This window comes from Scyliorhinus torazame, chromosome 4, assembly GCF_047496885.1.
Source record: "Scyliorhinus torazame isolate Kashiwa2021f chromosome 4, sScyTor2.1, whole genome shotgun sequence".
Lineage (NCBI taxonomy): Eukaryota > Metazoa > Chordata > Chondrichthyes > Carcharhiniformes > Scyliorhinidae > Scyliorhinus > Scyliorhinus torazame.
In genome coordinates, this window is record NC_092710.1 from 219,077,219 (window position 1) to 220,031,757 (window position 954,539).

General features: G+C 48.0%; 4 protein-coding genes and 1 pseudogene across 11 annotated transcripts; 3 read left to right on the forward strand and 2 right to left on the reverse strand.

Annotated features, from left to right (window-relative positions):
- Positions 1 to 263,696: 263,696 nt before the first annotated feature.
- On the reverse strand, positions 263,697 to 279,577 carry gja1b (gap junction protein alpha 1b). 2 transcript variants are annotated; one of them, XM_072499354.1, is made up of 3 exons: positions 279,319 to 279,577; positions 273,926 to 274,010; positions 263,697 to 267,233 (listed from the first exon to the last, which is right to left on the reverse strand). In XM_072499354.1, the coding sequence occupies exon 3, from the start codon at positions 267,220 to 267,222 to the stop codon at positions 266,074 to 266,076; it is 1,149 nt and encodes a 382-aa protein (XP_072355455.1). In that variant the 5' UTR covers positions 267,223 to 267,233; positions 273,926 to 274,010; positions 279,319 to 279,577; the 3' UTR covers positions 263,697 to 266,073. The 2 variants fall into 2 exon arrangements, with proteins under 2 accessions (XP_072355455.1, XP_072355454.1); XM_072499353.1 differs by lacking the exon at positions 273,926 to 274,010 and having other exon boundaries at positions 279,319 to 279,574.
- Positions 279,578 to 303,048: 23,471 nt separating this feature from the next.
- On the reverse strand, positions 303,049 to 329,251 carry LOC140410766 (gap junction Cx32.7 protein-like). The gene is made up of 2 exons (XM_072499355.1): positions 329,174 to 329,251; positions 303,049 to 304,629 (listed from the first exon to the last, which is right to left on the reverse strand). Exon 2 carries the CDS (start codon positions 304,611 to 304,613, stop codon positions 303,720 to 303,722), a length of 894 nt encoding a protein of 297 aa, XP_072355456.1. The 5' UTR covers positions 304,614 to 304,629; positions 329,174 to 329,251; the 3' UTR covers positions 303,049 to 303,719.
- Positions 329,252 to 413,621: 84,370 nt separating this feature from the next.
- Positions 413,622 to 454,122, forward strand: hsdl1 (hydroxysteroid dehydrogenase like 1). 2 transcript variants are annotated; one of them, XM_072499356.1, is made up of 5 exons: positions 413,622 to 413,688; positions 413,864 to 414,343; positions 448,079 to 448,524; positions 449,224 to 449,451; positions 452,477 to 454,122. In XM_072499356.1, exons 2-5 carry the CDS (start codon positions 414,124 to 414,126, stop codon positions 452,561 to 452,563), a joined length of 981 nt encoding a protein of 326 aa, XP_072355457.1. In that variant the 5' UTR covers positions 413,622 to 413,688; positions 413,864 to 414,123; the 3' UTR covers positions 452,564 to 454,122. The 2 variants fall into 2 exon arrangements, with proteins under 2 accessions (XP_072355457.1, XP_072355458.1); XM_072499357.1 differs by having other exon boundaries at positions 413,864 to 414,215.
- Positions 454,123 to 461,802: 7,680 nt separating this feature from the next.
- On the forward strand, positions 461,803 to 913,855 carry tbc1d32 (TBC1 domain family, member 32). 6 transcript variants are annotated; one of them, XM_072499364.1, is made up of 36 exons: positions 461,803 to 462,011; positions 474,844 to 475,022; positions 500,480 to 500,638; positions 502,496 to 502,657; positions 503,816 to 503,993; positions 530,084 to 530,155; positions 530,542 to 530,667; positions 556,885 to 556,963; positions 568,474 to 568,577; positions 568,676 to 568,737; positions 569,077 to 569,227; positions 611,464 to 611,523; positions 621,554 to 621,650; positions 627,038 to 627,175; positions 639,871 to 639,963; positions 640,312 to 640,454; positions 641,912 to 642,039; positions 646,237 to 646,435; positions 648,581 to 648,663; positions 650,532 to 650,670; positions 655,972 to 656,059; positions 674,315 to 674,433; positions 687,762 to 687,881; positions 690,446 to 690,534; positions 702,003 to 702,125; positions 702,225 to 702,333; positions 744,861 to 744,954; positions 760,870 to 760,986; positions 791,767 to 791,844; positions 832,223 to 832,292; positions 846,355 to 846,470; positions 869,438 to 869,592; positions 871,012 to 871,152; positions 895,919 to 896,107; positions 907,423 to 907,477; positions 913,274 to 913,855. In XM_072499364.1, exons 3-35 carry the CDS (start codon positions 500,484 to 500,486, stop codon positions 907,441 to 907,443), a joined length of 3,798 nt encoding a protein of 1,265 aa, XP_072355465.1. In that variant the 5' UTR covers positions 461,803 to 462,011; positions 474,844 to 475,022; positions 500,480 to 500,483; the 3' UTR covers positions 907,444 to 907,477; positions 913,274 to 913,855. The 6 variants fall into 6 exon arrangements, with proteins under 6 accessions (XP_072355465.1, XP_072355460.1, XP_072355464.1 ...); XM_072499359.1 differs by lacking the exon at positions 907,423 to 907,477 and having other exon boundaries at positions 461,804 to 462,011; XM_072499361.1 differs by lacking the exons at positions 461,803 to 462,011; positions 907,423 to 907,477 and adding an exon at positions 462,030 to 462,229.
- LOC140410768 (heat shock cognate protein HSP 90-beta-like) lies at positions 594,921 to 596,406 on the forward strand (annotated as a pseudogene).
- Positions 913,856 to 954,539: the final 40,684 nt, after the last annotated feature.

Genomic DNA, 954,539 nt, shown 5'->3' on the forward strand with positions numbered 1-954,539 from the left:
GTGCTGCAGGCAGAGGAGGGCGGAGTGGAGGAGCAGCAGGAAGAGGCCCAGTCCTCCCCAGATGAGGGGGTTGGGGGCAATGTTCAGGGCAGACGGGGTAGACACAGGCGGGTGGCTATCCACCGTTACCGGCTGGCCCAGCGGGCACGGGACAGACTGATAGACGCCCGCTTCACTGACTAGATGGGCGTGGAAATTGGGTAGTATGGCCACAGACCGCACACCATGGCAACAGCCGACCACCCACACCCCCCACCCATCCACCCACCCAGCACCCTCACCCCCCTCCCCAACCCCACCCACCCCACCCGCATGCACACCACCCCCCCCCATTGCCGATCCACCTGCGGCACAACGGGCCGGGCTCACACAGTTGCGGGTGGACGCGTGTCTATCGCAGGCCATGGAGGATGATGACAACCCGCCCTGCGATGAGCTCCTGGCTCTACATCGTTGGACTATGTCTGACCCATGGCCACAGTACCACCATCCACCCGGACCATCCCTGCATGCGGCTGTGACACTGCAGCGCACGGTCCCGTCCTCTGCCCGGGGGATGTTGATGGCGGCCCAGGGGGAAGGGGGCAGACTCACCTGGGGCTGAGGTAAGACCACCCCTCACACACACACTTGCGCTCAACGTACATGACACCCCCGCACACTTTGGACAGAGCACAAAGGCAGCTTCGGTAGGTGTAACATTGACTTTAATAACCAAAGGAGTTCATGCACGTGCCCTAGCCCCTAAAACTCATCTGTGCCCTGCACCCGTGCCAACTTACTCAGTGTCTAATTGTTTGGCCTTACGGGCCCTTTGACTACGTCTACGTGGTTCCCCAGACGGTACAGCAGAACTGGAGGTGGACTCCTGTGATTCCTGCCCTCTGACACTGGATCCCTTTGGCGGCCGTTTCCTGGGGCGTCCTGGCCTAGATGGGCCAGGCTGCGGCCCGGGCGACTGGGATGGCGAGCTGCCAGCCTGTCCTGCCCGTTGCCCACCCGATGCACCTGGGACGGAAGGGGGGGAGTCCGAGGTGTCGCGGTGTACCGGGACCTCCCCTACAGAGGGAGCCGGGACGGACTACACCACCTCCTCCTCCCTCGGGGTGCCCGATGGCCCCCAGGCCTCTACATGGGTGGGGGATGCGAACGGACTGGCCATCCGACGCCCCCCCGACATCTGGCGCTGCCAGTCCTGGAGGCCCGTGCTGGTATCGACAGGGGTCTGCAGGTTTGCAGCCATGGAGCCCAGGGGTTGGCAAACCCTGTCTGTGACAGTGGTGCGACGCCGGCTCGCACATGGCCACTGGCACCGATGCCCTCAGCGATGGCCTGCAGAGACTGGGCCATGGCCTGCTGAGACTGGGCCATGGCCTGCAGAGACTGGGCCATGGCCTGCTGAGACTGGGCTATGGCGTTGAGCGCCTCTGCCATCTGGCGCTGGCACTGGCTCATGGCCTCCTGTGAGAGGGCAGCCATTTCCTGGGCCACAGACGCCGCCTGCACGGAAGGCCCCAGGCCTCGCAAACCATTCCCCATGTCTGACACCGTCGCACCCATTGCCTCCACCGCGGACGCCACCCGTGCGGTGTCGGCCTGGGTGGCACGCATGACCGGCACCACTCCCAGCTCCTGGACGCGGGTGGACTCCTCCACCTGCGACCGCAGCAGCCGCAAGCCGCCCGTCACCCTCTTCGCTCGTCTCCAGGTCGGTGGTTGCATCGGATCTATGTGTGGGTGTGGTAACTGCAGGAACCCGGGATCCATCTGGGCGGCAGATGTTCGCTTGGGCTGGGCTGCCCTCCGACCGCCCGGTCCCTCTGCTGCTCCTACCTCCAACTGCTGTACCGGGACGGCTGTGTTGTGCGCACCAGTGAGTGTACCAGACGCCTCATCACTAAAGTGCCCAACCGTGGTGAGTGTTTCTGCGATGGTGGAGGGTGTTGGTAACAGCGGTGGCATTGTGTCGTGCTCTTCGTCCCACTCTGAGTCCATGGCACTTTGGGGTGGGGGTTCGTCTCCACCCATCCACTCTGAGTCACTGTCCGGTATTTCGTCTTCCTGGGTAGTGCTGTCCCGGGTAGGGGTGTCCTGGGTAGTGGTGTCCTGGGTAGTGGTGTCCTGGGTAGTGGTGTCCTGGGTAGTGGTGTCCTGGCTCGGATGTGACGGGGGCCTGTGGCTGCCCCCCTCGTCGCTGGGTGGTCGCTCCCGCACGTGACGGGGGTGTCGTCTCCCTGTTGCTCCAGGTCTCTCCGTCTCCCGTGGTGTGCGAGGGGCATCCTGCGGGCGTCGCATGCTGGAGGGTCCGGGTCTCTCCGTCTCCCGTGGTCTCCGAGGGGCATCCTGCGGGCGTCGCATGCTGGAGGGTCCGGGTCTCTCCGTCTCCCGTGGTCTCCGAGGGGCATCCTGCGGGCGTCGCATGCTGGAGGGTCCGGGTCTCTCCGTCTCCCGTGGTCTCCGAGGGGCATCCTGCGGGCGTCGCATGCTGGAGGGTCCGGGTCTCTCCGTCTCCTGTGGTCTCCGAGGGGCATCCTGCGGGCGGTCTGCATCTGCGGGGATGGGTGCCTGGACGTTTGGTCCTGCAATACACAATGAAGCATGCATGGTTAGACATCAGGCAGTGATCAGGTGATACGGGGGAGGGGGATATAGGGGAGGGGGGATATGGGGACGGGCTGTCGGTGGCTCACTCGCTAGTACGCCCCCGACCTCTGCATCAGCAACCTCCCGGTCCTCAGGTCCGCCAGCCAGTTCCAGGGCCCTTTCCTCGTGTACGGTCAGTGGCCTCTCATCAGCGGGCCCTCCTCCAGTCCTCACATGCTCCCTATTGTTGTGTGCGCGCTTCTCCTGTGGGGGGGGAGGGGGGCAGGGGTAAAAGGCAACAGTGTTAGGCAGGTATATGAATGCACGCCATCGGTTGCGCGTGCATTGCAGAGGTTAAGGTTAGGGCTGGATTCACTTGGGGATATGGGGGATATGGGGAGGGGGGATATGGGGGAGGGGGGATATGGGGGAGGGGGGATATGGGGGAGGGGGGATATGGGGGATATGGGGAGGGGGGATATGGGGGATATGGGGGAGGGGGATATGGGGGAGGGGGGATATGGGGGATATGGGGGATATGGGGGAGGGGGATATGGGGGAGGGGGGATATGGGGGATATGAGGGAGGGGGGATATGGGGGAGGGGGGATATGGGGAGGGGGGATATTGGGGTGGGGGATATGGGGAGGGGGATATGGGGGAGGGGGAGATATGGGGAGGGGGATATGGGGAATATGGGGGAGGGGGGATATGGGGGAGGGGGGATATGGGGGATATGGGGAGGGGGGATATGGGGGATATGGGGAGGGGGAATATGGGGGATATGGGGAAGGGGGATATGGGGAGGGGGGATATGGGGGATATGGGGGAGGGGGGATATGGGGGAGGGGATATGGGGGATATGGGGGAGGGGGCATATGGGGGAGGGGGGAATATGGGGGAGGGGGATATGGGGGAGGGGGGTATGGGGAGGGGGGATATGGGGGAGCGGGGGATATGGGGATATGGGGGAGGGGGGATATGGGGAGGGGGGATATGGGGGAGGGGGGATATGGGGGAGGGGGGATATGGGGGAGGGGGGATATGGGGAGGGGGGATATGGGGATGCTCACCCTGCCTGCTCTGACAAGGTCGTTCACCTTCTTGTGGCACTGGGTGCCTGTCCGTGGTGTCAGGGCCGCAGCGGTGACGGCCTCTGCTACTTCCCTCCACAGACGCCGGCTGTGGCGTGGGGCAACTCTGCGGCCATGCCCGGGATACAGGGCGTCCCTCCTCTGCTCCACCGCGTCCAGGAGCGCCTCCACATCCCGTGACTCGAACCTCGGGGCTGAACGGCGGGCAGCCATCCAGTCGGGTGTTGCGGTCGGGTGTTCCGGTCGGGTGGGGGGGAGCAGCGCGGCCTTATGAGCCGTCACGCCGTGCGGCGCGTATGACGCTGCACGGCGTGAACCACTGCGCAAGCGCGGATCCCGTTACGTCGCTGCTAGCCCATTTCGGGCCGGAGACTATCGATACATTATTCCGACGTGACGCAAGTCGGATTTGCGCCATTTTTTGCGCCGATCGGCGGACTTTCCGCCGATAACGTAGAATTTCGCCCATGATTTTCATTGATATTATTAAGAAAGCTCTGCCTCAGTAAATTATATTTAGACTGCTTTGTTGGGTGTTCACCAAAGGCGCTGGAGCTCTGTATAAAGCTCACACCAGCGCTGCTTTATCCTGCTGTGGACTCTCCTGAGAAGCTCCCGTCAGCAGATTCAGTAGTTAAATCCTGGCCTGTTTGTGTCACTGGCCATCTCTTCTTTATTCCAAAATAATCCATCAACAGTTCTTCACACAGTCCTGTTGCTTGTTTGCTGGTAGCTACAAATGGAGTAATCTCTACTTTCTGATTTTGCGCCTATCCCACGGATGTATTGAGTGAGTGACTTCAGTGTACTTGCCGCACTCATGACTTGCTCTCTTCCACCACTTCTGGTGGGAAGACTCCATCGTTGGTATTTAAAGGCCGGTCGCGGCCAACATTCTTAAAAGCCGATCGTGGCTGTTGGATGCTTCTCCCACGATTGGGAATGTCGCAGATGATCACTCCGCGACCTTCCCGGCACACACCTGCGACCTTGGACTAAGATGTTGCTTAAAATTTACAAAAATACATCTTCAGGGTTGCACGGTGACACAGTGGTTAGCACTGCTGCCTCACAGTGCCAGGAAACCTGGTTCAATTCAATCTGGAGATTGCACGTTCCCACCGTGTCTGCGCGGGTTTCCTTCAGGTGCTCCGGTTTCCTCCCACAGTTCAAAGATGTAGTAATAATAATAATTTTTATTGTGACAAATAGGCTTACATTAACACTGCAATTAAGTTACTGTGAGAATCCAGTTGCCACATTCCGGTGCCTGTTCGGATACACAGAGGGAGAATTCAGAATGTCCAACTCACCTAACAGCACGTCTTTCGGGACATGTGGGAGGAAACCTGAGCACCCGGAGGAAACCCACGCAGACACGGGGAGAACGTGGTGGCTCGCACAGATAGTAACCCAAGCCGGGAATCAAACCTAGGACCCTGGCACTGTGAAGCAACAGTGCTAACCACTGTGTTACCGTACTGCCTTGTGCAGGTTAGGTGGATTGGCCATGATCAATGCGCGGGGTTATGGGGATAGGGTGGGGGAGTGGGCCTAGGTAGGGTGCTCTTTCAGAGGGTTGGTGCAGACTCGATGGGCTGAATGGCCTCCTTCTGCACTGTAGGGATTCCTTGAAACTTAGGAGTTTCATTTATTTAGTGAACAGTCTTCCATTAAACCCCCTTTCTGCAGTTTTGGCACAGTTAGAAACATATTTTACATTAATTTTAAAACCACCAACCAAACATTTCTCACTATATTGGGGGGGGAGGGGGAAATGGAACCATGAATGAAATTTGCAGCCATGTGTACAATAGCTTGGAAAGCATGTGTACAAATGTGCTGCTATATGTATAATAGCTTCAAAGAAAGAGAAAGTACATTAAGAAATACAACAATGCAAAATTTTGAAGTAGGTGTTTTCTGCAAATTTGGTGGCTCCTTTATCGCCTGGCTAGTAATCTAGTGGAATGGTTTGTCCACCCATTATAGAACTTGTTTAATTTTCACCTATGGGAAATCATACAGGTTGTACAACAGGCAGTCGTATTCCTTTTGCCAGATTATGCCATGAAGTGAAGCTGAAAGTTACACCTGTGGTCATGCCATATCTCTCTGTTAAGATAGGTGTAAAAGATTCTGGATTGGATTCCCACTTTGCAATGGTGGCAGGGCAATTCGCGAACAAGCAGAGAATCCAGCATCGGGGAAAAAAACTAGATCGGCCCCCTTTCCGATGCTCCAGTCCCTCACTGGCGTCAGGATCGAGGTTCACACCCCCCGCATCAGGAGGATGCAAATTTGTCATTGCGACCCGTTTGCATCCTAATCACGGGCCCCGAATCACATGGGTGAAGTTGGTACAGGTCTTGACAAGCGTGCACCTGACGCAGTGGATCTCGCGGTGAGCCAAGGGGTTTGGCCCAAAGGTCCATCGGAGGGTTACCCACAATGCAAGGCCTGCCCACCCCACCCCACCAGACCCCACCCACAGCCCCCCTGTGGGAGACCCACTAATTAGAGATCCTCTAATTTATGAGATCCCCTCTCAGAGACCCTCTAGTTAAAGAGCCCTCCACAGAGACCCCTAATTAACGAGACTCCCCCTAGAGATCCCCCAGAAGAGAGACTCATGTCTGTAAGCCCCCAGAAGAGGGACCCTTGTCTGGAAGATAGAGCATAGTCCAGACAGAGGCAGTGAAAAAGAAAACACTGCTTTAAACCTCACCTGGGTAATACATCTGCTGGCTCAGACAGAGGAAGCAGTACCTGTCAATTCCTGGAAAGAGAAAACCAAACCAGTCAGCTGGGTTTAAACCCCCTCAGATCATTGATTTGAAAGTCATTCATTTTTTATCTTTTTTTTTAAATTTAGAATTCCCAATTCATTTTTTCCAATTAAGGGGCAATTTAGCGTGGCCAATCCACCTACCCTGCACATCTTTGGGTTGTGGGGGCTAAACCCACGCAAACACGGGGCGAATGTGCGAACTCCACACGGACAGTGACCCAGAGCCGGGATCGAACAAAGAACAAAGAACGAAGAAAAGTACAGCACAAGAACAGGCCCTTCGGCCCTCTAAGCCTGCGCCGACCATGTTGCCCGTCTAAACTAAAATCTTCCACACTTCTGGGGTCCATATCCCTCTATTCCCATCCTGTTCATGTATTTGTCAAGATGCCCCTTCAACATCACTATCGTCCCTGCTTCCACCACCTCCTCCGGCAGCGGGTTCCAGGCACCCACTACCCTCTGTGTAAAAAAACTTGCCTCGCTCATCTCCTCTAAACCTTGCCCCTCGCTCCTTAAACCCATGCCCCCTAGTAATTGACCCCTCTATCCTGGGGAAAAGTCTCTGACTATCCACTCTGTCTATGCCCCTCATAATTTTGTAGACCTCTATCAGGTCGCCCCTCAACCTTCTTTGTTCCAGTGAGAACAAACCAAGTTTATTCAACCTTTCCTCATAGCTAATGCCCTCCATACCAGGCAACATCCTGGTAAATCTCTTCTGCATCCTCTCTAAAGCTCCACATCCTTCTGGTAGTGTGGCGACCAGAATTGAACACTATACTCCAAGTGTGGCCTAACTAAGGTTCTATACAGCTGCAACATGACTTGCCAATTTTTATACACAATGCACCGGCCACTGAAGGCAAGCATGCCGTATGCCTTCTTGACTACCTTCTCCACCTGTGTTGCCCCTTTCAGTGACCTGTGGACCTGTACACCTAGATCTCTCTGACTTTCAATACACTTGAGGGTTCTACCATTCACTGTATATTGCCTACCTGCATTAGACCTTCCAAAATGCATTACCTCACATTTGTCCGAATTAAACTCCATCTGCCATCTCTCCGCCCAAATCTCCAAACAATCTAAATCCTGCTGTATCCTCTGACAGTCCTCATCGCTATCCGCAATTTCACCAACCTTTGTGTCGTCTGCAAACTTACTAATCAGACCAGTTACATTTTCCTCCAAAATGCTAACCACTGCGCCACCGTGCTGCCCCCCTCCCCTCCCCCCCATTCATTTATCTTTGATATTGATTTTACTAGGCTGTGATTGACAGCTTCCACACACACACAGCTGTCAACATTGTTCTATTCATCTCCCTTCAGGCTTGAGTAACTTTGAAGTTGCCAGCTTTGAAACTAACTGGGATGGTGATAAACACCAAGCTTTGGTTGACAACTCCTGGATCACTTCAAACAGAATTAAGTGCTTTATTTTAGTTTCACTGCTGACTACTTCAAAGTCACTCAAGCCTGAAGGATGATGAATGTAAAGCACTTAATTCTGTGGCATGTTTTGAAGAAGAACAGTGGAAGAGAGGACAGGACAAGTACAGCCTTGGCTAATATTTATTGAGACATTATGCATTCATGTCATTTACTGTTTGCTACTGCAAAACAATGCCTGCACTTCTAAAAAGTAATTGAATGATCTGACCACTTTCATACATCTCAAAGGCATAATGAGCTGGTTTTCTTCATTATTTTCATAGAACTTGGCTAGGCCAGCATTTTTAATTGACTATCCCTAATTGCCCTTGAAAAGGTGGTGGTGAGCTGCCTTATTGAACTGCTGCAATCCATGTGGTGCAGATACATACACAGTGCAGTCAGGGAGGGAGTTACAGGATTTTGACCCACCAACAGTGAAGAAACTGCAATGTACTTCCAAGTCAGGATGGGGTGTGACGGTGGTCTTCCCATGTATCTGCTGTCCTTGTCCTTACAGATGGTAGAGTTTGCGGTTTGGAAGGTGCTATTGAGGAGGTGAGGTGAGAGTAACTGACTTTGACATCAGGGCAGCATTTAACCAAGCATGGCATCAAGGAACCCGCAAAATTGGAGTCAGTGGGAATCAGGGGGAAAGCTCTCCACTGGTTGGAGTCACACCTGGCACAAAGAAAAATACCTGTGCGAGTTGGAGGTCAATCATCTCAGCTCTTGGACATCACTGCAGGAGTTCCTCAGGGTAGTGTTCTAGGTCCAAATATCTTCAGCTGCTTCATCAATTACCTTTCTTCCATCATAAGGTCAGAAGTGGGGATGTTGGCAGGAGATTGCAAAATGTTCAGCACCATTAGTGATTCCACAGATACTGAAGCAGTTCATGTCCAAATGCAGAGGGACCTGCTCAGATCCAGGCTTGGGCTGACAAGTGGCAAGTAGCATTCATGCCACACAAGTGTCAGGCAATGACAAACTGACCAATCTCCAACAAGAGAGTTTATAACCTCACCCCTTGGTATTACCGTTGTTTCATCCCCCACAATCAACATCCTGGGGATTCACATTGACCGGAAACTGAATTTTTAATATGATAATCTTTATTGTCGCAAGTAGGCTTACATTAACACTGCAAGGAAGTTACTGTGAAAAGCCCCTAGTTGCCACATTCCGGCGCCTATTCAGGTACACAGAGGGAAAATTCAGAATGTCCAAATTACCTAACAGCACGTCTTTCGGGACTTGTGGGAGGAAACCGGAGCACCCGGATGAAACCCACGCAGACACGGGGAGAACGTGCAGACTCCGCATCGACAGTGACCCAAGCTAAAGCTGAACACCATCCAGGACAAAGCAGCCTGTTTGATCGCTACCCCTTCCAGAAACATTCAATCCCTGACAAACAGTGGTAGCCCTGTGTACCATCTACAAGATGTACTTCAGGAAATCACCAGCACCTTCCAAACCCATGATCACTACCATCTGCAGCAGATACCTGGAACACCACTACCTGGATGTTCCCCACCAATTTATTCATCATCCTGACTTGGAAAGACTTCACCGTTTCTTTACCATCGCTGGGTCAAAATCTTGGCATTTCCTCCCTAGCAGCACAATGGGTGTACCTACACCTCACGGATTGCCGCGGTTTAAGAAGGCAACTCACCACCAGCTTCTGAAGGGCAACTAGGGCAGGGTAATAAATGCTGGCCTAGTCAGTGACGCCCACATCCTATACATTAATCATTAAAAAATGGAGCATTGGTGAATTGCTGAAGTGCATCTTGTCGATGGCACACAGCTGCCGCTGTGCATAAGGTGGAGGGAGTGGATGTTGAAGGTGGTGTGTAGAGTGCCAATCAAGCTCTCTGCCAAGGCCTGGATGGTGTCGAGTTCTTTGAGTGTTGCAGTTGAACTCATTCAGGCAAGGGGAGAGTATTCCATCACACTCTTGACTTTTGTCTTGTAGATGGTGGACAGACTTTGGGGAATGAGGGGGTGAGTTACTAGCCACAGAATTCCCAGTCTCTGACCTGCTCTTGTAGACATATTATTTATATGGCCAGTCCAGTTCAGTTTCCGAACAATTATAAACCCCAGGATGTTGATGGTGGAGGATTCAGCAATGGTAATATAATTTAATGTCAAAGGGAATGGTTAGATTCACTCACGTTGGAGGTGGCAATTGTGTGGCGTGAATGTTACTTGTCACTTAAAAAAAATGTTTTTATTGAACATTGGTGACGCTGGCTTGGCCAATATTTATTGTCCAAACCTAATTGTCTTTGAGAAGGTGGTGATGAGTCGCCTTCTTGAACTATCCCAGTCCATGCAGTGTCGGTACACTCACAGTGATGGAAGGGTGGGAGTTTGAGGATTTTGACCCGGTGACATTGAAGGAATGACTGTGGGCTTGATTCTCCGATTTCCTGAAGTACATCTATGATTCTTAGGCTATCTCCTGATGCCGGCGTGGGAACGGTGGCCTTTTACGACTGAACATTCGGCACAAAACGGCCATCAATCCTCTGTTTGGCTGGGGTCTAGCAGGAAGGCAGCGTAGAGCACCCGGCTCTAGCTGCCGATACAGCTCGGAGAATTGCCGGGTCCGTGGCTGTGCATGCACATAGCGGCTGCCTGCAGCGGCCGCGCCACGCAAAATGCCGCTGGCCGCGCGCGGACCTGGCCTCCGAAATAGTGCCTCCCCCTTTGGCCGGTTCGTGAGCCCTGGACCACCCCCCCCCAACAGTGCCCCCATCCCCTGCCAAAGTCCCCCTGCCCTCGGATTGGCTCTCCCCCTAATGTGGTGGCGCTGGACTGAGTCTGCAGCCACCACGCCGAGTTCCCAATAGGTAATACCATGAGAGACCCCGCCATCAGGAACTCAGCCGGTCGGGGGCAGAGCATTGGGGGGGGGGGGGTAGGCCTCAGGCAATGTCCTGAGGCCGCCGATACGGCATGCAACGTACTCCTATAGTATGTCATTTTGGAGGGAGCAGAGCATCGCAAAAGCGCGCCACCCCCGATTTTGTCAGAAACGGGATTCTCCAGCCTATCGGCAAACGCGATTTTGCCGTCGACGACCGGAGAATCCCGCCCAATATATTTGCAAGACAGGATGGTGCATTATCAGGTCAAACCTGACTGTTGCCCAGATATTTCAGCATATGGGCCTGGACTGCTTCAGTATCTGAGGAATTGCAAATGGTGCTCAATATTGTGCAATCATCAGCGAACACCCCATCTTCACACCTTACAATGGAAGGAAGGTCATTGATAAAGAAACTGAAGATATTTGGGCCTAGGTATGACACTATCCTGAAGAACACCTGCAGTGATGTCCCAGACATGAGGGGCTAGATACACCAACCCCCCGCCGGGTCGGAGAATCGCCGGGGGGCTGGCGTGAATCCCGCCCCTGCCGGTTGCCGAATTCTCCGGCACAGGAGATTCGGCGGGGTGGGAATCGCATCGCGCCGCGCCAGTTGGCGGGCCCCCCCCTGCAACTAAAATGCCTGTCCCGCCGGCATAGATTAAACCACCTACCATACTGGCGGGACAAGGCGGTGCGGGCGGGCTCCGGGGTCCTGGGGGGGGCGCGGGGCGATCTGGCCCCGGGGGGTGCCCCCACGGTGGCCTGGCCCACGATCGGGGCCCACCGATCCGCGGGCGGGCCTGTGCCGTGGGGGCACTCTTTTCCTTCCGCCTTCACCACGGTCTCCACCATGGCGGAGGCGGAAGAGACTCCCTCCACTGCGCATGCGCGGGAATGCCGTCAGTTGGCGCTAACGCTCCCGCGCATGCGCCGCCCGGGGATGTTATTTCCGTGCCAGCTGGCGGGGCACCAAAGGCCTTTTCCGCCAGCTGGCGGGGCGGAAATTTGTCCGGCGTGGGCCTAGCCCCTTAAGGTTGGGGCTCGGCCCCCAAAGATGCGGAGCATTCCGCACCTTTGGGGCGGCGCGATACCCGACTGATTTGCACCGTTTTGGGCGCCAGTCGGCGGACATCGCGCCGATACCGGAGAATTTCGCCCAAAATGATTGAGCTTCACAGTGCAACCATTTTTCTTTGTGCCAGATCTGACTCCAACCACTGGAGAGTTTCCCCTGGTTTCCATTGACTCCAGTTTTGCTCAGCCTCCTTGGTGACCCTCTCAGTTAAATGTTGCCTTGATGTCAAGGGCAATCACTCTCACCAAACCTTGTATACAAGGAAGTTATATGTTTCGTGTGTCATGGAAAAGTCTTAATTCAAGCAATTCCAATTTTAACTTGACCTGAAAGTCATGGTCCAGTGCATTCATGTTAATTTTATATTATTGTTGCAGTTCAGTGACTATTGATTTTACAAGTTTTTGCCTTGTAATTTAATGGCTACATTGATATAGAAGAACATCTGGAATGTCTTCAACACTTGGGCAGTAGTAAGTTGGACGAGTGAATTACTTACTTATTTATAGAGCAAGACTGATTTTATACCCATTCTTTGCAATGGAACTGAAAATCATGAAAATTTTACAATGAAGGAATAATTCATTCTTCCAGTTCTTAGGCCAGATGGTGAACACCAAAACCTAATCTGGGGTAAAGGCAAGTTTAATTTACTCTTTAATGACAAAGCCACTTATATTGGAGTTAAATGCATCTGTGAATGATTAAGGGCATCCATCCGAAGAAATGTTTTATCTTTGTTCTTTGCTCCACTTACAAAGTATAAGAGTGGTTGAGACCCAATGGAACTCATTGCAACACATATTCACAGAAGGATTTCATCAACCTTTCATCCAAACTAAATATGTGCTAGATAATCTAAGGTTCATTGAACCACCACTGCTAATAGTGCAGGAAATGAGTAGATTTCTTGCTACCATTCAAGGGTGTAATTGCTTGAATAAATGGTTCTTGGTTTCATTCACAGCTGTTTGAGACTAGGAACCATACATAATGCTTAATTGGATAGGCATGTCGTGGCACAGTGGTAGCACTACTGCCCCACGGCGCCGAGGACCCAGGTTCGATCCCAGCCCACTGTCCATGTGGAGATGGCACATTCTCACCATTCTGCTTGGGTCTCACCTCCACAACCCAAAGATGTGTAGGAGAGGTGGATTGGCCACGCTAAATTGCCCCTTAATTGGAATTTTTTTTTAACTGAAAAAATAAAAAATATAGATAGCCATGTGATCCACAAAATAAGGTTGTAAACATTGCGCGAGACTCATAAAATCTATTTGCTCTTGATTACAGGTGGTATTATGTGTTTTGACCAATTTTGGTAGTACATCAGGAGAAAGTCATAAATAATGTTAAAAGCGAGTTGGCCAGGAAATTGAGGAGTGTGCAGGTTTAGGGATCTGTGAGGGTCTGTGATTGAGCACAACGACCTTTTCAAAGAGCTGGTCGTGGCAGGAGGAGCCAAGCAGCTCGTTTGTTGCTGTAAGTTTCTATGAACGGGATATCCCAGGCCTTCCCGCCAGCTTAATCTTCTGGTCCTGCCAAAGGCAACTCCCGCGGTGGGTTCCTTGGTGGTGAGGTGGGCGAACCATACAAAACACCATGGTCCTGCCGGCAGACAATGGCAAACCAACTCTGCCACCGGAAAACATGCTGCAGTGGGGGACATCCCAATCCAATGTCCATGTTGCGCCTGGCACGAATCCAAGTGAACCGATTAGTTCAGGGGAGAGGCCAGAATTGGAATCCGCGCTGGGCGCCGTTCGGTTTCTGATCTAAACGGCCTGTTCCCATTGGCGAAATACGACGTGGTGAGAAACCAAAAATCAGTGCTCGGCGTGGGGGTGGGGGGGGGTTTGTTGAGTCTGGTCTCCCACCATGGGTGAGGGACTTGCCACTGGGCTGGGGGGCGTGCGGGGCTCAGCGCGCGAGGGACCAATAAGTCACCCCCCAGATGGGGGAGGGGGGCGATGGGGAGGAGCGGAGAGGGGGGATAGGGTGGGGATAGGAGGACAGGGGGAGAGGAGGGGGAGTGGGACGATGGGGGAGAGGGGAAGGGGAGGGGGAGGGGGAAGCGAGGGGAGAGAGGGAGGGAGGGGGGAGGAAGGAGGGTGAGGGGAGGGGTGAGGAGGGGGCGGGAGGGGAGGGGGAGGGGAGGAGAGGGGAGGGGGAGGAGGGGAGGGGGAGGAGGGGAGGGGAGGGGAGGAGGGGAGGGGAGGAGGGGAAGGAAGGAGGGGAAAGGAGGAGGGGAGGATAGGAGGGGAGGGGAGGGGGAGAGGGGGAGAGGGGAGTAGGGGTAAGGGGAGGAGAGTGGGAGGGGTGGGGGTGACGGAGAAGAGGGGAGGGGGCAGAGGTGGAGGGGGAGAGGTGGTGGAGGGCGAGGGGGAGGGGAGAGGGGAGGGAGGGTGTGATGGAGGGGGAGGGGAGGGAGTGATGGAGGGGAGGGGAGGGAGTGATGGGTTGAGAGGGAGGGAGGGGGAGGGGAGGGGGAGGGAGAGGAGCGGAGGGGGAGGGGAAGAGAAGGGGGAGCGGGGAGGGTTGGAGGGGAGGGGAGCGGGGAGGGTAGAGTTTGTATTGTCAGTTATTTGCTGGTTGATGCCTGGAGGCTGTGTGTTTGTTACTGTGGCCCCTTTGTCAGCGGTCTTGAATCCACAAAGGGGTGTTCACTCGTTTTTCAACCATGCCTTGCGGCCCAGCTGTCAGCTGCAGGAAGGGGAGAGAGGGTGAGTTGGCTCAGGTGCTGGTAACTTTGTTATATTGCTGACTGCTTAATGTTTAATATCTGTAGCCCCAGTGTTTGATAGCCGCAGTCCCTTTTGTCTGCGGTCTAGAATCTGAAAAGGGGTGTTCACTCACTCTTCCGCCATGTCCAGCGGTGAGAGCTGCAGTTAGGGGAGAAAGGGCAAGTTGGCTCAGATGCTGGGAACTTCACTATGCTGTTACCTGTTTCATGTTTCCTGTTTGGAAGCCATGTGTTTGTCAGCTGAAGCCCCTTTTTCTGTGGCGGGAGGCCGGAATAAGGTGCTCTCTCTCTCTCTCTTCCGCCATGCTCTGCATCAGTGTGACTTTTTTGTTTGAGGTCTGGAGTCCACTCTCCAGGGGTCCCTGCTGTGGCCCGGGGTGCATGTGCAGGGTGGGTCATCCAGCAACAGGCTAGTTGAACGGCACCATGAGAGTGGCAGGGAATGTAAGGGTGAGGGTGGCCTACAGGACCCGAGGGACCCAATGTGGAAGCCCAAACTGATTGTCAATCTCCAATTCCTTCTCGATGTCATACCCTACAGCAGCTGCCCTCGCGGAGCTGCTGGCAGGCCAGGCGGCTGGACGCCAGAGAAGGCAGCGGCAGCAGCTTGATGGAGGCTCCATGCGGAAAGGCATGTGCAGGGCCCGGCTCCACACCATGAGGACCCAGTCACCCATCAGGTCATGGGAGAGTGTCACCGGGGGAGGCTGGCGACGGCCCAAGGTGAACAGGCATCGCTGGTCATTCGAGGATATGTTAGGCAGCATATGCCACAGAGGACTCTGCCTCAACAAGGCGACAATGCGGCACCTGTGCCATATCCTGGCGGACTTGGAACCACGTGGAGGAGGAGGATACCCACTTCCGGTGGCCTTCAGGATCACTGCATCCCTGAACATATACGCTTCGGGTCCATTCCAAGGCTCGAACAAGGGTTTGTGTGGCATTTCCCACACAGTACATCCATGAAGTCCACATTGTCCGGGCAGATGACTGTATAAACTTAGATCTGGACCAAGCCCATCAGGATTTCCGGACAGCAAGATTCTCTGCCAATGCCGGGCGCCCTAGGTCCAGGGGTAATTGATGGCAGGCACGTCCCCATGCGCACACCTGGTGATCCACGAGTGCCCTTTGTTAACAGGAAGGAGTTCCACTCCCTGAATGTCCAACTCAACCAACACCTTAAGATTATGCACATGTGATGCATGATCAATAACCTCAGAATAAACCTCAGCCGCATTATAGGAAGGATGTGGAAGCATTGGAAAGGGTGCAGAGGAGATTTACCAGAATGTTGTCTGGTATGGAGGGAAGATCTTATGAGGAAAGGCTGAGGGACTTGAGGCTGTTTTCGTTTGAGAAAAGGTTATGAGGTGACTTAATTGAGGCATACAAGATGATCAGAGGATTGGATAGGGAGGACAGTGGGAGCCTTTTTCCTCGGATGGTGATGTCTAGCACAAGGGGACATAGCTTTAAATTGAGGGGAGACAGATATAGGACAGATGACAGAGGTAGGTTCTTCACTCAGAGAGTAGTAAGGGTGTGGAATGCCCTGCCTGCAACAGTAGTGGACTCGCCAACACTAAGGGTATTCAAATGGTCATTGGATAGACATATGGATGATAAGGGAATAGTGTAGATGGCTTTAGAGTGGTTTCACAGGTCGGTGCAACATCGAGGGCCGAAGGGCCTGTGCTGCGCTGTAATGTTCTATGTTCTATGTATTGCGGCATTACTAGGTACCGTAATCCTCCTAACACAGACTACCACAACATGTGTGCACACTTCCCACGGAATGTGCATGACAGCTATATCCTGGGGCAGTTGAAGATCCCTGGCACCTTCGCGGGACTCCCTGGATGACCTGTTGGGTCTTGGGTGATAAGGGATACCCATTGAGGTCCTGGATAATGACGGAGACCGGAGACCGATGTGGATACCCAATACAATGGGGCCCATGTGGCCACCCAGGCTGTCATTGAGCGGTGCACTGGAATGCTAAACTGAAGTTCTGATGCCTCAACTACTCTTGTAGTGCCCTGCAGCCTCCCGGAGGTTTGCCTGCTTTATGGTGCCCTTCACAACTTGGCACAACAGCAGGGCGACGTGCTTGAGGTGGAGGAGGAGGAACATGCGGCCTTGTCTGAGGAGGAGTAGGGTGAAATAAAAATGAAAATCGCTTATTGTCACAAGTAGGCTTCAATGAAGGTACTGTGAAAAGCCCCTAGTCGCCACATTCCAGCGCCTGTTCGGGGAGGCTGTTACGGGAATTGAACCGTGCTGCTGGCCTGCCTTGGTCTGCTTTAAAAGCCAGCGATTTAACCCAGTGTGCTAAACAGCCCAGGAGGAGCCAGACCAGAAGGGGCGGGAGGACGGGCTCGGGGCGGACTGTGGGGGCAGCCGGAGGATAGAGGACAGGCAGTGGCAAGTGTTCGGCATGTCCAGAGGACAGGGAGGCCCTCATCCTCACCACCCACTCCCCCTTGTGCTCCTCAATCTATGTCATAGTCTGACACTCAACGGGCTGCAGACAGGGCGCTCACACACATCACCTGTACATAGAATGCTTCATGGGGGGATGCCCAGATCTAGGACCACCGTGCCCAAGGGGCTGGGGCCAGTGGAGGGTGGAGGGCAATGGGGGTGGGTGGTGCAGGTCGACCAGCAGGTCGCAATAATGTGACAGATTCTTCACATGTCGGGTGTTTTAATGGTGAATAATCATGACCAAACTATGACTATCTATCGATGGTGCTGTCCTCCTGAGTGCCCTCTTCGTGATCCTCAAACTGCTTCATCTGTCATAACGTCTAGTTGTGTCCCCAGGATGCACATCGTGTGTGGAGGCAGCCTGCTGCTAACCGCACCATGTGGCCTTCGATGCCTCTGCCTGGCATGCTCTGGGGGCCCTGGGGCAAAAGAGCCCCGGCCACCTTGCCGGTGGCACAAGCCTCACCGTGCCTCCCTGTTCTGCCCGCTGACCCTGCGATGTATCATTGTCAGAAGGGGGGACACGGGAGAGCTGGTGCCCATGTCATCTTCCTATTGGGAGGCTCCGAGTTGGCTTCCAGCGCTCCCTCCTCCGGACCATGCCCATAAGGCTCTGGGGATCAGCTGGGAAGGGAGGGAGGGACAGCTGGAGTGAGCTTCAGTGGCCCCTGGCATCATCTGGTTCTGCCAGCCCTGCCGGCTCCCCACTGTCTGCGCCATGGTGTCGATGCTGCTCTGTGACCAGGCCGCACTCTGGAGTGCATTGGGATTGCCCACCTGAGACTGGGACATGCTCCGCAGTGCCTTCGCAAGTTTGACGGCCCCCAACGATTGGGACATGCTGTCAAGGCCCTCAGCCATGGCCGTCACTGACTGGGCAACGTCTTGGACACCACCACTCATGGTGCTGATGTCATGCTCCAGGCTCTCCACTGTGGTCGCCACCAAGCAGTGTTGGCCTCGATGCCACACATTGCCAACGCCAAGCCCTGTGCCCATATTCTTTGAGACTCCTCCATTCGGCTATGGACCCACTGGAGTGTCACTGACATCCCCACTAAATCTCAGAGCCTCACTCTAGCGCCTGCATCAGCTCCAGGATAACCGTGTCCAGGGGCTCAGTATCAGATTGGGACCCAGCTGGGTCCTGGGATCCAACAGACCTCTGACTGCTGTCCCATTTGGATATTCCTGCCGCTACTTAATGTGGAAACTGTGTGGTGCTCACCAGATTGTGCCCCAGAAGCCTGTCCACTAGTGTTGCCCCACTAAGTGTATCTGCACTGGTGGAGGGTAGGGATAACAGCTGAGATGCCTCAATGTTGGCATCCTCGGAGCTCTCCTCTGTGGTGTTCTCTTGGAAGGTGGGGGCGGGGGGGAGCGGGGAACCCTGGAAAGGCTGGAACCAGCAAATGGGGATCCTGCAAGAGAATGGACATGTGGTCAGTGGGAGGTTAGGGCATTATGTCTGGCATGAAGAACTCACATGTGATAGGTCATCTGAGTGGGGGCAGGTGGATCCTTACCTTTGCGGTGCAGGCCAATCTCGCCGTCAGTGACCGCTCTGTCCTCGTCACCCTTCACGACCTCCAGGGCCTGTTTCGTAGGGGGTGAGGACTCTTATGGCCGGCACCCCACAGCCCATCTGGGTCCTTTCCTGCGTGTTATGGTCCAACAGAAAGAGAGCATTGTGAGCCATTTGCTTCATGCATCGCGGGTGGGGTCTATGGTGGGGTTCAGGCTTGGGCAGTACCGTTGGGCATGAGTGGGCTGTGCAGGTTGGTATCAGACTGTGCTGGGTCACAGGCATGGTATCATGTTGGGGATGTGAGCTGTCAGCTGCCGGGTCATCGGGGAGTTGGGGTGGGTGGCGTGGCAGGGGTGGATGGGTGACATGGCCAGACCAATGCCAGGACGGTGATGACAACCCGCCCATGAGACCTGGTGGAGGTCATTGATCTTCTTGCGGCACTGGGTGGTGGTCTTCCTTGTGACACTCCCCGTGCTGACGGCCACAGCCACTGCCACCAGGCAGCACTGGCTGACCTGTGGCTGATTCTCCTACCTCCTTGGGGGAACAGTCATGGCCCCACCGTATCCAACAGCCGGGCCAAATCGTCATGTCCGAATCGTGGGTTGGTCTGCACAGTTTCAAGGTTGTGTGCTCTCTGGGATTTGCTTGGAGGGAGCGGTTTAAGAGCTGCCCCCCCTCATTGACGTGGAGCTGCCGGGCGCAGTCCAGGTGAATCACCTGGCAAGACCGCCAATTCCGACGTGAAGCCTGTGGGGCATTGGTACCTGCCCTAATTGGAGTCAAATACCGGTCGTGATCTCGCTGGGCAGCCATCGGGAAGCACCCGGCAAATCCACGCTCGCTACTGCACTTCGTGCTTCTCCCATTAGATTACGCCCTATGATTCTAAGATTATATGATTTTACTGTATGCCGAACAAAATGTGAGTATATACTGGCATCAAACCAGCATAACTACACCTATTTATACACATCTATAAGACTGTCAGTTTCTACATAACCACACAGCTGTTTTTCACAGCAATAAGTAAAGACCCATTAAAGGAAAGTTATTTTAATCATATAAATTTAGGTCATTAATAACCTGACATGACCCATTTGATCATTTTTAAATCAGTTTGGTGAGTTATTGCTCAAAATGCGGTGCAGATTCCTCGTTGAGGGCATGTGCATGCTGTGAGAGATATTGAGCATACAAGCGGTGTAAGCTGACAGATGGAAGGCGCCGGGACTGGTTCATTTCAAATGGATTAGCATGTCTGTTAAACTAGCAATTTCCTCCAAAGGTGTTAAAAGCTGATGTGTTAATTACACAAGGCATTCCTCCAGACTAAAGTAATGATGAAAATCTTAAAACTTTTTCAGGTTTCAAATTTTGGGCATTTGCAAAGAAAAGAAAGGAAGCGATATGTCCCAAGATTTCTGAAGCATTGGGAGGGATTTTAACCTAACAGTGTGAGTGGTTTACTTGCCAGGAAACAAACTGGAATGTCTGCATCGACTCTCTCAAACTTCTACAGATGTAAGAAGTCTTTCAACACCAGACTGAAGTCCAACAGGTTTGTTTCGAATCACTAGCTTTCAGAGCATAGCTCCTTCATCATGTGATAATCATATCGATAATGGCTGAAATAAGGGGCCACATTTCCATTTCCCCCCATAGGTCATTTTGTCCAAAAATGTGGTCATTCGGCAGGACGGTGGCACAGTGGTTAGCACTGCTGTCTCACAGTGCTGAGGTCCCAGGTTCGATCCCAGCTCTGGGCCACTGTCCGTGTGGAAAAGGCACATTCTCCCCATGTTACATAGAACGTACAGTGCAGATGGAGGCCATTCGGCCCATCGAGTCTGTACCAACCCACTTAAACCCTCACTTCCACCCTATCCCCAGAACCCAATAACACCTCCTAACCTTTTTGAACACCAAGAGCAATTTAGCATAGCCAATCCACCTAACCTGCACATCTTTGGACTGTGAGAGGAAACCGGAGCACCCGGAGGAAACCCACGCAGACACGGGGAGAACTTGCAGACTCCGCACGGACAGTGACCCAGCTGGAAATCGAACCTAGGACCATGGCGAGTGCTAGCCTGAGTGCTACCATGTTGCTGTTTGCGTGGGTTTCGCCCCCACAACCCAAAGATGTGCAGATTAGATGGATTGGCCACACTAAATTGCCCCTTAATTGGAAAAAAATGAATTGGGCACTCTAAATTTATTTTTAAAAAGTGTGGTCATTCATCTGGCCATGAGGAAAATATGAAAGAGGACAAAAATCACAATGATCAGGGTATAACCATTGTTCCATATCCAGAACATGCAGAAGGCAAAAGTCTGCAAGGGCAGAATGTACTGATTTTGATGCTGACCAATCTGCTCCCATCTCTGTTATTAGAATTGGTTTACTTTCTATTTGGTTACCTGTTGGCATTGGGCTGAAATCAGCAGCACTTCTTGCAGCTGAGGAATAGCTCTCTACATGTTGCTTTTCAGATGTTCCTGAACGACAGTCTTGTAGGTTATAGGAATGCTCATGTGTCACTGTGGTTTATGTGCTGCTTCTTGCTTATCCTAAACTTAGATGTTAAACAGTTTCACCCAAACAATCTACATAAGCTCAATCATGCTAGGGATGTTTTCACTCAGGAATACCTTGGCTTTCATTCCCTTTATGTTATTGCTATCACTTAATATTATCAAGTCATGCAACACAGAATCCCATTTCCTTAGCAGGACATATGTCTGTTCTCGGAAGGTTAAAGCTATAAACCTTCATAAGCTGCATTCACCTTCAAGTCAATGCCTTTTGGGAAGTAAAGAGGCAGATATTGGCAGCTCCATGTTTTTCTTATTTTCTTTTCCAGTTGTTCCATGAACTATTTTTCTTTTACTCCACCATCCTTTCGATCTTTATTTAATTGTTTTTTCTTTCATCACTTCAGTATCCTACCTTTTACTTGATGCAAAGTGCTGATGTATGCTACTGGACAAAATCAAAAAGTAAAATTGGACTCCAGGCACCTATGTTTAACACCTCCAAAATTGTAGAAAATGAGAGCCTAAGTTATTTGAATTAGATTCACTGTCTTATAACTTAATTCATGTTTCTAACTAATGTAGGGGTGATGCAATAATTTTGTGTTTAATGCCAAATGGAACATACAGCCTGGCTTTCATTGTGCTAAAATTAGCATGCCTGCCAAAACTAACACGCTGCTCTCAGCAGTAAGCAACCTGCCTCATTACCAAACACACATGAAAATAAGCTTATACACAATTCTTTGGGAACAATTGTGGAAAAATGCAATGCACCAAAGCTTGGAAAGGATTTCAAATTTCAACTTGAATTGTGGTCCAAATTCATGGCAATTATAAAGTGAACTCAGGAAAAGAAAATCTTACAATAAGACATCTAATTCTCAGTCCAGCCTCGTTTCGCTGTCACTAGCAAATTATGATGTGGAGATTCCAGCGTGGACTGTGGTGGGCACAGTAAGAAGTCTTACAACACCAGGTTAAAGTCCAACAGGTTTGCTTTGAATCACTAGCTTTCGGAGCACAGCTCCTTCCTCAGGTGAGCGATGAAGGAGCAGTGCTCCGAAAGCTAGTGATTCGAAACAAACCTGTTGGATTTTAACTTAGTGTTATAAGACTAGCAAGTTAAACTGAATGTGTAGATTGATAAAGGAATAGCACAGTCCTAATTCCCATGCAGAGATTAGAAGCAAAGCAGTGCACCATACTCCAATGTGCATCATGCCATATAGTATAAAATAGCTCTACTTAGTTACCAGTCTGAGTTTGACTCCAGATTTGTTGAATCATCTCAGTAAGTAAACTGAAACATATCTGGTTAGTTAAACCAAAGTACACAGCAGACTATGAGTACTCGAATTTTCTTGAAATCTCAGTGAGCCACATCACATGGTCAAGCTCTGCCTACAGTGAAATGCAACACATTTTGGTGATATTGCACCTTTCGTGGCACATTAAAGTTTAAAGATAGCAATTGTTCCTCTTGTTGCTGGCCAGTTTAATACCATAACTGTGGATGAAAGTAGTGTTAATGTTTTTTATCTATACATCCACCTTTGATATAATAAGATAAGACCTCTCAATGGGAACTGATAGTGAATGATTTAGACAGTTGTCAATGATTGCTCATTGAGTGAAAAAAGGCACAAATGCACCTGAGACGGTGTTATATTAGTCCTATCATTCATATTCAGTATTGTAATTGTCTCAGCAAAACAGATAAGGCAACCACCAAATTTACAAGTCTATTTACAAATCTATGACTTCCACTAGAAATTATTAAAACTGACTTCTGTTTTTTCCCTGTACCAACAGGGTGCCATTTGGATGCATTATCCATTTCTAATATATATCTTTTTTGTAATGTGTGACAGTATAGGTGAAATTTTCCAATGTGCACATGTGAAAACGTCAGATAACCTGGCAAGGACCCATTTGCCAGATCTGTGCCAGGCTGACTCAAAGAGCTCTTGTGCAAAATGTGTGGGAGCTCCATCAAATGTGTGAATCACATTAACTAAATTCAAGATTTCCAGATGCTCTTATTGGGAATATGTTGTTCTATTCATGTCACCATATAAAATGTACAATAAAGAGTCAGCATGTTCTCGACTTTCAAGTACTTAAAGCTGCATTACTGAATTATTCATTGTTTTGGCCTAGATGTGTATTGGATTCATTTTTGAATCCCAAGGTTAGTAATGATGCAATCCTAAACATTTCACAGCATCAAGCTCACCAGTGCCCTCGAACACTGATCGCAACAGAATTTGTTGAGTCAATGGAAGGGTACCTAATTAGCAATATGCCAAACAATCATGTCTGCCACTAGGTGGACATACTGCAAGCCTTTTGCTGGTGGAAATTTTTAAAATCATGTAACCATGGTTGCCCAGGTTCCTCCCCAAACACAACCTTAGAAAAAGGACATTTTGTCAAAGCTTTTCATCTGCACTCATCAGAACAATTGCAAGAATACCAATGTCAGGGGAAACAACAACTTTGTACCGTATGAGAAGTGTATGCTGATTGGTTGGAAAGCGGGCTGATTGGTCGAGGTGTTGCCATAGAGAATGAACCAGTTGAAGGTGACTGACAGTTAACTGCTAAACATTGTTTGAAATTTAAACGAGGACGCTTGACTCTGGTCAAGACATTGCCCTGTGGAATGAACCAATGAATGAATGTCACTTATTTTGTTTAGCTGAAACAGCGCAATGTGTGCACATCTTATTTCTGTCTGCAAAGCACAGCTCCCTGGGTATTAATATACGTTGCTTCTAGAATATGCAAATACACCACACTGCAAACCTGAATGACAATCTTAAATTGGTTGTCAGCGTAATCTTTGGCATTCTGAGGACAATCATACTCATCTGTTGGCCTCCTGAGTAAGGGAGCTGATCTGGAGTTACTTTTTATTAGAAATTCATCTCCCCCTGTTTGGCTGGGTCCACATATTCCCCTGTGGAGTCTAACGCACCTTCACCTATCTGGTATGCCGACCTCCACTGATAAGCCGAGTTTCCATTCTCCATGAGAATCAGAAGCTTCCTGCTTCTGCTCCCTGACTGATATTTACCAATTGTAAGGAGTAGTTGGAGATGCCCTCCCTTAAAAAAGGATGCAGTGAACTGCCAGAACCAATGGAGATCTCTGCTTATCAGGCATCTCCCACCAGATGGCAATGGGGGCAAGCCAAAATACTAACAAAAGGAGTGAAAGACCCTAAAATGAAGTTTTCTGGAGATGGAGGAAGGGATTGGAAAGAAGGATGTGAAGCAGGCATAGTAATGCCAGAAGTAGATTAAATCTATCTCGGAGGTATAGATATAGTCACGATTGCCTTTGCAGTCTTTACTTCTAGGAAGGTAGTAACTGAGCAGTGACTCAATTGTTCTATAGGATGGAACTTGAAGTGCAGACAAGGTAAATAGTAGGAATATAGCAGCTGACTGGCTGTGAAGGTTAATACGTAATAAAGTAGGAAGAAGCACATTGGGGTGGCAGAAAGGGTCACTATACTATCTAATATTCAGAGGACTTGGATACAATGAAGAAAATGTTTGTGAAGGTTTGAAAGATGCTATGGTGAGACGATCCAGCATTTCCCTGCCACAAAGTAATTGGGTAAAGTATACATATTAAACTTCTCCAAATCTGTCCTATCTTTACTAAAGCTGTATGCAAAGCAGTCAGACATACTCACTTGCTTCCCAGATTTCACATACATGCCTACACAGGGCAAATATTCAAATTCCAACTTCAAACTAGATCTAACATTATATTAACATCTGTAAAGGTGTGCCCAGAATAAATTTCTCCAGGAAACCAAATTACATGTTGCATATTCATTCACATAATAATAATCTAATAATCTTTATTGTTGTCAGAAGTAGGTTACATTAACACTGCAATGAAGTTACTGTGAAAATCCCCTAGTCACCACACTCTGGCGCCTGTTTGGGTACACTGAGGGAGAATTCAGAATGTCCAAATTACCTAACAGCACATCTTTCAGGGTGTTTTTGGAGGAAACAGGAGCACCAGGAGGAAACCCACGCAGACACAGGGAGAACTTGCAGACTCAGCACAGACAGTGATCCAGCTGGAAATCAAACCTGGGACCCTGGCGCTGTGAAGCAACAGTGCTAACCACATACATGTGCAGATACTGTAATAATGTTGGTTCTTTATGCTGTGTTGGTGGTGGCTCATTGATAAGATCTTGAGACTTCTGTGTTAAACATGAGCACCTTTATTGGTATGTTTTAACTATTTATAAGTATGGTCATGGATGGTATTGCTCGATTGTCATAAAAATCAATATCGTTCACTGATGTCCTTTAGAAAAGGAAATCTGCCATCCTTACCTGGTTGTGACTTTATGAGAAATGTACAGAACTGTAAGGGTTAATGTTATGTCTGAATCAACCACTAGAGGGAGCTATATGCAGAACTATATAAAGCATCGATGCCAAGCCTTCTGTTGAGGAGAAGGTTAGAAAACAGACTAGGAAAGCTAGTGTGAGTGAGAGCAAATTATAGTTTTTGTATTAGTGTAGAGATTAGTAGTAGATGAGTGTAGATTGTATATTTATTATCAATTGTTTATTATATAGAAGTAAGAGTCAAATTCAATTAAGTAGTGTAAATAAATCTTTAGCTTTGCTCAATACAAAAGCTAGTCGTGGTCTTTGTGAACACTACGCCAAACATCCTAGGATCTGAACCACAAAGAACACCACACTGACCTGGCCTACATGTGACTCCAGATCCACAGCAATGGGTAAATTGCCCCTCTGAAATGACTTTGCAAGTCACCCACTTCAAGAACAATTTGGGATGAGCAATAAATGTGGGCCTTCCCAGCGACACCCACATCCCATGAAAGAAAGATTAATTTTAAAAAGGTAGGACCAGCTCAGAGGATATTCTGGGCCAGTGAATCTCTTGTAAAGATACAGGTACCTGTAACCGACTCTTCATTAATATAATACATAACATAGAAATACATTGTCATATTCTGCTATTTAGAAGTGGCCTAATCCTGCTCCAAATTCCTGTGTTCTCAAGTACGTGTGTAAAGAGCACACAACTGGATTTTGGGTACAAATATTCAATTTTAAAAAGTGATATAGATCCTGATAAAACAGCGTATTTCCGTCTGGGTCCCGTCTGGGCTTCACAGCAGAAATGAGTGTCCCGCCAGCTGATTCGCCTGTATGGTGCCCAACAGTTACCCACTAACGAGGGGGAGCAGTCCATAAACCGTTCCCTCCGAACACACTCCAGACATCACACAGCCATGCCACCATGAAAAGCTGCTCCACGCTTTGGGACGCCAATCTGGCCAGGCTGCTGGATTCCATGGAGGCGAGGCGGGACACCCTGTTACCCTGAGGGAGTCGGAAGATCGCCACAGAGCCACCAATGCCACCTGGGAGGCAGTGGCAGCAGCAGCGGCTGTCAGTTCAGGCAGTATGACCAGGAGGACATCGGTTCAGCACAGGAAGAAGACCAACGACCTCCTGCGGGCCGCATGGGTAAGTCGACACTGGCTACCTGGCATTGCTTCCGCCTGCCACCCCCTGTACCTTCCTCCCTCCCACAGGTCGACAGCTGGCATCTCACCCCCACCCCCCTTCACCCCTATAGCATTATACTTAGCCTGTGCTCCAGCATACCCTAATACCCACCAGAATAACCCACACATGTTGCCAGCCATGGACTCCCCCCCGATGCATAAGCATGTTGCTCACAATGTCTCTGTCCCGGAGGAGAAGCTGGCACATAATAGGCGGGAAAGGACCCAGGTGGAAGGCGGAGTGCCGGACATCAGAGTCCTCGCCCCCTATAAGAAACGGGCCCTGGAGATCGTGGGGCTGACCAAGAATAGAGCAGTCACCAAAAGTGAGGTTGGCCTGCAGAGGTGAGAATCCACTGCACCTTCACCCAGATGACCTGTCTCAGACAAAACAATCTTTCCCTCTCACTGACCACATGTCCTTTCTCTCTCAGGATCTCCATTGATTGGGTCGGGCCATCCCTGGTGCCCCCCCCCCCCCCTCCCACCCCCATGCACATCAGGTGGAGGCAGAAACACCTGACGGAGTCAGCAGTCGGAGGTCTGCTGGATACCAGGACTCAGATGGGCCCAGTCAGATGCCGACCCTCTGGACAACATTATCCCAGAGCTGAGGCAGTTGTTAGGACACGGCCATGATATTCAGTAGGGGAGGTCACCGACTTCTAGCGAGTGCATCGCCCATTGGAGGAGCCCCAAAGGCTATGGACGCAGGAGTTCGCGCTGGCAATGCTAACACGCATTGGGTGCTGACTGAAGTGGAAAGCCTGGAACATAACACCATGAATGGTGGCGTCCAAGGCAAGGCTCAGTCAATCATGGCCATGGCTGAGGGCCTCAACAGCATGCCCCAGTCACTGGAATACATGTTGCAGATGCAAGTGGACATTTCTGAGGCAGTGTGGAACATGCCCCAGGGGTAGGTAGGCACTGCCGAGACACTCCAGAGCATGTCTCAATCGTTGTGGAGCATCCCTGAAGGCTTCGACACTATGGTGCAGACAATGGGGAGGCCCGGGACCAGCAGAGCCGGGTGATTCAGGGACCTCTGGAGCTCACTCCAGCTGCCACTCCATCCCACAGAGTCTCTCGGGCACCTCAGGCACCACCCGTAAAGAAGGACCACTGAAGGCCAACCCGGGGACTTCCACCAGATGGACAACGCAGGTCTCCAGATTCCCTGAGATCCCCCTCTCATTGCCCCGCCACGTCTCGAGGTCAGCGGACAGAACAGAGTGGCACAGCGATGCCAGTGTCACCTGTATGGCAGCCAGGGTCTCCAGAGAACGCCCGCCAGGGGCATCAAAGGCCACAGGACGTGAAAAGCAGTTTGCTGCCTCCACTTTTGATGCGCAACCTGGGGACACACCTAGACATAGTGGCAAAGCACGGAAGCTTAACAAGATTGAGGATCACTGAGTGGGCACAGGGGGAGGAGGGGGGCACGGGGGGGGGCACCACCATTCGCAGGGGACCAGCAGAAAGTCAGGAGTCAGAGTATGGCATAGACTGAAGAGCACCACAGTTTACCTCACAGCGGGTTATTATCACTCTCCTGCCTTGTATGGTGACCTACTGACAGTGCTGACACAGGCCCATCACCCTGGAGTGATGCTACACAGGCCCTGAGAGGGTGCAAGTGGGTAGTCGGGGGAAGGGGACTGAGTGAGGAAAGGGCGACTGGGGGGCAATGGAGGACTGGGGTTGGGGGGAAAGGGGGAACTGGGAGGGTTGGGGGGAGAGGATGAGATGACGGATGTGGCCTTGGCCTATGAGAAGCGGGCAAGGATGAGTGCCTCCCTGGCATGCCGGACCCTTGCTGCCACCTGTCCTTCTTCCCCGTCTGGTTCCGTGTGTCCTTCCCAAGCCCCTCGTGGTCCAGCCCCTCCTTGCCTCCTCCTCAGACAAGGCTACATGTCCCTTCGACTCCACCTCCAGCACGTCGCCCCGCCGTTGTGTGAGTTGTGGAGGGCACAGCAGACCTTCTGGGGGGGGGGGGGTATGACAGGGCACCAACAGAGCAGTCCAGGCATCGGAACTGCATTTTCAGCAGTCCGATGAACCTCTCAATGACAGCATGGGTGGCAACATGGGCATCATTATAGCAGGTCTCCGCTTCGGTTTCTGGCCTCCGTACTGGTGTCATCGCCTGGACCTCAGTGGTACCCCTTATCCCCCAAAGAGCCAACCCATCATCCTGGGGTGGTCCTCGGAAAAGTTGGGGATCTCAGAGTGACCTGGGATGTAGCTATCATGCACACTCCATGGGAAGCGTGCACGCATGTGCATGATCGGAGGTGGTTGTTACACACAAATTGAACATTCAGGGAGTGGAACCCCTTCCTGTTAATGAGCCCTTCATTAACAGGAATTAACTCCCTAATGCACAAGGTATACACAAGGCGACATGGGTATCATCAATTACCCCTTGGACCTGGGGCATCCTGACAATGGTGGAGAATCCTGCTGCCCGGGGGCAGTAGGTTGTGTTATGCCACTCAAGTCCCCACTCGAGCCCTGGAATGAACCAGTGGCATAAAATTTCAGGTGTGGTGACCTTCACGGACAGTGGGAGCAGGTCTTCTCCTCCACGGGCTTCCAAATCCCCAAGGGCACGGCACAGGTGCCACATCATCCCCCAGTTGAGGTGAAGCATCCTGCAGCACATGTTGTCTGACATCGCCTCAAATCACCAAAGACACTTGTGCAGTTGCTGGAGTGTCCCCTCCAGGGCTCTCCCCAACCTGATGGGCGGCTGGGTTTGCATGGTGTGCGGTGCCCCCCCTCCCCCACCCCCCCCCCCTCAGCACATGGCGTGCGCCTTGAGTCTGAGTTGATGCACCCAAACCTCCCGCACCTTTACATGCTCCACTTTCTCTCTTAATGCCACCCACTGAACCAGTTGTGCTGGGGGACCCCACTCTGCATACGCACCCCAGCTACTGCAGGAGCCCCTAGACCCTGGACAGCAGACCTCTGCTTTGGAACTTTAAGGGGACCGAGCTCAGGTACCCTCCACTTGTCCACACACTCACCCTCTGGCCGCAGTGATATCCCCAGTGCTGAAGCCCAGCTCTAAAGTGTTTGATTGTTGGCTGCTGCCTCTGTCGTGCCGGCATCTCCAGGGTCCAGGCAGAGTATCCAGGCCTCACAGTTTGATTGAATTGCTAGGCAATAACACTCATCTGAGACATGGCGTGTACCCACGAGAATCCACTTGAGAGCTGTGAAGTTCTCACATAACTAACATTGCCAATAACCTATTAGCAATAGCCTTCAGCTGTGCAGCGTGAGGCTGCTCACAGTCATAGGGAGTTAAAGTGACCTGCACCATATTTCCACAGACAGGGCTCTGCCCTGGATGTGTTTGGTGGGACAGCGGCAGCATGTCATGGGTACCCTGTTACGGATATACACAATTCAGGGGACGGCCGATAGGACATGCAGGCACTAAGCCAATGTCCCAGCTGCCCAGATGCGAACCCCACCGATAGTGCCCAGCCACCCTACCACCACCCCCCCCCCCCACACGACCAGGCCTCTCCTCCCCTGGGGGCTCCTCAATAACCCCACCCCCCAGCACTGGGGCTGCAGCTCCAGTGCCCCTGGGCTGCATGCCCAATTTTGAAAATAGCTACTCATCTCCTCAGATCCTCACAGCAGCCATTGCGCTAGCTTCACGTTTTTAGCTTCACGGTGTGCTAACGGGTGGCTTGCTGGGGAGCCAGTTATATCACGGGAGGCCATTAGATAGAGCGTTCATCTCATCAATAAGATGGACAATGCCCTCAATTGCTGTTAATTGGTACCTCGCTACACCCGGGCGGATCCAGAACCCACCAACGGGAGCAGGCCGGTTAGATTGGAAACTGATCGATACCCAGCATTGATCACAATTTCGGTCTCTCGCACGATCTAACCAGCTCACACGGATCCGCGTCGGGTGCAACGGGGCCATTAGATTGTGCCCAATATCACTTCCTTTCCTTTGACATTTACATGCATTGCCCAAGAAATTTAAGCCAGTCTCTGCTCCTGAATGGCATGACCTGACACATATCTATTGGGCATTGTGTATTTTATGTTTTCCCCATGTATTTTCTTTTCACGTATGGAATGACCTGTCTGAACTGGACGCAGAACAATGGGCGGGATTCTCCCATCCCGCGGCAGAGTGTCCACGCCGTCGTAAACGCCATCGCATTTTACGACGGTGTAAACGGGCCGCTGCCAGGAATAATTCTGGCCCCTACGTGCATGCACTGTGGCCTCCTTCAACACGGCAGCCCCGAGGCAACATGGAGCAGGAGTACAGCGGCCGGCGCTGAAGAAAAGAGGCCGTAGGACAGAGAGGCCGGCCCGCCGATCGGAGCCCCCCTCCCCCCCACAGGCCATCACCCAGCCCTTCCATACAGAGTTCCCACCGGCTGCGAGCATGTGTGGACGGCGCCGGCAGGACTCAGCGTTTTCACTACGGCCGTTCGGCCCATCCAGGGCCGAGAATCGACGGGTCGGCCACATAGAACGGCCCGCGACCGGCGCCGCGCCAACCACGCCGGCGGCAATGGCGCTGCGGAGAAACGCATGCTACCGTCGGGGGGGGGGGGGGGGCGTGGCCCGGTCACAGGGATTCTCCAGCCCGGCCCCGGGCTGAGAGAATCCCGCCCAATAGTTTTCACTATACCTCGGTACACGTGAAAATAAACAAATCCAAGTGTCCAAGTGTCACTTGAAGGACTGTTGGTTGGACTGCACGTGGAGCTACTTTGCTTGAGTGCTGGACAGCTAGCTGCCACAGGACCAACCAATCTCACTGTTTAGTTTGTCTCTGAGCACATCATCCAATACTAATTTTTTTTAAAGCGACTAAAATGGCAAGAAATTCCAAAGTTGTGACCTTTATCTACTGTACCTTTCATGGGACTGAAACACGGTTTAGATTCCCTTGATGTTTGGAATAATTAATTTGTGCAGATCTGGGATTCTGATTAGTTGAGCAGTACTGATTATGTAAATATTGTTCTGTAATTCAGCTGTCATTTTTATCAAACATTGGCAATTGCAAAATTACATAATAATTTGCTGCCCACTTTAGAATTATGTCGACCGATTCCTTTGTGCTGCTGCCATTTTTTTACTTTTGCAAAACTCAAAGAGTGATTTTATTTATTGAAAGATTAGAGTCACAGTTTTAAACTGGGCCATGCTGCAGTGGACAGGGGCTGATACAGAAGGAGCTTTTACATTGCGGACCCTACTTGATTGATTCTAAAGAGGCTTCAACCAAACCCGGCAAGTAGCACATAGATTCTGGTGGGCGGTATTTCAGGTGAAAAGAGGCAGGAACCGAGGACATATAGGCATTCCTGCTCTCACCCCAGAAGGAAACGTGTAAATATATAATGAAAAAAATCATACTTACCTGGACCTCTTCTGACTGCGGTTTGTAACTGGTTCAAGACCGGTGCTCTCTCTGTCAATCTGCAATTAAAATGATGAGTGCATCAAGCTGACATGAGTACAATTTTGCCATCATAATTAAGCACTGCTGGCTGGGTTGGGTGCCTATTCTAACGCAAAAATAGTAAGAAGTCTTACAACACCAGGTTAAAGTCCAACAGGTTTGTTTCAAATCACTAGCTTTCGGAGCACACCTGATGAAGGAGCAGCGCTCCGAAAGCTAGTGATTCCAAACAAACCCGTTGGACTATAACCTGGTGTTGTAAGACTTCTTACTGTGCCCACCCCAGTCCAACGCCGGCATCTCCACATTAATGTAAAAATAGTCAGTTAAAATGCCAAATGGTGTAAACGGTTTGTTCCTAAAGTCAATTTGAACCATTCCATTCAGACAGGGTTAAAATCAGACTGGGACTTCAATACCAATCGTGCTCTGCAGTCTTGTTTGGAAATATACCAGGGCTAAGTGCATCAAAGGTTGAATTTTGCTTACTCATTGCACCTCAAAGTTATTCAGAACAACAGAATATTAAAATGTAGAGACACACAGCACGGAGGGAGGCGATTTGTCTTTGTGCCAGCTTTTTGAAAGAGCTATCTGCTTAGTCCCACTTCCCTGCCCTGTACTCACAGCCCTGCAAATGTTCCCTTTTAAAGTTTATATCAAATTTCGTTTTGGAAGTTGCCACTGAATCTGCTTCCAACACCCTTTCAGGCAGTGCATTCCAGATTATAACAACTCACGACATTAAAAAAGTCTTGTCATCTCCCCTCCAGTTCTTTTACCAGTGACCTTAAATCTTGTCCTCTGGTTACGAATACTCTTCCCAATTTCTCCTAATTTAGCATATCAAAACCATCATTTTTAAAATCTCTGTTACAGGTAAATTTCCTCTTCTCTGGTCTAAGGAGAACAAGCACAGCTTCTCCAGTGTTATCCTTCCCCTTCTGGAACTGTTCGAGTAAACCTCTTCTTCACCCGTTCCAACGCTTTGAAATCCGCCCTAAAGTGTGATATCCAGGCTTGCGCACAATCCTCTAACCAAAGATCTAACCTCTGATTTAATAAAGGTTTAGTGTAACTTCCTGGCGTTTCGACTCCATGTCTCCATTTATAAAACCAAAGATCCAATATGCTTTCTTGATGGCCTTAACACTTCTCCTGCCCCTTAAAGATTTATGTAAATAAACCATCCGGTATCTCTGTTCTTGCATCTACGTTGTCTAATCTAGTATATATTTCCTCTTGTTTTTCCTCCCAAATGCTCACACTTATTTGCATAAAATTTGATCTGCCATACGTCTTCCCATTTCATCGGTCTGTCCATGATCTCCTGAAGTTCTCAAAGAAATTGTCATTTTTGTAGTTCCACTGAGAGCCCTGTGGAGATCCATATTATTTTCCAATAATTTAATAATAATTCCCTGTTGGGATTGGCTGTTCATTACCCAGACAATGTTATGGAAGTTGACCCAAGTCCCAAGACAAGAGTAGGTAATTCTGAAGGGAAGCATCTTTCCCATCAAAATGTTATAAGTTCCAAACACCCAAATAACCCCAAGCAAGAAGATTAAAAATGATCCAAAAACATTGAACATATTCTCCCAGAAACTTTTAGTAGTCCAAATTGTGATCTTAAACATCCCAGAAAATGGATTTTTTTTGCCATTTTTTTTCCATCCGACCTCCCTTTCTGTCTGATTTGGGATGGAAAACTCTAGCCCTACCATCCCACAGAAAATTCTTGTTACTGTACTCTGGTTTAATGGAACGTATCATGCCAAAATGGGATTTCTTTGTTTTGATCAGCTTGGGAACACACAATTCATCAGACAATGGTTCAAGCTATCAATCCCTAGGTACCTTTTTGACCATTATACCAGTTAATGAACAATATTCACACATGCAGTATCTTTATATTAATGATAAACTTCATTATCTCCTTGAAATGTCAAAACAACAAAGATGTTTCTTTTGCACTAACCCTCAACTAAAATAACTCTTGAATCATGATTCTTTACTTGGCTGTCTACTTTCTCTCATCAGGTACCTCAATGCCTATAGAATAATTGCTGACTTTATGTAGTACCAACAAGTTGATAGCTCCAAATTCCCAGAACAAAGTATTCAAATTCTGGAGGCTGGAGAGGATAAATTTGGGCAGTAACGTTCATCGGGAAGATATGTTGCAATTTTGGATGAAACCCAAATCTGACAGGATTCTATTTTTTTCTAGCCCTGTTGAAAACTTTGGCATTTTGGGAATGGTCCTATGGTTTGCACGGAGTGCTGAATTTGGTGCATTTGAGTGCGATAGTGAGAGTTTGGTGACCGAGGGAGTATAAGGCTTCATTTTTATCTAAAGTTTAGTCTTTCTTTTATTTAGTTAATTAACTTAAAAGTTGCTGTTTGGTTTAGAAGAAGGTGAATTTTCAATACGCTTTAAACAGGCTTCTACTTGTAGGCACTTGCAGCTGGAGCTTGTTAATTAGTTAATTGGATTAGGCCAGTTTTCAGAGGCTAGATTCACAGTATAAAAGTGATCCCCTACAGTGCAGACTTTGTTTGCACTGAGTGCTGAATTTGGTGCATTTGAGTGCGATAGTGAGAGTTTGGTGACCGAGGGAGTGCTGAATTTGGTGCATTTGAGTGCGAGAATGAGAGTTTGGTGACCGAGGGAGTGCTGAATTTGGTGCATTTGAGTGCGATAGTGAGAGTTTGGTGACCGAGGGAGTTAGGTGAGGAGGGAGTAAGGTGCTCCTTTCATTTTGTTTCCGACATTTCCGCAAAGAGTGCGAAGAGAGCCAGGAGTTTACAGAAAGTGAAGCTGACTGGGAGCAGGGTCGGAGGGCGGAGATCTAGTTAGTCCACAGGGCAGCTATATTCTGTCAGGTAAGAGGAGATGGAGGCTAGGCCAGTTACATGCTCCTCCTGTAGGATGTGGGTGGTGAGGGATACCACCGGTGTCCCCACTGACTATACCTGCGGGAAGTGCACCCAACTTCAGCTCCTCAAAGACCGTGTTAGGGAACTGGAGCTGAAGTTGGATGAACTTCGGATCATCCGGGAGGCAGAGGGGGTGATTGAGAAGAGTTACAAGGAGGTAACCACACCCAAGGTACAGGACAAGAATAGCTGGGTTACAGTCAGGGGGAAAAAAACAAACAGGCAGAAAGTGCAGGGATCCCTCGTGGCCGTTCCCCTTCAAAACATGTATACCGTTTTGGATGCTGTTGGGGGGGATGACCTACCGGGGTAAGGCCCTAGCGGCCAGGTCTCTGGCACTGAGTCTGGCTCTGGGGCTCAGAAGGGAAGGGGGGAGAATAGAAAAGCAATAGTTGTAGGAGATTCAATGGTTAGGGGAATAGATAGGAGATTCTGTGGTCGCGAGCGAGACTCCCGGAAGGTACATTGCCTCCCGGGTGCCAGGGCCAGGGATGTCTCGGATCGTGTCTTCAGGATCCTTAAGGGAGAGGGTGAGCAGCCAGAAGTCGTGGTGCACATTGGTACCAACGACATAGGTAGGAAAAGAGGTGTGGAGGTAATAAACAAGTTTAGGGAGTTAGGCTGGAAGTTAAAAGCCAGGACAGACACAGTTGTCATCTCTGGTTTGTTGCCGGTGCCACGTGATAGCGAGGCTAGGAATAGGGAGAGAGTGCAGTTGAACACGTGGCTGCAGGAATGGTGTAGGAGGGAGGGCTTCAGGTATTTGGATAATTGGAGCGCATTCTGGGGAAGGTCTACAAGCAGGACGGGTTGCATCTGAACCAGAGGGGCACCAATATCCTGGGAGGGAGGTTTTCTAGTACTCTTCGGGAGGGTTTAAACTAATTTAGCAGGGGAATGGGAACCGGATTTGTAGTCCAGCAACTAAGGTAGCCGATATTCAGGACGCCAAAGCGTGTAATGAGGCAGTGGGGAAGGGAACACTGACAAAGGAGAGTACTTGCAGGCATGGAGATAGGTTGAAGTGTGTATACTTCAACGCAAGAAGCATCAGGAATAAGGTGGGTGAACTTAAGGCATGGATCGGTACTTGGGACTACGATGTGGTGGCCATCACGGAAACTTGGATAGGAGAGGGGCAGAAATGGTTGTTGGAGGTCCCTGGTTATAGATGTTTCAATAAGATTAGGGAGGGTGGTAAAAGAGGTGGGGGGGTGGCATTATTAATTAGAGATAGTATAACAGCTGCAGAAAGGCAGTTCGAGGAGTATCACCCTATTGAGGTAGTATGGGTTGAAGTCAGAAATAGGAAAGGAGCAGTCACCTTGTTAGGAGTTTTCTATAGGCCCCCCAATAGTAGCAGAGATGTGGAGGAACAGATTGGGAAACAGATTTTGGAAAGGTTCAGAAGTCATAGGGTAGTAGTCATGGGCGACTTTAACTTCCCAAATATTGAGTGGAAACTCTTTAGATCAAATAGTTTGGATGGGGTGGTGTTTGTGCAGTGTGTCCAGGAAGCTTTTCTAACACAGTATGTAGATTGTCCAACCAGAGGAGGGGCAATATTGGATTTAGAACTGGGTAATGAGCCAGGGCAAGTGATAGATTTGTTAGTGGGGGAGCATTTTGGAGATAGTGACCACAATTCTGTGACTTTCACTTTAGTAATGGAGAGGGATAGGTACGTGCAACAGGGCAAGGTTTACAATTGGGGGAAGGGTAAATACGATGTTGTCAGACAAGAATTGAAGTGCATAAGTTGGGAACATAGGCTGTCAGGGAAGGACACAAGTGAAATGTGGAACTTGTTCAAGGAACAGGTGCTACGTGTCCTTGATATGTATGTCCCTGTCAGGCAGGGAAGAGATGGTCGAGTGAGGGAACCATGGTTGACAAGAGAGGTTGAATGTCTTGTTAAGAGGAAAAAGGTGACTTATGTAAGGCTGAGGAAACAAGGTTCAGACAGGGCATTGGAGGGATACAAGATAGCCAGGAGGGAACTGAAGAAAGGGATTAGGAGAGCTAAGAGAGGGCATGAACAATCTTTGGCGGGTAGGATCAAGGAAAACCCCAAGGCCTTTTACACATATGTGAGAAATATGAGAATGACTAGAGCGAGGGTAGGTCCGATCATGGACAGTAGCGGGAGATTGTGTATTGAGTCTGAAGAGATAGGAGAGGTCTTTAACGAGTACTTTTCTTCTGTATTTACAAATGAGAGGGGCGATATTGTTGGAGAGGACAGTGTGAAACAGATTGGTAAGCTCGAGGAAATACTTGTTAGGAAGGAAGATGTGTTGGGCATTTTGAAAAACTTGAGGATAGACAAGTCCCCCGGGCCTGACGGGATATATCCAAGAATTCTATGGGAAGCATGAGATGAAATTGCAGAGCCGTTGGCAATGATCTTTTCGTCCTCACTGTCAACAGGGGTGGTACCAGGGGATTGGAGAGTGGCGAATGTCGTGCCCCTGTTCAAAAAAGGGACTAGGGATAACCCTGGGAATTACAGGCCAGTTAGTCTTACTTCGGTGGTAGGCAAAGTAATGGAAAGGGTACTGAAGGATAGGATTTCTGAGCATCTGGAAAGACACTGCTTGATTAGGGATAGTCAGCACGGATTTGTGAGGGGTAGGTCTTGCCTTACAAATCTTACTGAATTCTTTGAGGAGGTGACCAAGCATGTGGATGAAGGTAAAGCAGTGGATGTAGTGTACATGGATTTTAGTAAGGCATTTGATAAAGTTCCCCATGGTAGGCTTATGCAGAAAGTAAGGAGGCATGGGGTAGTGGGAAATTTGGCCAGTTGGATAACGAACTGGCTAACCGATAGAAGTCAGAGAGTGGTGGTGGATGGCAAATATTCAGCCTGGAGCCCAGTTACCAGTGGCGTACCGCAGGGATCAGTTCTGGGTCCTCTGCTGTTTGTGATTTTCATTAATGACTTGGATGAGGGAGTTGAAGGGTGGGTCAGTAAATTTGCAGACGATACGAAGATTGGTGGAGTTGTGGATAGTAAGGAGGGCTGTTGTCGGCTGCAAAGAGACATAGATAGGATGCAGAGCTGGGCTGAGAAGTGGCAGATGGAGTTTAACCCTGAAAAGTGTGAGGTTGTCCATTTTGGAAGGACAAATATGAATGCGGAATACAGGGTTAACGGTAGAGTTCTTGGCAATGTGGAGGAGCAGAGAGATCTTGGGGTCTATGTTCATACATCTTTGAAAGTTGCCACTCAAGTGGATAGAGCTGTGAAGAAGGCCTATGGTGTGCTCGCGTTCATTAACAGAGGGATTGAATTTAAGAGCCGTGAGGTGATGATGCAGCTGTACAAAACTTTGGTAAGGCCACATTTGGAGTATTGTGTACAGTTTTGGTCGCCTCATTTTAGGAAGGATGTGGAAGCTTTGGAAAAGGTGCAAAGAAGATTTACCAGGATGTTGCCTGGAATGGAGAGTAGGTCTTACGAGGAAAGGTTGAGGGTGCTAGGCCTTTTCTCATTAGAACGGAGAAGGATGAGGGGCGACTTGATAGAGGTTTATAAGATGATCAGGGGAATAGATAGAGTAGACAGTCAGAGACTTTTTCCCCGGGTGGAACAAACCATTACAAGGGGACATAAATTTAAGGTGAAAGGTGGAAGATATAGGAGGGATATCAGAGGTAGGTTCTTTACCCAGAGAGTAGTGGGGGCATGGAATGCACTGCCTGTGGAAGTAGTTGAGTCGGGAACATTAGGGACCTTCAAGCAGCTATTGGATAGGTACATGGATTAAGGTAAAATGATACAGTGTAGATTTATTTGTTCTCAAGGGCAGCACGGTAGCATTGTGGATAGCACAATTGCTTCACAGCTCCAGGGTCCCAGGTTCGATTCCGGCTTGGGTCACTGTCTGTGCGGAGTCTGCACGTCCTCCCCGTGTCTGCGTGGGTTTCCTCCGGGTGCTCCGGTTTCCTCCCACAGTCCAAAGATGTGCGGGTTAGGTGAATTGGCCAATGATAAATTGCCCTTAATGTCCAAATTGCCCTTGGTGTTGGGTGGAGGTGTTGAGTTTGGGTGGGGTGCTCTTTCCAAGAGCCGGTGCAGACTCAAAGGGCCGAATGGCCTCCTTCTGCCCTGTAAATTCAATGATAATCTGTGATTAATCTAGGACAAAGGTTCGGCACAACATCGTGGGCCGAAGGGCCTGTTCTGTGCTATATTTTCTATGTTCTATGTTCTATGGCTTCTCATTTGGGGTGGGCATAATGCATTCAAATGCAAACCAATAAAAGACAGCAAATATTTCTCTCATGTACACCCTTAGGAAGATTGGACACCAGAGTCAACTATAACTGTGGTATTCTACTTTGCTAAGACGATGGGGGAGAGGTGACATTATTGACTTCAGTGGGTACATCTCCCCACTCTTACTGATACAAGATTAGTCATGACTTAGTTTTAGCATCATTTGGACACGGCCAGAGGTTATTTATTGGTCTTTAGCGATTTGACAACAAGCACAAAATTTAACAAAAGCTGATATTAAATTATGATCAATTTTAGTTTTAAAAATGATTAATATTTAAAATCTGAGTTGCGACATCCTGTAAATGATCATTTCTGAGATAATTGGGTTCTTCACTGCTTATATTTTAATGTGTTTCTATCTTTAATCACTGGATAGATAATCCTGCAAATTGGAAGGTTTGGGAAGGTAAAAATGAACAAACACGGGGTGGAATTATTGTGGGTAGAAGGTTTCATAGTTAATTTTTATACTGTTTTCCATTCAGTATTTAACCTTTACAGCAGCTTGCATAACAAAACCATATTTTCTATTTTTACAATTGACATAAGAAAAACTTATGCTGTGGATATTAATGTGAATAAGACAAGAATTCATACTTATTTTGTTATGTAATATTCTATAAATAAACAATAAGTAGTTTTCCTTACTTGGAAGTGGTGGGGAACGCAATTGTCTAAAAATTTAGAGAGTCAACTATTCAACACCTAATTTGAATTCTTGTTCCTTGCCAAAGTGTTGGCACAGCAAGTGCCGATCTTCCAGACATTTAACACTGCACAGCTCTAAATATTTCTGTGTATGTTTTCATAAAGATGTTTAGAAAGGATTAAATGTAAGGGGGGGTGATTTTCACTGAATACTTTAAATGCTAAAGAGGTGGAGAGGTGGGCAAGATGGGGCCTTCATCTGAAATGCTGATTAAGCCCTCTTTTGTTACAGGTATCATTTGGTAGAGTCATTGAAGCCAGTACAATGAATAGCTGTCCTGAAGGCATGTTAACCCGCCACTTGCCTCCTAAAATGTCTGTTAACACTCATTAAAGAGGCTGCGTGGCATTTTGTTGGATCGAGCTTCAACTTATGCCCTTTACTTACAGTGACCAAAAACATTTGTGTTGATTTCCAGTAGTACTTAAGGGGAGAATCCACTTAAAGACATGCTGATCATTTCATAGTTACTGCTGTTGGAGTGTTAAAAGGACATTCAAAACAAATTAGGGGACTTTGTCAAGATTTCATCAACACTTAAGGAGGGATAAACTGTGCTATAAGACCATTAGACAGAGGAGCCGCATTAGGCCACTCAGCCATCATGCCTGCTCCGCCATTCAATCATGGCTGATATGTTTCTCATCTCCATTCTCCTGCCTTCCCCCCGTAACCCCTGATCCCCTTATTAATCAAGAACCTATCTATCTCTGTCCTAAAGACACTCAGTGACTTGGCCTCCACAGCCTTCTGCGGCAAAGAGTGCCACAGATTCACCGCCCTCTGACTGAAGACATTTCTCCTCATCCCTGTTTTAAAGGATCGTCCCTTTAGTCTGAGATTGTATCCTCTGGTTCTAGTTTTTCCAACTAGTGGAAACATCCTCTTTATCCAGGCCTCGCAGTATAGAGAGAATATCAAACCAAGCTAGAGTCACAGACAGACTCTCGGCTGTCTGGCAAGGACTAAACAACATAACAGGCTACAAAGCGAAACTGAACAGTATCTCTGGCAGCAGCGCACCCCTCCCCGATGAACTCAATGCATTCTATGCTCGGTTCGAGCAGGTAATCAACAATCTGCTGTCGTGTGCCCCAGCAGCCCATAACTCACCCATACCCACCATCACAGCTTCTGAAGTCAGATTGGCCTTCCTGAAAGTGAACCCTTGGAAGGCGACGGGCCTGGATGGGATCCCTAGTCGTGCACTCAGAGCCTGCGCGGACCAGCTGGCAGAGGTATTCGCGGACATCTTTAACCTGTCCCTACTCCACTCCTAGGTCCCCACCTGCTTCAAGAAGACCACCATCATATCGGTACCAAAGAAGAACCAGGCAACGTGCCTCAATGACTACCGACCAGTGGCCCTGACTCCAGTCGTAATGAAGTGCTTCGAGAGGTTGATCATGAAGCGCATCACCTCCATACTCCCAGAATGCCTTGATCCACTGCAATTCGCATACCGCTGCAACCGGTCCACATCAGACACCATTTCCCTGGCCCTACACTCATCCCTAGAGCATCTCGAAAACAAGGACTCCTACATTAGACTCCTATTTATTGACTACAGCTCCGCCTTCAACACCATAATCCCAGCCAAGCTCATATCAAAGCTCCAAAACCTAGGACTTGGCTCCCCACTCTGCAACTGGATCCTCGATTTTCTGACCAACAGATCACAATCAGTAAGAATGAACAACAACACCGCAAGGCTGCGTACTTAGCCCCCTACTCTACTCCCTGTACACACACGACTGTGTGGCAAAACTTGGTTCCAACTCCATCTACAAGTTTGCTGACGATACGACCATAGTGGGCTGGATCTCGAATAACGACGAGTCCGAATACAGGAGGGAGATAGAGAACCTAGTGGAGTGGTGTAGCGACAACAATCTCTCTCTCAATGCCAGCAAAACTAAAGAGCTGGTAATTGACTTCAGAAAGCAAAGTACTGTACACACCCCTGTCAGCATCAACGGGGCCGAGGTGGAGATTGTTAGCAGTTTCAAATTCCTACGGGTGCACATCTCCAAAAATCTGTCCTGGTCCACACACGTCGACGCTACCACCAAGAAAGCACAACAGCGCCTATACTTCCTCAGGAAACTAAGGAAATTCGGCATGTCCACATTGACCCTTACCAACTTTTACAGATGCACCATAGAAAGCATCCTATCAGGCTGCATCACAGCCTGGTATGGCAACTGCTCGGCCCAGGACCGCAAGAAACTTCAGAGAGTCGTGAACACCGCCCAGTCCATCACACAAACCTGCCTCCCATCCATTGACTCCAGCTACACCTCCCGCTGCCTGGGGAAAGCGGGCAGTATAATCAAAGATCCCTCCCACCCGGCTTACTCACTCTTCCAACTTCTTCCATCGGGCAGGAGATACAGAAGTCTGAGAACACGCACGAACAGACTCAAAAACTGCTTCTTCCCCACCGTCACCAGACTCCTAAATGACCCCCTTATGAACTGACCTCATTAACACTACACCCTGTATGCTTCATCTGATGCCAGTGCTTATGTAGTTACATAGTTACATTGTATATGTCGTGTTGCCATATTATGTATTTTCTTTTATTCCCTTTTCTTCTCATGTACTTAATGATCTGTTGAGCTGCTCGCAGAAAAATACTTTTCACTGTACCTCGGTACACGTGACAATAAACAAATCCAATCCAATCCAATCCAATCCTGTAAGTTTCAATAAGATCCCCTCTCATCCTTCTAAACTCCAACGATTACAGACCCAGAGTCCTCAACCATTCCTCATACGACAAGCTCTTCATTCCAGGGATCATTCTTGTAAACCTCCTCTGGACCCTTTGCTGCAGATTATTGGATACTTTCAAGAAATCACCAGGATAAAGGGAGTGGTTAATTATGGGCATGAGCTAAGAGTCCATCATGGTCTGCTGAAGGAATGGAGGAGTACACCAGACCAAGAGAGTAGCATGAGCTGCATTAGAAGAGCGGGATAAGTTGAGAAGGTGATGACCTTCTCCACCTTTGGGTACAAGACTCCATGCTTCCTTCTGGACCTCTTCATCAGAGATTCAATGTCACAGACAAGAATCTGCATGTCCTCTCAGCTGGTCACGGAACCAGTCTGCAACATTCCACTGTGTACCAGCCAATATTTCCACACCCTCAGTGGAAGTGGGTGAAAGGTGCCCACATGTACCAGCCCACGAAAAATTAGAACTCAACTGCTAAATCTGCAGGTGTCTGTTTAGCACCTCCAAGCAAGTACAAATTATGGTCATCAGCATTTAGGACCAACATTGTGTGATAAATCTGAACTCTCAAAGAGTTTAACCTTTCATCAGCTGTGGCTCAGTTGGTCACACTCTCACTCCTAAATCAGAAGTGGCAGCTCATCATCACCTTCTCAAGGGCAATTAGGCATGGCCAGTAAATGCTGTCCCAGCCAATAACACCCACATCCCATGAAAGAATACACAAAATAAATAAAAGGAAGTTTGTGTGTTCGAGTTCCACTCTAAGACTTGGGTGCAAAAATCTCCATCCCAGGGGAGTGCTGCATTGGCAGGTGCCATCTTTCAGATGAGGTATTAAACTGAGACCTATTCTGTCCTGTCAGCTGAATGCAAAGGAAGTTATACAATTTTTCAAGATCAGGGAAGCTTTTCCTGGGGTCCTGGCCACTATCTAACCATTATTCAGCATCATTAAAATCGATTGTTTGGGAAGGTTTGCTGTATACAAATTGTCTTTGGTGCTTTGGGGTGTCCCTTGGTTCTGAAAGGCACAACACAAATATAACTTTGTCTTGCTACAATTTAACACCTGTTTTTATCCTTTGACCAAAGGTCCCCAACCTTTTTACAGACTGAAAGGAGGGTACAGGGGAATAATAAACACTTTCTACCTGAACCGATCATCATATGAGATACACACAGGAAAGTAACATTTTTAAGCCTTTCATGTTATTTATCTTTCTGAGCTTCATTTAATTGATTCCTGTTATTGATGTTGTGGAAGGTAATTTTTATTTTATTGAGGATTATGAATCAGCTGAAAGACTCAGTGGGCAGAATCTTACCATTAGTTTCAGGCTAAGACTGAAACCCAGTGTGTCGCTCTCCAGCTGCAAGTCCAGGTTTCACTCCAGATCGTGGGCCTCTCTGAGTAAAAAAAATGAGTGGGTGTCGTTTACGTTGTCAGCCTGGTGGGGCGGAGCCTAATAGAGCCAGCAAGGCTGGCTCCACAGAGATCGGGGTGCCCTTTCAAAACAGTGCCCTGAGCAGAACTGAAAATCAACTCACCCTGCCCTCTTCCCCCCCCCCCCCCCCACTGTGGAGGTATCGCCCCCGTTCATCCCCCCTAACCCACGCATACCCATTGGGGGCTTGTTCCTTTCCACCACTGCAGAAGCATCGCTGTCATTCCACCTCCCCCTCCCCTCACTTCCCACACCCCACACATGTCTGCAGTTTCCCCCCTCACTGCATGCTTCCCCCTCCCCGGGCCTTGAAGTTCCTTCCCTCGCTGACTGCTTCCTCCCGTGCCTGAAAGTTTCCCCCTCAATGGCTTCAAGGGTGGTCGTCCCGCACCCCTCCGTACATAACGTGAAAGCCCCCCCACCCTCCTCCAATGTGGCTCCTCAGAGGGACTGGTCCCTGGCACTGCCCTCTGACACTGCCCCTTGCCACAGGTTGATACTGTCAGATTGGCACTGTGCCAACATTGCAGTGCCAACCTGTACCATGGGGCAGTGATAGGGCATTGCCCAGGTATATCCCTCTCTCCCCACGGCTATACCTGCCTTTCCGCTCCTGGGGGATTCCCCTTAACTGATTCTTGTCTTCTATAACTGTTGTAAACCTGAAGGCTTGAATATTCAATGAGGCGGTATCATGTGGCGGAGGGGTGGCTGGGTAATTATATTGAAATCTATTCAAAAGCATTACAATAGGATTCTTGCCCTTGGTGGGCGTGAAGCTCATGACATCATGACAAAGATGGATAGTTTTTAGAGGAATAAAGGGTTATGGTGTTCAGGCGGGAAAGTGGAGCTGAGTCGACAAAAGAGCAGTCATGATCTCATTGAATGGTGGGGCAGGCTCGAAGAGCCAGACGGCCTACTCCTGCTCCTAGTTCTTATTTTCTTATGACATCATTGGCAAGGTACTTTAAAAATCAGGAAATGTGATTTTCCGCCTGCATCAGCGATCCTGCACATGGCTAACGCAAGCACAAAATTGGGGGTGAGTGTATGTTTCGGGGGGGGGGGGGGGGCTCCCCGAAGTTTGGGGGAGGAGGAGGGAGGATTGAAAACTCGGTGGGGGGGTGGGGGCACTTAATGAGGGAGGAAAGATCAGGGCAGCCCTCCAAAATGGTGCCCGATCTGCAAAGAGCCTTTCCTGGTGGTGTGCTTGAGTAGGAAATGATTTAACTGTGGTCACAGCCAAAAACGATTGGCAAAGTGCTATTGAATTGTGCCACCGAGAAACACCCCGCTACGCACGCCCATAACTGGGCACAGATTATTTCTGGTTGAATAGTTGTGGTAAACCACTGTGTTCCTATATTAAGGGTTGTACGGTAAAACCGGCACTACAGGTTCACCTGGGCCCCTGCATGCTAGCTCCGCCCAGGAGCCGGGTTATAAATATGCGTGGACTTCAGCTAGCAGCCATTTCGTCAGCTGCTGTAGGAGGCCACACTTCAGATACTAATAAAGCCTCAGTTTGAATTCAACTTCGTCTCCAGCCAAATTGATCGTGCCCAAGATTTCCAAACTATTCATTCTTTCCTAATAAAACCCCGCAGTTTGGGGGACATATTTGTAATTTTTCTGTACCAGTGCTTGTCAGGTCAAATACAAAGATGTCATCTTACAAACTTACAGTGAACGCTTTTAAAAGTGGAAACAAACAATCTATTTAAATGGCTACTGCAAACTATGTGACTTTTGGCATTTGAGATACAGACAGGATCAAGCCTCAAGCGAATGCCAAATTAAATATGGACATTCACAGCCATTCAGCGAATGCATACATCTCTTTGTTTAAGGATGGATCAAAACGAAAGGTCGATAAAATTTCCCTCCAGCCTGTATCTCTGATTCATTCTGAAAATAAGGGAAGATCGAAACTCGATCTATGGCAGAAGTGAATGGACGTTACCGCAGGTCTTGTATCATTTTATTTTTAAATCTTTTTATTGGCATTTTCAAATTTCTAAACATTTATGTACCCCCCCCCCCTCCCCCCCCCCCCCCCCCCCACCCCCCACCCCCACCCCCAGGTTGGCGTTCCTGTGGTTTCACCTCCTGTCTTTATTTTCTTTTTTCCTCTTCCTTTTCTTTCTAACGTTCCAGTTTCCCCACCTTATTCATTGTTGCTGGCCTCAAACAGGTTCTGGAACAGGCCGACAAACTGCCTCCATGCATTTAGGAAGCCTTCCTCTGACCCTCAGATGGCATACTTAATCTTCTCCAGGTGGAGAAATTCCGAAAGGTCAGCAAGGTTGTCTTGTACCCTGATGGTTTTCCCCATCCAAAGTAGACTGCGTGAATGTCAAAGATGTTGTGTACGATTTAATTGGAAAAAAAAATCTGTATGCAGTTTTGGGCGTGTTTAGCGGAGTGCTTCTCGGCGGCTGCAGTGCTCAGAAACACTCTGCTGTTCAATGGCACTTTGCCATTTATTTTAACCTGGGGGAGTTTCTTTCCGCTGAGGCCGCACTTTGAGTCATTTCCTCCTGGCAAGCTCAGCAGAAAAGGCTCCTCACAGTTCGGGCGCCATTTTATATGGTTTGTCCTAACCTTTCCCCCACGTTTCACCCCCCCTGTTTTCGAACCCCCTCTCCTCCAACCTTGGGGAGTTCCCCGGGAAGAACCCCTAGCTTCCCCTCCATCTGGCAAGGCTGCCCAGACCTGATCCTTGGCAGTGCCACCTTGGCACGCTGGCAGTGGTACCAGGTGCCAGAGGGAGTGCCAGGGCGCCACCATGCCCTGCCCCATACCACCAGGGAGTCTTTAATAGCCTGGGAGACCCCCCAGGTGCCATTACAACTGGTCCATTTTTGTGGAAACCAGTACTAAACGGCACCCTGGCAAGGTCTCCCAGGCAGGGCCGTTAGATCCCGAGCGCCAGGAGAATCCTGCAAACTCTAATTTAAATGAGACTACTGACCCATTTAAATATGCTGATCTGGATCAAGCCCAATGAGGGCAAGAGTCAGACCTCAATGTCTGTGGAGACTCCGTTAAATCTGGAGAGGCATTTTGAATGGCGCAAATCACATGACAAGCATCTTGCAAGATTCAACGGCCTTGCCCCGACATCAAGTCGGGCACGATGAGGCCGTTAAACCACACCTGTTGAAGCACAACACAAGATGTAGAAGTTTCTCATTTCTTTCAGAGTGTCAACTTGGGCAGGAAAAGCGATGTGCAGCCAAAGGGCTTTTCCCACTCAATTTTTAAACACTCTGAAAAAATAACATCCAGAAGGCGGTTCTCACAATATCATGCTGGTGGGCTGGGTTCTGAATGGGCCCGCCCCACCAACAACCTTGGCAGATGGGGGCATTGTTTTTAAAATGCACAATGTCAAAAAAAGGAACCCTCACATGTAAATGGAACTCCCCCCCCCCACCCCCTGCCCTCCAGAGAACCCCCCCCCCCCCAGCCCCCATGGATATAAGGCAATGCCAGGGTACTGTCTGAGCATGACCCTGTCCCCTGGTAGGTTCTGTTCACCAGTTCCCCATTTTTAAAAACCTTTGAGAGGAGCCCTGGTGGCACAATGTCTTGTTGCCAGTGGGGGAGGATGCTTTCCTACATGGAGCGATTTACCAGTGGGGGAACGCGCTTATTATTTTGAAATGTATTATAATGGGTTCTCGGTGTTACATGTGGGAACCCCATGACATCACATTTGGGTGTGGGGACAATCGAGAGGGGAAATCCCGCCGGCGTAAATGCCATTTTGGGACTCCCCCCTCAATTCTCCATCCCCTCCACCATTCCCACCTGCTAAAAATGCATGGAGGGGTGTGGAAAATCCCTCCCAAGACATTGGAATCAACAAATACACACATTCTATTTGGAAACGGATGTTGAATTTGTAAAACTAAATTGGTAGCAAAATTTAGGATTCTCCATCAGCGGGATCCTCTGCCCCGCCGGTGCGCACCCATGCCCGCACGTTTCCCAATGGCATGGGGTGGTCCATAATGGGAAACCCCATTGGCCGGCTGCAGGAACGGAGAACCCTGCTGCCGTGTGGGAAAATGGGGCTGGAGGGACGGAGATATATATTTTTTGGGTCTCCCGAAAGGAAAGGCTTGAAGCTGTTTGCAGATAATTCTGGTGAAAGTCATGGAACCAACCAGTGGGCAGAAAGGCAGCTCATCAATTATCTGCAAGTCACCAAGCAGCCAAATAATTACAGCAAAACTTTGAAAGCAGGAGATCCCAACAGAGGGAAGGACACCCCCAACCTGTACTACCTTCAAGTTCACCTGAGAGCCAACCTCCGAGCCTGCTGAGAATCCTTCCCTTTAAAAGACTCTCACTTCAATCTTAATGCACCCAAACCACCCATAGACCTATCAAGTGAGAGCTGGCGATCATAAGCCAGATCATAATTATAAACTAATAGTGCATTACCTTCACCTTATGGAACCATGGAATCCCGACAGTGCAGAAGGAGGCCTTCAAGCCTGCACCCACCCTCTGAAAGGGCCCATTCCTCTGCCCTATCCTTATTACCCTACTTATCTTCAGATCCCTGGACACTAAGCAGAAATTTAGCATGGCTAATCCACCTAACCGCACATCTTTAGACTATGGGAGGCAACCGGAGCACTCGGAGGAAACCCACACAGACACGGGAGAAAGTGCAAACTCCACACAGACAGTCACTCGAGGCTGGAATTGAACCCGGGTCCCTGATGCTGAGTCACCGTGCTGCCCTATGGGTGTGTGTGAGAGATTGTGCAAAATGTTGAATTTGATTTGGAGTAAATGTGTGAGAAGAAAAAGTTAATCTTTATTTTAAAACTCACAAAAGCTTATTTCTGAAATTATTTAATTGGGATACACTCTCTGAGGGTAAGAAAACACACACTTATTTTATGACAAAACACACTGTCCATGACAAACTCTATATCCTCTTATAAAAGAACATCAGGACACAGATCAGTGCAGGAGCAGAAAAGACTGCATTGCCTGAGGCCAGTCCCAATTATTAAAATCACTCAATCCCTCTTATTCGTTGTTAGATTTTTCCACATTATCTTCCTTCACTGCAACCTGAAATAAACAATTCCACACATTTGTCACCTGCACAAAGTAATTCAGTGCATTCTGACAAAAGGTCACAGAAGATTTAGAAGCCGACAGTGATCTGCACATGGTGGGATATTGGGCACAGGTGTTCAGGAGCCAGGACGGAGATGAAGAATAGTATTCTGGTGAAATGTGAACACTGTTATTATGGGCAGCACGGTAGCACAGTGGTTAGCACTGTTGCTTCACAGCTCCAGAGTCCTGGGTTCGATTCTCGGCTTGGGTCACTGTCTGTGCGGAGTCTGAATGTTCTCCCCGTGACTGCGTGGGTAGAAACTCCCGCCCATATTATTAGCTTTCAATTTTTAATGCCCTCAAAAATCTTGAAAGGTGGAAGAGTGGCTGGATTATTGTGATGGAGGTGGGAGGGTCGAGTCAGGAAACTGTCCAACTTGCCAGACCCAACTCCTTTAAAATATTCCCTACCCAAAATATTTTCATTCGGGGGAGGCAGAGGTGGGATGGAGTCAGGTATGCTGCTTCTAGGGCCGGACCCAAAGTGGCAATGGAAGCAGCCAGTTGGCAAAGCCAGAAGGTTCGAACAGCCACTTCCATTCACTAGGACATTGACCCGCTTGTCGTGATGAGTTTCAGGCCATCAAACCCTCACCTCACACCTCCTCACCCACTTCGCATGCCCCCATGTCCCTTTATTCTTCCTTAACACTCTATGCCCTCTGGTAACCCCATTCTCCTCCATGCCCCCCTCATATCCCCCATGTCCCCTTTATGTCCACATATATCCTGAATAGTAAATCATCCACAATGCGAAGATCTCAGGAGCCATATAGTCTTTGAAATGCACATAACAAAACATTTCTAACAATTTCTCACTCAAACACACACCATGCAGAAGAAACTATTTGTTCAAAGAAGCCATTCAAAAAGATTTAATTTGCGTCAAGTGATCAGTTTATTGTTAAAAACAAACAACTATTCAGTAACCACACCAAACATAGATAATCTTTTAATAACCTCTTAAAATTCAATCAAACTGTCTGAACAGAACCCTGTTGAGGTATTTTACTCTGTAACGTGTAAAACTCAGCAAAGCATTAATAATGACTCCAGCTGTCAAAGCAAACTATTACTAATGCAAACAATAAAGCTGAATGAACCTGCAAAAACAGGTGGCTATGGTTTCTAAACTACATAGGGTAGCCTGTCAATTAATGCAGACGGGAGCAGCTGTCAATTTTTCCTCCAAGTGAATGTTTTGTTTCAAATTTAAAGGGCAGTGGACATTTAAATCACTGCAGATCAAAGTAGCATAGTTCCCAAACACTGTTTTCTTCATTTTTAATGCATAATGCCACTTTTCCAAATGGGAAAGTGCTCTCATGCATCTCAACACTTACACAATGCTGATCAATGTAATAGTCAACTTATCTCTGCAGGACAGAACCCTATAATCAATAATTACAGTAATAACATATCTACGCCATTTTTAAAGAGCATTTGACTCAGCAAACATCCAGGCCAATGTTTCTCTGCATCTCCTCAATTTCAATATAAACAATCCCACTCTCCAAACTCTCATCACAGTTCAGATGGCTTAAGGGGCGAGATACTCCGACCCCCCCGCCAGGTCGGAGAATCGCCGGGGGCTGGCGTGAATCCCACCCCGCCCGTTGCTGAATTCTCCGGCACCGGATATTCGGCGGGGGCGGGAATTGCGCCGCGCCGGTTGGCGGGCCCCCCCGCTCGATTCTCCAGCCCGAATGGGCCGAAGTCCCGCCGCTAAAATGCCTGTCCCGCCGGCGTAGATTAAACCACCTACCTTACCGGCGGGACAAGACGACGCGGGCAGGCTCCAGGGTCCTGGGGGGGGGGCGCGGGGCGATCTGGCCCCGGAGGGTGCCCCCACGGTGGCCTGGCCTGCGATCAGGGCCCACCGATCCGTGGGCGGGCCAGTGCCATGGGGGCACTCTTTCCCTTCCGTCTTCGCCACGGTCTCCACCATGGCGGGGGCGGAAGAGACTCTGACACTCATGCGCCGCCCGGAGGTGTTATTTCCGCGCCAGCTGGCGGGGCACCAAAGGCCTTTTCCGCCAGCTGACGGGGCGGAAATTCATCCAGCGCCGGCCTAGCCCCTTAAGGTTGGGGCTCGGCCCCCAAAGATGCGGAGCATTCCGCACCTTTGGGGCGGTGCGATGCCCGACTGATTTGCGCCGTTTTGGCCGCCAATCGGCGGACATCGCGCCGATACCGGAGAATTTCGCCCAAGCTGTTTGACTGTCCTTTACTGCCCTGCCTCCAGTGTCTGAGTCTCCAGTGTCTGAGTCTCCAGTGTCTGAGTCTCCAGTGTCTGAGTCTCAAGTGTCTGAGTCTCCTTGCTGTATTATGGCTTCCTGGACTTAACACAATGCTCCAGCTCGGCTCAGGATCTTATACAAGATAATTTGAAAGAAAAATTATGTAAATACAGGAAATTTAAAATAAATGTCAGTTGGCGTTTGTGGAGGAATAAGCAGAGTTAACAGGGGAGGAGTATTTTCCAGCCTACCTGATTAGGGGGGGCTTCAACGTGGACAGGAAGGGGAAATTTGAAGAGTGGCCAAAAGGCAACTGACACTTGCGGGACCAGAAAATCCCGCCCAGCATTTTGGATCCATGACCATCCACCATTCTTGTACAGACTCATTGATGTAAATTTTCAACTTGTCCCTCTCATAAAGCTGGCGTCACAGTTTAGGTCCTTGTCACTTAAATCTTTTGCCATGCTCTTCTAACTGACATTCTGAGATCTGCTGCACACCAACCCCAGGTCATCCAAAACTCCATTATTATATCATATTAAATCTCACTCGCTTAACATTGCTGCTCTCAGCAACCTAAAAAGCTCGATGGGATCAGTTAATTTAAGCTTTTGCTCAGGCACAGAATGGCCACCACACTCCGGATGCATAACTGATCATGTGGATCCAACTAAAGCCCAAATTGTTCCGCATACTCATGCTGTTGATTGGCTGCTTGCCTTGGTGCCTTGCCTTGCGTCAATATCACATATTGTTGAAGCCGTTTAAAGTCAGACTGCACACCATAGAACCATAGAATCCCTACACTGCAGAAGGAGGCCATTCAGCCCACCAAGTCTGTAATTTACAGACTCTGACAGAGCACCCTACCTAGGCCCACTCGCCACCCTATCCCCGCAACCCCACCTAACCTGCATATCTTTAGACATGAAGGGGTCATTTTAACATGGCCAATCCACCTAACGTGCATATTTTTGGACTGTGGGATGAAACCAGAGCACTCGGAGGAAACCCATGCAGACACGGGGAGAATGTGCAAATTCCACACAGACGGTCACCCAAAGCCGGAATTGAACCTGGACTCTTGGTACTGTGAGGCATTAGTGCTAACCACGGTGCCACAGTGCCACCACAATGAGGAAGTGGAATTTTAATGTAGGACAATTGACGCTGAAGGTTATCAATAATGGCAGGCACAGTAGAAGCAAGTCGGCCTCCCCATTTTTCAGACGAGGTGATGCAGGAAATGGTGGAGGAGGTCAGCAGGAGAAAGGAAATCTGCCCGGTAGCAGTAGGATAACAAAGAAAAGTATTGATGCACGATCAATTGCACAAAGACTAAAGTTGGGTACAACTGTGGCTTTATTACAATCAGATGCGTGGCCCCCTGCTGCAGCTGGTGAAATGGCAGGGCACTGGAGGTCATGCATATTTATGCAGTTCTCCGTGGGCGGAGCCAGCCGGCAGGAGCTACCGGCGAAGCTGTAGTGCAGGTCCTTACATCTCCTATTACAGTGGTTCACCACAAATATCTGACATGAACTGATGAGCAAAGAGTTCTTTCACAGTGTTAGAATATGAAACTGTCCCTGGACAGGGATTCCTAAACCAGGAACCTATCTTCTCCCCTAAGGTGTGTGTGATAAAGTTTTTGAAGCCACGAGGAGGACGGGTTGACCCAAACCAATAAGTACAAGAGTCTCCAACACAGCCTCACATAATTAGCCGAGTTACATTACGCAACAATATTAGCATAGTGTGGAATGTTTCAAACTATGCTGATTTGTAGAAGCAAACCTTGAGCCTATCAGAGCTGCTTCACTGGTGTTCTGGAAGTAGTTTCGACAGATCCAACATCCACTTGTGTAAATTGTTGGGGATTCAAACATTACATGCTATACTAGTGCAGCTCATCACCTCTGGCTGCGCAAGGCTGCATCTGAGGCTCTCATACTTGTTAACTTGTGTAGCTACACAGATCCACTAGGTGGGAAGTGTCTTATGACAATGCTATAAAAGTATCCCTCCAGCCAGGCAGCATCTTGCTTGAATTGACATCCTCACTAATATACAATTTCAAGTTAATTTTGCTCTAAGAGTTAGCATGGAAAGTGTGGCACCTTTGAAATGAGTCTGAAGATTGAGGCCCTTGCTGCATTCCAAACTATTGCATGCCAGCACTCAGTTAAGTCCTGGGGCAGGGTGTGGTGTGGGAAATGGGAAGGGGCAATCAGGAGCAATGAGAGGCACAATATTTTTCTGAAGCTAAGAAGGAAGCTTTTAAGTCTACATTGCTTGCCTTTTGATGTTGAGGCAAGTGTCATAATGAAATAATTTGCATCACTGCTTCATCCTCCCCTTATACCACCCTGTGAGGCAGATGCCCCAGTAGAGCAATAAATGGTGTGGATACTCATACCCTGACGCCAGTGTATTGGGACAATAGAATAGGGTCAGTAGCGTATCCACAGGGAAATCCTGTCTGTACGCCACTCACAGGTCTATCTCCAAATAGCTAGCCCCAAATCTTCCAGGCTGGTGCATCAATTTAAAGGAGCCTCCATCCCATAAACAAATTGGTAGCAATTAAGTTTTTTGAAACAATTAATGATCCTTACATAAAGGCAACATTTTTAATCATTCCTAAGGTTAATGGTAAAAATAATACTCAAAACTTCTCCACTCACAATCAAATTTGATTTGTCATTCAGAAATGTACACAAGAATTGCTGAAAAATGCTATCCAGGTCTGATGCAAAAATGATTGTTGTCCTTATTCTGCAGAAGTATTTTACCTGCTTTCTGTATAAGGCAGCAAGGTTCCTACATTAAAAAATGGTATTGGTGCTCAGCTACTCTGACCTGTCAAGTTGTTTCCTGTTTACAAGTTAAGTCTTATCTCGATAAAGTGCAGTTCTCACGTAGTCTGGGAGATCCATTGATCCACAACATTGTGTGCCAGAACATTGTATACTCACATCCTATGTTCTGCTGTGAGATCTTAACAGAAGGATGTTCCCACAAGAAATACTTACTGCCTAACTGCAGGATGTGACCATAACTGATATTTTGAATCATAGTGAGTCTTCAGGAATAGAGGGCAGGTTTATTTTATTCAATCTTGGGAAGGCAAGCATTTAACAGCCATTTCTAATTATCCTTGAGAAGGTGACAAGCCACCTTGTTGATCTGCTGCAGCCCATGTGGTGTCGGCAGATTCTTGTACTGGGCTGGTTTAGCTCAGTGGGCTAGACAGCTGGTTTGTGATGCTGGAACAAGGCCAGCAGCGCGGGTTCAATTCCTGTACTGGCTGAGAATTCTGAATTCTCCCTCCTTGTACCTGAACAGGCACCGGAAGGTGGCAACTAGGGGCTTTTCACAGTAACTTCATTACAGTGTTAATGTAAGCCTACTTGTCTTGTGACAAGAAAGATTATTTATTTATTTTATTTTATTTATTTAGGATGGCAGATTTCTTTCACTGAGGAAATCAGGTGGGTTTTTGTGAGATTTCAGTAGTTTCATGATCATTGTTAATGAGACTACGTTCTATTCTAGATGTATTAATCCCATCCCAGCTACCTTGGCAGAATTTAACTTGCATCTGGGCAGCACGGTAGTACAGTGGTTAGCACAGTTGCTTCACAGCTCCAGCGTCCCAGGTTCAATTCCCGGCTTGGGTCACTGTCTGTGTGGAGTCTGCACGTTCCCCCCGTGTCTGCGTGGGTTTCCTCCGGGTGCTCCGGTTTCCTCCCGCAGTCCAAAGATGTGCACGTAAGGTGGATTGGCCATGCTAAATTGCCCTTCGTGACCAAAAGGGTTAGGTGGGGTTATTGAGTTACGGGGATAGGGTGGAGGTATGGGACTTAAATAGGGTGTTCTTTCCAAGGGCCGGTGCAGACTCAATGGGCTGAATGGCCTCCTTCTGCACTGTAAATTCTGTGATTCTATGATCTCCACAGCACATCCAGGCTTCCAGATCAGTAAATTACCACAATGCCACCTTTCCCCTTCTCTCTGAAAAATAAGAAGTAACCTTTAAACCCATTACCCAGGCCAGTGTTCTTTCATTGCCTACGTGATTTTAATTCTTACTTGATTTTGAACTTAATTCCAATTTAACCTGAGAGCAGTCATTGAAAAATACCTGGAAGTGCAAAACCTGTGAGTGTATGCTTTACAAACTGTGAGAAGCCATTGATAGAGACTACCATCACAAAATAACGGAGAGCTTAGAAAAACCAGGAAAGGAAAATTCAAAATCTGTGCTGGGATCAATGAGTATAAGTTGATAGCAGCTTGGCAGAGAGTTTCCCAGTCAAAAGAGAAGTGTGCCAGGGATGTGTTGTGTCCCCAAATTGGTTAAATTCCTAAACTGAAACTAGCTTCTGAGACATAGATTTACCAGGTTGGCAGACTGGGTGGGTTGAATGACAATGATGTCATATGTAGATGACACTGCACTGATTACAGAGACAGAAGAGGCACAACTGGAAATGGGTGGAATGGTAGCACAGTAGTTAGCACAGTTGCTTCACATGCCAGGGACTTGGGTTCGATTCCCACCTGGGTCACTGTCTGTGCGGAGTCTGCACATTCTCCCTGTGTCTGTGTGGGTTTCCTCCGGGTGCTCTGGTTTCCTCCCGCAAGTCATCTTCTTCACAGCCTTCAACACGTCATTGATGACGATGAACATCTTGCCAAGGTCATCCCCACACCCCCACTACTTGCCTTCAAACAACCGCGCAACCTCAAACGAACCATTGTTTGCAGCAAACTACCCAGTCTTCAGAACAGCGACCACGACACCACACAACCCTGTCATGGCAATCTCTGCAAGACGTGCCAGATCATCGACATGGATACCACCATTACACGTGAGACCACCACCCACCAGGTACGCCGTACTCGTGCGACTCGGCCAACGTTGTCTACCTCATACGCTGCAGGAAAGGATGTCCCGAAGCGTGGTACATTGGCGAGACCATGCAGACGCTGCGACAACGAATGAACGGACATCGTGCAACAATCACCAGGCAGGAATGTTCCCTTCCAGTCGGGGAACACTTCAGCAGTCAAGGGCATTCAGCCTCTGATCTCCGGGTAAGCGTTCTCCAAGGCGGCCTTCAGGACCCGCGACAACGCAGAATCGCCGAGCAGAAACTTATAGCCAAGTTCCGCACACATGAGTGCGGCCTCAACCGGGACCTGGGATTCATGTCGTATTACATTCATCCCCCACCATCTGGCCTGCGAAATCCTACCAACTGTCCTGGCTTGGTACAATTCACACCTCTTTAACCTGGGGTTACCCCATCTCTGGATCTGTAAAGGTTTAATCACCTGCTAATGCTCGCATTCCAAGCATTGTTTGGCATCTTTGAATTTGTCTGTATATGTGTTTCTGGAACAGACCTCTTCATTCACCTGAGGAAGGAGCAGCGCTCCGAAAGCTAGTGACATCGAAACAAACCTGTTGGACTTTAACCTGGTGTTGTAAGACTTCGTACTGTGTTATAATGTAAGCCTACTTGTGACAATAATTAAGATTATTATTTTTATTAAAGATTATTATTATTTAATTGCAAATAGGGTAAGATAAGAAGTGAGATTTCTGGCTCAGCCCCCCAGCAGGATATTTTGATTTCGCAGAAGGCAACCCCTCCCATTCCCTCACAACTGGTTCCCCAGCGGCGGGACAGGCAGGCTGCGCAATATGCCATGGACTTCAGCGAGACTCAAAGATCCTTTCGGCAGCCATGACAAGTCACCTCTGCCCATGGGAAACATGCTGCATTTGGAGCGGAAAATCCCACCCATGAAGTGAGAAACATGGGTTAAGAATGAATGTGAAGAAGACCAAGATATTGATGACAATCAGAGAACTAGCACTGGAAGTGAAAATTGAAATAAGTGGTCATGTCCTGGAATTAGCGAAAAGGTTCAAATACCTTGAGCAAACTATCACATGGGACTTTATGATTGTGGGATCAGAAGGAAAATTGACTAGTGCCATCAGAACGAAAAATGTATTAGCATCAAAGGAACTGAACCTGAGCCTTAAGATAAGAATGCTGAGGTGCCATTCGGTCCATCGAATCTGTACCGTCAGTCAAAGTGAACATGACTGATTCTCTATCTCAACGCCATACCCCATGTTCTTTCTCCATGCCGTTTGACACCTTTAGTGTCTAGAAATCTATCTATTTGTTTCTTAAATACATTTCCACAGCCTTTTGTGGTAGCGAATTTCACAGGTCCACCACCTTCTGAGTGAAGACATTTCTCCTCACCTCAATCCTAAGTGGCCAGCCCGATATCCTGAGATTGTGACTTCTTGTCCTCAACCTCCCATCTCTGCCCCCCCCCCCCCCCCCCCCCCCCCCCCGCCCCCCCTGGCAGAGGAAACAACATTCCTGCATCCAGTTTGTCCAGCTCTGTCAGAATTTTATGGGCGCGATTCTCTGGAAAGATTTCTCTGTGTACCCGAACAGGCGCCGGAATATGGCGACTGGGGCTTTTCACAGTAACTTCATTACAGTGTTAATGTAAGCCTACTTGTGACAATAAAGGTTATTATTATATTAAATGTTGTAGTGAGCGAAAATTGCCGAGAGCGTCCTGTTACTCGGCCCAACAAGGCCGTCAACATTACTCAACATTAATTGGTCCACTTAACGAGGCCTCACGGGCTTCTCGTCGCAAATGAAGGCACGCCAGCTGATTCACCACACTCGCCAGCCCCTCGTTAACAAGGCTGAGCAGCACTTCAACTGCACTTGCTCAGCCAACTCCAGCCAGCTCGCAACAATGGTGCCGAGGAGACCAGCTCCAAGATTCGTGGCCTCTGACCTGGAGATGCTGCCAGATGCTGTCGAGGCCAGAAGGGATGTCCTGTTTCCCTGAGGGTAAAGAACGGTTAGCCATAGGGCAGCCAGTGCTACCTGGGATGAGGTGGCAGCAGCTGTGAGCATTGGGAGTGTGACCAGGAGGACTGGCCAGCAGTGCAGGAAAGAGGTCAATGACCTGCACCAGGCAGCATGAGTGAGTAGACAACAACGCCCCACCTCCCTCCCCTCCCCGAGCTGAGGCCCGTCTGCTCCCATGGGAGCAATCCAACCCCAACTCTCCATTCCATGCAACCCCAATATTGCCTCCAACCCCCTCCCCTTCAATGCGCCCAACTCTCCCTTTACACAGCCCCACCCACCACTGTGAACCACGCATGTGGCTAACGATACTCTCTCTGTGTCTCCTCAGGAAAAGACCGTCCATGATCGCCGGGAGAAGGCCCAGACTGGAGGAGAGGTGCCAAACATCAGAATGCACACCACCTTCGAGGAGCATGCCCTGGAGATGACCGGTGTGGCCGAGGACAGAGCGGTCACCCATGCGGAGGCTGGGGAACACCGCAGAGGTGGGAAACCACCGGGCTCCACCCGGGGGACCTCAAAGTGTGAGTAGTGATTGCCTTACTGATTGACCCATCCCTCCCATTGACCAAATGTCCATTCTCCCGCAGGTGCTCCAGCCGACGGCGCCTGACTATCCCAGGTGGCCTCCTCCCAAGCCTCCCAGGAGACCACGCCAGTGGAGACCTCCGAGGATGCCATCGTAATAGTCACTGAACAGCTATCATCCCACCCTCCACCAGCGCAGATACACATACCTTGGTGGGAAATTTTAGTGGTCAAGCTTCTAGGGCACAATCTGGTTGGCACCTCACTGCTGCTGGTGTACATCTGGTGGAGGCAGGAACCCCCAGGCGAGACAGCAGTCGGAGGTCTGCTGGATCCCTGGGCCCAGCTGGTTCCAGTTTGATGCTGAGCCTGTGGTACAGGGTTACCCGGAACTGATGGAGATGTTAGGGTGCAGCCGGGACATTCAGAGGGAGATGTCAGTGACACTACAGCAGGTCCATAGCCGCTTGGAGAAGACCCAGAGGCTACGGGCGCAGGAGATGTCGCTGGCAATGCGTGGCACCAAGGCCAACACTGCTAGGGTGGCAACCGCAGTGGAGAGCCTGGTGCACAATGTCAGCACCATTAGTGGAGGTGTCCAAGGCGACGCACAATCGGTAATGGCCATGGCTGAGGGTCTCGACAGATTTTCCACCTCGCTGGGGACGTGACCCATTACCAGGCTGATCTTGTTGAGGTTCTGTGTGACATGTCCCGGCGAGGTACTGCGGAGCGTGTCCCAGTCTAGGTGAGCATTGCCGAGGCACTGCAGAGCATGGCCCAGTCAGTGAGGAGCATCACTGAGGGCGTCGACGCAACCGTGGGGAATCGCCAGGATTGGCAGAGCCAGATGATGCAGGAGCAGCCGAGGTGTGAACCACCTGCCCCTCTATCCCAAGGTGAGCCCTGGGGCCCTAAGGGCACCGAGCGGGAGGAGGGGGCGCTGTGTGGCAACCTGGACCCGTCTCATGGAGTGGGGATGGCAACCATCAACTCCCACAAGTTCCACCCCTCTGATGAGGATGCGTCTCACAGCCAGCGCACGGGACAGGGCACCACAGCTGTGCATGTGCCCCCAGGCCCCAGAGCCCCCAGAGGACATCCGCCAGGGGCATCGAAGGACACAGGACTTGGTAATCAGCTGGCTACCTCCACCTCTGATGTGCATCCTGGGGAGACACCAAGACGTAGTGGTAGAGCTAGGTAGGCCAAGCACATTGAGTATCACTGAGGGCACCCGGGGACAGGGGAACAGGGTTGGGGGATAGGTAGTGGCGGGTGAGTATGGGGGGTTGGAGGACAGCACCATTGGGAGAGTGGGGAATTGTATTACACATTAAGCATCCTTGTGCACTAACAATATGATGCCTCTGTCACTTCCTTCCGCAATGCGGGCCGACCTCTGAACTTGGCGCATCTCTCCAGACATCCACCCCGCCCCAAGCACCCTGCGTGCAGGTTATGGGTGTGAGCGAGCACCAAGAGACAGGCAGGGGTCAGACTGTGGCAGAGATTGAGGAACACTGGCACTCTGCTCTCTGAGGGCTACCTTCACTCTCCTGCTCTTGTCAGTGACCCGCTGATGGTGCCAACACAATCCCAGCACCCTGCAGTGATGTGACACAGACCCTGGGAGGGTGAGAAATGGGAATGGTGGATGACAGACCAGGCCACGTCCGAAGTGAATCAGGTGAGAAAGAGGGCCTTCCTGGCCAGTGCCTCGCCGCTGCCAACTGTCCTGCAGCTGGTCCTCAGGTTCCTCCCCAGTCTCGTCCTCCAGACTCTGCTGGGTGGGTGCCACCTCATCGTCCTCGTCCCCCTCCTCCTCCTCCTCGGAGGTGGCCACAGGTTCCTCATCACCAACCTCTAGCATGTCGCCCTGATGCTGTGTGAGGTTATTGAGGACACAGCATCACTACAAAGCAGGAGACCATCCGGGGGGTATATGGAGTCACCACCGGAATAGTCGAGGCATTGAAACCGCATCTTGAGGAGTCTGATGCATCACTCAATCACAGCCTGGGTGGCTGCATGGGCCTTGTTGTACTGAGTCTCCCCTTCGGTCTCCGGCCTCCGTACTGACGTCTTTATCCAGGTGCTCAGCGGGTACCCCTTATCCCCCAAGAGCCAACCGCCCATCCTGGGGTGCTCCTTGAAGAGGCTGTGGATGACCAACTGCCCCAGGATGTAGCTGTCGTGCATACTCCCCGCGAAGCGTGCACACACGTACATTATCTTCATCCAGTGGTCACACATGAGCTGTATGTTGAGGGAGAGGAATCCCTTTCTGTTAGCATAGGGTGAGCCAGGGCGACATGCATGGTATCTGTGACCCCCTGGGCCTAGGGCACCCCTGCGATGTTGGAGAAACTTGCTGCCCGTGCATTCTGTTGGGCTTGGTCCGTCACAGATGATGTAGTTTTCCGCTGGGCATCCGTTACTAGTCAGATGCACCTGTGGGCTGTGGCCTGTGAGATGCCACACAGGTCCTCGCTCGAGCCCTGGAATGATCCAGAGGCAGAAAGGTTCAGGGCTGCGGTGACCTTGATGGCCACCGGAAGTGTGGTACCACATCCACGAGGACATGGCACAGGAGTCGTATCGCCTCCTTGTTGAGGGGGAACCTCCTGCAGCACACGATATACATCATCTGTTCAAAAGACCAGCTTCACCGGACTCCCCCACTGGGTCCCTCTGTGGCCTGAAGAACGGCTGGATTGTCAGAGTGTCACATGGGCCGCCGTCTCCAACATCTGCCAACGCTGCTGCTGCTGCCACCTCCAGCGTCTGGCCACCCGACCTAGCAGCAGCATCACTCGGGCAACTTCTGCGTCCAACATCACTGCCGTAGTGTTCAATATCTGTAAGGAATTGGGAGAAGGTGTTGGACTGACAAACAGTGGTGGCTCCCGTCCCGGGACCCTCCATTCCCCCATTGATTCCCCTCCCACCACCCTACGCGGAACGGCCTCCCCACGTATTCCAGGCCGCAGTATGCCCCCCGACCCCTGACCCTGTACCCCGGACATCCGCTCGTAACGTCACCTGGACCGGGTGATGGTCCCCTCCCTGTGGCACTCACCAACCGTCTGGCAGAGGACATGTCCCCAGGAGCTGTGTCCCATCCCCTGGGTGTTCGGATGTTGGCTGCTGCGTGTGTGGTGTTGCCTCCCGCAGTGTTCAGGTACATTGTCCAGGCAGCACTGTCTGATTGGGATGCTAGGCAATGACTCCCACATGCCACATGGCCCGCCCACCCACAGGAATCTACTTGACATTTGTGAAGTGCTCACTGAACCACGATTGCCAATTCCCTATTAGCGATAGCCTTCAGCTGCACGGTCAGAGGCCTCGGCAGTCGGTGGGGCTTATGGGTGGTTGGTGAGGCATATGGGCAGGGACAAGGGTTGCTACCCGGAATGGATAAACATGATCCAGGGGTTGGCATGGTGGTGCCGTGAGCGGTTTCCCCGCCCCCAATTGCCCCCCCAGCGGCTCCCCCTAGTCCCATGGCGGGCCACCGCTGCGGAGGGTCCCCCACCCCCTGCCGAGGGTCTCCCACTCCCGCCGAGCACTGGGGTGGCATGCCCAGTGCCCCCTTGATCTTTGCCTGTGAGAAAAGTTGGCTACTCACCTGTTTGGCTCCTCACAGAAGCCCTTCCGTCAGGTTCACATATTTACAAAGGAGTACTAATCGGCGCCAGCGTGAGCACTTGCTGGGGAGGCTGGTGAATGAAGGGAACCTGTAGGATAATGGGTGGCCCCCGTTAATTGTATGGAAATGGGTTTAAGTGGTGATAATTGGTTTCTCACCATGCTGCGGCATGAACCCGATTTCGCCTATGGGAGCCGGCCGGTTGCATTGCAAACTGTTTGCCGCTTGGCGTGGTTCTTGTTTTCTGCCTCTCCCACTATTCACTGCCTCGTTTCGCATGAGCGAGAGTGCAACGAGGCCCGAGAATCACGCCCTTTATGTTTCAATTAGATCCCCTCTCGTTCTTCTAAACTTCAGTGAATACAGACCCAGTGAATCCAGTCTCCTCTCATGCCACAATCCTGCCATCCCAGGAATTAATCTGGTGAACTTTTGCTGCACTCCCTCGATGGCAAATCTGTAATTTCAGACTTGAATCTGTAATTTCTAAACTATTTCTTGTTTTCAACTTTTCAAATGAATGTAGCTAAAATGTTTTCAAAAGTGAGATACAGTTGAACACCTAACTAGGAATAGATCCTCCTTCATCATACACAATATAGTTATTACTCTTATCTGCACCACTTGTTTTTTTACCTCCAATAGCACCTCTTTTGTCTTCATGTGGGGAAAATTGGATGTTCTATTTTTTTTTAGACTTGCTGCCGCTAAATCACGATTTGCATACATGCCCCTTGTCAGTTTTTGACACTTACTTTCAAAGCATGATGATGTTATGAAGATTTATTGGCCCGTAACTTCCTGCTGGCGCAGAAAGCCATGGGCCGCCAATTTTAAAAGAGAAATGTGTGCATTTTCCTGCGCTTGAATGATGTGTCGCACCTTCCTTTATCTTCAGCAGCCTGGGGTCTCCAGCGCTCTGGTCTATGCAGGCTCCAGTGCAGCGCAGGAGGAGTGCAGCCCCGCCCCTTTATGATGTGGCCCCTTGGGGATGTCCATTGAGGTCAGGCATTTAAACAATAGATTTAGATAGAAAATAACAGGTGACTTTTTCCATGTGTTTTAAAGGTATGTAGACTTTTTTTTAATGGTTGTTTTGCTCTTTCCTTTAAACAGACATTACTATTATTGTTAACTCGTTTAAAGTTTTTTATGATTAAAGGTGATTATTTATAAGTGAGCATTTTTGTTTGGTTATTTGTTTTAAATCTGTGAAACTGTTTAATTCTGCACTATATTATTATATCATTTAACGTGTGGCATTCTTAAACATGTTCATATGTTTTAAGTTAGATCATGGTCATAAAATTTTAAAAGCGCCCCAGGGCTTTTTGCTGTCATTGTCATAGTAACATCTGATTTTTTTGATTAGTGTTTATAGAATCACAGCAGTGTAGAAGAAAGCCATTCGGCCCATCCAGTCTGCACTGATTCACCGAAGGAGCACCCTACCCAAGCCCACCCATCCCCCGCCCTATCCCCATAACCCCACCTAACCTTTCGACACTGAGGGGCAATTTTCCAAGGCTAATCCACCTAACCTGCACCTAACCTAACCTATGGGAAGAAACCAAAGCACTCAGAGGAAATGGCTGCGGCACACTGACACAGAGGTAGGACTGCTGCCTCATGGCACCAGGAACCTGGAATCAATTTTGGCGGTCTGTGTGGACTTTGTATATTCTACCACTGTCAGTGTGGGTTTCCTCCGGGTGCTCCGGTTTCGTCCCACAGTCCAAAGATGTGCAGGTAGGTGGAGTGGCTATGCTAAGTTGCCCCTTAGTATCCAGGGATGTACAGGTTAGGTTCCGGGATAGGGTGGGAGAGTGGACTCAGGTAGGGTACTCTTTCAGAGGGTCGGTGCAGACGTAATGAGCTGAATGGCTTTGTTCTGCACTGTAGGAATTTTGTGGTTCTATTCCATGGTTCTAGGAAACCCTGCAGACACAGTGAGAATGTCACCCAAGGTCTGAATTAAACACGGGTTCCTGGTGTTGTGAGGCAGTAGTGCTAAATAATGTGCCACCATGTTATCCATATGAAATATGTTTCTGCCTTGTTTACTTCAATTATCTTATTCATTTAAATGTTGTGTTCTGATATTTCAGGAAGACATTTGTAAAAGTTTGTAAAGTTTAATGTAAAACATCTATTAACAAAAATAATTTTATAAATACAAAACTTAGAAACCAGTTAACATTTAACTTAATGGTTAATGTTATCAGCTGAACAATTACATAAAACTACTTCAACTTTTACAAATTTCTTGCAATAGAATATATTTTCTCACTTAAACATTACAGTGGGCAGCACGGTAGTACAGTGGTTAGCACAGTTGCTTCACAGCTCCAGGGTCCCAGGTTCAATTCCCGGCTTGGGTCACTGTCTGTGTGGAGTCTGCACGTTCTCCCCGTGTCTGCGTGGGTTTCCTCCGGGTGCTTCGGTTTCCTCCCACAGTGCAAAGATGTACAGGTTAGATGGATTGGCCATGCTAAATTGCCCTTAGTGTTCAAAAAGTTTAAGTGGGGGTTACTGGGTTACGGGCATAGGATGAAGGGGAGGGCTTGAATAGGGTGCTCTTTCGAAGGGCCGGTGCAGACTCGATGGGCCAAATGGCCTCCTTCTGCACTGTAAATTCTATGATAGTTCCGGTTATTTGTGGGAGCGAGGGAAGGGGGAAGGGGAGGGAGGGAAGAGGAGGGGTTTGGCAATTGTTAATTGATAAGCTCAATGTCCAAAAGCAGCAGCTGCTGAAACATAGTGTCCTGGCACACATCTCTGGCTGCCCTGTGGCTGACCCACCATGACCCTTGGAAAAACAGGGCATCCCATCTGGCATCCACCTTGACCAACAGTCTGACCAGGTCGGGATCGCCGTATCGTGGGGCTTGTCATCTCGGCAGCATGGCTGCGTGCTGAGTGGGGTTGGATGTGCGGGAAAGGTTTAAGTCCTGCTCTCATTTGTTATCGGAGGCTGCCGAGCACGGTCCTGGCGAATCAGCCAGCGGGAACATGATTTGCGGTGAGAAGCCCATGGGGCCTTGTTTTGTGGACAGATTATTTTTTTTCTAATCTTTATTGTCACAAGTAGGCTTACATTAACACTGCAATGAAGTTACTCTGAAAAGCCCCTCATTGCCACATTCCGGCGCCTGTTCGGGCACACAGACGGAGAATTCAGAATGTCCAAATGACCTAACAGCATGGCTTTCGGGACTTGTGGGAGAAAACTGGAGCACCCAGAGGAAACCCATGCAGACACTGCTCGTAGCAGTTCAGGCGTGCTGCCACACTTCAAAGCGGTTTGTTAAAATCAGGTGTGCAGTGAATACTTCAAGAAGAGAAGAAATGGGGAGGTTGGGCAGCACGGTGGCTATCACTGGGTATCACTACTGCCTCACGGCGCTGAAAACCTGGGTTCGATCCCAACCCCGGTTCATTGTCCATGTGAAGTTTGAATATTCTCCCCGTGTCTGCCTGGGTCACAGCCCAAAGAAGTGCAGGGCAGGTGGATTGGCCACGCTCAATTGTCCCTTAATTGGAAAAATAAAGAACTGGGCACTTTAAATTTCTTTTAGAAAAGCGAAGGAATGGGGAGGCAAATGACAAACGCAAACTAAGGTCAGGCTACCTTTGTTGCTTTATTCAATTACATTTCCCATAATCACAACCTCAGATTCACACAGTTATAATCCCACACTGTAATATCTCTCCAGATGCACAGTGTCCTTATGACCAAAATGCTAAAGTAACTACCTCCACAAAACAAACATTCCATACCAATATATACAACAAGATCAATATTTCATGCAAAAGTACCCAATTCCTTAGTACCTGTCTTGCAGATGCATTGCCTGTCCTCGTGCTCCTACATGTGACTGGTGGAAGGCTTCTGATTTTCATTAAGGAACTACGATGGCCTTTCAGAACAACCTCAAGTATCTCTGGACCATGAAGGCTTGGCTGTGGACTGTACCACCTTGGCATGGATGGCAGCAGTCTGGGAAGGCTGACTGACAGGCAACATCACATGTAGAATGACAGTGGTAAGAGGATGAATACTGTCATTGAAGAGAGGACAACATGCCTCTGCGCCATGGAGTCACTGCCACTCCCCCACGGCAGTGCCTCAGAAATCCTTATAATCTGCTGAAGGACAGCTTACTCAACTGCTGTGAGATTCAGTGTGCCTTGGAGAACTGGTATCCTCTGGTTGTGCGCCACATCGTCTGGCAAGAATGAGGGAAGTTGTCATTAAGTGTGGTGTAATGTGTTTGGCTGATGTAGTTTGTGGAACCAGTGAGATGTGGGTGTGAGGTTTGTCGCCGTGTTTACTTTTTAAGGTTAAATTGAACCTGTCATTATTAGTTATAAGTTGTGCTTAATAAAGATTGTTGGTCAGTGCAAGAAGGCAGCATGGTGAATTGAACAATGTGTGAAATTAATGATTGAGTTGGTAGGATTATGGCACTTGAAGATTAATTCACTGACCTTATTAACCACTCTTATGTAGTCATTAAATGTACAACATCTTGATTCTTGGGATGATGCAGTTTGCATTGTTTCCTGTGTTTATCTGCTCCCATTTCACTCTGAGTTCCTGTCTGGAGCCTCCCTTCTCCCTATTAATAGAATGCACTTCTCCAACTGTCCACCCTATGCATCAGGCCTCGAGAACTGCATCAGAAAATCTATCATGTTGAATCATCTTCACTCTTCCTGTAGGTCAGACATTCTTCCACAATGACCTCCCCTGTCTGCTGCAGCCAGAATGCACCTCTGCTTTAATAGGTGTAGGCTGACTTTAAGTTGTGCTAGCTAGAGAGTTAACTGATGCTGAAAACTTTAGTAAAAAGAGCAAAGAAACAAAATGAAAATCACCAGCAGAATTATTCAAAAACAGCCTAAACATTTTGCTTCAAATCTTACAAGAATATTTAAATCAACTCCTATAACACTAGATAGCCATTTTATATAGGTGAGTAAATCATTGATTGCTGTAACAGTGTACACACTACAACACTGTGTGGGAGTCCAAAAGATGCCATCAGGGCCTCAGTTTAATATGACAAACAGTTAACAGTAAAAAGCCCAACCCAAAACTTCATTGTTCACTAAATGGACTGAAATCCAGCATGATAGATCTTTGTACATTTTCCGACTGGTTACACCCACTCTATCCCCAATTAGCAGGAGCGAACAACTGAAACTTTTATCCTCGTACATTTTTATAATACATTATATAAAATACACTTAATGAGAGCAATTTTGTTAACAGAACTATAAATGCAGGAGTTCCCTGGAAATGGAGACTGAAAATGATTCATTATGTATCGTGCATTATACTCATACATTCACTGGCACACATAAAGGGATAAATAGGAAATGCCTAGCCTGTTGGAAAATTTGCTTCATGTCTGTAATTATCATCCTAACATTACAGGACTTTAAATCTCAAATGGTTGTAAGTCACACAATTGTTCATTTATTGTTAATTGTACACAAGTCAAGTTCAAATTAATGGTGAAGCTCAAACAGGAATTAACCGTTAACCTAAAAAAAAAGGTTATGTACTTATACAGTATTTAGTAATAAACAGAAAGCTCTTGGTCAACAACATGCGATACTATGAAGCAATGTAAATGAGATTTTCATTCTGTGGAATTGCTATCATAGGAAGTCCTTGCCTCTGATTTTATCCACCGGGTCAGACATGACATCACTGGCTTTGTAAAGAGCAACATCACTCCTTACAAAGTTGCCTGGGAAATCCCTGTATCAGTGGTGATCCAGTGCAACCAAGTCCCTCCCATTAATTGCTGGGTTCTGCCTGATTCCTGTCCGATTGAGGGCAGGAGTCCGTTAGAACCTTCAAAGAAAATACAGGATGGTCGTATCTAGGATTAGGATCTGCTTTGCATTTTGGAAATGCAATCTTACTAAGTGTATTACCAGTGTACTACTGGCTTGCCATCGCCATGTGATTCTGCTATGAGACAGGTAACCTGTAGGTGGCCATTTCTGATCAGTTTAATAAAGACTCACTGAGACAAAACACCGATGAAGGTCTCTGCTCTTATTCATGAAACATGTTGTACAAAAGTGGAGACAAAATAGATTTCTGAACTGTGCAGAGAAGACACTGAGACCCTAAGAACACAGAAAGGTTCAAATCTGAAAAGGGAAAACAGACAGAGGCTACGTGAGATACAGTTCAAAAAGGCACAGGCAAACACACAAATATGCAGAACTCTATTAAAAATGCGAAATAAGTGCACATGGCAAACTTTGTAAACTTTCCAATCCCATCTCCTGTCAAAATGAATGGTGATACATGACAGAATTGTCCACTTACAATGGCAAAACTATGAGATTGCAACAGACTTAATGAACAAGCCTGAACTGAGAAGAGCAACCATACTTTTAACACAGCCGATGAGCAAAGAAAACAGACAGAAGAGATTCTGAAAGCCTTGAACAAACATGTTGAACCTAGAGTTCATGTTACAAATGAATGTTACGTATTCAACACTAGAATTCAAAGTGAAAATGAGACCATTGAATGGTACGTGATGGCAGTAAGGCAGCTAGCATCATGTTAATTTGGAGAGCTCAATGATGATCTCATTAAAGGTAGGTCAGTCTTATGCATGTGAGACTCTTGGTGAGAGAAAGTCTAATGAAACATGAGGAATTGGGATGGCAGAAAATGATAGGCGGGTGTCGAAATGTGGAAGTTGTGAAACATGTGCTAGAGCATATGTATGGCAGAGCAGACCAGCACACACGTTAAATTGAGAGACAGTCTAAGCCGAAAGAGTGAAGCAATCGTAGACAAAGGGCAGAATGCAAATGTTGCAGAGGATAGCATACACAGGAAAAGAAGAATTGCCCAGCATAGAGAAAGCAGTTCTAATTGGAGGGCTGTGACCAGTGATGTTCCACAGGGATCAGTGCTGGGACCTTTGCTGTTCGTAGTATATAGAACATAGAACATAGAAAATACAGCACAGGACAGGCCCTTCGGCCCACGATGTTGTGCCGAACCTTTGTCCTAGATTAATCATAGATTATCATTGAATTTACAGTGCAGAAGGAGGCCATTTGGCCCTTTGAGTCTGCACCGGCTCTTGGAAAGAGCACCCTACCCAAACTCAACACCTTCACCCAACACCAAGGGCAATTTGGACATTAAGGGCAATTTATCATTGGCCAATCCACCTAACCTGCACATCTTTGGATTGTGGGAGGAAACCGGAGCACCCGGAGGAAACCCACGCAGACACGGGGAGGACGTGCAGACTCCGCACAGTCAGTGACCCAAGCCGGAATCGAACCTGGGACCCTGGAGCTGTGAAGCAATTGTGCTATCCACAATGCTACCGTGCTGCCCTTGAGAACAAATAAATCTACACTATATCATTTAACCGTAATCCATGTACCTATCCAATAGCTGCTTGAAGGTCCCTAATGTTTCCGACTCAACTACTTCCACAGGCAGTGCATTCCATGCCCCCACTACTCTCTGGGTAAAGAACCTACCTCTGATATCCCTCCTATATCTTCCACCTTTCACCTTAAATTTATGTCCCCTTGTAATGGTTTGTTCCACCCGGGGAAAAAGTCTCTGACTGTCTACTCTATCTATTCCCCTGATCATCTTATAAACCTCTATCAAGTCGCCCCTCATCCTTCTCCGTTCTAATGAGAAAAGGCCTAGCACCCTCAACCTTTCCTCGTAAGACCTACTCTCCATTCCAGGCAACATCCTGGTAAATCTTCTTTGCACCTTTTCCAAAGCTTCCACATCCTTCCTAAAATGAGGCGACCAGAACTGTACACAGTACTCCAAATGTGGCCTTACCAAAGTTTTGTACAGCTGCATCATCACCTCACGGCTCTTAAATTCAATCCCTCTGTTAATGAACGCGAGCACACCATAGGCCTTCTTCACAGCTCTATCCACTTGAGTGGCAACTTTCAAAGATGTATGAACATAGACCCCAAGATCTCTCTGCTCCTCCACATTGCCAAGAACTCTACCGTTAACCCTGTATTCCGCATTCATATTTGTCCTTCCAAAATGGACAACCTCACACTTTTCAGGGTTAAACTCCATCTGCCACTTCTCAGCCCAGCTCTGCATCCTATCTATGTCTCTTTGCAGCCGACAACAGCCCTCCTTACTATCCACAACTCCACCAATCTTCGTATCGTCTGCAAATTTACTGACCCACCCTTCAACTCCCTCATCCAAGTCATTAATGAAAATCACAAACAGCAGAGGACCCAGAACTGATCCCTGCGGTACGCCACTGGTAACTGGGATCCAGGCTGAATATTTGCCATCCACCATCACTCTCTGACTTCTATCGGTTAGCCAGTTCGTTATCCAACTGGCCAAATTTCCCACTATCCCATGCCTCCTTACTTTCTGCATAAGCCTACCATGGGGAACTTTATCAAATGCCTTACTAAAATCCATGTACACTACATCCACTGCTTTACCTTCATCCACATGCTTGGTCACCTCCTCAAAGAATTCAATAAGATTTGTAAGGCAAGACCTACCCCTCACAAATCCGTGCTGACTATCCCTAATCAAGCAGTGTCTTTCCAGATGCTCAGAAATCCTATCCTTCAGTACCCTTTCCATTACTTTGCCTACCACCGAAGTAAGACTAACTGGCCTGTAATTCCCAGGGTTACCCCTAGTCCCTTTTTTGAACAGGGGCACGACATTCGCCACTCTCCAATCCCCTGGTACCACCCCTGTTGACAGTGAGGACGAAAAGATCATTGCCAACGGCTCTGCAATTTCATCTCTTGCTTCCCATAGAATTCTTGGATATATCCCGTCAGGCCCGGGGGACTTGTCTATCCTCAAGTTTTTCAAAATGCCCAACACATCTTCCTTCCTAACAAGTATTTCCTCGAGCTTACCAATCTGTTTCACACTGTCCTCTCCAACAATATCGCCCCTCTCATTTGTAAATACAGAAGAAAAGTACTCGTTCAAGACCTCGCCTATCTCTTCAGACTCAATACACAATCTCCCGCTACTGTCCTTGATCGGACCGACCCTCGCTCTAGTCATTCTCATATTTCTCACATATGTGTAAAAGGCCTTGGGGTTTTCCTTGATCCTACCCGCCAAAGATTGTTCATGCCCTCTCTTAGCTCTCCTAATCCCTTTCTTCAGTTCCCTCCTGGCTATCTTGTATCCCTCCAATGCCTTGTCTGAACCTTGTTTCCTCAGCCTTACATAAGTCACCTTTTTCCTCTTAACAAGACATTCAGCCTCTCTTGTCAACCATGGTTCCCTCACTCGACCATCTCTTCCCTGCCTGACAGGGACATACATATCAAGGACACGTAGCACCTGTTCCTTGAACAAGTTCCACATTTCACTTGTGTCCTTCCCTGACAGCCTATGTTCCCAACTTATGCACTTCAATTCTTGTCTGACAACATCGTATTTACCCTTCCCCCAATTGTAAAACTTGCCCTGTTGCACGTACCTATCCCTCTCCATTACTAAAGTGAAAGTCACAGAATTGTGGTCACTATCTCCAAAATGCTCCCCCACTAACAAATCTATCACTTGCCCTGGCTCATTACCCAGTACTAAATCCAATATTGCCCCTCCTCTGGTCGGACAATCTACATACTGCGTTAGAAAAGCTTCCTGGACACACTGCACAAACACCACCCCATCCAAACTATTTGATCTAAAGAGTTTCCACTCAATATTTGGGAAGTTAAAGTCGCCCATGACTACTACCCTATGACTTCTGCACCTTTCCAAAATCTGTTTCCCAATCTGTTCCTCCACATCTCTGCTACTATTGGGGGGCCTATAGAAAACTCCTAACAAGGTGACTGCTCCTTTCCTATTTCTGACTTCAACCCATACTACCTCAATAGGGTGATACTCCTCGAACTGCCTTTCTGCAGCTGTTATACTATCTCTAATTAATAATGCCACCCCCCCACCTCTTTTACCACCCTCCCTAATCTTATTGAAACATCTATAACCAGGGACCTCCAACAACCATTTCTGCCCCTCTTCTATCCAAGTTTCCGTGATGGCCACCACATCGTAGTCCCAAGTACCGATCCATGCCTTAAGTTCACCCACCTTATTCCTGATGCTTCTTGCGTTGAAGTATACACACTTCAACCCCTCTCTGTGCCTGCAAGTACTCTCCTTTGTCAGTGTTCCCTTCCCCACTGCCTCATTACACGCTTTGGCGTCCTGAATATCGGCTACCTTAGTTGCTGGACTACAAATCCGGTTCCCATTCCCCTGCCAAATTAGTTTAAACCCTCCCGAAGAGTACTAGAAAACCTCCCTCCCAGGATATTGGTGCCCCTCTGGTTCAGATGCAACCCGTCCTGCTTGTACAGGTCCCACCTTCCCCAGAATGCGCTCCAATTATCCAAATACCTGAAGCCCTCCCTCCTACACCATTCCTGCAGCCACGTGTTCAACTGCACTCTCTCCCTATTCCTAGCCTCGCTATCACGTGGCACCGGCAACAAACCAGAGATGACAACTCTGTCTGTCCTGGCTTTTAACTTCCAGCCTAACTCCCTCAACTTGTTTATTACCTCCACACCCCTTTTCCTACCTATGTCGTTGGTACCAATGTGCACCACGACTTCTGGCTGCTCACCCTCCCCCTTAAGGATCCTGAAGACACGATCCGAGACATCCCTGGCCCTGGCACCCGGGAGGCAACATACCTTCCGGGAGTCTCGCTCGCGACCACAGAATCTCCTATCTATTCCCCTAACCATTGAATCTCCTACAACTATTGCTTTTCTATTCTCCCCCCTTCCCTTCTGAGCCCCAGAGCCAGACTCAGTGCCAGAGACCTGGCCGCTAGGGCCTTCCCCCGGTAGGTCATCCCCCCCAACAGCATCCAAAACGGTAAACTTGTTTTGAAGGGGAACGGCCACGAGGGATCCCTGCACTTTCTGCCTGTTTGTTTTTTTCCCCCTGACTGTAACCCAGCTATTCTTGTCCTGTACCTTGGGTGTGGTTACCTCCTTGTAACTCTTCTCAATCACCCCCTCTGCCTCCCGGATGATCCGAAGTTCATCCAGCTTCAGCTCCAGTTCCCTAACACGGTCTTTGAGGAGCTGAAGTTGGGTGCACTTCCCGCAGGTATAGTCAGCGGGGACACCGGTGGTATCCCTCACCACCCACATCCTACAGGAGGAGCATGTAACTGGCCTAGCCTCCATCCCCTCTTACCTGACAGAATATAGCTGCCCTGTGGACTAACTAGATCTCCGCCCTCCGACCCTGCTCCCAGTCAGCTACACTTTCTGTAAACTCCTGGCTCTCTTCGCACTCTTTGCAGAAATGTCGGAAACAAAATGAAAGGAGCGCCTTACTCCCTCCTCACCTAACTCCCTCGGTCACCAAACTCTCACTATCGCACTCAAATGCACCAAATTCAGCACTCCCTCGGTCACCAAACTCTCACTATCGCACTCAAATGCACCAAATTCAGCACTCCCTCGGTCACCAAACTCTCACTATCGCACTCAAATGCACCAAATTCAGCACTCCCTCGGTCACCAAACTCTCACTATCGCACTCAAATGCACCAAATTCAGCACTCAGTGCAAACAAAGTCTGCACTGTAGGGGATCGCTTTTATACTGTGAATCTAGCCTCTGAAAACCTGGCCTAATCCAATTAACTAATTAACAAGCTCCAGCTGCAAGTGCCTACAAGTAGAAGCTGGTTTAAAGCTTATTGAAAATTCACCTTCTTCTAAACCAAACAGCAACTTTTAAGTTAATTAACTAAATAAAAGAAAGACTAAACTTTAGATAAAAATGAAGCCTTATACTCCCTCGGTCACCAAACTCTCACTATCGCACTCAAATGCACCAAATTCAGCACTCAGTGCAAACCCAGAAATGATTTGGAGGAAAATGTAACTGGTCTAATTAGTAAGTTTGCAGACGACACAAAGGTTGGTGGAATTGCGGATAGCGATGAGGACTGTCAGAGGATACAGCAGGATTTAGACTGTTTGGAGACTTGGGCGGAGAGATGGCAGATGGAGTTTAATCCGGACAACTGTGAGGTAATGCATTTTGGAAGGTCTAATGCAGGTAGGGGAAATACAGTGAATGGTAGAACCCTCAAGAGTATTGAGATCCAGGAGTACAGGTCCACAGGTCACTGAAAGGGGCAACACAGGTGGAGAAGGTAGTCAAGAAGGCATATGGCATGATTGCCTTCATTGGCCGGGGCATTGAGCATAAGAATTGGCAAGTCATGTTGCAGCTGTATAGAACCTTAGTTAGGCCACACTTGGAGTATAGTGTTCAATTCTGGTCGCCACACTACCAGAAGGATGTGGAGGCTTTAGAGAGGGTGCAGAAGAGATTTACCAGAATGTTGCCTGGTATGGAGGGCATTAGCTATGAGGAGCGGTTGAATAAACTCGGTTTGTTCTCACTGGAACGACGGAGGTTGAGGGGCGACCTGATAGAGGTCTACAAAATTATGAGGGGCATAGACAGAGTGGATAGTCAGAGGCTTTTCCCCAGGGTAGAGCGGTCAATCACTAGGGGGCATAGGTTTAAGGTGAGAGGGGCAAGGTTTAGAGCAGATGTACGAGGCAAGTTTTTTACACAGAGGGTAGTGGGTGCCTGGAACTCGCTACCGGAGGAGGTGGTGGAAGCAGGGACGATAGTGACATTTAAGGGGCATCTTGACAAATAAATGAATAGGATGGGAATAGCGGGATACGGACCCAGGAAGTGTAGAAGATTGTAGTTTAGTCGGGCAGCATGGTCGGCACGGGCTTGGAGGGACGAAGGGCCTGTTCCTGTGCTGTACATTTCTTTGTTCTTTGTTGTTCTTTGTTCAGTGCTTTATCTGCAAGATGCAGAATCATTTCAATCACAACTGATTGGTGAGAAAGATGTAAAACAAGCCTATACAGATGGCCACTGGAAGGCTCTCAGCAGGAGCGTCTGATGAACATCCATTCATGATACAACAGGTTGTTTCAATCAAGTCTATAGATGACAAATGGTTTGCAACCGTTAGTATGGCGACCACAGGGGGAAAGTATCAGGTGAACACGAAGTGTCAGATAGACACAGGGGCGTCATGCAACATAATAACCTTCACAAACCTGTGTGTCGTGGCTCAACATGGCAAACTGGAAATGAAACCCTCAAAAGTAAGGTTGAGGCTATATCATAGAATTCCTACAGTGCAGAAAGAGGCCATTCAGCCCATCGAGTCTGCACTGACCCTTTGAAAGAGCACCCTACCTAGGCTCTTCCCACTCCCTCACCCTGTCCCCATAATCCCACCTAATCTGCACATCCCGTACACTGAAGTGTAATTTAGCATGGCCAGTCCACCTAACCTGCACATGTTTGTACTGTGGGAGGAAACCCACGCAGACACAGGGAGAATGTGCAAACTCCACACAGACATTTACCTGAGGCCGGAATTGAACACAGTTCCCTGGCACTGTGAGGCCGCAGTGCTAACCACTGTGCCAGCGTGCTGCCTATGATGGCACAAGACTCATACCAAGAGTACAAATTAATCTGACAGCCCAATGCAATGGCAAGAAGAAAGATCTAAACTTCTAGTTCATAAATTGGGGGCAACGGTCACTCATTTCACCTGAAATCAGTCTAAATCTTGGATTGTAACCCTGAATGTGCCAAAAGAGAACCACCAAAAGATTTCAGAAAAAGGGCAACAAAGGGCCCTGGACAGAGGAAAACAAAAGACATCAGAGAGAGGGAGACAATATTCAAGTAAACTGTAAGATAGTTGCAAGGTTAATGAAGCAGTTCTACAAGAAAGTGGTCCTGTCCAGAGACTCATAGATTTCATAGATTTCATAGAATTTACAGAGCAGAAGGAGGCCATTCGACCCATCGAGTCTGCACCGGCTCTTAGAAAGAGTACCCTACCCAAGGTCCACACCGCCACCCTATCCCCATAACCCAGGAACCCCACCCAACACTAAGGGCAATTTTGGACACTAAGGGCAATTTATCATGGCCAATCCACCTAACCTGCACATCTTTGGACTGTGGGAGGAAACCAGAGCACCCGGAGGAAACCCACGCACACACGGGGAGGATGTGCAGACTCCGCACAGACAGTGACCCAAGCCGGAATTGAACCTGGGACCCTGGAGCTGTGAAGCAATTGTGCTATCCACAATGCTACCGTGCTGCCCAAAGGCTGACTCACAGCGCATGCAAACCATTCTTCCAATAGCGAAAAGGCCACTGAGACCAGAGCGAGTAACAGGCACGAGTGAAAAGATCCCGCCCCCGCCGGTTGCCGAAGTCTCCGAAGGGAGAAAAGTCGGCGGGGCGTTAATGTCGCCGCTGCCGTCGGAGAATGTCACGGGTCTGCGCAAGGCAGCCGATTTTCGGCCTGCCGATATTCTCCCTTCCGGATGGGCCGAAGTCCCGTCGACGTGATGACCGTTCACGTCGACGTAAATTAAACCTCCTTTTCATCGGCGTGACCCTGTGCTCCAGGCTCACGCCGACCAGCGTGGAGGTGAGTGACGGCCTGGGGGGTTGGCTCTGGGCAGGCGATGGCGTGGCCGCAGTCTGAATGTGTGGGGAGAGGTGTGTCTCGGGTTGTGTGTGTGTGTGTGCGGCGGGGGGGGGGGGGGGGTGGTTAGAGTGGGCTGGGCTCCGGGGGAGTGCCGGGAGGGGGATGGGGGGGTCCGTGCCGGGGTGGAGGTTGGGGGGGTCCATGCCGGGGAGGGGGATGGGGGGTCCGTGCCGGGGTGGAGGTTGGGGTCCGTGCCGGGGTGTAGGTTGGGAGGGGGTCCGTACCGGGGAGGGGGATGGGGGGTCCGTGCCGGGGAGGGGGATGGGGGGGGTCCGTGCCGGGGAGGGGGATGGGGGTCCATGCCGGGGTGGAGGTTGGGGTCTGTGCCGGGGTGGAGGTTGGGGGGGTCCGTGCCGGGGTGGAGATTGGGGGGGTCCGTGCCGGGGTGGAGGTTGGGGGGGGTCCGTGCCGGGGTGGAGGTTGGGGGGGGGTCCGTGCCGGGGAGGGGGATGCGAGGGCAAGTGAGTTGATCCACCTGGCCAGATGCCAGCCTCCAACAGTTGGACCCATGCGGTCCATGCCACCTGGCTGGGGGAGGAGGGGATATGGGCAATGATGCCCTGTCGTCGTTCCCCTCCCCCCCACCAGGCCGTCATGTTTTCAGATCATCCAGCGATGTTGGCCGCCGTGATAGCTAATGTCTATGTTGCCCTGGATGAGGAGTAGGAGGAGGAGGAGCGTGCCAGAGAGGCGGCGCAGGCTGCCGCAGAGGGACAGGCGGCAGCCGCCCAGGCTGGAGGGACACCTGACCGACAGGACGAGGAGGGGGAGGAGGACGTCGCGGCCCCACGGCAACGGAGGCACCCGAGGGCGCCCCGTGTGTACCGGCCCCGGCAGTCATACCAGGACCTCACGGACCGGGAATGCAGGAGGAGACTCCGGATGAGGCGGGAAACCGTGGCACACATCTGCCACCTGCTGGCACACCTGTCACCGTGTGGCACTGGCGGGGGACACCCTCTCCCCGTGTCCGTCAAGGTTACGGTGGCCCTGAACTTTTATGCAACGGGGTCATTCCAGGAACCGAGTGGGGACCTGTCTGGCATATCGCAGACATCGGTGCATCGGTGCATCCGGGCAGTGACAGATGCCCGATATGCCATGGCGCACCACTACATCCGCTTCCCCGAGGACCGGGCCAGCCAAGATGCCCGGGCCGTGGGCTTCTCTGCCGTGGCCGGGTTCCCCATGGTCCAGGGCGCGATCGATGGGATGCACGTCGCCGTGCGGCCACCTGCAGATAACAGGGCCGTGTTCACCAATAGGAAGGGGACCTATTAGATGAACATACAGGTGGTCTGCGACCACCTCATGATGATCCTGCACGTCTGCGCCCGTTACCCAGGCAGTGTACATGACTCATACGTGTTGTCGCGGTCATCCATGCCCGGCATGTACAAGGGATGCCATCCCCGGCTGAGGGGCTGGTTGCTGGGCGACAGGGGCTACCCATTGCGATCGTTGCTGATGACGCCTATACGGAGGCCACGCAATGAGGCGGAGAACCGCTATAATGATGCCCATGTAGCGACAAGGGGAGCGACAGAGAGGTGCTTTGGCGTGCTGAAGATGTGTTTCAGGTGCCTGGACCTCTCTGGGGGCGCCCTCCAGTATCGGTCAGATAGGGTCGGCCGCATCATTGTGGTGTGCTGCGTCCTGCACAACATAGCCCAGCAGAGGGGCGATGTGCCGCAGGCAGAGGAGGGCCGAGTGGAGGAGCAGCAGGAAGAGGCACAGTCCTCCCCAGATGAGGGGGATGGGGGTAATGGTCAGTGCAGACGGGTAGACATGGGCGGGTGGCTGTCCACCGTTACCGGCTGGGCCAGCGGGCACAGGACAGACTGATAGCCGCCCGCTTCACTGACTAGATGGGCATGGGAATTGGGTAGTATGGCCACAGACCGCACACCATGGCAACAGCCGACCACCCACACCCCCCACCAATCCACCCACCTAGCTCCCTCACCCCCCTCCCCAACCCCACCCACCCCACCCGCATGCACACCACCCCCCCCCCCCATTGCCGATCCACCTGCGGCACAACGGGCCGGGCTCACACAGTTGCGGGTGGACGCGTGTCTATCGCAGGCCATGGAGAATGATGACAACCCGCCCTGCGGTGAGCTCCTGGCTCTACATCGTTGGACTATGTCTGACCCATGGCCACAGTACCACCATCCACCCGGACCATCCCTGCATGCGGCTGTGACACTGCAGCGCATGGTCCCGTCCTCTGCCCGGGGGATGTTGATGGCGGCCCAGGGGGAAGGGGGCAGACTCACCTGGGGCTGAGGTAAGACCACCCCTCACACACACACTTGCGCTCAACGTACATGACACCCCCACACGCTTTGGACAGAGCACAAAGGCAGCTTCTGTAGGTGTAACATTGACTTTAATAACCAAACGAGTTCATGCACGTGCTCTAGCCCCTAAAACTCATCTGTGCCCTGCACCCGTGCCAACTTACTCAGTGTCTAATTGTTTGGCCTTACGGGCCCTTTGACTACGTCTACGTGGTTCCCCAGACGGTACAGCAGAACTGGAGGTGGACTCCTGTGATTCCTGCCCTCTGACACTGGATCCCTTTGGCGGCCGTTTCTGGGGCGTCCTGGCCTAGATGGGCCAGGCTGCGGCCCGGGCGACTGGGATGGCGAGCTGCCAGCCTGTCCTGCCCGTTGCCCACCCGATGCACCTGGGACGGAAGGGGGGGAGTCCGAGGTGTCGCGGTGTACCGGGACCTCCCCTACAGGGGGAGCCGGGATGGACCACACCACCTCCTCTTCCCTCGGGGTGCCCGATGGCCCCCAGGCCTCTACATGGGTGGGGGATGCGAGCGGACTGGCCATCCGACGCCCCCCCGACATCTGGCGCTGCCAGTCCTGGAGGCCCGTGCTGGTATCGACAGGGGTCTGCAGGTTTGCAGCCATGGAGCCCAGGGGGTTGGCAAACCCTGTCTGTGACAGTGCGACACCGGCTCGCACATGGCCACTGGCGCCGATGCCCTCAGCGATGGCCTGCAGAGACTGGGCCATGGCCTGCAGAGAATGGGCCATGGCCTGCAGAGACTGGGCTATGGCCTGCAGAGACTGGGCCATGGCCTGCAGAGACTGGGCCATGGCCTGCTGAGACTGGGCCATGGCCTGCAGAGACTGGGCCATGGCCTGCTGAGAGGGCCATGGCCTGCAGAGACTGGGCTATGGCGTTGAGCGCCTCTGCCATCTGGCGCTGGCACTGGCTCATGGCCTCCTGTGAGAGGGCAGCCATGTCCTGGGCCACAGACGCCGCCTGCACGGAATGCCCCAGGCCTCGCAAACCGTTCCCATGTCTGACACCGTCGCATCCATTGCCTCCACCGCGGACGCCACCCGTGCGGTGTCGGTCTGGGTGGCACGCATGACCGGGACCACTCCCAGCTCCTGGACGCGGGTGGACTCCTCCACCTGCGACTGCAGCCGCCGCAAGCCGCCCGTCACCCTCTTCGCTCGTCTCCGGGTCGGTGGTTGCATCGGATCTATGTGTGGGTGTGGTAACTCCAGGAACCCGGGATCCATCTGGGCGGCAGATGTTCGCTTGGGCTGGGCTGCCCTCCGACCGCCCGGCCCCTCTGCTGCTCCTACTTCCACCTGCTGTACCGGGACGGCTGTGTTGTGCGCACCAGTGAGTGTACCAGACGCCTCATCACTAAAGTGCCCAACCGAGGTGAGTGTTTCTGCGATGGTGGAGGGTGTTGGTGACAGCAGTGGCGTTGTGTCATGCTCTTCGTCCCACTCTGAGTCCATGGCACTTTGGGGTGGGGGTTCGTCTCCACCCATCCACTCGGAGTCACTGTCCGGTATTTCGTCTTCCTGGGCAGGGCTGTCCCGGGTAGTGGTTTCCCGGGTAGTGGTGTCCTGGGTAGTGGTGTCCTGGGTAGTGGTGTCCTGGGTAGTGGAGTCCTGGGTAGCGGTGTCCTGGCTCGGATGTGACGGGGGCCAGTGGCTGCCCCCCCTCGTCGCTGGTGTGGTCGCTCCCGCACGTGACGGGGGTGTCATCTCCCTGTTGCTCCAGGTCTCTCCGTCTCCCATGGCCTCCGAGGGGCATCCTGCGGGCGTCGCATGCCGGAGGGTCCGGGTCTCTCCGTCTCCCGTGGCCTCCGAGGGGCATCCTGCGGGCGTCGCATGCTGGAGGGTCCGGGTCTCTCCGTCTCCCGTGGCCTCCGAGGGGCATCCTGCGGGCGTCGCATGCTGGAGGGTCCGTGTCTCTCCGTCTCCCAGTGGCCTCCGAGGGCATCCTGCGGGCGTCGCATGCTGGAGGGTCCGTGTCTCTCCGTCTCCCGTGGCCTCCGAGGGGCATCCTGCGGGCGGTCTGCATCTGCGGGGATGGGTGCCTGGACGTTTGGTCCTGCGATACACAATGAAGCATGCATGGTTAGACATCAGGCAGTGATCAGGTGATATGGGGGAAGGGGATATAGGGGAGGGGTGATATGGGGACGGGCTGTCGGTGGCTCACTTGCTACTATGCCCCCGACCTCTGCATCAGCAACCTCCCGGTCCTCAGGTCCGCCAGCCAGTTCCAGGGCCCTTTTCCCGTGTTTGGTCAGTGGCCTCTCATCAGCGGGGCCTCCTCCAGTCCTCACATGCTCCCTATTGTTGTGTGCGCGCTTATCCTGTGGGGGGGGGTGGCAGGGGTAAAAGGCAACACTGTTCGGCAGGTATATGAATGCACGCCATCGGTTGCGCGTGCATTGCAGAGGTTAAGGTTAGGGCTGGATTCACTTGGGGATATGGGGGATATGGGGGAGGGGGATATGGGGAAGGGGGGATATGGGGGAGGGGGGATATGGGGGAGGGGGGATATGGGGGAAGGGGGGATATGGGGGAAGGGGGATATGGGGGAAGGGGGGATATGGGGAGGGGAGATATGGGGGAGGGGGATATGGGGGAGGGGGGATATGGGGGAGGGGGATATGGGGAGGGGGATAGGGGAGGGGGGATATGGGGGAAGGGGGGATATGGGGAGGGGGATATGGGGAGAGGGGGATATGGGGGAAGGGGGATATGGGGGAGGGGGGATATGGGGGAAGGGGGGATATGGGGGAGGGGGGATATGGGGAGGGGGATATGGGGGAAGGGGGGATATGGGGGAGGGGGGATATGGGGAGGGGGATATGGGGGAGGGGGATATGGGGAGGGGGGGATGTGAGGGAGGGGGGTATGGGAAAGGGGGGATATGGGGAGGGGGGATATGGGGGAGGGGGGATATGGGGGAGGGGGGATATGGGGGAGGGGGGATATGGGGAGGGGGATATGGGGGAAGGGGGGATATGGGGGAGGGGGGATATGGGGAGGGGGATATGGGGGAGGGGGGATATGGGGAGGGGGGGATATGGGGGAGGGGGGGTATGGGGGAGGGGGGATATGGGGGAGGGGGGATATGGGGAGGGGGGGATATGGGGAGGCTCACCCTGCCTGCTCTGACGAGGTCGTTCACCTTCTTGTGGCACTGGGTGCCTGTCCGTGGTGTCAGGGCCACAGCGGTGACGGCCTCTGCCACTTCCCTCCACAGACGCCGGCTGTGGCGTGGGGCAACTCTGCGGCCGTGCCCGGGATAGAGGGCGTCCCTCCTCTGCTCCATCGCGTCCAGGAGCGCCTCCACATCCCGTGACTCGAACCTCGGGGCTGAGCGGCGGCCAGCCATCCAGTCGGGTGTTCCGGTCGGGTGTTCCGGTCGGGTGGGGGGGAGCAGCGCGGCCTTATGAGCCGTCACGCCGTGTGGCGCGTATGACGCTGCACGGCGTGAACCACGTGCGCAAGCGCGGATCCCGTTACGTCGCTGCTAGCCCATTTCGGGCCGGAGACTATCGACCCATTTTTCCAACGTGACGCAAGTCGGATTTGCGCCGTTTTTTGCGCCAATCGGCGGACTTTCCGCCGATAACGGAGAATTTCGCCCCTCATTTTTAAAATACTGAATGACGGTTTAATGGGTTTAAAGGCTGCAGATGGGGAGAGCAGCCAAAGGAGCCCCATCGCCCCAACCTGAGCCCCTGCAGCTCAGCACAAGCCCCGACCCCCACTTTCCAAGAAGGCCCTTTGGATTTCGGCGGCAGCGGTGCGCAGGGGCCTTCTGGGAGGTGAGTAGTGTATTTAAAACCACTTACCTTTACAGGAGCAGCCCTTTGGATTTCGGCGGCAGCGGTGCGCAGGGGCCTTCTGGGAGGTGAGTAGTGTATTTAAAACCACTTACCTTTACAGGAGCAGCCCTTTGGATTTCGGCGGCAGCGGTGCGCAGGGGCCTTCTGGGAGGTGAGTAGTGTATTTAAAACCACTTACCTTTACAGGAGCAGCCCTTTGGATTTCGGCGGCAGCGGTGCGCAGGGGCCTTCTGGGAGGTGAGTAGCGACTTTAAAACCACTTACCTTTACAGGAGCAGCCCTTTGGATTTCGGCGGCAGCGGTGCGCAGGGGCCTTCTGGGAGGTGAGTAGTGTATTTAAAACCACTTACCTTTACAGGAGCAGCCCTTTGGATTTCGGCGGCAGCGGTGCGCAGGGGCCTTCTGGGAGGTGAGTAGTGTATTTAAAACCACTTACCTTTACAGGAGCAGCCCTTTGGATTTCGGCGGCAGAGGTGCGCAGGGGCCTTCTGGGAGGTGAGTAGTGTATTTAAAACCACTTACCTTTACAGGAGCAGCCCTTTGGATTTCGGCGGCAGCGGTGCGCAGGGGCCTTCTGGGAGGTGAGTAGCGACTTTAAAACCACTTACCTTTACAGGAGCAGCCCTTTGGATTTCGGCGGCAGCGGTGCGCAGGGGCCTTCTGGGAGGTGAGTAGTGTATTTAAAACCACTTACCTTTACAGGAGCAGCCCTTTGGATTTCGGCAGCAGCGGTGCGCAGGGGCCTTCTGGGAGGTGAGTAGTGTATTTAAAACCACTTACCTTTACAGGAGCAGCCCTTTGGATTTCGGCGGCAGCGGTGCGCAGGGGCCTTCTTGGAGGTGAGTAGCGACTTTAAAACCACTTACCTTTACAGGAGCAGCCCTATGGATTTCGGCGGCAGCGGTGCGCAGGGGCCTTCTGGGAGGTGAGTAGCGACTTTAAAACCACTTACCTTTACAGGAGCAGCCCTTTGGATTTCGGCGGCAGCGGTGCGCAGGGGCCTTCTTGGAGGTGAGTAGCGACTTTAAAACCACTTACCTTTACAGGAGCAGCCCTTTGGATTTCGGCGGCAGCGGTGTGCAGGGGCCTTCTTGGAGGTGAGTAGTGTATTTAAAACCACTTACCTTGACAGGAGCAGCCCTTTGGATTTCGGCGGCAGCGGTGCGCAGGGGCCTTCTGGGAGGTGAGTAGTGTATTTAAAACCACTTACCTTTACAGGAGCAGCCCTTTGGATTTCGGCGGCAGCGGTGCGCAGGGGCCTTCTGGGAGGTGAGTAGTGTATTTAAAACCACTTACCTTTACAGGAGCAGCCCTTTGGATTTCGGCGGGAACCGGAAGTTCGACCTCTGGCAAGTCCCCCCCCCCCACCCCAACCAATAAATTTTGGTGGAGAGGATGTTGCCTCCCTGGTGCCAGGGTCCAGGATGTCTCCGAACGGGTAGAGGGAATCCTGAAGGGGGAGGGCAAACAGGCAGAGGTCGTTGTACATATTGGTACTAACGACATAGGCAGGAAGGGGCATGAGGTCCTGCAGCAGGAGTTCAGGGAGCTAGGCAGAAAGTTAAAAGACAGGACCTCGAGGGTTGTAATCTCGGGATTACTCCCTGTGCCACGTGCCAGTGAGGCTAGAAATAGGACGATAGAGCAGACAAACACGTGGCTAAACAGCTGGTGTAGGAGGGAGGGTTTCTGTTATCTGGACCACTGGGAGCTCTTCCGGGGCAGGTGTGACCTGTATAAGATGGACGGGTTGCATCTAAACCGGAGAGGCATAAATATCCTGGCCGCGAGGTTTGCTAGTGTCACACAGGAGGGTTTAAACTAGTATGGCAGGGGGGTGGGCACGGGAGCAATTGGTCAGAAGGTGAGAGCATTGAGGGAGAACTAGGGAATAGGGACAGTGTGGCTCTGAGGCAGAGCAGACGGGGAGAAGTTGCTGAACACAGCGGGTCTGGTGGCCTGAAGTGCATATGTTTTAATGCAAGGAGCATTACGGGTAAGGCAGATGAACTTAGAGCTTGGATTACTACTTGGAACTATGATGTTGTTGCCATTCCAGAGACCTGGTTGAGGGAAGGGCAGGATTGGCAGCTAAACGTTCCAGGATTTAGATGTTTCAGGCGGGATAGAGGGGGATGTAAAAGGGGAGGCGGAGTTGCGCTACTTGTTCGGGAGAATATCACAGCTGTACTGCGAGAGGACACCTCAGAGGGCAGTGAGGCTATATGGGTAGAGATCAGGAATAAGAAGGGTGCAGTCACAATGTTGGGGGTATACTACAGGCCTCCCAACAGCCAGCGGGAGATAGAGGAGCAGATAGGTAGACAGATTTTGGAAAAGAGTAAAATCAACAGGGTTGTGGTGATGGGAGACTTCAACTTCCCCAATATTGACTGGGACTCACTTAGTGCCAGGGGCTTAGACGGGGCAGAGTTTGTAAGGAGCATCCAGGAGGGCTTCTTAAAACAATATGTAAACAGTCCAACTAGGGAAGGGGCGGTACTGGACCTGGTATTGGGGAATGAGCCCGGCCAGGTGGTAGATGTTTCAGTAGGGGAGCATTTCGGTAACAGTGACCACAATTCAGTAAGTTTTAAAGTACTGGTGGACAAGGATAAGAGTGGTCCGAGGATGAATGTGCTAAATTGGGGGAAGGCTAATTATAACAATATTAGGCGGGAACTGAAGAACATAGATTGGGGGCGGATGTTTGAGGGCAAATCAACATCTGACATGTGGGAGGCTTTCAAGTGTCAGTTGAAAGGAATACAGGACAGGCATGTTCCTGTGAGGAAGAAAGATAAATACGGCAATTTTCGGGAACCTTGGATGACGAGTGATATTGTAGGCCTCGTCAAAAAGAAAAAGGAGGCATTTGTCAGGGCTAAAAGGCTGGGAACAGACGAAGCCTGTGTGGCATATAAGGAAAGTAGGAAGGAACTTAAGCAAGGAGTCAGGAGGGCTAGAAGGGGTCATGAAAAGTCATTGGCAAATAGGGTTAAGGAAAATCCCAAGGCTTTTTACACGTACATAAAAAGCAAGAGGGTAGCCAGGGAAAGGGTTGGCCCACTGAAGGATAGGCAAGGGAATCTATGTGTGGAGCCAGAGGAAATGGGCGAGGTACTAAATGAATACTTTGCATCAGTATTCACCAAAGAGAAGGAATTGGTAGATGTTGAGTCTGGAGAAGGGGGTGTAGATAGCCTGGGTCACATTGTGATCCAAAAAGACGAGGTGTTGGGTGTCTTAAAAAATATTAAGGTAGACAAGTCCCCAGGGCCGGATGGGATCTACCCCAGAATACTGAAGGAGGCTGGAGAGGAAACTGCTGAGGCCTTGACAGAAATCTTTGGATCCTCGCTGTCTTCAGGGGATGTCCCGGAGGACTGGAGAATAGCCAATGTTGTTCCTCTGTTTAAGAAGGGTGGCAGGGATAATCCCGGGAACTACAGGCCGGTGAGCCTTACTTCAGTGGTAGGGAAATTACTGGAGAGAATTCTTCGAGACAGGATCTACTCCCATTTGGAAGCAAATGGACGTATTAGTGAGAGGCAGCACGGTTTTGTGAAGGGGAGGTCGTGTCTCACTAACTTGATAGAGTTTTTCGAGGAGGTCACTAAGATGATTGATGCAGGTAGGGCAGTAGATGTTGTCTATATGGACTTCAGTAAGGCCTTTGATAAGGTCCCTCATGGTAGACTAGTACAAAAGGTGAAGTCACACGGGATCAGGGGTGAACTGGCAAGGTGGATACAGAACTGGCTAGGCCATAGAAGGCAGAGGGTAGCAATGGAGGGATGCTTTTCTAATTGGAGGGCTGTGACCAGTGGTGTTCCACAGGGATCAGTGCTGGGACCTTTGCTCTTTGTAGTATATATAAATGATTTGGAGGAAAATGTAACTGGTCTGATTAGCAAGTTTGCAGACGATACAAAGGTTGGTGGAATTGCGGATAGCGATGAGGACTGTCTGAGGATACAGCAGGATTTAGATTGTCTGGAGACTTGGGCGGAGAGATGGCAGATGGAGTTTAACCTGGACAAATGTGAGGTAATGCATTTTGGAAGGGCTAATGCAGGTAGGGAATATACAGTGAATGGTAGAACCCTCAAGAGTATTGAAAGTCAAAGAGATCTAGGAGTACAGGTCCACAGATCACTGAAAGGGGCTACACAGGTGGAGAAGGTAGTCAAGAAGGCATACGGCATGCTTGCCTTCATTGGCCGGGGCATTGAGTATAAGAATTGGCAAGTCATGTTGCAGCTGTATAGAACCTTAGTTAGGCCACACTTGGAGTATAGTGTTCAATTCTGGTCGCCACACTACCAGAAGGATGTGGAGGCTTTAGAGAGGGTGCAGAAGAGATTTACCAGAATGTTGCCTGGTATGGAGGGCATAAGCTATGAGGAGCGATTGAATAAACTCGGTTTGTTCTCACTGGAACGAAGGAGGTTGAGGGGCGACCTGATAGAGGTATACAAAATTATGAGGGGCATAGACAGAGTGGATAGTCAGAGGCTTTTCCCCAGGGTAGAGGGGTCAATTACTAGGGGGCATAGGTTTAAGGTGAGAGGGGCAAAGTTTAGAGTAGATGTACGAGGCAAGTTTTTTACGCAGAGGGTAGTGGGTGCCTGGAACTCACTACCGGAGGAGGTAGTGGAAGCAGGGACGATAGGGACATTTAAGGGGCATCTTGACAAATATATGAATAGGATGGGAATAGAAGGATACGGACCCAGGAAGTGTAGAAGATTGTAGTTTAGTCGGGCAGTATGGTCGGCACGGGCTTGGAGGGCCGAAGGGCCTGTTCCTGTGCTTTACATTTCTTTGTTCTTTGTTCTTTGTTCTTTGTTTGTTCTTTGACCTCCTTCAGCACCCTGATGGCTATTGTTGGGAAGGTACTTACTACTTTGCCAACCCTTGGACAGCAAGTCGCCTGGTCCAGGTTCCTCAACCATTGCATCAATTCATGCTAGCGGATTTTCAACTCCGGTGGGGGGGGGGGGGGGGGGGGGGAATTGTGCAGAGCATCCCAGCTGGCTGGTGAATGGTGCATCCCACCCGGCAATGATGTGTACAATACCTCTAATGACCGATTCGTCACCTGGCATGAGTCTCAATTTTCCCCTGCCACAGGATTCTCCGCTGGATCGAGATTCCCAATCTTAGCAGCGGGGAACAGAGAAACCCAGCCTGCATATTTAAATGAAGATTTAAATATGCCATTCTGGTTCATACCCAACGAGGGCGTGAACCAGATCACGGCAGCTGGAGTGAGCCGGGAGCATGGGAAACTGTTTGGCGCTAATGGCATTTTGGGCCTCTCCCGGAATTCTCCCGACATAGCGGGATTTGTGCCGGGTGGAATGTGACCGGAGAATCATCCCCATTTGGTCTGTTTCAGCACTGTGACAGAGATGGAAATCTGGGCCGGCATTCTCCCTTCTGGGGACCAAGTCCCCACTTGGCGGGAGAACCGGCGGCAACCACTCCGGTGTCAACAGCCCTCGAAAGTGCGGAATTCGCCGCACTTTCGGGGGCTAGGTAGACGCCGGAAGGGTTGGCACCGCTCCTGCCCGCGCCGAAGGGACGGCGCAGGTTCCATGCGGCGAAGGGCTGGCGTGATCTCGCGCATGCGCGGAACCGCCGGCGTGGTTCCGCGCATGCGCAGACTGGCTGGTGTATTTTGCCACATGCGTGGGGGTTCTTTTATTTGCACTGGCCATGGCGGAGCCCTACAGGTGCCCTATATTCCAGCACGAAAGGAAGAAGTGCCCCCATGGAACAGGGCCGCCCGCAGATCGGTTGCGGGCCAGGCCACCGCGCCCCCCCCCGGGGTCAGATCCCCCCACGCCCCCCCCCCCCCCCCCCCCCCCCCCCGAGGACTGCCCCCCATGACTTACCTGCCAGGTCCCACCTGTACGTGAGTTGAGTGATTCACGCCGGAGGGACAGGCCAAAAACGGACGGCCGCTCGGCCCATCGGGGCCCGGAGGATTGCCAGGTGGGCCGCTGCCATAGGCCCCCGACCTGCTTGGTGTGAATCCCACCCCTGCCAGAAAAACAGCGTGGGAGAATGTGGCATCCGGCATCGGGGCGGGATTCGCGCTGCCCCACAGGGATTCTCCAACCCAGCTGAGAGTGCCACAATCCAATATAAGACCTATACTTAAAAATTAGGAAATTAATTGGAAAGAGCAAATTTATGTTGGTAGTTTTTTTAAATCCTCGTGCTCATCTTTAATCGCTTTAATGCTACTGAATGTCTTTCACTGTTCTTGTGTATAAAGCTAAACATTTCATTTATTATAACCTACAAGGACTTTCTCCGAATTTCTATGTATTAACGTGTATTGTAAAACTGAATTGTAAAAAACATGCAGGAGAACAGAGCACAATAATATGCAGCAAATTCTCAGTGGAGTAAACCTGTCATCTAGTTCTATTTTTAAATCTAGCAGAGTACGAAAACTGCAGTTTCAAGATTTTAAATACAGAAAATACTGTGATTTTAATTTAGACTTTCACAAGCAAAGAAAGGTCAAGCAAGGTTCAGCCAAGAAGCCTTTAACCTCAAACTAGAATGCCAGACATTGGTCAAAAGGTGAAACATTGAAAGATAAGTATTTTTTAAGGATTTTGCTTTGCATTACACTCATGACATTATCATGATGGCAAAGAAAATATCTTGAGACAGTTTTAGTCTGCCTTTTTCTGTGCTTATCTTTGGCCTATTTTAATCTCAGGGAGCACGACAATACTCAAGAACTTTGCAGAGATTACACTCATGTACATAATGAGATGCAGGAATTGAAGCAGTTCGTCTCTCATAAAGGAGGACCCCCTATCGCTGTGTATGTAAGCGGGGAACCCGAACAGTGCAAAGATGCTATGGAGGGCCTTGATGACGGTGGAGGTGGTCATGTCGGGGCAGGGGATGGCGAATGGGATCCGGGAGTACTCGTCAATCACGTTCAGGAACTACGTGTTGCGGTCGGTGGAGGGGAGGGGGCCTTTGAAGTCCATGCTGAGGCGTTCAAAGGGACGGGTAGCCTTTATCAGGTGCGCTCTCTCTGGCCGGTAGAAGTGCGGTTTGCACTCCGCGCAGATTTGGCAGTCCCTGGTGGCAGTCCTGACCTCCTCGATTGAGTAGGGCAGGTTGCGGGTCTTGACGAAATGGAAAAAGCAAGTGACCTCCGGGTGGCAGAGCTCCTCGTGGAGGGCTCGGAGGCGGTCCACTTGTGCGGTGGCACATGTGCCGAGGGACAGGGCGTCAGGAGGCTCATTTAGCTTCCTGGGACGATACAAGATCCCGTAGTTGTAGGTGGAGAGTTCGATCCTCCACCGCAAGATCTTGTCGTTTTTTATCTTGCCCCGCTGTGCATTATCGAACATGAAAGCAACCGACCGTTGGTCCGTGAGAAGAGTGAATCTCCTGCCGGCCAGGTAATGCCTCCAATGTCGCACAGCTTCTACTATGGCCTGGGCCTCCTTTTCGACTGAGGAGTGGCGGATTTCAGAAGCATGGAGGGTACGGGAGAAGAAGGCCACGGGTCTACCCGCTTGGTTGAGGGTTGCCGCCAGAGCTACGTCGGACGCATCGCTCTCGATCTGGAAGGGGAGGGACTCGTCGATGGCATGCATCGTGCCCTTTGCAATGTCTGCTTTGATGCGGCTGAAGGCCTGGCGGGCCTCTATCGACAGGGGAAAAACTGTGGATTGGATCAGGGGATGGGCCTTGTCCGCATAGTTGGGGACCCACTGGGCGTAGTAGCTAAAAAACCCTAGGCAGCGTTTTAGGGACTTAGAGCAGTGAGGGAGGGGGAACTCCATAAAGGGGCGCATGCGTTCAGGGTCGGGGCCTATTACTCCATTTCGCACTACGTAGCTGAGAATGGCTAGACGGTCAGTGCTAAACACACATTTATCCTTATTGTATGTTAGGTTAAGGATTTTAGCGGTCTGGAGAAATTTTCAGAGGTTGGTGCTGTGGTCCTGCTGGTTGTGGCCGCAGATGGTGACATTATCGAGATATGGGAATGTTGCCCGTAAACCGTACCGGTCAACCATTCGGTCCATCTCGCGCTGGAAGACCGAGACCCCGTTGGTGACACCAAAGGGAACCCTTAAGAAGTGGTAGAGCCGCCCGTCTGCCTCGAAGGCAGTGTATTTGCGGTCACTAGTGCGGATGGGGAGCTGGTGGTAGGCGGACTTGAGATCCACCTAGGAGAAGACCTTATAATGCACGATCCTGTTTACCAGGTTGGATATGCGGGGGAGGGGGTACGCATCCAGCTGCGTAAACCTGTTGATGGTCTGACTGTCGTTGATGACCATCCTATGCTTCTCCCCGGTCTTTACCACCACTACTTGAACTCTCCAGGGTCTGTTACTGGCTTCAATGAGCTTTTCCCTCAGTAGCCTTTGGACCTCTGACCTAATAAAGATCCGGTCCTGGGCACTGTAGCATCTGCTCCTGGTGGCGACGGGTTTGCAATCCGGGGTGAGGTTCGCAAACAGGGAAGGCGGGTCGACCTACCCCCATGAAATGGCCCTTTTTGCCGCATCCCTTGCAGGTGGATGCGCGGGCCGGGCAGCGCTGGCGGGGGTGCTTGGCCTGCCCGCAAAAGTAGCAGCGGGGCCCCTTGGGGTTGCCAGGCCGCCTTGCAGCGCAAGCCTGCGGGGGAACGGTGGAAATCTCGGGGTTGGCCGCTGCGGGGTTCCACACTACCCAGGGGGCTGCCGCGCGGTCGGGAACGTAGGCGCGGGCATTCCTGGAGGCCACGTCCAGGAGCCTGCAAGGGCCCGTGCCTCCCTGAGACCCAGGGTGTCCTTCTTTAACAGGCGCTGGTGGATTTGTGACGAAAGCATACCTGCCACAAAAGCGTCCCAGACTAACAGTTCCGTGTGTTCGCTCGCCGAAACTTGCGGGCAGCCGCAGCTTCTTACCAGCACCAGGAGTGCGCGGTAGAATTCCTCCAACGATTCCCCAGGTGTTTGCCATCTTGTTGCAAGCAGGTGCCGGGTGTAGACCTGGTTTACCGGGCGAATATAGTGTCGTTTTAGCAACTCGATTGCTGCATCGAAGTCTTGCGCTTCCTCGATGAGGGTGTAAATCTCCGGGCTCACCCTTGAGTGCAGGACGTGTAGTTTCTGCTCTCCCGTGGGTGCGTTTTTGGCCGTCTCGAGATAGCCTTTAAAATACGCCAGCCAGTGCTTAAAGATTGCCGCTGAGTTCGCCGCGTGGGGGCTAAGTTGCTGACACTCCGGCTTGATTCGGAGCTCCATCCTTTCTTCTTAAAAATCTAGCTTATTAAATTGATGCACAATCAATGACCACTAAAACGAGGTTGTAGTCCAACTGAAGGCTCTAATGAGCTAGATGTTTCCCCCAGCAGCTCAGGTACAGAATGAGGGCTGCTGGGGCGGCACAGGTTTTTATACCCCGCCTATCAGGGCGGAGCTATTATACACTCTAGCCAATAGAAAGCATACAGGTTCTACCAATGGTACTTTAGCCTCTCAGGTACCGTAATATCTATAATACCACAGTAACTATGACTTGATGGCTGATTCCATGATCCAGGATCAGATCATTTTCGGTGTCCACTCCGACTCTCTGCAGCAGCAGCTCCTTAAAATCAAACAGTTGACCCTCTCTGTCGCTATCGAGACGTGCGTTATCCATGAGCATGCCAAGAATCGTTACTCCCACATCAGGGCAGCAGAAACTGTAAAGCTGGCCTCCCACGAGGCAGAAAGGGTGCAGGCCATTGCACAGATGCAGGGCCTGAGCATCGAGGAGAGTGGCCATTTTGCGCGCTTTTCTCGGATCCCTGCGCATGCGCACCACGACTGAGTGGATGACAAGACCGAAAACCTGACTGGGCACGTCGGTCGACCGCACTGCGCATGCATGATGGCGCACGATTGCGCTGACGTCAGCATCATGACTTGTCCGAATTGTGGCTCCGCCCACTTAAAGCGGCAATGTCTGGCAAGAGAACGTTGATGTCTCCAGCGTGGCAAGTTTGGCCACTACGCAGCCCTCTGCAGATCCGCTCCACCGCTCAGCAGCCAGCGATCCCAGCTGCGGCGCAGAAGTATCCGCTCAATACAACGAGGCATGCCAGATTCTGATTCCGACAGTCCAACGGACCCTGATGCTGACTGCCTCAAGTCTCCATATCAGGTGGGCATCTTAACCACACATGAGCTGGCCTCCACCTCACCTGCGCAACACCTCTCAATCCTCAGTGTGGATCCCGACGACGAGTGGTGTGCTGTCCTCACAGTTAACAAGGCTCGCATCCGATTTAAACTGGACACCGGCGCATCTGCGAACCTCATCTCACAATCCGACCTCGACACCATCCGGGCCCGACCAAGCATTCTTCCACCGGCCTGCCAGCTCCTTGACTACAATGGCAATGCCATAGCTGCCAGTGACTAGTGTCAAATAGGGGTATCCACAAGGCGATCAAGGCAACGTTACGATTTGAAATCGTCAGGCCTGACAGAGCGTCCCTGCTCGGTGCTCGCGCCTGCAAGCTCCTGAACCTGGTTCAGCGAGTCCACACCATGTCATCGTCACCGGCGACGGCCTCGCCCGATGGAAATTTGCAAGCCAACATAGACGACATTTTCACGCAGTACCACAGTGTATTCGATGGAATGGGCACGCTCCCGTACCGATACAAAATACTGCTCAAGCCGAACGCCACCCCTGTAATCCATGCACCACGCCGGGTGCCGGCTCCCCTCAAGGATCGTCTGAAAAAGCAACTACAGGACCTCCAAGACCAGGGCATCATCTCGCAGGTCACGGAGCCAACAGACTGGGTCAGCTCTATGGTCTGCGTAAAGAAGCCATCAGGGGAGCTCCGCCTTTGCATTGATCCCAAGGATCTAAACTACAACATCATGCGGGAGCACTACCCGATCCCGAAGCGTGAAGAGTTAACCAGTGAGATGGCTCATGCCAAATTCTTCACTAAGCTGGACGCCTCCCGGGGTTTTTGGCAAATACAGCTGGACGTTGTGGTGTTGGGTGCTCTGGTGCACAGATGAGCCAACACAGTTGTATGTGGTACAACTCTATTTTATTTTAACTCTTATAATACAGTTCGTTCTGGATACTCTGCACGTGCTGTCTCCCTGAGTGTGTTTGGTAACAGATCTGTCCTGGTCCTCCTCTGCAGCTAATACTGACCACCGGGGGTCGTGTCTGTGCTTTTATATCTTTCTGTCATTGGTTGTGGTGTTGTGTGTTCTGATTTGTCTGTTGGTGTGTCTATCATGATGTGTGTGTTTGAATATCATGACAGACGTGTCTAGTCGCAAGCTGTGCACGTTCAACACCCCGTTCGGCCGCTACTGTTACAACCACATGCCTTTCGGTATCATATCTGCCTCCGAAGTGTTTCATCGCATCATGGAGCAGATGATGGAGGGCATCGAGGGGGTATGAGATGTGGACGACGTGATCATCTGGTCCACAACGCTCCAGGAACACATCGCTTGCCTCAAGCAGGTCTTCCAGCGAATTCATGGACATGGTCTCCAGCTCAACAGGGCCAAGTGCTCATTTGGTCAATCTGATATAAAGTTTCTAGGCGACCACATCTCGCGGCAGGGTGTGCGGCCAGACGCCGACAAGGTCTTGGCGATCAACGCCATGAAGCCCCCGGAGGACAAGAAGGCGGTCCCCCGCTTCCTCGGGATGGTCAACTTTCTCGGGAAATTCATTCCCAATATGGCATCCCACACCACGGCCCTCCGCCATCTCGTCAAGAAGTCAACGGAATTCCAGTGGCTGCCCACACATGAAGCGGAATGGCGTGAGCTGAAGGCAAAACTCACCACAGCCCCAGTTCTAGCATTCTTCGATCCAACCAAGGAAACCAAGGTATCAACTGATGCAAGCCAGGCCGGCATTGGGGCGGTGCTCCTCCAGCGAGATGACTCCTCGTCCTGGGCTCCAGTGGCATATGCCTCCAGGGCCATGACACCCACTGAACAACGGTATGCCCAGATCGAAAAGGAGTGTCTGGGTCTCCTGACAGGAATAGTCAAGTTTCATGACTACGTTTACGGCCTGCTGAAATTCACGGTGGAAACGGACCACAGGCCTCTAGTTCACATAATCCAGGAGGATTTAAATGACGTGACACCTCGGTTACAGCGAATTCTTCTTCGACTCCGCCGCTATGACTTCGAACTTGTTTACACGCCAGGCAAAGAGCTGATCATTGCAAATGCCCTATCCCGGTCCATCACCACACCGTGTGAACAAGGTGATTTCATCTGCCACATAGAAGCGGAAGTGCAATTATGTGCCACCAATCTCCCAGCCTCTGACGAATGGGTGGTCCAAATTCGTGAGGAAACGGCCAAGGGTCCTTTACTGCAGCGTGTGATGCAGCACCTTACCCATGGCTGGCAGAAGGGACAATGTCCCCAACTCTTTAATGTTAAAGAAGAGCTGACAGTTGTGGAGGGAATCCTTCTGAAACTCGACAGGATCGTTATTCCTCAAAGCATGCAGGCTATGGTGCTGGGTCAACTCCATGAGGGTCACCTTGGAGTTGAGAAATGCCGACGCAGAGCTCGGGAGGCGGTTTATTGGCCGGGCATTAACCAGGATATTGCCAACACGGTCCTCAACTGCCCCACCTGCCAGAAGTTTCTGCAACAGCACAAGATCGTGACCTCTCCGTGGTCCAAAATAGGTGTAGACCTTTTTCACGCCAAGGGGCGTGACTATGTACTCCTGGTCGACTACTTCTCCAGTTACCCAGAAGTGGTGAAACTGTCCGACCTCACGTCGAAGGCGGTCATCAAAGCCTGCAAAGAAACGTTCGCCAGGCACGGGATACCGCTCACGGTAATGAGCGACAACGGTCCATGCTTTTACAGCCAAGAATGGTCTGATTTTTCACAGTCCTACAAATTCCGTCACGTTACCTCCAGTCCCCACTACCCGCAATCAAACGGGAAGGCCGAGAAAGGGGTCCATATTGTCAAGCGGTTGCTGTGCAAAGCTGCAGACTCAGGCACTGACTTGAACCTGGCAATGCTGGCAGACAGGGCAACCCCACTGTCCACTGGGTTGTCTCCAGTGCAGATGCTCATGAATCGCACTCTGAGGACCACAGTTCCAGCCATCCATGTTCCAGACCTTGACCACCTCACGGTACTACAAAAAGTGCAGCAGTCCCAGGCCCAACATAAGGCCACATATGATGCTCATGCCACAGATTTACCTGAGCTGGCTCCAGCCGATCATGTTCGCGTCCAGTTGCCTGAGGGCGGTTGGTCAGCCACAGCTGTTGGTGTCAAACAAGTTGCTCCGAGGCCTTTCATTGTTCGCATGGCTGATGGCTCCCTGCTACGGCGCAACAGACGGGTATTGCGAAGAGTTCCACGCCCACCACATGACCTCAGTGCTCCGCCGGCTATCATGCTTCCTCCGGACGTACCCTGCCACGAGGCCACCGATCTGCTAGCAATCCTGTCGGCCCACACGACCACCGCAATGGCAACGATCCCACCTCTCCACGTGCAGGCGGCTCCTGATCCACCTCTGCGGCGATCGACAAGAATTTGTCGCCCGCCACAAAGACTGAATCTGTAGACTTAACTTTTGTAAATTTTTGTGACTGAATCCATCGACTTAACTCTTGTAAATATTGCTTAGTTTGCTATGTATCTGCACTATCGACACCTTCCCATGTATATACGTTTGTTCAATCACCGTTTGGATATAGTCAGGCATATTATGTATATATATATATATATATACACACACCTCAGTATTTATTTAACTCAAAAAAAAGGGGAGATGTCATAATATCCACTCATGTATATAATGAGATGCAGACAGGCAGTGATTGACACATAGGATGACCAGTAAACAGACAACACAGCACAGCCAATCACCAGACAGGACACTACCACTATAAAGCCAGAGGGCACTAGGTTTCCCACTCTCTCGGGACCCAGCTACTGAGACAGTCATGGTCCACGAGCTAGCAAGCACAAACACCATGCGGTAGCTTGTAAGTCTAGTCAGGCTAGTACAAGGTCACAAGTCAATTCAGTATAGTGTCGGCCCACAGCTGAATATGTACAGCAGTTCATCTAGTTGAATAAAACAGTGTTGGATCTTCTCCTGTGTTAGACATCTGTTTCTAACTTCCCTGCATCGAGTGCAGTCCACATCGAACCAACCTGCCCAACACATCAATTACCACCATGTGGTAATCATAACCACAGCTTTCTCAGCTTAAACGAACATTGAAGTATGAATTGCAATGAAATTGCATCAAAAGCTGTATAGTGTTTGGAAAAGTGAACACTTTCTCATGACGGAGTCCTGGATTTCAACGCCTGGCAAAACGGGAAGACACTGAAGTGCAGATAGAAAAACTATGGCAAACATCAGTCAAAATCATTCTGGTTATACACACAAGCTAGAGAAAGTCTTGTTTAAAACAAGCCAGTTGAATTCACGGAGAATATAATTATTTTTAACCTCAATGATTCATTTCACTACTGGGTACTGATTTGTATTAAATGCAGATCCAGGAGAATTAATTTAAATTCAAACCATTATTATTCATACGAATGCATTAATTCATCTGTTCTACTCGGTATATGACCAGTCTGCACTCAGAGGCCACATAGTGTCTGCCTGGGCTGTGGTTGGTCTTGAGGAGTGCCAAGTCTTGCCAGAAAGGTAAAAAAAACCTGCGCTTGCTGTGGGGCTAATTTTAAAAACATATTACCCGCAAATCTTTGGGGTCAAGACTTAGATTTGTGTCACTTCAGTTATTTGTCAACCTTATTCAAGCAGGTATTCTACGGCTTTTGTTCTGGTGCTCCTCTGAAAGGCAGGGAATACTCATGGTTTGGGTGGCGTGCCCCACTTGGACCTATTCCCTCTTGGTTGGGTGGGGCCAAAGATTCCAACCCCAACTAAGCTGAGAAGGAATGCCTGTGTAAGGTCAGAACCTGGCATAATTATATTCAATAAGCTCAACGATGCTCTCACCTCCACCCCTGGTATTCTGTCACCTTGACTGTTCCCCTTCATGCCATCCTCCTCGCCAGTCCTTGAAAATCAAGGGATTCAGACTGGAATTATATGGTGGACAAGTGGTTTCGCTGACCACTGCCAGATCTGGCAAGGTCACTTAAAGCATTATCCAAATGGCTCACTCTTCCAGGATCAGCCTGCAATGCAGCAATAACACCTGCTTCATTTGCCTACTGCAAACCACCTTCTTAAATCCATCTAATAATAATTAATAATAATCTTTATTAGTGTCACAAGTAGGCTTACTTTAACACGACAATGAAGTTACATTGAAGTATGAATTGCAATGAAATTGCATCAAAAGCTGTATAGTGTTTGGAAAAGTGAACACTTTCTCATGACAGGTAAACCTTGCCAAGGAGCTGCGCAGCATGTCCCAGTCACTGAGGAATGTGTTCCAGACGCAGCTGGATGTTGGCGAGGCACTGCAGAGCATGGCCCAGTCAGAGAGGGGCATCGCTGAGGATGTTGAAACAATGGTGCAGACTATGAGGAGCCACCAGGGCTGGCAGAGCCAGATGTCGCAGGAACCTCTGGAGCTCGCTCCAGCTGCCCTTCTGTCCCAAGTTGAACCCCAGGGCCTACCGGCACCGACTAGGAGGAGGGAGTGCTGGAGGCTAAGCCAGAGCCTCCCTACATTGAGACGATGGTAGGCACCAGCTGTCCCGAGTCTCCCCCTTGACAAAAGTGCATCTCGGGATCAGCAGGCGGAACATGGTGGCACGGCGAGCATGTGTCACCGGCAAGTCCAGGGTATGCACCTACATGTAGCAGCAAAGCAGAGAGGGCTAAGCAGATACAGGATTACTGAGGGGGCACTGTGGGAAGAGGCACCATCAGTAGCTAGGGACAGTTAGGGTCACAATTGTTCACCATCAAAACACGTTACACCTGAGATATGTGAAGCCTCTGTCACATTATTCTGCATGGCCAGCCTGCACAAAATCCCCTGTTACCCTCCACCCTCGCCCAGCACCAGCCTCCTGGTCATGGTGGTCATGCATCAGGATGGCCCCCCCCCACCCCCACTCCCCGATGCAGACCATGTGCAGGTGATGGGTGTGAGCACGCTGTCAGCAGAAAGACAGGAGTCAGACTATGGCATAGAGTGAGGAGCACCTGAGCTCCGCTCATTATATCAGGTCTCCCTATTGATCTCCGGCCCCTGCACTGGCATCATTAGCCAGGACTTCAGTGGGTACCCCTTATCCCCCAAGAGCCAAACGGTCATCCTGGAGTGTCCCCCGAAGACACCGGGGATCTCCAACTGCCCCAGATTGTAGTTGTCATGCACACTCCCTGGAACCCATTCAGTTAATGAAGGGCACTCCTGGACCACACGTGCGTGTAAGGCGACATGCATGCTATTTATTAAACCCTGTGCCTGGGGTATCTCAGTGATAGTGGAGAATCCTGCTACCGGGCATCTTAATGGGCCTGGTCCAGGTCAATGTTTATATAGTTGGCTGCCTGGGAGACAGGGCATCCGTAACTTCACGGCTGCACTTGTGGGCCGTTGGTTGGGAAATGCCACACAAGTCCCACTCGAACACTGGAATGTCATGGTTGCTAGGAAGATCTTGATGGCCACCTGGAGCAGGTAACCTCCTCCTCCTCTATGTGGTGCCAAGTTCGCAAGAACATGGCACAGGTGCTGCATCATCCAACTTGTTGAGGTGGAGTGGCCTGCGGCACATGCTGTCTGACATCTCTTCAAATGACCAGCGATGCTGTACACATTAGACCATCGCCGGCCTCCGCCTCTGGGTCCCTCCCTGTCCAGATAAGCGGCTGAGTCCTCAGCATCAGAGGTGTGCCCCTGCACATGGACTGTCACCTCAGGCCTCTGTCGGCGCTGCTGCCGCCGCCTTCTGTGGTGTCTGGCCGCCTGGACTGCCACTGCCTCAGCGATGGAAGCTGCTGCGGGGTCCACAATATATGTAAGGAGTTTGAGAGAGTGAGGAACCGACAATCGGTTATGGCTTCCACCCTGGTACCCTTGAATCCCCCCAAGCCTCTCTGGCTTACAGATCCTGCCATCTCTCAGGCTAGCATCCAAAGAGTCGGTTGAGTTGGGGGACCCTGCGTCACACACACACCAGGCCTCAGTGAGGGCTCCCTGGTCACCAGACCACAGTCCCCCGCCCGGAATATTACTTTGACTGGGCACAGGTCCACTCCTGGTCCACACAACGTACTCTCTGGTCACGAGGATGTTCTGGTGCTCCTCTGAAAGGCAGGGAATACTCATGGCTTGGGTGGCGGGCCCCACTTGGACCTATTCCCTCTTGGTTGGGTGGGGCCAAAGATTCCAACCCCAACTAAGCTGAGAAGGAATGACCAGATCTGGCAAGGTCACTTAAAGCATTATCCAAATGGCTCACTCTTCCAGGATCAGCCTGCAATGCAGCAATAACACCTGCTTCATTTGCCTACTGCAAACCACCTTCTTAAATCCATCTAATAATAATTAATAATAATCTTTATTAGTGTCACAAGTAGGCTTACTTTAACACGACAATGAAGTTACTGTGAAAATCCCCTGTTCGCCACACTCTGGCTACTGTTCGTATACACTGAGGGAGAATTCAGAACATCCAATTCACCTAACAAGCACGTCTTTCGGGACTTGTGGGAGGAAACCAGAGCACCCGGAGGAAACCTACGCAGACACGGGGAGAACGTGCAGTCTCTGCACAGACAATGACCCAAGCCGGACCCACTTGTTAGAGGTAAGGATGGAGGAAACAATCACTGCAAGGAGTTCAAGGACTTCATTGTTATTAGATTAAGACCATCTTTCAGTGGCCTCTATCTCCAGCTTCCCTTCCCATAGCCCACTGGGCCAAACGGCCTCCAAGGCTGCCACAGCCAAGCCCTGAACTTACATCTTTCACTGGTTTCTCTCCTATCTCCTCTTATGCCTTTCCAATGATCAGCTTGTATGTAAGATCCACCTCCTGGTCTATTGAGCCTATTCCCACTAAACTCATGACCACCCAACTTCTCACCCTGGCTAGCAGGATCTGTGGAGAGGGAAGCAGAGTTAATGTTTCACACTGATGACCTGGTATCAGAATTCAGTTCACCAAATGGAAAAGGGAACCTAATTTCTTTCTCCAAACTCAATGTTTTCAACGTTGACTTGTTTTTTTTCAGATTTCAAGCATCCACAGTATTTACCATTTTTTTAACTTCCTGCCTTCCATGGGCGCTGATATTGTTAAAACCTCCCGCTCCTTAGGTATTATTCAGTTTCCTTTAAATCAACTGTTATCATCCTACTCCTCAAAAATTCAAATCTTGGCACTTCTGACCTTACAAACTACCACCCATGCCCAACTTCAGATCTCTCTGAAAGTCCCTGAATGTTCTACCGACTTTGTTCCAATCTTTACTGGAACTTCAGGACTGGATTTTGGTCTCAGGCTTGAGATATACAAGTTGGGTCTCTTGGAGCTTTCCAAACTACACAGCAGACTCATGACTAATTTTGCTCGGAATTTCCGTGTTTTCGAGTAAGGGGTGTTTGTAAGTCACTATTGGGTGCGGCCTCGTGTTCTGGGGCAGAAGAGATTGAGGATGGAGGCAGGTGCTTCCCACCCTCTGCCCAATAAAAGGGCAGTTCACCAAAATTAAACATGGGCCAGCCCAGCCAGGACACTGGAAATGATCATTGATCCTTGCACTGTAAACTGGGTGGGAGGGTGAGCTGTGAGGAGGATGCAGACATGCTTCAGTGTGATTTGGACAACCTGCATCAGTAGGCAAATGCATGGCAAATGCAGTATAATGTGGATAAATATGAGGTTATCCACTTTGTAGCAAAACCAGGAAGGCAGATTATTATCTGAATGGCTATAAATTGAGTGAGGGGAATGTGCAACGGGACCTGGGTATCCTTCTAAAGCAGTTTCTGAAAGTAAGCATGCAAGTATAGCAGGTGGTAAAGAAGACAAATGGTATATTGGCCTTCATAACGGGAGGATTCGAGTACAGGAGCAGGGATGCTGCAATTATACAGAGCCTTACTGAGGCCATACCTGCAATATTGTGTGAAGTTTTGGCCTCCTTATCTGATGCAGGATGTTCTTGCTATAGAGGGAGTGCAGCGAAGATTTACCAGACTGATTCCTGGGATGGTGGGACTGATAGATGAGGAGAGATTGAGTTGATTCAGATTATATTGGCTGGAATTCATTAGAATGAGGGAGAATCGCGTAGAAACCTATACATTTCTAACAGGACTAGACAGGGTAGATGCAGGAAGAATGTCCTTGATGGTGAGGGTGTCCAGAACCAGTGGTCATAGACTGAGGATACAGGATAGACCATTTTGGGCAGAGATGAGGAGAAATTTCTTCACCCAACGAGTGGTGAGCCTTTGGAATTGGTTACCACAGAAAGCAGTTGAAGCCAAAACTTTGTATGTTTTCAAGAAGTAGTTAGGTATAGCACTTGGGGGAAAAGGGATCAAAGGTCATGGGGAAGATGAAAACAGGCTGTTGAGCTGGATGATCAACCAGGATTATAATGAATGATGCAGTAGGCTCCAATGGCTGAATGACCCCTATTTTCTTTGTTTCTATGTTTGATGTTGGCTGGGTCATTGGCCAAGATCTTCCATGAAGCAGTGATCATTATTATGTTCCAGTGCCAGAGAACGTCTAGTTCGTGATTAGTTAACGATCTATTAATTTCCAATAACGTGGGAAGGAAAGCAATACTAATATTACTAAACTATGAACTATTGATAACTGTAATATGAGAGCTAATATAAAACATGACTATCCACGGTGACTCCTAACCCCAGACTCCTCGAGGCTGCAGTATCACGTGGTACATCTCTACTGCCACCTGCTGGTTGGAGGTCTGACATGGTAACATACAGAATTGCTCATACTTATCAATACACACCCTGTCCTTCAGAGTTTAACAAAATCAATATACATCATTTAAATCAATTATCATGCAGATAATATGCATAGCATAACATTCCAATTATTTACAACTCATTGTCCATTACAGATTCATTCTGTCCAGCTTCTGTCGTTGTCTGGTAGACCTTCTAGGCTTTTGTTGATTGGCTGAATCTGGTTGGCATTCGAGTGGAATTACCTTACTGTGTGCATCTTCAGATTGTTCTAAAGGATACCTGATTGAACTGTCATAGTATTTCTTCTGCTTCTTCTTTTGAGACTTCAGTTGATTTGTTATTTTACCACTGGTTGGTTGATTTGAAAAATATGGGGCTGGATTCTCCCAAAATGGGGCTACGTCCCCACGCTGGCGTAAAAACGGTAGAGTTTTACTCCCAAAATTCCAGTAAAAAAGTTCACCTAATTCAATACCCTGCAGGGGGCGAGCAGGGACCCGGAGCAAATCACGCAGCTTTAGCTGCGGATACGGGCCCCCGCACTTCCGGTTCGGAGTCCGCACATGCGCATGGCGGCGGCCTCCAGCGGCTACGCCGAAATCCATGGCGGACTTGGACCGCGGAGCCACACCGAGAAAGGAGACACCCGTGCGCCCGATCATCTAACCCCGTGGATCTAACCCCCGGCCGCCGATAAGGCCCCCCCCCGGCCTCCGATCCCCCCCCGCCCCGACCAGCATCCCAACCGGCAATCGGTGGTTAGTTCCACATTGTCGGGAACTTGGCCGGTCAGGGTCAGAGGATTGCTGGGCTGGCCTCTGTCAATGGGCCCCAGCCGACTGATGCCTGGCCTGATTTTGGCGTGAAAGTGGATTCTCCGCCCCCACACCGGCCCTGATTTTGGCGCAGGGCTGCGGAGAATCAAGCCCATGGCAACGTTGTTCTTATCTTCCTATTTATCAATAAATGAGATGGTGATAAACCATTGCTCAACGGTATTGCTCAATAACTGAGCAATGCCAAATAAGGATCATCCCGGCTGTCAATCAATTTTTTAGTTAACTGTTTCACAATATGTACACCTTTCCCTGCCTTTCTATTTGAACTGTGGATATAAAGGACTGGATGTGATATGTCTGAAATTGTACTTCTACACAAATTCCCTCCATTCCTGACAACTGAAACATGGACCATTATCATTCATGACAACCTGTGGAATGCCATGACAAACAAAGATAGCCTTAGTATGCGGGATGACACACCTGGCTGATGAGCTGGATAACTGTGCCATTTCAGGAAAGTTGAAAAGTAGTCTATGACCAACAAATATTCCTTTCCTTTGAGATAAAACAAGTCTATCCCTACTTTCAGCCATGGAAGTGTCATGATGTCACGCCCATCTCCATCGGTACCTTCATTTGGTGATTTGGGAATTTCTGACACGTCCCGCACTCTTCCACCATCCTTTGAATATCCTTGTTGATCCCTGGCCAATATACCATGTCTTGTGCTCTTATTTTACACTTTTCAATTCCGAGGTGGCCCTCATGAATTTTTTGTAAAATTTCAGCTCACAGAGACTGTTGTATTTCTATTTTTAGTAGGAATCCATTGGCTACACTTAGTTTCACTCAAATACCGAGATACTTCGAGCATGACATTTTTGGCCATCCCTCGTTGAGATTTTTGATTATCATCTGCAGATCTTCATCCTTTTTGGTTTCCTTGGTTATTAGCTTTGATTTTTCATCAGACCCCGGCAATATCTCCGTTATCATATTGACATGCACTTGCACATCTTCGTCAGTATGGTTTTCTTCCAGCACAGTTGCAACTCATGATAGTGTATCTGCCACTATGATGTGCTTGCCTGGAGAGTAAATGAGATCAAAATCATACCGCTGGAGCTTCATCACCATTCTCTGGATTTGCGTTGACATCTCACTTCAATTTTTTCTGACAATGGATACTAATGGTCTGTAATCCATTTTGACCAGAAAAGTCGGTAGGCCATACACATAGCTACGAAACTTTTCCAAGCCATAACTAATCATTCGACACTCAGATCGGTCATTGACCTAGATGCATAGGCAACTGGCTTCCAATCTTCTCCATCTTCCTGCTGTAACAGCACTGCATCTAACCCATCTTTCGTTGCATCAGTCGAGATTTTTGTTTCCTTGGTTCGGTCAAAAAATGTTAATACTGGAGCTGTTGTCAAAGCTGTCTTCAGAGAAAGCCATTCTTTCTCATGCCTCTCTGACCATTCAAAAATATTGTCCTTCTTTATGACTTCTCTCAGACACGCTGTCTTGGGTGACAAATTCAGAATAAATTTGCCTCTAAAGTTGATGATCCCTAATATCCTCAGAACTCTTCTTGTCTGACGGTTATGGCAAATTCAGTATTGCCTCTATCATCACTTGATGAGGTTGCATGCCTTGAGCAGGCAACTGGCCCCCCAGAAACATAATTTCTTCAACACCAAATTGACACTTGGCTTTGTTCAACCTGAACCCATACTTCTTAATACTGCCTAGTACTTTGATGAGTCTGTCATTGCGTGTCATTGCGTACTTCCTTTGTAGAACCTCATACTATAATACCATCAACATACACACAAACTCCTTGAATACCTTGCACAATGCCCTGCGAAAGTTTTCAGATGCGGATATTATCCCAAAAAGGCATTCAAAGAAAATAGTAGCGCCCAAATGGAGTGTTAAATGTACAAAGCTTCGTACTCTCCTCATCCAATTTGAGTGCCAAAGACCCTGCGATGCATCCAGTTTACTGAAGCATGGCGCACCTGACATTTCACTCGTAATTTCTTCATGTTTTGGTATTGGAATTGCTCATGCACATCATTCCAATCATCAACTGATTTCCGCGGTGCTTGACCACTTCAATGCCCCAACAGAGCTCCTCATTTCTGCCTGGTTTCTTCAAGAATGTGTAGCATACGGTCCCTCAAAGAATTCCATTGCAGTACTGTTGCGTTGGGAATGAGGGAGTGGAGAGAGACCAGAAACGGACCCTTTTTACAGCCCTAGCTGCCATAAGGTAAGTTTAAATGCCCACTGTGAATGTTAGTAAATGGATGGGTGTTCATGAATGGGTGATGTAAGAGTCCCTCCTGTTTGTTTCCTGTTTATTCCCTTATTTCACTTTTCTTTCATTTTTTGCTGTTACAGTTTGACTCATGGGTGATTAATGGACCTAGACTTTAAGGCAAAGCAGCTTGTATATGGCCTGTGCCTTTAATTCAAACAGAGGAGTGTAGCAGCAGGAGAGATCAGTGATGACTCGCTTTGACTAACTTGGCTGGCGGCCAATGATCTGGCTTGAAATGCTCTGCTTTGCCCAGTAACCAGTGGTGGTCGGTTCTGATCTCACTGAGAGTTCTGAAGAGACATGACTGGGTTTCTAGTTTAACTTTTGGTTCTGAAGCTTGGAATGTGCAGCTCCGAGTCTCTCTCTCTCTCCATGATCAGATGTATTCTCTCTATAATTCCAGTGTAAGAGCTCTCCCCAGTGAGACTGCATGTTATTCTCTCGAGACTGCAAAAGATTGAAGTCAATCCGTGGGCTTGGAGCCGGTTTTGATATGAGACAAAAGGTCTCAAGAGAAAAACAGACCTGAAGATGAACCTTTGAGTTGAAGGCCCAATTTAATAAAAGCTAAAGGGCTAGATTCTCCCAATATGGGACTATGTCCCCCACGCTGCCGTAAAAACGGTGGAGTTTTACTTCCGAAATTCCTATACAAAATAAGCAATTCAATGCCCTGCAGGGGCTAGCAGGGACCCGGAGTAAATCTCGCAGCTTTAGCTGTGGATACGGGCCTCCGCACCTCCGGTTTGGAGTCCGTGCATGCTTCCGGCAGTGGCCTCCAGTGGCTGCGCCGAGCTTCATGGTGGACGCGGACCGTGGAGACAGACAGAGAAAGGAGACCCTCCCCGATTCTCCGCGTGCCCGAGCATCAAACCGTGCGGGCCTCATCCCTGGCCGCCTGCAAGGCCCATCCTGGCCTCCGATCACCCTGCCCCCAACCAGGGTGGCCGTGGACTGAGTCCGCAGCCACCCCGCCAGCATCCCGACCGGCAATAGGTGGTTAGTTCCGCGCCGTCGAGATCTCGGCCGCTTGGGAGCAGGGGGTTGCTGGACGGGCCTCTGGCAATGGGCTCCTGGCCGTGTGGCGTACTCTGCGGTCGCAGCGATTTTCGGGGCCCGGAGAATCGCCGGACCGGCGCTGAGCCTGATTACGGCGTAAAAGTGGATTCTCCGCCCCCGCACCTGTGCCGGCTGCGATTACGGCGCGGAGAATCCAGCCCAAAGCGCCTCTCACGGAGAAAGCCTACTGCTTGTGAGTAATACACAAATGACTCTGCAAGAAGACCATCAACAACTGTAAACCAGAGGTTTCGATCAACCAGCATGCTGGGAGAAAGGTCCGCTGCAAAGAACTCATCATCTGAAGCAACGATTCTTTACCCTTATTATTTGACCCCTTTCCACCACCTCTGTGTTTGTCAGTTCAAAAGGGAGGGTCATAGTTAGCTTGCTTGTTATCCAGCTGAAAATAATGCATATTCCATCTTTATTTCTGTTATAAATAAACAGTAATTGTGTTTCAACTTACAAACCTGGTGGCTGGAATTATTGGGCAACCAAGAGCCAAACATGTTGGGAATTTTTATAAAATTATTGGTTAATTCACTTGTGATAGGACTTCAGAGCCTGTGGGGCTGGAATTGACCATGCACTAACCCAGGGTGACATTAACAGTGAACGGATAAATGAGTGAATGGCAGGGTTGCAGGGTGGGTGAGGTGGGGTGTTAAGTAGGTATGGTGGCAGGTAGGTAGGGTGGTTAGGTGGGTTAGGTGGTTGGTGGGTGAATGGATAGTCGGATTGGATTGGGAGGAGTAGTTGGGTGATGCAGGAAAGTAAAGTTGAGGGAGAAGCTCAGGCACAAATATGTTGAATGGCAGTGCAGGTAAAACGCATTAAATAGCCTTTTTCAGGTTCCATTTCATGGGCAAAATTCTCCGGTATCAGCGCGATGTCCGCCGACCGGCGCCAAACCGGCGCAAATCAGTCGGGCATTGCGCCGCCCCAAAGGTGTGGAATCCTCCGCATCTTGGGGGGCCGAGCCCCAACCTTGAGGGGCTAGGCCCGCGCCGGACTAATTTCCACCCCGCCAGCTGGCGGAAAAGGCCTTTGTTGCCCCGCCAGCTGGCGCGGAAATGACATTGCCGGGCGGCGCATGAGCGGGAGCGTTAGCGGCCGCTCACGGCATCCCCGCGCATGCGCTGTGGAGGGAGTCTCTTCCGCCTCCGCCATGGTGGAGACCGTGGCAAAGGCGGAAGGAAAAGAGTGCCCCCACGGCACAGGCCCGCCCGCGGATCGGTGGGCCCCAATCGCGGGCCAGGCCACCGTGGGGGCACCCCCCGGGGTCAGATCACCCCGCACCCCCCCCCCCAGGACCCCGGAGCCCGCCCGCGCCACCTTGTTCCACCGGTAAGGTAGGTGGTTCAATCCACGCCGGCGGGGCAGGCATCCTAGCAGCGGGACTTTGGCCCATCCGGGCCGGAGAATCGCGGGGGGGGGGGGGGGCTGCCAACCGGTGCAGCGCGATTCCCGCCCCCGCCGAATCTCCGGTGCCGGAGAATTCGGCAACCGGCGGGGGCGGGATTCACGCCAGCCCCCGGCGATTCTCCGACCCGGCGGGGGGTCGGAGAATCTCGCCCCATATGTCAACAGAGGCAGTTAACAGTTAATCACACTTCTGTGGGTCTGGAGTCACACATAGGTCCGACTGGAAATAGTGGCAGCTTTTCTTCCCCAAAGGAAATTCATGAATCAGATGGGGCTTTCTAACAATCAGTAATTGGACAGAACTTTGTTCAGTCATCGGGGTTCTCGTGTCAGCTGGAGAGCCGACAAGAGACCGACACTGCCTCTATTCCAGGAGGCCTATTGAACACAAGGTAATAAGGCAGTGGTAAATTAGCAGCCGACCAGTCCCTGGAACCAAGACTCCAGGGATGTAACACCTACCAGTAACTGCCAGCCAATCAAAGGCCACCAGCTCTTCTGTTCAGCAGCACGACTGGGGTGGCCACAGCTACTGCTGGAACCTCCAGGTTCATGCAGCGGCTCAGGACATAGCTACGTTCAGGGGATAGGGGGGGTTCACAGAGTGGCGGTTAGGGGAAGAGAGGGCAGAGGGAGGTGGCTCACAGCAGCCACCACCGCACCCCCCACCCCCCAACCCTCTCTTGCACAATTCCTGATGTCGTCTCTTGATTGCCTTCGATCAGGATCCCCCACCCTGGCAATGGCAAGCTGGCCCCACTATTTTAGCTGTTATGCACACAGATTGACAACAGGCCCACCCACCACTGGATTAATACCACTGGCTGGGATTGGGAGTGTTGAGAGGTCAAGGGGAGTGGGGGTCCTCTTCCTGTCATAGAATCGTAGAATTTACAGTGCAGAAGGAGGTCATTCGGCCCAACGTGTCTGCACTGGCCCTTGGAAATAGAGCCCCACTTCAGCCCACATCCGTAACCCAGTAACCCCACCTAACCTTTTTTGTACACTAAGGGCAGTTTATCACGGCCAATCCACCCTAACCTGCACATCTTTGGACTGTGGGAGGAAACCGGAGCACCCGGAGGAAACCCACGCAGACACGGGGAGAACGTGCAGACTCCACACAGACAGTGGCCCAAGCTGGGCATCAAACCTGGGACCCTGGAGCTGTGAAGCAACAGTGCTACGCACTGTGCTGTCATGGGTATAAATGTGAAATGAGCAGGATGAGACATTTATGCGACCATTAATTGACTGGAATGTGGTGACTAGGGGCTTTTCACAGTAACTTCATTTGAAGCCTACTTGTGACAATAAGCGATATTCATTTCATTTCATTTCATTTAATTTCGTACTTAAGGGCCTCATTCGCTCATTCGGCCCAAGTGCAAGTGTGTCACCCGACAATTCTCCTGCCCTCCATAAAATGGGAGATGACTTGGGGGGGGGGGGGGGGGCAGTTGGGAAGGCAGCAGGTATGCTGCAGTGTACAATCCTCCCCACTTTAAAACCCACCGACAGAGGGCTGTAAAATCCAGCCAATGTTTCTGCACAAAACACTTGCTCCCAGTAATGCAGTTGTTTGCCTGGCCCATTGGGCGATAGAATGACAAGGCAATTGAAGAGAGGCTGCGAGCGAAGGACATGCTATTAGATGAGGAATCAAGGGCTGTCATCAGGAGGCCATATCCAGCCAGGATGATCAGAGGGCAATTATCTTACGTGAGGAGAATTGGAACAGTGTCAGACATTTCCCCTCCACTAAGGAGTTTCTCACTGAAATATTCTGTAACTGCAACTTGGCAAGGATCATTGTCAGTTGTTCTAGATCGAGCCTGAACCTTTATGCATTTGGATTCTTTGTTTTGAATGGAGCAGGCCATATCTTCGACATTTCTGAGTTTGCCATAATCTGTTCTGTATGCAAGGAGAGCTGAATACATTTCATTCTCTCTTACAGAGACCAATAGAGCAAACATGCATTATAATGCATATGGCAATCAGCCTTCTTCTGTCGGCCTCCCTATCAAAGTTCTCATCTGAATTCTTGGCAGCATAACCCATGCGTGATCCTGTCTTCTGGTGAGCTGACATTTACACTAGCCTATGCGCTGTATTGGCTGCAGGCCACTCATGCAGAGTACCCAGAAGGGCTGGTTTAGCACACTGGGCTAAACAGCTGGCTTGTAATGCAGAACAAGGCCAGCAGCGTGGGTTCAATTCCCGTACCGACCTCCCCGAACTTGCGCCGGAATGTGGCGACTAGGGGCTTTTCACAGTAACTTCATTGAAGTCTACTTGTGACAATAAGCAATTATTATTATTATCACACCATTGCAAATCACATCTCTAAGGGTGGCACGGTGGTACAGTGGTTAGCACTGTTGCTTCACAGCTCCAGGCTCCCAGGTTCGATTCCTGACATGGGTCACTGTGTATGCGTTCTCCCGTGTCTGCGTGGGTTTCCTCCGGGTGCTTTGTTTCCTCCCACAAGTCCCGAAAGACGTGCTGTTAGGTAACTTGGACATTCAGAATTCTACTTCTGTGTACCCGAACAGGTGCCGGAATGTGGCAACTAGGGGATTTTTACAATAACGTCATTGTAGTGTTAATGTAAGCCTACTTGTGACAATAAAGATTATTATTATAAAGATAAACTCTAAAGTATGCATGGTATCAGTATGCAAGTTGGTGGCTGTGTGTAAGGGAAAGTGGTGATGTTTCCACTTCATCCCTGTCTTCCTGCCCTTGCACTTCTTGCTCTTCCACTGCTTCCATCAATATCGTTCAGTGTTTGAATGATGTGTCGAATGGCATCATAAAGGATGTCCTCAAAGTGTCTGTTTTAGGCATTTCTGAAATGTGCCCCAATTCATAGATAGCATTGGGGTGGATTGGCCACCGCCCACTGCCTTTAGCGGGTTTGCAGATCCGACAGAGAATCGATCACTGGCCAAAAACGGGATCAGCGTTTTACCGATGCTCCAATCACCCACTGGCAGTGAAAGTGAGCTACACACTCCGTGCCAGCAGGAAGTTGTAAATGAGTCATTTGCACTCATTTGCATCTGATTAATGGGCTAGAAGCCTCAAAATCCCAGTATAATTCAAAGGACTTGAAATCCTTTGACAGACTTTAAAATGCAAATCTTCCATTCAATTTCACACAGCAACACATTGCATTAGCCAGTGATTGACAGTTTTATTACTCCAGAGGCAGCTGCTTGGTGGAATGTTTATATATTTCCCTTCATGCTTGAATGCATCTACCCAGTATTTAATGCTCACCACAATATTTTTAAACACTCTTGCTTTGATTGACAGTTCCTTACCACATCAAAAGCAGCTAAGTGCTTTGACTTCCTCTTTTTCGTAGCAGGGGCTCTAATGGGGGTGTCTGTAGGGGGTCTCTGTTGGGAATCTGATGGGGGTCTCTGTTGGGGGTCTGATGGGGTGGTCTCTGTTGGTGGTCTGATGGAGTTTGAGGTGTCTGATGGGGGCTTGTTGAGGAGAGGGGAGGGTCACCCTCATGCATGCCTGCTGTGGGGGTGTGACCCATTATTCCATGGTGGTGGTGGGGAGGATGCCCCTACCTGTCAGCGAAGGGGAGACAGGATTTGCCTTGTTGCGGGAAGGGGGCTGCCCAGCCGCCCTGTCGAAATGGTGGCGTGATACCAGGATTCCAAAATAATCCCACAAGCTCTCCTCCATGCATAAATCTGCATGGAAAAGGAGAGGAAATTTCTCCAGGTGCTGCTCCTAGCTCCAGCGGAGACACAGAACTCCATCGCGAGCATTGACTCTCCAGCATGGAGAACCCAGCCCATTGTGTTTCTGTTCAACTTGCTGAAGGAACTCTTCCAATCACTATCATTTTCAACTTACAAAATAGCAATGGAGTCAAAAATGTTGGAAAATGTATCAAACTAATTTCAAAAATTGCCTCTGGGCATACTTTCAGGTCCGGTCTTGTGGAAGTACATTTTGCACAATCACTGACCACTTATTCTTTCAAAAATGTCTAAATCTCATACTAGATTCTGTACATTTTATGCATTTCAGCCTTTTGTTTACATTATAATTGATAGAATATTGGGTACAAACATTGCTTTCATTCATAACAATTTTACATTTCATTGTATCCAATTGTGAGTAATTCTTTACAGATGTCATACATGAGACCATTGAGTTTCAACTTACACAGAAAAATGAACTGAATGATGATTCCCTTCCATTACCTACATGACACCAGTGACTATACTTCAGAACATTACTTCAGTGGCGAGAAAGTATCTTGAGATGCCCTGAGGTCATGAAGATTGCAATATACTGGTAAATGCAGATTTTTCTGCTTTTCTTGCTTTGCTACGTCTCTATTTACAAAACCCCAAGTCCTTTTGGCCTTTATTGTGGCTTTAGATACAAGCGCACACACTTGGGGAATTATGTACTGGAAGTTATCTTTATAAACTATGAAGTAAAATGACTGAAACTGAACATGAGTTTCAAAAATGCATGTTTCCAATCTTTTGTAAAAATATTTTGTAATGTGAACTTTTGCTATATGTTTGAAGTAAAACAGAAGCTTGCTGTTGAAGATTTTAAGTTGGAGGTGCTCATTCCTTCATGGAAAAAGTAGCATATGTGTGAAGATGCATTGGCAAGCCTGCTGACTTTCTCTTCAGCTGTAATCATCAAAATTGACATTTTATCCCAAAATATTCAGGAAAGAAAGGATAATGTAAACTGAAGGGAGGAAGGAGGAATCAGTCCTTGCCAACAAAGACAGGGCTGTAGCTTATGGTGTTAACAGTGTTTGGACCATTATCTAACTCATTAGAGGTTCTATGTGTGGTATGGATCAATGGGCCTGGGTATCCCTAATAGTGCATTCATATGGAAAACATTATTTTTTTCCATTTTGCAAGCCTGCTTGAATTACATTCAACTGTGACTTAAGACGAGCTTCAGCTGCATGGGCCTTTTGATACAGGAATGCAGTGTGTTGTCATGGATTAACAGCCACTGGCACACAAAGATCTAACAGATTAAACCATCAAATTTGAAAAAGATAACAGAAATCCAGAATTATTGTTGCGTTACATTGTAAATCAGAGTCAGCGATGCCTAATTTCTGGATATTTTACATTACCCACAGTAGAATGCAAAGCTGTAATACTATCATGAATCATGTTACAAAAACTGACAATATGATGAAATAAAACAGAGTGAGCTACTGTTACAAACATTTAAAACATTAAGTTCAGCCATAATATCATATCATTGGCACTGGTGAACATTATAAGTCAAATAATTATAATAAGAAATCAGCCAATGATAAATATTTAGCCTGATACAGTTAGAGGAAAAGTTCCTTATTTTATATTTGTTGAATTTATTGCAGTTTTAATTTATTAAGTATAACCAGATTTCTAGAACCAGCATTTTGAATGTACCAAGCTTAGTTTCATTTAAAGTAGTAAATTTAACAAAGCCAAGCATCAATAAATGGAAAATAAAAACAGCAAAGATTGATGATTTATAATGTCTGAAAACTGCAGACAGTGAATATTAATAATATAAAATAAACACTGAAAAACAGTGAATTAAATATTCATCAAACTGACAATAGCTGTGTTGTGCATAACAACATTATGTTCAAGAGTACAAGCAATATGAAGTACACTTGTCATAAACTAATTTCAGTTACTGATACATTTTGCATATTACTTTCTATCTGTAGAATCAATATCAACATGAAAAATTTAGGAAGAGCAATTATTGTTTTACCAGCACTGGTTCTTCTGGATTAGAACATTGGTTAACTTACCCTTGCAGTGATTCTCTCCTCATTCAGAAACCATAGTTAAAAAACATACAAATGGATGATTCTTGCCCAGGATAATGTTGCCTCTAAATTGCTGCCATATGATTAACAATGGCCCACACAAAATAAAATACTTAGGTGGTATTTAAGGCAGTTTTAAATGTCTGCATTAATTTAACATGATATCATAATAAAGGGCTAAAAGTAATCAACATTATTCTGGGGGAATCTAGCAATACATAGACATCTTGATAATTTGTTTGCCCAATGGCTTCTTTGTTCTCTATAATGTTACCATTGTAGTGTCTGAGCTCCGCAGTATAGACTAAGTGGTGGTGGTGGTGGTTGGTGGAGGTGTTGGTGAATCCCTCTTGGAACTTCCCAAGTAAGGGTTTACATAGCAATGGTCCAAAAGTGCAAACTTCCTCTGGGTAATTGCCCTGCACAGAGGATGCGATTTAAATCGCAAACTTCAGATGGTTCTGGCTGTGTTACATAAATAGCTATCCAGAAAACGTTAGAAGAATTAAAATCTCTTCAAACTTCTGGGTAACTATTGTAAAGATCTAGACTGACCCGCCACTTGAATCCCACCTGAAGAAGACAGATTTACAGGATGGCTTGTAGAAGAACAACGGCAGGCGTTTCCTTAGAACTGGTACACTCCACCACTGTAACCTTACAAGAATAGTGGTGGAAACTCTGAGGGTATTTCGTGCTCAATTATATTCTCTGCAATTCTGGATTGCACACACTTGTAAAAATCACGATGGAGGATGAATATATTGTGCATTTACCAGAATAATGATGGACAAACATTTTTCCAAGTGATGCCTGGACAATTCAGCGGCCTTCTAACCCAAAAGAAACAAACAAAAACAACTTTAAATGAAAATAACGGTTTCTGCATTTATATAGAAACTTTAATCCATAAAGCATTCCAAGGTATTACAGGGAAGTGGAAGAAAAAAATGGATAAAACAGAAGGAGATTTTAGGACTGTAGATGGGGCTGTAGATGGGACTTTAAACTGAATAAGGATGGAGTGGTGGTTCAGTTGTAGGGGAAATTATAAAACCCAAATTAAAGGAGAAAGTAAGAGTACTGGTTAGCGATGTGGCGGATGGTTACTAGAAAATAAAGGTGAGGGATAGAACGGGCGAATGTCTTTATGCACCAAGATTTATAGAAAAGTAGGGACGTTTAACAGTGGAACATATTTAAAAGCTTTGTATCTGAATGAACAAAGCATTCAGAACAAATTTAATGATTTAACGGCGCAAATAGAAACAAAAGGGTATGATTTGGTTGCAATTACGGAAACATGGTTACAGAAAGACCAGGTCTGGCAGTTGAATATCCAAGCGTACGCAGTATTTCAGAAAGTTAGGGTGAAAGGAAAAGGAGGTGGCGCAACCCTGCTGCTGAGGAAAGGGGTGAGTGCTGGAATGAGAAATGACATAAGCACTGGAGATCAAGATGTCGAATCAGTCTGGGTAGAAGTAAGAAATAGCAGAGGGAAAAAGACCTTGGGAGGAGTAATCTATAGGTCCCCAATCAGTAGTTCTGTAGTGGGGCACAGTATAAACCAGGAAATACTAGGGGCTTGTAAGAAAGGTATGGCAATAATAATGGGCGATTTTCATATCCACTTAGACTGAAAGAATCAAATTGGCAAGGGTAGCCTGGAGGCAGAGTTCATTGAATGTATTAGAGATTATTTCTTGGAACAGTATGTTGGGGAACTAACCAGGGAGTAGGTTACTCTCGATTTGGTATTGTGTAATGAGGAGGGATTCATTAATGAGAGTCATAGTTAAGGATCCATTCGGGAGTAGTGACCATAGCAGCGCAGAATTCAAGATTCAGTTTGGGAGGGAGAAAGTGGAGTCCCACACTTGCATTCTGGAATTAAACAGAGGATGTATGGAATTATCTGTCGCGACTGTATGCAGAACAATACTTTTCACTGTACCTCAACACACGTGACAATAAATCAAATGCAATCCAAATTACAGAGGCTCGAGGACAGATTTGGCCCTAGGTAAGACAGCTAATGAGCAGCGGCAGTTGTTTAAGGAGATACTCAATTCCTCACAACTAAAATATATCCCAGTGAGGAAGAAAGATGGTAAGAGGAGGAGAATAGATTCATGGTTAAACAAGGAGGTCAAGGACATTGTAAAGACAAAAATTAAGGTATATCATATTGCAAAGGCCAGTGGCAGGCTGGAAGATTGGAAAACTTTCAAACATAAACAAAGGGATATTTAAAAAGTAAGAAAAAGAACAAAGGTAAATTATGAAAGAAAACTGGCGCAAAATATCAAAAAGGATAGCAAAAGTACATAAAAGGGAAGAGAGTCACAAAAGCAAATGTTGGCCCCTTGGAAGATGAAACCGGAGAGTTAATCGTGGGGAACACAGAAATGGCAAATATGCTAAATCAATACTTTGCCTCAGTATTCACTGTGGAGAAAAATAGTACCATTCCTATAGGAATGGGCAATTTAGAGGTAATAGAAAGGGAGGAATGGGCAATTTGGAGTTAATAGAAAGGGAGAAACACTACTTAACAAACTATTGGGATTAAGGGCAGACAAATCCTAGGATGTTGAAGGAAGTGGCAGTGGGGATAGTGGATCCATTGGTTACAATATTCCAAAATTCCCTGTACATGGGGAAGTTTCCAGTGGATTGGAAAAATGCTAACATAATGCGCTTATTCAAAAAGGGAGGGAGGCAGAATATGGGAAATTACAGAAGAGTTAGTTTATCTGTTGTTGGGAAATTGTTAGAATCAATAATAAAGGAAGTAATATCAGGACATTTGGAAAGTCAAAACACTATCCATCAGAGTTAGCATGGTATGGCTGATTTGCTAGAGTTCTTCAAAGATGTAACAAGCAAAGTGGAAAATGGACTTCCGGAAGGCGTTTGATAAGGTGCTGCACAGAAGGTTAATTCACAAGGTTAGATCACATGATTAAGTTAGCTTGGTTAGAAGACTGGCTGACGGATAGAAGACAGGGAGTAGGGTTAAATGGGTCCTTTTCTGGATGGCAAGATATAACTAGTGGGTTGCCACAGGGTTCGGTCCTTGGGCCCAGCTATTTACAATCTATATAAACGACTTGGATACAGGGATAGAAAGTTCTATAGCTAAATTTGCAGACGACACAAGTGAACATCACAGCACATACACACATACATAATGATGGACAGATCAACGGACCAATTAGCACACACAACACGACAGCCAATCACAGACAAGAGCATACGCAGTACAAAGTTTGTTATATAAATAGTTAAACTGCGTTGTACCAATCACAACCGTGTTGGTTCGTCTGTGTCTCAGAGTACCCAACACTTCATGGTACCAGAAGTGAATTAAAACCTACCCACAAATTTGCCATCCTGCGCCATGGACACCGTCAACACACCGCAGCCGTTGCAAGTCGCTGGGAACCTTGGCGTAAATTGGATGCTGTTCAAGCAGCGCTTTGAACTCTTTTTGGAAGCCAACGAAAAACAGAGCGCCTCGGACAAAAGAAAGATCGCCATCCTCCTCACCACCGCAGGTCAACATGCCATCCATGTCTACAACTCCCAGGTGTTCGCGGAAGGCGAGGACAAATCTAAATACGACACGGTCCTCCTCAAGCTCGACCAACACTTCAATGTTGAGGTCAACGAGAGCTTTGAGAGGTATGTCTTCCAGCACCGCCTGCAAGGTAAGGATGAGCTCTTTCAGTCATTCCTGACGCATCTCCGCATACTCGCGCAGTCCTGCGGTTACAACACCACTTCAGAGTCCATGATCCGGGACCAGATCATTTTTGGGGTTGCCTCGGGCAGCCTTTGCCAGCAGCTTTTAAAAATAAAAGGCCTAACCTTAGCATCTGCAGTTGAAGCCTGTTTCCTGCACGAGAACGCAACTAGCCGCTATGCCCAATTTCAGGCGACCGAATCGGCGCGGAGGGGGTCCTACGCGACCGGATCGGTGAGCCAGGTGCCCCACGAGGCCAAACGGGTCCAGGTGATCGAGTTTCTCCCAGCCCGCGGCCCGGACGAGGGCGGCCGTTTCGCGCGCTTTTCGAGGCCTCACGCGCTTGTGCGCACCAAAACCTACGGCAACACTGAGGGACGTGATGCGCAGGCGCGCTCAACGCAAGACCGAACTGCGCATGCGCAGTGGTGCAACGAACGCCATGACGTCACGACGTGCGGCAACTGTGGAGCTGCATATTTAAAAGGGCAATGTCCTGCAAAAACCCGACAATGTCTACGCTGTGGCAAGGTGGGGCACTACGCTGCTTACTATCGAGCAGCTCAACCTGTCGATCTTCCACATCTCCGACAACCTCGCAGGAACGTGCGGACCATTCAGCCTCCACATTACGACATCCAGACCGATGACACAAATGAACGAGATGCCTTCCGGGTTGCGGTCATTGATGGGAACCGAGTCAACACAATCAATCCGGGTGATGAATGGTGTGCCACCTTGACGGTCAACCGATCGCCGATCACTTTCCGCCTGGACACTGGCGCCGCCGCCAACCTCATAGCATGGTCAGCCTTCTACGCCATGAAGGTCAGACCACCAATCCGGCCATCTCGGTGCAGAATGGTCGACTACAACGGGAACGTTATCCCGGCTATGGGATCCTGCCAGCTCCAGGTGACACACAACAAACACACGGCCACACTCTTGTTCGAGATAGTCGGCTCATCAAAGGACTCCATGCTCGGCGCACAGGCATGCCTCCATCTCGTGCAACGAGTCCACTCTCTCTCTCCAGACGGCACATCTGACTTCCCGGATGCAGAGTTCAACGCCCAGCTCCAATCGCTCCTCGCCCACAACCAGGAGGCATTCGAGGGCCTGCGAACACTGCCATACACCTACCGAATTTGCCTCAAACCAGACGCCATCCCGGTCCTTCACGCACCTCGCAGAGTCCCTGCACCACTCAAAGACCGCCTCAAGCAGCAGCTGCAGGATCTCCAGGACCAAGGGGTCCTATCCAGGGTCACGGAGCCCACGCCGTGGGTCAGCTCCATGGTGTGTGTCAAGAAGCCCTCCGGCGATCTCCGCATATGCATTGACCCAAAAGATCTCAATAACAATATCATGAGGGAACATTATCGCATACCCAAACGGGAGGAGATCACGATTGAAATGGCCCAGGCGAAAATATTTACGAAACTGGATGCCTCTAAGGGGTTTTGGCAGATCCAACTCGATCCGTCCAGCCGAAAGCTATGTACCTTCAATACCCCTTTCGGCAGGTTCTGCTACAACCGAATGTCATTTGGCATCATCTCGGCATCCGAGGTCTTTCATAGGATCATGGAGCAGATGATGGAAGGCATCGAAGGGGTGCGCGTATACGTGGACGACGTCATTATCTGGTCCACCACACCACAAGAACACATATATCGTCTCCAACGCGTTTTTGCCCGCATATGGGAAAACGGCCTGCTCCTCAACCGAGCCAAGTGTTCCTTTGGCCAAACCGAGCTGAAGTTCCTGGGGGACCATATTTCCCGGTCAGGGGTCCGTCCGGATGCAGACAAGGTGAGCGCCATCACAGCCATGCCGCGGCCGGCAGGCAAGAAAGCAGTGCTACGCTTCCTTGGCATGGTCAACTTCCTGGGGAATTCATTCCCAACCTTGCCTCCCACACGACAGCTCTGCGCCACCTCGTCAAAAAGTCCACAGAGTTCCAGTGGAAACACAGACACCAGCTGGAATGGGAGGAGCTCAAACTCAACCTCACCACAGCACCGGTATTGGCGTTCTTTGACACGTCTCATGCCACCAAAATCTCGACTGATGCCAGCCAGTCCGGCATTGGGGCAGTGCTCCTGCAGAGGGATGACACGGCGTCATGGACCCCAGTTGCCTATGCATCACGAGCCATGACCCCCACAGAGCAGCACTACGTGCAGATCGAAAAGGAGTGCCTGGGCTTGCTAACCGGTTTAGACAAGTTCCATGATTATCTATATGGTCTTCCCCGGTTCACTGTCGAAACTGACCACCGCCCCCGGGTCAGCATCATAAACAAGGACCTGAACGAGCGTATCCTACTTAAACTCAGGAGGTACGACTTCTAACTGGTCTACACTCCAGGAAGGAACTCATCGTTGCGGATGCCCTATCCAAGCAGTGAGCACGCCGCCCGATTCGGAGGGGTTTGCATGTCAGGTCGAGGCGCAGGTGGCCTTCACATCGGCAAATCTGCCAGCTGACGACTCCAGTCTGGCCCGTATTCGCCGAGAGACTGCGGCCGACCCCCTTCTACAACGTGTGATGCGCCACATGACGGGAGGGTGGCTCAAAGGGCAGTGCCCGCAGTTCTACAATGTCCGAGACGACCTGGTCGTCATTGATGGTGTCCTTCTGAAGCTGGACCGGATTGTGATTCCGCACAGCAGGCACAAGCTGGTTCTTGACCAACTACACGAAGGCCACCTGGGGGTCGAGAAGTGCAGACGGAGGGCCCCAGAGGCGGTATACTGGCCGGGTATCAGTGACGATATTGCCAACATGGTGCTCAACTGTCCCACCTGCCAAAGGTTTCAGCCGGCGCAACGTCCTGAAACGCTTCTGCCCCATGAGCTGGTGACATCCCCCTAGGCGAAGGTGGGTGTGGACTTTTTTCACACGCTCGGCAGGGACTATGTCATCATCGTTGACTACTTCTCCAACTACCCAGAAGTCATATGCCTGCACGATTTGACGTCGTCCGCTGTCATCAGGGCCTGCAAAGACACCTTTGCTCGCCACGGCATTCCGATTACGGTCATGTCGGACAATGGGCCCTGTTTCTCCAGCCAGGAATGGTCATCATTTGCTGCCTCGTATGGCTTCACACACGTGACGTCCAGCCCTCTGCACCCCCAGTCAAATGGAAATGCGGAGAAGGGCGTTCACATTGTCAAGCGGCTCCTCTGCAAGGCTGCTGCTGCCGGATCAGATTTCTGCCTCGCCCTGCTGGCCTATTGCTTGGCCCCACTAGCCACTGGTCTCTCACCAGCCCAGCTGCTGATGGGTCGCGCCCTCAGGACCACTGTGCCTTCCATCCTGGCACCCACAATAGACCATGCTCCGGTACTGCACAGGATGCAACTGCAGTGCGGTCGCCAGAAGAGGTCATATGACACACGGGCAACTGATCTTCCCGCCCTGGCCCCTGGAGACGAAGTCCGCATCCACCTACCAGAAGGTGGCTGGTCAGCACCTGCCGAAGTTCTCCGACGCGTGGCTCCCCGCTCGTTCCTGGTTCGCATGCCTGATGGATCCGTGCGTAGGTGCCATCGCCGGGCTCTTCGCCTACTTCCACGCTCGCAACGAGACCTTACACTGACACCGTGTCCTCCTGTGGTTCCTGATAGTGACTTCGTGGAGCTGCCAGCTACCATGCCCCTTCCGTCGTCGCCCGTGGCCAGGCCCGCACCTCAGCCGGTGGTTCCAGACCCACCCTTGAGGCGGTCAACCAGAATTCGTCGCCCTACTAGACTGGACTTATGAGACTGTTTACACGTTGAACTCATGCAACCACTGTTTTAACATATTTATGTTCTTATCGTTACAGGAATTCGTTTTATCGTTCCACATTTCCACGTTCTTTGTTATGGTACAACCTCGTTATTATGTCACACCTGACATCGCCCCTTGTATATAGTTAAGCCCCATGTCCATGCTGTAAATATTACACACACACACATTTAGCTGCACTCCGTACACATCTCTATTTATAACCACGTAGGCACATAATCTTGTAAAAAAAGAGGGATGTCATGATATTCAAGTGAACATCACAGCACATACACACATACATAATGATGGACAGATCAACGGACCAATTAGCACACACAACACGACAACCAATCACAGACAAGAGCATACACAGTACAAAACAAGGAACACGGCACTTCCTGGGCAGTCCAGCAGGAGATGGCTCAGGGCAAGGACCTCCATGCCAAACACTCAGACAGTCACCATGTGCTGAGTACCAGAGTTTGTTATATAAATAGTTAAAAGAAATAAAACTGCGTTGTACCAATCGCAACCGTGTTGGTTCGTCTGTGTCTCAGAGTACCCAACACTTCACCAGTAAGTTGCAATGAGGAAATAAGAACCGTACAAATGGATATAGATAGGTTAGGTGTGTGGGCCAAGATGTGGCAGATGGAGCTTAACATGGATAAGTGTGAAGTCATGCATTTTGGGCGAAAAAATGAGAAGACAACTTATTATCTAAATGGGGAGAGACTTTGGGGTGCTCCGTTGCAGAGGGATCTGAAGGTCCCCATTCATGAGTCACAGAAAACGAGCATGCAGGTACAGAAGATAATAAAGAAATCAAATGGAATGTTGGCATTTAAAACTAAAGGAATAGAGTATAAAGGTAAGGAAATGTTGTTGCAACTATACAAGGTATTGGTGAGGCCGCACCTGGAGTATGGTGCACAGTTTTGATCCCCTTATTTGAGGAAAGATGTAGTGGCATTGGAGGCAGTTCAGAGGGGGTTCACGAGATTGATTCAGAGATGAGGGGCTTGTCGTATGAAGAGAGATTGAACAGTTTAGGCCCATACTCTCTAGAGTCGAGAAGCATGAGGGGAGATCAAATTGGGGCATGCAAGATGATAAAAGCAATTGATAAAGTAGATGTGGAGCGGATGCTTCCTCTTCTGCGGCATTCTAGAACGAGAGGCCTTAATATAAGAGGTAACAAATTTATAACAAAGTTAAGGAGAAACTGCTTTTCCCAAAGGGTTCTGAATCTGTGGAATTTGCTACCCCAGAGTGCAGTGGATGCTGGGACAGTAAGTTAATTTAAGGAGCAGTTAGACAGATTTTTAATTGGTAATGGGTTGAAGGGTTATGGAGAATGGGCAGGACTGTGGAGTTAAGACCAGGATGAGATCAGCCATGATTGAATGGCGGAGCAGACTCCATGGGCCAAATGAACTAATTCTGCTCCTGTATCTTATGAAAGGAGGGAATGTCCAAAATATTTTAAAGACAAGAGGGAGGTGTGGAGACAAAAGTACTGAAAATTGAGGAAGCTATTGCTGCCAAAGGAGTAGTAAAGGGAGAGGGTGACACAAAAATGTTAGAGTCAGAGGAACAAATAGTAGCAGGGAAGGTCAGTGGTTGAAGTGCGCAGGCAGTGGTTTCAGAGTTAGGAAAGACATAGACGGTTGAAACACAAGTTAAAGGTTTTAAATCTGGGGTTTAGAGGAACTGAAAATAATTGCTCATCTATTTTTAAAAATAAATTTAGAGTACCCAATTCATTTTTTCCAATTAAGGGGCAATTTAGCGTGGCCAATCCACTAACCTTGCACACCTTTGTGTTGTGGGGGCGAAACCCACGCAGACACGGGGAGAATGTGCAAACTCCACACGGACAGTGACCCAGAGCCGGGATCGAACCCGGGACCTCGGGTCCGTGAGGCAGCAGTGCTAACCACTGTGCCACCGTGCTGCCACAATCGCTCATCTATGACTGTATTCAGGTATCTTTGCAAAGCTGATTGAAACCTATTCAAATGTGCGTATTTTGTTGCATCGTAACAACATGTATATCTAAGACCATTGCAACAGTGTGCATACCTAAATCCTTTGTAGTAATATGTGTTCCTTCATTCACCATGACAATGTGTTGTAAGCATTAAACACCTTACTAACAACAAGGTCAGGTGTGACAACAATAGTTTAGTTATGGAGCTACTTTATTGAGAGAATGTCAAAAACAGTTCGCAAAAGAACAAGTTCAGGCATCAATTTACAGAAGCGTTTTGGCCATCCAGTCTTCCTGAAATAATTTTTACACCTATCCTCAGTAAGCATGTTTGATTGAGAGACCAGGCATATTGGCTGGAATTTTCCAGCCCTTCATCCCAGTGGGATTTTCCTGTCCTGCCATTGTGAACAGAGCTTTCACAATGGCTCACCGATCCCTGTGGCAGGAGGGGGAAGGAAGGAGCTGAAGCATTCTGGCCATTAAATTAATGGATTATCTCACGGGGGTTTTGATTGGAAAACTGGAGAGAAATGTTGATTGTTCTTGATTAACATCATTAAGTGGTTACAATAAATTGTTCTCTCTATGATCTCTTTTGTCAATGCCCCAATGTTTATTTGCACAAGACTAAGATTTGGATTTATTGTTAGGTGTACCGAGGTACAGTGAAAAGTACTATTCTGCGTATAGTCCAGACAGATGAAATGAAAATCGCTTATTGTCACAAGTAGGCTTCAAATGAAGTTACTGTGAAAAGCCCCTAGTCGCCACATTCCGGCGCCTGTTCGGGGAGGCTGTTACGGGAATTGTACCGTGCTGCTGGCCTACCTTGGTCTGCTTTCAAAGCCAGCAATTTAGCCCTGTGCTAAACAGCCCCTTATTAACAGATTATTCCATACATGAAAAACATAGGACATACGATAAATACCAAATGTAAATACATAGCCATCGTCACCGGGTGAAGCATGTGAAGTGTAGTGCAATTCAGTAGAGAAGATGAGTGCAGAGATCAGTTCAGCCCATAAGAGGGTCATTCAGGAGTCTGGTAACAGCGGGGAAGAAGCTGTTTTTGAGTTTGAAGCCTCTGATATCCATACCTTGCAATGGTTTGTCTGATTGATATTTTAATAGGTTAGTACGAATAGCAGTCTATTTTCCAAAAAAGGGAATTGTTTTTCAGAGCTGTTCCACACATACCATACTAAATGGCTTATTGGTTCTGTATATAGTTTATATTGGATGAATGGACATAGAAGGGCCATGAGTTGGCACTGAGGGTGTGAGGGACCATGGGAGATAGATGGAGACATGGGTTGGCACTGAACTGGAATGAAGGGGGCATGGAGTGCATGGAATTGGCATGAAGTATATGGCTAAGACCTCTTGAATTTAACTTTCATAAGGTTCCCAAATCCAGACTATGCTTCAAGTCTCACTGAGTTGACATTAATCACTAGTCATCCAGAAATGGACACGACTCCATGGAAATGATGGGGGTCAAGGAGCTACCTATCCCTGCAATGGACCTGGCCAGATCGGGGGTGCATGGTGCAGGAATTCCAGAATTGGATCCTACCTACTAAAAGGCTCTGGAGTTAATCCGACTGCACAGAAGTCTAGGCCAAGGTCCAGGCTTCAGGGTGAGGGGGGTGGAGGGGAGTGGTGATGAGATTATTCATTGGATTTCCTGGTTATGACATCAAACTTCAAAAAATGAACCAGTTCATTCAGTTGGTACAGAAGTGGAAACTAATAGAGAAGTGTAAATAGACTGGGAGATTGGATTTCAGCTTGTAGGTAGAACAAATCGATCCTAGTGTTCTTCCCTTTTCAGCAGAAAGGGAACAGACACAAGGGGCTCTTAGTGATGCTGTGTGTAAGAGCTAGCTGAAAAGACTGAAATCTAAAAAGCTTTGTGAGTCACCCCTGCATGATGAAGCTGGGTGAATTATTTTACCAGAACCGACCATAGCATGTGCCAGGCTATTATTGAGTGGTCGGATGAAGGAGAATCCAGGAATGCTACACCATCAGGGCTGTTGTGAGCTGATTGAAAGAAGTTCCCCAAAAGTGCACCTTGTTGGGGACAATTGTTCCCTTGGATCTCAGATGGAGTGTAGCAGTTGTCAGAGACTGCTTGAAGATCAGATGCTTGTGTGACCAAGAGTAGTTAAAATCCACCAGAGGAAGACAGAGTTGTGAGAGGTGAAAATTGCCCTTTTTCTTAATTCCTTCACAGGATGTGGTCATCACTGGCAAAGCCAGTATTCAATTAGCCATCCCTAATTTGCCTTGAGAAGGTGGTGGTGAACTGCCTTCTTGAACTCCTGCGATCCATATGGTGTCGGTACACCCATAGTGCTGTTAGGGAGGGAGTTCCAGGGTTTTTACCCAGCAACACAGAAGGAATGACAGTGCATTTACAAGTCAGGATGGTGAGTGATGTGGATGGGAACTTCCAGTTGGTGCCATCACATATGTGCTAAAAGTGCTGTCTGAAATATCCATTGATTGCCACTCCGCCTTGTTTTATTTACCTTTACAGAATCACATTTCAGCTACAATAGCAAACAGGGTTTACCTGGCCTGAAAGGGTTAGTATTCGGATGTATACCCGTCAGCAAAGGATCATGTTGAGCGTTCTGCAAGTAAAACTGCTTCAAATCTGTCGCAGCTTGAGACACCTTCAGCCTCTTGATGCCCAGCTCGCAGCGCAGCTGCTGCACCTTCTTCCTGGAGACACTCAGGTTGGCGGCGACCGACATCTGGGAGTGGAGCGGATGGAACTGCACATTTCTTATCCCATCTTTGGTATTAGGCCTGGTGAGGCATGTACAGTGCAGCATCTCTGGAGTCCTTCCAATACAGGGCAGAAACATCAGGAGAAAAGAGGCTCTTCACCCTTTTTACTACACTAGCTTGTCATGATATTCAAACACACACATCATGATAGACACACCAACAGACAAATCAGAACACACAACACCACAACCAATGACAGAAAGATATAAAAGCACAGACACGACCCCCGGTGGTCAGTATTAGCTGCAGAGGAGGACCAGGACACATCTGTTACCAAACACACTCAGGGAGACAGCACGTGCAGAGTATCCAGAACGAACTGTATTATAAGAGTTAAAATAAAATAGAGTTGTACCACATACAACTGTGTTGGCTCATCTGTGCACCAGAGCACCCAACACCACATGGTACAGGAGTGGATCGATACCTGCCGGCATACCTCCGTGTACACAGACAACCAGCAGTGCCCAGGCAAAATGATAGAGCTCCCGGTTCCGCAGCCGCTCCAGTGCCACGGCGATCTCCGCGAAAACTGGCGGCGATTCCGGCAATGGTTCGAATTGTTCCTGGTGGCAGCTGAACTCCAAGACCTGGATGATAGCGAAAAAATTGAATTTCTCCTCACCATCGCCGGTGCAAGGGCAAGAGAAATATTCACAAGGTTCAGGTTCTTCAGGAGGCAGCAAAGGTACGATTACCAGGCAGTCCTGGACAAATTCTCCAAGTACTGTGAAGAAAACGCAATCCAATCGGCAAGTAAAGGTAAGAAAAGCGGCAGTACTCACCTCGTGGCTGGGATCCCGGAGCCCGAATTCCCAGAGGCCGAAATCCCGGGCCTGAGAGAGGGCTGGGTCGAGGTCGGTGGCCATCTTGCTAAAGGTATCACGCTAGCACAGTTGCGCGAGCAGTGCGCAGAACCGGAAGTTTCATTTGCGCATGCGCGAGATGCTGCGCATGCGCAGTCAAGAAAACGGCCATCGGTAAAGGAACAGCGATCTGAGCATGCGCAGTCGCTTCCTACGTGCTACATACCGAGCGTCAGGATGTCAGAGGCCCCAGACTGCACCAATTTAAAGGGGAAACGTCCCAAATCCAATTTAAAAGGGAAACGTCCCAAATCAAAAAAACAAAAATCTGTTAAAGCTGTAAAACAACCTTCCCTCACCTGGAATGACAGCACATTGCCGCAAATTGACCCAGGAGATGAATTTGACCTCCAAAGAACCCTCCGACAAGCAGTTACCTACGCACAAGCCGATGATTCCGACCTTGAATACTTCGATGACGATCTTTACAGTGTTTCCGGACCTCGCGAGCCCAATGATAGCTCCGTGGTCCTATACGACTATGACTCGGACGAACCTTTCGTGTTGCACATTGGCGGCCCCCACATTGAATCCGACGCAGATGCGGATTCATTTTTCGGATTTGAGGATCTTCAATCCAGCAGATATGACGTTCCAACTTATCAGTACCGGATGATGCTGCAGCCTGACATTAACAGACAGGGAGCGGTGCAAGCACACGGAGAGTGCCCTGCTGCCACACAGAGCGTGGTCCACGTCCCGCTCAACGTTCCCGACTCTATGAAAGAAGACATGCAAGACTCCAGAGTGCAGTCCTCGCATGAACCAGAAGTGACTCCAGTGTCACAAGCTTCCACAGCAAGCTCGTGGACAGACTCCACAATTGCAGAAATGCAAGACTCCAGAGCGCAGTCCTTGCACGGACAAGAAGTGACTCCAGTGTCACAAGCCTCCACAGAGAGCTCGTGGACAGCCTCCACGATAGAAGCAACGCAAGACTCCAGAGCGCAGTCCTTGCACGAACAAGAAGTGACTCCAGTGTCACAAGCCTCCACAGAGAGCTCGTGGACAGCCTCCACGATAGAAGCAACGCAAGACTCCAGAGCGCAGTCCTTGCACGAACAAGAAGTGACTCCAGTGTCACAAGCCTCCACAGAGAGCTCGTGGACAGCCTCCACGATAGAAGCAACGCAAGACTCCAATGTGCAGTCCTTGCAGGAACAAGACCATGAGGGTCTAGCAACCTCTCCTGACCAACCAGCGGCAGACGATGCAAGTCTGCCATGCTCACGTGAACAGCAAGAAGGCTATAACAGCCTACCATGCTCCACTACACAGCAGCATGACCATGACGGTCTCTCATGCTACAATGAAGGGCACAGCGCTGAAGACTGTTCAAGCCCAACTGAAGACAAGCCAAAGGAATCGCCTCGTCCAAGCCCGAAGAAAAAAGGTTTATGCGCTGACCTTCAGGATCATTATAGCCGAACAGAGATTAATAATGCTGCACGGCCACAGAAGGATGCTGAGGATTTGCTAACGAAATTAATTGAATGTTTAACTTGCAAGGAGCAGACTGAGAATTGCCAGTGTTTTAGTACGGATCGAAAAAATGGACAAGACATTGATCCTCAGGTAATGGAAATAACACAACCTGAATCATATCTACAGCAGGGACAAATGTCTCCCTTCAACACAACGCCGCAAAATCCCAACTTCGGAGACCAGCAGTTAGTCAGTAATGACTCTTCAAACCTTGAGGGGAACATTAATTGCATTGAACCTATACACACTCCACTGATTATTGAGCAGAACATTGGAGCAAGAATCCTGAGGACACCGACATCGAGTAGCCAGATAACGAATTTAAAACCCACAGCAGTTTCAAGTGAACCAAGTGTGCTTTCCACTAATGGTGAAGATGCAGATAAGGTCGACCCGATTATCCATTGTACCACACTAACCCCAGTGATTAAGCAGTTATGTATGGGGAGTATAATGTGGGCAATTGAGAACAGTAAAAGAGAGACTGTGACCATGCCAGTCCCAGCAAAATCAGACCCAGAGACCATGAAGGCATGTACATTAGACAAAGATACATATGAGGCACCTGAGAAGAAAAGTGAAACGGAATGTTCTTTGGAAAATAGTACAATGTCGATAGAAACATTGGATCCTATATTCGAGACCATACCTATGGGAGAATTTGGGGGTAATAAATAAGGTTCTGCAATGTCTGGGGGAAGATTTAAAATTCCAAAGAAGAAAAGCCCAAATGAAGGACAACGGCAAGACAATGACAGTCCACCGACATGGTGTGCACCACCAGATGAAAACTCTGACAATTTACCCAACCCTAGTGAACAGCAAGCTGCTAATGGGGATCTATCCACGGGATGTGAGACGAGTGACGACAGCATCCCACTTCCCATGCAAAAGGTGCAAGGTGACAGACCTCGCCTAGTGCGTACCGAGGCACTCGACGATCACGGTGGGACCACTGACGACTGCGGTGGCGGCGCACCGCTTCCACCCTCGATGGCTCGACCCTCTCCACTGGTTGGTGCATTCCTGCATGTTCCGACTCCAGAAGTGCAGCTTCAGGGAATCTCGGCTGCCTCCAGTGAACCTGTTGGGACTCCGGACGGGGGGCATCGACGGAAGGCAGACCGGACTCCAGATGGGGAGCAGCCAAGCGCCGACTCTGATTCGCGCACGCCAGACCTTGCTCCGGACGGGCGGTGTCGCGGCCTCGGTGATGGCACACTCAGGGTGACGGCGGATGCCACGGCGACAGGGAATGGATCGCGTGGCAGTCCCACTGGGTCGGCAGTGGCAACCAGCACCGGCGGTCCAAGATGGACACACCAATTCGCGCCATCGCCAGACGTTGATGCGAGCAACAATTCTCTCTCCAAGGCGACATGCTTCGACGTTTCTCTGCGGAGTCGCCCTTCCGGCACAGCAGGTGGCCGGAACCAGCGTACACGGTCTCGGCCAACTTCCACATCTGGCACAGTCATCGCCTTGCATGATATTAGTGATGGTGCTACTTCGATGGCAACGACCCATCGGCTACAAGATGCCGTCCACCACAAACATAAAAAGAAAAAGACTCCACCTTGTTCCTGGCATGCAGGGCGGATGGATTGGTGCGTAGGCGCAATCAGCGAGCTTTGCGCCGCCTTCCACGCTCGCAACTGAACCGTACGCACACGCCGGATCCTCCACTGGTTCCCAAGGATGACTTCGTGGAGATGCCACGGATCATGCCCCTTCCATCGCCACCAGAACCAAACCACAGCCAAGGCACCACTAACAAATATGTTGAATGTTATATTTGCACGAATGAAAAAACCAAGCACTGCACGAAGTACAACAAATGGTAAAGTAGAGACTTCGGCAACAGCATCACCTCCAACAGTCCAAGGTGAACCAGTGTGACCCCAAATCTCCACAGCTGAACCGGCTTGAGGACCAGCCCATTCTTGAGGCGGTCACCCATTAGACTGGACTTATAACGCTGTTCATACGTTCAAAAAGTCAAACACTTCTGTATTATAACCTGTTGTTGTTTATTGTTCCAGATATCGTCTGACCAGACCAATGTTCAAGTTTTTTTTTTCTCTCGCATCCAAGTTTTGTTATGGTACAACCTTGTTAGTGTGACGCACCCGACATCGCCCCATGTAAATAGTTACGTCATATACACACGCTGTACACAACACACACACACACTCTTAGATGCACTCACGACACAATTATATTTATAACCACGTAGGCACATATCTTTGTAAAAAGGGGGGATGTCATGATATTCAAACACACACATCATGATAGACACACCAACAGACAAATCAGAACACACAACACCACAACCAATGACAGAAAGATATAAAAGCACAGACACGACCCCCGGTGGTCAGTATTAGCTGCAGAGGAGGACCAGGACACATCTGTTACCAAACACACTCAGGGAGACAGCACGTGCAGAGTATCCAGAACGAACTGTATTATAAGAGTTAAAATAAAATAGAGTTGTACCACATACAACTGTGTTGGCTCATCTGTGCACCAGAGCACCCAACACCACATAGCTGACATAAATTAAGTAAGTTTAAAGGTCCAACCATTTTGAGAAGCCAGAGAGAACCTAAGCGTGTAAGGTAAGTGGATGAGGGAGTAGGTGGTTGGGGTTGGCTTAGAATGGTCATGGGGTTTGTGTGGTCAGAGAGGGCCTGGCAGATAGTCAATGGGGGGGGGGCGGGGGGGTAAGAGGTCCAGTGGGGAGCCAAGGGATCATTATCATAGTTAACCAAGAGTTAGAAGTGGTTTTACTCCTTCTAACCTTTCCTGGGTAATTAGTCTTCTGAGAGTCAAAGCCATCTGAAGTTTCTGGTGTAAGGCCGAGTATTGGATAGTTCCACAAGCAACAGAATTGCCCATCGGAAATGTAAACGTCTCTGGAAATTGCTGTGCGGTTCCTGCCTGTGGACCACCCCTGATGCCTCTCGCACATCATCTAGGGTACCTCGGGGGTGCGACCCTTTGGAGATGGGAAAATCTGGGCCATTGCTTGTATTGAATACAATTTGCCAGTTAGTTCATGTTTAGGTTTGTTGATTTTGGTTTGATTGCTGCAGTAAAAGTTTTAAAACAAGATTTTTGTTCCATTGGTTTCTTCCATTGGGATCATTTGAAAAGCTTGATTCTTACCTGTTATTGGTCCCCACAAGGAATGTAACATTTCAAATAGAAATTTGAGTTAATTGTATAATCAAACAAAAACAATTTAAATCAAGAAAGTTCCATATTCTGTACAAAGTATAATGGCCAGAATTATATGCTCTCCCACCAGTGGGTTTTAGGCGGGGGGGGGGGGGGGTGGAGCACAATGAAATTGAAGGGATGGAATTCCCCCGGGTTACTGCCCATCCCTACCACACAGTGATCTTACGCTGGGCGAGCAAGATTTCTAATAGAAAACACCCTTGCCCCAATTGAGAGACTTAATTTGCAAATTAATGGCCACTTAAGTGCCACTTCTGACACAGCCTCAATCTTTAGGCTAGCGGGAGGATTGAACTCGCATGGGGGAAGGCCGAAAATCAGAAGAGTTACATCTCAGGAGGTGCCTCCTTCAGAAGATCCTTTCTGAAGTCTCCCTATAAAGGTTCAGTGGCCTCCGGATCTCCCCCAACTCGGCCTCTCCCCGAGATTCCAATTGGGAGTACTTTGCATGTCCCCCCCCAAATGCCTTCCTCACCCTCCCCACCCTGTGATCCCTTGGATTTACCTGGACTTAATCTGAAGCATCCTCCTGTATTTCAACTTCTGTCAACTGCAGCTTTAATGCTGTAGGGGCTGAAGAGATCAGCAGCTCTCTAAGGCAGGACTTCCTCCTAAATGGGGGCAGAAGTTCAACCAGCAACCATATAATGCTGAAAGGAGCATGAAATGACTTAGGACACTCAGAGGTGGTGAGGATATGTTTTCCGGCGACTCGTCAGATGGTAGGAAGTGACACCCTGCCATCGGAAAAATTCAGGCCAGTATTGCAAGACCCCCCAGCTCTACACCCCTCTGAATTTCTTTGTACACCTGGTTTTTGAGTGAAACAATTTAATTATTGAGATTTCCTTTCCCTCTAGCATTTGCACCATGCCAGCACATCAATAACACCCTTTATAACTCACACATTTCATGGAGTACATGTTCATGGTGGCACAGTGGTTAGCACTGCTGCCTCACAGAACCAGGAATCCTGCTTGAATTCCGGCCATGGGTGACTGTCTATATGAAGTTTGCACATTGTCCCCGTGACTGCATGGGTTTCCATCAGGTACTCCGGTTTCATCCCACAGTCCAAAGATGTGCAGGTCAAGTGGATTGGTCATGTTAAATTGCCCCTTAGTGTTCAAGGATGTGCAGGTTAGGTAGGGTTAAGAGATTATGGGGATTGGGCGGAGAGTCGGCCAAGGTAGAGTGCTCTTTCGGAGGGTTAGTGCAGATTCAATGAATTGAATGGCCTCCTTCTGCACTGCAGGGAATCCATGGATTCTAGTCCATGGAAAAATAATGGTTATCCACATAACATTCAATAGGCATGCTCATTGTATAGAATTTGACTAATAGTTTGACAAATGGAATCCCATTCATTGCCTTCACATCAGCTAATGTTCCTGCAGCCAGAGCACTTTCAACAATCATTTTATTTTCTTGGCTTCCCAAGATAAAGAGCAACATTTCCCATGCAAAGTTTCCTTTATTCCATTGTATCAAATGGATATTCAAAAGCATAAGCATCATACTAGAGACATCAGTACTCCAGCTATTTTACATATACACACACAACTGTCTCTATTCACCTCAATGTATTGTCATTACCAAACCTAAAGCAAGCAGTACTTTTATATTCCTCAACCTTCTGTTGATCCTCACTACTTTTTTTTAATTTTTTAATTTTAGAGTACCCAATTAATTTTTTATCCAAAAAAGGTGCAATTTAGCATGGCCAATCCACCTAACCTGCACATCTTTGGGTTGTGGGGGTGAAACCCACGCAGACACGGGGAGAATGTGCAAACTCCACATGGACAGTGACCCAGGGCCGGGATTCAAACCGGGGATACTCACTACTTAATGAATCAAGATAATATCTTAATCAATCACTTCCAAATGCTGCCGCTATCTAAAACTGAACCATTGAGCTTGTCTACAGTTAAATTCATTGCAGGACTCCCTGTGAACAGAATAATCTTGAATTCCTCTGGCAGAGATCTGTCACAGACAGAAAGGACTGAATTCCATCCCTCTGTGCTGTAATCTACTGTGGGACTATTAGATGTTCATTCTTGAGTTCAGGCAGTCAAATTGGAGCTAGCTTGCCGCAGTTTTTAGGTCAGGCTTTACACAGAGGTAGACATCACCGCCAAAATTTTCATCATTCTCAGCCCCTTATCATGGCGATTGTGAAGAATAACCCAGCTTTATAGCTTGTAAACCTATTTTCTCTTTCAGGTCTTGATTGCAATCTACTTATTTTTCCTGCCATTTATGTTCTTAGTTCAGAATTTAACATTTCATGCATTTTAATTTTATTTTTTAGCTCTTAAATAAATACTCTCCAGTTTAAATTAGAAAACCAAGTCCAAAAAATAATTTTACAATCATTCAAAGCCTAAAATATAAGTATTGATATCATGACGTTCCCAGACATAAGTATGCCAAATTGACTTTTGTTTAAAGCAACAAAACTGATGTTCAATAAGTTAATGATGACTTGTTGTGTGAACCATACTGAAATTTCACACTTTCTCTGCTTGTCAACGTGTACAATTTTGGCTTCTCAAATGTTGTAGAGCCCTCAAAGAAACATAAATTGGTGCATCAATTTTCCTCACATTACTGGTTGTCAAACTTTCTATTCCTTTATTGCAAAGCTCCACATTTTACTAGGATGGAGTCAGCTGCAATGTTGTTTCTCAACATACAAATCAGACCTAAGTTGGCCATATTAGAATTTGATTTTCTTAATTTTATGGAATACAGACAGGGTTCGGTAAAGGCCAGACATGGCACTGGACACAAATTATCAATTAATCTTGTTAAAATATACAGGGGAGAAGAAGAACGTAAAAAAATATTTAACTACTGCGAAAAGAGAAACCTCTTGACATCTAGGGCGAAATTCTCCGGAAACGGCGCGATGTCCACCGACTGGCGGCCAAAACGGCGCAAATCAGTCAGGCATCGCGCCGCCCCAAAGGTTCGGAATGCTCCGCATCTTTGGGGGCCGAGCCCTAACCTTGAGGGGCTAGGCCAGCGGCGGACTGATTTCCGCCCCGCCAGCTGGCGGAAAAGGCCTTTGGTGCCCCGCCAGCTGGCGCGGAAATGACATCTCCGGGCGGCGCATGCGCACTGGAGGGAGTCTTTTCCGCCTCCGCCATGGTGGAGACCGTGGCGGAGGCGGAAGGGAAAGAGTGCCCCCATGGCACAGGCCTGCCCGCGGATCGGTGGGCCCCGATCGCGGGCCAGGCCACCGTGGGGGCACCCCCCGGGGCCAGATCCCCCCGCCCGCCCGCCCGCACCGCCGGTAAGGTAGGTGGTTTAATCTATGCCGGCGGGACAGGCATTTTAGCGGCGGGACTTCGGCCCATTCGGGCTGGAGGGAGCCCACCAACCGGCGCGGCGCGATTCCCGCCCCCGCCGAATATTCGGTGCCGGAGAATTCGGCAACCGGCGGGGGCGGGATTCATGCCAGCCCCCGGCGATTCTCCGACCCGGCGGGGGGAGGGTCGGAGAATCTCGCCCCTAATCTAGTTCAATTCATACAATACTTACATGCATGACCTTTTACTTTCCCAAATTGCCTGTCTTTTGTTTTATTCGTTCACGGGACATGGCCGTCGCTGGCTGTGCCATCATTTATTGCCCATCCCTAATTCCTTTGAGGTGGCAGTTAAGAGTCAACCACATTGCTGTTGGTCTGAAGTCACATGTAGGCCAGACCAGGTAAGATGGCAGATTTCCTTCCCTAAAGGACGTTAGTGAACCAAATTGGTTGTTCCAACAATCAGTGGTTTCACTGTCATCATTGGACTTCTAATTCGAGATTTTTATTAAATTCAAATTTCACCATCTGCAGTGATGGGATTTGAACCTGGATCCCTAGATCATTACTCTGGGTCTCTGGTTTACTCGTCCCGTGACAATATCACTACACCACCACCTCCCCTGTCGTGACAGCATAGAATATCGCTTAGATCATTTTGAATGCTACAGAGATATCACGCGCGGTCAATGCTTTCCCAAAATCTTACAGTCACGTGATAAGTGAAAGTATGACTCCCCTCCCTTTCCATCCTTCAGTAGGCTGCGACAGGTGTTTTTTTTCATTTGCTTTGTAAGTCGGTGAGTGTTTAACTGTTTTAGTTCTGTGACCGTAAAGATACACAAAGACATGTTTTCTTGTAAGCTTTCAAAATAAAAGAAAACATTGGGTGAAAATTCTCCACCACCCGCTACCAGCAGCATGGTTCCTAATGCGACAGAGAATTTCATATCGGGGAAAAAAGCAGGATCGGCATCAGCTGTTCCGATGCTCCGGACCCCCACTGCTGGGGGCACGGAGGATTGTACACGATCCTAGAAGGAGGATGCAACTGGGTCATTTGAATCTATTATCACCCCTGGGCTGGACATGGGATTCTCCATGCCTCTGATGAGAGGTTTGATGAGGTGGTCTGGCAGGAGTCTCTGGTAGGGTGGTCTGATGGATGTCTCTGATGGGATCACTGTCATGCACGCATGCTGCGTGCAGGGTGACCCAGCAATTCCTGCTGTGAGGGTTGGGAGGGTGCCACTACTTGTCAGCCGGGGGGGGGGGAGGATTTGGGTTGCAGGGTGGAGGGGAGCAGCCTCATGACCTCGCTATCGGGGCCCCCACTCAAAATGGCAACCCAATACCAGGGTTTGGAATGGAACCCCTTGTGCACCCGGCCATGCATAGATTTGCATGGCAAAGGAGAAGGAATCGCTTCTCTGTGCTGAACCTCGCATATACGCAAACCAAAAGTGATTCAGCTCTGGCAGGAGAACTAAGGGCGGGATTTTCCACTTGTCGACGCCGAAATTGCAAAACGCGATTGGGTGGAGAATAGCCTCCGACGCCAAAATCGGCGTAGGCGCCGGTTTGACGCCAAATCGGCATGCTCCGGCACCTGAAAATGGCATAAATGCGTTGCTCGCCACGTGGGGTGAAAGTACAGTAGGCATATCATTAGCGGGCCTGACACCCTATTCTCCGGGGCCTCCGGGATTCACCGCCTCCGATGGGCCGAGTTCCCTATGGCGTTGTTCACTTGTGGTCTCAAACTAAATTTATATTAAAAATAAATAAATAATTTTTTTTTTTAATTGTTAAGTCAGTAGCTTAATTATGTGAATGCTGATGTGAGGGTATTGTAACTAATAATTATAGCTTATTGTCAAAAGTAGGCTTCAATGAAGTTACTGTGAAAAGCCCCAGTCACTACATTCCTGTGCCTGTTCGGGGAGGCTGGTATGGGAATTGAACCCGCGCTGCTGGTCTTGTTCTGTATTACAAGCCAGCTGTTTAGCCCACTGTGCTAAACCAGCCCCTAACTGTCAATATAATCAAAGTTGGCTGGTGTAAGATAGTTCCAAATTTAGGTATCATTAACTCCTTGGCATAAACTGGGGTAAATTCCTGATGATTCCATGACGAGAAGTTAAGGCGAAGGGTTAAGGATTGGTCTGATGCCTTGGATTCATATTGAAGTCAGAGTATTGATCCAGTATTTTTGCAGTATATTTTTTTTATTGTGAGTCAAAGTGCAGTTTGCAGCTAATCTACCTAATCCAGTTTAATTTCATTTAGCTCAAAGTACAGCATAAATACTTCCAACTTAAACCCAAGGAGGTAAAAACTCAAACCCAACGAAATGTTTACTTTAGGGCTCGGTGCAGGCATTGCCTTAATTGTCACTGCCGCTATATTATCTCAAGGTCCAATGAGCAGCAGAGTATATACATGGTCCTGTGATACAATACATATTCTAACTAGCCTCACATTCACAACATTGCTTATGTCAGCAATCAATAGCAAAGCAGCTATGCTGCATTTTATTTTTGTAATGTCTTCCTCCTGATGTCCATTTAACCACACATGTATTGCAAGAGCAGTGATTTAAGTAAGTACCTTCATTGTCATCAGTTGCACATTCCTCAAGTTGCAACTAAGTGCTCTGCAGCCTGCCAATGCAGCCTAATAAGAACACAATGCTTACATTGAGCAAAACATTAACAATGTGTGTCAGAGAATGGGCAGAATATCTTTTTATCCCCTTAACTGTGCACATGGGAGAAGATCCAAGCTACAGAGGAAGGAAGAATCAATGCAATGTTTCTGTTCAGTCATTTCCATTATAGGGAAAAAAAAATAACACATAGGCATGGACTCAGGCCAATGTAGCTACTGGACCAGGTAGAAAGTCACCTTAGTCTCTTTCAGACATATTGCCATTTCCAATGGGTATGATGGACGTCAAAGTCACTATTTGTGATGACCAGTTCTCTGAGACGGACTTCATGTCATAATTCTTTTATCGTGACTGCAATTTTTAACATGATTTTATCTTCTCTGAATCTCTGTTTAACACATATAAAGGCTTAAGATAATCACAGTTTACTGCTGTTACTTTGCCAGCATGTTTTACAAAGCTAAATGATCCCAGCATTAAGGATACACAGTCACTCTTTATTGAGCACAGCAAGAAGTCTTACAACACCAGGTTAAAGTCCAACAGGTTTGTTTCGATGTCACTAGCTTTCGGAGCGCAGCTCCTTCCTCAGGTGAATGAAGAGGTACGTTCCAGAAACATATATATAGACAGATTCAAAGATGCCAGACAATGCTTGGTATACGAGCATTAGCAGGTGATTGAACCTTTACAGATCCAGAGATGGGGTAACCCCAGGTTAAAGAGGTGTGAATTGTGTCAAGCCAGGACAGTTGGTAGGATTTCGCAGGCCAGATTGTGGGGGACGAATGTAATGCGACATGAATCCCAGGTCTCGGTTGAGGCCGCACTCATGTGTGCGGAACTTGGCTATAAGCTTCTGCTCGGCGATTCTGCGCTGTCGCGCGGCCTGAAGGCCGCCTTGGAGAACGCTTTCCTGGAGATCAGAGGCTGAATGCCCTTGACTGCTGAAGTGTTCCCCGACTGGAAGGGAACATTCCTGCCTGGCGATTGTCGCGCGATGTCCGTTCATTCGTTGTCGCAGAGTCTGCATGGTCTCGCCAATGTACCACGCTTCGGGACATCCTTTCCTGCAGCGTATGAGGTAGACAACATTGGCCGAGTCGCACGAGTATGTACCGCGTACCTGGTGGGTGGTGTTCTCACGTGTAATGGTGGTATCCATGTCGATGATCTGGCATGTCTTGCAGAGATTGCCATGGCAGGGTTGTGTGGTGTCGTGGTCACTGTTCTGAAGGCTGGGTAGTTTGCTGCAAACATTGGTTTGTTTGAGGTTGCGCGGTTGTTTGAAGGCAAGTAGTGCCAAGGTCATCCCCACACCCCCACAACTTGCCCCACACAACCCTGCCATGGCAATCTCTGCAAGACGTGCCAGATCATCGACATGGGTACCACCATTACACGTGAGAACACCACCCACCAGGTACGCGGTACATACTCGTGCGACTCGGCCAATGTTGTCTACCTCATACGCTGCAGGAAAGGGTGTCCCGAAGCGTGGTACATTGGCGAGACCATGCAGACGCTGCGACAACAAATGAACGGACATCGCGCGACAATCACCAGGCAGGAATGTTCCCTTCCAGTCGGGGAACACTTCAGCAGTCAAGGGCATTCAGCCTCTGATCTTCGGGTAAGCGTTCTCCAAGGCGGCCTTCAAGTCGCGCAACAACGCAGAATCGCCGAGCAGAAGCTTATAGCCAAGTTCCGCACACATGAGTGCGGCCTCAACTGGGACCTGGGATTCATGTCGCATTACATTCATCCCCCACCATTTGGCCTGCGAAATCCTACCAACTGTCCTGGCTTGACACAATTCACACCTCTTTAACCTGGGGTTACCCCATCTCTGGATCTGTAAAGATTTAATCACCTGCTAATGTTCGCATTCCAAGCATTGTCTGGCATCTTTGAATCTGTCTATATATGTGTTTCTGGAACATACCTCTTCATTCACCTGAGGAAGGAGCAGCGCTCCGAAAGCTAGTGACATCGAAACAAACCTGTTGGACTTTAACCTGGTGTTGTAAGACTTCTTACTGTGCTCACCCCAGTCCAACGCCGGCATCTCCACATCACTCTTTATTGAATCATTTACCAATTTGTAAAATCACGAAAAGGTAAATGGCGTTATATAGATGTATAGCTACTGTTATAACCTGCATGAGACCTATTGGGATGGGCTGATTAGCCTCCCCTAGAGCCTTGTGGAATACGAATTTCCCTGATGAGAGGCGGGGGCCTAATAATAGAGTAATGGATTCTAACATAAAAGCCAGTCCAGATAGAAGCAGAGCGAGAGTGGTCCTGGCTGGAGCCTGAATGTTGTGTGTATGGTTGTTTAATACAATAAATAGTTTTTCTTTAAGTTCACAAACAGGATTCCTCTGCGACCATTAAATTGGCAACGAGGGTAAAAGTGGAGCCTCAGTCGGTGCTGCTACATTTCAAATGCATGGCCTTCTCCTCTTGTTCTACTGGATTACAGTTTGCACCATTTTCAATATGCCGCTCTTTGCCAGAATTGATGGGCTGGATTTTCCATTTCTGAGACCAGGGGTGAAATTCTCCGGAAACGGCGTGATGTCCGCTGACTGGCGCCCAAAACGGCGCAAATCAGTCGAGCATCGCGTCGCCCCAAAGGTGCAGAATCCTCCGCATCTTGGGGGGCCGAGCCCCAACCTTAAGGGGCTAGGCCCGCGCCGGACGAATTTCCGCCCCGCCAGCTGGCGGAAAAGGCCTTTGGTGCCCCGCCAGTTGGCGCGGAAATGACATCTCCGGGCGGCGCATGCGCGGGAGCGTTCGCGGCCGCTGACGGAATTCCCGTGCATGCGCAGTGGAGGGAGTCTCTTCCGCCTCCGCCATGGTGGAGACCGTGGCGAAGGCGGAAGGGAAAGAGTGCCCCCACAGCACAGGCCCGCCCGTGGATCGGTGGGCCCCGATCGCGGGCCAGGCCACCGTAGGGGCACCCCCCCGGGGCCAGATCGCCCCGCGCCCCCCCCAGGACCCCGGAGCCCGCCCGCGCCGCCTTGTCCTGCCGGTAAGGTAGGTGGTTTCATTTACGCCGGCGGGACAGGCATTTTAGCAGCGGGGCTTCGGCCTATCCGGGCCGGAGAATCACGGGGGGGGCCCGCCAACCGGCGCAGCGCGATTCCCGCTCCCGCCGAATATCCGGTGCCGGAGAATTCGGCAACCGGCGGGGGCGGGATTCACGCCAGCCCCCGCCGATTCTCCGAACCGTCGGGGGGTCGGAGAATCTCGCCCTAAGTGTTGATGACGGCGCAGAATTCGTGGAGTTCCACGACAGCAAAACTGGCGCCGCACTTAGACCAATTCAGCTACTGTTAAGGGGCTAGCACCAGCGCCATGTGGAACACAATCGATTCCAATGAGAAATGGTACGGGATTAGCCGTGTCTGAAATTGACACTCAGGGGGCTGACAAGCTGCAGCCACTCCCCACACACCATCCCAGCCAAAAAGATGGCAGTATGGAGAGCGGCCCCACGCTTCACCGACACCAAGCTGGCGACCCTCCTGGAGAAGGAGAGGCGGATGACCCTGTACCCCGGCACGGGAAGGATGCTGCCAGCCGCTGCCATTCACCATGCCTGGCGCAGGTCGCAGAGGCGGTGAGAGCAGTGGGTAACATCAGCCGGATCGGCCAGCAGTGCCAGAGGAAACTGCATGATCTTCTCAGGGTGGCCAGGAGTAGGCAGCACTGAGCCCCTGGCACCAACCCGTATCCCACACACCCACAACCCTAACCCCCCCCAATCCGAAGGGAGGCCTAACCACCACACTGCACCACATGCCGGCACTCATTATGGCTGCCATGGCCGGGTGCCCAGGCCACTAAGGCTACCCACACCATGGGCTGCATGTGTCAGACTGTCTAACACTGTCGTTTTCCGTTTGCACCCCGTCCCCCAGGAGAAGGCTATACATAACCACCGGCAGCGGGAGATGACTGGAGGGGGACTGCCAGACCTACGGCCTTTCACCATGGCGGAGCAGAGGGCCCTCGACATGGTCAGCGGACCGGAGGAAAGGGAGGTCGCCGGAGTTTGGCCACAGGCGAGGACGTGAGACCTTGCTGAGTTGCAGTTCCCCATGACACATGTGTCAACCCTCCCCACCCTCATCAGCCCCTCACCCTACACCACCACCACCCTCACCACCCCCTCACCCCACACCACCACCATCCTCACCATCCCTCACCCCCACCTACACAATCACCCCGGCCACACCAAGGGGATCGTAAAACTGGTGCAATTCAGCTCCGGCGGGAGAACATAGTGGGCGGGATTCTCCGAAATGGAGGCAGAGTGTTTGCGCCGTCGTGAACGCCGTCGAGGTTCACGACGGCGCGAAACGGCCCCTATCCCGACCGATTCAGGGCCCGATAATGGGCTAGGAGCGGCGCCGCGTCATTTACACGCGCCACGCCTTGGCGCCGCGTAAAGGCGGCGCCGCATACATGACGCGGCCGGCGCCGCATGACTGGAGTCACCCGCGCATGCGTGGTTACCGTCATCTCCGAGTCCGCCCCGCAAGAAGATGTCGGATGAATCTTGCAGGGCTGCAGAAGAAAGGAGGTCCTCCTTCAGAGAGGCCGGCCCGACGATCGGCGGGCACCGATCGCGGGCCAGACCCCATTTGAGGCCACCCCGGTGCAGGATCCCCCCTCGCCCCACCGCAGGCAGCCTCCCAGCGTTCCCGTGCTGTTCCCGCCGGTAGCGACCAGGTGTGGACGGCGCCGGGGGGGGGAACCCGCCGTTTTGGGCAGGCCGTTTGGCCCATCCGGGCCGGAGAATCGCGGGGGTACCGGTGAATCGCCATTTTGGCTGTCTCGGGTGATTGACTGTACCGCGCCGCGCAAAACGCGATTGTGCCGATCTGGCCGCTTCCGTGAATCGCGGGAGGGCGTCGGCCCGGCGTCGCGGGAAAATTTGACAACCCAGGCGATTCTCCGAACTGGCACGGGAGCGGAGAATCGCGCCCAGTGTCTTAAACCTGAGAATCCATTATTTTCTTTTTTTTTATTAAGGCCAATCAGGGTTAATAAAATGTCTGATAATATTGGATTGATAACTTGTAGAATTCCCTGTGATATCTTTGGGCACACAGACATATTTCCCAGATTTTGGTGCTGATCCTTCTGTACTACCTCCACCCAATCCTGAGTGTTAAATAAGAAGAGTAGCTTGGAAATTGAATTGCACCAGGATTGGGGTGCAACACTTGAGTAACGCAACAGCATGTAACCAATGAGGTAGATGGTAGAATCTTACAACTTCAATTGTCTGTTCTCCCAGCTTGCCAGTTTCAGGAAGAATATAAATCGTAAACTATCACCAGCTGAGGTGGCACCTAACATGCGGAGAGAGTGGTAACCACCAGTAATCTGCACATTTAAGATGAAGCTGAAAAGAGCCTCTGAAAGACCGTTTGAAGAACTCCCATGTGCTGTATACATGATATTGAATGTTTATTGGGAATATCAAAAGTATTGAAATTGTATTGAGGCACCTCAGAGTGCGACATGGTGTATGGAGACACATCAAATTTTATAGCACTTTCTCAAATTTTGAAATTGGAATTTTTTGTAATATGCTTTTACAATTTTATGAATAAAGTATAATTTTTGAATAAAAAGTCTGTTTCAGCACTGTTACTTTGACTTCCTGTGCCGGGGAATACTGACCAGAGTCTGCTCGTGTCACTGATAAATTTAATAAAGGTAGTCAGGAGCAAGTGTTAAGCCCCCGATTAGCATATGCCAATCCAATATGGCCACGTTCAGACTCCCTTTACAATGGAGACGTTCCCAAAATGACTGGCTGCCACTTCCAATGCAGCATATTTGTGTGCACACTGCCTGCCATACTAAGCACTTAAGTGCTTGTATGACAGCTGTAAAACAGCACATAGCAACATAGAACCTACAGTGCAGAAGGAGGCCATTCGTCTGATCAAGTCTGCATCGATCCTCCAAAGGATCACCCCACCAGTCCTATCCCCGTAACCCCACCTAACCTTTTTGGACACTAAGAGGCAACTTAGCATGGCCAATCCACCTAACCTGCACATCTTTGGACTGTGGGACGAAACCGGAGCACCCGGAGGAAACCCACGCACACACGGGGAGAATGTACAAACTCCACACAGAGAGTCACCTGAGGCTGGAATCGAACCCGGGTCCCTGGCACCGTGAGGCAGCAATGTGGCACCGTGCCACATCAACAATAAAATTCCAGATCAGCATGCTGGTCTCGCCTCACAATTTAGCAGAGACACAGAGAAAAGTTAATAGTTGATGCAAGCCTGGAAATCACAAAGACAGATTCATGTACCCAATCCCATTGAAGGTTGGGCCTGAGCACAAGTCCTTGGGGCCTGCTTCTCCACAAGACTGTCAACTGGGCACCAGGCTGTAATGAAAGAGGAAAATGAAGTGCAGGGCCTTGAGTTCGCCATCCTGCCTTATTTGGTTGATTGCTCCAGTCTGTGTTAATTGCAGCAGCAAGCAGTCATCATTTGTCCTTCGGGGAAACTCTGGAAATCCTGGAGCAACATCAAGGATGAAAGCTTAGCATCAAAGGTCACTGCCCTGCTTCCTGCACTCAGTTCCTGAAAAATAACGGTGTTAATTACAGGAAAATGGACTCCTTATTCTCTTGGAGATTTCCATATCTCCAGTCATAAAGTTAAAAACAGGTAATGTGCGCATATTACAGTTGACATTATACATACTTAACTAGAAATTCTCAGTTCTTACGTTCTATAGAACAGACCCTGTATTGCACCATTTGTCATTGTGTATTAGGAGCTAATATAGTTAAATTTTGGGAACATCCACTCCCAGCATGGATGTCCTCGTGATTTATTTTAATTAATGTAAACTCAGAGTCATGAATGAGGCATACTAACTGTCCATTTTCCATTCACTCTCCCATCGAGTGAACCCCTGCAAAGGGAGTAGAGTCTTTGGGCGAGATTCAGCAGAAAATGTTTGAAGTCCGGTTTTGGGAACACTCGGCAGGGTGTTTCCCGGAGGCTGCAGTGCCGAGATTGACACCACGATTCACCAGCACTTAGCGTTTTTGGGGGCATTGGGGTATTTTTCCACGTTGAGGCCACACAAAAAAAGATTTCCTGCACTGGGGAACTGAGCTCGCAGATCAAGGTGCCAATTTGAAAGTCTGCCCCAATCTTTACATGGGCATGGCTCCCTCAGGCCTGACCCGTGGCACTGCCATCCTGGCACCCTGGCAGTGCCCTGGCACCCTGGAAGTGCTAGGTGGCATTGCCAGGGTGCCAGGCTGATTGTGCCCAGGTGCCAGGGGGAGTGCCAGAGTACTACTCTGCCCCGGACATCTGGGGGGCTCTATTGGCCTGCGAGACCCATCCCCCAAGGTGCCATCACGCCTGGTCCACAAAGTGGAAACCCGTGCTAAAAGGCTCCCGGTTGAGGCCCCGCGGGCACAGAGTGAATATGGCACCCGGATATTAAATGAGTCTAATAGCACATTTAAATATCAATATCTGGATTGCCCAGTGAGGCCCTGATCCAGATCGCGTTGGCGCCGCAAGTCAGGTGATTCGCCTGAGGTTTCGCGTCCGTAGCGACAAGGTGGAAAAATTGTACCCTTGAAAAATTTACTTTGGCCTAAATTTTCCCGTCCCGCCTGCTGCAGGAATCGTCGCGGGCGAGATGGAAAGGTTGACGGACCGTTTTAAGGTCCGTTGACCTTGGGCAGGGATTTTTGGTCTTGGGATGGGTGCGAGAGTAAAATCCTGCCAAAGTTATACTTTATGAGGAAGAACAGATATTTTAACTAAATGGGGTACCAGTACCCAGCAGCAGACTAATGGAGGGAATAAATAAAGATAGAATTAAATTGCTAAAAGAAATCAAAAAGAGAACTGTAAAATTATGGCTGGCGTTTTTACCAAAAATACATGCAACAAATATGGCACTGGAAGCTTTGGGACTACAAACTGTAAAATTAAATAAACTTAATAAAGATGGAAATTTTAACTGCATTGTGCAGAAGTGAAACAACATAGTAGTGAAGAAAATCTGACAGTAAGCCAAAGTTTTGAGCCACGACAAAGAAGAAATATGTTCTTTGGACAGAATTTTAAATGGAATTTGATTGAACTGGGTCAACTGAACAGAATATTCCAAAACAATATTGAACTTCAAAGGATATCACTTTCCTGAAACTAGAAAAGTCCAAAGTGTATTTTTAAATTAATTGTTAAAAATATTTACATCATTGCAGCCTGATAAAATGCATCTGCCGATTCTTACTAATACCAGCAGAAAAAAGATTGCTAAATCGTAAGTTCATTCTTTTCTTTTATTTATATTTAACACATTGCTCGTAAACAACAAGGGGCGGGATTCTCGGTCGGCCGACTCCAGAATCAATAAAGGCGATTCGGCGGAGAATCGCTCGTGAGGTGAAAATCGTAGCCGGCGCCGGGCACCCGACAGAATGTCATGCCCCGGTGCCTCGACAGAGGAGTCAATGCATTCTATTCCGCATGTACAGTGAACACCACGATCATTAGCCGGCCTGACGTGGTATTCTCCTGGGCCTCCGCGATTTACCAATGGCGAGTTTCACTTGAGGTTTTAAAAATCGGGAAACAGGCGCCATGGCTGATGAGGAAGGTGGTAGGACATGCAGAGGCCCGACTGTGGGATGCCGGTCCAACCCCGGCAGGAGGCAGTGCCGACCATGCGTGCCACCCACGCCAACACTCTGGTGCCTTCCAGGTCCGGAGGGGCAGCAGGGGATACCGGGGGATGGCCAGTGGATGGGCGATGCCTCAGGACAGGGATGTCCAGACCCGGACCACCACTGTCAGCTTGTTGCGCACCCCACTTACCGCTCTCCGAGGCCCGTGATTTCGCAAAGTGACACCGGACATATGGGTGCCCCCACCAATCCACCCCCACACTCCTGCCCACACCCTCCACCCCACCAACTCCTCACTCACAATTGCCGGCCAGCTGCCAGCAGGGCATCACATGGCCCTCAGTAGCCCCTACAGCGGGAGAAGGTGTGGAGCTGCGGAACGTACCGCTGGCATGGGTACTGCTAGTCAACGGTAACCCTGGCAGCAGGGATGGGCGGCAGGGCCAGAGGCCCCCATGTGCAGGGCACCAACAGGGCCAGGCATGCGATGCATGGGGCAGAGTGCTGGGGGAAAGGCTGGGATTGGATGTGGGGATGGGGAGGAGAGAGGGTGGGAGGCGTCATGCAGGGGCAGGGTCTGCAGTGCAGACCAGGGCCACCATGAAGCCCTGTGGACCTGGTTGGGCACAGGGGTGCACACCGTGCTAACATGTCTCAGTTTCACCCCCTGCAGACAATGGATTTTGGAATCTAACGAGGAATGGTGGTCTTCATCCGAGCTGCCGCAGCCCTGGGGGATGCATTGAGGCTGTATGAGCTGGAGCTTCTTGGCAGGACTCTGCAGCACGGAGCCTGCCCCCACGTTACAGGGGGCGGCTGGTGACGATGGAGAGCTGGTGGCCCAACAGGCCGAGGAGGAGGTGGGAAGGAGGCACCACATCAGGCCTCATGCGTACCGGCAGCACCTGTCATTTGAGGACCTGCCGGACCGGGCATGCCATCGAAGACTGCCAGATCATGGTGCATCTGGCATTGCCAGGGAATGGGGGAGGACATCCAGGTGACGGCGCCCTGAACCTTTACGCATGGGGCGCCGAGTGGGGACCTGTCTGGGATCTCACAGAGCTCGGTGCACAGGTGCATCTATGCAGTCACGGAGGCCCTATGTGCCTGGGCAGCACAATACACCCATTTAAATGTGGACAGAATCCACCAGGAGGCCGGGCAGCAGGGTTCGCCACCATCGATGGGATGCCCAGGGTCCAGGGGGTGATCAAAGGGATGCATGTCGCCCTAAGAGCAGCTGGAAATGACAGGCCACTCTACACAAACTGAAAGGGGTTCCACTTGATGAACGTGCAGCTGATAGGCGACCAACAGATGGGCATCATGTCCGTCTGCGGCCGATTCCCAGGCACACTTGTTGATTCCTGATTTGTTCGAGACCCCCCTCTGGCTGGGGGGTGGTGTCCTGAACAACAGGGGTTATCCACTACAGTCGTGGCTGATGGTACCTAACCAGAGGCCACAGATCAGCGCTGAGACCCGCTACAACGACGCCAATGCAACAACCAGGGGTGTGATCGAGCAGTGCTTCCACCTCCTGAAGATGCGGTTCAGATGCCTGGACTGCTCTGGCGGGGCCCTCCAGTATGATGCTGAGAGGGTCGCCCGCATTGTGGCAGCCACTGCGTCCCCCACAACATCGTGCAGCAGAGGGGCGACATGCTGGAGGAGGAGGATGAACGGCAGGCCTCAGACGCTGAGGAGGATGTGGGAGAGGGCAAGGATAGGTCAGACATGGGGCCCTTGCAGGCACGGGAGGCCGCACAACATGTGCGCCAGCGCCAACACGCATGGGACGCTCTAATCATGTCCAGATTCATCGAGTGTGGGGGGGGGGAAATGGCCAGGGGTATAGACATCTCTTCCCATCCCCCCACCCCCTCCGGCCACAACCCTGCTTGCAACCCCTCCGTGGTACATTCCTGCCGCACTACGGGGGTGGGACCCCTGAGTTGGCAGTAACACCGGGTCTGGTCCATGGGATGGAGGATGATGACCCACTCTGCGACGAGCTCTGGTGTTCCGCATCATATGACAACTGCCCATGGTAGCACTTTCCACCATTCGCCTACATGCGAGCTGGCCATTCCATCACACAGTCCTATCGAATTCCTGGGGTGACGGAGGTGGGGACGGTCAGGGAGGGAGGGGGGGGAGCCCAGCCCACCCACTACACCCGCCCAGTCCCCCTACCCCACACCCACTACTGATCAGCCCAACCCTCACACCCATCTAACAGAGCACAGAGGCAGGTTGTAACAGTATGTGACATGGAACTGAACTACGCATTTCCAAAGGAGAAGAGAGGCACAACTAAGACATGTTGGGAGCCTTTCAATGACAATGCAGGGAATCAGAAAAGTGAAGCAATGATTCCCATTCATGCGAGACTAATCCTGTAAAGTGGCAGTATAAAGTGGCAAGTGCAAAGTAATCAATTTCCTTGTTTTAACCCCTTGTTCACAGTATGGAAATTCCTCAGAGTCAAACCAAACACCCGAGTAATGGGGCAAATGAACCAATTCCAGAAACCTGTTGGATAATTGGAGCTGCACGGTTCACTGAAAAGAAGCACCAGGCCCCCCTCTAATAATCTAATTTCCTGAATGAACATTTGCTCTCATTTTTGTTCAAAAGAGTGTCGTATAAGAGTGCAGTAAATATGGATCTCAGTGTCTGGGCTGAAAGCAGCACATCCAAATGCCTGGCCAAAACTATGTCACAGCAGCCAGTCATGTTGTCGAGGTTGGGGGGAGGATTGATACACACCCTGCACTGGCCATCGTTTTAGGGACGAATACTCTCATCCAAGGAACAAAGCCCTTGAACCAACATTCACTGATGAGACATTGACAAAAAGAGGACGTTGGGGTGTGGTAGACACCACTAGTGATATATTGTATGTATTACGGCACTGCCCGTATATTACAGGGACAACGGTAAATCCCAGCCTGCTGGCTCCGCCCAGCAGGCGGCGTACAAAAGTGTATGCTCTCCTGTGCTGCTACCATTCTGGTTCCAGCTGCAGGAGGCACAACATCTTGTGCAATAAAACCTCAATTGTTTCACCATTCTCGTCTCGTGGTAATTGACGGTACATCAATTTATTGCGCAAGATTTTAAAAGATGGATCTCCTAATCAAGCCTGATCGCCTGGAGCTGAGCCCTCGCGCAGCCGACGCCACATCCAGCTTCGAGCACTGGCTAGCCTGCTTTGAAGGCTGCCTCGGAGCAGCCACTGAAGAACTCTCGGACCCACAGAAGCTCCAAGTCCTCAACTCGCTGGTGAGCCCTGAAATTTTCCCCCTCATCCAGGATGCGCCCACCTACTCAGAAACAATGACGCTCCTAAAGGGACATTACGTTAAACCGGTGAACCAAGTGTAAGCCAGGCACCTCCTGGCCACGAGATGGCAACTCCCCGGGGAGACTCTGGATGATTTCTTGTGGGCCCTACAGATCCTCGATAGGAACTGTGACTGCCAGGCAGTTTCGACAGTCCAACACACCGAACTTTTAATCAGAGACGCTTATGTCACGGGCATGCAGTCTACGTACCTTCGCCAGCGACTACTGGAAAGGGGTAAGCTCGATCTTGCGGAGACTAGGCAGCTTGCAAATTCACTAGAAGTGGCCTCCTGTAACCTGGAGCCCTACACCCCCGATGACGCGGCACCTTCGTGGGTCCCACCAGCTGCCGACTCCAGCTCACCGCAAGCCTGCGCCGCACGGCAGCCAGGCAACTCTGGGGGGCCCAAGTGTTATTTATGTGGACAAAGCAAACACCCAAGGCAGCGCTGCCCGGTGCGGAGCGCGACCTGCTACGGGTGTGGGAAGAAAGGACACTTTGTTTCTGTTTGTCAGGCCCAGTTGGTCGCCGCTGTTTCCAGGCCCTGCATTTCTACACCCCCCACGTGCGACCCAGGGGCGCTGCCATCTTCTCCTCCGCAAGCCATGTGTGGCCCGTGGGCGCCGCCATCTTCGGGGCCATTTTGGACCGCGCCTCAGGACCCCAGCTCATCTGGTCGTTCGCCGCCTACTGCTACCTCCGCCACGTCTGATCAGCCCGGGACCTCCCAACATCTTCCGCAGCTCGCTTCCATCACCCTGGATCAGTCCCGGCCCCGCAACCTCGCGACCGCGACGACGACGGTGAAGATCAATGGGCACGAGATGACCTGCTTCTTTGACTCCGGGAGAACAGAGAGTTTCATCCACCCCACTACAGTAAGGCGCTGCTCCCTCCCGGTACACCCCGTCACCCAGAAAATCTCCCTGGCCTCTGGATCCCATTCCGTTGAAATCCGGGGGTACTGCATCGCGACCCTCACCGTCCAGGGCGTAGAGTTCAGCAACTTCAGGCTCTACGTCCTCCCCCACCTCTGCGCTGCCCTGTTGCTCGGCCTGGATTTTCAATGCCATCTCCAAAGCCTTACTTTGAAATTCGACGGACCTCTGCCCCCCCCCTCACCGACTCCGGATCCACCTTCTCTGTTTGCGAACCTCACCCTGGATTGCAAACCCATCGCCACTAGGAGCAGACGGTACAGTGCCCAGAACAGGACCTTCATCAAGTCGGAGGTCCAACTGCTTCTGCGGGAGGGGATCATTGAGGCCAGCAACAGCCCCTGGAGAGCTCAAGTAGTGGTAGTGAAGACTGGGGAGAAGCACAGGATGGTCATTGACTACAGTCAGGCCATCAACCGGTACACGCAGCTCGACGCGTACGCCCTCACCCGCATATCTGACATGGTCAATCAGATTGCGCAGTATCAAGTCTTCTCTACAGTTGACATGAAGTCCGCCTACCACCAGCTCCCCATCCGCCTGGAGGACCGCCAATACACAGCGTTCGAAGCAGATGGCCGCCTCTATCACTTCCTCAGAGTTCCCTTCGGCGTCACCAATGGGGTCTCGGTCTTCCAGCGCAAGATGGACCGAATGGTTGATCAGTACGGGCTGCGGGCCACCTTCCCGTACCTAGATATTTTCACCATCTGTGGCTACGATCAGCAGGACAACGACGCAAACCTCCAAAAATTCCTCCATACCTCCAAACTCCTTAACCTCACATACAATAAGGAGAAATGCGTGTTCCGCACCAACCGCTTAGCGATCCTTGGCTACGTAGTGGAAAATGGAGTCCTCGTGCCCGACCCTGACTCCTGGAACTCCCTCTCCCCCGCTGCCCTAGGGTTTTTCTCGTATTATGCCCAGTGCGTCCCTAATTATGCGGACAAGGCCTGCCCACTCATCAAGTCCACAGTTTTTCCCCTGATGGCTGAGGCCCGCCAGGCCTTCAACCGCATCAAGGCAGACATCGCCAAGGCCACGATGCACGCGGTCGATGAGTCCCTCCCCTTTCAGGTGGAGAGCAATGCATCGGACGTGGCTCTGGCCGCCAACCTCAACCAGGCGGGCAGACCCGTGTCCTTCTTTTCCCGCACCCTCCATGCCTCCGAAATTCGACACTCCTCTGTCGAAAAGGAGGCCCAAGCCATTGTGGAAGCTGTACGACATTGGAGGCAATACCTGGCCGGCAGGAGAGTCACTCTCCTCACTGACCAATGGTTGGTTGCCTTCATGTTTAATAATACGCAGCGGGGCAAGATCAAAAATGACAAGATCTTGAGGTGGAGGATCGAACTCTCCATCTATAATTATGTGATCTTGTATCGCCCAGGGAAGCTCAACGAGCCCCCTGATGCCCTATCCCGCGGTACATGTGCCAGCGCACAAGTGGACCGACTCCGGGCTCTCCACTATGACCTCTGCCACCCGGGGGTCATCCGGTTCTTCCATTTTGTCAAGGCCCGCAACCTGCCCTCCTCCAGTGAGGAGGTCAGGACCGTCACCAGAGACTGTCAAGTCTGCGCAGAGTGCAAGCCGCACTTCTACCGGCCAGAGCGCACCTGTTGAAGGCCTCTCGCCCCTTTGAACACCTCAGCATGGACTTCAAAGGGCCCCTCCCCTCCACCGACCGCAACATGTACTTCCTCACCATAATTGACGAGTACTCCCGGTTCCCTTTCGCCATCCCGTGCCCCGACATGACTTCTGCCATGGTAATCAAATCCCTGCACAGCATCTTCACTTTGTTCGGTTTCCCCACCTACATCCACAGCGATCGGGGATCCTCGTTCATGAGCGATGAGCTGCGTCAGTTCCTGCTCAGCAAGGGCATCGCCTCGAGCAGGACGTCCAGCTACATTCCCCGGGGAAACGGGCAGGTGGAGAGGGAGAACGGGACAGTCTGGAAGGCCGTCCTGAAATGAAAATGAAAATCGCTTATTGTCACGAGTAGGCTTCAATGAAGTTACTGTGAAAAGCCCCTAGTCGCCACATTCCGGCGCTTGTTGGGGAGGCTGGTACGGGAATTGAACCGTGCTGCTGGCCTGCCTTGGTCTGCTTTAAAAGCCAATGATTTAGCCCAGTGTGCTAAACCAGCCCCTACTGGCCCTGCAGTCTAAAAATCTCCCGGTGTCCCGCTGGCAGGAGGCCCTCCCCAACGCGCTCCACTCCATCTGATCGCTCCTCTGCACCGCCACTAATGAGACCCCTCATGGACGTGTGTTTGCCTTCCCCAGGAAGTCCACCTCCGGGATCTCACTCCCAACAAGGCTGACAGTTCCGGGACCCGTCCTCCTCCGGAAGCATGTGCGGAGCCATAAATCGGACCGCTTGGTTGAGAAAGTCCACCTCCTCCATGCAAACCCACAGTATGCCTACGTAGCACACCCCGACGGGCGCCAAGACACAGTCTCCCTCCGGGACCTGGGACCCGCTGGGCCCCCATCCACGACCCCCGACCTGACCCCCCCCCCCCCCCCCCCCCCGGTTGCCTCATCTACCCCTGCGCCAACCACCCTCCCACCAGCGAACCACACCGCAGCCTCCACCCCAGCGGGATCCGTCCTCCCACTAGATTCACTCAGGGGTGACGAAGACGAGGACAACACGGTCCCGGAGTCGCAGGTGACCACGTCACCGCCCACACCACCACCAGGACTGAGGCAATCGCGGCGGAGGGTCAAAGGCCCCGACAGACATAATTTGTAATGTTTTCGTCACCCCCGCCGGACTTTTTTTTAACAGGGGCTGAATGTGGTAGACACCACAAGTGGTATATTATATGTATTACGGCACTGCCCGTATATTACAGGTACGACGGTAAATCCCTGCCTGCTGGCTCCTCCCAGCAGGTGCCGTATAAAAGTGTCTGCTCTCCTGCGCTGCTTCCATTCTGGTTCCAGCTGCGGGAGGCACAACATCTTGTGCAATAAAGCCTCGATTGTTTCACCATTCTCATCTCGTGATAATTGACGGTACATCATGGGGAAATAATGCGGACTCTTGTTTATGTCTCATTGATACTGCAGAAAGAAGATCATCAGGAAGAGCCTCAGTTTATTGCTTCTTCAATTACAGGAAGGAGAGAAGAAGGAGGCATCTGGTTCAGCAAGTGAGGAGCAAAACCCTCAATACCAAAGGCCAGCAGGGCCTCCTACAGACACAGGGAATGAGGCTCACAGACATTGTGCGCAGTCAGATGTCACAAGACCCAGGGTCTACAGAACTCACCTGTCTTATCTGTAGTTGCTGATGGCTCCGCATGCCCAGGGATCTAGAGACTTACATTCACCAGGAGTTGGCACCAAGAGACTGGGAGGGCATCCATTGCCAGAGGCTGTGAATTTTCATGCCAGTGGCTCCTTCCAAGTCTCCACTGAGGATCTCTGTGGTATCCCCCAAATATCTACACACAAATACAATCATAGAGACATAGGATCATAGAATCCATACAGTGCAGAAGGAGGCCATTTGGCCCATCGAGTCTGCACCGACCTTTTACATGGGTTACCCATTTACACGCTCCCTTCCATCCTGCCCTATCCCTGTAACCCCATAACCTAACCTATACATCCCTGGACACTAAGGGAAAAATTAACACGCCCAATCCACCTAACCTGCATATATTTGGACTGTGGGAGGAAACCGGAGCACCCAGAGGAAACCCACAGAGACACAGAGAATGTGAAAACTCCACACAGACAGTGTCCCAAGGCTGGAATTAAACCCGAATCTCCAGTTTAGTGAGAGGCAGCACGGTTTTGTGAAGGGGAGGTCATGTCTCACTAACTTGATAGAGTTTTTCGAGGAGGTCACTAAGATGATTGATGCAGGTAGGGCAGTAGATGTTGTCTATATGGACTTCAGTAAGGCCTTTGACAAGGTCCCTCATGGTAGACTTGTACAAAAGGTGAAGTCACACGGGATCAGGGGTGAACTGGCAAGGTGGATACAGAACTGGCTAGGTCATAGAAGGCAGAGGGTAGCAATGGAGGGATGCTTTTCTAATTGGAGGGCTATGACCAGTGGTGTTCCACAGGGATCAGTGCTGGGACCTTTGCTCTTTGTAGTATATATAAATGATTTGGAGGAAAATGTAACTGGTCTGATTAGTAAGTTTGCAGACGACACAAAGGTTGGTGGAATTGCGGATAGCGATGAGGACTGTCTGAGGATACAGCAGGATTTAGATTGTCTGGAGACTTGGGCGGAGAGATGGCAGATGGAGTTTAATCTGGACAAATGTGAGGTAATGCATTTTGGAAGGGCTAATGCAGGTAGGGAATATACAGTGAATGGTAGAACCCTCAAGAGTATTGAAAGTCAAAGAGATCTAGGAGTACAGGTCCACAGGTCATTGAAAGGGGCAACACAGGTGGAGAAGGTAGTCAAGAAGGCATACGGCATGCTTGCCTTCATTGGCCGGGGCATTGAGTATAAGAATTGGCAAGTCATGTTGCAGCTGTATAGAACCTTAGTTAGGCCACACTTGGAGTATAGTGTTCAATTCTGGTCGCTACACTACCAGAAGGATGTGGAGGCTTTAGAGAGGGTGCAGAAGAGATTTACCAGAATGTTGCCTGGTATGGAGGGCATTAGCTATGAGGAGAGGTTGAATAAACTCGGTTTGTTCTCACTGGAATGAAGGAGGTTGAGGGGCGACCTGATAGAGGTATACAAAATTATGAGGGGCATAGACAGAGTGGATAGTCAGAGGCTTTTCCCCAGAGTAGAGGGGTCAATTACTAGGGGGCATAGGTTTAAGGTGAGAGGGGCAAGGTTTAGAGTAGATGTACGAGGCAAGTTTTTTACGCAGAGGGTAGTGGGTGCCTGGAACTCACTACCGGAGGAGGTAGTGGAAGCAGGGACGATAGGGACATTTAAGGGGCATCTTGACAAATATATGAATAGGATGGGAATAGAAGGATACGGACCCAGGAAGTGTAGAAGATTGTAGTTTAGTCGGGCAGCATGGTCGGCACGGGCTTGGAGGGCCGAAGGGCCTGTTCCTGTGCTGTACATTTCTTTGTTCTTTGTTTCTTTGTTCTTTGAATCCCTGGCATGTGAGGCATTCAAAAGGCCACAAATGCCCTTTGTGCCAAGGTCCACAATTAAGTTAATGTCAACACAGATCAAGCAAGCCAGGACGCCAGAGCACTGGCCTTTATTGAGATTTCTCTAACAGATGCAGGGTACCATCGATTGCACTCATGTGCTATAAAACCTCCCTGGAAGCAGCCACTCTAATGCATAAACCAAAAAGGGGACCACTTGTTGAATGTACAGCTGGTCTCCAACCATAGCAAACTTGTTATACAGGTTTTGATCAGATACCCAGGAAGCATTCACAACTCGTACATCTTGAGTAGATCGCAGATGCTGGACATCTTCGAAGGACCACACAGGATCCAAGGCTTGATTCTCGGTGACAAAAGGTATCTGCATAGGACATGACTGCTGATGCTTGTGCTGTTGCCTCAGACTCCTGCAGAGAGAAGGTACAATGAGGCTCATGCTACCAGCCAAGCATTAGTAGAACACACCATAGACATTCTAAAGATGCAATTCCATTTCCTGGAGAGATCTGGTGAAACACTTCAGTACATTCTGTGTGGGGTTCAATGGCATGATACTTGCTGCACGCTGCACTATCTGGTGGTATGGAGGAGCTGTACATTTCCTCCGATAAGGAGGACCTCAAAAGGGTTGATGGTGATGAACTCAAAGAATCCCAGAATGTAGGGGAAGAGATCACATCATGGTTCAAATGAGGCAGGATTGCCCATCAGGACCTCAATGCCACCAGGTTCTACCAGAAGGATGACGAGTTACAGTGAGTACCATCTTGGACAAGAATCCTGTATCATTAGCCAACATGAACACCAGCATTGCCATTTTCTCACTTCAATATGAGAGTGAAGAGTTATATATCAGGCTCACCCAAGAAGCGCTATCATGCATACCTGCCACCAGACCCCTTAAGACCTTGCAGACCTCAGAAATTAAGGGTTGTTAAGGCCTGTGAGCAAACACCCCCCTGAAAATTCTGAGACATAAGCCCCCCAACGTCCCCGCGCCCCCCTGCTGGAGGTTAGCAGGTTCTCGTTTTTATACAACTGTTGTAAACCGCACCAGCGCGACGTCATGCTGGATAATGTGTGATGAAAAATTAGTGAAGGGGGGAAAACGACCCATTGGGAAGGATCATTGCTGATATTGTAATTTATTAAAATTGCTGACCTTCCTAGGCGGGAACATTGTTACATCATCGGCGAGGTGCATTTCCAGACTCTCACAGGATTTTGTGCCTGCATTGCCATTCTTGCAGATGGCTAACACAAGCTCAAAATTCTACCCTGAAATTTCCAGTGAAAGTCTCTTTTAAACTGTAATTCATCTTTTCCAATAGCCCAGACGGGATATTGGACATGAAGTTCCTTTCAATTGAAATTCTCTATCGCTGTGGTGAATTCCAAAATGTAACACAAATTGGGCTCTGGACTAGAGAACAGGGGAGAGGGAGCTGATGTTACTGCTCCATGAGACTTCTTATTTTAGACTGCTCAAAACCAATCATGGCGTTGTAATAAAATTCATTTCAAAACTATTATTCTGATCACATGACCACTCTCCCATCACAGAAGGCAAGTGATTAATTTACATCTGGACTGATCTTGCCTATTGTATTAAGGCCGAGGAAATTAATTTGTTTAATATCCCAGCCATCACTTCTAAATAGAACATTCTTCCATGTGATGAGATCGGAAGAACATATCAATATTTCTATATAGCCCCAGTAGATGCCAGATAGTTTTATAGAAATGTAAATTGTGAGAACCAGTTACAGGTTTCAGTTCATCTTTGAAGTAATTATTGGTATCAGCAGATGTGAAATTCTGCAGGCAGTTTGCCTTGGCATGCCCCAATAGTAATTCACATTCACTTCCAGAAACTGACACTCTGGCATATATGTCAGGTGACCTGCGGCAGCCATCTTAATTCAATGCGTTTGCTTTAAAAAACAAGCCCTTTTAAAGAAGTTCAATAAAAAATATTTGAGCAGCCAATTAAATTAAAGATGAATACTCCACATGCACACGTCACCTCATCTTGACAATATTTACATTTCTGCTGCAGAATGATGCTGCTCCCTTTTACTTTAGAAAAAGACTACATGGAGCGGCATGCTCCTTCCAAGGGCCGGTGCAGACTCGATGGGCTGAATGGCCTCCTTCTGCACTGTAAATTCTATGATTTAACAGATGAGAGAGTTGGAAGACTGATAGTCTTGACAGTCTGGGCACCAATTGAAATCTCCTCATCCATTTCAAAAAAGCCATTTAAGACACCTCAATCCACAAACATTACCATTTAGAAGGACAAAGACAGTTGATACTGGGGAACACCATCACCTGGAAGTTCCCCTCCAAGTCTATCCTTCACTGTCGCTGGGTCAAAACCCCAGACCTCCCTTGCTAACAGAACTCTGAACAAGGGGAAACTATGTATAAATCGTTGACCTGGGTGCAGGTCAGAGAGGGTGGCCCTTCGGGGAGAAGTATAGTAGTTTTGTTTTTTTCTGTGTGTACCGTAATGAACCAGTCATTTATTTCGCCACTACCGTGTGTTCCTGTTGTCTCTCCCATTCGGGTTCTACAATGATGTCAACACCATTGCACAAATAGTGAACTGAGGTTTAAAGTTTCATTAGTGAACAGTTTGAATGAGAACCACTAAGGTACAAATACATACTTTGGTTCTATCTTCACAAATAAAGACACAAATAAGACACAGGTAAAAAGTATTGGAAATGCAAAGTTTAGTAAGAGGGAGGAACTGAAGTCGATCAATATTAGTAGAGAAACGGTATTGGGGACATTGATGGGATTGAAAGCTGATAAACCCCAGGGCCTGATAATCTACATCCCAGAGTAGTTAAGGAAGTGGGCCGAGAAATAATGGATGCATTGGTGGTCACCTTCCAGGATTCTGTAGACTGCGAAACAGTTGTTATGTTCGTGTTCTATGATAATAAATGAATCAATGCATGTCAGAACATCTAGTTCAAGACTAGTTGTTTAAAACTGTGGTTATACTAAACTATTGCTAACCAAACTGTGGAGCTTCTAACCATGCTACTAACAGCTCCTGTAACTCTGATCAAGACTTTTTTTTTTCCGGTTCCAGTGTCCTGTTCCTCTTGCATGAAACCGAGTGGTTGGAGGCTATATACACTTTTATATACACTGTTACTGCATATCATTTCATCCCCTTTCCTTGAGATTTTTAAAACATACTACACATCGTTTCTGTAAACAATACACATGATATTAGTAACAATGTACTTTACACAATTCACAAATGTTATTGTCCAATCATAGATTCAGCCACTCTGGTTTCTTTATCTTCCTTGTCGATCTTCTCAGCCTTGGTATGCATCGTGATCCTGTGTTACTACTTGTGGTAAACCACTGTAGTATATAATATGTGTATTGTGGTAAACGGCTACTGTATTACATGTAATGTGGTAAACCACTGCCCGATGGCTCCGCCTCCCCTCAGGCTCGGTATAAAGGTGGCTGGTCTCCGCCTCTGACCCAGTTCGGGATCAGAGGCCAGGAGGCTTTCTGTTTACGTTCACTACTTGTTTTGTGTTCATTAATGGCACATCAATTTAATAAGCTAAACTTCTAAGATGAATTCATCGCTCAAGCCTGATCGCCTGGAGCTGGACCCACAGGCAACCGATGCCACTGCAACATTCAAGCACTGGCTAAGCTGCTTCGGAGCGTACCTCGGATCTTTCACCGAAGACTTCACCGACCTCCAAAAGAAGCAGATCCTAAACACATGGGTGAGCCCGCAAGTTTTCCTTCTCATCAGGGATGCCCCCTTGTATACGGAGGCGATAATGCTGCTGAAGGGACAATATATAAAGTCTGTAAACAAGGTGTATGCTAGGCACCTTCTTGCCACAAGGCGACAACGCCCTGGGGATTCACTAGCAGAATTCCTGCGTGCCTTGCGGGTACTCGGCCGGAACTGTGATTGCCAGGCGGTATCAGCTACCCAACACGCGGAGCTGTTGATCAGGGAAGCCTATGTCGCAGGCATGAAATCGAACTACATCCACCAGCGAATGATAGAAGGGGGTACACTCGGCCTCCCAGAGACAGTGCAGCACTCAAACTCGCTGGAGTTGGCCTTCCAGAACATGGAGGCTTACACCTCCGACCACGTGGACCTCATGGGCACCGACATCATCAGCCCGCCAACGCTGGAAGCCCTAAGTGCTACTTTTGCAGCCGGGGTAAGCATCCCAGACAACGCTGCCCTGCACGGAACGCGAATTGTAATGGGTGTGGGAGGTAGGGCCACTTCGCGAAAGCCTACCAGACCCGTGGGCGCCGCCATCTTTGATTTTGCCCGCCACGCGCGACCCATGGGGGCTGCCATCTTTGATGCCATCTTGTACTCCACCCGCCACGCACGACCCATGGGGGCCACCATCTTTAACGCCATCTCCGATGCCACCCGCCATGCGCGATCCATGGGACCCCCATCTTGGGACCACTCCGCAGCCTCCCGTGAGCCCTGCTCACCCAGTCGTACACTGGCCGCCGCCACCTCCGACCGGCCTACCCATCACCTTCTGAAGCTCGCCTCCATCACGCTCGACCAGTCCCGGCCTCATCACCTCACAAAATCTACGATGACCGTCCGGATCAACAGGCACGAGACGGCCTGCCTTTTCGACTGCGGGAGCACAGACAGCTTCATACACCCAGATACGGTAAGGCGCTGCTCCCTCCCAGTCTTACCTGCGACCCAGAAAATCTCCCTGGCTTCCGGATCACATTCAGTAGAAATCCGGGGATACTGTGTCGCGACCCTTACCGTAAAAGGCGTCGAGTACATTAACTTTAAGCTCTACGCCCTTCCTCATCTCTGCGCTGCCCTATTATTGGGGCTCGACTTCCAGTGCCACCTCCAAAGCCTTACTTTAAAGTTTGGTGGACCCCTGCCCCCTCTCAGCGTCTGTAGCCTCGCGGCCCTTAAGGTCGCCCCACCCTCCCTCTTCGCTAATCTCACCCCGGACTGTAAGCCCGTCGCTACTAGGAACAGACGATACAGTGCCCAGGACAGGGCCTTTATCAGGTCGGAAGTCCAGCGACCTCTACGAGAGGGGATCATTGAGGCTAGTAACATCCCCTGGAGCCCTGGAGACTGGGGAGAAGCACTGGATGGTCATCGACTACAGCCAGACCATCAACCGGCACAAGCAGCTCGATGCGTATCCACTCCCCTGCATATCTGACATGGTCAACCAGATTGCGCAGTATCGAGTCTTCTCCACAGTTGACTTGAAGTCCGCGTACCACCAGCTCCCTATCCGCCCGGAGGACCGCCAATACACTGCCTTCGAGGCAGATGGCCGCCTCTACCACTTCCTCAGGGTTCCCTTCGGCGTCACCAATGGAGTCTTGGTCTTCCAACGAGAAATGGACCGAATGGTTGACCAGTACGGGCTGCGGGCCACGTTCCCGTAATTAGATAATGTCACCATCTGCAGCCATGACCAGCAGGACCATGACGAAAACCTCCGGCACTTCTTCCACACCGCTAAACTCTTGAACCTCACCTACAATAAGGAAAAATGCATTTTCCGCACAACCCGCCTAGCCATCCTTGACTACTGCGATAGGCTATATGAGGAATATCGCAGTACCTAGGTGGGATGTACCTTATACTGTAGCATGAGTGGTAGAACCTGCCTGCTGGTTCCGCCCCGCAGGCAGAGCATAAGAGTCTGTGTTTCACCCACAGCAGTCATTCTGTACCGGAGCTGCTGGGGTAACTACTTGTTCATTAAAGCCTTCAATTGGACTACAATCTCGCTTCAGTAGTAATTGATCGTGCATCAATTTAATGGACAAGAATTAAAGAATGGCTGCTCTCCGCATCAAGCCAGAGTGTCTACAAATCAACCCCCACGCGGCAAATGCAGCAGCAACTTTTAAACATTGGCTGGCATGTTTCAACGGGTACATCAGGACGGCCCCGACTACCCCCACGGAGGAACAGAAAATGCAAGTCCACCACTCAAGGGTGAGCCCAGAAATCTACACGCTTACCGAAGACGTGGACGGTTTCGAGGACGCAATGACTTTGCTAAAAGAGCACTACGTCCACACTGTGAATCAGGTATACGCTCGGCATCTTTTAGCTACCAGACGGCAGATCCCAGGGGAATCACTGGACGATTGTCACCGCGCATTGTTAGTGTTAGGTAGAAACTGTAACTGTCCACAAGTCTCAGCCAATGACCACACCGAACTCTTAATGCGGGATGCTTTTGTTGCGGGCATGCTGTCCTCTAAAATCCGCCAGCGACTGCTGGAAAACGACACGCTAGGGCGGAAAGAGGCACGGAAACTTGCGCACTCCCTAGATGTAGCCTCCCGCAACGCCCAGGCCTACATTCCCGACCGCACTGTACCCACATGGACAAGGTCGATTCCAAAGCACCCCTAAATTCCCCACAAGCTTGTGCAGTGCAGCAGCCAGGAAACCCCGGGGGGTGGGGGGGCCCGATGCTATTTTTGCGGGCAAAACAAACACCCCCGGCAACGCTGCCCGGCCCGATCCGCAATCTGCAAGGGCTGCAGGAAGAAGACGCACCTCGTGGCAGTATGCCAGGCCCGGTCGGCTACCGCTGTCTCCACAGGTGAACCGGGCCCGCCATTCCTCTCCTCACAGGCCATGTGCGATTCATGGGTGCAGCCATCTTGGATGACGTCTCAGGATCCCGACCCGGCTGGCCATGTATCGCCTGATGAGATCTCCTAGCCAGCCATGTGCGAGTCAAGGGGCAGCCATCTTGGATGACGTCTCAGGACCCCGACTCGGGTGGCCGTGTATCGCCCGACGAGATCTCTCAGCTTCTGCCACAACTTGCCTCAGTGACACTGGACCAGTCTCGACCCCGAATGCTTTCAACCGCTATGCTGTCGGTGTGGTGGTATGTATTAGGGGTATTATGGTACCCTGTGATGCCGAGAGGCTATTGGTGGATAGACGCTGGGTCCCGATTGGATCAGCCGCCTAGTGGCTCCACCCAGTAAGGCGGAGTATAAGAGCCCGGGGTTCTCCCAGCAGCCGCATTCTGTAACTGTGCTGCTGGGGAACAAGTCTGCGTAATAAAGCCATCGATTGACTCCATCTCTTCTCGTCTCGTGAGTGATTGATCGTGCTACAATTTATTATGCAGACTTAAAGGACATGGAGCTCCGAATCACTCCGGGTGTCTGCAAACCAGCTCCCACGCGGCAAACTCAGCGGCCACTTTTAAACACTGGTTAGCGTGTTTCGAAGGATTCCTCCGAACGGCCACTTGCGTGACTACAGAAGACCAGAAAATGCAAGTCCTGCATTCCAGGGTGAGCCCAGAAATCTACACTCCCATAGAAGATGCGGAGGATTTCCAGTCGGCGCTCGCCATGCTGATGGGAATCTATGTTCGGTCCGTCAACCAGGTCTACGCACGCCACCAGCTCGCGACGAGACGGCAGATCCCCGGGGAATCGCTGGACAAATTCTACAGTGCGCTGTTGATACTGGGGAGCAACTGCAACTGCCCAGTGGTTTCGGCTAATGAATATACGGAACTACTAGTTCGGGATGCCTTCGTAGCAGGTATGCTCCCATCCCAAATTCGCCAGTGAATGCTGGAGAGAGGCACACTAGGCCTCAAGGAGGCACGGGCACTCGCTGCCTCGCTCGATGTGGCGTCACAGAACGCCCGTGCATATGCCCCCGACCGCGCGGCTGCCCCTTGGGCACCGTGGACCCCCGCCACGACCGAACCCCCGGCACCCCCCACCCCACCGCAGGCCTGTGCTGCCAGAGCGCCAGCCCACCCGGGGGGGCCCCGCTGCTACTTTTGCGGGCAAACAAAACACCCCCGGCTGTACTGCCCGTCCCGCTCAGCACTCTGCAAAGGGTGCGGCAAAAAAGGGCACTTTGTAGCGGTGTGCCAGGCCCGGGGGGTCGCCGCAATCTACCGGGGAAAACCAGGACCCCAAACTCAACCCCCCCAACGATCCATGTGTGGCCAACGGGCGCCGCCATTTTGTGTCCCCGGACTCCATACGCCCACGACCGCGCGGCGGCCCCATCTCGGGTCCCGGACTCCATGCGGGAAGGATGGGCGCTGCCATTTTGTGCTCCCCCGGCCACGTGCGATCAATGGGCGGCGCCATCTTGTCCGCCCCCGCCCGTGTGCGATCCGTGGACGCCGCCATCTTGGCTGACGGCCAAGTACCCCGGAATGGACGACTTCACGGGGCCTGAAGAAAACGCCCAGATGCAGCAACAGCGACTGGCTTCGGTGACCCTGGACCAGTCGCGGCCCCGAATGCTCCAAACGGCAACGACGACGGTACTCGTCAACGGGTACGAGACGCCCTGCCTGATCGATTCTGGGAGCACGGAGAGTTTTATACACCACGATACGGTAAGACGCTTTTCTCTTCCGATCCACCCGAGTAATCAAAACATTTTCCTGGCAGCAGGATCCCATTCCATAGAGATCAAAGGGTTTTGCATTGCGAACCTCACGGTGTAGGGGAGGGAGTTCAAGAACTATCGGCTTTACGTCCTCCCCCACCTCTGCGCTGCCACACTCCTGGGGTTGGATGGTCAATGCAACCTCCAGAGTTTAACGTTCCAATTCAGCGGCCCTATACCCCCACTCACTATCTGCGGCCTCGCGACCCTCAAGGTCAACCCGCCTTACCTGTTTGCGAACCTCACCCCGGATCGCAAACCCGTCGCCACTAGGAGCAGACGGTACAGCGCCCAGGTCCGAACCTTTCTCCAGTCAGAAGTCCAGCGGCTGCTGCGGGAAGGCATAATCCAGGCCAGCAATAGTCCCTGGAGAGCTCAGGTGGTAGTTGTAAAGACCAGGGAGAAGCAGAGGATGGTCATAAACTATAGTCAAACCATCAATAGGTAAACAGAGCTGGATGCGTATCCTCTCCCCCGCATATCCGACATGGTCAATCGGATTGCACAGTACAAGGTCTTTTCCACGGTGGACCTTAAGTCCGCATATCACCAGCTCCCCATCCGCCCGAGCGACCGCAAATACACTGCTTTTGAAGCAGATGGGCGGCTCTATCATTTCTTAAGGGTTCCATTCGGCATCACTAATGGAGTCTCGGTCTTCCAATGGGAGATGGACAGAATGGTTGACCGGTACGGTTTGCGGGCTATGTTCCCGTACCTCGATAACGTCACCATCTGCGGCCACGATCAGCAGGACTACGACGCCAACCTCCGAAAATTCCTCCAGACCGCAAACGCCCTGAATCTCACGTACAACTGGGAAAAATGTGTGTTTAGCACCGACTGTCTAGCCATCCTTGGCTACGTAGTGCGAAATGGAGTGATAGGCCCTGAACCTGAACGCATGCGCCTCCTTATGGAGTTCCCCCTCCCTCACTGTTCCAAGGCCCAGAAACGCTGCCTGGGCTTTTTCTCTTATTACGCCCAGTGGGTCCCCCACTAGGCGGACAAGGCCCGTCCGCTAATCCAGTCCACGGTCTTTCCCCTGTCGACAGAGGCCCGCCAGGCCTTCAGCCGCATCAAAGCGGACATCGCAAAGGCCACGATGCACGCGGTCGACGAATCCCTCCCCTTCCAAGTCGAGAGCGACGCGTCCGACGTAGCTCTGGCGGCCACCCTCAACCAAGCAGGCAGACCCGTGGCCTTTTTTTCACGCACCCTCCACGCTTCAGAAATCCGCCACTCCTCAGTGGAAAAGGAGGCCCAAGCCATCGTCGAAGCTGTGCGGCATTGGAGGCTTTACCTGTCCGGCAGCAGATTCACTCTCCATACTGACCAACGGTCGCTAGCCTTCATGTTTGACAATGCACAGCAGGACAAAATTAAGAATGATAAGATCTTATGGTGGAGGATCGAGCTCACCACCTATAATTACGAGATCTTGTATCGTCCCGGGAAGCTCAACGAGCATCCTGATGCCCTGTCCCGCGGCACTCGTGCCAGTATACAAGTAGACTCCGGACCCTCCACGACAACCTCTGCCACCCGGGGGTCACCCAGTTCTTCCACTATGTTAAAGCCCGCAATCTGCCCTACTCCATCGAGGAGGTCAGGGCCATAACCAGAAACTGCCAAATCTGCGCGGAGTGCAAGCCGCACTTCTACAGGCCAGAGAAACCGCACCTGGTGAAGGCTTCCTGTCCCTTTGAACGCCTCAGCGTGGATTTCAAAGGGCCCCTTCCCTCCACCGACGTATTTTTCAAACATGATTAATGAGTACTCCCGATTTCCTTTCGCCATCCCCTGTCCCGACATGATGGCTGCCACCGTCATTAAAGCCTTCCACAGCATCTTTACCCTGTTCGGTTTCCCCGCCTACATCCATAGCGATAGGGGGTCCTCCTTCATGAGTGACGAGCTGCGTCAATGCCTGCTCAGCAAGGGCATTGCCTCCAGCAGGACGACCAGTTGCAATCCCCGGGGAAACGGGCAAGTAGAGAGGGAGAATGGGATGGTCTGGAAGGATGTCCTACTGGCCCTACGGTCCAAGAGTCTCCCAGTGTCACTCCATCCAATCACTACTGTGCACTACTACCAACGAAACACCTCGTGAATGTCTCCTTGCCTTCCCGAGGAAGTCCTCCTCGGGGACCTCGCTTCCAACATGGCTGGCAGCCCCCGGACCCGTCCTACTCCGCAAACAAGTACGGGCCCACAAGTCGGACCCACTGGTCGAGAGGGTCCATCTCCTCCATGCTAATCCCCAGTACGCCTATGTGGCGCACCCCGACAGCCAACAAGACAAGATCTCCCTCCGGGATTTGGCCTCCGCTGGATCCCCCGCCTCACCCCCCCCCCCCCCCCACCCCCCCCCACAAACCCCAACCATTTTTTCACCGGCGCACATCACCGCAGCCCCCTTCCCGGGAGGATCCATCCTCTCACTGGCCCCATCCGGATGTGATGAAGCTGGAGACAACACGCTCCCAGAGCCACAGATGCCCGAGCCGATTTCAGCATCACTGCCGGGATTGCGACGATCGCAGAGGACGATCAGGGGCCGGCTGTTAGTTTCATAGTAAAATTAACTTGTAAATAACTGTCTGTAAATACGTGTATTGCATGTAACGGCACGAAGGGTACTGCTATAACCTCTACCAATGTAAAAGCAAGGCCACCACTTCCGCCGGACTCTTTTTTAAACAGGGGGTGAATGTGGTAGGCTATATTAGGGGTATCGCGGTACATAGGTGGGATGTACCTTATACTGTAGTATGAGTGGTAGAACCTGCCTGCTGGTTCTGCCCCGCAGGCGGAGCATAAGAGTCTGTGTTTCACCCACAGCAGTCATTCTGTACCGGAGCTGCTGGGGTAACTACTTGTTCATTAAAGCCTTCAATTGGACTACAATCTTGCTTCAGTAGTGATTGATCGTGCATCAGCTACGTTATGGAAAACGGAGTCCTAGGGCCCGACCCCGACCGCATGCGCCCCCTCCTGGAACTCCCCCTCCCCCACTGCCCCAAGGCCCTGAAGAGATGCCTGGGGTTCTTCTCGTACTATGCCCAGTGGATCCCCAATTATGCGGAAAAGGCCCGTCCACTTATTAAATCCACCATTTTTCCCCTGACGGCTGAGGCCCGCCTGGCCTTCAACCGCATCAAGGCAGATATTGCCAAACCGCGATGCACGCTGTGGATGAGTCCATCCCTTTCCAAGTGGAGAGCGATGCGTCGGACTTTGCTCTGGCCGCTACCCTCAACCAGCCGGGCAGGCCCGTGGCTTTCTTCTCCCGTACCATCCATGCCTCCGAAATTCGACACTCCTCCGTCGAAAAGGAGGGCCAAGCCATTGTAGAAGCTGTGAGACATTGGAGGCATTACCTGGCCGGCAAGCGATTCACTCTCCTCACTGACCAACGGTCAGTTGCCTTCATGTTTAACAATACACAACGGGCAAAATCAAGAACGAAAAGATTCTGATGTGGAGGATCGAGCTCTCCACCTACAACTACGATATCTTGTATCCACCTGGGAAGCTCAATGAGCCCCCAGATGCCCTATCCCGCGGTACATGGGCCAGCACACAAGTAGAACGACTTTGGGCCCTTCACAACGACCACTGTCACCCGGGGGTCACCCGTTCTTTTCACTTTATCAAGGCTCACAACCTGCCTTACTCCATCGATGAGGTCAGGACCGTGACCAGGGACTGCCAGGTCTGCGCGGAATGCAAACCGCACTTCAATCAGCCAGACACAGCGCACCTGGTAAAGGCCGCCCGCCCCTTTGAGCGCCTCAGCATCGACTTCAAAGGGCCCCTCCCCTCCACTGACCGTAACGTGTACTTCCTCAACATTGTTGACGAATACTCAAGATTCCCCTTTGCCATCCCATGCCCTGACATGACCTCTGCCACCGTCATCAAGGCCCTGCACAGTCTCTTCACCTTGTTCGGGTTCCCCACCTACATCCATAGCGATCGGGGGTCCTCCTTCATGAGCGACGAGTTGCGTCAGTTCCTGCTTGGCAAGGGCATCACCTCCAGCAGGACGACCAGATACAACCCCCGGGGCACCGGACAGGTGGAGAGGGAGAACGCAACGGTCTGGAAGGCCGTCCTCCTGGCCCTACGGTCTAGAAGTCTCCCAGTCTCCTGCTGGAAGGAGGTCCTCTCTGATGCGCTCCACTCCGTCCGGTCGCTCCTGTGCACTGCCACCAACGAGACCCCTCACGAATGTATGTTTGCTTTCCCCAGGAAGTCCACCTCCGGGGTCTCGCTCCCGTCCTGGCTGACAGTCCCAGGGCCCGTCCTCCTCCGGAAGCATGAGAGGAACCATGAATCCGATCCCCTTGTCGAGAAGGTCCTGCTCCTCCATGCCAATCCAGAATATGCCAACGTGGCACATCATGACGGGCGACAGGACACAGTCTCCCTCCGGGATTTGGCACCTGCAGGTTCCCCAGTGACCGTCACTGCCGCCCCCAACCTTACACCATTTCCCTCCACCACTACCCAGCTACTTCAAGAACTGGCACCCGCAGGCCCACCGGCGACGATCACCACAACCCCCGCCCATAAACCGCCCCCCCCTCCACCGATTCAACTACTGGGTGAAGAGGAGGACAACACACTCCCGGATGCACAGGTCTCGACACCGGTGCCCACACCACAGCCGGGACTGAGGCGATCACGGCGGAAGGTTAAGGCCCCTGACAGACTTGATCTTTAAGTCCACTTCACCCCAGCTGGCCTCTTTTCTTTAACAGGGGGTGAATGTGGTAAACCACTGCAGTATATAATATGTGTATTGTGGTAAACGGCTACTGTATTACATGTAATGTGGTAAACCACTGCCCGATGGCTCCGCCTCCCCTCGGGCTCGGTAGAAAGGTGGCTGGTCTCCGCCTCTGACCCAGTTTGGGAGCAGAGGCCAGGAGGCTTTCTGTTAGTTTATTAAAGCCTCAGTTACGTTCACTACACGTTTTGTGTTCATTGATGGCACATCATTATTTTGAACATCTATCAGTGTATCTGATAAGGTTGTGTCACTGTTTTGAACGTTGTTCTGTATATTCAAGTATTATTCTTCCAATGTTTGTGTTGGTTCAGGTTGATAGAAGTCTTCACTGACACCATCGTCTTTCTGTTCTTGAGCAGGTTCTTTTGTTTCCAATCGTGCCTGACGATTTCTTCTCTAAATCTGTCCTTGTTCTGTCATTTATGTGTATGATCTTGGACCTGGCTCTTGTAGCCCAGTAACTTTACTAGACCATCCATTAGGATCCTCGCTTTGTAACAAAGGTAATGTTCAATCATATTGCATTTCAAACTCTTGCCATTCTTTGCAATTAAAATATGGACCATTATCACGCACCTCAGTTTTAGGTATGCCATGTCTTGCAAACGTGGATTTTGTATGCATTATCACACAACTTGCCAAGGAGCTTGACAGAAGGGTTATTTCTAGAAAATTCAAAAATAATAGTCAATGACTATCAGATATTACTTTCCATTGAGGTAGAATAAATCCATTCCAACTTTTTGCCATGGAGCTGATGGTATGTTCATTGTTTCTTTCACTTGCCGGCGCTGATACTTTTGACGCGTTTCATATTTCTCCATCATGTCTTGTATATCCTTGTTTATACCAGGCCAATACACAGGGGGCTGGATTCTCCATTTTGGAGACTAAGTCCCCACGCTGGTATGAAAACGGTGATCTTTTACGCCAGGAGAACTGGCGTCAAAAGGCCACTGATTTTCCATTGTTCTGGGGGCTCGCAGGGAGGCAGCGTAGAGCTTGTAGCTCTAGCTGCCGGTACAGCCCCCAGCACTTCCGGTTCAGAGGCCGCGCATGTGCACGGCGGCGGCGGGCAGCGGCTGTGCCGTGCTCTATGGTGGACACAGCCCATGGACCTGGACCGCCAAAGTAGTGCCCCCCATCAGCTGCTCGCATGCCCCGGACCGCCCGCCCACAGAGCTCCCAGCCCCGACTGAAGCCCCCCCTGCCCACGGATCGGCCCTCCCCGACTGTGGCAGTGCTGGACTGAGTCTGCAGCCACCACGCGAGGTTCCCGAACGGCTGGGACCATGAGAGTCCCACGCCGTCGGGAATTCAGCTGGTCGGGGACGGAGGATCGCAGGGCAGGCCTCAGGCAATGACTTGAGGCGGTGGATAATCGGCGTGGCGTACTCCTAGAGTACGCCGCTTTTCAGAGGGCAGAGAATTCAAGAACCGGCACCGCTGTCGTTTTTAGTGCCAAAACAGATTCTTCGCCATCGCCGAACGCGGTTTCAACATTGGGGAATGGAGAATCCAGCCCAGTATCTCTGGCTCTCCGTTTGCACTTCTCAATCCCGAGGTGACCCTCATGAATTTGTTTTGGCATATCGCTGCGTAGGGACTGCAGAATCATAATTCTTTCTTGCCTTAATAGTTGCCCATTTACTGCACTTAGCTCAGATCTGATTTCATGATATTTTGTGAATGAACCTTTAGGCCAACCATCGTTAAAGTTTGTATTACAACCTGCAACACCTCACCTTTTGCTGTCTCTTCGACAATTTGTTTCGACTTTGTGTCTGAGACCATTAATCCTGACATCGGTAGTGGGGAAAATTCTAGAATCGATAATCAAAGATTTTATAGGAGAGCATTTAATGTCAGCATAGATTTATGAAGGGAAAATCATGCTTGACAAATCTACTGGAATTCTTGCAGGAATTAACAGGTCTTTTTCCAAATGGCAGGCAGTGACTAGTGGGATGCTGCAGAGATCAGTGCTAGGAGCCTAGCTATTCAGAATATATATTAATGATTTAGATGAGGGAACAAAATGTAATGGCTGTGATGTTAGGCGCAAAAAACAGAGTCCCATTTTGGGCACATATCGCAGGGTCTTTCTCAGTGCCTGCAGAGCTGAGAATGATCCAGCAATCAAATGGGGCTCTTTTTTTCTGGCCTCGGTCAGGAATGCCCCGTCGAGGTCGCACTTACCTCATTTCCTGCACTGACGATCTCGCGATGGGTTCCGAGCGTTGCAAATCTTGTGAGATTTAACAGCCACGTCATATCACTGAGTCAGCATGATGAGGCCATTCGATCACGTCCAATATCTCCAGATTTGCAGCTGACACACAGTTGGGTAGGAGGATGAATTGTGAGGAGGATGCAGAGTTCCTTCAGTGTAGTTTCAACAGTGAACGGGCAAATGAATGGTAGATGATGTATAATTTGGATAAATGCACTTAGGTAGTAAAAACGGAAAGGCAGACTGTTACCTGAATGGCCATAAATTAGGAGAGGGGAATGTACAATGAGTCCTGGGTGTTCTCGTACAGCAGTCACTGAAGGTAAGCATGCAGGTGCAGCAGGAGGTAAAGAAGGCAAAACGATCTGTTGGCCTTTGTAACGAGAGGATGTCTTGTTGCAATTATACAGGGCCTTGGTGAGGCCACACCTGGACTATTATGTGCAGTTTTGGTCTCCTGATGTGATGAAGGATGTTCTTCTATAGAGGGAGTGAAGTGAAGGCTTACCAGACTGATTCCTGGAATGGCAGGACTGACGTACGAGGAGAGATTTGGTTAGGATTGTATTCACTGGAGTTCAGAAGAATGAGGGGGGATCTCATAGAAACCTATAAAATTCTGACAGGGCCAGACAGGGTTGATGCAGGAAGGATGTTCCTGATGGTGGGGGTGTCCAGAACCAAGGGGTCACAGTCTGCAGATATGGGGTAGACCATTGAGGACAGAGATGGAGAGAAAGTTTTTTAACCAAAGACTGGTGAGCCTGTGAAATTCATTCCCACGGGAAGCAGTTGAGGCAATACATTGTGTGGTTTCAAGAAGCAGTTAGATCTAGCTCTTGAGGCGAAGGGGATCAAAGGATATGGGGGGACAGCAGGTTTAGGCTATTGAGATGGATGATCAGCCATGATCATAATGAATTCCAGAGCAGATTTGAAGGGCCAAACGGCTTCCTCCTGTTTCTATGTTGCAACAAGAGGCTGAACAATACAGTATATCACATGCCAAAACTCAAGAAGCTCATCCAGGGGCAAAGCAGCCCATTTGACTGGGACTTCTAAATATTTCTCCTTGGGCAGCACGGTGGCACAGTGGTTAGCACAGCCGCCTCACGGCGCCGAAGTCCCAGGTTTGATGCCAGCTCTGGGTCACTGTCCATGTGGAGTTTGCAAATCCACGCCGTGTATGCGTGGGTTTTACCCCCACAACACAAAGATATGCAGGGTAGATTGATTGGCCACGCTAAATTGCCCCTTAATTGGAAAAAATGAATTTGGTACTCTAAATTTAAAAATAAATAAATAAAATAAAAATAAAAATATTTTGTCTCTCTACAGACATGCCATGGTTGCAGAGTGTATTATCGACAGGATGTAACACTCAAAGTTTCTTCAACATCACTTCCCAAACCTGTGAAGGACAAAGGCAGCAGGGGCATGGGAATGCTATGGTCTCCAAGTTCCCTTCAAACATTAACATTTTTTTGTGGTCACAGACTAGCTGCATTTTAAGACTGTAATATCCTTTACTATTGAGAGGTTGATACACCATCAATAACACACGACGAGTAATGAACGTAACTGAGGCTTTAATACACTAAACAGCAAGCCTCCTGCCTCTGGACCCGAACTGGGTTAGAGGCGGAGACTTGCCACCTTTATACATAAGCTCGAGGGGAGGAGCCACAGGCGGAGCCAGCCCAGGCATGCACAATACAATACAATGCCATACAATGCAATACCGTAGTTTACCACAGAAGTATTACTTTATTTTCCAAAGGGTTATGAATGTATGCTGAATTAATTAGTAGTGAAGTCCCTGTACCATGGGACTGCCACACCAAGTAAATAGTTGTTTGTCTTTCTGTTGTAGCTTTGCTATTTTGACAAGGATGTACCTGCTGTTGTGCCAAAATTGAGCATAAATGACATCAGCAGTGCTGCAGTGCAGGAACGTGTAGAAAAGTGGCTAACAACTATCTCCTGCGTGTGAAAGAAAGCAGCTAGTGACTAAAAATTGAAACATCCTTTACCTTCACTGCCAGTGGCAGAACTTCACTTAACTATCACTGGGCCGAAACCTGTCAGTTTCCCTATTGAAGTGTATGCTCTGTGTTAGTCACAAGAAAGTGACTTTGTTCCAATACCTACATAGAATCATAGAATCATAGAATCATAGAATTTACAGTGCAGAAGGATGCCATTCGGCCCATCGAGTCTGCACCGGCTCTTGGAAAGAGCACCCTACCCAAGCCCACACCACCTTATCCCCATAGCCCCAGTAACCCCACTCCAGCAACACTAAGGGCAATTTTGGACTCTAAGGGCAATTTATCATGGCCAATCCACCTAACCTGCACATCTTTGGACAGTGGGAGGAAACTGGAGCACCCGGAGGAAATCCACGCAGACACGGGAAGGATGTGCAGACTCCACACAGACAGTGACCCAGCCGGGAATCGAACCTGGGACCCTGGAGCTGTGAAGCAATTGTGCTAACCACTATGCTACCCTGCTGCCCTACATGACCCACAAATCGTGACCAAGTCCTGGAGAAAACAATTTACTACCCTTCTTTCCTACAGCTTTACGTTTCTCAAAGGTTTCCATCAAAGTCATGGAATCTGCGGTCCCCATATTAATTTCAATGAGAATTATTCCTCCTAACCCAGTGCGTCAATACCTCTAATGTGACCTAAGCTCTCAGTGCAATATGCCTGGTAGCTTCCTCTGCTGTTTTATCCTTAGATTTGTTTCAGAGCAGTTAGTGCCAAATCAATTTATAACAGCAATGTGTATTTATATATGATCCCAAGACACTTCACATTAGCAATTATCAGAGAAAATTTGACATTGTAAGAAGGTATGAGTAATATTGCTTTACTTGATGAAGTTTTCACAATGTTTTTTTTTTAATTTTAAAATAAATTTAAGAGTACCCAATTCATTTATTCCAATTAAGGGGCAATTTAGCGTGGCCAATCCACCTACCCTGCACATTTTTGAGTTGTGGGGCGAAACCCACGCAAACACGGGGAGAATGTGCAAACTCCACATGGACAGTGACCCAGAGCCGGGGTCAAACCTGGGACCTTGGCGCCGTGAGGCAGCTGTGAAATCCACTGTGCCACCATGCTGCCCCTAAGTTTTAACAAATGATGCATATTAAAAGCACACATAAACTATGTCATAAATGTCCTCCTTCCTGAAAAAGTTTTGTCAACTTGGCAAACGTGAGGGCAGTTTGTTTGTCACGAAGACACATAATTTCCGTGTATTAATGTACATTTGGCACATTTGTTACCATATTCCACAGGGTTTCTGTCCATTTCCTTTAATTTGGAAAGTAAAGTAAGTTACACCAATGACTTTAAAAGTAAGAAGAAACTTATTTCATATTACTAAGTCTTCTGAAATACCAATAGCATTTGTTCCTTCTGTAACTAGAACTAGCGTCTGAGCAAAACATTTCAGCATCTTGCAACTACAAAACATTTCAGATCCTGGAAATGCGTGAAATAAGTTCAAGATTTATGACTAGCTAGGTTTTAATTTGTGCCTGAGTACATGCACAACGATATTGCTATTATCGAAGTAACCAATCTTCAAACAACTGTGCTATTACTGGCACAAGGAAGTTCAGCATCTGGTCAGCTGTCCTCGTTTCAAAATGTTTAACAAATGTTTCCCTTATCTATAATAAGCTCTAATGTTAGTCATCAAGAGGATGTAGAAGGAAAGCTTCTTAAATTGATTAATAAACATATACACTGGCCGTGTTTACTGGGAGCCAGCCTGTCATTCTCTATGTAAGCCGGAAGACAGTGGATGTGCCTCGCTAGCACCGGGAAGGTCGGGGGGGGGGAGACAGAGCGTGCTGTCTAAGTTGCCCTGCGGCATCAGAGATTCTACTATCCAGGCAAAGCCACATGCTCTGTCATCCTGCTTTTCCCTACCGAGGGAAAAAATGAAATAGTCTTCGACTAGTTACTATAATTGACACTGGTAGAATACGATACTGGCCTATAATTGTTTATTGCAACTGTGCCAAATGAGAGGCAGCATGGTGGTGCAGTGGGTTAGCCCTGTTGCCTCACGGCACCGTGGTCCCAGGTTCGATTCCGGCTCTGGGTCACTGTCCGTGTGGAGTTTGCACATTCTCCCCGTATTTGCGTGGGTTTCGCCCCCACAACCCAAAGATGTGCAAGGGTAGGTGGATTGGTAATGCTAAATTGCCTCTTAATTGGAAAAAATGAATTGGGTACTCTAAATTTTAAAAAACTGTGGCAGATGCAATAAAGACATCCATGAGGTGCTGTGGGCCAGCAGCAGCAGCAGAATTTTACTCAGCAGCACTCAGTAACCTCATGCCGGGCACATCCCCCACTCTACCATTACTACCAAGGAAGGGATCCTGGTCAATGAAGAGTGCAGAAGAACATGCCAGGAGCATCACCAGAAATATCTAAAAATGAGATGTCAACATGGTGAAGCTACAACACACAATTACTTGCATGCCAAACAACATAAGCAGACAGTGACAGGCAGAGCTAAGCGTTTGCACAACAACGGATCAAATCTAAGCTCTGCAATCCTGCCACATACAGCCGTGAATGGTGGTGAACAATTAAACAACTCACTGGAGGAGGAGGCTCCACAAATATCCCCAACCTTAATGATGGAGGAGCCCAGCACATATGTGCAAAAGACTGAGGCATTCGCAACAATCTTCAACTAAAAATGCCAAGTGGATGGTCCATCTCAGTCTCCGCCAGAGATCCCCAGCATCACAGATGTCAGCCTTCAGTTAATTCGATTCACTCCATGTGATATCAAGAAATGGCAGAAGGCACTGGATACTGCAAAGACTATGGGCCCTGACAATATCCCGGCATTAGTACTGAAGACTTGTGCTCCAGAATTGCAACACCCCTAGCCAAGCTGTTCCAGTACAGCTACAACACTGGCATCCACCTGGCAATGTGGAAAGTTGCCCAGGTCTGTCCCGTACACAAAAAACAGGACAAATACAACAAGGCCAATTACCGCACTATCAGTCTACTCTCCGTCATCAGCAAAGTGATGGAAGGAATCATCAACAGTGCTATCAAGCAGCAGCTATTCAGCATTAACCTGCTCACTAACACTTAGTTTGGTTTCTGCCAGGGTCACTCAGCTCCTGACCTCATTACAGCATTGGTTCAAACATGGACAAAAGAGCTGAACTCCAGAGATGAAGTGAAAGTGATTGCCCTTGACATCAAGGCAGCATTTGGTTGAGTATGGAACTTATCAGCATCCTGGGGTTCATCAGAAACTGAACTGGATTAGCCATATAAATACAGTGGCTACAACAACAGGTCAGACTCCCTCCCTAATAGCACAGTGGGTGTACCTACACCACATGGACTGCAGTGGTTCAAGAAAGCAGCTCACCACCGCCTTTGCATAGGTAATTAGGAATGGGCAGCAAATGCTGGCCTAGTCAGCGAAGCCCACATCCCGTAAAAAAAATGAATTGAACAAAAAGGTTTGCTATCTGCTTCATTGGTTTTTCTGTAGAAATTTGCTATTTAAGTACCCATTTATAAAATATAAAACAAAGGGGTGGGGTGGAGAGGAGGAGCGGAGGGGGGGGCGGGAATGAATGGCTCTCCCTTTCAGAAGAAAAGTCCGCATGGAGCTGACCTGCTCCACACCAGCCCACCCCATCCCTATATAGTGCTGCAGTGGTCTTAACAGGGCCACTGTGGGCCTTCCACCCCTCACAGTCCCATTCTTGGGAGCTGCTGACCACTCCAATTGGCCAGCATCTCCAACAATCCTGGAAGCACCGGAGTGCTGGAGGTGGAAGAAGTCCCATGGATCCCTGGAAACAGGTAAGCCAGTGTGTTGGGCAGGAAGGGTTTAGTTAGGTCAGGGATGGGGATGGGGTGGGTTTAAAGCAGCGGGTAGGTGGGAAGAGTTAGGGCTGCAACTTAGAGGACTGCTCCCTGATCAACAAAGGGCAGCTCTTGAAGATAGAATCCTCCCTTCCTTTCCACCCTTTAAAGAATTAAAAATCACACTGCCCACTCCCACCCAAATGCTCACATCAAATATTTTATGGCAGCGTATTATCAGTAACGATCTGCCTGGTAACAAGCCAAATTGACCCTTAATTATTCATTGAAATCTGGCAGGCAGTCTGATTTTGGGGTGGGTGGGACATTGATGCCCCAAACCATTTTACATGCAGCTTCAGCCCCTGCTTCCCACCCCCCACACTGGAAACATGACTGCAGGGGCACATAAAATGCAGCCCAAAGCTAGGAAACTAGGTTCTGTTATTATTTACAATTGGTGGGTCTTTCTAATCTTTTGTGTATTTTTAGAATAAAGCATAATTCGAGCTTCTAAGCTGCATTAAAATTGTCTGATTGGCTTGCCAATGCTCTTACCTCTATTGTATATAATGTCAGATCTACTGCTACATGTTTGCACCTTTTCATTTACAGGAAACAAAGGACTTTGTCAAATATTCAGTAGCTGTAACCTAATTATCAGTAGAAACATCTGAAGCACAACGTAAACAAAACCCTAACTTTTATGTTTCCTAAGTTAGCAAAGGATAATGCCAATATAATAATTTGTATATTAAACTGATAAGCTGTCATGAAGACAACAAGATTACAAAAGTGAATATACTGAAGTGAAGTGGCTGGATTTTCCCATTCCATCACAGGACGACTCGGGTTGGGCAGACTTAAAAAATGGTGGACAGGAGCCGATTCCGGGATTCCCACACCCGCCCCATTCCCATCACCAGCAATTTGGAACAGCATAAGATAGGAGTACAGGGTCGTGAGCCCACATACAGCTGTCCTGACATTGCCGGTTCCAATACAGAAGTAGGCATTTCAAACCCCTGCAACTTTCATGGAATTGGACTGGTTTTTGAAGTTGGCATAGTTCACACTAACTCAGAGATGTTGTGAATCTTTGGGACTCCCTTGTTTATAGTCGGAAACCCAGTGATGGGTAGGTTTAAAAGTTTCTTTCAACTTCACATGTCATAATGTAATGCTATATGATAACTTACATATGGTTTTCCTGCAGTGATTAGTGAAAGAGTTTTGTTTTGAAGAACATAGAACATAGAACATAGAACAATACAGCGCAGTACAGGCCCTTCGGCCCACGATGTTGCACCGAAACAAAAGCCATCTAACCTACACTATGCCATTATCATCCATATGTTTATCCAATAAACTTTTAAATGCCCTCAATGTTGGCGAGTTCACTACTGTAGCAGGTAGGGCATTCCACGGCCTCACTACTCTTTGCGTAAAGAACCTACCTCTGACCTCTGTCCTATATCTATTACCCCTCAGTTTAAAGTTATGTCCCCTCGTGCCAGCCATATCCATCCGCGGGAGAAGGCTCTCACTGTCCCTTCAAGTTAAGTGATCAATAAATTGAATAGCATTGTGAAAGTGGGGAAGTATTCAGATGCATTAGCAGCACGGTAGCACAGGAGGCAGCACGGTAGCACAGTGCTTGGCGCTGTTGCTTCACAGCACCAGGACCCCAGGTTCAATTCCCGGCTTGGGTCACTATCTGTGCGGAGTCTGCACGTTCTCTCGGTGACCTCCGGGTGCTCCAGTTTCCTCCCACAGTCCAAAGATGTGCAGGTTAGGTGCATTGGCCTTTCTAAATCGCCCTTCACGTCCAAAATGGTTAGGTGGGGTTATGGGAATAGGGTGGCAGTCTGGGCTTAAGCAGGGTGCTCTTTCCAAGGGCAGGTGCAGACTCAATGGGCTAAATGGCCTCCTTCTGCACTGTAAATTTTATGATTCCATGAATACATTATCAATGAGATAAAGTGTTATTCTACATTGTATGATAATGAAATTAAGATTTGATTGTGTTAATTGTTCCTTTTGCTTTCATACTTTCATTTAATTTCAGCTCAGATTTCTGTTTGGCTGTTTCAAAGCTTGGACAGATGGCTGAGTGTTTTGGGGGGGTTCAGCTCAGCCATATGTCTGCCTACTTCACAGCTTTGACAGATAGCTGAGCTTCTGGCTGACTAATATATTCAGCTCTGGAGGTTTCTTGAAATTGATCAGAATGTCTGGATGTTGGGTTTCTCTGGTCCCGCTGACAGCGCACCCCAGTTTCCTGGTGGCGTAGGGTGGTTGCAATGGGAAATCCCATTGACGAACATCGAAAAGCTGGAATCCCACCACCAGCAATAGGTGCGCCATCGATGACCACATGTCTGGGGGACTGGAGAATCCCACCCACTGTTGTTGAACCAAATCTCACCATGAATGCATCGCTGAGGTCCAAACTTACTGGATTTAGCTCAAAAGGGGTTGTTGACAGGGTGGCATGAGGCACAGTGGTTAGCACTGGCACTGCAGCGCTGAGGACTCGGGTTTGAATCTTGGCCCTAGGTCACTGTCCTGTGGAGTTTGCACATTCTCCCCATGTCTGCGTGGGTTTCACCTCCACAACCCAAAGATGCGCTGGTTAGGTGGATTGGCCACGCTAAATTGCCCCTTAATTGAAAAAGAAAAATAATTTCCTAATCTAAAAAAAAATTAGCAAAAGAAAGGGTTGTTGACATAGATGACAAAGAGCTTGGATATATTGACATATTTATGAGCAGTTAAGAGGAAAATGCATTTTCAAATTGAGTTTTCAGTTCTGTTGATTTTTATTTTGAATTACTTATTTTGTTTATTTTGATAATATTGTAAACTTCACAAGACTTCCCAATGTTATTATAGGATTACTGAGTTCTTTCTGCATTGGATAGTTGGTGACTGGGTAGGGTGGTGATGGAGGTAAGGTGCATAGAGATTAAGGGCTATGGGCTGGTGAGAGGGTAAGGGTGATGAGGGAGTTAGGGGGTGAAGGTTAGGGGGCCTCACATTATGTACATAACTGGACTAATGTCCCACTGAACAGAGTGGGGGGGGGGTTCTAACCTCCTGGCTACTGCATCTGATCACCTCCATCTCTACCCTTGGCCTTGGAAGTAGCAGTTCCAAATTCAGACCATTCTCACCACTCCACATAATGAAGATAGCGGGCACAGATCCACGAAAGCAAGTTAGATCACAGGAGAGGCCGAAATTGGGACACGCACTGGCCAGCGATCTGTTTCCTATCTAGCTTGCCCGCTCTCGTTGGCGAGATTCAGAACCCGCCGAGACATGGCAAGAAACCAATAATCACCAATTAAGGCTAATCTCCATATCATTAACAATGACCCCCTTACTAACGGGCTCCCGTGAGCTAACCGGCTCCCCAGCGAGCGGTCACGTGGGCGCCCTTTAGCACACCTCTCTAAAAACGTGAAACTAGCACAATGGCTGCTGTGGGGTTCGGAGGAGGCGAATAGCCATCTTCAATCAGGGCTCCTGCCCCAGTCCTCGGGGTGGGTGGGGGAGCACCCGGGCGGGGGGGGGGGGGGGGGGGGGCGGGGGATGGCTTCAGTCGGAAGGGTGGGAGCGCCTCCATTATTGGGTGGTTGTCACTTGGCTTCGGGGTGAGGGCCCAGCGCCCATGGGTCCAAAATGCCCCCCTCCCCCCTCCGATAGTGTCCCAGACTGGGGAAAACTTCAGCTGCTGCCTGTTCGTCCCACCAAACATCCCCCGAGCCACCGAGCCCTGCCCGTGGTCATATGAAGGTCACTGGTGGCTTTTGGCTGCGCAGCTGAAGGCCATTGCTAATAGTGAATAGGCATTGCTGGTTGCATAAGCACTTCACAGCTCCCAAATGGATTCCTGTGGATAGAGATGCCATGTCACAGGTGGGTGTTACTGCCTGGCATCCCGATCAGACTGTGAGGCCTGGACACATTGTCTGAACACTGGAGGTGTCAACAGCACAGAGACAGCAGCCAACAATCAAACACCCATTAACTGGCCGCAGCACTGGGGATATCCCTATGACCAGAGGGTGGGTATGTGGTCAGGGAGGGAACCTGTGCCCGATCTAAGTTATGTTCCCGGCGGGGGTCTGGGGGCCGTTGTGCAGGGGCCCCTGCTTTGACCAGGGGTACATGTATAGGGTGGGTCCCCCCAGCTCAACTGTCTTGTTGGATGACACACTGAGAGATGGCAGGAAATGTAAGGGTGGGGGTGGCCTGGGGGACCCAGGGGGTCCCAGAGTGGAAGCCCTAACCATTGTTGGTCTCTCACCTTCTCCAACTCCTGACAGTTATCACATTAGAGATGAGATTGTGAACCCCGCAGAAGCTGCCCTCGCGGTGCTAGTGGCAGACTAGGTGGCCAAGTGCCGCAGAAGGCAGCGGCAGCATCATCGACAGATGCTCGAAGTGGCAGCCCATGTGCAGGGGCCCGCTCCACACCCGGCTGCCCACCAGGCCAGGGAGGGACCCAGAGGGGGAGGCCGGTGAAGGCCTCGGTGTAGAGGAGATGTTGGACAGCGTGTGCCGCAGGAGGCTACGCCTCATCAAGGGGACGGTGCGGCACCTATGCCATATTTGTGCGGACATGGCACCACATGGAGGAGGAGGATATCTGCTCCCAGTGGCCATCAAGATCACTGCAGCCCTGAACGTTTACACTTCGGATTCATTCCAGGGCTCGAGCAGAGACTTTGCTGCATATCCCAACCTACAGCCCACAAGTGCATCAGTGAAGTCATGGAATCCCTGCTTGCCTGGACCAGCTGACTAAATAAACTTTGACCTAGACCAAGTTCTTCAAGATGCATGGGCAGCAGGAATCTCCGCCAATGCAGGGATGCCCCAGATCCAGGGGATAATAGATAGCACGCATGCCACCTTGTGCACACCAGGTGGTCTGGTAGCACCATTAATTAACAGGAAGGGGTCCCTGAACATTCAACTTGTGTACGACCACCACCTCAAGATCATGCACGTGTGTGCTTGCTTCCCTGGGAGTGTGCATGACAGCTATATCCTGGGGCAGTCAGAGACCCCCGTCATTTTCAAGGGACACCCGAGGATGACTGGTTGGGAGATAAGGGATACCTGCTGAGGTCCTGGCTAATGATGCCACTGCGGAGGCCGGAGACTGATGCAGAGATCCGATATAACGAAGCCCATGTGGTCACCCAGCTGTCATTGAGTCGCTGTTACCAGACTCCTAAATGACCCTCTTATGGACTGACCTCATTAACACTACACCCTGTATGCTTCATCCGATGCCAGTGCTTATGTAGTTACATTGTATATGTTGTGTTGCTCTATTATGTATTTTCTTTTATTCCCTTTTCTTCCCATGTACTTAATGATCTGTTGAGCTGCTCGCAGAAAAATACTTTTCACTGTACCTCGGTACACGTGACAATAAACAAATCCAATCCAATTGAGTGGTCCATCAGACTGCTGGAAATGCGGTTCCGAAGCCTCGCTCTCTGGCAGTACACCCCCCAGAGGGTTGCCCGCTTTGTGGTTGTCTGCTGTGCTCTCCAAATCCTGGCACATTAGCAGGGCAACATGATGTAGGTGGAGGAGGAGGAACATGCGGCCTCGTCTGAGGATGAGGAGGAGCCGGACCAGGAGGAGCTGGAGGGTGGGAGCAGGCGGAGGATGGAGGGTAGGAAGCGGTGGCCAGGGTCTGGCGTGCCCAGAGGACCAGGGAGGATCTCATTTGCACCCACTTCTCATACGACATGGCTTCATCCATTATCTCAACCCCCCACAGATGCGCATCAGAGCCGGAGACAGTCTGCTGCTCACCGAGACCTGTGATCTTCGATGCCCAGGGTGAGCGTCCTCTGGGAGCCTGGGGCTGGAGGCCCCCGGCTGTCTTGCCAGTGGTACAGGCCTAGGTCTGCTACCCTGTCCCACCCGCTGACCCCAAAACGGGCCATTGTCAGGAGGGGAAGGACATGGAGCAGCTGGTGACCATTGTCGTCTCCCTATAGGGAGGCTCCGGATTGGCATCTGCCACTCCCTTCTCCCGGTCGGTACCCGTAGGGCTGTGAGAAGTTACCTTCGGACCAAGTGGCGGCTGGAGCGAGTTCCAGAGGGCCCTGTGGCATCTGGCTCTGACATCTGTGGTGGCACACCATTGTATGCTCCGTGGTGGTATGCCCTCAGCGATGCCCCTCTGTGACAGTGCCATGCCCCACAGTGCCTCGCCAATGTCCACCTGAGCTTGGGCATAGTCCTCAGTGACTGGAACATGCTCTGGAGCACCTCGGCAATTCCCATCCGAGACTGGGACATGCTCTGCAGCACGTCAGCAAGGGCCACCTGCATCATGCACACGTCCCTCTGCGACTGGGAAATGCTGTTGAGCCCCTCAGCAATGGCTATCACTGACTGAACAATGCCTTGGGCACCATGGTGCTGTCGCTGTGCTCCAAGCTATCCATTGCGGTTGCCACCCTAGCAATGTTGACCTCGATGCCATCTCCTGCGCCCATAACCTTTGGGACTCCTCCAGTCAGCTATGGAACCGCTGGAGTGTCACTGAATCTCACGGCCGCACCATAAGGTCTGCATCAGCTCCGGAATAATCTTGTCCAGAGGCTCAGTATCGGATTGGGACCCATCTGGCTCCTGAGATTCAGCAGACCTCCGACTGCTGTCCCACCTGGACATTCCTGACTCCACCTGGTGTGCTGCAACTGTGTGGTGCTCACCAGATTGTGCCCCAGAAGCCTGTGCACTATTTCTGCCCACCGATGTGTGTGCCTCTGCGCTGGTGGAGGGTGGGGATGACAGCTGTGATGTCTCAATGGTGGCACCCTTGAAGCTCTCCTCTGAAGTGTGCTCTTGGAAGGCAGGGTAGAGGGGCCACTCCGGATGGGCTGGCACCATCAAATGGACAGGAGAATGGACATGTGGTCAGTGAGAGGGAAGGATCATTGTGCCTGGCCTCACGTGTGGCAGGTCATCAGGGTGGGGGCCGGAGGACTTTTTTAAAATTCATGTGCGGGATGTGGGCCAGCATTTTATTGCCATCACTCGTTGCCCATCAGAAGGTGGTGATGAGTTGCCTTCTTGAACCACTGCAGTCCCTGAGGCATAGGTTCGCCACTGGTGTTGCGAGGGAGGGAGTGCCAGGATGTTGCCCCAGCGACAGTGAAGGAATGGCGATACATTTCCAAGTCAAGGTGATGAGTGTATTGGAGGTGAACTTCTCCCAGGTATTTGCTGCTCTTTCCTTCCAGATGGTAGCGGTCGTAGGTTTGGAAGGTGGTGTCTAAGAAACATTGGTGAATTACTGCAGTGCATCTTGTAGATGGTACACACGGCTGCCGCTGTTCATCAGTGGTGGAGGGTTTGAATGTTTGTGGAAAGGGGAGCAATCGAGTGGACTGCTTTGTCCTGGATGGTGTTGAGCTTCTTGAGTGTTGTTGGAGCTGCACTCATCCAGGCAAGTGGGGAGTATTCCATCATACACCTGGCTTGTGCATTGTAGATGTGGCAGATTTTGGGGGGTCGGAAGTGAGTTACTCACCATAGAATTCCTGCCCTTTGACTGCCTCAGTGGCCACAGTTTTAATATCACAGAATCACAGGAAAATCCAGTGCAGAAAAGGCTGTTTGGCCCATTGAGTCTACACTGCCGCATGAAAGGCACCTGACCTGCCAATCCTAATCCCATTTGCCAGCACTTGGCCCATAGCCTCAAATGTTAAATCGTGCCAAGTGCTCATCCAGGTATTTTTAAAGGATGTGAGGCAACCTGCCTCTACCACCCTCCCAGACAGTGCGTTCCCGACCGTCACCACCCTCTGGGTAAAAAAGTTTTCCTCAAATCCCCCCTGAACCTCCCGACCGTCACCTTGAACTTGTGTCCCCTCGTAACCGACCCTTCAACTAAGTGGCAAAGCTGTTCCCTATCCACCCTGTCCATGCCCCTCATAATCTTGTCCAGCTAGATCAGGTCACCTCTCAGTCTTCTCTACTCCAGTGAAAACAACCCAAGCCTATCCAACCTCTCTTCATAACTTAAATGTTCCATCCCAGGCAACATCCTGATGAAACGCATCTGCACCCGTTCCAGTGCAATCACATCTTTCCTATAATGTGGCGACCAGAACTGCACACAATACTCCAGCTGTGGCCTGACTAATGTTCTATATAACGCCAATATAACTTTGTTGCTTTTGTAATCTATGCCACGATTGATAAAGGCAAGTGTACCATATGCCTTTTTCACCACCCTATTAACCTGCACTTCTGCCTTCAGAGATATATTCATAATCACACCAAGGCCTCTTTGTTCCTCAGGACTTCCCAGTGTGGCGCAATTCATTGAATGTTTCCTTGTCAAATTGCTCCTTCCAAAGTGCAATACCTCACACTTTTCAGGATTCAATTCCATCTGCCACTTTTCTGCCCCTTTGACCATCCCGTCTATATCTTCCTGTAACCCAAGATTCTCAGCCTCACTGTTAACCACCCGGCCTGTCTTTGTATCATCCGCAAACTTACCCACAGAGTCATCTAAGTTATTTATCTAAATTACTAATAATAGCCACTGGACACTGGCTTCCGGTCACTAAAGCAGCCGTCTGTCATCACCCTCTGTTTCCTACAGCTCAGCCAGCTTTGAATCCACCTTATTAAGTTCCCCTGTATTCCATGTGCATTTTCCTTCTTTATAAGTCTCCCATGTGGGACCTTATCAAATGCTTTGCTGAAATTCTTGTAAACTGCATCAACTGCACTGCCCTTATCTACACACTCAAAAAATACTATTACATTTGTTAGGCATGACCTCCCTCTGACAAAGCCATGCTGACTATTCCTGATCAAACCTTGCCTCTCCAAGTGGAGATAGATTCTCTCCTTCTGAATTTTCTCCATTAGTTTCCCCACCACCGACGTGAGACTCGCTGGCCAGTAGTTCCCTGGCTTATCCCTACAGCCTTACTTAAATAGTGGGACCACATTCGCGGTTCTCCAATCCTCTGGCACCTCTCCTATGGCCAAAGAAGAATTAAACATTTGGATCAGGGCCCCTGCAATCTCCTCCCTCGCCTCCCACAGCAACCTGGGCCTCAATTCTTCTGGATCTAGAGATTTCTCCACTTTTACGCCCGCCAATACCTTGTCCCTCCCTATGATAACTTGCTCAATAACCTCAGTCTCTCCACCCAAACTGAGCGTCCGTGAGCAGGTTATTGCTGAGTAAGTGCTGCTTGATAGCATTGTTAATGACCCCTTCCATCACTTTGCTGATGATGGAGAGTAGACTGCTAGGGCAGTAATTGGCTGGATTTGATTTTTCCCGTTTCTTGTGTACTGGACATTGACAGGTAGATGCCAGTGTTGTAGCTGTACTGGCACAGCTTAGTTAGGGATCCAGCAAGTTCTGGAGCACATGTTTTCAGTACTAATGCTGGGATAATGTCAGGGCCCATAGCCTTTGCAGTACCCAGTGCCCTCAGCCGTTTCTTGATATCACGTGGCGGAATCATATTGGCTGAAGACTGACATCTGTGATGCTGGGGATCATCCACTCGGCACTTCTGGCTGAAGATTGTTGCGAATGCCTCAGCCTTATCTTTTGCACATATGTGCTGGGCTCCTCCATCATTGACATGGGGACATTTGTGGAGCCTCCTCCTTCAGTGAGTTGTTTAATTGTCCACCATCATTCACAGCTGGATGTGGCAGGACTACAGAGCTTAGCTTTGTCTATTGCTTACTGCTTATGCTGTTTGGCACACCAGTAGTCCTGTGTTGTAGCTTCACCAGATTGACACCTCATTTATTCAGTATGTCTGATGTTGCTCCTGGCATGCTCTCCTGCACTCTTCATTGAACCAGGGTTGATCCCCTGGCTTGGTGGTAATGGTAGAGTGGGGGATATGCTGGGCCATGAGCTTACACATTGTGGTTGAATACAATTCTGCTGCTGCTGATGGCCCACAGCACCTCATGGATGCCTAGTCTTGAGTTGCTAGATCTGTTTAAAGTCTATTCCATTTAGCATGATGGGAGTGCCACACAACATAATGGAGGGTATCCTCAATGTGAAGACGGACATTGTCTCCACAAGGACTGTGCGGTGGTCACTTCTACCAATACTGTCATGGATAGCTGCATCTGCAGCAGGGAGATTGGGGAGGATGAGGTCAAGTATGTTTTTTCATCTTGTTGGTTCCCTCACCACCTGCTGCAGTCCCTGTCTAGCAGTTATGTCCTTTAGGACTCGGCCAGCTTGGTCTGTGGTGGTACACTTGTGGTGATGGACATTGAAGTCCCCCACCCAGAGCATGCTCTGCACCCTTGCCACCCTCCGTGCTTCTTCCAAGTTAAGAGCAATTTAGCATGGCCAATCCACCTAACCAGTGCATCTTTTGGATGGTGGGAGGATATCAGAGCACCCGGAGGAAACCCACGCAGACATAGGGAGAGTATGCAAACTCCCACAGTCACTCAAGGCGGGAATTAAACATGGTTCCCTGGCGCTGAGGCAACAGTGCTAACCACTGTGCCACCGTGCCACCCTTGCCCATGTTTAACCTGAAGCCATGAGACTTCATGGGGAGCAGTCAATGTCAATGTTGAAGGTTCTCACCTTTGTGGTACAGTCAAGCTCAATGTCGATGACCCCTCTGTCCTCGGTCACCCCCACAAACCTCAGAGCCCGTTCATCCAAGGGGGTGAGGACTCTGATGTCCGGCATCCTACCACCCATCTGGACGTTTTCCCACATTTTACCGGCCACCTTTTGTGGGGACATAGAGAGGACATTGTGAGGCGCAAGCGCATGCATCGCAGGGGGTGGGGGCGGGGTGCTATGGCAGGGGACAGGCACGGGCACTAGCGCTGGGCATGGGTGGGGTATGCAGGTGGGTGCCAGGATGTGCTGGGCACAGGTGCGGTATCGTTCTGGGGGTAGTGGGTGGGGAGGGGGGGTGGGGTGTTGTCAACCACCAGGTCGTCAGGGGGTGCGGCCAGGGTCGGATCTCAAACAATGATGAGTCAGAGTACAGGAGGGAGAAAGAGAATTTTGCGGCATGGTGCAATGACAACAATATCTCCTTTAATATCAGCAAAACTAAGGAGCTAGTCCATCAAATTCAGAAAGCAAAGTGCCGTACACACTCCTGTCCGTATCAATGGTGCCAAGGTGGAGATGGTTGACAGCTTCAAATTTCTAGGTATAAACATCACCAATAATCTGTCCTGGCCCACCCACATCAACGCTACGATGAAGAAAGTACAACAGCGCCTTTACTTTCTCAGGAAATTCAGGAACTTCGGCATGTCCACAATGACGTTTACCAATGTTTATACATGTACCATAGAAAGCACTTGTCGGAAAAACGAGAACTTGAGGGCACAGCCTCAGAGTGAAGGGACGATCCTTTAAAACCGATATGAGGAGGAATTTCTTCAGCCAGATGGCAGTGAATCTGTGGAACTCTTTGCCGCAGAAGGTTGTGGAGGCCAAATCACTGAGTGTCTTTGAGACAGAGATAGATAGGTTCTTGATTAATACGGGGATCAGGGATTATGGGGAGAAGGCAGGAGAATTGGAATTAAAAACATATCAGCCATGATTGAATGGCAGAGCAGACTCGATGGGCCGAGTGGCCTAATTCTGCACCTTTGGTTCATGGTCTTATGGTCTCGTCCCACGCTGCAAGCCAAAATGCTGAGAGCCACCCCCATTAGTCTTAATGCTCGCCTTCGGGTCCTTGTACAATAATCTGACCCAGTCTACAAACGCCTGCCCAAACCCAAACTGTTCCAACACATCAAACAAGTACACCCACTCCACTCAGTCAAACTCCTACTCCGCATCCATAGACACCACCATTTCCACCCACTTCCCACCCATAGACATCATAATTACATCAATAGCCTCCTTATATTAGACGATAATTGCCTACACTTAACAAACACAGTCTGGTCTTCCTCAACCACATGCAGCACACAACCCTCAATTTATGTTGGCAAAATCTTTGCCAGAAGTTTTGCATAAACGTTCTATCGGGAGATCGGCCGATAAGACTCACACTGTTCAGGATCTTTGTCTTCTTTCGGATAAGTGAGATGGATGCTTGTAACAGCATTGGGGAGAGCTCCCCCAGCGCTTTGTTATACATCCGCACCAACAAGGGACCCAGCAGACACCCAAATTGCTTGTAGAATTTGGCATGCATCTGGCCGCATCGACCCCACACACTCAAACACCTCCCATTGATCTGCTGGACCCTCCACCCTTTGCGCCCTTGCCTGTTCTACCTCAGAAACTCAAACCTATCCAGAAAGCATCATCTCCCCATGTCCCCAGTGGAGGTTCTGACCGGTATAATCTCCGATAAAAAGTCTAAAAATTCCATTGTTCCTCTCCGGATCTGTTACCTCTTTGCCACCCTCATCCCTCAACCTACCTATCTCCCTTGCCGCCAGTTGTTTCCTCAATTGATGAGCAAGCATCCTGCTGGCCTTCTGCCCACATTCATATACCACCCCTCTAGCTTTATGCAGTTTCCTCAACGCCAAGATTAAACTTCATCTGCAGCCTCTGTCGCTCCTTAAATATCACTTCCTCGGATGATTACGAGTATTTACGATCAACAGTCAAAATTGCCTCCTGCTCAGCTCGCTCCACTTTCAGCCTGTGTGCTCGGATCGAGATGATCTCTCCCCTAACCACAGCTTTCAGTGCCTCCCACACCATACCGGCGGAAACCTCACCCATGTCGTTCTGGCGGAAACCTCACCCATGTCGTTCTGGTCCACATAATTGTACGTAGCCCCCTCTGTCCTCTCTCAAATCCCTTTATCTGAGAGAAGTCCTCCGTCCATCCTCCACTGGGGCCTTTGGGGGGAACGCTCTCTCTGCCCGTAGATCCACCCAGTGCGGTGCGTGATCAGCCACCACAATTGCCAAGTATTCCACCTCAGCCGTGTCATCAATGCCTTGTCCATAACAAAAATGTCTATCCGGGAATAGCCCTTATGGACATGAGAAAAAATGGATAACTCCGTCCTCTAGGTCTCTCAAAGTGCCACGGATCCACACACCCCCATAAACTGCATAAGCCCCGACAGCTCCCGAGCCATTGCCGACATCTTCCCGAACGGTCTGTCACCGGGTATAGCATTGTGTTAAAGTCTCCCCCAAGATCAATCTGTGAGTATCTAAATCCCACCAGCAACCGCCTCATGAATTCCATATTATCCCAGTTTGGGGCCTAGCTATTGCCCAGCACCACTGGGGAACCCTCCAACCACCCACTCACCAGCACAGATCTGCCACCCAGACCAGTCACGATCTTTCTCACTGTGAAAGCCACCTTCTTGCTGATCAACACAGCCACCCATCTCATCTGCATGTCAAACCCTGAGTGGAAGACCTCACCCACTCAGCCCTTCCTTAGTCTTGTCTGATCCACCACTTTCAAATGAATTTCCTGTAAGAATATTAAGTCCGTCTTTAGATTCGTCAAATGCGCAAACACGCGCAACCTTCGAACGGTCTATTTAATCCCAGAGTGTTCCAAGTCACCAATCGAGTAAGGGGGTACCCACCACTCCCCCCCTTAAATCAGCCATATTTTTGTCTAAGCCAATTACCCCAGGTCACCATTTTGCATCCGTGAGGCTTCCATGAGGTGTCCACCGCCATCGACTCTTATACCTCTGCGTCAGAACAGCACTTTCAATGTCAGCCCTCCCAAACCTTCCCACCCTACCCCCCACCCTTCCCCCCAATTCTAAACCAACGAAAGAAAATAACTGAAACCCTACTCTCCTCTCTCCACCTCCATTTCGTCCCCACGGCTCTTCCGTTTACTAGCTTTCCCCCCCAGTATGGCGGCCCCCACACGAGCCCCTCGCCTTTCCTGGCCCCTTCTCAACACCCACACCCGACACATCATAAATTATGTCCCGCCCTTAACCTCCCCTCACAAATAAGTCCCAATATTAAAAATAAAACAGGGAGGAGAAAATACAGAAAGGGAGAAAGAAAAACACAAATAAACAACAGCCGATCTATCAACAACACAATTCAAACCCAGTCAAACATATTTACAAACTCCCGATCCCCATGTCATGTAAAAACTTGTTCACTTCTTCTTGAGTGCTCCTGCAATACTCCTGATTCCAAAACGTGGCTCACAGATGAGCCGGATAAAGAACTCTGAATTTCACGCCTTCTTTATGTAGAATCGCCTTGACCCTATTGAATCCGGCCCGACGCTGAGCCAGTTCCGTTTCAATCTGGATAAAGTTAGATCACATTCCTCCCCCATATACTCTTCTTCATCTGTCTGGCCCATCTCAAGATTTTCTCCTTGTCCAGGTATCGGGGCAGGCGCACTACCATCACCTTCGCCTGCCTTCCGCTTCCTTCTCAGTGCTCTATGTGCTCGGCCGACCTCGGGACGAACAAAGGCTCTCTCCCCATTAATTTCTCCAACATCCGTGCAAACCCTTGGTCCCTTCCGGCAACCCCGAATGCAAAGGTTTTGGTGTCGCTCGCGGTTTTCAAGCTCATCCATATTGTCCCGCAGCTTCTTATGGCTGTCAGCCACCAAGGTAAGTTCCGCTTCTAATGAGGCCAGCTGGTTCTTGGGGTCGGCCACAGGCACTTCCATTTTTTGCACCAATGCACCTTGGGCTTCAGGTTTCTGCTCCATTCTTTCCATCGCTGCCCAGATCAGATCCATTACTCTGGCCAGGTCTTCAGAGGTTTCAAGCCTGTGAATTTTGAATTGAAGTGTTCGGAAGTCCACCAGTTGGTCGGTCGACCACTGCGCCGGATGAGGCCTTCTTGGAGCTCGTCACCATCACACCTTCAACTGCGCTCGCAAAGACCTCCCAGTCTGTCTGCAGTTGCTTTTCTTTCACGTTTAACTTGGGAGGGTGAGTGCAGGACATACCACAATGCGGAGCCGCTTTCACCGCTTTCACCGCTTAATGTTTGCAACAGAATCTTGCCGCGTTTGACCATCTGATCGGATTTAATGGGTCGGAATATTCTTCCTCGCATGGGAGCCATCAAGTTGGCGACCGTCTATGGCATGGTCGCCACTAAAAATCCGTAACACACTGTTTTAAACAATGGCCTTTTGTTATATATTTGGCAAAATCATTAAAATTAATGAATTCTCCGAATTACCAAGCTGTAACAGTTTAATCCAACTTCAATTGAATTACCAGCACTACTTATTGTGTATGCACAATACCTCAGTTGTTCTTCCATCTACATGAACTTGCTGATTTTCACAAAGGGACTATTTGCCAAAGCTTATTAACACAGTGCTAAATGAAAAAAAAGAGAAATTAAAAACTGGTAACTAATAGTTGAAAATTGAATCATAGAATCATAGAAGTTACAGTGCAGAAGGAGGCCAATAGGCCCATCGAGTCAGCACCGGCTCTTGGAAAGAGCATCCTACCTATGCCCACACCTCCACCCTATCCCCACACCTCCACCCTATCCCTGTAACCCCACCTAACCTTTTTTGGACAGGGGAATTTAGCATGGCCAATCCACCACCCTGCACATCTTTGGATTGTGGGAGGAAGCCGGAGCATCCAGAGGAAACCCAAGCAGACATGAGGAGAACGTGCAGACTCCGCACAAACAGTGACCCAAGCCTAGAATCAAACTTGGGATCCCGGAGCTGTGAAGCAACAGTGCTAACCACTGTGCTACCGAGCTGCCCCATGTTATTATTCTCTCAGGTAGACAATAATCAAATCAATCAATCAATCAATTATTCTCTCATATTATCATGTTATTATTCTCTCAGGTAGAAATATATTTTGCATTCTCTGCAGGCAATGTTTAAAAATCTTGACAAACTATGAGCTGAATTTATATCATAGTCTTTATATCATTGTCTGTGGGCTCACAATTTGATAAGGCGCATTAGCAGGTGCAGGCAGAATCACAATCTGTGATTGTCCAGGTTTTCTTGAGGTGATGAAGACAACATGCAAATTCTGTGCTGCCTGTTAAGACTGTGGTGTGCACTGATTATAATAGAATTATCATAGAATTTACAGTGCAGAAGGAGGCCATTCGGCCTGTCGGGTCTGCACCGGCTCTTGGAAAGAGCACTCTACCCAAGGTCTACACCTCCACCCTATCCCCATAACCCAGTAACCCCACTCAACACTAATGGCAATTTTGGACACTAAGGACAATTTATCATGGCCAATCCACGTAACCTGCACATCTTTGGGCTGTGGGAGGAAACCGGAGCACCCGGAGGAAACCCACGCACACACGGGGAGGATGTGCAGACTCCACACAGACAGTGACCCAAGCCGGGATTGAACCTGGGACCCTGGAGCTGTGAAGCAATTGTGCTACCGTGATTTTATGATTCTATAATCCCTTAATATTTCTGCTTAACAAAAATCTATCTATCTCAGATTTAAAATTAATAACTGATTTAGATAGAACTGCCCACTAGGGAACAGGCAATTCTGGATTTGGTGATGTAAGTTCAGTGCTGCCTTTTAAGACTGTGGTGTGCACTGTGGCGATTCTATGATTCTATAATCCCTTAATATTTCTGCATAACAAAAATCTATCTCAGATTTAAAATTAATAACAGATTTAGATAGAACTGCCCACTAGGGAACTTAAGGTGAAGGAACACGTTGACCACAATATGATAGAATTTACCCTGCAGTTTGAGAGGGAGAAGCTGGAATCAGATGTAACGGTTTTACAATTAAATAAGGGTAACTACAAAGACATGAAACAAAAGAGAAAATGCTGGAAAATCTCAGCAAGTCTGGCAGCATCTGTAGGGAGAGAAAAGAGCTAACGTTTCGAGTCCGATGACTCTTTGTCAAAGCTCATGACATGAGCATGACATGACATTAACAAAGACATGAGCTGGAGCTGGCCAGAGTTGATTGGAAGGGGAGTTCCAGCAGGGAAGGCAATGGAACAGCAATGGCATGAGTTTTGGGGGGATTATTTGGGAGGGACAACAGAAATTCATCCCAATGAGGAGGAATGCTAAGGGGAGGACGAGGCATCCATGGCTGACAGCATAAAAGAAAAAGCATACAAGGTGGCGAGGATTAGTGGGAAGCCAGAGGATTGGGAATCCTTTAAAACCGAGCAGAGGACAACTAAAAAAGCAGTAAGGGGAGAGAAGATTAAATATGAGTGCAAGCTAGCTAGTAATATAAAAGAAGATAGGAAGAGTTCGTTTCTATATATTAAAGGCAACAATAGACATTCGACAACTGGAAAATGAGGCTGGAGAAGTAGAAATAGGAAATAAAGAAATGGTAGAGGAACTGAATAGTTACTTTGTATCAGTCTTCATGGTAGAAGACACCAGTGGGATACCAGAACTTTAGAAGAATCGGGGGCAGAAGTGAGTCCAGTGGCCAGCACTAAGGAGAAGGTTCTGGGGAAACTGAAAGGTCTGAAGGTGGATAAGTCACCTGGACCGGATGGACTATACCCCCAGGGTTCTAAAGGAGATAGCTGAAGAGATTGTGGAGGCATTGATGGCGATCTTTCTGGAATCACGGGAGGCAGAGAGGATCCCAGAGGACTGGAAAGTGGCTAATGTAACACTCTTGTTGAAGAAGGGAGGGAGGCAGAAGACGGGAAATTTTAGGCCGGTTCGACGGACTTTGGTCATTGGTAAGATTTTAGAATCCATTATTAAAGGTGAGATCATGGAGCACTTAGAAGTGCATGATAAAGTAGGACTGAGTCAGCAGGGCTTTGTCTAGGGGAGGTCATTTTAGAATGTTTTGAGGAGGTAACGAGTTAGTTAGACAAAGGAAAACTAGTGGACAGGACATATTTAGATTTCCAGAAGGCCTTTGACAAGGTGCTGTATAGGAGGCTGTTAAATAAATTAAGAGCCCATGCTTTAGCACAGTGGGCTGAACAGCTGACTTGTAATGCAGAACAAGACCAGCAGCGCAGATTCAATTCCTGTACCGGCCTCCCCGAACAGGTGGCGGAATGTGGCAACTAGGGGCTTTTCACAGTAACTTCATTGAAGCCTACTTGTGACAATAAGTGATTATTATTATTTTATTATTGGTGTTAAGGGTAAGATACTGGCATGGGTAGAGGATTGGCTGACTGGCAGAAGGCAGAGAGTGGGATAAAGGGGTATTTTTTTAGGATGGCAGCTAGTGACTAGTGGTATGGCTCAGGGGTCAGTGTTGGGACTACAACTTTTCACAATATACATTAATGATCTGGAAGAAGGAACTGAAGGCACTGTTGCTAAGTTTGCAGATAATACAAAGATATGCAGAAGGACAGATAGTATTGAGGAAGCAGGGGGAGGTTGCAGAAGAACTTGAACAGTCTAGAAGAGTGGGCAAAGAAGTGGCAGATGGAATACAATGTGGAAAAGTGTGAGGTTTGGTAGGAAGAATGGAGGCATAGAGTATTTTCTAAATGGGAAAAGGCTTAGGATATCAGAAGCACAAAGAGACTTAAGAGTCCTAGTTCAACATTCGATTAATGTGCAGGTTCAGTTGGCAGAATGCCAACGAAGGCAAATGCAAGACTTAATTTTTAGACAATGCACCCTAATTCTAGAATCTCTAACCAGTGGAAATAGTTTATCTTTATTTACCTTTGTCTTTCCCTGTTAATATCTTGAAGACTTCGACCAGATCACCCCTTAACCTTCTAAATTCTAGCGAAAACAAGTCTAATTTGAATAATCTCCCCTCTTAACTCAATCCCTATAATCTCGGTATCATTTTTGTAAACCTGCATTGAACTGCATTCAAGGGTAAATATCCTTCCTAATGTGTGGTGCCCAGAACTTCTCACAGTGCTCCAAGTGGGGTCTAACCAGGGTTTTCTAGAGCTGCAGCATAACCTCTGTGTCTTTATATTCCAATCCTCTAGACAGAAAGGCTAGCATTCCATTCGCCTTTTTGATTATTTTCTGCACTTGTTCTTGGCATTTTAAGGATCTATGCACCTAAACCCCCAAGTCTCTACTGTACCTGGTTTAGCACTAGCTGCTTTGGGAATTGAACCCGCGCTGCTAACCTTGTTCTGCATTACAAGCCAGCTGTTTAGCCCACTGTGCTAAACCAGCCCCTAACTGTCAATATAATCAAAGTTGGTTGATGGAAGATAGTTCTGAATTGAACAAGTCTGTTCCTGAAAGCCTGGCTTTTGCTGGAAACCGTCTAATAAACTCGCACGGGTGGTCAAAGGCAATGAATGTATCTTCAAATATCATCCCCTACCACCAACATTACTGCTCAATGCATCACACACCTAACAGCCACCAACCAACAATCAGTTCTCATGCCTTCCATTCAGCTGCCCCATCTCACCCTCACACACTTCCCACTGATACCAGCCTCATGCTCAGTGCTCGCAATTTCCACATACTGGCAGCTATTCATTAAAAACTGATTGCCCAGCACTTTCACTAATTCTGTAGCAACCAAAGAAAGCAAAAATAACTTTGCTTGGATGTCCCTTGCTGACCACTTTACCACTTTCTGTGCGGAGTTTCCTCCGGGTGCTCCGGTTTCCTCCCACAAAGACATGCTATTAGGTAATTGGGGAATTCTGAATTCTCCCTCAGTGTACCCTAACAGGTGCCGGAATGTGGCAACTAGGGGCTTTTCACAGTAACTTCATTGCAGTGTTAATGTAAGCCTACTTGTGACAATAAAGATTATTATTAAATTGAAGCAGTGGGGATGGGGTTGATGCGACCATCAATTCACTCGAGACGGGAGTAGAAGTAAACTGTGGCTTTAATCAACTTAGAACAGTGCCTGCCTGCGACTGATACAATATTGAGAACCGCCTACAGGTCGACTGCACTTTATACCTCCCTTCAAGGGGAGGAGCCATGGGCGGAGCCCATACATGCCCCAACATGTTCCCCTATGGATAATGCTGTACAATGGCCCATAGGTGGAGCCCACAAGGGCAACAGCATAGCACAGATACAAATACAAGGGCAAAGCATGGTACAGATACAATGGTGGATTATTGGTATAATACATTCACCACAGGGGTGAAGGTGGGATTTCACCCAACATTTAAGCTCAGAGGTTGGGCCATTGCTTCAGCAAAAGAGATTGCTCCTGATAATTCTGTTTCTTTCTCCAAAGATGCTGCCGGCTTTGCTTAGTATTTTCAGCTTTTTCTGTTTTTTATTTATCATCATACTAAAAGCCCAGCCCTGGGCTATGAATATTTTATCATACTTTCTGCATCTTTGTAATTCTGCTGTCTTTATTATTATAATTGTTTTCACTGGATTAACACTTGTTTAGGTTCAAAATTATTGTTTAAAAAATGAATCATGCATATACATATGTGTAAAAAAAAAACAGAAAGAGATGAGTGTCAGATTAAAGTGAAGCAGGCAAATTATGGAATAGCTTCAAATGTGCTGTGGATTTTTAAAATGTTATTAGCATTCTCCACTGGAATCACGCGAGTTTAAGTTTCTTCTCTGTTTGTCTTCCTTGAAAACACACTTGCGTCCATTTGATGAAGTTCATTAGTTTTCACTGGGAAACTAGATAGTTTTATTCAACTTTGCTTTTTTCCCATTTTGGTGCAGTTAGAGTAAAGAGTATTCCTTGACCTCTCCATAGCGGTTATTAGTGATAGGCTGTAAGTAGTTGGTTTCAATCTTTAATGGATGCCAACTTTGGGGTTTGCACCTCAAGATGGTTTTGCGTTCAATGAAAGACCAGCAATGAGAGCAAGGAAATTAAATGGTGGGGGTAGCACCTTCACTCCTGGATCAAAAAGTTGCAAGTTCAAACTATAAACTAGGAGGCTGAGTTCATGACCCAATCTGCCAGTCCAAATTATACAAGTGAATATTAAGAAAATAAGAAGAAAGAAAAAAATAGTGTTTTTGTAATGCATTTCACAGTTTTGAATTACAGCCTCATCCAAGTGCTCTGTACAAAGTGGGAGTTTCTAGGACGATTTGTTTTCACCTATTTCTCAATTTTTCCTCAATGGCCACAATCCCATTGAAATGAATGTGAAGCCTTCCAACAAAAAGGGAACAATACTATATGGAAAACTGGAATTTGCAGAGCAGTAACCACTGCTTGACCAAATTTGCAGAGAAGTAACCATTGGATGATCAAAGGGGTGTGACTTTTTTTGCTCCAAAAATAAAGTTTGCCACATTATCATATGCTGACAGAATCCAGTTTGGAGGAAAAAATTGAGGAAGGGAGCGTCTTAGCCACTGTGCTCCATAAAATGAATTGATGGTAAAGTTGTAAGACACTCCAGAATATGTGCAGACACAAAGTAGCACAGTGTGTCTTATTGATATCAAATATGTTCATTACATTGTATCCAAATCTCGCTAATTCAACCCATTTCCCACGAACTAGGAACTATCTTCATACACCCATCTGTGATTTGTAACAATTTTCTCTCATTAACCTGTTAGATTGGTATATTAATTTGCATCGTACTGCTTCTGACAAAGTAAAGTTTTCTAATTTAGGAATATTCAATCACTGGCTACCTCCTTTTTGATTTTAACAATTTTAAAATCAATAAAAAAATAAACAAGTTGCTTATTGATTGGCACAGTAAGAGTAAAATCTATATTTTACCTGAACTACTTCACCATTCGCCAGCCAGTTCCCGAAGAAACTCTCACTTTTGGGCAGTGCACGTTATTGTTGCTCATATTTGCGTTACTGGAACTTGTTCTGTAGCTTTGAATCTGAACGACACTTGAACTTTCAGAACAACCTCTTGCAACTTTCTGCTCAGACCATAAATATAACATAGCGGTGTTGCTTCAGAACTTACAGACACATGAACAAAAGTATCCATGCCGTGTTGTCAAGTCTAAATGAAGGAAATATTTGATTGGAGCAATTGGAAAGTGTGTCATTCACAGGAAGGAAATAATTGAAATCAGAATTGTGATTCAGTGAGGAGAGAGCCTGCAACCTAATGCTTGTGAATAAGCGTCTATGTGGCACATTGCACCACATTATGAAGTATAAATGTTTTATATTCTTAAAATAAATAAGTTAGCAAATATTTAGCTGACAATTATCTGATGCTCATGAAGCAGTGAGATTCTAGTTGGAAAACGTGTGAATGAAATGTGTCGAATTATTAAAGTTTATACCATTATGATATGTTTTGCTTTGTACACAGTGAACATTCACTGGCAAATATCAGTCCCGCATGGTAATTATATGGTATGCGCATGACATAAAACTAATGGAATGTATGAGCAGCATGGAAAAATGAAAGGTGCCATTTTGAACCAAAGTGCACGTTAATTGTTTTATTGTGTCACTGTATAAACAAATCTAAAAGTATTGCAGATATGTAACTCCTAAGTGTTAGACTGTCCAAGTGTGTAGAGTGTTTTCTCAGCACCACAAGTAGCAGAAGAGTTTGGTTCTTTAAAACTATCTTTACCAGCAACTATAGCAGTTCCATTTTTAAAACATTGACCATCTGTTGATTCTGTCAATTAATTTGTTGCATCGCTTTTTAAAACTGGCGTCTACATTTTATCAAAAGTGTATAATCATCTGGAACATTTTCTTCCAATACCATTCTGCAAATTAAACCAATTCATCTGTCTCTTTTTAACTACAATGCAGTGTGGATTTGTGCACAGCAGGTCAAATTAATAAAACTCAATCTAATCGCAATCAGAGATACATTGTGCCAAGTTTTAGCTTTAATACACATACTGCTTGGAAATGTTTGTCAGGTTTTTCATCATTTATATACATTAGAAACCTCCAAGGCAGTACAGAACCTCTCACACCCTATGTTAACATGTGCAAAGATGAGATTGTCTTCTCTATTATGCTTCATGTACGCCTATTTCAGAAGGTAATGCTGGGGTAAAAAATGAAAAATGCTCTCTCGCCTGAAATCTGGTCCATTTACACATGACATGCACCTCTGTTCATGATTTTGGTAGGGTCTAACTGAACATACCTGAAACAGGTGGTATAGGTCTAATTAGAAATGCTGCAATGAGACACATGCTTTTACAAGATGGGCCTCCGTTGGCTGGTTCAGCACACAGCGAAATCACTGGCTTTGAAAGCAGACCAAGCCAAGCCAGCAGCACAGTTCAATTCCTGTACCAACCTCCCCGAACAGGCGCCGGAATGTGGCGACTACGGGCTTTTCACAATAACTTCATTGAAGCCTACTTGTGACAATAAGTGATTTTCATTCATTCATTTTCATTGGGGTTGTAAAGGCTCGATTTTGCTGCCTAAGCAGATCATGAAATATGCTCCAAAGCATGCGTCACATATGTCATAACCTAATTTTGCCCACACAGCTTCATCATACGGATAGAAATAGAAGGGAATTGCTTACTCTGTGTTGGAGCCAGAAGTACATGGAAGAGAGTATCACAATGACCTGTACACAAAGGAGTCCTTGGTGAGAGCTGACACGGCCATCAGAAAATATTTCATTACGCAATTCTTTTCTTCTGCTGAGCATGATCTACCTTTGAGGCCAGAGCCTTATCTCCTTCTCCCCCACTTTTAAATAAAGAAACACTCTCTCAATCAACTACCCATCTGACAACATGACACCACTTCAGTTCTCACCCCGGATATCAGCATGCGAATAATCATCACCTGATTCATAATACAACACTAAGAAATAGCTCCCTTTCTTTTTTGATTCTAAACTCATTGAATAACAAAGCATGATATATTGCACATTCAATTTTATGACAGTGAACACAAGCCATCCTATTCTTTCGTAACACTATGTTTCCCTAAGATGTCTACACATGCCTTTCTTTTCACCTATTTGTGGGAACGAGAGAGACTCGCGGTTGGTGTGTTGCCTCATAGGTGCCAAGGTGTGTGACGTCTCGGATCGTGTTTTCGGGATCCTTAAGGGGGAGGGGGAGCAGCCCCAAGTCATGGTCCACATAGGTACCAATGACATAGGTTGGAAAAGGGATAGGGATGTAAGGCAGGAATTCAGGGAGCTAGGGTGGAAACTTAGAGCTAGGACAAACAGAGTTTTTATCTCTGGGTTGTTACCCGTGCCACGTGATAGTGAGATGAGGAATAGGGAGAGAGAGGAGTTCAACACGTGGCAACAGGGATGGTGCAGGAGGGAGGGTTTCAGATTTCTGGATAATTGGGGCTCATTCTAGGGACGGTGGGACCTCTACAAACGGGATGGTCTACACCTGGACCAGAGGGGTACCAATATCCTGGGGGAGAAATTTGCTAATGCTCTTCGGGAGGGTTTAAACTAGTTCAGCAGGGGCTTGGGAACCTGAATTGTAGCTCCAATATACAGGAGGTTGAGAGTAGTGAGGTCATGAGTAAGGTTTCAAAGTTGCAGGAGGGTACCGGCAGGCAGGAAGGTGGTTTAAAGTGTGCCTTCTTCAATGCCAGGAGCATCCGGAATAAGGTGGGTGAACTTGCAGCATGGGCTGGTACCTGGGACTTCGATATTGTGGCCATTTCGGAGGCATGGATCGAGCAGGGACAGGAATGGTTGTTGCAGGTGCCGGGGTTAGATATTTCAGTAAGCTCAGGGAAGGTGGTAAAAGAGGGGGAGGGGTGGCATTGTTAGTTAAGGACAGTATTACGGTGGCAGAAAGGACGTTTGATGAGGACTCGTCTACTGAGGTAGTATGGGCTGAGGTTAGAAACAGGAAAGGAGAGGTCACTCTGTTAGGAGTTTTCTATAGGCCTCCGAAAAGGTCCAGAGATGCAGAGGAAAGGATTGCAAAGATGATTCTGGATAGGAGCGAATGCAACAGGGTAGTTGTTATGGGGGACTTTAACTTTCCAAATGTTGACTGGAAACGCTATAGTTCGAGTACTTTAGATGGGTCCGTTTTTGTCCAATGTGTGCAGGAGGGTTTCCTGACACAGTATGTAGATAGACCAATGAGAGGCGAGGCCATATTGGATTTGGTACTGGGTAATGAACCAGGACAGGTGTTAGATTTGGAGGTAGGTGAGCACGTTGGTGATAGCGACCACAATTCGATTATGTTTACTTTAGTGATGGAAAGGGATAGGTATATACCGCTGGGCAAGAGTTATATCTGGGGGAAAGGCAATTATGATGCGATGAGGCAAGACTTAGGATGCATCGGATGGAGAGGAAAACTGCAGGGGCTGGGAACAATGGAAATGTGGAGCTTGTTCAAGGAACAGCTACTGCATGTCCTTGATAAGTATGTACCTGTCAGGCAGGTAGGAAGTGGTCGAGCAAGGGAACCGTGGTTTACTAAAGCAGTCAAAACACTTGTCAAGAGGAAGAAGGAGGCTTATGTAAAGATGAGACATGAAGGTTCAGTTAGGGCACTCGTTAGTTACAAGTTAGCTAGGTAGGACCTAAAGAGAGAGCTGAGAAGAGCCAGGAGGGGACATGAGAAGTCTTTGGCAGGTAGGATCAAGGAGAACCCTAAAGCGTTCTATAGATATGTCAGGAATAAAAGAATGACAAGGGTAAGAGTAGGGCCAGTCAAGGACAGTAGTGGGAAGTTTTGCGTGGAGTTCGAGGAGATAGGAGAGGTGCTAAATGAATATTTTTCATCAGTATTCACACAGGAAAAAGATAATGTTGTCGAGGAGAATACTGAGATTCAGGCTACTAGACTAGAAGGGCTTGAGGTTCATAAGGAGGAGGTGTTAGCAATTCTGGAAAGTGTGAAAATAGATAAGTCCCCTGGGCCGGATGGGATTTATCCTAGGATTCTCTGGGAAGTTAGGGAGGAGATTGCTGAACCTTTGGCTTTGATCTTTAAGTAATCTTTGTCTACAGGAATAGTGTCAGAAGACTGGAGGATAGCAAATGTTGTCCCCTTGTTCAAGAAGGGGAGTAGAGACAACCCCGGTAACTATAGACCAGTGAGCCTTACTTCTGTTGTGGGCAAAATCTTGGTAAGGTTTATAAGAGATAGGATGTATAATCATCTGGAAAGGAATAATTTGATTAGAGATAGTCAACACGGTTTTGTGAAGGGTAGGTCATGCCTCACAAACCTTATTGAGTTCTTTGAGAAGGTGACCAAACAGGTGGATGAGGGTAAAGCAGTTGATGTGGTGTATATGGATTTCAGTAAAGCATTTGAGAAGGTTCCCCACGGTAGGCTACTGCAGGAAATATGGAGGCATGGGATTCAGGGTGATTTAGCAGTTTGGATCAGAAATTGGCTAGCTGGAAGAAGACAAAGGGTGGTGTTTCATGGGAAATGTTCAGACTGGAGTCCAGTTATTAGTGGTGTACCACAAGGATCTGTTTTGGGGCCACTGTTGTTTGTCATTTTTATAAATGACCTGGAGGAGGGCGTAGAAGGATGGGTGAGTAAATTTGCAGATGACACTAAAGTCGGTGGAGTTGTGGACAGTGCGGAAGGATGTTACAAGTTACAGAGGGACATAGATAAGCTGCAGCGCTGGGCTGAGAGGTGGCAAATGGAGCTTAATGCAGAAAAGTGTGAGGTGATTCATTGTGGAAGGAATAACAGGAAGACTGGGCTAATGGTAAGATTCTTGGCAGTGTGGATGAGCAGAGAGATCTCGGTGTCCATTTACATAGATCCCTGAAAGCTGCCACCCAGGTTGAGAGGGTTGGTAAGAAGGCGTACGGTGTGTTAGCTTTTATTGGTAGAGGGATTGAGTTTCGGAGCCATGATGTCATGTTGCAGCTGTACAAAACTCTGGTGCGGCCGCATTTAGAGTATTGCGTGCAATTCTGGTCGCCGCATTATAGGAAGGATGTGGAAGCATTGGAAAGGGTGCAGAGGAGATTTACCAGAATGTTGCCTGGGATGGAGGGAAGATCTTATGCGGAAAGGCTGAGGGACTTGAGGCTGTTTTCGTTAGAGAGAAGAAGGTTAAGAGGTGACTTAATTGAGGCATGCAAAATGATCAGAGGATTGGATAGGGTGGACAGTGAGAGCCTTCTTCCTCGGATGGTGATGTCTAGCACGAGGGGACATAGCTTTAAATTGAGGGGAGATAGGTATAGGACAGATGTCAGAGGTAGGTTCTTTACTCAGAGAGTAGTGAGGGCGTGGAATGCCCTGCCTGCAACAGTAGTGGACTCACCAACACTAAGGTCATTCAAATGGTCATTGGATAGACATATGGACAATAAGAGAATAGTCTAGATGGGCTTTAGAGTGGTTTCACAGGTCGGCGCAACATTGAGGGCCGAAGGGCCTGTACCACGCTGTAATGTTCTATGTTCTATGTTCTATTTTGGTGCTCCTCCTGAGTGGTTATATTGTGACAAGCTGTTCACATTCTGAAAATGGATCATATACTGCAATAGTTCTCCGATCATGGCAGCTTGCAATTGGCAGGGTGCTGCTACTGGCCGCATTTTAGGAGCTGGTACCTTGGCAGTTTCCAGCTTCCAGTCAAATTTCACTGGCGATGTTCTCTAAGGCGGGAAGCTGGATGCCTGGCAAATGCCTGTAGAAAGATGGCAACACCATGTTGGTGGTCTCCAGCCATCACCATTCTACAGACCCTGTTTCTGTGCTCCAAAGCGTCATATGCAGTGTCCTATATATTCTCTCCTCTATTGCCATCTGAACTGCAGTCTGCACTTCCATTGGAATGATCCTTGACCAGTTCTGTGGTGGCTACTTGCTGCAAATTCCAAATTGTTTGCCATAAGCTCACAGCCAGGACAAAGATATTATCATAAATGAGTACTATAAACCCAATACATCTTGGAGACTGACTTCAGAATCATCACTTTCAGTGTACCAAATATCCTTCTTTTTAGGAAAATACCCATGTATCTGATGCGAAGGTCATTGGCAGTCTTGACTTCTGCCTTTGTTGGGAAGAAGGCGTCTACTTTCTCCTCTTATGCTTTAGAAACATAGAAACATAAAAAATAGGAGCAGAAAGCCATTCAATCCTTCGAGCCCGCTCCGCCATTCAGTATGATCATGGTTGATATTCCAACTCAATACTTAATCCCATCTTCCCCCCATATCGTTTGGTTCTGGACATCCCCACTATCAGGAATATCCTTCTTGCATTTGCCCTGTCTAGTCCTGTCAGAATTTTATAGGTTTCTATGAGATCTCCCCTCATTTTTCTGAGCTCCAATGAATACAATCCTCACCGACTCAATCTCTCCTCATATATCTGTCCTGCCAACCCAGGAATCAGTCTGGTAAACCTTCACTGAGCTCCCTCTAGGGCAGGAACATCCTTCCTCAGTTAAAGTGATGAAAATTGCACACAATATTCCAGATGCGGCCTCACCAAGGCCATATATAATTGCAGCAATACATCCCTGCTTCTGTACTCGAATCCTCTCACTATTAAGGCCAACGCACCTTTTGCCTTCTGTTATAACCTGCCTGCTTACCACTGGGGACTAATGGCAATCCCACAATCCTTAGGTAGTATGTGTTTCCTCAATGAGAGGGGCAGAGAAATCATTAGCAGATTCCCTGCATAAATAGAGCTGGCCAGTTTGGAACCAGCTAGAGAGTGGAGTGAGCAGCAAGGGTGTCACTCCTCCAAGTCAAACCAGGAGACATGCCGCGCTATTTCCGGGCGCGCCCAGTGCCTTACGCCTTGCTCGAGAAGGTAGAAGTGGAGCTCACTCATTTGGAGTCTTTGGGTATTATCAGGCCCGTCTGTTTCTCTCGAATAACGACGAGTCAAAATACAGGAGGGAGATTGAGAACCTAGTGGAGTGGTGCAGCGACAACAATCTCTCCCTCAATGACAGCAAAACTAAAGAGCTGGTCATTGACTTCAGGAAGCAAAGTACTGTACACCCCCCCGTCAGCATCAATGGGGTTGAGGTGGAGATGGTTAGCAGTTTCAAATTCCTAGGGGTTCACATCTCCAAAAATCTGTCCTGGTCCGCCCACATTGACGTTACCACCAAGAAAGCACAACAGCCCCTATACCTCCTCAGGAAACTAAGGAAAATCGGCATGTCCACATTAACTCTTACCAACTTTTACAGATGCACCATAGAAAGCATCCTATCGGGCTGCATCACAGCCTGGTATGGCAACTGCTCGGCCCAGGATCGCAAGAAACTTCAGAGAGTCTGGAACACCGCCCAGTCCATCACACGAACCTGCCTCCCATCCATTGACTCCATCTACACCTCCCGCTGCCTGGGGAAAGCGGGCAGTATAATCAAAGACCTCTCCCACCCAGCTTACTCACTCTTCCAGCTTCTTCCATTGGGTAGGAGATACAGAAATGAATGAAATGAAAATCGCTTATTGTCACAAGTAGGCTTCAAATGAAGTTACTGTGAAAAGCCCCTAGTCGCCACATTCCGGCACCTGTTCGGGGAGGCTGATATGGGAATTGAACTGTGCTGCTGGCCTGCCTTGGTCTGTTTTCAAAGCCAGCGATTTAGCCCTGTGCTAAACAGCCCCTCAGAAGTCTGAGAACACGCACGAACATGCTCAAAAACAGCTTCTTCCCCGCTGTTACCAGACTCCTAAACGACCCTCTTATGGACTGACCTCATTAACACTACACCCTGTATGCTTCATCCGATGGCGGTGCTTGTGTAGTTACATTGTATACCTCGCCTGCCCTATTATGTGTTTTCTTTTATTCCCTTTTCTTCCCATGTACTTCATGATCTGTTGAACTGCTCGCAGAAAAATATTTTTCACTGTACCTCGATACACGAGACAATAAACAAATCCAATCCAATCCAGCTTCGCTGACTGGGCAGCGCCAATTGTACCTGTAATGAAGCCAAAGCCACAGTTCGCTTGTGCGATGGTCCAAATGATACTGCATCTGCCATTTTTTGCTCACTCACTCAACTTGGCCAAATCACATGGAACAATCACTGCATCCTCCTCACAGCTCACCCTCCCATCCAACTTTGTGTCATCTGCAAATTTGGAGATATTACATTTTGTTCCCTCATCCAAATCATTAAATATATTGTGAACAGCTGGGTCCCGGCATCAATTCGTGCGGTACCCCATGAGTCACTGCTTGCCATTTGGAAAAAGTTCCTTAATTCCTACTCTTTGTTTCCTGTGTGTCAACTAATTTTCTATCCATCTCAATGCACCACCCCAATCCCATGCGCTTTAATTTTACACGCTATCTCTTACGTTGAACTTTGTCGAAAGCCTTCTGAAAGTCCAAATAAACCACATCCACTGGTTCCCCCTCATCAACTCTACCAGTGAGGTCTTCCAATGATGCATGAAGCAACTCTTTGCAGGACAACCTTGTAAAATCATCGTCAATTACATCCTGGACTGGGGTCGTACAATGCATAAACATGATGCACATCTTTGTCGAATCCTTGAGAGAATCAGGATCATACAGTTAAAGCTCAAACCTGCAGATTCAGGGGGAAATTTGCACCCACGCCTGCCATCAGCTGAAACTGTGATATGGGCACAAATTCTCACAAGAATCAGGAAATAAGGGGTGTGATTCTCCCGTTTGCAGACTAAGTGCTCCTGCCATTGGGAAAACCGTAGCGCTGCCCACTGGCGGTGTAGTGCCTCTCAGATGGGATTCACTCATCTATAGTATTTTAAAATATGCATATCGAGAAGCACACCAGCCAGCCCACCTTCACCGATTTAAAAAGGGCGCTCCAATTCAATCATTCACAGACAGCACCCCCACCTTCCCCACAACAATGGAAATGGTGACCCCTCACTGACAAGGGGACCATCCCAACCTCTCAGCATAGAGGGGCATCCTTTCCCCACCACTAAAATGATGGGTCACGCCACCCCCCACAGTGAGCTGACCCCCTCTACACTAAGCTCCCCTCCGCCCCTCAGGTTAACAGCTGTTCAATTTACAGTGAGGGAGTCAAGAAAGTGAAGCAATAATAAGCAAAGCAATAATGCATGTTCATGATCCCTCGAGTGCCAAGTCTCCGGTAGGCTGCCTCCTTGCAGTTGTACTACCCAACAACATGACCAAGGGTACCCAGGGTAGGAGGCAACCAGGTACAGGGCAAAGCAATCTATACACTGGCTAGCGATGTATGTGGACATGGAGAGAAGGGGATACAGACGTGCACTATGCAGTGCACTCAAGCTGCATCAAACCAAGGAACCAATGCATCTTCATGAGGTCCTGGATCTTCTATGGTTTTTCACAGTGGCTGATATCTTCGAATGAAACTGTAAACAGCACTTGGTCCTAGTCGACTCATATTCTGGTTATTTTGAAATCAACCAGACATGAAGAACAACACGGTTATAAACAAGCTCAATAGACACTTTGGAACAGATAGTTTCCCGGAGTGGATAATGACAAACAATGCTCGTCGGTGTGTTTCCTGAGAGTTAAGACTTTGCACACTCATGGGACTTTGAGTACATCATGACTGGTTCCCCCATATCCACAATCCAACTCATGCCCCTTCCCTTACCTCTTTGATTGCTGCATTGGTGCCACTCCCTACTCTCACCATGAACTGGAAAATCTAATCAACTTTGCTTCCAATTTCCATTCTGCCCATGTCTTCATATGGTCCATCTTTGAGTCTTCCCTTAACTTCTGCATCTCTATCTCTAGAAATTCTATTCCAATATCGATTATAAGTATACTGAGTTCCACAGCTATCGTGATTACACTTCCTTCTCCATTCCTTCCAGTAAGGACTCTATTCTATTCTCTGTTTCTTTGTCCCCTTGCATACGTACTGTCAATGCCATCTTTCCTGAAGTGCCCCTTTTTCCTCAATCAAGTAATCCCTTCCACCACGCTTGAAGGGCATTCTCCCGACCATGTCCATTGCATTTTGTGCACTTCTGCTTCCCTTCCCCCCAGAGCCATAATTGGGTCTCTTGTTCTCACCTTCTGATGCACTATCAATTGCCACAAAGACGAGAGTAGTGGAATAATCGAGTCTTTATTGAGCAAAGATGTTGTGCCTCCTGTAGCTGGAACCAGAATGGCTGCAGCACCGGCGAGCACACACATTTATACGCCACCTACTGGGCGGAGCCAGCAGGCAGGGATTTACCCATGTACCTCTATTATACGTGCCTTGCCATAACACATATAATACTGCTAGTGGTGACTACCACATTCACCCCCTGTTAAAAAAAGAGTCCGGCGGGTGTGGTGGAAAAACATTACAAGTTCAGTCTGTCGGGGGCCTTGACCCTCCTCTGCGGTCGCCTCAGTCCTGGTGGTGATGTGGGCGCCGACCTGATCACCTGTGACTCCGGGAGAGTGTTGTCCTCGTCTTCGTCACCCCTGAGTGGAAACAGTGGGAGGACGGATCCTCCTGGGGCGGGAGCTGCGGTGAGGTTCGCTGGAGGGAGGGTGAGTGGCGCAGGGGTGAAAGAGGCAACCGGGGGGGGGGGGGGGGGGGGGTCAGGTCGAGGGCATGGTTGGGGATCCAGCGGGTGCCAAGTCCCGGAGGGAAACTGTATCTTGGCGCCCGTCGGGGTGTGCCACGTAGGCGTACTGCGGGTTTGCGTGTAGGAGGTGGACTCTTTCGACCAAGGGGTCCGACTTATGGGTCCGCACATGCTTGCAAAGGAGGACGGGTCCAGGATCTGTCAGCCATGTTGGGAGCAAGACCCCGGAGGTGGACTTCCTGAGGAAGACAAACACACGTGAGGGGTCTCGTTAGTCGCGGTGCAGAGGAGCGATCAGATGGAGTGGAGCACGTCGGGGAGATCCTCCTGCCAGCGGGAGACCGGGAGATTTTTAGAATGCAGGGCCAGCAGGACAGCCTTCCAGACAGTCCTGTTCTCCCTCTCCACCTGCCCGTTTCCCTGGGGGTTGTAGCTGGTCTTCCTGCTCGAGGCATTGCCCTTGCTGAGCAGGAGCTGACGCAGCCCATCACTCATAAAAGAGGATCCCCGATCGCTGTGGACGTAGGTGGGGAAACAGAACAGAGTGAAGATGCTGTAGAGGGCTTTAATGACCGTGGCAGAAGTCATATCGGGGCATGGGACGGCGAAAGGGAATCGGGAGTACTCATCAACCACGTTCAGAAAGTACGTGTTGCGGTCGGTGGAGGGGAGGGGCCCTTTGAAGTCCATGCTGAGGCGTTCAAAGGGGCGGGAGGCCTTCACCAGATGCGCTCGATCTGGCCGGTAGAAATGTGGCTTGCACTCTGCGCAGACCTGGCAGTCTCTGGTGACAGTCCTGACCTCCTCAATGGAGTAGGGCAGGTTGCGGGCCTTGATGAAATAGAAGTGACCCCAGAGTGGCAGCGGTCATAGTGGAGAGCCGGGAGTCGGTCCACTTGTGCGCTGGCACATGTACCGCAGGATAGGGCATCAGGGGGCTCCGTTGAGCTTCCCCGGGCGATACAAAATCTTGTAATTGTAGGTGGAGAGCTCGATCCTCCACCTCAAGATCTTGTCGTTTTTGATCTTGCCCTGCTGTGTGTTATTGAACATGAAGGCAACTGACCATTGGTCAGTGAGGAGAGTGAATCGCCTGCCAGCCAGGTAGTGCCTCCAATGTCACACAGCTTCCACAATGGCTTGGGCCTCCTTTTTGATAGAGGAGTGCCGAATTTCCGAGGCATGGAGGGTGCGGGAAAAGAAGACCATGGGCCTGCCCGCCTGGTTGAGGGTGGCGGCCAGAGCTACGTCCGATGCATCGCTCTCGACCTGGAAGGGGAGGGACTCGTCGACAGCGTGCATCGGGGCCTTGGCGATGTCTGCCTTGATGCGGTTGAAGGCCTGGCGGGCCTCAGCCATCAGGGGAAAAACTGTGGACTGAATGAGTTGGCGGGCCTTGTCCGCATAATTAGGGACCCACTGGGCATAGTAGGAGAAAAACCCCAGGCATCGTTTCAGGGCCTTGGGGCAGTGGGGGAGGGGGTGTTCCCGCGGTCAGGGTTGGGCCCTAGGACTCCATTTTCCACGACATAGCCAAGGATGGCTAAGCGGTGGGTGCGGAACACGCATTTCACCTTATTGTAGGTGAGGTTAAGGAGTTTGGCGGTCTGGAGGAATTTTGTAGGTTGCGTCATGGTCCTGCTCAGCGTGGCCGCAGATGGTGACGTTATCTAGGTACGGGAAGGTGGCCCGCAGTCTGTACCGGTCAACCATTCGGTCCATCTCTCGCTGGAAGTCCGAGACCCCATTAGTGACGCCGAAGGGAACCCTAAGGAAGTGATAGAGGTGGCCATCTGCTTCGAACGCAGTGTTTGGCAGTTCGCCGGGATGATGGGGAGCTGGTGGTAGGCGGACTTCACGTCCACTGTGCAATCTGATTGAACATGTCAGATATGCGTGGGAGGGGTTACGCATTGAGCTGCGTGTACCGATTGATGGTCTAACTGTAGTCAATCACCATCCTGTGCTTCTCCCCGGTCTTTCCTTGAGCTCTCCAGGGGCTATTGCTGGCCTCAATGACCCCTTCCCGCAGAGGCCGTTGGACCTCCGACCTGATGAAGGTCCGGTCCTGGGCACTGTACCGTCTGCTGCTGGTGGTGACGGGTTTTCAATCCGGGGTGAGGTTCGCAAACAGGGAAGGTGGATCGACCTTAAGGGTCGTGAGGCCGTATACGGTGAGGGGGGTAGGGGTCCACCGAATTTTAAGGTTAAGCTTTGGAGGTGGCACTGGTAGTTCAGGCTGAATAACAGGGCAGCGCAGAGGTGGGGGAGACGTAGAGCCGGAAGTTGCTAAACTCGACGCCTTGGACAGTGAGGGTCGCTATGCAGTACCCCCAGATTTCCACAGAATGGGATTCGGAGGCCAGGGAGATTTTCTGGGTGACTGGGTGTACCGGGAGGGAGCAGCGTCTTACCATGGTGGGGTGGATGCAGCTCTCTGTGCTCCCGGAGTCAAAAGGGCAGGTCGACTCGTGCTCATCGATCTTCTCCGTCGTTGTTGCGGTCGCGAGGTTGCGGGGCCGGGACTGATCCAGGGTGATCGAGGCGAGCTGCGGCAGATGCTGGGAGGTCCCGGGCTGGTCAGCGGTGGTGGAGGTAGTAGCAGGCGATGAACGGCCAGATGAGCAGGGGTCCTGAGGTGCCGTCCAAAATGGCGCCGAAGATGGTGGTGCCCATGGGGCGCACATGGCGGGCGGCATCAAAGATGGCAGCACGCACAGGCCGCACGTGGCTTGCGGTGAAGAAGATGGCGGCACCCACGGGCCGCACGTGGCTGGCGAAGAGGAAGCTGGCGGCGCCCCTGGGTCGCACATGGGGGATGCAGGAACGCCGGGCCAGGAAACAGCGGCTACCGACTGGGCCTGGCAAACAGAAACAAAGTGTCCCTTCTTCCCACAGCCGTTGCAGGTCGCGCTCCGCGCCGGGCAGCGCTGCCTGGGGTGTTTGCTCTGCCCGGAAAAATAGCACAAAAATAGCACGCGGCAGCCAGCTAGGGTTGGCTGGCTGCCACACGGCGCAGGCTTGCGGTGAGCTGGAGTCGGCAGCTGGTGGGGCCCACGATGCCCATGAGGGTGCCGCGCGGTCGGGGGCTTACGACTGGACATTACGGGAGGCCACTTCTAACGAGTTAGCGAGCTGCCTAGTTCCCGCAAGATCAAGCGTACCCCCTTCCAGTAGCTGCTGGCGGACGTACGCAGACCTCATGCCCGTAACAAAAGCGTCTCAAATTAAATGTTCTGTCTGCTGGACTGCCGAAACTGCCTGGCAGTCACCATTCCTACCTAGGATGTGCAGGGCACGCCAGAAATCGTCCAGGGACTCGCAGGGGAGTTGATGTCTCGTGGACAGGAGGTGCCTGGCGTATAGTTGATTGACTGGTTGAACATAATGTCCCTTCAGGAGCTCCATCACTTCGGAGTAAGTGGGCACATCCCGGATGAGAGGAAAAATGTCAGGGCTCACCCGTGAATAAAGGACTTGGAGCTTCTGCGAGTCCAAGGGTTCCTCAGCGGATGTTCCGAGGTAGCTTTCGAAGCAGGCTAGCCAGTGGTCAAAGGCAGATGTAGCGTTGGCTGCTTGAGGGCTCAGCTGCAGGCGATCAGGCTTGATGCGGAAATCCATCGTTTAAAAAAAATCTTTGCTCAATAAATTGATGCACTATCAATTACCACAAAGACAAGAGTAGTGGAATAATCGAGGCTTTATTGGGCAAAGATGTTGTGCCTCCTGTAGCTGCCACCAGAATGGCTGCAGCACCGGCGAGAGCACACATTTATACGCCGCCTACTGGGCGGAGCCAGCAAGCAGGGATTTACCCATGTACCTCTACTATACGTGTCTTGCTGTAATACATATAATACTGCTAGTGGTGACTACCACACCTTCCACCCCATCAGCCTCCACATTTAATGGATAATCCTTTCCACCTGCAACATGGTTCCACCAGCAAACTATCTTCTTCTCCCTTTTCAACATTTCAGCAGTCCAATGATTTGCAGGTTAGGTGGATTGACCATGCTAAAATTGTCGCTTCATGTCCAAAGATGTGCAGGTTAGGTGGGGTTATGGGGATAGGGTGGGGGATTGGACCTAGGTAGGGTGCTCTTTTGGAGGGTTGATACAGGCCCGATGGGCCAAATGGCCTCCTTCCGCACAGTCGGGATTCTATGGTTCTATTTCACAGGAACACGTCCCTCTGCACCATCCTGGTCCAGTGTTCCTCCAACAGCCATTTCCCTCCCACACCACCTTCCAGTGCAAGTGTAAGAGCCGAGCTACTCCCCCCACTTCCCATCCAGGCCCCAAATGCTCTCTCCAGATTAAATTATTTCAATTTAGTATACTCTATTTGCTGCTCACAATGAGGTTTACATTTTTTTATTCTTTCATGCGATGTCCATGGCCAGCCGTTGTTACCCATCCCTCATTGTCCTTGAGAAAGTAATGGTGTACGTACACCCACTGTGCTGTTAGGGAGGGAGTTCCAGGATTTTAGCCCAGTGACAGTAAAGTAACTATGATATAGTTGCAAGTCTGGATGGCGACTGACTTGGGGGAGAACTTTGAGGTAGTTGATAATCCATGCATCTGCTTGATTGTTCTCGTGGTGATAGAGTTCTCGAGTTTAGAAAGTGATCGTGAAGGAGCCCTGACAGGTAATGGAGTGCAATTTGTAGATGGCACACATTACGGCACTGTTCCAGGGTGATGGATTGAATGAATGTTTAAGGTGGTGTATTGGGTGCCAATCAAACGAGCTTCTTCATCTTCAATGATGTTGAGCTTCATGAGTGTTGTTGGAGCTGCTCTCATCCAGGCAAGTGGAGAGTAATCCTTCACATTCCTGATTTATACCTCAGAGAAGGTGGACGGGCTTTGTGGAGTCAGCAGGTGAGTGACTTCCCACAAAATTCCATGGCTCTGACCTGCTGTTGTATCCATGGTATTTTTTTGGCTGGTCCATTTAAGATTGTGGCCAGTGTGGTCAAATGCAGATTGATGATCACTTTACTAAAATCATCCCTTTAGTCCACAAGCATGACCCTGAGCTTCCAGCTGCTTATCATCTTAATTCTTCACACCCATTCTGACCTTGACTACCTACAATGTTCAAGTGAAGCTCAAGGAACAGCACCTCATCTTTTGATTTGGCACATTATAGCCTTCTGGACTTAACATTGAGTTCAACAATTTCAGGTCATATCCTTAGTCCCCATGTTTTGAACAGTCGAAATTATTCAATTGTTTTCTTTATGGCTATCATAGGTGTTCCTTTTTGTTCATTTCTCATTTCCCCACTGTGGTAAACCATTGTTGCACCTCTATTAGGTGATGTATGGTAGGACTTGTACTACAGGTTCGCCGGTAGTCCCTGCCTGCTGGCTCCGCCCAGTAGGCGGAGTATAAATATGTGTGTCCTCCAGGCTGCAGCCATTTCGACAGCTGTTGTGGGAGGCCACACATCTTAGAGCAATAAAGCCTCAGTTGTACCCAACTCAAGTCTTTGTGCAATTGATCGTGCATCAATTTATTGCTCTAATATTTTCAAAAGATGGACCTCCCGTATCAAACCAGATCGCCTGCAGCTGGATCCGCATTCAAGCGACGCCAAAAAGGACTTTCAACACTGGCTAGCTTGCTTCGAGGCGTACATCAACTTGGCATCCACCCCTGTCTCGGAGGCTCAGAAGATACAGATCCTGTACTCGAGGTTGAGCTCCAGCGTCTTTCCACTAATCCAGGACGCGCCGAACTATGCCGAAGCCATGACGCTTCTCAAGGAGAATTACGCTCAGAAGACGAACATGCTCTTCGCCAGACACGTACTCGCCACTCGCTCTCAACTCCCTGGTGAGTCCATAGAAGAGTTCTGGCGGGCCCTAATCCCACTCGTCCGGCCAGCCAGCGAACCCCGAGGGTCCCTGATGTTATTTCTGCGGCCAGCAGAAACACCCCCGCCAACGCTGCCCGGCCCGCGCTGCCCTTTGTATGGCATGCGGCAAGAAGGGGCACTTCGCCGCGATGTGCCAGGCTCGTGCAGTCGCCGCTATTGCCCCCACTCCCCTTGTTTACGGACAATGGGCACCACCATCTTCACCTCCCCGGACCACGCGCGGCCAGTGGGCGCCGCCATCTTCTCCCCCTCAGACCACGTGCGGCCAGTGGGCGTCGCCATCTTCTCTCCCTCAGACCAAGCGCGGCCAGTGGGCACCGCCATCTTCCAATCCCCGCCACGTGCGGCCCATGGGTGCCGTCATCTTGTTCAATTCCCGCCACATGCGGCCCATGGGCGCCACCATTTTATACTCCTCTAGATCTTCAGCCGCCACTTTGTCCTCCTCGAGGTCTTCAGGCACCGCCATCTTGTCTCCCCACGGCACATGGGCACCGCCAGCATTCCAGGACCAGGGACCCCCGGGCTCCCCGTCATCCTACATCAGCGACGACCGACCACGACTCACATCAGTGACCATCGACCAGTCTCATCCGCACAACCTGGCCACCGCATTGACCAGCGTTAAAATCAACAGACACGTGACCTCTTGCCTGCTGGACTCCGGGAACACCGAAAGCTTCATCCACCTCCGCGGATACGGCTCCATCCACTGCTCCCTCGCGGTACACCCCGCCAACCAAAGAATCTCCCTGGCCTCCGGATCCCATTCTGTGGGGATCCGGTGGTACTGTACGGTTACACTCACGGTCCAGGGCGTAGAATTCAGCGGCTTCCGCCGCTACATCCTCCCTAACCTCTGTGCTGCCCGCCTATTAACTGAACGTGCAATATTTAAATATATATCAAAGACAAAATAAAGACTGAACTGCAAATATGCAGCAGCTATGTTAGGTATTTGTTAGTTTTGGATTTCTTCACACATAATAGACACAACAGGCCTTTAGACAAGTACTGAATGTTCTGTAATTGGAGATTCATATAAAACAGAGATGTGGTTCTATCTGGACTTCATCAGTTACAACAAAAAAAAAATTATCACAGGATAGCATGCTGACTTATCACAGCAATCATGATATTCCAATGTGATTACATTTTGCTTTAAGAGTAACATTTGCTTGGAGATTTTAAGGGGAAGGCACATATGTAATGCATGAGTCACAAAGTAGATGACACGCCCGGGGAGTGGACTTGCAATGTTAATGAGTGGGCCTCATTTGAATAAATGTTGCCAGAGTCCCACCGAAGCCATTAGGTGGGGATGAGAGACCAGTTGCAGGTTGCTGCCAGAGAGCCATTCATACAACATGATAAGAAAAAGGGTCATTCTATCATAACACACTTCTTTTGTCAGTCGTCAAGGAATCCCATTTGTTGAATTAAAGAAATTTAGACAGGACATTGGCTTATGAGGCCCCCCTCCTTGAACATGTATTGTGGCAGAGCACCTCATCAATTGGCAGCTTTCAAAATCGCAAGCATACTGTAAGGCTTCATCGCATTCTTTTTTTGGTCTTTGCAGGTATGTGTTGCTGTGCTTGCTGTTGCTGTTTCCCCTAATGTGAGAATCGCAATGGCAATCTCAGCAGCATTCGCACTTCCGCCTGAGAAGCAATAGAGAGAACAATTGCAGCCAAAAGTCAACTCTCCATCTTAAAGATTTTCCAACTTCAGTTAAACCTTTGGCAGTCAGAAATAACAAGCTAAGGATGTACCAGAGTGGAGGTAGAGATTTATTTAATTGTTCATACTTCCTGAAGGTTTGCACCAAGTATTTCAGGGCGGAATCAGAAATTCTCATATTAAATTATCCCACACACCAAAAAAGGGAGTCTTCTAACAAGCACAGGTGCTCCATTTAAGTATTATACTGAGTCCAGTATTCATTTCAAAACTCCATTAGGAACATGTGCTTAACCAAAATGGCGGCTGTCAGATTTCTTATGCACTTTCAGCATAGGAATTGCCAACATAGAATTGGTATGTGGGATGCCGATTTAGTTCCGGAAAACTGTATAGTACGATCAAATTCTTTTTGTTTGGAAAGGTTTGCATATGGAAGTGCACAAAATTATATAGAAATATATATTTGAATAAATATATTTATGAACTAAATCAGTGTTGCACCATCTCATAAAAATAATGGTCCAACAATGCCACTGAGTCACTCTTGGTGATGGACATTGAAGTCCTCCACCCAGAGCACATTCTGAGCCCGAGCCACCCTTAGTGCTTCCTCCAAGTGGCAACATGGTGAAGGACTGATTCATCAGCAGAGGGGGTGGTAAGTGGTACCAGCAGGAGGTTTCCTTGCCAATGTTTGACCTGATGCCATGGGATCCAAAGTCGATGTTGAGGACTCCCAGGGAAACGCCTTCCCAACCGTATACCTCTTATCGCCATCTCTGCTGAATCTGGCCTGTTGGTGCTACAAGATATACATTGTCTGTAAGGTATGATTTATGAGTATGGCTATGTCAGGCTGTTGCTTGACGAGTCTGTGGGATAGCTCTCCAGGTTTTGGCACAATTCTCAGCTGTTAATAAGGAGGATTTTGTAGGGTTGACAGGGCTGGATGGGCCTTTGTTGTTTCCAATGCCTACGTTGATGTTGAGTGGTCCATCTGGCTTCATTCCTTTCGATTTTCTAACGGTTTGATATGCCTGAGTGGCCTAATTTCAGAGGATAGTTAAGTGTCAACCATATTTCTGTAGGTCTGAAGTCACATGTGGGCCAGACCAGGAAAGGACAGCAGATTTTCTTCCCCAAAGGACATTAGTGAACCAGATGGATTTTTGTTCTCTATTATCAAGACTAGCTTTTCAATTTATTAACTGAATTAAAATTCCACCAGCTACAGTGGTGGGATTCGAACCCCAGAATATTAGCCTGGCCTTCTGGATTACTAGTCCAGAAATCATTATCACTACGCCCCTTGATCCCATCATGGAGCTGGTGGGTAAATTCCCAATGGTGCTTACAGCTGCCATTACTTTGTTTGGTTGTTTTAGAGGTTTGAATACTTTAAAAATAGAACACATTTCATATTAGTTAATCCAATATGAAGTTACTCTAGAAGCCATATGTTGCTTTGACAATAGTCAAATGTAAAACTATTTGCAGTTCCTGCATCTGTGAAAGGGCACGAATTGAATAAAGGTTGTTGGACTATGTTTCATGCATTAACCAACATTTCAAATAGGTTTAAATTTAAGCTCTGTGATTGTGGACCAAAATTTAGGAAGGGCTTTGTGTCTAATTCAACTGAGTATCCGATTGAAGTGGCTGTTATTACAATTGACATAAGTAGGATATTATGTCAGATATGAAACTATAATTTGAACCTCTTGTTTATTATTTCTAGTGCACTCCTTTCCCACGGGCGGCAAGGAGGCACAGTGGTTAGCACAGCGCCAGGGTCCCGGGTTCGATTCCGGCTTGGGTCACTGACTGTGTGGAGTCTGCACATTCTCCCCGTGTCTGCGTGGGTTTCCTTCGGGTGCTCCGTTTTCTTTCCACAGTCCAAAGATGTGAAGGTTAGGTGGATTGGCCATGCTAAATTGCCCCTTAGTGTGGGGTTTCAGGAATAGGACGGGGGGATTGGGCCAATGTACCGTGGTCGTTTAAAAGGTCAGTGCAGACTTGATGGTGCGAATGGCCTCCTTCTGCACTGTCGGGATTCTATGGGTGAATGTGTAATAATGGTGTTGTGCCAGATGCTTAAACCTGCTAGTGTAATCACAGTGCCAGTAACTGGTCATCACTGAATTGCAGGCAGTGGTTAGCCAACTCGAGAAAGTGTTGAGAGCTTCTGTCAGATAAGAGTCTGGAAGAAATACCACCAAAAGTTGAATAAGCTCACCCTTCAGTTAGCCAATGGCATCCAAACAGCAAGTGGTGATGTAACTGTAAATAACTAGTCATTGAAAAAACAACCATGGACACTCAAACACACAATGTGTGGGCATTCACAGGGACGGCATGGGCTTCATCACATCCTCCTCCCTCGGAGTGCCCGATGGCCCCCGGGCTACTCCATGGGATGGAGTCTCTCTGAGGATCACCTGCCACCTGGCGCTGCCAGACCTGAAGGCCTGCTCGGGTCTCAATCAGGGTCTCGATGCTCACGGCCATGAAGCACAGGCAGTGGACCATCTCCATCTGGGACTGCGCCACATCACCCATTGACTGTGACACCACCTTCTGGGTCTGTGTCAAATCAGCCAGTGACTGCGCCATCTCCCCCGAAACTGAGAAACCTCCCTCTGTGACTGCGTCACATCGGCCAGTGCCTCCGCAATGCCGGCGACATTCTCAGCTATGACCTGCAGTGACTAGGCCACGCTCAGAAGCATTGCTGCGATGTCCAGGTGGCTCTGGCACATGGCTGCCTGTGAGGCGGCAACCCTGTCCTGGGCCTTGGCCAGCATCGGCACAGAATGCCCCAGGCCTTGGACATGCTGATCCATAGCCAAAACTGTTGTCCCCAATGCTTCCATCGCGGATGTCACCGTGCACTGTTGGCCTGGGTAGCATGCATTGCCAGCACCACCTCCTTCTCCTGTACGCGTTTGGACTCCTCCAACTGCACTGGAGGTGCTGGCTGCACGCCGACAACCCCTCATGTAGTCCCTGCCTCTGTGACTGCATCTCCACAATTGATGGGACTGTCCGTTCCAGAAGCCCAAAACCCGTCTGGACAGCAGCTCGTCCCGGGGTCGGTCCGCCCCCTCGGATGTTCCTACTTCCTCCTGCTGTACCGGATCAGCTGTGTAGTGCGCACCAGAGAGTGTCCCAACAGCCTCTTCACTAAAGTGCCCAACCAAGGTGATTGTCTCTGGGATGGTGGAGAGTGTTGGAGCCAGCTGTGATGGGAAATCAGTGTCATCCTCAAACTTGGGCTCCGGGGTGTCATGAGTCTCGAGCTGACGGCTGCCCTCCAAGCTGCTCTTGCCATCCGATCTCAGCTCATGGCAGGGGGTGCTCCAGGGGCTCCGGCTGTGGCACTGGCTGGGGGAGAGGGACACCTGATGGACACGACCCATCACCAGCAGGTCCAGCAAGACACAAGACAAGATGCATGATTAGACCAAGGGCCGGGAGGGAGTGGGGTGGTGGGGATGAGAGGGTGCAGGTGGTGTGGAGTGATGGGGTGGTGGAGAGGGTAGAGTGAGGAGGTGGAGAGGGTGGGGTGAGGAGGGTGGAGAGGGTGGGGGTGAGGGGGAGGAGAGAGGTGGGTGAGGGGGTGGAGGATAGGAGTGAGAGGGTAGGGGTAGTGTAGCCATCTGGGATCGTCACTTCCCGATTACAAAATGGACACTTTGCAAAGATTGCAGGGAAAATGGACAGGGCTGAGGTTAGAAACAGGAAAGGAGAGGTCACCCTGTTGGGAGTTTTCTATATGCCTCCAAATAGTTCTAGGGATGTAGAGGAAAGGATGGCGAGGATGATCCTGGATAAGAGCGAAAGTAACAGGGTAGTTATTATGGGAGACTTTAACTTTCCAAATATTGACTGGAAAAGATATAGTTCGAGTACATTAGATGGGTCGTTTTTTGTACAGTGTGTGCAGGAGTGTTTCCTGACACAATATGTTGACAGGCCAACAAGAGGCGAGGCCACGTTGGATTTGGTTTTGGGTAATGAACCAGGCCAGGTGTTGGATTTGGAGGTAGGAGAGCACTTTGGGGACAGTGACCACAATTCGGTGACGTTTACGTTAATGATGGAAAGGGATAAGTATACACCGCAGGGCAAGAGTTATAGCTGGGGGAAGGGCAATTATGATGCCATTAGACGTGACTTGGGGGGATAAGGTGGAGAAGTAGGCTGCAAGTGTTGGGCACACTGGATAAGTGGAGCTTGTTCAAGGATCAGCTACTGCGTGTTCTTGATAAGTATGTACCGGTCAGGCAGGGAGGAAGGCATTGAGCGAGGGAACCGTGGTTTACCAAAGAAGTGGAATCTCTTGTTAAGAGGAAGAAGGAGGCCTATGTGAAGATGAGATGTGAAGTTTCAGTTGGGGCGATGGATAGTTACAAGGTAGCGAGGAAGGATCTAAAGAGAGAGCTAAGACGAGCAAGGAGGGGACATGAGAAGTATTTGGCAGGAAGGATCAAGGAAAATCCAAAAGCTTTCTATAGGTATGTCAGGAATAAGGGAATGACTAGGGAAAGAGTAGGACCAGTCAAGGACAGGGATGGGAAGTTGTGTGTGGAGTCTGAAGAGGTAGGCGAGATACTAAATGAATATTTTTTGTCAGTATTCACTCAGGAAAAAGATAATGTTGTGGAGGAGAATGCTGAACCCCAGGCTAATAGAATTGATGGCATTGAGGTACGTAGGGAAGAGGTGTTGGCAATTCTGGACAGGCTGAAAATAGATAAGTCCCCGGGACCTGATGGGATTTATCCTAGGATTCTCTGGGAGGCCAGGGAAGAGATTGCTGGACCTTTGGCTTTGATTTTTATGTCATCATTGGCTACAGGAATAGTGCCAGAGGACTGGAGGATAGCAAATGTCGTCCCTTTGTTCAAAAAGGGGAGCAGAGACAACCCCGGCAACTATAGACCGGTGAGCCTCACGTCTGTTGTGGGTAAAGTCTTGGAGGGGATTATAAGAGACAAGATTTATAATCATCTACATAGGAATAATATGATCAGGGATAGTCTGCATGACTTTGTGAAGGGTAGGTCATGTCTCACAAACCTTATCGAGTTCTTTGAGAAGGTGACTGAACAGGTAGACGAGGGTAGAGCAGTTGATGTGGTGTATATGGATTTCAGCAAAGTGTTTGATAAGGTTCCGCACGGTAGGCTATTGCAGAAAATACGGAGGCTGGGGATTGAGGGTGATTTAGAGATGTGGATCAGAAATTGGCTAGCTGAAAGAAGGCAGAGGGTGGTGGTTGATGGGAAATGTTCAGAATGGAGTTCAGTCACAAGTGGAGTACCACAAAGATCTGTTCTGGGGCCGTTGTTGTTTGTCATTTTTATCAATGACCTAGAGGAAGGCGCAGAAGGGTGGGTGAGTAAATTTGCAGACGATACTAAAGTCGGTGGTGTTGTCGATAGTGTGGAAGGATGTAGCAGGTTACAGAGGGATATAGATAAGCCGCAGAGCTGGGCTGAGAGGTGGCAAATGGAGTTTAATGTAGAGAAGTGTGAGGTGATTCACTTTGGAAGGAATAACAGGAATGCGGAATATTTGGCTAATGGTAAAGTTCTTGAAAGTGTGGATGAGCAGAGGCATCTAGGTGTCCATGTACATAGATCCCTGAAAGTTGCCACCCAGGTTGATAGGGTTGTGAAGAAGGCCTATGGAGTGTTAGCCTTTATTGGTAGAGGGATTGAGTTCCGGAGTCAGGAGGTCATGTTGCAGCTGTACAGAACTCTGGTACGGCCGCATTTGGAGTATTACGTACAGTTCTGGTCACCGCATTATAGGAAGGACGTGGAGGCTTTGGAGCGGGTGCAGAGGAGATTTACCAGGATGTTGCCTGGTATGGAGGGAAAATCTTATGAGGAAAGATTGATGGACTTGAGGTTGTTTTCGTTGGAGAGAAGAAGGTTAAGAGGAGACTTAATAGAGGCATACAAAATGATCAGGGGGTTGGGTAGGGTGGACAGTGAGAGCCTTCTCCCGCGGATGGAAATGACTGGCACGAGGGGACATAGCTTTAAACTGAGGGGTAATAGATATAGGACAGAGGTCAGAGGTAGGTTCTTTACGCAGAGAGTAGTGAGGCCGTGGAATGCCCTACCTGCTACAGTAGTGAACTCGCCAACATTGAAGGCATTTAAAAGTTTATTGGATAAACATATGGATGATAATGGCATAGTGTAGGTTAGATGGCTTTTGTTTCGGTGCAACATCGTGGGCCGAAGGGCCTGTACTGCGCTGTATCGTTCTATGTTCTATGTTCTAAAACAAGCAGGTTCAGGGTTTGTCTGCATATTGGAGCCGCAGCTCCCAGACAAGACCAAAACTGTCGGCCCATTAGCATACTAATGGCCCATCTCCGGGAATAAAAGAGTAACATTTGAGTAACCGATACTAAGGCAGACACCCCGGTGCCAGAGGAGACCGAAACAAAGCAGGCCAATGCCCAGCCATCAGGGCACCCACCCCTTTATTGGATGATATCAATTGGAATGATCAAGAAACGGTCCAATTGATTGGGGCCAAGTACAAGGCCCGCCCAAAAGAGCGCGAAGCCCCTTTGGGTATAAGAAGGAGCCCCCAAGAGAGAATGGCTCTCTTGGACTTGGCTCTCACAGCGGAGAAGCCCGTCCACCAGCTGCACCAGAAGCAAGTAAGTCCAAGGTCGTTAGGACGCTCCGTAGAGAGATTGAGGAGAGAGACAGAAATAGTGAGGGAGATGTGAGCGAATTTGAGAAGGAGAATTAGGAGTTAAGAGAACAGTTAGCAGCGAGGGACAGAGAGGTGGATGATGCCAAGTGGGCACACCAGTCTTGTCTCGCCCATTTGAGTAGTTTTCAGACCCAGTACGATAAGGCCTACCAGGACACACAACGTGCGGTCTTGGTACGACAAGAAACCAAGCAACAGGTGGAGCACTTGCAGAAACAGTGCAATGATTAAAAGCAGCCCCAGGAGCGCTCCACACTTCCACGACGGAACAAAGGCAGAGCTCCGTAGATCACGCAAAGTGCCGGAAGCAAATTGCAGAATTGCAATCTCTGCTTTCTGTCCAGAATGGGTTTCAAAGTACGTTTGGACCCCAGTTAGACCAGGAAAACGGCCCCGATTGGCAGGAGTTAAATGAAACTGCCCACAGGTACGTACATGGGACATGTACGCAAGAAAAACCCCAGAAAAGGAAAGCACCCCAACCCCCGACTGAACAGGCAGAACCCATCCCCATGAACCCTGTAACCACACACCGCAGGGCCGCAGCAGAAGGAAACGCAGATTTCCTGTATACAACCCCATTAACCGTGACCCAATTACGGGACGCGTGTGGACAAATTACACCGTTGCTTCCCACATCAGACGCCCACCGGTTTTTCGCTAGAGTTAAACAGCAGGCGACCATGTACGGCCTGGACGAAAAGGAGCAAGTGAAGCTCACAGTTTTAAGCCTCGACCCTTCAGTCATGGCAGCCCTTCCCGACCCACAGAATGTAGGAGGAGGCACACTCCAAGAAATGCACACAGCGATCCTGGATGCGATCGGCTATAACAGAGGAGACCCCGTAGAAGGCAAAAGAAAACAGAGCACCCTGCAGTGTTTGCTGGATGCTTGTGGATACATTTCACAGCAGTATTTGGAGAGTTAGCCCGCGCCCATTTGCCCGCGGATAATATGGCCAAATGGACTCGAATCCTGGTCTCTCATGCGACAGAGGCAGGACAGAGAGCTTGCGCAAATTATGACCCCTCAGACGAAGCCCACAACGAGAAATGGGTTTTAAAAAGATTGTCCCATGCTTGGGAACAATCCGCCCAAGGCAAAACCGCATTTGCAAAACCAGAGGAAGAGCAGGCAGACATGAATCCAGTTAGGCCGCACCAGAACCCCGTATGGGTAAATGAGGGCAGGAACAGCCCACCGCAGCCTAAATCCCAGGAATGCTACAATTGTGGACAATTAGGACACTATGCACGAGAATGCAACGTGCCCCAAAAGCAGCAGAGAAACCAATAGACAGGCACCCTAAATAAAAATAGGGCAAAGCCAATCCATAGTGTTAGCGCCCGTTCAGAGAATGCAGACATGAACAGCACTGACTGACGGTGTTCGGGCTCCCCAATTTGGGTCTGCGACACCCTTTGGGACAAGTCCGGTAGACCGGTAGTAGCAGGCAAAGTCCAGGGACACCCCGTAGAATTTCTTTGGGACACAGGAGGGTCCCGCACCACGCTCAATTCCTCCACGATGTTTCAACGAGACACGTGGCCCACAACAGACACCATCACACTCAGCGGCTTTACAGGTCATTTACAACAAGGACACATCACAGCCCCTGTAGCGATACAAATAGGGAACATTACGACTAAACACCCTGTAGTTTTGGTCGATCTACTCCAGACAGCTGAACACATCCTAGGAATCGACTTCATGAGCTCCCACAACCTCTCATTTGATCCAGTAAATAAATGTGTATGGAGAATGGCAAAGGCAGCACGAGCCCCCGCCACGCTCACAGTTGGAGAGTATGCAAACAGAATCAGCGCAGTAGGAGACTTCTGGCTTGACCCTCGAGCCATTAATCAGGACAAACAGGTTGGGGAAGTCCTAAAGCAACACAAAGCAGCATTTGCACAGCACAAGCACAACTGTGGCAAGATAGCTGGCTTAGTGAACATTACAGGTCCCGACCCCAAACCCCAAAAGCAGTATGGTTTTCCGCAAGAAGCAGAGGGAGAGATCTCCAAAGTAATAGAGTCTGCTTGATCAAGGCGTACTCCGATCAGTAGCCTCCACGAATAACGCACCAATTTGGCCCGTCAGGAAACCCGATGGATCATGGCGACTGACCATTGATTACAGGGAACTGAACAAAGTAACCCCAGTAGCAGCCCCCACCGTTGCCATGAGTCCCGAGACCATGTCGAACAGGGACTCCAGTCAAAAACAATTTCGGTTTTGGACATTAGCAACGGCTTTTGGTCCATTCCATTGGATAAAGCGTGCCAATACAAATTCGCCTTTATATTCCAGGGACAACAATGTACGTGGACGTGCCTTCCACAAGGCTTCCACAACTCCCCCTCCATTTTCCATGGACAGCTGGCAAATGGACTAGCAAAATTTTCCCGACCAGACCGGACATCGGTTCCAGTATGTAGATGACTTGCTACTACAGACAGACACAAAGGGAGAGCACATTTCGCTTCTCACCGAACTCCTAGGACTCCTAAACCAGATTGGATGTAAAGTCAACCCCAAGAAGGCCCAGATTTTGCAGGAAAAAGTGATTTACTTGGGTACAGTAATCACGCATGGTAAACGCGAGATCGAGCAAAAGAGAATTGACTCGATCGTCAAATTGCCCCTTCCCCATAATGTCTCAGCCCTCCGGTCATTTCTAGGACTGGTTGGCTACTGCAGAAACCATATCGACGGTTTCGCCACAAAAGCAGCACCCCTATCCGACCTTCTCAAGAAACAAGCACCTTGGGAATGGCTTCCACAGCACACGGATGCCGTGGATGTTTTAAAAAGAGCTCTCAGCACAGCCCCCGCACTACAGGTCCCAGATCCACTTTCCCCGTACGCAATCGAAGTAGCAAGCACCGACCGAACCCTTTTGGCCGTGCTCCTCCAGGAACGCCATGACCAATTAGGCCCCGTGGCAGGACCGATTAGGAACCTATCGAGCAAGGATTTTCTGCCCACGAAAGGCACCTGCTCGCAGTTTTTTGGGCAGTACAGTACTTCACCTACATTACAGGACTCAACCCCATCACCATTCTCACTGAACACACCCCAACACAGATATTATTAGACGGTCGACTTAAAGATGGCACAGTCAGCCCAATCCGCGCAGCCCATTGAACCCTTCTTTTACAGGGACGGGACATTACAGTTAAAAGAACCAAGACCCACACTTTCCTAGCCGACAATTTGAAATATGCAGGTACCCCTCATCAGCGTGAGATCATCACCACAAACCATAATTCAGGCCCATTTATACCTAAGTCAGCTCCCAGGAAAGCAGGTAATACACCCCAGAGACCCCAGCCCACAGACACGTGGGCACCCCTGAAAATTTATGTGGATGGCTCCTCCACAGTTTTGAATGGAAAGAGAATCACCAGTTGCGGCATTTATGTAGAGGACGTGCAGGGACGCACCCTTGAAGAGATTTCATTAAAATTGCCAGGACATCTAGTCTCGCAGGCAGCAGAACTGGCAGCCATACCTTACATTGTTGATCACCCTGACTCGTTTCGACCCCAGCAGTCATATATTCGAACAGTTCATATGTCTGCAATAGTTTAACAGAATTCCTACCCCTGTGGGAAACTAGAGGATTTGTTTCGCAGACGGAAAGCCCCTACCCTCAGCCCCATTACTCCGGCATATCCTAGAGACAGCTAAAGATAGGAAATATGGTTATCATTAAGGTTCGCAGTCATCACCGTTCTTCCCCCCCCCCCCCCCGGTAACTTTAAAGCAGAGACACTCTAGCAAAGGCAGTCTCCAGACATGGGTACTTTTGGACCCCCCCCGCACTGAAAGCACCCCAGTACACGCGGTTCAGGTCTCACAGACCAACATTCAGGATCTAGCGAAAGCCCAACAGGAAGATGAAAAGCTCAGGGAAGTTTTAAAAGGAACCTTCCCAGTCCCGAACGATAACTTTAAGAACACAATAACTACACATGACGGTGTGATTTTGAAAGACGGCATATATGTGGTTCCCAGCCAGGACAGGAACCAGATTATTTGTCAGTTCCATGACAATCATGGACACCAAGGCATTGAACCCACCCCAGCCCACCTCAGACCCCTCTGCTGGTGGAAAGCCGATGTAACCCATTACATTGAAAATTGTCTGATCTGTGCCCAGAACAATCCGGACAGATATGCAAGAAAGGCTCAGCTTAGTCATACCCACCCCGTTAATGGCCCCTGGATGAACACAGGACCCCTACCCCCCTGCAGAAATGGTTTTAAGTATGTGTTGGTGGTCATTGACGCCTTCACAAAATGGGTGGAAGTTTTTCCATCCAGAACGAATATGGCCAAAACAACAGCTAAAATCCTAACACAGCACATCTTTACAAGATGGGGCCTCCCACACAGTATAGAGTCCGATCAAGGCTCCCAATTTACAGGACGAGTAATGAAGAACGTCCTCGCAATTTTCGGAATTAAGCAGAAGTTTCACATAGCATCCCACCCCCAGTCAAGTGGCATTGTAGAGAGGATGAACAGAACTCTAAAAGCCACTCTCAGGAAAATGGTGCAACAGAACAACAGCACCTGGGATTCAGTTCTCCCATTTGCTTTAATGTTCCTACGAAACACAATATCCACATCCACAGGATACACCCCCCACACCCTCATGACCGGACGCCCCATGAAAGGGACAGAGTATTTATTAGGACTGGATTTGGCCAGCCCCGCAGTCACCGCCCTCACGCATGAAAACGCTGTACAGCAGCTTATTGAGAACATAAAGGCAGCCCAGCTCGCAGCAGCTGTGAGACTTGGGACCAGGAGAAAACAAAGCAAAGCTTGTTTCGATAAAAAGGTACACGCCACCGTGTTTGTAGTAGGGCAGCAAGTGATGCTTTCCCTATACAACCCCAGTTCATTCCTTTTCCCTAATTTTCCGGACCGTACTCCATTTCAGGCAAAGTCAGCCCCTCAGTATACAAGATCACATATCCCAACGGCAAGTCTGCGTGGTTTCACATAAACCAGCTTAAGGCTTATGGCTCGCAGAACAACCATGCACACCACATCTCGCTCGCAGCAGCAGACGAGCACGTCCCGCCCACAGATTATGTTTTCCTACCCTCCCCCAGCCAGTCCAGCCCGTCCTCAGACACATCTTCAACTCCACCCCCAGAGGCACGACTCCACCTCTCCCTTCCTTCAACCAGCAGCGACAGCGACAGTGATAGCGATAGCAATGACGACAGCCACAGCACACCACGTTATGATTATACCCCTGCACCACTCCCAGCAAATCCGAGCATGATTTCAGTGACCCCTTCGAAATCACATACATCAAAGCCCCTGACCCAGACCCACTGCCCGACGATTACGAATTAAAACCTAGTAGCTCCAACCTCAACATACGATTCTAGCACCGAGACAATTCTTTCAGGCTCATCCGGAATGATGAGATGGACCCCAACTCGCCCCAAGCAGCTTTAGCCAAACTATTCCAGCCAAGGGTATGGCAGCCGGGAGAAGATGATGACAAAGAATCTGACTCCCACCAAACGAATCCCTTTGCGACCCTGTTCGCTACTATACTGAGCAATGAGGTGTCCACATGATGGTGAAAAGGAACCGATGGAGAGATATGGTGTCCTTTCTGATGGAACCTGCACCATGTTTGTCATATGTTTGTTCGTTTAATGTACATGTTAAATGTTGTTTGTGAATTTAAAAGTTTTCATGGCCCCACGCCACCACTCTTTTAACGCCTACTGGCAGTTAATGGAACAAGTTTGTCGACAGACAACCGTTCAGAGGAACTAGTTTGTCGGCAGACAATCAATCATCTCCTGATTTGAAGGTAATCACGAGAGGCAGCCCCCACGACGACCACATATTCGTTCCGTTCTTGCCGGTCGCTCAGGCAGTGGAGAAACAGCACTGGTCCCCGCCCTGCCTGAGGACCCCCCTCTGGTCAGCTACGCTCGGGTAGAGCACAAACGGCATTGATCACCGTCCTACCCGGGGATTCCACACAGTCTTACCTGCCACGGCCCATACGCACCCCATTTTGGCACTCTTAGTTTGAAACTTTTTTGTTTGTTTCTGGCGACACTTAGGTTGCTTCTGTATGCTATTTACATCCTCAAACACTAGGATGGTAGATCGCACAGGCTGCGAGATGGCTCGCACTGTGTCAGTATTTTTCTCGGATGCCTTGTCCAAATATTCGTTTTTTTTAAATGAGGAGGTCACAGATTGGTGACCAATTATAATGGGTATTTGGCAACAAAGGACAAACAGACAGACATACACGATCTTAAGCAAGATAATAACAGATATTATGCTTGTGTCCATAGAACTCCGGAACCACAGGAACCCCAGAGGAAGAAAAAGAAGAAGAGAGAAAGAAGGAAAGATGAAGACAACCTTCATGTTCTACACTTGGATCTTAGCGGGATCCCTTCAGTTGCGCGCGGACGCTACCCCCCTGACTCCTACCACGCAGGCCATGAATGATTCCCACCCCTGCTATACACTGTATCCCGAGATAGGTAGCCCCGAGACAGTTACCGACACCCCGACCTGGTGTGACAAGTTTATTACCTGGTATTCACTATCTTACATCGTAGAAGCACTCTTAGTACTGGCGATACTCTGCAGTGTCGTGCAGACACTTAGACTCAGAAAATGGCGGAGGTTGCCTACCGCAACCGCACTACAGTATACACATTTAGATCCACTATCTTCGGACTCCAACATACCCACCAACCCCTTTAAGTGAATTAAAGTGCATCCGTTTTTTGTGTGTGTTTTGTTCGTTTAATAAAGAAATGTAAACCTCTGTGCTTGACTGCCATGCCAGAGAGACTTGTGGTGCTGTTATTTGTACAGTTTAAAATGTTGTAGATTATTTGTGATTGTTTAAGTGGGGATAGTTTATTTAGGATAGTTAGAGGTTCCAGTTTTTTATTTTGTAATGCATGCCTGAATGCCATAGCGCCCGGTAGAGTTTCATAATGATGTATGTATATAAAATAATTTAGGTAAAAGTTCCAATTCATAGGATAGGGCAGTGAAGAGCCTGTGAAGTGCTTTGGGTACCCAGCTTGGTCAGAGAATGAAGATGACGCGGTAATGTGATCCTTCACGCTTCGCTTTGAGGATCACAAGGAGGGAGTGTAGCCATCTGGGATGGCCACTTCCCGATGACAAAATGGACATTTTGCAAAGATTGCAGGGAAAATGGACAGTACTGAGAAAACAAGCAGGTTCAGAGCTTGTCTGTATATTGGAGCCACAGCTCCCAGACAAGACCAAAACTGTAGGCCCATTAGCATACTAATGGCCCATCTCCGGGAACAAAAGAGTAACATTTGAGTAACCGTTTTAAGGCAGACACCCCGGTGCCAGAAGAGACCGAAACAAAGCAGGCCAATGGCCACCTAGGACACGCCCTAGGGCCACCTAGGACTAGCCATCTGGGCACCCACCCCTTTATTGGATGAAATCAGTAGGAATGATCAAGAAACGGCCCAAGTTCAAGGCCCGCCCAAAAGAGCGTGACGTCCCTTTGGGTATAAGAAGGAGCCCCCAAGAGAGAATCGCTCTCTTGGACTTGGCTCTCACAGCGGAGAGACCCGTCCACCAGCTGCACCAGAAGCAAGTAAGTCCAAGGTCAACGCTCGCTACCAGATGGACGACCTTAGCTGTTCCCCTTCGACCCTGTGGGCAGCACGGTAGCACTGTGGATAGCACAATTGCTTCACAGCTCCAGGGTCCCAGGTTCGATTCCGGCTTGGGTCACTGGCTGTGCGGAGTCTGCACATCCTCCCCGTGTCTACGTGGGTTTCCTCCGGGTGCTCCGGTTTCCTCCCACAGTCCAAAGATGTGCAGGTTAGGTGGATTGGCCATGATAAATTGCCCTTAGTGTTCAAAATTGCCCTTGGTGTTGGGTGGGGTTACTCGGTTATGGGGATAGGGTGGAAGTGTGGGCTTGGGTAGGGTGCTCTTTCCAGGAGCCGGTATAGACTCGATGGGCCGAATGGCCTCCTTCTGCACTGTAAATTCTATAACCCCAGTAGCCTCAGAACCGAACAACGGCCATTGTTCCTCTGACTGAGTGGGCGCCCGAAGCTAAGTATAGGCTTTAGCAGTAGTGATAGTTTAGTCTGTAGTGTTTTGTGCATGAGTAGATATTAACTGTGTATGTAAATAAATAAGCATTGATTTTGAACTAACTAACTGGTGCACCAAGTCTTTGATCAGTTTTCAGTTTTGAACCTTGTGGCGGTATCGAAAGATACCTGGCGACTCTTGAGGAAACGTAATTAGAATTAAGGAAGATGGCCATATTGACCGCCATATTCAGAGCCCAACCAAAGAGAGCAACAGTAGTGTGAGGGGGCGGGTGGTTTGGGGGTGAGGGTGATGGGGGTGAGGGGGCGGTGAGGGTGAGGGGGGGTGTGGGTGATGGTGTGGGGGTGGTGTTGGAGGGGGACACGTGTCACGGGGAGCCGCAACTCAGCAGGGTCTCACTTCCTCGCCATGGCCGAACTCCACCCCATCGACCTCCCTTTCCTCTGGGTCACCGACCATACCAGAGCCCTCTGCTCTGCCACGGTGAGGGGTCACAGGTCCAGCGGCCCTCCTCCAGTTTCTCCCATTCTCGGCGGTTACGGGCGGCCTGGTCCTGTGGGGTGTAGCAAAAGGAAAACAACAGTGTTAGACAGTCCAATGCATGCAGCCCAGGCAGTGGGTAGCTGATGGCCTCGGTGATCAGGGCGCCCAGCCATGGTGGCCAGTAAGGGTACCGGCATGTGGTGCAGAGTGGGGGTCCAGCCACTCTCTGAGTTGTGGGGGGGAGGGTAGGTTTACAGGTGTGTGGGGTGGGGTTAGTGCCAGAGGTACAGTGCTGCCTTCTCATCCTGGCCGCCCTGAGGAAGTCGTGCAGTTTTTTTCCGGGTACTGCTGGCTGGTCCGGGTGGTGTTGCGGGCAGTGCTCACCGCCTCTGCAACCTGCGCCCAGGCACGACAACTGGTGGCAGCTGGCAGCCTCCAACCCGGGCCGGGGAAGATGGTCAAATGCCTCTCCTCTACCGCATCCAGTGAGGGTCTCAAGCTCTGCATTGGTGAATCTTGGTGCCGCTCGCATCGCTGCCATCTTGTTGGCTGGGATGGTGTGTGTGGGGCGTGCAGTGTGTATAAGCAGCTACAGCTTGTCAACCTCCTGAGTGTCAATCGCAAAACCGGCGAATCCCGCACCATTTCGCATTGGAATCGATTGTGTTCCACGTGGTGCCGGTGCTAGCACCGTAACAGTGGCTGAATCGGTTCAGGTGCGGCCCAATTCTACTGTCGGGGAACTCCACGAATCCTGCGCCGGCGTCAGCACTCAGGCTCAGAAATGGTGAATCCAGCCCAAGACCTTTGGACAACTGTGCGTTCTACTAACTTCATCATGAAAATAACCATGTTTTATGAAGAGCGTATGACAGCTTAAACAGGTATGCATGCCTGTTCAAAACCAGCTGGTAGCCATCAAGGCGCAAACTGAGAGGCCTCCACACCCTGCCATGCTGAATTATTTTAACATTATGCAAACAGAAGATGTAGCAGCAGGAGTAGGCGTTTTGGCTATTCGAGCCTGCTCCACCACTCAATAACATCTTTGTGGATATTTTATATCAAACCCCCATTTCTGCACTGTCGGCACAAATTTCCCCATATGTTTTAATGAGACCGACTCTCATTCCTCTAAACTCTAGTCAGGCTTGTCCAAGCAGTGACCCCGTGGGCCGGATGCAGCCCTGGTAACCATCCTTTGTGGCTCGCTGAGACAATTTTCAAAATGCCGGCCAAACTGTTAAATTGGAGTAAAAGAGTCTGTAAGAAGCTGCTCATCCAATCACCGGCTATTCATCCTCCATGTTTGCTGCTGATTGGCACCAGAGTGCGAGAGTGTCAGAATGTGTGTCTGCATCACTCCCAGTCTCAGGTTTCTCACTCACTGTCACCACCACACACAAACATATGCACACACCCACTCACAATGGGTGAGGGTAAATGAATGAGCACCCTGAGACTGGGAGTAAACCTGACACAAAAACTCAAACCTGGGCAGCACAGTGGTTAGCACAGTTGTTTCACAGCTCCAGGGTCCCAGGTTCAATTCCCAGCTTGAGTCACTGTCTGTGCGGAGTCTGCACGTTCTCCCCGTGTCTGCGTGGGTTTCCTCCGGGTGCTCCGGTTTCCTTCCACAGTCCAAAGATGTGCAGGTTAGGTGGATTGGTCATGCTGAACTGCCTTGAGTGTCCAAAAAGGTTAGGTGGGGTTACTGGGTTATGGAGATAGGGTGGAGGTGTGGGCTTGAGTAGGGTGCTCTTTCCAAGAGCCGGTGCAGACTCGATGGGCTGAATGGCCTCCTTCTGCATTGTAAATTCTATGATTCTATGATTCTCTCACATTCTGGTCATTTTCATTATTTACTCCTTTTTTAACTTAGCAATCCATTACAGTGGCATTCCTTTATTTTTGCTCAACAATTGTTCCTTAATTTTAGGATTCAATCACGTTTAGCTCATGCATATATCGCTTCGCTAAGAGCTTCTGGAGTTCTATTTTCCTTCTTATTGCCAACCCGAAATCCTGGAAAGCTCTTTTTCTTTTAAATCCAGTGTAAAATTGTGCGAAACCTGAAGTTTCTGAAATTTGCTCATTGGCCTCTTGAATGAGAAAATGGAAATGTGGCCCCCCCCCAAGTTAAAAGGTTAGACAAGCCTGCTGTAGAGAATATAAGCATTGTCTACTAAATCTCTCTTCTTAGGAAAATACCCCAATCCCAGGAATCAAACTAGAGAACTTTCCTTTCAGGCACATATTCAGGGGCTGGTTTAGCACAGGGCTAAATCGCTGGCTTTGAAAGCAGACCAAGGCAGGCCAGCAGCACGTTTCAATTCCCGTAACAACCTCTCCGAACAGGCGCTGGAATGTGGCGACCAGGGGCTTTTCACAGTAACTTAATTTGAAGCCTACTTGTGACAATAAGCGATTTTCATTTCATTTCATATGTCTTTCTTTGGGTAAGGAGGCCAATACTGTATATAGCACCAATGTGCGGCCCCACAAGAGTCCTATCTAATTGTGCTATTTCTTGACTCTTGTACTCCATTCCCTTTGTAATTAAGATGTGGAGATGCCGGTGTTGGACTGGGGTGGGCACGGTACGAAGTCTTACAACACCAGGTGAAAGTCCAACAGGATTGTTTTGAATCACTAGCTTTCGGAGCACAACTCCTTCCTCAGGTGAATGAGGAAGGAGCAGTGCTCCGAAAGCTAGTGATTTGAAACAAACCTGTTGGACTATAACCCAGTGTTGTAAGACTTCTTACTTTGTAATCAAGGCGAGCTTTCTGTTTTCTTGCTAATTGTTTGTTGTATGTTAACTTTCTGTGGCAATTTTGGTACGTGACAGAAATTCTCCGGGTCGGAGAATTGCCGGGGGTGCGGGAAAGTCCCGCCACACCGATCCGACACCGGGCCACCAGTTCTCCGGAGAATCGGCGGCCACTGAAATAGGCCCCCGCGACGAATCTCCGCGGGCAACCAGCGAACTCCTGCCAGCGTGGTTTACATCTGGTACCACCCGGCGGGAGCTCGGACCCGCGGCCGCTGTGGCGGTTCTGGTGGGGGGTGGGGGGAATCTGACTCGGGGGGAGCCTCAGCGATGGCCAGTCCCGCGATCGAGGGCCACCGATCAGTGGGCCATCGCGATCTGGGGGGGGATCTACCTTCCCCCGTGCGGGCCTGCTGTATGGCTCCGCCATGTCGGCGGCGCCCGTGCCGAAGTGGGCCACCGTGCGCATGCACAGACCCACTTGCGGCCACAGGGCAGCAGGACCTCGCCGGCAGCCAGAGCTGCGGGAGCTCTGCTAGCCTCCTGGAAAAAGGAGAATCACCTTGGACTTTCGAGGAAAAAGTCTGGAGTGATTCTCGCCCGTTTTCCGGTGGGCGTGGGGACCTAGGCCCCAAAAGGGAGAATCCCAGCCCTTGTATTTCTGAGGTGTCCCTGCGATTCCAAATTGAAACTAAAGAGAATTCTAGAAAGGGAGGATCATTGGATTTCTAGGGTATGACATCACTTCTAATAATTTAAACTCTGGCTGAGGTTGCTATGGCGATAAAAGCTAAAAGGAAAGGTTGATTGAAGCTGACTGGGGATTGTGTGGTGTTTCTGCCTATTCTGCAAGACACCATCACAGAAAACAGAATAATAAGAATCTTTATTGTCACAAGTAGGCTTACATTAACACTGCAATGAAGTTACTCTGAAAAGCCCCTAGTCACCACATTCCGGCGCCTGTCCGGGTACACAGAGTGAGAGTTCAGAATGCCCAAATTACCTAACAGCACGGGTTTCGGGACTTATGGGAGGAAACCGGAGCACCCGAAGGAAACCCACACAGACACGGGGAGAACCTGCAGATCCCAAGCCAGGAATCGAACCCGGGACCCTGATGCTGTGAAGCCATAGTGCTAACCACTATGTTACTATGCTGCCAAGTGAGGAGAAGCAAGCATAGCTCTCCAGGTGAAGGTAGATTTTCTGTGTGGCAATAAAAAGGAAAATAGAACCCCAGAAGCTCTTAGGGAAGCAATATATACATGAGCTCCATCTGATGTGTGTAGCACAACAATTACTCACTCAAGTCGAGAAGTGATGAAGTCAATCGAGGCTTTATTAAGCAAGACTTGTTCCCCAGCAGCTCAGTTACAGAATGCGGCTGCTGGGAGAACTCGGACTCTTATACTCCGCGCGGCAGATCCAACCAGGACCCAGGCCCTGTCAGGAATTGCCTCTCGGCTTCACAGGTACGTACTACCCCTAATACATACCACCACAATGTGCATGGTTGGTGCTCACAGAATGTGCCCCAGAAACCTGTCCACTAATATACCGAGGTGCATGCCTCTGCGCTGGTGGAGGGTGGGGATGGCAGCTGTGACGCTTCAACAGTGGCATCCTTGGAGCTCTCCTCCGAGGTGTTCTCATGGGAGGCGGGGGGTGGGGGACCACCCTATATGGGCCGGCGCCATCGGGTGGAGATCCTGCAAGGGAATAAAAGAGCTGAGAGTTTGTATTCGAAGACCAGGTAGTAAACCAAGTATTGTAGATTAGTTGGCTTAAAAAGACATTTGGAAAGCTGCATCATCAGGATTGACATGGCAAAGTGTTGATTTTGGGTTTGACTGTTGCAGTAAAAGCTATAAAAGGTGAAATAGTGTCCATTGATTCCTTCCTTCTCAGGTTACTGGTCTCTACATGGATGTGGAGATGCCGGCGTTGGACTGGGGTGAGCACAGTACGAAGTCTTACAACACCAGGTTAAAGTCCAACAGGTTTGTTTCGATGTCACAAGCTTTCGGAGCGCTGCTCCTTCCTCAGGTGAATGAAGAGGTATGTTCCGGAAACAAATATATAGACAAATTCAAAGATGCCAGACAATGCTTGGAATACGAGCATTAGCAGGTGATTAAATCTTTACAGATCCAGAGATGGGGTAACCTCAGGTTAAAGAGGTGTGAATTGTGTCAAGGCAGGACCGTTTGTAGGATTTCGCAGGCCAGATGGTGGGTGATGAATGTAATGCGACATGAATCCCAGGTCCCGGTTGAGGCCGCACTCATGTGTGCGGAACTTGGCTATAAGTTTCTGCTCGGCGATTCTGCGTTGTCGCGCGTCCTAAAGGCCGCCTTGGAGAACGCTTACCCGGAGATCAGAGGATGAATGCCCTTGATTGCTGAAGTGTTCCCCGATTGGAAGGGAACATTCCTGCCTGGTGATTGTCCGTTCATTCGTTGTCGCAGCATCTGCATGGTCTCGCCAATGTACCACGCTTCGGGACATCCTTTCCTGCAGCGTATGAGGTAGACAACGTTGGCCGAGTCGCACGAGTATGTACCGCGTTCCTGGTGGGTGGTGTTCTCACGTGTAATGGTGGTATCCATGTCGATGACCTGGCACGTCTTGCAGAGATTGCCATGGCTGGGTTGTGTGGTGTCGTGGCCACTGTTCTGAAGACTGGGTAGTTTGCTGCAAACAATGATTTGTTTGAGGTTGCGCGGTTGTTTGAAGGCAAGTAGTGGGGGTGTGGGGATGATCTTGGCAAGATGTTCATCAATGACGTGTTGAAGGCTGTGAAGAAGATGTCGTAGTTTCTCCGCTCCGGGGAAGTACTGGACGACGAAGGGTATTCTGGCGGTTGTGTCCCATGTTTGTCTTCTGAGGAGGTCGGTGCGGTTTTTTGCTGTGGCGCATTGGAACTGTCGATCGGTGAGTCGAGTGCCATATCCTGTTCGTACGAGGGCATCTTTCAATGTCTGTAGATGTCTGTTACGCTCCTCCTCGTCTGAGCAGATCCTGTGTATACGGAGAGCTTGTCCATAGGAGATGGCTTCTTTAATGTGTTTAGGGTGGAAGCTGGAGAAGTGGAGCATCATGAGGTTATCCGTGGGTTTGCGGTAAATCGAAGTGCTGAGGTGACCGTCCTTGATGGAGACGAGTGTGTCCACGAATGCAACTGATTTTGGAGAGTAGTCCATGGTGAGTCTGATGGTTGGATGGAACTTATTAATGTCATTGTGTAGTCGTACATGGATTGTAACGCTTCTGTCATTCATGTAGAAAGACATCCAGGTTTCTCTGAACTGCAACATTTCCCGGTCCCTGACCATTTAAAAATTATTCTGCTTTCCACTTTTCCTATTAAAGTGGTTAACCACACTTTCCTGCAATATGTACCAAATGCCATATTCTTCCCCTTGCGCTTAACCTCACTTATGTCTTTGAAGCTTCTTTGCATCCGTCCCGCAGCTTACTTTCCCAACTAACCTCGTGTCATCAGCAAACATGGATACATTACACTCATCCCTTCATCTAAGTCATTGAAAGAGATTGTAAACAGCTGAGGTCTAGCAATTATCGTTGCTGCACTCACCAGTTACAGATTCGCCAACCAAAAAATGATTCATTTGTTCCCACTGTTTGTGTTTATTAATCATTCCTCGGGCGTGGTTTACCAGCCTCGTTAAGCCTGACTTGGTGACGCGATGAGTCTGTTGAGTTTAGTGAGAGGCCTCTCGCATGTAGAGGTCACTGGTCATCTTGCAGCACTGGGTGCCATTCCTCCATGTCACATTCCCTGAGCTGACGGCCTCTGCCACTTCCTCCCAGACGGCACTGGCTGCCCTGTGGCTGACGTTCCAAGAGCCTCGGGGGAACAGGGCATCGCGACTGGCCTCTACCCCGTCCAGCAATCTGCCCAGATCGGCATCCCCGAATCGTGGGGCTGGACCATTATTTGCAGCCTGTGGAGCCTCATTAGGAGGACCCATTAACGTTTTATAGCAGTGACAGTCTCGCCGGGCCAAACACCGGAAAGCTCGCAGCACACTCGCTACCACACTTAGAAACCGTTGATTAAATCTCACCTTGAAACTCATCCTGGAAGAGAACCTAGGGCGAAATTCTCCCCCAACAGCGGGATGTCCGCCGACTGGCGCCAAAGACGGCGGCAATCAGACGGGCATCGCGCCGGCCCAAAGGTGCGGAATGCTCCACATCTTTGGCGGCCATACCCAACATTGAGGGGCTAGGCCGACGCCGGAGGGATTTCCTCCCCGCCAGCTGGTGGAAATGGCGTTTGTTGCCCCGCCAGCTGGCGGAAATGCGGCGCATGCGCGGGAGCGTCAGCGGCCGCTGTCAGTTTCCCGGCGCATGCGCGGGAGCGTCAGCGGCCGCTGTCAGTTTCCCGCGCACACGCAGTGGGGAGAGTCTCTTCCGCCTCCGCCATGGTGGAGGCCGTAGCGGAGGCGGAAGGGAAAGAGTGCCCCCACGGCACAGGCCCGCCCGCGGATCGGTGGGCCCCGATCGCGGGCCAGGCCACCGTGGGGGCACCACCCGGGGTCAGATCGCCCCGCGCCCCCCCCCCCCCCCCAGGACCCCGGAGCCCGCCCACGCCGCCTGGTCCCGCCGGTAAATACCAGGTTTGATTTACGTCGGCGGGACAGGCAATTCCTGGGCGGGACTTCGGCCCATCTGGGCCGGAGAATCCAGCGGGGGGTCCCGCCAACCGGCGCGGCCCGATTCCCGCCCCCGCCCAATCTCAGGTACCGGAGACTTCGGCGGGGGCGGGGGCGGGATTCACAGCGGCCAACGGCCATTCTCCGACCCGGCGGGGGGTCGGAGAATGACGCCCCTAATAACCATTTTGTCTCTCTCCTTTGGAGAAACAATGGCATTCTGGCTGGAAGTGCTGAAACTGATTTTAAAGTTTCATTGAACCATGAATGCCACATGACCAAAGCCTCTGGACTTTATGCGTAGTTTTGACTTAATGGGCCAAATCCAATGCCCACGCCCGACCATGGGACGCAATACGGCCGGTAAATCTCGTGAGAAGCTTCTTGCGAGATTTAACCAGCTTGCTATGGCTCAAGAGATCTAACGGGATCTCACAAGACGTCACTATCTGGATCCTGCTTGATGTGTTATGCACTCTGGGATAACACAGGCTGCAACTGGATGCAGCTTTAACCAAAAGATACTCCAGACCTTGAAGTTAGTTCAATCTGTGGCAGCACGGTGGCGCAGTGGGTTAGCCCTGCTGCATCACGGCACCGAGGTCCCAGATTCAATCCTGGCTCTGGGTCACTGTCCATGTGGAGTTTGCACATTCTCCCCGTGTTTGCGTGGGTTTTGCCCCCACAACTCAAAGATGTGCAGGATAGGTGGATTGGCCATGCTAAATTGCCCCTTAATTGGAAAAAATTAATTGCATATTCTAAATTTTAAAGAAAAAAAAAAGAAAGTTAGTTCAATCTGATTTATTGAACCAGTAGTACAGTTCGCACAGTTCTCTATGAGTTCGACTCTCTGCTAACCTAAGTGTGGTTACTCTGTCTGACTGAACCAGACTAGCTCTTAGCCACGTGCTGGAGGTGTGATACTGTACATACACCCTGACTCACTCTGTAGATGTTCATCAGTGGAAAGAGGTGGAATGTGAGCGCCTCGTGCCTTTTATAGTCAGATCCCACCCCCCTGAGTGTCCTGCCTGCTCATTGAAAGAACAAAGAACAAAGAAAATTACAGCACAGGAACAGGCCCTTCGGCCCTTCCAGCCTGCGCCGATCCAGATCCTTTATCTAAACCTGTCACCTATTTTCCAAGGATCTACTTCCCTCTGTTCCCCGCCCGTTCATATATCTGTCTAGATGCATCTTAAATGATGCTATCATGCCCGCCTCTACCACCTCCGCTGGCAAAGCGTTCCAGGCACCCACCACCCTCTGCGTAAAACCTTTCCACGCGCAACGCCTTTAAACTTTCCCCCTCTCACCTTGAAATCGTGACCCCCCTTGTAATTGACACCCCCACTCTTGGAAAAAGCTTGTTGCTATCCACCCTGTCCATACCTCTCAGAATTTTGTAGACCTCAATCTGGTCCCCCCTCAACCTCCGTCTTTCCAACGAAAACAATCGTAATCTACTCAACCTTTCTTCATAGCTAGCACCCTCCATACCAGGCAACATCCTGGTGAACGTCCTCTGCACCCTCTCTAAAGCATCCATAGCCTTCTGGTAATGTGTCGACCAGAACTGCACGCAGTATTAGTCATGTCCTGTTCTCTGTGTTCGTTAGCTGCCTGTCTGTGCCTGTCTGTATATCATTATCTGCACATCTGCCCTTTTTTTAAAATGTTTTGTTGGCACATGGGAACGTACTTACATGTGGTGGCATATATTAACATATCTACAAGCGGTGGCATATGTGAACGTATTTACATGTGAAGACAGCTGTCTAATGTGAGAAAACAGAACATAGCAAATAAAACAAATGTTCATAAGTCCAGTCTCTGGGGCTTGCAGCTGATCCTTGTCGACCGCCGGAGAGGTGGTGGTGGGGACGACGGCGCCATGACAGGCCGGATGGAAGCCTGACTGGTGCCTCGTAGTTCGAGGTATCAGGAGGTGGCAAAACAACGGACAGAAACGGAGAAGAAAGCGGTTGTGGGCAGGCAACTTTGCGCAGTGCCCGTCTGTTTCGTCGCACAACAGAACCATCATCCATACGTACAACATACGAGCGGGGCGCAGCCTGTCGAACAACGACAGCTGGAGCAGATCAGCCACCATCAGGTATCTTGATCCTGACAGTGTCTGCCGGGCATAACACGGTGGCGTGAGCATCATAGCCCTGCTTTTGCTGGTTTCGGAGCAGCTGCACCTTCTGCAGCACCGGGAGGTGATCCAGGTTGGGCAAGTGTATGGCTGGATGTGTCGTCCGCAGGCCCCTGTTAATCAGGAGTTGAGCAGGTGACATGCCAGTGGACAATGGGGTCGCCCTGTCCGCAAGCAGCACGAGGTAGATGTCAGTAGCAGAATCCGCGGCCTTGCAGATGAGCTGTTTCACCATGTGCACCCCTTTTTCAACCTTCCCATTGGACTGCGGATAGTGTGGGTTGGAAGTGACATGTTTGAAATGGTATGACTGGGCAAACATAGACCACTCGTGGATGTTGACGCACGGGCCATTGTCACTCATGACAGTGAGTGGGATACCATGCCTGGAGAACTTCTCCAGGCCTTGATGACAGTCCGAGATGTGAGGTCTGAGAGCATTACGACTTCAGGGTAATTGGAGAAATAGTCAATAATCAACACGTAGTCATGACAATTCGCACGAAAGAGGTCGATGCCAACCTTGGACCACGGGGAGGTCTCGATTTCATGCTGCTGGAGCGTCTCCTTGCTCTGCGCTGGCTGGAAGCGTTGACAGGTCGCACAGTTGAGGACCATGTTCGAGATGTCCTGGCTAATACTGGGCCAGTAGACAGCCTGCCTGGCTCTGCGTCTGCACTTCTCAACGCCCAGGTGTACCGCATGGATTTGGAGGAGCACCCAGCTCTGGAGACTGAGTGGAATGACAATCCGGTCCAGCTTGAGGAGGATACCATCAATCACCATCAGGTCGTCCTTTACATTGTAAAATTGAGGGCACTGCCAACCGTTGGCGAGGTGGTGCATGACACGCTGCAAGAGGGGGTCTTTGGCTGTCTCCTCGCAGATACATAGATTATCATAGAATTTACAGTGCAGAAGGAGGCCATTCGGCCCATCGAGTCTGCACCGGCTCTTGGAAAGAGCACCCTACCCAAGGTCAACACCTCCACCCTATCCCCATAACCCAGTAACTCCACCCAACACTAAGGGTAATTTTGGACACTTAGGGCAATTTTATTACGGCCAATCCACCTAACCTGCACATCTTTGGACTGTGGGAGAAAACCGGAGCACCCGGAGGAAACCCACGCACACACGAGGAGGATGTGCAGACTCCGCACAGACAGTGACCCAAGCCAGAATCGAACCTGGGACCCTGGAGCTGTGAAGCAATTGTGCTATCCACAATGCTACCGTGCTGCCCGTAAACCACCTATACGAACCACCTTCTCATCAGACGCCGGGAGGGTGCCAGCACACAGCTGCACCTGTGATTCAATCTGCTGGATGATTTCCAGCGGTTCACTAGGCAATGTGATGGAGCGGGACAATGCATCAGCGATGATGAGCTCCTTGCGAGGTGTGTACACTAAGTCAAAGTCATATCTTCTGAGTTTGAGGAGGATGTGCTGCAACCGAGGCGTCATGTCGTTCAGGTCCTTGTGGATAATGTGGACCAGAGGCCTATGATCCGTCTCGGCAGTGAATGTCGGCAGGCCGTAGACATAGTCGTAAAACTTGAGAATGCCAGTGAGAAGACCCAGGCATTCCTCCTCTATTTGCGCATACCTTGTTTTGGTGGGTGCCATGGCCCTCGATGCGTAGGCTACTGGTCCCCAGGATGAAGTATCATCGCGTTGAAGCAGCTCCACAACGATGCTATCCTGGCTCGAATCTGTCGAGATCTTCGTCTCCCTGTCTGGGTCGAAAAATACCAAGATGGGTGCAGTGGAGAGCTTGGCTTTCAGCTCCAACCACTCTTCCTGATGTGCTGCCTTCCACTCAAAGGCAGTGGACTTTTTCACCAGGTTTCGTAGGGCCGTGGTGTGTGAGGCCAAGTTTGGGATGAACTTGCCCAGAAAATTGACCATGCCCAGGAAGCGCAACACCGCCTTCTTGTCTTCAGGGACCTTCATTGCTTTGATGACCTTGACCTTGTCTGTGTCCGGGCGCACGCCCTGCTGAGAGATCTGGTCACCTAGGAACTTGAGTGTCGACATGCCAAAGCAACATTTGGACCTGTTCAGCTTCAGGCCATTGGCATGGACACGGCGGAATACCCGCTGGAGACGGGAAACATGCTCTTCAGGGATCGTGGACCAGATGATGATGTCATCCACATACACACGAACCCCTTCAATGCCCTCCATCATCTGCTCCATGATGCGATGGAAGATCTCCGATGCCAAGAAAATGCCAAATGGCATGCGATTGTAGCAGTAACTGCCAAATGGTGTGTTGAAGGTGCAGAGCCTTCTGCTGGACTCATCCAGCTGGATTTGCCAAAATCCATGTGACGCATCTAACTTGATGAAAAAACGTGGAGTGCCATCTCACTGGTGAGTTCCTCCCGCTTCGGGATGCGGTAGTGTTCACGCATTGTATTCTTATTGAGATCCTTGGGATCAATGCAGATGCGCAGGTCTCCCGAAGACTTTCTAACACATACCATCGAGCTGACCCAGTCAGTCGGTTCGGTTACCTTGGAAATGATGCCCTGTTGCTGAAGATCCTTGAGCTGTGCCTTCAGGCGCTCCCGCAGTGGAGCCGGGACCCGACATGGTGCGTGGACCACTGGCTTGGCATCAGGTCGTAGCAGAATCTTGTATCGATATGGCAGCGTGCCCATCCCATCGAACACATCCGGATACTGAGCGAGGATGTCGTCAATGCCGGCCTGAAGATCCACATTGGAGGATGTTGTGTAAACCTGCTGCACGAGGTTCAGCTGCTTGCAGGCATGTGCGCCAAGTAAGGATGCCCTGTCTGGCTTGACAATTTCAAAACATAACCGTGCATGGGTGCTCCGGTTGGAGATGAGTAGATGGCAGGATCCCAGTGCCGTGATGACATTTCCGTTGTAGTCCAGGAGCCTGCAGGCTGCTGGAAGGACCTTGGAGAGCTTCTTGATGCGTTTGAAATCTGTCTGTGAGAGGAGGTTGGCAGAAGCATCTGTGTCCAGCTCAAACTGGATGGAGCAGTTGTTGACCTACATCACCGCATGCCATTCGTCCGCAAAATCCACAGCGAGGATGGATTGAATTTGTGATTCAGCAGAGGGCAGTAGAGCGGAACTGCTGATTGGCTGTTGTGGGGGAAATTTGCATATGTCCGTTGTGCTCACCCTAACGTGAAGGTGGTTTGTGGACGAGCTGTTGTCAAGTGACACTTAAACCCAAAACACTTCTTCAGTGTTTCCCTCCCTACCCCCTCCTCTAACCAAAAAAACAACAACCGCTGTAAAGATCAAAAGGAAGGCTCGAGGGCAGGTAGAAGTAGAAAGAAGTTGAACCGTGACATCACAGCCTGCAGGTAAGGGATTGGCTGGTGACTGGTAAGTAGTTTTTCTTTTATTTTCCCTCATGTGATATCGTGCGGGGAGCAGAGGTTGCTGAGTGAGTGCTTGCTGAGAAGGGGAGTGAATAACAGGTAAGCTCTTTCTTTCTTTTTCTTTTTTTATCTAGAGGGGATGGCAGGGAAGGAAGTGCAATGTTCCTCCTGCAGAATGTTTGAGGTGAGGGACGCCGTCAGTGTTCCTGCTGATTTCATCTGTGGGAAGTGCACCCATCTCCAGCTCCTCAGAAACCACGTTAGGGAACTGGAGCTGGAGCTGGATGAACATCAGATCATTCGGGAGGCAGAGGTGGTCCTAGATAGAAGCTAGAGGGATGTAGTTACTCCAAAGAATAAAGATAGATGGGTGACAGTGATAGGGGCTGGGAGGAAACAGTCAGTACAGGGATCCCCTGTGGTCATTCCCCTTAGTAACAAGTATACCGCTTTGGATACTGTTGGGGGGGGAAACTTACCAGGAGTAAGCCATGGGGTACCGGTTTCTGGCACAGGGTTTGTCCCTGTTGCTCAGAAGGGAAGGGGGAGAGGAGTAGAGCATTAGTCATTGGAGACTCCATAGTTAGGGGGATAGATAGGAGATTCTGTGGGAAAGAGAGAGACTCGCGGTTGGTGTGTTGCCTCCCAGGTGCCAGGGTGCGTGATGTCTCGGATCATGTTTTCGGGATCCTTAAGGGGGAGGGGGAGCAGCCCCAAGTCGTGGTCCACATAGGTACCAACGGCATAGGTAGGAAAAGGGATAGGGATGTAAGGCAGGAATTCAGGGAGCTAGGGTGGAAACTTAGATCTAGGACAAACAGAGTTATTATCTCTGGGTTGTTACCCGTGCCACGCGATAGCGAGACGAGGAATAGGGAGAGAGAGGAGTTGAACACGTGGCTACAGGGATGGTGCAGGAGGGAGGGTTTCAGATTTCTGGATAATTGGGGCTCATTCTGGGGACGGTGGGACCTCTACAAATGGGATGGTCTACACCTGGACCAGAGGGGTTCCAATATCCTGGGGGGGGAAATTTGCTAATGCTCTTCGGGAGGGTTTAAACTAGTTCAGCAGGGGCTTGGGAACCTGAATTGTAGCTCCAGTATACAGAAGGTTGAGAGTAGTGAGGTCATGAGTAAGGTTTCAAAGTTTCAGGAGTGTACCGGCAGGCAGGAAGGTGGTTTAAAGTGTGGTCTTCTTCAATGCCAGGAGCAGCCGGAATAAGGTGGGTGAACTTGCGGCATGGGTTGGTCCCTGGGTCTTCGATGTTGGATAGAGCAGGGACAGAAATGATTGTTGCAGGTGCCGGGGTTTAGATATTTCAGTAAGCTCAGGGAAGGTGGTAAAAGAGGGGGAGGGGTGGCATTAGTCAATGACAGTATTACGGTGGCAGAAAGGACGTTTGATGAGGGCTCGTCTACTGAGGTAGTATGGGCTGAGGTTAGAAACAAGAATGGAGAGGTCACCCTGTTAGGGGTTTTCTATAGGCCTCCAAAAAGTTCCAGAGATGTCGAGGAGAGGATTGCAAAGATGATTCTGGATAGGAGCGAAAGCAACACGGTAGTTGTTATGGGGGACTTTAACTTTCCAAATATTGACTGGAAACGCTATTGTTCGAGTACTTTAGATGGGTCCGTTTTTGTCCAATGTGTGCAGGAGGGTTTCCTGACACAGTATGTAGATAGGCTAACGAGAGGCGAGGCCATATTGGATTTGGTACTGGGTAATGAACCAGGACAGGTGTTAGATTTGGAGGTAGGTGAGCACTTTGGTGATAGTGACCACAATTCGATTACGTTTAGTTTAGTGATGGAAAGGGATATGTATATACCGCAGGACAAGAGTTATATCTGGGGGAAAGGCAATTATGATGCGATGAGGCAAGACTTAGGATGCATCGGATGGAGAGGAAAACTGCAGGGGATGGGCACAATGGAAATGTGGAGCTTGTTCAAGGAACAGCTACTGCGTGTCCTTGATAAGTATGTACCTGTCAGGCAGGGAGGAAGTGGTCGGGCAAGGGAACCGTGGCTTACTAAAGCAGTCGTAACACTTGTCAAGAGGAAGAAGGAGGCTTATGTAATGATGAGACATGAAGGTTCAGTTAGGGCGCTCAAGAGTTATAAGTTAGCTAGGAATGACCTAAAGAGAGAGCTAAGAAGAGCCAGGAGGGGACATGAGAAGTCTTTGGCAGATAGGATCAAAGATAACCCTAAAGCTTTCCATAGACATGTCAGGAATAAACGAATGACTAGGGTAAGAGTAGGGCCAGTCAAGGACAGTAGTGGGAAGTTGTGCGCGGAGTCCGAGGAGATAGGAGAGGTGCTAAATGAATATTCCTCGTCAGTATTCATACAGGAAAAAGACAATGTTGTCGAGGAGAATACTGAGGTTCAGGCTACTAGACTAGAAGGGCTTGAGGTTCATAAGGAGAAGGTGTTAACAATTCTGGAAAGTGTGAAAATAGATAAGTTCCCTGGGCCGGATGGGATTTATCCTAGGACTCTCTGGGAAGCTAGGGAGGAGATTGCTGAGCCTTTGGCTTTGATCTTTAAGTCATCTTTGTCTACAGGAATAGTGTCAGAAGACTGGAGGATAGCAAATGTTGTCCCCTTGTTCAAGAAGGGGAGGAGAGACAACCCCGGTAACTATAGACCAGTGAGCCTTACTTCTGTTGTGGGCAAAATCTTGGAAAGGTTTATAAGAGCTATCTCTTATAAATGTATAATCACCTGGTAAGGAATCATTTGATTAGAAATAGTCAACACGGTTTTGTGAAGGGTAGGTCATGGATTTAGTAAGGGGAGGTCGTGCCTGACAAACCTGTTAGAGTTCTTTGAAGAGATAACAAATAGGTTAGACCAAGGAGAGCCAATGGATGTTATCTATCTTGACTTCCAAAAGGCCTTTGATAAGGTGCCCCACGGGAGACTGCTGAGTAAAATAAGGGCCCATGGTATTCGAGGCAAGGTACTAACATGGATTGACGATTGGCTGTCAGGCAGAAGGCAGAGAGTTGGGATAAAAGATTATTTTTCGGAATGGCAACCAGTGACGAGTGGTGTCCCGCAGGGTTCAGTGTTGAGGCCACAGCTGTTCTCTTTATATATTAACGATCTAGATGACGGGACTGGGGGCATTCTGGCTAAGTTTGCCGATGATACAAAGATAGGTGGAGGGGCAGGTAGTATGGAGGAGGTGGGGAGGCTGCAGAAAGATTTAGACAGTTTAGGAGAGTGGTCCAAGAAATGGCTGATGCAATTCAACGTGGGCAAGTGTGAGGTCTTGCATTTTGGAAAAAAGAATAGAGGCATGGACTATTTTCTAAACGGTGACAAAATTCATAATGCTGAAGTGCAAAGGGACTTGGGAGTCCTAGTCCAGGATTCTCTAAAGATAAACTTGCAGGTTGAGTCCGTAATTAAGAAAGCAAATGCAATGTTGTCATTCATCTCAAGAGGCTTGGAATATAAAAGCAGGGATGTACTTCTGAAGCTTTATAAAGCATTAGTTAGGCCCCATTTAGAATACTGTGAGCAATTTTGGGCCCCACACCTCAGGAAGGACATACTGGCACTGGAGCGGGTCCAGCGGAGATTCACACGGATGATCCCAGGAATGGTAGGCCTAACATACGATGAACGTCTGAGGATCCTGGGATTATAGTAATTGGAGTTTAGGAGGTTGAGGGGAGATCTAATAGAAACTTACAAGATAATGAATGGCTTAGATAGGGTGGATGTAGGGAAGTTGTTTCCATTAGCAGGGGAGACTAGGACCCGGGGCACAGCCTTAGAATAAAAGGGAGTCACTTTAGAACAGAGATGAGGAGAAATTTCTTCAGCCAGAGAGTGGTGGGTCTGTGGAATTCATTGCCACAGAGGGCAGTGGAGGCCAGGACGTTGAGTGTCTTTAAGACAGAAGTTGATAAATTCTTGATTTCTCGAGGAATTAAGGGCTATGGAGAGAGAGCGGGTAAATGGAGTTGAAATCAGACATGATTGAATGGTGGAGTGGACTCGATGGGCCGAATGGCCTTACTTCCGCTCCTATGCCTTATGGTCTTATGGTCTTATGGTCATGCCTCACAAACCTTATTGAGTTCTTTGAGAAGGTGACCAAACAGGTGGATGAGGGTAAAGCAGTTGATGTGGTGTATATGGATTTCAGTAAAGCGTTTGATAAGGTTCCCCATGGTAGGCTACTGCAGAAAATACGGAGGCATGGGATCAGTGTGATTTAGCAGTTTGGATCAGAAATTGGCTAGCTGGAAGAAGACAAAGGGTGGTGGTTGATGGGAAATGTTCAGACTGGAGTCCAGTTACTAGTCGTGTACCACAGGGATCTGTTTTGGGGCCACTGCTGTTGGTCATTTTTATAAATGACCTGGAGGAGGGCGTAGAAGGATGGGTGAGTAAATTTGCAGATGACACTAGTCGGTGGAGTTGTAGACAGTGTGGAAGGATGTTACGAGTTACAGAGGGACATAGATAAGCTGCAGCACTGAGCTGAGAGGTGGCAAATGGAGTTTAATGCCAAAAAGTGTGAGGTGATTCATTTTGGAAGGAATAACAGGAAGACTGGGCAAATGGTAAGATTCTTGGCAGTGTGGATGAGCAGAGAGATCTCGGTGTCCATGTACATAGATCCCTGAAAGTTGCCACCCAGGTTGAGAGGGTTGTTAAGAAGGCGTTAGTTGTGTTATCTTTTATTGGTCGAGGGATTGAGTTTCAGAGCCATGAGGTCATGTTGCAGCTGTACAAAACTCTGGTGCGGCCGCATTTGGAGTATTGCAATTCTGGTCGCCGCATTATAGGAAGGATGTGGAAGCATTGGAAAGGGTGCAGAGGAGATTTACCAGAATGTTGCCTGGTATGGAAGGAAGATCTTATGAGGAAAAGCTGAGGGACTTGAGGCTGTTTTCGTTAGAGAGAAGAAGGTTAAGAGGTGACTTAATTGAGGCATACAAGATGATCAGAGGATTGGATAGGGTGGACGGTGAGAGCCTTTTTCCTCGGATGGTGATGTCTAGCACGAGGGGACATAGCTTTAAATTGAGGGGAGATAGATATAAGACAGATGTCAGAGGTAGGTTCTTTACTCGGAGAGTAGTGAGGGCGTGGAATGCGCTGCCTGCAACAGTAGTGGACTCGCCAACACTAAGGGCATTCAAATGGTCATTGGATAGACATATGGACGATAAGGGAATAGTGTAGATGGGCTTTAGAGTGGTTTCACAGGTCGGCGCAACATCAAGGGCCGAAGGGCTTGTACTGCGCTGTAATGTTCTATGTTCTATGTTCTATGAGTTGGATGTGGCATATTCACATTTGATAATGATGCCCACGCATTAGGTGGAGTCCAGGTATTCTTCCTCTGGATCCGTTGCACTGCCGGGATCAGAATCCTGTAGGCGTTGTTGCACACTCCGGATGCGCCGTCGTCGGAATTGGGAGCGCTGGCCCCTGACTGGTGGTGCAGACCTCCACAAGGCTGCATAGTGTCCAGGCTTCCCACAGTTTAAATATCGCCTGCCTCTTGCAGGGCAGTGTTTCTTTAAGTGGGCAGGGCGGTACCTGACAGGCTAAAGCACCATTGGAAACTATGCTTTCTATTGGTAGAATGTATGATAGCCCCGCCCTGATAGGCGGGGTATAAGAACCCATGCCGCCCCAGCAGCCTTCATTCTGTACCTGAGCTGCTGGGGGAAACATTTAGCTTATTAAAGCCTTCAGTTGGATTACATCCTCGCTTTAGTGGTAATTGATGGTGCATCAATTTAATAAGCTAGTTTTTTTCAGAAAGGATGGAGCTCCGAATCAAGCTGAAGTATCTGCAACTTAGCCCCCACGCGGCAAACTCAGCGGCAATCTTTAAGCACTGGCTGGCGTGCTTTAAAGGGAATCTCGAGACGGCCGAAAACGCACCCATTGGAGAGCAGAAATTGCACGTCCTGCACTCAGGGGTGAGCCTGGAGATTTACACCCTTATCGAGGAAGCGGAAGACTTCGATGCAGCGATAGAGCTGCTAAAAGGACACTATATTTGCCCGGTAAACCAGGTCTACGCCCAGCACCTGCTTGCAACAAGGCGACAAACCCCTGGGGAATCGCTGGAGGAATTCTACCCAGCACTCCTGGTGTTGGGAAGAAGCTGCGGTGCCCGCAGGTTTCGGCGAGCGAACACACGGAACTCTTAGTCCGGGACGCTTTCATGGCAGGTATGCTATCGCCACAATTCCGCCAGGGCCTGTTAGAAAAGGACACCCTGGGTCTCAGGGAGGCACGGGCCCTTGCAGGCTCCCTGGACGTGGCCTCCAGGAACGCCCGCACTTACGTTCCTGACTGCGCGGCAGCCCACTGGGCAGTGTGGAAACCCTCCGCGGCCGACCCAGAGACTCCCCCCATTCCCCCACAGGCCTGCGCTGCAAGGCAGCCTGGCAACCCCGAGTGGCCCCGCTGCTACTTTTGCGGGCAGGCAAAGCACCCCCGCCAGCGCTGCCTGGCCCGCGCATCCACCTGCAAGGGATGCGGCAAAAAGGGCCATTTCGTAGGGGTATGCCAGGCGGGTGCCGCGGTCTCCGGCGGCGAATGCGGACCGCAACCACTAACTTCTCCATGGGCCCCGTGCGGCCAGCGGTCGCCGCCATCTTCATATCCCAGGGCCACGTGCGGACACCGGGTGCCGCCATCTTGTTCCGCGGATGCCACGTTGGAGGGATGGGTGCCGCCATTTTGTCCACCCCCAGCCACGTGCGACCAATGGGAGACGCCATCTTGGATGAACCCCAAGGAACCCAGCTCGGCTGACCACGCACTGCCCGAAGAGAACTCTCAACTGCTGCGACTAGCCTCGGTGACTCTGGATCAGTCTCGGCCTAAAACACTCTCAACTGCTACGATGACCGTGTTCATCAACGGGCACGAGACGTCCTGCCTAATCGAGTCTGGGAGCACGGAGAGCTTCATACACCCTGACACGGTAAGGCGATGTTCTCTCCTCATCCACCCCATTCATCAAAAAATCTCCCTGGCTTCCGGTTCCCACTCAGTGGAGATAAAGGGGTTTTGTGTAGCAAACCTCACAGTCCAGGGAAGGGAGTTCAAAAATGTCACTCTCTGCGCCCTTCCCCACCTCTGCGCGGCTACACTCCTGGGTTTAGACTTCCAGTGTAACCTTCAAAGTCTGACCTTCCAATTCGGCGGCCCTGTACCCCCCTCACTGTCTGCAGCCTCGCGACCCTTAAGGTCGACCCGCCTTCCCTGTTTGCGAACCTCACCCCGGATTGCAAACCCGTCGCCACCAGGAGCAGACGCTACAGTGCCCAGGACCGGATCTTTATTAGGTCAGAGGTCCAAAGGCTACTGAGGGAAGGGGTCATTGAAGCCAGTAACAGCCCCTGGAGAGCTCAAGTCGTGGTGGTAAAGACCGGGGAGAAGCATAGGATGGTCATCGACTACAGTCAGACCAACAACAGGTTTACGCAGCTGTACGCGTACCCTCTCCCCCGCATATCCGACCTGGTAAACAGGATCGTGCATTACAAGGTCTTCTCCACGGTGGATCTCAAGTCCGCCTACCACCAGCTCCCCATCTGCACTAGTGACCGCAAATACGCTGCCTTCGAGGCAGACGGGCGGCTCTATCACTTCTTAAGGGTTCCCTTCGGTGTCACTAACGGGGTCTCGGTCTTCCAGCACGAGATGGACCGAATGGTTGACCGGTACGGTTTACGGGCAACATTCCCGTATCTCGATCATGTCACCATCTGCGTCTGCTGACGTCATCCCCGCACATGCGCACATGGAGTCACTTCCGCACCGGGAATGGCGGATGATCAATCAAGAGCTGCTTGCTACTCTATTAGGTGAAGTTTAAACACTGCTTGCAATTCTATTGGATAAGTTTAAAAGAAGCAGCTTCAGGGATTGGATCGCGTTCAACTGGGGTGGGCTATTAATTTTTGAACGTTGTATAATTACTGTGCTCGGCTCTTTGTTCGGTAGAACAGGTCTTGGCCGATATCCAGTCTGTTCTCCGTGTACACGTAACAAGCTTGATTAAATAGCCATCTTGACCAGGTTGTGGTGTTTTTGTTTCTCTCTGTACTGAGCTGAGCCACAGGGAATAACCCCACGTGGAAGAACTCAATATACAGGTCTTGAAACCGCTTCTACACTGAGCATAGCGATTTTTGGCGTGCTCATGCACTGTGCATGTTTCAATCGTGACTGTCAGGGTCATATGCTTGAATTTCAGTAGCTGCTCTCTCAGAGGATCAGAGTGAACTCCAAAAACGATTTGGTCTCTGATCATGGAGTCAGCAATATCACCAAAGTTGCAGGACAACGCTAGCAGGCGGATGTTAGTTAAGAAGGAGTTGAAAGATTCATCTTTACCTTGTAGACACTGTTTGAATACGTAGCGCTCGAAGATTTCATTGGTGTCCACTTCACAGTGACAGTCAAACTTGTCCAGGATGGTCTGAAACTTTGTCTTGTCCTGGCCTTCGGTGAAGTGAAAAGAGTTGAAGAGTTTGATGGCTTGATCACCCGCTGTTGAGAGGAGAAGCGCAATCTTCCTTGCATCAGGTGCACCCACGAGGTCTGAAGCTTCGATGTACAGCAGAAACTTTTGCTTGAATGTCCACCAGTTGGCACTGAGATCGCCGGAGGTCCTGAGCTGGGAGGAGCCTGAATCTTCTCCATGGTGCCGGGATACATTTGCTGGACATCACGAAACGGACTGAGTTAAACCACCTAGATTAAGCAGTCTCCTGGTAGCATGATGTGTTATGTACTCTGGGATAACAAAGGCTGCAACTGGATACAGCTTTAACCAAAAGATACTCCAGACCTTGAAGTTAGTTCAATCTGATTTATTGAACCAGTAGCACAGTCAGCACAGTTCTCTATGAGTTCGACTCTCTGCTAACCTAAGTGTGGTTACTCTGTCTGACTGAACCAGACTAGCTCTTAGCCACGTGCTGGAGGTGTGATACTGTACATACACCCTGACTCACTCTGTAGATGTTCATCAGTGGAAAGAGGCGGAGTGTGAGCGCCTCGTGCCTTTTATAGTGAGATACCACCCCCGAGTGTCCTGCCTGCTCATTGGTCATGTCCTGTTCTCTGTGTTCATTAGCTGCCTTCCTGTGCCTGTCTGTATATCATTATCTGCATGTCTGCATATCATAACACTGCTCACAATGAGCGGGATCCAAATCTGCATATTCAAGTGTGCAGTAAGGCACATTTTAATGTACACTCGCCGGAGTTACCCAAGGCGCGGGATCTAACTTCTGTGCATCGGAGAAGCATTGGTTTCCTCAATCGTTGACTAGGTGTACTGGCACTTTGGGGGGGGGGGGCTGGTCATTGGGGGCTCCTGGGTAGTTGGGCTCTGGGCAGGGTAGTACCCTGGTGTCACCTGGGTACTCTGGCAGTGCCAGCCTGGCACTCTGGCAGTACCAGTGTGTCACCCTAGCAGTGCCACCTGGATGCCACCTGGCACTGCCAGGGTGCCCAGGTGGCATTTGGTGCCAGGCAAGCAGTGCCTGGGTGGAATTTTTCCCACACCGGGGATCACGCCCAGGGGCGCCCTATAAGCTGGGGTGCGGGATGTATGATGACCCAGTTATTGGTGAATTGGGGTATTTTGAGGGGTCCAGATGCTGCGTTGGGGGGGGGTCTCAAGAAACTACACCCACCTCTTCCGCAATGATAAGCAGAGCTCGTTAGTGCAGGAAATGGGACTGAGTGCGGCCTTAGCGGGGCTTTCCTTGCTGAGGCCCCCAAATTAAGCAGTGTTCCATTTGATAGCGGGGTCGTTATCGCACTGGTAAGCACCTGGCTGAACACACTCGATACGGGACTCTATTTCATTTCCGGTAAATCGCGCCCGGTAACTTTAGCCGCACAAGTTATCTGCAGTTTAACATCCAACTGGTGAAGCACCAAGAAGCAGCCCTCCAGACAGCACAACAGCCTGCTCCTGAAGCCTGTCTCTGGTAGAAGATGTCCTATCATCAACTGCAGAACTGATCCAGTCTTTGTATACCTAAATCACCTTGCAAAAGCAGCACCAACCATAAAGCCAATTCTACGACTCCGGCCTTCAGCCAGCATGAAAGAATTCTCACTGGACTTGGATTCTGGCCTGGGGCAGGATGGAACTGGGGAATCAGCACATCAGCCATGTTATGTTTTCATTGCCTCATCAACTCTGCTCCTCGCCTAAACCTCAAGCCCCTGGTTTTAATCAAGCTTTATAGCAGCTTCAGTGAAAACTGGTTTAATAAAAATTGCATCCTGTAAAACATGAAATACATAAAAATATTTTTTTCATTGCAGTTTAAACTGATTAACACTAGATCAAAGGCAGTAGATTTGATTTAGAAATCCACATGTGGTCACAAAAGTGCTTTCAAACTTATGCTTTGGTGTTAGGTTTATGTAAAAGATTCAGTGACAATAGGTTCAGTGACAATTTTAGATGCAAAAGAGTGACACTCAAATTGTCGGGTGGATTGATTGATTCCAGTGTTCCAAAAGCACATGAAAAAGAATTCTTAGAAACCGGAACCACGACTCTGAAACAATTACAATCAAAAGTATATATTTATATTAATACTGAGAGATTATATATTCATCCAAATGGCACGTTGTTTGAAGACTAAGAGGCATTGGTAGAGAGATTGACAACCTGTCAAATGCAAATTAAGAAGATGTCTGTTTTACAATGTTGAAAGGACTGCATTTTACTGTCACTATGAAGCATACAGCATTCTTTTCTGTTTTTTGCCAACTGGTCACTAAGTGCTATGTATATTAGACTGCATTGATACTGTGGCTACAGGTCTGAAACTAGTAGCTACAAAATCAATTCCAGCCTGACTGAGCCTGATTTATGCTGCCTCACTCCAAATCAAGTTCCTGGGCCTGGCCCTGGAGAGAGTTCAGCCTGAGTATACATACAGCTCCACTCTTGGAAGCAGAAGCCTTGACATTTGCAAAACAATGCTATCTCAGTTTATAAAGTATATGGAAGACCAAAGTCATCTCACTTCTTAAAATTAGGTTTGACTTGACACTGGACTTATAATTAGGTAATGCCAAACATAAGTGATGTAAAACATGTCTTCTTCATGTAATCTCTCAACTTTCTCCTCCGATTCTTGGCAGGATTTGAGTCCACGGTTATTCCCTTTTCATGTCTCAAAAAATAAAAACTGCTTTGTAGCAAAGTGGTGATATAACAGCATTATTAAATATGTGTCTCCCTTTATTGTAGTGTTAGTCTGCTAATATAAATATTCCCTATTAATTTCACTTTTCAGCACTGAGATAAAATGCATGGCTGCCTTCCAACAATTTTGTTTACTAAATATTTAATGACCTCTAAACTTCTAAAAGACTAAAAAGGACTTGTGTTTAAAATGTACTTTCATAGTGTTGAAATGTTGTCTAGTAGGGTGTCAAAAACAAAGAAAGGTGGAATATTAATTTTAAAAACACATTTGTCATTCGGGTCCATATTTTCTGCTGAAGAATATTGGAGTATAAATAAGAGTAGACATCTCTTTTTCTCTGCTTTCTGCCTGTGGATAACCATTCTTTAACTGCGTCTGAGCAGCTGAAATAATTGCTTATCTACTCCAGAATTAAAAATGTGCTATACATTAGTCTAATCAAAATTGAGAAAATTATATTGCCACTAGGAAATTCTGTATCGTTCTAGTTGACTGCTTACGGCAAACATGTTCTCTTTCATGTAAATGTATGCACTCTTCTTCAGATGTCCGTCTTCAACAGAAGCTCTGATGACCCTCAGCCAATTGCCAATTAAAGAAGTTTTGCCTGTTTTCATCATTATCTGCAAGTCTTTCATGAATCTCTTCCAAGCCTATATTCGAGAATCTAATATTTATAACAAAATGTTGCCAGAGGATCAACAAGTCAATTGTTTCAAATATGAAAAGGTTGGTAATAAAATTAGTTGTATTTATATTTAATATTTTAATGTTATTATTTAATATTTATTGGTATGATAATATATTTTAGGCAGTAAAGAAGGCAAATGGTGCATTGGCCTTCCTAGCGAGGGGATTTAAGTAGAGGAATAGGGATGTTTTACACAATTGTACAGGGTGTTGGTAAGGCCACGTCTGGATTATTGGGCGAGATTCTCCGACCCCCCCCGCCGGGTCGGAGAATCGCCGGGGGCTGGCGTGAATCCCGCCCACTCCGGTTGTCAAATTCTTCGGCACCGGATATTCGGCGGGGGCGGGAATTGCGCCGCGACGGTTGGCAGGCGCCCCCTGGCAATTCTCCGGCCCGGATGGACCGAAGTCCCGCTGCTGGAATGCCTGTCCTGCCGGCGTGGATTAAACCTCTCTTACCGGCGGGACAAGGCGGCGCGGGCGGGCTCCGGGGTCCTGGGGGGTGCACGGGGCGATCTGGCCCCGGGGGGGGGGTGCCCCCACGGTAGCCTGGCCCGCGATCGGAGCCCGCCGATCCGCGGGCGGGCCTGTGGAGGCGGAAGAGGCCCCCTCCACTGCGCATGTGCGGGGATGCCATGAACGGCCGCTGACGCTCCCGCGCATGTGCCGCCTGGCAATGTCATTTCCGCGCCAACTGGCGGGGCACCAAAGGCCTTTCCCGCCAGCTGGCAGGGCGGAAATCAGTCCGGCGCAGGCCTAGCCCCTCAAGGTTAGGGCTCGGCCCCCCAAGATGTGGAGGATTCCGCACCTTTGGGGCGGCGCGATGCCGGACTGATTTGCGCCGTTTTTGGCGCCAGTCGGCGGTTATCGCCGACCGTCGATTCTCCGATTATGGAGAATTTTGCCCATTATGTGCAATTTTGGTGTCCTTTTCTGAGGAAGGATGTTCTTGCTATAGAGGGAGTGCGGCGAAGGTTTCCAGATTGATTCCTGGGATGACAGGACTGTTATGAAATCAGTTGGTTAGGATAATATTCATTGGGGTTTAGAAGAGTGAGGGGGGATCTCATTGAAATTTATCAAATTCTAACAGGTTAGTTTCAGAAAGAATGTTCCTGATGGTGGAGGAGTCCAGAACTAGGGGTCATAGTTTGAGGATAAGGGATAAACATTTTAGAACTGAGGTGAGGTGAAACTGTAGCATTCACTAGTTGAGTCAAAACGTTGTGTGATTTTAAGAAGGAATTAGAGATAGCTCTTGGGGCTAAAGGGATCAAGGGATATGGAGGGAAGGCGGAACCATGGTATTAAACTTGATGATCAGCCATGATCAGAATGAATAGTGGAGCAGATTCGAAGGGTCGAATGGCCTCCTCCTGCTTCTATTTTCCATGTATATTTCTGAAACATATGAAAGAAGAAAAACTACTGGAAATAGTACACCTATTCATACTTAACCATAAGAATTAGGCTGCCTCACAGCGCCGAGTTCCCAGGTTCAATCCCGGCTCTGGGTCACTGTCGATGTGGAGTTTGCACATTCTCCCTGTGTTTGCGTGGGTTCTGTAGTGATCTCTGTATGTTCATGTACATAAGGGGTTAATGTGTAATTAGTAGCACCAGATGATCACTAGAGGTCTTTTATTGCGCTCCTGTATTATCTTTTATTACACTTCTCTGTGTGTTTTGCTATACTACGGAGTGTAATATGTGTTACTCAAACCTTGGTTACTGATGAGGTCTTCTGAATCTCAATGAAGAAGACTCGAACTCGTCCAGTAGTAACAAAAGGTTTATTGAGTAACTATAACTATAGTTGCGTGCGTTCTTTACTTTAACATTGATACTAGTGATAAGGTTAACAAGATCTAACCACAGTAACTATGCGTAACTACACTAACCATCTGAGCTAATCTGATACTCCTGTCCTGGTCACAGTACATCCAAAAGAGAGAGAGAGACCCAATGTGGTTTCTTTTATAACCCTGTTGGTCCGACCTCTAGTGATCATCTGGTGCTACTGATTACACATTAACATCTTATGTACATGCACATACAGAGATCACTACAGGTTTCATCCCCACAACCCAAAGATGTGCAGGGTAGGTGGATTGGCCACGCTAAATCACAGTAACTTCAGTCCAGTGTTAATGTAAGCCTACTTGTGACAATAAAGATTATTGAAACATTAGAAAAATTGAATTGGGTACTCTAAATTTATTTTTTAAAAACATAAGACATAGGAGCAGAATTAGGCCACTCGGCCCATCCAGTCTGCTCCGCCATTCAATCATGGCTGATATTTTTCTCATCCCCATTCTCCTGCCTTATCCCCATAACCCCTGATCCCCTTATTAATCAAGAACCTATCTATCTCTGTCTTAAAGGCAGTCAGTGATTTGGCCTCCACAACCTTCTGCGGCAAAGAGTTCCACAGATTCACTGCCCTCTGGCTGAAGAAATTTCTCCTCATCTCAGTTTTAAAGGATCGTCCCTTCAGTCTGAGATTGTGTGCTCTGCACGTCCACTCTATCCAGGCTTCGCGGCATCCTGTAAGTTTCAATAAGATCCCCCCTCATCTTTCTACACTCCAACGAGTACAGACCCAGAGTCCTCAACCGTTCCTCATATGACAAGCTCTTCATTCCAGGGATCATTTTTGTGAACCTCTTCTGGGCCCTTTCCAAGGCCAGCACATCCTTCTTTAGATACTGGGCCCAAAACTGCTCATAATACTCCAAATGGGGTCCGACCAGAGCCTTATATATCCTAAGTTACATTCCTGCTCTTGTATTCTAGCCCTTTTGACATGAATGCTGACATTGCATTTGCCTTCCTAACTGCTGACTGAACCTGCAGGTTAACCTTAAGAGAATCTTGTACAAGGATTCCCAAGTCCCTTTGTGCTTCTGATTTCCTAAGCATTTCCCCATTTACAAAATAGTCTATGCCTCCATTTCTCCTTCCAAAGTGCATAACCTCACACTTTTCCACATTGTATTCCATCTGCCACTTCATTACCCACTCTCCTGGCCTGTCCAAGTCCTTCTGCAGCCCCCCTGCTTCCTCAACACTACCTGTCCTCCTACAGATCTTTGTATCATCTGCAAACTTAGCAACAGTTCCTTCAGTTCCTTCTTCCAGATCATTAATGTATATTGTGTCCCAGCACAGACCCCTGAGGCACACCACCAGTCACCGGCTTCCATCCTGAAAAAGACCCCTTTATCCCCACTCTCTGCTTTCTGCCAGTCAGCCAATCCTCTATCCATGCCAGGACCTTAACCTCAACACCATGGGTTCTTAACTAATTTAACAGTCTCCTATGCGTCACCTTGTCAAAGGCCTTCTGGAAATCTAAATAAGTCACATCCACTGGTTCTCCTTTGTCTAACTTCCTTGTTGCCTCCTCAATGAATTCTAACAGGTTTGTCAGACATGACCTCCCCTTGACATAGCCGTGCTGACTCAGTCCCATTTTATCATGCACTCCCAAGTACTCCATGATCTCATCTTTAATAATGGACTCTAAAATCTTACCAATGACTAAAGTCAGGCTAACTGGCCTATAATTTCCCGTCTTCTGCCTCCTTGAACAGCGGTGTTATATTTCCAACCCTGGGACCCTCGCTACCTCCAGTGATTCCTGAAAGATCATCACCAATGCCTCCACAATCTCCTCTGCTATTGCTTTTGGAACCGTGGGGTGTAGTCCATCCGATCCGGGTGATTTATCCACCTTCAGACCTTTCAGTTTCCCCAGAACTTTCTCCGTAGTGATGGCCACTACACTCACCTCTGCCCCCTGATTCTCCTGGAGCTCTGGCAGCCCACTGGGATGTGAGTTTTCTGACATGGAAGTTAAACATAACACCATTAACGTCTGCATTACTACTCGACAACTTGGAACATCTCTCAGCATTGTTGTGTTCTAGTGCCTTCTTAAGAATCCAAAGAACAAAGAACAATACAGCACAGGAACAGGCCCTTCAGCCCTCCAAGCTGCGCCGATCACGTTTCCTATCTAGACCGACCGCCTGTATCCTCTATACCCCATCTGTTTATGTGTCTATCTAGATAAGTTTTAAAGGTCGCTAATGTATCTGCCTCAACCACCTCACTTGGCAGTGTATTCCAGGCCACCACCACCCTCTGTGTCCCCTGAACATCTCCACTGAACCTATTCCCCCTCACCTTGAACTTGTGCCCTCTTGTAATTGTCATTTCCGCCCTGGGAAAAAGCTTCCAACTGTTCACCCTATCTATACGCCTCATAATTTTATAAACTTCTATCAGGTCGCCCCTCAGCCTCCGTCATTCTAGGGAGAACAATCCCAGTTTGTTCAATCTCTCCTCATAGCTAGTACCCTCCACCCTCCATACCAGGCATGACACCAATAAGTAAGCCAATGCACATTCTTTCTCAAAAATATTTCAACGGAAACCCATGCTCACATCTGAACTGATTGATACTTGTTAATGTTTAAATACTTTCCTCTTTGCATTGTGATTTATATTTTTATTTCATGAAAAGAATAGTCAGCACAGCTTGAACAAAACTTTACATGTATAAGAAAGATTATTCTTCTTGAAAAGATGTATTTGTCTAATGAGGAATATGAGGAAATATGAACCCTAAGGTTTTGCACTTTACTGGCAAAAAAAAACATAATTCATCTACAGAAGAAGCAAAAAACAGAAACTAGTAAACCAGAGCAGATGAGCAGAAGCAAAAATGTTTTGAAACTTTGATATCATTTGGACGGGAAAGTGGAAAAGCCTGACGTGAATCTCACACTAAAACACCTGAGGATTTTAACATCTGTAAAATTAACATCATGAAGCAAAATCGACAAACAGACATTTAGGAAAAAGTCACTTTATTGTTTTAAGTTATCAGGTTTTAATAAACAGGAGATTGCTCACATGCCATGGTAACAACAATTGTGTAAGTCTCAGTACAGGTCAGGATGCTTGTCAGTGGTTAACATGGAATGTTAAATGAAAAACTAGAAAACACTGACCAACACTTTACAATTAAACTCTGATAAGTGAGCACATCACTGGTTCATATGCTTTTCTTTATTGCTAATAACTTTTTTCCCCCAAGAAATGTTTACCAGTAGCTTGGGTGACTCTATGGATCGTCCTACAGAGGTGCACCTGACAGCCGAAACAGGCATCAGCAGATAACAACTTGGCACTCCAGCATTCTGAGCACAAATTAGTGAGCTATCTCATTATTTTAAGAAATGGTCACAAAACTTGGGGATTTTCCAATAATTGTCTTTAAAAGATAAATGCGACTGAAAATGAATCCAGCTATGGATGTGCTTTTTTTAAAGTAATTTGGATGAGCTATTGGAAAGAGACTTGAATCTTCTGCTTCAAAATAAATAGTTACATGCACACTACTTGACAATTTGTAACACCTTTCTGCATCATTGTGCATTCTAAGCAAATATAAAGTTTCAGTGCAAACGCCATTATAGCTAAAGTAATAAACAAAACTTGGATGCATGAGGACCAAGTCAAACCTTAGAACTGTAATTTTAGAACTGCTTATGTGACATTATGGATAAGCTATTTACAAGATCAGAATAATATGGTTTAGTCAGTGAATGCAAATATTTGTGATGCTATATTGGCGAATACCTTTATTACTTGTTGACTAAATATTAGTCCAGCACTAAGCACATTGACTATAGGTTTCTCATACTACTGAAAACTTCACTTCAAAAGTACTAAAACAGTACCACAACTTCTATCACAGCAATGATTAAATATATATATTTTTAATTCTCATTCACACCAAGGACAAAGTTACTATTGCTTTGCACAAATTAACAATCATTCTTACTTTTCTCAAATAAACCACAGTATCCTCCCTGGATACATAATTATTCATATTGCAGACAGTGGAGTTAGACTTGACATTCTTACACAGATATTTAAAGAAACACACACCAGATAGGCTACATCATCAGACAAATTCTTCAAAAACATACAAATATTTAAGAATCATCGACATGCAACCTTTTTCCAGAATACTTTGCATTTACTGCTCACTTTAAATAAAGTCTACTTTAAATAGAGTCTACTTTAAATAAAGAATGTTTGAACAAAATAATTGATAGTTTTGTTAAAAGTCTATAAAACACTTATTTGATCTACAAAGATCTTTATGTTGTTTAAAATTCCCTAAGAATTAATCATGATTTTAATTGTGTTAACTATATGAAGTTCCTCTTTATTTAGCTGAGCATATTTTAATTTATAAACAAGTCAAAAAATGGACATGGTATTGGAAACGTATTCAGCCAAATTTGTGATTTGACACAGAGTTACATAAAATATCAAACATTCACTTAGTAAAGAAATATATGAAGGTACATTGGAAAGTGTTTTACTGGATAAATAATTCCAAATGCAGAGTGAGAAGTCTGATACATATGAATTGGAAGTAAATTCCATGGTTTCTGATTTTTATTTAATTTTGTAACATAATCTTTGTCCAAGTTATTTTGAAGTGTGCCCAGAATCGAATTACTTTTTTATTTATTTATTTTTATAAATTTAGAGTACCCAATTCATGCTTTTCCAATTAAGGTGCAATTTAGTGTGACCAATCCACCTACTCTGCACATCTCTGGGTTGTAGGGGTGAGGCCCTCGCAGACAAGAGGAGAATGTGCAAACTCCACACGGACAGTGACCCAGGGCCGGGATTGAAACCCGGTCCTCAACGCTGTGACACGGCAGTGCTAACCACTGCACCACCGTGCCGCCCAGAACTGAATTATCTTATTGTGCAAAAAAGAGATATTTCATTCTGAACGGAGGAAAACTTCAAAGTGCAGGATGGTATCTCGGAATGTTATTACAGGGCTTAGATCATATCTAAAAAAGTTAAATTTGAAAGGGGCTTTGAAGGAATACTTTGGCAGAATGCAAGAATGTGGCAAAGAATGTGTAAAATCAGTGAAAACTTCTCCACTGGAAGGATTTATGACATTTTTCAGCTGGCTTTTCTGAAATGATTTTACTGGAGTGCACATCCTCAAGAATAGAGGTATTTTTGTGCCTTATCATGGTTGCATTTAAAAGGAGATGCCACTGAAATGTTAGTTGGTATTGAACACACCTCACGACTACTTGGTACCAACACCTAGGGTGCACTTGCAGAAATGTGTCTATTCATACTGTAGAAATGAGGCAATGTCTTGAATTAATAAGTCGGGCTAGACCTCCAGGTCATCCGGTCGTGGCCTGCTACTCCCTCTGCTGCTGGTTCTACTGGGTGGTCTCTGTTCCGTGAGACCAATAGGTTGCATCTCAGTTACTGATGGTAGCTTTTGTATGGTTGGATGTTCACCATGAAAGTCAAATGCCTGCGCATGGGAGTTGGAGATGGTGCTACCAGCCTGACCAATCCTGTTTTGTTCGGTACTGTAATTTGCCCAGTTCTGTTCATTAGCTTGCTTATTGTAGCTTCGGCAGGAGGACATATTCCTGTCCCCAGTAGCAAGCTTGTATCCAGGAGGAGACATGGGAGCTGTTGGTGGGGAGCACCCATTAAAATAGGCATACTTTGAAGAGGACGGGTCTTTGACAGGATTCAAGCCCATTTTTTGAGAACCTTGAAATAAATGGCTGTTCTGCTTAACACGATCTGCTAAGGATTTGAAGATAATATAGAACAGCTCGGTCAGATTCAGCAAAGCTGAACCAACGGATACCACCAACATGAATATGACAAAGATGGTCTTCTCTGTGGGTCGTGAGAGGAAGCAGTCTACTTTGTGTGGGCATGGATATCTCTCGCAAGTATAAATTGCATCCAGCATGAATTTGAAACCATAAATGCACCACTGAATTAAAATAAAAGTCACTTCAAAAATTATTTTAAAGATTATACTGACTGCGTAAGTATGTAGAAGGGATCCTTTGATTTTAATTCTGCCTTCCTCCTCCACACCATATTTGATTTTCTTCAATTCTAACTGTTTCAAGGCGAGGCCAACATCTTCACCTTCTTCTTGGAGAAACTTTAAATATTTTTCTTTCTTGGATATTCTTTTCTCTTTATGAGAGATGAGAAAGACATGGGCTAGGTAGATCAGAGTAGGTGTTGAGACAAAAATAATTTGAAGGACCCAGAGTCGAATGTGGGAGATCGGGAAGGATTTGTCATAGCAGACATTATCACAACCTGGTTGCAATGTGTTGCACTTGAATGCAGATTGTTCATCATTCCAAGCAGCTTCAACAGCAGTCCCCAGGACCAAGAGACGAAAGATGAAAAGCACAGTGAGCCATACTTTACCTCCCGGAGTCAAATGAGACTGTGCTTTAGTCAGTAGTTTTCCAAGAGCACTCCAGTCACCCATTCTGCTTTAACCTTAGCAAAAGAAAGAAGACAGTAATTGTGTAAGGAGAATTCAAACTTTCTTACAATTTTGTTCATTTTAAAACAAAGCTTGTTATTTAATTTGTTTATTTCATTTAACAATGGCATTAGCTCATTAACGGCAACCATGAAACTATCATCAATTGCTGCAAAAACCCCTCTGATTCACTAATGTCCTTTAAGCCTGAGGTCACGGGAGAATGGAGTACTCTGCAGGTTTCCATGTGCATGCAAGGGGCCTGTATGTCAGCACAGTTTGGCACATGCAAAGGATCACACCACCAGCAAGGCTGCCGTTAAGTACTGCAATTCAATTCAGCTGTCATAAATCAAGGTACATGCGAATAAACTATACTGTTTGTTACAAATAAGGATCCGCAGCATGCCAACCTGTAGAGGATTGGAAACAAAATAGTAAAGGATAAACATCAGCAGCTTACTCTGCCTGGAATCTGTAGCTGTTAGATTGTCACTGGTTTGTCTGCCATTCTGAGAGGAGGTAGGCTTGGATTTCAATTCAGCAATTGCAGACATGTTTTTATCAGTTAAAAAGCACCAAAGCAGTTAAGCAGTGATCAATATGTGTATTTTTGTGGTTTGTGCCTTTCATTCCGTGGATGGGATCGGGAAGGCTATGGCGGCACTGGTCCTTGTTACCAGAATATCATTCAACATCTTCATCATCGGAGGAGACTGCTTGGTCCTTCATGTCTCCCTCTGCAAAGACAAGCCCACCTTTGCACAAGGTTGTGAAGGGCACAGCAGCAGAGGTGAACTTACAGTTCGGGGGCCCCGTGCACACCTTCATTGATGAGGGCCCCCTTCCTGATGGCACACCACCCCGGGACACAATACTCCTCCCCAATGCTGTCACAGCCTTCCCGGTGGGCAGACATGGAACAGGCCAATGAGATGGAAAAATCAGCTGGTGACATGACTGCAGCACAAGCCAGTGCAGGACAGAATGATCCAGAAAATGTCCTGTGCAAATGTCTAATCAAGTGGAGTCCAATGAGTCCAGTCCAAAGATGTTCAGGTTAGGTGGATTGGCCATGCTAAATTGCCCTTAGTGTTGGGTGGGTTACTGGGTTATGGGGATAGGGTGGAGGTGTGCGGTTGGGTAGGGTGCTCTTTCCAAGAGCCGGTGCAGACTCGATGGGCCGAATGGCCTCCTTCTCCACTGTAAATTTTATTAAAATATCAGTGGTCTGGCTTTGCCTGGCAAAATTCCATTCTTTGTTTGGCAAGAGACTTTCTAAAGGCCAGTCTTGAGAGCAGTGGGAGATGGTGGTTATCTGTATGTGACCAGCAGCCATTATATCAAATCAACAAATGGTAGTCCCTTTTGAAAAACAAAATTTAAACAAGAGAATATGGAAGAGGGACATATTTTAAAGATTTTCTTACATGATCCCTTTTTGGTATGACAATTTAGTTTGCTTTTCTTCTACGCTCTTTCTTCACAAAATCATCAATTACATCATCTTAGGTAAAATCTTGTTCCATTTCAAAGCCAAAACAGCAGCTGCATGAGCGGATCAAATGGTGGATCACAAATTTGTTTGAACATCAAATGTTTGCCCTGTGCCTACTCCAAGCGTGACTGCAACATATTCCAATGTTGCATGGTAACCGAAATAAAGACATACAACTTTTGAACAAAGTCAAAAACCGTATGGTTGCCTCACAAGATTCAGTGGGCAGATTAAATTCAAGGACTTACTGGAACATGGATGAATAATGCACAGGGGCTTGCATTGTTCAATCTTGCTCGTAGATCTGAATATTCTCCTGCCATATTTGCAGCATTATCGAAGCTCTGCCCACGACAATGTTCAGTCCTAAATTTGCTATGATTTCCAAAACCTTTGTCTCCAGACACTCAGAAGTGTGGGATTGTAGCTGGACAAAACAAAGAAATCGCTCTCCAACTTCACCATCGCTGGTCACGTGTATTAAAATTATTGTTAATTGGTCCACATTACTCCTATCTGGTGTTGAATCAACTATTATGGAATAGGTGGGCCAGTGGCACAATGGATAACGCACCTGACTACAGACCAGGAGATTCCAGGTTCGACTCCTGGTTGGCTGGTGGTAAACTTCTCGACATTAGTTCCAAAGCTCCATGAAAAATATAATTTGGGCAGCATGGTGGAGCAGTGGGTAGCACTGCTGCCTAAGGCGCCAAGGTCCCAGGTTCGATCCCGGCCGTGGGTCACTGTCCATGTGGAGTTTGCATATTCTCCCTGTGTTTGCGTGGGTTTCGCCCTCATAACCCAAAGATGTGCAGGCGACGTGGATTGGCCATGCTAAATTGCCCCTTAATTGGACAAAATGTATTGGGTACTCTAAATGTTTTTTTAAACTATTATGGAATAGTATTTGGCATCTGTTACTTCATTAGTGAATTGTTTCTGAGCCACTCTGCCACTATAGTGATGAAGTTATCGTAGGTTGAGTCTGTTGAAACTGGGTCTTCCCTGAGCCATAATATTGATAACTTTTCAAATGCTCTTTGAGATGCTTGTCACATTTACAGAGATATTCAAGGCAGGCTAAAAAATTACCTCTTCAATTGGACACTGATAACAATCATGTCCTCTTCGCGGTAGTCCCAAAGAATCCAGCAGTTTGACTGTGGCAACAACTCATCTCAGAACTTTTCTCCTTTTCAAACTGAGCCGATGGAAGCGCAGAAACAATTCTTCCAGAAAATTTACATCTTTGAACATAGCTTTAAATTGACATTTGGAATTTTCAGGATCAGCAAGATCTTTTCAAACATTTCTCCAGTTAGAGTACTCTAACTCGACGAATGCTTGTTTCTTTTTACCAGGGTCAGGGCATAATTTGCAAACAGAAAAATAGACTGCTGAAAAAAATCAACCAATTCCTATCTTCAGCCATCCCATTTCTCTTCACCCTTAGAAAATTGGATTTAAAAGACCTTTAACCTGCTTTTGGCCTCCAACCTCAAACGCTCCTCTCAAATTTTCCACATTACCTATGTTTTCTGATGTATTTAGTATGAAATATTCTGTCATGCACAGTGGAACAGATTTTGGCCATAAGTAATAGCTTCAGGATAGATTTCTTCCCTCACTTCAGCAGAAGAATCAGCAGTATCTTGTGGTTCCATTCCCATTTCAAAGTCCACTTCTTATTCTTGTTCAACTTTTTAGGAGATGTGTGTCCAGAAATCAGTAATTCAAAGTCATCAGGTATTTCAGCCATACTTTTGGTGGATGAGGATGAATGTGCAGTTTGTGCACTGCCCAATACTTTGAATTTTCTTAAGTAAAATGACAAACTGCCTTTTTTTAGCATTGTCCTCTTGCCACGCCTTCAATTTTTTGTGCTTTTGACTGTAAGATTGATAGTGTCACTTGGACTGATCTTTCTTAATTTTGACATGAATTTTCTGAAACAGCAGGTATTTTTTGCCTTCCTTAGCCCTAGGTTCAAGTTCCCCTACTCACCTTGACAACTTCGCCTCACTGCTGGCTCAGACTGCCTGGCTATGGTATGGCCTCATCCTCAGTTGCTCAGCCCTGGTCAAGCTGCCCCTGCTGTTGCTCGTGACGACCTCGCTCGCCTCACTGCTGGCTCAGGCTGCCTGCCTGGCTATCTCGTTTGTCTCACCCTCAGTTGCTCAGTACTTTACATGGGCATCGAGTCACCCTGCTGCTCTCCTGGATGACCCCTGGCAACTCCTTGGCCCTCGCATCTCATCAAAAGCTCAGCTCAACGACAACTTCAGTGTTGTGCTGGCTCACTGGCTGCCTGCCTGGCTATCTGGCCTCCTCACCTCATCCTCAGCTCATTGCCCAGCCCTCCTCAACCCTGCTGGCCTGGTCAAGATGCTCAGCCATGCTGCTCCCCTTGATGATTGCTGGCGCCTCATGGCCCTTACACCTTGCCTCGAGCTCTGGTCGACGACAACCTCAGGCATTGTGCTGGCTCACTGGCTGCCTACCTGGCTATCTTTAAAAATATTTTTCAGAGACCCTCATTAATAATCTCTCTCCTTCCAGGTCACTATCACCTGTCAACAATCTTGAACAATGTTTTTCCATTCAAAGGAACTCAACCAGTCAGAGCCCAATGTTGTTCTGTATTGCTTGCTGATACCAATCAGCAAATTCAGAGCTATTAGGCTCTGATTAGTGTCCACAGAGCTATTGGCCAGCATGGGGCCCCACCATTGGCCGCAGCTCTGTGTCTAGGCATGATGTGTTTCATTGAAAGACCGCCTCTGCACAGCAGACAATGATGATCTAGGACACTCTCTGTGAGGAATATTAGTGTCTCCAAAATCTAAACCGTATCTTTAGGAGACCTATCATCTGTTCAGTGGTGGCCCTTGTGGAGACATGTACAGCATTGTACCTCTCCTCATTGGACCTCAAACTGGCATCATCAGCCTGGTCTTCTGGGAATATCCCTCGAGCCCAAGAAGCCAGCCCTGAAATCACAAAGATCCCTCAAATATCTGTGGCATCTTGGATTGGTTCAGAATGCAAGAATCGTGAGAGCTTCCTGGGAACCACACACAAACGTTCAGGATTTGTCTGGTGTGATTGCATATCAGCTGCAGGTTCAAAGAGTAGAAACCGCTCTGTTGATGAATGTAACTTGCTGATGCCAGTGAGCTCTCAATGTCACATATGTGCAGTCAATAGCCCCTTGCACTTGTGATTGCCGGCATGCAATTGCCTCCAGGTTCTTGCAGGCGCATATTTTTATAGAGAGGCTGGCATATGTGAGCAACCACAATCTGGGACATCCTAAGGAGCCTCTAATATTGCCTTTTGCTCATCTGCAGAAATCACTGGCACCAGGTCACCAGCATCCTGAATTTCTTGTGGCCCCTCTGCCTCTTGCTGCTCTGACTGTTGCCCTTCCTAGCCCTGGGCTAACCTGTGCTGGTTCTTTCTCATTTGGACAAGAGCCAGTAGAAAGGCAGTGTTGCCTGGAGCGTATGTCATCTGTGCATGTGGATCTGTGAACAAATTATGGTGATCCATCCAGTCAGCATCTCTGAGCCTTTAAACCAATGCTAAGGACTGTGCTGGCAGCAAAGCCCTGACTCCAAACTTCCATTCTCCGTAAATGATTATGTCTAGGTATCTGTCTAGATATGACTTCCCACCCCATTCCTTCATGGTGAAGGACATCATGGAGGGCCACAAATTAGTGTTCCTCCAGTTCATACTTGACTAAATAGGGACATGGTGTACTGACTGGGGTCATGGCAGCCATGTGCAAAAACACCATCTTAGACAACTTGCCTCCATGATCCTTGAGACTACATGGAGACCATTTCCTTGGCATCATAGATTTAAAATGTAAACTCTTGGCAGCCACAATCTGTCCAAGATCTTAACACTTCCACCCTTCCTCTGACTTCACTGAACCCCAGCCACCAAGTACTCCCATTTAAGTGTTTAGGATCAAACTCTTGACATCACCAACCCACCCTTTAGACACATCTCTCTACAATGCTCACTGCCCAGGAAGCCCATTTTCTGCCCTACAACAGGATCGACTACGTGTGACATGCTTGCCCTCCATACAAGCCCCAGACAATCTAAACACGCTCTTGTCCTTTCCTGCTAACTCTGCCCCCCCTTGCCCAGCCTTTGTTCCATCCTTCCCCATTGACCCTGCCTCCCTTGCCCATTCTCCCCTGCACCCTTTCCCACTAACCTTGCCTCTTCATTGCCCAGCCTCTGCACAGCTTGGACTATCGGCACACAATCTTAATCAAGAGGCTGATATTTATGAGCAGTTCCCAAGAAAGCTAAATGGCTACTGACTCCAACGTCCAGAAGAAGTGCACCTCGCCAGGTGAACACCACTTATATATGCAGTTGTGAATCTGAACTCAAAATTTTCTCACTCACAAAGAAATTAATTTGGAGAGGGCACTTAATTCTGGCGAGCTGGCCTTTTAATGAGCATGCATGCCATGCAAATGCATGCAAATTAGCTTCCTGACACTGATCATTAGGATGCTCGACCCACCTTTAAAGGTTCTGAGAACTTAATTGCAAATTTCACACCACAGTCGGAAACTGACTTTTTGTCTCCCATTAAATTAAGTTCCCTTGCCCGCCAAGATTTCTATCTCAGGTAGGCCCAGAACATTCTTCTCCATGAGTGCATAGCCTCATCCATTCATCAAAGCTCTGTTTAAAGTTCTTATAGAGAAGGGTTTGTTCTGCATCTGAGGGATTGTAGCCTTTTTCCTGAACACATTCAATGGTAACACTGACTATACAGTGACCTCAGCTAGAAATACATATGCTTGTTAGATAGCATGAGAGCAGCCTGAGATCCTTATCCCTTACTTTAGCCTGTCATCACACACATGATAAAAATCATATGTAACATGCTTAATTAAGTGTTCTACTGGAGGTTGTAATTGGGATTGTACTCCAGTAAAAGGTCGACACGTTTAGGGATGAGGAAGAAAGGGGACAATGTTGGAAGAAAAAGGACTAAATAATTTTTTTAAGTAACTTGTGCACATTAAGTTTATTATGTTGATAGAGCGATGTGTTAAACAGAATATTATGGATAATGTCATCAAATGGATAAGTAAATATGCAACTATATGTATATATACATAAATACATATTATAAAACTTTTTTAAAAGAATATAGAGGACACTTACCTCAGCAGCTACTATGTTTCTTTTGTGAAGAACATAAGCTGCTTTATTGAGACTCAAAAGTTGGCGGATCTCTCCGGGACAGCGGCTAATAAGATAAGTCCACATTGAAACGAAAGAGATTTTGTGTGACCCAGCTCTTAGGTGTAAAATATATTGGATTTAAACTAACAGTCAGAGAGAATGGCACAGGAACAGAAAGGGCATCAGCCTTACTCCCTCTTTCTTTCTCTGAAACCTCTCTTATCAAATATAAATTGTTAATTATTTGAAAACCCACTGGAGGGCATCATTGTTGCAAACTGAGAGTTTGAAGAGGAGGATTCCAAATCAACACCACTGTCTCCAAGAGAAAAGAGAACCAACCAGCCATGACTGCTGCTCCAGTAATAAAAACAATTACTAGCAGCCACTGTGGAAAATAACCCTTCAGGTTCAAACAGGTTTCTGGACAATCGGTGAATACTTTTTTCCTGAAATTTGTTTTTGCATACTGTAAGGGGGAGGTTTGTGTGCCGATTGCATTCGAGAGTAGTTTGACTTTTTAAAATTCATTCAGGGGATGTGGGCATCGCCGGCTGGGCCAGCATTTATTGTTCTTCTCCAATTGCCCTTGAACTGATCGGCCATTTTAAGAGTCGATCACATTGCTGTGAGTCTGGAGTCACATGTGGGGCAGACCAGGTAACGACGACAGATTTCCTTCCCTAAAGGACATTCATGAATCAAATGGGTATCTACGACAATCGACAATGGTTTCATGGGTCACCATTAGACTTTTAATTCCAGATTTTTATTGAATTCAAATTTCACCATCTTTGCTTGAGTGGGCTTTCACAATAAAACTCTCTTTGCTCGCTAACTTAAGGAGCATAGCTGGCTTACTTCTTGCACTGAGTTACACACAGTTATGTATATACTGAATTGACAATATCATCTTTTTAAATTCAAACTCTTGTTTTAACCAACCCAGGAGGGCAACAAAGAGAGGAGTTAGTTCACCTATCCTAACCTCATCGTAACAATGTTTTTCAAATATATTCTTTGGAAGATGGATGAGTCGGTCTTTTAAAAGTAAATGTTTCTTTTCTGTGAGCAATAGAGAAATTATCCATTTTAAGATATTCACAAGAATTTAATATGTGCAAATTATGCTTAACAGGTCTTGTCTTGGCATAGCGACCTGATTATGTTCACAGAAACAAACCACAAGGAACATTTGGCAAGATTAAAAGTGTTTATCATTATAATCAAGAGCACATTTTAATATTGTTCTGGAATTTGGTTGATGGTATTGTTTTTAATCTGCATCAGCTCAATTAATGCAATGGATATTCAAATCAAAGCATAAATTTAACTATCACAAGAATCAATTCTCAATCTAAAATTCTGTTTACATGTGGAACTCCAGTATGACTAAGGACAGTATTGAAAGTGAATTATTTCATTATTAAAATAATTTAGATAAACCAGCTTTCTATAAGCAAAAGTATCAACCTGAGTGCGAGTCAGTGCTGGTACTCTTGCTATTGAGTCACAGGCTGTGGGGTCAAGCTCCGTTCCAGAAATAAGTGTACAAATTAAGCTGACATTTCAATGCACACAAAGAGTGCTGCACTGTCCGAGATAAATTTCAGATGAGCCAATAAACCAAGACTTTCTCTCTTCTCGGGTGGATGTAAAAGTAATGGCATATGAAAAGAGCCAGGGAGACTTCCAAGTGACCTTATCAGCACCTATTCCTAAGCCCAAATCCTTAAAGCAGACTGGACATAAGTGCAAACCACACAGTCACCCAGGGTTGAAATTAAACCCAGGTCCCTGGTGCTGAGGCAGCAGTGCTAACCATTGTGCCACCATGCCACCCCATCATGACAGCAAATGTGTCTATCATGTAATTGAATATATTTTCTTAAGCAATTAACTGGGAAATTAACCTTTTGGGAGAAAATTCATAAATGGGTTGGCAATAAATTATATTATACATTATGCTATATATTATATATGGGCAGCCTTGTAGCACAGTGGTTAGCACTGTTGCTTCACAGCACCAGGGACGTAGGTTCAATTCCCGGCTTAGGTCACTGTCTGAGAGGAGTCTGCACGTTCTCCCCGTGTTTGCGTGGGTTTCCTCCGGGTGTTCCGGTTTCCTCCCACAGTCCAAAGATGTGCAGGTTAGGTGGATTGGCCATGCTAAATTGCCCTTAGTGTCCAAAAAATAGTTGGGTGGGGTCACTGGGTTATGGGGATAGGGTGGAGGTATGGGCTTGAGTCGGGTGCTCTTTCCAAGGGCTGGTGCAGACTTGATGGGCCGAATGGCCTCCTTCTGCACTGTAAATTCTATGATTCTATGATATTCACAATTTGACAGTGGAAATTTAGGACCGTCCTATAAGAGGGACAAAAGATGTGTACAACTTGATACACCTCTTACTTGATTTAGCAAATCAGAAAACTCTTCATATATCCGTTACTGGTTTAAAATATGATGGGGTGAACCAGAGGTTTAGTAGTGGGGGCTATGTTAGAAGTTCACAACTAATATGAATCAATGCCTTCTCTTCCTAATCCTGAACAATTGCTGCTGTTGCCCCGAAGGACTATCCTTGATCCTTTGTTTTTCTCATCTAACTGCTTCCCCGCAGTGACATCATCTGAACTCAAGGTGTTTGTTTTCAATTGTACCCAGTACCACCTCAGCACCACCTGGCTCAACTCCTCCACTGTTGCTAATTTATCAGGCTGCTTATCCAATACCTGTACAGGATGAACAGAAATTTCCAACAATCAAATATTGGGAAGACTGAAGCCATTTTTTTGTCAGTGCCCTCTCCAAACTCCATTCCCTAACTACTAGTTCCAATCCTCTCCCTGGTTCAAGATTAAACCAGTCTGTTCATGGTAACACAGTGGTTAGCACTGTTGCTTCACACTGCCAGAGTTCCAGGTTCGATTGAGTCACTGTCCGTGCGGAGTCTACATGTTCTCCCTGAGCCTGCGTGGGTTTCCTCCGGGTGCTCCGATTTCCTCCCCCAAGTCCCGAAAGACTTGTTAGGTGAATTGGACATTCTGAATTCTCCCTCTGTGTACCAGAACAGGCATCGGAATGCGGCGACTAGGGGCTTTTCACAGTAACTTCATTGCAATGTTAATGTAAGCCTACTTTTGACACGAATAAAGATTATTATTATTTGTGTCTGGGATGAGTTTCTGACCTCATACCAACCTTTGTCAAAGGCCACCTTTGCCAATGTTTGTAATATCTCCTGTCATCCATCTCGGCTAGTCTGCTGCTGAAACCCTCATTCATTTAGGCTTGACCATTTCAATGCAGTCCGGCCTGTTCTACCGTGTCTACCCTTTGTAAACTTGAAGTAGTCCAGAAATCTGCTGCCGCGTCTTAACTTCCAGCAAATCTCATTCCGCTCTCACCCCAGTGCTCATTAACAACATTGGCTCCCAGTCAACCAACCTCAATTCTCATCCTGGTGTTCATGTTCCCTCTATGCTCTCCCGCTTCCCTATCTCTGTAATCTCCTCCAGACCAACATCCCCCTGAGGTATCAGCACTCCTTTCATTCTGGCCTCTTGCGCATCCCCGATTTTAATTACCCCACAATTGCTTTCCCCTTTGTAAGGTGCTCTTTAAGAAGCCTCTTTGACCCAGCGTACCCTATACGTGGCTTCGTGGTATCTTTTGTCTTGTTGAGCTCCTTCCTGTGAAGCGCATTGGGACCTTCCATCCTGTTAAACGCGCGCATGATAAATTGTGGAAACTGATGAATCAACTTTTATATTTTTACAGTTTTACCGCGAGTAACATTCATTTGTACATAATATGGGTCTTTAGGGGCAACATAATCGGAACCATTGTGCAAATACATGGTTTGAAGCGTCACCAGAACGCTGTTGATTGAATTAGTTTTATTTTGATGTTTGCATTCTTGGGAATGCTTTGGTTTAAAATTGCAATTCAATGCTTTCTTTTCCTCGGGTTCACTGTCTGCGATCTCTCAAACAATTCTCGCTTGAGTTATTCATTAACTACTATGTTATGCGCTCTCTGGAACAAGCCACCGCACTCTATCCTCATTGCGTGCCATTTTCGCCACATTTCTGGGAACAGTATCATTCTTAAAGTCCGTTCTTTTGGTTTCTTTGATATTCAAATTACGCCGATGTGAAACAATACAGATGTGTACCGAGTGTTGTCATTAAAACCTAATCACTATGAGCATGTACTTAATATCAGAATGTAATATTTGTACAAATAATTTACCAACATATACATTGTCCTGAAGTGTTTCCCAAGAAGTGGTATATTTCTTTTCAGGGATTTTGACCTCTTTTGGTGCACTTTTCAAATTGCGGAGTTTTACTTTCTGTAGCTAACCAGAGGTGTGCTCCCTACCGTTCCTCTCTCCACATCTTTCTGGGTCTGTATTGGATTCTAAAATGAAATCTGTACCGGCTCCTTACTAAGCTCTTCATTAACATTAACTCATACATGTCCTGCTTGGCACTACTCGCACTTTGTATATTCTTACATATGTCTTTGAACATTAATGTGCAGGAAATTACAGTAAGTATTTCATCGCTGAGGTAATTTTAATATCGCTTTATTCCATGTGAATTGACTAATGTAGCACGGACTTCATAAGCACAGAATGAAGGTGAAACGGCGCAGCCCACTGCACCTGCCGCCCGCCTCTCCCGGGGACCCGGTGAAAGTTTCACTTCACTGCAAGTGTTAAAATTGCAACACTTTGTCTGAGGGAGGATTTGCTTTCTCAGCCTAGCTAGCGCGAGGTTGTATAGTTAATGCTTTTTCAAACTCAGATAAGACGGGTGGTGAGCTGAGAAGAGAAATTATATTCAAGAGGGGAGTTTTCAAAGTTTACAAAGAGAGTTAAGCCAATTAATATCGATGTTAAAAATAAATTGGTTCACGCAAAGATGCTGCAACATCGGGCTAAGTTGTTAAAATGCTAGGAACTCTAACTGAATGCAAAGAGCTGTAATATCCGCCCCTTTTATCTGCTCTCAAAAGCACCAGTAGGTTGGGAAAAGTGAATAAGTTTTGTAAATTCAAGCCTGGGAAGTTTAATCCTCTGGACTGTCGTGTGTTTTTTTTTCTCTGCCCCGTATTAGCAGTCATCTCTACCTTGTGCAGCTGGGAGGCATTCCTCCCATCCCCTTCACATTCCTTTACATTCCTTCAATATCTGCAATGCAGGAATCGTTTTGAAACTATGAATGTCGATCCGAAAGGACGGTATCACTTTAAAAAAAAACACGCGGTGCATGGAGGAGAAAAAGTTACTTCCAACAGCTCGACTAGTTCAAATCCACGGCGATTATGGAGCTGAACTCCTGCACAAAGTTTCACAACTTACCCGCGAAGTCTTGGGAGAAACCGTGGAATTGGTCAGGTCGGAGGGAGTGAAACGAATCAGCCGAATGTTGTTGCACTGCTAGGTGAAGGAGGACGCGCTCTCCAGCCTGCCGGCCGATTTAAAGCTCTTTTAGCTCCCCAAAAAAAGTTTTTAAAGAGTCATCTGACCCTTACGTCACGGTTTCTGGTGGACTGGAGAAAGTTGCAGGGTTTGAGCGGCCGCTTATCATTTCACCTCCCACCTCCTGGCACACTCCTTCTGCTCGGTCCGTCTATCTCAGCTGGAACCGCACAACTTTTCTATGTGGGGGCTTGTTACATTGCCACAGTGCAAACTGCTGAGCAGGTTTCCAATGCTGCGATTCGGGCGACAGCCTTTTTTCCACTCACCCAATATTTACTTTTCACAGTAACTTCATTGCAGTGTTAAGCCTACTTGTGACAATAACGTTTATTTATTTATTTTTTACTTCAAATACATTTCAAACAAAACCGTGAACTGTTAAAGTACAATTGTGGAGTACTTACTCTGATTTCTCATCGAGCGACTCAGAAATCAGCAATTTAAATACACAGGGACCTGGTAGACTTCCAACAGCAATAGTTTAATAATTGTGTTTCCAGAAATTTCTGATTTGATTTCCGCATGTACAGTGGGGTTTTTTTTTAACAATGAATTAGTTGTTGCTTTAATCCACGAGTTTGTGACTCCACGAGCGAAACTCTGTCATCTATCGATACTTTTGGGGAAAAGTGATATTCACTCGTGAGTTCCAGTAAACACATGATGATATTGAGAGAAATTTAGATTGAATAGATTGTGGCAATGCAATTGTACTTCACTTTATGATGTACATGATATAAGTAAATTCCCTCGAGAATTGATCATCAATCGAATCATTTGTCGTGGGAAATATGAATGCAATAGAACAATTTACTGATATCATCCAGACCAGAACCCGGCTCAAAGGATAGTTTAATAGAGTCTACAAAGGGGGGAAATATTTCAAAAGGAACATAAATAGTAACCCCATTTGATCTCACCAACAACGTAAAATAGATTTTACTTTGACTTTTCCATTAAAATACAGACGCCTCTCAGGGGTCTTACAAAAAGGATTCCAGTATTTCAATCCCATTCTGGAACGCCACAGGATGACCTGGGGTATTCTTATCTCAGAAAGACCCATCAATAAATAATAAATAAAGTCACTGCCCATGTCTCACTTTAAATGTGTGTGGGGTTAGTGACCCCCTCTCCAGCAAATAACCCGCGGGGGCGGGGGCAAGAAGAAAACCTGAGATGCTACAATTTCAGGAGTTCTTCAAGTTCTGTCCCCAAATAATGTAAAGAGTTATTTCGAGTTCGTGTCGTTGATGATTCCAATAATTGTGTCCTGTGATGATTGTTAAAAGTCAACATTCTAACGGGAAAGAATGATTCTGGCCTCTCGGTGTAGTAGTGCTCATGGTAAATACATTCTGAAGGGACATTTTTGTAAAGTCGTCATAGCGACCAAAAGGATTTCCCCTACATCGATGTAGATGGCGGGGGGAGTCTGATTTCACCAACAATGTGAAGTTAGTAGACATCTATTAACTCACCAAACTTGGCAATTGGTAGTTTACATTCAATGTTATTCCTGCACTGAGAATGTGTCCAAGTCATTTTAATGGCTCTTTGGATTAGTGGAAAGCATTGCTGGAAAATTATCTTGTGGAGAAGGGATCAATAATGATCACTAAATTCGCATGAAATTATACATTTCATCATATTCCAGGGCAATAATCCAGCCATTTGTCAAATCCTCTGGACATACTGGCCGGGTAGGAAAGCTTTCCACCTTCCCGAAAACATAACCAACCTCGTTAATGGATTTCGTTTTCTAGCTTTCGACGTTTGCTTAGAATAAACATCCAGCGGCTTACGCAGGAACATTCCGGCATTGCGATAGATGCGAAATGGACAATCTCAAAAGTGTGGTGTTATTGCGCCCTCTCGTTTAAAACCTGTAAAATCATCGGTAGATTTAAAGTCTCGCTTTGGAGCCTCAACATTTCCAATTCGCTGGTGCTAAATTGTTTTAGCTCCATCTAGATCGAAATACAAATAATTGACAAAGTTATAGCTTTTCCCTACGTGGTTTTAGTATTGAACACATTGTTAAACTTGGCTGTGGAAGTGCTGGGTTGCAATCACTGGCAAGGACTTCTAACAGCAATAGTTCATTCAGTACTCTGAGCAGCTCTTACAGGCTTCCACTCTGTCTCTCCAAGGAGAGCATGTCATCCTTTAAGTAGCGGTGTCATAATGTCACTTAAATCGAGTGAAACAGATTATGCAGAGCCCATGATGTCCCCCCCCCCCCCCCCATCATAGAATCATAGTATTCCTACAGTGCAGAAGGAGGACATTCGGTCCATCGGCACCAACATCCCCCATCTAACCTGGACACTAGGGGCAATTTAGCGTTGGCATGGCCAATCCACCTAACCTGCACATCCTTGGACTGTGGGAGGAAACCCAAGCACCCGGAGGAAACCCACGCAGACACGGAGAGAACATGCAAACTCCACATGAGTCACCAGGGTCCTTGGTGCTGTGAGGTAGCAGTGCTAACACTGTCACCGTGCCGCCCAGCATCGCTTTGCTGTTTTTTAAAAAATAAATTTAGATTACCCAATTATTTTTTCCAATTAAAGGGCAATTTAGTATGACCAATCCACCTACGCTGCACATTTTTAGTTGTGGGGGCGAAACCCACGCAGACACGGGGAGAATGTGCAAACTCCACATGGACAGTGACCTGGAGCCGGGATCGAACCTGGGACCTCAGCGCCGTGAGACAGCCGTGCTAACCACTAGGCCACCGTGCTGCCCTGCTTTGCTGTTTTACATACAGACAAAAGCTGTAGCGTAGTCCTGGAACCTTGTGTTTGGTTTGGTCATACATCCTTGCCATGTGGTGGTGCCAGCTGTCTGTGCTGGAGATGATTTCTGAATGGTGTCCTTAGTGTGGACAACCTGAGACATTCCTTCGGTTTCTCCAGTGAGTGCAGGGCTTGTTGTGTAGGTTGCTGAAGGAGCCTCCATTTCTATTGTTGTCGGGGCCTATTGTAGGCTGGATGACTGGGATACTGTGCCATTTGCTGGTGCTGGTTCTGATACTTGTAGTAGGTGAGGCTGGTTTTGTACATAGTGGGCACCTTCTGAGGCAACCACGTAATTGTTTGTTGGGTATTACTGTGTTCCACCTGTAACCTGTTGTAGTCACGTGTGATCTGGATCCTGACTGTTTGACCAGGTGTTAGAGGGCCAAGTCTCTTGGCAGTACAAAATAGTACCTTTTCCCTCCTAGTCGGTGTTTCATAAGGACGCCACTTACAATGGTTTTGATATTGGATTACAAGAGAGTCTTGGCAGGAGAAATTGTGGTCCCGATGTGCCTGGAAAGCAGTAGCTGTGCTGACGAGGACAGGCCCTGTTTTGACATGTTTCGCAGGCTAAGGAGTACAGCATAGTAATCTGATTTTGAGCACATGTTTCTAGGAGATGCCTGGCTAAGGGTACCACCCATTCTGCCTGGTCATTTGACTGTGGGTAGAGGGGGCTGCTCGTAAAATCTTCATGTGTGCGAAAACTTCCTGAACTCACTAGCAAACGTTGTTCATCACTGCCCTCCGAGAGGTGACATGTGTGGCCAAGTGTTTCTTGAGCTTGATAATTACAGTGTTACATGTAGTCAAGTTCAAACCACCAAGGGTATGAGTCAACTAGGACCAAATGTTGTTAACTATTCCAGTCAAAGATGTCAGCCACTGTATATGACCATGGGAGGTGCAGTGGTTATTTGGCTTTATTGATCCTGAGTGCGTTGCATGGTGCACATCTGGATACCTCCCTCTCCGTGTCAGTGTACATGGAAGGCCTATGTAGAGATTCCTTTGCTCTGCATCTGGTTGCTTCCAACCCAGGGTGCCATTGATAAAGCTGCTGCGTGTAGAACCTCTGGAGAAAGGTGAGAATTACAAATCGCTGGCCACGCAGTGCCAGTCTGTCCTGTACGGCATCTCAGATGGTGAAGAATGTGTGGAAATTGTGGGGAAGCTGCCTTAAAGATTCTGACCAACCCCTCATGATGATATTGTGAAGTTGCCTGCATGTGATGTTCGCCTGTCGAGACATCTTTGAGTTCCTGGATTCTCCAAGAGGAAAGCACCTGTATGGCCATGATGTCTATGTCTTCCTCATGACTTTCCTGGTCAGTGGTGTGTAGGAAAGCTCTGGAAAGGGCATCAGCCAAGTATATCTCCTGACCACATTTGAAGATGGCATTGAAGTTGTAGCATTGTAGCTTTAACACCATGTGCTGCAGCCGTGCTGACACAGTGTGTATTGGCTTTTTTAGAATAGTTATGGATGGCTGATGATCAGTTTCAACACTTGCAGGACGACCATATACAAAGCCATGAAATTCCTGATAGGCAAAAACTAGATAGAGCGAGAAGGTCCTTTTCAATCTGAGCAGAATGAGTTTAAGTGACAGTGAGGGCCCTCGATGGAATGAATATTGTTCTGCTATTCTGAATGGAGATAGCGCCAAGCCCATTTGACATAGACTTGACCAGGGCAGTATGTGGCACAGTGGTTAGCACTGATGCATCACATAGCGTGGACCCAGATTCGATCTCCACCCTGGGTCACTGACCATGTGGAGTTTGCACATTCTCCCCATGTTTGCATGGGTCTCACCTCCACAACTCAAAAAGATGTGCAGGATAGGTGGATTGGCCGCGCTAAATTACCCTTAATTGGAAAAAATGAATTGGGTACTCTAAACTTATTTTTAAGCATTTTTTAAAAAGACAGAGGGCACAATTTTCCAGAAAAATCGCTTAAGTGAGGTAGCGAGCAGGAATTGCCACGAGCTTCCCGGGGCTCGGCCCAGCAAGGCCAGCAACACAATTCAACATTAATTGGTACACTTAAGGAGGCCTTACGGGCTTCAGCCAGCTGATTTGCCGGGACCGCGTTCGCCAGCCCCCCGCTAACAAGGCCGAGCAGCACTTAAGCTGCACTTGCTCATCCAACCCCAGCCAGCTCGCAGCAATGGCGCTCAGGAGACCAGCCCCAAGACTTGGAGATGCTGACCTGAGGAATCTGCTGGACGGCGTGGAGGCCAAGAGGGATGTCCTGTTCCCCCAAGGGCCCGGAGGGTGTGCCACAAGGCAGCTACTGCTGCCTGGGATGAGGTGGCGGTAGCTGTCAGCTTGGGGAGTGTGACCAGAAGGACTGGCCTTCACTGCCGGAAAAATATCAACGACCTACAGCGGGCAGCGTGCGTGAGTAGACACCAATGCACCTCCCCAGGGAGCATCCGCCCCTCAACTCCCCATGTGATCCCCAGCCCTTTCTCCACTCCCCACCCCCCTCGAACCCCCCAAAGTCCTCCTTCACACCCCCACTCACACCATTGTGAACCACGTGCGTGGCTAACGATGCCATCTCTGTGCCTCCTTCGGAAAAGCTCTCCCACAATTGTTGGGAGAGGGCCCAAACCGGCGGAGGAGTGCCAGGCATAGGAATCCTCACCTCCTTCGAGGAACGGGTCCTGGAGATGACAGGGATGGTCGAAGACAGATCGGTCAGCCACACGGAGGCTGGCAGACGCCGCAGAGGTGAAGAACCATCGGGCTCCACCCAGGGGAAGTGACAGACGTGCGTAGTGATTGACTTACTGACTGACCCATCTCTCCCACTGACCAAATGTCCATTCTCCCGCGGAACCTCCAGCTGATGGCTCTGACCCATCCCGGGAGGCACTCTCTCCTAACTCCGAGGAGAATACTTCGGAGGAGAGCACCGAGGATGCAACCGTAGTCACGGCACACCTGTCATCCGCATCACTCCAGCAGATCCATAGGCATTTGGAGGAGTCCCAGAAGCTAGGGGCACAGGACATGGCACCGACAATGAGTGGCACCGAGGCCAACATTGCAAGGGTGACGACCGCAGTTGAGAGCCTGGTGCACAAATTCAGCACCATTAGGGAGGTGTCCAAGCCTTTGCATAATCAGTGATGCCCATGGTTAAGGGTCTCGGCAGAATGTCCGATTCGCTGGCGGATGTCACCCAGTACCAGGCCGACCTTGATGAGGCCCTGCAGGACATGTCCCGTTCTCAGATAGGCATGGCCGAGGCACTGCAGAGCTTGTCCCAGTCCCAGGTTGGCATGGCAGAGGCGGTGCAGAGCATGGCCGAGGGCTTGACACGATGGTGCGGACCATGGGGAACCACCAGGGCTGGCAGAGCCAGATGATGCCGGGGCAGCCGGGGCTCGAACCAGCTGCCCTTCTATCCCAAGGTGAACCCTAGGGCCCTATGGGCACTGATCAGAATGAGGGGGCACTGGGTGCCAAGCCGGACCTGTCCCATGGAGTGGCGACGGTGTCCACCAGCTCCACTGAGTTTCACCCCTCTGATGGGGCCGCTTCGCGAGGTCAGCATATGCGACAAGGCGGCACGGCTATGCATGTGCCACCGACAAGTGAGCTGGGGCCCTCCGGCACTGAGCCCCCCCCCCAGAGGACATCCGCCAGAGGCATTGAAGGCCACGGGACGAAGTAAGCAGCTGGCTGCCTCCACCTCAGATGTGCATCCTGGGGAAAACTCTAGATGTAGTGGTAGAGGTAAGAGGGCCAAGCTCATTGAGGATCACTTGGCATTGGGCTAGGGGTGAGGGGGTAGATAAGGAGCTGTGTCCCATCCCCTGGGTGTTCGAATGTTGCGTATGTGGTGTTGCCTCCCGCAGTGTTTAATCACATTGTCCAGGCATCAAAGTGTGATTGGGATGCTAGGCAATGACTCCCACATGCTTCATCACCCGCTCACCCACGGGAATCCACTAGGCATGTTTGAAGTGCTTATTTAACCATGATTGCCAATTCCCTATTAGCAATAGCCTTTAGCCGCACAGCCAGAGACCTCAGCAGTCGGGGTAGTTATGGGTGGTCATTGGGGCAGACGGGCAGGGACAGGGGTTGCCCCCGGAATGGGTACACACGATCCAGGGGTTGGCGTGGTGGTGCTGTGAGTGGTTGCTCCCCCCCCCCGCTTTATGGCAGCCACCCCTGAAGAGGGTCCCCACCCCTGCCAAAGGTCCCCTATCCCCCGCTGGGCACAGTGGGGGGAAGCACAGCACCCCCAGGTTCTCTGCCTGCAAGCAAAGATGGCTACACACCTCCTCGGCTCCCCACAGAAGCCCTTCCACCAGTCACATTTTTCAAAGGGAGTACTAATTGGCATCAGCATGAACACTTGCTGGGGAGGCCGCTGAATGACAGGAGGCCATTGGATATGGGGTGACTCTCGTCAATTGTATGGAAATGGGGCTTAAGTGGTGATTATTGGTTTCTCATCATGCTACAGCGCAATCCTGATTTCGCCTACGGGAGCGAGCCAGTTGCATCGCAAGCGGTTTGGCGCCTGGTTTAGACCTCGTTTCTGGCCTCTCGTGCTATTCACCGGCCTCGTTACACTTGAGCGAGAGCGTAACGAAGTCGGAGAATCGCGCCCATAGAATTGACCACCAAGTGCAAACCTTCACCTGACAAGACAGTAGTTTGCCACAATGTGTTTGACAATAACTGACTTGTCCCATTTACTGTGTTTGTCAACTTCCTTTGTCATTTCTTGATGTTCTCATCAGCAAGTCTCAATGTGACATACCATTGCAGCAAGTGTACATAAGCCCACTCATACTGAGATACCTGAAATACCAATCTTTCCATCATCCTTCCACTCTCAAATCGGTTTCTAACACCCTCATTAGAACCATTTATCCATCAATGACGAAAAGCAACTACAAGAATATTGCCATTTTAAGTCTACACTTCAACTCAATGGATTCCTTCACACAAAATTAACAGATGCCCTCCAGTTTCTCACTCCATATCAACCGTTCTATGAAGACAAGATTTAGAATCCTGTATATTGGTTCCACCTTGCATAAATTACAACATATACTCAAGCCAGTGGGCATAGAAGTCCAATGCGTCATCTAAGAAGCTCCACTCCATTCTTCATCCCCACAAAGATTAAAAATCATCTTACAATAGACTAGAAATTTACAGCTTACCATGCAATTATAGTACGAAGTCTGACAACACCAGGTTAAAGTCCAACAGGTTTGTTTCGATGTCACTAGCTTTCGGAGCGCTGCTCCTTCCTCAGGTGAATGAAGAGGTCTGTTCCAGAAACACATATATAGATAAATTCAAAGATGCCAAACAATGCTTGGAATGCGAGCATTAGCAGGTGATTAAATCTTTACAGATCCAGAGATGGGGTAACCCCAGGTTAAAGAGGTGTGAATTGTACCAAGCCAGGACAGTTGGTAGGATTTCGCAGGCCAGATGGTGGGGGATGAATGTAATGCGACATGAATCCCAGGTCCCGGTTGAGGCCGCACTCATGTGTGCGGAACTTGGCTATAAGTTTCTGCTCGGCGATTCTGCGTTGTCGCGGGTCCTGAAGGCCGCCTTGGAGAACGCTTACCCGGAGATCAGAGGCTGAATGCCCTTGACTGCTGAAGTGTTCCCCGACTGGAAGGGAACATTCCTGCCTGGTGATTGTTGCGCGATGTCCGTTCATTCGTTGTCGCAGCGTCTGCATGGTCTCGCCAATGTACCATGCTTCGGGACATCCTTTCCTGCAGCGTATGAGGTAGACAACGTTGGCCGAGTCGCACGAGTATGTACCGCGCACCTGGTGGGTGGTGTTCTCACGTGTAATAGTGGTATCCATGTCGATGATCTGGCACGTCTTGCAGAGATTGCCATGACAGGGTTGTGTGGTGTCGAGGTCACTGTTCTGAAGACTGGGTAGTTTGCTGCAAACAATGGTTCGTTTGAGGTTGCGCGGTTGTTTGAAGGCAAGTAGTGGGGGTGTGGGGATGACCTTGGCAAGATGTTCATCGTCATCAATGACGTGTTGAAGGCTGTGAAGAAGATGACGTAGCTTCTCCGCTCCGGGGAAGTACTGGACGACGAAGGGTATTCTGTCGGATGTGTCCCATGTTTGTCTTCTGAGGAGGTCGGTCCGGTTTTTCGCTGTGGCGCGTTGGAACTGTCGATCGATGAGTCGAGTGCCATATCCCGTTCGTACGAGGGCATCTTTCAACGTCTGTAGATGTCTGTTACGCTCCTCCTCGTCTGAGCAGATCCTGTGTATACGGAGCGCTTGTCCATAGGGGATGGCTTCTTTAATGTGTTTAGGGTGGAAGCTGGAGAAGTGGAGCATCATGAGGTTATCCGTGGGTTTGCGGTAAAGCGAAGTGCTGAGGTGACCGTCCTTGATGGAGACGAGTGTGTCCAAGAATGCAACTGATTTTGGAGAGTAGTCCATGGTGAGTCTGATGGTTGGATGGAACTTATTAATGTCATCGTGTAGTCGTTTCAGTGATTCTTCGCCGTGGGTCCAAAGGAAAAAAATGTCATCGATGTATCTGGTGTATAACATCGGTTGAAGGTCCTGTGCGGTGAGTAGGTCCTGTTCAAACTTGTGCATGAAGATGTTGGCGTATTGGGGTGCGAATTTGGTCCCCATGGCTGTTTCGTGCGTCTGGATGAAGAACTTGTTGTCGAAGGTGAAGACGTTGTGATCCAGAATGAAGCGGATGAGTTGCAGAATTGCGTCTGGAGATTGGCAGTTGTCGGTGTTGAGTACTGAGGCTGTTGCAGCAATGCCGTCGTCATGGGGGATGCTGGTGTAGAGTGCCGAGACGTCCATTGTGACGAGGAACGTACCTGGTTCAACTGGTCCATGGGTGCTGAGTTTCTGTAGGAAGTCCGTCGTGTCGCGACAGAAGCTGGGTGTACCTTGTACAATGGGTTTCAAGATGCCCTCGATGTAGCCAGAGAGGTTCTCACACAGGGTCCCATTGCCTGAAACGATAGGGCGGCCTGGTGTGTTGGCCTGATGTATTTTCGGGAGGCAGTAGAGATCTCCAATGCGGGGAGTATGTGGGATGAGAGCACGTAGGGTGCTCTGAAGATCTGGATCCAAGGTCTTGATCAGTCTGTTAAGTTGGCGGATGTGTTCCTTGGTCGGATCTGTGGGTAACTGTAGTGTTCTTGGTTGTTCAGTTGTTGGTATACTTCTTTGCAGTAGTCCGTTCTGTTCAGTATGACAGTGGCCCCTCCTTTGTCCGCTGGTTTGATGACGATGCTGAGGTTGGTCTTGAGAGCGCGGATGGCATTGCGTTGTGCTTGGGTGACGTTCGGGGCTGTCTTGTGAATGCGATTGATGAATCTGGCATTGACGCGACTCCTGACGGCTTGAGCATACATGTCGAGTCTAAGGCAGCGGCCTTCCGGAGGGGTCCAATTCGACTCTTTCCTCTTCGGTTGCCGCACCGCAGATCTCTCGGTCTGCTGTTCCGGTTCATTGGTAGTCTGCTTGGGTTCGCTGTTGGCCTCTTGGGGTCTGTGGAAGAATTCCCGGAGCCTCATTCGCCTGATGAATTCCTCCGTGTCTGCCGCGAGACTGATGGGGTCCATTTTGGTGGTGGTGCAGAAATTAAGCCCTCTGCTGAGGACTTCGATTTCGTCTGGTTGAAGGGTGTAGTCTGACAAGTTGACAATAGATTTCCCTGTATTGTTTTCTACTGTGACACCGGGGGTGGCTTGTTTGCTGCCGGTGGTGATGCCGAGTTTCTCAAGCGTGCTGTTCTTAGTATGCATATAGGTGGCATAGTATTGTTGTCTCATCTGTTTGGCGGTGTTCCGCAGCTGGTCTGCTGCGTCCTGAGCGCAAGTTGAGAATATGGCCTCTATCTTGGTTTCCAGGTTGCGTCGCCTGCTGTAGAGCTGGCGGACGAGGTGGTTGAGGAGTGTGAGAGAGGTGCGACGGCAGAGTCTCTCAGCATAGTCTGTGTTGTAGGTCGACTTGAGTGGGTTTGTGATCTACAGCAGACGACGCAACTTGGAAACCAAGATAGAGGCCATATTCTCAACTTGCGCTCAGGACGCAGCACTCAGGACCAGCTGCGGAACACCGCCAAACATATGAGACAACAATACTATGCCACCTATATGCATACTAAGAACAGCACGCTTGAGAAACTCGGCATCACCACCGGCAGCAACCAAGCCACCCCCGGTGTCACAGTAGAAAACAATACAGGGAAATCTATTGTCAACTTGTCAGACTACACCCTTCAACCAGACGAAATCGAAGTCCTCAGCAGAGGGCTTAATTTCTGCACCACCACCAAAATGGACCCCATCAGTCCCGCGGCAGACACGGAGGAATTCATCAGGCGAATGAGGCTCCGGGAATTCTTCCACAGACCCCAAGAGGCCAACAGCGAACCCAAGCAGACTACCAATGAACCGGAACAGCAGACCGAGAGATCTGCGGTGCGGCAACCGAAGAGGAAAGAGTCGAATTGGACCCCTCCGGAAGGCCGCTGCCTTAGACTCGACATGTATGCTCAAGCCGTCAGGAGTCGCGTCAATGCCAGATTCATCAGTCGCATTCACAAGACAGCCCCGAACGTCACCCAAGCACAACGCAATGCCATCCGCGCTCTCAAGACCAACCTCAGCATCGTCATCAAACCAGCGGACAAAGGAGGGGCCACTGTCATACTGAACAGAACGGACTACTGCAAAGAAGTATACCGACAACTGAACAACCAAGAACACTACAGACAGTTAACCGCAGATCCGACCAAGGAACACATCCGCCAACTTAACAGACTGATCAAGACCTTGGATCCAGATCTTCAGAGCACCCTACGTGCTCTCATCCCACGTACTCCCCGCATTGGAGATCTCTACTGCCTCCCGAAAATACATAAGGCCAACACACCAGGCCGCCCTATCGTTTCAGGCAATGGGACCCTGTGTGAGAACCTCTCTGGCTACATCGAGGGCATCTTGAAACCCATCGTACAAGGTACACCCAGCTTCTGTCGCGACACGACGGACTTCCTACAGAAACTCAGCACCCATGGACCAGTTGAACCAGGTACGTTCCTCGTCACAATGGACGTCTCGGCACTCTACACCAGCATCCCCCATGACGACGGCATTGCTGCAACAGCCTCAGTACTCAACACCGACAACTGCCAATCTCCAGACGCAATTCTGCAACTCATCCGCTTCATTCTGGATCACAACGTCTTCACCTTCGACAACAAGTTCTTCATCCAGACGCACAGAACAGCCATGGGGACCAAATTCGCACCCCAATACGCCAACATCTTCATGCACAAGTTTGAACAGGACCTACTCACCGCACAGGACCTTCAACCGATGTTATACACTAGATACATCGATGACATTTTTTTCCTTTGGACCCACGGCGAAGAATCACTGAAACGACTACACGATGACATTAATAAGTTCCATCCAACCATCAGACTCACCATGGACTACTCTCCAAAATCAGTTGCATTCTTGGACACACTCGTCTCCATCAAGGACGGTCACCTCAGCACTTCGCTTTACCGCAAACCCACGGATAACCTCATGATGCTCCACTTCTCCAGCTTCCACCCTAAACACATTAAAGAAGCCATCCCCTATGGACAAGCGCTCCGTATACACAGGATCTGCTCAGACGAGGAGGAGCGTAACAGACATCTACAGACGTTGAAAGATGCCCTCGTACGAACGGGATATGGCACTCGACTCATCGATCGACAGTTCCAATGCGGCTCAGCGAAAAACCGGACCGACCTCCTCAGAAGACAAACATGGGACACATCCGACAGAATACCCTTCATCGTCCAGTACTTCCCCGGAGCGGAGAAACTACGTCATCTTCTTCACAGCCTTCAACACGTCATTGATGACGATGAACATCTTGCCAAGGTCATCCCCACACCCCCACTACTTGCCTTCAAACAACCGCGCAACCTCAAACGAACCATTGTTTGCAGCAAACTACCCAGTCTTCAGAACAGTGACCTCGACACCACACAACCCTGTCATGGCAATCTCTGCAAGACGTGCCAGATCATCGACGTGGATACCACTATTACACGTGAGAACACCACCCACCAGGTACGCGGTACATACTCGTGCGACTCGGCCAACGTTGTCTACCTCATACGCTGCAGGAAAGGATGTCCCGAAGCATGGTACATTGGCGAGACCATGCAGACGCTGCGACAACGAATGAACGGACATCGCGCAACAATCACCAGGCAGGAATGTTCCCTTCCAGTCGGGGAACACTTCAGCAGTCAAGGGCATTCAGCCTCTGATCTCCGGGTAAGCGTTCTCCAAGGCGGCCTTCAGGACCCGCGACAACGCAGAATCGCCGAGCAGAAACTTATAGCCAAGTTCCGCACACATGAGTGCGGCCTCAACCGGGACCTGGGATTCATGTCGCATTACATTCATCCCCCACCATCTGGCCTGCGAAATCCTACCAACTGTCCTGGCTTGGTACAATTCACACCTCTTTAACCTGGGGTTACCCCATCTCTGGATCTGTAAAGATTTAATCACCTGCTAATGGTCGCATTCCAAGCATTGTTTGGCATCTTTGAATTTATCTATATATGTGTTTCTGGAACAGACCTCTTCATTCACCTGAGGAAGGAGCAGCGCTTCGAAAGCTAGTGACATCGAAACAAACCTGTTGGACTTTAACCTGGTGTTGTAAGACTTCGTACTGTGCTCACCCCAGTCCAACGCCGGCATCTCCACATCATGCAATTATAGACACATCTAGATTTGTGAAAAAAGCTTCAGCCTACATATTAGACTCAAGGAATGTCAAACCTAATTCAAACAAAGTTTATGGGCAAGTCAGCTATTGTCAAACATTCTTAACTTAATAATCAACACACACAATAGTCCAACCCTACATTTATCTCATCCATCACGCACTGGTATATAATATGTGACCGGAAATTTAAGAACACCACACCATCCCTAAAACAATGGTTTCTCATCAGTTACATTGGATTGGATTGGATTTGTTTATTGTCACGTGTACCGAGGTACAGTAAAAAGTATTGTTCTGCGAGTAGCTCAAACAGATCATCAAGTACATGAAAATAAAATAAAATAAAAAGAAAATGCATAATAGGGCAACACAAGGTACACAATATAAATACATAGACACCGGTATCGGGTGAAGCTTACTGGATTAGGGGCAGCACGGTAGCTTTGTGGATAGCACAATTGCTTCACAGCTCCAGGGTCATAGAATCATAGAATCATAGATTAGCACAGTCGGCTAAACAGCTGGCTTGTAATGCAGAACAAGACCAGCAGCGCGGGTTCAATTCCCATGCCGGCCTCCCCGAACCAGCGCCGGAATGTGGCGACTAGGGGCTCTTCACAGTAACTTCATTGAAGCCTACTTGTGACAATAAGCGATTATTATTATTATCCTGCACTCCACTCTTTTTTTCACTTCACTGCTGGAGCTGGGGACGTTCTCCACTTCTTCACTCTCACCCAGCCCGAGTCAGGAAGGTTGGGCGAGACAGGCGCATTCAAGTGCAGGTAAGTCGCTATGGAGTGGCAATCCACTGCTGATTGCCACTCCAAGGTACAGGGCAATTAGCTGCCTGACTTATTGCGATTCGCCTCTCCTGGAGAGTAAGCTTATGTGTGATTGTACACATTTAAATTGATTCCAGGATAGATAACGTCAAACAGATCACCCAAGCACTTTTTCGACCTTCTTTGTTCTATCCAAACAACACACGTTACCTGCTCCCAGAAGACGGAACAGCTCTCGCGTGTGAGTCAGTGAAGGACCCAGCTCTGGCTGTACGGGACATGACATCGATGTAAAGAGGAAACCCAAACAATTATATCATTGAAATATAAATGCACTCATTGCTTTTCTCATGCCCAGGTCTTTATCTCTCTGAATATCTAATGATAGAACAGCTGGCCTCCCTTTCATTTCATCATTGACAACACTTCAAAAAGTAGTGAATTCACTCTGAAATGCTTCCCTTTATTTTATAATCCTGTCAAGTTGATTCACCTACACTAAATCTGGTCTATCCAAGTATTTGTTAGCCTGTTGCAAATTATCATGGAAGAAGATGATTTCCTCTGTGTGCTACATTGTAAGTGTGTTCATTAGAGGTTTATCATTTTACTGCATTTAGCATATGGAGGAACTCTCCCCCTCCCCTTCTTCTGAACCAGCTACTTAATTTTGCTTCCATTACAGATGTACATATCTTCAAGTAATACAGAACTGAAAGCAAGGAATATGTCTTTGTAATCATCCAGCGATCTTTCCAATCTCCAAACTGAAACATTACTGGCAGTAATAATAACTAGATTTCTCAGTTCTAATAATGCCAAATCTCCATGCAATCATTAACACAGCGTGAGTCCCGATTACTCAAGTGCTGTTTCAAACATTGCGATATCTTAAAAGATCCATAAATACAATAATTATGGCAGGCATCCATTGCAATATGTTGAACTAATCCTCTGCATTGCATCATTCTATGATTCTATGGGGGTATTTTAGCTTGATAATAATGGGCAAGGAGGTGTGCTCCACAAGTGCAGAGGAAACCAGTAAATACGTGTAGTATGTTTGTCAAGGAATTTTTCATCCAACCACTATGTACATCCGACCCCTTCATTTACTGCCCAATTAGGCTGAGTGGGCGCAAATTCAACTCCAGTACTTAATCGGATACTGCATAAATGAGTAGAACCAATAGAACAGAGGAAGGAACTATCTGAATGGAATCGCAATGTTCCAAGAATTATGCCAGAAGATGAAGGAAGATATAGCTGGAGGGATCAGATGAAGTCAGCAGCAGGGGTATGGCCCCTTGCTCCTGGATTCAGTACTAAAAGCAGTTTGATGATCTAAGCAGGCAAAGAAATGTGAGTACAATGGCACACTCAGCTATATCCCAATGTGTATATCACCCCAAATCGCTCACATTGCCTTCTCAAATCGAATCCAGCACATTGTTCCTCACACCAATTTACCTTGCAAGTGCACCCATTCAACTCAGTCCATACACTTCCCCCACATCCCTATCTGTTCACCCACCCTCAACTCTGTGCAATGCCATGCTTCTCCCTCATACATCCATAGGGCAGCACGGTAGCATTGTGGATAGCACAAATGCTTCACAGCTCCAGGGTCTCAGGTTCGATTCCGGCTTGGGTCACTGTCTGTGCGGAGTCTGCACATCCTCCCCGTGTGTGCGTGGGTTTCCTCCGGGTGCTCCGGTTTCCTCCCACAGTCCAAAGATGTGCGGGTTAGGTGGATTGGCCATGCTAAATTGCCCATAGTGTCCAAAATTGCCCTTAGTGTTGGGTGGGGTTACTGGGTTGTGGGGATAGGGTGGAGGTGTAGACCTTGGGTAGGGTGCTCTTTCCGAGAGCCGGTGCAGACTCGATGGGCCGAATGGCCTCCTTCTGCACTGTAAATTCTATGATTCTATGATTCTATGATCCCTCAGCAAATGTTGCCCACCTATCTATCTCTTTCTAATATTCTCAATCACTGGAATTCTTCTTTCCCTCTTTGCAGAAGCAGTAACCACAGAAGCAGGGAGAAGTCGAGAGAGACAGAGATGACATCCATCAACCTCACAAACAATATCTGCAGAGGAGGTAGTGCTTGGGATGAGTGAATTCTTGACATGATTGACCATCAGAGATGGGCCTCCCAGCCACCTGGTGACAGAATCACATTGACTTGATGTCACTGGCCACTGAAATACAATCATGTGCATCATGATCTGTTAAAACGTTGTTACCTTGATAGTATTTAATCTTCCCGAGGGCCTTCGAGTATGCTGTCGGAGTGGTGATCTAGGAGTTCATCAATGGCTCCTGTGAGGAGGTCATGCACCATCACATATCTCATGAGACTGCACCAGCTCAGATACTCATGCTGCAGTGGATGCCTTCATGCTTTTCAGATCAAGATGCCACTTTCAGACATTCTGTCATCTTCTTGATGACATTAATTGACAGGTTCTTGATGAACTAGTGCACACAGTCTGATCATGTGTGGGCTGGCATCAATTTCACAAGACCAGTCGGACATGGATAATGGTCTGTCACAGGGTTTGGTGCTTGCACCAGCCTTTGTCAATATCTAAACAATGAGCATGTCCTGTACTAAATCCTGGAAGTTCATCTATGCCAAAGGCATGGTGCAAGAGTTTAAAAAACTGAAGGCCCTGATACCTTGATATTTAGGGTTTCCCCTGGGTGCTCCCACAAGTCCCGAAAGACGTGCTTGTTAGGTGAATTGGACATTCTGAATTCTCCCTCTGTGTACCCGAACAGGTGCCGGGATGTGGTGGCTCGGGGCTTTTCACAGTAACTTCATTGCAATGTTAATGTAACCCTGCTGGTGACAATAATAAAGATTATTATTGTAATATTAGGGAAGTTGCAGCAAGTGGTGGGCGAGGGTGTACCTGTTAGTGACTGGGAAACCCAGGAATACTGGAAAGGATTTCACATTTTTACACAGTGTTCACTAGGAAAGAATTTCAGAAAGAAGTTGTGATACATATTGACCCTCTTCTTGAACTTTTGGAAAGGTTTTTTGCTGCTTGCATCAGGTTTACAAATGGAACATATTTTAAAATATTTTAACCAAAACTAGGATGAGAGTGTTGGGAGTATTAATTGAGAAGGGTTAGTTCACATTTGCTTGGCACCTTCACCAGAGCCTACAGTGCTGTCGTACAATGTGTACGGAATCTCTTTGCCTGTTAGCATGGGGGTAGAAGGAGGCAGAGTCTGACCCATCCATTCTCTATTCAGCAAGTCTTGCTTTAATATTGTCTTTTAATATTTGTCTTTTGCCGAAGAATTGCTGCCTCTATATGTTACACTTTAACAATTGACAGTTAGGTAGTTTACTGATAAAATAGTCAATTGATATGACCCAGATTTTATATACAATAGCTTGAAACCTGTTTTTGTACCACTGGGGGGCACCATTGGTTCTCCTTCAGCATATGGACTGTTGCATGGTAATGTTCCAGCCGCTTATTCTTCAATATCACTCACAAATGTTTTGTTTGTAAAGCTAATACATATTTTATCCAACAATACTTACAACATTCCAATTGCAGCTTAACCAAGGACTTGCACACGTTCAACACTGATTCCATGCTGTGTATTCTTTTTTAAAATAAATTTAGAGTACCCAATTCATTTTTTTTCTCCAATTAAGGGGCAATTTAGCGTGGCCAATCCACCTACCTTGCACATCTTTGGGTTGTGGGGTGAAACCCACACAAACATGGGGAGAAACCAGGGCCTAGATTGAACCTGGGACCTCAGTGCCGTGAGGCAGAAGTGCTAACCACTGCGCCACCATGCTGCCCTGCCTTGCAATGTATTCTATGGACGGGGTTTTTCCAGCCGTTCACTGATGGCGAGATTCTCTGGTCCTGCCCGCCAGTTTCCCGGCAGGGTGGTGTGGTTTCAGTGGTAAAGCCCATCGACAAACGGCGCAGCCAAATTCTCTATCTGCAATAGCAGCGGTAGCAGGGCAGATTTGCAACGGAGAATCATGGCCTATGTCTTTGGATGCAAACCCAATGTTCCATTACCCCAAACCTTTGCTTTTCACGCCCTATCCTTCCCCCTATCCATGTGGAGACATTTTCCCCTAGTTTGGTGTGCCATCATCTTTGACATAAGTCTCAAACATGCCAGAATTCCAGGGAATGTTTTTGATAGCATCTGTCCTGCTCACTTTATAACTTTATGAAATGACACAATCCCAGGAACTGGAAGCAGAGACCCAATTGTGCAGCATTTCCACCAGCAAAGTGGAGCTCAAGGAATTTCATCCCTAGTGTTTTCCAACAACGGAAGAAATACCATTCATTTCCTGGATTATCATTGTTTCCTTCTTTGAAGAACAATTACGTGTCACCCCCAATTATCTTCTGACACAAATTTCCTTCCTGCAGAATTTCATGCAATTTATAGTCAGAGCATTCAAAATATTTTCCCTTGCCAAAAATACATACTGAGACACCCATTACTCTTGTTGAAAAACCTGAGAACCCTGAGAAAATATTAGTCTATTGACAGCTCTAGCTCTCTGCAGTCAATTTCAGAATGTCCATTTACAAGGTTAAGTGATTTCAAGGGCTTGTGGTCTCTGTTATTGATATTTCAAAGAGTCTGGATGATTGAGACTTCTTGGGCAACACGGTAGCACAGTGGTTAGCACAGTTGCATCACCGCTCCAGGGTTGCAGGTTCGATTCATGGCTTGGGTCACTGCCTGTACGGAGTCTGCACGTTCGCCCCGTGTCTCCGTGGGTTTCCTTTGGGTGCTCCAGTTTCCTCCCACGGTCCAAAGATGTGCAGGTTAGGTGGATTGGCCATGCTAAATTGCCCTTAGTGTCCAAAAAGATTAGGTTGGGTTCCTGGGTTACGGGGATAGGGTGGAGGCATGGGCTTGGGTGCTCGTTCCAAGAGCCGGGCAGATTCGATGGTCCGATTGGCTCCTTCTGGTCTGTAAATTCTATGATTTCCCTGTAACAGAATGACATTTTTTACATAGTGAAAAGTGATAAATTACTTTTATAAAGCTTTATTTTAATACATGAAACTGTCGCTGTAGGGTTCATTGATTCCATACATCATATAGGGTCATTTGACATGGAAGTGCCATAGCTTGGCATAGGGAGGATGAGGGGCCATGAGGCGGTGGTTGGAGGGGCATGGTTTGCCATAGGGGGCATGAGGAGGACCTTTTGAACTCCTCTGAGGCAAGATGAACAATGACTCTCTAAACACTGGCCCGCATCCATGCGTAGGAATAGGATATGTCTATATCTGCAATGGAGACAGCCAGGTCGGGAGAGCCAGAGGAAGGCTTTTGACCCAAATAATCTCGAGCCCTTTAAAGGCACTTCAGACAGCCTGGGAATGGGGTTAGGAATCTCAGAATTGGGAGCCCGTCTGCCATTTTTAAAGAGCTCCTGAGTCACCAGGGCTTAGTGAAAATCCAGTACAAATGTTTCTATAGATTCCAATTTGACTTAATCTCTCCTTTCAACAATGTAACTCTAGCCTTTGATGTACTTTTTTTCCTCCAGCATTTAATCTCCTGTTTACATATTTTCCATTGTCAGTCTATGAATCTAGGAACATGCTCAGATATGACAGGACAAATCCAATCCAATTACTATTCCATCACCCACTCTGATTGATCCACAAAGTGATGGAAGGGGTAATCGATAGAGCTAACAAGCAGCACTTACTCTCCAATAATCTGTTCATTTATACCCAGTTTGAGCTCCACCAGAGCTACTCAGCCCCATCCTCATGGTAACCTTGGCCCCAAATATTGACAAAATGGCTAAATTCAAAATGTGAGTTGAGAGTGGCTGCAGTATTAGACCAAACGTGACACAATGGGAATTAAGGGTAAAGTCTCTACTGGCTGGAGTCTAGTATAAAGTTGTTGTAAGCCAATCATTTCAGCCCCAAGACATTGCTGCAGGATTTCCTCAGGAGGGAGTTCTAGTCCCAGCGATCATTAGCTGCTTCATCAATGACATAAGGACATAGGAGCATAAGAATTAGAAGCAAGAGTGGATCACTCAACCATCAAACACATTCCATCTTTTACAGAGATCAAGGCTCATCCTTCACCTGTAATTAGGAATGCTTGCTGATGATGCAGTATTCAGGTCCAATTGCACTCCTCAGATATTGAAACAGTCCATTCCCAGATGCAGCAAGTCCTGTACCACATTAAAATTTGAGAGGATAAGTAATAAAGGTAGGCAGTAGCACACTGGTATTGTCACTGGACTAGTAAACCAGAGACCCAGAGTAATGCTCTGGGGACCCAGGTTCGAATCCCTCCACAGCAGATGGTGAAATTTGAATTCAATAAAATAATCTGTAATTAGAAGTCTAAAGATAACCATGAAACCATTGGCGATTGTCACAAAGATCCACCTGGTTCACTAATATAGAGAAGGAAATTTGCCATCCTTACACGGTCTGACCTACGTGTGACTTCAGATCCACAGCAATCTGGTTAAATGTCCTCTGAAATGGCCAATGGCCTGGCAAGCCACTCAGTTCAAGGGCAATTAGGGATGGGCAATAAATGCTGGCACAATCTACAATGCCAACATCCCATGAATGAGTACATTTGTACCATGTAAGTGGCAGGCAAAGTCCATATTCTTATGGGTCAAATTTCCTAGCATCAACATCCTGGGTATTATCATTGACCAGAAACGGAATTGGGCCAGCCCCACATAAATATTGTGGCTACAAGAACAGGTCAGAGACTGGGAATTCTGTGGCAAGTAACTCACTTCCTGACTCCCCAAAGCCTGTCCATCATCTATAAGGCACACAAAGTCAGGTGTGCAATGGAAGACCTTCCATTTTCCTGGGTGAATGTAGTTCCAATAACATCCAGAACAAAGCAACTCATTAGGTTGGCATCCCATTCACCAACTTAAACATTCACTCCCTCCGCATTGGGCCATGTTTATAAATTACAAGATGCACTATAGCAACTTGATAAAGTTTCTTTGAAAGCACCTTCTAAAAGAACATGGAGCAGGAAGCTGCTCCACAATTCTTGGCAGATCTTGGGCTTCAACTCCACTTTACTGATCGAGGTGTACATGATTATGAGGGGCATGGACAGGCTGGATAGGGAGCAGCTGGTCCCCTCAGTTGAAGGGTCAGCCCTGAGGGGACAAAAGTTTAAGGTGAGAGTCAGGAGTTTTAGGGGAAATTTGAGGAGAATCCTGGGAGAGTGGTATAGGCAGTTTGCCTCACATCCTTTAAAAAGTAGTTAATATGTACTTGCATTGTATACCTTTAGTTGCCCTATTATGTTTTTTTTAAATTCCCTTTTCTTTTCATGCACTTAATGATCTGTTGAGCTGCTCGCAGAAAAATATTTTTCACTGTACCTCGATACACGTGACAACAAACAAATCCATCCAAAAAGTACCTGGATGAGCACTTGACACGTCATAACATTTAAGACTATGAAGCAACGCTGGCAAATGGGATGAGGTAGGTAGGTCAGATGTTTCTCACGTGTCGGTGCAGAGTCGATGGGCTGAAGGGCTCCTTCAGCACTGTATTTTTCTGCAATTCTGATTCCTGCCTGCTCCCATACCTCATGATTCCATATAATAGCAAAACCCTGTCCATCTTAACGATAGCACATCCACAACCCTCTGGGATAAAGAATTCAAAAGATTCACAACTCTTGAATGAGGAAATTCACCTCCACGTCAATCCCAAATGGTCAGCATCTTATCTTGAAACTGTGACTTCTTGTTCTAGATTCCCATCCAGAAAGTAAACAGTATCAGGCACATGGGAACACTGCAACTTCCAAGTTTCCCTTCAAGTCACATTCTATATTGACTTTGAAATATGTCATCATTCCTTCACTATCACTGAAAATTCAATCCCAAGGCCTTTTCTCTGCTTCAACCATGTATCATTGAATCTACTCTTCGCTCCTTCAACAGTAGATTAGTCTGCAGTCCTTGTACCTTTGCTCCACCACCAAGGTCACTCTTCAAGCCATGATGCTTCTGTTCATTGGAATCCCTCTGAAGCATGGAATTTATTTCTGGTGGCAGAGGTCCCCCACACCAGCTGGCGAACTGGTAGGAACCCCGTATCGCCTTTCCTGGGAGGCTGAACACTATTTCAGTGAAATTCAGCACTTAGATGGACAACTTCAGGCCTCACATTTGATCAAGTCGCTGTTAAGGCAGAAATCCTGCACTAGAGGCCTGCCAGCCAATTCAAGACTACCAGCTCTCTATTACCAGAAGTGTCCCCAAGAGTGGTTGCCATTTCGAGTAATGTACTGAGGCCTTCACCGTGGATCATTGCTGGATTCCTGGAGAGAGGTAAACAAGTCAGAATTGGATTCTCAGGGTGAAAGTCGTCAGTGAGGGATGGCAAGTTGGGGTCAGGTGCAAAGACAAGCGGGTAACTTTCAGCAGCTGCCCTCACCTTATGCTGAGCCCCTCGATTGGACACTAAGTTTTCTGAACAAGGGACTCTCAGTAGGCAACAGACAAATTTGACAATAATGATAATCGCTTATTGTCACAAGTAAGCTTCAATGAAGTTACTGTGAAAAGCTTACTAAGGGGAATTTAGCATGGCCAGTCTACCTAACCTATACATCTTTGGACTGTAGGTTTGATGGGCAGCATTCTGTGGGCACGGGAGATTTGGTCCAGTTAAATCTCAGGTCCATCATTAACTCCCAGTGAGTTCAGGAATAATTGGTTTCAGTTGACTCATTAACAAGTCTTAACAACATCTCAACAACAGAAGGTGGATTTTCAATGTTGCTCCTCCCACCCACCTGATTATAAAGGACACTTTTCCCACCACGGGGAGTCGGATATGCGGTCTCCAGCACAAATCTTACTGTCTGCCCACCATCTTGCACGTTCCTGAGGGTTCCATTAAATTCGGTCCAATATTTCACTCCTTTCGAAAGCTTTTTTTTAAAATCCTGTCCTTTGATTTTTATTTTGATCCCTCCCACACTGAATGGTCCATTTCTTTTTATACTTGTATTTAATATTCACCTTTCTCTGTCATATGAAGTATTCTTAGATTTTATCTCAAAATAACTGTTAAAGAAACATTAACTGCAACCCAATGCAGTCTTATTTTGTATCTCAGTAAATAAATAGAAGACATTTAAATTTTAAAAATACTTTATTTCTCCTCTATTCCAGCTTCCAAATTTAAAACATTACTTATCACGTGGTAATACTAATTAACAATGAAAATATTTTCAGGTCCTTAAGTTATGATTCAGGCTAATAATGTGTAATAGCATCGCATGACAAACTCTATGATTTGTATACCATTTGTATAATTAGAATGCTTCTTATACATTTCAAGATCCCGCATAACTGAACTGCAAACATTTGTTTTTTGTACATTCATGCATATATCTAAAATACAGCTCTCTGATTCATATAAGTTGTCATTGTCACTTGTCTATCTGATTGTAATAATGCACTGTCACCTGTCAATTGGCAAACAGTGTGACAGTTGCATTCAGTTACATCGTGCACATGTGTGCTGAATGATTTTTGGCAAAACCTCCCATGACAAATGACTGTTACAGTTCGAAAAATTGGCCCAGTTATCGAAGTTATATATTTTGGTTCAGTTGCTCCTGAAGTCATTAATCTGAACTCTTGTCCTCTTGTAGTGCCAGCAGAAATTGTTTCACGATAATTAACTGCAAATTACTTTATCGCGTTGATGCATGTAATACAAGAATGTAATAATTGTTACTTATGTCTACTCTTGTTCCTGTCTTATATTCTTGGCACTCTTTCTGAGAAAAATCTTGCGTTCATTCTTCTTTAGAGGTTTTTTCTTGATCGTTCTTTTGTTTATCTGTAGACTTTTCAAAATTATAGTTAAACTTATTCTGAGAATTAGGATCCTGGCTACTGGATTGTTCCTCTCCTTTCAAAAACTCTGATTTCGAACCGGATGGAGATACATCATCAGATTGAACAGATTTATCGAAAACAGTTCCAGGATTAATTTGATAGTGATATTTCTTGCGTGTGGAAAAAGTTATTTGCTTGAAAACTAGGTAAATTATTTCAGCCAAATTTAGAACAAGTGACAGACCACTCACAGCCAACATGAAAAGAATGAAGATGGTCTTTTCTGTTGGGCGTGAAATAAAGCAATCTACCTTATGTGGACAGGGATATCTGTCACATACATAAATGGGACCCAAAGAAAATCCAAACAAATACCATTGACCTATAATGAAAGCAACTTCAAATATAATTTTACACAAAACTTGGAGTATGTAGGTGAATAATAGGATTCCTTGTATCTTTACTTTCCCACGAGTTATAATGTACTTTGCCTTCTTGACCTTTCTGAATATGATTTCACTTCCATTGGTTTCTCTTTTGCCCTCCATGTGGATTACGTGTAAAGCATGTCCAAGATATAACAAGGTTGGGGTTGAGACAAAAATGATTTGAAGAACCCAAAAGCGAATGTGAGAGATGGGAAAAGCTTTATCATAACAGACATTTTCACAGCCAGGTTGGCGTGTGTTGCAAACAAAGCCAGACTGTTCATCACCCCAAACCTTCTCTGCACCAGCCCCAAGCAGTAAGATCCTGAACACAAACAACGTGGTGAGCCAGATTTTCCCAATCACTGTAGACTGTGACTGAACTTTATCCAGGAGTCTTCCAAGAAATGTCCAGTCTCCCATTATTCAAAAATGAAATCTGTCAAATTAAACAGAAGCTGAATTATAAATTTGAAGTAAATCATTCATGTTATTGTGGAAATGATAATGTACTGATTTTTTGAGTCATAGAAAACTAGAGCTTTAAAGTACAGAAAGGACACCTTTGGCCCATTGTGTCTGCCAAGGCCATCAAGCACCTACCTATGCTCAACCCATTTTCAGACACTTGGTCTGCGGCCTTGCATTCAAGTACTCAACTAAATGCTTCTTAAATGTGAAGGTTCCCACCTCTACCAGTTCCAGATTCCCACCATCCTCTGGGTAAAAACACTTTTCCTCAAATCCCGTTGAAATCTCCTGCCCTTGGTCATTAATCCATGCCGTCTAGTTATCGAGGCCTCTGCTAAGGAGAAATAATTCTTCCTATCTTCTCTATCTATGTCCTCATTGTTTTGTACAACTCAATCAGGTCCCCCCTCAGCCTTCTCTGCTGTATCCACGGGGTGAATTTCTGTGAGAGCTCCCCACTCTCTTGCTGTAACTTCAGCAGAGGAGCTATAGGAATTCTGGAAAAATGATACAATGGACAAGCATGAGCATCTCTGGAAAGTCACCCCCCCCCTCCCCAAAGATATTCTCCATTCAAATGTAAACATGTCCTTGAAATATTAACAGCATTACATTTCATATGTAGCATTTAGTGCAAAAGTAATTTTATAGAGATGAAATAGTGAAAATGTTTGACCTAGGACAAAATAAATACCAAAATAATCAAAAACTATATTTAAATAGTTGTTAAAATGAAACTCCTGATGGTTCTCTTTTTTGAGGGGGAGGGGGGGTGTTAAACTGCTAGCCATTCTGGTTCTCAACTGTAAAACAATGAAGAGTGGGAGATGACAAATATTTTACTCCAGCATTGTTTTTGACTGAAAATTGTATTTGTGTCATGGTTTATCTCACCTCTCTTAAATGTTGAGCAATTAGTATTGAAGCAATGGAAGAAGCATTCATTCATAGCATGTACAACATTTTGCATCCCCCATCTCACAGTTAATCCTCACTGGTGGTAAATGCAGTTTCTCCTGGTTTTAAAACTGCCATTAATTTAAAAAGCAAGAGTGCAAAATATTCCTGAGCATTATACAGTGAATAAAGATTAAATGCAATCCTAGACAAAAGGCAGAAAGACCTCTTTTAAAATAATATTCGTATGTGTTCTTTAAGTTTTATAAACCATTTTAATAATTGGGTGACGCAACTCTCTAGACCTGGAGATTCTGCAATGCAGTCATTATTGCAATCTCAGTTTAGCATGCATGTCGTGAGATTTTGTACCCAGTCTTTGATCATGAATGCCCTTATGTGGAATGTGTATACGAGCCTCTTGAATTTTACTGCTAGGATGTCTTAATAAAACAAAATGTGGTCCTCTCAATGGTCAGGAAGAGTCCAACACAAATGATCTTTTCCTTTTTTTGAGGTACAATAAGGTGGACTATTCCATATCTATGGTTGAATAAATCAATTATTGATGTAAGGATCCATATGTAGTTCTTCAAAACCTAGATATCCACCTGTGAATTACAAACATTTAATGACGATCCTGAATGGAAGATGTAACAAGGAACAGTAGCAAAGTGGTAATGTTACTGCAGTAATAATCTCAAATTATGCTTAAGGCTCTGGAGACATGTGGTGGAATCTTGTATTCTCACTGGTGCAAAGCTTGGAAGTGGAAAGGGAATGTTCCTGACATTGATGGTGGCATACTAGAACCCTGTCGTCTTCAAGTCTCCACCTGAATTATGTTCTGGGCAGAAAAGCCCAATAGCGGCCTTCGCGCCCTGCTGCTAATTAGTACCCTTTAATTGGCCCTGCCATCAAATAATGACCACTTGAGGACCTCACCCCGTTGATGCTGGTTTTAATCCAGTGGTGTGCGGGTTGACCAATCAATATGTGGCATTCACAACAGGCAAAGACGTGTGAGCTGCTTATCACTTCCAGGGGACAGCAGGGGTGGGGGGAGGAGTGAGGTGGTCTGTGTTCAAGCAAAGGCACTCAGTGTCTGATCAAGAGACCAAATATCAAGAAGGGAGACTTGCTGATAGCCGAACCGCCTCCCTATCTGCCAACTCCCTGCACCTCTCATCCCGTGACCCTACCGTGTGAAACAGCCTCCCCCTGCACCCCCATCAGTTGTGGTGCTGAAAGTCATCGCAGTGCTGAATTTCTACATGTGAAATCCAAATAGATAGTGTCCATTGCTTACCTTTCATCGCCCTCACTGTTACTTCATAAAAACTATCAATTGGAATAACCAATCTGTACGGCTCTACTTAATTAACTCAAACCTCCCAAGCACCAGTTGACATTTTTCCCCGATTAATTTTTCTAAAATCTTGTCTTGCATTTTTAAGTCATGGGTAAGGCTAGAATACTTAATAAGTACATGATGTTTATGTTTACCAAGGAATAGGATGCTGAGAAACTGTCAGTAGAAGCGGATATGGTAGATGTTTTGTTCAGGGTCTAGATGAGGTTTCTTTAGGATTTGCCTGTTACCCTATGAATGCTACCCTAGACTATTTTATGTTTATTAACAGATTCTCATTCCCTGGGGCACATGATATGTCCCCACCGTTGTCTCATACACATGTTCACTCTTATGGGACCTGGAGGATGCTGGTATTGTGAGGTAATTGACTGTCACCACGTGCTGCCAATACTCAGGAGGCATCTGCTGCTGCTGGGGTATACAAATCTTTCACCTGCCTGGCTAATTCCTCCAAGATTGTATCCCATCACCTGTTGCCCACAGAACGCCGCAGCTCATTCATCATCCACTCATACTCACCCTTGCGCTGTCCGTGTGGAGTTTGCAATTTGTTCCTGTGTCTGCGAGGGTCTCACCCCCACAGCCCAAAGATGTGAAGGGTAGGTGGATTGACCACACTAAATTGCCCCTTAATTAGAAATTTAAAAAACAATACACAGGCTTGCAATATGAAGGTCATTGACCTGCTTTTGACACAGGCACAAGGTACACTTCCAAACCGGTCAGATACTAACCTCTGCTGCTATCTCCATCCAGGCTTCCTTTGTTGGGTAGTGGGTGGGGGGGGGGGGGTGCTGTCCATAAGGAACAGGAATTCTCACTGTTCCCCTGCAGCCTGGAGACAACCCTGCAGGTAAATATTGTTGAACTCTGGAGGCCACTCACTCTTTATCTGCCCTGTGACATTCTCCTGGTAACAGCCTCCTGCTACACTCCATGGACTGAGCACTGGATATACAGCAGTTAAAGACTATTGTTCTGAGAGATATTGATGTTCGTCTGGCAGAGGAACATTATTGGTCTGGGAAATAAAAGTTGTTGGTCTTGGAGGTGAAGCTTGTTGGTCTGGGAGATGAACATTGTCAGTCTGGGAGGTGAAGGTCTGGGAGATGAGATGTGGTTCATCCGGGGGTTGAAGGTTGTTGATCTGGGAGGTGAAGGATGTTGGCCTTGGAAATAAAAGTTGTTGGTCTTGGAGATGAATATTGATGGTTTGGGAGATAGAGTTTGGCAGTCTTGGAGGTGAAAGTTTTCGGTCTCGGAGATGAAGGTTGTTCTTCTGAGAGATGAAGTTTGTTGGTCTGGGAGATAAAGTTTGTTGGTCTGGGAAATTAAGGTTGTTCGTCTAGGAGATGAAGGTTGGTGGTCTGCGAGATTGAGTTTGGGGGTCTGGGATGTGAAGGTTGTCAGTCTTGGAAATGAAGGTTGTTCATCTAGGAGATGATGTTTGTTGGTCTGGGAGATGAAATTTGTTTGTCTGGGAGATGAAGACCTTCTGAAGGACAATTAGAGGTGAGCAATAATTGTTCGTCTTGTCACATACATGAACAAGAAGTACTGAATTAGTCTCTTACATTGGTGATATTCTTTTTGTTATTTAAGATAAATAAGGCTGTAGGAATGAACAAGATTGATGCCAGTCTATAAAATCCAGCTATGTGACAGTCATGAGGGTGCCGATGTTATGTATTTCCTCCCTAAATAATTTTTACATTATTATGCTAAGAACAGTGCTGAATCTTCTTGATCTGTAGAATTCTTGCAGAGTAATGGAAATAAAATTAAGCCTTGGAAGCTTTTTTTCAATAAACTGGATGAAGCTTCTTCCTGTTACACTCTATGTTAATCCTGAGAGCACTACTAAGGATACATTGCCCTTCATTTTAGAGACTGCCGATTCAGAACTGATCTATATTCTTGCAGCACTTTTCTACATTGCATACATTGGTGTCAGATTTGTCTCAGTATTTCAATGAAGGTCATAAAATATATCCGTGCCCCTCAGATTACCACCCAGTAGTGAAGCTGAAAATCTACTCCCTCATCAGAAGGTGGATTGCATCTACTCAGAAACAAAATGATTTAATTTAATTTAATTTAAACAATGAATTGCTCTCAGTAAACAAGAGGAAAAGAGTCAGTGTGAGCATCAGGCAAGGAAGTCAAAGACGATAGAGACGCAGGTGAAATACTGTCAGAACACTTTAAAATGTTTGTTAACTTCTGAGACTAAATATGACAGAGGGTGATATCCCTGTCGTTCCTCCACTGAAATTGAATTTTTCAAGCTTGAGGAATGGCCAAACTGGAAAAAGCATTGGAAATGTGTCAAGTGTAGCAGATAGAGTGGAACATTAGACAAGAAAACACAATGATTTACTGCACAGGTAATATAGCAGACAATATTCTCACAGGATTCAGACAGACAGACGGTGGCAATGAAAGCCATGACACGATGATGAGAAAATTTAATGACATTTTATCATCAACAAAGTTGCGGTTTATGCAAGGCTTAACTTAAAGTAGCAAATGCCCCTGATATACCATTCACACCACAAACTGCAGCATAATCTGTAAAAACTCATTGAGGTTAATTTTCAACTGGCTGATGACCATTTCTTACCTGAAGAACAAAAGCTCATAAATTGAAAACACATAAAAGCCAGCTGATTTCTTGCCGTCCCCACCTAGCAAGCAGCAGAGTGCTCCTTTAACATCTATGGCGACATTTCAATGAACCCCAAGCCCAAACATAGTTTGGGCCTCCTGAGATCAGTTTTAGGTGAGCAACCCAACTCCACTGAGTTTGGGACTATGGAAGTGAATGGGAGTTGAATACTGCCCAGAGAAAGAGCACATTTCAAGCAAAAGCATTGTAATACATCTCGCAATAGATGAAGGTAAGTGCCCAAACCAAATAGAAAGATCAGCTATACATTCTGGTACCCATAGTACAAAACGTGTATGTGACACTGGGGAAGGAATAAGAAAGATTTACAAAGATGATATCAAAACTAAGAGATTGCAACTACTGGAATAGACTACAGGCTGAGGCTATATTTCCTACAAAAGAGGAGGTCAGAAAGTGACAGAATAGAGTTTTTTTTAAATAATAAGGATTTGGACAGGGTAGATTTAGATATCAGTTTGCATTTAGTGTAGCAAAATGTTCCAATGAGCTTCTCATTATCAAACAAAATTTAACATCAAGCCACAGAAGGAGATGATAGGAAAAATGACCAAAGATGCCGTTACATTGAGAAGTTTTAAGGAATGTCATAAATGAGTAGAGTGAGGTGGAGAGATTTAGGAAGGGAATTTGACGCATAGGGCCAAAACAGCTGAAGGCAGGGCTGCCAATGATGGAGTGACCTAAAAGTGGGAATGAGCAAGAAGCTTGGAGAGTGATCTTCACAGGTTGTAACAGCGGAGAATATTGCAGAGGGAGATAGGGGCAAGGCATGAAGGGATTTGAAAGCAAAAATGAGAATTTGAAAATCAAGGTACCCCAATAGAAGCAGAGATGTGGAGGAACAGATTGGGAAACAGATTTTGGAAAGGTGCAAAAGTCACAGGGTAGTAGTCATGGGTGACTTTAACTTCCCAAACATTGAGTGGAAACTCTTTAGATCAAATAGTTTGGATGGGGTGGTGTTTGTGCAGTGTGTCCAGGAAGCTTTTCTAACACAGTATGTAGATTGTCCGACCAGAGGAGGGGCAATATTGGATTTAGTACTTGGTAATGAACCAGGGCAAGTGATAGATTTGTTAGTGGGGGAGCATTTTGGAGATAGTGACCACAATTCTGTGACTTTCACTTTAGTAATGGAGAGGGATAGGTGCGTGCAACAGGGCAAGGTTTACAATTGGGGGAAGGGTAAATACGATGTTGTCAGACAAGAATTGAAGTGCATAAGTTAGGAACATAGGCTGTCAGGGAAGGACACAAGTGAAATGTGGAACTTGTTCAAGGAACAGGTACTACGTGTCCTTGATATGTATGTCCCTGTCAGGCAGGGAAGAGATGGTCGAGTGAGGGAAACATGGTTGACAAGAGAGATTGAATGTCTTGTTAAGAGGAAAAAGGAGACTTATGTAAGGCTGAGGAAACAAGGTTCAGACAGGGCGTTGGAGGGAAACAAGATAGCCAGGAGGGAACTGAAGAAAGGGATTAGGAGAGCTAAGAGAGGGCATGAACAATCTTTGGCGGGTAGGATCAAGGAAAACCTCAAGGCCTTTTACACATATGTGAGAAATATGAGAATGACTAGAGTGAGGGTAGGTCCGATCAAGGACAGTAGCGGGAGATTGTGTATTGAGTCTGAAGAGATAGGAGAGGTCTTGAACGAGTACTTTTCTTCTGTATTTACAAATGAGAGGGGCCATATGTGGATAGAGGACAGTGTGAAACAGACTGGTAAGCTCGAGGAAATACTTGTTAGGAAGGAAGATGTGTTGGGCATTTTGAAAAACTTGAGGATAGACAAGTCCCCCGGGCCTGATGGGATATATCCAAGGATTCTATGGAAATTGCAGAGCCATTGGCAATGATCTTTTCATCCTCACTGTCAACAGGGGTGGTACCAGGGGATTGGAGAATGGCGAATGTCGTGCCCCTGTTCAAAAAAGGGAATAGGGATAACCCTGGGAATTACAGGCCAGTTAGTCTTACTTCGGTGGTAGGCAAAGTAATGGAAAGGGTACTGAAGGATAGGATTTCTGAGCATCTGGAAAGACACTGCTTGATTAGGGATAGTCAGCACGGATTTGTGAGGGGTAGGTCTTGCCTTATAAGTCTTATTGAATTCTTTGAGGAGGTGACCAAGCATGTGGATGAAGGTAAAGCAGTGGATATAGTGTACATGGATTTTAGTAAGGCATTTGATAAGGTTCCCCATGGTAGGCTTCTGCAGAAAGTAAGGAGGCATGGGATAGTGGGAAATTTGGCCAGTTGGATAACGAACTGGCTAACCGATAGAAGTCAGAGAGTGGTGGAGGATGGCAAATATTCAGCCTGGACCTCAGTTACCAGTGGCGTACCGCAGGGATCAGTTCTGGGTCCTCTGCTGCTTGTGATTTTCATTAATGACTTGGATGAGGGAGTTGAAGGGTGGGTCAGTAAATTTGCAGACGATACGAAGATTGGTGGAGTTCTGGATAGTGAGGAGGGCTGTTGTCAGCTGCAAAGAGACATAGATAGGATGCAGAGCTGGGCTGAGAAGTGGCAGATGGAGTTTAACCCTGAAAAGTGTGAGGTTGTCCATTTTGGAAGGACAAATATGAATGCGGAATACAGGGTTAACGGTAGAGTTCTTGGCAATGTGGAGGAGCAGAGAGGTCTTGGGGTCTATGTTCATACATCTTTGAAAGTTGCCACTCAAGTGGATAGAGCTGTGAAGAAGGCCTATGGTGTGCTAGCGTTCATTAACAGAGGGATTGAATTTAAGAGCCGTGAGGTGATGATGCAGCTGTACAAAACTTTGGTAAGGCCACATTTGGAGTACTGTGTACAGTTCTGGTCGCCTCATTTTAGGAAGGATGTGGAAGCTTTGGAAAAGGCGCAAAGGAGATTTACCAGGATGTTGCCTGGAATGAAGAGTAGGTCTTACGAGGAAAGGTTGAGGGTGCTAGGCCTTTTCTCATTAGAATGGAGAAAGATGAGGGGCGACTTGATAGAGGTTTATAAGATGATCAGGGGCGTAGACAGTCAGAGACTTTTTCCCCGGGTGGAACAAACCATTACAAGGGGACATAAATTTAAGGTGAATGGTGGAAGATATAGGGGGGATGTCAGAGGTAGGTTCTTTACCCAGAGAATAGTGGGGGCATGGAATGCACTGCCTGAGGAAGTACTTGAGTCGGAAACATTAGGGACCTTCAAGCAGCTATTGGATAGGTACATGGATTACGGTAAAATGATATAGTGTAGATTTATTTGTTCTTAAGGGCAGCACGGTAGCATTGTGGATCGCACAATTGCTTCACAGCTCCAGGGTCCCAGGTTCGATTCCGGCTTGGGTCACTGTCTGTGCGGAGTCTGCACATCCTCCCCGTGTCTGCGTGGGTTTCCTCCGGGTGCTCCGGTTTCCTCCCACAGTCCAAAGATGTGCATGTTAGGTGGATTGGCCATGATAAATTGCCCTTAGTGTCCAAAATTGCCCTTAGTGTTGGGTGGAGGTATTGACTTTGGGTAGGGTGCTCTTTCCAAGAGCCGGTGCAGACTCAATGGGCTGAATGGCCTCCTTCTGCACTGTAAATTCAATGATAATCTATGATTAATCTAGGACAAAGGTTCGGCACAACATCGTGGGCCAAGGGCCTGTTCTGTGCTGTATTTTTCTATGTTCTAAGGTGTTCCTGGACTGGAAGTCAAAGTAAGTCAACGAGGGGAGGTGTGAACAGAATGTGGAGCAAATTAGGTTATGGGCAATAGATATTTAGAAGAGCTCAAGCGATGATGGAAGGACACTCAGGAGCATGTTAAAATAGTAAATTCTAATGGCAGCGAGGGCAGGGTTGGAAGTTCCAGCAGTAGTTCAGCCAAGGCAGGCGTAGAGTGGAACAATGTTATGGAGATGAGAGTAGACAGTTTTGGTTATGAAGTGGATATGAGGTCAGAAGTTTCTGGTCAGACAAAACTCCAATGTTTTGTCTCGTTCAGTCTCAGATAGTTGCCAGTAGAAGGGATGGTCAGTGGTTAGAGTACAGTTTGTGGAGGGAACTGTGGACAATGGATTTGGTAATCCTCATATTTAATTGGAGGAAATTTCTGCTCATCTCATCCTGGATGTCAGGCAAGCAGTGTGACAAATCAGAGAAAGTGGAGACGTCATTAAAGTTTGGTAGTGAGGTAGAGCTGGGTGTCATCAAAGTCATTGCAGTACCTGATGTTTTATTTTCAAATGAGAAAATATTTCCACTTGTGGAGAAGTTCAAAACTGGGGATCATTATTATTAGATAGTCATGATTTAATCCCAAAAGGAATTATTTTATAATAATAATGTTTATTGTCACAAGTAGTACATTAACACTGCAATGTAGTTACTGTGAAAAGCCCCTAGTTGCCACATTCCAGCGTCTGTCAGGTACACAGAGGGCGAATTCAGAATGCCTAATCCACCTAACAGCACGTCTTTTGGGACTTGTTGGGGGAAACCGGAGCACCCAGAGGAAATCCACGCAGACACAAGAAGAACGTGCAGACTCCGCACAGACAGTGACCCAAGCCGGGAATCGAACCCGGGTCCCTGGGGCTATGAAGCAACAGTGCTAACCACTGTGCTACCGTGCCGCTCATATTTTATTCAGAACATGCAATTTGCTACCAGATGGAATAATTGAGTAAATACAAGAGACAGATAGTTGGTTGATAGGGTGAAGTGAAATAAGGAGGAAGGAGGCTTTTGTGGAGGATGGACTTGTTTCTATGGTGCAAATAATAATAATAAAATAATATAATAATCACTTTTTGTCATAAGTAGGCTCCAATGAAGTTACTGTGAAATGCCCCTAGTCGCCACATTCCGGCGCCTGTTCGGGGAGGCCGGTATGGGAATTGAACCCACGCTGCTGGTTTTGTTCTGCATTACAAGAGCTGTTTAGCCCACTGTGCTAAACCAACCCCTATAGAATGCAATGCTGTGTATTAAGTATGGAAAAGCTGGCTATTATTCAAGCAAATGAATAATACAATTCCAGTTGTAAGATTTGTCACTAATAGGGCAGTCAGCAAGAAAAAGGAGGCAAACGATTGTGGTTGAGGGAGGGAGGGAGGATTACAGGAAAGGTGCATGGGTTAATAGTGGGCCCAAATATTCATGTGTGGCTAGGGGGAGAATTCCTACTGCACAATGTGTCATAAATAAAATATAAAATAGTTTTGGGCTATCTTGAATAACCATCCTTGGCCTCGTTAAAGGCTGTTGGCTAGGTCATTTAATGCCCAGTACAAGTGAATAGATGCACATGGTAATTTACAATCTGGTTCCTTTATATCCATGATTTGCATGTCAATGGTGACCTCCATCCTGAAACATTTGAAGGCCTCCAGCAAAACAGCAGCCGCCATTATAATTGGGTGGTAAGTGACCTGATCCCATTTTCATGCCACTGCTAACGTGTACTATAAATTTGATATTCTTGCAATTGTCCTGATGAGTACAAGATGAAAAGCTTCAGCAACATATCTCTCCTCTCAGCAAAACTCAAATTCTGTACCACCAAGCAAATATGTATTATTTATACATTTTAACTCCATTTTGCTTCAGGTGTCCATTTTCACCATTTAGTAATTAGGTGCACCTGGTCATGGGAAGCAGCATTAACTGTCCAGAGATACCACCATTGCCCCCCTGTCCCTCACCCCTTTCCCCATCCCGACCTCTCCACAGTGGGAATAGGCATATCCATTTCCTTTCTCTCTCAATCCAACAAAAACCTAGTGAAGGCCTTAGTTTCAGCTTTCAATAGGTTAGCAGGAAGAATCTTCAGGACCCTTTCACTTCTTTTAGGTCACTTATTGGTTCTTCTGCTACTTTATTTGCATCCTCATTGCAGCAACACGGCGATTGTTCTCTTGGGCTCCATGTCAGGAGCTTGCCTTGGATCTCTGAATTCCCACCATGAGAAATAAGTTAGGTTCAAGATGCTCAAGACTCAATATACCATGCTTCCAATTGTTATTTCTGGCTTCTTTAAAGAGGAAATTCATCCTAAACCCCTGGATAATACCTTTCATGTGATTTCATGGTTGCTTTAAATAGTATTTTCAAAGTGTGTTGTTATGGGCTCATTTGCTGCTAAATGATGTTTGTCCAGACAGTGCTTTATGGTAATTAGCAATGAAATCTGGTACTGTGCTTTCATGGTATATTTTACGCACTGTTTATTCTAAATCATTCATAGTCAATATGGAACAGGTGGGCTAAATTTGACCTAACAGACATGACAAACCAATTTGCTAAACGATTCAATCATTCCTAAAATCTCAGGCTGGTGATTCTGGGCATAAGAGTCTGAGTCAAGCTAGAACCTGTGACACAGTGGGAGGCTGTTCTGTTAATATCAGATATGTGTTTAAACATGAAATTACTTCTATGGGTCCTCTTAACAGAGGGCAGCACGGTAGCACAGTGGTTAGCACTGCTGCTTCGCAGCGCCAGGTTCCCAGGTTCGATTCCTAGCTTGGGTCACTGTCTGTGCGGAGTCTGCACATTCTCCCTGTGTCTGCGTGGGTTTCCTCCGGGTGTTCCGGTTTCCTCCCACAAGTCCCGAAAGATGTGCTTGTTAGGTGAACTGGATATTCTGAATTCTCCCTCTGTACCCGAACAGGTGCCAGAATGTGGCGACTAGGGGCTTTTCACAGTAACTTCATTGCAGTGTTAATGTAAGCCTACTTGTGACAATAAAGATTATTATTATTATTAACAGGGTGTAGTCCTTAAACCTGCCACAGATCATTGGACACCAAGCAGGGGAGAATCTTAAAGAAAAACTATTGACTTAAATACAGTAGAATTGTGCTTTTATTTGTGTGGTTAGAATTGTAGGATGAGTGTTTAAATCCACAATCACGAGTAAATTTCCAATATTGAACAGGATATCAAGGGGTTGTAAAATGCATATGCAAGTTGCTTTGTTGCACATTTGCTCACGCAGGCAACTGAGTGCAGGGAATGAAATTATGCTAAGTCATTTGAGATTCGGAGTAGTTACTCAAAATTAGTAACAAGGAGGAATTTAAGACCTCTTCCCGCATGGGTCACATGCCTGGGAAGAGGAGAAAATGCTTCCAGTTTTGACTATTGAGGGTAATTTCATTTTTCTAATCTTAAAGGTTGTTTATTTTTATATAAGTTACTTGGAAATTAATTTGTACAGGGGCACAGCTCTATTTTAAAAAGCTGAACTTCAAATAATGTGTGATTAAAAAAGTATTTCTCTTATTATTTGTGGTATTATAGGTATTACGGTACCTGATAGGCTGGAGCACCATGGGTGGAAACTGTATGCTTTCTATTGGTTCGGATGTTTGGTAGCTCTGCCATGCTAGGCGGGGTATAAGAACCTGTGCCGCCCCAGCCTTCATTCTGTACCTGCTGCTGGGGGAAACATCTAGCTTATTAAAGCCTTCAGTTGGACGACAACCTCGCTTTAGTGGTCATTGATCGTGCATCAATTTAATAAGCTAGTTTTTTTTTTTAAGAAGAAAGGATAGAGCTCCGAATCAAGCCGGAGTGTCAGCAACTCAGCACCCATGCGGCAAACTCAGCGGCAATCTTCAAGCACTGGCTGGCGTGCTTTAAAGGGTATCTCGGGATGGCCGAAAACACACCCACCGGAGAGCAGAAAATGCAAGTCTAGCACTCAGGGGTGAGCCCGGAGATTTACACCCTCATCGAGGAAGCAGAAGACTTTGATGCAGCAATAGAGCTGCTAAAAGGACACTATATTCGCCCGGTAAACCAGGTCTACGCTCGGTACCTACTTGCAACAAGGCAACAAACCCCTGGGGAATCGCTGGAAGAATTCTACCGTGCACTCCTGGTGTTGGGGAGAAGCTGCAGCTGCCTGCAAGTTTCGGCGAGCGAACACACTGAACTCTTAGTCCGGGACGTTTTCGTGGCAGGTATGCTATCCTCACAAATCCGCCAGCGACTGTTAGAAAAAGACACTCTGGGTCTCGGAGGCACGGGCCCTTGCAGGCTCCCTGGACGTGGCCTCCAGGAACACCCACATTTACGATCCCGACCGCGCGGCAGCCCCCTGGCAGCGTGGAACCCCTCCGCAGCCGACGCGAGACTTCCCCCATTCCCCCACCGGCCTGTGCTGCAATGCGGCCTGGCAACCCCGGGGGGCCCCGCTGCTACTTTTGCGGGCAGGCCAAGCACCCCCGCCAGTGCTGCCCGGCCCGCGTATCCACCTGCAAGGGATGCGGGAAAAAGGGCCATTTCATGGGGGTATGTCATGCCCGTCCAGTTGCCGCGGTCTCCGGCAGCGAATGCAGACCGCAACCACAAACTTCTCCACAGTCCCCGTTCGGCCAGCGGTCGCCGCCATCTTCCTATTCCAGGGCCACGTGCGGACCCCAGGTGCCGCCATCTTGTTCCGCGAATGCCACGTTGGAGGGATAGGCGCCGCCATTTTGTGCACCCCCAGCCATGTGCAACCAATGGGAGCCGCCATCTTGGATGAGCCCCCAGGACCCCAGCTCGGCTGACCACGCACTGCCCGAAGAGAACTCTCAACTGCTGCGATTAGCCTCGGTGACCCTGGATCAGTCCCGGCCTCGAACACTCTCAACTGCTACAACGACCGTATTCATCAACGGGCACGAGACATCCTGCCTAATCGACTCTGGGAGCACGGAGAGCTTCAGACACCCCGACACGGTAAAGCGCTGTTCTCTCCTCATCCACCCCGTTAATCAAAGAACCTCCCTGGCCTCCGCTTTAGTGGTCATTGATCGTGCATCATTATTCTGGCAGTCATCACTTTCATTTAGTAACCAGTCTCAAGATGTCTACTGAGCAGCTACTCAATCTGTTTAGATAGAAAATGGTGATCATGTATTTGGAAGTTTTAGTGATCACAGAGAAGTCCAGTTCAAGCATATGAAGAAAACTATTTAGTGTATTCAGCAACTATAGCCACACAACATTCAGGTCCCAGCCAGGACCACTCGAGCTCGGCTCCTATCTGGAGCAGCTTTTATGTTCGAGTCCATTACTCTATTGGGGAAGCTCGTATTCCACGAGGCTCATGGGAGGTTAATCAGCCCATCCTGTAGGTCTAGTGCAGGTTATAACATCCCTACCCTCCCCAGTCCGAAGATTCTTGCGAGGAAGGTGGAGCAGGAGGGCGCCTGCTCTTCTTCGCCCACGACTACGCTTCCTGTGCCTGCGAGGCTGCATCAGAGGGTATCATCGCATCGGGGAACGGCATTTCCTGGCTGATCACATGGGGGATACCACTACTGGCAATTGTTCTCTGGTTTGTTCACCGTCAGAACCTATACCTGAGTTTCCATATCTGAGTCAGAGTCGACGATGTCTTGCATCTCTGTGTCGGGTCCCCGGTTATGAGGTGGGGGGGGGGGGGGGGCGCGATGCCCCATAACCCGCCGGTGTTGGCAGAGCTGTTTAGCAATCGGCTGCTCCGGAGGAATTTGGAGTATGCTGGTCTTCAGCCCCTGAGGTGGTGCACATGTTTCTTCATTGTTCAGTCTTGTGCCCGTACTTGGTATGAAACTGGTCCTGTCTGTGGTATAACCGTCCCAAGAATCCACCTGGCACCGTCGGAAAATTTCCGAATATAAACTGTGTCACCTGGTTCGAACCATCTGGCCTGTGTTCGCTGGTTTGGGCTATGCCCGTTTCTCCTGACTACACCGCACTTTCTTGCCAATATTCAGGAACGTGAGGTCGGGGGTTCTGGAGCTGCCTGCCATTAAAGGTTCTGCCGGTGCTAAGCCGGTTGCGGCATGTATCATGGTAAGGTCGCAAAATAAAAATCTAGCCAGCTATGTTTCCGTGGACCCTGAGGTCAGCTTTCTCAAATATCTTTTTAAAATTCGTACCGCCCTTTCAGTCGGTCTGTTTGAGGGTGGGTGATACGGGACTGTGCAGATGTATCACCCCCCGTTGGCCTTCATAAAACCCCTGAACTCCCCGCTGGTAAAGAGCGTGCTGTTATCCATGACCAGCACCTCCAGAATGCCATGTGTATTAAATGAGAGCTGAAGCTTCTCCATCACCACCCTCGATGTAATGGACGACATCCTGTGGACCTCAAGCAACTTTGAATGTACATCTACAATGATCAGAAACATGGATCCCAGGAAAGGACCGGCAAGCTCGGCATGAAGCCACATCCAAGGTCTGCCCAGCTACTCCAACGAGTGCAGTGGGCAGAAGTTTCTGCTACTCGTGGCAGACGCCGCACTGTTGAGCCAGTCGTTCTATTTCCCCATCTAGTCCTAGCCACCAGACATAACTACAGGCGAGTATTTTCATCTTCGAAACACCTGGATGCCCGGTGTGCGGATCCCATAGTATGGGGTCCTGACCCTGGCGAGGGACCATGTCGCGAGTTCCCCACAGGAGGATGCAGCACTTGAGGCTGAACTCCGATATCTTGGTCGAAAACGCCCGCAAGTCATCGGGCAATCTCTAGTGTTGACCTCCATATAAAATGATATGGTGGACATCTGACAATAAGGGGTCTCTTGGCATCCACTCCCAAATCTGAGTCGCGGTGACCGGCAAAATATCCATGAAATTCAGAGTGGCGTCAACTTCATCAGTTTTAGGAGATGGTGGGCTTGGTGACAGTGAGAGTCTGTTCAATGCTTTGGCGGTCGTAACCTGGGTGCCTGTCCGGTGCTCGAATGTATATCCATATGCCACTAGTAATAGGGCCCACCTCTGGATCCTGATAGACACTATCGGCGGAATTGCCTTGTCTTCTTTAAAGAATGGTTAAAAGAACTTTTCAATCTGCACATAGTTTCGCTCCTCTGCGTTCCTTATCATGATCCATGCGATGTGACAACACGGTGTCAATGCCATGTGGTGAGGGTCACACATGACCACAAGCGGTTTCGCGCGGTCATACTGCGACAACAGGCTGGGCGACGTCAATTGCCTTTTTTCCGGGCAAATGCTTCCTTCTGAGGTGCTCTCCATGCCTGCTTCTGGTGTTTATTCAGCAGGGCAGCAGGGTGCATAGGGGAGCGAGTATGGTCACGGGGCTTGGGATAAACTTCCACAATAATTTACGAGCCCCAGAAAGGAGCCCAATTCCGCCTTGTTTCCCGGAGTGGGGGCTTGGTGAATCGCTCGCACCTTCTCTTCTGCTGGGTGCAGACCATTCCGGTCGACAACCTCCCTCGTGTGAAAGACACACTTTTCTCCTTTCAGATGGACGCCCGTCTCCGAAAAGCAGCGAAGGAGCTCAATTGTATCAAACAACTACAAAGTCAATAAAAAGGTATGAAACCAGACCACATCGACCTAGGTACCAGAAATAATAATGGCAACATGGAATCACTACCATCACCATTCTTGGGTAAGGAAAACGCCTGCTGATTATCACTAACCTCCGCCGCGCCCTCTGCCGCCTTTCCATTTCGCTGATGGGTACCACTGGAGGAAGCACTGAGGGTGTCAAGGGATCAGAATTCAATAATAATAACAATAACCTTTTATTGTCAAAAGTATGAAGTTACTGTGAAAAGCCCCTAGTCGCCACATTCCGGCGTAGTTTGGGTAAGCCAGTGTGGGAATTGAACCCGCGCTGCTATCCTTGTTCTGCATTACAAACCAGCTGTCTAACCCACTGAGCTAAACCAGCCCTATCCATCATCAAGAGTGGCTCGGAGTACCACTACTGACCGAGCTGCTTGAATCCGAAAAGACCTAACTGCTGGACTGGATCTACGGCAACAAGGGGTAAAAACATGCTTGACCTCATCCTGCCTGCTGCAAGTTCTCATGACAGTATCATGTGACCGCCACACAGTCCTTGTGGAAACAAAGTCCTATCTTCACTATGAAGATATCCTCCATTATGCTACCACTGTGCTAAATGGGATAGACTTTGAAAAGATCTAGCAACTCAAGACTGGGCATCCACAAGGCCCTGCATGGTGGGTCATCGGCAACAGCAGAATTTTACTTAACCACAATCTGTAATGTCATGGACCAGCATATCCCTCTCTATAACAAGTCAGGGGATCAACCCTGGTTCAATGAAGAGTGCAGGAGGGCATGCCATGAGGAACACTAAGTGTACCTAAAAATGAGGTGTCAACCTGGTGCAGCTACAACACAGGGCCACTTGTGTGGAAAACAACATAAGCAGCAAGTACTAGACAGGGCTAAGTAATTCCACAACCAAAGGATCAGACCCTAAGGTCTACAATCCTGACATACCCGGTTGTGAATTTTAATTTGTCCTTGGGATATTGGTGTTGCTGGCTTTTATTGACCAGCCCCAATTGCCCTTGAACAGAGTGGTTTGCTAGGCCTTTTCAGTAGGAGGCAGTTAAGAGTGAATCGCATCACTGTGGTGGGTCTAGAGTCATATGTAGGCCAGACCAGGTAAGGACGGCAGATTTCTTTCCCTGAAGGACATTAGTGAACAACATGGTCAATCAGCAATGGTTTCATGGTCATCATTAGATTTTTAATTTCAGACTTTATTGAATTCAAATTTCACCATCACCAATGGTGGGATTCAAACTCGGAACCCCAGAGCATTACCCTGGGTCTCTGGATTACCACTATGCCACCACCTCCTCAATGGTGATGGACAATTAAACAACTCATTGGAGGAGGAGGATCCACAAATATCCCCATCCTCAATATTCAGGCAATAGTACTGAAGACTTGTGCTTCAGAATTTACCGCACTTCCAGCCAAGTTGTTCCAGTCCAGCTACAACACTGGCATCTACCCAGTAATGTGGAAAAAAAGCCGAGGTATATCCTGTACACAAGAAAAAGGACAAATCCAACCCGGCTAATTATTGCCCTATCAGTCAACATACTGTCTGAATTCATAAAGCCAGAGACATGGGGTAGGGGGAAAACGGGTAACACAAATTTTATGTAAATACATTTGGTAAAGATTTGAGGGAGGTGTAGTATAAGAGTATCTGACATAACAAGGATTACTCTGGGACTGGGAAACAGTAGCACCCAGTATGATGTAAAGAGATACATGACCTAAGACTAGAGAGCGTTGTAGACTTGCCAGAGACCTGTGTAGAAGCAAGCATGGAATTATCTCAGAGCTCAGGTAATGTTCAATATTTATGTACAAAGTTATGTGCTTTAAATAAACACTTAATGTTGAACCATACAAGTCTCAGAACATCTTCATGAGAGCTATTGAACATACAACAGGTTCAGCAATCTTTATTGCATTATCGATCCTAGAAGTACAATAAATATTTGAGCAAAATTAAATTACAACTTTTGTAAGGGGAGAACTTTCCTTTTGTAAAGTTCCTGGGAATGCTTTTTTGCTTTATTTAAAACATACAACATAATGATTTAATTCATGTTTTGAAAAACATCACCATAAGAACAATTCAAACTGTAACTTTTAATCTGCAGGGAGAGAACCAGAGAGCATCCTGGGAAGGTAAGTGATTTTTATTTGTATTTTTATTTGCTTTTCAAATTGTGTGGGGGGGAAACTGAAGTGACATCACAGTAAAGCTGTGACCTGATTGGCTGGTTGAGAATTTACACTAAATTTAAAAATTAAGCATTGTTAAACTAATTAAACATAATTACTTAATTACTTAATTATAATTTAGAGAGGTATCTAAGTCAAAGATCGGAGAGTACTGTATTTAGCTTTCACATTTATAGTAGAAATCTAGTGCTCGGAAACATATAGTTAACAGTAACTTTTTTTTTCTAATTTTCAATTTAATTTACTAATTAATTAACTCAATGTCAATTAGAGGGGTGCAGCAGTTGGATGCACTTAGGAGCATGCAGGTGGCGGAAAGCGTCATAGATAGCAGTTATATCAATGTGGTCACACCCAAGGTGCAGGCAGAGAAATGGGTGACCACCAGAAGGGACAGGCAGTCAGTGCAGTGAGGCTAGAAATAGGAAGATAGAGCAGCTAAACACGTGGCTAAACAGCTGGTGTAGGAGGGGGGGTTTCCCGTTATCTGGACCACTGGCAGCTCTTCCGGGGCAGGTGTGACCTGTATAAGAAGGACGGGTTGCATCTAAACTGGAGAGGCATAAATATCCTGGACACGAGGTTTGCTAGTGTCACACGGGAGGGTTTAAAGTAGTATGGCAGGGGGGTGGGTACCGGAGCAATAGGTCAGAAGGTGAAAACATTGAGGGAGAACTAGGGAATAGGGTCACTATGGCTCTGAGGAAGAGCAGACAGGGAGATGTTGCTGAAAACAGCGGGTCTGGTGGCCTGAAGTGCATATGTTTTAATGCAAGAAGTATTACGGGTAAGGCAGATGAACCTAGAGCTTGGATTAGTACTTGGAACTATGATGTTGTTGCCATTACAGAGACCTGGTTGAGGGAAGGCCAGGATTGGCAGCTAAATGTTCCAGGATTTAGATGTTTCAGGCGGGATAGAGGGGGATGTAAAAGGGGTGGCGGAGTTGCGCTACTGGTTAGAGAGAATATCACAGCTGTACTACAGGACTTAGAGGGCAGCAAGGCTATATGGGTAGAGATCAGGAATAAGAAGGGTGCAGTCACAATGTTGGGGGTTTACTAGAGGCCTCCCAACAGCCAGTGGGAGATAGAGGAGCAGATAGGTAGATAGATTTTGGAAACAAGTAAAAACAGCGTTGTTGTGATGGGAGACTTCAACTTCCCCAATATTGACTGGGACTCACTTAGTGCTGGAGGCTTAGACGGGCAGAGTTTGTAAGGAGCATCCAGGAGGGCTTCTTAAAACAATATGTAGATAGTCCAACTAGGGAAGGGGCTGTACTGGACCTGGTATTGGGGAATGAGCCAGGCCAGGTGGTAGAAGTTTCAGTAGGGGAGCATTTTGGGAACAGTGACCACAATTCAGTAAGTTTTAAGGTGCTGGTGGACACGGATAAGAGTGGTCCCAGGGTGAATGTTCTAAATTGGGGGAAAGCTAATTATAACAATATTAGGTGGAAACTAAAGTACCTAGATCGGGGCAGATGTTTGAGGGTAAATCAACATCTGACATGTGGGAGGCTTTCAAATGTCAGTTGAAAGGAATTCAGGACCGGCATGTTCCTGTGCGGAAGAAGGATAAATACGGCAAATTTTGGGAACCTTGGATAACAAGAGATAACAATAGGCCTCGTCAAAAAGAAAAAGGAGGCATTTATCAGGGCTAGAAGGCTGGGAACAGACGAAGCGTACGTGGAATATAAGGAAAGTAGGAAGGAACTTAAGCAAGGAGTCAGGAGGGCTAGAAGGGGTCTCGAAAAGTCATTGGCAATTAGGGTTAAGGAAAATCCCAAGGCTTTCTACACGTATATAAAAGCAAGAAGGTAGCCAGGGAAAGGGTTGTCCCACTGAAGGATAGGCAAGGGAATCTATGTGTGGAGCCAGAGGAAATCGGCAAGTTACGAAATGAATACTTTGCATCAGTATTCACCAAAGAGAAGGAATTGGTAGATGTTGAGTCTGGAGAAGGGTGTGTAAATAGCCTGGGTCACATAGAGATCCAAAAAGATGAGGTGTTTGGTGTCTTGAAAAATATTATGGGAGATAAGTCCCCAGGGCCTGATGGGATCTACCCCAGAATACTGAAGGAGTCTAGAGAAGAAATGCTGAGGCCTTGACAGAAACCTTTGGATCTTCACTGTCTTCAGGTGATGTTGCAGAGGACTGGAGAATAGCCAATGTTGTTCCTTTGTTTAAGAAGGGTAGCAAGGATAATCCAGGGAATTACAGGCCGGTGAGCCTTACGTAAGTGGTAGGGAAATTACTGGAGAGAATTCTTCGAGACAGGATCTACTCCCATTTGGAAGCAAATGGACGTATTAGAACATTACATGTTAGTGAGAGGCAGCACAGTTTTGTGAAGGAGAGGTCGTGTCTCACTAACTTGATAGAGTTTTTCGAAGAGATCACAAAGGTGATTGATGCAGGTAGGGCAGTGGATGTTGTCTATATGGACTTCAGTAAGGCCTTTGACAAGGTCCCTCATGGTAGACTGGTACAAAAGGTGAAATCACACGGGATCAGAGGTGAGCTGGCAAGATGGATACAGAACTGGCTAGGTCATAGAAGGTAGAGAGTAGCAATGGAACGGTGCTTTTCTAATTGGAGGGCTGTGACTAGTGTGTTCTGCAGGGATCAGTGCTGGGACATTTGCTGTTCGTAGTATATATAAATGATTTGGAGGAAAATGTAACTGGTCTGATTAGTAAGTTTGAAGATGACACAAAGGTTGGTGGAATTGTGGATAGCGATGAGGACTGTCAGACGATATAGCAGGATTTAGATCGTTTGGAGACTTGGGCGGAGAGATGGCAGATGGAGTTTATCCGGACAAATGTGAGGTAATGCATTTTGGAAGGTCTAATGCAGGTAGGGAATATACAGTGAATGGTATAACCCTCAGGACTATTGAAGTCAGAGAGATCTAGGTGTACAGGTCCACAGGTCACTGAAAGGGGCAACACAGGTTGAGAAGGTAGTCAAGAAGGCATACAGCATGCTTGCCTTCATTAGCCGGGGCATTGAGTATAAGAATTGGCAAGTCATGTTGCAGCTGTATAGAACCATAGTTAGGCCACACTTGGAGTATAGTGTTCAATTCTGGTCGCCACACTACCAGAAGGATGTGGAGGCTTTAGAGTGTGCAGAAGAGATTTACCAGGATGTTGCCTGGTATGGAGGGCATTAGCTATGAGGAGCAGTTGAATAAACTTTGTTTGTTCTCAATGGAACGACGGAGGTTGAGGGGTGACCTGATAGAGGTCTACAAAATTATGAGGGGCATAGACAGAGTGGATAGTCAGAGGCTTTTCCCCAGGGTAGAGGGGTCAATTACTAGGGGGCATAGGTTTAAGGTGCGAGGGGCAAGGTTTCGAGGAGATGTACGAGGCAAGTTTTTTACACAGAGGGTAGTGGGTGCCTGGAACTCGCTACTGGAAGAGGTGGTGGAAGCAGGGACGATAGTGACATTTAAGGGGCATCTTGACAAATACATGAATAGGATGGGAATAGAGTGATACGGACCCAGGAAGTATAGAAGATTTTAGTTTAGGCGGGCAGCATGGTCAGCACAGGCTTGGAGGGCCGAAGGGCCTGTTCCTGTGCTGTACTTTTCTTTGTTCTTTGTTCAAACAAATAATATTAATTGTGGTATTAATTCCAGGGTTTATTTTTCCCAATTCTTCTCTTTCATTTATGAAGGTGCAACATTTTGCAGTTCCATAGATGATGTTAGCCCTTCAGTATTTCCCCAAGGGAACGTTCATGAGCTTTGATGACTTTTGGAAAACATCACAAACAAACACAATCTGGTTCTTACCATTATTCATACATGCACATTTTCCAGTGTAGCTCACTTGACATTAAACAAGAACAGAAATCCTGTCTGATTTTGTTTCACCCTAAACCAAGTGATTAACTTTCTTACTACAGGTTTCTTCCCTCCTAAAAACAATGCCACCATTCAATCCTATCTTTGCAAATGTTTCCTTCTGTACATCCACTTCTGTCCCATCTTCATCCTTATTCTGCTACTAAATCAATAGCATCCAGTCTCTGCACAACACTTGTAACAATGCTTCATCATTACTCACTGGTCAATCTATGTGTTTCACCCTCTCCCAGACACTATGTAAATTCATCCCTTTAGGAAGCTTGAACAGAAATGAAAACATTAATTTTAATCCAGGTCACTTAGCTGGATGTCTGGCACTAAAATACTTGGCAAGCCCTGTTCATGGTAATTGATGACAAAATAATGTTATTTTCCACAGAGTTTAGTATTTTACTACACAACGGAGGATTTAATTTCCAATTGACGGTGCATGAAATGCAGAAAACAATGCTATTCAGATAAGCCAACTGCAGTTTTCCCCATGCAGTGCAGCCACATTGCAGAAGTACCTCCATTCGACCCAGATACCAGGACGTGTGCTGCATTACTGCAATACTTAGAAGTCGATGAAAATAAAAGATTGGAGAGATTTGTAACAGATGAATGAATTGATATTGTCCATTTTATACTATCACCCAAAGTCAAAATTACTCATATAAATCACCCCAAAGTGTTTACAATTTTGCTAACAGATAGCAAACAGAGGAACTCCTATTTATACTTCACACTTACAGAAGTATTTTAAAAGATAACAAGAAACCTTTTGCACTTTAAAGTATGTGGCTTCTCTCAGTTAAGCTTGTGCACTGGGCAACCGTTAGAGCAACAGTGGCAGGGGACGAAGAGCAAATTGTTTGCCACACAGTTAGGTTGGGGTTAATTCATGAAGGGTGAAGATGTGTAACAGTATAGATCAGGAAGAGGCTACTGAGGGTCCCGGATGTGTGCTGCCATTCTGTTACATCATGACTGATCTGTATCTTAACTCCATTTACCTGCCTTTGTTCCATATCCTTTAATCCCCTTATCTAACAAAAATCTATCAACCTCAGTTTTGCAATTTTCAATTCACCTAATCTCAACAGCTTTTTGAAGAAGTGGAATATGGATATAAGCAATCTATTTGGAAAAGTACAATATAGAATTAGCGTTTTCTTTCACACAGCTATAGGGTTTTTGTACTATGATGGACAATGTGTGCTGAACCAGATCAGTCTAACATTGATTCAGCAAAATGTGCAGTGTAATTTGCCAGAGCCTTACATCATTTTGGCTTCAACCATGCTGTAATATAACTGCAGTCAGTGCAAAGCAACGCTTCAATACTACCAACACAGAAACTTTTAAGGCTGTTTCGATTTTTCAAATATTCGCACAGACTGACTTTTCTATCAATGCTCTGATAATAAATCCACTATCCTGTTAGCCACTTGATAAGAGGCAATGTTTTGTAGACTCAGCCAACATTAAAATTCAACTGGCATTTGGGGTCTAGTAAGCAGAGTATGTAAGCATGAAAGCATAGCATTCCTCTTCCAGGTTAGAGAATGTTACTGACCCTGTCTGTATAACTTAGTGCTGACGGACTGTCCCACTAAGCACTGGTCCCAAATTAGAGTCCATAGTGTGATGGTATATACGGTACAGTTTACGTTTGGTTAATTTGAAAGTGATTATACATGATTGCTTTGATCTCCAGTCTCTGTTAAGTTAGGTCATCTCATTTTGCTCAATGATAGGGGCATTACAAAATGTTACAATCAGCCCCAGTGAGCCAGAGCCAGGGGAGCAGAAAACAACTAAGAATGATTCAATACCTAGCGACCTTCACAAAAACGTTGTACAACATCAGGGTGAGTTGTAATAGCCCCACCAGTCATGGCTCATACACACCCCAATCGAAAATAAACATATTTAGTAGAGTGAAAAAAATCAGTAAGAGAAAATTCAGAAACATAAATCACAGGATTATTAAAGATGCATAAATTGTCTTTACATTTAGAGCGATATAAATGTATTCAAAACTGGAATGTGGAAATTCAAGCTGAGCAAAAATATTTTTTCCACAAGCCAAATAAGAATCATGCCATGAAAGAACTTGGTTCATTGAATAACATTGAATGGGAACAGAATCACTAACCTGCTTTAAATAACTCAGAAAAAGACAATCAGCCTCGAACAGCATAGAATGATCTTTAAAACGTGCAGCTGTTTAAATATAATGTGAGAAAACAGGGTATTGCATAAGAATTTCAAATGTTTGCTGTTCCAAAATGTTGTAATCACCAGTTTATTTATCTCTGCTTTAAAGGTTAGTCTTGCCAAACTACAAACATAGAAACATAGAAAATAGGAGCAGGAGGAGGCCATTCAGCCCTTCGAACCTGCTCTGCCATTCATTATGATCATGGCTGATCACCCAACTCAGTAGAATGTTCCCAGCTCTCCCCCATATCCTTTGACCCCTTTCGCCCCAAGAACTATATCCAACTCCTTCTTGAAAACATACAGGGCGCGATTTAACGGCAAAAAAAAACGTCCCGTTTTGGGCGTGTATAGCGGTGTGTTTCTCGGCCCTGCTATTTAATGGGACTCTGGCATTTTTGCTTCCCTCTGCGGGAATGCCACGCCGAGACCGCACGTACCTCTCGTCAGTGCAAGAAGAGATCGGGACCCCAATTTTTAAATGCCGCCCCGATCATTTGACACCTCGGCATCCCCACCGTGGCCTCAAGACTCTCACACTACCCCAATGTAGCTTTTAGGAAGTCCTCAAGCCCCCTCTCACTATACCTCTTAAGGCCATCCCCAGGCCTGATCCCTGGCACAGGAAATATGGCAGCCTGGCATCTTGGCATACCAGCAAGCCACCCAGGCAGTGCCTCTGCCCATCTGGCAGTGCTACCCTATCACCAATGATGCCCAGGTGACAGTGCCAAGGTGACAGGCTGGCAGTATCAAGGTGCCCAGGTACCAGCTGAAGTGCCAAGGCACCACCCTGCCCATAGCCCAACCACCCAGGAATTTCCAATGGCCTGGGAGACCCCCAGGTGCCGTTATGCCTGGTCCATGTCTGTGTGGACTAGTGCTAATCGATGCCATGGTGAGGACTCCCAGGCGAGGCTGTTAGTTCCCAGGCCTCATGAGAATCCAGAGTGGATATATTTAAATGAGTCTAATGGCCCATTTAAATATCTAAACCTGGATCTCACCCAGTAATGGTGTTTGATCTCGTGAGAGGTTTCCCGTGTGACTAAACGGCCTTACCCGACACCAAATCGGGTGTGATGAGACCATTAAATTGCACCCACAATGTTTTGGCCTTAACTACTTTCTGTGAATTTACAGGCTCACCACACTCTGGGTGAAGAAATATTTCCTCATCTCACTCCTAAATGATCCACCCCGTATCCTTGGACTGTGACCCCTGCTTCTGGATCCTCCGACATTGGGAACATCCTTCCTGCATCTACACTGTCTAGTCCTGTTAGAATTTTATAGATTTCTATGAGATCCCCACTCATTCTCAACTGCAGAGAATATAATTCTAACCAACTCAATCTCTCCTCGTAAGTCATTCCCGCCATCCCAGGAATTAGTCTGGAAACCTTCGCTGCCCTCCCTTATAGCAAGAACATGCTTCCTCAGATAAAGAGACCAAAACTGCACACAATGGGTGAAATTCTCCGGAATCGACGCGATGTCTGCCGACTGGCGCCCAAAACGGCGCAAATCAGACGGGCATCGCGCCACCCCAAAGATGTGGAATGCTCCGCATCTTTGGGGGCCGAGCCCCAACCTTGAGGGGCTAGGTCGGCGCCGGATGAATTTCCGCCCCGCCAGCTGGCGGAAAAGGCCTTTGGTGTCCCGCCAGCTGGCGCGGAAATTACATCTCCGGACGGCGCATGCGCGGCAGCGGCCACTGACAGCTTCCCACGCATGCGCAGTGGAGGGAGTCTCTTCTGCCTCCGCCATGGTGGAGACCGTGGCGGAGGTGGAAGGGAAAGAGTGCCCCCACGGCACAGGCCCGCCCGCAGATCGGTGGGCCCCGATCGCGGGCCAGGCCACCGTGGGGGCACCCCCCAGGGCCAGATCGCCCCACGCCCCCCCCCAGGACCCCGGAGCCCACCCGCGCCGCCTTGTCCCGCCCGTAAGGTAGGTGGTTTAATTTACGCCGGCGGGACAGGCATTTTAGCGCGGGACTTCGGCCCATTCAGGCCGGAGAATCGCGCGGGGGAGCCCGCCAACAGGCACGGCGCGATTCCCGCCCCCGCGGAATCTCCGGTGCCGGAGACTTCGGCAACCAGCGGGAGCGGGATTCACGCCAGCCCTCGGCGATTCTCCGACCCGGCGGGGTAATATACCTTCCTGGAGTCTTGTTTGTGGCCACAGAAACACCATGGGCGGGATTCTCTGACCCCCTGTCGGGTCGGAGAATTGCCAGGGGGCGGCGTGAATCCCGCCCCCGCCGGCCGCCGAATTCTCCGGCACCGGAGATTCAGCGGGGGCGGGAATTGCACTGCGCCGGTCGGCGGGCCCCCCCCCCCCGGTGATTCTTCGGGCCACGATGGGCCGAAGTCCCGCTGCTGCTACGCCGGTCCCGCCGGCGTGAATTGAACCAGGTCCCTTACCGGCGGGACCTGGCGGCGCAAGCGGGCTCCGGGTCCTGGGGGGGGGCGCGGGGTGATCTGGCCCCGGGGGGTGCCCCCATGGTGGCCTGGCCCGCGATCGGGGCGCACCGATCCGCGGGGGGTGCCTGTGCCGTGGGGGCACTCTTTTACTATGCGTCGGCCGTGTAGGTCTCCGCGATAGCCGACGCGTAGGTGATTCCGCCCTGCACATGCGCGGGGATGACGTCAGCAGCTGCTGACACTCCCGCGCATGCGTGGACTCCCGCCAGCCGGCGGAGCCCCTTCGGCCCTGGCTGCCGTGGCACCAAAGGCCTTCCACGCCAGCCGGCGGGGCGCCAACCACTCCGGGGCGGGCCTAGCCCTAAAGGTGCGGGCTTGGCCCCTAAAGGTGCGGAGGAATCCGCACCTTTGGGGCGGCCCGATGCCAGAGTGGTTCACGGCACTCCATCCCGCCGGAACCCCCCACCCCGCCAGGTAGGGGAGAATTCCGCCCATTATATTCCCTTACAATTGAATCCTCTATAACTATTTAATTCCCACATATTTTACTCCTTCCCTCCATAGGGGAGCTAACCGTGGTGCAACAAATTTGGCTGTTGCTGCTTTGTCCTGAGAGGCCATTCTCCCCAACAGTATTCACAGCGGTATATCTGTTTTGCAGGGGAATGGCCACAGGAGGTGCCTGCACTTCTGCCTAGTCCTCTTGTTCTACCTCGTGGTCAGCCATTCCTTTAGCCTGCATGTAACCACCTCTCGATACGTGCTATCCACAATACTCTCCACCTCGTAGATGCTCCATGGTGTCCCCGGCCACCTCTCCAGTTCCGAAACCTGGGCTTCCAGAAGCTTCAGCTGGAAACACTTTCAGCACACATGCTGGCCCCGAGCACTAGAAATGTTCTCGGCTTCCAACATAGAGCAGGAGGAGCACACCATAGCTTTGAGCTCTCCTGCCATGATTTACCCCTTTAAATTAAACCTTTTGGAAGATTTTTAAATCAAATAATATCAATAATTCTACGGTCTTTTTTTCCCTTATCCTTCTTTCTACAGAATATAGCCCTCGCAAACTATAGAGACAAAATATAAACCGTACAAACTATAAACAATAAAATTAGCAAATACTTATCCGAACCATAGTCACACAATCAGCTGCTTCCATTTGCCCTGCATAACGCCTGCATCCCTTTTTGAAATTTAAAGTACCTAATTCTTTTTTTCCAATTAAGGAGCAATTTAGTGTGATCAATCAACATCTGCACATCGTTGGATTGTGGGAGTGAGACCCATGCAGACATGTCACTTTTGAATCCTGAAGTTACCTCAGGAGCTCCAAACTCCAAGTTATCACACCGTTCTCGGTCTTGCTTTCTCCTACTCCTTTATCCTCCCGGTTCCGCTTTCAGTTTTGCTCGTTCTCGCACTTCTTTATTCTCCTAGCGCGCTCTCAGTCTGGCCTTTTCTCACGCTCCTTTTTAAAAAAAATTTAGAGTACCCAATTCATTTTTTCCAATGAAGGGGCAATTTAGCGTGGCCAATCCACCTACCCTGCACATCTTTGGGTTGCGGGGGAGAAAACCACGAAAACATGGGGAAAATGTGCAAACTCCACATGGACAGTGACCCAGAGCCGGGATCGAACCTGGGACTTCAGCGCTGTGAGGCAGCTGTGCTAACCATTGTGTCGCCGTGCTGCCCGCTTCTCGCACTCCTTTATCCTCCTGGCTCCGCTCTCAGTCTATCCCTTTCTGGCACTCTTTATCCTCCAGGCTCTGGTCTCAGTCTGGCCCTTTCTTGCACTCTTTTATCCACCCACCTCTGCTCTTAGTTTTGCTATTTCTCACACTCATTTATTCTCCCAACTCCATAAGACCATAAGACATTGGAGCAGAATTAGGCCACTCGCATCGAATCTGCTCTACCATTCAATCATGGCTGATATTTTTCTCATCCTCATTCTCCTGTCTTCTCCCCATAACCCCTGATCCCCTTTTGATGCACTATCAATTACGACGAGATGAAAGTAGAGAGTAATCAAGGCTTTATTAAGCAGGAATGTGAGGCCTCCTGCAGCTGCTACCAAAAATGGGAGCAGTTCGGTGTGCACACACAGTTATACTCCGTAATGGGTGGAGCCAGCAGGCAGGGATCTACCCCCGACCTGTAGTACAGGAGCCTTACCGTATTACCTTTAACAACTATTATACAAACAGTGGTGACTACCACATTCACCCCCTGTTAAAAAAGAGTCCAGCAGGGGTGGTGGAAAAAAAGTTACAGGTTTGTGAGAATTGAATTTTACAGTCTGGTGAAAATTTACAAACTCTGCTTGATCCTCCGCTGTGAGCGCCTCGGTCCCGGTGGTGATGCAGGCGTCGACTTGGTCGCCTGTGACTCCGGGAGCGTATTGTCCTCATCTTCATCCCCGGGTGGAATCAGTGGGAGGACGGATCGCCCTGGGGCGGGGGCTGTACTGAGGTGCGCTGGGGGAAGGGTGAGTGGCGCCAGGGCAATCGGAGGGGGGGGGTCGGGTGGTGGTGGACTGTGGGTGGGGATCCAGCTGGTGCCAGGTCCCTGAGGGAGACTGTGTTCTGGCGTCCATCGGGGTATGCCATGTAGGCGTACTGTGGGTTCGCATGAAGTAGTTGTACCCTTTCGACCAACGGGTCCGCCTTGTGGATCTGCAAATGTTTGCGGCGGAGAACGGGTACTGGAGCTGCCAGCCACATTGGGAGCGAAACCCCGGAGGTGGACCTCCGAGGTAAGGCAAGGAGACGTTCATGGGGGTTTCATTAGTAGCAGTGCAGAGTAGCGATCGGATGGAGTGAAGCGCGTCGGGGAGGAAATCCTGCCAGTGGGAGACCGGGAGATTTTTAGACCGGGGGTTGTAGCTGGTCGCCCTGCGAGAGGCAATGCCTTTGCCAGGCAGGAACTGACGCAGCTCATCGCTCACAAAGGAGGATCCCGGTCGCTGTGGATGTAAGCGGGGAAACCGAACATGGCGAAGATACTGTTGAGTGCTTTAATGACCGTGGCAGACGTCATATCGGGGCATGGGATGGCAAAGGGGAATCGGGAGTATTCGTCGACCACGTTCAGGAAATACGTGTTTCGGTCGGTGGAGGGGAGGGGCCCTTTGAAGTCCATGCTGAGGCGTTCAAAGGGGCGGGAGGCCTTCACCAGGTGCGCTTGGTCTGGCCGGTAGAAGTGCGGTTTGCATCCGTGCAGACCTGGCAGTCTCAGGTGACAGCCCTGACCTCCGCAATGGAGTAGGGCAGGTTGCGGGCCTTTATGAAGTGAAAGAACCGGGTGACTCCTGGGTGACAGAAACCATCGTGTAGGGCCCGGAGTCAGCCCACTTGTGCGCTGGCACATGTACCTCGGGATAGGGCATCGGGGGGCTCGTTGAGCTTCTGGGGGATATAAAATCTCATAATTGTAGGTGGTGAGCTCGATCCTCCACCTTAAGATTTTATAGTTTTTGATCTTGCCCGCTGTGTGTTATTAAACATGAAGGCAACCGACCGTTGGTCAGTGAGGAGAGTGAACCTCCTGCTGGCCAGGTAATGCCTCCAATGTCGCACAGCTTCTACGATGGCTTGGGCCTCCTTTTCGACGGAGGAATGCTGAATTTCAGAGGCTTGGAGGGTGCGGGAAAAGAATGCCACGGGTCTGCCTGCCTGGTTGAGGGAGGCAGCCAGAGCGACGTCCAATGCATCGATCTCGACCTGAAAAGGGAGGGTCTCGTCGACCGCGTGCATCTTGGCCTTGGCGATGTCTGCCTTGATGCGATTAAAGGCCTGGCGTGCCCAGCCGTCAGGGGGAAAACTGTGGAGTGGATGAGTGGGCGGGCCTTGTCCGCATAGTTAGGGACCCACTGGGCATAACAGGAGAAGAACCCCAGGCATCGTTTCAGGGCCTTGGGGCAGTGGGGGAGGGGGAGTTCCATGAGGGGGCGCATGCAGTCGGATTCGGGCCCTAGAACTCCATTTTCCACAACATAGCCAAGGATGGCTAAGCTGTTGATGCGGAACACGCACTTCTCCTTATTGTACGTGAGATTAAGGAGTTTAGCGGGGTGGAGAAATTTGAAGAGGTTAGCGTCGTGGTCCTGCTGGTCGTGGCCGCAGATGGTGACGTTATTTAGGTACGGGAAGGTGGCCCGCAGTCCGTACCGGTCAACTATTCGGCCCATCTCACGTTGGAAGACGTTGGAAGACCGAGACCCCGTTAGGGACCCTAAGGAAGTGGTAAAGGCAGCCGTCTGCTTCAAACGCAGTGTATTGGCGGTCTGCCTTGCAGATGGGGAGTTGGTGGTAGGCAGATTTCGGGTCCACTGTGGAGAAGACCCGGTACTGTGCAATCTGATTGACCATATCAGATATGCATGGGAGGGGGTACGCGTCGAGCTGCGTGTACCGATTGATGGTCTGACTGTAGTCAATGACCATCCTATGTTTCTCCCCAGTTTTTACTACTACCACTTGGGCTCTCCAGGGGCTGTTGCTGGCCTCAATGATGCCTTCCCGCAGCAGCTGCTGGACCTCCGACCTGATGAAGGTCCTGTCCTGGGCATTGTACCATCTGCTCCTGGTGGTGACAGGTTTGCAATCCGGGGTGAGGTTTGCAAACAGGGAAGGTGGGTCATCCTTGAGGGTCGTGAGGCCGCAAACGGTGAGGTGTGGTAGGGGTCCGCCGAATTTTAGACTTAGACTTTGGAGGTTGCAGTGAAAATCCAGGCCGAGTAACAGGGCAGCGCAGAGGTTGGGGAGGATGTTGAGCCGAAAGTTGCTGAACTCTACGCCCTGGACGGTGAAGGTAGCGATGCAGCACCCCCAGATTTCCACGGAATGGGATCCGGATGCCAGGGAGATTCTCTGGGTAACGGGGTGTACCGCGAGGGAGCAGCACCTTACCTTAGTGGGGTGGATGAAGCTTTCCGTGCTCCCAGAGTAAAGAAGGCAAGATGTCTTGTGGCCATTGACTTTCACAGTTGTTGTCACGGTTGCGAGGTTGTGCGGCCGGGGCTGGTCGATCGTGATGGAGGCGAGCTGCGGTTGGTGTTGGTAGGCCCCGGGCTGGTCGGCGGCGGTGGCAGGCGATGAGCGGCCAGATGAAGTGCCCGACGAGCAGGGGTCTTGATCCACCGTCCAAAATGGCGCTGAAGATAGCAGCGCCCACGGGACGCACATGGCGGGCGGCGTTAAAGACCACAGCGCCCACAGGCCGCAAGTGGTCTGCTGGGAGGAAGATGGCGGTGCCCACGGGCCACACGTGGTCTGCGGGGACGAAAATAGCAGCGCCCACGGGTTGCACACGGGGGGTGCAGGAATACAGGGCCTAGATACAGCAGCGATCGACCGGGCCTGGCACACGGCAGCGAAATGTCCTTTCTTCCCGCAGGTCTTACATAATTGCACTCTGCGCCGGGCAGCGCTGCCGGGGGTTCTTTGCCTGCCCGCAGAAATAGCATTTGGGCCCTCCGGGGTTGGCTGGCGGCCATGCGCGCAGGCTTGGGGTTGGCTGGGGGCGGCCGCCGGTGGGGTCCACGATGTCCATTGTCGGGGGCGTACGACTGTACGTTACGGGAGGCTACCGTTAGTGAGTTTGTGAGTTGACTGGTCGCCGCGAGGTCGAGCGTACCTTCTAATAGGCACTGGCGGATGTACGCCGACCCCATGCCCGTAACAAAAGCGTCCCTGATTAAGAGTTCTGTATGTTCAGTGGCCTAAACTGCTTGGCAGTCGCAGTTCCTCGCCAGGATGTGCAGGGTACGTCAGAAATTGTTTAATGACTCACCGGGGAGCTGCTGCACCAAGAACCTATCAATCTCGGTCTTAAAGACACTCAGTGATTTGGCCTCCACAGCCTTCTGCAGCAAAAAGTTCCACAAATGCACCACTCTCTGGCTGAAGAAATTCCTCCTCATCTCAGTTTTAAAGGATCGTCCTTTAGTCTGAGATTGTGTCCTCTGGCTCTAGTTTTTTCCTACAAGTGGAAACGTCCTCCCCATGTCAACTCTATCCAGACCTCGCAGCATCCTGTAAGTTTCAATAAGATCCCCCCCTCATCCTTCTAAATTCCAATGAGTACAGACCCAGTCCTCACCCGTCCCTCATACAACAAGCTCTTCATTCCAGGGATCATTATTGTGAACCTCCTCTGGACCCTTTCTAAGGCCAGCACATCCTTCCTTAAATACCGGGCTCAAACCTGCTCACAACTCTCCAAATGACGAGAGCCTTATATAGCCTCTGAAGTACATCCCTGCTCTTTTATTCTAGCCTTGTCGACATGAATGCCAACATTGCATTTGCCTTCCTAATTACCAACTGAACCTGCACATTAACCTTAAGACAATCGTGAACAAGGACTCCAAAGTCCCTTTGTGCTTCTGATTTCCTAAGCACTTCCACATTTAGAAAATAGTCTATGCCTCCATTCCTCTTTCCAAAGTGCATAACGTCACACTTTTCCACATTGTATTCCATCAGCCACTTTTTTGCCCACTCTCCTCGCCTGTCCAAATATTTCTGCAGCCCCCTTGCTTCCTCAATACTACCTGTCCCTCGACAGATCTTTGTATCATTCGCAAACTTGGCAACAGTGCCTTCAGTTCCTTCTTCCAGATTTTTAATGTATATTGTGAAATGTTGTTGTCCCAGCACAGATCCCTGAGGCACACCACTAGTCACCAGCTGACATCCTGAAAAAGACCCCTTAATCCCCACTCCGCTCTCAGTCTGTTTCTTTCTCGCACTCTTTTATCCTCCGGGCTCCGCTCTCAGTTTTGCACTTTCTCGCCTTCTCTTTTATTTTTCCAGCTCTGCTCTCAATCTTTCTCTTTCTCGCTCTTCTTTATCCTCCCAATTCCGTTCTCAGTCTCCCTTTTTCTGGCACTCTCTTCTCTCCCCGACTCTGCTCTCTAACCTTATTTTACTTTGTTTATTAAATTACCTTACTTCTCTTTGACTTGATTTAACTTTACTTCCCTCTTGCTCGTATTCCTTACTGAAATTCAAGGAGCTACATCTTTCTAAATGATCCATTTTTCTAGATTAAGCTATTTAATCACAATTTCTAACAGCAACTTCTCATCCACCAATGAATTTACCATTTTCCTGTGATGTCGTGCCTCAATTGTTTGTCGAACTCAGCCCCCTGCCCCAGTAGAGGTGTCTCTCGCAGGTCCGGCTCTCTCTGCTCCCGGAAAGTGAATGAAGGCCCAAAGCCTCCCTCTGTATTCATCAGCTGCCCGAGTAGAGATGTCCCTCGCAGGTCCGGCTCGCTCTGCTCACGGAAAGTGAATGAAGGCCCGAAGTCTCGCTCTGTATTCGCCAGCTGCCCCAGTAGCGATGTCCCTTGCAGGTCCGGCTCTCTCTGCTCCCGGAAAGTGAGTGAAGGCCCGAAGCCTCCCTCTGTATTCATCAGCTTCCCCAGTAAAGGTGTCCCATTAGGTCCAGCTCTCTCCTCTCCCGGAAAGTGACTGTAGGACCCAAGTCTCGCTTTGTATTCATCAGCTGCCCCAATACAAGTCGAGGTCTGGCTCTCTCTGCTCCTGGAAAGTGAGTGAAGGCTCCAAGCCTCACTCAGTATTCATCAGCTTCCCCAGCAGAGGTGTCCCTCGCAGGTCCAGCTCTCTCTGCTCCCGGAAGATGACTGCAGGTCCCAAGTCTCGCTCTGTATTCATAAGCTGCCCGAGTAGAGGCGTCCCTTGCAGGTCCAGCTCTCTCGTCTCCTGGAAAGTGAGTGAAGGCCCCAAGCCTTGCTCTGTATTTATCAGCTGCCCCAGTAGAGGTGTCCCTCGCAGGTCCAGCTCTCTCTGCTCCTGGAAAGGGAGTGAAGGCCCCAAGCCTCATTCTGTATCAGCTTCCCCAGTGGAGATGTACCTCGAGGTCTGGTTGTCTCTGCTCCCTGAAGGTGACTGCAGGTCCCAAGCCTCGCTCGGTATTTATCAGCTGCCCCAGTAGTGGAGTCCCTCACAAGTCCAGCTCTCTCCTCTCCCGGAAAGTGAGTGAAGGCCCCAAGCCTCACTGTATTTATTGACTGTCCCAGTAGAGGTGTCCCTTGCAGACCCTGCTCTCTCCTCTCCCGGCAGGTGAATGAAGGCCCCAAACCTCACTGTATTTATCAGCTGTCCCAGTAGAGCTGTCCCTTGCAGATCCGACTCTCCACTCTTGGATAGAACATACTAACTCAACATCTGTTATAATAAATATGTAATAATAATTCTATTTAAGAACTATAAAATTAAACATCTGAATAATGCTAGTTTTGTTTAATGGGTGGAGAATATCAATAGTGAGACTGAAACTGTTTTAACCATGATCATAGATGTTGTCCCAGTTACAGATTTCAGGGATGCACTTGCATTTAAGAAAAGCATGGCCAAATCTAATCTTTTAATTTTGAATGCAACGTAAACTTGAGACCTTTCTGTCAAAAAGATAAGAGTCATTTGAACTAGTCACGGGGAAATAAAAATAATTAGAAAAAGCAAGCTGAGAAGATAGAAGCAGATGAAATCAGTATATAAGCAGTTTAACATAAAGCAGAAATAAAGATAATATAGGAAGAATTTCAAATCAACCAGCTGTAAGAAGGAAAAGACCAAAGGAAAGGAAAATAAATGTCTAAATATTCAGCTTGTTATCTTTTCACATTTCTGCAAGTGTTGTCCTCCCGTTGTTCACTTGTTGGCCAGAATTCAATGCTTACCCGCCGGCCCTACCGCCATCCTCCCTGCCTCCTGCATACCCCCCTCTCGCAAACCCCCCTCGCCCAGCTGGTTCGAAGGTGGATTTAGGGTGCAGAAAAGGGCCTTAATTGGGTGGTCTTCCTCTCTGGGTTCCCATCCACCTTGATTTGGTAGCGATTTTACCCTTGGGCAGGAATTGGGGCAGAACACAAAAACAGAGGTGACTCTTCAGTGGCAACAGGGATGGAGGGGGGGAGTGTTGGAAGCCCCCTCTGTTTGGGGGCAGCCTCCACATAAGGCCTGATGACCTGCCTCGCTCCCCAGTCTATTTCCCTGAAACCATAATTGGCCCATCACCAGCCGCCAGGTGTTCTCTGCCCTCCCTACCTTGGGGCTCCTGCCACGACCCTGTCCTCCAGTTCCCATGACTTAATGCCAGGCAGCTCCCCTCAGTGCCTCTCCTAGTCTCTGCAGTAATATACCTGGAAGGATTGGATAGCTTTCAGCCAATCTGATTGCAAATCATTGCTCATTTGAGCATAATATGATACTAGGGCTGCTGGAGTTGAAGGGGATGTGTTCCAAACCCAGCCCTCCTGAAAATTAAGGCCCTGGTATTAGGTACAATGAGGGCAAGGCAATTAGAACATGCAATTGGAGTGTCCACTGGAAGCAGGAAGAGGAGTCAGATTGTGACATCAGTCAGTGTCTAGTGCTGATTTTATGCTAACATTGGCATTTTGGAGATCAATACTCCAGCTAATGCTCTCTCCTAACCTGGCACAACCAAGTATATGTGTAGCAGTAGAAAGGCCCACCCCCATCCCTACACCGCCACCGCTATTTGAATATTTCATCAACTACTTTGAGATTAGATCCTGATTGATTCCTTTCTACTGATTCTTGCTACAATTGTAAATGTTTAGAATTTTTACGGAGGTGTTCAAAGCTGTTAAGGGCACAGATGTGGTGAGGCACATATTGAAGGGTCTTGTCCTGGCTTCAAGGATTCTGCACAAACTAATTTCTTCCAGGCACGGATGGAATAGTTTGTATTCCTCCTGAATACAGCATGAAAGGGCAGCACAAGCTTCTGGAAGAGAGAGGAGCCCTCAGTAGCAGGCCAAATGCAGCTAGGGTGTTCATGAAGCAATTATTTCACCTAAACCTCAGAGAGGTACAGTTGTTTTTTAAAATGTTATTCTTTCATGAGGTCTGTGCTTTTCTGACTAGGCCAACATTTATTGACAATCCCTAATTACTTCTTAAACTGATGCAGTCCAGGTGATGTAGGTGCATCCACGGCACTGTTAGGAAGTGAGTTCCAGGAGTTTGACCCAGTGACAGGAAGGAACGGCAGCAATATAATTCCAAGACAGGATGGTGTGTGGCTTGGAGGAGAATTTGCAGGTGGTGGTGTTGCCATGCACCTGCTGCCCTTGTCATTCCAGGTTGTGGGGATTATGCATTTTGAAGGAGCTTTGATGAGTTTCTATAGTGCATCTTGTTGATGGTGCACATTGATGCCACTGTGCATCTGTGGTGGAGGGAGTGAATGCTGAAGGTGGTGTATGGGGTGCCAATCAAACCGGCTATTTTGTCCTGGATGCTGTTGTTGTGTTGGGCGCACTGGATCCGTGGAACACATACAGGTCACCAACACTTGAAATAGTGCAACACTATTTTATTAAGTCAGAAACGGTTTAACATACTTTCACTGAGGGTTAACACGATATTAGCTTTAACTAAAGACCTATGCCTTGTCCTAACCAGTTGATGCACTCAGCACATGGTGAATATCTGTGCTGCAGGCTGTGAGCTCTGTCCTACTAGGAAGCTGCAGCTCGAATGAGCGGGAACTCTGATGCCCCCTGTCTTGGGCTCTAACTGGTGATTGGCTGCGGTGTTGTGTGTGTTGATTGGTCCCACTGTGTGTCCATCAGTGTGTGTGTCTGCACCATGATATACTGGTGTATATTATGGCATCCCCCCTTTTATAAAAGAATGTACATGTGTGGCAATAAATAGTGTATGGTGAGAATGTCCCTAACTACGTGTGGGGTGCGAAAGACATATTTACAGGATTATGTACATGAGAACAAAGCTATTTACATGGGAAGGTGCCTGGTGCAGAAAAACAGTATGTGACAAGAATAACGAGATGAACACTATATACAAACCAGGTAAACGATCAAACAGAGGAACAAAACAATTCAGAAAGTCTATAAGTCTGCAAAGTTTATAAGTTAAGTCTCTGAGGTGGGCGACGAATTCTGGTTGACCGCCTCAAGGGTGGGTCGGGAGCGGTCAGTTGAGGAGCGGACTGGACTGCGTCAGAGTCAGGGGGAGGCAGAGTGACAGGGAGCTCTGCATAGTCCATGGCAGGGTCAGCAGGAAGGCGAGGTGACAGTGGAGGCTCACGTAGCGAGCGTGAAACGAGACGAAGGGCGTGTCGATTGCGGCGCAGAATGGGGCCATCCAGTAGATGAACCAGGAACGAGCGGGGGGGCCACCTGCCGAAGGACAACAGCGGTTGCAGACCAGCCACCATCCGGAAGATGGACGCGGACATTGTCATCTGGAGCCAGAGCAGGGAGATCAGCTGCATGGGAGACATGAGCCGCCTTGTGCTGTGCACGAGACAGCTGCACCCGGCGAAGGACCGGAATGTGGTCGAGGTCTGGGACATGGATGGACAGCACCTTCGTCCTCAGGGTACGACCCATGAGCAATTGGGCTGGCAACAGGCCAGTGGACAGTGGGGCAGAGCGATAGGCCAGCAAGGCGAGGTAGAAATCGGATCCAGCATCGGCAGCCTTGCAGAGGAGCCGTTTGACTATATGTACTCCCTTCTCCGCTTTGCTGTTGGATTGGGGGTACAGGGGATTGGATGTCACATGGCAAAATTGTACCACCTGGCAAAGTTGGACCATTCCTGGCTGGCGAAGCAGGGGCCATTGTCCGACATAACCGTGAGCGGGATGCCGTGTCGAGCAAAGATGTCCTTACAGGCACGGATGACTGCAGACGACGTGATAGCGTGCAACCGTATCACCTCTGGGTAATTTGAAAAGTAGTCCACGATCAGGACATAGTCTCTACCCAGCGCGTGGAACAGGTCGATGCCCACCTTGGTCCATGGTGATGTGACCAACTCATGGGGCTGCAGGGTCTCACGTGGTTGGGCCAGCTGGAAGCGCTGACAAGTGGGGCAGTTGAGCACTGTGTTGGCTATGTCTTCATTAATGCCGGGCCAGTACACTGCCTCTCGGGCCCATCGGCGGCACTTTTCCACGCCAAGGTGGCCCTCATGTAGCTGTTCCAGGACGAGCTGGCGCATGCTATGCGGGATGACAATGCGGTCGAGTTTCAGAAGAACCCCGTCTAATACCGCCAGATCATCTGTGACATTATAGAACTGAGGGCATTGGCCCTTGAGCCACCTGTCTGTTAGGTGGCGCATGACACGCTGTAGCAAAGGGTCAGCCGCCGTCTCGCGGCGAATTTGGACGAGGCGTCCATCCGTGGCAGGTAGATTGGAGGCCACGAAGGCCACATGGGCGTCAACCTGGCAGACGAATCCCGCTGGGTCACATGGAGTGTTGTCTGCCCTGGAGAGAGCGTCAGCAATGATGAGGTCTTTGCCTGGGGTGTATACCAGCTGGAAGTCGGATCGCCGGAGCTTGAGAAGAATACGCTGGAGGCGAGTGTCATGTCGTTCAAGTCTTTCTGTATTATATTGACCAGCGGGCGATGGTCGGTATCAACGGTGAATTGAGGAAGTCCGTATACATAATCGTGAAACTTAACCACACCGGTCAGAAGGCCCAGGCACTCCTTTTCTATCTGCGCGTAGCGCTGCTCTGTGGGGGTCATGGCACGTGACGCATATGCAACGGGGGCCCATGCTGAGGCCTCATCACGTTGTAGGAGCACTGCCCCAATGCCGGGTTGGCTGGCATCAGTCGAAATTTTGGTCTCTTTTGCTGGATCAAATAAAGCTAAGACCGGGGCCGTGGTGAGTTTGGTTTTGAGTTCTATCCATTCGCGCTCGTGGGCAGGGAGCCACTGGAAGTCTGTCGTCTTCCTGACCAGGGGCGGGATTCTCCAACCCCCCACCGGGTCGGAGAATCGCTGGGGGGGGCGGCGTGAATCCCGCCCCCGCCGCCCACCGAATTCTCCGATGGGTGAAAAGTCGGCGTGGCGTCAATCGCGCCGCCCGCCTCAGAGAATGGCAGGGGTGGGCGCGAGACAATGGACTCCGGGGCTGCCCATATTCTCCCGGCCGGATGGGCCGAAGTCCCGCCGATGTGACCACGGGTCACGTCAGCGTCAATCAAAACACCTTTTTAATGGCGTCAACCAGTGCTGATGGTTGACGCCGTCCAGCGTGGAGGTAGGTCACACCCGGGGGGGATGGCTGCAGGACAGGTGATGGCGTGGCCGCAGTCTGTGTGTGTGGGGGAGAGGTGTGTGTGTGCGGTGGGAGGGGGGGGTGGGGTGGGGTGGGCTTTGGGGGAGTGCCGGGGAAGGGGGGTTGAGTGCCTGCGAGGGGGACGGGGGGGATGAGTGCTGGGGATGGGGGGTGAGTGCCGGGGACGGGGGGGGTGAGTGCAGGGTACGGGGGGATGAGTGCCGGTACGGGGGGATGAGTGCCGGGGACGGGGGGGATGAGTGCCGGGGACGGGGGGATGAGTGCCGGGGACGGGGGGATGAGTGCCGGTACGGGGGGATGAGTGCCGGGGACGGGGGGATGAGTGCCGGGGACGGGGGGAATGAGTGCCAGGAACGGGGGGGTGAGTGCCAGGGATGGGGGGGATGAATGGCGGGTACGGGGGGGTCAGTGCCGGGGACGGGAGGGTGAGTGCCGGGGACGGGGGGATGAGTGCCGGATACGGGGTGATGAGTGCCGGGGATGGGGGGTGAGTGCCGGGGACGGGTTGGGTGAGTGCCGGCGAGGGGGACGGGGGGGGGTGAGTGCCGGGTAAGGGGGGAGGTGAGTGCCGGGGACGGGTTGGGTGAGTGTCGGCGAGGGGGACGGGGGGATGAGTGCCGGGTTGGGGGGGGTGAGTGCCGGGTAGGGGGGGTGAGTGCCGGGTAGGGGGGGTGAGTGCCGGGACGGGACGGGGGGGGTGAGTGCCGGGGACGGGGGTGAGTGCCGGCGAGGGGTACAGGGGGATGAGTGCCGGGTATGGGGCGGTGAGTGCCGGGGACGGGGGTGTGTGTGCCGGAGACGGGGGGGGTGAGTGCCGGGAACGGGGGGGGTGAGTGCCGGGGACGGGGGGGTGAGTGCCGGTTGGGGGGGGGGGGTGTGAGTGCCGAGTGCCGCCGAGGGGTGCAGGGGGGATGAGTGCCGGGTACGGGGCGGTGTGTGCCGGGGACGGGGCGATGAGTGTCAGGGACGGGGGGGTGAGTGCCGGGGACAGGGGGGTGAGTGCCGGAAGGGGGGTGCCAGGGCAAGGGAGTTTGTCCGCATGCCAGGTGCCATCCTCCACCAGTCGCCCCCATGCAGCCCATGCCACCTGGCTGGGGGGAGGGGGGTAAGGGCAATGATGACATGTCGTCGTTCCCCCCCCCCCCCCCCCCCCCCCCCGCAGGCCGTCATGTTTTCTGATCAGCCAGCAATGTTGGCCGCCATGGCAGCAGCCGCTATTCTCATGTTGCCCTGGAGGAGGAGGAGCGTGCCAGAGAGGCGGAGCAGGCTGCCGCAGAGGAGCATGCCGCAGAGGGGCAAGCGGCAGCCGTCCAGGCTGGAGGGACACCCGCGCGACAGGAGAGGAGGAGGAGGAGCACGTAGTGGAGGAGGAACACGAAGGGGGGGGGAGGACGTCGCGGTGTCACGGCAACGGAGGCACCCGAGGAGGCCCCGTGTGTACTGGCCCCGGTTGTCGTACCAGGACCTCACGGACCAGGAATGCAGGAGGAGACTCCGGATGAGCCGGGAAACCGTGGCACACTAAAGACCTATGCCTTGTCCTAACCAGTCGATGCACTCAGCACATGGTGAATATCTGTGCTGCAGGCTGTGAGCTCTGTCCTACTAGGAAGCTGCAGCTCAAAAGAGCGGGAACTCTGATGCCCCCTGTCTTTATAGTGAGTGTGCTCTAACTGGTGATTGGCTGCGGTGTTGTGTGTGTTGATTGGTCCCACTGTGTGTCCATCAGTGTGTGGGTCTGCACCATGATATACTGGTGTATATTATGACAGCTCTCAAGATTTTTGAGTGTTGTTGGAGCTTCATTCATCCAGGTAAGTGGGGAATGTTCCACCATACTCCTTCCTTGTAGATGGTAGACAGGCTTTGGGGAGTCGGAAAGTGAGTTGTTCATCACAGAATTCCCAGCTTCTAACATGTTCTTGTAGCTACAATATTTTTAACACAGAATTGTTACAGCACAAAAGGAGGCCATTTAGCCCAATGTGTCTGCACTGGCTCTCCAAACACACATCATAACTTAGTGCCATTTCCTGCCTTCTCCCTGAACGCCTGCACATTGTTTCTATTCAAATAATTATTTCATGCCCTCTTGTGTACCACAATTGAACCTGCATCCACCACACTTCCAGGCAGTGAGTTCCAGACCTGAACTACTCGTGTGCAAAAAAAAATTCTCACATCACATTTGCTTCTTTTGCAAATCACTTTAAATCTGTGCCCTCTCATCCTTGATCCTTTCATGAGTGGGAAAAGCTTCACCCTATCTACCCTGTCCAGCCCGCTCATGATTTTGAACATCTCTATCAAATCTCCTTTTAGTCTTCTTCTCTCCATGGAGAACAGTCCCAACCTCTCCAGTCTATCCTCACAACTGAAGATTCTCATTGCTGGAATCATTCTTGTAAATCTCTTCTGCGCTCCCTCCAATAGCTTCACATCCTTCCTATAGTGTGCTGCCCAGAACTATGTACAATATTCCAGCTAAGTTCTAACAAGTTTCTTGCGTAAGTTCAGCATACCTTCCTTGATCTTGTATTCTATGCCTCTAATAATAAAAAGTCTTACAACACCAGGTTAAAGTCCAACAGGTTTGTTTCGATGTCACTAGCTTTCGGAGCTAGTGACATCGAAACCCCATAATAACCCCAGAAGTCTATATACTTTATTAATTGCACTTTCCACCAATCCTACCACTTTCAATGATCTGTGCAAATATACACTCAGGTTGTTCTACTCCTGTACTCCCTTAAGAATTTTACCCCTTATTTTTTGTTGCTCCTCCATGTTCTTCCTACCAAAATGTATCACCTCACAGTTCCCCACATTGAACTTCATCTGCCACCTATCTGCCCACTCCACTAACTTGCCGATGCCCTTTTGAGGTTCTCCACTGTCCTCTTCACAGGTTACAATACTTCCAAGTTTTGTATCATCTGCAAACTTTGAAATTGTCCCTGCATACCAAGTTCTAATCATTGATATATATCAGGAAAAGCAAGGTTCACAATACCGAGACCTGGGGAATACCACTACACTCCAGCTCAAAACATGTTGATTGTTACTCTGTGCTTCCCATTATTAAGCCAATTTTCTACCCACATTGTTATTGTCTCTTTTATTCAATGAGCTAATGTTTTTTCACAAGTCTGTTGTGTGGCACTGCATTGAATGCCTTCTGAGAGCCCAGGTACACTACATCAACAGCATTACCCTCTTCGACCTTTTTTGTTACCACCTCAAAAAACTCCAGCAAGTTTGTCAAACATGGGGTGAAATTCTCCGACCCCCCGCCGGGTCGGAGAATCGCCGGGGGCTGGCATGAATCCCGCCCCTGCTGGTTGCCGAAGTCTCCGGCACCAGAGATTCGGCGGGGGCGGGAATCGCGCCGCGCCGGTTGGCGGGCCCGCCCGCTCGATTCTCCAGCCCGGATGGGCCGAAGTCCCGCCGATAAATTGCCTGTCCCGCCGGCATAAATTGAACCACCTACCTTACCGGCGGGACAAGGCAGCGTGGGCGGGCTCCGGGGTCCTGGGGGGGGGCGCGGGGCGATCTGGCCCCGGGGGGTGCCCCCACGGTGGCCTGGCCCGCGATCGGGGCCCACCGATCCGCGGCGGGCCTGTGCCGTGGGGGCACTCTTTCCCTTCCGCCTCCGCCATGGTCTCCACCATAGCGGAGGCGGAAGAGACTCCCTCCACTGCGCATGCGCGGGAATGCTGTCAGCGGCCGCTGACCCTCCCGCGCATGTGCCGCCCGGAGATGTCATTTCCGCGCCAGCTGGCGGGGCAACAAAGGCCTTTTCCGCCAGCTGGCGGGGCGGAAATTCCTCCGGCGTCAGCCTAGCCCCTCAATGTTGGGGCTCGGCCACCAAAGATGCGGAGCATTCCGCACCTTTGGGGCGGCGCGATGCCCATCTGATTTGCGCCCTTTTGGGCGCCAGTCGGTGGACATGGCGCCGTTTACGGATAATTCCGCCCATGATTTCCCCTTTAGAAATCCATGCTGATTCTTCCCAATCAACCCACATTTTTTCCATGTAACTACTAATTCTATCCTGAATAATTGTATCTAGAATCTTGACAACCATTGATGTTAAACTGAGTGGTCCCTGCTTTGCCTGTATGGTTATCAACCTGCAGCCAACCCTCATCTAAGGATAACGTGTCTGTATTTGGGAAACTGAAAATCTGAGACAAGAAGAATTGATCGAGTTCTATATTCTTATCCAGAGCAAAACTCCATTGGTGAGAACCTCCAGAAATCTACTGGGACCAACAGACCCATCTTCACATGAGGGAGACCCAGATTGACAGCGCCGAAACCCTGTGAACTTTATCCTTTCTTTTATCAAGCCCATCTTCCAAAGCCCAACTCTGTAGACACCCTCGCTGTTTGTCCTTTGTTTGCTTATGTGTTTGCAGGTGTATGCACGTGTGGGCATCTACATGTGCGAGCAAGAGTACTGGGGAGGGGTTGGCCGGGGAGTAGATGGTGATCCCTCTGTGCATCTTTGGGGTAACTAACCCCCCCCCCCCCCCCCCATCGGATACAATGCCCTGGAGATCGGAGGATATGGGCCCATGAGTCTCTACCACTCTTTCCTTTGCTTTACACATGGAAACTGTGTTCCTCAGGCACATAGATAAAATAATATCAGGGTCTAATTGCTTATTAAGAGAAAATGATAAACTACAGACTGTCCAGCTTATATTGATGCAGAACTGAAAAAAAGGAAATGAACGTTGTACATGGTGATTCAGCTGATAGTCTGCCAATTGAGATTTGTTTCAAATGATATGTGAATGTTCTGGGACTGAGTTATAAGATTGTGAGATATGATGCTGCAAGAATAATTTGTTAGTAATTAATTGGCCACCAATGTAATAATGTAATAGATTGAAGGGAAGTTAGGAATGCTTGGTGATTATTTTGGAATTGTCCATTATATAATTTTCAAGGGATCTTTTTTGATAATGTTTAATGATGCAGAATTATATAATCTCTGCATTTAATTTAGGAATAATGAGCAAGGTTTGTGAAGATACGTGTCAGAGTGTTTTAAAAGTGCTGTTTTGTAAATGCACAGCAGTATTCTGCTACCAGGTATGCTTTTGCTTTGTCCTGCAGATCCTTCTAAAAAATGATCAGATGAGATGTTAACCTGAGATATGTATCAGTTATGGCACAGTAGGTCGAACACATGCCGCTGAATCACAAAGTTCTGAATTCAAATCCCACTTCAGGGACTGGATTAAATGCTGAAAGTGAACTCCCACCATAAATCTATAGAATCCCTACAATGCAGAAGGAGGCCATTCGGCCCATCGAGTCTGTGCCTACTCTTCAAAAGTGCACCCTACCTACACCCATTCCCCATCGCTAACCCCGTGCATTGATCAAGGCCAATCCACCTAACCGGCACATCTTTGAATTTTGGGTGGAAACCGGTTCACCCGGAGAAAACGAACGCAGACATGGGGAGAACGTGCAAACGCCACACAGACAGACAGATGCCCAAGGCCGGCATTGAACACAGCTCCCTGGCTCTATGAGGCAGCAATGCTAACCACTGTGCTACCGTGTAACCCTAAATGTTGGAGATTAACGTAGTTAGCTAGCCCTACTTTAATTTTACAACCATTGGACCGTTAATTATTATGAGAGAAGACTTCTGCCCCATTTCAGGAGGAGGTCCTACCTCAAAGAGCTGCTGGCCAATCAGATGCTGGCAGCTCGGCAGTACTGGAAGCACCACCAGGAGCAGTGCCTAAGGACATTGAGTAGGTGTCCAGCGATGGACTGGGCCTCCAGGAAAGTTCAGAATCTATCCAACGCCCAGCGGGGGGTGGGGGGGGGGGGGGGTGGTGGGGGCGGTGAGTGAGCATGTTGGACATTGCAGGGGAGGTGAAAACTGTGGGGGGTCTCCAATTGGCACCAAGGACCTGGAAAGGACTCTCCCTCCTCCTGTTCACTGACCAGCAGCCGCACGATCAAACCTGTCAGGCAGGCCTCTCCCATTGTCCATAGGCGGCCAGCCAATCTGACGCCTCACCACCGCTCATAAAATCGATGCAAGGATAAACAGGCTAGCGCAAGCACACCACAGAAGGCATGATATCGTATTTTACCAATTTATCTGCTGGCTTTCCCACCCATTGGTCGGTCCTAAAATCCAGCTCTAGGCCTTGAGCATAAGAATCCAATTTGATACTCCAGTGCAGTATTGAAGCAGTGCTGCACTGTTGGAGGTGTTGCCTTTTGGATGAAACATTAAATCAAGGCCGCAGGTTGGTGTAAAAGATCCCATGGCACTGTTTTGATGATGAGCAGAGGAGTTACTCCTGTGTTCTTGCCAATATTTACCCCTAAACCAACATCATAAAACAATATCTGGCAATTATAATGTTGGTGTTTGTGGGAGCTTGCTATGCTGCCTGCATTACAACTGTGATCAATTTCAGATACTTCACTGGTTGTTAAGAACTTTAAAACATTCAGTAACCGTGAAAAGTGCCATGTAAATGCAACTCTTTATTTTGTTAAGTAGGGCCTCTGAGGTGGATGTAAAAATCCTATGGCATTTTTTGGAATAGCAAAAGAATTTCCCGCCGCTCTCACTAACATTTATTCTTCATCCAGTATCACCAAAATAGATGATCAGGTCATTTATTTGACTGACATTGTGGCACCTTACTGTAGGCAAATTTGCAGGTGTATGTTTTTTATTCTTTCGAGGGGTGTGGGCACTGTAGGCTAGGCCATCCGTCAAAGAAGGTGAGTGGTTGCAGCCCCCATTTTGGATGTTAAGTAGGCGGCCCAGCTCTCATCCCCCCCCGGTTGTCCCAACACCGCCCAGCCTTTCCAAGCACAGGGGCAGCATGCCCAGTGTTCCCCTGGACTCACTGCCTGTGAGTGAAGATGTCTGCTCATCTCCTCGGCTCCCTGCAGCAGCCCATCTACTAGGTTCACATTTTTCAAAATGAGTACTAATCGGCGCCAGCTGGGGAGGCCGCTGGATTGCGGGAGACCGTTGGATATGGGGTGGCTCCCATTACTTGTGTGGAAATAGGGCTTAAGTGCTCATAATTGGTTTCTCGCCACTTTACGGCGGGATCCCCACTTCACTTACGGGAGCACGAGTTGCATCGCAAACGGTTTGGCAACCGGCGCAGTTCTTCTAGTTGGCTTCTCCTTCTATTTGCCAGCCTTGTTGCTCTCTTGTTCAAGTGAAATGAGACCACTGAATCACGCCCCATATGTTCGTAAATGCAAATACTTTCTTTAACTTGAGAAAATGGGCTAAATCTCATTATTCTGGTATTGACTAACTCAACTCAACTGAACCAGTCATATAAATAATGTGGCTACTCGTGCTCTATTTATTTATCTCGCTGAACCACAAGCCTGTCCCTTATATCGATCAAATAACCACACAACCAGTTAGTTAGTTCAAAAGATGGTTTATTTACATACACAACAGTTATCTCAACTTGCAAACACAATATCTACTACGAGTTAAACTACACCTATCAGCTACAATAACCTATACTTAACTTCAGGGTGACCGGCACTGTGCAAATGGATAAAGGCCTTTATCTGGATTTCACTTGGCTGGTTCGAAGAAAATGGCTCTGTCTCTACTGGGCTCATCCGTCAGGTAGCGATCGTTTGTCTTGAACTTAGCTGGCTGTTCCTGCTTGGGTGGCACAGGCCAGATCCAAGAGAGACAGAACAGCTGCGCTCTTTTTTTCCCCCCTGGGATTTTGCGCTCTTTGGGGCGGTCCTTAACCTTGGACCCAATAGTTCGACAGGGCTCTGATCACTCTCTTTGATTTCGGCCAATAAAGGGGCGGGTGCCTTGGTAGCTGGGCGGGTCCTTTGCGGTCATTGACCTTGGCAGTTGTGCTTTCCGAGCAAGGGAGTGGCGCCGATCAGTCTGTGGCTGTACCGGTTGCTTGATTGGAATTCTATTGTCCTGGGAAAATGGACCGTTGAAATGTAAACGAGCGGGGGTTTCGGTCAGGTCTGGTTACCTGTGTTTTAGACACACATAGGCTGTGTATCTGTCTGAGTCCTGGGTTGGCCATAATTCCCATGGTCCTCTGCAGGTGGCCATCTTAGATGGCTACACTACAAGATCAGGTCAGGGATTGGGAATTCTGTGGCATGTAACTTACCTTCTGACTTCCCAAAGCTCCTGACTTTCTACAAGGCACAAGTCAGGAATGTGACAGAAAACTCTCCAATTGCCTGGATGAGTGCATCTCCAAAACCATTCTCAATCCAACACCATCCAATACAAAGCAGCCCGCTTGATTGGTACCCCATTCACCAGCTTCAATATTCACTTCCTCCACCATAGATGCATAGTGGCAGCAACTCACGGTTTCCTGGTTCCCACTGCTGTCCTGGAGTCAATCTTTACTTTTACTCACTACATTTTCTTCTTCCTTTATCTTCTGAATCCACCTGACTCACCTGATGAAGGAGCTGCGCTCTGAAAGCTAGTGATTCCAAATAAACCTGTTGGACTTTAACCTGATGTTGTAAGACTTCTTACTGTACTCACTCCAGTCCAACGCCGGCATCCCCACATCTTGGCTTCTGAACCCAAGCACACTTTTCCCTTACTCTGTGGCACATATTTCTTCTGATTTCTTTGGATGCAGCTTCATTTCTTTACTGCATTTTGGATCAGTTTCTTCTCTATCACTGACGTTTCTGATCAACTTTTCTCCTTCCTCAGCCAGCTTTTCCACTTCTGTAGGCCTGTGAATCAACTTCAGTTAGCTCCTGACCCCTGTCTCTGCTCTTAACAGCTGTGTTATGAACCCTCTCCTCCTCTACTGGCTGCATCTGAATGCCACCAAGCGCTAAATTATATCCTTACCTCCCCTTTGGACTGAAATCTGTTTTCATTGCAGCATTCTTATTCTTAATGAGTGGTTTAGCCACTAAGCATCTGTATAAGATGATTCTGCACAGTAGCAAATTGGTCTCCTTTATTTTGGGATTATTGCAGTTATATTGGGCTGGATTGTCCATTTGGGGGACTATGTTCTTCCATCAGAGCTGGTTCGCTTGTGGCTCATGCTGGCGCTAGGAGTGGCGCTCACAAGCGATTCACTCTCATCAGCCATGCAAATTTTTGCATGGCAGGAATCACGAGGCATTCTGTTGGACTGCCACTTTGGCTGCCCCCCACAATGCAAATCCTCGCCACACCGGTGACCCCCCCTGCTAACGAGTAGGGGCATTCAACACCCCGCCCCCCCCTCCAAACATGGGAATGTCTGGGTCACTGCACCCCCACAGACAGGCATAAGGATGACCCTCCCCCTCCCCCAACTGACCCCCCCCATTAGAGACACGCCAGCAGATAGCCCCACCAGAACCTCCACCAGAGACCCCCATTTCAGAGACCCCCAATCAGAGGGCCCCCCATATGAGAGACTCACTGATATCAGAGGCCCCTCCCATCAGATACCATGTCATTTCAGAGACTCCCTCATTTCAGAGGCCTCCATCAGTGACTCCCATTTCAAAGATCCCCAATCAGAGACCCCCTATATCAGAGAACCTCCATTCAGAGACCTTGCATATCAGAGAACCCCCTCAATAACAGAGATCCCCTGTCAGTCACTCCTGTCTGGAAGCTAGCAGTGAAAAATTACTGCTTTTTCACTCACCTGTCCCTAACACTTGCTGCCTCAGGCAGACAGAGGTGTAGGAGGAAGCAGCTGTTAGAAAGTCAAAACAGATCACAAGGCTTTAAGACCCTTTTTGTCTGCAATACTTCAATTCACTTTCAAAGAGAAATAGATTTTAGTAGGCTGTAATTGGCAGGATAATTGCTTCCAGGCAGCCAGATGTCTGGATTGTTCATTTTAATTTCCCTTCACGCTTAAATGCATCTTAAGTACCCTGCTGTGAACCTAAACAAAATGTTTATAAGCATCTAGGAGTTAAGTGCTTTAATTTCCTCTTTTTCTCAGCAGAAAGAATTTAACTGCTTTTGATATGGCCAGGAACTGTCAATCATAGCTGGATGTGGGTCTTGTGGGTCTCTGATGGGGGTCTGGTGTCAATCTCTGATGGGGGAGTTGGATGGGGTGGGCAAAATTTGAGTTGTGGGGAGGGTGCCCTCTGATGGACTTTTGGGGCACCTACCTTGAATAATTATCCCCTTGGTCCACCGGGTGGTCCACCACGTCAGGGCTATGCTGGCAAATACTTCATAGAATCATAGAATAAAAAGGTTTACAGTGCAGGAGGAGGCCATTTGGCCCATCGAGGCTGCATTGGCCCTTGGAAAGAGCTCCCCACCCAAGCCCACACCTCCATCCTAACCCAGTAACCCCACCCGACCTCCTTGGACACTAAGGGCAAGTTAGCGTGCCCAATCCAACACTATTGAGGGAGGTTCCCTGATATCTTTGGACTGTGGGAGGAAACCGGAGCATCCGGAGGAAACCCACGCAGACACAGGGAGGATGTGCAGACTGCGCACAGACAGTGACCCAAGCCGGGAATCGAACCTGGGACCCTGGAGCTGTGAAGCAACTGTGCTAACCACTGTGCTACCGTGCCATCCAAACCATGCCAGCCTAGAGGGCCCAGATGGCCAGAACATCACGGAGGTATAGAGAATCCGGTGTCCAGTCCATTATTAGGATACAAATGCATTCAAATGACCCATTTGCATCCTCCTGCTGGTGCTGGGCATGAACGTCAATGCCGCTGCCAGTGGGGGACTATAGAATCAGAAACGGAGGTGCGGCCAACGCCAATCTGTTTTTTCCCTGACACGAGATTCTCTGCCGCATCGGGAATTCCGTTACCGATGCTGGGCAGCGGAGAATCCCCCTAGTATCATTAAAAATATTGATCAAAACAATTTTATTTTTGCAATTTGTACCTTTGTTTTGCTTTAAAAACTCTATATTTTCCGTGAATGTTATATACGGTCTTTTCTGTTGTTTGGGAATTTTCATTGGTTCATGTTGTAAATGTTGTTTAATTGTTGATGGCAGATTTCAGAGAACAAGGGTCAAGTAGTTTGTGCTGACAAAGTTGATCAATAACAACTTGCGACAGTTCATCTACAGCATTGATTTTGTGCCTTTTACAATTTGATTCAGCTGATTTTGCTTTCCGTATAAATATTCTTGGCTGGATTTGATTACTGTTGTTTCTAACACAATTAATTTTCTGTGAGTGTTTGCATAAATTTCTTTTTGCTGGTAATTTGTTCATGATTAGTTCCATTTGATTTCCTGATTTGAAGAAAAAGTTAAAATTTGAAGTTTAAATTGTGCAATATTCTTTTCCAGTGAAAATTACATTGCTACATGCTAATTTAGTATTTGTGACAACCTGTAAGTTCCACAGGGGTGTTGGGTCTGAACATAGCGCACTGGATCACTTTGACATGGTGAACATCAGAACATCAGGCAGGTCAGAGTGCATGTGCTGAATTTTCAGGCCCCCAAGAGGTTGGGAGTGCAGCAAGTGGGAGGGGCTCAAAGCTTCCGGTGGTGGACTGTCTGTCAGTTTCAGGACACTGTTCTCAGGAGCAATAACGTTAACCAGGACAAGGTGAGAGCAGGACAGCAATTACTTCACCATTGGTGGCTCTGCCAAAAGCTGCCTAGGCCGTGAACTCTGGAATTCACTACTATTGGGCAAGATCTACCAGTCGTGTTGCACCCGAAAAGCATCGCGGCACGGCCGGTAGATATCGGGAGATCCTGCTTCTGGGATCCACCCGGCTTGCCACGCCTCACGAGATCTAATGTGATCGCGTGAGACATCGCAATGTGAATCCTGCTAATTGGGGATGAGATCACTTTCTGGCAAAACAGCATATTAGAGTGAGACAGCTAGTCTCACTCTAATATGCATTCCTGAGATCTAACCAAGGTATGGGATCTAACTCCCTCGCCTTGGAGACCTTGGGTGAGAGCTGTTCAGTGCTGGTCTCCACAAATGGGAATGGCACATATGGGTGTCTCCCAGGAGACCGGAGGCCCCCAGGTGCTTGCCCTTTGGGCAGGGTGGTACCCTGGTACTAGCACCCTGCACATTCCCCACTGAGACCCCCGATCTACCAAGGATGGGGTTAGATAGCGGTGTTTCTCAGTGCTCTGAGGTACAGGACTCTTTCCCCATTTGGGCAGATTGTGCCCTATATCTCCCCCTTTCGGGCAGATCGCACCCTATATCTTTTTGCCTTTCTAAATGTTCTTCCTTGTTTAAGCCACCCTTTTAAACCTATGTCTCCGACCAAGCTCTCAGTCAGTTGGCCAAAAATGTCCATGTGTGATTCAGTTTCAAATTTTGTTCCACGATGCACTTGTAAAACATCTTAGCATGTTTTATTTTGTTAAATGTGATGACTACTGTTACTGTTGTTGAATGTCAGGTATTCATCCTGATTTATAGAGAATGTTGGTAGGTGAGTTACGAGGATGTGGCAAATTGAACAGTGACTGAGGGTACTGGTACAGTGGGTAAGATATGCCATTTAAAGATGTAGCCACTAACCTTGTCATTGAATATCTTGCAGCACCACATCCAGATCCTCAGGCTACACTCCTGGGATTTACCTCTGTAGTTATCTAGTCCTGCTACCTTTGCATTGTGTTTCTAGAATAAGAATCGCACATTAACTCAACCTGTATCTTGTAATTCAGAAGAGATTATAAAATGGGGTGTTAGTAGAATATGAGAAGGAAGATTAGATATGAGAATACCTTCATCTTTTATTTTTTTATTTGTTCATGGGATATGGTTGCTGCCGGCAATTATTGCCCATCTCTAACTGCCTTTGACAAGATAGTGGTGAGCGGCCTTCTTGAACCTCTGTAGTCCATGTGGTGTAGGTACACCCACAGTGCTGTTGGGAAGGGAATTCTAGGATTTTTATCAGTGACATTCAAGTCAGGGTGGTGAGTTGCTTGGAGGAGAACTTGTAGGTTTTGGTGCTCCCATCTACTGCTCTTCTCAGCAGTAGAGGTCAGCGATTTGGGTGGTGCTATCGAAGTAGCCTTGACAAGTTGCCATATGCATCTTGTAGATAGCACACATTGCTGCCACTGTGCATCTGTTGTGGAGGAAGTGAATATTGAAGGTGGTGGATGGGGTACCAATTGAGCTTTGTCCTGGACGGTGTTGAGTGTTTTTGGAGCTGCGCTCATCCAGACAATTGGGGAATGTCCTGTTATACTCCTGATTTGTGCCTTATAGAAGGTGGATAGGCTTTGGGAAATCAGGAGGTGAGTTACATGCCACAGAATTCCCACCCTCTGACCAGGTCTTGCAGCCACAGTATTTATATGACTGGTTCAGTTCAATTGAGTTTCTGGTCAATGGTTACCCCCAGGATGTTGAGAGTGGGGAATTCAGCAATGGTAATGTCATTGAATGTCAAAGGGAGTTGATTAGATTCTCTCTTGTTGGAGGTGATCATTGCCTGGCACTTGTACAATGTAAGTGTTACTTATCGGAACAATCCTGGGCACTGTCCAGGGCATGTGTTAAATATGAACACGGACTGCTTCAGAATCTGAGAAGTTGTGAATGGTGTAATCATAGCGATCATCCCCACTTCTGACCTCATGATGGAGTGACGGTCACTCATGAAGCAGCTGAAGATTGAGAGTCCTAAGGCACTACCGTGATGAAATCCTTCAGCAATTTCCTGTGACCAAGATGATTAACCTCCAATAATCACAACAATCTCTTTTGTGCAGTGTTTTTCCCCTGATTCCCATTGATTTCATTTTTACTATGGCTCTTTGGTGCCTCAATGGATCAAATGCTGCCTTATGTCAAAGGAAGTCATTCTTACCTCAGCTCTTGAGTTCAGCTCTTTTGTCTAAAGATCAAGGTTATAATGAGGTCTGGAGTTGAGTGGCTTTGAGTGAGCAGGCTATTGCTGAGTGTGTTCTGCTCAATAGCAATGCCATCACTTTGCTGATGATTGAGAGTAGAACAATGCAGTGATAATTCGCCGGGTTGGATTTGTCTTGGTTTTTTTTCTGTGCTGAGCATACTTGGGCAATCTTTTCAAATATATGCCAGTGTTGTAACTGTTTGGGTAGGGGTGCAGCTAGTTCTGGAGCACACGTCTTCAGTACTACTGACGGAACGTTGTAAAGTTGTTAGACTTTGCAGTATCCAGTGCCTTCAGCCATTTCTTGATATTACGTGGAGTGAATCAAATTGGCTGAAGACTGACAAGGTCTACAAAATTATGAGGGACATAGACAGAGTGGATAGTCAGAGACTTTTTCCCAGGGTAGAGGGGTCAATTACTAGGGGGCATAGGTTTACACAGAAAGTAGTGGGTGCGTGGAACGCGCTGCCGGAGGAGGTGGTGGAAGCAGGGACGATAGTGACATTTAAGGGGCATCTTGACAAATACATGAATAGGATGGGATTAGAGGGATAAGGAAGTGTAGAAGATTTTAGTATAGATGGGCAGCATGCTCGGCGCAGGTTTGGAGGGCCGAAGGGCCTGTTAATGTGCTGTACTTTTCTTTGTTCTTTGTTCTTTGACATCTCTGTTGTTGGGAACCTCAGGAGGAATCTGAGATGGATCATCTATTCAGCATTTCTGAATGAAGGTAGTTGTGCAGACTTCAGGCTTGTCTTTTGTACTGATGTACTGGGTTGCCTATTATTGAGGATGGTGATATTTGTCAAGCCACCTCCTCCATTTTGTTATTTAATTGTTCACCACCATTCGCGGCTGAATGTGGTAGGACTGCAGAACCTAGATCTGATCCATTGGTTGTGCGATTGTTTAAAAAAGATGACTTCATGGGATGTGACAAGACCAGCATTTGTTGCCCATCCCTAATCACCCTTGAACTGTGTAGCTTTTTGACCATCTCAGAGGGCAGTTAAGAATCAAGCAATTTATTGGGGTTCTGCAGCCACATCTGGGCAAGACCAGGTGAGGATGGCAGATTTCCAACCCTAAAGGACATTAGTAAACCAGATAGGGTTTTATGACAATCAATTATAGTTTCATGATCACCATTGCTGACGCTAATTTTCAGTACCAGATTCTCCTGCTAATTGAATTGAAATTCCACCAGCTGTTGTGGTGGGATTTGAACTCTTGACCCCAGAGCATTAACCTGGGTCACAGGATTTCTAGTTTGAGCTCAACCTAAGTCCAATTCATCCATCAGCCCTCTTTGATCTACATTAGTTCACTGGAAGTTCCTGAACTTCACCCCATCCCCTCGCGGCACTTCCTATGCCCTCCGACTCTACAAGCCTTCAAAATATCTGCAATCCTCCATTTCCGGCCATTGACACTTCTCAAATTTTAATTATGCCACAATAATACAGAAAAAATGTTTTGTTCCTTTCTCAAAGTTAGAAAACCAATGCGCAAACCCTTAATTAATTTCCTTGCTCACTCTAAAAACCAATTCAAATTCAAATTGTTCCCAAAAAAGGGATAGACTAGATCCAAACTGAGAAGAACAAGCGTTCCACCTCCCTACCTCCTTCTATGCCTTTAAGATCATCTTAAGACCTACCTCTTTGATTAAGTTTTTGGTTATCTGTCTTAATACCTCCTTTTGTGGCTTGGTGACAAATCTATTTGATAACGTTCTTGTGAAGCAGCTTGGGACATCTTACTATGTTAAAAGCATAATTAATTTAAATGAAAATTGTTTGTATTGCTTGAAATGTTTGCAGATTAGATGCTTTGTTGTTTTTTTGTTAGTGCCTATTCTAGATTTGGCTATTATTGTGCTTCATAAATTAAACATTTTATTCAATCTTGTAGGTTGTAATTTACATTAACATTGGAATGTTTTTCGACATTTAACAATGAGCATTGTGTGTCACGAGTCTGTTGCACAGTGCTGGATGTTTCATTGCTGTTATTGGGACAGTAAGTTTACTTTCTGTGCAGAATGTTTGTGGTTTGATTGCATGTGTGTTTTTTTGATTTGAGCCACAGGTCAAAGAACTATCATTTCATTAATTTAGCCACTGAGCCATTCGTCCTTGAACCTATCTCCGTGTATGGTGTGCTGTTCAAGGTCATTTTCTCACTCACCTTATTAACTGGAGATAACCAACCTTGTATGTGATGAGAACATTAAAATTATTCGCATCAATTGGCACCTTCAGCATAAAAGCTTGCTCCAAGGCTATTCACAGAAGTCTGAGGAACACAAGTGCTGAGCCAATGAAAGAGGATTAGGAAAATGCTTATTTAAAGAGGTGGGTTTTAACAGGAATCTCAAAAGACAAGATTGAGCTGGAGAAGTGGAGGGGTTTAGGGAAAAAAATTCCAGGGAGTAGGACTGAGACAGCTGAAGTCACAGTTGCCATAGTGGCAAAAAGAGAGTGGGTGTGCATCTGAGTTAGAGAAAGGTTCAGAAAGAGGTGCAGAAGGTGGTGGGGGAGGTTAAAGAAATTGGGTGGGAAAGGCCAAAAACCAGAAGAAATTGAATGAGAAATATCCATTTGGCTCAAAAAACAAATTCCTTCCATGTATCATATAGAACCTTAGTTAGGCCACACTTGGAGTATAGTGTTCAATTCTGGTCGCCACACTACCAGAAGGATGTGGAGGCTTTAGAGAGGGCGCAGAAGAGATTTACCAGAATGTTGCCTGGTATGGAGGGCATTAGCTATGAGGAGCGATTGAATAAACTCGGTTTGTTCTCACTGGAACGAAGGAGGTTGAGGGGAGACCTGATAGAGGTATATAAAATTATGAGGGGCATAGACAGAGTGGATAGTCAGAGGCTTTTCCCCAGGGTAGAGGGGTCAATTACTAGGGGGCATAGGTTTAAGGTGAGAGGGGCAAGGTTTAGAGTAGATGTACGAGGCAAGTTTTTTACGCAGAGGGTAGTGGGTGCCTGGAACACGCTACCGGAGGAGGTAGTGGAAGCAGGGACGATAGGGACATTTAAGGGGCATCTTGACAAATATATGAATAGGATGGGAATAGAAGGATACGGACCCAGGAAGTGTAGAAGATTGTAGTTTAGTCGGGCAGCATGGTCGGCACGGGCTTGGAGGGCCGAAGGGCCTGTTCCTGTGCTGTACATTTCTTTGTTCTTTGTTCTTTGTTTGAGTACACATTCTATCTTGAACTCTACACAGCCTATTTACTCTGCTGAGTACTGCATCGGCAAAGTTCCTCCCTCGCCCCAAAGAAAAAGCTGGATCTCTTAGGTAAAAATCGATAAGCTGTTATCAATACTTAAATGTTCATCCGTTGACTTTCTTGTCATTACATTTGGAGTTCAACAACAATAGGGCATTCCTTGTGCAGGGAAACATTTCAGGAACTCACGCAAAAAGAATGCAGGCTGCCTCACTCCATATCTCTCCCAAAACCCTGGGCTGGATCAAGGATTAGTGGGAAGCCAGAGAATTGGGAAGCCTTTAAAAGTGAGCAGAGGACAACTAAAAAAGGAATAAGGGGGAGGGGGGTGGGAGGAGACAGAAGGTGAAATATGAGTGCAAGCTAGCTAGTAATATAAAAAAAGATAGCAGAAGATTTTTTCAATATACAAAAGGTAAGGGAGAGGCAAAAATAGACATTGCATTACTGGAAAATGTGGCTGGAGAAGTAAAATAGGAAATAAAGAAATGGCAGAGGAACTGAACAGTTACTTTGCATCAGGTTCCGTGGTGGAAGATACCAGTGGGATACCAGAACTTCAGGGACAGAGGTGAGTGTAGTGGCCATCACTGAGGAGAAGGTTCTGGGGAAACTGAAAGGTCTGATGGTAGATAAATCATTTGAACTGGATGGTCTACACCGCAGGGTTCTAAAGGAGATAGCTGAGGAGATTGTGGAGGCTTGGTGGTGATCTTTCAGGAATCACAGGAGGCACAGAGGGTCCCAGAGGACTGGAAAATGGCTAATGTGATACCACTGTTTAAGAAGGGAGGGAGACAGAAGAAGGGAAATTATAGGCCAGTTAACCTGATTTCGGTCATTGGTAAGATTTTAGAGTCCATTTTTAAAAAATATATATATTTATTAAAGTTTTTTAACACAATTTTTCTCCCTTACAAACATTAACCCCCCCCCCGTAACAAAAAAAAAACCGAGAAATCGCGCAGAGCAAGATATATACATGGCAAAATGATATATTTACACAGCTTTGTACACTGGCCCTCACCCATACGTGCCAGTTTCCCCAACCCTTCATGTTATCTCTTACTCATCCACCCTCCCAGGCAGTCCCCCCCCCCCCCCCCCCCCCCCACTCACAGGACGTCTCCTCCACCCCCCCCCCCGCCCCCCCCCCCCCCCCCCCGCAAGGTTGCTGCCGCTGACCGACCTTCCTCTAACGCTCTGCGAGATAGTCTAGGAACGGTTACCACCGCCTGTAGAACCCCTGCGCAGACCCTCTACAGGCGAACTTAATCCTCTCCAACTTTATGAACCCAGCCATATCATTTATCCAGGCCTCCAGGCCGGGGGGCTTCGCCTCCTTCCACATTAGCAAGATCCTTCACCTGGCTACTAGGGACGCAAAGGCCAGAATGCCAGCCTCTTTCGCCTCCTGCACTCCCGGTTCGTCCACTACTCCAAATATTGCTATCCCCCAGCTTGGCTTGACCCGGACTTTCACCACCTGAGATATTGCTCCCGCCACTCCTCTCCAGAACCCCTCCAGTGCCGGGCACGACCAAAACATATGGACATGGTTCGCCGGGCTCCCTGAGCACCTTCCACATCTGTCCTCTACCCCAAAGAACCTACTCAACCTCGCCCCCGTCAAGTGCGCTCTGTGGACCACCTTAAATTGTATCAGGCTGAGCCTGGCACACGAGGAGGAGGAATTAACCCTACCTAGGGCATCAGCCCACAGACCTTCCTCGATCTCCTCCCCCAGCTCCTCCTCCCATTTACCCTTCAACTCTTCTACCAGCGCTTCCCCCTCTTCTTTCAACTCTTGGTGTATTTCCGACACCTTGCCCTCCCCGACCCATACACCCAAGATCACCCTATCTTGAACTTCTTGTGCCGGGAGCAATGAGAATTCCCTCACCTGTCGCCTCACAAAAGCCCTCACCTGCATATATCTAAAGGCATTTCCCGGGGGTAACTCGAACTTCTCCTCAAGTGCCCCTAGGCTCGCAAACGTCCCGTCGATGAACAGGTCCCCCAGTCTTCCAATCCCCGCCCGATGCCAGCTCTGGAACCCCCCGTCCATCTTCCCCGGGACAAACCGGTGGTTACCCCTGATCGGGGACCACACCGATGTTCCCATTGCACCTCGTTTAGAGTCCATTATTAAAGATAAGATTGCGGAGTACTTGGAAGTGCATGATAAATGGGCAGCAAGGTGGCGCAGTGGTTAGCACTGCTGCCTCACAGCGCTGAGGACCTGGATTCGATCCCGGCTCCGGGTCACTGTCCGTGTGGATTTTGCACATTCTCCCTGTGTCTGCGTGGGTCTCACCCCCACAATCCAAAGATGTGCAGGGTAGGTGGATTGGCCATGCTAAATTACCCCTTAATTGGAAAAAAAAAGGAATTGAGATTTTAAATTTTAAATTTTAAAAAAGGAAGTGCATGACAAAATAGGATTGAGTCAGCACGGCTTTGTCAAGTGTACGTCATGTCTGACAAATTTGTTAGAGTTCGTTGAGGAGGGAGCAAAGAAGTCAGACAAAGGGGAACCAGTGGATGTGATCTATTTAGATTTCCAGAAGGCCTTTGACAAGGTGCTGTATAGGAGGCTGTCAAAGTAACTTCACAGTAACTTCAATAAAAGGTTATTATTAAAAATAAGTTAAGAGCCCATGATATTATGGGTAAGATACTGGCATGGATAAAGGATTGGTTGACTGGCAGAAGGCAGAGAGTGGGTATAAAGGGTTTCTTTTCAGATGGCAGCCAATGACTAGTGGTGTGCCTCAGGGGTCGGTGTTGGGATCACAATGTTTCACAATATATATTAACAATCCGGAAGAAGGACCTGAGAGCACTGCTGCTAAGTTTGCAGATGATACAAAGATATGCAGAGGGACAGGTAATATTGAGGAAGCAGGGAGGCTGCAGAAGGACTTGGTCAGGTTAAGAGAATGGGCAAAAAAGTGGCAGATGGAATACAATGTGGAAAAATGTGAGTTTATGCACTTTCCTAGGAAGAGGATTTTCTAAATTGAAAAAAGACTTAAGAAATCAGAAGCACAAAGAGACTTAGGAGTTCCAGTTCAAGATTCTCTTAAGGTTAATGCTTAAGTTCAGTCAGCAGTTAGGAAGGCAAATGCAATGTTAGCATTCATGTCGAGTGGGCTAGAATACAAGAGCAGGGATGTACTTCTCAGGATGTATGCTGAGTCTGTATAAGGCTCTGGTCAGACCCCATTTGGAGTATTGTGAGCAGTTATAGGCCCCATATCTAAGGAAGGATGTGCTGGCCTTGGAAAAGGTCCAGAGGAAGATCCCTGGAATGAAGAGCTTGTCATATGAGAAGCGGTTGAGGACTCTTGAGTCTGTACTTATTGGAGTTTAGCAGGATTAAGGGGGGATCATATCGAAATTTACGGGATACTGAGAGGCCTAGACAGAGTGGACGTAAAGATTATGTTTCCACGATTAGGAAAAAGTAGAACCCAAGGGCACAGCCTCAGACTGAAAGGACGATCCTTTAAAACTGAGATGAGGAGGAATTTCTTCAGCTAAAGGGTGGTGAATCTGTTGAACACTTTACCGCAAAAGGCTGTGGAGACAAAATCATGAGTGTCTTTTCGATAGATAGGTTATTGATTTATAAGGGGATCAGGGTTATGTGGAGAAGGCAGGAGAATGGGGATTGGATTGGATTTGTTTATTGTCACATGTACCGAGGTACAGTGAAAAGTATTTTTCTGCGAGCAGCTCAACAGATCATTAAGAACGAGTATAGGTTAAGTAAAAAGTGGATCTGTTTGGGAGAGCTCGCAGAGAGTCGCCTCGCTCCGGCGTTATCTTGGAATGAACGGTGGAGCAGACTTGATGGGCTGAATGGCCTAATTCTGCTCCTATGTCTTATGGTTTTATAATTTAGGTGCTTAAAATCCTGTGTGACGATGTCAATGCGCAATCCCAATGCTAACTCACAGGTTTCCCATAACATGGTAAGTGCTATGGGTGCAGAAGTCAGCAGCACACAACATTTTTTTTTAAAAATCAATAATGGGCTTGTTAACCCACATATTACGCTGCCCATACCATAATGTGGTTGCTGTAGACAGGTGGGCAAGAATGAGGAGTCCACCTTTCCACCATCTGAGGTGAAAATGTAAGAAGGAAGGAGTCAGTTGCATCTTTTGGGGGTTGTGCGCACTGGGGGGCAACCCCACCCACCTCCAAAATGATACCAGCTTTTGTGGCTCCCTGCCAGACCTTGAAGAGTACCTGCCCCAGCCCTCTCGCTTTCTATCCCTTGGGTGCCCAACCCATCTCTGCCCAAAAATCCCTTATTTACCAGGATCCACATCCTCGAGGGCCAGCTTGCAGTCCCAGCAGAGTCCACTAATGAATTTTGGTGTTGTTGGGGCTACTTGAGCTGCTAACCAATCTAGCTATCACTGCAGGGCAGCCTTCTTTTAAACTGGTCAGCATGGGAGGGCAAAGGCTATTCCGTCCTGCCCATAAACGTCAATCCTTTGACTGAGCCTCCAATCAATCTACACCCCACCCACCCCTGACTCAGGACTTGATTGGCTGACCACAAATCATTCCCCATTAGGCTAACAAACACACCCATTACCCACCCCCACCAAACAATTATCCTTGACCAACAATCCCACCCCATCACAGCAAATTGGGAGATTATTTGTGAATAAGGATAGCAACCCTTTATGAAGCCATTAACATCATTTGGTATCATGGAGGCCAGGTAATGACTGACAAGTTTTTTTGGCTGATATTCTCTGTTCTGAAATATAAATTAAGGCAGCTGAAGTGGAAGTGAGCATGATTTCTACTCAGAGGCGGGTCGGCTGACCACAGGCGATCTCATGCTGTTCAGCTCATCATATATGAATGCGCAATGAGCATGACACATCTTGAGGTGGGGCAGACAGGAATTCAGCATCCCTGCCATCAGTTCATGGGGGCAAAGGTCCTGGCACCCAGACAGTCATTCGCTCACTGGAAGCCAAGAGCTCTGTAAGTGCAAGCGCGCAAGGATGTCAGACACAAGTTTGGCTTACAGGACCTTATAGCAGATGGGACATGTATACTGAAAGTGTGCCAGCCACTTCATGCTCCCAATGTTATATCAGTTGCAGGACATCCCACTTGTTCATCATTCACTGGGAAGGACTTGGGAGCCACCACAGGCATGCATTCTATCAAACTGCTCCTATTGGGAAGATACTCAATCCTTCTATTTTTCTGCAGGACAAGAACATCCATAACAAAAGGGGGCATTCCAAGACTGGTGGTGACATGCCAGCTATTAGAATTCTAACCAGCCTCGAGGAGGAGGTTGCAAGGGGAGGAACAGGAGCAAGCCTGTGCCAAAGGTAAGACAGGACTCCCCCAGGAAGTATGTTTCTAGCCTGCAGTTGCCAGATGCCCCGACAGAGTGAAACATAGATAAGTGAGCTTGCTTAGGCATCCACTAAACCTTTCTCTTTTGCATTCCAAGTACCAACAAGAAAAGGGGAAGGAAAAGAAGGGAGACAACTAACAGAACCATCTCCAAACCAACCTCAAATGATGCACATCATAGGAGGGAGCATCATGGTGTTCTATCATCACAGTCATTCACCTCAGTGGTTGCAAGTTGTCAAGAAGGCTTGGGGGTCACTATCTGTGGAGCACATCACTGAGAGGGGTCTATAGCTGGAGGAGGAAGTGAAAGCTGATGTTCTGACACTTGGGTGACTGCTGGAGACCAGGCCCCTGCTCATTCCCATGCAGAAGACAAGCCTCTGAACTCAGTCCTAAGAGACGTGTTGGAGATGCAGGGACAGGCAGGGGAACATCACTGTGGCATATCATTCCATACAGCCTGCCATCCAGAAGAAGATCTATTTATGCCTACTCTTTGTTTTCTGTTAGCTAGGCAATCTTTTATCCATGCCAATATGTTATACCTATACAGGGGGCTTTGATGTTTTACAATTTATATAAATCATAGAATTTACAGAGCAGAAGGAGGCCATTCAGCCCATCGAGTCTGCACCAGCCCCTGGAAAGAGCACCCTACTTAAGCCCACACCTCCACCCTATCCCTGTAACCCAGTAACCCCACCTTTTTTTTGGACAATAAGGGACAATTTAGCACGGCCAATCCACCTAACCTGCACATCTTTGGACTGTGGGAGGAAACCGGAGCACCCAGAGGAAACCCACGCAGACACGGGGAGAACATGCGGATACCGCACGGACAATTGAACCTGGGAGCCTTGAGTTGTGAAGCAACAGTGCTAACCACTGTGCTATCATGCTGCCCAGGTGACCTGGATGAAGGGACTGAAGGTGTGGTTACGAAATTTGCTTATGGCATAAAGATAGGCTGGAAAGTAAATTGCGAAGTGGACATGAGGAGGCTACAGAGAGACATAGATAGCTTAAGTGAGTGGGCAAAAGTATAGTGAATGGATCATAATATGGGCAAATGGGAAATGGTCCATTTTCGCAGGAGAATAAAAAGACGCTTCTTATCGAAATCGTGAGAGATTACAGAGCTCCGAGGGATCTGGGCGTCCCTGGTGAATGAATCACAAAGACAAGTAAGCAGGTGCAGCAAGTAATTAGGAAAGTTAATAGAATGTTATAATTTATTGTGAGGGGAAGTGAGAGCAATAACCTGCTTACGGAAGCTCAGTTTGGGTTCTGCCAGGGTCACTCAGCTCCTGACCTCATTACAGGGATGGTTCCAACACGGACAAAAGAGCTGAATGCCAGAGGTGTGGTGAGAGTGACTGCCTTGACATTAAGGCAGTATTTTTTTTTTTAAATTTAGAGTATCCAATTCATTTTTTCCAATTAAGGGGCAATTTAGCGTGGCCAATCCACCTACCCTGCACATCTTTTGGGCCGTGGGGGCGAAACCCACGCAGACACGGGGAGAATGTGCAAACTCCACACGAACAGTGACCCAGAGCCGGGATTGAACCTGGGACCTGGGTGGCGTGAGGCAACTGTGCTAACCACGCGCCATCGTGTCAAGGCAGTATTTGATCAAGTATCGAATCAAGGAGCCCTTGCAAAATTGGAGTCAATGGGAATCAGGGGAAACTTTCTGCTGGTTGGAGGCATACCTTGCACAATGGAAGATAGTTGTGGCGGTTGGAGATCAATTATCTCAGCTCCAGGACATCACTGCATGAGTTCCTCAGTGTAGTGTCCGAGGTTCAAACATCTGCAACTGCTTTAACAATTACCTTCCTTCCATCATAAGGTCAGAAGTGGGAATGTTCGCAGATGTCTGAATAATGTTCTGCACCATTCGCGCATCCTCACAAAATGAAGCAGTATATATGCAAATGCAGCGACATGTACAATATCCAGGCTTGGGCTGACAAGTGGCAAGTTACATTCGCACCACACAAGTATCAGGCAATGACCATTTCCTACAAGAGAGGATCTAAACATTGCCCCTTGACATTCAATGGCATTACCATCGCTGAAATCTCATAATCAACATCCTGGGGCTTACCATTGTGGGGACATATTAAAACCAAGTTTTGAAAATATTGTAAGTGTGGGAAAGTCAAATAAAGAATTAGTTGGGTCATAGGTGAAATACAAGCTTGTATTGTTCTGAGTCAAGGTCAGCTTATGCATTTTCAGTTTGGCGGTGATAAAAGTGAAAAGTTACACCAGCCTTTCAGGATCCAGATTGCAAATGTGCACAGTCAACAAGTTAGATACCATTGTGAGTGCTGGTATGGAGTACCATTCAGAAGTCACAATTCATAACTTATAAGCCAATTAGGGGCAGAGAGGTGGGGCGGTACCACAAAGTGCAAGTAAAAATGCATGTGGTGCTCTCTCTCTTCTTTGGTCTCTTTCCATTGTTCTTTCTGTAACCCTGCTGGATTTTTGTTTCTTTTGTTTGTATTTGAATGTGTACGAATCAAGTTTTGCAATAAACTCAATCTCAAACTACCACCGGACCCCGTCTCTTATTAGAAAATAAGAAATCCGACAATTTGGCGCTGCAAACAGTTAGAGGGAAAAGGATCATGAGATGTGGATATCGGACCTATATCGGGCCCTGGAGGTAAGGACATCTCTTCATTAAAAAATGTCCTCGGCAGTTGTGTGACTCAGTAACCCTCAACCTCAAACATCTCTGGTAAGGTAGTTGGCTCAAGCCCACAACAGATGTCTGGATTTCGGAGGTATACAGGATAGATATACCTGCCTGGCTTCCACAAAGAAACAAAATTATGAGTCAATCACAACATGATTGTGCATTGACCCCTGTGAAAGAACATCTGAGGGGGAGCACGGTGGCGCAGTGGGTAGCACTGCAGCCGCACGGCGCCGAGGTCCCAGGTTCGATCCCAGCTCTGGGTCACAGTCCGTGTGGAGTTTGCACATTCTCCCCATGTTTGTGTGTGTTTTGCCCCCACAAGCCAAAGATGTGCAGGGTAGGTGGATTGGCCATGCTAAATTACCCCTTAATTGGAAAAATCAATTGGGTACTCTAAATTTATTTTTTAAAAACCACATCTGAGGGAAGTAAGCGAACAGTTAAAAAAGGAAAAACTTAAATCGGAAAAGTTAGAAGCCGAATTAAAAGAACTTAAGTCCGAAATCAAGGAAATTAAGACTGAGATAAACTCCGAAATAAAAGAACTTAAGAAACAATTACGCGGACTTCTGGTTGCGGCGATGACCAGCTAAGCCGCACGTTTCGGCGGCTCCAGCTCCAACGGACCTTCGGGCTCTTTTAAGAGCCCCAACGGGAAATTTTTGTGCGACGAAACCCGGTGTGGGGTGAGTGGGTAGGGAGTCCCCCCCCCAACGAAAGAGTAAAATATCGTCGGCGGCGGCTGTAGCGCGAGGAATCCTCGACGATAGGGACAGAAAGGGAGAAGACACAAGATGGCGGCGGAGAAAGCCCAGGTGAGGGGGGAAAGAAGGGACATAGGCGGAGAATGAGGAATGGGAGTGGGAGGGGAAAAGGAGCTGCGCCACAAGAGGCGGGTCAGATAAAGAGATGTTCCCGCGCCAGAAAGATAATGGCGGGAAGACAGGCGCAAGGCGGATGGGAGTTCCCCACACGGGGGGGTCAAGGAATGAGCAGGAGTAGCCGGGGTCAGTTGAAGTCAGCTGACTTGCGGAAGTAATATGGGGGGAGCAATCACGCTAGTATGGGATCTAGCGGGGGGGGGGGGGTGGGGGGGGGATAACTGGGTTGCTGCTGCGGAAATCAAAGAGGAAATGGCTAAAGAGTGGGTGGACGGGGATGGAATGCGACGCCTGTGGAGCGAGTGGGAGCGCGGAGGCGGGATACGGGACTGGCCTAGAGAAGGTGATGGCTAGTCGACACGGGAAGGGGGCAGGTAGCCCCCTAGTGAGGCTGATCACGTGGAACGTGAGAGGCCTGAATGGACCGATTAAAAGGGCCCGAGTGCTCGCGCACTTGAAAGGACTAAGGGCAGACGTGGCTATGCTCCAGGAGACGCACCTGAAGGTGGCGGACCAAGTTAGGTTAAGGAAAGGATGGGTGGGACAGGTGTTCCACTCAGGACTAGATGCAAAGAATAGAGGGGTGGCCATATTGGTGGGGAAACGGGTAGCATTTGAGGCAAAGAGCATCGTAGCAGATAGCGGAGGTAGATATGTAATGGTGAGTGGCAGGCTGGAGGGAATGGAGGTCGTGCTGGTTAATGTATATGCCCCGAATTGGGACGATGCGGGATTTATGAGACGGATGTTGGGTCGTATACCGGACCTGGAGGTAGGAAACTTGATATTGGGAGGGGACTTCAACACCGTGCTGGACCCAGGGTTAGATAGATCCAGATCGAAGACCGGAAGAAGGCCGGCAGCAGCCAAGGTGCTCAAGGGGTTTATGGACTGTGGCGCACAAAGACTCCGTGAGACAAATAGAGTGAAGTCGATGAGGCTTTATTAAGCGTGTCTGTTCCCCAGCAGCCCGATAGTAAACTGGCCTGCGGGGGAAGGCACCGGCTTCTTATACTTCGCCTTCAGGGCGGAGTATGAGGTCAACGGCCAACCAGGACCCGGGATCTGTCAGCCAATGACATTAGGGCTTCCAGTCCCACATGACCCCCAATACATACTACCACATTCACCCCTTGTCAAAAATGAACCCGGCGGGGTGATGCTTCGTATGGTGGTAAGGGTTTACAGTACTGGTCCTGGGAGGATAGAACAGTTACATGGTAGTACCGTATTGGACAGTATCGTCCTGTTACAACTATTTATAGAGGATATAGGAAAAACAAAATGTTCATTGGACAGTCCATCTTTGTTTTACATCGACGCCACGAGTCGGTCGGGCGGTCTGGTCGTCCGTGTCGATCGCCTCGGCCCCGGCGGTGGTGGTGGTGCTTGTACCAGCGTTGTCGCCTCCGGGAGCCGCACGGTTTCAGCTGTTGGTGCAAAGGGGAGGGGGACTGATCCTCCTGGGAAGGGGGCGGTCGCGGGGTGCGGCGGTGGCAGGAAGGGGGGCGGTTGGGTTGATGGTGCCGGGGGGGTGTGCGTGGTGCCGGCGGGCGCCAGATCCCGCAGGGAGACCGTGTCCTGTCGGCCGTCGGGGTACTCCACGTAGGCGTACTGGGGGTTTGCGTGGAGGAGGTGAACCCTTTCGACCAACGGGTCCGCCTTATGTGCCCGCACGTGCTTTCGGAGCAGGATGGGTCCTGGGGCCGCCAGCCAGGTCAGCAGCGACGTTCCAGAGGAGGACCTCCAAGGGAAGACAAGGAGACGCTCGTGAGGCGTTTGGTTAGTGCTCGTACATAATAACGACCGGATGGAATGGAGAGCGTCTGGGAGGACCTCCTGCCACCGTGAAACTGGGAGATCCCTGGACCGTAGGGCCAGTAGGACTGCCTTCCAGACCGTGCCGTTCTCCCTTTCTACTTGCCCGTTCCCCCGGGGGTTGTAGCTGGTCGTCCTGCTTGAAGCTATACCCTTGCTGAGCAGGAACTGGCGTAGCTCGTCACTCATGAAAGAGGACCCCCTGTCGCTGTGGACGTATGCGGGGTAACCGAACAGTGTGAATATGCTGTTCAGGGCTTTAATGACCGTGGCCGCGGTCATGTCGGAGCAGGGAATGGCAAAAGGGAAGCGGGAGTATTCGTCCACTACATTAAGGAAATACGCGTTGCAGTCGGTGGAGGGGAGGGGCCCTTTGAAATCAAGACTGAGGCGTTCAAAGGGACGGGAAGCCTTAATCAGGTGCGCTCCATCTGGCCTGAAAAAATGTGGTTTGCATCCTGCGCAGATGTGGCAGTCTCTTGTGACTGTACGGACCTCCTCTAAGGAGTATGGGAGATTGCGGGACTTGATGAAGTGGTAAAACCGAGTGACCCCCGGGTGGCAGAGGTCCTCGTGGAGGGCTTGGAGGCGGTCAATTTGTGCGTTGGCACATGTCCCGCGAGATAGGGCATCAGACGGCTCGTTCAGCTTTCCGGGCCGGTACAAGATCTCATAGTTGAAGGTGGAGAGTTCGATCCTCCACCGCAAGATCTTGTCGTTCTTGATCTTGCCCCGCTGTGCATTATCGAACATGAAGGCTACCGACCGTTGGTCAGTGAGGAGAGTGAATCTCCTGCCAGCCAGGTAATGCCTCCAATGTCGCACAGTTTCCACTATGGCTTGGGCTTCCTTTTCCACTGAGGAGTGGCGGATTTCTGAGGCGTGGAGGGTTCGGGAGAAGAAGGCCACGGGTCTGCCCGCTTGGTTAAGGGTAGCCGCTAGAGCTACGTCAGAGGCGTCGCTCTCGACCTGGAAGGGGAGGGACTCGTCGATGGCGCGCATCGTGGCCTTTGCGATGTCCGCTTTGATGCGGCTGAAAGCCTGGCAAGCCTCTGTCGACAGCGGGAAAGTCGTGGTCTGTATTAGGGGGCGGGCCTTGTCTGCGTACTGGGGGACCCACTGGGCGTAGTATGAAAAGAACCCCAGGCAGCGTTTCAGGGCTTTTGGGCAGTGCGGGAGGGGAAATTCCATGAGTGCGCGCATACGTTCGGGGTCGGGGCCTATTATCCCATTGCGCACTATGTAGCCCAGAATGGCTAGCCGATCGGTGCTAAAAACGCACTTGTCCTCGTTGTACGTGAGGTTCAAGGCTTTGGCAGTCTGGAGGAATTTTTCGAGGTTGGCGTCGTGGTCCTGCTGATCGTGGCCGCAGATGGTTACATTGTCGAGGTACGGGAACGTGGCCCGTAACCCATGTTGATCAACCATTCGGTCCATTTCCCGTTGGAAGACCGAGACGCCGTTTGTGACGCCAAAAGGGACCCTTAGGAAGTGGTATAATCGCCCGTCTGCCTCGAAGGCTGTGTACTTGCGGTCACTTGGGCGGATGGGGAGCTGATGGTAGGCGGACTTGAGGTCCACGGTGGAGAAGACTTTATACTGGGCAATCCGATTGACCATGTCGGATATGCGGGGGAGAGGGTACGCGTCTAGTTGTGTGTACCTGTTGATGGTCTGGCTATAGTCAATGACCATCCTTTGTTTCTCCCCTGTCTTCACTACTACCACCTGCGCTCTCCAGGGACTATTGCTGACCTGGATTATGCCCTCCTTTAGTAGCCGCTGGACTTCGGAGCGAATGAAGGTCCGGTCCTGGGCGCTGTACCGTCTGCTCCTAGTGGCGACGGGTTTGCAATCCGGGGTGAGGTTCGCAAACAAGGACGGGGGTTGCACCTTGAGGGTGGCGAGGCCGCAGATAGTGAGTGGGGGTATGGGGCCGCCGAATTTAAACGTAAGGCTCTGTAGGTTACATTGAAAATCTAAGCCCAGCAAGGTGGGGGCACAGAGTTGGGGAAGGACGTTAAGTTTGTAGTTTTTGAATTCCCTCCCCTGTACCGTTAGGGTAACCATGCAGAATCCCTGGATCTGTACGGAGTGGGATCCTGCAGCTAGGCAAATCTTTTGTGCGCTGGGGAAGGTAGTTAAGGAACAGCGTCTTACCGTGTCGGGATGTATAAAACTTTCCGTGCTCCCGGAGTCGACTAGGCATGGCGTCTCGTGGCCGTTAATTAGGACCGTTGTCGTCGTCGTCTGGAGAGTCCGGGGCCGAGCCTGATCGAGTGTAACCGAAGCGAGCCGTGGTTGTAGTAGTGGGGTGGGGTCCGTTGTTGCCGTCCAAGATGGCGTCGGGGATGGACAAAATGGCCACCCCCATACCTCGTACAGGTCAGGGGCGGTCCAAGATGGCGGGGCCCCTCCTCCCCTCGTGGTGGTCGGGACCCAAAATGGCGGCGTCTGCGGGTCGCACATTGAGTGCTGGGGGGTCTGGGGGGCGCTAGGACCGCGCGGAGTTCCTGCATTGCGAGCGCCCGGGCCGCGGGCGCTAGGACCGCGCGGAGTTCCTTGGCTGCGAGCGCCAGGGCCGCGGGCGCTAGGACCGCGCGGAGCTCCCTCGCCGGGGACAGCGGTGGTCGGGGCCAAGGCCAGCGGGTCAGTACTGCGAGCGCTGGGACCGTGAGGAGGTCCCTCGCCGGGGACGGAGGTGATCGGGGTCCAGGTAAGTTGTATTGCCGGCGGGTCAGGCGTGGGGCGCGGGACGGGGGTGAGGGCCCAGGTCGGCGGCGCTGGCGGGTCAGGCGTGGGGCGCGGGACGGGGGTGAGGGCCCAGGTCGGCGGCGCTGGCGGGTCAGGCGTGGGGCGCGGGACGGGGGTGAGGGCCCAGGTCGGCGGCGCTGGCGGGTCAGGCGTGGGGCGCGGGACGGGGGTGAGGGCCCAGGTCGGCGACGCCGGCGGGTCAGTCGTGGGGCCGCGAGCGCTGGCACCGCGCGGAGCTCCCTCGCCGGGGACAGCGGTGGTCGGGGCCCAGGCCGGCGGGTCAGGCGTGGGGCGCGGGGCGGGGGTGAGGGCCCAGGTCGGCGGCTCCGGCGGGTCAGTCGTGGGGCCGCGAGCACTGGCACCGCGCGGAGCTCCCTCGCCGGGGACAGCGGTGGTCGGGGTCAAGGTAGGTGGCGCCGGCGGGTCAGGCGTGGGGCGCGGGACGGGGGTGAGGGTGGCATTCGGGATGCGAAAAACCCCCTCCTCTCCGTGGAGAGTGTTGGCCGGCACCCAAATCGGGAGCGCCGGCGGCGGGTCGTACATGGACTGCGGGGAGGGGGGTTGGGGAGCGTAGGCGGCGTGCAGGGCTCCCAGTTCTCCCGGGGCCGCGGTGGTCGGGACCCAAAATGGCGGCGCCTGCGGGTCGCACATGGCGTGCTGGGGGGGTTGGGAGGCATAGACTGCCTGTAGGGCTCCCTGTTCTCCCGGGACGGCGGCGACCATGTGGGATCGGCACACCACCGCATAGTGGCCCTTTTTCCCGCAGCTTTTGCAGATGGCTGCGCGGGCCGGACAGCGTTGTCGGGGGTGCTTCGCCTGGCCGCAGAAATAACAGCGGGCGCCCCCGGTGCGACTCGGCGTTTGGACTGCGCAAGCCTGTGGGGTGTCCGGGGGGGGGGGTAGGGGGTTTGCCGCGGCGGGTACGTACGGGGCCCAATGGCCTGCCGCGCGGTCGGGGCCGTAGGCGCGGGTATTACGCGCGGCTACGTCCAGCGAGGCTGCCAGGGCCCGTGCCTCTGAGAGTCCTAGTGACTCTTTTTCTAGAAGTCTTTGGCGGATTTGGGAGGATTGCATACCTGCAACAAAAGCATCGCGCATTAACATGTCCGTGTGTTCGTTTGCGTTCACCGACGGGCAGCTGCAGGTTCGTCCCAAAATCAGCAGCGCGGCGTAGAACTCGTCCATCGATTCTCCGGGAGCTTGCCGTCTTGTCGCGAGCTGGTAGCGAGCGTAGATTTGGTTAACTGGGCGAACGTAGAGACTTCTCAGTGCTGTGAAGGCCGTCTGGAAATCGCGGGTGTCTTCAATGAGGGTGAAAATCTCCGTGCTCACCCTCGAGTGCAGGACCTGCAGTTTTTGTTCGTCCGAGACTCGTCCTGTGGTCGATGTGATGTAGGCCTCAAAGCAAGTCTGCCAGTGTTTGAAGGCTGCTGCCGCATTCACTGCGTGGGGGCTGATCCTCAGGCATTCTGGAATGAGTCCTTTTTAGGCACGCTTAATAAATTGTGGCGCACAAAGACTCCGTGAGACAAATAGAGTGAAGTCGATGAGGCTTTATTAAGCGTGTCTGTTCCCCAGCAGCCCGATAGTAAACTGGCCTGCGGGGGAAGGCACCGGCTTCTTATACTTCGCCTTCAGGGCGGAGTATGAGGTCAACGGCCAACCAGGACCCGGGATCTGTCAGCCAATGACATTAGGGCTTCCAGTCCCACATGACCCCCAATACATACTACCACGTGGACCAAATGGGGGGAGCGGATCCATGGAGATTTCTTAGACCGAGGGCCAGGGAGTTCTCCTTCTTCTCCCATGTCCATAAAGTGTACTCCCGGATAGATTTTTTTGTTCTGGGAAGGTCATTGATCTCAAGGGTGGAAGAAGCTGAGTATTCAGCCATAGCGGTTTCGGACCATGCCCCACACTGGGTGGACCTGGAACTAGGAGAGGAAAGGGAGCAGCGAGCACTCTGGCGATTAGATGTGGGATTGATGGCGGACGAGGGAGTGTGTGGAAGAGTGCGGGGATGTATTGAGAGGTACCTGGAGGCCAATGACGATGGGGAGGTCCGAGTGGGAGTGGTATGGGAAGCACTAAAAGCGGTGGTCAGAGGAGAGCTGATCTCCATTAGGGCCCACAAAGGGAAAACAGAGGCCAAGGAAAGGGAAAGATTACTGGGGGAGATTTTAAGGGTGGACAGGGAATTTGCGGAGACCCCGGAGGAGGGACTGTACAGGGAGAGGAGGCGACGCCAGACGGAGTTCGACCTTTTGACCACCAGAAGGGCGGAGGTGCTGTGGAGGAAGGCACAGGGGAGGAGGTATGAATATGGTGAAAAGGCTAGTCGCCTGCTGGCCCATCAGTTGCGAAAGAGGACAGCGGCGAGGGAGATAGGGGGAATTAGAGACGAAAAGGGAGCTACGGTGCGGAGAGCAGGGAAGATAAACGAGGTGTTCAAGACCTTTTATGAGGGACTGTATAGGTCCCAACCCCCGGAGGGAGAGGAGGGGATGCGGCAGTTCCTAGATCGATTGAGGTTCCCGAGGGTGGAGGAGCAGGAGGTGGAAGGCCTGGGGGCACCGATTGGGGTGGACGAGGTATTTAAGGGGCTGGGGAATATGCAAGCAGGGAAGGCTCCGGGACCAGACGGGTTCCCGGTGGAATTTTATAGAAAATACATGGACATGTTGGCCCCGCTGCTGGTGAGGACGTTTAATGAGGCCAGGGAAGGAGGGACTTTACCCCAGACAATGTCGGAGGCGACGATATCGCTAATTCTGAAGCGGGATAAAGATCCGTTGCAGTGCGGGTCAAATAGACCTATTTCATTATTGAATGTGGACGCCAAATTGCTGGCAAAGGTACTGGCATCGAGGATAGAGGACTGTGTCCCGGGGGTGGTGCACGAAGACCAGACAGGGTTTGTAAAGGGGAGACAACTAAATGTCAACGTGCGACGACTATTAGGGGTGATAATGATGCCCCCAGTGGAGGGGGGGGGGCAGAGATAGTGGCGGCAATGGATGCAGAGAAGGCATTTGATAGGGTGGAGTGGGAGTACTTATGGGAGGTGTTAAGGAGGTTTGGGTTCGGGAACGGGTTTATTAGCTGGGTCAAACTCCTTTATGGGGCCCCAACGGCAAGTGTAGTCACGGGTCGGCAAAGATCGGAGTATTTCCGACTATATAGGGGAACAAGACAGGGATGCCCGCTATCTCCATTGTTGTTCGCGTTGTCAATTGAACCTCTGGCCATGGCGTTGAAAGACTCCAGGAAATGGAGAGGGGTGATTAGAGGGGGAGAAGAACACCGAGTGTCGCTATACGCAGATGACCTACTGTTGTATGTGACGGACCCAGTGGGGGGGATGACAGAGGTCATGCAGATATTGAGGGAGTTCGGAAATTTCTCGGGATATAGGCTTAACATGGGGAAGAGTGAGCTATTCGTGATACACCCTGGGGACCAGAGTAGAGAGATAGAAGGCCTGCCTCTAAGGAAAGTGGAAAGAAACTTCCGATACCTGGGGATTCAGATCGCTAGGAGCTGGGGAACCTTACACAGACTTAATCTGACACGATTGGTAGAACAAATGGAGGAGGACTTCAAGAGGTGGGACATGCAGCCTCTGTCGTTGGCGGGCAGAGTGCAGGCAATTAAGATGATGGTCCTCCCGAGGTTCTTATTTGTATTCCAATGTCTCCCTATACTAATCACTAAGACCTTTTTTAAGAAAATAGACAGGAGCATCACGAGCTTCGTGTGGACAGGGAAAGTCCCGAGGGTAAGGAGGGGGTTCCTACAACGTAGCAGAGACAGAGGAGGATTGGCACTACCGAATTTGGGCGGCTACTATTGGGCCGCCAATGTGGCGATGATTCGTAAATGGATGATGGAGGGAGAGGGAGCGGCGTGGAAAAGACTAGAGAGAAAGCCCTGTAAAGGGACGAGCCTAGAGGCGCTGGTGACGGCGCCGCTACCGCTCTCACCAAAAAGGTTTACCACGAACCCAGTGGTGGCGGCAACATTGAATATTTGGGGACAATGGAGGTGACAGAGAGGTGCGCGGGGAGCCCTGGTGCGGTCCCCAATCAGGAACAACCACAGGTTTGCCCCAGGAAAGATGGATGGAGGATTTCAGAGCTGGCACCAGTTGGGAATTAGGAGGGTGGGAGATTTATTTATAGATGGGATGTTTGCGAGCTTGGGAGCATTGGAGGAAAAGTATAAGTTGCCCCGGGGAAACTTCCTTAGATATATGCAGGTGAGGGTGTTCACAAGACAACAGGTGAGGGAATTTCCGCTGCTCCCGGCACAGGGGATTCAGGACAGAGTGCTTTCGGGGGGGTGGGTCGGGGAGGGCAAGGTGTCAGAGATATACCGAGAGATGAGGGAAGAGGGGGAGGAGCTGGTGGGCGAATTAAAAGGAAAGTGGGAAGAAGAGCTAGGGGAGGAGATAGAGGAGGGTATGTGGGCTGATGCCCTAAGCAGGGTAAATTCCTCTTCCTCGTGCGCCAGGCTTAGCCTGATTCAATTCAAGGTGCTACATAGAGCACACATAACGGGAGAAAGATTGAGCAGGTTCTTTGGAGTGGAGGACAAGTGTGGGAGGTGCGGCGGAAGCCCGGCAAATCACGCACATATGTTTTGGTCGTGCCCGGCACTGGAGGGGTATTGGAAGGGAGTGACGGGAGTGATCTCGAAGGTGGTGAAGGTCCGGGTCAAACCAGGCTGGGCGCTAGCTTTATTTGGAGTTGCGGATGAGCCGGGAGTGCAGGAGGCGAAAGAGGCCGACGTTGTGGCCTTTGCGTCCCTAGTAGCCCGGCGTAGGATTTTACTCATGTGGAAGGAAGCGAAACCCCCCGGGCTGGAGGCCTGGATAAACGATATGGCGGGGTTCATAAAACTGGAGCAGATGAAGTTTGCGCTGAGAGGATCGGCTCAAGGGTTCACCAGGCGGTGGCAGCCATTCCTCGACTACCTAGGGGAACGTTAGAGGGAAGACAGATGACCAGCAGCAGCAACCCATGGCGGAGGGAGGGGGGGGATGTTTTAGTTTATGTTAAATGATTAGTTTACCATGTTGGTTAGCCATTTGTTCACTGTTAAATTTTCTTTTTTGTTATGTTTGATGTGTAAGGGGAAAAAATTGTGATCGAAAAATCTTCAATAAAATATATTTTTAAAAAAAGAAACAATGACGCAAAGAACCAGTAACACCACCGGAAAGTTCAGTGACATCCCTCGGATCCCCCACGAGTAAGTTGTCCTATTTGTACCCTTGCCTAGAAGAAATAGGAGCAGGACAGCGAAAAATGCAGTGACCAAAGCCGGTCTCGAACCAATTCTGAGTCCTCTAGCGGAGAAAGTAGTTCAGAGGAGGAACCACCCTACGTGCTCAATTCTCTGAAGAAAAAAACAGGTTCAAATTAAGTCAGAAGAAACCACTGCCGAATGTGGCAAGAAAATAATTGAACAAAGAACAAAGAACAAAGAAAAGTACAGCACAGGAACAGGCCCTTCGGCCCTCCAAGCCCGTGCCGACCATGCTGCCCGACTAAACTACAATCTTCTACACTTCCTGGGTCTGTATCCCTCTATTCCCATCCTATTCATGTATTTGTCAAGATGCCCTTAAATGTCACTATTGTCCCTGCTTCCACCACCTCCTCCGGCAGCGAGTTCCAGGCACCCACTACCCTCTGTGTAAAAAACTTGCCTCGTACAGCTTCTCTAAACCTTGCCCCTAGCACCTTAAACCTATGCCCACTAGTAATTGACTCCTCTACCCTGGGGAAAAGCCTCTTACTAAATACGCCCAGTATTTACACCCTATCCCAGCAGACCCGGAAGAAATTGATAAAGGATCTAAAGAATTGCCACACGTCAAGAAAGGGGGAATGAAAATATGGGAACAGTTAGAACGCTTAAAGAGCATTTATAATCTGCACCCGTGGGACGGGGTATGGATCCTGACGGTAATGGTACCCAGGCGAGATGGAAAGAAATTAAATAAAGATGTTTGAGCCGCCCTTGGGGACAAGGAGCAGCAATTAGGGGCAGGATGGACTGCGATCAAGTGCTGGCTACAGTTTTTCAGTCCAGCAAAAATGGATTGGGAAATATCGTGGCTTGCCAGCAAAATGGGGCTGAGGAAATATTATGGTACGATGAGCGATTCCGATCTGTCTGGTTGGAACACTCAGGAATGAACAATCAGGGACCCGAAGATATGGACGACAGCACTTATGGACCTAGGAAAGCTGTCTTTGTTGCTGGATTAAAGCTAGAATTGGCATGGATGCTGAAGGCCAGTCTGCCCGGTGGGAGGCTCGAGAAACAGCCTTTTCAGTATTAGTGGAGCGGTGTAACCAATTAGACCGGGATATGGGAGCTAAACTCTGAACTATGCAAGCAGGATGTAAACCCAAGAATCCTGGCAATAAAAACACCCAAGGAAAATGATCTAGAAAGTGTTATCATTGAAGAAAAGAAGGCCACTGGGTGAGGAGATGCAAAGAAAAAGGATGATAAAAAGGATGTCAGGGAAACAGCACGACACACAAACTAGGCACGCCCTCTGTTGGCGACGACCTGGTGCAAAGATTCAAGCAGCTTACACCACAGCAACAGAAGGAGTTGCTGGAGGTTGCAAAAAACTAGGGAGCCCGCCCTCACTCACCCAATATCTCTTCTGGCGCTGATCCAACAACGAGGAGATGGATTGTATATCACTACGAGGTTTGGCGATCGAGATATAGATTGTCTCCTGGATACAGTGGCCGAATTAACATGTTTGCCCCTACGATACAAAAACTCTTTACTTCTAGATGGCAAGACACAAATTGCCTACGGGGCTGGGGGGCAGGTTTTGGTAATCAGAAGAACTCAACCTATACTTATTAGACTAGGGGCTTTTCACAGTAACTTCATTTGAAGCCTACTTGTGACAATAAGCGATTTTCATTCATTTCATTTCACATGCTTGCCTTCATTGGCCGGGGCATTGAGTATAAAAATTGGCAAGTCATGTTGCAGCTGTATAGAACCTTAGTTGGCCACACTTGGAGTATTGTGTTCAATTGTGGTCGCCACACTACCAGAAGGATGTGGAGGCTTTAGAGAGGGTGCAGAAGAGATTTACCAGTATGTTGCCTGGAATGGAGGGCATTTGCTATGAGGAGAGGTTGAATAAATTTGGTTTGTTCTCACTGGAACGACGGAGGTTGAGGGGCGACCTGATAGAGGTCTACAAAATTATGAGGGGCATAGATAGAGTGGATAGTCAGATACTTTTTCCCAGGGTAGAGGGGCCAATTACTAGGGGGCACAGGTTTAAGGTGCGAGGAGCAAGGTTTAGAGGAGATGTACGAGGTAAGCTTTTGACACAGAGGGTAGTGGGTGCCTGGAACTCGCTGACGGAGGAGGTGGTGGAAGCAAGGACGATAGTGACGTTTAAGGGGCATCTTGACAAATACATGAATAGGATGGGAATAGAGGGATATGGACCCCGGAAGTGTAGAAGATTTTAGTTTAGATGGGCAGCATGGTCAGCGCAGGCTTGGAGGACCGAAGGACCTGTTCCTGTGCTGTACTTTTTCTTTGTTCTTTGTTTTGTTCTTTTGACTTGACCCACACAAATTGACCACACCAATCTGGGTAGCTCCAGTGGGCCAAGCCCTTCTGGGCATGGATGTCCTGACTAAATTGAATTCATCGTTGCATTTTCATAAATCATAAAATTTTCATAAAATTTACAGTGCAGAAGGAGGCCATTCGGCCCATCGAGGATGCACCGGTCCTTGGAAAGAGCACCCTACCCAAGTCCACACCTCCACCCTATCCCCATAACCCAGTAACTCCACCCAGCACTAAGGGCAATTTTGGACACTAAGGGCAATTTATCATGGCCAATCCACCTAACCTGCACATCTTTGGACTGTAGGAGGAAACAGGAGCACCTGGAGGAAACCCACGCACCTGGGGAGAACGTGCAGACTCCGCACAGACAGTGCTCCCTTACTCCACTCCTGCCACATTCCACCCAATAACGTTGTGGCCCCCCAAACACGTCCCCTTCCTCCTCATGGATTTAACTGTGGATTTCCAAGTTGGGGAGCAGAAGCCAGACCGGAAATAGCACTAACAGCAGAATTGGGAAAGATTTTTCACAGAGCAGAGAGAGAGAGAGAGAGAAAGAAGACTCGGGTGCACAGTGGGCATGGGCAGTGCCAGTGGAACCCAGGCACAGAGCAGAGAGAGCGAAGGTTCCAGTGGACGGTTAGAGGGCAGTACAGCGGAACACTGGTACAGAGCAGAGAGATAGACTGTTCCAGTGGATTATCAGTGGGCAGTGCAGCAGGACACTGGTACAGAGCAGAGAGAGCGAAGGTTCCAGTGGGCAGTGCAGCGGGACACTGGCACAGAGCAGAGGGCGAAGGTTCCAGTGGACGGTCAGTGGGACACTGGCACAGAGTAGAGAGAGAGACTGTTCCAGTGGACGGTCAGAGGGCAGTGCAGTGGGACACTGGCATGCACGTTCACATAGGCAGGAGATGTTCATCTCGTTCCTCTTCATCCTCCTCTCCTAGCTGCTCATCTCCCACTCCTCTGTACGCCGCGGCTGGCGTGCGAGGTTTGGACCGGAATACAAAATCACAGCCATCGGCTGTTAAGTTGCCCAGTTCTTGCCAGAAGTAATAGTTTGGAAATTGTTCAAAACCTTTCGCCCTGATCACCAATCTTAAAGATGTGGAGATGCCGGCGTTGGACTGGAGTGAGCACAGTAAGAAATCTTACAACACCAGGTTAAAGTCCAACAGGTTTATTTGGAATCACTAGCTTTCAGAGTGCAGCCCCTTCATCAGGTGAGTCATTTTGAAGATGGCCAGGTAACATGGTCGATCAGAAGTCTGAAGAAGGAGGAGTTGGAAGAACACCCAATATGGGCCAAAGATAAAAATGATTGCAGCCTACACCAGATGGAACCGGCATCATTTACTGAGATTGCCCCACCATGCAGCAAACAGTACCACATCAGCCCAACCTCCATTGCTGGCATCTTGCCAGTCATCCAGCAACTAGAGGAGCAAGGTTTATTGGTAAAAACACATAGTTCCTCTAACAGCCCCGTATGGCCAGTACGGAAACCCAATGGGATTTGGTGTCTGACTATCGATTACAGGAAGGCAAACCAGTGTATTGATCAAAGGGCATCTTTGTTAGCCCACCTTTCCACCATTTTTAATGCTCTAACGTTGGAACATATAAGGTTCTCGGTAATTGATATGGAAAATGGATTTTGGTCAGTGCCATTGGCACCTGAGGTTCAACCTTGGTTCGCTTTTACTGTCCAACAGCAACAATACACCTGGACACGACTACCACTGAGTTTTCACAACAGCCTTTTGGCATTTCACATGGCCTTACAAAACCATCTGGGAGAATTACCTACCATGCTTTCCACATTATCCAGTACATGGCTGACATTCTGTTGGCATCCAACACAAAGAACAACATAAACAAGACCTATGTACCATGTTGGACAACATCCACCTGAGAGGACACAAACCTAGCATTGCCAAAGCACAAATTGCCCAAGAAGAGCTTGTGTACCTGGAATAAAAGATTTCAGAAGGAAAGAGAGAACTTATCCAGGATAGGATCACAGCCATTCAGGCAGCCAAACAGCCCACTACTATCCCAGAACCCAGGTCCTTTTTGGGTTTGTGTAACTTTAAGCAGAATTGGATCGACTCCTACACACAACTGGCTCAGCCTTTGAATTACCTTTTAAAGGGGAAACAGAAATCCAAGGAAGCCATTGTCCTCCCAGGGGAAGAATAGGAGGCTTTCATGAATCTAAAAAAGGCCTTGTGTTTGGCACCGGCTCTAGGAATCCCCGACAATGGGAAGCCATTTACCTTGTTTGTCCATGAGAAAGAGGATACATGACAGCAATACTGGTGCAAGAACATGGGGATCAGCCGAAACCTTATTGGGTACTATTCAGGAAAGCTGGATGCAGTGGCCCTCGGTTGGGGAAGTTGCCTGAGAGCCATGGAAGCCACATGTCAGACTCTAATGGCCACTGTGGGTCTGGTCCTGGACTAAAAGCTAATCATCAAGTGCCATCATGCTGTACACATTCTGCTGTGCATGAGCAGAGTATCCCAGGTGACTGCAGCCAAATGGACAAGATGGGCAGCAATCCTGGAAGCACCCAATCTCCGCATTGTCCGGCTAGCCCGGTGAACCCATCATCTACACTCCCGTTTCCAAAGGAGCAAGAGTAGGGGAGAAGAGGGGCATGACTGTGTGGAGATCTTGAACAAAATGGAGGAATCGAGCCTGGCGGCAAAGGAACCATTGCATAACTCAGACCTGATCCTATTAAAGATGGCTCCTCCTTTGTTGACAATAGCATTCCAAAAGCATGATGGGAGATTGTGGCAAAGGGTTGTCTGCCCTCAGGGACGTCAACCTAACAGGCTGAGTTACGGGCCCTGGCGGAGGCATGCCGGATAACAAAGGGGCACACGGCTAATATTTATACAGACTCAAGGTACAATTTATACAGGCCGCCCCCAGATGCATCCATGCCGTGTTCCTGCCGGGTAAGAGCAGGTGTGGACGGCGCCGGCAGGACTCGTCATTTTTAGTGTGACCCTGACGCCGGTCTGCCGATTCTTCGCAAAGCAGAGAATCAGCGTGGCACCGGTCGGGGGCTGCTCTACGGGGCCCCCCGGCGATTCTCGGCCCGGGATGAGCCGAGCGGCCACACTAAAATGCCGAGTCCCGCCGACACCGTCCACATCTGCTCTTACCCGGCGGGACCATGGCGTGGATGCATCTGGGGGGCGGCCTGGTTGGGAGGGGGGTCCGCTATGGCCTGGCCCGTGACCAAAGCCTACCGATCGGCGGGTCGGCCTCTCGGGCTGGGGGCCTCTTTTGTTCCGTGCCGGCCCCTGTAGCCCTACGCCATGTTGCGTCGGGGCCGGCGTGGTAAAGGGAGCCACTGTGCATGCGCGCATTGGCGCCGGTCCCACTGCGCATGCACAGACCCGCGGCGCCCATCTGATGCAGGGTATCGGCATCTGGAGCGGCGTCGGTCACTCCAGTGCTGGCCCCCTGTAGGGTTCAGAATTGCTGCTCCTGAGGCAGTGTTGATGTGACGGCGTTTACGACGGCGTCAACACTTAGCCTCAGGATCAGCGAATCCTGCCCCCTATCTCTTAAAAGGACAATTCTCATTTGCCAATATGTTTTTTTTTTAATAAACGTTTTATTGAGGCATTTCTTTGGCATTTCAACAAGCACAAAATCAACAATATACATAACAAGAAAAATATAAATATAGTGCAAATTCCAACACCCTCTCCCACAGGTCTTGCCATTACTTACCCCCCTAACCTATGCTAACCTAACCCCCTTCCAACCCTCCCCCCCCCACTTTCTGCTGACGATTAGTTCTCTGCGAGGAAGTCGACGAATGGTTGCCACCTCCAGGCGAACCCCATCAGAGACCCTCTCATGGCGCACTTAATTTTCTCCAGGCAGAGGAAGCTAGCCATGTCTGAAAGCCAGGTCTCCGATTCTGGGGGCATTGAGTCCCTCCATGCCAGCAATATACGCGTCCGGGCTACCAAGGAAGCAAAGGCCAGAACATCCGCCTCTCTCTCGTGCGATACCCCAAAAATCGACACTTCCGGACTCATTGTCACCCTCATATTTAATACTGTGGACATGACGTTAGCAAACTCCTGCCAAAATCCCCTCAGTTTTGGACATGACCAGAACTGATGGACATGGTTCACCGACCCCCATCCCACACACTTCGCACACCTATCCTCCACCCCAAAGAATCTGCTCATCCGGGCCACTGTCATGTGAGCCCAGTTAACCACCTTAAATTGGATAAGGCTGAGCCTGGCACATGTTGCGGTGGTATTGACCCTCCCTAACGCGTCTGCCCAGAGGCTCCTCTATCTCTCCCCCCAGCTCCTCCTCCCATTTTCGCTTCAGCTCCTCGGTTTGCGTCTCCTCCGAACCCATGAGCTCTCTATATATGTCTGAGACGCTCCCCTCCCCTATCCATCCTCTAGAGACCACCCTATCCTGGATTCCCCTTAGCGGCAGGAGTGGGAAGGTTGGTACCTGCTTCTGCAAAAAAGTCCCGTACCTGTAAATATCGGAATTAATTTCCCCCAGCCAATGCAAACTTCTCCTCCAGCACCCTCATACTCGGGAAGCTACCTTCCAAGAACAAGTCCCCCATCCTCTCAATCTCCACTCTCCGCCAAATTTGGAACCCCCCGTCCATCCTTCCCGGGGCAAACTGATGGTTGTCGCAGATTGGGGACCACACCGATGCCCCCCTCTGCTCCCACATGTCTCCTCCACTGCCCCCAGACTCTCAGGGCCACCACCACCAGTGGACTGGTGGAGTACCACGCCTGCGGGAAAGGCAGGGGCGCTGTCACCAATGCCCCTTAACTTGTGCCTTCACAAAAAGCCGCCTCCATGCGCACCCACGCCGGTTCACCCCCCACCAGCCACCTTCCAACCATGGCTATGTTAGCCGCCCAGTAGTATTTACTGAAATTCGGCAGCGCCAGCTATTGTTGAAAACTCACCACTATTCTTAGAAGTGCCCCAATACCAAAAAGGGCCGACATTCTAAACGGTGAACAGCGATTCTCACTCCCTGACTCCGATGCAGGCTTCAGTGGGTGCTATTCAGGTCAAGCTATGTTTTCAAGTTATCCCCCGCTATAACCCATACCTTCACCGAAGATTTCATCTACTTACCACTTAGTAGCATCAATCCTGGATCCCGCATTGCTAAGTAAGTAAAGAAGACTTTGTAATAACCACTATTTCAAGTTAAATTAAGTTATTTTATTATTATATTGTTTTCTTTTAAAAGCTGCAATTACTGTCTTTACAGAAAGAAAAAAGTTCTTGCTTCTGGATCCTTCTGGTTGGTTCAAGGGACCTTCAGGCCCGACGACTTCCGGTTGCGGCTATGCGGAGCGAAGTCGCGCATTCGGCGGCTCCCGCAAAAACAGACTTTTGGGCTTTTTCAGGGCCCCCAACAGCACTTTTTCGACGTTTCCCGGTGTGGGAAGGAGATTATAACAGCTCCTCGATAGTATATGGCTTCTACTAGGAGCGGGGCGACTAAAAAGGTGGTGGTGGACCCGAAGAAGGTGCGAGGGAAGAAGAACGAAATGGCGGCGGGTGGAGACCAGGCAGCGTGGATGCAGTGGGCGGGGGAGCAGCAGGAGGGTATCCAGCGTTGCTTCAGAGAGATTAAAGCGGACCTGCTAGAGCTGATGAAGGCTTCTATTGATAAGCTGCTGGAGACCCAGACGGCCCAGGGGGTGGCGATCCGAGAGGCTCGACAAAAGATCTCCGACAATGAGGACGAGATCTCAGCCCTGGCGGTAAAGGTGGAGGCGCACGAGGCGCTCCACAAGAAATGGCAGGAGTGGTTCGAGGAGATGGAGAATCGGTCGAGGCGGAAGAATCTGCGGATTCTGGGCCTCCCGGAGTGGCTGGAGGGGCCGGACGTGGGGGCCTATGTGGTCACCATGTTGAACTCGCTGATGGGAGCGGGGTCCTTCCAGGGGCCCCTGGAGCTGGAAGGGGCCCATAGAGTGCTGGCGAGGAGGCCCAAGGCTAATGAGCCTCCGTGGGTGGTGCTGGAGAGGTTCCATCGGTTCGTTGATAGGGAGTGTGTGCTCAGGTGGGCCAAGAAGGAGAGGAGCAGCAGGTGGGAGAACGCGGAGGTTCGAATATACCAGGACTGGAGTGCGGAGGTGGCGAAGAGGAGGACCGGGTACAATCGAGCGAAGGCGGTGCTGCACAGGAAGGGGGTGAAGTTTGGCATGTTGCAGCCGGCGCGACTGTGGGTCACCTACAAGAACCAGCACCATTATTTTGCGTCTCCGGAGGAGGCGTGGGCCTTTGTGCAGGCCGAGAAGTTGGACACAGATTGAGGATCGGGATGGGCGTTTGGGGACTGCGGTGGATATGTTAATTTCTTTTGAGGGGAGGGCCTTTGCTTTGCTCCTGGTTTCTTTTTCTCTGTGTTTTTCTCTTTCGGGTTGGTGAGGGTGGTTGGGGCAGGTTGGCCACTGTTTTGGTTGGGTTGGTCGGGGGAGCTCTTGGAGGGGGGTAGGTAAACAGAACAGGGGTGGTGGCCGGTGGTAAGATGGGCCCCGCGGGGGAGGGGGAGGCCCGAGTCGGGGGTGAGGGGACTGGGCCTGTAAAAGGAGCTGCGTCAGAGGTGGCGGGGCTGGGTAAGTGGAAAGCGCGGGCTTTTTCCCGCGCTGAAGACTGGAGGGGGTGGGGTCGGGGCGGGGAAGCGAGGGTTGTTTCCCGCGCTTAGAATGGAAGGGAGAGGGGGAGAGCCTATGGATGAGGAACGGGAGAGGAGGGTGTGCCACACAATGGGAGGAGTCGAAGGAGAGGCGGGAATGGCCAGGGTCAGCAGGAGTCAGCTGACTTGCTGAAGTGCAATTGGGGGAGTAAATCAGCTAGGATGGGTCCTAGCCGGGGGTGGGGGAGGGGGGATCGAGTTGCTGCTGCTATGGTCAAGGGGGAGCTGGAGCGAGTGGGGGGGGGGTGTCGAGACGGGGGTATGCCGCCGTGGGGAACGGGCCGGGTGTGCGGTGCGGGAGCGTGGCTGGCCGAGGAGGGGTTATGGCTAGTCTGCGGGGGAGGGGGGCGGGTAGACCCCTGATCCGGCTGATAACCTGGAATGTAAGGGGACTGAACGGGCCGGTTAAGCGGGCCCGTGTGTTCGCGCACCTGAAGGGGCTGAAGGCGGATGTGGTTATGCTCCAGGAGACGCACCTGAAGGTGGCAGACCAGGTAAGACTGAGGAAAGGATGGGTAGGTCAGGTTTTTCACTCGGGGCTGGATGCCAAAAATAGAGGGGTGGCGATCTTGGTGGGAAAGAAGGCGTCGAGCATTGTGGCAGATAATGGCGGTAGGTACGTAATGGTAAGTGGTAAGTTGCAGGGAGAGAGGGTGGTGCTGGTCAATGTGTATGCCCCGAATTGGGACGATGCGGGTTTTATGCGGCGTATGTTGGGTCGGATCCCAGACTTGGATGTGGGGGGCCTGATAATGGGGGGGAGACTTTAACACGGTACTGGATCCGGCACTGGATCGCTCCAGGTCTAGGACGGGTAGGAAGCCGGCGGCGGCTAGAGTGTTGAGGGGGTTTATGGACCAGATGGGAGGGGTGGACCCTTGGAGATTTGCAAGGCTGGGGGCTAGGGAATTTTCATTCTTCTCACATGTCCATAAGGCTTATTCCCGAATCGACTTTTTCATTTTGAGTTGGGCGCTGATAGCAGAGTAGAGGATACTGAGTATTCGGCAATAGCCATTTCGGACCACGCCCCGCATTGGGTGGACTTAGAGATGGGGGAGGAGAGGGACCAGCGCCCGTTGTGGCGCTTGGAGGTGGGGCTGTTGGCAGACGAGGAGGTGAGCGAGCAGGTCCGAGGAAGTATAGAGAGGTACTTGGAGACCAACGACAATGGGGGGGTCCGAGTGGGGATGGTATGGGAGGCGCTGAAGGCGGTGGTGAGGGGAGAGCTGATCTCCATTAGGGCCCATAAGGGGGGAGAGGGAGAGGCTGGTGGGGGAGATGGTGAGGGTAGACAGGAGGTATGCGGGGGTGCCCCTGGAAGTATTGTTGAGGAAGAGGCGCAGCCTCCAGGCCGAATTCGACCTGGTGACCACCAGGAAGGCGGAGGTGCAGTGGAGGAAGGCCCAGAGGGCGATTGACGAGTATGGGGAAAAGGCAAGCCGGATGCTGGCGCATCAGCTTCGGAAGCGGGACGCAGCTAGGGAGATCGGGGGAGTTAAGGACAGGGGAGGGAGTGTGGTGCGGAGTGGGGTTGGCATCAATGGGGTCTTCAGGGACTTTTATGAGGAATTGTACCAATCCGAGCCCCCACGGGAGGAGTGTAGCCACGTAAAATGGCTGATTCCCGATTAGAATGGTCAAACCCCGATTTAAAATGGCGAACGAAAGAGGCTGATGAGAAAATCAGCCAACAGGACTCAAACGGACCGCTGCAGATAAAACAGTGTATTCGCCTCTGGGGAAGTCAGCCCAGACCGATACCTGCAGCCATCAACATCACAACAACCCAGCCATCTGCATTTTAATCAGCCATCCCCGGGAACAATTGCTACAAATTAGCAATTGAAAGCCAACCCAGACCTTTCGGCGCCAGCAGGGGCTAACACAAAGGAAGGTAAACGATCACCCCCCGATCAAGGAATCGCTCCAGTATTGGAGCATATCGAACCAAGTGATTGGGACCAAGTCCAATCACTTGGAACCAGGTACAAGGTCTGCCCCGAGAGGCGGGAAGCCCCTGGGGACTATAAGAATAGGGGCCAAGTTCAAATCGACCCTTCTTTTCCTGCTCGCAACCTTCGAGACCCTTCTACAAGAAAGTTTTACTCCAGCGATCGCTACCAGATAGGCGCTCCTGACTATCGACTTGTACCAGCTTTTGAATCCCGCAGGCTCAGAACCAATTCGAAAGACCATTTGTTTCCCTGACCTGGTGGGCCATTTCCAAAGTTAAGTATTGGCCTTTAGTGGTAGGTAGTAGTCTAGAAGTAGAATTATTGTATAAGTATTAATTGCTGTATATAATAAATGAGCGTTGATTTAACTCTTACTAAGCGGTATGTTGCATTATTAACCATTACTTGGACTTGAACCACGTGGCGGTATCAGAAAGTTACCTGGCGACTCATGAGCAAAGGTGACAGAATTAGAATAAATAAACTAAGGCTAAAACGAGCAACAGGAGGGAGGGATGGGCCGCTTCCTGGACCAATTAAAGTTTCCAAAGGTGGAAGAGGGACTGGTGGCGGGATTGGGGGACCCGATTGGGCTGGAGGAGCTGACCAAAGGGATAGGAAGCATTCAGGCGGGGAAGGCACCGGGGCCGGACGGTTCCCGATCGAATTCTATAAAAAATATATGGACCTGTTGGGCCCGTTGCTAGTCAGGACCTTCAATGAGGCAAAGGAAGGGGGGGCTTTGCCCCTGACGATGTCCCGGGCACTGATGTCCTTTATCCTGAAGCGGGACAAGGATCCCCTGCAGTGTGGGTCTTACAGACCGATTTCGTTGCTAAATGTAGATGCCAAGGTGCTGGCGAAGGTCTTAGCCATGAGGATAGAGGAGTGTGTGCCGCAGATCATCCATGAAGACCAGACGGGGTTTGTGAAGGGGCGGCAGTTGAACGCGAATGTGCGGAGGCTTTTGAACGTTATCATGATGCTGGCGAGGGAGGGGGAGGCGGAGATAGTGGTGGCGATGGACACTGAGAAGGCCTTCGATAGGGTAGAGTGGGGGTACCTGTGGGAGGTGCTGAAGAGGTTCGGGTTTGGGGAGGGGTTTGTCAGGTGGGTTAGGCTGTTGTATGAGGTCTCAATGGCGAGTGTGGCCACGAACAAGAGGAGGTCTGAGTAATTTCGGTTGCACCGAGGGACGAGGCAGGGGTGACCCCACCTCTGGCACCAAGAAGTCTCCCACCCATTGTTCCCTCGCTCCCCTCCCCCCGCTCCTGTAAACAAGTTCCCTCATCCAACAATCCCCAAACAAACACCCCACAGCAAGAAAACACAAAGAACAAAAGCACCACCCACCAAAACCCAGACAGGCACGTCTCCATCCCACCAAAGTGCACACACAAGATAAAACACAAAAGGAACATTGCCAACACCTGCCCCAAAAAATAACCAAAAACGAAACGGAAAATCGACTATCCCCCCTTTCCTTTTCCCCTAAATAGAGCTCCAAAAAAGACTGATACAAAACAATACGAGAAGGCATAGCCAATTTAACAACAGAAAGGAAAAAACAGCCCAGACCCCATCAACAAACCAAAGGGGAGAAAAGAAAAACAAACAAAAACCCCCAGAGAAAAAAAGAAAAGGATAAAGTGCCCAATATAGGCCAACATATTGTCACTGAGTCCAAACGTTCTCAAACTCCAACCCGTCCTTTTCTTTTTGCAAAGTCCAGTGCCTCATCAGGCGTCTCAAAATAATGATGTTGGTCTTCATGCGTGACCCACAGATGCACCGGGTACAGCAGACCAAACTTCACCTGCTTCTTAAAGAAAATCGCCTTCACTTGGTTGAAGCCTGCCCTTTTCCTCGTAACCTCCACGCTCAGATCCTGGTACACCTGCAGGATGCTGTTATCCCAATTCCAACTCCGTATGCGCTTGGCCCACCAAAGAATACGTTCCTTGTCCAGGAACCTGTGGAATCTCACCACCATTGCTCTCGGAGGGTCCCCCGCCCGCGGCTTCTTGGCAAGCGCTCGGTACGCTCTGTCCACCTCCAGCGGTCGGGGGAATGCCCCCTACCCAAGCAGCTTTTTGAACATACCTGCCACGTATGCTCCAGCATCTGCTCCCTCAGCTCCCTCCGGGAGCCCGACAATTCTTAGGTTCTGCCGGCGGGACCAGTTCTCAAGGTCCTCCGCCTTTTCCAAGAGCCTTTTCTGCTGTTCCCTAAGCATCCCCACCTCCAGATCCACTGCTGTTTGGTGCTCCTCGTGTTCCAGCAGCGCTTTCCCCACCTTCTGAATCGGTCATGGGCATCCAGACTGCTCTCTAGGCGATCAATTGATTCCTTGATCGTGTCCAGGCATTTCCGCTTCTGTCTGGCAAAACCATCCTGAATGGCCTGCATCACTGGGTCTGTTGATTGCTGCGCTGCCACCCCAGGGGTCCGTCCCTCGGCCATACTGTTTCTCGTTGCAGCTTAAAAACAGCTCACTACTGGCTTCTTGTTTCTGCCCTTTCGCACACTTCTGATCCTTTTTTCCATAAACCAATGCGAGGGAACAATGCCCAACTGCCTCAACCTACAAATTTTCTGTTTAAAACCGGAAAAAAGTCCGGTGGAAACGTCCAAAGTCCGACCAGAGCGGGAGCCACCACATGTGCGACCTACTCTTCCATAGCTGCCACCGGAAGTCCCATTTGCCAATATGTTTAACCATATTGTTTTTCTGTTGCTTGATGCTTATTAAGTGTTTCTGTAAACAATTAACTGAAACCCCTGCTACCCGTCGTCCCCACTTGCCTGATAAGCATGCTTCTGATATTTAAAGGATTGTAACAGTTTATCGGCTTGCCAATTCCAGTGTTGAAGGCTGTTCCTAAACAAAGGGACCATCAAAGGCATCAATGATGTGTTCCTCTGCGATATTTTCCACTGCTTGCCTTCAATAATAATAATAATAATTTACTCTTTAAAATTTTTTTTTAGAAAAATCAAAGGGGGATTGTGGTGAAATAGTAAAACCAAGTTTTGAAAATATTGTAACTGTGGGAAAGTCAAATAAAGAATTAGTTGGGTTGCAGATGAAATACAAGCTTGTATTGTTCTGAGTCAAGGTCAGATTATACATTTGCACTTTGGCGGTAATAAAAGTGAAATGTTACACCAGCCTTTCAGGATCCAGACTGAAAATGTGCACAGCCAGTAAGTTAGATACCATTGTGAGTGCTGGTATGGAGCACCATTCAGATGTCACAATTCATAACCTGTAAGCCAATTCGGGGCAGAGGGGGGGCGATACCAGAAAGTGCAGGTTAAAAAGCTCTTGGTGCATGTGGTGCACTCGCTATTCTTTGTTCTCTTTCCATTGTTCTCTTTCTTTTGCCCCTGCTGGGCTTTTGTTTATTTTTGTTTGTATTTGAACATGCAGTAATCAACTTTTTGCAATAAATTCAATCTCAAACTACCACCGGAACCCGTTTCTTGTTAGAAAATAAGAGATCCTACACCATTGATCAGAAACTGAACTGGACTAGCCATATGGACTATCCATATTAATACTGTGGCTACCAGAGCAGGTCAAAGGCTATTCTGGGCACTGCACTTTAGGAAGGAGCAGGAAAGATTTATGAGAATGGTTCCAGGAATGAAAGATTTGAGATATGTGGATAGAATGGTGAAGCGGGGTTTGCTTCATTAGAGAAGATTTGATAGAGGTGTTCAAAATTAGGGATCCAGACAGAGTTGATGGAGATAAACCTTTGTCTTTGGCAGAATGGGAGACTGAGCACACCAATTTAAGATGATGGGTAAAAGGACTGAAGATGACATGAGGAAAAGTTTTCTTGCACAGTGAGTTATTAGAATCTGGAGTGCTCAGCCTGATAATATTGTGGAGGCAGATTCAATTGTAGCTTTCAAAAGAGAATTGGATAAACACCTGAAGAGAGAAAATTTGCAAGGCTGTGTGGAAGGGTGTGGCAGGTGAAGTAGCTCAGTTCCTCTTAAAGATAACTTGCATGGACAAGACGGCACGGTGGCCAGTGTCTGGCACTGCTGTCTCACAGTGCCAGGGACCCAGGTCTGATTCCAACCTTTGTCACTGTCCAAAGATGTGCAGGTTAGGTGGATTGGCCATGCTAAATTGCCCCTAAGTATCCAAAGGTTATGTTGGGTTATGGGGCTATGGATAGGGCGGGGACTGTGCCTAGGTAGGATGTTCTTTCAGAGGGTTGGTGCAGACTTGATGGGCTGAATGGCCCCCTTCTGCACTGTAAGGATTCTATGATTCTATTTTAAGACCAACTGAACTATCTCCTACTGTGCTGAAACCATTCTATGATCGTGTCACTCTAAAGAATGTGTAGAAAAAGGCAGTAAGATTGATAGGATCTGTTCAGATGGCGTTTTATGTCTGTTAGGTGGGATGCACTGCCAGCTGGAAATGTGGGCACACTTTCTATCCATCATATTGAATGTTTTGGAGGCTATTAAGTTCCTAAAAGTGGGTGCTGCAGAACTAATTTCTAGGTTAATGTCTCTAAGATGTAACATACAGTTCATGAACTATAATGTTCCACACAGCATTCTATTACAGCTTGCGAGCTTATCTTTACAACCTTCAATCCCACTCATATGCAGATAAAATCCAACTCTTTTCAAAGGTGCGAATCAATACAAGATGAATTGTTTTTGCAGGAGCACATTCCGGATCTCTTAAGTGAGGTAAACAAGCTCACCTAATCTCACATGCTGTTTGAGGTGAGCTAATTTTCGATTAATTTTCTCTATTTTTGTGTTCATAGTATTAATATAGGCTTTGGCCTTTCATATTTTAAAAATGTCATGTGTCCTTCAGAGACCAAAAGCTGTTGAAGTAATGAGTGTCATGACTTTCGTGCCAACATTATGAATGTAAAGGTTAATTTGAAAGGAATCTAGAGTGATAATATATTCAGACTTAACTCGTCTAATCATCTGTCGCAGCAACAAATCAAGTGACTAAATTGATGAAACATATTGCTTATTCGCTGGAGCATTAGTCTGGAAATGTCATGTTTGAAACATATCGTGTCGTTGAAAAAAAATCACCTTGAAAGTTGTCCCTGAATTTGACAATCAGGACAGTAGAAATATTCAGACCATGGAGATGTGGTAGTGAAGAACCATCAAGTTAATCCATGGGCTGGGGGTGGGGAGGGGGGATTTTACCACCCTCCTCTCACCAAAAAGTTTGGAGAGACACAACCAAGGTAGGGCATAGGGATGTGTTTAAGTTGTTAAAATACGAAACCTGACACAACCCACTGTGAACTCTCAAACTCTAATTTCCACATTAACTGCAGAGGGTGTTAGGGTGGCAGCATGCCTGTGCAGCACCTACTTCGGCAGTGTGCTCGTTCGTGCCACAAAACCAGCCGGACCCACATGGCTCAGAGCAGTTTGCGGTCATTACTCATGCCCATTGTTGGGTTATGTATTCTGGGATAACACAGGCTGCAACTGGATGCAACTTTACCCAAAAGATACTCCAGACCTTGAAGTTAGTTCAATCTGATTTATTTAACCAGTAGCACAGTTAGCACAGTTCTCTATGAGTTTGACTCTCTGCTAACCTAAGTGTGGTTACTCTGTCTGACTGAACCAGACTAGCTCTTAGCCACATGCTGGAGGTGTGATACTGTACATACACCCTGACTCACTCTGTAGATGTTCATCAGTGGAAAGAGGCGGAGTGTGAGCGCCTCGTGCCTTTTATAGTGAGATACCACCCCTGAGTGTCCTGCCTGGTCATGTCCTGTTCTCTGTGTTCATTAGCTGCCTGTCTGTACATCATTGTCTGCATGTCTGCAGATCATGACATCTCCCTTTTTTTAATGTTTTGTTGGCATATGGGAGTTTGAGTTTGAGGAGGATGCGCTGCAACCGAGGCGTCATGTCGTTCAAGTCCTTGTGGATAATGTGGACCAGAGGCCTATGATCCGTCGCGACAGTGAATGTCGGCAGGCCACAGACATTGTCGTGAAACTTGAGAATGCCCGTGAGAAGATCCAGGCATTCCTTCTCTATTTGCGTAGGGCCGTGGTGTGTGAGGCCATGTTTGGAATGAACTTGCCCAGAAAATTGACCATGCCCAGGAAGCACAACACCGCCTTCTTGTCTTCAGGGACCTTCATGGCTTCGATGGCCTTGACCTTGTCTGTGTCCGGGAGCACATCCTGCTGAGAGATTTGGTCACCTAGGAACTTGAATGTCGACATGCCAAAGCAACATTTGGACCTGTTCAGCTTCAGGCCATTGGCATGGACACGGCGGAATACCTGCTGGAGACGGGAAACATGCTCTTCAGGGGTCGTGGATCATATGATGATCATATGATGATGTCGTCCACGTACACACAAACCCCTTCAATGCCCTCCATCATCTGCTCCATGATGCGATGGAAGATCTCCGATGCCGAGACAATGCCAAACGGCATGCGATTATAGAAGTATCTGCCAAATGGTGTGTTGAAGGTGCAGAGCCTTTTGCTGGACTCATCCAGCTGGATTTGCCAAAATCCATGTGACGCATCTAACTTGGTGAAAAAACGTGCATGTGCCATCTCACTGGTGAGTTCCTCCTGCTTCGGGATGGGGTAGTTGTTGCTATTTGTTGCTCTCTTTCATTGGCTCTGAATATGGCGGTCAATATGGTCGCCTTCCTTAATTCTAATTACGTTTTGCTCTAGAGTCGGCAAGTATCTTTCAATACCGCCACACGATTCAAACCGAATACTGATCAAAGACTCAATACACCAGTTAGTTAGTTCAAAGTCAAATGCTTATTTATTTACACACACAGTTAAATATACTCATGCACAAATACTACAAACTAAACTATCACTACTGCTAAAGCCTATACTTAGCTTCGGGCGCCCACTCAGTCAGAGGAACACTGGCCGTTGTTCGGTTCTGAGGCTGCTGGGGTCGAAGAGATGCAGGGGAACAGCTAAGGTCGTCTGTCTGGCAGCGTGCGTTGACCTTGGACTTACTTATTCTGGTGCAGCTGTTGGGCAGGTCTCTCCTCGGTTAGAGCCAGAGCCAAGAGAACGATTCTCTCTTGGGGGATCCTTCTTATACCCAAAAGGGGCTTTGCGCGCTTTTGGGCGGGCCTTGAACTTGGCCCCAATTAATTGGGCCGTTGCTCGATCGTTCCAATCGATTTCCTCCAATAAAGGGGTGGGTGCCCTGATGGCTGGGCGTGTCCCAGGTGGCCGTTGGCCTGCTTTGTTCTGGTCTCCTCTGGCGCCGGGGTGTCTGCCTTAGTATCGGTTACTCAAATGTTACTCTTTTGTTCCCGGAGATGGGCCATTAGTAGGCTAATAGGTTTGCAGTTTTGGTCTTGTCTGGGAGCTGCAGCTCCAATATGCAGACAAATCCTGAACCTGCTTGTTTTCTCAGTATTGTCCATTTTCCCTGCATTCTTTGTAAAGTCTCCATTTTGTAATCGGGAAGTGGCCATCCCAGATGGCTACATACCCTCCTTGTGATCCTCAATGCGAAGCGTGAAGGATCACATTACCGCGCCGTCTTCGTTCTCTGACCAAGCGGGGCACCCATAAGCACTTCACGGGCTCTTCACTGCCCTATCCTATGAATCGCAATTTTTACCTAAAATCATTTTACATACATACATCATTATAAACTCCACAGGGCGCTATGACATTCATGCATGCATTACAAAATTAAAAAACTGGAACCTCAAACTATCCTCAATAAACTATCCTCACTCAAATAATCAAAAATAATCTACAACACTTTAAACTGTGCAAAGAGCAGCTACACAAGTTTATCTCGCTTGGCAGTCAAGCACAGAGGTTTACATTTCTTTATTGAACAAAACACACATAAAGAAAAACGGATGCACTTTAATTCACTCGAGGGGTTGAGGGGTTTGGTGAAGTCCGAAAATATGGGATCTAAACGTGTATTCCAGGGTGCGAGAGCGGGAGGCTCTCCTTTGCCATTTTCTGAGTCTAAGTGTCTGCACGATACTGCAGAGTATCGCCAGTACTAAGAGTGATTGTACTATGTAAGATAGTGAATACCAGGTGATAAACTTGTCACGCCAGGTCGGGGTGTCGGTAACTGTCTCGGGGGTAACTATCTCGGGGTTAACTATCTCGGGGTACAGTATATGGCAGGGGTGGGAATCATTCACGGCCTGTGTGGTAGGGGTCAGGTGGGTAGCGTCCGTGTGCAACTGAAAGGATCCCGCTAAGATCCAAGTGAAAGACGTGAAGGTTGTCTTCATCTTTCCGTTTTTCTGTCTTCTTCTTTTTCTTCCTCTGGGGTTCCTGAGGTTCCGGTGTTCTATGGACACAAGCATAATATCTGTGATTATCTTGCTCAAGATCTCGTATGTCTGTCTGTCTGCCCTTTGTTGCCAATTTCCCTTTATAATTGGTCACCATCTGTGACTCTCTCATTTTTTTAAAAAACCGAATATTTTGACAAGACATCCGAGAAAAATACTGACACAGTGCGAGCCATCTCGCAGCCTGTGCGATCTACCATCCTAGTGTTTGAGGATGTAAATAGCATACGGAAGCAACCTTATGATCGCCAAAAACAAACAAAAGAATTTTGAACTGAAAGTGCCAAAATGGGGTGCATATCGGCCGCGCACGAGCGTAGTTGACTCAGGCAGAGCGGGGACCAGTGCTGTTTCTCCACTGCCTGAGCGACCGGCAAGAATGGGTAAGAATGTGGTCGTCGTGGGGGGCTGCCTCTCGTGATCGAATCAGGAGAGTAGCTATGAGTGGTGTCTGTCGACAAACTAGTTCCTCTGAACGGTTGTCTGTTGACAAACTAGTTCCTCTAACAGCCATTGGGCGTCAAAAGGGTGGTGGCGTGGGGCCATGAAAACTTTCAAATTCACAAACTACATTTAACATGTACATTAAACGAACAAACATACAACAAACATGGTGCAGGTTCCATCAGAAAGGACACCATATCTCTCCATCGGTTTCTTTTTGCCATCATGTGGACACCTCATTGCTCAGTAGCGAACAGGGTCGCAAAGGGATTTGTTTGGTGGGAGTCAGATTCTATGTCATCATCTTCTCCCGGCTGCCATACTCTTGACTGGAGTAGTTTGGCTAAAGCTGCTTGGGGCGAATTGGGGTCCATCTCATCATTCCGGATGAGCCTGAAAGAATTGTCTCGGTGCCAGAATCGCGTGTCGAGGTTGGAGCTACTAGGTTTTAATCCGTAATCGTCGGGCAGTGGGTCTGGGTCAGGGGCTTTGATGTACGTGATCGCGAAGGGTCACTGGAATCATGCTCGGATTTGCTGGGAGTGGGGCCTGGTGCAGGGGTGTAATCGTAACATGGTGTGCTGTGGCTGTCGTCATTGCTATCGCTATCATTGTCGCTGTCGTTGCTGGTTGAAGGAAGGGAGAGGTGGAGTCGTGCCTCTGGGGGTGGAGTTGAAGATGTGTCTGAGGACGGGCTGGATAGGCTGGGGGAGGGTAGGAATGCGTCATCTGTGGGCGGGGCGGCTCGTCTGCTGCTGCGAGCGAGATGTGGTGTGCATGGTTGTTCTGCGAGCCATAAGCCTTAAGCTGGTTTATGTGAAACCACGCAGACTTGCTGTTGGGATAGGTGATCTTGTATACCGAGGGGCTGACTTTGTCCTGAATGGAGTATGGTCCGGAAAATTAGAGGGAAAGGAATGAATCCCGTCTTACCTGGGGATTCCAGCCATTTCATGCCCATACGCACCCCATTTTGGCACTTTCAGTTCGAAATTATTTTGGGAAATAGGGAAAGCATCACTTGCTGCCCTACTACAAACGCAGTGGCGTGTATCTTTTTATCGAAACAAGCTTTGCTTTGTTTCCTCCTGGTCCCAAGTCTCACAGCTGCTGCGAGCTGGGCTGCCTTTATGTTCTCAATAAGCTGTTGTACAGCGTTTTCATGCGTGAGGGCGGTGACTGCAGGGCTCGCCAAATCCAGTCCTAATAAATACTCTGTCCCTTTCATGGGGCGTCCGGTCATGAGGGTGTGGGGGGTGCATCCTGTGGACGTGGATACCGTGTTTCGTAAGAACATTAAAGCAAATGGGAGAATTGAATCCCAGGTGCTGTTGTTCTGTTGCACCATTTTCCTGAGAGTGGCTTTTAGAGTCCTGTTCATCCTCTCTACAATGCCACTTGACTGGGGGTGGGATGCTATGTGAAACTTCTGCCTAATTCCGAAAATTGTGAGGACGTTCTTCATTATTCGTCCTGTAAAATGGGAGCCTTGATCGGACTCTATAGTGCGTGGGAGGCCCCATCTTGTAAAGATGTGCTATGTTAGTATTTTGTTGTTGTTTTGGCCGTATTCATTCTGGATGGAAAAGCTTCCACCCATTTTGTGAAGGTGTCGGTGACCACCAACACGTACTTAAAACCATTTTATTCAGGGGGGAAAGGGTCCTATTTAATCTATCTGCAAATTCGTCCAGGGGCCATTAACGGGGCGGGTGTGACTAAGCTGAGCCTTTCATGCATATCTGTCCGGATTGTTCTGGGCACAGGTCAAGCAATTTTCAATGTAGTGAGTAACATTGGCTTTTAAATCAGGCCACCAGCAGAGAGGTCTCAGGTGGGTTAGGGTGGGTTCAATGCCTTAGTGTCCATGATTGTCATGGAACTGACAAATAATCTGGTTCCTGTCCTGGCTGGGAACTACGTAAATGCCTTCTTTTAAAATCACACCGTCTTGTGTGGTGGTTGTGTTCTTAAACTTGTCGCACGGGGCTGGGAAGTTTCCTTTTAAAACTTCCTTGAATTTTTCATCTTCCTTCTGGGCCTTTGCTAGATCCTGAATGTTGGTCTTTGAGACCTGAACCGCGTGTGTTGGGGTGCTCTCGGGGATGGGGTTCCAAAAGTAACCATGACGGGAACCTGCCTTTGCTAGGGCGTCTGCTTTAACGTTACCAGGGGGGGGAAGAACGGTGATGACTGCGAACCTTAATTATATTGTATTTCTTATCTTGAGCTGTCTCTAGGATATCCCGCAGTAATGGGGCTGAGGGTAGGGGCTTTCCATCTGCGGAAACGATTCCTCTAGTTTCTCACAGGGGCAGGAATTCCGTTAAGCTATTGCAGACATACAAGCTGTCCGAATATATGTCTGCTGGGGTTGGAAACGAGTCAGGGTGATCAACAATGTAAGGTATGGCTGCCAGTTCTGCTGCCTGCGAGCCGAGATGTCCTGGCAACTTTAATGAAATTTCATCTAGGGTGCGTCCCTGCGCGTCCTCTACATAAATGCCGCAACCGGTGATTCTCTTTCCATTTAAAACTGTGGAGGAGCCAGCCACATCAATTTTCAGGGGTGCGCACGTGTCTGTGGGCTGGGGTCTCTGGGGTGTATTTCCTGCTTTCCTGGGAGCTGATCTAGGTATAAATGGGCCTGTGTTGTGTTTTGTGGTGATGATCTCACACTCATGTGGGGTGCCTGCATACTGCAAATTATCGGCTAGGAAAGTGTGGGTCATGGTTTTTTTAACTGTAATGTCCTGTCCCTGTAAAAGAAGGGTCCAACAGGCTGCGCGGATTTGGCTGACTGTGCCATCTTTAAGTCGACCGTCTAATAATAGCTGTGTTGGGTAGTGTTCAGTGAGAATGGTGATGGGGTTGGGTCCTGTAGGCAAAGCACTGTACTGCCCAAAAAGCTGCAAGCAGGTGCCTTTCGCAGACAGAAAATCCTTGCTCGACAGGATCTAACATGCGTGAGGCATATGCCACGGGGCGTAATTTGTCATGGCGTTCCTGGAGGAGCACGGCCGAAAGGGTTCGGTCAGTGCTTGCAACTTCGATTGCGTACGGGGAAAGTGGATCTGGGACCTGTAGTGCGGGGGCTGTGCTGAGAGCTCTCTTTAAAGCATCCACGGCATTCGTGTGCTGTGGAAGCCATTCCCAAGGTGCCTGCTCCTTGAGAAGTTTGGACAGGGGCGCTGCTTTTGTGGTGAAACCGTCGATATGGTTTCTGCAATAGCCAACCAGTCCTAAAAATGACCGGAGGGCTGAGACATTATGGGGAAGGGACAATTTGACGATCGAGTCAATTCTCTTTTGCTCGATCACGCGTTTACCATGAGTGATTACTGTACCCAAGTAAATCACTTTTTCCTGCAAAATCTGGGCCTTCTTGGGGTTTACTTTACATCCATTCTGTTTTAGGAGTCCTAGGAGTTCGGAGAGAAGCGAAATGTGCTCTCCCTTTGTGTCTGTCTGTAGTAGTAAGTCATCTACATACTGGACCAGACAATCAAGTCGGCAAAATTTTGCTAGTCCATTTGCGAGCTGTCAGTGGAAAATGGAGGGGGAGTTGTGGAAGCCTTGTGGAAGGCACGTCCACATACATTGTTGTCCCTGGAATGTAAAGGCGAATTTGTACTGGCATGCTTTATCCAATGGAATGGACCAAAAGCCGTTGCTAATGTCCAAAACCGAATTTGTTTTTGACTGGAGTCCCTGTTTGAGCATGGTCTCGGGACTTGTGGCTATGATGGGGGCTGCTACTGGGGTTACTTTGTTCAGTTCCCGGTAATCAAAGGTCAGTCGCCATGATCCATCGGGTTTCCTGATGGGCCAAATTGGTGCGTTATTTGTGGAGGCTACTGATCTGAGTACGCCTTGATCAAGCAAACTCTCTATTACTTTGGTGATTTTTCCCTCTGCCTCTTGGGGAAAACCGTACTGCTTTTGGGGTCTGGGGTCAGGACCTGTAATGTTCACCAAGCCAGCTATCTTGCCACAGTCGTGCTTATGCTATGCAAATGCTGCTTTGTGTTGCTGCAGGACTTCCCTAACCTATTAATCCTGACTAATGGCTCGAGGGTCGAACCAGAAATCTCCTACTGAGCTCATTCTGTTTTCATAGTTTCCAACTGTGAGCGTGGGGGGGGGGGGGGGGGCTCGTGCTGCCTTTGCCATTTTCCAAACACATTTATTAACCGGATCAAAAGAGAGGTTGTGGGAGCTCATAAAATTGATTCCTAGGATGTGTTCAGCTGTCTGAGGTAGATCGACCAAAACTACAGGGTGTTTAGTCGGAATGTTCCCTATTTGTATCGCTACAGGGGCTGTGATGTGTCCTTGTTGTAAATGACCTGTAAAGCCGCTGAGTGTGATGGTGTCTGTTGTGGGCCACGTGTCTCGCTGAAACATCATGGAGGAATTGAGTGTGGTGCGGGACCCTCCTGTGTCCCAAAGAAATTCTACGGGGTGCCCCTGGACTTTGCCTGCTACCACCGGTCTGCCGGACTTGTCCGAAAGGGTGTCGCAGACCCAAGTTGGGGAGCCTGAACACCGTCAGTCGCTGCCGCTCATGTCTGCGTTCTCTGAAAGGGCGCTAACGCTATGGAATGGCTTTGCCTTATTCTTATTTAGGGTACCTGGCTGTTGGTTTCTCTGCTGCTTTTGGGGGCGTTGCACTCTCGTGCAAAGTGTCCTAATTGTCCACAGTTGTAACATTCCTGGGATTTTGGTTGCGGCGAGCTGTTCCTGCCTTCATTTACCCATGCGGGGTTCTGGTGCGCTTTAACTGGATTCATGTCTGCCTGTTCTTCCTCGGGTTTTGCAAATGCGGTTTTGCCTTGGACTGATTGCTCCCAAGCGTGGGACAATCTTTTCAAAACCCATTTCTTGTTGTGGGCCTCGTCTGAGGGGTCGTAATTTGCGCAAGCTCTCTGTCCTGCCTCTGTCGCATGAGAGACTAGGATTCAAGTCCATTTGGCCATATTATCTGCGGACAAATGGGCACGGGCTAACTCTCCAAATACTGCTGTGAAATGTATCCACAAGCGTCCAGTAAATGCTGTGGGGTGCTCTGTTTTCTTTTGCCTACACTTGTTTAGGCCTTCTATGCGGTCTCCTCTGTTATAGCCGATCGCATCCAGGATCGCTGTGTGCATTTCTTGGAGTGTGCCTCCTCCTACATTCTGTGGGTTGGGAAGGGCTGCCACAACTGAAGGGTCGAGGCTTAAAACTGTGAGCTTCACTTGCTCCTTTTCGTCCAGGCCGTACATGGTAGCCTGCTGTTTAACTCTAGCGAAAAACTGGTGGGGGTCTGATGTGGGAAGGAACGGTGTAATTTGTCCACACGCGTCCCGTAATTGGGTCACGGTTAACGGGGTTGTATACAGGAAATCTGCGTTTCCTTCTGCTGCGGCCCTGCAGTGTGTGGTTACCGGGTTCATGGGGGGGTGTTCTACCTGTTCAGTCGGGGGTTGGGATGCTTTCCTTTTTTGTGATTTTTCTTGCGTACATGTCCCATGTACGTATCTGTGGGCAGTTTCATTTAACTCCTGCCAATCAGGGCCGTTTTCCTAGTCTAACTGGGGTCCAAACATACTTTGAAACTCATTCTGGACAGAAAGCAGAGATTGCAATTCTGCAATTTGCTTCCGGCACTTTGCGTGATCTACGGAGCTCTGCCTTTGTTCCGTCGTGGAAGTGTGGAGTGTTCATAGGGCTGCTTTTAATCATTGCACTGTTTCTGCCATTTCTAGACCTGTTGCTTGGTTTCTTTTCTTACCAAGACCGCACGTTGCGTGTCCTGGTAGGCCTTATCGTACTGGGTCTGAAAAGTACTTAAATGGGCGAGACAAGACTGGTGTGCCCTCTTGGCAACATCCACCTCCCTGTCCCTCGCTGCTAACTGTTCTCTTAACTCCTTATTCTCTTTCTCAAATTCGCTCACATCTCCCTCACTATTTCTGTCTCTCTCCGCAATCTCTCTATGGAGTATCCTAACGACCTTCTCCGTGCCTCACAATTGTGCCAAGCAGGACACGATTGCCATCGGCTGTTGTTCGGTTCTGAGGCTGCTGGGGTCGAAGTGGTGAAGGGGAACAGCTAAGGTCGTCTGTCTGGTAGCGTGCATTGACCTTGGACTTACTTGTTCTGGTGCAGCTGTTGGTCAGGTCTCTCCTCAGTGAGAGCCGGAGCCAAGAGAACAATTCTCTCTTGGGGAAACCTTCTTATACCCAAAAGGAGCTTCGTTCGCTTTTGGGCGGGCCTTGCACTTGGCCCCAATTAATTGGGCCGTTGCTCGATCGTTCCTATTGATTTCCTCCAATAAGGGGTGGGTGCCCTGATGGCTGGGCGGGTCCCAGGTAGCCGTTGGCCTGCTTTGTTCTGGTCTCCTCTGGCGCTGGGGTGTCCGCCTTAGTATCGGTTACTCAAATGTTACTCTTTTGTTCCCGGAGATGGGCCGTTAGTATGTTAATGGGTTTGCAGTTTTGGTCTTGCCTGGGAGCTGCGGCTCCAATATGCAGACAAATCCTGAACCTGCTTGTTTTCTCAGTATTGTCCATTTTCCCTGCAATCTTTGCAAAGTGTCCATTTTGTAATCGGGAAGTGGCCATCCCAGATGGCTACATAGTGTTCACGCTTTATATTGTTATTGAGATCGTTCGGATCAATGCAGATGCGCAGGTCTCCCAAAGACTTTCTAACACATAGCATCGAGTTGACCCAGTCAGTCGGTTTGGTTACCTCGGAAATGATGCCCTAATGCTGAAGATCCTTGAGCTGTGGTTTTAGGCGCTGCCTCAGCGGAGTCGGGACCCAGCGTGGTGCGTGGACCACTGGCTTGGCATCAGGTCGTAGCAGAATCTTGCATCGATATGGCAGCGTGCACATCCCGTCGAACACATCCGGATACTGAGCGAGGATGTCGTCAATGCTGGCCTGAAAATCCACATTGGAGGATGTTGTTGTGTAAACCTGCTGCACGAGGTTCAGCTGCTTGCAGGCATGTGCGCCAAGTAGGGATGTCCTGTCTGGCTTGACAATTTCAAAACGTAACCGTGCATGGGTGCTCCGGTTGGAGACGAGTAGGTGGCAGGATCCCAGTGCCGTAATGACATTTCTGTTGTAGTCCAGGAACCTGCAGGCTGCTGGAAGGACCTTGGGGGGCTTCTTGATGCGTTTGAAATCTGTCTGTGAGAGGAGGTTGGCAGATGCACCTGGTATTCAGCTTAAACTGGATGGAGTAGAGGTTGACCTGCATCACTGCACGCCATTCGTCCGCAGAATCCACAGCGAGGATGGATTGAAATTGTGATGAGTTGGATGTGGCATATTCACATTTGGTGATGATGCCCACACTGTAGGCGGAGTCCAGGCATCCTTCTTCTGGATCCGTTGTGCTGCCAGGATCAGAATCCTGTAATCGTTGTTGGACACTCTGAACGCGCCGTCATTGGAATTGGGAGCGCTGGCCCCTGACTGGTGGTGCAGACCTGCACAAGGCTGCAGTGTTCAGGCTTCCTGAAATTTAAACATCGCCTGCCTCTTGCAGGGCAGTGTTTCTTTAAGTGGGCGTTGCCGCAGTTCGAGCATGTCATGACGTCGGCGTCCTGACGCTCCGTGCGTCATCGCACATGCGCAGCGCGGGAGTCGGCCGCTTCGTTATCCCATTCGCATTGTGCATGCGTGGGGCCCAGGGAAAAGCGCGCAAAATGGCCGCTTTCATCAATGCTGAGGCGCTGCATCCGGGAGATGGCCTGCACACTCTCTGCCTCGTGGGAGGCAAGTTTCTCATTTTCAGCCGATTTGTACTGGGCATAGCGTATTTTGGCATACTCAGGCACTGTGCATGTTTCAATCGCGACTGGAAGGGTCATAGGCTTGATTTTCAGTAGCTGCTCTCTCAGAGGATCAGAATGAACTTCAAAAACGATTTGGTCTCTGATCATGAAGTCAGCAATATCACCAAAGATGCAGACAGCGCTAGCAGGCGGAGGTTAGTTAAGAAGGAGTTGAAAGATTTATCTTTACCTTGTAGACGCTGTTTGAATATGGAGCGCTCGAAGATTTCATTGGTGTCCACTTCACAGTGACTGTCAAACTTGTCCAGGATGGTCTGAAACTTTGTCTTGTCCTGGCCTTCGGTGAAGTGAAAAGAGTTGAAGAGTTCGATGACTTGATCACCCGCTGTTGAGAGGAGAAGCGCGATCTTCCTTGCAGCAGACGCACCCACGAGGTCTGAAGCTTCAATGTACTGCAGAAACTTTTGCTTGAATGTCCGTTAGTTGGCACTGAGATTGCTGGAGGTCCTGAATATCATGATATTCATATAAACATATCATGGTGCAAACACACACACACACTGATGGACAGATCAATGGACCAATCAACACACACGTAACATCACAGCCAATCACAAGTGAGAGCACACGCACTATAAAACAGGGAACACCACAGTTCTCGCTCATTCCAGCAGGAGATAGCTTAGAGCACAGAGCTCACAGCGTGCTACTCGGACATACACCATGTGCTGAGTGCCTCTCTAAGATAGTGCTAGGGCTGGGTCCACAGGTTAACTGGTAAAGTACGAACCACAGCCAGAAGTTAACAGTTGTTGTTATCAAGAATAATAAAACAGAGTTGTACCATCTACAACCATGTTGGTTCGTTTGTATAGCGGAACACCCAACACGACATAGTACCAGCATTGGAACCCAGACCTACCTGTACATCTTCAGAGATCCGCCATCCTGCGCCATGGACATCATCGGCTCCAAATCGCTGGAAACCTCGGCGTCAATTGGAAGCTGTTTAAACAGCACTTCCTAGAAGCCACAGACAGGGAGAATGCATCGGACACCAGTAAGATCGCCCTCCTCCTCTCCACGGCAGGGCAACACGCCATCCACATCTACAACTCCCTGGCATTTGCGGGAGGTGAGGACAAGACGAAGTACAAGACAGTCCTTCTAAAACTTGAGCAACACTTCAGCGTCGAGGTGAATGAGAGCTTCGAGAGGTACCTCTTCCAGCAGCGCCCGCAGCGTAAGGATGAGCCTTTTCAATCTTTTTTGACGCACCTCCGTATCCTCGCGCAGTCCTGCGGCTATGAGGCCACCTCCGATTCCATGATTCGGGACCAGATATTTTTTTGGGTCACCGCGGGCATCCTACGCCAGCAGCTCCTCAAAATAAAGCGCCTCACCCGAGACACCGCCATCGAAACCTGCGTCCTCCACGAAAACGCAACCAGCCGGTACTCCCAATTCCAGGCGGCCGAATCGGCACGGCAGGGGTCCTACGAGGCCGAGTGGGTCCAGTCCATCGAGTTCCTCCCGGCCCGCGGCCCGGACGAGGGCGGCCATTTCGCGCGCTTTACGCGGCCTCCCACCCTTGTACGCGCCAAAAGAGACGTCGACGCAGAGGGACGTGACGCGCAGGCACGCTCTACGCAGGACCGAACTGCGCATGCGCGGTGGCGCAGTGAACTCCATGACGTCACGACGTGCGGCAACTGTGGATCCGCACATTTAAAGCGGCAATGTCCAACAAAGAATCGACAATGCCTCCGCTGTGGCAAGATGGGCCACTCGCTGCCTGCTGTCGAGCAGCTCAACCTGCCAATGCTCCCCAATTCCGCCAGCCTCGCAGGGACGTGTGGGCCATTCAGCCTCCATACACCGAGTCATACCCTGACGACGTACAGACCGGTGATACCGACGACCAGGAAGCCTTCCGCGTTGCAGTAATTGACAGAAATCGGATGTCCCCAAGTAGGACCCACCAGCCGATGCCAGTGCACAGCGTTAATCCGGGTGATGAATGGTGTGCCACCCTAACGGTCGCCCGATCACCAATCATATTCCGCTTAGACACTGGTGCCTCCGCCAATCTCATTGCATGGTCAGCCTTCTACGCCTTGAAGGTCAAACCACCGATTCGGCCATCCCGCTGTCAGTGGTCGATTACAACGGTAATGTTATCCCAGCCATGGGATCCTGCCAGCTCCAGGTTACACACAATTCATACACGAAGGCCATCTCGGGGTTGAAAAGTGCAGGCGGAGGGCCCGAGAAGCTGTGCACTGGCCGGGCATCAGCGACGACATCGCCAACATGATGTTCAACTGCCCCACCTGCCAAAGGTTTCAGCCGGTGTAAGCCCCTGAGACGTTTCAGCCCTATGAGTTGGTAACGTCCCCCTGGGCGAAGGTGGGTGTGGATATTTTTCATGCGCTCGGCAGGGACTACGTCATCATAATTGACTATTTTTCAAATGATCCGGAGGTCATACGCCTGCACAACTTGACATCATCAGCTGTAATCAGAGCATGCAAGGAAACCCTCGCTCGCCATGGCATTCCGCTTACCGTCATGTCGGACAATGGGCCCTGTTTTGCGAGCCAAGAATGGTCTTCTTTTGCCGCTTCGTATGGCTTCACACACGTGACGTCCAGCCTTCTGCATCCCCAGTCAAATGGCAAGGCGGAAAAGGGCGTCCATATCGTGAAGCGGCTCCTCTGCAAGGCTGCTGATGCCGGATCTGACTTCTGTTTAGCCCTGCTGGCCTATCGCTCGGTCCCACTGTCCACAGGCCTCTCACCAGCCCAGCTGTTGATGGGTCGCACCCTCAGGACCACTGTACCGTCCATTCATGTTCCTAAACCCGACCATGCTCCAGTACTGCAAAGGATGCGACAGCAGCGTGCTCAGCAGAAGGTGGCTCTTGACACTCGGGCAACTGGTCTTCCTGCCTTGGCCCCTGGAGACAACATCTGCATACACCTACCAGAGGGTGGCTGGTCGGCAACTGCCGATGTTCTCCACCGCGTGGCTCCCCGCTCGTTCCTGGTTCGGATGCCCGATGGCTCCATTCGCCGGCGTAATCGGCGGCCCCTTCGGCTGCTTCCGCGCTCGCTACGTGATCATGCACCGGTGCCACGCCCTCCTGTTGTCCCTGATGTCGACTTCGTGGAGCTTCCTGCCACTATGCCTATTCCTCTATCGCCCGTGGCCAGCTCAGTCCTCAGCCAGTGGATCCTGACCCACCCTTGAGGCGGTCAACCTGAATTTGTCGCCCACCTATAGGCTGGACTTATGAGCCTGTTTGCACATTGGACTCACTGAATTGTTATGCAACAATGTTAATGTGTTTCTCTTTTTTGTCGTTCCAGGAGTTCTCTTTCGGTATTTGATGATTGCACTTGTTTTGTTCATGGTACAACCTCGTTGCTATGTTGCACCTGACACCTTCCTATGTATATAGTTTAGCCTCATTTACATGTTGTAGATATTGCACACACATATTCAGCTGCACTCAGTACACACCAATATTTATTACCATATAGGCACATATTCTTGTGAAAAGGGGGGATGTCATGATATTCATACAAACATATCATGGTGCAAACACACACACACACTGATGGACAGATCAGCGGACCAATCAACACACACGCAACATCACAGCCAATCACCAGTGAGAGCACACGCACTATAAAACAGGGACCACCACAGTTCCTGCTCATTCCAGCAGGAGATAGCTTAGAGCACAGAGCTCACAGCATGCCACTCAGACATACACCATGTGCTGAGTGCCTCTCGAAGATAGTGCTAGGGCTGGGTTCACAGGTTAACTGGTAAAGTACGAACCACAGCCAGAAGTTAACAGTTGTTGTTATCAAGAATAATAAAACAGAGTTGTACCATCTACAACCGTGTTGGTTCGTTTGTATAGCGGAACACCCAACACGACACTGAACTGGTGAGGAGCCTGAATCTTCTCCATGGTGCCGGGATACATTCGCTGGTCGTCACGGAACTGAGGTAAACCACCTAGATTGAGCAGTCTCCTGGTAGCATGTCGTGTTACGTACTCTGGGATAACACAGGCTGCAACTGGATGCAGCTTTAACCAAAAGATACTCCAGACCTTGAAGTTAGTTCAATCTCATTTATTGAACCAGTAGCACAGTTAGCACAGTTCTCTATGAGTTCGACTCTCTGCTAACCTAAATGTGGTTACTGTGTCTGACTGAACTAGACTAGCTCTTAGCCACATGTTGGAGGTGTGATACTGTACATACATCCTGACCCACTCTGTAGATGTTCATCAGTGGAAAGAGGCAGAGTGTGAGCACCTCGTGCCTTTTATAGTGAGATACCACCCCTGAGTGTCCTGTCTGCTCATTGTTCTGTTCTCTGTGTTCATTAGCTGCCTGTCTGTGCCTGTCTGTATATCATTGTCTGCATATCATGACACCCATCTATAAAGTGCCATTTAGCTCAGCAATCTTGCAATTGGCTTCATTGGGGAAACCCTGTGTAGACGCACTGGTCGGTAAATGAGCACACATGACAGGTGATTTTTATTTCTGGAAAGAGATTGATGGAAGAGTGTTGTTTGATAATCTGCATATGTAGCCAGTTCAGCAAAAAAAGGCAAAACAAAAGGGGAAAGAATGCATTAATGCCATGTGTAATATGCTCATGGACCATGTGACCTACAGTTTGTCACTTAAAACCATGTTTATATGGTTCAAATATAACTGAATTCTTATCTATTTGGTGTTTCGTTCTGAGAGTGAGAGAAACGTTAAACACATTTAAGCTAATGAAGGGTATTTATTTTATTTTAAAGTGCAACAAGATGAGTAGATAAGTTACATTTTTTTAAGTAAAACAAATAAATAAGATTTAGCAGGCTCGGGCAATTGCAGCAGACAGTAGATTTTAGTTTAAATCAGATTCTTTAAGGGGCGGGACAAAAACAAAACTAGAAACACGATTTCAATGGAATCAAATCAAATTAGTAGCAATATTGGTTACTTTCAATGATCTACTATTTGTCATTTCAAATAAAATTACAGTAATAGGATGAAGGATTTGTTCTTTTGTCAGGCATTGCATTGAACACCTAAATCCTTTAAGCTCCACCTCAACACTCTCATTGGGGACCTTTAGAGGTCACTGCCTGTAACAGCAAGTGACAGCTTCAGTTCAGCAGGCCTGTGAACTGAATTCAGGTAGAGATTATTTCAGTTACTCTATAATCTTGTGAAATAGGAGACATTTAGCAGAATGAAGGATACACATCTGCATAAACAGTTTAAACCAAGTGCAAGCCATAGCTCAGAATAAATCTTTGTAAGTACTTTATGCTATAATAATCAGTCTTGTTTGTTTGTTTGCTTACAACAGGTAAAAAAAAAGAAACTTTGTGAGCGGACTATGACAGACTATCATCAAAGGGCTGCAGCACTACGGAATACTGTTCCATAACTAACTGTCAGATTTTGTGTTGAATGATTTTTCAGCAAACTCTATTTGGCAGTCCTTTCTGAAAGTCAGACATCTGTCTGAGAACATTTGCCTGAGTTGCACTGAAGTCACAAATTCACGCTGTGACGAATTACTACGCTGTCCTTCCTCTAGGATAGAGGTCATCCCTGCCGTATGCGATGGCAGCAGTGGACAGTTTCCAATTACTGTACAGACAGATTGCCAGGACATGTAATACCTACATGGATGCACTCGCCATTGTGGGAGCATGGTACGTGACAAAGAAAAGTATTTGCCTTATCTGTGATTTCTACAGCATAGTCCGACTACATTTCATCCCTAGACTGGTAAGCAGAAGAGATCTGCTGAAACACTTCGGCAAATGGGCCTTGGTGACTGGTACGTTCTTTTTCTCAGCCTTTATGTGAATGGCATTGACTAGGTAAATTGAACTGTAGTGGTGGTGCAAAGTAGTTTAATTTGCACTCATACTGTAGTTATACAATAAACACAGCTACAACAACACTCAAGAAACTAAAAACCATTAAGAACAATGCAGTCTGCTAGATAAACATCCCATTACTAGTTTAAATATCCAATTGTTCTGCTGTCAGCATACTGTGCCTGCAATTTGCCAAAACCTCTTTGGCCACAACTCCAAAACTTGCATCCTCCACTGTCCAGGAAAGAACAGCAGGCACATAGGAACACCATAACCTTCAAGTTATCCCAGCTTCGACGTACATTGCAATTCCTTCATCGTCACGGTTCAAAATTCTGGAACTCCTTACCCAGTAGTATTATCGGAATATCTTCACATGGACTGTAGAGGTTCAAGAAAACAGCCCAGAAACATCCCCTTATGGTCAATTCAGAATAGGGAATCAGTGCATGTCTTGCAAGTGTCACCCATGTCCCTAATGTTTTTTAAAACTCCAAAATCGTGGCATGAACTGACATCAGTAAAAAGTGAGATTTGCTGGCGGAGGTGGTCTCACTCCGTTTTGTTTTTTTCATGTGATTTACATTCTGCATGGTTAATGCTGGTGCAAAGCAAAAACACACACTAATGTTACATTTGTGTGAATGCACCATATGAGAGGCATTTGCACCATTTAATTTTAATGATCTTTTATCAGTGTTATATTTTGCACATTTTCTATGTTATATAAAAATAAGCCTTTGCCTTAGTGGTCCTCTGCTCAAAATGCTTTTGACAGTCACAACAAAAAATTGGAAGGTCATCTCCTGTAATTGCACTATGGTGTGTGCCAAATATGAAAATGTAATGCACCTACAACTGAAATTCCAGTAACAATACATCCAACAGGTTATTTTAGTAGCATTTTGCATAGCAAACAGAGTAATACTGATATACCATGTAAAAACAAAAACAGGAGAATCATCAGTCCACAAAAGTTAGTAGCAGCAGTTTCAACGTTTGTGGGGGAGGGGGAGGGAAGAAGCAGACATAAATTTAAGGTGAAAGGTGGAAGATATAGGAGGGATATCAGAGGTAGGTTCTTTACCCAGAGAGTAGTGGGGGCATGGAATGCACTGCCTGTGGAAGTAGTTGAGTCGGAAATATTAGGGACCTTCAAGCAGCTATTGGATAGGTACATGGATTACGGTAAAATGATATAGTGTAGATTTATTTGTTCTCAAGGGCAGCACGGTAGCATTGTGGATAGCACAATTGCTTCACAGCTCCAGGGTCCCAGGTTCGATTCTGGCTTGGGTCACTGTCTGTGCGGAGTCGGCACGTCCTCCCCGTGTCTGCTTGGGTTTCCTCCAGGTGCTCCGGTTTCCTCCCACAGTCCAAAGATGTGCGGGTTAGGTGAATTGGCCAATGATAAATTGCCCTTAATGTCCAAATTGCCCTTGGTGTTGGGTGGAGGTGTTGAGTTTGGGTAGGGTGTTCTTTCCAAGAGCCGGTGCAGACTCAAAGGGCCGAATGACCTCCTTCTGCACTGTAAATTCAATGATAATCTATGATTAATCTAGGACAAAGGTTCGGCACAACATCGTGGGCCGAAGGGCCTGTTTTGTGCTGTACTTTCTACATTTTCTACTAGGTGTACTGATCTATGCCTCAAAATCAGAGATTTAAAAAAAAATTATTTTATAAACATGTATCTAACAAGGTTACAGCGACTAAACACCCCAGGAATCATACTTCCCAACAATCAACTGAAAAGTCTGTACAGGTTTTTCCTCCTTTTCACCCCCCCCCCCCCCCCCCCCCCCCCCCCCCACTCCCCGCGATGAACAGCCCCTCAAACACGGTCACAAACATCTCCACCTTTCCTCAACCCCCCCTGAAGAGCCCCTTAACTCATACTTGATCTCTAATCACAGGAAGTCGTACAGGTCACCCAACCCAGCCCCTATCCCCGGTGGCGATGCCGACCGCCACTCCAGCAAAATTCGCCACTGTGTAATCAGAGAGGCGAAGGCCAAGACATCGGCCTTCCTCCTCTCCATGAGCTCTGGCTTCTCTGAAACCCCAAATATCACCACCAAAGGGTCCGGGTCCACCTCCTCTTCCACTATCCTGGCTAAAACCGCGAACACTCCCACCCAGAATCTTCCCATTTCTTTGCAACCCCAAAAGCGCGTGATTCGCTGGCCCCCGCCCACACCTCTCACACATCTGCTACCCCTTGAAAGAACCCACTCATTCTTGCACGTGTCATATGCACCCTGTGCACCACCTTAAACTGTATCAGGCTCATCCTTGCACAAGAGGAGGTCCCGTTTATCCTACGCAGTGCCTCACTCCGCAGCAACTTGCTCCACCGCAGCAACTTGTCCACATTCGCCGCCCAGTAATAATGAAGCAAGTTTGGCAACGCCAAACCCCCTTGCGCCTCTGCCTTTGTAACAGGGCCCTCCCCACCCTTGGCACCTTCCCCGCCTGTACAAGTCAGAAATGATCGTGTCCACTTTCCGAAAAAAGGCCTTTGATATAAAGATCGGGAGAGCTTGAAAGACAAACAAGAACCTTCATATATTCATTTTCACCATTTGGACCCTCCCCGCCAGCGTTAAGTGCAAAGTATCACACCTCTTAAGATCCTCCCTAGCCTCCTCCACCAGCTTTGTTAAGTTCCACTTATGGAGCCCCGTCCATTCCCTCGATACTTGAATCCCCAAATACCTAAACCCTATCCCTCGCTACTGTAAATGGCATCTCCCCTAAATTAGCCCACTGTGTCAGCTCATTAACTGGAATACCTCACTTTTCCCTACATTCAGCTTATACCCTGAGAACCCTCCAAACCTCCCAGCAGGCCTATAATCCGTTCCAAACTCTCCAACGGATCCAAAACGTAAAGCAAGAGGTCATCGGCATCGAGCGACACCCAATGCTCCCTCTGTCCCCTCATAATCCCTTGCCACTCTGCCAACCTCCCGAGAGCCATCGCCAATGGCTGTATGGCCAGGACAAACAGCAGTGGTGACAGCAGGCACCCCTGCCTCGTACCCGTGTAAGTCAAAGCTTTGTGAGATATCATTCGTCCTCACCCTTGGTGCCACATACAACAACCGTACCCATGCCACAAATCTCGCCCCAAACCTCCCCAAAACCTCGAACAAGTACCGCCACGCCACCCGATCAAATGCCTTAGCCGCGTCCATGGACACCACCACCAGAGCCCCCGACGGATTCATCACTACAGTCAACATTCTTATATTACTCACGAGCTGCCTGCTCCTTACGAAACCTGTTCGATCTTCTGCCACCATCCCGTGGACACAATCCTCCATCCTCCCCGCCAACAACTTAGCCAATACTTTCACATCCGTGTTCAATAGTGATGTAGGCCTATATTCTACCGAGTCCTTCGCCTTTTTGGGGATTGGTGTGATTACTGCCTGCGCCATCGTCTCCGGCAACTCCCCCTTCTCCAGCGCTTCATTAAACCCCCCCAACAAATGTGGTGCCAGGTGCGTCGCAGATTCCTTATAAAAGTCCGCCGGGTCACGGGCCTTCCCCGACTTCATACCCCGATGCTCTCCAACACCTCCCTCAGGCCCAGGGGCTCTTCCAATGACTGCCTTGTTGCTTCCCCCACCTGGGGAAATTCCAGCTTGTCCAGAAATCCCTATGTCCCCCTCCTCTCTTCCCGGGACCGCCTCATAAAGTCCCTGGTAGTACTCCCCAAATGAATCTTCCCTGGCTCTGACACCACATCCCCAGCCCCAGTCCGTATCTTCGATATTTCGCTGGACGCAACTTGCCTCCGCAGCTGGTGCGCCAGCATGCAGCTCGCCTTCTCCCCATTCTCATATTGCATCCCCCTTGCCCTACGCAGTTGCCCTACTGCCCTCCCTGTTGCCAGCCTGTCAAACTGACCCAGCAACTTTTTCCTCTTCGTTAATCCCTCCATGATGTGCACCCTCGAATATTCCCTGTCCACTTCCACTATCTTGCTCACAAGACGGTCATGTTCCTCCTCCCTTTCCCTATCCGTATGAGCCTTAAACAAAATAATTTCCCCACAGACCACTGTTTTCAGTACTTCCCAAAAAATGACCGCCGACAGATCCCCATTCTGATTCAACGCCACATACTCCTTAATCGCCACCCGCACCTTATCACAAAAACCTCCAACCACCTACAACCCCGAGTCAAACCTCCACCCCGGCCTCTGCTCTTGTTCTGACCTAAACCGAATCTCCAGCCAGTGGAGTGCATGGTCCGAGATAACTATCCCCGCATGTTCTGCCCCCTCCATCCCAACCAAAATCTCCAGACTCACTACAAAGTAATCAATCCTTGAATAGACCTTATAGACGTGTGAAAAGAAGGAATATTCCCTTCCCCCTGTGTTCTGAAAGCACCATGGATCTACCATACCACCTGGGGCTTGAACTATTAACCCTCGGCTTCAGGGCACAGTTAAAGTTTCCTCCCATGATCAACTGGTACGTGGCCAAATCCGTGATCGCTGCCAGCAACCCCCTCAAAAATCCACATCATCCCAATTTGGGGCACACACATTTACCAACAGCACCGGTGCCCCTACCAATACCCCACTCACAATTCCATATCTGCCATCTGGATCCCTCACCTCCTTCACTCACAAATCCCATTTTTTTGATCATTAAAATCGCCACTCCCCTCGATTTTGAATCAAACCCTGAGTGATAAACCTGCCCGACGCACCCCTTCCTTAACCTCACCTGGTCCTTCACGCGGAGGTGCGTCTCCTGCAGAAAGACCACCCCCGCTTTAAGCTCCTGAGGTGCGCGAACACCCACAATCTTTTAACTGGCCCATTTTAACGTTTCACGTTACCAGCCTTACCGGAGCCTTATGCCTCCAATCTCCTCTACCGTCTGTCATCTTCCCCACTTAACTCCTGCCCCTTTAATTCCACCCTGTACCTAGCCCATCCAAGGTGGCCCCTTTCTCTGCCCATGACCATGCCATCTCTCACCCCCTGCCACGTGGCAACAACCTCTCCACCCCCACCTTTCCCCCATTCCCCTGCAGCCCCCCCCCGGCCACCCCTCTCAGCCTTCTCCTCCACCACCTCACTTCCCTTCACCAGCATAACCTTATAGTGCAGCAGCCCCTGCCCAAAGGCACTTATCAATGACCTTCCCTTCCTCCCCCCCACTCCTCAGCTCAAGGAGGAATGTTAAACACAAACAGTCTCAAAAAATAGGAGGGTGGGGACGGGAACATCCATCCCACATAAACTTTCCACCCCTTACAATCCCAACAGTAAACAGCAACCCCCCCACAAAAAAATATGAACATTCCCCAATCACTGTCTCCACTTCAAAAGTGCTCCCAATCATTACAAAGTGCCAACACCCTGGTTCCCAAGCATTGTCCGCTCAGTTCTTCCCTGGTTTATGCTCCTTAATGAAGTCTTCAGTCGCTTCTGGGGTCTCAAAATAATACTCTCTGCCTCCAAATGTCACACATAATTTCGCCGGGTAGAGCAGCCCAAACCTGATATGCTGCCGGTACAGAACCGCCTTGGCCTTGTTGAAGCTTGCCTGTCGTTTTGCCAACTCGGCTCCAACGTCCTGATAAATTTGGACCTTATTCCCCTTCCAGTCGTAGGTACGCTTCTCCATGGCCCACCGCAGAATCTTCTTTCTCTTCAAATTTGTGGAGCCTCACCATCACTGCCCGCGCGGCTCCCCAGCTGTAGGCTTCTGCTTCAGGGACCTATACTCTCGGTCCACTTCAGGCACCTTATCTGGCACCCCTTCTGGCTCCATCCCTGCCAGCATCTTTGAGACATAAGTCGTGGCATTCACACCTTCCACTCCTTCAGGCAGGCCCACTATTTGCAGGTTCATCCTTCTCGAAGCATTCTTCTGCTCCCCACCTCTGCCTCCAGAGTGACCACACGATCGGTGTAGTCCGAGATCACTCCTTCAATCTCCCGAATCTGTGACCCCAGCACCACCAAACACTTTTCCACCCATTCCAAAAAACTTTTTAGGGGTGTGTGGTGATCCACTGTAATAGGAGATGTAAGGTAGGACCTGCACTACATGTTTGCCGGTAGGTCCTGCTGGCTGGCTCCGCCCACGGAGAACTGTATAAATATGCATGACCTCCAGTGTACCATTTCGCCAGCTGCAGTAGGAGGCCACGCATCTGACTGTAATAAAGCCACAGTTGTACCCAACTTTAGTCTTTGTGCAATTGATCGTGCATCAATTTAGTAGTCAGATTTTCCACAGAATGGATATCCGAATTAAACCCGATCGCCTGCAGCTGGATCCGCACTTGCCCGACGCCAGGAAAGACTTTGCTCACTGGCCAGCATGTTTTGAGGCCTACATCAATGTGGCGGACCCCGCGCTAACGGAGGCTCAGAAGATAAATGTCCTGTACTCCAGACTGAGCTCCAGCGTGTTCCCGTTGATCCAAGACGCCACGAATTACACAAAAGCAATGGAACTCCTTAAGGAACACAACGCGCAGAAGGCGAACACGCTCTTCGCCAGGCATGTACTCACCACACACTCGCAACTACCTGGTGAGTCCATCGAAGACTTCTGGCGGGCCCTAATTCCACTCATCCGGGACTGTGACTGTCAGGCCGTTACAGCCGCCGAACACGCGAATCTCCTCATGCGCGATGCCTTCGCGATGGGGATTGCGTCGGACCGCATCCAAGAATGATTACTGGAAGGGGCCCTGCTCGAACTGGCCGAGACGAAAACCTTGGCGCTCTCCATGACGGTCGCATCCCGTAACGTACAATCGTACCCCTCCCGCCGCGCTGCCCACCCTTCTACTCCTTCCTACCCCTCCTGGACCCCGTCGACGACCTCCTCAGCCGGGGCCCTGCCCTCCCAATACGCCTGCGCCGCACGCCGATCCACGCACCTCGGGGTCCCCGCTGCTACTTCTGCAGTCAGCAGAAGCACCCCCGCCAACACTGCCCGGTCTGCACTGCAGTTTGTAAAGCCTGCAGTAAAAAGGGCCACTTCGCGGCCGTGTGCCTGCTATCGACCCCTCCCCCACGCCAGGCGCACAATGGGAGCCGCCATCCTCTCCTCCTGGGTCCATGTGCGACCAATGGGCGCCGCCATCTTGTCCCCCTTCGGCCACGTGCGCCCCATAGGCGCCGTCATCTTGTTCCAACCCCGCAATGTGCGCACCATGGGCGCCGCCATCTTGTCCCGACCCCACAATGTGCACACCATGGGCGCCGTCACCTTGACCCCCACAGAGTCTCCGGACATCCTGACATCGGAACCGCACACGTTCGCCACCCGAAGCATCCGATGGTTACCCGCAGCTCGCTTCGATGACGCTGGACCAATCTCGCCCGCACAACCTGGCCACCGTGTTGACGACGGTTAAAATCAACAGCCACGCGACCTCGTGCCTGCTGGACTCCGGGAGCACCGAAAGCTTTGTACACCCAGATACGGTAAGGCGCTGCTCCCTCGCGGTCCATCCTGCCAATCAAAGGATCTCCCTAGCCTCTGGATCCCACTCCGTCCCGATCCGAGGCTTTTGTACAGTCCCTCATGGTCCAGGGCGTAGAATTTAGTAACTTCCACCGCTATGTCCTTCCTAATCTCTGCGCTGCACTCCTGTTGGGCCTGGACATCCAGTGCAACCTCCAGAGTCTCACCCTCAAATTCGGCGGGCCCTTACCCTACCTTACCGTTTGCGGCCTCGCGACCCTCAAGGTCGATCCCCCCTCCCTTTTTGCCAATCTAACTGCGGATTGCAAGCCTGTTGCCACCAGGAGCAGACGGTACAGCACCCAGGACAAGACCTTCATCAGGTCCGAAGTCCAGCGGCTGCTAAGGAGGGTATTATCGAGGCCAGCAACAGCCCCTGGAGAGCCCAAGTGGTGGTGGTGGTTAAAACTGGGGAGAAACACAGGATGGTCGTGGACTACAGCCAGACCATCAATCGGTACACGCAGCTCGACGCGTACCCCCTCCCACGCATATCTGATATGGTCAATCAGATTGCGCAGTACCGGCTCTTCTCAACAATTGACCTGAAATCGGCCTACCACCAGCTCCCCATCCGGAAGTCGGACCAGCCATACACTGCCTTCGAGGCGGACGGTCACCTCTACCACTTCCTTAGGGTCCCTTTCGGTGTCACAAATGGGCTCTCGGTCTTCCAAAGAGAGATGGACCGAATGGTTGACCAGTACGGTTTGCGGGCCACCTTTCCGTCCTTAGATAATGTCACCATCTGCGGCCATAACCAGCAGGACCATGATACCAACCTCGATAAATTCCTCCGCACTGCCACTCTTCTCAACCTGACCTACAACAAAGAGAAGTGTGTTCAGCATGATCCGGTTAGCCACTCTCGGTTATATAGTCCAAAACGGACTTCTCGGGCCTGAACCCGACCGCATGCACCCCCTCATGGAACTTCCCCTCCCCCACTGCCCCGAGGCCCTCAAATGTTGCCTGGGGTTCTTTTCCTACTGCGCTCAGTGGGTCCCAAACTATGCGGACAAAGCCCGCACACTCATTCAGTCCACCCAATTCCCCCTCGCGGCGGAGGCACAACATGCTTTCGCCCGCATCAGAGCAGACGTCGCCAAGGCCGGGATGCGCGCAGTGGACGAGTCACTGCCTTTCCAAGTAGAAAGCGACGCTTCAGACGTCGCCCTTGCCGCCACTCTAAACCAGGCAGGCAGACCCGTGGCATTCTTTTCCCCTCCTGGGGAACTTCATGCCTCTGAAATTCGACACTCATCCGTTGAAAAGGAGGCCCAAGCTATCGTTGAAGCTGTACGGCATTGGAGGCATTACCTGGCCGGTAAGAGATTCACTCTGCTTACGGACCAACGGTCGGTAGCCTTCATGTTCAATAACACACAGCGGGGCAAGATCAAAAATGATAAAATCTTGCGGTGGAGAATCGAGCTCTCCACCTATAATTACGAGATCTTGTATCGCCCCGGTAAACTCAACGAGCCCCCAGACGCCCTCTCCCGAGGTACATGTGCCAGCGCACAAAGGACCAACTCCGGGCCCTACACGACAGACTTTGTCACCCGGGGGGGTCACTCGATTGTACCATCTGGTCAAAGCTCGCAATCTGCCCTACTCCATCGAGGAAGTAAGGACAGTCACCAGGGACTGCCAGGTCTGTGCCGAGTGCAAGCCGCACTTCTACCGGCCAGACCGCGCGCGCCTGGTGAAGGCTTCCCGCCCTTTTGAACGCCTCAGCGCGGATTTCAAAGGGCCCCTCCCCTCCACCGACCGAAACACGTACATTCTCAGTGTGGTCGATGAGTACTCCAGATTCCCCTTCGCCCACCGTCATCAAGGCCCTCAGCACCATCTTCACTCTGTTCGATTTCCCCGCCTACATCCACAGTGACAGGGAATCGTCATTCATGAGCGATGAGCTGTGTCAGTTCCTGCTCAGCAGAGGTATAGCCTCCAGCAGGACGCCAGCTACAACCCCCGGGGAAACAGGCAAGTCGAACGGGAGAATGGGACAGTTTTGAGGGCCGTCCAGCTGGCCCTACGGTCCAGGAACCTCCCAGCATCTCGCTGGCAGGAGGTCCTCCCTGACGTTCTACACTCCATCCGGCCACTATTGTGCACCGCCACTAATAACACACCCCATGAACGTGTTTTTACCTTCCCCAGGAAGTCCACATCCGGGGTGTCGCTCCCGACTTGGCTCGCTGCCCCAGGACCGGTCCTTCTCCGTAGGCACATCCGACTCCACAAGACGGACCCGTTGGTGGACAGGGTTCACCTGCTACATGCCAACCCTCGATATGCCTACGTTGAGTTCCCTGACGGCTGCCAAGATACTGTCTCACTCAGCGACCTGGCACCATCAGGTTCCACCCCAACACACACCCCCACCAATGTGCCCCCCCCCCTCGCCTCCCACCGCGCCGCTAATATTGACCCCACCAGACCATCCCCCCCTCCCCTTTTCCGCACAAGAGGACGAAGAGGACTGCGACACGCTCCCGGAGTTCCCCGATGATTGGCCAGCATCAGCACCGCCACCACCGCCATCGGTGCCACCTCCACCACCGCCAGCACCGACTTCGCCGCCACCATTATGCCGCTCCCAACAAAGCACCAAAGCACCGGACCAGCTGAACCTTTGACGGACTCCGCACCGTCAACATGGACTTTTCTTTCCCTACCACTGTACATAATTGCACTAAAAATATATAATTTCACGTCCTCCCCAGCCGGACTCATTTTTAACGGGGTGAATGTGGTGAACCACTGTATTAGGGGATGTAAGGTAGGACCTGCACTCCAGGTTCGCCGGTAGTTCCTGCCGGCTGGCTCTGCCCACAGAGAACTGTATAAATGTGCATGACCTCCAGTGCCCTGCCATTTCGCCAGCTGCAGCAGGAGGCCACGCATCTGACTGTAATAAAGCCACAGTTGTACCCAACTTTAGTCTTTGTGCAATTGATCGTGCATCAGGGTGCCCCGCTTCTTCAATGGCCTTTGCGCGATCTTCCCACATTTGTTCTCTCTGCTGCTGGAATTCAGCTTTATAAAGGTCATCAAGTCAAGTTGAAGCCTTCCAGCTTGCATCAGCCCTTCCCCTGCCTGAATGCTTTAAGTGGTTTTTGTTGTTGCTGCAGCAGCAGAAGCTTGTTCCAACTTTTCAGCCAAATATATCACTGTTTTCTGCCGGGTCTGGTAACCAGCAGACACACCACTCCTGGGGGAAATTACTCCTCCAACATTCACCTACGTCTTTTTATCAAAATTCCACCCAATATTTTTTTTTTTATAAATGTTTTTTATTGGATTTTAGAACAAAGTATATTTGCCGTTACGTATACAGGATATGATATATATATATATGTAAGTAGGCATCTGTTTGTGCTGGAGAGACAATTCCGGAGGGCAATCCTCGAATGGATCTGGTGCCGATGTTGTCCCTCGCTTCTCCCGGTCGGATTTTGCTGCCGTTGTCGTCTCGTGCTCACTACCGCTTCAGCCGGCCCTCCCGTCCTCCGACTGTATTCTCCTTTTTCTCTATTCCTGGGGATGTCAAGTTAGTTAACGTTTCCCTGCTTCACCCCCCCCTCCCTCCCCACCTACCTCCCTGGCTCTCCTCTATTGTTCCCTGTCTCATCCCTCCCCCCCTCCCTGTGGTTCACCTTTCCTTCCTCTTAGATTGAGCTGTCCCCCCCCCCCCCCCCCCGTCCCTCTCCCAGTCTATCTCCTCCTTGCCCTTCTCCCGGTCTATCTCCCCCTCTCATGCTTTGGCTGCTTTCCCCTGGTTCTTGGCTACCTGGCTATTCTTCTGCTTGTTCGTTGGCCACAAACCGGTCCCGGAACAATTGGGTGAATGGCTCCCATGTTCTGTGGAAGCTGCCGCCTGACCCTCGGGTGGCGATTTGATTTTCTCCATTTGGAGAGATTCCGAGAGGTCGGACAGCCAGTCTGCTGCTTGCGGTGGTGCTGCTGACCGCCAGCCGAACAGGATTCTACGGCAGGCGATCAGGGAGGCAAAGGCGAGGGCGTCCGCCCTCCTCCCCAGGAATAGATCTGGCTGGTCTGAAACCCCAAAGACCGCCGCTTTCGGGCATGGCTCCACCCTCACCCCCACCACTTTGGACATTGCCTCGAAGAAGGCTGTCTAGTACTCCACAAGTCTGGGGCAAGACCAGAACATGTGGGCGTGGTTGGCCGGGCCTCCTTGGCACTGTTCACATCTATCCTCCACCTCCGGGAAGAACCTACTCATACGAATTCTTGTGAAGTGGGCTCTATGTACCACTTTTATTTGCGTCAGGCTGAGCCTTGCGCACGTGGCGGTGGTGTTGACCCTATGCAGTGCTTCGCTCCAGAGTCCCCACCCTATTTCAATCCCCAGGTCTTCCTCCCATTTCATTCTTGTTGCGTCCAGTACGGTGTCGGCCCCTTCTACCAGTCGGTTATACATGTCGCTACAGTTTCCTTTCTCTAATATGCTTGCGTCCAGTAACTCTTCCAGTAATGTCTGTCATGGCGGTTATGCGTAAGTCCTTGTCTCCTTTCGTAGGAAGCTTTTGAGTTGCAGGTTGCTCGTTCCGCCTGGCTAGCTGGAATTTCTCTGTTAGTTCGTCCAGTGTTGCAATCCTGCCGGCCTTGTATAGGTCCCTGACTCAGTGTCCCCCCGTCCTGTCTCCACCTTTTGAAGGTGGCGTCGGTCAGTGCTGGTGTGAACCTATGGTTGTTGCAGATGGGAACTTTGTCCGACATTTTGGTCAGGCCAAATTGCTGCCGTAGTTGGTTCCAGGACTGGAGGGTGGCCTAAATTTAAAAAATAAAAAAAATTTGAGTATTTGGGAACTAATTAAACATAATAACTTAATTATAATTTAGAGGATATCTAAGCCAGAGATCGGAGAATATTATAGTTAGCTATCGCATTTCTATTAGAAATCTAGTGCTAGGAAACAGATAGTTGACAGTAACTTTGCAATTTAAAAAAAAAAGTATTAAAAAAAAAAAGACAAATTGTAATTTTAATTAATTGACGCAATGTCAGTTAGAGGGGTGCTGTGCTCTGACTGTGAGATGTGGCAGGTCCGGGAGGCTCCCAGCGTCCCGGATGGCTTCATCTGCAGAAAGTGCACCCAACTGCAGCTCCTCACAGACCGCATGGTTCGGTTGGAGCAGCAATTGGATGCACTTAGGAGCATGCAGGTGGCGGAAAGCGTCATAGATCGCAGTTATGTAAATGTGGTCACACCCAAGGTGCAGGCAGAGAAATGGGTGACCACCAGAAAGGGCAGGCAGTCAGTGCAGGAATCCCCTGTGGTTGTCCCCCTCTCGAACAGATATACCCCTTTGGATACTGTCGGGGGGATAGCCTATCAGGGGAAAACAGCAGCAGCCAGAGCAGTGGCACCACGGCTGGCTCTGATGTTCAGAAGGGAGGGTCAAAGCGCAGAAGAGTAATAGTAATAGGGGACTCTATAGTCAGGGGCACAGATAGGCGCTTCTGTGGACGTGAAAGAGACTCCAGGATGGTATGTTGCCTCCCTGGTGCCAGGGTCCAGGATGTCTCCGAACGGGTAGAGGGAATCCTGAAGGGGGAGGGCAAACAGGCAGAGGTCGTTGTACATATTGGTACTAACGACATAGGCAGGAAGGGGCATGAGGTCCTGCAGCAGGAGTTCAGGGAGCTAGGCAGAAAGTTAAAAGACAGGACCTCGAGGGTTGTAATCTCGGGATTACTCCCTGTGCCACGTGCCAGTGAGGCTAGAAATAGGAAGATAGAGCAGACAAACACGTGGCTAAACAGCTGGTGTAGGAGGGAGGGTTTCCGTTATCTGGACCACTGGGAGCTCTTCCGGGGCAGGTGTGACCTGTATAAGATGGACGGGTTGCATCTAAACCGGAGAGGCATAAATATCCTGGCCGCGAGGTTTGCTAGTGTCACACGGGAGGGTTTAAACTAGTATGGCAGGGGGGTGGGCACGGGAGCAATAGGTCAGAAGGTGAGAGCATTGAGGGAGAACTAGGGAATAGGGACAGTGTGGCTCTGAGGCAGAGCAGACGGGGAGAAGTTGCTGAACACAGCGGGTCTGGTGGCCTGAAGTGCATATGTTTTAATGCAAGGAGCATTACGGGTAAGGCAGATGAACTTAGAGCTTGGATTACTACTTGGAACTATGATGTTGTTGCCATTACAGAGACCTGGTTGAGGGAAGGGCAGGATTGGCAGCTAAACGTTCCAGGATTTAGATGTTTCAGGCGGGATAGAGGGGGATGTAAAAGGGGAGGCGGAGTTGCGCTACTTGTTCGGGAGAATATCACAGCTATACTGCGAGAGGACACCTCCGAGGGCAGTGAGGCTATATGGGTAGAAATCAGGAATAAGAAGGGTGCAGTCACAATGTTGGGGGTATACTACAGGCCTCCCAACAGCCAGCGGGAGATGGAGGAGCAGATAGGTAGACAGATTTTGGAAAAGAGTAAAAACAACAGGGTTGTGGTGATGGGAGACTTCAACTTCCCCAATATTGACTGGGACTCACTTAGTGCCAGGGGCTTAGACGGGGCGGAGTTTGTAAGGAGCATCCAGGAGGGCTTCTTAAAACAATATGTAAACAGTCCAACTAGGGAAGGGGCGGTACTGGACCTGGTATTGGGGAATGAGCCCGGCCAGGTGGTAGATGTTTCAGTAGGGGAGCATTTCGGTAACAGTGACCATAATTCAGTAAGTTTTAAAGTACTGGTGGACAAGGATAAGAGTGGTCCGAGGATGAATGTGCTAAATTGGGGGAAGGCTAATTATAACAATATTAGGCGGGAACTGAAGAACATAGATTGGGGGCGGATGTTTGAGGGCAAATCAACATCTGACATGTGGGAGGCTTTCAAGTGTCAGTTGAAAGGAATACAGGACAGGCATGTTCCTGTGAGGAAGAAAGATAAATACGGCAATTTTCGGGAACCTTGGATGACGAGTGATATTGTAGGCCTCGTCAAAAAGAAAAAGGAGGCATTTGTCAGGGCTAAAAGGCTGGGAACAGACAAAGCCTGTGTGGCATATAAGGAAAGTAGGAAGGAACTTAAGCAAGGAGTCAGGAGGGCTAGAAGGGGTCATGAAAAGTCATTGGCAAATAGGGTTAAGGAAAATCCCAAGGCTTTTTACACGTACATAAAAAGCAAGAGGGTAGCCAGGGAAAGGGTTGGCCCACTGAAGGATAGGCAAGGGAATCTATGTGTGGAGCCAGAGGAAATGGGCGAGGTACTAAATGAATACTTTGCATCAGTATTCACCAAAGAGAAGGAATTGGTAGATGTTGAGTCTGGAGAAGGGGGTGTAGATAGCCTGGGTCACATTGTCATCCAAAAAGACGAGGTGTTGGGTGTCTTAAAAAATATTAAGGTAGATAAGTCCCCAGGGCCGGATGGGATCTACCCCAGAATACTGAAGGAGGCTGGAGAGGAAATTGCTGAGGCCTTGACAGAAATCTTTGGATCCTCGCTGTCTTCAGGGGATGTCCCGGAGGACTGGAGAATAGCCAATGTTGTTCCTCTGTTTAAGAAGGGTAGCAAGGATAATCCCGGGAACTACAGGCCGGTGAGCCTTACTTCAGTGGTAGGGAAATTACTGGAGAGAATTCTTCGAGACAGGATCTACTCCCATTTGGAAGCAAATGGACGTATTAGTGAGAGGCAGCACGGTTTTGTGAAGGGAAGGTCGTGTCTCACTAACTTGATAGAGTTTTTCGAGGAGGTCACTAAGGTGATTGATGCAGGTAGGGCAGTAGATGTTGTCTATATGGACTTCAGTAAGGCCTTTGACAAGGTCCCTCATGGTAGACTAGTACAAAAGGTGAAGTCACACGGGATCAGGGGTGAACTGGCAAGGTGGATACAGAACTGGCTAGGCCATAGAAGGCAGAGGGTAGCAATGGAGGGATGCTTTTCTCATTGGAGGGCTGTGACCAGTGGTGTTCCACAGGGATCAGTGCTGGGACCTTTGCTCTTTGTAATATATATAAATGATTTGGAGGAAAATGTAACTGGTCTGATTAGTAAGTTTGCAGACGACACAAAGGTTGGTGGAATTGCGGATAGCGATGAGGACTGTCTGAGGATACAGCAGGATTTAGATTGTCTGGAGACTTGGGCGGAGAGATGGCAGATGGAGTTTAATCCGGACAAATGTGAGGTAATGCATTTTGGAAGGGCTAATGCAGGTAGGGAATATACAGTGACTGGTAGAACCCTCAAGAGTATTGAAAGTCAAAGAGATCTAGGAGTACAGGTCCACAGGTCATTGAAAGGGGCAACACAGGTGGAGAAGGTAGTCAAGAAGGCATACGGCATGCTTGCCTTCATTGGCCGGGGCATTGAGTATAAGAATTGGCAAGTCATGTTGCAGCTGTATAGAACCTTAGTTAGGCCACACTTGGAGTATAGTGTTCAATTCTGGTCGCCACACTACCAGAAGGATGTGGAGGCTTTAGAGAGGGTGCAGAAGAGATTTACCAGAATGTTGCCTGGTATGGAGGGCATAAGCTATGAGGAGCGATTGAATAAACTCGGTTTGTTCTCACTGGAACGAAGGAGGTTGAGGGGCGACCTGATAGAGGTATACAAAATTATGAGGGGCATAGACAGAGTGGATAGTCAGAGGCTTTTCCCCAGGGTAGAGGGGTCAATTACTAGGGGACATAGGTTTAAGGTGAGAGGGGCAAAGTTTAGAGTAGATGTACGAGGCAAGTTTTTTACGCAGAGGGTAGTGGGTGCCTGGAACTCGCTACCGGAGGAGGTAGTGGAAGCAGGGACGATAGGGACATTTAAGGGGCATCTTGACAAATATATGAATAGGATGGGAATAGAAGGATACGGACCCAGGAAGTGTAGAAGATTGTAGTTTAGTCGGGCAGTATGGTCGGCACGGGCTTGGAGGGCCGAAGGGCCTGTTCCTGTGCTGTACATTTCTTTGTTCTTTGTTTTGTTCTTTATCACCACCGGGCTGCTGGAGTATTTTTTGGGTGGGGATGGGAGTGCAACCATGGCGAGGGCCCGGAGGGAGGTCCCCTTACAGGAGGCCTCTTCCGCGCGCACCCACTCGGCTTCTGGCTCCTTGGTCCATCCCCTTATTCGCTCGGTCGTCGCCGCCCAGTGGTAGAATTGTAGGTTTGGGAGGGCTAGCCCTCCCCTTCATTTTTTTTTTTTGTAAGATCTTCTTTGGGATCCTAGCATTCTCCCCCCCCCCATACGAATGCCATGATTAGTTTGTCTAATGCTTTGAGAAAGGCCTTGGGGATGTAGATCGGGATGGATCTGAATAGGAAGAGGTTCCTGGACAGCACGTTCATTTTGATCGTCTGGACTTTCCCCGCGAGGGAGAGTGGGAGTGTGTTCCATCTTTGCAGGTCCTTTTTTACTTCCTCTGTCAGACTGATGAGGTCCCATTTGTGGATCCCTTTCCAGTCATGGGCTATTTGGATCCCCAGGTAGCGGAATTTATGTCGGGCTTGTTTAAACGGCAGTACCGTTAGTGCTGCCCCACCTACTTGTGGGTGTACCGGGAAGATCTCGCTTTTGCTCATGTTGAGTTTGTAGCGCGAGTAGGCGCCAAACTCTTTCAGGAGCGTGATGATTCCGTCCATGCTGCTTTGTGGGTCCGAGATGTAGAGGAGCAGGTCATCTGCATAGAGTGAGACTCTGTGCTCTCTGCCGCCCTTTTGGATCCCCCTCTAGCCTTTTGCCGCTCTGAGCGCAATTGCTAGTGACTCGATCGCTAGGGCGAACAGCAGCGGGGACAGTGGGCATCCTTGTCTGGTTGGGAGTTGGTGTTGTTTGCCCGTACGCTCGCCATGGGAGCGTTGTATAGGAGTTTTACCCAGGAGATGAATCCTGTTCCAAGCCCGAACCGTTCCAGTACCTCAATGAGGTATTTCCATTCGACTCTGTCGAAGGCCTTCTCTGCGTCTAGGGAGACGATCACCTCTGGTGTTCTCACCCCAGAGGGGGTCATTATCAAGTTCAGCAGGCGCCTGATGTTGGAGATAAGCTGTCTACCTTTGACAAAGCCCGTCTGGTCTTCTGCGACCACCGCTGGCACGCAATCTTCTAGCCTTTTGGCTAGAATCTTGGCCAGTATTTTGGCATCTGCGTTCAGCAGTGAGATGGGTCTGTATGACCCACATTCCGTTGGGTCTTTATCTTTCTTAGGTATCAGCGAGATTGAGGCCTGTGCTAGCATGGGTGGCAGTGTGCCCTTGGCCAGCGAGTCTGTGAACATCACCCGCAGGTGTGGGGCTGTCGCAAATATTTTGTAGAAGTCTGCCGGGAATCCATCCGGTCCCGGTGCCTTCCCCACCTGCACGGAGCTTATGCTGTCCATGATCTCTCCCAGTGCTAGTGGTGCTTCCAGGCCCCGTTTTCTGCCCTCTCCCACGACTGGTATGTCCAGTCCATCAAGGAACCGTTTCATCCCGGCCTCCCCTATTGGGGGCTCTGAGGTGTACAGCTCTTGGGTAAAAGGCTCTGAATGCCTTGTTGATCTTTTCTGGCTCTGTTTGTAATGCGCCTCTAGTATCCTTGATTTGTGCAATTTCTCTGGTGGCTGCCTGCTTTCTCAGCTGGTGTGCCAGCAGCTGGCTGGCTTTGTCTCCATGTTCGTATAGGGTCCTACGTGCTGGGCGGAGTTGAAGCACTGCTTTCCTTGTGGAGAGCAGATCAAGGTTCCTTTGCAACTCTTTCCTCTCCACCGGGAGCTCCACAGTCGGGGCCTCGGAGTATTTGAGGTCTACCTCCAGTATGGAGTCGACCAGCTGCTGCCTGGCCGCCCTTTCCTCCCCATCTCTTTGCGCTTTGTAAACGATGATTTCCCCTCTTAGTACAGCCTTTAGCGCTTCCCAGAACGTGGAGGGCGAGACCTCCCAGTTCTGATTGTTCTCCGTGTATTCTGCTATGGCCCACGATATCTTTTCGTTGCAGGCCTTGTCAGCTAGTAGGGCAACGTCCAACCTCCATGTTGGGCGTTGGGCCCTGCCCGTTTCCAGCCTCACGTCCATGTAGTGTGGAGCGTGGTCTGATATCACAATTGCGGAGTATTCCACTTTGAATGTCCCCGGAAGCACCGTTTCTCCCACCACAAAGAAATCAATTCTGGTGTATACGTTGTGTACTGGGGAGAAGAAGGAAAACTCATTCTCCCCTGGGTGGGTGAACCTCCAGGGGTCCACCGCTCCCACCTGTTCCATAAAGTGACCGAGTTCCCTTGCCATGTTTGAAGTTTTCCCCATCTTGGAGTTCGATCTGTCAGTCGTTGGGTCCTGTACACAGTTGAAGTCCCCACCATGATTAGCCGATGCGTCGCTATGTCAGGGATTTCTGCCATGGTCTTCTTGATGAAGCTTGTGTCGTCCCAGTTGGGCGCGTACACGTTAACTAGTACTACCGGTGCCCCATCCAGGGTCCCGCTAACCATGACGTACCATCCCCCTGGGTCCGTAACCGTCTTTGTCGCCGTAAACATCGTCCATTTGCTGATCAGTATTGCCACCCCCTTGGCCCTCATCCCGTAACAGGAATGGTAGGTCTGTCCCACCCAGCCCTTTCTTACCCGCAGTCGGTCCTGCTCACTCAGGTGCGTCTCTTGAAGGAAGATTATGTCTGCCTTCATGTTTCTTAGGTGGTTGAGGACTCTAGATCTTTTCACTGGGCCGTTGAGTCCCATTACGTTCCAGGTGACTATTCTGGTGGAGGGCTTCAGTCCCCTCGCTCCTGTGGGATTAACCATATTCACCTGGTGGACGCGCCCCTGCCCTCAAGGGTTCCCCCTTGTTAGGGGGCCGCCCAGGATGGCCGCTGTCACTGCTCTCTCCATGCGGTCGGGCCCCTGCGCTCCGGGGTTTCCCTTCGTCCAGGGGAACCCCGGCATGGCCGCCCTCTGTGCGACCACCACGCAGGTAGCCCCTGCAATCTGGGGTCTCCCTTCGCCCAGAGGCCGTACTGGGTGGATGCTTGCAGCGATTCCTTGTTCCGAGTCCTTGGTTGTGGCACTTTGTAGCCCTATTGCTGTTCCTTTTCTAGCCTTGTTTGTCTCTCCGTCCCTGTGTTCCACGCCCCCCCCCCCCCCCCATCGTTCCCTCTCTTCCTGTGCCCCCCCCCGGGCCCTCTCTTTCCTCCCCCTTTCTCCCCCTCTCCCGTTTATCCCTCCTTTGTCCTTCTTTCCCCTGCTCCAATCCCCGTTTGCTCTCCTGCCTCTGTTAAGTGGTCCCCCCCCTCTGCCTGGCGCCATCTCCCCCCGTTGGGGGTGCGCTGCGGCCTTGCTTTTTTGCATGTCCCCGGTGCTAGCTTTCTTGCTAGTGCGGTGATCCCCCTCTCGGGAGTTACTGTCTCACTTCTCCCCTGCCCAGCCTCTGCATTTTTCTGCCCGCTCTTCCCCCGTCCTACCCTGCACTCCCCTCGTTTGCTCTCCCTTCTCCGCTACTCTCATACCCTTGTGCTGGGGCCTGGATTCCCACCTGCGGCGGTTCGTTGGGTAGCGGTTTGCTTTTTGTTCAGGGTGCGCTCGCCATGGTGGGAGTGGGGGCGGGGGGACCTGGCGTTGCCTCGGGCTTCGGGCGCAGCAACCGGTGCGTTCTATCCATTTCTGGTGGGTTGGGGAAAGTTTCCCTCCCCACTAAGTTGCCCTGCATCTCGGCCACGTAGGATGTGGGGTTTCTACCCTCGATCCTCTCTGGTAGGCCCACTATCCTGAAATTTTGTCGTCTTGAGCGGCTTTCCTGGTCGTCCACCCTGCCCTTCAGGCTCCCCTGCGTTGTGCCCAGTCTCGCCACCTCTTTTTCCAGGGCCGTGATCCGGTCGCTCATGTCAGTCGCGGCTTTTTCCAGCTCCTTAATGCTCACCTCTTGGGTTTCCAGTTTCTCCTCCTGGGCTTCCAGTTTCTTCTCTGCTCTGCCCAGGGCGAGCTGCACCTCCGCCAGGGCCTTGGCCATTGCTGTCTGTACTGCGGCCTCTATGTCTACTTTGGTCCCTGCCTTGCTTTCCTGCTGGTGTTCCCTCAGCGCCTCGGCAAAGGCTGCCTTCCAGTTCCCCTCTGGCCCAGGGGAAAAGTGCTCCTGTCCGCCCAGTTCTTTTAGTTGCGGCGAGGCTTCCATTCCGCTGTTTCGTGCGGCGATTAGCTCGTCTGAGCGGGCCCGCGTATTGCCCCGTATGCTTTTGGTGCCCTTTCTCCCTCTGCTTTGGCTCCCTTCTGGCATTTTTCCCCCCCTTTTCTTTTCCCCCCTTCCCCCTCTTTTTTCCCCCCTTTTCTTTTCCCCCCTTCCCCCTCTTTTTTCCCCCCCTTCCTTTTTTATCCCCCCCTTCCTTCGAAAAAGACTCTTTTCAGGTAAGTGTTTTTTTTTTAAAACGTGGAATGAGAGAGGTAATTTTCTATCTCTTTAACAGGCAGGGTCGGACCTCATTGCTGGCTCGGTCCTTGCTTTGGCTCGGGACGCCGCTCCTCCTGCCCCGCGTTTCGCTGCCCCGCGTTGTTGCTCCGTGAACTGCTGCTGCGTGAGGGGGGGGGGCTTCTCCTCGGCCGCCCACCTTCTGCTGTGCGGGGGGGTGGGCGCTCAGCCGGGCCGGCTCGCAGGCCCGCGCTCCGATGCGCTAGCTCCGTTCGGGGGGGCTCTACTCTCTCCGGCCGCTTCCAGCTCACCGGCCCCTGGCTCCTGAGTGCTGAATTTGGTGCATTTGAGTGCGATAGTGAGAGTTTGGTGACCGAGGGAGTATAAGGCTTCATTTTTATCTAAAGTTTAGTCTTTCTTTTATTTAGTTAATTAACTTAAAAGTTGCTGTTTGGTTTAGAAGAAGGTGAATTTTCAATAAGCTTTAAACCGGCTTCTACTTGTAGGCACTTGCAGCTGGAGCTTGTTAATTAGTTAATTGGATTAGGCCAGGTTTTCAGAGGCTAGATTCACAGTATAAAAGTGATCCCCGACAGTGCAGACTTTGTTTGCACTGAGTGCTGAATTTGGTGCATTTGAGTGCGATAGTGAGAGTTTGGTGACCGAGGGAGTGCTGAATTTGGTGCATTTGAGTGCGATAGTGAGAGTTTGGTGACCGAGGGAGTGCTGAATTTGGTGCATTTGAGTGCGATAGTGAGAGTTTGGTGACCGAGGGAGTGCTGAATTTGGTGCATTTGAGTGCGATAGTGAGAGTTTGGTGACCGAGGGAGTTAGGTGAGGAGGGAGTAAGGCGCTCCTTTCATTTTGTTTCCGACATTTCCGCAAAGAGTGCGAAGAGAGCCAGGAGTTTACAGAAAGTGTAGCTGACTGGGAGCAGGGTCGGAGGGCGGAGATCTAGTTAGTCCACAGGGCAGTTATATTCTGTCAGGTAAGAGGGGATGGAGGCTAGGCCAGTTACATGCTCCTCCTGTAGGATGTGGGTGGTGAGGGATACCACCGGTGTCCCCGCTGACTATACCTGCGGGAAGTGCACCCAACTTCAGCTCCTCAAAGACCGTGTTAGGGAACTGGAGCTGAAGCTGGATGAACTTCGGATCATCCGGGAGGCAGAGGGGGTGATTGAGAAGAGTTACAAGGAGGTAACCACACCCAAGGTACAGGACAAGAATAGCTGGGTTACAGTCAGGGGGAAAAAAACAAACAGGCAGAAAGTGCAGGGATCCCTCGTGGCCGTTCCCCTTCAAAACAAGTATACCGTTTTGGATGCTGTTGGGGGGGATGACCTACCGGGGGAAGGCCCTAGCGGCCAGGTCTCTGGCACTGAGTCTGGCTCTGGGGCTCAGAAGGGAAGGGGGGAGAATAGAAAAGCAATAGTTGTAGGAGATTCAATGGTTAGGGGAATAGATAGGAGATTCTGTGGTCGCGAGCGAGACTCCCGGAAGGTATGTTGCCTCCCGGGTGCCAGGGCCAGGGATGTCTCGGATCGTGTCTTCAGGATCCTTAAGGGGGAGGGTGAGCAGCCAGAAGTCGTGGTGCACATTGGTACCAACGGCATAGGTAGGAAAAGGGGTGTGGAGGTAATAAACAAGTTTAGGGAGTTAGGCTGGAAGTTAAAAGCCAGGACAGACAGAGTTGTCATCTCTGGTTTGTTGCCGGTGCCATGTGATAGCGAGGCTAGGAATAGGGAGAGAGTACAGTTGAACACGTGGCTGCAGGAATGGTGTAGGAGGGAGGGCTTCAGGTATTTGGATAATTGGAGTGCATTCTGGGGAAGGTGGGACCTGTACAAGCAGGACGGGTTGCATCTGAACCAGAGGGGCACCAATATCCTGGGAGGGAGGTTTTCTAGTACTCTTCGGGAGGGTTTAAACTAATTTGGCAGGGGAATGGGAACCGGATTTGTAGTCCAGCAACTAAGGTAGCCGATATTCAGGACGCCAAAGCGTGTAATGAGGCAGTGGGGAAGGGAACACTGACAAAGGAGAGTACTTGCAGGCACGGAGAGGGGTTGAAGTGTGTATACTTCAACGCAAGAAGCATCAGGAATAAGGTGGGTGAACTTAAGGCATGGATCGGTACTTGGGACTACGATGTGGTGGCCATCACGGAAACTTGGATAGAAGAGGGGCAGAAATGGTTGTTGGAGGTCCCTGGTTATAGATGTTTCAATAAGATTAGGGAGGGTGGTAAAAGAGGTGGGGGGGTGGCATTATTAATTAGAGATAGTATAACAGCTGCAGAAAGGCAGTTCGAGGAGTATCAGCCTACTGAGGTAGTATGGGTTGAAGTCAGAAATAGGAAAGGAGCAGTCACCTTGATAGGAGTTTTCTATAGGCCCCCCAATAGTAGCAGAGATGTGGAGGAACAGATTGGGAAACAGATTTTGGAAAGGTGCAGAAGTCATAGGGTAGTAGTCATGGGCGACTTTAACTTCCCAAATATTGAGTGGAAACTCTTTAGATCAAATAGTTTGGATGGGGTGGTGTTTGTGCAGTGTGTCCAGGAAGCTTTTCTATAACAGTATGTAGATTGTCCGACCAGAGGAGGGGCAATATTGGATTTAGTACTGGGTAATGAGCCAGGGCAAGTGATAGATTTGTTAGTGGGGGAGCATTTTGGAGATAGTGACCACAATTCTGTGACTTTCACTTTAGTAATGGAGAGGGATAGGTACGTGCAACAGGGCAAGGTTTACAATTGGGGGAAGGGTAAATATGATGTTGTCAGACAAGAATTGAAGTGCATAAGTTGGGAACATAGGCTGTCAGGGAAGGACACAAGTGAAATGTGGAACTTGTTCAAGGAACAGGTGCTACGTGTCCTTGATATGTATGTCCCTGTCAGGCAGGGAAGAGATGGTCGAGTGAGGGAACCATGGTTGACGAGAGGTTGAATGTCTTGTTAAGAGGAAAAAGGTGACTTATGTAAGGCTGAGGAAACAAGGTTCAGACAGGGCATTGGAGGGATACAAGATAGCCAGGAGGGAACTGAAGAAAGGGATTAGGAGAGCTAAGAGAGGGCATGAACAATCTTTGGCGGGTAGGATCAAGGAAAACCCCACGGCCTTTTACACATATGTGAGAAATATGAGAATGACTAGAGCGAGGGTAGGTCCGATCAAGGACAGTAGCGGGAGATTGTGTATTGAGTCTGAAGAGATAGGAGAGGTCTTGAACGAGTACTTTTCTTCTGTATTTACAAATGAGAGGGGCGATATTGTTGGAGAGGACAGTGTGAAACAGATTGGTAAGCTCGAGGAAATACTTGTTAGGAAGGAAGATGTGTTGGGCATTTTGAAAAACTTGAGGATAGACAAGTCCCCCGGGCCTGACGGGATATATCCAAGGATTCTATGGGAAGCAAGAGATGAAATTGCAGAGCCGTTGGCAATGATCTTTTCGTCCTCACTGTCAACAGGGGTGGTACCAGGGGATTGGAGAGTGGCGAATGTCGTGCCCCTGTTCAAAAAAGGGACTAGGGATAACCCTGGGAATTACAGGCCAGTTAGTCTTACTTCGGTGGTAGGCAAAGTAATGGAAAGGGTACTGAAGGATAGGATTTCTGAGCATCTGGAAAGACACTGCTTGATTAGGGATAGTCAGCACGGATTTGTGAGGGGTAGGTCTTGCCTTACAAATCTTATTGAATTCTTTGAGGAGGTGACCAAGCATGTGGATGAAGGTAAAGCAGTGGATGTAGTGTACATGGATTTTAGTAAGGCATTTGATAAAGTTCCCCATGGTAGGCTTATGCAGAAAGTAAGGAGACATGGGATAGTGGGAAATTTGGCCAGTTGGATAACGAACTGGCTAACCGATAGAAGTCAGAGAGTGGTGGTGGATGGCAAATATTCAGCCTGGATCCCAGTTACCAGTGGCGTACCGCAGGGATCAGTTCTGGGTCCTCTGCTGTTTGTGATTTTCATTAATGACTTGGATGAGGGTGTTGAAGGGTGGGTCAGTAAATTTGCAGACGATACGAAGATTGGTGGAGTTGTGGATAGTAAGGAGGGCTGTTGTCGGCTGCAAAGAGACATAGATAGGATGCAGAGCTGGGCTGAGAAGTGGCAGATGGAGTTTAACCCTGAAAAGTGTGAGGTTGTCCATTTTGGAAGGACAAATATGAATGCGGAATACAGGGTTAACGGTAGAGTTCTTGGCAATGTGGAGGAGCAGAGAGATCTTGGGGTCTATGTTCATACATCTTTGAAAGTTGCCACTCAAGTGGATAGAGCTGTGAAGAAGGCCTATGGTGTGCTCGCGTTCATTAACAGAGGGATTGAATTTAAGAGCCGTGAGGTGATGATGCAGCTGTACAAAACTTTGGTAAGGCCACATTTGGAGTACTGTGTACAGTTCTGGTCGCCTCATTTTAGGAAGGATGTGGAAGCTTTGGAAAAGGTGCAAAGAAGATTTACCAGGATGTTGCCTGGAATGGAGAGTAGGTCTTACGAGGAAAGGTTGAGGGTGCTAGGCCTTTTCTCATTAGAACGGAGAAGGATGAGGGGCGACTTGATAGAGGTTTATAAGATGATCAGGGGAATTGATAGAGTAGACAGTCAGAGACTTTTTCCCCGGGTGGAACAAACCATTACAAGGGGACATAAATTTAAGGTGAAAGGTGGAAGATATAGGAGGGATATCAGAGGTAGGTTCTTTACCCAGAGAGTAGTGGGGGCATGGAATGCACTGCCTGTGGAAGTAGTTGAGTCGGAAACATTAGGGACCTTCAAGCAGCTATTGGATAGGTACATGGATTACGGTTAAATGATATAGTGTAGATTTATTTGTTCTTAAGGGCAGCACGGTAGCATTGTGGATAGCACAATTGCTTCACAGATCCATGGTCCCAGGTTCGATTCGAGCTTGGGTCATTGTCTGTGCGGAGTCTGCACGTCCTCCCCGTGTCTGCGTGGGTTTCCTCCGGGTGCTCCGGTTTCCTCCCACAGTCCAAAGATGTGCAGGTTAGGTGAATTGGCCAATGATAAATTGCCCTTAATGTCCAAATTGCCTTTGGTGTTGGGTGAAGGTGTTGAGTTTGGGTAGGGTGCTCTTTCCAAGAGCCGGTGCAGACTCAAAGGGCCTCCTTCTGCACTGTAAATTCAATGATAATCTATGATTAATCTAGGACAAAGGTTCGGCACAACATCGTGGGCCGAAGGGCCTGTTCTGTGCTGTATTTTCTATGTTCTATATTCTATGTTCCTCTCGCACACCTTTCCTCCCCCGGGCCACAGCTTACCGGTCCGGTCCCTTGCGGCCTCTTCTCCTTCTCCCCGGGGGGTTCTCTCTTTGTCGCTCGCTCTGCTCCGGAGTGCCCAGGTCTCCGACTTTGCTCCGTTTTGGAGTCCGGGTCGCTCCTCTTCTTCCGCACTCTCTTGCTGTGCGGGGGCTCAGTCAGACACGTTTGCGCACTTAGGTGCCAGTTTTCCGTGGGAACGGGACACAACTGTGTTCCCCCCCTCAGGAGCTCTTCTACCTGCGACCGCTCTCTTCCCCCACTGGAAGCTGAATCAAATTCCACCCATTATTGGTTAAAATTAGCTCTTTTCTGTGACTTTGAGCAGGAGCTGCCCTGTATGTGACCACTCACTCCATGGCCCACACTGGAAGTCCAAAATCAGAGATATAGTCTGACCTATAACTGCTAAATTGGGTCCAACTCGCTCAGTTGGTTAGATGACCAGTGTGTGGTTCAGAGTAATGCCAACAGCATGGGGTCGATTCCCATACTGGCTGAAGTAGGCTTAGGTTCTACCTTTTATCCTCTGCCCCTGTGAATGAAAGGCAATCGCCATTGACCACAAACTGCCAAGAAAACTCCGGATGAAGCACCAGCAGACGATGAGACAAAAACCTGCCTTTGCGCAGAGCACACATGACATGACATGACTGTTAAAATATGCCCAGACTTAAGTTAAGTCATATGTCTTTCACATTCTGTTAATAGTAAAGAGTGTGTTTTTCCTTAAAATAAGTAATATCTTGATGATGAAACAAATGTTTTTAATTTGCAGGCACTGGCCTAGCATATGTAATTATTGTCATATAATATAATCAGCATAGAAATATAGGGACATTGTTTTAGGCACTGTGAAGGACTTTGTTAAATATACTTTTTTTTAATGACTTTTTTTTCTTCTGGTATATATTTTTGCCTGGAAACTGTACCCTTTTAAATGCCCTCACCATGATTCGCCATGCTGATTAGCCCCCTGGATGTATTGGTCAAATCTTTTTTTCAAAAAGCACTGGACCGAATGGATATCCAGTTCATCTTTTTTTCCAGAAAGTCTCAATTTTTTACAGTTGAGAATATCATAGACTCCCTCGAGTGCAGAAGGAAGCCATTCGATCCATCAAGTCTGCTCTGACTCTCTGAAGAGCACCCTGTCTAGGCCCACTCCCTTGTAACCCCTTAACCCCACCTAACCTTTGGAGCAATTTAGAATCATAGAATCTTAGAATATACAGTGCAGAAGGAGGCTATTCGGCCCATCGGGTCAGCACCGGCCCTTGGAAAGAGCACCCTACTTAAGCCCACAGGTCCACCCTATCCCCGTAACCCCACCTAACCTATTGGACAGTAAGGGACAATTTAGCATGGCCAATCCACCTAACCTGCACATCTTTGGACTGTGGGAGGAAACCAGAGCACCTGGAGGAAAGCCATGCAGACACGGGGAGAACGTGCAGACTCCACACATGTGGTGAACTGAGGTCGGAATCGAACCCGGGTCCCTGGCGCTGAGGCAGCAGTGCTAACCGCTGTTATTGATCCAAGTTCAGCACATCAACTGCATTCTTTTGCTTTTTTAAAATTCTTTTTGACCAGCATTTATTTCTCCTCCCTATATTGCCTCAAAAAAGTGGTGTGGCGCTGTGCCTCGAACTGCTGCAGTCCATGTGGTTGGGGAGGGAGTTCCAGGATTTTGATGCAATGACAATGAAGGATCGTTCCAAGTCAGGATTGTGTGTGACATGGAAGGAGCTTGCAGATGGTGGTGTTCCCATGTGTCTCCTACCCTTGTTCTAGGTTATAGTTGTCACGTGTTTGGAAGATGTTTTCAGAGGATGTTTGAGGGATTGCTGCAGTGAACTCATGGTTGATGCACACTGCTGCCTCTCTGTGGTGTTGGCAGAGGGAATAAATATTTAAGGTGGTGAATGAGGTGCTGATCAAATAGGCTGCTTTATCTTGGATGCCGTTAAGTTGCTTGAATGTTGTTAAAGCTGCACTTGTTCAGTCTGCTGGAGAAAATTCCATTAAAACGCCTGACTTGAGGCATAGGCTCTGGAGAGTCAGAAGATGAAGGTTTACAATATGGGTTTTCATTTTTTTTTTTTTGCAAACTAACAATTTCAATGGACAAATTTCAAAGGCAGTTGGAATGATGTTCTGACCTTCTGTCCTTTTTAATTTCTTGTGCACTCAAATTCCATTTTACAGATAAGTCACCATACTTGCAACTTTCATTGAAAGTGTTTGAAGTTTACTTTCTTTTTCGCCTAGGCCCACTCATGTTTAGTGAAGGGAAGTTTATCTCTCTGTTGTGATTACTTGGACAGACAAATGCTGTTGTCTATTGAGAAGATTTATGAGATTCAGCATTTCACTTATGGTTCATGCATTCTTTAGTTCTGTTGCCAGGCAAAGTGAGCTAAATTTACTATTGTGGCAATTTATTAGCTATTTTTACTTATTGCATGACACTCCAGTTACTCACTGTCCAATGGCATCCATGTGATCATGAATTTAACCCCTTTCCCCTCTCCACCTCTGTTTCAATAACTTTCAAGCTGTTTGCATATCCACATTGTTATTCTGACTAAGAACTAGAAATGTGGAATAAATAGGGATGGAATCTAGAAGTGTTAAAGGGTTCCTGCAGAATTATTTCCATCAAATGTTATAAAACAGATTAAATGAATAGTAAACTTTGATGCAATTCAAGAATATTTTTCTTGTTGCTTTTCGGTGCCTGTTAGGGCATAATTTCTGCATATTTACTCCTCCCTCTCTTCCCTAGCCCCTCCTCCAGCAAACATGCAATTTCTCAGTAGAAGCAGGTAAACAGAGAAAAAAGTCTTATGCTAATTCAGATAAAAAATCTCTTAAAAATCCTTTCCAATGTCTGAAGGTAACCAAGTTCCAGGAGACCACAGTAACTGGGAGACAAATCCCCCAATTATGCAGCAGTGTTGATCACATTGAGGAACCTGTCCATTTTCCTTTTAAATAGATAAGTAGAAATAAGTAAGATCACACATATATTAGCGGCATTGAAACATGCTATTAGGACAAAATAGCCCAGTTGTAGGTTTTTTCTTGAAAAATATTTAACGTAAAGGAAACTTGTGAACTAAATTATATTATTCTCGGTATTCACAAGACACAAGTTTCAAAATTCCACTCAGCACCAATATTCTTAGACGCTGTGCAATATCCTGAGCTTCAGATTCTAGAAAAGGTAGGGTACAGCCCTGCACCAGTAAATGAAGCATTTGTATGGCATGCTCTGTGTGCCTGATCCCGTATGTTATTTCCTTTTCTCATCTCTATTCTAAGAAGTAATACTGGAATAGGAAATGGTAAATCTACATCTTTAACATGGGCTGAGAGCATACTCCTGTTTTGGCTTTCAGTGTGTATGATTTGCACCCAAATGATTGCAGTGCAAACCTTGAAAAAGATATATCTGCCTGCAGATTGCTTTCACTCCTTCATTCATCAAAAAAATCCAATTAATGAGCACCTACATCCAAGGAGGTTTTGGTATTTCAGCAGCATTAACCTGGAAACATTCATAAACCATTACCAACAAGTCATCATAGTTCTGAAGGTAACATTATCTTAACCTTGATTCAAAGTGAATTCATCACTTTATGTGACGTCCATGGAGTGCCACAGCGATCAGTGTTGGGCCCACAATTATTGACAATATTTATTAATGACTTGGACAAAGGAAGTGAACGCACATTTGCTAGGTTTGGGGACGGCACAAAAATAGGTAGGAAGACAAGTGGTGAGGATGACACAGAGTCTAGATTATTGGCCTGGGTCCGGAACCACATCCCACACGTCTGTCAGTAGCATTGGGTGACAACCCCAAGACATAAATTTCAGTTTGAACAATCATAATGCTTTATTTCACGAAAAACTTACTAATGAATTATGATAATTACATAAAATAAAACTATCCTTGTGTGCGTCTGTGTGTATGTGATATTACCCATTTGTCCTCGGATGGTTCAGGCCTGGTGCAGGGGTACTCCTTCGCGAAGTCTCAACTTTGGGCCGTCTTCTGGAGAGTTGGTCCCGGTCTCTCTCTCTCTTTGTCTCTCTCTCTCTCTGAGTTTTCCTGCCTTGAACGATCTTAAGCCTTCTTTTATCCTGCTTTCTTCCCAGCCACTGGAATTGGACTTATCACTTGTAAGACACACATAGATACATAGAATATAGCAGGAGGAGGCCTTTTGGCCCTTTGAGCTGCTCGCCATTTGTCACGATCATGGTTGATCATCCAACTCAATAGCCTAATCCTGCTTTCTCCCGATAGCCTTTGACCCCATTGTCCCCAAGTGCTATATCTAGCCATCACTTGAATATATTCAATGTTTTAGCAATGAATTCCACAGGCTCACCACTCTTTGGGTGAAGAAATGTCTCCTTATCTCTGTCTGAAATGATTTACCCTGAATCATCAGACTGTGACCCCTGGTTCTGGACACACCCATGCAGACACAGGGAGAAAGTGCAAACTCCACACAGTCACCTGAGGCCGGAATTGAACCCGAGTCCCTGGAGCTGTGAGGCAGCAGTGCTAACCACTGTGTCACCGTACCTTGAATCCTATCTGAGTTAATAGAGTTAACCGTTCACCTAGGATGTGTTAGGTGCTTTTCCCTGATCTCTGTTTGTAACAATAAGTCATCAACATACTGTAACCAACATTCTGGATGTGAGAATCCTTTTAATCCAGTCGTGACTATTTGGTGAAAGATCGAGAGTCTGGGTTATGGAATCCCTGGGGATGGAAAGTCATGTGTACTGTTGTCCTTAGAATGTAAACGCAAATTTATATTGCCACTGTTTAGCTGAGGGGCAGACCAAAAGCCCATTACTAATATTGAGAACCATGAACCATTTAGCTCTCAGCAAAATCCTACCAACTGTCCTGGCTTGACACAATTCACACCTCTTTAACCTGGGGTTACCCCATCTCTGGATCTGTAAAGATTTAATCACCTGCTAATGCTCGCATTCCAAGCATTGTCTGGCATCTTTGAATCTGTCTATATATATATGTTTCTGGAACATACCTCTTCATTCACCTGAGGAAGGAGCAGCGCTCCGAAAGCTAGTGACATCAAAACAAACCTGTTGGACTTTAACCTAGTGTTGTAAAACTTCTTACTGTGCTCACCCCAGTCCAACGCCGGCATCGCCACATCATTTTATCATCTTGTACACCTCAATTTTAGCTCCCCTCATTCTTCTAAATTCTAGAGAGTAGGCCTAAACTGTACAATACTCCAGGAAGTACCACATCTTTCAGATTATTTCCAGTGAGCTCATTGTCCTTCAGCAATATGATCAGTAATCCCTAGTAATGAGATTAACTCCTTACTTGATATCACAAGAGGAATATGGACAGGTTAAGTGAGTGGGCAAAAAATACCTGGCCATTGAATATATTATAGGAAAATGTGAAGTTGTGCACTTTGGTATCATAGATTTTACTTGGCAGAAGGAGGCCATTTGGCCCATCGAGTATGCACCAGCCCTTGGTAGGAAGAATGATGGAGCTGAATATTATTTAAATGGAGAAAGACTAAAGAAAGGCAGAGGGCTTTGAGGGCCCTCTTACATAAATCACAAAAACCTAGTATGCAAGTTCAACAGGCCAGAGGGAAGGTAAATGAAATGTCGGCCTTTATTTCAAAGGGAATATACAAAAGTAGGGAAGTCTTGCAAAAACTATACAAGGCATTAGTTATTGTGAATAGTTTTGCTCCCTTATCTAAGGAAAGACATACTGGCATTAGAGGCAGTCCAGAGAAGATTCATCAGGCTGATCCCAGCTATGGAGGGATTTTCTTCAGAGGAGAGGCTTAGTCGGTTGGGCCTGTACTCAATTGAGTTTAGATGAAGGAGAGGTGACCTTATTGCGACAGAAAGGATTCTCAGGGGGCTTCTCAGCATAGATGCTGGGAGGTTGTTTCCACTTGTGGGAAAGTCTAGGACCAGAGGGCATAATCATAGAGTAGGGTGACATCCATTGAATGAGATGAGGAGGATCGTGAACCTGAGGAATTATTTACCGCAGAGGTCTGTGCAGGCTGGGTCGTTAGATCTGTTCAAGACTGAGACAGACAAATTTATTTTAAATTTATATTTTTCATTATAAACAAAATATGAAACAGTTAATACAAACAGAACACTATCAACAATCAAAGAACACTCACTAACTTAAGCCCCCAACATTAAACCAAACTCTTTACCTGACCATGACTAACTCTTTAAAAAAGGAAATGAATGGCTGCCATCTTGGGTAGAACCCTTCCACCGACCCCCTAATGGTGTACTTGACCTTCTCCAAGTCATGCAAGAACATGAGGTCACCCAACCAAGCTGAGGCAATGTGCAAAATGGAAGATCTCCATCCAAGCAGAACTCGTCTCTGGACTATTAAGGCGGCGAAGGCGAGGACATCTGCCTTCACCCGTTTGCGGCACTGGCAAGTCTGATACCCTGAAAATGGTCACCAACGGACATGGCCCCCAGATCAACATTAAGAATCTCTGACATGGTGCTGAAGAAAGAGACCCAGAATCTCACAAACTTGGGACAAGACCAGAACATATGTGTGTAGTTAACCGGCCCCCAAGAGCAACACTCACACCTGTTCTCCATCCCAAAGAAAATAAATGCCATCCTCGCCTCCAAATGAGCCCTGTGTACTACCTTAAATTGGATCAGACTAAGCCGAACACACGAGGATGTGGAGTTGACCCTGCGAAGGGCCTCGCTCCACACCTCATCATCCAGAATAAGACCCAATTCCCCCTCCTATTTCATTCTTTACCTCATCCAATAGAGCGGACTCTACCGACAGGATCTGGCTGTAAATACCCAGAATTTACAGCCAGTCCTCGAGGACTGCAGTGGTTCAAGAAGGCAACGCATCACCACTTTCTGAAGGGCAACTAGGGATGGGCAATAAATGCTGGCCTCACCAGTGATGCCCACACCCCGTAAATGAATTTAAAAAAAATTGTGAATTGATTTTGTTCTATTTGACAGTCCAAACAAAGTATATATCAGCAATGTTTTGAATAATTTAAAGCATAATATTTTGAATAATTGAATGCTTCTGAATCAATAATAACCACTGTTATTGAAGTGGCAGGTAAATGTGTCTACCACAGAAATTGGAAACATTTCTTGAATATTTTAATCTCTACTCTGCTTTTGTAGAGTCCAGTGTTTATGCTAATCTTGGAAGAACGCGCTGTTCAAAAAAAATGTTGACGTTCATTGTATTGAGTGAAGCTTTAAGCCATAGTCTAAATCTGGGTAGTCTCTCGACATTTTAAATTAATGTTGTGAAAAGGTTTTAGAATCATATTCGTACTTTTCTGTTTGTGTGCCAATGTGTAGGACTGAGTTAAATCTTTCCGTCAGCCTCCATGGAATGGTACCTAAATTCATTCTGATAGTAACAGCTTTATCATTGTTTCCTTAGGTGGAGCAGATGGGATTGGCAAGGCCTATGCTGAGGAGTTGGCTAGCCAAGGCATTAATCTGATTCTCATTAGCCATGACCGAAGCAAGCTGGAAGCTACAGCCACAGCCATTTCAGAGATGTTTAACATTGAAACCATCATAATAGAAGCTGATTTTACCAAAGGACGAGAGATATACCAACCAATCCGAGAAGCTGTGAAGGATAAAGAAATAGGCATCCTAGTGAATAGTGTGGATGTGCCTCATGAGCACCCACAGTTTTTCTTAAACATATCTGAGGACAAACTCTGGGATTTTATAAATCTGAATATCGCTGCAACCAACATGATGATTCATATTTTGTTACCCAGAATGATAGAGAGAAAGAAGGGAGCTATTGTTAACATTTCCTCAGGATCTTGTTGTAAGCCCACACCACAGATGGCCTCATATTCAAGCGCTCAGGTATCTCTAATGATTTCTGCAATTATAGTATGCTCTATAACAGTGTACCCACAGGGGAGGATATTATTGCAGGAAGCTTCAGAAAGCTTCGCAAAACTACCATGTCAACAACCCTTCTGAAATTTTTAACTGGATGTTATATCTAAAAGTTTACTCTCCAAATACATGAGATTAATAAAGATTATTATTAGTAAAATGTTACCTATGAGGCACAATTATTTATTTAGATTGGGATTTTGCACAAGGAATGCTTTAAATGGTCATTGATGAGATATTTGGGTTTTTCACTCACTAGAACCTTTTGTTTTTAATGAGGATGAATATTGATTGCAAATTCTTTCCTATTTAAAAAAATATCTTTGTGATTATCCTATGTTGAGGATAGCAAGGAACCTGGTGCAAGTACATGACAAACATCACAAAAATGATACAGCAGGGATGGGTGGGGGAAGGCTTTCCCTGCGGAATCAGCAGAATTCGTAAGAGCTTTGTTGATCTTTAACTTTCTGTTGGCAGTATTTCTCATAAGGAACACTGGGACAATAAACTGCTGTACATAATTGTATTTTTACTAATTCTAGGGCTGTCATCTTGACTTTTAATGAAAATCAGTTAATTTTGTGCTCTGTTAATTCAGAATTAGTCTGAATCGGTTTTCATAAATTATGCATTTTGAGATATAACTTTATTGTTTTTCAGACTTATTTGGACCATTTTAGTAGAGCTTTGCATTTTGAATATGCATCTAAAGGAATCTTTGTTCAAAGCTTGTTGCCGTTTTATGTAAAAAACAACTCAAACGCACACAACGATGGATTGTGCATCTACTCCTGGATAGCACCATCAGCAAATGTTTATGCACGCCATGCAATTTCTACCCTTGGAATTTCCCACAGGACTTCTGGTTATTGGATGCATTCAATACAGGTGATTATAATGCAGATTGTTGGAATTGTTGAGATCCAAAAATGACATTGAAGGACTTAAATTTATAAAGTGCCTTTCACAACTTCAGAGCATCCTGAAGCTTTCCACAGCTAATGCAGTTTTTTCACGAGCATAGTCACCAGCGTAGTCAATGTAGGGATGTGTTGAATTGCGAGGAGCCACAAAGAAAAATAAGTTAAAAGAACATATTTTAGTCATGTTGGTTGATGGATAAATGTTGGCTAGTACATGGGAGAATTCTGATTTTTTTGAAAGTGCCATGGAATCTTTTACATCCAGCTGATAGATAGTGCAGTGGTTTCTTATGACTATGGCCCGTAACTTCCTTAGAGTAGCGGTCTCCATTGGATTGCCACTCTCGATGGACTTAGCTTCACTAAGATTCGAAGCCCCTGTCTCACCCAACCTTTCTCCCTCAAACTGGAGAGACAGGAGCAGCGAAGCAAGTCCCGCAGCGTCGTCATGGAGTAACGGTGCAGATAGGTAAGTCCCTCCCCCTTTTTACGACAGAGACCTTGAGGGCGGAAGGGGTGGGGGGGAACGGAGGGGAGAGAGGGGAGATTCTGAGCAAAAGAAGCGTGTAAGACCCAAGTAATTAAAGTTTCTAGGGTTGGGGATGTAAGAATGAGTGGTTTGATCAGATGGGATCATTTAAGTACCTGGGAAGTATGAAAACTAGCAATGACAGATGAGCCAAGAAGGTAGAATCATAGAATTAACAGTGTAGAAGGAGGCCATTCGGCCCATCGAGTCTGCACCAGCTCTCGGAAAAGGCACCCTATCTAAGTCCACACCTCTACCTTATCCCCACAACCCCACCCTATCCCTGTAATGCCACCTTTTTTGGACACGAAGGACAATTTAGCATAGCCAATCCACCAAGCCTGCACATCTTTGAACTGTGGGAGGAAACGGGAGTACCCGGAGGAAACCCACGCAGACACGGGGGGGGGGGGGGGGGGACACGTGCAGACTCCACACAGGCAGTGACCCAAGCCGGGAATCGAATCTGGACCCTGGAGCTGTGAAGCAACTGCTACCGTGCTGCCCCCACTGTGCTACCGTGCTGCCCGTGGTGTGAGCTAGGATTATCATGGGAAATGTTGCATTTAATATAAGGAAGAGGATATTGAGTGGCCAATTGTGTAGGGAATTGTAGAGAAGATTAGTGAATGGCTTGGTATGAAGAGTGATGCCGAAACAGGAGGACAGGCTTCAAAATAGCTTTGAGAAGCATGGAGAAAGTAAAGTAGAAAAGAAAAAAAATCAAGAAATGCTGGCAATGATACAAGAAAAGTGCTATTTTGTTGATACCATTAGAAAAAGCCAAAATTATTGAATCGGCATGTGCTGACATGATGTTGTGATGAAGGGTGATGGCAGAAAACCAAGAAGGATGAAAAGGATACACCTGGGACACTGGATTATTTTTAAAATTCATTTATGGGATGTGGGCATCCCTGGCTAGGCCAGAATTTATTGCTCACCCATAATTCCACTTGAGAAGGTGGTGATGAGCTGTCTTCAACTGCTGCAGTCCATGTTGTCTGGATACACCCACTGTGCTGTTAGGGAGGGAGTTCTAAGATTTTAACCCAGCAACAGTGAAGGAACGGGAATATATTTTCAAGTCAGGATAGTGAGTGGCTTGGAGGGCAACCTCAAGGTGGTGGTGTTCCCAAGTTTCTGCTGCCATTGTCCTTCTGGGTGGTAGTGGTTGTGGGTTTGGAAGGTGCTACCTGAGAATTCTGGGTGAGATTCTGCAGTGCGCCTTGTGGATTGTACACACTGCTGTTACTGTTTATCGGTAGTGGAGGCAGTGAATGTTTATGGAAGGAAGGAAGCAGGCCACTTTGTCCTTGATGGTGTCAACGTTCTTAAATTTTATTGGAGTGCACTCATCTAGGCAAGTGGGGAGTATTCCATCACATCCTGACTTGTAGACAGATTTTTGGAAGTCAGCAAGTGAGTAACTTGTCTCAGGATTCCTAGCCCCTGATCTGCTCTTGTAGGCACAGTATTTATATACAGTTCAGTTTCTGGTCAATAGCAACCTCCAGGATATTGATCATGGGGGATTCAGCGATTGTTAATGTCATTGAATTTCAAGGGGTGATGATAAGATTCTCTTTTGTTATAGATGATAACTGCTTGGCACTTGTATGGTACAAACATTACTTGCCATTGTAAGCCCAAACCTGAATATTGTCCAGAAGTTGCTACATTTGGACATGGACTGCTTCAGTATCTGAGGATTCGCAAAATGCGCTGAACATTGTGCAATCATCAGTGAACATCCCCACTTCTAACCTTATAGAATCCATAGAATCCCTACAGTGCAGAAAGAGGCCCTTCAGCCTAGCAAGTCTGCACCAACCCTCTGAAAGAGCACATTACCTAGGTCCACTCCCTTGCCCTATCCCTGTAACCCCACGCATAGATCATGGCCAATCCACCTAATCTGCACATCTTTGGACTGTGGGAGGAAACCGGAGCCCCTTGGAGGAAAACCACAGAGACATAGGGAGAACGTGCAAACTCCACACATTCGCCCAAGTCAAGAGTTAAACCGGGATCCCTAATGCCGTGAGGCAGCAGTGCTAACCACTTTGCCAAAGTGCTGCCTCACGGTGATGGAAGGAAGGTCATTAATGAAGCAGCTGAAAATGGTTCGGCTCAGTACACTACCGTGAGGAACTCTGTAGTGATGCCTTGGAACTGAGATGATTGACCTCCAACACTTCCTTTGTGCCAGATATGACTCTAATCAGTGGAAGGTTTTCCCTTTGATTCCCATTGACTCCAGTTTTCCTTAATGATCTTAACATTTGCACTTGGGAGTGGGTTTAATGAACACAGCTAACTTTATTAGGCTGTTAAGTTGCTTTGATAAGTACAGAGGTACAGAACATGTTTAAATGAAAGGAATCTATTGTATGAATTTAAAAAGGTCTGTTGGTTCTGTAAAATTATTCTTGTGATTTTTTTTCTCTTTCTTTTGCAGTTTTTATTTGCCCAGTACATGCCTGAATGGCTGTGGGTATGGGGAGCGACTCTAATGAACAACAGAATGTGCAGAAAGGCAGCATAAAAATCATAACCCAAAGACATGTTGGCTGCCAGCATATCATATTTGTGTGCAAACTTATTTACAACATGTGAGCGGGATGAAATAATGTAGTGATGTTTGTGGCAATAAAAAGATTTCTATTGCATAATCATTTCACTCAAACTCACATAATGGGAAGAGTCATGGGCAAGCATATAGCACTTGATATCCCTTGGATATCTTTAAAACTCTCAACATCAAAATATTATGTGTACCAATAACATCAGGATAGATAAAAATTTGATTTTAAGTCCACAAAATTACTGCTTGCCTCGCTGAGTTAATCTGGTAAATGAATGAAGCATACTGGTTCAGAGAAGTTCCAAGTAGTATTTCTAAGCAAAATATGAATTCCATTTTGGCTAAAATCCCCCCAAAATTCTAACTGTATCCAGCTTTAAAAGCAGCTCTGTATGGGATTATAGTCATGAAATACCGCTGAAGAAACCTAAAAGCTGTGGATAACTATTAAAAATATTGGAGCACACATCATACTTCCATTCATCTCCAGCAATATCCAATTTAAAATATATATTTTAAATGTGTGGTTTGAAAATACGAAGAACTACTTATTCGGGTCTGTTATTAGCGTGGCACAGTGGTTAGTACTGCTGCCTCACAACACCAGGGATCTGGGTTCGATTCCGGCCTTGGGTGACTGTGTGGAGTTTGCACTTTCTCCCCGTGTCTGCGTGGGTTACCTCCCTCAGTCAAAAGCTGTGCAGGTTAGGTAGATTTGCCATGCTAAATGCCCCTTCGTGTCAGGTGACGTGGGGTTACGGGGATGAAGTGGAGGAGTGGGTCTGGGTAGGGTGCTCTTTCAGAGAGTCGGTACAGACTTGATGGGCCGAATGGCCTCCATTTGCATTGTAGGTATTCTATGACTCCAAGTCAAGTATACTGCTTGTGAATATACATGATTCATTAATTTCCTGATAACTATTGAGTATTGTCTCTAATGTACATTCAAATGCTTGCCATATTTATTTTAATCTTATTTTGTATCCACATATACCACATACCAATGTCAAAAAAATTAGTTATTAGGCTATAAACTGTTAATAAGCTTCACGTTGCTTATTCACTGGTTTTATTTATTTATCAATGAACTTCAGTTTGCCTACAGTCTTCTATCTTTTCTGGGCATCATAATGTATATGAACGTGGGTTTCCTCCGGATCTCCAGTTTCCTCCCACAAGTCTCGAAAGACGTGCTTGTTAGGTGAATTGGACATTCTGAATTCTCCCTCGGTGTACCCGAACAGGTGCCGAAGTGTGGCGACCAGGGGATTTTCACAGTAACTTCATTGTAGTATTAATGTGAGCGTACTTGTGACACGAATAAAGATAATTATTAAAACTGTTTTATCTATTGATATTATATAATATAAACGGCCAATATATTTACTATTTTTTTTTAGCATGAACCTGCTTATCATTTTTGGAAAGTTTCAGTATTGAAGTGCAGATAAGTAGTGTTCATAGCTGTTGGGCTACTTGTGTGGTATATTTTGAATTTTGAATAAAAGCAGTTAATGCTGTGTGGGGCACTCGTGTTAAACTATAATAAATCAAAATTGTTTGTTACAATACCACAACTTTTTTGTTGGGTATGCCCTTCAACCCATTTGATCACATCCTCCTACAATACCAATCTTACTGGCTTCTCAAACTTCTAGCATTGTTGTCAGGTGAATACTTGTTCGTGCTCATTTGAGTCCTACAAAGTAGAATTGAGTGTTGCTTAAAAGTAACATGAGGTAAAGTGCTCTATTGTGGTTTCTGGAACACAGTTTTTTAAATAATCTATCCTGAAAGATATTCAACCAAATCTTATTGATGTTCTGGTGTGGCCTTTGTAACAAATAACTAGAATATATTAAAATATACATTGAGTGCATAAATCTGCACATTTCAGTGTTTGATATACAAGTTGATATTAAAATTCACAACATTTATTTCATTATATTTCCAATAGTTTCTTCTCCCCCATGCAGAAGCCAACACTGCCACACCCTTTGGGCACTGATCAGGTGGAATGACACTCGTCTTTTGCTTGTAGTTCATTGTATCTGCTAGCATACTAGTGATAAACACTGAAAATGTTTGAGATACTCAACAGGTCAGGCAGCCAAATGCGGAGAGAGAAGGCCTTTCTCCACCTGACTCTCCTCCCTCCTCACCACCACTCTTGTCTCCTCCTCTCCCCTGTTTAACTTCCAAAAATAAAGGAAACAATTGAATTTTATATCAATACATAAACACTTATTGTGCATGCCTTGTCCCTTTGGTAAAAAATATTGTTGCCAATGATCGCTATACGTTTTTGTGCCTTACGGAAAAACACATCTAAATTCAGTCATACTTTTTAAACAAGTTAAATTAACATAATTCAAACTCATATATAATAGATTTTTCTTTCATGGGGTGGGAGAATCACCAGCAAGACCAACATTTGTTGCCCATCCATAATTTCCCATTAACCTTCCTGTAAGGGGAAGTGGCGGTGACTGACGCGAGGAGTGTGGTGGGGTGGGCTTCGCTAATCACCACAGGCCTACTCACATAAGTATCCATGTGGATAGTGTGTAACAGGCCAGGTCGAAGTCTCCGAGGCTGACGTCAGTGTCAGAGACATTTCTACAGGGGGAAGGGGGTGGATGTAATTCTGCCCATCAGCATTTGAATTCATTGGACAATTCGGATGTATATGCGTGGGTTAGGAGTTCTGCAAGGTCTCAATGTACAACATATGAAATTACTTAAAGATCTGGGTCTGGATTCTCCGCAGCTCCGCGCCAAAATCGCATTTGGTGCGGGGGCGGAGAATCGGTTTGCAGGCTGAATCGTGGCACGGCTGGGGGGGCCATTAACAGAGGCCCCCAGCGATTCTCCAGGCAAAACTGGCCAAGTTCCCGACGGCGTGGTTCTAACCATGTATCGCCGGTCGGGAACCTCGGGTGGCAGCTGCGGATTCAGTCTGCGGCCACCCTAGTGGGGGGTGGGGGGATTGAGTGTCGGGGGGGGGGGGGGGGGCTCATGGGCGGCTCGGATCCGCGGGCGCGTGCCATCTCGGGGTGCCTACATTTTCGATGACAGACATCGGTCCGAGTCTGCCATGGTACACGAGGCAGCCTTTGCAGGCCGCCGCCGTGTGCATGCGCGGACTCCCGACCGAACGTGCGGGGGCCGTTTCCTCAGCCAGATCTGCGAGCAGCTCCCCGGGGCCCTGCTAGCCCCCTGCAGGTAGGAGAATCACTCTTGACTTTTTTAAGGAAAGTCAAGAGTGAAACACCAGTGTTTTTACACTGACGTGGGGACATAGCCCCATTTTTGGAGAATCCAGTCCCTGATATACTAACTTGCACACAGGTGGGTTAACTCAGCTAAGTTAACATTTCAAAATACAAAACACCAACTTCAGCAATCCATTAAATATTGCCTCAATTGTCGCTCTCTGAAATAATAATATAAATGCGGAAATGTATAACCTGCACACTGCTCAAACTGCAACTTCAACGAGGTACTCAGGACCATGTTCGAACTGATAATCCAGCTGGTACGTGTTAAGGATAGTTGAAGGAGAATGTCCTTTTCTGAAGAGTTCCATGAACTTTGCAGTCACTTCATCTGTCACATCACAAAATTTGAGAGCATCAATATAATCTAAGGATCATGGGTCTTCTGAATCTGGACAAGTGTTGCAAACTGGAAGATCTTAGGGCTTTTTTCCTGGAAGAGAAATGTATGCCGAGTTCAAAGATTCAGTTTTGACAATAAGAAATCAATTACATAAAACAAAATAGCTGAGATTCCTTGCATTTGTATTCATCTCCATGGGTACAATTTCTCTGAGTCAAGGAAAAATATTTTGGCGCTTACTTGCTTTGTTTCCCAAGTTTTCTCTTCGCTGTGAAGGACGGGGTTTGTTTTTCCCCTTCAGATAAAGATCTGCCGAATGGGATCATGGAAAAGTATTTTTCCGGTATGGAAAATAAGTTTTAAGAGGTTGATATTTCTGGTATTTCTACTACAAATGTAATTTTCTCTTCTCTTCTCCTGGTACTCTGCAAGCCACTTGATGGAGCCTTTCTTATTGGTCAGGGCTACATGAAATTCTGTCTCAAAATCGGACAGTGAGGGAGCCAAAGTGATACTCATCGGCAGCAGGGACGAAGGAATCAAGCAACACAGAAAGAAACCATAGACTTACAGGAAAACCTGTTGGACAATGGGCTAGGCACATTCCAACACGGGCAAATGGTAAGGGAGCCAGAAATAGGGAGATGGAGATTATGATGCGACAAAAAAAAAAAGGAGGGTGTATGACAGCATGTAAGAGGAATTCTTCAAGTGAGAACCAGGTCAAAATCAATATGTTGAGAAGGAAGTGAAAAGTAAAGTTAAACTGGCAAAGCGTACATGAATAAAACGGCAGTCAACATAAAAGGGAACCTGAAAGTTTCTACCAGCATGTAATTAGTAAGAGAGGAGTAAGATATGTGATACATGTTTGATTGATCAATTTGAATTTGTAAATTAAGTAACAAAAGATTGATGAGGGGAATATGGTGGATTTTAAGAAAGCGTTTGACAACATACCACATAAAGATCTATTTATGGATAGGAGGGCCTATGTAAAATTGGATTTAATGACAACAAGCCATATATCATGATATACGGTTGTTCTTTGTACTGGAGGGTGGTAGACAATGGTGTTCCCCAAGGGTCAGTGCTAGGAACGGTGCTATTTTTGCCATATTTAAATGACATGGATTTTGTTATATTGACTGAAATTTTATAATTTTCCTTGTTGAGATGAAGGATGCAATTCAGTGGCTTTGTGCTCGAACGAGAGCCCGACGTGGCTGGTGAATAGCGGGAGAGGCTGAGCACCAAACCATTTGCAGTGCAACTGGCCCCTCCTGAAGGTGAAATCAGGATCCGGCCATAGCATGGGGAGAAACCAATAATCTCCACTTAAGCTCTATTTCCAACAATTAACAGGAGCCACCACATATCCAATGGCCTCCCATGATCCTGCCACCTCCCCAGCAAGTTGTCACGCTGGCGCTGATTAGTACCTCTTTTGAAAAACGTGAACCTGGCAGAAGGGCTGCAGCGGGAACCTTAGGCAGTAATCCGAGGGGCACTGGACATGCTGTCCCTGTGCTCCCAAGGGGGTGGAGTGGCAACCGAGGGAGTGCAGTCCTGGTTGGGGGTGGGCTGCCATGGAGGGCTGCGGGGGTGGGACCATGCGCGGGTCATCCATGCCAACTCCTGGATCGTGTGTTCCTGTTCTGGGGCAAACCTAGTCCCTGCCTGTCTGCCCCCACCAACTACCCATAACTCTCACTGACCGCGGAGGCCTCTGGCAATGCTATTGCCTCTGTGTACCCGAACAGGCACCAGAATGTGGCGACTAGGGGCTTTTCACAGTAGCTTTATTATTAAGATAAACTTGATTTGAGTATACTGCACTGTAAATTCTATGATAATCTATGATACCTGTGTAAGTAGTGACGTGTCAGTTGTGATCCTCATCCAGGAGGGGCACAGGTCTCACTGAAACTTATTTGGATCAAATATATCACACAGACTCTTATGCTGTTAATTATTGTCACACAGACTAATACTTGTTGGATGCATCCCGTCAGGCCGGGGGACTTGTCTATCCTCAAGTTTTTCAAAATGCCCAACACATCTTCCTTCCTAATAAGTATTTCCTTGAGCTTACCAGTCTGTTTCACACTGTCCTCTCCAACAATATGGCCCCTCTCATTTGTAAATACAGAAGAAAAGTACTCGTTCAAGACCTCTCCTATCTCTCTGTAGTGATAGCGATGAGTGGTGTGCCACCCTTATGGTCAACCGGTCCCAAATACGATTCTCCTTGGACACTGGTGTCTCCGCCAATCTCATTGCGCGGTCTGACCTCCAAAGCCTTTATGTCAAACCAGCCATCCTCCCATCAGGCCTGCCAGCTAGAAGATTATAATGGCAATGCCATTGCTGCCAGCGGCTCATGCCAACTTGAAGTGACGCACAGGTCATGCAAAGCTATTCTTCCCTTTGAAATCGTGGGCTCCTCGAAAGCCTCCCTGCTTGGCGCGCAGGCATGCAAGCTGTTGAACCTAGTTCAGAGAGTTCACTCTCTCTCTCCTGCTGACGCGTCTGCCTTTCAGGACACCGACTTCAGGGCACAGCTCAACGCCATTATCAACCATTACCACGAGGGTATGGGCATGCTCCCGTACATCTACAAGATTTTATTAAAACCGAATGCCACGCCTGTGGTGCATGCACCTCGCAGGGTGCCAGCACCCCTTAAGGACCACCTCAAGCAGCAGCTGCAGGATCTCCAGAACCAAGGAGTGATTTCCAAAGTCACGGAACCGACCGACTGGGTCAGTTCCATGGTATGTGTAAAAAAGCCTTCCGTCGAATTGAGAATTTGCATTGATCACAAGGATCTAAATCGCAATATCATGAGGGAGCACTATCCAATTCCCAAGCGCGAAGAGCTCACATGTGAGATGGCTCGCGCCAAGCTCTTCACCAAACTAGATGCCTCAAAAGGATTTTGGCAAATCCAGCTCGATAAATCCAGCAGGAAACTTTGCACATTTAACACCCCCTTTGGCAGATATTGTTACAACAGGATGGGATCATATCTGCATCAGAAGTGTTCCATAGGATTATGGAACAAATAATGGAAGGCATTGAAGGTGTTCGCGTCTATGTCGATGACATAATCATTTTGTCCACCACCCCGCAGGAGCGTGTTAGTCGCCTCCAGCGCGTATTCAGACGTATACATGAGCACGGCCTCCGCCTCAACAGGGCCAAATGCTCTTTTGGTCGGGGACCACATCTCCCAATTGGGTATGCAGCCGGATGCGGACAAGGTAGCTGTCATCACAGCTATGAAAACACCAGAGGACAAGAAGGCGATCCTCCAATTTCTGGGCATGGTCAATTTTTTAGGGAAATTCATCCCTAACCTCGCCTCTCATACCACGGCTCTCAGGAACCTGATCAGGAAGACGACAGACTTCCAATGGCTCCCTGCCCACGAGCGCGAATGGAGAGAACTCAAAACAAAACTGACCACGGCCCCGGTCTCAGCTTTCTTTGATCCAGCAAAGGAGACCAAAATTTCGACCGATGCCAGCCAATCCGGCATTGGGGCAGTGCTCCTTCAACGTGATGAGGCCTCATCATGGGCCCCCATTGCATATGCGTCATGTGCGATGACCCTCACGGAGCAGCGCTACGCGCAGATAGAAAAGGAGTGCCTGGGCCTTCTGACCGGTGTGGTTAAGTTTCACGATTATGTCTACGGACTTCCTCAATTCACCGTTGAGACCGACTATCGCCCGCTGGTCAATATAATACAGAAAGACTTGAACGACATGACGCCTCGCATCCAGCGTATTCTTCTCAAACTCTGGCGCTACGACTTCCAGCTGGTATACACCCCAGGCAAAGACCTCATCATTGCTGACACTCTCTCCAGGGCAGTCAACACTCCATGTGACCCAGCAGGATTTGTCTGGCAGATTGACGTCCATGTGGCATTCGCGGCCTCCAATCCACCTGCCTCGGATGAACGCCTCGTCCAAATTTGCCGCGAGACGGCGGCTGACCCCTTGCTACAACGTGACATGCGCCACCTAACGGACGGGTGGCTCAAGGGCCAATGCCCTCAATTCTATAATGTCAGAGATGATCTGGCGGTAGTAGACGGGGTTCTTCTAAGACTGGACCGCATTGTCATCCCGCATACCATGCGCCAGCTTGTCCTGGAACAACTACACGAGGGCCACCTTGGCGTGGAAAAGAGCCGCCGATGGGCCCGAGAGGCAGTGTACTGGCCCGGCATTAATGAGGACATAGCCAACACAGTGCTCAACTGTTCCACTTGTCAGCGCTTCCAGCCGGCCAACCACGTGAGACCCTGCAGCCCCATGAGTTCGCCATGTCACCATGGACCAAGGTGGGCATCGACCTGTTCCACGCGCTGGGTAGAGACTATGTCCTGATCATGGACTACTTTTCGAATTACCTGGAGGTGATACGGTTGCACGACCTCACCTCGTCTGCAGTCATTCGTGCACGTAAAGAAACCTTTTCTCGACATGGCATCCTGCTCACGGTTATGTCGGACAATGGCCCCTGCTTCACCAGCCAAGAATGGTCCAACTTTGCCAGGCGGTACAATTTTGCCCATGTGACGTCCAGTCCCTTGTACCCCCAATCCAACGGCAAAGCGGAGAAGGGGGTACATATAGTCAAACGGTTCTTATGCAAGGCTGCTGATGCTGGGTCTGATTTCTACCTTGCCCTGCTGACCTATCGCTCCGCCCCACTGTCCACTGGCCTGTCGCCAGCCCAGTTAATCATGGGTCGCACCGAGGACGACGGTGCCGTCCATCCATGTCCCAGACCTCAACCACGTTCCGGTCCTTCGCCGGATGCAGCTGTCTCGTGCACAGCACACTCACTATAAAGACAGGGGGCATCAGAGTTCCCACTCATTCGGGATGCAGCCTCCTACAAGGACAGAGCTTACAGCTAACAGCACAGATCCTCACCATGTGCTGAGTGCATAGACTGGTTAGGACAGGCATAGGTCTTTAGTTTAATCTAACATTGTGTTAACCCACAGTGAAAGTATGTTCAACAGTTTCTAACTTAATAAAACAGTGTTGTACTATTTTAAGTGTTGGTGGCCTGTATGTGTTCCACGGATCCAGAGCGCCCAACACATCAACCAGAAGTAGCAAGTGATAAGACATCCCACAAGCAAAGATGAACCATCTGCAGTCCTGCCACATCCAGTCCTTAACGGTTAAATGACTCACTGGAGAACGAGGAGGCTCCACAGATATTTCCACCCTCAATGATGGGGAACTCAGCAAAAGAGAAAGCTGGAGCATGAAACCATCTTCAGCCAGAAGTGCCCAGTACTCCTGGCCTCCTATAATTTACCCCCAGTTACTCTGATAAATGATCCCAGCAAGCTCCACACCTGCGACCACAATTACCATGGCCAATTCCCGATTAAGGTCGCCTGCCCCCTTGCGATTAATTTTTAAGCTGCTTTTTCCCTCCAGTCAGTGGGAGCGATTTTCCGACAGGCCGCGGACGTGCGGACGGCGCGCGCGCGACCCGACCCGAAGCCGGCGCGCGCGGCCCGACCCGAAGCCGGCGCGCGCGGCCCGACCCGACCCGAAGCCGGCGCGTTCTAACGGCTTCGGCACGAGCTCGTCCACGGAATCCCTGATTAGCGACCATTTTGGGAGAGAAAATTGGCGGCGGCTATCGAAAGGATGCGCCGAGGAGGCGGCAGACACCGAGGGGTTAATGCTGCGCAGAATCAGATGCCGTGAACTTTGGTAAACTGGAAGAAGGCAACTGTGTTTCGGTACGTTTTTTTTAAAACGTTTGCTTTGAGGGCCGAGGCTGGAAGAAACTTCTGCCAACCTTTTCCTTGAATGAGTGAATGTCTTGGGTACAGTCCACAGCTAATGTTGTAAATGACCTACCTGTGAGCTGCTTCCTTATATTTTCCCTTATTGACTGTGGGTTACCTAGTAATTGGAAACTAACGCATTTACCGTATTTAATGGTGTGACAATTTTGGTGAGTTGCTTTTGTTTTAAAAAAAAAACACCTAGTTTATACCTTTATAGTAGTGGAGCAGATAAAAATATTGACTTAACGGTGTTTATCTTTTTTAAGAATAAAAAAATACACAATGACAGGACAAATTCAGTTCAATTTGAATGTGGATAATATGCACATTTTTACATGGGCTTTGACAAAGGGTCATCTGGACTCCAAACGTTAGCTCTTTTCTCCCTACAGATGCTGCCAGACCTGAGATTTTCCAGCATTTTCTCTTTAGTTTCAGATTCCAGTATCTGCAGCAATTTGCTTTTATTTTGTACATTTTTATTTCTGCACTGATAATTTGGGAGTGTAGACTGAATGGTCACGTGATGATGTAACTCCAAGAAGGGTCATGTGTCAGGATCCTGGAAGTTTTGCCTGGGAGTACAGGTAGAGTACAAACAACAATACAGCACAGGAACAGGCCATTCAGCCCTCCAAGTCTGTATCGGTCATGATACCAAAACCCTCAGCACTTCCGAGTGCAGTATCCCTCTATACCCATCCTATCCATTTATTTGTCAAGATGCCTTTTGAACGCCATTAATGTATCTGCTTCCACAACCTCCCCTGGCAATGTGTACCAGCACTCACTGCCCTCTGCCTTTAAAAAAAACTTGCCTCGCACATCGCCTCTAAACTTTGCCTCTTGTGCCTTAAACCTATGCCCCCTGGTGACTGACCCCTCCACCCTGGGGAAGAGTGCCTGCCCATCCACTCTATCCATGGCCTTTCATAATTTTGTAGACCTCTATCAGGTCATTCAACCTCCGTCTTTCTAATGAAAACAGTCCGAGTCTATTCAGCTCTCCGCATAGCTAACACCCTCCAGACCAGGCAACATCCTGGTAAATCTCCTCTGCAGCCTCTTCAAAGCCTCCACATCTTTTTGGTAGTGTGGCAACCAGAATTGTGCGCAATATTCCAAGTGCGGCCTTACCAACGTTCTATACAACTGTAGCAGGTCTTGCCAGTTTTTATACTTAATGTCCCATCCAATTAAGGCAAGCATTCTGTATGTTTTCATGACTACCTTGTCCACTTGTGTTGCCACTTTCAAAGATCTGTGGACCTTCACGCCCAGATCTCTCTGACTTTCTATATTCCTAAGAATTTTGCCATTTATGACATATTTCCCCTCTTTGTTAGACCTACCAAAATGCATTACCTCGCATTTGTCTGGATTAAACTCCATTTGCCATTTCTCTGCCCAAGTCTCCAACCTATCTATGTCCTGCTGGATCATCTGACAATCCTCAACACTACCTGCCGCACCACCACCCTTGGTGTCATCCGTGAACTTACTAATCAGACCAGCTACATTTTCCTCCAAATTGTTTACTACAAACGACAAACACCAGAGGCCTCAGCACAGATCCCGATGGAACACCGCTAGTCACAACCTTCCATTCAGAAAAACACCTGATACCCTTTGCTTTCTGTGACCGAGCTAGTTCTGCATCCATCTTGCCACCTCACCTCTGATCCTGTGTGACTTCACCTTTTGTACCAGTCTGCCACGAGGCACCTTGTCAAAGCCTTTACTGAAGTCCATGTAAACAACATCCACCGCCCTCCCCATATCAATCAACTTTGTCACCTCAAAAAACACGATCAAGATAGTGAGGCACGTCCTCCCTTCATAAATCCATGCTGCCTATCGCTAATGAGTCCATTTGTTTCCAAATGGGTATAAATCCTGTCCCTCAGAATTCTCTCCAATAATTTACCCGCTACCGACGTGAGGCTCACCGGCCTATAATTTCCAGGATTATCCCCTGCTACCTTTCTTAAACAGTGGTACCACATTAGCTATTCTCCAGTCCTCTGGGATCTCACATAATAATAATAATCGCTTATTGTCACAAGTAGGCTTCAATGAAGTTACTGTGAAAAGCCCCTGGTCGCCACATTCCGGCACCTTTTTGGGGAGGCCGGTACGGGAATTGAATCCGAGCTGCTGGCCTTGTTCTGCATTACAAGCCAGCTGTGTAGCCCACTGTGCTAAACCAGCACCTGCAGCCAATGGGGATACAAAGGTGTCAGTCAAGGCCCCAGCAATTTCCTCCCTTGCTTCCCTCAGTATTCTGGGGTAAATCCCATCCGGCCCAGGAGACTTGTCTACCTTAATATCTTTTAAAAGACCCATTACCTCCTTTTCAATGTCAACATGACCCAGACTATCCACATTCTCTCCCCAAGTATCATCTTCCATAAAGTACTTTTCTTTGATGAACACTGATGCAAAGTACTCATTTTGTACCTCACCCATTTCCTCAAATGTGTGAGGCTCAACACGTAGATTCCCCCTACTGTCCTTCGTGGTCCAATCTTTCCCTGACCACCCTCTTGCTTTTTACATATGAATAAAAAGCTTTGGGATTCACCTTAATCCTACTTGCCAAGGACTTTTCATGACTCCTCCGTGCCCTCCTAGTTTCCCGTCTAAGTACCTTCCTACGTTATACTCCTCAAGGGTTTCGACTGTCCCCACCCTTCTAAACCGTACAAAAGTCTCCTAGTTTTTTAAATAAATTTGAGTATCCAATTATTTTTTTTCCAATTAAGGGGCAACTTAGCATGGCCAATCCACCTGCCTTGCACATCTTTGGGTTGTGGGGGTTAAACCCACGCTGACATGGGGAGAATGTGCAAACTCCACACGGACAGTGACCCAGGGCCAAGATTCAAACCTGGGTCCTCAGCGCCACAGTCCCAGTGCTAACCACTGTGCCGCATGCCACCCCTCCTGTTTCTTTTTGACGAGGTTCACAATATCCCTTGTTATCCAAGGCTCTCTAAGCTTCCCATACTTATCCTTCGTTCTCTCAGGAACGTGACTTTCCTGAATCCTAATCAACTGTCGTTTGTAAGACTCCCACATATCCAATGTTGATTCACCCTCCAACAGCCCCACCCAATCCAAATTCTTCAATTCCTGTCTAATGTTATCGTAATTTGCCTGTTAACCTCATTCCTATCCAAAAGTACCCTAAAACTTACGGAAGTACTCTACTTACAAGCATGGACTAGCTGCTAAGCTACTAAATAAACTGCATTTCGGTAGAAGTTCTTGTCAGTGTTTCAGGAACCCAGCACATTTACACAGTGTCAGGAGTTGGCAGCATGAGATCGTAAGACACAGGAACAGAATTAAGCCATTCAGCCCATTGACACTGCTCTGCCAATCATTCCCTATTCTATTGCATTCTCCCCATAACCCCTTATACTCTATCTATGGCACAGGACATTGCTGCATTAACCTGCTTATCTTTGATGAAAACATTGCAGACAGTTGGGAAAAGTTTGAGAAGGAGTGGCGTATTTACTGCACGGCGTTTGCACTGCCTGACATGTCAAAAAAAGCCACAGTATTAAGCTTAGCTGCTTTAGCTCAGTTGGCTGGATAACTGGTTTGTGAGGCAGAGGGAGGCCAACAGCACAGGTTCAATTATATTATTCTCAGCCTTTTCCCTTGAGGTGTGGTGATCCTCACGTTAAATCATCACCAGTCAGCTCTCCCCCCTCAAATGGGAAAACTGCAATGGTCATCTGGGACTATGGCCACTTTACTTTATAAAACTTTTTACTTTATTAAACTTAGCAGACCCCGAGGCCGCTGGGAAATTATTGTTTGTTTTCCAAATGGTGGAGGAAATAGAGGACCCTGAAATAATTCTGAAGAAATTCAAGAATATCCGTCAACAAACCAAAGAGCAGAGGGATCAATACAATCCTACATGGCCACCCTGAATATCCTGGCAAAAAATGTGCATTTGGAACTGTCACTGATGAACTAGTTAGTGATCAAATAATTTGTGGAATTTACAATGATCTATTTCACAAGCAGCTGCTCCGAGAGAAAGATTTAATGATAGAAACAGCCATTAGTATCTCTATATTAAATGAGCATTCAGAAAAAAGCAGAGATTTTAGTCAGGAAACAGAATTATTCGCAGCACCTGCACCAAGTGCAATGGCCATCACCCTCAGAACAGAACAGCTTGTTTCACATATGGTAAAAGATGCAGTAAATGTGGAAAATTGAATCACTTTGCTAAATGATGCAGATCGAAACCACAGCAGCCTTTGTCGTCAGCAATATGGCAACTGATCGGTTATCCATGGGCAAGAGTGTCAGCAAGGTGAATAAACTGCATCTCGGGCAAAGCAGCAAAGCTACAGAGTATCCAATAACATTGTGTTGAGAGTGTCAACGCTGTCACAGAAAATGGTGAGATCTTCATCACCCTCCACATTATTTGCAGTAACACAAAACTGAAGATAAAGATTGACAGGAGCAAAGTGTGCTGTATTGTCCAGCTGAATGTTAGGGGAACTAGACCCATATGTAGCACCAGATTCCAGCACCCAGGTGGATCTTGTAGCTTATGGTGGACAAATCATCCTCACTAAAGGTGTGGCTACTCTCCACCGCACACAGTAGTTTCATATAGCTGACAAGAATGCCGCTATTAGGTCTTCAGCACAGCATTACAATGGGGCTCATTCAACTTGGTCCAGAACCAAGGCCCCAGAAGTGAAAGCATGCAAAGACCTCTTCAACTGTGACATCATTCGTAAGCTCCCAGTTGTATACCACATGAGACTAGATGGTTCGGTACCATCAACATCTTGTGCTCCAAGAAAAGTACCAGTAGTCATTAAGCTGAAAGTAGTTAATGAGCTGCGATGGATGTCAATACGGGTGTCATAATTCCTATAGATGAGGCCACAGAATGGATTTCAGTAATCGTGGTCACAATAAAGAAAGGTGGTATGGTCAGGATGTGCATTGACCTAGAGTACTTGAACAAGGCACTGTTCAGACCTCATCATGTTATGAACACTTGAACAGATGATAGCAGACATGCCATATGCTAAGGTGTTCTGCATGCTGAATGTGAAATGTGGTTTCTGGCAGTTCCCGTTAGATGAAGAATCTTTGAAACCAACTACATTTATGTTTCCAGTAAGCTGATATTGTTTTCTTTGTATGTCCTGTGGGTTATGCACTGGCAGCTAGGTCTCCCAGCGGTGCATGGAGCAACTCTTTGCAGGCTAACTATGTAAAATCATTGTTGATGACATCCTTCAAGAACATGATGAACATCTTTGTATCGTCCTTGACAAAATCAGGATCATACAGCTGAAGCTTAACCTTGCGAAGTGTAGATGTCATGTCAACCAGGTTGCATATGTGGGACATCTACTCACTGGTGTGAAGCCCGATCCAGACAAGATGGTGGCTATACAACAGTCATTTTCAAACTCGGGGTCACGACCTGCTGGTGGGTCATGGGCAGGTGTTGGGAGGGTCGCAGAGAGACTGATCGCGGGAAGAAGTGCCCAACGATCGTGACCGGCTTTCAAGAGTGTCTGCCGCCCCGTGCATTCATGCCCCCTCAGCCTTTTCTAGAAGTGCGCAGGTCCAGAGCCAGCAGGGCAGACCACCTTCTCCTGACGTTAATGTGCTGTCCCAGGACCAGATTTTATTTTTCAATCAATGGGCCAGAAGTGGCGCCCCGTACACTGACGTCACGCGCTCTGGGCGTGGAATCACAGAGGAGACATTCCTCCGTTTTGCAGCTGCTAACAAGCAAGCAAAGGGATTGTGAAGAACTGAAGATGGATCATTTCGTAACAAAGGAAGAGAGGGCCAGAAACAGGCCAGGATCTCTCAATTGAATCTGCTGAAGAGAGCTAAGGAGAGTCCACGGTAGGACAAAGTAGTGCTGATGTGAGCTGTATTCGGAGCTCAAGTGACTCTGGTGAACAACCAATTAAGAAGAAACTGGAATCGGGAACAAAGCAGGAGAAAGATAATTTCTTGAGGTATGGCATTGTTAATTTGGCTACTGCGAATCAGGATTCAAAGCCCACGTGTGTTATATGCAGGAAAGTTTAAAACCCTTAAAACTTCAAAGGCATTTGAAGACTTAGCTTGACAAGTTCAAGGACAAACCTCTTGATTTTTGTCAAAGAATGCAGTGAGAACTTATCGTCAGCTGAAGTCTTGAGCAGAAATGTAACATTAAATGACAAAGCAAGTGAGATCATGAGGATCAAGCAGGCTCACCTATCCCAATAATGATAAGCAATAATGGTGTGTTGTGAAGGTCAGCTGGCGTGGCTCACGGAGGTTGGTTGGCATGGGTTGCGAAGGTAGACTGGTTGCAAAAGTGGGTCCTGGGGGAAAAATAAATTTGAAAAACACTGCTGTACAACATATGGCTATTCCTGTGGACAGCATGCCCTGCAGCATTTGCTTGGATTGACAAATTATCTTTTCAGTTCATTCCATGTTTATAGTGAGGTTACCAGACCTCCTTTATCAACTTCTCCACCAGGATGTTGAATGGTGCTGGCAAGAGAACCATACAGCGGTCTTCAACAGACTCAAACAGGTATTTGCAACCCTACCGTTTCTACACTACTTTGATCTTTGAGCTGCTTAACTTGTATCAGCAGAGGTCTCCCAGCATGTACTGGATGCAGTCTGCATCTCGGATGGCAGAGGGCCTTTGCTTCAAGGGCCCTCACTGACATTGAGACTCGTTATGCACAAATTGAAAAGGAACTCTTTGCTTTAGTCTTCGCCTGTCAGAAATTTTGTGACTTCATATATGGTCACTCAAAACTACCTTCAGAAAAGCCTCTCCACACTGCATCTGCATGGCTGCAAAGTTTGATGTTAAAGCTGCAATGTTACAATCTAAGCGTTGTGTAAAAATGTGGTACGTAGCTGTACTTGGCTTCCAGAGTCGTCTTCTAACAACAAACCAGATAGATCGTGAGGAAGACAGATATCATGACTATAGAGGTGCTGTCCTCTAGGAGCATTAGGTGCCTAATCACTTGCAGACAACTGCATGATGTCACCATGAGGGGCTGGCCAAAGTCCTCCAAGGAGCTCCCACGAGCTCCGCCATCTTCTTTGCCGTCAGAGATGAATTAACCGTACGAGACAGACTGATACTGTGTGACCAGTGATCCCAACTTCTCTTTAGAGGTACTATACTCAACAAATTCCACCAAGGGAACCCATATTTAGCACTGGATTGGAAGTGACAGAGACAGGTCCAAGGGATCACTGTACTCTCCTTCCATGTATGAAGACATGGAAAGGGAAGTTTCCAGATGTGCACCATGTAACACCAAAGCAGCATCAAGCAAAAGGTGCCAGATGAGGTCCTGGATCTCCGATTGTCATTCACAAAGCTGACATCTCAAATGGAATGGTAAACAGTTGCATGGCAGCCTCGTATTCCGGATGGTTTGAACTTGACTACCGGCAAACATGGAAGTAACGCAGTCATTATAGCTCGGGACACGTCGCCACACAGCATCCCACAGAGACTCCGACAATGCTTGCCAATTCGTCTCTACTGAATTTAGAAATTTTGCACAAACGTGGGACTTTGAGCATATCACGAGCAGCCCCCTTCCTATATCTACAGTCAAACAGTCTGATGGAGCAGCCAGTATGGCTCAGCCAAGTATATTCTGATGGAGCAGGCGATATGGCTCAGCCAAGTATCTTCTAGAGGAAAGTATCTTCTAGGGAATGCACAAGACGATTACCCTGCTCTCCTCAGCCTTCAAAATCTACTATGACAGGACCTCCCCTCATTAGCGCAGTGACTCTTTCCAGAAACAACAGGACAAAACACCTGGTCAAATGGTCAGGATCCAGACTGCATGCTACCATGACTTTGGCAGGGGTACACAGCCGTGCCACGTAACTGGACAGTTGCATGGTAGTCTCAGACAGTGTCCGCTATATATCCGACCACCGTCACCTCCTACAGATAACGGAACCAACACCACGAGAAATCACAGCATTTCAGTTATCTGGCTTATGGCACAGGCCCCCTACATCAATGGGCATGCAGATTCCTCCAGAGGCCAATGCAGCGAGCCATGCACCCAACGAAACATAGAAGATAGGAGCTGGAGGAGGCCATTCGGCCCTTGGAGCCTGCTCCGCAATTTGTCATGATCATAGCTGACAGTCCAACTCAATAGCCTAATTCTGCTTTCTCCCCATAAGTCTTGATCCCATTAGCCTCAAGTGCCACCTCTAGCCGCCTCTTGAATGTATTCATATGTCTTAGCCTCAATTACTTCCTGTGGTAATGAATTCCACAGGCTCACCACTCTTTGGGTGAAGAAATGTCTCCTCCTCATCTCTGTCCTAAATAGTCTATCCCGAATCCTCAGATTGTGACCCCTGGTTCTGGATATATCCACCATTGGGAACATCCTTCCTGCATCCACCCTATCTAGTCCTGTTAAAATTTTAAAAGTCTCGTCTGAACTCGAGTGAAAACAGTCCTAACCTAGTCAACATCTCATATGTCAGTCCCGCCACCCCGGAATCAGCCTGGTAAACCTTCGCTGCACACCTTCGAGAGCAAGAACATCCTTCCTCAGAAAAGAAAATCAAAACTGCACACACTATTCCAGGTGTGACCTCGCCAAGGCCCTGTATAATTGCAACAATACAACCCTGCTCCTGTCCTCGAAACCTCTTGCAATGAAAGCCAACGTACCATTAGCCTTCTCGACCGCCTGCTGCACCTGCATGCTTACCTTCAGCGATTGGTGCACAATGACACCAGGTCCCACTGCACACTCCTATCCTATTTACAGCCATTCAGGTAATAATATAATCTTCATTAGGCTTACATTAACACTGCAATAAAGTTACTGTGAAAATCCCCTAGTTGTCACACTCCGAGAATTCAGAATGTCCAATTCACCTAACAAGCACGGCTTTCAGGACTTATGGGAGCACCCAGAGGAAACCCACGCAGGCACAGGGAAAACGTGCCGACTCTGCACAGACAGTGACCCAAGCCGGGATCGAACCTCGGATTCTGCCACTGTGAAGCAACAGTGCTAAGGACTGCTACTGTGCCGCCCAGGTAGTAATCTGCCGCCTTGTTTTTGCTTCCAAAGTGAATAACCTCACATTTATCCAAGTTATACTGCATCTGCCATTGATATGCCCACTCGCCCAACCTGTTCAAATCATGCTGAAGGATCACCACATCCTCGTCACAGTTCACCTTCCCACCCAACTTGGTATCATCTACAAACCTTAAAGTGTTACATTTGTCCCCTTGTCCAAATCATTAATATATATTGTGAATAGCTGGGGTCCCAGCACCGATCCTGTGGCACCCCACTAGTTACTGCCCACCAATTTGAAAAGGACCCATTAATTCCTACTCTTTGTTTCCTTTCTGCCAACCAGTTTTCTATCCATCTCAATACACTTCCTCCAATCCTATGCGCTTTAATGTTGTGCAATAATCTCTTATGCGGGACTTTGTCAAATGCTTTCTGAAATATACCACACCGACTGGCTCCCCCCTTGTCAACTCTACTAGTTACATCTTCAAAGAATTTCAATAGATTTGGCAAGCATGATTTCCCCTTCATAAATCCATGCTGACTCTGTCTGACCCTGCCATTGTTTTCTAAATGCTCCGCTATAATGTCCTTGATACTGGATTTGAGAATTTTCTCCACTACCGACATCAGGCTTACTCGTCTATAATTACCTGTTTTCTCTCTACCTCCCTTTTTGAACATTGGAGTGACAACTATCCTCCAATCTGCAGGGACTGCTCTAGTCTATAGAATCCTGGAAGATGACCACCAATGCATCCACTATTTCTGGAGCCAATTCCTTAAGTACTGTGGGACGTAAATTATCAAGCCTGAGGATTTATCAGCCTTCAATCCCATCAATTTCCCCAGCACCATTTCTCTATTAATATTGATCACCCTCAATTCTTCCCTCTCTCTAATCTTGCATTCTCCAACATTTCTGGTATCTGATTTGTGTCCTCTTTTGTGAAGACAGAACCAAAGTATGTATTCAATTGCTCAGCCATTTCTTTATGCCCTTTTATACATTCTCCCATTCCTGTCTGTAGGGTACCGACATTTGTTTTCCCCAATCTTTTTCTCTTCATGCACTTATAGAACTCTTAGTGTCAGTCTTTATGTTCCCTGCAAGCTTACTTTCGTACTGCATTTTCCCCTTCTTAATCAATCTCTTGGTCCTTTTTTACTGAATTCTAAACTGCTCCCAATCCTCAGACCTATTATTTTTCTGGCCAATCTGTATGCTTCTTCCTTGGATCGGATACTATCTCTAATTTCCTTTGTAAGCCCTCTTACCCATTTTGCTTTTGTGCCAGACAAGAATGAACAGTTAGATACATAGATACATATCGATACATAGATACATAGAAGATAGGAGCAGGAGGAGGCCTTTTGGACGTTCACGCCTGCTTCGCCATTCATCAAGATCATGGCTGATCATCCAACTCAATAGCCTAATCCTGCTTTCTCCCCATAGCCTTTGATCCCATTCTCCCCAAGTGCTATATCCAGCCGCCTCTTGAATATATTCAAAGTTTTAGCATCAACTACTTCCTGTGGTAATGTATTCCACAGGCTCGCCATTCTTTGTGTGAAGAAATGTCTCCTTATCTCTGTCTGAAATGGTTTACCCTGAATCATCAGACTGTGACCCCTGGTTCTGGACACGCCCATCATTGGTAACATCTTCCCTGCATCTACCTGTCTAGTCTTGTTAGAATTTTATGAGTCTCTGAGATCCTCCCTCATTCTTCTGAACTCCAGCGAGAACAATCCCAACCTAGTCAATCTCTCCTCATCTGACAGTCCCGCCATCTGTGGAATCAGTCTGGTAAACCTTTGCTGCACTCCCTCGAGAGCAAGAACATCCTTTCTCAGAGAAGGAGACCAAAACTGCACGCAATACTCCCAAGTGTGGCCTCACCAAGGCCCTGTACAATTGCAGCAACACATCCCTGCTTCTATACTTGAAACCTCTTGCAATGAAGGGCAACATACCATTAGCCTTCTTTACCGCCTGCTGCACCTGCATGCTTACCTTCAGCGAATGGTGCACAAGGACACCCAGGTCCCGCTGCACCCTCCCCTCTCCCAATTTGCACCCATTCAGGTAGTAATCTGCCCTCCTGTTGTTGCTTCCAAAATGAATAATCTCACACTTATCCAAATTATACTGCATCTGCCATTGGTTTGCCCACTCGCCCAACCTGTCCAGATCTTGCTGTAGGATCCCTGCATCCTCGTCACAATTCGCCCTCCCACTTAATTTGGTATCATCTGCAAACTTTGAGATGTTACATTTGTTCCCTCATCCAAATCATTAATATATATTGTGAATAGCTGGGGTCCCAGCACCCCTTATTCAAAGGGGTGGGTGAAGGAGATGACTAGTTACTGCCTTCCAATTTGAAAAGGACCCATTAATCCCTACTCTTTGTTTCCTCTCTGCCAACCAGTTTTCAATCCACCTCAATACATTTCCCCCAATCCCATGCGCTTTACGTTTGCACAATAATCTCTTATGCGGGACTTTGTCAAATGCCTTCTGAAAGTCCAAATATACCACATCGACTGGCTACCCCTTGTCGACTGTACTAGTTACCTCTTCAAAGAATTCGAACAGATTTGTCAAGCATGATTTTCCCTTCATCAATCCATGCTGACTCTGACTGATCCTGCCATTGCTTTCTAAATGTTCTCTATGAAGTCCTTGATAATGGATTCAAGAATTTTCTCCACTACCGATGTTAGGCTTACTGGTCTATAATTCCCTGCTTTCTCTCTACCTCCCTTTTGAATATCGGAGTGACGTGAGCTACAGTTGCTGCAGTTCCTCCATGCGTTCCTTGAATGTTTGCCATTGCCTATCCATATTATCCCTTTAAGTAACTCTCCCCAATCTAGCAAGGCCAACTCACAACTCTCATATCTTCATAGTTTCCTTTATTCACACCCTAGTCTCCGAATCAACTTCTTCACTCTCCAGCTTGATAAATTCCATCATGTTATGGTCGCTCATCCCCAAGGGGTCTCGCACAGCCAGATTGGTAATGATTCCCTTCTCAATACACAGTACCCAGGCTAAGATGGCCTGTTCTTGCGTTGGTTCCTCCATATATTGTCAAGACAATTATCCCATATATCTCCTCTACGCTACTGTGGTACGAATGTTGATGAAATGCTCCATGTTGTCCACACTGAGGACCCCAACCTGAGAGAGTCTACACCACCACCAACTGACATAACCACACGCTCGGGACGCCTGAGCAAATGGGGCACGAGGTTCGAGGATTATATTACCACCTAGTCTAGAACTGGCTTGCAAATCTCTTTTTTAAATTATTCAAAAGGGTGGGTGAAGGAGATGAGATGAGCGATGCACCAGCTACAACAACTTAATCCATACCTCGCTATATATGTAAATAGTTATGCATTGTGAGCCTGTTTAACTTGTAAGTTACAAAAGGTCTGTACATAGTTTCCGATTTCATGTGACCGGTTTTTCCAACTAAATGGACATAATGTAGAGTGGTCACTTGATGACGTGGCTACAAGAACGATCACATGTCAGGAGTACGTGAGTTCTCTCTGGGAAGGCAGGTAACGTACAAGCTTAAAGTAGCTGCTTAGCTAGTGAATAACTTACTGTTCATTATAAGTCCTTACTGTCTTGAGTTTTACAGGTAGTACTGATGGTAAGCTGTCTGTCAATTAAGGAGAGATGGATCACAGAATTACAGAATAATACAGTGCAGAAGAGACCTTACGGCCCATCACGTCTGCACCGGCACATGGAAAGCACCTGACCTGCCTACCTAATCCATTTGTCAGCATTTGGCACGTTGGCCAAGTGCTTATTCAGGTACTTTTTAAAGGATGTGAGGCAACCCGCCTTGACCACACTCCCAGGCAGTGCATCCAGACCATCATCACCCTCCAGGGTAAAATGTTTTCTCAAACCCCACCTGAACCTCCTGCCGCTCACCTTGAACTTGTGTCCCCTCGTAAGATAGGAAGAGGTTTTTTTTCAATATATAAAAGGTCAGCGAGGGAAGCAAAAATAGACATGACCACTGGAAAATGTGGCTGGAGAAGTAATAATAAGAAATGGCAGAGGAACTGATTAGTTACTATGCATCAGTCTTCATGGTGGATGACACCAGTGGGCTGCCAGAGCTCCAGGAGAATCAGGGAGCAGAGGTGAGTGCAGTGGCCATCACTAAGGAGAAGGTTCTGGGGAAACTGAAAGGTCTGAAGGCGGATAAATCACCTGGACCGGATGGACTACACCCCAGGGTTCTGAAAGAGATGGCTGGGGACATTGTGGAGGCATTGGTGGTGGTCTTTCAGGAATTACTGGAGGCAGGAAGGGTCCCAGAGGACTGGAAAGTGGCTACTGTAACACTGCTGTTTAAGAAGGGAGGGAGGCAGAAGACGGGAAATTATAGGCAAGTTAGCCTGACTTTGGTCATTGGTAAGATTTTAGAGTCCATTATTAAAGATGAGATTGCAGAGTACTTGGAAGTGCATGATAAAATAGGACTGAGTTAGCACGGCTTTGTCAAAGGGAGGTCATGTCTGACAAATCTGTTTAGAGTTCTTTTTTAAAAAAAATATATTTTATTGAAATTTTTTTCCCTGAGCAACATTTTTCCCGCTTACAAAACAAGCGAAACGATAACAGTAACAAAACAGAAATTTTTAAACTTTTTAACAATAATAATAATAATAATATACAAGTAACAAAACCTCGTACTCTATTGACCTATACTCAACTGATCCCCCTCCCCCCTGGGTTGCTGCTGCTGTTCATCCGTCTTCTCTCTAGCGTTCCCCTAGGTAGTCGAGAAATGGCTGCCACCGCCTGGTGAACCCTTGAGCCGATCCTCTCAGGGCAAACTTTATCTGCTCCAGTTTAATAAACCCCGCCATATCGTTTACCCAGGCCTCCAGTCCGGGGGGTTTCGCCTCCTTCCACATGAGTAGGATCCTGCGCCGGGCTACGAGGGACGCAAAGGCCACGACATCGGCCTCTTTCGCCTCCTGCACTCCCGGCTCTTCCGCAACTCCAAATAGAGCTAAGCCCCAGCCTGGTTTGACCCGGGCCTTCACCACCTGCGAAATCACTCCCGTCACTCCCTTCCAATACCCTTCCAGTGCCGGGCACGCCCAAAACATATGTGCGTGGTTTGCCGGGCTCCCGCCACACCTCCCACATTTGTCCTCCACTCCAAAGAACCTGCTCAATCTTGCTCCCGTTATGTGTGCTCTATGTAGCACCTTAAATTGAATCAGGCTAAGCCTGGCGCATGAGGAAGAGGAATTTACCCTGCTTAGGGCATCAGCCCACATACCCTCCTCTATCTCCTCCCCTAATTCTTCTTCCCACTTTCTTTTTAGTTCGCCCACCGACTCCTCCCCCTCTTCCCTCATCTCACTATAAATCTCTGACACCTTGCCCTCTCCGACCCACACCCCTGAAAGCACCCTGTCCTGTATCCCCTGTGACGGGAGCCGCGGAAATTCCCTCACCTGTTGTCCAGTAAACGCCCTCACCTGCATATATCTCAAGAAATTCCCCCGGGGTAACTTATACTTTTCCTCCAGTGCTCCCAAGCTCGCAAAAGTCCCATCTATGAATAAATCTCCCACCTTCCTAATTCCCAACTGGTACCAGCTCTGAAATCCTCCATCCATTCTTCCTGGGGCGAACCAATGGTTGTTCCTGATCGGGGACCCCACCAGGGCTCCCCGCATCCCTCTCTGTCGCCTCCACTGTCCCCATATGTTCAGTGTTGCCGCCACCACCGGGTTCGTGGTGTACCTTTTCGGTGAAAACGGTAGCGGCGCCGTCACCAGCGCCTCTAGACTCGTCCCTTTACAGGACCTTCTCTCCAGCCTTTTCCACGCCGCTCCCTCACCCTCCATCATCCATCTACGTATCATTGCCACATTGGCGGCCCAATAATAATCTCCCAAGTTCGGTAGTGCCAGTCCTCCTCTGTCCCTACTGCGCTGAAGGAACCCCCTCCTTACTCTCGGAACTTTCCCTGCCCACATAAAGCTCGTAATGCTCCTATCTATTTTATTAAAAAAGGTCCTGGTGATTAAAATAGGGAGACATTGAAATGCAAATAAGAACCTCGGGAGGACCATCATCTTAATTGCTTGCACCCTGCCCGCCAGCGATAAAGGCTGCATGTCCCACCTCTTAAAGTCCTCCTCCATTTGTTCTACCAGCCGTGTCAGATTAAGTCTGTGCAAGGTTCCCCAACTGCTAGCGATCTGAATCCCCAAGTATCGGAAGTTTCTTTCCACTTTCCTTAGTGGTAAGCCTTCTATCTCTCTACTCTGGTCCCCTGGATGTATCACATATAATTCACTCTTCCCCATGTTTAACCTATACCCCGAAAATTCCCCGAACCTCCTCAAGATTCGCATAACCTCTATCATCCCCCCCGCTGGGTCCGACACGGATAGCAATAGGTCATCCGCGTATAGCGAGACTCGGTGTTCTTCTCCCCCTCTAGTCACCCCTCTCCATTTCCTGGAGTCTCTCAGCGCCATGGCCAGAGGTTCAATTGCCAGCGCAAACAACAATGGAGACAGCGGGCATCCCTGTCTTGTTCCCCTATATAATCGGAAATACTCCGATCTATGTCGACCTGTAACTACGCTTGCCGTCGGTGCCCCATAAAGTAGTCTAACCCAGCGAATAAATCCGTTCCCAAACCCAAACCTCCTTAACACTTCCCATAAATACTCCCACTCCACCCTATCAAATGCCTTCTCTGCGTCCATTGCCGCCACTATCTCTGCCTCCCCCTCCACTGAGGGCATCATTATCACCCCTAATAGCCGTCGCACGTTAACATTCAATTGTCTCCCTTTTACGAACCCTGTCTGGTCTTCGTGCACCACCCCTGGGACACAGTCCTCTATCCTCGATGCCAGCACCTTTGCTAGCAGTTTGGCGTCCACGTTCAATAGTGAAATAGGTCTATAGGACCCACACTGCATCGGATCTTTGTCCCTCTTCAAAATTAGCGATATTGTCGCCTCCGACATTGTCGGGGGTAGTGTCTCCCCTTCCCTGGCCTCATTGAACGTCCTCGCCAACAACGGGGCCAACAAGTCCACATATTTTCTGTAGAATTCCACCGGGAACCCGTCCGGCCCCGGAGCCTTCCCTGCTTGCATGCTTCCCAGTCCCTTAATAACTTCGTCCACCTCAATCGGCGCCCCCAGGCCTGCCACCGCCTGCTCCTCCACTTTCGGGAACCTCAACTGGTCCAGGAACTGCCGCATCCCCTCCTCTCCCTCTGGGGGCTGAGACCTATACAGCTCTTCATAAAAGGTCTTAAACACCTCATTTATCTTTCCTGCCCTTCGCACAGTGTCTCCCCTTTCATCCCTAATTCCCCCTATCTCCCTCGCTGCTGCCCTCTTTCGCAGTTGGTGCGCCAACAGGCGACTAGCCTTTCCCCCATATTCATACCTCCTCCCCTGTGCCTTCCTCCACAGTACTTCCGCCTTTCTGGTGGTCAGAAGGTCAAACTCGGTCTGGAGTCGTCTCCTCTCCCTGTACAGCTCCTCCTCCGGGTTCTCTGCAAATTCCCTGTCCACCCTTAAAATCTCCCCCAGTAATCTATCCCTTTCCTTGGCCTCTGTTTTCCTTTTGTGGGCCCCAATAGAAATCATCTCTCCTCTGACCACCGCTTTTAGTGCTTCCCTGACCACTCCCACAGGGACCTCGCCGTCGTCATTGACCTCCAGGTATCTCTCGATACACCCCCTCACTCTTGCACACACTCCCTCATCCGCCATCAGTCCCACATCTAATCGCCAGAGTGTTCTCTGCTCCCTGTTCTCTCCTACTTCCAGGTCCACCCAATGTGGGGCATGATCCGAAACCGCTATGGCTGAGTATTCAGCTTCTTCCACCCTAGAGATCAACGACCTTCCTAAAACAAAAAAATCTATCCGGGAGTACACTTTATGGACGTGGGAGAAGAAGGAATACTCCCTAGCCCTGGGTCTAAGAAATCGCCATGGATCCACTCCCCCCATTTGGTCCATAAACCCCTTAAGTACCTTGGACGCTGCCGGCCTTCTTCCAGTCCTTGAGCTGGATCTATCAAGCCCCGGGTCCAGCACCGTATTGAAGTCCCCTCCTAAAATGACGTTTCCTGCCTCAAGGTCCGGAATACGCCCCAGCATCCGTCTCATGAACCCCGCATCGTCCCAATTTGGGGCATACACATTAACCAACACGACCTCCATTCCCTCCAGCCTACCACTCACCATTACATATCTACCTCCACTATCTGCTACGATGTTCTTTGCTTCAAATGCTACCCGTTTCCCCACCAAAATGGCCACCCCTCTGTTCTTTGCGTCCAGTCCTGAGTGGAACACCTGTCCCACCCATCCTTTCCTTAGCCTAACTTGGTTCGCCACCTTTAGGTGCGTCTCTTGGAGCATAACCACGTCTGCCCTTAGTCTTTTCAAATGCGCGAGCGCTCGGGCCCTTTTTATCGGTCCATTCAGGCCTCTCACGTTCCACGTGATCAGCCTCACTGGGGGGCTACCTGCCCCCCTCCCGTGTCGACTAGCCATTACCTTCTGTTTAGAGTTCTTTAAGGAGGTAACAAGGAAGTTAGACAAAGGAGAACCAGTGGACATGATTTATTTAGATTTCCAGAAAGCTTTTGACAAGGTGCCGCATAGGTGATTGTTAAATAAGATAGTATTGAGGAAGCGGGGGAGTGCAGAAGGACTTGGACAGGCTAGGAGAGTGGGCAACGAAGTGGCAGCTGAAATACAATGTGGAAAAATGTGAGGTTATGCACTTTGAAAGGAGCAATGGAGGCATAGACTATTTTCTAAATGGGGAAATACTTAGGAAAATGAAATGAAAAATGAAATGAAAATCACTTATTGTCACAAGTAGGCTTCAAATGAAGTTACTGTGAAATGCCCCTAGTCGCCACATTCCGGCACCTGTTCGGGGAGGCTGGTACGGGAATTGAACCGTGCTGCTGGCCTGCCTGGTCTTCTTTCAAAGCCAGCGATTTAGCCCTGTGCTAAACCAGCCCCAGTCAGAAGCACAAAGGGACTTTGGAGTCCTTGTTCACGATTTTCTTAAGGTTAACATGCAGGTTCAGTCGGCAGTTTGGAAGGCAAATGCAATGTTAGCATTCATGTCGAGAGGGCTAGAATACCAGACCAGGGATGCACTTCTGAGGCTGTACAAGGCTCTGGTCAGACCCCATTTGGAGTATTTTGAGCAGTTTTGGGCCCTGTATCTAAGGCAGGATATGCTGGCCTTGGAAAGGGTCCATGGGAGGTTCACAAGAATGATCCCTGGAATGAAGAGCTTGTCGTATGAGGAACGGTTGAGGACTCTGGGTCTGTACTTGTTGGAGTTTAGAAGGGTGAGGGGGGTCTTATTGAAACTTTCAGGATACTGCGTGGCCTGGATAGAGTGGACTTGGAGAGAATATTTCCACTTGTGGGAAAAACTAGAACCAGAGGTCACAATCTCAGACTAAAGGGACGATCCTTTAAAACCGAGGTGAGGAATTTCTTTAGGGTGAATCTGTGGAACACAGCAGAAGGCTGTGGAGGCCAAATCACTGAGTGTCTTTAAAAAAGAGATAGGTTTTTGATCAATAAGGGGATCAGGGGTTATGGGAGAAGGCAGGAGAATGGGGATGAGAAAAATATTAGCCATGATTGAATGGCGGAGCAGACCCGATGGGCCGAGTGGCCTAATTCTGCTCCTATGTCTTATGGTCTTGTGGTCTTCCATGCTTAACATCCCAGGCCCAAAACACTCATTCCAGGTTTAGCAACATTTCACTTGCATCTCTTTCAATTTGATCTATTGCATTCGCTGCTCCCAATGTGGCCTCTTCTATATCAGAGAGACCAAACTAGACTGGGTGATCGCTTTGCTGAACATCTTCGGTCTGTACACATTGAGGGCCCTGACCCTCCTGTGTCTTGCCATTTTAACACAAGACCCTGCTCCCATGCCTGCATGTCTGTCCTTTTGCAAGGTGGAGGAACAGCATCTCCTCTTCCGGTTAGACACGCTACAGCCTTCCGGTCTCAACATCGAATTCAACAACTTCAGATGGTTAGCTCTACTCCACCCCGACCCCTTTGTTTTTATTCCATTTCACTCTATCTGTCTTTTACAGTTTATTTCTTTCTTGTCTTTAATGTATATATTTCCCCTCGCCCCCCCACCCCTCCTCCCTCTGTCACAGCTTACCCTCTGATTTTAGTATCTCTGTTGTTTGGCCTTTCACACCTTTTATTCTCTGGGGACTGCCAACACTCTTTTCCCTTGGTTTCTGTGGCTATGACTCATCTTTCATTCCCTCACCCCACAGTATCAATACCTCCCATTTTCTATGTCTTTTAGCTTTGACAAAGGGTTATCTGGACTCAAAACATTAGCTCTTTTCTCTCCCTACAGATGCTGCCAGACCTGCTGAGATTTTCCCTATTATTTTTTGATTTGCACTCTGTCCTATGTTATAGTTACTGTTGGTGCCTCTAAACCGTGCCCGTTACTATTACGGGCAGGATTTAGAGAGAACTGAAACCCTTATACCCATTGCCTTTCTGTCCATAATCATTGTGTATTGTGTTTTTTGAAAATGAAGATGTGTAATTCTTAGCCCACCGCTAAATGTAGACAATTTAAATAATAGTAACAAGCTTAGATTATTTATTCATGCGTTCACCCCAAAAGTAAACGTTACTTCGCTCGCACACAAACATATGCTCACACATGCAAGAGAAAAATAGTTCAAGTGACAAGTGCACATTTACAAGCTGTAGCAGGAATAGTTTCATAGTTCATGTGTTTGGCTTGCGTAGGAAAAAAGTAATTATGGGCCTGCTGAAGGCAGCGTATTCGTAAGAGTTTGGATAAAAGGGATATTTTCAGGATGGGAATCTGTAACTAGTGGAGTTCCACACGGATCAGTTCTGGCCACAATTATTTACAATATATATTAATGACATGGAAAGTGACTATACAATTGCCAAATTTACGGATGACACAAAAATAGGAGGGAAGGCAAGTAGTGAGGATGACACAAGGAGTCTACAAAGGGATTTAGACAGATTAGGTGAGTGGGCAAAAATTTGGCAGATGAAATATAATGAAGTAACATGTGAAGTTATGCACTTCGGGAGAAATAATAAAGGAGCTGAATATTATTTAAATTGAGAAAGACTGGAGAAAACTGCAGAACAGAGAGATTTGGGGGTCCTCGTGCATAAATCACAGAAAGCTATCACGCAAGTTCAGCAGGTAATGGGGAAAGCCGATCGAACATTGGCCTATATTTCGAAGGGAATGCAGTATAAATATGGAGCAGTCTTGCTAAAACTATACAAGGCACTAATTAAACCATACCTGGAATACTGTGAACAGTTTTGGTCCCTTTCTAAGGAATGAGATACTGGCTTAGGAGGCAGTCCAGCGAAGGTTCACGTGCTTGATCCCGGCATGGAGGGATTTTCTTATGAAGAGAGGTTGAATATGTTGGGCCTGGACTCAATGGAATTTAGAAGAGTGAGAGTCGACCTTATTGACACACGTAGGATTCGCAGGGGGGTTGACTTGGTAGAGCCTGTACTGCACTGTAATGTTCTATGTTCTATGCTGAGAGGTTGCTTCCCCTTGTGGGAGAGTATAGGACCAAAGGGGACCATCTCAGAGTAAGAGGCCACCCATTTAAGGAGGTAGCACGGTAGCACAGTGGGTAGCATTGTTGTTTTGCACTCTGTGTGGAGTCTACACGTTCTCCCCGTGTCTGCGTGGGCTTCTTCCGGGTGCTCCGGTTTCCTCCCACAAGTCCCGAAAGACGTGCTGTTAGGTGAATTGGACATTCTGAATTCTCTCTCTGTACCCGAACAGGCGCCGGAATGTGGCGACTAGGGGCTTTTCAAAGTTGCTTCATTGCAGTGATAATGTAAGCCTACTTATGACAATAATGATTAATATTATAAGACCGAGGAGGCGGAATCTGGTATTTTGAGACTTGGGCAGAGAAATGGCAAATGGAGTTTAATACGGACAAGTGTGAGGTAATGCATTTTGGTAGGTCTAATATAGAAGGGAAATATACCGTAAATGGCAAAACTCTTAGGAATATAGAAAGTCAGAGAGATCTGGGCGTAAAAGGTCCACAGATCTTTGAAGGTGGCAACACAAGTGGGCAGGGTAGTCAAGAAAGCATACGGAATGCTTGCCTTCATTGGACGGGGCATCGAGTATAAAAACTAGCAAGTCATGCTACAGTTGTATAGAACCTTGGAAAGGCTACACTTGGAATATTGCGCACAATTCTGGTCGCCACACTACCAGAAGAATGTGGAGACTTTGGAGAGGATGCAGAGGAGGTTTACCAGGATGTTGCCTGGTCTGGAGGGTGTTAGCTATGTGGAGAGGCTGAATAGACTCGGACTGTTTTCATTAGAAAGACGGAGATTGAGGGGCGACCTGATAGAGGTCTACAAGATTATGAGGGGCATGGATAGAGTGGATGGACAGGCACTCTTTCCCAGGGTAGAGGGGTCAGTCACCAGAGGGCATAGGTTTAAGATCCGTGGGACAAAGTTAGAGGCGATGTGCGAGGCAGGTGTTTTACTCAGAGGGTGGTGAGTGCCTGGAACGCATTGCCAGGGGAGGTTGTCGATGCAGATACATTAACGGTGTTCAAAAGGCATCTTGACAACACATGGATAGGATGGGTATAGAGGGATATGGCACAGGGAAGTGCTGAGGTTTTGGCCGATGTTGGTATCATGACCAGTACAGGCTTGGAGATCCGAAGGGCCTATTCCTGTGCTGTATTGTTCTTCTTTGTGCTTCTTTATTCTTTGAATCGTTTCTCTTGAATTTAGTGAATCTATGGAATTTTTACCACTGTGGAGAGCTGTGGAGTCTGGGTTGTTAAATATATTCAAGGCTGAGACAGACAGATTTTTAATCAGCAAGGGATATGGGGATAAAGCGGGAAAGTAAAGTTGAGGATCATCATATCAGATCAGTCACAACTTATTGAATGGCGGAGCAAACTTGATGGGCCGAACGGCCAACTTCTGCCCCTACGTCTTATGATCTGTTTGCATGTGTGCACAAATTATTGAAGATGGCAAGGTAGGTTGAGAAAGTAGTTAATTAAGAAAGCATGTGCGATTCTGGGATTCGTAAATAGAATACAAAAGCAAGGAAGTGTATGATAAACTAGTATTAAATTCTGGTTAGGCCTCAATTGGAGCATTTTGTCCAATTCTGGGCATTGGACTTCAGAAAAGATATGAGCGAGGTGTAGAAAAGATTCGCGAGAATGGTTCCACGGCTGAAGAACTTCAGTTATTTTGATAGTTGGGAAAAAACTGGGGCGGTTTTCCTTGGGTCAGAGAAGGTTGAGTGGAGATTTGATAGGTGTGCCGAGAATGCTTAAGTGCATGGACAGAACAAATGGAACAAACTGTTCCCGAGAACCAGAGGACACCAATTATAAGGTGTTGGCAAAAGAAACAATGGTAACATGATGAAACATTTTTATGGGCATTATGAATTCTCCCTCCGTGTACCCGAACAGGTGCCGGAGTGAGGGGATTTGCACAGTAACTTCATTGCAGTGTTAATACTTCTCAGGAAACTAAGGAAATTCAACATGTCCACATTGACAGGTGCACCATAGAAAGCATCCTATCTGGCTGCATCACAGCCTGTTATGGCAACTTCTCGACCCAAGACCGCAAGAAACTTCAGAGAGTCGTGAACACCGCCCAGTCCATCACACGAACCCGCCTCCCATCCATTGACTCTACCTACACCTCCTGCTGCCTTGGGATAGCGGGCAACATAATCAAAGACCCCTCCCACCCGGCTTACTCACTCTTCCAACTTCTTCCATTGGGCAGGAGATACAAAAGTCTGAGAACACGCACAAAACGATTCAAAAACAGCTTCTTCCCCGCTGTTAGCAGACTCCTAAACGACCCTCTTATGGACTGACCTGATTAATACTACACTCCTGTATGCTTTACCCGATGCCGGTGTCTGTATTTACATTGTGTACCTTGTGTTTTCTTTTCATGTACTAACTGATCTGATTGAGCTGCACACACAAAAATACTTTTCACTGTACCTCTGTACACGTGACAATAAACAAATCCAATCCAATGTAAGCCTACTTGTGACACTAATAAAGATTATTGTTATTATTTAAAAAAAAATGTTTTAATAGATTTTTGCACAAAGTATATTTTGCCGTTATGTACACAGGATATGATATATCTATATATATGTAAGTAGGCATCCGTTTGTGCCGGCGAGGCACTTCCGGAGGGCAATCCTCGAATGGATCTGGTGCCGGTGTTGCCCCTCGCTTCTCCCGGTCGGATTTTGCCGCCGTTGTCTTCGTGCACGCTGCCGCTTCAGCCGGCCCTCCCGTCCTCCGCCTGTGTTTTCCTTTTTCTCTGTTCCTGTGGATGTCAGGTTGGTTAACATTTCCCTGCCTCCCTGGCTCTCCTCTATTGTTCCCTGTCTCTTTTCTCCTCCCCCCCCCCCCCCCCCCCCCCCCCCCAATGCGGTTCGCCTTTCCTTTCCTCCTCAACCCCCCACCCTCCCCACCCTGTGGTTCGCCTTTCCTTCCTCTTAGAATGAGTTGTGTCCCTCCCCTCCCGTTCTATCTCCCCCTCTTCTGCTTTGGCTGCTTTCCCCTGGTTCCTGGCTATTCTTCTTCTTGTTTGTTGGCCACAAACAAGTCCCGGAACAATCGGGTGAATGGCTCCCATGTTCTGTGGAAGCCGTCGACTGACCCTCGGATGGCGAATTTAATTTTCTCCATTTGGAGGGATTCCGAGAGGTCGGAAAGCCAGTCTGCAGCTTTAGGTGGTGCTGCTGACCGCCAGCCGGACAGGATTCTACGTCGGGCGATCAGGGAGGCAAAGGCAAGGGCGTCTGCCCTCCTCCCAGTGTTAGATCTGGCTGGTCTGAATCCCGAAGACCGCCACTTTCAGGCATGGCTCTACCTCACCCCCACCACTTTGGACATTGCCTCGAAGAAGGCAGTCCAGTACTCCACAAGTCTGGGGCATCCTTGGCACCGTTCACATCTGTCCTCCACCTCTGGGAAGATCCTACTCATATGGGTTCATGTTAAGTGGGCTCTATGTACCACTTTTAGTTGCGTCAGGCTGAGCCTTGCGCAGGTGGAGGTGGAGTTGACCCTATGCAGTGCTTCGCTCCAGAGTCCCCACCCTATCTTGATCCCCAGGTCCTCCCATTTCCTTCTTGTTGCGTCCAGTACAGTGTCAGCCCCTTCTACCAGTCGGTCGTACATGTCGCTACAGTTTCCTCTCTCTAATATGCTTGCGCCCAGTAACTCTTCCAGTAATGTCTGTCGTGGCGGTTGTGGGTACGTCCTTGTCTCCTTTCGTAGGATGTTTCTGAGCTGCAGGTACCGTAGCTCGTTCCTCCTAGTCAGTTGGAATTTCTCCGTCGGTTCGTCCAGAGTCGCAACCCTGCTGTCGTACTATAGGTCCCTGACTGTCAGTGTCCCCTCGTCCTGTCTCCACCTTTTGAAGGTGGCGTCGGTCAGTGCTGATGTGAACCTATGGTTGTTACAGATAGGAGCTTTGTCTGACATTTTGGTCAGGCCAAATTGCTGCCGCAGCTGGTTCCAGGACTGGAGGGTGGTTATCACCACCGGGCTGCTGGAGTGTTTTTTGGGTGGGGATGGGAGTGCTGCCGTGGCGAGGACCCGGAGGGACGTCCACTTACAGGAGGCCTCTTCCGCGTGCACCCACTCGGCTTCTGGCGCCTTGATCCATCGCCTTACTCGCTCGGCCGTCGCCGCCCAGTGGTAGTGCTCTCTGCCGCCCTTTTGGATCCCCCTCTGGACTTTTGCCGCTCTGAGCGCAATTGCTAGTGACTCGATCGCTAGGGCGAACAGCAGCGGGGACGGTGGGCATCTTTGTCTGGTCGGGAGTTGATGTTGTTTGCCCGTACGCTCGCCATGGGAGCGTTGTATAGGAGTTTTTCCCAGGAGGTGAATTCTGTTCCAAGCCCGAACCGTTTCAGTACCTCAATGAGGTATTTCCATTTGACTCTGTCGAAGGCCTTCTCTGCGTCTAGGGAGGCGATCACCTCTGGTGTTCTCTCCCCAGAGGGGGTCATTATCACGTTCAGCAGGCGCCTGATGTTGTAGATAAGCGGTCTACCTTTGACAAAGCCCGTCTGGTCTTCTGCGACCACCTCTGGCACGCAGTCTTCTAGCTTTTTGGCTAGAATCCTGGCCAATATTTTGGCATTTGCGTTCAGCAGTGAGATAGGTCTGTATGACCCACATTCCGTTGGGTCTTTATCTTTCTTAGGTATCAGCAAGATTGAGGCCTGTGCTAGCGTGGGTGGCAGTGTGCCCTTGGCCAGCGAGTCTGTGAACATCACCCGCAGGTGCGGGGCCAGTGCTGTCGCAAAATTTTGTAGAAGTCCGCCGGGAATCCATCCGGTCCAGGTCCCTTCCCCGCCTGCACGGAGCTTATGCTGTCCATGATCTCTCCCAGTGCTAGTGGTGCTTCCAGGCCCCGTTTTCTGCCCTCTCCCACAACTGGTATGTCCAGTCCATCAAGGAACCGTTTCATCCCGGCCTCCCCTATTGGGGGCTTTGCGGTGTACATCTCTTGGGTAAAAGGCCCTGAATGCATTGTTGATCTTTTCTGGCTCTGTTTGTAATGCGCCTCTAGTATCCCTGATTTGTGCAATTTCTCTGGTGGCTGCCTGCTTTCTCAGCTGGTGTGCCAGCAGCTGGCTGGCTTTGTCTCCATGTTCGTATAGGGTCCTACGTGCTGGGCGGAGTTGAAGCACTGCTTTATTGGTGGAGAGCAGATCAAAGTTCCTTTATAACTCTTTCTTCTCCGCTTGGAGCTCTACGGTCGGCGCCTGGGAGTATTTACGGTCTACCTCCAGTATGGAGTCGACCAGCTGCTGCCTAGCCGCCCTTTCCTCCCCATCTCTTTGCGCTTTGTAAGCGATGATTTCCCCTCTTAGTACGGCCTTTAGCGATTCCCAGAATGTGGAGGGTGAGACCTCCCCATTTTGATTGTTCTCCGTGTACTCTGCTATGGCCCACGATATCTTTTCGTTGAAGGCTTGTCAGCTAGTAGGGCAACGTCCAACCTCCATGTGGGGCGTTGGGCCCTGCCCGTCTCCAGCCTCACGTCCATGTAGTGTGGAGCGTGGTCTGATATCACAATTGCGGAGTATTCCACTTTATCTATTCCCGGAAGCACCATTTTCCCCACCACAATTCTGGTGTATACGTTGTGTACTGGGGAGAAGAAGGAAAACTCCTTCTCCCCTGGGTGGGTGAACCTCCAGGGGTCCACCGCTCCCACCTGTTCCATAAAGTGACTGAGCTCCCTTGCCATGTTTGAGGTTTCCCCATCTTGGAGTTTGATCTGTCAGTCGTTGGGTCCTGTACACAGTTGAAGTCCCCACCATGATTAGCCGGTGCGTCGCTATGTTAGGGATTTCTGCCATGGTCTTCTTGATGAAGCTCGTGTCGTCCCAGTTGGGTGCGTACACATTAACTAGTACTACCGGTGCCCCATCCAGGGTCCCGCTAACCATGACGTACCGTCCCCCTGGGTCCGTAACCATCTTTGTCGCCCTAAACATCGTCCATTTGCTGATCAGTATTGCCCCCCTGGCCCTTGTCCCGTAACAGGAATGGTAGGTCTGTCCCACCCAGCCCTTTCCTACCCGCAGTCGGTCCTGCTCACTCAGGTGCATCTCTTGAAGGAAGATTATGTATGCCTTCATGTTTCTTAGGTGATTGAGGACTCTGGATCTTTTCACTGGGCCGTTGAGTCCCATTACATTCCAGGTGACTATTCTGGTGGACGGCTTCAGTCCCCTCGCTCCTGTGGGATTAACCATATTCACCTGGTGGACGTGCCCCTGCCCTCCTTGTTAGGGGGCCGCCCAGGATGGTCGCTGTCACTGCTCTCTCCATGCGGTCGGGCCCCTCTGTTCCGGGGCTTCCCTCCGTCCAGGGGGCCCCCGCCATGGTCGCCTGCTGTGTGGCCGCCATGCGGGTAGCCCCCTTCACTTTGGGGTTTCCCTTTGCCCAGAGGCCGTACTGGGTGGATGCTTGTTCCGAGCCCTTGGTTGCGGCACTCTGTAGCCTTATTGCTGTTTCTTTTCTAGACTTGTTTGTCCCTCCGTCCCTGTGTTCCGCACCCCTTGTGCCACTCCCCCCCCCCCCCCCCCCCTTTCTCCCCCTCTCCCGTATGTCCCTCCTTTGTCCCTCTTTCCCTTGCTCCTGTCCCCATTTGCCCTCCCGCCTCTGTTGAGTGGTCCTACCCACCCTCTGCCTGGCGCCGTTCCCTGTGTTGGGGGCACGCTGCGGCCCTGCTATTTTGCATGTCCCCGGTGCTAGCTTTCTTGATAGTGCGGCGACCCCCCTCTAGGGAGTTACTGTCTCACTTCTCCCCTGCCCAGCCTCTGCGTTTTTTCGCCCACTCTTCCCCCGCCCTACCCTGCTTGCTCACCCTCATCTGCTACTCTCATACCCTTGTGCTGGGCCCTGGTTTCCCACCTATGTCGGTCTGTTGGGTAGCGGTTTGCTTTTTGTTCAGGGTGCGCTTGCCATGTTGGGGGTGGGGGCGGAGGGCCTGGCATTGCCTCACCACCCCCCCCCCTCCTGGTCGGTGCGTTGTTGCCCCTTACCAGGGGCCCCGTATTTCTACCCTCGCTGTTGGTTTTCCAGCCCATGTCCTTCGATAAATTTGTTTGCGTCGGCGGGGGATGTGAAGAAATACTTTCCTTCTTGGTATGTGACCCAGAGTTTCGCTGGGTACAGCATACCAAAGCGCACCTTGTTCCTGTGAAGGGCTGCTTTTGCTTTATTGAATTTGACCCGTCTCTTGGCGAGGTCTGCCCCAATGTCCTCGTACACCCTAATGAGGTGCCCTTACCATCTGCAGGTTCTGTTTTGCCTGGCCGAGCGCAGGATAGTTTCCCTGTCTTTGTACCGGTACAGTTTGGCTATAACTACCCTCGGGTGTTCCCCCGCCCTGGGTTTCGGGCGCAGCGATCGGTGTGCTCTGTCCATTTCTGGTGGGTTGGGGAAAGCTACCCTCCCCACAAAGTTGCCCAGCATCTCGGCCACGTAGGCCGTGGGGTTTCTACCCTCGATCCTCTCTGGTAGGCCATTATCCTGACATTTTGTCGTCTTGAGCGGTTTTCCTGGTCGTGCACCCTGCCCTTCAGGCTCCCTTGCGTTGTGCCCAGTCTCGCCACCTCCTTCTCCAGGGCCGTGATCCGGTCGCTCATGTCAGTCGCAACCCTCTCCAGCTCCTTAATGCTCACCTTTTGGGTTTCCAGTTTCTCCTCCTGGGCTTCCAGTTTCTTCTCTGCTCTGCCCAGGGCGAGCCGCACCCCCGCCAGGGCCTTGGCCATTGCTGTCTGTACTGCGGCCTCTATGTCTGCTTTGGTCCCTGCCTTGCTTTATTGCTGGTGTTCCCTCAGCGCCTCGGCAAAGGCTGCCTTCCAGTTCCCCTCTGGCCCAGGGGGAAAAAGCTCCTGTCCGCCCAGTTCTTTTAGTTGCGGCGAGGCTTCCATTCCGTCGCTTCGTGTGCCAATTAGCTAGTCTTGAGTGGGATTGTGTATTGCCCCGTTTGCTCTTGGTGCCCTTTCTCCCTCTGCTTTGGCTCCCTTCTGGCATTTTTTTTTCTCTTTCCCCCTTATTCCCCCCCTTTCCCTCTTTTTCTCTCCCCCGCACCCCCCCCCCCCCATTCCTTATGAGGAGACCCTTTTCAGGTAAGTTTGGTTTTCTATTTTGAGAAGCGTGGAAGGAGAGAGGGAGTGTTCTGTTCCTTTAACAGTTTTCTTTTTCTAAGTCTTTCTTTTCTTTTTCTTTTTTAATCTTTTTTTCATTTTCCCCCCCTTTTTTCCCCCTCAAAAAGGGAATTTTTGTTTTCTTCTTTCCCCCCCCTCATCTCACTCACCCTAGAACCAGAGAGAGAGAGAAAGTCTTCTCGGGCCGGGAGTCCCCCTTTGTTCCACCGCTGCCTACCTCGTGGCGGTTGCCGCTGGGGGGGGGGGGCGGGCTCGGGCCTCGATGCTGGCTCGGACCCCGCTTTGGCTCAGGCCGCCGCTCCTCCTGCCCCCGCGCTTCGCTGCCCCGTGTTGTTTCATAGATTATCATAGAATTTACAGCGCAGAAGGAGGCCATTCGGCCCATCGAGTCTGCACCGGCTCTTGGAAAGAGCACCCTACCCAAGGTCAACACCTCCACCCTATCCCCATAACCCAGTAACCCCACCCAACACTAAGGGCAATTTTGGACACTAAGGGCAATTTATCATGGCCAATCCACCTAACCTGCACATCTTTGGACTGTGGGAGGAAACCGGAGCACCCGGAGGAAACCCACGCAGACACGGGGAGAATGTGCCGACTCCGCACAGACAGTGACCCAAGCCGGAATCAAACCTGGGACCCTGGAGCTGTGAAGCAATTGTGCTATCCACAATGCTACCGTGCTGCCCTGTTGTGCCGTTGTTGTCCTGTGCCCTGCTGCTGCCCGCGTTCTGCTTTGCAGGGAGGAAGGGGAGGGGTGTGTGTGGCCCGGTCGGTCAGGCCGGCTCGCAGGCCCGCGCTCCACTGTGACGTCTCCGTGGGGGTGTGTGGGGGGGGGGGGGTGCGATGTGCGCGACTCTCTGGTCGCTTCCTGGTCTCCAGCCCCCGGCTCCTCCGCGTACCTTTCCTCCCTCCAGCTCCTTACGGCCTCCTCTCCTTCTCCCCGGGGGGGCTCTCCCCTTTTGCTTCTCCTGCCACTCGCTCTGTTCCCGAGCGCCCGGGTCTTCGGCCTCGCCCCGCCTCAGAGTCCGGGTCACTCCCTTCTCTCCTGCTCTGCAGGGGCACAGTCCGCCTAGCTCGCGCACCCGGGCGCGCATTCTTTGTGGGGGGAACGGGGCGCGACTATGTTTCCCCCCCCTCCGGAGCTCCTCTATGTGCGACCGCTCCCCTCCGCCGCCGGAAGTCGAATCCGATTATTGTTATTATTACCTGTGGGTGTGGTAGAGGCAGGAAGGGAATAAGATAGTTGTCTTAAGAAAATATTTTTGCATGGCTACAGGGAAAAGATGGGAAAGTGGGCCTGGAAATTTCCATTTGCAAAGGTGAAGTGCTGAATGGCTGCTGGGCAGAAATCTGGCAAATGGTGTATAATGTGGGAAAATATTCATTTTGGCGGTAAGAATAAAAAAGATGCTTATTTAAATGGTGAACATAAGAACATAAGAACTAGAAGCAGGAGTAGGCCATCTGGCCCCTCGGGCCTGCTCCACCATTCAATGAGATCATGGCTGATCTTTTGTGGACTCAGCTCCACTTTCCGGCCCGAACACCATAACCCTTAATCCCTTTATTCTTCAAAAAACTAGCTATCTTTATCTTAAAAACATTTAATGAAGGAGCCTCTACTGCTTCACTGGGCAAGGAATTCCATAGATTCACAACCCTTTGGGTGAAGAAGTTCCTCCTAAACTCAGTCCTAAATCTACTTCGGCCTTCATTGGCCGGGGCATTGAGTATAAGAATTGGCAAGTCATGTTGCAGCTGTATAGAACCTTAGTTAGGCCACACTTGGAGTATAGTGTTCAATTCTGGTCACCACACTACCAGAAGGATGTGGAGGCTTTAGAGAGGGTGCAGAAGAGATTTACCAGAATGTTGCCTGGTATGGAGGGCATTAGCTATGAGGAGCGGTTGAATAAACTCGGTTTGTTCTCACTGGAACGAAGGAGGTTGAGGGGAGACCTGATAGAGGTCTACAAAATTATGAGGGGCATAGACAGAGTGGATAGTCAGAGGCTTTTCCCCAGGGTAGAGGGGTCAATTACTAGGGGGCATAGGTTTAAGGTGAGAGGGGCAAGGTTTAGAGTAGATGTACGAGGCAAGTTTTTTACGCCGAGGGTAGTGGGTGCCTGGAACTCGCTACCGGAGGAGGTGGTGGAAGCAGGGACGATAGTGACATTTAAGGGGCATCTTGACAAATACATGAATAGGATGGGAATAGAGGGATACGGACCCAGGAAGTGTAGAAGATTGTAGTTTAGTCGGGCGGCACGGGCTTGGAGGGCCGAAGGACCTGTTCCTGTGCTGTACATTTCTTTGTTCTTTGTACTTCCCCTTATTTTGAGTTATGCCCCCTAGTTCTGCTTTCACCCGCCAGTGGAAACAACCTCCCCGCATCTATCCTATCTATTCCCTTCATAATTTTGTATGTTTCTATAAGATCCCCCCTCATCCTTCTAAATTCCAACAAGTACAGTCCCAGTCTGCTCAACCTCTCCTCGTAATCCAACCCCTTCAGCTCTGGGATTAACCTAGTGAATCTCCTCTGCACACCCTCCAGTGCCAGTACGTCCTTTCTCAAGTAAGGAGACCAAAACTGAACTCAATACTCCAGGTGTGGCCTCACTAACACCTTATACAATTGCAGCAGAACCTCCCTAGTCTTAAACTCCATCCCTCAAGCAATGAAGGACAAAATTCCATTTGCCTTCTTAATCACCTGTAAACCAACTTTTTGCGACTCATGCACTAGCACACCCAGGTCTCTCTGCACAGCAGCATGTTTTAATATTTTATATTTAAATAATAATCCCTTTTGCTGTTATTCCTACCAAAATGGATAACCTCACATTTGTCAACATTGTATTCCATCTGCCAGACCCTAGCCCATTCACTTAGCCTATCCAAATCCTTCTGTAGACTTCCAGTATCCTCTGCACTTTTTGCTTTACCACTCATCTTAGTGCAAACTTGGACACATTGCCCTTGCTCCCCAACTCCAAATCATCTATGTAAATTGTGAACAGTTGTGGGCCCAACACTGATCCCTGAGGGACACCACTAGGTACTGATTGCCAACCTGAGAAACACCCATTAATCCCCACTCTTTGCTTTCTATTAATTAACCAATCCTCTATCCATGCTACTACTTTCCCCTTAATGCCATGCGATCGCTGAGCACAGAGTGCAGAGGAATCGGTGGTGTCTCAGTGCATAAATCATAAAAAGTTAGTATACAGGTACAGCAGGTAATTAAGAAAGCTAATAGAATGTTATCATTGAGGTGAATTGATTGCCAAAGTAGGGAGGTTATGCTTCAGTTGTACAGGGATGGGGGCAATCTTTTCTTTCCGCCTTCGCAACGGTCTCCACCATGGCGGAGGCAGAAGAGACCCCCTCCACTGTGCATGCGTGGGATGCCATGAGCGGCCGCTGACGCTTCCGCACATGCGCCGCCCGGCAATGTCATTTCCGCGCCAGCTGGCGGGGCGCCAAAGGCCTTTCCCGCCAGCTGGCGGGGCGGAAATCAGTCCGGCGCAGGCCTAGCCCCTCAAGGTTAGGGCTCGGCCGCTCAAGGTGCGGAGGATTCCGCACCTTTGGGGCGGCGCGATGCCGGACTGATTTGCGCCGTTTTTGGCGCCGGTCGGCGGACATCGCGCCGATTACGGAGAATTTCGCCCCATATCTTTGGTATTGTGTACAGTATTGGTCTCCTTATTTTAGGAAAGATGTAAGTAAATGCATTAGAAGCAGTTCAGAGAAGGTTTACCAGACTAATTCCAGGAATGGGCGAGTTATGTTATGAGGAAAGGTTAGAGAGATTAGGTTGGTATCCACTAAAGTTTTGAGTAGTAGGAGACATCCTGATAGAAACCTTTAAGTTCCCGAGGGTCATTGACAGGGTGGATGTGGACGTTTCTCTTGTTTGAGAATCTTGAACTAGGGGTCACCGTTTTAAAAATAAGGGGTTGCTCAGTTAAGGTGGAGATGAGGAGAGAAGTATTTTGTCTGAGAGTTGTGAGTTTCTGGAACTCTCTTCCTCAAAAAACAGTAAGAAGTCTTACAACACCAGGTTAAAGTCCAACAGGTTTGTTTCGAATCACTAGCTTTCGGAGCACTGCTCCTTCCTTGGGTGAATGAAGAGGTATGTTCCAGAAACATATATATAGGCAGAGTCAAAGATGCTAGACGATACTTTGAATGCAAGTCTTTGCAGGTAATTAAGTCTTTACAACGCTACAACAACAGATGAACGGACATCGCACGACAATCGTCAGGCAGGAATGTTCCCTTCCAATTGGGGAACACTTCAGCAGTCGAGGGCATTCAGCCTCTGATCTTCGGGTAAGCGTTCTCCAAGGTGTCCCCTAGGACGCGCGACAACGCAGAATCGCTGAGCAGAACCTTATAGCCAAGTTCCGCACACATGAGTGCGGCCTCAACCGGGACCTTGAATTCATGTTGCATTACATTCACACCCGCCCCCCCCCTGGGTTTGCGAAATCCTACCAACTGTCCTGGTTTGAGACAATTCACACCTCTTTAACCTGTGATTATCCCTCTCTGCAGTTGCTCTGTTTGGACCTGTAAAGACTGAATTACTTGCAAAGACCTTCCCGATCTTCTTCCAAAGGCCTTTTTCCGGAAACTGGATGCAGCGATTTCGGAGTTTATAATGGCGGGGAAGGTACCTTGGGTGAAGAGGGTATTGCTGCAGAGGCAGAAAGGCGGGTTGGCATTACCAAATCTGTTGCACTATTACTGGGGGGTGAATGCGGTGAAGTGGTAGTGGGAAGGAGAGAGGTTAGAGTGGGTTGGGATGGAGGAGGGGTACTGTAGGGGGTCCAGCCTGAGGGCCATGGTGACAGCAGTGCTTCGACTGGCACAGTGGAGGTATACAGTGAGCCCGGTGTTTCAGTTCACGATTAGGGTGTGGAACCAGGTGAGGAGGCACTTTAGGATGGAGGGGATCTCGGTGCTAACACCGCTGTGTGGGAACCATGAGTTTAAGCTGGATGGAGACAAGTGCCGTGTATAGGAGTTGGGGAGAGGTGAGGCTGGTGAGTGTGAGGGATTTATTTCTCGAGGAGAGGTTTGCAAGCCTGGAAGAGCTGCGGGAAAGGGTGAGTTGCCGAAGTGAAGCGAGTTCAGGTATCTACAAGTGAGGGACTTTGCGTGGAAGGAATGGAGAGGGTTCCCAAGGTGCCAGAGTGTACCCTGTTAGAACTGTTGCTGCTCCCAGATATGGAAGGAGAGGGTATGATTGGGGATATATATGGGTGGCTGGGGAGCAGGGGGAAGTGCAGGAGAAAGTGGGGATTAAGGAGAAATGGGAGGAGGAACTAGCAAGGAGATAGGATGAGGACTGTGGAGTGAGCTGATAAGTACGGTGAATTTGACCTCATGTGTGAGGGTGAGTTTGATTCAGTTTAAGACGGTGCTTAGGGTGTATATGAATTGGGCGAAGATGAGTGGATTCTTCCAGGGGGTGGCAGATGAGTGTGAGAGCGCGCATATATTCTGGGGCTGAGAAGCTGGAGAGATACTGGGGGGGGGGGGGGGGGCGGGGGGGGGGGGGGGGGTTGGGACGTTATCAAAGATTAGGGTAGAGGCATGGTCGGACCCTATGGCGGTGATGATTTTTAAGGATGGTGAAAATGCCAGAGCTGACTGAGGGGAGGATGGCCAATGTTGTGGCCTTTGCCTCTCTTATTGCCAGGTGAAGGATTCTGTTGGAATGGTGGTCAACAATGCTACCAGGGGGGTAGTGGCCTGGCTGGGGGACCTGTATGACTTTCTCCGGCTGGAAAAGATCAAGTTCGAATTCAGGGGATCAACGGAGGGCTTTGAGATACAGTGTGGACAGTTCATGACCACGTTTGAGGAATTGCTCATTGTGGGTGGGGGGAGGAGGGGATAGGTTGTAAAGGGGGTAAAGTGTGCACAAACTGAACTGTGAGGTGGAGAATGGTTTCTGATTTATTTATGTTTTTGTACGTTTGAATATGTTTGGAATAAAATACATTTTAGAAAATGACATTGGGTGAAAGGTTATTGGGAGTAGGCAGGAATGTCTAGTTGAGGTCAGAATCAGATCAGCTGATCTTATTGAATAGTGGAGCAGGCTCGAGGGGCCTAATGGCCTACTCCTAAATTATATGTTCATCCTATGATTCTATCTTCATGTAAATGAATACGAAGTCATGGAAAAAAATACTTGAGACCACAAAAGCCAAGTTTTATTTGCGTAATTCTGCAGCTGAGAATGACAACTTGATTTTCTGGTTTCAGCTATAGACGCAATGGCAGGATTGCTTTTGAGAGTGCAGGTTCCAGATATATCTGTAATTGTGTAATGCTATCACATCTCACCAAAGGTTATTTCTGATTGGTCAGGAGGGGTATGACTGCTTAGAATATTAGTGGCAGATGTAGAAATTGTGAATTCATATTAGAGAAGCTTTTCAGAAAGTATAAAATTGGGAAACATGACTTTGCTTCCTTGTTGAAATTTGTGTTTGCTCACACTGGGAAATTTTTATCAGTCCAGCCTAAACACTACTTATTCAGAGGAAAATTGGGACTGAAATTACAGTTTCTCAATTTCAAAAAAATAGTAGGGGTGACCAAAAAGTGGAAATATGCTAAGTCTACTTGCAGAAAAACAAGCAAAAGTGAAATTTTCAAGATCTAATGGCAGAAAATCCAGATGCATAACATTTTTTTTTTTTGGATGGTCTTAGTGGCCCGTCTGCTGCAGCATGTGCACTTCTGTTGTGAATCGCGCCAGACATCATATTTCTAAGCATGTTGGAGTGTGCCCACTGAGTGTCTACCAGAAGAATGCAGAGTGGGCAGTTGTGATGTCATTTAGCATGTAAAACTAATTTGTCTGCTGCTTTTTGGAGCTGTGAGCTCCAACTCTCATGTGTTCAGTAATAGGAAGGGACCCCAACCAGTGCTATTTAAAAGGACCAACGTGACTATCTGGACCCACTACTTCTGAGAGTTTGCCTCCTGGTTATTGTGGATACATGATATCTCTCCGACTTCCACTTACTCTGTCAAGGCCTGCAGTGCAGTGTAATATCTTGGAGGCTTTTCTCTCCTATGTTGTGACAATCTTCATGACTTTCTCAGGTCTGAATTGGTGTAGAATGTGTTCCAGAACCATCTGTGGGTAAAGTGCATGCCTAAGACCTACAGGCTAGCTTTAAAGTAGTGCAGACTAATTTCAACAGGTTCAGGCCTCTCTTGAATTTGGGCCATCTGCTGAAGCATGCAATCACGAGTCCAATTAGCGCTGATGGCCAGAGTTGCTCCCTGCATTCGAAGCAATGGGCATCACAATTCCTGCGCCTGTTTGTAGGACCTATTGAATTTGTCCAGCCCCTGAATGTTTTCTAAATTTTACTCATTCTTTGACACAGTGTGTCTTTTAATTTTAATGAATCTGGAATTTTCATGCTGTCTGTTCTTCAATGATACTTAATCTGATTATCTGACAATTCAAATATTTCTCACATTAAGTTTCTTACTTTGTTGTGCTATTTAGAATCTTAGGACTGTTACAGCACAGAAGGAGGCTAATGGCCCATTTGTGTCTGTGTTGGTCTTCTGACTAAGCAATTTGCCTAGTGCCACTTCCTGTGCCCTTCCCCCATATCCCTGTAAATGTTTCCTTTTCGGATAGCTTCCAATTCCCTTTTCAATGCCTCAATTGATGATGCCTCCACTATGCTCTCAGACGGTGCATTCCAGATTCTAACCACTTGATGAGTTAAAAGCTTTTCCTCATGTTGCCATTGCTTCTTTTGTCAATTATCTTAAATCAGTCCCCTCTGGTTCTCAATCCGACCACCTCTAATGGGAACATCTCTATCTACCCTGATTTTGAATATCTCTATTAAATATCCTCTCAACCATCCTGTCTCCAAGGAAAACAGTCCCAACTTCGCCAGTCTTTTTCCTGAATGTTTTCTGCACCCTTCCTAAAGTGTTGCAAATCTGGACGCAATACTCCAGTTGAGGCCGAACCAGGTTTTATACAGGTTTTGTGCTCGATACCCCTGTTGATAAAGCACCCACCTTAATCCTGTAATTCGTAACCCCATCCAACCTTTGGGCAATTTAACATGGCCAATCCGTCTAATCTGCACATCTTTGGACTGTGGGAGGAAACTGGAGCACCCAGAGGAAACCCAGGCAGACATAGGTATAAAGTGAAAACTCCCACACAAATAGCCACCCAAGGCTGTAATTGAACCCAGGTCCCTGGTGCTGTGAGGCAGCAGTGTTAACCACTGTACCACCGTGCTGCCCCTGGCACCTCATGTAATTTATGCACATACACACACAGACCCTCTGCTCCTGCACCCCCTTTAGAAATGCACCCTTTGTTTTATATTGTCTCTGTGTACTTCCTGCCGAAATGAATAATTTCATACTTCTCTGCATTAATATTTACCTTTCGCATATTCCCCCATTCCACCAACCCATCTATATCTTTTTTAATTTTCCCAATCCTCATGGTTCACAATGCTTCCACGGTTTGTATCACTTCAAATTTTGAAATTATGCTCTAGGCACGAAGGCCTAAGTCATTCAATATATGTGAGGAATAACAGGGATCTTTAGCGAGATTCTCCGACCCCCCGCTGGGGGATGCCTGTCCCGCCAGCATGGATTAAACCACCTCTCTTACCGGCGGGACAAGGCGGCGCGGGCGGGCTCCGGGGTCCTGGGGGGGGGCGCGGGGCGATCTGGCCCCGGGGGGTGCCCCCACGGTGGCCTGGCCCGCGATCAGGGCCCACCGGTCCGCGGGCGGGCCTGTGCCGTGGGGGCACTCTTTTCCTTCCGCCTTCGCCACGGTCTCCACCATGGTGGAGGCGGAAGAGACTCCCTCCACTGCGCATGCGGGGGGTGCCGTGAGTGGCCGCTAATGCTCCCGCGCATGCGCCGCCCCGCAATGTCCTATCCGCGCCAGCTGGCGGGGCACTTCCGCCAGCTGGCGGGGCGGAAATCAGTCCGGCGCGGGCCTAGCCCCTCAAGATTAGGACTCGGCCGGTCAAGGGGCAGAGGATTCCGCACCTTTGGGGCGGCGCAATGCCGGACTGATTTGTGCCGTTTTTGGCGCCGGTTGGCGGACATCGTGCCGATACCGGAGAATTTCGCCCCCTAACTCTGATCCCTGGGGAACTCCACTATAAATCTTCCTTCAATCCAAAAGAACAACGGGTCACTAGTTTCCTATCACTCAACTAATTTGATATCTATATTGCTGCTGTCCTTTTGTGTTCACTTCCTTTATTTGTGTTGATTAATTCATTTTTTGGTGCAGGCACATCTTTGAGTTATCAAGAATAGACTGTATTGTCACATTCTGAAGTTTGTTTTCATTATATTTACAGCAAAATGTCTCGCCTATCTAGCAAGGTTGAATCAGAGCTTCAGCCTTTGCTTAGGCAACTACTGAAGAGCATAAAGGAGAGAATCTCAGGAGCACCTTCAGTCGAATGTGCAGAAGAGATCTTGCTACACTTGGAGGAAACTGATGAAAATTTTCACAAGTATGTTGAGAAAATGCCACCACTGGTTGATTTACATTCTAATATGAGGTTGGCCCTAATTGATTTATAGTTGCAAATGGCATTCAAACACTCGTTTTCTTGGAACAAAATTAACCTAGAAGGTGGTAAGAAATAGCTGACATTTGTTCCATAGTTCTGTATGACTTCAGGTAAGGGGAATCGAACTTCAGTACTTGCTGCACTCACCTTACTCTTTCCTCAATAGAGGATAGCATGGATCAAGGTGGGAAGTGTAAAAATTACAAACATAAATTGAAAAGACTTTCAGAATATGGGAAAGTTTAAAAGTTTTATCTAAAAGATGTTATGAGAATATGGGAAAGGATGTTATCTGAGAATATGGGAAAGCAAATGAAAATTGTTGTTTGAATGACAAAATAATTGGGAACATTCCATTTGCTTCCTGTGCTGTCACATGCAGCTGTAACGATCTCCACTTTCAGTGTCGCACGTCAGAGGCAAAAAAAGTGACATTCTTTTTCTTGGATTAAATGATGGTCGTGATTATTTATCCTCCACTTCTTACAAAATATTTTTTATGGCCAACTTAAACTGATTTTGTTCTATTTTATTGACTCTTCATTTTGGACTGTAAAAATGTGATCTGGGTTTTGGTACAGTTTGATTTAATATTTGAGCCAGATGTTAGCATTACTGCATCTAATCAGCCATAACACTTACCCGGAGAAATATTAAATATATTATCGGGAGAACAGAAGGTAGATTTGGATCACTTCAACTCTCTGACCTACCAGTGATGTCAGTGTATAGAACTTAAGCAAAATACAAGGCTGTGAATTTCCCCTATGAAGAGGATGGTAAAATGCATCAAAAGCAGAAATTATTAGAAACCAAAGCCTATTATAAATAATATTTTATAATATATGTTACAAATGAAATTAAGAATAAATTTTAGCCAGAAGCCGAAGTATATTTTCTTATCCTGTGTTCTCCACTCTGCACCATTTTCCAGTTGAGAGTGGTTGGTAATATAGTTCATCTCAAAGTTCAGTGGGAGATTCTCAAAAGTTACATTGCCTATTGCCTCTCCAGGATCGTCCTCCAAGCACCTGTCTACCCAACCCCAGCTCATCTTCCACTCGGAACCATTTGGGCGTTGCTTTTTCTCTGATGGTGCCAATGAGATTAGTAACTCATCATATTATAATATAAATTTCTTAGTCTGTGCTACTTTGGTCATTCCAACTTAATTTTCTATTCTAATAGAGTTCAAAACCTTTTGGGTGTTGAGGTAGAAGATCAGCCATGACCTTTTTGAATAGCGGAGCAGGCTCGAAGGGCCAAATGAGCTACGTCTCCTATTTCTTATTTTAGGTTCCAGTTGACTGAATATTTTTATTCCCTGCTCTCTCTTTGTGGAGAAATTGTGAATATATTTGCGTTAAATTGATTTATGATTCCATTGAAACAAACTACAGAGAATATCTGTAACCCCAGATGTTTCCATTATTCTAGGATACAGTGCAAAGTTTAATGTTTATCTGGGACCAAAGTTGAACAGTTAAGTTGATTGTGATGCCTTATTCACTTGCTGATTCTGTGATAAGATGGGGACAATCTAAAGTTAAGAACTAAAGCTTAAAGACTTCATAAATAGCACAATTTATTTACTTTTATTTGAGTTGAGTGAACAAATTTGTGAAGAACACCATCAAAGTAGAACTTTTTTGTACATGATCCATTTGTTCATCTTATTTAATCACAATGTCTTTTGAGTAGATTTGTAAAATGTCTTAAATTAAATGGATGAAGATATCACTCTTGCTTTCAGTTAGATCTTAATTTCTACTTTTCAAATTTCTATCCTTTTCTTAGTTATGAGCTGGTGAAGTATTTACGGAATTATATAGACACTGCTTTGGGCTCTGTGATTGATGAGGAGACTGAGAAATGTACTTCTGCAGAGGGCCGATCTCTAGGTTCTGGCCAAGACACACTTGTGCAACAAGTTACAAGAAAAACTCGGGAATCTGAAGAGTAAGTTCTAATATTATGGCCAAATGTTTCCCCTGCATTTATATAAATGATCTGCAAGCAGGGACAAAGCGTAATACAGAAAAAATTGCAGATGATATTAAAATAGGTGGGAGAGCAGGCAGTGAAGAGAAGATAACGATTTTATAGATGGATATAGATGGGTTGGAGATTGGACCAAAATTTGGCAGATGGAGTTTAATGTTTAAGGACTGGAGTATAAAAGTAGAGAAGTGTTGTTGCAATTGTATAGGGTGTTGGTGAAATCATATCTGGAGTATTGGGACAAGATTTGGTCTCCTTATTTGAAGTAGGATGTGGTGGCATTGGAGGCAATTCAGAAGAGGTTCCCTAGATTGATTCCGAGGATGAAGGCGTTGATGTATGAGGAGAAATTTAACAGTTTGGGCTTGTACTCGCTGGAGTTTGGAAGGATGAGAGGGGATCTGATCGAGGTGTATAAAATACTAAATGAGATTGATAAAGGAAACGTAGACCAAATGTCCCTCCTTGTGGGGAAATATAGAACAAGATGTCAGGTATATAGGTTGAGAGGTGGTAGATTTGGAACTGGGATGAGGAGGACCTACTTCTCTCAGAGGATAGTGAATTTGTGGAACTTGCTGCCCCATAGTGCGGTGGAATCGGAGTCATTAAATGTTTTCAAGAAAGAGATGGATACATTTTAGATTTAAAAAACAGGTTAAAGGGGTATGGGCAACAGATGGAGAGAGGAATTTGGGGCCAGGAAGAGATCAGCCATGATTTGATTGAATGGCGGTGCAGTCTTGAAGGGCTGAATTGCCAACCTCTGCTCCTAATTCCTAAGTCGTAGTTTTCCATTGACCTCGCTACCATCTGCTTCTGGATCAAGGATGCTGTTGTCTGTTTGAGACTGTTAGGATTGAGATCCTAATCTGCCTCATGCAGTTTTCTATGTGTAAGTGGTTATATACTTGTTGCTTTAAGTCTTGGTCAGGGACTACCTTTATCAGCTTGATTTTTAAACTTACTTCCTTATTTATGGTCTTTTAGCTTACCAAGCCAACAGGATCAAATTTTTGCTTTGTAAAATGGATAAAGTATAAGTACAGCATTACTAGTTTAAGAAGATAAAGTTTATTACTTGGCAAAGTGTTGATTTGTCATACTTTGCTACAGATACAAGGAGATGATGAAATCATTGAAAAATACTATGATGATAGTAGTTGAATCTCTGATTAATAAATTTGAAGAAGATCAGCTAAAGAAAGAAGAGTTACACCGAAGAAAACAACATGAGCAGCACACTAGTTACTGCATGGACAGTTGCTCTGACAGTGGATCCTCATTCAATCAGGTAGATAACATGTTACTTGTTCAATGGAGTTTTTTTGAGTATTCCATATTAGTGAATGTTAACAATCTGGCCATTAATTATGGTTGTTAGCTAGTTATCAAGTGCAAGAAACTTGGTGAATTCTGTTTCTCTTTAAATCTGAGTAAAAACATTCAAACTGCAGTGTTTCATTGGCTATGTCAGTGCAAACTGGCAGTTGAGTTTGGGCCCTTTTTGGTCGTATGTATTGGCTGCATTACTATAAATATTGCACTGAACTGCCAGATGATTGAGATATTTTATTTTAAAAAATACTTTCATCCATTGTTACCTGATTTTTCTAATTTAAAATTTTAAGTTGTGTTGCAAATCATCCTATCTCTCTAGATTAATTCCATCTTTTTTTGACTAGTTATGCTAAAAGATATTTTGTATTCACCATGTCAACAGCGATTAGTTGTGAAAATCCATTCAAGAGCAATATAACAGTCAGTTATAAAAATATAATTATTTTTTGAAAATATGCTATCCTGGATGAATTGTAATCAGTTACAGATCAATGTAGTATATCAAGGGGCTTTACACAATGTGGCAGAATGGAATTTAAATCTTGGTTGGTGATGAGTTTGATGCTTTTGGGGGTAAATTGTAATCGACACTAGAGGTCATTTCTTCTGCTATTGAGTGGGATGTAGGTGGGTTTGCCCAGTTGGCTAGGTGGCTTGAGTGTGATGCAGAGTAGCACCGACAGCATGAGTTCAATCCCTGAACCATGATTAGCAACCTGCAGACAACTAGGAAGCTGCATGAGAGAGAGTGAGCTGAGGGGGAAATTTGGTCAGTATTCTTATAGTTGATTAGTAGGCACCATGTTTGATATTGTACAAGATCATAATCTGTTACTAATTAACCCGACAGATAAATAGCCTTCCAATAATCACGTAGACTTGTGTGTAGTGAGTGGCCAATGGGAAACATATTTTATGTTGTCCCTACTTATGAAATTTTGTTAGAACTGGAAATTAAAATTTTGTAAAAGGAACAGTTAAGAAAAATACAGGAATGGTAGAAATATTTTCATAGAATTTCATAGAATTTACAGTGCAGAAGGAGGCCATTCGGCCCATCGAGTCTGCACCGGCTCTTGGAAAGAGCACCCTACCCAAGGTCCACACCTCCACCCTATCCCCATAACCCAGTAACCCCACCCAACACTAAGGGCAATTTTGGACACTAAGGGCAATTTATCATGGCCAATCCACCTAACCTGCACATCTTTGGACTGTGGGAGGAAACCGGAGCACCCAGAGGAAACCCACGCACACACTGGGAGGATGTGCAGACTCCACACAGACAGTGACCCAAGCCGGAATCGAACCTGGGACCCTGGAGCAGTGAAGCAATTGTGCTATCCACAGTGCTACCGTGCTGCCCGTTTTCATGCTCTGTTTTATGTATCTCAATGAAATGGTTACTCAGCACGGTAGCATAGTGGTTGGCACTATGGCTTCACAGTGCCAGGTTCCCAGGTTCGATTCCCGGCTTGGGTGGAGTCTGCACGTTCTCCCTGTGTCTGCGTGGGTTTTGTCTGGGTGCTCCGGTTTCCTCCCACAGTAAGTTGTAAAGGTGTGCTACTAGGTAATTTGGACATTCTGAAGTCTTCCTCTGTATACCCGAACAGGCGCAGGAATGTGGCGACTTGGGACTTTTCACAGTAACTTAATTGCAGTGTCATGTGAGAGTACCTTTAAGAAATGAGTGTTTATAACTGGGTGTGTATATAAATATCTAGTGAGAGTACCTTTACGAAATGGGTGTTTACTACTGCAGTGATGTCAGAGAGTGGGTGGAGCTGGGCTGTCTGTCAGTCTTTTACTTTTGTTTTTGATCAGGCTGCAGGGTGTGTTTTAGTTTTGTTTTCAGTGTTGGAGCTGAAGCCAGACCAAGTAGGTGTACTGCTGTTCTCTCTGCCATCAAAAGACTATCTCTTGACCATTTGGTGAATTCAGAATTATAAATGTTTTCAGTAGTGACTTTAACCTGATGTACTTCTGTTAAAAGGTGTAAGTCGTATGGATGTTAAAAAGGAAAGCATAAAGGTTTACTTATTGGTGTAGTCTTTGGGGGTTGTATTTGAATTGATGGTTGCTAAGATGTTCACTGTATGTTTTAAAAAGGTTAACTTGAGTTTATAGAATAAACATTGTTTTGCTTTAAAAAATAGTTTTCCATTTCTGTTGTACCACACCTGTCGAGTGGGCCGTGTGCTCCCCATACCACAATCTAGTAAAAGTTGTGGGTCAGGTGAACTCCATGATACACTTTGGGGTTCTCTAAACCCTGGCCCATAACAAATTGGGGGCTCGAGGGGGATAAAAGTCTATCTATTGGGTTGGCTTAGTGAACTTAATGACAGTGAGGGGTGAGCATATTGTGGGTGCTTTTCAGGTGTGGGATTTCAGTTTAAGTAGGGAGTGTGTTGTGGACAATGGCTCTTTCAGAGGCGCTGAAGTTTTTGCGGGTGGAGATGATCACACGCTGTACCTTAAGGACAGAGACTAAAAGCAGACAGTTAAACTGCAAAAACATTGCAGTTAACATTACCTGACAAAATGCGAAAAGATGAGACCATTATGGCAATGGCTAAGCATTTAAAGTTGCCTGAGATACAGTTTGACTCATTGGAAATCGCAAAAATTTAGTTGCAAATTAAACAAACGGAACATGAGAAAGAATTAAAGCAGCTTGAATACGAAAGAGAGCGAGAGAGGAAAGAGAGAGAGACGAAAAAGAGAGAGAAGAAAGGAAAACAGAAAGAATAGCCCGAGCAGAACAAAAAGAAAGAGAAAGGGAGATACAGATCAGGGAAAAAGATAAAGAGAGAGAGTTTGAATTTCAGAAAATGGCCATGAAACATGACTGTCAGTTAAAATTGGCAGACGTAAAGGGAAACGTACGGTTGGTTGATAGTGATGAGGATAGTGAGAAAGAGTGTCAAAGTCGAAGGCTTGGTGTGGATCTATTTAAATATGTCCTAGCATTGCCGAGGTTTGACGAGAAGGAGGTGGAAGCCTTTTTCATTTCATTTGAGAAGGTAGCTAAACAAATGAAATGGCCACAGGACATGTGGGTATTACTGATTCAAACAAAGCTGGTAGGTAGGGCTAGTGAAGTGTTCGCATCACTACCGGAGGAGATATCTGGGACGTATGAGGAGGTGAGAAAATCCATTTAGGTGCATATGAACTAGTTCCTGAAGCCTAGAGACAAAGGTTTAGAAATTTAAGGAAAAAGTTTGGTCAAACATACATGGAGTTTGAAAGGCTCAAACAGAGTAATTTTGATAGGTGGATAAGGGCTTTGAAAGTAGATCAAACGTATGAAGCTCTCAGAGAAATTATACTTTTGGAGGAGTTTAAAAATTCAATTCCTGATGTAGTGAGAACTCATGTGGAAGAACAGAGGGTTAAAACTGTGAGATGAGCAGCAGAAATGGCAGATGATTATGAATTAGTTCATAAATCAAAGCTTGGTTTCTGACGTCAGTTTCAGCCTGTGAGGGATTGAAACTGGGGACATGAGAAATACTCAAGTGGTAAAGGTAAAGGTGATCTGATGAGTGATAATAAGGAGAGTGTACCTTAGATCAAAAAGAAATCCAGGAGGGTGGAAAAGAAATAAAACGTTTCAAATGTTTTCACTGTAATAAACTAGGCCATGTAAAATCACCGTGTTGGTGGTTGAAGAAAAGCACTGGGAAGGATGATGTGGTAAAACGGGATAAGACAGTTAAGGGTTTGTGAAAGTGGTAAAGGAAAGCCCAATTGAAGCAAAGGAGGTGCAAAAGATTGTACAGCCTGATCAAGAGGTGATTGATAAGAATTTGCCAGATCTCTTTCAAGAATTTACTTGTGTGGGTAAAGTTTACTCGTGTATCAGAAGGAGCAGGTTAAAAAAGTCACAATTTTAAGAGATGCAGGAGCTGGTCAATCCTTAATGGTAAGAAATGAGGAGTTATGTAGTTTGGGGAGAATATTGCCAGAAAAGGTGGTAATATGTGGAATTCAGGATGAGAGGAGTAGTGTTCAATTATATAAGGTAAGGTTGGAAAGTCCAGTGAAGAGTGGTGAAGTGGTAGTAGGAGTAATAGAGAAACTATCTTGTCCAGGAATACAGTTTATCTTGGGTAATGATATAGCTGGATCGCAGGTGGGAGTGATGCCTACTGTGGTGGATAAGCCAGTGGAAAATCAGACAACTGAAGTGTTGAAGGACGAATATCCTGGGCTTTTTACAGATTGTGTAGTAACAAGGTCGCAAAGTCACAGGTTAAGACAAGAGGAGAAATCAGAGAGTGAAGATGAAGTTGAAGTGCAATTATCAGAAACTATTTTCGATCAGATGGTTGAAAAAGAACAAGAACAGGTGGAGGAGAAGCAGATATTTTTAGTTCAGGAAAATTGGCGGAGTTACAACAAAAACATAGAAATAAAACGGATGTATCAGAAAGCATACATGGAAGAGGAATCTGAGTGTATATCCGAGTGTTATTAGCGTAAAAGTGAGGTCTTGATGAGAAAATGGAGACCTTTACATATGCAGGCGGACGAAAAGTGGGCAGGAGTTCATCAAGTAGTATTGCCGGTAGGGTATAGAAAGGAGGTGTTGCGAGTTGCACATGAGGTACCAGTGGGAGGTCATTTGGGAATAAGGAAAACTCAAGCTAAAATCCAGAAACATTTTTATTGGCCTGGACTACATAAAGATGTAGTTAAATTTTGTCAATCATGTCACACACGTCAAGTGATAGGGAAACCTCAAGCAGTGATAAAACCAGCACCCTTAATACCCATTCCAGTATTTGAGGAACCTTTTACAAGGATCCTAATTGATTGCATAGGACCCCTTCCTAAAACAAAAAGCGGGAATCAATATCTTTTGACTATAATGGATGTGTCTACTAGGTTTCCAGAGGCCATTCCAGAATGTAATATTGCAGCTAAAAAGATTGTGGAGGAGTTACTTAAATTCTTTACTAGATATGGACTACCCACAGAAATACAATCGGATCAAGGATCGAATTTTACCTCAAGGCTATTCCAAGAAGTTATGGAGAGCTTAAGAATAAAACAATTTAAATCAATTGCATACCATCCAGAATCGCAGGGAGCGTTAGAAAGGTGGCATCAGACATTAAAGACAATGTTGAGGGCTTATCGTCACGATTATCCAGAGGATTGGGATAAAGGAATTCCATTCATACTGGTTGCAATTAGGGATGCTCCTAATGAGTCAACCAAATTTAGTCCTTTTGAACTAATTTTTGGTCATGAGGTAAGAGGACCACTTAAATTGATTAAGGAAAAATTGGTGAGTAAGAAATCAGAACTTGCATTATTGGATTACGTGTCAAATTTCAGGGAACGATTAAATAGAGCAGGTGAGTTGGCTAGACAACATTTAAAAGTTGCACAAAATGTGATGAAACGGGTAGCGGCCAAGAAATCCAAAGTTCGTAGTTTTGCCAGTGGAGATAAAGTTTTGTGTTGTTACCAGTGGTAGGTGAACCTTTAAAAGCAAGGTTTTGTGGACCATATCAGATTGAAAGGAAATTAAGTGAGGTGAATTATGTGGTAAAAACACCAGATAGAAGGAAGACTCACCGAGTGTGTCATGTGAATATGCTTAAAAGGTACTTTGAAAGGGAAGGAGAGCAAAAGGAGGCGGTTTTAATGATTCTAACTCAAAGTGACGAACCAAATCCAGATGACTGAATTTGACTAACCTCAAATTAAATTGAAAACGAGGATGTTCTTAAAAATTGGGATAAATTGTTGAGTTACCTTCCACAGAAAAAACGGACTGACCTGAAAGAGTTATTGATCTCACATGAGCAAGCTTATGGAGATAAATTGGGAAGTACTAAAATGGCTATAAGTGATGTAGATGTGGGAAATGCCGTTCCAATCAAACAACATCTATACAGACTTAACCCTTTAAAATTGGCACAGTTTAACAAAGAGATTGAGAGTTTGCTTAAAAATGGCATAATTGTAGTGGGTTGCAGCCAATGGAGCTCACCCATAGTGATGGTACCTAAACCAGATGGTACCCAATGGTTGTGTGTGAACTATAGAAAGTTTAATCCAGTGACAAGAACGGACTTTTATCCTATCCCACGTTTGGAGGATTGCATTGAGAAAGTAGGACAATCACCTTTTAGTTCCAAACTGGATTTACTTAAAGGTTACTGGCGGCAGGTACCTTTATCCGAAAGGGCGAAGGAGATTTCAGCTTTTGTGACTCCAGATGGTATATACCAATTCAAAGCTATGCCATTTGGCAGGAAAAACGCCCCAGCCACATTTCAATGGTTAACTAACAAAGTCGGTTCGGAATTGTATGGTAGACATCGACGATCTGGTAATTTTCAGTCAGACATGGACAGAACATTTGACACATCTGATGGAGTTATTTGATTGACTTCAGGAGGCGGGTTTGGTGATAAACCTAGCCAAATGTGAATTTGGAAAAGCCCAAGTCACTTTCCTTGGCCATACAATCGAATGGTCACACGGTATGTGAAACCAACAGTTATTGGTGTTTTCGATACCCTCAAGACGAAGGAAAATAATGCGATTTCTTGGCATGAGTGGATTTGATCGAACATTTGTGCAAAAGCTTTGTAACGTGATTGTTCCACTGATGGACTTGCTGAAGAAACGTCGAAAATTTCAATGGACAGCGGAGTGTCAACAGACATTTGACTGCCTGAATGCTGTGATAACCAATGCTCCTGCATTGGAGAATTACAAGGCACTCTGTGATCAGATTGAACTAAAGTATCTGACGTTAAAGAGAAATGCCGAGGCATAGAGAAATGGTCGGATCGTGCAGAGACCTTCTTGTTCAAAGAGACTGTCAATCGAGAAGGATTTCAGTTGGAGGAAGAAGAACGCTAAAAAAAATGGACTATATTATTATAACTGTTTGCATGTGTTGTTTTTTTAAACGATAAAGTATATTTACTGTGTGCATTTCTTAAAGGATAGTGAAAAGGTGAAAAATGAAACCATCTTGAAGTTGATGGTTTATTTTTTTTCTTGGGGGGAGGTGTCATGTGAGAGTACCTTTAAGAAATGGGTGTGTATATAAATATCTGTAGTGAGTACCTTTAAGAAATGGGTGTTTACTACCCAGTGATGTCAGAGAGTGGGTGGAGCATTGTTTTCAGTGTTGGAGCTGAAGCCAGACCAAGCAGGTGCACTGCTGTTCTCTCTGCCATCAATAGACTATCTCTCGATCATTTGGTGAATTCAGAATTCTAAATGTTTTCAGTAGTGACTTTAACCTAATGTGCTTCTGTTAAAAGGTGTTTCTTTTGTAAGTCGTATGGATGTTAAAAAGAATGCTTAAAGGTTTACTTAGTGTTGTAGTCTTTGGGGGTTGTATTTGAATTAATGGTTGCTAAGATGTTCACTGTATGTTTTAAAAAGGTTAACTTGAGTTCATAGAATAAACATTGTTTTGCTTTAAAAAAATACTTTACCATTTCTGCTGTACCACACATGTAGAGTGGGCCGTGTGCTTCCCATACCACAAACTAGTAAAAGTTGTGGGTCAGGTGAACTGCACGATACACTTTGGGGTTCTCTAAACCCTGGCCCATAACAAGTGTTAATGTAAACCTACCTGTGACAATAAAAGATTATCATTATTTATCATAAACCTTCAAATGGTATGCCTGTGAGCTGATTCTGTTCAAAGCAGTTGTTCTCAAAAATCGAATAAATACATGTATTACTTGTTACTCCTATCGGTGGTGCTGTGACAGATCTTTTCAGTGTTAAGCGTTGTATGATACGCAACACCTGCTATTTTGTATAGTATATCACCTCGTGAAGAGAGAACAAATTTTTTTGAAGCTTGTTTTTGAGACAACATTTATATCGAGCAGTATTTAAAATAAAGGTTATGTCTGTGTAAATGAGCGAGGAAAAAGATCTGGTTACACACCTGTATTTTAAGAAGAGAGAGAAAGAAATAGATACACTGGGATGAGGGAATATTGAGAGAGCTGCCACAGCATTTGATCATTGTTCAGAAAAGACACAGTTAAATTTTGAAACCGATTAAATAACCTTTGTTCGAAAATGTGTAATATAAGTGATCATGCAAAGCTAGGTTGGAATGTAAGCTGTGAAAGGGCACAGAGGCTGCAGAGATAGGCTGGTTCAGTGACTCTGGAAGTGTTGGTGGCGATTGGAAGGAATGATGCTTTCGAAGAATGTTAATCACAAAAACAGATCAGGTTGACTTTAAAACAGATTCCTTTCAAATACCATGGGCGGAATTCTCTGAAAATGGGTGCGACTCACTCTGGACTTCCCCAGAGAAAGTCCAGAGTGATTCTCCATTTCGAAGGGGGCTTGCAGAGCCCCGGAGTGCTCCATGCAGCTCCGGCTGCCGATACGGGGCCCTGCTCTTCCGGCAGCGAGAACTCTGCCAGTTGTCGGCTGAGAATCGCCGTGGGGGCCTCTTTCAATGGCCCCCAACCTGCGTCGCGTCGACTGCCCGCGAGTGGCGGCTATTCTCCGGTCCGCGGAGATTCCCGGCGCATGTATTTACTATGGAGAATTTGTGCAATGCAGACATACAGTATCGGACAGGACCAAAACATATGAATGTGATTTGCGCCCCCGCAACGTTCACACACATCTTCTACCCCTACAAAGAATCGGCTCATCCTCGCCCTTGTGAAGTGTGCTCTGTATACCACCTTCAGCTGTATCAGACTCAACCTCGTGCACGAGGTGGAGGCGTTCACTCTCCGGAGCACCTCACACCAGAACCCCTCCTCCATACCCTCTCCCAACTCTTCCTCCCACTTTGCTTTGATCCCTTCCAGTGGTGCCTTCTCCTCTTCCAAAATATCTCCATAAACTGCCGACACTACCTCCTTCTCCAGTCCCCCTGTCGTCAGCACCTCCTCCAGCAATGTGGAGGCCGGCTCCACCGGGAAGCTCTGTATTTCCTTTCTGGCAAAGTCTCGAAACTGTATATATCGAAACATTTCCCGCTGCTCCAGCCAATACTTTGCTTCCAGCTCCTTCAATCCTGCCAACCGATCCCCAAGAAACAAAGCTTCTAGTGTCTTAACCCCCTTCTCCTCCCATTTCTGAAAATTTCCATCCCACTTCCCTGGCTCAAATCTGTGGTTCTCCCGAATCGACATTTCCCTTGACCCTGCCCCCAATCCGAAGTGTTGGCGAAACTGCCTCCAAATTCTCAATGGAGCTATTATTACCGGACTCACTGAGTATTTCCCCGGGGCTATCGAGAACAGCGCTGTTGCTAGCGCCTTCAATCCCGACCCCCTGCACAAACTCTCCTCCATTCTGACCCACTGGGAATCAACCCCTCTGATCCAGCTCCGCACCTCCACATTCGCCGCCCAATAATAATGCATCAGGTTCGGAAGACCCAAACCCCCTGTCTGCCTTATCCTCTGTAGCAGCACCTTTTTAACTCTGGCCACCTTTCCTCCCCATATGAACGAGGTAATCATTCCTTCAATCTCTCTGAAAAATGCCTTTGGCAGGAAAGTCAGCAGGCATTGGAAAATAAACAGAAATCGTGCAACACGTTCATTTTAACCGCCTGTACCCGACCCGCCAGTGACAGAGGGAGACCATCCCACCTTTCTAGATCAGCTTTAACTCTCCCCGCCAAACTAGAAATGTTGTACCTGCGGAGCCCCCCTCCCATTCCCGGACAATCTGCACCCCCAGGTATCCAAAGTGAGTCCCTGCCCTACGGAATGGCAGCCCTCCCCACCCCCGGCCGAGACACCACAAAATACTCACTCTTGTCAGGATTTAATTTGTATCCTGAGAAAGACCAAAACATCCGAAGCAGCTCCAATATTCCCCCCATTGACACACTCGGTTCCGACACGTATAACAACAAGTCATTCGCATTTAAGGACACCCTATGCTCTGTCCTCCTCCCACACTATCCCTTTCCATACCCCCGAACTTAATGCGATGGCCAACGGCTCAATCGCGAGTGCAAAAAGCAGGGGGACATAGGACATCCCTGCCTAGTCCCATGGTGGAGAGAAAAGTATCTTGAGCTGATGTTATTTGTGCGGTCTGGCCCTCGGCTCCTTATATAGTAGCTTTACCCAGTCCACAAATCTTGGTCCAACCCCAAACCGCTCCAGAACTGCCATCAAGTACCCCCATTCTACCCGGTCAAACGCCTTCTCAGCGTCTAATGCCACAACCACCTCTGTTTCCTTGCCCTCAGCCGGTGCCATAACCATGTTCAATACCCTTCTAACGTTTGGAAAGAGCTGCCTCCCTCGAACCCTGTCTGATCTTCACCTATCACTTTCGGGAGGCACTCCTCCAGCTTACCTGCCAGGACCTTCGCCAATACTTTTGCGTCCACGTTTAAAAGCGATACGGGCCTATACGACCCACACTCCGTCAGATCTTTATCTTTTTTCAGCAACAGGGAAATCGATGCTTGCCCCAAAGTTTGTGGTAACACCCCCTTCCGTATCGCCTCCTCAAACATCCTCACCATCAGGGGTGCCAGCTTATCCTTGAATTTTTTTAGAATATTTCACCGGAAACCCATCCGGCCCTGCCACCTTCACCGACTGCATCCTCCCAATTGCATCTTTTATCTCCTGCTCCACTTTCGCTCCTTTTAATGTAGCCCTGTCCCCCTCCCCTAACCTCTGGTACTCCAGCCCATCTAGAAATTCCTGCATCTCCCGGTCTCCCCCAGGTGACTCTGACCTGTACAACCTAAGTACTCTACATTTAAGAAGAACATAAGAACTAGGAGCAGGAGTGGGCAATTCAGCCCATCGGGCCTGTTCTGCCATTCAATATGATGATTGCTGATCACATCTCACCCTCATCTCCACTTTCTTGCCTGCTCCCCACAACCCTTCATCCCACTACTAATTAAAGACTTGTCTATCTCCTCATTTGTTTAATGATATGGTGTGGTGACGCAGCAGAGCATGTTAAGCGGCGGCTGGAGTATGAGTCCAAACTTATGGTGGTTGAGAGCTGACCAATTGATGCCCATGGAGTCGAGGAGTAGGGTGGAATTCATGTCCTCCTTTGTCTACAGTTATACTTCAATAAACAAATTTGTTAACTTTCTGCTATCGAATAGTTGTTGAGCATACTATTGCAGCTAGTCGAGCATGACCCGTGCCTCGATACTGGGGATATTGGCCTGGGCGAGGGCGCTCACATTGTAACACCTGTACTGCCAGTGGATTTGCAAGATTTTGCAGAGGCAACATTGGTTGTATCTCTCCAAGGATTTGAGGTGTCTGCTGTACATTGAATCAGGATACAACTGAATGGCTTGCAGGCATCATAGAATCCCTCCAGTGCAGAAGGAGGCCATTCGGCCCATCGAGTCTGCACCGATCCACTCCCCCCGATACCCGTAACCCGTTAACCTGCACATTCGTGGACACTAAGGGGCAATTTAGCATGGCCAATTCACCTAACCTGCCCAAGTTTAGACTGGGAGTAAATCGGAGCACCCAGAGGAAACTCGGGCAGACACGAGGAGAACGTACAACCTCCACACAGTCACCTCAGGCCGGAATTTAACCTCGGTTCCGGTGCTGTGAGGCAGCAGTGCAAACCACTGTGCCACCTTGCCATCCTTTGTCAAAGTACAGTTGAGAGCCATGTTGGCGAGTCACAAAAATGCCAAACCAGATGACACAGCCCTAAAGAGCATGAGTCAACCTGTTGGGATTTTATGACAATCAAATAACTGCATGGTCATTTTTATTGATACTAGCTTTTTAATTTTCAGATTAGAAAAAGCTGAGTTCAAATTCTCAAATTTGAACACATGGGGTGGGATTCTCCGACCCCCCCCCCGCCGGGTAGGAGAATCGCTGGGGGTCGGCGTGAATCCCGCCCCCGCTGTCCTCCGAATTCTCCGGCCCCCCAAGAAGCGTGAATCGCGCCGCCCACCTCGGAGAATGGCGGGGACTGGCGCGACGCTATGGGCGCCAGGGCTGCACGAATTCTCCCGGCCGGATGAGCCGAAGTCCCATTAAATTAAACCACCTATTTAACGGCGTCAACCAGTTGTAATGGAGTGTGGAGTGCGGGGGGGGGGGGGGGGTGGGTTGCGTGGAGTGGGCGGGGGCGGGGGGGGGGGGTGGAGTGGAGGTGTGGAGTAGAGGGGATGGGGAGTGTGTGTGTGTGTGTGGGGGGCGGAGGGGAGGGGGGAGGGGGGAGAGGGGAGGGCGAGTGCCGGGGAGGTGGGAGGGCGAGTGCCGGGGAGGTGGGAGGGCGAGTGCCGGGGAGGTGGGAGGGCGAGTGCCGGGGAGGTGGGAGGGCGAGTGCCGGGGAGGAGGGAGGGCGAGTGCCGGGGAGGAGGGAGGGCGAGTGCCGGGGAGGAGGGAGGGCGAGTGCCGGGGAGGAGGGAGGGCGAGTGCCGGGGAGGAGGGAGGGCGAGTGCCGGGGAGAGGGGAGTGGGTTGGGGAGGTTGTCCGCCTGGCCAGGTGCCAGCTTCCAACAGCTGTGACCATCAAGCCCATGGCACCTGGGGGGGAGGGGGGAGGGGGGGGGGGCGGGTACGGACAATGATGACATGTCATCTATCCCACCCCAACCCCGCCCCCCCACCCCCTGCAGGCCGTTATGTTTGGTGATCACCCAGCGATGTTGGCCGCCGTGGCGGGATCCGCACTTCTACATGTTGCCCATGTAGCGACTAGGGGTGTGGTAGAGAGGTGCTTTGGGCTGCTGAAGATGTGTTTCAGGTGCCTGGACTGCTCTGGAGGGGCCCTCCAGTTCCCGCCAGATAGGGTCGGCCGCATCATTGTGGTCTGCTGCGCCCTGCACAACATAGCCCAGCAGGGGGGCGATGTGCTGCAGGCGGAGGAGAGGGAAGGGAAGGAGCAGCAAGATGAGGCACAGACCTCCCCAGGCGAGGAGGATGGGGGCAATGGTCAGGACAGACGGGCTGGACATGGACGGGAGGCTGCCCACCGTTACCGGCTGGGCCAGCGGGCACGGGACAGGCTGATAGCCGCCCGGTTCACTGACTAAGGGGGCGTGGGAATAGCCGAGCATGGGCACAGACTGCACACCACGGCACCAGCCGTCCACCCTCACCCCCCCCACCCACCAGCAACCACCCTTGCCCCACCCGCATGCATACCACCCTCACCCCACCCGCATGCATACCACCCCTCCATTGCACATCCATCCCTCCATTGCACATGCACCTGCGCCAGTGGAGGCGTGTCTATGGCAGGCCATGGAGGATGATGACAAGTCGCTCTGCGCTGAGCTCTGGGCTCTACATCGTTGGACAATGCCTGACCCATGGCCACAGTACCACCCTCCACCCAGACCGTCCCTGCATGCGGCCGTGACACTGCCGCGCACGGTCCCGTCGTCTGCCTAGGGGGATGGCGAGGGCGACCCGGGGGGGGGGGGGGGGGCACACTCATCTGAGGCCAACGTTCTATCACCCCTCACACACACACTGGCGCTCACCTCACACCACACCCCCGCACGCATCGGACAGAGCACAAAGGCAGCCTCTGTGGATGTGAAAGTGATTTTAATAATGAACAGTTCATACACGTGCCCTAGCCCCAGAACTAATCTGTGCCTTGCACTCCTGCCAACTTACTCCGTGTCTAATTGTTTGGCCTTACCGGCCCTTTGACTACGTCTAGGTAGTTCCCCAGACCATACAGCAGAACTGGAGGTGGACGCCTGTGATTCCTGCCCTGTGACTCGGGATCCCTTTGGCCGCCGTTTCCTGGGGCGGCCCGGCCTATATGGGCCAGGCTGCGGCTCGGGTGACTGGGATGGCGAGCTGCCAGCCTGTCCTGACCGTTGCCCACCAGATGCACCTGGGACGGAAGGGGGGGAATCCGAGGTGTTGCGGTGTTCCGGGGCCTCCCCTACAGGGGGACCCGGAACGGGCCTCAGCACCACCTCCTCCCTCGGGGTGCCCGATGACCCCCGGGCCTCTACATGGGTCAGGGATGCGAACGGACCGACCATCTGATGCCCCCCCAACACCTGGCGCTGCCAGTCCTGGAGGCCCGCCCTGGTACCAACAAGGCTCTGCAAGTTTGCAGCCATGGAGCTCAGGGAGTTGGCCATCCCTGTCTGTCTGGGCAACGCCGGCCAGCACCTGGGCAATGGCGCCGATGCCCTCAGCGATGGCCTGCAGAGACTGGGCCACTGCCTGCAGAGACTGGGCCACTGCCTGCAGAGACTGGGCCACTGCCTGCAGAGACTGGGCCATTGCCTGCTGAGACTGGGCCACGGTGTTGAGCGCCTCTGCGATTTGCTGCTGGCTCTGGCTCATGACTTGCTGTGAGAGGGCAGCCATGTCCTGGGCCACAGACGTCGCCTGCACGGAAAACCCCAGGCCTTGCATACTGCTCCCCATGTCTGACACTGTCACCCCCATTGCCTCCACCGCGGACGCCACTCTTGTGGTTTCGGCCTGGGTGGCACCTATGTCCTGCACCACTCCCTGCTTCTGCACGCGGGTGGATTCCTCCACCTTCATCTGCCGCAAGCCGGCCGTCACCCCCTTCGATCGTCCCTTGGTCCGTGACTGCATCGGGTCTATGGGTGGGTGTGCTAACTCCAGGAACACGTCTGGACAGCAGATGATTGCTCGCACCGGGATGCCCTCCGACCTCCCGGCCCCTCGGCTGCTCCTGCCTCCACCTGCTGTACTGGGAGGGGTGTCTTGTGCCCACCAGTTAGTGTACAAGAAGCCTCATCGCTAACCTGCCCAACCGAGACGAGTGTTTCTGCGATGGTGGAAGGTGTAGGAGATAGCAGTGGCGTAGTGTCGTGCTCCTCATCCAACCCAAAGTCCATGGTCCCCTGGAGTGGTGGTTCTTGTCCACCTGTCCCCTGTGTGTCAGTGTCCTGGGTAGGGTAGGGGTGTCCTGGGTAGGGTAGGGGTGTCCTGGGTAGGGTAGGGGTGTCCTGGGTAGGGTAGGGGTGTCCTGGGTAGGGTAGGGGTGTCCTGTTTGGGGTGTCCTGGGTAGTGTAGGGATGTCCTGGGTAGGGGTGTCCTGGGTAGGGTAGGGTTGTCCTGGGTAGGGCTGTCCTGGGTAGGGCTGTCCTGGGTAGGGCTGTCCTGGGTCGGCTGCGACGGAGGCCTGTGGCTGTCCCCCTCGTCGCTGGGTGTTGCCCGCCGGCGTCGCCGCACTCGCACGAGATGGGGGCGTCATCTTCCTGGTGCTCCGGGTCTGTCCCTGGCCCGTGGCCGCCCTGGAACGTCCTGGGGGCGTGGTATGCCTGATGGGCCGGGTCTCTCCCTGTCTCGTGGCCGGCCTCGATCGTCCCAGGGGCGGTCGGCATCCGCGGGGACGGGTGCCTCGACGTTTAGTCCTGCAATACACAATACAGCATGCATGGTTAAACACGCAGATGGGGATCGGTGGCATGGGGTCATGGGGGAAGGGGGATATGGGGGAAGGGGAAAAGGAGGGCAGGCCGTGGGGGGTCTCACTTGGTGGCGCGCCCCCGACCTCTGCATCCGCAACCTCCCGGTCCTCTGGTCCGCCTGCAAGTTCCAGGGCCCTCTCTTCATGCATGGTGAGTGGTCGCACATCAGCTGGACCCCCTCTGGTCCTCACACGCTCCTGGTTGTTGTGTGCGCGCTTCTCCTGTGAGGGGGCGGGTGCGTGGCAGGGATAAAGGGCAACAGTGTTAGGCAGAGATATACATGCAGGCCAGCGGTTGTGTGTATATTGGCAGAGGTGCACAACCCATCCTGCCACTGCAGGCTGCATGGGTGGGTGCAGCCATGTCAGTTGCACCTAGGGCTGTGCCGCACATCGGAGGTGGGGGGGGGGGGGGGGGGTACTCACCCTGGCTGCCCTGACTAGGTCATTGACCTTGTGGCACTGGGCGCCTGTCTTTGGTGTTACAGCCATGGCGCTGACGCCCTCTGCTACCTCCCTCCACAGGCACCGGCTGAGGCGTGGAGCGGCCGTGTCCAGGGTACAGGGCCTCCCTCTTCTGCTCCACTGTGTCCAGGAGCGCCTCGATGTCCCGCTCCTGGAACCTCGGTGCTGCGCGCGGCCATTTTGACGGATCTCCGGGGGAGGCGGCGTCTTTTGTGCTGCGACGCCGCGCGGCGTCACCCACGCCGCGCGCCCGTGATGGGTGACGCCGTCGCGAATGGCGTCATGCCACTGCTAGCCCATTCCGGATGGAGAATGTGCGCCGTTTCGGGGGGGGGCCTGATGCCGGAGTGATTCGCGCCGTTTTTGACACCGGGTGCCGGCCATCGCATGATTATCGGAGAATCCCGCCCCTGATGCCAGACATAATTTTCTCTTCTGCCCTTGCCCTTTGCTAGTTCCGATCCACTGATTTTTCATTTTCTCTTTTCAAAAGCTCATTTAAGAGTTACAAAGTTTCTTGCTGTCAGATGTTCCATATGTCTTTCCATTTTTACTGCCTTTCTCATTCCTTACTCTACCATTATATTACAAATACCCTGACAGTTGGCACAGTCTTGGCTAATTGAACTTTCCCAGTGTATGAATCACCTGTACTATGGCTGTTCAAACTACTCGATGAATCAAAAATGAATTTGAGGGATTTTTCTTCTTGAGAATGACAAATGCACCCATTATCTGAGTTAGCTATAGATGTATTACAGATGAGTTTCTAATTTTCTTCTTTTACTTCTTGATAATTCTTTTAATTAAAAGTAATCACTTTTGGCAATTATTTAAAACTTTTCTTAGTAGAAACTAAACATAGAAACATAGAAAATCAGAGCAGGAGGTGCCATTCAGCACTTGACGCCTGTTCTGCCATTCATTATGATTGTGGCTAATCATCCAACTCAATAGCCTAACTTCTCCCCACCCCACCACCCACCCATAGCCTTCGCCTCAAGTGCTTTATCTAACGGCTCTTGAAAACATACTACTCATGTTTTCTACTACTAAAACATGCCTCAACTACTTTCTGTGGCAATGAATTCCACAGGCTCACCATTCTCTGGGTGAAGAGATTTCTGCTCATATCTGTCCTAAATGGTGTACCCCGTATCCTCAGACTGTGACCAGTGGTTCTGAACATTCCAATCGTCGGGAACATCCTTCCTGCATCTTTGAGCTTTGAAAAGGGTCATTTGGACTCATGACATTAGTTCTTTTCTCTGCCTACAGATGCTGCCATACCTGCTGAGATTCTGCAGCATTTTCTCTTTTGGTTTCAGATTCCAGCATCCACAATAATTTGCTTTCTTCCTGCATCTATCCTATCTAGTCTTGTTAGAATTTTATAGCTTTCTAGGAAATATGCATTTAATCTCTCAGCGATTTCTTTATCCCCTGTTATAAATTCCCCTTTTTCTGACTGTAAGGGACCTATCTCGCTTCACGTATCTATAAAAACTTTTACAGTCAGCTTTTATGTACCCTGAAAACTTATTCTTGTACTCTATTTCCCCCTTCTTAATCAATCCCTTGGTTCTTCTTTGCTGATTTATAAACATCCAATCCTCAGACCTGTTGTTTTTCCTGGCCAATTTGTGTGCTTCTTCCTTGGATCGAATACTTCTCTAATAGCCCCCTTTCCCATTTTACTTTTGTGCCAGGCAAGATTAAACAAGTTGCAGTTCTCCAATGCGGTCCTTGAATGTTTGCCAGAGTCTATCCACAGTCACCCCTTTAAGTAATTTTCCCAATCGATCATAGCCTACTCACCCCTCATATCATCATAGTTAGTTTCCTTTATTAAGATTCAAGACCCTAGTCTTAAGAATCAACTACTTCACTCTCCATCTGGATCATTACACTTTCATTCTTACAAAATCATTTTGTTCCACGTAATGTTTCTGTCATTAACTTCTGCTAATTGCGGTGTGTGTACTACTAAAAGACTAGCTGAGGTTTCTGAGGGCTACAAAGACTGCTTATTACATGATTTTACTGTTTTCCTCACATGGATTAAAACCCCTCACAATGGATCAGCGAATGAAGAAGAATTAGTAAACTCAGGCTGACAACATTCACAAATGATACAATAGGTAAAAGAAATTAACATAACTTGGTTTAAGCATTGTGCTGGCTATTTGTTAATGCCTCTGTTAAACCTTGAAATTGCAGTACATTGAATTGGAAGGATTATGCCTGAAAGGTTAGGAGAATGTAGTTAAGGTACTATTACTTGAGCGGCACGTGGCACAGTGGTTAGCACTACTGTCTCAAAGCGGCAGGGACCCAGGTTCAATTCCAGCCTTGGGTGACTGTCTGTATGAAGTGGCATGTTCGCCCCGTGTCTGCACGAGTTTCCACCGAGTGCTCCGTTTTCCTCCCACAGTCCAAAGATATGCTGGTTAGGTGGATTGGCCATGCCAAATTGCCCCCTAATGTCCGAAGATTAGGTGAGGTTACTGGATTACGGAGATGGGGCAGGGGAGTGGCCTTAGGAAGGGTCCTCTTTCAGAGAGTTGATGCAGACTGGATGTGGTTTGTAATTGTGACATATGTTGAAAGTCATTATGAATTAGTACCTGCTGCATTAGTTTCTTTTGCTGCTTTGCTGATTCCACTGCTAACTTCTGATCATTGGTTTCAGTCGGTTTCACTTTTCAGATTGAATTAGAGCTTGCAGATGGAGAGTTCTGTAGCAAGATGTTCACAAGATCCCCACAAGATCTGAATTTGTGCTTCAATCTATCAGTGACATGATTGATAATGATGCTATTTGTGGCAAGAATTCAGTTGAACTTTTGTCCCACTTTGTTCATGTTGGTGTAAAGGTTTCTTGGACATGGCACAAAGCATATACCTGGTCTTTCCAGTAGGCATATTTCTTTCTACAGAAACTTCCTTTCAAATAAGGAAGGGAAGAATGAAGACCTGCAGAGGAGCTCCCTGCAAATGGGATGTTTCATTACATTATTCAATTAGTATTGCACTCCAGCAAGATATTGAATACAAAATCCATAACATGAAGCACAGTGTTATGCACAAGGAGCCAAATAACAATCAGTTGGTCCAATCATCTTCTCTTGGCAAACCTCAAAGTCAGCATATCTGTAGAATTATTTTGTTGTCTCACATTGTTCAGTAACAATAATTATGAAATTGAAGTTGGATGTTGTGCAGAAGTCTTAAAGGAGATACTGCCTCTGCTGATTCAGTATAAGTGCTAGCCATGCATCACATGACTTTTTAATTGTACATTTGGCTGTTAAACTTTCTGCTGGAAACTACAAGTTTCATTACTTAATTGATGTAAAGATGAAGTATCCTCTGCACTTTTTGCTTTACCGCTTATCTTAGTGTTGTCTGCAAACTTGGACACATTGCCCTTGGTCCCCAACTTCAAATCATCTATGTAAATTGTGAACAGTTGTGGGTCCAACACTGATCCCTGAGGGACACCACTAGCTACTGATTGCCAACCAGAGAAACACCCATTAATCCCCACTCTTTGCTTTCTATTAATTAACCAATCCTCGATCCATGCTACTACTTTCTCCTTAATGCCATGCATCTTTATCTTATGCAACAACCTTTTGTGTGGCACCTTGTCAAAGGCTTTCTGGAAATCCAGATATACCACATCCATTGGCTCCCCGTTATCTACCGCACTGTTAATGTCCTCAAAAAATTCCATTAAATTAGTTAGGCACGACCTGCCCTTTATGAACCCATGCTGCGTCTGCCCAATGGGACAATTTCCATCCAGATGCCTCGCTATTTCTTCCTTGATGATAGATTCCAGCATCTTCCCTACTACCGAAGTTAAGCTCACTGGCCTATAATTACCCGCTTTCTGCCTACCTCCTTTTTTAAACAGTGGTGTCACGTTTGCTAATTTCCAATCCGCCGGGACCACCCACGAGTCTAGTGAATTTTGGTAAATTATCACTAGTGCATTGGCAATTCCCCTAGCCATCTCTTTTAGCACTCTGGGATGCATTCCATCAGGTCCAGGAGACTTGTCTACCTTTAGCCCCATTAGCTTGCCCATCACTACCTCCTTGGTGATAACAATCCTCTCAAGGTCCTCACCTGTCATAGCCGCATTTCCATCAGTCACTGGCATGTTATTTGTGTCTTCCACTGTGAAGACCGACCCAAAAAACCTGTTCAGTTCCTCAGCCATTTCCTCATCTCCCATTATTAAATCTCCCTTCTCATCCTCTAAAGGACCAATATTTACCTTAGCCACTCTTCTTTGTTTTATGTATTTGTAGAAATATTCCTATCTGTTTTTATATTCTGAGCAAGTTTACTCTCATAATCTATCTTACTCTTCTTTATAGCTTTTTTAGCAGCTTTCTGTTGCCCCCTAAAGATTTCCCAGTCCTCTAGTCTCCCACTGATCTTTGCTACTTTGTATGTTTTTTCCTTCAATTTGATACTCTCCCTTATTTCCTTAGATATCCACGGTCGATTTTCCCTCTTTTTACCGTCCTTCCTTTTTGTTGGTATAAACCTTTGCTGAGCACTGTGAAAAATCACTTGGAAGGTTCTCCACTGTTCCTAAACTGTTTCACTATAAAGTCTTTGCTCCCAGTCTACCTTAGCTAGTTCTTCTCTCATCTCATTGTAATCTCCTTTGTTTAAGCACAAAACACTAGTGCTTGATTTTACCTTCTCACCCTCCATCTGTATTTTAAATTCCACCATATTGTGATCGCTCCTTCCAAGAGGATCCCTAAGTATGAGATCCTGAATCAATCCTGTCTCATTACACAGGACCAGATCTAAGACCGCTTGTTCCCTCGTAGGTTCCATTATATACTGTTCTAGGAAACTGTCGCGGATACATTCTATAAACTCCTCCTCAAGGCTGCCTTGACCGACCTGGTTAAACCAATCAACATGTAGATTAAAATCCCCCATGATAACTGCTGTACCATTTCTACATGCATCTGTTATTTCTTTGTTTATTGCCTGCCCCACCATAATGTTACTATTTGGTGGCTTATAGATTACTCCTATCAGTGACTTTTTCGCCTTACTATTCCTGATTTCCACCCAAATGGATTCAACCTTATCCTCCATAGCACCGATGTCATCCCTTACTGTTGCCCGGATGTCATCCTTAAATAACAGAGCTACACCACCTCCCTTACCATCCACTCTGTCCTTCCGAAAAGTTTGATACCCTTGGATATTTAACTCCCAGTCGTGACCATCCTTTAACCATGTTTCATAAATGGCCACTAAATCATAGTCATTCACGATGATTTGCACCATCAACTCATTTACCTTATTCCGAATACTATGAGCATTCAGGTAAAGTACACTTATGTTGGCTTTTTTACCTCTTCTGAATCTTAACACCTCGATCAGTAACCTCTCCTAAGTTATATTTCCTCTTAACCTTTCTCCTAATTTTCCTTGTCGTTGAACCCATATCTTCATGTAACAACCTGCCGCGTCGCTTACCATTAATGTTTTCACTTCCCGTTTTATTTCTTTTAGTATTCCTGGTCCTATTCACTGAGCTCCCCTCAGTCACTGTATCTTGTACTGCCGCCCTTTTTGATTTTTGACTATGGCTTCTCTGCCTTACACTTTCCCCCTTACTGCCTTTTATTTCTGTCCCTGTTTTACTACCTTCCAACTTCCTGCATCGGTTCCCATCCCCCTGCCACATTAGTTTAAACTCTCCCCAACAGCTCTAGCAAACACCCCCCCTCGGACATCGGTTCCAGTCCTGCCCAGGTGCAGACCGTCCGGTTTGTACTGGTCCCACCTCTCCCAGAACCGGTTCCAATGTCCCAGGAATTTGAATCCCTCCCTCTTGCACCATCTCTCGAGCCACGCATTCATCCTCTCTATCCTGATATTCCTACTCTGACTAGCTCGTGGCACTGGTAGCAATTTTGAGATTACTACCTTTGAGGTCCTACTTTTTAGTTTAACTCCTAGCTCCCTAAATTCAGCTTGTAGGACCTCGTCCCGTTTTTTTACCTATATCGTTGGTGCCTATGTGCACCATTACAGCTGACTGTTCACCCCCCCCCCCCACACACCCCCCCCCCCCCCCCCCACACCCCCAGAATGTCCTGCAGCCGCTCCGAGACATCCTTGACCCTTGCACCAGGGAGGCAACATACCATCCTGGAGTCTCGATTGCGTCCGCAGAACCGCCTGTCTATTCCCCTTACAATTGAGTCCCCTATCACTATAGCCCTGCCATTCTTCTTCCTGCCCAGCTGCGCAGCAGAGCCAGCCATGGTGCCATGAACCTGGCTGCTGCTGCCTTCCCCTGGTGAGCCATCTCCTTCAACAGTATCCAAAGCGGTATATCTGTTTTGCAGAGAGATGACCGCAGAGGACACCTGCACTGCCTTCCTACCCTTGCTCTGTAATGAAGTTACTGTGAAAATCCCCTGGCTGCCACAATGTGACGCCTGTTCAGGTACACTGAGGGAGAATTCAGAATGTCTAATTCACCAATCAAGGACATCTTTCGGGACTTGCGGGAGGAGACTGGAGCACCTAGAAGAAACCCACGCAAAGACATGGAGACGAGCACTCTCCTTTGGTGCTGAATATGGTGCAATCATCAGGGAATTTCCCCACTTCTGACTTTATTGATGGAGGGCAGGTTGGGATGGTTGTGCCAGGACACTACCTTGAGAATATCCTGCAGCGATGACCCGGGACTGAGACAATTAACCTCTGACAACCATAACCGTCTTCATTTGTGCTAGGCATGATTCAACCGACGTTATACACCAGATACACCGTTGACATTTTTTTCCTTTGGACCCACGGCGAAGAATCACTGAAACGTCTACACGATGACATTAATAAGTTCCATCCAACCATCAGACTCACCATGGACTACTCTCCAAAATCAGTTGCATTCTTTGACACACTCGTCTCCATCAAGGACGGTCACCTCAGCACTTCGCTTTACCGCAAACCCACGGATAACCTCATGATGCTCCACTTCTCCAGCTTCCACCCTAAACACATTAAAGAAGCCATCCCCTATGGACAAGCGCTCCGTATCCACAGGATCTGCTCAGACGAGGAGGAGCGTAACAGACATCTACAGACGTTGAAAGATGCCCTCGTACGAACGGGATATGGCACTCGACTCATCGAGCGACAGTTCCAACGCGCCACAGCGAAAAACCGCACCGACCTCCTCAGAAGACAAACATGGGACACAACCGACAGAATACCCTTCGTCGTCCAGTACTTCCCCGGAGCGGAGAAACTACGTCATCTTCTTCACAGCCTTCAACACGTCATTGATGACGATGAACATCTTGCCAAGGTCATCCCCACACCCCCACTACTTGCCTTCAAACAACCGCGCAACCTCAAACGAACCATTGTTTGCAGCAAACTACCCAGTCTTCAGAACAGTGACCACGACACCACGCAACCCTGCCATGGCAATCTCTGCAAGACGTGTCAGATCATCAACATGGATACCACTATTACACGTGAGAACACCACCCACCAGGTACGCGGTACATACTCGTGCGACTCGGCCAACGTTGCCTACCTCATACGCTGCAGGAAAGGATGTCCCGAAGCGTGGTACATTGGCGAGACCATGCAGATGCTGCGACAACGAATGAACGGACATCGCGCAACAATCACCAGGCAGGAATGTTCCCTTCCAGTCGGGGAACACTTCAGCAGTCAAGGGCATTCAGCCTCTGATCTCCGGGTAAGCGTTCTCCAAGGCGGCCTTCAGGACGCGCGACAACGCAGAATCGCCGAGCAGACACTTATAGCCAAGTTCCGCACACATGAGTGCGGCCTCAACCGGGACCTGGGATTCATGTCGCATTACATTCATCCCCCACCATCTGGCCTGCAAAATCCTACCAACTGTCCTGGCTTGACACAATTCACACCTCTTTAACCTGGGGTTACCCCATCTCTGGATCTGTAATGATTTAATCACCTGCTAATGCTCTCATTCAAAGCATTGTTTGGCATCTTTGAATTTGTCTATATATGTGTTTCTGGAACTTACCTCTTCATTCACCTGAGGAAGGAGCAGCGCTCCGAAAGCTAGTGACATCGAAACAAACCTGTTGGACTTTAACCTGGTGTTGTAAGACTTCGTACTATATTTAATTTGACTCTAATTCTGACATTTCCTTTGCTGTAATATCATCTGTTTCTTCTGTCACAGAGAACAGGGAACTGAGGAGGTGATGACAGGATAGTATTGTCACTGGACTAGTAATCGAGAGGATGTGGGTTTGAATCCCACCACTGCAGACGGTGCAATATGAATTCAATAAAAATGTGGGATTAACCATTAAATCATTGTCACTTGTTCACTAATGTCCTCTCGGGAAGGAAATCTATTTTTCAAGGTCTGGTCCACATATGGCACGAAGGCCACAGCAATGTGGTTGACTCATAAATTCACGGGCAATTAGGGATGGACAACAAATGCTGGTCTTGTGAGCGGTGCTCGTATCTCATGAAAGAATAAAGGGAAACATTTCAGGGTAGCATAGTGATTAGCACTCTTGCTTCACAGTGCCAGGGTCCCAGATTCGATATCCAGCTTGGGGCACAGTCTGTGTGGAGTCTGCACATTCTCCCCGTGCCTGTGTGGGTTTCCTCCGGGTGCTCCGGTTTCCTCCCACAAGTCACAAAAGACATGCTTGTTAGGTGAATTGGACATTCTGAATTCTCCCTCCATGTACCCGAACAGGTGCCGGAGTGTGGCGACTAGGGGATTTTCACAGTAACTTCATTGCAGAGTTAATGTAAGCCTACTTGTGACAATAAATATTATTATAAATAAATTGCACAATCTTAGTACAACATGTTCCAGTTACAGAAAATTCGATACACATTTATTTTTAAATATGGACATTAAATCCTGATATTTATCCTGATATTAAATCCCGATAGCCTGTACTGGCTAGATTACTATTGAACAACTATTATAAAACCCTTCATCGTTGGCATCCTTACATCTACAACAATGATGGACAAGCTTCAAGCAATCCAATGGAGAGTCTTCATATGGCACACTTTTTACAGTGGCCGAAGAGGCCACTTGTGAGACAAGGTCTACCACAGCTATCAGGAATCATTGTAGGTTGTTGTTTTCGGTGTTGGCATCTGTTGCCACCGATCAGTGTGGTGGTGCAGGAAGTGACACCATTTTTCTCTCATCAGCTAGTGACTCCCAGGTTTGATAATCGATGTTTACTGTCTTTATGTCAAACTTGTAAGCATCATTGAAATAAAGCTTTGGGCATCCAACTGGTCATCTGACTTTGCTGCCTCACCATATGGAAAGTTCTTGGATATGCAACCGTCATCCACCTTGCAAATGAGCCTGAACCAATGAAATTCCTTTGTTTGATGTGTACTAATAAACCAGGGAGCTCTGCCTTTACGAGGACTGCAGGGTTCATGATTTTGTCTCTCCATAAACCCATAATGTTCTGCTATCGGGATTTAATTTCCAAAGTTGGAAATCTTTGAGCTTCTTGTTAGCTGTAAATAGACCATGTTTCACAGCCAGAGAGCAAGGTGCTGAGAACAAAGGCATTATAAACCATCGGCTTGATGTTATCCATGCATGTTTCATGAGTTGTCAAAAGGTGGTAACCACTTTCCCTATGCATATGTCAAGTGTTGCATCATGGGACAGATTGTCTGTCACCATGGACCCAACGTTCGATGCTGTGTTATTTAGTGTGATCAAGGGTGGAACTGGAACATCTTGTCCCATGGCCATAGTTTTCTTGACATCAGTTAGCTTATAGTCAAGGGAACATTAATCTGAAATCCCTAATATATATGTAGTACATTAAATTTGCCATAAGATCCTGGAGCAAAAATGTATCCAGAAGGTAATGTGTATTTACAAGTGTCTTCCTGGCTAAGGATTTTTATCAACATCTTCGAGTCCAGTGTGCAAACTGATGGTTTCCATGTTGCATGGAAGATTTCTATGAAAGATTTATTCGCATCATGTGTTGTGGAGAGGCATGTGTTAATTAAAGCTTTTAATAAGACTTTAAATAATTAAAATTAGTAAGTACAATTTAATATTTTACTGCAGAGCTACACATTTCTGAATCAGGAACAATTACAGATTATCGTAGGAAGAATGGATCCCAGCCAACCAAAGGAGGTAAGAGTTATTTGTGGGATTTATTTGGTGTCCACTATTTTATTGCAGATGACAATGTTTCTGGAGTACTTTTCTGTTGTCGTGGCAGTTGAAGACAAATTGTGTAAGTGAATGTTTTGGCTGGTTTCAGCAAACAGACAAAAGCTGGCAAAGTAAACAGTTCAATTTTGTAGCCCTGAGCAAACTCCCTCTGTTCTCAATCTGACTTGGCAGTATAATCTTTACAGTTGCCCATTTAAGCATATGTAAGACTACTCTGAGATTGTAAGACCTTTGTCATTAATATATATATTATAGACTATTTTTAATATTAGCTTTTTCTTTTTCTTTAAAGATTAGAATTTGCAATTCTTTTGTCAGAAATTGATCAAATTTCTTTTATTTAGGTTCGACGGGAGGCTTTGCAGACGCTCTGTTGTGCTCCTCCATCTGATGTATTGAATTGTGAATGCTGGGTCACTCTTCGCAGGCACCTTGCAACAGCTCTTTCAGATCCAGACCCTACACTGAATGTAATTAATTTAAAATAAACACTCCAATTTACTAAGTATTGGTACGCAGCTAGTGGTTTAGGAATAAAGTAAGGGGCAAAACGGTGACACGGGCGGCATGATGGCGCAGTGGTTAGCACTGCTGCCTCACAGCTCCAGGGACCCGGGTTAAATACCAGCCTCGGGTGACTGTGTGGAGTTGGCACTTTCTCCCCATGTCTGAGTTTCTTCTGGGTGCTCCGATTTCCTCCTACAGTCCAAAGATGTGCAGGTTAGGTGGATTGGCCATGCTAAATTGCCCCTTAGAGTCCAAAAGGTTAGGTAAGGTTACTGGCTTACGGGGGAGAGTGGAGGTGTGGGGTGCTCTTTCCAAAGGCCAGTGAAGATTCGATGGGCCGAATGGCCTCCATCTGCACTGTAAGGATTCTATCTTCTATCTAATTTTATAGTTAAACCTTTGTGTTTATTGATAACTCTATCTTTGCCATACATTTGATTAGATGATTTAGGATCTATTAGGGGTGCATTCCTCCTGCTTACATAAATCAAATATTAAATACTTGGGAGATTTTGGAAAAAATGTGCATCCCTGGCTACTCTGTCTTGCATTCATAAAGTAAATCTTCAGAAGGCCACTCTAGGATGAGTTAAATCTGTTTCGCCTCTGATGTGGAGAAATAACTTGATGTAACAACACCTTATAGCACCTTTAACATAATTTTTTTTTAAAAAGCTGCTTCACAGAAGCATTACAGAACAAAATATGACACCAAGCCAGATACGAATATACTTTCAGGTGGCCAGAGGTTTGGCCAAAGACGTAGGTGTTGAGAAATATCTTGTGTCTTAAAGGAGAATAGCGAGTTCACTGTCCATGTGGAGTTTGCACATTCTTCCCGTGTCTGCATGGGTTTCACCCCCACAACCCAAAGGTGTGCTGGTTAGGTGGATTGGCCACGCTAAATTGCCCCTTAATTGGAAAAGAAAAATAATTGGCTACTCTAAATTTATAAAAGAAAAAGAAGAGCGAGATAGAGAAGGGAATTCCACAGATAAGGGCCTAGTGTGCTGAAGGCATGGCCACTAGTGATAGAACAATTAACAGGGGTCCAAGACGCCAAAAGCAGATGAATACCGATATCTCAAATTGTAATCTTTTAAAATGAGGAAGGGGAAGGCCACAGAGGGATTTAAAAACCATGGGAGGGTGGGGAGAGGAATTTTAAAATCAAAATTTTGTTTAACCAGAAGCAAATGTAAGTCAGCAAGGACTTGCTGTGAGTTCGGACATGGACAGCAGAGTTTAGGATGACCTCCAGTTTATAAGTTTAATGTGGGAGGCCAGCGAGCATATATTTGAATAGTCAAGTGTGGAGGTAACAAAGGTATCGATTAGGGTTTCAGCAACAGATGAGCTGAGATGGGCAAAGCCGAATGATAGAGAGGTGGGACTTGGTGATGTTGCAAATATATGGTTGGCCGATCGTCTTAGAGCCAACTATGGGTGGCATGATGGCACAGTGGTTAGCATTTCTGCCTCATCGACAGGGCCCTCGGTTAGATTCTGACCTAGTCTCTGTGGAGTTAGCACGTTGTCGCTGTGTCTCGTGGATTCCGTCCCTGTGTCTCGTGGATTCCGTCCCAAGATATGCAGGTTAGGTGGATTGGCCATGCTGAATTGCCCCGTAGTGTCCAGGGATGTGTAAGGTAGGTTATGGGGATAGGGCGGTGGAGTGGAGCTGGGTAGAGTTCTCTTTCGGAGGATCGGTGCAGACCTGATGGGCCGAATGGCCTCCTTCTGCGCTGTAGGGATTCTACACGATTATTACAATTCTGAACAGACTTGTTCAGTCTTAGACAGCTGCCAGAGAGAGGGATGGAACAGGTAGCTCGGTCACTTAGTTTGGTGTGGGAACCTAAAAATAGTGACTCCAGTCTTCCTAATATTAAATTGTAAAAAATTCTGCTTATTCAATACTGATGCCAGCGTTCTCCGGCCGCGGAAATTCCCGCCCGAGGTCAGTGGACCTTTACGTGGTCCGCATCCTGCCCTTGGGCGATCTTGCGGTGGGCGCAGCCGAAGAATCTAGATCCGAACGCCAAATAAGCAGTCTGATAATTTATCAACAGTGGAGGCGTTGAAAGAGGTGGTGATGAAGTAGAGATGGGTGTTATCAGTGTACATCTGAAAACTTACTAGCTCTGCCTTCGGATGATGTCACCAGGGGTTGCATGTAGATGAGAAATAGGCTGGGGCCAAGAATAGATCCTTGGGGGACATAAGAAGTCACAGTGTGGGAGAAGGAAGAGAAGCCATTGAAAGTGATAGTTGTTTATGATTGAGGAGACTGTGGCATAGATACATAGAAGATAGGAGCAGGAGGAGGCCTTTTGGCCCTTCGAGCCTGCTCCGCCATTCATCACGATCATGGCTGATCATCCAACTCATTAGCCTAATCCTGCTTTCTCCCCATAGCCTGATCCAATTCTCCCCAAGTGCTATATCCAGACGCCTCTTGAATATATTCAAAGCTTTAGCATCAACTACTTCCTGTTGTAATGAATTCCACAGGCTCACCACTCTTTGTGTGAAGAAATGTCTCGTTATCTCTGTCCGAAATGGTTGACCCATAATCCTCAGACTCTGACCACACCCATCAGTGGTAACATCTTCCCTGCATCTACCCTGTCTAGTCCTGTTAGAATTTGATAAGTCTCTATGAGATCCCCCCTCATTCTTCTGAACTCCAGCGAGAACAATCCCAACCTAGTCAATCTCTCCTCATCTGACAGTCCCGCCATCCCTGGAATCAGTCTGGTAAACCTTCCCTGTACTCCCTCGAGAGCAAGAACATCCTTCCTCATAGAAGGAGACCAAAACTGCACACAATTCTCCCAAGTGTGGCCTCACTAAGGCCCTGTGCAATTGCAGCAACACATCCCTGCTTCTATACTCGAAACCTCTCGCAATGAAGGCCAACATACCATTAACCTTCTTTACCGCCTGCTGCACCTGCATGCTTACCTTCAGCGAATGGTGCACAAGGACACCCAGGTCCTGCTGCTCACTCCCCTCTCCCAATTTACAACCATTCAGGTAGTAATCTGCCTTCTGTTGTAGCTTCCAAAATGAATAACCTCACACTTATCCAAATTATACTGCATCTGCCATTGATTTGCCCACCTGTCCAGATCTTGCTGTAGGGTCCCTGCATCCTCGTCACAATTCATCCTCCCACCTAATTTGGTATCATCTACAAACTTTGAGATATTACATTGTGTTCCCTCATCTAAATCATTAATATATATTGTGAATAGCTGGGGTCCCAGCACCGATCCCTGTGGTACCCCAGTGGTTACTGACTGCCAATTTTAAAAGGACCCATTAATCCCTACTCTTTGTTTCCTCTCTGCCAAGTTTTCTATCCACCTCAATACGTTTCCCCCAATCCCATGCGCTTTAATTTTGCACAATAATCTCTTGTGCGGGACTTTGTCAAACGCCTTCTGAAAGTCCAAATATACCACATCGACTGGCTCCCCCTTGTCAACTGTACTGGTTACCTCTTCAAAGAATTCCAACAGATTTGTCGAGCATGATTTTCCCTTCATAAATCCATGCTGACTCTTGACTGATCCTGCCACTGCTTTTTAAATGTTCCGCTATAAAGTCCTTGATAATGGACTCAAGCATTTTCCCCACTACCGATGTTAGGCTTACTGGTCTATAATTCCCTGCTTTCTCTCTACCTCCCTTTTTGAATATCGGAGTGACGTGAGCTACCCTCCAATCTGCAGGGACAGTTCCAGAGTCTATAGAATCCCGGAAGATGACTACCAATGCATCCACTATTTCCAGAGCCACCTCCTTAAGCACTCTTGGATGCAGATTTTCAGCCCCTGGGATTTATCTGCCTTCAATCCCATCAGTTTTCCCAGCACCATTTCTCTACTAATGTTGATCTCCCTCAGTTCTTCCCTCTCACTAAACTTTTCATTCTCCAACGTTTCTGGGATCTGACTTGTGTCCTCATTTGTGTAGACAACCAAAGTATGTATTCAATTGCTCAGCCATTTCTTTGTCCCTTATGCATTCCCCTGTTTCTGTCTGTAGCGGGCCTACATTTCTCTTTACCAATCTCTTTCTCTTCACATATCTGTAGAAACCCTCAGTGTCAGTCTTTATGTTCCCTGCAAGCTTCCTTTCGTACTGTACTTTCCCCTTCTTAATCAATCCCTTTGTCCTTTGCTGAATTCTAAACTGCTCCCAATCCTCAGACCTATTATTTTTTGTTTCCAATCTGTATGCTTCTTCCTTGGATTGGATACTATCTCTAATTTCCTTTGTAAGCCATGGATTGGCCCTCTTACCCCCATTGCTTTTGTGCCAGACAGGAATGAACAGTTGCTGTATTGCCTCCATGCGTTCCTTGAATGTTTGCCATTGCCTATCCACTGTCATCCCTTTTAAGTAAGTGGCGTAGTGGTATTGTCGCTGGACGAGTAATCCAGAGACCCAAACTAATGCCCTGGGGACCCAGAATCCCACCATGGCAGATGGTGAAATTTAACCATGAAACCACTGTTGATGGTCATAAAAACTCACTAATGCCCTTTAGGGAAGGAAATCTGCCATTCTTATCTAGTTTGGCCTACATGTGAATCCAGACTCTTGACAATATGGTTGACTCTTAAATACTCTCTGAAATGGCCTATCAAACCACTCCGTTCAAGGGAAATTAGAGATGGGCAATAAATGCTGGCATAGCCAGCAACGCCCAAATCCCACGAATGAATTTTTAAAATGTTTTTTTTCTGCTGCTGGAATTTAAATTCAAATAATAAATCTAGTATTGAAAACTAGTCTTGGTAATGGTGACCATAAAACTATCACCATCAATTGTCGTGAAGACCCATCTGAAAATCTGCCATCCTTACCTGGTCTGGCTTGTATGTTTCTCCAGACCAATGACCGTGTGATTGCCACTTTGCTGCCCCCTGGAATGGTCTAGGAAGTCACCCAGTTCAAGGGCAATTAGGCCTTGCCGGCAATGCTCATATCTCATCCACAATAAAAAAAAATCTTGGAGACATAGAGTCGAGAATCAAGGTAGGATTAATTTGTAATCTCATAGCAAAGGATTTTATGGGGGAAACTCATCAAACTACAATAGTGTTTCACATTAGGTTTGAGAGTCTTAAGTGAAACAAATTACATGGGTTTGAGCAGTTGGATAGGTTAATTTAAAAGGTATGGAGCTGTGCAAACACAGTGGTTAGCACTGTTGCTCCACAGCGCCAGGGTCCCAGGTTCGATTCCCAGCTTGGGTCACTGCCTGTGCAGAGTCTGCACGTTCTCCCCGTGTTTGCGAGGGTTTCCTCCGGATGCTCCGGTTTCCTCCCACAAGTCCCGAAAGATGTGTTGTTAGGTAACTTGGACATTTTGAATTCTCCCTCTGTACCCGAACAGGCGCCGGAATGTGGCGACTAGTGGCTTTTCACAATAACGTCATTGCAGTGTTAATGTAAGCCTACTTGTGACAATAAAGATTTTTATTATAAGCAGTGGCAAGCCTATAAGAAATCATTCAAAATTTTTGACGCAAACACGTTCTATTCTGGAACAAAATTCCCATTTGAAAAGTGATCCAGCCTTCGTTGACACAAAACAATTGATAATTTTAGGTTAAAAGAGGCTTAAATACTGTGAAGAATGATAATAAGCCTAATGATTGGATGATATGAGTTTTAGAATCCAGTAAAGGACGACCAAAAAATTAATCAAAGAGGAAAAACCAAATTGAGTAAACTGACAAGAAATGTGAAAACAAATTGTAGTCTTCATGTAATATATATATATATATATATATATATATATATATTTTTTATATATATATATATATATATATATATATATATAAGTAGCACAAGTGACTTCTGGAGGCGACCATAGAGTGAGCGGTCGCACATTTGGCAGCTCCCGCTCATGGTGGTCTTTTTGTGGTCTTTACGCTGGTTTGTTGCTGGAATTTTGTAGAGGAGAGGTTCAGAAGTAAGAATAGAAGAAATTGACCCCTAGTTTATGGAGCTGCGGTCCAGAAGTAATCGGAAAAGCACGAACCAGGTGGTGGTGGTGAGGAGCGGACAACGCACGTGGAGATGGCGGACGAACAGGGTCGGACCCTGTCAGCTCAGTGGTCGATGGACCAGTTGGTGAGCTACTTAAATGAGAAGTTCACCCAACAGCGGAAGGAGAGTGCGGAGGACCTGGCCTAGGCAGTGGACTTGATCAAGGCGGTGTTTGACTGCATGGAGACGAGACTGGCAGCCCAGGGACAGGCGATCCAGAGGTTGGAGGAGCAGCCGGGAAACGGGAGGAACAGTCCACCCCGATGGCAGCAGAGATTGGGATGCTGCGTGGCCAGCAGAAGAGACTGCTGGAGAAAGTGGAGGACCTGGATAATCGTTCTCGGAGGCAGAACATTCGGATCGTGGGTCTGCCGGAGGGAATTGAGGGATCGGATGCTGGTGCGTATGTGGGGAAGATGTTGGAGAAGCTGCTTGGAGAAGGTGCGTTTGATCGCCCGTTGGAGGTGGATCACGTGAAACGTTCGGGGACTGAATGGGCCAGTCAAAAGGGGCCGTGTGTTCGCCCTCTTCAGGCAACTGAAGACGGATGTGGCTATTTTGCAGGAGACACATATGAAGGTGGGGGACCAGGTTGGGTTAAGGAAGGGATGGCTTGGGCAGGAGTTCCATTATGGATTAGACTTTAAAACGAGGGGGGTGGCAATTCTGGTCAATAAGCCGGTGGCATTCGAGGTGGGGAATATAGAGGCGGACCCTGGGAGTAGATAAATTATGGTTAGTGGGAAATTAGAGGGAATGGCCATGGTATTGGTGTATATATATGCCCCAAACTCGGATGATGTTGAGTTTGTTAGACTGTGTTGGGGAAGATCCCGAACCTGGACTCTCATCGATTGAGTATGGGGGGAGATTTCAACACGGTCCTGGATCAAAGGCTGGATCGGTTGTGTGCCAGGTCTGGGAAGGTATCAGCTATGGCAAAGGAGCTGCAGGGGTTTATGGAGCGCGTGGGGGGGTTGATCCATGGAGATTTGGGAGGCCAAGGAGTAAGGAATTTTCATTCTACTCCCATGTGCACAAGGTGAATTCCCGGATAGACTTCTTTGTGTTGGACAAAACGCTGCTGGCTGAGGTGGTAGATGCTGAATGTTCAGCAATTGTGGTGTCAGACCACGCCCCACACTGGGTAGGACTGCAAGTTAACAAAGGAAAGGCCCGGCGTCCCAGTGAAGGTTAGATGTGGGGCTGTTAGCTGAGGAGGAGTTGTGTGAGCGGGTGAGGGAGGCCATTCGGAGATCTATAAAGATCAATGTCACAGGTGAGGATTCGGCTGGGATGGTGTGGGAGGCACTGAAGGCAGTTATTAAGGGGGAACTCATCTCAATTCTGACCCATAAGGCTGAGTGGGTGAAGTTAGACAGGCTGGGAGGTGACATTTTACAGGTGGACAGGAGGTATCATAGATTACCATAGAATTTACAGTGCAGAAGGAGGCCATTCGGCCCATCGAGTCTGCACCGGCTCTTGGAAAGAGCACCTTACCCAAGGTCAACACCCCCACCCTATCTCCATAACCCAGTAACCCCACCCAACACTAAGGGTAATTTTGGACACTAAGGACAATTTATCATGGCCAATCCACCTAACATGCACATCTTTGGACTGTGGGAGGAAACCGGAGCACCCGGAGGAAACCCACGCACACACGGGGAGGATGTGCAGACTCCGCACAGACAGTGACCCAAGCCGGAATCGAACCTGGGACCCTGGAGCTGTAAAACAATTGTGCTATCCACAATGCTACCGTGCTGCCCTTAAATGACGGGCTTCTGAAGGAGCGTCAGAGACTGCAGCTGGAATTTGGGCTCCTGACCACAGGTAAGGCGGAGGGACAACTTAGGAGGGTAAAGGGGCGGTCTACGAGTATTGGGAAAAAGCCAGCAGGATGCTGGCGCATCAGCTGAGGAAACATGAGGCAGCGAGAGGGATTCGCTAAGTAAGAGATGCAGGGGGGACGGTGTTTTTGGATCCAGGCGGGGGTGAATGATGTGTTTCGGGAATTTTACAGTGGATTGTATAAATCGGAACCCCAAGCCGGGGAGGAGGGTATGAAGCGATTTCTGGGGGGCTGGAGTTTCCGAGAATAGATGAGGAGTTGGTGGAGGGTTTGGGAGCCCCAATTGGGCTGGGGTAGATTATAGACGAAGTGGGGGCAATGCAACCAGGTAAGGCCCCGGGGCCTGACTGATACCCGGTTGAGTTTTATAAAAAGTTTTCCGGGCTGTTGGGGCCGCTCCTGGTAAAGGCTTTTAATGAGTCCAAGGAGCTGGGAGGGCTCCCCACTATGTTATAGCAGGCAGCGATTTGCCTTATTTTGAAGCGGATAAGGATCCAGAGAGTTGTTGGTCCGGTCCTGCCTCCCCTTCGGCCGGAGACGTGGGAAGGACGGCACCAGTCTGCGTACAAAATCCCGCACCTGTAAGTATCTAAAGTAATTCCCTCTCGCCAGCCCAAAATCCTCCTCCAGCGTCCTCATGCTCGGAAAGCTCCCTTCAAAGAACAAAGAACAAAGAAATGTACAGCACAGGAACAGGCCCTTCGGCCCTCCAAGCCCGTGCCGACCATGCTGCCCGACTAAACTACAATCTTCTCCACTTCCTGGGTCCGTATCCCTCTATTCCCATCCTATTCATGTATTTGTCAAGATGCCCCTTAAATGTCACTATCGTCCCTGCTTCCACCACCTCCTCCGGTAGCGAGTTCCAGGAACCCACTACCCTCTGTGTAAAAAAACTTGCCTTGTACATCTACTCTAAACCTTGCCCCTCTCACCTTAAATCTATGCCCCCTAGTAATTGACCCCTCTACCCCGGGGAAAAGCCTCTGACTATCCACGCTGTCTATGCCCCTCATAATTTTGTAGACCTCTATCAGGTCGCCCCTCAACCTCCTTCGTTCCAGTGAGAACGAGTTTATTCAACCGCTCCATACCAGGCAACATTCTGGTAAATCTCTTCTGCACACTCTCTAAAGCCTCCACATCCTTCTGGTAGTGTGGCGACCAGAATTGAACACTATACTCCTAGTGTTGCCGAACTAAGGTTCTATACAGCTGCAACATGACTTGCCAATTGTTATACTCAATGCCCCGGCCAATGAAGGCAAGCATGCCGTATGCCTTCTTGACTACCTTCTCCACCTGTGTTGCCCCTTTCAGTGACCTGTGGACCTGTACTCCTAGATCTCTCTGACTTTCAATACTCTTGAGGGTTCTACCATTCACTGTATGTTCCCTACCTGCATTAGACCTTCCAAAATGCATTGCCTTACATTTGTCCGGATTAAACTCCATCTGCCATCTCTCCGCCCAAGTCTCCAAACAATCTAAATTCTGCTGTATCCTCTGACAGTCCTCATCACTATCCGCAATTCCACCAACCTTTGTGTCGTCTGCAAACTTACTAATCAGACCAGTTACATTTTCCTCCAAATCATTTATATATACTACAAACAGCAAAGGTCCCAGCACTGATCCCTGTGGAACACCACTGGTCACAGCCCTCCAATTAGAAAAGCATCCTTCCATTGCTACTCTCTGCCTTCTATGACCTAGCCAGTTCTGTATCCACCTTGCCAGCTCACCCCTGATCCCGTGTGACTTCACCTTTTGTACTAGTCTACCATGAGGGACCTTGTCAAAGGCCTTACTGAAGTCCATATAGACAACATCCACTGCCCTACCTGCATCAATCATCTTAGTGACCTCCTCGAAAAACTCTTATCAAGTTAGTGAGACACGACCTCCCCTTCACAAAACCATGCTGCTTCTCACTAATACGTCCATTTGCTTCCAAATGGGAGTAGATCCTGTCTCGAAGAATTCTCTCCAGTAATTTCCCTACCAGTGAAGTAAGGCTCACCGGCCTGTAGTTCCCTGGATTATCCTTGCTACCCTTCTTAAACAGAGGAACAACATTGGCTATTCTCCAGTCCTCCGGGACATCACCTGAAGACAGTGAGGATCCAAAGATTTCTGTCAAGGCCTCAGCAATTTCCTCTCCAACCTCCTTCAGTATTCTGGGGTAGATCCCATCAGGCCCTGGGGACTTATCTACCTTAATATTTTTTAAGACACCCAACACCTCGTCTTTTTGGATCTCAATGTGACCCAGGCTATCTACACACCCTTCTCCAGACTCAACATCTACCAATTCCTTCTCTTTGGTGAATACTGATGCAAAGTATTCATTTAGTACCCCGCCCATTTCCTCTGGCTCCACACATAGATTCCCTTGCCTATCCTTTAGTGGGCCAACCCTTTCCCTGGCTACCCTCTTGCTTTTTATGTACGTGTAAAAAGCCTTGGGATTTTCCTTAACCCTGTTTGCCAATGACTTTTCGTGACCGCTTCTAGCCCTCCTGACTCCTTGCTTAAGTTCCTTCCTACTTTCCTTATATTCCACACAGGCTTCGTCTGTTCCCAGCCTTTTAGCCCTGACAAATACCTCCTTTTTCTTTTTTGACGAGGCCTACAATATCTCTCGTTATCCAAGGTTCCTGAAAATTGCCGTATTTATCCTTCTTCCTCACAGGAACATGCCGGTCCTGAATTCCTTTCAACTGACACTTGAAAGCCTCCCACATGTCAGACGTTGATTTGCCCTCAAACATCCGCCCCCAATCTAGGTTCTTCAGTTCCCGCCTAATATTGTTACAATTCGCCTTTACCCAATTTAGCACATTCATCCTAGGACCACTCTTATCCTTGTCCACCAGCACTTTAAAACTTACTGAATTGTGGTCACTGTTCCCGAAATGTTCCCCTACTGAAACTTCTACCACCTGGCCGGGCTCATTCCTCAATACCAGGTCCAGTACTGCCCCTTCCCTAGTTGGACTGTCTACATATTGTTTTAAGAAGCCCTCCTGGATGCTCCTTACAAACTCTGCCCCTTCTAAGCCCCTGGCACTAAGTGAGTCCCAGTCAATATTGGGGAAGTTGAAGTCTCCCATCACCACAACCCTGTTGTTTTTACTCTTTTCCAAAATCTGTCTACCTATCTGCTCCACTATCTCCCGCTGGCTGTTGGGAGGCCTGTAGTAAACCCCCAACATTGTGACTGCACCCTTCTTATTCCTGATCTCTACCCATATAGCCGCACTGCCCTCTGAGGTGTCCCCCCGTAGTACAGCTGTGATATTCTCCCTAACCAGTAGCGCAACTCTGCCACCCCTTTTACATCCCCCTCTATCCCGCCTGAAACATCTAAATCCTGGAACGTTTAGCTGCCAATCCTGCCCTTCCCTCAACCAGGTCTTTGTAATGGCAACAACATCATAGTTCCAAGTACTAATCCAAGCTCTAAGTTCATATGCCTTACCCGTAATACTTCTTGCATTAAAACTTCAGGCCACCAGACCCGCTGTGTTCAGCAACTTCTCCCTGTCTGCTCTGCCTCAGAGCCACACTGTCCCTATTCTCTAGTTCTCCCTCAATGCTCTCACCTTCTGGCCTATTGCTCCCGTGCCCACCCCCCTGCCATACTAGTTTAAACCCTCCCGTGTGACACGAGCAAACCTCGCGGCCAGGATATTTATGCCCCTTCAGTTTAGATGCAACCTGTCCTTATAAAGGTCACACCTGCCCCGGAAGAGCTCCCAGTGGTCCAGATAACGGAAACCCTCCCTCCTACACCAGCTGTTTAGCCACGTGTTTAGCTGCTCTATCTTCCTATTTCTAGCCTCACTGGCACGTGGCACAGGGAGTAATCCCGAGATTACAACCCTAGAGGTCCTGTCTTTTAACTTTCTGCCTAGCTCCCTGAACTCCTGCTGCAGGACCTCATGCCCCTTCCTGCCTATGTCGTTAGTACCAATATGTACAACGACCTCTGCCTGTTTGCCCTCCCCCTTCAGGATGCCCTCTACCCATTCGGAGACATCCTGGACCCTGACACCAGGGAGGCAACATACCATCCTGGAGTCTCTTTCACGTCCACAGAAGCGCCTATCTGTGCCCCTGACTATAGAGTCCCCTATTACTATTGCTCTTCTGAGCTTTGACCCTCCCTTCTGAACATCAGAGCCAGCCATGGTGCCACTGCTCTGGCTGCTGCTGTTTTCCCCTGATAGGCTATCCCCCCCGGCAGTATCCAAAGGGGTATATCTGTTCGAGAGGGGGACAACCACAGGGGATTCCTGCACTGACTGCCTGCCCTTTCTGGTGGTCACCCATTTCTCTGCCTGCACCTTGGGTGTGAACACATTTATATAACTGCTATCTATGACGCTTTCTGCCACCTGCATGCTCCTAAGTGCATCCAATTGCTGCTCCAACTGAACCATGCGGTCTGTGAAGAGCTCCAGTTGGGTGCACCTTCTGCAGATGAAGCCATCCGGGATGCTGGAAGCCTCCCGGACCTGCCACATCTCACAGTCAGAGCACTGCACCCCTCTAACTGACATTGCGTCAATTAATTAATAAATTAAAATTAAAAGTAAAGTTACTGTTAACTATCTGTTTCCTAGCACTAGATTTCTACTATAAATGTGAAAGCTAAATATAGTACTCTCGATCTCTGGCTTAGATACCCCTCTAAATTATAATTAAGTAATTATGTTTAATTAGTTACCAATGCTTAATTTTTTAAATTTCGTGTAGATTCCCACCCAGCCACTCGGGTCACAGCTTTTCTGTGATGTCACTTCAGTTTCCCCACCCCCCCCCCACACACAATTTGAAAAGGTAATAAAAGTAAAAATGAGTAAAAATCACTTACTTACCTTCTGAGGGTCTTAGATGTTCTCAGGTTCTCTCCCTGACAGAGACTGCTCCTCCTCCTCCTCCGAACGGCTCCGGAAACTAGTCCGTGATCTTTTTAAATCTCCGCTCCGACTCGCAGCTCCCGCTCTTTTTAAATCTCCGCTCCGACTCGCAGCTCCCGCGCTTTTTAAATCTCTACTCCGACTCGCAGCTCCCGCTCTTTTTAAATCTCCGCTCCGACTCGCATCTCCCGCGCTTTTTAAATCTCCGCTCCGACTCACAGCTCCCGCTCTTTTTAAATCTCCGCTCCGACTCGCAGCTCCCGCGCTTTTTAAATCTCCACTCCGACTCGCAGCTCTCGCGCTTTTTAAATCTCCCGGCTCTCTCTCTCCTCCCGCGCTGTTTTCAATGTCCCGGCTCTCTCTCCTCCCGTGCTGTTTTCAATGTCCCGGCTCTCTCTCCTCTCGCGCTGTTTTCAATGTCCTGGCTCTCTCTCCTCCCGCGCTGTTTTCACTGTCCCGTCTCTCTCTCCTCCCGCGCTGTTTTCAATGTCCCGGCTGTCTCTCCTCTCGCGCTGTTTTCAATGTCCCGGCTCTCTCTCCTCTCGCGCTGTTTTCAATGTCCCGGCTCTCCTCCTGCGCTGTTTTCGCTGTCCCAGCTCTCTCTCCTCCCGCGCTGTTTTCAATGTCCCGGCTCTCTCTCCTCCCGCGCTGTTTTCGCTGTCCCGGCACTTTCTCCTCCCGTGCTGTTTTCACTGTCCCGGCTCTCTCTCCTCTCGCGCTGTTTTCAATGTCCCGGCTCTCTCTCCTCCTGCGTTGTTTTCACTGTCCCTGCTCTCTCTCCTCTCGCGCTGTTTTAAATGTCCTGGCTCTCTCTCCTCTCGCGCTGTTTTCAATGTCCCGGCTCTCTCTCCTCCCGCGCTGTGTTCACTGTCCCGGCTCTCTCTCCTCCCGCGCTGTGTTCACTGTCCCGGCTCTCTCTCCTCCCGCGCTGTTTTCAATGTCCCGGCTCTCTCTCCTCCCGCGTTGTTTTCACTGTCCCGGCTCTCTCTCCTCTCGCACTGTTTTCAATGTCCCGGCTCTCTCTCCTCTTGCGCTATTTTCAATGTCCCGGCTCTCTCTCCTCCCGCGCTGTGTTCACTGTCCCGGCTCTCTCTCCTCCCGCGCTGTTTTCACTGTCCCGGCTCTCTCTCCTCCCGCGCTGTTTTCACTGTCCCGGCTCTCTCTCCTCCCACGCTGTTTTCAATGTCCTGGCTCTCTCTCCTCTTGCGCTGTTTTCAATGTCCTATAGGCCTATCTCACTATTGAATGTGGATGCAAAATTGCTGGCAAACATCTTGGCCATGCACGTAGAGGATTGCAGGGGTTATCGGGGAGGATCAGGCGGGATTTGTGAAGAAACGACAGCTGACGCCCAACATTAGGCGGCTCCTAAATGTAATAATGATGCCTGCGGAGGAGGGCGAGGTCGAGGTGGTGGTGGCCATGGACGCAGAAAAGACCATTGATTGGGTGGAGTGGAAGCACCTATGGGATGTCTTGGGAAGGTTTGGATTCGGACACAGATTCATGTATTGGGTCCGGTTGCTTTATCAGGCATCAGTGGGGAATGTAAGGACCAACCGGGTTCGATCAGAGTATTTTAGTCTGTGCAGGGGGACAAGGCAGGGGTGTCCACTCTCCCCACTACTATTTTCCCTGGCCATAGAGCCTTTGGCAATGGCGCTGAGGGCATCGAACATTTGGCGGGGAATAATGAGAGGGGGTGTGGAGCATAGGGTCTCATTCTACGCGGCTGATTTGCTCCTTTATATAACAGACGAGTTTGGGGGAATCGGAATTATAGGAAGATTCGAGGAATTGTATGGTTCTCGGGTTACAAACTGAATATGGGCAACAGTGAGGTTTTTGCGATCCAGGCAAGGGGGCAGGAGAGGAGACTGGGGGAGATGCCGTTCAAAGTGGTGGGAAGGAGTTCAGGTGGCAAGGGACTGGGGTCAGCTGCATAAACTAAATTTGGGCTGGGTGATTGAGCAAATGAAAGGGGACTTCCGTAGGTGGCACATGCTCCAGCTGTCATTGGCGGGGACGGTACCGACTGTGAAGGTGACAGCCCCCCCCCGAGATTGCATTTTTTGTTTCAGTGTCTCCCACTCTTCATCCCCAAGGCATTTTTTAGGAAGATGAATGTGGCGATCTTGGGTTTTATATGGCCCGGCAAAGCCCTGAGGGTGAAGAAGGTCCTTCTTGAGCAGGGACATAGTGAAGGGGGCTTGGCCCTTCCAAACTTTATTAACTATTACTGGACGGCCAATATTTTGATGATTAGGAAATGGGTAGTGGGGGAAGGGTCGGTGTGGGAGCGAGTGGAGGTGGCAGCTTGCAAGGGCACGAGTCTGAAGGCTCTGTTAACGGCACCTCTGCCGTTTTCGCTGGCTCGTTACTCCACAAGTCCGGTGGTAGTAGGGGCAATGGAAGCAACGCATGAGACATTGGTATGGTCACCGAACTGTGATAATCACAGGTTAGCTCCGGGTGGGGGCTGGATGGGGGCTTTAGGAGGTGGCAGCGGGCACGGATTGAGAGATTTGGGGATCTCTTCATTGAGGAGGGTTTCTCGAGCGTGGAGGAGCTAGAGGAGGAGTTTGAGTTACCGGGTGGGAACGGATTCCAGCACCTGCAGGTACGGGATTTTGTCCGGAGGCAAATTCCAAGCTTCCTTCGCCTCCCTCTAAGGGGACTACAGAATAAGGTGATGTCTAAAACAGTGGTTGGGAAGGGATTGTCTCGGAAGTATTTAAGGAACTGATGGAGTGGGAAGGGGTCCCAATCGGGGAGATGAAGAGGAAGTGGGAGGAAGAGTTGAGGGGAGTTGGAAGTCTGTCTATGGGAGAAGGCTCGTCGTGTGCCAGGCTCTGTCTGATCCAGTTCAAGGTGGTCCACAGGGCTCATATGACTGTGGCCCGGATGAGTAGGTTTTTTGAGCAGGTGAAGGACAGATGTGGGCGGTGTACGGGAAGTCCGGCGAATCATGTACATATGTTCTGGGTTTGTCCAAAGCTGAGGGGATTTTGGCAGGGATTCTCAGAAGTCATGTCAGAGGTCCTGGATGAGAGGGTAACTCCGAGTCCAGAGGTGGCAATATTTGGAGTGTCGGAAGATCTGGGAGCCCAGGGAGGAAGAGAGGCTGACGTTTTGGCCTCTGCCTCCCTGGTGGCCCGGAGACGGAATTTTCTTTATTGGAGGGACTCTGAGCCTCCAAAGTCAGGGGTGTGGATCAGTGACATGGCAGAGTTTCTTAGGCTAGAGAAGATTAAGTTCGCCTTAAGGGAATCATTACAGGGGTTCGGTCAGAGATGGCACCCGTTCATCGACTTCTTTAAGGAAAACTGACCGTCAGCAGGGGGTTGGGGGGAAGGGGAGCCATGAAAGTGAAGAATAAGGGCAGGGAATCTAATATATGGGTAGCTAGGAGTTAGGCGGGTGGAAGTTAGGTATGTTATTGTGGGTTTTTTGCGTGTGTTGGACCGCTCTATTTAGAATGTTAAAATGTTGAAATTATAAAAACCTCAATAAAATATTTTCTACAAAAAAAGCTAAGTAACTAAAGTAAATGTTGGTCTTTTAGGCTAAGATGGGAGAAATTACAACAGAACAATAGGAAAGTTACAGCATGGAAGGAGGCCATTCGACCTATCTTGTCCATACCAACCTGAGGCGAACTAGGTGCCCTTTCTAATTCTACCTTCCTGCACCCGGCCATTGCCCTTGTAGCTTTCAGCAGTTAAGGTGCAGATCCAAATACTTAAAATGAGTTTAGGGTCTCTGCCTCCACAACCAACTCACGCAGCGAATTCCAGACACCCACTACCCTCTGCGTAAAAAGGTTCTTCCTCGTCTCTCCTCTACACCTTGTGCCACTTATCTTATAATGGACAATAACAAAATGGTAGGGACTTCCAATCGTTTAATAATTATTTTGTATATGTCTCCACATCATAGAATACCAAAAAAATGCCAAAAATAGGAGACAGCCAAAGAGTTAATGAGATTAAAACACTGAAAATAATATTAGTAGAAGCAAAGTACTAGAGAAATTAATTGGACTGAGAGCCAACAAATCCCCCTGCCCTGATGGCCTACATCCTAAAGTTCTCAAACAGATGGCTGCACGATAGTGGATGAATTGGTTGTGATCTTCCAAAATTTCCTAGTTTCTATAACAGACCCAGTGGAAGTTAACAAACGTAAAACTGCTATTCAAGAAAGAAGAGGGGGACAAAGCTGAACTACAGGCCACTTGGTGTGTCATCAGTTATTGGGAACATCTCTAATCTATTATTAGTGGTGTTAATGCACCTAGAAAGTTATAGTTATGTCGGGCAGAGTCAACATGGGTTTTATGAAAGGGGATTTGTGTATGAAAAATTAGGAAATGTTTATGGGAATGTAACTAATAGGGGAACCAATGGATATAGTATATCAACATTTTCAAAAGGCATTTGATACAGTGCTACATAAAAGGTTATTACACAGGATAAGGAGTTGTGGGGTTGGGATAATATGGATACAGGCTTGGTTAACAGACAAAGCAGAACTTTTGGAATTGATAATCTGTAACTAGTGCGGTACCACAAGAATCGGTGCGGTGGCCTCAGTTGTTTACAATCTATACTAATCACTTAAATGAACATACCAGCAGTAATGTATCTAGGTTTGCTGGCAATACAATGGTAGGTGGAAAAGTAAGTTGTGAGGAGGCCGCAAAGTATACAGCCAGTGAGTGTGTAATAGGATGGCAGAGAAAATGTAATATGGGGAATTGTGTGATAATCCACTTTGGAAGGAGGAATAGAAAAGCAGAATGTTTTTCATATGGTGAGAAAGTTTTAAATGTTAATGTTCAGAGAGCACAAGAACGCAACAATTAGGAAGACAAATTACATAACAGAGGATGCTGGAATAACTCAACAGATCTGGCAGCATCTATAAGATGAGAAAGTAGAATTATTGTTTCAAGTTGCGAAAGATTGCAACAAAACATAGCAACGTAAGTAGTGTGGGAGGGGGAGGATGAGGGGGGGAAGGGATTGCATTGAGGCAATACATGTAAGGGATATTTTTAAAAAGGGGTTTAAGGTGGAGAAGAAAGGTCACAATCTAAAGCTGTCAAACTCAATGTTGAGTCCTGAGTGCTGCAACGTGTTCAGCCAGAAGATGAGATGCTGTTCCTCCATTTTGGTGAGTTGGGTGTGATGGGCTAGGATGTCGTGGAGGGAAGGGCCCGTATGGAATGCTGAAAGGGGGTCGTGGTAGCATCATGTTGAAGTTGGTGGAAATGACGGAGGATGATCTTTGAATGCGGAGGCTAGTGCAGTGGAAATTGAGGACAAGGATGATTTCATCAAGGTTCTGGGAGGGAAGGGAAGGGGTCAGAGATGCAGGAAATAGGTCCAACCCGGCCGAGTGTCCTGTTAACCACAGGTGGGTCGAAACTTTGGTAAAGGAAAAAAGCAGACATGTCAGGCAACATTTTCGAAGGTGACATTATCGGACCAGATGCAACAGAGATGGAGAAACTGGGGATAAAGGATGGAGTCCTTTCAGGGAATGAGGCGTGGGGAGCTGCAGTGGACGTAGCTGTGGGAATCGGTGAGTTTGTAATAGATATTGGTGGTCAGTCTATCACCAGAAATGGAGACCGAGAGGTCAAGGAAAGAAATAAATAATAGCTGTGGGTAGCACGTAGCACAGTGGTTAGCACTGTGGCTTCACAGCACCAGGGGTCCCAGGTTCGATTCCCCGCTGGGTCACTGTCTGTGTCCGGAGTCTGTACTCCCCGTGTTTGCGTGGGTTTCCTCCAGGTGCTCTGGTTTCCTACCACAGTCCAAAGACGTGCAGGTTAGGTGGATTGGACATGCTAAATTGCCCTTACTGTCCAAACGGTTATTGGGTTATGGGGGTAGGGTAGAAGTGAGGGCTTAAAGTGGATCGGTGCAGACTCAATGGGCCAAATAGCCTCCTTCTGCACTGTATGTTCTATGTTTTATGTATATGTTAAAAATAACCTGTTGTCTTTTATTGCAAGAGGATTTGGAGGAGGAGGAGGAGGTCTTGCTACACTTGTCCAGGGCTTTGGTGTGATCACACCTTGAATGCTGTGCTCAGACTTGGTCTTGTTATCTAAGAAAAGATGTACTTGACCTGGAGTCAGCACATCTAAGATTCATTAGATTGATTCTTGGGACCAGAGGGTTGTCCTTTGATAGATGGAATAGTTTGGCCAATACCCTTCAATGAGGAGACCTCATTGAAACTTAAGATCCTGAAGGGGCTTGACAGGGTAGACACAGGTTGTTTCCCTGGATGGAGATTCTCAAACTGGGGTCATAGTCTCTGGATAAGTCGTTGATCAATTAAGGCTCAGATGAAGAGGAATTTCTTCATTCAGAAGGTTGTGAGTAGTTGGGATTTTCTTTTTCTTAAAAAATATTTTTATTGAAGTATTTGCAAAAATTTTATAACCATGACAAACAAAATAATAACATGAACATCAACATGGTAAACTAGACATTACCAACCCAACCCCTTCTGCACATCCCTTAACCATATTGCACCTACCCGTCTCCCCCCCCCCCCCCTTCAGAATGCTGCTTCTGCTGACATTTTAATTTTCCCCGAGTAAGTCGACAAATGGCTGCCACCTCCGAGAGAACCCTAGCATTGGCCCCCTCAAGGCAAACTTTATTTTCTCCAGCTTGAGAAACCCAGCTATGTCACTGACCCAAGTCTCCACACTCGGGGGCTTCGAGTCCCTCCACATTAAAAGGATCCGTCTCCAGGCTACCAGGGAGGCAAAGGCCAAAACGTCTGCTTCTTTCACTCCCTGAACTCCTGGGTCTTCTGACACTCCAAAGATCGCCATCTCTGGACTCGGCGCCACCCACGTATCTAGCACCTTGGACATTGCCTTGGCAAACCCTGCCAGAATCCTCCAGGCTTCCGGCATGCCCAAAACATATGGACATGGTTTGCTGGGCTCCCCGCACACCTCGCACATCTATCTTCTATCCCGAAAAACTTGCTCATCCTCGCCGCCGTCATGTGTGCCTGGTGTACCACTTTAAACTGTATTAGACTGAGACTGGCACATGATTAGGAGGAATTAACCCTGCTTAGGGTGTCCGCCCACAGACCCGCCTCTAACTCCCCACCTAGCTCCTCCTCCCACCTGCCCTTCAGTTCCTCCACCGGGGTCTCCTCCGCCTCCAACAACTCCTGATAGATATCCGACACTTTCCCCTCCCCTACCCAGGTGCCGGACGCTACTCTCCGACACTTTCCCCTCCCCTACCCAGGTGCCGGACACTACTCTCCTGTATCCCCCGTGGCGGCAACAGCGGGAAAGCCAACACTTGTTTCCACAGAAAGTCCCGCACTTGCAGATATCTGAAACCATTCCCCGGCGGCAACTTGAACTTGTCCTCCAGCGCCTTCAGACTGGGAAAACTCCCATCTATGAATAGATCTCCCATCCATCTAATTCCTGCTCTCTGCCAGCTCCGGAACCCTCCATCTATCCTGCAGGTGCGAACCTGTGGTTATTGCAAATCGGGGTCCAGACCGACGCACCCTCCAGCCTCATACCTCCTCCATTGCCCCCAGATCCTTAATGCCACCACCACCACCGGGCTAGTGGAGTAACGGGCCGGTGAGAATGGCAGAGGTGCCATTACCAGTGCTCCCAAACTGGTGCCTTTGCATGATGCCACCTCCATCCGCTCCCATGTCGACCCCTCCCCCACCACCCACTTCCTAATCATCGCTATATTCGTCACCCAGTAGTAGTTGCAGAAGCGCGGCAGCGCCAAGCCACCCCCCCCCCCCCCCCCCCCGACTGCGCTCCAACAACATTTTCTTCACACGCGGGGTTTTATTCGCCCATACGAGGCCCAAAATAATCTTGTTTACCCGCTTGAAAAAGGCCTGAGGGATAAAGATGGGGAGGCGCTAGAAGACAAACAGAAATCTGGGGAGGACTGTCATTTTCACAGACTGTACACTCCCCGCCCGACTTTTAAAGTCCCCCTCCGTTTGCTCCGCCAGCCGGGTTAGGTTGAGCCTGTGTAATGCCTCCCGTTTCCAAGCCACCTGTATTCCCAAGTAACAAAAGGTCCTCTCTACCACCCTGAGCGGCAGCTCCTTCAGCCTCCTCTCCTGCCCCCTTGCCTGGATCACAAACAATTCACTTTTTCCCATGGTCAATTTATACCCCGAAAACCTGCCAAATTCCCCCAAGATCTGCATAACCTCCCCCACCCCCTCCACCGGGTCCGAGATATACAAGAGCAGATCGTCCGCGTACAGCGAAACCCTGTGCTCCACCCACCCCCCCCCCGAACAAGCCCCTGCCACTTCCTTGATGCTCTCAGCGCCATGGCCAACGGCTCTATAGCCAGAGCGAACAGCTCTGTGTACCTCGGTGTAGCTTAAAGTACCCCGACCTCAGCCGGTTCGTGCACACGCTCGCTACCGGCGCCTGGTAGAGCAACCGCAACCATTCAATAAAGCCCTCACCAAACCCAAACCTTCCCAGCGTCTCCTATAAATACTCCCACTCCACCCGATCAAAAGCCTTCTCCGCGTCCATCGCAACCACCACCTCCGCCTCCTCTCCTTCTGAGGGCATCATAATTACGTTCAAAAGCCTCCGAACGTTAGCAATGAGCTGTCTGCCCTTAACTAATCTGGTTTGGTCCTCCCCTATCACCCCCGGGACACAGTCTTCTATCCTAGTGGCCAAAATCTTAGCCAGCAGCTTGGCATCTACGTTCAAAAGCGAGATCGGCCTATATGACCCACATTGCTCCGGGTCCTTCTCTCGTTTAAGAATGAGTGAAATCGAGGCCTGCGACATCGTTGGGGGGAGGATCCCCCTCTCTTTAGCCTCGTTAAAGGTCCTCAACAGCAGTGGGCACAACACCTCTGAGAACTTCTTATAGAATTCTACCAGGTAACCGTCCGGCCCCGGAGCCTTGCCCGACTGCATGCCCTCCAGTCCTTTAACAATTTCCTCTGCCTCAATTGGGGCCCCCAGCCCCTTGACCAGGTCCTCCTTCACTCTCGGAAACCTCAACTGATCAAGGAATTGCCTCATCCCTTCTACACCAGACGGGGGTTCCGACTCCTATAATTTGCTATAAAATTATTTTAAAACGTCGTTCACCCCCCCCCCCCCCCGGGTCCAAGACCATGTTACCCTCCCTATTCCTTACTCTCCCAATCTCCCTGGCCGCTTCTCTCTTCCTAAGCTAGTGCGCCAGCATCCTGCTTACCTTTTCCCCATATTCGTAGACCGCCCCCCTTGCCCTCCTCAACTGGTCCACCGCCCTCCCCGTGGTCAACAACTCAAACTCTGCGTGTAGTTTCCGATGCTCCCTCAGGAGCCCCGCGTCCGGGGCCTCTGCATATCTCCTAGCCACTCAAAGTATCTCCTCCACTAATCTCTCCCATCTGCTCGTTCCACCTTTTCTCTATGGGACCAAATCAAAATTAGTTCCCCTCTTACAACTGCCTTCAGAGCCTCCCAAACCGTCGCTGCTGATACCTCACCCGTATCATTTGTATCCAGGTAATTCTGGATGGACTTATTAACCCGCCCGCAGACCGCTTCGTCCGCTAGCAACCCCACATCCAGTCTCCACAGTGGGCGCTGCCCTCTCTCCTCACTCAACCGCAAAGCCACCCAATGCAGGGCATGATCAGAGACTGCAATTGCCGAATTTTCCGTCCCCGTTCACCGTCGGAATTAGAAGCCCTGCTCAGAACAAAAAAATCAATGCGGGAGTAAACTTTATGGACATGAGAAAAAAATGAAACTCCTTCACCCTCGGCCGCTCGAATCTCCACGGGTCTACCCCCCCCCCCCCCATCTGCTCCATGAAACCCCTCAACTCCTTCGCCGTGGCAGGCCTCCTTCCAGTCCTGGATTTTGACCGGTCCAGATCGGGATCAATGACCGTGTTAAAGTCCCCGTCCCCCCCCCCCCCCCCATGATCAGGCCGAGAGATTCCAGGTCCGGGATCTTGCCTAACATAAGCCTCATAAATCCTACATCGACCCAGTTCGGCGCATATACGTTCACAAGCACCACCCGCACACCCTCCAACTTCCCACTCACCTTTATATATCTAACCCCTTATCTGCCACAATTCTTCCAGCCTCAAACTTTGCCCACCAATATTGCTACCCCCCTGGTCTTTGAGTCCAGCCCAGAGTGAAACACCTGACCAACCCACCCCTTTCTCAATCTCGTCTGGTCAATAATCTTTAGATGTGTCTCCTGAAGCATTGCTACGTCTGCCTTCAGTCCCCTTAAATGCGCGAAAACACGGGCCTTTTTGACCGGCCCATTCAAACCTCTCACATTCCACGTAATCAGCCTGGATGGGGGGTTACCACCACCCCCTCACCCCTGCCGAAAAGCCACAACCCCGAGCCCGCGCCCCCCGCTTCCCTCAGCTCCCCCACAAGCAGCAACCGCCTCCGACCTTCCTTTTATTCCCCGATAATAGTTCCTCCCCTGTCAGCAAAACAGCCTCCCCCCACCTCTCCCTCCCCCACAACAGCACCCGAAACCTGATCCCCCAGGTCAAGCACCATCTTAGCACATGCTCACCCCCCACCTCGCTTCCGAGAGTCAGCTGAACCATGCTGACCCTGACAACCCCAGCCCCTGGTGCCAAACAATCTGGCTCCCTATTGTTCGAACCCCTCTCCCGACCTGAATAAACCATTTAACAACATATCATTCCCCAGTAAGTAAACAACCTCGAGTAAAATAAATTAACATAAACCAATGAAGAAACAATCGCTTGAAACAAGACCCAACCTCCCACAGAATAGCACCAACTTCAGGGCCCCCTCCGCAACAAATCCCTGCAAAAACAAAGCACCCTCAAACCACCACCCCAGCCCAATACTTAACCCAGAACTACATACAATCTTATTTGAACCGATACAAAGATTAGAAACCGCCGTCACATTACTTCTTCGAGACTTAAGTGTCCTTTAAGACGCTTCCAACTTCTTTTCTTAATAAATGACCATACATCGTCCGGTGCCTCAAAGTAAAAATGCCGGTCTTCGTGCGTGACCCACAATCGTGTTGGATACAGCATCCCGAATTTCACCCCCTTCTTGAAGAGGATCGCCTTCACCCGATTAAACTCAGCATGTCTTTTGGCCAGCTCCGCTCCCAGGTCCTGATAGATGTGCACCTCGCTGTTCTCCCATCTGCTGCTCCGCTCCTTCTTGGCCCACCGCAAGACGAGTTCTTTGTCCGAAAAACGGTGGAAACACACCACTATGGCCCTCGGCGGGTCATTCGCCTTAGGCTTCCTTGCGAGGGCTCTATGCGCTCCATCCACTTCCAGGGGCCGAGAAAATGCCCCGGGCCCCATCAGCGTCTCCAGCATGCTCTCCATATGCTCCTGCATTCGACCCCTCAATTCCTTCGGGGAGGCCAAGAATCCTTAAGTTCTGCCTCCTGGATCTGTTCTCCAGGTCCTCAAACTTCTCCTACATTCTCTTGTGGCGCTCATCCAACACCTCCACCTTGTGCTCCAGCACGGTTAGATAGTCCTCCTTCAGCTGAATTTCTTGTATTGCTTTCCCTTGGGCCGCCTGACTCAATACCATTTGATCGATCGCAGCCTTGATCGGGTCCAGCGTGTCCTTTTTCAGCTCAGCGAAACAGTCCTTAAAGAACTTCATCTGTTGCTCCTTAGACCACTGAGCCACCGCCATGGTACCTCACCCGTGGGTGAGCCACGGTACCAGCTCCGACTGCTTCACTCTATCCGGGCTGAGTCTTTTCACACGGCCACTTCTAATCCAATTAGCCATGCATCGGAGGGGGAATCCTTCTTAATATTGTCCACTACACCGATCTATCCCCTAAAGTCCGAGAAAAATCGGGAAAAAAGGTCCGAAAGTCCGTTCCTGGCGGGAGCTATCTAATGTGCGACCTACCCCTCCATGGTCACCACCAGAAGCAGTTGGGATTTTCTACACCAGAGGACTTTGGCTGCTCGGCTATTTAGTATATTCAAGACTGAAATAGGTAGACTCCAGGATGTGGAGAATGGGTGGAAAAAGTGTAATTGGAGCTGAAGATCAGCCATTGAAAGATGGACAAAGCTTGAGAGGCTATATGGCCTACTCCTCATTTTTCTATGCCCTTAAAAAGCATTTGGAAGAGGGCAAAAAAATGCAATGGGATTTTGTTTTCTTTATTCTTTAATGGGATGTGGGGGTCACTGGCAAAGTCCGTTCTTGATGCCCATCCCTAATTGCCCTTGAATTTAGTGACGTGCTAGGCCATCGTAAATCTGGGATCACATGTAGGTCAGACTAGGGAAGGTTGGCAGATTTCCTTCTTTAAAGGGCATTAGTAAACCAAGTGGGCTCTTATGGTTGTAATGTCACTACTATTGAGACTAGCTTTATATTCCAGATTTATCAATTGAATTTAAATTCCACTGACTCAAATGGTGAGATTGAATCCCTATTACCAAATTTAGTTTGGACCTCAGGATTACTAATCCAGAGACATTACCACTACACCGCTGTCTCCCCAATATGAAGGAAGCAACAGTAATGTGAAGTTGGAAAATAATTATAGATTTAAGAATAAATGTTATTTTATAATTCCTTTCGCGTGATACATTAAAAGGGAATTGGATTTTGTGCAGTTCTGTGTGTACCATAACTTGGAGAAATAGGTCTTCAAAATTAGCTTTTTGCTCTGTTACTGATATTTGTTTGTACTCGCAAGATAGTGAGTAGAAACAATTGGGGAGAAAAAGTAGAATTATCCTCATGGGCAGCTGTTGCATGTTTCCTTGGTTAAATATCGTATTAATCATGATACTTGGGTGGGGGTGCATAAGGCTTAAATTGAAAATAATTTACATTGAGTAGAGACGTTGAAAGTGAGGAGTTGTCTCTGTGTAGACCACTAAATGGGGATGGACTGGTTAAATATTGATATAAAATGATCACCCAACCTCAAATTATCTGACATTTGGCAAGGATCATGTTTATGCAAAGCATTTTTGTTCAAAGCAAGTCTGGTTCCTTAAGAAAAACTGCTTACATAGAATTGGTCTTAATAAGAATCCATTCCCCTATACATCAAGCTGCTTGATTTGAAATTGCTTTTAAACCACACACTTTCACATTAAAGCCCAACTTTAATTTTTCAGTGTCGCAAATTCTAAGTATTCATGTTTTACTGAATGGTTAGTAAAATTTGTAGATGCATGCAATAGTGATAGAATGTTCAATGATTTAAAAATGATGCATTGTACTCATTTTCTTTAGGACAAAAGTCTACGATTTTATGCGAAAACATTTTCATCATCAACATTCACCACTACACGAGAAACCTACACAAGTCTGGGTATGGATTAAAAATTGCTTACAATTTAAACCTTTTAAAACTTTATTGAAATTTGAATCTGTTCTTTGTGGCTTGATGATAAGAATGTGTCTTGTTGCAATGTTTTAAAACATATATAGAAAAAAATATATCTATGTATAAATAGACCTATATCAACAAACTCTTGTGCTTAGAGTTGTTAAGAGTAGTTTAATTCCTGGATTCACTTATTGGAAGTACAGTGAAATCCAACTGAATGTTGAGGAGATTATACTATCGTATCACATACACAATTATTCAACTGGTATATCATTTGGAGCCCATTTGATATGAATAGTTTGCTGAATTTATATTTTCCATTTTTGTTTTTTGTTCCAATTTTATGATCTTAAATGGATTAATTTTGTATGTTCACAAAATATTGATGTTTATGCAGCTAGTTACAAATAAAGTTAATTGGTAAATGAGTGATTGCACAGTGTAATCACGCATTACTCTATTATCCTAATCAGAGGAAATTTCCATAAGGAAAAATACAAATTGCAGCATGCACTTTAGCTGACTATGTGTAGATAATAACTTCCGTCACCTTTTAAATCTATTTGGATGGGTGTTTGATTTATAGTTGTCACTTGATTTAGTCTTCAGTAAGGAACGAGCATTTCAGTAATCTTTTCAGTTGTCAGGTAAAAGAATTCTAATTTACAGGCACCTCTTTTGCAACCACCTTGTGGTTCTCAATTTATTTTATTTGAAACCATTGCAAATAAAATAGTTATCAATTTACCCTATTATGGCCATCTAATCTTTGATCACTTTATATATAATATTTGTGCAATAAACCCGAGTACAAAGATCAACTTCATGTAAGGTGACAGCAGTTTATTGCACAGTGCTGTTTACAGCATATTTTAAAGCAACTGTTTTGAGTTTTACAATACTTTAATTTGACTGTTTGACTCCATTTTATTTGCTATGACTTGTATGCATTCTTTGACTTTTACCTGCTTTTGATTCATTACACTTGATCGGTTCACAGATTTTGATTACCTCCATTAATTCTATTTGCTTTGTTAGCATAGATTAACTGTCACCAGTTTTGCAACTTCATTTGTTAAGGTCTTTAAACGCATCTAGGATTTGAAGCATTTAATGTATATGTTTGCTGCACTCGGTTTGGTGAAAGCACAGGTGGAGTGCACTATTTGAGGTGATTTCCTACATTCGGAAGGAGAAAACATTGAAGTAGTTTAGTGAAGAGCTAGTAATTGTTGAAGGACAATGCCATCTGGAAATGACAGGAAGAGAAATAAGTATAGCTTTGGAAAGATGGTTATTTGTTCTAAACATGAAAAATGTGACAAATAGAAAATAAAATTTATGTTATAGAAAAGATTTAGGATGTGCCAGTTTATCTCAGATGGCAACCCAGTCTTAGAATCTGAATGCTGAGAGTTTAAATCTCAATCTGTGATTTAAACAGATAATCTAAACCTTTCAGTGCTCTACTGAGGGATTGCTGCATTTGCAGAAGTCAATTTTTAATGAGGTATTAAACTAAAGTTCTGCCTCCTTGCTCAAGTAGAAGCAAAATATCCTGCGATGGTATATAAAAAGCATGCAGTCCTGAAGTCTTGACCAACACTCTTACCTCAACCAACACCATAAAAATATCTGGTTATTCATCTCATTCACTGTTTGATTCATGTGGAAATGGTTCAGCTCAACATTTCATTGTCAAAGTCACATTCACTCAGGAAATTAGTGCAAAAAATATCAAAAATGTTGGATTCTTTTAAATGAATATTTTTGAAATTAGAAAGAACTTTCACCTGTATGGAGCCTTATCACTTTCTGACACTGCCTAACCCATTTACAGCCAGCTATAATTTTGAACCGTAGTCACACATTTGTTAAAAGTGGAAGCACTTTTTTTGCATAGCCATGTTCCGCAAACAGTTCTCCCTCATTACCACCCTCAAAAATGAGGCAATTTACATGTATCATGTCCCTAAGACATCAAAGAGGTCACGCACTGTTCAAATCAAACCTTTCTTTGTTGATTATTTAAAAAGTGGGCTTTGCTGAACTGAAAGTTGGCTGTTATCGATCACATGATTCGCAAGTTGGCTACACTTTCTGTAAAGTCCCAGTTACAAGACAAAAGGTAACAAGGAAGTTAGACAAAGAACCAGTGGATGTGATTTATTTAGATTTCCAGAAGGCCTTTGACAAGGTGCCGTATAGGAGACTGTTAAATAAGTTAAAAGCCCATGGTATTAAGGGTAAGATCCTGCATGGATAGAGGATTGGTTGACTGGCAGAAGGCAGAGTGTGGGGATTAAGAGATCTTTTTCAGGATGACAGCCGGTGACTAGTGGTATGCCTCAGGAGTCTGCTAGGACCACAGCATCACAGTATACAGAAATGATCTGGAAGAAGGAACTGAAGGCACTGTTGCTAAGTTTGCAGATGATACAAATATCTGTAGAGGGACAGGTAGTGTTGAGGAAGCAAGAGGGCTACAGAAGGATTTGGACAAGCTTGGAGAGTGGGCAATGAAGTGGCAAATGAAATACAATGTGGAAAAATGTGAGGTTATGCACTTTGGAAGGAGGAATTTAGGCATAGACTATTTTGTAAATGGGGAAATGCTTAGGAAATCAGAAGCACAAAAGGACTTGGGCGTCCTTGTCCACTATTCTCTTACGGTTAATCTGCAGGTTCAGTCGGCAGTTAAGAAGGCAAATGTAATGTCAAGAGGACTAGAATACAAGACCAGGGATGTATAAGGCTCTGGTCAGACCCCATTTGGAGTATTGTGAGAAGTTTTGGGCCCCATATCTAAGGAAGGATGTGCTGGCCTTGGAAAGGGTCCAGAGGATGTTCACAAGAATGATCCCTGGCATGAAGAACTTCTTGTATGAGGAACGGTTGTGGACTCTGGGTCTGTACTCGTTGGAGTTTAGAAGGATGAGGGGGGATCGTATTGAAACTTACAGGATACTGCAAGGCCTGGATAGATTGGACGTGGGGAGGATGTTTCCACTTGTAGGAAAAACTAGAAGCAGAGGACACCATCTCAGACTAAAGGGATAATCCTTTAAAACTGAGATGAGGAGGAATTTCTTCAGCAAGAGGGTGGTGAATCTGTGGAACTCTTTACCACAGAAGGCTATGGAGGCCAATTCACTGAGTGTCTTTAAGACAGAGATAGATAGGTTCTTGATTAATAAGGGGATCAGGGGTTATGGGTAGAAGGCAGGGGAATGGGGATGAGAAAATATCAGCCATGATTGAATGGCGGAGCAGACTCGAAGGGCCGAGTGACCTAATTCTGCTCCTATGTCTTATGGTCCTATGGTCTAAAAGCTCAACCCTCATTCTGTGGAATCTCATACTTCTCATTGTGAGGACACATTACAATTAACAAAACCATGGACAAGCAGGTGATTTGTATTCTCAGCCTAGTCCTATAACAAACTATTGAAATGCATTATACCTATAGAGGCATCCATAGTTACCATCTGGCCCCTGTTTTTGACCAGAGGCATAGAAACTGTTTTTCAGCCTGCGACTGATTAATTAATGGACAACATCACTAAGCATCTGGCGTTTGGAAAGTTTTGATTGCATTTCTGGACTAACAACTCAATTTGCTGTTTGACCTCCAGCCTGCAAACACCTCAGCAGGACTCAAGGCTGCCCAACAATTGCATCAAGTTTAAGTCTTCACAAAGCCTGCTTCTCTGGAAGATGCCTGCCAAGCAGACAAAGTACCAACCTCATCTCACTGTGTCACCACCAACTTTAATTTTGGACAAGGCTCGGCACAACATTGAGGGCCGAAGGGCCTGTTCTGTGCTGTACTGTTCTAGATGTTCTATGTAATCCTCTGCGAAGGAACCGTCACTAGAGTCTGACGTTTGGCACTCTGGCAATTACGGGATCTGAGATCCATATCTGTGGGAACTAAGATCCATTTTTCTTTTAAATTATTCATAGTTATAAAATGCCCTCTTTCCTATCTTCTTTTTGTGTGCGTGTGTATGTATATGAATTTGCACCCATCCCCAGATTTGAATGTATGAATAAACAATACTTTTGATTTATCTCTTCAAGAGAATTTGTTGCAAGTCACTTTAAAAATTGAACTCATAAGCTGAGGGTTGCAGGAAACATGCCACATCCTATTTCAAAAATTAACACCTTTGCTTATGGACAGATGACAAGGGAGTTCAGGTTTGCCTCTCTCCCTGCCTGTAACATGTGCCAGTGCTTTCAATGCTAGAATGTTAAATATACAGTATAGTGAAAGTTTTAAAAAGCTGAAATTACCATTTAAATTAAGGCACAAAATCGTGAATATTCATTTTTTCAATGTATATTTATTAACATTTTACATTTTAAAGAAAGCATAAGTATCAAGGGAAAAAAAATGGCTCAGCGCACGAGTACGGAGAGAAATAGGAAAACAACATAACTGGCTTGAAACACTCGACAGACATCAAACGTCACCAAAGGCACCAACGACCCATCAAAGCCTCCTCGGATACCAGCCCCATCAGCACCCATGTAGGAGTCAAGCACAGATTCTCCATACCTACCGTTACAAAAATAAAGAAAATACGTGACAACCCATGTTCGAAGAGGAGTTGATTACACCACACCAATTTCACCCCAAATTAAGGCTTAGTGCAGAACCAACATCATTCCATAATATTGTGTAGAGAGGACCGGTAACAACATGTTCAGATTATGATCAAACCTTCAGAGCCTCCCAAGAATGGAAAATGAAGGAATGGCTAGAACTACCAGAACTAATCCACAGGCTAACAAGGGATCGGGACCCATCCTAGACTCCATATTACTCTGGCGCAGGCAAATCAACGAAAAGGGCATCCCCCCGCATCGAAGAAGCAAAGCCTAACTACCCAGGATGCCCCCAACAGGTACACTGGAAAATGGACACCCCAAGCCCCAGGGGCAACAGGATACTAGCCACAGTGCTGGACCTGGCCTAGCCCAGCACATCCCAACACTCAGGAAATTATACCCCCCAGGGTCTCCAGCACACCCCAAAACCTGCCTCCCAACTGAGCCCATACCACTCCCATCCCATCCAAGGCAATTCACCGTCCCCCCCTAATACTCAGAAGAGAAGGATGATCACTCCAGCCACAGATGGGGAGTATCTCAACCTGATAAGAAGAACCATCAAGACTCCCAACAATTGGATGTCCTGGGATGGAGTGCCAATTCCCTCCTCCCTGATACAACTAGGGTAACCTCCTCCATTCCACCAGCTCAGGCCAGGATTAGAAACAGCACCCTGCTCACCTGGATGAAGAGAGAGAAATAAACCCCCCTGGCAAGAGACACCCGAAATAACTCAGAATGACCACTATCACAGAAAGGATAGCAAGAGCGATCATTCTCGTCAACAACCCGACCACAATTAACCGGTCTCACCTCAGCGTGCTCAGTATTAAGTCATGTTGTTCGACTAGCTCTAAAGAGGACCACAGAAAGGGACTCAAAGCAATAACCCAGTCCTCCCCAGATTACAAAATCTGGCAAGGCTCTCCGAGGATAAAGACGCAGATTTTTAAATTTAAAAACCTCAAACTTAAAAATAATATATGAAAAAAATCTCCTAGCTCTAACTATGGACTATCCTCTATCTCAGTGAGGACCCGAGACAAACTTTCAATGAAATACATAGCGCTGCAGGGTGGGGCCTCGACCTATGAGGCGGCCCGTAGGGAGAGGTGACTTTTGGTGGGAATGCCATGGAAACACAAATCAGAGCCTTGGTACCTCTAAATTTGCTGATAGGCTCATCAGCCGTCAATACAGAACAACATCATACTTTGATTGGTGAATCCCCTTTAGTGCGGAAAACGTTTGCCAGATGTTGAGAGGTGGTGGAGTCTTGGAGCAGTTCAAATACGGATCTCCTAATTGGTATGCATTCATTGAGTAAAGGTGCAAAGCAGCAGCCAAGTTTCTGGTATTCGGTCTGGCGGGCAGCTTGATGCAAAAATGAGGTTGTCGATCTCACATCGGGGTGTGAGTCTACTGAGCCTTCAGCGAGGGTGACTTGACCTCCAGATCAGGGCTGAGGATGACGGGTGGGCAATGACCAGGCGGTGAGGGCAAGAGAGAGCAGAGTCCTGGCTAGATAACCAGCAGCCAGCCAGGAGCATATGCAGTTGTCGAGACTTGGCCAATCAAGCAAGAGCCGAGGTGAGCAGAGCTGTCACTGTTGGCGTGGATTGACATCATTGGGGGTGGGGCTCAATGTTATTGTGGGTAGGCTGCCATGTCACCAGAGGTTGGGGTGTGACGTGGGGCCCTTGCAAAGAAGGAGAGTGTGGGGCCCCAAAAGTGTAAGTCCGCCTCTGGTGAGGACTGAACTGACCCTACCAACCCCAACCAACCACCCTTCACCCCGGTCCAGCTGCACTCATCCTCCTTATAAACAAGATAGGGGGTGATTAAAATCGGAACACTACCCTATCACAACCACAAGGATTATAAGACATAACATAGACAAACATGGATTAAAACTGCACAGATCACACTTCACATAATCAACTGAACACAACTTTACTAAAACATATCTACAACACCCGCCCTCAGGCTCAAATAATGCACTTCCTTGTAGGAGAAAAGATAACCTTACACAAAGGCGCAATAATCAGGAATGTAGAATGGGGCAGCACAGTGGTTAGCATAATTGCTTCACAGCTCCAGGGTCCCAGGTTCAATTCCCGGCATGGGACACTGTCTGTGCGGAGTCTGCACGTTCTCCCATATTGTGTGCTTGGGTTTACTCCCACTGTCCAAAGATGTGCAGGTTAGGTTGATTGGCCATGCTAAACTGCCCTTAGTATCCAGAAAAGTTTGGGTGGGGTTATGGGGATAGGGTGGAAGTGTGGGCTTGGGTAGGGTGTTCTTTCCAAGGGCCGGTGCAGACTCGATGGGCTGAATGGCCTCCTTCTGCACTGTTAAAGTCTATGATTCTATGAATGTAGATGAATTGCAAGGTAAAATGTGATCATGAAAAGGTAAAGGAAAAGTCACGATCAGTGAGCCCTCTTCAGGATCTCTCGAGGATTCCAACAATCAAAGCGTGGAGCACCATCGCTTCCACTATGTCATTTCTCCAACGCCCAGGCGGGCCACAGTATAGGCCCTGGCCGGGGAGAAGACTTGAACAACCCAGGCACCTGCAACCCCTCAGGACCTAACACAGAACCAGTGATCGGTGGGCCCAGCCAAATCCTAGCCTGAAAAAATGGATTTGTTGTCCTCCATCAAATCTAATATACCCAGCCTCTAAGTCACGATCACCAAACATGACAACCAATTTTCGAAACAAACGGCAACTCGCCTCCCACAACTCGCCAGGGACCGAGCCCATGAACACACCTTGCTTGGCCCCTACCTCTTGAATCCATCAGGATAATGACACACCATGCAGTAGGACCTCGACGACACAAAGGTGGCCGATTACCAGGGAAAGTACTCTTTTGAGTGCAAAAACTCTCTTTGCCTCCACTGCTCTTTCAAAGTTACCCCATAATCCTCCAAGGGAGCTCTGGTGACTTGCATTGCAGGACTGAGATTTACATCCAAGACAACGTTTTCAATGGCGGCCATCATTCGGATGCATACAACACCACCGAAGTGAGAGACCACTCATCAGCAAGTCCACCACTACAAGCTGAACCGCATCCAGCCCATCCGAGGGTTAAATCTTAGTGGAAACAAGACAATCTTGATGCAGAGAGACTGCCAAAGGAGGAGGAGACTCCATGAAGCGTCACAGTATGATCACATATGCATGCTAAAATGAACTACTTTAAGAGCTACTTATACCAGTGAGATCCCACAGTACATTCTGGGCTTACTGGGACCATCTGTTTTGTGGATAAAGTTCATAATTGGATTGTGCAATGCTGACTGTACCTAGAGTTGTTGTATCTAGAGTTGTGTGGCTCAAAGAGAACCTCTTTCTACAGTTGTAGAAGGTCAACTCGGAGGCAAGACATTAGCTCCGAGTAGTCTCCCCCAAACACATTGCTGATTCCCTCTTTTTCCCTCCATTTGGAATTTTTAGGAATTTGGCAAGTAAGCTATCTAAGTTTGCTGTTCTGCCCTTAGCCAGGTGAAATAGTTCAGAGTCTGCTTCCATTGAACTAGTTCTTTTAAAGCTTTCACAGCATGGCCTGTTGAACCAGACATCAACTTGATATTCTGTCCAGACTTTGAAGATAACCTCACTTGTATGTTGGAGATCATTGGACTTGGTCATTTGCCAATATTTTAGCATTTATCATTTTATGTAGAACTGCTCTATTGCAGATGAACACAATTTTGATCTTGTTTCATCTCCCTTAAGTCATATTGTCTTCTCACTGTGATACAATATACTATGCCTTTGCAGCTGCAGCAATAGAAGAAGGCTTCTGAGAAGTATTTTTTTGACATTCCCATTAGAATATATTATATTCCAAAAGTATATGAAAAGTTACAACACATAAACAGTTTAGGCAAACAAACTTCCCAACACGCAACTATAAAGTTTGTACAAATCTTTCCCCTTCTCCCCCCCCCCCCGAACAACTCCTCAAACACTGTCACGAGCACAAACATCGCCAACCTTGCCTCTTAATCCCCCGCTGAACCCCTTAACTCATATTTAATTTTTTCCAGTCAGGCCACTACCCTTGGTGGCGTTGCTGAGCGCCACTGCAATAAAACTAATTCTCGAGAAATCAGAGAAGCGAAGGCCGCAACATCGGCCCTCCTCCCCTCCATCAGAGGTCCGGTCAACCTCCACTGTCCTTGCTCGCGCCGCAAGCACTTCCGCCCAGAATCTCTCCAACTTTACGAAGCCCCAGAACATATGTGCTTCTCTCACATCATCAGCCACCCCCTGAAAGAACCCACTCAATCTTGCCTGCATCATATCGACCCTATGTATGACCTTGAACTGTATCAGGCTCATCCTTGCGCACAAGGAGGTCGCATTTCCCCTTTGTAGTTCCTCACTCCATACTCCCCAGTTTATCTTCCCTCCCACTTCTCCTTGCCACTTCTTGCCACTTCTCCTTGTTCATCGTCACCACTTGGACCCTCCCTGACAAAGTCAAGTGCAGCGTGTCCCACCTCTTGAGGTTCTCCCTCGCCTTCTCCACTAGTTTTGTTAAATTCCATTTGTGAAGCATCATCCATTCCCTCAGTACCTGAATCTCCAGGTATCTAAATCTGTCTCTAGCCACCTTAAATGGCATCTGCCCTAAATTGGCTCGCCGACCGAACTCAATCACCGGGAACATTTCACTTTTCCCTACATTTAACTTGTATCCCGAGAATTCCCCAAACATCCCCAACAAGCCCATGATCCTCTCCATGTTCTCCAATCGTCTGAAACATACAATAGTAGATCGTCCGCATAAAGTGACACCCGATGCTGCCTTCATCCTCTCGTAATCCCTTGCCACTCTGCCAACCCCTTAAGAGCCATTGCCAGAGGCTCTATAGCCAGCGCAAACAACAGCGGCGGCAGTGGGCACCCTGCCTTGTTCCCCTGTGTACTTCAAAGTTCCGTGAACTCACGTCATTGGTCCGCACACTGGCCCTTGGTGCCACATATAACAGACGCACCCATGCCACGAACTTCAGCCCAAACCTAAACCTTCGGACCTCAAACAGGTACCGCCACTCCACCCGGTCGAATGCCTTCTCCTCATCCATGCACACTGCTACCTTTGTTGGTGCTTGTTATGTGAATTGGACATTCTGAATTCTCCCTCTCGGTACCGAACAGGTGCCGGAATGTGGCGACTAGGGGATTTTCACAGTAACTTCATTGCAGTGTTAATTTAAGCCTACTTGTGACAATAAAGTTTATTACTATTATTATTAAATTTGCTATCCTTGTCTGGCTTGGCCTGCATATGATTCCAGACTCGTGGAAATATGGTTGGTTCTTAACTGCCCTCTGAAATCATAGAATCATAGAATATACAGTGCAGAAGGAGGCCATTCAGCCCATCGAGTCTGCTCCGGCCCTTGTAAAGAGCACCCTACTAAAGCCCCATGCCTCCACCCTGTCCCCTTTATCCCCGTAACCCAGTAACCCCAGCTTACCTTTTTTGGACACTAAGGGCAATTTAGAATGGCCAGTCCACCTAACCTGCACATCTTTGGAATGTGAAAGGAAACCGGAGTACCCGGAGGAAACCCACGCACACGTAGGGAAAACTTGCAGACCCCACACAGACAGTGATCCAAGCCGGGGAACGAACCTGGGGCCCTGGAGCTGTGAAGCAACTGTGCTAACTACTATGTTACCGTGTTGCCCACCTATGCTACCGTGCTGCCCAAATGTCCTGGGAAGCCACTCAGTTGTACCAAACTGCGACAGAAAATTTGAAAAGGAATAAAACTGGACAGTTCACCAGGCATCAACTTCAGCACTGGAAAGGAGAAAGGCATACCCAACCCTGCAAAGTCTTGTTGCTGACATCTGAGGAGCTTGTGCCAAATTTGGGAGAGCTATCCCAAAGTCTAGACAAGCAACAGGCTATACTAATCTGGATTATAAGGTTGTCCAAAGAGCAAAGATTGTGGAGACTGAGTCTGTATTCTGAGCTTAAGTGAATGAGACACTTAGTGAAATGCACAAAATTCTTACAGGGCCTGACAGGGTAGATGCAGGAAGGATGTTTATCCTGGCTAGAGGATCGAGAACTAGGAAGGACAGTATCAGAATAACAGGTAGGCCATATAGGACCAAGATTAGCAGGAATTTCTTCAGTCAGAGGGTGGTAAATCTTTGGAATTCTCTACCCCAGAGGGCTGTGGAGGTTCAGTCTTTGAGTATATTAAAGACAGAGATTGATAGATTTCTCGATATTAAAGCGATAATGTGGAAAAATGGCATTGAGGTAGAAGATTAACCATGATTCAGTTAAATGGCGGAAAAGACTTGAGAGGATGTTCTCCTTCTCCAGTATCCCTATGCTCATCCTCTTAGAACTATATACTAAAGCCAATGTTTTGGACACCACCATTACCATCCCTAGGTATGTCCTGTCACACCAGGATAGCGACAACCGAGATTGCGGTACAGTGGTCTGTAGTTGTGTGGGGGTTCCCTGGGAGTTCTCATCATTAACTGGATTCCATGAAGCCTCATGGCATCAGGTCTAACATTGGCAAGAAACTTCCTACTGGTTACCTCAGCTGATGCATTATTACTGCTCCATGTTGAACACCACTTCGAGGAAACAGAATGGCAACGGCATAGAATGTACTCTGGGTGAGGGACTTCAGTGTCCATCAAGAGTGGTTCAGTAGCACCATTTAGTTAAGTCGTCTTAATTTATCTAAAATGTTGAATTTGTCACTGTGTTTACTTGCTATATTACCTATTTTTTTGGTAATTTGTCTGTATCATAATGGAGTTCTTTTCTTACAATATGTATCTTAATGTTATATATGTTTTCTTGTAGCGAAGCATTTGGAGTCCTGCTTTACTTCACAGCAAAGTCCAGTTCCCACTCTTTTTGCTGGCATTGATATAACCAGCCCTGATATTGTACAGTTACTTAAAAAGGTAACTTTAATGTTTGTTGATGCAAGTTGTAATATTGTTATTTTGTAATAATCTTTTTTCTACCTTTCTAAAATTAATAACCTTAATATTGCTTACAGTTTCGCCTCCTTAATGAGTTTCAGAAAGAAGTTCCATCCTTTTGGATACGCCATCCAGAGAAGTATATTTTTAAATCTATTGCGATTTTATGGATTAGAACTAATGGGCATTATTTTACATTATTACTAAAAACTGAAGTCATTTACTTTTTGTGGCTTTATATTCTGAGAGCTTAATCATATATATTTGAGAAAAAGTCAAATCACAATTTTGACAGATGAGAAACCTTGACATACTCTGCTTATGGAACTTTTCCGACAGAATTAAAATATATTGCTTAGCTTGCCACCTTAAAAAGTAGCATGGATAATACTGTAATGCATATCTATGTGATTCACAGCTAAGAATTTGTCACAGCATTAACAGCAGTTGTAAATCTCTGATTTTCAATTTCCTAAAGGTTTATGGAGGAGATAGTGGAGAGCACTTTGTCATTGCTGTCAGTAACTCATGAACAGAATCTCAGAGGTGAAACTTCGCGCCGTGTACTGGAACCTGTCCATTTTCTGGCATTGTTGGATACAAAGGCCTCCTGGTTCAATAAGTGGATGGTAAAACTAATTAATATAAAAGAACCATAATGATAGCAGACAGTAAACCTTAAAACAATGGTAATAATTCTATTACAGGGAGGACTTTTGACAAATTAATAGAATCATGGAATTTACACTCAAAAGTTTGGACTGCACTATTACTAGTTTTCAGTGGAGATTTAATTGGGTTTTTGGTCATTATTACCCAATTTTGGTCCAAGGTTGAGGTCACTTGGTTTATCTGCATTATTGTCTACAACCAAATCTAGGACTGCAAATTCCTTGAATGCACTTTAAGACTCCCTCCCCATTTTAATCAAAGACATTGGGCGGGATTTTCCAAGTCCTGGGCCGGGCCGGAGAATCCCCGCGAACAGGCCACGCCGCCCTGACGCCGGCACGCCAATTCTCCAGCCCGGATGGGCCGAGCGGCCATCAGAAAAGAGCCGAGTCCCGCCGGCGCCGTTCTAACCTGCTCTGGGCCGGCGGGACCTCGGCGTGTAAGGGTCGGGTGGCGGCCTTTGGGGCGGGAGGGGGCCCGACCCTGGGGCCTCCAATGTGGCCTGACCCGCGATCGGGGCCCACCGATCGGCGGGCCGCCCTCTGTGGCTGGGGGCCACCTTTCCTGCGCGCCGGCCCTTGTAGTCCTGCACCATGTTGCGTCGGGGCCGGCGCGTTGAAGAAGGCTACTGCGCATGTGCTTGTTGGCGCCGGCGCAATTGCGAATGCGCAGATCCCGCCGCACACAGTTCGTGCCGGGATCTGCAGCTGGAGCGGGCCGAACCGGTCCAGCGCCGTGCTGGCCCCCTTTAGGGGCCAGAATTAGTCGTGGGAGCGGCCCGTTCACGCTGTCGTAAAACGCGACGGCGTTTACGACAAAGAACGAAGAAGAACAAAGAAAAATTACAGCACAGGAACAGGCCCTTCAGCCCTCCAAGCCTGTGCCGATCCAGAACCTCTATCTAGAACTGTCGCCTATTTTCTAAGGATCTGTATCCCTCTGCTCCCTGCCCATTCATGTATCTGTCTAGATACATCTTAAATGACGCTATCGTGCCCGCCTCTACCACCTCCGCCGGCAATGCGTTCCAGGCACCCACCACCCTCTGCGTAAAAAACTTTCCACGCATATCTCCCTTAAACTTTCCCCCTCTCAACCTTGAACTCGTGACCCCTAGTAATTGAGTCCCCCACTCTGGGGAAAAAGCTTCTTGCTATCCACCCTGTCTGAACCTCTCATGATTTTGTAGACCTCAATGAGGTCCACCCTCAACCTCCGTCTTTCTAATGAAAATAATCCTAATCTACTCAACCTCTCTTCATAGCTAGAGCCTTCCGTACCAGGCAACATCCTGGTGAACCTCCTCTGCACCTTCTCCAAAGCATCCACATCCTTTTGGTAATGTGGCGAACAGAACTGTACGCAGTATTCCAAATGTGGCCGAACCAAAGTCTTATACAACTGTAACATGACCTGCAAACTCTTGCACTCAATATCCCTTCTGATGAAGGAAAGCATGCCGTATGCCTTTTTGACCACTCTATCGACCCCATCAATTTTCCCCAGGGCTTTTTCATTTACCGTATAGTTCGCTCTTGAATTGGATCTTCCAAAATGCATCATCTCGCATTTGCCCGGATTGAACTCCATCTGCCATTTCTCCACCCAACTCTCCAATCTATCTATATTCTGCTGTATTCTCTGACAGTCCCCTTCACTATCTGCTACTCCACCAATCTTAGTGTCATCTGCAAACTTGCTAATCAGACCTCGTATACCTTCCTCCAGATCATTTATGTATATCACAAACAACAGTGGTCCCAGCACGGATCCCTGTGGAACACCACTGGTCACAGTTCTCCATTTTGAGAAACTCCCTTCCACTACTACTCTCTGTCTCCTGTGCCTCGCCAGTTCTTTATCCATCTAGCTAGTACACCCTGGACCCTATGAGACTTCACTTTCTACATCAGCCTACCATGGGGAACCTTATCAAATGCCTTACTGAAGTCCATGTATATGACATCTACAGCCCTTCCCTCATCAATCAACTTTGTTACTTCCTCAAAGAATTCTATTAAGTTGGTAGGACATGACCTTCACTGCACAAAACCATGTTGCCTATCACTGATGAGCCCATTTTCTTCCAAATGGGAATAGATCCTATCCCTCAGTATCTTCTCCAGCAGCTTCCCTGCCACTGATGTCAGGCTCACCGGTCTATAATTACTTGGATTATCCCTGCTACCCTTCTTAAACAAGGGGACAACATTAGCAATTCTCCGGTACCTCACCCGTGTTCAAGGATGCTGCAAAGATATCTGTTAAGGCCCCAGCTATTTCCTCTCTCACTTCCCTCGGTAACCTGGGATAGATTCCATCCAGACCTGGGGACTTGTCTACCTTACTGTCTTTTAGAATATCCAACACATCCTCCCTCCTTACGCCGACTTGACCTAGAGTAATCAAACTTCTATCTCTAACCTCAACATCCGTCATGTCCCTCTCGGTGAATACCGATGCAAAGTACTCGTTAAGAATCTCACCCATTCACTTCCGGGTGCGGCTATGCAGAGCTAGGTCGCATATTCGGCAGCTCCTGCTTGGAACGGACTTTTGGGCTCTTTTACAGGGCCCCCACGGCATTTGTTTGACATTTCCCGGTGTGGGAAGAAGGCGGCAATATTCCCCCGACAGTGTCCCCCAGGAAGGGTATGTCTCTTGGTTGCCAGACACACGCAGAAACAGTGAAAGATTTGGCTGCAACTACAGGATAAACAGGGCCTCTTCCAGCATGCAGGCGGGGGAAGGGCAAGCTTAAAGCTGCAAGCTGACCTGAGGGCCTGTATCAAAGGTGAATTCTAGCAGCAGAGGGAACAACTGTGAAAAGACCTCATCAAGGCCACTGAAGGGACTTCCGGTTGCGGTGATGCCTAGCTAGCCGCACGCTTCGGCGGCTCCAGCTCCGACGGACCTTCGGGCTCTTTTAAGAGCCTCAACGGGGAATTTTTCGACGACGCAACCCGGTGTGGGGCGTGTGAGAAGGGAGTCCCCCCCAAACGAAGGAGGAAAAAACCGGCGGCGGCGGCTGCAGCGCGAGGAATCGTCGACCAAAGGGTCAGAAAGAGAGAAGTACAAGATGGCGGCGGAGAAAGCGCAGGCGACATGGGGGCCTGAGCATGAAATTGTGAGACGGTGCGTGGAGCTGCTGAAGAGGGAGGTGCTGACCCCGTTGCTACAGGCAATTGAGGGGCTCAAGGAGACATTAAAGACCCAGGAGACAGAGCTCCGTGTGGTGGAGCAGAAGGTGACAGATATTGAGGACGAGATCCTGGGCCTGGCGGTTAAGACACAGACGCACGAGGCACTTCATAAAAAGTGTACTGAAAGGATCGAAGCCCTAGAAAATGGAGCGCGAAGGAAGAACCTTCGGATACTGGGTCTCCCTGAGGGTGTGGAAGGAGTGGACTGTGGAGCGTACGCAAGTACGATGCTGAGCTCACTGATGGGTGCTGAGGCCCCTACGGGCCCCTTGGAGGTGGAGTGGGCAAATCGGATTCCGGCGAGAAGACCAAAAGCGGGAGAACCACCCAGGGCGATAATCGTGCGATTTTACCGCCTTAAGGATAGAGAAGAGGTCCTGAGATGGGCTAAAAAGGTGCGGAGTAGCAGATGGGAGAATGCAGTGGTACGGGTATACCAGGATTGGAGTGCGGAGGTGGCGAGAAGGAGGGCGAGCTTCAACCGAGCCAAAGAGGTGTTGCATAAAAGGAAGGTGAAGTTCGGGATGCTGCAGCCGGCAAGACTATGGGTCACGTATCAGGAGAGACACCATTATTTCGAGACGGCGGAGGAAGCATGGACCTTCATCAAAGAAGAGAAATTGGATCGGAACTGAGGGACTGATGCTGCAGGAAATGTTATTGATAATGTTACGGTGGAAGTTAATTGAGAAGTAAACAGGGAAGGGGGGAGACATTGGGGAAATGTGGGCGCCGGTGAGGGGGGAAAGACGGGACATAGTTGGAGAATGGGGAAGGGGAGGGGGAGGGGAAAGGGAGCTGCGCCATAAGAGGCGGGTCAGGTAAAGGGATGTTCCCGCACCAGAAAGAATAAGGCGGGAAGACAGGCGCAAGGCGGATGGGAGTTCCCCACATGGGGAGGTCGAGGAGTGAGCAGGAGTAGCCGGGGTCAGTTGAAGTCAGCTGACTTACGGAAGTAATATGGGGGGAGCAATCAAGCTAGAAAGAGATCTAGCGGGGAGGGGAGGAGGGAGGGAGAAGGGGGGGGGGGGACAACTGGGTTGCTGCTGCGGAAATCCAAAAGGAAATGGCTAAAGAGTGGGTGGGCGGGGATGGTGTGCGACGCTGGGGGAGCGAGCGGGAGCGCGGAGGCGGGATATGGGACTGGCCTAGAGAAGGTAATGGCTAGTCGACACGGGAGGGGGGCAGGTAGCCCCCTAGTGAGGCTGATCACGTGGAACGTGAGAGGCCTGAACGGACCGATAAAAAGGGCCCGAGTGCTCGCGCATTTGAAAGGACTAAGGGCAGACGTGGTTATGCTCCAAGAGACGCACCTAAAGGTGGCGGACCAAGTTAGGCTAAGGAAAGGATGGGTGGGACAGGTGTTCCACTCAGGACTGGACGCAAAGAATAGAGGGGTGGCCATTTTGGTGGGGAAACAGGTCGCATTTGAAGCAAAGAACATTGTAGCAGATAGCGGAGGTAGATATGTAATGGTGAGTGGCAGGCTGGAGGGAATGGAGGTCGTGTTGGTTAACGTGTATGCCCCAAACTGGGACGATGCGGGATTTATGAGACGGATGCTGGGGCGTATACCGGACCTGGAGGTAGGAAACTTGATTTTAGGAGGGGACTTTAATACGGTGCTGGACCCGGGGCTAGATAGATCCAGCTCAAGGACCGGAAGAAGGCCGGCAGCGGCCAAGGTACTTAAGGGGTTTATGGACCAAATGGGGGGAGTGGATCCATGGCGATTTCTTAGACCTAGGGCTAGGGAGTATTCCTTCTTCTCCCATGTCCATAAAGTGTACTCCCGGATAGATTTTTTTGTTTTGGGAAGGTCGTTGATCTCTAGGGTGGAAGAAGCTGAGTACTCAGCCATAGCGGTTTCGGATCATGCCCCACATTGGGTGGACCTGGAATTAGGAGAGGAAAGGGAGCAGAGAACACTCTGGCGATTAGATGTGGGACTGATGGCGGATGAGGGAGTGTGTGCAAGAGTGCGGGGGTGTATTGAGAGATACCTGGAGGTCAATGACGACGGCGAGGTCCCTGTGGGAGTGGTATGGGAAGCACTAAAAGCGGTGGTCAGAGGAGAGCTGATCTCCATTGGGGCCCACAAAAGGAAAACAGAGGCCAAGGAAAGGGAAAGATTACTGGGGGAGATTTTAAGGGTGGATAGGGAATTTGCAGAGACCCCGGAGGAGGAATTGTACAGGGAGAGGAGACGACTCCAGACGGAATTTGACCTTCTGACCACCAGAAAGGCGGAGGTACTGTGGAGGAAGGCACAGGGGAGGAGGTATGAATATGGGGAAAAGGCGAGTCGCCTGTTGGCTCATCAATTGCGAAAGAGGGCAGCAGCGAGGGAAATAGGAGGAATTAGAGACGAAAGGGGAGACACGGTGCGAAGGGCAGGAAAGATAAATGAGGTGTTCAAGACCTTCTATGAGGAACTGTATAGGTCTCAACCCCCAGAGGGAGAGGAGGGGATGCGGCAGTTCCTGGACCAATTGAGGTTCCCGAAAGTGGAGGAGCGGGGGGTGGTAGGCCTGGGGGCACCGATTGGGGTGGACGAGGTTATTAAGGGACTGGGAAGCATGCAAGCAGGGAAGGCCCCAGGACCAGACGGGTTCCCGGTGGAGTATTACAGAAAATATGTGGACTTGTTGGCCCCGTTGATGGTGAGGACGTTCAATGAGGCCAGGAAAGGGGGGACGCTACCCCCGACGATGTCGGAGGCGACGATATCGTTAATTTTGAAGAGGGATAAAGATCCGTTGCAGTGCGGGTCCTATAGACCCATTTCATTGTTGAATGTGGACGCCAAATTGTTGGCAAAGGTACTGGCATCGAGGATAGAGGACTGTGTCCCGGGGGTGGTGCACGAAGATCAGACAGGGTTCGTAAAAGGGAGACAACTGAATGTTAACGTGCGACGACTATTAGGGGTGATAATGATGCCCCCAGTGGAGGGGGAGGCAGAGATAGTGGCGGCAATGGACGCAGAGAAGGCATTTGATAGGGTGGAGTGGGAGTATTTATGGGAAGTGTTAAGGAGGTTTGGGTTTGGGAACGGGTTTATTAGCTGGGTTAGACTTCTTTATGGGGCTCCAACGGCAAGCGTAGTTACAGGTCGACATAGATCGGAGTATTTCCGACTATATAGGGGAACAAGACAGGGATGCCCGCTGTCTCCATTGTTGTTCGCGTTGGCAATTGAACCTCTGGCCATGGCGTTGAGAGACTCCAGGAAATGGAGAGGGGTGATTAGAGGGGGAGAAGAACACCGAGTCTCGTTATATGCGGATGACCTATTGTTATACGTGTCGGACCCAGCGGGGGGAATGATAGAGGTTATGCGAATTTTGAGGGGGTTCGGGGATTTCTCGGGGTATAGGCTAAACATGGGAAAGAGTGAATTATTTGTGATACATCCAGGGGACCAGAGTAGAGAGATAGAAGGCTTGCCTCTAAGGAAAGTGGAAAGAAACTTCCGATACCTGGGGATTCAGATCGCTAGGAGCTGGGGAACCTTGCACAGACTTAATCTGACACGGTTGGTAGAACAAATGGAGGAGGACTTCAAGAGGTGGGACATGCAGCCTCTATCGCTGGCGGGCAGGGTGCAAGCAATTAAGATGATGGTCCTCCCGAGGTTCTTATTTGTATTTCAATGTCTCCCTATACTAATCACTAAGACCTTTTTTAATAAAATAGACAGGAGCATCACGAGCTTCGTGTGGGCAGGGAAAGTTCCGAGAGTAAGGAGGGGGTTCCTTCAGCGTAGTAGGGACAGAGGAGGATTGGCACTACCGAACTTGGGCGATTACTATTGGGCCGCCAATGTGGCAATGATACGTAAATGGATGATGGAGGGTGAGGGAGCGGCGTGGGAAAGACTGGAGAGAAAGTCCTGTAAAGGGACGAGTTTAGAGGCGCTGGTGACGGCGCCGCTACCGATCTCACCTAAAAAGTTTACCACGAACCCGGTGGTGGCGGCAACATTGAATATCTGGGGACAGTGGAGGCGACAGAGAGGGGTGCGGGGAGCCCTGGTGGGGTCCCCAATCAGGAACAACCATAGGTTCGCCCCAGGAAGAATGGATGGAGGATTTCAGAGCTGGTTCCAGTTGGGAATTAGGAGGGTGGGAGATTTATTTATAGATGGGACTTTTGCGAGCTTGGGAGCATTGGAGGAAAAGTATAAGTTGCCCCGGGGAAATTTCTTGAGATATATGCAGGTGAGGGCATTTACTAGACAACAGGTGAGGGAATTTCCATTGCTCCCGACACAGGGGATACAGGACAGGGTGCTTTCAGGGGTGTGGGTCGGAGAGGGCAAGGTGTCAGAGATTTACCGAGAGATGAGGGAAGAGGGGGAGGAGTCGGTGGGCGAACTAAAAGGAAAGTGGGAAGAAGAACTAGGGGAGGAGATAGAGGAGGGTATGTGGGCTGATGCCCTAAGCAGGGTAAATTCCTCTTCCTCATGCGCCAGGCTTAGCCTGATTCAATTTAAGGTGCTACATAGAGCACACATAACGGGAGCAAGATTGAGCAGGTTCTTTGGAGTGGAGGACAAATGTGGGAGGTGTGGCGGGAGCCCGGCAAACCACGCACATATGTTTTGGGCATGCCCGGCACTGGAAGGGTATTGGAAGGGAGTGACGGGAGTGATTTCGCGGGTGGTGAAGGCCCGGGTCAAACCAGGCTGGGGGTTAGCTCTATTTGGAGTTGCGGAAGAGCCGGGAGTGCAGGAGGCGAAAGAGGCCGACGTTGTGGCCTTTGCGTCCCTAGTAGCCCGGCGCAGGATCCTACTCATGTGGAAGGAGGCGAAACCCCCCGGACTGGAGGCCTGGGTAAATGATATGGCGGGGTTCATTAAACTGGAGCAGATAAAGTTTGCCCTGAGAGGATCGGCTCAAGGGTTCACCAGGCGGTGGCAGCCATTTCTCGACTACCTAGGGGAACGTTAGAGGGAAGACAGATGACCAGCAGCAGCAACCCAGGGGGAGGGGGGGGGGGGGGGGGGAGAGGGGGGGTTTAGTTTAGGTCAAAGATAAAGGGGTTTTGTTACTTGTGTATTGTTTAAAATTTCTGTATTGTTATTGTTGCGTTTGCTTTGTAAGAGGGGAAAAATTGTTGTTTGGGAAAAAATTTTCAATAAAACATTTATAAAAAAAAAAAAAAAAAAAAAAAAAAAGAATCTCACCCATTTTCTCTGACTCCACGCATAACTTTCCTCCTTTGTCCTTGAGTGGGCCAACCCTTTGTCTCGTTACCCTCTTGCTCCTTATAGATGAATAAAATGCTTTGGGATTTTCCTCCCTGTTTGCTAAAGATATTTCATGACCCCTTTTAGCCCTCTTGATTCCTCGTTTCAGATTGGTCCTACATTCCCGATATTCTTCCAAAGCTTCGTCTGTCTTCAGTCGCCTAGACCTTATGTATGTTTCCTTTTTCCTCTTAGCTATTCTTACAATTTCACCTGTCATCCATGGGTCCCTAATCTTCCCATTTCTATCCCTCGTTTTCACAGGGACATGTCTGTCCTGCACTCTAATCAACCAGAGTCTTAGAGCTGAAGAGCAGCAAAGGAAAATTAAATGACTAAAAGTTGGATGGTAGATTCACAAAACCTAAAGCTGAATAGAATGTAGTAATTAAAGTGAGTTTTTATTCTTTCATGGGATGTGAGCATTGCTGGAAAGGCCAATATTTGTTGCAACCCTAATTGCCTTTGAACTGAGTGGCTGTTATGAGTCAACCACATTGCTGTTCACCTGGAGTCACGTGTAGGCCAGACCAGTTAAGGACAGCAGATTTCCTTCTCTGAAAGACACTAATCAATAATTGTTTCATGGTTATCAGTAGACATTCCAGATCTTTAGTGAATACAAATTTCAGCATCTGCCATGGTGGAATTCTGACCCATGTCCCCAGAGCTGTACCCGGGGTCTCTGGATTAATAGTCCAGTAAAAATACCACTACACCATTGCCTCCCCATGATACTTCACACAATGCTCTGGACATATCCCATTTGGAGTCCAGAGTTCAGTTCTGGACAATGGATCTCAGGAAATAAACATTGGCTCTGGAAAGGTACTGTACAGACTCATAGAACTTTACCAGGGCTTAAAGAATTAAGTTAATGATGATAGACTGTATAAACTTGGATTGTGTTCCCTTTTGAATTTTAATGGTGGAGAGGCGATCAAGTTAAACTGTTTAACCCAAGGACCTTGATTATCCTCCCAACGTTTCAAGTTTAACTCTACAGTGAGGGACCATGAGGAGTCTGTCTCAGCCTTCATATACAGGCTTCGTCAGCTTGGTGAGCACTGAGTTGGGGACCATGCTTAGTGGCATGTTGCGCAGTCGGTTGGTTTGTGGGATCCATAGCCTTAATATCCAGAAGAAGCTTCTGGCGGAGACCACAATTACATTGGAAAAAGCGATCGGAGATAGCTCCAGAATGCGGCGAACAAGGTACCGCCGAGCTTCAAAGCATGGCTAAAGGGAAGGTTAACCAACTATGGGGTATGGCTGCGATATCTGCGGTGAGATAAAAGGGCACGGGAGAGGACCAGAGCTCGAGGAGCGGGAAGGAGTCGGAGTGTCCGGGGTGGACTGCTGTCGTTGCGGGAGCGGGAACCATCCCCAGGAGACCTGCCATGGCCAGGAGTTCTAGTGCTTCCGATGTAACCGAAGGAGGCACATACAAGCACGAGGCAAAGCGCGCCAGTGCAAAAAAAAAGACAGCAGCAGCAGTCCACAGTACCATTGAACATGAGAAGAGCTCTGAAGACGAGCGCATTGGTTGAATACACTCCAATGGAGTAAGATGTCTCCAATTGAAATTGTCTTACGGGTAAATGGTTAAAGGGGCAGCACGGTAGCATCGTGGATAGCACAATTGCTTCACTGCTCCAGGGTCCCAGGTTCGATTCCCCGCTGGGTCACTGTCTGTGCGGAGTCTGCACATCCTCCCCGTGTGTGTGTGGGTTTCTTCCGGGTGCTCCGGTTTCCTCCCACAGTCCAAAGATGTGCAGGTTAGGTGGATTGGCCATGATAAATTGCCCTTAGTGTGCAAAATTGCCCTTAGTGTTGGGTGGGGTTACTGGGGTATGGGGATAGGGTGGAGGTGTAGACCTTGCGTAGGGTGCTCTTTCCAAGAGCTGGTGCAGACTCGATGGGCCGAATGGCCTCCTTCTGCACTGTAAATTCTATGATAATCTATGGTAGACCCCTTAAAATGGAAGTTGGCCCCGGGGCTTCGGTGAACCAATGTCTTCTTGCAGGATCGCAGTCTTTTAAACTTGAAGAGTACTACAGCTAAGCTTTAAACATACACCGGGGAAATTTTGAATATTCTTGGAACAGCCAGTACACCAATGGCCTACAGAGGACATGAGGCCAATCTCTCTTTGGTTGTCTCGGAACAATATAGACCAGTCTTTTGGGAAGAGGGTGGCTACAGAAGATTAGGCTCAACTGGCTAGATATCTTCAAAATATCTGATGGCATCCTCTAATATGTTTTAAGGAGGTATAAAGATGTCTTTGACGTCCAAGTTCTTCAGAGTCCAGCCAGTGCCATGCGCATTGCATCAGAAGATGAAGCCCAGCTAAAGAAATTGAAAGAGCTCGGTATAATCAAGCCGTTTCTATTTTCAGAGTGGGCAGCTCCGATAACCCCTGTTCCTAAACCTGATACGTCGAGAAGGATTTGTGGGGACTATAAGCTAACCATAAATCAAGCTACCCAGGTCGATCTGTATCCGATTCCGGTGGGGGGGGGATGCCAGAATTTATTGCCCATCCCTAATTGCCCTTGAGGGTACAGTTAAGAGTCAACCAACTTGGACCTCCGTCGTGCCTATCTTCAACAAGTTGGATGAGGAGATTCAGGACTATGCTAGTCAATATCCACAAGGGCCCCTTCCAGTACACCAATGCCTTTGGCATTGCTTCAGCCTGTTCTATCTTCCAGCGCACAATGGAAAATATCCTCCAGGGAATTCCCACGGTGATTTACCTTGCTGAAGTTCTAGTACCGACACTACACCAGAGCAAGAAATGCCCAGGGGAGAGGAAGTGATAAGGATTTTGTCAAGCAGGGGTCTGCCTAAAACTCAAAATGTACTTTTCAGGCCTGAAAGTGACTTGTCTAGGATAGTGCATTGATGCAACAGGGTTGCACTCCTTGGAAGAACAGGTCAAGGCCATACGAGACGTCCCTGCACCCAAAAATATCAGTAAGCTGGTATGGTCAATTTTGGGAGGTTTATTTCAAATCTAGCCACAATATTGGCGCCATCGTACCAGCTATTAAGAATCATTGTCGGCAGAGCCGCGCATGGTTAGCACTGCTGCCTCACAGCGCCGAAGTCCCAGGTTCAATCCCAGCCCTGGGTTACTATCCGTATGGAGTTTGCATTTTCTCCCCGTGTTTGCGTGGGTTTCGCCCCCACAACCCAAACATGTGCAGAGCAGATGGATTGGCCATGCTAAATTGCCCCTTAATTGGACAAAATGAATTGGGTAAATTAAAAAAAAAAAAAAAAAGAATCAGTGGCGGCAATGGGAAGAGCCCCAAGAGGAAGCCTTCACTTCGTGAAGCAAGCATTACAGTCTTCAAACCTCTCGGTGCATTTTGACCTGGGGAAACCAATCATGCTGATGTGTGATGCGTCCCCTTATGGCATATCCCTCAAAATGAGAGGTGGTTCAGAATGTTCCATCCCCTTTGCCTCAAGGGCCCTTTCTGAAACAGAAAAAACTATGGTTAGATTGAAAAGGAGGGTTTGGCTGTTATATCCTGTGAAGAAATTCCACCAGTATGAGTACGGTCAACAGTTCAACATAGTAATTGACTACAAACCATTACTGGACCTATTAAGGGGAGATAAACCCACACTTCCCACAGCCTTCGGCAAGGGTGAAGCATTGGCTTGCTGTTGGAGGCTTGCAACTATGTTTTTCAGCACCAGTCTGGACGCAAATTGTTTACAAGGATGCATTAAATCACCTACCCCTGCCCAAGAGCATTCTGCCACCATCTGTACCCCAGGAGATCATTCCAGCTTTAAACCTCCTAGATACACTGCCAGTGTCCGCAGGACACATCCTCTGCTACACCCACAGTGGCACAGTGGTTAGCTGGATGGCACAGTGGTTAGCACTGCTGCCCCTGGGTTCAATTCCCGCCTTGGTTTACTGTCTGTGTGGTTTGTACATGCTCACTGTGTCTGCATGGGTTTCTCCAGGTGCTCCAGTCCAAAGATGTGCAGGTTAGGTGGATTGGCCATGATAAATTACCCCTTAGTGTTCCAAAGGTTAGATGGGTTTATTCGGTTGTGGGGATAGGGTGGGTTGTGCGTCTCGGTAGGGTGATCTTTGAGAGGGTCGGTGTAGACTCGATGGGCCGAATGGCCTTCTTCTGCACTGTAGTGATTCTATTCTATTCTAACACCAACACCACCACCTGCAAGTTAAGTTGCACATTCTCCCGACTTAGAACTATAGCAGCGTTCCTTCACTGTCGCTTGGTTAAAATCCTGGAACTCCCTTCCGAACAGCACTGTACCTGCACCACAGAGCCTGCAACGGTTCAAGAAAGCAGCACACCACCACCTTTTGAAGGGCAATTACGATGGACAATAAATGCTAATGGCTAGTGATGTCCGTATCCCATGAACTAATTTTTTTAAAGTATCGGAAACAAGCTGTGCTGTTGGTGTTATTCTGAACAACGCATTCGCTACCAAATCAACTGCGCGAATGGACCCCTCTCTGTTCTATAATTTGCTGCTAAAATGGTAACACATAGGAACAGAAGTAGGTCATTCAACCTGTTGAGAATGCTCTGCCGTCAGCCAGCATGGCTGAATGGACACTTCAATGCCTTTTACACCCACATCAATTTCTACTTTAAATATACAGAATGTATACCCTCCATGTAAAGAAATTTCTCCTCATCACGGTCCTGAGTGCCCCCCACCCCATTTGAAAATTGCACCCCTGGTTCTAGACTCCTCGACCAAGAGAAACATCTTACCTGCATCTACCCTGTCTATTCCTGCAAGTATTTTGTAGGTTTCCATGAAATTACCTCTCATTCTTCAAAACTTATGAGAATACCAGCTCAATTTGCCCATTCTCTTTTCATGGGACAGTCCCGTTATCCACGGAACAATTCTGGTGAACCTTTGTTGCACTTTCGCTATGGCAATAATACCCTTCTGCGGTAAGGGGACCAAATCTGCACAGTACTCCAGCTGCGGTCTAACCAATTCCTATACAATTGAAGGGAGACCTCACTCCTCCCGTACTCAAATCCACTTGAGGTAAAGGCTAACGTTCCATTAGCCTTCCTAATACCTTGCTACACCTGCACACTATTCTTCAGTGACTTATGGACAAAGACACCCAGGTCTTCAATCCTCAATCCATCACAGTATGTTGCCTCCTATCCCATGTGATTTTATTATGCTAATTAACCTCCTGTAAGGGACTTTATCAAAAGCTTTCTGAAAGTCCAAATATGCTATATCCATGACCCTCCTTTATCAATTTTGTCAGTAACATCTTCGAAAAACTCCAACATTTTGATGTGATTTGATTTATTGTCACATGTACCGAAGTACAGTGAAAAGTATTTTTCTGCAAGTTCATCAAACATGAATTCCCACTCATAAATCCATGCTGACTATGCCCAACAGATTATGGTTGTCGAAGTGTCTATTTATCGTAATCTTTATAATCGATTCCAGCATTTTCCCTACCGCTGAATAAGGCTAACAGGTCAGCAGTTCCCTGTTTTCTCTCCCTCCCTTCTTAAATAGCGGGGTGACATTTGCTATCTTCTAATCTTCAGGAACCATTCCAGAATCTGGAATTTTGGAAGGTGATCAGCAATGCATCCACCATCTCTATAGTAACCTCCTTTAACATACTGGGATCATAATACCATGTCCCGACTTATCTAATTTCAGTCTCATTAGTTTCTCCAATACAACCTGAGTACTTATAAGTACTTCGTACAAAGAAGACCAAGGTAGCTTGCCTCAACGACTACCGGCCGGTGACTCTGACATCTGTTACCATGAAATGCTTCGAGCAGCTATTCATGAGGTGGATCAACACCAGCCTCCTAGATGGTCTTGATCCATTGCAGTTCGCCTAGCGCGGCAACCGATCCACAGCAGATGCTATCTTTTGGCCCGACAATCAACTCTCGAACATCTCGACAACAAGGACACCTACGTCAGACTGCTGTTCATAGACTACAGCTCTGCCTTCAACACCATTATCCCAACAAGACTAATAACCAAACTCTGCAACCTTGGACTTGACCCCTCCCTGTTCAGCTGGATCCATGACTTCCTCACCAACAGACCGCAATATGTCAGGATAGGTAACAACATCTCCTCCACAATAGTACTCAACACCGGGGCCCTGCAAGGATGTATGCTCAGACCTCTACTGTACTCCCTTCACACACACGACTGTGTGGCGAGATTCAACTCCAATTCAATCTATAAGTTTGCAGACGACACGACTGTGATGGATCGTACCTCAAACAATGACAAATCAGACTACAGAAGGGAGATAGATCATTTGGTTGCATGGTGTACCGAAAACAACCTTTCTCTAAATGCTGGAAAGACCAAGGAACTGATCATCGACTTCAGGAAGCGTAGCACGACTCTCTTTACCCCCCCCCCCACCCCCCCAACCCCCCAACCACATCAATGGCTCTGAAGTAGAGATGGTCGATAGCTTTAAGTTCCTGGGGGTCACCATCACCAACAGCCTATCCTGGTCCAGTCGCGTTGATGCAACAGTCAAGAAAGCCCAACAACGTCTCTACTTCCTACGGAAATTCGGCATGTCTGCATCGACTCTCACAAACTTCTACAGATGTGCCATAGAAACCATCCTATCCGGCTGCATTACAGCTTGGTATGGCAACTGCTCGGCCCAAGATCGCAAGAAACTACAGAGTGTGGTGAACTCAGCCCAACGCATCACACAAGCTTGCCATCCTCACATTGATTCTGTATGCACCTCCACTGTCTCAAGAAGGCAGACAGCATTATGAGAGACCCCTCACACCCAGGCTTTGCCCTCTTCCAGACCCTTCCATCAGGCAGAAGTCTGAAGACCCGCACATCGAGACATAGGAACAGCTTCTGCCCCACAGTTACTAGACTCCTCAACGACTTTCCCTTGGACTGATCTGTTCCCTGTAAGAACACTATTCACGATGCCCTATGCTCGCTCTTGTTTGGCCTTGTTCTTCACTATAACCAAAGTGATGCACCACTGTCAATGTACTCTGTCGATTATTCTTTTGTCTACTATGTACGTTCCCTTGGCTGAAGAAAAATGCTTTTCACTGTACTTCGTTACATATGACAAATATCAATCAATCAGTCAATACCAATTTCCTTCAATTCTGCATTCTTCCTAGTCCCTTAGATTTTACATCTGGGATATTTCCCATATCTTCTTTAGTGTAAACAGACACAAAGTAATCATTTAGCTTTTCTGCCACTTCTCTGCTCCGCATTATGAATACTCCTGACTCTGCCTATAATGGACCCACGTGTCTGAGCCAAACACTTCCTTTTTTCCATACCTATAGAAGCTTTTACAGTCCGTTTTATGTTTTTCCTAGATTGCATTCAGATTCTGTTTTCCCTTTATCAGTTTCTTGGCCTTCCTTTGTAGTATTCTAAATATATGCTTTATTACTTCTTATTTCCCCTGAATCTGAGCATCACGTTTAATTAAAAGCTTGCCTGTTTAAGTATGCAATTACACCAGCAGTTGAATATGACCAGTCTTTCATTTTTTTCTATTTTTCCTAAAAATGTATAGGTCAAGTTTTGTATGTTAACATTGCTTTTCTATTTTAAATGTTTGACGAGGAGGTCTTCCAGTGGCGACATGTAGGTGGAGGTCACACGTTGGGTGGCTCCTGCTAGAGCTTCTGATATTTTGCTTGTTAGGTCAATTGGACATTCTGAATTCTCCCTGTATCTCCGAACAGACGCCGGAGTGTGCCGACTAGGGGATTTTTACAGTAACTTCATTGCAATGTTAATGTAAGCCTACTTAATAATAATAATCTTTATTGTCGCAAGTAGGCTTACATTAACACTACAATGAAGTTACTGTGAAAAGCCCCTAGTCGCTCATTCCGGTGCCTGTTCAAGTACATGGAGGGAGAAGTCAGAATGTCCAAATTACCGAACAGCACGTCTTTCGGGACTTGTGGGAGGAAACCAGAGCACCTGGAGGAAACCCATGCAGACACAGGCAGTGACCTAAGCCGGGAATCAAACCTGGGACCCTTGCGCTGTAGAGCAACAGTGCTAACCACTGTACTACCGTGCCGCCCACTTGTGCCAATCATTAAAATTATTAGTAGTAGTATTTTGGGGGGGACAATTTTGGCTAATTAGGTATTGGAAAGTGTGAAGAACTCATAGGATGTCGAAGTTCCAGAAGAAGAATCTGGGAAGAAGGGGGCGAGCTAAAGTCCGCCGGCAAGTTTGGTTGTGAGTCCAGCAGTAGGAAATATGGCGGCTGCAAGCCTGCCGAGTGGGGCCCCGCCCATTACGGTGGATAATCTGGCGGAAGTGATGGTGGGGGAGTTTGAGTGGTTGTTCTCTAAGCATTTTGATATTCATTAGAAAGAGATGATGGCCATCAGTGGTGGGTGAGACTGTTGACCTGGCAAAGGAAGCTTTAGCTGAGACATCGATGGTGGTAGGGGAGCCAGGAGAGGTGTTGAAAGGGGTGGTGGAGGCAATGTCAAGCACATCCTGGTAAACGTCCTCTGCACCCTCTCCAAAGCCTCCACATCCTTCTGGTAATATGCCGATCATAATTGTGCGCATGTTCCAAGTGCGGCCTTACCAAGGTTCTGTACAGCTGTAGTAGGACTTGCCAGTTTTTATACTCGTTGGCCCGTCCAATGAAGGCAAGCATTCCGTATGCTTTCTTGACTACCCAGTCCACTTATGTTGCCACTTTCAAAGATCTGTGGACCTGCACTCCCAGATCTCTCTGACTTTCGATATTCCTAAGAATTTTGCAATTTACTGTATATTCATTACTCACCACCTCGCTGGAAATATATTGTCGATTCTTCACTGTCGTTGAACCAAAATGCTGGAATTCCCCCTCTAACAGCACGGTGAGTGTACCCACACACCAGAGACTGCAGCGGTTCAAGCACCTTTTTAAGGGCAATTAGAGATGGGCAATAAATGCTGACCTAGCCAGCAATGCTCACATCCCATAAATGAATAAAATAAATACTGGAGCACTGATGCCTTCTAACACATACACACCTTTCTTTGTCCTTCCTAACCAAACATGTCTTTCCATACTCACTTTTGGATCACCTAATTCCTTTGTCAAATACTTCAACATTAGCTCCTTTCCACTAACTTTGTGATTAATCTCCTCCCGTACTGCTTTATTTAGCCTCTGTGCAAAACCTCAGTAAATATTTTGTTCAGTTTTGTTAAAGCAGATCCTATTTGTAGATCTTTCCCTGGCCTAGTCCTCTATCCTGTTTTTTTCATATGTGTGCTGCCATGTGAACCATAACTTTAGGCTACTCCATTGAACTTTTCAGAATGTTCTACACTTATTTTATTCTTAGAAAATATTTTATTGAAGCATTTGTAATTTTCAGTTTAACACATTAACATTTCTTAAACAACCGCGCGGGCCGACACACGCAAAACACCTAAACAAACAAAAAACAGAAAATGACGTCCCCTACTACCCCCCGCCCTACTCCTTAATTACCCGTATACTACGTTCCCTGTCCTTATCTAACATTGCCATGATTCCTGTTTCTCACCCCCCCCCCTTACTGCTGACATTCAATTTTCCTTGAAGATATCGATGAACGTTTGCCATCTCCGGGCGAATCCCTGAGTTGATCCTCTCAAGGCGAACTTGATTTTTTCCAGACTGCGAAACCTTGCCATATCACTGACCCACACACTGCCTCCGGCGGCTCTGAGTCCCTCCATCCCAGCAAAATCCATCTCCGGGCCACCAGGAAGGAGAAGGCCAGGACATCGGCCTCCCTCCCCCACCTTGGCCCTCAGATCTTCCGATACCCCAAATATTGCCAGTTCTGGACTCTGAGTTACCCTCCCTTTCAGGACTTCTGACATAATGAATCCGTGCCAGAATCCCCTCCATTTCGGACATGCCCAAAACATATGTACATGGTTCGCCGGGCTACCCCCACACCGCTCACATCTGTCCTCCACCTCCTCAAAGAACCTGCTCATCGGGGCTGCCGTCATGTGGGCCCCGTGGACCACCTTGAACTGGATCAAGCTAAGTCTGGCACACAACGAGGATGAATTGACTCTCTTCAAGGCTTTTTCCCACAGTTCAATTTCTAGCTCTCCTCCCAGCTCCTCTTCCCACTTCCACTTCACCTCTCTGGTCGGGGCCCCCTCCCACTTCTTCAATTCCTTGTATACCTCCGAAACCCTCCCCTCTCCAACCCCTGTTTTTGACATCACCTTGTCCCCTCAGAGGGAGGCGAGGAAAGCTTGGAACCTGCCTCTGTAAAAAGTCCCACACCTGAAGGTTCCGGAAGCCGTAGAGTACCGAGCCGGCGCGAACGGCAGAGGCGGCATTAGTAAAGCCTCCAAACTCGTACCCTTGCAGGATACCGCCGCCATCCGCTCCCAAACCGACCCCTCCCACACTACCCACTTCCTGACCATTGATATGTAATAATTAATATAGCTCGAGAGGACCAAGCTCTCTCTGTGACCCCGTTCCAGGAGTGCCTTCTTTACTCTTGGGGTTTTACCCGCCCACACAAACCCCGAGATCGCCGCGTTCATTTTCCTGTAAAAAACCTTTGGGACAAAAATCGGAAGACATTGAAAAAAGAAAAGCAGTCTTGGAAGGACCGTCATCTTTACCGTCTGGACTCTACCCGTCAGCGGGAGCATGTCCCATCTGCGGAAGTCCCTTTTCATTTGATCGACCGCTTTGCCCAGATTAAACTTATGAAGCTACCCACAATCCTTAGCAACTTGAATCCCCAGATATTTAAAACTCCTCTCAGCCATTTTAAAAGGTAACTCCTTCAGTCTCCTTTCCTGCCCCCGTGCATGGATCACGAACATTTCGCTCTTTCCCATGTTTAACTTGTAACCTAAAAACTAGTGACATTGAGCAGCAAGTCTTCCGCATAGAGAGAGACTCTGTGCTCCACCTCCTCATTATCCCCCGCCAGGCATTCGATGATCTAAGGGCCATTGCTAAGGGCTCTATGGCCAGGGCAAACAGTAATGGGGAGAGCGGGCATCCCTGCCTTGTCCCTCAACAGATACTAAAGTATTCTGACCGGACTTGGTTGGTTCTTACATTTGCCACCGGAGCCTGATATAACAGCTGGACCCAATCCACAAATCCCTGCCCGAACCCAAATCTGCCTAGAATATCCCGTAGGTACTTCCACTCCACCCGGTTGAAAGCCTTCTCCGCGTCCATGGCTACTGCCACCTCAACATCGCGCCCCTCCGTTGGCATCATTATAACATTAAGAAGCCGTCTAATATTGGACGTCAGGTGCCTGCCCGTCACAAATCCCGTTTGATCCTCCCCGATTACCTCCAGGACACAATCCTCACTTCGGGTGGCCAAGATCTTTGCCAGCAATTTAGCATCCACATTCAGAAGGGAAATTGGCCTGTACGATCCACAGCTCTCCGGGTCCTTGTCTCGCTTCAGGATAAGAGAGATTTATGCCTGTGATAGCGTTGGGGGAGGCACTCCCAGCTCCTTGGACTCGTTAAAAGCCTTGACCAGAAGCGGCCCCACTAGCCCAGAAAACATTTTATAAAATTCCACTGGGAATCCATCAGATCCCAGGGCCTTACCCGATCGCATTGTCCCCAATCCGTCTTATCGCCTCCCCGTGCCCAATTGGCCCCCCAGGACTCCCACCAGCTCCTCATCTACCTTCGGGAACTCTAGTCTCTCCAATTCCATTTGGAGTCTCTGACGCTCCTTCAGGAGCTCCTCATTCGGAGATTCCGAATATCTCCTGTCCACCTGTAAGATTTCTCCTACCAACCTGTCCCGTTCCGCTTGTTCAGTCTTCTCCCTATGGGCCCAAATCGAAATACATTCCCCTCTAATAACCGCCTTCAGTGCCTCCCACACCATCCCAGCCGCGGTCTCTCCTGTGTTTTTTATGTACACCCGAATGGCCTCCCTCACTCGCTCACAGACCTCGTTGTCCGCTAACAGCCCTGCATCTAATCTCCACTGCGGGCGGTGGGGCTTTCCTGTGCTTACCCGCAGGTCCAATGTGGCGCTTGGTCTGACACCACAATTGCTGAATAATCAGTGTCCTCCACCCCCGCCAACAGTGTTTTATCCAGTACAAAGAAATCTATCCTGGAGTATGCCATGTGCACATGAGAGTAGAATGAATATTCCTTGCTCCGTGGCCTCTCGAATCTCCACGAATCAACCACTTATGCGCTCCATGAAGCCCCGCAGTTCTTTTGCCATTGCTGATACCTTCCCTGACCTAGAACTCGACTGTTCCATTCTCGGATCGAGGACCGTGTTGAAGTCACCCCCCCCCTACATCAGTTATTACCATTATCCAGGCACTTGAAAGACAAAAGACCCTTGTTGCATTAAATATATCAATTCCTTTATGCAATAATTACGTTTTCCCATTGCTATCAAATTTTTTCTTCGGGTAATAATGGTGCTTCATGTTCCCATCGCACTCCTTGTGATTTCTGTTGTGAGTCAGCATCCATTCCTGTGTCAGATATCTGATGTTGTATGCTCGAGCTGTTGGGGAGAGTTTAAACTAATGTGGCAGGGGGATGGGAACCGATGCAGGAAGTTGGAAGGCAGTAAAACAGGGACAGAAATAAAAGGCAGTAAGGGGGAAAGTGTAAGGCAGAGAAGCCATAGTCAAAAATCAAAAAGGGCGACAGTACAAGGTACAGCGACTGAGGGGAGCTCAGTGAATAGGACCAGGAATACTAAAAGAAATAAAACGGGAAGTGAAAACATTAATGGTAAGCGACGCGGCAGGTTGTTACATGAAGATATGGGTTCAACGACAAGGAAAATTAGGAGAAAGGTTAAGAGGAAATATAACTTAGGAGAGGTTACTGATCGAGGTGTTAAGATTCAAAACGGAGGTAAAAAAGCCAACATAAGTGTACTTTACCTGAATGCTCATAGTATTCGGAATAAGGTAAATGAGTTGATGGCGCAAATCATCGTGAATGACTATGATTTAGTGGCCATTACTGAAACATGGTTAAAGGATGGTCACGACTGGGAGTTAAATATCCAAGGGTATCAAACTTTTCGGAAGGACAGAGTGGATGGTAAGGGAGGTGGTGTAGCTCTGTTATTTAAGGATGACATCCGGGCAACAGTAAGGGATGACATCGGTGCGATGGAGGATAAGGTTGAATCCATTTGGGTGGAAATCAGGAATAGTAAGGCTAAAAAGTCACTGATAGGAGTAATCTATAGGCCACCAAATAGTAACATTATGGTGGGGCAGGCAATAAACAAAGAAATAACAGATGCATGTAGAAATGGTACAGCAGTTATCATGGGGGATTTTAATCTACATGTTGATTGGTTTAACCAGGTCGGTCAAGGCAGCCTTGAGGAGGAGTTTATAGAATGTATCCGCAATAGTTTCCTAGAACAGTATGTAATGGAACCTACGAGGGAACAAGCGGTCCTAGATCTGGTCCTGAGTAATGAGACAGGATTGATTCAGGATCTCATAGTTGGGGATCCTCTCGGAAGGAGCGATCACAATTTGGTGGAATTTAAAATACAGATGGAGGGTGAGAAGGTAAAATCAAGCACTAGTGTTTTGTGCTTAAACAAAGGAGATTACAATGGGATGAGAGAAGAACTAGCTAAGGTAGACTGGTAGCAAAGACTTTATAGTGAAACAGTTGAGGAACAGTGGAGAACCTTCCAAGTGATTTTTCACAGTGCTCAGCAAAGGTTTATACCAACAAAAAGGAAGGATGGTAAAAAGAGGGAAAATCGACCATGGATATCTAAGGAAATAAGGGAGAGTATCAAATTGAAGGAAAAAACATACAAAGTAGCAAAGATCAGTGGGAGACTAGAGGACTGGGAAATCTTTAGGGGGCAACAGAAAGCTACTAAAAAAGCTATAAAGAAGAGTAAGATAGATTACGAGAGTAAACTTGCTCAGAATATAAAAACAGATAGTAAAAGTTTCTACAAATAGATAAAACAAAAAAGAGTGGCGAAGGTAAATATTGGTCCTTTAGAGGATGAGAAGGGAGATTTAATAATGGGGGATGAGGAAATGGCTGAGGAACTGAACAGGTTTTTTGGGTCGGTCTTCACAGTGGAAGACACAAATAACATGCCAGTGACTGATGGAAATGCGGCTATGACAGGTGAGGACCTTGAGAGGATTATTATCACTAAGGAGGTAGTGATGGGCAAGCTAATGGGGCTAAAGGTAGACAAGTCTCCTGGACCTGATGGAATGCATCCCAGAGTGCTAAAAGAGATGGCTAGGGGAATTGCAAATGCACTAGTGATAATTTACCAAAATTCACTAGACTCTGGGGTGGTCCCGGCGGATTGGAAATGAGCAAACGTGACATCACTGTTTAAAAATTATAGATAGAGTCAATGGATGGGAGGCTGGTTTGCGTGATGGACTGGGCTACATTCACAACCTTTTGTAGTTTCCTGTGGTCTTGGGCAGAGCAGGATCCATACCAAGCTGTGATACAACCAGAAAGAATGTTTTCTATGGTGCATCTGGAGAAGTTGGTGAGAGTCGTAGCTGACATGCAAAATTTCCTTAGTCTTCTGAGAAAGTAGAGTCATTGGTGGGCTTGCTTAACAATAGTATCATCATGGGGGGAACAGGACAGGTTGTTGGTGATCTGTACACCTAAAAACTTGGAAGCTCTCGACCCTTTCTACTTCGTTCCCATTGATGTAGACGGGGCATGTTCTCCACTTCGCTTCCTGAAGTCAATGACAATCTCTTTTGTTTTGTTGACATTGAGGGAGAGATTATTTTCGTTGCACCAGTTCACCAGATTCTCTATCTCAGTCCTGTGCTCTGTCTCGTCATTGTTTGAAATTCGACTCACCACGGTGGTGTCATCATCAAATTTGAAAATAGAGTTGGAGGGGAATTTAGCCACACAGTCATAGGTGTATAAGGAGTATAGTAGGGGGCTGAGGACACAGCTTGTGGGGCACCGTTGTTGAAGATGATCGTGGAGGAGGTGTTGTTGCCTATCCTTACTGATTGTGGCTTGTGGGTTCGAAAGTTCAGGATCCAGTCGCAGAGGGAGGAGCCGAGACCAAGGCCACCGAGTTTGGAGATGAGTTTCGTAGAAATGATGGTGTTGAAGGCTGAGCTGTAGTCGATAAATAGGAGTCTGATATAGGTGTCTTTGTTATCTAGATGTTCCAGGGTAGAGTGCAGGGCCATGGAGATGGCGTCTGCTGTGGACCTGTTGCAGTGGTAGGTGAACTGTAGTAGATCAAGGCAATCCGAGAGGCTGGAGTTGATTCGTGCCATAACTAATCTTTTGAAGCACTTAATGATGATGGATGTCAGAGCCACTGGACGATGGTCATTAAGGCACGCTGCTTGGCTTTTTTTTGGTACAGGGATGATGGTCGTCTTCTTGAAGCAGATGGGACCTCAGATTGTTCTAAAGAGAGATTGAAGATGTCTGCGAATACCCCAGCCAGCTGACCCGCGCAAGACCTTTGTGCTCGTCCGGGTACCCCATCCGGGCCAGTGGCTTTCCATAGGTTGACGTCTGCAATGGTGATCTCAGATACAAGTTCATCCGAGGCTTCTAGGGAGGAGGGCTCGCTCTCACTGACCTCCTGCTCAAAGCATGCATAGAACGCGTTGAGCTCATCAGGGAGGGTGCATTGGAGCCGGCGATTTTACATGCCTTCATCTTGTAGCCCGTTATGTCTTGCAGATCTTGCTATAGACGACGGGGGCCCGTGTGGCTAGCCTGGGACTCGAGCTTGGTCCGGTACTGCCTTTTGGCATCTTTGATGGATTTCTTTAGATCATATCTGGCTTTCTTGTATTGGTCAGGGTCGCCTGACTTGAACGCCTCAGACCTAGACTTCAGCAAGCAGTGGATATCCCTGTTCATCCAGGGTTTCCAATTGGGGAACAAGCGGATTTATCTCTTTGGCACACAGTCTTCTACACACTTACTAATGAAGTCAGTTACTGTAGTGGCGTACTCGTTCAGGCTGGTCCCAGAGTTTTTAAATACTGACCAGTCCACTGACTCTAAGCAGTCCCGTAGGAGATCATCCGATTCCTCAGACCAACAATGCACGACTTTCTGTGACGGATTCTCCCGCTTCAGTTTTTGCTTATAAGCCGGGAGCAGGAGCACAGCCTTGTGGTCAGATTTGCCAAAGTGTGGGCGGGTGATAGAGCGGTAGGCATGTTGATATTTGTGTAGCAGTGGTCCAGGATGTTTGGCCTCTGGTGGAACAGGTGACATGTTGGTGGTAACTTGGTGGTACGCTCTTGAGCTTGGTCTGATTGAAGCCCCCAGCTACAATGAACAAGGCCTCGGGATGTTTCGTTTCAAGGCTATTTGTGGTGGTGAATATTCCTTCCAGTGCGATTTTCACGTTCGCATGGGGTGGGATGTAAACTGCCGTCAGGATAACGGAGCGGAACCCCGGCGGAAGGTAGTAAGGGCGACATTTTAGCGTCAGGTATTCTCGGTCCAGGGAGCAGAAACGCGCCAGTGTTGCTACATCTAGGCACCATGAGGTGGTGATAAGGAGGCAGACCCCACCTCCCCTAGCCTTACCTGAGGCTGCCGTACGGTCCATTCGGTGGATTGAGAAGCCCTCTGGTTGTAGGGCGCAGTTCGGTGAAGCAGGAGTGAGCCATGTCCCCATGAAACAGAGCACACCGCAGTCCCTTAGTTCTCTTTGAAAAGTGAGTCTGGCTTTAAGTTCGTCTAGCTTGTTTTCTAGCGATTGGACATTAACTAGGAGTAAGCTAGGCAGAGGGGCTTTGGGGCCGCGTTGTTTCACTCTCACCTGCAGGCCTGCACGTTTTCCACGCTTCCTGGAGTGACGGCTTCTTTTCGAGCCTGGGGACGGTGAGAGTATGCAGTGTTAAGGGAATAGCTGTGTCCAATGAGGTTATTCACTCTGGTCACACGGGATCAGGGGTGAGTTGGCAAGATGGATACAGAACTGGCTAGGTGATAGAAGGCAGAGAGTAGCAATGGAAGGGTGCTTTTCTGATTGGAGGGCTGTGACTAGTGGTGTTCCACAGGGATCAGTGCTGGGACCTTTGCTGTTTGTAGTATATATAAATGATTTGGAGGGAAAAGCCTGAGAAAGAGGATGGTGCGGATATGGACGAAGGAGAGAAGCCCAAGATAGAAGATGTAGGTTCTGATGAGGAAGTAGATGGTGAAAAGAAGGACAAGAAAAAGACCAAGAAGATCAAAGAGAAATATATTGACCAAGAGGACCCGCAATCCTGATGACATCACGCAGGAGGAGTATGGCAAGTTCTACAAGAGCCTCACTAATGATTGGGAGGACCATCTTGCTGTGAAGCATTTCTCTGTTGAGGGTCAGCTGGAATTCCGTGCCCTCCTGTTCATTCCCAGGAGGGCTCCCTTTGACCTCTTTGAAAACAAGAAGAAGAAGAACAACATCAAGCTTTATGTGCACTGAGTCTTCATCATGGACAGTTGTGAGGAGCTGATCCCAGAGTATCTGAACTTCGTTCGTGGTGTGGTGGACTCTGGGGACTTGCCCTTGAATACTTCCCGAGAAATGCTGCAACAGAGCAAAATCCTGAAGGTCATTCGCAAGAACATTGTCAAGAAATGCATGGAGCTGTTCTCTGAGCTGGAGGAGGACAAGGAAAACTACAAGAAATTCTATGAGCAGTTCTCAAAGAACCTGAAGCTGGGTATCCATGAGGACTCCCAGAATCGCAAGAAGCTGTCTGAAATGCTGCGTTACCACACCTCGCAGTGTGAAGACAAGCTGACCCCGCTGTCAGCCTATGTCTCCCGAATGAAGGAAAACCAGAAGTGCATCTACTATATAACCGGTGAAAGCAAAGATCAAGTAGCTAACTCTGCCTTTATGGAGTGTATCAGGAAGCGGGGCTTTGAGGTGGTATACATGACTGAGCCCATCGATGAATATTGTGTGCAGCAGCTGAAGGAGTTTGATGGTAAGCAGCTTGTCTCTGTCACAAAGGAGGGCCTTGAGCTGCCTGAGGATGATGAGGAGAAGAAAAAGCACGAAAAAGACCGAGCCAAGTATGATAACCTGTGCAAGCTCATGAAAGAGATTCTGGACAAGAAGGTGGAGAAGGTGACTTTTTCGAACCGGCTTGTCTCCTCCCCATGCTGCAGTGTGACCAGCACCTATGGCTGGACTGCTAACATGCAGAGGAACATGAAGGCTCAAGCCCTGAGGGCAATTCGACCGTGGGTTATATGATGGCCAAGAAACATCAACCCTGACCACCCAATCGTGGACACTCTGAGGCAGAAAGCTGAAGTAGACAAGAACGACAAAGCTGTTAAAGACCTTGTGATCCTGCTCTTCAAGACTGCGCTGTTGTCCTCTGGGTTTTCATTGGATGATCCACAGACGCACTCTAACCGTATCTACACAATGATCAAACTGGGTCTGGGTATTGATGATGATGAGGTGCCTGTGGAAGAGACCACTCCACATCCTGTTGAAGAGATCCCACCCCTGGAGGGAGATGAGGATGCATCCCGCATGGAGGAAGTTGACTAAAGCTACTCTCTTCCTTTCTGTATTCTTCCTTGGTATATTCAATTGGACTGCTGTATTTAATTTGGACTTTTAATAGGATCTGTTGTGCAGTTGCAAAGTAATGATTGACTGACCATTCTGATCAGATCAATGTGGATTGGACCTGCTCTCTTTAGGGGGAGGAGTCTTTCTCTACAGTCGTTATCAGATGTTACTGTCCTTTTTTTAAAATTTTCAAACGCATGTCATTTATACTTTTGCAGCTGTGTGATGCAAAATAAAATCCGAAACTACTGGTGCAAAAAATAAATACATAAATGATTTGGAGGAAAATGTAACTGGTCTGATTAGTAAGTTTGCAGACGACAAAAAGGTTGGTGGAATTGCGGATACCGATGAGGACTGTCCAAAGATACAGCAGGATTTAGATCGTTTGGAAACTTGGGCGGAGAGATGGCAGATGGAGTTTAATCCGGAGAAATGTGAGGTAATGCATTTTGGAAGGTCTAATGCAGGTAGAGAATATACAGTGAACGGTAGAACCCTTAAGAGTATTGACAGTCAGAGAGATCTAGGTGTAGAGGTCCACAGGTCACTGAAAGGGGCAACACAGGTGGAGAAGGTAGTCAAGAAGGCATTTGGCATGCTTGCCTTTATTGGCCGGGTCATTTGAGTATAAAAATTGGCAAGTCATGTTGCAGCTGCATAGGACCTTAGTTAGGCCACACTTTGAGTATAGTGTTCAATTCTGGTTCCCACACTACCAGAAGGATGTGGAGGCTTTAGAGAGGGTGCAGAAGAGATTTACCATGATGTTGCCTGGTATGGAGGGCATTAGATATGAGGAGAGGTTGAATAAACTCGGTTTGTTCTCATTGGAACAAAGGAGGTTGAGGGGCGACCTGATAGAGGTCTACAAAATTATGAGGGGCATAGACAGAGTGGATGGTCAGAGACATTTTCCCAGGGTAGAAAGGTCAATTACTCGGGGGCATAGTTTTAAGGTGAGAGGGGCAAGGTTTAGAGGAGATGTACGAGGCAAGTTTTTTACACAGAGGGTAGTGAGTGCCTGGAACTCGCTACCAGAGGAGGTGGTGAAAGCAGGGATGATAGTGGCGTTTAAGGGGCATCTTGACAAATACATGAATAGGATGGGAATAGAGGGATACGGACCCCGGAAGTGTAGAAGATTTTAGTTTAGACGGCAGCATGGTCGGCGCAGGCTTGGAGGGCCGAAGGGCCTGTTCCTGTGCTGTACTTTTTGTTCTTTGTTTGTCTGGGCTTGATTCAACGGAAAGATTTCAGAGTTTATTTGTGGCGGGATTTCCAGGGAGTTTCCCGCCGGCTCTGCTGGCATGTTCCCACTACTTACCAATGACACTTAGGGCTGGTTTGTTTGGCCATGCCTGCTGCAAGATCTCCACGGACGGGACGGGGACCATGTAGAGTTTGACCTCGGACGGAAATTTCCAGTTGCTCAGTGGGTGCGGCCGAAGAATCCCGGCTTTTTTGGGGCCCTGGGGAGTTTCTCACCAGTTTAGCCCACACTTCGAATTTTTTGCAGCACTGGGGAGCTGAACTCGGGGCACGAAGGCTGCCGGGAAATCCACCGGCCACATCGTGCTCAGGCGATAGCGCAACATGGTCAGTGGTTTGCAGCCCATTGTCCCAATTCAGAAATCACTCTGCATTTAAGTCTGTTCTTCCCTCTATTCCGATCCATTCTAATCCATTTTTCCACCTTCCCTAATTGATTTAGCCTTCCACATTTGATCCAGATTTGGTTTGAAATCTTGCAAATACCTTTTTCTCTGTGTCCGTTTGCTTCCTCTTATTATCTAATAATGGATAATAATATCACTTATTGTCATAAGTAGGCTTCAATGAAGTTACTGTGAAAAGCCCCTAGTCGACACATTCCGGTGCCTGTTCGGGGATGCCGGTATGGGAATTGAACCCGCGCTGCTGGCCTTGTTCTGCATTACAAGCCAGCTGTTTAGCCAACTGTGCTAAACCAGCCCCCTAAACCAGCATGATGTTCTCAAATTTCTTTTTGGGTACCGAAAAAAAGGTGCAATTTTGCCAGTAAATATTTTGCTTCCTATCCTTCCCTATCTCCTGATAGTTCCACTGACCTTTGTTTATGCGTTAATCCCATTTTAAAGGACTCTGTTTCATGCATTAATAACATTATTCAAAAACTCTTTGGTCTGTCTTTGGCTGATATTAAGGCATCTTTGGATGCCTTTGGATGGTGGAGTGGACTTGATGGGCCGAATGGCCTTACTTCCGCTCCTATGTCTTATGATCTTGGGTGTGGGACTTGAATACTGAACTTTCTTGCCACCTATGGGGCATCTTGACAAATACATGAATAGGATGGGAATAGAGGGATACGGACCCAGGAAGTTGTTGCTCTTATTAGCCTTAGTTTATTACCTCTGATTATGTCACCTTTGCTCATGAGTCGCCAGGTATCTTTCTGATACCGCCACGTGGTTCAAGCTCGAGTTATGATTAATAAGTCAGCACACCGCTTAGTAAGATTGAAATCAACGGTCATTTATTATATACAACAAGTAATGCTTACACAATAATGCTATTCTCTATATAGAAACCTATCACTACTGACCAATACTTAACTTTAGGAAGGGCCCACCAGGTCAGGGAAACGAATGGCTTATCGAATCGGATTTGGCCCGCGGGATTCAAAACGCTGATACGGGTCGATGGCTAGGAGTCTTTATCGGGTAGCGATCACTGGAGTCAAACTTACAGTTTCTGGTCGATGTTCTTGCGAAGGTCGTGAGCAGGCGAAGAAGGGAGAGAGAGAGAGAGATCTGAACTTGGCCCCTTACTTTATTGGGCCCAGGGGCTTCCCGCCTCTCGGGGCGGCCCTTGACCCTGAGTCCCAAGTGATTGGACTTGTTCCCAATCACTGGGTTCGATACGTCCAATAAGGGGGCGATTCCTCGATCGGGAGGTGGTCGTTCACCTGTCTTTGTTGCGGCCACTGCAGGCGCCGACAGGTCTGGCCTGGCATTCAATTGCTAATATGTTGCAATTGTTCCCGGGGATAGCCGATTAAACTGCAGATGTCTGGGTTGATGAGCTGCTAATGGTCTAGAGTATCGATCTGGGCCGACTTCCCCAGAGCCGAATATGCTATTCTGTCTGCAGCTGTCCGTCTGTGTCCTGTTGGCTGCTTTTCCCATCAGCCTTTTTGGTGAGCCATTTTAAATCGGGTTTTGGCCAAATTAATAGGGTATCAGCCATTTTAGATGGCTACAGACCCACCTTGTGATCCTAACGCGAAGCGTGAAGGATCACATACATTTTGTCCTTTCCGTTCCCTGACGGGGGGGGGGGGGGGGGACACCTCCTACATGGCCACTACTCTGACCCTAGCTACGCACAAAAATTTACCTAAACACTTCTTGAGGGCGCTATGTCAGGCAGGGGCATGTATTAACAATTAAACAAGGAACCTCTAATTTTTACCTTAATACGCTATACTCCATAAACATTGCATTATACTATCTTCCTGAAACATACAACAATAATCACAACATTTAATATACTCTTTCCTGACTTGGCAGTCAAGCTCAGGATCATACATTTTTTTTGTTCATGACAAGTTTTGTACATCTCTTTATTTACAGTAATAACGCAAGTGAATGCTCTTTATTATTCTGGTTTCATAGGTCGCGGGGGTCTGGGGTCTGGTCATAACTGAATATAGGGGATCGGATCCGATATACCGGGGTTCGAGCGCGGTACGCTCTCCTTTTCCACTTGCGGAGGCGCATGGTCTGTACTGCACAGCAGAGTATGGCCAATGCTAACAGTGCCTCGATAACGTACGACAGGGAGTACCAAGTTATGAACTTGGCACACCAGGGTAATGCAGCGTGGCTGGTGACTGGGCCCTCGGTACTGCGGGGCAGTGAAACATTAATGGCAGGGAGTTTTGGAGTAATGGGGTCCGCGTTCCCGCGCAACCAAATGTCCAAAAAGTTGTTGAGCACGATGACCGAAGTCCTCATGGTTGACCTCTTTCTTTTCTTTCTCTGTGTTCTCTGTTTTTCTCCGGTCCTGGAGCTTCTGGAGTTCTGTAAAACAAGCATAGTATCTGTAACTACCTTGGTTTAATATCCGGTGTGTTAGTGTGTCTGTCCTTGGGGCCAATTAAACCCTTATAATTGGTCACAATATGTGACTTCTCCCCCCATTTTTTTTTTTCAAAACAAATGTTAGGACACGGCACATTTCCCAATGGTGGACCAGTGCTATTTTTAGCATCCAAATGTTCTAGGATGTAAATAGCATTTGGCAGCAACCCAAAGGTTGCCTAAATAAATAAAACTGTTTTTGAAAGCAAAAGGTCGAATGAGGTGCGTATGGGCCGCGACGGGTAAGATTTGGATGGAGTCCCCGGGTAGGACGGCTACCAATACCGTATCTCCCCTACCCGAGCGTTTTTGACCAACGGGGGGAGGTTCCCAGGCAGGGCGGGTCTCACGCCGTTTCTCCACTGCCTGAGCAACCGACAAGAACAAAAATGTAGTCATCATGGTGGGGTTGCTGTTCTGAATCTCCCGTCAAATCAGAAGAGCAGTTACGATCAGGCGTCTGATACCCGAACAAGTATCAGCTGAAAAGCTAGTTCCTCTGAACAAGCGTCTGGTCTCGGTGGGCCTCTGAGGCAAGTCCTCCGAGGTTTCGGCAGAATGGGCATGTGGCCGTGGTGGGTGGCAGTGGGAAAAAGCTAAAAAGTTCAGGTGAATGGCTGTGTGGCGGTGATAACATTCTCCTGTTGGACGAACAACATTAAACAAACATACAAACAACGGTAAACATCCTGCAGGTTCCATCAGGAAGGACAACACTTTTCACCAAGCGTCTCCTTTAAATCATCATGTGGACACCTCAGTTCTCTGTTGCGAACAGGGTCGCAAAGGGGTTGGCGGCTTGGGAGTCAGACCCGAGGTCGTCACCTTCTCCCGGGTGCCAAACTCTGGAGTGAATTAGGGCGGAAAGGGCTGCGTGGTGTGAGTTGGGGTCGCTCTCGTCGTTGCGGACGAGTCTGTAGGAGTTGTCGCGGTGCCAATGAGTTGGGGCGAGTTGGATGGGAACAAAGTCGGGGTCGTCCGTGTGGTTCGGTGGTCGGTGGTGTGGTTTGTTTAAGAAAGTAATGAGGAAGGGGTCACTGGAGTCGAAGTCGGAGTTGCTGGGTGTGGGACCAGGTTAGTAGGGAGGCGTGCTGTGGCTGTCGTCAGAGTCACAGTCGCTGTCTCTGCTGCTGCAGTCTGTGGGCGTCCCGGGGCGGAGTGTAAAGTTTGTGGGTGGAGTCAGGGGTGAGTCCGTGCCTGGGCTGGACGTGGAAGGGTGGGTGTGGTTACGTTGGCTGTGGGCGGGGTTTGGTCTGCCGCGTCAAGCATGATGTGGTGGGCGTGGTTCGACTGTGCTCCATAAACCTTTAGCTGGTTTATGTGAAACCAGGCAGTCTTACCATTTTGGTATTTGATTTTGTATACCGATGGGTTTACTTTATCCGTAATGGAGTACGGACCCGAGTATTTCGGAGACAGAAATGTGCTGGGGCTATACACAGACAACATCACTTGTTGTCCTATATTATACTCCGTTGCATGTACTGCCTTATCAAAACAGGCCTTGCTCTGTTTTCTTTTAGTGCCCAGTTTAACAGCGGCTGCTAACTGAGCCGTTTTTACATTCGCAAGTAATTGTTCAACGGCTTTCCCATGGGTGAGGGCCGTAACTTCAGGGCTGGTCAGGTCTAAACCCAACAAGTACTCTGTCCCTTTCATGGGGCGTCCGGTCATGAGGGTGTGTGGTGTGAAACCTGTGGAGGTGGAAACAGTGTTACGCAAAAACATCAGCGCAAAGGGGAGGACCGAATCCCAAGTGGTGTTATTCTGCTGGACCATTTTCCTAAGGGTGGTTTTTAGGGTCCGATTCATGCGCTCCACTATACCACTCGACTGAGGGTGGTACGCAATGTGAAATTTTTGGGTTATGCCAAATATCATGAGGACGTTCTGCATGACCCGTCCCGTAAAGTGAGAACCTTGGTCCGATTCAATACTGCGGGGGAGTCCCCATCTTGTAAAGATGTGGTGGGTTAGGATTTTGGCTGTGGTTTTCGCGGTGTTGGTGCGGGCTGGAAATGCTTCCACCCACTTTGTAAAAGTGTCTATGACCACCAGAACATATTTATAGCCATTCCTGCAAGGGGGCAATGGACCTATAAAATCGATCTGGAGGTTAGTCCAGGGGCCGTTAACGGGTCGGGTGTGGCTGAGATGTGCCTTTTTGGCATATCTATCTGGGTTGTTCTGAGCGCAGATGAGGCAATTCTCAATGTAATGGGATACATCCTCTTTGAGATTAGGCCACCAACAAAGCTGTTTGAGGTGGGTTGCGGTGGGTTCGATTCCCTGGTGTCCATGACCATCATGGAATAAACAGATCATTTGATTCCTATCCTGCTCCGGAACTACGTAACGGGTGTCCTTTAGCACCACACCGGCATGTGTGGTTATTGTATTTCTGTACCTCTCGTATGAGGCTGGAAACTTCCCTTTCACGATTTCAGTGAGAGCGCTCTCCTGCTTCTGGGCCTCTACTAGATCTTCGATCCTAGTCTGCGTGACTTGAACTGCACTCACTGGGGCGCTCTCGGGGGGGGGGGGGGGGGGGCTTCCAAAAATACCCATGCCTGGATCCTGCCTTAGCCAGCGCGTCGGCTTTTACATTTCCAGGGGGGGAGGAACGATGGTGGCTGCGGACTTTTAAAATGCCAAAAGTCCTGTTCTTGGCTTTTTTCAGAATATGGCGGAGTAATGGGGCTGAGGGGAGGGGTTTCCCATCCGCGGAAACAAATCCTCTCGTTTCCCAGAGGGGCAGAAATTTAGTGAGGCTGTTGCACACTTATAGACTGTCTGAATATATGTCTGCTGGGCTGGGGAAGGAGTCTGGGTGCTTCACAATGTAAGCGATGGCCGCAAGCTCTGCTGCCTGCGCGCCTAAGTGTCCGGGTAATTTTAATGCGATTTCCTCGAGGGCGCGTCCCTGCGTGTCCTCCACATAAATCCCGCAACCTGTTATACGTTGCCCATCCAGGATTGTGGAAGATCCATCCACATAAATCCTAATGGGGTCTCACGTGTCTGGGTGAGGGGGGTTCTGAGATGGAGTGGCTAGTTTTCTGGGAGGTGTTTTAGCTATAAAGGGGCCTGTATTATGGTGGGGCGAGATGATTTCACATTCATGGGGAGTTCCGGGGTACTGTAGATTGTCCGCTAAGTATGTGTGAGTCTTTGTCCGTTTTACTGTGATGTCCCGCCCTTGTAAGAGAAGGGTCCACCTAGCAGCGCGGATTTGGCTGACGGTACCGTCTTTAAGTCGTCCGTCTAGTAAAAGTTGGGTGGGGGTGTGCTCGGTCAAGATAGTGATGGGGTTCAGTCCGGTAATGTATGAAAAGTACTGGACTGCCCAGAAAACTGCGAGCAGGTGCCTCTCACAGGCTGAGAATCCCTGCTCCACAGCACCTAAAATCTGGGAGGCATAAGCCACGGGTCTTAGCTGGTCGTGCCGTTCCTGCAGGAGCACGGCTGAAAGGGTGCGGTCTGTGGTCGCTACCTCTATGGCGTAAGGGGAAAGCGGGTCGAGAACTTGTTGTGCGGGGGCGGATATGAGCGCCTGTTTTAATGATTCCACAGCATCCGTATGCTGCGGAAGCCATTCCCAGGGGGTTCCTTTCTTTAGGAGGTCTGAGAGGGGCGCTGCCTTGCTGACGAAACCGTCACTGTGGTTTCGGCAGTAGCCAACCAGTCCTAAAAACGACCGGAGGGCTGAAACGTGTTGGGGAATGGGGCAATTTAGCGATCGAGTCAATTCTTTTGTGCTCGATCTCGCGTTTGCCGTGTGTGATAATTGTACCCAAATATACCACTTTTTCTTCCAATATCTGGGCCTTTTTGGGGTTTACTTTACAGCCAATGGAATGTAGTAACTCCAGGAGTTCGGACAGAAGCTCAATGTGCTCTTCCTTTGTGTCTGTCTGCAGTAGTAGATCGTCTACATACTGTACCAGACATTCGGGGCGAGAAAATTTTGCTAGTTCATTTGCCAGCTGTCGGTGGAAAATGGAGGGGGAGTTGTGGAAGCCTTGTGGCAGGCATGTCCACGTGTACTGCTGCGCTCTGAAAGTGAAGGCAAATTTATACTGGCACGCCTTTGCCAATGGAATGGACCAGAAGCCATTACTGACGTCCAAAACCGTGAAATATCGGGCATGGAGTCCCTGTTTGAGCATGGTCTCGGGACTTGTTGCAACGGTGGGGGCTGCTGCGGGGGTGACTTTATTGAGTTCCCGATAATCAATGGTTAAACGCCATGATCCGTCGGGTTTCCTTACTGGCCAAATCGGGGCATTATTAGTCGAGGCTACCGATCTTAGGACGCCCTGCTCTAATAAGCTTTCTATGACCTTTAGGATTTCTCCCTCTGCTTCTAGGGGAAATCCGTACTGTTTTGGGGGGCTTGGGTCCGGTCCGGTTATTTGTATGGAACCGGTCATCCGTCCACAGTCGTGTTTGTGGGTTGCGAATGCTGCCCTGTTCTTTTGCAGGACTGCCCTAACCTGTCGGTCCGTGCTGAGTGTGCTGGGGTTGAACCAAAACTCGCCTACTGCGCTAATTTTGTTCATATAATCCCCTATATTGAGTGTTGCGGGGCTCTAGCGGATTTCACCATCTTCCAGACACACTGGTTGACTGGATCGAAAGAGAGGTGGTGAGAGTTCATGAAGTCGATCCCCAAAATGTGCTCTGCTGTTGGGGGCAGGTCGACTAACACTACGGGGTGTTTTGTACTAATGGTTCCGATCTGGTTGGGTACAGGGGTTGTGATATGTCCCTGTTGTGAGTGGTCTGTGAAGCCGCTGAGGGTGATAGTGGCTGTGGTGGGCCACGTGTCCTTACCAAGGGTGGAGGAATTTAAGGTTGTGCGGGACCCTCCTGTGCCCCAGAGAAGTTCGATCGGCTGTCCCCTAACCTTTGCTGCGACTATGGGTCGTCCTAACCTATCCTAAAGGGTATGGCAGACCCAGCTGGGGGAGCCTGTACACCGTCAGTCCGTTCCGGTCAAGTCTGTCTGATCGGACTGGGTGTTAACGCTATGTATGGGCTCTGCCTTTTTCTTATTGAGTGTGCCTGTCTGTTGGGCTCTCTGTGGTTTTTTAGGGGCCTTGCATTCTTTGACAAAATGTCCCAACTGTCCGCAATTGTCGCATTCTTGCAGTTTTGCTGGGGGGCTGCTCTTTCCCTCGTTTACCCAGGCGGGGTTGTGAAGAGTGGTTCTTACTGCCTGCATGTCTGCGGCGGCTTGGTTTTCCTCAGGGGTTCTAGCTGCGGGTTTACCGTGAGCCGCTTGTTCCCAAACGCGGGACAATCTTTTGACCACCCACTTCTCATTATGAGCCTCCTCCGAGGGGTCATAATTACTACAGGCATTCTGTCCTGCTTTCGAGGCATGGGAGATAAGGGTGCGGGTCCATTTGGCCATATTGTCTGCGGACAAATGGGCACGGTCTACATTTCCAAAAACGGCTTCCAAGTGAATCCACAAGCGTCCTGCGACACCCTGTGGGGAACACACGCTGTGGGGTGTTCAGACTTTTTCTGTCTGCACTTATTTAGACCGTCTACGGGGTCGCCCCGGTTGTACCCGATCGCATCCAGGATCGCGGTATGCATTTCTGCAAGGGTGCCTCCTCCTACATTCTGTGGGTCGGGAAGGGCTGCTGCGACCGATGGGTCTACGCTGAGGACCGTGAGCTTTACCTGCTCTTTCTCATCCAGGCCGTACATGGTCGCCTGGTATTTGACGGTGGCAAAGAAATGGTGTGGGTCTGAAGCGGGGAGGAACGGTGCGATTTTAGCACACGCGTCCCGTAATTGGGTCACTGTGAGGGGGGTGGAATATAAGACTTCCGCCTCGTCTGCTGTGGCGGTGCGGTGGGTTGTTACAGGGTTCATGGGAGCATGTATTACCTGCTGTGTGGGGGGTGGGGGTGCTCTCCTCCTTTGGGGTTTTCCCTGCGCACATGCTCCCTGAGCATATCTCTGCGCTGTCTCTTGCAGTTCTTCCCAATCAGGGCCGTCTTCCTGGTCTAAACTTTCCCCAAAGGTGTCTTGGAATCCCTTTTGGACAGAAAGCATTGCTTGCAGGTTTGCAATTTGCTTTCGGCACTTTGCATGGTCTAAGATACTCTGCCTTTGTTCCGTGGTTGCAGCGTGGAGCGCTCTCAAGGCTGCCTTGAGATCACTACATTGCTTCTGTAGTGTCTCCACCTGCTTCTCCGTCTCTTTCTTAACCAGGATGGCACGCTGCGTGTCCTGATCAGCCTTCTCATACTGGGATTGAAAACTGCTTAAATGCGCCAGACAAGACTGGTGACCCCGTTTGGCGTCAGCCACCTCTTTGTCCTTGGCTTCTAACTGCCTTTTCAATTCCAGGTTTTCCTTTTCCATCTCGCATACATCGATTTACTCATACGATGTATGCCTTCTATTTCTTTTCAGAGCGTCCTGACGACCTCCTCTGTGCCTCGCAGTTGTGCCATGCAGGACACGATTGCTATCGGCTTGCACGCTTTCGCTTAGCTTTTCTTATGGATTTCACTCATGTTCCCCCACCAAGTATGCCCTATACTTCCAGGACCTGAGTCGCCGTTATTACAGAAACCGCTCCACACGGGCCATCCTTTGCCCTGCAGAAATTTGCGAATTTCCACTTCCCAAATGGGACACTGTCCCACTCTAACGCTGCTGATCGATGCGACCGCAAATTCTTTGGGGTTCATGAGGCGCTGCATTGCCTGCATGGCCATCTCTCTTATCTGCTCGTTACGTTCAAATTTGGAACAGGGGGCTAAGGTGGTGTCGTAGATGCGGGTACGGCTTGCGCTAATTTCCGAAAATACAGACTTCCGACAGTTTTGACGCAACAAAATCTATCAGTTTTACCTTATAACCCTGTTAGTTACGCATGCATACACACACTTCCGAATTGTGAATTATTAACCAGAACCGCTTGAACACTTGTGGTTTTTTTGTTTTTGTTTCCGATTGGATTCTATTCAAATTGTTGGGGTTCTCCCGGAGTGCTTTTCCACTTCTATGTCGGGTCCCGGCGGAGTCGCCAATTATGTTGCTCTTATTAGCCTTAGTTTATTACCTCTGATTATGTCACCTTTGCTCATGAGTCGCCAGGTATCTTTCTGATACCGCCACATGGTTCAAGCTCGAGTTCTGATTAATAAGTCAGCACACCGCTTAGTAAGATTGAAATCAACGGTCATTTATTATATACAACAAGTAATGCTTACACAATAATGCTATTCTCTATATAGAAACCTATCACTACTGACCAATACTTAACTTTAGGAAGGGCCCACCAGGTCAGGGAAACGAATGGCTTATCGAATCGGATCTGGCCCGCGGGATTCAAAAGGCTGATACGGGTCGATGGCTAGGAGTCTTTATCGGGTAGCGATTGCTGGAGTCAAACTTACAGTTTCTGGTCGATGTTCTTGCGAAGGTCGTGAGCAGGCGAAGAAGGGAGAGAGAGAGAGAGATCTGAACTTGGCCCCTTTCTTTATAGGGCCCAGGGGCTTCCCGCCTCTCGGGGCGGCCCTTGACCCTGAGTCCCAAGTGATTGGACTTGTTCCCAATCACTGGGTTCGATACGTCCAATAAGGGGGCGATTCCTCGATCGGGGGGTGGTCGTTCACCTGTCTTTGTTTCGGCCACTGCAGGCGCCGACAGGTCTGGCCCGGCATTCAATTGCTAATATGTTGCAATTGTTCCCGGGGATAGCCGATTAAACTGCAGATGTCTGGGTTGATGTGCTGCTAATGGTCTAGAGTATCGATCTGAGCCGAATATGCTATTCTGTCTGCAGCTGTCCGTCTGTGTCCTGTTGGCTGCTTTTCCCATCAGCCTTTTTGGTGAGCCATTTTAAATCGGGTTTTGGCCAAATTAATAGGGAATCAGCCATTTTAGGTGGCTACAAAGTGTAGAAGATTGTAGTTTAGTCGGGCAGCATGGTCGGCACGGGCTTGGAGGGCCGAAGGGCCTGTTCCTGTGCTGTACATTTCTTTGTTCTTTGTTCTATGGCAGTGGATTCTTTTCTGAATGCACTCTTCACACTGTGTATTAGACATGGTCTTCTTTAACTTAATAGTCAACGTAGGCTCTGACTGTCTAGGGCAAGTCTTGCTGGAATATACTAGAACAAAGAAAAGTACAGTACAGGAACAGGGCCTTCGGCCCTCCAAGCCCGTGCCGATACTCTGGCTGGATCCTGCATGTGCGTGACACCATTTGGCTCCTGCAACACTTGCATATGCTTTGGTCATGACCAAGGCTGGCTAATTATAATAATAATAATCGCTTATTGTCACAAGTAGGCGTCTGTGAAAAGCCCCTAGTCGCCACATCCCGGCGCCTGTTCGGGGAGGCCGGTACGGGAATTGAACCCGCGCTGCTGGCATTGTTCTGCATTACAAGCTAGCTGTTTAGTCCACTGTGCTAAACCAGCCCCTATTGCCCTCTGTTCTCAACTTTTTCATACTTTAACAGATGTATTGATATTAACCCTATTATTAGTAATGGGCTGGGTAGCCCTGCCATGGTGTCCAGGTGGGTGCCTCAACCATGCCAGAGTGCCACCCTGTCCAGAGGCTGTCCAGCCGGGAGTTCCCACCCCACCGGTACCATTCCATCTGGTCCCCATTCGTGGGGACCAGTTTTGAACTGCGCCCAGCTGGGGTCTCCTCAGTGAGGCTGGTAGATGCGGCCTCAATCCGGCAAATGCAGAGGTAACTCAGCTTCTACGCTAACTTCACTCTGCGGGACTGGATCCCACCCATTGTGGGCGGGATCTGGACTGCAACATCCCGGGAGATCCAGGGAGATCTCGCGAAATGTAATGACTGTCAGGAAGCCTGGGGCGGCCTCTCCCAGCATCTATCCGTTGTGTTGCACCCCCATTCAGGTGCAACGCGGCCAGTAGATTGCGCCGTTGGCACCACCTGAGGTTGCGGATCAGGCCTGACGGCTCCTGCGGCCTACCGTGAAGACCTTGGGGAGGTGGTAGTGTTTGGGGAGGAGGAGGTGGTGGTGTAGTGGCATTGTCACTGGACGAGTAGACCAGAGACCCAAAGTAATGCTCTGGGGACCCAAGGTTCAAATTCTGCCACTGGATGGTGAAATTTGAATTCATTAAAAATCTGGAATTTAAAATGTCTAATAATGACAATGAAATCATTGCCAGTTGTCGTAAAAATCCACCTGGTTAACTAATGTCCTTTAGAGAAGGTAATCTGTCGTCATTACGTGGCATGGCCTACATGTGACTCCAGACCCACAACAATGTGGTTGATTCTTACTGCCCCCTCAAGGGCAATTAGGGATGGAAATAAATACTGGCACACCCTGCGAGGCCCAAGTCCCATGAACACATTTTTTTTAAAAACCTCTTTGCTGGTTTAGAAAACTCTTCTTAACAGGCACTCTTGCGGATGGGAAAGCTGTGAAGGTTAAAAGTTAAAACTCCACTGCATGCAGGGAAACTTCCCCATTGGAAACCTCTCTCCACCTATTTAACCCACCACTGTTAATATCCAGGCCCCAGTGTCTGCTTCAATTATCTCCAGATCTTGAATTGAATGAGTTAGATAGAGCGGGGGGGGGCGCTGGAGGTGTGATTCTCCAACCCTGCTTGCGCAGGCGCAAATTGTGTTATAGCCGGAGACTCGCTAGAGGGCCATAACATGATTTGCATTGGGGAGAACGGGGAGGTGAGTTCTGTAAGGTTGTCTTAAGTTCATGGAACCCTTTAAAAAAGGCACCTCAAACTCTGAGGAGCCAGGCTTGCCGATGTCTATGTCCACACACCCAATCTCCAAAAGAATGTTTAAGTCTGAGTGGATTGCAATCTGGATTGCACAGACCTACCTGGCAGGAATCGTATTGTCTTTCCTGCCGGAGATCACACTTCAAAACCTTTTGGGAGAATTACGCATGGTACGGTAGCACAGTGATTAGCACAGTTGCTTCCAGAGTCCCAGGTTTGATTCGCGGCTGGGTCACTGTCTGCAGTCTGCACTTTCTTTCCGTGTCTGCGTGGGTTTTCTCCGTGCTCCGGTTTCCTCCCACAGTCCAAAGATGTGCAGGTTAGGTGGACTGACCATGTTAAATTGCCTTTAGTGTCCAAAAAAGGTTAGGTGGGGTTACGGGGATAGAGTGGAGGTGTGGACTTAATAAGGGTGCCTTTTCCAAGGGCCGGTGCAGACTCGATGGGCCGAATGGCCTCCTGCACTGTAAATTCTATAATTTTGCCCATTTTCTGATACCTCAGTATTTACGTTTGCTGTATTAGCCCTCCTATCGGCCATCTATGTGAGAATTCCAGATTGTAGGCATTTTGTGGGTGAATTTACCTAATCAGGTTTGGTTTGAAGCTTCTCGATGATTTCAAATAGAAGCTTGACGGGGAATATTTTTCCACCCCATTATTCTGGGCTCACGTGTCAGATTTATTTTAGCCCTTAATTATAAATCTGACATTTGAAATCACATCAATATGTAAATCTACACATGCAAACAGATACAAATGCTCACAACTATTTGTAACATTGCAGAAACCAAAAATACTAAATTGCAGGAAGCAAAATTATCTTTTCAGCAAAGTATTATATGTGTAATATCAGATATATAAAAATGAAGGCAGGAGAATATATGTGTACAGTGGTCATACTTGGCAAATCCAGTGTAAGCATTAAGAGAAATCATAATTAAAGTGCCATCATCCAATTATGAATTAATATGTATAGGAAATGATTTTATGAATCAGAATTTTGTTGGGAGTAATGGAAGTCAACTGTGCCAAACCATGTTGATAATACGAAGTTGCTTTTCAACTTTTTCATACTTAAGACGTTATTTACATAAAACATAAATTAACTTGGTTCTTCAGGTTCAGCTATTTGATCTTTCAGGAGATTAATACAATTTGTTCCTGTTTCATAGCATGGTTACTACAGCAGAACCGTCATTCTAAGACTCCTTGAAAATAAATACAAGTCCTTGGTAAGTCTTCCACACTTAAATACTGTGTATTTTTTCTTGCATCTAAGAAGTAACATGAAATGTTGGAGAAATTGAAGGATTGAATAGAAAGGGTATTGATGTCTGGAAAAACACCTTGGCTTCTGCTAGTTGCATTATGATTACTTGTTAGGTCACATCAGCCTCACAATATACAATGCTTTATGTTTGTATGTTTTGTGATAGGAATCAAATCATATGTCGCAGGGGAGTTGTAGATTTATGGGGTAAGATTCTCCGAAATGGCGGATAAGGGTTAACGCCAACGTAAAGACCAGAGCGTTTCACGCCGGCGTCAACGGGTCCCTTGCCCAGCGATTCACTTACCTGAAGGGGGCCAGCACGGAGTGTTCCGCGCAGCTCCGGCTGCACATCCAGCCGCGGGTCGTGCCTGCGGTGGCGGCCCTGCGCAACATGGCGGACCCACAGCAAACCGGCCCCCCACAAAATAAGACCCCCCAGATCGCGCGCGCCTGCCGATCGGTGGCCCCTGATCGGAATCCTGGAGGACCCACCGGTGACGGAATCCCCCACCCCCCACCAGGGCGACCTTGATAGCCGCCACTCCGAGTGCCTGCCAGATGGAACTATGTTAGAACCACGCCGGTGGGAACTCGGCCAGCTGCCGGCAGAGAATCGCCGTGGGGGCCTCTTTCAATGGCCCCCAACCGCGTCGACCGCACTTGCGCGACTCCCGCAGAGAATCACGGGAAGGCATCGGACCCGATCGCGAGTCTGACGCCCCATTCTCCACCCCCGCACCGAGCGCTATTTCGGCGCGGAGGCTCAGAGAATCCCGGCCAAGATTTGGAATGCCAGGATGTTAAACTGGACAGGCTAAGGTTTAAAGTTTGGGAGCAAGATATATTCATTAGGCTGCAGCAGACACCTTTAAGTAGGAAGTTGTTAGAGTTTTTAGTGATGTGTATATTTTTAGGCAAGTTTGTGCTTTTAATATTTTGGTATACATTTCATTTCTCAGGATATCTGGGAGATCATCAAGAAAACTGTACTTTAGTATGTGATATATATCTTCTTGGCGATTACTCGCTAACGAGTATCATTGTCCACCTAAGAAACTCTGTGTCACTGGTCATGGCTTCTATGGATCCTTGTGTGGCTAATGAGCCCAATCCAAGAGCCACATCTCCAACTGCACACTTGGCAGGTGTGTCCGGGAGATGGGATTTGTCCATGGACTCGAGATTGCTGGTATTTCTTTCTCAGGCTCCTTTTCCTAAGCTCCTCTTGCCATCGAGTGTTGTCGAAAAATTGTGTCCCTTCAGTCAGGAGGTACCTCCATAGAACATAGACCCATAGAACATTACAGCACAGTACAGGCCCTTCGGCCCTTGATGTTGCGCCGACCTGTGAAACCAATCTAAAGCCCATCTACACTATTCCCTTGTCATCCATATGTTTATCCAATGACCATTTAAATGTCCTTAATGTTGGCGAGTCCACTACTGTTGCAGGCAGGGCATTCCACGCCCTTACTACTCTCTGAGTAAAGAACCTACCTCTGACATCTGTCCTATATCTATCTCCCCTCAATTTAAAGCTATGTCCCCTCGTGCTAGCCATCACAATCCGAGGAAAAAGGCTCTCATTGTCCACCCTATCTAATCCTCTGATCATCTTGTATGCCTCAATTAAGTCACCTCTTAACCTTCTCTCTATCGAAAACAGCCTTAAGTCCCTCAGCCTTTCCTCATAAGATCTTCCCTCCATACCAGGCAACATCCTGGTAAATCTCCTCTGCACCCTTTCCAATGCTTCCACATCCTTCCTATAATGCGGCGACCAGAACTGCACGCAATACTCCAAATGCGGCCGCACCAGAGTTTTGTACAGCTGCAACATGACCTCATGGCTCCGAAACTCAATCCCTCTACCAATAAAAGCTAACACACCATACGCCTTCTTAAGAACCCTATCAACCTGGGTGGCTGTCAACCTGGGTGACAACTTTCAGGGATCTGTGTACATGGACACCGAGATCTCTCTGCTCATCCACACTACCAAGAATCTTACCATTAGCCCAGTACTCTGTATTCCTGTTACTCCTTCCAAGATGAATCACCTCACACTTTTCTGCATTAAACTCCATTTGCCACCTCTCAGCCCAGCTCTGCAGCTTATCTCTGTCCCTCTGTAACCTGCAACATCCTTCCGCACTGTCCACAACTCCACCGACTTTAGTGTCATCTGCAAATTTACTCACCCATCCTTCTATGCCCTCCTCCAGGTCATTTATAAAAATGACAAACAGCAGTGGCCCCAAAACAGATCCTTGTGGTACACCACTAGTAACTGAACTCCAGGCTGAACATTTCCCTTCAACCACCACCCTCTGTCTTCTTACAGCTAGTCAATTTCTGATCCAAACCGCTAAATCACCCTGAATCCCATGCCATAGCCTACCTACCGTGGGGAACCTTATCAAACGCTTTACTGAAATCCATATACACCACATCAACTGCTTTACCCTCGTCCATCTGTTTGGTCACCTTCTCAAAGAACTCAATAAGCTTTGTGAGGCACGACCTACCCTTCACAAAACCGTGTTGACTATCCCTAATCAAATTATTCCTTTCTAGATGATTATAAATCCTATCTCTTATAAACCTTTCCAAGATTTTGCCCACAACAGAAGTAAGGCTCACTGGTCTATAGTTACCGGGGTTGTCTCTACTCCCCTTCTTGAACAACGGGACAACATTTGCTATCCTCAAGTCTTCTGACACTATTCCTGCAGACAATGACGACATAAAGATCAAAGCCAAAGGCTCATCAATCTCCTCCCTAGCTTCCCAGAGAATCCTAGGATAAATCCCATCCGTCCCAGGGGATGGGATTTTCACACTTTCCAGAATTGCTAACACCTCCTCCTTATGAACCTCGAGCCCTTCTAGTCTAGTAGCCTGTATCTCAATGTTCTCCTTGACAACATGGTCTTTTCCCTGTGTAATACTGACAAAAAATATTCATTTAGCACCTCTCCTATCTCCTCGGACTCCACGCACAACTTCCCACTACTGTCCTTGACTGGCCCTACTCTTACCCTAGTCATTCTTTTATTCCTGACATACCTATAGAAAGCTTTAGGGTTATCCTTGGTCCTACCTGCCAAAGACTTCTCATGTCCCCTACTGCCTCTTCGTAGCTCTCTCTTTAGGTCCTTCCTAGCTAACTTGTAACTCTCAAGCGACCTAACTGAACCTTCACGTCTTATCTTTACATAAGCCCCCTTCTTCCTCTTGATAAGTGATTCAACTACTTTAGTAAACCACAGTTCTCTCGCTCGACCATTTCCTCCTTGCCTGACGGGTACATACTTATCCTTGAACAAGCTCCACATTTCAATTGTGCCCATCCCCTGCAGTTTCCTTCCCCATCCTATGCATCCTAAGTCTTGCCTCATCGCATCATAATTGCCTTTACCCCAGCTATAACTCTTGCCCTGCGGTATATACCTATCCCTTTCCATCGCTATAGTAAACGTAACCGAATTGTGGTCACTATCACCAAAGTGCTCACCTACCTCCAAATCTAACACCTGTCCTGGTTCATTACCCAGTACCAAATCCAATGTGGCCTCGCCTCTTGTTGGCCTATCTACATACTGTGTCAGGAAACCCTCCTGCACACATGAGACAAAAACGGACCCATCTAAAGTACTCAAACTATCGCCTTTCCAGTCAATATTTGGAAAGTTAAAAAGTCTCCCATAACAACTACCCTGTTACTTTCGCTCCTATCCAGAATCATCTTTGCAATCCTTTCCTCTACACCTCTGGAACTTTTCGGAGGCCTATAGAAAACCCCTAACAGGGTGACCTCTCCATTCCTGTTTCTAACCTCAGCCCATACTACCTTAGTAGATGGGTCCTCATGAAATGTCCTTTCCGCCACCGTAATACTGTCCTTGACTAACAATGCCACCCCTCCCCCTCTTTTACCACCTTCCCTGAGCTTATTGAAATATCTAAACCCCGGAACCTGCAACAACCATTCCTGTCCCTGCTCTATCCATGTCTCTGAAATGGCCACAACATCGAAGTCCCAGGTACCAACCCATGCTGCAAGTTCACCCACCTTATTCCGGATGCTCCTGGCGTTGAAGTAGACACACTTTAAACCACCTTCCTCCCTGCCGGTACACTCTTGCAACCTTGAAACCTTACTCGTGACCTCACTACTCTCAACCTCCTGTATACTGGAGCTACAATTCAGATTCCCAATCAGTTGGTTGCAGCAGGTGTGGTGCTGGCAACGCACGCGGAGATGGCGGAAGGGCAGGGGTCGGCCCTACAGGTCGACTGAGCAGCTGGTGAGCTTCTTAAATGAGAAGTTCACCCAGCAACGGAAAGAAAGTTTTGAGGACCTGGCCCGGGCGGTGGACTCGATCAAGGCGGTGGTTGACCGCGTTGAGACGAGACTGGCAGCCTAGGGGTAGGCGATCCAGAAGTTGGAGGAGCTGGCGGGGGAGCATGATGATCAGTTCACCTCGATGGCAGCTGAGTTGGGACTGATGCGGGACCAGCAGAAGCGACTGCAGGAGAAAGGTGGAGGATCTGGAGAACCGGTCACGCAGATGGAACATTCGGATCGTGGATCTGCCGGAGGGGTGCGAAGGAGCAGATACCGGTGAGTACATTTAGAAGATACTCGAGAAGCTGCTTGGGGAAGGTGCATTTGACCGGCTGTTGGAGGTGGATCGAGCCCACAAGGCGCAAGCCCCAGAGGGCGAGTCACTGAGGGCGATGATGATGCGGTTCCAACGGTTCCTTGATAAGAAGCATATCATGAGGTGGGCCAGGCAGACGAGGCGTTGCGCCTGGGAAGGTGGCGAGATCCGTGTATACCAGGACCTGGGTGCAGAGCTGGCTAAGAGGAGGGCAAGATTCAACAAGGTCAAGGCGGCCCTATACAAGAGGGCGTAAAGTTCGGACTACTGTACCCGGCTCGCCTATGGCTGACCTATGGGGGCCGGGAGCTGCCTGTTGGCTCGTCAGAAGAGGTAGTTGAGTTCATGAGAGACAATGGACTGGCAGGAGAAGGAGGACTTTGAACTTTGGTGGAGGAGATATGAAGTTTCTGTACTGTACTGTGGATGGTGGGAAAAAATTGTTTTGGTGTTCAAGGCCATGTCCTTTTCCCCCCCCCTTTTTTTCTTCTTTTCTCTCTTTCGGCTTCAGGTTTGTTTATCGTTCTTTGTTAAGAAGGGCTTGGTTCCTGTGTTTGGGCTTGGGGAGAGGTTGTTCGTTTCTTTTCTTCTTTTGATTGTTTGCACGGTTGTTTGAAGGGGGAAAGGGAATCAGCGGGGGTGGGCTAGTTCACGGAAGCACAGTGGGGGGGTGACTTGGGGTATCTTTACATCCGCCAATTTCAACTGACTCACGTTTCATGGCCATTTTTCTGAAGTTCAAAATCTCTCTCTTTTTCTTTTTCCATGATCTGTACCTCCCTTTCTCTTGCTTTTCCCTCATTTTGTATTCAAGCTGCTTTAATTCTTTTTCATGTTCAAGCTGCTTGATCTACAATTGAATTCTTGCCATTTCCAATGATTCTGACTGTGTCTCAGGCAATTTTAAATGCTCAGCTACCGCTACAATTACCTCTTTACGTATTTCATCAGACAATGTTGACTGCAATGTTTTTGCCAAATCTAAAAGCCTTTTTTTAGTCTCTGTTTGTAAGGTACTGCGTGTGACCTTCTCCACCCCCCAAAACTTCTGAGCCTTTGAAAGAGCCATTGTCCATAACACGCTCCCTACTTTAACTGGAATACAACACCTGAAAAGCAAACACAAATATGCTCACCCCTCACTGTCTTTAAGTTCAATAAGCCAACCCAATCACAAAAGATTGACTTTTACCCCACGGGCCACCAATTTGTTATGGGCCAGGGTTTAGAGAACTCTGAAGTATGTCATGGAGTTCATCTGACCTACAACTGGTTACTGATTTTGGCAATGATGAGCCCAAGGGCCTTCCTTTCAGGTGTTATTCAACAGAGGCCATAAGCACTTTTAATCAAAAACAAGCTTTATTCTACAAATTCAGTTAACATTTTTATAAACACACATGATATGCATTTTTATCAACTACAAACACAAATGCCCCAGTAGCCCACAGCTACAGTAATCTATGTATAACCCTTAATAAATTCCCCCTTTTTTTGTTCCAATTTAATAACAAGATCCCATAAACCAGAAAACCCTTTTCAAAGGGGTGGCCCAGCACTGCACTCAAGACCTGGTTTGGATGCTCCTGTTTCCTTTCCAAAACAGCAGGTTTGAATTTCTTCCAGAAAACAGTTAGTTCTTTTCAAGTTATCAAGCAGTCTGGAAATAGCTTTTAAAATGCAGATAGAGAAAACACCTTCTTTCAATCTGTGCAGAACAAAACCAGTTAAAACTCAAAGTGAAAGTAAAACGAACTCCCAGAGCCTCAGCCCAGCTCCATCCACACAATGACATCACTGAAGCCATGTGATAAGACAAAAACATTTAAAGGGACACTAACATGAAAAAATGGAAGTGGCCATGCTGCAGGAGATACATTTGAAGGTGGGGGATCAGATTAGGTTGAGGAAGGGATGGATTGAACAAGTGTTTCATTCAGGGTTAGACTTTAAAACGAAGGGGATGGCGATTTTGGTTAATACACGGGTGGCGTTCGAGGTGGGGAATTTGGAGGCGGACCCTGGGGGTGGTGATATGTTATGGTTAGTGGGAAACTGGAGGGAATGTCGGCGGTGTTGAATATATATGCCCCAAACTGGGATGAGGTGGAATTTGAGAAGGGTGCTGGGGAAGATTCCGGACCTAGATTCTCATCGACTGATTATGGGGAGAGATTTCAACACGGCTCTTGATCCAAGGTTGGACCGGTCGAGTTCTAGGTCGGGGAAGGTATCAGCTATGGCGCGAAGGAGCTCCGGAGGTTAATGGAGCACATGGAGGGGGGGCGGAGGTCGATGCGTGGAGATTCGGGAGGCCGAGGGATAAGGAATTTTCATTCTACTCTCATGTACACAAGGTGTATTCCCAGATAGATGTCTTTGTGATGGACAAACGCTGCTGGCAGAGGTGGTAGATGCTGAATATTCAGCAATAGTGGTGTCAGACCACGCCCCGCACTGGGTGGACTTGCGAGTGAGTAAAGAAAGGTCCCAGTGCCTGCAATGGAGGTTGGATGTGGGGCTATTAGCAGAGGAGGAGGTGTGTGAGCGGGTGAGAGGGATATAAAAAGATCAATTATACAGGTGGGGTGTCGGCAGGTGTGGTCTGGGAGGCGCTGAATGCAGTTATTAGAAGGGAATTTACTTCTATTCGGGCACTCAAGGAGAAGGCGGAGCAGGTGGAGTTAGAAAGGTTGGTGGGAGAAATCTTGCAGGCAGACAGGAGATAGGCAGAAACTCCGGAGGATGGGCTTTTGAAAGAACGCCAGAGGCTGCAGCTGGAATTTGGTCTCCTATCCACAGGTAGCAGTGGGGCAGCTGAGGAGGGTAAGGGGAGCAGTCTATGAATACGAGGAGAAAGCTAGTAAGATGCTGGCTCATCAGTTGAGGAAGCAGGAAGTGGCGAGAGAGATTGGGAAAGTGAGGGACGCAGGTGGAAAGCTGGTTTTGAACCCGGCGGGGTGAATGTGTGTTTTGAGATTTTTCCAGTAAGCTGTATAAATCGGAACCACCAGCCGGGGAGGAGGAGACGAGACGATTTCTGGGGGGTCTGGAGTTCCCGAAGGTGGATGAGGAATCGGGCTTGGGCAGGTAATAGAGGGGCTGGAGGCGATGCAATCGGGTAAAGCCCTGGGACCGGACGGATACCCGGTGGAATTTTATGAGAAGTTCAATCAGATCATGGCTGATCTCTTCCAGGTCTCAAATCCACCTCCCCACCTGTTGCCCATATCCCTTTAACCTGTTTTTTAATCAAAAATATATCTCTTTCTAGAAAACGTTTAATGACTCCGATTCTACCGCATGATGGAGCAGCGAGTTCCACAAATTCACTATCCTCTGTGAGAAATAGTTCCTCCTCATCTCAGTTCTATATCTACCACCTCAACCTATATTGGTGACCTCTTGTTCTAGATTTCCCCGCAAGGGGGAACATTTGATCTACTTTTACTTATCAATCCTATTTAATATTTTATACACCTCGATCCGATCCCCTCTCATCCTTCTAAACCCCAGCTAGTACAAGCCCAAACTGTTTAATTTTTCCTCATATGTAAACCCTTTCATCCCCGGAATCATTCTGGTGAACCTCCTCTGAATTGCCTTTGATGCCACAGACCCTTGCTCAAATAAGGAGACCAAGGCTGGGTGTAATACTCCAGATATGGTCTCACCAACACCCTATACAATTGCAACAACACTTCTTTACTTATATACTCCAGTCCTTTTGCAATAAATGCTTATATTGCATTTGCCTTTCTAATTACATGCTGTATCTGCATATCGACTAGCCAGCCTTTGACTGAGTCTTCCATAGCACTTCTCAATTGACTGAGTTAAAAGTCTTGGTCAGATTGATGAAGGGCATGTAGAGTGGTTGATGTTGCTCCTTGCATTTCTCTTGAAGTTGTCATGTAGTGAAAATCATGTCCATCGTTCCACAGTTTGGTCGGAAGCCATGCTGGTTTTCAGGAAGAATTTCTTCAGAGACTGGGAGAAGGCAACTTGCGAGGATTCGGGCGATGATCTTCCTGGTGATGGAGAGTAGGAAGATTCTTCGGTAGTTTCCACAGTCCACTTTGTCTACTTTCTTGAATATGGTTGCGATAATGGCATCTCTGAGGTCAGCAGGAATTTATTCTCTGTCCTAGATTTTCAGGAATAGCTGCTGGAGATGAGGGGTGATCTCTTCTCCAAGTTTGAAAATCTCTACAGGAATCCCCTCCTGCGGCTTCTCCGTTCTTCATGTATTTAATGATGGATTCAACTTCATCCACACTTGGTGGGACTCCAAGATCATATTTGATGGGGAATTAAGGGATTTCGTCGAACATGTCTTCATCTATGATTGCATCATGGTTTAGGATTCTTTGAAGTGTCCTCTCCATCGAAGGCTGATGATTTCTCTGACTCTCAAAGGATTCTGTCTTTACTCCGCACCGGTTTAAGACCTAGGGTGTTCGGTCCATATATTGCCTTGACACTGAAAACGCCCCGGGTGTTGTGCTTGTCACCGAGGAGTTGCAGTTTCTTAGCTTTCTCAGTCCACCATTGGTTCTTGATTGTGATACATCTTACATGATTGTGAAAGAATGCTGGCCTGAATGATTGCTAAATAACAGTGATCAGTTTGAAAGTAGAAACATAAAAGCTTATAGTATGCACTGGTGCTCATTGTAGCGTTAAAATATCCATTTGAAAATACTGTTTCATAAGGAATTCCTGAATTTTGTTTTTTAAAAAAAAGCTGAAGATCAAGTTATTGGCTCATTTTGCAGCACAATATTTTCCAATTAGAGATCCAATTTATTAACTGCGCCAGATTATGCAGAGAAAACCTGAAATGTAGTGACATCTCTTTAATTAATGGAAGATCCTTGATTTAGAAAATGTGTGGTAATCATCACTTTAATAATTCCCAGATTTCATTGAGATAAGAAAATCATTAACATTTTTTGACTTCAAAGATTGTTAAGAATGAGGAAATGTGTTGTTCCAAATATAATGTATGTTTTATAATTAGCATTAGAAAAGCAAATATATTAATTACTAAGTCTATTGAAGGCATGCAGCTTCAATCAAGACATTCAGAGGAACTTATATTATTAATTGAAAAACAAGACTGTGCAGGTTACGGGAAAAGGCTTATTTGAACAACTGGTGGAGATACAACCTTCTATGCTGTAACAATTCTGTGTTGTAACAATTCTGCAGTTCTCTTATATGCCGATATAATAGCTACAGAGAAAATGTTCCGTGCTGAAGTAGTAATATGAAGTGTCATAGCAAAATTTAAAGCATTCATTATATATCTTTGTACAGATAAATGCCGCTGTTCGCCAGTGCTTAAATTACTTTGATTCGAAAGATTTAGAGGATAATGGTACTGACAATTTATCTACTATGCTGTATCATCTAAGTAAGTAGCTTTGTTATCTGTATTCTTGTCTTTAGAGCAATGCACTGAAAAAGATTCAATCAAGTATTCATATATAATTTTTATTAAAAGTCATGAGATAAGATAATCTCCTTTTTCACATTTTCATCCAAATTTACACCCACCAACAAACAATCAATGGTAATAAATACAATGTCAATCCTCTGGCCAACAATCCATTCCTCCCACCAACCCTCAAACAACCCTCAACATTTTAAATACAAACATTAAAGAAAAGGAATCAGGACTCCACCATCACCCCATTCATAGTCACCAACAACATACACAATCCACCCCCCCCGCCCCCCCCCCCCCCCCCTAATGTTCGATGTCATCCAATTCTTGAAAGTGCATCATGAACAAAGCCCATGAATTGCAGAACCCTTCCATCCTTCCCCTCAACTCAGACTTCACCTTCTCGAGTGTTTAAAAACTCCAAGAGATCCCCTCGCCACGCTAGGGCACAGGTGGAGAAACTGACCTCCACTCCAACAGGATCCACCTTCGGGCGATCAGCGAGGCGAAGGCTAAAACATCTGCCTCCGCATCCACTTCCAACCCCGGCCGATCCGATACCCCGAATATTCCTCCAGAGGACCCGGCTCAAGCTTCACATGTACACCTTCGAAATTACCCTGAAGACCGCCCTCAAATACCCCTCCTGCATTGGGAGGCATTCACTCTCCGAAACACCTCACACCACAACACTTCCTCCATGCCCTCTCCCAACTCTTCCTCCCACTTTGTCTTAATCCCCTCCAGTGGTGCCTCTTCGTCTCCCTGAATCGCCCCATTAATCGCAGACACCACCCCCTTCTCCATTCCCCCTGTCGTCAGCACCTCCTCCAGCAGTGGGGAGGCTAGAGCACCTGAAAGTTCTGTATCCTTCTTAGCGAAATCTCGGACCTGCATATACCTAAACATTTCGCCTCCAGCTCCTTCAGTCCCGCAAACTGGCCCCCAGAAACAAATCCTTTATGCCCTGACTCCCTTCCCTCCCATCTCTGTAAACTCCATCCCACTTCCCTGGCTCAAATCTGTGATTCCCCCGGGTCGGCATTTCCCTTGACCACCGTCCCCAGCCTAGCAACTGCCTCCAGATTTTCAACGTCGCTGCTACTACTGGACTCCCTGGGTATTTCCCCGGGGTCATCGGGAGTGATGCTGTTGCCAACGTCCTCAGCCCCAATCCCTTGCACAGACTCCCCTCCATTCTAATCCACTGGGAGTCCCCCCCTCTAACCTAGCTCCTCACCTTCTCCACATTCACTGTCCAGTAATAACATAGTAAATTCGGAACACCCAACCCCCCTGACTGCCGTCCTCTCTGCAACAACACCTTCCTAATCCTAGCCACCTTCTCCCCCACCCCCCTTCCCCTATTTAAATAAATTTTAATCCTCCTTTGGCAGGAAGATCGGCAGGCACTGAAGAATAAACAGAAATCGCAGCAACACGTTCATTTTAATTGTCTGTACCCAACCTGCCAGTGACAGAGGGAGACCACCCCACCTTGTCAGAACCGCTTTCAGCCTCCCCAACAAACTAGTAATGTTAAATCTACGGAGCCCCCCCCCCCCAATCCCGTGCCACCTGCACCCCCAGATATCTAAAGTGAGTCCCCACCCTACGGAATGGTAGCCCCCCCACCCCTGGCCGAGGCACACAAAATATACACTTTTATCTAAATTTAGTTTATATCCCGAAAAAGACCCAAATACTCGTAGCTGCTCCATTATGAACCCCACGCGGTGCCGATACATACAACAGCAAGTTGTTCGCATACAAAGATTCCGTATGCTCTTACCCCCCCCCGCACTATCCCTTTCCACACCTCCAAACTCCTCAACGCGATCGCCAATGGCTCAATTGCAAGCGCGAACAACAGGGGGTCATAGGACATCCCTGCCTGGTCCCACGGTGCAGAGCAAAATATCCCGAATTTATGTTATTCGTGCGGACACTCCCTCGGCTCCCTATACAGCAGTCTTACCCAATCTACAAATCGTGGCCCAATCCCAAACCGCTCCAGAACTGCCATCACTCTGTTCGGTCAAACGCCTTCTCAGCGTCCAATACCACAACCACAATGCCCTTCCTCTCCGCTGGCGCCATAACCACATTCAATACCGTCCTAATGTTCGAAAAGAGCTGCCTCCCCTTCACAAACCCTGTCTGATCTTCCCCTATCACCTTCGAGAGGCACTCTCCCACCCACCTGCCAATGCCTTTGCCAACACCTTTGCGTCCACATTCAAAAGTGAGATGGCCCTGTACGACCCACATTCTGTTTATCCTTCTTGAGCAACGGGGAGATCAATGCCTGTCCCAAAGTCTGTGGCAACACCCCCTTTCCTATCGCCTCCTCAAACATCCCCACCATCAGCGGCGCCAACTTGTCTTTAAATTTCTTGTAATACTCCACCGGAAACCCATCTGGTCCTGCTACCTTTCCCAACTGCATCCTCCCAATCGCATCTTTTATCTCCTGCTCCGCTATCGCCCCCTCCAATATTGGCCTGTCCCATCCCCCAACCTTGGTTATTCCAAACCATCCAGGAATTCCTGCATCTCCCGATCCTCCCCAGGTGGCTCCGACCTATACAATCTCTCGTAAAACTCCTCAAACACCCTATCAATGTGATCTGGAGCCACCACCAACTTCCCTGCTGTATCCCTGAACAATTTCCCTCGCCACTGCCTCCCTCCAAAGCTGGCCTGCCAACATGCACCCTGCCTTTTCTCCATATTCATAAACCGCTCCCCTTGCTTGCCTCTATTGGCGCACTGCCTTCCCTGTGGACAGCTGGTCAAAACTCACCTGTAACTCCTTCCTGTTTTCCAACTCCGTTGGATCCCCGCCTTCTGCATAACTCCTGCATATCTCCAACATCTCATCTATTACCCTTTGACGCTCCACCCTCTCCTCTTTAGCCACCTTTGCCTTAAACGAGATCACCTCCCCCCTCACCACCGCTTTTAGAGCTTCCCAAACCACCGCCTACGAAACCTCCCCCGTACAATTGAACCCCACATATTCCTCAATTATTTTCCCAATCTTTTCACAGAAGCCTCGGTCCCCCAACAGCCCCACATCTAATCTCCACCCCGGCCTCTGCACTGCCCCCCTCTCCAACACCATATCCACCCAATGCGGCGCATGTTCCGAAATCGCAATTGCCGAGTATTCCGACCCCTTAACCCCAGCCAACAGCACCTTTCCCACCACAAAAAAGTCAATTTACGACCCCGGGACAAGCGAGCGCGACTGTTAACTGTCCACCCTTGGCTCCTGCGCCAAGTTCCAGTCTCCACCCACTATCAATTCGTGTGAATCCAAGTTGGGGATGGCCCCACACACCTCCTTCACAAATCCTACATCATCCCAGATGGGACCATACACACTTACCATAGCCACAAGCCTCCCCTCCAATGCCCCTGTCACTATCACATACCTGCCTCCCTGGTCTGCAACCACTTTCTCCATCTGGAACCGTACTCTTTTGCTAACCAGGATCGCTACCCCTCGAGCCTTACCATCAAATCCCGAGTGAAACCCCTGGTTGACCCAGCCCTTTCTAATCTCACCTCGGCCTTCACCCTCAAGTGAGTCTCCTGCAGCATCGCCACATCGGCCTTCAAACCTTTCAGATGTGCCAGCACCCTTGATCTCTTGACTGGGCCACCCTCACATTCTACGTAGCTATCCTAATCCGAGATCACTCATCTCCCCCATCCCTTCTTATCCACCATCATCGTAACACCGGTCCCTGCCTCATGAGCCTGACCCACCTCATTCCATTGTAAACATGGAACCCCCTCCCAGAATCCCCCCCTGCACTTCCTCTCAAAAGCCTTCACCCAGTATCGAACAGCGCCCCCCCTCCCCCCCCTCCTCACACACCTCTTAGGCCCACTGAAATCTGCTCCCCAGGCTTCAATGTCCGCAGCCCCTACCCCCACCTCACCTCCATTCACTAGCCGATTTAAGTTAGCCAGCCCGGGGCCCCCACCCAAGGCTTTCTCTCCCCTCCCCTCCCGCCCAGTCCCCAGGAAAAACAACCAAACCCAAACATCTCAATAAAATAACATAAAACCGTCGCAACAAAGCATGACAATCAAAAAACATAACCTCTATAACAGCGTGAAGTAAATAAATAACAATGTAGGTCAAAAACAAAACATTTATATACTTTCCCAATTCCCCATTCGCAGTCCACAACCCCTCTTCAGTTCCAGTCTTCACTTCTGTCTCGAGCCTTCTGCCTCCGCCGCCTCCACTGTCTCGAAATAGAAATCTCTGGCGCTGTAGGTCACCCTCAGCTTCGCTGGATACACCACACCAAATCGCACCCCGCTGTTGCATAATGTCGTCTTCACTCGGCCGAAAGCCGTTTGCCTCTTTGCAGCTTCACCGTCAATTCTTGGTATATGCGAGCTCCAGCACCAGCCCACTTCACCTCCCGCTTCTGCTTCGCCCAGTTCACACCTTCTCCTTCATATGGTACTTGTGGAAGCAGATGATCACTGCCCTTGGCGGCTTATTTAACTTTGGCTTCAGCCTCAGTGACGGATGGGCTCGGTCCAGTTTATACCAGGGGGGCTCATCACCCTCCCCCATCAATTCCGCCAACATCTCGGTCGGCCTCGAGCCCTCCACCCCCTCAGGCAAGCCCACAATCCTCTGATTTTGTCACCTCGAGCGGTTCTCCAGGTCGTCCAGCTTTGCTCGAAGCCCCTTATTGCCTCGTCCACCCACCGCAGCTCATCCCCCATCGAGGTGAGCTGATCACTGTTCTGCGACATGGCCTCCACCACAACCTTCATCTTCTCGCTCTGTTCCCTCACCTCTGCCGATGTCTTCGCCACAGCTACCCTCACAGCTACCCACCAACGCCTTCAAAGCCTCCGCCATCTCCTTCCTCAACACCTCCGTGCGCTTGACAAACTGCTACTCCAGCTCCAAAGACATCACCTCAGTCATCTCTGCCGTAAGCAGTTTGGCCCCACCCAGCAGCCCTGCCTCCGCCATCTCCGGGCTGGCCCTTTCACTCGACGGTGAACACTCACTCCCTCCCTTCTTCACGGCTGTTTTTCTTAATCCTTTTGACATCCTTTGTCTTCCTTATATCTTCCTTCATTCAATCATTCGCAAGTTGCCCCCAGGACCGGATTTTAAAACTCCTAAAAACATACCTCAAGCAGGAGCCACCCAACATGCGACTTCCCCTCTACGTGCCGCCACCGGAAGTCCTAAAACAATCTCTTTACTAGCTTATGTTTTATGGAGGGATTATTGCCAAGTTGAATGTCGATGAGAAAATTCTTCTTCTTTTGCACAGGTTCTAATTTTTCTTTTGTTTCTAAAGACAGTGACCGGAGGACATACTACACAGGACATGAATTGCAGTATATTTACTTTGTGCATTCACTTTGTCTTCTGGGAAGATTGTTAATGTATACGCATGGTAGAAAGCTGTTTCCTGTAAAGGTGAAAAACAGAAAAGGTACAAATATCTAAATTAGTTTCCAGATTGAATTATAAAATATGATGTGATGCTTTCTTCTGAGCTGTTTTAGCACACCAACAGCTTTATGCTTTTAATGTGCATATTTATAAGTCTATGTAATAAATTTGAAATGTAAAAATAGGCAGATATAGTATGAAGCTGCTGAAGTATATACAAATCACATACTGCATGTGGTGGGATCCCTCAATTTTTCTTTTGCTGGATGACACAGAGAGCTTGAACAGGATAAATAGGAGGAAACAGCATTTAAAGAAATTTGGATTTTGTACACAACACAAAAGTTGTCAGTTTCCCTACACTGTGAAAGGCCTAAGAGGCTGCCACAAAATGGCCCCAAATTCCATTTCCATTTTAGGAAGATTTTCTGCCAGAGTGGAACAAGTTTGAAAGTACAATATGTGCTTTGAACTGTTGAGAACTATTGAGTGTTTCCAGCTTGTGGCAGAGACCTTAATGGATCCATGCTTCTTGGACTCTAGGTAGGTCAGCGAAGCATAATTTTGAAGTCACAATAAGATGGCAGCTGAAGATCGTAAAGCGGTTTGGTACGTCAGACCACGTCCGGAGGGGATTCTCTTTTCTCGCTGGCAGTGTAACTTTGCCCGTGGGTTTTCCGGTGGCATGAGTGGTTTCAATTATAAATCCCATTGACAAGCGGCGGGAAGAGAGAATCCTGCCGCCCTGAATGGTGCACTACTGAGAAACACAGGACTGGGAGATTCCGCCCCACATCTTTTACTTTCATGCAATTTGAAACAGCCACACCACTGCACTGCTGCCCAAGCCCAGCCATCACTCTCCCATTATTACCATTCTCCCATACTCTGTTCTTCACCCTATTGTTATCAGCTGCCCTCTCCTATTCTGCTATACTAGGAGGAAAACTTTCCCTACTCCCAGATCCTCAGTACAAGTTAAAAGATTTCTTCTACTACTCCTGAATCCCAGGACCTCTCTCCCAATGCTGCTGATGTTGTAAATTGGGTTTTAAAGAAGTAAAATGAAAAATCTATTATATGGTAAAAATATTGGGTCATGTACACCATTTCATTTCAAAATATATATGAAACACTTACATCAACATGCCCGATGGAAAATTCCATTCTAAAGATGCCTCCATTTATCTGCAATACCTTTCACAACTGTGCATGTAGATGGTGCAGTGTTAGGGATTTTCATGATCAAGTTTTACGAGCACTAGAAACAAGAATTTCAATTTATATAGTGCCTTTGACTTGTGCCACATCTTAAAACCGTCAACGTGCAATGCCGACGATATGGGGTCACAAACTCAATTTGGATTTAAATAGGATGCAAGATTGTGAACAGTCAGGTTCAGTCTAAGTTACTGGCTTGAGATGAGTAATGGAATTGATAGTGTTTGTGCAGGATTAAGCATTGAAAGTTAATCTTTTTACACACTTTTTTATAAAGCAGAGAGCAAAGATGGTAATAAAGCTAATTGGCTAAGCATAGATGGTGGTTCTAAGAAGAAATTTTTTTCAATACCTGCAAATCACATCACATTCATCCTTTTCGGAGTGCTCAGTGGGGGGGGGTCCTCTTTTTTTCAATTCATTTACGGGATGTGGGCTTTGCTGGTTAGGCCAACATTTATTTCCCATCCGTAGTTGCCCTTCAGTAGGTGGTGGTGAGCTGCCTCCTTGAACTTCTGCAGTCCCTGAGGTGTAGGTACATCCAATGTGCTGTTGGGGAGGGAGTTCCAGGATTTTGACCGAGTGACAGTGAAGGAACGGCGATATATTTCCAAGACAGGGTGGCGACTGACTTGGAGGGGCACATCCAGGTAATGCGGTTCCCAGGGAACTGCTGCTCTTGTCCTTCTTGATGGTAGTGGTCGTGGGTTTGGAAGGTGCTGTCTAAGGAACCTTAATGAGTACTGCAGTGCATCTTGTAGATGGTGCACACGGCTGCGACTGCTTGTGGAAAGGGGAGCAATCAAGTGGACTGCTCTGTCCTGGATGGAATCGAGCTTCCTGAGTGTCGATGGAGCTGCACTCATCCAGGCAAGTGAGAGTATTCCATTACATTCTTGACTTGTACCTTGTGGATGGTGAACAGGTTTTGGATCAGGAGGTGAGTTACTTGCGGTAGGATTCCTAGCATTTGGTACCTTATTGGTAGCCCCAGTATTAAATGGCTCATCCAGTTCAGTTTCTGATCAATGGTAACCCCAGGATGTTGTTTCTGGGGATTCAGCGAAGGTAATGCCAAGGGGCAGTGGTTAGATCCTCTCTTGTAGGAGATGGTTATTGCCTGGCACTTGTGTGGCGTGAATGTAACTTGCCACTTATCACTCAAGTCTACATAGTGTCCAGGTCTTACTGCATTTGGAAATGGACTGCTTCGTTATCTGAGGAATTGCAAATGGTGCTGAAAATTGTGCAGTCATCTGCGAACATCTTCACTTCTGACCTTCTGATGGCAGAGAGGCCATTGATGAAGCAGCTGAAGATGGCTGTACATAGGATACAACCCTGATACTACAGTGATACCTTGGAGCTGAAATGATTGACCTCCAACCACCACACCATCTTCCTTTGTGCCAGGTATGACTCCAACCAGTGGAGAGTTTCCCCCTGATTCCCATTGACTCCAGTTTAGCTAGGGTTCCTCGATGCCATACTTGGTCAAATGCTGCCTTGATGTCAAAGGCAGTCCTTCACCTCACCTCTGACGTTCAGCTCTTTTGTCAATGTTTGAACCAAGGCTGAAGTGAGGTCTGGAGCTGAGTGGCCCTGGCGGAACCCAACTGAGCATCCATGAACAGGTTATTGCTGAGTAAGTGCCGCTTGATAGCACTGTTGATGACTCCTTCCATCACTTTGCTAATGATGGAGGGTTGACTGATAGGGCGGTAATTGCTGGATTGGATTTGTCCTTTTTCTTGTGTACAGGACACACCTGGGTAATTTTCCACGTTGCCGGGTAGATGTCAGTGTTGTAGCTGTAGTGGAACAGCTTGGCTAAGGGTGCGACACGTTCTGAAGCACAAGTCTTCAGCACCATTGCTGGAATATTGTCAGGGCCCAAGGCCTTTGCAGTATCCAGTGCCTTCAGCCATTTCTTGATATCACGTGGAGTGAATCATATTGGCCGAAGACTGACATCTGTGATGGTGGGGATCACTGAAGGAGACCGAGATGGACCATCCACTCGGCGCTTCTGGCTGAAGATTGTTGTGAATGCCTCTGCCATCTCTTTTTGCACATATGAGCTGGGCTCTTCCATCATTGAGGATGGGGACATTTGTGGAGCCTCCTCCTCCAGTAAGTTGTTTAATTGTCCACCACCATATATGGCTGGATGTGGCAGGACTGCAGAGCCTGGATCTGACGCGTTCGTTGTGGAATCGTAGATCTGTCTTATTACTTGCTGCTTATGCTGTTTGGCACACAAGTAATCCTGTGTTGCGGCTCACCAGGTTTACACCTCATTTTGTGGTATGGCTGCTATTGCTCCTGGCATGCTCTCCTACCCTCTTCATTGAACTGGGGTTCATCTCCTGGCTTGGTGGCAATGGCAGAGTGGGGGATATGCTGGGTCCTGAGGTTGCAGATTGTGGTTGAATACAATTCTGCTGCTGCTGATGGCTCACAGCACCTCATTGATGCCCAGTTTTAAGTTGCTAGATCTGTTTGTAGTCTATCCCATTTAACACGGTGGTAGTGCCACACAACACAATGGAGGGTATCCTCAACATGAAGACCAGACTTTTCGCCCACAAGCACTGTGCGGTGGTCACTTCTACCGATGCTGTTATGGACAGATGCATCTGCAGCAGGCAGGTTGGTGAGGATAAGATCAAGCATGTTTTTCCCTCTTGGTTCCCTCCCCACCTGCTGCAGTCCCAGTCTAGCAGCTATGTCCTTTAGGACCCGGCCAGCTCAGTCTGTGGTGGTACTACCGGGCCACTCTTGGTGATGGACATTGCAGTTCTCCCACCCAGAGCATATTTAGGCCTATCCTGTGAGTCATGGAACAGGGAGATGTTGTCTTTTAAAATCTTTCCTACTTCAAGACTGTGAAGAAAACAACTTTACAACTCTGTTTCGATAAAACTAACTTCGTCTTTATTGACCAAAGTCTGCATGCAGTATGGCTACAGTTTGAAGAGAGAGAGAGCTGTTAAAGCAAACCTGCTCATTCTTTCTCAAGCTCGCAAAGACATGGAGAAAATGTTCAATATTTATACAAAAGCTGTATCATTTTACAAAAACAGACCTTGTTCAAAAATGTCAATACAGTCATAACTTCTGACCAAACATGTTGTCATGGAAAGACCCTGACTCGGCTTATTTGCAGTATTTTGTCTTTAGAGGGTTTAAGACGTGGTCCTATTTGGCTTTCACCTCTGCCCTCATGATGCTTTGACGCAGATGGACCTAGGTCATGAGGAGGTTGTGTTAATAGGACATTCCTAGATCGTGGCTTTGTTATCAGGTTTTACTAAGGTCAGGCACTATTTTCCCTCTTCTGGCCTTGTATGATACGATTATGTGGATTCTTAGCTTTGTCTAGTTTGTCAGGGTCTGGTCTTGGCACTAGCTGACAAGCTTTCTTATACATGGTTACATAAGTTGGCTATTTTTCCCATCATGCTATTGCTGAGTTTGTACACTTTCACATTCCCTCCTGTTGTCCCATCAGGACAACCACTCAATTGTTCAAATAGGGATATTCAGGAGACGGGTGTAAATACATGACACAAGCATCCAAGCAATCCTATTGCTAATAGTAATAATAGTAATAGTATAAAGGCCTTAAATATCCAATCGAACAATCCATGTCCCAGCCAACCTAACCAACCTGGTGGGTTATAATCGTGAAATTCTTGGCCAATTTCTTAAAGTTGATCCGCCTGTCGTCTTATATGGTCAGCTAGGTTGGTAATATTTTCAGAGGCATCTGGGATATAAGTACAGCATTCCTGACCTATAATGGCACACGTTCCTCCCTGCGAGGCTAACAGATAATCCAGAGCCATTCGATTTTGTAATGCCACAGTCCGGACAGCCACCAGCTCAGCCGAGACCTCGGCTAGTGCCCGTCCGGTTGCCCTGGATTCTGCTGCTGTTATGTTCGACAGTTGTTCCAATGCCGAGGCCATAAGGATCAGTTCGTTTGCTGCCTTGCCTGTTCTGTATTGTGGAAAGGCGATCATAAAGAACTCCTCGGTTTTACTAATGGTCCTCCTGATTCGTGAGGAGTGTTGTTTAAGGGAGAGTAGGTGGTGCATGCAGGGTACGACATATCCTAGATAACAGGACCCTGTCCAATTTCTGGGAAGCCAGGAGTATGCTTTAGTGCCACATATGAAATAGGTCCCGTTATAGGCCGTAAAATTCTCAGCCATTGTCATCCAGGGTACCTGGGAATTATGCGTCCATGAGCTATTTGATGTTTTATTCCACACCCTGGACCAATCAAGAACAAACATACCCTTGTTGGTATCGGTCCCTGCCATTCGGTTGTAAGATTACACCTACTCTGCCCCATTGATGGTCCTTCTCCTGATTTACTAAAACATAGGGATCCTTGCGCAGTGCTCGATGGGATGGTAAGGGCAGGGGGATTCGAAACATGGGGATATCCAGGTTGATACCAGGCTGAAAATCTAGTCACCCATAGCCAGCCGATCTCCAAATTTTCATATCTCCACCGAACCCCTGTGTTCGGTTTTGACGCAGTATCCACTCAACTGTTTCTGCTAAGTGGAATGGGAGTGATTGGAGAGGTAGCCCCTCCTTCGAATGGATGGAGATACGGGTACAAACCCAACAGTTACTGACATTCAATCTGTCAGCATAAATATATGACATATATAGAAAGCTATTAGCACGCAGCTCTTTGTCAGTTTGTTCTCCTCCTGTCGAATGGCCATTAAGACCAATTAGTCCAAATAGTCCAAATGTGATAATGAAGATCCTCATTCTGCGTCCTCGTTGGGGCTGGAACCAATCTTCTTACAATCCGATAGGTGTACCCAACTCGAACGTCCTTCGAGTTTAACGGCAGTCGGTGTAGTCAGCAATACTTGAAAAGGGCCGCTCCAGCGTTGCCCTAACGTCTCTCTTTCTTTATCAGCACGTAGTCTCCTGGTTTGACTACTGGATATCGAGGGATCTTTGTTCCGGCTGTTGCTGGGAGATGGGCCTGTTTTACCTGCAAGTGGAGAAACTTCAAAGAAATTGTTTAATTGCTTCAATTAACTCACCATTTTATCTCCCATAACGTGGAGGTCTATTCCCTCTAGGGGTTCTTCATGGGCATCCCAGGGAGTCCTCATTGGCCGACCGTAGACTATCTCTGCAGCTGACAGTCCGGACCGCGAATGTGGAGTAACCCTCATGTGAAACAGTGCCAAAAGCAATATCTTTAGCCAATTTAATCCAGTTTCTTCGGTCAATTTAGATAATTTTTCTTTTAAGGTCCCATTTGCTCTTTCTACAATTCCTGCTGCCTGTGGATGATACGCGCAGTGCAGTTGTTGTTTAATTTTGAGTGCTTCGCACAATTCAGAATTGATTCGAGCCACAAAATGTGTTCCATTGTCTGACCTCATCGTTCTGGGAATCCCAAAGCGGGGAATAATTTCTGTCAATAGTAATTTTACCACCGTATGTGCAGTACAGTTGGTGGTGGGGAAGGCTTCAATCCATTTACTAAATACATCAATGATCACTAAACAATATTTATAGCATTGTACTTTAGGTAATTCAATAAAATCAAGCTGTATGCAGGCAAAAGGACCATCTGGCAAGGGGGTTGTTCCGGGAGGGCATTTAATGCCTTTACCCTTATTATTTTTCATGCAAATAAGACATCGATCCAGCCGCATTTGTGCTGCTGTATTCAGATCTGGGTGCCACCAAGTTTTCAAAAGTAGCTGTACCATTCCCTCCTTGCCAAGATGGGTACAAGAATGCAAATAATCAATAAGTATCGGCAATAACGAATCTGGAACACAAACTTGACCTACTGGGGTAAGCCAGAGGTTTTGTGTCAACGAGTGCGAACACCCCATTGACTTCCATAGTGTGCGCTCAGAATCAGAGGCGTCCCTCTGTAACCTTTGAATTTCAGCTAACTCTGGCATGCCCTTTGTTGCTAGAATAGGTAACTGATTTAAAGCCTGTGTACCCCCTGCGGGAACAATCATAGAGGCTGATGCAGACGCTGCCTTAGCGGCTGAATCCGCACGGGCGTTTCCTAATTGCACAGGAGTGTCCCCGGAAGTGTGCACAGCACATTTAATGATAGCCAATTGACGAGGAAGTTGAATAGCAACGAGGAGATTTTTAACCCAAAGAGCATTTAGAATGGGAGAGCCTGCAGAGGTAAGGAACCCACGTTGCTGCCAGAGGCGGCCAAAATCGTGGGTGACACCAAAAGCGTACCTAGAGTTGGTGTACACATTCGCACTTTGGTCTTTGGCCAGAACACAAGCTCTAGTAAGGGCGAATAACTCGGCTTTCTGCGCCGAGACTGGAATCTGGAAAGCAGCTGCTTCCAGAATGTCAGTGTCTGTAACAATGGCATACCCCGATTGCGGGACACCCATTTGGGAAATAGAAGAACTGCCATCAACATAAAAAGTGAGATCAGGATTATCAAGAGGGTGGTCAGTTAAATCGGGACGAGGTGCGGTAAGGAAGTGATTCCTAAGCAAACAATCATGTGGTGGATCAACAAGTACGTCAGGGGGATGTTCGAGAATGCTGCGGGATTTAAAGTGGAACAGTAATGGAAAGACAGATATGGGTTCTGTAATAGTGAGACCTCATATCGGCTCAAGCGGGCCTGTGTCAGATGCTGGGTCTGCTGAGATGTAAGGAGAGCCACAACAGAGTATGAGGTATACACATGCACGGGCTGATGAAGGGTTAAATTAGAGGCTGCCTGAGCTAACACATGTACAGCAGTGAGAATTTGAGTGCAGGGGGGCAAACCACAAGCTACTGGATCCAATTTAGTAGAATAATAGGCAACCGGACGGTGTTGGTTACCATGTTCCTGTGTCAAGACACCCGTGGCACATAAGTCAAGGACATTAACATACAACTGGAAGGGCCTGTCATAAAGAGGTCGTCGTAGAGCCGGGGCGGAAGCCAGCGCGTTCTTGAGAGTGACTAAAGATTGCTGTGCTAAATCGGGTAGTTCAAACTTAAGGGGTGAATTCTGGGAGGAATAAGGAGTAAGCTCCTTGGTATGAGCAGTAACATTCGGAATCCATTGTCTGCAAAAGTTCACTAAACCTAAAAAGGCTCTCATCTGCTTTGGCAAGGTAGGAAGTGCGGTTTGCAAAATGGGAGTAATACGATCCTGCGTAAGGGAACGTTCAGTAGCGCTTATCAGAACGCCCAGAAATTTAACCTGCCTCTGTCCTTTGTGTACTTTATTAGGCGGTATTACATATCCCCAGGAATGGAGACGGGTGAGCAGATAAATGGGGTCGCGTTCGTTAGAAGCAAAGTCAGGGCTAGCAAGGAGTAAGTCACGACATACTGTGTAATAGTAGATCCCCCCGGGGGTGTCAAAGTAGCTAATTGGGAGTGCAGTGACTGTGAGAAGAGTGTCGGTGAATGAATGAAACCTTGCGGTAGCCTAGTCCAAGTGTACTGGTGCCCTTTGAATGTGAAGGCAAACAAATACTGGGATTCAGCGGCAAGGGGTATCGCAAAAAAGGCGTGTTGTAAGTCCACAAGGGTAAAGACAGCTGCCTCAGGCGGGATATTACTGAGGATTGTAGCCGGGTTAGGGACCAGGGGATGCAAGGGTTCAACGATCTGATTGATACGGCGGAGGTCCTGGACCAAACGCCATTCAGACGGCCGCCCAACCTTAGGAACGGGAAGAATAGGGGTGTTACAGGGCGATTGGCACGGAACCAAAATTCCCTGTTGAAGGAAGGACTGTATCATGCTGGAGATTCCTTCCTCAGCGTCAGGGCGAATAGGGTACTGAGAAATGGAGGGCAGGGGCACACCGGACTTAACCTTAATGAGAACTGGAGGCACATTGGTAAGACCAACTTCGTGTTTGGACGCAGCCCATAAGTCTGCAGGAATCTCTGGGGACGGGGAACGGTTGGTCCGATGGTGGTTCAATGTACCATCAACACAAAAGGGCTGTGAAAAATACTGTAACGTGCCTTCAGGGAAGGTCTGTTGTCCAGTATAAAAAGGATCACATTTTCCTTGGAGGGATAAAAATTGGGGTTGTAATATTTCACGATCAGTAATTTCTTGAAACAGAAAGCTGTATGGAAAGTTTGTTCCAGGCTTAAAAGATTTGCTGTGTTTACCATCACACCGATTCCCTTACATTTTACTTAGTCCTCCCAGCCTTTATCCCATTCTTTGTTTCTTCAATGCGTTTCATTTGTTTAATATTGCTTCCTCTTATTTGATGATATGATACATCATCCAGCAATTAATAAACTGGTAATTCTTCTGCTTCTTTGTGTCCTTTCCTTCCTCTTTTGTCCATATTATTAACAGGCCTGCCCATCTCTTATTTTTCTGACGATACTACCGGTTCTTCTCACAGATGCTGATTGGTCTTTGTGTGTATCCATTTTTAGTTGATTCTGTTTCTGGAGCATATGGTGTATTTTTCCTGTGATTTGGTTAAGGAGAAAAATATTTTACTTAAGAAATGAGCGAACCTTTTCAAATCTAACATTTTGCAGATTGTAGATTGTATTCTCCCCAAAAATGACTGTGGGTGGGGATTTCCGACCAGCCAGCATGTTTTTCGGCGGTGGAGGTGGAAATCATGTTGACAGTGCCCCTCGTTACCGGACGTGAACAGCCAATAAATCCCGCCCAAAGTGTCATTACAGGAGGGAAAACCGGTGCCAATCACGCAGGCTGTGCTGACGTGATTCCCATCACAATTCATCCACACTTAGTCACTTATTTGGAGTCCGGGATGACACCCACCAAAAAAGTGATGTGGGACCCAAAGATGCAAGTTTCAGCTTCACAGAGAATGCCCTGATCTCAAAGTGAAAGCACAGCCCCACCCCCAACCACCCTTCCCAAACATTGCAGGCACCTGGGCTTGAGTGACGTGTGGCCTCTCCTCTCATCAGGAACCTCTCAAAGGGTCTCCCATCAGACCCTGACCCCTTCTTGCTGACAAAGACCTCCCCACCTCATCCTCCCCCCAACGAAGCCAGCATCAGGCACGGCCCTGCACCATCGCTGGTACCAGCCCCCTCCTCCCCTGATGAGTGACACCCCAGCATGGGTCCACCAAATTCCCCCCCCCCCCTTCATGGCCCTCTCCCCCTGAAGGCCCTGCTCTTGGCAGTGCAAACCTCAGGCCCTGGTAGTGGCAAACTAACATTGCTCCCTCTCTCTCTCTCTCTCTCTCTCTCTCTTCACCCCCCCCCCCCCCCCCCCAATCCCACACCACCACCTCGCTGCTCAGCATAGTAATCACATCTGGCCTCTGGTAGTGATCCCCGTGGCCTTGCGCGATGCTAGTGGTGGGGAGAACACAGGGAGCCTGGAGAATCTGGCTTTATCTGGACGCAGCATATTTAAATGCCCGGCGACTGCCTGAATCAGATTTCATCACCTGCAGGGGGCTTGTAGCATAGCGCTTTGTTCGGTGCCAAGCGCAGAACCCATTTAAGGGCTCTGCGGCCATTCTCCCGATATAAGCGGATGTGCTCCTTTTTGAAAGAGTACATTTGAAGCCTGCAGAAAAATTTGCTGAAAATCAGTCATGCTTGGCATGTCTTTAGCGGCATGTCCCAAAGGAGTTTAGGTTAAGGTTTCAGAGTAGTGCATCTCAGCACGCCAACACACTTTCTACAGCAGAGCTGCATTACCATGGTAAGCTATCGAGGCATGGATCAAAAATCCTGTCACTATCAGTACGCACCTGTTCTGTGAACCTGAGCAAAAGTGTTGGAGAGCATAAGGAACATGCTCAGAGATAATTAACAAAAACATCAGAATAGTTGTTCCCTAACTAAGCACGGAGCCCAAATTGAGCATCATTGTCCTGACATCTTAGAGTAGATTCCTTTCAGCCCTGGCATGCTGCAGTTCTGTCAAAAGATGTTTGTTCCAGTGGAAGCACAAAGTAAATGTTTTACACACTGAAGCTTTTTTTCCACCTTGCATTCCTAAATTTCTAGGTTGGAGCAAAATTAGAGATAAAGGCAAACACTAAAGAGAATAATGAGATATGCTTTTGCGGCCAGGAAACAACAAAATACATAATTATCCAGAAGAAGTGAAACTTCAACGCCTATCATGCTGAAAATATTTTCTTTTTCATTTTTAATCCAACCACTTTGTTATTTGTTTACCAGAAATTGGTAACTGTACGCTGCATATTTAATTGAGTAAAATACATTGTTTGAACTCCTTATTTCTCTTCCTTTCATATCATCCTCCCTTTTATGAATACTGCTGTGACCTCTGAAATCACACTTCTCATCAGAATTGATGATCGCATTAACTTAAATACTATTCTGATACATAGATTGTACAGAAAGTCTTGTCTTTCGGGCAAGGTTCCAATTATCAACTTTATATGCATTTCTTGTGATGGGTTACTCATATATGATGCAATAAGGCTGCTTTCCCCTTGGAGAGGGAGAGCTGACCGGTGGTGATTTAACCTGAGGATCACCAGACATCTGGTGAAGGGCAAGAACATAAGAACTAGGAGCAGGAGTAGGCCATTTGGCCCTTGAGCTTGCTCCACCATTCAATAAGATCACGGCTAATCTTTTAAAAGCTCCACACAACAGGGCTGGTTTAGCTCAGTGGGCTAGACAGCTGGTTTGTGATGCAGAACAGGGCTAGACAGCTGGTTTGTGATGCAGAACAAGGCCAGCAGCGCGGGTTCAATTCCAGTACCAGCTGAGAATTCTGAATTCTCAGTGTACCCGAACAGGCGCAGGAATGTGGTGACTAGGGGCTTTTCACAGTAACTTCATTGCAGTGTTAATGTAAGCATGCAGTGTTAATGTAAGCATACTTGTGACAATAAAGATTATTTGTTTATTTAATTTACTTGCTCACTCACCACAACCCTAATTCCTTTGCTGTTCAAAAATCTATCTATCTTTGCCTTAAAAACATCCAACGAGATAGCTTCAACAGCTTCACTGAGCAGGGAATGTCACAAATTTACAACGCTTTGGGTGAAGAAGTTCCTCCTCAACTCAGTCCTAAATCTGCTCCTCATTATTTTGAGGCTATGCCCCCTAGTTTTAATTTCACAGCCATTGGAAACAACTTCCCTGCTTCTATCTTATTCCCTTCACAATTTTATATGTTTCCACCAGATCCCCCCCATATTCTTCTAAATTCCAAAGAGTCTAGTCCCAGTCTTGAAAAGGTGGGCCTTCATGAATAACCTCAGCCGGTATAGGAATTGAAACCACGCTGATGGCTTTATTCTGCATCACAAACCAGCTATCCAGCCAACTGAGCTAAACTGGCCAGTTTGCCTGAGGTGTGATAATCCTCAGGTTAAATCACTCCAATCAGCTCTCCCCTGCAAAGGGGAAAAGCACCCTATCGTCATCTGTGCTTATGGCAACTTTACCTGTAATGCAATAAGGTATTCAGCAAAAACTGATTCCAAAAACTGACTGATATTTTGTTTTAAACTAGAACCAGTATCTCTAATGGACTTGTTGGTACTGTTAATCCGGATGATGTATCAACACCCAAAATCAGCACAGAATGGAAATATTACACAAACAGGTAATAACCAAACACTGTGATACGATCTTTACTAAAGCTCCATACGGCCAAAATGAACAAGACTGCAATTGAAAATTAGAAATAAAAATAGAAATACACATGGGATCTGCTAGTATCTGAAAAGTGAAGATATTTTATTTTCTGTAACGGTTCTGACAAAAGGTGTCTACATCCAATGACAAGTTCATCATTCGAATAGAAATCCATTTGTCAGAACTTGGCTAGAAATGACAACCATCTCTTCCCTATTCAAACGCTGCTGGGCCTTCTGTGGTTTTCCATCAAATTTTGAAAAGTCAACAGTTGAGCATTGTTAAGTTAAGTATGTATCAAACATTTTTCTTTTAGATTCTTATGCTCCTGCAAATCTTGTGATGGAAGTATTGCGCATGTTATGTGGCCGAAAAGAATGTGCTACTGAGTGCCTCTACAGAAGCATTGTTATAGATTCACTTCTCTTTCCAATATCCACATTGCTGAAAGGAGAACAGGTGGGGTCATTTAAAACAATTTTATCAGGGCTTTAGGTTTTTAGTTATAATTATAACTTTTTGATGTGTGCTTTAAACCTGCATGTAGCCATAACATTTTCAACCTCCCAAAAATGTTACTATACTATTTTGCATTTTAGGCACAAAATGGCCTCCTGTGCTCCCAATATAGCAACCGGAAGTGTACCTGCTATCACATTAGATAAGGTAGATCCCTGGAGGTTGGCATCCCATCAGACAGGATAAATGATGTTGATGTACTTATTTTCAATTTTTTAATCCTTGTGTTTGGATCGCCAAGTGCAGCACAGTGTGGTGCAAATCATCTGGAAGGCCACTGTACTTTGCTGAATAAGATTTTGAGAGCAATAGTTGTTGTCCTTCTGCTTCCCTCAACACCTGTACCCACTGCCAGCTGTTACAGCTTCCCTCGTCAGATCTTCCCTGGCTTTTAATTACCTCTTTACATCCTGTTGCTCTGCTTTCTTGGCTACTGATGGTCATACCCTCACCCAAACTCACTTGCCTGAGGGTTACTGTGATTCCAGCAGTGAGCTGATGGCCAACAATTTTTTGCCAGGGGTACTACATGGCTCACTGACTCGATGGAAATTAGGTCTGTAACCTAATATTGGGGTAACCTCACCATTCAGAGATAGGAATTGCACGCCTGAATTGCTGGGCATATAACACTGAAATCTGTACCTTTCAATATCATTAAGATATGTAATCATTTTACTTGCATTGGTAATAATGTGGCACAATAGTAAATTTGCTTCATTACAGCGGAGCAGCCAATACAAAATATAATGTCGAAAATTGGTTTCCTTTCTTTATATTTAATTTTGAAATAGAGGAACACTACTTGGTGCTGTGATTTTCATTTCTGAGATTAGTGAAACTAATAAGATGAATGTTTCCTGACTTTATTAATAGTCAGGATCCTTTATGAAATTAATTTGGCAAATTGCAACACAGTTCTATGCAGGAATGGATGTGGACAGTACAAAATTGTTTGGGGAGAAGACAGGAGAATGGGGATGAGGAACATATCAGACATAATTGAATGGCGGAACAGACACGATGGGCCGAATGGCCTAATTCTTCTATACCTTATCGTCTTCTAATTTGACAGAAGTTAGTTGTCTCAGTCGGAAATTATGAGAGTAGCTTGTGTTATCCTGCTGAGGTACGTCAATAGAAAGAGAAGAGAGTGATTTACCATCCATCTACTCTTATTATGTCAAACATGGCACTCCCAGCACTTGCATCCTTCATCCTGACGAGCAGAAATTCAGTTATAAAAAGTCACAAAAAGCGATATTTGTCTGCAACCAGCACCTACAAAAAAAATCTGTAAAACAGTTTTATATGTGGAAAATGCTGCGCCGGTTAGTTTATTTTGCTCTGAAGTAAAGGTGCAATGATAATCATACCAATTTATTTACTTTGAATAGATGATAGTTACCGGTATTGAAACAGTGCTGATAAATACAGCAGATATTTTGGCAAGGATAGCCTCCACAGACCGAGGACTTTCACTGCTCCTTTTTGGTGAAAATAACAAAGAAGCTGCAAGGAACTGGTAAGAATGTATATAAAACTCAAGAGAAAATAAAAGTAGTATAACGAGACTGTGGTTAAAATATGTATTTTTTAATCTCCTGCAAACCAGTTTTGATTCTCTTTTGACAACTACAGTTCACAAGTGAAATGGGTACTTTGTCTAGTTGCTAAATGACTTCCGATTTCTCCATCTGTTTTTGCCCTTTAAGTTAAAACAAGTGGGACACCTTGCATTGCATGTTGTTTGGGTTTGGTCATATAACTTTCAATCATCTACATTTTAATTTAATATAAATGTTCCTTCCTCCATGCCACATATCAATACCTCAAACTGAAGGACAAAGGGAAACATTCTTTGCTGATTTCTGCTGGAAACTTCTCCTAAGCTGCTCTCTCCCATTCATTGTTGCATCATGCATTCCACTGCTACGTTTTCAGCCAAGGTAGTTCATTTGACATTAATTCCATTATTTCAAATCTTCCTTATAAAATACAGAGCATTATGAAATGTCTTCTCAAATTTAGATGGAGCTACCAACAATGGCCTAGGCATCATACTGAGATAACTTTAAAGTAACCTCAGTCCAGTCAGCCCTCTAAAATTGTTTTTACCAACATTTAGTGACTGGTTCTCAAATTTTCAAATCAATTGTTCAAACAAAACAAAAACTAGGAGCAGGAATAGGCCATTTGGCCCTTCAAGGTTCCTATGCCATTCAGTATGATCATGGTTAATACTTTATCTCAAGGCCATATTCCTTCTTTCTCCCCATACCCTTTGATGCCATTAAAATCTAAAAAAAAAGATCTCTTTTTTGAATGCATTCAGTGATATGGCCTCCACAGCATTCTGTGGGAGAGAATTCCACAGATAAAGACATTTTTCCTCATCTCAGTCCTAAATGGTCCACCCCATATCCTGAGACTGTGTCCTCTGGTTCTAGATTCCCCAACCAGGGAAAATATCCTAGTCTGGCCCTGTTAGAATTTTAAGATGTTTCAATCAGATCTCTCATCCTTCTAAACTCGAGTGAATACTGGCCCAGTTGAACCAATCTCTCCTCATAGGACAGTCCAGCCAATCCGGGTGAACCTTCGCTGCACTATCTCTCTGGCATGTATATCCTTTCTTAGGTAGAGACACCAAATCTACAAGGAGTACTCCAAGGCCCCGTATAGCTGCAATAAGACATCCCTACATGTGAACTCAAATCCTCTGCAATGAAGGCCAACAAACTATTTACCTTCTTAATTGCTTGCTGCACCTGCCCCCTACTTTCATTGACTGATGTACAAGGACACACAGATCTCTTGTACATCCACACTTCTCAATATATCACCATTTAAATAGCACTCTTTTCTTTTTTTCACACTGAAGTGTATAACTTTGCATTTAGCCATGTTGTACTGCATCTGCCATGTGTTTGCCCACTCACTCAACTTGTCTAAATCACCTTGAAGCTTCCTAGCGTTCTCACAATTCACAGTCCTGCCCAGTTTTGTGTCGTAGGCAGTGGCATAGTGATATTATCGCTGGACTAGTACAGAAACCCAGTATAATGATCTGGGGACCACAAAAGTGATGGAATTTAAACGCAATAAAATATCTGGAATTAAAAGTCTCATGATGACCATGAAACCATTGTTGATTGTTGTAAAAACCCATCTGGTTCAATAACATCCTTTCGGGAAGGAAATCTGCCATCCTTACCTGGTCTGGCCGACATGTGACTCCAGACCACAGCAATGTGATTAACTGTTAAATGGCCTAGCAAGCCACTCAGTTGTATTCACCCACTAAGAAAACACAAAAAAGGAATGAAACCGGACGGACCGTCCGGCATCGAACCAGGCACCGGAAACGACAACTGCAAACCCAGCCCTGCCAACCTTGCAAAGCCCTCCTTACTAACATCTGGGGGCTTGTGCCAAAGTTGGAAGAGCTGTCTCACAGACTAGTTAAGCAACAGCCTGACTTGATGATACTCACATACCTTGCAGAGAAGCTCCCAGACACCGCTATCACCATTCCTGGGTATGTCCTGTCTCACCGGCTGGACAGACCCAGCAGAGGTGGCGGCACAGTGGTCGGGAGGGTATTGCCCTGGGAGTCCTCAGCATCAACTCTGGACCCCATGGCATCAGGATAAACATGGGCAAGGAAACTTCCTGTTGATTACCACGTACCGGCCACCTTCAGCTGATGAAGGAGGAAGCACTGATGGTGGCAAGGGTGCAGAATATGCTCTGGCTGGGGGACTTCAATGTCCAACATAAAGAGTGGCTCGCTAGTACCACCACAAACCGAGCTGGCCGGTTCCTAAAGGACATAGCTGTTAAACTGGCACTGCAGCAGGTGGGGAGGGAACCAACAAGAGAGAAATAGATCCTCACCAATCTGTCTGCTGCAGATACATCTGTCCATGACAGTATTGTAGAAGTGACCACTGCACAGTTTACGTGGAGACAAAGTCCCGTTTTCACATTGAGTATACCTCCATTGTGTTGTGTGGCACTACCACCGTGCTAAATGGGATAGACTTCAAACAGATCTAGTAACTCGAGACTGGCCATCCATGAGGCACTGTGGGCCATCAGCAGCAGCAGAATTGTATTCAACCAAAATCTGCAACTCATGGCCTGACATATCCCCTACTCTACCATTATCACTAAGCCAGGGGATCAACCCTGGTTCAATGAAGAGTGCAGGAGAGCATGCCAGGAGCAACATGAGGCAAAATGAGGTGTCGACCTGGTGAAGCTACAACACAGGATTACTCATGTGGCAAACAGCATAAACAGCAAGTATTAGATAGAGCTCAGTGATTCCACAATGAACACATCCGATCTAAGTTCTGCAGTCCTGCCACATCCAGCTGTGAATGGTGGTGGACAATTAAACAACTTATTGGGGGAGGAGGCTCCATAAATATCCCCATAATCAATGATGGAGGAGCTCAGCACATATATACAAAAGACTAGGCCAAGGCATTTGCAACAATCTTCAGCCAGAAGGGTCGAGTGGATGATCCATCTTGGTCTCCGCCGGAGGTCCACAGCATCACAGATGTCAGTCTTCAGCCAATACGATTCACTCCACTTGTGCAACGGCTGAAGGCATTGGATACTGCAAAGGTCTTGGGCCCTGACAATATTCCAGCACTAATACTGAAGTCTTGTGCTCCAGAACTTGCCGCACCCCTCGCCAAGTTGTTCCAGTACAGCTGCAACACTGGCATCTACCCGGCAATGTGGAAAGTTACCCAGGTGAGTCCTGTACACAACAAACAGGACAAATGCAACCCAGCCAATTACCGCCCTATCTGTCTACTCTCCATCATCAGCAAAGTGATGGAAGGAGTCATCAACAGTGCTATCAAGCGGCAGTTACTCAGCAATAATCTGCTCACGGACTCTCAGTTTGGGTTCTGCCAGGGTCATTCAGCTCCTGACCTCACTTCACCCTTGGTTCATATATGGACAAAAGAGCTGAATGTCAGAGGTGAGATGAGAGTGACTGCCCTTGACATTAAGGCAGCATTTGACCAAGTATGGCATCAAGGAACCCTGGCTAAACCCGTCAATGGGAATCGGGGGAAACTCTCCGCTGGTTGGAGTCATACCTGGCACAACGGAAGATGGTTGTGGTTGGAGGTCAATCATCTCAACTCCAAGACATCACTGCAGGAGTTCCTCAGGGTAGTGTCCCAGACCCAACCATCTTCCGCTGCTTCTGACCTCCCTTCCATCATAAGGTCAGAAGGGGGGATATTTGCAGATGACTGAACAATGTTCAGCACCATTCGTGACTCCTCAGATAATGAAGCAGTCCATGTCCAAATGCAGCAAGACCTGGACAATATCCAGGCTTGGCCTGACAAGTGGCAAGTTACATTCACGCCACACAAGTGCCAGGCAATGACAATCTCCTACGAGAGGATCTAACCTTCGGCCCTTGGCATTACCATCGCGGAATCCCCATAAACAACATCCTCTTTTGCTGAATTCTAAATTGTTCCCTATCCCAGAACTGCTTCCTCACGGCGCCGAGGACCCAGGTTCAATCCCGGCCCTGGGTCACTGGCTGTGTGGAGTTTGCACATTCTCCCCGTGTGGTGGTAGGTAACCAGGCAACAAAGCGGAGTTTAAATGTTTTAAAAGATGAATTTTGAATGAGCCGTGTATCACGAGTTATATTTTGTTTTTATGTTGCCAGTCCTTCTGCAAAAGTAATTGCCGAGTTCACCAAAAGGTTGCTTGATGGGGAGCTTCCTATTTTAGCTTCAACAGAACCATCCTCCGCTCTGAAGGGTGCTTTTATCTTTGTCTGTCGTCAGATGTACAATACGTGTGAGGGTCTGGAGGTACTGATGCCTTACGGCTTACATGAAGCCATCTCTAAAGCATGGAAAAAGGTATGTTCAAGGACATCACAGACCTCCTCCCTGATTTCTTTACCTACATCGTCTTTCTCCATAGTGAACACAGTTGCAAAGTACTCAATTAAAACCTCCCCTACATCTTCCGGCTCCACACACACATTGCCACGTTGGTACCTAATGGGCCCTTATTCTTTCTCTGGTCATCCTATTGCCCTTAATATACTGATGAAACACCTTTGGATTTTCCTTTTATTATGGGCCAGGGTTTAGAGAACACCAAAGTATATCATGGAGTTCACCTGACCCACAACTTTTAATAGATTTTGGTTATGGGGAGCACAAGGGCCCACTTTACAGGTGTTATGCAACTGAGATCTAAAGTATTTTTAAACAAAAGTATGTTTATTCTATGAATCCAGTTAACATTTTATAAACACACAGTAAACATCTATCAACTACCAACACTGATAATCCCCACAGATACAATACTCTATAGGTAACCCTTAGTAACTTTCCTAGCAACATCCATAAGTCAAAGACTCTTTTTAACAAAGACAGTAGGTTTGCATTCCTTACAGAAACAGGTATTACTTTGAAAACATCAAGTGATCTGGAGGCGTTCTTTAGCATGCAGAGAGAGAGTCCAAAATACACCTCCTTGGTTTGAATGCAGCTCTCCAACTGAAAACAAAACTAAAACTCAGAGCCAAAAACAGCTTCCAGCTCATAACGAAAGTAAAAAGCAGAGCCAGAGCCCAGCTCCACACACACAATGACATCACTGCAGTCACTTGAGAAGACAAACATTTCTTAATGTGACATTCCCATGACACTTGATTTTGCCCACCAGTGTTTTCTCATGCCCATCTTCGTTCCAATTTATTTTAAAAGTAACCCCTAAACTCCCTCTACTCCTCTGGGTTTCTGCTATTTTGAGGCCTCTGTATCTGCCATCAGCCTCCCTTTTGTCCCCCTCAGCAGTCCTTGGATATCCCTTGACACCCAGGGTTCTCTGGACGTATTGCTCCCAGCCTTCACTTTTACCGGTACATGTTGGCCCTCTGCCCTCTTCATTTAATTTTTGAATGAATCTCACTGTTCTGTTGTAGATTTTCCTACAAGTAGCTGCTCCCAGTCGACTTTTGATGATCCTGTCTTATCGTATTAAAATTGGCCTTCCCTAATTCAGAACCTTTATTTCAAGTCCATCCTTGTCCCTTCCGTAACTTCCTTAAATCAGTTATGGTCACTGTTAAATGTTCCCCCACTGAAATATTGACCACTTGCCTGGCTTCATTCCCTAAAAATTAGGTCCAGCACCACCACTCCTCTCTTGTAGACTTTCTATGTACTGGCATAAAAAGCTCTCCTGGATGCATTTAAAGAATTCCACCCCTCTAAGCCTTTCACACTTTCACTGTACCAGTTAATATTGGGGAAGTTGAAATCCCCTACTATTATTACCCGATTTTTCTTACAATTCTCAAAGATTTTACAGCACAGAAGGAGGCCCATTCAGTCTGTGCCAGCCATCAAACACCTATATTCCAATTCCATTTTCCATCACTTGGTCCGTGGCCTTCTTTGCTATGACGTTTCAAAACTCATCTAAGCGTTTGAAACTTAATTCTGTCCAGCACTGCTAAATATCTTGCTCCATTTTGTACATCTTACAATATTTTCAGCTTTAAGACTGAAAAACGATAAAATGAAGCACAGGTATGAATACTAATACATGTAAAGGTCACTCATTTACTGTCTTCATAGCTAATTAACAGTGATGGAATTGAATTCCCAAAGCACTAGCAAAAAATATCAGAATGCCTTTGCTAAAATGGAATTTCATTTATCCATTTGCTGTGAAACAGGACCCTGATCTTATCAGTTTCATGACATAATTCCCCTTATTGTTCTAAAACAGGCAATCGTTTGGCTCACCAGGAGAGTTATCATGGGCAATCTGCTAGTAAAACATTCATGTAGTTCTAAAAATGAATGCAGCTTTTTTGTTTTCTGGGCGAATGAGCCTTTATCCATATTTTTCATGCAATGTTGGAGTATGACTTAATATTCAAATATGTTTTATGCATTCTATAATTGTTTAAAAACACAGACTTCACAAAATCTTTATGTAATTATGAAATTTCCAAATTCAATTTTAACTTTTTTGTGAACTAGGCCTGTTTACTTTCTGAACGAATACCTACTCCAACAGCAGGAAGTGAATCAGACTCTTCAACTGCTCAGGAATTACAAAATACGTAGGTGTACCCGATTGTTGTTTTGCAATTGTGTGTGATCATACTGATTAATAGCAATGGTCTGGATTTAATGCAGCCCAATTACAGCAGGAAACATAGCATCTGGGCCCACTTAATTATGGGAATTGCCTCATATCAGTCTCCTGGCAGTGAAGAATCCTCTCCCGATTACGTCCTCTGAAAGGACAGAAGGAGATGATGTGGGATTCCTCGGCCAATTAATGAGCCAATTGATATTCATTATCCTTGGGCCCACCGCAATTTAATAGTGGCTCTGGGATTAAACTCCCTTGAAGGGTTACCCAGCAACCCTTGTTGGATTTGTTAGTAGCCTCCCCCACTATCTGGCACTCTCAGATCTCTCAATTGGACACATCGGCAGGGGCGTGGCTTCTGAAAGGCACTCTGCTGCTCTTTCCTCCAACCTACTTTGCTCCCTTCTTCCTTCTTTGGAGCTCCACATGCTTATTATGGCAGCCAGGGGAATACTCCTCTTGACCCACAAGGAATCCTCACCTAAATTTTAAAAACTCCCTTTCCTAACATCTTTTGGCCATTCTGCTAACTCTCGCCAGATTTGGGTTTTATATTGTGCACCTCATTTTCATCTTCACTGTTGAACAGTAATCTTTGGCTGGTATTTATGGATGTTTACCACCCATGTAGTGAAGATGAAAATCGTATATCTGAACGAACACAAAAAAATCAAATCCTGTTTTAAATATTATTTTCATCATCTTGCAAATATATATATTGCTATGGAATCCTAAGGAATAATTCAACACAATGTTTTTTTTAAACACAAAATAAAGTACATTTGTGAGACTGGATGAATCATAAAGAAAATTGATCTTACTTATACTTAAACATATTAGTGAAGCTGGTTTTAAAAAAAATTTAGAAATTAATTTTTTCCTCTTATACTTAATACATGTTTGTGTAAAAGTCAATCTCATGATTGTTGACCTAAAACAACTCGTGACCCTACTTTTTCAGGATCAAAGCCAAACATTTCAGAGCAAAAGTATTCTCTACAATCACATCAAAAAAATACATTCCTTATTTGTTAGAATAGTTACACATATACCATAATTCCTCCAGTTCATTCTTGTCAATTACGGCATTAAGAACGTAGATTGATTTTGATTTTTGTGGGGTGAAACTAAGAGATCAGAAAAGAGTAATTAACAGTGCACATGGCACTGGGGTTGCAGGGATCAACTTCCAGAGCAACATTGAAATAAATGAACTCCCGGTCTTGTGTCCTCAATCACCGCCCTCAGCCTTTTTGGGGATAGGAAGGTACAGGCCTTGCTAATCGAACCCTTGCAAATGCCGTCAGAGGAATTCCCCTGCAGTAAGGTAGGACAAGGGCTGGGAGCCATCATCGTGATACATCAGCGGCCCTTTCCTTTCCCTGACCCCTGAGCATCATTGAAACCATAGGACCAGCCAAAGTTGCTGCTTCCTTTCTCGGAGTGTGTCGGTTGTGGGGGTCTCCGTAATAAAAACAGAGTGAGAGAGACAATAACAGCTGGTATGAACTACACATCCCCCATTACCCTATGGTCCTTTTGAGGCTTGTTCGCTGTATCAAATGGATGTGTTTTAGTTCAACGTAAGCCCCTCAATTACCTGTGTAAAAGTCGACCCCTTAACTTTTTGTCGAAAAATAGATCACAAACATTTGACTGTTACATGAGTATATTACGGGATGTTGTTTTACTTTTGTTTACTTTTTTATCTTTAGTACTACACTGCAGTTAGGAGGAATCCTATTCTTGGTATGGTATCATAACCATGATTGCATAAATTAGCATGATTTCTTGGGCACCATAAAAAATGAAACCCTTTAACTCTCTTGTCAGGATGATCTTAGAAGAAATGTTGCTGGACAATCTGCTAAACTTTGCTGCTACTCCAAAAGGGTTGTTACTTCTGCAGCAAACAGGAGCACTCAATGAGTGTGTGATCTTCATGTTCAGTAGATTCACTAAAAAGTTGCAGGTATGTGAATCATTTGATAGTTCATCTTTTGGGAATGAAGGGATGTATATGTTGTCCCTTTTATAATAATCTGTTATTTTATCAGTTCCGAACTTGTGTCTAGAATTCTGGACTGTTGACCGTTGATCATTCTTTCCTGTATCACCCTGAACCCATGATTAGCTATATTCCTTCTTGTCCTCCTCAACCGCTCCAACATTTGGGATGACTGACAAGTCTGTCCTTTTACATGGTTCCTTCGGCCTTGTCCATCTGTGGAACCATTCTCCTATCTTTACATTGCTATCTGTCCCAGTATAGCTTGGTTCCATCTCCTTCCCTACACGGTTAATTTAGGAGAGTGCCAAGATTCCATCTTTGGTATCCACCACTTCCTTGTTTACATGTTGCTTCTTTGTTACATTCACCATAGATATGCGCCGGGATTCTCCATTGGCAAGATTGTCCGCTTCGCCAGCAGCGCACCCACGGGTTTCCCGATGGCATGGGGGTGGTCACAATGGCAACCTCCATTGGCCGGCTGTGGGAACAGAGCATCCAGCTGCCGGTGGCAGCATGCCGTGCCGAAAAACGGGCTGGCGGGAAGGAGAATCCCACCCCTGGTGTTAGTTCCACATATATGCTGAAGACACCTAATTCTTTTCTAAATATGGTTTGGAGTCGGTAACTGTATGACAGCTAAGTTCAAGAAGTGTTGTCAACTTCAAATGTCATCATGAAATACTGTATCATAAGTTATATCTCTTTTAAATACAGTGATTGATGATAGAGCCTTGTTTAGGAATGGTAAGTGAACATTAAATTTAACAGAATTGTGAAAGTAATGAAGTTTCAGATGCATTTGTGTACATTATCCACATATATGCTGAAGACACCTAATTCTTTTCTAAATCACCCTCAACTCATTGACAAACACTGCTTTTCACTATCAATTTATCAATGATCCTGAATTTTCTCAAAATGAAAGCCATTCTGTGATGTAGCTCATGCTATATCACAGCAACCTCGCCTCTATTCTTTCTGCATATGGTCACTTAAGATGAATCAGACAATTTGCAGGAGAAGAGTCATACAGACTCGAAACATTAACTCTATTTCTCTCTCCACAGATTCTGCCAGACTTCTTGAGTTTATCCAGCATTTTCTGCTTCTATTTCAGACAGTACACCACTTTGGTATCGTACTTGACCCTGAATTGAGCTTCAAACTCCATAATCTATCCATCGTCATCAGCACTTGCACAGTCATCTTTTTAATCTCAAATTTAAATTGAGTTTACGTCTCCCTCCCGATTCTGATATAGGGCCAGATTTTCCCATTCTGACACAGGCCTACCTACATTGGACGAAAAATAAGATTCCCACTCCCATTCCTGATGCCAACAATTTTGATCAGTGTGGTTTAAGGGGCAGGTCGAGAACTGTATCCAGCTATACTGAAATTGCCGTGTTCATTTAGAATTTCAACCACGCATAATTTTCAAGGGGTCAGGCCAGTTTTTGAAGGCAACATGGTTAACACCAGCTCAATGTTGGCGTGAACTATGGTTTGGAGTTGGGAACTGTATGACAGCTAAGTTCAAGAAGTGTTGTCAACTTCAAATGTCATATGAAATACTGTATCATAAGTTATATCTCTTTTAAATACAGTGATTGATGATAGGGCCTTTTTAGGAATGATATGTGAACATTAAATTTAACAGAATTGTGAAAGAAGTGGTTTCAGATGCATTTGAGTATATTATCCACATAGTCTGTATTGTACAATAGTGAAAATAAGATTTCACTGTGTGAATTGACCCCATTGATTTGATGTTTTCCTTGAAATTAAGCTCAGCCATCTTTTTGGTTGTTTGAAAGCTTTAATAGATGACAGTTTCTGACTGTCTTCACTGCTCTAATGTATTCAGCTATGGAAGTTGTGTTGATATGGCTGTTCAATGCAATTTCACTGTGAAAACCTGGCTGAGTTTGAAGTTTACTAATGGATTCAGCTCAGCAAGAATAGTTTGTACAGATATCAAAGGGAACTTCATTATAAATTATAAGGGTGGCACAGTGGTTAGCACTGCTGTCTCACAACACCAGGGACCTGTGTTCAATTCAGCCTTGGGTGACTGTATGGAGTTTGCATGTTCTCCCCCTATATGTGTTGGTTTCCTCCAGGTGCTCCCGTTCCCTCCCACAGTCCAAAGATGTGCCGGTTAGGTAGATTGGCCATGCTAAATTACCCTTTGGTGTCCAAAGGTTAGGTGAGGTTACAGGGATAGGGCGAGGGTTGGACCTAGGTGGGGAGCTCTTTAAGAGGCTTGGTGCAGACTCGATGGGCTGAATGGCCTCCTTTTGCACTGTGGGGATTCTAATCGATGAAAGGCTTGGCTGAGTTCCAAGCCTACTCATGGATTCAGCTCAATAGGATTGTTAACACAATTGTTAAGGGAAATATAAACATTGTTATATTGACATATTTATGAGCTGTTAAGAGGAATATGGTTTCCTATGCATTATTTGAAGTACTGTTCGTTTATTTTGACAAATTTTTGAATTCTGTAAAGAATTCACAATGCTATTATCACGTTCCTGAGTTTTGTATGTATGGGTGAGTGGAGGTAGGATAAAGGGAGTGAGTGGTGTGAGGGAAGATTTGAGGGTGAGGGGAGGATAAAGGGAGTGAGGGTGGGCTAGGAAGTGGGGTGGTTAGCGGAGTTAGGGAGCCTCACACTTATCTCCTGAAATGGGCCATTGTCCGAGGTGGGCATTTTAACCTGGTCAACTTGGTGTCCGCGCGTCTCCACTTCTGCATCCGTCCCTGACTCGGGTTTGTTGCAGGAGACATAATTGATTATGGCCCTTTTCCACCAAATTGCCATTAAGATTGTGTGGTGGCCACTGTTGTCAGGAGCCTGGATTATGACATTGGGAAATCCGTGACTCCCGATTCCGGTTTGTAAAATGAAAATCCAGCCTATAATCTAGGTTGACACGCCAGCGCATGGCAGATGCCCAAGTGCAGAATTGACAGCTAAATTGTCAGTGGTAATAATAGATTCCAGGTGAGATATTAACCTCTAACCCCACCTACCTGTCCGGTGGTTTAAATGATTGCTAACATTCCCATATATGAAGAAGAGCAGATAATGTTCTTCCGTGTCCTGTCCACCATCTCTTTATCTCAGCCAATATCAAACAAGTGCAATGTTTCATTCATCTCATTACTGTTTGAGATATGCAGGTACGAGAAATGGTAATCTATTTTATTAATATAACAACAGTAACTGAACAGTAATTAATTTGAAAAGGTTCGGAAATGAAATCAGGCACTTTATAACTGTACACTCTTTTGTATTCTTTTAATTAAAGTTCATTTACTATGACAAATTAGAGATTCTTATGTCATTTTTAGTTCAACTATTTGCCTGGCAAATTTCATCTGCGACATCCCGGGTATGGTCATATGGGCTGTTAGTTTTTGAGTGAGGTATTTCACCTCCAAATCTGCTTCTCAATATTCATTTTTTATTTTGAGACTTTAGCGATTCAGGCATAGGAGACAATTTGTGATGTAACTCTAGAAACATTTATCAAGCCATAAAAGTTATACTTAATAAAGCTTGGCAAAACTGACCCAACATGGTTCTTGATTCCTGATTCAACCAAAGGCATAAGGCAACATGTGGTCCCACACTCTCTCACACTGTCGTGCGCAGGCCATGATTGGTTTAAGGGTGCATGATCAGTTTCTAATTGGTTTCTTGATGGTGATGGTCATCCACTGAAATAATTTCCTATTGTCTCCTCTGCCTCAGTTCTTGGATGACAGAGTGGGGTCATCAGCCACCTCTTCAAGGAATAGCCCTTGCCACCTAGGAGCCATCAGTCCAAATTTTCAGGAGCCACATACTGCCTTGGTACCTGGGAGAACTGCACGATGTATGCATCGTGTGAGCTCTCTGGATAATGGGCACAGACTTGTAGAATCTGTATCCTGTGGTCACAGACAATCTGCATATTCATCAAGTTGTACATGCACCTGTTGATGAAACTCTTCTGGGTCTCCTGCTGGTTCCCTAATGGCTGCATGCATGCAGTATATAGCACCCTGGATACTGGGGGAGCCCAGCCATTGCTGCAAACCTTCATGCTCTCTCTGTCTGGCTGCCCTTGTTTATCCTAGGTTGTTGATAGTGCAGGCATGTCTGAAGATGGTATCAGTCATTAGCTTGACACAACTATGTGTAGCTGATTGCGAGACCTTGCACAAATCCCCCACTGAGCCCTGAAATGAACCAGAGGTGCAAAAGTTGAGGGCCACTGAAATCATATGCCACTGACATGGCGTGACCGCCAACGCAGTTTGAGTTGATTTGGGGCTGATCATGTTGCATATTGCTGTCACTGTGTCCCTATAGGGAGGGCATAGTGGCATTTGTGAATTGCCCTATGAGTGCCGTGCCCTGAAACATACCTAAGTGGCCAAGCATCATGAGTCAGCCCAGGCAATGAGCATCAATCATCGTTTCAATAACAAAATTGCCAGAGTCGAGGTCAGTTCTATCTCTAACCATTGTTCACAAATAGGAATTCCAGCGGAACCTTGGTGGTTTCCCATTCTCCCCAAATACAAAGACGCTTTTGACTAACTAGCATCTATTTTGTTTTTTGGTTACTGGTTTTCAAGGACTAATAATTGCTCACTGAACCATGCAAGCAATAGGACAACCTCTTTCTTGAAGATATTGTTGTCTAGTTTTTACTCCATTTACACTTACTAGAGTATAATTGAAATGAAATGAAAATCACTTATTGTCACAAGTAGGCTTCAAATGAAGTTACTGTGTAAAGCCCCTAGTCGCCACTGTTTGGGGAGGCTGGTACAGGAATTGAACCGTGCTGCTGGCCTGCCTTGGTCTGCTTTAAAAGCCAGTTCTTTAGCCCTGTGCTAAACCAACCCCTATTTATCTATATTTGTCTTGTATGTCCACTGAAGAATAATTTACCATTTCAGAGGTTCTCTTGCTACCAATTAATAGAGTGTTCTCTGCCACCATCACCATTGCAGTCATTTGAAACTCCAGCAAAATGACTTTCACTATTGGTATGAAGTGCTCACCCTAATTTCTGATAGTAAATCCAGCACAAAAGCACTGGAATTTCAATTACAAACTGGCAGACCTGTTTTATTCAAACAATCAATGAATTTAAATAACATTGATAATATTATTGATATGCTAAGTGGTATAATGCGAAACATAAATTATATGCAAAGAGTTTACTTGCCTTGCCTTTTCTTTTAACTTGACAGGTCAGCAAATGTGAAAAGTTTGGATATGGAGTAATGGTTACGCAGGTAGCTGCAACAGCCCCTGGCATTGTGGCACTGCAAAGTTCAGGTAAATGTTAATGCAAGAGATATCTACCAAATTGAATCGATGACCATAACTCCATAAGAGGTAAGAGCAGAAGGTGGCCATTCGGCCCATGAAGTCTGCTCTGCTCTTCAATGAGATCATGGCTGATCTGATAAAATACTCAACTCCACTTTCCTACCTTATCCTCATAACCTTTGATTCTCTCACTGATTAAAAATCTGTATATCTCAGCCTTGAACATACTTAACGGCCCAACTTCTACATTCCACAGATTCACTACCATCTGAGAAAAAAATCGTCCTCCACTCTGTCTTAAATGGGCGACCCCTACTCTGAGATTATGCTCTCTGGTCCTAGACTCTCTCACAAGAGAAACCATCCTCTCAGCATCTACCCAGTCACGGAAACACAGAAAAATATAGTGCAGAAAAGGCCCTTCGGCCTATCGAGTCCGCACCGCCGCATGAAAGGCACCTGATCTGTCCCATTTGCCAGCACCTGGCCCATAGCCTTGAATGTTAAGATGTACCGTGCTCATTTAAGTACTTTTTAAAGTATGTGAAGCAACCCACCTCTGCCACCCTCCCAGGCAGTGCATTCCAGACCGTCACCACCCTCTGGATAAAAACGTTTTTCCTCAAATTCCCCCTGAACCTCCCGCCCCTCACCTTGAACTTGTGTCTCCTTAAAACCAACCCTTCAACAAAGGGGAACAGCTGTTCTCTATCAACCCTGTCCATGCCGCTCATAATCGTGTACACCTCAATCAAGTCGCCCCCTCAGTCTTCTCTGCTCCAGCGAAAACAAACCAAGCCTCTCTTCATAACGTAAATGCTGCATCCCAGACAACATCCTGGTGAAACGCCTCTGCATCCGCTCCAATGCAACCACATCCTTCCTATAATACCCCTCCCACCCGGCTTACTCACTCTTCCAACTCCTTCCATCGGGCAGGATGTTTGAGAACACGCAGTAACAGATTCAAAAACAGCTTCTTCCCCAGACTTCTAAATGACCCTCTCATGGACTGATGGACTGATCTGATCTCTTCTCACGTCTTCTCTACCGAGTAGTACGACACACCTGTATGCTTCACCCAATGCCTGTGTCTATGTATTTACATTGTGTATTTTATGTTTGCCCTATTATGTATTTTCTTTTCCTGTACGGAATGATCTGCATGCAGAACAATACTTTTCACTGTACCTCGATAAACATGACAATAAACCAATCCAATCCAATAATGTGGCAACCAGAACTGCATACAGCACTCCAGCTGTGGCCTCACCAATGTTCTATATAACTCCACCATGACTTCTACCTTTTGTAATCTCTGCCACGATTGATAAAGGCAAGTACCATACGCCTTTTTCACCACCCTAGTAACCTGCCCTTCTGCCTTCAGAGGTCTATCTATAAACACGCCAAAGTCTCTTTGTTCTTCAGGACTTCCGAGTGTAGTGCCATTCGTTGAATATTTCCTTGTCAAATTGCTCCTTCCAAAGTGTAACACCTCATACTTTTTAGGATTAAATTTCATCTGCCACTTTTCTGCCCATTTGACCATCCCGTCTCTGTCTTCCTATAACCCAAGACTCTCAGCCTCACTATTAACCACCCGGCCTATCTTTGTGTCATGCGCAAACTTACTGATCCTACCCACCTCATAGTCATCTAAGTCATTTATATAAATTATGAATAATAGGGGACCCAGCACAAATCCCTGTGGTATACCACTGGACACTGGCTTTCAGTCGCTAAAGCAGCCGCCTGTCATCACCCTGTTTCCTACAGCTCAGCCAGCTTTGAATCCACCTTATTAAGTTCCCCTGTATTCCATGTGCATTTGCCTTCTTTATGAGTCTCCCATGTGGGACCTTGTCAAATGCTTTGCTGAAATCCATGTAAGCTACATCAACTGCGCTACCCTCATCTACACAATTAATCAGGTGCTCAAAAAATTCAATAAAATTTGTTAGGCATGACCTCCCTTTGACAAAGCCATGCTGACTATTCCTGATCAAACCTTGCCTCTCCAAGTGGAGATCGATTCTTGCCTTCAGAATTTTCTCCATTAGTTTCCCCACCACTGACGTGAGACTCACTGGCCTGTAGTTGCCTGGCTTATCCCTACAGCCTTTCTTAAATAGTGAGACCACATTCATGGTTCTCCAGTCCTCTGGCACCTCTCCCGTGACCAGAGAAGAATAAAAAATTCAGCGCCTTACCGTTTCAGGATGGATAAAGCACTCCGTGCTCCCGGTGTCGAAGAGGCATGCAGTGTCGCGCCCGTTGACCTGGACCTGCATCATAGAGTTCTGCAGGTGTTTTGGCCGAGTTTGGTCGAGGGTAATGGCACCCACTCGCGGGTAGTCGGAGTCCTCAGCCGAGTCGGACTCGTAAAATGGCCGCCGTCGGCTGCACGTGTCGGGTCAAGAAGATGGCCGCTGACAAGATGGCTGCTCCCATGATTCGCACGAGGCTGATGACGCGTCAGAAGGGGTCGGGTCGGTGCGCAGCCGCATTGCGAGGCCCGAGAGCCTGATTTAAGGGCCAGCTGTTCTTTGTTCTTCTGGCCCCTGGGTCTGGCCAGGCAGACCCTCGCAAAATGCCCCTTCTTCCCGCAGTCGCTGCAGATCGCGGAGCAGGCTGGGCAGCGTGGGCGTGGGTGCTGGCCCTGCCCGCAGAAGTAGCATGATGCCCCTGAGCGCTGCCGGCAGGTAGAGAGCAGATGCCTGGTGTGGACCTCGTTGATAGGCTTGACGAACTGCTTGCGGAGTAGCTCGACCGCCTCTTCATAAGTCGTCGCCTTTTCGAGCGTGGCGGAGATTCTGTGACTCACCCGGGCGTGGAGTAGGCGCAGCTTGCGTGGCCCCAAGATGGGAGTCTCTGAGGAGTCCAGGTAAGCATTGGAGCCAGTATTAAAAAATTTCCTTTGCCTCCGGTGTCCGTGCTTCCAGGTTGAGCTTCTCTGGTTTTAGGCCTGCGTCCATCCTGTTTGCAGCAAACTACCCAGCCTTCAGAACAGCGACCACGACACCACACAACCCTGCCATGGCAATATCTGCAAGACATGCCAGATCATCGACATGGGTACCACCATTACACGTGAGAACACCACCCACCAGGTTCGAGGTACATACTCGTGCGACTCGGCTAACGTTGTCTACCTCATACGCTGCAGGAAAGGATGTCCCGAAGCGTGGTACATTGGCGAGACCATGCAGACACGGCGACAATGGATGAACGGACATCGCGCGACAATCGCCGGGCAGGAATGTTCCCTTCCAGTCGGGGAACACTTCAGCAGTGGAGGGCATTCACCCTTTGATCTCCGGGTAAGAGTTGTCCAAGGCGGCCTTCAGGACGCGCGACAACGCAAAATCGCTGAGTGGAAACTTCTAGCCAAATTCCGCACACATGAGTACGGCCTCAACCGGGACCTTGGATTCATGTCGCATTACATTCATCCCCCATCATCTGGCCTGGGCTTGCAAAGTCCTATCAACTGACCTGGCTGGAGACGATTCACACCTCTTTAACCTGGGGTTACCCCTATCTCGGGATCAGTAAAGACTTAATTACCTGCAAATGCTCACATTCAAAGCATTGTCTTGCATCTTTGACTTTGTCTATATATATGTTTCTGGAACATACCTCTCCATTCACCTGAGGAAGGAGCAGTGTCCGAAGGCTAGTGATTTGAAACAAACCTGTTGGACTTTACCTGGTGTTGTAAGACTTCTTACAGTGTTCTTTTGATAGCATACATATCCTTGGATATTTAGATCACAGTCCTTGCAGCCACTGTGTTGCCCACAACATTGTACAACATTGTCAAGTGCACTACAAGCTCATTTACCTTGTTTCGTATACTGTGCGCATTTGGGTCCAACACCCTCAGTGCTGCATTGACCACCCGCCCTTCTAGTTGTCCCCTTATCTGGTATGCCTGGTTCGATTCCTGTCCCTTTCCATACTGTGTGCTTTATTACTTGTTCTGGAAACTTTACTGACTTCTACTTTTACTGACCTCTCTTGAGCCGTTCCACCTTTATCCCCTTCCTAGAATCTTTTTTGTTTTCGCGATTTGAAACCATGGAATGAATGAATATATTACATTTGCAATGCAAAGTAAATTCTATATGCATTGATGTGGAGATGCCGGCGTTGGACTGGGGTGAGCACAGTACGAAGTCTTACAACACCAGGTTAAAGTCCAACAGGTTTGTTTCGATGTCACTAGCTTTCGGAGCGCTGTTCCTTCCTCAGGTGAATCAGCATTCACCTGAGGAAGCAGCAGCCCTCCGAAAGCTAGTGACATCGAAACAAACCTGTTGGACTTTAACCTGGTGTTGTAAGACTTCTATATGCATTGTAAGTAGTATATTAATCTTAATACTATTGTTGAACACTTTTCAGATCATTTTCATCAAACAAATTCATTATTTAGGCTATCACCATATAATTCTCATGTCAAAGTGAACAGAAGATTTGCTTAAATCCTTCTTCAACCAATATTTTGATAACTCTTTGCTAGTAAAATAGTAGAAATTGCACGTTATTTGATCCTCACAACTGTGCTGTTGCTAACTCTTCAGCTAGAGCCATCAATTCTAATGTAATCTCGGAGCTTTTCCTCTTGCACTCATCAGGGCAAGCTACACAAGGTAAACCAACAGTAAAGGGAACAACTATTGTACTGCATGAAAAGAGTGCTGGTTGGTTGGCAAATGGAATCTGATTGGTAGAGGCATTGACATAGAAAATAAAACTGAGAACAGTTAACAGGCAAGCTTTAGTTTCAAATTCAAAATTGGCAAGTTGTCTGTGATTGGTCAAGGCATTGCCATGGGGGAATGAACCAGGAAATTGTAGTTCCCAAGCTTTTGAGCTGGAAAAAGTTAGGATTCAAATGACATTTTGGGTGTTTTTGGCAGGGTGATTCCCGCTGGATTTTTGGGTGAGATCCAGATCTGTATTCACCCACACATACAGCATGATTTAACTAAATGGGACCAATTCCCATATTAGGCGCATTTAGCCACGTGTTTCCTGACGCTCGCAGGGTCAAGAAACAAAACACTTTCCAACGACACTCGCATCAGATAAGGGCCTCAGCGGTGAATGCAAGTCTGAGGCCTCACATAGCCCCGTTTTCTGCACTGATGAGCTCTGTTCGCCGAACTCCTCAGTGTAGTGAGAGATCGGGACGCCATTTTTAAATCGCGTCCCAATCTCTTGAGCCCCAAAACGATCCCCGACTCTCCTCCCAACCCCCTGCACCCCCAACACCCACGCTGGGCACCCCTGGCCTGATCGCAATTGCCCCAACAAAGGCCAGCCTGGCACCTTGGCAGTGCCAATCTGGAATCCTGGCAGTGCCACTGGGACATCTTGGCAGTGCCAGGCTGGCACCCAGGTGGCACTGCCAGGCTGGCAGTGCCCGGGTGGCACCAGGCCTGCTTGGGTATCAACCTACCCAAAGGGCATGTACCTGGGGGCCTCCGATCCCCTTGAGACCCCCACGAGTGCTATTCTGTCTTGTCCCAGTTTGTGGAGGCTGGTACTGACTAGCGCTCGTCAAACGTACCCGAAGCAAAGGAGATAAATCCCAAGCCTCGGGTACCTCGGCAATCTGCTCATTAAAGTGAGACCAGCTGTGTCGCTTTATAGAATAGAATCATAGAAGTTTACAGCATGGAAACAGGCCCTTCGGCCCAACCAGTCCATGCCGCCCAGTTTTTACCATTAAGCTAGTCCCAGTTGCCCGCACTTGGCCCATAACCCTCTATACCCATCTTACCCATGTAACTATCTAAATGTTTTTTAAAAGACACAATTGTACCCGCCTCTACTACTACCTCTGGCAGCCCATTCCAGACACTCACTACCCTCTGAGTGAAGAAATTGCCCCTCTGGGCCCTTCTGAATCTCTCCCCTCTCACCTTAAACCTATGCCCTCTAGTTTTAGACTCCCCTACCTTTGGGAAAAGATGTTGACTATCTACCTTATCTATGCCCCTCATTATTTTATAGACCTCTATAAGATCACCCCTAAGCCTCCTACGCTCCAGGGAAAAAAGTCCCAGTCTATCCAGCCTCTCCTTATAACTCAAACCATCAAGTCCCGGCAACATCCTAGTAAATCTTTTCTGCACTCTTTCCAGTTTAATAATATCCTTTCTATAATAGGGTGACCAGAACTGCACACAGTATTCCAAGTGTGGCCGTACCAATGTCATGTACAACTTCAACAAGACGTCCCAACTCCTGTATTCAATGTTCTGACCAATGAAACCAAGCATGCCGAATGCCTTCTTCACCACCCTGTCCACCTGCGACTCCACCTTCAAGGAGCTATGAACCTGTACTCCTAGATCTCTTTGTTCTATAACTCTCCCCAACGCCATACCATTAACTGAGTAGGTCCTGGCCTGATTCGATCTGCCAAAATGCATCACCTCACATTTATCTAAATTAAACTCCATCTGCCATTCGTCGGCCCACTGGCCTAATTGATCAAGATCCCGTTGCAATCCTAGATAACCTTCTTCACTATCCACTGTGCCACCAATCTTGGTGACATCTGCAAACTTACTAACCATGCTTCCTAAATTCTCATCCAAATCATTAATATAAATCACAAATTACAGTGGACCCAGCACCGATCCCTGAGGCACACCACTGGTCACAGGCCTCCAGTTTGAAAAACAACCCTCTACAACCCCCTCTGCCTTCTGTCGTCCAGCCAATTTTGAATCCAATTGGCAACCTCACCCTGGATCCCGTGAGCTTTAACCTTCTGCAACAACCTACCATGCGGTACCTTGTCAAAGGCTTTGCTAAAGTCCGTGTAGACAAAGTCTACTGCACTGCCCTCATCTACCTTCTTGGTCACCCCCTCAAAAAACTCAATCAAATTTGTGAGACATGATTTTCCACGCACAAAGCTTTAATATGCAGATTTGCTCAAATATGATTCCACCTACAATGGGCGGGATTAATGTTGCAACATCTCGCAAGATCGCTTTAGATTCCACGAGCTGGGTAGATCCTGGGAGCAGGGTCTCCCGGTCTCTATCCATGGCCATACAATCGCGCCCTTAGTCATTTTTTAGGGCTTGGGGAGTTTCTCATCGGTCAGTCCCACACTTAGAATTTTATTCTACAATGGGGAACTAAAATCGCCAGCCAGCCTCACGGCGCCAAGGTCCGAGGTTCGATCCAGGCTTTGGGTCACTGTCCGTGTGGAGTTTGCACGTTCTCCCCGTGTTTGTGAGGGTTTCGCCCCCACAACCCAAAGAGGTGCAGGTTAGGTGGATTGGCCACGCTAAAGTGCCCCTTAAATTGGAAAAAATGAATTGGGTACTCTAAATTTATTTTTTTTAAATTGCCAGCCAGACCATCACCTCCGAGATTGGGCCGCCATTTTGAAAGGGTGTGTTTGGCAGTACCTCTTCCAGGAAAGAGGAGGGCGGCGCCACCGGGGAACTTGGAAGATTCTTTCTTCGAAATTCCACACCTGCATATATCTAAAGCCTTCCTCACGCTGCAGCCCATACTTTACCCCCAACTCCTCTAATCATGCGAATCTCCCCTCCAGAAACAGGTCCTTCATCTCTTTCACCCCTTTCTCCTTACATCCATCCTCCCTGGCTCAAATGCATGACTCCCTCATATCGACATCACCACTTTCATGCCCCGTCTTCACATCCCCTTTTATGGGAATGCCCCCCCCCCCAGGCCCCACCCCTTGGCTGGCACTGCCAACCTGGCATGGGGCACTACCAGCCTGGCACTTGGGCACTGTCCCTGACACCCTGGCAATGCCAGGATGCCAGATTGGTGCTGCTATGGTGTCCAGGTACCAGGAGTAGTGCCAGGGCACTACTCTGTCCCGCTCTGACCACCTGGTGGGCTACAGTGACTACTGTGACTCCCAGAGTGGCCATCACATCCGGTCCCGCTTGTGGAGACAAGTCCTAATAGGTGCCCGGGTGAGGCCTCGTCGTTCAGGCTGGTGACTCCTGGGGCAGGAGACTGCAGTCTCTAACCGGCTGGGCATATTTACATGGGCCTAATGGTTCATTTAAATATGATCATCTGGATCACAGCCAGCGAAATCGGGAACCGTGCCAGGCGCCGATCGGTTTCCAACCAAACTGGCCCGCTCCCGTTGCAGAGATCCAGATCCCGCCATAGCATGGCGAGAAACAAATAATCACCAATTTAGGCCTATCTTCATCTCATTAACAGGAAGGATCCCCAATGACTGGCCTCCCGTGATCTAACTGACTCCCCTTCAGCACACCTATTTAAAAACATGAAGTTAGTGCAGTGGCTGCTGTGTGGATCGGAGGAGGTGAGTAGCCATCTTTGATATCGGGCAATCAGCCCGGGGCACCAGTGCTCGTGGCGGTGCTCTGATGGGGGGTGGGTTGCCCCGACTGGGGGGAGGTGAGGGGCTCAGCGCCCGTATGTCCAGCATGCCACCCCCCCCCACCACCCCCAAATTGTGTATACCCATAACACAGGCAACCTCTGCTACTGCCTGTCTGTCCCATTGAACACCCTCAAGACTGACCACTGTCCATGGTATTATGGTGCAAGTCACTTTAACTCCCTCTGACGCTGGCGGCCTCTGGCAGCACAGCTGAAGGTTATTGCTAATCGGGCATTGGCAATGTTAGTTATGTGAGCAATCCACAGCTCCCAAGTGGATTCCCACAGACAGGCAGTAGCAGAAGGCATGCCATGTCATATGCGGATGTTACTGCCTGGCATCCCAATCTGTGAGGCCTGGACACAGAACCCTGGAGGCATCAACACCGCTGAGACAGCAGTCAACAATCAAACACCCAAAAGCTTGGCCACAGCGCTGGGGACATCCTTGCGACCAGCGGGTGGGTGTGTGGTTTAGGGAGGGAACCTGCAACCGGTCCAAGTAATGTTCCAGGCTGGAGTCCGGTGCCGAGGGGTGCCTGGTGTGGCCAGCGGTGCGTGTGCAGGGTGGGGTCTGCCAGCTCGTGGGTGGCACATGAGATATGGCAGGGATTGTGAACTTTGACCTGGACCAAGTCAAACAAGGTGCCCGGGCAGCAGGATTCTCCGCTGTCGTCGGGATGCCACAGGTCCAGGGGGTAGTAGATGGCACGCCTGTTGCCTTGCACGCACCAGGCGGTCCATGAGCACCCTTCATTAACAGGAAGGGTTCCGCTCGCTGAACATTCAAGATGTGTCTGCAGGGAGTGGGGCTACATAATGGGGCAGTTGGAGATCCTGCCATCTTCGAGGAACTGCCCAAGATGACCAGTTGGCTCTTGAGATATAAGGGGTACCCGCTGAGGATCAGGCTAATGATGCCAGTAGGGAGATCGGAGGCACGATGTAACCAGGCCCACCTGGCCTGTTCTTGAGCGGTGCATCTGCTGAATATGTGTTCCGATGCCTCAAACGCTCTGGTGGTGCACTGCAGAATACCTCCCGGAGGGTTGCCCGCTTTGTGGTGAGCTGTTGTGCCCTCCACAATCTGACATAGCAGCGGGGCAATGTGCTGGATGTGGAGAAGGAGGAACATGCGGCCTCGTCTGAGGAGGATGGGCTGGACCAGGAAGGGCTGGAGGATGAGCTCTGGAGTACTCGCAGGAGCTGCTAGAAGATGGAGAACGGGCGGAGGCAAGGGTCCGGCATGCCGGAGGAACTGGGAGGCCATCATTCTTGCCCGCTTCTGATAGGACATGGCGTCATCCGTCCTCTCCCAATCCTCCACCCGATCAACACCATGGGAGGGGTGGGGAGTGCCCAGATCTCGGACCAAGGTGCTCAGGATGCTGGGGGTGGGATGTGCAGGCTGGCCCGTAGTGCAGAATAACGTGACAGAGGCTGCACATGTCTCGGGTGTAATGTGTTTTAACGGCGTCCAATGGTGACCCTAACTAAACCTAGCTACCGAGGCTGCCAGCTCCCCTCCCTCCCCAGTGCCCTACCAGTGATCCTCTATCTGCCATGCCCTCCGTGCTCTGCCACTACGTCTGGTGTGTCCCCAGTATGCACATCAGAGGTGGAAACAGCCAGCTTCTTAGCATTCCCTGTGGCTTTTGATGTCCCTGACAGGTATCCTCGGGAGCCGCGGCCAACTTGCCACACTGTTTCGCCCAATGACCCTGGGATGTGCCGTTGTTAAGAAGGGGGGACTCGTAGGAACTGTTGACCGCCGTTGTCTTCCTGTAGGGAGACTCCATGTTGGTCTCCAGTGCTTCCTCCTCCTGGTCGGTGCCTCTAGGGCCCTGGGGTCCTTGGATTGGACGGGCAGTTGGAGTGAGCTCCATAGGCCCCTGAGTCATCTAGCAATGCCAGCCCTGGCTGCTGCTCATTGTCTGCACCATGGTGTCACTGCCTTCAGCAATGCCTCTCTGTCACTGGGTCATGTTCTGCAGTGCCTCGCCAATGTCCACCTGTGTCTGGGACACATTCATCAGCAATTGGGACATATTTTGGAGCAACTTGGCAAGCCACCTAAGTCTTTGACATGCTCCACAGCGCTTCGGCAATGCCCACCTGAGACTTGGACATGCTCCGCAGTGCCTCAGAAAGGGGCACTTGCGTCAGGGACACGATCCTCAGCGACCGGAACATGCTGTTGACCATCACTGAGTGAGCAACCTCTTGGGCACTGCCACTCATGGTGCTGACGTCGTGCTTCAGGCTTTCCACTGAGGCTGCCACCTTAGTAGTGTTGGCCTCGGTGCCACGCATTGCCGGTGCCATCTGCATCCGTATTCTTTGGGACTACTCCAATCGGCTATGGACCTGCTGTATTGTTGCTGACAACCCCTTCTGAATCTCATGAAAGCAGTCAAGTGTCTGCATCACTCCAGGATAACCTGGTCCGGAGGCTCGGCATCGGACTGGGACCCAGTTAGGTTCTAGGATGCAGCAGGCCTCCGACTGCTTTCTCTCCTGTCTCCATCTGATGTGCATCAGCAACTGTGTGGTGCTTATCAGATTGTGCCCCAGAAGTCTGTCCACTACTTTCGCTCAGCAAGGTGCATGTCTCTGCGCTAGTGGAGCATGGGGATGACCGCTGTGACACCTCAATGATAGAATCCTCGGAACTCTCCTCCGAGGTGCTATCTTGGAATGCAGAGGGTGGTGGGGCTACCCCGGATGGGCCGATACCATTCTGCAGGAGAATGGACATGTTGTCAGTAGGGGGGAAGGATCAATTTGTCTGGCATGAACAACACACGTGTGGCAGGTCATTTGGGTGGGGGTCGATGAATACACCTGTGACCCAGGCTAAGCTCGACGTCGGTGACCGCTCTCTCTCCTCGTGCTCCCCTGCGATTTCCGGAGCAAGGACTCTGATGTTCAGCAACTGCTGCCCGCGGCACAGGGTGTCCTGTCTGGACTCCACTGCGTCCAACAGCTTGGCCAGGTTGGCACCTCCGAATTGTGGAGCCGGTCTGCGTGGTGACATGGCTACGTGCTGTCTGGGGTTTGCTCTGCAGTATCGGTTTAAGAGCAGCTCCCCCTCATTAGCAGGGGGCTGCCGGGCACGGTCCAGGTGAGTCAGATGGTGGGACAGTCATTTCCAACATGAAGCCCCCGGGGCATCATTACCGGCCCTAATTAGCATTTGATATGGGTGGTGGTGTCGCTAGGTCGGCCGTCGGGAAGCACCCGTCAATTCTCACGCCGTTAGATTTTCCATTAGATCGTGCCCTTAATGTTTTCAGAATTTTTTTTGTTCCCTTGTAATCGTTATGTCAATCAGTCGCAACAAACTATCGCCACTTGCTCTCTGAAAACTTTTCTCAATTTTTTAAAACCTCTCCTATAGTCACATACTGTCCAAGTTAAGGTGAGTAAATTTCAACAATTTCAACCTTTCTTCATAATTATATCTTCTAGTTTATGGTATCATGTTACCAATAATGTACCATACCCTTCACATCACTGGTATATTCATTGAAATGCCGAAACATCATACAGTATTTCATATCTGAACTCTGCTTGATTTTATATTAATTGTTCTTTTTTATATAAAAGTTTGAATCTCATTTTCCCTTTGAGGGGGAGAGCTGACTGGTGGTGATTTAACCAGAGGATTACCACACCTCAAGAGGGACAACGTTGAGAAGGCAGTACTTCATGACACACCTGCCATTATGGGATTTGAACCCCCGTTGTTGGCCTTGCTCTGCATAATGAACCAGCTGTCCAGCCAATTGAGCTTACCTGGCTTCTATTTATGGAGTCTGTGACAAATGTTCACCAATTTAAAATTGTCACTAAGAGAGTGAGGAGCCACCCTCTTACTTCTCATAGCTCCTGCTCCCACCTTTACTGTCAGCTCATTGCAGTGCTGCTTCAAGCCCTTCTCTCATCACATCCCATCTTATTGCTGTTGCTTTACTGGGCTGCTTTAGGCCGACTATCCTATTCCCCTAATATCAGCCTTCATCTCACAGTGCAGCATATAAAAATATTTAGCAGCATGTTGTTTGCCTCGTACCTTTATCTTTGCTCTCGGGACTGCCACAATGATGTTCTTCATCAGTTTGGTATCAAAAAAGAGTGAAGGAAATGGAAGAATAAAGTGGTTGAAGGGCAGTGAAAAAGGATAGAGGAAGCAATGGAAATAGAAGGGTGGTGGAGAAGGGTAGTGAGGGTGATTGAAGAGTGATTTTTGATGCTTCCACTGCTTGCAGGTCCCATCGGTAGTTGCAGTTCCCCCCCAAGTCTTCTACACACCAACCCATCTTACTGTCTGCATGTTGCAGCTGCTCTCATTGCTCTCATACTTCTGTTTTCTTAATCTCTTGGTCTCTTCCCTGACTGCCTACAGGAATCCCCCTATGCTTCATAAACCAAATTTTTCAGTCCTCTCAGTATTCAGAAAAACTGAGTGCTGAATTTGGTGCATTTGAGTGCTACAGTGAGAGTTTGGTGACTGAGTGAGTATAAGGCTTCATTTTTATCTAAAGTCTAGTCTTTTATTTAGTTAATTAACTTAAAAGTTGCTGTTTAGTTTAGAAGAAGGTGAATTTTCAATCAGCTTTAAAGAAAGCTTCTACTTGTAGGCACTTACAGCTGGAGCTTGTTAATTAGTTAATTGAATTAGGCCGGTTTTCAGAGGCTAGATTCACAGTATAAAAATGATCCCCTACAGTGCAGACTTTGTTTGCACTGAGTGCTGAATTTGGTGCATTTGTGTGCTATAGTAAGAGTTTGGTGACCGAGGGAGTGCTGAATTTGGTGCATTTGAGTGCTATAGTGAGAGTTTGGTGACCGAGGGAGTGCTGAATTTGGTGCATTTGAGTGCTATAGTGAGAGTTTGGTGACTGAGGGAGTTAGGTGAGGAGGGAGTAAGGTGCTTCTTTCATTTTGTTTCCTACATTTCCGCAAAGAGTGAGAAGAGAGCCAGGAGTTTACAGAGAGTGCAGCTGACTGGGAGCAGAGTCGGAGGGCGGAGATCCAGTTGGTCCACAGGGCAGCTATATTCTGTAAGGTAAGAGGGGATGGAGGCGAGGCCAGTTGCATGCTTCTCCTGTAGGATGTGGGTGGTGAGGGATACCACCGGTGTCCCCGCTGACTATACCTGCGGGAAGTGCACCCAACTCCAGCTCCTCAAAGACCGTGTTAGGGAACTGGAGCTGAAGCTGGTTGAACTTCGGATCATCCGGGAGGCAGAGGGGGTGATAGAGAAGAGTTACAGGGAGGTACTCACACCCAAGGTACAGGACAAGAATAGCTGGGTTACAGTCAGGGGAAAAAAAAAAACAGGCAGACAGTGCAGGGATCCCTCGTGGCCGTTCCCCTTCAAAACAAGTATACCGTTTTGGATGCTGTTGGGGGGGATGACCTACTGGGGGAAGGCCCTAGCGGCCAGGTCTCTGGCACTGAGTCTTGCTCTGGGGATCAGAAGGGAAGGGGGGAGAATAGAAAAGCAATACTTGCAGGAGATTCAATTGTTAGGGGAATAGATAGGAGATTCTGTGGTCGCGAGCGAGACTCCCGGAAGATATGTTGCCTCCCGGGTGCCAGGGCCAGGGATGTCTCGGATCGTGTCTTCAGGATCCTTAAGGGGGAGGGGGAGCAGCCAGAAGTCGTGGTGCACATTGGTACCAACGACGTAGGTAGGAAAAGGGGTGTGGATGTAATAAATGAGTTTAGGGAGTTAGGCTGGAAGTTAAAAGCCAGGACAGACAGAGTTGTCATCTCTGGTTTGTTGCCGGTGCAACGTGATAGCGAGTCTAGGAATAGGGAGAGAGTGCAGCTGAACAAGTGGCTGCAGGAATGGTGTAGAAGGGAGGGCTTCAGGTATTAGGATAATTGGAGCGCATTCTGGGGAAGGGGGGACCTGTACAAGCAGGACGGGTTGCATCTGAACCAGAGGGGCACCAATATCCTGGGAGGGAGATTTTCCAGTACTCTTCGGGAGGGTTTAAACTAATTTGGCTGGGGAATGGGAACCGGATTTGTAGTCCAGCAACTAAGGTAGCCGATATTCAGGACGCCAAAGCGTGTAATGAGGCAGTGGGGAAGGGAACACTGACAAAGGAGAGTACTTGCAGGCACGGAGATGGGTTGAAGTGTGTATACTTCAACGCAAGAAGCATCAGGAATAAGGTCGGTGAACTTAAGGCATGGATCGGTACTTGGGACTACGATGTGGTGGCCATCACGGAAACTTGGATAGAAGAGGGGCAGAAATGGTTGTTGGAGGTCCCTGGTTATAGATGTTTCAATGAGGTTATGGAGGGTGGTAAAAGAGGTGGGGGGGGTGGCATTGTTAATTAGAGATAGTATAACAGCAGCAGAAAGGCAGTTCGAGGAGTATCAGCCTACTGAGGTAGTATGGGTTGAAGTCAGAAATAGGAAAGGAGCAGTCACCTTGTTAGGAGTTTTCTATAGGCCCCCCAATAGTAGCAGAGATGTGGAGGAACAGATTGGGAAACAGATTTTGGAAAGGTGCAGAAGTCACAGGGTAGTAGTCATGGGTGACTTTAACTTCCCAAACATTGAGTGGAAACTCTTTAGATCAAATAGATTGGATGGAGTGGTGTTTGTGCAGTGTGTCCAGGAAGCTTTTCTAACACCGTATGTAGATTGTCCGACCAGAGGAGGGGCAATATTGGATTTAGTACTTGGTAATGAACCAGGGCAAGTGATAGAATTGTTAGTGGGGGAACATTTTGGAGAGAGTGACCACAATTCTGTGACTTTCACTTTAGTAATGGAGAGGGATAGGTGCGTGCAACAAGGCAAGGTTTACAATTGGGGGAAGGGTAAATACGATGTTGTCAGACAAGAATTGAAGTGCATAAGTTGGGAACAGAGGTTGTCAGGGAAGGACACAAGTGAAATGTGGAACTTGTTCAAGGAACAGGTACTACGTGTCCTTGATATGTATGTCCCTGTCAGGCAGGGAAGAGATGGTCGAGTGAGGGAACCGAGTGAGGGAACCATGGTTGACAAGAGAGGTTGAATGTCTTGTTAAGAGGAAAAAGGAGACTTATGTAAGGCTGAGGAAACAAGGTACAGACAGGGCGTTGGAGGGATACAAGATAGCCAGGAGGGAACTGAAGAAAGGGATTAGGAGAGCTAAGAGAGGGCATGAACAATCTTTGGCGGGTAGGATCAAGGAAAACCCCAAGGCCTTTTACACATATGTGAGAAATATGAGAATGACTAGAGCGAGGGTAGGTCGGATCAAGGACAGTAGCGGGAGATTGTGTATTGAGTCTGAAGAGATACGAGAGGTCTTGAACGAGTACTTTTCTTCTGTATTTACAAATGAGAGGGGCCATATTGTTGGAGAGGATAGTGTGAAACAGACTGGTAAGCTCAAGGAAATACTTGTTAGGAAGGAAGATGTGTTGGGCATTTTGAAAAACTTGAGGATAGACAAGTCCCCCGGGCCTGATGGGATATATCCAAGGATTCTATGGGAAGCAAGAGATGAAATTGCAGAGCCGTTGGCAATGATTTTTTCTTCCTCACTGTCAACAGGAGTGGTACCAGGGGATTGGAGAGTGGCGAATGTCGTGCCCTGTTCAAAAAAGGGAATAGGGATAACCCTGGGAATTACAGGCCAGTTAGTCTTACTTCGGTGGTAGACAAAGTCATGGAAAGGGTACTGAAGGATAGGATTTCTGAGCATTTGGAAAGACACTGCTTGATTAGGGATAGTCAGCACGGATTTGTGAGGGGTAGGTCTTGCCTTACAAGTCTTATTGAATTCTTTGAGGAGGTGACCAAGTATGTGGATGAAGGTAAAGCAGTGGATGTAGTGTACGTGGATTTTAGTAAGGCATTTGATAAGGTTCCCCATAGTAGGCTTCTGCAGAAAGTAAGGAGGCATGGGATAGTGGGAAATTTAGCCAGTTGGATAACGAACTGGCTAACCGATAGAAGTCAGAGAGTGGTGGTGGATGGCAAATATTCAGCCTGGACCCCAGTTACCAGTGGCGTACCGCAGGGATCAGTTCTGGGTCCTCTGCTGTTTGTGATTTTCAGTAATGACTTGGATGAGGGAGTTGAAGGGTGGGTCAGTAAATTTGCAGACGATACGAAGATTGGTGGAGTTGTGGATAGTGAGGAGGGCTGTTGTCGGCTGCAAAGAGACATAGATAGGATACAGAGTTGGGCTGAGAAGTGGCAGATGGAGTTTAACCCTAAAAAGTGTGAGGTTGTCCATTTTGGAAGGACAACTATGAATGCGGAATACAGGGTTAACGGTAGAGTTCTTGGCAATGTGGAGGAGCAGAAAGATCTTGGGGTCTATGTTCATACATCTTTGAAAGTTGCCACTCAAGTGGATAGAGCTGTGAAGAAGGCCTATGGTGTGCTAGTGTTCATTAACAGAGGGATTGAATTTAAGAGCCGTGAGGTGATGATGCAGCTGTACAAAACTTTGGTAAGGCCACATTTGGAGTACTGTGTACAGTTCTGGTCGCCTCATTTTAGGAAGGATGTGGAAGCTTTGTAAAAGGTGCAAAGGAGATTTACCAGGATGTTGCCTGGAATGGAGAGTAGGTCTTACGAGGAAAGGTTGAGGGTGCTAGGCCTTTTCCCATTAGAACGGAGAAGGATGAGGGGCGACTTGATAGAGGTTTATAAGATGATCAGGGGAATAGATAGAGTAGACAGTCAGAGACTTTTTCCCCGGGTGGAACAAACCATTACAAGGGGACATAAATTTAAGGTGAATGGTGGAAGATATAGGGGGGATGTCAGAGGTAGGTTCTTTACCCAGAGAGTAGTGGGGGCATGGAATGAACTGCCTGTGGAAGTAGTTGAGTCGGAAACATTTAGGGACCTTCAAGCAGCTATTGGATAGGTACATGGATTATGGTAAAATGATATAGTGTAGATTTATTTGTTCTTAAGGGCAGCACGGTAGCACTGTGGATAGCACAATTGCTTCACAGCTCCAGGGTCCCAGGTTCGATTCCGGCTTGGGTCACTGTCTGTGTGGAGTCAGCACATCCTCCCCGTGTCTGCGTGGGTTTCCTCCGGGTGCTCCGGTTTCCTCCCACAGTCCAAAGATGTGCAGTTTAGGTGGATTGGCCATGATAAATTGCCCTTAGTGTCCAAAATTGCCCTTAGTGTTGGGTGGAGGTGTTGACTTTGGGTAGGGTGCTCTTTCCAAGAGCCGGTGCAGACTCAATGGGCCGAATGGCCTCCTTCTGCACTGTAAATTCAATGATAATCTATGATTAATCTAGGACAAAGGTTCGGCACAACATCGTGGGCCGAAGGGCCTGTTCTGTGCTGTATTTTTCTATGTTCTATGTCCTATGTTCTCTCACCACCTTATAAGTATAGGCGCCAGATTCTTCAATGCCCATAGTTTCAATAAGTATACCTGCATCCCAAAATTTATGTTTGCAGCTGAAGATTTATAATGCAGATTTGCCAAATGCAAATAATGTTAAAAATTCCATTGTTATTCTTAGCACTTTTAAGAATATTAAATGAATGTTGCCAAACATTCAGGCCTTATTTCTTTCTTGTTTTGATGATATTGGATTTTCACATTTTTGAGAAATGTAAGCTGCAAGTAATGAGATTACAATCTTAGCCACAGGAAGAAGAAAATATGTAAGGTAGCAAGTCATAAGTGAGTAACTTCAGCTGGTCTGACAGCCCATTTGAGAAGGAATACCTGATTAATCAATATAGTATATGTTAGTTGTCATATTTTGATGTACTGTATTTTTAGTGTGCCATCATTTGAACAACGGAATCTATTTTTGCTGTTAGGGTTCATTAAAGCCCTTGTAATGGAGCTATGGTCCGTTCTGGAGTGCGGAAGAGATGATGCAAGAATGATCAACCCAAAACCAACACCAGTGGAGCCCATAGACAGAAGCTGTCAGAAGGTAGGGGGAAAGTTTGAAATGGTGGCCTAGATGTTACGTGATGTCAGTTCTAAGGAATTATATGCTTTCCATTTCAGGTAATTCATGCCAGAGCAAAACCAGGTTAGATACATTGTAGTAATTAACTCCCTGTGATCAAAAGTTTTCTGTATCTTGCACCAGCTATTATGTGGGTTCTCAGACTGCCAATTTCCAATTGGATTAGGATAGTTTACAATTGGGAACGATTTTTCCAAGGCGTTGAGTCCGGCGCTGATCCCGTTACACCGGGTGCACAGCAGGAGAGGACAGAAAATGGGTTTTGCGCCGGGTGCCAAACCACATGCAGTGCACCCGACCCAACCTTGCTGGGTTAGATCCAGATAAACACATTTAAATGAGTCATTAGGTTCATTTAAATACGCGGAGCCATTTTAGGTCATAGTTTTGTGGCTCCTGATATTTGCCGGCCCCACTAGTCAGACCTCATGGGTGCAAATTAGTACTGGTTTCCAGAAATGTGAGGGGCTTGGGGCTCGGATGCCATTGTTGCCCATTGGTGGTCAGGACAGGACTGGCTTCTGGGCAGTGCCAACCTGGCAGTGGGACCAGGTCACCCGCATGCCTGGATGGTGTGGGGGGGACGGCCACACAAACTTTTAGTGATGGGGGGAGGTTTGGGGGTTTGTGATGTCTGTGAGTGGGGGGTGTGGGTGACAATCAACCTGAGATCTGGGCAGCATTCAAAAATAGTGCCCCAGTCTCTGAGGAACCGATCTTGACAGCGTCTTTCGATCCCCATTGTAGAAAAAAAATCCAAAGTGTGGGATTTTTCACTGAGAAACTGTCCAAGCTCCAAAAAAATGACTTAAGTGTGTGAGAATAGAGATCTGGATCGCGCCCAAACACCCATTGGGAATCACCCTGTGAAACCTGCCCAAAATATCACCCAATCATTTTTGGGGAGAATTGCGGTCATCGTTCAAATTGTCGACATTTTCTTTACAAAGGATCCCTGTAGCCAAGTAAACAGAAAATCTATCATTTCACTAACCCAACTAAGAATCAGAATTATGATAAATTAAACCCAGAGACTGTTCCACTTGTGGGATGAACAAAACTACAGAACATCAATATAATAGTCACCAAGAAATTAAATTGGAATCCAGAGTGGCGAGCATGTGAAGCTTACTACCTCGGGGTATTTGAGTCAAATTGTACAGCTGCATTTAAGGGAAGCCTGACTAAACGTATGAGGAAGAGGGTTTTTGTCGTGGAAATTATAATGAAAGACAAATTCTTTGAGGTTCGATTTAAGGAAATTTATTTACACAAATATTTGCAGAGAGGGAAGTGGTCTGGCTGCATAGCCATTTCACAGCACTCTGAATTATACAGTTACAAACCATTATATTTATACAGTAAGAAGTCTTACAACACCAGGTTAAGGTCCAACAGGACTCGCGACAACGCAAAATCCCGAGCAGAAACTTATAGCCAAGTTCCGCACACATGAGTACGGCCTCAACCGGGACTTTGGATTCATGTTGCATTACATTCATCCCCCACCATCTGGCCTGGGCTTAAGAAATCCTACCAACTGTCCTGGCTTGAGACAATTCACACCTCTTTAACCTGGGGTTACCACTATCTCGGGATCTGTAAAGACTTAATTACCTGAAAATGCTCGCATTCAAAGCATTATCTTGCATCTTTGACTTTGTCTATATATATGTTTCTGGAACATACCTCTTCATTCACCTGAGGAAGGAGCAGTGCTCTGAAAGCTAGTGATTTGAAACAAACCTTAACCTGCTGTTGTAAGACTTCTTACTGTGCTCACCCCAATCCAACGCCGGCATCTCCACATCATTATATTTATAGTGTGAAATAAACAACTTTAAAGAGATAAAACCTTGGAACATATGCTCGAAGAAGTATGAATGTTTTACCCTAGGTTTAAAAACACTCGAGTACGCATTTTGTTGCCCTTCAGAAGAACATCTTCTCATCATAATAAGGCAGAGTCCAAAATCATAAGCAGTATTTTGTTTACGTTACCTGACCTACTTATTTTCGTTCAAAAGCAGTGTTAAAATATAGATCATATTCCCAGCATTCTTCTAAGTGGGCAACTCATTAATTTCCCTTCCACAGTTATGCTGAAAGAGTTATATGAGGGAAAAATGGAAAGAGGCTTGAGTTGAGGATAATGACCAGCAAATGGCCTGTTTTTGTATTATATCTTCTACGTAATTCTATGCAACACAAATGTTTGCATCAACATGAATTAAGTAGAAATCTATCTCTTCGCCATCTTAAAAGTGTTAAATTTCAAAAGTTGTAGTAGTTTGGTTTGTATTGTAAGAGGTTCTCTTATAGATAGTGATTCTAAGCTCAACATTTTTAGGATCTGATTTTAGTTATTTAGGAATAGATTTCTGTTTGCACTTTTGCTACCTCGCCTTCCTGCACTGTTAATTTATGATAATTCAGTCGATGATTTTTATCCATTCATTACAAAGCGGGCAAAGGTCTGCAACCAAAGAGTGCAATCAGAAGATTTACCCTTTAATTTTGTAGTTGCCTATGCTCCATGCTACTTTCCCATAGTACCCCCATATCCCTTGATGTCATTAGTTTCCTGAAATCTATTAATTTATGTCTTGAACATTTTTTATTAATTTCAGTGGATGTTGGCTTTGTTAGCTTAATTGCCCTTGAGAATGTGATGCTGAACTGCCTCTTGAACCGCTGCAGTCCATGTTGTTTAGGTACACCAACAGTACTGTTGTAGCCATCTGGGATGGCCACTTCCACAGTACAAAATGGATGTTTGCAAAGACTGTAGGGAACTATGGACAATGCTAAGAAAGCAAGCAGGCACAGAGCCTGTATGCATATTGGAACCGCAGCTCCCAGACGAGACTGAAACTGTAGGTCTATTAGCACATTGATGGCCCATCTCCTGGAACAAAGGAAAGACACTCAAGCAACCGATCTGGCTCCAGACCTCGCAGCGGCAGTTCCCCAAACCGAAAGCATAAACAAAGCAAGGCCAACGGCCACATAGGGCCCGCCCAGCCATCAGGGCACCCACCCATTTATTGGTCAAGATCAATACGAGTGATCAGGATACGGCCCAATTGATTGGGGCCAAGTTCAAGGCCCGCCCAAACCCCTTCGGGTATAAGAAGAAGGCCCCGAGAGAGAATCGCTCTCTTGTGGCGGTATCAAAAGATACCTGGCTCATGACATAACACTAAGTCCAGAATGGCCTGTTCCCTCGTGGGCTCCATCACAAGCTGTTCCAAAAAGCCCTCCTGTAAACATTCAATGAATTCCCTTTCCTTGGGTCCACTGGCAGCATTATTTACCCAGTCCACCTGCATATTGAAGTCCCCCATGATCACTGTGACCTTGCCTTTCTGACATGCACTTTCTATTTCGTGGTGCATTCTGTGCCCCTGGTCCTGACCACTGTTAGGAGGCCTGTACATAACTCCCATTATGGTTTTTTTGCCTTTGTGGTTCCTCAACTCTACCCACACAGACTCCACATCATCTGACCCTATGTCATTTAGTGCTATTGATTTAATTTCATTCCTAATTAACAAGGCAACCCCGCCCCCTCTGCCCACCTCCCTGTCTTTTCGATAGGTTGTGAATCCCTGGATGTTTAAATGCCAGTCCTGAACCCCCTGCAACCATGTCTCTGTGATGCCTACCACATCATACCTGCCAGTCACAATCTGGGCCACAAGCTCATCTACCTTGTTCCGTACACTGCGCGCATTTAAATATAGCACCGTTAATTCTCTATTGACCGTCCCTTTTTGTTTTCTTAGTGTGGTGGACCTTGGTTTACTGAGCCTTTCCATACACTTTGTGAGATATTTTGTGAGATGGGGACTATCGTAACCTCTCCTGAGTTCTGTCTTTTCGTGCTTTTTTGTATTCCTAAGCAGCTACGATTCCCACTGATTACTTCACCTCTTGGTTCCCTGACTTTCCCTCCCCCCCCCCCCCCCCCAATCTCTAGTTTAAAGTCCTATTGGCCACCCTATTTACTCTTTTCGCCAGAACACTGGCCTCAGCTCGGTTCAGGTGGAGACCATCCCAACGGTAGAGGTCTCATGCCAGTGTCCCATGAAAAGGAACTCCTCTTTCCCACACCACTCTTTCAGCCACGTGTTAACTTCCCTTATTCTTGCCTCCCTATGCCAATTTGCATGTGGCTCGGGCAGTAATCTGGAGATTATGACCCTTGAGGACTGTAGCCACCTAAAATGGCTGATTCCCGATTAATTTGGCCAACACCCGATGTAAAATGGCTAACCGAAAAGGCTGATGGGAAAAGCAGCCAACAGGGCACAAACGGACAGCTGCAGACAGAATAGCATATTCGGCTCTGGGGAAGTCAGCCCAGATCGATACCTGCGACCATTAGCAGCACATCAACACAGACATCTGCAGTTTAATCGGCTATCCCCGGGAACAATTGCAACATATTAGCAATTGAATGCCGATCCAGACCTCTCGGCGCCAGCAGTGGCCGAGACAAAGAAAGGGGAACGACCACCCCCCGATCAAGGAATCGCCCCATTATTGGAGCATATCGAACCCAGTGATTGGGAACAAGTCCAATCACTTGGGACTCAGGGTCAAGGTCCGCCCCGAGAGGCCGGAAGCCCCTGGGACCTATAAAGATGGGGGCCAAGTTCAGATCGACCCTTCTCTCCCTTCTTCTGCTCGCAACCTTCGCAAGAACCATCGACCAGCAACCGTAAGTTTGACTCCAGCGATCGCTACCCGATAGAGACTCTTAACCATCAACCTGTATCAGCCTTTGAATCCCGCAGGCCAGACCCAATTCAATAAGCCATTCGTTTCCCTGACCTGGTGGGCCATTCCCAAAAGTTAAGTATTGGCCAGTAGTGGTAGGTAGTAGTCTAGAAAGTAGGATTATTGAATAAGTATTTATTGCTGTATATAATAAATGACCGTTGATTTTAATCTTACTAAGCGGTGTGCTGTCTTATTAATCATAACTGGAGCTTGAACCACGTGGCGGTATCAGAAAGATACCTGGCGACTCGTGAGCAAAGGTGACATAATTAGAGCTAATAAAACTAAGGCTAATAAGAGCAACAGGACCTGTTTTTTAACCTGCGGAGGATGGAAGAGCACCAGACTGTGTACTCCACCACGTCTGCAAAACACGTCTGGTACCAACGACATAGGTAGGAAAAGTGGTGTGGAGGTAATAAATAAGTTTAGGGAGTTAGGCTGGAAGTTGAAAGCCAGGACAGACAGAGTTGTCATCTCTGGTTTGTTGCCGGTGCCACGTGATAACGAGGCTAGGAATAGGGAGAGAGTGCAGTTGAACACGTGGCTGCAGGAATGGTGTAGGAGGGAGGGCTTCAGGTATTTGGATAATTGGAGCGCATTCTGGGGAAGGTGGGACCTGTACAAGCAGGACGGGTTGCATCTGAACCAGAGGGGCACCAATATCCTGGGAGGGAGGTTTTCTAGTACTCTTCGGGAGGGTTTAAACTAATTTGGCAGGGGAATGGGAACCGGATTTGTAGTCCAGCAACTAAGGTAGCCGATATTCAGGACGCCAAAGCGTGTAATGAGGCAGTGGGGAAGGGAACACTGACAAAGGAGAGTATTTGCAGGCACGGAGATGGGTTGAAGTGTGTATACTTCAACGCAAGAAGCATCAGGAATAAGGTGGGTGAACTTAAGGCATGGATCGGTACTTGGGACTACGATGTGGTGGCCATCACGGAAACTTGGATAGAAGAGGGGCAGAAATGGTTGTTGGAGGTCCCTGGTTACAGATGTTTCAATAAGATTAGGGAGGGTGGTAAAAGAGGTGGGGGGTGGCATTATTAATTAGAGATAGTATAACAGCTGCAGAAAGGAAGTTCGAGGAGTATCACCCTATTGAGGTAGTATGGGTTGAAGTCAGAAATAGGAAAGGAGCAGTCACCTTGTTAGGAGTTTTCTATAGGCCCCCCAATAGTAGCAGAGATATGGAGGAACAGATTGGGAAACAGATTTTGGAAAGGTGCAGAAGTCACAGGGTAGTAGTCATGGGTGACTTTAACTTCCCAAATATTGAGTGGAAACTCTTTAGATCAAATAGTTTGGATGGGGTGGTGTTTGTGCAGTGTGTCCAGGAAGCTTTTCTAACACAGTATGTAGATTGTCCGACCAGAGGAGGGGCAATATTGGATTTAGTACTTGGTAATGAACCAGGGCAAGTGATAGATTTGTTAGTGGGGGAGCATTTTGGAGATAGTGACCACAATTCTGTGACTTTCACTTTAGTAATGGAGAGGGATAGGTACGTGCAACAGGGCAAGGTTTACAATTGGGGGAAGGGTAAATACGATGTTGTCAGACAAGAATTGAAGTGCATAAGTTGGGAACATAGGCTGTCAGGGAAGGACACAAGTGAAATGTGGAACTTGTTCAAGGAACAGGTGCTACGTGTCCTTGATATGTATGTCCCTGTCAGGCAGGGAAGAGATGGTCGAGTGAGGGAACCATGGTTGACAAGAGAGGTTGAATGTCTTGTTAAGAGGAAAAAGGTGACTTATGTAAGGCTGAGGAAACAAGGTTCAGACAGGGCATTGGAGGGATACAAGATAGCCAGGAGGGAACTGAAGAAAGGGATTAGGAGAGCTAAGAGAGGGCATGAACAATCTTTGGCGGGTAGGATCAAGGAAAACCCCAAGGCCTTTTACACATATGTGAGAAATATGAGAATGACTAGAGCGAGGGTAGGTCCAATCAAGGACAGTAGCGGGAGATTGTGTATTGAGTCTGAAGAGATAGGAGAGGTCTTGAATGAGTACTTTTCTTCTGTATTTACAAATGAGAGGGGCGATATTGTTGGAGAGGACAGTGTGAAACAGATTGGTAAGCTCAAGGAAATACTTGTTAGGAAGGAAGATGTGTTGGGCATTTTGAAAAACTTGAGGATAGACAAGTCCCCCGGGCCTGACGGGATATATCCAAGGATTCTATGGGAAGCAAGAGATGAAATTGCAGAGCCGTTGACAATTATCTTTTCATCCTCACTGTCAACAGGGGTGGTACCAGGGGATTGGAGAGTGGCGAATGTCGTGCCCCTGTTCAAAAAAGGAACTAGGGATAACCCTGGGAATTACAGGCCAGTTAGTCTTACTTCGGTGGTAGGCAAAGTAATGGAAAGGGTACTGAAGGATAGGATTTCTGAGCATCTGGAAAGACACTGCTTGATTAGGGATAGTCAGCACGGATTTGTGAGGGGTAGGTCTTGCCTAACAAATCTTATTGAATTCTTTGAGGAGGTGACCAAGCATGTGGATGAAGGTAAAGCAGTGGATGTAGTGTACATGGATTTTAGTAAGGCATTTGATAAAGTTCCCCATGGTAGGCTTATGCAGAAAGTAAGGAGGCATGGGATAGTGGGAAATTTGGCCAGTTGGATAACAAACTGGCTAACCGATAGAAGTCAGAGAGTGGTGGTGGATGGCAAATATTCAGCCTGGATCCCAGTTACCAGTGGCGTACCGCAGGGATCAGTTCTGGGTCCTCTGCTGTTTGTGATTTTCATTAATGACTTGGATGAGGGAGTTGAAGGGTGGGTCAGTAAATTTGCAGACGATACAAAGATTGGTGGAGTTGTGGATAGTAAGGAGGGCTGTTGTCGGCTGCAAAGAGACATAGATAGGATGCAGAGCTGGGCTGAGAAGTGGCAGATGGAGTTTAACCCTGAAAAGTGTGAGGTTGTCCATTTTGGAAGGACAAATATGAATGCGGAATACAGGGTTAACGGTAGAGTTCTTGGCAATGTGGAGGAGCAGAGAGATCTTGGGGTCTGTGTTCATACATCTTTGAAAGTTGCCACTCAAGTGGATAGAGCTGTGAAGAAGGCCTATGGTGTGCTCGCGTTCATTAACAGAGGGATTGAATTTAAGAGCCGTGAGGTGATGATGCAGTTGTACAAAACTTTGGTAAGGCCACATTTGGAGTACTGTGTACAGTTCTGGTTGCCTCATTTTAGGAAGGATGTGGAAGCTCTGGAAAAGGTGCAAAGAAGATTTACCAGGATGTTGCCTGGAATGGAGAGTAGGTCTTACGAGGAAAGGTTGAGGGTGCTAGGCCTTTTCTCATTAGAGCGGAGAAGGATGAGGGGCGACTTGATAGAGGTTTATAAGATGATCAGGGGAATAGATAGAGTAGACAGTCAGAGACTTTTTCCCCGGGTGGAACACACCATTACAAGGGGACATAAATTTAAGGTGAAAGGTGGAAGATATAGGAGGGATATCAGAGGTAGGTTCTTTACCCAGAGAGTAGTGGGGGCATGGAATGCACTGCCTGTGGAAGTAGTTGAGTCGGAAACATTTAGGGACCTTCAAGCAGCTATTGGATAGGTACATGGATTACGGTAAAATGATATAGTGTAGATTTATTTGTTCTTAAGGGCAGCACGGTAGCATTGTGCATAGCACAATTGCTTCACAGCTCCATGGTCCCAGGTTCGATTCCGGATTGGGTCATTGTCTGTGCGGAGTCTGCACGTCCTCCCCGTGTCTGCGTGGGTTTCCTCCGGGTGCTCCGGTTTCCTCCCACAGTCCAAAGATGTGCGGGTTAGGTGAATTGGCCAATGATAAATTGCCCTTAATGTCCAAATTGCCCTTGGTGTTGGGTGGAGGTGTTGAGTTTGGGTAGGGTGCTCTTTCCAAGAGCCGGTGCAGACTCAAAGGGCCGAATGGCCTCCTTCTGCACTGTAAATTCAATGATAATCTATGATTAATCTAGGACAAAGGTTCGGCACAACATCGTGGGCCGAAGGGCCTGTTCTGTGCTGTATTTTCTATGTTCTATGTCTTCTGCTGGGATCAACTGAGCTAAATGTTCCGGACTCCTGGTCGGTCCGTGGCAAATGGACCCCCTCCCGGAGGAGCTCAGACTCTTTAGCTGGAGCCGGACCAACATCCTCTACTTGGGAGTCCAACTTTGCCCGGCAGAGGAAGCCTGGCCGGCGAACTGAAGACCAAGATCACCACTCGCCTGGGACGCTGGACAGGACTTCTCCGACTAGTGGCGTTCCTCAGGGATCAGTGCTGGGACCTTTGCTGTTTGTAATATAAATATATATATATATATATAAATGATTTGGAGGAAAATTTAACTGGTTTGATTAGTAAGTTTGCGGACAACACAAAGGTTGGTGGAATTGCGGATGACGATGAGGGCCGTCGGAGGATACAGCAGGATATAGATCGGCTGATTGAGCAGAGACATGCAGATGGAGTTTAATCTGTACAATTGTGAGGTAATGCATTTTGGAAGGTCTAATAACGATGGGAAATATACAGTAAATGGCAGAATCCTAAAGAGTATTGATAGGTAGAGGGATCTGGGTGTACAGGTACATAGGTCACTGAAAGTGGCAACGCAGGTGGAGAAGGTAGTCAAGAAGGCTGGCCTTCATCGGCCGTGGCATTGAGTTTAAAAATTGGTAAGTCGTGTTGCAACTTTATGGAACCTTAGTTAGTGGAATATAGTGTTCAATTCTGGTCACCACACTACCAGAAGGATGTGAAGTCTTTGGAGAGGGTACAGAAAAGATTTACCAGAATGTTGCCTGGTATGGAGGGCATTAGCTATGAGGAGAGGTTGGAGAAACTTGGTTTGTTCTCACTGGAATGACACAGGTTAAGGGGCAACCTGTTCGAGTTCTACAAGATTATGAGGGTCATGGACAGAGTGGATAGTCAGAAGCTTTTTCACAGGGTGAAAAAGTCAATTACTAGGAACATAGGTTTAAGGTGCCAGGGGCAATATTTAAAGGAAATGTACGAGGCAAACATTTTTACACAGAGGGTGGGGGGAGCCGAGAACTCGTTGCCGGGTGAGGTAGTGGAAGCAGATATGATAGTGACATTTACAAATACCTTTACAAATACATGAATAGGATGGGAATAAAGGGATATGGTCCCCAGAAAGGTTGGGGTTTTTAGTTCAGACAGGCAGCATGGTTGGTGCAGGCTTGGAGGGCCGAAGGGCCTGTTCCTGTGCTGTAATTTTCTTTGTTTGTTTGTTTATCTCCTGCTGGGACACAGAGGGCATCGTTTACTGCATGTGTGGTTCACCATGGTGGGGGTGATAGTGAAGTGAGGGTTGGGGGGGGGGTGGTGAGGGTTGGGGGGTGATGTGAGGATTGCGGGGTGAGGAAGGGTTGGGGAGGATTTCACATGGGGGTGGGAAGGTTTTGGGGTGGGGTAGGGGGGTGCCAACTCTCACACGCGGCACGGTGTAGGTTGTTGACCTTCTTGCAGCACTGGAGGCCTGTCCAGGTCATGCTGCCCGAGCTGACGGCCGCTGCCACTTCATCCCAGGTGGCACTGGTTGCCCTGTGGCTCACCCTCCTGGACCCTCGGGGGAACAGGACATCCCTCCTGGCCTCGACCGCATCTAGGAGCCTCCCCAAGTCTGCGTCTCCAAACCTTGGGGCCGGTGATCTTGGCAAAAGTTTCCGCTCGCTCCCACGCTTGGAAATCTTTTCAGAGAATCTTGCCCTCAGTGTTAAAATTCCAATAAAAATGCTTTTCAAAAAAAGAAAATGCTTTCAGGTATGGAGGGAGAAATTGACGAGGAGAATCCTATTTAAGATATTTTTATATGGGGCAGCACCGTGGCACAGTGGGCTAGCCCTGCTGCCTCACGGTGCCGAGGTCCCAGGTTCAATCCCGGCTCTGGGTCACTGTCCGTGTGGAGTTTGCACATTCTCCCCGTGTTTGCTTGGGTTTCGTCCCGACAACCCAAAGATGTGCAGGCTAGGTGGATTGGCCATGCTAAATTGCCCCTTAATTGGAAAAAATGAATTGGGTACACTAAATTTAAAAAAAAAAAGAAAATATTTTTGTATAATTGCTTAAGGCTGCACAGTAATTAGTTCAGAATGTTGCTGAAAATGCTGTTATACAATCATGTGTATAATTAATTCACCAAATGCATTGACATTATGATGACATTTTGTTGTTTGAATAAAATAGAATTATACAGAAATATCACTGCAAACAGAAGCAGTGTAGAACAAAAGTTTTTTTTTTAATTTCTAAATATATTAAGACCATGAAGCAGTTAAAATTTTCAAAGGTCTGAGTTCAGAAAAATAATTAGTGACATTTTATTGAACAAAACATTTCATCTCACTGTCAGCTAGTTGTATTCTATAAGCAGAACTTCATTAACATTTGGTCAGTCTTCACAATGGAAAAGGACGATGCCATTAGGACTATTAGAGGAAATTAACATAAAAAGGAGGTACTAGCAGGGTTAGAGGCTTAAAAGTGGATAAATCCGCAGACCCAGGCTGTTGAGGGAGGCAAGGGAGGAGATATCAAGGGCACTGGCAGTAATTTTCAAATTCTCCTTGGCCACAGGTGAGGTGCCAAGGACTGGAGGACTGCTAATATTGTCCCATTATTTTTTTAAAAAGGTGAGGATTGATCAGGAAAGTATGCAGTTAGTCTAACTTCGGTGGGGGGGGGGAGTTATTAGTAAGAATTCTGAGAGACCGATGGCATGACACGATCTACCGGTCGTGACACGGCCGGGAGAGGCCTCTTCTGGCCCCGCCACGCCTCGTGAGATTGAACAGGATCTCGCAAGGCGCCGCGATCTGGGTCCCACCCATTGTGGGCAGGATCAGTATTTGGTAAATCTACTTATTAGAGTGGGTAGTCAGTCTCACTCTTAATATGCGCTCACCTAATCTACCTGAGGCTTTGAGATCTAACCCCTTCGCCTTGGACATCAGTGAACCAGCTGGGATTCATTATATCTTTAATTCTAGATATTTATTGGATTAAATTTCCACCAACTGCCACGGCGGGATTCAAATCCGGGTCATCAGAGTATTACCCTGGGTCTCTGGTTCACCAGTCTCGTGACAATACCACTACGCTACCGCCTCCCAGGATGCTGGCTGAGCTGGACAGTCTGAGCTATGAGGACAGATTGGAAAGGCTGAGTCTGTTTTCCTTGAAGCAGCGAAGGTTGAGAATGGGATCTTATAGAGGCATATAATATTATGAGGGATAGGTTGGATGGAAAGGAAGGCACTTTTTAAATCTCAATTGTGGGGTCAATAACCAAGGAGCATAGATTTAAACTAAGAGGTAGAAGATTAAGAAGGAAGTTGAGACCAAACCTTTTCACCTAGAGGTTGGTGGGTGTCTGGAACTGACTGCCTGAAGTATTTAGATATTCACTTGCGCTGCCACAACCTCCAGGGCTTTGGGCCAAATGCTTGAAAATGGGATTAGTATAGTCAGATCTTTGTTGACCAGCGTGGACATGATGGACCAAATGGCCTCCTCCTGCGGTACAAGCATCTATGAATCTTTGGTCAATAAGATGGTCCAGTACTGCTGTTTTTTTGGAAGAATGGCATATTTGCAAAATATAAGAAGAAAGAACTTCTAGATTACTCAAATTTCTTTTTGGCCAATAAAGTTGGACACTGTTATAAAGCAGAAAATGTGGCAAGGCCCTACAAACCGTACTGGGACAAACAGTTGTTCCCTGTTTTAGTTGAAAGATAAATATTGGCCAGTACAATGGGTGAACTGCTTGTTTTTCTTCATGTCATATTATATGATCATATACTTCAACCTGAGAGAGCAGACAGGCCTTGCATTCATCTCACCTGAAATACAGCACCATACATACTCCCTCAGTACTGCACAGAAATGTCATTAGATCTGGAGTGAGGGTTGAACTGAAATCCTTTTGAGATGGATCTGTTTCACTGAGCCAAGCTGATGTGAGTTTTATAGAACCTTAGATATGAATACATATTAGTAACTATTTAAAATATCTATCAGTCCATGTCCATTGTTCAAAACAGGTCTGTTGGTTATCACATTTAGCCATATGTGGAGGGGGTGGGGGAGGTTAGGGGAGGAGGTGGAGGATGTTAGGGGGTTGGGGGAAGACTTGCATTTATATAGTTTCTTTCACAATCACCAAATGTTTCAAAGCACTTTACAGTCTCTGAAGTACTTTGAAGTGTAGTCACTTTTGTGGATGTTTGTAACAATTGTCATATATAGGTATGACAATTAGATGTATTTAGGCTGGGGACAATTCACTGGTCATGATTTTGTTGAATATGACATGCAATTTGTATTCTAAACAAAAAGTACATGTGCATTAAATTTCTTCTAATCACTATACCATATTTATGGTTTTATGTTGGATAATCTTTCTTCATTATAACTATGAAACCCATTTAATTTTTATAAATATTAATATCATGATTGTGTGCTTTCAAGTCTTTCCTAGCTCTGGTGAACCTGCTTTCATCTTTCTACGCTGTGTATGAACTTATTGGCAATCTGCCATTGCCAAACAAGGGATCATACTCCTTGCGTGAAGTGCCTACCACAATTGTTGTAAGTGGAACAGCATTTGTTTTCAATTACTTGATAGTTGTTGATTTATTATCGCCATTAAAAGTTCTGCATATTTTTAAGATAAATTTGTTTACCGTAAACGTTAGCAATAGGAGCTTTCTTTTGTCAAATGAAGTGAGAGTTTTCTTTTTAAAATTCATTTTTGGGTTGTAGTGTCACTGGCAAGGCTGGCATATATTACTCATGTATTACCCATCCATAGTTGCCCTGGGCAAGGTGGTAGTGAACCTCCTTTTTATGCTGCAATCTGTATGGTGAAGACGCTCTCACAATGCTGCTAGATAACAAGTTCCAGGATTTTGAACTAGCGACATTGAAGAAATAGCTTGTCCAAGCCAGGATAGTGTATAATTTGGAGGGCAGCTTGAACACAGTGGTGTTGTCATGCACCTGTTGCCCTTGTCCTACCAGATGATGAAGTTAAACATTTGGGAAATGCTGCTGAAGAATCTCTTACTGTTTGCAGTGAATCCTGTAGCTAGTACACACTGCAACAATGGAATGTCAGTGATGACGAGATTGAATGTTTCAGTCAATGGATGGGGTATTGATGAAGAGACTGCTTTGTCGTAGTCAGTGTCAAGTTACTGAGTGGGGTTGGAGCTACAAGTGGAGAATATTCCATTACATTCCTGATGTGTCTTGCACAGATAAAGAGGCATCAGGGAGTCATGAGGTGAGCCCCTTGATGCAAAATACCCAGTCTCTGACCTGATCTACTAAGCATGACATTTATGTGGCTGACTCAGTGCATTTACTGTTCCATGATTTTGATACTTTGGAACTTTGTGATGGTAATGTCATTGACTGTCAAGGGGAGGTAGGTATGCTCTTCTGTAGATCGTACACAATGTAGCCACAGTGCACCATTGGTGGAGAAAGTGAATGTTTGAAGCAATGGAGGGTGTCGATTAAACAGGGTACTTTGTCCTTGATGGTGTGGAGTTTTTTGAGTGTTGGAGCTGCACTCACCAAAGGAGGTTAAGAGCATTCCATCACACTTCGGATCTTGTGCCTTGTAGATGGGAGAAAGACCTAGGGTAGTCAGGAGGTGAGTTACTCATCAGAAAATGCTCAGCCTCTGATCTTCTGTTGTGGCCATAATATTTATGTGACTAGTCCAGTTAACTTTCTATCAATCGTAATGCCCCAGGGTATTGATGGTGGGCATTCACCAGTGGTAATGCCATTGAATATCAATGTTTAAACATTTTGATCTCAACATAGATACAGAGAAGATAGACGCAGGAGGAGACCTTTTGGCCCTTTGAGCCTGCTCCGCCATTTATCACGATCATGGCTGATCATCCAACTCCTAATCCTGCTTTCTCCCCATAGCCTTTGATCCCATTCGCCCCAAGTGCTATATCTAGCCGCCTCTTGAATATATTCAAATGTTTTAGCATCAACTATTTCCTGTGGTAATGAATTCCACAGGCTCACCACTCTTTGGGTGAAGAAATGTCTCCTCATCTCTGTCCGAAATGGTTTACCCTGAATCCTCAGACTGTGACCCTCTTCATCAATACCACCATTGCGAACATCTTCCCTGCATCTACCCTGTCTAGTCCTGTTAGAATTTTATAAGTTTCTATGAGATCCCCCCTCATTCTTCTGAACTTCAGCAAGTACAATGCTAACCTTGTCAATCTCTCCTCATATGACAGTCCCAGCATCCCTGGAATCAGTCTGGTAAATCTTCGCTGCACTCCCTTGAGAGCAAGAACATCTTTCCTCAGAAAAGGAGACCAAAACTGCACACAATATTCAAAGCTGTGGCCTCACCAAGGCGCTGCACAATTGCAGCAACACAACCCTGCTTCTGTACTCGAAACCTGTTGCAATGAAGGCCAACACACCATTAGCCTCCTTTACCACCTGCTGCATCTGCAAGCTTACCTTCAGCGACTGGTGCACAAGGACACTGCACATCCTCTCTCCCAATTTACAACCGCTCAATAGTAATCTGCCTTACTGTTTTTGCTTCCAAACATCAGCAATCTTTCAGTATATGGCATATATATTGCATTGTAAATGACATAAAGATACATGTACTCATTTATTTCCCCCTAAGTCAATTGCCCCAATGCAGGCGGTATGGTGGCGCAGTGGTTAACACTGTTGCCTTACAGTGCCGAGGACCTGGGTCACTAGCTGTGGGGTTTGCACATTCTCCCCATGTCTAAGTGGGTCTCTCCCCCACAACCCAAAGATGTGCAGGGTAGGTGGTTTGGCCATGCTAAATTGAGCCGTAATTGGAAAAAAAATAATTGGATTCTTTATATTTATTTTTAAAATTGCCTCAATACTATGTTTACCTGCGAGAATACTAGTTTGAAACATACACAAAAATGTGATTCTATATTCCATGATTGTATATAGATCCTTTATACAGACTCATTGAAAGATTAATTTTTTGACGTGTATATGTCCACAAAATATATAAAGTAAACTTTCGAATCTAGTTATTTTCTATAATTTATACTTTGAAACACGTGTTTATGGTACTTAAAATTGATGTTTTATATATTTTTTCTTCAAAGGATGTAATTGATCGGCTGATAATTGTGAATTCGAATGCCAAAATACACTCCCTATTTAACTATGAACATTCCCATATGTTTGGTGTTAGGTAAGCTGGAATCCTGTTCTTTAAAGCTGCAAAATCTGTTTATAGACACACTTGTTCATTTCAAATATTAAATAATATTGTACTGGAAATTCCTTATTGACCATTTCAAATGTAGCCTGTGCTTAGAAATCCTTAGTTGTTATTCCTCCCTCCCTAATTTTAAATGGGTGTTCAAATTAATCTTAGTATCCTGACGATCACACCAAGAGAGATAAAGCAACTTGGCATACATGAGGGACTGTGTCTGGGAGACATTCATATAATTCAGCTAATCATTGGATAAAGTGACTGAACCATAGGGAGAACTGAGTTGTCGTGTTAATTTCAATCGCTTATAGATATGTTCATCTCTGTTAAGAAATAGTATTGAGTTTGTGCAGCAGGCATATTTATGCCTGAGTGATTTGTGTCACCTTCGGTCTTGTCACCTAGAGAACTATGTGGAATGAAATTAGATTCTTGATACTCTTGATACATCATTAATTTTTTTGTTTATGGGATGGGGGCTGTGCTGTCAAGGCCAGCATTTATTGCCCATTCCTAATTGCTCTTGAGAAGGTGGTGGTTAGTCACATTCTTGAACCGCTGCAATCATGTGCTGTAGGCATTCCACATTGTTGTTATGTAAGGAGATCCGGGATTTCCATCTTTTAAAATACAACGTTTAGATTTCAAGGCTGGGCATAATGACTAAATCTAGCTATGTTTAGTGTGCTTTACGACATGATGCATTGGTGTATTGTTTTATTTATCATTCCAGAAGGTGACATTATTTCTGCTATTATACTTCCGAAAGAATTATTTACTTACTATTTATTCAAACATTCTGAATGCATGCAAATAAAAGCAAAATATTGTGGATGCTGGAAATCTAAAATGAAACAAAATACCCGATAAACTCAGCAGACCCGGCAGCAGACCTGCTGAGTTTATCCTACATTTCTGTTTTTATTCTGAATGTACTGCAGGGGTATCATTGCAACCAATGCTTGAGTTAAGGAAATTACAGAGCTTTTCTTTTATATCGAATGGGTGAGGTTCCTGGTCTCTTTTGACAAATTATTTCAAACATTTGTAATATCAACAACTTTTCCTGGAAAAGGAAGGCACAATTTCTGTCCTAGTTGTTAGATGAGGCACAAGGCAGTGTGATTTTCTGGCCGTTCTCGCCAGTGGGATCTTCTGGTTCCACCAACGGTGAACCCCAGCCGTGGGTTTCCTGGCGGCGGAGGTGGATTCAATGGGAACTCCCAATTGCAGTGGCAAGACCAGAGGATCCCACCACCGACCAACAGCAGGCTGCCTCCTGCCACCGAGAAACACATTGTGGGGTCCTGGAAGATCCCCCCCTTAAATTTTGGAAAATTAATTTTACTACAGCAATATCAACTTGCAATTTCTGAAGCATTTTTAAATAGAAAAAAAGTCCCAAGATACATTACAGGGATGTACGAAAAATATTAATGCCAAACCAAAGAAAATGAACTTAAAATATGCGATCAATGCTTTGCCTTTAAAGAAAATTTTTAAGATGTGGGACGTAGAAAAAGTATGATTTGTGGTTCAGAGCAGGGTGCCTTGGGAACTGAAAATGTAATTTCCGAACATGTGGAAAGGGAGGGGTGGTGGGCTGGTCAGGATGCACAAATACCAAGAATTAGAGTCCAGTTGGGTTGGACAGGAGTTGTTATAATACTTTACAGATTTGAGAGGGGAAAGGCCAGGAAATGATGATGTAACACAAGAATGAGAATTTTAAATTATCTTTTCAAGGACTGGGGAACAATTTAAGTTAGCAATATCAGGGAAATAGACAGGAAGATTTGATGCAAGATAGGATTCGGGCAGAACCATTTTGAATGAGCTAAATGTGGAGGATGGGCAGTCAACCAGGAGAATATTTGATGACAGTTTTAATGGCAGGTGGCTGTGATGCAGGTGAAAGCATGGATGATATGCGAGTTTGTGATGGAGAGGACATGGGATTGGAAGCTCATTTTCGGGGTTAAATAGAACATACAGTTTCTAACAGCCTGCTTCAGATATTAAGGGGTGAAAACAGTTTTGTACGGTTAAGAGACCTTGGCAAGGACTTGATGATGATGATATATGCATAAAAATGTATGGCTGGAAACTTCCGGTGGCGGCTATGAGGGAGTAGGTCGCACATTTGGTGGCTCCCGCTTCGGTCAGACTTTTAGACCTTTTCCCCTGCCCTTTTTGCGCTTTTGAGCGCGGAAATGGAAAGCAATAGCATTCAGGCACAGGACACATACAGAATTGTATGGACCTATAAGCCAGAGGGACCGTAAACAGCAGAAGAAGTGGTCGAGTAAGGGCACAGTGGAGGCTGTGAGAGAGACCAGCATGGCTGGTGTTCAGAGCAAGGCGCCGACAGCCCAGCCCATAATGGAGCAGCTGCTGCAGACTATGCAGGAGGGCTTTTTGGATCTGAAGCGTGACAACTTGGAGCCGTTACAGAAGTCGATTGACCGGATGGGAAAAAGGCTGGATGATCAGGCTGAGAAGCTCCAGCAGTTGGAGAAGTCAGTGGAGGAGCAGGCTGACTTTCAAACGGTGGCGGATGTGGAGATTCCGAGGCTGAGGGACCAGCAAAAAATGCTTCTGGAAAGTCTGGAGGACCTGGACAACAGATCCCGCCTGCAGAATGTGAGAATCGTGGGCTTCCCGGAGGGGGCAGGGGGGCTAGACGCTGCTGCATATGTGGAGGGTATGTTCCAGAAGTTGCTGGGGAACGGGGTTTTCCCGCGCCCACCGGTGGTGGACAGGACACAGAGTGCAGGTGAGGCAGCCGCGACAAGGGGGTCCCCCACGAGCGATGGTAGTACGCTTTCACAGGTACCTGGACAAGGAACGGGTGCTGCAATGGGCAAAGAGCACACAAAGCTGTATTTGGGACAATACCACCCTCCGTGTGTACCAGGATTTGAGCGCTGAGGTGGCCAGGAGGAGGGGAGGCTACAGGCAGGTGAAGGAGATACTGTATAAAAACAAGGTGAAATTCGGGTTGCTTTTTCCGGCACGACTGTGGGTCATGTATAAGGGTCAGCACCACTATTTTGAGAAACCCGAAGAGGCGATGGACTTCATTAAGAAGCAAGGGATGGCCCTGAGCTGGGGATGTTTGGACTCATGTTAGAGCTTTTAAGTATATGTGTCTCTCTCTCCCGTTTTGAAAAGTGCCTGCATGTTTGGGTCAGTTTTTGTTGTTTCTTTTTTCGACCTTGTTGGGGGTTGGAGGGTGGTAGGGATGTATCTTCTTTTTTTTGCGTGGTTTACCTGAATGTTTCCTGTTTGGGCTCTTTGATTAGTTGAAATTTGGCTGGGGGGACATTAATAAAGAAAACAGTTAAAAGGGTTGGGTTAAAATGGATGCTTCAGGGGAACTTTGTGCAATTTTTTTCTGTGTCTGTTAGGAAGGACTGAAGAGGGCCTGTTATTTCTTATCTCTTTTTTTTTCTTGTCCAACTTGAATGGTGCTATTGTGGGGGTTGTTTATGATTTATATAGAGTGTTTGCTTAGGTAGGGCTGATCTGGGGAAGTGGTGTGGAGGGGTCGGGGTGACTGGGAACAATAGGTGGGAGACGTGATGGTGCCGAGGCTGGGAGCCCCAGGCTCGCTGAGTGCAGCTAGTCAACGGGAGCCGAGGTGGGGGGGTGTCGATATAGTTAGATTAGAGCAGGGGTTAGGAGATAGGATGGTGTTGCTCGGGGAGTGAGGGGGGCGGGAGTTGTTCTGCTGACGGGGATGGAAACTGGGCATGGTAACAGTGAGGAGGTCATGGGTGGAGCCGGTCAGGAGGTGAGTCAGATGAAGCGCGACACATGGCTGGGGGCTGGCCAAGGAAAAGGGATGGCTGATCGGCGGAGGGGGGGGGGGGCGAAGTGCCCCCCAACCAGTCTGATCACCTGGAATGTTAGAGAGTTAAACGGGCCAGTGAAGAAGGCGCATGTGTTTGCGCATCTGCGGGTTCTGAAGGCGGACATAGTCTTGCTGCAGGAGACGCACCTGAAAGTGGCAGACCAGGTTAGGTTATGGAAGGGCTGGGTCAGTCAGGTCTTCCATTCGGGGCTTTATTCTAAGACGTGGGGGGTTGCGATCCTGATTAATAAAAGGGTACAATTTTGAGGCGGAGGGCACAGTCGTGGATGGGGGTGGTAGGTTCTTTATGGTGAGGGGTAAGCTCAAAGGGGTGAGACTAGTCCTGGTCAGTGTGTATGCCCCTAATTGGGACGATGTGGATTTTGTTAGGAGGATGCTAGGGAGGATCCCTGACTTGGACTCGCGTAAGTTGATCATGCGCGGGGACTTTAATACAGTCCTGGACCCGAGCCTGGACCGGTCATTCTCAAGAACGGGCAGGTTGCCAGCGATGGCAAAGGAACTGAGAGGGTTCATGGAGCAAATGGGGGGAGCATATCCGTGGAGATTTAGCCGGCCGACGGCGAGGGAATTCTCGTACTACTTCCACGTCCGCAAGGTGTACTCCCGAATCGACTACTTTGTTGTGAGTAGGGACCTGCTGGCCATAATGGTGGGGGCAGAATATTCCGCAATTGCCATATCGGACCATGCTCCGCACTGGGTAGACCTGCAGTTTTGTAAGGACAGCTTTCAGCGCCCACCATGGGAGGCTGGAAGTTGGACTACTCGCGGACAAGGTGGTGTGTGAGAGGCTGAGGAAATGTATGCAGAATTACCTGCAGGTGAACAATACTGGGGAAGTCTCGGCAACGATGCTCTGGGAGGCACTGAAGGCAGTGGTGAGAGGGGAGCTGATTTCAATCCGGACGTACAGGGACAGGACAGATAGGGCAGAGACGGACCGACTGATTAAGGAAATCCTACGGACGGACAGGAGTTATGCGGAATCCCCGAGGCCAGAGTTACTCAGGAAACAACAGAGGTTGCAGGCTGAATTTGGGGTGCTGACTACAGGCACGGCTGTAGAGCAGCTTAGAAAGGTAAAAGGCGCGATTTATGAGCATAGGGAGAAGGCCAGAAGAATGCTTGCGCAGCAACTAAGGAAGAGGGAAGTGGCTAGGGAAATAGGGAGGGTAGTGGATAGGGAGGGTAGTGGATGGGGAAGGTAATCTAGTGGGTGATCCAGCAGGGCTGAACAAGGTCTTTAGGGACTTTTATAGGAAGCTGTACACTTCAGAACCGACCGGGGGGGATGAGGCGATTCCTGGACGGACTGACCTTCCCAAGAGTGGGGAGGGGGTTGGTGGATGGACTGGGGGCCCTGGTCAGGATCGAAGAGGTGTTGGGGGGCCTGAAGGTCATTCAGTCGGGTAAAGCCCTGGGGCCGGACTGGTACCCGGTGGAGTTTTACAAAAAATTTGCCTGGATAGTGGGGCCGGTGCTGGTCAGGGTCTTTAACAAGGCAAGAGACAGAGGGAGTTTACCCCCGATGATGTCGCAGGCCACCATCTCGCTCATTCTGAAATGGGATAAGGACCCGGAGGCCTGTGGGTCATACAGGCCAATCTCTTTGATCAACATAGACGCCAAGTTACTGGCCAAGATTTTGGCGACCAGAATTGAGGACTGTGTACCGGATGGAATTGTGAAGGACCAAACCGAGTTTATAAAGGGGAGGCAGCTGGTGGCCAACCTAAGAAGGCTGCTCAATGTGATTATGGTGCCCCCGGAGAGTAGGGAGGTAGAGATAGTGGGTAGCCATGAATGCTGAAAAGGCTTTTGACCGGGTCGAGTGGGATTATCTGTGGGAGGTACTAGGACGGTTCGCGTTCAGGGCGGGGTTCATCGACTGGGTTAGGCTATTGTATCAGGCCCCGGAGGCGAGTATAAGGACGAACAGGACGACATTGGACTACTTTAGACTGCACCATGGGACAAGACGGGGCTGCCCTCTCTCCCCACTGCTGTTTGCGCTGGCCATAGAGCCGCTGGCAATTACACTGAGAGCTTCTAGGGGCTGGAAAGCGCTGGTCCGGGGGGGGAGTGGAACATAGAGTCTCGCTATACGCAGATGATCTGCTGTTATATGTATCGGACCCAATTGTGGGGATGGATGGTATTATGGCAACCCTGAGGGAATTTGGCCGGTTCTCCGGCTACAAACTGAACATGGCTAAGAGCGAGTTGTTTGTAATTCAGGCGAGGGGGCAGGAGAGTAGGCTGAAGGGGTTGCCGTTCAGGCTAGTGGGGGAAGAGTTTCCGATATTTGGGGATTCTGGTGGCACGGGACTTGGGCAAGCTGCATAAGCTCAACCTGTCCCGACTGGTGGAACGAGTGAGGGAGGAGGACCGGGGGGGTGGGATGCGCTCCCGCTGTCATTGGCGGGGAGGGTGCAGACTGTTAAGATGACGATTCTCCCGCGGTTCTTGTTTGTTTTTCAGTGTCTCCCCATCTTTATCCCGCGGTCCTTCTTTAAGAGGCAGAATAAAATTATTCTGGGATTTGTATGGGCAGGGAAGTCCTCGCGGGTGAAGAGGGTGATGCTTGAAAGGAACAGAGGAGAAGGGGGGCTGGCATTGCCGAATTTCAGCAACTATTACTGGGCGGCCAACATAGCGATGATAAGGAAATAGATGGTGGGCGCGGGGTCGGTTTGGGAGTGGATGGAGGCTGCTTCGTGCAGGGGCACTAGCTTAGCAGCCCTGGTCACGGTGTCTCTGCCCCTTTTGCCGGCACAGTACTCCACAAGCCCGATGGTGGTGGCGGCTATTCGGATCTGGGGCCAGTGGAGGAGGCATGTAGGGGAAGTAAGAGCATCGGTGTGGACCCCAATCTGTGGCAATCACCGATTTGCCCCGGGGAACATGGACAGGGGGTATCGACTGTGGAGTATCGACTAGGGCGGGGATTGTGAGGATGGGGGATCTGTTCCTGGAGTATATATAAATGATTTGGAGGAAAATGTAACTGGTCTGATTAGTAAGTTTGCAGACGACACAAAGGTTAGTGGAATTGCGGATAGCGATGAGGACTGTCAGAGGTTACAGCAGGATTTAGATTGTTTGGAGACTTGGGCGGAGAGATGGCAGATGGAGTTTAATCCGGACAAATGTGAGGTAATGCATTTTGGAAGGTCTAATGCAGGTAGGGAATATACAGTGAATGGTAGAACCCTCAAGAGTATTGAAAGTCAGAGAGATCGAGGAGTACAGGTCCACAGGTCACTGAAAGGGGCAACACAGGTGGAGAAGGTAGTCAAGAAAGCATACGGCATGCTTGCCTTCATTGGCCTGGGCATTGAGTATAAGAATTGGCAAGTCATGTTGCAGCTGTATAGAACCTTAGTTAGGCCTCACTTGGAGTATAGCGTTCAATTCTGGTCGCCACACTACCAGAAGGATGCGGAGGCTTTAGAGAGGGTGCACAAGAGATTTACCAGAATGTTGCCTGGTATGGAGGGCATTAGCTATGAGGAGCGGTTGAATAAACTTGGTTTGTTTTCACTGGAACGATGGAGGTTGAGGGGCGACCTGATAGAGGTCTACAAAATTATGAGGGGCATCGACAGAGTGGATAGTCAGAGGCTTTTCCCCAGGGTAGAGGGGTCAATTACTAGGGGGCATAGGTTTAAGGTGAGAGGGGCAAGGTTTAGAGTAGATGTACGAGGCAAGTTTTTTACGCAGAGGGTAGTGGGTGCCTGGAACTCGCTACCGGAGGAGGTGGTGGAAGCAGGGACGATAGTGACATTTAAGGGGCATCTTGACAAATACATGAATAGGATGGGAATAGAGGGATACGGACCCAGGAAGTGTAGAAGATTGTAGTTTAGTCAGGCAGCGTGGTCGGCACGGGCTTGGAGGGCTGAAGGGGCTGTTCCTGTGCTGTACATTTCTTTGTTCTTTGTTCTTTGAAGGGAGCTTTCCGAGCATGAGGACGCTGGAGGAGAATTTTGGGCTGGCGAGAGGGAATTACTTTAGATACTTACAGGTGCGGGATTTTGTACGCAGACTGGTGCCGTCCTTCCCACGTCTCCGGCCGAAGGGGAGGCAGGACCGGGTAGTTTCTAGGGGAGAGGTGGGAGAGGGTAGAGTTTCAGACGTCTACAAGGTAACATTTTAAAGAAAATGATGATCACAGCAATTTTGCTATACTCCTACTATACCCCTAGTATACTCCCTGTGCACACAACTCCATCTACAAGTTTGTTGACGTTACGACCATAGTGGGCCGGATCTCAAATAACGCCGAGTCAGAATACAGGAAGGAGATTGAGAACCTAGTGGAGTGGTGCAGCGACAACAATCTATCCCTCAATGCTAGCAAAACTAAAGAGCTGGTCATTGACTTCCGAAAGCAAAGTACTGTCCCACAGAATCTCATCCAAGGTCAGCTGGTACTGGGTGACATCCGCTAGCGAGGCGGGCATTCTGTTGAGACCCTCAGCCATGGCTGTCACTGACTGCATAATGCCTTCGACACCAGGCTCTTCACTGCGGACGCCACCCTTGCAGTGTTTGCCTCAGTGCCATGCATTGCCGGCGACATCTCCCCTGCCAGTAGCCTCTGGGACTCCTCCAAGCCGTTGTGGATCAGCTGGAGTGTCGCTGACATCTCTTTATGAAGGTCCGGGCCGCACCCTATCGTGTCCATCAGCTCCGGGTAACCCTGTTCCAGAGGCACAGCATTAGGTTGGGATTCAGCATTAGGTTGGGATTCAGCAGACCTCCGACTGCTGCCTCGCCTGGGGGTGCTACCCCCAGAGGCACATCATCAGAAGTGTGCTGCTCACCAGATTGTGCCCCAGAAGCCTGACCACTAACATGTCCCACTGAGGTGCGTGTATCTGGTGGACGGTGGGGATGACAGCTGTGATGCGACTAGTACAGTGGCATCTTCTGAGCTCTCCTCCGAGGTGGTCTCCTGGGATGCTGGGGAGGGTGCCACCCGGGATGCCACCTGCTCTGTCGACTGGAGGACCTGCGGGCGAATGGATATATAGTCAGTGGGAGGGATGGGTTAGTCAGTAAGACAACTCAGTTTGACAGGTCCTCCAGATGGGGCCCAGTGCTTCCTCATCTCTGTGGCATCCGCCAGTTTCCTTTTGGTGACCTCAGCCACACCGGTCACCTCTAGGGCACGCTCCTCGAAGGTGATGAGGATCCTGATGTCTGGCACACCACCACAAGTCTAGGTCCTCTCCCAACGATTATGGGAGATCTTTTCCTGAGGAGACACAAAGAGGGCATCGTTAGCCACACACGTGGTTCACAGTGGTGGGGGGGGGTTGTGGAAGTTGAAGGGGGAGGGAGTGGATGCTGCTGTGGTGGAGGGTGGGGGATGTCTTGGTGGGGGAATGGGGTGGCGTTGATGTCTACTCTTTGGTGCTGCCCGGTCTAGGTCATTGATCTTCTTCCTGCACTGGAGGCCAGTCCTCCTGGACACACTCCCCGAGCTCACTGCCGCCACCACCACCTCGTCCCAGACGTCACAGGCTGCCCTACGGCTGACCCTTCTGGAGCATTCTGGGATCAGGACAACCCTCCTGGCCTCCACTGTGTCTAGCTGGCTGGGGTTGACTGAGAAAATGCAGCTTAAGTGCTGCTCGACCTTGTTAGCGGGGGCTGGCGAGCACGATCCTGGCGAATGAGCTGGCAAACCTTCATTTGAGGCGAGAGGCTCGTGACGCCTCATTAAGTGGACCAATTAACGTTGAATAGCATTGCCAGCCTGACTGGGCCGAGCGCCAGGAAGCTTGCGGGAATTCCCGCTCGCTAAAACACTTTCGAAATCTTTCTGGAGAATCACGCCCAGAGATTGGATGGACCAAATGAGCGTTAATTCTTGTTATTTTTACCAATTTAAAAATTAAAGGTCAGATGTTTTATTATCAGTAAAGCTGGTTCGGGAGAATCAATCATGAATGAAATCAGAAACAAAACAAACTCAAATAGAACACAGCTTCCAGTGATCATAAAGCTACTATTTGGCTATTAACATGTCAGTACCAATGATTTCCCCTCTTCAACAAAAGGTTTACTGTTCATATTTCAAAGACTTTTTTTTTTTGTGGGATTGGCTTTAGGAAACAGAAGAGATGATGTTTATGTTTACTGGACACAGCCCCTTTGAGGTCCCAGACTCGCCTTCATCGACCAGCAGTTTTTTTATGGGCAGTAGACCTGAAAGCCCCAAATCCTATTCAGCAGAGCTTCTGCAAATTTTCTTCATTTGTCACCTTCTTTCAAAATGTCATCCCCCAAAATCCTTGGGACCCTTGTAGTGTGGAAAGGTGAAAGATCAGCCAAGAACTCTGACTCACAAGAACTCACACGGATGGCAGCCGGATCTAGGCTAGCACAAGGCTAAGTGGCAATTCCCTCAGCCTTGTTCCCGGCCTCGTTACTAGGTTTATGGCCACCACCATCCTCCACTTTTCTTTTCCGGCTTCTCCTCACCCTCTTCTCAACGTAATTGGTAATGGCGCAGCCAAATGTCTCCTGCATGGCAGAAGGAGGACCGATGAGAAAATCTGTACCAGCTTCTCCAATCACACAGTCTGGCACTCTCGTCTTGCTATTTCTTCAACCATAGAGACTCTGGAGAGCAGTAAGAGCAGGAAAGAGTGAACCTGTGATTGGAGGAGCTGGATCATTGAGAGTTGGAGAGCCAGACACTGTGATTGGAGGAGCAGCTCCTCAAAAATTCTGTCCCTCTCATGCTCACTCCTCCATCAAACTCTACATCATTTATTCACTCCTAATGAGACATAATGTAATATGTTATGTCGGAAGGGCGTGTCAGGGATCGTTCTCCACCCCGCCATCTATTTTATCTATTCGATGGTTTTCCTCCACAGTATCTCTTTCTTTTCTATTCAGGGTCACTGAATTCTGGCCCTTGACTTCAAATGGAGCTCACAGAAGGCAAAGTAGTACGTGGCAGACCCTTGTGAGAGTCATCTCCTATGCCGACGATAAACATAATTTCTTGAAATGAGCCAATTTTCTTTTAAATAAAGGTCTCCAGACTGTGCCAGATTATCTTTAACTTAATATCTTCTGTAGTCTCACCTAGAGTCTCAGAATATCTCTCGCCACTTCTCAAGGATATAATGGATGTAACTGCTGGGTTGTCTTTAAAACTAAATAAAATCATCCAACAGTCTATTTCCGTTGCATTGAGCATAAAATGAATCATCTGTTCAAAACCTAGTTACATCATAATGTCAGTGGAGTTTTTCATCTTGATTTAATGCAGGGTAAATTAAATAATTTTACGTTCCTGACATAGAACTTTGCACTATGGAAGCACATTTTGAGAATTTGGGTGGAAGTAAGTTTTAACAGACAGAAATCCTCCATGCTTCATCCGTGTCCCCTCTTGGCAAAGCTGTATTTTCCCCCCTGATTTTTTCTTATCTGTAAGTTTGAACAAATTTATTATTCATGTATTTCGTTTGTATCAAGCAATCAATTACTCAGTGACTACTGATGAATCTCTGTCTTTGTTTTTTTTTCCTAGGCTACTGAGTGTTATGTGTTGCAATCTGGATATTCTTCTACTTTTAGAATCCCAGTACCATGTATCAGAAATTCTCTTGAATGCACAAAAAGAAAATGTTAGAGAAAACATGGAAAATCCAGGGTAAGGAAGTGGTAATATCCTTAACATACTACATGATTTACATTGAAAAAATAAGTAACTCTTTTTTTTTCCCTGAAGTAATTATAATATTTATTTCAGAGATTTCATAATTGATGGTCTCTCTGTGGAGAGGAATCATATACTTGTCCGCATGAATCTGATTGGGGGACCATCAGAACGGGTTTTACCTCCAAGAGTTTTGCAAAAGGTTGGAAAAATATTGTTTGTCTTTTTCTTTATTTTCTTCTATAAGTTCCGTTATTTCAAATGGAATGATGTATGTTTTTTATTGATCACTGCTGACTCATTGATTTCTTTATCTCCAGCCTTGATAGTATCTGTTACCTTCTTCCTCCTCTTCTACTATCCCTCTTTCCTGACTTACCTCTCCGACATTTAGTCCTCAAAAGAATCATCTCCATGCTGTGCACCTGCTCCTCCTTTGTATCCTTCACAGACATCATAAATAGCTACCTTTCCATGGTGCCATGATCCCTGTACAGACCGATAATTCACCAAGGTCTGTTGACTGGCATACTTCAGAACAAGACCCCCTTCATATCGCCCTAAATTAATTACACAGTCCCAATCATAACAATCTTATAAAACTCATAATTATAACAATGGATGTCCTCCTGTTCTTCTACAATTGGATTTGGATTTTGTTTATGTTTATTGTCACGTATACCAAGGTACATTGAAAAGTATTTGTCTGCGAGCAGCTCAACAGATCATTAAGTACATGAAAAGACAAGGAAATAAGAAATACATAATAGGGCAACACAAGGTGCACAATGTAACTACATAACACCGGCATCGGGTGAAGCAACAGGGGTGTAGTGTTAATGAGGTCAGTTCATAAGAGAGTCGTTTAGGAGTCTGGTAACAGCGAGGAAGAAGCTGTTTTTGAGTCTGTTTGTGCGTGTTCTCCGACTTTTGTATCTCCTGCCCGATGGAAGAAGTTGGAAGAATGAGTAAGCCGGGTGGGAGGGATCTTGGATTATGCTGCCCGGTTTAATTAATAATAATTAATAATCGCTTATTGTCACAAGTAGGCTTCAATGAAGTTACTGTGAAAAGCCCCTAGTCGCCACATTCCGGCACCTGTTCGGGGAGGCTGGTACGGGAATTGAACCCGCGCTGCTGCCTTGTTCTGCATTACAAGCCAGCTATTTAGCCCAGTGTGCTAAACCTTTCCCCATGCAGCAGGAGGTGTAGATGGAGTCAATGGATGGGAGGCAGGTTCGTGTGATGGACTGGGCTGTGTTCACGACTCTCTGAAGTTTCTTGAGATCTTGGGCTGAGCAGTTGCCATACCAGGCCGTGATGCAGCCCGATAGGATGCTTTCTATGGTGCATCTATAAAAGTTGGTAAGAATTAATGTGGAATTGCCAATTTTTTTTAGTTTCCTCAGGAAGTATAGGCGCTGGGTGGACCAGGACAGATTTTTGGAGATGTGTACCACTAGGAATTTGAAACTGATAACCATATCTACCTCGGCCCCATTGATGCTGACAGGGGTGTGTACAGTACTTTGCTTTCTGAAGTCAATGACCAGCTCTTTAGTTTTGCTAGCATTGAGGGATAGATTGTTGTCGCTGCACCACTCCACTAGGTTCTCAATCTCCTTCCTGTATTCTGACTCGGCGTTATTTGAGATCCGGCCCACTATGGTCGTAACGTCAGCAAACTTGTAGATGGAGTTGTGTGCACAGGGAGTATACTAGGGGTATAGTAGAAGTATAGCAAAATTGCTGTGATCATCATTTTCTTTAAAATGTTACTCGTGACTCCCTCCATTCTATCTCTAACCTCTGTTCCATTTAACATTGTCATCTAGCTCTCTAATTACCTGTTGTACCACATTCAGTTTGAAACCATTGAGAATGGTCAAAGTGATCAGGGGCATCCTTGTGATTACAGCCATTGTATAATTACTTCCTTGCGCTCCAATACATTCAATAAACTCCACTAGTTTTCCACTAGTGGTCCACGTCTGCAGTAATGTTTTATCTTGTATCTATTCATACCTGTTCTGTTGTAATTGCTGCAATGACTCCTATTCCTATGCCTACACAGACCCCCCACCCCCACCACCACCATTGTCCCAAGGCGGGATATAGCCCTCCATACCTCCCCCATAGATTGTATAATGAGGCTTGGCTGAAATTCCAGACATTCCTTACTCTGATGAAACACCTAATCCTCCAAAAAAACATTGCTTGGTTTAGATTCATAGTTCTCTGATGTCTGCTCATAATTTCACAATGTTTGTTTACCTAAGATTGAGAGTTTAAGTGCCTGTAGGTCCTATTGGTGAAACTTTAAAGTATCAATATGTTTGACACTTTTTTTATTGATGCACGATTAATGACCACTAAAGCGAGGTTGTAGTCCAACTGAAGGCTTTAATAAGCTAGATGTTTCCCCCCAGCAGCTCAGGTACAGAATGAAGGCTGCTGGGGCGGCACGGGCTCTTATACCCTGCCTAGCAGGGCGGAGCTACCATACAGCTTGACCAATAGGAAGCATACAGTTTCCACCAATGGTGCTCCAGCCTATCAGGTACCGTAATACCTCTACTACCACATTCACCCCCTGTTAAAAACGAGTCTGGCGGGGGTGGTGGCCTGCTACTACAAACATGGCAACGTGGTAGAATTAGTTATGGAGGTACCGTAATACCTCCATACAGCGTTTGTAACTATTTACAATTCTGATAGCTATTTACAAATGATGATTTAAATTTACGGTTTACAATTTAAAATGAAGTGATCAGTCGATCGGGGGCCCTGGTCATCTTCTGTGATCGTCGGAGCTTCGGTGGTGACTCCGGTGGAAGCTCGGGTGTCTGTGACTCCAGGAGCGTGGCTTTGATCTCCATGGCAGCTTCGGCACCCCTAGACGGCGCTGGTGGGGAAAACGGTTGACCTGGGAAGGGAGTGCCTGTAGGGTGCGTCGGTGGGTGGGGGGGCCTAGACAGGGCCAGCGGAAGGACCGATCCTCCTGTAAGGTGCCCTGGTGGAGGGGAGGGTGGGACTGGTGGGTGGGGTGTGCGTGGGGCTCCGGCAGGCACCAGGTCTTGTAGGGAGACCGTATCTTGTCGGCCGTCGGGGTATGCCACGTAGGCGTACCCCGACGGGGGTTAGCATGGAGCAGATGGACCCTCTCGACCAACGGGTCCGACTTGTGCGCCCACACGTGTTTTCGGAGCAGGATGGGTCCGGGTGCTGCCAGCCAGGTCGGGAGCGAGGTCCCAGAGGAGGACTTCCTGGGGAAGTCAAGGAGACGTTCGTGAGGTGTCTGGTTGGTGGTGGCACAAAGCAGCGACCGGATAGAGTGGAGGGCATCCGGGAGGACTTCCTGCCAGCGGGAGACTGGGAGGTTCCTGGACCGTAGGGCCAGTAGGACGGTCAGACCGTTCCGTTCTCCCTCTCTACCGGTCCGTTACCCCAGGGGTTGAAACTGGTCGTCCTGCTCGAGGCGATGCCCTTGCTGAGCAGGAATTGACGCAGTTCATCGCTCATAATGGAGGACCACCTATCACTATGTATGTAAGCGGGGAACCCGAACAGTGCAAAGATGCTATGGAGGGCATTGATGACGGTGGTTGCGGTCATGTCGGGGCAGGGGATGGCGAATGGAACCGGGAGTACTCGACAATCACGTTCAGGAAGTATGTGTTGCGGTCGGTGGAGGGGAGGGGGCCTTTGAAGTCCATGCTGAGGCGTTCAAGGGGACGGGAAGCCTTTATCGGGTGCGCTTTCTCTGGCCGGTAGAAGTGCGGTTTGCACTCCGCGCAGATTTGGCAGTCCCTGGTGGCTGTCCTGACCTCTTCGATGGAGTAGGGCAGGTTGCGGGTCCCCCCACATTGGCTATTCTCCAGTCCTCCGGGACATCACCTGAAGACAGTGAGGATCCAAAGATTTCTGTCAAGCCCTCAGCAATTTCCTCTCTAGCCTCCTTCAGTATTCTGGCGTAGATCCCATCAGGCCCTGGGGACTTATCTACCTTAATATTTTTCAAGACACCCAACACCTCGTCTTTTTGGATCTCAATGTGACCCAGGCTATCTACACCCCCTTCTCCAGACTCAACATCTACCAATTCCTTCCCTTTGGTGAATACTGATGCAAAGTATTAATTTAGTACCTCGCCCATTTCTTCTGGCTCCACACATAGATTCCCTTGCCTATCCTTCAGTGGGCCAACTCTTTCCATGGCTACCTTCTTGCTTTTTCTGTACGTGTAAAAAGCCTTGGGATTTTCCTTAACCCTATTTGCCAATGACTTTTCATGACCCCTTCTAGCCCTCCTGACTCCTTGCTTAAGTTCCTTCCTGCTTTCCATATATTCCACACAGGCTTCGTCTGTTCCCAGCCTGTTAGCCCTGACAAATGCCTCCTTTTTCTTTTTGACAAGGCCTACAATATCTCTCGTTATCCAAGGTTCCCGAAAATTGCCGTATTTGTCCTTCTTCCTCACAGGAACATGCCGGTCCTGACCTCTTCGATGGAGTAGGACAGGTTGCGGGTCTTGACAAAATGAGCCCCCAGGTGGCAGAGGTCCTCGTGGAGGGCTCGGAGGCGGTCCACTTGTGCGGTGGCACATGTGCCGCGGGACAGGGCGTCAGGAGGCTCATTTACCTTCCCAGGATGGTACAAGATCTCGTAGTTGTAGGTGGAGAGTTCGATCCTCCACCGCAAGATCTTGTCGTTTTTTATCTTGCCCCGCTGTGCATTATCAAACATGAAAGCAACCGACCGTTGGTCAGTGAGGAGAGTGAATCTCCTGCCAGCCAGGTAATGCCTCCAATGTCGCACAGCTTCTACTATGGCCTAGGCCTCCTTTTCGACTGAGGAGTGGCGGATTTCGGATGCATGGAGGGTACGTGAGAAGAAGGCCACTGGTCTGCCCGCTCACTCGCGACCTGGAAGCAGAGGGTCTCGTCGATGGCGTGCATCGTGGCCTTTGCAATGTCTGCTTTGATGCGGCTGAAGGCCTGGCGGGCCTCTTATCGACAGGGGAAAAGCTGTGGATTGGATCAGGGGACGTGCCTTGTCCGCATAGTTGGGGACCCACTGGGCGTAGGAACTGAAAAACCGTAGGCAGCGCTTCAGGGCCTTGGAGCAGTGAGGGAGGGGGAACTCCATAAGGGGGCGCATGCGTTCAGGGTTGGGGCTGGTTTAGCACAGGGCTAAATAGCTGGCTTTTAAAGCAGACCAAGGCAGGCCACCAGCGCGGTTCAATTCCCATAACAGCCTCCCCGGAAAGGCGCCGGAATGTGGCGACTAGGGGCTTTTCACAGTAACTTCATTTGAAGGCTACTTGTGGCAATAAGCAATTTTCATTTCATTTCATTTCACACTACGTAGCCGAGGATGGCTAGGCGGTCGGTGCTAAACACGCATTTAAACTTGTTGTATGTAAGGTTAAGGATTTTTGCGGTCTGGAGGAATTTTCGGAGGTTGATGTCGTGGTCCTGCTGGTCGTGGCCGCAGATGGTGACATTATCGAGATACTGGAATGTTGCCCGTAAACCGTACCGGTCAACCATTCGGTCCATCTCGCTCTGGAAGACCGAGACCCCGTTGGTGACACCGAAGGGAACCCTTAAGAAGTGGTAGAGCCGCCCATCTGCCTCGAAGGCAGTGTATTATCGGTCACTAGTGCGGATGGGGAGCTGGTGGTAGGCGGACTGGAGGTCCACCGTGGAGAAGACCTTATAATGCAGGGAAGGCGGCTCGACGTTAAGGGTCGCGAGGTCGCAGACAGTGAGGGGGGGTATAGGGCTGCCGAATTTGAAGGTTAGACTTGAGGTTACACTGGAAGTCTAAATCCAGGAGTGTAGCCGCGCAGAGGTGCGAAGGACGTCGAGACGGAAATGTTTGAACTCCCTTCCCTGGACTGTGAGGTTTGCTACACAAAACCCCTTAATCGGAGTGTGAACCGGAGGCCAGGGAGATTTTTTGATTAACGGGGTGGATGAAGAGAGAACAGCGCCTTACCGTATGAAGCTCTCCGTGCTCCCAGAGTCGATTAGGCAGGACGTCTCGTGCCCGTTGATGAATACAGTCGTTGTAGCAGTTGAGTGTTCGAGTCCGGGACTGATCCAGAGTCACCAAGGCCAATCGCAGCAGTTGAGAGTTCTCTTCGGGCAGTGCGTGGTCAGCCGAGCTGGGGTCCTGGGGGTTCATCCAAGATGGCGGCACCCATTGGCCGCACATGGCTGGGGGTACACAAAATGGCGGCGCCCATCCCTCTAGCGTGGCGTCTGCGGGACAAGATTGCGGCGCCCGGGGTCCACACGTTGCCCTGGCGTAGGAAGATGGCAGCGACCGTTGGCTGCACGGGGACCGTGGAGAGGTTTGTGGTGGCAGTCCGCATTCGCCGCCAGAGACCGCACGGGCCTGGCATACCCCCGCGAAATGGCCCTTTTTGCCACATCCCTTGCAGGTGGATGCGCGGGCCGGGCAGCGCTGGCGGGGGTGCTTGGCCTGCCCGCAAAAGTAGCAGAGGGGCCCCCGGGGTTGCAAGGCCACCTTGCAGCGCAGGCTCATGGGGGGATGGGGGATGTCTCGGGGTCGGCTGCAGAGGGGTTCCACGCTACCCAGTGGGCTGCCGCCCGGTCAGGAACATAAGCGTGGGCGTTCCTGGAGGCCACGTCCAGGGAGCCTGCAAGGGCCCGTGCCTCCTTGAGACCCAGAGTGTCTTTTTCTAGCAGTCGCGGGCGGATTTCTGAGGATAGCATACCTGCCACGAAAGCGTCCCGGACCAAGAGTTCAGTGTGTTCGCTCGCCGAAACTTGCGGGCAGCTACAGTTTCTCCCCAACACCAGGAGTGCACGGTAGAATTCTTCCAGCGATTTCCCAGGGGTTTGTCACCTTGTTGCAAGCAGGTGCCGGGCGTAGTCCTGGTTTACCGGGCGAACATAATGTCCTTTTAGCAGCTCTATTGCTGCATCAAAGTCTTCCGCTTCCTCGATGAGGGTGTAAATCTCCGGGCTCAGCCTTGAGTGCAGGACTTGCATTTTCTGCTCTCCCGTGGATGTGTTTTCGGCCGTCCCGAGATACCCTTTAAAGCACGCCAGCCAGTGCTTAAAGATTGCCGCTGAGTTCGCCGCGTGAGGGCTGAGTTGCAGAAACTCCGGCTTGATTCGGAGCTCCATCCTTTTAAAAAAAAAAAAAAAAAACGAGCATATTAAATTGATGCACGATCAATGACCACTAAAGCGAGGTTGTAGTCCAACTGAAGGCTTTAATACAAAGAACAAAGAAAAGTACAGCACAGGAACAGGCCCTTCGGCCCTCCAAGCCCGTGCCGACCATGGTGCCCGACTAAACTACAATCTTCTAACTTCCTGGGTCCGTATCCCTCTATTCCCATCTTATTCATGTATTTGTCAAGATGCCCCTTAAATGTCACTATCGTCCCTGCTTTCCACCACCTCCTCCGGTAGCGAGTTCTAGGCAACCACTACCCTCTGTGTAAAAAAACTTGCCTCGTACATCTACTCTAAACCTTGCCCCTCGCACCTTAAACCTATGCCCCCTTGTAATTGACCCCTCTACCCTGGGGAAAAGCCTCTGACTATCCACTCTGTCTATGCCCCTCATAATTTTGTTGACCTCTATCAGGTCGCCCCTCAACCTCCGTCGTTCCAGTGAGAACAAACTGAGTTTATTCAACCGCTCTTCATAACTAATGCCCTCCATACCAGGCAACATTCTGGTAAATTTCTTCTGCACCCTCTCTAAAGCCTCCGCATCCTTCTGGTAGTGTGGCGACCAAAATTGAACACTATACTCCAAGTGTGGCCTAACTAAGGTTCTATACAGCTGCAACATGACTTGCCAATTCTTATACTCAATGCCCCGGCCAATGAAGGCAAGCATGCCGTATGCTTTCTTGACGACCTTCTCCATCTGTGTTGCCCCTTTCAGTGACCTGTACACCTAGATCCCTCTGACTTTCAATACTCTTGGGGGTTCTACCATTCACTGTATAGTCCCTACCTGCATTAGACCTTCCAAAATGCATTACCTCACATTTGTCCAGATTAAACTCCATGTGCCATCTCTCCGCCCAAGCCTCCAAACAATCTAAATTCTGCTGTATCCTCTGACAGTCCTCGTCGCTATCCGCAATTCCACCAACCTTTGTGTCGTCTGCAAACTTACTAATCAGACCAGTTACATTTTCTTCAAATCATTTATATATACTACAAACAGCAAAGGTCCCAGCACTGATCCCTGCGGAACACCACTAGTCACAGCCCTCCAATTAGAAAAGCATCCTTCCATTGCTACTCTCTGCCTTCTATGACCCAGCCAGTTCTGTATCCACCTTGCCAGCTCACCCCTGATCCCGTGTGACTTCACCTTTTGTACTAGTCTACCATGAGGGACCTTGTCAAAGGCCTTACTGAAGTCTATATGGACAACATCCACTGCCCTACCTGCATCAATCATCTTTGTGACCTCTTCAAAAAACTCAGTCAAGTTGGTGAGACACGACCTCCCCTTCACAAATCCATGCTGCCTCTCTCTAATACGTCCATTTGCTTCCAAATGGGAGTAGATCCTGTCTCGAAGAATTCTCCCCAGTAATTTCCCTACCACTGACATAAGGCTCACCGGCCTGTAGTTCCCTGGATTATCCTTGCTACCCTTCTTAAACAGAGGAACAACATTGGCTATTCTCCAGTCCTGACAGTGAGGATCCAAAGATTTCTGTCAAGCCCTCAGCAATTTCCTCTCTAGCCTCCTTCAGTATTCTGGCGTAGATCCCATCAGGCCCTGGGGACTTATCTACCTTAATATTTTTCAAGACACCCAACACCTCGTCTTTTTGGATCTCAATGTGACCCAGGCTATCTACACCCCCTTCTCCAGACTCAACATCTACCAATTCCTTCCCTTTGGTGAATACTGATGCAAAGTATTAATTTAGTACCTCACCCATTTCTTCTGGCTCCACACATAGATTCCCTTGCCTATCCTTCAGTGGGCCAACTCTTTCCATGGCTACCTTCTTGCTTTTTCTGTACGTGTAAAAAGCCTTGGGATTTTCCTTAACCCTATTTGCCAATGACTTTTCATGACCCCTTCTAGCCCTCCTGACTCCTTGCTTAAGTTCCTTCCTGCTTTCCATATATTCCACACAGGCTTCGTCTGTTCCCAGCCTGTTAGCCCTGACAAATGCCTCCTTTTTCTTTTTGACAAGGCCTACAATATCTCTCGTTATCCAAGGTTCCCGAAAATTGCCGTATTTGTCCTTCTTCCTCACAGGAACATGCCGGTCCTGAATTCCTTTCAACTGACACTTGAAAGCCTCCCACATGTCAGATGTTGATTTACCCGCAAACATCCGCCCCCAATCTAGGTTCTTTAGTTCCCACCTAATATTGTTATAATTAACCTTCCCCCAATTTAGCGCATTCACCCTAGGGCCACTCTTATCCTTGTCCACCAGTACTTTAAAACTTACTGAATTGTGGTCACTGTTCCCGAAATGCTCCCCTACTGAAACTTTTACCACCTGGCCAGGCTCATTCCCCAATAACAGGTCCAGTACAGCCCCTTCCCTGGTTGGACTATCTACATATTGTTTTAAGAAGCCCTCCTGGATGCTCCTTACAAACTCTGCCCCGTCTAAGCCCCTGGCACTAAGTGAGTCCCAGTCAATATTGGGGAAGTTGAAGTCTCCCATCACAACAACCCTGTTGATTTTACTCTTTTCCAAAATCTGTCTACCTATCTTCTCCACTATCTCCCGCTGGCTGTTGGGAACCTGTAGTAAACCCCCAACATTGTGACTGCACCCTTCTTATTCCTGATCTCTACCCATATAGCCGCATTGCCCTCTGAGGTGTCCTCCCGTAGTACAGCTGTGATATTCTCCCTAACCAGTAGCGCAACTCCGCCATCCCTTTTACATCCCCCTCTATCCCGCCTGAAACATCTAAATCCTGGAACGTTTAGCTGCCAATCCTGCCCTTCCCTCAACCAGGTCTCTGTAATGGCAACAACATCATAGTTCCAAGTACTAATCCAAGCTCTAAGTTCATCTGCCTTACCCGTAATACTTCTTGCATTAAAACATATGCACTTCAGGCCACCAGACCCGCTGTGTTCAGCAACTTCTCCCTGTCTGCTCTGCCTCAGAGCCACACTGTCCCTATTCTCTAGTTCTCCCTCAATGCTCTCACCTTCTGGCCTATTGCTCCAGTGCCCACCCCACTGCCATACTAGTTTAAACCCTCCAGTGTGACACTAGCAAACCTCGCGGCCAGGATATTTATGCTTCTCCAGTTTAGATGCAACCCGGCCTTCTGATATAGGTCACACCTGCCCTGGAAGAGCTCCCAGTGGTCCAGATAACGGAAACCCTCCCTCCTACACCAGCTGTTTAGCCACGTGTTTAACTGCTCTATCATCCTATTTTTCGCCTCACTGGCACGTGGCACAGGGAGTAATCCCGAGATTACAATCCTAGAGGTCCTGTCTTTTAACTTTCTGCCTAGCTCCCTGAACTCCTGCTGCAGGACCTCATGCCCCTTCCTGCCTATGTCGTTAGTACCAATATGTACAACGACCTCTGCCTGTTTGCCCTCCCCCTTCAGGATGCCCTCTACCCGTTCGGAGACATCCTGGACCCTGACACCAGGGAGGCAACATACCATCCTGAGTCTCTTTCACATCCATAGAAGCGCCTATCTGTGCCCCTGACTATCGAGTCCCCTATGACTATTGCTCTTCGCTTTGACTCTCCCTTCTGAACATCAGAGCCAGCCGTGGTGCCACTGCTCTGGCTGCTGCTGTTTTCCCTTGATAGGCTGTCCCCCCCGCAACAGTATCCAAAGGGGTATACCTGTTTGAGAGGGGGACACCACAGGGGATTCCTGCACTGACTGCCTGCCCTTTCTGGTGGTCACCCAGATTTATACTGGGAAAATAAAAGTAATGATAGAATGTGTATTTTTTAAAGGGGACTGAAAATCATCTCATGCCCTGATCCAACTATTCCTTTCCAGCTTGTCCTACTTCATATGAAGGCTACACTTGGTATTTCTTTCTGCTCCATGTAGAACTAATAGATATGCGAAAAGAAGGAAAGATGTATCATAGATTTTTAACAGTTATGACTAATGCCCAGTCTTTGGCTGTCCCCAAATTCGACTGGCCCTACTAGTTCCTTTTTAGTGGATATTGGTATCCACCTTGTTTTCTGCCGATTCAGCAGCAACCATTTGATAGTCGATTCTTGAATTTAAGATATATATTTAAATTTTGATTGTCCTGATCATATTTTGAAAAACTGTTTCTTAGCCTGTCTTGTCAAAATTACATGTTCCTCTCAATGCCATTGGAGAGATAAATAGGTCAGGGAAATTCTGCAAATGATGGGTGCCCAAAGTATATAAAACAAGGGTTATTTGCTTGATCCCTGGGCTTTCTACATGTAACAGTATGCTCTGCGGACGTCTGATTTACATGGTCAGGCTGAAATATAGGTCAGAATCTCATACAGGGCAGAATTTAATGGGCCCACAGGAGCGAGGGGATGCAGAGGATCAGGCGGATTTGTGCTGGATTGGAACCGTAAAATTAATTATCTTTATTGTCACAAGTAGTTTACATTAACACTGCAATGAAGTTACTGTGAAAAGCCCCTAGTCGCCACATTCCGCCAACTGTTCAGGTACAAAGAGGGACAATTCAGAATGTCCAATTCACCTAACAGCATGTCTTTCGGGATTTGTGGGAGAAAACCGGAGCACCCAGAGGAAACCCACGCAGGCACAGGGAGAAGGTGCAGACTGCGCACAGACAGTAACCCAAGCTGAGAATCGAACCTGGGACCCTGGTGCTGTGAAGCATAGTGCTAACCACTGTGCTGCCATACCGTCCCTCCCTAATAGCGCATGATTCTGATTTTACCAGCAGGAGAATGCATCCAACTATTTTGATGAACATAAATAACCAAGTACACCAAATCAAATTAACTGAGGGACAAATTAAAGGGAAACTGCCTGAAACAAAAAGCGAATCAAAAATATGAGACTTAAAACATCGAACGTAAATGTAATTAATGGGGTCAGTAATGCACCTCAGCCCCTGCGGTCTCAACGGTGCCAGTGGACACCGCATGCTCCCTCTCCAGGGGCATCTAGCCACTAATGTAGCCGCAGTAGAGGGGCAGATAGTCGGGTTGGACAACCCTCTCGATCACCCACCGCCTGGACCTGTTGATGGCAAGTTTGGCCAGGCCCATGAGCAGATTCACAAAGAGGTCCTCCTGCCCCACCCCTCTCCGCACCATGTGCCCTTAGATCAGGAATGTGTGGCTGAAGTGCAACAAAAGGTTTTTTAAGTAGCAAGAAAGGGACTGCAGTCTATAGAAACCTATATAGATGTGTCCACGGACATCACAGGTCGCAAAAAGGGATCAATGATGACATTGATGCTAAGTGAGAAGGCAGCTATGCTCGTTGAGTGGTTCATTTGTTTTTGACATTGAGTGGAAATGAGGGGCAAGGGGGTCATTACCAGCCTGTGCCAGTAGGCCTCTATGAGTGAGACAGTAGTCTGCTATTGGACTCGCAGGAAAAGATTGTGTTGGTGGCATCTCAGGAAGGCACGTGGAGAGACACTGTTGCTGCGTCCAAAGGGAGTTTAAAAAATGGGAGAGAGCGACTAAATCCCTCATCCACCTGGTCTTCCTGGACCCAATGCAGAGGAGGAATGTACAGAGTGGCCAGACTTTGGGAGGCACTGTGGCAGCAGCAGGAAGAGCAAGAGAGACAACCTCTGGCAGGGCGAGCCACAGAAGAACAGATAGTGGGCTGGCAGCAGGTTCATAAGGGTTCAGCTGTGAACAAGAGTGCTGCAGGATCAGCTGCAACCCACAAGCCTTGATGAATGCCCTGATAACTAATAGATTGAACTTCTATGCCAGGGTGTTTCAACATACGGCCGACAGGCCATAATCCAGCCTGCGGAAGCAGTTTTCCAAATATAAGTTTCTGCAAAGAACTGCTCGATTACAGAGCGTTTCTTGCCTGCATTTGCTGCTGATAGGCTCACTAGTGAGGGAGAGAAATAGTCTGTAATTGGAGGAGCAGCGAACAATGTGAGTGGCTTTGTTCAGCCTGCGGCCTGAATGCCGGCATCGTTGGTGAGTGCTGGGGAGGAAGAGAAACTTTCAGGGACGGAGGAAGAGAGCAATCCTGCCATGTAGGAGGAGGAAAGGGAAAAGAGAGTTGCTTTCCAGGAGTGGGGAAGAGAGACTGCCTGCGGGAGGAGAAGAGGATAGGGGTAGGACAGCTTGCCTGCTGGAAGGAAGACAAAGCCACTAAAGGATTACAGGAATAAAGAGCATGGAGTGGCGGTTGCAGCAAAAGTGGGACCTGGAACATCTAGAGTGTTAGGGCAGGGAGAAAGAGTCTTGTTACTTTCACAACCTTCTGGAACTTCTCCTCAGTTTAATCCCCATATCACCCAGATATTGAGTGAGTGACTGTCTGTCTGATTGACTGACTCTTCGCTCACCCCCACACGCCAACACACACACTCTTATCCACTCCCACCCACACACCCATGCTGGGTGGGTGTGTGTGTCTGGCTGACATCCCAGTCTCAAGGTTCTCACTGCCTGGCACTTATGTGACGTGAATATTACTTGCCACTTATCAGCTCATGCTTGAATATCATTCGGGTGTCGCTGGAGGCCCTCCAAGAGTGGGTACCACCTGTGGCCAGTGGTGGAGTCTGGCTGCTCATTGTTCTGCATGGCACAGGAAGAACTATGCCGAAGTAAGTCTTGCTGCTTATGGATACGGGCTGCTTCAGTATTTGAGGAGTCACGAATGCTATTGAACACAGTGTGAACATCCCCATTTCTGACCTCTTGATAGAGGGAAGGTCATTGATGGAGTAGCTGAAGACGGTTGGGCCTCAACTCTTGCAGTTGAAATTGAGATGATTGGCCTCTAACAGACCCCATAATCCTTGGTCCTAGGTATGACATAAGTGGTGAGATTTTCCCCTAATTCCTATTGATTTCAATTTTGCTAGGGCTCTGTGATACCACACGTCAATCAAATTCTGCATTGATATCAGTAGCAAACATTCTTTTGACTTCCAACTCTTTCGTCTATGCCGGATTCACCAGATTCGTGATTGACACTCAAGAGACTGACAAGCTGCAGCCGCATATACACACTTCACCTCACACACACCATCCCAGCCAACAAGATGGCAGCAAGGAGAGCGACCTCACGATTCACTGATGCCGATGGATGCCATGAGGAGCGGCGGGCCACCCAGTACCCTCGCCCGGGAAGGAGGCTGCCAGCCTCCACTTCTGGCCACAGGTTACAGAGGCAGTGTCTTGCAGGACCTGCTGGTGATGGACCGGGCCCTCCTGGTGTCCCACAGCCATAGCCACACTCTGGGAGCCAAGCAGCGACGGTGACACCGATATAGGGGTGACCCATATGACCGACACCCAGGACACTCCGGAGCTCAAGTCAGTTATTGACATCAAATTTACATCACAGCTGTCTCCAGCACCTTCTACCATCCCAGAGATACTCACTTTGGTCGGGCATTTTAGTGAAGAGGCTCCTGGGACACTCTTTGGTGCTCACCACACAGCTGCTCTGGTACACCAGGTGGAGGTAGGAAATCCCGAAGGGCGGACAGTCGGAGGGCGGTCGACCCCAGGGACTAGCTGCCATCCAGAAGGGTTCGGGCTTCTGAAATGAAAACCCCCATCAATTGTGAGATGCAGTCGCGGAGCCAGGGACTATATGAGGGGTTGTTGGCGAGCATCCTGCATCTGCAGGTGCAGGTGGAGGAGTCCAACCAAATGCAGGAGCAGGAGATAGTGCCACCCATGGGTGGTGTTCGTGGTGGAGGCCTTGAGGGCGAGGGTCTATGGATCAGCATGTCCAAGGTTTGGGGCATTCTGTGCAGTGGGTGGCCGAGACCTACGAGAGGGCTGCCCTCTCACAGGCAGCCATGTGCCAGAGCCATCTTACAGCAAGAACGTGAGCGTGGCCCAGTCACAGAGGGAGGTGGCCCATTCCCAGAGGGAGATGGCAGTCACTGGCTGATGTGGCACAGACCTAGAAAGTGGCAGCACAGTCATAACGTGATGTGGCACAATCCCTGATGGAAGTGGTCCACTACCTGTGTTCCATGGCTGCGAACATGTGGACCCTGGCCGAGGCGGCAGCGGGCCTCCAGAACGGGCAGGGGGAGCCTCAGGGCATTGCTCCGCTAGTACCCACCTGGGCACCCTGAGGAAGGAGGTGATTGGGCCTGTGCAGGTGGCTCCTGCAGGGAGGTTCCGCAACACCGTGTCACCTTGGACTCCCCCGCCCCCCTCCTGTCCATGGCGCATCTGGTGGGCCGCGGGCAGATTAGGGCAGCATCACGCCACCTGGGACACCCGAGCAGCAGCCAGGCCCGGTTGCCGAAGAAGACGGCCGCCAACAGGGACCCACTTCGCGGGGCGGGAATCACAGCAGGCTGCCTCTACTCCTGATGTACCTACCGTCTGCGGATCCACCAAGATGTAGCGTTAGACCCAGTAAGGCCAGAAAATTAGACACCAGTTAAGTTGGCACGGGTGAAGGACAAAGTTTAGTTATAGGGGCTAGGGCACAAATCTGTATACATATTGTCACATTAAACACCTGTTCACACTGTGACAACTTGATCCGTCAGATGGGCGTGAGAGGGGCTGGTCTGGGCCGGCCGCAGAGGGGGGGTGGTGGTGGTGGGGAATTGGTAGACATTGGTGGTGGGCTTGGCTCAGGGAACGCAGTTCAGCCAGCGCACACCGTTCCGGTGGCCCACCCCACCCACCTCCGCCACCCCAGGGATTTGATGGGACTGTATGATGGAATGACCAGCTCGCACACAGGGTTCACCCAGATTTTGATTTGATTTGATTTATTATTGTCACATGTATTAGTATACAGTGAAAAGTATTGCTTCTTGAATGCTGCACAAACAATGCATAACGTACATAGGGAAGGAAGGAGAGACTGCAGAATATAGTGTTACAGTTATAGCAAGGTGTAGAGAAAAGATCAACTTAATACGAGGTAGGTCCATTCAAAAGTCTGATGGCAGTAGGGAAGAAGCTGTTCTTGAGTCAGTTGGTACGTGACCTCAAACTTTGGTATCTTTTTCCTGACGGAAGAAGGTGGAAGAGAGTATGTCCGGGGTACGTGGGGTCCTTAATTCTGCTGGCTGCCTTTCTGAGGCAGCAGGAATTATAGATAGAGTCAATGGATGGGAGCTGGTTTGCGTGATGGACTGGGCTACATTCACGACTTTTTGTAGTTTCCTGCGGTCTTGGGCAGAGCAGGCTCCATACCAAGCTGTGATACAATCAGAAAGAATGCTTTCTATGGTGCATCTGTAAAAGTTGGTGAAGGTCGTAGCTGACATGCCAAATTTCCTTAATCTTCTGAGAAAGTAGAGTCGTTGGTGGGCTTTTTTTTAAATAAAATATTTTATTGAAAATTTTTGGTCAACCAACACAGTACATTGTGCATCCTTTACACAATATTATAACAACACAAATAACAATGACCTATTTTATAAACAGAAAATGGATAAATAATAAATAACAAAAATGAAAACTAACCCTAATTGGCAACTGCCTTATCACAAGTAACACTCTCCAAAAATATAATTTAACAGTCCCATATATAATTATCTGTAGCAACGACCTATACATATTATACAGTATATATTAACAACCCTGAGAGTCCTTCTGGTTCCTCCTCTTCCCCCCCCCCCAATCCCCCATCCTGGGCTGCCAGCCCCCCCCTATCCCTGCTACGCTGTAAGAATCCCTTCCTCACTCTCGGGGTCTTCCCGGCCCACACAAAACCCATGATGCTCTTTTCAATCCTTTTAAAAAAAGCCTTCGTGATCACCATCGGGAGGCACTGAAACACAAAGAGGAATCTCGGGAGGACCACCATCTTAACTGCCTGCACCCTCCCTGCCAGTGACAGGGATACCATATCCCATCTCTTGAAATCCTCCTCCATTTGTTCCACCAACCGCGTTAAATTTAACCTATGCAATGTGCCCCAATTCTTGGCTATCTGGATCCCCAGGTAACGAAAGTCCCTTGTTACCTTCCTCAACGGTAGGTCCTCTATTTCTCTACTCTGCTCCCCTGGATGCACCACAAACAACTCACTTTTCCCCATGTTCAATTTATACCCTGAAAAATCCCCAAACTCCCCAAGTATCCGCATTATTTCTGGCATCCCCTCCGCCGGATCTGCCACATATAGTAACAAATCGTCCGCATACAAAGATACCCGGTGTTCTTCTCCTCCTCTAAGTACTCCCCTCCACTTCTTGGAACCCCTCAACGCTATCGCCAGGGGCTCAATCGCCAGTGCAAACAATAATGGGGACAGAGGGCATCCCTGCCTTGTCCCTCTATGGAGCCGAAAATATGCAGATCCCCGTCCATTCGTGACCACGCTCGCCATCGGGGCCCTATACAACAGCTGCACCCATCTAACATACCCCTCTCCAAAACCAAATCTCCTCAACACCTCCCACAAATAATCCCACTCCACTCTATCAAATGCTTTCTCGGCATCCATCGCCACTACTATCTCCGTTTCCCCCTCTGGTGGGGGCATCATCATTACCCCTAACAGCCTCCGTATATTCGTGTTCAGCTGTCTCCCCTTCACAAACCCAGTTTGGTCCTCGTGGACCACCCCCGGGACACATTCCTCTATTCTCATTGCCATTACCTTGGCCAGGATCTTGGCATCTACATTTAGGAGGGAAATAGGTCTATAGGACCCGCATTGTAGCGGGTCCTTTTCCTTCTTTAAGAGAAGCGATATCGTTGCTTCAGACATAGTTGGGGGCAGTTGTCCCCTTTCCTTTGCCTCATTAAAGGCCCTCGTCAATACCGGGGCGAGCAAGTCCACATATTTTCTATAGAATTCGACTGGGAATCCATCCGGTCCCGGGTCCTTTCCCGCCTGCGTGCTCCTAATTCCTTTCACCACTTCTTCTACCTCGATCTGTGCTCCCAGTCCCACCCTTTCCTGCTCTTCCACCTTGGGAAATTCCAGCCGATCCAAAAAGCCCATCATTCTCTCCCTCCCATCCAGGGGTTGAGCTTCATATAATTTTTTATAAAATGTCTTGAACACTCCATTCACTCTCTCCGCTCCCCGCTCCATCTCTCCTTCCTCATCCCTCACTCCCCCTATTTCCCTCGCTGCTCCCCTTTTCCTCAATTGGTGTGCCAGCAACCTGCTCGCCTTCTCCCCATATTCGTACTGTACACCCTGTGCCTTCCTCCATTGTGCCTCTGCAGTGCCCGTAGTCAGCAAGTCAAATTCTACATGTAGCCTTTGCCTTTCCCTGTACAGTCCCTCCTCCGGTGCTTCCGCATATTGTCTGTCCACCCTCAAAAGTTCTTGCAGCAACCGCTCCCGTTCCTTACTCTCCTGCTTCCCTTTATGTGCCCTTATTGATATCAGCTCCCCTCTAACCACCGCCTTCAGCGCCTCCCCGACCACTCCCACCTGGACCTCCCCATTATCATTGAGTTCCAAGTACTTTTCAATGCACCCCCTCACCCTTAGACACACCCCCTCATCTGCCATTAGTCCCATGTCCATTCTCCAGGGTGGGCGCCCTCCTGTTTCCTCCCCTATCTCCAAGTCTACCCAGTGTGGAGCGTGATCCGAAATGGCTATAGCCGTATACTCCGTCCCCCTCACCTTCGGGATCAACGCCCTTCCCAGCACAAAAAATTCTATTCGCGAGTAGACTTTATGGGCATAGGAGAAAAACGAGAACTCCTTACTCCTAGGTCTGCTAAATCTCCACGGGTCTACACCTCCCATCTGCTCCATAAAATCTTTAAGTACCTTGGCTGCTGCCGGCCTCCTTCCAGTCCTGGACTTCGACCTATTCAACAGTTTTGGTCGCCTCATTTTAGGAAGGATGTGGAAGCTTTGGAAAGGGTGCAAACAAGATTTACCAGGATGTTGCCTGGAATGGAGAGTAGGTCTTACGAGGAAAGGTTGAGGGTGCTAGGCCTTTTCTCATTAGAACGGAGAAGGATGAGGGGCGACTTGATAGAGCTTTATAAGATGATCAGGGGAATAGATAGAGTAGACAGTCAGAGACCTTTTCCCCGGGTGGAACAAACCATTACAAGGGGACATAAATTTAAGGTGAAAGGTGGAAGATATAGGAGGGATATCAGAGGTAGGTTCTTTACCCAGAGAGTAGTGGGGGCATGGAATGCACTGCCTGTGGAAGTAGTTGAGTCGGGAACATTAGGGACCTTCAAGCAGCTATTGGATAGGTACATGGATTAAGGTAAAATGATATAGTGTCGATGTATTTGTTCTCAAGGGCAGCACGGTAGCATTGTGGATAGCAAAATTGCTTCACAGCTCCAGGGTCCCAGGTTCGATTCCGGCTTGGGTCACTGTCTGTGCGGAGTCTGCACGTCCTCCCCGTGTCTGCGTGGGTTTACTCCGGGTGCTCCGGTTTCCTCCCACAGTCCAAAGATGTGCGGGTTAGGTGAATTGGCCAATGATAAATTGCCCTTAATGTCCAAATTGCCCTTGGTGTTGGGTGGAGGTGTTGAGTTTGGGTAGGTTGCTCTTTCCAAGAGCCGGTGCAGACTCAATGGGCCGAATGGCCTCCTTCTGCACTGTAAATTCAATGATAATCTATGATTAATCTAGGACAAAGGTTCGGCACAACATCGTGGGCCGAAGGGCCAGTTCTAGAACATAGAACATAGAACAATACAGCGCAGTACAGGCCCTTCGGCCCACGATGTTGCACCGAAACAAAAGCCATCTAACCTACACTATGCCATTATCATCCATATGTTTATCCAATAAACTTTTAAATGCCCTCAATGTTGGCGAGTTCACTACTGTAGCAGGTAGGGCATTCCACGGCCTCACTACTCTTTGCGTAAAGAACCTACCTCTGACCTCTGTCCTATATCTATTACCCCTCAGTTTAAAATTATGTCCCCTCGTGCCAGCCATATCCATCCGCGGGAGAAGGCTCTCACTTTAGCCCTTCGATTGCCTGTAGTATCGGGGCCAACAGCTCTTTCTTCATTTCCTTTTTGAGCTCTTCCACACAGCATTTCAAGAACTCTTGTTGTTCAGGGCCCCATGTTAAACTGCCACCTTCCGACGCCATCTTGGTTTTTGCTTGCCTTCCTTGCCGCTGTTCTAAAGGATCCACTGCAATCCGGCCACTTTCTCCTCCTTTTTTCATCCCTATCCAGGGGGGATTCCCTTCTGGTTTACCGCACAGTGTTTTTAGCCGTCAAAATTGCCGTTGGGGCTCCTATCAAGAGCCCAAAAGTCCGTTTCACCGGGAGCTGCCGAAACGTGCGACTCAGCTGGTCATCGCCGCACCCGGAGGTCCCCGTTGGTGGGCTTTTTTAACAATACTGTCGGCATGGGGGGACCAGAACAGGCTGTTGGTGATCTATACACCTAAAAACCTGGAAGCTCTCGACCCTTTCTACTTCGTTCCCATTGATGTAGACAGGGACATGTTCTCCACGACGCTTCCTGAAGTCGATGACAATCTCCTTTGTTTTGTTGACATTGAGGGAGAGATTATTGTCGTCGCACCTGTTCACCAGATTCTCTATCTCATTCCTGTACTCTGTCTCGTCATTGTTTGAAATCCGACCCACTACGGTGGTGTCATCAGCAAATTTGAAAATCGCGTTGGAGGGGAATTTGGCCACACAGTCATAGGTGTATAAGGAGGATAGTAGGGGGCTGAGGACACAGCCTTGTGGGGCACTGGTGTTGAGGATGATCATGGAGGAGGTGTTGAAACCTATCTTTACTGATTGTGGCCTGTGGGTTAGAAAGTTCAGGATCCAGTCGCAGAGGGAGCTGAGGCCAAGGCCACAGAGTTTGGAGATGAGTTTTGTAGGAATGATGGTGTTGAGGGCTGATCTGTAGGCGATAAATTGGGAGTCTGACATAGGTATCTTTGTTATCTAGGTGTTCCAGGGTAGACTGCAGGGCCATGGAGATGGCGTCTGCTGTGGACCTGTTGCAGCGGTAGGCGAACTGTAGTGGATCAAGGCAATCCAGGAGGCTGGAATTGATTCGTGCCATGACTAACCTTTTGAAGGTGGACGGTGAAAAGTGCTACCATGGGCAGTTGTCAGACGTCAAATGATGCACAGCACCAGAGCTCGTGGCAGAGGGAGTTGTCATCACTCTCCATCCCACGGGGCAGACCTGCCGGTACTGTCAACCCAGGCCGCACCCCTGTAGGTATCATGGAGGGGGTTGCGGTGGGGGGAGTGGGATGCGATGTCTGTGCCCCATGCCAGTTCTCTCTTTCTCCCCCACCCCTACCCAAGTCGGTGAACGTGGAGGCGAGAGCGTCCTGCGCGCGATGGCACTGACACACACGTCGTGTGCCTTCCATACCTGACTGGGCCCCATGACCTGCCACCGTCGCCCTTCTCCGCATTCTGCTCGTCGGACAAGGACTGATGTTCATCCACCTCCTCCAGCATGCCACCCGTCTGTTGCGCGATATTGTGGAAGATGCAGCAGGCCACCACGATATGGGCGACCTCCCAGCGACATACTGGAGGGATCCTGAGCGGTCCTGGCACCTGAACCATATCTTCAGAATGCCAAAGCATCGCTCGATCGCGTCCCTGGCATTGGCGTCGTTGTAGCAGGTCTCAACGTCAGCCTGTGCCCTTCAGATAGGCGTGATCAGCCACAACAGCAGGGGATAACCCCTGTCGCCCAGGAGCCAACCCCCCAGCCTTGAAGAGGCTGGGAATCGTCAAGTATGCCAGGATGAAGGCGGCGTGCACACTGCCCGGGTATCAGGTGCCGACGTGCATGATTTGCATCTGATGGTCACACATCATCTGCAGGTTCATCAACTGGAAGCCCTTTTGGTTTGTGTAGAGCGGCCTGTCATCTGCATGTGCTCGTCGAGCTCCCCAGCCCTCACCCTCCACTCCAGCACCCACCGATGGGGCCAGGGGTGCGGAAGGCAGGGTGGTAGGAGGACATGTGGGGGCAGAGTTAACAGTGCCAACTGGTGCTACTGTGTAGCCAGTTAGACCTGTTTGGGCATGGGGGAATGCACCAAGTTAACATGACATTTGGTGGGGTAGAGGCACGCATACGTCCGGTGGCACTCTGCAGAACTAGTGGACGAGCACCTGCAGGTGGGTGGTCAGTGGCGTGCGCAGCAAGATGGGTGCCTTGTAGGCCGCAGCAATAGCGGTCCATGCCTGGATACCGCCCCAGTCCCGTGGGGGTGCCCTCCCCCCAGTCACTCCAGCCAGCCCGGCCGGTGTCAAGACCGGCAGCGCCCGGTCGCGCCTTTCCGTGTCCTACTTCCTCTCTCCCCCCAAGATTTTTAAAAGGGCAAGTGATTCATGCCGGAGGCAGAGATTGTGAGACCCTGGAGAATACCGGGTGAGTGCGCTAATGATATAGAACATAGAAAATACAGCACAGAACAGGCCCTTCGGCCCACGATGTTGTGCCGAACCTTTGTCCTAGATTAATCATAGATTATCATTGAATTTACAGTGCAGAAGGAGGCCATTCGGCCCTTTGAGTCTGCACCGGCTCTTGGAAAGAGCAACCTACCCAAACTCAACACCTCCACCCAACACCAAGGGCAATTTGGACATTAAGGGCAATTTATCATGGCCAATCCACCTACATGCACATCTTTGGACTGTGGGAGGAAACCGGAGCACCCGGAGGAAACCCACGCAGACACGGGGAGGACGTGCAGACTCTGCACAGACAGTGACCCAAGCCGGAATCGAACCTGGGACCCTGGAGCTGTGAAGCAATTGTGCTATCCACAATGCTACCGTGCTGCCCTTAAGAACAAATAAATCTACACTATATTATTTTACCTTAATCCATGTACCTATCCAATAGCTGCTTGAAGGTCCCTAATGTTTCCGACTCAACTACTTCCACAGATATGCTACGGGTGTTTACTGTATGTGCAGAGTGGAACACATTGAGCTGCCTGAGAGACACAGGAGAATTGCGATTTGGCATGAAATCATTTCGGTGTCAAAACCGATTCTCCACCGAATTGCGTTTCCCGATTTCGGCGTCGGCCAATGGAGAATCCCGCCCAAGGTGTCATCCTAAATTCACACATTTTTTTTTTAACAAACAATTTTAATTTGGGTGAGCTAGTCTACGGAAGCACAGTGGGGGGTATGTATTGGTTCAATACAGGGCAGGGGTTGGGTTATAGGGTGATGTTGCCCGTGGACAGCACCCCAAACTCAGCCTGCAGCCTCTGGCGTTCCCTTAACAGTTCCACCCCCAGGGTCACCGCATACCTCCTATCTATCCGTAAGATCCCCTTGATCAGCCAGTCCATCTCTGCCCTATACGTCCTGTCCCTATGAGCTCGGATTGAGATCAGCTCCCCTCTCACCACTGCCTTCAGCGCCTCCCAGACCATGCGACCTCCCCTGTGTCGTTGACCTGCAGGTAGTCCTGCATGCACTTCCCTACTCTCTCGCACACCGCCTCATCCGGCAACAAGCCCACGTCCAGTCGCCACTGCGGGCGCTGGAAGCTCTCCTCACTAAGCTGCAGTTCCACCCAATGTAGGGCATGATCCGAGTACCCAGTGTCCACCACCCCCGCCAGCAGATCCCTACTCAAAATGAAAAAGTCAATCCGGGAATACACTTTATGTACATGCGAGTAGAAAGAAAACTCCCTAGCCGTCGGCTGCCTAAACCGCCATGGGTCAACCCCTCCCATCTGCTCCATGAACCCTATCAGCTCCTTTACCATTGCTGGCACCCTCCCCGTTTTCTAGCTCGACCGGTCCAGGCTGGAGTCGATAACCGTATTAAAATCCCCTCCCATCACCAGCTTGTGCAAATTCAGATCCGGTATCTTCCCCAGCACCCTCTTAATGAATTCAACATCGTCCCAATTCGGCTCATACACGTTAACCAATACCACCTTCCTCCCCTCCAGCTTACCACTCACCATGACATAACGGCCCCCCACCCCCGTCCGAGATATACTACCTGCCTGGAATTGCACCCGCTTATTAATTAAAATCACCACCCCTCTCGTCTTGGTATCCAGCCCCGAATGGAACACCTGACTGACCCAACCCTTCCTCAGCCTGACTTGATCCGCTACTTTCAGGTGTGTCTCTTGCAGCGTCACCACGTCCGCCTTCAGAGCCCTCAGGTGCGCGAACACACGGGCTCTCTTGACAGGCCCATTCAACCCTCTAACATTCCAGGTGATCAGCCTGGTTGGGGGGCCCGCCGCCCATGTGCCGCGCCTCCATCTGCCCGCCTCCAGGTAGCCCCCACCCCGACCTCCTCTCTGTCCCCGAACATGGGTCCCTCCCTCGTCAGCGGACTAACTTCCACCCCCCCCCCCCCCCCCCCCCCCCCCCCCCCCCCCAGCAACATCACCCTATAACCCAACCCCTGCCCTGTATTGAACCAATACACACCTCCCACTGTGCTTCTGTAGACTAGCTCACCCAGCTAGCCTGGTGACCCTCGCCTCCGGCACCAAAAAGTCTCCAACCTATTGTTCCCTACTCCCCTCCCCCCGCCCATCGAACCCACTTCCCTGATCAAACCAAAGCCGAACAATCTCCTAATTACCATAGGAGACAGCCCAAAACAGACCGAGACCCCCACAAAGAACCCCCTCAATAGTGCAAATTAAAGTAATACAAAATAAAAAGCCCCCACCAACCACGCCCTAGAACAGAGTAAGGGATTGAGATGCACATCTCCTCCTTCTCCTCCTTGCTATGCATCTCTATTGTCAGTGGTGGGATCATGAGCTCAATGCATCTTCACTATTTTGGGTTTCCATTTCAGTTTCTTCATCTGCAATCATCCTGCAATCCATTTCCAGCATCAGTGCTCTAATGTCAGGGACTCCGTCACAGGTCTTGCCCCTCAGTACTATTGAAGGCCCGTTTCTCCTGCAGGGGCTATCATGACACACGCTGGTGGCATCCCGATAGCCCAAGAAGTGGACTCCCAAATGCCTCCTGATTATGTCCACTCAAGGGATTTTTGGTGGTGGGTGTTCTGTATGTGTGCGTGTGTGTAAGTGCATGCTTGTATTTATGTGAACAGAGATAAATGGCTGGCTGTTGTTGAGATGCTGCCATGTGTCATCAGTCAGCTATTATTGGTGCTTCCCCTTGCAAGCATCCAGTTGGTCAGACCCTCTTCATGTGACGTTCCACTCCATGTTGCCATTTGCAATCCCTGATGAAGGGAGTGGTAGGTAGGACTCATTCTGGCAGAAGGGAGGATGTCATTGACACTTTGTGGCAGTGCACCCAGGCTTGGGAGTATGGTGACCTCCATGCAGCCACCTCCACTTTTATCATTGTCCAGACATCCTTGGTGAGTCATAGAATCATAGAATTTACAGTGCAGAAGGAGGCCATTCGGCCCAGCGGGTCTGCACCGGCCCTTGGAAAAGCACCCTACTTAAGCCTGCGCCTCCACCCTATCCCCATAACCCAGTAACGCCACCAACCTTTTTGGATACTAAGGGTAATTTATCATGGCCAATCCACCTAATCTGCACATCTTTGGAATGTGGGAGTAAACCGGAGCACCCGGAGGAAATCCACGCAGACACGGGGAGAACGTGCAAACTCCACACAGCCAGTCTCTGCTTGCAATCTCTTACGAAGAGTAGCCTGGTTGAGCCACAATCCTCATGTGGGATTCTACACTGGTTAGTATTCAGGTCGCGACAGTATGCCCTAGTTAACCTCAGATTCAAGAAGGTCAGCCTTCAAGGTGAAGGGCTCCACTCTGAAAACAGTGCTTTCTCCGGATTGCTGCTGTGTCATTTGCAGGTTATATTTCTCTAGTGTGGCAATGGCACCCGCTTCTGGGTCTACCGTGTGACCTGCACATCACATGTTAAATTCTGCCCAGTGTGTGGGAAACAGTCACGCGTTCTATTTTTTCATGGGTTGGCAATTAATGGACAATTTGTCATCCAATTAAGATAGGTGGATGGGATCTTGAGGCTGCAGAGCCAATCAGAGGTTGCAATCAATGCGAAGTATGGGAGTCCCGCCAACCTTTTAAAATTTAGCTTTTTCAGCCAGTTCACAACCTGCATTGGCTGCTGCATCCAGGCAGGCAGGAAGGCCCTGCTCCCTCACCTCCCCATCCAGTTTCCACACAAATGGCCCAGGGGTGCAATGTAGCTGGGGAGTCAGCACGCTGACAGAACACATTTTTGGCATCCACAGCCTTCCAATTCCAGCTTTAGCTGGACCTAACAATTAAGTTCAGCAAGTTGTGATTCACTTATGAAAGTGGTTTGAGCTCTACATATGAGAAAAATATCCCAAGGCCTCATTTTACAAAATTGAAAAGATTAGCATTGAGGTGACTGATGTATTAGCATTAGCCAGAACTGGGTTGGGCTATGCAGAATATTTTGATGTGGGTTGCTCCCTTAATTTTCATAATTTGCATGTGAAAAGCTTGGTCTGTAAAACAATTAACTGGAGCCGGTGACATTTTCTAAAGGGCAGCATATCATCATTCGTGCAGTTTTCTTTTTAGAGCTGATGTTAACGAATTATTCACAATGGTATAATGAAGACATGGGCAACATGGATACTTTTGATGATGAAGGATTTCCTGCTGCATGTTATATGCCAAAGTCGGCATAAGCGGCATTTTGGCACAGTGGTTAGCACTGCTGCCTCACAGCACCAGGGACTTGGGTTCAATTCCGTCCTTGAATGACTAACTGTGTGGAGTTTGCACGTCCTCCCCGTGTCTGCATGGGTTCCTCTGGGTGCTCTGGTTTCCTCCCACAGTCGAAAGATGTGCAGGTTAGGTGGATTGGCCAGGTTAAATTGCCCCTTAGTGCCCAAAGATGTGCGGGTTAGGTTGCGGGAATGGGACAGGGGACTGAGTCTGGGTAGAGTGCTCTTTCGGAGGGTCTGTGCAGATTCGATGGGTCGGGAGGCCTCATTCTTCACTGTAGGAATTCACAGTAACTTCATTGCAGTGTTGATGTAAGCCTACTTGTGACAATAAAGATAATCATTTTTACTATTTTAAAATATTCGAAGTTCTATTTACCTGAGGTGGCCTCAATGCAAAAGTACAAAAACTGAAGGAGGAAGGTTGACCGCCGAATATTGCGGTCATCGAGATGTCTGGTTTCTGAAGAGGAAGTAATGTATTGCTTTCAGGTGAAAGGCAGCAGGAACTTCATTGCTGAATTGAGATGCGAGCGATTCTTACATTTCGAGTCCAGGTGACCCTTCGTCAAAGCTTTGACAAAGGGTCATCTGGACTTGAAACATTAGCTCTTTTCTCGCCCTACAGATGCTGCCAGACCTGCTGAGATTTTCCAGCATTTTCTCTTTGGTTTCAGTACTTGAGGAGTGTTTAAGTGGTACTGAACACTGTGCCATCATCAGCAAACATTCACATTTCTGACCTAGTGATGGAGGGAAGATTATTGATGAAGCAGCTGAAAGTGGTTCATCCTGTACAGCACAACCCTGAGGAACTTGTGCACTGATATGTTGACAGGCCAACAAGAGGCGAGGCCACGTTGGATTTGGTTTTGGGTAATGAACCAGGCCAGGTGTTGGATTTGGAGGTAGGAGAGCACTTTGGGGACAGTGACCACAATTCGGTGACGTTTACGTTAATGATGGAAAGGGATAAGTATACACCGCAGGGCAAGAGTTATAGCTGGGAGAAGGGCAATTATGATGCCATTAGATGTGACTTGGGGGGGATAAGGTGGAGAAGTAGGCTGCAAGTGTTGGGCACACTGGATAAGTGGAGCTTGTTAAAGGATCACCTACTGCGTGTTCTTGATAAGTATGTACCGGTCAGGCAGGGAGGAAGGCGTCGAGCGAGGAAACCGTGGTTTACCAAAGAAGTGGAATCTCTTGTTAAGAGGAAGAAGGAGGCCTATGTGAAGATGAGGTGTGAAGTTTCATTTGGGGCGATGGATAGTTACAAGGTAGCGAGGAAGGATCTAAAGAGAGAGCTAAGACGAGCAAGGATGGGACATGAGAAGTATTTGGCAGGAAGGATCAAGGAAAACCCAAAAGCTTTCTATAGGTATGTCAGGAATAAGCGAATGACTAGGGAAAGAGTAGGACCAGTCAAGGACAGGGATGGGAAGTTGTGTGTGGAGTCTGAAGGGATAGGCGAGATACTAAATGAATATTTTTCGTCAGTATTCACTCAGGAAAAAGATAATGTTGTGGAGGAGAATGCTGAGCCCCAGGCTAATAGATTAGATGGCATTGAGGTACGTAGGGAAGAAGTGTTGGCAATTCTGGACAGGCTGAAAATAGATAAGTCCCCGGGACCTGATGGGATTTATCCTAGGATTCTCTGGGAGGCCAGGAAAGAGATTGCTGGACCTTTGGCTTTGATTTTTATGTCATCATTGGCTACAGGAATGGTGCCAGAGGACTGGAGGATAGCAAATGTGGTCCCTTTGTTCAAAAAGGGGAGCAGAGACAACCCCGGCAATTATAGACCAGTGAGCCTCACGTCTGTAGTGGGTAAAGTCTTGGAGGGGATTATAAGAGACAAGATTTATAATCATCTAGAAAGGAATAATATGATCAGGGATAGTCAGCATGGCTTTGTGAAGGGTAGGTCATGCCTCACAAACCTTATCGAGTTCTTTGAGAAGGTGACTGAACAGGTAGACGAGGGTAGAGCAGTTGATGTGGTGTATATAGATTTCAGCAAAGCGTTTGATAAGGTTCCCCACGGTAGGCTATTGCAAAAAATACGGAGGCTGGGGATTGAGGGGATTTAGAGATATGGATCAGAAATTGGCTAGCTGAAAGAAGACAGAGGGTGGTGGTTGATGGGAAATGTTCAGAATGGAGTTCAGTCACAAGTGGAGTACCACAAGGATCTGTTCTGGGACCGTTGCTGTTTGTCATTTTTATCAATGACCTAGAGGAAGGCGCAGAAGGGTGGGTGAGTAAATTTGCAGACGATACTAAAGTCGGTGGTGTTGTCGATAGTGTGGAAGGATGTAGCAGGTTACAGTGGGATATAGATAAGCTGCAGAGCTGGGCTGAGAGGTGGCAAATGGAGTTTACGAAGGATGTAGCAGGTTACAGAGGGATATAGATAAGCTGCAGAGCTGGGCTGAGGTGGCAAATGGAGTTTAATGTAGAGAAGTGTGAGGTGATTCACTTTGGAAGGAATAACAGGAATGCGGAATATTTGGCTAATGGTAAAGTTCTTGAAAGTGTGGATGAGCAGAGGGATCTAGGTGTCCATGTACATAGATCCCTGAAAGTTGCCACTCAGGTTGATAGGGTTGTGAAGAAGGCCTATGGAGTGCTGGCCTTTATTGGTAGAGGGATTGAGTTCCGGAGTCAGGAGGTCATGTTGCAGCTGTACAGAACTCTGGTACGGCCGCATTTGGAGTATTGCGTACAGTTCTGGTCATCACATTATAGGAAGGACGTGGAGGCTTTGGAGCGGGTGCAGAGGAGATTTACCAGGATGTTGCCTGGTATGGAGGGAAAATCTTATGAGGAAAGGCTGATGGACTTGAGGTTGTTTTCGTTGGAGAGAAGAAGATTAAGAGGAGACTTAATAGAGGCATACAAAATGATCAGGGGGTTGGATAGGGTGGACAGTGAGAGCCTTCTCCCGCGGATGGAAATGGCTGGCATGAGGGGACATAGCTTTAAACTGAGGGGTAATAGATATAGGACAGAGGTCAGAGGTAGGTTCTTTATGCAAAGAGTAGTGAGGCCGTGGAATGCCCTACCTGCTACAGTAGTGAACTCGCCAACATTGAGGGCATTTAAAAGTTTATTGGATAAACATATGGATGATAATGGCATAGTGTAGGTTAGATGGCTTTTGTTTCGGTGCAACATCTTGGGCCGAAGGGCCTGTACTGCGCTGTATTGTTCTATGTTCTATGATATCCTAGGGCTGAGATTAATGTCTGACGCAAACACAATCGGCCAAATGGGTTCTTTCTGTGCAATAAATTTTGCATGATTCCATGATTGGCCTCAAGCAACCGCAACCATCTTTCTTTGTGTTAGGTATGCATTCGGTATCAAGGACAGTCATTTAGACCTGACCTCTTGAATTCACCTCTTTTGCCCATGATGCAACCTTCACCCTCCCCATATTACCATCATTTTAGTGGAGAATGTTCCAGATTTCTACTATCCTGTGTGAAAAATCTGCTTCCTGATCCCATACTAAATGGCCCAGCTCTAAATTTATGATTGTCTTTCTTTCTTGATTCCACCACCAGCGGAAATAATTTATTTGTCATACCTTTCTAATCTCTTAACCATTTTAAACATCTCAATTAGATTAGTTGTCAACTGTCTGAACCCAATGGCCTGCAAAATCTACCATCTCGAAGGACAAGGCAACAGATGTATGGGAACACCACCACTTACAAGTTCTCCTCCAAGCCACTCCTGTTTTGGAAACCCACGCAGACACGGGGAGCACGTACAAACTCCACAGTGTTCTGATTCCGGACCAAAGGCCCCCAAATTATTATGTTCCCGGATGAGGAGGAATGAACTAGCTCCCCTTTTTATTCATCCCCTTCTGTTGGTCACAACAAGGTTAATTTAAGAAGGACCCCTTCACTCAGGGATACCTTTTCCCAGTCTAAATAAATATATTTATACCTTAAAATATTTTTATCTTTATTTAGCAAATTTAACCAGGCTTTCTTGAGTTAAAGAAAGAGTGAGTTTATTGGTTACTAACACATGAGAAGAAAATTATAACGCAACACGCATACAGATTAGAAATGAAAAGTAGAGGACTTCCGGGTGCGGCTATGCAGAGCTAGGTCGCATATTCGGTCGCTCCCGCTTGGAACAGACTTTTGGGCTCTTTTACAGGGCCCCCACGGCATTTGTTTGACATTTCCCGGTGTGGGAAGAAGACTGCAGCATACCCCTGACAGTGGCCCCCAGGAGTGTTATGTCTTTTGGCTACCAGACCCGGCAGAAACAGTAAAGGATTTGGCTTGTGCTGCAGGAATAGACAAAGGCCTCTTCCAGCATGCAGGCGGGGGAAGGGCAAGCTTAAAGCTGCAATCTGACTTGACTATCAAAGGTGAATTCTAGCAGCAGAGGGAACAACTGTGAAAAGATCTACCAAGGCCATTGAAGAAGCAGGGACGAGGCTTCCGGTGGCGGCCATGGGTCCCCCTCCAACTTCTATGAAACGGACCAGAAGTGTAACGGCCAAAGGAGCGGCACTGGAGCAACGGGAGAAGCGAGGGAAAGAAAACAAAATGGCGGCGGCCAGGGACAAAGGGGAGCTGCAGGAGTTCATCAAGTGCTGCTTCGAGGAGCAGCGCGAGGAGATGCGCAAGGACATATTGGCGCCTATGCTTTCGGCAATTGAAGGACTCGGGATCACCCAGAAGGCCCACGAAGCTAAGATCCAGGAGGTACAGAAAAGAGTCAGTCAGAACGAGGACGAGCTCGTGGGCCTGGCGGTGAGAGTGGAGCAGAACGAGGCGCTACACAAGAGGTGGGCGGGAAGACTCGAAGACCTGGAGAACAGGTCGAGGAGAAAAAAATCTGCGAATCCTGGGTCTCCCTGAGGGAGCTGATGCCGGGGCATATGCGAGCTCGATGCTCGAGGCGATGATGGGCACGAAGGCCCCTTCGAGGCCGCTGGAGTTGGACGGGGCACATCGGGTGCTGGCGAAGAAGCCCCAGGCAAATGAGCCGCCAAGGGCGATGGTGGTGAGGTTCCACCGGTTCACGGACAGAGAGTGGGTCCTGAGATGGGCCAAGAAGGAGCGGAGCAGTAAGTGGGACAATGCAGAGATCCGAATATACCCGGACTGGAGCACGGAGTTTGCAAAGCGGAGAGCGGGTTTCAACCGGGCCAAAGCGGCGTTGTACCAGAAAGAAGTGAAATTTGGAATGCTGCAGCCAGCTCGACTGTGGGTCACATACAAGGGCCAACACTATTACTTCGAAACGCCTGAAGAGGCGTGGACCTTTGTACAAGCCGAAAAGTTGGACTCTAACTGAGGGTTTGTGAGGGTGGGGGGGATGTTTTGGGGTTTGATGTGTGATGGTTGTTGTATATAGGGAGTCAATCACGCGCAGGAAATGTTACATGGGCTGGGGGAGAGAGACAAGGCTGCGACAGGAGCTGCGCCAGAGGGGGCAGAGCGGGCTTTGGAAAGTACGGGGTGTTTTCCCGCACGCGGGAAGAAAGGCGGGAAGGGGAACGAAGGAATGCATACGGATTGGGAGACTCCCACGTGGGGCGGTCAATGGGACGGCGGGGGAAGCCGGGGTCAGCAGGCGTCAGCTGACTTACGGGAGTGACATGGGGGGAGCAAAAAAGCTAGACAGGGGTCTAGCGGGGGGGAGGGGAAGGGGGGTGGGGGGGGAAAGGGTTGCTGCTGCACTGGCCGAAAGGGAATGGGACACAGAAGAGGTGGTCGGGACGGGGGTCCCCCCTCTTGGGGGCTGGAGGGTGAGGGAGGCGTGGACACGGGACTGGCCCAGAAAAGGAGATGGCTAGTCGGCGGGGCGTGGGTGGGGGGGGGGGGGTGGGGGGGGGGGGTGTGAGAGCCCCTCCAATCCGGCTGATAACGTGGAATGTGAGGGGCCTGAATGGGCCGGTGAAGAGGGCTCGAGTGTTCGCGCACTTAAAGGGTCTGAAGGCGGACGTGGCCATGCTCCAAGAGACACACCTGAAGGTGGTGGACCAGGTCAGGCTAAGAAAGGGATGGGTAGGACAGGTATTCCACTCAGGACTGGACGCGAAGAATAGAGGGGTGGCAATATTGGTGGGCAAGCGGGTGTCATTTGAGGCCAAGACTATTGTAGCGGACAATGGAGGGCGATATGTAATGGTGAGCGGTAGGCTGCAAGGGACGTGGGTGGTGTTGGTAAACGTATACTCCCCGAACTGGGATGATGCAGGATTCATGAAGCGCATGATGGGGCGCATTCCGGACCTGGAGATAGGAGGCCTGATAATGGGAGGGGACTTCAATACAGTGTTGGATCCAGCACTGGACTGCTCCAAATCAAGGACTGGAAAGAGGCCGGTGGCGGCCAAGGTACTTAGGGGGTTGATGGATCAGATGGGGGGAGTGGACCCATGGCGGTTTGCAAGGCCGCAGGCCAGGGAATTTTCTTTCTTCTCCCATGTACACAAAGCCTACTCCCGGATAGATTTCTTTGTTCTGGGTAGGGCGCTCATCCCGAGGGTGGAGGGGACGGAGTATTCGGCCATAGCCGTTGCGGATCACGCCCCGCACTGGGTGGAACTGGGGCTGGGAGAGGAGAGGGACCAACTCCCGTTGTGGCGGCTGGATGTGGGACTGCTGGCGGACGAGGTGGTGTGTGGGAAGGTGAGGGGGTGTATCGAAAGGCACTTGGAGGCCAACGACAACGGGGAGGTGCGGGTGGGGGTGGTATGGGAGGCGTTGAAGGCGGTGATCAGGGGAGAGCTAATTTCCATTAGGGCTCATAGGGAGAAGACAGAGGGTATGGAAAGGGAGAGGTTCGTGAGGGAGATTTTGAGAGTGGACAGGAGATACGCAGAGGCCCCGGAGGAAAGATTACTTGGGGAAAGACGACAGCTCCAGACGGAGTTTGACCTGCTGACCACAGGGAAGGCGGAGGCACAGTGGAGGAAAGCGCAGGGGGTGACCTACGAGTATGGGGAAAAGGCTAGTCGGATGCTGGCACACCAGCTCCGTAAGAGGATGGCAGCGAGGGAAATAGGGGGAGTCAAATATGGAAGGGGAGCCACGGTTCGGAGTGCGATGAAAATAAACGAGGTATTCAAGGCCTTTTATGAAGAGCTGTACAGATCCCAGCCCCCAGCGGGGGAAGAGGGGATGAGACGATTCCGAGATCAGCTGAGATTCCCGAGGGGGGAGGAGCAAGAGGTGGCTGGTTTGGGGGCACCAATTGGATTGGAGGAGCTGAGCAAGGGTTTGGGGAGCATGCAGGCGGGGAAGGCCCCGGGACCGGACGGATTCCCAGTGGAGTTCTACAGGAAGTACGCAGACCTGTTAGCCCCGCTACTGGTGAGGACCTTTAATGAGGCAAGAGAGGAGGGGACCCTGCCCCCGACAATGTCGGAAGCGACAATTTCTTTGATCCTAAAGCGGGACAAGGACCCGCTGCAATGTGGATCGTACAGGCTGATCTCGCTCCTCAATGTGGATGCAAAGTTGCTGGCAAAATTGCTGGCCACGAGGATCGAGGACTGTGTCCCGGGGGTAATCCACGAGGACAAGGCGGGATTTGTAAAGGGCAGGCAACTAAACACCAATGTGCGGCGGCTCTTAAACGTGATAATGATGCCATCGGAGGAGGGAGAGGCGGAGATAGTGGCAGCTATGGACGCGGAGAAGGCCTTTGACCGAGTAGAGTGGGAGTACCTCTGGGAGGTGCTGCGTAGGTTTGGGTTCAGGATAGGGTTTATCAATTGGGTTAAGATCCTTTACAGAGCCCCGATGGCGAGTGTAGTGACAAACCGGCGGAGGTCGGAGTACTTTTGACTGTACCGAGGGACGAGGCAGGGGTGCCCTGTCACCCCTGTTGTTCGCATTGGCGATCGAACCATTGGCCATGTCATTGAGGGAGTCTAATAAATGGAGGGGGGTGGTCCGAGGGGGAGACGAGCATCGGGTGTCGCTATATGCGGATGACCTGTTGCTGTACGTGGCGGATCCAATGGAGGGGATGGTGGAGGTCATGCAGACTCTAGGGGAGTTTGGGGAGTTCTCGGGCTATAAGCTCAATGTAGGGAAGAGTGAGCTCTTTGTATTACAGGCGGGTGACCAAGAAAGAGGGTAGGGGACCTACCGCTGAGGAGGGCGGAGGGGAGCTTTCGGTATCTGGGGATCCAGATCGCCAGGAGTTGGGGGACCCTACATAAACTGAATCTGACGAGGTTGGTGGAGCAAATGGAGTATGATTTCAAAAGATGGAACACGTTACCGCTCTCGCTGGCGGGTAGAGTGCAGTCGGTCAAAATGGTGGTCCTTCCGAGGTTTCTGATTGTGTTTCAGTGCCTTCCCATCGTGATCACTAAGGCCTTTTTTAAGAGAGTAGGCAGGAGTATTATGGGGTTTGTGTGGACGAATAAGACCCCGAGAGTAAGGAGAGGGTTCCTGGAACGCAGTAGGGACCGAGGAGGGTTGGCGCAGCCAAACCTGGGGAGCTACTACTGGGCAGCAAATGTGGCGATGATCCGCAAGTGGGTTATGGAGGGAGAGGGGGCGGCATGGAAGAGGATGGAGGTAGCGTCCTGTAAAGGAACGAGCCTGGGGGCGTTGGTGACGGCACCGCTGCCGCTCTCGCCGACAAAGTATACCACGAGCCCGGTGGTGGCGGCAACGCTAAGGATCTGGAGCCAGTGGAGACGGCACCGGGGTGCAGTGGGAGCCTCGGTGTGGTCCCCAATCAGGGGTAACCACTGGTTTGTCCCGGGGAAGATGGACGGGGGGTTCCAGAGCTGGCATCGGGCGGGGATTGGAAGAATGGGGGACCTGTTCATCGACGGGACGTTTGCGAGCCCAGGGGCACTGGAGGAGAAGTTCGAGTTACCCCCGGGAAATACCTTTAGATATATGCAGATGAGGGCTTTTGTGAGGCGACAGGTGAGGGAATTCCCGTTGCTCCCGGCACAAGAAGTTCAAGATAGGGTGATCTTGGGTGTATGGGTCGGGGAGGGCAAGGTGTCGGAAATACACCAGGAGTTGAAAGAAGAGGGGGAAGCGCTGGTGGAAGAGTTGAAGGGTAAATGGGAGGGGGAGCTGGGGGAGGAGATCGAGGAAGGTCTGTGGGCTGATGCCCTAGGTAGGGTTAATTCCTCCTCCTCGTGTGCCAGGCTCAGCCTGATACAATTTAAGGTGGTCCACAGAGCGCACTTGACGGGGGCGAGGTTGAGTAGGTTCTTTGGGGTAGAGGACAGATGTTGAAGGTGCTCAGGGAGCCCGGCGAACCCTGTCCATATGTTTTGCCCGGCACTGGAGGTGTTCTGGAGAGGAGTGGCGGGAGCAATATCTCAGGTGGTGAAAGTCCGGTCAAGCCAAGCTGGGGGCTAGCAATATTTGGAGTAGTGGACGAACCGGGAGTGCAGGAGGCGAAAGAGGCCGGCATTCTGGCCTTTGCGTCCCTAGTAGCCCGCCGAAGGATCTTGCTAATGTGGAAGGAGGCGAAGCCCCCCAGCCTGGAGGCCTGGATAAATGATATGGCTGGGGTCATAAAGTTGGAGAGGATTAAGTTCGCCCTGAGAGGGTCTGCGCAGGGGATTTACAGGCGGTGGCAACCGTTCCTCGACTATCTCGCGGAGCGTTAGAGGAAGGTCGGTCAGCAGCAGCAGCAACCTTGGAGGGGGGGAGGGGGGGACTGCCTGGGAGGGTGGATGAGCAAGAGATAACATGAAGGGTTGGGGAAATTGGCACGTACGGGTGAGGGCCAGTGTACAAAGCTGTGTAAATATATCATTTTGCCATGTATATATCTTGCTCTGCGCGATTTCTCGGTTTTTTTTGTTACGGTGGGGGGGGGGGTTATTGTTTGTAAGGGAGAAAAATTGTGTTAAAAAAACTTTAATAAATATATATTTTTTAAAAAGAAATGAAAAGTAAGTATTAAAAAAAATAAGCTTTAAAAATATCAGTCTTAGGCTTGTCCGTAGATGGTGAAACGTTGCAGCCGTTAAATTGGGTGATTCCGGTAGCATTGACTTTGGCAGCTGAGCAGTGGGTTTGGAGAATTTGGTTCTCAGGTTAATTAAAAGGAGTTTTTCTTTCGACTATGACTTGCTTCCAGCAATCAGAGAAAGAGACTTTTTTTTAACCTGAAAGTGCAGGAATGCCTGGTGTATGCTCTTCAGCTGTGGCCTGCACTGCGCACGAGCACAGTAGAACTAGAACACCAAACTACCACACAAATCAGGGTTGCAGTTGGTTTTTAATTCCTTTTCTCGTGTATTCCTGGAAGTTGAAAAACGCAAACGTGGCTTTCGCCCAGAATTGCTTTATTTCAACTCACACCATGGTTACACTCTGGGATATATATCTCACAGGATAATGGTTTCTGCTGAGATATTAATCAACCTCCATTATCTCGACAGGACATTACATTTCAATTTTACATTGCATGTTTTCATTTGAATGTACCTGTCTGAAAAATGATACAGCTGCTGGAATTCTCCCATCGTCGGGATTCACTTTTCTCACTGGCAGGGCACCCCTGCCAGTAGGTTTTGCTGCAGCATGTGGTGGTTTCAATGGGAAATCCCATTGATGGAATCCCGCCACCAGCAAATGGCACGCCACCAAGAAACACATGGCTGGTGAAACCAGAGAATCCTGCCCAACGTTAATTCTCTCTGGACTAGTTGGTCAAGTTAATCAATATCGGAATGTTCAGCCTGTGCTTATTTTACAGTATCAGCTCGTATGCCCTTTCTTTAATATCACATGTCTTATTTAAAAGTTCAACATGTCCATAAGTAATTTAGGGCGATGATCCATTGTCATGACACCAGCGATGCCATGTTCCTGGAAAGAACCTTTTAAAAAATGACTGCTGGGTTTATGCATAGTATCTTCATAATTCATCACGTTAAGCCTGAGTATCAATCTGATTAATCTGCACTGCTTCCCACATTAATCAGAAAAGAAAATTGAGTGGAATGTTAAGCAGGCTGCCAGTTTGCTATTGCTCCTTTTGTACTCCTGTCGAAGACCAATTTTTTCCCAATTGTTTTCCACTCTTCCAACAGTTTCTTATCCATTCTCAGTGTTCCCCCCCCCCACAACAATTAACTTAATTTAAGAATCTTCTTTGTGAAAAGTGTTTTGTAACTCGAGGCATACCATGTCATAGGGCAAACTGCTATTCACATAAGTGATCGTTCTTAGTGGACTTCTATAGGTTATTCGTTCTATCGTTCATATAACAAGCTGTAGTCATTGAAGGAATTATTCATCTCTTTCCTCAAGGTGTCATTTGTTCAATCACCAGCAGTGTATGGAGCATCCAATCTATAAACAAAAGATTATCCACTTCATTTAACACCATCACAATGATTCCATGGAATATCCTGAGCATAAGGGGCATTCACTCGGCCATCTCCCAAGACCTGTCAGAAATAAAAATGATTAATTAATTTTTTTTTTGAGGAGATTACTTTTGGAGAAGAGTGGCAGCAAATGGAGCTGGGGGACAAAGCAAGCTCTTCTATAATGTGTAAGAACAAGGTTGGTCACATAGAGGTACCACTGATGTTATTTTGCAAAACATCTTAAATTCAATCGTTGCTGATATGATTTTTTTTTCAATATGGCTCTTGCCTGGCCACAAGTTGTGTTGAATGTAATAGTGTAATGGTCATGGTAGTGGGACTGCAACCCAGATGTTAAGACTTCAACTTGCACCACTGTAACAATCCTCTGTTAGGTACTATAAATATTTAAAGATATTAAACAATCCACAATTAACCGACAGAACTGTTCCACAAGATTTCATGTTTTTTTCAACAACAAAAAACTTTATTTTGTATATAGGAGAAATTAAAAACAAACACCACCAATTTAATACAATAGATTATAAGGACTGATGCTGTAAACTTTAGCTTTACTTTGTCTTTCTCCCCACCCTTTCTCTCGCCAAAAGTTCCTTTATCTTCAAGGTTCATTCGCTTTTCCTGGGACCAATCCAAAAGCTACATCACAGCCATCTGGATTTTACATTACTTCCCCTTAGTATTCACGTATTCATTCAGATACCAAATACATGGGGATTCTTCCATTAAGTTTTGGCTAAGCGATCCTCCAATTGTCTTTAAAGACCTCAACTGTGACTCTTTGGTTCCTTGCCCTATGTTTGGACATACATAAACTTTTTTCTCCCATCTGCTCCCACAAATTCTGTATAGCTTGTTCTAATCTAATAAGTAAAGTTGCCTGCTTTCTACTAGAAGGCTCTGTGAAAAGCATTGTAAATTTCTTCCACTAGCTGCAAGCTAGAGTAAACCTACCAGCTGCTTTTCCATTATGAATCCCAAACTGAACTGTCTGCTTCTGTCAGCAAATGCACACATGAAGTAAGAAAGGAAGTTCCACTCTTAACATCTCGTCTCCCTGACAACATGGCATGCTCTTGGATGCTCTCAAACAGAAAAGTAAACCAATCATTTTCCTTTCATGCTACTCTTTGATTTTGTAACCCATATGAATAATTTGTATTGCTGATCAGTTTTACTGACTCACCCCTCAATTGCTGACTCTGTTAAGGAACTCTCTTGTTTACAAACTGATTTTATCTTATTTTGATATGGGAACTGCATAGATAATTTAAGTATTTTGTTGAAGTAAAACATATCTTCTAACTCTAATATGCTAAAGTAGAACACTCCCTAGTGTTGATTGCTTTCACAACGTTACCTGTGACCTTTTAAGATAAACATAAGTTAGTTTTTAATTTGTAATTGATTCCAAACTTATTTGAATTAGATTTACTGCAGGGTTGCTTATCAGTTTCTTAACCAGATGCCCCATGTATCTGCAGTGAAAAATTTAATTCCTAAAATTAGAAGTTAAATTCTAAAACATATTAATTAGTTATTCGTAGCACTGTGCCAAGTTATGAAATGGGAGGAAAAATCAATTGTGGACTGGCACCTGAAAAGCATCTCCATGAAAACCACTGAAATCTTTTTGCGAACCCAAACTCTTCAATAATGTGTTATGACACCCTGGGCTACTGCGTGGTCAATTCCAGCTCCACAGGCCCTGGAATCACAACACAAGTGAATTAATCAATAATTATTTTTTTTATTCAAAATTTTCAAATTAAGGGGCAATTCAGCGTGGCCAGTCCACCTACCCTGCACATCTTTGGGTTCTGGGCGGTGAGATCCACACGGACATGGAGAATGTGCAAACTCCACACAGATAATGACCCAGGTCCTTGGCGCCGGAATTGATCAATACTTCCTATACAAATACTCGAAATCTTTGGCCCTTGGCTCTCAAAAAATTACAGTCACCAAGTTTCCCAGCTTAAATACAATTACTGTTTTTTTTATAACTAGTACGAATATGAAATATGCAGTGAATACAGCTACTAGCATCAAGGTAATACCTGACTCCCCTTTAACTGCCCATACTCTACCCACAAACAGAAGAAAAACAAAGATAGATGGGTGGAAAGGGGTAAAAATAATAAGGATTAAGGTTAAAAAAAATAAGAGTCCTTGCTTCAGATGATGAGTTCTTCTGTGCACTTTCCTCACACTATGAGCATGGTTTAAAGTCTCTGGTTTACAGTCTGTAATGATTGTCTTTACAGTTAGCAATCTCTTACACCTTTGCCATGAGAGGCCCCTGACTTCACACCAGCCTTTTCTGTAGAGAGAGTTATCAGATTCTGGATTCTGCTTGCATCAGTCTTTTCTGCAGAGAAAGGGATGGTTCCCACGGTGACCTTATGGTGATAATTTGCTGGTTATTTCTGGAGAAAACAGTGGGGGGAAAAGAGAACTATTCTCCCTTAGCTGCCAAAAGCTAAACTGGAATCTCTTTAGGTCTCTGAACCATTTCAGTGGGAACAGAATTATCAGGCAGATCACAGCCTTTTAGGCCAATTCAGTGGCCACCAGCCACATCAATCCATCCAGGTCATCACTGATATCCATCTAAAATAGCTTGGCTTTCTGGATTTTGCTGATTGAATTTAAGGTGCAGGCTGCTTTGCCTTAAAATCACAGGTCCATTAAACAACCCTGGATCAAAAATGCAACAGAAATAAAAGAGGGGAAAACAAGGAAACAGACAGGGAATAAACACAAAGGAACAGGAAGGACCCATATAAATGTCATTCAGGAGAGAGAGCCTGTCACCTCTGTGCTCACTGTATCTCCCCACATTGATAATGCATAATATCTAAGATGGTTTAGTTTTTAAAAAATCAAGAACGGCCCTGGATCACTGTCCGTGTGGAGTTTGCACATTCTCCCTCTGTCTGGGGGTCTCACCCCCACAACCTAAAGATGTGCAGGGTAGGTGGATTGGCCATGTTAAATTGCCCCTTAATTAAAAACATTATTTTTAAAAATCAAGACAACAGGCCAACATGGGGAATAAATATGTTTTTGCCTTCGTTGCCACATCCCCAGAGATTTTTTTTTTAATAAGTTTTTTTTGTTGTTGTCATTTTAGTATTATATTGGAGAACTATTGAATAAAGAAATATTCAACTCACGGGCAGGCTGACACAGCCCACGCACAACTTCATTAATCATGGATTACAGTTAGGTCATGAATTTATTAACATCTTGCTTTATCAAGCGGTATTGGCGAACTAATGCGAATAAGTGCCACATCAGGGCGACGATGAGTTACAAATATCTATTCACTGGGAATCTGATTAAAACAGTCCAGACTCATTTGTCTCAGAATCAGAGAGAAATATTACAGAATTTCTTCAAACTGAGAAGGACAGTGTTTGAACAGATCATGCCACTGAAGTGCCCTTTCTCCTTATCTTGTTAATAATAAATTAGCTAAAATATTTTCTAGGTGGCTTTTATTTTTCCCTCACCATTACTACTTATTTTTATTGTAAGCCTTGTTAAATATCCACTTTGTTAACTAAGCAATTCAAAGATTTTTGAGTAGTTAATTTTACTTTAAAACATTCTAGAACTTCTATTGATATGGTGGTAACAGCCACAACAAAGTCTTTTCTTACCAAGGGACCCTTCTAGTTTTCTTAATGCAATCTATGATGAATTCTCAGCTTGAGAAATTGTAGAAATAAAAATTGAATTAGTATTGTTTGAAGACCCATATGAGTACATATTTTTGATTTGTCACAGAAATTCTACTGAATTCTTCAAATGATTAATGATCAATAATAACAATACATAATTATTTGAATTCTGCACTTTTAGTAAAACTTACATCATCACTGCAGAGTCTGGATTTTTAAATATTAAATAATTAATAATTTGAGCTGTGTGCAATTCATGATGGATGTTATCTATAATCTTTCTGTGGCAGTTCTTTTTTTTAGCTTATTTTCAGACAAACTAAGTCGCATGTTGTGATAATGCTCATCAGTATGCTTTGGATGTAGTATTTGCTGCAGTGTTTCCTTTGTATGCTACATGCTTCTATTAGCCATCAACTTCATACAAAGGACAAGGAAATTACTGTCATAGAGAAATATTAGTTATCCTGCTGAAATTACAGTAGTTATTTTCCCTTGCGGCTTCAACATCTCATGCATAGACATCAGTATGATCTAAGAATGGTGCCTGCATGGATAGCTATGTTAGCTTTTATATTCACTGAGAAAGAATAGGATATATATCATTCTGCATTTTTTTTACAATTTAGTGGCATTGCATTACAATATGCTGTCTACAGTGAGAAAGCAGTGAACCCTGAAAACATCAAAGACCAAAGATACTATTTTACAAAGTCTCAATAAATATATAAGCTATACTTTGTGATGTGGGGAAACATTGCTTTACATTTGTTCATACAATTTAACATTGCATTCTTTCTCTTCCCCCCCCCCCCCCAACCCCAGGGAAATGACCCATATCGTTGGCCACTATTTTCCTCTTATCCTTTACCAAAGTGTTACCTTCGAGAGCCATTGAAAAATCTTGCTCTAAAACAAGGTAAGATTCCAGAAATTTGTGCATTAATGGCCTGTGTAGTTTGCACTTTGCAATGTTTAATGTAATGGAAACAAGCTGCCAAACACTTCAGTTAAGGATTCCACATAACATTCATATTTTTTACAGGTAACATGGTTTTCCCATATTATTGAGAGGATTATTTTGTGTAGATTGCTGTAGATGGAATAAACACCTTTGCCATTGCCGAATACATTCTGATTATAATTATAGAACTAGAAAAAATAATCCTAAGGGTAGAGATAGACCTGCTGTTTCCAAACTTAAGTCTTCAGCTCACAGACATCGATGACGAAAGCCTAACATATATATTAAAATATCACGAGTGAATAATGTTAACAACAAGAATATCCTCTTGCTTATATTGGTACAAAGCCTTTTAGAGCGTCCTTTACGAGGAAACTGAACCATATCTGTCCAACTTGCTGTTCCAAAAGCGACTGACAAACCTGGCCCCTCCTGTTGCTAACTTTTGGTTGGTTCAATTGGCTCTGTTTTATAACCTTTGCTCTCGAGTCGCCAGGTATCTTTATGATACCGCCACAAGGTTCAAGTTCAAGTAATGATCAATAACTCAATACACCGATTAGTAAGGTTCAAATCAAAGCACATTTATTATACACAGTAATCGCTACTCATGCACAAATTCTACATCTAAGCTACTTCTACGACTAACAGGCCTATACTTAGCTTCGGACTGGCCCGCCAGGTCAGGGGAACAAATGGCCTTTCGTTTGGGTTCTGAGTCTGCGGGATTCGAAGTTGGTACGGATTGGTAGCTAGGAGCGCCTATCTCGTAGCGAGCGTTGACTTAAGACTTACTGGATATCGGCGGCAGTTGAACCGGTCACGGTCAAGGTTGGTTCGCGTTGCTGAGTGACCCGGTCAAGAAGAACGATTTGAACTTGGGGGCTTAATTTTAGGCTTCCCGCCTTTCGGGGCGGACCCTGTACCTGGTTCTAAGTGATTGGACTTTGTTCCAATCGCTTGGTTCGATTTCTCCAATACTGGAGCGGTTCCCTGATCGATGGGCGGTCTTGAGATGTCCGTTAACATCTTTTGTGTTGGCTCCTGCTGGCGCCGGGGAGTCTGGCTTAGCTTTGTTTGTCCCAAATGTTGCGATTGTTCCCGGGGATCACTCATCAGTATGTAGATGGCTGCTACATTATTATGCAGATAGCTGCTTGTATCGATGCTGTCTGGGCTTTTGCAGAGTTTAATACACAGTAACTTGCACCTGCTGGTTTCTGCCTGTGTTGGTTGAATTTCCCTGCAGCCTTTGCAGTTCTCCATTTTACATCGGGAGTTGGCCAACCCAGGTGGCTACACTCCGATTAACTATGCCACCAAAGATGTGCAGGTTAGGTGGATTGGTCATGATAAATTTCCCTTAGGTTAGGTGGGGTTATTGGGTTACGGGGTTGGGATGGGGTGGAGGTGTGGGCTTAAGTGGGTGCTCTTTTCAAGAGCCGATGCAGACTCAATGGGCCGAATGCACTGTAAAGTCTATGATAATCCAAAAGCACACTATATTCTTGTGTCTTGGTACAAAAGGATGCATTGCTCCTGCAAATATCAATAGTGTTCTCCTTTTTTTAAAGCACAGCAAAATTACTAAATGCAATCTTTAAAATATGAAAATTTCTTATCATCATCACAATGCCTCTGATGTCCTTTTATTCCTTTGGATTTTGAGACACATCAAATACAATAACTAAAACTGAATATTGAAGTCTGAGCTGATCATATCATTCAAGCATCCCTGTGAAGTCCTGATAGCCCTCTCAGGGCATTGTCCAGAAATCCAGAGCAGCTAAAGAGGTTATGTTAGCCAGGTAGTGAGCATGATGGAATAATTAACATGCAGTTGTATCAATAAATCTTGCTAATGCAAAACGTTTTTATATGGGCCTTTCAAATGAGCATAAAGTTTGGAAAAAGAAGAATTAAGATTCTTTATGTTTTTTTGCACACGCATCCTTGACTTTTTCTCATTATGCTATGGGATGCTAGCATAAAAATGTTACACTCAATTGTTCTGAAACTTTTCTCTGCTATTTCAACAGAAATGTTAACCAGTTTAGTTAAACAGAAACATTTCAAGACAAATGAATTACATGTTCATACATTAGTATCCATAGAGCCATAACAAAAAAATGTATTTTTCTAGTACCTTAAACATAAAATATTCCAGTTGTTTCTTCACACAATATTGTAAACTAGATATGACGTGGGCCACATGAGGAGATATTAGAGAAGATAATTGGTGAGAGAAGCTGGTTTCAAGAAGCATTTTATAGGATTAAAGCGGGCAGAGAATTAGAGGGTTAGGGAGTGAATTCCAGAGCTGAATACCCAGGCAGCTGAAGATGCAGCAGCAATGGTGAATCAAATAAAATCAGGTGTGCTAAAGGTGCAAGAATTAGAGGAGCGCAAATACATTGGAAGGTCATAGGGCTGGTGGAGATTAGTGGTGGGAGGGAGCAAGGCCATGGGGCATTTAAAAACAAGGATGAGAATATAAAAATGAAGATGTTGTTTCATTGGAACCATTGTAATTCATAATCACAGGAGTGATGGGTGAACAGGGTGCAATAACAAAGATATGGGTGAGGATTTCAGTAGCAAATGAATTGAAGCAGTGGCAGAGTTGACTAATGTTATTGGGATGGAAATAGATTAAATTTATGATGGCACAGATGTAGGAATATAGAACTTATGAGTAGACCATTTTGTCCCTGTTCCACCATTCAGTAAGATTTTGGCCTGATCTTGTTGTGTTCTCAATTCCATTTTGCCATCTGCTCCCCACAAGGGGCAGGTAGTGGTGTAGACATAGTGGTATTGTGGTATTGTCGCTAGATAGTAATCCGGGACCCACGGCTGCTGGTGGAATTTGATTTACAAACACAAACCTGAAATTAAAAGTCCAATGATGACCATGAAACTATTTTTTGATTGGTGTAATAAAAATATCTGGTTCACTAATGTCCTTTCGGGAAGGAAATCTGCCGTCTGAAATAGCCTCGCAAGCCACTTAGTTGTAGCAAATAACTAAAAAATGTTTCAAGGGAATGAAATCAGACAAACCACCCAGTATTGACCTAGGCATCAGAAACTCTTGAGATAAAAGCAAATTACTGCAGATGTCTGAATCTGAAACAAAAACAGAAAATACTGGACAATCTCAGCAGACATCTAAGGAGAGAAAAGGGAGCAAATGTTTCAAGTTTGGATGACTCTTTGTCAAAGCTAGAGAGAACTGGAAATAGGTTCAGATTTATACTGTAGTGGCAGAATGGAGCATTGGGGCTGGATAGGGGGCCAGCGATGGGTGGAGATAGACAAAGATACCAAGGACAGAAGATAAAAGGAATGTAAATGGAGGGGATTAAGACTAAAGGGTGCTGATAGTGGCACATAAAGAAATTAAATGTGTGAATGGTGGAACAAAGTGCGCAAAGGGCAACTAGGAGCTGTTGGTCCAAGTGGAGTGGGAGGAGGGGAGGGGAACAATGGTGAGAGAAAAACAGCAAACTTAGTCCTGCCAACCCTGCAAAGTCCTTACTTGTGTCTGAGGGCTTGTGCCAAAATTATGAGAGCTCTTTCACAGACCAATCAAGCAACAGCCTGACATAGTCATTATTACAGAATCATACCTTACAGATAATGTCCCAGGCACCACCATCCCTGGGTATGTCCTTTCCCACCAACAGGACAGAACCAGCAGAGGTAGTGCCACAGTGGATATATAGTTGGGAGGGAGTTGCCCTAGTCGGGATGGAGTTGCTCTGCAAGTCCTCAACATTGACTCTGGACTCCCATGAGATGCCATCATGGTATCAGGTCAAACATGGACAAGGAAACCTGATGATTACCACCCACTGCCCCTCAGAATCAATACTCCTTCATATTGAGCACCACTTGAAAGAAGCACTGACGGTAACAAGGATGCAGAATGTATTGTTGATAGGGGACTTTAATGTCCATCACCAAGAGTGGCTCAATAGCACCACAACTGACCGAGCTTGACGAGTCTTAAAGGGCATATCTACTAGGCTGGGTGTGCAGCAGATGGTGAACGAAACAACTAGAGGGAAAACATACTCAACGTCATCCTCACCAACCTGCCTGCAACAGATGCATCTGTCCATGAGATTGTTGGTATAAATGACCACTGCACAGCCTTTGTGGAAAAGAAGCCCTGTCTTCACATTGCGGATACTTACTATTGCTCTGTGTGGCGCTATCACCGTGCTAAATGAGATAACTTTCAAAAAGATCTAGCAATTCAAGACTGGGCAACCATGTGGTGCTGTCAGCCATCAGCAGTAGCAGAATTGCACTTAAGCACAATCTGTGACTTCATGGCCCAGCATGTGTCCCACTCTGCCATTGCCACCAAGCCAGTGGATCAAGCCTGGTTCAACGAAGAGTGCGTGCTAGGAGCAACACCAAGCAAACCTAAAAACGTGGTGTCAACCTGGCGAAGCTGCAATGTAGGACAATTTGCGTGCCAAACATCAGAGGCAGTGAGTGATAGACCGGAGCTTGGCAAATCCAACCAACGGAGCAGATTGAAGCTCTGCAGTCGTGCCACGCCCAATCGTGAATAGTGGGCAATTGAACAACTCTCCAAAGGGGGTCACGTGACGTGAGCACAGGAGAGTGTTTTTGCGAGCTCATCTTTTAATCCTATTTTTCCCTGGTGCATATTTCATTTTTGCCTTTTCATGATTTGAAGATCTAGACTGGTGTTGTGCGAAGAAGAGCCAAGATATATCCTGAAAATCCTCTTTTCTTTTGGCAGTTGGAATGGGCTGGTGTGCAGCCCACCTTGCAGTGGCGCTGGTAAGCAGGCTCTCACTTTTGCGGTGATGTGTGCACCGCCGCCATCGAATGTGCTATTCTGGTTGAAGATCTTGGGCGGCATTCTCCGAGCCTCTGCGGCGAAATCGCTATCGGCGTGGGGGCGGGGAATGGGTGTCAAACCTGAGATCGGGTCTGACGACGCTCCCGCGACTCTCTGGTCCCGGAGAATCGCCGCCAATCGCGCGCGCATGGTCGACGTAGTGCCGGTCGGGGGCCATTGAAAGAGCCCCCGCGGCGATTCATCGAATGCAGCTGGCCGAGTTCCTGGCAATGTGGTTTTCTCATGGTTCCATCCGTCGGGAACTCGGCGTGGTGGCTGCAGACTCAGCCCGCGGCCACCCTGGTGGAGGGCAGGGGTATCATTCACGGGGGGGCCCTCCAGGGGGCCACCGATCCGCGGACGCGCACGTACTGGGTGGGGCCACCGATCCGCGGATGCGCGCGAACTGGGGGGGTGCCGATCCGTGGTGCACGGACCCCCGACCAGAAGTGCTGGGCCCCTTATCGGCAGCCGGTGCTTCGAGGACAACTCCAGGGCTCTGCTAGCCCCTTGCAAATCGGAGAATCACCCTGGGCCTTCTCCAGGTAAGTTCAGAGTGATTCGCGTGTGTTTTGTCGCGGGCGTGGGGACATAGCCCATTTCATTTCATAGCCTATTGGAGAATCCCGCCCTTTAGCTCTGTGGCGCAGGTCGTTAAATTTGAAGAATTGCGAGGTATCTTTAGGAGAATGGTGGAGGCGCATGAGAGAGTTCTTTCAGGAAGACCACCTCCCCCGGTCAGATTCGGTGAAGCACTACGTATCCGGTCTTCGGGGCCAGGGGTCTGATCATCCCCCCCCCCCCCCCCAATCTCAGGTCCTATTTTATCCTATTCTTGATGCAACTCATGAGGAGTCGGTGGCTAAGCCAGTTGAGTCTTTCCCACCCGACCAAGGCTTGGGTGTCGGTGCAACAACATTGGTGGAAGTGATGGTGTTTTTTCATTTGATTGTTGGAAACTTTGAGTGATCCTGAAGAGCTTTTGTTGTGTCCAGTGTTTTTGGATTTATTTTTTTTTGTTAGTTGAATTTAAGAATCCATGCCTTTCTCCTTCGATGGACTGGACAGCTTTTGTATCCTGGGAAGGACTGGTTTCTGTCTCGCTCTTCCTTGACCTTGAGTTTCTATTTTGGATCTCTCTCTTTATTACTCCTAAAGCTATTGGAATGCGTAGAATTGGTAATGGCACTCGCTGAGGTGAGGTTGGTTATTAAGTGGGTAATTTGTTGAGGAGCAAGATTGTTCTTGGTATCCTTTCTGTGATGGTGGATGATGTGGGCAGTAGTGGATGTTTCTGGGTCAGGTCGGGCATACCTCCCTTGATGTATATTTTTCCTTCTATTTCTCTTTCCTCGTCTAGGTGTTCCTAATCCTGGTCCGGTCTGAAGGTTCCCGTGGTCATACCGGGGAGGAGGGAATCGGCCCCCTCCTCCAGGGTGCCCAATTGTTGGGTGCTTTGACGGTGGGTCTTCTCCTCTGGATGGGTTCTACCCAGTTGGGGCTGACATAATTATTTTCTTCTTAGTATAACTGGGGATGGTACATTGCCCTGGATGGGGTTGGAGAGGTGTTGGTTTGGCTGGGGTGCATGTTTTTGGTGCGTTGGAGGTCCCTGGGGGTATAGTTTCCGGTGTGTCGAGATGTGCTGGGTTAGGCCAAGTCCGGTACTGTGGCTAGTATCCTGTTACATGTGGGGCTTGGGATGTCCCTTCTCAGAGGCACTTATTAGGGACATCCTGAAAGGTTGGGCTTTGCTTCTTCGGTGCACAGAGGCCTGGGGATGAGCTGAGTCCTGTGCTTTGGTGGATATCCTGTTGTCCCCCTGTGGATGGGTAACTTTCTTGGTTGAATGAGCAGTCTGTTTTCTTTGTTGGTTGGTGCTCAGCATTCGCCAGGGAAATATGGAACCTGGGTTGGGTCCTGATCCTTTCTTACCCTATGGGTTAGTTCCAATAGTTCTAGCCTTTTCTCTGTTTGCTCCTTGGGTGGCTCTGAAAGTTTGATCATAATCAGATCATGCTGTTGCCTCTCCAAACTGCAAAATTGCATGGAATGATGTTGGTTCTGCACTAGCCTGAGATTAGGGGTTATAATAATCTTTATTGTCACAAGTAGGCTTACATTAACACTACAATGAAGTTACTGTGAAAAGCCCCTAGTTGCTACATTCCGGCCCCTGTTCGGGTACACAGAGGGAGAATTCAGAATGTCCAAATTACCTAACAGCACGTCTTTCGGGACTTGTGGGAGGAAACCGGAGCACCCGGAGGAAACCCACACAGACACTGGGAGAACATGTAGACTCCACACAGGCAGTGACTCAAGCCGGGATTCAAACCTGGGACCCTGGAGCTGTGAAGCTGCAGTACTACCCGCTGTGCTACCGTGCTGCCCATGTTACATAGCGTTGTGTGAAATACATGTAACCCCCCTTAAAACAGGGGCTTTTGTGCATTTTCTTTGTTTTTTGTAAGGTTGGGATTGAAGAATCCGTGCTTGGCTACTGCATGGGTGCAGATGTTCTGGTATCCGAAGAAAGGAGACTGTGGTGGCTCGTTGGTGTCTTTGGGGCTCCTAGAGTTGAGGGAGATTATGTTGTTGCGTAGCCAAACATGATGTGGAAAATGTATACTGAAATTCTCGTTTTAATTGCAAGCTGACGTGTCTTGGGAGGGTGTGCACCATTTTAACTATGTTTTCATGGCCTCATCCTTTTTCTCCCTTGGTCTCAGATGGAGCTGTAGAGGTATCTAGTTATGCCTAATGATTGTATCGAACCAGTTGTAATATTGTTCTCCAGTCCCCCTCTGTACTCATGTAGGGCTGTTTTTTTCCTTGCTTCTGGTGATGTATTATTTTGTAATTTTGTTGCGTCATTTTCTAAAATGTAAACCTTAATAATCATATTTTTTTTCTTTGTTATAAATTCAGAGTACCCAATTTTTTTTCCAATTAAGGGGCAATTTAGCATGTCCAATCCACCTACCCTGCACATCTTTCTGGGACCCACGCAGAATGTGCAAACTCCAATAATCATACTTAAACAATTCAGGAGGAGGCTCCACAAATATCCCCATACACAATAGTGGGGAAGCACAGCATATCAGTGGAAAGGTTATGGGGTGGGATGCTCCGTCGGCTGACGCTGGAATCGGGAAATGCGATTGGGCAGAGAATCGGTTCCGATGCCGAAATCACGGTGGGCGCTGATTTGATGTCAAATCACAATTCTCCATCGCCTCGACAGCGGCATCAAAGCGTTCTGCAGCGTATGTACTGTAAACACTATTGGCATATCATTACCAGGCCCAACCCGATATTCTCCGGGATCTCCGCTTCCAGTGGGCTGAAAGTCCCGACGGCGAGGTTCACTTGTGTTTTTAAAAATCGTGAAACTGGCGTCGTGGCTGATGAGGGAGAGCAAGGAGGTAGGAAATGTGCATGCCACACCGATCTAGTTGTGAATCGGACCGGTATGAATCACCGCTGGCAGGGCATTATAATAATCATCTTTATTATTGTCACAAGTAGGCTTACATTAACACCGCAATGAAGTTACTGTGAAAATCTCCTAGTCGTCACACTCCAGAGCCTGTTCGGGTACACTGAGGGAGAATTCAGAATGTCCAATTCACCTAACAAGCACATCTTTCGGGACTTGTGGGAGGAAACCAGAGCACCCAGAGGAAACCCACACAGACACGGGGAGAACATGCAGACTCAACACAGACAGTGACCCAAGCCAGGAAGGATATACCGGAGGGGGGACAGGACATACCTGGGCAATTTTCCACATTGCCAGTGCAGTAGCTGTGCTGGAACAGCTTGGCTAGCGGCACCGCAATTTCCGGGGCACAAGTCTTTAGTACTATGGCCAGAATATTGGCCATGCCCACGGGCCTTTGCAGTGTTCAGTACCTTCAGCTGATACTTTATATCACGTGGAGTGAATCAAATTGGTTGAAAACCGGCATCTGTGATGCTGGGGACTTTAGGATGAGGCCGCGGTGGATCATCCACTTGACATTTCTGACTGAAGATCTTAGATGCTTTCAGCTGGATTCTCTGTTCCTTAGACGAAGTGTTGACACCGGTGCAGGATTCATGCACTTCCACAACAAAATTGGCGCCACACCTGGACTGATTCAACGACTGTTAAGGGGCTAGCACCAGTGCCACGTGAAACACAATTGTTTCCAATGAGAAATGATGCCGGATTTGCGATTGACACTCAAGAGGCCGACAAGTTGCAGCTGCATATACACATTTCACTGGCCATCCCAGCCAATATGATGGCAGCAAGACACGCAGCACCGACTTCGCTGACGCTGAGCTCTCAACTCTCCTGGACAAGGTACCCTGTACCCCGGCTGTGGATGGAAGCTGTCAGCCACTGTCGTTCGCCATGCCTGGGAAAAGGTGGCGGAGGCAGTGAGCGCCATGAGCAACACCGTCCGTACCGGCCTGCAGTTCAGGAAGAAACTGCACGACCTGTTCAAGGCGGCCAAGGTGAGTAGGCACCACTACCTCTGGCAACAGCCCCCGTCCCACACAAAGGCCTGTATCATAATGTCACTGTAAAAAACAATGATAGGGACGGGACAAGGAACGTTAAAAGGACTAGCCATAAGGTTTTGTACCTGAACGCTCTGAGCATTCAAAATAAAATGGATGAGTTATTTGCACGAACAGCCGCAGCAACCCCACCCCTGTCTGCAACCTCTTTATTCATAGCTGGCACACTACGGGGTGCGGGTCCTGGGTTAGCAGTCACTGCGGTTATGGTCCATAGGATTTAGGAGGATGATGACCTGCTCTGCGATAAGCTTTGGTGCTCCGCATCGTTTGATAAAGTCTGACTCCTGCCCACAGTAGAACTTTCCACCGTCCATCTGGGTGATCCTTGCATGCGAACTGGCCATTCCATCACACGGTTCTATCAAATCCCTGGGGTGGTGGAGGGGTGGGGTTGGGACACCGGAGCGGTGAGCACTGGCTCAATTGCGGTTCCTGAGCCAAGTCCACCCCAACATTCACCCGTGCACCCCACCCCCCTCTGTGGTCAGCCCACCCCTCACACCCTTCTGACAGCGCCGAGGCAGGTGAGAACAGGTCAGGTATTTAATGTGAAAACATGTATATAGATTCGGGGCCCTAGCCCCTGTTGCTAAACTGCCCTTCACCTGTGCCAACTTAGCTGGTGCCTATCTTTCAGGTCTTACGGGCCCTAACAGTAAATCCCCAGACTGTGCACAGGAGTAGAGGCAACCTGCTGTGATTCCCGCCCTGCGACCTTGGTCCCCTTTGGTGGGCGTCTTATGGGCCGACTGAGCCTGGATGGGCCCAGCCGCTGCTCGATTGTCCCAGATGTGCCGCCCTGTTCTGCCTGCTGCCCACCAGATGCGGAGGGGACCAGTGGGAGAGGGTGGTGGGTGGGAGTCCAAGGTACTGCAGTGTTCCGGCACCTCCCCTGCAGGAGTCACTGACACAGGCCCCCGGACTACTCCATGGAACTGGGTGCGAGCGGAGCAAACCCCTGAGGCTCCTCTGGCGCTGTCAGTCCTTGAGGCCCCTCTGTCGTCTCAACCAGGGTCTGCGTCACATCAGCAGTGACTGCATCATCTCCCTCTGGGACTGGGCCACCTCCCTCTCTGTCTGCACCACGTTGGGCAGGGCCTGGGCAAAGTTGCCAACGGTCTCAGCAGGGCCCGCTGATCCATTGCCGTAAATTCTCATCCCAAGGCCTCCACCGCGAACACCACCCATGCAGTGTTGGCCTGTGTTACAGGCATAGCTGGCATCACCTCCAGCTCCTGCACACGGTTGGACTCCAGTGCTTGCAGCTGCTGGATGCGCGCCGACAAGCCCTCATGTAGTCCCTGGCTCTGCGACTGCATCTCCAAGAGTGATGGGACTGCCTGTTCCAGATGCCCCGAAACTTGCCTGGACGGCAGCTAGATCCTAGGGTCGTCCACCCCCTCGGGTGTTCTTACGTCCACCTGCTGTACTGGAGCATGTGTGTGGTGCGCACCAGGTAGTGCCCCAGCAGCCTCTTCACTAACATGCCCTGAGTGTTTCTGGGATGGTGGAGGTTGTTGGAGACAGTTGTGACGGGAAGTCTGTGTCATCCTCGGACTCGTGCTCTGGGGTGTCCTGTGTCTCAGATCTATGGCTTGCATCCATGTTGCTGTCATTGTCGCTGGTCGGCACCTGTGGTTCTAGCTGTAGCTGGGGACAAGAATGGGGGACACCAGAAGGGCCTGCCCCATCACCAGCAGGTCCTGCAAGTCATAAGGCAAGACGCATGTTTAGACCGTGGGCCAGGAGGGGGGAGGAGGGGGGGGGGGGGGTAGGGCTGTGTTCGCAAGGGGGAGGGGTGTGTGTTTGGGAGGGGGAGTAGTGGTGGTGGAGCGGAGGTGTGTGAGGGTGGTGTGGAGGGAGGAGGGTGACACACGTGTAATGTAGAACCGCATCTCAGCGGGGTGTCACTTCCTCGCCTGATGCTGACCTTCAATCCAGCGGCTGCCCTTTCCTTCAGCCGGCCGACCATGTCCAGTGCCCGCTACACTGCTGTGGTTATGGGCCGCTGTTTTGGTGTTCCCCCTCCAGTCTTCTCCCGCTCCCGACGGTAATGGGCAGCCATCTCCTGGGGGGAGGGAGAAACAGAAAATACACCGTGTTAGACTGTCGTTGGACAGTCCAGGGCGTGGATAGCTGATGACTTCAGTGGTCAGAGTACCCGGCCATGGCAGCCGGTATGGGTAGCGTAATGTGGTGCAGGGTGGGGGTTGGAAGCCCTGCATGGGGGTGGGGGGTTACCTGTATGTGTGATTGGAGTTTGTGCCAGAGGCACAGTGCTGCCTGCTCACCCTGGCCGCCCTGAGAAGCTCATGCAGTTTTGTCCGACATTGCTGGCCGGCCCAGACAGTGTGCTGATGGCACTAACGGCTTCTGCCACTTGCTACCAGGCCTGGCGAACAGCGACGGCTAGCAACCTCCTTCCTGGGCCATGGTACAGGATCGCCCACCTCTCCTCCACGACATGCAACAGGGTCTCGAGCTCCGCGTCCGTATTGCAGGGTGCTGCTGTCCTCACTTCCATTTTGTTGGCTGGAATGGTGTGTGTGTGTGTGTGTGTGTGTGTGTGGGGGGGTGGGGGGGGGGGGGGGGGGGGTGGGTGTGTGGAGTGAAGTGTGTAATTGCAGCTTGTCAGCATCCCGAGTATCAATCGCATACCTGGCGAATCCCGCACCATTTCCCATTGGAATCAATTGTGTTCCACATAGCACTGGTGCTAGTCCCTTAATGGTCGTCGAATAGGTCCAGGTGCAGCACCAGTTTTGCTGTCATAGAACTTCGCGATTCCTGGAATCCTGTCCCGACATCATCACTGGACTGGGTGTTGTGCAATGAGAATGGATTAGTTGCCAATCTGGTTCTGAGAGAACGCTTGGAGATGAGTGACCGTAATATGATAGAATACTTTATCAAGCTGGATAGTGAGGTAGTTGATCCTGAACCTCAATAAAGGTAACTATGATGGTATCAGACGTGAGTTGGATATGATGGACTGGGAAACATTACTGAAAGGAAGGACAATAGACAGGCAATGGCTGGTATTCAAGAAACAAATAGGTGCACTCCAAAAGTTATTTATTCCAATTTGGCGCAAGAGTAGAAAAGAAACTGGACAAACCATGGCTTACAAGAGAAATCAGAGGTACTACTAGATTCGAAGAAGAGGCATACAAATTAGCAAGAAAAAGCAATACACCTGAGGATTGGGAACAGTTTTAAAGGGTTTCATTAAGAAGGGGAAAATACAATATGAAAGTAAGCTAGCGGGGAACATAAAAACTGATTGTAAAAGTTTCTGTCGGTATGTAAAGAGAAAAAGATTGATAAAAACTAATGTAGGCCATGTGGACTGGGTAAAGTTACTATATAAGGAGCCGAGGGCGAGTGTCACAAGTAATGTTGACTATGGGTGATTCCTGATTCCTCTTCGTCATTTGTTTATGTTAACATGCAGACTAATGTTTGGTGGGAGGATGGGATCATTGTTATTGATATGGGGATTGACAGTGCATTCGTTGTTTATTGTGTGTAAATTTGGGAGAAAATGTGGAAAAGGAGGAGAATAAAAATATTTACAAAATAAAAACTAATGTAGGCCCCTTACAGTCAGAAACGGGGGAATTCATAACCGAGAACAAAGAAATGGCCTAGGAACTAAATTTCTAAATTTGTACTTTGCTTCTGCTTCACAAAAGGGGACATGAATAATGTACCGGAAATTCTGAGTAACACTAGCTTCAGTGAGGAGCTTAAGGAAATTAATATTCGTAGAGAAATGGTTGGGGAAATTAATGGGAAAAAGGCAGATAAATCTCGAGAGCCTGATAATCTTCATCCCAGACTACTTAAGGAAGTGGCCTGAGAAATAGTAGATCCGTTGGTGGTCATTTTCTAAAATTCTTTGGACTCTGGAATGGTTTCTACAGATTGGAGGGTAGCAAATATAACCCCGCTGTTCAAAAACGTAGGTAGAGAGGACAGGGTACTGTAGGCCAGTGAGCCTAACGTCGGTAGAAGGGAAGTTGCTCGAGTCCATTATTAAATGATTTCATAGCACAGCATTTGGAAAGCAGTGGTATAATCAGACAAAGTCAGCATGGATTTACGAAAGGTAAATCATGCTTGAGCAATCTACTAGAATTCTTTGAAGAGGTAACTAGTAGAGTTGACCAAGGACAACTGGTGGATGTAGTTTATTTAGACTTTCAGAAGGCTTTTGACAAGGTCTCACTCAGCAGATTACTATGTAAAGTTAAAACGCATGGGATTGCAGGGTAGTGTCTTGAGATGGATAGACAGCTGGTTAGCAGACAGGGAGTAAAAAGTTGAAATAAATGGGTCTTTTTTCGATTGGCAGGTATTGACTAGTTTCTGTGCTCGGATCTTAACTATTCACATTATATATTAATGATTTGGAGGAGGAAATTAAATGCATTATCTCCAAATTTGCAAGTGATACAAAGTTGGGTAGGAGGGTGAGTCGTGAAGAGGATGTTGAGATGCTTCAGCGGGATTTGGACAGGCTGAGTGAGTGGGCATGTGTATGGCCGATGCAGTATAATGTGGATAAATGTGAGGTTATAAGTTTTGGTAGCAAAAATAGGAAGGCAGATTATTATTTGAAAGGGTGTAAATTGAGAGAGATGGATACTCAGCGAGACCTTGGTGATCTCATGAATCATTCGCTCAAAGTAAAAGTGTGCAGGTACAGCAGGCAGTAAAGAAGGTAAATGGTATGTTGGCCTTCATAGTAAGAAATTTGAGTATAGGAATATGGATGTTTTACTGCAATAGGGCATTGGTGAGGCCACAGCTGGAGTATTATTGGCAGTTTTGGTGTTCTTATCTGAGGAAGGGTGTTCTTGATGTGGAGAGAGTGCAGCAAAGATTCATCAGGCTGATTCTGGGATAGTGGGCCTGCCATTTGAGGAGAGATAAGTCGGTTAGGATTATATTCATTGGAGTTTAGAAGATTGAGAAGGGATCTCATAAAAGCTCTACAGAATTAGACAGGGCAGATTCAGAAAGAATGTTTCCAATGGAGGGGGAGTCCAGAACGAGGAGTCATTGTGTGAGGTTAAGGGACTTTTAGGACTGAGATGAGGAGAACTTTCTTCACTCAAAGAAGAAATTCTGTGGAATTCACGTAATTGAGGCCAGAATGTTGTGTAATTTCAAGAAGGAATTAGATATAGTTCTTGGGGCTAAAGGAATCAAGGGTTATGGGGGCGGGCGAAAATGTGATCAGGGTAGAACTTGATGATCAGGCATGATCATAATGAATGGTGGAGCAGGCTCGCAGGACCAAATGACCTCCTCATGCTTCTAATTTCTCTGTTTGTTTCTATGTATGTACACCTGGAAAATACCAAAGATACCAATTTTAAATCACCACAGTAATAATTGCTACTTAATAGTGTTCTCCCTTAGTGCACAGCAGTAAGTCCAATGAGATGTTGAATATAAATTAAGTTCTGAACTGAGCTATTTAAGCCATCAAACCAAGCGTTAAAACAGCCAGAATGGCAGACCTTTATGACATTTATGTGATGAGTCATTCTTCCTAATTTTTATGTAACTTTTAAGCTGGAAACCTGTGAACATTTGGCCCCAAATCAGTATCGTTGGTTTAATCATGTCTAGGAAAATCATTGCTCTAGTATTGAATGTAAAAAAAAAATAAAAAATTTTCATAGTCATTTTGTCTTTGAGGTCCCCTTCGACCTGACTTGGAAACAATGCTGAGGCATCAAAAATGCCCCAACGAACTTTTCTGTTTTAAATGTTTCCAGGATAATATTGCCATTAATGTGCATTCGCCTGTATAAAATTCAATTATGTCAGCTAACCAACATAATTAATTTTAGTTCAGTAACATTTTGGACTGAGTACATTTATATCTATCTTGGATATCAACTTTAGCTCAGTGGTAGCACTCCCACCTTTGACTCAGAATGTTATGGGTTCAAATCCAACTAGAAATTTGAGCATATAATTAACCCTCAGTGTAGTACGAAAGGAGTTCTACATTGTTTGTCCTCTCACATAGAAATAAAAAATCCCATGGCACCATTCAAAGAAGAGCAGAAGTCCAGGTGCTCCAATCAATATTTTTCTTAATCAACATCACCAAAAGAAATTACGTCATCATCTCATTGTTATTTGTGGGATCAGTTGACTGCCATGTTCTCTGTTATTAGAAAATTAACTACACTTCAAAAGTATTTAATTGGCAGTAATGTGTTTTGGCAAGCGCTGAGGATGTGAAAGGTGCTAATTAAATGCAGTCTTGTTCTTCCTTTATCTAACTCAACTACAATATTGCCTGAAACAAAATTAGTAAGGTATTTTTTCATATTTGGATAATGTTATGCAATGTAATAATAGCTAATCTTATCATTATTTAGATAATGAATTTAACAAGATGCTGAAAAATTCAGAGAAGCAGACAGGGTGGCTGGGGAACTGCAAAAAGCACTTCTGTAAAATCATGACATCCAAACCTGACATCATCAAAGGAAACAGTAAGTACACAGATACAAACTTATTGTGATTGTACATGGCAACTAGCTTTATTATTCAAACACCAAATGTACACCAACTATCAGCAGTTCTAGTGGAAACTTTGCAGTATCATTAAATGTTAAAATTTTATTTTCCTTTTACGATAATGGTTTAGTTAATTCTGTTTTAGTAGCATCGTGTAATAGCCCACAAGGGACCTACGAGGTGGGAATGATTATGTTCCCTGAGGTCTTTGTGGGGTATGAGCTACCCCGTTAGGGCATGGGATCTCTATTAACCTTTGTAAATAAGATCGGCATTTAAGGCACTGACCAGAATAGGAACCTGCGAGGGATCTACCGGGCAGTATACATATCGTGTTGTAATTAAAACAATGTTTCTTTATTTTACTCTGTGTGGACTCACTGTATCCTTATTAAACTGGCGACGAGGAGTGAACTGGTTTACCGCTGACGCTGCGACCGACTCAACTAAGCCACCTCCCTGATTTTTCTGGACCCAGATTTGGATTTACTTAATTCACCATGCCTCTGTTTGGATGGTTAGATGCATTTGATGCTGGTGTTGAAGACTGAAGCTAATACGCAGAAAGAATGCATTACTTCTGGACCAACAACATCTTCTGGACCAACAACATCAGGGAGAACAAATGGCAGATGGTCATACTATTGAGCTCACACGTTCGGGGTGATCCAGTGGGGGTGCCAAATATACAATTGTTCGACCAGCTCGTGGTATTTGTGGCGCACAACACTATAACCCAACCCCGTCAGTGATTGCTTAAAGATATCGGTTTAATACGACAGCGAGGTTCCCCAGTGAATCCGTAGCCGAGTCCGTATCACAGCTAAGAAAAATAGTCGAGTTTTGAGAGTATGGAACCTCTTTATCAGATATGCGCTGCAATTGTTTGGACTGTGGTCTAAATAATATCGAAACACAGAAAAAGCCTTTGGCCAAAATTTCCCTGATCTTTCAGCAGGCAGCAGATCTCATTATCCCGGAAAAATGCAGAAATCGACATCCAAGAGATACAAGGGATGGAAGTGAACATGTTGTACCCCATGGTCAGGACGGAATGCTGCTGCGACTCTGGTCTCTGGGTGAAGAGAGACGGCTGTCGAGGCGTGAGACATCACCGGACTTGACTGAAGGCAATTCCGGCCCGTGTGCAACATGTGGGCACCGGTTTAGGTGTACTCGCAGGCAGCCGGAAGGCCAGCCCTCCAGGCATCCCGGCCGAAATAAGTGTCAGGCCTTGTATCTGGATGACCCAGAAGAAGCCGAGGATAAGGTTCAGATGCAGCTGAACTGTTTGGTATCACCCTGTGTAGCATCTATTCATGTTTCGATACAGGTGAATGGCCACATGTTCTAAGTAGAGTTGGATACGGGGTCTGCCATTTCTGTGGTGGCACAGAGAACCATGATCTTATAGAACAAGTTTTTTTTCAAATTAATTTACGGGATGTGGGCATCGCTGGTTAGGCCAGCATTTATTGACCATCCCTAGTTATCCTTCAGCTTTTTTGAACCGCTGCAATCCTTGAGGTGTAGGCACCCACTGTGCTGTTAGGGAGGGAGTTCCAGGATGTTGCCCCAGCGGCAGTGAAGAAATGGTCATATATTTCCAAGTCAGGGTGGTGAGTGACTTGAAGGAGAACCTCCAGGTGGTGGAGTTCCCAGATATCTGCTGCTCTTGTCCTTCAAAACGGCAGTGGTCCTGGGGTAGGAAGGTGCTGACTAAGGAACCTTGGTAAATTACTGCAGTGCATCTTGTAGATGTTGCCACTGTTCGCCTGTGGTGAGGGGTTTGAATGTTTGTGGATGGGGGCTGCTTTGTCATGGATGATGTCGAGCTTCTTGAGTGTTGTTGGAGCTGCACTCAGCCAGGCAAGTGGAATGTATTCCATTACACACCTGACTTGTGCCTTGTAGATGGTGGACAGGCTTAGGGGGGTCAGGAGGTGAGTTACCAGCCAGAGGATTCCTTGCCTTTGACCTGCCCTGGTAGCCACAGTATTAATATGGCTAATCTAGTTCAGTTTCTGATCAGTGGTAACCTCCAGCATGTTGATTGTGGGAGATTCAGCAATGGTAATGCCATTGAATGTCATGGGACGATGGTTGGATCCTCTCTTGTAGGAGATAGTCATTGCCTGACACTTGTGTGGTGCGAATGTAACTTTCCACTTATCAGCCCAAGCCTGGATTGTCAAGGTCTTGCTGCATTTGGACATGGACTGCTTCATTATCTGAGGAGTCGCAAATGGTGCTGAACATTGTGCAGTCATCCGCAAACATCCCCACTTCTGCCCTTATGATGGAAGGGAAGACATTGATCATGCAGCTGAAGATGGTTAGGCCTAGGAACTACTCTGAGGAACTCCTGCAGTGATGTCCTAGAGCTGAGATGATTGACCTCCAACCACAACAACCATCTTCCTTGGTGCCAAGTATGACTCCAACCAGCAGAGAGATTTCCCCCTGATTCCCATTGACTCCCGTTTAGCTCGGGCTCCTTGATGCCACACTCAGTTAAATGCTGCCAAGGGCAGTCACTCTCACCTCACCTCTGACATTCAGCTCTGTTGTCCATGTTTGAACCAAGGCTGTAATGAAGTCAGGAACTGAGTGACCCAAACTGAGCATCCGTGAGCATGTTATTGCTGAGTAAGTGCCGCTTGATAGCACTGTTGATGATTCCTTCCATCACTTTGCTGATGATGGAGAGTAGACTGATAGGATGATAATTGGCTTTGTTGGATTCGTGCTGTTTCTTGTGTACAGGACACACATGGGTAATTTTCCACATTGCCGGGTAGATGCCAGTGTTGTAGCTATATTGGAACAGCTTGGCTTGCGGTGCGACAAGTTCTGGAACACAAGTCCTCAGTACTATTGCTGGGCCCATAACCGTTGCAGTATCCAGTGCCTTCAACCATTTCTTAATGTCACGTGGAGTAAATCGTATTGGCTGAAGACTGACATCTATGATGCTGGGGACCTCCAGAGGAGACCGAGATGGGTCATCCACGCGGCACTTCTGGCTGAAGATGGTTGCGAATGCCTCAGCCTTGTCTCTTGTACATATGTGCTGGGCTCCTGTGCTGGGCTCCTCCATCATTGAGGATGGAGATATTTGTGGAGCTTCTTCCTCCAGTGAGTTGTTCACCACCATTCACTGCTGGATGTGGCAGGACTGAAGAGCTGAGATCTGATGCGATATTTGTGAAATCGCTAAGCTCTGTCTATTACTTGCTGATTATGCTGTGAGGCACACAGGTAGTCTTGTGCTGTAACTTTACCAGGTTGACACCTCATCTTTAGATATGCCTGATGATGCTCCTTGCATGCTCTCCTGCACTCCTCATTGAACCAGGGTTGATCCCCTGGCTTGCTGGAGGTGTGCACACTTTGACTTTGGCACGACACGGCAGCTCATTTGGCCACTTATACGGTGGTACGACTGAATATTGTGAGTTCCACCCTAACTCCGATAGTTTATGGGCCAATCAGTTCATCTTCCCTTATTGCTGTGCAAGGAAGCAGACCTATCCTGTTGGGCTGCAATTGGCTACGCCTGCTGTAGTTGATTGGCAACACATCTTTAAAGTGGGATCTGGTAGTCTGTGTGCAGTACTGAGCAAGTTCCCGGAGGTTTTCCAGTGTGGCTTGGGTACCATTAAAGAAGCTGTGGCGTGGGTGGCATGGTGGCACAGTGGTTAGCACTATTGCCTCACAGTGCAGAGGATCCGGGTTAGATCCCGGCCCCAGGTCACTGTCCATGTGGAGTTTGCACATTCTCCCCGTATCTGCATGAGTCTCACCCCCCACAATCCAAAGATGTGCAGGGTAGATGGATTGGCCACCTTAAATTGCCCCTTAATTGGAAATGTTTTAAAACGTTTTTTAAAAAAAGGAACTCTGGCCAAGATCCAGGTGGACCTGGAGACCCAACCCCATTATGTTCATGTCCGCCTAGTTCCCTACGCTTTAGTAGAGAACGTCAAGACTGAACTTCACTGTTTGGAGAGTTTGGGCATCATTAGGCCTGTGCGCATCGCTGATTGGGCGGCACTGGTGGTCCCCATCATGAAGCCGGACAAGAAAGCCCACCTCTGCGGTAACTATAAATTGACGGTGAACACAGCTTCGAGGTTGGACTGTTATCCTTTACCGCACATCGAGGATCTGTATGCAACATTGGCCGGTGGCTGTACATTTCTGAAAGTGGACATGAGCAATGCTGGTTTAGCTCAGTGGGCTAGACAGCTGGTTTGTGATGCAGAACAAGGCCAGCAGCGCGGATTCAATTCCCGTACTAGCTGAGAATTCCAAATTCTCCCTCTGTGTACCAGAGCAGGTGCCGGAATATGGCGACTTGGGGCTTTTCACAGTAACTTCATTGCAGTGTTAATGTAAGCCTACTTGTGACAATAAAGATTATTTACATTTACTTATCTACAGCTGGAGCTTGATACATCATGGTGGAGGTATGTCATGATTAATATATACATTATGTTCTATGAGTACACCCGGCTTCCGTTCGGGGTATCCTCGGCATGCACAGTATTCCAGTGTGTCGTGGAGAACATTCTGCGTGGATTACCGTGCAGTGCGATTTACTTAGACGATGTGCTAGTCACAGGGACCACAGATCAGGGACATTTGAAGAACCTCGATGCAATGTTGAACATTTTTCAGAGTATGGCGTCTGCCTGCTACTTGCCAAGTGCATGTAATCGGGGTATCTGGTGGACCGAGACCGCCTGCACCCGGTTGCCGAGAAAGTGAGAGCTATCAAAATGCCACCGCCCTATGAGACGCCACTGAGCTTTGCTCCTTTCTTGGACGAGTAAATTACTATGGGTGATTTATTCCAATTCCAGCAACTGTCCTAGCCCTCCTACGCTTGCTCCTCAAGAAGCACCAGCCTTGGGAATGGAGCAAGGCTCAGGATGACGCATTTTGTTTTTTTTAATGTTTTTATTCTGCTCCTTTTTCACATTTTCTCCCAAATTTGCACTCCCCTATAATAAACAATAAGCAGTAACAAATATAATATCAATCCCCATATCAACAACAATCCTATCATCCCACCAATCCCCAAACAACTGCCCGCATGTTAACATAAACAAATGACAAAAAGGAATCAGGAATCACCCATAGTCACCATTAACACACACGGTCCCCCTCCCCACAACCCTCCCAACCACCCCAACTAATATTCGATGTTATCCAATTCTTTTTTTTAAATATGTTTTATTGAAATTTTTTTCCCAAACAACAATTTTTCCCCTCTTACAAAGCAAACGCAACAATAACAATACAGACATTTTTAACAATACACAAGTAACAAAACCCCTTTATCTTTGACCTAAACTAAACTAAACCTCCCCTTCCCCCTGGGTTGCTGCTGCTGGTCATCTGTCTTCCCTCTAACGTTCCCCTAGGTAGTCGAGAAATGGCTGCCACCGCCTGGTGAACCCTTGAGCCAATCCTCTCAGGGCAAACTTTATCTGCTCCAGTTTAATGAACCCCGCCATGTCATTTACCCAGGCCTCCAGTCCGGGGGGTTTCGCCTCCTTCCACATGAGTAGGATCCTGCGTCGGGCTACTAGGGACGCAAAGGCCACAACGTCGGCCTCTTTCGCCTCCTGCACTCCCGGCTCTTCCGCAACTCCAAATAGAGCTAACCCCCAGCCTGGTTTGACCCGGGCCTTCACCACCCGCAAAATCACTCCCGTCACTCCCTTCCAATACCCTTCCAGTGCCGGGCACGCCCAAAACATATGTGCGTGGTTTGCCGGGCTCCCGCCATACCTCCCACATTTGTCCTCCGCTCCAAAGAACCTGCTCAATCTTGCTCCCGTTATGTGTGCTCTATGTAGCACCTTAAATTGAATCAGGCTAAGCCTGGCGCATGAGGAAGAGGAATTTACCCTGCTTAGGGCATCAGCCCACATACCCTCCTCTATCTCCTCCCCTAGTTCTTCTTCCCACTTTCCTTTTAGTTCGCCCACCGACTCCTCCCCCTCTTCCCTCATCTCTCGGTAAATCTCTGACACCTTGCCCTCTCCGACCCACACCCCTGAAAGCACCCTGTCCTGTATCCCCTGTGTCGGGAGCAACGGAAATTCCCTCACCTGTTGTCTAGTAAACGCCCTCACCTGCATATATCTCAAGAAATTTCCCCGGGGCAACTTATACTTTTCCTCCAATGCTCCCAAGCTCGCAAAAGTCCCATCTATAAATAAATCTCCCACCCTCCTAATTCCCAACTGGTACCAGCTCTGAAATCCTCCATCCATTCTTCCTGGGGCGAACCTATGGTTGTTCCTGATTGGGGACCCCACCAGGGCTCCCCGCACCCCTCTCTGTCGCCTCCATTGTCCCCAGATATTCAATGTTGCCGCCACCACCGGGTTCGTGGTAAACTTTTTCGGTGAGATCGGTAGCGGCGCCGTCACCAGCGCCTCCAAACTCGTCCCTTTACAGGACTTTCTCTCCAGTCTTTTCCACGCCGCTCCCTCACCCTCCATCATCCATTTACGTATCATTGCCACATTGGCGGCCCAATAGTAATCGCCCAAGTTCGGTAGTGCCAATCCTCCTCTGTCCCTACTACGCTGAAGGAACCCCCTCCTTACTCTCGGAACTTTCCCTGCCCACACGAAGCTCGTGATGCTCCTGTCTATTTTATTAAAAAAGGTCTTGGTGATTAGTATAGGGAGACATTGAAATACAAATAAGAACCTTGGGAGGACCATCATCTTAATTGCTTGCACCCTGCCCGCCAGCGATAGAGGCTGCATGTCCCACCTCTTGAAGTCCTCCTCCATTTGTTCTACCAACCGTGTCAGATTAAGTCTGTGCAAGGTTCCCCAGCTCCTAGCGATCTGAATCCCCAGGTATCGGAAGTTTCTTTCCACTTTCCTTAGAGGCAAGCCTTCTATCTCTCTACTCTGGTCCCCTGGATGTATCACAAATAATTCACTCTTCCCCATGTTTAGCCTATACCCCGAGAAATCCCCGAACCCCCTCAAAATTCGCATAACCTCTATCATCCCCCCCGCTGGGTCCGACACGTATAACAATAGGTCATCCGCGTATAACGAGACTCGGTGTTCTTCTCCCCCTCTAATCACCCCTCTCCATTTCCTGGAGTCCCTCAACGCCATGGCCAGAGGTTCAATTGCCAACGCGAACAACAATGGAGACAGCGGGCATCCCTGTCTTGTTCCCCTATATAGTCGGAAATACTCCGATCTATGTCGACCTCCAACTACGCTTGCCATTGGAGCCCCATAAAGAAGTCTAACCCAGCTAATAAACCCGTTCCCAAACCCAAACCTCCTTAACACTTCCCATAAATACTCCCACTCCACCCTATCAAATGCCTTCTCTGCGTCCATTGCCGCCACTATCTCTGCCTCCCCCTCCACTGGGGGCATCATTATCACCCCTAATAGTCGTCGCACGTTACTATTCAGTTGTCTCCCTTTTACAAACCCTGTCTGGTCTTCGTGCACCACCCCCGGGACACAGTCCTCTATCCTCGATGCCAGTACCTTTGCCAACAATTTGGCGTCCACGTTCAATAATGAAATGGGTCTATAGGACCCGCACTGCAACGGATCTTTATCCCTCTTCAAAATTAACAATATCGTCGCCTCCGACATCGTCGGGGGTAGAGTCCCCCCTTTCCTGGCCTCATTGAACGTCCTCACCATCAACGGGGCCAACAAGTCCACATATTTTCTGTAATACTCCACCGGGAACCCGTCTGGTCCTGGGGCCTTCCCTGCTTGCATGCTTCCCAGTCCCTTAATAACCTCGTCCACCCCAATCGGTGCCCCCAGGCCTACCACCCCCCGCTCCTCCACTTTCGGGAACCTCAATTGGTCCAGGAACTGCCGCATCCCCTCCTCTCCCTCTGGGGGTTGAGACCTATACAGTTCCTCATAGAAGGTCTTGAACACCTCATTTATCTTTCCTGCCCTTCGCACCGTGTCTCCCCTTTCATCTCTAATTCCTCCTATCTCCCTCGCTGCTGCCCTCTTTCGCAATTGATGAGCCAACAGGCGATTAGCCTTTTCCCCATATTCATACCTCCTCCCCTGTGCCTTCCTCCACAGTACCTCCGCCTTTCTGGTGGTCAGAAGGTCAAATTCCGTCTGGAGTCGTCTCCTCTCCCTGTACAATTCCTCCTCCAGGGTCTCTGCAAATTCCCTATCCACCCTTAAAATCTCCCCCAGTAATCTTCCCCTTTCCTTGGCCTCTGTTTTCCTTTTGTGGGCCCCAATGGAGATCAGCTCTCCTCTGACCACCGCTTTTAGTGCTTCCCATACCACTCCCACAGGGACCTCGCCGTCGTCATTGACCTCCAGGTATCTCTCAATACACCCCCGCATTCTTGCACACACTCCCTCATCCGCCATCAGTCCCACATCTAATCGCCAGAGTATTCTCTGCTCTCTTTCCTCTCCTAATTCCAGGTCCACCCAATGTGGGGCATGATCCGAAACCGCTATGGCTGAGTACACAGCTTCTTCCACCCTAGAGATCAACGACCTTCCCAAAACAAAAAAATCTATCCGGGAGTACACTTTATGGACATGGGAGAAGAAGGAAAACTCCCTAGCCCTAGGTCTAAGAAATCGCCATGGATCCACTCCCCCCATTTGGTCCATAAACCCCTTAAGTACCTTGGCCGCTGCCGGCCTTCTTCCGGTCCTTGAGCTGGATCTATCTAGCCCCGGGCCCAGCACCGTATTAAAGTCCCCTCCTAAAATCAAGTTTCCTACCTCCAGGTCCGGTATACGCCCCAGCATCCGTCTCATAAATCCCGCATCATCCCAGTTTGGGGCATACACATTAACCAACACGACCTCCATTCCCTCCAGCCTACCACTCACCATTACATATCTACCTCCGCTATCTGCTACGATGTTCTTTGCTTCAAATGCTACCCGTTTCCCCACCAAAATGGCCACCCCTCTATTCTTTGCGTCCAGTCCTGAGTGGAACACCTGTCCCACCCATCCTTTCCTTAGCCTAACTTGGTCCGCCACCTTTAGGTGCGTCTCTTGGAGAATAACCACGTCTGCCCTTAGTCCTTTCAAATGCGCGAGCACTCGGGCCCTTTTTATCGGTCCGTTCAGGCCCCTCACGTTCCACGTGATCAGCCTCACTAGGGGGCTACCTGCCCCCCTCCCGTGTCGACTAGCCATTACCTTCTCTAGGCCAGTCCCATATCCCTCCTACGCGCTCCCACACGCTCCCCCAGCGTCGCACACCATCCCCGCCCTCCCACTCTTTAGCCATTTCCTTTTGGATTTCCGCAGCAGCAACCCAGTTGCCCCCCCCCCCCCTCCCCCTCCCTCCCCGCTAGATCTCTTTCTAGCATGATTGCTCCCCCATATTACTTCCGTAAGTCAGCTGACTTCAACTGACCCCGGCTACTCCTGCTCACTCCTCGACCCCCCCGTGTGGGGAACTCCCATCCGCCTTGCGCCTGTCTTCCCGCCTTATTCTTTCTGGCGCGGGAACATCCCTTTACCTGACCCGCCTCTTATGGCGCAGCTTCCTTTCTCCTCCCCCTCCCCTTCCCCATTCTCCAACTATGTCCCGTCTTGCCCCCCTCACCGGCGCCCACATTTCCCCAATGTCTCCCCCCTTCCCAATTTACTTCTCAATTAACTTCAACCATAACATTAACAATAACATTTCCTGCAGCATCAGTCCCTCAGTTCCGATCCAATTTCTCTTCTTTGATGAAGGTCCATGCTTTTTCCGCCGTCTCAAAATAATGGTGTCTCTCCTGATACGTGATCCATAGTCTTGCCGGCTGCAGCATCCCGAACTTCACCTTCCTTTTATGCAACACCTCTTTGGCTCGGTTGGAGCTCGCCCTCCTTCTCGCCACCTCCGCACTCCAATCCTGGTATACCCGTACCACTGCATTCTCCCATCTGCTACTCCGCACCTTTTTAGCCCATCTCAGGACCTCTTCTCTATCCTTAAGGCGGTAAAATCGCACGATTATCGCCCTGGGTGGTTCTCCCGCTTTTGGTCTTCTCGCCGGAATCCGATTTGCCCACTCCACCTCCTAGGGGCCCGTAGGGGCCTCAGCACCCATCAGTGAGCTCAGCATCGTACTTGCGTACGCTCCACATCCACTCCTTCCACACCCTCAGGGAGACCCAGTATCCGAAGGTTCTTCCTTCGCGCTCCATTTTCTAGGGCTTCGATCCTTTCAGTACACTTTTTATGAAGTGCCTCGTGCGTCTGTGTCTTAACCGCCAGGCCCAGGATCTTGTCCTCAATATCTGTCACCTTCTGCTCCACCACGCGGAGCTCTGTCTCCTGGGTCTTTAATGTCTCCTTGAGCCCCTCAATTGCCTGTAGCAACGGGGTCAGCACCTCCCTCTTCAGCAGCTCCACGCACCGTCTCACAATTTCATCCTGCTCAGGCCCCTATGTCGCCTGCGCTTTCTCCGCCGCCATCTTGTACTTCTCTCTTTCTGACCCTTTGGTCGACGATTCCTCGCGCTGCAGCCACCGCCGCCGGTTTCTTCCTCCTTCGTTTGGGGGGGACTCCCTTCTCACACACCCCACACCGGGTTGCGTCGTCGAAATATTCCCCGTTGGGGCTCTTAAAAGAGCCCGAAGGTCCGTCGGAGCTGGAGCCGCCGAAGCGTGCGGCTAGCTAGGCATCACCGCAACCGGAAGTCCCTTCAGTGGCCTTGATGAGGTATTTTCACAGTTGTTCCTTCTGCTGCTAGAATTCACCTTTGATACAGGCCCTCCGGTCAGCTTGCAGCTTTAAGCTTGCCCTTCCCCCGCCTGCATGCTGGAAGAGGCCCTGTTTATCCTGCAGTTGCAGCCAAATCTTTTACTGTTTCTGCCGTGTCTGGCAACCCAGAGACATACCCTTCCTGGGGGACACTGTCGGGGGAATATTGCAGCCTTCTTCCCACACCGGGAAATGTCAAACAAATGCCGTGGGGGCCCTGTAAAAGAGCCCAAAAGTCCGTTCCAAGCAGGAGCTGCCGAATATGCGACCTAGCTCTGCATAGCCGCACCCGGAAGTCATGTTATCCAATTCTTGAAAGTGCAGACTGAATAACGCCCATGAATTGTAGAACCCCTCTGTCCTTCTCTGTTCAAACTTAACCTTCTCAAGAGTCAAGAATTCCAACAGGTCCCCCCACCACACCAGGGCACAGAGTGGAGAGGTTGTTCTCCATCCCAACAGTTTCCGCCTTCGGGCGATCAACGAGGCGAAGGCTACAACATCTGCCTCCATACCCATTTCCAACCCCGGCTGGTTCAACACCCCGAATATGGCCTCCCGAGGGCCCGCATCCAGTTTCACCTGCACCACTTTAGAGATGACCCTAAAAACCTCCTTTCAGTAACTGTCCAGCTTTGGACAGGACCAAAACATATGAACATGATTTGCTGCCCCCCCCCCCCCCCACAACGCTAACTCACATCTTCTACCCCCTCAAAGTGTCAGCTCATCCTCACCCTTGTGAGGTGTGCTCTATATACCACCTTCAGCTGTATCAGCCCTAACCTTCCGCACGAGGTGGAGGCGTTCACTCTCCGGAGCACCTCACACCTGAACCCCTCCTCCATACCCTCTCCCAACTCTTCCTCCCACTTTGCTTTGATCCCTTCCACTAGTGCCTTCTCCTCTTCCAAAGTAACCCCATAAACCACTGACACTACCCCCTTCTCCGGTACCCCTGTCGTCAGCACCTCCTCCAGCAATGTGGAGGCCAGCTCCACCGGGAAGCTCTATCTCCTTCCTGGCAAAATCTCGAACCTATCTAAACATTTCCCCCTGCTCCAGCCGATACTTCGCTCCCAGCTCCTTCAATCCTGCAAACCGACCCCCGAGAAACAAATCTTAATCCCCTTCTCCTCCAATTTCCGAAAATTTCCATCCCACTTCCCTGGCTCAAATCTGTGGTTACCCCGAATCGGCATTTCCCTTGACCCTGCTCCAAAGTGTTTGCGTAACTGCCTCCAAATTCTCAATTAAGCTATTATTACCGGACTCCCTGAGTATTTCCCCGGGGCCATCGTGAGTGACACTGTTGCTCGTGCCTTCAATATCAACCCGTACACAAACTCTCCTCCATTCTGACCCACTGGGAATCAACCCCTCTGACCCAGCTCCGCACCTTCACATTCGCCGCCTAGTAATAATACATCAGGTTCGGAAGACCCAAACCCCCTGTCCGCCTTATCCTCTGTAGCAGCACGTTTCTAACTCTGGCCACCTTCCTTCCCCTTATGAACGAGGAAATCATTCCTTCGATCTCTCCAAAAAATGCTTTTGACAGGAAAATCGGCAGGCATTGGAAAATAAACAGAAATCGCGGCAACACATTCATTTTAACCGCCGGTACCCAACCGCCAGTGACAGAGGGAGACCATCCCACTTTGTCAGATCAGCTTTCACTCTCCCCACCAAACTAGAAATGTTGTATCTATGGAGCTCCCACCACCCCCCCCCCCCCCCCCCCCCCCCCGACTCCCGAGCAACCTGCACCCCCAGGTATCGAAAGTGAGTCCTTGCCCGACAGAATGGCAGCCCCCTCCACTCCTGCCCCCACCCCTGGCCGTGACGCCACAAAATACTCACTCTTGTCTCGATTTAATTTGTACCCCAAGAAAGACCCAAACACCCGAAGCAGCTCCAATATTCTCCCTATTGCCATATTCGGTTCCGACACGTATAACAAGTTATTGGCATTGAAGGACACCCTATGCTCTATCCCTTTCCATATCCCCAAACTTCTTAAAGCGATGGCTAACGTCTCAATCGCAAATGCAAACAGCAGGGGGGACATAGGCCATCCCTGCCTAGTCCCACGGTGGAGAGTAAAGGTATCTCGAGCTGATGTTATTTGGACACTCGTTTTCGGCTCTTTATATAGTAGCTTTACCCAGTCCACAAATCTTGGTCCAAACCCAAACTGCTCCAGAACTGCCATCAAGTACCCCCATTCTACCCAGTCAAACGCTTTCTTGGTGTCCAATGCCACAACCACCTCTGTTTCCTTCCCTTCCGCCGGTGCCATAACCACGTTCAATACCCTCCTCACATTCGAAAAGAGCTGCCTCCCTCTCACAAACCACGTCTGATCTTCACCTATCACCTTCGGGAGGCATTCCTCCCAGTACTTCGCCAATACTTTTGCAACCATGTTTAAAAGTGATATGGGCCTATATGATCCACACTCCGTTGGATCCTTATCTTTTTTAAGCAACAGGGGAAATTGATGCCTGCCCCAAAGTTTGTGGTAACACCCCCTTCCCTATTGCCTCCTCAAACATCCCCTTCCATTAGGGGTGCCAGCTTATCCTTGAATTTTTTATAATATTCCACTGGGAACCCATCCGGCCCTGCCACCTTCCCCGACTGCATCCTCCCAATCGCATCTTTTATCTCCTGCTCCACTATCGCTTCTTCTGATATAGCCCTGTCCCCCTCCCCTAGCCTCGGGTACTCCAGCCCATCTAGAAATACCTGCATCTCCCGGTCTCCCCCAGGTGGCTCTGACCTGTACAACCTGTAGAATTCCTCAAAGAACTTGTTAATCAGATCTGGAGCCACCACCAACTTCCCTGCCCTGTCCCGCACCTGAACAATTTCCCTTGCTGCCCCCGCCCTCCGATGCTGACCTGCCTTATCTCCATGCTCGTAAACTGCACCCCTTGCTCACCTCAGTTGGCACTCACCTCAGTTGGCACACTGCCTTCCTGGTAGATAGTTGGTCAAAGCTCGCCTGCAGTTCCTCCCTCTTTTCCAATTTGGTCCTCATCTTCTGCATAACAACTTATTATTTTTTTTTAATTCTTTCAAAAAAAATTTCAGAAAAAACTTACCCCAGGACCGGACTTCAGACTTCTTATAAACAAATTTTAAGCGAGAGCCACCCGATGTGGAACATCTCCACTACATTGCACCCTGGCGGCGATGAGGCATTTAAGAAGGTGAAATAGCGGTTGTCCTCTTTGAGGGTGTTGACGCATTTCAACCCTTCAAAACCATTATACATCATGTGCAATGCTTTGCCATTTGGGAAGTCTTGTCTCGTCGGATGAGCGATGGGTGTGAATGTCCGATCACCTTTACAACCCGAATGCTGGCTGTGGTTGAGAAAAAATATGCCCAAATAAAAAAAGGTCTGGAGGTCATATTTAATGTAAACTGTTTCATCAGTACACCTGTAGCCACCATTTCTATCTTGTCACAGATCACAAGCCGTTGCTGGGCCTCTTCTGTGAATCGTGTCTGCAAGAATTCAGTGCTGGGCTTTGTATATTGGCTGCCTATTAATACTCTTTAGAGCAGAGCCCAGATTGCACATGCTGATATGTTGAGCCACCTTTCCCTGCAGACCGAATCCGCAAACCTCCAAACGGCACGGTCAAAGTGGTCGCAGTCCTGAATTTTTTGGACACCTTGCCCATCATTGGCTTGTGTATTCGTGAATGGACGCAAACAGATCCCGTCCTTGCCAAGGTGCGGCATCTGGTGCTATGCTGCTAGGTGCCAGCATCTACAGCTACCGAGGGAGTTGAAGGCTTTCTCCTCCAAGTTCTCGGAGCTGACCGTAGAAGATGGTATCCTCTTATGGGGCACCAGGGTGTTGTTCCGAAGAAAGGCCAAGCATTGTGTTGAAGGACCTTCACAACGAGCACTTCTGAGTGTCCAAAATAAAGATGTCGACGAGAAGCTATGTCTGGTGGTCGGATTTGGACACGGATATCGAGACATTGGCCCAACAGTGCTCCATCTGTCAAGAGCACCAGGTGCAATCCTACGCCCTTGGAGTGGTAGGGATGCCCCTGGGCTTGCATACACACCGATTTTGCTGGTCCATTTCTGGGTTCGATATTTCTCGTCCTGGTGGATGCCCACTCAAGGTGACCTGAGGTCCACAAGATGGCGATGATCATCTCCCGGGTGATCGTCGCGCGATTGCACATTTCCTTTTCCATCCACTGAATCCCTGAGGTGCTCGCAACAGGTAATGGGGCCTCTTTCACGTGTGAAAGGTTCGCTACATTTGTGAAGCTCAGTGGGATTCGCCATGTCCGTACTGCCCCATACCATCCAACATCAAATGGTTTGGTAGAGAAGGCCATGCAGATGGTTAAATGGGGTCTAGCAGGCGCTGTAGAGTGGCGACTAACGGATTGTCACAGTAACATCATTGCAGTGTACATGTAAGCCTACTTTTGGTACTAATAAAGATTATTATTATTAAAGAAACAGACTTCGGGCTCAATGATCACCAGGCTAGCAAGATTAATATTCTCATACAGGACCAAGACACAGGCAGTAACTGGGGTTCCCCAGCTGAGATGTTAATGAGTCGCAGGCTTCGTTTATGGCTAAGTTTGATTATCCCACGAAGCTGTGCCATAACCAAGATTTGTAAGGGCTTGCCTAGTGCAACGTCGACCTCGTCAATACTTCACACCTGACGACGCAGTGCTCAATGACGGTGCTCGCTGGCTCTCTTAGATTGTCGTCTGCTAAACAGGACCAGTCTCTTACCAAGTTCGGGTCCAGGGGCAACTGATGAAACGTCGTTTGGATCACATTCAACTCATGGAGGATGCTCCCTTGTGAGATTCCTCAAAAGAAACCTGTCCTCAATTCTCCGTCTCCATTGCCGAACCAGCCTGCTGGGTCGCCTCCAAACTCTCTTAACGCCAACATGCTCAATGTTGTATCTTCTGACTCTGAAATAGAGACACAGACATCTGCGGTCTCAGACACCAATCAGATAAAAAATGTTTAAAGCAGCAGCTGTTGCAAGTGGCAGAGGCTTCCTCGAAAGCCAAGCACTTCAAAGGCCTCCAAATCCCATGACAGGCTTTGAAATGCAAATCTTCCATTCAGTTTCATACAGCAATAAATTGCATTAGCTGGACTACATTGCATTAGCTGGTGATTGACAGTTTTATTACTCCAGAGACTTAAGTGCTTGGTGGATTATTGATCTTTCTTTCCCTTCATGCTTGAATGCATCTCAAGTACCCTGCTTTTATGCTCACCAAAGTGTTTATAAACACTCTATGATTGATAGTTCTTCACCACTGCAAAAGCCTTTTTAACAGCGGAAACCCCCTGGGGCGGGGGGCAGTATTTGCTTTATGTGGGAAGGGGGTCCCACCGCTCGGCCTCGGTATTGGACTGCTCACTCAAAATGGCGGGCGGCCTGATACAAAGATTCCAACGGAATCTAATGAGCTCTCCTCCATGCATAAATTTACATGGTAAAGGGGAGGGAATCGCACCTGGGTGCTGCTCCTAGCGCCAGCAGAGATCAGTAGCGAGTGAACACTGGCCGGAGCACTTTTTTCCAGCCAGTTTAATAGAAACAAATCAGTCACTGCAACACCTTTGTTTACCGTTTGAATTGGTCTAAACCCGACCACTGAGTTTTACCATGACTCAACAATCAGTAGTCAACTTTCCGACTGTATCAAGCTATCTGTATAATTCAGCAACTTAGGAAATCTCCAGCTATAGCCCTTCCCTATACGTTTGTCCCGCTAGTAGCCACAGAGTCCTCAGCATTGACAAATCCCGAGTGTGGATTGATTTCCATTGATATGCCAACCTTAGTGCTGACTAGTATTACGGCCCAGGGTTTAGACAACCCCAAAATGTATCATGGAGTTCATCTGTCCCACAACTTTTAATAGATTTTGGTTATGGGGAGCACAAGGACCCACTCTACAGGTGTGATGCAACAGAAATCTAAAGTACTTTTAAAACAACAATGTTTATTCTCTGAATCCAGTTAACAGTTTATAAACACACATCTGAGCAACTATCAACTCAAATACTTCCCCCAAAGAATACAGTACTCTATAAGTAACCCTTAATCTTTCCTAGCAACATCCATAAGACAAATACCCTCTTTAACAAAGACAGCAGATTTAAATTCTCTACTGAGAGCAGTTATCACTTTTACATTAGCAAGTGACCTGAAGACATTCTTTTCATGCAGAGAGAGATCAAAATTCCACCTTGTTTGGCTGGATGCAGCTCCAGCTCTGTAAACAAAACTAAACACACACTAGCTGCCAGCTCAAAAACGAAAGTAAAAGCAGACACTGTAGAGGGTGCCATCTCCGCTACTCCACTACTGGGCCGATATCTGGGGTTTGAATATCTGTGTGTGTCTCTCTCCAGCTGGCACTGAAACTTCAGAGGCCAGGGGATGTCGCACTGGGACACTTCCACTGAAGAGAGCACTGATTCAAGCCTGCCGTTTATTCCTAACCGACAGCCTGAGACTTATATCACACAGATCTCCAGACCCCTACCAATACCCAGGTGATTCTCTCTCTTGCCGGTGGTGCAACACCCACCCGGTTCCTACTCCACTAGAGTAGCTTTCCCAAGAGAGAGAATAGGACACTGCTGTTTATTTCCTAACCAGCAGTCTGTCCTGAGTGAATCGCTCAAGATGACCCTCGATTCTTGAACCCGGAATTAAGGTGAGGAGTATTTTAACAATGACTTGGTCAGAGATCGCTGGTGAAAGATTGAAGAATTTAAACGACTCCAATTATCATCAAATCAAGGTTTATTGCAAAACCCAGGTCAAAATCATCAACAGAAGAAACACAATAAAATCTTATGCTCTAATACAAACTAAGTCTATTCAAAAGTAATATAGCGGACACAACGAAAATTCTTATGATTACACAGTTTTTAGCAATATCACAAGGCACAAAACAAGTTCCCTTCCCCAAAGCCTCAACCACTATTAAAGTCAAGGGAGTTTCGCAAGCTGCTGCAGGGTACTTACGGTCACAGGCTGCAGAGGTCAAGTCAGGGGTGCAGAGGTCGAGCCAAGAACGAAGAACCCCCAATCGAAAACACAGCCCCTTTTATATTGTTTTACCTGGCTTTGTTCCGTGATCGGCCAGCCCCTTTTGCATTGAAAAAGGTAAGTTTTAAAGTTCCCGCTGGTCCCGCCCCCTTTGAGCCGGCCAGAGCTGTATGTTTCCGGGTATTCCTCGCAGGTCCGCCCCTTCCAGCTAGGCAGACCTGCGCGATTTGAATTTGGCGCTGACTCCGCCCCCTCCTTCCAGTGAGTTTCTGCCGGTAGCTTCTGTCAAGATTGGAGTACCTCCCCCAGGTCCGCCTCCAACTTGGTTTTTTCAGACCTGCGCGATTTGAATTTGGCGCTGGCTCCGCCCCCTTCTCCCAGTGAGTTCCTGCCGGTAGCTTCTGTCAAGATTGGAGTACCTCCCCCAGGTCCGCCTCCAACTTGGTTTTTTCAGACCTGCGCGATTTGAATTTGGCGCTGGCTCCGCCCCCTCCTCCCAGTGAGTTTCTGCCGGTAGCTTCTGTCAAGATTGGAGTACCTCCCCCAGGTCCGCCTCCAACTTGGTTTTTTCAGACCTGCGCGATTTGAATTTGGCGCTGGCTCCGCCCCCTTCTCCCAGTGAGTTTCTGCCGGTAGCTTCTGTCAAGATTGGAGTACCTCCCCCAGGTCCGCCTCCAACTTGGTTTTTTCTACCGCTGATCTTACAGGGGCTTTTCCAGCGCAATATGCTGAACCCAGACAGTCTGTTTCCTCGGATAACGAGGTTAAGCTCTCTTGTGAAGAATTTCAGTGTCTTCCAGCTGCTCCGTAGATGGCTGCTATTCTCACCTCGCTATGTTGATGGGGTGTTAATTGGATTCTGCTCTGGTGGAGGCCAGGTCATTTACATTTGCATGGGGCTATGACCATCCCATTGTCTTGCTTGCATGCAAGCCTCCTGTGTATTCCCGTGCCCCTTTGTCTGTGTTTTGATGTTATCTTGTTGTCTGGCTCCTTCTTCCTTGTAGCTCCTAGGGGGGTGTTTGTAAATATTTATGTACTTATGTCCCTACTCAGCTCAGCGGACCAAGCCTGCTGGGAAAACTGGTTCTGTTCTCTTGGCTGAAAAGTCAGTTTACAGTCTCTGAGTTTTTCCAAAAGGGCCGAATTGCCCGAAAACCTTACAGATGCCCCTTCGATACGTCCCTACCTGCTTGGACCGTATCGACACAGGTGAAGGGCAATTATTTCCTTTTGTGTGGACCGTAGGTCCCCCCTCAACAACATGCGAAACTACAAGTCCCAAGACAGTTCCCTTAATCTAGGCTACCCCTGATTTCAATGAAAGGGAAAGACAAGACCATACTTAATTCAAGCAGACAGTAACATATACACATTTCACCGGAACCCCAAACGTAAGGGTCCCTGTACATATATCACAATCAAGTACACATTTCACCGGAACCCCAAACGTAAGGGTCCCTGTACATATATCACAGTCAAGTAACTGGGACCCGCGAATCCATACAACTATTTACAATTGCATCTGTTTATTTCACCAAGGATCCTCCTTTCTTGGCTGCACTTCGCTTCTTCCCGTTGAGGGCTCTTCATTTACTCTCCATCGTCGATACCTGCAGCTGAGAGGTTTAGTCCAACTGAGGCGACAGCACAATGTACCCCCTGTACAACATTTCCTTTGTGGGGCAAACACTAAACCATTCTCAGGCCCCCCCCTGGTGGTGATCGGACAGTTGTGAGGGTCGATCGGTTGGGCTGTGGGCAGGGGTCGCTTTACCTGAACCAGCAGTTCGGTAGCTTTTACAGTCATCCCTTCCCTGGGCGTTACACATCCCTCCCCAGTGCGGTCACTTTATCCCGTTCCCTGGGTTCTGCCACCACCTTACAAAAGTGATTAGTGCCCCTTGTGGACATGCCTTGGTAGATCCCCATGAACACAAATAAATGCCCTGGTCAGAAGCCCACCCCTTATCCCCGCAAACGGTGATCCTACCCGGTGACCCCGTGATGGTCCGTTAGGTGTTGGTGTCCAGGCGTTCCCAGTCCGAGGACCGATCCCTCATGTCCAGCCTCAGCTTCCTGGGCCACCACCATCTCCCCAAAGGAACGTCCCCCTCACAGGTTAAACACACCCGCCTGCCCTCAATCACCCTAACCCGGTCAGTCGAAGGACTCTTCTGTCTCGCCTCTGCGGAGTTCTCCCGGTCCCACCATCGCCAAGATCATCAAACTCCACATCGTCGGGTGCCCCATCTGTAAAAAACAAAACACATCCTTGCCTCTACAGCCCTACCTACCTTAAAGTGCATGGGTTCTATCCAGCGGCAGCATCAGCTCCCGCTTTGAAGTTGCCGCAGCCTGTCTGTGATTCTGTGTCCACAGCCCGGCTCCCCAGGGTCCTAGTGCCTGCTGCTATCCGGCGGCAGCAGCAGCTCCCGCTTTGAAGTTGCCGCAGCCTGTCTGTGATTCTGTGTTTACAGCCCGGCTGCACCAGGGTCCTAGTGCCTGGTGCTTCATCATTTTACCCTTGCACCAGGCGCTTCTGTGTTCCCACGATCCTAAATACTTCACACACAACTACACACTAATTAGAACTAGCAGGGGGAAAGAAAAGGGAATATGATATATACAATGCCACCCGTCTCCGGGTGGCCAAATTAAAACTGTGCCCCGCTAAACTGGGGCAGTTCACCTGTTTGGTCCAACGGCTCGGGCCAGACCGTCCCCTCCCGGGGGTTCGGGCTGCCCCTTGCCTCTCCTTTCCCAACAGGGTTCGGTGATCCCTCATCGCTCCCTTCTACTCGGGCCCCCTTACTGCGGGACCGGGTGACAGGGAGGTGTGATGGGGACCATCTTACCGGGGGCTTGGAGACCCGATTGCTCCCTCGTCCCCCGACTGGTCCCCAAGCCCAAGGTGATACCTCCACTTCCTCCGCCTCCTTAGCCTCTATACTAAGGCAGGCCACCTGACCCACAGGTAAAGGCTTGGGAATCGTTACTGTCCCTGGGCTGGGTGCTTGCAGCACTGTCGGTCTCTTTGGGACTGCCCCTTCGGGACAGCACCTTGTCCCCGGTTGTGTGACCGTGGAGCCAGGGACCTCCCCCACCGTCGTTAATTCTACGGGGGGTTTCTCCACTACCACCCCCAGTCTTCCCCCCACCTTGCTCTTTCTTGTCCTTATGGGGTGGAACAATTTAAATTGACTGATGTGGCGTTCGCATGGGTCCCACCTTAAGGGATTTAAACTGCAAATAGCCCCTGAGGCAGCCTCCAGAATGGGACCCTGCACCTGGACCGGACCAGGGTCTGGGGCTAGAACTACCCCTGCGCTCCCTTTTTCCTGAGGCTGCTCCCTGGGTAGTCATACGGGTTCTTGTGGTGTGGGTGCGGGCAGGCCCTGGCCCGTTGCCATTGCCACCTGTCCTGAGCCTTGCAAAAGGGCTAAAATTTTACTTATCTCGATGGTTCCCGGGGCAGCTGCTCCTACCGCCGGGGTCTGACTCTCTACTGCGGGAGCCCTCTCCTGCTTGCTAGGGTTTCTACATTCCCTCTTGAAATGCCCGGCCTTCCCACACCCGTAGCATACCGGTTTCTCGTCGGAGGTCCGGGTGCCCTCATGCTTCCACTCTCTCTTAGGGGCTGCTGGCGCGATTTCATGCACCCTACCCTTAAGGGGCTTGTCCTCACCCCTCTCCCCATTACGATATGCGAGGGTAAGTTTCCTAAGGACCTCTTCCTCATTAAGGGCCGGGGTCTGCGGGTCGAACCAGTGTTCGGCTTTTGCCCTAACGTTAGGGAGACAGTTGGCAACTAGGGTCTTCAGCCAGTGGGCGGTTCTTTCCCCTAAATTCCGTCTATCCCCGGGAACCCCGCATGCCTCCATATAGACAGTCCACAGTCTGTCTGCGAACATGGTGGGAGATTCCCCTGGTTGCTGCTTGGTTTCCCCCACCCTCATGAAAGGGCTCCCCAGATTCAAGCCCATCGCCTCCAGAACAGCAGTCTGTGCTGCCGCCCATGTGTCAGGTCTTCCCCCATTCCCCGAGGTCACTGTCCTGCATAGCTGTGCATCTAGGGTCATCAGGAGCATCCTTATTTGCTCCCCCTCGTCGCAGTCATTAATGCTGGCCGCCTGTTCCACCTCCATAAAATGAAGCGACGGATCCCCCTTTAGAGTTAGTCTGGGAACGTGGGCCACCATCCCCCTGAGCGCGGATGCCCCATGAGGAACGATAATGTCGCCCTCAACCGGTCCCCTATTTGCCATCCCCGCCGGGGGACCATACCTCCTTTGCCTGACAGGGCACATCTGCCCTACCTGGGGTTCCTGCTCCTCCTCCCCACTGTCCAGCTCTCCTGCCTCGTTGGGTAGCCCCCCTGTCCCCGGGCTAACTACCCATATAGGAGACGCCGCTATCTGGGGATACACCACTGGCCCCCCTTGGACCTGCCCCTGACCGGGCGGTCCAAACCCTGCCTGCTGACCCGGCCCCGTCACCGGCATCCCAGGCAGGGGTCTGTCCCCATCCCATGGGGACCCACATACGAAACCAGGCGGACACGCCGCCAGCTGGGGGTACCCTGCCGACCCCCCTTGGACTTGCCCCTGAACGTGCAGTCCGATCCCCCCCTGCCGGCCCGGACACAATCCCGGTGCCTCAGGAGGCGGTCTATTCCCCTTGGCCTTTGGGGAATCATCCGCTGCGAGGAGCACCTTGCCCCTAGGGAACCCCCCTGGACCTACCAGGTGTATCTGTCCCCTGAACCTGGACAAGGTCTCCTCCAACTCCGTTATTCGTGCCTGGCACGGCCCATGGGCACAGTCCCCTACTTCCTCGCGAGCCACCCGGTACGCTGCCTGGATGTCCCGGAACTTCCCCTCCAGCTTCCTACACTGCTCTGTACTCCGAGCATAGAGTTCCTGGAGCCTCCGTTCCTTTTCTTTACCCGCCACTATCTGGCAGTGGAGATAGTCCTTCTCACACCTGTTAGACTCGCTTTCCTGTTTCATTTCTGCCAATTCCCCCCGCAGTCGTTCCGCTGCGCTAGCCTCCTGCTCTAACTCTTCGATCCTTTGCTCTGCGTTGACTACCTGCTGAGACAGGCAAACCAGCCAAACTGCCTTCTCCAAGTGCCTTTTGTGCGCCTTGCTTTCTGTCCATGCAGCCGCTGCCATTACCGGTTGCTCCGCATTGATTAATTCTGAGACCCAAGGTTTGGTGAGGTTGACCTTTTGCCACAAATACGAGGATATTCTCTCCTCCATTTTGCTTCGTTCCCTCACCCCCTCTGCCAAGTCACATACTCCAAACCACCGGGGTCCTGCCGCGGTCGCCATTGTAGAGGGTGCCATCTCCGCTACTCCACTACTGGGCCGATATCTGGGGTTTGAATATCTGTGTGTGTCTCTCTCCAGCTGGCACTGAAACTTCAGAGGCCAGGGGATGTCGCACTGGGACACTTCCACTGAAGAGAGCACTGATTCAAGCCTGCCGTTTATTCCTAACCGACAGCCTGAGACTTATATCACACAGATCTCCAGACCCCTACCAATACCCAGGTGATTCTCTCTCTTGCCGGTGGTGCAACACCCACCCGGTTCCTACTCCACTAGAGTAGCTTTCCCAAGAGAGAGAATAGGACACTGCTGTTTATTTCCTAACCAGCAGTCTGTCCTGAGTGAATCGCTCAAGATGACCCTCGATTCTTGAACCCGGAATTAAGGTGAGGAGTATTTTAACAATGACTTGGTCAGAGATCGCTGGTGAAAGATTGAAGAATTTAAACGACTCCAATTATCATCAAATCAAGGTTTATTGCAAAACCCAGGTCAAAATCATCAACAGAAGAAACACAATAAAATCTTATGCTCTAATACAAACTAAGTCTATTCAAAAGTAATATAGCGGACACAACGAAAATTCTTATGATTACACAGTTTTTAGCAATATCACAAGGCACAAAACAAGTTCCCTTCCCCAAAGCCTCAACCACTATTAAAGTCAAGGGAGTTTCGCAAGCTGCTGCAGGGTACTTACGGTCACAGGCTGCAGAGGTCAAGTCAGGGGTGCAGAGGTCGAGCCAAGAACGAAGAACCCCCAATCGAAAACACAGCCCCTTTTATATTGTTTTACCTGGCTTTGTTCCGTGATCGGCCAGCCCCTTTTGCATTGAAAAAGGTAAGTTTTAAAGTTCCCCCTGGTCCCGCCCCCTTTGAGCCGGCCAGAGCTGTATGTTTCCGGGTATTCCTCGCAGGTCCGCCCCTTCCAGCTAGGCAGACCTGCGCGATTTGAATTTGGCGCTGACTCCGCCCCCTCCTTCCAGTGAGTTTCTGCCGGTAGCTTCTGTCAAGATTGGAGTACCTCCCCCAGGTCCGCCTCCAACTTGGTTTTTTCAGACCTGCGCGATTTGAATTTGGCGCTGGCTCCGCCCCCTTCTCCCAGTGAGTTCCTGCCGGTAGCTTCTGTCAAGATTGGAGTACCTCCCCCAGGTCCGCCTCCAACTTGGTTTTTTCAGACCTGCGCGATTTGAATTTGGCGCTGGCTCCGCCCCCTCCTCCCAGTGAGTTTCTGCCGGTAGCTTCTGTCAAGATTGGAGTACCTCCCCCAGGTCCGCCTCCAACTTGGTTTTTTCAGACCTGCGCGATTTGAATTTGGCGCTGGCTCCGCCCCCTTCTCCCAGTGAGTTTCTGCCGGTAGCTTCTGTCAAGATTGGAGTACCTCCCCCAGGTCCGCCTCCAACTTGGTTTTTTCTACCGCTGATCTTACAGGGGCTTTTCCAGCGCAATATGCTGAACCCAGACAATCTGTTTCCTAGGATAACGAGGTTAAGCTCTCTTGTGAAGAATTTCAGTGTCTTCCAGCTGCTCCGGAGATGGCTGCTATTCTCACCTCGCTATGTTGATGGGGTGTTAATTGGATTCTGCTCTGGTGGAGGCCAGGTCATTTACATTTGCATGGGGCTATGACCATCCCATTGTCTTGCTTGCATGCAAGCCTCCTGTGTATTCCCGTGCCCCTTTGTCTGTGTTTTCATGTTATCTTGTTGTCTGGCTCCTTCTTCCTTGTAGCTCCTAGGGGGGTGTTTGTAAATATTTATGTACTTATGTCCCTACTCAGCTCAGCGGACCAAGCCTGCTGGGAAAACTGGTTCTGTTCTCTTGGCTGAAAAGTCAGTTTACAGTCTCTGAGTTTTTCCAAAAGGGCCGAATTGCCCGAAAACCTTACAACACCCACACTCTGACATCACTGCAGCTATTTGACAAATGCACACTTGACACTAGTATGAAATCATGCTCTGCCTTAGCCTCCCCCCTCCCCCTCACCCCTTGCGCACAGGGCACTGTCGGGCCCAATCCCTGTCGTGTGAAATATGCCAGCTTGGCACCTTGGCAGTGCCAGACTGGCTGTCGGTTATGCCACCTGGGCACCTTGGCAGTGCCAGACTAGCACTCAGGTGGCACTGTCAGGGTGCCAGGTGGGCAATGCCTGCTGGCAGTGCCAGGGTGCCCAGAGGGCAAGCATCTGGGGGCATCTGATCCCCTGGGAGACCCCAAGAGTGCTGTTTCCATTTGTGGAGACCAGCACTCATGCAAAGGGTTAAATCCTATGCCTTGGTTTGCATATTAGAGTGAAACTAGCTATCTCGCTCTAATATGCAGATATGCCAGAAAGTGATCCCACCACAGTGGGTGCGATTCGCATTGCGACGACTCATGAGATCACGTTCATTCTCGGGAAGTGTGGTCAACCGCGTAGATCCCGGAAGAGGAATCTCCCGTCTTCTGCCAGCTACGCTGCTTTTCGGGTACAACGTGGCTGGTAGATCTCTCCCGACATCTGTCCAGTATATGTAAATACATCTAATCTCAAAATTTGGAACCATGTGATAAAGTATCTGACAGCTGCTGAAAGTTCTGTCCTACTCCTGATCCACCCCAAAAGACTTCCCCTGAAATTTCTGTCCAGATCTTCTGTTGTCACTTTTGTTTTAAAATGCTTAGCGTTTCCCAGCTTTTGCAGCTTTTCATGCATTCAAGAATTCAAATCTTGCTCACAACAACTCAGAAATCTGCGCTGCAAAATTGTAGCAGTCTGCTAATTGCACTACAGCTAGTAAGTAAAATAGATTGTGTGATTTGTATTAATGCACAATCAATTATCATAATTGATTCTAAATTAGTAATCTTGCTCAGAAACTACAAGGATGGCTGATGGAAAATTGATAATGATGCAGTAAGGTATGTTTTCTTGGGTTTGAGCTACAGCACATTGGAGCATAATCAGGCGTATTCTACACATTACCTGGGAGTGCCCAGTGGTGAGAGTGAGTAATGAAATCGAAAAGCATATTCCATTTTACAGCACTCAATTAAGAAGAGGGATTAGAATTTCAATTAGAATTGACAGCGACTTATATAACTAACTGGAACCTCTGTTGAATTAACAATAAAAGTCAATTTGATTTGAGACAATGGATTTCAGTTTGAATTTGTAAAATAGAATGAATTGGAATTCAAGTTAGAATTGAGGAAAATCATTTAAATTAAGAACTTTGATCTATCGGTTTGAATTGAGAAACTAGTACAGTATTTTACTAAATTGTGAAAGTATGGATGTTATCTTTACGAAACATCTGTAACTTTGTAAAGGAAGATCAGTTCACAGAGGAACTTCTGCTCATATGGCTGGAATGTATCTAAAGAAAGTGTAACCCCTTGTCCTCTTGAGAAGTGTAACCCTTGTCCTTTCATGCAGAATAAGCCAAGTGTTCAGATTTGGCAAACACTTGAAAACAAACACATGGGTAATGCTTTATCAACCGTGGCTCAGTTCGCACTTTTGCCACCGAGTCAGAAAGCTGTGAGTTCAAGTCCCTCTCAAGAATCTGACAAATGTCTAGGCTGACACTCCATTGCAATACAGAGGGTGCACTACAACTTTTGAGCTTCTGCCTTTCAGAGGAGATGTCAAACTGAGGCCCATTTGCCTCCATGTAAAAACATTCCATGGGAGTATTTCGAAGAACAGCAGGACAGTTATCCCCAGCATCCTGCAAAATGTTAATCCCTCAAACCAGATTATCACATTGCTGATTGTGGGAGTTTGCAGTACTCAAATTAGCTGCGCATACCATACAATGACAGTGATTACAATTTGAAAATACTACATTTGGCATAAAGTGTTTTGAAATGTCCAGTGGTCATGAAACCTGCTATATAAAGCAGGGTTTTTTTCAGTGAAGAAGTGCCGCACCACGGAAGGTGCCATATTTAGAATGTGACATTAAATCAAGCCATTTGCCCCCTTCAGGTGGACAAAAGAGATCACTATATTAAATAAGAGCTATCCTTGGTACCTTTCTTAATAGTTATACCTCAGTCAGTACAATAAATATAGATTATCAGGTCATAATAAAATTGCTGTTTCTGTGGGATTGTAATATCAGTTGGCTGCCAGATTTGCTGCATGTATTATGGACCAGGGTTTAGAGAACACCAAAGTATATCATGGAGTTCACCTGACCCACAACTTTGAATAGATTTTGGTTAGATGGGGAGCACAAGGGCCCACTTTACAGGTGTGATGCAACAGAGATCTAAAGTCTTTTTAAACAAAACCAATGTTTATTCTGTCAATCCAGTTAACATTTTATAAACCCACAGTAAACATGTTATCAACTAGCAACACTGATAACCCCCCAAAAAGATACAGTACTCGAGAAAGTAACCTTTAACATCTTTCCTAACAACATCCATAAGCCAAAACACGTTTTAACAAAGATAGTAGATTTTAATTTTCTACAGAAACAGGTATTACTTTGAAATAATCAAGTGATCTGGAGACATTCTTTAGATTGCAGAGAGAGAGATCGATACTGATCTGCTTGATTTGAATGCAGCTCTCCAACTGAAAGTGAAACTAAAACACAGAGCCACAAAGAGCTTCTAGCTCAAAACGAAAGTAAAAGGCAGAATCACATTCCAGCTCCACCCACGCAATGAGATCACTGCAGCCATTTGATAAAAACACTTTTCTTAAAGGGACTCTCACATGACAGCCGTGAATACATTTCAAAAGTACTTATTTAGCTATAAAGTGTTTTGGGATATCCTGAGATTATGGAAGCCGCTATAAAAATGCAAGTCTTTTTCTTTGGCCCTGGTTTCAATGTGAACATAAGAACTAGGAGCAGGAGTAGGCCATCTGGCCCCTCGAGCCTGCTCCACCATTCAATGAGATCATGGCTGATCTTTTGTGGACTCAGCTCCACTTCCTGAACACCATAACCCTTAATCCCTTTATTCTTCAAAAAACTATCTATCTTTATCTTAAAAACATTTAATGAAGGAGCCTCTACTGCTTCACTGGGCAAGGAATTCCATAGATTCGTAACCCTTTGGGTGAAGAAGTTCCTCCTACACTCAGCCTCAAAATAAGGGGAAGTAGATTTAGGACTATGCCCCCTAGTTCTGCTTTCACCCGCCAGTGGAAACAACCTGCCCGCATCTATCCTATCTATTCCCTTCATAATTTTATATGTTTCTATAAGATCCCCCCTCATCCTTCTAAATTCCAACGAGCACAGTCCCAGTCTACTCAACCTCTCCTCGTAAACCAACCCCTTCAGCTCTGGGATTAACCTAGTGAATCTCCTCTGCACACCCTCCAGTGCCAGTATGTCCTTTCTCAAGGAGACCAAAACTGAACACACTACTTCAGGTGTGGCCTCACCAACACCTTATATAATTGCAGCATAACCTCCCTAGTCTTAAACTCCATCCCTCTAGCAATGAAGGACAAAATTCCATTTGCCTTCTTAATCACCTGTTGCACCTGTAAACTAACTTTTTGCGACACATGCACTAGCATACCCAGGTCTCTCTGCACAGCAGCATGTTTTAATATTTTATCATTAAAATAATAATCCCTTTTGCTGTTATTCCTACCAAAATGGATAACCTCACATTTGTCAACATTGTATTCCATCTGCCAGACCCTAGCCCATTCACTTAGCCTATCCAAATCCCTCTGCAGACTTCCAGTATCCTCTGCACTTTTTGCTTTACCACTCATCTTAGTGTCATCTGCAAACTTGGACACATTGCCCTTGGTCCCCAACTCCAAATCATCTCTGTAAATTGTGAACAATTGTGGGCCCAACACTGATCCCTGAGGGACACCACTAGCTATTGATTGCCAACCAGAGAAACACCCATTAATCCCCACTCTTTGCTTTCTATTAATTAACCAATCCTCTATCCATGCTACTACTTTCCCCTTAATGCCATGCATCTTTATCTTGTGCAGCAACCTTTTGTGTGGCACCTTGTCAAAGGCTTTCTGGAAATCCAAATATACCACATCCATTGGCTCCCCGTTATCTACCGCACTGGTAATGTCCTCAAAAAATTCCACTAAATTAGTTAGGCACGACCTGCCTTTTATGAACCCATGCTGCGTCTGCCCAATGGGACAATTTCCATCCAGATGCCTCGCTATTTTTTCCTTCATGATAGATTCCAGCATCTTCCCTACTACCGAAGTTAAGCTCACTGGCCTATAATTACCCGCTTTCTGCCTACCTCCTTTTTTAAACAGTGGTGTCACGTTTGCTAATTTGCAATCCGCTGGGACCACCCCAGAGTCTAGTGAATTTTGGTAAATTATCACTAGTGCATTTGCAATTTCCCTAGCCATCTCTTTTAGCACTCTGGGATGCATTCCATCAGGGCCAGGAGAATTGTCTACCTTTAGCCCCATTAGCTTGCCCATCACTACCTCCTTAGTGATAACAATCCTCTCAAGGCCTCATTTCCATCAGTCACTGGCATGTTATTTGTGTCTTCCACTGTGACGACCGACCCAAAAAACTTGTTCAGTTCCTCAGCCATTTCCTCATCTCCCATTATAAAATCTCCCATCTCATCCTCTAAAGGACCAATATTTACCTCAGCCACTCTTTTTTGTTTTATATATTTGTAGAAACTTTTACTATCAGTTTTTATATTCTGAGCAAGTTTACTCTCATAATCTATCTTACTCTTTATAGCTTTTTTAGTAGCTTTCTGTTGCTCCCTAAAGATTTCCCAGTCCTCTGGTCTCCCACTAATCATATGTACATACGAATTTGGAGCAGAAGTACGCTCCTCAGGCCTCAACTCTACTTTCGTGTCTACCCCCTAAAAGGTGTTGACTACATTTTTAATCAAGAACCTATTATTTCACTCGGCCTTTCAATAACTCTCCCTGCACTGCTCTCTGGGAATGGGAATTCAGAATTCTTGACTCACTCTGACTAAGGAAAAGATAAGATGAAAAGGAAGATGAGAGCCTGTCAAAGTCAGAAGCATTACAACACCAGTTCAACCAAGCCCTACCTCAATACAAGCTCGGATAGCTCCTGATTCGTACTCCTGAACTTCATTCCCTCCAAGACCATTGCCAACAAAACACCTTGATTTGAAGTCTGTAGCACTACTGGCAAACAACTAATCCTACAGATTTTCTGACCAAAATGCATTCCTCCAAATAAAATGGAAATAATAAACAAAATGAAATTCTGAAAATAACTCCCTACATTTAGTTTGTCGTGGTCACTTTTTAATTAATTTCCTTTCCACACTTCTTATTGCTTTATTTTCTTATTTTTGTTATAATTCAACAGAGCAGTTTTCTAGTGCTATCTCTAATAGACTGAATACTATTGTTGAAATGTCATAGAAAAGTGAAAACCATGTTCACTCTTTTATTTTCCAACATTAAATCGATAAAATATAACTTGGCGAAAATTTTTTAAATTGCAAATAAAAAAATACATTCTGGCGTTTTAATAATGACAGACCTTAGTGTGTTGTCGAAGAATGTCTTATTTATTTCTTAAAATTTTAGTTCTTGTAGAATTGCTGGAAAAAGTTGTGGACCACCTCTCTTACAATCCATCAGAGTGTTTCTTCAGACCACATGAAGGTGAGTTGTTTTTATCTGTTGCCCAAGAGATTAAATGCAACATAACCTGACATTGAAAGCGGTTTTGATTTACAAGAATATTTTAAAATTAAAATACTAATTGTGCTGTTGATTCCCAAATTTCTTTCTCTGTCAGTCTGGCCTCAATAAAAGTTGAGATGGATTTGCACGTAAAAAGAAGCTATTTATTTAGCTTGCAAGCTTGATTCATTTCATAGAAACATAAGAGACATCCACTCTCCTATATCCCAGAAAGCGAATGAACAAAGAAACAAAGGGATCTCTGCAAATCAATTCAAATGGTATCAAGTTTCACATACTCGACGCCCATAGGTTTGATCTATTCTGATTGGCTCACTTCCAATCCCTTTCTCTGGCCCCTATCAATGCAGCATCACTCTCATAGACACACCTCTTCCTGCTTTTTCCATGCGGTCTCAAATCCCTTTGTCCCTAACTGCCAGAATCAAAGTGGCTTATTTCTACATTACATTAACTAGTATCTCTAAAGTAACTATTTTATATCACATTCGTCATTCCCTCCTTTTATCATTCCATGATAACCGAACTATCCAATCCATAGCTACGGTTCCTCATCTAAAAGATCCGTCGCTGCATTTCCAATTCCTGTCTTAGCCCCCCTTCATCTGCCTCACCCTCATGGATTTTAACAGTTAAATTTTTTTTTTCGGTGATTGGGGCGGTGATCTGATCCAGTGCACCCCGCATTCTACCCATCACACATTTAAGGATGGCCAGGCCCACAAAGATGCAGCCGATAGCTACCACTAGATACATGGCCATATTTATCAACCAGTCCTTCCATCCTCCAAATCCCCAGTTACCCCAAGAGCCAGGATCCTGCATCCCGTCCAAGTGATCCCGTATGCGATCCATAAATTTAGTGATGTTAGCGGTCAAGTCCTGAACTCCCATGATACACTTGCCCTGTACTATGGCGCATACCCCACCCTCACGGGCCAGAAGATAGTCAAGAGCATACCGGTTCTGCATTGCAAACAACCGTAGCTGAGACAACTCCTTGGTTATTGCCCCGAGGGCTCCCAAGGTTTCATTTCCCAAGATGGTAAGGCCGCAAATAAAATAATTCCGATCACTGACAGCCAAGGAACCCCCCACACCTCCCAGTTTATCCAACTTTGAAATGCCATTCGGGCCACCCAGCAATGCGGAAAGCCCTAGTCCCAACAGTGATATGAGAGACATTCGCCCAGCCACAGAGGAGCTGGAGGCCGGAGTTCAATGGAACGCAAGTGGTGTTGTAACAAACGCATTGGCCAGACGCCTGGGTGATATGGCACCTCCTGTCCGTACAGGTGGGAAACAGACATGTCATATTTGTGTCCACCTCTACCAGCAAACAGCCATATCCTTCACTGCTGAAGCAATTCTCGTACGACCGGGAATCCCTATTGGGAGTGAAGTGGCTAGGTATGTGCGCCCTCCACCGTCGCAGCCTATCGTACTGTGAATGGGAATTATCCCGAGGAAGGGGAAGGCAAATAGCCGGTGGTGCTGAATCCGGATCGTAAGGAAGAGACTTGCTCGGGCAATGGCTCGGAATGCTGACAATGAACCACCGTTTGTGGAGTGCCACAAAGCGGTGAAACAGAAAATAACCTAGACACCGCTGCGGGGTTTGGGTAGCAGACAACCCGTCCCTGGCCATACAAGCGGTGGTAAATCTGGTAGAAGAGATTCATACTACCCGGGTTTTCCTCAGTTTGGCCTTTAATTAACTTAAGTGTATCTCCCGGTAACCTACGTTCTAGCTGTACTTCCCTTCTCATACGCCCCGTCCTCTCTCTAGTCCCTTTCTCTTTCTCATAGCCTCTTCCTACACTCTTCTGACAGCCTGATTTTACCTTTATTGTACCACTCTTAACACATCCAAAATCAAATTTACATGTATTCCAAAAACAAGGCAATGTCCATATAATGTTCCCTTCCCATCGCCGGGACCGGTGCAACTGCTTCATGACTCCTGCATTCTCCTTAACTTTGATGACCTTCCATGAGTCGATACCATGTCCTCGTATATGGGGGCAGCGAAGAACATCACCTTTGCATAGGTGATGTATCCTTGTAGATTGGTTGGGGCTACACAGATACATAATATTCCCCTTTTCCATGTCCATCGCCAATAATACGCCAAGCGAAGTGAGGCCAAATATCAGACAGATGATGCGTAGCCACTCCATCATGCTCCACACCTGTAAAATAGCACTGGAGAAGGGAGGCAGGTTAGTATCCGACCTTTTACAGTAGTGGAGATGGACTCAATTTACAGTGATGTAGGTGGACCCAAGCACTTCGCCCCTCCACTTTAACTGCTGTGGGGGTGGTAAGGAGAACTTGGAAGGGCCCGTCCCATCGCGGCTCCGACCCCTTCCTAGTCCAATTTTTGACCATGACATAACTACCGGGCTGGACTGAAAGTGAGCTAGGTACTGGGGGCAATGGCTGGTGAGCCGCGCGGACCTGGCCATGGAGTTCCTTGCTAGAAGCTAGTGAGGGCTAGAACATAGGCGGTCATTTCTTCAGTCATCTGATGAAACTGAACCAGTCTGGGAACCTGCAGGCTCCAGGGAGTTCTAAGAGGCCTGCCATAAAGAATCTCGGCGGGAGAGAGCCGGGCCGGTCCCGCAGGTGTAACCCGCAGCTGGAAGAGGGCAACGGGGAGCAACTTAAGCCATGTCAGTCCCGTGTCTGCTCTTAATTTAGCCAATTTAGTTTTGAGGGTCTGATTGTGTCTCTCAACCAACCCGGCCGCCTGCGGTCTGTAAGCACAGTGTAACTGCTGGCGTATGCCCAACTGGGAGCAAAACTCCTTGTTAATTTGTCCAATAAAATGAGGCCCATTATCAGAACTTAACTGAGCTGGTATACCGTACCGGGGAATGATTTCCCTCATCAAGACTTTAACCACAGTAGCAGCTTTATTATCGATAGTTGGATACGCCTCGACCCATCTGCTGAACACATCCACAATGACCAAAACATATTTGTAACATTGACACCTTTCCAACTCAATGTAATCCATTTGGAGCGTCTCAAAGGGACCACTGGGCAACGGGGTTTGCCCCTTCCCACAAGGGATACCTTTTCCGGTGTTATATTGCTGACAAATCAAACACCGATTACTGATACTTTGGGCCAACCCCTGCATTTTAGGGTGCCACCAAGTGTCCAGCAACAAATCACTAGTCCCTCGAGCCCCACAATGAGTTGCAAAGTGTACACATTCAATGACCCATAAAGCCAGCACATCAGACATACAAGTCTGATGTGCAGGCGTGGTCCATAAAGAGGAAACAGAATCATATGTACAACCTAACCGTTTCCACATTTGTTTATCACTCTCAGGAGCGTCCTCCTGTAACCTTATGACGTCTTGGATGGTTGGCATTGACTTGTCAGAAGCAGACATAATTATAGTAGATCGTTTAGTCTGACTTAACATCTTAGGCACCATCACTTGCTGAATTTGCGCGGCTGTTCGCGCTGCACGATCTGCTCGTTCATTACCAACGTCAACTGGGGTTGTACCATTCGTGTGGGCAGCGCATTTAATAACGGAAATCTGCGCTGGCATAAGGAGGGCCTGCAGTAGGTCATTAACTAAACCCCGGTGGGATATTTGACCACACATAATCATGTCAGGTTGTTCTGACGAAATGTCACTCAAATCGCCCCTTATTGTGGTAGTTTCCTGAATCAAGGCTAAACATTCTTGACCAGGCGCGTCTTCATGGACAGGGGGACCACTAAGAAAACAGGCTGGATTGATAGTGGTACAGTGTTTAAATGTCAGACGTGGATTGTTCAAAAGGTATATCTCATACCTATTCTGACGAGCTGCGGTAAGATGCTGACCATTCGCCCCATATCCCTGGCATGGTACTGGTCATGGACCTGACGTGTAATATGAGGGCTTACCGAAGCTGACTGTGGCCATAAATGTGGTGATATTGTAACAAAATCGGCTGTACCTTCTTTTCCCGTGACTGTGGCTGTAACCTTGACTGGCCATTCGGTCTCAAGTAATGGCCGGTATTTGTCCTCCAACTCCCTGTTTCGTCCAGTTCTGTCATAGGCCAGGGTAACGTGATGCAGTGACTGTTCAACGTGTAACGTCCACCACTGGGGGGTGATAGAAATATAGCACTGTTGTCTCATCCTCCTCTTCGCTGATCCACCCACCCAAAGTCACTATATTGGGGCTCCTGCTGGTAAACTACCATTTCTGCCGCTTGTTGGGGTCGCAGATCATCCTTTTTCATTACATACTCAGTCTTAACCTTTGTAACTGAGCCTCCTTCTTGGCCTATACCCTCCTTCCAGTAAAATCTGACTGCCCTTGCCATCTGGGAAGGGTCGTTCTCTGTCCAATTCATGTTATTACATTTCACAGCAGTAACCACAGAAGGTGGTAGGCAATGCATTAACATAGCACAGTATTGAGGGGAATTCTGACCATTTTGATACAGCAAATCGCCTGACTGCCCCCGGTAGATTTCATTAAAACGCTCCAGAAATTCCTCTGGCTCTTCAGTCTTCCTAGGTTTTAGGTCTAAGATAACAGAAAGATTTATGGGCCTTTGAAATGTGCTATTCAACGCATTCAAGATCTGTGTCCTTTTCTCTATTTGCTCTTTTTTTTTTTTAAACTTAAAAATGTTTGAAAATTCAAATTGAATTACTGCAACTTGCAAGCTTAGCTCTGATCTCAACTCAGAACTAAATTTACAATTTGCTTAACACAAACTTGTATAACATTTACAACTTAATTATTTCTTTATCTTAACAATTTTTCTTTTAACAAGTTTTTTTTCTTTTACATACACATAAGTATTAGCAAAATCAACTATCATCTCCAGATTGACACTTTTTAAAATGGTGTCCATGATCTTCTTTAAGTTTCTATTAATCTCCAGATAAAATGAGATAAACCTTATTTCAAGTAAGTAAAACTTAAGATTCTGGCAATTTCAATCAATTGCTTTCGAAAATAATAACTTTTATCAAAGAGGTGGAGAAACCCACTGGTTTCCTTTAATTAATTCAAAACGTAATTTTGCTGGTGTTCACTGACTCAAAGGAAAGGTATCCGATTACACTACAGGCTGCTGCTGTTATCTCAAAGCCTGAGTGAGAAGCACTGTCTGTTTTCAACTTCGCCTGCTGCTGTTAACCCTTTGAGAGACTTCTGCTTCAACCAATATGCAGCATTCCCCACAATCTCAACTAGACCTCGGAACTGCGTTTTTCGCCAATACAGTCCAAGGAGACAATTTTAGCTTAATCAACTATATATTTAAAACACTCACACATAGAGTTGAACCATCTTCAGATTTAAAAACAGTTATACTGGACTGAACCTTCATCTACTGAAGTCACATCAGCCCCTGAACCCATATAATAGACTGAACCTTCATTACTGAAGTCACATCAGCCTCTGAACCCTTATACTTGGAATTGAATCATCATTTGAGATGTCCCATCAAACCAAAACCCTAACCCAAGCCGAAACAACAATATGAAATCCCATCAATTAAATTGCTAATCCCCAGACTGATCTGTGATTTCGTCGAGGCGGTCTTTCTGTGCCAACCGGGAGTGACCAGACTAATCAGACGATAAGAAGAGGGGAACAATCAATGCGCGGTCGTTTTCCAGTTCTACATTGAGGGCCCTTTGTTCCCCATCCTCCTGTTCATAATCAGTCTAATTCTGATTTCGCAGTTGGATCAGGACCGCCCTGAGAAATCCCGGTTTTCGGCACCAAATATAGATCCCCAAATTTCTTTCTCTGTCAGTCTGGCCTCAATAAAAGTTGAGATGGATTTGCACGTAAAAAGAAGCTATTTATTTAGCTTGCAAGCTTGATTCATTTCATAGAAACATAAGAGACATCCACTCTCCTATATCCCAGAAAGCGAATGAACAAAGAAACAAAGGGATCTCTGCAAATCAATTCAAATGGTATCAAGTTTCACATACTCGACGCCCATAGGTCAGCCTATATCCCTCCTGACCTGTTTGATCTATTCTGATTGGCTCACTTCCAATCCCTTTCTCTGGCCCCTATCAATGCAGCATCACTCTCATAGACACACCTCTTCCTGCTTTTTCCATGCAGTCTCAAATCCCTTTGTCCCTAACTGCCAGAATCAAAGTGGCTTATTTCTACATTACATTAACTAGTATCTCTAAAGTAACTATTTTATATCACATTCGTCAGTGCCAACATCAAACTTATTTTTTCCAAACAAAATTTATTGCAAATAGTGTTCTTCTTAGGACTAGCAATAAGGTGTTTAATTCAGTGAGTCAAGTTTTAAGACATGGGCCGAGGAAATGCTGTGAATAACGTAATCAAAATCACAATTCATAGGTTGATGGGTTTAAGTAATCAATCAATTGATATTTAAAATGTGCTTCTCAGAAGAATATAATTGTTCAGAAGTCTTTCCAAAATCAATCTTGTTTTCTCAGCTGTTCTTATTATAAATCTGTGGAGTAATATTGAAGCAGTTGCACATTTGGAAACGAGAAAACCCAGCATATATCTGGAGTTATCCCTGAGCAAACATTCTTTCCAAATGCTTTGAGTAATTTTGTACACAGGAGATTAATTTGTAGCAAATACAAAATGGGCTCAAGCAGTTGTCGTGAAAATGGCACTTGCACACTTGTTGGTCAGAATATATAATGTTATGAAATGGTTAGAAATCTGAAGCAATGGATCTACTCAAAATTTGTACTGTTCAGCAGTTTATTTTAAGTTTAATGTTTGATATGATATCTTATGCAATTTTTCTGATCTGCTGAAGTAATCTAATAGAAAAGTAAGGTATCCCTCACATGCTCCTCATGATGTTTATAAGGATGTGCTTCTCCATGCAAGTGGGAAGTGGGGACGGTACCCGGGGGGGGACCCGTTGCCAGCAGATTTCTATAAAAGAATTGCACCAACCCCGGCCCCACACCTACGGATCACGTTTGCAGACTCGATAGCAAGGGGCACCCTACCTCCAACGCTAACACAGGCCATGCTATCACTGATACCCCAAAAAGACAAAGACACGACGGTTCATATAGACCCATTTTGCTGCTCAATGTAGACATGAAGATATTTGCGACCTGGCTAAGAGACTGGAGAACTTCATACCAGAGGTGGGCGCAGAGGAACAGACAGGCTTTGTCAAGGGTAGACAGCGAACTGCGAATATCAGGCGGCTACTGAGTGTAATAATGACCCCAACCGGGGAGAGAACACCATAGGTGATTGTCTCCCTGGATGCAGAACAGACCTTCGACAGAGTCGAATGGAAATACCTCATTGAGGTACTGGAGCGGTTTGGGCTAGGGATGGTGTTCACCACGTGGTGAAACTCGTGTACAACGCCCCCAAGGCGAGCGTTCAGACCAACACCACCAGCTCTGAATATTTCCAGCTGCACAGAGGCACAAGGCAGGGATGCCCACTGTCCCTGTTCTTATTTACGCTGGCAATCGAACCCTTGGCGATCGCTCTGCGAGACGGGAAAGGCTGGAAGGGCATCCAAAGAGGAGGCAAAGAGCACAGAGTTTCACTCTATGCAGATGACTTGCTCCATTACATCTTGGACCCAGAATGACCTGAAAGTAACCATGAAGCTTCTGGAAGAGTTGGGGCCTTCTCGGGCTACAATCTCGACCTGGGCAAGAGCGAGGTATTCCCAGTGAACCTGAGCGGGGGAGGTACAGAGCTGGAGGGAATACATGCAAACTAGCCCAAAGCAAATTCCGCTACCTGGAGATCCAGATTGCCCATGACTGGACACAGATCCACAAGTGGAATCTGACCAGTCTGACGAAGGAAGTTAAAAAGGACCTACAGAGATGGGATGCACTCCCGCTTTCCCTGGTGGGAAGGGTGCAGACGATCAAGATGAATGTGCTGCCGAGGTTCCTCTTCCTGTTTAGATCCATACTCGGGTTATAATCTCTGGATTACTACCCGAGCCACGTGCCAATTGGCATAGGGTTGAGAAAATTAGGGAAGTTAACACGTGGCTAAAGGAGTGGATTTCATTTCATGGGGCATTGGCATCAGTACTGGGGCAGGAGGGACCTGTACCGTTGGGACGGTCTTCACCTGAACCATTCCGGGACCAGTGTTCTAGCGAATAGGATAAATAGGTTGGTCACAAGGACTTTAAACTAGCAAGTTGGGGGGAAGGGAAGGGTAAAGCTATGGACAGTATAATGGTTAACGGCGAGCAAGGCAGCAGGTTACGTGACAGGTTATTATGTAGAGATATGGGTTCAAAGACGAGGAAAATTAGGAGAAAGGGTAAGAGGAAAAATAACTTGCGAAAAGTTACTGATCAAGGTGTTAGGATTCATAACAAAGACATAAAAAACAGCATAAGTGTACTTTACCTGAATGCTCGCAGTATTCGGAATAAGGTGAATGAGTTGATGGCGCAAATCATCGTGAATGACTATGATTTAGTGGCCATTACTGAAACATGGTTAAAAGATGGTCACGACTGGGAGTTAAATATCCAAGGGTATCAGACTATACGAAAGGATAGAATGGACGGTGAGGGCGGTGGTGTAGCTTTGTTGTTTAAGGATGGCATCCGGGGACTTCCGGGTGCGGCTATGCAGAGCTAGGTCGCATATTCGGTAGCTCCCGCTTGGAACGGACTTTTGGGCTCTTTTGCAGGGCCCCCACGGCATTTGTTTGACATTTCCTGGTGTGGCAAGAGGACTGCAACACTCCCCTGACGGTGTCCCCCAGGAGTGTTGTGTCTTTTGGCTGCCAGTCCGGCAGAAGCAGCGGAAGATTTGGCTGCAACAGGATAAACAGGGCCCCTTCCAGCATGCAAGCGGGGGAAGGGCAAGCTTAAAGCTGCAAACTGACCTGAGGACCTTTATCAAAAGTGAATTCTAACAGCAGAGGGAACAACTGTGAAAAGATCTCACCAGGGCCACTGAAGAAGCGGGGACGAGGCTTCCGGTGGCGGCCATGGAGGAGTAGGTCACGCATTCGGCAGCTCCCGTCTGGAACGGACACTTAGACCTTTTTCAGGAGTTTCCACGGACGTTTTGGGGCAGATTGGTGAAGAGAACACTGCCAAAAGGATTCCCTCTCGAGACTTTTGGGCTCTTTTCAGGGCCCCCTACGGCACTTTTTCGACGTTTCCCGGTGTGGGAAGGAGTTAATAATAGTTCCCCGTCAGTATATGGCTTTAACTAGGAGCGGGGTGACAAAAAAGGTGGTGGTGGACCAGAAGAAGGGAGGGAAGAAGGACAAAATGGCGGCGGGCGGAGACCAGACAGCGTGGAGGCAGTGGGCGGAGGAGCAACAGGAGGGTATCCAGCGCTGCCTCAGAGAGATTAAAAAGGACCTGCGAGAGCCGATGAAGGCTTCTATTGATAAGCTGCTGGAGACACAGACAGCTCAGGGGGTGGCGATCCGAGAGGCTCAACAAAAGATCTCTGACAATGAGGACGAGATCTTAGCTCTGGTGGTAAAGGTGGAGGCGCACGAGGCGCTCCACAAGAAATGGCAGGAGCGGTTCGAGGAGATGGAGAATCGGTTGAGGCGGAAGAATCTGCGGATTCTGGGCCTCCCAGAGGGGCTGGAGGGGCCGGACGTGGGGACCTATGTGGTCACCATGTTAAACTCGCTAATGGGAGCGGGGTCCTTCCAGGGGCCCCTGGAGCTGGAAGGGGCCCATAGAGTGTTGGCGAGGAGGCCCAAGGCTAACGAGCCTCCGCGGGCGGTGCTGGTGCGGTTCCATCGGTTCGTCGATCGGGAGTGCGTGCTCAGGGGGCCAAGAAGGAGAGGAGCAGCAGGTGGGAGAACGCGGAGGTTCGGATATATCAGGACTGGAGTGCGGAGGTGGCGAAGAGGAGGGCCAGGTACAATCGAGCGAAGGCGGTGCTGCACAGGAAGGGGGTGAAGTTTGGCATGTTGCAGCCGGCGCGATTGTGGTTACCTACAAGGACCGGCACCATTATTTTGAGTCTCCGGAGGAGGCGTGGGCCTTTGTTCAGGCCGAGAAGCTGGACACAGACTGAGGGTCGGGATGGGCGATTGGGGACTGCGGTGGATATGTTATGCCTATTTTTGGTTCGGGGGGGGGCCTTTGCATTGTTTTGGGTTTCTTTGGGGGAATCGAGTTGCTGCTGCTAAGATCAAGGAGGAGCTGGAGCGAGTGGGGTGGGTCAAGACTGGGGTATGCCGCAGTGGGGAACGGGCCGGATGTGGGGTGCGGGGGCGTGGCTGGCCGAGGAGGGGTCATGGCTAGTCGGCGGGGGAGGGGGGCGGGTAGCCCCCTAATCCGGCTGATAACCTGGAATGTAATGGGCCAGTTAAGCGGGCCCGCGTGTTCGCGCACCTGAAGGGGCTCAAGGCGGATGTGGTTATGCTCCAGGAGACACACCTGAAGGTGGCAGACCAGGTAAGACTGAGGAAAGGGTGGGTAGGTCAGGTGTTTCACTCGGGGCTAGATGCCAAAAATCGAGGGGTGGCGATCTTGGTGGGAAAGAAGGTGTTATTCGAGGCGTCGAGCATTGTGGCAGATAATGGCGGTAGGTACATAATGGTAAGTGGTAAGTTGCAGGGAGAGAGGGTGGCACTGGTCAATGTGTATGCTCCGAACTGGGACAATGCGGGTTTTATGCGGCGTATGTTGGGTCGGATCCCAGACTTGGAAGTGGGTGGCCTGATAATGGGGGGAGACTTTAACACTGTGTTGGATCCGGCACTGGATCGCTCCAGGTCTACGACGGGTAGGAAGCCGGCGGCGGATCGAGTGTTGAGGGGATTTATGGACCAAATGGGAGGGGTGGACCCTTGGAGATTTGCAAGGCCGGGGGCTAGGGAATTTTCATTCTTTTCACATGTCCATAAGGCTTATTCTCGAATCGACTTTTTCATTTTGAGTAGGGCGCTGATAGCGGGAGTAGAGGATACCGAGTATTCGGCAATAGCCATTTCTGACCACGCCCCGCATTGGGTGGACTTGGAGATGGGGGAGAAGAGGGACCAGCGCCCGCTGTGGCGCTTGGAGGTGGGGCTGTTGGCGGACGAGGAGGTGAGCGAGCGGGTCCGAGGAAGTATAGAGAGGTACTTGGAGACCAACGACAACGGGGAGGTCCGAATGGGGATGGTATAGGAGGCACTGAAGGCGGTGGTGAGGGGAGAGCTGATCTCCATCAGGGCCCACAAGGAGCGGGGGGAGAGGGAGAGGCTGGTGGGGGAGGATGGTGAGGGTAGACAGGAGGTATGCGGAAGAACCTGAGGAAGGATTGTTGAGGGAGAGGCGCAGCCTCCAGGCCGAATTCGACCTGGTGACCACCAGGAAGGCGGAGGTGCAGTGGAGGAAGGCCCAGGGGGCGGTCTACGAGTATGGGGAAAAGTCAAGCCGGATGCTGGCGCATCAGCTTCGGAAGCGGGACGCAGCTAGGGAGATCGGGGGAGTTAAGGACAGGGGAGGGAGCGTGGTGCGGAGTGGGGTTGGCATCAATGAGGTCTTCAGGGACTTCTACGAGGAATTGTACCGATCCGAGCCCCCACGGGAGGAGGGAGGGATGGGCCGTTTCCTGCACCAATTGAAGGTTCCAAAGGTGGAAGAGGGACTGGTGGCGGGACTGGGGGCCCCGATTGGGCTAGAGGAGCTGATCAAAGGGATAGGATGCATGCAGGCGGGGAAGGCACCGGGGCTAGACGGTTTCCCGGTCGCGTTCTATAAAAAATAGATGGACCTGTTGGGCCCGCTGTTAGTTAGGACCTTTAATGAGGCAAGGGAGGGGGGGGGAGCTTTACCCCCGACGATGTCCCGGGCACTGATCTCCTTGATCCTGAAGCGGGACTAGGATCCCCTGCAATGTAGGTCTTACAGACCGATTTCCTTGCTAAATGTAGATGCCAAGGTGCTGGCGAAGTTCTTAGCCACGAGGATTGAGGATTGTGTGCCGCAGATCATCCATGAAGACCAGACGGGGTTTGTGAAGGGGAGACAGTTGAAGGCGAATGTGCGGAGGCTTTTGAACGTTATCATGATGCCGGCGAGGGAGGGGGAGGCGGAGATAGTGGTGGCGATGGACGCTGAGAAAGCCTTCGATAGGGTAGAGTGGGGATACCTGTGGGAGGTGCTGAAGAGGTTCGGGTTTGGGGAGGGGTTTGTCAGGTGGGTTAGGCTGTTGTACGAGGTCCCGATGGCGAGTGTGGCCACAAATAGGAGGAGGTCCGAGTACTTTTGGTTGCACCGAGGGACAAGACAGGGGTGTCCCCTGTCCCCCCTGCTCTTCGCACTGGCGATTGAACCCCTGGCTATGGCACTGAGAGAGTCGAGGAACTGGAGGGGGTTGGTGCGGGGTGGGGAGGAGCATAGGGTGTCGCTTTATGCGGACAACCTGCTGCTGTATGTGGCGGACCCGGTGGGAGGAATGCCAGAGGTAATGAGGATGCTTAGGGAATTCGGGGACATTTCGAGGTACAAGCTCAATATGGGGAAGAGCGAGCTGTTCGTAGTTCAGCTAGGGGACCAGGAGAGGGGGATTGGCGAGCTCCCACTAAAAAGGGCGGAGAGGAGTTTCAGATATTTGGGGGTCCAGGTGGCCAGGAGCTGGGGGGCCCTGCATAGGCTTAACTTTACAAGGCTGGTGGAGCAAATGGAGGAGGAGTTCAAGAGGTGGGACGCGTTGCCGCTGTCCCTGGCGGGTAGGGTGCAGTCAATCAAAATGACGGTGCTCCCAAGGTTTTTGTTCCTGTTCCAGTGCCTCGCCATGTTTATCCCGAAGGCTTTTTTCAGGCGGGTTAACAGGAGTACAATGGGGTTTGTGTGGGCACGAGGGATTCCGAGGGTGAGAAGGGTGTTCCTGGAGCGGAGTAGAGACAGGGGGGGGCTGGCGCTGCCCAACCTCTGTGGGTACTACTGGGCCGCCAATGCGACAATGGTGCGTAAGTGGGTGATGGAGGGGGAGGGGGCTGCATGGAAGAGGCTGGAGACGGCGTCCTGTGTGGGTACGAGTCTGGGGGCGCTGGCAACGGCACCGCTGCCGCTCCCTCCAAGGAGGCATACCACGAGCCCGGTGGTGGTGGTGGCCCTCAAAATTTGGGGGCAGTGGAGGCGGCATAGGGGGGAAGTTAGGGCCTCGGCGTGGACCCCATTACGGGGGAACCACCGGTTCGCCCCAGGAAGAACAGGTGGAGGGTTTTCGGGGTGGCACAGGGCAGGCATACGAAAGTTGGGGGACCTGTTTGTGGACGGGAAGTTCGCGAGCTTGGGTGAGCTGGAGGAGAAGTACGTGCTCCCCCCGGGGAACACCTTCAGGTACTTACAGGTAAGGGCGTTTGCCAGACGGCAGGTGGTGGAATTCCCACGGCTACTGCCACACACAGTACAGGACAGGGTGCTCTCGCGGGGTTGGGTGGGAGTGGGGAAGATCTTGGAAACTTACCAGGTGATGCAGAAGGAGGAGGAGGCCTCGGTGGTGGAGTTGAAAGGTAAGTGGGAGGAGGAGTTGGGAGAGGAGATCGAAGAGGTGACGTGGGCAGATGCCCTAGGGAGGGTGAACTCTTCCTCTTCATGCGCGAGGCTCAGCCTCATACAGTTTAAGGTGCTGCACAGGGCATACATGACCGGGACAAGGATGAGCAGGTTCTTTGGGGGTGAGGACAGGTGTGTTAGGTGCTCAGGGAGCCCAGCAAATCACACCCATATGTTCTGGGCATACCCAGCACTGGAGGAATTTTGGAAGGGCGTAGCGAGGACAGTGTCGAGGGTGGTAGGATCCAGGGTCAAACCGGGCTGGGGGCTCGCAATATTTGGGGTGGCAGAGGAGCCGCGAGTGCAGGAGGCGAAAGAGGCCGGAATTCTGGCCTTTGCGTCCCTGGTAGCCCGGCGAAGGATTCTCCTTCAGTGGAAAGATACGAGGCCCCCGAGCGTGGAATCCTGGATCAGCGATATGGCAGGGTTCATTAAATTGGAGAGGGTGAAATTCGCCTTGAGAGGGTCGGTACAAGGGTTCTTTAGGCAGTGGCAACCGTTCTTAGACTTTCTGGCAGAACGCTAGACATTGGTCAATGGCAGCAGCAGCTCGGCGGGGGTGGGGGGTGGCGGATTTACTTTATTTTTGTTTATGTTATTTACACTGGAAGGGTCTGAGGGGGTATACACCCGTTATCTTAAGTCGGGGTGTTAATGTTAATTTATAATTTAGGTACGGGGGGGGGGATGCTTTTTTAGATTGTGTTTTGTACTTAACCCTGTTGGGTTCTTTTTTCTTTCTCATTTTGTTATTGAAATTTTATGAAAACCTTTAATAAAAATTATTTATAAAAAAAAAGGATGGCATCCGGGCAATAGTAAGGGATGGTATTGGTGCTATGGAGGACAAGGTTGAATCAATTTGGGTGGAAATCAGGAATAGTAAGGCGAAAAGGTCACTGATAGGAGTAGTCTATAGGCCACCAAATAGTAACAAGATGGTAGGGCAGGCAATAAGGAAAGAAATAACGGATGCATGTAGAAATGGTACAGCGGTTATCATGGGGGATTTTAATCTACATGTCGATTGGTTTAACCAGGTTGGTAAAGGCAGCCTTGAGGAGGAGTTTATAGAATGTGTCCGGGATAATTTCCTGGAACAGTATGTAATGGAACCTACATGGGGACAAGCGGTCCTAGATCTGATCCTGTGTAATGAGGCAGGATTGATTAATGATCTCCTAGTTCGGGATCCTCTTGGAAGGAGCGACCACAATATGGTGGAATTTAAAATACAGTTGGAGGATGACGAGGTAAAATCAAACACTAGTGTTTTGTGCTTAAACAAAGGCGATTACAATGGGATGAGAGAAGAACTAGCTAAGGTAGACTGGGAGCAAAGACTTCATGGTGAAGCAGTTGAGGAACAGTGGAGAACCTTCCGAGTGATCTTTCACAGTATTCAGGAAAGGTTCATACCGACAAAAAAGAAAGTTGGTAGAAAGGGGAAAAATCGACCGTGGATATCTAAGGAGGTGAGGGAGAGTATCAAATTAAAGGAAAAAACATACAAAGTGGCAAAAATTAGTGGGAGACTAGAGGACTGGGAAGTCTTTAGGGGACAACAGAAAGCTACTAAAAAAGCTATAAAGAAGAGTAAGGTAGACTATGAAAGTAAACTGGCTCAGAACATAAAAGCAGGTAGTAAAAGCTTCTACAAATATATAAGACAAAAAAGAGTGGCTAAGGTAAATATTGGGCCTTTGGAAGATGAGAAGGGAGATTTAATAATAGGAGATGGGGAAATGGCTGAGGAGCTGAACAGGTTTTTTGGGTCAGTCTTCACAGTGGAGGACACAAATAACATGCCAGTGACTGATGGAAATAAAGATATGATAGGTGAGGACCTTGAAATGATTGTAATCACTAAGGAGGCAATATTGGGCAAGCTAATGGGGCTAAAGGTAGACAAGTCTCCTGGCCCTGATGGGATGCATCCCAGAGTGTTAAAAGAGATGGCTAGGGAAATTGTAAACGCACTAGTGATAATTTATCAAAATTCACTAGACTCTGGGGTGGTCCCAGAGGATTGGAAAGCAGCAAACGTGACACCACTGTTTAAAAAAGGAGGTTGGCAGAAAGCGGGTCATTATAGGCCGGTAAGCTTAACTTCGGTTGTAGGGAAAAAGCTGGAATCTATCATTAAGGAGCAAATAGCGGGGCACCTGGAGGGAAATTGTCCCATTGGGCAGACTCAGCATGGGTTCACAAAGGGTAGGTCGTGTCTGACTAATTTGGTAGAATTGTTTGAGGACGTTACCAGTGCAGTAGATAACGGGGAGCCAATGGATGTGGTATATCTGGATTTCCAGAAAGCTTTTGACAAGGTGCCACACAAAAGGTTGCTGCATAAACTAAAGATGCATGGCATTGAGGGTAAAGTGGTAGCATGGGTAGAGGATTGGTTAACTAACAGAAAGCAGAGAGTGGGGATAAATGGGTGTTTCTCTGGTTGGCAACCTGTGACTAGTGGGGTCCCTCAAGGATCAGTGTTGGGCCCGCAATTTTTCACAATTTACATAGATGATTTGGAGTTGGGGACCAAGTGCAATGTGTCAAAGTTTGCAGACGACACTAAGATGAGTTGTAAAGCAAAAAGTGCAAAGGATACCAGAAGTCTGCAGAAGTATTTGGATAGGTTAGGTGAATGGGCTAGGGTCTGGCTGATGGAATTCAATGTTGCCAAGTGTGAGCCTATCCATTTTGGGAGGAATAACAGCAGAATGGATTATTATTTAAACGGTAAGATGTTAAAACATGCTGCTGTGCAGAGGGACCTGGGTGTGCTGGTGCACGAGTCGCAAAACGTTGGTGTGCAGGTGCAACAGGTGATTAAGAAGGCTAATCGAGTTTTGTCTTTCATTGCTAGGGGGATGGAGTTCAAGACTAGGGAGGTTATGCTGCAATTGTATAGGGTGTTGGTGAGGCCACATCTGGAGTATTGTGTGCAGTTTTGGTCTCCTTACCTGAGAAAGGACATATTAGCACTGGAGGGAGTGCAGAGGAGATTCACTAGGTTGATCCCAGAGTTGAGGGGATTAGATTATGACGAGAGGTTGAGTAGACTGGGACTGTACTCATTGGAGTTTAGAAGGATGCAGGGGGATCTTATTGAAACATATAAAATTTATGAAGGGAATAGATAGGATAGATGCGGGCAGGTTGTTTCCACTGGTCGGGGAAAGCAGAACTAGGGCGCATAGCCCCAAAATAAGGGGAAGTAGATTTAGGACGGAGTTTAGGAGGAACTTCTTCACCCAAAGGGTTGTGAATCTCTGGAATTCCTTGCCCAGTGAAGCAGTTGAGGCTCCTTCTTTAAACGTTTTTAAGAAAAAGATAGATACCTTTCTAAAGAATAAAGGGATTTGGGGAAATGGTGTACGGGCCGGAGAGTGGAGCTGAGTCCACAAAGATCAGCCATGATCTCATTAAATGGCGGAGCAGGCTCGAGGGGCCAGATGGCCTACTCCTGTTCCTAGTTCTTATACTGACCTTCATCCCCAAGGCCTTTTTCCAAAAGATAGACAAAATGATCATGGTATTTGTGTGGGGTGAAAAGACCCCAAAGATCCCCGGGTGACACCGGAAAGGGGGAAACAGTTGGACAGCTTATCCCTACCGAACCTGCAATACTACCAGTAGGCAGCCACAACCGAGAGGGTGAGGGGATGGATAGGAGAACCCAACATGTAATGGGTGAGGCTGGAGGAGTCCTCTGCAAGGTAACGTCTCTCTGGGCTCTCGCCACGGTAGCGCTCTCATTCCACCCCAGCAAAATGCACATCCTGCCCAGTGGTGGTAGCCCCAACTAAGGACATGGAACCAAATGAGGCAGCGTTTTGGTTTAACCGAGATGTCCTCCATGGCCTCCATCTGAATTGTAAATTCCCGCCAGCCATGCTCAACGCCAGCTTTAGAAAATGGATCAGGACGGGGGGTGGCTAGCAGTCAGGGACATTTGCATCAGGGTCAGACTCACGACCGTGGACGAACTGAGGGAATATCTGGAGCTACCGACAGGGCAGTAACTCTGACTCCTTCAAATTAAACACTTTCTCCGCAAAGAAACAGCAAGGTACCCTAGGGCTCCAAGAGACATATTACTGAAAGGGCTAATGTATGTAAACTTTTGTAAATAAGAAATGTCACTACATGTAAATACCAGGTGCACTACTTGTTAAGTTGTTATTCTGTAAAAATTGAAAAATGCCTATGAAACTATTTTTTTTTAAAAATGATGTGTTTGTTATGTTGAGGCAGTGGCTAAGTATCAGCGACAAGTTTAAAAAAAAACTTACACTCTTCAGTCAGCAAAAGCTGTACCAAGATAATGTGATGTGAAGACACAATGTGCAGAATAGCCTCCTCCTGCACCATAACAATTCTGTATGATCAGTTCAGATCACCTTTTGAACTATATTAGTAAAATTGACAATTGAGATTGACAAACTAGGATAATTCACAAATGATGGGATACGAGGGCAGGCCTGTTTTCTGTAACTCCACCTAAAGTGGAATAGGATAGCAGTGGTGAATGAGGAAAATTTGGGGGTGGGGCTTTTGCAACCTCTCAACCTCAATCTCCTTCTTTGCTTCCCAACATTGCTGATCTTCACTGTTCCTTCCCTGCCTGCTGTGCTCAAATGCAGGGGATAGGGTGATTGTGGAATAGGGTGTCCATCCCAGTTACCGGGCATCCTTGGAGTCCCTGAAAGGTTACGGCCGGGATTCTTGAATCGGCATTGACGTTGAGACGTCCCGCAACGCCAGGATGCGACTCTCCGGCGATCCGGGAGGGGCGTACCTTCTGCGCCAGCCCGCTGTGTGGCTCCGCCATATTGCGCGGCGCGTGCATGCGCAGAGCCACATAGCAAGTAGTGCAGAGCCGCGTATGGCAGCTGGAGCAGTGCAGAGCACTCCAGTGCCATGCTGGCCCCTGTGGGCAGCAGAGTCGCTGGGCCAAGAGGCCCGTTAACGCCGGCGTAAAACACTCCAGTGTTTACTCCACCGTCAACACTTAGCCGCGTTTTCAGAGAATCCCGGCCAATGTCTTTCCGTCTTGCTACGTAACAATTTGCTGACACTCATTGTCTAAGATCACAGATTAAAAAGTAGTCACTTGCGCAAGAAATTAGAAGCAGCTTGTGCATTACAAAAGTGCATACAGCAAGGAGTTAGTGCCAGTGAGAGGTGGGAGGGAAGACCACTGGAAAGAAGGAAAATAAATTAACATTTTCAAGACCAGTCTGGCAATATATTTATTTCAGTCACGTATGTTAACAGATTTCATTTCCATCATAATGCAACACTGTTGATTGTTGCAAATGTGTAAATTTGTTCACAAAATAACACGAATAATGATCTTCATTTGGATAAAATATTCAGTCATGAAAAGGACTAGGAGCAATGCAAGTTTTGTTATATAAATCCTGATGTTACTGAATAAATATTTACATTTTACACTTAAAAGGGAAAATGCATATTCACATGGTGTGCTGAAGTTATGATAAATAATGAGTACAGTCGTTATAGAATCACTTGAAGTGTCTCGAGCAGCAAAAATTAGTTTTAATATGTTGATTGTTGTACTATGTAATTAATAGCCCAGTAGTAATGGAGCGTCTGGAGAAGAGGGATTGTATTACAATAGAATTTTACATTGGCTTTGAGGGTGATTTAATTAAATCTGAAACTAGTCTTTATTTTGAACAAAGCAGAAACAATTTTTCCCTTCCTACTCCGCCCAGCCCCTCATGATTTTGAACATCTCTATGAAATCAGTTTACTGATGAAGCTTGTGTGTGCTCACTCAAAACTGAACTCCACATCATTGTTGAATTCTTCTCTAAAGCATTTGAGAAAATGTACCTTTCGTGAAACATTTGGAAAACTAATGTTCTCTTCCAAACAGCAACCAAAGTATGACAACTCCCACGCCCTGACATCGATTAAGATCAGTGGTGATCCTGAAAAATGTGGACCCTGTTCCATATCTTAGGAGCCTCCTCTCAACGGAGGCAGACATAGACAACACAATTCATTACCACTACCAGTGTAGCAGCTCAGACTTCAGCCGACTGAGGAAAGGATTATTTGAGGACCAGGGTTTTTGTAAGACAAGTGATGCATATTGATAGGGAGCTACTACATCTAGGCCTAGGAGATAGATGCAGTAGAAACAATAACAATGGCAAGTAAGTGGAAGCTTAATGGTCTCAATAATGTTAGTGATTTGGACCCTAGTTGGGGCTTGGAAATCAGCCATGTGCCTGCCTCCCCCTTTCCCACCCCCAACACCCAAATGGGCAGACAGCTGCTGGGATTTTAAACAAGCTGGTACTGGAGATATAGCTGCAGTAATGGTTGCACCCTTTCAACATCTTCAAATGATATACCCTCCCATTGACTCTGAAATTCTGGAAGATTCAGCACTGGAGAACACGTGCTATTTTGGCATAAATGCTGAGATTGTAACCCAAGTTTATTAAATCATAAAATGTTGAATTTTCCAATGTTGACTTTTAAGCATTTAGCATTTGATTACTGACTAGCTATTTTTCTTAGAACTTGGATGCATTCTACCCATTTAGTTTCCTGTTTGGTAACTACTCTACAATAAAGATACTCTTAAAAGAATGTGAACACTATACCATTTATTGCTTTCTCTCCATCTCGTATTACTATGCATTCATGTTATTTAATATTGTGTCTTCCACAAATGTGCCTAAATAATCTCTTCATTTTCCCTTCTAACCATCTCAATTTACTTTTTCCATTTTCTTTCTTTACTCTTGGCTATTATTTTCACTTGGCCCCTCAAAAAATGTGTCTAGATTTTGCTAATTATCCTCCATTCTCGATTACTTATATTTCATTCATACCTCTTTAGAATAGAACCATAACAATTAAGAGCAATTTTCACATTTCGTATTGTCAGAAATAATGTGTTTACCACTTCAGCCATTTTGTCCATGGTGCATTTGTGTCATGAATGAATTTCACATTTGTTGATTTGTCACATTTGAAGTTAATCGGCTAAGCTGCTCAGTCATGGGAGGGTATGTCCTTCTCACTAGTTTGTGGCCCACCCTGATTCATTATGAATAATTATAGAAATAAATCTATGCCATGTTTTCTCTGTATTTGTACAGTTAACCATTGTGGGACCATGGGTAAATTATTATGTTTGGATAAAATCAAACAGTCAACATCACTGACCTAATATTTTACAATTCATTTTTAAGGTATGTGGGCATCACTGGTTAGGCCAGCTTTTATAGTAAACCAGCGCAGAATATAAAAAGAGATAGCAAATGTTTTTACAAATATATAAAATGAGAAAAAGAGGCTAAGGTAAACATTGGTCCTTTAGAGGATGAGAAAGGGGATTTAATAATGGGAAATTAGGAAATGGCTGAGGCATTAAACAGGTATTTTGTGTCGGCCTTCACAGTGGAAGACACAAATAACATGCCAATAATTGATGGAAAGAACGCTATGGCAGGTGAGGATCTAAAAACGATCATTATCACGAAGGAGATAGTGTTGGGTAAGCTAATGGGACTAAAGATAGACAAGTCTCCTGGCCCTGATGAATTGCATCACAGGGTACTAAAAGAGATGACGGGGGAAATAACAAATGCTCATGGTAATTCAACAAAATTTGCTGGACTCTTAGGACTGAGTTGAGGAGGAACTTCTTCATCCAAAGGGCTGTAAATCTGTGGAATTACTTGCCCAGTGATGCAGTTGAGGCTACCTTGTTGAATGTTTTTAAGGCAAAGGTAGATAGTTTTTAAACAGTAAAGGAATTAAGGGTTATGGTGAACAGGTGGGTAAGTGGAGCTGAGACCACAAAAAGATCAGCCATGATCTTATTGAATGGCAGAGCAGGCTCGAGGAGCCAGATGGCCTCCTCCTGCTCCTAGTTCTTATGTTATGACCTTATGACTGGCCAGCTCGGTCTGTGGTGGTACTGCCAAGCGCTTTTGGTGATGGAATTGCAGTACCCCACCCAGAGTACATTTTACACCCTTGCCACCCTTAATACGTCCTCCAAATGCTGTTCAACACGGAGGAGTACTGATTCATCAGCCGAGGGGGCACAGTACGTGGTAATAAGCAGGTTTCCTTGTCCATGTGCCAGGAGAATTCATGGGGTCCAGAGTTGATGTTGAGGATTCCCAGGGCAACTCTCTCCCGGCCCTATGCCACTGTGCCGCCACCTCTACTGGGTCTACCGTGCCAGTGGAACAGGACATTCAAACCCAGTTCCACAGAGCATTATCCTGGGCCTCTGGATTTTTTTTTCAATGTTCATTGGACGTGGGCATCACTGGCTGGACCAGCATTTATTGCCCATCTCTAATTGCCCTTGAGGGGCAGTTAAGAGTGAACCACATTGCTGTGGGTCTGGAGTCACATGTAAGCCAGACCAGGTAAGGATGGCACATTTCCTTCCCTAGAGGGCATTAGTGAACCAGATGAGTTTTCACAACAAAGGTTTCATTGGTCATCATTAGACTTTTAATTCCACATTTTTGTATTGAATTCAAATTTCACCATCTGCAGCGGCGGAATTCGAACCCGAATTCCAAGAGCAATGCCCTGGTTTCTGGTTTTCTAGTACAGTGACAATACTACTATGCCACTGTCTCCCCATTACTAGGATTACTAGTGCAACGACGTTACAACTGCACCACTGTCTCCCTTATCTCAGATAGGACAGATAGAAAGGAAAAGATGGTTGAGTTGCATTGTTGATTAAAGAAGATATTGATACAATATTGAGGAAAGGCATCAGTACAGATGATGTGGAATTTGCCTGGGTCGTTGTCTGGGTCGAGTTAAGAACCATAAAGGGGGCAAAATCATTCATAGGGGTCGTATACAGACCATCAAGCTGCAGTTGGTAATGTTGGGAGGAGCATTTGACAGGAAATCAGAGATGCATGTGATAAAGAAACATCTGTAATTATGGGTGACTTTAAACTACATATAGATTGGGTGAATCAAATTAGTCACAGTACAATAGAAGAGGAATTTCTGGAGTGTATTAGGGATGGTTTTCTGGACCACAAAGGAAGATATGAATAATGTACCGGAAGCACAAGTGAGGTAGTGAGGAGCTGAAGGAAATTAGTATTAGTAAAGAAATGGTTTTGGGGATGTTAATAGGATTGAAGGCAGACAAATCTCCAGGTTTGATCATCTTCATCCCAAAGTACTTAAGGAAGTGGCCCCAGAAATAGTAGATCCATTGGTGGTAATTTTCCAAAATTCTTTGGACTCTGGAATGGTTCCTACAGATTGGGGGTAGCGAATTCAACTCCGTATTCAAAAAGGGAGGTAGAGAGAAAACAGGAAACTATAAACTAGTGAGCCTAACGTCGGTACGAGGGAAATTGCTGAAGTCCATTATCATGGATTTCATAGCACAGCATTTTGAAAGCAGTGGTGTAATCAGACAAAGTCAACATGGATTTACAAAAGAGAAATCATGCTTGACAAATCTACTAGAATTCTTTGAAGATGTAACTAGTAGAGTTGACCAGGGAGAACCAGTGGGTGTGGTTTATTTAGACTTTCAGAAGACTTTTGACAAGGTCTCACAGAAAGCGCATGGGATTACGGATAGTGTCTTGAGATGGGTAAAAAGCTGGTTCGTAAGCAGGAAACCAAACGTTGGAATAAATGGGACATTTTCTGATTGGCAGGTGTGTACTGCAGGGATCTGTGCTAGGACCCTAACTGTTCACATTGTATCTTAATGATTTGGACGAGGGAATTAAATGTATTATATCTAAATTTGCAGATGATACAAAGATGGGTGGGAGAATGAGCTGCGAGGAGGATGCAGAGATGCTTTAGTGGGATTTGGACAGGCTGAGTGAGTGTGCGAATGCATGGCAGATGCAGTAGAATGTGGATAAATGTGAGGTTATCCCCTTTGGTAGCAAAACTTTGAATGGGTGTAAATTGAGAGATGTAGATACTCAGCGGGATCTTGGTGTCCTCGTGCACTATCAGCTGCTTCATCGACGATCTTCCCTCCATCACAAGGTCAGAAGTGGGAATGTTTAACGATGATGGCACAGTGTTCAGTACCATTTACAACTCCTCAAATACTGAAGCAGACCATGCCCATAGGATAGCAGATTATTATTTTAATGGATGTAAATTGAGAGAGTTGGATTCTCAATGAGACCTTGGTATCCTTGTGCATCAGTTGCAGGTAAAGCAGGCAGTAAAGGCGGAAAATGGTATATTGGCCTTCACAGCGAGAGGATTTGAGTACAGGAATAGAGATGTTTTACTGCAATTGTATAGGGCATTGGTGAGGCCAAACCTGGAATGTTATCTGCAGTTTTGGTGTCCTTATCTGAGGATGGATGTTCTTGCTATGGAGGGCGTGCAGCAAGGTTTACCAGGCTGATAAAAGCAAATTACTGCGGATGCTGGAATCTGAAACCAGGGTTTCAAAGGATCATCTGCACTCGAAACGTTAGCTCTTTTCTCTCCCTACAGATGCTGCCAGACCTGCTGAGATTTTCCAGCATTTTCTTTTTGGTTTTACCAGGCTGATTCCTGGGATGGCCGGACTGTCATATGAGGAGAAACTAAATCGGTTAGGATTATATTGTAGTTCAGAAGAGAGAGGGGATCTCATAGAAACTTACAAAAATTCTAACAGGATTCGAAAGGTAGATTCAGAAATAATGTTCCCGATGTTGGGGTATCCAGAACTAGGGGTCGTAGTTTGAGGATAATAATAGTGTCACTGAGTTGAGGAGAAATTACTTCTCACAAAGGGTTGTGAATCTGTGGAATTCATTACCCCAGATTGTGATGGATGCTGGGACAGTGAGTAAATTTAAGGAGGAGTTAGATTGATTTTTAATTGCTAATGGGTTGAAGGGTTATGGTGAACAGGCAGGACGGTGTTGAGGCCAGGATGGGATCAGCCATGATCACTTTGAAGGTGTTTGGGCTCGGGGGACTAAATTGCCTACTCCTGCTCATGTGTTCTAGGGAGGAGATGCTCTGGCTGATTTTGCAATTCAACTCTTGATTGTAGCATTGTAGGTAACAGATGAGAAACATATCAGCCATGGTAGAATGGCGGAGCAGACTCGATGAACCGAATGGCCTAATTTTGCTCCTATATCCTATGAACTTATTAAAAGAATCACATTCGGAACTGTCTATTAAGTGTGGGTCCCACTTCCTCAAAATCAGTTTCCCGACGGTTAACGTTTGCAATTGAGTTCTCAGAACTTTAAAAACGTCCTGACCTTCCTGATGGCTGTGTCATTAAACTCTTTTGTGCAAATTTGCATGTCACATGTGCTTATTAAAAGGCCAGCTCACCAGAATTAAGTGGCACTTCAAATTAAGTTCTCCGTCAATTTTGCATTCACATTTACAAAAAACCTTTGCATTCACATTTACAAAACATATAAGTGGCGTGCACCTGGTGATGTTGACTTCTTCCGGGCTTTTGTAGTGAGTAGCCACTGCTTTGTTCTTCTTGGGGACTGCTCAGAAATGTCAGCCTCTTGAATGAGATCGGGTGCTGGTGGTCCAAGCTGTGTGGAGGCTGGAAAGGGAGCCAGGATGAGCAGGAAAGAGTGGAGAGGAAAACAGAGTTAACATTTCGAGTCCAATATGCCTCTTCTTTAGAGCCTTTCTCAACAGATGGTGCCAGATCTGTTGAATATTTCAGATCTCTAGTATTCACAGTATTTTGCTCTTTTTTTAAGCATTCAATATGGGAGAGATCTCTTTTCGGGTGGGAGCAGTTAATGTCCAGTTTTTTGGGCTGACCAATGGGGCACCCTATTAATCGTTCAGCCATTTCATGGCGAACCAGGCTCTGCTGTGTTCTTCGCTCCAGACTCCAATGCCCAATAACCCAGAATTGCTCCATGACTAAAGGGTTACATTCAAATGGAGGCCCATCATATCTGGAGCTACGAGACAACCTTTGCTCATTGGGATCTGCTGCTGTTAGGCAAGGAAGGAGAAAGGGAGTAAGGAAGGGAGATGGATACCTCCAGGGGGCGTGGGTGGTGGATACTCCAAACCCTAATCTTTCTGGGTAAATAGTCATAGCTGCCAAGAGCTTATGTGGTAAGTCTTTCTGTAATGTCAAGGCAATGATATCTGTGGATTCTCACGGATAATGGAGGCAAGCTGAATAATTTCTGAGGAAGGGTTCTCACACATGGCTGTTGCTACCCTGATCAATGAGCAATTCTCCTTGGACAATCATGTATAAACTGAAGGAACACTCATCTGAGGCCCTCCAGGATGTTCTTCACCTGGAATGGGTGGGGATGTGGATGCCATGTTTTGAGGCTCGGAGATGGAGGCAAAGCTACAAAGAATATAATGGCTTGATGGATCACTGCAATTCATTTACAGATGAAATGTGGCATAGTTAATGCAGGCATCAGGCAACCCTGCCTTCCTACTGGATTTCATCCTGATGAGGAGGTGCCGCACACATGAGTGCGGCCTCAACCGGGACCTGGGATTTATGTCACATTACATTCATCCCCCACCATCTGGCCTGCGAACTCCTACCAACTTGTCCTGGCTTGACACAATTCACACCTCTTTAACCTGGGGTTACCCCATCTCTGGATCTGTAAAGATTTAATCACCTGCTAATGCTCGCATTCCAAGCATTGTCTGGCATCTTTGAATCTGTCTATATATATATATATATGTTTCTGGAACGTACCTCTTCATTCACCTGTGGAAGGAGCAGCGCTCCGAAAGCTAGTGACATCGAAACAAACCTGTTGGACTTTAACCTGGTGTTGTAAGACTTCTTAACTGTGCTCACCCCAGTCCAACGCCGGCATCTCCACATCAAGATTAATCCAAGACCAGGAGGAGCAGAGGCCAGGGCAGCAGGATGTCAGGAAGGTCTGGATGCTAGGAACCAGCCGCCAGTGTGACGGCGAGCCGAAGGTTCACTGTGGTCTTAAACCAATTGGTCCACTTGTGATCTATTTCCCAGTCAGCAATTCACAAGTGTGCCTGTGAGGTGATACATGCCATGTTCAGGAGAGCATGCCAATTTGTCAAATTCCATTTGAATCCTGAGAGCCAGCCAGCCAGAATGCTGGATTCATGCAAATGCAACACATATCGTTGAGCAATCCCTGGCATCAGCCAGTCACATTCATCAACAAGAAAAGTTTCCACTCTTTGAACGCGTAACGCATATGCGATCAATTATGACATACGACAATGCATGTTTTTGCACAGTTTTCATTGAGCTCTCAGGATGCCTGCATTCTGATTCAGGATGCCATGGAGACAGATGCAGGGTATAATGGGCCAGTGACAATCTAATAGCTAATAGATTCCAGGCAGAGAAAGCTGCTGATACTTATCCTTTACTATTTGGTTTTAAGTCTTCTGATGGCTGGCAAGCTTCCGTTCCTTGATTTATTACAGCAGAATTCGCAAGGCACTCTGTTCTTCCATGACCTCAGGCAACTGTAAGTTGAACTGAAAGGTTTCCGATGCCCTCACAAAGTCCTTGGCCAGGATTCTCCAACCCTCCGCTCCGGAATTGCGCCCAGTGCGGGGGCGGAGAATAGTTGTTCACACCGGAAATATGGCGCGACGGCGTATCCGTGGACCCGCCCGCCCCACGAGCGTGGTCGACGCAGCGCCAGTCGGGGTCGTTGGAACAGGCCCCCGCGGCAATTCTCCGCGGTCAACCGGCCGAACTCCCGCCAGCGAGGTTTACATGTGGTACCACCCGGCGAGGGGTATCTGACTCCCGGGGGGGGGCCTCGGCGGTGGCCAGGCCCGCAATCGGAGGCCACCGATCGGCGGGCCATCATGATCTGGGAGGGACCTATCTTCCCCCGCGCAGGCCCGCTGTGTGGCTCTGCTACGTCGGCGGCACCTGCGCCGGGATAGGCCACCACGCGCATGTGCGGACCCGCTTGCGGCCACCGTGCGTATGCGCAGCCGCGCGGTCTGGCTAGCAGGGCCCCGCTGGCAGCCAGAACCAAGAGCTCTGGGACGCACGGACCTTCGAGGAAAATGTCCGGAGTGATTCTCGCCCGTTTTCCAGCGGGCGTGGGGACTTAGTCCCCAGAAGGAAGAATCACGCCGATATATATGGAAGGAGTCTTTGGAAGTTTCTTCAGTGCATCTTGTAGAAGATATACAGGTTTGCCACAATCAACCAATGGTGGAGAGATTGAATGTTTATTTTTTTAAATATGTTTATTAAGAGTTTTTTAACAAAATTTTCAACCATACAAACAAACCCCCCCCCCCCCCCCCCCCCCGGTAACAAAAAAGAAAGAAAGCTCGCATAGCAAGACATGAACATGGCAAGTCAATATGATACAGATCTTTGTACATTGGATTCCTCCCGTACATGTCAGTTTTCCGGATTATTCATGTATTTTCTTGCTCAAATGCCCCCACAGAAAAAAAACCCTCCCCCCTCCCTCCCTCCTCCTCCCCCCCCCCCCCCCAGAATGCCGGCCTCTTTCGCCTCCTGCACTCCCGGCTCGTCCACTACTCCAAATAGTGCTAGCCCCCAGCTTGGCTTGACCCCGACTTTCACCACCTTAGATACTGTTCCCGCAACTCCCCTCCAGAACCCCTCCAGTGCCGGGCATGACCAAAACATATGGACATGTTTCGCCGGACTTCCTGAGCACCTCCCACATCTGTTCTCCACCCCAAAGAACCTATTCAGCCTCGCCCCCATCATATGCGCTCTGTGAACTACCTTAAACTGTATCAGGCTAAGCCTGGCACACGAGGAAGAGGAATTAACCCTACTTAGGGCATCAGCCCACAGCCCCTCCTCCATCTCCTCCCCCAGCTCCTCTTCCCATTTACCTTTCAGCTCCTCTACCAAAACCTCCCCCTCTTCTTTCATCTCCTGGTATATCGCCGACACCTTGCCCTCCCCGACCCATACGCCCGAAATCACCCTGTCTTGAATCCCCTGTGCCGGGAGCAGCGGGAATTCCCTGACCTGTTGCCTCACAAACGCCCTCACTTGCATGTACCTGAAGGCATTTCCCGGGGGTAGTCCAAATTTCTCCTCCAGCGCCTCTAAGAGATTGAATGTTAACGGTGGATGGGGTGTGTTGCCCCTCCTAGACAAGGGGTCACAACTGGCACGTCACACAGACTACTTATACAAGTATTCTTGAATAAAGATTACTTTATTCGGATCAAATATATCACACGATTGTTATGCAATTAATTATTGTCACATAGACTAACACACAGCCTTGATAAAACTGCCACACAGACTAATACCCAATAAGTGTCACACAGGCTTTAACTCAATAAGTGGTAACTGTTTCTCAACTCATGAATCAAACTCCAAATGCCACCTTAATCAGAACAGCTGGTCAAACTTTCTTGAAGGATATTTTACTGGTCAGTGAGACCTTGATTCGAGGTAGTCTTCTGTGATGGTTCGTCCCAGGGTTTTCGCTAAGAAGCTTTGAATCCCTGGTTCTTTATACAATTTCTTCCAGCTTTTCGAACATTCGATGATGTCAGTTTTACGACCCTCAGGCTGCTGGGTTGTTTCACAGATCCAGTAAACAGGATCCATTTGTTCCATTATGCCATAAAACTGTTTCCAGATTAACAGTTTCTGTGACTACAAAGATTATGTGGCCCCTTGCTCAAGATCTGCAACTGTCTGCTGTCATCTGGTTTTAATCACCCTCCTTCTTTGTCACATATCTATTGTCTTTTGCTTTATCACGTAGCTGTGAATTATCTCCTTTTGAAGCCAGGGGCCTCCTGCTGTCCTGTTGTAACAACTGCATTTCCAGAAAATCTCCAGAAAGCCTCTGTGATTTCTTTTGTATCTTTGTTACTTGGCCATATTTCCCATCAGCAACAGAGTCCCCATATGTCCCAGTAGGCTAAGGAACAGGGCTACAGGTGCCAATCAAGCAGGTTGCATTGTTCTTCCAGCTCCTTCAGGTAGAACCAGGAACATGGATGCACAGAGAAGAACAGTATGAGTAGACCACTTGGCCCCTTGAGAATCCTCCTGCATACACCTTGATTCCGGAAGTTCTTATAACTTGTCCCCGTTCACCAGTCGCCCATACTAACCCCATAACCCTTGAAATATTTGTCATTCTGAAAATATTGAAGTAATGTTGGAGTGTGCTCAGTGACAGTGCCTCAACTGTACTGTGGGTGGTGAGGACCAACTACACATGATCCTCCAATTGCAGTCCTACAACTCTCAGTCCTAGATGCCCTGAGTATTACTGCGAGACATATCTGTCATTCTGGATGCCCCAACTGGTTAAAAATCTTTCCTGCATGGACCCAGGTGTGTAGATGAGAGGTGACCAGGTGTGTAGATGAGAGAAATGCATTTGACAGAGTCTACTTGGACTTCAACATGTCTATTGATAAGGTCCCACAGGGTAGACTGATAGCCAACAGCCCCATGGGAATCAAGGAAATTTGGCAAATTAGATCCAGAATTGGCTAAGTGGCAGGAAGCAGAGGCTGATGGTTAATTGGTGTTAACTGACTGAAAGCTTTTGTCCAGCAGGGTCCCAAGGGATCAAGTTGGGGTCCTTGCTTTTTGTGGTTTATATTGATGGTTTGGACATGAATGTAGAAGAGTTGATCAGTAAGTTTGTGGATGATAGGAACATTGGTGGGGTTGTAAATAGTGAGGAGGACATCCTTAGATTACAGGAGGATATAGATGGGCTGGTCAGATGGGCTATTCAATGGCAAATGGAATTCAATCCAGATAAGTGTGAGGGTGATACACTTGGGCAGGACAAACAAGGCAAAGGAATACATGATGAATGGCAGGGTCCTGGGCAGCATCACGAATCAGAGGGACCTGGTGTGCATGTACACCATTTTTTTTAAAGTAGCAGGGAGGTGGATACATTGGTTAAGAGGGTATATGGTATACTTGCCTTTATTAGCTTAGAGTCTAAGAGCAGGGAGGTTACTCTGGAACTGTAAAAACATTGGTTAGGCCACAGCTGGAGTATCGTGTACAGTTCTGGAATCCACAATGTGGAAGGGATATGATAGCACTGGAAAGGGTGAAGAGGAGATTTACTAGGATGTTGCCGGGCTGCTGAGTTTTAGCTATGAAGAGAGATTGGATATTTGGGGTTGTTTTCCTTGGAGCAGAGGAGACTGAAGGGGGACATGATAGAGATGTGTAAAATTATGAGGGGCAGAGATAGAGTAGACTGAAATAAACTATTTCCCTTGATGGAGGGATCAATGACTAGGGGGCATAGATTAACGGTAAGGGGCAAGAGGTTGAGAGGGGATGCAAGGAAAAACTTTTTCACCCAACCTCTATGACTCGAGACAGTTCTACAGGGAAGAGAATAGAGGGATATGGGCCAAATGTAGGCAATTGGGACTAGCTTAGTGGTTAAAAACTGGGCGGCATGGGCAAGAAAGGCCAGTTTCCATGCTGCAAACCTCCATGACTCTATGAGAGAGTGGGAGTCTGGAATTCCCTGCCTGAAAGGGTTGTGGAGGTAGAGACCCTCCTATATTTAAAAGTATTTAGATGTTCATTTGCGATGCCAAGGCATATAAGGCAATGGACTAAGTGCTGGAAAATAGGATTAAAACACTTAGGTGGTTATTTTAAGCTTATTTGTTTCAATTAAGGGGCAATTTAGTGTGGCCAATCCACCTACCCTGCACATCGTTGGGATGTGGGGGGAACCCACGCAAACACGGGGAGAATGTGCAAACTCCACACGGACCCAGTCGGGATCAAACCTGGGACCTCGGTGCCGATAGGCAGCAGTGCTAACCACTATGCCACCGTGCTACTCAACCATTTATTTTCTAATATTGATCACCTTCAGTTCCTCCCTCTCACTAAACCCTGCATTCCTCAACATTTCTGGAATCTGATTTGTGGCATCATTTGTGAAGACAGAAGCAAAGTTGCTCAGCCATTTCTTTGTCCCCTATTATACATTCCCCTGTTTCTGACTAACGGATCTACATTTGGCCTCGCCAATCTTTTTCTCTTCACCTTTGGAGATTCCAAGGACAATGGATAAGAGAATTCGGTGCAAGAGTGCACCATCATCTGTAAGTCACACAGTATCCTGATTTAGGCAAATATTACTTCTCTTTCACTATCATTGGATCAAAATTTTGGAACTCACTACCTTATCAGTTCAGTGTGAGTAACACACCAGCACCATCTTAAACGCAACTAGGGATTAGCAATATTCTGACGAATGAAGAGAAAAAATGACGACGGCCATGTCAATTTAAAATTGTAACAAAAAAAGTGAAAAAAGAGCTTCGCAAAAGTTCTCTACATAATGAATTGCAGGAGATTGATTTGCTGCAGTGAATAATCGAGCAGAGATCATTCCATCTTTTTAAGAGAAAAGATTATAATAGTTCAAAACTATTGGGAGAGAACAGGGCACTTGAATGTGTTCTGGAGTCTACATCGGGTGATGGGAGCGGAAATGAGACTTCTGCTTGAAGTGGGAGGGGTGACCATGTCTCCCACTGTTTAGCTCATATATGCATGCACTGGGATTTCAGTGAATCTTGCAACGGCAGGGGCAGGAAGCCACCTTCCCCACCTTTTACTTTTGGGGCTTAAAAAGTCATGGTGCTGGATTTAAAGGGTACCTGGACAGCCATTCACTCATTACAAGCCAGAAGATCCGGATTCAAAATCCATCGTAATGTCTCAGAGCAGAAAATGTGTGGCCCCACGGTTCTCCTCCAGGTCGTTCAGGAAAGGCAGGTGGTCTTGTTTCCCAGAGATGTCACAGGAGACCTGTGTCTGATCATGACAGCCTGAGCAGAGGTGCCAGAGGTTAGCACCCATGGGGACCACAAAATAATTTCCCAGATATGCAGGAAAAGTATGAATAATCTGATGCACTCAGCCAGGGTAAGTGACACGCATAAGGCCACCAGGCAGTGTAATTGAGTGAATGCAGAGAAGTGTCAGACAGGAGTGCTGAGCATCTTTTACGAGGAAGCCACAGAATTAGCTGGGGAGGAGCAGGCCCATGTAAATGTTGAAGGCAAGACAGCGCTCCCCTTGAAAGCCAGTGAGGTTATCTCCAATCTCCAGTTGTCAGATGTGTCACAGAGTGAGACATTGCTGAGATAGGGGAGCCTGCTTAGGCATAAGCCTTTCACTTCTCTATTCCAGGTAAGGTATGATTCTGTGAGTATGACTATGTTGGGCTATTGCTTGACTAGTCTGTGAGACAACTCTCCCAATTTTGGCACAAGCCCTCAGGAGGACTTTTCAGGGTTGACAGGACTGGGTGTGCAGTTGTCGTTTCCAGTGTCTATGTTGATGTTGGGTGGTCCACCCGATTTATTTCCTCTTTATTGACCTTGTAATGGTTTGATACAACTGAATGGCTTGCTAGGTCATTTCAGAGGGCATTTAAGCGTTAATCACATTGCTGCGGATCTGGAATCACATGTAGGCCAGAGCAGGTGAGGACTTTAGATTTCCTGAAAGTGAATTAGTGAACAAGTTGGGTTTTTATGAGAATAAATAATGGTCATCATTAGACTTTTTAATTCCAGATATTTATTTGATTCAATTTACACTATCTGTCATGGCTGGATTCAAACCCGGGTCCCTAGAGTATTACCCTGGGTCTCAAGTTCACCAGTCCAGTGGCAATACCAGTTCGCCTGCTGCATCTAGAAGTGGGAAAAAAGATAAGGGGTGTGATTCAGGGACCCAGTTGCACCCAGCATGAGTCTGGGCACAATGGGTGAATCGCGCGCTAACCCCAAATTGGGCTTTGCGCAACTCCCCCAAATTGCTCTGCCCAGCACGATCTGTATCTCACCCTCACTGGGCAACATCCATATCTGAATACTTAAATGAGCATAATTGGTCATTTAAACGCAAGGATGTCGGATTCACCCATGCCCCAGACCTCACTAGCGACCCCTGGGAGACCTCGCCAGGGTGCTGTTAGTACTGGTTCACACAAATGGGACTCAGTCATAATGGCACCTGGGAGAGTCTCCCAAGCCATTGGAGACCCCCGGATGGTCGGGGACAGGATAGGGTCATTGGCACTGTCAAGGTGCCTGGCTGGCAGTGCCAGGGTGCCCAGATGTCAGGTTGACACTGCCAAGGGTTGGGCCCGGGGAGGGGGAGGGAGCCTTGCCAAGTAAGCGAGGGGGAGGGGGGGGGGGCGAGAAGGATTTCCTGGGGGAAAGGTTGGAGGGATTGGGGGGTGGGGGAGAGAGAACCAGGGCTACTGGACAAAATGGCACCCCGGTCTGCGAGGAGCCTTTTAGAAAACCCTCTAAGTGCGGCCTTGGTGGGGAGAAACTCCACAAGGCCAAAACAAAGGTAAAGTGTTGTTGGATAGCAGGATGTTTCCCGGCGCAGCTGCTGCTGAGAAACACCCCGCTAAACAGGCTGTTCAGCAGACTTCACGACAGACTTCACTACAGTCTGCTGAATCGCGCCAAGAGGTTTTGAAGGCACATACATGGCATGGTTGTCCAACCATTGCATATAACTTAGGCATTTAATGCCCACTTGGACTGTTTGGAAGTGTCCTGGATTTTCATATTGTTACTAGTTGATTCAATGTTCATGGGCATTTAAGGGCTTGGAATTTGGTCCACTATCAACACTAACATCACAGCATGTGGGCAGCACCGTAGCATTGTGGATAGCACAATTGCTTCACAGCTCCAGGGTCCCAGGTTCGATTCCGGCTTGGATCACTGTCTGTGCGGAGTCTGCACATCCTCCCCGTGTGTGCATGGGTTTCCTCCGGGTGCTCCGATTTCCTCCCACAGTCCAAAGATGTGCAGGTTAGGTGGATTGGCCATGATAAATTGCCCTTAGTGTCCAAAATTGCCCTTAGTGTTGGGTGGGGTTACTGGGTTATGGGGATAGTGTGGAGGTGTTGACCTTGGGTAGGGTGCTCTTTCCAAGAGGCGGTGCAGACTCGATGGGCCAAATGGCCTCTTTCTGCACTGTAAATTCTATCTATGAAGCATCACACCAATGTAACTAGCATCCACAGCCAGTTTAAACTGTCATAATTATGCGGCTAACAATAGCACTGTTGTCAACACAGTTTTTAACTGTTGGAATGCAGTTATGCAGTCCTCCGTCCAGTTACATTTCTTATTCTTCTTCAAACGTACTGTTAGTGGTGCAACCACACTGTTCAGTGCAGCACAAACTTCTAATAAAGTCCACTCGTTCCCAGCAATCTTAAATTCTTCTTGTTATAGGTTCTGGAAAATCCAAAATGGCCTGCATTTTCGATACTCGTGGTGCCATTTGAGCATCCATTGAATCCTACGGTGCAGAAGGAGGTCATTCGGCCCATCAAGTCTGCACTGACCCCCAAAAGAGCACTCTACCTCTGCCCAATCTCTACACTATCCCTATAACCATGCATTTATCATGGCCAATCCACTTAACCAGCACGTCGTTGGACTGAGGGAGGAATCCGGAGCAGCACCCGGAGGAAATCCACACAGACACGGGGAGAACGTGCAAACTCCACATAGACAGTCACCCAAGCTCAGAATCGAACCCGGGTCCCTGGCGCTGGTAGGCAGCAATGCTCACCACTGACACCATGCCGCCTCTTGGACAAAGGTACTTGCCAATATCCCTTTAGCAAGTCTAATTTTGTGATGGTTTTAGACTGTCTGATTTCTTCAGTGCAGTCCTCCAACTGTGGCACAGGAAACAATTCCCACTTGGTGACGGCATTCACTTTCCTGTAGTCCACTGTTATGGACATCTGGTCAACTTTCAAAGCGGCTGGGGCAGCATGTGGCGCAGTGGTTAGTACTGGGACTGCGGCGCTGAGGACCCGGGTTCGAATCTCGGCCCTGGTTAATATCCGTGTGGAGTTTGCACATTCTCCCCGTATCTATGTGGGTGTCACCCCCACAACCCAAAGATGAGCAGGTTAGGTGGATTGGCCATGCTAAATTGCCCCTTAATTGGAAAAAAAAATAATTGGGTACTCAAAATTTATAAAAGAAAAAGAAAAAAAAACTCTCAAGCGGCTAAGAGGCTGAACCAGAGTCATAACCTTTTTAAGTTTTAAGATGTTGCGGAAAGATAGATTCATTCCAGGAGTGATAATATAGGAAATAGGGCTTGGTTATTTTATAAACAAACTTTGTGAAAATAAATAAAACTATATTTAAACTTTTAAACTTCAACCCTAACAATAATAGATTAAATGTAGTTTTTTAACCGTAACACACTAGTTTCCATAAAACAACACTGTAACAGAACATACAGCTCTCATGCCACTTTCACAATCAGAAAAGGCAATACTTGCATTTACGAAGCAATTTTTCTTCTTCAATTATTGTTCTGCGTTTAGTCCAGGCTGATCATTCCATATATGAAAAGCATAGGACAGACGATAAATACACAAACGTAAATACATAGTCATTGGGTGAAGGATACGGAATGGAGTGCTACACAGTAGAAATTATGCGTGGAGAATTCTGTCCATAAGTGTGTCATTCAGGAGTCTGGTAACAGTTGAGAAGAAGCTGTTTTTGAATATGTTAGTGTGTGTTGTCAGACGTTTGTATCTTCTGCCTGATGGAAGAGAGTAACCAGGATGGGAGGGGTCTTTGGTTATGCTGACCGCTTTCTCAAGGCAGCGAGAGGTGTAGACAGTGTTTTTTTAAATTCATTTACGGGATGTGGGCATCGCTCGTTAGGCCACCATTTATTGCCCCTCCCTAGTTGCTCTTCAGAAGGTGGTTGTGAGTTGCCTTCCGGAACCATTGCAGTCCTTGAGGTACAGGTACATCCACTGTGCTGTTAGATAGGGAGTTCCAGGAAGTTGCCCCAGCGACAGTGAAGGAATGGCAATATATTTCCAAGTCAAGGTGGTGAGTGACTTGGAGGGGAACCTCGAGGTGGTGGGGCTCCCAGGTATCTGCTGCTCTTGTCCTTCTAGATGGTAGTGGTCATAGGTTTGGAAAGTGCTGTCTGAGGAACCTTGGTGAGTTACAGCAGTGCATCTTGTAGATGGTACACGCGATTGCTACTGTTCGCCGGTGGTGGAGGGTTTGAATGCTTGTGAATGGAGGTGCAATCAAACAGGCTGCTTTGTCCTGGATGGTGTTGAGCTTCTTGAGTTTTGTTGGAGCTGCATTCATCCAGGCAAGTGCAGAGCATTCCATTAAACTCCTGACTTGTGCCTTGTAGATGGTGGACAGGCTTTGGGGGGGGTCAGGAGTTGAGTTACTCGCCGTAGGATTCCTAGCCTTTGACCTGCCCTGGTAGCCACAGTTTTAATATGGCCAATCGAGTTCAGTTTCTGATCAATGGTAATCCCCAGGATGTTGATTGTGGGGGATTTGGTGTCACTGGATGGGAAGCGGGTTCACATGATGGACTGGGCTGTGTTCACATCTCTGTAGTTTCTACGGTCCTGGGCCGAGCAGTTTCCATACCAAGCTATGATGCAGCCAGGTAGGATGCTTTCTATGGTGCATCTGTAAAAATTGATAAAAATCAATGTGGACATGCCGAATTTTCTTAGTTTCCTGAGGAAGCATAGGCCCTGTTGTGGTTTCTTGGTCGTAGCGACGAAGTGGGTGGACCAGGACAGATTGTTGGTGACGTGCACACCTAGGAATTTGAAGCTGTCAATGACCAATTCATTACTTATGCTGGCGTTGAGGGAGAAATTGTTGTCACACCATGCCACTAGGCTCTCTTTCTCCCTCTTGTAATCTGACACATCATTGTTTGAGATCAGACCCACTACTGTCGTGTCATCAGCAAACTTGTAGATGGAGTTGGAGCCGAATTTTGCTATACAGTTGTGTGTGTAGGGCCCCGGTATTGAGGACTATCGTGGGGGAGGTGTTGTTGTTTATCCTTACTGATCTATGGATCAGGAAGTCGAGGATCCAATTGCAGAGGGAGGAGCGAAGCCCTAGGTTTTGGAGTTTTGATATGAGCTTGGCTGGGATTATGGTGTTGAAAGCAGTGCTGTAGTCAATAAATAGGAGTCTGACATAGGAATCCTTGTTGTTGAGATACTCCAGGGTTGAGTGTAGCTCTGGGAGATAGCGTCTGCTGTGGACTGGTTGTGGCGGTATGCAAATTGCAGTGGATCGAGGCATTCTGGGAGTATAGAGTTAATGTGTCTTATGACCAACCTCTCGCAACACTTCACAATGATAGATGTCAAGGCCACCTCTACATCTATCTCTACCATCTCTACATTTAATTCAAGCCTCTCGTCGCTGGTACCATTATAATAATGCACTCCCCAAGGCTTTAATATCCTTCCTAAAATGTGGTGCCCAGAATTGAGCGAATGTTCCAGCTGAGGCCTAACCAGTGTTTTATGAAGGTTTATCACAACTTTTGTGTTCTGTTTCTGTATTAATAAAGCCAAGGATTCTACATGCTTCTTTTAACTGTGTTCTCAACTTATTCTGCAACTCTCACATATTTGTGCACATATTCGGGTTGCTGTTTCTTTAAATTGTACCGTTTAGTTCATATGCCCTCTCCTCATTCTTCCTGCCAAATGTATCACTTTACAATTTTCTGCATTAAATGTTATTCACCATGTGTCTGGCCATTGTGCCAGTTTATATCCCTCTGAAGTCCACTACTATCCTCAACGTTGATTATAGCATTTCCAAGTTTTATGTTATCTGCAAACTTTGAAATGAAAAAATGAATATGAAATGAAAATCACTTATTGTCACAAGTAGGCTTCAAATGAAGTTACTGCGAAAAGCCCCTAGACGCTACATTCTGGCACCTGTTCGAGGAAGCTGGTACGGGAATTGAACCGTGCTGTTGGCCTGCCTTGGTCTGCTTTAAAAGCCAGCTCTTTAGCCCTGTGCAGTTATTCCTCCTGTATTAATTCCATGGCACCAACATGTATCAAAAAAAGCAGTATTCTTAATACTGACTTCTAGGAAAACTGCTATGTACTCCCGTCCAGTCTGAAAACAATTCCTGTTTTCTGTTCTATATCCAATTTTGAATCCATGATGTTCCATTAATCCCATGGGCTTTAATTTTGCTAACAAGTCTATTATGTTGCACTTTGATAAATGCTTTTTGGAAGCCCACGTTCAAACTACACTACCATCACTAACCGTGTCTTTTATTCATCAAAAAGCTAAATTATGTTGGTCTAGCATGATTTTCCTTTTTAAAAAAAAACTATTCTGACCTTCATTTATTCATCCATATTTTTGCAGATGTGAAATGATTTAATGCTGAATTATTGTCTGATAGTTTCTCTGCTCACCATCATTGTAGTTGGTTTGTAGTTGCCAAGTTTATCCCCCTCCCTTCTACAGACAGAGGTATAACATTTGCAGTTCTCTGGCACCATCCCCATATCCAAGGAGGTTTGGATATTTGTAGCCCCCCATAACCTATATGTGTCCCACCTCGACTGATTGACTTTTTTTACTCTGAGGACTGCCAACTCTTCAAGTAAAGTGGGGGGGGGGGCACTTTCAGCGGCTGGCCAGTACTGTTATGTGGCCTGCCCCCCACCCTGGTTGCCTTCTGCAATTTAGCCATGCTGGAGCTGAGGGGGATGAGTTGTGTCCACTGGATGCGCTCTTTCTTTTGTTGCCCTGTGTCCCTTGCGGCTCTCTCCTCTTATGCCTGCCCTGGGTTTTCCTTTGGTGCTTTTATCCTCCACCCTCCCTGCCCCTTCTCCCTTTCTGCTCTTCCTCTCCCCCTTTATCTTCCTTATTTTGGGGACTATCCTGGGCCCCACTCATTCCTCCCTCCCTTCCTACTTTACTGGATGCTGATTATAAATGTGTCCTGGAACAACTTGGTGAACAGCCTCCACGTTTTGTGGAAGCCAGCTTCCAATCTTCTGATGGCATATTTTATTTTCTCTAGCTTGAGAAATTCTGCCAGATCAGACAGCCAGTCTTCAGCCTTGGGTGGTGTTGCCAATCTCCAGCTGAGCAGGCGTCTTCAGTGGGCGATCAGGGAGGCAACGGCACGGCTTCAGCCCCTCTCCCCATAAAATGCTCTGGCTGTTCTGATACCACGAAGGCCGCCACCATTGGGCAAGGCTCTACCCTCGCCCCACAACCCTGGACCTCAAAGAAGGATGTCCAGTATCCAATAAGTGGGGCAAGACCAGGACCGGCCCATCATGTAGCAGCTCTTTGAAAGAGCGATTCAGTTAGTTCCACCTCCGTGCCGCCCATAACCATGCGGATTTTCCTTTTTCCAAATATTTATCCAATTTTCTTTTGAAATTTGCCACTGAGTCTACCACCCTTTCTGTTGCACTAAGGGCAGGACTTACCAACCAACCCGCTGAGTGTTTTTCAGCAGCAGAGGTGGCTCGCCAGCAGGCTTTTCTGGTCCCGCCATTGTCAACGGGATTTTCTGTTGACTGCACCCCGCGTCGTCAGGAAACCTGCGCACCGTCGGTGGGACCGGAACATCCTGTGTGCGTGAATAGCCGGTAAATTCCACCCTCCGTATTTTGAGCCCAAACGGTTATCTAAAAAAAATCTCTTCACTGCCCCTCTGCTTTTTTTCCCAGTGATGGAAGGACAGTATTATTTGGTTGCAATAATATTAGGAAGACGTTAGTTGATTGAATCAGTAATTCTGCTTTCTTATTCCATTGCTAAATAGGTTTTGAAATTCTGTTGCAATATATTGTAGTAGATATGCTGGGCTTACATCTGAAAATTGCACTGAATATTTCCTTGTTTTCTTTTCATAGCTTCTGATACAAGTGTCAAACATCTCAGCCACTCTCCCATTCAACAGCTTGGAATAAAGATAGTTGTGAGGTATTTTGCAGACTTTTAAACTGTGTGTTTAATTTTTTTTCAATGTAGCAGATCATTGGATCAATCACAAAAAATATTTTGAATTTCTAATTGTGAGATTGGACATGTGCAGATAACTCTTGGTGAGCTGTAGAAAATTGAATTCCATTTGAGGTCTGTTGACGTATTTTTTTAACTTTAGGTGGCGCTAAACCATTGCAAAATATGTAAACATTTCATAAGTAACAATTATAGGACTTATAATTTTTTTTACAGTGTGCCAGTTGTATATCTATTTTAAATATTACACACTGACATATCATTAATACTGGCACCATACTTCAACGAATGTTAATCATTATGTAAGGGTTCTTCCTACTGATTCACTTTTTTCCCCTTTATTTTTGCTGTTAGCATTTTGATCTATGGATGCTTAATGTACATGTATGTTTAAGGCAAGCAGCAGAGAGAATGAGGAATTCAAGAAGTTATAACATAGTATATGGTTCTTCTAGCTTTAGACAGGAAGACACAAACTTCTCGGCACCCGAGCGATGGGCTGGGACTCAGTTCGATTGATTGGGTGTAGCCAATGAATTGGCCAAAAAACGTGTGCTGCCCAGTGACAGGTGGTGATTGGGTTCTACTCAAGTGGAATGATTTTCAGAGGCCCAAGGAGCTCAGTTTTTGAATCCTGGACACTTGGGGGAAGGATCTGCTCTTCTCTCTATCGCTCTCTCTCTCTCTCCAGAAAGGCTGTGAGTTGATGTATTCCTGAATCTACAGAGAACCTGAATGAATTAATCTGCAGTGAATCAATTACAAGCTACAAATAGAGACCTGGATCTGAGAGCTTACTTTGAAGGAAGGTCTGTTTAAAAGTGTGTGTGTGTGTGTGTGTGTAGGTAGGTAGAGAGGGTGGGAGGGCAAGTTAAAGTGGGGATTAAGATTTAGATAATAGTTAACCAGTTGTATTTGCTGCATGCTACATTATAGTTCTTCATATAAATAACAATTAATTGTGTTTAAATTTACAAAGCTGGTGACTGTAATTAATGGGCAGCCAATAGCCAAAGACTCCTGGTATTTTTCTAAAAATTATTGGTTAATTCAATTGTGTTGTGACTCCAGGTCAAGTGAGGCTGGAACTGACCGCGCACTAGCCCAGAGTGTTATTATTTGGTGTCTCAGTTCCAGGATCTTTGGAATGTTAGACAGCAGCGTATAAATTAATAAGAGGTGCCAGGTGTGTAGCAATATAACAGGATGTCTCTGGAAGCTGCTAAGATTTTTCTTCAGGTGGACGACTTGTCTCTGGTTTATTCAAAAGTGCTTTGAAAAAAGAAGCTAGCCAAATTGGCAGGTAAATTAACAATAGAGATACCAGCAAAAAACTAAGATGGTAGAGATAACTGAAGCGATTGCTCAACATTGAAATTTGAAAGAGAAACACAGTAGAATTAGCTAAAATTCAGTTACAGATGAAACAATTAGAGATGCTGCAAAAAGAAAAAGATGGAGGTGCAGAAAAAAAGGAAATGGAGATGCAGCAAAAAGAAAACGAAATGAAGATGCAGCAAAAAGGAAACAAAATGGAGATGGAAATGAGGAGGTTGGAATTAGAGAGAAAGGAAAAAGCAAAGCGAGAGAATTACAGCTTAAGGCACTGGAAATTAGAGGGGAGCTGCCAGGAACTAGAGGAGAGCTTAATCTTAGAACGGAATCAAACGGCAATATGTTTAAATATATACAGGCTCTCCCAAAATTTGAAGAGAAGGAGATAGATGGCATTTGAGAAAATAGCAATGCAAATGGAGTGGACAGAAGAAAAGTGGACATTAACCATGCAAGTAAATTGATGGGGCATGCACAGATGGTTTATGCTTCCCTGTCAGAGGGGGTTTCTAAGAATTATGACGAGGTACAAAAAGCCTATTCTGGGGGCATATGAATTGGTTTCCGAAGCACATAGTCAAAAGTTTCAGAATTTAAGGAGACAGCTGGGATAGACTTATGCCGAATCCAAAAGTGTTAAGCAGAACAATTTTGAGAGGTGGATGTCGTGTTGGGTGCTCTGCTACACAGACGAACCAACACGGTTGCAGAAGGTACAACTCAGTTTTATTACTAACAATATTAACATTTGTAAACTGGCTACTGTGGTTCGTTCATTACCCTCTAACCTGTGGACCCAGCCCTAACACTATCTTGGAGAGGCACTCAGCACATGGTGAATGTCTGAGTGGCTTGCTGTGAGCTCTGTGCCCTGAGCTGTCTCCTGCTGGAATCACTCGGAAGTGTCGTGTTCCCTGTTTTATAGTGTGTCTGCTCTTGCTTGTGATTGGCTGTGATGTTGCGTGTGTATTGTTGGTCCGTTGATCTGTCCATCAGTGTGTATGTGTGTTTGCACCATGATGTTTATCTGAATATCATGACATCCCCCCTTTTTTACAAGAATATGTGCCTATGTGGTAATAAATATAGATGTGTACTGAGTGCAGCTGAATGTGTGTGTGTGCAATATCTACAACATGTACATGAGGCTAAACTATATACATAGGAAGGTGTCAGGTGCAACATAGCAACAAGGTTGTACCATCAGCAAAACAAGTGTAAACATCAAGCATCAAAAACAAACTCCTGTAACGACAAAAGAGAAACTTATTAACATAGTGGCATAGAACTTTTAGTGAGTCCAATGTTCAAACAGGCTCATAAGTCCAGCCTAGTAGGTGGGCGACGAATTTGGGTTGACCACCTCAAGGGTTGGTCAGGAACCACACGGCTGAGGAGTGGGCCTGGCCACAGGCAGCAGAGGAATGGGCATGGTGGCAGGAAGCTCCACGAATTCAACATCAGGAACAACAGGAGGGCGTGGCACCGGCGTATGATCATGTAGCGAGCGCGGAAGCAGGCGAATAGCCCGGCGATTGCGCCGGCGAATGGAGCCATCAGGCATGCGAACCAGGAACGAACGGGGAGCCACGCGTCGGAGAACTAAGGCACTTGCCGACCAGCCACCCTCCGGTAGGTGGATGCAGACGTTGTCTCCAGGCGCCAAGGCAGGAAGATCAGTTGCCCGAGTGTCGTGTGCCACCTTCTGCTGAGCACGCTGCTGTCGCATCCTTTGCAGTACTGGAATGTGGTCGAGTGTAGGGACAAGAATGGATGGTACAGTGGTCCTGAGGGCGCGACCCATCAACAGCTGGGCTGGTGAGAGGCCAGTGGCTAGTGGGGCCGAGTGATAGGCCAGCAGGGCTAAGCAGAAATCCGATCCGGCATCAGCAGCCTTGCAGAGGAGCCGCTTGACGATATGAACGCCCTTTTCCGCCTTGCCATTTGACTGGGGATGCAGAGGACTGGACGTCACGTGTGTGAAGCCATACGAAGCAGCAAAAGAAGACCATTCTTGGCTTGCAAAACATTGTCCGACATGACAGTAATCGGAATGCCATGTCGAGCGAAGGTGTCTTTGCATGCCCTTATGACAGCGAACGATGTTAAAACGTGCAGGCGTATGACCTCTAGATAATTTGAAAAGTAATCTGTGATGATTACGTAGTCCCTGCCAAGCGCATGAAAGAGGTCCACACCTACCTTCGCCCAGGGGGACGTCACCAACTCATGGGGCTGAAGCGTCTCGGGGGGTTGCGCCGGCTGAAACCTTTGGCAGGTGGGGCAGATGAGCACCATGTTGGCAATGTCATCGTTGATGCCCGGCCAGTATACAGCTTCTCGGGCCCTCCATCTGCAATTCTCAACCCCGAGATGGCCTTCATGCAGTTGGTCGAGGACCAGCTTGTGCATGCTGTGTGGAATCACAATCCGGTCCAGCTTCAGGAGGACACCGTCAATGATGGCCAAGTCGTCCCGGACATTGTAGAATTGTGGGCACTGTCCTTTGAGCCACCCTCCCGTCATGTGACGCATCACACGTTTTAGAAGGGGGTCAGCTGCAGTCTCCTGGCGAATACGGGCCAGACTTGAATCGTCAGCTGGCAGATTGGCCGATGTGAAGGCCACATGCGCTTCGACTTGACAGACGAACCCCTCCGAATCGGGCGATGTGCTTACTGCTCTGCATAGGGCATCCACAATGATGAGGTCCTTACCCGGGGTGTAGACCAGTTGGAAGTCGTACCTCCGGAGCTTGAGTACGATGCGCTGGAGGCGAGGGGGTCATCTCGTTCAGGTCTTTATGTATAATGCTGACCAGGGGACGATGGTCGGTTTCCACGGTAAACTGGGGGAGACCATACACGTAATCGTGGAACTTATCTATGCTGGTTAACAAACCCTGGCACTCCTTCTCGATCTGAGCATAGCGCTGTTCTGTGGGGGTCATCGCGAGGCATAGGCGACCAGGGCCCACCCATGATGCAGTGTCGTCCCGTTGCAGGAGTACCGCCCCAATGCCGGACTGGCTGGCATCTCAGTCGAGATTTTCGTATCCTGAGAGGTGCCGAAGAACGCCAATACCGGGGCTGTGGTGAGCTTAATTTTAAGCTCCTCCCATTCCTTCTGGTGTGCGGGCAGCCACTGGAACTCCGTGGACTTCTTAACTAGGTGATGAAGAGCCGTTGTATGGGAGGCAACGTTGGGAATGAACTTCCCCAGGAAGTTGACCATGCCTAGAAAGTGTAGCACTGCTTTCTTGTCTGCCGGCTGCGGCATGGCTGTAATGGCGCTCACTTTGTCTGCATCCCCCGACCGGGATATATGGTCCCCCATAAACTTTAGCTCTGTTTGGCCAAAGGAGCACTTTGCTCGGTTGAGGCGCAGGCCGTGTTCCCGTATCCGCGCGAAGACATGCTGGAGACGACTGATGTGCTCCTGTGGTGTAGTGGACCAGATGATGACGCCGTCAACATAGACGCGCACCCCTTCGATGCCCTCCATCATCTGTTCCATGATTCTGTGGAAAACCTCGGATGCCGAGATGATGCCAAACGCCATTCTGTTATAGCAGAACCTGACAAAAGGAGCTTTGAAGGTGCACAGCTTTCGGCTGGACTGATCCAGTTGGATCTGCCAAAAACCCTCTGAGGCATCAAGCTTTGTGAAAATTTTAGCCCGGGCCATTTCGCTCATGATCTCCTCCCGTTTGGATATGGGGTAGTGTTCCCTCATGATGTTGTTGTTTAGGTCTTTTGGGTCGATGCAGTTCGCCAGAGGGCTTTTTGACGCACACCATGGAGCTGACCCATGGCGTGGGCTCCGTGACCCGGGATGGCACTCCTTGGTCCTGGAGATCCTGCAGCTGCTGCCTGAGGCGTTCCTTGAGTGATGCTGGGACTCTACGAGGTGCATGAATGACCGGGGTGGCATCCGGATTGAGCCGTATTCTGTAGGTATAGGGCAGTGTGTCCATGCCTTCGAAAGCCCTCCTGGTTGTGGGCGAGGAGCGAGTGGAGCTGTGCCCTAAATTCAGCATCCGGGAAGTCTGACGTGCCTTCTGGAGACAGAGCGTGTACCCGCTGAATGAGGTGGAGAACCTTGCACGCCTGTGCGCCTAGTAGGGAGTCCTTTGATGAACCAACAATCTCGAAGGACAGTGTGGCCTTATACGCATTGTGCGTCAACTGGAGCTGGCAGGATCCCATGGCCGGGATAACGTTTCCGTTATAGTCGACCATCTTACAACGGGATGGCCGAATTGGTGGTCTGGCCTTCAAGGCGTAGAAGGCTGACCATGCCATCAGGTTGGCGGAGGCACCAGTGTCCAGACGGAATGTGATTGGTGATCGGTTGACCGTTAGGGTGGCACACCATTCATCACCCGGATTGACACTGTTCACTGGCATCGGCTGGTGGGTCCTGCTTGGAGACATCCGGTTCCTGTCGATGACCGCAACGCGGAAGGCTTCCCGGTCGTCTGTATCACCTGTCTGAATATCATCCGGGTATGATTTGGAGTATGGAGGCTGAATAGTCCGCACGTCCCTGTGAGGCTGTCGGAATTGGGGAGCGTTGGCAGGTTGAGCTGCTCGGCAGCAGGCAGCGTAGTGGCCCATCTTGCCACAGCGGAGTCATTGTCGGTTCTTTGCTGGACATTGCCTCTTTAAATGTGCGGATCCACAGTTGCTGCACGTCGTGACATCATGGCGTTCGTTGCGCCATCGCGCATGCACAGTTCGGTCCTGCGTAGAGCGCGCCTGCGCGTCACGTCCCTCTGCGTCGACGTCTCTTTTGGCGCGTACAAGCGGGGGAGGCCACGAAAAGTGCGCGAAATGGCCGCCCCCGTCCAGGCCGCGGGCCGGGAGGAACTCGATGGACTGGACACGCTCGGCCTCGTAGGACCCCTGCCCTGCCGATTCGGCCGCGTAGGACCCCTGCCGTGCCGATTCGGCTGCTTGGAATTGGGAGTAGCGGCTGGTCGCGTTTTCATGGAGGACGCAGGCTTCGATGGCGGTGGCTAGGGTGAGACTTTTTACCTTGAGGAGCTGCTGGCGTAGGGCGCCCGAGGTGACCCCAAAAACTATCTGGCCCCGAATCATGGAATCGGAGGTGGCCTCGTAACTGCAGGACTGTGCAAGGATACGGAGGTGTGTAAGGAAAGATTGAAAAGGCTCATCCTTACCCTGCAGGCACTGCTGGAAGAGGTACCTCTCGAAACTCGCATTTACCTCGATGCTGAAGTGTTGCTCGAGTTTGAGAAGGACCGTCTTGTACTTCGTCTTGTCCTCCCCTTCCGCGAACACCAGGGAGTTGTAGATGTGGATGGCGTGTTGCCCTGCCGTGGAGAGGAGGAGGGCGATTTTCCTGGTGACGGAACCATTCTCCCTTTCTGTGGCTTCTAGGGAGAACTGGAAGGGCTGTTTGAACAACTTCCAGTTAACGCCGAGGTTTCCAGCGATTTGGAGTGGCTGCGGCGGGCTGATGGTGTCCATGGCGCAGGATGGCGGATTCCTGAGAATGCGTAGGTAGGTCTCACAGGTACTGGGTTCCAATCCTGGTACCATGTCGTGCTGGGTGCTCTGCTACACAGACGAACCAACACGGTTGTGGAAGGTACAACTCAGTTTTATTACTAACAATATTAACATTTGTAAACTGGTTACTGTGGTTCGTTCATTACCCTCTAACCTGTGGACCCAGCCCTAACACTATCTTGTAGAGGCACTCAGCACATGGTGAATGTCTGAGTGGCTTGCTGTGAGCTCTGTGCCCTGAGCTGGCTCCTGCTGGAATCACTCGGAAGTGTCGTATTCCCTGTTTTATAGTGTGTCTTCTCTTGCTTGTGATTGGCTGTGATGTTGCGTGTGTATTGATTGGTCTGTTGATCTGTCCATCAGTATGTATGTGTGTTTGCACCATGATGTTTATCTGAATATCATGGCAGTGGATACACGCATTGAGAGCTGCAACAGTTTATGTGGCTCTGAGAGAGGTCATTCTCAAAGAGGAATTCCCTACCTTCTATGATAAGAACCCGTGTTGAAGACCAAAGGATGACGACTGCTGGACAAGCAGCAATTATGGCTGACAATTATGAGCTAATCCATAAATTTAAGCCGTGGTTCTATCACCCCCATAATTTTGAAAAGGATAGGAAGTGGGTGAGTGGAAGGAGGGCAGATAGCCAAGGTAAGGAATGGATAGCTGGGAATGCACCGAGATCTCCTCAGACCAGGAAAGAAGGTACTGAGGGTAGAGGTGAGTCTCGAAAGCCTAGGTGTTACCATTGTGATAAGGTGGGAGACGTTCGTTCAGCATGTTGGAAGTTGCCAGGAAGGCCCATGGGACTTAGAGTTCATAAGGTGGATTATGAAAAGGGGAAAAAAAGTGGAGAACACAGGGCAGTCTGTAGCTTTGACAGGACTTTGGAGATCTGAAGTAAATGCTGATGTGGAAGCAGATGTGATGAATGAGGTAGAGGAGAGATATGCAGGGTTTTTGTCTAATGGGTAGGTCGCCCATTTTCCTCAACAGATGTAGCCAAACCCACAACTATCTTAAGGGACACACGTTCTACTCAAACTCTCTTACTGGAGAAAGATTTGGTTTTCCCTCCAGAAAGTTCAATGAAAACTAAGTTTTGAGTGAATAGAACAGGTGGAGATTATATCCCAGTTCCATTGTATAAAGTACAATTCAAGTGTGATTTAGTGTCAGGTCCAGTAGTTATCAGGATCTTTGAGAACTTCCCAGTGGATGGAGCAGACTTATTATTGGGAATGATATGGCAGACATGAAGGTTGTAGCTTCACCTATTAGTGCAGAGAGCCCGAGGGAAGTACTGCAGATAGCACATGAGATGCCAATGGCAGGGCGTGTCGGAAGTAGGAAAACTCATTGGGCATTAAATGGCTCAAAGAAAGAAATATTGAAAGACATTAATCACACATCAAGTAACCATGGTAGTGAATCTAATTCTGCTGATACTGATAATCTTTATTATTGTCACAAGTAGGCTTACATTAACACTGCAATGAGGTTACTGTGAAAATCCTCTAGTCTCCACACTCCAGCGCCTGTTCGGGAGAATTTAGAATGTCCAATTCACCTAACAGCGCATCTTTCGGGACTTGTGGGAGGAAACCAAAGAGCCTGGAGGAAACCCACGCAGACTTGGGGAGAATATGCAGACTCTGCACAGACAGTGACCGAACCTGGGACCCTGGTGCTGTGAAGCAACAGTGGCAACCACTGTGCTACTGTGCCGCCCAAGATGAAACTATCTCTGCAAGAATGACTCTTCACAAAAATTTAGTAGTGAACCAGATTCTGGAAACTTCAAGACTGAAGATGACCCTAAGAAAGAGGGGTTTGAATCTAATAGTAATAACAGTAATGAAGAGTCAGACGAGAATTATGAATCCGATTTGGGTTTTGATTATGGAGAATAGATAAACAACTGCTAGCGAATAGACCTGCCACTAATTGGTCTTGAATAAATGGCAAGAATTTTTTCCATGGCTAGGAAAGAAGACAGCAGATTGGAAGAAGAAAGTGAACTGGACATTTCTAAAAAAAATAATTTGTTACTGTCTCTTGCAGTAAACCCGTTGCCATTCATTCCAGGTGCAAATATTTCTGAGAGCATGCCCATTGTGAAGGACAATATATGTAATAGCATGACATCAAATATTCAGGATGAGGACAGCAATGACTGTGAAGTGACACCAAACAAACAGCCGATTAACCCACATCCTTTTCAAGGCCCACAGTGCCTCTCCCAGTTAAAGGAAGCAAATAGCAACGAAGATTACATAATTAGTGATCAATTCCTTTTGAAAATGACGAGGAAGATGGGTGAAAAACCATATAATGATTCTGCAACCACATCTGATAACAAAAAACTGAAAGTTCATGGAACCAACAATGTGTTACCCTCTGATTCTGAGAGTAAATAAGAACAGTTGAAATCTGGAAAGCACAAATTGTCACTAAGTAGAGATAAAAACTGTGATTATGAAGACTTGGGGAAGAGGCAAAAACTGTAAAACGAAGACTGTTGCATTTAAAGCCAACCAACTCTGCGAAGATTGAACCCTCAACTTAGCACTCAAAGTAGCCATGTGAAGGAAAAGGGAGAATGTAAAGCTGGAGGGGTTGAAGAGCGTTTGTCGATTTAAAAAATTAACCAAATATTTCCCTCAATTTGACACCATTGCTGGCAGTTTGGCTGCAGAGGTTACTTGAAATTTGGTTAATCATTCTGATGCGCAATCAATTACTCTCAAGACAAGGTGAGTCATAACTAGTAGGCTTTAATCTGCTAGAACTATTCCCCAGCAGCTTCGATACAGAAAGTGAAGGCTGCTGGGACGGCATCGGTTCTTATACTCCGCCTCTCAGGGCGGAGCTATCTACATCAGCCAATGGTAGACTCCTGGGTCTAGCCAATGGTCATCCACCTCTCCGGTACCGCAATACCTGGTATCACCACACATTCATTGAACAATCAGGAAACACTGACTGCATTACACGAGAGACCGAAAGAGACAAGTACAGAAGAAACTCATTCGGGGGCCCTCTCCAATTTGGACAGTCAGAAACCTGACAAAGGGAGGCACGTTGTCCGGGATTCTCCGACTCTGCGCCGGGTCAGAGAATCCCTGGGGAGAGGCCCGAATGCCGCTCCGACGCCAGCTTCCCTATTCTCCGGCCCGATTTTCGGGCGCCGGCGGGTTTCCCGCCACTCCGGTCGGGGGCCGTTAACAGCGACCCCCCGGCAATTCTCCGAGCTTCGATGGGCCGAGTGGCCGACAAGATATCAGAGGGAGCTCTAAAACCAAAGATGCAAACTTCAGCAGCAGGAGAACAGAGAGAAGATCTAATAAAGATACTGATAAATATATAGACAGATTCGTAGAAGCTCACCAAGGTGCACTGCAAAAAGTAATCATGATGGACCACAGATACTCTGAACCAATCAAATCACATCCGTCTCAACTAAAACCACTGAAACTGGCTCAGTTAGAGACTGAAATACAGTGCATGTTGGATATGTTGCAGAAACAAGCGAAAAAGCCGTGAACCAATGAACATCAAGTGGAGTTTGAGAGATTGAAGGCCACGTTAATGGGCGAATAGGTGCTGGCTGTCCCGGACTTATGCAGACTATTAAAATAGTCACAGGTGCCAGTGACCTGGGGGTAGGGGCACTGATACTAACCCTTCAGCGCTTTGAAGTATTTGTCTGACACAACATCAAACAAAACATGGTTTATATCATAATCCGCTTGCATTTATAGATAGGTTTAAAACCCAGAACGCAAGATTATTCCTATGGACTTTATTAATTCAACATTTCAATGTTAAAATTGTAGACCTTCCTGGAAAGGATAATGGATTTAAGGGCTGACTAGTTACCAGTGTAAAGACTGGAAAGGGAACTTGTATAATGTGGTTAGATGAATGGATATGTATTTGTGATTTATGTCTTGCATACCTCGTAATGAAACATCAGTGCCCTGACATTTCAATCCTTTTAGGGCAAGAGGGAGGTGCCATATACCTGCACCTGTATACTGTGCTATTTTAGACTTTAATTTATGGCCTGAAGGTTCGGAGTAAAAAGGGGAATCATGTTGATTCCCCTTTTTTCCTCTTTCTTTATTTTTGATGTTATCATTTTGATCCATGGATCCTTCATGTCCCTGTGTCGTTAAGTCAAGCAGCAGAGAGAATTAGGAATTCAAGAAGTTGCAACATCGTATATGGTGCTGCTAGCTTTGGACAGTTTTTGAATCCTGGGCACTCAGGGGAAGGACCTGCTCTTCTCTCTCTCTCTCTCAGAAGGCTGTGAGTTGATGTATTCCTGAAACTGTAGAGAACCTAAATGAATGAATCTGCAGGAAAACTATTACAGGCTACAAACCGAGACCTAGATCAAAAAGCTTATTTTGAAGGAAGATCTGCTTAAAGACAACCATCTGATGCAAAGACTTTTAATTATTATTTTCACTCCTCTCCTCCCCTCTGTGCTTGTGCGTGTGTGTGTATAGAAATTGGGGGCAAGTTAAAGTAATAACAATCTTTATTATTGTCACAAGTAGGCTTACATTAACACTGCAATGAAGTTACTGTGAAAATCTCCTAGTCGCCACACTCCGGCGCCTATTCAAGTACACAGAACGAGAGTTCAGAATGTCCGCTTCACCTAATAGCACGTCTTTTGGGACTTGTGGGAGGAAACCAGAGCACCTGGAGAAAACCCACCCAGATACAGGGAGCACGTGCAGACTTTGCACAGACAATGACCCAAGCTGGGAATCGAACCTGAGACCCTGGCACTGTGAAGCAACAATGCTGTGCTACTGTGCTGCAATAAAAGTGGGGCTCGTCCGGGATATGAACCGGGGATTATGAATTAGTTAATAGTTGTATATGCTGCATATTTCATTATAGTTATTGTAAATAAAATTTAATTGTGTTTAAATTTACAAAGCTGGTGATGAATTATTGGGCAGCCAAAGACTTTTATATGGTATTTTTCTAAGAATTATTGGTTAATTCAATTGTGTTGCGATTCCAGGTCAAGTAATAATAATAATAATCGCTTATTGAAGTTACTGTGAAAAGCCTCTGGTCGCTACATGCGGCCAGAATTGACTGCACACTAACCCGAGGTGTCGTAACTGTCATGTGAGCGAGTACCTTTAAGAAATGGGTGTTTATAAATGGGTGTGTATATAAATATCTGTCGTGAGAGTACCTTTAAGAAATGGGTGTTTACGACTGCAATGATGTCAGAGTGGGTGGAGCTGGGATGTCTGTCAGCTTTTTACTTTCGTTTTAGGCTGTTTGCTGCAGGGTGTGTTTTAGTTTCGTTTTCAGAGCTGGATAGCTGCAGTCACAGCCAGAAGTGTTGCTCTTTTTAGCCTTAGTTTATTAGCTCTGATTATGTCACCTTTGCTCACGAGTCGCCAGGTATCTTTCTGATACCGCCACATGGTTCAAGCTCAAGTTATGATTAATAAGTCAGCACACCGCTTAATAAGATTGAAATCAACGGTCATTTATTATATACAACAATTAATGCTTACACAATAATCCTACTAACTACTATCTATATCGAAACCTACCACTACTGGCCAATACTTAACTTTAGGAAGGGCCCACCAGGTCAGAGAAACGAATGGCTTATCGAATTGGACCTGGCCTGCGGGATTTAAAAGGCTGATACGGGTCGATGGCTAGGAATCTCTATCGGGTAGCGATCGCTGGAGTCAAACTTACGGTTCTTTGCTGAAGGTTCTTGCGAAGGCTGCGAACAGGTGAAGAAGGGAGAGAGAGAGAGAGATCTGAACTTGGCCCCTCACTTTATAGGGCCCAGGGGCTTCCCGCCTCTCGGGGCGGCCCTTGACCCTGAGTCCCAAGCGATTGGACTTGTTCCCAATCACTGGGTACGATATGTCCAATAACGGAGCGATTCCTCGATCGGGGGGTGGTCGTTCACCTGTCTTTGTTTCAGCCACTGCAGGCGCCGACAGGTCTGGCCCGGCATTCAATTGTTAATATGTTGCAATTGTTCCTGGGGATAGCCGATTAAACTGCAGATGCCTGGGTTGATGTGCTGCTAATAGTCTTGAGTATCGATCTGGGCCGACTTCCCCAGAGCCGAATACGCTATTCTGTCTGCAGCTGTCCGTTTGTGTCCTGTTGGCTGCTTTTCCCATCAGCCTTTTCGGTCAGCCATTTTAAATCGGGTTTTGGCCAAATTAATAGGGAATCAGCCATTTTAGGTGGCTACAGAAGGTGTATGAGTCTCTCTCTGTAATCTAAAGACTAAATCGATCCTTTGGTGATTTAAAACTAATAACTGCTCTCAGTAGTGACTTTAACCTGATGTGCTTCTGTTTAAAAGTTTTTTTTAAAGTCTTATGGATGTTAAAAGGACAGCTTAAGGATTACTTAGTGTTGTATTCTTTGGGGGTTATATTTGAATTGATGGTTGCTAAGATGTTCACTGTATGTTTTAAAAAGGTTAACTTGAATTCATAGAATAAACATTGTTTTGGTTTAAAAAATACTTTTCCATTTCTGCTGTACCACACCTGTAAAGTGGGCCGTGTGCTCCCCATACCACAACCTATAAACAGTTGTGGGTCAGGTGAACTCCATGATACACTTTGGGGTTCTCTAAACCCTGGCCCATAACATAACAAAAAAACTACAGTAAACTTTGTGTTATCAGGCACTCGACAACTGAAATTCTCATCTAGCCGGAACGCCTGGTGTGTCCCCATAAGGACACATCACTTTACCAAGGAAGCAATTGAGAATATATCCGGAACCTGCACCTGTATACTGTATTATTTTATACTTTAATTTATGGTTAATGTACCTCTGAAGGTTAGTAGTATAAATAATACTGTTCTTTACTTCCTGACTACTTTCATCTTTGTTCATACTACAAGCATTGTGAGGTATTCCATCGGTAAACAGCACTTTTGATTATCTGGAACCACCTGCACATGTGGGATAATAAAGATTTTAATGCAGTATATTTTGGCTGATGCTCTTAACCTGTATATTTAACTAACAAAAAAGATATCAACCCACAAGTCTCACTTTTTTCGGATGCTGAGATAATAATCTAATAACTGAGCATGTTTCAAAATCTCTGTTTCAGATATGGCAGGTTTCTTGGTTTACTAAAGGATGATTCTGACCAGGAGCTTTCAGTTTTGCTGATGCGTTGTGAAAGATTTATGAAACAGCAACAAACTACCATAAGCTCCTCACTTTGTATCCTTCTGTGCAGTTTGATACTTTGGCTTTTAAACATCCTATGCTTGTGCAGAGCCATACGCTTGTTTTTATTACTATGAATTACATGTACTGGACAGATTTGATTACTTTGTATTCTCAAAACTCTGCCTTCATGTCTTTGTTCCCACTTCAAACCGTTATTTGTTGTTTTCATTATTATTACTAATTTCTATTTTGATGTTAGTTCATCAGAATAGTCCCAACAATATAACTTAACCAGTGATTTTTTTTTTTATGTGGTGCCGAGGAGTAGAGAGCCGTGTGGGTTTGTTTTGAGACATAATGATCAGGAATTTGTTTATATTTTTTCACTCAGATTATGTTGTGCTGTATACCAAATTAAATTCTAGCATCAGGCAGTGTATTCTACATCTCAATAACTCACCATGTCTATAAATTCTGTCTCTTCATATTGCACCTTGTTCGTTATAAAGTGCTAGGTTTACAGCTCATCAACATAAGCATGTAATTGCAACATTGCAATTTCTGTTATAAATAGTTTATTTTCTAAATATTTTTATTGGGTTTATATTTATTCATCATGCTATTCTCCAGGGTTAGCACCCAGTACTACAGAGGAATCTCAAAAAAGGTGGGATTAACAAAAAGGAAAACAGACAAAACAAAACAAAATTACACAACAAATAGATTACTCCTTGTGAGTGCCCGTACTTTCCTGCCCCTGATGGTCAGTTGCCGCAACTGTAATGTTTTGATTATGTACATGCCGCCTCCTGTTATTAGAACATACGAGGGGCTGTGCACCTTGGTATTGTGGCCCTGCTGCTTGTCCCTTCTGGCTCGCTACTCGCCCTGCGTTTTGCTTGATGTCACTCCCCACCCCCTTGCTCCTCCCTTCTTCCTCCCTGCTTCCTCTCCCCCCCCTCGCTTTTTCATTGCCCATCTTGTTCCCCGCACACACACACACACCGTCCACTGATCACGAACAGGTCTTGGAACAGGCTGATGAATACCCTCCATGCGTTATGGAAGCCTTCCTCTGAACCCCGGACGGCTCATTTTATCTTCTCCAGTTTGAGAAATTCGACTACATTAGACAGCCAGTCTGCCGCCTTGGGATCACCAACCGAGCAGGAACCTTCGTTGGACGATCACGGACACAAATGCTAAGGCGTCTGTCCCTCTCATGAAGAGCTCTAGCTGTTCCGATACCCCGAAGACCACCACTAATGTGCATGGCTCCCCCATCCTCACAACCTTTGACATGGCCTCAAATATGGTCGTTCAGTATCCAACAAGCTTGGGGCAAGACCAGAATATGTGGGTGTGGTTGGCCGGGCCTTTCTGGACTCTTCATATTTGTCTTCTACCACTGGGTAGAACCCACTCATTCATGTTCTTGTTAAGTGCGCCCTGTGCACCACCTTTAGCTGCATCAGGCTCAGCCTTGGGCATAAGGAGGTGGAGTTCGCCCTGTGCAGCGCTTCGATCCAGAGTCCTCCCCCTATCTCCATGACCAGTTTCTCCTCCCCTTTCTCTCGTGTCTTGTCAAGGGGTGTATATACCTCTTCTAGTATCCGTCCATACATGTCCACGCAGTTGCTGTTCCATAGTTCGCCCGCGTTCAGTCGTTTATCAGCCATGATTGAATGGTGGAGTGGACTCGATGGGCCGAATGGCCTTACTTCCGCTCCTGTGTCTTATGGTCTGTCCGGTAGTGTGTCCTGGTATCTGGGGGAACGTCGTCACCTCTTTTCGAAGAAAGTTTCTTATTTGTCTGTATCTTAGCTCTTTCCCTTTTGGGGGTTGGAGCTAGTCCATGAGGGACATTCCTGTACAGAAACTCTCCTCTATCCTGACCCATTCCTCCTCCAGTTTCTTGACCCATCCCCGTACCTTTTCTCCGGTGGCAGCCCAATGGTAGAATTGGAGGTGCAGGAGGGCCAAGCCTCCCATGTTTCTCCTTCTTTGCAGTATCTTTTTCATGATCCTCGGGCTCTTCCCTCCCCGCACAAACGCCATGATTAGTTTATCAATTTAGGTGAAGAAGGCCTTGGGGATGAAGATCGGAAGGATCTGAACAGGAAAAGGAACCTGGACAGCACGTTCATCTTGGTCATCTGCTCCTCTCCCTGCCAGAGAGAGTGGGAGCGTGTCCCACCTCTGCAGGTCCCTTTTTACCTCTTCCACCAGAATCGACAGGTTCCATTTATGGATACATGTCCAATGTGAGCTCTTTGGATCCCCAGGTATCGGAATTTGGTCTGGGCCAGTTTGAACAGTAACTTTTTTTAAATGTATTTTATTACAAACATGTATCAAAACAGGTTACAGCAAATAAACACCCCATTAAACATGCTTCCCTACAATCAACTATACAATCTGTACAGATTTTTCCTCTTTTGCACCCCCCCTCTCACGTGACGAACAGCCCCTCAAACACGGTCACAAACATATCCCACTTTTCCTCAAACCACCCTGAAGAGAGCCTTAACTCATACCTTATCTTCTCTAATCGCAGGACGTCGTACAGGTCACCCAACCAAGCCGCTACCCCGGGTGGCGATGCCGACCGCCACTCCAGCAAAATTCGCTGCCGTGCAATCAGAGAGGCGAAGGCCAAGACATCGGCCTTCCTCCTCTCCATGAGCTCCAGCTTCTCTGAGACCCCAAATATCACCACCAAAGGGTCCGGGTCCACCTCCTCCTCCACTATCCTGGCTAAGACTGCGAGCACTCCCGCCCAGAATCTTCCCACTTTTTCACAACCTCAAAACATGTGCCCGTGATTCGCTGGCACACCTCTCACACTCATCTGCTACCCCCTGAAAGAACCCATTCATTCTCACCTGAGTCATATGCACCCTGTGCACCACCTTAAACTGTATCAGGCTCATCCTTGCACATGAGGAGGTCCCTTTTACCCTTCGTAGTGCCTCATTACATGCTCCCCAACTGATCTCCCCTCCCAACTCCGCTTCCCATCTCTCTTTGATCTTCACCACCTGCTCGCCTCCCCCAGCCAATTGTATATATCCCCAATTCTTTCCTCCCCTTCCACATCCGGGAGCAGCAGTCGCTCCAGCAGGGTGTATCCTGGCAACCTAGGGAACCCCCTCCAGAGTTTTCGTGCAAAGTCCCTAACCTGCAGATACCTGAACTCACTCCACCTCGGCAACTCTACCCTCTCCCTTAGCTCCTCCAGACTGGTGAACCCTTCCTCCAAATACAGATCCCTCACCTTGACCAGCACCATTTCCCTCCACCTCCTGTATACACTATCCATCCCCACCAGCTCAAACTCATTATTCTCGCACAGCGGCGTTAGCACAGACATCCCTTCCCCCCTAAAATGCCTCCTCAGCTGATTCCAGATCTTCACTGTGGACTGCACCACCAGCTTCTTGAATACCTACTCTGAGCCATTGGCAATGCTGCCGTCACCATAGCCCTCAAACTAGACCCCTTACATGATTCCTCCTCCATCCTATTCTATCCCTTCTCTTTCCCACCACCGCCGCACCTTGTCCACATTCGCCGCCCAATAATAATGAAGCAAATCCGGCAATGCCAACCCCCCCTGCTGCCTCTGCCTCTGTAGCGGGTCCTCCCCACCCTCAGACCCTTCCCCAACCATACAAAGTCAGAAATGATCGTGTCCACTTTCCGAAAAAAGGCCTTTGGTATAAAGATTGGGAGAGCTTGAAAGATAAACACGAATCTCGGCAGAATATTCATTTTAGTTTGAACAGTAACTTAATCAGCTCTGGTTTCCCCCACTGGTTCACGGGGAAGATTTTGCTCTTGCTCAGGTTGAGTTTTGTAACCTGAGAAGGCTCCGAACCCGTTTAGTAGTTCCAGTATTCCTCCTATGCTGGCTACGGGGTTCGAGACGTGGATGGACAGAGTTGAGACTCTGCTCTCTGCCCCCCCTTTAATTGCCTCTCCACCCCTTCGCTGATCTAATAACGATTGCCAGTGGCTCAATTGCTGGGGCAAATAGTCGTGGGAATAGTGGGCATCCGTGCCTCTGTACAGCAGGCAGTATCCAGATCTGGTGGGGTTTGTCCGTACGTTCTCTATGGAAGCACTGTACAGTAGTTTCACTCTCAAGGTAAACCCTGGCCTGAACCCAAACCGTTCCAGTACCGCTATGAGGTACCTCCATTTGATCCTGTCCATCTAGAGAGATGATAACCTCTGGTGTCTATCCCCTGGATGAGGTCATGATCACGTTCAGCAGGCATCTGATGTTCGCTGTTAGTTGTCTGCCCTTGAAAAAGCCTATGTGGTCCTCTGCAAATACCTCCGGCACGCAATTCCCTGTCGCCTCGCCAGGGCCTTCGCCATAGTTCTGGCATCAGTGATTAGGAGTGAGATGGGTCTGTATAACCTGCACTCCGTCGCATCTTTTTCCTTTTTATGAGTCAGTGATATCGATGTCTGTGCCGGCAGGGTCCCCCTCGACAGCGAGTCATTGAACATCTCCCAGAGGCGCAGGGCCAGTGCTGTTGCATATTTCTTACAGATGTCGACTGGGAATCCGTCTAGACCCGTCGCCTTCCCCGCATGCATAGAGTTAATGCTCTCCATGACTTCCCCAGTTCTAATGGTGCTTCCAGGCCCTACCTTCTTTCCTCCCCTACAACTGGTATGTCCAGCCCGTCGAGGAACCGTTTTGTCGTCAAGTCACATTCCAAGGACTTGGAAGTGTACAGCTCTCGGTAGAAAATCGCCTCATTGATCTCACCTACGCTATTTCCCTCGCGGCTGCCTGCATTCAAAGCTGGTAAGCCAGCAGGTGGCTGTCCATGCTCCCATACTCATAGAAGGTTCCCCATTTCTGGTGGAGTTGGTTCACTGCTATCCCAGTGGAGAACAGGTCAAATCACATTTGTAATTTTTTCCTCTCCGCCAGTGGTCGGGGCCATGGAGTACACCTGGTCCATCTCCAGTATGCAGTAGACTTGCTGCCCTCACCTTCCTGTTCCTTAATGCCCACTATGCTATTACTTCCCCCCCTTATCACCGCCTTCAGTGCCTCCTAGAATGTGGAGGATGAGACGTCCCATTCTGGTTGCAGGTACATATCTGTCAATGGCTTGGGACATTCTCTCACAGAACGCGTTGTTGGCAAGGAGACACCCTTCATGGAAGGCGTTGGGCCCGGCCTGTCTCCAAACTCACATGCACATAGTGTGGAGGATTGTCAGAGATGACTATTGCGGTGTATTCCACCCCTACCACCTCTGGAAGCACTGATTTCCCGCACTACAAAAAATTTGATTTTCGTGTTGACTCTGTGGACCTGAGAGAAGAACTCCTTCTCCCTTGGGTGTGTGAACCTCCATGAGTCCACTGCCCCCATCTGCTCCGTAAAGGCACTCGTTCTCTCGCCATGGCCAATTGTTTCCCTGATTTGGGGCTCGATCTGCCGAGTCTATGTTGCGGGTCTCTGCCATGGTCTTTTTCATGAAAGCTGCGACATCCCAGTTGGGGGCAAATACACATTTACAAGCACCACTGGTGCCCTTTCCAGGACACCGCTTACCATGACATACCGTCCCCCTGGGTCCGTCACCATCTTTGTCGCTGTGAATGTTGTCCTCTTATTGAATAGTTTGGCCATCCGCCTAACCCTTGTCCCATAACATGCTTGGTCAGTCTGTCCTAGCCAACTCTTTCTTACTTTCAGTTGGTCCTTCTCCCTTAGGTGTGTCTCTTGGAGGAGGACTACTTGGCTGCTAAGTCCCCTGACATTCCAGGGGGCTTTCCTGATGGAGGTTTCTGTTCTCCCAACCTGTCCTCCTGTTGAGTCAGCCATACTCGCCATACTCACCATGTGGATGTGTCCCTGCACTCCGGAGTTTCCCTTTGTTCAGAGTTCAAGATGGTCGCCGCAGTCGCACTCACCATGAGGCTGAGGCGGTTCGGTTCTCTCAGCCATATCTTGCTCTGCCTCGCTCCTTGTCCGCTATCTCATCCTTTCATTTCTGACTCTTGCTGTCTTTATTCTCTCTTTGATCCTTTTGTTGGTTCAAGGGCATATCTTCCGGTATGTGTTAGTTTTCTGGAGAGGGTGGGAGTGGAATTTGTTGGCTTAGCAGACAATAAAAGTGGTTAATTTGGAGTTTCCAAGAGGAGAGCCACCTTTCCTCCTCCTGCTCAGCACGTTCTCGCCACTGGAAGTCTTCAACATTTCAATAACGTGTTGCACAAAAGGAGTTCGGTGGAAGGTATTATAAAATTACATTTTAGCGTCAGGTTTTCTGGCTGGATGCCAGCTACAAAGTTGTTTTGTTGTAATTTGTATTTGTTTGAATACATAATGGCAAATGATAAAAATGAAAATCCTAGAAACTTGAAATAAGAACTGTAAATACCTTGTAGGCCTATCAATATCTGAAAATAGAAGTGATGGATTAAAATTTCAGAATGTCAGTTCTGACTAAAGGTCTCCCACCGAAAAGGTGACTTTTTGCAAATGCTGATCAGTGTATCATTTACAATAAATTTTACAGTGCCAGTATCCAAAGACACTTCATATGATCATTATATAATGAAATTTGCTACTGAACCACAAAAAAATGACAAAGAATCACAGATATGAAATACAGGACAAACTCATCCCATCCATTCTGGAGACTAAATGCTCCCGTCAGTGGAGAATCTCTACTATTCTCTGCTAGCACTGGAAGCGGCGCCCAGGTGCAAGTGTCTCTCCTTTATCATACTAACTTATACATTAGGGAGAGTTCGCCAGGTTCCGTTGGAATCCCAATATCAGGCCGCCAATACCAAGGTCCGGCACGGCCTCCCTTCCCCCACATGTGCTTTAACTTACTCCTTTTCACAGCAGAAAACACTTAGCTGCTTTTGATGTAGTGAGGAACTGTTAAATCATAGCAACAGTGTTTATAAACATTGCGGTTAACATCAAAGCAGGATTCTTGAGATGCATTCAAGCATAAAGGATAAGATAGATGAACACACCAAGCACCTGTCTCTGGAGTAATAAACTGTCAATCACAGGTTAATGCAATGTATTGTGTGAAATTGAATGGAATATTTGCAGTTCAATGACTATCAAGGGGTTTGAAGTGTACTTGGCTTTCAAGGAAGTCTGACACCTGTAGCAGCGGCTGGTTTAAAAAAGTCTGAGGCAGCAGTTGTTAATCATAGAATTCACAGTGCAGAAGGAGGCCATTCGGCCCATCGAGTCTGCACCGGCTCTTGGAAAGAGCACCCTACCCAACCGCACACCTCCACCCTATCCCCATAACCCAGTAACCCCAACCAACACTAAGGGCAATTTTGGACACTAAGGGCAATTTAGCATGGCCAATCCACCTAACCTGCACATCTTTGGACTGTGGGAGGAAACCGGAGCACCCGGAGGAAACCCAAGCACACACTGGGAGAACGTGCAGACTCAGCACAGACAGTGACCCAAGCCGGGAATTGAACCTGGGACCCTGGGGCTGTGAAGCAATTGTGCTAATCACTGTGCTACCGTGCTGCCCACGGTAGCATAGGTTAAGGAGGTGTAAATTAAAATGCAGTGAGTTTCAACTCTACTGCCTGGATTGCTCTTCAGCTTTCAGGCAGAGGTGACTGATGTAGGTCTCTGATAGAGGGATTTGATGGATCGGGCTGGGAGATGGGAGGGGTCACCCTCTTAAATGCTGGGGTGGGACCAGTTAGTCCAGTGATGTATGAGGGGGAGGATGCCTCTATTTGTCGGGTGGGGGAGCCTTCCAATGGACTTCGGGGGGCACCTCAGTTATGCATTGACCCCTTTTGCCCACAGCGGGGACCACCGCATCAGGGCCTCACTTGGGCAAACATGCACCAAATCCTGCCCAGAGGATTTCCTCGTGTGGGGTTGGTGTATAACGGGGGGTGGAGACTTGGGCTTCCATCTCATTAATCAACTGCAAATAGTCCCGCTGGCGTAGGGCAGGTAACATACTGAGGCCACTGGCAGGGGTTTGGAGCATCGCAACAGACCAGTACCGACTCCTTTTTTCCCTCGGCGGCCCATTCTCCGCCAGATCGGGAATAAAAAGGTGAAACCTGGGTCTGGTTTCACTTTACAGTGGAGACAGCAGGTCTGGAGCTATTTGTATACCTACATTATAATGAGGTTAGTTTTACAACTCTTGAAGTAGTTTAATGAAGGTAAAAAAAAACAAAGTGGAGAAAAACTACTGACTGGCAACACAGGACCAGAGAGGAGAACCCACAGACACAGAACAGCAGTTTTTTGTTCTGTTTGTGACTATGCTGTAAGATGAAGGGAGCAGTTTAAATCTGTCTAACATGCTAGCAGTTTGCTGAGGAAAATAAAGCGAAGAGTCTTAGATGAGTTGCTGTCAAGTTAAAGTAACAGTGAACGTGAAGCGAGTTCTGGATCTCAATGAAGGTACTAAGCAGTGTACTGGGAGAGGAAACTGCAGGGAGCAGGTCCTAAACTAAGACATTTAAGATCAGGAATTGGAACTGATACTGTTCCGTGAAGTTAAGGAGCAGAGGAAGACCCCAAGTTTAAAGTATCAAAGCTGTAGAAAGCAGACTTAAAGCAAAATAGGCCTCTGAGAAGCCAGCGATCCAAGCAGATTGTTTGTAACTCCTTACTACGGGCCTTTGAAGCAGTTGTGTTCTGATGGTACAGCTGAATACCTGAGAGAATGTGTAGAAGCCTCAATGCAAATGGTGATCCAGGGGAGAGGAACGTTGGAATGAGACTCAAAACCCTGGAGGTGGGTCCTTATGGAAGGCGTCCAAAAGAAAGGTTTGCTTGGGAGAAGATTCAAAAGTGTTGACATTGGAAATGCTTAACACGAGTTCCAGTGAGACCAGTTGGCTCACAGGGTGACAAGCATTTGGGTGGAAATTAATGAGAAATCCATAGCATCTCTTTGGGGTGGCAACTGTCACCTGGTTTCCGAATATGGTGTGTCTGACCACAGGTCGCTTATTACTTTACTGGACTACATACTTACTGTGAACATTAAAGTATAAGCTAGATTTTGCAACTTGTCTTATGCTTACGACAAGTTGGGCTCCCCATCATTGAGGATGTGGATATTTGTGGAGCTTCCCCCTCCAGTCATTGATTAATTGGCCATCACCATTAACGACTAGATATGGCAGGACCGCTTAGCTTAGATCTTATCCGTTGGTGTGGGATTGCTTTGCTCTAACAATGGCATGCTGCTTCCAAGGTTTTACATGTATATAGTATAGTCCTGTGTTGTAGTTTCACCAGGTTGAAGCTTTTTTGGCACCTTATCATTGATCAAGCTTTTTGCCATCTGACTAAATTCTCGTTATGTTGTTCTTTGTCATGTTTTGTTTTATAATGTTCCTGTGAAGCACCTAGGTTGTTTCATTATGTTAAATGTGTTATATAAATATTAGTTGTTATTGCTGTTTTGATCAAATCACAGTCCAGTCAGCTGCAGCATCTTCAAAAATGATATTCTTAGTTACAATTGGCCTCAAACAGAAAATAAGGGGCGCGATTCTCCACTCTCACGCCGGTTGGGAGAATCGCCTGGGCCGCTGGTCCGACGCCCTCCCGCGATTCTCCCGAGCGGCGGGAACGGGCCAGTCGAGTTTCGCAGGCCGGAGAATCGCCGGAGATACCCAAAATGGCGATTCTCCGGCACCCCCGCGATTCTGAGGCCCGGATGGGCCGAGCGGCCAGGCCAAAACTGCGGGTTCCCCCCAGCGCCGTCCACACCCGGTCGCTACAGTCGTGGGCGGTGCGTGAACGCTGGGGGGGGGCGGCCTGTGGGAGGGCGAGGGGGGATCCTGCACCGGGGGGTACCTTAAATGTGGGGTGGCCCGCGATCGGTGCCCACCGATCGTCGGGCCGTCCTCTCTGAAGGAGGATGTCCTTCCTTCCGCCGCCCCGCAAGATCCGTCCCCCATCTACTTGCGGGGCGGATGTGGACAGGATGGCAACCACGCATGCGCGGATGACGTCCGTTATGCGGCGCCGGCCTCGTCATCTAATCGGCGCTGCTTTTACGCGGGCGACAAGGCCTCGCGCGGGTAGATGACGCGGCCCCGATACTGGCCCATTGTCAGGGCCTGAATCGGTCGCGACCGGGGCTGTACCGCGCCGTTGTGAACCTCGACGGCGTTCACGACGGCGCGGCCACTTCGGCGTGGGGGTGGAGAATCGCGCCCAAGATATATCCAAGTTCAATGTTCAAACTAAAAAAAACTTGATTCACACACTGACTGTGATGACCAGAAATAATGGGCGCGATTCTCCGATGCCGCGCCGGTTGGGAGAATCGCCTGGCGCGCCATTTTTCCACACGACGCCGGTCCGACGCCCTCCCGCGATTCACCCAAGCGGCGAGATCGGCCACGTCGAGTTCTGCGCGGCGCAGGTCGGAGAATCGCCCGAGACACCCAAAATGGTGATTCTCCGCTACCCCCGCTATTCTCCGGCCCGGATGGGCCGAAGTCCCGACAGCGTGACCCCAGTTCACACTGTTGCCGTTCACACCTGGTAAATAAAATCTTCAGCCAGTCGTGCGAGGTGAGGGAGTGGAGGTGGGAGGGGGGGTGAGGAAGGGAGTGGAGGGGGGTGAGGGAGGGAGTGGAGGTGGGAGGGGGGTTCAGGGAGAGAGTGGAGGTGGGAGGGGGGTGAGGGAGAGTGTGGAGGGTGTCGTCCATCCGCGGATGCCACATGTCAGCCGCCCTGATATGGCAGGACGGTGACGAGGACACGGCCGTAGGTTGTCGTGTGGCTGATGGGCACAGGCGAGTGGAACAGTGGTGAGGAGGACGGTGTGAATTGACTGTTGGACGCAGACAATGACCAGGTGTTCGGCTGGCTGCGTATCTGCAGCGCGACCAGGCCACCGGGGCGCACAGGTATCCCATGCAACCCGGCTGGCGAGGTGTGGAAGAACCTCCGTGTAACATGTCGTTTTTCTGCCCCCCACCACCCTCCTGCAGGTCACCATGTATGCCAACCAGTCAGCAATGTTCACTGCCGTGGTTGGAGCCACAGCTCTTCAGGTGGCCATCCGGCAGCGTAGACTCAGACGGCCCACAGTGTCTGCAGATGCAGCGGTTGCTGCTGCAGCAGAGGGGATGGCCGCGGAGTGGCCCGTCGTCGCCGCGCAGGCCGCAGGCGCTCAGGCCCGAAATGTCCAGGGGGATGCCGAGGGGAACATTGACCCCCCGATGGCGAGGAATGCACAGGAAGCGGGCACTGATATCGAAGTGCTTGGGGGGGGGGGGGAGGAGGAGGAGCCACTGATGGTGCTGCCAGGGCGCCACAGGCGACCAGCAAGGCCTAGTGTGTACCGTGACAGAATGTGGTTCGAGGCCCTACCGGACATGACATGCAGGAGGAGACTACGGTTCAGCAGGGAGAACGTCGCACATATATGCCACCTCGTGGCGCACCTCGCACCACTTGGAATGGGTGGAGGACACGCTATACCAGTCTCCGTCAAGGTGACGGTGGCCCTAAACTTTTATGCTACCGGTGAGCGTCGAGCGGGGACCTATCCAGGATCTTACTGGCATCGGTCCACAGGTGCGTCAGGGCCGTGATCGACGCCTTGTACGCCATTGATGACAAGTACATTAAATTCCCCGAGGACCGAGCACAGCAGGAAGCACGGGCACGTGGATTCGCCAAGGTGGCCGGGATACCGATGGTCCAGGGTGTCATCGATGGTGTGCACGTCCCCATGCGCCCACCTGCAGACAACAGGGAAGTGTTCATGAACAGGAAGGGCGCATACTCCATGAACATTCAAGTGGTGTGCGACCCCCACATGAAGATCATACACGTGTGTGCAAGGTACCCCGGGAGTGTGCATGACGCCTACATTCTGGCACAGTCGTTCATCCCCGCAATGTTCGATGGATGCCTCCCCCCCGGCTGAGGGGCTGGTTGCTGGGCGACAGGGGCTATCTGTTGAGGTCATGGCTGATGACGCCAATACGGAGGCCTCAGACCAACGCGGAAAGCCTATACAACGAGGCCCATGCAGCAACCAGGGGTGTGGTGGAGCGGTGCTTCGGCCTGCTGAAGATGCGATTCAGATGCCTGGACCGCTCAGGAGGGGCCCTGCAGTACCGGCCCGACAGGGTCGGTCGCATAGTTGTGGTCTGCTGTGCACTGCACAACATTGCCATGCAGAGGGCAGATGCACTGGTGGAGGAGTCGGAAGGAGGACCCGACGGCACCGGAGCTAACGCAAACGAAGGGGAGGAGGAGGAGGATGGCGTGCATCAGGGTGGGGGGAGGGGCGCAGGACACAGACACTGCCCGGGTGCTGGTTACGTCCAGGAGGCTGCACGACGGCACCGTCGAGGACTGCAGGCACGCGACGCGTTGGTGGCTGCACGGTTCACGCACCATGGGGGAGGGATTCGCTGAACACCGCCACTTGCACCGCCAGTCCTGCACACGAGCACCACACTGCACCCTCCCCCCGCACCCACCACCCCCGTACCGCGTACACTGCATTAATTCCACATCACCTTACCACTGCGGCACTACGGGATTGCACAACATTGATGATTGTGTAAGCGGTTGTGATCAGTGCCATGTTGAATGATGACAGCCCACTCTGCGATGAGCTGTGAGCTGAGATTCGCCAGCCAAGGTCTGACTCATGGCTATAGTTAAACCATGCACTCCGGTGGTCACAGCCTTTGTAACGGGCATTTCATCACGTGCCCGTGTGGGGTAGCTGGCGTCGGAGTACCGAGGACTACGGTGTTCGATTTTGGGAGGCAGGGGGGAAAGGGACAGCACATCCGACACCGAAGTTGAACCGCTCATTAACCACAGCGCCACTCGGTCACCCTCACGAGCCCCCGGCACCGGACATAGCACAGAGTCTTACAAGTTAAGTGCAACAGTGAGTTTATTTGTGACATTCACATACAGATGCCCTGCCCCCTACAACTAAACTGTGCCCTGCACCCGTGCCAACTTATTATGTGCCTAACTTCTTTGCCTTACGGGCCCTACCACTACGTCTAGGTGTCTCCCCCGATGGTAGAGCAGGAGTGGAGGCGGACTGCTGAGAATCATGCCCTGCGACATGTCTCCCCGTCGGCACGCGTTTCCTGTGGCGGCCCGGCTTCGATGGGCCAGGCTGCTCGGCGGGCGTGCTGGATAGCGTGGTGCCACCCTGTCCTGCCCGCTGCCCACCAGATGCGCCAGGGACGGAACGGGGGAAGGCCGAGTGTGCCGGGACATCCCTTGCTGGAGGTACCGGGACGGGCCTCAGAACCACCTCCTCCATCAGGGAGCCCGGTGGCCCCCCGGGCCTCACTGTGGGACGGAGGTGCGATCGGAGACATGCCCCGTCACACCTCCGACACTAGGGGCAAAATTCTCCCCAAACGGCGCGATGTCCGCCGACTGGCGCCCAAAACGGCGCCAATCAGACGGGCATCGCGCTGCCCCAAAGGTGCGGAATGCTCCGCATCTTTGGGGGCCGAGCCCCAACATTGAGGGGCTAGGCCGGCATGGAGGGATTTCCGCCCCGCCAGCTGGCGGAAATGGCGTTTATTGCCCCGCCAGCTGGCGCGGAAATGACATATCGGGGCGGCGCATGCGTGGGAGTGTCAGCGGCCGCTGACAGTTTCCCGTGCATGCGCAGTGGGGAGAGTCTCTTCCGCCTCCGCCATGGTGGAGACCGTTGCGGAGGCGGAAGGGAAAGAGTGCCCCCACGGCACAGGCCCGCCCGCGGATCGGTGGGCCCCGATCGCGGGCCAGGCCACCGTAGGGGCACCCCCTGGGGTCAGATTGCCCCGCGCCCCCCCCCCCCCCCAGGACCCCGGAGCCCGCCCACGCCGCCTTGTCCCGCCGGTAAATACCTACTTTAATTTACACCGGCGGGACAGGCAATTTCTCGGCGGTACTTCGGCCCATCCGATGGGGCGGGGGGGGCCCGCCAACCGGCGCAGCCCGATTCCCGCCCCCGCCCAATCTCCGGTACCGGAGACTTCGGCAACCGGCGGGGGCGGGATTCACGGCGGCCAACGGCCATTCTCCGACCGTCTGGGGGGTCGGAGAATGACGCCCCTGGCACTTTCAGTCCTGGAGGCCTGCAGCAGTATTGACCACGGTCCGAATGCTCGCAGAGACGGAGCCCATGGAGTGCGACATTCCTGCCATGGACTGTGCTATCTCAACTTGTGAGTGCGCTCCGCCATCCATCACGTGCGCCAGGCGGTCTATGCTCTCCGCGACTGACTGCTGTGACTGTGCCATCGCCTGCTGGGACCGGGCCATGGCATGGTGAGACTCGGCCAGGGCCCGGAGAGCGGCGGCAATGTCCTGTTGGCTCTGTGAGATGGCTGCTTGTGAGAGGACAGCCCTCTCCTGGGCCATGGATGACGCGTGCACGTGAAGCCCAACTACTTGCAGAACCTGACCAATGGCCAAAACCGTTTCACCCATTGCCTCCACCGCGGACGCCACCCGTGCAGTGTCGGCCTGTGTGGCTGCGGTGAGCGGCACCACTCCCTGCTCCTGGACGCGAATGGACCCTCCAACTGCTTGTGCAGGTCCTCGAAGATGGCCCTCATCCCGTTATTCAGTCCCTCGGTGTCCACATGCATCAGTTGTCCGGGTGGGTCAAGTACATCCAGGAACCCGGGAACTGTCTGGGCAGCAGTTGTTTGCTGGGCCTGGGCTGCCCTCCGACCTTCCAACCCCTCGGCTGCTCCAAACTCCACCTGCTGTACCTGCTCGGCTGTGTGGTGCGCACCAGACCGTGACCCGGGAGCCTCATCACTTATCTGCCCAACCGAGGTGAGTGTCTGCGATGGTGGATGGTGTGGGAGACAGCAGTGCCGCTAGCTCGAGGTCATCGTCCGTTAGAAAGTCTGGTGTGTACTGGTCCCCCGCAAGGTGCATGCAGCCTGTGTCATGTTGCCCTATAGGTGAATCCGTGGACTGTGTGGCCTTTCTCTGTGCGTTATCGTCACTGTCCGTCCTGTGCCCCTCAGTGTTGTCTCTGTCCGTCGTATGTGCGTCCCCGTCCAACGTCCCAGACTGAGAGGATGACCCTCCTGTCCGACCAACTGCCACCCTCTGGCGTGCGTCCCTGGGTGCGCCTGAGGTTGGAGATGGTCGGCTTTGTCTTGGCCGAGACGACCCTAGACATTCGGCGGCTGACCCTGGGGAACACAACGATACGGGGTTCGTTAGACACGCTGGGCCAGGTGTATGGTGATGGTGGGGGCAGTGCCTGGGGGGGAGGGGATCGGGGGTGCAGTGGCATGAGTGTGAGGGGGGAGGGGATCGAGGGTGCAGTGGCCAGAGTGTGAAGGGGCCGATGACGGGTTGGGGTTGGGGGGGCGGGGGGGCGGTGTGGGACATGCAGGATTGTCTCACTTGCTTCTGTGCCCCCGACCTGGCATGTCGCGACCTCCTGGGTGGCAGATCCTCCAGCGAGGTTCAGGGCCCTCTGCTCGTGAACATTTAGGGGGTGCAGCACAGGACAACCCCGTCCGGTTCTCATACGCTCACGATGGTTGTGAGCTGTCTTGTCCTGGGGGGGGGGTTGGATAAAGCATCACAATTAGGCGGGTATCATCAGAGCGTGCAGATATAAGCTATATTAATGTTGGGTGAGGAGACAGTTGGAGCCATGCCATGGCATCTATCCAGGGGGGTCCCGGTGCTCATGTGGGTCGAGTACAACGTTGTGCACCCTGAACCCCCCACCCCACTCCCCCCCCCCCCCCCCCCCCGTGCACAGGGGTGGGGGGGGGTTGGTTGTGACCCGGAGGCACCCTCATGGCACTTACCCTGGTAGCCCAAGTGAGGTCGTGCAGCTTCTTCCGACACTGCTCCCCGGACCGGGAGGTGTGCCCCACAGCGCGCCATTTATGGCGCAGCGCCGCGTCATTCGAGCGCCACGCGCTTGCGACGCTGCTTTTGCGGCACGCCCCCCCCCCCCCCACCCCCGAGTTCCTCGCGGTCCCGCTCCTAGCCCATTTTCGGGCCCTGAATCGATCGCGATCGGGGCCGTTTCGCACCGTCGTGAAACTCGACGGTGTTCACGACGGCATGGGCAGTTAATCGCGGGAGCCGAGAATCGTGCCCAATATACTTTGTATAGGCCATTCACCCAACATCCCATTTGTTTTGCTATTCAAAATAGCACATTAAATGCATAATGCTAGTTGCAAAGAAGAAATACTTGATGTAATACTATGTTTATCACACATTTGACATCTATTGAGTTTACTCAAGTCATGAAACAAGCTTCATGAGTGAAATAAATATGCCACCATACTTATTGGTACTCTACAATGCTGTGTTATGGACAGGAGGGGGTTAATTTAATTAGCCCTGATTTCTATCCATCCGTAAACCGAAATGTGTTTTGTTTTTTGATTTCCTCCCTTTATAAGGGGTGGTATGTTTACCCCAACACTCTCATCCTTATGTGTCAGTAGCGCAGCAAACTTGAGGTAAGATAAAATAAAAGGGCTTGGTTTATTTCACACGTCCACAACGCGCAGAAAGGGATTTTGCAACTTACGCCCCTTTTATTTTGCACTCAATGCAATACAAAGAGGAATAAGGGAAAGGAAGGAGTTCAGGGCAGACCTCAAAAAAAAATGCAAGTTCGTGTTTACGTGTGTCCAGAATCAAAAGTCCAATGAAATGTTTCTTCAGAGGGGAGGTTGACTGTTGCAAGGTGACCTGTCTTTCCAGAAACGAGGCTTCCATCAGGCGAAGAGGCACAACTGGAGCTGAGTTAGCCTTGAAGACACACCAGTTCCAATGTTCCAGTAGTTTGCAGTTTTGATAAGGGGCCAGAGTGCTTTCTGCTGCCAAGTGCTTGATGGTAAGATTGTAGACAGCCAAGACTGCTTGCCTCGAGCTACTGTTTCTCTTCAGAGGTCAATCCATAACTGCCTGAGTTCAGGTTCTGATGTACCATCAATGACCACGAGACGAAATGGTGAAACCATTGAGGCTTTATTGCACTAGAAGTTGAGCTTCCTGCAGCTGGAACCAGAATGGAAGCAGCGCAGGAGAGCATACACTTTTATGCAGCGCCTGCTGGGAGGAGCCAGCAGGCTGGGATTTACTGTGTTAACTGTAGTACAGTGGCAGTACCGTAATACATGTAATGTGTTACCAGTGGTGTTTGCCATATTCAACCCCTGTTTTTAAAAAAAAAAAGAAGTCCAGCAGGGGTGAAAAACGTTACAGACTGAGTTTGTCGGGGCTGTGACCCTCCGCCGTGATTGCCTCAGTCCTGGTTGTGGTGTGTGTGCCGATGTGGGTACCTGTGACTCAGGGAGCGTGTTGTCCTCTCCCTCTTCACCCAGTAGTGGATTCGGTGAGGGGACGGATGCTGCTGGGGTGGGGGCTGCGGTGAGGGTCACTGGTGGGAGGGTGAACGGCGCAGGGGCGGGGGAGGCAACCGGAGGGGGAGGGCACGGTACCAGGTTGGGGTTGGTGGTGGTTGTGGGTGGGGACCCAGCGGGTGCCAGGTCTCGGAGGGAGACTGTGTCCTGCCGCCCGTCATGATGTGCCACGTAGGCGTATTGTGGATTCGCATGGAGGAGGAGGACTTTTTCGACAAGGGGATCCGATTTATGACTCCTTGCATGCTTCTGGAGGAGGACGGGCCCAGGAACTGTCAGCCAGGTTGGAAGCGAGACCCCGGTGGTGGACATCTAGGGAAGGCAAACACATGTTCGTGAGGGGTCTCATTAATAGCAGTGCACAGGAGCGACCGGATGGAGTGAGTTCTCCCAGTGAGCCAGAGAAGACACAGCCAGAGTGAGACACGACCAAGAGTGAGTTTGGGAATTTGAGAATGAATTTGGGAATGAAGGAGGATCCCCGATCGCAATGGATGTAGGTGGGGAAACCGAACAAGGTGAAGATGCTGTGTAGGGCCTTGATGACCGTGGCAGACGTCATGTCGGGGACATGGGATGGCGAATGGGAAACGGGAGTACTCATTAATTATATTGAGAAAGTACATGTTGCGGTCAGTGGAGGGGAGGGGCCCTTTGAAGTCCATGCTGAGGCGCTCAAAGGGGCAGGAGGCCTTCACCAGATGTGCTCTGTCTGGCCGGTAGAAGTGCTGTTTGCACTCCGCGCAGACTTGGCAGTCCCTGGTCACGGCCCTGACCTCGATGGAGTAAGGCAGGTTGCGGGCCTTGATAAAATGGAAGAACCAGGTGACAGAGGGCATTGTGGAGAGCCCGGAGTCGGTCCAGTTGTGCGCTGGCACATGTACTGCGGGATAGGGCATCTGGGGGCTCATTGAGCTTCCACAGGCGATACAAGGTCTCGTAGTTATCGGTGGAGAGTTTGATCCTCCACCTCAAGATCTTGTCGTTCTTGATCATGCCTTGCTGTGTATTGCTAAACGTGAAGGCAACGACCGTTGGTCAGTGAGGAGAGTTAATCTCCTGCCGGCCAGGTAATGCCGCCAATGTAGCACAGCCTCCACAATGGCTTGGCCCTCCTTTTCGACAGAGGAGTGCCAAATATCGGAGGCATGAAAGGTGCGGGAGAAGAAAGACACGGGTGTGCCCGCCTGGTTGAGAGTGGCGTCCAGAGCCACGTCCGATGCATCGCTCTCCACCTGAAAGGGGAGGGCCTCGTCGACCGTGTGCATCGTGGCTTTGGCGATGTCCACCTTGATGTAGTTGAAGGCCCGGCGGGCCTCAGCTGTCAGGGGAAAAACTGTGGACTTGATGAGGGGGCGGGCCTTGTCCGCATAATTAGGGACCCACTGGGCGTAATATGAGAAGAATCCCAGGCATCGTTTCAGGGCCTTGGGACAGTGAGGGAGGGGGGAGTTCCAGGAGGGGGCGCATGCGGTCGGGCCCTAGGACTCCATTTCCCACAACGTAGCCAAGGATGGCTAAGCGGTTGGTGCAGAAAACGCATTTCTCCTTATTGTAGGTGAGGTTAAGGAGTTTGGCGGGATGGAGGAATTTTGGAAATTCGCGTCATGGTCCTGCTGATCGTGGCCGCAGATGGTGACATTATCTAGGTACGGGAACATGGCCCGCAGCCCGTACTGGTCAACCATTCGGTCCATCTCTCGCTGGAAGACCGAGACCCCATTGGTGACGTAGAAGGGGACTCGAAGGAAGTGATAGAGGTGGCCATCTGCTTCGAATGCAATGTATTGGCGGTCCTCTGGGCGGATGGGGAGCTGGTGATAGGCGGACTTCAAGTCAACTGTGGAGAAGACTCAATACTGCGCAATCTGATTGACCATGTCAGATATGATTGGGAGGGGATACGCATCGAGCTGCGTGTACCGGTTGATGGTCTGACTGTAGTAGATGACCATCCGGTGTTTCTCCCCAGTCTTAACTACCACCACTTGAGCTCTCCAGGGGCTGTTACTGGCCTCAATGACCCCCTCCTGCAGAAGCCGTTGGACTTCTGACCTGATAAAGGTCCTGTCGTGTGCACTGTACCGTCTGCTCCTCGTGGCGAAGGGCTTACTGTCCAGGGTGAGGTTTGTGAAAAGTGAGGCCACAGACGGTGAGGGGGGCAGGGGCCGCCGAACTTCAGAGTAAGGCTTTAGAGGTGGCACTGAAAATCGAGACCTAGTAACAAGGCAGCGCAGAGGTGGAGGAGGACGTAGAGTCTGAAGTTGCTGTACTCTACGCCTGTACGGATAGGATCGTGACGCAGTACCCCGGATTTGTACGGAATGGGATCCGGAGGCCAGGGAAATTTTCTGGGTGACGGGGAGGACCGGGAGGGAGCAGCGCCTTACCATAGCAGGGTGGATGAAACTCTCTGTGCTCCCGGAGTCGAAGAGACAGGTCGTTTCATGCCCGATGATCCTGACAGTCGTCGTAACGGTCGCGAGGTTGCGGGGTCGAGATTGATCCAGGGTGATGGAGGCGAGCTGCGGGAGTTGTTGGGCTGGTCGGCGGTAGCAGAGGTATCGGTGGCCCGTGAACGGCCAGGCGAGGAGAGGTCCTGGGATGCGTTCCAAGATGGCAGCTCCGAAGATGCAATAAATTGATGTGCCATCAATGACTATGAGACAAAATGGTGAAACTATTGAGGCTTTATTGCACTAGATGTTGAGCCTCCTGCAGCTGGAACCAGAATGGAAGCAGCGTGGAAGAGCATACACTTTAATACAGCGCCTTCTGGGAGGAGCCAGCAGGCTGGGATTTACTGTGTTAACTGTAGTACAGTGGCAGTACCGTAATACACGTAGTGTGTAACCAGTGGTGTTTACCACAGGTTCACATTGCAATATTACAAGTTCTAGCAGGTTGGGAGAGGTCATGTGACATACCTACTTCCACTTCTAGATGTTTGACAAAGGATGTATTTTCCCAGGACTGAAATCTTGAGGTGTTTAATAGGAGTCAGGATTCCTTTTGTTCTTGGAGACACTGGTTTCAGATTGACGAAACAAAACCCCCTAGTTGAAAACCATTGTGTGTTGAAACAGATAGTGCTTAAGCCATTGGCACCACACTGGAGACTAGGAATTGTTCATAGCTGGCTGGGGCACACATCTCATCTGCAGACCATTGGGTTGGTTTGGCTGGAATGATTCTGCAATAAAAGGAGTGTTTTATTCCAGGAGGTGTGAACCATTAGCCTTTCTTCACTTTGTGTTTTTTTTCAATTAAGGGGCAATTTAGCGTGGCCAATCCACGGTACGGCATGGTAGTTAGCACTGTTGCTTCACAGCGCAAGGGTCCCAGGGTCGATTCCCAGCTTGGGTCACTGTCTCACAGAGTCTGCATGTTCTCCCCGTGCCTGCGTGGGTTTCCTCCGGGTGCTCCGGTTTCCTCCCACAAATCCAGAAAGATGTGCTTGTTAGGTGAATTGGACACTCTGACTCTCCCTCAGTGTACCCGTAGTGTGGCGACTAGGGCATTTTCACAGTAACTTCATTGTAGGGTTAATGTAAACCTACTTGTGACACTAATAAAGATTATTATTGTTACCCTGCACATCTTTCAGTTGTGGGGGTGAGACCCACGCAGTCACGGGGAGAATGTTCAAACTACACACGAACAGTGACCCTGAGCCGGGATCAAAATTGGGTCCTTGGCGCTGTGAAGCAGCAATGCTAACCACTGCGCCACCGTGCCGTCCCTTTTCTTCACTTTCAAACTGTTCAGAAGCTTGCATGTGATCATCTGGAGCTATTTCATCAGCCCAGCAATTGTCCATCTTGAAAATCAGGGAAATCGTAATTCTATAAAGAAGTCCGGCTGACGAAGGTATTTATATATATTTTCCGACCCATCTCAACCGGACAGTTGCAAGCACAGTATGACTTTGATTATTTTAATATCCAACTTATTATGCAACTCTGTTGCAAAATTGCTTCTAGCTACAGAGAGAATTCAGCCATTTTGCTTCTAACGTTCAGAAATACATTTGATATCAAAACCCAACACGTACAGTGCAAAATAATTTTGGTCAAGAACTAACCTACAGGCATTTTCTTTTTGAAATGATTAACAAGACTTTTTTTCATATGATCCGGTCTTACCTATTTAAGAATTATAGTAAAACATTCTGCTGGCAGGCCTCTGTTTATGATGTTCTTAGTTGACAGAGAGGTGCGCATGAGCATCCAGGAATGTTTGCTTCTCATTATTCCTCCCCATTGTAGCAAAATTCTTGGCCTCCAGAAATTTACCAGTGAGGTGATCATAGGTTGGAACCCATGCTTTACTAGTATAGGAAGCCAAAGGTGATTTTAAGGAATTTATATTTGTACGGGTTAATATTAGAAATAAGTTATAGTATTAGATGGGTTTAATTTAATGTTTCTGTGCCTAGAAATGACCTTTAGTTAGATCCATGCTAGACAAAAGTGTTTGTATGTACGAGGGAGTTGGTTAAGTTCCAACTGTGATAGAGAGAGTTGCAGCATGAAGAAGAAATCTAATTGCTTAGCAACTAGATGCCCTTGTAAGTGGAAAAATACCTTTCCTTTATTATTTGGTTTTAACTGGAAGCTACAGTAGTTGGGGGCAGGCAGCTAGAGAGGGAACTTCTCTCTCAGTTTTGCTTGAAGAAAAGCCATACAATGGAGTAATGGTTAAGGAAGCCAGTGCCAGAAATCTAAATGGAAGCTTCTTATGGAAGCTAGAGAAATGAAGAGGAGTTTCCAGGGAGCCTATTAAAGGAGTAAAGAAGAACTGGGAGCAGAACTGTAAATGAGCTGGTTAGTGGGAAGTCAGAAAAATACCTGAAGTAGTTCTAAGGTTTATGATGTCTTTCCACAGTTTGTGAGACATTAATTGAAATAATTGTAGAGCAACCAGATGGAGATTGTAATGTGTGTGTGTAAAAGCAGCCATGTCAAATAAATCCTAAAAAGGGGTTGGTGTAAAACCTGGCGTGGATTTGCTGGCAAAAGTGGATGGAAACTGTTCGCATGAGTCTTTTGGAAACTGGATGGAGTTTGGAATGCAGACCCCTAATGGAAGGAAAGCATGATTGATTACGAGAGAAGATTTTAAAGGGTATTTTGAGAATTAATTGAAAACTTTTACGTGACAATCATCTGGGGGGATTCTGAGGAGGCACCCAAGGTATGCTGGTTCTCCAGCAAGCTGAGGCACTGCAATAACCCCATTGTGCTTAAAACACTCGATATATACGTACTATAAGTTACTTCAAACGTATGACTTGATAAGATCTAAACCGGGTACATTTGGGTTGTACTTGATCCATTATTTAATGGAACATTTATCTTATATTTATCCTGTTAATTAAGCTGCTTAATATTTACCATATTTTTCATCTTAGTTATGTAAAGATGATGTAAAAACATGCATTCTGTAGACCTACGTAACACAGTTGCTTTGCACTTAAGTAGATGTGAAATCCGAAATCAAATTCAGTGCTGCAAACATAACAACAAAGATGTGTTTTTCAAAATTGATTTATGCTGTCAGATTTCCTTGACTGCAGCTTACAGGCTGTCAACAGGGAGGTTATGTTGGACATGACTGGTTTGCCTCTACTGCATTTTTGATAATGTCAGGGGATGGAGAGAGAACTATCAAATTTCTGCAACAATTTTCAAGCCTTCTCACCTCGGCATTTCTCTGGCTGCCCCGTCTGCATTCGTCTGTATGTTTTCCTGAAGTAAAATCTGGAATTAACTATTAACTTTTTTTTCTTACATTCTATATGGAAATTTTAAGATACACCACCCAACCACACCCAGAGGACTTCAGCCGCAGTATGATGGGAGGAGAAGTTCATTTTGAGAGCTGGGATCATTGGCATTGTGCCAGTGGGCAACAGGACAGGAGCAGAGTACTGGTTATGTTAATAGACTACTAATCCAGAGGTTTATAATGGCTATTCCCACTGTTGCATTTTGAGAGTTTAATTCAGTGTAAAAAAGATTGTTGGTTTCCCTCTGGGGCAAAGATGCAAGTAGTACAAGGAGCCTGCCTTCACTATCAGAGTTAATCCGACCCACAAGTCAAAATGTAATCCGGGCACATTTCATCCAATAAACATGCTGTTCAGGAAAACCTACCTTTTACTGTCAACATTCATACATGAATAATTCCTACTTGGATGAGATATTGGACATTGACTAACTACATATCCTAGCATAAAGCGAATGGTGTAATTTCTACTTTACCATATTTCAACCCAGCAATGGGAAAACTCATCAGGCTTCCCACAGGAGTCATTGGTGAGAGGCCCAAACCACTTTGAGAGAAAAGCTCATTTGTTTAGTAAGGTAATTTATCTTTGGAATTCACTATCTCATTAAGCATTGGAGACTGAATCATTGAATATATCCAAGGCTGGGTTTGACAGATTTTGATATACAGGGAGTCGAGGATCATAGGGCCGGCAGAAAAATGGAGTTGAGGCCACAATCTGATCAGCCATGACCTTACTGAATGGTGGAGCCAGCTTAAAGGGCTTCAGTTTCTTGTATTCTTATGTTTGTTTTCATTTTGATCTTTCTACATCAAACACCAAACCATGTGCAATAAAGACCAAAGAATACACTTAAAAAACAGTGCTACTTCAATCTGAATCTTCGATTTCCTTGTCTCCTTTGTTCAACATGCACAGAGTTCAATGGGGATTGAATGTGCAGAGAGATATTTTCCTAACTATCAGTTGGTTTTGAGTGGTAAGATAGTGAGGATAGTTGTTTCTTTGAAAGGGATGGTGGTGACATAAATCCATTGGGTATTTTCTTTAAATTGATGAATGTGGGATATCAATGCAGCTGAAAGGCTCCACCAGTTTTTATATAATAATATTTCCCAGTTTTAGTCCAAAATGACCACAGTTAGATGTTATTTGCCATTGTATTCAAAACATATTCTGAATTTTAAGCTTACTGAAGGATAATTATTTCTTTCCAGCTCGATTATATTAAGGGATAAAATAATCTGAAAATGAATCAGGATAATCAAGTGGATAATATATATGATAGATTTTCCAAAAGGAGGACACCTTTTTTGATCAATGCTCATTCACGTTGCTATTTTGTTTTTGCTGTCACTTTGTCAGATCCACCTTTCTGTGGAAAGTGCAGAGTCCGGTATTCATCCTGTATACTCCTGCACAGCTTACTACATTGAGATGTTACTGAAGTCAGAGGTGCCACTTGTCTTCTCAGCATTCCGCATGTCAGGATTCACTCCTTCACAGGTGAAATTTTAATTTAAATCAAAGGCATGCATGTGTAAGTTTCATAGCTACAATTGGAAGGTTCATTGATATAACTTATTTAATGATATTAATTTTAATGACCTGTGGATTGTATACACACATAGCAATGGGCCCAAATTTCATTTCATGTGTTGAAGATATGTCTAAAAATCTGGGTTTTGTAGCAGCACCTGTATGTGCATATTGGGTATAAAATGAATGCATCTGTTACCATATTTCTAAGGACTCGTGATAAGTCGTGGAAGATTGCCTTCTGTTTAGATTTTCCTGAATTGAACATCGCTTGTTAGATAATATTACTGTGTGTATCACAAAATCAAGGTTAATGTTTATATAATTTTTCGTGGTAGGGTGCTGCCAGGGGATAAGCCTGGCTGTACTGAGCTGTGCACCTCCGGTGGGTTCTGTTTGCCAGGTGCATATCATGGGGAATCTGTCTTTACTCACGCATGCCCTTGGGAATAGACAGTCTAACATGGGGGGACAATCAGGAGTAAATGTCTGATATGCATATGCAAGTAGATGTAAATAGAGTCGGGATCCCTGCTACATCATTGGCGGGATGCAAGGACAGCCACCGGCGTAAAAGCCATTTTGTGTCTCCTGCTCAATTCTTTGCCCTCTCCTCCATTACTGTCCCATGTAAATAAGTGCAGAAAATACCATCCCCCACCCCTTTCCGCAAGGGTGGAGTTAAGAATCTCTCATGCTAGAAATGCGACCCCATCCCCCTTGGATGCTTGTCCCTGAAAAGATGGAATTTTATCCCACTTTTAAAAAATTTCAGTGGTTCAATTTCAAACTGTTTTAAGCGGATATGTCATCAATGAATTTACATAGTGGTTTTCATGATCTCCAAAAGTCTTAAAGAACATCGCCATCAGTGAAGCACTTTTGAAGTGTAGTCACTGTTGCAGTGTAATTGTGCACAACAAGGTCCCACAAAGGACATTGAGATAATGACCAGATATTGGGGAGGCAGTGGCGTAGTGGTATTGTCATTGGACTAGTAATCCAGCGACCAGAGTTCGAATCCCACCATGGCAGATTGTGCAATTTGAATTCAATAAAAATCTGGAATTAAAAAGTCTAGCAATGATTACAACTGCTATAAAAATCCATCTGGTTCACTAATGTTCTTTAGGGAAGAATGTCTGCTACCCTTAGCTGTCCTGGTCTTCATGTGACTCCTGACCCACAGCAATAAAACATTCCTTCTGAACAAGAGCAATTAGAATGGCAATTAATCCCATGAACAAATAAACAAAATCTGTGCCAAACAGTAATGAGAGAAATGACTTGTTAGCTATTTTCCTTTTGCAGAGATTGGTTAGGAGGGTCTGGATATCGCTCTTCTTTGAAATGCGTTAAGTTTACATGCACATCTTTTTTCCTGTGTCTGCGTGGGTCTCACCTCCATAACCCAAAGATGTGCGGTGGATTGGCCACTCTAAATTGCCCCTTAATTGGGGGGAAAATTGAATTGGGTACTTTAAATTTATTTTTAAAAGTTTACGTTCACATGAACCCTGCCGAAATCGTGTTTGGCTGAGAGCTCTACGCTGCCTGGTTGCTAGCCGCCCCCTCCCCTCCCCGGAACAGGGAATCGATGGCCGTTTTGCGCCAGCTTAGCTGGCGTATAACGCCACAGTTTTCACGCTGGCGTGGGGACTTAGTCTCCAGAATGGAGAATCCAGCCCAAGATTTCTGTTTTATGTTTCAACTTGAACACAGCGCCTTTACCAGTGCAGTACTCCCTAGTGCTGCACTTGAGTTGTCGGCTGAGGTTGAGAGTTCAACCAAGTATGAACACTCAACTTTTTGACCCAATAATTAGGGCTCTGCCAACTGAGATCAGTGAACATTAATTAATTAAAATATTAATGTTTTACTATTACTTATTACTTATGCGGGTGTACATATATGGGGCCAAATAAATAATTGTGATAAATGCTGGATTACTAAATTTCATCAGCATCTTACATCTATCTCACTGTAATCTTTAACATGGATCCAAGGGGCTATGATAAATATTCAGGATCAACTGGCATTCAAAAATTAATGAGTACATGTGAAGAAGTTAATGAAGAATTTTAAAGCAAATTAACCATGATGGGAGCCAAGCCAAAGAAAAAGAGGGTGGAAAATATTAAACCTTAATTCAAAAGATTTGGGATGCAGGTGTTGTTGGCTAGGCCAGAATTTATTGCCCACCCCTGATTGTCCTTGGGAAGATTCCTTCTTGAACTGCTGCAATCCAATTGGTATAGGAACACCCACAGTGCTGTTAGGGAGGGAGTCCCAGGACGCTGATCCAACGACAATGAAGGAATGGCAATTTAGTTCCAAGTCAGAATGATACGTAGCTTGGAGGGGAACTTGCAGTTCATGGTTTTCCCATATGTCTGCTGCACTTGTCCTTCTAGATGGTAGCAGTCGTGGGTTTGAAGGTGCTGCCTTGGTGAGTTGCTGGAGTGCATCCTGTATAGTACACACTGCTGCCACTGTGCATCGGTGGTGGAGGTAGTGAATGTTTATGGCTGGGGTGCTAACCAAGCAAGCTGCTTTATCCTGGATGGTGTCAAGCCTTTGAGCAATTTTGGAGCTGCCCTCATCCACGTAAATGGAGAGTATCCCATCACACTCTTGAGCTGTGAGTTGTAAATTGTGGACAAGCTTTGGTGGTGGGTTACTCGCTGTAAGATTACTAGCCTCTGACCTGCTCTTGTAGGTACAGTATTTGTATATTTAGTTTCTGGCTAGTGCTAATCCCATCTTGATAGTAGGGGAATAAGCAATGGCAATGCCATTGAATGTCACAGGGTGATGGTTAGGTTATCTCTTATTCAAGGTGGTCATTTCCTGGCACTTGTATGGTGTGAAGGTTACTTGCCATTTGTCAGTCCAAGCCTGTATATTGTCCAGGTCTTGCTGAACTTGATCATCAACTGCTTCAGTATCTGAGGAATTATGAAGGATGCTGAGCATTGTGCACTGTGCAAGTGATTATCCTTACTTCTGAGTTGAATGATGGTCATTGATGAAGCAACTTAAGATGGTTGGGCCTAGAGCACTACACTGAGAAACTCCTGCAGTGATGTCCTGGGCCTGAGATGATTGACCCCAACAACCGCAACCATCTTCCTTTGTGCTAGGTAGACTAAATGCAGTGGAGATTTTGCCCTGACTCTCAATGGAGAATGATGGGAATGTGATACTAATTGCCATGTGAAGTAATTAAAGGTGTATCAGTGCATTTGAGAAGCCTTGATTCTCACAAGCAAAAGAAAATAAAGATCTATGGGAGTAGATTGGGGAGAGATAATTAGAATGGGATGAGTGGGAAAGGTTCTGATGAAAGGTCATCGACCTAAAACGTTAATTCTGGCCTGATTTTCGTCATTCTAAAAATACCAGGAGGCTGTTGCAAGTTCCACCGCCGAACGCACACCTACCATTTTCGCTTGGGCGGGATTGGGGACGGATCAGGATTTGCGCATGGCATTTCACTGAGGTGGCTTTCCATGTAAAACAGCAACTTCCTCCATTCGGGCCTGTTTTTTCTTAGCCAGGAATGAGCTATTCAGTGTGTGTGCAGATAGGACCTGCAGACATCAGCCAGTTTCTTCATCTTTGTGAGAACAAAAAATTCTACCTCGCACATGTAGGTCATTGCGAAGGGCAATAAAACACAATGCTTGTTTTACTCAGCACTGGATACTCCTGGGAGTTGCTACTCCAGAATGCTGACAGCCACATGGGCTTTTGGCATGTTTTTAATGTGCTATCACAGGTCAGGTACAGCAGTGTAGTCTTTTTATTTGGAGTCAGCTGTAAGTTAATAACTGACTCTGGGATCTAAATCCCAAATCTTTCACCCACCACTCCTCTTTCAAAATCTGAAACTACTCACATTTGCCAATACTTCCCTGCATATAATACACATGGACTTCACACCCTTATTTGCATTGGCATAATTGACAAAATCATAACTCAAGAAATCATCTTTGTACTGCTTTGTTCCCAAATTAAGTTTCTTCTTTGTAGGCTGTTAACCAAAGCAACAGGAGTTCTTAACAGAGCTAACTACCACCACCACGGGAATGCCACGGCCAATCGCTCCGTGACCCTTCCGACAAGCAGCCTCAGGTCGCAACCTGTACTTTGAAAAACCCTGGTCTAAAAAGCCAGGTGGCCATATAACCTACATTTCACAGTGGTCACTATTTTAACATTGACATTAACGCAAACAATTTTACATGGGACAAAATTAACCCTGGGTATTGGGAGAAGAGGTGGGGGCGCCAAGATGATGCTGGAGAGTTACATTGGGGCAGCTTTCCAGCACACTCTTATTACCAGAAACATTTCTAAGCAGCGGACTGTGTGCAGGATTGGAAGCATTTAAGAAAACAACTGGGCCATCAAGTCAGCCAACTGGCATCTTGCCAGCTGCGGAGTAGCCCCTTAATACATAGGCAACTGACTGTGTCAATAGAGCTGGATATTTTATGGTCTAAGGAGGGGGCCATGGACGCCACTTCCACTTCACCTTCTCCCTCCCAGCCCCAAAGGGGCTATCTGGATGGGCCTTTATTCTTAGCCTCTTTATTTTAAATTTTTTGACTTGTTTTTTTTTTTCTTTTTACACTTGACTCTCCACCCTCATGCCTCAGTAATGTTCACCCCTCCCAGTGGCCCGTCTGAAACTTCAGAGTTTCCAGCCCTGTGATTGAGCCAGCCGGATCAGGAAACCGTAGGCCATCCTTATTAGGACATTGAGACTGGAGTCAACCAATTGGGAGCCTGCCACCAGGAAAATCCCCGAGCTGGTCCTACTGCCAACAACGGTGGGCTCAGGACCATTTTTTACCCTGATGTTGGAAAATTTTGCCCAGCAGTGATTGAAAATCTAGGCTTTTGGAATTCTGTGTTTGCACTGAAAAATTATGTTGCATGAAGTGCATCATGGGAAACCAATATTTTCACGGATCAGAAATTACTTTCTCACCAGTCCAGGACATGCCCAGAACATATGCACTTGGTTTGCCAGGCCCCTTCTACAGCACTCACACTTACCCTCTCAAACAGCAGACTCATCCTAGCCCTTGTTAAATGCACCCGGCGTACCGCCTTGAAGACCATAAGACTATAATGTGGAGATGCCGGCGTTGGCCTGGGGTGGGCACAGTAAGAAGTTTTACAACACCAGGTTAAAGTCCAACAGGTTTGTTTTGAATCTGAAAGCTAGTGATTCGAATCAAACCTGTTGGACTGTAACCTGGTGTGTAAGACTATAAGACATAGGAGCAGAATTAGGCCACTCGGCCCATCGAGTCTGCTCCGCCATTCAATCATGGCTGATATTTTTCTCATCCTCATTCTCCTGCCTTCTCCCCATAACCCCTGATCCCCTTATTAATCAAGAACGTTTCTATCTCTTTCTTAAAGACATTCAGTTATTTGGCCCCCACAGCCTTCTGGGGCAAAGAATTCCACAAATTCACCACCCTCTGGCTGAAGAAATTCTTCCTCATCTCTGTTTTAATGGATCGCCCTTTTAGTCTGAGATGGTGTCCTCTGAAATGAAAATCACTTATTGTCATAAGTAGGTTTCAATGAAGTTATTGTGAAAAGCCCCTAGTCACCACATTCCGGCGCCTGTTCGGGGAGGCTGGTACGGGAATTGAACTGTGCTGCTGGCCTGCCTTGGTCTGCTTTCAAAGCCAGCGATTTAGCCCTGTGCTAAACAGCCTCTGGTTCTAGTTTTTCTTAAAAGTGAAAACAAGCTCTCCACATCCACTCTATCCAGGCCTCGCAATATCCTGTAAGTTTCAATAAGATCCTGTGTCCAATAAGAGACTCGCACACGAAGAAGTAGCATTCACACCACATTACCCCCTCCTCCAATTCCGCCCCCAACTCCTCCTCCCATTTGGCCTTAATCCCTTCCAGGGATGCAACATCCTCCACCAAGATCCTCCCGTAAAGTCCAGAAGCGCTCCCCTCCTCCGTCTCCACGAGCGACAATGGCAACACTACTGGAAATGACAGGAAAATCTTCCTTGTAATGTCCCGAACCCGCAGATACTGAAAGTTTTCCGTCTGCAAAAGCCCAAACATCTCTGACAGCTACTCTAAACTCATAAACCTCCCCTCGAAAAACAAATCCCTCACCAATGCCTCAGCCCCGACTCCCTACATGAACCTGACTCCATCTTTACCCAAACTGCCTCCTGCTCCCCGCACCAGCCCAACACCTCCAAATTGTAACCCAATAATAGTATATCTGGCTTCGCAATGACAAGCCCCCAGAATGCCGGTCCCTCTGCAGAATCGTTCTCCAAATCCTGGCTACGGTACACATTGAAAAACAAAACATGGCAGAATGTTCATCTTCAGATATTGAACACTGCCTGCCAACGATAAAGGATGGCTATCTCACCTCTGTAGATCAGCCTTAACCCTACTCACCAATCTCGTAAATTTTAATTTACGTAGCTGTGCTCAATCCCGAGCCACTTGCACCCTAAAGTGAGTGCCCATCAAACGGAATGGCAACACCCCCAGGTTAGCTCCCTAGTACAGCACGGTAGCACAGTGGGTTAGCACGGTTGCTTCACAGCCAAAGGGTCCCGGGTTTGATTACCATCTTGGCTCACTGTCTGTGCGGAGTATGCACCTTCGCTGCGTGGGTTTCCTCCGGGTACTGCGGTTTCCTCCCACAAGTCCCAAAAGACGTGCTGTTAGGTAACTTGGACGTTTTGAATTCTCCCGTTGTGTCCCCGAACAGGCGCCGGAATGTGGCGACTAGGGGCTTTTCACAGTAACTTCATTGCAGTGTTAATGTAAGCCTACTTGTGACATTAAAGATTATTATTATTCCCCGGCGGTGTAACCGAAAAATACTTACTTTTTTCCAAATTTATTGTATCCGGAGAAAGCCCCAAACCACTTCATCAGGGCCATTATGTCCCCCATTGTCGGGACCGAGTCTGCAACGTATAATAACAGATCATTCACATACAGGGACACTATGCTCGACCAACCCCCTCATTATCCCCCTCCACTTCTCCAAATTTTCAAAGTGATGGCCGAAGACTCAATTGCCAATGCAAACAAGAGAGAGGACATAGGGCACCCCTGCCTCGATCCCCTGTGCAACTGGCAATATTTTGAGATCACGTTATTCGTACAAACACTGGCCTTAGGGTCCTTATATAGTAACTTAAACCACGACACAAACTTGGACCCTATCCTGAACCCCTGTAACACCACGAACAAGTAGCTCCACTCAACCCTTTTGAAGGCCTTTTCTGCGTTCAATGCCACAATAACATCCTGCTCTTCATTTGACCGAGACAAAATCACATTCAACAAGCACTGCACACTAGAGGACAGCCGCTTATACTTTAAAATCGCGTTTGATCCTCCCCATCAACTTGAGGGAACCTCCAATCTGAGAGTCAATACCTTAGTCAAAATCTTTGCGCCCACATTTTTAAAATAAATTTCGAGTACCCAATTAATTTTTTCCAATTAAGGGGCAATTTAGCATGGCCAATCCACCTAACCTGCATATCTTTGGGTTGTGGGGGCGAAACCCACGAAACAACAGGGAGAATGTGCGAACTGCACATTTAGTGACCCAGGGCTGGGATCGAACCTGGGACCTCGGCGCCGTGAGGCAGCAGTGCTAACCACTGCACCACCGTGCTGCCCTTTTTCCGCCCACATTTAATAACGAGATCGGCCGGTACGATCCACACTCCATCGGATCCTTATCCTTCTTTAAAAGGAGCGAGATAGATGCCTGTATCATCTTCTCCGGGAGCGCCCCCACACCTCTGGATCCTCAAATGCCTCCAACAACACAGGTACCTGCCAGTCAGCAAAATTTTAATAAAATTCTATCGGGAACCCATCCACCCCTAGTTCCTTGTCTGTTGTCTGCATGCTCCCTCTTGTCTTCCGAATCTCCTGGACCCCCAATGGCTCCTCTAACCCTTCCCGATCCTCCTCCACCAATTTGGGACACTCGAACCGCTCCAAAAGCTCCCCCACATCTGACTCATCCTCTGTTGGCTCTGACCTATACAACCTTTCATAAAACACCTCAAACACCCCATTCACCTTGTCTGGTGCAGCCACCAGCCCAATCTCCCCCCCCCCCTCCCCATCTCCCGCACCTGGACGATCTCTCGGTAGGCTGCCTGCTGCCTCAGCTGGCCAACGATAAACTGGCTGGCCTTCTCCCCATATTCATTCTTCACTCCCTTTGCGTGCAGCAGCTGACACACCACCTTATCTGTGGACAGCAGATTAAACACCGTTTGCAGTTTCTTCCTGTTGACAAGGAGCTTTGGAGTTGGGTCTCTGAGTACTTACCGTCCACCTCCAAAATTTAATCCACCAGCCGCTGGCATTCCTCCCATGACTTCCTATCGATCTGCACCATATATGAAATTATCTCTCCTCTCACCACTGCCTTCCAGGCTTCCCACAGCACTGAAGGCGAAAGCTCCCGCTTATTATTCATAGAATCATAGAATTCACAGTGCAGAAGGAGGCCCCCAGCCCATCGAGTCCGAATTGGTCCTTGGAAAGAGCACCCTACCTAAGCCCCCGCCTCCGTCCTACCCCCGTAACCCGTCCTAACCTTTTGGACACTAAGGGGAAATTTAGCATGGCCAATCCAACTAATCTGCACATCCATCAATATTCCATCACTCACCCTCATGCAAAACCGCAAATCTACTAACAGCCTCACATCTTAACTTCTTGCCAGCCATTGAGCCGGCCCCTTCTCCAGCACCACGTCCACCAAGAGATAACAATCGCTAAATATTCTGCTTTCGTCACCGCCGGCCACAGAGATTGTCCAATAACAAAGAAATCAATATGCGAATAGACCTTATGTATCGGTGAAAAGAAAAATTCCCTGTCCCCCGGGTGCAAAAACCACCACTGGTCTGCTCGCCTCATCTCTCTTATAAACGGCACCAGCCCGAGTGAAACACCTGGCCTACCGAACCCTTACGGATCCTTACCTGGTCCTTCACCTGCAAATGCACCACATCGGCCCTCAAATTATCATAGATTATCATAGAATTTACAGTGCAGAAGGAGGCCATTCGGCCCATCGAGTCTGCACCGGCTCTTGAAAAGAGCACCCTACCCAAGGTCAACAGCTCCACCCTATCCGCATAACCCAGTAACCCCACCCAACACTAAGGGCAATTTAGCATGTCCAATCCACCTAATCTGCACATCTTTGGACTGTGGGAGGAAACCGGAGCACCCGGAGGAAACCCACGCACACGCGGGGAGGATGTGCAGACTCCGCACAGACAGTGACCGAAGCCGGAATCGAACCTGGGGCCCTGGAGCTGTGAAGCAATTGTGCTATCCACAATGCTACCGTGATGCCCATTCTTCAAATGAACAGAAACTCCACCAAACGGACGGGGGTCCCGCCCTCCCTCCAGCTCAGCCATCACCCCCTAGAGATGCCCCATCCCACCACCATTTTCCTCCTAGTGCTTAGCGAAGATGCCTCCCAGCCCCATCCATTGGATAGGACAAAGAACAACCCCCAGTAACCATCAGCAAGCTACACCTCACGGCTTTTCCAGAAATCCTCCAGCCACTTCCTCTTGAACCAGCACGTTTTTCCACTGTTTTCATCCCCCGCCACCATTCACACCTCCGAGGAATGCCGAAACCTGTCTAAACTGTTCAGCAGGCCGCAGCCCCCCCCCCCACCTTGCTCCCGTTCACTAGCAAACTGCAGTTTGCTAGCAGAGCAACCGCTCGCTCCAGACCCCATCCCCCCAATGACCAACATAGAAACCAGAAACCCTCCACACCCAACCGATCCACCTTGAAGTATCAAAACTTCCCCCACCCACTCCCCCAGCAACTGCTAGTATCCTCTCCGTTTCCAGATGCCCGCTCCAACTTCTGGAACCTCTGGAAAAGGAAAGAAGCAATTCAAACACAGAGAACCATTCCCCAAACCTATTTTCTTTTTTAAAATGTTTTTATTCACCATTTTCACATTTTCCTTCAAAGTTTATACCCCACCAACAGGCAACAAACGGTAACAAATACAAAGTCAATACCCTTAACATCAACAACGATCCCATCCTCCCACCACCCCACCCAGCTGTCAATATATGCCTCAAATAAAACAAACCCTCCCACGGTGGGAGAAAAAAAACAAAAGCGAAAAAGAAAAAGGAGTCCGGAATCGCCCATGGCCACCATTAACCGAGAGAGTGCCCCCCCGCCCCCAACCCCCCCAACGACAATACTCAATACCATCCAAACTCCAAAAGAGTACCGTAAATGACACCCAAGAGTTGTAACCCCCCCCTCCCCAACTCCTCCCCCTCCACCTCCTCTTGTAAAATTCCTCCCCCAACCTCTGTTCCTTCCCCCCAACTTCCACCCCGGCTAGACCACTCGGACCCTGTTCTGCCAGGGTCCGATGGCCGCAGCCCCTCCCCCCCACCTCACTCCCGTTCACTGGCCAGCTTAAACCGGCCAGCGTGGAGGCCCCCACCCGGGTCCCTTTCCTCCTTGCCCGGCCCCAGGAAAAACCCAGAAGTCCCCTTTTAGCACACAAACCCCGCATATCCATCTATACCCCAAAGAGCCCTCATTCCGACTGAAAGTCCCATTTCTGCCCTTGTCCAAATATACACAACGTTGGCTCCTATAGCCCATACACCAGCACGCAGTGAAACAAAAAAGAAAAAAATACAGTCATGAGGCTACATTGGTACATGACCATTTCTCAATTCTGCCACAGTCCTTCTGCCTTCGCAAACTCCTCCGCTGCTTCTGCCGTCCCAAAATAAAAGTCTTTGAACTTGTAGGTCACCCTCAGCTTCGCTGGATATACAATGCCGCACTGCACCCTGCTAACGTACAGTGCCCTCTTCACCCGGTTGAAGGCAGCCCGCCTCCTCGCCAGCTCCACTGTAAAGTCCTGGTATACACGTATACCAGCTCCAGCCCACTGCACCACCCGCTTCTGCTTGGCCCAGCTCAGGACCTTCTCCTTTGCACTGTACCTACGGACGCACAGAGTCACTACTCTTGGCGGCTCACTCGCCTTTGGTACAGGCCTCCACGACCGATGTGCCCGATCCAGCTCATATCGCGAGGGATCCTCCCCCTCCCCCAATAGTTTCGCTAACATCACGGCAAAATACTCAGTTGGCCTCGGTCCTTCAACTCCTTCAGGCAGCCCTACAATCCTCAAATTCTGTCGCCTGGATCTGTTTTCCAGGTCTTCCATTTTGCCTCGCAGATCCTTGTTGATCTCCATCACCTTCCGCATCTCCTTCCCCATCGAGGTTCCCCATCGAGGTAAGTTGACCACTGTGATGCAGTACTGTCTCTTCCACTTCCTTCAGCGCCCTTGCTCCCGCACCTCCGTCATTGCGCTCGCCACCGCCGTCCTCACCGGGGTAATCGCCTCCTCCACCAGCACTTTCAAAATCGCTCCCATCTCCTTCCTCATTGCCTCCATATGTTTCGTAAACTGCCTTTCGAATTCCACGGCCATCACCTTAGTTATTTCTTCAGCCGTAAGCAATGCGGCCTCCCCTAGCGCTCCGGCCTCCATTTTCTTTACTGACCCCGCGGTGACCTTTTCACTCCCCGACGGACTTTCAGCTGCTTTTTTCACGGCCGTTTTTTTGCCAGTCTTCGACATTTCCCTTCTTTGTGCTGTCTCCCAACTTTCACTGCCTTCGCTGGCCGTAAGAACGGGCGTTAACCCCCGACAATGTCGTTCCCGAACGGGAGCCCTCCAAAACACAGCTGCCTCCCGCCCGCCGTCACCGGAAGTCCCACAGAGAGGGAATCCTTTTGGCAGTGTTCGCTTCACCAATCTGCCCCCAAAAGTCTGTGGAAACTCCTGAAAAAGGTCTGAGAGTCCGTTCCAGACGGGAGCTGCCGAATGCGCGACCTACTCCTCCATGGCCGCCACCGGAAGCCTCGTCCCCGCTTCTTCAATGGCCTTGGTGAGATCTTTTCACAGTTGTTCCCTCTGCTGCTAGAATTCACCTTTAATAAAGGCCCTCAAGTCAGCTTGAAGCCTTTAAGCTTGCCCTTCCCCTGCCTGCATGCTGGAAGAGGCTTTTGTCTTTACTGCAGCTCCAGCCAAATCTTTTACTGTTTCTGCCGGGTCTGGTAACCAAGAGACATACCATTCCTGGGGGACAGTACCCCTCCAACATTCACCTACGTCTTTTCATCAAAATTCCACCCCGTATTGATTAAAAAAGAGCTCTTTTCTGTAACCTTGGGCAGGAGCTGCCTTGTGTGTGACCACTTACTCCATAGTCCACACCGGAAGTCCCCAAACCTATTTTCAATTAACAATAACTATATATAGAAGAAACAGTAAGGTGCATCAAAAAGGAGAATAGAAACAGGCGAACACCTCCCTTATTACCCCAACATCCCGAACATACCCCTCCCAAGAAGCCCCATAATGTCCCACTTCCACCACTCTCAGTTCAGTCCAAGTCCTTCTGTCTTCACGAATGCCTCCTCCACCGTCTCAAAGAAGTGATCCCTGGAGTTATGTGTGACCCTCAGCTTTGGCGGGTCGACCAATCCAAAGCACATTCCCCTCAGGTAAAGTGCTGCATTCGCCCTGTTGAAGGCCGCCCGCCTTCACGCCAGCTCCACCATGACATCTTGGTATTTCTGAATGCCACTACCTTCCCACCTTGCCGAAGTGTTTCGAAAGGTTAGTCATGGCACAAATCAACTCCAGCCTCCCGAATTGCCTTGACCAACTACAGTTCGAGTATCGCTGCAACAGGTCCACAGCAGACACCATCTCCATGGCCCTGCACACTACCCTGGAACACCTCGATAACAAAGACACCTATGTCAGACTCCTGTTTATTGACTACAGTTCAGCCTTCAACACCATTATTCCTTCGAAACTCATCTCCAAACTCCGTGACCTGGGCCTCGGCTCCTCCCTCTGCGACTGGATCCTGAACTTCCTAACCCACAGACCACAATCTGTAAGGATAGGCAACAACACCTCCTCCACTTATCATCCTCAACACCAGTGCCCACAAGGCTGTGTCCTCAGCCCCCTACTATACTCCTTATACACCTATGACTGTGTGGCTAAATTCCCCTCCAACTCAATTTTCAAATTTGCTGATGACAACACCGTAGTGGGTCGGATTTCAAACAATGACGAGACAGAGTACAGGAATGAGATAGAGAATCTGGTGAACTGGTGCGACGACAATAATCTCTCCCTCTATGTCAGCAAAAGGAAGGAGATTGTCATCGACTTCAGGAAGCGTAGTGGAGAACATGCCTCTGTCTACGGCAATGGGAACGAAGTAGAAAGGGTCGAGTATCCAGATTACCAACAATCTGTCCTAGTCCCCCCATGCTGGCATGATAGTTAAGAAAGCCCACCAACGACTCTACTTTCTCAGAAGACTAAGGAAATTTGGCATGTCAACTATGACTCTCACCAACTTCTACAGATGCACCATAGAAAGCATTCTTTCTGGTTGTATCACAGCTTGGTATGATTGCTGCTCTGCCCAAGACCGCAGGAAACTACAAAAGGTCGTGAATGTAGCCCAATCCATCATGCAAACCAGCCTCCCATCCATTGACTCGTCTAGAATTCCCGCTGTCTCGGAAAGGCAACCAGCATAATTAAGGACCCCACATACCCCGGACATATTCTCTTCCATCTTCTTCCATCAGGCAAAAGATACAAAAGTTTGAGGTCACGTACCAACCCTCTCAAGAACAGCTTCTTCCCTGCTGCCATCAGACTTTTGAATGGACCTACCTCGTGTTAAGTTGATCTTTTTTCTACACCCTAGCTATGACTGCAGCATTACATTCTGTAGTCTCTCCTTCCATCCCTATGTATGGTATGCGTTATCTGCATAGCATGCGAGAAACAATACTTTTCACTATACTAATACATGTGACAATAAAAAAATCAAATCAACCCTCGCCTCATGGTGTTGCTTGGCCCATCGCAGCACCTTTTCCTTCATCCGGTAGCTCTGAATGCAGACTATCACAGCTCTTGGTGATTTGTTCGCCCGTGGCTTCGGCCGGAGTGACCGATGGGCCCTATTCAGCTCGAAGGGGAGGGGCACCACCATCACCCTCTCCCAACAGCTTTGCAAACTTTGTCGAAAAGTATTCCGTCAACCTCGGGACCTCAATCCCCTCGGGCGCCCACACAATCCTTATGTTCTACCGCCCCAACCTGTTTTCCAGGTCCTTGATCTTCGTTCTCAGGCCCTAGTTTCTGTCCTCCACCTTCAGCAGCTCAGCCCCAGCAAAGTGAGCTGATCACTTTGCCTCGACAGTGCTTCCTCCACCTTGTTCAACACCTCACCATGCTCCCACACTGTCTCCTGCCAAGTACTTCCTTTATTGGGGCCAGTGTGTCTTCCACCGACTGCTTGAGACACATCAACATCTCTCTCCCATGCCGTTCAAAATGTTTGCTGAACTACCTTTCGAATTCAGCTGCCATCACCTCCGGCAGCGTATCCACTGTTAATAGGAGCGGCCCCACTCGGAGAGCTTTCTCCCGCCATCTTCCTCCCAACGCACCCCGCACTGCACTCGACTCTGCCGATGGGCTGGTGTTCACACCTTTCTTCCCCGTATTCTTTCTTTGGTTCTGAGACCATCCTTTCCAAACCCACTCTCAATTGGCACAAGTTTCCATACAAATTCTCCCCAAACGTTGGGTGAAAAGGGTCAAAAATCAAGATCTCTGACGGGAGCTACCGAATATATGACCTCCTCCTACATGTCACCACTTGATGGCCGGCGCACTCCATTGTTATAAAATCGCTTGATCCCAACCATCCCAGGCCTAGCCAGGAAACCTGACCAGTTCCCTGTCACAACCTCTGTAAAATCTTGGCTCCACAGTACACTGCAGTTCAGCTCCCAGCAAACACACGCATCCTTCAGTGACACCCATCTGTAGGACCTGTCCACAGGTGCCCTCTCCGCGCCCCCCCCCCCCCCCCCCCCCCCCCCCCCTCTAGCACCAGATCCACCAAGAGATAGCAATCGCAGAATATTCGGCTTTCTTCACCGCTTGCAACAGAGATCGCCCCATAACAAAGAAATGAATACGCGAATAAACCTATTGTACCGGCGAAAAGAAGAATTCATGTCTCTTAGAATAGAGCTACATGACATCACTCTATGAATGTCTCCACCACACAACCAGCTGCCCCCTTCTGGCACTAAGGCCACAAGGCTCACCCAACGAGGACACCCACAGTGAAAAATAGGACAGGGACCACAGAGCCCATTGCTAACACCTGCTGCGGTTCTCCAGCTGGCAGGGACGGGTGGTAAGGAGAGAGGCTTCCCACATCAAGGGCCGGCTGTCAGTCTCTGTGGGGAAAGGGAGACAGTGTGGACGATATGATGTCAAACGGCCCGGGGGAAGATGGTGAGGCGGTGGAAATGTTTGAGGGTGGCTCAGCAGTGCAACTCAACCTTGATGATAGTCTCTGTCTCTCCTCCCTCCACCCACATAGAAATGGATTTTGCAACTCGGCCAGCAGGGCTAGCTATCTGCCTGGCTATTTCTGTTGTCACAGATGCATGGTTGCGTAAATGCTAGGGCTAGCCCAGGGAGGATCCTGTATGGCAGGAGTCTGTCCCAGAACAGCAGAGTCCAGATGGATATGGATTTGTTTATTGTCACGTGTACCAAGGTACAGTGAAAAGTATTTTTCTGCGAGCAGCTCATTAAGTACATGAAAAGAAAAGGAAATAAAAGAAAATACATAGTAGGGCGACACGAGGCACACAATGTAACTACATAACGCCGGCATTGGGTGAACCATACAGGGTGTAGTGTTAATCAGGCCAGTCCATAAGCGGGTCATTTAGGAGTCTGGTAGCAGCGGGGAAGAAGCTGTTTTTGAGTCTGGACATGCGTGTTCTCAGACTTTTGTATCTCCTGCCCGATGTAAGAAGGAAGAGGATTTAGATCGTTTGGAGACTTGGGTGGAGAGGTGGCAGATGGCGTTTAATCCGGACAAATGTGAGGTAATGCATTTTGGAAGGTCTAATACTGGTAGGGGATATACAGTAAATGGTAGAATCCTCAAAGAGTATTGACAGTCCGAGAGATCTAGATGCACAGGTCTACAGGTCACTGAAAGGGGCAACACAGGTGGAGAAGGTAGTCAAGAAGGCATACGGCTTACTTGCCTTCATTGGCCAGGGCGTTGAGTATAAAAATTGGCAAGTCATGTTGTAGCTGTATAGAACCTTAGTTAAGCCACACTTGGAGTACAGTGTTCAGTTCTGGTCGCCACACTACCAGAAGGATGTGGAGGCTTTAGAGAGGGTGCCGAAGAGATTTACCAGGATGCTGCCTGGTATGGAGGGCATTAGCTATGAGGAGAGGTTGAATAAACTTGGTTTGTTCTCACTGGAACGAAGGAGGTTGAGAGGCGACCTGATAGAGGTCTACAAAATTATAAGGGGCATAGACAGAGTGGATAGTCAGAGACTTTTTCCCAGGGAAGAGGGGTCAATTACTAGGGGGCATAGGTTTAAGGTGGGAGGGCAAGGTTTAGAGGAGATGTACGAGGAAAGTCTTTTACACAGAGGGTAGTGGGTGCCGGAGGAGGTGGTGGAAGCAGGGACGATAGTTACGTTTAAGGGCATCTTGACAAATACATGAATAGGATGGGAATAGAGGGATACGGACCCCAGAAGTGTAGAAGATTTTAGTTTAGAGGGGCAGCATGGTCAGCGCAGGCTTGGAGGGCCGAAGGGCCTGTTCCTGTGCTGTACTTTACTTTGTTCTTTGAGTGAGTAAGCTGGGTGGGAGGGGTTTTTCATTATGCTGGTCGCTTTCCCCAGGCAGCGGGAGGTGTAGATGGAGTTATTGGATGTGAGGCAGGTTTGTGTGATGGACTGGGCTGTATTCAAGACTCCCTGAAGTTTCTTGCGGTCTTGGGCTGAGCAGTTGCCATACCAGGCTATGATGCAGCCTGATAGGATGCTTTCTATGGTGCATCTGTAAAAGTTGGTAAGAGTTAATGTGGACATGTTGAATTTCCTTAGTTTCCCGAGGAAGTATCGGCGCTGTTGAGCTTTCTTGGTGGTAGTATCAACGTGGGTGGACCAGGACAGATTTTTGGAGATGTGTACCCCTAGGAAATTGAAACTGCTAACCATCTCCACCTCGGTCCCATTGATGCTGACAGGGGTGTGTACAGTACTTTGCTTCCTGATGTCAATGACCAGCTCTTTAGTTTTGTTGGCATTGAGGGATAGATTGTTGTCGCTGCACCACTCCACTAGGTTCTCAATCTCCCTCCTGTATTCTGACTCGTCGTTATTCGCGATCCAGCCCACTATGGTCGTATCGTCAGCAAACCTCGAGATGGAGTTGGAACCAAATTTTGCCACGCAGTTGTGTGTATACAGGGAGTGTAGCAGGGGGCTAAGTACGCAGCCTTGCGGGGCCCTGGTATTGAGGACCATTTTGGAGGAGGTGTTGTTTATTCTTGCTGATTGTGGCCTGTGGGTTAGAAAGTCGAGGATCCAGTTGCAGACTGGGGAGCCAAGTCCTAGGTTATGGAGCTTTGATATGAGCTTGGCTGGGATTATGGTGTTGAAGGCGGAGCAGTACTCAATAAATAGGAGTCTGATGTAGGAGTCCTTGTTGTCAAGCTGCTCTAGGGATGAGTGTAGGGCCAGGGAGATAGCTTCTGCTGTGGACCGGTTACGGCGGTATGCGAATTGCAGTGGATCAAGGCATTCTGGGAATATGGAGGCGATGCGCTTCATGACCAACCTCTCGAAGCACTTCGTTACGACTGAAGTCAGGCCACCGGACGGTAGTCATTGAAGCACGTTGCCTGTTTTTTCTTTGGCATCGCTATGATGGTGATCTTCTTAAAGCAGGTGGGGATCTCGGAGCGGAGTAGGGACAGGTTAAAAATGTCCGTGAACACATCTGCCAGCTGGTGCGCGCAGGCTCTGAGTGCACGACCAGGGATCCTGTCCGGACCCGTTGCCTTCCGAGGGTTCACTTTCAGGAAAGCCGATCTGACTTTGGAAGCTGTGATGGTGGGTATGGGTGTGTTATGGGCTGCTGGGGCACTCGATAGCGGATTGTTGGTTTCCTGTTCGAACCGAGCATAGAATGCATTGAGTTCATCGGGGAAGGGTGTGCTGCTCCTGGAGATACTGCTCGGCTTCGCTTTGTAGCCCGTTATGTTGTTTAGGCCTTGCCACAACCGCCGAGAGTCTGTAACGCTAGTCTGTGACTCTAGCTTAGTCTGATATTCTCTCTTGGCATCTCGGATGACTTTGCAGAGGTCGTACCTGGATTTCTTGTCTAGGTCAGGGTCGCCTGACTTGAACGCCTCAGACCTGTCCTTCAGTAGGGAGCCAATCTCGCGATTGAGCCATGATTTCCGGTTGGGGAACGTACGTACTGCTTTCTTTGGCACGCATTCGTCCACATTTGCTGATGAAGTCTGTGACGGTTGTGGCATACTCATTTAAGTTGGTCGCTGAGTTCTTAAATATGGACCAGTCCACTGTCTCCAAGCAGTCACGTAGGAGTTCTTCTGATTACTCGGACCAGCACTGCACAACCTTCTTAGCTGGATTCTCCCGCTTGAGTTTCTGCTTGTACACCGGGAGAAGGAGCACCGCCTTATGGTCTGATTTCCCACAGTGCGTTTGGGGGATGGAACGGTAGGCGCCCTTGTTTTGTGAGTAGCAGTGGTCAAGAGTGTTGTCGCCCCTGGTGGGACAGGAGATGTGCTGGTGGAATTTGGCAATACACTCTTGAGGTTGGTCTTGTTGAAGTCCCCGGCCATGATGAACAAGGCCTTCTGATTCGTAGTTGTTTATAACTGTGTACAGTTCGTCCAGCGCCTTTTTCTCTTCTGCCTGGGGTGGGATGTAGACCGTTGTGATACTGGCTGAAGTGAACTCACGTGGAAGATAGTATGGGCGGCACTTCATGGTATTCAATGGTATTTGCGTGGCAAAATTTGGTTCCAACTCCATCTCCAAGTTTGCTGACGATACGACCATAGTGGGCTGGATCGTGAATAACGACGAGTCAGAATACAGGAGGGAGATTGAGAACCTAGTGGAGTGGTGCAGCGACAACAATCTCTCCCTCAATGCCAACAAAACTAAAGAGCTGGTCATTGACATCAGAAAGCAAAGTACTGTACACACCCCTGTCAGCATCAACGGGACCGAGGTGGAGATGGTTAGCAGTTTCAATTTCCTTGGGGTACACATCTCCAAAGATCTGTCCTGGTCCACCCACGTTGACACTACCACCATCCGGAGAGCAGTAGATCGCCGGGGTCGCCACATCCAAGCACCAGGAGGAGCTGGTGAGGAGGCAAACCCCTTCACCCTTCGCTTTGCCTGATGATGCAGTGCGGTCCGCCCGATGAATTGGGAAGCCTTCAGGTTGTATGGCACAGTCCAGTGAGGCATGGGTGAGCCATGTCTCTGTGAAACAGAGCACACAGCAGTCTCTTACTTCCCTCTGAGAAGTAAGTCTAGTATTAAGTTAATCCAGCTTGTTTTCGATTGCTTGTACATTTGCCAGGTTATGCTAGGGAGAGGAGTCTTGAAACCTTGTTGCTTCAGTCTCACCTGCAGACCGCCGCTTTTCCCTCGCTTCCTCGGTTGGCGGCTGCGGCTGGATGGTCCCGGGATCTGATGGGAGAAGTCTGATCTTGTGGAAGGTAGGTGATTGCATCTGGCAGGGGTCGGGGTGCTGGCGGGGCCCAGGACGCTGGTTACGCTTCCGGGGTCACATCTGGTCGTCCACAAGGAAGAGGAGGAGGTGCTGCATCAGGCAACATTTATATCATCAGTGCTTATCCTTCAAGGAGCTGCCGGATCATGTGTGCTGCAGTCGACTCTGACTCACCAAGGAGACTGTGCATCACCTGTGCCAGATGGTGATGCACCTGGCACGGTTAGGAACTGGATGCCTGCTGCCGGTCCCCGTCAAGTTGACAGTTGCCCTAAACTTCTATGCCTCTGACTTGTTCCAGGGCTCAAGCAGGGACCTGCATGGGATCTTGCAATTGCATGTGTACAGATGCATCCAAGACCCTTGAGCCCAGGCAGAAAACTACATACACTTCAACCAGACCCAGGTCCACCAGGATGCCCAGGGTGCTGCATTTGCTGCCATTGCTGGAATGTCCCAGGTCCAGGGGCACGCATGTCACCCTCAGAGCACCAGCTGGACAGGGAATTCCCTTCCTTAACAAGAATCGACTACACCCGTGGCCTCCGTCTTTCTTATCTTTCTTGGTGTTGCCCCAGATAGCACATCAAGAGGGGAGGTGGCAGCCTGCGGCTTTTCTCGCCCATTGCTCTGAGATGCCCTTGGCAGCCATCCTCTGGAGGGCCTGGATGTATCAGATGGGGGGATTCGAAAGGGATGAAGTGTTCCAGCCTCACCCCTGCAAGAGGGGCCAGCATGGGCCCCTTCACTTCATTCATCCCTGTACACTTACCCCCGGACTACTCCATGGGACAGAAGGGAAGCCGAGATGAGCTCTGGAGAGGCCTCACCTTCACCTGGCCCTGCCAGTCCTGGAGGCCCGCCCTCTTCTGAACTATGGGGTGTTATGGGCCAGGGTTTAGAGAACCCCAAAGTGTACCATGGAGTTCACCTGACCCACAACTTTTAATAGATTGTGGTATGGGGAGCACACGGCCCATTCTACAGGTGTGGTACATCAGAAATGGAAAAGTAATTTTTAAAACAAAACAATGTTTATTCTATGAACTCAAGTTAACCTTTTTAAAACATACAGTTGCTAATCTTAGCAACCATTAATTCAAATACAACCCCCAAAGAATACAACACTAAGTAATCCTTTAAGCTTTCCTTTTAACAAAAGAAACACCTTTTAACAGAAGCACATTCACTACTGAGAACATTTATAATTCTGAATTCACCAAATGATCGAGAGATAGTCTTTTGATGACAGAGAGAACAGCAGTACACCTGCTTGGTCTGGCTTTAGCTCCAACACTGAAAACGAAACTAAAACACACCCTGCAGCAAACAGCCTAAAACAAAAGAAAAAAGCTGACAGACAGCCCAGCTCCACCCACACTCTGACATCACTGCAGTAATATGAGCAGCCAAACATTTCTTAAAGCGACATTCTCATGACAGGGGTTGATGCCCTCAACCATGGAGTTCTATGACTGGGACATGTCCCACAGCGAGGTAGTCATGTTCCTCATTGCCTTGGTCATGTCCCTCTTTGACTGGCCAAGGTCAGACAGCCAAAGCTCTGGGCAATCTCAGCCATGACCCTTTGTGAATGGACCAAGCTCTGGAGCACGGCTGCAATGTTCATCTACATTCAGGACATGTCTTCCTGGGCCCTACTGCCCTGCACCTCAGCCATGGATACCCCAAGCTTTGGACATCCTGACACATGGCTCTGACTTCTTGCTCCAGACCTTCCACCGCTTGCTCCAACACCATCCTTTCAGTGTTGGCTTGGGTGCCACCCATTGGCGGCAACATCTTCTGCACCTGAAGGCAAATGGACTCCTCCAGCTGTACATGCAACCGCTGGAATGTGGCTGATACCCCTGAATAAAAGGGTTGCCTTCTGCAACACTCGGCCATCAAGGTAAGAAGGTCCTTGATTCAATTTCTAGTTTGTACTAAATTAGCTAATCTTGGCTGGAGCGCTGCTTGAGATGGGAACTGGAAATATCAGCCAGATATTTCTGGCTACCTGATAGAAGTTTATAAAATTATGAGGGGTATAGATAGTGTGAACAGTTGGAGGCTTTTTCCCAGGCCGGAAATGACAATTACAAGGGGACACAAGTTCAAGGTGAGAGAGGAGAGGTTCAGTGGAGATGTGCAGGGGAAGTTTTTTTACACAGAGGATGGTGGTGGCCTGGAATGCACTGCCAAGTGAGGTGGTTGAGGCAGACGCGTTAGCGACCTTTAAGACTTATTTAGATAGATGCATGAACAGACGGGGTATAGAAGGGTACAGGTCTAGAAAGGACACATGATCAGTGCAGGTTTGGAGGGCCGAAGGACCTGTTCCTGTGCTAGACTTTCTTTGTTCTGATTGCTATCAAATCGCTCCTTCTGGAAAGTTTAACAACTGGTTTAAATGTGAAGACTATTCTTACCCGGAATGTTTATTTTACATAATTTTTTAAAATATAAATTTAAAGTGCTCAATTCTTTTTTTCCCAATTAAGAGGCAATTTAGTATGGCCAATCCACCTACCTGCACATCTTTGGGGTGTGGGGGTAAGACCCACGTAGACACAGGGAGAATGTGCAAACTCCACATGGGCAGTGACCTGGGGCCGAGATTAAACCTGCCCTGAGGCAGCAGTGCTAACCACTGTGCCACCGTGCCGCCATATTTTGTATAAAATAAGGTGGTAATGAGTCTGATCTCGTGCAGCATTTTAATTAAAATAAATGCTTTTGAAAAAGATCAACAAAAAAAATTAGTAGTGACCAGAGACTGAGCGCATTATAAATAAAGCATCTGGTTTCAACTGACCAATGAGTTTCATCATACTTGTGATGGAATCCATGGTTTCAAATCTTGTATTTTTTGAGTCAGACCAGAGTTGAAAAGGTAAACTGACCATCCAGTTGCAAAGGAAACTAACACTGAAACTGAGATTGAAACCAACATTTCTGGTTGAAACTATAAAAGGAGACGGAACAATCAGAGCCCAGTAGTAGATGATGATTCCGTGCAGTGTAGGCAGGCTGAAGAAGAGGCTATATTCAGAACTGAGAATAAGCATATTATATATATAAATATGGTGGAATTCTCACATCTGGCACAAATCCAGGGGCAGGGATAGAGAATGTTTCCTGCTGCAGAGGCTGATTGGAAACCATGCCATATCTTCTGTCCCCGCTGTAATTAATTGTGCATCTGGAGGTTTCACGCCACCTTCATGGTGAGGCAGCCTTGATGGCGCACGTCCCCCCGTCATACTCGGATGCCGTATTTAAAAGGCGTCCGACATCACTGACCCATCATTAAAGAATGAAGATGAATATCCAGGAGCACCCTTGCGGCTGGAAGATGGGACCTCCTCAAAGACACTGAAGCTGGAAGATTCACCTGATAGATGGTCTGCCACCCACTGTGGTGTTCAGGGTCCAAGCTCGCTGGCAGCCTCCATCCGGAACTCTGGAAGCAACCCCAGGCCTTCTTCAGGTAAGCTCCACTTTCTGCAAGTTACGTTGGTCCAGACGTGTTATGGGACGATGTATTTTACCACTGGTATGACAGAGATTCTGTGCCAGAAGAAAATTTAAATCAGGTCTTCATCTGCATCCCATTAGCGGGATGCAAATTGGTTTCACACCAGCCTCCAGCAGGATTCTTAATCTGCCGTGGCAGACATAATTGGAAGTTCCCACTGATTTTGAACTGCCCTTTGTGCCTCCTGTCGAATTCTCCCACCGCCCCCACCGAGCATTGATTCCGCTGGCGGGGGCATGGGAGAATTCCGGCTGTCGTTGCTGCAGTTATTTATAATAGTCTTTATTGTCACAAGTAGGTTTATATTAACACTGCAATGAAGTTACTGTGAAAAGCTCCTAGTCGCCACATTCTGGCGCATGTTCGGGTACACAGAGGGAGAAAGTCAGAATGTCCAAATGACCTAACAGCACATCTTTCGGGACTTGTGGGAGGAAACCGAAGCACCCAAAGGAAACCCACACAGATACGGGGAGAATGTACAGACTACACACAGCCAGTGACCCAAGCCGGGAATCAAACCTGGGCCCCTGGAGTTGTGAAGCAACAGTGCCAACCACTGTGCTACCGTGCTGCCCTATTCTGCTTCTTGAAGATAAAATTGGTGGATCTACGCCATCCAGACCCTTGTAAGCAGAGTTGAGGGGTTTCTGCAGACAGGTGCCACTTATTGGACCGTGCCAATGGAACTCAGTTTGATTTTACGCTCTTGTTAGCTGAGGGATCAGTTTAAGTCCTAGAAGTAGAGGAGCTGAAATGCTTTGTGAGGAAGGCATTTTTTTGTTATAACTTGATGACATATATGCTGAATTGACTGCAGAGCTCATTCATAAGATCAGTCTTCATTGATCTGCGTTTTAATGTGTAATAATTGACCTGGGGGGGTCAGATTAGCTCATATAGCTAAACAGCTGGCTCGTGATGCATAGCAAGGCCAGTAGCGCGGGTTCAATTCCTGTACCATCTGAGGTTATTCATGAAGGCCCTGTCTTCTTAACCTTGCCCCTCGCCTGAGGTGTGGTGATTCTCAGATTAAATCACCCAGTCAGCTCTCCCCTCAAAGGGAAAAGCAGCCTATGGTCACCTAGGACTATGGTGATGCTACCTTTACCTCATAATTGACCATAATTTGTCTGTAAATTCCTATTTAACTCATGGTGACTTTGGGGTTTCAGTGTACAAGTGATTAAGATTGCTTGCTTTGTTCTAAAAATTCTTCTATTTTCATTGTGGCTTCATGTTGTAAATAATTGAGATTTCTGCTTTTAAATAGTGTTATTGGCCTCAACCGAGATTGTAACACTGCATATTGATTGAATTCAGGATTGAGTTTCATTATACCAATAGAAATGTGTAAATAATTTGTTTTTCTTTATACTGCACAGATTTGTCAACACTGGCTTGCTCAATGCTTCTGGAACTATTTAAACTGGACTGAGATTGGACACTACATTGCCATCTGTATTATCTTGGGCCCTGATTATCAAGTTTACATGTGTATAGCTTTGCTGAAACACTTACAGCAAGAGATTCTTCACCACATGCAGACTCAAGATCTCCAGGTTTTTCTCAAGGTAAGCACAGAAAGTATATATTGAATTTTTTTAAAGCACTTTGTACCTACAAGCAATAAGCAATACAAGATAAATCCTTTATATCTGCATATTAAACAAAGTTGTGCTGAGATTTTCTGACAGTGACTGAACGGAATTATTACAATAAAAATAATACAATGGCAAGAATTGATGGTGCAGCCAATTCACTTTGAGGATTAGTGAAGTCATTCTACGGGATTCTCCGTCAGCGGGATCCTCCGCTTCATTGGCAGTGCACCCATGCCCGAGGGTTTCCCAGTGGCGTGGAATGGCTACAATGGGAAAGCCCATTGGCCGGCTGCTGGAACGGAGGATCCCGTTGGCGGCGGGGGCGCATCGGTCGGAAAACGGGACTGGCGGGACGGAGAACCCCGCCCATTATCAGTGGAATTAGTTTCAGCTCCGGTTTCTCTGTTCATATAAATACAGTAGGTTCTCTGTATGACTTCATTTTACAAGCCAGCTAAAAACTTTATTGTTTTACGAGTGATGATGTTTGTGATTGAATAAATACCGATGCAGTTGATAGACTCAATCAACCAAATAGCCCACTTCAGTGTTCTTTGTCCCATATTTCGATGAGATTTTCTACTTGAATTGTCGATGGAATTCTCCCATCCTGGGACTAAGTCCCGTGACAGAAGTGGAAATGTGGAGTGTTTCCTGCTGCGGAGTCGGGCAGTAAAATAAGCCAAATCTTCCAGCCCCAATCCCATTAATTATGCAGCCGAGTTTTGCACTAATTTTCATGTCGGGGAACGCCTGATGACACATACTCTGCCATCCTATCTGGGTGACAAATTGAAAAGGCATCCAACATCACTGACCCACTATTGAAGAAAGAGGCTGGACCTCCTGAAAATGAAGATGGATCTCTGGGAGGACTGTGAGACTGGAAGATGAACCGCCTGAGAATGAAATGCTCCCTCCACCCACTGCTGTGGTTTTTCAGGGTCCAAAGTTGCAGGCAGCATCCACCCTGAACTATGGAGGCAGCCCGATGCATTGTTCTGGTGAATCCCCACATCTGCATGCCATGTTTTCTCAACCCTATTTTAAATAATTATATAGAATTATGCTACATTGTAGGATCAAGATTATTGACAATAGGCCAAGTCTGCTCATCAAAAATAGACAAAGCCTCATGTACTGAACTTGATCTCATAATGTGGTTATACGACAAGACTAGTAACGTAGTCAGTTCAAGTCCAAATTAAATTCACTAAAATCTAGTCATTATATGGTGGTTCAGCTTGGCTTAGTTCTTCGTACTGCAATAGTGGCAGGGCTGATTTAGGATGAGATGTTATATTGAGGATCTGTGGGTGAGTTCAGAGCAAGGAATGTAAGTAACACATTTGGGGACATTTTAGTTTCATAATGATGATAATATGTATGTGCTGCCACGTGGAGTGGTTGAAACAAGGAGCATTTAAGGCTAAGGATTCACACATGAGGAAGAGGGGAATAATAATCTTTCGGCTTACATTAACACTGCAATGAAGTTACTGTGAAAATTCCCTAGTCGCCACATTCCGGTGCCTGTTCAGGAACACAAAGGGAGAATTCAGAATGTCCAAATTACCTAACAAGCACGTCTTTTGGGACTTGTGGGAGGAAACCGGAGCACCCGGAGGAAACCCACGCCGACACGGGGAAAATGTGCAGGCTCTGCACAGACAGTGACCCAAGCCAAGAATCAATCCCTGGACCCTGGCGCTGTGAAGCAACAGTACTAACCGCTGTGCTATCATGCCGTCCATCTCTTCCTCCCAGCCGTGCCCCGATTCCCACGCCACACTCAGACTATCCCCTCCCACCGACCATCCCCCCACTCACCCACTCATTACCTGTCCCCTCAAACACCCTGTTCCACCCTCCCAGGGACTGTGTTATGTCACTCCAGTGTGAATGGTCTGTGTCAGCACTGGCAGCGGTCAATATACAAGGCAGGAGGGTGATGAGACCAAAAGAGAGAATGCTGGAAAATCTCAGTAGGTCTGGCAGCATGTGTAAGGAGAGAAAAGAGCTAACGTTTCGTGTCCAGATGACCCTTTGTCAAAGCTAAAAGGCATAGAAAGTTGGAGATATTTATACTGTAGGGTGAGGGAATAAAAGATGAGTCATAGCCACCGAAACCAAGGGAAAAGAGTGCTAATGGCACTAAAGAGAGAATAAAGGTGTGAAAGGCCAAACAGCAGAGAAATTAATCAGAGGTTAAGGTGTGACAGATGTAGGTGTGGACGGAGAGTGGACATGGGTGGCAGAGAGGTAAAATGAAAAAAAGGGGGAAGGAGGAAGCAAAGGGGAGAAAAGGCTGTAGCGTGCCTTACCGGAAGATGAGATACTGTTCCTCCACTTTGCATTGAGCTTCACTGGAACATTACAGCAGGCCAAGAACAGACATGTGGGCATGGGAGTAGGGTCTTGTGTTAAAATGGCAAGCAAGCAATGGGAAGGTCAGGGTCCTGAATGTGCACAGACCGAATGTGCTCAGCAAAGCGATCACCCAGTCTATGTTTGGTCTCTCTGATATAGAAGAGACTGCTTTGGAATGCAATAGACCAAATTGAAAGAGGTGCAAGCGAAACGCTGCTTAACCTGGAATGAGTGTTTTGGGCCTGGGATACAAAGAACAAAGAAATGTACAGCACAGGAACAGGCCCTTCGGCCCTCCAAGCCCGTGCCGACCATGCTGCCCGACTAAACTACAATCTTCTACACTTCCTGGGTCCGTATCCCTCTATTCCTATCCTATTCATGTATTTGTCAAGATGCCCCTTAAATGTCACAATCGTCCCTGCTTCCACTACCTCCTCCGGTAGCGAGTTCCAGGCACCCACTACCCTCTGCGTAAAAAACTTGCCTCGTACATCTACTCTAAACCTTGCCCCTCTCACCTTAAACCTATGCCCCCTAGTAATTGACCCCTCTACCCCGGGGAAAAGCCTCTGACTATCCACTCTGTCTATGCCCCTCATAATTTTGTAGACCTCTATCAGGTCGCCCCTCAACCTCCTTCGTTCCAGTGAGAACAAACCGAGTTTATTCAACCGGATGTTAAGCATGGAAGAGGTAAAGGGGCAGGTGTTACACCTTCTGCGATTGCATGGGAAGGCGCCATGGGTAATGGGAAAGATGTTGATTATGGTGGAGGAGTGGACTAGATTATCGCGGAGGGAACGATTTCTGTGGAATGCTGACAGGGAGTGAAGGAAAGATGTGTTTGGTGGTGGCATCATGCTGGAGTTGGCAAAAATGGCGCAGGATTATGCTTTGCATACGGAGGTTGATGAGATGAAATGTGAGAACGAGGGGTAATCTATCCTTGTTCTATGAGGGAGAGGAGGGGGTGAGGGTACTGGCGCGGAAGATGGACTGCATGCTGTTGAGGGCCCTGTCAACAACTGTCAGTAAGAAATCACAGTTGAGGAGGAAGGAACACATTTCGAAGCACCACTTTGGAAAGTGGCATCATCGGAACAAATGCGATGGAGGTGAAGGAGCTGAGAGAAAGGGACAGAGTCCTTACAGGGCGTAGGGTGCGAAGAGCTGCAGTCCAGATAGCTGTAGGAGTCAGTGGGTATTAGTAGATAGGCTATTGCCGAAAATGGAGACAGAAAGGTCAGGGAAGAGAAGTGTTTGAGATGGATCAGGTGAAAATGATGGAGGGGTGGAAAGTGGAAGCGAAGTTGATGAATTTTTCCAGGTCCGGATGAGAGCATGAATAGTCCTCGATGTACCGGTAAGGGAGTTGTGGGAGGAGACCGGGTAGGCCTGGAACAAGGAATGTTCCACATACCCAATAAAAAGGATAGCGTAGCTAGGTCCCATGCGGGTACCCATTGCTACACCTTTGATCTGGAGAAAGTGGGATGAGTTAAAGGAGAAGTTATTGAGAGATACAACGAGTTCAGCCAGGCGGAGCAGAGTAGTGGTGGATAGGAATTGTTCAGGCCTCTTTTTGAGAAAGAAGCGAAGAGCTCTCAGGCCACCCTGGTGTGGGATGTGTGAGATTGCATATCCATGGTGAGTAGGAGGCGGTTAGGGCCTGCGAACTGGAAGCTGTCAATATGACGCAGGGCATCAGAGGAATCCCAGATGTAGGTGGGGAGGGAATGGACCAGAGGAGTGAGGATGGGGAGCATGCTGACACAATGGGCCTACAGGGAAAGTCCTTTTTGTGGATTTTGGGAAGTAGGTAAAAGCCGGATGTCCTGCGTTGGAAGACAACTTGGAAGCCATAGGGGGAACGCATTCGGAGCAAATGAGGTCGCTAATGGTGTTGCAGATAATGGCTTGATGTTCAGTGATCTGGTCGTGGTCCAGGGTGGGCTAGGAGGAAGTATCTGAGAGTTGGCGCTCAGCCTCTGCGAGGTAGAGGTCAATACGTCAGATGACAACAGCACCCCCTTTGTTGGCAGTTTTGTTGATAAAGTCGTGGTTGGACCTGATGGAGTGAAGAGCTGAACGTTCGGAAGGAGAGAGGTTGAGAGGGGGCAGAAAAATTAAGCCGGCCAATGTCCCGTCAACAGTTCTCAATGAAAAGATCGAGGGCAGGTAATTGTCCCAGCAGGGGTGTCCAATTGGAGGCAGAATGTTGAAGGCACATGAAAGGATCTGTGGAACAGGGGGAGGACTCTTGCCCAAGTGGGCATGGGGGCAAAGGCGTCGAAAGAAGAGTTCAACATCATATCGAGCCCGGAATTCATTGAGGGTGGGACAATTTGTACCCTTGCGTCCCACCTCAATGAATTCCGTCTCGACATTAGCTCTTTTATCTCCTTACGGATGCTGCCAGACCTGCTGATATTTTCCAGCATTTTCTCTTTTGGTTTCAGATTCCAGCATCTGCAATAATTTGCTTTTATGGAGGGTGATGAGAATCCGCTGTGAGCTGAGCTCTGGTGCTGCTCAATCTGTGCCATAGTCTGACTCCTGTCTATCTGCTGAGTGCGCGATCACACACATCACCTGCATGTGGTATGCCTGGGGGGGGAGGGGGCCAGGTTTAGTAACTGGGAGCCCGGTGGTCTGAGGCTGGAGAGAATTAAGTGATACCTGGTGAGCAGGTGCAGGCCGGCCTGTAGTCCGGAATAACGGGACAGAGGTATCGCATGTCTCGGGTGTAACATTTTCTAATGGTGTACAATGGTAACCCCAACCGTCCCTAGCTCCTGATGTGCTGCCAAGATACCTGGTGGAATTTAAATTCAATGAATAAAATCTGGAATTAAATACCTAGTCTCAATAATAGTGACCTTGAAACTGTTGATGATTGTCGTAAAAACTCATCTGGTTTATTAATGTTCTTTAGGGAAGGAAATCTGTCATCCTTGCCTCGCCTGGCCGACATATGACTCCAGACCCATAGCAATGTGGTTGACTCTCAAATGCCCTCCAAAATGGCCTAGCAAGCCACTCAGTTGTATTCAACCACTATGAAACACAAAAAAGGAATGAAACAGGACGGACCACCCGGCATCGAACCCGGCAACGACAACAGGAAACCCAGCCGATCGACCCTGCAAAGTCCTCCTTACTAACATCTGGGTGCTTGTGCCAAAGTTGGGTGAGCTGTCGCACAGACTAGTTAAGCAACAGCCTGACATAGTCATACTCACAGAATCTTACCTCACAGACAATGTACCATACACCACTATCACCATTCCTTGCTATGTCATGTCTCACCGGCAGGACAGACTCAGCAGAGATGGCGGCACAGTGAGGAAACCAGCAAGAGGGGAAATCATACTTGACCTCATCCTCACCAATCTACCTGCTGCAGATGCATCTGTCCATGACAGTATCGGGAGAAGGACCACTGCACAGTCCTTGTGGAGACAAATTCCCATCTTCACATTGAGGATACCCTCCATCATGTGTGGCACTACTACCGTGCTTAATGGGATAGACTCCAAACAGGTCTAGCAACTTAGGGGCGGCATTTTCCAATTAAGGGGCAATTTGACGTGGCCAATTCACCTACCATGTACATCTTTGGGTTGTGGGGTGAGACTCACTCAGACACGGGGAGAATATACAATATCCACACGGAGTGTGACCCGGGGCCGGGATCGAACCCGGGCGTCCTCAGTGCCATAAGCAGTAATGCTAACCACTGTGCCACCCTGCTACCTGTTTTCACCCAATCTAAGACGCTCTCCTTCCTTTGATAATTATTGAAGTGGATCATCACTGCCCGCGGTGGCTCATTCGGTCTTGGCTTTTGTCTGAACACCCGATGTGCTCTGTCCAATTCCGGAGGGGCAAACACTTCATTCTCTCACCACCCTCCCCAACCCCACCGAAAAAACATTTTGGAAAATACTGGGTTGGCTTCGGGCCCTCCGCTCCCTCTGGCAGTCCAACCTACCTGAGATTTAACCACCGTGACCTATCCTCCACTTTGAGTCTCAGGCCTTTTATTACTTTCTGCCACAACAGCAACTCTGCCTCCACTGAGGCAAACCGATCCTCATGCCTCGATAAGGCCTCCTCCAACCCTTTCAGCGTCTTGTGCCTTTGCGTTCGAAGTTGCACCAATTGTTCATGGATCGGGCTCAAATCTTCTTTAATACTGACTTTAGAAGATTCCTTAATTTCCTGGCCCTACCGCTCGAATTGCCTGTTCATTTGTTCGCCGATCGTTTCAAGCTCCTGCGCCATTACCACGGTCAGTGTGTTGAATGTAATGGACGTGCCGGCCATTTCCCTCCTTCACCTTCCTTCAACGGGATTCCCCCCTGAGCTTTTATAACATTGGGCTTCTTTGTCGACGATTTCGACATACCCCCGTAAAGAAAGAGTTCACCTATTCAACTCACTGAGCTTGGGCACCAAAAACCCCGAAAAAAGCGAGTAAAAGGGATCAGATACAAAGACTTTGCTGTGAGCCACTTTTGTGCGTCTTGTCTTTACAAGACATCACCAGAAGTCCCTTCTGTGGTTGATCCTTAACTGTACCCTGAAATCATTATGCAAGCCACTCAGTTGAAGGGCAATTGGGGAAGGGCAACAAATGATGACCTTGCCATTGTATTGGATTGGATTTGTTTATTGTCACGTGTACCGAGGTACAGTGAAAAGTATTTTTCTGTGAGCAGCTCGAACAGATCATTTAGTACATGAAAATAAAATAAAAAGAAAATGCATAGGGCGGGATTCTCCGCTCCCGGGACTAAGTGCCCGTGGCGTCGTAAATGCCGTCGCGTTTCACGACGCCACAAACAGGGCCCGGGCACGACCTATTCTGGCCCCCCTAAGGGGCCAGCACAGCGCTGGAGCGGTTCAAGCCGCTCCAGCCTCCTTACGCGGCGCCAAATGGCGCATGCGTAGTTGGGGCAGCTCATTCCTGCGCATGTGCAGTTGGACCGCGCCATCCTGTGCATGCGCGGGGAACTTCTTACGCACGCCGGCCCCTCACCAACATTGCACCGGGGTTCTGGGGCCGGCCGTGGAAGGAGGTAGGCCCGGGGGGGGGAGAGGCCGACCCGCCGATCGGTGGGCCCCGATCACGGGCCAGACCCCATCGGAGGCCCCCCAGGTGAAGGAGCCCCCCCTTTCCCCCCACAGGCCGCCCATCCAGGCCGGAGAATCGCCGCTCGCCGTCTGCGGCGATCCTCCAAGCGGCCCGGCACAATTCTCGCGGCGCTGGTTTCGGGGGGGGGGGGGAAGAATCACGTGCAGATGTCGGGGCGGCGTTGCGCGATTCGCACGGCGCCCTGGCGATTCTCTTCCCCCCCCCCCCCCCGCGTGGTGGGGGGAGAATACCGTCCACAGTAGGCAACACAAGGTAAACAATGTCAGTACATAGACACCGGCATCGGTTGAAGCATAAAGGAGTATAGTATCCAATCCAATCTGTTCAAAAAACCTCTCGCAGGCCAAAGCCATTCTGCAGCTTATTTCTTGGAGAAACATTTCACTCCCCTTAAAGTTTCAATAAGCTCTGTGGTTTCAATGTTGTGGTATGCCTGATTTTGTCCCTTTTGTACTTGATTGTTTATATACCATTTCACTCCCCTTGAAATTTCAGTACGCTCTGTGGTTGTGTTGTGCCTGTTTTTATCCATTTGTATTTGGTTGTTTAAATACCATTTCACTCCCCTTGAAGTTTAAATAGACTGTGGTTTCAATGTTGCAAATTGAGTGAATGGTGACTGTAACTGTTTCAGTACATCTCACCGTTGAGATATAGAGTTAACAAAATTGCATGTTTAGAGCCAATGGTACCCTGCCCCATAGAGAAGCTCACTTTCCTGACAAAACAACATGCACACTGCTGTTTTCTGTTCAAGCGTGAAATCCCCTTTCTTAGCATTGCAAAGCTTCTGTCACCTCTCTGATATGTATAGCAATAGATGGTAAGTTGCAAGATGTTAGTTCTGTCACCTATTCCAGCCTGGAAGCATGCCAAACTGAAAAGAATTCTGGGCCATGGTCTCCTTTGTGGACACTGTAAATAATGTCCTCCATGCTCTGAGGCTGCAGGTCTGGTTCCAACAGGTGGTAGAGTATTGTGACAATTTCCTTGGTGAAACATACATAGAAAATAGAAGCAGGAGCAGGCCCTTTGAGCCTGCTGATCATCAAATTCAATACCCTGATCCCGCCTTCTCCCCATGCCCCTTGATCTCTTTAGCCCCAAGAGCTGTATCTAATTCCTTCTTGAAATTACACAACAATTTGGCCTCAACTACTTTCTGTGATAGTGAATTCCACGGATTCATCACTGTCTGGGTGAAAAAATTTCCCCTCACCTCAGTCCTAAAGGGTAGGGGTGACGAATGTGATATAAAATAGTTACTTTAGAGATACTAGTTAATGTAATGTAGAAATAAGCCACTTTGATTCTGGCAGTTAGGGACAAAGGGGTTTGAGACCGCATGGAAAAAGCAGGAAGAGGTGTGTCTATGAGAGTGATGCTGCATTGATAGGGGCCAGAGAAAGGGATTGGAAGTGAGCCAATCAGAATAGATCGAACAGGTCAGGAGGGACATAGGCTGACCTATGTCCGTCGAGTATGTGAAACTTGATACCATTTGAATTGATTTTACAGAGATCCCTTTGTCTCTTTGTTCAGTCGTTTTTCTGGAGCTTAAGAGGCTGGATGTCTCTTATGTTTCTGTAAGATGAATTAAGCTTGCAAGCTAAATAAATAACTTCTTTTTACGTGCAAATCCATCTCAACTTTTATTGAGGCCAGACTGACAGAGAAAGAAATTTGGGGATCAACAGGGGTACATCCAAGTGTCTTTGAACATCAACGTTTACAAGTTTTGTGCCTTTAAAAAAATATAGTTTTTTCATTACCTGTAAACAAGCTCATACTTCTCTGAGTTATATTCCATCTGTTGCCTTGTTGACCTCTTTGCAGTTTCTTTGTGTCCTGTTCACAGTTTACATTCTCACCTACATTTTTTTCATTAGCCTAGAAGGTCATCTTGCAGCACCGGGCCAAGGATCTCTTGTGATGCCATGGCTGTTGACTAAGGCCATTAGAAATTGCATCGCCTCTGTGATACGAATGCAACACAGGGTCAGGATCCCAAACTGTTTTGGCACCTGGGATCCCGATGCAGAATTGAAATCTGGTTCAGATGAAATACTTAATTATCTGTGCCAATGAGAATATCTGGCAGTAATTGATACTCCCTTCATCTGCTGTGCAGAGAGACCTGGGTGTGCTAGTGCATGAGTTGCAAAAAGTTGGTTTACAGGTGCAACAGGTGATTAAGAAGGCAAATGGAATTTTGTCCTTCATTGCTAGAGGGATGGAGTTTAAGACTAGGGAGGTTATGCTGCAATTGTATAAGGTGTTAGTGAGGCCACACCTGGAGTATTGTGTTCAGTTTTGGTCTCCTTACTTGAGAAAGGACGTACTGGCACTGGAGGGTGTGCAGAGGAGATTCACTAGGTTAATCCCAGAGCTGAAGGGGTTGGATTATGAGGAGAGGTTGAGTAGACTGGGACTGTACTCATTGGAATTTAGAAGGATGAGGGGGGATCTTATAGAAACATATAAAATTATGAAGGGAATAGATAGGATAGATGCGGGCAGGTTGTTTCCACTGGCGGGTGAAAGCAGAACTAGGGGGCATAGCCTCAAAATAAGGGGAGGTAGATTTAGGACTGAGTTTAGGAGGAACATCTTCACCCAAAGGGTTGTGAATCTATGGAATTCCTTGCCCAGTGAAGCAGTAGTGGTTCCTTCATTAAATGCTTTTAAGAGAAAGATAGATAGTTTTTTGAAGAATAAAGGGATTAAGGGTTATGATGTTCGGGCCGGAAAGTGGAGCTGAGTCCACAAAAGATCAGCCATGATCTCATTGAATAGTGGAGCAGGCTCGAGGGGCCAGATGGCCTACTCCTGCTCCTAGTTCTTATGTTCTTATTATCAGCAAAAGATTACTCAGACTGAAATGGAGAAGACTTAGCTTTGAAGCATATTTAATTCATTTTGACCATAGAATTGCAGCAGCTTCTGGCCATTCAATTGATACGGGGGGCAACGATATGTGGGCGGGATTTTTCATTCGCCCTTGCGGCGTGTTTTGCAGCGGTGGATGCCATTGGGCCAGCGGCAGAATCGTCTGGTCCCGTTGTCAACGAGATTTCCCGTTGTTTGAACCTCACGCTACCAGGAAACCCACGGTGGGTGTTCGCCATCGGCGAGACCGGTAGATCCCGCCAGCAAGATAAGAATATTAGAATTTACACTTCTAAACATACATCTGTCCCTCTCATGAAGTTTGCACAGCAATAATGACAAAACGCCAGTAGCCTCAGTTAATTTGACAGCAAGTTCCAGCTTAATGTTTCATTTTAGGCAGATCACACGATGTATAAGACACACTCTGCCAGTTACTCTTCCAAAAAAAAGAAAATATGATGATGTGTTAGGTACAGAGCCTGTGTCGAAAATTGTCCCTATTGTGTATTTCCAAGCAAGTGGCTTGTATTTGCAAATCTGAAGGAAAATGGTGAAAAATGCATAAACATCCATTCATACACTGAGGCATAAGTGTATTATTAAACAGTGCAATAGTTTTTTAATAAGAAAATGTAGTTGCAATGACAAAACATGAGGTTAAGATCAGATGGCAGAGCTTTGTTGCATTAATGGTAATTGAACAACCATAAACAAAGCATGTGAGCAGAAAAGTAACTGATTCATTATTTCCCTTGGATTAAGAAGGCTTTTTGTTTAGAGAATTTGCTGTTTCGTTACTTTATGGTGAAATAAAGTACTTTTCCAGTAATTTAATCCTGAATATTATTGATTTTGGCAGGTGGTAACTAGTGAAATATGATTGAAGTTGGATATCTTGGATATTTTTCTATTCGGTAACTGATTTATTGGTATTCATGTTGTACTCGAATTGGAATAAAATTGTAAGCATGTACTTGATGTAGATATTTGCTATATCAAAATATTTTCTAATATTTAAATACTCTTTTAATCCATAAAAATTCTTGTAGCTCACCATTCATTCTACAGCATGTAGAATACTCCTTTGACTCTTAATTTAAATCTTGTTTTGCTTTTCTAAATTAAAGCTATTATGTGCAACAAATTAAATATGCATGTAACTAAACTGTAAATATCTTAAGTTCCATCTCCAGCTGTATTCATAGAATCCCTACAGTGCAGAAGAAGCCCATTCGGTCCATCGAATACATACCAACCCTCTGAAAGATCACCCCAGCTAGGCCCACTCCCCCACCCCATCTCCGTAATCCCACCTAACCTACACGTCTTTGACTGTGGGATGAAATCAGAGCACCCAGATGAAACTCAAGCAGACACGGGGAGAATGTGTGAACTCCAAACACAGTCACCCAAGGCTCAATGAACCCGGGTCCCTGTTGCTGTGAGACAACGGTATTAACCACTGTGCCACCATGCCGGTCGTTCATTGTGTGTAATGCGTATAAAGCATCACTAAGTGTAATTTGTTAAATTTTAAATACATGTAGTCTGTAAACTATGGCTAAATTTCTTTTATTTGCGCATCAGTGATGTTGTAATTATTCAATGGCATATATCGGCATTATTTTCCTATGTTCGTATTTTTCCTTCCAACTATGTATCTGAAGTTCATATCCTGCCTTCCAAATAGTATAATTGGTGCTGTCGCGGCCTCTTCCGTAACTTGATATGCAGAGAACTGTGGAGAAAGTGCTCATTATTTTGTTCCATTTTTAAAAAATATCAACATTGTTTGGGAAAATTTCTATTAGTCGCTACGATCGTAAAGCATAAGCTGAACAAAACCAGCGAAAGCAATGATATGGTATTTGCAGTCTCTTGTGGTTAAAATTATTTGTTGTTAAAAAAAATCGTTATTAACCAAAATGTTCAAATGATCTCTCTGACTCAATGCTTGAGGCTCAGCCCACTTATAATAATAATAGTAATCTTTATTGTCACAAGTAGGCTTACATTAACGCTGCAATAAAGTTATTTTGAAAAGCCCATCGTCGCCATATTGCGGCGCTTGTTCGGGTACGCAGAGGGAGAATTCAGAATGTCCAAATGACCTAATAGCACGTCTTTCGGGACTTGTGGGAGGAAACCGGAGCACCCGGAAGAAACCCACGCAGACACTGGGAGAACGTGCAGACTCCACACAGACAGTGACCCAAGCCGGGAATCGAACCTGTGACCCAAGCGCTGTGAACCAACAGTGCCAACCACTGTGCTACCGTGACGTAGCTTAACAATATATTTGTATTTTGGAGAGTATTTGAGATGTAAGAAAAGATTAAAGGAAGCCATTTAACATACTGGAGAGCGTTAAGGTTCCTCTCCACTTTTAATTCATTTTTTAAAAATAACTCAAAATTCAGATGCATAGCTCTTTTTCTGGACAGTACAACTGGCCTTAGAGGTTCAAAATGGAGTCCGTGGCAAATGCAGTGAATATCCGTTGGAAGTACATAGAGTAGACAGGTGATGATGTCAATCAGCTGTAACATTGACATGATGCCAACGCTGTCATTTGGACGTCAAACTCCATCTAATGCCTTCTCTTAATCATGCTCAACAACATGAAGGACCACTACTGCCATTTAACGGGATCATCAACTGCCTTCAGGCTAGGTGCTGATTGATTTCTAGTGGCTGTTGCTACGGTTTAATGTTTGATGTCTTCAGCATTTCTTTAAAATTGCTAAAATCTACATTGAGTGGTGTATCAGATGTTCATATGTGTATTGTAGTAGGTATATTTCCTTTGGGGTATATAATGCCTGGGAAAATGGGCAAAACACACAGAGCAGGACAAACTGTCAGAAGAGGATGAGAAGAAGAAGGCTCTCAACAGGAGGCTATATCCAGCCATGATGTACAAGGAGCTATTTCACTACTTGAACCTCAGCTAGGAGTAATGTGTCAGACATCTGTACTTCAGTAATGGTGACCTGAACTGAAATCTGTAGGCTACTGCAGTCACAATGGTAATCTAGGAGTAGGATGAAGAACTCATTGCTAGTGGTTGTGAAGGTAACCATGGGCATGAACCTTTATGTGTCGGGCTTATTCCAGGCTGTATTTGTAACAGGGGTTATCCATTGATGTATGGCTCATGATGCCAGTGTACAATTCTCACACACATGCACAGCATGAATACACCAAAAGCCATGCTGCCACATGAAATATAATGGTGTGTTGAAACAATGCGTCCACTGCCTCCACCTTTCTGGACGAATCGTGCAGTATTTGGCAGAATGGGTGTTAAGATTCATAGTTCTCTGCTGTATGCCCACCAAGCTTGTAATTATGACGGCCCATCTCTTGTCACCAGCTATACAGTGAGCAGCTGAAGAGCAGGAAGAGGAAGCAAGGAGACAGCCTTGACGGTCCATTTCTGGCTGAGCTGTCCCTCTATCGAGCTGTGATGCGAGTAACAACCCCTAATTCTCCATTCACCAAGTGTAAAGCACCAATTGGTCATGAAAGAGTGTTTTATCAATAAACTATTAAAATCAGAAATTTGGTGCAGAAGCCAGATAAATTGATTTTCTTTCATTCATTCATGGAATGTGGGCATCACTACCTCCGCCAGCATTTATTGCCCATCCATAATTGCCCTTGAGAAAGTGGTGGTAAGTTGCCTTCTTGAACATCTGCAGTCCATGTGACATAGGTACACCCACAGTGCTGTTAGGTAGGAGAGTTCCAGGATTTTGGCCCAGTGATATCAAAGGAACGGCAATATATTTCCACGTCAGGATGATGTGTGGCTTGGAGGGGAACTTCCAGGTGGTGGTGCTCCCATGTGTCTGCCGGTCTTGTCCTTCTAGAAGGTGGCGGTTGTGGGTTTCGAAGGTGCTGTCGAAGAGTTACTGCGGTGCATCTTGTTGATCGTACACACTGTGCATCGGTGGGAGTGAATGTTTGTGAATGGCGTGCCAATCAAGCAGATTGTCCTAATGGTGTCAAGCTTCTTCAGTGTTGCTGGAGCTACACTCATCCAGGCAAGGGAGACTATTGTAGATGGTGGACAGGCTTCCAGGAATCAGGACATGAGTTACTTGCCTTAATGTGCCTAGCCTCTGACCTGCCCTTGAGCCACAGTATTTATATGGCTAGTCCAGTTCAGTTTCTGGTCATTAGTAACCCCCAGGATGTTGATAATGGGCGATTCAGCAATGGTGGTATCATTGAATGTCAATTAATAATAAAACTAAAATTATCAATTCAATTAAAACATTTTGAGCAATCAAATAAATAAAGTTGTATAGTCATGGCAAGGAAGATGGTGTGCTGTAACTGCAGCATGTGGAAGTTTGCAATCCCACTCCCTGTGCCAGTTTTAAAAGTCTACGGTATAATGTTTTTTGACCAGTAGTAAGATAGGATAGGGACTTCATTTGTAATTTCTTTAGCCTTCAGTTGTCACTTTTGAGCTTATTTACAATCTTCGTTTCACCTTTGCAGATCACTCATTAACGAGTATGATTGTCCACCTAAGAAACTCCGTATTACAGGTCATGGGTTCTGTGGGTCCATGCATTGCTGATGAGCCCAATCCTAGAGCCGCAGCTTTGACCACACACTTGGCAGATGTTTCCGGGAGGTGGAATCGGTCCTTGGGCTCTAGATCGCTGGTATTCTTTTCCCAGGCCTCCCCTTGCCTATTGGGTGTCCTCAAAGAATTGTGACCCTTAAATCAGAAAGTTCCTCCAAGTAGGCCTCTTCTGTGTAAGGATCTCCCAGGCGTTGACGTTTATGTTGCATTTCCTGAGGTAAGCCTTCAGGATTTTTTGTAGTGCTTCCTTTGTTCTCATCTTGTTCAGAAGCCTTACTTGAGCTGGGCGAAGAAGATTTACTTTGGCAGTAAGGAATCTGATATCCTAAGCACATGGCAGGCCCAGTGGTGTTGGCTTAGAATGATCATGGCCACGATGCTGGTGCTCTTGGCTCCTTCAAGGATGCTGATGTTAGTACGCCTGTCCTCCCTGCTGATGTGGAGAATCTGTCTCCGACAGTGTTGATAGTACCTCTGCATGGCCTTGTGGTGGCGGCTGTACGTAATCCCAAGTTTTTGAGCTGTATAGACGAGTTGGGAGGTTGACTACCTTGTACGTGAGGAACTTGGTTTCAGCATGAATGTCGCGATTGTCAAAGACTCCCGCCTTAAGCGTTGGAAGGAGGCATTTGCTAATTGGATACAGTGTTGGGTCTCCTCATCGATGTCAGCCTTAGATGGGTGGTGGCTCCCATGTGGAGGAAATGTCCCAAGTTTGGTAGGGTTTCTCCATTGACCTTAATGGAGGGAGAAACCAGATGTTACCCTGGGGTGGGTTGGTAAAGGACTTGTCTTCTTTAGATTGAGGCTGAGACTGATTCTTTGATGTGCTTCCGCGAAGGTGTCAAGCATGGCTTGTAGATTCTCGTCAGAGAGTGGAGATGGCAATGTCATCCTCATACTGAAGTTCCACAAGAGATATGTGTGTTTTTTTTCTTGGATTTTAACTAGTTGAGGTTGAAAGTTTTCCATCCAACCTGTAGACTATGTCCACTCTACTGGGAAGCTTCTTCTTGACAAGGTGAAGGATGATAGCGATGACGATGGAGAAAAAGGTTGGGGCAATGGTACATCCGTGATTGACTTCAGTCTTGACCTCAAAGGTTGCTATCTTATTTAAGTTGGTGAGGACTGTCACCAACATCTTGTCGTGGAGGAGTCAGAGGATGTTGATGAATTTCTCTGGACGGCCTGCCTTTGACAAGGTCTTCCACAGCACTTCCCAATTGACTGAGTCAAAGCCTTGGTCTGATCAACGAAGGCCATGTAGAGTGGCTGATCTTGCTCCTTGCTTCCTCTTGAAGTTGTCAAGCAGTAAAAATCAAGTCCACTGTTCCACGGTTTGGTCAGAAGCCACACTGGCTTTCTGGAAAGATTTCTTCTGATACTGGGAGAAGCCGGCTAGCGAGGGTTTGGGCGATGATCTTCATGGCGATGGAGAGTAGGGAGATTCCTCGGTAGTTCCCACAATCAGCTTTGTCTCCTTTCTTGAAGTTGGCAGCATCCCTGAGGTTGGCAGGAATTTCTTCTTTGTCCCAGATTTTTCAGGAACAACTGATGAAGATTCCATAGAATTCCTACAGTGCAGAAGAAGGCTATTCTGTGCCTCCATGCCGCCCATGAGTGATCTCTTCTTCAAGTTTCAAAATCTCCACAGGAATTCCGCCCACTTCTGAAGCTTTTCCAAACTTAACATGTTTTAAGGCCGCTTCAACTTCATCCAGACTTAATGAGAGTCCAAGATCATCTTTGTTGGGGATTTCCTCAAACATGTCTTTATCTATGATTGAATAACAGTTGAGGAGTTCTTTGAAGTGTTCTATATTGACACTATCTTGTAAATGGCTAGAGCATATTCCTTCATAAATTACAAGTATGTGGTAATATTTAAAACAGCAATATAATGTACTGTATCCCTATATTAAATAGCAGTAGTAATGAGAAAAAAAAGTGCATTAAAGTTATTTTCCCCATTTTCGTTAGCCTTTGCAATTGAGAAAATTATGCCTTTATAATTTCAGAGAAAATATCATGGTATTTTAATCCTGACTATCTGCTTCAGCATTCTATCAGAATGATTTTCATTTTTTTCATTTTGGTTATACAGGAGGAAGCAATTCATGGATTTCACGTTAGCAGTTACCTGGAGTTTATGGGAAATCTGGAACATTCCTACAGAACTACTATACTGACAGAAATGAAGAACATTAAATCATAAATAGTGAAAACAACTTCAAAATTAAAGATTTATTTACTACCTACTAGCTCCACCATCTTTAATTCTTATTAGTGTTATGTTTTTACCATGATAATAACAGAATTGTTTCAAAGTATCTTATTTGAACAACGTAAAGCTATTGTGTTACAGATTTGCACATTTTATGCTTTAACTCCATTACTGAATCTTCTAGAACGAAAGCCAAGTGGGCAACGTTGGTAGAAAACAATCTCTCTGCCCGCCAAGACACTATGCCTGTCTTGTAACTGCTGGGAAATCACCTCACAGTGGATGACATTCTCTAAGAACGTGCTTGCTGTATGGGTTTGGGTAGTTCATTACATGTGCAATAAATATGATTTATCATTGAATGAAAAACATGTTATCAGCAATTCTGCAAAGGTTTGAATAAATTTTACCATAATCTCTCAATGTTTCTGTCGCAAGTTAAATAAAATCTAATTTGGGGAGGATTATGTGGATATGTTTTTTTGTATTCTGCTGACCAAAATCATTTTCTCTGTCGTATGTTATCGTGGGAACATAAATGTTGAAAACAGTGGGGGCTCAATTTTCACAGCTCTCATGATGGTTCTCCACAATTGTCTCTGAGGTTTCCATGAACCTTTTGCTAAAATTATGGGGGCATTTGTTAATTGGTTTATCTCAAGAGACTGTAGCTCATGTGACTTCAATGAATCTCCTGATATTTAAATAGGCTGGAAATGTCACTTGTGTAAAATAATAGATATTGGGGGCGATTTTGAGCCCACACTAGCAGTGCGCAAGATTGGCAACGTGGGCGCAAAATCCAATGGGGGGGGAAACTTGATAGGGTTGGCACTGCCAATCTGACTGCCACCCAGTGCCACAGGGCAGTGCCAGTGACGGGCCCTGAGATGCGCCCATGGGGGAGGGGGGTTAATTTGTGTATGGGGGGGGGGAGAAGAGTAGGAATGCAGCCGATGATTGTTGGCAGGGAGATGGGAATGCCGCCGATGATTGTTGGGCGTGGGATGGTACGACGCCGGTGATTGCCAGGAGTGGGTGGAGGAGAATTCCCAATACCTCCATGGTGGGAGCTGAGGGCTGTTCGGTTTCAATGTTGATCTTTAAAGGTGGCACCCTGATCTCTGTGGAGCCTGTTGCTGGGGCTATCAGGGTGCCGCCCGCCAGAGTGATAGTGTAAATCATACCCACATTTTCTTTCTTTAAAGAGGGTCAAGATTTGGAGGGAAATCTGGTCTGTGCAACTGGAGAGTTGCACACCAGTTTTCAGTCTGAGCCTGACACTTGGCAAAATTCCAGTAGGATTCCATTCATTGGGTTTTTGGTTTGTTGAATTAAAAGTGTATGTGAGTTCTTTTTTCTGAGATGAGGGGTTGGGTGGAGAGTCAGGATCTCTCCGACATCCCTCCCATTTAATAAAATTTAACTTGTTGATGAATATTCCCAGTAATTACTATTTCTTTTTTTCTATAAATTTAGAGTACCCTATTCATAAACATTGATTTCAATATTAAAGAGAACCCAACTGCAAATAAATATCCAGTGGTTCCACTGGACAGGAAAATCCACAAGGACGAGGGATCTGCTTAATACCTCTCACAATGTCAAAATTATTCCACCTCAAGTTGTGCTGTGGCATCTAAATAATTGGTAAATCACTCATTAAGAATGCGAAAAGGAACTTTGAACTTAGGAAAAAGCCTTCAATCTCATCAGCCCATACCTCCTCATGTCCTCTATGCCAATGATTTGCAGGTTATCCTTTTCAAAAGATATCGATAGCTTTAAATTACAGGGCCCTCATCCCATCATTGTCTGCTTCCCTCTCATGACTCATTTTGTCCTGCAGATAGAGAAGCAGCAATGAGAGGCTTGAAGTGTCAGAAACATATATGAATATGAGTTCAAGACATTGGCAGGAATTCTGTAGCCGTGCGATTCACTTTTAGAACCGGCAGTACATCCACGCCCGCGTGTTTACCAGTGGCGTGAGGTGGCTTCAATGGGAAATCACATTGACAAGTGGTGGGAGTGTAGAATCCCGCCATCAACATTTGGAATACCGACAAGAAACACGTTGAGAACCGGAGAATCCAGCCCATTGTTCTGACCCTGGACCAGACCCCAAGTGTTTGTTAAGATCTGACTGGGGACCAGTTACCTTTTTTTTTAAAGCCAATAAAGTTTGAGATTCAAAAAACAATAAAATAAAGCCATGGGCTGCATGTGGCGCAGTGGTTAGCACTGGGACAACAGCGCTGAGTTTGAATCCAGGCCCTGGGTCACTGTGTGTGGAGTTTACACATTCTCCCCGTGTCTGAATGGGTTTCACCCCCACAACCCAAAAGATGTGCAGGTTATGTGGATTGGCCATGCTAAATTGCCCCTTAATTGGAAAAAAAATAATTGAGTATTCTAAATTTTTTTTTATTTTTTTTTAAATAAAATAAAGCCACAGGATTCCACAGGCAGGATTCTCTGTATAGGTGGCTAAGGGCCCGATCCAACGGCCACGCTGTACCGGAAAAGCAGCTCAACACGGCGCAGCATGACCGATGAAAGCCAGGAAACTGTGCTCTTGGGATCTACCCGGCTCGCAATGCCTCGCGAGGTTCAACGCGATTGCATGAGACGTTGCAATGTAAATCTCCGCCCATTGTGGGCGGGGCCACATTTTGGGAAATCTGCATATTAGCGAGAGGCAGTAAGCCTCACTAAAGTGAAGATTCCCGATGTACCTGAGGCTTTGGGATACATCACCTCCACCTCGGGTGAGCGCCGTTCAGCACTGGTCCCCACAAAGGGGGATCAGATGGAATGGCACTCGTAGGGGTCTCCCAGGGGATCGGAGGCCCTGAGCTGCATGCCCTTTGGACAAAGTGTTGCCCTGGCACTGCTAGTGCCAGCCTGACATTGTGAAGATACCCAGGCGGCACTGTCATCGAGCATAGGCACTGTGCGTGTGATTGGGTTGGGGGTGCCCACCATGGTTCTTGGGAGGGTGCGCGGGGGTGACCCTTGCATTGTGCGTCTGGGCTGGGGCAAGTCGGAGATTGTTTCGGGAGCTTCAGAGATCAGGATGCCATTTTAAATGGCAGCCTGATCTCTTGCTACAGTGGGGAGTTCCAGCGAGCGGAGCTCCCCACTGTACAAAACAGGGCTATGTGCAGCCTTGGTCGCATTCAGGCCCCTTCTACCATATTGAGTATTGTTGAATAGCCATGTGTTTCTCGTCACTGTGAGCGCCGGGAAACACGGCTAAACACATTCACTGGTGGACTCTGTTCACTTTTTCGAGAATCGCGCCCTAAGTGTTGATGCCGGGACTGAATTGCATGCGATTTGCGTTCCCATTGAGGACGCTATTTGTGGAGAAATTCAGGACATGCTGCGAGCCTCATCAGGAGTACCGACACCCAGTGCCGCAAAAAGATGAATGATCTCAGAGCAGCTTGGATGAGTCACCACCTGTGTGACCCTGGCACCACTCCCATCTCTTACTCCTCGCATCACCCCCTAACCCTCTAGAGGCCAACCAAAAGCCACTTACCTGCATCTCCTTTACATCCTACCCTCGATCAAACCCCAACACCTGCATTGTCGTTTTTGGCCAGGTGTCTTACACACACATGCCACCAACCACAGCACCGCGCCCCCCCCCACCCCCCCCCCCCCCCCCACTCCGTAGACCTCGCCTCCATGCATCTTGCCATGTCCTATTTGTGTTCCCAAGGACAAGGCAGCCCATAATGGTAGGGAGCGCCAGAAAACTGGCGAGGCAGAAGGGTAGATTCGGAAGAGGAGGTGGGCATGCGGCAACCAAGCATGATCCCAATGCAAAATGTCCCTCTCTCACAGACCTCAAGATCTCGCCATGTCTTTTGTCTTGCAGGACCACTATCAGACGAGGCTTCCCCCCCCCCCCCCCCCCCCCCCAGCCACATCCCCAGCACACCCTTGGAGTACCAGTCCAGGGAAGACACTGACTTCATGGCGCTGCTGTCGCCTGCACCCTCCACCATCACAGAGATTATGACCTCTGGGTGGGACATTTCAGTGAAGAGAGTCCTGGCTCACCTGGTGCACACTTCACACATGCTCCAGCACATCAAGTGCAGGTGGGGACACCCGATGGAGCGGATGGTTGGAGGTCCCAGAAGATAGCTGGATAGGTGTCGCCCCTTTGGAAGGTACGATTCCATCACTGGTAGAGATGCAGACAGAGAGACAGAAATTACAGGAGGGGTGTCAGTGACTTTCCAATGCCTGCAGTTACAGCTGGAGGAGTCCAAACGTCTTCAGGCACAGGAGATTTTACTGCCAATGGGTGGTACCCAGGCCAACACTGAACGGGGGGCATCGGCAGTGGAAGCCTTTGACCAAGAAGTCAGAGCATGGATCAAGACATCCAAGGCTTGGGGCACAATTTGTGGTCAATGGCTGAGGCACAGGACAGGGGAGCCCTGTTACAGCAGACCTGTACCGGGCCCACAAGGACATTGCTGCTTTTCACAAAGGGACATGCCGGAGAGCATTGGCAGGACTCTGACTGACCTTAGCCAGTCACAGAGTGGTGCAAAGGGACATGGCACAGTGCCAGAGGGACATGACCGAGGCAGTGAGGGACATATCTCACTGAGGGACGTGTCTCAGTCTCTGCTCCATTATTGAGGGAATCAAGACCCTTGCTCAGATGAGAGTGGGCCTCCAGGACTGGCAGTGCCTGATGATGGTGGAGCCTCCGGAGCTCATTTCAGCCTCACCTCCATCGCATAAAGTCGCCCAGGGGCCATCGACCACCCTGAGGGAGGAGGTGATACCTCCCGCAGGCAATCTCATCTCAGATCAGAGGCTGAGACAAGAAGCAGGCCGCCTCCACATCTTATGTGCTGCCTCAGGTAACACCTACAAGGTGCATTAGAGCGCGGAAAATTAGAAAGTTAGACACCACTTAAGTTGGCATAGGTGTGGCACATAGATGATAATTAGGGGTCAGGGCACAACAACGTAAACACTTTTTTACCAACATTCCGACCTGCCTCAATCTTCTGTCTGAAGGATATTTGGGATGGACTGGATGTAGAGGGTGTGTTAGGTGAAGGGAGGATTTTGGGAGGGAGGGCTTGCTTTGTGCAAGGGGCTGGCACATGGCGTAGGGCAGGGCCCCCATGATACTTTATAGTCCCACCTGGGATCACACTCAGCGAGAGGTGGTAGGATCTGGTGCAAACCAAATTATTGTAATTCTGGAAATCCATTAGAAAAACAGAAAAAGCTAGGAAAACCTAGGTCAGTCATAATCTATGGCGAGAACTGCCAGTTATTGATATGAATGTGTATCCTGTAAGATATAAACAGTTGGATATTCATATTAAGACAACTAGAAAAATTGCTAAAAATGTATGTAAAAAAATAGACAAATAAACATATAAGTGAATGATGTAACAGACCCATTTCAGTGATGTGACAGAAGTATTAAAGTTTTAAAAAGCAAAGGATATGTGATTAACAAAGGATATGAAAGTTCAGGGATAAATACAAGAAAAAGATGAAGACCAAAAACCAGGGCATCTGGTATAAAAGATGAGGATATAGCTAAAGTTTAGCATTTAAAACAGAGGATTTAAGGAAGTCTTGGATAAAGACAGAATTTTGTTAAGGAAGAATGCAATGGGCTTTGTTAGAACATTGTAAACAGGGTTTTTCAAACTGCGGGCTGCGATCTGCGGGCGGGTGTTGGGAGAGCCGCGGAGCGATTGGTCGCGGTGTTCCCAATTGCAGGATAAGTGCCCAACAGCTGCGACTGGCTTTTAAAGGATGCCAGCCGTGACCGGCTTTTAAATGAAACGATGCAGTCTTCCGGCCAGAAGCGATGGCAGAGAGCATTCCCCTGCCCTGTACATTCATGCTTTTGGCAAGAAATCATGGAGGAGAGGTTCCTCCATTTTCTAACTGCAAGCAAGTAGGTGGGCACTGAAGACCCAATGCCGGTGATGGTGGTTGCGGAGGGGGGGGAGGGAGAGAACGAAGCCCCAATGCCAGTGATGGTGGTGGGGGTCCTTTAAAGATGGCACCCTGATCTCTGTGTAGCCGAGCTTGCCGTGTCTATGAGGCCCCATCTGAGTGATGATGCAAAACAAGGAATGCCAGATGCCAGTTTTCTGTCAGAACGTGACTGCCATTTCTTTGGGAAAGGAGTTCTTGGGAGGAGTTTAAACTAATTTGGCGGGGGGAGGGGGCACAGACTGTTCGTACAATAAAGTAAAAACACAGCATAATACAGGAAAGCAATCAAGTCAGAGGGGATTCAGCTGTGTTATGTTGCAAGCGAGTAAGGCAAGGCTGGATGGCCTCTACTTTAATGTTAGGAGTATTACAGGTAAAAAGGAAAAGTTAAGGGTGAGGATGGACACGTGGAATTGTGATATAGTAGCCATCATGGAGACATGGTTGATGGAGGGGCACAATTGGCAGCTCAACATCCCGGGACATAGAATCTTCAGGCGCAACAGAGGAGAGGTTAAAGATGAGTGGGCATTGCATTATTAGTTAAGGAGTCAGTTACTGCAGTAAGGAGAGATGGTATCTTGGAGGGGGCATTGAATGAAGCCTTATGGGTGGAGATTATGAATAAAAAAAGGGACAGCCACATTGGTAGGTGTTTATTATCGACCTCCAGATAATCAGTGGGAAATTGAGTAATATATGCGTAATTCGCAGAGGTGATTTCAACTTTCCCAACTTTAATTGGGGTGGTCATAGTGTTAAGGGCTTTGATGGAGTTCTTAAAATGTATACAGGAGAACTTTTTAGCTCAATATGTAGAGGGTGCTGGACCTAATTCTGGGGAATGAAGCCAGACAGATGGTTGATATGTTGGTGGGGGAGCATTTTAGTGATAGCGACCACAATGATACAATTTAAGTTTGTTATGACCAAAGAAATAGATAAGTAGCAAAAAAAAGGTTTTGGATTGGGGAGAGCGGAAAATAAGATAGGACCTGACCAAGGTACACTGGAAAGAATTACTTGTGGGGAAATCTACAGAAGAGCTTTCGCGGTGAATGGTAGGACTTTAGGCAGTATCATGGAACAGAAGGACCTTGGAGTTCAGGTTCACGGTTCTCTAAAGGGGGAGTCACAGGTCCATAGAACATAGAACATAGAAAATACAGCACAGAACAGGCCCTTCGGCCCACGATGTTGTGCCGAACCTTTGTCCTAGATTAATCATAGATTATTCATTGAATTTACAGTGCAGAAGGAGGCCATTCGGCCCCCTGAGTCTGCACCAACTCTTGGAAAGAGCACCCTACCCAAACGCAACACCTCCACCCAACACCAAGGGCAATTTTGGACACTAAGGGCAATTTATCATGGCCAATCCACCTACCCTGCACATCTTTGGACTGTGGGAGGAAACCGGAGCACCCGGAGGAAACCCACGCAGACACGGGGAGGACGTGCAGACTCCGCACAGACAGCGACCTAAGCCGGAATCGAACCTGGGACCCTGGAGCTGTGAAGCAATTGTGCTATCCACAATGCTACCGTGCTAGGGCAGTGAAGGGCTTTGGCATGCTGGCCTTCATTAGTCAGGGCACCGAGTATAGAAGTTGGGAAGTTCTGTTGCAGTTATACAGGACATTGATGAGGCCGCACGTGGGGTATTGTGTTCCAGTTGTGGTCGCCTTGCTAGAGGAAAGATGTTATTAAACTGGAGAGAGTGCAGTTGCCAGGACTCAAGGGACTGAGTTATAGGGAGAGATTGGACAATCTAGGACTTTTTCTTTGGAGTGTCGGAGACTGAGGGGTATAAGACCATGAGAGACATGGATAGGGTTGAATGCACTCAGTCTTTTTCCCAGGGTTGGGGAATCGAGAGTTAGGGGGCATAGGTTTAAATTAAGGGGAAAGAATTAATGGGAACCTGAGGAGCAACCTTTTGCACAGAGGGTGGTATATATGTGGAATGAGCTGCCAGAGGAAGCGGTTGAGGCAGGGACATTGACAACATTTAAAAGGCATTTGGACAGATACAGGGATAGGAAAGGCTTGGAGGGATATGGGCCAAATGCAGGCAAATTGGTTAGCTCAGATGGACTTTTTGATTGACATGGACCAGTTTGGGTCGAAGGGCCTATCTCTGTGTCGTAAATTCTATGATGAGCAGTGGGAGGTGTTCAAAAAGGAGAGGAGGGTACAGACACAACATGTTCCCTCTAGGTTGATAGGAAGGAGTAACAAGCTCAGAGAACCATCCCTGGTGACCAGGGATATTCAGGGTACAAGGAAAAGAGAGGCTTTTAGCAAGTGCAAGGGGAGAAAACCAGCAAAGTCATTAGTGCAGTACAGAAAGTGCAGGATGGAGCTTAAATAGCAATTATGCGAGCAAATTATAAGGGCAGCACGGTAGCATAGTGGTTAGCACAGTTGCATCACAGCTCCAGGGTCCCAGGTTCAATTTGCGGCTTGGGTCACTGTCTGTGGAGTCTGCACGTTCTCCCCGTGTGTGTGTCCTCCGGGTGCTCCGGTTTCCTCACACAGTCCAAAGATGTGCGAGTTAGGTGAATTGGCCATGCTAAATTTCCCTTAATGTCCAAAAAAAAAGGTTAAGCGGGGTTACTGGGTTACGGGGATAGGGTGGAGGTGTGGGCTTGGGTCGGGTGCTCTTTCCAAGAGCCGGTGCAGACTCGATGGGCCAAATGGCCTCCTTCAGCACTGTAAATTCTAAGATTCTATGATCAAAGGGGATATGAGAAAACTCTGGCTGGTAAAAGTAGGGAAAAACCAAGATATTCTGTAAGTATATCAATGGGAAAGATGAGGGACCAATGAGGGGCAATCTGTGGGTTGAGCCAGAGGACATTGGTAGAGTGTTGAACGAATACTTCACATCTGCATTAAACTAAGAGAATGAAGATGTAGGTATGGAATTCAGAGAGAGAGAGAGACTGTGAGGTTCTTGAGCAAATTGTCAGAGGGAGTGACAAGGTATTGGAGGTGCTGGCAAGCTTAAAAATGGACAAATATCCAGGTCCAGATGAATTGTGTCCCAGGCTGCTGTGGGAGGTGAGGGAGGAGATTGCAAGATCTGAGACCCAAATTTTTAATTCCTCTCTGGCCACGGGGAGGTGCCAGAGGACTGGGGAACAGCTAATGTGGTTCCACTATTTAAGAAGGGTTGTAGAGATAAGCCAGGGAACTACATACTAAGTCTCACGTCAGTGGATGGGAATCTATTGGAGAAAATTCTGAAGGAGAGAATTTATCTCCACTTGGAGAGGCAAGGTTTGATCAGGGATAGTCAGCGTGGTTTTGTCAAAGGGAGGTCATGCCTAACAAGTTTGATTGAACATTTTGAGGAGGTGAGCAGTGTGTAGATTAGGGTAGTGCAGTTGATGTTGTTTACATGGACTTCAACAAACCCTTTGACAAGATCCCACATGGGAGACTTATAAAATCTTCCCAGTGTCAGGCCAGTCATTGAATACTTCCTTGTCACATTACTCCTTCCAAACTATATCAACTCGCACTTTTCAGGATTAAATTCCATCAGCCACTTTTCTGCCTATTTGACCATCCCGTCTATATCTTCCCGTAATCCAAGACACTTAACCTCACTGTTAACCACCCGGCCAATCTTTGTGTCATCCGCAAACTTACTGATCCTACCCCCACATAGTCATCTATGTCATTTATATAAATGATGAAAAATAGGGGACCCAGCACAGATCCCTGTGATACAACACTGCACACTGGCTTCCAGTCACTAAAGCAGCCAGCTGTCATCATCCTTTGTCTCCTACTAAGGATGAATTAAGCCAATTTTGAATCCACCTTATTAAGTTTCCCTGGATCCCATGTGACAAGGAAGTATTCAATGAATGGCCTGTCACTGGGAAATTTCGAGGAACAAAGGGACCTAGGCGTGTTTGTGCATAGATCTCAGAAGGGCAGGTTAATAGTGTGGTGAAAAGGCATATGGGACACTTGTCTTTATTAACCAAGGCATAGATTACAAAAGCAGGGAGGTCATGATGGAGTTGTGTAGAACTTTGGTGAGGCCACAGCTGGAGTACTGTGTGCATTCTGGTCACCACATTATAGGAGGGTTGTGATTTCACTGGAGGGGTGCAGAGGAGATTCACCAGGATGTTGCCTGGGATGGAACATATAAGTTATGAAGTGAGGTTGGATAGGCTTGGGTTGGGGCTCCTTGTTGTCACTGGAGCAGAGAAAACTGAGGGGCTACCTGATCTAGGTGTACAGGATTATGAGGGGCATGGACAGGATGGAGAGAGAGCAGCTGTTCCCCTTAGGTGAAGGGACAATCATGAGGGGACACAAATTCAAGGTGGAGTTGGTCCACCCCGCTGGGCTCCGGACCTGCGCACTGCTTGATCTGCACGCATGCGCGGGATGGACAGCAATCTAAAACATCTGCCGTGGCCGGCATTTTTAAAAGCCAGTCACGGCCGTTTGCCATTCCTTCCGCTATCGGGAACGCAGTGACCGATCATACCGCGACCCTCCTGAAATCTGCCCGCGACCCACTTGCTGGTCGCGATCCTGAGTTTGAAAACGACTGGTGTACAGCAGTGCCAAATAAATTAATTTTTCACTGCTGCATCTCTTCCAGCAGTATCCTTACAAATTAGCATTCCAGGGAACCTGCATATGTTTTACTTCACTGCGTCAGTGGTTTATGTCATAGTATTACTTTTATTCAAGGAACACTTAACTGTCCTGCAAGCCCGAGAAAACAGGGCCAATAACCTGCTGCATCCAAACAGCAAGCTTCTGATGATGCACTATTTTTGAGGAGTACATAATTAAACTTGATGTTAGGAGATTTACTGGGGTCAGATGCAGTTGTAGCAGGAGCAAATCCCATTGCAATCCCATCCTACAAGTATGGAATTCTGTGTTTAATTGTAAATGATTTGTAACAAAGCGTCACATGAAAGCAGTACTGTCATCTGTTCAATATTAACACTAATTAGCATAGCTTTTAGAATTAATTGGTGAACAATTGTTCAATGTGTTCATATAACATTCCTCAGTCTTATTTTAGTTTGAACTGAGAACATTAATAATATCATTAAAATTGTAAAGGAACGTGGTACAAATTGTCCACCAGTATCAACATTAATTTCCAGATTTATGATTTTTAAAACAAATTTTACAGTATATTCATGAAAGATATATATTAATTCCTGTAACCCTTTATAGGTTATACTGAAACATAACTACATGTTAAATGCACAAAGCCTGTTAAATAGGGTTAATGAGCTGCGGATGCAGATAAGCACATGGGAGTATGGATTTGAAGACTAGGGTCTGGCATATATAGGGTTAGTGTGAGACTGAGTACAGTACCACTCAAATGATCATGGAAGAGAGCCTATGACCTGCACCCAGAGTCAATCTAGTGCAGACCTAAGATCCTAGCCTGTACCCTTTGCCTGTTTGCAAATGGTTCTTGTAGTTAATGAAGACTTATAATCAACCTGTTAAAGCTATGAAGACTTCTTCAAACCTTCTGAAACACAATCAATACCCCACAACATGGTGGCAGCTCGTGGAAAAAGCCCAAATCTCATGAAAATGCACAGACAAACCAAACTGCTGGAAGACTGATGAAGATTTCAAAAAGCACTCTGACCTGAAAATTAGCTCCAGAAGCAGAAGCACAGAGGGAAAAGTTGTCAGGAAAAATCTCCCACGGCTTGGAAGCTGAAGGTACAAATTCAGAATTCCAGACTTCAGAAGAAGACTTCATTGAGTCTCCTTTGAAAGTCCAACTTCACAGTGCAGAATCAGCAGAGCTATAGTGGACTATAGCTTTTAAAATTCCAGGCTGCAGCAAGCCTTGAGAAATGTGAGTAAATTTAAGGAGATGGACAGATTTTTAAATTAGAAATGAGTTGAAGGGTAATGGAGAACGGGCAAGAAAGTGGAGTTGAGTCCGAGATGAGATTAGCCGTGACCATATTGGATTGTGGAGCGTGCCTGAGGGGCTAAATTGCCTACTCCTAGTTCTTATGTTCTAAGTCTTTTAAAGTAATTCGGCTTCAAAAGTGCAGTTTTAGACAAACCTGTCACTAAAACCCAATCCCCAAGTCGGAGCCTGAACACCTCGGAGCTCATTAGAAATTTTAAAAAAGGAGTTCATTAAATATTTTGAGAGCATGAAACTAGTCAACTCATTAAAAGGCAAGCAAAAGCTCAAATTTGATGGACTTGTAACTCAAAAATATGAAAACAAGAGAAGTCTGCAGGCAGCTGATCCAGGCAGCCATAGTTAAATTATTCTTTCAAGCTGAGCAGTGGAGTCCACTAAAACCACAAAGCCCCTGTGTCTCCAGGTGAACGAGGACATTATCTTGAAATTCAGACAGCTCTTAAAGCCAAACATCCACTTTAAAAAATTTGAGCATAGATCACAATTCCACACTTCCAAATCAATTCAGACTAATCCAAGGCCCAGGCCAATCGCAAAATTGGCGGCTTTGCAGGAAAAGATTCTTAAGATACAGCACCGCTTCTGGTTTGAATAAGAAGTCTGAAGAATAGTGAATACCACTCTTGTTGCTACTGCATGGTAGTAATGTGAAACAGTTTGCTGCACCTATTGCTCAGATTTTTGAGAGACCTTCCCATTTCAGGGTAGTCTGACATGGACTAGGCATTTTTCAGAATCGAAAGTGGCAGCCTTCGGCCTATCCATGAGTATCCATGATATACAGTGTGCATGATCTAGTCGGGATTTAAAATAGTGTAAGGATAAACCCAGCAACTACTGACCAGTCGTTGTAACCTCGGTAGTTGGAAAGCATTCAGAAACTATAATGGCAGATGCATCTGTCCATGACAAAATCGGTAGAAGTGACCACCGCACAGTCCTTATGGAAACAAAGTCCCGTCTTTACATTGAGGATACCCTCCATTGTGTTGTGTGGCACTACCACTGTGGTAAATAAGATAGATTTCAAAGAGGTCTAGCAACGCAAGACTGAGCATCCATGAGGTGCTGTAGGCCATCAACAACAGCAGAATTGTATTCAACCATAATCTGCAACCTCATGGCCGGCATATACCCCACTCTACCATTCTGCCAAGCCAGGGGATCAACCCTGGATCAATGAAGAGTGCAGTAGAGCATGCCAGGAGCAACATCAGGCATACTGAAAAATGAGGTGGCAATCTGGCATCCAAAGAAGGTGGAAGACAATAAATCCATTGATCAATTCACCGTAAGGAGGGTTTTTTTTATATATGGGTGAGCCAGTGCAGACATTGTTGACCTAGCAACACATGTATGCTGATGGAATTAGCACACTCCAGGAACTAAATTGGCGATCTTGGCCTACCAAGCAATGACAAGGATCCATATGAGACAGTGAAAGTGATAACTGTACAGCCTTTTCTTCTACATAGAATATGTTGTCAAGGCCTCACTGCTGTAGAGGAATGAACAGGCTTGGTAGACTCCCAGTTCGGTGTTCTCATTCAGTTTGTTGTTGTTACACATTCTCTTACTCAGTATGGACATAACAGCTGCAGCTTTTGCAGTGCATGTGTAGATTATACCGTCACGTGGCAGATTGTTGATGATTGTAGAGCATAGCTTTGTGAAACTATCAATATCCTCCAGCCTCACATTGTCACTGTTGATAGATGGTGGTATGGCAACATCTTAGACCAGTGTTTTTCAAACTTTTTTTCCGGGGACCCATTTTTACCAACCGGCCAACCTTCGGGACCCAACCCGGCCGACCTTCGCGACCCATGCCGGCCGACCTTCGCGACCCACGCCTGCCGACCTTCGCGACCCACGCCGGCCGACCTGCGCGACCCACCATTTTCTCTTACCTTGTTTGTTGCTGACAAAAATGGAGGAAATGATTTTGGATCCCTTTGGCCCCAATTGTCCCTTTGGCCCCCCGAACTTGAAAAAAAAAGGCTGCGACCATATAAAAAGAAACGCGGCCGCACTGCGCATGCGTGCCCGATCATCGGTGCGCATGCGCATAGTTTTATGGCATGCGCAGTGCGGCCAAATTTTTTAAATCTGTTCCTGGCCATTTTGAAGGCCGCTTGCAGCTGGCATTATTAACAGCCGGCTGTTGCGCGCGGATTTGCGCGATCGGGAGCGCCGCAACGAACGGCTCCGCGACCCTCCCGACACCCGCCCGCAACCCACCCGCTGGTCGCGCCCCCGAGTTTGACAATGCCTGTCTTAGACCATGATATTTGTCTTCCTGATGTTGATGGTCAAACAAAATGCATCATGGGTGTGAGAGAGTCTGTCTATTTACCGCTGAAGGTGTTCCTCAGTAAGGAAGGTTGGTGTATCGTGTTCCACATAGAGCAATTCTCTGATGAGCACTTGGATCTCAGGTGGGCTGAACAGCTTTCTGTCAGTATAAGAAAATGAATAGAAGCCATATGACAGCAGCAAGCAGAAGAATAAGTGAAAAAGTGTTGGCACTAGAATGTAACCCTGTTTGACTCCACCACATACTTCAAAGGGTTCTGATGATGACCCTCATAGCTGACATTATCCGCCACACCCTGAAAAGATGAGATCACAACGAGCAGCTTCAGAGGGCAGCTAATTTTCTCCAGCAACTTAAATAGATCACCTCTGCTCACATGGTCGATTGCTTTAGTGAAATCAATGAAGGCAAAAGATAATGGTCTCCTTTGTTCACGGCATTTCTCTTGGAGCTGTCAGACTGAGAAGGTCATATCAATTGTGAAATTTCTGTTCTGGTCTTCCAATGGCAGCCTTGGTGTGAGTGGCCACACATTAGATGGCTCCTGCTCAAAGTGGAATTGTTTTGGCTCTTTTCACCCATTTCAGGAGTTATGCAGGTGGAAAGTGTTTGAGTATAAGGGACTAAAAATTCTCCTTCGCAAGGGCATATCTGGGGCCTATCAAATTAGGAGTGCAACAAGTAAGGGGCAACAGTCAGACCAGGAGATCTCTTGAACCATGACATTAGGAAGGTGGCAAAGAGCTCTGTGGCATCATTGCCTGTACAGTGATCCACGGACCAGTTGGTGGAGGTCCTGACGGCGAAGTTTGAGCAATTGAGAATGAAGCCCTCCGAGGACCTGGCCAGAGCTGCTGGGCCATTCTGGAGAGAATGGAGCAGAGGCTGGAGGTGCATCATATGTCACTCCAGAAGGTGGAGGAGTCTGTGGCTGACCACGAGAATCGGTTGGCTTTGTTGGAGGCAGAAATCGTGCTGGTGGCAGAGGGTCAGAAGAAGTTAAAGAAGAAGGTGAACAACTTGGAGAATCGCCCGAGGAGACAGAATCTTCAGATTGTGGGTCTGCATTAGGGGATCGAGGGCACGGAGATGGCCAAGCGATAGATTGGGTTTAATACGGTCAGCACAGACCTATTGAGAAAAGACGTGACCTTCGGTGTGTTGTATCTTGCTCATTTGTGAGTCACGTTCCAGAATCAGGGGTTTTATTTCAATACGCTGGAGGTAGCGAGTAATTTTATGAGATACCATGGACTGGGGGACTTGTGAGACCATTGGACTTGGGAGATACCTGTGAGGGAATGCCGGTTTGTTTGTTTGCTATTGCTGTTTTTCCCACTGTGTTCAATTGATTATTGGTGTATGGGTTAAAGTGATTATGCTGTGTCTCTGCTCACCCACTCACAGTTGGGATTTGGGATCAGTCTGTCTGGGTGGTTGGGGTAGGTGGAGGGGAGGGAGAGAGTGGGATGGTGGGGCCAGGGAGGGCAGGTGGTGTATCGAGCACACATGGCGGTGTGCAGGATGAGCCAGTTCTTTGCAGGGGTGTTGGAAAGATATGGGCGGTGTGCAGGGCGCACAGCAAACCATATCCATATGCTCTGGGCATGTCCGAGCCTGGAGGAGTTCTGGAAAGTGTTTGCAGACACAATGTCAAAGATTCTGGGGTTGAGAGTGGTTCTGAGCCGGTGGGTGGCAATATTTGGGGTGTCGAAGGATCCGGGTATGCAGGGGGTGAGAGAGGCCGACGGGTTGGTCTTTGCCTCCCTGATAGTCCGAGGGTGGACATTGCTTGGGTGGCGGGACTCAGAGCCGCCTAGGACAGTAGTATGGGTGAGTGATTTGGCGGAGTATCTGCAACTTGAGAAAATAAAGTTCGCTATTAGGGTTTCGGAGGAGGGGGTTCTTCTCAAGGTAGAGGCTGTCATTGACTTCTTTAACGAGCGATAAAACGGCAGCGGGGGGATGCGGGGGCTGGGTTTCTTTTTTTTGCTTGCTGTTTGTTCTGACAAAAAAAAGGGGGGGCATGGGCTGGAGGGAGGAGAGGGGTGCAGTTTGGTTATGGTATGTTGTGTGTTGATGTTAGTGCTGTTTCTCTTTGGTTTGTATATATGTGAAAATGCCTTTAATAAAAATATTTTTTAAATAATATTTTTTTAGTTCTGAAAACACACTGTGATTTGGGATAGATGCGTTCAGCCAAGATGTATAGTCTGACAAGGACAAATACTTTTCTCATGAAGCTCAGCAGGGAGATGCCTCGATCGTTGCTGTAATTACTGTGGTTGCCCTTGTTCTTGTACAGGGTCACAAGTTGTGCATCATATATATTGTGCGGAACTGCCTTCTCCCTCCAACAAGGACAGTGAGGTTCATGGTGATGCAGCTGGAGTTCCCATTTTCCATCCTTGATGAGTTCATGTCATATAGTATCAGCACCTTGACCTTTGCCAAAGGTAGGTGAGCTAATAGCTTTGCCTCTGTGGGTTCAATATCCATCACTTCCATGGCACACAGGCACTCTATGGGGGTCCAAAGCTCTTAGTGACTTATGCTGCCTCTAGCTAGTGCTCCACCTATCTCTCTAACTGATTATTGCAGCTGGTAATGAATCCCCCGCCTTTTTATTCAATGGAGCTGGTTTCTTTGCTGGAGCTGTTGCCTTTTTGATGCCGCCATTCACGTCCCTCTGTCAGAGGACATCTGGATATTCTGGCAAAGGTTAACCAGTAGTTATTGGTGCACTATCTAGCTGTATGTTGGACCTTACTTTGAGCAGCTCTCAGTGCATTCAGAGTTTTCTTGTTCGGGTCTCTCTTATAATTAATGAAAGCTGATTACTTGGCTTCAGTGAAATGATGATAACCTTACGCAGTCAGTGTTTTCTACTCTTGCTTCCCATATGTTGAGAATGTGGAATTATAAATGGTCTCGAATGTTGTCCCATTTTGCTTCTATATTCTGTGTGGGAGTGACAGAGAGTGTGTTCAGTCAATTTGAGGAACTATTTGTTTTTATCTGCATAGGAGTATGGCTGATCCTAATATGAGGATAGCACTCTGCTTTGAATGTAAAAACACAGCAGGGGGTGATCTGCATCACCGTCAGCATTATGGTGGCTGCAGGAGTTGAGAATGCTGACGAGAGGGTCTTCTCCGGTTAGGTCCAACTGGTGCCAATGGCTTGCCCTTGGATGCCTCCAGGGCACCTTGTAGCATGATTTGTTCTGAAAGACTATGTTTGTTGCACAAAGCTCATGTTAGCAGCAAATCTCAAGTAGTCTCTGTCAGTTCTCATTTATCTTTCCCAAGCAATGAGGCCTCATGATCCATGTCCACTCTTGCGTTAAAATCCCCCAATAGTTAGAGGTGTTCTGGCATCGGGACTCTGCTGATAGTAGTGTGAAGCTCCTCATAGGAGTTTCAGCTTTGTAGTTTTATTAAAATTCATTTTTATGGGATGTGGGCTTCGCCGGCTAGGCCAGCATTTGTTGCCCATCCCTCATTGTCCTTGAGAAGGTGGTGGTGAGCTGCCTTCTTGAACCGCTGCAGACCATGTGGTATAGGTACACCGAATGTGCTATTAGGGAGGGGGTTCAAGGATTTTGACCCAGCAACACTGAAGGAATGGCGATACATTTCCAAGCTAGGATGGTGACTTGGAGGGGAACGTCTAAGTGGTGGTGCTCCCATCTATCTGCTGCTCTATCTATGGAAGGTAATGGTCGTGGGTTTGGAAGGTGCTGCCTAAAGAGGCTTGGTGAGTTCCTGCAGTGCATCTTGTTGATGTGTACACTACTGCCACTGTGAGCTGGTGGTGGACAGTTTGAATATTTGTGGAAGGGATGCCAATAAAGCGAGCTGCTTCGTCCTGGATGGTGTCGAGCTTCTTGGGTGTTGTTGGAGCTGTACTCATTCAGGCAAGTGGGGAATATTTCATTATACTCCTGACTGGTGCCTTGTAGATGGTGAATAAGCTTTGGGGGGTCAGGAGGTGAGTTACTCGCTACAGGATTCCTAGCCTCTGACCTGCTCTTGTAGCCACAATATTCATATAACTAGTCCTGTTCAGTTTGTGGTCAATGGTAACCCCAGGATGTTGCTAGTGTTGCCATTGAATGTGAAGGGGTGATAGTTTGATTCTCTCTTATTGGAAATGGTCATTGCCTGGTACCTGTGTGGCGCGAATGTAACTTGCCACTTGTCAGCCCAAGCCTGGATATTGTCCAGGTCTTGCTGCATTTTCACGCTGACTGCTTCAGTGTGAGGAGTCACGAATGGTGCTGAACATTGTGCAGTCATCAGTGAACATCCCCACATCTAACCTTATGTTGGAAAGAAGGTCATTGATGAAGCTGCTGAAGATGGTTGGGCCCAGGACACTACCCTGAGGAACTCTTGCAGTGATATCCCAAGACTGAGATGACTGATCAACAGCCACAGCCATTTTCCCTTGTGCTAGGTATGACTCCAACCAGTGGAGAGTTTTCCCCCTGATTCTCATTGACTCCAGTTTGGCTCGGGCTCCTTGATACAATACTCGATCAAATGCTGCCTTGATGTAAAGGGCAGTCAGTCACTCTCCCCTCACCTCTGACATTAAGCTTTTTTGTCCATGTTTTAACCAAGGCTGTAATGAGGTCAGGAATTGAGTGACCCTGGTGGAACCCAAACTGAGTGTCAGTGAGTAGGTTATTGCTGAGTAAGTGCCGCTTGATAGCACTGTTGGTGACTCCTTCCATCACACTGCTGATGATGGAGAGTAGACTGATAGAACGGTAATTGGCTTGGGTTGGATTTGTCCTGCTTTTTGTGAACAGGACATATGTGGACAATTTTCTACATTGCCATGTACAAGCTGTATCGGAACAGCTTGGCCAAAAAAAAGACAACTTTTTGCTTGAAAAACTCAAAATTCCATGGAGAAATCTCCCTCGATTTGTATTGTTTTGTCACCGGAACTGACACTTTCCCATTTGCTGGTAAGATTCCACCCTATGATTCTTCTGCCTGTTCACAGGCTTCATCCAACTTTGTAGCCCAATGAGTTTGAACAGTGAACAGTTGAGTAATGCAAACCATGAAAATATTAGGAATGATCACAACCAGTTTAGTGGTAGAATGTTATGGTTACATTTTGCTTCATGACTGAGCACTGCTAGGTTCAGAATGAATCTCTCCCAGGTATCCTCTACTGCATGTTATTCAATGATGTCACCTAAGTGCCTATATGTCAACATTAAGGTGTCAACTTGGCTCAGTGGTTGCACCCTGAGCCCAGAAGATTGTGTGTGTGAGTCCCACTCCAGAGCCCTGAGCATCTAATTTATGTTAATATCCTAATGCAGTACATTGCACTATCGCGGGTTACCAGTTTTCAGATGAGATATTAAACTAAGGCCTTCATTTGATGCACAGAAAAGACCCCATTACAGTATTTCAAAGATAAGCAGGAAAGTACTTCAATGTCATCCCCAATATTTGTTCCTCATCCAACATCACTAAAATAGATTATCTGGTCTTGTGGGAGGAAACCGGGTTGAGCTGGGCTGAAAACATTCTGACAGTGAATTAAATCAAAGACGTGCTTGTTAGGTGAATTGGACATTCTGAATTCTCCCTCAGTGGATCCGAACAGGCAGAGTGTGGCGACTGGGGGATTTTCACGGTAACTTCATTGCAGTGTAATGTAAGCCTACTTAGAATCATAGAATTTACAGTGCAGAATGAGGCCATTCGGCCCATCGTGTCTGCACTGGCTCTTGGAGAGAGCACCCTTCTTAAGCCCACGCCTCAACCCTATCCCTGTAACCCAACCTTTTGGACACTAATGGGAAATTTAGCTTGGCCAATCCACCTAACCTGCACATCTTTGGACTGTGGGAGGAAACCGGAGCACCCGGAGGAAACCCACGCACACATGGGGAGAAAGTGCAAACTCCACACAGACCGTCACCTGAAGCTGGAATTGAACCCGAGACCCTGGAGCTGTGAGGCAGCAGTGCGAACCACTGTGCCATCCAGCTGCCCTTGTGCACTAATAATTATTATTATATAATCGCTCACCTTTGAAGGTTCGATCAGTTTTACCCTCATAGTCACTCAGAAAGAGAAGGATAAAAAGCTTTTCTAATGTGAGAGTAACGCAGGCCAAGCTTACCCCCCCCCCCCCCCCCCCCCCCACACACACACACAAACTTTCCTGACCTCGGCTCCCCCACTCCTGACCCCACCTCCCCACCCACCAACCAAGCACCCTTTCCCCACCTTTGCAACACTAGATACTCACCGACCGATTGGAAGGGGAGCCTAGCAGGGAAGACAGTGGAACAACAACGGCAGGCGGTTTTGGGGGTTATTCGGGAGGCACAACAGAAACTCATCCCAAGGAGAAGGAAACATGCTAAGTGGAGGACGAGACTTTTTTCTTAAATTAATTTATGGGATGTAGATGTCGCTGGTTAGGCCAGCATTTATTGCCATCCCAAGTTGGCCTTCAGAAAGAGGTGGTGAGTTGCCTTCTTGAACCCCTGCAGTACTTGAGGTGTAGGTACACCCACTGTGTTGTGAGAGAGGGAGTTCCAGGATGTTGCCCCAGCGACAGTGAAGGACGGTGATTTATTTCCAAGTCAGGGTAGTGAGTGACTTGGAGGGGAACCTCCAGGTGGTGGGGTTCAAGTGGCTGTCAATGCAAGTTTTGCTTTAATGGAATGCAAGCACGTTTGGTATGAACACGAATTGGTGATCGCTGTGTTGAATTGTACTGATTGGGCTTCTCAGCTGAGCATATCAATTGCAAAGTTAATTAAAGTAACAAGATTGTGTTGTTTGATTTGAGAGTATGACTGAGTGGGTTGAGTAAATTTCTGAGTGAATCATCAAGTAGATTATTTCAGATATTAGCAAAGACAGATTGAGTTGGCAAGCTGAGAGAGTACGTTTTGCTGATTGCTGATTTTGCTCTGAACAGGCATCGGTGATAGTGTGTTACAAATGTGTTAGTGGAATTGAGGATGTATGAGATAATTGATCTTCTCTAATTAAGGAGATGAACAGTAAATTAATCTAACTGGATTATAAAATCATTAGATAATTATGGATAAGGAAGGCCATCTAAATCCTGTAAGGTTCTTTGATTGAGCTAATGTGAATCTTGATATTGTAGTGTGAATAAAGAACATTAGACTTTGTTTCAGGAACAAAGTTATTTATTACTAACACTACACTAATGAATTACTAAAATGTCTAAGATTAATACTGTTGGAAATAATGGTCTTACACTAACTTACACTAAGATACTACAGAGCTACTCTAATATGCGACTGCTACCAGCTCGTTACTAACACATCCTGGAACACATGATGTGTCCGACTCACGGGCGTGCATACTCGTGCCACCTGCTGGTCGGATGCTGGAACTACAACAGCTATACATATATTATTATTTACATATAGATGATAAGACAGATGACAATCTACTTATCATCACAAATCCAACCATCCAGGAAAATATTTAAGCCACCCAAAACAGTATCTAATTGTTTCTTTAAATATTTCCAAAGTGTTTGCCCACATTACTCCATCCAAAATTTCATACTGTACATTGACCACTGCCTGGGTGACGAACTTCTGTGCATTTCTCATAAATTTGCCTTTTACTAGTTCAGTGTTGAATTTCTTTATCTTCATATTGCAAATTAGCTTGCAGTAAATTTTAGATTTCCCTTTTTCATACAATTTAATAAGCATTGAAGGTCATCCTCCCGATATCTTGGGAGTGAAACTGCCCTATGCCAGTAGTGTAAAAAGGGTTGTTGCTAATCTTTTCCATTAATTTCAAAACTCAAACTAGTTAATTGAAGTAACAAGATTGTGTTGTTTGATTTGAGAGTATGGCTGAGTGGGTTGAGTAAATTTCTGAGTGAATCATCAAGTTGATTATTTCAGACAAAGATAGATTGAGTCGGCATGTTGAGAGAGTAAGTTTTGCTGATTTTGCCCTGAACAGGCATTGGTTATAAATGTACTTTGGAATTGATTTAAATCTTACATCAGTAGTTCTGACAGAACCATGGGCTGGATTCTCCACCGCCCGACGGCGAAATTGCGGCCGGCCCTGGGGTGGAGAATCCAGTTTGACGCCGTAATCGGGCCCAGCGCCGGTTCGGCAATTCCCCGGGCACCAGAAATCGGCATCACCGCGGAGTACGCCGCGCCGCCGGGGGGGCCATTGCCAGAAGCCCCCTCTGCAATCCTCCGCTCCAGACCGGCCGAGTTCCTGATGCCGTGGAACTAAACACCTATTGCCGGTCAGGATTCGTGCGGCGGCTGCAGACTCAGTCCACAGCTGCCCTGGTTGGGGGCGGACGGATTGGAGACCGGGGGGGCCTTATAGGGGGCCTGGCATTTAATGTGTGGGGGTTGAGAGCCGTGCGCACGGCCGATCTGGGGGATCTCTTTCTTCAGTCTGGCTCCGTGGTCCGAGTCCGCCACCGTGCACATGCGCGGCCTCTGACCCGGAGGTGCCGGGGCAAATGCTGCGAGATTCACTCCGGTCGCTGCTAGCCCCCTGCAGGGCATGGCGTTTGTTTAAGCTTTTTGCAGGAATTTCAAGAGTATGACTCCACCGTTTTTACGCCGGCGTGGGGACATAGTCTCAATAATGGAGAATCCAGCCCCATATTATTAAATATACTATAAAAATATAAATCGCAGTTGAATTTCTGCCTGTGTCTTGGTAACCAGTCAGTGGTCTGAACAGAGCACTATACACTGTATAAGGTTGGCGTTCTCTGTTGTGTATTCTTCTGTTTTGACTATATAATTATTTTTTTTAAATTTTGGTAATTGCTACCCTATGTTGTTTAAATATATTTCATGTCATCATTGCTCATTTCAGCACCATTCTTTGTGATAAATTTTTCCCTCACAACACTGAGCAAATCCCAATTGGGGGCAAAACAGGAGGCAGGTGGAGCCGCTGATGTGTTATGTACTCTGGGATAACACAGGCTGCAACTCGATGCAGCTTTGACCAAAAGATACTCCAGACTGTGAAGTAAGTTCAATGTGATTTATTGAACCATTAGCACAGTTCTCTATGAGTTCGACTCTGCTGCTAATCTTGCTATAGTAATTCAGTGTAACTAACCAGTCTATCCACATGGTGGGTGTGATGCTTCTGATCTGCCCCTGTCCAACTCTCTAAGTGTCGCCTGTGGAAAGAGAAAGAGCATGTGTGTCCTGTCCTTTTATATATGGGTTTTGTAGTGTTTTCTGGGTGTCTTGACTGCTCATTGGTTGTGTCCTATTCTATGTGTTCATTAGCTGTATGTCTGCATGTCATGACATCTCCGGTGCTCCCTCTAGTGTTTGCTTAGTTGTAGTGTACTTACATTAACCCCTTGTGTATTTACCGTGATGCATATCACCACATCCCCCCCTTTTTGTTGTGTTACATATTTTCTGTACAGTGTTAAAGAAAATTGAACAAAATAGGTAGATAAGCGATGACATGTTCAAGTCATGATGACAGTGATGATGATACAATACCAAATAATATTTGAGTCCAAAGTTCATGAATTTATATGGTCGAGTGGCTTTCTTGTTTTGCTATTGAAGTGTTGATGTTGATGTTGTCATTTCCTTGTGAACAGAGTCAGTATCCCTGTGCTTAAGGAACCAAGAAGTCATCAGGAGATGTTCAAATGGTCAAATCACTTCATTGTCTGATTTGGACTCTTTTTTTTTCGATGCTTGTGGTAGAGATTCTTGATGTCATCTTTCCTGTCTGACCTGGACTGGTGTCTGTGTTTGTGGTATTGATGCAGTATGTCAGCTGCCTTGAAAGTTGGTCCGCTTGTTTGTAGTGTAGCAAACGTGAATTTGTAAGATGCGTTATCATGCCATGGTATGTTTGCACTCTCGCCATTGTTCTGAGCTGAGCAGTAACATTGTCCTTTATGGGCAGAGTTGAACCATGTCGTATCAGTTGTTAGTTCTTTAGTCCTAAATGGCACAATTAACACTCCTTCTGTTTTGTGTCCATGACACCTTTGGGTGTGATCTACCTGCCGCTTCGCACTGGGTGAGAATCTGTGCGGGCCGGTTAGATCGCGGGAGGCCGAAATCAGGAACCACGCCGATCGGTTTCCGATCAAACCGGCCTGCTCCTGTTGGCGAGACCCACATCCCACCGTATGGCGAAAAACCAATCATCACCAATAAAGGCCATTTTACATCCCATTAATGGGAAGAACCACCTATCTAATGGCCTCCCTGTTCTAACCAGCTCCCCAGCTGTTTAGAACAGCTATTTAAAAACGTGAATCTAGCGGAATGGCTGCTGTGCGGATTGGAGGATTGCGTCGCCATCTTGATAAATGGCCAGCCAGCCCAGGGGCGGCTGGGCTGGGGGGGGTGCTTGGCCATCCCTAGTGGGTTTCGCCCCAAGTTGGGGGGTGGGGTGGAGTGGTCTAGCGCCCACAGGTCCGGCTTGCCACCCCCCCATCGTGCATACCCATATTGGGAGCGGCTCCGGTTGCTCCCTGTCCATCCCACTGAAGTGCCTCAGGACAGAGCCCCACCCATGGTAATATGATGAAGGTCACTTTAACTCTCACTGACCATGGCTGCACAACTGAAGGCTATCACAGACGCAGCAGCTGACATTCAAACACCCAAGAGTTGGGGCCACAGCATTGGGGACCTCCCTGCGACCAGAGGGTTGGTGTTTTGACTGGGGAGGGAACCAGCGCCTAGCCCAGGGCCGGGGGGATCAGCAGGGGGTGACCAGGGTGGGCTGTGGGTTTGAGGTGGATGGGCACAGAACACCATTGCCGCAGCCTACAAGGCAACCCACCCCACCCTCAAAAACCAAACCCAGTTCACTCTCCCATTTTCCCTTTACTTCTCTCAACGTAGCCTGCTCCATCAACAACATCTGCGCAAATTATCCAAAATCTTAACATCCTGTCATGTGAGAGTACCTTTAAGAAATGGGTGTTTATAAATGGGTGTGTATATAAGTATCCGTAGTGAGAGTACCTTTAAGAAATGGGTGTTTATTACTGCAGTGATGTCAGAGAGTGGGTGGAGCTGGGCTGTCTGTCAGCTTTTTACTTTCGTTTTAGGCTGTTTGCTGCAGGGTGTGTTTTATTTTATTTTCAGAGCTGGATAGCTGCAGTCACAGCCAGAAGGTGTATGAATCTCTCTCTGTAATCTAAAGACTGTAAATTGATCCTGGTGATTTAAAACTAATAACAATAGTGACTTTAACCTGATGTGCTTCTGGTAAAAGGTTTTTTTTGAAGTCTTATGGATGTTAAAAGGAAAGTAAGAATTACTTAGTGTTGTATTCTTTGGGGGTTGTATTTGAATTGATGGTTGCTAAGATGTTCACTGTATGTTTTAAAAAGGTTAACTTGAGTTCATAGAATAAACATTGTTTTGCTTTAAAAAACACTTTTCCATTTCTGCTGGACCTCCTGTAGAGTGGGCCGTGTGCTCCCCATACCACAATCTATTAAAAGTTGTGGGTCAGGTGAACTCCATGATACACTTTGGGGTTCTCTAAACCCTGGGCCATAAGAAATCCCTAACTCGGTCAAGGACAGGACCCTGTCCAAGAGGGAGGGCAATGGTGCCAGGGTAAATTAAGGAAGCTCTTTATGTAGAAAGGGAGTTTCTAATCTCGGAAGTTGGAACTTCTCTAAAAACCGGGGAACCTATCTTCCAAAACCATGCCCCTAAACTGCTCCAACCCTTCCTCTCCCATGCCCTGAATGATGAATCCAAGCCAGATGGGGGACACCGGCAGTGTTCTATGACCACGGAAGCGGCACTAGCCCCGGAGCAATTCAGGGTCTGTTAATGGGCCTCGTGGAACTAATGCAATTCCATTTTTAAAAAAATGTTTTTATTGGCATTTTCAATTTTACACAGTGAAACATTTGCGTCCAATATTTACAATTTATACAGTTTCTTATGTACATGCATCTTTCTTGATATGTCTTCTCTGGCGTTTGTGTGGGGAATTCTCTGGCTTGCGATTAGGGAAGCGAAAGCAAGCCCGTTTGCCCCCTTCCCCATTTGTAGTTCTGGCTGGTCCGATACCCCGAAGACTGCCACTCTCGGGCACGGCTCCATCCTCACCCCACAATCTTGAACATTGCCTCGGAAAATGCTGTCCAGAACCCTATACATCCATGTGGGCATGGTTGGCCGGGCCTCCCTGGCACTGCTCACATTTATCTACCACCTCTGGGAAGAAATTGTTCATTCGGGTTCTAGTTAGGTGTGCTCTATGTACCACTTTAACCAGTATGGGGCTGAGCCTTGTGCAGGAGGAGGTATAGTTGGCCCTGCTCAATGCTTCGCTCCAGAGTTCCCAGCCCACTTCCATCCCCAGTTCCTCCCCCCATTTTCATCTGGCTTCATCCAGCGGTAGTCTCGCCCTGTCCAGTAGCTGTCAGGAGATGCTCCCGCAGTTCCCTCCTTCCTTACTGCCCGTGTTTATCAGGTCCTCTAATAGTATGTTTCTCGGGGCGCTGGGGTATCTTACCATTTCCTTGCGGAGAAAGTGCTTTACCTAAAGGTGCCTAAGTTTCTATTGTTGCTAACTTTGGTTGGCTCTTAATTCGTTACCCGTTGGGTCTTTACTGAATTTGCTCTGTTTCTATAACCTTTGCTCTAGAGTCGCCAGGTATCTTTATGATACCGCCACGAGGTTCAAGTTCAAGTAATGATCAATAACTCAACATACCAATTAGTAAGATTCAAATCAAAACACGTTTATTATACACAGTAAATCACTACTCATGCATAAACTCTACTTTCTAGACTATCTCTATCGCTAAAAGGCCTATACTTAGCTTCGGAACTTGCCCACCAGGTCAGGGGAACAAATGGCCCTTTGTTCGATTCTGAGTCTGCAGGATTCAAAAGCTGGTACGGACTAGTAGCTAGGAGCGCCTATCTCGTAACGAGCGTTGACTGGAGACTTACTTGGTTGATGCGGCAGCTTAGACAGTTCACTCTCGAGGGTTGATTCGAGTTGCTGAGTGACCCTGCCAAGAAGACCGATTTGAACTTGGGGGCATTACTTTATAGTCCCCAGGGGCTTCGCGCCGTTCGGGGTGGACCCCGTATCTGGTTCCAAGTGATTGGACTACGGGCAGCACGGTACCATTGTAGATAGCACAATTGCTTCACAGCTCCATGGTGCCAGGTTCGACTCTGGCTTGGGTCACTGTCTGTGCGGAGTCTGCACATCCTTCCCGTGTGTGCGTGGGTTTCCTCCGGGTGCTCCGGTTTCCTCCCACAGTCCGAAGATGTGCAGGTTAGGTGGATTGGCCATGGTAAATTGCCCTTCATGTCCAAAATTGTCCTTAGTGTTGGGTGGAGTTACTGGGTTATGGGGATAGGGTGGAGGTGTTGACCTTGGGTAGGGTGCTCTTTCCAAGAGCCGGTGCAGACTCGATGGGCCGAATGGCCTCCTTCTGCACTGTAAATTCTATGATAATCTATGGATCAATTTCTCCAATACTGGAGTTGTTCCCTGATCGCTGGGCGGTCCCTAAGTGTCCGTTGGCCTTCCTTTGTCTTGGCTCCTGCTGGCGCCGAGGAGTCTGGCTTGCCCTTATTCACCTTACATGTTTCAATTGTTCCTGGGGATCGCTCATTAGTATGCAGATGGCTGTGAGTTTCAGTGCTGTCTGGGCTTTTGCAAGTTCTAATACACAGGAGACTTTGCACTTGCTAGTTTTTCCTGGCTTGGCTGAATTTCCCTTCATTCTTTGCGGACCTCCATTTTAAGTTGGGAAGTGGCCAACCCAGGTGGCTACACTATCCTGTCAGTAGTTCCAGGTCTTCCGTCAACTCGCTCAGTGTCACTGGTCTGTCCCCCATGTAAAAGTCCCTAACTATTAACGTAACCCCGTCCTGTCTCCATTTTGTAAAGGTGATGTCGAGCATGGCTGGTGGGAATTTGTGGTTTCCGCAGATGGGGGTCATGGAGGATATCTTGGTCAGACCGAAATGTTACCTCACCTGGTTCCATGTCTTTAGTGTGGCTGCCATCACTGGGCAGGATGTGTATTTCGTTGGTGGGGATGGGAGCGCTGCCATAGTTCGGGCCTGGAGGGTCGTTCCCTTGCAGAAAGACTCCTCCATCCTCACCCGTTCCATGGTGGATTCACAAATCCTTCCCCTCACTCTCTCCACCATAGCTGCCCAGTGGAAGTGTTGTAGATTCGGCAGTGTCAGACCGCCCATAATTTTCCTCCTTTGCAGTGTTGATATGGGGATTCTTGTATTCTTATCATCATATCCACCCCCCCAACAAAAATGGCATGATCATTTTATCTATGCTGTGGAAGAAGGAATTGGGGATGAAGATCGGTATAAATCTGAACAGGAAGAGGAACATCGGCAGTACATTAATTTTGATCATCTGCACCCTCCCTGCCAGGGAGAGCCTGAGTGTGTCCCATCTTTGTAGGTCCTTTTTAACTTCCTCCGCCAGACTAGTCAGATTCTACTTGTGGATCCGTGTCCAGTCACGGGTTATCTGGATTCCTGGGTAGCTGTATTTGTTTTGGACTAGTTTGAATGGGAGTCCTTCCAGCTCTGTCCTTCCCCCGTCTGGGTTCACCATTTTTGGGCATCAGTGATGGCCTGTGTTTGCGTAGGAGGCAGGGTGCTCCTTGCTAGTGAGTCTGAGAACATAACCCTTAGGTGTTAGGGCCAGGGCCAGCGCGAGTTTTTTATAGAAGTCCGCCGGGAACGCATCGGGCCCTGGCACCTTCCCCGCCTGCCTGGAGCTGATGCTCTCCATGATTTCTCTCAGATCTACTGGTGCTTCCAATTCCCCTGCCCCACCTGTCCTCTCCCATAACTGGCATGTCCAGTCCATCGAGGAACTGTTTCACCCCTGCGTCCCCGTCGGGGTGCTCTGAGGTGTAGAGCCCTTGGTAGAAGGTCTCAAATGCTCGGTTGACCTCTTTTAGCTCTTTTGTCTGCGTCTGCTTTTTTTTTACCTGCGCTACCTCCGTTGTGGCTGCCTACTTTCTCAGCTGGTGAGCCAACAGGTGGACAACCTTTTCTCCGTGTTCATATAAGGTCCCCCCGGGTCTGGCGGAGTTGGTGTACTGCTTTCCTGGTGGATAGCAGGTTAAAGCCCATTTTCTTCTCCACCAGGAGCTCTACGGTCGGGGCCTCGGAGTACTTTCTGTCGACCTCCAGGGTGGAGTCAATTAGTTGTTGCCTGGCCACCCTCTTCCCTATCTCTGCGTGTCTTATAGGCTATAATCTCTCCCCTGATCACAGCCTTCAGTGCCTCCCAGAACGTGGAAGGTGAGACGTCCCCGTCCTGGTTATTAATCATGTACTCACCTTGTGATATTTTCTGGCAGAAGGCCAAGAGGTCCATGTCCAACCTCCATGTGGGGTGCTGGGCAATGCCTGTCTCCAACGTCACATCCATTTATTGTGGTGTGTGGTCGGAGATGACTATCGCGGAGTATTCCACTCTTACTATTCCTGGAAGCACCAATTTCCCTACCAGTTGATCCAGGTATATACCTTGTGGAGCGGTGAGAAGAATGAGAATTCCCTCTCACCGGGTTACAGTAACCGCCATGGGTCCATCTATTTTATGAATGTTCCCAGTTCCCTAGCCATGCTTGTCTTTTTCCCCGTTCTTGGGTTTGATCGATCGGTCAATGGGTCCTGTACGCAGTTAAAGTCGCCCCCATGATCAGTTGGTGTGTGTCACTGTCCGGGATTTCCGCCATGGTCTTCTTTATAAAGTCTGTGTCGTCCCAGTTGGGCGCGCACACATTTACCAGGACTACTGGTGCCCCGTCTAGGACACCGCTGACCATTGGTCCTATAGAAAGTGCGGGCGCGCCCCATCTTGGGGGGGGAGGGGGGGCTACATTCTCAATGTCGGTTCGCGGTCCGAGTCTGCCATCGCGCACAGCATGGCCTCTGCAGGCCGCCACCGTGCGCATGCGCGGACTCCCGACCAGAGGTGCGGGGCCCCGTATCTGCAGCCAGAGCTGCATGAAGCACTCCGGGGCCCTGCTGGCCCCCTGCAGGTAAGTGAATCGCTCAGGACTTTTTTAAGGAAAGTCCAGAGTGAAATTCCAACATTTCTACGCTGGCGTGGAGACATAGCCCCATTTTTGGAGAATCAGCCCCCTAGATTTGAAAATGAAATGAAATGAAAATCGCTTATTGTCACAAGTAGGCTTCAAATGAAGTTACTGTGAAAAGCCCCTTGTCGCCACATTCCGGCGCCTGTTCGGGGAGGCTGGTACGGGAATCGAACCGTGCTGCTGGCCTGCCTCGGCCTGCTTTCAAAGCCAGCGATTTGAAGATTCCATTAGATTGGAAGATAGCAAATGTAGTCCTTTATTCAAAAAGGGAGGGAGACAGAAGGCAGAAATTATAGGCCAGTTAGCCTAACATCTGTTCGAGGGAAAATCCATAGAATCCCTACAGTGCAGAAGGAGGCCATTTGGCCCATCAGGTCTGAACCAACCCTTTGAAACAGAACCCCACCTGGTCCATTCTCCTGCCCCTTCCCCGTAACCCCATCTAATCTACACATATTTAGACAATTTAGGGCAATTTACCATGGACAATCCACCTAATCTGCACATCTTTGGACTGTAGATGGAAACCGGAGCACCCGGAGGAAACACACAGACAGGGAGAGAACGTGCAAACTCCACACAGTCACCCAAGGCTACAATCGAATCCAAGCCCCTGATGCTGTGAAGCAGCAGTTCTAACTACTGTACCACCAGGCCTTTGGGCACAATTTTCCCAAAGAATGACTAAATGTCTCTCCAGTGGGATTCCCATCGGATGGGTCAGTGCAATCCCGATTGCAATCCATCTCCACTTAGTCATTTTTTTGGATAGGGGCAAGTTTTGCACCGCCATTGAGAGGGGCAGGGCCTTAAATCACCGGCAGGTACAACTCCTCGGAGATTGAGGTGCCCTTTTTAAAGGGTGCCCTGATCTCAAAGTAAAGTGACATACCCCGCCCCCTTTAGCCTCCTGCCAATCCAACACTGCCCCTGGCACCCTGACAGTTCCAACCTGGCACTGCCAACCTGGCACTGACAGAGTACAATACCAGGATACTGTCCAGCCGTGTTCCTACCCATCCAAAGGCTACAAAGACCTCCCAGCCCCCAGCATGGTCATCATGCGTATCAAGAGAATTCAACAGTGGCTGCGAGAAGGTCCTCATTGAAGAACTTTAATGTTTGAGTTGTGCCAGCTGCTTCTAAGTGGAAAGCTACCTCTAGGACAGGCATGCTGTTCAGGCATAAGAGGTTGAAAAAGACCAACTATGAAACAAATGCAGTTAAATGGAGGAATTGCTCTTTCTAGGAAGCACTTCAGACTTCAAGTTCAGACTTGAAGCTGGAGTTCAGAAGAATGAGGGAATCTGATAGAAACCTATAAAATTCTAACAGAGTTAGACAGGATTTTTGCAGGAAAGTTTGTTCCCAATGGTGGGGGTGGCCAGAACGTAGGCACATAGTCTAAAGATATGAGGAGAATTTTCTTTACACAGAGAATGGTGAGCCTATGGAATTCACAACCACAGGAAGCAGTTTGGGCCTAAACATTGCATGTTTTCAAGAAGGAGTTAATATAGCTCTTGGGGCGAAGGGATCAAAGATTATGGGTGGAAGGCAAGGTCAGACTATTAATTGGATGATTAGCCATGATCAGAATGATTGGTGGGGCAGGCTTGAGGGGCCAAATGGCTTCCTCCTGCTCCTACGTTTCTACGAAAAATGCTCACGATGAAAAAAATGCAGTCAGACAGAAACCTGCTCGTTCTCAGAAGCACCTAAGACTTGAAAAAGACCTACAATGAAAAAATGCAGTCAGACAGTGCACCTGCTCAAAAGAGGAACCCCTTCAGAGTTATTCGACCATGAAGTGCTATGAAAATAAAGCTAGCCTTCCTTTCAAAGAGCCTGCAGCTGTCAATTAAGAGGTTTGTAAAGTTAATGCATCATGAAATGGAATGTAAACAATGTAGCTCAAAGCTTTTGGGCATCTCAGCAAGCCCAGAGGCTTGTAAATGTTAATGAGGCATGAAATATGAACAATATGAATCAAAGCTCCAGAACCTAGGACTTGGCTCCTCACTGTGCAACTGGATCTTTGACTTTCTGACTGATAGACCATTAAGAATAAACAACAACTCCTCCTCCACAATAGTCATCAATACCGGGGCCACACAAGGCTGTGTATTTAGTCCACTACTATACTCCCTGTACACACACGATTGCATGCCAAATTTGGCTCCAATTCCATCGACACGTTTGCTGATGACATGACCGTAGTGGGTCGGATCTCGAACAACGATGAGTCAGAATACAGGAGGGAGATAGAGAACCTAGTGGAGTGGTGTAATGACAACAATCTCTCCCTCAATGCCTTTAGCAAAACTAAAGAACTGGGGCTGGATTCTCCCATAATGGGACTAGCATGGACCCAGAGTAGTTCACGCAGCTTTAGCTGCAGATACGGACCCCCGCACATCCGGTTTTGAGTCCGTGCATGCGCATGGCGGTGGACTCCAGCGGCCACGCCGAGGTCCATGACGGACTCAGAAGGCACAGGCAGAATAAGAATGTAAGACCCCCCCCCGATCGGCCGCGCGCCCGAAGATCCGACCGGCCCGATCTATCCCCCGGCCGCCTATAATGTTCCTACCCATACCCGGCCACCCCCCCCCCCCAGTGTCCGATCCCCCTGCCCCCCACCAGAGCGGCTGCAGACTGAGTCCGCAGCCACCACGCGAGCATCCCATACGGCGATAGGTGGTTAGAACCACGGTGTCGGGAACTCGGCCGGTCGGGAGCGGAGGATCGCTGGCCGAGCCTCTGGCAATGGCCACCCAGCCGCATGGAGTATTCCGCGAACACGCTGATTCTCGGGTCCTGGAGAATCGCCGGACAGGTGCCGGGCCTGATTTCGGCATGAAATTGGATTCTCCACCCCCGCGCCAATCGTGATTTTGGCGTGGGGCTGCGCAGAATCCAGCCCCTGGTCATTGACTTCCGGAAGCAAAGTGCCATACACATCCCTGTCGCCATCAACGGGGCTGAGGTGGAGATGGTTGACAGCTTCAAATTCCAAGGTATGCATAATCACCAAATATCTGTCCTGGTCCACCCATGTCGACGCTACGACCAAGAAAGCAGAACACCGTCTATACTTTCTCAGGAGATTCGGCATGTCCACATTGACTCTTCCCAACATTTTTTTTTTTTTTAAATATTTTTATTAAAGTTTTGCAAAATTTTTCATAATAAACAATAGTCATATTACTAACACAACAAAATAGAGTGAACATTAACATAGTGCAGAAAGAGAATATACAATAGCAAATAACTAGACGTTACCCCACGTGCCTCAGTCTTCCCACACCATCCCGACGGAACACTCACCCACCCCCCCACCCTCCCTATGGATTGCTTCTGCTGCTGACATTTTAATTTTCCGTGAGAAAGTCGACGAGTGGTATTATGCACCCGCTCAACAGCAGCAACTCTGTACACTTGGCAAAATTATTTACACACATAAGTAGGCATCTGTTTGTGGTGTTGTCCCTTGCTTCTCCCGGATGGATTTCATTGCCATTGTCGTCTTCCCCCCCGTGGTTCACCTTTCCTTCCTCTTAGATTTAGCTGTCTTCCCAACATTTACAGGTGCACCATAGAATGCATTCTACCTGGCTGCATCACAGCTGTTACCAGACTCCTAAATGGCCCTCTTATGGATTGAACTGATTATTATTACACTCCTGTATGCTTCACCCGATGCCGGTGTCTAGGTATTTACATTGTGTACCTTGTGTTGCCCTATTATGTATTTTCTATTTTCTTTCTCATGATCTGTTTGAGCTGCATGCAGAAAAGTACTTTTCACTGTCCATCGGTACACATGACAATAAACAATTCCAATCCTATCCAATCTTCGAAAGCTCTTCAAAACTTTTCAAAGCAAAAAGGTTAAGCAAAAGGTGCAGAGAATACTGGAAGCCTGCAGAGGGATTTGGACAGTTTAAGTGAATGCGCTAGGGTCTGGCAGATGGAATACAATGTTGACAAATGTGATGTTATCCATTTTGGTAGCAATAACAGCAAAAGGGATTATTATTTAAATGATAAAATATTAAAACATGCTGCTGTGCAGAGATACCTGGGTGTGCTAGTGCATGAGTCGCAAAAAGTTGGTTTACAGGTGCAACAACTTAAGAAAATGAATGGAGTTTTGTCCTTCATTGCTGGAGGGATGGAGTTTAAGACTAGGGTGGTTATGCTGCTCGGCCCATCGAGTCTGCTCCGCCATTCAATCAAGGCTGATACTTTCCCATCCCCATTCCCCTGCCTTCTCCCCATAACCCCTGATCCCCTTATTAATTAAGAACCTATCTATCTCTGTCTTGAAGACACTTAGTGATTTGGCCTTCACAACCTTCTGCGGAAAAGAGTTCCACAGATTCACCACCCTCTGGCTGAAGAAATCCCTTCTCATCTCGTTTTAAAGGATTGTCCATTTAGTCTGAGATTGTGTCCTCTGCTTCTAGTTTTTCCTACAAGTGGAAACATCCTCTCCACGTCCAGTCTATCCTGGCCTCGCAATATCCTGTAATTTTCAATAAGGTTCCCCCCTCATCCTTCTAAACTCCAACGAGTACAGACCCAGAGTCTTCAACTGTTCCTCATATGACAAGTTCTTCATTCCAGGGATCATTCTTGTGAACCTCGTCTGGTTAAGGTGCTAGTGAGGCCACACCTGGAGTATTGTGTTCAGTTTTGGTCTCCTTACCTGAGAAAGGACGTACTGGCACTGGAGGGTGTGCAAAGGAGATTCACTAGGTTAATCCCAGAGTTGATGGGGTTGGATTACGAGGCGAGGTTGAGAAGACTTGGACTGTACTCGTTGAAATTTAGGAGGATGCGGGGGGATCTTATAGAAACATATAAAATTATAAAGGGAATAGATAGAATAGATGCAGGGAGGTTGTTTCCACTGGCGGGTGAAAGCAGAACTAGGGGGCATAGCCTCAAAATAAGGGGAAGTATATTTAGGATTGAGACTAGGAGGAACTTCTTCACCCAAAGGGTTGTGAATCTATGGAATTCCCTGCCCAGTGAAGCTGTTGAAGCTCCTTCATTAAATGTTTTCAAGATAAAGATAGATAGTTTTTTGAAGAATAAAGAGTTATGGTGTTCCGGCGGGAAAGTGGAGCTGAGTCCACAAAAGATCAGCCATGATCTCATTGAATGGCAGAGCAGGCTCGAGGGGCCAGATGGCCTTCTCCTGCTCCTAGTTCTTAAGTTCAAAGCAACAGAGAGAAGACCAGCCACAGCGCTCCCATCCCAGATGAGATTCCTGACCGGATTGCCTCTCGCCCAGCCCCACTCCCCCTCAAACCCTACCTCCATTGAAGGACCCCACTCTGCACCCTGACAGTGGCTGATTTGCACATGGGTATCCTGGAGGTAAGTGTTCAGGTGGTACTCACTTCCTTGCTCCCCTCGGCACCTGGTCCCCGTTTTTAAAAAATATATATTTTATTAAATTTTTCAAACACAATTTTTCCCCCTTAAAAATCAACAAAAACAGTAACATGATAACTGATAGATAACATGGTTTAAATAAAATAGTGAACTAACAACATAACACAAAATAGTGCTCCCCCACCCGCTCCTTCACCCCCTCTAGAACAAAAACAATTTACCCCCCCCCCTTCCCCCACTCCCCACTCCCCCCCGCCTCTGGGCTGCTGCTGCTGGCTATCTATTTTCCCCCTAACGTTCCGCTAGATAGTCGAGGAACGGTTGCCACTGCCTGGAGAACCCCTGAGCCGATCCTCTCAACGCAAACTTCATCCGCTCCAGTTTTATGAACCCTGCCATGTCATTTATCCAGGCCTCCACGCCGGGGGATTTCGCTTCCTTCCACATGAGTAAAATCCTTCGCCGGGCTACTAGGGACGCAAAGGCCACAATATCGGCCTCTCTCGCCTCCTGCACTCCCGGCTCATCCGCTACCCCAAATATAGCTAACCCCCAGCTTGACTCGACCCGGACCTTCACCACCTTCGAGATCACTTCCGCCACTCCCCTCCAATACCCCTCCAGTGCCGGACACGACCAAAACATATGTGTGTGGTTCGCCGGGCTTCCCCCGCACTTCCCGCACTTGTCCTCCACTCCGAAGAACCTGCTCAACCTCGCTCCCGTTATGTGTGCTCTATGTACCACCTTAAATTGGACCAGGCTAAGCCTGGCACTCGAGGAAGAGGAATTTACCCTACTTAGGGCATCAGCCCACAAACCCTCCTCAATCTCCTCCCCGAGCTCTTCTTCCCATTTTCCTTTCAGTTCTTCTACCAGCTCCTCCCCCTCTTCTCTCATCTCCCGGTATATTTCGGACACTTTGCACTCCCCGACCCACAACCCCGAAAGCACTCTATCCTGGATCCCCTGTGTTGGGAGCAGCGGAAATTCCCTCACCTGTTGTCTCGTGAACGCCCTCACCTGCATATACCTAAAGATATTCCCCGGAGGCAGCTCATTCCTCTAGCACTCCCAAGCTCGCAAACGTCCCATCTATAAATAAGTCTCCCACTCTCCTAATTCCTGCCCGGTGCCAGCTCTGGAACCCTCCGTCCAACCTCCCTGGGTCAAACCTATGGTTGTTCCTGATCGGGGACCACCCCTCTGTCGCCTCCATTGCCCCCAGATACTTAATGTTGCCGCCACCACTGGGTTTGTGGTAAACCTTTTCGGGGAGAGCGATAGTGGCACCGTCACCAGCGCTTTTAAGCTCGTTCCTTTACAGGACGCCATCTCCAGCCTTTTCCACGCCGCCCCCTCTCCCTCTATCATCCACTTACGGATCATCGTCACATTGGCGGCCCTGTAATAGTCACCCAAATTCAGCAACGCCAGTCCCCCTCTGTCCCTGCTACGTTGCAGGAACCCCCTCCTTACCCTCGGGGTCTTCCCTGCCCACACGAAGCTCATGGTGCTCCTATCTATTTTCTTGAAAAAGGCCTTAGTGATCAATATAGGGAGACATTGAAACACAAATAGGAACCTCGGGAGGACCATCATCTTAATCGCCTGCACTCTGCCCGCCAGTGACAGCGGCTGCATATCCCACCTTTTGAAATCCTCTTCCATTTGCTCCACCAGCCGAGTCAGATTGAGTCTGTGTAAGATTCCCCAGCTCCTGGCTATCTGAATCCCCAGGTATCGGAAGTTTCTTTCCACTCTCCTTAGCGGCAGGCCATCTATCCCTCTACCCTGGTCCCCAGGGTGTATCACGAAAAGCTCACTCTTTCCCATGTTAAGCCTATATCCCGAGAAATCTCTAAACTCCCTCAATATCTGCATAACCTCTGTCATCCCCCCCACTGGATCCGCCACATACAGCAGTAGGTCATCTGCGTAGAGTGACACTCAGTGTTCCTCTCCCCCTCTAATCACCCCTCTCCATTTCCTGGAGTCTCTCAGCGCTATGGCCAGTGGTTCAATTGCCAGCGCAAACAGTAATGGGGACAGAGGGCACCCCTGTCTTGTTCCCCTATGTAGTCGAAAATACTCCGATCCTTGCCGATTTGTGACTACACTTGCCATTGGGGCCCCATAGAGGAGTTTAACCCAGCTGACAAACCCCTCCCCGAACCCGAACCTCCTCAGCACCTCCCATAGATACTCCCACTCTACCCTATCAAATGCCTTCTCTGCATCCATCGCCGCCACTATCTCTGCCTCCCCCTCTGCTGGGGGCATCATTATCACCCCCAATAGCCGTCGCACGTTGACATTCAATTGTCTCCCCTTTACGAACCCTGTCTGATCTTCGTGCACCACCCCCGGGACACAATCCTCTATCCTCATTGTCAGCACTTTTGCCAACAACTTGGCGTCCACATTCAGGAGCGAGATAGGCCTATATGACCCGCATTGCAGCGGGTCTTTATCTCGCTTCAGGATTAGTGATATCGTCGCCTCCGACATCGTCAGGGGTAGAGTCCCCCTTTCTCTGGCCTCGTTAAAGGTTCTTACCAGCAGCGGGGCCAATAAGTCCACGTATTTCCTGTAAAATTCCACCGGTCCCGGGGCCTTCCCTGCCTGCATGTTCCCCAGCCTCGTCACCTCGTCCACCCCAATTGGCGCCCCCAGGCCTGCCACCTCCTGCTCCTCCACCCTTGGGAACTTTAGTTGGTCCAGAAACTGCTGCATCCCCTCTTTTCCCTCCGGGGGTTGGGACCTATATAACCTCTCATAAAAGGTCTTAAACACCTCATTCACCTTCCCTGCTTTCCGCACCGTAGTTCCCGTTTCATCCCTAACTCCCCCTATTTCCCTTGCCGCTGTCCTCTTACGAAGCTGGTGGGCCAACAGGCGACTCGCCTTTTCCCCATATTCATATCTCATCCCCTGTGCCTTCCTCCACTGTGCCTCTGCCTTCCCTGTAGTCAGCAGGTCAAACTTCGTCTGGAGTCTTCGCCTCTCCCTATATAGTCCTTCCTCCGGGGCCTCCGCATATCTTTTATCCACACTCAAGATCTCCCCCAGTAATCTTTCCCTCTCTTTGGCCTCTGTTTTCCCCTTGTGAGCCCTGATGGAGATCAACTCTCCCCTGAACACCGCCTTCAGTGCTTCCCATACTACCCCCACTCGGACCTCCCCATCATCATTGGCCTCCAGGTACCTTTCGATACATCCCCGCACCCTTCCGCAGACTCCCTCATCCGCCAATAATCCCACATCCAGTCGCCAGAGTGGGCACTGTTCCCTCTCCTCTCCTAGTTCCAGATCCACCCAATGTGGGGCTGGTCCCCGTTTTTAAGGACATGTCGTGATTTGCACTCAGGAAAGGTCCCGCTTGGGCGGGGGGTGGGGGAGAATATCTCACTAATCAGATTAAAATAAATGCAAATGTTGCTATATTTACTCGCTATAAATATGGCAGTCAATAAAGTTGCCCTTCTTTTGTCTAGATATTGATATTATATTGCTTTCAGAGTTGCAAGGTATCAAATGATACCACCACAAGGTTCAACCGGATATCGATCAAAGACCCAACAACCAGTTAGTTAGCTCAAGTTCAACAATACTTTATTTACACACAAGATTAACTTATACATGCAACATAAACACTACGAGCTAAATTACACCTAACACTATGACAACCTGTACTTAACTTCAGGCACCGGCTTAGGTCAGAGGAACAGTGGCCTTTGTTCAAATCTGGATCTGCTGGGTCTGGAGAAGTAACTGCGGTTCAGCTGGGCTCATCCGTCTGGTAGCGAGCGTTGAACTTGGTTTGGTTCTGGTCGTGGTGCTGCAGTTGGAGATAGACGTTGCCAGAGCGCCAGGTCCAAAAGAGATCGAACACATTGTAGTGTCTCTTTTTATCCTTGGAGGTTTTCGCGCTCTTTTGGGCGGTCCTTAGGCTAGGACCCAATAATTCGGCAGACTTCGATCACTGTCTTTGATCTGAGCCAATAAAGGGGCGGGTGCCTTGATGGCTGGGCGTGTCCTAAGCGGTCATTGACCTTGCTGTTTATGCTTCCTGAGTAAAGGGAGTGGCGCCGATGTGTCTGAAATTGTATCGGATACCAGAGTACCAATCCTTTGTCTTAGGGAAACGGGCCATTAGAATGCACATCGGCTGGGGGTTTCGATACTGTCTGGTTCTCTGCTTACAAATATACATTTAGGTTCTGAGCCTGCCTGAATCTTGTATTGACCATATTTCCCTTGAGTCTTTGCAAATGTCCATGTTTCTTTGTAAGTGGCCATCCCAGTTGGCTACACAAATGAGTTCTAATCAGGTTCTCACCCTTCCTGGGAGAACGGGCCAGAAGCATCTCAATCTGATAATGCCTGGCACAAATCTCGCTTTAGGCCTCTCGTCGAATTCACCAGTCCAGCGAGATTTGTGCCTGGGGCTAACGGGACCAGTGAATAGCCCCCATTATTAAAGATGTTTAGTGGAATTTTTTGAGGACATTACCAGTGCGGTAGACAACGGGGAGCCAATGGATGTGGTATATCTGGATTTCCAAAAAGCTTTTGACAAGGTGCCACACAAAAGGTTGCTGCATAAGATAATGGTGCGTGGTACATACTCGTACATGATGTCTACCTCATACGCTGCAGGAAAGGCTGTCCCAAAGCATGGTACATTGGCGAGACCATACAGACGCTGCGACAACGGATGAACGGACATCGCGTGACAATCGCCAGGCAGGAATGCTCCCTTCCAGTTGGGGAACACTTCAGCAGTCAAGGGCATTCAGCCTCTGATCTTCGGGTAAGCATTCTCCAAGGCGGCCTTCAGGATGCGCGACAACGCAAAATCGCCGAGCAGAAACTTATAGCCAAGTTCCGCACACATGAGTACGGCCTCAACCTTGGATTCATGTCGCATTACATTCACCCCCCCACCAACTGGCCTGGGCTTGCGAAATCCTACCAATTGTCCTGGCTTGAGACAATTCGCACCTCTTTAACCTGTGATTATCCCTCTCTCCAGTTGCTCCGGCTGGACCTGTGAAGACTTAATTACCTGCAAAGACTCGCATTCAAAGTATCGTCTTGCATCTTTGACTTTGTCCAAATGTTTCTGGAACCCACCTCTTCATTCAACTGAGGAAGGAGCAGTGCTCCGAAAGCTAGTGATTCAAAACAAACCTGTTGGACTTTAACCTGGTGTTGTAAGACTTCTTACTGTGCTCACTCCAGTCCAATGCCGGCATCTCCACATCATAAGATAATGATGCGTGACGTTA

What these genes read in the sequence shown, in the direction of transcription:
- hsdl1 (XM_072499356.1), top strand. Translation starts at nt 414,124, where the DNA reads ATGGCAGCAGTGGACAGTTTCCAATTACTGTACAGACAGATTGCCAGG. An exon ending in CAAATGGGCCTTGGTGACTG is followed by an intron (nt 414,344 to 448,078) that starts GTACGTTCTTTT and finishes TTGTTTCCTTAG; the next exon opens with GTGGAGCAGATGGGATTGGC. An exon ending in CCTCATATTCAAGCGCTCAG is followed by an intron (nt 448,525 to 449,223) that starts GTATCTCTAATG and finishes ATTGTTTTTCAG; the next exon opens with ACTTATTTGGACCATTTTAG.
- gja1b (XM_072499354.1), bottom strand. Translation starts at nt 267,222, where the DNA reads ATGGGTGACTGGAGTGCTCTTGGAAAACTACTGACTAAAGCACAGTCT.
- LOC140410766 (XM_072499355.1), bottom strand. Translation starts at nt 304,613, where the DNA reads ATGGGAGACTGGACATTTCTTGGAAGACTCCTGGATAAAGTTCAGTCA.
- tbc1d32 (XM_072499359.1), top strand. Translation starts at nt 500,484, where the DNA reads ATGTCTCGCCTATCTAGCAAGGTTGAATCAGAGCTTCAGCCTTTGCTT. An exon ending in ACTGATGAAAATTTTCACAA is followed by an intron (nt 500,639 to 502,495) that starts GTATGTTGAGAA and finishes TCCTTTTCTTAG; the next exon opens with TTATGAGCTGGTGAAGTATT. An exon ending in AAGTGCCTACCACAATTGTT is followed by an intron (nt 687,882 to 690,445) that starts GTAAGTGGAACA and finishes TTTTCTTCAAAG; the next exon opens with GATGTAATTGATCGGCTGAT.